Source organism: Anser brachyrhynchus, assembly GCF_964034855.1.
Source record: "Anser brachyrhynchus genome assembly, chromosome: 11".
In the NCBI taxonomy this organism is placed as follows: domain Eukaryota; kingdom Metazoa; phylum Chordata; class Aves; order Anseriformes; family Anatidae; genus Anser; species Anser brachyrhynchus.
In genome coordinates this window covers 19,528,500-20,673,621 of record NC_137706.1, presented here as the reverse complement: position 1 = coordinate 20,673,621, position 1,145,122 = coordinate 19,528,500, and the positions used below count along the sequence as shown (strand labels likewise).

General features: G+C 45.8%; 20 protein-coding genes and 6 long non-coding RNA genes across 83 annotated transcripts in view; 16 read left to right on the top strand and 10 right to left on the bottom strand.

The window, feature by feature from the left end:
- AAGAB (alpha and gamma adaptin binding protein) overlaps positions 1-9,108 on the top strand; it is a 26,567-nt gene extending 17,459 nt beyond the window's left edge. For 2 of the 6 annotated variants that reach the window (XM_080551526.1, XM_080551523.1), the window contains one exon: positions 1,059-2,051. The gene's annotated coding sequence lies outside the window, so the exon portion shown is untranslated. Of the gene's footprint in view, positions 2,052-2,095 lie in introns of those variants that run through there. The other 4 variants (XM_080551525.1, XM_080551522.1, XR_013938111.1 and 1 more) reach the window with 3 other exon arrangements.
- On the bottom strand, positions 4,563-80,094 carry SMAD3 (SMAD family member 3). 6 transcript variants are annotated; one of them, XM_080551516.1, is made up of 10 exons: positions 35,900-35,942; positions 35,392-35,822; positions 26,166-26,359; positions 25,150-25,284; positions 24,378-24,452; positions 22,548-22,598; positions 16,593-16,805; positions 15,137-15,274; positions 12,644-12,788; positions 4,563-9,374 (listed from the first exon to the last, which is right to left on the bottom strand). In XM_080551516.1, exons 3-10 carry the CDS (start codon positions 26,248-26,250, stop codon positions 9,251-9,253), a joined length of 966 nt encoding a protein of 321 aa, XP_080407642.1. In that variant the 5' UTR covers positions 26,251-26,359; positions 35,392-35,822; positions 35,900-35,942; the 3' UTR covers positions 4,563-9,250. The 6 variants fall into 6 exon arrangements, 5 of the variants coding, with proteins under 5 accessions (XP_080407642.1, XP_080407639.1, XP_080407640.1 ...); XR_013938110.1 differs by lacking the exons at positions 35,392-35,822; positions 35,900-35,942 and having other exon boundaries at positions 4,563-5,741; positions 6,146-9,374; XM_080551513.1 differs by lacking the exons at positions 35,392-35,822; positions 35,900-35,942 and adding an exon at positions 79,499-80,094.
- Positions 58,897-75,705, top strand: LOC308176164. Its single transcript, XR_013938118.1, has 2 exons — positions 58,897-69,445; positions 69,896-75,705. It is a non-coding gene; the product is annotated as an uncharacterized lncRNA (long non-coding RNA).
- A 109,042-nt stretch (positions 80,095-189,136) lies between the features above and the next one.
- SMAD6 (SMAD family member 6) lies at positions 189,137-224,190 on the bottom strand. Its single transcript, XM_080551512.1, has 4 exons — positions 223,045-224,190; positions 220,479-220,535; positions 219,203-219,280; positions 189,137-190,036 (listed from the first exon to the last, which is right to left on the bottom strand). The coding sequence occupies exons 1-4, from the start codon at positions 223,808-223,810 to the stop codon at positions 189,495-189,497; spliced, it is 1,443 nt and encodes a 480-aa protein (XP_080407638.1). The 5' UTR covers positions 223,811-224,190; the 3' UTR covers positions 189,137-189,494.
- A 2,098-nt stretch (positions 224,191-226,288) lies between these two features.
- On the bottom strand, positions 226,289-421,115 carry ZWILCH (zwilch kinetochore protein). Of its 4 annotated transcripts, XR_013938108.1 has the most exons (24): positions 420,743-420,838; positions 420,532-420,583; positions 419,510-419,605; positions 419,273-419,391; positions 418,386-418,582; positions 417,847-417,926; positions 417,411-417,566; positions 417,102-417,173; positions 416,677-416,770; positions 415,747-415,802; positions 414,800-414,902; positions 413,930-414,009; positions 413,559-413,715; positions 412,168-412,196; positions 411,692-411,828; positions 411,309-411,404; positions 411,080-411,198; positions 410,285-410,409; positions 394,502-394,845; positions 390,658-390,759; positions 346,517-346,672; positions 345,233-345,362; positions 227,320-227,498; positions 226,289-226,614 (listed from the first exon to the last, which is right to left on the bottom strand). XR_013938108.1 is itself a non-coding variant. In XM_080551501.1 (18 exons), exons 3-18 carry the CDS (start codon positions 419,531-419,533, stop codon positions 410,318-410,320), a joined length of 1,611 nt encoding a protein of 536 aa, XP_080407627.1. In that variant the 5' UTR covers positions 419,534-419,605; positions 420,532-420,583; positions 420,979-421,115; the 3' UTR covers positions 410,038-410,317. The 4 variants fall into 4 exon arrangements, 2 of the variants coding, with proteins under 2 accessions (XP_080407627.1, XP_080407626.1); XR_013938109.1 differs by lacking the exons at positions 226,289-226,614; positions 227,320-227,498; positions 345,233-345,362; positions 346,517-346,672 and adding exons at positions 371,601-374,355; positions 378,491-381,082; XM_080551501.1 differs by lacking the exons at positions 226,289-226,614; positions 227,320-227,498; positions 345,233-345,362; ... (2 more) ...; positions 394,502-394,845; positions 420,743-420,838 and adding an exon at positions 420,979-421,115 and having other exon boundaries at positions 410,038-410,409.
- Positions 396,943-409,113, top strand: LCTL (lactase like). Its single transcript, XM_080551502.1, has 13 exons — positions 396,943-401,634; positions 402,606-402,766; positions 402,960-403,047; positions 403,183-403,289; positions 403,539-403,667; positions 404,199-404,294; positions 404,983-405,037; positions 405,130-405,291; positions 405,976-406,250; positions 406,621-406,747; positions 407,195-407,394; positions 407,920-407,983; positions 408,327-409,113. The coding sequence occupies exons 1-13, from the start codon at positions 401,493-401,495 to the stop codon at positions 408,440-408,442; spliced, it is 1,722 nt and encodes a 573-aa protein (XP_080407628.1). The 5' UTR covers positions 396,943-401,492; the 3' UTR covers positions 408,443-409,113.
- Positions 421,116-421,151: 36 nt separating the features above from the next.
- On the top strand, positions 421,152-426,699 carry RPL4 (ribosomal protein L4). Its single transcript, XM_080551521.1, has 10 exons — positions 421,152-421,285; positions 422,754-422,925; positions 423,328-423,434; positions 423,866-424,004; positions 424,475-424,599; positions 424,956-425,085; positions 425,597-425,753; positions 425,953-426,036; positions 426,274-426,394; positions 426,480-426,699. The coding sequence occupies exons 1-10, from the start codon at positions 421,283-421,285 to the stop codon at positions 426,615-426,617; spliced, it is 1,176 nt and encodes a 391-aa protein (XP_080407647.1). The 5' UTR covers positions 421,152-421,282; the 3' UTR covers positions 426,618-426,699.
- On the top strand, positions 421,363-422,170 carry LOC308176166. Its single transcript, XR_013938120.1, has 2 exons — positions 421,363-421,633; positions 422,134-422,170. It is a non-coding gene; the product is annotated as an uncharacterized lncRNA (long non-coding RNA).
- Positions 426,700-427,451: 752 nt separating the features above from the next.
- On the top strand, positions 427,452-429,861 carry SNAPC5 (small nuclear RNA activating complex polypeptide 5). Its single transcript, XM_080551531.1, has 3 exons — positions 427,452-427,612; positions 427,969-428,055; positions 428,632-429,861. Exons 1-3 carry the CDS (start codon positions 427,523-427,525, stop codon positions 428,737-428,739), a joined length of 285 nt encoding a protein of 94 aa, XP_080407657.1. The 5' UTR covers positions 427,452-427,522; the 3' UTR covers positions 428,740-429,861.
- A 1,721-nt stretch (positions 429,862-431,582) lies between these two features.
- Positions 431,583-469,058, bottom strand: MAP2K1 (mitogen-activated protein kinase kinase 1). Of its 3 annotated transcripts, none has more exons than XM_080551518.1 (11): positions 468,825-469,058; positions 452,723-452,933; positions 450,384-450,530; positions 447,298-447,375; positions 446,713-446,764; positions 439,822-439,946; positions 436,802-437,009; positions 436,093-436,157; positions 434,395-434,456; positions 433,478-433,523; positions 431,583-432,499 (listed from the first exon to the last, which is right to left on the bottom strand). In XM_080551518.1, the coding sequence occupies exons 1-11, from the start codon at positions 468,902-468,904 to the stop codon at positions 432,386-432,388; spliced, it is 1,188 nt and encodes a 395-aa protein (XP_080407644.1). In that variant the 5' UTR covers positions 468,905-469,058; the 3' UTR covers positions 431,583-432,385. The 3 variants fall into 3 exon arrangements, with proteins under 3 accessions (XP_080407644.1, XP_080407646.1, XP_080407645.1); XM_080551520.1 differs by lacking the exon at positions 468,825-469,058 and adding an exon at positions 465,892-466,024; XM_080551519.1 differs by lacking the exon at positions 468,825-469,058 and adding an exon at positions 457,186-457,377.
- Positions 469,059-476,491: 7,433 nt separating this feature from the next.
- Positions 476,492-478,776, bottom strand: LOC308176162. 2 transcript variants are annotated; one of them, XR_013938115.1, is made up of 3 exons: positions 478,653-478,776; positions 477,918-478,088; positions 476,492-477,092 (listed from the first exon to the last, which is right to left on the bottom strand). It is a non-coding gene; the product is annotated as an uncharacterized lncRNA (long non-coding RNA). The 2 variants fall into 2 exon arrangements; XR_013938116.1 differs by having other exon boundaries at positions 478,585-478,689.
- Positions 478,777-478,909: 133 nt separating this feature from the next.
- On the top strand, positions 478,910-485,631 carry TIPIN (TIMELESS interacting protein). Its single transcript, XM_080551528.1, has 7 exons — positions 478,910-479,045; positions 480,046-480,139; positions 481,006-481,081; positions 482,099-482,221; positions 482,736-482,799; positions 484,630-484,827; positions 484,977-485,631. Exons 1-7 carry the CDS (start codon positions 478,913-478,915, stop codon positions 485,153-485,155), a joined length of 867 nt encoding a protein of 288 aa, XP_080407654.1. The 5' UTR covers positions 478,910-478,912; the 3' UTR covers positions 485,156-485,631.
- A 550-nt stretch (positions 485,632-486,181) lies between these two features.
- DIS3L (DIS3 like exosome 3'-5' exoribonuclease) lies at positions 486,182-501,512 on the bottom strand. The gene is made up of 17 exons (XM_080551455.1): positions 501,295-501,512; positions 498,996-499,149; positions 498,072-498,200; positions 497,296-497,431; positions 496,103-496,279; positions 495,388-495,466; positions 494,266-494,445; positions 493,567-493,736; positions 492,596-492,757; positions 491,635-491,882; positions 490,970-491,062; positions 488,917-489,450; positions 488,351-488,505; positions 488,068-488,243; positions 487,572-487,717; positions 486,853-487,027; positions 486,182-486,777 (listed from the first exon to the last, which is right to left on the bottom strand). Exons 1-17 carry the CDS (start codon positions 501,422-501,424, stop codon positions 486,466-486,468), a joined length of 3,156 nt encoding a protein of 1,051 aa, XP_080407581.1. The 5' UTR covers positions 501,425-501,512; the 3' UTR covers positions 486,182-486,465.
- Positions 501,513-501,641: 129 nt separating this feature from the next.
- Positions 501,642-789,321, top strand: MEGF11 (multiple EGF like domains 11). Of its 20 annotated transcripts, none has more exons than XM_080551456.1 (28): positions 501,642-502,560; positions 510,236-510,339; positions 583,342-583,535; positions 585,623-585,735; positions 589,564-589,687; positions 592,249-592,350; positions 592,881-592,981; positions 611,821-611,913; positions 691,303-691,549; positions 693,202-693,322; positions 698,039-698,175; positions 703,638-703,850; positions 710,844-711,018; positions 730,064-730,184; positions 731,782-731,945; positions 732,350-732,452; positions 745,736-745,882; positions 748,533-748,667; positions 751,896-752,024; positions 754,330-754,458; positions 755,168-755,296; positions 757,820-757,948; positions 758,101-758,334; positions 764,507-764,625; positions 771,491-771,557; positions 777,673-777,729; positions 782,657-782,863; positions 783,351-789,321. In XM_080551456.1, exons 5-28 carry the CDS (start codon positions 589,572-589,574, stop codon positions 783,509-783,511), a joined length of 3,336 nt encoding a protein of 1,111 aa, XP_080407582.1. In that variant the 5' UTR covers positions 501,642-502,560; positions 510,236-510,339; positions 583,342-583,535; positions 585,623-585,735; positions 589,564-589,571; the 3' UTR covers positions 783,512-789,321. The 20 variants fall into 20 exon arrangements, 17 of the variants coding, with proteins under 17 accessions (XP_080407582.1, XP_080407596.1, XP_080407592.1 ...); XM_080551470.1 differs by lacking the exon at positions 783,351-789,321 and adding an exon at positions 781,570-781,752 and having other exon boundaries at positions 782,657-782,793; XM_080551466.1 differs by lacking the exon at positions 583,342-583,535.
- RAB11A (RAB11A, member RAS oncogene family) lies at positions 788,124-804,274 on the bottom strand. The gene is made up of 5 exons (XM_080551529.1): positions 804,116-804,274; positions 797,370-797,565; positions 796,263-796,456; positions 795,727-795,807; positions 788,124-789,872 (listed from the first exon to the last, which is right to left on the bottom strand). Exons 1-5 carry the CDS (start codon positions 804,153-804,155, stop codon positions 789,733-789,735), a joined length of 651 nt encoding a protein of 216 aa, XP_080407655.1. The 5' UTR covers positions 804,156-804,274; the 3' UTR covers positions 788,124-789,732.
- Positions 804,275-804,420: 146 nt separating this feature from the next.
- LOC308176163 lies at positions 804,421-818,647 on the top strand. The gene is made up of 3 exons (XR_013938117.1): positions 804,421-811,024; positions 814,988-816,306; positions 817,020-818,647. It is a non-coding gene; the product is annotated as an uncharacterized lncRNA (long non-coding RNA).
- Positions 818,648-822,643: 3,996 nt separating this feature from the next.
- On the top strand, positions 822,644-875,229 carry DENND4A (DENN domain containing 4A). Of its 7 annotated transcripts, none has more exons than XM_080551449.1 (33): positions 822,644-822,898; positions 832,086-832,171; positions 837,394-837,723; positions 838,342-838,591; positions 840,043-840,112; positions 841,700-841,869; positions 842,521-842,762; positions 843,622-843,688; positions 847,118-847,176; positions 847,848-847,992; positions 848,594-848,769; positions 850,822-850,922; positions 852,853-853,071; positions 853,338-853,483; positions 858,452-858,585; positions 859,452-859,587; positions 860,289-860,495; positions 860,599-860,727; positions 860,999-861,143; positions 861,281-861,400; positions 862,268-862,408; positions 863,302-864,395; positions 865,321-865,531; positions 866,201-866,295; positions 866,787-866,962; positions 867,067-867,213; positions 867,668-867,878; positions 868,132-868,386; positions 868,884-869,001; positions 869,192-869,218; positions 869,719-869,881; positions 871,079-871,143; positions 871,395-875,229. In XM_080551449.1, exons 3-33 carry the CDS (start codon positions 837,416-837,418, stop codon positions 871,529-871,531), a joined length of 5,664 nt encoding a protein of 1,887 aa, XP_080407575.1. In that variant the 5' UTR covers positions 822,644-822,898; positions 832,086-832,171; positions 837,394-837,415; the 3' UTR covers positions 871,532-875,229. The 7 variants fall into 7 exon arrangements, with proteins under 7 accessions (XP_080407575.1, XP_080407574.1, XP_080407578.1 ...); XM_080551448.1 differs by lacking the exon at positions 822,644-822,898 and adding an exon at positions 822,961-823,602; XM_080551450.1 differs by lacking the exon at positions 822,644-822,898 and adding an exon at positions 823,768-824,540.
- SLC24A1 (solute carrier family 24 member 1) lies at positions 871,943-892,913 on the bottom strand. 6 transcript variants are annotated; one of them, XM_080551498.1, is made up of 11 exons: positions 892,011-892,913; positions 891,594-891,686; positions 888,917-891,125; positions 887,827-887,889; positions 887,185-887,293; positions 881,517-881,603; positions 879,946-880,055; positions 879,039-879,239; positions 878,564-878,653; positions 877,535-877,701; positions 871,943-876,760 (listed from the first exon to the last, which is right to left on the bottom strand). In XM_080551498.1, the coding sequence occupies exons 3-11, from the start codon at positions 889,838-889,840 to the stop codon at positions 876,511-876,513; spliced, it is 2,001 nt and encodes a 666-aa protein (XP_080407624.1). In that variant the 5' UTR covers positions 889,841-891,125; positions 891,594-891,686; positions 892,011-892,913; the 3' UTR covers positions 871,943-876,510. The 6 variants fall into 6 exon arrangements, with proteins under 6 accessions (XP_080407624.1, XP_080407620.1, XP_080407621.1 ...); XM_080551494.1 differs by having other exon boundaries at positions 891,594-892,913; XM_080551495.1 differs by having other exon boundaries at positions 888,917-889,985; positions 891,594-892,913.
- LOC308176165 lies at positions 879,913-887,648 on the top strand. The gene is made up of 3 exons (XR_013938119.1): positions 879,913-880,125; positions 885,514-885,609; positions 887,372-887,648. It is a non-coding gene; the product is annotated as an uncharacterized lncRNA (long non-coding RNA).
- An 18-nt stretch (positions 892,914-892,931) lies between the features above and the next one.
- Positions 892,932-904,249, top strand: INTS14 (integrator complex subunit 14). 2 transcript variants are annotated; one of them, XM_080551510.1, is made up of 12 exons: positions 892,932-893,152; positions 893,632-893,898; positions 895,412-895,519; positions 897,368-897,523; positions 897,990-898,108; positions 898,527-898,669; positions 899,620-899,712; positions 901,281-901,425; positions 901,648-901,781; positions 901,887-902,005; positions 902,360-902,425; positions 903,375-904,249. In XM_080551510.1, exons 2-12 carry the CDS (start codon positions 893,677-893,679, stop codon positions 903,624-903,626), a joined length of 1,557 nt encoding a protein of 518 aa, XP_080407636.1. In that variant the 5' UTR covers positions 892,932-893,152; positions 893,632-893,676; the 3' UTR covers positions 903,627-904,249. The 2 variants fall into 2 exon arrangements, with proteins under 2 accessions (XP_080407636.1, XP_080407637.1); XM_080551511.1 differs by lacking the exon at positions 892,932-893,152 and adding an exon at positions 893,200-893,545.
- A 177-nt stretch (positions 904,250-904,426) lies between these two features.
- On the bottom strand, positions 904,427-915,497 carry HACD3 (3-hydroxyacyl-CoA dehydratase 3). 3 transcript variants are annotated; one of them, XR_013938112.1, is made up of 12 exons: positions 915,312-915,497; positions 914,707-914,749; positions 913,779-913,852; positions 911,885-912,049; positions 911,018-911,069; positions 910,538-910,648; positions 909,807-909,934; positions 909,175-909,287; positions 908,590-908,696; positions 908,269-908,401; positions 907,389-907,520; positions 904,427-906,476 (listed from the first exon to the last, which is right to left on the bottom strand). XR_013938112.1 is itself a non-coding variant. In XM_080551527.1 (11 exons), exons 1-11 carry the CDS (start codon positions 915,396-915,398, stop codon positions 906,400-906,402), a joined length of 1,089 nt encoding a protein of 362 aa, XP_080407653.1. In that variant the 5' UTR covers positions 915,399-915,491; the 3' UTR covers positions 904,427-906,399. The 3 variants fall into 3 exon arrangements, 1 of the variants encoding a protein (XP_080407653.1); XR_013938113.1 differs by having other exon boundaries at positions 908,356-908,401; positions 915,312-915,495; XM_080551527.1 differs by lacking the exon at positions 908,269-908,401 and having other exon boundaries at positions 915,312-915,491.
- Positions 915,498-917,092: 1,595 nt separating this feature from the next.
- Positions 917,093-941,837, top strand: DPP8 (dipeptidyl peptidase 8). Of its 3 annotated transcripts, none has more exons than XR_013938107.1 (20): positions 917,093-917,222; positions 918,783-919,052; positions 920,019-920,131; positions 921,081-921,254; positions 922,151-922,319; positions 923,570-923,680; positions 924,057-924,185; positions 926,121-926,182; positions 927,199-927,299; positions 928,409-928,586; positions 929,882-930,041; positions 931,481-931,560; positions 932,393-932,545; positions 933,159-933,294; positions 934,102-934,247; positions 934,524-934,670; positions 935,407-935,543; positions 937,598-937,740; positions 938,454-938,565; positions 939,153-941,837. XR_013938107.1 is itself a non-coding variant. In XM_080551491.1 (20 exons), the coding sequence occupies exons 2-20, from the start codon at positions 918,794-918,796 to the stop codon at positions 939,273-939,275; spliced, it is 2,649 nt and encodes an 882-aa protein (XP_080407617.1). In that variant the 5' UTR covers positions 917,093-917,222; positions 918,783-918,793; the 3' UTR covers positions 939,276-941,837. The 3 variants fall into 3 exon arrangements, 2 of the variants coding, with proteins under 2 accessions (XP_080407617.1, XP_080407618.1); XM_080551491.1 differs by having other exon boundaries at positions 935,407-935,559; XM_080551492.1 differs by lacking the exon at positions 917,093-917,222 and adding an exon at positions 917,294-917,559 and having other exon boundaries at positions 935,407-935,559.
- A 9,730-nt stretch (positions 941,838-951,567) lies between these two features.
- On the top strand, positions 951,568-952,244 carry LOC308176137. The gene is made up of 2 exons (XR_013938101.1): positions 951,568-951,871; positions 951,953-952,244. It is a non-coding gene; the product is annotated as an uncharacterized lncRNA (long non-coding RNA).
- Positions 952,245-960,883: 8,639 nt separating this feature from the next.
- Positions 960,884-1,047,682, top strand: IGDCC4 (immunoglobulin superfamily DCC subclass member 4). Of its 5 annotated transcripts, XM_080551442.1 has the most exons (22): positions 961,163-961,285; positions 983,577-983,720; positions 983,825-984,018; positions 992,934-993,191; positions 1,000,731-1,000,849; positions 1,005,508-1,005,641; positions 1,020,507-1,020,641; positions 1,023,224-1,023,379; positions 1,023,916-1,024,326; positions 1,025,211-1,025,375; positions 1,026,257-1,026,394; positions 1,027,803-1,027,976; positions 1,028,555-1,028,788; positions 1,033,378-1,033,485; positions 1,034,202-1,034,385; positions 1,035,073-1,035,200; positions 1,035,559-1,035,729; positions 1,036,292-1,036,429; positions 1,036,934-1,037,039; positions 1,037,716-1,037,950; positions 1,043,925-1,044,089; positions 1,045,889-1,047,682. In XM_080551442.1, the coding sequence occupies exons 4-22, from the start codon at positions 993,120-993,122 to the stop codon at positions 1,046,417-1,046,419; spliced, it is 3,504 nt and encodes a 1,167-aa protein (XP_080407568.1). In that variant the 5' UTR covers positions 961,163-961,285; positions 983,577-983,720; positions 983,825-984,018; positions 992,934-993,119; the 3' UTR covers positions 1,046,420-1,047,682. The 5 variants fall into 5 exon arrangements, with proteins under 5 accessions (XP_080407566.1, XP_080407565.1, XP_080407567.1 ...); XM_080551443.1 differs by lacking the exons at positions 961,163-961,285; positions 983,825-984,018 and adding an exon at positions 982,847-982,864; XM_080551440.1 differs by lacking the exons at positions 983,577-983,720; positions 983,825-984,018 and having other exon boundaries at positions 960,884-961,285; positions 992,934-993,263; positions 1,000,708-1,000,849; positions 1,027,806-1,027,976.
- LOC308176136 (uncharacterized protein) lies at positions 1,037,973-1,042,592 on the bottom strand. The gene is made up of 2 exons (XM_080551447.1): positions 1,039,527-1,042,592; positions 1,037,973-1,039,350 (listed from the first exon to the last, which is right to left on the bottom strand). The coding sequence occupies exons 1-2, from the start codon at positions 1,039,781-1,039,783 to the stop codon at positions 1,038,618-1,038,620; spliced, it is 990 nt and encodes a 329-aa protein (XP_080407573.1). The 5' UTR covers positions 1,039,784-1,042,592; the 3' UTR covers positions 1,037,973-1,038,617.
- A 6,383-nt stretch (positions 1,047,683-1,054,065) lies between the features above and the next one.
- IGDCC3 (immunoglobulin superfamily DCC subclass member 3) lies at positions 1,054,066-1,142,570 on the top strand. Of its 3 annotated transcripts, XM_080551444.1 has the most exons (14): positions 1,054,066-1,054,351; positions 1,062,877-1,063,182; positions 1,105,216-1,105,360; positions 1,107,925-1,108,055; positions 1,112,013-1,112,150; positions 1,118,023-1,118,181; positions 1,124,696-1,124,861; positions 1,133,051-1,133,298; positions 1,133,656-1,133,820; positions 1,138,884-1,139,072; positions 1,139,359-1,139,463; positions 1,140,881-1,141,019; positions 1,141,470-1,141,677; positions 1,141,787-1,142,570. In XM_080551444.1, the coding sequence occupies exons 1-14, from the start codon at positions 1,054,285-1,054,287 to the stop codon at positions 1,141,949-1,141,951; spliced, it is 2,331 nt and encodes a 776-aa protein (XP_080407570.1). In that variant the 5' UTR covers positions 1,054,066-1,054,284; the 3' UTR covers positions 1,141,952-1,142,570. The 3 variants fall into 3 exon arrangements, with proteins under 3 accessions (XP_080407570.1, XP_080407571.1, XP_080407572.1); XM_080551445.1 differs by lacking the exons at positions 1,054,066-1,054,351; positions 1,062,877-1,063,182 and adding an exon at positions 1,076,491-1,077,819; XM_080551446.1 differs by lacking the exons at positions 1,054,066-1,054,351; positions 1,062,877-1,063,182 and adding an exon at positions 1,077,891-1,078,397.
- Positions 1,142,571-1,145,122: the final 2,552 nt, after the last annotated feature.

The following is a 1,145,122-nucleotide window of genomic DNA, read 5'->3' as shown; positions in this document are numbered from 1 at the left end:
TTAGAAATGGCCCATAGGCTTTGAATTCTATTTGCGTTTGTAAGTATGTGGTCCTTCCGTGAAAACTCAGGTGTCGTGCCACACTCCCTGGGTTTCCACTAGAAACTAAATTTGAGATTAAATGCAAGACAGATTTTTGCTGTTGTTCCAGGGGTGAAGTTCCCTGCCCAAACCTTCTGCAGTGCTTGGCCTCGAAGGCCTAGGAGAATGCGCAGACCTCCTGCTGGTGAATTCTAGCCTAAATATCTAAGGAGAGAAGCTGTGATTTCAAACACCCCACACTGGCACCTGGTGCATTTATTACAGACTTGCGCACCTGTATATTAATTAGAAGGTGCCAGAATGCAAGTCTCAAATTACTGCTTCATATTATCAAGGATTAAAAAATTCCTTCATTAGTAATATTGCCATCTTCTACGCGGTCACGTAGTCAGACTTACTGGAGAATGTAAACAAACGTGGCTCTAGGACAACAAGAAGGAAGGCAAAGGTCAGTGAGGAAGAGAGAAGAGAAAAGTCAGCTGCCACATCCCCCTTTTCTACTACCGTCAACTGTCAGACACAGTCAGCAGATCAATGGAAGGAGGCAGCCAGCAGATTCCCTGCTGAAGGAGCAGACCTTCTCTAGCGCTTGTCAGATGTACCACGTGAAATGGCATGTATTTTCCCCAAAGAACATTTCCTTATCAATCGGAAAATAGGCAGTGTTAAGCAATTTTATTTTGAAAATTTGAAATGAACTTTTCTAGAGTCTGTTTTTTCATTTTAGTAAATGTAGTGAGTCTTGAACCAGTGGCTTTCCATAAATTATTTGACAGCTTTAAATTCTGAAAGCACTTTCACAGTGGTTCTTGACATTCGTTGCCTGTTCTTTTAAGATTAAGCAAAGCTAAAATAATAGGCTTCTTAGAATGCCGTAAATCATGTCCTGGGTAAAATCTGAAGTGTTTTCAACTCTTAAGGAATAGAAACAATGCCTTCTTAGTAGCCTGAAAAGCTATATAAAGACTGAACCACAGTAAAACACATATTTTCAAGAAGAAATGTTCCTTTTACAGGGACACACATAGACATTCAAGGAACCACACCTACCAGCGCCACCTCTTCCCATCTGCCAGGCCTTGCCATGACTTTGCCATCTCCTCCCATTCGCTCCTGGTTTGTTTGTTTGTTTTTTCCCCAACACAGAGAGCTGTAATAAAGAACTGAAGGTGGTGCCTTCCAAGTAGGGAACAGTTTTCTGTTTGCTTCTTGGTAGCTGAAGATTTTTTTTTTCCTTTCTAAATAGTTGTTGTGCAATAGAGATAAGTGGCAAAAGTGCATAGTAAATTAATTGAACACAGTGAAGAACATAATACACTTGAATACTTTATAAAAGCAATTTTCATACATGTGATATACCTGTGATAGTTTATTTAAATTGAATAAAATGATAAAAACTAAATTTTAAGTTCTTTCCTGCCTGTTTACAAGGTGCAAGCAGATGAATTCCCATAAACGATGCCTTATTCCAGGGTCAGAGTTACCAGTCTGGGCACAGTCAGCCTGCTACAAATAGGAGCGATCGTAATGAGAACAAGTATTTGAAAGCACAGAGCATGTGCTGACAGCACAAGCAAGCTTGATTTAATCAGAAGTACTCTGGTGTAGTAGGAGGTAGGTCTGATAGCCACCATCCCCTAGGGAAGGCATCCCTGTTGCTTCTATCTAAGATTGGTGAAACATTTGTACAGATAATATTTTAATGCAGAGCTTACTAACATACTACGAACTCTTTGAATCAAAATGTTGTTGTAAATGTCTGTCTCATTAGTAGATGCTTTCTGTGCTTTAAGAAAGCACTATTTATTCATCAAGGTAGGAGGTGTGGCTGAGAGGTACCGGCAACTAGTTTTAATGATCCATGAAGATTATTGTATTGTATTTTTAAAGTTTACTTTGCTGGTGACTTGGGTTTTTCTTTCTGGAGAAGCTTTGCTTCTGGCTACAGAAGTTCTTTACAAAATAGGTGTTACAGAAATGAATAAAAGGGGCATTAGTTGAAATGCAAACCTGGAAGTTGTTGCGTCTTAGTTTCTCTTTTTCTCTTTCGCAGCACTGTGTAGCAATAGCAGAAGAATTCCTGTCTTGGTTTTACATCCCTGTAACAGTTTTGAAGCTAACTTTCCCAGGTGTTGGTATTCCACTGCTGAGCAAGGCTCTGCAACAGCTCTGTGGTCCTGCCATGTGCCACAGTTGAGGTAATGCACTGTGGCTAGATGTAGCAGCTTGTCTTCGGTAAAGATAGTCACAAGAGCATCTAGATATACAGTACGTTATTTTTAGGACATGATTCTGGAGGAGGACACAACGATGCTTCAGTGAAAATGGGAAGGATCACTTTCTGTCTGTGGCCTTTGTAAGAAAGCTCAAAGGAAAGCGATCACATTTGTTAGCAAAGAGCACTTTAAGAGGTTACAGCAAACACTCCAAAGGCTGTGGAAGATTAGTTTAAACTAAACGGGCCTGATTAAATTGCAATGCCATCGTTAGCCATGGCACCGATTATCAGATGAATCTCATGAAAACACAGCATAACGAGCTGAACTGTGAAGGCTCCATCAGCCTACACGGTGCCTGTTTGACCGCCTCTGGGTAGTTCTCCTTGGAGGTGCAGAGCTGTCACGCGAGGGGTGGCAAGGGCATAACGGCGTGGGGATGTGACGAACAGAAAGGCAGTGTGTGAAAGGCAGCGAGGAAATCAAACAGTAACGTAACGTTGTCTTCCTATTGCTCCACTCTCGAGGCGGCTGTGACCCTGCAAACACGTGCGCCGCCTTTGGCAAAGAGCCGTGCTCCAGGAAAGGTTTGCAGAACGCCTTTCTCTTCCTGCGCCATCGTCTGCAGACCGCTGCTGTTGGTTTAACCCGGTGGCCTTAGATTTGATTTAGTGCATTTCAGACGGATTTTATCGCGGTGCTCGGAAAGCATCCTCCCCCCTCCAAATTTAGCAGACACAGCGCTCTGTTGGAAAGCCAATTCTCCACGTGCACAAAAGTCCGACCCTTTGCAAGACAGCCAGCGGGGACCCAGCTGCCTAACAAGGGAGCTTCCTGCAGAACCTGGGGAGGAGACACCCTGCCCTTCAGCCAGGAGGAAGCATAGAGAAGGGAATGAAACCTGAACAGAATCACACGCCTCAAGTCTAACATCAGAGCCCCCCTGCTCCCCTTGTCTTCAGAACGGATCTGCTGGTAGGGCGCTCCGTTAGGGGCTGGCGGCGAGGCGTAGCCCTACAAACCAGGCTGCTGTCCTGACCAAGGTCTAGGCTTACACTTGGGAGAGGACTTTCCTGCCCCTTGGCAGGTAACTGTTGGTTACCCAACTTTCTTCTGAACTGAAACCTCCAGGGAATGTTGATTCACTTTTTTTTTTTTTTTGGGGGGGGGGGGGGGTGTTAAGTCTTTGAGGTTTTTTGTTTATTATCAAACCTGTATTTTGCTTCGGCTTCCTTTTATCAGTGCAAACGAGTTTTTGATACTGAAATCCGTGATATATTCAGGTGACAACTAGCAGAACTCACAGCTCTGAACTGGTTTACTACATCACACATGCATTTTGGCAACCCTACTATAAAACCTGGACAAGACCCTTTTATTACCACATTGTTGGAAAACAGAGTGGAAAAAGTATTCTCGTAAATCCTCTGTCAGGAAAAACAACAAAAAAAAAATCTGAATTTCGGTGAAACCCTAGGAGGAACGTTAGGAGTTCACAGACTTAGATCATAGTGTGCCTTGGCTTTGTCAGGAACAATATTTGCAGAATGCCCTCTCCGAGGCCGGCTGAACGCCAGCGGGTACGCACCTTGCTTCCCAGCCTGGCTTCTCGCTGCCTGCCTCCTGCTTCGCTCGGCATTTCACAGCCCGGGCCCACCTCTGGGTGCAGCCTGGTACTGACAGCAGCAGGCACACGTCCACGGCACCCAGCTCGCTCAGGCTGGGTGTAAAGGACTCTACCCAGGTAAAGTTTGGCTACTGTTTAATTGCTGGCTACAGTGATTGCTGAAGATGCTCTCCTTGAGTGGCTGGGAGCGTGAGCAGCACTGCTGCAAAGAGACCATGGGCCTGAGAAACCTGTTATAGCAAGGGGCAACAGCCAAAAATACATCTTAGGAGGTCAGAACTTTGTCTAGGAACGGAATGCAGCCATGCAGGAGCTTATGTGGCATAGGTGGACTAGGTGGGATAGCTACCTCTGACTTCTCCAGCAATTCGACAATAAATCCTTTGAGCTGCAGTGCTCCACTTCTACTCACCTTTGAAACCCATTAGTTAAAAGAACTGGTTGCATTTTTTTTTTTTTTTTAAGCAATGCTATTTCTGGCTTTAAATTCACGAACAAACTGCCCAAAGAAAGATGACCTTACCTGTAACCGAGAGCTTATGTGCGCTGCTGGAAACGTCCATTGTCATACCTAAGGACACCGCTGGCTCTGTATTCTGTGTGGTTTCAAAACTCCAAATGCTTTCAGTTTCTGTCCTTAAATATATTTTTACAGTATCCTTGTTTGCTCATGAGCCTCAGTTTTCAAATCAAAGTTTATTAAAATGTCAAAAATAGAACTTACAGTTTCACATATGAAATAAGAGGGCATACATAGTACAGGTCTTTAGTAACAAAATAGGTGAATAATGCTTAACAAGCTAAAGCATGTAGGTGACACCACCGGTCATTAACATACAATCTCAGGTTAAGAAGATCTAAACACTACTGCATACATGCTCATACATATCTATCAAAGGGGGAATAGTTCAATCGAGAGTGAAGGAAGTAGGCTGCCTCCTTTGGGAGAGTGAACTAGATGCATCTCAGCAGCAGAGACCGGTGCGGACTCCTCTAGTGTCCGCATACCGGAGGAAACGTAAGATGAACCGAAACATTTATGGAATAGTATGTTATTTTCTTTTTAAAGCCTCATTAATCTGAAAAGACCTGAAGACCACAATTCAAGGGCCCCTCTGGGAACCTGACTTATTGCTAAAAATACAACAGCAACTCGGGCAAAGACTCCTGCTGGAGGAGTCCTTATTTTGCTTTGTGTGCCAGGGCTTGTTGCTCAGCTCTGAGATGAGTCTCTTGTTCTCACGTCAGTAACTGCCTCATTTCTAGCAATCACCAGAAAGGGACGTATGAAGGATTTAATATCTGAATCCTTTATCGCCCTTCCTGTTATATATTTGATTCATCTGAATATTCAAGAAAGACAACATAAATACAAGCATGTACATAATAAAAAACATATACTGAATTTCTTAACCATACCGCTCAATCAGCTACTATATAGCGACTAATTATTTCTCATTCTAGCTTACCAGCTTATTCGTGATATTCCATTCCTCCTACCTATCCAGTACCTTAGAGAACTAGGAAAGCTCACGGGTGTTTTGCGATATGGCTGAAGTACTTCACTGAGCTGGGTTCTTCTCGCTCCTCGTGCTTTTTCTAGTTAGCAAATAGCACAAGGCGTGGATGCCAATACTTGCTGCTTGAGCTGGAGTCCTGAATATTCTTCAACCTGGAAGGGAGTCCTCTGCACACTTCAAAGCATGTTGATCCTTTAGGGGAGGGGAAACCGATTTGCTTACTGCTTTCTCAAAGGTTACCCCGCAACCTTCTCATGGTAACTGTGGATAACCAGAGCTTTGAGGAAATGTCATACAATCAGATTTCTCCATCTTTGTATAAACGCATGCTGATTCCTGACAATTAAATCAAATGGATAGCACTGGATTACTTCTAAGAAAAGCTTAACACAAAATACACACTGCAATTCAGTTCAATACATTAATAATAATAAAAAAAATCACCACAGACATATAAAACCACAAGGCCATCAATATCATCTGCCAGCAGCCAGGCCCTTGTGTACGGCTACACCAATTAAAAAGAGTCAAAGTTCCTGCTAGTGACTCTCTACTAGTAACAAAAATGTATGAAATCCTGGTAAAACTAGCCAAGACTACCACTAAATGAGAAGATACTCCAGTACAGTCGTGTAATCTAAGCTAGGGCGCGGCTGATTGCATACATTTGTGCTACATATCAAAGCTACTTTAATAAAGTTTTAGAAAGAAAAGTAAAATCAAGAGTAAGCCACGTGTACCTCTGGGGCACCGCTGCCTCCAACAAGCTGCAGCCGAGTGCTACCTCTTCCCTTCCTTAGTGTCCGCACGGATGGCGTCATTAAGCACACTTCAGACCTGGCAGGGGAATTAATTTGCTTTCTTCTGTACAGTTCACCTCAACTGCGCAACTGCAAGGAAACAACCGAAACGTCCCTTGGATCACACCCTCCCCAGCCTTTATCTTCTCATGTGTTGTGTGGGGCAGGACTTTCCATTTGCCTTTATAAGGCAACATCAGAAACCAGAAAGCAAATTTTATGAATTAGTGAGAAGGCAAAGGGGAGGAGAGGAAATTAATACTCGAGTGAAGATAACCTCCTCTCAATTTGATCTAACGGTACTGCTGGACTGCCTTGCATTTTTCATCTGAAGCCATTTTACTTAAGGGATGACGAGGTGAGATTAACCAAAGGTTTTATCCATCATCCCAATCCTGTTTCAAAAGGCATCTGTTAGCAGCGGCTGGCGATTCGCTATCCGTTATCAAACAAAAGCTGCAGGTCTGGGCAGAGAGGAAACCCAGCTCCAGCCCTCAGCTGGGCGGAGGCGGCGGCGATTCTGCGCGCAGACCTGAAGCCGAAGCCGGGTTACTGCAGCTTGTCGCCTCCGGGTCGGGCTGGGTTCCTGCACACGCCGCCGCATGTAACGAGCTTTCTGAGCCTCGAATTTAAGATGCCGTTTTTGGTGCTAATGCACAAGACACCAGAGAGCCCAACCTCCTCCATCATCATGCAGATAAAGAAAAGTTTGGTAAAATAAAGCAAAATGTGACTTAACGCCACTCGAGGAAGGAATCCTGGGGCCATTTTTAGAGCAGTTTTTTTTCCTCTCTCACTAGAACAGCAAGTCAAATATTTCCACAGAAGTCCGCATAAATTTGTTTGCAACTATGTTAGAAAACTGCATCCGAAAGTACGTGCCTGATCAACCCACAAGGACAGACAGACCTACTTCTCCAGCGGCTAGAGAATGCTATTTTATACAGATGCTCTTATTGCACAAGTCCATGCAATCAAGAGATTTAACTAAAAAAATCAGACACATTGCAAAAACTCAAAAAAAAAAGAAAAAAATCCTAGAAAACCTCCAGCGCTATGCCACAAGCCGTGCAGAGCACACAGTGAAAGCTCCAAAGTCCTGCAGGAGGCTGCTGAGACATGCCTGCGTTGTCCCTGCATCATTCGGGAGCGCGCCCACCACTGAAAGGCTTCCCCAGGCTTTACATTTCACATACAAAATGTCATTTCTCACTTCTGGAAGAAAACTCCCTGCTGAAGCCTCCCCCATTCGCCTGGTGAAGTGGCCAGGGGGCTCCCGGTGGTCTCTGTGCCCAGCGCACCCGGGGCCCCGGGTCCAGAAGCGCCGGGTGTCGCAGCCCCAGCGGTGGGGCTGATGCAGGGCGGTCTCAGAGGAACAGGCACATCCCAAAAGCCTCTCCCTACAGACAGGCGGGTGCATGGAAGCTGCTGGTGAGTGTCTGGGGTCGCACAAGTCCCTTCCCCACCGGGAAGCAGGGCTCTGGCACGCAGGGAAACTTCCACTGGGCTCTTGGCCGCATCTGGGAGCCTAAAACTGTGCAGGACGAAAGTTAACACAAACCACCGTAATGTCCGTCACAGTCTGTCCTTCCCAGAGCCAGATCTTGCGTCTCTGCCTTTTGGATATAGAAGGAAAAAAAAAATAAAAAAGATTTCCATAGGAAACTGATTATCGCTTTCTCCCCTCCCCCTTCCATTTTGGCACAAAGGCGTACGATGTTCAACAGAGATACAAAGGAACGGATAATTGGATAGCACTGACAAAGCTATGACACTAATTTGGCAAATCTGAACCATAAAAACAAGTTGTTGTGGTTTTTTTTTTTTCCAGTTGTGGAAGTTGTTTGCCATGACAGTTGCTACAGGGAAAAAGTATTAAACAGTCTGGAGCATGTATATTTAAAATGAACATTTTATAATACACGTAAATACACTCTCCCAATTTCTCCAGGCAAAACCACGTCTCAGAGCATTTCGATCAGATGAAATACGTTTTTTAACTGAGTTTTTGTGTGTCTGAGATGCCCTGGTTCATGCACAGTCATGGTGACAGCATGGGATGACCTACTGAACTGTGTTTTCTGCAAATGGCAGCAAGGGTCTGTTCACTCCCGTCTCTCGAGCAGACCTGGGCGCTGAATTCACTCCGCCCCTAAGACTTAAGAAGTGGCAGATACCGTTCGACATACTGAGAAAATAGAATACAAACTTTCTGTAGTTAATGTAAATAGACTGCACAATAACAAAGGCTTAACTTATCCAGCAAGAGCTCCCCACATCACAAATGTCTGTCTGTGAGCAGCTCCAGTCGAAAGTTGCTGCAGCAATATCAGAAGGTGCCTTAAGTCAGGCCTTTTGCTTCATGTAAATCCAGTCTGAGGCGCTCGGGGCGTCAGCTGCATCTCTCGGGCGCGAAGCAAGGCTCTGCCTCCTCGTTACTGGTCCAGCGTGGGAAACTCTTTCCTTTTTGGAGCATCGCTGAGGGAATTCGCTCTTGCATGTGCTTTAAATGTTTCTTCCCCCCCTCCTGCTGCAATCGCAGGGAGAACAGGTGTCCTCAGATGGAGGGAGATGGTAACGCATGAGCAAGAGTCATCCCAAAGTCCCGCCGTACCTGGCTTTTCCGAGATGCTGCATGACCCGAGGCTGGAGGTGTGAGAGGCAAAGGGAAAGTTCCCTCCTGGCCGGCTGGTGCCAGCGGCACCGCGACACAGCTGGAGGCAGAGCACTGGCTTCTCTCCGCTGAAACCAAAGTCTGTTTTTTCATCGTGATAAGCTTCAGCTTCATGCTAACTGCAATGGCCCATAGCATCGTAACCAAAGTGCTAACAGGTTCAGTGGAAGTGGCTTAAATGGGTCTTTAAGTTTCATTAAAAAAAAAAAGAAAAAAGAAAGAAACAAAACCAAGACAACCCACTTTGTAGCAGATCTTTTTCCTTATCACTTCAGTAACTGGGAGTTTGCTTTCTATGCCTTTTGCTAAGGGTTAAGCCAATTCCATTTTCCAGTCCTTGTTCCCCCCGCCCGCCCCCAGGAGATATTTCCTTAGGAGACGCTGGAGCAGCGGATGCTGGGGGAGCCCATCTGGGTGAGGACCTTGTCCAGCCACTGCAGAGGACCGTTGAGATGCAGTTCGATCCAGCAGGGAGTGCTGGTCACAGTCTGCCGCCTACGAGAAAGAAGGGGTGGGGGAGAGAGAGAGAGAGAGGGAAAAAAAGAACATAAATGTGACTTACAAAACTTCACAAATGTGAAAAGGTTTTACAGCTACTGAAGCATTCTTTCCTGCTTAGACAATAGTCTTGCATGCAGGGCCAAAGGAATGTCTCTCTCCTCTTCAACATGCTTCTGGCCTATGCTGCCGGCTTCTTTAACACCCGATCTTTTCCCTTTACATCTCTTATCTCAACGGAAAACCTCCCTCTATAGAGGGATAACCTGTTCACTCCTCAGATTTCTGCAAACGGGCAGCACCTGACTCCCTGAAGAGAAAGGAAGGCTTTTATCTGAGCTACACCCCGGTTTGATTTTGCAGGCCTCGCGCCTCCTAACTGGTTAGCAACTTCAGCTGTTCACCAAGCACGTTCGGTTCCTCTGTGCGTGAGACCAGGATGTTCTCTTTTCGCCACATCTTTCAGTCCTGGCAGGACGTGGAAGTGACGGGGCCACCGCTCAGCCACCTGAATTCCCTACCCCAGCCCCGCAGAGCCCCTCGGGCAGCCGGAGCCGCTGCTCAGCACCCTTTCAGCGCAGAGAGCAGCCCGGGGGACGTGCTGGGCCCCACGGCACGCAGGCAGGCGGGCAGCGAGGCACAGATCTGGTATTAACGCGTGTGGTTTAAAGCCCTTCAGGAGCTGGTGGCTGTGGCCAGAGAATAGAGGGGGGACACCCCGCTGGGTCCGAGGACTTTTCGGTGCCACCAAGCACCTTCCCCTCCCTCTCCTATCTGCCTGTTGTTTGCCCTCAGGACCCCATGGAGTGTCTCCAGATGGCGAAGCAGGAAGAGATGGGGAGGAAGGGGAGGGAAGCGAGGCCGGGGCTCAGGGTGCGGGGCTGTGCCGAGGGACGGCAGGACTGCCGGCCTAGGCTGAGAGGCACGGACAGCTGCTGTGGAGGAGGAGGATTACGAAGAGAGAGAAACAGCCTGGAGACAGCCTTGTTTTACACCCGCGTTTCCCACAGAAGCTGTCCTTGGAATCTGCCTGTGGGAGGGAGAAGCCAAAGTCTGCGGGGCCCTGGGAGAAACCGCTGCCGAAAGAGGGACCCTTCCCTGGGGGACAGTCCCTCTGCTCCCAGCACCATCCCTGCCCCTTCGTGGCAGGACAGAGGCGGAGGGCTCCGGGGTACAGCTCTGCAAGGCTTTGGCCGAGGGCTGCAAGGCGTCGTGTCGACGGATCTGCATCCCCCTTCTGCTTTGAACCGAAAATGGCAGCGGCTCCCTGAAGGCACCCCACCCATTCCCAGCCCAGGCGCGGCCGAGCGGAGCTGGCAGGCGACGATGCCCCGAGGGTGGGCGTATGGGCAGGGCCCGTCCCATGCAGCCACCTAACGGAGCGGGGTTTGCATTACGGGGTGCCTCGTGGGCTGCCTGCGCAGGAGGGCCGCAGGGCAGGGAGCGCAGAGCAGCCCTCTCGCTCCATCAGCCTCAGTGGAGCAAACGAACCTCCAAGGGTGCAGAAAAAATGAAGTCCCCCTGAACCCAGAGCGCTCCCCTTTGCTGCCCAAAGCCAGGTTAGCACCGAGCAGTCCAGCAACCGTGCTGGCAACACCGCACAGAAACCCAGATCCGAGGGGCTGCCGTGTTTCTGCCCTCTGCAAATCCATCACGGCAAGCTCCGCTCTGCCTTCTCCATGACTTCAGCCTGCTCCGCCGGCCTCTCGCAGGGCAGAGGAGAACCTCTGGATCACCGGCTGCTTATGCAATCGGCTTCTCCCCGCTTCCCTCCACCAAATCCCTGGCACACACGAGCACCGAACACCCCACCGACCAGACTGCTCACACGGCCGAGCAGCTGAAGCAGAAATCACCGGAACAGCGCTCTGGACGCAGCTCCCGCGGTAACGTTTTCGTATACGAATCAGTTCAACAAATAAACGTGCTCTGACAAAGGCGATCAGATGTAGTATTTTGTGGCAAGGAAATGAAGGAGCAGGAGAGCGGCTGCGGCGCGGTCAGCGCGAGCGTAGGGTTTCACGGAGTACAATACTCTAATGAGATAGTAGACTTTCCGTAAGTCATGCTCATCTGGATTTCATTACGAGCCGTGGCTGCGAGCCAGGGCTGAAAGGCTCTGGCCCGGCTGCAGGACAATTTCAAAACAAAATGGACTCCAAACATCTGGAGAAATGAAGAAAGCGGGAGAGTAACGTGCGGGACCCGGGCTCCAGCTGATGCTACGGCATCTCCCCCGTCTGCTGCGGGCAGCTGTGCGCGGGGCGCAGCGCAGACGGCCTCGCCGCGCCGCCAGGCAGGGGCTGCCCCCAGGCCTTAAAATAAGGCCACGGCTTTCAAGGGTACACTGCAAGTAAGTGTTTCAAAATCACATTTGGCCGAAATCCTCGCCAGCTTTTTCTCTCATAAAACAACATTCATTTTCCGATGAATTTTGTCTCCCCTACTTGTACTACCAAGCACTCATTTTACTCCCTTTGCTACTCAGGGACGTTTGCTTCTTAGTGCAGCAGCAGCACGAGCCCTGCAGTACTCTGCCCCTCACACTCTCCCTGTGTTGGCAGAATAACCACACCATCGATCCCAGACACCAGACCCCACTACATCTCCTTTTTTACCTTTAATATTCACTGGGAAAAACAGTGACCCTGCTTCTCCCATTGCCTCAAGTCACATTTAAGCAACCGCCCTATGACAAGCACTAAGAAAAGGATGAGGAGAATTAACAGTAATTTTGTGGCAACTCTAACAGTCCTTCCACATGTAGATTTTCAAGCTGATCTGCTTTTATTTTAATCCCATTGGTCCCTGATAAAAAAATCAACAACCAACATCAAACCCAACCCATATCAACCAGGAAGCACTCACACTGATGGTGGCCTGATAACAACGTAGACATACGACACTCAAACTATCAAATATGCATCTGGTTTCAAGAAAAAAAATTGTTCCCACACAGGCCATCTGGATTTATCTACTGTGCTTCAGGTGAAGCTCTTGGTCTGCACAGCACTGTGACCACATGCACGTGATTTTCCAAGTGTATCACATGATGCATGTTTTACACCAGTAGGATGGGAAGAATAAAATGCGACCAATGCATTCGCAACAAATACAAGCTATCTGCATTTCTAAGGAGACACCCTGGTAACTCCCCATCTTACAAGCTGAATAAAGAAGCTTTGCAGAACAGTTTCCTAGGCTGTGAAGTACGTGAGAGGCAAAGGCAAGCACAAGCACGGCGCAAGTTTCCTTCAGAGGCTGACCTGTACTCTGCTCCCCAGCCCTTGACGAAGCTCATCCGGATGGTGCACATTCTGGTCAGCTGGTACACGGCCTCGAAGCCCTGGTTCACTGACTGAGCCAGGAGAGCTGCGAATTCCTGGTTGTTGAAAATCTTCAAGTTGCATCCTGTGAAAGAAGAACACGACAAAAACCGAGGCATTAGCTTAACCAGATGAAGGAATCTATTACTGGCTGAGAATGGAAAGAAACTCGGTGCCGCTCCCCCATGTCCCCAGACCATGCGATAGCAGATACAGATTGCTTTAACACAGGACTGCAAAAAAGGAATCAACGTCACCGCACATCCACAACTCATGGGCTGAGAAGGAAGAAAACCACGCTATGGACAGAGAACAATGAGTGCAAGTGCTCGCAGCAGACTGCGATCTGCACGGTCAGACTTGGGGTCCTCGTGTGGAACCTCCTTCTACCTCCTTTACAACCATTTCCTTCATGTTTTAATTTAAGAGCATAACTATGACCATAATGCCAATTAAAAGCAGTTGCTACAGGGCCTGAAACAAAGGAATGCCCAGGCGAAAAAGAGGAACTCGCTGGCGCTGGATTTACGTGGTGGCTGTCAGCAGAAGTAACAGAGAAGTTCTGAAGTGAAACCGTTCTGGCAAGCTAGAAAACGGTTATCAGGGTTAAAAAGGCTCATAGCAGAGCTGTTTCTGCTATAATCCTCTCTTAAATTCAAGTGTGATATGCCAAAGAATTTTCCTTTAAAACTGAAGTTGTCCCTCCAGTGTTTACTCACGGCTGAAAGGGCTGAGAACAACCTACTCAACTGTTCTAGGTGATAAAGGTGAAATATAATCACATTCATCATGGTTAAAATAAATAAAAAAATACAAAACTCTAAAAAAATACGTTAACTAAAAAAAGCATCGCCATGCTTGCTTTCTCCCAGATAACCAGAAACAAGTTAAACTCTGAAACTTGGCGTGCAACTAGTGCTCATTTGGGATTACATATGGGCCAAGTCTGAAAAACAACCATTTGGACTATGATGAATTGTTTTTTTCTAAAATCACTTCTGAGCCTACTCTCTTGGGCTGGACTCATACTGTCATCTGTTTTGGGTCGAACCGCATATAGCAAAGCGTAACCGCATTCAGCGGCTCAGCAGCTGCAGAAAAAAACTACCATTTCTGTGACCATAAAAGAGCACAGCCCAAGAGCATCTTGCAGAGAGTTTGAAGGGAAGCCGTGTCAGGCATATTACAGTTTTCTAAGAGGAAAACAAGGGTGAGAGCATCAGGGCCAGGCTGAGCACAGAGAAAGAGCTGTGGCAAGGAAAGCAAAGGAGCCGATCAGCCTGCCAAGCTGTTCAGACCACAGGATGGGATGGGAACAGGTCACTCTGTGACTGTGCTGGGTAGGAGGAGGGCTACGACGTGGTCTGGTCAACATGGGAATGAAGAAACTGCTTCGAAACCAACAAAGATTTGAAGATGAATCTGAGAAGGCAGCCAAAGACTGTGGCAAAAGTGCAGAGAGCTGGCGTCCAATAAATGTGCCTTAGATGAATCTACAGCGGAAATGTGGGTTGTTTATGCTTTCAGATGTTGACTCCAGCCCGGGTGGACTCTTGTGATGTGGCTGGAGAATTAAGTCATGTTTGTAGCGCTAACAGCTGCTTCCTAAGCATCTGAGAAAGGAAACCCGTTAACATGGGCCAGAACTTGTAGTGTACAGATCTCTAAAAAAAAAAAAAGACAATCTTTATTCAAATATTTCTCCACAAAAAAGTTAGTTTTTTAAAATACATACACACTTTTAACTGTAAAAAATAAGGTTTTGTAAGCCTAGCTAAATACCCTTTGGAAAGGCATCTTCCCATCCTATCTCTTTCATGTATTTAACAAAAAAGTGTATTTTTCCTAGATAGCTGCAATCAGTTCTCCTGCAACCTTTCAGCATACCTCAGAAGTGTTTGCTGTAACCAGAGCAACGAAGTACCTGTAAAGGGGATTTCCCTAAAATAAAACTCATTCACAAAAAATGGGAAAAATGTTTTACTACAAACCAGAAAATAGTAGCAGTTTAAATTATTATGAGTTAATCTAAATTTAAAAAAAATCTTATATTATCGTATTTTAATGATACAAATAAAATTATAAGCATAACTATCAGATAATTACAGTATTGACTGATAAAACACTGCACAGAGCACGTGGCAGATTCTGCTCCTACTTCCACACAGAACATGAAGAAACAAATACTTGCTGGAGCACACACAGTAGCTTCCCTTATTAGTACCTTCATCCTTTAAGCTAGTGAAAATTCCCACGCTGAAGGTGTCAAGTCGCTTTATTTGCATGTGAGAAAGCGCAAGTTTCTCTTTACTGTCACGAGCAGGGGTCAGCAAATCCATGCCTACCTTGACAAAGCGCTTGCTTTCCACAGCAAGCCCCTGCCTGCAGAAGGCGAAGCCTGCGCAGGACGACAGGCGGGGCGCGCTTCCTTACCTGGGGGAATCTTGCAGACTGTTGCTGGGTGCCAGCCGTAGCGCTGGTTGCAGTTGGGAGACTGGACAAAAATGGCACTGTCACTAAGGCACTCAGCAAACACCTCGCCGCCAATGTAGTAGAGCCTTACTCCTCTTCCTAAGAGACACACAGCAGAGTTTCGGGTTAGTTTAGAACATTCATCTGCAAAAACTGGAGGAAGAGGTAGCTGAGACAGACAATCTCTGCATCCAAGAGATCTCAAAAAGCAGCTGAGCTATGAATGAGGAAAATGAAACCCACCTCAAAACCACTCTCTCCAGCCCTGCTGTCAGTGCCAGCCTGGGGCTGCACGATCTTACCACCTCACAGCCTGCTCATTCCAAATGTGCACAACTCTGATATTTTCCATATGAAGGTACTATTGGCTAACATACGGTCTTCAGCCTTATCCAAAAGGCATCACAGCTGGATACAGCTGTTTGTTTATTTATTACTTACTGATTTGGAATTAAATTATACAATGTTTTCAACTAGTTACATTTTCTTGAGATTACATTTGTAAACCAGGACAAATATCTATTTCCCATTTGAGTTTATACACATTCCTAAATTCCCAGTTAATAAAGAGACAAATTTCAGGAATACATCTTCATTACTCAAATAAATATTTGCTGTGGTCTTGCACTGCTATTTAAAAATCCTGCTTTCATTCTTCCATACTGCACAAGGAGCCTGCTGTATTTCTGAATTGATTTCTGAATCTTAGCTTGTTGCTTGTTTTGTGGGTTGCCTTTAGTTTATTTATTTATTTATTTACTGGTGCTACAAATCATTTTAAAAACAAGTAAGGAAGGATCCTCCTGTAGAACTTTACTGCCCAGAAAAGGAATAAAGGGGAACAAAGCCAGGACAAAGAGCATGTTCATTTCTGACAGAAACCAGCAGAAAACTGAGCAAACCATAAACAATTTTGCCTCTCATTAAAATTGCATAGATCTGGGATATTCTATTTAGCACCAGCTTAACCGAAAACAAAAATGAGTCTTATCTTACAGTATAAGCAAGGAAAGAGGAAATTGAGATGAAAATTAAGTTTCCATTTTTAAGAGAACAGTAAGTTCGAAAATAAAAGAGTGCAGGAGGGAAAAGGAAAACACAAGCTAAGCACTAACATCCATTCAGAAAAAGTTCTGAAGAATGTGTGTAGAAATTTAAATTCTGTCTATCTCTATTACATTCAGTGGTTTTAGCATTCCCCAGTGCTTTTTTTTTTTTTATTGTACTTTTATGAAAGAATACAATTAGTGTTCCTTTATGGAAGACTAGCCTGCTAAATCACCATAAATATTCAAGTATCACGGTGTTCTAAAACTGACCAAACTGCATGCCAGGTGGGTAACCAAAAAACCTCTGCATGCAGGTCTCCACCTTCCACCTTGAAAAGCACCAACGAAAATAAGGAAATAGAAATTACCAATGTGTCGTCTCGTGAGTTCCACTGCTGCATTTCTGTTCACGTTAGACAGCAAACCAAGGCAGAAGCGTTCAGAGTTGGATGGGTCGGTGAACCCATCCACGGTCATAGAGGGCTGGGAGGCGTGGAAAGTCTCCCCCACTCGCTGGTTGAGTTCATAGTAGGATATCGAGCACCAGAAAGCTGGCTCGCAGTAGGTAACAGGCTGCAGATCTGCACAAAAACAAAAAGCAAAGTGAGTCACAGGCCCTCAGGAGGGGAAGGGGGGAATGAAGAAAGCACTTGTTTTGAAATATCGTTCTGCTTCATTCCTTGGGCTCACTCTAACAATCAAACTTTAATTACTTGACAGATTTTAATGGAGCGCAGCTAGAAAGTTACATCATCCCTGAAGCTTCTGGCACATGGAACAATCACAAATACTCAAAGATATTAGTCACTTGGTAAGTGGGGTGTCACTAAGCTAGCCTCATGCTTGGAGAAAATCTTAAATAGAAAACTAGCTTTTCGATGAAATGTAGGACCACTTCGGGGATGCCAGCACCCTAAAAAAAAAAAAGAAAAAAAAGAGAGAGAGAGAAAAGGAAGAAACAGAAAACCCTAGAAAGAGCAGACCACAAATCTGCTTTCAATGACACAGAACCCCTAATCCTAATTCTGTGCACTTACACCAAAGTAGCCAGCAAATAAGGCAGTCCGACTTTTGTTCTTACTGACTCTGTTACGATCTCTCCAGCACTGCTGAAACCAATAGAGTTGTCTGCAGTACAGACCAAACTGTCTATAATAATGCCATCAAAGTAATTTAAAAATTAGATCCTTTCTTCCAGTCTGCTTGATGCCAAGTTTTCAAAAGAAAATCCATTTCCCCAATAGATGACGACCACTGTCTTGTACTGGGGCTAGTGTGACTCAGCCTGTGGACCAAGTGAAATTAGTTTTGTGAACAGACCGAGGCAGTCTCAGGAAGACGACAAACGCGTGAAAGGTGGGGCATTCAAATGGCTTTGGATGATTTGTTTAACTGCTCACTGAGAATTTTGCTAGTAACTTCAGCAGAGGAAGGCCCAAGCCAAATATTCTTGGAAATGCTGCACTCGATGGTGTCCAGTCGTACTGTAAGCCACGAATCTGCTGAGCAGAGAAAGTGGAAAGCAGACTAAGCTAATTGATAGGCGCTCTATTTCCCACATTCAATGCAAGAAATAAAAGCCAGAGAAAAATTCCCTTCATTCCCTCCTCCCCACCCCCGATTTATCACTTCATCCCCGTTCACCAGGTGCTTGACCGGAGAACAGAGCAGCTTCCCATCTGGCCAAGGGGTAACACCACCGAGCAAAACGCAGCCTTTTCCCTAGGCTTCCCCATCTGTTGCTCTGGAAAGGCTTAGGTGAATCTGGGCTTAAGAGATCAGCTCCTTCCCAGCCTCCTCTCACCCTAAGAGCGTCTCTGCAGGGGTCTGAGAGTCGTTTTTCATCTGGTACCTGCTTTGCTCTGTAAGCGTCGGTAACAGGCTGCAGCAGCCTGGCTTCAGCCAGAAGGCACGATGGTTTCCTCTCCATTGCTGTGACACCTGAGTTCCCAAAGCAGCTAAAACCCAGAGAAATGCTTTCATTTCTGCTTTGTTACAAGCTCTGCTGACAGTAAATAAGGAATTGAATAGAAGTGTATCTGGGGAACTCCATCAATCCTTAGCAGATCTGCAAATCTGTGAATTTTGGAGCCTTTACCCATCCCCAGCTTCTTTTACAGTCTCTATCTTTCCTTAGCTATATCACTTGAAAGAAAAACGTTCTGTCATAAGCAAAGCCCAATGTTTTTGTTCTTCTCCACAAATTACACCCACAAAAGAAAAAGTTTATCTTCCCCTAAAGGAAAAGGATGTACTGCCCCGAGCAAAAGCTAGCAGAAGGCAGCTCAGCAGAACAGGAGTAGTTACACCAGCGTAAGAAATCTGTGAAGCATACCTGCTGTTTCTTCACGTTGTAAACTATTTTGACAGCTTAAAGCAAGTCCCTCTCCTGACATGCACAGATGATGCCTTTTTCTCTCGTATTACATCTTGGTTGTCCCATTGGAAACTGCCACACCAGGTCTATTTTTCCACTGCCAGCCTCATTTAATCAGTCGGCAGTTGCAGCCTGCAGCATTGTAACTACAAGTTATAAAAATGAGGCCTATATTGCTCTCTGTGGTTTCAGAAGTGGGGATACCCCATCGAGGGATGTACAGAAATTTTATTTCAAGCTTATTTGCAATTTGAGGACAGACACAAACCAAAACCAATCCTATTTTAAAGAAAAATTCATCTCTCAAAAAATGCAACCACACTTTTAATGGTGCTGCATTCTCCTGTGATTTGTGGTCTGGGGCTTTAGCGTGAGCTGTCATTGAATGGGTGAGCTGCATTAAAATCACGTAGATCCTGCCTGAATCATCTCCATACATTTTTAACTTTGTCTTGCTACAGCTTTGCTTTCATAAATGTCCACTGCCTGTTGTCATGCTACCCACATTGCATCTTCTCTGTAAGGTCAAAGGACTGTTCAGATTCAGAGTTAAAAACTTGCTGGGTGCTTTGCATACTCTACAATGTGCTCTAACTATAAGAGTAGTGGTTATCTCAGTTTCAGTTAATGTTTTTGATACACAACGTATATCAGAAGTTACTGATTTATGTTATCCCAGTGCATTACTTGCAGCCACATTAGTTCTGACTCCCGCAGAGGTTAAGAGAGAAATACGCGTGCACACTTCCCCTCTGTGCTTTGAGGAGGAGGGCTGTCTTTTCCCTGCTTTGGGAATTAGTGTTTCAACACAGAGAGTCACAGAGGCTTACGTTCCTGATGGATTTGTCCATAGGGTATGTGCTTGTTTCACTTACAGCTTTTGCGTCAAGTCTTTTGCGGAGCAAACCCTGACAATGGATTTCCTGTACACCAAGGGACTGCCTCACTCCAAAATAATACGCATGCAACCTCAGGCCTGGCCCTCGGCCAGCGTAAACTCCCTGACTTCATTCCCAATGTCCACATAATGCTGGCAGCTCTGCTTTCAGTTTGGTTTGCTGTATTTTTTCCAATTCAAATTTCAGTAACACAGAGGAGATCATTGGATATGTACAACTTCCATTTAAATCTTTTGTTTGACTACTGAAAGTGTGGACCCAACGCTTCCAGAGCAAATGCACAAGCTGAAAGGAGAAAAAAAAAAATCCCCAAATGTTACTTGCAACACTTTTTGTGCCCGTGGATGAAAAGGGGAACTGAAAGTCCCTAAGTTCCTTCAGTCCCATATTACAGAGTTACAGCTTTATACTGAAATGCATTGCAGCTCAAACAAACCTCGCTTCTATTGTTCTAGTCAGTTTGCCTCATGCTAGTTTATTGTCTTCGTAATTCTCTGGAACACAGCCACGGGATGGAAGTCCAAAGTTCAGCTTAGGCAAAGTAAACTGTCTTAAAAGCTTCAGGCAGTTCTGTTCAAATAAGCGGCCAGTTGCAATACCGTGACATTATTTTCTTAACGGTGAAACTGCAAAAATACTTCACATTCTGCTGCTGGGAGCTTGCTGAGTTTCCCTCACTGCACGCCATTGTGTTTTTAAATTTCTATTTAAATTTCTTAACAAACATACAGAGAAATCCTGGTTAAACGTCTGCAGATTAAAGTAACGCCCTAGGCTCTGCTCATCCACAGAGCTGTGTGGCACAGCAAAAGCAGCAGCACTGCAGGCCGTGAGGCACCAGCTAACTTCTGTCTAACCGGGGAGAGACTCAGCAAGGCTGAGAAAAAGTTCGGCTCTTACAGAGCGTGCTTTGTGGCCTGCAGAGACTGGCAGGCTGACGGACCGTGGGCTGCTTGTGCTTTCACCTGCACCACTCTAAGCAACTCCTTCCTTTAGATTTGCCATCTACAAGACACGGATGATGACAAATTTTCACTGACAGCTGTTAAGAGTTGCTCAGGGATGTGCCATTCCATTTATTATTTTGTAGCTTCCTCGCGTGCAAAAATTTACCATACGATTTTAAAAAAGAGACAAGGGGTTCTTAATTTGTGGGAGATCTTGCCTAAGAGCAATAAATATTTGGTTTGCAAAACTTAAAGATATCTTTTAATATGTCAGTAAGTTGAAATGTTTTTCTGATGTCTGCTCCCTAGACTACAAAGAGATTCCTTGCGGTTAACCAGCTTCACCTCCTCCTATTTACTTTTTTGTCACCAGACTGCACATTAGACATCCTTCAGGCCCATCAGCCGAGCAGCATGTGTTAATAAGCAGTGTCCTGGTTAGAAAGGATATGCGTTGGGGCCTCTTTCCTAGAAACTCCTTTTTTCCTTATGTAAGGCAGATGCCACAGTCAGCTTGCCAGGTTGGTTTTGTTACACATAATTGGCTTTTTATTTTTAGGTTGACAAAAAAATGCTAGAAATTCTCATCAACTCCTAGGCAGCATACTTGAGCATAATGGATTCAGACAGGAGGAAAAAAAAAAGAAGGAAAAAGAGCCAGCTACGTATTCTTCTCTGAGCCTTTAACAGTTAAAATGAGTAACAAATTTAGTGGCACCGTAGCAACATATTCCTTGCTTTAAAAAAAGAATTTGGGGGAAAAAAAAAAAAGAGAAGAAGAAGAGAGAAAATAAATCCCCTTCAACAGCCCCAAGATATCCACAAGTCAGCCAATGACTGACAAATTTTGGAGCGGTGTCAAAGTACCCTCTGCCAGGATTAAAAGCATATGTAAACTTTATGGCTATGGTTATTCAAGAGTAATCTCAAGTGGCCTGTGTCTGCTGGCTTAATGAACATGTAGAGAACTGATCCTGCAGCTAGCCCGAGCTGTGAGTATTTTTAGGAGAGACTGTTGAGAGCAATTTTAAATAAGGTGAGAGCTCAAGCTAATGAAGATCAGACCTTCCATGCCTGTAGGTATGAAAATGAGGAGCAAAACCATTTGGGAAGATAAAGAGAGGTTCGGGGAGAACCACAAGACCTCTAGCAGTATCTCAAAGGCAAAGGCCCTGTTCAACAGCTATTTCTGCTTCTGAAGAGAACGCAAGATCGTGGTGTACCTTGAGCTCTCCTGAAGAAAACCAACTGTCCGGTCAACCACAAAAATCCCACAGGGCATCCAAGGTCTGCGTATCTCACCTACAACACTGTTCCAGGCTCTTGAAAGCTTAAGACCCCACTAACACCTCTGATGCTCATGCCTCTGACTTCTGTCTCTCTCCACATGCTAGCATTCTTGCTCTCTCGCTGTTTATTTGGGCTCTCCAACCATGCACCAACCAACCAGCCTCCTCCACTTAGCTCTGCTCTGTCCGTGCCCAATTTCATACTACAATAACTACAAGAACAATTGCCTGAGCTGACGAAGCAATGCAGGCAAATCTGGTGCTCTGAACTTCACCCCCCTGTCCACAGTACATGGATAGCAGCATATGCCCTGTAATGGATGTAACACCAAGTTACAAACATAAGAAGTTATAAGGCATGCTGGTACATGATAAAAGAGACCAATAAGCACCAAAAATTTTTAAAGTAACTTTCCAGGAGACAGAATTTAACCTCCAACTGTCCCCTTAAAAAAAAGAGCAAGAACATAAAGCCATCAGCAAAACAGTCAGGTATCATTCCTTGCAAACTCATATAATCAAACAAATGTATTTGTCCTGCAGTCCTTCACTCATTCTTTCTGGTATTTATCTGCTAATATTTCTTCTTTTTTTTTTCTTCCTCAATTCAACTTTGTGATGTAAGCTCAAATTTCTTATTTCACATAGTTACTATGAACCACAGTTATCACGGTAAAGAGGATTAGCAGAAAGGACTATCAACAGTGCTCGCAACCTCATCAAACATGCACAACATCAAGAAATAACGTCATTATTAAAATGTCACTATCTTGACTGTAATTACACACAGTGCTCAAGATCACATGCTTACCCAGATTATTGTGTGCAGGAGACATCGGATTTGGTGATAAGTTCGGAGAACCTGAAAATCAAGACATTATAATTATTGCTATGGCATCTGCACAAGGAAAAACACTTACACAAAATCTGTGCTGCCCAGGCTTGTTGAGAGGGAAATCCCACTTCTTAGCTAAGTCTCGTTTTGTGACACTAGCAACTTCTCTGATGTTGATTACTATTTACATGAGCTTCTGAATGCTATTACTTACGATATCAACTTGCGACATCTGCAGTACTGCTAAACACCCTCAGACAGTTTAATTCGCTTAAACTCTACCCATTAATTTTCAAAAATGCACATGCAGTTGTCTCTTTTATTTTCACATGCAGTTATCGAAACTCCAGGCACTATCATCACAGCTACACTCAAGCCCAGCTAGCTGTGCATTAAAGAACTTTATTGTACATCGCTAGGCAGAAAATATACTCACTCTTAACAGTGGAAAAAATATCACTCAATATATGAATGAATCTTACTGGTGTTGGGACAACGGAGTATTGGATCAAGCTATACAGATCTGACCAAACAATTATCAGAATTTTATCCCCAGTCATTACAATTTTGCCCACAAATTTAGTGCATGTACTTTGATATCTGCACTTTGATGTCCAGAGCCAGTTCCATAGCCTCTGGATGCCACATGGATGCAGGCAGGTGGTACATCCCACCCTTTCTTTCCTCTCACACTGACTTCAGCTGGTTTCTTTAACATTTGTTTTTCTGTAAAGAGGGAAATCCCTAACATCTGAAGGAAGGGATATAGCATTTGAACACAAACTAGGTATTTATAGCATCTTCCAGGCCAATCCTCTTTCAGTCCACTTTCCCAAAAAGCCATACATACATTCCAAATGTCAACCACATTACCAGTAATTGTATGTGCTGAAACGTATTGTGTCAATAGGCTTATGTTTGATGTAGACAAACAAACCCACACTCCCTTCCGCCATCTGTATAACTGGTGAGAGACTGCAAGTCATCCCTCTTTTAGAATCCCACGTATGCTCTACGGCTGAAGACATACAGAGAAACCAGGGTATTTGCGTGCAGTATTTGCATTAATTAGGTTCTGCATGTCTATCTTTATGCAAGTGCCACATATTTGCATATCCCTCTTGTAAAGCATCAGCCCTTCTAACCAAAGACGTGTTTTTGTTTTTCAAGCAAAAGTTTTCGGAATTAAGTGTCTAATTCAGTAGTTCTTACTCACAAGCACTAACACAACTCAAATCAACAGGATGCCTTAAACAGTTACCCACAGAAAGATAAGACCCACATATTTAATTTTAACGTGCTGATATAGGTTATCATGAAGTCTAAGGCTGCTCAGTCTAAATCTTGTTTAATGCCTCATGTTTTCTTGGCAATGCGAGAGAACCCACACTTCAACATTCTTTGGGATATACTCACAAAATGATAAACCCATTTAAAAACAAATCTGCTAGCGGTCATTTCACATATACTTAACTGGACATTTCAGCATGTAGAGTAAACAGCCAAGTAATGAGAAAAATGCCTTTTCAGAAGGTGCCAGCTACTTGCACAATTTTCATGTGCATACAGATGCATGAATGCAGCACAATGCAAACTATCATTGTTAGGTGTGTCTCCACTGTTTCAGACTCACCAGCAGCTCTAAAACATACTGTCCTGTGCTTTACATGAGATGTCAGGCTACATTTGCACTCCTACAGGGATAAAATAACTCTCACCGCCATCTGATTTTCAGTGCTTCAAAAGAAAAGCTTTAGAAGTCTCTGGTATGACCTAGAAAGCTACTAATGGCAAAAGACGACTTACCTGCATCCATGCTGGGGTTCATCTGGTGGTCACTAGTTTCTCCATCCTCACTCAAATAGCCTGGAGGGGGTGTCTCTAGAATCATAAAATGATCATACTGTCATTACAACTGGATGAAAAGTCTGGATTTTAGACACCAAATATGTTTACTTTGTCATTCACAGCAAAGTAATTTTTTTTTTAAATTATTTTTCTTCCTCAAGCTTCTGAGGGTAGGAGCTGGCACAATCAGGGTAATAGGCATGGTATGCTTGCGAATAACAAAGAATGGAAAAAACAAAATCAGGATTTTCAGTCCCATAAAACTTTAAGCCGTGTCGACAGTTTTCTGTCCAGATATTTTTCCTCTCCTGGTGTGCAGCTGCATAGTTTGCCCATGCAAATAAGGTGTAAATTGCTTTTAAAAAAAGATGCATAAATAGAAGAGCTCAATTCCATCAGAAATTTACTGAGTTTTACTCAAATTAGAATGGCTGAATTTCATTCAAATCTAAACTTGTTAAGGGAACATTCAGCTTTAGATTCCACAATAAACTGACTGCGTACTACCAAAGGAAAGAGGTGAGTTTAAAGAAAACAGAACTATAAACAGCACTCCCGTGTGTCTACATTTACAGCTTTCATCTGCTTTCATATAGGTTCCCGCTTCTTAGCTTCATAGCAATGATAGAAACAAAGACTTTCTACTCATCCAGCTTAGCATACATTAACACGATTCACTGTGCAATATGACCCTTTTCCCTCCGCTCGCTGGATGGAAGATATACGGTACCTGGAATGTAGTTGCTCTGTGGCTCGATACCTGCTGGGAAGTTAGTGTTCTCTGGAATAGAGTGACTGTAATCGTCTAACGGCGGGAACTCAGCTGGGATCTCCGTGTGCCGAGGCACCAGCACTGGAGGTAACACTGCACAAATGGAAAGGAAAAAAATAGAGAGAACATTAGCAGCTTTAAAATAAAATGACTGAAACCCTAGAAAATGAAGAGAAACCAGTTTGGAGTAACACCCTTAAACACATGCAACACTGAAGTCGCTAATTAAGGGACACAATTTGATACTTGCTTCTGAAATAACAGCAGCAGTTAAAGATGCTATTCTTAACATATCTCAGCTGGGGATGGGATATGTGCTTAGCTGAACACACCTAGTCTGTCTGCCCCTTGCAAGGCAAAGGAACAGGTCTTCTTGAAAAACCATTTGAAGGAAGTTATATCACATGATTCAAAATGAAGAAATTTCATGTAAAATGAAACAGCAAGGTAGGATTAGCATAAGCATCCAGACTGGTTCTGCAGATTTGTACTGACATGCAGCAAAACTATCTGCAGTTCCAGATGAAAGTCTCTTTCAGAGGCAGGAGGAGAGTTCAGAACAGGAAGTTCAGATGTGTTGGAAGCTATTCTTAGATCTACTTCAACTTAACAGTAAGGTTTTATCCTTAATTTAAAACCAACAATACCAACGGCTAGGGATGCAAAACACTGCCGTAGTTTGTACCTGTACCTCCTATGTGTGAGCTGGTTTTGGGCACACAATGACACATTAGGAAGCTGGCAACTACACAACCTGCTCGACTTGGTTTTTATTGATTTTAAATGATATTTTCCCCTCGAGTGCAGATTCATAAATTATTCTGCTGCATACAGTAAGAGATTATCATCAATAATAGATACACTTAGGTTTTAAAAACCTACGCCTGCTGCTTTATTCAATTTAGAAATGCACTTATAAATCCCTTATGCTGCTACCGAGAAGCTGAGGTTTCCACACACAGGGGCAGCAGTACCTGGGGTTTCCACTCTTTGGTAATGGTAAGGATTCACGCAGACTTCATCCTTCTTCATGTTAAAGGCGTACTCGCACATCTCCATGGCCCGCAGCTCATGGTGGCTATGAAGGTCTGGCCACCGCCACAGCCGGCAGTAGATCACATGCGGAAGGCCTTTCCGGTGAGATACCTGCAGCCGGCCATCTAACGATCTGCAAGCAGAACAGAAAGTTGATGGCGATGTAGGCCGGCATTAATAAACCTCACAGTGACCACATACGCCCCAGCAAACCCTATGCCAGGGAGATGAACGTGAAGACTGGGGGCTGCCCAGCCAACTCCGTGTCCCGACACCGTCCCCGAAGGCGCTAGGCCTCAAAACCGGCCAAGGCTGCACGGAGGCCTTCTGCTCCTGGCCTTAAAGCCAGGCAGCGTGTCTCTGAAAATGGCAAACACATCTATTGTGTAACAGCCTCGCTCCAGAGTTATTAACTTTCTGAAAAGTGGCACTGAAAAAAGCTACCCTAAGTCAGAATACACGAATTCAGTGGTACTCTCGAAGCCTTTGTGCGTGTCCTAGCAAAGAGGCCGTTTGCACAGATCTCAACATTTTGTGCTGTGCATTTAAAGGCTTCAAGACTTAAAATAGGTGCTCATGAAACCGGACTTTTAGAATACAGACAGACAGGAATTTCAATTGCGACACAATTATCCACAAATCATAAAAGTACCTTTTCTTTAAATGGTGTTCACAAACATTACAAACAAGCAAGGCTTCCACTTTCATTTTCCAAATTGCAGCTTGAAAGCAAATAAAGTTTTTTTCAGCATTGCTTGCTTTTGTTTTTACATTTAGCCCGTGTCTCCTCCAACTCATTTTTCACCTAATCCTGTCCTCATCCCAGAATTGCCTGTTCCTAACAGGCCTTCCTGGGAAGCAAGACAAGCGTCTTCAAATCCTCCCCAGGAGAGGAAAGAGTTGGAGCAGGGTCTCCTCCATCCTGAATGAGGGCTCCACTCCCTAAGCCACTGAATTGCCCCCAGGCAGCTTCTTTGAAGTCTAACCCTTCACTTCCCTTGCTTTCCTTAATGATTGAAACAAAACACTTCAGGGTTTTGGTGAAGTGATTTTTTTTTTGGTCAAGGAAAGAAAAAAAGAAAATTTAAATTTTTCTCGGAATTATTTCCCTTGGTTCTTTGTGTTGGCTGCCAATCTAGAAAAGCAAAACAAACCCAAACCAAAACACACAAACAATTATTCAAACAGTGGTTGTGCTAGTCTTGGCTGCCCTAGAAGATGTTTCCCAAAAGCTTCTCTGGCAGAGCCTGGTAACACGCACACCTTTTGTACACACTGCTACAGCAACGGGGAAGGCAAAGCACACCCGAGTCAAGCTACACCTGGTGTAGGGGGACAGGGAAGCACATCACACAGCTGGACATGTATCAGATACAAGGAGCCTACACCATCACCGAGGGACCTGGGGGTACAGGTTTCAAAACATCCAGGACCTCCAAGTATATCACAGCGCTGAAACACGCACAACGTCCACAGCTACTATTTATAACACACATGAATTTATTTATTTTGTGCCTCTGTTATGTGTGGTCCATGCATTCTTTACACGTGAAACCAGAGCTCTGGTGGATGCCACTCTCCAGACTGCTCTGTGGCAGGGCAACCAACCTGCTGAGGATCTGGTTTATTTTCCAAGCTCCTTCTGAGAAGGATAAAGCAGAAAACAAGCTTTCCAGGTGAGACTCAAAAGGATGGCAGCAATGTCTAGAACTGATCTTGTGTGGAAGTGGGGATCCTGGTATTGATTTCAGGGAGGGCAACACTTGACCTACGCAAGCCTTATTCCTGCTGAAGTGAAAAAAATTCAATATATATATTATAAAATATACACACACACACATTGAAAGAGTGAAAATCTTCTCTAAATTTAAAGAAAAAGAGATTAGGCCAGAGAGCTGAAGCAAGAACCAAACCAAGACTTTTTTCTGTACCTCTTTCAACCATCTTTGTCCACTTGGAAGGACACCTTGCCTCTTGGAGAGGGTAAAAGAGAAAAGAGAAGACTTGGAGAGATTATTCCAAGTGTCCCACAGGAGGCATGACCATGGCAAGGCTTCTTACTGTTGCCAGTCACCGTTGGCAGCACATTACAGATGGACATCCCAGAAGCACAGGGAGGGCCTAACAGAGAGTGCACGACTTACTGAGATTACTGGCAAGGACGTCTCGCTCCCTGCATTTCCCAGGAGAGAAGAATCTCTTCCCACCTACAGCAAACTTCCCAGTCAGCTGGGAGGCAACGCATACTTCTTCCCATTGCTCCAGGGTTCTCGGCAAAAGCTATCAGGTCTTACAGGAGACGAGCCAGTACATCTACACGCCTGACTCACTCTCTGGAAGCCATGCAAGAACACACGGACATCTCCACGCACTTTCCAAGCAGTTACCAAAACCCCATGAAGATGGCATCATGCCTCGATGCTTCTTCACGGGTCCTCTGAACTCACCATGCTGCTGGGATGCAAGTTGTACCTAAAACAAACACGCCAGGAGGGAGACATGCAGCAATATGGCAAACCTAGACATCACGGCTGCTACAGGGACTGAACTTGCAGCGTTTTGCCCCAGGATGCAGTACTGGGCCCTTGCTGCCCAGCTAGGTTAACGGAGCAGTTCTGATGACAAAGATCTTGCAGGAGACAGCAGCTGGAGACACCAAACCACTGTTGTCTGTGCAGCCCCCAAATCCTGATTAGCTCCACAGTGGCTATCTAACCAAAACCAGCCTAAAATAGCTCTCCATTGTTGGTATCACAGCTACTCACTGCCGTCAGCAGAGACTGCACGCTGCGGAGAACATGTTGGGCTTGCTGTCTGCCACTGCTCACAGTGTGAATGCTGTCCGTAAGGCAGAAGAGATGGACTTCTTCACGATCTTATCTAAAAGGACTTTTAAAATGACAGAGCCATATGTTTTATTTTCAAACACAACAACCTCCCCCTTCTCCCCTCTCCCCCCAATAGGAAGATAAGGTAAAAGAAATGACATTCCCCCAAAGCCCTGGAGGCTAATTACATTCTTATGATTGTGAAACCTCTCCTCAGGCTCTCTGTTAAGAGACTTGGGACAAAACAACATCTTCTTGGGAAGGACATGGCTGAGCGACAGGGCAGCTTTATCTCCTTCTGTTGTCCTGCCTCAACCCTGGAGGAGTATTTTTTCCAAACGATTTTGTGGCTGAGATGGGACACAAGATTAGATAGGCAAACACTGCTCTACTAAAGGCAGCCTTTTGCCCGAGGTAATTAGACAGCACTCTAATTACCACAATCAATTGTCACGTCTTTATTAGCTAGCTGAATGCTCATTCCTGGGTGCAAACCCTCCATGGGAGCACAAGAACTGGCTCGAGCACCTGAGTCATCCCACTTAGAAATGATTTAGGCTGCAGTCTCAGGGGCAGCTGAGCTAGGAATGGGCCTGGCACTGCCTGAGAGGCCTTCCTCCTGCCCAAGGCCTTCCCTGGCTGCAGCAGTTCCTGGAGGAACGTGATGAACGCCCAAAGCCCGTGTGAGATGAGCTCGTGTATGCTTTTGTTAACGCGCACCAAAGCTCAGGATGCATTTGACTGCTTCTCAAGCCCGCAGCCCTCAGGGACGACCCACACACGTGGCTGTCTCTCACATCCACGTGCAGAACAATCAGATAATAAAAAGCTCCATACAACACGCAGCCTTGAGCCTGTCACAGTCACGTTCTGAAGCACAGTCTGATCCTGAATCGGAGTACTCCCAAAACCACCTGACAGCTCGGCACATCCAGGCTTCATTAACATTTACAGAATCTAATTGCCAAAATTTCTGTCAGGTTACAGAACTGTTCCTTCCTCTTACCTTTCTTTTAACCAGCCTGTGTTGAACATGTACAATTGGCTTGATATATTTATTATTCCATACTACCTTGTGATGTATAAAGTTTATAACATACCTAACAGGATTTCTTCTAAAAATAACAAAGCTTCTCTGCCCAAAAATTCAGTGCTGGAGGGTTCTCTAAAGCAGCACCACTTATTTTGGTGGGACAGTATGTCTCTCTCTTCCCAGTCAAATGCACCTGAACACATTCGTGTCTCCATGCTGCACCGTGGGATTAAATAGCAGAGGCTGGGAAGAACTCTTCCCTTCACAGCCCCGATGTTCAGACCCCAGTGGGTGATGCAGACTCTCACTGCCACCTTCTTAACTAGCACATATCCTGAGCTTGCAGGGTAAGAGGGAGAAAATATTGTGATCTACAAGCCTGTAGTTATCACCGCCTGCGAGTGCAGGAGCGAGTTAGCCAAAGGCTTGAGGGCTACAATGCTGGAGAATCACAGAATGGCTTGGGTTGGCGGGGACCTTAAAGATCACCTCGTTCCCACCAGACCCGGCCGCTCACTCAACACAGTGTGTTCACACAGGACCAAGAAGCATCCAGGGGAGAGGTTACTCCACAGCCAGGCCAGTTACAGCCAGAGATGAAAAATAATGAGTAAGGAAAGAGACCAAGGCTCCAGGAATGCAGTCAGGTAATTTAGTTGCTTGCACAACAGCACAAGGCATGGTCGGGACAACGTTGCAGTAGCCATGAGAAGCAAACAAGAAGCCCCTCGGGCGGAACACCTTTAGGATTGATCCATCCGTACATGCTGGTACATTTGCCAGGGAAGTTTAACACGTGGAACTGCTACCCCAAACTGTCCAGACTACTGCTGCTGAAAGAACAAAGGGCAACAGCGACTCTTAATAGCAAAAACAGAGAAGGGAAGAAAAAAAGAATGACAAAAACACTGAAGTATTATTTTTTTTTTTACACAATCCTCTGTAACTGTTTGAAAAAGAGTGAGGAGTAAATAGGAGAACATTACATTGCATAACAGGAATTTGATTTCTAGGCCTGATTACAGTGTTTCTTTTTTCTTTTCTTTTTTCTTTTTTTAAACCCTGATTTAATTTGTAAGATCCTGAATCAGAAAAGAAAAAAAACCCAACACAATACTTGTTTTCCTCATTGGGCATTTTGCAGATATCTTCCCTCCAGAGAGGGAATAAAACTCTTCCTTGTACTCATTCTCCTTTAAAAGTAAAGCTAAAAGCAGTGGAATGCAGTAGCACAAATCATGCAAAGTGATGTAAGCAATAAGATACTGGAGGTTATTTCTGTCAAGGCTGAAATCTTCAGAAGTACTCTGCTAGATCAGAGATCCGTTCCACTGCTTTCCCTCCCCTTCCGCGCACACATATTCACTCCTGCTTGCAAAACCCATCAGTTTTCCATCACCGTCATTAATCTTCCAAGAGAGCAAAATGTCTCAGCGCTCAAGTATCCAGTAACACCAGTATGTGCAAAAAGGGGTTAAGGAGAAGAGAAAAACAACCGGGAAGACAAAGTCTCAGTTACACATTTCCATGGGGTTCTTATTAAAAACCACGAGCAGAAGCTGTTTTTTAAAACCATGACAAATAAGTTACCAGTATGCTCTAAAATGCACCAGGAATTATGGCCACAGGCTGTGATTTTCTCTTGAGCACAAAACATGATAAGTAGTTCCTTACTGGCCCCGCATCTGGTCTCCACCAGGCAAGCAAGCACTTATTCTTGTAGCAGAACCTGGCTGTTGTGCGCAGAGCACTGAAATATCCACAGGGCTTCACTGAAAAGTTGGATAAAATCACAACTTTCCCTGAATACTGGCCAAATGAAAAACACTGAATAAAAAAATGACCCATGCAGCACATTTGTAATTCAAAAGCTGAACCCTTGCCATCTCTTTCCCCTCGATTTGCTCAGCATCACTAAATTTTCCAATTTCTGGTGCAGTTTTAACAATACTGTCATTCAAGCTCAAGAAATAGAAGTAACTGTGCCCAGCTGAGGCTTGCAATGCACATTATCACACTGCCATAGAGGAAACTAGTAATGCTTCTACTTAGCACGTAAATTTATAGGAGATTAAAAGAATTAACAAACTTCTAATTAATTTGCAACACGTTTCTGTGGAAAGGATAAGTTTTTACTACCCCAAAGCAAAGAAGTTAAATGATTCTCCCAAAGAAAACAGAAGTTTGCATCAGAGCCCCACCAGGAATAAGGACTTGTTACCCCCTCGAGGCTACCAAAGACCACCGCTGTTTTGTGCTGGCCTCTCATTTGGGCTGCTCACGCTTCCCACTCCTCTGGATGTGGAAGCAAACCACATCTCCTCTACCCTTGTGGACGGTAGCTGCCTTCAGATGCTTGTGACCTTGGCACCGAGCTGCTCCCAGGAGCAGAGGCAGTGGAGCAGAAGGCACGCAGGGTGAAGCAACGGGCACCCCGGGGAACCCGTGCAAAGGTTGCGGCACCCTTCGGGCGCACCGCTGCGTGGGTACTTACAGGTAAGCACAGGATCACAGCCAGTGGGTGGCACAGCTCCATGCGTCCGCTGGCCATCGAGTCCCGAGCAGAGCCTGCTCCAGCCTACAGCCTGCAGCACCAGGTAAAGATTTTAAAGGTAGAGAGCAAATCCCGTTCCTTCTGAGGCTGCATAATTCTTCCACTCTAGGCTCATTTGTTCCGGGCTTGCAAAGTAGCTGACAATACAGAAATTACCAATACGTCCCGTGTGCGTCTTGCTGCCTATTTACATCTCTGTCTTTACCAAGGCTTCGCAGACTTCCCCAGCCCCCACTTGAAAGCTGAAGAAATACAGCACGGAGAGTTGATGTCAGGATCAGATTATGACAGCATGAGTCATTTATTAAGATTCCAGTAATGCTAAGCTCTTTAGCAGGTGCCTTGAGACCATATTTTTCAGAGTCTAATTTCAGATTCAGACATAAGTACGTTTTATTGGTTTACCATAAACTGTCCATTGCTGCTCCTTAAAGCCGCCTCCTGCTTGTCCTGTACTCCGCAGCTCTCTGCTCCGAGACGTGTCCACTTCTACTCCATGCTGGCATGCAAATAACAGCTTAGTTTCATTTAGATTTCTTTAAAGCTATGGGTAGATCTTGTTTTGTCACGTAATATCATGATCTATTTTTTCCTCCGTACTTTCTCCTAATCTCTCCGTTGCTTACACCACTTCTGCTTACGCCACAGCTACAGAATATTGGCTACTGGCTACCAAAGCCCTTTCTTCTACCTTTAACCAGTTTGTAATTACACGGCCCTACATCTTTTCACCTTTTCCTGATCACCAATACCACAGAAGACGGCAGATTTGGAGACCCTTCACCACCCTCTGCCCTAGGCTGGCCACAATCCATCCTACTGCTTAATTAAGGCTTATTTAATCATGAACCCAGTTCTGAAGTTCCCAATATACATCCCGATGTTTCTGCCGTTTACACCTGTCTGATGACACTTGGATCTGCCAGGCGGATGGCATTTCTCAGACGAGACACACGCTCCTATTCCTGATGCTTAAAGGGAAGGCGATGAACGGGAATTCAAGTGGCAGGAATCTCGCAGCCAAAATGCTGCGAGGAAGAATGTAGAAGTGCACTTCTACTAGTTCACCTTGCACAGAAACTGGTAGCAAATACGGGACTCAAGCAGCATCTGAGAGCCAAAGTGTTTCTGAAGGTATCGCATCCAAGCCCCTTGCCACAGTTATCTTCTGTGGAGCAAACTTGACCTTTTGCATGATTTCTATAACCCCTCTAAATTTAAATCCATTTTTTTTTCTAAGCAGTCCTGGTCCTTTTGTTTATTTCAGCAAACTTTATTTGCCCAAATCTGTCAGACTCATCTAAATTTATTCGAGCTCGAGCCTTGAGGGGACCGGGGGTGGAGGAGACAGACACAGTGAGGAGCTCAGCCTCTCCCAAGGAGCGTGCCTTTTTGGAAACCCATTTATCATACAAGCTCGTCACTGCTTCCCAGAACCCTGCGTCTAACTCCAAACGTGAAATCCAAAAAGCAACAACACGCTCTCATCCAACCGAACCAGCAGCTTCCCTTCTCCGAGGAGATTCCAGGCATACTGACGGCTCTGCGTGTTTCTGTGTTGGGAGGAGTTTCGTGAGGAGAAAATGGATGGATGGAAATGCCAAAGACATTCAGATAACCTTCCATAACGCAGAGTGTATTCAAAACAAATATGTTTCAAGAAAGACTGAATAACTGGAGCACATGGAGCTGATAGCAATCTAGTAACACCCCACCACCACCAAAAAGAGAACAGCCAAACAAATAAACAGCCAAACAAAAAAGCTGCTGCAAAACTCAGTTACTGTGTTAGCTTCCATGGCAATTACACCGCTTTACATTTAATATCTAGCTTCAGAATCTATCTTCTTGATGCTCTAAGGAAAAAAAAAATCTTCATAGCTTCACTGAAGCCAGGAGCACTTTGCAAATTAGCATCAGCTGTGGATATAGCCTAAGTAAAACCAGAGCAAAGGAACCATGGGATGAATGTGCTTCTTAATTGCCCAAAGAGAAAAGAAATTAAGGCACTGCACAGTGTTTAGACAGAAGTCTCACACCGAGAACTGCTGCCCCAAATATACCGGCTGCTAACAAAAGCAAGAATGATTATCATCAAGAGTGCTGAAAAATGACAGTTTTAAGGCCTTGGACACTCCCTCACAACATATACAATCGCCAGTGCCTTCAAGAGAGACTTCATATAAATACCAGGAGTCAGAACTGACTGCTCAGATAAATGTTTGTGCATTCTATCAGGTTGGGACAAAGCCAACATTTCTTATGGAAACATTTTTGGTGGTCCCGGGCAAAGAACGTGTTTACTTTATAGCAGATATAACTAAAAATACTGCGCGACAGCCTCCAATTATCTTGTTTGGAATAGTTTGAGGCTACTTGAGGCTCATTGCTGTTATTTTCTTTATTATATAGTGAAAACGTTGCTGCTTTTCCTGTAATTTGAAAAGCTGCTATTTCAAGGTCTGTGCTCGTACCTCCCCCGCGTGGATAACAAGACCCAGGGTGCAGTTTTCCGGAGTGCCCACCTCCCATTTTCAGAAGCAGCTCAGGTGCCCATCCCACAGATCTATAGGATCCTTGAGTTACGTGGGCCTGTCAAACTTTAAAGTCATTAATTCTGCCTCTACATTGCATTGCTTTGGAGCCACTCCAGCAGCAACTCCAGCAGGTTTTTTGCACAACAGGCGCTAAGTGACAGCCCCGCACAGACACGGGGACGGGGTCCCGCAGCCGCTCGCCCCCGTGCCCACCTCGGGGCCGTCCTTTGGGATCCATCCCATAGCAGGGCTGCGTGTGCTCCGGCGGCTCTGCCACGAGGGCCTGCTCGTCGCTTGAAATGAAACGCAGATTGTTTCAAACAAAACAAACCAGAAAGCAAAAAAAAAAAAAAAACCTTTAGTCTGGGTTATTTCGCCTTCGGTCTCTGCCGCTGTCCCCTGCGATTAACCACCTCTCTTTTCCAAGCTTTCCCAGCCTCCGACCCACTCTGGCGTCCCGCGAGCTGTTAATGAATCAGTTGCAGATGAATCACTTCCCATGTGCAGGCCTCTCGTTTCGTCACACAGAGCATTCTCACAGACTTTCCTCTCCGGTCGCACGGACCCGATGACAAAGAGCTACCTCCGCTACCAAAACAAGGCTGCGAGTTTCCACGAGGAGTTAACAGAAGGTGTGCGGCGCCCTGTGAGAGAGGTGAAAAGGGTAGTGGAAGAGGGCTGCGTTAATTTTACAGCTCCGACTTCCTTAATTGTGACTCACCAGCAATGCAGGAGAAATCCAGCTTACAAAGTAAACCTACGAGAGTGTGATGTCTTAGGGGAGCGCTGCGGATTTAAGATGGAACGCCTCATTAAAAGCCCGCAGAAGTTAATATTTTACAGCCTCTTATGTCTGTAATTACGAGTGAACGCAGAGTCAGGGCCCTGCAAGGGTTCGTGTGTATTTGGGGGGAGCAACTTTGTAAACTTCTCCCTCTCATAATCAGCTTTTACAGCACGTCTGAGGAGGGCAGGCAGGAGAGGAGGTGGTGTTACAGGCTCTTGGTTCGCTAGTTTGTTTTGTGGGACTGCTTCTATACAATAAGAGAAGAGCGTTATTTGTACCAGAGGGATGGAAAAGGCTTCAGCTGAAATTTTTTTTTCCCCACCAGAAGGACTTAACATCAAAAAAAGGAAGCTGTGTACGTGGCCCACCTGAAAGCTTCCTTTCTTCTAGTAAATCTACAGATCAGTTGAAAGGGTTTTTTTTCAGGCTGCCACTCGCAGCTGAAGGGCACAGCCGAGGTGCTGTGCAGCCGGAGGAGTTGCTCCCTCAGCCCTCCCCTCCGGCCACGATAACCATCTTATTCACGGAAGCCCAACGCTACGTTCCTAAATTACAGATTATGGTTAAAAAAAAAAAAAAAGCTGCGAAAAAGGAAAAAAAAAAAACCCAAACCTCAGTACTTTCCCCATGCTGCAAGGCACGAGGAATTCCCTTGCTCACCAAAGCCCATCAGGACACACCGTTTTCCTGGTGGGACACCAGCAGCTCCGGCACTCGCTGTCTGCCTGAAGGAAAGCAGCACGAGGCGCAGATGTTTTCCCTCTCCCCTTCACCCTCCCCTGCCCTGAGCTGCACCAGCCCTGCACCGGTGATAGGGCTGGGAGCGAGGACGTATAATTTCTGTGCTTAACTCTGACTAATGCAGGATGTGTGGGAGCGCAGCGCCCGGCATGAATAACAGCTCCATAAAGCACGTATCAGTATCACGCTAAGTCATTCTTATCATCCAAACAGGATCTGAAGCATGTGCGTGCACAGTACCTTTCCTGTAAAGGTTTTATCGTTACTGTTGCTTGCATGGAAATCCAGCTGGTACGACATAAAAAGGAGCAGGAAAAAGCAAGTGGCCAGAACAGCCAAATCAACATAAACAACTATCTTATTTTTATGTAAATGTCAGTAGTAATAAAAACTCGAGGCAAGAAGTGATTAAAGAACGCCCAGAAAAAAACAACACAAAAACAAGTCACCATTCAACCACCACGGGAGACGGAACGGTTCCTAAATGGGATGTTTTTCAGAAGTTTTCCATGAGGTGTCTGTAAAGAACAGCTGAAAATATCAGCTGCATGCAAGCTCACATTTAAGTAACAGACAGGTTTTCAAGTAGCTCTCCTGTTGTCCTCTCCCCCTCCTCTCTCTCCAAACTAAAAAGAAAACTTAACGTTCACATCCTGGGAACCCCACTGGATCAAGGCTGAAGCACTAAGCTTAAAACAGAAACAGATCTAGAGCCTGCCAAGGAGAGGGGAACAAGGAGGGAAGTAGACTCACAGGTAAATATTAGTTTGTACTTGAAAAAGCCCGAGTACGTTTTAGAGCTGCTTTTGATTTCCATGCCAACTTTGCTCCGTCCAATGCTGGTAGGGCACGGCCATGCAGGGGGGACGAGTGCCTGGCGTCTCTGCCGGCTGGTCCAGGGTGTCGGTGATACTGCTGGCCATTATCAGCCAAATTCTGGAAAACCATCAGCGGCATTCCAGAAACAAGACAGTTTTTTTTACCTCATTTTCCTTTTGGCCCCTCTTGGTCGGTGCCTTTAACGCCAGCCACACGGGAGTCGCGCGGGGCGGCCACGTGTGGTTTTGGCACCTGGAAAAGGGGTGAGGAAACTCTCCCTGCCTTCCCTCCATCCCATAACCACACAGAACTCTCTTCCTGCACCTCACCTCGCCGTCTGGCAACCTCTGTGAGCACTGGCCTGAGCTACAGCGCTGGACAAAGACCGGAGGCTCGCTAGGCCACTGGAGGGATGCCTCCAGGCCTCAGCCGTGACCTGAAAGGGGAATCCACAGAAGACGAACCAATTTTTGGTTCTTCAAATCCTGAAGTGTGTTCAAAACTACGCAAGTGCACAAATTGGTCCGTCCATCGCTGTGGTAGAGCCAAGAAGAGAGCAGCACTAAAAGGCTGCTTAGCAGCTCACACCACGCCGCGCAGCACTTTCTTGGTCAGGGCGAAGACCACCGCTCGCTCCAAATCAAAGCTTGAGGGCAACTTGAGAAGCAAACCACAATAACTACCCAAGATGAAATGCAGACAGGAGACCCAGGAACGCCACCCAGCTTCTCTAAAACAACACGATGAGACACGTAGAAGTAACAGGCAATTATGGCCTTCTTTTTATGTCTCCTCTCCAGCGGCATAATGCACTTGCGCTAGGTCCCCGGGTCAGCAGTGACTCAGAGAACAGAGGGCTTCCAGTGAATCATCCACACCTTTTTAAGCACCCTCCAGGTCTTGTTGATTGGGAGATGTCTCACTACCTACACCTTCCCTAAATACTTACTGGGCTGTCCGAGGCATGAGCGGGTGTGAGGGAGAGCACGTGAGCAAGGCTGCAGGGGAGCGGGCCGTCCTCTCCCGGCACCTGGGCGGTGCAAAGGGGGATACGAGACACACACAGACCCAACGGCACAGCCCGCTCCTACAGCAAGTGGCTACGGACAGAAGCGATAGGAAGACAGGGAAACAATGTGGGATAAGTCACAAATATTTGATTTCACAAGTCAAGACAGTTTTCTTTCCCCTCCCCTCGTGACTAAGCCTTTGGTCCACACACCCACTCCGTCCTCAAAAAACAACTCCGTGAAACAAATTTGATTGCTCTAAAATACACACACAGGCAGTGACCAAGCACACCTCCTCCTCCTCACAGCACTAAGTCTATTTACTAAGAGTCTGCACCAACTGTCTGCTTTGTATGGAACAGGATCCAACTCCCCCTCTCAACGGGACACTAAACACCGGCAAGCCCAGCTCCTCTCCACTTGCCTTATCCATTCCCCAACCTCCACCTCTGTGGACACCGTTGTTCACGCGGACGGATTGCCTGAAATCTCCCCTAGCTGCTCCCAGGGAAAGGAGCGGTGCACAGCGTGCTGGGGGACCACGATGGATCCCAACAGAGCGCTCAGAAGCTGTGTCCTGGCACTGACCTGCTGCGCGACGCTGAGGCGCACAGCCCCGCCACCTCTCGCCGCCCTCCCATTTCTGACGCAGCAAGAATCCCTTCTTCAACTCTGCAACAGGCTTTGGGATCGTAAGATTAAAAAAACATGCAAAAATTCCTACTGAGGAACACCTAAGATTGGTAGCCTGAGGAGAAGAAGCAAATCCTTTTATCCCTTGAGGGCTCTGCCACACCAAGATCCTGTCTTGGGGACAGATTTGTAAAACGTGATGGTGAAATAATTCCTCTCCTCATTATCAGGAATGCCACACAGGTGGCCTTTTAAGGTCTAAGTGTCATAAAACAAACCAAAACAAATTACTGTAAAGCCTAGCACAGAAGAGATCACGACGTTTGACCTGGTTACAGACTGTGCTGACATGTTAAACCTAACCCCAGGAACCTACCCACCTTCGGCAGCCACTGCTCCACCCTACCTCTACCTAGTTGCCTCCCAGGCTGCTGCCTGTTTAGCTCACTGTTTGTGCCCTGCTACGTTTTCCTGCATACACAAACACACAAAAAAAAGAAGCAGAAAAAAAGAACCCTACCCCTTCTTTTTCCTCTCTGCAACCAAAACGAGTTGCCTGTCCTTATGTCATCCCATCCAGTCTCTTCCTCCTCGCTGGCACAACACTTTAATACCTTGTTCCTTCAACCCCTCAAAAAACACAGCTGCTAAAATTATCATTCTGGCCCGTCAATCACACTCCTCTCCTAATCTGTCTGGTATCTTCTACAGAGTATTAAGTTCAAACAGCCCAGAGCCCTGTCCTCAAGGCACTCCAGCACTCTTTATAGCCCACATCTGAGAGCTCATCGCAGCGGCAGCTCCCTCCCCGCCCCAAACTCCTGGCACCCTCTGGACATCCACCCCGAGTTTCCCCTTTGCTGCTCCTTCCCTGCCCACCTCGCCCCCTTTTCTCTCTCCTTCCAGCATTTCTCTGGGGCATGGAAAAGGCTGCCAGCCCTGATGGGATGGAAGGATGATCCCTTCCTGACTCATGTTGTTGGAAAGGCCAGATAAATGGAGTGTGCCACACGCCACCACCATGATGCAAGCAGAGAAAAAGGTTTACAGGGAGTGGATGGTGCAAAAATATTAAAGTAATTAATACAGCCCATGGTTACAGTTTTCTCCAGATATTCCCCTGGGTGCTGTCTTCCATCGGTTAGGCTGCCAGCTATTCAGTGCAGGGACAGTCTGTGTTTTTTCCCCCTTCTAAAGCAACAAGCACATTCTTGGCAGCTAAATTATTAATAAGGAACAAATGGTAATTGATTTATAGATGAGACCGAAGGAGAGGATTTGTCTTCCTTCAGTCCAAGCCATCGTGCCCACACTGCTTTGTCCTGGTTCTGTCACCGCCAAAATCTCCATCTCCCACCCAGACCCCGCAGCGTATCCCGCTCCAAATTATCTGTGTTTACACGACCTCTTTACCTCTTGTATCTGACCACTGACCAGATATTGCAAAAGAGAAGCAAAGTGTTTATTGTTCTTTCTGTCTCTCTTTCTTCTCAGCCGGCAAGAAAAAGCTTAGCTGGATTAGTTCTTAAGATTTTATTTTTATCCATTGTGTGCTCTCGTGAAAAAAAAAAAAAACCTACTCAAGGAAAAGATGAGTTTCGCATTCAGGCTTTGAATCGCTGAGCTGGGGGAATTAGCTCTCTCTCTGCTGGTGGAAAGTTCCACAGTTCTGGCCCAGCTCTTCGCACCAGAAGCATCTGTCCTCCTCCTCCTCCTCCTCCTCCTCCTCCGAGCACGACTTTCTCGCATTTCAGCCCCGAGACCTGCACCAACCTCTGTTCTGCTCTGCTGAAGGATCACGGGGTAGATTTCCCCCTGCTACTTATAGGCTCACTTGCGAGACAGGCTTTTTTGGGGCAGCCCCTGCGAGCCGCTGCCCCACAGCCTGTTGTGCTTATTCTAATTAACAGCACCACACACACATCCTATTGGTTTCAGGGCGCTCGCCACAATTTGTTTGGCACCAAGAACCCATCAGCAGTCAGCTTGCCACAAACTCAACCTTTTTAAGGCGGGACCCGTGGCTTTGCTGAAAGCAACACAGAAGTTTGTTTCTAGAAACACGACGGAGATGGCCCGCAGGACGTAGCGGTGCTGCTGAACCCCGGACAACGGGAACTCTTACACGAGGCAAAACCAGACCTTCAAAGGCTTGTAGGCAAATGTACTGTCACCGAATATTTTGTCATGGAAGCAAGAGCCTAAAAATACAACACGAGCAGATAATGCACTGAGACAGGCCGGCGCACATCCTGTCTTTGCTCTGTAAACACCACGATGCGCATTGGCACTGCTGTACGAATCAGGCCACCCGTACCAGAAGTAGGGCAGCAGTTTGTACAAGCTGCAGCCTTCGCCCCACAGCGGCTCTGCTCCTTCTCCCAGATACCTCGTGCCGTCCGGGGAGAGCCACGAACCTGGGGGGGGGGAGCACGGCTGGGCCGCCCACACCTCCGGCACGGGCAGCGGGGGCCCGGGGAGGAGGTGTGGAAGGAAGAAACGGTGTTACCGTCCATTTTCTGACACGGCACCTGCAGGAGCGCCGCGGCCTGCGGCAGCAGGAAGCCCGGGCCTCGAGATGTGCTGACTCACTGCAGCGTGGGTCCCTGCCGGCGGCGCAGGCTCGCGGGTCCCCCGAAGGCAGCCCTGCTGCTCCCTGCAAGCACAGGGCCCTCGGCAGCTCCTTTCCCTCGCCGGCTCCTTTCTCTCTGGGGCAGTAACCGGCAAAAAGGGCCAGAAGGCATCCTCACCTCCTGCACTCCCTCTTCCCACCTGCGAAACTTGAGCTTTAAAGGGAAAACACTTGTTTAGCAGAAACAAGAGAACGAATGGTAAAGGATGAAAAAAATCGCAGCACTGTGGGCACCCGAGGAAAGAAGATTCACTTCTTCAAGACGCAGTTTGCCAAGATTTGGGTGAATTAGACGCAAATCCTCAAAACCTTCAGATACCTTTCAGGCTTTTTATCTTATCAAAATCACCCCTGTTGGTCCAGGCGCTTTTATATAAAGTACGTGTGTTAGGTCCCCTCTTGTGGGAACATGTAAGCACACTGGGAACACTTTGCAGAGCTTCCACACCACGAGAATGGATGTCAGACTTGATTTTATTCAGTGCAGTTACGTGTAACAGTCACTAAAACAAAAAGCCAGAAACACCCGCAAGCGTTCAGACAAGCCAGGCTTCTCTCAGGACCTACGGCCTGCCCAGAGCTACGTAAAGGAAAGTTCTAAGCCATAAAGGATATTCAGAAAGACAAACAAAAACAGGTTCCCAAAACCTGACAGGTCACTTACCTTTCAGGAAGGGAATGAGCAGAGCCGCTCATTTGCACATGGGGTGGTGTATTCAGTAAATTCCAGTCCAGCCCTCTACACCACTCACTTTTGAGGATACTAATTGCTTTATGGCACTGCCCACTAAACCCCAATCCAATATCGAGGCTAATACACAACCAGTATAAAAGAAAAAGTCCCGGATCCAAAGGGAACAGGATTTCCATTTACAACAGGATGCAACAGGTAAAGGGACCAACAGGACGGAGCGGCTATCGCAGGAGCAGTTGCTCTATGCCAGAAGTGTCAAAGGGCTTCACGGGGAAAAGAAATTAAAAGCATCACCCCCACATTCTTCTTCCCGCAGTTAATCAGATTTTACTTTCAGAACACGTGTGCTAAAATCCAGGTGGACAAATCTGGAAAGTGTTTTCTACTTAAACGCAGGGGAAGAAATGGGAGGGGGAAGAGATGCACACAAAACTAAAAATATACGTTATCAGGAAGAGGAGGCTGTGGGGAAATGTGCGTATCAGCAAAGCAAAGCGCACCAACCCTTTCTGTTTTCTTTTACAGATGACCCTTGATAAATTATCATGTCTCCTTTAGGGATTTTTCTAATCTGTTTTCCATTATTACTCCTATTTTTAAGGAAGATAAGGTTGTCTCTGGTTTTGAAACTTCGACAAGGGCCGCGTCCTCCCACATAGCAGAATTTCGCTGCTGTAAAAGCTCCGGCTGCTCAGCCAGCTACTGCTCAGTAGCTTTGGTGCAATAAAAAAAAAAAAGGCAGCGCAGACAGCTACGAGAGGCACTAAGACCCTGCTCCGTCCTGGGCTGCAGGGCGCAGAGAAGACAAAAACAAACCTCCAAATGGCTTGCCCCCAGAAGCCGCTGAGGGCTGCTCGGTATGCCTGCACACCGCACAGCCGCTCACACAAAACCTCTGCAGCTTCCCCACGCGTGGGAGGAGCGGGGGGGCTGCGGTGGGACCAGCGCCGGGACCCCGCGGCACCACACACGGCACCTTACCCGTGAGCGACACGCCAAGTTCTGGCTCACACAGAAAAAAAAAACAAAACAAAACAAAAAAAACCAGCGCCGCGGGGACTGCGCGTAAAGGATTTTCCTGGGCCGAATGCTTCCGATGGCAAAGACGGTCAGAAAGAAGACAAGGCGAGGGGCTGGAGGAGGGCCAGGCTCCGCACCAGCACCCGGGGAATCCTCGCACAACCACGGCTGAGGCTGGCGCGGTCCTGACTCGTCAGCTAAGGTGCATCCGGTGGCGGCGTCAGGTGCAGGACTGGCAAAAGCATTCCCTTCGTAATGGCTTCCTAATTGTTTTCTGACAGCCACTACCCGTTCTCCAGAGGGCTGTTAAGCCGGAGATTTGGAAGGCGACGGCGTGCCGTTTGTCACGAGCAGGCACGGAGCAGCGCAGCCACCTGCTTCCGTCGGCATCGCCGCCGTTCTCACCCGCTGATGGGCTCGGGGAGCTCCCAGCGTGGTCCCCAGCAAACAAGCCCTGTTACCCACGTTGGCGCTCCAGAAACACCCTGCCCGCGTCACGTTTATGCGTTTGCTAGAGGTCGTGCATCAGCTCCAGCAGTTTAACTCGGCGCTTAAATCGAAGCCTGCACTCAGAGGGCTCTGCAGGAAGGGGTTGGGTTGGGGAAGCACTTAAATGGTTTGCTCAGGTAGGGTGTAAGTGGCTTTGAAATCTTAAAATACTGCTGTTAGATAATGAAGCGTTAAAAAAAAGGCCCGAAATATTTTATTTTGCGAGCACCTATTATTTCAATTCCAGCAGGCAACACTAACACACCTCACGGCAACAGCTACGCATGCTTATTTACGGACAGTATTCAGCCCCACTCTGCTCTCCTATCTGAATAAAAGCCAACGTATTTAGCATTTTGCTTCCTGCTGTAAAGGCTTGACAATCGTAGGCCTTGTCTGCGAGATGAGGAAAACCAACATGGAATATCGTGTGTCACTTCCTCTCCACTGCCTGCAAACCTGGAGTAAGCGACGGGGCGGGTAAAGGCACTCTCCTTTCACCTAAGCCTTCTTGCACAATAAAAGGAGAAGGATAAGCCTTTACTCACAGTGACTTTTCTTTAAAGCTCTGTATTAATCACATTCCTTTAGGAAAAAAAATAATCATTTGAATGTATTTAATTTTACTTTGTGAGTGATAATAGCACAAGTGTATTGCATCATCTTCACCAGAACAGTAATGCCTTTTAAGTTACTTTTTAGTAGCTGCCTCAGACATGCCTTAGATAATTTTATTGGCCAACTGAGGACTAATGCAAGACATATTCTATGAATAAATGCATTTCCAGAGCCTCAGTCTCAGAAGGTGATTTTGCAAATGGCCAATGAGAAGTGCCTGCTTTGAAGTGTTCCTGGAATTGGTTACAGTTGCTTAAACCACCGATCAAATTCTACCAAAAAAGGCTTAGAGAAATGTTACTTCAGACTAGGTTTATCTTTCCTATAAATGCAAACTACCGCATTAAAAACACAACTTTCCCTCACGAAGTATGCACTTTCACAGCTTCTGAGTATTTAACAGAGGTGCTTAAAGTCAACATTTCATTTTCTTTTTTGGAACGGTTGAAAAAACTCAAAGCCAAACTCCACTGAATGGAAAAGGTTAACTTCAAATGCCTTTCCCTTAAAAATAAACAATTGCTGGAGTCACAGCAGCCGGTGGGAAGGACCGGCTGGGTTGCTGACAGTGATGCTGGGTTACCATCCCTGCAGCCTGCTGTGCTCTCCACGGGGCTCCTCAGCCAGTAGGTTAGTAGGGCTCCTGCCTGTCCTCCATCCAGAAGGCCCCTTCCCCCCGGGGCAAAGCCAACAGCCTCAATTCAGGGAGCTCGCTGGGCTTTGTGCTGCCCAGCACCACGTGCAGCCACCACGCACGAGATGCTCGGCCCCATCCCGGCCTTCCGCAGAGCTCAGCCGTCCCACCAGCAGGCCACGCATTCTCAGCCTTCAATGGACTTCATTTGATTGTACTCCCATTTAAGCAATCCTAGCCCAAGCTTCCCAGATCCATCTGGATTCAGCCTTCAGCCTGACTAGTGAAATCCCAAAGTGTACTTTGCCCAAAATTCAGCGTGGCAGACTGCAGGAGATGCACTAGGTCACTCCCATCACACGCTCTACAACCGGCCTGCCTGATATTTTGGGGAGGGAAGAGATGAACAGAGGCGAAGCGTTTATTACATTCCTTCTTTAAGATTACTTCGCTCCAGTCTGTATTTGTTGCAACATCAAACCCCTCTGACTTACATTTTACACAGAATGTTTACAACACGTGTGGGCAAATTTAGCAACGTATATTTTTTACACTTGCTCGCTTTCCCGCATCCACAGTCTGAGTTACCCTATACATAAGGCTCCCTTCACAGTAACAACGCCAGGACTTTCCATATGCGCTGCTGCTCAAGAGCAGCACTGCTGGCAGGGCTCACCCCATGCATGTGAAGCGATCACATTTAGCATGCTGGGAGCTCTATCTGAAGAGGGCACGCACCTGGGAAAGAAAAAAAAAAAAAAGCCAAGGATGCTATGAAAGAAACCACACCAAAGGAGCTCACAGATGAGGTGGATGACAAGGGCCTTACTTGAAGCCCGTGGACATTTCAAAGAAAGCACACAATGGTGCTGCCAACTCACTCTCGGTGGAACATTTTGTTTTACAAGGCTGTTTTACAACAAGGCTGTTTTCTCCTTGACAGGATCACAGGAATCCTCAAGACGCCCTTCCTGAAAAGTGGCAGCGCTGCACAAATGGGCTTTGGGAAGGAGGGGAGATTTTAAGACATCTCCTCAGGGCAATGCCTGGGCCCTTTCCAGGCAGTGGTGTAAGAATGGTGCAGGAGTGGTGCTGTTATTCCGCCTTTGATGGCATTATTCCTTGGGCACATGCCTTCGCTTCTCTCATTTTGCTGCGGTTTTCCTAACATTATGCTTTTATAGGAGAGTTTTGCAGCAAGTTCGAGGGAAATGACATCGGTTCAATCAGCTTAATACAGAAAGCTGCCTTCAAAGAAGCTTTTAAAAATACATTTTCAGTGGCTCTGTAGCATTTAGAAAAAAAAAGCTAGTGCATCCAAGCCTATAAAGTCATATAAAGAGCTTCCAATTCAAACATCTGAACACTGATACATATTCATCCTCTGTGCTGCTAATTAACCACAAGCTGATTTCCTTCAGCAGCATGTTTATTTTAGCAGTATGGCTGTCCAGAGCCTACCTTCCAGAACCCAGCAATAATTAGGCTGCATAAAACAAACAGCTACGTTCACTAGTGAACTGAAAAAACCATCCCATGGAATCGGGGTTTTGCCTTCTCTCGAGAGCACAAAAGGTAACAGCCCCCGAAATCTTCCTCGAGAAGCTGGTAACAACCATAGTTGCCTCTCGGGAGATTAATTAGGCCAAAAGTGCCATGATAGGGCAAAGTTATAACCCAAAACACGCTGTTGTCTAGCCACAGATTCCTATCTCTAGCATGCTCCAGTTTTTCAATCTAGTGCGGTAACAGAGGAGGCTGACACCGAGGGACAGAGCAAGGGGGAGCAGCGTGGGGCACCCCGAGCAGACCCGGCCTCTGCTATGCCACTGGTGGCAGCTAGAGAAAAAAAAGCAGCGTGTCACAATTTGTCCCCAGCAAAAGAAACTAAGCCCCGAGGGAGTCTGCAGTTCCCTGAAACGAACGGGATGAGCCCTCTAATAGAAGATCTAGAAACGGAAAAAAGGCACAAAGAGACAGGAAGGCGAGAGGCACAATGGGCTGTTTTTAAAGGCGCGATAAAGCAACTGTGGCCGCGCAGGAGTGAAGCCCATCTATCGGGAAAGCCGGTTCTAGCACAGACATGAGTTTTAGGGATGAACAAAAGCGAGCAGCCTGGCAAGAAGTGCTGGGTGACGGGAAGGAAGGCTCACCTGCAAGCTGCCATCCCGCCTGCACAGGCGATCAATTTTATCCGTGAACCGCCGCTTGGCGCCCTCCTCACACACCTCATTTATAGCTCGAACCTCAACTTTTCAGGAGTAATCAATCCCTAAAAAGAAGTAAGAGCTCTACACCGTGTTTAGCGAGGCACTTTGAAAGCCAGTGCGAAGCAGTGGGCACCGACTGCACAGGCCCGCGTTACACGTGCCGCCTGTCGGCCTGACGCGGGTGCCCCCAAAAACGCAGGGGGTGCGGGCTTCAGAAATAGAGGCTGCAGAACAGAGCCTGCTCGGCACCGGCTACTTACGAGAGGATCTGTCCACGTTTGCAGGGTACGGCTGGGTGCCAGTCAGCAACGTAGTCACTTCAGTCCATGCTTTCTGTCTGTAAGTTCGTTTTAATGTATTTTTTTTTCCAGGTAGCATATAACATTCTCTCATGGGAAGATCTTCCACAAGCTACATCGAAATGTAACATGCTTTTTAAACAACCTTTTCTGGGTTTTGTTTTTCATTTACGTTATGAAATGCTTTTTGATGGCATTTCACAACAGTTTACCAGACTGAAGGACATCTTAACGACTGAGCACGGGGAGGTGACAAACGAAGGTCAGTATCACCATCGGCTGACCCGGCCACCCTAACAGGCGGCACACCACCAAAAAGTCAACCTGTATTTTCCTCACTGAAGGAAAACGCACCAATGATGATCCCTAAAGATCACCCCGAAGGTGATGAAGTAGAAACAACCTACAATGCCAAAAAAAAAAAGCAAAAAAGAAAAAAAAAGCCTTGCTATAAACTATGCTCTGACCTTGTAAGCCTTGTGGGCTGCGTGTATTCACCACTCCTTGTGGAAACTGCATTCCCAGATATCAAGCCCTCCTTCATGTGGGGTGTTACTGGTTAAAAACAATTCAGGAAAACATTTTTTATCCTTGTTCTTTCTACCAGCAATTATTACCCATGTTTTGCTTCTGTTTATGCAATTAAGGCCTTTCACTCTTAACCATGATCTAACTCCAGTTATAACCAACATATGGGCTTTGTGTCACATGCCGGTAGGCAAGCAAGCACAAGACCATATTTCAAATTGGCAGCAATCCCATACAGAACTTTGTGACTTTCTTTTACCCCCAGGAAGGTATTTCTGCTGACAAGGCACACACACAGACACATTTCAGCTCCGCATGTGGTTCAGCATCTCATCACTGCGCAGTTCTGTTTTGCTCCGGCCTGGTTTTGCACAGCCCTAACTCCTGGGTGAATACTTCCATAATGTGAAACCTCAGCTCCTTTATCTTTTGTTTTTACCAAGCTAGGCCTGAAATCTTGATTGGCACAGCAATGTGAATTAAAAAGCGTGATTCTTGTAATCACGTTTTCACCAATAGCCCTCTCGTTGATGCAGTTGTATCAGTAAGAGATGTCTCTTCTTACCATTATAAAGTAATTAACATTTATAACTGACATGAAATCCTACTGGCAGACTGCTTAGCTATCTTGGAGAATATTGCTAAGGCACGCTACAGTAAAACTTTGCTTTTCTGTGAAATGCATGATTTTCAACCTTGCTTAACCTCTTACAGCCAGAAACAAGAGTTATACAGGACAAAAGTAACAGCTTTGTAGTGAACATCTTTGCTTGTACTAATTCCTTTGCAGCAGGGCCTGGAGCTAACAACAGTGCAGTCATGGTGTGGTCCTATCCATACGTGCAAGACAAAAAGCCATGTGAAATGCCAGATCTTCATTAGCAGACGTCAGAATGCTACACGTTGAAGTTCTGAGAAAATTCAATGGCAATTCAGGGTATATGCTAATACAAGATCCTCTGTGCTGTGACGGGACCCTCCCACGAGACGGAGTTGTACAAAATAATTGACCAAAATTAAATGAGTGAAATCACTGAGACACCAAATGTTTGACCCATAATTTTTTTTTTAAATATTCACGATTCCAAAATGTAACTCACTGATCATGCCTATTTGCTTTAAAAATGCATTGCCCAATAAACATGTTTACTTACTGCTCTTTTCCTTTACTAATCTGCTCGTGACTCTTGGGCAAGTCAAGTTTTGATTGCATTTTTCCTGAAAACTGGGATTAGTTTCTTTTAAAAAACACTAAGTAATTGCTCAAACTGAAAATCCTGCTTGATTATCCTCATAAAACCTGTAGGGTACCTAATGATATCTTAGCTGCTAGCATCCCTCCTGGCACACACAGACCCACGACAACTCCATATGGCATCAAGAGGTATTTTGCACCAAACCACCCTAACCCAGCACTTTAGGAACCCATTTACTTTTTATCCTGGCTTTCTCTATGGACTACGCAGTCTGCTCCCTCCTGTGCCTAATTGAGGCAGGGATCCATTTCGTTATTCCCCAAGAGGAGGCAGGAAAGGAGAGAGGGGATATGAGAGACAACTTGGAAGAGTTGCCATTCGCAGAAAACCAGTCCAAGCAGAACCACTGTCTAACAAGAAGCGAAGCTTGCCCATGACTACACCTCTTACTCTAAATAGCAAGGTATAAGAAAGGCAAGTGGAGAAGATGACTGTGCCCACAACCCTGCAGATCTCAGAGGTCTGCAGGAAAGGGTATGTGAGCGCAGTGACAATCACATTTCACACACACCAGCGTCAGTAGGCATCTTGCTTCCCCTTCCTGGCTGCGGTCACGTAGTGGGCACGGGTTAGAAGTCACACTTCGCTGCTTGCCTGCTGCCGTGGCATCTGTCTTTCCTTGCAGTGCTGGGGCAAAACTTGAAGGTTGCACAAATTAACTTTATTAATAAAAAGATGCTGCAATACAGCCTTTACACCGTGCTCTATCCCCAAGTATAAATATTGCTTGCAATGCTGAAATTCCGTGTGATGTTTGCAAGCACTCTAAGTTTTCCCTCCTTACATCATTATACTACAAAGTTTGTCACAACCAGAAAAAAAACCCCTGCATTTTGTATGTAATTATGCAATTATATGGCCCTCATTAACACAGCACTCGAATGCCTGATACAATTCCACAAAGTTGTCTCAAGAGCCCCCAAATAATTATTTGCTCCATTTCGAAGAAAGGAAACTGAGGCAAAGGGAGACAACCGATCTCAAGTAATGAAGGGAACAAGAGCGTTAAGTCCGCAAGTTCCCTGTTGTGTCCAACATTTAATACCATTTCTGCATCATGCCTATGCGCATGCTTAGTGGAAAGTAAGAGCAATGAGAAAAATAAAATTTATCTTACATCTGACAGCGACAAGGCAGGAAATTCTTCATACCAATTTACGACAGCGACGAGCAACATTTACTGTTTATATTTGCCTTTCTAAATTGACATTTTAATAGCCTCCCTCCTTGTTACAGTCCTTCTGCCTAAACATTTCTGAAGGCGCGCGTGCGTAGAGGCAGGGGAGCGCTCACGCTATGCTCCTCGCTATCAGGCATGCCTCCTTGCTATCTCCTTTTCGCGGAACCAGTCACCCCTGCTCTATCAGGGCAGAGCCCAGGAGAATCCCAATAAGCAACTCCCTTGTTCCTCTTCAGAGACTTAGGACTTAATCCAGAGCTCAGGGAGGGTTTGTGAAATGCAGACGGGCTTTGGACCAGGCCGGTCACGTCTGTGTACATATTTGCTTTGTATGACTTTAAAAAAAAAAAAATCTTCTCACAGTCCAGGGCTTACACGTCATTCCCATGCTGCTTCCGCAGCGAAGTCTGTGGATTGCCCTCTGCCAGTCGGCCTCGCCGGGTCTCTCACGGGTCACTGTGAAAATGAAATCCTGAACCCCCGCTGCAAATTGTGCCTTTCTCCCATCTACGCCGTGTGGTTTGGTCTAATCAAATGCATTTTGAATGAGTATGGGGTGAGTGTATGCAGCGGCAGCCTTTTATTAATTGGCTGTTATTAAAAAAAAAAAAAGTTTTGGAGCGTCTCTTGTGGGAATTCCATTTGCTCAGTCTGTGCAGGAGGCCTCTGGAGTTACTCAGAGGAGAAGAGCTTCACTGGAGCTGCTCCAAAAAAGTAAATACAAAACCAACCACACGTACCCGTGCTACAGGCTTCACGCTTCACCAAAAAAACCCCTCCCCCTCGCACTGAGAAACTGCAGAATGCACCCCTAAGGGATCAGTAACGCACACGTGAAGTACACGCACAGCGAAACCGCAGGGGTTTGACAACCCACCCCAAACAGCGCTCCCGAAACTGAGGGGGTCCTGACTCTGCGCAGCGTCAAGGCAGACGGGCCTAGGGAAAAAACACTCCTCTCCAAGCTCTTTGCCCCCCCGGCAGTCCCTGCAGGGCAACACACCACGCAGGACCTCGCTCTTCGAATGCACCCACGGCGGGCAGGCAGCGAGGCTCCACTCCGTGTCTCACCGTGTGCTCTCACCGCGGCTTCCCCGGCGAAAGCGGGGATCTTCTGGGGACTTCCCTCCTCGCAGACGGGTTGCTCCAAGCCACCCAAGCACGACGCCGCGGGTCCACGGGAGCAGCTACGAGCTGCTTCTGAGCGCCGCGTTACTCACTTGCAGATTTCATCCTAGGTCACCGTTTGGGCTGCTCTGGGTCCTGGGCTTTTTTGGTCAGCCGAGCGCACGAGGCTGTCTGCATGGCTTGCCGGCTCTTCTCTGAGCAAGCGTTGGGCTGCGGTACTGTAACTTCTAAGGGCATTAGTGAGAAACCCCCCAAAAAGCCAGAATTCCCACTGTAAATGACAGGAGATACAGAAGCAGAAGGCGTCTTGCCGATGACTTAAACCAGACCGATAACAACCCGCAGATCACATCGCAAGATGACGTTTTGTTAACACCTTGCAGTGAAACATCCACGCTTGCTGACTTCGCCTGTGGGTCCAGCACATCGTACCCTCAAAGTGAAGCGGCGAGGAAAAAGCGTGCAGTGGTGATGCAGAGGGAAATGGAAACACAGAGGCTGCCTCTGTACATGCTAGGGGGAACGTCCCGCTGGCAAAGTGCAGCGAGCTCCGGAGATCGGGGTGGACTCCTGGCCGGGGACAAACCCAGCCGGGAGAGAAAAATCAACGGACGAGGGCACACGGGGGAAATGGAAAAGTGGCAACAGGAGAAATTGCAGGGAGCTGCAGAGGTAGACGGATATATGGACCATGGGGAACGGTGCTGGTGGGGATGCACCTCCTGAGCTGAGGGCTCAAGGGCGAAGGAAACAAAGAACCAAGAGAGTTCAAACCCTCATTACTGCTCTAAAACCGAAAGTGTGGCATAAAGTTCACCTCTCCTCTGCAGTATCGGGTTATACCAGCACACTGCGAAGAAGCAGTTGGCACCCAGCTCTTCTGCAGGGTGCCAAGGCACAAGAGATACTCAAACCTCTGATTAAAAAGCTCTGGTGAAGCCAAAAGTGAAACAGTTGCAACACCTGTGAGAAAGGCAGCAGTAATTAACTCAAGAATTTCCCAGCTTGTTAAGTGTTACTTTTCTTGACAGCATTTCAAGTGCCGGGCCAAAAAATACCAACATCTGTAAGAAAACTCCAAACGAGCGAGAAACACTTAAAAAGCTCCCCCCACACACCAGAACCAAGGTTTCGGTAGCAGAACGAGAAAAAAGGTCAGGGAAACACAGTTAGCTACCATCAGAAGAGTTCAATGCTTTTTTATAAGAAGGATTTAAACTGAAAAGCCGAAAAGTTTAGAGGAACAACAGAGTATTGATGCCAAGGGAAAGACGTTCTGCTCATAGGCCAGCTCTGGGCATAAAAAAATAGCAAAACACTACTATGTTTAAAGAGATCTTTTCTTTTCTGATAAGTACCATATAAATCCACACATATATAATCATCTGATAGCTTGGATGTATTAAGTTGCAATTTTCAAGCCTTTCTTTTTAGAGTTGTAGGAACTGCAAGTTTACATAGGGTGCCACTGACCTTCCTCTTCCTGCTCCGCGGAAGACAAAAAATTGGATAATATTACAGACAAACTGTGTCGCAATTCCTAGGCACAGCAGGGTCAGATGAAGTTCAGTCTTCCCTTTGAACTTTCTTGCCTCTGTGGGCTATAGTCAAACCCTTAGTGTTATTTTAACATGGTTTTTAAAGTTTAATTTCCTTTTTGTGGCTTTGCGTGATTAACATTATTGACGTTAAAAGCGATACGCAGCCCCCTTTTCATCTTTTGGAAAGCAAGGAAATATTTGTGGGTTTCCCCCTCCCCCATTAATTAAAACCTTGCGGCAGCAATCCCTTCAGCTGCCGTGCTCGAGGCAATAGGAGGAATCCTGCTGCCCTCGGTGAAAGCGGGTCCTGGAGCCCACCCTGCCCAGGCTCCGGGGCTTTGCGTTCGGCCTCATCAGGAGCGGTCTGAATCGGTTCCTTTCGGGTCCGAGCTTCAGCGCTGGACGCAGGGTCATGGAAAACAAGCGGCGTGAAGAAGAGGATTTTAAACTTTGCACAAGGCTCGGCGTAAACCCCAGGAGCGGAGCGGTGACAAACCGGACTGCCAAAGTGTTGCAGCACCCTGCTTTAAATTACAGCATCTGCACCCACCGAAGCCACTTCGCAGCCCTCCAGGAGCTGCTACAGGGACGGATGCACTTTGTTTGGAGCCCGTGTTTACCCTAAAGGCGAGGCCCGTTGTGGCAGCCCACATCCCAGCATCTGCTGTCTGGTGCTGCTTTTGGGGACGCGACACCAAGTTAAGGCAGGAGAACCTGGGCACCTGGCTGTGAGCAGGGCCAAAGGAGAGGGATGGAAAAATGTGGGATGCACAAGGTCGCTTCCCAGGAAGCATCGCAGCGACCCAGACACAGAGATAACCTCAGCCAAGTGCTGAGCTTTGCTCCTCCAGATAAGCAATAACAGCAAGTAATCAATACGGGAATAAAGTGTTGACAAAGCAAACTAGCTCTAACATGCTCTTTTTTCACATGCAGTCCTGTTCTCGTCACGTATTCATGCACTGAAATAACCTGAAAAATTGTGTCAGCAAAGTGTGACTCCAAGAGGGGCTGGTTTCTCCAAGAGAAACCAAGGTGCTTAGTCAGAGAAACTTGCATAAATCTAGCAATACAGCTTAGTTGACCAGAATCTTTGATTCTGGAACGAAACAAGAAAAAGAACAACCATGCAAATCCAGTGAAGACCCTATAAGTTTGTAGCAGCCACCACTTGCCATAGGAAACCCGAAATGACTCATCCAACACTGAAGCACTGAAAAAAAAAAAGCACTTAACAGAAACAACTTAGCAAGGACAGTTTGATGACAGTTCTTCTGTGATGACAGGCTCCTAAAAGATATGCCAGTTGCAATGAATATTTCCAATTTAGATATCTGGCATTAAGTGGAGAGAGCCAAAGGCTTAAAGATGTCACATAACATAAGCGCAGCTCTGTTTAATTTTGCAGTTTCTGAAGCAGTGAAACCCCGGGCTTGCTCTTTTTTTCCCTCTCCCTTTTTTGATATGCCAAATCCATGACCAACACAAGAACTGTCTTTGCTCCGCTGTGACTAACATTTATCATTTGTACATAAAGTAGCCATTATTCAACCAAATGCGAATTCAGCAAGTGCTTTTCAAAATCACCCACCCCCTAGCAAGAACCGCAAACCAAACAGCCGCCCACACCCCGGCTGGAGCATGCCTCTGCATTCCTGAGCGCTGAATAACAGGAGTCGCTTGGAGCCCGCGCCGCTTTCTTACGGCTCCTCGCAGCCCGGAGAGAGACCAGCGCTGGGGTGGCAGCTTGGGGCACCCCTCCTGCCTTCAGCTTAACTCCCTTCCGAGCGTTGCTTCAAAATGTGGTGCCCCTGACACAGCCTTCTCTATTCTTTTTTGTAAACTAAAGACGGAAAATTCATGAGGGGGGGAAAAAAAAGGGAATGAAGTCTGAAAGCAAGTCTCTCAGCCACAGCCCAGAGCTGTCTCGGCATCGCTGGAAGTGCGAGGTCTGAGATGCAGCCCCTGGGTGATGCTGTTACCTGCACGCACTTCCCCGCTGATTCAGGCAGAAAAGCCCAACACGAGATGTGGACAAACAGCAAGAGATCTCCCCAGAAGCCAGGCCTGCACTCAGGAGGAGAAAGACACATTATTCTAGAGGGTATGCAAAGCCCAGGCAGGCTGCCACAGCCCGGGGAAAGCTCAACCTGCCGGGCCTGGCCTCGCTCCCCTGCCCTCCAGTCAGCAGCAGGGACGCAGTCCGGGTTTCCCCACAGCACCGACCCCATTTCTCGCTGCCTGTCCACCCCGCTGAGGCCTCCCTGCACTGCTGGATATAACGCGGCTCTAGGGAACGGGGGCAGCGCGCGCAGCTGCTCAGGGCTAAAACTGGAGAAGGATCCTGAGAAAGGAGCAGCAGCTCCGGCTGCAGAGCGTGGAAGGCTCGCAGCCTCCAGCAGCTGCGGAAGCAATTTGGGACGGTGGATCCGCGGAAAGCAAAGGCTCTCCCCCCACAGGGCCAGAAATATTTCCAAACGGAGATATCAGGCCACAAATAAATTCCCAACAACATACCGTTATGTTGCTTATGTTTAAAATCACTTCTTTAGTGAATGTGCAGTTCGGGCTCAGTTCTCAACTTCCACTGGCTCCATTTGGCCACAAAGAAGCCCAGCAATGGGCAAAGATTTTGCCGTGACACATGCTGGGGATGGTAGCAAAAGCATCCCCATCGTGTGGATGTTGTGCACAGTGCTTACCCTCCACGTTTCCCAGGGCTGAAGCGAAGGGCCTCTTGGAGAAGTTCTGAACCACACGACAGTAATTCCCAGGCTGGTCCCCAGTCCTCCAGCAGCCAGCTCAGATCATTAAAAAGAAGCCAGACAGCTTTGCTGAATCTAAGTCCTTGTTTGCCTTTTGACCAGTGTTAATGCAACACTCCATGCTAGGGAAGAGTCACGGAGCGAAGCATCGCCATCCAAACACTGCAGCACCACAGGCTGCACCGTCTATTTATTTATGACCCCGGGGAAAGTGTCCAATGCTTTGGGCGTGCTGCTCTCCTCACTGCCTTCACGTTATGCCTTACCTTGATCAGATTTCTGTAAGTCTTTGACACAGAAAAGCCAACACATCAAATACTAAAAACAGATTTAAAAATGGGATTGCCGAGTATTTTTTTTTTCCCCTGTAGAAGGCAAGTCAATCATCTCACGCTGAGTGCTGTATCGAGGCACAGAGACTTTATTTTCTTTTGCTAACAGCTTTGCCAAGATCTTTACGGGAAGGCCTGGAAACTCCTACCATGCATCACACAGCAGCTATGATCCAAGGCAGGTACCCAAGTTGCTCAGCCAATACGATAATCCTGTATTGCTAAATCCGCCGGTTCTTTGAAGAACCTTGAATCACTTTTAGCACTGCGTTGGCCGAGGGAGCCGGATGTTCCTCTCTGCAAAACCTGTCACCACCGCTCCCGAGGAGGAAGAAATTGCTCGAGAGAAACAAAGATTCCCCCGGGCTCTTCCGATGGGAGTGTCTGGCCCCCTTGCCTTCCTCCCCTCACCTTCGTGTGCCCAAATGTGGGCAGTCCAGGAAATAAGGGCACGATATTTAAAAATAAAAAATAACATTAAAAAAATTTTTTGCTCCTCTACAGCCTAGGAATTTACACCCACGAAGAATTTGACTCTAGGTGTCAAAGCAACAAGTTATTTTGGAAAAAAAGTCTTATAACTAGATACAAGTAAGAACTTTTGATGGGTTAATTTAATGAAACGATTCCAAGTAAGTTCTGCTCTCCCCTTACCAGCTATCTAGCACTTATCCCCATATAATGGTATCAACACAATCAGTAGCTCTCCAAGTAATGTCAGCTGCTAGCTAATTTACACTTCCATAGTTGCCATCTGCTATTCAACCCATTGTAACACAAGCCATCAGCCTAGGATCTTAAACTAACATGGCCAAAACAAAACTATTGAAAGACAGAAATTTTATCCATATTCCCAACGGGTAAAGGAATACATTTAATCCAATTACGGTTTCATCACTCTCCGTTTTTCAAGTTTGGTTCACACAGCAGCCAGGAAATTGTGTTACAGTATCTGTTTATTCAAATTCCGCCATCAGCCCTGCATTCAGAGAGAAATGAAAGGTACTCACTGATACTGTAGGTAAATTAATTAAAACCCGAGACTTCCAAATAGAAAAAGCTAAATGATCTTCACCTGCATGATCTCCTGAATGCTTCCTATTTTTCAAACTACCGTTTTGTCTAGCCTCTATCAAAGAAAAAATACCTAGCTTACATTAAAAGCAAGCGTCAGGGAGATTTATTGATTCATTTTTAACAGAGGGCATTCTGCCCATTATTTTTAAATCCATGCTATTGGGCTGCCATTAACAGTATTTCAAAAATAATCTGCATGTTATTTCCCTTTATAAACTGTTGCTGGTAAAGAGCAAGACCATGGAAAACTGAAAGAAACATGCGAAACTAACCAAACACACCCAACAGCTCAGGCATCTGGTCAATGCCCAACGACAGGGCTTGCTCCCTGAGAAGGGCTTCACAAAGCCACCAGTTACTGCAGCACAGGATGCAAATTCAGAGTTTGATCAAAAAAGAAGAAGAGATCAAAGATTCAACAAAATGCATGACAAATGTTCAACTCCATGAGTCACTGCAAACAGAATCAGCATGATAATGCTGAACTCCGTGGCCAGGATTGTGCCCAGGATGGAAACAATGGGACATATGGGCAAAAGTAATATTCCTCTTTCTTTAAAGCTCTCTATTGTCTAAGAACAAAGCAAACCACATCCAAATACATCTGGCATCAACATCTAAGACTCGGCAAGTTGATCCTGCTTTCAGACACCAAAAAACCTGTACATCTGAGCAACCCATAGGCTTTGCTAGAGCGGACGGTGAGCCCGGACAGCAGCTCCAGGAGGAAGGCAGCTCACGCCTTGTGCTGCCCACCGGCCGCATCCTGCCGCCCTCCTCCTCCATGTGGCAGAGAACAAACTTTCTCTAGGAAAGATGGTGGCTGGAATCAGCCCACTGCTGCCACAAAGGCAATTCACCCAGTTCGCATCCCATCCCCTGCTTAGATCTGAAGAGTGTCTGGGAAAGAGGGCAGGAGGGAGCTGGCTGAGCGCTGCCCCGGAACGCAGTGGCAGGCTGCTTCTAAACCACAGCTCTTCCCTGCGGGGAACGGGCTGCCGGCAGGAAACGGGCTCATGTGCTGTGCAGAGAATTAAGAGCAAGGAATACGTTCCCACAAAGCATCAGAGCTACCGCAAGCTACCGCATGAGTACGACCGGGAAATTCTGAGCTCCACAAAACGCCTGAGCTCTTCCTCGTGGTGCTTGTGTTATACCACGGGTGTGCCCTCCTCTCCGCCTGAGGGACCCTGCACAGAGCCATGACAACCCTACAATTTCCCCGGAGGGAGGGAAGATGACTAAACGCACGTCACGCTACAGGCTTACCTAGGAACGGGCCTTAACAGTCCCCCCAGCGCTGAGAGAAAGTGCAGTTTGCAGAAGCTGGGCACCAATTTCCATCTGTATGTGCTATTTTGAGCAGAAACAAGCCAAAAGGCATGCAAGCAATCTCCTTTCTTCTCAGCCTGCATTTGAATGCTTGGTTCCCAGGGTGCAACTCTTGTCCAAGTATTGACTCCAGCTGAAGAAATGAAGTGGAAATTAATCACATTGCCATTTGAAACAGCTTTCCTACAGCTAATGTGTTTCCAGGTTTCCCCAGGCATACCATCTCTTTTCCATCCGAAGAAAGGTGTTCAGGCAGAGGGGGAAGATTTTCAACATTTTCTTCATGCTTTCCAGACCTCCCGAAGCCAAGTCAAAGCCATGACAAGTCCAGAAAGTCCAGGAACATCCATCGCACATGCACAAACCAGCTGCAAACATGCATGCAGCAAATCTGACAGTGGCAAGAGGCATCTCAGCTGCTACACGTTTTGTAGAGCCAGTTCATACGCGGTACAAACATCTGGGCAGCCCACAGGTAACGGCTCTAACACCCTGCCCGAAGTGCAGGCTTACTGCATGGGTGTAATTCCATCAATGCACACACGTTTCTGCCCGAGAAATCCCGAACAAAAGTACAGCAACCTTCAGCATTCCCCGCAGAGCTTGCATCACACCAATTAATAATGCAGATCCACTTTGGACACTGTCCACGCAACAAAAAATAGGAGCTTCCAGCATTAATCACCTTGTGACAACTTCCACCACCACATTTAGTAATCCTATCTACTTGAATTCCCCCAGAGTGTCAAAGTTCATTCTACGCTGGATTAAAACCAAGACTGAAGCAAAGAAAAAACTCCTCAAAATGGCAAACCACCGTCCTTCACGCAGCTCTGCTGGTAAAAGCCCCTTCTCTGTCGCCAAGCCGATGGCACCGAAAAGGGACCCTCTAGCTTTTATAAAATCTAAAGAACTAAAGGCACAGGCTGCTGCTTCTGGACCTCAGAACCGCTCGAGTGACTGCTGAATTACTCACCTTTTTGCTCACGGGCGAGCAGCCCCGCTGCCCAGGGCTCTAAGCTTTGCAAGAGCCTCGGCCTACCTATCAGCCAGCAACCGGTCCCTGGCACTGCAGATTTTTGGCACGGGAAGCACCAGCACCGGCTGTCTCAGTGCAGCCCCACGCCGCTGACCTAACGCTCCATCAATCTTCAGCAACTTCGGCTCCGAGGCCCCCAGAAGTTTGGTCTGCCATCCCAACCCCGGTTCAGGCAAGTATTTAGGTACATCCTCGAGTCCTGCTGCAGCGAGCACTACAAGGGCACTGCGCAGCCCCTGCGAGGGAGCTGACTGCCAAGGGACCTGCAGATGTCTTCGGCTGGCTCAAGCCACATGGGGTGAACGAAAATTCCTCGCTTCTCCTTCGAGCGCGTGCTCCTGACTGAGACTACGGACTGGTGTGCTTTGCTAAGCACTTGTGAAGCATATTTCAAATAATTATAATCTTGAGGTCTTCTCGAACATTACCACAATGTATATTTATTAAGTCAAAAGCACGCGCGCTACTACCAAACAGTTATTCAACATTCATTAGAACTTGTCCAAGCAAGCCTTATGTGCTGCGTAATCATATTCTGCTCCTCGGGGCAGAAATGCTAAGCATAGCTTGAAACAACAAGATACTGTTTTGTCCTGAGTTTACCCATAAAAGAAATCCTTGGAGCGTTGTTAATCTGTGCCTTTCCCACACCCCTCCTGAAACTGTAGAATTGTACTAGTGTCTTCAGTAAAAACAAATACAAATTGAAAAGAATATAGGAGATCTTAAATGGCCATTTTTCACAGAATTACGGATATCACACTTAAATGCACACACACAAGTGTGCAGGTGAGCTTGTTCACCACCTGCCTGCTGTTCTACTCCACCACTGGCGATACATACAGGGGATTTTTTTCATATTTTTTGAATGAAACAATTTCAGACACCTTCCTGGACAATTTGCCCATTTTCTGACAGTACTCTCTACTGTACGAAACAACTTCTAAGCGGAATCAGAAGTAGTAAAAACGATCACAGGGCTTTGCCAGGTGGAAAGGAGCGAGCCCCCGGTGGTTGATGGCTGCCTCTCCTCCCACTGGCTGTACGGAGGAATCTGTGAAATTTTATTTCCACACAGTCAGAAGTGGCAGGCCACGGGGACACCCGTGTTCCAACACGCTCTCTCCCATCCCTCTCAAATCACGGGGCAAACCACAGACTTAACTTCAGCCTAAGTCAGCAATGCATTACGCCGCTCAAGCGCCTCTACCCTCTTGGTGCCAGCAGACCCAAAAGCCGTGCTTGCAGGGACCACTGCTCCTCTGAAAGCTCCTCTGAAGGACGGCCCAAGCTACAAGGGGAAACAAAACAAACAAAACAACAGCATGGGACAAAATCTAATATCATCTGAGGGCTAGGGGACTTCTAGAAGCTGGTACAGGGTAAATTTTATCTCCAATGGAAAAAAAAAATACATGACCACAGCAGAATTATAGGAGAACACCACAACTTCGGGCAATCGAGTTTAAAGGTCTTCTCAAATTCAGTTTCATTCCTTTACTAGAGGAGAAGTTTGTTTGATAAAAAGCAGTTTTCTGGACATAGTATGTTGAGACTTCTATAAGGCAATTGGCTGTGTATAGCTTGGTAAAAGTACACCCACAGAAACAGTTTAGGGCTAAAGAAAATGTCTTAAATGAAAGGTAAGAATTTCAATCCATTATTTTCACAAAGACAATGGCTGAGTGACGACTTAATCACAGCAATGTAAGAATATGTTAATTGGAGGGGAAAAAGGGAATACTGCAGGACTGCAGTCCAGCCAAGAGAGGTATATATAATGAAGCCATGAGGTATACATAATGAAGCCATGCTGTAAGCTGACAGCAGGCAGCTTCAGCTGATACCTGCCACACTTTTTTCAACAGCTAATAGTCTCCGCACTTAAAAACCAAGAGCGGCATCTCTTTAAACGAAGACAGGATGCGTTTCTAGAAGATACAGTTGTACAGGTTACCAAATTCAGCGCAGAGGTCCCATCTCTACCCACAAGTGCGATCGAGCAGTGTGCGATTACAGGATATCACACTAGGTGATCTTGTCGCTGTGAAGATACAAAGCAGCTCCGACAAGCACAGCAAACCCCACACCAGCAAGCAGCAGGCTCGGGCAGGGACAGACAGAAATGGGATTGTGCCTTTTAAAAGCAATCTCCTATTAGACTAGATCAGGGTAAGCATGGAGCTGCATCCTTACTCAGCCCCAGAACGCTCCCTTTTGCTTTTTATTTGCTTGCCAGTAGAGGCTGGGTTTCTAGAAACAAGTACCTAAACTAATTATGACTTATTCCATTTTCTTTAAAAACCCAGCTAACAACGTTAAATATATATTTAGTAAGCAGACTGCAGTCACTGCAAGCTAAAAATCACTTCCCAAGCAATCCTCACCCAAAGCTCAAAATGCTTCCCGAGCCCAAACAGCAGCAACCCGACCATAAAACAGATCTGCTCCGAAAAGTGAAGAGGAAAATTAAAGAAATATCACCGCAGGCTAAGCAGCCCCTCAGAAACACACGCATCTGACAACACCTCGGGCAATCCCGTGCCCAAGCAGCTGCAGATTTTGGGAAGGGAATCGCATGGCTAGACTCAGACATGTGAATAGTTCCAGTGACTTTTACGAGACTCAGCCTGGCAAGGACTCTCCAGAACACGTCTGTCCTCAAGCACATGTGAATTTGGTGGGTCTGCTATTACTCATCCCAGCATTCGCAGGGCAAAAGGGTTTCCTACAGCTCTGCAGGCACACCGGGCCGGCCATGGGAAGCTCGCTGGGGCACTGAGCTCATGGAAATCCTAATTTAAAGAAAGCTGTTCTTAAAGGAGGAGCTGGCAGGGGAAAAGCAACAACAAAAAAGCACCAAGCAGTGCACACAAACCCCAAGACGATTTCGCAGCGTTCGTGCTTAAAGATGTCTTCCCCACACCCCCTCCCCCCTATCAAAAATAAAGACAAAAATAAACCACGAAGGGAAGGAAGGAAAAACCTCACCAAAATTTATGTTTGTTTTAGGCCTATTGCAACAACTGCTTTACTTAGCTTTCATCTGCCTTTGCGGTGTTTCCTAGCCCTCGACTGTAAAAAGCAAAGCACTCTAATACACAAACAGCAAAGGGTTTATACAGCACCCAGCGTCCTTTGTTGCTACCAGAAATTAGAGACAGGTGTTGACGGCACACCGGACGGTAATTGCTATGCACAGGAGAGCTGGGAAGCTGAAATACCAGCATCCCCGAGACCGTATTACAAAGATAGCTGCAAGCTCCTTCCCCCAGGCAGTAACTGGACCAGCCCGTGAGAAAATAAGTTCTGGTGATGACTACGGTTCACACACATATTGTAATAAAGACTTCCAGATTTCATGCCTCGCAGCATACTATTACTGTTATTCATTATTCACCAAGAGATGACAGAAAGCAAAGTGTAATAAACAGAAGAATAGAAAACTCCGCAGCTCCCGCCCCAGAAACCTTCGACTGGTTTTGCATAGCGTCCCTCCAGGGTGCAAGTCAAGGCTGTTTTTCCCCCTCTGCCCTTCCAACAGAATAAATGAACTGGTTGAACAGCTTGTGATATTTGCATGACTGGGGGAGATCATCTGAACAGGCTGAGCAGCCAAAGTCTAAATAGTTTGCAAGCAGTAAAATCCAGCTCGTGACAAAGTCCTCTGAAGACCCTCACCGTGCCGATTACAGCGCTGGAAGTTACCACAAGTATTACGAAACAAATCAGTAATGACAAGCAAACCCTCTAATTTCCACAGTAGGCTCTTTCTACTTACTTTCAGCTTAGAGATAATCCCACTTTTATTAGGTGCTGATCTATCACTTCAAGTACTGCTAGCGCAAGGCAGAGAAGAGACCGAATGCCAGAGAACGAGAGGGTTTAGCTGAAATAACCTCATGAAGGGCTTCAACCGCGGCAAAAGACAAGGAAAGTACATTAGAGATGCATCTGAACACCACCACCTGATGGCAACAATACATTAAACTTACACGAGATTATTTTATTTAACTTAAACTACTCAAAGAAAAAAAGACTATAAGTACATCTTCATACGGTACACTCAAGGCACAGTTCCTCTCACGACAGTGATGCTGCCGTATTCTGGGACATGCTCATCTCTGACGAAATGCACAGTGGTGATCTAGCTGATTTTCAATGAAGAAGAGTCCCATAAAGCTGTAACACTTCACATCTGCATTATCCCAGATATCTCGGTAACCAACGATTGCACATGGAAAGATTAGGCAATCGCAGGGCAATGGTGCCTCTGGTATAATTAACTTATCTGTGTGCTAACAAATGCTCGAATTGCAGGGCCAGACTTGGTTAAGAAGACGTAGGAATATTTCAAAGGCTGCTCATTTACTAGTTGCACAAGGGTCAGCCGGCTGCTCACCTTCCACGCGAAGAACGCCAAATCCCTGCAGAGTCTGGCAACCCCCAGGCAGTCCTGTACCCACACTTCTCTTGGCTGTAACACCTTGTTCCAGCATGCAAAACACTTTCAACCCTCACGAAAAGTGCTGGGCTAAGGGTAGCGCAAGTTCTCCATTAGGGATGTGACCTCTAGCAGGCTCCTTACCTTGCACAAGGAGGCATCATTCAGCGTTCTCTTTGAAGTGGACATCAGAAGGGAGCCTCAATCCTCAGCGCTGGTCACTTCAGAGGCTCTTGTAAGGACAGTTGCCACATGGCCAACTGTGAAGGCTTTGCATGTGGTTAGATGCCTGTTCACCAAGGAATCACTACATACCTTTTTGCTAGCAAAGCCACAAAGTTGTATTGAACGGTCCCTGGAAGTGACAGCGACAAGAAACTACCAGTCACCGGCGTAGGATGTTGAGAAAACAAAATGCTTCTTCGTAGTCGCATCTTCAAAGCCAAGTGGTTCCCCCGGTGAGTAATATTCCTACGGTGGTTTGTAGGTAACGAGAACTATGCTTGGAGAAGTGGAAATTATAAACAAAATGATGCTACTGATGTATCATTATCATAACATGCAGAGATATGACAGTGTAAAAGCACATGGAAACAAGATAATTCGGAGTTGTCACTTCTGTTAAAATGAACTTGGCTTCCAAACAACGCTAACGAGACACAGAAGTGCAGCCTCAGATGTTTACTCTGCCCAAATCTGCTTTGCCACTTACTGGCACAATAACAAAGTATTCAGGGTTAAAGTATAAGAGAAAAAGTTGACAGAAATTGGGGGTTATTGCTACCCCAGCTTTCATCAGCCTTGCAACTACAAGCTGGCTTGGATGCACCTGCCAGCCAGCGGCACACGTTCGTAGTGGCTTTCTTCCACCTGGGGAAAACTTTGCTGAAGTCTCCCCCAAGAAAAGACCCCGTGATAAGTTTCATCCATGTAGACCGCTGCTGACACACACTAACAGTTTCCTTTGTCACCTCTTCCTCAGCCCCTAAAACCCACTGCAGTAGGTACAAACAAATGTAAAATTTAAACCCTTCACTCGCTCACTCCGCCAGTCTTTTGTGCCAGGAGGTAACACCAGAAACAAAACCGGAGAAAGGTTAGCTTGTGAGCAAGCCTCTACACTGCATTCCCACAGGGCTGCCAACGTCAGATTAAGAAGCAGACCTCAGTCCCCGTGATAGCCAGCAAAACAGGCTACACATATCAGCTTTTACAAAACAAGAGACGTTTGTGCTGTTCTGAGGAGGAGAAGTACCTTTGAGAAACTTTACTTACTGTAAAAATAATAATAATAATAAAATACATATATAAATAACTATATATATATATATCCTGCAAGCTCGCATTGGATTCAAGTCAATGGGAGGTGCAATCTCTGACTGACAGGACTAAATTACTGAATCACTGTTAGAAAACTTATGGCCTGCGTTTTGAAATAATCCTGCTCTTCTAAAAATAATTCTTCAGTGATTTAACATGTAGCAATACATTACATACGCAGCTACGCTGGACCAGCTTTTAGCAACGATCAACCCTCAAATGAATCTAGAAAAATATTCTTCATAGTTTCAAGTGCTGCAAACCACAATTAGGGATGAAATACAATGTGATTTGTAAAATCACAATGCGATTCTAAAGCAAAAGTGTGACAAAGTTCTTTATGCTTCCCCAACTATTCCCTCATATTGATGTAAACTCAGAGCTGCTCTACACATACAAAAGGGACAGCCCATAAGTCACAGAGATGAAAAAATGACTTACTGGACTAATAACAAGAATTAAATCCTGCTGAGACTTCAGAAACAAGAACACCTATGCCTGGATTGTTTTACGCATTGCCACGCTAACTAGCACTGTTTGCTTTTGTAACAAAGAACGTTTTTGTTCATCCTGCCCTCCAAGCAGCCATCCCTCCCTGTTGTTTAAAACTTCGACAGCACAGGAAGAAAAACAGTATTTAACCTAAAAACCCCGCAGCCCCTAAACACACGAAGAAAAGCAAACCAAGCCCGCAAGAAAACCTAAGTCCTAAAGGCACTCATCGCACCCATGGAGCGACTGGGACCCCTGACCAGCGTTAGAGCTGAGCGGAGAAGCACTATCCCATGAGTTTATTCATACAGGCACACGTATATACTAAACAGGGGTTATTCACCTTTTGTTCAAATGTTAATAGACTACTATGATTTTTTTCCATTAAGTCCCAACGCATTCTTCTTTTCTTCCTCCACAAGCAGGCCAAATAAAATCCCATTTTCTACCTGGAGCTAGTTCTGCTGGACACAAAGAACTGAAGCTCCGAACTTCCCACTTCTCCTCTCTTCCACCGCAGTGCAAAGGGACTGTCAGAACACGTGAATCGATGGCTTCGAGTGCAAGCAGAGCTTTCATCCACTATCAGATAAATTGGAAACATACAAACTTTCAACCTAAGTACTCAAAAACCAAATTAATAACAGATTATTAGTGCTCATTAGCTCTACCTCCCACCTTTCTTTCTTTTTCTTCTGGAATAGCTGGCCTGCCAGTAGCAGAAACTCTGAAATGCCATCCTAAAAATAGAAAGCAAGAAAAGAGAAAAAAAAAGGAGGGGGGAAAGAACGGGAACTGAGAGAATAAGCAGAGTGAGAAGCTCTGTAATATAAAACTGTCTCCAGCTTCAAAGTCATCAGCCAATCATAATCCAATAAATGCTTTTTTTCTAAAATCAGAACACTCAAATGTCTATTTTTATTCCTGTTTAGAAGCAGCTATCTCAACAGGGCTTTCAAACCAGTAGAGCCTGGCATGCAAAGCAGTGGCTTACAAAACTCAATTTCAAGCCATCATTTCCAAGGCCTCCGCTCGCTTGCGTGTGTTCAGCTGTACCTGGCACTCCGATTTTACAGCAAAGGCACCATCAGCAAATGGAGAACTAAAGGGGGAACCGAGGGGATGTTTACATGAAACAATTCTTCTAAGCCAGAGCACTATTTAAAGGTTCTCTTTTAGTGGCTGTACCCCATCCCGTGTACCTACACAGCTATACTGCTCTCCTGGTATCCCCAGGATATCTGGAGAACTGCAGTACTTACAGGCAGGTTTGAATTGAAGTTTACTCTTCTGGCCTTCAGACATATCAATAAGAATCGCAAGGGACCCTGAAGGTACCAATCACGACAGTAAAGAGAGATACTCATCCCAAGCCTGGAAAAGATTCAAGTAAATCGAATACTAAATGACGTGTCATCTTTCAAGTATCCACAGAGGTCCTCAGCACTTTCAGCCCTTCTTCATGTAGGTTATGGAGCCACACGGCTGTACACAAAAACACACGGCTCTACAGAGTCCTTTTTTTTTTAAAAAAAATCATCTCAGCAATGACGTTTGCAAAAGGTCATGGTCAGCAGAAACAAACATCTACGAGGCCACAAACGCCTTTGTGTTCATGGGACACACCTTTCCCGAATGCCACCGCAGCAGAAGGTCTTGCGAGGACCGTGCCTGCTTAGCCACAGAATGAAAACACATTGTCCAGACACAGGGGGATCCCGACACCATGGCCTCTCCTCCAGAAGCATCAGAAAACAGCCTGGATAAAGACAAAATGCTAGCGGCCTCTTCCTGTATTTAAATGAGCTTTACGAATATAATTATGGATGCCATGAATATGTTGGGAATTATCGGTATGACTCAGGAAGAGCAGCTTTCAAACTGACTCCTGCTTCCATCCAGAGCATGGGAAGGTGCCCTCTGGACAGTAACGTCACCCCAACCTTCTACATGGAGCACTGCAGCAGGCCCTAGGATGCCTGCACCCTAAATGTTGCTTTACCTCTGCCCCATGCACCTCAGTCAAGTTCTCGGGACTTCATTATCCCCATCTGCAGAAGGGGACCAAAACTGTTCTGCTGTAAAGGGCTTTGAGATCTGCGTTATGAAATAAGAGGTCACGAACGCCCTTCAGGAGCGCACGGTCTCTTCAACAGGCTGCTGAAAGACCGTAATGAAAAAGGTGCTTAAAAGGACTTGATGGATACTGCATAGTAAAGATTTTTTTACCTTTAAATGGGAGTAGCAGACAGCATTGGAGCTTGATTGTTGTCTTTCATATAAAGTAACTGTTTAAAACACACAAGGACTAATGCAGGGGTTGTTTTGCTCTTCAGAAATCTAAATAACCGTGATCTCACGCATTACTTCTTGATCCTTAACTTTGGTGAAGAGATACATTAAATACACTGCGCCCCACAGCAAGAATTCAAATTCATCTTGCTTCAATACCTTTGAAAAGAGTATTTATTTCAAACTTGTAAATGATTTAAAAGAAAAAGAGAAAGCTTAATTAATAATGTTGTTTCCAGCCAGATGGCCAGCTATTAGTTTTCAGTCATCTCTTTCAGAACAACTCACCAGAAGTCTTCAGATGCAAAGGAGTTTTACAGCAAATAGATGCTCACAATTGCCCAGCACTCAGCGGCTGCCAAAAAGCTGGGTAAAAGAGCCCAGCTATAGGTACGCAAGCGTTTAGCTTTTCCAACACGTGCTGCTGTGGGTCACGGCCGTAAAAGTCTGCTAGCGACAGCGCAATCACTCGACGAACACATTTATTTCATTTAACGTTTTGTATTTGGATGGCATTATATCCACATATGGTTATACAATACTACTTAAACGAAAACAGGAGGCTACATGTATAGCGTTTCCCCCGGCCTTGTGCTAACAGACTTGAAGCTTAAGCTCGGTAGCAGACCACTGTGGCATGATGTGTATCAACCAGTCAAAATATTCCGTGTGTACGGGAGGTACCACGCCGAGATGAATAGATAACCATTATGCAACGCCAGAGAAGGTTGACCACGAAACATCCATGGAATTCGAATATTCTCACTGACGTAGCACCTACATATTTTCAAGGAAAGTTTCCAACGAAAATTAAAACTGCTTTCTTAGTATGAAAGAGATGCTGAGCAGCAACAGAAAGCTTTTTAAAAGAGCGAGGCACTGAGCTCTGCAACTCCCTCTCAAGACTTGAAGAGCTTTTCACAACCGTTTTTAAATTCTCTGACATCCTTGTGAGGTAAGTGCTGTATTTTCTAGGTAGTGAAGAGGGAGGTACAAGTAGGTTAAATATTTTGCTCAATGGTACACGGTGGTAAGGAACAAAACCTGATGTGGTTGGGGAAGACTGAAAATAACGTACATCCATTAGGCAGCAATCCACAACTGAAAACCTATCTGAATTCATTTATGGCTGGAAAAAGCAAAGATGCAATTGCAGCCCGATACTCGAACCCTCAGCCTAGAGTTCTACCAAACAAACAAAACTACATTTGGGAAAAAGCTTCAGTGATCAGCTGCCTACCTACACACAAGTTATTTATGGCATGAAAATCAGAGCAAAGCTCAAAACAGTCTGCAGAATGCCAGCAGACTTCTACTGGCGACAGAAATCAGCCAAACAGTAACATTAGCTTTGATAATCAGATAGCGATTATCTTTTTTTTTTTTTTTTTTGATTCACATTTAGTTATTTTCTAAAGCTCGTCTCTAATGCAGCGGCTTCCAGTCAGCCTGATTCCACTTTCCATTGTGCTAACAGCAATCTTCTGCAAAGACTCCGCTGCTCATTAAAAAAAGACAAAAAGGAAAGGATTTTGAAAATAAAACAACATTAAGCAGGCAAAAAAGCGAGTTTAAGCAAACCTGAGGAAATCTAAAGACAGATTTGACTCATGTGAAGCACGTGGTCAGTGAGTCCAGTAAATGCAGGCCCAAGAAGCAGGTACGGGGCAAGATTACCCCAACGGGATGCAAGTGTCACCGTGCCCAGCCTCTGAAACTCGTACCAGATAATTATCCTCGGGTCTCCAGAGCTCACCCAAGCTCAGCTTTCAGGTTCCAGGCCAACATCAGGAACTGTTCTAGACCTCGCCTCCAACAAGCTGGCCACGGGGGAAGAAAGAAAGGATCGATGTTATTAGCTTCTGAGTTCGAGGCCGGGACTGCTGGGGGGCTTTGCTGAGCGCACAGCCCGGCTCTTTGCTCTGTTTGCAGGCTGTGAGCGGGGAGGTGGCGGGGTGCTCAAGGAGAAGCACGTTGTAACGCTTTCACCATCGGCATGCAAGCTGGCCAAACAGCAAAAAGGAGGAAAAAAAACAAAGCAAACAACAACAAAAACAACAAACCACGGTGAGAACAGCCAAATGCCTTGTGCACAGGCCCGGGAGCCGCTGCCAAGGGCAGCCCCGCTGCCAGGGGTATCGCAGCTACGAAACGCGGAGGCCCTCTGCCAAGCCACGCTAGCGCCCATCAGAAAACCCTCAATGAAACGAGAGCGAGCGCTCCTCCAGGAACGAAACGCTTCGCAGACCAGGCTCGTTTTCACCAAACTTGCAGCTCAGCCCCGCCTGGCGTCCTGCAGGCGCCCCAGCCCAGGGCCGGGACACGCCGCAGCCGCGCGGGGTCTGCTGGGCAGGCTCCGGTCCCGCGAAGGAGAGCCCCCAGAAGCCCCAAGAGCCCTGAATTTGAAAGAGCCCTGATAGTACTCAACCTGCAGACACCTCTCTCCTCCATTTTCAGTTCACCGCCTTCTCGGGCTGGCCTGACTCTCCTTTCAGTTGCATGTAAATCAAGGAAATTTACTGCAGTCCGTGTAATTACACAAATGCAAAAAGAGTGGGAAAAGACCCAGCTCCAGCTGCTTGTCAGCTTTTCTTTTAGGCAAAGTGTGTTTTTTAAACGCTGATATAATTTTTCAGATACTTTTACACGCGTGCTACAAATTGGCTATGCACCTGACTCAAGGGGAACAACAATTTGTTCAACAAATAACGCGAAGAAAAGGACGTTTCTGAACAGTTCCACATGTGTAGAAACCACAGACTTTGTATCTCTATGAAAAAAAAACACATCTGCTCTTTCTGCGTACAACAAAATTAAAGGTGCTTGTAGTTGGGTCTTTGTCTTCCCAAACAGCAACACTTACCATCCAGTTAGGGAAGGACATTTTGGAAGAAGTGTTCTCCAAATTGAGTAGATAAAGCCCTAACAACAGTTGCACAGTCGGCACAGAAACAAAGATGCAACCTCCTGCCACAGATGTCCTCCGCTGTGCCCAGTATTTTGGGGGAATGCTAACTGTTTTACGTCTGTGAAGGGAATCAGAGCCAATGAATTTCTTCTTTTATGTTAAAGCAACTGGAACAGGAAGGACGAAGTTTTTCCTCTTTTATTGTTTGAAAAGAGTCAGTATCAGCATCCATCACTCAACTATGGCTGGCTGCAACCTCACCACAAAGTAAGAAATTTCTGGTTTGAGTTCCTTTTCTGGAAGGATTGTGTTTTGGTAACGAACATCACCAATTCCAAGACAATCTCCAACCTCTTCTATAACACAATTTGCAAGCAAAGGTTTACTGAAGTTTCCAGATTTGATAACAACAAATTATGAAGTGAGCTAAGGATGGTCCACAAAATACCTTGACCCCGAGGTCCTTCCTTCCTGAGGACCCTGGAAGAGGTGAGGGCTCCGGGCAGACAGACTGCCTCTCCTGACACCTTGTTGCCTGCAGTTTTCTCTCCAGGATGCACAGACTCACCTTCTGTTAGCTGATGTACGTTCCTCTGGGGATCCACAAGCCGCTGCTGCTGGCCATGGGGTCAGGCACACACAGACCCCAGTCCCACCACACCACACTGAAACGGGCAACTTGTTTGTCTGCACAACCTCCGTGCTGAACAGCAAGTGGGCTGTGCAGGTAGTTTTAGTGACAAGTTATCGGTATCAGCTATTCGCCTTTCCTAGACTTCACAGGTAATGCTGCTAGCAGGTAAATTTTACTGCATTGTTATTTTTAAGTACGCCTTCTCATGAGGCTCACCAATTAGTTTTGTTATTTCTTCATCTCTCCCACATCAACAGCAGCTCCTAGTAATTAAAACATGCAATCAAACCGACTCCTCGTGGAACAGCGTGACTCTGAACACAAGCAGAAAACTTGGCAAAGGCAAACCCAGAAGGAACAGCCATCGTTTGCTCCCCACGCTTCCTGGTGTCCTTTCCGCAGTGCTGCTCCTACCCACTGACATCTGCCTCTGCAGAAGCGTGTTGGGGATGCAAGCGAGGCCAGCGTCAGCGGTTACTGCTCACGCTGAGCGCACGGGGAGACCTCCACCGTAGAGAAAGGAAGGTTGGTTCGATGCTCCGAGCAACTCCTAGGGCATGCTGATATCCTGACCTGCTCGCTTTGAATAGCCTAAGTCTGTCTGTGCTACGCAGAGCCATGCAGGGCACAGAAACCTGCCTCGTCTCTAACTGAGCAGGTGTGGACACCCAAGGCAGTGCACCTACAACATCCATGGTTTACCCATCTTTGTAGCTGACGATGAAGATTTTGTATTCTGAGCTCACGCAATTCCTGTCCGATCCTCTAGGAAGCAGGGTGTTGGGATTTCTTACCTGGCTGAGCTCTTCTGAAGACAAGGGTTACTTTGTTGTTGCTGTTAAAAGGCTCCTACTATCAGATGTAAGTAGTTTTTTCATGCTCACGGTCTGTGCTTCTCCAGACCAAGCCTTTAGGGCCAAAAGAGCGAGCTCTGCCCTTTCCTTCTGCTTCTAGGAGCCCCAGCCCAGCTGCCCCGCCTGCCTCAGGGCGGTCCTGCCGGGCTGGCAGCGATGGCAAAGAGACCCGCGAGCAGATGAGGATCAGGCCCACAGGGCTTCAGAACGCCTTTAAAAGCAGCATCAGATGCAACAAGCGACACGTTATCGTCCCTTCCGCTGTGCAGAAAGTTGTGCTACCAGTGCCAAGCACGAGAGCCCGGTTATTAACAACTTCCTCGGCTCTCCTTGGACTGGAGGCGCACGTAACCAAACGCAATTAGCAAACATTTGCTAAGCTCGGTGGAGTCAGCCCGCTAGGACTGGAGTGTCTGGACAAGAACCTCTGCCCTGGCTTTATTCCCCCCGCTCCCGTCTGCTCTCCTCGCTGCCAATCAGCGCAATCAGCTTTGGACTGGAAAAAGCTTTTTGCACAGCACATCAAGGCAGACAAGGACAAAAGTTAATTAGGACTATTCATAAGCCTTACTGGAAGAGAGTGCTGCATCCCATCCCTGAAAATTTAATTGCACTCAACAGAGGAAAGCTAGAAACAACAACAACAACAACAATAATAATAAAAAAAAACAAAAAGATAATTTGGGAATAAAATCTGATTTCAATTTAATTCAAGCACCGTTTGGCCCTATTTATTTCAGAAAGTAGTTCATGCAGGATAATAGCATTATTGTGCATCTAACAGTGTTAGAAGCTCCTAATAAATTAACAAGTGAAAATTAATGGCTGCTCAGTCCATTAAATCTTGTTAATTTTATTTTTGTTGCAATAATAAAGCGATCACAAGTTTACATTATTAAACCAATATTTATTAGAAGAGCTCATTTTAATTGGATCCCTGATGTGATAATCCTGTACAGTGTGCATTTCTTGATTTCATCAATTTTTTGCATTTATTTCTCATTATATTTAAATGACTGCAATGTTCAGGGTCTTTTCCTAATACTATAAAAGTTAAGCAACCATTTTAAACATTTTATTTCACAAAGATTCAACACTTACTACACAATATAATGAGAATCTTATGAGTCCTTTCAGAAGCTATTTTAAATATTTAGTCTCTCGAGAAAGGGGAGAAGAAAAAAAGCAGAGGTATGAATATTTGAAAACATCTCAAGAAATGGTAAAATACGATTTTTTCCCCATTAGCCCGTCAGTGTTCTATACAACCCTTGCCCTGTGGGCTTTCGAGTCGAGAGGAGTTTTAGCACTGGTTTTACTGCAAAATACTGGCTGGCCTATACTTCTCAGGGAAAAAAAAGCACACACACAAAACCCACGTATTGACAAGGTTTTGAACAGCATTGCCAGCTGACCAAGAGGTTACATCTTGAGAAGATGCCTTACCGAGGGCTGGGTCGGATGTGCTATTCCAGCAGCGGCTGCTCTGAGCTGGGGGGCTGCGATGCTTTCTCCCTGACCTCCTTTCCCCAGTTCCTTCGCCCCGGCCAACACGACTGAATGTGGAGGCACAAACTGGTTGTATCAACATCATTGCTTCAGCACTTTGTTTTTTAACATTAATGCAGCACTTTGTTTTTTAAAATGGCATAGTGTGAACCAGAAGTCAACTACACGTGCTATTCCTCAGGCTAACACCAGAGGCAGTGACTGATGCAAGGGCAGGGAGAAGCTGGAGGGGCCGTAGGGAGAAGCCCCCGGCCGTGGGGCTTGGCCCGCTGGCGAGATGACCAGGAGGCAGAGGAGAAGGGCACTGAAGGGCATGAGTGACCGCAGGCAATAAGTACACCGACTAAAGGCCGCGTGCGTCCATGCACTTCCCGGATTTTCACCTTTAGACCGACCTGCGAAGTCACACGGACGCCGCAGACGCCGGTCACAAACAACCTGCAAAGCCGCTACCGCCGCCCCAGCCAAACCCGCTCACGTGGGTGCTGCCAGCAGCACGCCCGTGGCAGCACAAAGTTTAGGACAGGGCCGTAAAAACCCGCCCAGAAAGCTAGGTCAGCGCACAGGTTAGCACGCTGCTTGGTAGCGGTAAAATTACCCGCAGCAGGGAGCTGAGCACGACGGGCCGTGTCTGCCTGCGGGGACTGGGCCGCTCCAGCACGCCGCTGTAACGCCAAGCTCATCTTGAGCACGCTCTGAAACAAATTGCTGTAACAGCAAAGCTCCCCACATACGGTGACAGGCCAAACTAAAAAACAGACGGCTTAAACTGGCATTAAAAATACGAATTTATGTGGGGACACACAGAACTGAGCAGCCTTTTGCATGGTACGGAAGCTAGATGGACACCAGGCTCAAAAGGAAAACGTACTTCAGGGTCTTGAAGGCTGCCTCTGCCACTTGCTGTATTTGTAGTTTTCCTATTTTCCTGGTATCAAGGCAGCCCTAAGACCACGGTCAACTCTCGTAAACGTTGTGCGGTCAGCTATCACCATAACAGAAGCTTTGCTCACACCCAAGACCTTCTTAAAATCACTTATTTATTATTCCTGGTTTTCCCCACCGACATGCAAATCACATAAGGAACACTTTGTTCAGCTTCTTTTAAAAAGCAAATGTGCCGTGTTTCCATTTCAGCTGGTACGTTCTATCCTTATCAGATGAGTTCCACAAGAAATAACACCCACCTCTCTTCAAAACTACTTTCTAAATTAAAAAAAAACACCACTTAAAAGAAGGTATTTCTTACGCACAAGACTCCTGGCTCCCCTAAACCCCCTGGTGATATTTAAAAAAAAAAAAAAGCAAAACAGTAATAGGTTTAAAAGAAAAATAGGCATATGAAAATATACTACAGAATGTCATAAGGTTTGTGTCTTAATGTGCAGCACCACTAGGGCTCTCCAGACAAAGCCTTTGCCACCTCCTGCCGTACCAGTCAGACTGTATGTGCTTTCAGAAATTACTAAGTGCTTGCCACATGTTCCTGACTTCTACAGTTCCGACCCCTATTTAGAAGATAAACTCAGCCTAATGCGCTGTTTCTAGGGCAAAATGCTAATGGTTTGCCAGGTGCACAGCGTGGCCTCTCTTCAGGTCAGGAAGAGCATCGTGAACTTACTGCTCTCCTCCCAGGGATGAAGCCCGCAGGGATGCTTCCAAGCTCTGCAGGCATGTGGTTGGCTTTGCTACCACCGGGTTCCGTGCCCACCACACTCTTTGGTCTCGGAAGCAAACAGCCCCACCAAAGATTCAAACAACCTGATAGCAGCTGGAGTAGATCCGAGCTCGTTTGCAGAGCAAAGCAGAGAGGCCGTAAACTCGCACACGTGGCGGTGCTGGGGCACACGCTAAGGGAACTCAATCCCCTGCTGGTCCAGAGGGTGATAAAAATGCCCACTCTGAGAGCTGGGCTTTCAAGATCAACGCAACTACCACAAAGGATTTATTTTAATTTGCAAAAGAACGCGTGTTTTCAACTTTATCGCCCGATACAGTATGACAAAATATCTTGCTGCCACGCAGCCACAGCTCACTAGGTCAGCTCCTAGCGCCAGAGCTCAGAGCACCCTGGTTTAGAGGCAGCTCGCTTGTGGAGCAGGACAGATTTCGGTGGCTGCAGGGGGAGGAAGGGAGGACGGGACTCCAAATGAGCCACTCCATCCAACACTGCGAACGGCAGCACGAGGAACAACCAGGTGGTCTGAGACTGGCAGGTTTTTCAGGTGGAAACGATTTCCCACTCCAGCAGAAAAACAAAAAACGAACACAAGAAGATTCCTGCCAGCATCGGTGCAGTGCTGAAATCCTTGAAGGTCTCTCCAGGCTTTTGCTGTCTGCCGCAGACCCTTCCAACAGAAACCTGGGCCCTGAGGTGTCTGCCATCTTACAAATGGAGTGCTTGGAAAAGTAACACATGCTAAACAAATACACAACCAAATAAACCATTCTTTGTTTTATAAACTGTTGGGAGATTGTGTACTGAGGAGCATGCGTATTTCCAGTTCCAAGCAGATCGAAATAAAAGCAGAAACAAATTCGGCCTTATATTTCCTTATAATTCCTTACCCCTACAACGAAAATAATGTATGTTTTTCTTGTTCTTTCTTAAACCTACACTCAATTCCACCTGGTCACTACAGGAACGCGAAGCTGCCAGCTCATCTGTAGCCCTTGGTCCCACAGGCAATGTTCCTGCAAAGCTCGAGCACTTTTACATCTGAAACTTGCTTCGTCTCATGGATACAATAGCTAATTTTGGACTTACCCTACTCCTGCTGGGCCAGAGTCATCACTGGCATAGCTCCACTGTAATCCAGCCTACTGATGCATTACAGACAATGCACAACATGATCTAATCCTTAATGATGCTTTTTTCCCCTTTTGTCCCCCCCACATACTTATTTGCCTAAATAGTAAAATAACATATGCAGTATTATATAAAAAGTAAATACTAAAACCGTCCCAGAACAGTCTTGCAAACGCTGATTTCAAGTGACACGACAGTCAGACTCGCAGATACATTATGACAAACAGGACAGGCCAGAGGAGAAGACCCAGCACAAAGTCACAAGGCCTTGCCACGGTTCCAGTCCAGCCACCAACTTCCAGACAAGCAGTTTCTCCTTTCCAATCCACCCCCCAGTATCTAGGTATCAGCCTCTTGGTAAGCCGCTGCAGGGGGCCCAGCACAAACTAACCCAACCACCGCCACTTGCATCTTTGTAATATGCACATTAAACAATAACAACCCTACACACGACATTGCCTTTAAAAACTAGCACCAAGACAAAAGGAGCTAATTACAAGTGTTACAGGTGGATGTGAAATGTTTTTAATTTCTGCATGGGTTTCCTTTAACAGAGTAAGGTCTACAAGAAACAGACGATCACTTCTGCACAGTAGGCTCTTCCAGGCCAATCTCCGGAGGTGATAATATTTATGACTCGTGACATCTGCTTGTCTTTTTACTTATTTTCAAGCTTTACAATTATATTTTTCTAAATTAAAGCACCCTATTCCACCTCTCTCTCTGCTTCCTTTGAATCATGAAATATCAAGACCTCCCCCCCTTTTGCTACACCACCTTGTTACCGGTAAGAGCATTACCAGGAGGCTTCACGCCGTGCTCCCTAACAGGTCAGCATCAGCAAGACACAATGCCCAGGGTCCCACCAGCAGGGCTGCTCAAGTCATTTTCTCCTTTTGAAAAGGTATTTAAGGGAAGTGGTTTAAACAGGGCACTATCGATGAGGAAAGCACGCTGCTTGCCAAGAATTTCAAAATACAGGTTTTAAGGCATTTGTATCAGGTGGTAGCTCTACGTGTTTTGATCCGTGCTTCAACTAGGAGAAGAGGCCAGAGCAACCCTAACAAAGGCAGGGGGGTCCATTTGTGTTAGTGGACAAAATCTTAGCCACAGTCATTCAGCACCAAAAAGACCAGGAAACTTTATTTTTTTTTTTTTCGGTTGAAAATAAATAAATAAAGAACCACAGTTGCTGGACGAAAAATTTCGGAGTTCCAAACAGCCACATTTCTAAGCTACTTGCTTACTTTTTCATGCAACAGATGCTGCTTTGTATTAGCTACTGCATATTAAATCATTCTGACAACCAAGAAAGCATACATTTGTTTGCGCGAGAGAGAAGCATGAATACACACACACACAGATATTTTCTCAGGCAGAACCGTACAATTAAGCAGCATTCAAATATTTGGAATGAACTTTGGCCTTTGTTGAAAACAACACAAAAAAAAAAAAGCACCCCCCAAAACAACAACCAACAACAGGCTCCGCAGTCATCTGGCCGGGCTCACAGAAATCGACAAATGTGCAGCAATAAAACACCGCTCGCGGCCAGCTATTCGCAAGTTACTTGGAAAATTCTCCGTAGATGGGCCACTTATATACACGTCCTTTATGATTTATAACGGCCTTACGGACCGATCTCGGAATCGAGGCTAAAAATAAAGTTTATGCCAGTACAAAAGCAGTATTAGTAGTAGTAAAAGACTCGGTTACGTTCACCCCCACACGGCTTTTTCACTCCAGACAATCCCCTTCAGCTCTCCCCATCCAAGAGGTGCTCTGGCAGCACCCCCCCTGCACCGCTTCGGAGCGGCGCCTGCCCAGCTAACGTGGGAGCCGGCAGGCAACCCAACCAAAACCATTTCCCTGATATATTTATCGAAAACCGACCTTACTGTAACGGTACTAGAGAACACGCTGAAACTTTCTGACAATGAGAGCACCCACACTAAGCAGAACTGTTATCCACCGCGCGTCCAACTTTTTTTTTTTTTTTTGGAATCTCGGCTGGAGACGTATTTCCCCCCCTTGCATTCCCCTCTCACTTTCTTCCCCTCTCGTTACTAGACAGCAATCCAATTCTGCAGCCTGGTTTTTGTTTTGTTTTTTTTTTTCCCCTTTTACGCTATATATAGAGCCAGGACCGAGCCCACGGGGAAGGACCGGCCCCAACGCGGCGCCGGGGGGGGGGCTGCAGGGCCCCGGGACCCCCTCTCAGGCCACCCCCGAGCCCGGGGGAGGACCCCGCAGGCCCCGGGTGCCTGTCTCCAGGCCCTGCCCCCCCCCTTTACCTGGGGATGGTGATGCACTTGGTGTTGATGTTCTGCGTGGTGATCGCCTTCTCCAGCTCGTCCAGCTGCCCCGTCTTCTTCAGCTTCTTCACCAGGCTCTTCACCGCCTTCTCGCACCATTTCTCCTCCTGCCCGTTCTGCTCCCCTTTCTTCCAGCCCAGGAGCCGCTTGACGATGGGAGGGGTGAACGGCAGGATGGAGGACATGCTGGCTCGCCCGGCAGCGCCCCGCCGCCCCCTGCTCCGCTCCGCTCCGCTCCACGCCGCGCAGGCCCCGCTGGGCCGCCGGCGGCACAAAGCCCGGCCCCGGTGGCCCGGCTCGGCCCGGCCCCGCTCCGCCCGGCCCGGAGCTGCTTTCAGCGCCTGGGGCCCGCGGCACCAAACTTTGCCCGGAGTTCGCCGCCTCTCCCCGGCGGCGGCGGCGGCGGCAGCTCCCTCCTCCCCCCCCTCCTGCCCCGCTCTGTGTGCGCGGAGAGGCGCCCACTCCAGCTCATTCCCAGTCTGTCTCTCATGCAAATTGCCTGCTGGCCGCCCCGGCCCGGCTTCCACCCCCTCCTTCCCTCCCAAACACGCTCACTCACGCCGCCGAGGGAGGGCGGGGAGGCGGCCGGCCCGCCGGGAACTCCGCTCCTCCTTTCCCCGCCACCGCCGCCGGGCTCGGTGCGGGTTCCCCCCCTCCCCGCCCCCGGCCCTCAGGGGCTCTCCTCGCCCTCAGCCCCGCTCCAGCGCCCGGGGGAAGGCGCCCCCCTCAGCGGCCTCGGCCTTCCCTCCGCGGAGCCCCCGCTGAGCCCTTCGGGAACTCCCTCACCCTACACCGGGAGACCCCCGGGGGTTCTGCCTGGCCGATCTCCCTGCCCTCGGCCTCTCTGTAATGTGGAGACCCCCCCGCGAGGCAGCCCCACGGTGTGAGATCGTCTTCAGGATTATGGGCTGACAGGGAGGGTCAGCACGGCCATAACCCCTTGGAGAAATCCCACCGAGGGGAAGGCAGTGAAAATAAACACAAACAACTGAGTCCCTCTCAGCGAGGGGCCCCTCAGGCAGGGCACGGTGGATGTGGCCCCTGAGGTGGCTGTTTTCTCTGTGAAGAAAAAAAGTGTTTCCACACAGATAGCTGAGCACAACTCGGTCAGTCAGGCTTGGACAATCAGCAGTTTCTGTTTCAACCCCTTTAATTTACTGTTCCATTCCCTCATCCTCCCACCCTGGACTCCAGGTACCCGAATAATTTTTGCCCTGTATCAGGCACAAATGACATCCTGGAGATGTTTACCACCAGACCTGGTCAGAAATTCTCAGACGGAACATTTTTGTCAGAGAATGGCAGTTTGTTCAGATCTAGGTGTTTTGTAGAGATGCTTCGGTTTTGACTAACTCCGGATGACATCCAGGTAAATTTCCAGTTCCTCACTTTCCATAACTGGGCAGACTGGGCTGTCACACTCCCCAGTCTCTGGCATCACGCCCTCATGCTGAAAGGGAGCCCGTGTGAATACAAACCATAGCTCTTCAGTGGTCCGGTGCTGTGATAAATCACCCCAAAATGGTGCTGAGCAGCGCACAGCAGCCTGGCAAGCAAGCAAGGAGGCTGGGGCCACCTGCAGAGTCACCAGGTGCCTCCGTCGAGGCTGGTTCATCTTTCTGTGCTCCAGCTGCCTCACAGCTCCCCACAACAGCTGCCCAGGAACAAAGGGGTGAAAGTTTCAGGGGGGCTGGCTCCCAGATTCTGAGGTTTTGAGCTGAGAGAGGCTTCCCAGCTTCCTCCATCCTACCAGACGGGATGACGGGGAGCCGAATTTGGGAAGCCTCCGGGGCTGCTCGGCAGCTCCCAGACGCACAGGTTCTTGCCAACCCACATTCTCATATTCCAGGTTCCAGTGCAACCCAGTGGGGAGACTCCTCGAAAGCCGGCATCCAAAAACTTCCCGTGCCTGCGGATTTGAAGCAGCCAACCGTATGGATTGCCTTGTGGCAAGTTAGAAACCTATGGGTTCAGACGGCGTCTGAAGCTCAAAGGCAACTGGCTCGGCTTTCACAGGGATTTAAAACAAACAGCGTGTTTTGTTCCAAACTGACTACCAAATTCTGAAATATCAGTATTGGGTACAAATTAAATACTCCCTCTATTTTTTTTTTCTTCCAGAATTCTCATATTATTCCCCAACACACATTCCCTGAGTGTCTTGAATTTTGGAGGCTCACCACTAAAATTTTGGATCATCGCCCTGACCCAGTTTTTGGCTGCTTTGAGATGACTGAAGTACAGAGATGTGGAGCCCCTGTAGACAATCCCAACATCATTTGAGGAAGTAGTTCCTCAGTACTTCTAAAACAATGCAGATTTTTTTTTTTAAACAGTAGTTGCTTTAAAAGCAGGATGCACAGATTACTGACTGTTGCTAGTTTCATTGACTTGCCGTGCATTTATGTTTTTCAGAAGAGGCCTAGTTCCTGGTAGCTGGAGATTAACTAATCTGAGCTTTCATTTAAAAAAGAAAAAAGTTCTCACAACTGTAGGGAATAACCTGAACGTGTGAACCAAGTATTTAATATCTGTTTTACTTTTTATTTTTTAAAGAGGTATAAAATTCACCACATCTAGAATCATAATAAGTAAAGTCATCATTTTCTGGTTTCCTAATTCTTAGACCAGCACATTTTGCAACTGAAAGAAGCCCAGAAGACAACTAAGCCTGAAGGCCTTGCCTCAGACTAGTCAATACTATGCCACGATAACCTCAGTGCACATTTCTGCTGGGGTCCATATCCATTACTTTCTAGCCACTCTGTCTAGAAAATCATGGCAACCGTTCCATACTTTTTTCAGCCAGAAGGTTTGTAGGAATACTCAGATCTCATCTCTACACTCAGAATTCATGCCGTGGCCTCAGTTCAGCAGGGCTTCCAGAATTTTCTGTACATATTCATGGGCTAATCTTCAGTCCATTACAGTCATATCACAAGTGATCAACAGGGTAAATTTGAATAAGGGGAAGGAGAGGAAGAGCCGAGTGGTTTGCTCACACTTGTACAATGATTTAGTGGCAAAAGGGTGAATAGAATTAACTAAACACTAAACCAAATTGGGTCTCACTTTGCTTACAGCATCACAAATGAGGCGTAGGCAGCTAAATCACTGATCTAAACTCCAGGCCACAGCAGCACTGTGAAGACTAGTAAAAACAAATAGATGTTTGGTTTCAAGGTGTAGGAGTAATTTTTGAGATTAGGGATGTTACATTTTAAGGAATGACTTGTATGCCTGCTGGGGTTATCTGTCAGAATGAACAGTTCTATGAAAATAAGACTTTCTGAACCCCTAGACAGTCATCCTTTATTTCAGAGAGTTTTGGACACTATCATATTGGAGAAGTTATCAGACAGGAAAAAGCAGGACTGTCCCAGTTTTGCATGGTCTGGATCTGTTCTCTGGTTTACAACATCTGACATCTTGGAAGCCACCTCTGAGCAGGATAATTCTATCCATTCATTTTTGATATATGTTTTACTTTCCTTTTTAAAGATTGTGTTTGTGATGTAGCACAGGTTCAGGGACTTGTTGCAGTTTGCTCTTACTGAAAAGTAAGGATACCATATTGTCTGCAATAATGTGAGAAAACCCAGCCCTCCATATTTCATCCACTTGACAAAAAGGAACATACCCTTAATGGCTATCTTACATTTCTTAGTCATTTACTAATGTACTAGCACCTTAACACTTACTAAAAATAATCCTCACATACCGTGTTCGTTCATAGGATCAATCAATAACTAAGAACAGGATTTTGCATTTACTTTCACAAAGGAAAATTGGGCTTTGATTCAGGAACAACATAAAATTAGCAGGAAAAACAAAGTGTCCTCTGAAGCTCACACACATGCATCTGTACCTTCATTAGAAATATTTCAACAGCTTCTGAGACTGGAGAATCACTTCTGTGCTTTGCTCTACATTCCCTTTATATCCTTCAAGCAATGAGAAGGGAACGAGGGATATTTGGGCAGACGTGAAGCCAGCTCCATCGGCGCCCTCCCCGACACCCTTGCGCAGGGGCCTGCTGGAACAGGCAGGCTGGAGGAAGCGTGGCCAGAGCATGCTGTTCTCTGGCTACATGCAGCCAACAGACGGCTCTTTGGGGAGCCTGGTGCCTGCTGAAACAGCTCCCAGGCTGTCTTAACATGTAATTGTGGCTAGTTTGAAAATCAGGGAGTGGTCGAGAACCAGCTTTTAATGTACTGCCCCCATCTCTCTCTCACTCACTCAAATATTAAGTATGATTTCCTACGTGGGCATTACCTATTTGTGGAAGGAAATTTTACAACGGCACTGACCAGGACAGCTGAGAAACAGGTGGCCAAACCTGTGAAGTTCACAGCAGATAAGGATTTCCTGGAGCTGCTCGGAGGGCCGTGACCTCCTCAGCTCCATTTGTTCCATGTTACGCAAGTAGCAGCGGCACTGAAGGGTGAGACAGGCAGCTGAGAAAACGAGGAGAGAGTTTTAAATTAGGTTATATTCATACATTGTAAATAAGTGCTATGACATTTAACTTTCAATCTATGTCACACATAATATGCATAAACAAGGGAAAGTGTGGGAGCTTTCCTTGGTTAAGGTAATACATATATATATATATGTAGAGCAGCATTTATATGCAAGCAAACCTATCTTAATCACTCAGAACAAACCTACAGGAAAATAACTTTTGGGGTGAGTCACAAAAAAAGCAAGGTCATTCAAAGTTAATGTCTTCAGAGTTAACTTCAACTCTGTGAGACCCAGCTCAGACAAATCCTTTCAGGGTGCAGCAATTATTCTCTTCTACATATGAGAAAACATACACACATACACAAATCTAATAAAAAGTTGCTTTGTTGAAAATTCATAGTAGTTAATGCATACAAGTTAATTCGCTGCATGTTCCAAGAGGCTCTGTAGTGTAAAAATCACACAACCACCTCTGACCAAAGGTCTAGTTAAGCCGGAATCCTGTCTGTGACCGTGATGGTACCTCTGGCCTAAGGAAAAAGGACAAGGTAGCAGCATGTCCAGGGCAATCTTTCTTTTAATATACTCTCCTAATTTTTGGCAATTATTTGTGTAGACACTTCTGACCTGGAGTTGATCTCCCCATTGAGCCACAGACAGGCCAGTCCTAGGCCCTAAGTCCTCTCTGCTTCTGCCTTACGTGATGACTGGCCTCTACTAGGTCCCCACCCCATCCAGGACACCGAGCAGAGCTACTCTGAAGATGAACCGAAGGCATCCAGTTATACTGCCTATATGATCCCCACTTTATTTGTTTTACAGACTGGAAGAGACCTTTGCCACCTGAACACAGTTCTCGGCACCCTCTCTAGGTATCTCTGCTTGAAAAGTGTTTTGGACCAGATGACCTCCAGAGGTCCCTTTCAACCTCAGCCATTTTGTGATGCTTGGTGACAGTGACAGGAGATTACAGAGAAGAGAAAGGGCAGGTGAACGTTCTCCTGGGAAACTCGAGTTTACCCCTCTCTGTCACAGCATTCCCAGGTGATACAGGACAAGTTGAAGCAAAACTGCTTGTGTTTATTGAGAGTGCCTCCCCCTGTGGAGGCCTGGTTGCTCCCCTGGGGTAGGTCTGCAGCCGGGCACACAGCTGCACGGGAAGCTGCTGAGAGCTCTGCTCCAGTAAAGCGGGACGTCCTGGTGCTTGGGGTCCCTACAAACCTCCTTAAAAAACCACACGTCTAGCACAGTTTCAAAAATGGCCAGGGTCCAAATCCTCCACGGTGTTTAGAGACCCAAGTCCCACTGAAATCAATCTGTAGGAACCTACAGGCTGTTAAAAACCTTTATATTTCAGCTTTCTGTCTCTGGAGGTCTAGCCCCATTTGTCACCACAGTCTAATAACGTTGCTGGCTGAATACCCCCTGATGTCTGTGAAGCACTCAGAGGCAACAGATTACTACCATATGCAAGCCAGCAGAGACATGGACAATTGTTTCATCAGAAGACTGGAAAGCGAACCATAAATAAGATAAAAGGCCCAGACACTGAACAGGGAGGACAGGACAAAATACTAGCTCAGTATACACTGAGGATACAAGGAACATACTGTACATGAGATGGGAGACCTTTGGAAAAAAAGATACATGCCCATGAGAGTAAAAACAGTGTGCTAAGGAACATACACAGGGAGTACAGAGGCTCCATGGGCAATTTTAATCCTGTTCTCCCTTGGTCATTGAAAGCTTGACTTTGAAATCTTAAAACACCTGGGATGGTAACTCTCAGGAGCCAGACTCAATGATCCTTGGAGGTCCCTTCAAAGTTGGGATATTCTACAATTCTTAGCCTGGTTTGCGTGTGCTTGGTAAGGGACAGGAGATGGCAGTCAATGTAGTACAGAGGAGAGGTGCAGGCAGGGACACAGAGGCCTCCTGAGGCTGAGCCCTCAGTCAAACCACAATCACTTGGATAAAGCCTGATCTAATCTTTAGAAACGTGTTAACAGCCTCAAATTAATATGCTTCCAATTAACCCGGCGATAAAACTGTCTACTAGAATAGACATCCACTCGGCCGCGCAGATATCCTGACAGCACGGAGTGGGGGATTTTCAACACCCAGCTCTGCGAGGAGCCAGCACCTGCAAACGCTCAGCGCTGCCGAGACTTTGCATACAAATAGCTGCTGCCAGGCTGGCCCTCCGACAGGCTGCACGCACGCAAACAGCGGCCTGCTCCATGTCTTGCAACCTGAAGTTTCTTACTTAAAAAAAAAAAGTCGCTTCAAATAAGATCCAAGTCCTCAGTTTTAGGGAAACTGATCCCTGTAAAACGTTTCCCTACTCTGGTTGCAGGAGCGATGGGCGTCTGTGTAAAATGATGCAAAAAGCACCAGTAAAATAGCTGCACACAAAAAAGAAAGGCATGGGCCAGGCCCCAAAGTCCCAAGCCCAGAGGCTCGCTACAGGTAACACGAAAACTCGAGCTCCCAGCCACAAGCATTTCGTTTGAGATTCTTTTCCTATGCCCATATACGACTGTCTGTCCCTTCTGAATTCCTTGCTGTGTCTACACCCTTTTCTTTGCCAGGGCACATCTGTTAAAGTCTTCATTTTGGCTTTTGAAGTGGGCATTTTGTATCCAGCTGAACTTTAAAAAAAGATCCTGAGCAAAGGCTTTTAACAAGTCAATATATTTATATTATTTTTATGAATAGGCCCCTGTTTTCACATGTTCCACTTGCAATAGCCTCTTGTCCACAACTGCCGGCATGTCAAACCCTCTAAGGGCAGAATACACTTTCTGGAGGAATACACTTCTACTTGTTGCACACAAGAGGGATTCTCAAGGAATATTTTAATTAAAAATAATTTTTTTTTATTTTTTTTTTCCAGGAAGTAAACACCACTACTGTGCTGGAGACTTGGGTAGCACAAGCCACCCAAACCAGCGTGCTGGAACCAAGCCCCCGCGCTACAGGAAGATCCCCAACCAGCTTCAAACTGCACAGCTCAGACACCACCTGCCTGCTGCAGCGTTTGTGCTGAACCTGGGCAGGGCTTGAGGCTGCTGGTGACATACACATGAATGCACACACACCAGAGGACAAACGCCTTGGATCTCAGCCCTGCCTCACCAAAGTCAAGTGGGAGTTCACTTATTTCAATTACCATAGAGTTTAGCCAGTGGTTTTTATGTGGTGGCTCCTCTACATTAAAACCAGCAGTTAAAGGCTGCTTACTTTTTCATTTTTGAGGTTTACTTAATTAAGAAGTGCCATTGCCTTTTTATTTTTTTTTAAATTCTTTTGACCTGAAATACAGTTGGGGCCCCACAGGAGACCATAATTCCCAACTGAATCAAGAATCCTTTTTCAGGCAGCAGCAGCAAGGAATGGCGTAGAATTATTTGTCTATGAATAATATGTTAATATTTATACATAGCTTACTTAGATAAGAAAAACAACTTGCAGATTTATGGGAGAAGCTTTGTATAGCCATGCTTTGTGGAACAACATCTCAAGCTCCGTGTAGAACCCCCAAGTGCTGATTTCACCTCCTGACAGCTTAATGTGTAACCAGAGAAAGTGCATTCTTCAGGATCAAATAAATAAAAATCAGACCACTATATCTGCCTGCTCGTCTCTTCTGCTGGGGATCTCACTAGGTTTTAGAGAGCACAGTCACATTGGTGTGGTGGTCCTCAGACACGGCCGAGCTGGAACAAGCCTGCAAGCTGTGCATATAAAAAAAACTTTGGGTTTAGTTTTCTTTGGTCTTCTGGTTGCTCACTATTGCAAAAAATGCAGCTTTGCCTTTTCATAACATTTTCATAAAGCTCAAGCCCTGCTTTGGGTATATGAATCACACAGAAGGAGAAGAGAATCACACTCCTGCTCTGTGTGTGTGTGTGTGAGGAGGGATGTTTACTCCTTGTTTATTTGTTCTGGGAGAAATAAAGTGCTTTGTGTGAGGGCCCTTTGCTGGCGAGGCTGAAATGCTCTCAGGGCTCTGCTAAAGCATTGCCAAGACTGTCAGGAACAGGGAAAGCAATCTGGGCAGACTGCCCTAAATTAAAGCTAAACCAAATCAGTTTAAGCATACAGCGTAATTCTTCATATGGATGCTAAAGGCAGAATTACCAACTCAAGCATTAAAAACTCCCAAGTCAAGACCCCACCATATCATGAAACAGGCCTAAAATTGCAGCAATTAAATTCAAATAATAATGCTGTCTCCTTTTTCCTGCTTTCCATTTTCATCCATCTCAAAGGGTTCATGTTTCTTACCTTTTCTCATCCCCCACAAGAGACAAAATGAAATGAGGGCTGATGTTCTGATGCAATTATATGTTTCCAGAAGCTAAGGGCAATAAGAAGCATCACCTGTGTGAGGCTTGCAGTAAACCCAGGAGAGGTGGGAACACTGCAGAGGAAGCCAGAGCCATAGAACAAATGCAATTAATTAGAAATTTACCTGAGATACTAAACAAATTAAGGAAACCTCAAATGTTACTTTATCATACACTTTGGGACCCTACACTATCTGTTCTTTCTTTTTGGATGAGCTTACCAGCAGAAGTTGGATCTGTATCAAGATTTCAAATCAAAGCTCAAAGCTGCCTATATAAGGCTGCTTGTTGGTTTTGATACGAGGTTTTGGGATGTATTTTTTTAAGTGAAGATGCCACATCACCGTGTATAAGGCTTTTTATAATGTATCTGAGAGCAATTTTTTCAATATTGACCGTCTTTTTCCCCCAGTGGAGTTGGGAGTAGAATTGAAAATCACATGCTTCAGCACTCAGAGAGTTCCTGTGAAGATAATGGAAGTTAATGAAAGTTAACACAGCCTTGACAGAGATTTTTAAAGGCACATGATTTTGATGAACTTGCTACTATTTTTTGCCTTTAGAAATCTCTTCCATAGCTTAACTCAAACACCTCATCATGAAACTTCTGTCCTCTCCTTACCTGTCAACACTTATGCCTCTTAAAGATATACTCGTGTCCCTTACAAATATATCTATTTTTAAAGTCAATTAAACAAGTGCTATGGGTATTAGAGGGAAGAATAAAAAGTAAGGAAGCTGGGGATAATTTCAGTTACCTAACATTTATTTCACTTAGTCACGCGGAGCTGGATCAGTGCAGCTGATACGGAACGATGATTAAACTAAACCCTGAATATATATTCTCATGTGATCAGCCTCATTATTTCTGCTATCAAGGTTGATCTGACAAGTAACTTTTATTTAGAATCAACCATACTTCTTTTCCCCGCCTACCCCAAAGGCACCAGAGTTGTTTGCAGCTCCCTGCTTAGAGAAAGTCAAATGAAATTTACGCCTACAGTGCAAAGAAGGAGCTGGATAAAAGAGAATTGGCTTCTTTAATTTTGGGGGGAGCTGATCCAAAACCCAATACAGGCAAGAAATCAGGGTTTGTAGAGAGTTTGAAGACCCCTGGGTTAAAAAAGACAGAGTGCATAGCTCAGTTGTAAAAAGCCCATTGATTCCTTGATTTCTCATATAGATTTCTCATTTTCACATAGAAAAGTGCATATATACCTCAGTACCATTTGTAATACTGCATAATTTGTATTTGTTGTGGCCTAAACCCAGAATGCTTAAACTGTTGTCAAGTAGACAAACTATAGAAAGCACGAGTATCGTGACAAAAAGAAAGCAATCACTTTGTGTGGAAATTTCTCTGTTCTATATATTTAAAGAACATTAAATGCACTGTTACATTAAGCATATGTTTAGAAAACGGGCCCATATCTGTGCTCTGGTCTATAGGGGCTGTCTTCTTGGCTGACCTTCCTGCTAGTGAAGCTGATTCAGTAAATGGGAAACAGTTCACTCGCCTCCTGTACCATCACTCTTTCTGACCAGATGGGATAATGACAAATCAGCAGGACAGAGGTTCGCAGAACCAGCCATTTCCAAAGAGATGCACTATTCCTGAAAGAAAGGACGTCATGCTAGAGAATAAATTTGAAATAAAAGAGTACAAAGAGGTATACTTTCAACCCAGATTTCTCTTTTTGTTTAGCTTTTTTTTCTTTGTTTTTATTTGTTTTTAAAACTTTACCAAACTTGGTGAGGTTGAGGGACGTTTGAAATTAGCCAGCTCATTTTTGATTTCTTCTGACAATTCTGAGAGTTATGAACCTGAGGATCTCTTGGAGCCTGACACTGTGTGGAACACAAGGTTTTATGCAGCCCAAGTGTCAACAATTCCCACTGACTATAAAATGGGAGCTGGGGAGCGAGGAGGAGGTGGCTGTATGGGTGCTGTGAGCAGGGAAGAAGGCCCAATATCAGTGTCATTTCTTCATCGTTTGTTTGTGCTTTCATGGGAGAGGAATCCTAAAAAGGGCCATTGCTGCTGGGGTTACGAGACCTCTGGAAGACAGGATGAACACAAAGATGCTGCAGTGCAAAGTGGGATTTGAATGGATTTAGGTGAGCTGAGAATTTGGCCTTTGCTTTGCATTTGGTTGGTACTTGGTAAGTTGAGTGACTGTGCTCCGTAGCAATTTGTTTTGATATTCTGGGCCCTTTATTTTATGGAGTATTGGCTTCATTTTCTGAATACCTCTGAGACAAGAATGGAAACCAAGCGAGTTGCAAAATAATTCTCTGATCAGCCACTCAAAGCCCCACGAGATCTATTATTCTGACAGCAAATCTCCCCGTGATGCATGCAAACTCAATTCCCACTTTTGCACTGTCATGTCAAAACTTGCATCCATCACGCTCCCACAGCCTGCTCCAGGCCTGTGCCGATGGTGCTACCTGAGGTATGTGAAACAATGCTCTTTCTTCTGCTGTGTGAACACAGAGAGGCCTCAAGTAAGGGGAGAAATTCAAAGGCAGCCACCCAGATGTTGCTGCTGCGATGTGGGAGACAGAGCCTTTTGTCTCTGCTGTCACTAAAGCTAGAGAACAATTTATCTGATTTGTGCACGGAACAACATTATGTGTCTTTCCATTGTGTGCGAACATTTCTCTTGCTTAAAATGTTACACTTAATGGAGCAGTTAGTCCTTAAAGCTGCAATGTTTTGTTTTTCTTCAATGTAATTAAATCTGGAAGACACCAAGTCAACAGTTTGCCAGTATAGAGGATTAGACTTCCTGTTGCTACTTGTATAACTCAATAGATTATGTGCAGTGCTTTGCACAAATACAGTAAGACCTAAATACCTTACCATCTATTCATCTATATCAGATATAACTCCCTTCTCAGCCCAAATAATTAATATACGTTGCCTGAGTCATTAAGGCACCAGAGCTGATGAGCACTGGGCAGTTTAGAGATAAAATTAAGGAACAGAAAGCTGACAGCGAGCTGTCTCATTGCCATCCACCCATTCTACCCACCTCAATAAATAGCTAAATAAAAGAAGACAATTGTTCAAATTACAATGGAGTGAGGACAAAAGCATAAAGCTGATTGAAGGAGAAGTGAAATGGCATCGTGAGGAGACTAGTAAACTTAAACTCTGAAAAGGAAGAAGGGCAGGGCTGGGATGCAGCTGAGCTACGTGACATGTCGGAGGTGAGCAGAATGGGGAGGACAAGGGAAGGAAGGGCCCGGCCATGAGGGGCTGGCAGGGAGGCATGGGGAGGGCTGAGCAATAATACTCCCCCCACCCAAGTATGACACAAGCCTCGGGAAGGAATGGAGGACAAGGTTGCTGTGGCAAAGGAGAAGACCAAAGTCAACAGGGTGACCTGGTGGAGCAAGGCAGGAGAAGCTTCTCAGGGAAAAAAATAACAAAACTGTGTAGATAGAGAAGGACGTGGAAGAGATGCTGAGTGAAGAGGTCCTGAGGTTTTTTTCCAGGACTAACATGTATAGGGGCTTTTCACTGGACTGGGGGAAAGAGGACGACAGTCTGAGTTGGACTGATGGGGAGCTGGAAAATAAGAGTTCAACAACACAGCCAGACCAGCCTTTATGTCCTTGTACGTAACTGAAAGGTGGATGGCAGGGCCGCAATGAAGAGGCCATGGAAAGGCAAAGGTGAAGCTGAGGAGGGGCTGGATGCCTTTGTCTTTAAGAGATTTTACAGCCAATGCTATGTTAATTTAGTGTAGTGCCAAAGACAATATAAATTGCAGAGCAAATCAGATCTTTAGTGGTCGAGGATGTAGAGAAACAGTCGATTGTATATTTAACAGGAAGTCAAGGAGATCAAAGAGTTTTCAAAATGGTTTTGTTTTTAAATGATACCCTGGCTTTATTTTGTTTATATTGAGCTGGGGGCCTCTCTGAAGAGGATAAAAGGAGAACAGAAATGTGTAACAAAGACATTTCCCCTCTCCTTAATAATCAAAGAACTTGACATCCCCGTCAAGCAATAGCACCATTATATGTACCCTTGCAAGAAAGGAAGCTATTTTATCCTTGGAAGGAAAGAGAGATGTTATCTTCTAGAAAAGAGGTAAAGTTCTGCAGAAATTCAGTGCTGTTAATAGACTGTTATGACAGTGTGCAATTTCATTTCCAGTGAACAATGCATGTCAAAGGCCTGACTGCTGCAGCAGCTGACACAGATAAAATAGAAAACAAGTGCTGCAGAACCTACACTCTCAGGTAACATATACTGCCAAACATTCTTTTCATGTTAAGAGTTAAATTCGATTTTTACCTTTAGCTATTTTCAGCTCAGTGTGAAGGGATGGTTTTGCATTAATTCAAGTGGAAAAGTCTAGCCTGTAATGAAATAAGATAGAATAATAACATTAGACTTTGGAGACATCTCTTTAAGATCTTCTGTAAAGGGAACATCTCCTAAGTCTTCTGCAGCAGGATAGGCCTAAAGTTTGCAAATAAATTAAGTGTATGCTTTAAGCTGCATTTGTTCATCAAAACACTGAAATATCTTCTTATTTCTTTCCTGAATTAGAATGGATTTGAGTGAATACTTCAGCATATATTTGTTTTGCTGGACTTTGAACTTAATGTGCAGTTAATGCTGTGCTTCAGTTTCATACTCTTAGTATATGGGCAGCCTTTTGAAGCTGAAATCTTAACTTCCAGTTAAAACAGGATATTAAAAATTACAAATTGGAGGATACAAGAGGAAGAAGGGGTTCTTCATGGGAGGTACGTATGCCCTTCCCGAATCAGAATGAGGAACAAACAAGAGGCTGTTTCCCATTTCTGCAGCCACGGCTGATAGCATCGGAGCTGTAGCAGCTCCTGCCAGAGTTACTACAGTTAAGGTGGTGCCAGCCTTTCCAAGAGAAACCCTACAGACACCATCTAACAACTTGGCCATAAACACTTGTTTCACACTGAGACTTGGCATCAGAAGTATCAGTCCTTCAGCAGTTCTGAAAACATTTCCCTCCAGCCCGGTCCTGAGAATTCCACAAGTGTTTTAATGCAGAATATTTACAATTTATAAAGTTTCCTTTTGGGCCTTCCTGTTGCTTCAAAACAACTTCGTATCTCTGAGTGAACTGAGACACCATCCTGCTCATCAGAGCAAGGGAAAGCTCCAGTTCTTAAAACTCGTCAGTGTACAGAGCATGACACATTAATTGTTTACTGTATGGATTATGGATGACAGGTATCTTTAAATATGTGCATATCTGTATTTCCTCTTCTGATGTGCCTTGCATGTGAGGCCCTCAGAGTGATCCATAAGCCCTGTGTGCTCTCGCAGCGTCATCTTCACCACCACAGGCCCAGCTTTTTACCTCCCTGCTCAGCCTACCAGCTAAGACCTGTATTTCCACCAACACACACGGTTTGCTCTTTTTTTTCTGCTTTACTGTTCATGGACGACTTTCCATTGAACGCAACTACTTCAGGGATGCGGGAGGCACCTACCCCTTGATGTCTCCTCCTGCTGGCAGGGCTCTTTGTCCCTAAGCCAAGTGACATTGCCATGTGGCCACGTTGCTGCTGAGGGCAGTGACTGTAGCAGGACAAGGAAATCACGCTGCAAGGCTCATCTCCTTGCCACGGAGAGGGCCTGGGTGGGGAGCAACTTGGCTTACCCCTCCTTCCTCTGGCATGCGGTCCTCATGAGAGAGGAGAGAGGCTGTGAAACCCCATCTTCCCTTCTCTAGCCACAGCCGTGGTTGAGTTGATGAGTTTTTGTTCCCTTTTTGGTATTTGCTCCTATTTCAGCTTCACTCTAGCTCGTAGAGAAAAAGCCCCGCTCCAGCTCCCTGTTCGCATCCCATGGTGGCGCGAAGAAGTGATCCGAGGCGGCGAGTCAGGCAGCCCCCTCTAGCCCGCAGGCAGCCGGCCTTGTGGTCTCCACTGGCAAAAGGCGAGGAACCTTCATGTCATTAACATTCACATGGGGCTCACAGTGTTCTCCATTTGACTGAGGTTGCCCTCTGCCCGTCCTTTTGTTTTCAAACACCGGGGGCCTCTTCGGTTTTGGGATTCCCCACAGCCTCTGACAGCCTCTGCTGTCACCTGGGGATCGCCCCCTTCCTTCAGGGCCCTGGAGGCCAGGCCCAGGATGGTTCAGGCCCGGCCTCAGACACCGATGGCGTGCCCGGACCAGGAGGGAGGGCAGAGCACGGGGCAGGGAGCCAGCAGGAGAATTTCCCTGCTGCAGGAAAGAGATGGCTCCGTCCCGTGAGTCAGCGCCGCGCACCTGCAGAGCTGGGGCTGTGCCGAAGAGCGCCCGTCCCTGCTGAAAAGGGCGTTTGTTCGAGGCAAGCGCTCAGCAAATGTCTTATCTGCCCCACAAATTGGGAAGTGGCAGCTCATTTAAACCATGCCGCACATGGGCCTGAGGGAGGGGATGTGAAATCAGGCAGCAGTGGAAATCCCGCAGAAGCAGAGACGGTGAAAAGACAAAGCCACCCCCTGAATGTTTAACATTTTTTTTTCTCTGAATAAAGGAAATTTATCTGCTCTCGACAGAGAGGGGAAGAAATTACATTGCCTGTAGTAATGCTGCCCTGAAGGAGGAACTAACCAGGTTTGCTGTGGTGTAACAGAGAGCAGAAAGCTGCTGAGGTGTGGAGGGATCGTGTGCTGCTCACGCTGGGTCTTGTGAAACAGCGTTCAGCACAGAAACATGCCTGGCACCCAGCCTCCAACCCACCCAAACGTGGCCTAACAAGGCTGTCTTCAGCAGTACCCACTAATTCAGTAGCTGTCGACTTTATTTTAAGGAACAAAATGGTAGATTGGGCCCCTGTAGCTTCCTATACAGGACACCTCGCAGAGGCTCTGAAGCACTGAGCCTTGCTGCCTGCCATTTTCTTCCCCCCTTCTACCCACTCCCCCCCAGCTGCCAGTGGCTGCCAAAGGGGGGAATTTCCCAGTTGCTTACACCCAGGGCTCCCTGTAAGCCAGGGAGATCCTGCATGTGTGCAGCCAGCCTGACGCTTTTGGAAATTGTTGGTCCTACCTGGATTTTCCCGGCCTCCTGCTGCTGCTGGAAGATCTTCAGCAGGGAGCCCCCACGGTTCCTTCCACCCCAATAACCAAGCCCTGGGGGATTCAGGCACATTTTGCAGGGACTTTGTGGTGTGTGCTGGCTGGGGACTGGGCAGGCTGAATGGGACAGGTTGTCACTGCAAGGGGACCCATGTGAAAGTGACAAAGGGCGAATGAAGCCTGTGGTCTGGCTCGGGGTTTACGCTGGGCAAAGGGAGATCGCAATCTGGTACGCTCCATAGTTTATCACTTCTGAAACAACACCTTACTCTACCAGTTCCTCCCTTTGTTATCAGAGCAAAACTCACACTTTCCTAGCTGAAAGTTCAGTCTAAACATAAATGTCACTGAAAACCCAGCGAGACCTTTGGTTTTCTAGTTTCATTCTCCTGAGCTGCGGGGAAGATTATGCAACAGGAACAGTGGGGTGAATCATCTTCTGGCATTGCAGTAAATTAGGAAATGTTTGCTGCGATGTAGTATGGGTTTCTACTGTCTATTTGTGGTCTTTTTCTTTTTCTTTCCAGTGGATCTTAGTGACTTCAAATTTCAAATGATTTCTGCCCTTGTCTGAGCTAGGAAAAGGCTTATCAGTAACTGCTGTAATGCAGCTTTGGAGATGAGCTGCTGTAAGGAAATGATGCTAAAGCAATGCTGAATGTCCTTGCTCAGCATTTTTTTTCTTTTTTTTTTTTTCTGTGAATATTTCTTACAATTGTTTGATTCACTTGTTTCCTGTAACCCTTAACAATAAACTAACCCATTAAGTATCACAGCACTAAGGGAAGTCAAGGAGATTGTCCTCAAATGTTTGTTCTTGAAGCACAGAGCTTGGCAAGACCACCGAGAGACCTTTAGAAGAATCTGAGTACATCAGAGGAAGGATGAACCGAATGTAACAAACTCGTGAGTCAGGCTCACCTCTCCTTCCTTTCAGATTGTTCTGTTTTGTGGGTTAAAAAAAATGTGTTCTTGTCTTGAGGCATAAGAATTCACACTTTCAGTCTTCCCTTTCCACTTTTAAGGATAGAAATCATTTTTGGTAGGAAACTGAAAGGTTAAGAGAAATATCGATACTGTGAGATTCAATGTAAAACTGTGAAAACTGGGAATGCTCCAAGGGACATTACCAGACACTCGGTTAAGATGTGTGATGCCACAGATACCCTCTGTGTAAAGATGTGAGCCTTAATTGCGACTTCATTTCTGGTTATTCCTTGTGCTACTCTATATTTTTTGATCAAAGGATTAGAAGATAGAAAATCCTACAAACATGTGAATATAGACCAGAAATAATACAAATGATCCCCCTTGTTGACAAAAAGTATGATCCTGAATTAGGGGACCAGTTCTGAACTACGCTATCTGTTATGCTTGATATAAACCTAAACTCCAGGCAAATAAAAAGGGGCATGAGCTTATTAGCTTGTTCTGCATAGTACTTCATGTTCATTTTGTCCAAATAAGAAAATATGAACTTATTTTGCTGTGGAAATCAAATAAGGCATCAAAGCCCAATTTCCTAAAGAATATCTATCAGTTTGTTTGAAGCAGACATTTTTATGACTAGCTATGTTAACAAATCCAAACTAAGTATCCAATCTGTCAAGGAGAAAAATAAGTTTAGAACGAAAGTAAGTATTGCTCGTTAAACTTTAATGGCAAGGCATTTAAAAGAAGAAAGCCATCCATTACAATGTTGGTGGAATAGTGCGTTGTCAGATTCTCCGGAGAGGATTTTTGTCACGATGTTTAAATATATTACATTAAGGGATGGTTGTTACTCTGTTTTCTAAACAGAAGAATTTCTAGAGGAAAAGTTTATGAGCAATAGATATCCTCTCGTGAAAATTTCCTTAACAGCACAGCAATTAAAAACAACTGCTGGGCATCAGTGCTCCCCATCCCAAAGCACGTGCATGGGGAAGAGTTGTGCTGATGCTCATTTCATGCCAGCGTTATGCCCAACTGTATGAGAGGCAACAGAACAGCCAGCGCAAAGGTGGGCTAAAAAGCACGTATTAATATCTAGAGGAGAGTACAGAATAGCCTTGAATGGATTATTCCACCTTTGGGAACCTGCGGGATCAAGAACATCTGTGATTATCTGGTAATGAATTTAGACTCGTGTTGATAAATCCAGACACTGCTCACCTGCTTATCACATCTGAATTTTGTGCCCTGCTTGATCTCTGGTTAATGTAAGCTCACACTGCCAAAGCGCATCGCCAGCAGTCTGTTAAACAGTAAGTAGGTCACTACGAGGCTTTTAAGGAAGACTCAGCCCTGTCTCCTCCTGGTGTCTGGGACTGCTTTCAGAAAGGGTCTCCTGGATAAGCCAGATAGAGGGTGCTTGAATGGAATTCTTCCCCCTTCACGTAGCTCCATTGACCAGATAGAAATTGTAGATAGATGTACTCTCATCCCTGACTTTATTTGCCTTTTTCAAGATAGAACTTGTTCTGCATTTCCTTTACTAACCCCTAGCTCAGTGATCACATCACATGGCTCCCTGACTCAAATCAGTCCTGCATGTGCAAAAGAAGTGCTTTCCCCTTTAAAGCCTATTTATTTTTAAATGATACACGTGAATGATTCCTTTTATTTTTTTTTATTTTTTTTTTATTTTTCATAAAGCGCTTCTATACCCAGAAGAAAGGAAAGGAAAGATCTAGAAAGTCTTGGTCGAGCTTCTCTCTGTTAATCTCAGCACAGCCACCGTACAGCCTGGTGGTGCCCCTGCTGATGGATGCAGCCCTCAGCCCTATCTCCAGCCATCTCTGCCTGGCAGCGCAAGAGCGTGCAGACTCTTTGAACCAAAGATTGCCACCTCTGCAATCTTTAATGATTTAATACCTTTAATATCACTGTCTCGTCTCACTTTCTTTAGTTGCAAAACAGTATGAGCTCACTGCACCCTTCTTGAGTAAAACACGGCTATTACAGCGGATGCTGCAGTTCTGCCTCTGTGCTAAGGCTTGCTGAAATCTTTGCCAAACTTTCCTCACTTGGGTTGAAAGTTTTCATGCCAAAGGCCTTGCCATGGTCTGGTTTGCCTTGAGGTTTTGTTTTCTCTTTAATTTAAGTTCAATCAACTGACACATTTCAGCCACTTCTGAAGGGAAGGCAGACTGACATCGGTTATTTTGCCTCTTTTACAATAACTCCTTGGCCTTTCCTCTGCAGCGATCCTGGAAGATAAAGTTAGGGCAATGAAACTTGGAACAGCCACGTTTGAGGATGGGACAGGAGATAAATGCAGAAGGAGAGTGGGGAGAGACACTAGAAATGGAAAGGAGTAGGAGTTGTGGAAGGAACCCGAGAAGACACAGACCTGTTGAGCTGTCTGTGACCCCACCAGCCCATTTATTACGAATTATAGACCCACGTCCTGGGTTTCTGCTCAGTTTCAATCAGCATGCAGGCAAGACCCTGCTTAGGGGTGAGTTAGGACTGAAAGCTGATGGGGGCTGTGGCCCGAGGGGCCCCTGCTCCTTTCCTTGCAGAAGGTGGGAAGCATACAGCGAGTTAAGGAGGAAATTAGAGAAAGAAGCGGTTAATGCAGCTGAAAACTGACCTGGAAAAGTGCCTGTACAATCCCTGCCTCTTCAACAGAACTGTTGGGCAGTTTTAGGGAAGACATTTTACAGTATTCCCAGATGGCCACTAAATGTGCATCCCTCATTCGCCCAGTTCCTGACTCCCAGCTGGATCTGAGGTCAGCCGGGCTTCGAGGGGCTGCAGCGCTACAGGGGCCTATGACCTCAGACACATCGTGTCCCAAACCAGAATTGGTGAGTGCTTTTGAACTTAATTTCTCTCTGCCTCACATGTCATCTATAAACCAAGAATAATACCACCCCCACATCTCACAGGGGAACGGTGAAAAATAAATTATTGCCATTAAAATAATGCTTGTCATCAGTGCCCTATGAGAGCTCGTAAGGAAATGAATAATTCTGTCTTCATAGCAGGATTTGAATAGTGTGCAGTAAATAAGGCATGGGGCCACACATTGCACAACCAGGAAGAACAAGAGGTTGAATAATGGTTCACTAAGCAAGTTTGTACATGGAAAGAGACAGGAGTCCTACCAGGAAAATTATGCAGTCATAGGATAGAAGATAACATCATAACACAAGGGTGCGTTATGTTCAAATACGCTCAGTGAGCATCCTTTCTTAGTGGCACTACCAACCTTGTGAGCACCTGATTTCATCACCATTTGAGTACTTGATTTTGACAAAATTAGTCCTCCTGTGCCAAAGAAGCACAGTTCAAGTCAGAGATAAGGTGGATACCTTGTGTGCAACAAAAAGGGTAGGGGTCACTTTGGGGTGGAAAAGATTTCTTGCTTTTCAGTCTCTGCCCACCAGTGGTTCCCTGCCCACACCTCTCCGAACAATTGTCTAGAGAGTTTCCTGTTCTCAGAGCTGCCACAAACCCGGGCAGAAGCTGCCGTGTTTGTCTGCACTCGTGTCCCCGTTCCTGGGACACCAGCAGGGAGCCCCATGGAGCTTCAGGGAAGGCAGACAGTACGGCTCTCCCAGCGACCTGCTAAATACCATTCACTGAACCCCTCCATCACAGCCCCCACGGCTGTGGCTCGAGCTTTGCAGCATGGTGCTGGGGTTTGCCTCTGGCCATGGTCGTGTATGCTGGGGATGGTGGGTTGGCTTTGTCTGGCACGAGACGAATAGGAGCCGTGCATCAATAGTGGGAATGTCAATGTGCACTCAGCATCACCCTAGGATGGCCTTTGGCCACGGCTTCCCGATCAGCAAAGCAGTGACACTGGCTGGAGGTCACTAGCAGCCCGTTTGTTTTCTTCTGCTAGAGATTGGAGCAGCTCTGTTCCACCTCCATCAACAACAGCCCTGGTTGTGCTCATGGAAAATGGCAGAACTCCCACCCGCTGCAGTGGGAGCGGTTCTGGAGCACTAGCTTTCTTTTCAGCTGGGTTATAGAGACTTTTGTTTGTTTGTTTGTTTTCTGCGAGGCTCTAAAAAAGAATCATAGAATCATTTAGATTGGAAAAGGCCTTCAGGATCATCAAGTCCAACCATCGATCTGACCTGCCAAGTCACATCACACTAAACTAGGTCCCTTAGTGCCACAACCATGTCCCTCTGCACCACATTGGCACTAAAAGAAAGCATCGGGGATATACAATGTTATGCATCCGTCCATAAGTAGACTGCTTATGGATGCGCAAGGGGTCTCCTGCTGTGTCCCACTGTAAGGTCCTGCTCCTTGCCTTTGAAGCACGGGCTGACGCTTATTTTTGAGCACCACTTGCTGCAATTCTAAGTTCCTCCGTCATTTCAAATGGATTTCAAAGTCACCTGCCACACCTGGACTTCTGGTACTGGTCAGTTAAATAAAATAAAAGGATGAAAACTGTTGTAAACCAGAACTGCTATGTGTCACATGTCTGGCATCGCAAGGGCTGTCTTTGGTTCCTGGGGAATGCGCTTTCCTGCCCCCCTGTCTCTGAACACGCATGCAACAACTCCCAGACACTTGGCTGCAAAGAGCTGAATGTAGAAATAATTTACAAAACAAGTGACCTTAATCTGGGAGACCCACCAGCCTTGGGTCTATCTCGAGTTTCCCTTCTCTGGCTGCTGCAGTAATCTCCAGCTTACGAAGCTGAAGGCTGCGGGAACCAGGGAGACGAGAGATCCTTGTGCGTGGCCTCTGCACAGCTGCACGCTTAGCTTTTCTCTCCCGGGTCAGTCTTCAAAAGGACTTTGTCAAGGCTGATAAACCTAAAATTAGCCTCAGCAGCTCCAAGAGCAGCGTGAGCATATCTCCCTGTCTCTCCTCTGTCTCGTGGCTGTGCCTTTATTCAGCTGGTGGTGGCTGGAAACCAGACTTCTTGCATATTTAGGTGTTGTGTGGACAGACATGCGGGAGGAGGGTGAAATAAACGTCTTGGTTTGTGCTGTGCTCAAGTCCATGTTTCCACTGACTCCACCAGGTGTTGGGTTAGGCCCTAGGTGGGAACCAGGGTAGTGGGAGACAGTCTTATTAGCACAGGAGCGCTGATTTATGTACAGTGCATGCCAGTAAATGAGAATTTCCTGTCCTCTGCAGCTCTCTGTGTGTCTCCTCTGCCGGCAAATCCCGCGGGGAAGGGAGTGTCTCCGATTCCGTGTTTGTTTAGTGCCTAGTACAATGAGGCTGTCTTCCAGTTGGGGCCACTTGATGCGACCACAATACAAATAATAATGATTCTAATAATAAAATGCAGACTTCAATGGGATGTGGGTCAAGCTGCTCAGAAGCGTTGGCCTTTCTTGCTGACTTGCTTCCTCCCACTTCCTCGCTTCCTCCTCCGGTAGAAGAGCACTTCTACATCATCAATTCCCAAAGGTGGTTGTCCTCACTGTTGTTTGGCTCTGCAGGAAGTACCGTTGCTTAAGACACTTGGCCTTCATCTTATTTTTTCCACTGACGTGTCGCAGAAATTCTCTTTCCACACCCTTGACTTCCCGGGAACATCTGCCTGCTCGGATCCTCCTCCCGAGCACACCGTGCGTGGACGTGGCATTTGTGGCTCACTCCAGCCCCGAAGGCAGGGGAGAAGAGGAGATGCTACTGAGCAGCACGAGCTGGTGGGGACTTAGCAGAGCTTGCACCACCTCCGGCTGCACGTTGGGCTTCTCGGCAGCCCCGGCATGGGAGCAGCGGGTGAACAAGCAGCTTCTTCCCACAGCACTTTGTGGATGTGGTGGCAAACCAGTTTAACTTTGCGACCAGGGCTGGTTTCAATTTTGCTTTTCACAGAGTGCTTCATTGACAAAAAGGGCCCTCGGCTAAAACAGTTCTTTGTTTTGGTTGGAATTTTCCAAGTTTTCCGACAAAACTGCACACGAGGGTTTTGATTTTCTGTCACTTAATCGGCTCCTCTATTGGAAAAACAGAATCTGAGAGAAAATATTGAGACCTAAATAAATGCGTCTTCCTGTGAAATCTCAGTAGGAAGATGCAATAATTAAGGAAAAAAAAAATTGCGAAAATTTTGAACTGAACAGCCATTTCTGCAGAGAATATATATAAAGTTTTCCAACCAGCTTTACCAGTGACCTGTAATTAAAGAGGAGTCCAAGCCACAAAGTTCAGAACCAGACTTTCCCAGAATTTATGGGTGTCCCTGTCTGGGTTTGGTTCAGCCCAGTGTGAGCCATGCCAAGTGCCGAGCCGAGATCCAGCTCCCACCTCATCCTGAGGAGATGGTTTGGAGGCACCTCTTCGCAACAGGCACCAACCCGGGGGCCGGTGGGCTGAGCATCCCACCCTGGCTCAGCGGAGCTGGCTCGCTTCCACCCTGCCCAAGCCCTGGGTACGGAAATCGGGACAGGCAGAGGTGTTTGTACAGCTCTCACGCTGGGAGAGCTCCTGCTAGAATACGATGGCTGAATCACAATGGCAAATCACAATGGCAAATCACAATGCTTTGGAAATTAAAGCCAACTGGGGGAAAAAAATAGTGAAAGAGAAGAAAAAATGTAAGGAGAGAAAGCAAAAGGAAGGGAATTGCACGGATTTTATTCAAGAAATGGCAGCAGTTGCTTGCAAGACACAGGCTGCCAGAAGCGCAAAGGGACTCCTCTGAATGGCAGTAGGAGAGGTAATCAGCACTGCCAGGCTGTGTCCAGGGGTCTGGAGAGGGGTCTCAGGTCTCCTTGTGCTTGGTGCAGTGAGGAAACAACTTGTGACACCCTCAAGCCATGTATTTCTCTGCTGGGTGCTATGGGGCAGGTTTTCAGGCAAGCTCCACATCTTGGATGCTGACCTCCTTAGAAAATCTGGCCCCACCAGTTGGTGCCAAGTTCCTGAAACACTGGCCCTGGGCGATTTTGAAAACATGGCCACACCTGTCCTCGTTTCGCATCGCTATCGACTTCAGAAAATCTTTAGATTGGCGCGATTTCAGCATTGTTTTTAATTCCCTCTGCCAGGTGTTGTTTGTGGAAACACGCTGTCCTTGCCACAGCGCGTTATGTCTTAGAACAACTTCATCTCATGTTTTGGACCCAAACCAACGTGCTATTCCTAAAGGCTAATAAAAATGCTTATTCTATTTCATCGTTGCGAATGTGCTGGGGTGGTTTGAAAGGGATCCCAGGGTCTGATGAAAGCAGGTTACCTGTCTTGCTCCTTGTTGAGACCGGCCAGGGCCGGCTGCCAGCAACAGCTGTTTCTTAATTGCACAGACACTTATCTTGTTCTGACACCGCATGCAAACATTAATGCGTTCCTGCAAATAGGAATTTGGAGGTTGACTCTGCGGGCTCTCAAAAGCCGGAGGTATCCTTCAGTGCATCAGAAGGGGCGGATGGAAGGGCGAAGTCTTGGGGACGCATCTGACAACATCACCCACATCCGAAAGACCTCAAAATATTGGGAAGCAGATTGTCCAATATGGTGTGGTGACCCCGGGCTCAGAATTGCCTGGGGACGCAGCAGTTGTTCGGTGCACGGTGCACACATGCTTGTCACAAGCGTGCAGCTAAAGTACGGGTGGAAAAACCACCGTGTGGCTGCGCTGGAGCTGCTCTGTCCGTAAGGCTGGCCGTGCTGCCTGTGCACAGTGAATGTTGGCGATTCGCTGCTTTTAGAGTAGTTTTGCAAGGTCTGGAGCTTTTCAGATCTGCGGGGCCTAGCGGTTCTGCCAAGAGGGTGCCAGCACCAGCAGATGGCTGGCTGCCTGCAGTCCTAGCTGAGAAGCCATTTGTCCATGGTTTAAACCTTATTCTATACCAATACACCTCTGTTTTACTCCTTGATCTCCCAACTCAATGCTCTAAAACTCCAGCTGCATTTTGTGTAAGAACAGGTCAATGATCTAGGACTGATAATTAAGATTAAAGAATTAATCCAGTGTATTCGGCAGTGTGGAATGAACCTGAATTCATTTTATGTGAAAGTATCCAGACAGGATGTTTTAAGTCATGTTCAGGAAGGGAATAAGCAGATAACTGCCCAGAACTGATTCCCCTCTTGCTTTTACCAAACCCTGGCTTCCCTCACCTGAATGTCCTCTGACTTACACCAAGTCACTCAAGCACAAGCGTGGTACTGTGGAAGGGCCGTCGTGTCACTGTGTTGTGACAGTGCCAAGACCACAGTGGTACTAACCAGGTGGGTGTGTGGCACCTGTACGTGACAGCAAGCTGGCGTTTTAAGTTGTGCCACAAAACTGCTGACGGCTGAGCTCGAGACTTCTCTTGGAAATGGAGAGCACAGCAAGCGGGGTCACCAAGCAGGCCTGCCCTACACCAGCTGATCACGGACTTCAGTAGACTCTTTCTTTTCTTAGACCAGCTCAAGAGGGAGCAGAATCGCTCCACATGTCTTGAAGATGGGAGATAACCTTGTTTGAAAATCAAATGCTGGTGGGAGCTTTAAACAGAGCAGCACTGACCCAGCGTCCTCCCTGACGTGGCCATCCCTGGTGAATTCGGGGCTTCTTCCTGGACCTCCTGGGCTTGCACAGCCCATCAGGATCTCCTCTCAGTCACACCAGCGTACGTCTCTGGTTATTTGAGCCCTGGGGATGTCCACGGCAAGGCAGCTTCGGTTTCTGCAAGTTCCGTAGAAGCGACCTGCCGCCCACATGCTCCAACACGGATCTCTAATTTTCCACCCGAGGAAGCCCAGCTGTGTGTTTGGGCGGGGGCATTTCTCAAGGTTCCCAGCGCCGCGTGGCTTTTGGCAGAGGGATTTATTTTTGGTGCTGATCCCTAAAGCCAAAACCCCGCTCCTCCCTTCGCTCCGACCGCCGGCGCGGGGAGGCTGCTGTAAACAGCGTCAGAGGAGGGAGCAGATAGGGAGGGCGAGCCGGGAGCGCAGGGATGGGCATGATACATCTCCCTTGGTGTTACTATGATTTGTAATTAAGGTTTCCCTGGTGAAGACATGAGATCACCGGGGAAAGGGGACCTTGAAATATCTCTGTCTCTTGTTCAAGGCGTGACATTTAAGATTGCCCCCGCTAAAGGAGAGGCCTTGAACAGAAAAGAGCAGCTGGAAGAGTCAGCGTTGGTCATCAGCTGTCTGTCTTCCTCTCTCATCCTCAGTCCCATGAGAAATCCTATGGAATTTAACAGGCTTAAATAATAGCTTCCTGAAAGATTAAATTGAGTCATTGTTCTAAAAAAAAAAACCACTACAATATATGACAGTGATCTTTCTAAAGCTTCCCTTCAAAAATCTGCAGTGGGTTAATCCTTCTGTATTACATTAAAGGGATGATTCAAGGGATTCATAAACAGGGGCCAGGTCTGCTCTGGAAGCTTTTTCTCACACCGCTTTGCTGCTCAGGACCACGGGTTTTCACCTCCTTTATGGGCCAGCCAAGGCCCTTCAGGTACCCCTGCCACCAGGCCGAGGAGGGCTTTTGCTGCCGTAACCTTGTGATGCTCTCATGCAGGGAAAGCGTTTCTTTCACCGGTACAAACCCTTCCCGTGCTGGGACACGTGTTGGTGTTAGAGACACACACGTGTTGATGCTACACACTGGAAACCACTGCTCAAGAGGCCCAGACCCTGGGGGTCTGAGGCTTAGCTGGAGACCAGCCGTACAACACCAGGGGCAGGAGAAGAAGCTACTGACCTGTGCAGCAGCTCCCTTGTGAACAGACGTCTCTGCAGCTCAGGCAGATAAAAAAAAAAGGGCAAAGAGCTGTTAAACCCACTCCTTCTCCATCCCCTGACACGTGGTACATAACACTGAGGGGCCTGAATCCCATCTTCTCTGGGGGTAGTTCCCTCCTTCTGTTTTCTGAGTTTCGCTGCCATCTTTTACTTTCTCTTTTACTGCCATCTTTTACTTTTACTCTCTTCCTTTCTTTTAAATGGATGAACCTCTCGCATCCCACGTGCACACTGCACTTACGGAAATTACAACTTCCTGATTTTTCTTAAAATCAAGAGCAAAATTCTGCAGTGGGAGCAGAAGAGGGATGATCAGGCAGTAGCAGCCCAAACGGTACAGAAAAGAAAGCAGTCTGGAAAGGGAACAAGCACACACAGCAAATCACCTGCTGCTGGTATGACACACCTCCACTGGCCTTATTTCTCCCCAAAAATGAAGTTGGTGGATGCCTGGGTGCTGTCCCTGTGCTGAGGGTGACGTGGGGACATGTGCTGGGAGCAGGGGGCAGAGGAACTGGCCTGGCCCCCGCCCGCTGGGGCTCTGGGCTTTGCAGTGGGAGCTTCTGAACAGCACCAGCGACCGACTGAAATCTATCAACATGCCCCCAAACATTTTTTTTTTCTCCTACACCCAGTTCTGGGCACTGGTGGAACTGGCGTGTAAAGCTCAGGTGGGTCCAGCCTGTGATGGAAATCCACCGGGGCACAGGCACAGGGCAGTGCCAGCGGGGTGCTGCCGTCGTGCTCGCCCCTTGCAGCATGCTGTGAGCCCTCAGGAGCATCCCCTCTGCCGAGGGCTCGTGTCAGAAAGCCCCTCACTGCACTTCGAAGCCCTCGCTCGAGGCCAGGAGCTGCCATCAGAGCATCCCGGGTGATGCCAGCAAAGCCTCCCTTTACCTGGCTGCCCGACGCGTTTAAAAGGAAGATTATTGTTTTGTCAGTCAAATACTGGGGCTCCGCTGAGGAATATTTTCCGTCTGCAGGGGAAAAAAAAGTCTCTGTGAGTTCCAGGCAGACAGAAGGGAGGGATCCAAGGGGCCGGGTTTCCACGCACGCAGCTGTCCAGTCCCTCCTCGGTGCCCTGGGAGGGACAGGAATAACCCCAGGTGCCGGAGCTGGTGGCATGGGCAGGGCACGGAGAGGATGCGAAACAGCCCCACTGTTGTGCCCACCCGTTCCCATACAGCACGCTTCTGTTGTCTCTGCCAGAGCAGTAAATCTGCCCATCTCCCTCCTGCATTCCCAGCATTGCACAGGCATGGGCTATATGGCTTACTGGAACGGGCTTGCCCAAAAGTTTTTCATTAATGTTTTACCATGAAAAAATATACACGCCAAGCCACACGAGCATGTGGTTTCAATCCATTTAAACACTGATTCATAAAGTGTTTAGCAAACATTCTCTCCTGCATCTGCAAACAATAGCTACTCCCAGACTTTCACTGGCCCGTGATCGCTGCTGCTAAAAGCATTAGCCCCTCCGAAATGAAAAAGGTGAAGCTGCTTTCTGAGTGACAGCCACCGCTCCGAACGTCTCTGTCACTTAACTTGCTGTCCTGATATCCCCGGGAAGAGGGACGGTCAGGATTTGCTCATTTGGCAGCACGGAGAGCAGCACATCCCGGGGCTGCAGCAGCTCCGAGGGCTGGGAGAACGGCTTCGGTCCTTCTGAGTGCCTTTAAAATGAAACAGAGGAAAACAGAGCTTGAGAAAACACACGCACAAGCCCCAGAATTGAAGTACCCAGTGCGAGGAAAACATAAGGCTCAAATACGAAGCCACCAGCTCTGGTGCAAGAAGATCCTGAGCTCCCCACTTTGGAGGGCTGGAGGCGACCTATTTGGAGGCGACCTATTTGGTGGTCACCTGTTTTGGAGGGCGAGGTCCCTGTTTGCTTTGCCATTCTACCGGCCGCCGCAGGAGAGGGCACAGCACCCCCGAGCAGCTCTGCCCTTCATCCTTGGCACCCCCGAGCAGCTCTCCCTTTTTGTCCTTGGCAGCAGAGGTGAGTCACCGGCGGTGGCTCAGCACCAGGTGAAATACCAGCTCCCAGCTGAACCTTTCCTGACGGCTGTTAAAATAACCTGAGATGAACAGAGCCCTGAAAACAGTGACGGAGCCTGGCCCGGGACTGGGTCCCTGAAATGAGGCTGCTCAGGTCCCACTGCTGCCAGCACGGGGACGGATGGCAGAGGAGCACCCAGCCACCGAGATGCTGCTGCAGTTTCCCACACCAAAGCAGGTTTTCCTCGCTGCCCCGAGGAGGCAGAATTAGTCACAGGTGGTTCTTTTCAAAAAATACATATGGGCTGAGTCTGAGAGCATATGGTCTGATGGCATATTAATAACAGAGGGCCGAGGTTCCCTGTTACTCACCCGGCGGTGAAGCAGATTGAGGGAAAGGCACCTTTCACAGGGAATGCCTAACGCGGCGGCGGGCATGAATCACCCCTAACCAGGTCACCCTGTTCCTGCAGCCTCGTCTAAGAAAATTAGCCATTTATGGGTATGCGGAAATAGGGTTTTTCCCCGTGTTTAGATGCTGGGTATGAAGCCACAGACTTTCTCCAGGATTCCCCGAGTATTAAAGCGCATTCCTGTGGGATACTGGTAATGAATCCCATTTTATGTCCAGAGAAGGAGTTCTGGGCATGGTTTTCTGTCCCTAACACTGATGCTTATGGTGGGCTCAGCCCCACAGACCCCGCTCAGCCGCATCTCCTATTGGGTTTGTAGCCTGGTGGGGGCTGCTGCCTCGGGTGGGAGAGCTCTGCCTCGCTCCCTGCTTTCAGACGGGGATTTGGGATTAAATCCTGCTCTGCTGCCCCTGCCAAGCTATGCACTGGTGAAAGTGCAGCCTGTGGTCCTGAAGAGCAGCCTGCAGCCCCGCACGCAGTACTCACCTCACCCTGGCTCCGGCGAGCAGGGTTTTCCGCCTCGGAGGTGATCTTCTTCTTATCTCCTCCAGCCCTGGGGAAAGCTCCAGTGATGCAGCCGGGAGCGGTGCTGCTTCACCCAGACAAAGCAGCTGCTGGATGGAGATGCCTCCACTAGCTCCAGCTTTGAGCACAGCAAATCCAGGGGGCCAAAACAGTTCTCCTGCAGAAGGACGGGGTCCCTCTGCGGGGACAGGTAAGGTGTTAGCCCAAGGATGGGACCCCACAGCTTTCAGCGCCGAGCTGCTTCTTGCAGCACATGCCCAGTGTTGCGCAGAAGCCAGTAGGATCACCTTGTTTTCGGTGTTAGTAGTGCCCTAACATTGCGTCTGCCAAATTCGTAAACTGGGTTTAGCCTCTTTGGAGATAGAGACACGGCACTGCAGAGGATGCAGGAATCAATACAGACCTTATTTTGCCCTGCGTTAATACCCACGACTTGTTTCAGGTTGCAGCACAAGGCAGGAAGAAAGCGCAAACAAGCTGTAAGCCAGCGTTTGCCCTGGAGAGCCCCAGGGACTCTCAGCTCCAACCGAAGCACAAAGGAAGGGGCCACAGCTCGGAAACAGCGACCGAAATGGGGGGGCATGACCCCAGCTCCTGCTCCTGTGTTCTTCCAAGGTTTGAACGTGGCACTGCCCGGCTATGCTGCAGTGTTAGACCGCTAGCACCCACTTCAGCATGACTTGCCTACATGGTTAATTGGATTTTCCTAAAATTAAAGCCAATTGAAAGTCAGAGCAGCTTGGAATTTGCCTAAAAAGGACCCCACCATCCCCCCAGCATCCTCCCCTGCCTCGTCAGGTAGCTTGAGAGCTCTCAGGAAGGCGAAGCACACGGTGATCCCGCTCCGTTTGATTCACACCGAGGAGAGCTCAGCCTGCTCGGGGTGAACATTCGGCCGGGTGAAATAAACGTCCAATCTCTTGCAGCACACCGTAAAACAAAGGTGCATGGAAGATTGACTTTTATCGCGAATTTGCCACAGTTGAATTTTCCGGCTAAGGATATTCTTTCTCTGCTGGGCCTTAAATTTGTCTGCATGAAGGCGCTGCGGAAAGCCGAGGCAAATGAGTGAAGGTGTGAAATCAATGCACGTAAATCCAAGGGCTGTAAGCCCTGGGGCTGAGGCTTCAGCTTGCTGTGCTCCATGCAAAGCGCAGCGAGAGCCCTCTGCGCGGCTGCGGGCGAGCCCCCGGGGAAACCTCTCACCTCCTGCCCTCCTTTGTTCGTCTCTGCTCTGCATTAGTGGGACAGCAAACCTGGCTTTATAGGACAGCAAACCCGGCTTTATGGGACAGCAAACCCAGCATTGGGGACAGCAAATCCGGATTTATGGGACGGCAAACCCAAAGCAGCGCAGGCAGGGGGCTGCTCGGTGCCCGGTCTCGCTGTAGGGCAGCCTTTCCCCAGGGTTTCCCCATCCCAAAGCCTCATCCCAAAGGCAGAGGGAGCCGAGGGCCGAGCAACGCGCGGAGCTGCCCGGTGGCTCGGTGCGGCCACGGCCCCAGAGAGTCCCCGAGCCCCGGGCCCAGCGGGGGGAGGCGAGAGCACGGCACCGAGCGCCGGGGCCGTCCTCGGTGTGCGGGCTCCCTCCGGTGGCGGCCTGCGGCGGAGCGCGGGGGGACTGGTGAATGTAGGGCATGGTGCTCAGGGCATGGTGCACAGCAAGGCATGGTGCACATCAGAGCACGGTGCTCAGGGCACGGTGCACACAGGGCATGGTGCACATCAGGGCACGGTGCTCAGAGCATGGTGCACAGCAAGGCATGGTGCACATCAGAGCACGGTGCTCAGGACACGGTACACACAGGGCATGGTGCACATCAGGGCATGGTGCTCAGAGCATGGTGCTCAGGGCACGGTGCACAGCAAGGCATGGTGCACACAGGGCATGGTGCTCAGGGCACGGTGCACACAGGGCATGGTGCACATCAGGGCACGGTGCTCAGGGCATGGTGCACAGCAAGGCATGGTGCACATCAGGGCATGGTGCTCAGGGCATGGTGCTCAGGGCATGGTGCACAGCAAGGCATGGTGCACATCAGGGCATGGTGCTCAGGGCATGGTGCTCAGGGCACGCTGCACAGCAAGGCATGGTGCACATCAGGGCATGGTGCTCAGAGCATGGTGCACACAGGGCATGGTGCACTAAGAGCGTAGTGCACACAGGACATGGTGCACAAGGCATGGTGCACAGGGCACGGTGCACAGCGCATGGTGCACAGGGCACGGTGCACAGGGCACGGTGCACAGCTCACGGTGCACAGCACATAGCACGCAGTGCACAGCACAAAGCGTACAGCACCCAGCACACGGTACTCACACACAGCCCTTCTGGGGACGCTCCTGACCCCAAGACCATGATGTCCGGTCTCCAGCCTGGCCTGTGCATGCATCGCTGCCTTGCAATTTGCTGTTTCCCCCATACAACAGCCTCGGCACAAGCCCCCTGCAAGACTCCTTCTCCCCAGATTTCCAGGGGCTCCCATCCCTCCTGCCTCTGGGCCGTGTTGCTGCTGCTCAAGCACCACAGTGGATGTCCCTCACCGACCATGGGGCAGGACAATGAGCAGCAGTGGCCGGTAGCCCAGTGCTGTTGCCCCACAGCAGGGCCTCACAGCTGGGTACCTGGGCACAGGTTTCTGGAGCACCCACAGCCTCACCTGCCCTGAAATCAAGAGAAACTGAGATGCAGCTGCAGCACCCGAGAGCTCTCTGCCACCCCTGCCCTCCTGTGTTTTGGGAAGAGGCTGGGGGTGGATGCAGGCTGTGCCTGGGGCCTGGAGAGGAGCCGGGGGCTGCTCCCTGCAGGTGCTCGGAGGACACGTTAATAATCCTGGGTGGCAGCACTCGCAGGAGCCGATACGCCAAGCTAATAGATGTGTTTAGACACGGGAAGGTGTCCGTATGCTTTGGTGATTGCTCTCCCTTATTGCACCACATATGCTGTGCTTTTTGCACCTAATAGATTTCTAAATTGGCTCTTTCTATCTGAGTGGTCCCCTTAAGTGTTTCCATATCACATCTTTTATGACTAATAAGGCTCCCATTCACTTAACCTGTGCTGCAATCAGCGTGGGACACATGCCCATGCCAGCTCCGGCCATGCCCTGCTCCATCCTCCTCCCCGTTGTTCCTCTTAGGGGGGAGTTAGTGCTTCAAGCCGAGGGGATGAAACAGGCTGTTGGAAAATGAATAGCACCAAAGCAGCGATGGCAGCACCTTTCAGGGCTGGGACCCGCTGACCCCTGAGCTGCAGACTGGGGCTGAGCTAATTAAATCGAAAATAAACAGCCCTGAAGTGCCACTTGCATGGGGAAAGGCGGGGTGGGTGCTGGTGCTGGGCTGGGCTGGTGGGGAGGAGAACCCCCAGCTGCAGCCTCGTGGCGTACAGGCCCTGGGTGCATGCCCACTTACCGAATTTGGGCCTAAATCACCACTTTGCGGAGTTCTGTAAAGAAAGTGTGAGCCGAGAAGCTAACACTGGCAGCTGGGTTGGTTTCATTCATTTTGGGCACGTGTGACCTGACTTTGCCAGGTCTCCCCAGCACCGCGTGCAGTCCCACCGACATTCCCCATCCTCCATGGAAAACATCCCTTTTTGCATGTCCTCGATTTGCATTTTCTCATCCCTCGACAGGCCCAGAGCCGTGCTGTACCTGATGCATACACGTATGGGCTTTCTGCCCCTCCACGGCTCCCGCAGACCCTTGCAGCCACTTTAACCCATCCCTGCATGCAGCAGCCCCAGCACCGGTCCTGCTCCATGGCAAGCAGCATCCCAGTGCCCCGCCAGGTGCCTGCTGCAACCAGGCGAGGGTTGAAGGCAGAGTTCATGCCCCAGCCGGGCACAAGGTGCCAGGAGCAAAGCCGAGGGATGCTCCGAGGTCGGCGCGTTTGATCGGCGCTATTAAACTGACAGATCGTTCGGGGAAGCTTTTCATCTCAGCCCGCACATCTGCTCCGCGTTTCGAGGCGGCGGGACGAGGCTGGTAGCGGAGAGCAGGTGCTGCCTGTGTCTGGTGAGCATTAGGGAACGTTCACTCGGAGGCTCGGGAGCTGCCAAAAAGTGCGCTGATTGGACAGATGTTACTTCATTACTGTCAACTCATCATCTTGGGTGTTTTAAGGGAACATTTGTTTGTAAAGGAAACACAGCTGTTACCGAGAAATTTGTTTTTCCTTGCCTTTTTTTTCTTTTGGCTGAAGGGCAGAGAAGAAGCCCAAGGTGCTCAGGCACCTGTAAGCCCCCTTTCTGGGACCGGCCCTGCAGCCGAGGCAGGGAACAGGTCTGGGAGATCTCACCCGGTCACCCGCCAGCCCTTGCCCCAAGGCCCGATTCAGTCTCAGCTTTCTGGGCGTATTTCTTGACCTGGTCTTCAAAATTTCCAGCAGTAAAAGCGGGCTGGCACCAATGCAGGGCTGCTGCTGGAGCCACGCAGCAGAAGTGGGCTTTCTGTGGACTTCTGCATGCTGTAACCTCCACCCCATTCAGGTTAAGGGCAGATCTTCCAGAAATTGTCCCCGAAGCATCATTTCTTTCCGTGAAGTGGATGGTGCCGTCCAACAGCTGTTACCCGGAGTGGGAATCAGAACAGGATCTGGCCCACGGCCCCGCCACGAAATTCCTCCCCAGAGGGTGCGTGCAGGTGGTTTGTATCTGGATTACCCTCCTGCACACTTTCCAAGAAAAACAGGTCTGTAGGCTTCTCTGTGGTGTTCAAGCAAAGTTTCCTCCAGAAATACTCACTGGGAATGCCAAATCTGTGCCTTCGAGCGGGAAGATTTCCGTCGCATCCTACAACAGCCCTGCCTCGTGTCCGGGACCACCCTGCAAAAAGAGGAGCAGCCTACAGGGAGCAGCTATGCTGTGCATTTCTGACCTCTTCTCATAGTGCAACCAGGTCTTCTCCGTCCTCCAGCATCACCAGTGTTTGAAGACATCCCAGTGACCCAGCTGGCTGAGCCTGAAGTTGGCTCGAATCAGTTACTGCTGCTCCAACGCCGCCTTCAGCCCCCTTCTGGCACTGACACAGATATCTGCGTGCGAGCAGAGCAGGCCTCGTTCTGCACTCTGGAGACCACAGGAAACCACCCCGTCAAGGTGCAAGAGCTTCTGCAGAGGTGGAGAGCCAAAGTGGTCATCTGGGTCCGAGCGGGGCGGGATGCTGGGGTGAGCTCTGCCACGGGCACCTTCCCTGCGCCTCGATTTCCCCGCTGGGACTTTCAGACAGAGCCAATTCCAGGCCAGTCGGGAGGACGAATTAATCCCCTAAAGCCTTGCGATGCTTTGGTGGAAAGCCATCAGCTGATAGTGCAGTTTTCAGAGGAGGAGCAGGCTGTGGGTAGCGCACTGGTGCAGTGACAGCCCCTGAATCCATACTGTGCAAGATGGAGTGGGCAATGGCTATCTGCTGGAGGAGCGGGGGCACTTATTAGCAAAGCCCTGCTTTATTAGGTATTTAACCCAGAGCAAGGCTCATTTTGCTTCTCCCCTGGGCTATAACACCTGCCAATACCTGGCGCTGAGCAGGCTGGGAAGCACGCAGCTAATCCGAGCATCCCTCTGTGAGAGCCTCTGGGCCGGGACTTTTGGAGCTGCGAAATCACCTCGGCTTAGGCAGCGTCCGATCAATTCTGAGTTATCATCTCCCCATCTATTAGCACACTAAATAATTGCCCTGCACCTCTGCATCTGTATCTCTCTGCCTTACAATGCCCTGCACGTACTAGTTTTCCCTTATTGATTTTTATCCTCGAGCTTTTCCGCTTTGATTGATTCCACGAGAAATGTGCAAATGAGGAGTCAAGCATCTTTATGACTTGAGAGCTTACTGAAGGCATTCGCTGTTCTTAATAACCTCCCTCACACCGCCGGGTAAGCGTTGAAACGCCGATACGCTGTGTTGGGAGGAGCAGATCGCTCGTCCAGAAGGATGAGATACTTTCCCCTTTTGTTTCATCCCCCTGGCTGTGGGCAGTGAAGGATGGCTCGGTTTTCTGCCTCTTTATAACCCGTTTCTGGTCGATTCCTCCCAGGCACCCAGCCCAGGTGCTGCTCTGGGGGGTTACATGGTGTTTGGTCCCGGGGCGTCCTGCCAAGCTGCCGGGAGCAGGTCTGCTCCTCCTGCTGCATGCAGGCGGCTCCCTGCTGCCGTGTGGGGTTGGGAGGTGACGGCACATGGCAGCATCGCTGCTTTAAGCACAGCTGGAGCCGGTCCCTGGGATAAGACGCTGAAGGAAGACAGAAAACATCTACGGAGGTTCTGCACGGCACGGACTAATCCTGCAGCGTCACACGGAGGGTGGTTACGGAGGGCTTTGGGAGGTTTCCAGCTATGCGAACCTCCCTTTGTCATAAAATCACATTTTAAAAGGCTTTGGAAATAACCTTTGTTAAAAATACACGCTTAAATAGACACTTAAATAGAGGTGGACGCATGAAACTACAGGAATTTTGAAGGAGGCAGAAGTCTGTCAGTTAAATCCTTGGACTAAATCTCCCCAAAACCAAGGCCCAACCACAGGAAGCAGCGTGGGAGCAGCCCCGGGCTTCGCACCGAGCCAAATCGCATTTCAGACACGCAGGTTGCGGCGTCAGAAACCCGCCTCCTGCAGCGCCGCCTCCGTTCTCGTGCCAACAGCGGGGAGAAAACCAGGAAAAATCCCACCAGACCCAAACCACCTCCAGCAACCCCAGCTGGAGAGCTCGCAAACCCCCCCCGGGACTGCTCAAGACTCACCCAGCTGCGATTGGCATTACGGCCAGTAAAGCCACGCTGGTATCAGGCCGCTGGGTGCTGCTGGTTTTTAGGAAGGAGTCCCCAGGAGTTCCCTGTTTAAAATAAAGGGGACGTTATGACCTGCGGTTTCCTCCCCAGCCCTACAAGCTGGGAATCAGCAGCCTGACACCGCCGCCCGCCCACATCCCTTCTGGAATCGCAGGAAGGTGCTGGTGGTACCTTAACCGCCAGGATTTTCCTTGGCTTATTAATGTTAAATAAAAGTTGGAGGCTCTTCGCAGTTACAGCTGGAGCTGGAGACTTTTCAGAAGGAAGCTGCTGAAAATGAGTTTTATATACTGACTGGCTGAATGGATAATTAAACAAATAACAAAAGTGAAACGCAATTTTGTTTTACCTCCTGGGAACATTATTGTTAGTTTATTCTTTTTATCAAAAGACTTAAGAAAGAAAAAAAAAACCTATGCAATTTAACAATATTGCTTTTGTAAACAATTTGAAAATCCAATAACTGTAAAACTTATGACATGTTATTAAAATGTCTTTTTTTTTTCTTTTTTTTTTTCCCTACAAGTGAAAAAGCAATTCCAATCTCAGATGCTATAATTTAATTATACACTTTAGGTTCTAAAGATACCATAATTCTTAGCACTGAATACATTCCATTTAATGTCCTTCTGGCACGTTTCAGAAGCTCAGCCGTCGCTGAGCACGGGGGTCCCGTTTCACAGGGACGCTGCTGGCTGGTGCCTCGCTGCTCTGGCCACCGCTCGCCCCACTTCCTGGGGCACGGCACAGCCCTGGCTAGCCACAGAGGGAAATTCTGATTTTGTTTCTAAATAAAATATCTACCAGGCATGGTGCTGGAAGTGGCAATGGGCGGCACCGGCAAAAATAATCAAGCGCTGGCTTGGCAAAGGGGAGCGAAGGTGGTGACCAGCCCCTGCCTGGCTCACAGGGAATTTGATAGGAATACGACAGCGAGGGGAAACAGGACGCCTGCTTTCCTCCCATTTCCTGGGCCAGAGCATCCCGGTGCCTGGCGAGTCTGCTCTGGGCCCTGAGCCACAGCTCTGCAAGGTGCAGCACCTGGGGCGGGCACGGGGAAGCGGCGCTCAGCGGCACGGACGCGCTCACCAGGTGCCCCTGGGTCCCTGCAGGTGCTGTCATCGTCCTCGACCTGCCCGTGCCCGGGTCTGACCCCCCCTCAGCTTCACATTCAGGGTGGTCTCCTGCTGAGCACGAGCAGGGCCAGCCCTGGCAGCAAGAGGGTTTCCACCGCAAGAACTAATTTGAACCAAATTGAAAATGCTAACAAATAAATAAAGGCAAGCTACAGTGAGCTAGTAATAAGATACCTTTGGATGTTCATCACGCTGGATTTCCAGGCAGTTAAATAGTTTAATGCATTTCCCTTTGGCTTGAATATCAATCTCTCAGGCTGTCTGGAAGGAGCGTCTGACGTCCTCCCCCGTTATACATTACTGGCGAAATGCCTCAGTGGCACCAGCGGCGCCTCTCCCACCAGGTAGGGGCCGTGATTCATCGCCAGCAGCCGCGTGCGGATAACTGATGGCAAGTGATTGTCAGCAGGCGATGATTATCTCTTCGGGTTGTCTGCAAAACAATTAATGGCAACGAGAAGAATCTATTTAATTAATCATTCCCTGTAAATAAATGAATCAGAATAACATAAATCTCTGCGTTGTTTCTAAAAATGGGTCTCTTAAAAAGGGCCGCCACGCGTCAGCGTGCTGGAGCTGATGGTGTGGAAGAGACGCCAGGCAGGCCGAAATATTAAGTGGGTGCCAGTCTCCCTTCCTCCAAATTTTGAAAACTGGGGAAGTTTCTAAAGGATTGGGCTTGCTTTAGCTGGGAGGTGCTTGGGAGTGAGCGGGGCACGGGGGATGGAGTGGCTGAGCCACGCAGCAAGAGCTCCTCTCCTCGAGAGCGAGCCGCCAGTGCCTCGCTCCTGGGCGAAGCCCCGGTGGCGGCTGTTTCTCTGCTCAGCCTTCACCGACGCAGCGCTATCTGCTGAAGCATCACCCACGTCACCCAAACAAACCCCGTGTCACCCCGACGCCGTCCGCTTGGGACGCCGCGTGTCCGTGCTGGGAAGCTGCCGGTGGTTTGAGCCCCTTCGGACCACGGCGGGGTCAGGGCTGTGCTTGCAGCCTGCAGGTGCCAATAACAGCGTGTGCCCCTCTGCTGTGCGTGTGCCCCCCAAAACCAAGGCTCTTTGCTCTTTTAGGGGCCAGGAATATGCCTCAAGCACTGGTAAAACCATGAGCAAATTTAAACTTTGTTCATCTGGGAACACACACGTTCTGTACCATTCCATCCAACGCCTTGGGCTGGGTACAGGGTTCAACAGAAACCCCAAACGGGGAAAACCCGACGAGCCCTGGTGTAACAGCGAGCTTCCTCGTGGACATTTTACTCTTTGCCCACTGGAGCTCCAGCAGCAGAACCGATGATGCTGGATGCAGCTGGGCCGGGGCTGAGCTCGTCCCGCACCCAGGGCGCTGGGGATGCTCCAGCCCCGCGGACATCCCGCACCTCGCGGGGCTGCGCCTGCCCTCGGCTGCTGCCAGCCTGCGGCGCGCGAGCCAGGCAGGATCTGGCCTTCGGGAAAGCGAAGGGCAACAGGAGGAGAAAACAGGTAGTTGTTACAAGTATTCATGAGGATAGATTCCCCTAGTGCCTATAAATAATCCCAACCAAGACGTGTCATAAACCGGGAGCGTTTTAAGAATGCTGAAAGTTTCCAAAATTAATTTTCTTCATTTTACTTTATTAAAATTGCTTTCATTTATCTCCCGTGTTAAATATTTTATTTTTCCATATTAATGGCTGCAATTTCTACTGCAGCTTGTTTCTGTCATTAACACTGTACAAACTTAATATCATTAGTAGTTTTTTCCCTTAATTATGTGAGTGGAGAAGAAAAACATCAAAGTTTCCGTGAAATTGGAATAGTATATCTAAATTGCCTCATGTTTATTTTAACATTAACAGTAAATGAAGCTAATGGGCTTTTATATTATTAAAAGCAGCCATTTGTGCCCTGCCTGCTGTAATATATAGCAAAGCTTTAAAAGATGTTAAATAATTAGTTATTTAATAGGGATGTGCAAAATAGATCAAACAAAAGGCAAACTTCCTGGTAGCAGAAGCTTTGGTTCGAACTGGGGCCCCTCTGTGATGCCTGGAAATTGGGTTTTTCCTCCACACATCTCACGTCCCACTGTTAATCTGATTGCTTTAATTTACGGCAGGCCCCGAGGGCTCCCGGCGGAGTCGCGCGCCCAGGAGTGAGACCAGCGCCGGCTGCGGGAGGGCGCGCGGTGCCGCGGGCAGCCCGACCCCACCAGCATCCCCCTGCGGAGGGACCTCTCCTGCACCGAGGTCCTTGGCAGCAGAAGGCCGCCTTTCCCAAGGGCTGCCCTGCTCCGGGCTGTCCCTGCCCAGCAGGAGCAGTGCCAAGGGGGGAAATCCCGTGGAGAAAGAGCGGGACCCGCTACGGTCCCCTGGTGCTCTGCAGGTGCTCACTGTGCCCGTGCAAGCTGTGGTTTGCCAAGCGTCTTGGCTTGGCAGAGGAGGCAGCGCCTTTGTGCTTCTCCTCCCCTGTTCCTAATTCCTCGCATCCTTTCGCGGATGGATCGGTTTCGGAGCTGAGACCCGTGGGGCTGGGGCTGCCCCATTTCGGGTCCAGCTCATGGGTTTAGTCCTAATGAGCTTCTGCGTGCAATTAACATAACCTGGGCTCATCCAGCATCATTGGTGGTGACACTTCGGTGGTGACAAAGGTGGCGGGGACCGGTGAGAGCAGGCAGGTGTCCTTGCCATGTGCAAAGCTGGGGAGCAAAGCAAGGCAAAGACTGCTGCTGCTTATCGATGTCAAAATTCATACTAACAGATACGTTCTCCCTTCCTAGGAAAATCCTCAACACTGCAACAGCAACAGGAGACCAGGGGCGAGGTGACAGATGTAACTGTGAGGGATGGGAACATGCTCCTCCAGCATGTATTCATGCCAGCACGAGGGCAAACTCAAGAGCAAGTTGCTGACTTTTGGCCAAATCTCACCACTTTCCCTTTGGTATCGCCGCAGAGATCAGCTGCAGCGAGCTTCAAGTGTGCGCGACTGAAAGCACTGCTCTCTTTGTGACCTGCCGGTGTTATTAAAAATGTGCACGGAGTTAATATTAATTACAAGCAGCTGCGGCTTAAAGAAAATCGATAACAAATGACAGATTTGCAGAAGGTCTTGGGAGGAGGCTGGCAGAGGGACAGGCGGACATGGGGAGGGATGCTCGTGGGAGCAGCGCTGGGATGGCAGCAAGCATCAGTGCTCCCTGCAGAGGGGACAACGGGGACAGGGCTGTGCAGGACACAGGCGGTGCACAGCCCCTGGGGGCCACTTGTTTTTCACTGCAGGTCCCACAGCAGATTTTTAGTTTTATTTTTTTTCCCCTGTGCGCAGCAGCGTGCTCCCCCGGCACCAGCCTCTAGCGTAAATTCACATCTTGGCCCGCAGAGTGATGCTATTTCCTGTGCCTCGGAGAAATGGAAACAAGTCAGGACACAGATCACTCTGCCTCGCTGCAACATGGGCTGCACATGTAGGGCTGGAAAAAATAAATAAACTGGCCCCGAACTGCAAGCCACAGGAATTTGTCATCTGAGGAGCGCTGGAGAGGGGAGAAGTCACGGCGTGGCTGTCACCGCCGTCTGGAAGGACGGGCTCCCCCCGGCAGCGCGAGCGCACACCCACCCAAAACGTCCCGGCTGCTCTGCCCCTCCACGTGCAGCTTGAATAAAAGGGTACGGCAGAGAAATGTGCCGGGGAAGAGGGGTGAGGAGCTCGGGAGAGCGGCTTTGCTTCAGCCTTGGTGTGGGCCAAGGAGAGTAGGAGGTGCTGGGGGAGAGGAGAGGAACTGCTCCGGGGGGGGTACGAAGTTCCTCGAAGACATCCAGGCTCTTGCACCCTGGGATGAAGCCAGGCTCAGAGCTTGCAAGCCAGAGAATTATCAAAGCACGAGCTTTACACCCTGGCTTGGACCACAGAGGCATGGAAATGCCACGAAATCCCCCAGTGCCAGCCCAGGTCACCTCGCCGAGCTCCACATTTCAACCCCAAAGACTCCAGCAGTGCGGAAGGCAGCCAGGAGAAAACGTGCCACCGATGACTGCAGGCACAAAGACCCTTCGGGTGTCCATTCCTGCCTCAGGACGCAATCTGGGGAAGTTTCAGTGCTTTAGGACACATTCATGCCCTTCAGCCTCGTGGATGCCACATCCCCACCACCACTGGAGGCCATCCAATGCCTCCTCTGCCGGGTGCTGTGAACGCGCAGCATCGCCGCGGCCCCGACGAGGGGAATAATTACAGGAAAGTGGCAGCTTTCCTTCTGCTTAACTTGCTTTGGAAGGAACAGTTGGGGGTACTACAGAAACTAATGTAAGGTAATGTAATCATTTACAGAAGATTTGTGGTAAATGAACGCTTGGCCGCTGTCCAAGCGCGCAGCCAGGGCTCATTACGGCGGAGGAGATGGCAGGGAGAGCTTTCAATGGCCACTGTTTGTCTTTCGTTTCATCTCATGTCTGACCCGCCTGACCTCGCCGAAGCCTGCGAAGACTTTTCTTTTCGCTGGCCGGCTTTCAGCAGTGGTAAATGTGATTTCTGAATGACACCGCTGTAAGCGCCGGGCGCGCGGGACCTCTCGCGCAGCAATGACCCGCAGCTCCTCCGAACGCCAGTCCTTTAGTGAAGAACAGATTTTTTTTTTTTGGATTTTTTTTTTTTCCACATGAAAACAGCAGCGCTGGGCCCTGGGATAGGGTAACTTAGCAACTCCACCGCAGGGATTAGGAAAATTGACTCCAGACCAAACTAAAACAGCAGAGTTTCCTGTTTTGAGCCACTCTGTACTATATTAAAATTATTTATGAAACGGGTAGTGAGGATGGGAGGGATGGGGATTCAGGGCTGCTGTGGGGGGAGAGGAGCATGCTGTGTTTTTTAATTTATTTATTTTTTTATTTTCTATCACGCTACTGAGCTTGCAGTGCAGAGGGGCCAGGGCGTGAGGCTGGAGCTCAGTATCCCTAGGCAGGACCCCTCTGCTTCAAGGAGAAGACCTGAAACAAAGACATGGGTGCAGACATGACCCTGGGTGAGCACTGTCCTGCACCACCCTCCTGTCACAGCCAAGCCCGAATTCCTGCCCTGCCCGGTGGAGTAAAGATGCTCGCACCCCTTTGGTACCACCTGGGCGGGTGAGGCTGGGGGGCCCCGTGCCCACCTCGCTGTCCCTGCGCCATTGGGATGGGGCAGCTCGGAGCATTATTTCGGAGCATTATTTTAAATAATGTCATCCCGTGTCCCATGCCTTGCTGTGAGCTATTTGTGTGCCTCTGGGGCACCTACAAGGTCAGTGCCCTCCTCCAGTGATGCCAGCCCTTTGTGGCCCTCCAGCCAGAGCCACTGCTGCTGGACCAGTGCTGGAGAGGACACCCAGAATCTGCTCACATTTCCACACAGGATTTGTTCTTTTTTTTTGTGGGATTTCTGCATGAGACATGCCCTAGATGTGCAGGAAGAAAACTCAAAAGGCACAGAAAAAGTACCTTGTCAGAGCCCGCTCCTGCTGCCATTTATCTTCTAGTCCTTAAGACATATTAAAATAGATTTAAAAGGATGCTCTAAGTTTTTGCTCTTTAAGGAACACATTAGTGCTACATAGGCTTTTGTTTTAATTAAAATAGGTATTGAAATCCTCCATGAAGCTTCAATGGAATTGTTACAGACTGCAGTTTGCTTGTGTGCAGTGCAGCCAAAATATACTATAGCAGTTATTTTGCAACAAGGCAGAAGTCTTATTAATTTAGTTCAATCAAATCAAAGCCGCTTTAATTTACAAAGCAATAAAATCTGCAAGCATCACTTTAGATCAAAGAACTAAAAACAGCCTAAACACAAGTGGAATGTTTATTTTGTACAATGGTCCATAACTGCATTTATGTGATTTAAAAGCTTTTTGAAGCATGTGATAATATTACATGCATATAGAATTGTGTCCTTGTTGTGGATCATTACTCCCCACAGAGACCAAAAAACATTTGCTATTCAACTCCTACCTAAAATATTTCCTTTTACATATTTTTTTTTTTCTTGCCTTAAATGGGATCTGTATGGTAATTTTTTTGCAGGGCTGTGATGCAAAATCATTTACTAAAAGGGATAGCGATGCTGTTATGGCACGGAGCAAAGGAAACTCGGCCAGTTTCTCAGCTCGGGATGAAAGGTGTATTTGCAAGTTCCCTGGCACTGCGAGGGATGCTCCAGTCCACGGGTGGCAGGGTCTGGGCACCCCCAGCACCCCGCAAGAGGAGCAGCACCCACAAGAAGCTGGTGCCCTGCTTTGGGGCCAGTGGGCATCCTGCTGACACCAGGAGGTTTCAAGTGAGATGCCCCAATCTTTCCAAATTTGAAGCATTTCTGATCTGGGGAGAAGCCCGCTAAGGTTACCAAGAGGACTAGAAAAGAGCCCTGCATTTTTCGGTTTCAGCTCTGCCTGTAAATAATTTGGTGCAACAATGCCTACTGTACTTTGGAAGGAATGGAAACTATTTGCACGTTAACAAAGGAATTTAATGGCTTGGAAAATGACTGTCGCTTTAAGCACCAGGCTTGCCACTCTGTTTGAGGACTTGCACAAAGTGCTGGGAAACTGGATGCTGCTTCACACCTAGCCAAAAAGTCCTTCCAGATGTGGGAAGAGTGAGATCTCATCAGCCCCCCCAGCGCAGGGTCAGCTACTCGCCAGCTCCGCTTGCAGTACAAACATATCGCTTTCCCTGTGTTGGGCATTTTTATAAATCTGGGAAGATTTCTGCTGCACTTTTTGGATGACGTTTTACACCAAAGTCACTGGTGTTTAAGACTTAGGGTTAAAATAAATAAATAAATAAAAACCTAAACATTTTCCCATCTTTCTTTTCATTGACTTCTTACTCAGGCCAGGAGACGGTGGAAAAAACGCAGACTTCTACAAAAGAAAGTGAAGTACAGAACCAACATTTTGACAGCAAATTAATAGCGAGAAAAATCAGTCATAGTCAAAAGGTGGAAAACTACTGAAACTAGCGTGGCTTTCTAAGAAAAGGAAACCTCAGCCCCAGCTCAGCCAGGCTCTTCTGTGCCACGGCTGCCGTAGCTGAAACACAGCCCGCGGCTGGCGCAGGGACTTTTACTAAAGGTGGATGTACAACACGAGCTGCTTTTTCGCACTTGGCCAACAAAATTAAATGTTCCTGGGCATTGCTGCTGTGTGCCCGAACCCCTCGTGGGTGCCCACCTCCCCCTGCTTTGCACCCCCTGGTGCCCGCAGCCGCACGCGCCCCACGCCCCCGTTCCTGCAGCAGGGGAGGCCCCGAAGCCAAAGGGATTTTTTAAATTTTAGAGTCCCTGTAAATAATATGGAGCATGAGTTATGCGACGAGGGCGGCGGTAATTGCCGGCTTCTTCACTTTTTATTACCGACAGCACGCCGGGAGCTGTTTTATCGGCGCATTTGACTGTGTAACAGCCCTGCTGGGGTACGTCCTGCCCTCCCTAAATCTGCCGTCCGGGCTCGGCTCTCCGGAGGCTCCCGCAGGCTCCGTTTACCTGGCTTGCAGCACGCTGCCGTCCCCCTGCCTGCCTCTGCAGCTCCCAGGAGGACTGAGAGCTTCTGGGGCCCCGAGCCCTCACCGTATTTTCCTCCGTATGACCTTCAAGTACCCTTGCGTGGCTTGAGATCTCTGGGTATTTCCGTCCCCATTTCCCTGACTCATCATCATCAGAGCAGTTTCTCCCCAGTATCCGAACCTGACTGCAACTGGTACTTCCTACAGGATTTTGTCCAGCAGGAACCCAAGTCCCATTCAAGGATCTGTCAAAAATCATCTGTGTTTCCGAGCCAGAGTCCATTCAGATTAAAATCTTTCATTCACTGCCCCCAACTTGACTCAGGAGTGAATGAAGCGACCAGCACAGTCCTTCCTCCCATTTACCCCGGTACAAATAGCGGAGCATCCGCACCGCGGTGCCTGGATCCCTACATGCAGCTGGTGCATCTATTTACCCACGTTTGCTCCAGAAAAAGCTCTTATTTACCACGATGGCCAGGACGCAAAAGACGCACTGCACAAACGCATGCACTCGTTTGTAGTGCTCAACCCTCTTCCTGGTCTGCTACCTATTAATAAAACGCGGGAGAATTTTTTTCCCCCTCCTTGTCCTTGAATCTGGCACTTTCCTTGTTGCTGTTTAAGATGGCTTTATAAAGAAGAGGAAACTTCAATGGCAGCAGATGGCAGATAAGTAGGAATGGTAAATAGTTTTAATTACTGCATAATGTAAGTGAGACAATAAAGGGGAGAGAGCGGGAACAAGCTGCTGCCATGGCAGCCCTGGAACTGTTGCGGGACCCAATTTGTCTGGAAGGCAGCATGTGTTGCTCTTAGTCTTAGGAGGGCTTTAAAAGAGAATGCCGAAAAATATTAATTGCATGGCTCATCTGCCCATCCATCTTCACAACCGAGTAACACGCTTCCTTAATTTCAGGGGAATCGTTTTCAAATGGGAATCATGCAAATGAGTATTTTAGCTATTCATTTGTTTTACTGCAAGCGCTTTGTGAGCAAATGGCCTACAGCTTGCAATGAATTAAAAGACACGGGCACTGGAGACCGATTTTTAATACAAAGTCTTGACACAGAGACGACCCCGACCGACAACACAGAAAATGTTGGCATAGCAACTTTGGGCATTTTCATGCAAATTGGCTCCTATATAGATGATACGAATGCAATGTTTTCCTTCAACTAATCATCATAAAATTAGTTTCACTATATTTAAATGCTTCTACTTAATGCATTATATCCATATGCATGAAATTGCCTCAGCTAATGCAGTACATAAAATGCCAAAGATACAATGAATAGCCAAATTGCAAACAGTTATGTTATCTCCCATAAAAACTCCTTTTTTTGTTATTGAATGCGTGGGCCCCAAAGGCATCTATCACAAATTGCTATTAATGCACATACACACATACGCGCGTGCACTCACACACAAAACACCTACATTTAAGTAACATTAAGGTTGTTATGCAATCTTATGCAAGCCAAACATCTACACTCAAGCCAGGCTCTTTGCTTATTGTTGTCTCCATTGAACTTATATACATACACTTCTGAATGTGCTACCTAGTGGCTTCACAGGTGAGCTGTACCTGGTGTCATAGTGCTATATACACAGTTTTCTAGATTGCAAGGAAGTGACATTTTGCATGAAATTGCCTGTGTGACCCTGGATCTCATCCCACTGCCTCGCATAGCACTCAGGTCTGCTAGGAGGAGAGGGAAGAATTGCTGCTGCCCTTTTGAATTTCCTTGTTTTTGATGGTTTTATCAAGTCCTGCTACTGAACTTGTATTAGTTTTCTGTTTGAATAGTTTAATTTTATTTTTTAAATCTGGGAAATAGTGGTCTGAAAGATACAAGTAGCTTTATCCTGCATCTACCCTTGCTTAACTCTTGCTCTTCCATAGGGGCAGGATCTCCTCAGGGGCTCTGCCTGCTCTCCTCCTGGGCCCAGGTTCCCCCGAGCACGCCCCAACTCAGTCTGCACGAAAAACCTGACCCTGCGATTGCCAAAATCAGTGAAATGGACTTTTGGACTCTGACTGAACTTGGTCCAAGGCTCAGATATGGAGGCTGATGCAATGCTCATGAGCTCTCCTGGGCTTGCATGTGAATAGTGTGCTATAGGAGCACGTGGAGCTTGGTGCTGGCCTGCACCAAGTGCGATGGACGCTTAGACCAGAGCCCAGAGGAATTCACATTTGCTTCCTGAGAGCCTCTTCGATGTCTTCAAGCAAGACGTTCTTCTCTTTCGGAGGGCTCAATATGCCGGCCCAGTTGTGTTTTTTTTTTTTTTTTTGCCAGTATGGACAGACAGCAAACATATTCTGTCTGTCCAAAACATGGAAGACAATAAATCATTACAAAAGCTTCACACCATGCTAAATACTGTCTGGGGAGTTCCATATTCAGAGGCGTACAGCCAGTCATCTCCTCCTCCATGAGAGAGTTCAAAGGGAGGTAAATGGTGAAGTCTGTGTCCCTCCTTGGACACGTGGTGGCTGTATCTCTGACTTCTGAGGGTGGATGTGTGGTCAGGGAAGGAAAAAGGGGACCACAGAAGGAAAAAGGGGACCATCGCACCCATACTTGGTGGGAATGGCTATTAGTCTCTCTTTTATTTATTTATTTATTTATTTATTTTTCCCTTCAAAGAGTGCCAGAAGGACAATCAGGCTGACTTCCAGCGTGCTCTGACCATGAGCGCTGCCCCTCATGCCCCGGCAGCAGCTTTGGGGGCTGCAGAACTCTGCTGTGGGGTGAAGAAGCGTTGCGCTCACCAAAATTGCTTCAGAGAGAAGAGGAACACCGGAGTCTCAAAAAAAAATGAATCAAAAAAGACCAAATCTGGTATCTATAGACAGGGCACATGGTGGTGTACATCCTCCTCACCCCAAAATATCTGATTGATAGCATATTTGAATTTGTCTATTTACTTTACTGCAGAAAACACAGTCCTTAGGGGCCAAACGCACTTCCAGAACATACCAGTTTGAATTGAACCAGTTGTAATGCTGTAAATCTGGATGGTCCCGAGCAACCATGAAATGTAACCCCCAAATAGCTGGATAACTGCTTTTAAGAAACCTCAACTTGTTAAATAACTCATCTGATCACAACGTCCAATTCTGGAACTCCCTCGCCGTGCATCTCCTGGGTGGTTTGGTACCGCTCGCATGCAGATAAAGCACCTTGCCTCATCACTCAAGGACTAATTGCAAGATGATTTAATTAAAGTATACCTCTCCTTCCCCCAAGTTAGTTGTATTTCATATTGCTCTAGTAGGAGTAATTTGCCGAAATTAAGCATTGCATGTCGCTGAGATGGTACAGGTGCAATGGAAGGAAAAAAAACTTCATGCAGCAGCAGGCAGTGCCACCAGAGCTCAGTGAAATAACTGTAATGAGTCATTAATTCAGCAAATGCTGCACTTTGCAGCAAACATTCAAATTATCCACAAAGAGGCAGTTTTTAAAACTTGTGTGTTATTCATAATTGCTCAATGAACACTTCATGCAAATGTATTTTAGCCTATTGAGCAAACTGTTTGCTTTGAATATTTGCTGCATAACGCACAATTAGCCCCAAGAATTTATTACATTATCATATCTTCAAGGCCAAAAGCATAGGGTAGGAAGACAGCATGGAACGAAAGCATCGAGAGCTCTTTTGGAGAGCAGAGACACACAGAACCAGGATAAATCTTCAGGTTTCCGTCAAATGGTCGGGGAGAGGTTGGGAAGAAAATGGCTTTCTAGGTTCTCTGGGTCAAACCATCGTGGCTGCCATCACTCACATGATGACCCACCTAATGTGGGTCGCGTCTGGGTCCAAAAACTCGAAAACCAGGAATCAGACTGATTTCAAGACCTGCTCGGGAGAAATCCTTTCTGAGGCCCTGCAGCTGCGGCTATAAACAGATCAATTGCTCTGCCCGCACACCGCAAGGTAAAAATTAACCCACAACTGTTCCTAGAAAAGAAATGGGGAAAAAAAAAACCTGCAGGCACCAAGAAAGCAGATTTACACACACTGTGAATAGCACGTCCACGCGTGACGTATATTACACATCAAGAAGATCCTCCAGCCAGAGACTTCTACTCCTTTCCAGGTGTCACCGCAGTATTTCACCTGTACTTGTTAAAAAGCTCCCAACTATCAGCCGCAGGGCACGGTGTCGGCACCAGTCACCCACTGCTGAGCCCAGATTTGTTGGGGGGGGAGTAGAAGGGGGCAGCAGCTTCTGCGTAGCCCTAACCATGTCGATAACATTGGTATTTTGAGGAGCTGTCCTATTTTTCTCCTCTCTTTACACCAGCACACCACAGCCCCTGCACATGAGGTCCTGGGGCTGCCGGTGCTGCAGGGGTTTGCACAGCCAAGGGCAAGGGGAGATTATTTCTCGTGAGGGCAGGAGAATGTCTCTGCTGACAGCAGTGTCACTGGGGAAATAATCCCAACGTTTACAGCGTTGCTTTCTACCAGGGCCAACAATTTTTCAAGCTGTTAATTCGCTTCATCTTACGACTCGCGAGTGCGTGCCTCCCAGATATCGGCAATCATAATTTTTATTACTACTTATCGTAACAGTGAAGTCAGATCTGTCTCCATCTCACCCCAGAGAGTCACGCAGCAGCAAATTAACGTGGTAAGCAAAGCGAGATAGGCAGGCGCTGGCGGGGCACTGTGGCCGTGGCTCTCCGGGGGCGTCGCTCCTTGCACACCAAGCATGGGCATCGCCGGTGCCAGCAGTGAGCCCTCCGAGGCCACCACATCACCGTCATGTGCGTGGCACTGAACAGAGCAGGGGACGTGGCTGGTAGCACAGTTCCCACCCGACATCCAGGGGAGGCGAGGGAACGGCTGCCCAGAGCTGCCACGGCACTGATTCCCTTCTCTCTTGCTCACGTGCGATTGTATATATTTAAAAATAAAAATAAATCAGAGCCAAATTTTGAAAAAGGGGTATTTCTTTGACTTGATAGAAAACACGTTTTTGTCTGCAGATGTGCACCGAGTGCAGGGAGGCCTGGCAGGCACCATTTCAAGTGCAATCTGTCCTCAATGCAGCACTCCAGGACAGGCTCCGGCCATTTGTAGTTGAATCCCATGCCAGTGAACCCCATGCCCTGGGCATTTCTGAGTATGGAGGGGAGAAGGTGCCCAAAGAGCTGATGTATGGGCTGAAGGAAGTTTTACAACATCCATTTCGTAGCATTTGGGAACGTGCTGTTTTCCAGACCCTACTGACGGTGCTGTACTGGATGGCACTTGGCTCTGTATCCCGGTAATTCACCTAACAAATGATGCACCTTCATTTTAAGTAGACACGGAATGACTCTTTTTTACCAAAATTGAGCTAACCAAAGTCACTTTATATATTATCCCATGGGCTGGAGCTTTCCCTCTTTCCCTGGCTTTTGCCGGATTTTGGCAGCATTGATATGGAGCAGAACGAGAGTCAGACCTCGTGCGTTGGCCAGGCCTGGGCAGGAAGGTGACACAGAAAAGGATGAATGGCATCCCCAAGAAAAATGAAAAATAAGAGCAACTGGGAAGAAAGAGCATCGACCTCAAATACAAAGTCTTCATAAGGAATATAAAGCCTTTATAAAGGAATATAAAGACAACCGGTCTCCTAATCCTCCGTGGCGCTCTCTGTGTGTGCCGAGGCAATGACCTGGAAGGATGGGGACAGGGCAGCATGGGGGGTACTTCTCACCTGCCCTCCTCATCATGGGGCACCCGACTGCTGTTGGGTGCTTTCCAGCTCCAAGCAAGGCGGGATGGCTTCATCCCTGCTGAGCCTCCTTTTTGGCAGGCAAAAATAGGTAAGGCTGAGCTGAGTGCCTCCCTCCCTCCCAGCCCTCTGTGCTCGAGCTGGTCCAGCCCAGGTGAGGGCACTGGGGCAGCTCCCAGAGAGGCATCTCTGTCTGTTATTTAAGGCATAATTCAATATCTAGTAGTTCATTAATTTTTGTATATATATTTTTTTCATTTCCTCTCTCCCCTCCCCCAGATGGGGAGCACTAATGCTTATCTTCAGCTAAATAGCTCAGGTCATAAAAGGTAATACCATGGGTAGCAGAATGTAAACAAACGCATTCTACCTCAATAAACATGCTAATTTCCAGCTATAATATTCACAAGTAAAATATCCATCACACAGACCCTATTTGGCGAAGGCAGCAGCCCTCATCAGTCAATGAAGTAGGCTCCTGCCAGTTCACTGCGGGAGGCAAATAGTACAACTTAACTCACTTGATGATGCCCTTGGGGGGAAAACATGAGCCTCATAAATGAGTCTGGAAATGTGATAAAAGGATAATCTTGCATAAATGAGTCTATATCATCATTACCTGCACAAACAGAGGAGCGCAGAGATTGTTTGAATGATGTGGCCAACTTTAATACAAATTAAGCCGGGGAGTAACCAGGCGCAGGCAGCGCTCGCGGTCGGACTGGGGCTGGTGGGCACTGGGGGTGGTGGAGCTGGGTGCTGCCCTCGGTCCCCTCTTGGTCCCCGGGGGCCTGGACCCACGGGGCCAGTGGCAAATCCGGGCACTTCACCTGCACGGGCTGCGTCCAGCTCTCGAGAAGTTCTGTGTTCGCGTTCTGTTCAAAGCAGGGGATAAACCAACGGCCCCCACATGGCAATAACCCCAAAGGACCTCACTAGGTGGCTGTCACCCCTTAGAACAAGAAACGAAGCAAACGGCTGGGGCAAATACCAGAATCCCAGGCAGACACACACCCCCCGTGCACTCCCAGGCCCGGCGAGGACACCCCAGGTGGGGATGGTTGTCTTTTCTGGGATGCCCACGGGAGAAGCAACGGCACTTCTGTTAACCAAGACCCCAGATTTGCACAGGAAACATTTTGCTCGTGCATGAACCAAGACTTCCACACGTATTGAGAACATGCATCGGTCCGGGCACTACACCAACGGGACTCTGCAAGCAGCTCCAAGCAGCTCTGCGCCGCCCGTGCCAGCCCTCGCACTGGGCTGCTTGCAGCGGGGGCCACAGCCCATCGCAGGCTTTGTTCCTCTGGGCTGCGTACTTGTACCACCCTGCCTCAGTTTACCCAAACACAACAACACTGAAAGCATAGCGTTTGGAAGGATAAAGCCCAAAGCCTGAAGAAGGATAAAATCATTACTGCTTTCCTTTCCCCACAAAATTACCCTTCTGGGTATCAAAACCCATTTACATGGTGATGACCCAGCCCCGGAGCTGCCAAAAATCCTTTCTCAAAAGCAAGGCAGCATTTGCTCGTCTCCCTTGGATCAGTCTTGTTGCAGTTTCAACGCGTCTCCGAAAAAGAAATATATTGCAGCCGCTCCCTGTATCAACAACCACACGGCTGATTTAAGCAGCATTTGAAATGCTTGTTGAAAAGGCACAATTAAAAACACGATTCTTAATTATTTGGACTATATATTGATCTTACGGTTCCATCTGTTGCTAACTGCTACATAGTGTAAACGAAAGCCCTGGCTCACATCAGACCTGTCATGGAGCATCAGCCTGGGAAGCTCGCAGCTGTCGGGGAGGGGAGGCTGGCGGTGCCTTTGGGTGCTCAGGGCAGCTGCAATGCTCCCTTCCAGGTGTGCTGGCAGAGCCCTTTGCTGGCTGCATCAGGCAGGTGCAGGGGCCAGCACCCTGCTCACATACATCCCTAGGCTGTGCCCTGCAAGCACCCAGAGGGGCAGAGCCAGGAGTTCCCACACTGTCCCCGTTCTGTCCCTGAAAGCTCCCACAGCTGGGATATTCTGGGTGGAGCACGCACAAAGTGCTCCAGGCCTCCCATCCCAGTTCACTTTGCCTGGTGGCATCTTCCCTTAACACATACAGCACAACAAACGTTTCATATTCTCTTTTTTTTTTTCTTTATTTTATTTTTTTTTTTCCCAGCTGCAAATGCAGCCCATCCTGCTTGCAGCCTTGTAATCATGCTGTGCACTAAAGGCTACAACATCTGAGAAATTCAGAGATCCTTTGAAATGAGATGCTAGGACACAAATTAGCCTCTATTTGCAGAGGATTCAATCCTTTTTAAAGAAACCTACATTTGCACCTGGCAAAAAACCAAAAACCTGTCTGCTGAAGGACATCTCAGGTGGAGCCTTCAGCTGGCCTCAGTGGAAGGAGAAGGAGCAGGGACAATTTGGAGAAGCTGAGGAGCTCAGTATGGTTAAGGAGCAGCCCCCTGGTGCTGGGAAAGGCTGCAGATGAGTGTGGACACAAAGCCACGAGCAGCAGAAGGAGCAGTTGCTGAGGGGTTAACGTTTTTTTTGTTAAGTGGCTATTTGTGCACTTGGAAATAAAAAAAAAGAAGTCAATAAAGGAGAGGAGCAGAAATCTTAGTTGCAAAGCTCGGCTGAGAAATGAGCTGCCTGTGCCAAAAAGTGACACACTTAAGCTGGTGTGCAATTTCGAGCTACATGTTTAAAATACTTCTCACCGTTTTGCAGATCAGGGGGCTGAATGGGACGGAGGGAGGGAAAGTACGGTGTCGTTACCGAAAACACGCATTTCCAATCACACGCGTTCAGCCCATAAAATATGTTGGCGCAACGCGTGGTGCTCAGTAACAGGGGGTGGAAAAGATGACTCACGAGCGCTGGGTACATGAAGAGCTGGAAGGAGGGAGCGAAACGCCAGCGCTGCTCTCCTGGGGGGACGCGGGGCTTTGAAAGCAAAGCCCAGCAGCCGGTACTGCAGCGGGGAGGCTGGCCGAGTTTCTGCCAGGGCAGGAGACCTTGCGTGCGTGTCATTAAGGTGATTTTAAGAGGACCTGCTGGCCCGCGGGGGAGCTCTGGTTGCTGCTGGGTGACCCTGCCTGCACCCATCCCCGTTATTTAACGTAAGGTGCACAGGCAGCCAACAGGACGATGCTCATTTGGGTCACTTCTTACAGGAGAAAACGAGGCTTTTCCCTTGAAATTCCTCGAGGTTCCCATCTCAGCAGCATCAGTGTTAACGGTAATGGGGATGCCCTGACTGTGTGCAGGGTCATGGCACCGTGTGTGCACCATCCCCCCTGCCCAGACCCCCAAAATCCACTGCCCACAACAGCGATGGGGCTGAGCCATGCACTGTACTTCAACGTACAAAACCCTAAAGCTCAAACGCTGACCATTTTTTAAAAATATAATAAATATTTGCAGCATGGAGTCTTGCTGAAACAGAACTAAAAATGCTATGCTCTCATCCTCCTGTAAATCACACCAGCCTTTGTCTTCCTCTGCGTTTCAAGGGGTTCTGCCACTCGTTACGGCACCAAGAACATTTGTCCAGCCCCTTCCCATTTTGCCCACTGCTGCGGGATTTCACCCTCCTCTTACAAAGCGGTGCAGGCAAACCCACGAGCCAGCCGTGCCATGCGGATGCCTGGACAATGCAGGAGAAAAACCTGAACGACATTTCTCTGCCCCCGGCTGAGCTGCTGGGAGTTTCCAAGCAGGAAGCACGCTCGGTTCGCTGGGACGTTGGTCCAGCACCGCCGGGCTGGGCTGCAGAGTGCTAGACACAGACCCCGCCGTCTGGATCGGGCTCCCAGGCTGAATTTTGCCACTTGGGCCCATCTCTAATTTTATTATTTCCGTTGAAGTAAATTATGGACTTAATTGGAATTTCTGATTTGATCTATCTGCTCCCCATGCTGTATAAATATCCCTCAGCATTTATTTTTCCCCTTGCCCGTAGCTCATTATATTTTCCTGTCTTGGGATTCCTTATTTTTTTATTATTTTTTTTAATAGCAATTTCACCCCATCTGCTGGGGAAAGTCCTGGAGGAAATGAAGCTATTCGGGGGCTCTGCTTCCTTCCCTGCTCTGGGGGGCATAGGCTCCCCATGAGGACACTGGGACGAGGCAGGTCCTTGGGGACACCCCTGCCCTTGCTCCTTAACATGCCAAAAAAAGCACAGACGCTATTAATTACCATTTAAATGACTCCGTGCAAAGCCTCAGCCCCTTCCTCACCAGCAGCCTAGGAAGCTGGTGTGAGGGATCTCCGCTCCTACATCTTTGAGGTTGCTCCATGCTTTATTTGCTCGCCTGAAGGGAAATTGTTATTTTGGGTACCCGAATCCCGATTTGCTCACCCACCGCAGCTTGGTTGTAGGGGCCTTGGGTCCCCTAGCAATCAGTGCTCAGCTAAGCAACACACTGAGGGCTCTCCACTTCAGCTTTAAAATCCTATTTAATGGGAAATTATTTAATTTAGAAATGATTTCCCTGTGTTTTAGGATGCAACGACACAAGACTGGGTGCGGCAGGGGTATGGAGGCAGTTGTACAACATGTCCTGAAAATACCCTAAAAATAAAATAAATAAAATGAAATACCCTTACCATTGGCCTTGTCTTTAACCTCCAGAACACCTCTCCTGCTCTTCCCCATGTCACCCCCATCAGCACAGACCACGACTGGTGCTCTGCACCCCAAGCAAGCTGCTGCCAGGGTACCCCTTGGGTCCCCTGCACCCAGCGCACATCCACCCAAATGACTTCTTTGGAGCTGGGGCAGAGACTCTTGGTGCTCACTTTCCCTGTGCTGCCTAACACACCAACCCCTTTGTTTTTGTTGGAACTTCTGCTTTCTGCCATAATAACGCCCCCCCTTCAACCAACAGCAGCACCCCGAGCCAGCCATCGGCAGGTTTTGGCCGAGCGCACGTGCAACAGCTCAGGCTAGCCAGCGGATTTGTCTTGTACAACCTATCCATTACAGCATATCGTGCATGTTTTACAGAGGCAGGCTTCCAGCTATCGTAGCAGGAACGGGTCGGGAGACTTTCTTCTTAGCAAACACATTAAAATAATGGAGACAAAGCAATTCCAGCAGACCCCCACTTCTCAGTCTTTAATCTTGGTGCACAGCTATTTCGGAGACCTTACTGGGTATCTGGTGTTTCTGTCATTTTTCTTAATGAAAAATTAGCGAGCATAAGGAATAACTTGTCAAACTATAGGGGAGCATTTCATGCATGACATATTTTTGCAGACGCTGTAACAGCAAGAGAAGCCAAAACAAATAGCAAGAAGTATTTTCATTGCCTAAAGTTGAATATGATTAGGATAAACTGCAGCCACATTTCTGGGGGAAATTTATGTGCTGGCAATAATCTGACAATTTCAGCTCTCAAATCACGGCCCCTTTTCCAAACGAAAACCAAATTAATTAGTACATTTTCCCCCTAAGAACAATCCTTTACGCGAAGCTGAGCCCCAGCCCCTCTTCGCCTGCAGATGAAGTGAGCTCTCTGACGCTGCTGACAGCGATGCTGGGCATCTCCCTCCTCTGTCCTGGCTGCCACTCACTCCCTTTGCCTTTTCAAACGGCTTTTCTTGGAGCCAGACCACGTCGTGGCTAACACCGACCTGGAAACCCCAGCATGGGGTGACACGGGGGGCTCCCAGGGCACTGGGGCTGGTGGTTCAGTGCAACCCCAACAGCTCCTGGGTGAGGGGGGGCAGCTCCAGACCCTGTCCAAGAGTCTCTCTCATCAACTTCCCACGCTTCCAGAAACCTTTGAACCAGCACAAAACGAGATTTCTGAGATTATTTCTATTATTTTTCCTCGGGTTCTTAGTTCATGCTGGCAGAGTGGGCTTTGTTTCAGACTGGAAATGCTGCGGTGAGACATGAGCATCACCCACTTGACTCTCCCACCCGCTCCTGAGAGATCCCAGCACTCATTTTGGCACCACTGCTGCAGGCCAAAGGCCGGCTTTGCAAGTGCTTTTAAAATCCCTTTTGCCTGTAAACATTATTTTTTCTTCCTCCGGAGCAGAAGCCCATTATGTGGACAAGCCCGGCGCAGCCCGGCTGCTTGAACAAGACGCCCGATGCCGCTCGTTGTAAGCGGCGGGCGCCTGCACAGCTCAGCCGGCTTAGTAAATAAGGATCCTCCATGCTCATAAAATCTCAGCACAGCCAAGCATGGTGGTGCCATCTGCTCGGCGAGCGGCGAGACGCGGCGTTATGGCAGTCGGCGGCAGGACGGTGCCATTCCCCGTTATTAACTCCCAGCTGCGCAAGGCAGAGCCACCGCCGGCTTCTCCGTCCACCTCTGAAGGCTGCCACTCGCTCTCGGTGGCCCCGGTGGCCACCAAGTTCCTTTCCGAGCTCAGGATTTCCTCCGGGGCCGAAGTCAGGAGCAAGGGCTCAAGATAACACATGCCGGCAGAAGGATTGATGGTAATTGTATAAACTAGCCCTTAGCTCACCCGTGATTATAATTACGTTAAATTGCTATTTAATGGTTTTCACATCATCTTTGACAGTAGGTTATTTTTGTAATCTTTATTTAAAATAAACTCTTTTTTTGTCTCGTTGCTGAAACCCTTCTCTGTTTCCTTCCACACTCGGTGTGTTTGGAAATCAGTTCGTCTTCATTACCCCGGGACTTCTGTATCATTTTGTTATTACTGCAAGATTAGAAAATAAGTAGCTCCCCCAAAAGGGCTTCCTGGTGAACAAACTTTATGGTCGGAGCAAAATGAAGTGTAGCTGCCCTTCCCGTGATGCTGCCCATACGCTACAGCCCGTCACTTCTCATCATTACCCCGTGGCAGCAGCAGGAAAATCCATGCTTGAAGCATCCTCCCTTCGGTTTTGGCAGAGCTGTGCTGGCAGGGGTTTGGAGAGGAGGGATGCTCTCTCTCTACGGGGAGCTCTTCCTCACAGGTCAGAAACGAAATCCAGACCAACAAGTAGGAAACCCACGCTAATATTTAATCTCCAGAATGCCATGTAAATGGCCGGTTGCTGCAATCCATCACTGTCTGTGTACAACAAGCCCAACGATACATGGACCCAAGCAGAGATGCCGTGGTCTGGCCGCCCCCAAATCTCAGCACTTAGATTTTGGCTCAAGTCCACCCCTAAATCCACCACTGGTCACAAAGTTGGCTCTGTCTGCTGAAACACCAGGGAGAAGAAGCTCCAGGTGGATCCAGGAGCTGCTGAGCTGGAGGGGTTGGGGCGTTCTTGTGGTGTGCTGCAACCCCAGCAGCATCCCCACATCTGCTCGGCCGTGCCGCATCTTTGCCTGCTTTGAGCTGGGCATTCTCCATGTAAGCTCTTTCTTCAGCACTGACCCAGCCTCCTGGCTGGGAGAGAAACGCTCTCCCATTCAGAGAAGTGAAAGATTCACTTGTCATAAGTTTAAAGGATCGCTTCTGTAAGCAATTTACTACAAATTATGTAATGACTTTATTACGCAGCTTTAGTTAAAAAAAAAAAAGAGCACTTCTGGGTCAAGGGGTTTAGCCCACAATTACTAATAAACAAGCTAGATTCAAGTAATAATTGGCTTAAAATAAAAATTGCTAAAATGTCATTTAGGTGTCTCCTTGGTGTGGCTCCACGGTAAATCGTCTCTGCAATTAGCGTGCAATGATTTGCAGGGTCGAACACCTCAAATGGCTTCTGAAAACAGGACCTGCGGTACCTGACTCCTGAAACCTGACAGAGAAATGCTCCCGGTGAATTTGGTGAGCCCTGACGGGGGTTACCCAAATCACACCCTGCCTCCTGCCACCCACAACCACCCCGTGTGCTCGGGCTGGGGGCAGCACCGACAGCCCCCTCCAGCGAGGCTGCAGCCCACCAGGAGGGATGTGGGAAGGGTTCGGGGTGGTTTTGGTGTGGTTTGGGCAGAAGCCAGACCCGCCGCTCTGGGGAGCTGAGGAAGTCACCTAACAAAGCGCCGTGACCCGGCCCCGTACCTCATTGCCCCCCGGGGACAGCCCCGCTGTCAAAGCCCAGCGGTGCTGGGACAGGAATGACCTTGCGGAGCCTCGTGGCTGGAAGAATCATCTTGGGCAGCTCGTGCAATTAACGGTCCCGTTCCCAGCCGGAGACAATGAGGAACCTCTGCGTGCCGGGAGCGGCGGGCAGGCCTCATTCAGCAAACCCGGTCACACTCGTCACCCTCGCTTCGAGCTGTATCAACAAGCCTGCCGGCCTAATGAGCCGAGCTTCGGCAGAAAATGACCTCATGGGGGGACAGGACCCGGCCGTGAATTTGCTCTTTGTTGGTGCAGCACCTCGCGGGGGCTCGCAGCGCGGCTGCGCCATCCCTCACGGCTGCGCACACGAGGTGCTTTGTGTCCCTGACCAGCGGGCTCCAGCGGAGGGTTTAAGCTGCTGGGCTCCTCCGGTAAAACAGTTTATCCAGCCAGACGGGGGGAAAAAAATATTTCCCACCTGCATGGAAATGTGTGGGACATGCGCAGCTCTTTGTTTTCAAGCTAATGGTTAATTTAGCACTTCTCGGTTTTTTCTAAGTGCGATGGGTAATTAGCAGGGCTCTTCCCTACCGAACCCCCGTGACATTTCTCTGCACATCCAAGAACAGCTGAGCAGGGAAGAAATACCTGAGTTACCAAGAGAAGGCACTGAAAAATTATTAACCAAGAAGGAAGAAGGTCCTTAAGTATTTCTAAAAGCCTGGTCTTCTTTTTTTCCACACTGCGTATCAAACCACGAGCATCTGCCCGAAGAACTACTGGCCTCCAAACGGAGAAGGGTAGCCCCAAGACATCACAGCTCTTGCCTGGATTGCAGATCAGGCTGGATTTAAGTCACAGCTGATTAAAAATAAGCCACTATTTCTTAAGATGGCTTAATACAAGCTGTCTCAACAGAGGAATAAAGGATCCTCTCAATTTGGTCTCGGTTACTGCACTGATGCTCCTCATCCTCGCCCTGCAGAGCCCCAGGGGAGGAGCAGCCTCCCCACAGGCTTCTGCTTGGAAGCCCCGAGGCATTTAGCTCTGTGGCATGACAGGAGCCGTGTCCCTTGGGAACTCGTGGTTCAACAAAAGTTCATCGCAACAGCTAAGTCTCCACGTAACGTGCGCTTTGAGCAATTAACATCTGAGACAATTGTGCTGGCTTGGAAGTGCCCGACTGGCAAACAAAGCCCGCGGTTTGTTTGTGCTTTGTGTCCATGGGGCACTGGCACGTTTGTCGCCTTGCTGTGCGTTGCTGCACGTGGCGCGATGCATCTGGCAGGAGAAAACCCCTCATTGCTCCTAGGTCGCCCTTCACGCGCCTCTTTTTGCCTCCTGCCTTCGTACCGTTAAAGCCATTGTAAGAGATTAGGTTTCAGTCAACATTATTTGTGCTCAGACCTAATGAAAACACCGTGGTGGTGCACTGATAGCTCCAGAAACCGCAGTCTCTAATCCTACAAGCTCCAGAGAGACCTCATCTGCAACCTGGGACGCAGAGATAAAAATATTATTGAGATGCTAGCTTCCCCTGGCTCGGGGGCTCTGCCCTGTGCATCTCCCAGGGACACTCCTCTGTGTTGGCACCAACGGAGACTCCAGCTGAGGTCCAAGCCTGGAGCCAAGCTGGCAGCAGTGGTGGTGCTCATGGGTCTCTCGGCCCTGCCTGAGCTCTCCTCCTCCTCAGGCATGTTTGTCCCCCCGATTTGCCCCTCGGGCACGCTTGTCCCCCAGGTTTGCGCCACCCTTGCCCGCTCTGCTCCTCGCAGCCATGCTCATAAAGCCAGCACCTGCTCTCTGAGCTGCTCCTTATTATTTAGGGTTATTTAAGGTGATATTCCTACGTATGTACAGATTTGCTTAATGCTGCTCCTACTGTTAAAATGCAGATATATTTATTTATCTTCCCGTAGAGCTCCAATAGACCTTCCAATATATTTCACAGACTGGGCCCATTTGTCAGAGCACCGAAAATGGCCATGCAGGATGAAAGGCACTGTCTGGCTGGTCCAGCATCCTGCCTCCTTGAGCAGCCAACACTGGGTGCTTGGGAGGAAGGTACAAAAACAGTGGTGCAGACAGACACGGCTAACCCACCCTCTTTCGTTCAGCCCTCTAAGAAAGACTAGTTTATATCCAGCAACCCCAGATTAAATGTGCTTTAATAGTTTGCCTGGTTTTCTTTACTGACAGATCTCTGTATTCCTGCCACGGCATTTTCCATTTCTATTTGGGAGTAATGAATCGGGGTCACAAATAACAATTCGCTGTTTGATTTGTTGGGAAGCCTGGCAGTTTTGGTGCAAAGGACGGAGGAAATGTTTGCCTGCAGGAGTCTGATGGGTGACGCTGTGGGCTTTAACCAAGATAAAAATAGGAACTGGTTACTTTCCAAAGGGAAAAATAAACTGCTAAGTTTCCACTGACTCGGAGTTGCAAAAATGCATCTTGGATTCTGGAGCACTTGGTAAAATATTGTGGTTTAGGCTTGGTAAATAGCGGAGAGCATTAGTTTAGAAATAGCAGCGTAAATACACAGCTTAATGGGATGGTTTGTTTCAGGTTCTGTTTTTGGTTACAGACTCATCAACCTGCCTTACTTTCCGTGCGACTTGCCCCTGCACCTTAGCTGCTCATCTGCCACCCGAAAAGGAGCTCGACTGCTCCGTATCTGGAAGATGTACCACTCCAAAGAGCTACCAAGAGGGGGTTAAGCTGTGAATTCTGGACATCATCCTCACTGCAGACTGCGTCCAGCCCCAGGGATGGAAGCCCGACACCTCCACGAGAGCAGGTTTGTCGTGGGCTGGGAAGTCCCATCGGAGGAACAGCCCCTCCGTGCTGAGCTGGAGCCCAGGAGACCCGGCTGGAGAAGTCCTCCTGCTGGGGCAGGGCAACCAGCAACCGGCTTTGAGACTGCCCACCAAAGAACTTCAGGATGCAGAGGAAGCTGCCTGGCACCTAAATCCTGAAGCAGGCGGTGGCCAGACGGAAGAGGCTTTTGGTGACCTTTTCCTGTCTCTCAGCCAGCAACCTGAGCAAGGACACGGTCTGTAGGAGGATGCAAGGGGCTTTAAGGGTCCACCTGAAGGAGCTGGGAAAATAGGAGGACTTTCAGGCATGTGAGACACAGGGGGTATCAAACCTAAGTACAACCTGCTTTAGGAAACTGGGATTAGAGAGAAGCAGACAGAAATATTTCATCACAGACTTGTTAGGGTTCAGGACAAGATCAGGAAACGGCACTGGCAGCAGAGGACAGAGAAACACCAAGGTTTGGAGCACTAAGGGCATGCAGAAATCCTCGGAAGAGCTGCCCTAACCTGAGGAGTATCTCAGAGCAAGACGCAAAGAGAAACGGGGGGCCCACAAAGCACGGGTAGCCCCTGCTTTTGTCCTCTGTGTTGTAACACAGCGTGATGCTCTCAAACCCTTTCCAGGCGATGCCTCCCCCACCTCAGCACACATCTGAAGCAAGACCTGAAGGGCACTGGGCTGCTGGCAAGGGGTGAGCACGGCTGAGACCAAGCCGAGACAGGGAATTAGATCCATAGAGTAAGGATGTAAAAAAAAAGCCTGAAGCCAAGCCCGGGTGCGAGGCTCTCCATGGAGGCCACCACCAGCAGCACCTGCGCTGCGGCCTCCACTCACCCAGCGCACGACGCGCCTGGCGCATGAACCCGCTGCTCCGCTGGCTCCAGCTCTGCTTTGCCACTAGATGGCACAGGCCATTGAGAAATGCTTTATTTTATCAATATTCAGCCTTATCCCCAGGCCCTGGAGCTAAGCCACAGCACAGGCCCGGGTACCTGCAGCGCTTTTCCCTGCGCGGTGCAGCGGGGACAGGGGAGCGGTGTCCTTGCTCAGCTGGGAAATGGGTGGCTGGGGAGGCTGCCTGGTGCTGGGCACCTCCGCTGTGGCCCCATCCTGCTCTCTGACCTCCAGCATGGTCTGCTTTATTTATTGCCAGCTACGGTAATGAAATGTTTCTGTACAGCTGCCAGACAATAAACCCTGTTTCATATACTGCCTAGGCCTTCTAAAATTGTTTTTTTTTTTCATGGTGTAAAAAAATGAATTAACAGGTGAGCGCTAAGCTGGTTCATTCTTTTTTTTTTTTTTCCTATTAATTCCACGAATTCCAGATTTTGCATGCATGAATTGAACCCAGAATTCAGCGTTGGAGCCCTGCATGTCCAGCTCACACCTGAGTCAATACCTGCCAAGAGCAAAGGAGGCAGAACTAAAGTGCTTTGGCTCAGAACAGAACTGGATGTATACCCGATACCTATATAAAATGGTCACAGGTGAGCCTATGCAATCGTATTTCTCTGCTATCACTCTGGATTTCTCTGCTCGTGGCCCCTGCCCCCAGCTCCCCGTCCTTGTGATCAAGTTTTACCAGCAGGAATAGTTTTGGAGAGAGAATTTCAAAGCCACATGGATTTGTGGAAAATTAATTTAAAAGCACATGCCTGAGCATTCACATGTGTCCAAAGTATCCATCCGAGCAGAGGTCGGGGCCACTTCCAAGCACTATTTACTCCCCAAAACACTGCTCACAGCATGGCCTAAAAATGCAACACACACCCAGATCACTCCAAACAGCCAGGGGACAGTGATCATCAAAGAGGGGAAAAAGGGTTAAACTAACTGTATAAATCAACAACCTGCTCGTTGCCAAGTGGTGTGTGCACTTAATGATTGTGGTCACCACAGCCAGCCTCCACCAAAGGCAGGATTTGTAGGGAGATGCAGGCGATGCAGGGCTGATGCTGCTTTCAGTACACAAAAGCTGTTGGACGCCACGTCTGAGCGTTGCCGATGCTGTAAGGCTGACCCTTGTAAAGAGAGCAATGGGAAAAGCAGCTTTCTGCTCGGTGTGGAAAATAAGGAAAAGAAAAGGAAGATTTGCTGTTACAGCACTGGGCTTGGCAAATGGAAAAAGGAGAAAATTAAACCTGGAAACGCTTCTGGGAAACTGAGCCTATCACTTTTTTAGGTATAAGTATGTGCAAAAAGGAAGCCTCAGCAGCTTCCCTCCAGCAGGAAGGATTACAAACCCCTGACAAGCAGAGATGCCAGGTGCAGGGAGCAGGCGAGCATCCCTGGCCACCTCCGAGGAGTCCACGACCACGGGGCTGCCGTTTTGGAGGAGGTGATGGGTCCAGGGCCAAGCCTGTGCACCAGGTTCCTCGGTCCCTTCCATTTCGTCTCCTCTCGCCCAGCTCCAATCCTGTTTTTGACCTTTGGACAGAAGTTGCTCTCTGGGCTTTGCAGAGATCCTTCTACTTGGTTGTCATCTCCTCTCCAGCAGCCCAGCAGTGCTCCAGCATCGGTCTTAGCAGAGCGTCTTCCCTGCTGTGCCCTGCCTCTTTCCTTTCCCTGTCTAAGAGCATCCTTTGAATCCTGACATGGATTCAAATGATCTTGTGTTTAATGCTGCTTTTATGCATATGTAACCATGAACTAGTTATGCATAACATTTATGCATAACATTTCAATGCGCACAAGAATTGGCTGATTTGAGATCGGTAAACAAACACCGAGTAATGTGAATTCTTAATATATCTGCAACTCAGACCCATTTAACTCAACAAAACAAGTCAGAACGACACAACCAACAAAATACGCTGTCCATCAGTGCTAGACTCAGAGCCAGTCATCAGAGACTGCATTTAGCAGAGGTGCTCTCTGAAGGCAATTCATACAATAACTCTGGTATGTGCTACAAATCCACGTACATTACAAATGATTTTGGTGCTTCGTAAAGACCTGTGCAAACAAGCCAGGCAGGGTCATTGTGATCCTCCAGTTTCTACTTTGAGGTGACAACATATCACCCCAACTTCTGCACTACACACCAAGGGACAGACAGACGGATGGACAGCCTAACCAAGAGCCACCTCTGCAGGGTGCCCACGCAGCCCAGCAGAGATCAGAGGGCTCTGCGAGTGTTGGCAAGCCACAAAAGGGTGGTTTCCAGGCACCTGAAAAATGAGGTTTTCAGATATTCTGGACCCATAAGCAAAAATTCTTCCATGTTCAAAGTGCAAATCCTCTTTAATATAAAATAGCTTGGATCAAATATGTTTCAGGTTACAGTCAGGTTTGGGGTTTGTTTTGCTTTTTAATAACCCTCCTGCCAATAACATCTAGTGCGACATGAGAAATGTTTGTGACATTAATTGCAATAAAAAAAATAAAAAAAAAATAAGTGAGCCAGCAGTCCAAACCAAAGTCTGCCTGGAAAGGCTTTAAAGGAGAAAATAAATAAAACGTTTCACAGGCTGCAGCAATTCCTATTTGTGCCTTTGTGTGGAAAACTTGAAGCACATCCCCATGCACGCGAGGGTCCCCGCAGCGCTGGGCACGAGGCACAGCACCCGGCGGCATCACCACCGTGCGTGATTGAATGGCACTTGGCAGAAACCAGAATAAATCCGCTCTTTTTGCCTGGATGTCAAGGACAAAACCCATCTTCCAAGCAAACTGACAAGCTGCATGTCAAACCCAAAGCCATCCTTGGGGATTTGCTTCTGGGCAAATGTTTCTGCCCCATGCAAAGGGAGGAGGTGGAGGGGGGATGCAGTGTGGGAAGTGCTGGAGGGGACCCCAGAATTTGGGGTCTCTTCTGCTAACCCAGTGGCTGGGACTGGGGGTATCAGCCCTCACTTTTCCCTTGTAACAGTATTTGCAAGGGTACGAGCTCAATAAATATGAAATAAGTAAAAATATTCGCGGTGTAGGAGGTGTGTGATAGCATAAAGAGACCTTCAGACAGTGGTGAATTCTTTTTCTGACGGTCACAAGCAGGTTTGAATTGCAAATATGTCTAGCAAATACAATCTCCGCTCGGTACAAGAAAACAAATTCATTCACTTGCCATAGCAGCCGTAAAACCTAAGACATACATTTTCATTTCAGGTAGCCAGGTTCGCTGGAGCCCAGTTAACAAACGGCTGGCACCGCAGAGGGACACAACAAGCTCCAGCTGCAGACCCCGGCCTCCGGCAAGCTGCAGCGCCAGCAAAGGCCATGGGCTGGGAAGGTTTCACAATTCAGCCCTGTGAAAATGCCCTAAGTAGGATACCCCACGTCCTGCACCACCATCAGAAGCCATGCCAACCCCTCCTGCCCCTGCAGCTCCGGGGAGATTTTCAAGGTGCTTCACTGCCGGTTTGGCTGCGCGAGGCTTCATCTGGATTTGGGTGAAGGTTTAGTTGTGCTGGCGCTTCCATTTAAAGCCGGGGGAGCACGTAATCCTGACCAGGAGGAACTCAAAGACAAAGCGGGATGGGTTGGTGTTCTCCTAACAGCCAGGGCCGAGGTGACCTGCAGAGCCCGCCGCCGCCGGGAGCAGCCCGTGCTGCAGACCTTGATTCAGATCCAAGCAAAACCGGGGCAGTTCCCGGAGCATTAGCAGCACTCCCCACGCGCCAGTTTTCCAACACCTGTACCAGTCCTTACAGCCCAATAAAGTGCGTTTCCTCAGCAGTCTTGGCGGGAGGCAAGGGGCTGTGGGCAGGCCTCGGGGTGCCTCTGCCCTGACCCTGGTCCCCGCTGGAGGCAGCGATGGTGAGCCGAGGGCTCGAGGTGCCCAGCTCAGGGCGACCCGGTCACCGAAATCCCAGCAGCACCGGGAGGAGCTGGGTAAAGAAATTTCATCCTTCAATGTGGAAGAGACATGAAAAAAAAAGTGGTTTTTCAGATCCTTCTGAATCAACAGAGGATACGCCAGGGGAAAGGGCCTCGCGTAGGGCTCGCTAGGAGCCAGGCACGAGCACCCTGACAGCACTTCCCACGATCAATATTGAGAAACCTTCTCCCAAACGGCCCTAAAGCCACTGCTTGCCTTTTCCGTGGGGATTAAAAATTCCATACCATCAGAAACTTGAAATCGCCGCTAGCAAGAAGGGCAAAGCCTTCATTAGAAATACACTTGAGTCACAAATTAATTTCTGTTGTCAGAAGTGAATTTATCAGTAAATTACAGAAGCAATCATCACACGGACAGCGTCGGGTTGCATCAGTTGGCAGCATCCTCAACCCTGCATTACAGCAGCACTTTACCTTTGCAGATTTAAAAGCCACAGCTGAATTATAGCACAGGACCAGAGGAGCAATTTATGAAGCTTTGCATTCAGAACCTATTTCAGCTCTTGATCAGGAATTTCCCCTGTCCCTGCCTCCGTGAAGAGCAGGGCAGCCCTGGTGGCACCGGGTGCCTGCAGGCGCACCGGTAAGGTCTCAGCTTTGTTCTGTGGTTTCTCTGCATCTGCAGGGGAGCGGGAAGACCATGCCTCCAGGGACCACTTGGAGAAACCCTAAACCATGATTATCACTGTCCACCCCCTAATTGAAGAAAGAGGATTAAGCATGGATTTCCATACAGATCTTTAACCTAGAGCCACTCCCAGGGACTGGAAGGAGCGTCGTGGCTGTTGGGCTCTTCCAAAGAGGAAGGTGACAGAGCTCAGCTGCCTCAAGGTGCTCCACAGGGCTGAGCAGAGGGGGTTTCCCTTGCCCTGGGGTCCTCAGCATTGCACTGGGAGCTCTGGCAGGACCAAGCACTGCTCCAGCACTCAGCATCCACCCTCTGCCCCATCCTGCCCACCCCCACCCACAGCTACCCCGGGTCCGTACAGTCCCAGAGCAGCCCTTCTTTGGCCACAGGCATGAGACATCGTCTAAAACAACAACTGAAGGACTGGGCAGGGAAGAAGACCAGCAAAAAAAAAAAGTTTTTCTTCCTACATACTTATGTTGCGCCCTGGGCAGGGTGATGCTGCAAAACGCGATGTCCTCAGGCCACGAGCCCTCTGTTTTATTTTTATTACCCTTAAGCAAAATCAAAAGCAAAATAAAAGGCACAATAAAGGGCAATCTGGACGTCTCCTGATTGGATTTGCAGGCAGCTGCTCTCAGATTTTCCCCTGCTAAGGCAGCAGAGGGGGAAGGGGCTCTGCAGAGCAGCTGTGGGGCCAGCTATTTCTGCAGGGATTGTGCATCGAGGCGGAGACACGGCGGCCTGGGGGAGCTCACACAAACACTGGCTGGATTATTATTATTTTTAATTCTTGCCATCAAACAGCATCCCATTTTTTAACTAAAATAAGGAGCAGAAAACAAATCAATGGGGAGGGAAAACTTGTTCCCGTGGGTTCTGCAGGTGGGGCCATGGGTTCAAAGCAAGCAGGCACAAAATGCCTGGGTCCTGGCACTGACCCCATCCAGCCCAAGGTTCTCGCAGACTTCTCCCCACCGCTCAGGACAGACAGCCACCTTTGCTAGGACAGACACAGGGACCCTCAAGGGGAATGACAGCTCGCACAAGGGACAAGCCTTGAGGACGTCAGGACATTGATTATCCATACCAAGAACGCAGCCCAAACCTGCTGTGAGCTCGGTGACCACAAACACCCACGACTCAACCATCAGAGGGGGAAACTGAGGCACAGGAAAGCCAAGTGGCTCCCTCTGGGACCCTCAGCCCAAAAACGAGGCAAACCCACAAGGACCAGCCCCAGCGCCTTACCCGCAAGCTGAGCTCTAATTGTTTAGAGGCTTAATAAGTTGTAACTTAAAACTAGTTTATGGCTGTACATAGAAAAAAAAAAGAGTCCTGTCGTAAAGTATTTATTACACTTCCTTTGGAAATGATGACAGTCCTCCAGTGAATGTTTTTATTGTTATTCATCATCTTTCGAGAGGGTTAGACAGCTCTGAAATACAGCTTTAATATGAGAGCCAAATGAGAAAGTGCAGATTTAAGGGAAACCTCGGCAGATCAGGTTTCACTCGGTGCCTGCAGCACTTACAACATGTGTTTCTGATCTGCAGCTTGACTTTGTTGTACCCAAACTTAAACTGCATTAAATTCACTTCACAGCAATTGCGAGGGAAGGAGAAACGCATCCAAAGGCAGCTCCCCTTCCCGCGTGACTGCGCGTAATCCCTCACCTTGGGAAGGGAAAGGGATTTATCCTGCCACAGGCTGAGGCAGTGTTTAAGAAATAAAACAAACAGAATTTGCTTCCCATGTTGCTGTGTCTGTGGTTTGAGCACAAACCTATGGATGCGATTGGAAATGGTAAAACCAGAGCTACAGAAGCCCTGCCGGTCTGTTGGTAGGTGCCGCAGGTGAAGGCTTTGGGCACCTTGTTTGGAAAAATCCACAGCCAAGCTGGGTGCACGGCCACACGTCTGAACTCAGCATCCCTGAGATGAGACTTGCTGGGGCAACCAGGAGTTATTTGAAGCTGAATTTGTCCCTGTGCTGCCAGCACCTCCGCTGCTGCCATCTGACCGAGCGATGCTGAGAGCCGCCCTGGAAGCCAGCTGTCAAATGCAGGGCATTCAATCTCGAAAAATAGGACTGGAGCAAAGGAAAATCCACAGCAACTCAAGGAACAACTTTGCATTGAAGGCACACTATGGCTATTTATTAATTCCATGCATTATATGCATTAATGCAAAAGTGCCAGCCTGAGAAAGCGGCCACTTTGCCGTAGCCTGCAGATGAGCTTGGCCCACCTGAGAACCCAGAGAAAGGCAGAGTGCAGCTCCAGCAAGAAATGACTACTGAACCCCATCGCCTTTCATTGCTCCTAGCCCTCAGGCAAGCCCATGGAAAAAGCAGGAGCACCGGAGCACCCAGACCCAGCCAGCTCCGGCACCACTGGGATAGCAGGAGAGAGCAAATTCCTCCACACATCGCTTCGGCCATAGCCATGATGGATTTGGGGGGCTTTATGGGCCCTGGAAATCCCCAGCGACACCACCCTGCTGCCCTCCCCTGCCTCACCAAAGAGCCAGGGGTGCTGCTGGCGAGGAGTCCCAGCGCAGCGCCGGGCTGCAGCTGCTGCGTGCCGGGGAGCCCCGCAGCCCCGCCGCTGTTTTCACTTTGTTTAACAGCTGCCCTCTGCGCTGCTTCACAGGCTGCGGACCACGAGGCCGGCGCAGGAAACGCAGACGAGCGTTTACCTACCCTGCTTTGATTTAAAACAGCCTGAGGAGGGCCGCACGGCAACGTTCGGATAATTCAACCTTTCCTCCTGCCAGAGGGAGCGAGCGGCGAAGAGTTAACGAAAATAACTCCTCTGCCCTAAAGAAATCATGCCTTGAGTCATGCAAGCTCACTTAACGGTTGTGAAGGATTATTTTAACGCTTGATTTTAATTTAAACAAACAGGCTCGGTGCTCTGTGGAAGCTCCCTGCTGTTGGGCCACCGAAAAAAAAGGCAGGAGGCATCAGCCCCCCAGAGAGGTCAGGTCGGCAGCATCCGTGTCAGGGAGCACCATCCTGAACAAGTCTCGTCTCCCATCTGGGCTGCCAGCTCAGAGAGGAGCCAGCCAGTCTGAGAAGCACTTGTTTTGTCCTGCTTATAAATGCCGAGGACATCAGATAACAGGGGAGGTCGGGGGCAGCTGCTGTGGCTGCTTTGTCCGAGCACCAGAGCAGGAGCTGTGGTTGGAAATGACAGTCGGACACCCCCAAACCACAGCGTTTCTCTGAGGCAAACGATGGAAAAGAGAATAACGGCTTTGGGAGAATGATGGTTGGTTCCTGGGCTCGCGAACACAGTGCAAAACAGTCCCTATGTGATTTGCAAACCTCCCAAAAGGGCAAGCGATGGGCGATGAGCTGGGGCCAGGCGCTGCGGCACGTCCCTTCCCAGTGCCCAGCCGGGGAACTCCTCTGCCCCCCCGACCTGGGGCTGTCCTGCTTGCTCAGCCATCGAGCATTGCCTTCCCCCCCCCAGCCCGGATAGCGACAGACGAAACCTGATTTTCAAATATTCATGGTATGGAAAAGCAAGAGGCGCATTTGCAAGAAGCAAAGCCTGCTCTGCTGGCCACGAGAGGGAGTTCCCCCCGCCCAGCTCTGTGCAGGCGAGAGCAGCTCCCAGATGCTCCTACCACCGCCAGCAGCCCCCAAGGGATCTCAGTGATAGTCTGCGGCCCCTGGGGCCCCATTGAACCAGAAACTTCCACGTGGCCCCGAATCCTGGGAGCAGCCCAATTCCATGAAACAGGGCTGTAAGAACGAGCCTCTCTCTGCTATGCAGTTCAGCGTATTCATCAGCTGCCCCACGGACACACTCACTGTTCATGCGATTAAATCTCTTTTTTTGCACCGTTTTCCCCAAGATAGGAAGCAGACAGAGGGGATGGAAGCGGGTATGAGGACGGAGAGTTTGCAAAGCCGATGTGTTTGCAAAGGCTGCAGTGAACAGCACTGCACGACCCCACCACATATTGACCCCGAGTTAAAACTGGTTCAAACATTAACTGGGGCAGTTGGAAAATGCCTGAACGTGATGGGCAGAGCACCATAAGGTGTACGCCTAGTGGGAAGCAGATTTGCCTTTGTTTCCAGGGTCTCACGCGTACCAGCTGCCTGCATGCATATTTAGTTCTTTAAAAGCATTTTCCCCACTGTCGCTTGGCACAAAATCTGATTGTCAGAGTATTTTTTCATCCTTTAAATAAACAGAGCATTAGGTGCAACAACTACCCTCTGCAACTGGAAACTTAACATGACCAATTGCAGACTTTGGGGTCAGTGTTTGTCAGCTCACCAATGGAACAGCTTAAACTCTCATGTGCACCAGTCACCGTGCTGCACCCTGAGAGAAGTGATTTTTTTTTTTTTAAAGGGATGATTTCTGCAGGAAGGGTAGCTGGGTTGCTTTGTGCAGCCCCCATCCCTCCCTCATCTCCTGGCTGTGGTCACCACAGCGGGGCACGAAGGGGAAGCGCAGCACTTGCTGGGCACCCAAGCCCCTGGTGCAGACCCTCACCCGTGCAGCAAGCTGCGCTTTGCGTCTGAGATGAGCAGAGGAATATTTTCAGAAACATAAACAGTTTGTATGGAGAGCTACTATCCTGCACATCGCTTCGGTAGCTGCGTGCAAACACGGGGCTCCCTGCCAGGAAACGCTGTGCAGCTGAGGCAGCCTCCGCTCGCAGCCTGGGGCTGAGGCCCTGAGGCTGCAGCACTGGCCATTGCCCCGAGCAGGTGGCACAGCTCTTGCATTTCCCTTCAAGTCAGGCATGAAGGAGAGCGCGCACACCTCCTAACAAGAGAGCCGCTACTGTTTATCTCACATGGGTGACTTCATCATAGAAATAGCACCAATGAGAGGTTTAAAACCTGTGCCTCAAAAAACCACTCTCTTAACAGCATTTGGGGAAAGAGCAGAGCTCAGAAATAAAAGGGAGAAAAAATACAGATGTGCATATTCTCAAACTACTGTAATTTTACAAATTTAGGACCTATCCTTTTCCTTGTGCATCAAAATAGAAACTGTTTCACGTCACTTTTTAAAAAAGCTATATCCCGTGTAAGATCCTCATGCAGCACTTTGGTTTCTTCTCCTTTGCTTATCGCCAGATGCTGAGAGATTTGCTCAAAGTAAGGACAACAAGGAGCATTTTAAGCAACCAGTCCCAGATCTGCAGATACCGAGCGTACACGGAGGTGCTCTCACCCCCGGGTCACCGCACCGCTCCTATTGTTATTTTTAACGCTTCCTTCGGAGCGCAACAGGATGGATCTGGTGGAGGATGCTGATGGATGAAGCCATGGGCAGGAGGGAAATACCTGCTGACGGCGCCTGGCCGCGTGCCAGCCTGCGGAGCAGGAATAGAGGGAGGACTAACAATGCGAGGAAGTTGTTGATAACTAACTCGACATTCACTAACGACATTCGCTTCCTTTATTTCCCACCTTTCGCTACCCAGGGCCTGATGCCTCCGCTGCACAAAGCCCGTTTCCGTGCAATATCAGGGCCACAGCATAACCCTTGCGGGGAAGGTTTCTGAGCTGCTTCTAGGGCTGCTCTTACTGCTGACCGAGAGATCTATAGTTACTCCACTAATTAATAGTGGACTTGAGAGCAAAGATACCCTGAATAGATTGATGCAGGACAGCAAGAAGTAAAAGGAAGGAGAAAGCTGAAAGCCAGCACTCCTGGTAGAAACCCCAAAGGCCATTCCCAAAAGGGCCTGGGGCCAGTCAGCCTCTGGATGGCTTTGCTGCCTGCGCGTGTGGTGTCTGCATGGCTGTGGCTGCTGGAAGACCAAAAGTCTGACAGCCTGCAGGAGGGGAAGGAAAGGTGCTGCAGCAATGCACGAGAAAGTTCCCATTTCAAAGAAAGAGATGTTTTAAGAAGGAATACATTCTAAAAGAAATAGGCAAAGGTGCTTAAGGATTTGGCTTCTGTTTTTGCAGTAGGATACCCCATGTAACCTTTCCAGCGTTTTCACACCCACTCCTCCAGTGACTAGGTGGGTAGATGAGGTCCCTCCCAAGTCAACCTGAGGGGCACCCAACACGCATGCAACACCCTGCCACAGCACAGCCGTGTAAAGCTTCCCTGCTGGTTTCCCATCCCTGTGCAACAGCTGCATCACCCTGAGCCTCCGAAAAAGCCTTGGAGAACACAGATGAAGCGATCGACACGGTGTACAACTTACTGGCTCACACAACGGTACAAGCATCTGTTATTTCAGCGGGATGGAGATTAAAGCCTCCCTCGAGGCTCTGTAACACCGCAGCGCACGTGGATGGCGGTGCTGCTACTCAGGGAATGCCACGGGGATGCCGAGATCATTGCCGCGGGGTTAGTGACCCGCAAAGACACTCGCAAAGGGTCGAAACCTTCACGGTTCAGACCATGGCACTCTGCAGGTCTGACCCAGTTCTACTGTTTCACGCACTCACATCCTCTTTGCCATCCCAGGGGACTCGGAGGAACACAGACAACTCCTCAAATGTTCACCGAGCCCATCCCAAGAGCAGAGGGGTGCCAAAGACAGCAATAGAAAGAATAGGAGAATCTGGAGAAATAGTATTTTAGGTATGATTCGCTTTTAGCTCGTAGATATGTGCTGCAGGATATATAATTATGATATCAGCGTAGTGCATGAAGCAATTCAAAACCTGCTTTTAACACTAAAAAGCAATGATTCAATTTCAACTTAAGTCCGTGCAAGTGATGAGCACTGATTCACCCCACCCAAGGCTGCTGATTCATCAGGTGCTAACAGTAGTTCAGAAGCAAGAACAGCAGCTTGTTAGCTGGCTTTCAAAGGAAAACTTCTGAGAGAGAAAAAAAGAGGAAAAAAATTCAAAAAGCAAGGATTTCACTAGATTTTTGGATTTTTGTAAAACCAAACTGTGGGGAGGGTGGAAATAGGAACAGGCAGACATGGGCAGATGAGAGCTTCCAGCAGCTGTCCGGTGCATTCCCCCCATCCTTTATTTTTAATGCAACCCATTCCTCCCCAGGTGTTTTCTGTGGCTGGAGCAAACTTGACAAACTTTCCTACCTCAAGGAAACCCTCCTACATCATCCCAATCACCCAGAAATAGCTGGCAGCTCTACTTTATGAGGTTGAAAACACCGCTAAGGTTTAAATGAAGACATCCTTGGCTGGGTTATTCTCTATTTTGATTGCAAAAATACAGTCACCATCTACAGGGAGGTATAAAATACCGTTTTTACAATAATGCAGGCTGCAGATGCCATCGGGTCTGATCAAGGAGATAAAACTGGAACTGCTGCTGCTTCCTCATCTGCTGCGTTACCCCCCTGGACTGCTGTGGAGGTGCCTGCTCCTGGAGCAGCCACAGCTTCAAAGCTCAGGTTGGAAGCAAAGCAGTTATTATGGGCTTCATTCATCCAAAGACTTCTGAGGTCTTTCTGCCTGCTGGAAGACTTGGAACTGGCTTTTGCATATTTTGGATGACCTATTTATCCCAGAATTGGCAGGGCTGGGGAACCGTTTTCCTCACCAGGCAGGTCTGGGTCACGGGGAGTTGGTAGGAAGGAAGGAAGGAGGTGGAAACTTTGCGTAAATAACAGCCCTCACCCCTTCCAGCTCACTGCCTCATTGATCGCACCCGTTCCTTGGCCGGGAGGAGGTGGGACATCGGGCTTCGGTTTGGTTTTGAAAAAAGTAAATCCTTTTTTGAACTGAATTACATAGCCAGAGCCTCAGATCTCTCGCCAGAGGCATGTTCTCACTGTCAGTAACAGACTTTAAAAATAAATATCCCCTGTGTCTGCCAGCAATGGGTCTTCTCTAATTAACCAGGCATTCTGACTGCCTTTGCTCAACGAAGCTGGGTCTCTGGTGCTGGGCTGTAGCTGCCTGTAGGGACTGCTCTGTGCTACACAGGGCTCAGCTGAGCTCTGCTCCGTCCCTCCCAAATTCAGCCCCTCCAAGAGCACTGCACCAATTTGCGCAGGAGAGGGGTGGCGGGGTGAGGAGCTGCCATTAATGCATTAATTGGGTGGAAATGAGGCAAGAAAGACACAGCCCCAAGGTCTGAATTCAGTCACGGTGAGAGCCTCGGGTCCCAAGAGACTCCAACATATATGGCACAGCATGCTGAGCATCTACAGCATCTCAGGGGCCTTTCCATGCACGTGTGTGCCATAGGGTATCCCATGCTGTGTTATTCTTGTAACGGACCCTGAAGATTAATTATTAGGAGCAATTAGGCTTCCCAGATTTCTCCACTCTAGGCATTTACTGGCCTGGGTGGATTTACTAAGGAGCACAAGCACAGTGAGGAGCTGTGGTCATGCTGGATCACACCCAACCCACACACCTCTCACCTCATCCCCCAGAGCAGCCCCAACAGGAGCACAGGGAAAACGCCAGGAATTACCAGCATTACCAGCAAAGAGCTCAGGAAAGCTCCCCAACCTCCTGGTGAGCCCACCAGGGACCACACGGCACCAAGTCACATCCCGGCCTTGCATCCCCCAAGCCTTTTGTCCTGCCTTGACGCTGCAGGAGAGTCCCCACACATTGCCACATCACAAATCTGCTCAGCCGAAAAAGCCTGCCCATCCCACTGCCCAGCTGCCTCAATTTTGACATGATCTGTGAAAATCTGGGAAACAGAGGTGAAGCTTCTCATAACAGGTTCTTACTTTGACTTTTTTTTCCTTTAGTTTTGCTCCAAGTCATTTTCCATTTGTGCCTCCAGAAGAGCATCCCTTGAAGGGATGGCAGTGCCCAAAGAGGGAAGCCTTACCTCTGCTTTATGCCTGGGTCAAGCACGACACCAGCAGCTGGAGGCAATTCAGTCTTTGCACCCTGTTCCCAGCCTCACCTTTGCTCCAACAGCCAGAGCCCCCAGAGAGGAGAGCTCTGCAGCAAGTGCATTTCTGATTTTGCTCCTTTAGTTTTACCTGCCTATTTTTTTCCTTAAGCTATCTCATTGACATTAAGAAAAGAAATTGGTTAGTGCTAGCTAGCGAGCTGTACCAGAGATAAGATGGGTCCTTGTACAAAAGATGGTGCTGGCTTGCTGCTGCTCTTCATCTTTACCTCAACATGGGATCCAAACGCTAAAACACACCCTCTTCTCTTGCACTACTGAATTCTCCATGCCTAAAGCACTTGGAAATAACCACAGAACAATTCTCTTTAAACATTATTGCATTTGTTTTGCCTCCAATTCTGGCCCTTTCCCAGATCTTTGCTGCCCAGAGCTGAAGCTCCAGCACAGCAGCGTTGTGTGCTCCTGCCACCAGAATGGGCACAAGGGGTGAGCAGAGCTGGTGGAGGACAGAGCTTGGAGCCCCAAAGCACTGCAGCCCCCTCCCCACTGCTCCTGCCCTCACTCATGCTATTTTTACATTCCTATTTAATGTGTCTTTTCCCCCACTAGTTACACTTGAGACCTTCAAGGCACCAGCTTTGGAAAGAACAGCGCATTTTCCTAGGTGATGAGAAGTTCAGCTTCCCCCCGCTGGTGAGCTTCCCCAAGTGCCAGAGGGGGGTGGATGCTGCTTGGTCTCCGAAACACACACGAGGAAGCCAGCAAGAAAGAGACAACGAAGCTGCTGCAGCCCTCAGAATAGAGCGAAATTATAATCCCAGAGATAAAGAGGCTTTATTCCAGCCGTCAGTCAATCTGCCTCCACTCCACGCCTGCCCCCCCGAGAATATTTTTAAAGGCCGCAGACTTGTAGGTGATGATATTTTATTACATCTCAAAATGAAAAAAAAAGAAAAAAAACAGAGGAATGCAGTTTCATTTGCAGTTTCCTGAAACCTGAGCAGTAAGTTTATGAAAACCTTGGGTCATGTTTGGAGTTAAGAAACAGAATGAGAAATCGCTCTCCTTTTCCTCTTTCTGTTTGCTGAGCAGCACCACCAATCCCACAGTGTTCCCACTGCCTTTTTTTTTTTCCAGAAGCATCGCGGTTCCAAAAGCCTTTCTCCATTGGCTTGGACATAAATCAGCAAGCGAGGGTTTGAACAAGATCCTTCTTGTAGTTCACACACCCTCGTATAAAAAACAAAGGATTAAGAAAGCAATTCGATCCCCACTTCCTACGTCTGAATTGTCTGGAAACTGTCGTTACTTAAGCTTAAAAGAAAAAAAAAACAAAGTATGAATGTCAAAAAAAAAAGATGTTTTCCCTAAAAAGTAGATGACATCGTAAGCGATCATGGGAGCCAGCCTGGGCTGTTCTGCTGTGCTTTCCTCTCCCAGGATGCTCACTCCACAGTTCTCTAATGGCACATGGCAAAGCTCTTTGGGCACAAGCACACCTGCTCGGGGCTTGGTGTGCACCACAGATGGGCTGCACCAGTAAGAAGAGCGAGGTGCAAAGGGCTGCTGCTGCTAAAATTTGGCAATTGCACTCTGATCACCACTGATGGTGGGCACAGAGGGTCTGGGAGCAAAGCTGGGCTCGGGAAGCTTCCCAGGAGCAGGGATTAGGGGAGGCAGCCCACCAAACACCCAAGGCGAAGCCAAGCCCCACGTGCCCTATCCCTTTGCCAACGTTTGAGCTTTTGGGCATCACCTCCCCAGCCATCCCTGTCCATTTTAGCTCCCAGATATAATAATGTGCCACGCAGCCTCGAGCCTCCAGCTATCTCGGGGCAGACGCACAGCAGCCACGAGGCACCATCTGCACCTCCAAGCATCTCCCCCAAGTCCCTACAATAACCCGTCAGCACACACCACGCTATTCCCACAGCCACATACACCACAAAGCAAAGATCCAGAGCCCAGCAGGACTCTGCCCCCACTGCATCTCCCAGCTGCTGGCAGCGCTATGCTGTCAAGCATGAAAAAAGGGCATAGAAAGGCCATATGGCCTCCTCCATCACTCCTTCCACTAGCAGCAGCACAAAGGAGAAAGCAAGTTGGAAATCAGGGCAGGTTATTGCACAAGAAAGCTGAAATAAGTTCGCAAAAGCAGCTTTATCCTAGTATTTCCCAATTTTAAGAGCTGAATTTTGCATCCTTGACATTCTTTTTAACATAGCTCTTTCTAGCACAGTTTTGAAGCAAAGACATTGGAGGTGGCACAGGATTGGGGCCAGAGGCTGTCTGAGCACTGGGGTGAGGGACCTGTGAGATTTTGTTCTGGGGAGGAATGTCACACTTCTCCTTTGGGCCAGGAGCACAGAGCGATCTGGCCAAGAAGACAGAACTGCTCAGGAAAACTCATTTACCATTTCATATTGCTGGTAAGCCTTAAAGGCCAGATCCCCAGCAGCTGTGGTTTGCAGTGAATTGATCCAGCCCAGCCCCAACACCATCGTGGGCAGAAAAGTTAGGGGGGAGAGGGATTTTATTTTCCCTAAGTCCCATGGCAGCCTTGCACCAGATCCCAGCCAGGCTATCCCAGCTCACAGCACAGGGCTGGGTGCCTTTGGATTTCTCTTCTCATTTTTCTCCACATATTCATGATAGCTTTGCACAGAGCTAACAGACATTGAGGACTCTCATGTTCACTCAGCCCACAGCTTATCCTTGTGGTTTCAAAAAAAAAAAAAGTCTGAAAAAAACTCGAAAACCATCCTAGGAAGACAGTGCTAGGAGAGCTCTGTGCCACGGCTGTCTAGTCCAAAAGGTTTAATGATCCTTTTTAAGAAAAAGGCATTTTCACCTCCTTTCCTCACAGGAAGGCGCACCAGCCTGGCTGCAGAGCCAGCCCCTCGGCACAGATCCCACCTGCCTGGGCTCACCATCGCCTTCCAGCTTCTCCAGGTGACATCCAAATTCACTCCGCCACCAGAACCCAACACCGTGCTCGGGTTTCTGAAGGAATCAGCTCTTCTAAGGAAGCCAGCCCAAGCTCAGCTGAAGAGACGGATGCCAGAGGAGCTGTGGAGGCAGAGCTAAGCCAAGCTGGGCAATCACACGGCCACCTCCTTCACAGGGAAGCCAGACCAGGTCTCTCCACACCTCCAGCAGCTCCCTGTGCCAAGCCTTGCCTGTCCAAACAGCCCCAGCAGCTGCACAGGTGCATCAGAAGAGTTGGGAAGCTCCATGAAGGCCATGTGCACCACCACCCGATAAGAGATTTCAGCAATATCCACTTTTTTTTTCCCCCAGTGTGGGACCCAAAAATGCTACGATGGGCACCTCTTCTTCCCTGAGGGTGAAAGTCTCCACTGGTTTCAAAGCAGGACCAGCCAAACACAGATATTCATGCAAAAAAATCAGCACCCATTCCCTCTTGAAGTCCACTTTTTCCCCCTATTATCCCCCCAAATCTCCTATCCACCAATGTAATGAACTTCAGAGGCAGAAACCCCAGAAACGCTTCCCTTCTCCTCTCCCTGAGGGAAGCATTACCCCTTGGCCATCTTAGCTCCTAGAGATTTTAGAGATTTTCCAAGCTTTTGGCCATGCAGGGTTGGAAGAGAGCTCAGCCAGGCATGCGGCGTGCCTTGGACTGCAGCTTGCAGATGGACCACAGCTGCCCCGAGGAAATTAAGTGAAAAGCGATGTCTCAAGTAAGAAGTTTCTGACATTACAATAGATTTTGCTTTTAATTTGTTTTTCATCCCAGATTATTAGTTGCTAGAAGTTTTGCCGTCTGAACAGGTCCAACCAGCTTTCACTGCATACCTCGACTGAAACCAGCTCTAAACGCGAATAGCAATTATGCATCGAGGGCAGAGGAGATCATTAAAATAAATTACTTGGATTCTGAAGCCTATAAACTGTCCTCCTCTGCAATTAAAGTAATTTCATATTTCAGTTCACTTTGTCACCTTGTCTACCTTTCCCCAAGTAGTAAATTAAACCCGGGAACATATATTAAACGCCTGTGAAGTTCTCTCTAATAAACGGGACTGGAGCGTTGGCAGGAGGAGCAGACAACACAAGTCAAGCTCTCCAGGCTGCAAACCTCCTTGGTTCATGCAGCTTGCCCAAGTGCAGCAGTGAGCTGGGGTGCTGATGAAGTCCTTCATCTTCGCACTCACTCCTGCAGCTTAGGGGCTAAGGAAATTATTCCTTATTATTTTACACTGAAATAAAACAATTTTTTGTTTTGGGGCCAGAGTACGATGAAATTCAATAGAAAGAAATCCCATCAACTTCACTATGCATTTGATTTTATATTTATAGCACATTCAAAATGTCTCTGCACCACACAGAGACCATGCTGGAGCATCACCTAGGCTGCTGCACTGCCTTGATCACCCACCTGAGCAGGTCGTACCCATGATCAATGTGGGAACCACTCCATGTGCACCCCGTGGATGCCTCTCACTGCCCAGCCCGTCATCCTGGCCAGGGCTTGGGGACCTTCACCACAGTGAGAGGCGTTTGGACGCACAGCAGAACCAGTGGCAGATGCTTGCTCTGGTTACATGAAGCCCAAGAGGGGGATTTGAATGGGGTAATGGGATCTGTGGAGCCCTGCAACACTGAGTACAATCGCATTCCTCGTTCCCACTAGTGACCTGCCTTCAGCCATGAAAGGGGCAGAAGCAGGATGACCCAGGCTGGCCACAGCTCACCCCGTTAGACGGGTGCTGGTGCTCCTACAGAGTCTTCATGGCTCGGAGGGGAAGCGGAGCCATCAGTCCTCGCCTGACCGCCCAGTGGAAGCCCAGAGTAAACATTTGACATCCACTAGATCAGCTCATTCATCCCACAACAACACATCCCTTATTGCCCGCTAGACAAGCCCCCTGTGTTTCCTTCTCCCGACCTCCGCACTGAGGCCACAGCCCCCTCTGGTGCCGCGGCTCCCCGGGGCCACATTCCTCCCGCGCTGTGCCGTGCTGGCACGCTGTATGGCGAGACACATCGGCCTTGGCCATCATCACGAGGCCAAAGCATCCGACCCCACATCCCCGCTGTCGCCAGACCCGGCCCCGCCGCCGCCAGCTCGCGTGGGCAGCGGCCACAGCGGTGCCGACCCCCCCGGCAGCCCTGGGAAAGCAGCACCCACGGGCCTGAATACGATTAGCGTCCCCGGGCTGGCAGCGCATCCATGGCATTTATTGTTCGAGGGCACAAGAGCCCTTTAGGGAGAAAAGTTTCATCGAGTGCCCTCGCGGAGAGATTAGACCGCTTCCCTTCGTCGCTATTATGCTCCGAGATAAAACTGGCGACAGCGGCTGAGGGAGCGTCTGACACTGCCTTTGTGCGCGCCGGGGCTGCCTCTGTTCCAGCTGTCCCCAGCAGGGAAAGCAACCCCGGGAGTTACAAAAAGGGACATTCTCCACATCCCGCCTGCCTCCCACAGCTGTCCCTGAGCAGACAGCCCGGGCTGTGGAAGGCAGCAGCGATGCTCCCGGGGCTCAGCCTTCAGCAAGCGCACCCCGTTTTGGAAAGCCACCCCCAGGAGCACGGGAGGATGCTGCAGGGACACCGCTGTGTCCTGTCCCTGTGGCAAAAGGGACACCTGCAGCATCCCCAGGCCTAGAGATGGGCTTCCCTTACCCAACCCCATCACTTCCAGCGCCCTCCTCTCAGGGCATTCACTACAACCACCCACCTCAGCATCCTTCGGGGATGCACCAAGGCAGAGCACCGCTGGGTGGGATGCGCACCTCGATTTAGTGATTTAAGGCAATGGAGCTGGGCAGCTCCAGCTCTGCACATCAAAACATTTTATTGAGCTTCGCCACTAGCATGGTGCTGACTTGGGAACAGTCGCTTCATCTGTTTCTGCTCTGTAAAATGAGCACATGCCGACCTCCTTCATCAAGATCTACTGTGAATTCCCACTTGAGACCTATTTTTTTTGGCTACACACCAAGTGACGCTGCACTTTGCACGTGCTTATAAGAAAAGCACACTTCTCGGGGCCACCTGCCCCACAATGTGAGTTCAACTCCAAGCCCCTGCAGTGACCACAGGGCCCAGGGGAAGCGAGATGGGACCAAGAGCAACTCCTGGAGAGCAGAGACCTGCCAGGAGGCACCGCACAGGCAGCTCCGGGCTGCCAGCGCCGTGCAAGATCTGTCTTGCTGCCACCCACCCCACGTGTAATTTTCTCTTTTCATGGTTTTGAGATGAAAAGCAATTACAGTCCGTCATATTCACGGATTCGCAGGGCACAATGAACAGATGCATCAGAGGCAGGGTGACGGTTACACAGAAAGCAACCCCAGCTCCCCCAGGCAGGAATCCCGCTCACACAGCGTGGCACTGGTGCGGAGTTTGGGACAAAAGCGCTACACAAAGTCCTCCTGCCCCACTTGACTCACAGCCCTGACTGCTGATACAGTCTCAAACGCAGTAATTATCGCCGGCTTTGAAGCCCGAGGTGTGCAGAGTGCACTTTCCACACCTCTTTCACCCCAATGCCGCTTACCTCATCCCCGCGTACCTGCTCCTGCGGAGCCCTTTGTAGTGCTGCCAGGGCAGCTCATTACCGCTCTCCAGGCAGCTTCTGCTGGAAGAAGAGACGGGAACTTGATGCACTCTCCTCTGCTAAATGAGAAAGGTTGTCCCGAATTACAGCTCGCATCGCCATGAGAAAGCCTGTTTTATTATTATTATTATCTTGACCCACTTGATGAGGGGAAATTAAGGGATTAAGTTCCCAAGTGGCTGGCTGTGGCGTGCACCTCCCCACGCCCAGCCGTGGCTGGTCCCTGACCTGGGACCACCTCACCTGATGGACCCCCCCACACCCTGTCCTCTCTCATCCCAACCATTTGCACACTTTAGTGCAACCCGAAGTCAAATCCAACAAAAAAGTCCCTTGCTGGAGATGAAGGCTTCTTGTTTTACAGGAGTGCTGTAAAATCAAGGTGGGCCTTCCTGATGCGAGCTACTAGATTTTGGATTCCCCTCTGCTTCCCCGGTGACATCCCTGAGGCAATAACAAAGGTAAACTCGGAAGAGATAACATCGGAAAGCCCAAATAGCTCCGACCTGGTGATGCAGAAGAGGAAAGCATGTTTGCCATGAAAACGCACAGAAGAGATCGTAAAGATGGCCCTGACCGAGCAGAGCTGAGCCGATAACAAATGCAAGCTCTGCAAAAGCTGATTTACATCAGCAGATGCCCACCTCGCTCTGCTCACACCCACCCCACACACACAGGGTGACCCTCGAAGGCAAGGGTCAGCAAAAGATAAGCAAATCTGTGAGAGCTGACATTTAAAGTGATCATCTGGACCCAGCATTAGCAGCCATGCTGTTGGGGTAATGAGCCAAATTACCTGAACCACTGCATGAAGCAGTGCTTGACCCTACGTTTTGTAGTCCTCACTGATGTTTAAGTGCCTTTTTTTTTTTTAAATAAGTCTCCTACTGCTCCAAACAGCAAGCACACATTCATTCGGAGCCACATCGAGAAGAAAAACGCTTTCAGGCTCAGTCTTGTGTAACATTTCAGAGATGGCACTCAGCTACCAGAAGTCATCTTTGCTTGCTGAGCCCAGCACCGTCTGAAGTCAGCTCCTGTCCCTGCAGCTCTAATCCACATCAACTGAAAAAGCCTTTGGGTGTCTATCGATACAATTTCCGCCTCAATTACAGGACACTATTAAGTAACACTATTGTTCCCTGAAAAAGCCTGTTGAGTTATTTATTAGGAAAGGATTTTGCAGATAGAGCCGAACTGCCAAACCTTTGATAAACCGAAACCTCACTTTCCCCCTGATCTCAAACAGATTTTTTTTTCCTTAATGCTTTGAAATCTGAAGTCAAAGCAGTTGTCACTAAGCGATGATGACACAGGGCTATTTTCCTGCCACTCAGGAAAACTGAAATTTTGCTAATTTTCACACTGAAAAATAATCTGGCCAAAGCAATAAGGCTAGCAACTTCTTTGTGGCCACAGCACTCAGATCTCTTTCCATCAGGGCACTGTAGAAAGCACAATGCATCATCCCTACTTTGAGCTGGGGAGCACAGAAGTGAACCACAGGCACTGCTTGAGTCTGTTTCCCAGCAGGACAACCTGTTTAAGGCTGCATGTCCTGATGAAATAAGTGACAACTCAACTTCCAGACCATCGCATTCTTAAACACTTAATTATCATGTTCTTCCCATCATTACAGAAATCTCTTCCACTCGGTGCTAGCTAGGATGGTTGCTACACCTCCGAATGACAGGGAGCTGACACTTGTGATTGATCTAGTCAGCATCCCGTGATGAATCCTCAAGTAGCTGTCAGGAAGACAAGCATTAATAGATGGATTTCCCTTCCTACTCCTCACTAGCAGGACAGTATCGACCCTGATGGGCTTCCTCTGTTTCCATACAAGGAGGTGCTTTTCACTGCCAACAGCTAATTCCTAAGCAAATTCTTTTCGAATGTTAATTACAGTAGAACATGGTTGAATTTTACTGACCCCATCAAATTTGACAGGCAACTTCTCATCTTACCCAGAGCCACTTAAAAGAAAAATAAAGTTGAATATAACTCCAGGCTAAAATATTTGTTAGTCTAAAAACCTGCAAGCTTCAACCATAACCTTGCAATTTCCCTTGTATGTATTTACACTGATAACAGGTTCAGGACAGTAATTACTGGGCTTGTAAATACAAGCAAACATCAAGTCCCAGGGCCAAAGGCCAAAACAAAAGCGTGTCTGGTGTTCAGGAAGGCTGGTAACTTATTGTTACTCGGTGACACACACAGACAAAAGGGATTTTACTCCTAGATCAAGGCAAAGTGCAAGACAAGAAATTGCTTGAGGATCAGGCTCTCCAGACGCCTGCCCATTTATTGTCACCATCCCACCAGGCTGTGAAGACTCAGCATGGCAAATCCTGCAGGTGACAAGGCTGAAGTGCTTGGGAAACGCATCCTGGGTGTGAACCAGGCTGGCCTGCAAGGATTCATAAGATCATACTGCGAAGGAGGATTACAGAAAAGGAGAAAAGGCGAAGAGCTCAGTGCCACTAACACTAGTGGGGCAGAGGATTTCCAGATGTGAATGAATTCATATAGGAATGAGACACCAAGACAATCATTTCCATTTGGAAGAGGTGACCTAAGGACACAGCAGATCCTCTCTTCTGCAGGGATTTGCAGTCTGCAGCCAGAAGGTACAGCCCCTACGTAACCAGGGACATCTGTAACCTACACCACAACACAACCAGAAATGCCAACCTTCACCCAGCATCTTTAAAAAAATTAAAAAACTACGAGGAATGACAAACCCTCCCTGAAATCAGGGTTCAGAGCAAGCTGCGGCTCTGGACACAGGGAGAGGACGCTGCTGGGCTTTGGTCCCAGACCTGTGGCACACAGATGGGTGCTTTTTCCATCCCTGCTGTCAAAAGGTAATGTCACGTTGCTTTTTGACACTGCAGCCTTTCCATATGAATACATCTGGGTTTAAACACTGCTGAAGTGTTATGTAAACAGCTTCCAAGAGAAACAGCATGTTTTCACTGTTGATTATATCTGAGCTGCTTGTACACATGAGCAAGTTCCTAAGAACTGCAGGGATTTGCATCCTGAAATAGCCCAAATTTTCCCTGTCAACCCCACTAGCCCCAGACAAGCTACTCCAGGGATGACTTTGCTCCAAGAACAAACATTTCAGAGGGAACATTTCACAGCGAGGCATCACACAAAGCCACTAGTAAGAGTTCTCCAAAAGCACCTGCGCAGAGCTTCTCAACCCAGACACAAAGCAAAGAGCATTTCTGCCAGCACTGTGCTGGACCCCAGCTGTGTGCGCACACTGGTATTTTAAATTCACCCCATATCAGAAAACAGCAGAACCATCATCATGTAGATACCCTTGGCTGTGGTTTTGCAGCTGGAGAGTGTCCTTCCAAATTACGCACGGTCACCAGCACAACACCTGCACGCCAACTTCCAAAACTCCTTTGAATGAGAAACCATCAGTGCTGAAGTTATGGTGACAGACACAGCACAAGCCCAGACCTGCCAGCAAGCTCACAGGAAAGCATAAACATGGGGAAAATGTGTGCAGTTCCCCAAAGCCTGTGGTCAGCAGGATGGTTTCAGCAGGGAAACTTCACCACACTGCCGAGGGGCTGGCTCCAGAGTGTTTATGCATCTGCTAAATAAAGTCCTGCCATACCAAAACCATCCGAAAGGGCAGCTTTGACTCAAACTTCTGATTAATTTTAACTTTGGCCACACATCTCCGAGTGCCTCTGCTTTCTCACAGCAAGACAAAAGGGGTGGAATTGAAACCCAGAGCATTGTATTTGCGTACCCCTCCATGAATACCTGTGGTGATGGGGAGACCTCGGCAGGCTGAGCTTCAGCAGCCAGAGCCAGGAGCTCCCACCTTATCACACATCAGGGGCCCCTCCAGAATGGGGAAACACAAGCAAAGCCACATCTTTCTCACCTCGATACTACCATTGCAGCGCATGCACCCCAGCTTTAATACATATATACTAAAACAGAGCCAAGTGGTTCTCCATCTGGGTCATCAGCAGATATTAATTCACATTTCCCATGGGAAACCCAGTCTCCTAAACCCCACACCGGGTTTCCACACCATCCGAGGGCTGGATTTTCACTTTACCATGCACCCTGACCACCTCTGCTTAGCTGCACAGCCCTGCAGTGGTTCCACAGCTACAAAGCAGAGTTATGCTTACCAGATGCTCTTAGATAACACCGGGGCCCATTACAACTAATACTTTTATCTTGCATGAGTTCACCAAAAAAAAAAATCATATGGGAGCACCTGTAAAACATATTGGCTGCCTAATTTATAAAGACACGCTGGACTTTAAAAATACCTGTGGGGGTAAGTGAAGTTGTGAACAATTGCTGTCAGCATACTGGGATTTCAACCTGGACCACAAAAGCCAAGACACTGCAGTTTCAGCCTGATTTGTGTCTGCTGAGCAGTCACTTCATTTCAGCTCAGATTGGGCCAGCTTGCATTGATTTTTGCAACAGCATTTTCTGATGAGGTTCCTTTTTATCACCCAGATCCCAGCATGAATCCTGAGCTGCAGAATCACCCTCGAAACAAGTGCAAATGTCCCTGTCTACGCCCTCGTGGGGAGGACAGGTCCTCGAATCCATGACAAATGCATTATTGAAGAGATTCAACTAAACTTCCACCACCAAAAAACACACAGTACAGCTTGTCCCACATATTTACAAGGTATGTGGCATCCTCCAAGCAAGGAGCTCTGGAGCAAAGGTGAAGCACAACATCCCCTAAGGACCAGGCAGGTTCCCTGCCCTGGGCCACGCAGCACCCTCACCACGCACAGGACACCGGCATATCCCTGCCCAGGGGGACAGCAGCTTTGCAGGGATCCTTTCCCAAACCATAACCAATGTCTGTTCCAAGCATAAATCATCCCTCCTGATCCCTTGAGGGGGCAGCTCTGGAGCAGGTCACGCACAGCAGCTTCTCGAGCATCCTTCCCTGCTTCTCACCACAGGCGAGCTCAGCCCCATCCTCTGCCTTTCCAGCTGAGCCTGCCAAAGCCTGCAGTAGAAATTAAAGCTGTTTTTTGCATAATGAGGCAAACTTCTCAGTAGAAGCAGCACGCCTCCCCCTTCGTGTGTCAGCCTCCGAGAGGAAATTGCAATAGGGAGCACAGAAGGTCAAAACCACAGCTAAGCACGGGCCAGATAAGCGATCTCTCAAGCTCAGCTTTGAAAGCCCTTGTGAAACTGGAATGCTTTCCAGGCTCTAATCTGTCCCTATTTACCTAGTGAGCTCAACTGCCGCATCCTGTTTGTAAAGAGAAGGAGCAGAGGGCTTCCAGACCAGCACTGCCACAGCTCAGGAGATGTTTTAGGGTGCTGCTCCCCAGGTTCCCATGCCTGGGTGCCCCAGAGCTGCTTCACATGGCAGGATTGCAACTGCTTTTCACCATGTTACACTAGACAATTAATATGGAGCCTGATATCCTGTTACCTTCTGTCTACCCCACTTTTCTTTAATGTACCTTAAGCCTCATTTTGCAATCCAGCATCATTTCAGGCCCCTGTGCTATCCAAGGGTTAAGATACTGGCTGCTCACACACCTGACAAAGGTAAGAGCAGCCCAGCTCTTTGTTCATTAGCACTGTTTTGCTCTGCATTTCCACAGAGGAATGCCTGAATGGAAGTCACTCCAAGGCTGGGCCTCTAAAAGCCTTGTATGATGCTTTAAAATAGTACAACATTGCAAGTGTAGAAGCAGCTGGTTTCAGATACAATTAAAATAGACTAGTTCCCACGTAGGGCCATATTAAATGAAGCAAGGTTTGAGTACGATGATGCACCTTGGAGAAAGCCACATACAAAAAGAAAAAACCGAAAGCAAAGAGCACACACTGCAGAAAACAAGTTGCAAAGCCTCCCCATCAAACTGAACAGAGAATGGGGAAGAAGGGCAGTGGGGCTGGCAGGGCAGCCGGGGTGCACCAAGGGGATGGGCGCACTTCACCCTTTGTCCTGACCCCACAGCCTGGGAGCCTGGCGCTGGCTGAAGGAGGCAGCTCCGCTCCCTCCGTGCTTTCACAGAGCGAATGCCTGCCGGGAGAACAAGCCCAACTCGTCCCGTGACATTTTTCTGTTGGGAGCGCCTCTGGAAAAGCCCCGAACAGGTCCCTGGCACCGCAAGCTCCAGCCCCATTGAGCAGGCCGCTCTCCATCCCCATCCCTTCTCCTTGCTGAGGAGCTTCTGCTGGTGACGGGCAGCCACCCACAGCTGATGTGCTTGCTGTGGTGACACCCAAAATGGGCCCAGGGTGGGCAGGGCAGCTCTGCCCCCTCCAGGCCTGCAGCCCCTGGTCTCCAGCCTCCAGCTCCATGCCCCCCGCACCTCAGCCACCTCACCAGTCAGCACAGCCCAGATGAGGGCATGGGAACAGGCCCAGATGCTCCAAGGTCAGGGTGCTTTGCTGTGCCCTGTACTCAGACTGACATCTGGCAGAATTACTGCCCCACAGGCCATTAAAGACACACAGGGACCAACAGACTGCCCCCCAAGAGCCGCACACAGCTGCCCGCTTCTCGAGGCAGAGACTGAGACCCACAGGACAACAAGGAATTATTGCTTCTGCAGCTAACCCAGCTGGCCAAAGCTCCTCATCCTCCCCATGCCCAGGACATCAGCTTGGGGATTATCCCACCCAGCCACATCCTAGGTCTCCCCCAGCTAGAGCTGGCTGCACCCATCAGTACAGCAGGACCAGCAAAGCTATGGTTATTTATATATATATAACATTTTAGGCAGTGGCAGAGCAAACTAGCATTGCTTGAATTTGCCCTGCACCAAAGCTTGTTGTGAAGCCAATAAATAAAAGTAAACTCCACCTAGAGACACAAAAGGACTGTCTCAGCAACAGCAATGCCCCTTGTATACACGTCCCTGCTGGGAATAACCCTGGAGTGAGGCCCGAGACCCCCAGTTCTTCAGACAAAACCCATTCAGACAGCTGTTTGCTTGACAGGGTGTTTTGCACTTGGTTCCTCATAGTGATTTCTGCAAGTTGTATCAGCGCAAAGCACCTTTGGTAGGTGTGCACCTCGGGAGCAGCACCCCCAGGGAGCTGGAACAGCCCCAGACTTCTCCTTGGAGCTCAGTGCAGACTCCCCTCCCCAGCCCAGCCTTATCTCAAAAAGCATCCCTAAAGGAGCAAAAGGCTCTCAAGGGATTCTCAAGATAAAATTAAGGGAGACATTTGTTGGGAAAAAAAAAGAAATATTAAGTGAATTGACTTCATTAGAGGCTGTGCCACAGCTTGAGCCATCCAGACCCCGTGCCTGGAGCACAGCTGCTGGTTCACACGAGCAGAAGCCAACCTTGGGCTGACAACAAGCCTGATAATCCCCCCCTGCACCAGCCCTGATAGCCTGATAACCAGCCCGATAACCCCCCCGATAGCCTGATAACCAGCCCCAGCATGGGGGCAGGTACAGGGAGGCACACGATCAATATTGCCAGTGCCTGACGCTCATCGTACTGCAGGTGCTCATTGTACTGCACATCTTGGGGCTATCCCTAGGCAGGCTCTCCTGTACTCCTATGCTGGGTATATATTTACACCCAGGAAACCAAGAGAGAAACCCAGCAAAGCCACACGTAACAATTATTTTTGGAGCTAAAGACAGCGTGGGCAGCGTCACAAGGAGACGCAGGGCGTTAGCGCTGTCTCCGCCACCAGCCTGACCATGGCAAGGCATCTGCTGCGCACCAGGGAAGAGCTGCAGTATTTCCCAGTCCCTACGGGCACAGGGAAAGCCAGCTAACTGATCTTATGAAATCTCCTAATTAATGTTTGTAAAGATCCGGAGATGAGAGCAGCTATGTAATTACTCTCCAGCACGCCCCATTCCTTATCGGGGACTTGTAACCTGGCAGCCCAGACAGACGCCTGGGTCTGATCCTGCCCTTTTCCGGCCCCATTTAGCAGCGGCCAGGCAGCCGTGCAGGACGTGGCTCACACAAGCCCTCGGAGGACGAGGTGGGCTTCCAGAGTCCAGCCTGGACTTGCACATTCTCCTTTTATTCCCAGCCATGACCAACATGTCATGGATCAAGAGCAATTCCACAGAGGTGACTGTGGTGGCACCCCTGGGCAGTGAGCAGGATGTGGCCAGGACCCCTCATGGCACACACCATGCAGTGGCAGCAAGGGTAATCTTGGGAGAAGGTGGTTTCTTAGTAGCTAATTTTTATTTTTATTTTTGCACATTGCCCTGAATACCTCTCCCATTGCTTTTGGAAAGGTGGCAGCATCAGATTTTCCAGCAGGAAAAGTCTCCTGCGTAACAAACGTTTTATTTCAGCAGCGTGCTAAATAAGTGCAAAGGGTCACGGGAGCTTTCGGATGACATCAGCCCCTTTACTATTAATCCCGTGTTGAATATTATCCAGGAGAGAGTAATTTTTAATGGGGCCCTGGCTCGTCTTGTTTAAACTTGCACATACCTGAGCTACTTTTAGGCCTAAACCCACAGAAAAGAAAATAATGCGACTTGGCTTTAGTGCAAGCAAGAGAAGTGCTAATTCCACCTTCTTTTATCTCTGCGTTTACTCAGTAGTACAGAGTAAATACAAGAAAATGGAGATTGTTACATTAAGGCACACCTAATAATACTACACCATTCTTAATGCCAATTAACTCTGGGGCCTTTCAACATTGCAATCACTCAGAGCACACTCCAGATAATACAGCTGATAGGGCAAGTGAAAAAAATAAGAAGCAGTGTGATCAGCACTTGTGGGTAAAGGCTGAGCCTCAGCAAGGGGAAGGGGAGCGATTATCACAGCAGCACACAGCACCTTTGTGCTGCGGGTCTCCGGGTGCTTTACCAGCAGTTAAACGAGCTCGAGCACCCCAGTGCCCTCATTAAATATTACACTTCGTATTTGCAATGCACAAGACCTGAGCAGGGAGAGGAAAAAAAATCAGCAGCCCCATTTTGGTGCTAAGCTCAGGGCTTATCCCAGCTTTACCAATAAATGCAGGCACAAGGAAAGGCAGCAGCTGGGTCAGGCTTGCTCAGAGAGCAGGGGTGAGGAGGGGCATCCTGCCCCTGCGAGGCTCAGAGCTGCCTTTCCTCATGCTCCACCTGAGCAGGCACTCCTGGAGGTGCTGTTTGTGGGAGCAAAGGGCCGAACTGGAACCATTAAATGGGATCTCTCTCACTGGGATGCAATTACACAGGTTTTCCTCCTATTTATTATTTGTAACATGCAGATAAAACTGATGGTGCCCCCCAAAAAACCTACAAAACCTTTAAGTTACATTAGTCAAGAGACTTACAAAGGGTGTTTTTAGACAGCCACCGCTCTCCTAGCAATAGCAAGGTCTCCAACAAGACTCGGTGCCCTGGTTCTCTCAATGCAGAGATGCTGCTGTGAAGTTTGGCAGCTGGACACCCACCCACCGCTGGTGGAGAGGAGACAGGTCTGTGTGGTCCAGCACACTCCTGCTCCCAAAGAGCTGTGAGATGCCCATAGCTGACCGAGGTACGGCCAAGCAGCAGGCTACAGGAGCCCGAGCAGCACCGCGTGGAAGGAAGCAGCAGAGAGCTTTGCATTTTTGTGCCCTAAACTAAGTCACCAGGTTGGGTTATTTCTGAGATGGAAGGTATGATCTTCCTTTCTAAAAATACGCATGGAAAGCTGCCAGGGGGAACGCAGGCCTCCAAAACCAACAGGCAACTCTGCTTTTAGAAGAAGAGAAGCCCTCAGAGTCCTCTGAGCTCTTTGAAAGTTTTTTTTTTTTAATGTCAGTGATGGGAGTCTTGGTGGGCTCTGCAGGTCACAGAGCCTGTGGTTCTGATGCAAACTAAAAAAAAGCTTTCAGAGCAGAGAGGACGTGTAAGCAGAGCAGCCCTGCAGATCAAACAAGCCACAGCACTCGATCCACCAGCTCCCCATGCATGCGAGCGGGACACTGCCCCAAGGGGAAAGCGAGCGCGGAGCTGGCGACGCTCCCCGCACGTTTGGATTGCTCTCACATCCGACTGGATTCACTCAGCTTGTTTTAAACCTGTTCAGGGCAAGACCACAACATTTTATATTGTCACCAGGTCCCCAAGGGCACAGGACCTGTCAGGCAGGCACTCCAGACAGCAAAGCCCACCAGGGTTTCGCTGGAGGAGGCTGGGGCAGGACACGTCGGGACGCAGGCACCCACAGCGCACTGCCCACGTCCCAGGTCCCAGCATACAAGGGATAAGGCAGCACCATGGACATCACAGGAAGCCCCTCAAAACCTTAACCATTTCTACACCAAAAATGAACACCAAGGGCAAAGGCAAAATTAAAACCCTCAACAGGAGCTGGTCGTTCAGGTACACATGCACCACGTGGCCAGCAGGACAGGAGCTCCCTCCATAGCACATGACAGCTCTGAAAAATAGTTTGCAAGCTTTAGAAGATTTCAGCTTCAAAGCATTGCTTCACAGTCTTCTACCCTAAAATCTAAGATTTCTAAATGCTGAATAGTTGAGTTTTCCCTTGGGGAACAAAAAGCATTTAGGAAAAAAAAGGGGAGAATTATTCAAAAAAATCCCTTGTTGATGGGGTAGAAGTCATCCACAACACACCATGCCAGGCAAAGAATTGACTCAAGGTTCAAAAACAAGCTTTTAGGAAACACTAACTTAAAAAAAGCTTATTGCAACTCAAAGGTAATTTATTAAATCATAAAATCTGACACTATTGAAAAACATTAGTGCTTCAAGAGAAGAAGAATATTTGAATTTGAAAAAAATCACTGGGCCAACTTGTGTCAAGTACTCTATTTTTCATCTGCACTGCTCGTTCTGTGGCACAGACCAAGGACACCTGGTTTCAGCTCAGAACTTGTGTTCGGAGGCAGAGCTGGAGCCGCAGCGTGGCACAAACAGGGCAGGCATCCATGCAGCCACAGGAGCAAAGCACCGTGCTTGCTTGGATAAGTGCTTTGGGCCATTTTTTTTTTTTTTGAGTATGATGACATCCTAGTAAGTGTACACAAGTTTTCAGTGGCATCATAACAAAGTTAAACTTACTTATAATGGCTTTCCCATTTGCAGAGACGGTTTTACCTTTCTTTTTATAAGAGGAAGGAGCCCAACGGGGAAGATGCAAGCTGAAAGAGCGATACATGTGAATTTTAAAAGTCATTTGTGCTGCCTTTTATCTACTTGCTGCTGAGAACACAAGCAGGATGACACAAGTCTGGCCACCCCACGCTGCAGAGCCATGCAGCAGCTCCCTGGCTCTCACTGCTCTGCTGGGAGAGGGCTTGGGCAGAGCAGCACTCGCAGACACCCACCAGCAGCGGATGAGAGCAAAACTCTTCCCAGCAGCCTTCCCCTGCTAATCAGAAGCAGCCCTATCTGGCCTCAAGACTCAAAACCAGTCCCAAGCATTGCCTAGCTGAGAGAGCGAAACCCTCCAGCAGGTTTAAAGTTAATTTTTTTGTCTTTTCTATCAGGCTGGATCTAATTAGGAAAGGAACAGCATCACCAGAAAGGCTAAAATTAAACTGTCCCTTCAATTAGTGGAGTGTAGCTGGCAGGAAAGCAGGACCTCATGGCTGGGGGTTGCTGTCTGTGGCTTTGGCTTGGCTCTCCAGGAGCACCAGGCGCCCCCCTGCCTTCAGACCCTGCTGGGCCTTTGGATGCTAATTGAATGAAATCAGATTTTCAGCAACAAAATGACTTTCTGAAAAATGCATGAGCAGGGACGGGCTGCCCTAAAACTAGAGTTGCTCCTAATCTAAGAGGTGCAGAGGGAAGGGAGATGGAGGTAGAACAAGGGTGCTGGTGCCCCATGAGCCTGGGCTTCCACCAGGTTTGAAGGAGGGAGAAGGGCCAGCCTGGACCCATATTAACTCCTTCTGCCTCACCCCACAAAGGAGCAAGCCATGCTAAAATTCAGCAAGATTTCACCTGAACACACCACAACCACTGCGAGAAGATTAACAGGTTTAATTACAGACCTGGGACAAGCTCCTGGGGTTGGGCTGTCACTGCCAGCTCCCCAGTACACCACCACATCCAGTCAGCTCGGCTGAGTCCACCTCTCCCATGCATATGCTCACAAAGATCAAAAGGCTTGGAGATGCTGCTCAGGATCAGGAAAGCAGCTATTCTGATGCAAATAGAGCCAGCCCCATCACCCAGAGCTCAAAAGCAAGGTTCAACCAGAAATGCAGCTTTACAGGCTGAGATCCCTTGCGACAGCCAGTCTTTCCTGCTTCTAACACAATTTGGAATTGCTCTGAAAGAGCTTTTCTGAAAATACTGCAGAAGACCTGGTTTTGGACTTCGCCTATCTGCACACCAACGCACCCACCTCCCCCAGAGGCCATAAGGCAAGAGGTGGGACAGTCACTGCCCCCATCCCCAGCACAAGTCACCTCCGGGTATCTCCTGCCTTGCGACAAGGATATCACAAGAGCCACACAGATCAAAAAAGTCAGTATCACCCTCATTTTACAGTCCCTTGCAAAGAGGCAACATGCCTGAAGCCAGAAGTAGGACTGGGGACCATGAACCCCTCGTTCCCAGGTACTCAACTGGGATGTGCCTGGCTCCAGGTTTCCCATTGCAAATAAACATCTGCAATAAAGCCTCCGCTCAGTGCTCCAAAGTGAGGAATATCTCCATTTTTCAGTGAAAAAATATTCTCCCAAAGGGCTGCAAGACTTATAAAAAAACGTACCCAAACAATGGTAAGAGAAGAGGTCATTCCTGCGCTCTGTTAATGGGGTGTTAAATTATCCCAATTACATGTGTTGCAATATCACATATTTAGCTCTGTAACAAGCACTAAAATCTTGGCATTGCCTTTGGCCAAAGGCAATTGCTTATCAAACACGGAACGCGGTGCCAGAGAAAAATGATAACTATTTCCTAACGCATTAGAGGAATTCTGCCCTGGATGCAGGGCTTCATTAGCCAGACACAAACGCGTCGTGATTGCGTGGTTTTAATCTCCACGGGTTTGAGCCAGCGCTGCAGAGCACGCCGTGGCAGGGAGCTCTGCACAAAGAGCTGGAGAGGGGCTCCCGTGGAAAATGAGATGAGCAGAGCGCGGCCAAAGACGCATGCATGGATGCATGGTAGTTCACTTGCATTGCTGTTTATTATTCAGAAAGCTTTCCTGTGACACCCAGTGAGCTGCGGAGCGACTTAGCAGCACAGAACGGGGTTGTGAGCATTCCTCACGCTACGGGAAGGGTTTAGCGAGAAGCAGCTGAACTGGCAGAGAGAGGATGGGCACCTCCAGCCCCCACAGCCAGACACTTGGAGAGCTCAGCAATCCTGCAGCACTGAGCACAGCCCCAGACCAAGCACCTTCCCCGCCTGTAGGAGATGGAGTAACCTTTACCAGCTCCCTGAGCAATACCCAGATCTTTGCTGGGTATGTGACACATCCCTGATGTCTTCTCCCTCTTTGGGGAGCCAGCACCACAGCAGGGGGATCGCTCCCAGTCACATATTGAGGTTACCGGCCCCTTTCAGCCCGGTTTGGAAATCCTGCAGCGACAGCTACAGCCTCCCCCAGCGCTCCAGCGGCTCCGCGGCCAAGCCCTGCTGGAACCTGGATGAGAAGAGCCTGCACAACAGGGAAAAATAACAGGGGGAGGCAGAAAGCTAGCTGAACTCTCTTTAACCCCAGAAAGAGTGCAAAGGGATTTCTTATTTTCTTCCCTCTGGTTTGTCCATCCCTAATTAGTATCTCAGAAAGCCATGTCGGTATTTCGTAACCCCGCTAGGACAGCCAGGCTCAGCCAGGACTGCTTGGTGTTGCAGAAATTTATGGTTTATGCTCCATCCTCCTCGCAGCACTTCCCCCAGGCCAGACCACAGGGTGCTCCGGGGGCCACGCTGCCAGACATGAAAGAGCAGCTTGGTCCAGAGAATCCTAAAAAGGTGACGGCGGGGGGGGATCTGCTGGGAGCTGGAGCATCCTGACCCACAGCCAGCACCCTGGGGGTGCAGGATCACACTGACACGGAGGTGTAAGGGCTTCGCCATCCACAGGTCACTCCACAAAGGACAAAGCACACGGCCAGCAGCTCCCAGAGCTGGGGGCAGGGAGCACGTGGGGACAGCCCTCCAAAATTTCATCTATTTAAGCCCAAAGGTGAAGAGCTGAGCCTGGGAGGTTGCAGCACCTGAGCTGTGGCCCCTGTAGGTGCAGAAGGCTGAGGTGGAGCAGGAAGGATGCAGCCCGCTCCCCGATGGCACCAAACAGTGACCAGAGGTGGGTCTGGGGGAACACAAGTACTTCTCTCAGTAACTGATGGAAAGCAGGATTTATACCCCGGGATATTCACAGGTAGGTCCCAGGAGCACTATGGCAGGGAACCATGGACACAGCCTGAAAAGTCCTGGAAAGATTGAGGCAAGTTCAGTTGCATTCAGGTTCTGAGAATTATTTTCTGGAAATGGGCATGTGTTAAGATTATTCATGACAGTCAATTTAAACCCCAAATGTAAGAAACTCTAGACTTACCATTAAATATTCACAAAGTCAGATCTAAGCTACGCTGACACAGGCCAGACAAAATCAGAGCTAAGTGATACATTACCCAAACAAGAGAGTTAAATAAAAACCCTGTGACTTACTAACAAGTTAAGTAGGAGATTGCTGTTCTCTTGGATTGAAGTGTTTGAAAGTAATGTTTCTGCATGAGCGATCTGCTCATGGAATACCTCAGGAAGAGGAGTCGATTCACAAATTCCTCCCACTCCTGCATTACCAAGACCTGACCAGGACATGCCTTTGTGGATGGCAGGAGATTTTTAGACCAGATGTTGTCAATCAGCATAGCTCCACTGGGTTCATCTTCAGAGCAGCTACACTGCTCTACAGCCTATAGCATCTGGCTCGTGGGGACTTCCTACTGACTGGAGGGCCATAAGAGGTGTTCTATATATATGTGTGTATATATATATATAAAAAATGCACCCACCATGACAGGGCTCTCAGATAACTCCTCCTAGAGAAGCGCAGTCATTAACAGCTAGAGGAGGGGTCTCCATGGGAGGGATTTACTCCAAAGACGACACATCCTTCCTGATAATGTGTTCCAGTTTCCTTTTTCCCCATTCAACATCTGGGGTATATTTATAGGTAGCCAATTTAGCTCAGAGATCCCACATATGGCACTGCAGCATCACTGCATGCACTCGATAAGGGCGGGGAGAAACTCTTCTGGAAACGGGTGGGAAGCAATCCCCAGCTCTTTATGAAAGTTGAGCAAGAAGTCACTAACACGTGCAGAAACAACAGGAAAAAAGGAATATAACTTTGAATAAAGTGGTGCAACAGCTCTGGAAAAAAAAACAAGTGAAAATTATCCAGTTTGTATAAGATATTCCGAAAGCCAGTGTCAGTCCATCATGTTTTGTATTAAACCCAGATGTATATCATCTTCTCATCAAAGAGAAGTGGCTGTAGTTGTTACAGTCGGCCAGCTGGTTTTAAGCTCCCCTTTTCCCCATAGTGTAATATATCCCAGGCTCATTGGAGCTCACGTCCCATGGAATATCTTTGCAATTTGTAACCAGTGCACAATACGGCTCAGCTGTAATTTCATAAATCACCCCGGAGCCTCCGTTTAATAATAAATCTTCTGATAGCTCTGGATTGCAAGGGACCGAGCAAAGGTCTGAAAGAGGATTTTTGCCTTTCGAAGAGGAAAAATAGATGCAAAGACATTTGCAAAATCCACAAGGGGTCAGTGTCTTGGCAGAAATCCTCCTCTAGCACTGACGAGCACAAGCATGGTCTCAGCTCCAGGATGTTTTTAATACTCCAGGACAAGGGTAGGCTTCGTGGGGGCAGGGGGTCGCACTGGATGTTTCTCTCCCTCCCACTCTTTTTAATGAGGGAAGAAGTCAAGCAGCAGTCCTGCTTTTCTGCACTTCCCTGCTCACTTCAGCACAAGTGGCCCCTTAGGAGCAGGGCAGCCAGCCGGAGGCTGTCACCACACCTGGGGACATCGGCCCGGTTATCGATCAGGATGGAGCAGCACCACTGCACAGCAGCAGCGGGTCGGGACCAACCCAGATCTATCCAAATTGCAGCCCCAGTTCGAGCAGACCATAGGGCCTGCAGGGCTTGCATAAATGTACCCCTTGCAGCATTGCACAGAGTTTTAAATAAATATCAGCCTCTTGAAGTCTTCCCCTCACTGTGAGTCACCTGAGGGATACATTGCCAACAGCAGACCTAGAGAGGGAAGGAAGTTTCCCAGCTCATCTCAACACCATAATCCCGGAGGTGCTTTGATATATAAAGTAAGAACAACCTCTTTAACATCCTCAGTCATTTTCATTTGCAACCATGTAAGTAGGGTGAGCTTTGAAAGTTTCTGCTACTTTCCCCTATGCTATTTTTCTGCCTGCATAGACTTCTGTGATTGTTTTGCAGATGTTTTCCATTGACTCGAGGACCACTGCTCTAGGGGGTGACAGCCAGAAGCTTTACCAGCCTTCACTCCGTTTCCCTCTCTGAGGCCCATTACTGAAACCAGCTCAGAGACACAGCGGGGTTCTTACAGGGCAGCACAGTTGTAGGAGGATTGCCCATGGTCTACTCGATCTGATCTCCCACCTCCCCCCATACTCATCCTGAAGGAAACATGTTTCACAACATCCCATTAAAAGACTGCTTCACAGCTCTCTTCTACATTGATAATCCACAGTTCATGAATGTTAAGCTAAGGCACTTGTAATCCTGAAAATTTCATCTTAGTTTGCCTGGTTTCAGAGTGAATTGCATCTTAGACAACTCCAAAATCAGCACATGGCTCCTTTTCATATTGCTTGATACCAGTTCACATATGCTTTTTCCTGAGATGTTTACTAGTGCAAGAATTCAAGGACATGGCTATCAAGTCTTGCTAGAAAGGAAAATAAATATTGAGGTCAGTTCCCATCAGGGCACCACACACTTGGAGTCACCTCAGAGGAGGTAGTCTCTCTGCCCAAATTACTCCACACATGCTGTGATTTAATAAGTTACTTACACCAACAGCAGCACAAATCCTGCATGTTTAAGGCCTGCCCACTAAACCCGGCGCAGGGAACAGGCTTGCTGTAGTTGGATTACATCAAATTTCAAAGATTGGTAAAACTGGGAAAAAATAAGCCTCCTGATGCGTTCCCACAGACAGAGGGCTGCACTCTTGCAGGGAATTCTCCCTCTGGAGTCTGTGGGAGGTTTATGTACGGGTCCCACTGGTGCATCCCTTGCACTTTGTGCTGCACAACTACTGGGGGTGAGTGCGGGGGGGGGCACCCACATGGACATGACACCTTGGTCCCCAAATTCCAGGAAAGAAAGATGCTCTCAGGCCCTGGAGGAATTAAACATGACTCCAGAAGTGGCTTGTGCCATGTGAGGAACCTGGACACAAACAACAGGCCACAGTGTGAAGGTGTAACAAGTTTCTTCCAAAGCAAGGTTAGCAGGCACTGCCTTCCCTTAAGAGAAACGAATATATTCATTTTATTAAATGCATGGCATCCACTAGAAATAAAAAAAAATGCATTCTGCCATCTCCGTTAACCTGCTTCTTGGGATTTGCAATAACTTGATCTGCAAAACAGGAGAAACTCTAAGGGGCCACTCACAATGCACAGGTCTTTCCCAGAGACACAAGGGGAAGAAACTGCAAAAAGCAGAACACTTAAAAATCCCCTTCTGTCTTTTAGGTCAACTGATCATTGTTTTGATTTCGACTCCACAGCCAAGCAAAAAAAATGTGAGAACACTTTTTGATGAGAAAGTGCTGATCTAATGGAACTGGAGCAATTTGCAAGGCTGCCTCTTTGTACTAAGCTGGAGGTGAAAAACCACAAAATGGGGCATTCTTCAAACTAATCAGGTTCTACATTTCTTCATGAGTTTTAAAGCAGGAAAGACAAGAAATGCAGTGTTACAGGACAAAGGATTTCTTTGCTCATAAGAGCATTCTGGATGGCTTTTCTCTGGAGAAGCTCTTTGGATGTGTCCGTCCTTCCTCCAGTTCCCCACAAAGCCCTCTAGATCCGGGTCTGGTGGTGCCAGCAGCTTGCTGATCCCACTCATCAACTCATCACCACACACACCTTGGAGCCTGGTGGCGATCACCCAACAACCTGCACCCCAGACCCCCAGCACCCCAATCCCAGACAACAGGTGGATTTTCCTCCTGCCCCAGCTGCTCCCTTCCCCTTGCATTATTTCAGTGTCCATCACCAACATGACAGGAGGGAAAGCCTCACCACCACACCATGGCAATAGCTCAAGCACCTGAAAACCTTTCTATATCCCACTGCCAAGCCCCGAACCATGAGAGCAGACTCAAAGCAAAGGTTTTTCCAAGGAGCCAGCTCCTTGGCTTGCCCAAAGGCTCCAGGAAGGCATCTGAGCAGTGCCACTGGGACTACAAGGACCCCCAAGAAAGCAGAGCTCTCAGAAGCACCCTAGGTCACCGATGTCAAAAGCTCCTTCCAGCCACCACCTGGGGCAGAGCATAGGTCCTAGCATTGCTCTGCAAACACTTACTGAGCAGACAAGGAGGAGAATTAGCCCTCATGAAATGCCAGAAGCAACGACAGCAGGGGAATCCTGCGCAGTTAACAGGGTGCAGCAGAAAGGCAGCTCAGTGGGGACTTTCCTCCTGGGACGCATTTTGAGCGACGCAGAAGAGCCTTGTTGACCATCTATGTGCAACTGTTCCTTGAAAAGCTGGAAGTGAAACAGCCAAAAATGAGATGAGCAGAAGAACAAGAGCATGGGGGATACTTCAGAAAGGGGCATTGAGCCCCCAGGGTCAGAGTACTGAAGGCATTCCCACATGATTCAGTTGATCTGTGAAGTGTCTGTAGGAAGAAAACCAGATTTTAAAAGTTTCCCCTGCCAAGGGTCCAGCCCCAGAAGCGGCGCTTTGCAGGGAGCCTCCTGTTACGCAGCATTGAGGAGGGGGAAGATCCACGAGCAGCTGGGGGTGGCCCTCAGCTCTAAGGGGCAGCTCAGTGAGTAGCAGCAGGACACAGGTCACCACATCTAAACCATTATATGCTCCAGTTTCCAGTTTTATTTATGAGACTTGGAAGAATTAATTGGTAAAAAAAGGAGTTGCGCTTCAGAAAGAGATCACAGTAGTCCAAAACAGGGACTGTTCAAGCTAAACTGTTCAAAAGCTCATCCCCCTTAGAGACCCATGCCAGAGACTACCCCCCAGTGATGTGTTCACCTCCACCTTTGCCAGACTGAGGGCTGAAATCCTGTTTGAAGGCAGCTGAGCCCCAAACATGGACCGTGGTGTCAGAGGGGTAGGCAGCTCTCGAGGCACCACAACTTCTGTTTCCTCGGGCAGACAAACAGGTTAAGATCCAACAGAGGTAGGACATGGACCACACATAGCCTGAAGGTGACCAAGTAAGATCGTGTAGATTTCAGATTTTCAACAGGAAAAATATCAAAGAAGTTCCAGCCAAAACCTCCAGTGTGCTTCAACTTTTGCTCTTGGTCTTTCAAGGTCAAAGAGCAACTCCATATAAAAGCAGATCTCTTCCCTGTGAAAACTGCCAGTACCTCTGAGCCTAAAGACTACACAGAGACCCCTGAAGAGGTGAGCAGAGAAAAGGGCCATTGCAAGGCCCCACCTGCACCTCCCTCCAGCCAAACAGCACAAAGTGAGCTTCTCCTTGAGATCCAGCACCAGGCAGATCCAGAAATTCACATGCTTGGGAGTTTTAAGAAGTGATTACTGTAGACTCGAAGCTATTTTTCTATTTTTAAAGAGCTGATGTGACAGAACTGAGGCCCTTACACCATCAGCTCCCTTGGACTGATGGGCCTACTCAATCCCCACCATGCAATCCGGACCATCGGCTGGCTCACAAAGTCCTCAGAAGAAAGAAAAACACACTGAATTCCCCAGCATTTGAATCACTCAAGCTTTTGCCAAGAATGGGCCTCCCTCATTACAGTTTCATAATTCTTCAGCCCTTTCAGACTCGCTCAGACACCGTTTGGGTAATAATTAACCGTTGCGAGCGCTCAGTGCCTGCTCAGTTAAGATCTGCGTGTTCAAGCTTGGCAGACAAGACCTTCAAAACTAAATGCACTGTGACGCTTATTCTTGTCAAGTATGTTGTTGTGGAATAAGAAGGAAAGCAATTTCCAGAGGGTAGCGGGGGTTTTCTTCTTACCTTGCCCTCAAGCATCCTTTGGGAGCAGGAACATCCCAGCCATCATGAACTTCCCCAGGAACTGGTTGGGGTTGCAGGTCTGCATCCCAAAGCCAAGCACAGCAGCATGTCAGATACCCCGGCTGCCTCGGCTCCTGCCCCATGCAGCCCTTCAGATGGGGGTGTTTAGGTCAGGGCTTCAGTAAGACACCACAACCCCTCTCAGGCCAGGACTAAGATGGAGCAGCACTGAGCTTAAAAAAATGCATTTCAAGCTGGGAGATACCAGAAGCCACAGATATTGGATGAACAAGCCAGGGACAAGGTGTAGTCAAAACCAGGCAGAAAGGTTTCCTTCCAAAGCCTGCAGCCAGACCGCAAGGGAAGCTTTGGGGACTTTTCCCTTTCTCCCTGTGTTTTCCCTTTCTGCATGCTCTTCCTGCAGTGCCAGCAGACTGCAGGGTGTGCTCTGAGGACGGAGCTGGGCTCTCACCCCAGCCAAATGACACAGCCACGCTGTCGTGACATCAGAAGGGGTTTGTGACTGTCACCGGGTTCCTGCCCCAGCACAAGTCACTGGTGCCTCTGCTCCAGGGGCCAAGAAAGTGCCAAAACCTTCCGGATCACAATCACACTACACAGCAGCAATGGGCTCTTTTGGGAAGCAGGCAACAGGTCAGAGATGTTTCATTTATTTTTGGAAAAAAAATCCGTAAAACAGGCAGTCCTAGGACTCTTCTAGAGAAAGGATAATCCCACTACCTGCCTGTGTCATGGGCCACTGCCCACCCTTCGCAGCACCTCTGGGGGATGCAGACAGACCCACCACACGTGTCACAGGGCTGTCACCCAACCTCACCTTGTGGCACCGACATGAGATGAGGAACCTCTGAGCAAGCGCTTGATGGCAGATACAGAGCAATGGTGAAACCCTTGGATCCAAGAATCCCTTACCAGGGCTGCAGGCTGAGAACAGGACAGGGAGGTGCTACCAGCCCATGGGCTCCTGCAGCTGGCACTGACATCCCTGAGCACCAGTTCCCACTGCCAGGGCTAACACCCTCCTCCCACAGATGCAATCATGCCAAACAATCCCTTAAACACATCCAGATGTGATTTGGGAGGCTAAATAATAGTTCTTGATCTTATGACAATAGTGCCCAGAAGGACTTGGAAAACTCTGACAAAAGGCTTTGAAGCTTTGTGCAATGTGCCTAGGACAGTTTATTCCAAGAATTCCACAGTGACAGCTAGAAGTGCTCCCTAAATCCCCATCTGACTGAGCTAACAGCCTGAGCATCCTTCCCATACCCAGAGGTGCTACTGGACCATCCATGCCTTAAACTGAACACAAAAAAACACAACCAGAACCGAGCAGATATCCCATACTTCTGTTTTACCAGGATTTAAAGTACAGAGACTGAGAACATACTGAAAAGACCTGCTAGCACATCCAGCTTTTGGTATCCTTTGTCTGTAAACCATAGAAAACACTACACAGGAGAGCTGCTGTATAAAGAAACGTGAACCTAAAGCTTACAGAGGTTTTGCACTGTGCATTCAGGATTACACATGGTTGGATGCTCCTCTGCTGTTTATCTCAGTCTCACTGGTCTTGAAGTCGCACTGATGTTACTCAAGGAAGACTGCACTTAGGACATTTCCTCTATTTCCTGGTCCAGGCTGAAAATACCGTGAGAAATATTTCCAAAAAATATTGGTAGCTCTAATTCCAGCCCAACAGTGAACGGAAAGCAGGAGGCAGGAAAATCAGCAAGCAGCATTTCTCAAAACTAAGGCATAGCTGATTGGGTTTACTTTTTAAACAAAGATTTTAAGGAAACATGGGAGTGAGCCACCCTGCCTGTCCATCCCCGCAGTTTTTGAACTTTTTACTCAATTTCAACAAAATCCGTGCAAGGATGAGCAACCACAGGCTTCTCATGGGGTCTGGCATGCTGCCTCACATGCACCAAGCTGTCCCTACGCAAGGAAAAGCTGTAGTAGAAACCAAACACTTAAATAAGAACCAACAAAATCCCAGCCTTAAAACCAGTGCCTGCATCTCCTCAGACAGGCAGGAAAACCTAATCCCCAGCCCCATGGCAGCTGGAGCACCTCAAGCCGCCTCCTCCTCAAGAAACACCTTTATTTCCCCCAAATCTTTGCCTCTGCAAAGGGGATCACATCCTCCACCACCCGAGAGCTCCCTCATGTGCACGCTGCTTTTCATCCCCCTTCCCAGAGCCCTGCTTCCAGCTCTGTGCCCCAAATCGGGGCTGGCTGTGAGAGTCACGTTTTCCCCAGAAATTCCGGGAAACAGGCTCCTGCTTTTAACGAGGAGAAGGTTTTTCTGCTGACTTCCATAGCCAAGCTAATAAAAATGGAAAGCAATAAGAAATTCCAGCAGAAGGGAGGCACGGGGGGAGGAAAGGGAAGATACCACTCCACTCATTTGAGCCTCTCCTAAATAGGAGAAGATAATTAGCCACATATATCCCAGAAAGAATAGCAACAGTATAAGCAGTTATTGGGAATGCACACTTTAAGAGCATTTGCCAAAAATGCCTGCTTTTATTAAAAAGGAATGGTTTCACAAAGGCCCAACTGTAAGAAAGGTTGTAATTTGCCCAAATAAAACTTAATTTGATCCATGAAATAGCTGTGGTTTATTGTGTAATATATGTGCTATGTGTTTTAATTTAATAGAATCCAATATAATTGTAAGCCAGTGAAGTTTCAGAGCAATTTTGGGTTGTTCCCACAGTGTATATAGCACAGATGCTACTTTGTCCATCGCACCAGCGTATTCATAAATCAGGAATATAGAGGGGATTATCCACAAAGCAGCAAGCAATGCTTCATCACACACCAAACGGAAAATAAGGCCTTTGAGGGAAGCACAAGGAGTTATTTACAGGAAATAACTCCGGATGCTCCGCAGTTAACCACAGCATCTCTGGCTCTCCTCGACCTGACGCTGGGGCCATACCTGTCGCACGGATGGTACTGGGACAGGGCTGCCCATGATGCTCCCCAGCACCACCGTGATGCTGTGGACCCCATTGGGATGCCCTGCCACCCTCAGCATGCCTCCCCTCTGCTAGATTCATCAATGCAGTCCGTGTCAAGTCAGGAGAAATGGAGACAAACCTGTATTTTTACCCCCTAGAATGGCTGCGGTTGAGGCCAGGCGCCTGGAGGCAGAGCAGCAGCTCCAACCACAAGTCTGCTTCAGCCTCTGACCCGGTGCCACCCGATGCTTTGGGCAGCGGGTAAAGCTCATCCCCTGCCCCAGTCCGACCCACTGCCAACAACAAGCACAGCTACAGCACAGGAGCAAACAAAGCCCAAGCCTACTGGGGCCACTGGAGTTTTGGGAAGCGTGGGTACACATCCAAGTCCTTCAGCAACTCTTAAAAATATTGATTTTCAACCCAAACCAAGAACCAGAGCTGTTTCATTCTTTACAGAGACCATGAAGTCAAACAGCATCACCTGGAGCTCATTCCTCTGCACCAACAATTATTTTTTTTCCCCTTGCCAACCCATACCATTGGGGAATATTCAGCTTTTAATCATGCATCGAACACGTCCTCCACATTTCTACTGCAGAGATAAAGCCCTGAGAAGGAAGATTATGGTCTAAATGCTGAAAAAGCCTGCAGAACAGTGGCAAAAAACTGCTACAATAGGATTTTAGCCTTTCTTTGCAGCAAGAGCTGAGCATGGTTCCTTTTAGCATTCATTTCTTTTCTGTTCTGGCTAGCAAAAGACATTTTGCAGTCATAATAGCGGTGAACGTCAAGGGCAGAGAAGATGAACGTCTTCAGGACCTACCAGCAGCAACTGGCTGCTTCTCATCAGCCCATTGCACAGACAGCTTTAAAACATGATGCTACTCAAATTAAGAGGATCTTGTCAAATAAACACACTCCACACACCAAAGCCCACAAGGACTCGGGCCCAATTCTGGGAGAACTGCAATTTCGGGTGCTCTTGGCACTGGGACATTACTGGGCAGCATTAACACTCCTGGCTGCGGCTGCACCCCACAAACAACCAGGGACCCCTCTGTTAATACTCTGATGAAGGTGCCCAGTGAGTTTTGCAGCCCCAGCACCCCGTTAAGGCACCTCCCTGTCCCACCACCCCTGGGGACAACCCATGCAGCAACCAGGGTGAGCCAGCCTGCTCCTTCCAGGCTCTCCCACAGGATCAGACTCTGCATAGACAAGGAAATCAGAGGGCTGAGGGAGCTCTGCCAGCCCTGGCACCAAACTCACGATGCCCCCATCCCACAAGGACCGACCAAGGCACGCTCCCACCCACCTGTTTCACGGGGGAACACCAAGTGGTGCGAGCACCTCTGAGCTCTGACACCAGGATGCTGCTCCTCAACGCTGCTTTTCGGCAAACCTCCAGCTCTGCAGCCCAAACTCCAAGATCAGGGTGTTGCAGAGGGGAAAAGTGGGTTTGGTCAGGGGTTTATCACCCCTCCTACAGAGGCTGGGGCTGACGAACAAACACCAGCAGCTGGGGGAGCACAGCTGGGACCCATTGGGTCCGTAGCAGCGCCCAACGATGCTCAGCTGCTCCTGCAAACCCTGGAAGGGAGAAAAGTTCTCTTTCAGATAAATGTCTGCTCCTGCCCACCTGGCTTTCTTGGGGATATTTAAAATTAGCAGTGGGGGTTGTTTGTCATAAATGGGAAGGCTTTCAGCAGACAGTGCTGCTCAGAAAGTCCTACAGCTTCTCTAAAGGAGCCAAAGTTCGAAGGACTACAGTGAAGTATTAAAGGGGAGAAAAGGGACAGCAAAGAATACTTGACGTCTTATTTCATTGCCTCTCCATAAAATCCTTTTCATTCCCTTTAAAGCCTCGCTGTCAACTGAAATAAAACTCTAGATTTATGCCCGGGGAAGCGCATGAGTAATAAAAAAAAAGAAAAATGAAGCACGGTCAGTGGGTTGCACAATGGAAACCCCGACCTTAACCCTCCAAGGTTCAGCACAGGGAAAAGCAAAAACTGAGGCAAACCAGGAGCGGCGCCAACCGGAGCTCGGTGCCACCATGGCAGTGCAAGGAGCAAAGCAGGCAGTATCAGGGCATCCTCTCTCGTCCTTCCTTGTCCTTCCTCGAGGATGTGTTAGAGGCGGGTGCAGCCAGATTTGGCACTGCCTGGGGCTACGCTGTCACCTCTGCGGAGGAGGTGTAGGAGATGGCACAAGGGACAGGGCCCCAAAAGATGGTTAAGGATGTCTGCAGAGTCCCACAACACGGCATCTCGACAGGGACGGGCGCTGGCATCACTGCGGGGTGTTTGAGGCCATCTGGGTGGCGAGGGGGGAGCCGGGAAAGAGGAGCCTGGAAAAGGAAACCGGCAGCGAACATGGAGAAGCAAATCAGCTCTTGGCTGGTTCTTCTGAGTTGAAACGAAGGCAGTATTTACGAAACCCTCTTTTTGTCAAAAAATATATCTTAAAATAAAAATGATCTTTTAACCAAGTGCATGGAAGTGATACAGCGAGTGATGTAGGTGGTATGGCACAACACACCAAATCTAAGCCAAACGGGATAAAAAAAAAAACCCTGCAAAGCACTTGAAAGCTGGCTTTAAACGATAGTGACATGTTTTGACACCATTCCCTGACAACAATGGCTGTAACACAAACAAAAATTAATGATGTCATATTAGTACCGATGCTGCGTGAACTCAACCAATGTGGTCCCAATTAAGCATCATTGCAAGTATGGTTATAATTTGAAAAATGAGCTGCAGAAATGTCATTGCGACATTCCCTGCTCACGTCTCTCCCCAACATCTACGCCAGGTCTGTGCCTTTCCCGGCACGATGAGGTCCCCACCTGCCCCATCCCTGCTCGTAGCTGCTGTAGAAACCCTCAGGTATTATCAGGAGGGATTTTTAATAGTAAGTCAGTCCTGTTTTAGTCTCTGTCTGGGTTTGGAGCCATTAAGGAGGTCTTGTTGCACGCTTTTCTCTGCAAAGACGAGGGCTACAAAACCATCCCCTAAGCACTGAAAGCTCAGGAGCTCCTTAAAGTCACCGGACTCCAGAGGCAGGGACTTCACGAAAAGCCAACTTGCACAGATTTGTAATAAAACTCCGAGACTTGGCCACACCAGTCACTGGCAATAAATAATGCAGCAAATAACTTTACTGGCGAAGTGAAGCCGAACACCGCCCAACCTGCCCATGCAGGCGCACGGTGCTACAGCGCTGAGAGCAACGAAGCTGATGCAGAAGTCAACAAAACGTCTGATTTTATCCACAATTTTCAGAATGTACCTCTGCTGGGACAAGCTCATCAATCCAGGACTTCTGGCTGCAACTGCTCCTCAGAGCAAGGATATTCTTAGAAACAATTCGGTATTGCTTTATTGCCTGACGGAGACTGGGAGAGCCACAGGACGAACCTGCACAAGCCTCGTCCAACTCACTTCCACCTTATTTCAGGTTGCTGGAGGGGTTCCCAAAATTCAGGCCATGTTACGGTGTCTCCAGCGGAGGATCCACCCAACTATGAGTTATCCAAAAGCACCGTTTGTTTCTCAACCATCAAACACATCCGGGAGGTACCAGAGTCAGTGCAAGGTCAATAATGTAAACTGGTCCTACTGGACAATGCAGACTGGTCCTACTGGGTCCTACTGGCCTTTAGGGCCATGCTCTGTTCTGCTCTTCCCATCAGCATTGCTACCCAACGATTTGCACAAACGGGAACAGGCACACACATCATCCCCACGTCCCCATTGTGCTGTGTGTTACTGGAGAGCAGTGAGCCCTGAGCAAGGGCAGCTACAGGAGATTTCCCTCTCACCTTCTGTTTGCTCCCCGCTCTCACACTGTCCCCATTTCCCCTCCTCTTGGACACAGCTGCAGCCTGCCAGCAACTGACCATTTTTCTAAGGGGCCTGGCTGGGATGGGGGACAGCAGTCACCCCTTTGGACATCCCTCCTGACTGCACAGCCTGAGCAGATGCTGCTCTGAACTTCAGTCAGGGAAAAAAAAAAAGACAAAAAAAAAAGACAATTAAAAAACCCCCCTATAATGCGAATACTTTATTATCAATGAGTGACTGGTATTAGCTTTTTGTCTGGGTATTAATAATATTTTCAAAAAAACCATACATCAAAATTAGGGCTTTCTCCTATTTTTGCTGTATAATTTTTTTTTAAAAAATCTGTATTGAAAGAATTATATAAGCCAAAGTGCATTTTCTGTTTTTTGTCCATATACACATTGCACCATACATAAATAATTACATTGTAAAAATGACTCCATAATTACAAGTATAATATATATTTTCATATAATATATAAAACTTTATATTAAATCTAGGTAGGTGATATTTGGGATAGTCTGCGTCTTTTTTTTTTTCTTTTCCTTGCGTCAGAGGCTGACCGTTATCGATTGTTACTGAGCAAAATCTCCAGCCAACACGGACACGACGTGATGAACTGTCTCGAGTAACAGGGCCCCCAGCCCTTGGCGAAGCTGATCCGCACGCTGTTGGGGTCGTAGGGCCCGTCCGCGTAATCCAGCTCAGCGGTGTGCTGCAAGAGGCAGGACTTCTCGTAGTCAAACACCTTGATGGAATAGCCCGGCATCACCTTGCGCACTATCAAAGTCCTACAGTTGGGGATGTCCAGTGTCGGGGAGTTGACAAAGATGGGATGCTCGCTGCGATTGTAAGCCCACACACCGTCCGGTTCTTTGCTAAGTAAAATCCCGTAACCGATTTTACTTCGAGTCCTTCTCACAGTCTCGCTCCTGTTTTCCAGGTTTAGCTGTCCGAGGCAGAAGCCGTTTCCTTGAGGTAGGTCATAAAATATACTGACAGACTGTTCGTACACTGTGTAGAGGCGGCCGACGCGCGTCCGGTGCTCCCAGTAGGCCACGTTGCACCAATGGCTCCTTTTCACGGCATCGGGCGACGTGCTGGCATCTGCGGGGGAAAGCAGAGCAAGAGTCAGGTTTTCTGTGGACACCTGGGAGAAGACAAGTATCGAGGGCAAACGAATGGTTTTTCCCACCCACCAGCTCTGTTCTTGTGGGAACAAAACTTGGCTTCAACCCAAAGATCGTCTTTAACCCAAAGCTCGTCGTCAATCCAAAGCTCATCTTTAACCCAAAGCTCGTCTTCAACCCAAAGCTCTTCTTCAACACCAAGCTCGTCTTTAACCCAATGCCTGTCTTCAACCAATTCTGTCAAATGGCCCCAGGAAAGAAGGCTCAAGGAAGGGCTGGTGCCCCAGTGGTCCACCCTCCAGCTCCCACGGAGCCCAACACCCCTTTCTCTCTCTAATTCAATGCTCAGCTCTGCAACCAGCAGCCAGGACCCCACGAACTCAAGATGCGCCCACTTGCAGCACCCAGAGCCCGCTGGGACAACGTACCCCGATACCACCTCCATGGTCTGGCCACCCCTGAGCTTGGCAGGTCCCCAAGCTCCTCCAGCACTGCTGTGGTGCTGCACCCCCATGTCCAAAGGCAAACTTGGGTTGAGCTGAAACGCCGAGGATGTCCACGAACTGCTCGGGTGAGCAACCCGGCAGCAGCTCTGCTACGTAATATTCTTCAACAGCAATGCTGATGTTCCCACGGGGGGAACACGAAATCTGAGCAGGCATTTCATACCAAGGGGGAGTAGTTTCCCTGAACTATACATGTCCTCCTATAAAGCCACTGGAATTCTCTCCAGAACAATAAGAAACGTCTTTTCTTTCTCGGAATTACATTTAGGGAAGATGGGAGGGATGCAGATTGCCAGAAATCTGCTCAAAGCTCAATGGAGTTTTTATGATGCCTCCAGAAGGAACATGGGAACCTCAGCCCCACAAGGGCCCCGGAGGGGGCGAATTAACCTCTTGCTAGACATCAGCCCTGCTCCTGCCTCCAGGTAAAAGAAAACCGCTCTGGGATTTCAAGCGAGCTCTGCCCTGCTCTACGTCCGGCATTAAGCTCCCTGACAATATATCACGCGCCCGCGGCCTGCTGACCCCTCCGCCTCCGTGCCATCAAGTCTGATTAACTCGCACGCGGGGTGATGCCATTATTTTGCTTCAGAGACCCCATTGACGCACCGGATTTCAAGCACAGCCCCGCAGCCCCGTTTCTTTTCAGGCTCAAATTCCCCCGGAGGGGAATGGGCTCCCCTCCCCATTAACGATCTTTGAATTAAGCGGCTTTGTTAGACTTTAACTTGAGTTGTAACTGTGCAAATTTAAGGGGAGGGAGATGGGGGTAATCGTGCAAGCAGGGAGGAGGCAGAGCCAGCAGGATGCCCTTGGCCGCAGGCAATGCTCATCATCTCACACCGACCGCTCCACGTGGTCCAAACCCCCACCAGAACGACAGATCAGACCCTTTCCCCCCCCATATCTGTTCAAATAATTTATAGGAACCCACAGAGACGCCAACGACCCCATTTTGGTGTGATGTGTGCTGTATCCAGAATAGGGAAGGAAACTCTCCCTGCATTTCTGGTGACCTACCATGGAGGAGCACAACAACAGCTTTGTGCCTCCTAATGCTGGAGCTGATGTCCTGGGCCTCCTAAAGCCATGGGAAAATGCGGGCCCTGCAGCGTGTGACCCTACAGATGTGGCAATGGCCAGGCTAAATGGGGACACGCTTCAGCTGGGGCTGCTTTTGTCTTCAAACCCACAGCAAGAGCAGGAGAAAGCCAGGAGAGATGTTGACCAAGCAGCTGCTCCGCAGCCACCGGCCCGTTCCTGGATGGAGCAATTACAAAGAGCCACAAGTCTCCAAAGTGCGTTTTGTGCTCCTCTTTGAGCTCCAAGTGCCTCTTCTTGCTCCCTGTTTGGGACAGCCCGTGACATGGGCTCTATTTAGACAAAAATCAGCAAACGCAAAGGTTTTTCCCCTTTTCCTTGCTCTTTGGACGACAACCTGCATTTGCTTTTCCATCTCAAATGACCTCCCAGCCCTGGATGCCCAGGAACCGAAGGAACAACGAAATGCACTCCAAAAGGGTGATGGGGACTTCACCAGTGACCACGAGATGAACGTGCCAAATCCACGCTCACCACCACACACCGCTGGCTGGACCCGACTCCTCCTGAGTGCCCGGTGCTGCCTGCAAAGCTCCAGCCACGGGCACACGGAGGGTGAGGGGAGGAGGACAAGAGTCACACAGCTCTGGGTCAGAAACCCCCAGGCCCCTGGTGCCCGCCTGACCCTCCACCTCCACCCAGAACAGAGATTTGGATGGAGCAGCAATCACCTGCATGTTTCATCTCTCGACTTCCACCAAGCATTTGGGTAGGTAGGGTTTGTTATCGCAATTATTAAAAATTACCACTCAGCCCCCAAATTTCCCTTCCTTTAAGAATGGGATAACTTCAAACCTCAGGAGGAAAGCAGCACAAGGCTGATTTGGGTGTCACCACCCCCAGTGCCACATCTGCTTTCCAGGAACGGGCAAACATTTTGGGGTGAAAATGTCAATCTACGCACGGGCTGAAAATCGGAAGGTTTTTTTCCACCTCGTGCTTTGCTGCATCTAGAATCCGAGACGCCTTGCGGAAGGCCCGTGGGCACACCGAGACACCTCGAGGAGACACCTCGAGGCTCAGCACCGAGGCTCTGACCCCGAGCCTTCCGCAGGACCCTTCCCGTGCCCCGGCCACGCGGGCTCCTGCGCCTTCTTTTATCTCCCAGTGCTTTCAAACAAACCCTGGAAAGATGAACTCATCTTGCGGGCCCTGACATAAAGCAAGCACTTCAGCAAGCCCCTAATACAAGGGGGCCTGTGCTGTGTCTTATCCGCTGCCAAGTATTAGTTTCGCCTCCAGCTATTAGCCGCTACCACTCAGCAGACAGCAGGGGCGGCCGGCAGAAAAGCAATTTAAATAAATATTCCATTTTTCCTCCTCTTTTTCCATGCTGCCCTTTATGCACAGACAACAACACCCACTTTTTTTTTTTTTTAATACTTTTTTTTTTCCCCTTCTCCCCCTGGAACAGAGGCGTGCTTGTTGCCTTTCTTTTTGAAGAAAGGAAAATATTTTAGTCCAGCCGTGCCTCCCTCGATGGTATACGCCGCATTTTTAACAACTATCATTGTAGGCGGCTACAACTTCTAACAGCTACATTTCGGGCTGGCGTCAGGGCTATCTCCTCCATCAGAGCCACCTCCATCGATCAGACGTACGCGCTGAAACTCCGGCTCTTGTTTACTCGTGGGCTCGTTCCTCCCAGTCACCATTTCCTCTGCCGCAGCAGCGCCTTGCAGCAGGCACATCCAAAAGGAAATTCAAACAATTTGAGATAAAAAAAACAAGATAGGAAGCGAGACGGAGAATCAAAACCAGAACTTAACGGGAAAAAGGTCTTGCACGGCTCGGGCGAGTGGGAGCCGGGTAGGAGAATAAATGCAAAGAGCACACGCTGTAAGCGCTCACTGTGTTCACTCCCCGCGGAGCGTGGAGGTAAAGAAAATAACGGGAGGTTTCACATGATTTGGGATTTGACAGTGCTTTACGCCAGCAGGGTTCAAAGCAGTTCATTAGAAGGGAAAAAAGAAAGATGCTTTTTCCAAAATAGTCCCTGCCTACAGCTTGGTGTCGCACTTAGAGGCAGGATGGGATGGGATGGAAGACCCTTGCTGCGGGTCCCCTTGCAAAACCGAACCTGGTGACGACGGGGCCCCAGAAATGGGGTGAAAAGGGAGTGGTGCCCCCATTTCTCCCCGAATACCATCCTGCGATGGCAGCTGCCAGCCCGCAGGGGTGCTCGGTGGGTATATGAAGCGGGATTCTCCATCGCCGCCGTGCTTTGAGGAATATTCCCATTTTTGCGCTGACTCTGCCTGAAACAGCCCCGAATCACGCTGGGTGGCTTTTCATAGAGCTCCCCACGAGCCATCAGCCTCCTTTACACCGCGTAACCCCAAATCTTGCTCATGGGCTTTCCAAAACTTGTCGGCGGGTCACCCACAGGGAAGACCACACATGTTAAAAAAAAAAAAAACAAAAAATCACAGCACGCTGCAAATATGACGAGGACTCAAATACACGTCCAGCACCTGGAGGGGTCCTGGGTGGGAGTCCTGAGGGGACGCAGGGGGATGTTCACAAGTGACTCAGCCCCTGCCCCGTTTTCATGCCCCACGCTACTCCCAAGTTGTTCCTAAGGCTCCCAAGGCCACTGAGCTCCATCACATCTGTTACTCCATGGCCAAGCTCTTCCCATTCAATTTTACTCCACCGTAGCCCCAGTCTGAGCCTTTGTTCTGCCCTGTGCCACAGCCCAGGAGTGTGTTTCCAGCACCCAGGGCACGGCAGCAGGATGGGGACAGCCATCCAAGGGGGCACCGGGAGCGGGCTCCAGATAAAGAGCCCGGCACAAAGAACACACACATTTCCCCCAAAGCTTTTAACAGTTCACCAGGGAGCCGTCGGCTCAAATCCCTGATTAATGCCCTCAGAAACAAGCTCCGGGGCAAGGAAGAGGTTAAAACTTTCCACGGCAGAAATGGAATTTTTATGGCCCTGCAAAAAAAAAAAAAATAAAAAATTAATTGTCAATCTGCCCCAGCAAAGCTCACAACCATTTTCGTTAAGCCAATATACTTAAAATACCTCAGCCTTACAAGTTTCAGCTGGAATGTGCCACTCAGCCCCCTCCGAGAGCCCGCACGCTGCGGCCAGCACCGGAGCAGGATGCGGGCACCGGGGAAAGGGGACGTGCCACCCAGCCCTGTGTGCCCTTGCAGGGAGCAAGGGGGGTCCTGAGGGACCTGAGGGACACCCCCAGACTTGGAGGGGCTGCAGCCACTCTACCAGCTCCAGCATTGGCCCGGGAGTGGTCCCGGGGCCGTCCCAAGGCCGCCAGCATGCAGGTGGGGAGAGGGAAGGAGCCAGGCTGTGGTGGCCCCAGGGCCACCAGTGGAGCGAGGCAGGTTCCCTTTGCTGCCCCTCAGCAGAAGCCACGGGGAGCCCACGTGAGGACCAGGACAGCCCGATCCCTTCTTCTGTTCAGTTCTTGGTCTCCCTGCTGAAGCAAGAAGCTCGTGCTGTGGCGGGACCAGGGGCTAGGCCGAGGAGAAGGGGGGAGCGGAGGTTGGACGGCCCCAGGCTTCTTCCTCGGCCTTCTCCTCACGGTTTGTGCCTTCCCCGTGCTGCAGAGCGTCCGGCTCCCTGCCAGGCTGAGGTGTACGGCTCCATTCGCCTCGGGTATGAAGCAGGATTTCACAGTGCGACTGGCCTGGTGGCACCGCCACATGGCCCAGGGGTCCCAGCTCCTCCATCCCCTGCACGTGCTCCTGGCACCTTCCTCCTCCTCCTCCTCCTCCTCCGGCCCTTACCTTGGACCAGGGCTCTGGCGCTCCCCAGCCTCCTCCATGAGCCGATTTAATTCGTTAACCCAGTAGATGATTAACTCAGAAGAACACTTGCGCTGGGTTAATTAATTAAATTAGTTCAAAAAATAGGGTCTGGCGGGCAACAGAGCCGGTGGAAGAGGCGCGTGGAGAGGCCTGGGGGGAAAGGGGGACATTTCCATGGCAGCCCGAGAAACAAAAGCAACACAGGGCAGCGGCCAACGCCAAGAACGAGGACGAAAACAATTTTCTGTGCATAGAAGGAACCACTCCGTAAAATCATCAGCTCGTGCTGATTTCTGATATCCTTCAAAGACAAACGCAGGCCGGGTTTAGTTCTGCCCTGAAATTCATAAGCCATCATCAGTTGGGTTATTTTCAAGCTAAACTCGAGGGGGTTGTTTCCGCTGTACCTCCTCTAGCCGTTAAATACGCAGTCCAGACGGTTGTTCAAGGGATTTTAGGAAATTTTTTTTTCCATCTCCCCTGTATGGTTTCCAAAGGTCTTTTCAGCCAAGGGTGAAAAAAGCCCCAAAAGTAAGAAAACTGGAAAAGCATCACTCAGGTATTTTCACTGACGTTTTTATGCGTTCCTTCCGAGGCCAGTGTTTTTGGAGATTTGGGTGATTTTTTTTTTTGAGTCGAGCAGTCTCGGTGTAACCTCGGCTTCTCTTGCAGGCGTTGTGCATGAACCGCGCTGTGCCTGGCACGTCGAAGCAAACACAACAATGTAAATACATCTTCAAAAGCAGCCCAGAAAGTAATCACCTGCAGTCGCTGCCAATTATGAAAGCACCAGACCTGTCATCAGCCGTAATTTGGCTGAGGTTTCTCCACTCCTGGAAGCCAGCCCTGGGCACGTCCGAGCCCTGCGAAATCCCGGGTTTGGGGACTGCGCGAACCGATGTGCCGTAATATCGGGAGGTTTGCTGAGAATCTCCCCAGCGGTGCCTAGCAGGGGTCGGCTTTGTTCGCTGGGCATGGCGCACAAAATGCACTAAAACCAGGGGAAAAGCCTCATTCCTTGAGTGCTCTCCGCAGGGAAGTAGTGAGAGACAAGGGGAGGCTGCCGCAAAGAAATGGGAGAAAAAAAAAATCCCTTTTTTTTTATTTTTAGGTCAAGCACTCCTAAGTTTTCAGCTCCTCCAAATGACCCTGTAAGCAAAATGTGGCAAATCCCATGGGAGCCGCTGAGCTCTGCTCTCGTTTGAAGCCATCTGTGCCGCTGGCTTTGGAGCTGGCCATGTCAGAGCAGCTCTGGGTGCTCCTTGAGATCCCTGGGGATCCTCTCGGGAAGGAAAATCATCTGCTCCATGGCCAGAAGCTGGAAACACTGCCACAACTCGGAGCATCCCATAGAAGAAACATACTGGAAAAGGGTGTTTGTAAATAACAACAGTTTTTGCTTGTGGAGCAGTTGCAGCCGAGAGCTTCCAAGTGTTTTAAAAACAAAAATTAATTACTAGGTTCCTCTGAAGAAAAATGGGAACAATTCTCCTCTGCGTCTGGATCCGAGGTGTGCGTGGTGCCCACCAGCACTAAGCCGAGGGTTTTCCGCCCAGGGGGGCTGCGATGCTGAGGTTACGGAGCAGTTTTGGGAAGCCAGACACTGGTGTGGTGAGAACGTCAAAAAGATGGTGGCAGAGATGCCTCTGAGGATGCTCAAACCTTCCTGCTCCCCACGCTCACTAAAATTACTGAAGCATCTGCGGCAGCAGCAGCAGAACCACTCAGGATGCCACACGCACATCCCTCGGCCCACCACAGAAAGAAAACGGTGTATTTTTTTAAAAGAAGACCTTCTTAAACTCTACTTGTTGCACAATTCAGAGCACTGAGTGCCTCCAAACAGAAGGCACGGATATGCGTGCATGCAGCGAAAGCCGCACCAGCTCCCCAAACCCCATCTCCTGCCACCCCCAGCACAGTCCCAGCCCCAAATTCCAGCTCGGCTCCATCCTGCCCACCACAATCGGCTGTGTCCAGGAGATGGAAGCTCTGTGCCTCCCAGCGGGGCCCTGCCCCAGGCACAAACCCTGCACCCCCAGCAGTGCTGGGGACTTGGGGCTGCAGCGCTCGCGCTGGACTACAAAGCCAGCTGAGAGTGCACCAGTTTCACCGTGCTTTTCTGCATTTCCTAACCAGAAAGCGAGCGGAGATGCTTCCCTGAGAGGACAATCCAAGCCACACCAACTCAAGCACCACCGCCAGCTGTATTTTAAGAGCCTGGGACCGCACCACAGCCTGAGCCACCTCCTCCAGTGTGAGCACAGGCGCAGCCTCCACCTGCTCTCCTCTCTATCACTGCGACGCCTGCAAACAAGTGGAGGGGATCTGGAGGGGGCAGGCGACGTGAGAACAGCAAAAAAAAACCAAGGCCACCCTGATCTGGCCGGCTTGAGGCCACCGTGCAGCCCTGAGCAGCATCTTTGCGATGCTGGGCGCTGCAGACAGATGTCTGTCGGCTGGATGCCAACCCAACGGTGAGTGTCAAGGACTGCAAGAGCTGCAGGAGCTATCACCAACCTGGAAAACAAGCTGCCACGGAGGAGTGCTGGGCTGGAGAGGCTCCCCGGGTGCAACAAGCAGGAGCCCGTCAAGTGTTTTTGTCCAAGGGGGCTGGGAACGAGATGCTTTGCTCCTCCCTGGCCGCCTGGATGCAGAGTCTGTCCCTGCACAGCCCCCAGATCCCAGCCTGGGAGTGCTGGGAGAACCAAAACCTCGGATTTTCCCCCAAAACCTTCCCTGATGCCCGCACTGGCTGCAGGTCCCACATCCCAACCCCTCCTCGCTCCCCAAAAGGGCTCTGGCTGTCACCTCCCCGCAGGCTTACCAATCCTCCCCAAGCTACCTTTATACAGTTTTTTTCGCAGTGCCCTTCCAGATACAGGAACCAGGCAGGGGCTGCGAGCAGCACAGAAATCCAGGCTCTGTTCTCATCGCCCAAAGCCCAGGACCCTTCTCCAGCCAGATCTCGCCCCCGGTCTCGCTGCCTGGCTGAGCCCCGGGGCTGCAGCATCGCGGCTGCGCTCGCCCGCGTTCGCTCTGAGTCCCCTTGCGGCGGCTTTGCAGAAATTTAGCAGAAATTTAAAGACCTTAGATTTCGCAAGGAAACAATCCCCGCTGTGTGCAAGACACGCCGAAGGGCTACGTCTCTAAGGGAAGGTCCCGGGGGTGTTACGTGGTGGAGAGCACTGCAACGCGATGGGATAGTGGCGGGGTGCTGGGGACGGCTCCTGCCCTCCCGCGCCCGCTCGCTCCCGCACGTCTGCACGGCCGCAGCCAGGCCGAACGTGCAGAGGGCTGCGTGCATGCGTGTGCACCCCCACACGCCAGATTTTCCGATAGCTGCTTCATGTATTTGTGTGTAAACATCTTCTGGGGCTATTCCAGCCCTTCCCTGCAGCGAGCGGCTTGCTCCACCACCGATTGCTCGTGGCCAACATCCATGGGCTCTTACTCCCGCTTCAAGCAAAGACTAAACAATGACTTCAGCCTCTCCGGATCCAAGCCCCATAGCCAGTCCCTCATCCTCACCAGCCAAGCAGCGAGGATGCCACGCTGGCCATTTCTGCCTCCTGGGAGGACTTGTGCCACCGCGATGGCCGTGACCACCAAGCCTCCCATTCTGCAAGGGATAAGCAGGGGCGGGACGAGGTGAAGCAGCATTTCTGTAACCCCCACGACGTTTGCAGGCCCCCGCGGGACAGCAGCGCGGGGTCTCCACGAGTCCCCAAAAGCATCTCATGATGATCTGCGAGCCAGCAGAGCTCCTCGCCGCGTGTGTGCGCGCGGCCAGTGGAGGTGACTCACGCTCCTCACCCTCCCTGGCCACGGAGCGTTTGTTTTCATTTCTGAAAACCACAGTTCCTTAAAAAAAAAAAAAAAAAAAAAAAGGAAAATACCAAAATACGCACAGCTCAGTGGGATGCATCGCGTCCCGCCGCACTGACACGAATCCCAGCCACCCCGACTCTCCTGCTTCCCTCTGGGTGTCCGAAGGGAAGGGGACGGATGTGTTACAGTGGGGACGGGGCTCCAGGGCTCCCATTTCCAGTAACGCTCACTCAACATAACCCAGCCAACGGCACCGGGTGTACGAGCGGGTGTCGGCAAAGAAGGGCTCTGTTTGGGTGAAAAACCCTCCCACCCTCCTTGAACGAGCCGTCCTTGTTTGTGGGGGCAGCTGAAATTTAAGGCTAAAAGTGATCTTTTCCAGGGCGGGTTTGTTCCAGGATCCTGGCTGCAGCTCCTCCGGGGGTGTCCCCGAGATGCTTCGTGCCTGCCTTTCCCGTCGAGGGGCTGGAGCAGGAGGGAGGCAGAGCAGGTCGGGCTCTTTGTAAATCAAAGGCAGGGAGATTACCGGAGCACATGAGCGCTTCGTTACGGCTAACGAGCTCAAGACTGCGCCCCCCAGCTCAGCCAAGCGCTAACGGAGAAATGCCGAATTCCTCTCCCCTCCAGGGAAACCGAGCTCAAAAAATAAAGTGAGGCGTATTTGGGGAAATACATTAAAAACACAGCCTGTCAACCACTGGGGAGAGCCCCGTTCCTCTTTCTGTTCTCCTACGGCTCATCTATATAGCAGATAAAGACGAGTATTTTTGAACCCCCTGCTCAAAACCACCTGAGGAGTAACTGCGTGCAAGCCCAGTCCGAGATTTTGCAGAAACGCATGCACGGAGCAGCAGAGAGCTTCCAACTCTCGACGCTTTCCTCCTTTGGATTCCTTTTGCTCGTTATTGCAACATTTTGACCGTTTCTGATGGGGAGGAGCGGCCGCGAGCGACACGGAAAGCCTCAGCCTTCAACCTCAGCCTTTGCACGGGACAAACAAACCACGCTATCGACGTTAGAAACTCTGTCGTGTTACTGCACCAGAATCCTGAAATTGTTAAAAATAGGAAAGAAACTGCACAGTTCACATATTTTATAAAGCTGGGTTAAATCAACATCTGCAAAAAATATCCCTGTTAAACGAAATAGCAGGATTTCATTAAGTAAATTGCAAGTTGGCAAAAATTCTGAAAGAAAGGGAAAAAGCCACAGCCAGCCCTGTAATTTAAACCTTATTTTAACTGTGACAGCATGACTGCAAGAGGCTGCATTTCCCAATGAAAAAAAAAATAAAATCAAGTCGAAAAACAAAGCCCCTGCTCCCCAGCACCGCCCTGGCGCACCGGTGCCTGCAGTCACCGCAGCGTCACCGAGCCTGTCCCCAGTGAGATGGGGACAGGCTCCAAAATCATGGTTCTGCCCCAAAATCACGGTTTTTGTACAGCCAGAGCACCCCAGCAGCCGGGGGCTAACGGGTGACAGCTTTTTGGGGGGCCAGCAGCCGGGGAAGGGCTGGTGGCACCCACCCCATCCTGGGTACCAGCGGGGTGCGGGTGCAGGCAGGGTGCAGGCAGGGCATCGCCTGCCCTCCCAGCCGCTTTTCCAAACCTGCCGAGCTTTTCCCTTCCTGCCCAGGCTGACTCACACGGGCTGGGCTGTGCGGAGGCTGCAGCGCTCTTCCCACAGCGCTGGCCAAAATCCCCCTGCAGGGATCCCAGCCCCGCGGGGACACCCCGGGGAGCACTGTCCCTCCCCACCACCACCACCCCCCGGGGCCACCTCGCCTCGGTCACCCCAGCACGGCACCAGGCACTTTGGGTCCCAGCACTGGGTCCCAAATTGACAACCCGTAATTCAGCTTCCCACCCCAAAGCTGCCCCGTCCAAGCAAGTCACCAGCGAGATCCGGCGCCTACTGTGTGCTAAATCCCTTCGCTTTGGAAGCAACAGCTCACGGGGTTCAAAACCTCAAAACAAAACCTAAAAGCAGCGGGTCCGACATGCAGACTTGGAGCAGAAGAGGAGGGCTCTCACAGAAGGAGCAATTCTTTGCTTGCAACGCTTTGGCTCCGCTGTTTTTCCTGGCACCGCGAGGCAGGAGTTATTTTGAAGGGCCGTTTGCTGCACGCGGAGCCGAGAAAACAGCGACCTGATTTCCTTTCTGATCTAAACATCCGTTTGCCGTGCAAGCAGGAGGAAAGAAAGAAAACGTGCATCTCGGGAAGCGCACAGGGACGTGCTGCTGGGGAGCCCCACGAGGGGCTGCTGGCGCCGGGACCCTGTGCGAGCCGGAGGCTGCTGCACGCTGAAGAGGAGCGGCAATGCTGGAGCCTTGCAAATTCCAATCTGATGGCAAAAGAAAGTTGTCCACCCCGGGGCAAGGGCAAAGCAAAGCAGGCAGAGCTGTGGCTGCCACCAGAGCCCACCCCGGGGCCTGGCACAGCATTTCTGGGGCTGGCAAGGAGTGGTGAGGGATGCAGGGCTGGACGCCCCGGGGATGCTCACGCCGTCCCCAAAACCACCGCACCACGACCGCGTCCTCGGTGTCAGAAAAAGCTCCGCGGTCCAACATCCCTCTGCAAACCAGGACGTCAAACCCAAAGCCCTAAACCCCGCGATGCTCAGCATCCCAGGGTCACAGCTCTCCCTGCCAGACGGGACCTGGCACGTGCGGGTCCCCACGCGCCCCCCCGGCTGTGCCCAGCACCCGTCGCTCCCTGGGGACGGCCACCCATGGGTGGCACCGCCGGGACGCGCGCTGCCCTCGCCCACCGTCCCCTCCCGGCCAGGGCCAGGGCCAGCTCGCCGTCGTGCCTCTAAATTTCCTGGCGTTTGAGGACACAAGCCAGGCCATTAACATTATTTATAGGTTCCTGTGTATGAATTTCCATTTGTTTGTCTGCTTCAAAACAGTTAGGTGAAAAAGAAAAAAGAAATTCCTGGAGGTCAGACAATTAAAAAAAAAAAGAAAAAAAAAGACCTTGTTCATGGTCTGCTGGGCCCAAAGGAGCAGCAGCTCCTTCAGAGACATAACACAGTTTCCTTAAATGCTTACTGTGTAAATATTTAAGCTACTTTAGAAAATTTCTACAATGTACTTAGGGAGCGTAAATCTCCACGTCGGAGCACGGCAGGCCACTGGTGCGGCACACGCAGGGACGTTTTTAGGAGCACAAACGGGGACATTTCCAAAGCCAATCCTGGACCCAGCGGGCCAGAAGTGGCAGTGGTGAGGCTGATGTGGCACAGAGCTCCCAGAGCTCGATGACGGGCTCCATCCTGCCTCATGCTCGTGTGCTGGTGCTTTCTTGCACTGGAACGGGCAGGAAATAATTACGAAGCTGATCCCCTTCGTTCACCCCAAAATGGAAGGTGTGTGTGTGCACCAAGCCATTGCAGCAAGTATAATTCCAGTGTCATTGTTTTAAAAAAATCGATTTAGAGTTGCCATACAGTGGACCCCTCATTCTGGACAGAAGCCCTGAGATTCTTCCCTTAGAAATTCAAGCCCTGGATTTTACGTCATACGGGCAACAACAATATCCATCCAAAATCAGCCTCTACTAAGCACCCGCTTCAAGAAATAAGTGATTTTCTTCAAGAAGTAAGTGATTAACTGAGTTTCTTCTGAGTGCTGTGTGCCAGGGCTGACCCGAACCTGGATTTCTTCCGGCTGCCTTCTGCACCCCTGCACCCAAACACGGCCGGGCCCTCACCACGGAGATGCGCTTCCCCTAGGTGGATTTTGGCTTGTGACGGGGAAAAAACGTCGTGCTGACAGCTGCATCTGTACCCAGGGCGGTTTCCATACGGAAAGCTGTGCAGTTTTATGAGGTTTGCTTGGACACGGGACCTTCTAGCTCCAATTCTTCAAATAAATGCGCATCTCCCTGACTAAAGCAGGGAACAACTTGTTCAGCAGTTTGCCCCGGAACTGCTCCCTCGCTGTAACTTAGGTGTGTTTGAGGCAACAACAACAAATGGGAAGGGGGAACTCGGAGTTTATTCATTCGCGAGGCACGGCTTTGTGTTGTGTATGATGAAGTGCAAGGAAAGCCCAGAAAAAAACTTGGATGGAAGTTCAAACACTGATGTTTCAAAGATGAAAGCGTGCTTTTCGATTAAATGTTTAAATAAAGTTTTCTCCTACTAAATCATTTAAACATTTTCACATTCCTTGCGTTTCTAGAAGCGCCGCTCGCTTCTATATATTGTCATAACCCGGTGCCCTCCGCAAGCGGCCACTGCTCTTCGAGGCGACCCGTTTTCCAAAGCACCGATTCTTTCAGGAAAGCACCACGCTCGGTGCAAGCGGAGCAGCCCAACACCCAGCCTGCAGTGAGCAGCCTGTCACCAGCCACCAACCTATTTTCCTTATTTTCCTCCTTGTTTTAAAATCAATTCTGCCCCAATGCACACGGGGGAAGGCAGGTTCTGCCCCAAATATTGACCAGACATTCAAAGCAACTCACCTGACTTCCCTGAGGTTGGATTTAGACAGCTGTAACTCGGAGCTGAGACTGGCCACGGCACTCAAATTGTCTTTTTCAGATGCTACCGGGCTGTTCAGGCTGCCACCAGCTATGAAGCAAGCCTGGATCATACAAACTCCGCCATCAGTGGCACAAAACAGCTCCAACACTTAAAATTCTGGGTTAATTCCTTCTTCTAACGATACAATTACGCCAAATGGAAGGATCGAGCCACCGAAGTTCTGCCCGTTCCCTGCTTCTCAGCGACCGTAGCTCACAAATGCCACCTCAACGCCCGCTGGCAAGAGCGATGGCAAAGCTGGGTCGGGGCCCAGCGCCTTCCCCAGCCTGTGCTGCGAAACCTGAAGGAAAGAGCAACTAGGAGAGACCTAGGATAAGTGGGGGAAAGCCTGCTGTGAGCAAACCTGGAGCAGAAACGCTCTGAAGGGTTTTCTCGGAGGACAACGCAGCAGCAGCGGATGAATGGGAACGTGAAGTTCCTTTAAGGCAGAGCTTGATCGACACAGCGCAGCCTCCAAGGACAGAAGGCTAAGCACCCCCACGTGCTGTTAGCAGCCCTCCTGTCCTTACTTCCTTTATAAATCCATCATTCAAGCCCCAGACCCCAAGCCCAAGGGGACATTTGTCTCCGTGAGCCCTGAGCCCCGCTCAACACCAGGTCCCCGGGTGGCTGCACGCCACTGCGCCCGGCTGAGCTGCTCCCCATGAGCTCTTCGGTTAGCAAAACTCCCCGTTTACTTGGCATCGTTCACCTCAAAGGCCCTAAAAGCCCAGCCAAGCCCGTTCCCCTTTCTGTGCATCTCCAGCTATTGACGCTGCTCGCCACCAGCTCACCGAGCCAAGCAGCCGCGCGTTGTGTAACGGGGCTGGAAAAGCAATCAGGAGGGGCCGGGGAGCCGCGCGCGGGTTCCCGCGGGGAAGGCTGGAAGGGGCGGCAGCCCGGGGAAAAGACTGCAAGAAACTCAACTTTTGCTCTGATAACAACAAACGCTATTTTCTGCCCCTGACGTCATGCTCCCAACTGCTATGAAACAATGGCCCCCGTCCAGCGCCGACTGAAGGCGCTGAGAACTGTGCCATTCATTTCGGGGAGAGCAGGGCCGAGCCAGCGCGGTACGTTTCCCTCTTTTAAAAATAGTTTGGGTTTCCTGTGCACGAGCACCTAAATCCCCTCCGCTGGCGTGGCGGGCACGAGGACACATCCCGGCACCCTGCAAGTGGCTCCTTCTCCCTGTAGCCTGCAGTGAGAGTCCAGAAGAGTGGCTCAGACACGGACTTATGCATTAATCTAATATCAGATCAGATTAACCTCAGTAAGAGGACTGCTACCCGGGCAGCACTGATGTGGCACAGAAATCACCACCTGCGACCTCTCGCTAAGGTACTTCGTCTCTCCATGGATATCGGGTCATGCTCCTAGGTTACTCTGGATGTAAAATCAAGCTGGAAAGGGACCGCGAGCGTAAATACACCAGCGGATCCTTCCACCTGCAGACACGGAAGCGGTTTCACTGGTGGCATTTGGCTGCACCTGCGCCACTGAGCACCGCTCGGGAAGCGCTCGAGTGCCCGATTTCCGAAAGGCCAGCCCAGATCGCTCCTCCTCGCCGTGGCCGTGCCGGGTGGCACCTCGGAAACAACCCCAGGTAGGGGGGACCTGACCCATGAAGTCTGGGTGGGCACCGCCAGCGCTCGCCGCTGCCTTTGCACCCCTGACCCCAGACAGTTCGAGTCTGATCCCGTACGAGCCCGTGCCACCCACGAGAAGCAGCACACCGAGGACTCGCCGTCAGGATAAAGGCACAGCGCTTTGGGGACCCACCCCTGCTCCTGCACGCTACACATCCTGAGCAGTATCTCAGCTTATTCACACGCCTCAAGCACCACAAGCTGTGGGAAGCCTCCTCCAAACCGGGCACTTGCCCCATGGATCAGCTCCAGGACGAGCCCGTGCTGTCTCCTGCAGATCAATGCGCTCACCCGGGTGCTGAAGAAAAGCTCGTTATCTCTGCTAAGCCATAAACCAGCCCAGGTAGGCTCGCTCACCCCTCCCTCATGCAGTTTCCTTGATGGCTTCCAAACCCCAAGCTCGGCTTTTCCTTCCTGCAGGTTTTAACCCAGTCGAGAGCCGAGGCTTTTCCAGGCGAGGCAGCCGAGCCGCACGGGCAGCGAGTATCAGCACACAGGACACCGAGCGCAAGCAGCCTTTGAAGCAGAGCCCTTCAAAGACACAGACGCATACCGAATCCACCGAGGCTTTTTACACAAACAAATTCAGGACGGCGAGAGCAAAACTGATTTGCAAAGATCTCTAATGCTAGAAGTCTCGAATGACCGACCCTTTCGAGCGCGGCTGGATTCAGTCCAGCTCCCAAGGCCCACAGCGATGACTCTCCGTGGAAAAGAGCAGGGATATTTCAAAATACGGGGCCGTAATCATCTGGGCATAAAACACAGCTTAATTTTTCTGTTTCAGCAGCGAAGAGGCTGCCCAGAGCGCTCTTACTCTAAACCCAGCCATGCGTGAGTGACATTTTTTTAAACATACTTTTGCTGACATTTCCCTTTCATTAAAATAGCTCAACAATGGGGGGAAAAGCAACTCGCCGCGCACATAGGATCTTTACCTTACTTTGTACTCGCAGAGGAATTTCCTTGATCTCCTCCGGAGTGGAAGTTTCCACGGATCCCCGGCTCGCGTCACAGCCGTTTGCCCGAGCAGGGAGCCCCGGGGCACCGGGCTGCTCTCTTTTTACGGAGGACGGCCGTAAAATCTTTTGAGGCCGGGTATAAATCGGCTCGGCTAAGAGAAGACGGGTGGGACGTGCACCCCAGGCCCCGGGGGTGCAAACGGCTGTGCCCCCCCCCAGTCCCGGAGCTGGGTGCGGAGCTGCCTGCGGGCAGGGAGGCAGCGGGGGCGGAGGCCGGGTGGAGGAGGCCGGGTGGAGGAGGCCGGGTGGAGGAGGCCGCCGTGCAAGCAGATGGTGCTGGGGAGGCCCAGCACCGCCTCGCCTGGACGCCCGAGTGACACCGTACCCCCCCCGCCCCGAGGGACAGTGTCACTGGTTCAGAATCACAGAATGGTTTGGGTCACAAGGGGTTTTAAAGGCCATCCGCCCCCCTGCGATGGGCAAGAACACGTCCCACCAGCCCAGGCTGCCCCCAGCCCCATCCTGCCCGGCCTTGAGCTGCTCGCTTGCCAAAGCCACCTTGTCCTGCAGACAGAGCCCTCCTGTGCTCAGGTCTGCCAGAAGATGAGGCAAATGCACCAGCTGGGCTTGGAAAGCCAGCACCCAGCGTGCTACAGCTCGTCGAGGGACACGAACCAGCCTGAGCCTCCTCTTGCCCACCCCTTGTCCCAGGATCACCCATCCCACAAGGACAGGAGCTCACACAGCAAACCGAAATGGCTTCGGCTGAACCAGGAGGATGGGGGCCAAGCGATGGAGTAAGAGCCAGGCTGGTGCCGTCCTGTGATGGGGTCTCCAAAAACCACAGCAACCCTGTGCCTGCGTCCCCCTAGAAGCCACCTGAAGCCTGCAACACGCTGGCCTTTAGGAAACGCCACCTCCCAAGGGCCGTTACTGATGCACAACAGCCATGCCACCACAGGGGTCCTCTGGTGGGCTTACTCCTAACACGTCAACCAACTACCACCGATGGCTATAGACTGCAGCAGGTCAACAAGTTAGCTATCGCTGCCATTCGGACCAACCAGCCCGTTCACTTCCCTGCATGCAGCATTTCAGCAGGTTCCCTGCAGGAAAAACGAACCAACGGGGCAGGAAACATGACACGAGAAGACACGTCTGGGGCACCAGCATCAAAACCCAGGCTGCTTGCCCCAGGTAAGGCTTTTGCTACGTGCCGCTGAGCTACCCAACACATGGCAGCCTCTTGCCTCGGCACGGCCACCTGCCCCAGCTCTCCTCTCCTTGCCCTGGATCTGGGGAGCCGACTGAACGTGCCGTGGATCCAACACCCACCCACCAGCGTCCTCGCTTGCACTGCGGAAACCCAGCAGAAACCCACTTGAGATGGAGGAGAAAGCCCCCAGCCAGCTTTTGCAAACTCTGGAGCTGGAGCTGTCACCCTTGCCCAACTCAGGCCCCAACCATAAAACAAGCTCCACAATAGCGTTATTTATTTTTTTTAAGTCACAAATTATTTCCAGCAGCAGGAGGGTGGAAGGATGCAGTGTGCTGGACCCTGCTCGCCGGCACTGAGCCAGTCTCATAAATGGTTGGCAGCCGGCAGAGCAGCAAACCCATTTCTATTGAAATGAGCTTGTTACTACTAATTTTTACTGGCTTCCCAATTGATTCATAAAGTTTTGTTGGTTTCTTTTTTTTTTTTTCTTGGTTGGTTGGTTTTTCTTTGCAGATCTCGGAAAGCACTTCCTGAGACACTTGGGGGAAAACAGGCCCAGGACTCCCCACGAAGGGCTGCCCCTTGTGTTCCAGGGCAGGCGCCCACGTGCCCATCCAAGCCACGGCATCTCGCTTCCAGGCTTTCATAAAACCTTACTAGAAGGGGTCCTCCAGCTTTGAAAGGGCTGCAATCAAAACCTCATGGATTCGGCTGCACCACTATCAGCCCTGAGACCTTTATCAGCTCGAGACCTCAGTGGAGGATGCAGACACACGCATCTTCTAGGGATGGTTTGGGTGCACGACATTTAACTCCCATTTTTTGCATCTGCTCGCTCCGTGCACAGCTGGGTGCACCAAGCTGTTGCACTAAATAAACCAAACGGATTGAAATCTAGATAAGGAGTTTTTTGTAATTACCAGCAACTTTAAGCTCCGAGACCTGGTTCAACTTTGTCCCTGGAGCTTTCCTCAGAGCCTGAAGAGAGCTCCTCCTCTTTTTGGACAAGCAGGGTCAGCCGAAGCCATACTCCCCTATGGCCAATACTAGCAGGGCCACACCACTTTTACTCCACCAGAAGTCCCAACGCAAGGCAACGCAACACAACACAACCCAACACAACACAATACAACTCAACGCAACACAATGCAACACAACGCAATGCAACGCAACACCTGGACATGAGCTGAGAGCACCATCAGCCACTTAAGCCCAAGAGGAGGACGCTACAGGAGCCAGCCCATTCAATTGTCTGTGGGATATTTCAAAATGTCTTTAACACTTTAGTACGTCGCTTCCCCTGCTTACTGCTTAGACTTAATTAGTGGAAAGACCCTTCCCCATCCATTTGATTCCCTTTTGCAAGCATCAGACTCTAAAGAAACGTGAGCACAAGGCAAAACACAGTGCAATTCTGCGGTTCCCTTTTTGCAAAAAAGATATGCTACGATTCCCATTCACCTTAAAAGGAAAATGGAGAAAAAGTATACAGCTGTCTCATTTTCACGTGCTGCTCACTTCAAGGCTCAAAGAGCAAACGGGCGCAAGCTGCAGCGCACGAGGAAGATGTGACCGTGCTCACCCAGCCACCGCGAGGAGCGGGGACACAACGGCATTTGTTCAGAAGGGGCTGAGAGCAGAGCCAGGAGCGTTTACAGCCACCACGGTCAATGTTTGCTTTCTCTGCCGCCCGGGCACGCCGGGGACAGCCGGTCAGGGATCGCAGCGCCTTGTGGCGGGGGAAGACGGATCAACCGCGCCATTCTTCCCAGCGCACAGCCCGGCGCGGCAGCTCACAAGTGGCCGTTGTCTGAGCCGGGCACTCGCCCCTCCACCAGAACTGGCCACGTTTTGTAACGGCCTGGGAAAAAACAAGGAAACGAAGGAAAAGCGACGTGCTCTGAGCAGCACGTCTGCCGCTCCCCAGCCTCCAGAGACAGGGTGAACACATAGGAGATGGCACAGCGCTGTCAGCACCCACCGAGCAGATGCCGCAAGTGTGACACCTCTTTTCAAGTGCCTGCCGGGCTGGTTTTCGAACCAGGAAATGCATTCTGTTCTTTATTATATCCATTTTTTTTCTTTCTTAAATAGTCAACAGCAGTTTGCATCACTATGTGTGAAAGAGTAAAGCAGCTGGCTTTTTTTCTCCTTTAAGAAAGTCTTTAACATTCTTTGGCTCTTTGAGTGGAAAAATCTTAGCAAACGAGACCTTAATAAATGGAAAGAGCTGAAAAATAGCCTTTCTGCTGGCACACTTCGCTCCTTCTAATGGAATATATAGATAAAACTGACACATCTGTGTCTTGAACCTTCCTCAGCGCTGCTGCGAGGAATCCTTCCCAGGTATCCCCGGCACGGCGCTTGCTGGATCCGGCACCGATTCATAAAGTTAAAGGCTTTTGTGCTTCCTGACTCCCCACGGGGTAAGAGCGCGCCCTTGCCAAAACCAGAGCCCCAGCTGGGAGCCGCGCTCCATGCACAGAGGGAGCGACGGGGGCACCCCCATGGGCACCGCGCGTGGGCACTGCAGCATCAGGAGATGCCCTGCAGCAGGACGAAGCCCCCAGCTCCTCCTCCAGCCTCTGAAGCCCAGCTGAGCCAGGGAAGGGCAGCCTGATCCTCCCGCCTAGGGCGAGGACCGTCCCCAAATCCATAAAGCCCAACGCAGGCGGAGGAAGAGGAGGACGGCCACCGGCACAGCTCTACAAAACCCAAGCGTGGAGACCATGAATCTGCCATCGGTCCAGCTGGGACAGCAAATGTGAGACAGGGTACACAGATAAATGGCACTTTGGGGAGAAAACGAGGGTTTTGGTCCAGGGTTTGCTCTGGGAACCATGCTCTGAGAGGGATGGGAAGGAAAAGGAGAAGGGAGCAGCTGCTGGTGGAGGTGGCACAGCCCCTGCAGGTGCCAGAGGCCACGTTTGGAGGCTCCCCTCTTTTAGACGGACACAAACAACGAAAAACCACTGGGAAGAACTCGGCATCCTCTGGATGCCTCCCGCTTTCCCAGGGCAGAGGGAAGAGCCTGGCCCCACCTGCCCCAACCCGTGTTGAGGCTGCTGCAGGACCGAGGTTAATGGAGGAGAGCAGCGGCGATGCTGCAGGGCTGGACCACATCGACCCTGCTGCACGGGGCCCTCAGACAGCCAGGAAAGGCCTCCTGCTCCCCCAGGAATGAAAAACTGCTGAAATGAATAATTGCATAAACAGATACGTAAATAATCTCTACTGACTCCTTTCTTCTATCGCTGGGAATTTGACCTTTTAGCAGGTTCTGTAAATGGGCTTTCACAACCCAGAACATAAAGCACCGCCTGCATGGAAAGCATCGCAGTCGGGCTGCTCCCAGAGCAAGTCTGCACCCAAGAGGAGAGGCAGGAACGGGTTTTGTAGCATGGGGGAGTTCAGGTCTGGTCATCTTGGGCGTGAAAGAAACGACACGTGGGATGGTTATCCAGCACCAGCTCGACAAGGAGCCCAGACCTCATCCCTCCCCTCTCCGCGCTCTCAGCCCTACAGCAAGGCTTTTCTCCAGGCTAACCACCCTCTTTTCGGGGAAGCCACCAAGGGAAAGGCACAAAATGGGAGGGTGAGCAAACACAGCACCCTGCAAGCCCGATGCCCCCAGCACGGCGCATCTTCACCCCATGCCATGATTCAAACAGGAACAGCCGTGTGCCTAATCCCCGCCGATCCCGAGCACTTTGGGAGGACAAAGAGCCGAGTCTCCTTCGCCAGCAGATTTAACCTGTGGTTCCAGGGACGCGAGGCACTTCAAAGCCGGCAGCAGCCCGGCCAGAGGCAGTAAAGGGATGTACTTTTCGGCTGCTGAGCGGCGAAGTGAAAGCCACACAAATAAGCAGTGTTCCAGAGAGGCAGGTTTAGCCATCAGCCGCTCTGAGGGACGGGAGATGTTTTTCCTGAAGTCTTTTTTTTTTTTTTTTCCAGTTTGTCTTGGGGTATTTTTTTTTTTCTCTTTCTTACTAAAACACGTCTCGAGCTCTCGCACCGCACACCCCGCTTGGATTTGAGCATCCTCCAGAGGTAAAATGCTGAGTTAGGGACTGGCGTCCAGGAAAGGAGGTGCCTTTGATGAATAGCAAATCGACGGACTTCAATCGTTTCGGTAAGCGCCACAGATTTAATAAGTTATTTCCGTGGAAAACCTTAGTAACTCGGTTATGAATCAAGCCTATAAACACCTCTCACTCATCAAAGTGCCACCAAAAAAATAAAAAAAAATCTATTACTGTAACTCTGAATGCTAGCCTCTCTCTACAGGTCGCTCCGAGAAGCCAAAATTCCCCTTCAAAACATTCACCGTTTTCAAAGGTCAGCAATACACTGTGTCCAGTATTCAGCAAATCCATTTAAGAAGTAAAACACGCACAGAGAGGGAGTTCAAACAAAGCCGTGCCATCAGATGTGCACTGCTTAAAAGACACAACCGGAGTTACATCAAAAGGACTTTTACTACCTAGAAAGCCGTATCCAACTCCTAATAGGGTGCAAGAATGTAGTGTTTTGGCTACAAAGATTAAACTAATTTACTTTTAAGTAACTTGCTTACTTCCTGATGTTTCTTTTTTTCTTTTTTTTTTTCCAAGTGTGATGCTTAGGTGCTTGGAGAAGCGAGGGATGTGATTACTCTGTGATTCAAGGCCAAACATCATAACTACTCAATGAACCACAGACAAAAACATATTTTATCTGGGTGTTGTACTCACTCCAAGAACTTCTATGCTGAAAACATCTCGGCTAGCTGCAGAAAGCCAGCCCGGTTCCAGGTAAGGGAGGAAGAGGAGAGGCGACTGAGTCTCTCCTCTGCAACACGCACAGCGAAACGCAGCGCCCCCAGCACAACGCTGCTCCCCAAACGCTGCTCGTGCTGTCCCCACGCTGCTCCCCAAACGCTGCTCGTGCCGTCCCCACGCTGCTCCCCAAACGCTGCTCGTGCTGTCCCCTTGCAGAACAGTCCCCGCTGCAGAGGGACAGCACCTCTGGGGCTTTGTCCTCCAGGCACCCACCGCGTGCCCCATCCCCAGCACTGCCATCGGTTCCCTCCGCGACGGGGCGCTGCTCCCAGAGCACCCCAGGCACCCCGGTACGTTGGCTTTACAGCATCCTAGCGGCTCCACCACGGCGATTTCTCACGTCCCGGGGAGCTCTGCGTGCGTGCCCCAATGCAGAGGCACCGTCTGCAAAGCTGCTTTAACCCCGCAGCAGGCACGGGGCCAAATATCGATGAGCCCAACCTCCTGCCACTGGCTGTGCAAGACGCGGGCTGTGTTGCCGTAGACAAACGATCCCAGGGCTCTGGCAGCCAGCTCCCATTCTTTCTGTCCTTCTGGAGCAGGGACAGCTCTGATCGTCCACATTTTTCTAAGTGCTGCCTGCTAAAGCAGGACCGATGGAAGAGGAAGGATGCTCTTACAGGTGGAGTAACACACACGGTGGGCTGCGATGGGGCCGATTCCAGCTCCGCTGCCCCACTGAGCCTGTGAGCATCGCCGACACTTCTCCATTTTCCATCCCAGACGACACCTTTCCTCCTGGAGGACAGCTCTTTTGGAGGCCGGTGATGTCCTCTCACAGCACAGGAGCTGCAGACCCTGAGATCCCTCCCTGGGATGCCCGCAGCGCCAACTGCCCTTTCCCTGCACACAAATCTCTCCTCGCATCTCCAGCTAATTCCCCAGCAGTCCCTCACCCTTTCTGAAATTCATTTCCCCTCCCCACACTACTAACCTGGCCCAGCTCAGAAATCAATTCCAAAACCCAAAAGGCTTGCGTTGCGAGCTCATAACCTGCAGGATATTTTTACGAACAGGTGGCGCTCGCCTTCGAAACCCTTCCACAGCTGCATGGCCACCGCCGAAATTTCCTCCTCCTCCTGCCGATGGGTTCAGCACCACCTCCCCACTGCTCCGCACGGGGCGTTGGGTGTGCAAGGCGAGACGAAGGTGCACGGGCAACAAAGTGTGGGCGAGCTCCTGCGGACCCCAAAACACACCACGGGGCCGGGGACCCGACCCGAGCCACCCGCTGCACCGGAGGGAGCTCCGCACGCGGGAACGTCCCCGCAGCCTGGATCTAAAGGGTTTTTTCCACGCATCAGGCTTGCCCCGGAGGCTGTGTTTGCTGAGTCCTGATGCTCCAGGTGGGTTCAGCTGCAGGCCGGCGAGGTCTCCGTGCTGCCCCACCTCCGGGCACCGCTCCTCGTTCCCCTTCCGCCCCGCAGGAACCAACAGCTCCGTGCCAGGAGCTGCCACCGGCGCCACCGCTGCGGCAAGCCCCAAGGCAATAAATCCAACAAGGACCCTCCTGTAGACCTGCAGGCTCCGGAGGACTCATCACCAGCCCAGAGAGCTTGAGGACACTCGTTGCACACCTCTGTCTCTGAAAGGGATGAGTGCTGCAAGCCGGGGGTGCCATCCCCGAGGACTTCCCCACCTTCCCTGCGGGGCTCGCTCGGCGATTCGGGGCTGCCTTTGGTGTCGGGGCCAGGCAGGGCTGGAGGCTTCGCACCCACAGCGAGGTTTGGTGTTGTGATGTCCTCCGGGAAGGGAAGGGAAGGGAAGGGAAGGGAAGGGAAGGGAAGGGAAGGGAAGGGAAGGGAAGGGAAGGGAAGGGAAGGGAAGGGAAGGGAAGGGAAGGGAAGGGAAGGGAAGGGAAGGGAAGGGAAGGGAAGGGAAGGGAAGGGAAGGGAAGGGAAGGGAAGGGAAGGGAAGGGAAGGGAAGGGAAGGGAAGGGAAGGGAAGGGAAGGGAAGGGAAGGGAAGGGAAGGGAAGGGAAGGGAAGGGAAGGGAAGGACGTTGCGGGGCCGCGCTCTCTGATCTGCGTTCCAGCATCCATGCAGCCCACGGGCCGTGGGGGGAAAACCTTCACGCGGAGCGCAGAATTCCTCTCTTGAAGCACATTGGAAAATAGATGCACTTTATTTCCCGTTGGCAAACTTAAAACTATGGAGGAAAAATGTTTAATATAAAAACATCTGACAAAGCACCTCCAGGATGTATTTTTTTGCATCAAAGAAGTAGCTCTTGGCAACGCGCGCGCTCCTCCGACGAGAAAACCTTTTAGCCAAACCCTGATTGTTATGGACTGCTCCGAGTCAGACACGCCAGCGAGCTTTAAGTTAAATATGAAAGAAAAAGGAAACCAAAACCATTACTGGCCCAAATAAACATCTGTCTGTGATTAAGCTGGATGCACAGATACGCTCCGCTCGTTTTTTAGGAGGGATGTCTGTTTGCTGTAGCAGGACGGAGGCAGACAGGAGGAAGAGGCTCGGCGATGCTGCCCGGTCCCAGCTTCAGCCCCCAGCCCCAAAATGTTCCCAAACCCACTGCAAACCCCCCCCGGCCTCATCACCTCCAGCAGAAACTGCCACCCGACTAACGAGAAAAATACCAGGTTTTCTATTAGCAGGTAATTTCCCAGTCTCTCCCCCAGTCTGGAAAGGGCAGTGTTTGCCCAGTTTCCACACACATCCGCCTTACATATTTATAGGCTTTTTTTTTTTTTTTTTCCTATCCCTAACACAGAGGATCTTCATAAATTTCCTTGTTAGCATAAATCCTCGCGGCCTGTTATTTCTGGGGGGAGAGGAAGGGAGACGCTCACTTTCTCCATTCAGTGCATTTGGAAATACGCTTCCCGAAGATCGCCCCAAGGCTGCTGGAAGCAGAGAAAGCCACCCTGCAGCTCTCCCTTTGTAGCCGGGCCATCACTGCAGCGGGGCTGAGCCACCCCGAGGCACACAGGGACGCCGTCCCCGCATCCCACCGCCACCACGAGCAGCTCCTCTGGCCTCCCAGGCCTCGAAAAAAAATGATTTAAATGAGCTCTGGCCCACTCGGTCTCGGTTTCTCCACTCTCTGTTAATTCACGCTTGTCCTCTGCCAACGTCGGAGTAATGCAGAGCGCATCCTTTGGCGGAGCCCAGCTCTGCACACAAGCCCTTCATTTTCCAGGTTTTGGATCCATTCGTGTGTTTCCGCACCAGCTCCATCCTTTCGGACGAGGCTCCCAAATGCCCCAAATTCATCCCGGACCTTCCTCAGGGACCCAGCCGCACCTTTCGGACGCTACGAGCGAGCCCACCAGGGCTGAAACTCTCAAAGAGCCTGAGCACAGGGGAAGCGAATTCATTTCTGAACCGAGCAGCACGCCGGTTTTGGAACACCTACGGCAGCATCTTCCCCGGCGCCTCCTGCAGAGCCCCTGGGTGCAGGCACAAGCCCTCGACAGGGCTTGTAGCCAGGGGACCGTGCGGGAGGGAGGCGTGGAGGCATGGCGAGGAGCCGTTCCCCGCTGCAAAGCCCTGCCACACGCGGGGCTCGAGCCTCGCAGGCAGCGCCGATTCCCAAAGGCCTTGCCCTCCGAACAATGCAACTTTTCCGCGCAAACATTTCTACGGCTCCCGGCTAGGCGAGGAACAAGGAGCGGGCGTGCGGCGGCACACGAGGCGAGGCGGCGTGACGAGCGGCTCGTTTCGGGGCAGAGGAGCGAGCACAAAGGCTTGGCACCGGCTGCCGCGGGAGCTGCACGTGGCATCGTCGGGCTGCTGCCTGCTCCTGCGGCTCAGACCTCCCCGTACCGAGAGCTGCTCGAGGAAAAGCAATGCCCCAACACGATCCCACAGCCTCCAGAGGATGGACGAACTGCTCCACAAACTGCTCCTGGCAAGCAGCACCGCCGCCCCTGCTCCTGCCCTGGCTCCAGCACAGCCCCTGGAGAGCTCGACGCCACCATGAACAAGACCACAGCATCTCGGGATCGCTGCTCATACAAATTTACGAGGTTTTGTCCACTGGGAAGGCGAGGAACGGGGTCTTTCGGGGTGAAGAAGAGCCCTGGGGGAGGCAGGGAACGGCAAAGCCCCCGGGGCCGGGCTGCTCGCTGCTGCAGCCCGGCCCCAGCACCCCGAACCAGTTTGCAGAGCCGCGCAGCCCTCTACAAGCCTGGCGAGTCTAACGGGTACAGCAGCTTCTTGGCACTGCTGGAGGAGCCAAGTCTGAGGGGAAGAGGGGAAAAAAAAAAAAAAAGAGAGAGAGAAATTACTACAAATGTTCCACCAGTTATGAGTCACGGGGCTGAGCTTTGTTTCTGCCTCGCTGGATTTTGCCCTTTCCCTGGTATTTCCCCAGCCCCGTCCCGGTGAGCTGGGCTGCGGATGTGCCCCCCCGGGTGACCGCGGCACGGAGCCACCGCCGGCAGCCCCAGGCCGGGGCAGTGACCTGGGTGTCCCCACGTGGCTGCCTGTCCCTGCGAGCCTGCCCACAGAAACCTGCCTGGGCTCCACGGGACCACGAAACACCAGGTTTTCCTCTTCAGATCCCCCCGGGGACCAGCCCCGATGGATCCCCAGGATCCGGCTGCACCGGTAAATCTCACGCAGCCAAGAGGCAGACGCCCCGCAAACTCCTGTGTGCCTAAACGTGGTGATGCTTCAGCTCCTGGAAACTTGGGATCAAAGACCTCCAAGTGCCTCCTCCACCACCCCAGGCCCTTCCCGACCATTGCACTTGACCGAGGAACACGAAGCGCTCCCAACCCGGTCACGTACGCTCCCAAAACCCGCTCTCCACGGAGTTACCCATGGGCAGACAACCCTGTGTTGTGGCCCAAACCTCAGGCTTCAGCCTTTCAGACTGTAAAGATCCCTGTTATAACCATGAAAAGGCCTGCTTCAAACAGCATTTTCAGTTTTTGTACGTATGAAGAGATGATCTTTCTACTTCACGCTAAAGCTTCCCGTTTAGAAGTCCGTCAAGCAAACGAGCAACAGCACAAGAATGGCGCTCTTTGTTACCCCAAACTGAATCTTGTGGTTTTCGGAGGAAAAGCCTTTTTGATGATCAAAGCCGGAGCAATAAATAGTAGCGGCTTGATGCTAGATCCAAAACGTCCTTATTTTTGGAAGGGGAGCTAAATGCACAGTTCCTTCCTTCGGTACACACAACGCGGGCAGGGCAGGCCGCGTGCTTTGTGTGCCGTTTGCACCGGCCCATTAAACAAGTCGGGATGGAGAATAAACAAACCGAAACATGGCAGAGAGACCACGGCCTAAGTGCTTTTTTTTTTCCCTTTTACTCTGCGGCGATGACAAGTACGGGTTAATTTCAGTGAAGCTCTTATCCTCTTTCAGCCATCAGGAGCACTGGGGAAAAATAAATCACGCAGCCCCAGACTCTTATTAAAAGTTACACCATTTGAAACCACGCAGAGGGAGAGCAGGGATCCGATTTCAGCCCGATCCTGGTCACATGTTATCGTTATATTGTTCGAGTAAAAGTTAAAGTCTCCCTTCCAGTCCAGAAAACCCACCAGATGTCCCATAAAGAACTCAGCTGTGATAGAAGCTAAACCATTACATCCTCAGGAACCCTGCTTTTAAAACTCCGCCGCTATAATTAATGGCTATTATCAAGTTACAATAAAAGCCACGGGCACGGGGAGCTTTACGGGGACGGATCCAGCCCGAGAGATGTTTGCTGGGCGCTGGGAGCACACGTTTATCGCGGCACAGCGCTGGCTGACCTTGCTCCTATCAATTGTTCCCCTGCCGTGGCCACTTGGCAGTGCCACGCGGCACGCACACGGCAAGACCCCGGCACGCACACGGCAGGACCTGCGGCCACCGGGGAGCCTCCCATACAGACCCATCCCGAAAAAATGCCCACGGGGCCACGTGCCGTGCGATCACAACAACGCCACGCCACGCCGCTTGAAGGCTTGAGCATCCTCGGGGAGTGGGTTTTGCCGAACCAGCCACGTCACCGCCACCCCATCTGCTTGCACCGGCCCCAGCGAGCACCAAACCTGGCCGGGTGCTCAGCCCCAGGCAGCTCAGTGGGTTTGTGCACCCCGACCCTAGCTGCCAGGCCCTGCCTCGCACCAAGTCCTTTCTGGCATGGAAACGAGCAGGTCCCACGGACGGGTGGGTCCCTTCTGGCCTCCTCCCTGCCGCACGGCGCTCAGCCCCGGCCGGAGAAGGTCGACCAACAAGCACAGCCCTAGCGCCACACGGATCCGAGTCCTGATCCTCTGCTCCAAGGCAAAACCGCCTCCGGCGGTGCCTGCGCACCACGAAACGCAAGAAAGGGTGCAGGGGTGGGGCAGGGCGAAGCCGGGGCCTCATTGAGCAAAGCTCTGCTTGGGAGCCTCGACGGCTCTGCAGCTTGCAGCGCAGGGCCCGGCCGCGGCAGGGAGGGCAGGCTGTGTGCTGCACGGACCCCGAGAGCACAGCGCGGCAGCACCGCGGTGGATACAGCCTCACCGTCACCCCAGTGGGGACAGCAGGTCCACGCCTACCCCAGGGCCACGCGTGGCCACACACAGCCACCACCCGAGTGTCCCCGCGTGCCACCACCGGCGGCACCCCATCGCAGCCCGCACGTCTCCAAGCAGCCGCCCTGAGCCCTCGCTCTCCCCGTTCATGCCGAGCACGGGGAGGGCGCAGCACAACCCCCCCCCCCCCCATTCTCCTCCTGCTGCTTCTCCTCCTCCTCCTCCTGCAGTCCCCGAGCTCCCCGGGAGCACAAGCGCCTGCCAACCTGAGAACTCTCCGGGCGTGACGTTGGGCGAGTTTGTAGCCTCTGTTTCAGTGTAAGACAACGTGGAATCCGATAGATCTGCAAAGAGACAGAAAAAAAAAAAAAGCACAGCTTTTAATCCTCCCGCATTTGCGAGCTCTACGTGTATGCCCGGGGCCCCTCTGCTTCCCGTCCCCTGCCCACACCTCCCGAAAAACTCTCTGCCGGGCCAGAAGGCAGCGTTTAACCTCGTACCTCCACCGTGCAAAGTCTGAGTCGCTTCGACCACAGAAATAACTGCAGCGAAGTCGATCAAACAAGTAGGAACTTGGTGCTTACTGGATAAGGTTACATTAAGCCTCTAAACAATTCATAGTTACTATACTTAATTATCGCCATTAAAATTCTTGAAGCTGTTTATTCTTGCTTCCTTCCTTCCTTCCTCTTTGCTGAAGCGAAGGAAACTTTGTTTTAACAAGTTAAGAGTCTTTGTTATTCTCTCTTGCTTACACCCCTCTAATTAAGTGCTCAACTGTTTGCTCACAGATTAACTATTATTTTTCCAATCAAACAAGCCAATGAAGCAGATTTCAGGCCCTGGCTGTTGTTTTAACCAAGTCACGTGTCGCTCCCTACCATCCCTCCCTGCAGCACCAGCAGTTTCTGAAGGGAATTACCCTGCAGTGGGGAGAGAAGGGAGGGACGAGTTTGGTTTTTTTTTCCCCCTCTGTTTTTTCCCACACCTAACAAAGAAAAAAAAGAAGGAAAACAAAACCAGCCCATGACCAGCAAATCTGCTTCGCAGGATGCTCTGGACGCGAAGGCTAGGGTGGGCTTTTCCCTTTCCAAAGCTTTTCTAATTCATCAGGAGCAGCAAAATGCCCTTCCAAAATTACAGAGCAGTGACTCCTGGAGAGGCTCCGTCTCGGGTTAATAAGCACAGGAAGGGCAGGAGCCGGCCGGGGCGCAGCCGGGAGCTCCCACGCCCCCCGCGCTCCGGCACCCGCGCGCAGACAAAACACGGCGCCCGGGAACCCTTCATTACGCCCCCACGGAGAACAGGGCTTCGTGTCATTTGGGAAAAAATCTGCATGCGCCTGCACGGCAATTTGGGATGATAAACCGGCGTTCATTTACTGCATGAAACCCGTCAGCCGATGCTTGGCTCAGAAGTAATGAGCAGGCAGAAAATCCCTGATGCCGCCTGCTGCCCGACGCGCCGCCGAGAGGTGCCGGTAACCAGCACCGGGGCTGCACCACGAGTGCTGGTGGAGATCAAAAGAGGGAAAGCACGTACCCAGTGGCTTTTGCTCATCATTAGGAGACAGCCGAGAGTAAGGAGGTGGTGGAGACTCTGGAAAAAAGGGAAGTTTGCATTAGTGTTGTGTTCAGTCTATAAATGAAACCTCTTCCGAGTTAGGAGCACTTAGAAGGCCGCAAACACACGATGGATAAAGCCCGCTCGCAATGGGAACCCACTAGGAGCTCTACACAAAGCCATGTCCACATCTCCATAGAACAGGGGTTCAGCCCTGACCTCTTGAGGCAGACATTATGGGTGGAAATGTCACCATCCTGCCTCCCAGCCCGCGCACCCCAACCGAAGCACGTGCCGTGCTCCGGGCTGCGGCGCTGCCAGGTGCCGGAGACCACGGCGGCTCCAAGCCACGTGCGGGGGCCCAGCGAGAGCTCCCCAAACACCGCATTACGAAGACTGAAAAACAGGCGCTGGGTGATGACGAGAGGCTCCTTTCTTGGCACAGACAGCCCGATGCTGTGGGCTGGCTGGCTTCGGCCAAAAAGCCACCGAAGTCACTTTGGTGTGTCCAGCAGCACCTGGCTGCTCGGGGGGCTCCCGTGGTCCTCAGTTTGGCCCAGGCCCCGCAAAGGTGCCCGGTGCTCAGCAGCAGCACATCCACGTGCCCGCAGCGAGTCCCCAGAAGCTCCTGGATGAATCGGGTCACCGATCCGGCTCCTGCTGCGCTTGGAAGCGGAAAGACCACGCGACGGGCTGGGGAAGGTCATCCATCACTTCCCGGGGTAGAGGTGGGGTTTTCTTCTCCATCGTGGCTTGCTTCTAGAACTCGGCCTCGCTGCAGCTGAGCCGCGTGCAGGCAGCTGGGCTGCGGGACGGCCCCGGCGCTGGGCTGACGTTGGGGAGGCGCTGCACTGGAAATTCGGAGGCAGGACGCTGACCCCGGGCCTCTCCAACAAGCACGTGCTCCTCAGCTCCCACACTGAGCAGAAGACCAGTCCCTCAGTGTAACGACCGCAGCTCACGTTGAGTTATTGCATTAAAAACGCTGTTAGCATCCCCTCCGAGGTGCTCTGGCGTGGCTTATTGCCCCTCAAAAAGAAAAGGGTCCTCATCCTCATCCTGAAACAGGCACCGAGAGGCCTAACCAAGCAGGCTGCCAGCAGCAAGATGCTCTCCTCACGGGCTCTTAGCAGCCTCCAAAAAAAAAAGAAAACAAACAGGAAACGGAGCCAACGTCCAGCCCTGGAGCAGCAGGTCCCCTGCCAGAGCCGGACCCGGTGCCACGGCGTGGTTCTTCGAAGCACGGCTGAGTTCTTGTGCTGCTCCATCACATCGCCCCGCGGGGAACTGGGGACGAAGGTGCACCCGTGGCCAGCGCAGGGGCACCATTCGTGGTGGCACCAGGGCCGTGCTGGGGCTCCCGCTGTCCTTCCCCAGTAGAGGCAGAGCTGGAACTGGGGGGGCCCCTGGCCCAGGGACCCTCTTGCAGAGCAGGAACGCTCCAGAAGCGCCCGGGGCTCGGAGCCGCAGAGCGCTGGGAAAAAGCCATCGCTGCGGGAAAGCGGCTTGGAAACTTTGGCCGCTTCTAAAATAAACGCACATCTCCTCCAATCGAAGCTAAAAGCTACTTCCAGCCTCTAGCGATCTTCGGGGGAAGCAGCGCGCCGGCGCTGCGTGCCGAGCACAGAAGTTTCTTTCAACCAAGTGATGCAAAGCGAGGCAGGATTCCGGATTGCAAAATAAATAAAATCAAAGCTCTTGCCAAGAAGGGGACCGTGAGCAGGATTCCGATATCCTCCGGGGTTTCTCCATCCGCATCAAAAAAAAAAAAAAAAAAAAGGGGGGGGGGGGGTGCAAAGCCAAGCCAAGCCCAGGGCTCGGTGGGGTTGCGGCTGCCCCCCGGTTCCCCCCCGGTCCCGCAGCCCCCGGCGGGGCTGCGCGGGGCCCTGCGGCTGCGAGGCGCGGCGGTAATTGCCCGGCTCCGCGGCCGCCCCGAGAAGCGGCGAGCCAGGCTGGCGCCAGCAGGATGCAAACTGCACATTATCGCCCCTTCGGCACCTAAATAGCAGGGGGACCTCCGCGGGGGGGGGGGGAGGAAAAAAAAATAGGGGAAAGGGGGTTGATGCGCGGGTTTCACAAGCGCCGGTCACTGTCCCATGCTGGCCGGGCACGGGGTAATTGGGGGGGGGGGGATCCCCAAACTTCGGGACCCCATCCCTAAACCTCAGGATCCTCCTCCCCAAACTCCAGGACCCCCTCTCCAAAGCTCGGGACCCCCTCTCCAAAGCTCAGGACCCCCTCTCCAAAGCTCAGGACCCCACTCCAAAGCTAAAGGACCCCCTCCCAAAGCTCAGGACCCCCTCCCCAAAACTAAAGGACCCCTCTCCAAAGCTCTGGACCCCCTCTCCAAAGCTAAAGGACCCCTCCCCAAAGCTAAAGGACCCCTCCCCAAAGCTAAAGGACCCCTCCCCAAACCTCAGGACCCCCTCCCCAAAGCTCAGGACCCCCTCCCCAAAACTAAAGGACCCCTCTCCAAAGCTCAGGACCCCCTATCCAAAACCCTAAGGACCCCTCCCCAAACCCCATCACCCCCCCCGCCGCTCACCTGGCCCACAGAGGCGGCTGAAGTGGTAGGGGTTGCAGCAGACGGTGGGGCCGTCGGCGACGCCGAAGCTCTGGCACTCGCAGAGGGGCTTCAGCTCGGCGGGGTGCTGCAGGTCGGGCCAGCGGAAGAGCTTCCCCAGCAGGAGGTGGGGGGGCGCCGCCTGGCCCCCCAGGCGCACCTCGGTGCGGGCCACCAGCACGCAGCCGCTCGGCATGCCCCCGCGGGACTCCACCGCCTCCAGCAGGCTGTCCAGCGAGCGCTCCTTCAGCCGCTTCAGCAGCGAGTAGGTGACGGCCTTCAGCTCCTGCTCCAGCACCAGCAGCCGCGACCGCGCCTCGCGGCCCCGCCGCTCCGGGGACCCGCCGGGGGCTCCGCCGTCGGGGCCGGGGGGGGCGGCCCGGGGGGCTCCCGGCTGCCGCTCGCCGAAGAGGCAGCAGGTCACGGAGCTCTCCCGGCCGCGCCTCGGGCTCGGTCCCTCGGTGCCGTCCCGGCGCTGCGGGGCGCGGAGCCGAGCCCCCCGGCGCTCCGCCATCGGGGGGACCCCGCGGCGCCCCCCGGCCGCCGGCCCGGCTCGCGGCTCCTCGGCCCCGCCGCCGCTCCCTAGGGCCGGGCGGCCCCGCTCCGGGCTCCCGTCGCCGCCGCCGCCGTCTCCGGGCTCGCGGCCGCCGCTCGTGGCGCTGCCATCGCCGCCGCCGCCGCCGCCGTCGGGCACGACGCGGCTCCTCCAGAGGCGCCGCACCAGCCCCGAGCGTTTGGACCTGAACATACGCCGAGGCGCGGGCGGCCGGGGGCCGGCGGCGCCGCTCGCCGCCCCCTGTGCCGCGGGGGGGGCTCGTGGCCGGCCGCCGCCGCCTCTATCTCATCTCAGCCCCGCCGCCGCCGCGGGCTCCCTCCCGGCCGGGCCCCGCTCCCCGGCGCGGCGGCTCCTCCGTGCGGCGCCCCGCCACAGCCCTGCGCAGCGACTCGCCCCCGGCCCGCGGCGGGGCTGCACCATGGGGCGGGCGGCGGGGCGGGGGCGCCGGGCGGGCATAGACGGCGCCGCGGGGCGCTCCCGGAGCCGGGCTCACGGCCGCCGCGCCGGGCCCTCCGCCATCGGCCGCCGCGCCGGGGCCGCGAAGGGAGCGGCGGGGGGGGGGCGGCGAGGCCGGGGGCACGGGACGGGGCCGAGGGGAGCCCGAGCATAAACTGGAGGGGGGGGGGGGGGGGGGGGGAGGCCCGGCGAGGGGGAGGGGGTGGGGGCCGCCCGGCGGGGCGAGCGGCGCCCCCGGGGGTGTTAGGTGCCGGGAGCCGAAAGGGAAAATACGCGGGGTAAGGGGGAAAAAAAAGGGGGGGGGGAATAGGGGGAAAAAAAGGGGAAAGGGGAAAAAAAAGGGGGAGGGAAAGGGGAAAAAAGGGAAAATTTAGGGGGAAAAGGGGGAAAAATTAGGGAAAATTTAGGGGAAAAAAGGGGAAAGTTAGGGAAAAAGGGGGGAAAATTAGGGGATATTTAGGGAAAAAAGGGGAAAAATAGGGAAAAATCAGGGAAAATTCAGGGGGGGAAAGGAAAACGGGAAAAAAAGTAGGGGAAAAGGAGAAAAAATGGAAAACGTGAAAAAATAGGGAAAAAAATAGGAAAAAAAAAGGAAAAAAATTAAAAAGCGAAAAAAAAAAAAGAAAAGGCTCGGAACTAGAGACGCCGGCTTCAGGACATGGATGGCAGCTGTGAGGATCCGGGGGGCGGGCGGGCGGGGCGCTGGGTGCTGCTGGTGCTGGGTCCGGTCCGGCTCGGCTCGGCTCGGCTCGGCTCGGCTCGGCTCGGCTCGGCTCGGCTCGGCCCGCCGGGTGCCGGCTGCCGGGGCCGCCGCCGCTGCCGCCGCCGCGCTCCGCCCGCCCTCGCTGAGCTTTTGTGTGGCTCGGGCGCGCACGCGGGGCCCCTGGCGAGCGGCGGCGCGATTGGCTGCCGCCCATCATGTGCCAGTCTAGACACTCCGGCGGCCCCGCGCCGCGCCGCCCGTTGCGCAAACAGCGGCTCGGGTTGCCGCGCTCTTAAAGGGACACGCGCCCCCTTTTTTTTACCACCACCACCACCACCCCCCTCCCCGGTAACGCGAGCCCCGCCGCGCGCCCACTCCTCCGCCGAGCCCGTGCCGCCGCTGCTCGCCCCCTTCCCCTCCCAGCCCCCCGCGGGCACGGAACGGGGGAGGGGGGGGATCCCCGCGGCGGCTGCCGGGGGAAAGTAGGTCAGGGCGGCGCTCCGGCAGCGAAAGGGTTAACGCCGCCTTTCTTCCCCCCCCTCCCGCCGGAGCCGCGGCGCCGGGCCACGCCCCCGCGCTGTAGCGACTCGTCCGCCGTGGCAAAAGTTCAGGCCCGGCGCGCGCCCATTGGCCCGCCGCCGCGTGACGCGCTGCCCCGCCGCCTCCCATTGGCCAGGCCGCCGCGGGCTCCGCCCTCCTCCCCCCCCCCCGCGCGCCGCGGCGTGGCCGTGAATGAAAGGCGCGCCGCGGGGCCCGCGCTGGGTCCTTGTGCCCGCCGGCGGCTGAGCGGGGCGCGGGGCGATGGGGGGGCGGCAGCCGGCGGGGGGCGGCGTGCCCCGGGCAGGGTCCGGGGGGGGCACCGGGAGAGGTGTGGGGGGGCTGCCCCGCACGAATTTGGCGTTTCAGCAAAAAAAAATTAAATTAATAATTAATTAGAGTAATATAAAATAAAGTAAAAAAAATGAAATAATTAATAAAAGAAAATAATTAAAGAAAATAAGTTAAAATAATAAAAGGAAATAATAAAAGAAAATAATAAAAGAAAATAAAATACTAAGAGAAAAACATAATAAAAGAAAATAAATGAAAATAATAAAATAAATAAAAATAAAAATCCCCCCCACACCTTTACCCCCAAGCACCTTTATGCCTCCATAAACCCGTGGATATCCCGTGATTTATCGGGGATATCGGGCAGTCGGGACGCACTGGAGGCAGCGGCTCCTGGCCCCACAGGTGCCCCGGGAAGGTGCCCCCAAAGGGGAGCGGGCAGTGGGGCACCTTCACCTGGCGGCCCGGCCTCACAGCACCTGGAAAACTTCCCCAGGAAGGAGAAAAAAAAAAAAAGAAAGAAACGAATAAAATTTGTCAACCAAGATATTGTAAATCCCGGTTTGGGCAGGTTTCTGATCAGCATTTTCGGGCAGCTCCTGCTGCAGCTGGAGGCTGGCGCCTGCGGTGCTCCCGAGGCCCGGCTGCACCCGCACACCTGAGAGCGAGCTTTGGGTCAGTGGAGTCCCATTTTTTTATGGCAAACCTTAAAACCCCCCTCAGAAACGTCCTGACGGGCTTTGCGTGGAGGTAACGTCGCGTGGCGGCCCCGCTGGAAGCCCGCGGGTGCCCCAGCAGCAGCCCCACGGCACCGCCGCCCGCAGCCCCGCGCAGGAAGCAGGCAGCATCCAGCCGGGGCGGCCACGTGCTGGTGGGACGAAGACGCACGGGAAGGCACGGGGAGGCTGCGGAAAGGGCTCGGCTTCAGGTGTGGAGGCAGAAATCGGGATTTCCTGGCTCTCGGATCCCTGCCCGTCCCCGGGCTGCTCCGGAGAGGCTCCAGCACCTAAAATCCACACGGACCGACCGGTCCTGCACGGCCCTAAGGTTTGTCCCCCGACAGCAGCTGACGCTTTTCCCTCCGATACCTTATTTACAAACAGCCCTCTGAATTAAAATGGCACAGATGTGCAATTACCAGCATTTAAATCTATATAAATCTTAAATACAGCACCATTTGGGTCGAGGACAGGCTCTTATTCCAGCCAGCAACGTGTCGCTGCGTGGCCAGTGCCACCCAGCCACGGTGCAGGATGGCACGACGAACAACGGGGCCTTCACGGTGGGCACAGGTACGTGATGGAGAAGCCCCAATTTCGCCAGGAGTGCCACCACCTCGGGCTGGGCAACAAGGGGACGTTGTTCCACGCCCCAACGCGGGGCAAGAAAAACAGAGCCCTCAATTGTACTCCCCATAACGCACACATCATTTATAGTAATGTCGGTTATTAAAGGATTTTTGGTAATTAACAGCGATGTGCTCCTGCACTGCCTTTTTTTCCCCCCCTTTTTTTTTTTTTGGCCTGCCATAATAACAAACATTCCTGCGAGATGCTCTGGAACACGTCCTATAGGTCTTGGCACAAAAGCTGCAGAGAAGGTTTTGAAAGCCTGCCAGCGTTATCTGACATGCATCTCCCAGGTGCTATATAAAGCCAAATCCTCGTGGGCCCGGAGGACCGTGGGTGGCCGCGAGGGCCCCGGCACTCACCTCCTCCGAGAGCCAAAACGCGGCCGGGATGGGGCGACAGCAGGGAGAGGGCACGGGGAGGAGCAGTCGAAGGCGACAGCAGAGCCCAGGGCTGCAGGCGAGGACGGGAAGCTTCTGGGTTTTCAGTACGCAAAAGCAATCTCCGATTTTCTAGCTTCTTGGTCTCCGGTTCTTTTTTTCTGGTCGAAGAGAAAGGCGCAGGGATTAAAACACAAAATGAAAAATTGTCATATATTAAAAAAAAAAAAAGAAAAGAAAAAACACTTAGCTTGGTTCTTGGGTCATTCTAATGCCTTAAAATTGGGGTCGAGGTGGGGACCCCACGTGCTGGGTGCTGAGGGTCGGGTGCCCTGAGCAGGGGGCAGCAGAGGCTGGGGACACCCCGCGGCCCCGTCTCACCCCGTGCCCGCAGGCACCGAGCGCCTGAACCCGGCCGGAGCAACCACGGCTCAAGTGCTGCGCCTGAGCAGGGGGCTCTGCCAAGAGCTGAAAGGCCTCGTAAAATCAGGCTGGTTTTGCTGGAAGCCGATTTTGAAAGGAACCAGAAGGGAGAAAAAAAAAAAAAAAAAAAAAAAGCTCTGACAGCACCAGAACGTCCCGTTTCGTTTGTTTTAATGACATCGCCGCGACTTTCCAGCTCAGGCTGACTTTTCGTGTTACTCTTGCAGACGTTATATTCTGCGCCGCAACGTACCGTGGTAGGACCTTGGACGGTCTTCAGGATGGAAAAAGCTAAAACCAGAGCGAGGCCTTTGGATAAACCCAACCCAAAAACCGTTTGAAGGCTTCTCCTTCGCGGCGAATTTCACAACCGCTGGGCTCGGCTCTCCCAGGCCTCGGCTTCTGGAGCTCCTCCGGGCTCAGGATGTGGTCCCAGCCCAGAGGATGGACATCGAGGGAACGCAGGGGCTGTTGCCCACCAGCACGCATGGGGCTCGGAGCCTGTGTTTGCTATTTTCACCCTTTCCACCCCATTTTGGCCACAGCATCCCGTGCAGCTCGCCACCCGCGGTGGTGGGGAGCCGGCGGGGACGGCGCGCACCGATCCGTGCTTGCGTCCCCATGCAGGGGCTGGGCAGAGTAAAGGGGTAAATAAAGGTGGGAGAGCACTGCCCCAGCCTCCTCCTGGCATGAGGAATTGTGGAAATCCCTGCACGTGGGTACAGCCGGGAGCGAATTTGCTCAGGCGCCTTTCATCCAGGTGGCCCCGTCCCGTGCCGTGGTGGCACCCGGAGGGTGACCTGGGGACGCAGCAGCGAGGCTGCTCGGGGCAGGCTGAGATGGAAGCTGCAAAATCTCTTGAGGAACCAGAAAGGGAAGAAAAAAAAAGAACAAAATTCGACCGAATCAGCCCAACGCTGCCTTCCGCCCGACCTGCAATTAATGAGAACGGGTTAATGGCAGCTCCGCGAGGCGAGCGCTGCGGCTGCCGCCTCTCCGGGCTCCGCAAGGCCCTTCCCACGAGTATCTCCTGTGGGTGGGACGAGCTGACTCACAGTTTCCAGGGCTGTAGTAACATTTCAACACCCCAGCGCTCCAGCCTTGGGGACTGATGGCAAAGAGCACATTCCCAGCAGAGCGGTTGGGAAGCTTTTGACAACATGTTTTCTTGTGTCAGAAAATGTCAGTGTGGCAAAACCAAATTTTTCTTTTTTTTTTTTTTCTTTTTTTTTTTTGTAGCAACCTATCAGTTTCCACGAAGGGCTGTTTGGGGAGGTTGCCTGTGCCTGAGCCTGGATTTCTAGTCAAAACCACAGGGTAAAATCTTCTCCCAACAGGCCCTCACCTGCAGGTGATGGCACCCAGCCACACCGCTCCCAGCCCCTGGAGAGGTCCCTGGCTGCCAGCAGGGACACGGGGACACAGGGACATAGGGACACAGGGACACTGGGATACAAAGTCTCCCAGCCCAGGAGAAGCCCAGTCTTTAAATCCCTTCTGTGCAGAGCTGGCCCGGTTTGTGTAAGCAATTAAGCAGTTATCCAGGGAGAAAGAGTCTGAGTTCCAGCCCAGAGATGTGAGCGCCCATCTGGGATGTGGGGTCTTGGGTTTGGGTCCCCAGTTTGAGTCGAAGCTCGAGCATTTAACCCACCTGTCAGGCAAGGGCCATGAGTATGGGGTTATCCCCTGTGCTGCTGCTTTCACTTTTTTAGGAAAACGAACTCAAAATGAGCCCGATGCAACCCAAAGCAAGCACCGGTGTCTCAGGTTTTGTAGGACAGAAAGACCATGTTCATCCGGACCCAATGCCAGCCTTCACAGGTGTTTTATTCCCCATCAAAAAAAGCTGTATTTCCATCTCTCCTACTTGCTCTCGCTTCGCTATGCTTACTTCCCCGTGGCTTCTCTCCCTCCCTTTTTTTCTTCTGCCGATCCCCCCGGTGCTGAGATCGCCCCTCTCCGAGCAGGCTCGAGCAGACCGCTCCACAAAACCCAGCGCGGCCTCGGCAAGCAGAGCTCCCCGGCACCGCACAGGACGACCTGCTCCAGAGGAAGGCAGAAGACGGATGGCCGAGGGCGTGCGGCCGCCGGAGTGCGGTGCCGAGTGCGGCAGGTCCGAGCGGGCAGGCTCCAGGCAGCCAGGGAAGGAGGAGAAGCCGCCTGATCTACCTGAACCCCAGCCAAACTCCAAGGTGCAGCAGATTTCACATCAATAACTTTTATTCATCCTCCAGAAGCCAGCGGGCTTCCTGAGCGCGGTTGGCACCGGCACGGCGCGATGCCGTCCCCCAGGGGAGCCCATCCTGGGAACGGGGTGAGTCCCAGCCCAGCAGCCAGCTCCGGCCACCTCTTCACAGCCAGCTCCCAACCCTCCGGAGCTGCTCAGCACCACCGCCTGATGCTCCCCCTCTTGCTCACGCGCAAGCACCGTTCATTTACCTTCACCGTATTTATTCTCATAACCCTCTAGGGAGGCAAGGGACTACTGGTAACATCCTCCGGTATTCATGCGGAGGGCTTGCACTGCAAACAGCCCTCGGATGGCCGCCGAGGGCTGTGCCGGGACGCAGGAGCTGCCCCGCTTCTCCGCTGCTCGCTCAGCACCTGCGTGCGCCCAGCGGCCGGGGAGCTGGTGGGGCGCAGGAGATGACGGGCGTCGTTTCTCCCGGGGCTCTGGAACCAGACCGCAGGTCACGGGGAGGATCTGCCCGCCACCGAAGCTCTCAGTGTGTTTCCTGATTGATGCCACTGACAGTGATTTTCAGCGCCCTTTTGAACTCAGGAGGTACATGGATGGAGAGGGGGAAGACCTTGGCTCCTGAGCCTTTAGACCAGGTGAGCATCCCACCTCGCGGCCAGCCACCAGCAGCCACCCTCCTGGGGATGCCGCAGCCCGGCAGCAGCGTGAGCACAGCTTGAAACCAGCCGTCCGTCTGCACGAGAGTGGTTTGGGGATTTCTGAGCTCGCAGGAACTCCCTCAGCCTCACTTCTCACTCCTCCGGTGGCAGGCAGGCCAGCAGGGCTAGCCGTTGAACTTCTCCTGTCCTGTCCTGGCTGTAGGAGCCCAGCAGTATCACACAAAACAGACGCTCTGCTCAGTAGGAAGGGAATTGCAGCCTCCCTCACCCACCAGAGGCTACGTCTGAAAACCACACCACCCATAACAAACACAGGAGTTTGTCCTCTTTATCAGCATTTATTCAGCAGCCTGTGGAGACAGTCTGCCTTGCTGGACTCTTTTCCAGGCAGATAACACCCGGTTCTGAAGCTGCCCTTTACTTTTTTTTTTGGGGCTTGGCTTTGGTGAGTTGCCATTTTCGAGGAGGACAAAGAGCCCAGCACCTTTGCAGAATATCTCTACCCCTATCCATATCTACCCGCACAATTTGCAAACACAAAACTGGAAGCTCCCCGGGAGGGCAGCATTAAAACAAGATTATTCCCTTTGGAGCTGGTCCAAAAAAAAAAATAAAAAAAAATAAATAAAAGAGGCAGCAGAGGTGGAAGTCCAAAAGGGATAGTAATGGCCCAGCCTTGGCTGTGAGGGGTTTGGTGCGCCCAGCGGTGCTCTCCTAGCAGCGGGAGCTCAAATCGCGGGGCGGCAGGGCGAGGAGGAAGCATAGGTTGACGAAGACATCAAAGCAGAGCTGAGAAAGGTCAGATATAAATGGCAACCTGTCCGTTTGTGCAATAGTTTGCTCTTCTATTTACGATGGCATTTTCTGGGAAGGGCTGGTCAGAGCCAACTAGGGCAGGCTTGTAAAAAGATAATTTTTCTCCCTTAGAAAACACAACGACAGACAGGCTGGGCTGCTGGCTTTTCTCCCTTCCCGAGATCTGCTGCCCTGGGCAATTTGTCCTGTTGCAGCAGCTCTTTGCAGAAGTGCCTGGCGTCTGGGCAGCTCCAGAGCAGACGCCAGTCACTCGAGCAGAGAGCTGCTTACCACGGCGCGGGGAAATATTTTCTGCAGCGGTGCAGGAGCGACTTAAAGAGCAGCACTGTTATTTCGTAGTCATCTCCAATAATAACTCGGAGACAGCAGCCGCAAGACGCATTAGCAAAAGCTGCTGCCACTGACCAAAACTTGAGAGGAGGAGGAACAGAAGTGGGAAGAGAATAGGAACAGAAATAGGGACTGAGTCACGGGCCGGAGAGGCAGCGAGGGCAGCAGGAGGCAGGCTTCCCGAGGGGTCCTGGGATGGGTCTGTGGGACCAGTGTGCTCTGCTCAGGCGCTTCCCCAGATTTCTTGCAACCTCGAAATGGGGATGCGAAAATCATTAAGGCAGAAGAGAAGAGTGTCTTCCCTGTTTTGAATCTGGACCGCAGGCAGCCAGAGGCAGTCGTTACTGAAATACCACGCCGACATCTCTTTTTGTGTTGAAGCTGTGTTTTGAGTGTCTCTGCTGGCGGCTGGCTGCAGGATCTCCAGGGCTTGCTCACGCGGAAGAATGCGAAAATGGAAAGCGGGATTAGGGAGGGAAGGAGCTCGCCCTGAAGTCATTGGCACCGCCGGCTGTAACAGAGCCAACCATCCTAAAACCCACACCAGGACCCAGGAGCAGCAGCTCCTTCACTCCTATGCTGGTGCCCTAACTACAGCTAATGACAAGAACCATTTGGGAGGAGAGAGAATGAATTGCGTCGCATAAAGAGAGAAGTTCCCAGAGCCAGGTTAGAGCTGTCCCCTAGCAGCTCCTGCACCACCTCGCCTGCCCGCACCGAGAGCAGGGTGCTGAGCAGCCCCAGCACCCTCGTCCCAAAGATGCGTGCTGAGGAATGACACCGACCATCCCAACACGAGTTATTAATATTGTCGTTAGCCAAACAACAAACATTTCTCTGAAAGCCGTAAAGCAAGGGTGGCATTTTTATTAGCTGAGGTTTCCTCCTTTTTTTTTTTCCCTTTTTTTTTCTTTTCTTTTTTTTTTTATGGCCTTATCCACAAATGCTGAGAGCCAGAGGGAATTATTTGTTACTTACATTAAAGCAAGAAGCCTTCAGACCACAGCGCTGCAACCACTCCCCGTATCATTATTTTCTTCTTCTGGATTTATACAGAGCTCATTATTAAACCTTAGCTAACGCAGACATCCTAACAATGCACTGAGTGCTAATAACTGCTAAGCAGCATTATTAATTATTGTAATTACAGTGTTTAAAATACATTTTGATTATATTAAAGAGAATACTTTCCTACTTTTCCGACCAAAAAAATCCACAAATGTAGCTTATTAACACTAATTCTATTCTTATTGGTGAGACTATTGTTAGATTTCAAAGGCAGCCAGTCTGGGCCCGAAACCCAGCCCGGGCTGCGATGGCTGCCCTGGGGGCCAGAAGGATCTTGGTGAAATTCATCAGTGGGGACCCCAGTTTGGGGTGCAGTCGGGGTCAGAGGACCCCGACTTTAGGAGAGGCATCAGCACATACGGACCCCATAGTGGGCTGACGTGTGGCTGGTTGCAGAGCTCCTTGTAGGTACAGGATAGAGGTATGTAGGTACAATATGAGTAGGTACAATATGTGTAGGTACAATATGAGTAGGTACAATATGAGTAGGTACAATATGAGTAGGTACAATTGCAGAGCTCCTTGTAGGTACAATATAGGGTCGCAGCCCCGCGGCCGCACTCATGCTGTTAACCCTTGCTGCCAACGCTCGCTGGAATTATTCACGCCCAAGCCAGACAGGCAAATAGGCAGGCAGACACCCAGCTGCGCTTTTAATTAGAGCGGTGCGGAGATAAAAAGCTTCGGAAAACAATTTTCAACAATTAAAAATAATATTCCAGGCGCTTGGCTGCCCCAGCCGCGTGTGTCCTGGGCGGCTGGGAGAGGCCAGCCAGCCCCCCCCCCCCCCCCCCCGCGTGCCAAGTTGTGACTACAAGACGAGGGCTTGCTGCCCTTCCCCTCTGACCACCAAATGAGGGCTTGCTGCCCTTCCCCTCCGCCTGGCCGAGGGCTTGCTGCCCTTCCCCTCTGCTTCCCAGAAGTTTCTTTGCTACAAAGAGTTAAGATTTCACTGGTCGGGCTGTTTGTGTTTCTATTCACATGTCAGTGCCTGTCATTTATTTAGTCAATGGGACATGTCCAAGGGATGGAGACAGGCCGGGTTAGTCATTCTGACCGTGGGTCGCCAGCCACTGCAAACCGCCTGAGGTCATTTCCAACAGCACCACTAACAATGAGAGGGAAGCTGGGCCCAGGAGACCTGCAGGAAACGGCGCGGAGATTAAAGACGGAGATAGTCCTCGGCAAAAGTACACTGCAAGAATGTTCCCTATGTTCTGTCAACAGAGTTTCTTCCTCGCCGAAGACCGTCTATTTTAAGGCCGAGCTCGCACCAAAAATGGAAATCCTTGCTCGATGGCTATCAGCGGATCTTCAGTTCCCGGGGCTGCGGCAGAGCTGCGGCCGAGGAAACGAAGCCTCCAGCTCGCCCCGCGCCGCCGGCTCCGCTTTCGGCTCCGTCTGCGCTTCCCTGGCGCTCTCCTGCTTCCAGGAAGGGAACGGAGGAGAAACCTTGAAACGCCCCGGTGCGGGCTTGTGGCAGCATCAGGCTCTGAAATGAAGCCCCCGATGGCACATCTCGGGAACGGGCAATTCCTCAATGCAGGGCAGGAGCAAAAGGGCGGTTTTGGGTGCAGAGACGCACATTTAGCTTCTCGAGCGAAATGCCGCTGCCTGCTCGTACTTAACACATCAAGTACCTCTGGGTGTTTTGGAAAACATTAATAGCAACCACATGACTGGTGTAAAACACTGATTTTCCATCCAGACACACTATTGTTTTCAGATAAATACATTCCATCGGGCTTTTTTGTATCTGAACTTTCTACATGTGGCTTCTGGGGCTCGGGCAGATGGGGCTCGGGGCTTGACAACAATAGGGGTGGCCCAGGAGAGGCCACGCTGGTTGGGAACTGGTGAGACGGGCTAAATCCTGCCCTCTGGTGCTGGTGCGATGGCTGGTGACATGGGGCAGGGACTGGAGGTATCCAGGGGACGGGCAAAGGAGCTGCACGGTAGGTTATAGCTGCTCCAGCGAGATAGGGAAAGGCAGAAAATGCATTTCTCAGGACGCAAACATCCATCACCGACACACACGAGAGTCTCCAAATTCCTCAGTGTTATATTTATGAAGCCATTCGGAGACATGATACAGGCCAGTTCCTGTAGATTTTTCCATGTGCTGTTAAAGATTCAAATTACAGAGCAATTTTCCGCCTTTGAAGACGTCGGGCTTCGCGGTGCAGAGCCCGGGGCTGCTGCAGGCAGGGTCTGTCTCGCTGCAGCCCGGAGATAACGCAGAGCCACCGCCAGCGCTCGGCCGCGCCGGAGTCAGGAGCGGGCCAGGAATGACAGCACTGGGGGGAATTTACTCCGCTGGCAGATAAGGAAAGCATCCTGCTCGAAGCACGGGGTAAACAACTCGTAATGCGCAGGCGAGTTATCTGCAGAGTCCCGCGCGGCCCCGGCGGCACATCTGCCCCGCGCGGCTCAGGGACGGAGCCAGCCCCTGCACCGGGGTGGTTTGGGGACCCCCACAGGGCCGGGTGCTCGCTGGGGCCACGGCTCCTCCAGTTTGCTCCGCTCAGTGCAAAAGGAGGTAGAGATGGGTGGGTTTGTCACCTGGAGGAGAACCGGGGCTCCTGGGCCACCGGTGGCCACTGGTGGCATCGGTTGTGCACGTAGGGCTTGGGCCACCCAGCTTAGAAATCACAAAAGAGTTGGGCAAAATCAGAAAGACGTTAAAAATAGATGAAAAATCTCTTTTTTCAGCACACAACTCCTGACACCAATCATTCTTCCTAGTAATCGCACAGAATACCCTACTAAACTAAACTCAGGTGTGTTCTCATTGATAAGGGCATGGAAACACAAGCTGGAAGCAGAAGACGAGGCACGTCAGCTCAGCGGGACGACATCTGTGCCCCTCCACTCGCGGCGGGGCTGGAGGACGCGGCTCAGAGCGCCCCTTCGAATCAAGCACTGGGGCTGAAACTCGCAGACGCAGACCCCGGCACGCATGGGATGCCGAGGATGGCAACACGAAGACATCTGTGAAAGCCTGCCCAAGGGAAATGGTGGTGGGCTCAGCACCGTCTGGATGCCATCGAGCCGCAGCGTGTCTGCTGTCCCCGGGCGCGCGCAGGGGAAGGCGCACGAGGCGCAGCCCTTTGCCTTGTCGCGGGGGCACGGCGGAGCCAGGAGAGGAGCAGAGCAAGCAGCTCTCGAGTTCAGAGACTGATTTACGGCCGAGGCCCCAGGCAGATCACTGGCTGGGTTTGTGGTTTCATTTCCTCGTCTCCAGAATCTGTTTCGCTGCCGATGTGTGAGAGGGAATTAACATTCAAACTTTGCTTTCAATAAATGCTTGAGGATTCATTTTGTGTTTTATGAAGCTTTCGGAAGGGTCCTTCTGCCCTCGCATGAGGGTCGCTCAGTGCCAGCCCTTTCTTCGGAGCTCCTCTCCCTGCGGTGCCGATACCCCTGCTGCGTGGGTGGCTTCTCCTTTCACTGAGTAAAAATCGAGCTGCCTCAGTTAAATGTAAAGGTGTCTGAAGGAAGTTTCTGCCAGATCCCTGCAGCCCTGGACACCAGCAGGACACACGGAGCGCGACAGTTCCTCCATAAACCAAACCAAAGCAGGTCCGGGCCAAGCGGACAGGCTGTGGGTCAGCAGGCTCTGAGTGACCCCAAAAACTCCGCAGCTCTTCATCTGCGAGCGCAGCTTCAGTACAAACCCTGTTTTCTACCGTCCCTGCAGGATCTGGAAGTGAAAGCGTGGGCTTCGAGCTCCTCTGTGCTGAGCCCAGTGGAAATTTGGTGCGGGTTTCACCCGAGGACTGCGCACACTTCGGGCTCGGCCTGTTTATTGTTAACCTCATAAAAAACATCAGGGTTTTTGCAACTTGAAAGTCTTTCTAACTTCATAAAATATGTGAATGCTTAAGAAAGAATCTGGGCCCAACTGCAGAAATGATGACTAACAAGGAGGAATCTCGTGGTGTTCAAAGGGAGCAAAATGAGCTGACGAGCCGTGGCATAATGAGTTAATTTGCCTTGCAGCCTACCTGGTGCCCAGCGCCAGCTCTCGCTCCCGCAGACGTCGCTGGTGATGGGTCATAGGCTCCTCTACCCAGATGAGCGATTTTAAGCTAAAGATCCAAAATTAGCTGTCTCAGACATGCACCAGCCCGAGGTTGGTCACTTCCTTGTAATATGGATGCTGAATTTCTATTAGAAGAAAATTTGAGTGTTTCAAAATGAAACGTGTTGGTACTTTGAGGTGAAATAATCTCCATTTCTAAATGACTTTTTTTTTTTCTATTTTTAAAACGCTGCGAAGTTTTGAGAGCAAATCCAACCATGCGTTCAATCAAAACAACATTTTTGTTCAAACCCTCAGTTCCCAGAAAAGTTGTAAACCACTTTTTTTTTTTTTTTTTAATTCAGAACTAGAACAAACCTTTTCCCAAAGACTTTGGAGCTGCCAATAATCCATTCTTATCCCAGATTTGATGTTTTCATAAAACTTCCTTACTGGAACTGCTGGATCTTGAAGATGCCTTTAGGTGGATACCTTGCTAAAGTCCGTGCCATTTTGTAATACCGTAATTCCCCAAACTCGTCTCAGACTTCAGCACCCCTGTCCGAGGGATGTTTGCAGCTTTTTCTTTTTTTTCCTCCATAGGCAAAATTAAGCAAAAAGCTAAAACTGATGAAAGGCACATTGCTGTCTGTCATAAGGGGCATATGTTGAAATATGGCAGTGAAAAAAGCCAGCTCTGCTCAAACCACTGCAGAATCCCAGCGGAACGAGGCACGTGAAGAATATTTTATATTTAGTCAGAGGGGAGAGGCAGGAGCCGGATGATGGTGGTTTTTTTGTGATGAAGAACATTTCTAGGGAAATCTCCCTGCCATGGGAAAAGCTGCACGCTTTGTTTTTACAGTGAACAACCCTCTCTGGTGTTTCACAGCTCCAGGTTACTTCGGAGAGCTGCAGCAATCCCACTTTCTCTGTTTATCATATCTTTATCAGCTGGGATGGGAAGAAGACATGTAAGTCATAATCACCACTCACGAAAACACAACACCGGTGGCAAAAAGAAACAACATCCCACTTCCCGGGCTCTCCTGGCTGAGAGGCGCCGTTAATTCCCACGCTCCCTGGAAGGAACAGCCGCCTGCCTGCCTGGTGCTCGGCTGGTGTCCTCACCTGGCTCGTCTCTATCTCCTCTGCTGTCCTGCTGCCCTTCTCCTCTGTCCTGCTGCCCTCCTCCTCTGCTGTCCTGCTGAAGTGTCTCCCGGTGTCTGCAAGTGCCCGGCCACCAGCTGTGAGTACGGCAAGGAAATGGAGCTGTGCTGATTAAGGATGGAAACCAAGGGCAGAGGGCAAAGAAGGAGTGAACAGGTTCCTGAACAGAGGAGCCACACAAAAGCTCGGGTTTAAGTGGTGCTTAAAAGCCGCAGGGCACTTTTGTGGAGGGAACGAGCTTCCCTGCCTGGAAAGGTACCCACCTGCCCTGCCTGGCACCCACCTCGCGAACAAGGTGCTGCCCGTGGAGTTCCCCCTCCGATTCTCTTGCTGAATGCAGAAGCCAGTGCCTTGGCCCCGCTTTGTGAAGAAGGAGCCGTGTTTCACTCCTGAACCCTCTCCTCTCTGTCTCTCCCACCGCAGAGCATACCCGAGGAGGGCCACGTCGCTCTCCTCCTGCAGCGGTGGCTCTGTCTTAGGTCTCCTCTGCTTTGCATGGGGAGGTGAAACAATGCCACCTCTGAGCGCCCCTCCGGACGGTTGCACGTTGTTTTCCTTTCCTGTTTTGTTTTGCACAGACTAAGTGCCCTCTGTGGAGTCACTACGGCTCCAGAAGCAGCCCATTAATAAACCCAACTGCTCTGGATGCTCCAAGCCAAATGCTGGCCTTAGCGGGGAAGAAAGATGCAGCATCCAACCTACAGACAGCACCACAGCGCCCGAGGAAGCAGAAAAGGATGAAGACTGCCTGCCAGATCCTGCTCCAAGTTACACCTGAAGCCACTGAGTTCTCTGCAGCTGTGCTAGAGAGGCTGAAACCAGAGTCTAGAAACAATTCTGGAATGGGACGCACGCAAAAATGACGCACAGCTGTAAGACCAACAGAAAAGGCTGAACACCGAGTACAGGTGCCATTCTGGAACGGATTTCTAAAAGATCAGAGGGGTTTAGTCCTTTTCCTCCTTACAGTTTATAAAATTAACAGATGTCTTGGTGAAACAAGAAACAGAACAAGCCAAATGTTCAACTCCAAGCACTCACAAACCATAAAGTAGCACCTGCCCTTCTCCCCTCTTCTCAAAATAGAACCGAGACTGAAAATCAGTGATTTTTAAAACAACATATTTCTTCCACTCAAAATCCCCCAGTAGCTACACGTTTCATTTTCTGCTAGCATCCCCTTCAACACGAAGGCACAGCAGTGTCATTTCCACATAGCAGCTGCCTTTCGATGGCGTTAGGAAACCCCACGGCTGACCCTGTGGTGGGTCACCTCTACTTGCTGCTCTTTTCTTAAGTGGTTGCTTGGCCGGTGTCTTCACTATCATCATTTCTACTTGCCCTTGGCCTTCAAAGCGTGTTGTTTGTGTATTTCAGCTGATAGACTGGGAAAGTGCTCGCCGTCCCTCCCCACGGAGCCGGGCTTTGCCTCTTCCCCCAGCTTCATGTGACTGATTTGTAGGAACTTGCTTTGGCACCATCAGATTAGTTGCTGTTAACATCACTGATCCCGCTGAAGGTTCTTCCCAGTGAGCAATGAAACATACCTAATCCAGGCAGATTAAAGAGGAACACGTTTCATCATCCCTCCCTCGGCTCCAACCACGGCGTTAGGAGGCTGGCACCGTGGCGAGAGGCTTTGCCTTTGTGAGCTGCTCGTAGCTCCATCAGATTGAAGCAAGAGCCGGCGTCCGTGATAGAGACAGACATATTTCAGATACATGGGGATGGTGAGGGTGAAAACAATTTCCACGGTGGCTTTTCTTGAAGCTGCTGCAGAGGCTTTATACCCCGTGGCAGCACCCAGCACAAAGTGGCTTTCGGGGCACGCTTCCCACGTCCTGCCCCGCTGCCAGCTCTGGCCTCACTTTGGGAGATCGCTCTTCACATGGCCTTCTCCAGCATCCATCTGCCGTGTTTTAACCTGGTCTTCTAAGCACACCTCTTGCCTCCAAAGCAGGAGCTGAGAAAAGCCGAGCTCAGCAGCCTTCTCTCTAGCAGCAGGGTGGCAGGCGCAGGGCAGCACGTGTGGCAGGCTCCGTGACAGCCACCGAGCACCGAGGGAAAGGCCAAAGTGCAAGCTCAAAAGAGACGACACCACAGGATCAGTGGGCAGGATGGAAATACCATGTCAGAAAAAGCTTGAACCGGAGGCTGTGCTTTTTTTGTTACCGGGAATCTGATTGTGAGGCACAAATCTGGAGGAACCCAGAGCTTCACTTCTTCTGCTCGTGGAGCAAATTATTTGTATTGCCACAACAAATGGCACAGGCTCTGCCCCCTGAGCTGTGGGGGAGTACCAGGGGCTCTCCCTCTGGAAAAGGCAGTGACCACGGACTGAATGAAATACGACCAACTCCCTCGAGCCTCTGTCTCTCCCCAGCGCCTCATATCCCTTATTCCATCTAACCCGAGGGCTGCGTGCTCTTGGAGCAGGGGCTCTCCTGTGCCTGCCCGTGGCACCACCAGCTTCTGATCTCCAGGCAGACCCTGCCAGGACCAGAATGTAACCCACAAAAGGCTCCCAGCGAGGTCCCTGCTGTTCTGAGACGTGGCTGGCCCCATGGAAGCCGGAGCAGAGTCAGCACAGACCGACTGCAGCCTCCAGCACAGGGCAGAGCCCTGCTCTGCGATGGGACAGCGTGAACCAGTTTAGATTCAAACCAAGCTTCTCACTTGCCACCAAAACAAGCATACTACGGACTTGCTAACCTCCCCAAACCACAGTGTTGTTTTAATGACCTCCCATTTAGGCATTAAGGAGTGAAATGCCTAATCCTGTTGAGCGTGTAAGCAGGTGACTCACTGCCGTAGCGCTGGGAACTACCTCCCTCCTGGCAGCTGCTCCGTGCGTTGCCTTCAAAATGGCAGGGCTTGAATCTGCTAAGTGAAAATGATAAATAAATGCTAACTGCAGGTAATATCACCTGTGTGTGTGTGCAATAATATTATTCGAGTTGCCAAGCAACTAACGGGAGGTGCGGTGAAAGCAAGAGATAAAACCTCCTGAGCACAGGTATGCGCTGCGTCCGCTCCACGGGGACTCCGCTGGTGCTGGCTCTATCAGAGCTTGCCCAGTGGTTTCCACCACGATTTGCTCTGGGGGAACAAAAAGGAAAAGGTGCCGAATGACTTACAGCAACCTAGGGCTTACAAGTCCCTGAGAGTCCTGTCCCTGGCAGCTCTGAGCTTTCAGCCAGGCTGGAAATGAGCGGTGTGGTGGGACAAAAGTAACGCCGGCTCTCCTCGTCTCCCACAGGGATGGGGTCCTCTGCTGCAAGCCGTGGTGGTCTTGAAGGCAGCTCCTCAAACCCTTCCTGTGATATAAGCAGCAAGCAAACAAGCAGAAACAACCCGTGGCTGTGCACCTAGGTGTGTGTTTAACTGCAGCTGTTGTTCATGTAAGCACTTGTTTGTGCACATCTGTGCACGTTGCAAGGTGCTACTTGGGCAATTAATGGGGTGAGCTAGCCCCTAATGGGTTTTCATAAGCAGAGCCCAAACCACGCAGCCCTCTCTTGCAATTCCCTAAACAACAAGCTGCCGCCTTCCAGTTGAAAAAGGATAATTGCATTATCAGGAAGGACTTGAGAGCTCTCAAGATCTCCCAGGAGATGTTCTGGAGCTAGCAGGATCAGGTCCTAGGCATGCGTGATTCACTGAAATAAACAGTGGTCTGCGTGTTTAAACTTGGCTTTCGGATTTGCTCCCAGGAGCGAATGGCCCACGCTCCACTGCAGCAGCGTCGGACGGGATGCCCACGACATACAGGTGGCTGTGACGCCCCTCGAGACTGCTTCCTGCGGCAAGCACGTGTCACCCTGCCTCTTTCGGGTGTGAAGCTGGACATTTCTACATTCTAGAGCTGCTTCTGAAACCTGGCCCACTCCATGCAGAAGTAAGGCTCCTTGTGATGAGCAGGGCACGGAACCTGCAGCAGAGCTCGTGCAGGCCTGCAGCCAGAGGCTGCCACCCAGCAGGCATGCCAGAAGTGGATTTTTTCTTTTCCTTCCTCTCTGGACACCCTTTTGGCTGCTCTCCTCTGGCTGGAGGAGGTGATGTGCCAGTCCCAGACAGCCGTGAGCTGGGAGACAGCAGGATGTAAGAGCTAGTGCTGCCCATCAGTCCCCCCAGATGCTGCTCGTTTCTAGTTTGCATTAAGCAATGCGTTGCACCCGAGTTGTGCGTTTGAAGAAACCACTCCGACTTACCTCTGGCCTCACATGGCTCGTTAAATTGGCAAGCTGAAAGAAATCGGACACAAACTCAATGTGACACCTCCGTCATCTCCCTGCAAAACTACTGGCATACAGTTCCTCCACGGAAAGCACAATGAAAACGAGTACAGGAAAGTTTTTTTTTTTTAAAAAAGAGCAGAAGAAAAGCACCCAGCAAGAGAAGAGCAAAACAAGCCCCGAATAAACGCAATGCAATGAGCCCGGGCATGTTATATACCCAGTGCAACGTTTGCTGCAAATGCCACCCTAGTTTTACTTTTATTTTTCTGCTTGCAGATCTGTGGGGTTGCACGGCAAGGCAGACGTGCTGCTGGTGACACCCAGCTGTGCCACCTGCCCGGCCACCTCCTCGTGGCTGCGGCACGGAGCAGGAGCCGCTCGCAGCCCTGCCGGCCACCAGCAGCAAGCGGCTGCCAGCCGGGGCCTGGCTCCTGGGTTTGGGGGCTGAAGGTTAAGGATTCTCAGTAGGAGGCTCTTTTGTGCCGACAGTTATGAGTCTCGGAGGCTCTGCAGACGTCTCTATCAGCCCTGGCCATCGCTCAAATACTTGCAAACAATGACTAACGTGAGCCCACACGGAGCTCTGATGGAGCGCACCACCGCCGGCTGCCCTGCCAGCTGGGCCACGCCGCCTTGGCCATGGGGGGCTTCCCGGTGGGCAGGGGACTATTTGTGCCAAAGGGCGGCACACACGTGCTCGCTTTAAACCCAAGGAACCCGTATTCCAGCCCCAGGAATGGCCAGGTAGCAGTGTGGAAGCCCACTCTGCCGGGAAATCATTGGTCGGGGCACCCACAAGACAACCAGAGAAATCTGGGGTCAGCGTCCACAGCGTCACACCTCTGGTGGCAGCTCCGGCAGAGCGCCTGAGTCACCAGGAAAAGATTAGAGGAAAGTTCCCCTCTGTTTTAATGAATGAATAAGCTCGAAGGTTTTTCTAGGGTGTGGAAAAAGATAAGGCTTAAGAAGGAAATGCGACGCCTGAGGAGCAGTCAGGTCTACCCAGCGCTTCCAGCACTCCTAGAAAGAGCTGGCATTTGGTGGTACGACGTGTAGGTGCCTTCACATCCCCTGCTGGCCTGCTTGAGTGGAACTAGCACACCTGAGATCCTAACTGCCACACATTTCACTTGGGTGGGTCTGCAGACTCCACATTCATGCCCCATCCAGGCCCTAGTGGCCGCACGGATCGGCCTTTAGAAGGATTATTCACCGGAGCTGCCTGCGTGCCGACGGGACGCAGTAAAGCCAGTGGCGGAAGAAACTTTTTGCTGTGCCTGCCCAGATCCCCAGAGGCACGTAGAGGCAGCTCTGGCACCAGGAGCATCTCCCTCCCGGGGCTCGATGCCCCAGCGAAGGGCAGAGGCAGGCTGCGAGCCTTCCTCCAGCTCCCAGGCAGCAGCAGGAACCAGAAGTGGCCGCACAGGCTGGAGCTGCTGATTTCCCTGGTTCACAGCTCCAGGGAGGGGGGTTTTCATGCGAGGCATGCCGTGGCAGGGTGGGCTCGGAGCCCGGCGTGCCAGCTCCATCCGAGGGGCATTTCTGCTGCTGGCACCCTGTCGCCTTGTTCAAGGGAAGGCTGCAGCCTGGGCAGACAGCAGTGAGCCACGTGTGGCCGGGACGGGATCTCTTACACTGAACTTTTGGACTCCGTACAGTACGAAACCATAGATTATCCCCCCATCGGCTCCGCGAGATGTCTGTGAAAGATGCAGCCAGAAATGCTCAAGTTCACCCACTGGGGAAACATTGTGTTACGTGAAGCTTGCGGCCCTCTCCCCTTATCTGCAAGGCAGCTGATGAAGGGCCTGGCGTCAGTCTGGCAACTCCGATGGCTCCCATTTAGCACCAGCGAGGGCCGCCTATCAGCAGCACGCCGGGGCAGATAGCGGCCGGGACTATCTAATCACATACCTTTTGCATTAGTGCTGCCATATATCCCTTCCATTTACAATCAGGAGACTGGACCGCACTGAATTTTCACAGGAATGAACTGTCAACAACCCCATCCTTCCCAAGGCCTAAAAATGGGTGCTTTATCACAGCGGCCAGTAGACTTCTTTTCTTAGACTTCCAGGCAATGGCCGGAGCAGACTTGGAGCCCCCACGAGCGAGACACGAAGGAGACCTTTTTGAGATAACAGCAGTTCACTTGGCTCTCTCAAGAATGCCTTATGGCTGTTCCTTTTCAAAGCCGAAGTAAGGAAACCAGCTCAATTAGAGCATATCAAGAAACTTTGTGTCTCCTGGTTTGTTTACCTTTTATCAGCGCTCTTAATACGCTTTCCTGCTTCTCCGAGAGGAGTAGGAGGGCTCTGCTTTGTAAGATCGCACTAGAAAAATCAAACGGGTAAGAGGCAGCTTTTTAAAGCAACACATCAGAGTTAATAACAGGACAGCAAACAACTGCTACCAGCCTCTCGCTGGCTTGGTGTTTCACCGCTTTTCAGTGCATTGATTTGGCTGCACACTTACATTTCCTTGCAATTTTGCAGAAGTATATAGTTTTATTTAACACCCGTTGCCCACCTATAACCTCTCAGGTCACGTTTAAATAGTCTGTGTAGCTGTCAGATCTTTCTTGAGCCAAACGCCCATTAGGATATGTCCCAAATAAAGAGCCCACGGAAACATCTCCTGTAAGAACGGCATCTCGAAACATCCTTCGAAGCCAAGCTCTGACCCTGCAGCAGACTCAAGTTCCTCAGCTCTTGGAGCCTACATTAGGACATTAATCGCAGGCGTAATTAACAGTGGCCAAATCTCAAAAAAGTGCCAAATTAGATTTCGCTTGAGACAAGCAGATGTATTTTGGATGACTGGATGAGGCCCAGTCCTGCCTGCCACTAACGCCCAGAAGCCTGCTCACAGAAGGAGCATCCAGTCTCACCCTGTCCCTCCGGAAAACTAATTTTACTCATTTCCCACCGGGAGATAAAACGCAGGTCCGTTCCCATTGCAGGGCCCTTTGGCTGGGACACAAATAGCTTTGGAAACGCTCTTATCTAGGCACAAATGTCCTTCCAGAAAACGGAGCGGGCCGCAGGAGGCTGCCTTGGTACCACCGAGCCTCTTCGCGAGGAACACGCGAGCTCGGCCCATGGGCAGGGCTTTCTGAGGAGATCTGGTTTCCTCGTGACACCCACATCCCACGAGAGGGACGTCCCTCCTGCTTTCGGAGAAGCCTCTCACGACCTGTGCCCACCACAAAAGGGCATTTTGGGGGAATCCCAAGTGGTTGCCTCCGAGGGCCGGGCCCTGTCCCTGCTCATGGTGAGGTGCCCGAAGCGCAGCCCTCGCGGCTCTCTGTAGGCCCCATTTATCTCCTGCCGGGGTGCCTGGAGCGCTCCTCTTATCTGAGCCCGCTCCTCCGGGATCCCGTTTTACACATGCTTTACATTTTTGTACAGTTCCTCTTAAAACCGAGGCGTAGCCTCAGCTAAGGAACAGGTTTGTGTCGACCGCTGAGAGCAGGAACGGTTCGGAAACGTAGGCAAGTTGAAACCCAGTCTTGAGCGGCTCGGGGCTGGCCCACACGTCCTCGGCTTCCAGCCCCGGTGCTCCGCAGGTTTCCTGAACCTGACCTCATCCTCCCGCCGGTGACACTCGCTTCACGTGGGTTTGGATTTCACAACGAAAGCGCTGGCACCGCTCCCGTTACGGTGCCAGCAAGTAACAAGCGATCGCTAACTACCGACACATCTGCTGCCTGAGGACATTCAAACCCTGCCTGCGTAAACCATTAGATATATTTCTGAGAAAAAAAAAAAAAAGCTCTTGGTCTTGCATATCGGTAAGAGCAGAACCCCTGTGCACCTCCCCTGCCCTCCGTGCCGGCCCGGCCTGCTCCTTACACCGCTGCAGCGGGGCTCCGGGGACTGGCGGCGGTGGGGTCGGCTGCTGGGGGCAGCGTGTCAGGCCGGGTCTGGTGGCGTGTCAGGAGCTGCTGCCCTGCCTTTGGAGCCCGTTTAGGTCTCCTGTCTCAGCAAACGTCAGGATTCCCTCTCCTGGTACCGGCGGAGATGGAGCGACGGGAGCAGAGGGGGTGGGCAGAGGCACTGCGCCTGAGGTACTTGGAGAAGTTTGGTTTATTTTGACAGAGACCTCTTGCAAACCCTCACTGTACATCCCCATCCTATAAACGGTGTCTCCTCACATGATTATGCCCCAGAAAAGTCTGAATTGAATCTCTGCCTGCCTGCCACGGAAGACCCTCGTTTCATTGACTTAATGGAACACATTTTTACAGAGCCTTCGCCCCATCGTTGAAACGGCAGGCTGCTTTTTCTTGGCCATCTTCCCCATGCACGTTGTTACCTTATCACGCCATGTAATTTGCAGACAAATGAAAATCTGGGCTTTCACTCGCACAAACACTTGGACATAAAAACCTTGCTGTTGCCAACTTGTACGGTTGTATCCTCATATTTGATGGGTTTTGTAAAGCCTCAGTCCTGGGAGAGCTGTGAATACACCAGAATCTCGACTTTCAGTGTTTTCTGAAGTTTTTTCTTCATGGTTACAGAGAACAGCAGAAAACCCAGGAACCCCAACAATGCAACAGGGAGAAGGCAGAGGAGAAGAATTCCCTCGCTGTGATGTAAAAGGACAAGGATTTGCTGGTGCTGGGGCTGGCACGGCAGCAGGAGCCCAGCCCAGGACCCCGCTGCAGCGCCCGCTCCCCGCTGCGGGCTCCCACCTGGCCGCCTCCACCAGGGTCTCCCATCCCCGATCCAGGCTGGTTTTCAACTTGTTACAAAAACTAAAGTTGCATTGTATGTATTGCACCGCCTTTGCCAAGGTAAATAAACTCATAGACGACTTTTTTCCAGGCATTCACAGTCAAACGAAGGCGAATATTAACAACCACTGCATTAGACCCAAACTTGTGTGAGATGATAAAAGGTGATGCTGTAACCCCGCGTCTTCAATCACGCCTGTAACGTGCTCCTGTCCATCTGCTGCTTTTCATCCAAAGGCATGGGTAATTAATAGATAAGTGATACCGCAGAAAGTACTAATTCCAGGAAGCAGAACAATTCATTTTTATGAACGACTGCGGCACTGTTTGCTCTCCCCAGAGGGATCTGGTAGCGGAGAGCTCCTCGCAGATGCTGGTGGGGCTTGGAGACAGGGGTGTCTCAGATGCAGACCCATCCCAGCAAGGGAAATGGGAGCCTGAATGCCTGTCCCCCATCCTGTTCATGCAAGGCACACCAGCACCACGGTGCGGGGGGCTCATTAAAACGATGGGCTTATCCCTGGGACCGCCAAATTAACCAGCACAGCACAGGGAAGGCAGAGTGGGGGTCTCCCAGGGGTGTGCTGGAAGCTGCCATCGAGGATGTGCAGCCAGCTCTACACCAACCTAACCCAACTTTACTTCAAGGCAAAGCCAGGAAGATTGGAGCATGGGGTCTCGGCACAGACATAGTTCAGCCTCGTATTTTCACGCACCAGCCCCCTGGTCCCTTCCTGCTTGCTCAGCTCCTGGGGTGTAACTGGGGCTAATGACATGTGCTGGCACGTGTGCTGGGACGCTACGTATGATGGAGGTGCCTCTGGGAACGTGTCACTTAGAAAACACCCCCTCAGCCCACAGAAGGGCTGTTCAACAACAGGAATTCCTTCAGATCTATGTTCATTCAAACTCTAAAGCCACTTTTTGTTGCTATGCCAGGCAATAAAACAGTGATAAATGGAGGAATTTACACATCAGACATCTCAGATTCCTTTCCCTCCTTTCCCAAGAGCAGCACGAGGGGACAGTTAACGATGCTAGTTCATGGTATAAATATTTGGACAGAATATATTTTGATACCATAAATTTTAACAGTTCTGGCTGGTTTTAAACTCTGTTTTTCCCCAACCAGGAATCTGTGTAAAGTAATAATGTCTGAAGTGTTTCTTAAGGAGCAGAACCTGTCCCTAGGAAAACATTTTCCTTCCCTTAAAATAATACCGCACCGCCTGACAAAGAAATGCCTGCACTTGCAGATCCCTCAGTAGTTAAAGTTCTTCTCCCCATCTCGAGGTGATCATGTGTAGGACCATTGCCTGCTGTTACCGTGCCGCCGAAGCCCCGCTGCATCCATTGCCCCAGCATCCTTCCAAAGTGCTGCTGGTCCTGCTCGTGCTTGGGAACACAAAGCAAAAGTCATCGACTTGCCCAAGGTGATGGAGAAGGGAAAACTTTAAGGAAACAGGGCAAGAAGCGGAGCACCAGTGCCCCAGGAGCAGGGCTGACCTAGGGATGGGTTTATCCTACCCATGAATCCAGCAAGAGAGGTTACGTTGCTAATGCTGCTCCATTTCTGCTTCTTTAAGCCTGGCGCCTGACCGTACGGCTCGGCCACTTCAAATGACAGCACAACCTGGCACAGTAAGCCCAGGGACCGGGGTTTGGTTGCTGTGAAGGCAATGACAAAGTGCTCTTGGCTTCCACGGGAACCTCACGGAGCCCCTGGCTGCCTGGGGGAGCAGGAGGAGGATGGCTTCGTGATGGGGCTGCCCGTGGGAAATAACCCAGCGCAGACGGGATGGCTGTAGGGAAGAGCAAAATGGACAGAGAGTACAAATCGCGGCAAAACCGAGCTTCGTTAGTGCCACTTCTTAATGAACAGCTTGTTTAATTACACATCTGGAAAGGAACAGGTTTAGGACAGCTTTCTGATACGCTTCTTGGAAGGCGCTGCACCTCAACAGGTCTGCTGCTGGGGTATTTCCACCCCCCTGCAAGTGAAGTGCAGCTGGAGTTTGGGTCCCACAGTGTGCCGGGACACGCTTCCCACAGCGGAGCTTAAATTCTCTGCAAACATGCAATTAAAATTCTCAGATTGCACTAAAAATTGCTACAGCTTAACCTTTTGCAACAATTGTTAATGGCCACATTTTTCTCTTTCCGAGAAAAAAAAATAAATAAATCTACAAACAGCGGGGCCTGTGTCAATCTCCAGACATGCCAGCTCAGGGCTGAGAACTAGATAGGCAGAAAAATGTTGCTCGGGGAAGGATCTGGCCGTATCTGCTTCAGAACTTTCCCATGCAAAGAAATGAAATGTGGACCCCGGCACCTCGGTGTCTGGCTCCAGCCCTAAAGTGGTTTCCACTAGTTATAGAACATGCTGACAGGCTCTCCAGATAAGTAGGGCACGGCGAGGGCACTCAGGCGCTTGGCAGCCGGAGACTTGGGCGTCCTGCTTGCATGGCTTCAGGAGCGGTTTTTGAACCCCGGTTCCAGTGCCTGCGAACAATTCCTGTTCCTAAGGCATCTGACCCAGAAACCCCTCCGGTAATTTAAAGCTCGTGCAGACCTCCGATCGATAGCACAGGACACTTGGAGGCCCTCGAGTCCATTACTGTAAATGTAAAAGGAACAATTCACTGTTGAATCTGAACTGACTTCCACGGCTGCTCCCAGTTGCAAAAGGATCTCAAGCTGCCTGCCCATCTTGTATTTCCACACCACCACCCGGCACCGTGGTGCCCAAATCCCTGCCCCACCAAACCGTGCGCAGTGGTCAGACCTTCAGTGGGATTCGTGGAGCTGCCGTTCTTCTTCCCTCTTAGGGACACGGTTTCAGGGGATCCGGAGCTCTCACGTGGTGAGCCTTCCGTTCCACGACTGACTCGTGAGTTTCGAAAGTGCAGGAATTGCTTTGTGGCACCACAAAACTCTGCTTGAGATGATCGGTCACCTTCATCAAGTCAACGCTCTTCCCATCGTTAAGAAACTTGGGGGAAGTGGGCAGGAATTCAGGGTCACTGCAACACTTCTGCCCTGAGCTCCCCTGGTACCTGTGACGGTGTGGTGTCAGACACGGCACCGGTGGAGTGGCCAAGTGGCACCGGGACACTTTTGGGCAGAGAAAAAAGCAGGAAGGGCTGGGGTGTCCGTCAGCATCCCAAGGCTCTGGCAGGGCAGTGACCACCAAAGGGGCTTCGTGTGCCACTCCAGGGCAGGAGCTGCTCTTTGGGACAGTTCCCCGTCCGCTCAGGACACGCTCCTGCTGCGGTGCTGAGCTGGGACTTTTGTGCACAAATGCTCCAGCGAGATCCAAACCCTCCGCAGAGTGGGCAGAGGCTGTCAGAGGGTATTACTTCCATCCTCGTAATGCTGCTGAAATAGAAGCAGAGGCTCTTTCACACACACAAATTACGCTGTAGCGTAAACATAGCCTAGAGGAATCCACTCGAATTTCAAAGCTCCGTCCCTCAGCCTCACACACACACACACACACACACATTTTCAATGACAACGAAATAAAGCCTCTGCCTGACATTAAGGCAGGGTCCACAGGCGCTGTTCTGCTCTTCTCCAGGTACCTCTGCACCCAGCTGGGCAGCCCGAACCAGGGGCAGAGAACAGAGCATGGGGCAACGTCTTCCCCCCCAAAAAATGTCCCTGACCCAGTGTCCGTGTCAGCACATGAGGACGTCTGCTGAGTGTCAGCATCATCCCTGGTGGGTTTGGAGGCTCTGGACGGCATGGGATCTCTGCGGTGACACCGATGGCACGCGGGCACGAGGTTAGAAGGTGTCCTCTGACCCAGCCTGGGCTCTTGTGGCCAAGCCATCACCCTGCAGAGCTGCTCCACGGAGGCTGTCGGAGGCTGCAGCGTTAATCTGCTGTAGGTTAAGCAGTTATCCAGTGTTCAGATGCCTCTGACACAGCTGTGGAGATACGATTCCTAAGACGGGTATCTTCAGAAAGCTCAAATTAGTGTGAGACGGACGGCTCCGGCACACCGGGGGACACGCTGTTTAAACGTTTCTTACATTTCACGGCTGCCCCAGCTGCCAGCAGGGCCCTCGGGTTTGGAAGCTTTTCTGTTTTCTTTCACATTGGTGTGTGTGGGCTTTGCACGTTGTTCGGGAGGGTCTCCCCGCAGCTCACTGTGGCCCCTGCTCGAGTGCCCAAATGTCCCGGGGGGAGAGGAAGAGGCGGCACGGGGAGGAAGGCAGGGGGTGAATCCCAGGCAGCCCCGGTCTGCTCCTTGGCTGTGTGGGGAACGTAATGCTCAGGGGGAAGTGGTTGAACTGGTTTCTTTCGCTGAAAAAGGTCCTGAGAAGAGCTGGAAGTGTTTTTGTAGAGCAAATGTCAACAGTGCAGGACTCTCCCCCTGCCGCTTTCAGCAGAGACCCAAAGCGAAGCCACGGAGAGGCACGGGAGGCACAATTCAAGGCAGGCCATTTAAACCCCAATTCAGAATTACACTCATATCAAGGAAACTTAATTATCTGCATTTTAACATCTTATCTCCGATACGATTTCTCCAAACAAGCAGCAGTCTGGAAGCAGCCAGCAGATAACCCACCCGGCCCTGGTGTCTCGGGCAGGACAGCAGCGCCTGGGGAGGGGGAAAGGGACCGGAGGAGCCGGGAGCGCCTGGGTCCCCAGGGATGGGCTGGACACTTGTCATGGGGCATCATCTCCTGCCAGGTCCCAGGGTCATGGGGAGAGCATCATCCTCCACCGGGACCCTCCATGAGCTCAGCGGGAGCTGCTGACCCCGGGGAGCTCTGCAAAGCTCTGCAAAGATTTCATGTTTCCCAATGAAGAGCTGGGCAACAAGCTCCCACCCTAATGTCTCAGCAAAAATAGAGCCTGGATCCTGGGTCTAGCACCTCTAGTCCTTCAGGAGAGATGGCCTCCTGGATGCTCCAGTAAGATCAACCAATTCTCTGAAAGTAGACTAAAAGAAGCCTGGAGACCGACACATTTCTTCACAATTTTTCACATGCTAAGTCCGAATCACAAACACGTTCCTACAGCCGCATGAGAAAACCTGACCTACCTCTGGCCCCAAGTCCAGTCCTACCGCAGCAGTGGCAAAGCTCCTTGTGATGACGACAGTACTAATGACTAATTCTGATAATAATTAAATGTCAAGAAGAGCTTTTCATCCTAAATGATAGTACAAGTACCAGCTAACATTCTGCAGATAGACGGAACAAAGTGAGTCAAGTTCACCTGTGCACCGCTCCCCAGTTTACCACTTGCCAGAGGGATGCAGAATGCCATTGTCCTGCAGAGCCTGGGTAAGAGAAGAGACACAGTCCCTGGCATGCGTTTGAAGCCAGCTCTTGTCCCAGTCCTGTCCCCAGATCCTTGTAACTGAGAGTAAATCAGTTCCATCTCTGTTCTGTGCTCATTCAGCAAGATCCTCCTCCAAATCCTGATCCTGATGTACTCATGGGCTGATCTTGCCAAAATCTGCAGAAGGAGTTTGCATGAACACAGGTCATCTCATACATATTTGTATTTATTTATTTGTTTTCTAGCCGGAAAATTCAAATCAAGAAATGGGAAATTACTTATTTTGACCTCATCCATGATGCTTCACTTGTACAGAACTGGAATTTGGACCCGCTTTTTTTTTTTTTTTTTTTGTAATGGGGCAAAGAGCAAGGGAATTCCTCTGAGACTTCCCTAAACCAACACACTTCCTGAAAATAGCTGCAGTTTGTTTCTGTGGCCTGAGGTGCATTGCATTTTAATGGCATTGTAGGGAAGGCTGCATTTTTGTGCGGCAGCCTCTTAATCTCATGAAAGATCATTTCTCAAGAGCCACCACTCCCTGTCCCACTTTAAAGGTTCCTTTTCTTGCTTGTTTGCTTTTTGCAATCTCTGTCTTTGTGTTCACCAGGCACGATAAAGAATGCTGTACCAGGCAGGTGTGATGGCTTTCTGTGCGAATCATCCTGATGCAGATGCGGCAGGTTCTCCTGAAAAGTGCTGGAATCGTTGAATTTTGGAGAGTCACAAGGCAAGAAGCAAACTGCTGACCGGCGGGGGAGCTCTGCAGGCTGCTTTACCCAGCAAAAAGTGGAATACTGAAACTCTGGCAATTTCTTTTTTAGCATATTGCAACAGCTGTGCAAAGCCTGCTGCACGTTTGCACTGCATCAAAAATTCATGAGTGATAGGCTTGCTCCAAATCACATCTTGCTGACTTGTACAGCCCCAAGTCCCCAGGCAAACACCGAATGGACAAGGTGCATGCGGGCGTTACAGTCCCAGCCTTCTGCAGAACCCCTGAGAGAGCACTGCAGGGCCCTGCTCTCTGCTGCAGCGATTTGTTTGGCTATCTGTTTGCTGCAATCCACCTGAATTGTTCAGTATCTTCCAAAAGGGGTGAAATACACACGCCACAAACTTGCATTTGCTTTTTCATGGTGATGCACAACTCAGAAAGGGCATGGGAGTGGTCCTGAGCCATGGCTCAGCCCACCTTACACAAACATTTAAGTCTCACGAGGCTGCTCACCTTGCATTCCCTCCACAGCGAGTGGAGAGCTGTGTGCATCTCCAGTGGGCACTGCCTAAGACCTTAATTATGACCTAAGATCTTAATTAATCCCTGGAGGTGTTCACCTGCGTTCCTCCACTACAGAGGGAGCCAGGAGCAATGACACTTCTGCTCCGTGCAAGGAGATGACTGAATGAGCGTGGGACGGATCCCCAGAAGAGCAGAACTGCGGAAGGAATTTTGCTTATTGCCCAGGTTTGGGCTCTTCCCCTGCAGTGAACGATCTTCGCGCTGTCGAACTTCCTATGGGAAGTCTCTCGGCGGAGGAGCAGCACCGGGGCAGACAACGCTGCGTGGCAGAATGGCTGAAGCGGGGCTCTTTGGCAGCAGCTCCCGAAGTCTCACAAAACAATTCTGTTGTGCCACGACAGCAGTCTGAATCCTTCCCCAGAGACAATGTCAGGTGTACTGGGGTGATACAGAGAGGGAAATTCAAACAGGTTTCTGAGCTGCCGCAGTATCAATTAGAAATAGGGTGAAGTAAACATTTTAAAGTAAGTTTCCTGCAAATTCTGCATTCCCAGTTTGCCAAGCAGAGAGGGACAGAAGAGCATCCTTACAAACTACTGAGCGTATTTGTGTGTGTGTGAGAGAGTGGCACCGAACTGCTTCTTGGCATTCCTGCTGGGATTCAGAGCACGGAGATCCAAACCCCGGTAACACGTCTTTTTGATGAACCTACATTACTTCAGTGCTCAATAAAACAATATTTAGAGTCTATCACACAACTGCCATACTACTCCCATCAAGATATCCCAAATCAGACACCATCAGACCTGATGCGAGGTGCACCGCTACCGCCTCTGGAAGCCAGGCATTGCCAAAAACCTTGGAGCTGTACCCAGGGCGGATTCTGAGTGACCCTCTAAATCCACGCTGCCTATACTCAAAAAACACAGAATATTTCCTTTCTGAACCTTTGTACTATACAAAACCCAAACGCTGGATGAAACGAGTCACGACCCAACCACTAGAACGAGCAGGATTCACCATCCCAACTCCCTGCCCGGTGCGTGCAGGCACCGCATGCGGTGACACCCTGCCCTGGCCGGGCTGCAGGGAGCAGTGGCTTTTCCGAAGCCCTGCTCTGTGCCGCAGGGCACGGCAGAGCTGCAGCCCGGCTCTTTTCTGGCCCTCGAGCACCGGCGGAGGGAGGAGCCCGCTGGTAGGAGCCCGGCGGAGCTGCTCTGCAGATCCGGGTGGCACCAGCCCAGAGCAGCTCTGCCCTTCCCGTGCCTCTCACGTGCCTTCGGTGCGATGCTCTCCTGGCCCTGGGCTTCTCCAAAGCCTTCAGCGTGGGACAAGCACCTCGAAAACCATTCGGTGCGCCCTACAGGTACAGCTCGCTAGCAGCAAGGTCTCCAGTAGTGAATGCGTCATCTCAGCCCCATCACCAAGGGCCCCCTTTCAGCCCTGCCCTCTCAGGTTCTGCCGAAGGTCGCAGCACACGGTGTCGGCATGCAGCAATGGCCCAGAAACGAATTTTTTCTCTTAACTTAGAGCAAGTCTGCATCAGGAGAGCCTCCTGACTGAAGCACATTTGTCCATCCCAGAGTACGTGTGTGAAATGTGTGCTCTGACACCTCCCCAAGCCAAAGCTCCATGCCATGCTGGGCACCACAGAAGGGAATTGTGCTTCTCCCCCTTGTTTTTTGTGAGGCAGCTTTTGTGATGCCGATTTGCTCTCTGTACTTTTGCTGTATGAGCTCCCTTTGCAACGAGGGACTAAGAAATAAAACAGAGTTAATGGGACGGGGAAATGTTCCCCGGTCTGGCAGGTGAGAGCCGTGAAAGACGACGGTGCAGTGGGTACAGACGAGAGGCACCAGAGGCTGACGTCCTCAGATCCTTTTGTTAGCTATCGTCTGGTGCTAGGAACAGAAAACTGCAACAATCAGGGAAGCAAAAAAAAAAAAAAAAAAAAAAAAACCAAAGGGAAAATCAGAAGTAGGAATTTTAAACAGGAAAAGCATGGCGTCAGGACGGGCGGAAGATAACAGAGTGCTCTGCTGAACACACAAACAAACAAAAAATAACAGAGGCAAACTGGCAAAACATTCCTCTGGCTGACTTAACCGCTGCTCTGCTACAATCACAGGTCTCCAACCACCGCTGTACTCTTGTCACCGCTCCAGCATCCTTCCCTGCAGATAAATGCGAGTGGAAGGGATCTCTGCTGTTAAAGGGGCTCGGTAACAAAAGAGCACCGAGAGACAAATGTCAAGAGCAACGTGAGTAATGGTTCCCCTCTCGTTACATGAGGCTAATACCTCTGACCTCCCCGTGAAGTACTTTAAAACTCATTAGCACGGAGTCCCAGATAAGAGGCAGGGCACACCGCTGGTCCTGCTGACCGGGGCTGCCCACACTGAGCATGGTTTTCCCTTTAAAATTGCGTCCAACCAAACGAGGACAGATCCCTGCCAGCGCCCGTGGATGGGCCGAGTGACGGGGGCAGAAACCTCGTGCATAAAAGCCCTGAGGAGCAGCGGGGTCCGAGGGCCAAAAGGGGTCGGAAAGCCAAATCCCACGAAGGAGAAGCCGCCTGAGCCAGGCCCCTGGCTTTTCCAGTTCTGGGTTACTTCGGAAGAGTAAAATCGTCTGGAGACCTCAGCAAATGGCTCTGAAGAGACCTGAAAGCAACGTTCAGATCCGCAGCCCTACTGGCAGCCTTTGGGCTGGGTGAGGACGGAGCCCGTGCTCTCCTGGGGGACTTGGGGTTTGTCCCAGTGACTCCAATTGTCCGGGGCAGCGTTTCCCAAACAGCGCCGCGCTCTCGGGAGATGAAGAGAGGAGTGCTGTTTATACCGCGTGCGATAACTAAACAGTGCCAGAGGATTATCTTATCTTCCCATCAGGAGTCGAATGCAGAGGGTTCCTTTGCAAAGCCCAAACGAGCCCCCTGGAAGTTTTCCCAAACATTGTTTTACACATTACTTTATCCGCGGAAGTGAAAGGTCTCTCTTCAAAGAATGGGAAACCTCTCTCTTTGCTCTCCGTATCTCCGTGAGAAATCATCCCAAGGGGAGAAACCAGCAGAAAGCTGAGCTCCCTCTCCTGTGTAAAGGGGCTCCGAGAGCCCCCATCAGCCACCCATGCTGGTGGCAATGATGGGAAGCAAAGCCTGGCGTGGCAGCTGTAAAACACAAGAGCCCGATGCACGTCCAGGGGAAGGCTCATCGAGTCCTTTAACATCCCACAATTTCCTCATCTCCGTACCGTAGGCAGGGAGGGGAGGCCAGGAGACACCCCATCCCCTGCCTGATCATACAAAGAGCTGCTGGGGAGCAGGGAAGTGATGTTTTGGGGTGAACCCAACCACCCTTCCCACTGACCCACCTCCAGTAACAGCGTGGCCAACACTGGTGACTGGGGCCCAAACGCGGTGGCTCCTGGTGGCATGCCTTCTTTTTAGGGAAAGGTCACTAGTAACAGAAAAATTGCTGCTGCCGCCAACTTCTCGGGGGTTTTGGGGGGACAAATTTTCCAGAGCGGCAATAATCTACCTGCACGCACGCCCCTGATTTTCCACAGACCCCTGTTCTTATGGCCACCCAGTACCTTAGCAAATTCAGTCTTTGGTGTCTCAGAAGGACTGAGAAACGTGGGAAAAAAATAAAAGAAATAGAATAGAGACCTAAGCATAATGACCAAGAGACAGGAAAAGCCATTATATACAGCAATAAAAAGACTGCTTCCCCCCATGTTCAAAACACGACCCGATTATCTTAGCAACCAGCACAGCGGAGCAGATTTTACCACAGGAACTGTATAGCCATTCCTAAAGAAACGGGAAGGGGAAAGCATTTATTCCCTTCTATATTTTATGACGTGAGAGCTGATATGAGTTGCTGAGGTGGAGGCTGCACATATACCAGCAGGGTGGGTTTCGCGCTCATTGTTCTGGCGTTCTGCTGCCTATAGGCTGCGGGGCGAGGTGCTTTCCTACTGCTGCCGTTTGTAGGGCCTGGAGCACAGGGCCATAATAGTCTCTCTGTAACATTCCCAAACGTTGACATGTTTGGTGCCTGTTTTGTCAAGCAAACCTTTGCAATCTGCTCCGGAGTTGTCTAGGGTGCGCTAAATTCGTTAGTTGTTCTTGCACTTGTACGCGGTGCTTTCTGCCTGGCTTCATGAAAAGCCCTTCAGGAGAAATATATATACATTAAAAAAAAGCCCACAGAAAAGCCTTTCTTGCCATATAAAGAGCACACTCAAACCCAATGCCTCTGCGGTGGTTAAAGGTGGTTAAAAGGGTTAAACGAGATTTACGGCCCTTCGCAGCGATTACGGCAATTTAACGCTAATTCCAGAAAGAGCATCTCCCAACAAGACAGGCACGTCGGGAGAGCCGCTCACAGGAAGCTCTTGAGGCAAAACATTACATGTGCTGGTAATTAGGGTCATTGCCTCCTCGGCGCACCGATCCTTATCGAGGACGGCGCGGCGGCAGCACCCGGCCACCCCGCTCGCGGGAGGGCTCGAGGGAAACGCTGCTGGGTGAGGGTCCCCGGAGAACCACGTTCAAGTCCATACAACTTCTTTGGCCAGCTTTTTATTGCTGAAGGTCCACGGCAGAAGACCTCCGACAAAGCCAGGCTTTGCTCGGGCAGCGGAGGCTGGTTGTTTGCTTTCTGCTCTAGCCGGGCAGCGCAAACAGCTTCGCCTTCTGCCTGCCATGCTCTGAAATGCTTGAGTGACAAATATGGCAGGAGGAGGCTTCAGCCTAAACAAGAACCCGTTTTCATTGCGTTTTCGCCCTTTTATTTCCCTGCAAGGTTTCTGCTCATGTAGGGTTTCATAAAATGTCACCGCACGGCTCAAATTTGGGGCCCCCGCTACCTGCCAGCTCTCCGAGCAAGAAAGTCTAAACCCTACCGGCGAGGACGGGCCCGCCGAACGGCCAGCAGCTGAATAATGAATTACTTATCTTTGCTGTTGAGGCAGAACCATATTAGCCATTACTAGCTCCGGCCTCAGATTCTTTGACTGGGTTCCAGCTGTAAACATTCAACAGGAAGAGGTTAATTTTTTGATTCGGTTAATATAAATACTGAAAGGTTCCTTACTTCACTGTCCCACATCACTGCAACATACATTCTGTAATTAGAAGCATATTTTTGTGATTTCAAGGTATATTTTGCCAAACCAACAAAAAGCATCAAACTCCGACGTTTATGCCAAAAATACCCACTGTATAATTTATGCCAAATCAACAAAAGTCTTCTTTTGTCCTTCCCAAACCACACTAAAGAGCAGCCTGGTAAGAAGTCCAAATGTTAAAGTTCAAAACAAGTCCTCTGTTGTACCGTGTACAAGATAGGGAGAAATTACAAACCCGACTGATGCAGCTCCGACATTCCTGCTAGAGGTAAGTTAGCATCCTAGGGACCGGCGTCTCTCTTTAACCCTGTTTATTCCCCCCGCACCCACACACTTCTCCCTCGCTCTTTTTTCATTCTCCCGAAGCTTACTGAGCAGCTGGAGCACTGAGGCAGCAAGCCATGTGTTTGCAGTAAACTTCGAGAGCACGGCCAACGAGGAGCACATGGGCAGGTACCCTGCAAGGCCAACCGGGCTTGCAGGGACGGCGTGGGCAGCGGCGCAAGACGCACAAAAATTGGGCAGAGCTAAACTATGAAAAACATAAAAAAGGAAAAAAAGAAAGAAAGAAAAGGAGAGCATTTTGGTGGTAATTAAGCCTTTCCTTTCCCCGACTTGAAGAAAAATTTTAATTAGAAGTTGAAGCATTTGGTTTTAATTCAGCCCGACGCACAAATGGTTTATTTCCACACAGCATATTTTCATAGGCTATGAAACAGCCTGCAACTAGGAAGCCATTACAGGCAGTGATTACAGCTTCTACATGCAGTTATTATACTTTTGGAAATAGGGGCAGAATGGATTCACTTACATTTCTCCCTGCACATTAGGGTGGATCCACGTGCAATTAATTAGACGGGCTTGGTACAGACAATTAACAAACATTTTTTAATTTTTTTTTGTAAACGGAGAAATTCGGTAGTCTTTACATATTCGGCAGAGATATTAGAAAATGGCACGTTGCCAGGGCGCGCAGCTCTGACGAGAATTTACTTTAGAACATCTGCTAAGTCTTTAACTAACTGCACCACGACTGGATGTTGTTTGGATGAGCGTTAGACAATAATGTGCAATCTGGCACCGGCGGGGACCGAGTGATTCATTGCCATAGGAACCACTAATGCAAAGGTTCCCTTAAATAATAATTCCTTATTTATAGACGCACCGAGGGCGCTCCAAAGCTACTTGAAGAGGGCCAAAAATTGAATGGCGTTTTCCCTTTCGAATGCAAAGCTCGTATTTGCACGCCCTGTTTGCTGTTTGCTTTGGCTGGCTTTTGGCAGAGCCCCCAGACCCCCAGCCCGCGCCCCGGGGAGGCTCGAGCAGGGTGCGCGCCTTGCAGCGGGCGGTGACGGTGCTGAAATGAGGGGCTCTGAAAGCCAAGAATGGAGAAATCAAATTATTTGAAGAATTTCTTGAGCAGAGGTGCTTGGGCCAAAGGATGCACGTGAGGGAGAGCTCCGTCTGTAATTGCACCTGACAGGTCTGTTTGAATGGAGGCACGAGATGCTGCAGCAGCAGCACCAAACCCACCATCATCAGCCAACATTTTGGGGCCAGGTAGAATATCACAGGGATTTTGGAACCAGTGGTTTCCAAACCCACTTCCCATTACAAGGGGGTTTTGATCACCTCTGCGGAAGCTTTACCTCCGCCGAGGGCGTTGTGCTTGGGAGCTCTCAGGAGGGAGCTCGACGGGTGACAAGCACCACGGGAGCCAGTGGTTCCAAGGCACAGGTCGGGGCCCTGCGCACCCCAAAGCCCCGCAGATCCGGCTGATTTGGCACGGCGGAGGGGCTGCCTAGCTCCAGAAGCCAAGGCAAGGCTCCTTGAGCAGGTTCAAAGCTCGGCGGGGGCCAGGAGCCGTACCCGGTGGTGGGAGCAGCGAAACCGTCCAGGAGACGGCAGCTGGGGAGCGAGGCTGGACGATCTTATCATCTTCCAGCCATTTTTGCAAAAAGTTCTGATTCATTTCCTGCCGGCTACTGTCAGAGAGAGGGTACGGGGCTAGCTGGGCCACATCCCAGATCCCGGCTGTGTTCCTAAATACTTAGCTTATCTCTCTGTGTCATGGAGCTGTGATTACATAGCTTGAGAGCCTAAAAATATTGCCAAAAGCTTTAGGAAGAGAGGCGCAGGGTGGGTTTTTTGTTGTTGTTTGTAGCTACACCGATAGATGGGAACGACCAGACAGATGAGCGTCGGGGTAGGACCCTGCTGGCTGTGGAAAATCATGACAAAACCTCATTGCTGCCTGGCAGGGGCCCTTCTCACCATTCCCTTTGGGTGCTGAGCCGCTTGCTGCCAGCCCCGAGCGCTGGGCACCCGCGCAAGGGGCACCCCAGGGCCCTCCTGCCCTTGGGGTCGGCACCGAGCTGAGGGAGATGGGCATGGGGTGGCACAAAGTGGGGAACCCAAACCATTCACCGAGCAAAGGCACGGCCAGGGCCGCTGCCATCCCCGTGACGAAAGCCGCGATGAAGCCAGGAGCCCGCTCGGAGCTGAAACGTGAATTTGAGCGCTAGCAGCAGGGAAGTGCTGAACTGCTGCAGGAGTGACCTTTCGTGTTACCTCCAGCGCTATTTAGACTGGCTGAGCTTCCCTGGCCCAGCAGCAATCACACAGTCTCCATCTGCCCACTCCAAATTAGAGTTATAGCGTGTGCTGCCGATGCAGTCTCTTGGGTTTGTTTTTTTTCCTTGCAATCTTGACTTCATCCCAGCAAGGGCTCCTGTCTCTAACTAGCCGCTGTCAAAACAACTCCAGCAGGGAGATAAGGGAGAGAAGACTTTGAAGAGGCTCCTTCCTGCAAGCTGCTCGCTATCTCTCCAAGACATTTGTCATCATCCCCTAGGAAGGGCAGCAGACGCGGGAAGCCAGGAACCGTTCCCCCCAAAGCCCCCAGTCACATCACAACCAGCATTTAGAAAGGCTCGCGAATCCCAGATAAAACGCGAGCGATTAGCGTCTCGAAGAAACCTCTGCTTTCCATCACCAGCCGTGGCCGTTTCCCATCAGGACAGATATTCATTCATGGAAGGACAAATATTTCTGTCCATTTTTCCCAGCTTTCTTGCCTCTCCGCTCTTCACAGCCACCTTTCTCCTGATTTAAATTAGGCTGTGGCTTTGGAGCATGCCCAAATCCACCCCCAAGAGAAAATAAGATTAGAAAAGGGATGTGATTCATTTGGTAGCTTCCCCTTTCTTACGTGTCGTTTCGGAGCGAAGCATCGTCAGACAAAAGCCGCCAGTCGACGACGGCCCCGTTGGTCACACGAGGACCCCATGCAGGACCCGTCCCCGTCCCCTGTGCCGGCACCGCCACTCCTCTGGCTCCGTGGCACAGCATCGCCAGGGCTCCCCCCCACTCCCAGCCGGGCCTGGGCTCTGCATTGCCCCTTTCTGATAAGCGGATCGTGCCCAAACCGAGACAGTTCCAGTCGTTTCCATGCCTCTTGGCAGTCAGCACGAGGCTTGTTTGGGCGTTAATCGATCGCTGCCAGCCCGCGGTACGGCTCGCGTGCGGCGGCGCTGCCCACGGAGCTCACGCGGCGCTGCTGTGCTTCTCCCAGTGGCTAAGGGGCTTTTTTTTTTTTTTTTCATACAGCAAACCACATGTTTTGAGTACCAATTTTCAAGTCTCGACCTGCGAAACAAGGGGATTTGGAAACATTTCCACCCCGGGTTTCTCGGTACTGATGAACATCAGGAGCCCGCAAACCAGGCGGAACGCGGAGCTTTTGTTCACACCTCGCTCCTTGGGTATTTGATGGCCTTGAGCTGAAAAGCCTCCTTTGCTGCTTGCTCCAAGGCACGGGCAACAGCAGTGCTGCCAGCTCTTGTTCCCTTTGGAAACCCGGCATCTTCTCCACGGGCTCCCTGCTGAGATGCCGTCCCCAGGGCCAGCAGCGACCACTGCTCCCAAGCCCATCCTGCACCCTGCAGGGAACCAAAAACCCAGCACCGTCCCCGAGCCGCCAGCACGCAGCGAGCCCCGAACACGCACCAGCCCCCGGGGGCTCGCGGAGCAGAGCAGTGCCGCTGCCTTTGCAGACACCAGGAGCTGAGCAGCAGGGACAGGACGGAGGGGTCGCAGCTCCTGAGCCCCGCGGCCCCGGCATTTCCTGCGACGGGAACAGCTCCGCCAGAAGCCAGCAGAGCCATTACTCGCTTAAAAACCGGGCAAACAAAACACTGGAGTAAGAGCTATTAAACAAAATACCCAAGTCTGCAAAGAACAAAAAAGCCCACAGCACTGAGCGACTTTCTTTCGCCGCAGCCCATTGTTCGGCGGAGGCTTCTGTCCCTTTCCCATGCCAGCGAGATTTGCCTGGTGCCGGCCAGTTCTTTATCCCACTGCGCAATTAATACAGCTTCCCTCAGATAAACACGGGCTTGTTTAACTATGTCTCTTGATAGGTCCCAGCAAGGCCTGATAACATGGATGGTCGGATGTTGTCAGGACGAAGGAGTCAGACATGCTGGCAACAACCTTTTCCCTTTCAAAGCACACATGTTTAGAAAAGCGAGGGCTGCGGCTGCTCGCTGCGAGGCACGGCTGAACCCTCGCAGCTGAACCCTGGGCGCTGCAGAGCCTGGAGCCTGCCTGTCCCCGCAGGGCAGCGCTGCCCGCGCCCGACGCTTGGAGATGACAAAGTCCCGAGCCGCGGGATGTGTTAAAAAGCACGAGCTAAAACGCTCCTGCTCTGACTTGTACTATTGCTAACAGCAGCAGCGTGAAAGCTAAAAATAATCGAGTTATTTTGTATTTCCCTTTCTGGTTTTCAACCCCCAGCGTGCGTTTATGTCAGCTTTCCAAAGGTCTCCACCGATCACTAGGATCACAAGCCCTCGTTTCTTAATTTAGTAACTTTTTATCTTAAAACCCTTTTGATTTGATTGCGGAAGAATCTCGGCACTCATTAAAAACAAACTAATTATCTGCGGCGAGACTTGGGACCAGGACAGTGACAGTGCCACAGCAGTGGCAAAAATCGTGTGGAAATGGTCCCTTTGTGTGCGGGGCTGCACCCACGGTCCTGGATGCTGGGTGCTGGATTTCAGGATGTGTCCTGCCTCCCCCGTGAGCTGGATTTGGGGACAGCTGGCTTTGGGGTCACCCCCTCGCACCGCACACCACACGATGCTTATCCCACTGCCAAAGGACGGCGTGGAGGGGACCGGCCAGCTCTGCCCCACACAGAGCAGGCTGCGGGACCCCTATATTGACCTTCAGTGGATAAAGAAGGATTTGAGGGCACCTCGCTGACGCTGTTTTGGGGCCTCTCCACCCACCCCCTTCAGGGGTCCTGTACTCCTCCCACATCCCTTCGTGCCCGAGGCTGGGTTATCTCCCCTGCCCTACGGCCACTCCGCTCCAAGCACTCCTATCTCCCGGCTCCTCCTCTCCCCTGCCGCAGACATCCCTTCCTTTCCCATCTCTCTCTTGGACTCTCGCCATTCTTTCCATATTCCCTCTTTTCTTCCTTCCTGCTCGGCTGCAGATACCGCTCCCCTGCCCCGAAGGATCAGTCCCTTATCTGTGGGGCAGGATACGGGGGGAGCCCGTAGCGATACCGCCGTCCCCACGCCAGCACACCCGGCCAGCCTCCCTCCTTCGCCTGCGGGACGGCGCCCGTGGGTTGCCGTGGGGTCCCCCGGGGCCGTGACACGCCAGCTGGTCCCTTCCTGGCCCGGAGGGAGGCTCACCCGACCCTGCACGGCAGCAGCAAAACCTCAGCCCCGGTTCAGCCGAGGTCTTCGGCACCGTGCGCATGAGCTGCAGGCGATGGTCGGGCAGCAGCACGGCACGAGGAGCTCCCCGAGCACCGCAGAGCCCAATTACAGGGGTAGGGCTTGCGTCGGAGCTAACCTTAGGCAAAAGTGGGCAGGTTTATTAAAATAACCCCCGGCGTCTCAGGCAGCGACGTACAGGGCAGTGTGATCAGACAGGAGGTGAGCAGATCTGGCCGAGGTGCGCGCACCAAGCCCACCGAAGCCTTGCAAGCCTTCCTGGGAAGAGATCAGCCCACGGCACCAGGGATCGGTCCTGCGATACGTTCCTTTCTGCTGCGGCCACAAACACACTGCTGGCACCTCTCCTTTCAGCAGCAGAGTTTTGTTCCCTTATATTTCCAAACGCCTGTTTAGCAGCCGGATTAAACAGGGCCACACCTGCAGTATGCAGGTAACACGGCCAGCTGCAAAAAGTTCCCAAATTCCAGACTTTCTGGGTGAAAGCACCACGCTGCCTTCGTGGGGTCATATCTGATGATGGAGAACACAACGATGGCTTTGCAGGCAGCAAGAGATGACGGCCTGGATTCTGGCTCAAGACGCTCGCTTTCCATTTGTTTAAAAGGGCATTGGCCCCGCAGGAGTCAGGGCAGGTCCAGAGAGAGGAAGAGGCACTGGGAGGAGCGAGGAGGAAGACACGATGACCATTACCAGCTTGTCTTCAGCTTTGTTCCCTAGCTTTTCTCCGCGATTGACCACTAAGGTGCTGTCGAGGCAGATCCGGGCTGCACAGACGGCAGCGTGGCCGCGTCCCGCTGCCACCCCGCGGGGTCTCTGGGTGTTACGGGGCGGCTGCTGTTGGGTGGGCAGCACAGGTCCGTCCCCTGGATGTGAATTCCCAGCGAACACAAAACTCGCTGCTATGACCAGTCCCGCTGCCTGCACCTCGCCCTGTCCTGCTCACAGCAGATCGGACCATAAACGCATCACTCCGAGACTACCTCAGCGCACCCAAAAGGTAAGAGACAAGATCTGTGACCCAGACCTCCAGGGGCATCGTCAGTCTTTGAAGCGGCAATTTGTTTTTGGGAAGAGCAGGTCTGCGGGCCTGGCAAGGGCCGAGGAGCTAGGCGGTCTGATGCAGGTCCTCATGGACCTCGAGGGCTCCAGTCCCCTGCTCCTACCCCGCAAATCACAGCCTGTGACTGCAGCATCCGAATAAGCCTTTTGCGACGTTACGTGAATCGAGGGGAGCGTTACTTAAGCAAAGAACAAATCGCAGACTGACCACTGCCGGCCTTCCCAAACCACTAGCACGCACGCGGCGATACTCGGCACAGCGCGGCGTCAGCCGAGGACCCTGCCTTCGGCTGCCAGATGGCCTCGCACGAGCCTGATCCTCCCTTGACAGCCAGGGCGCGGGCGGAGGAGCGGAGTACAAAGCGCAGAGCCTGCCTTAGAAGCAGAGCTGCCTGCCGCGCGGCTCGACGCGCCTTCGCCCAGATTGCGCCGACATCCCAACGCGGAGAGGATCCTTTGATTCCGCTGAGCAGTGAAGGATGGCTGGGGGCTCCTTTCTGCGCTACCCCGAACGAAAAGCAGAGCCGAGCCGGGGCATGTAATGGTCTGGTCTCACTTGAAAGCACCTGCCGAGCCCCCCGCCTGGCTTCACCAGCTGCACGGTGCTCACCATCTGCAGGCATCGATATCGTAAATACCCCACAGAAAGGATAAATCTTCCCAAGCACCAGGGCCACGTTCGCCTCTCCCTGCAACGACCGTGCTGCGGTTGTACCTCTCCTTTCAGCTCGCCCCGTAGCACCCCAAAGCACCAAGTATCTTCTATAAGGCCCCACATTGCCCCTACGGTTCCTTCGCTTGAGGACTGAAGGTGGTCAGTGGGGGCCTGCTAGGAGGCATCGCGCTCCTGTAGCCGAGCGCATTTACGAGGAAGTCGTTACGAAGGAGGCGGGGAAGAGGGGCTGGGGACGCTGAGAGAGTCCTTTCATTGATCAGGCTATTTTTAGCAAACAAATTTCCCTTAATGGGTTTACGGTTTCAGCGAGAGGTGCAGCTGGTGCCAACGTTTACAACGCGGAGTCACGTCACCGAGGATCTCGGGGCGGTGGGAAGCCTTGTGGGCCCGGGACGGTTGTCCCACCGAGCAGCGTTTGCCGTGTCCTCCGGGTGTGATGGGTTGTGAGGCGTAGCACCGAGGAACCAAAGCCTCCAGTAAACAGCAGCAGTCCCTCAGCCCCCGGTGGAGGCCTGTGTGTGCCCGCTGGATGAGCTGGAGCTGCACGCCTCCTTAAAACACTCCCGACCACGGGCAAAGAGGAGATGGAGAAGGGTAAAAGCAGTAGTTCAATAGCTGCTGTGCTACCAGAAGGAAACTCATGGTTTTGCGACACTGAGGAACCCCTTTTTGCATCACTTAGGGAGTTAATTCTTCATCTTGGTCATCTCTGGCTGTTTTCCACAGACAAAATCAGTTCCTGGGGAAGGTTCAGCAGCCCTGGGGGGGCTCCAGCCTGCCTGCTGCCCCCTGGCCTTGCCTTGCCCAGGGCTGGGGACCAGCACAACCCTGCCCTGCACTGGAGGGACAAGCCACATGGCTGTACAGAGGCTACTTCTCTGCCCACACCTCAGCCGAGCCCACAGCACTCGGACCTGCCCCAAACCCCATCTTCACCAGGGATCAGGCCCCAAAAACACGGGCGAGCCCGGTCTGGAAGAAACGGAGCACACTTTTGGCCCGCTCCCGCCGAGTTTGTCTTTCCAACTCTCCATCCACAAAGCAGCCCGTAATCAACGGTCAAGCAGAAAAAAAATTAGAAAAGCAATTCTAAAAAGAAATAACAAAATCAGTTTTGCAAAACTTTTGTTGGTTTTGTTTTTTTTTTCAGCACGTGGATGTGGCCCAACCTACACGCAGCGCGCGGGGCGCTTGGCTCTGCTGGCCTCTGGTGTAGAAGCTGGGGTCAGATTTCTGCACGTCTCCTCCGTCTTCTGAGGGCACAATTCCACTGGCTAACGTGGGATGGTCACACCCCGGCAGCTTGCAGGATTAGGTCAACAGATACTCATTTTCTAATTGTTAAGAAAGCCAGCCCTCAGGGAGAAGTATTCCTGAAAGACCATTCGAGAAGTATGTAGGATTAACAGAAATAGAGAGGGACAACGCGGGAGACGTCAACCATTCCAGGAAAAAAAACTAAGAAAAAAAGAGAAGAAAAAGACAAAAATGATGTTGGCCATTGCTGACTATCTCCCTGCAATGGCATGGGGTGAGGCACTTTCAGTGGGGTTGTGCATTTTTGGGCAAGTTGAGGATCTGAGTCACCGCTTTCCAAATCCTTCTGCTCACCCCAGCCTATCAGGGCATGCAAAATCTCTGAATGGACCCAAATGGCTTCATAATCAACATCTGGCTCCAATAAGCAGCCCGATGGTCATGCTTTAACAATGTTTGTTCCAAACTAAATCTTTAACTAAACATTTTCTGAAAAGGGGTTTTGATAGCGGAGCTGCAATAGCGGAGAGGCTGTTCGTGTTTGTTTTTACTAGAGATCCCAATTCTCTGGGGTTTAACTCATCCTCACACATCCTTTGGGGACTGAACTTTGGTGAAGCAGAAGAGATTTCTGCCATTCCAAGTACTTTTCAGGAAGGCATCACTGGGGATTTTAACCTGCCAACCAAAACGGGCATAGCAATAGATGCTTGCAGGCATCGTACTTGGGTGCTCATTTCTCCGTGCCCAGGACAGACAGGGCGAGGAAAGCTACCGCAAGGCTGATCCAGGATCGACAGCAGGACAACGTCTTTAAATGATGACGAAGGCCAGGCAGAATCTGCACAGCGGGATGTTTGCAGGGACGTACCAGACACAGATCTGCCCCGGCTGGGGCACTGCCAAGTGATGTCCCCGGGCAGGCACCCCTGAGCCCACCTCGCCTCCCCGCAGTGCTGCCCTGAGGACGGCAGCGGAGCCACGTCACCGGCACGCCACCGATTCCCCGTCCCAAGCCAACGCTATCATCTGCAGAGGGCAATTACCAGCCCGCCGAAGATTACAGACCTCTGCGGAAGAGACACCCAGTCTCCGGCGCTCGTAGGGCTACAAGCCACAGTCAAGACCGGACTCGCCCAGCACCCAGGCTGCAAACCCTCTGCACGAGGCCAAGTTCTCACCCCGTCTAGACAGAGCAGGCAGAGCGGCGCGGGGCCTGCTCCGGCCTGGGGAAAGGTGGGTGGCCTCAGCATGAGCCTGTCCCAGCGGGGAGAGCACCCGGTTCGCTAGGCACGAGCCCGCTCCCGAGCCGTCCCTGGAGCTCGGAGGGTTTGTGGCTGTCGCACAGGGCACGATTTGCTCAATTCCCAGCCCGCGGGACTGGGATGCGAGCAGGCACGGGCACAGCACCCACCTGGCAGCCAGGAGCAGTGGGCTCTGCCTCCGAACTGGCGTGGCTCACTTCCACCGTCCCCGATCACGGAGGGGACAGCAGCGCTTCCCTCGCTTCCTACGGCACTGCCAAACACGCTGGGAACACACGAGAAGGGCGAAACCTAAGGCAGCTCCCAGAAGCCCCATCTTCGCCTGCATCTGCTGCCGACAGAGCACATGGGGATGAGTCCCTGGAGCGGGGCAGTGCCCAGCTGGACAATTATCCACTGCTGGGGATCACTGTCCTGCCCCGGCACAGCCCCGGGACCGAGCACCAGCAGCATCGAGCGCTGAGGACCACGAGGCCAGCGCTGCCTGGGCTGAAGCACCTGTGGCTCACCTACTCAAACGGGCGCACCTTTTTGCGCCTTGACTTGCTATTTTTCTTAAAATTATCCCTTTCCTACCCAGAAGACGTTTCCTGGCTTTGCTTGCAGAAAAGCCACTTCGGAAAACGAGGCAGATGTGGGGTCTGATTCCCATTTAGGACAGAGGGCCCCTTTTCCCCGCTCCGGCACGGCATAAAGGCTTAAATGCAAATGGGAACCAGGCCCTTGAAGGTCTCACTTTGAACAGGTTATATTCTTACCACTTTAAACAAACTTCCAGGAGAGGGGGGCAACTGACTTTTAACCAGTACAATATGGCTGGGGCTGATTTCTCAGGCCTGATCTTTCGCTCGTCCCGGAGGCTCAGCCGTTCCGTGGCGGCCACGGGACCCAGCTCCCGACACCCTGGGCACTGCTGGGGAAGAGCAGAAGGGAAGGGTCAGGCAACACAGAAAGCTTTTTTTATGGAATAAATATAAAGATACTGTACATGAACAAAAATGAAGCGTGTTCCACAGAGGATTTTAAAGCTTCCAAAAATATTCCCTCAGCCCTTGCCAAAGGTAATAGAGCCAGACTTTCCATGGAAAGCATCATTGTGTGCGGTGGGGTTCAAGGAGGTCGCTCTGCTTGAAGTGCACAAACAGCCAGCACCCTGTCCTGTCCCTCCTCTCCACACACGAGGAACAAGTGGCCTTTTTTTAAAAAAAAAAAAAGAAAACAACCTTCTTCCCTCAAAGGTGGTATAGAATTCACGCTGGTTGTGCAGCAGTAGCAAGCCGGAGCCTGTGTTCACAAGAAGCCCCCTTACGAGGACTTTGACACTGTTTATGGAAAGCCTGGACATCAACAGCTCTGCTCGGGGGGGGGTCTGCATTTTTGGAGGCTTTTCTGAGCCCTGCTTTCTGCCCCCATCCGCAGCGCAGTGGCTGTGACGGATGCTGGAGGAGGTAGGTGGGAGCGGCGCTGATGAGACGTTACTGCTAACACGGGCGTTACTGCACGCTTCTCGGAGGGCTGGAAAATAACCCTCCTTTCTACCGTCGCTGCCTTCCACCTAATTATCCCCAAAGCCTCGACTTGTAAACACCTGACCTAATTCTTTCCATGGGCAGTTTTTAATAACAGAAATTCTTCAAATGTGTCTTTATGATGCATCACGCCGTGTTACCTTGTAAATACCCCGCGCGCCCAGCCAGCATTTTACAGCGCAACGAGAGAAAGACACTTAGTCACCAAATATTCGGCGCTGGGGAGAGGCGATAGAGCGGGGCTGGAAGAGCAGAGTGCTGCTGCTGCTGCTCGGGCAGACCCCACCGCAGCCCACGGCACAGCCACGGCGGAGGAAGGAAGGTCCCTGGGTCCTGTCCCAAGAACAATGCCGCGTGCTTGTGTATTTCCTCTCCCTTCTGGATTGCAAAGCCTTCTGCAAATACACAAATACATTTCTACAAATGAAGCCGTAAAACATGTTCGACACTTCGGTAGGCGTGGGGTATGGGAATAGAAATGAGGGATGCCCGGGCTTCCTTTGCGCGGCACCTCCGTGCCCCGTGCTGGACACGAGCTCGTCGCAGCGCCACATCAGGGTGGGCTCCGGGGTGAAACCTGGCAGCACACGAGCACGTTTCCCCGCAGCAGCACCGCAGGCCACCAGAAGAGGTAGGAGAGGAGCCGGGATCGCCCCACTTCCCCGCCTCGTGCTCCATCCCGCGCCTTATCTCGGCGCTGCTTTTGCAAATCCGCCCTATTTGCATGGTGCATTTGTTTATATTTGTATGCGGCCGTGCCCAGACCTGAAGCTGTTTGGGCAGCGCTCTTATACCTAAACGAGCGAATTCGCTGTCCGACCAGAGTGGCTGGGCTGGGCCCTGGCCCCGTGGAAGCCGCCGCCGTGACCCGGAGCCCCGCGGGACCGAGGGGCAGGGCAGGGCGAGGGCAGCGCCGCGGCCAGCCGGCAGCGAGGGAGATGCGCCGGGCTGGCTGGAGGGAGGCAGCTCAGAAGCAGGCCTGGAGAAAGAGTTGCCGAAAGCGTTGCAACATGATAGAAGCTCCGCAGGCCTTTGATCTCCGAGCTGTTCTTGAACTGTCACTTTAATGATGTGTCAAAGACTAAAAAGAGTTGAGATTAAGAATACTGGAGCCTGGGGAGAAGGAGAGGGCCATTTTAAGCCCTCGGGGGCTTCGCCGGGTTTCTGGAAGCTTTTAGATCCTCGCTGCATACTGTGCACCGACGTCTATCTGAAAAGCAGGTCACATTGTCGAAGTCCTGCACCACGGCTTGCCTTATAAAAAGCCTGCGTGCTCCCCGTGTGGGCAAATCCGTACCTGCCCCGAACATGCACGTGCACGCTCCGCTCCAGCAAGTTTTTTCGCACAAAAGGCTAAAGCGGGCTGTTCTGCCGAGTCTCTCTGCGGGATGCTCTCCCCCTTTTAACACGTCCCAAAAGCAGTCCCGTGGCTGAGTTACGGAGCTACGGCGCGAGCTGGGAAATAGGTAGGTCTCCCTTAAAAGAGCCCCTGCTGCAGAAATCGCAGGCGGTTTTATCAGCACGCCACTGGCAGGAGGACACTGGGCTCCCTGCAACTGCATATATTTCATTAATATCCCAGCCAGCTTTAATGGCATTACCATCAGGTTAATCTACTTTAGATTAATGAACCTCAGTTTCAGCCAGGCAAGCTAATTAAGACGATTTTCTTTGAACTTGTTCTAATGAATGTATTAATATCATTCAGGGCTTCTTTTGGAGCTACAAGCATGGCCATGTTATTCCTGAGAAGAGGCCAAACGTTTTTATTAGAGAATCATGTGCTGTGCAGAGCCTGAGACTGCCCTGCCTTTGTTTTCTCCCTGTTGCACCTTCACGCTGTCTGCAGAGGACGCGGCCCTTTGGTTTGCAGATTTCGCCTCAGCTCCAGGAGTCAGGAAGAGTTCAGGAGCGCTTCAAACGCGCTCAGGATTAGACCCACTTTAAACAGTCGAGAACATTTAGCATTGAGCAGCTCTTGTTCTTAAAAACATTTACATTTCTTTAACTGCCCCTCTACCTCCCTTGCAATGAGGGGTATTTAAGGAGCAGAATGGCGCAGCCCATGGTGGCGGTGCCATCAGATCACCGGGATCCCCTCTTCTTGAGCGCCACTCGCACGCTGGGAGGCACCAGGGTGCAGAAGCACCTGCAGTAACAGCACGGCACCTTCCTTGGGAACCGCGACGCCGTGAGAACAGCGCACAAAGACGTGTCCATGTGAAGCACTGACCACGAGATGGTTTTTACCCCAGCCAAAGCCACCTGCCATGGTCCTGTCCTGGCTGTATCCAACCTCGCTGCTCTTCAACGCAGCGAGAAATAGCTTGCTATTGTAACCTGAAAAGTTCAACGCAGTGAGAAATAACTCGCAGCTTGGCCACCCCACACGCTGCCCTGCACGGGGGCTCTCTTGGACACGGCTGTGGGAACGTTCCTGGGCTGTTGTTTGGAACAAACCTCAAAAATGCCCAGAAAGCAACATTTGGGGTTTGCTCAGCCTCTGACCCTCTGCCTTCCTGACAGCCACTGTCGGCCCCCGAGCCCCTGGGGAAGACACACGGCTCCCCCAGGGAGGCAGTTCTCCAAACGGCACCTTTCTGCAGCCCCCAGAGCCCCCAGGATTTGGGCTCAGTCTCCGTCCTTTCAGCCAAAGGCTTGGGAGCTGCTTCCAAACCCCAGTCCCCGGCCTCGCACAGCACGGGCAGCGTAAAGCCGGGCTGGCTTAAATAAGCTCTTTAATGAATCGTTACCCAGATGAAATGAGAAAACCACAGGTCCCATCTCTCAGAGTCACTATCCCTCAACATAAATAAAATAAACAGCTTGGAAACAGTTCTATAAAAACATATTGCCACACAGGTATCATTCAAAAATGGGGAGTAAAAACTTTTTCTTTTTTTTTTTTTTTTTAAGTACCCAGCCTGCAATCAATGTGCCAGGCCAAGGTGGAGTTTATTTATAAATGCGCATTTATGATGAATCATTGGAGGAAATGCATGCAGACTGGAGACAAAAGTCTGCAGTTGCTAAACCAAATAGGAAATGCTCTTTACATCTGCCTCTTCAGTTGGCATCCACTTCCCCTCAGCGTCTCTTTTCTGCTGGGTAGGCCTGTTTATTTTTGGGTTACTTTTGTTTGCAAAGCCAAACAGAGCTTCTGATTTTTATATTTATCTATTTTTTCTTTCTTTGTAAACAGCACTTCTCACTTATTCAAGGCCCAGATTATTAGCAGTGGAAATCGGCTCACCTTCCTGCAGAGTTGTTTACTCCCTTCAGGGAAAGCAAACCAGCAGAGTGGACGCTGGGTGGAAAAACAGCCTCATTAAAATGATATAAAAATAAGGACAATGCTAAAGCTGCCCTGCCAATTATGGAAGAATTGCCTTCTATTTTCGCCTAGATTTATTTTAAATATTTAATTCATTCTCGAAATCGGTACGGATCACTAACCGGCAGCTCCTTACACTTAAGTGGAAGGTCTTTACGTGGTGGGATGCTCGTCAGTGGCACTCCCGTTTTCACTTGTTTGTCCCCAGAACCACCCTACCAAGGCACATAACACTAAAAGGAACATGTTACGTCTCCCCAGCAGATTCCCGTGGATGTCCAAGGGACACCAGCAGGCCCTAGGGATTCACCCACGTCCGTGCCATGAACAAGTTGCAGAGCTGGGGGTGGAACCCCTGTCTGTGCCCCTCCGTACCCCGGACTGAACACATGGGCCTCGCTCCTGTGACCCTACAAGTTTTAGCCCTCTGCGACTGCAGAGAAATATTCGGTCTGTTTGCACATGAGCTGATGTGAGATAAGAAACAAGTTCTTGTTCACAAGCCTTGCTTTGCTCCGACGGCTGGTACTCCCTCTGTGTGTGTGCGTGCACATAAAACGTGCACACGAGCTATTTGATCGCCACTACTTACTGCAGAGCTCGTATGCAGAAAGCTGGCATCGTCTTTCCTTCGTGAGACTTTAAAATCCTTCCAGCCCCACTGGAGAGAGAATTCACACTGCCAATTTTTTTCCGAGGGTTTTACAGAATGTGCTATGCGTGCAAAACGCAGCCTTTAACTGTTAGAAAAATACAGTAATTTGAAATGTAAGCAACAAAAATAGGCGCGCACAAAAACAGAAACAAAGATGGGTGATTTCATCCACTTCAGGCTCGCTGGAGGAAGAAGCGCCCCGGTAACTATTATCAGTGGTAAACACGTCTTATTTACGGAGGGCTGAGTGGTGCCTCTCCTCTCTGCTCCCTTTTTATAGCAGGTTAAAAAATAACAATATCGCGGCGGAAGGATGACCCAGGCAGTAACTTCATGCCGTGAGAACAATCGCAGCAGTCAAGGCAAAGCGGAGGAACACGCCGGTGACTACAACTCTTCCCATTCTCCTAGGTTGGAGGGCAGAGGACTGCTGGAGTCTGTGGTTTGTAGGCATTGGAGGGGCAGCGCTCAGACTCCTGCAGCCTGGGTTTTGTGGAATGCTCTGCCTCCCCGTGACCTCCGGAGCACGGACCCACGGGCCTGAAGCAGCATTTAAGTGGCTCCTCAGCTCCCAGGAGCTACTGGTCGTCTGTCCCCTAAAAAAATCTGAGAGTCTCCCTGTTTATTTTACCAACCCCAGGAGCACGGCTGTCTTTGGGGAGGCAACCTCGCACACGTTTAGGGACTTGCCACTCTCAAAGCACAAAAGTGACCCCCAAGATTTTTCCCTGTCTGTGTTTTTATTTAAAAAAAAAAAAGATGGTTACTGTCAGCAGTGAGGCCTGAGAGCCCCACGCAGCGGCTGTGCTCTCCTGCCCGGGGGCGCACCTTGGAGCGGGGTCACGGCGCCTGCCTGACAGCACCGCTCCCCGCGCCAGGGTTTCCAGAGGCACTCGGAGGTTTCAGAACTGCGGAGGAATAAGTTTCAGCAGCGGCCCGCTCCCAGAATTAAGAAGAGCTGTATTATCACCCCTGCCAGAAATAACGTCAGCTGGTGTGACTCTAGGAACGGGGTTTGGGTGACCAGCTTCGGTGCCATTTTCAGGACATCGAGAGGAACTTGATGTTCTTTAAAAATATACATCTACAGAGTTCAAGTAATGAAAAAAACCTGATAAGAAAATCACTGAGATGCCAAAAATTCTTTCTCACACTAAACAAACACTAGCTCTTGCTATACTATATATATTGACTGGTTAAAAGCACATACCAGCCTGTCCAAGCCTGTGATCGGTGCCCAGTTTCTAACACCTTTGTGGCTTTTCGCTTCTCACCCAGACACATCAAAGCGTGGGACAGTTAGCCAAGGAAAACTTCATTGTTAGTGTTAACACACTCCAAGAAAAAGATTTTTGGAAGTTTGAGAATTTTTCACTTCACGGCAATTGTTGATTAATGAACCCCAATGGGCTGCAGCCTAAAAGAGGACTTTGTTAATAAAAAATGCTAAACGGCTCAGGCGGAGTAAGGAGATACTTGCTTTGAACCTGGTTGATATCAAGGCATACACAAGAAAAGAACCGTGAAGATGGATTTATTCAGTGCGATCCCGTTTGCTTTCCAGTTCCGCCCCGGGCTATTTGTACTCGTGAAAAACAATTACCGAGGACAGGAGGAGAAATCAAAGCATCACAACGTAGCTGGAAAGACGAAAGCGCTTGGGAAACACTTAGCAGCCGTGGTGTTTAGGAAAGGAGCGGCATCACCCCTTCACCTCCCCTTGGCCACCAGCACCGGGAGCAGAGGCCGAGGCACCAACACCTCCCGGCGGGGCCGGGAGCACCGGCACCCCGGGGGCTCTTCCTGGAGCTCGCGTGGTTTGGTTTGGTTTGGTTTGGTTTGGTTTGGTTTGGTTTGGTTTGGTTTGGTTTGGTTTGGTTTGGTTTGGTTTGGTTTGGTTTGGTTTGGTTTGGTTTGCAGCCGCCGTCTCCCATCTCCGAGTTTGAATGCGGGATTAATAAATTGACTCACTGCTCAGAGATGATCCAAGCCCAGCTCCTGGTTGTGCAGCACTGGAGGCTTCCCAGCAGAGGTACCACGCGGACGTGCATTTCTTCCTTCTCTTAGAAGACGGCGCTGATGGCTGCTCAACCTGTGCTTGAGCTCGTCACCAGTGCCAGTGGAGACGTGGCGAGGGACCCACACAATGAGACCAAGCGCCTGCTCGGAGACAGCATCACCGCCCCGACAGGGAGACTTCTGGTCTTCTCTGACATTTCTCGGGGTAGAGAGGCAGGTTTTAAGTGAGGGTTCGGTCAGCAGCGAGGAGGCTGCATGGCCCAGCAGGCAGAACATGAGGTCGGGGTGACCCCAGCTAAGTCCTTCTTCTTCTCTGGAGCTCGCTTTCCTCACCCGTTTATGAGTTTGGTGAGGCACTTGCTGGCCTCAGCACCCCTGGTTAGACCTCAGCTCCTCGGCGAGGAGCCCACACGAGGACGACCCATCCTGGCCTGCTCCATCCAGCAGAGATCTGGAGCACCCACTGCCAGAAAAACACCCCCATCCTTTCCTCTGGGACCCCTGGGAGCTAAATCTTTGTGTGTTATTTTGAGGCGCGTGTCGCAGACAGGGGGAGCGGGAGGGTAGCATTATGGTAACCGGCTGTGTATTTAGGGAGTCTGCGTTGCAGGCAGAGCAAAGGGCTGTATTACGGAAATTATATGGGAAGAGAGATGCCCAGGCAGCGCTGGCCGTGCTCTTTGGTCTCAAATCTTTGTGTGAGGGGGTGGTTAGACGCTGGGAAGAGACTGCTGTTTACTGTGGAATGTCCTTTCTGTCTATAAGTTTCTGAGAAAGAAACAAGAATTGTGTGCTTTTATTAAAGTCTGTGTTTGCATCCTCCCTCTGTGATAAGGAACAGTCTATAAATCATCGAATAAACCAGCAGTAAGTCATCATCCCAGCCATAAAAGCTTCTTGGGTCTTTAACCGATTTTCTTCCCCCACGAGCTCATAAGCACAATCCAAAATGTCACCCAGCTCCATCTCCCCGAGCCCTTATTTTTTCATTTTGGGCTGGAGGCCTGAATTCACAGCAGATCCAAGGCAGCCTTTATCCCAGATGGGTTTTCAAGCACCGCTGTGCCTCTGAAGCTCCTTCACCACGCGGCTTTCATCGACCTGAACACCACGACACACGGATGGGGCTGCTCCTCTCTGGCGTGGCTCTCAGCATTTCCACAGAGCACAGCTGCAGTGGCACAACAAGGCAACCCAAAAGGTTGAGATTGAAGGCTCTGGCAGTGCAGTTCTCACGGAGAAGCAGCCCTCCTGCCCCTGGAAGCAGGGGGGGCACTGCCACGGGGCTCCAGCGGCACAGGGTGAGACCCCCATGGGGCCGGCAGCCAGCCCAGCGGCAGGGCTGTCGGCTGCCCCGTGCCTTGCGACTGGCAGGACGGGAGGCTGCAAAATGTTTGAGGACAACGCCGCTTGGGTTCCCTGTTCTCAGGGGCCTGGTGATAAATTGTGGCTGGAAGGGGGAGTTCGGCTGCCGAGTGCAGCAACCAGAACACCGCGGGCAAACGTGGCTGCGTATCCCACCTGCTAGCTCCCCAGCTCTGGGGGCTGGAGCCCATCGTAGTTCCTGATTTCTGTCGCTGGCAAACCAGAGAGTTTGATGAGTTTTTCATATTTTTGAGTACTTTTATACCACCAGAAAAAGACTTGCGTATATTACAAGCTGAGTGTGAATGGGCTTTGCCTTCTTAGCTTGCGGAAAAGTCAGCTGTGTCTCCAAAGCTGCTATACGAAGGTAAGGACCGCTTGGCATTTGGCTGATTGCTGATACAAAGCGTTCCCTAAAAAATGAGGACAAGATACAGGACCCCAAAGCCTGTGTTTGAGATACATTTCCACTGCCTTATCCACATAATCCAAGGATTCCCAGCCTGCTAATATTACAACCGAACCGCTTCGGCATGGCTAACAAAGGTAACATTAGAAAACAGAGCTTTAATAAAACCTGATACTTCTGGTCAAGAACGGAGGAAAGCTTAAGCACGGGCTGCTTCAGACTTTTGTGGATCAGTCTGAGCCCATGGGAATCCTTGTCATGAACCAAGAGAAGGAACAAAAGGGCAGGAAGCAAGGTGCAGGCAGCTCCTACGGGATGGAGCCAATGGAGCCACCGCTGCTGGGGTACGCTCGTGGCAGATCCCACCTTGCAGCAAGAAATGCAGAACGCTGCCCGTGGTACAGACGTGTCTGGGTATTAAATCCAGCAGCGCAGAAGCCGGCTGCCAGTGTGAGTTTGTAGGAGCACACCTGGGCCTCAGTCTTGAATGCAGCTTCCGTGTTGCATCAGGTAATGTAAACAGAAACAACAATGCTGTCCTCCCACTATTTTGTCTGTGAAATGGAAGGTTTTCCTTCAATACCACCTTTGCGCAACGATCGTGCAGCCAACTGGCAGCACCACACGTTGTTTTTTCTTTCCTGGCCACGTACCAGCCGTGTTGCAGAACTCAACTTCAAAGGCTTCAGTGGGATAAAGGGCTCCCGCGGCCACGCCAAAAATGCTTTTCTTAGACAGGTTGAGAGGAGATGATAAGTTGGAAGAAAAAGAAGTATCTTTGGCAAAGCTGGTTCCAATGGAACTGTCAAGATGTTAAATAAATAAAACAAAATAAACAGCAGGAGGACTGCAGAACATCCCCGGCTCTCTCTCTCCGTGGGATGCAGATACACTTTATCCTCCTGTGGACGTCCAGCAACGACTGCGAAGAAACCTATCCAAATCCATCCATGGCTTCACTTCATGGGAAGAAAGCTTTGAGGCTGAAACTGAATCCTCTTTTGTTTCAGCAGGGAACGGGAAGATTTGAGAGACAGAAGCAGAGCAGCGGGTGGCAATGGGATGCGGTTCATCCCGGTGACCATTTGCTCCCCTCTGTACGGCTCCAGCCGAAGGGAACCCAGGGGCAGGCTGCCCGATGAGCCGCTCTGGGAGGTGGGAAGGGGCACCCAGGAGTGTCCGATGCCTTCTTTTTCCAGCCTGCTGCCAATTCCAGGTGTTCGACAACAATGCAGCCGTTCCTCCCAAGGAACACCTATAATTTGAGCCGCTGGGACATTTCCTCTGGCATTTGAAAGTATATGGAAAGGAATGTGAAAACCTCTCATTAGCCACAGGCAGGCAGCCGCTGTCAGGATCACTCAGATGTGCCATTAAAAGTTTTCCAAAAAACCGTATCAATGCCTCCCAAGCAATGCTGGGACCATAGATGCAAACAAAGCACCGATTTCTCCATACGAAATACACAAGAACTACAACAGTCCTTGCCCTCCAAAGAGGTTTAAAGACTAGAACATCACGTTCAAAGCGCTGATCTTCACAAAATACCACTCAGGCTGCCTTACACAGGCAGGAGGGATTCCCCAGCCGTCGGGGAACGGCAGCTCCTTTCCCAGGCCGGGCACACGGGACAGGAGTTGCAGGAATTGCATTTGCTGTTTTGTCCCCGTCAGTTTTGGAAAGACCCGCAGCCTCTCCTGCTCACACAGTACTGCTGCTCCACCGAGACTTGTGGAAATCTGTCCATGTTCCATGGGATGGAGACGATTTGCCAGATTTTGTGTTTACTATGGAATTTCTACACGGCTTCAGGAATCTCTGTATTTTATGAGAAAACAAAGTGGCATATCAAAACATTCTCAGCCGAGTTTTATTTATACAATTAATGGTCAACAGAATATAATGTACTTTTATGCACTGCACCTCCCTTGCCCCAAAAAACAGTTTTGTGTGACAGACAGTTTTGTTCCACGATCTCCAGGGGTACATTAACCTCTGCAAAGTCCATGCTTGAGTTCAGAATTGGCATCATCGCTCCTTCTCCTGCAAAGAAAAATCAAACGAGCTCAACACTGAGCCTCTCTTTCCCACTAGAAGGGATTCTTTCAGTCGCATCCCTCGGTGCAGCCCCGCAACACAGTGGCAATCTGAAGGCTGCCCTGCCTTATGCCAAGGGGGAGGGCGGCCTCCCTGAAGGCCACCAGCGACTGCTGGGCTGGGAACACTGCGCTTCGCTCCAGCACTGGCTCCCCAGGTGGACAGGGAAGATATCGCAGCCCTTTGCAGAGCAGCACAGAAGACAACTGCTCCTGTGTGCCCGTTTTAGCCGTCCCCCGCAGCTCCGTGCGCGTCGTGGCTCTGCTCTGAGCCCCAGACTGGAAACTCCACCAGAGCCGCATGCAAGAACCCAGGGCACTGAATATCCAGCCTTGAGTCCTGCGTTTAGAAACGGAGATCAAAACTCACAGAGGTTTTGCAGCATGCCGCTTGTGCTCTGGGTGTGCTGATTATTGTACCTTACACCACCCAGCCGGCCACACTGCTCTTCTTCCATGGCACCGTGCGCTCTGATTCGGGGCCCAAATGGTGCCCAAAGCCAACAGGAGTTCAGAGTTAAAGAAGAACAAACCGGAGACTGGCAAGAAGCTAAAGAAGCAAGACACACGAGAACAAATCTGAAAGGGCAACCCAGCTCAGATCTGCAAGTGGCAACGCTCTCCAACAGTTTCCTGGCCATTTTTTCCTAATGCGTTTGAGCTAAACCGGGTTAAGAAAGGCTAAAACCTATATGAAGATGTCTACACCGAGGCTGTCTGGGGGTTTAATTAGATCAATTTGAAACTGATTTAGTTAAACCGGCGAATGTTTCGTAATGTGGACCAGACTTTGAATTTCAGGCACATCAAACCTCATTACATGTAGGCTTTATTATAGCAGTGCTTCCCTCCATGCTCTCATGGCAGATTCCTGCCTCCTGAGGTTTGGGCTGGAATGCCAACAATTCATTTTAATGCAGTTCAGACATTTTAAAGCTTTGCTGAGCTATCCCCAAAATAACCACTGATAGTAGGTGGCAAGCACCCTGAAATGATTAGAGCCTTTCTTGTCCAGGAAAAAAAGAAAAAAGATATTTGGTGGAAAATAAAGCAAACCCGATAAGAAGAGGATAAGCGTTACGGGAGCCGAGGTGTGTGTTGCAGTGAAAAACGGTTGAACTCGATGCCTTAATAACGCTACTTACATTTCAAAATGTGTCCCTGCAGAGTGACGGTCAGTGGACATGTTCTGTCCGGGTTTTATTTATTTTAGAATCGCACGCTTTTTGCTCAAGTGCCGGAGTCACGTTCTCCCTTCTTCGTTTCAGTGCCCCTGCTGCGCTTCATCCCCCTCCGCTCTGACTGCCTACCATGCCGTCGGGCTCACGACGCCAGAACGCTGAGCACCAGCCGGCACACGCCCTGACATCTGTGTGGCAGCCCGCTTTTGATCCTCTCTGCTCCCGATTCGGCTCTTGCTACGTTCCTGCAGACTGCGGGGGGCTGCCAGCACGAAGTGCAGCACACGCTGAAACCTGAGGCGTGGGTGAAGCCCTGGGGGCTGATGTCCGTGTGCCGGCCGTTGCTGGCTCATGGCCTCGGCCACGTGGAGAAGCGATGCATCTCGCAGCGATTAATCCGTTCTGTGAACTTTTAATAAAACAAATTACCGCTCTCTCCGTGCAACGGTCACCTCAAAAATGCAACGTGCACTGCCGCAGACACAGAACGCAATCCCAACAGGACCTCTCTTTCCCCGTGGCATCTCTTGAACTTTTAAGGAGAGACATAGCTGTACTTAGCAAAGGGAGAAACAAAGGAAAGGATCTCATTCGGGAGCTCCAATCCCTACCCACAGCACAATTTAAAGCACAGCATCCCCATACTTGTCACAACCAGTACTGAAGCCAAGGAACAACCCTACAGATATTACTGCAATCAAAGCCTAAAAGCTTTTCTGCACGCTACCTCGCAAAAACGTCCCGTGCATTTAAAATATTTCAGAAGAGGCCATCGAGCAGGCGGCACTGGGGAAGCACGAGCAGAGCTGTGCCTTCTTCAACACCCACGCTTTTGCCTTTCAAAACCCAGAGATTTCAGGGACAGTTACGGCTGCACAAGTTCACCTGCTCCCAGTTAACGTTTCAGAGGCCTTAAGTGCCACGTTCCTGGGAGGTTTCTCAGACTACAGGATAATCACTCAGGATGTTCTTTCATTTCTAATATCTTAGCAGGCATTTTCCCTGTTCTCTTAAGGCACAACAGCAAAAGAGAGAGATGTGGAGGGGAGCCTTTGCCAGCTCTTCCCAGCACAGAATGAATAAATCAAAGCAGGGAAGCTGTATGGCGAGCACTTCGTATTTTTCTTAGATGGGCTTGAAACAAGACTTTAACTTTTCTCCAGATCAACAAACACTGAAATGTTCAACCATTCAAGTAACCTTTCTCTGCTCTAGCTATCTGGGTTTCCCGTATCACCCTGTAAGGCCTCAACTACATAGGAACAAATACGTTGCCTGGGATCCTACAGGTCTTACCAACCTCACAAAGTTTCTGTAAAGTCCAATGCATTGCCAGAATCCTGTTCGTATTTTTAAATAAACCCCTCTACGGCTTCCAACGATACTGCATCTGGTACTAACACAGAAGGATTCACGTGTTGGGAGGGCGGCTTCTCGATCAGGTGCAGAAGATGCTGCTGCAGCCTGGGAGGATGCAGACACTGCACATGGCAGAGGAGGAGCAGGGGGTGGCGGAGGAGAAGCAGGGGGTGCCGGAGGGCGCGGGCTGCAGCTGGGAGCCAGCGGCTCCGGGGGCGAGCGAGGAGGAAGCTGTTTGCTTTGGATTTTGCGCCTGTGTTTTTGCTGCAACGCCCCGGGAAGACACAGCGGGGAGTGAACTGACCAGTCTGGTGAACTTTTTATATTCCTTTTGGCCTTTTATTACCCTGAGAAGTGGAGGACTTTTTATTTTTAAACATAGCTGAAGGGCTAAATTAGCATTTTGGCAAGGGACGCTAGCCTGTAAGGCAGCAGAAAGGGAAGCAACTGGTACCTGGAGCCAAAACCGAATGGAAACTCAGGCAGAAATCCCACCGGTTGCGGAGTCCCATCCCTTGGGAAGGCGAAGGGCCCAAGAGGAAAGCCTGCACAAGCCTCTGCCAGTGTCCCCGGGGATGAAGCACATGCTGTGGGACTGCCCTCACCCACCTGGGTGTCTCCTTTGCAGGGCTGTGGCTCCTGCCTCGTGCAGCCACCACGCAGCAAGCCGGTGTCCCCTGCCTGCATGAGGCCACAGCAGGCTGCGGGCCGGACCCCCAGCCCTGGAGGTCCCAGGAGCAGCCGGGCAGCACCGCCTGACCTTGGTGCATCCCGGCTGGAGCTCCCCGTCCAACGCAAACACGACCGAGTGGCACTGCAGAGAGCATTCAGCTGTAAGTGGTCCCAGCCCCTCTTACTGCATCCGTTCCTGCCAGGAGGGAGCACCAAGGCCACCGCAACATCACGCGGCACCTATGGGAACAGGACGCTCCCTGCAGAGGCCGTGCCTCGGCGTCATGTCTCCAAATCCCACCTGCAGTTGCAGATCTCCTGTCCGCAAACACCGCTCAGTCCTTCTCCTGGGAGGTAAAGGCGCCCCAGCCCGCAGCGTGCCCAGCCTCCCCGGGGCGCCAAGCTCTCCGGCAAGCACCCGGTGCTGCCGCTCGCCCCTCCTGGGGTCTCGTGGCCACGGGGCTGCGAGGAGCTGCGCTGCGGGGCAGGGTTTGGTGGGGCTGCTGCAAGCTGAAGGCACTTCGCCCTCTGATCGCCTCGCTCCTCGCACAGCCATAGACCAGGTCCGGCTCCAGTCCTGGGCAGCGCCTCTTTGACAGCCAAGTTGTTCAGCTCCATAAAAATAATCTTTTTTGTGTATTGATGTGAGACAATACTGATACCCAGTGGCTGATTAAGTTAATTACAGTTGTGTAAATATCCCCCTTGGTCATCTTCACAGCTGTACCCCCAGGCCTGGTTCCTGCTAACTTTGCACCCAATGGGATATTCCTTTCCCACTCCTTTTTGATACTCTTCTAGCGAGAATTGCTGCTAGAAACTGTTTTGACTGAGACTCAAGTGCCTGTTATACCTACTTCACAGAGTCAAAACATCAGCTAAGGCAAGGAGCTTTAATCATTCCAGCATGTTATTTGCATTTGCTTTGGCTAACAAATGTCAAGGAGACATCACCAAAAACGAAGCCGAATCCTTCTGAGGTCGTGTCGTGCTCCTTTCACAGCAACGTGCTGCACCCACACGTCAGCTTTAAAATGCAAGTAGGTAAGTTTTATCAGCTTGTACCAGCAAAATCCATGATTTCAAAAGACTAGAAAAACTTGGCTCGGAGTGACTCGGGATTCGAGGCAGAACGCACTGCAGCCCTCTGTGAGAAAGTTGCTCTTTATTTTTCCATCAATATTTTTCCTTCCCAAGTGCATTTAATTTGAAAGAATTAATGAACAACAGAAACAAATCCCCGTGCACCACAAACATCAGGCAGCACACGGACCCAGCCTTCCCAGGGTAAGCCAGCGGGTGAAGGTTGGAATTTATCAAAACACGATAGAATAAACTACTTAATTATGGCAGGGTGATTGCCAGCATGCAACAATCCTGGGAGCAGATAGGTTCTCAAACTGGCCCGAGGGCAGTGGCAGTTTAACATTTGCAGTTTTAACCATTCGTTTCAGTCTCTGAGCCTCATTAAGTAGCCGGTACTCCAACAGGCTGCCTGTTTTCCTGCCTACGTTGATGAGCTTTGATGAAACGGGCCCAGAGCTGCTGTTTCAGCCTTGACAGTTTTAAAGGGCTTTTGCCTCCCGACTGTCAGAGCTTAGTGCTGAGTCTCTCCTTCATCCCCACCTGCCTTTTGATAGAGCAACGATCCCCAGAGTGCCACAGAACACGAGCCCAAGCCTTAGGGACCTCATTAATTTTGTCTCTGTGCCACCAGGTTGTCCTACAACGAGACGCGGAGCCCAGCGCGAGGTCAGGGCTCTGTGAGGAGCAAGGCGCCTGGAAAGGGAGCGCTCGAGGAGCCCCTGGTCCTGCAGGACCACCAGGAGAGGTGCTGTGCCCACCAGACATCACCTTTCCACACCATTCACCTCCTCTGCGAACGCAGCGTGTCCCAAGCACCCCCAGAAAGGATGTGAATGATGTGTTCTTGGTTCTGCTGCCTGTTTCGGTTGCAAGCCCCTTTCATTAGGCGGTTAGAGCAATCCCACGTTCCATCCCTGAACCTGCCCGTGAAACTTAACACCACAGACTAAGGGTCTTACTTCATTACAGGAGGTTTTTTTTTTTTCCACCGGCATAAACTGGAGAAAGGTAATTTCCACAGCTGTATTATTTACTTCAGATTTTACTAAGGCTGCTTTTATAGCAGTGCTAGAGGTTAAATCCACTGTTATTTCCTACACGGCCTGGCTCTACTGTATGGTGCAGCGCAGAGTATTTATTTAATCCAAGCAATAAAAAGATAGATCAGCAGCACTGCTTTCCAGAAAAGAAAAAAAGAGAAGGAAAGGAAAGGGAAGGGAGGGAAAGGGAAAGGGAAAGGAGATGACAAGGAGATAAGAAGAGAAGGAGAGGAGAAAGAAGGTGAGAACAGAGAATAGAGAAAGAAAAAAAAAAGTGTTAAATATACACAGTTTGTCCCTGGCAGGAAAATCACAACATTTCCTCATTTTTCAAAAGGCAATTGATAGAAAACTTTTAGAAAGTGTTAAAAATACCACTCTTCTCATCGGGTGCACTGCTCTAAAACTACAAGCCATCCTGTGTAACTGAGATAACCGCTCACCAAGTGCTTAAAAAGAGCTCAGGTGCCAGCACCCCGGCAGGGTGCGGGGCCGGGCTGGGTGCTGCGGGGCAGCAGCTGCAGCAGGCGCTGGATGCTACGGGCAGGGAGGTCCCAGGGGACGCAGCAGCTGACCTGGCACAGTCCCCGCTTCCTCGCGAGCCATCCCAGCCCGTCACCGGACGGCCGAGCTACGCGGTGCCTGCAGTTTCCCCAGCAGCAAACGGGTTGCAGACGTCCAAGCGGTTTGATAACCAAAAGGATTTATTCGCAGCGCAGCCAGGAGGCCCGAGGGACTCTGAGCCCCCCCCCAGAGCTGCTGCTGGCAGAGCCAAAGCCGAGTCAAGCTCTTTCCCCATCGCAGGGGGAGCAATATTATGCACGGAGGCCCGCAATCCCTGCTGTGGTCACCACCTCCTGCAGCCCCCTGGGGTTCCTGCCCACCTCCCGCAGCTCCACGAGGACACGGCCGCCCTTCCTCCCCTCCACCTGACCCCGGGGGCAGCTCCTCTGGAGCCACCCTGTCCTAGCAGGGTGCCAGGGGGAGGAAGAGCCCCCAAAGGAGCGACTGCTCCCCGCTGCCAGCGCGACTCGGGCACGGGCATCTCCCGTCGGATGCAGGGAGGTGTTCCCAGGCTTGGCAGCATCCCCACGTCGGGAATTTATCAGGCGTTTCACTGGTAGAAAAGAAAGCAGATCCCTTTCGAAACTTGCACGCAGGAATGAGCTGCGTGTCCCTCGTGCCTCTGGGTGAACTATAGATAGTGGTTCGCAGCGGGTAGGGGCAGTATAAATAGATACAGAATATCTGTGTAAAAAAGCACACATCGCTCTGGCCTGGCAAGCTTTCCAATAAGATCTCCCACAAACTGCGTCATAACGTCGAGAGGATTTTATTCCCTGTAATTGAACTGTGTTCTTGCCTGTGTTCTCCGTCCCGCCCTTCAGTGCTCTCCTCTCTGAAAATCCCTTTGTTCAGCCTAAAGAGACGTTTCATTAAATAAGAAATAATTTCGGGGAGTGGTAATTACAGCCTTTTTCAGATGGACGATACGTAGCTGTTCTGTTTTCCTTTCTGTTAGCAAAAACAAAGAGATTCCCAGTGTCTTTCATTAGGTGTCAGCCCCAGCCATCCTTGCCCCTGGAAAACTCCAACGTGTCACTTTTAAGCAGGTCGCCTACGTCCTACCAAATGGAGTTGGGCTGGACGTGAAGATTTATGTGGTCATGCTCCGTGCTTGTGCGATGATCGATCTTGTCTCCATGAGCTCTGCAAGCCTTGGAAAGGGCCACTTTTTCACACTGGTTCAAGCTGATCCTATTTCTATTTTCTTCCCTGTGAGCTCAGTGCATGGGAAGAAAAAGGCACAATGTTCAGAGAAGCAGGGGAGAAGAGCCAGAGCCCCGATCCCGTGCTGTGCTGTCCCAGCTTGATGTCAGTGGAATCACGCCCCTATAAACCACGAGTAGCACAAACCTGAATCTGCTCCAAGGTGTGTTCTGATCGTCTGTTTATTGCGTATTTGCCAAGCCGTTATAACCAGCCTTATAGATGTGTGTGGGGTGGGTTAATGCCAGAAATCACTGCCTTTTTAGTTAATGAGACACTTCATCAAGGTCTGGTTTTCATCTACGTTTCTTCTCCTGCTAAGTGCTTTACTGAGACCCTCACTTTAAAATCAAAGCAATTAGCAGGGCTGCTAACAAAGCTTGCAACCGTACAAAGCTCACAGACACCATCGTGTCCATGGATGCTCTCTGATACTGGATGCAAAACCCCACACCACGGGGAGCTTTCTGGCAGATCTTTCCTAGATGTATCTGCTTCCCTGTTCCGGGGCCAAGAAATGTGCTAGATGCCTTTGGTAAGCCTGCAGACTGAAATGCAGCAGCGGTATGACTTGGATCAGCAGCGTCAAAGTCAGAAGGGCTTGACTTTATGCCTCTAAAGATTTTCTCTCCAGCCAAACTGCAGATATTCCTACACAGGCTGAGCCAGTGTGCAATGCGGGGCACATCACAGCTCCGTAGCCAGGGGCTCTCTTCTCAGGCAGCCTCAGGACGTTACGAAGGTCCCACCGGTGTCTCTGCTGTCTGCAGGGGGTGGCTTCCCCCAGGAACAGACAGGCTGGTCTCAGCCGTGTCCTGCAGACAGAGTCATCTCCACTCTTCAGGACCGGTTTCTTCCCACTTCCCCAAGTACAGCAGCCACTGGGAATCGCCCTCGTCACTGACCTGCCTGCGACTTCGCTTGGTGGACGTAGCAGAGACGGCTCTGTCACCGTGCCCACCTCTTCAGGGCTTCTTGTTTAACCTGGTTGCGTTCCCAGGATCACACTCTGCCACGGCCGACCTCAGCGATACCAGCAGCAGCCCCAGAGATGTTAAATTCTTCAAGTTCCACGACCACAGACTGCCAGATAAAGGTGACAGGGTTTCTTTGTTCCCCCGCTGGAAGAAAGGGGGGCTGAGCCAGGGCTCACACTCCTTTCACCACCGCAGCCTCCTGCGGATGCCCTCCCCAAGGACCCCAGCACTCCTGGGGGCTCTGGGAATTTCTGGTTACGGGTTTTGGCCATTCCCACCCTGCACGTCCCCTAAGCTGGCCAGAAGCTCTCCTGGAAGCTGGGAGAGCTGAGGTGCAAGTCCTTTTCCCCAGCAGATTTCCTGCGTGACCTGGGCAAGTCGCTTGCAATCATGTGAGATCTGAGAAGTGCGAAATATCTTCAACTCCCTTGAGCACAGGAGAAACCTTAAGGTTTCAGAATAGGACTCCTTCCTTTGGAATGTAGCCAAGCCCAAGGGTTTAATACCCTTACATTTGCAAAAAGCTGTTGGAGATCCTTAATACCTATGAGAGCTCACAAACCGAGCTTCGTGTTTCAGCTGGAAGCTCATCGACAGCTAAAAAAAAGTGAAACAGACACTCTTGTGTGAATCTGAAGAATGCTATTTCCAACAGGCAACGCGTACGTGTCCTTAGGGCCACCTGCAATCTACCAGCAACATGACATAAGATGACCTGAACGTGTTAGCAGCGAGGATGTGCAGACAAACCTAGTGTGGCTCCTTACAGATTCACCTTCCCCAAACCATGCCCGAAAATACAAATCGGGCCAACTGCTCCGCTCTCACCGCACCGAGGCAAATACGTCGGAGTAAGCAGATATGCCCAGCTTGTTTATACTCAGCTAGCAACTTCCAGCCCACAGCCTCCAAGCCGTGTCTCTGAATTTATCGGCATTTCAAGATGTTTTACAGAACCTTGGTCTACTGGCAACGGAGCGCCTTGTTGCACCAGCGTGGGGAGTTGGCGGGAGGCGCGGCAGTGCAGCAAAAGCTCTTTATACAGGTGCCAGCTCATCAATAACCTTTTTGGTGAGGACACTCAGGTTAGCACAATCCTAAACTTTGCAAAAAAAACCTGTGCTTGCTGCCCAAACGCATCAGAGCCAACAAGAGCCCGAAAAGGAACCCGAAGCCAAGCGACCCACTTGGATCCGAGCTCCTCAACGCGCAGCTCAACCCTGCCTGCTGGGCTCGTGCCTTCAGGGCCCCCAGCTTTCTTGGGTTTCCTTTGAATCTTGTTCTCCCACTTCAGAACAGGCAGTATCACAAGGGCCACATCCTCACGTGGTGTAAATCATGGCATCATCTCGCAAAGGAGCTCTGACAGCGTATACCTAAAGGTCTGGCCCCAGTAACTGAGCCCACCAGTACCTGGCCCGAACTGGTGGCACGGCACCGACTGACGTGTCGCTGGAGCGACAGGGCTGTTGAAGTCAGACACCAATGTATCATGCACATCATCAAAAGCTTGGAGCCTGGCTGATGCATTAATGTAATAATATCTGCGAACACAGGAGCTTTAATGATGGCAGACGTCTGAAATGAGACAATACTCGTGGTGCTAACTCGGGGGAAGCTCGGGAAGATCTGGAGGAGCGCCTTTCGCATTTCCCAACCATGCACCAGTTCGTGAGGAGACTGGAAAAAAACTGGGAAGAGAATTCACCTGCAGTGCTGGGCAGGAGGCAGCCGGGAGGGGAGGAAGAAGTGGCCAACGTGCCTCGAGGCACTGTCCCCTCGCGCCCGCGCCGCGCTGGGGGCACCTCTGGTGGTCAGGCTGTGCTGAGAGGAGAGGCAGCGCCGGCTCTCCTTGCGGTTCTCCTCGCCGAGCCGAAGCCAGCCAGCCGGGTTTCCCCTTCTTCAGCCCAAAGAGCTGCGGGCTGTGGGGTCGGGCAGTGGGATTCTCCGCTTCGCACCCTTTCATCCCTGTCCCCAGGTTTGGCTCCCACAGCTGGCTTCCTGGCGCTGCACCTCCACGCGGCGTGGCACGGAGAGGAGACGGCACAGCCTTGTGCCTGGGGATTACCTCCCGTTACCTCCCAGCTCTGCTCTTTTGGAAACCGAAAATTCGGTGTCACTTTGCATGCATCCCGGCGAAGCCCAGGTGTAACTCGGGAGAAGGAAACGCGCCACTTAGCTGCTGAAAAGACTGACAGGGAGTCAAACGGGAACACCCCGGCATGGCACCGCGCCATCCATCACACCCCCTCCTCTCCCACCTTCCCGCGTCAGCCTCCTCCAGCCGTCAGGAAGCCTTGCACCAGGAACAAGCACCACTTCAAGTGGCTCAGCAAGCAAAGCCCAACTACTCAAGGTTTCAGTATATTTATGCAATCCCGGCTGGCTCCGGGCCCACGCTCGCTTTATTTATCTAATGTCTGTGCTGTAGGCGATGAATTCATAGAGGAGGTATTATTAGAAGACAACATGCACAAAGGGGAGGAAGAAGTCAGTGAGAAGTCCGGTGGAGCAAAGCTTTGCCGTGCTCCCAGCCTCCTCCAGAACCAGCGAGGGAGCGGCAGAGCCGCGTGCAGCCCCGGCTCCGTGCCCCGCAGGGACCCTGCCCCGCACGGCGAGGGGCACGCGGAGGGCGAAGAGGAATAGCAGCAGGGGTAGGAACCCACTTCACACTCTCAGAAGAGGGGTCCAAGGCACTATGGACTTGCACAGCTCCTCGCCTCGCTGCCAGGAGCGCCGGGGGGATGGCTGCCTACTGGGCGAATGGCGGGGGGCTGCCCCATGCAGCCCAAGGTCAGCCAAGGAGCTCGGGGTGCGAAAGCTGGACCTGCTCACCCCTCTGCGACATCAGGAGGGCTGCCGAGAGCTAGGCTTTAATCAGTTGGCAGTGGCTCCCAGCACACGTTTCTCACCTTCTCATCTGTCTATTTGCAGCGAAAGCTCCTGAGGACGGGGAATCCCTCTAGCATGGCATGCTGGCTGTGCTCGGTGTACAACACCACTTCTTGGTGCTGCCCTACGTGAAGCACGCACAGCAACGTCCCATAAAACACCGCCGTACGCCGAAACTTACCCTGCAACTACTTAGAAAAGACACCAGTATATTCCACTAATTGCCTCAACTCAATTAGTTATGTAAGAAAATATGTAAAATGAAAATTAACTCCATAAAATGCGTCCACGGAAATTTTCCTGGGACCTTAAATCAGCGTTTCCGTGACAATTAGAAGTTCCTCTAGGACCCCTTTAATGTGGGCAGGAATTTTGAGTCACTGTTTCATGTCACGTTGTCAGAAAAAAGCTGTTTCCTAGAAAGAAAACCACCTGCAGAGACTTGATAGTTGATTAAAAGTATTCAAATTTCCAACCAGCAAGCACCTAGGAGGGAAATCCTCAGCAGCCACCACAACACCGGCAGTAGGAAAACTGCCGGCACACGGGGCTATGCAGACTCTTTGAAATAAAGGAGGTAATAGATCAGAAAGACGGCGTGATCACCATAGTTAAGGATGAAAAAGTCAAGTTGTAATAAACCTTTGTATTCTGCTTTCCCTTGGTTATTTGCTGCGGACCGGCACCCCTTGCGTTCAGGTAGCCTCGCGGCTCACAACTGCATTAAATCTCGTGCTTTAAGCACCAGATTCTGCCATGACTTAAGAGGCAGCATTTTCCTATCCCTAATTTTGATATCTGACTTGGTTTTGTTTAGGGCCAAGTTCAATTCCTGAACTCTTTACCTGGCTCGTCAGCATGGCTCGAGCACGGGGTAAAATCCTGCCCATAAACATTCCTCACTAGACATTATCTGATCAAAGCTATTTGCCACCGAGCACAAACTCCGAAGAAAACTCCTTTTGTTATGCACTAATGTTACCTCCGGACTGCAAAACGTGCAGTTCTCCCATAAACCTTGGTGGTTCATTTAAAAAAAAAAAAAAGTCACCTCTAAACTTGCCCTGGTTCAGGAGCAAAATGTTAGCTCCTACGTGTAGTGCAGAAACAGAACTTGAGTCATACCTTTATACCTTCCTAAGCTCACTTTTTCCCCCCTCTTTTCTTTCTGTAAGCTCTAGACGGGGGGAAAAGTGCAACGTAAGGAACTTGCATTGCTGGGGCCTTAGTAATATCCGTCAGTAACCCTGTAATTAGATAGGGAGTAGTATTAATCTTGTGCATTGCCCGAGGGACATTGCCAACATCCAGCAAAACCTCTATTGATGAGGAAGGATTCCAAGCATGCCTGTATGAAAAATGAAAGAGATGAAATATTTACTTTCTTTACCCTTCCCTCAACCACTCAGTTCTCAACCAAGAAACACCCGAGACCCCAACAGACTATCTTCTCCTGATATCAACCCCCTACCGCAAAAAGGCAACACGTAAGTATTTCGGTTCTACCTCACATGCCTGTTTTAACAGGTATTTCAAAGAGACTTCAGAGGGTGATATTTTCAGATGTACAACTTTTTAAATTTAAAACGTGTTAATGGAATGGTAATAGGCAATGAAAACAAAGATACGGGGCAGCCGTGATAATAGAAGTCAGAGCCTTCTCGCCCTAATACATGATTCATAACTCACATCTCATTAATCTGGCATCAAAGACGTGATTTATAGATGTTCTTTTTCTTTATACTCCACCCCTGCTTCCTGGATGAGAGGGAATAAACTACTTTTTACTAGGGTAGGAATTCTCTTCAAACACGTCTGTATGGTGAGAGGTTGCTCTGGCCTATTGCAAGTAGCTCCAAGGCTCCCAAAATAAGAGTCTTCTTTTTGAAAAGTCATTTAATAGAAATAAGGGTACATTGTTTCTGTAGTGTTTAACTGCCGACTTCACCACTTCCTATGACTACTTTTTTTTCCTCAATAGCCTCATTACAATTATTCAGTTGCTGAAAGCAGAAAGAAGAGGTGGGAACTGTTCACTAGTTTCAGCAGAAAACACACGTGAAAACTTTTTCTGAGCGTGGAATGTAGAATCAAGACAACTTTGCATTTTTTTTCCTTCGAGCCTTGCTATTTTATTTCTCGGCTAACTTCAAGTATCCGTGAGAAACGCGTACCCTGTCAGCTCCTATTTCCCCGCGTATCTTTTTTTAGAGCGAAGTAAAATCGTGGATCTTGACTGGAGCAGGAACTCCCCCCCACCTGTGTGAACCGTCCCTGCTCAGGCTCAGGAATTACAAAATGTGACAAGTCCGACAGCTCGAGCTGCTACAGGCACAAAGTCACCAGTGCCAGGGTCCTGCACATCACCGAGCCATCCGCCTTAACCCAGGGAAGTATTTAACTGTACACGAGCAAGTAGCTCCATTGATATAAATGGGACTATACGAGATAATTAGCATTAATTATGGACCTAAGTGCTTTGCATATCAAGGCCAAACTGCTCTGCAGCTGGAAGGTTGGAGACCGCAGGCTCCGAGCCACCCGTGCTTCTCAAAAATCCTTCCTTGCATGTGGCCAACACCACTGACAGCGGATTGTTCAGCCACATTAACATTATTCATTACTAATTTTCAAACACTAACAAGCGTGAATGCCATATCTGTTAGGACTCCAAGGAGAAATCCAACCTGCCTGCTACACTTACCCTGAGGGAATCCCACCCACTCTGTCACAATCTTCATTTTCAGTAGTTAACTTCTCTTTTTGAAAAAAAAAAAAAGGAGAAAAAAAAAAAAGCAGCCGCCACAGAACTGAAAGGAGCCCAATGTGCCCCGTGTGCATGCCCAGCACCACGAGGAAGGGAGCTCCACAGCTGAAGCATGATTTCAGCGCAGTGCAGGAGAGGACTTATGAAAAGTCAAATCAAAAGGGGCCAATCTAATATTCGTGACAAACACTTCTTCTCTAAGGAAACGGCAGGTTCTCCAACCTACCCGTTGCAGCACTGTCACAGAAGCTCATTACGCAGTTCTGAGGAGGGCACATGGATTAGTCAAGCCAGAAAATACAAACTGTGTTTGCCAGTCACTTTCCAGCACTCTGGTTTTATTAACCTAGCGCCCTACAGCGCGGTGCCCAAAGCCCTTCAGACAGCACCGCAGTGCTGCGCTAGTGCCTGAAACTGCTCTTCCCAACGTGACCAAGCAGACTGGGAACGAGCATATAAATTATAATTGCATGATTTTAATTCATGCCGAGCCTGCTTGGAAGATCTCAGCTCTAATAGAGCCAACCAGGAAATATCTGAGTACTTCCAGGTATGGCTGAAAGCAGGATTTTCTATCCACTCCTCACCATTTCAAATACATTCTTCCAGCCAGCCCAGGAGGTGGGCTGGGTGCTCGGCTGGGTGTTATCGTGGCTAAGCTGGCTTGAGCGTGCTCTCTGCTCGCCATAGCTCCTCCTGGCACTCCTCCTCTCCCCTTCTGCCATGGCAAGCACAGGCTGCCTCAGCTGGTGATGCCGGGGAGTTTAAAGCACAGCACTCCCAGCTCGAGACTGCTGAACCACAGCAGCCAGTGAAAAAGAGGGAATTGTCCCCAGGAACGGGCTCACGCAGTCCTCCCGCAGGCTCGTGATGAAATAAAATACTTGCTGTGGCCACAAGTGCTGCTGTAGTCTTCCTTCCTTACATCAACAGCAAGGGAAGCGCCTGGATCTGGTGGCAGATCTACAAAATAAGCTGCTCTCTAGGCCTAGCAGAGGAAGCTGGACAGCAGGCAGTTACCCAGACAGTAATAAAGAGTTTCCACAACCTCCTTCTGTCGGATGGTAAATCCCAGCAGTAAGGACTAGCAGGATTTACAGAAGCTGGGAGTCCAAGCAAACTTGCAAGGGTCCATAAACGTTCCACTGGATTTTCCCTGCAGGAAGAGTGTTAGCTGAGGTGTCCCTGCTAAATTCTGCATGTAAAGCTTTATTAGCAGTACAGCCAGACAGATCATTAGAATCAAACATTTGTGCTCAAAGAGTTCAGTCTCTATAAATATCAGTCAAAAAGCCTTTAGGCCCTTTAAAACTCCATATGCTCTCCTACCATTAAAGGGCTGCATCTCCCCGGCGGCAGCATAGCAACAACTAAAAATTGATCTTGCTGCTTAAAGCCTTTGACGACCAACTTTACTGTCCCAGAGGATTATTTGGGGAATCTGAAACGAAATTCATTCTTGCACAGGTTGGGGATGAAGGAGACTGCTTTGAGCAATAACAATAATTGTACGGGCTGACAGAGTAGTGGGTTTTCGACGTTACTTAACCCTTGCTGTGCTCGTATTCCCCGCAGAGTGCCCCTGGAAGCAGCCGACTTCTCCCCACGGAGGTGCTGGCCAAAAGGGAAGTCTGGAGGCCCAGCTCTGTGCAACTCCCGTCACCTGAAAAGCGCGTGGTGCGAAACATGTAGGTAACCCAGCAATTCTGGCACTACAGCAAGAGCGTCCACCACAAGCCAAACTAACAAAGCCTCCCTCACTTTCCACTTGTCTGACTCAATCTTCCTCCACCCCCTTTTCTCCACGTGGATCTCGGATGTTTAAGGGGAGGGGAGCTGCTTGGCCTCCTCCCGCAGCACGGTGCTACCAGGGGCTCTCCCGTCCGCTCCCCTGCCACCTGCCTTCCCCAGACTTGTAGGAACGTATCCCTCTTTGAGCTCTTCACCCTTTTGCTAAGTTTGCTTGGAATCGGCCAGTGAATTCAAAAGCTGTTAGACACACACACACACACCCCCAGAGGCAGCGTGATCACACCAGCCTCATTTCCTTAGGATATTAGGCAAAAACGCCTAGTTAAAAGCTTTTTGATGTTCAGCGCGCCTGCCTCCATTTCCTGGTTCTGCGTGAAATGCCAGGGAGAACCAAAGCCGTCGCAAGTAAAAGCCCATCCCCGGCAGACTGTTATTAGCCCCGTTTCTAGAGCAACTCCTGGCTGCGTATCAACACAGATCCTCCTCCCCCTCCGGGGCTTGCTCACCCCGTGCAGATCTGTGGGTGGCAGCTCCCGACGATGGGCTCTCCGCAGGTCCTGCCGGGAAGGCTGCCGACGTCGCTCGGCGTATTTTTAGCTGGCTGCTCGAGTCAGAATACTCCTGCCATCGCTCGTATCGCTCTCATTGACTCTCACGTGAGGCTGGTCATTAGCAGGAACGTTCCTCTGCTTTAGCAATAAGGGCACATTAAGGTTTTGCTCCAGATAGGCAAATCAATTCAGGAACAGCCACTCTCAGCCTTTGGTATACCACGGGCTTGAACTAATTCAGGCAGCCCAAGTTACGAAGAGGAAATGATGGAAGCTAAAGCCCTCTTTCTGAAGATTTAGCAACCAGAACGTCATTTGTGCTAATACCGGCGGGACCCGAGCTCGGCTCGTCCTGCTGCTGGCTGCGGGTGAATTACAGCCGCGTGGCACTGCCGCACCAGGCAAGAAGGAAAGGAAAACGAAAAACAACGGGGCTGATCAGCCACGTGGGGCCTCCTCTGGAAATAAGCGCGATGTGACTAAGTGCTGCTGCTGGTCCAGCACGGCTCGTTCTGGGGTTATTGTCCGCGCCAGGAGGGACTGCGCTCGCACCGCTACTGAGGTTATTTCAGACAGCTTCCACCTGTGGCCAAGCCCTGAAACAGACAGACTTTGAGGAAGGCTCCGATTCCTGCTGCCGGGCATGTTTTCAGCTATTTAGCTCTAAGGTAGCTCTAAACTCGACGCCTGTTCACAGCAGAATTATTTTAAGCCCTTAATCCCGGAGTCACGCACCAAATGCCGATCCCAAAGCCGTATCCCAACTCGTCTCACATTCAAATCCCTGCTCCTGGGAGATGCTGAGCTATCCTTTCAATGGGAGCCGAGGCTGCTTAGCAGACTGCAGGATCAGACCTGTACTCCCTGTAAGTGCTACAGTACCTGAAGAACCAGCTTTAAAACGAGAAGCAGGGAGCCCGGCTCTGAGCTGGGAGCTGAATCCATTGCGGGAGGCAGCAGATCCACGCTCCAGTTAATTACGTTAAATAACACCTTCGAGTAGATACACAGATCGCTTTCTCTACCGCTGCTGCCACCTCTGTGCCAATTATGCTAACTATAGGTTTATTTTCAAAGGCGGAAGCAAAAAAAAATAACATTCAGTTGAAACTGCAGGAAGAAACTTAAGTGGGCAGAGGGCAATTATCTGAGCTGGAATCCACCCAAGGGAAGGAGCGAGGAGCCCCCGCTCTGGCTGCGAAGGCTCTCGGGAGCGTTACGCCCACAGCAGAGCAGGTCCCAAGCTCTCCGTGTTGCCCCAGAAGGCAGCATCTCTTTCAGCACAGTATTTTCAGAGCAGTCTTTTTCTTTCCCCATCCTCTGTCTTCCTGAAGAGACAGAAACGCGTTCTTCAGATAAGCACGCCGCAAAGGGAGAGCTGTTAAACCACAGAGATCTATTTTAAATTAACATTAGCGATCTAGCTGAAACCCACAAACCCGAGGAAACGCTCCAGAGCTGCTCTCCCCACCGTAAGCGAGCGCGCGCTGCCTGCGAGATAAGAAGGCTGCACTTCTTGTTTAGTAAATTTTAAAAGCACCTCTTGGGCGACCTCTCGTATCTCGTGCAGCTGCAGAACAGACGAGCGAGGTGGGTGGAGGCAACCACAAACCTGAAATTTCCCAGCTTTCATTTTTAATTCAGTTCCTTAAAGTTCTTGGGGGGAAGGGATGGGCTTTGGGGTTGGTTGGTTTTTTTTTGTTTTATTTTGTTTTCTCTGCCAATTTAAACTTTTTTTTATTACCCTCTGTGCTATGTTTAGACCTCTCTCCAAAGACCGTCTTCCCAAAAGTTACGAGAGGATTTTATTACTGCACAGAAGAACTTCAAAAGGGGATCTGATAGTGGGGGACTTTTCAGCCTCGCTTAATAAGATCTAATGACTGGAACTTGCAACTAGACGTATTCGACCTTAAATGAAGATGTAATCTCCTAGCTGTGAGGGAAATGACATACCGGAACAATTTCTCACGAGAGGCAGCTTCGCTGGTGCTCAGGGATGCTATTCTGAAATCAGATATCTTTTTAAAATACAGAACCCGATTCAGGGTCTGGGTGAAGGTGTAGGGGCTGGAGGCAGACTGAAGGGAAAGGCGATGAGATCAGGCTGGGTGTTTGCCTGGGGTTTGGGGCTGGGAACGTCTCTGCCACCCTGTGCATCGCTGTCCTTCCCTGGCCCTAAGGAGAAGACTGCCTGTGCCCTGCGTTAGGTCTGTGGCTACAGCACAGCCCCGGCTCCGGCACCCTCAGCAAGAGCTGGGGTCACGGGGGGCACAGGGAGAGCAGAGTCCTGCTGCGAGGGAACCTCTGCTCCCCAGTGCCTCTTACCGGGGCCCAAATCTCCCCAGACTCCCGAAGGCAGAAGTCCTTCCCCTTCTCTCATCAGCCGTCTTGGCAATGCATCTGCTCTGCATTCGCAGGGAAACCCTGAAGTCATCTCCCCTGCTACACCAATTAAGTATTTATGGCTTCTTTTTAAAACATTTTCCTTTGGAAGGGCACAAACAACATGGTTTTCTCCAGGTATTTCTGTCCTTCCTGCTTTTACTCTGCTCCCTGGCTCGTTTGGCCCAGAAGCAGCAGCTTGGTTGAGGGCAAAACTGCCCTGAAAGGGCGCTGGGGAGAGCTGGAGGCCCCGCCAGACTTCTCCACTTATCTGAGCGTGATTTCCTGTGGAAGGGAAAGACCGAAAGGCTTCTCAAGGTCACAGAGATCACAAGAAGGATGGCACGCAGTCCTCACACACGTCTGGTCCTCAAGCGAAGCAGTTATCAGCCCTTCTGGCCAAGGAGGCCACTCAGTGACTGGCACACGCCCCCCGTACATACCCCACGCCCAGATGTGCAATCCCATTTTTCAGATGTGTGCAAGCCTGGCGAGCCCGACACCTTCCTGAAGGCCCAGATTTGCTGCACACAGGTAGAAGACAAACGTTCGCTTTTTGCACACGCAAGGGCCAGCAGCAGCGCTCGAAGACAGACGCCCACAGAATCACAGAACCATGGAATATCCCGAGCTGGAAGGGACCCACAAGGATCATCGAGTCCAACTCCTCGCACCACAAGGGTCTACCCAAAAATTCAGACCTAAAAATTCAGACTAAGAGCACAGCTCGGACCGGGTCTTGCAGCCCACATGCAAGTGGGGGAAGCCATACTCGCGTGTCGCCTTGTTTTTCCAATTTGCAGCACCTAAATGTACCCACAACATATAAAACACTTGAACTTCTCCGTGAGCGAAATTACCCTTATGTGGATTTATGAAGTGTTTTAAATATGAAAGAATGCAAAACAGCAGCATAAAACCAACCAAGCCCAAAAACAAGGAAAAAGAGGAAAAAAGTCAAGGGGGACTGATGAGAAAAGGGAGCAAAGCCGCCCTGGCACAGCAGACTCGGGCCTGTCCGTGAGCTGACAGCACAGCAGCACCACCGAGACCCAGCGGTTAACCAGAGCACCAAATCTGTCCCTGGGATTGCTTTTGCAGCCAGACGAAGACAATCTCCAAAACGTTCATATTCCTGACCCATGTTAACAAAACAACGGGGTCTACCTGGTCTGAACTGCCTGCGTTTGGTCTGTAGAAGTTCTTGAAGAGTCACGCTAACTAACTGCTAGGTCTGCTCAGGACGTGTCACAGAAGCTGAGCAGGAAGGCTCAAACATTTAACACAGATCACTCCTGCAAAATATTTCAGCCCCGGTGCTGCTCAAAGCAGCTCTGTGAGGTGGCGCGGAGGGGCTCAGGAGCGAGGTTTCTGTCTGCAGGTGGAGCAGCATTGGGGCATTCGGCTGAGCCAGCCCCGCTGCTCCCATCGGGGGCAGTAGGGGAGAAGCTCTGAGCTGCCACCACCGCTCACTTCCCTGGCCATTTTCACTGCTTTGCTGCAAGGAGAAAGACCGCCATAAATTTTAAGGAAGAAAAAAAAAGAAGCAGGAAAATGAGGAATGGGCACGGAGGCTTCACAAATCACACCAAGCCGCCAGCATGTAAGGGCACATCATCGTTATACGAGCTGCCTGCAACCTTGTTTAGAGCTCCTGGTGCTCAGGATCCTTCCTTCCAGGCAGCAAAGAGAAGAGCTGGAAGCAGGCAGGAATGTCTTCCAGTAACACATGCCTTTAGAAGGATCCGATAAATCTTGGCCTGGATTTATTTGAAAAGGAAAATTCACATAAAGACACTCCCTTGATCAACATAGCCTGAGTGGCTTATCTTTAAATCAAACCCAAAAGCTCCAAGGCACACATCTTTGAAATCTGAGCTTTAATGGCATTAAGAGACTCCGAGACCACCAGTTTCAGACTCAGATCCTGAAAAGCAGGACTTGAACCAAACTGGCTGATTGTATCCAGAGCAGCATTTTTGTTTTCAGCTTGGGGGAGGCTGAAGAGCGAGGGGTCAAGCGGGCCTGAGATTTATTTACTGGCACTGAAAAGTAAACATCAGGCATTATGCTGATAACAACCTGGCCCTGACAAAGGCCATTGGCAAGGCATACTCTTGAGGAGGAAAAGTTTGGGTTGCTACATTTCTGCTTTGCTGAGGGGACAGCCTGCGAAGCAATTACATTCTTGAGAAGCGCAGACGAGGCTGGGAGAGGGCGGACAACGGCTGCTCAGCAGGGGCAGGATCCGGGTTCAGCTCGGCAGCCCTCAGGATGGGCGCAGTGCTCCGTCGTCTCCCTCGGCCGTGCCTGATGTGGATAACCCAGAGCTGCCCCGTTCACACCTGGACACAGCCCTCGGCATCCTGAGAAGCCACCCTCGCAGCAAAGATCCATGACCTAGGCTAAAACGTAAGACAAGCTCCGGGTTCAACATGTTTCTAAATCAGCTCCGTACGCAGCAGAGACCACTCTGGGGACAGGGGGTAGCTTCACCTCTTTTACACCACCATAAAGCAGGAGGGGAAGGAGAGCCCTGGTGTTAAAGGGTCTGCACGGGGCACAAAGCAACTCGAAGACGTAAAAGAAGAAGGTGTAAAAGGCCAGGGACGGGGGCCTGCAGCCTTAGTCCATGTGAGTCAAGGCATAGCCACACGCAGAAGACCAAAAATTACAGTTTTCCTAAGTGTGCAGCTGGAGGGAGATTTCTTACGTTCCTCTCCCTGCCCGCTTCCCTTTACCCGTGGATTTAACTGTTTACATTGAACGACTGCTGAAGGAAAACACTCAGAGGTTGGAAACGCTTAATTCTCCCAAAACAGGGTGATGGCCCCAACCCTTTTATCAGCTTCATAGTTCTGCTTCTCCTCCGCTTAAAGAACCTTAACGTATAGCAAGGTTTGATAAATTTACGTCTCAAATTACTCGGCGAATAAGCACAATTTAATACTTTGTATATTATTTGCAGATTTGATTAACATTTGATGACAATGTGCCTTGGCTGGGAGCCCAGAATGCACAATGCACCTGTCAAAAATGAAGAGGCCTTTTTACCCACTGCTTGCCGTGTGATGGCTGCGTTAATCATCACTTTTTTTTTTTTCCCCCTCTTTTCCCCACAAAGAAACCTAAATGCTGGGTTTGAACTCAGTGCTGCTGACGTTATTTATGGACGGCCCCATAGAGCAAAGCACTGGCTGGCTGAGCGGACCCTCCCGAGACGTGCAAAACGGATTAGCCCACCTCACCAGTAATTTAGGGCAGTTTGCTGCCCTCTTCGGAGGAAAACAGATGAGAATTTACCTTGACAGCGCAAGATGCTTGGGAAAAGCAATAGGGCGTTTGTGACAGTCGCTTCTGCGTGGAGAAGCAGCTCTCGGCTACATCTCTCACTGGCTGCGTTCACCCCAATTCCACTTTTATACGCATGTGGCGGGGGGTTCTGAAGGCTCAAAAGAATCAGGTATTTGGTAAAGTTCCTGCCCACAAACCAAAAGCGTGTTCCAGGCCTCGGCCCCTGCCCGCGAAGAACGGGCAGTAGGTGCTGCTGTCGGAAAGACAGGTCACTGTACACGAAATACGGAAAGTAGCGGTAAGAAAAAAACACGGATATTTCAACATTTTTTGGCTGCAGAGACCACACTGCAACAGTCACCGATATGGAAACACCCCAAGGCACTTTTTTTTTTTCCCTTGGGCTTCTCCAAAATAATAAAGGCAGCGTTGACAGGTGACAGGCCGCAGTCTTCCCCACTGAAAGACGAAGGAAGAAAATAACGCTGTCAATCCATGCTGCATCTCCCGCGGAGAAACGAGGCAAAAGGAGCAGGAGCACCGGCACCAAACAGCGAGCCTCTCTGTTTAAACACACAATTGCCCTTTATGATTGTGTGTTCGGACATCTCTTTTTGGACATTTACAGCCATTTTTTATTATTAAAAAACGCAAAGTTCACAGTTGGTCTTGTAAGCTGTCAACATAAGAAAAGCCGTGCTCTTTGCTTTAGCCAGCAGGTCAACGGAGGAATTTAATGTATTATCAGTTAATGTTTCATATTTTGATCCTAAGAAAAGCAAGAAGCTCTGAGGTTATGAAAGCTCAACCTCTGCTTCTCGCCTTCAGTTGACATCAGGTACCATCTGAGCTCACATCCGTTTGCCGCGATGCTGCTGGGGTGCCAGGGAGGAGTGCTCCCTCCTTCCCCCTCCGGCCCAGTTCCTACCTCACCTTAACAGCCAAACCATCACTCCGTTAACGTTTTACTGCATTCACACAAACTTCTCCATGACTTCTTAAAACTTTCTGGACACTGCTTAACTATCTTTTGCAAAAACGCTTAAAGGAACCTCGGTGCTGTTTATATAGACACATATACCAGCACGCAGTAGGTAGCGCAACATAAACTTTCCCATAACCCGTACAAATCTGTCTCGTTTCAGAAAATTGTGCTGCGTGGGAGAACGGTGAGGTCACGCTCAAGTCCTAATTGCCCAACTCCTTTGGCAACCTTTCCCACCTTCTCCTTGTCCTCACCTCTCTGCTCCCCTTCCCCACTCCTTTCTGTCATCGTTCCCCTCATTCCTCTCCTCGTTTTAATACTGATTTCAGCGCACCTGGAAGGAAGCACGCGTGGTGGTAACGTGCGAGAGCAGTAATGACGACCTTACAGCAATGCACGTGGCAAGTCTGAGCAATGACGAGGCCCTGTTCGTAGCCTGGTGTGCGTTTTGTCCCGAACAGAAGACCTTTTCTCAGCCATTAGCACAACGGATCATCGTTTCCAGGAGCGGGAGCACGACAGAAAATCAGAACATAGAGCAGCTCCCTCTGAGCAGGTTCCCTTTCTTGAGCTAGAAGAGCAAAGCCCAAGGCCCGCGCTCAGTAAATCCCACTGCATAAATAACGTTGCTGAGAGCCAACCAAGGCTCTGTTGTGCTATCATGCTGCAGGGCCAACAAACTGAAACAACGCTCGTGAAATCACTTAACCACGAGGAGCTTTCCCAGCCTCGTTTCGTTAGAAGAACGGCATCCAGCTCCGATCCCAGAAAGCAGCGATCGTGCCGCGGCGTTAACAAAACGAGCTTCAGCAGATGCTGTTCCGCAGAAAAACACGCGCCGAGGTTCTCTTAAAAAAAAAAATTCCCCAGCTAGCAATGTAAGGAAAAATATGTGTAATGCCCTGATATAACTGACAAGAAAAACAGAGAAAAAGATTTATAGAGTAAATTCATTAAGCTTTCAACTCGCATTCCATCGTTCTGGAGTCCAACTCAAATTACTGTATGAAAGCTCTTTCTCATGGAACTAGATGAAATTTAAGATTACTTTTAATTACAAAGGGTGTGGGAGAATGTTTTCATGGGAGACAAATACCTCTACACCTCTTACCAGTGTGGATTTAAGAGGTTCACAACAAACAGAAACTGATTTATGAGCATCGGGGCATCGTTGTGTCAGGCTGCAGCACGGTCTGAGACTTAATTTCTTTCCTTTTACTGCCACGTATATATCTTATGCAAGTTCTAATTGGAAATTAAAATGGCAGAACTTTTATGGGAGGAAAGTTTATTACTACTAATGGTTTTCAAAACTGGGCTGCAGAAGAATATTAGACATGGTGATGATGTGTTCTTTTTAATTTAAATTTGGTTGTACTTTCAGTAACTTTTTACATAAATCACAGCACTGCCAAATTGCTTCACGGTTAATCAAATGTATCCTAGTTATTGAATAAATAGTGGTCTCAAACTTGCTTTTATATGTGTATGTACAATTGTGTAGGAGCTATTAGCTCACGCCCAGGTTGTAGCCCTTCTCTTTATTGAGATTGTCTGTGTTCACCAATAAGGAGCCCTTTGTACCACTGCCTGTCAAATTTTAACCATTTCTGCAGAAGCCTTCCATGCTATGTGCTGATTGTTTCCCCAACCAAATGGCTCAGCAACTTCAGAGGAAATGGGTTTGAAAAAAAAAAAAAGAGTAAGAAAGCCTAGCAGGCTGTCACTGAAGACAGCTAACACAATACACGTGCCAAGGGTCAGCCGTAGGTTAACTGGGACTTTTGGGAACATCCAAGTACTTGACTTTGAGGGAAGAACAATAAAAGCCTCCTGTTAAGGTAGCTCATGTTTGTGTGTGACAAAAAATCAGCACGTGCCTATGTGCTGGGCATTCACTTGCATTCACAGCCAGCTGTAAGTGAAGCAAGAATAAATGAAATCCACCAAAATCCAAGCACACAACTCCTGCGCACACAAGCCTGGAGCTCCTTCTTTGAGGTGTGGGCTCTCCGCGTACTGCAGCGAGACAAAGGGAAGAAGCTACCTGAGGTTGATGAATTACCAACTGATGTGCAATTTAGTCTGTAAACTGTTTTCCTTTGTTGATGGTTTCTGCACAAAAGCCTAAAATATCACTGCACCGTACCCCAGGAGTCCTCGGGTGGCAGGGGTGGCACTGGGAGCCCCCGGCAGCAGGGGCAGGCAGCGCCGGCTCTGGTTACAGACCCGAGGCAAGCACTTTGCCACCTCCGAAAGGCTGGTTGCCGCTGGGGTATGGAGTGTTACAAAAACATTTGGAGATGAAAATTTCACTCCGGTTATTGCTTTTTCAATTTCACCAGGCAGGAACAAAAGCACAAAAAAGAGCAAAAATCTTCCGGCACAACCTGGCCTGCGCCAACCCCAGTCTGGCCATAGTACGATAATGCTTATCTCTATGCATCAAACATCATTTATCACTGGGTGCTGTAAATATCGGACCCAGACTAAATCCTGCAGACCTTTTTAGTCTCTAACTTGTGCCTTGCATCCTATTTTCAACTTTTACAAAGGGGTGGAGGAAAGCTGTAGAAAACACCGCGATGCAATGACAGGGTCATTAAACCCAGCATAAATCACGGCTGGCTCCGTGTCCTCCTCCACGACTGCTTGCTCTTGCTATCTGCCCTGTGCCAGCGCTGCAGTCCTGTGGCTGAATCGCGATCCAGATCAGGGAACTGATCCAGCTGAAAAGGAACTGAACCGATAAAACGGTAACGTCAGCACAAGAGAGAGGAACGGGAATGAATAGCAACAGCAGGCAGCGGCGGGGAGGACAGAACCACCCTTTTCAGCAATACAGCAGACACATGCCAGATTGAAGTAACCATATAAATACAATTTAAGAGTTGTTAAATCACTCAAGGCTGCTGTAATGAATTCCTTTATAAACGTACACTCGGATTTGCTTTGCAGGTCCATCACGAGCTCCTTAGATCGCTGCTGCACCTCTAAAGGCATTCAGACAGGATGAAAGACTCAGCTTGCTTAAAACAGTTTGCAAAAGCTAAATACAACTTCTCTGCTGTCTTTCAGAAAAGAACCAACGAGATCACGTGCAGAGGCACAGGTTCTTCAGGTTAAGAGTCAGCTTATAGCCCTACACTATCAGGAGACTGGATCTTGCTTTCAAGAAGATGCACTTCATGCTGCTACACTTCTAAGGGAGTATCCACTTGTTTGTGGCAGCAATTTAAGGCAGGAACACCGGCTCTGCCATTCACAGATATGGGATGCAAAAGCCACGTCCTTAAATAAAACAAAGTTGGAGGAAAGAACGTTAAGAAAAGATTTTTGCAAACCAAACTATCAAATTGAACTGATGTCCAGGTGAATGCATGCAAGCACAGAGCACTGCCTGTTACTGCTCTTCCCAGCTTATTTTTTTTTCCTTGAAATGAGATGACGAAGTTATTTTGATTTTAATTTATTTTCCAGACAAGAGCTAGATCTGCTTCAGTATTAACTGTAGTTTAGCTCCTACTTTTTGTGAAGCTGTGCTGTCTGTCATAATGGAATTTTATAATGGCTAATAGCATCTTTCAACTGTCAGCAACTTCATTAAAACCCCGATTACACGTGCAAGGAGACCACTCTTCTCACTAGCTGCAATTCCCTTATTCTCTGATACGCCTGGGGGCCGGAGAGGGGTGAGGAGGACTGCCCGTTACAAGTTTAGCACCTAGCTTGAAATACGTCTGCTTAAAAATCGCTCGTCCGTGTCACTCTTCGCTTGGGAGAGCCACTGCAAAGTAATCCTTCCCCCTACGAGCACCTCAGTAGCAGTCAGCACGGAGCCACCAGGCTGGGAAGCAGCAGCTGCTCGGCGACGAGTGAAGGACGGCACTGGAAGACGAGCGCTGCCGACCGCCCGAAGGGACTCGCTGAGCGGCGCAGGGCGCACGAGCAGGCAGCTCACCCCTGACTGCAGGCTACGACCCACACAGCCCCGTCGGGGATTGGCAAGCGGCTTTTGGGTGGGGAGAGGATGAGAAAAGCAAGCGGTAACACACCTCCCCTCTCCTGACGGCCGCTTCAGTCCCAAAGGGACGGGAGGGTGGCATGGGGAGACGCGGGGCTGGCGCCTGAAGGTCGGCAGGACCAGGAGAAGCCCTGCTGGCGGTAGGTAGCCTCACTCTGGGACAGCTTTTCCAGAACAACAGAATTCTACAACTAATTTCTGGGCTCACATCAACTTATCATTTCTTTTGCAATCACTAATCAAAACCCAAACCAATATTTCAGCACGGGTCTCTACGACATCACTGATGAAAACACACTCTCCACATACCTGCCGGTGCTCACACAGTTGTATTAACTCCCCCAAATAACCACGCAGACAGCAATTCTGGACAAAGTGTGTTAGTCACTTGGATCTGTTACCTAAACAAAGGCCCACTACACACAACCTACGGTATTTAACTCACCTGAGATTAAGAAGTTATCATTGTATGATATCATTTTCTGCTCAATTTTCATTATTTTGTAACTAACCACTACCTTTTTGTGGCACTACCAGATGTTTACAACAGTGATTTTATTTATTTTCCATATAACAAAATCAAAATACTGAATGGGTACAGATAGGGAACAGCAGCAGTTAAAAACGTGCTTTCTAAGAGGTCCTCCCAGAAAGCCTTACTCCTGGATAAAGATTCTCCATTTTCAGGGACTTTTTGAGAAGTATCAGTTAACCAGATTTCATCATAGTTAGTAAGCACTACTTTGATTTTATATGATTTAGATCTAATAAACAAAATGCAGGTTTATGCGGACTCTTACACCTTGCAGAAATCACCTTTTGGAAAAAATTACTTTCAACAAACTCATGAAAATTGGTATCAGATTTGTTTGACAGAACGTACGTTCTCAAAAAGCCTGATGAGCAGTGCTACGTCTGCTCCTATCATACAATGTTTTCTGAAAATGCCACTTACCAGTTCGCTCATGATTTTCTGCTGAATTAATTCCCAGCTAAACAGGTCACCGCTGCTGATCTCGCCCTTCTAACCCTTGTAAGTGCTGACCCAACGCGTTACCTCCCACGGGCCTGGGACCCACCTGATGCTGGGAGGTTGTTAATTGTCAGGGCTGGCTCCAGCACCTCACCGGCTAACCTGCAGCAGCTGCCGCTCAACAGCCCGGCTGCAGGAATATCAATCAGCTCAGTACCTCTGCAACTTCTAAAACATCGTGCAAGCTTTTCTGAAAACAGGGACAACTAATTGGGGATTTCTCCGGTCTTTTCTGTGTTGTTGTGGCACTTCTACCATCCCCAGCATCAACTTTTACCAAATTCCCTTCACCAGCAAGCCTTATTGCATAAATACCAATCATTCCTACTTCCACCATCCGTTCTATATTTTACTTTTAGTTTCATTTGTGTATGTGCAAGTGGCTGTTTTCACATGTGTATTTTTATTGTAGCGTTCATTTCCCTTTCACACCGGGCCGAAGGAGGGGAAGGGCTGTTTGGGTTACACGACCAAGTCCCCTGCCACAACTGCACAACTGTGACTTCTACGGCCTCTGCTGAAGTTTTCTTAAACCGTCCCAGTTATCATCCACACTGTTTGCTTTAGGGTTGTTTCTTTTTTTTTTTTTCTTATTTTTTTTCCTTTTCAAACCACTTTGCTCATAATTGCTTTAATCTTTGGGAAACCAGCCCTTTTAAAGAACCAAGTATATCCATTATACGATTAATGACTCCCAGTGGCCTTCCCTAGCGTGAGACGCCTTGACAGAGGGGAAGTCGAGCAGATTTATTTGCAATGGCACTTTACAAGATCTTGTTTCAATTTCTTGGCCACACTGCTTTCTGGGACGACTAGATCACTGCGTATAAACAGACAGCATCGCCATCAAGCTTTTGTTATCTTCTTCAACTTAAAATAGAAATACGAAGAATTAAGTGAAACGAAATTATTCTTCGTGTTTTTATAACGTTTTAACACTCTGGTTACTGGCCGGCTTTCTACATCACATGGACGCAGTGAACAGGCAACAGCGAAAACAAACACTGTAAAAGCAAAGGGTGGAAGCAGGGAAATGGGATTATTCCCACTTTACCAGAAGAGAATTGAGGCACTGAAAGATTAAATGACTTGCTCAGAGTCACACAGGGAAATTGAAGAAGAATCTGGGCCTGAGCTCAGAGCTCCCACAGCACAGCCCAGTGCTTTAACCACAAAACCATTCTTCATCCATAATGAATAGCTCCTGGCACGCACGTACCGTTACCCAGCCAGGGAAAGGGACACTTTCAGTCAAGACAATTTTAACACTTAGCTGCAAAATGGTCACTCTGCTGTCCTCCGGCCTTCGGAACTCAACAAAACTGTTCCGTGAGATGATTAAGTAATCCAACTGTTAACTCCCGATCGAGTCCTCTTGTAAAAATGGCAATGATGTCAACTCAGTACCGGGGCTGACACTCTGATTTGCTGGAATAAACACATCCAATTCATATGCTGATTTATTTTAAAAAATGGAGCTCATTTAAAATGGGGTGAAGTTTTTGGCATCCTCAAGTCAATAGTTCATGCAACGTACCATACCAGAAGATCTTCGTGTTCCTGCCAAACTTGCAGCCAGCACAGTCTTTTACTGGTGATAGTTTAACATTACAGCCCTGTGAGAAAGCAGGCATTTCCCATGATATATGGGTAATAATTTTCTTATTGGCAAGGTCATTGGAAAATTGCAAAATATTTTGCCCAAAACAGAGGGAGTTTCATCCTACTTTTTGCAGGAATGTGCAGGGAAAAAAAAAAAAAAAAGAAAAAAAAAAAGAAGGCTGCTCTGCAGTTTCCAGGGGATTTCTGTTGAAGGATAGGAAAAAAATGCTTTGTTTGAAAGTGCTAATGTGTTGCTACCAAGCCTGCAGTGCAGCACAGTTACTGGTAGGCACCATAAACGTAACAGTCTGAGCCACCCTTGCTTCAGCTTCCTGAGCAGATTGCTGAGGCACAACACCCCTCCAAAACTCTCAGAGCCGAGCTTGAAACTTAGCAGGGGAAACGGGGACACGTCCCCTCTCGCTTCACCTTCATCTCCCAAAGCACCTCCTGAGGACTGCCCCAGGGAGGCTGCACGACCAGGAGCAGTTACAGGTGTACAGAGGTGGCTTCGCGACAGGCTCTGTCCCGTGCCTGCTGCATCTCCGCTCCACATGTGCTGTGTTAAGCCACGCGACTGCCACTCCTCTCATCTGAGCCAGATGCCAAGCGATCCCCACGAAAAGAGAAGCAGAGAAGAAGCAGCAGAGAGGTCTGACACAGAGGTACTCCAGCAAACGCCTCTCCTTCCTGGAAAGGCGGCTCAAGGATCCACCACTTGTGTTCTCTGTCCCAGGAGGGTTATCTTGGAACGAAACCGCTGAAATTTTTCAGCCGCATCTGAGACAAATTTGCTGCCATCGAAGTGCAGCACTAGCAGTACCTCACCTTGGTATCTGGCCTCTGGCCAAGCAGAAATTTGGACTCCGGAGGGAAAATTTACCGTCAGGCTCTTGCTTGGAGGTGCTCGTTGCTCAGAAGGAGGGGTAAGCCTGGAGGAGCCCCGCACCTCAGTGACAAGCCCGCAGCGCCGCACAGGTACCAAACCCGTCCTCTTCTCTCAGCTGAGGTTCACTGTTGAAGGAAGGGCTGCGAAGGGAAGCAGTAAGAGCAGCCGTGTGCACGTGGATGTGTTTGACCCTGTCGTGGGTGCTCATGGCCAGGTCCCACGGGCCCGCTGCCAGTCAGCGTGGTGTGGGTGCGCGGGTGAGCTGCGGCTGGTGCTTGGTAACTGCTCACACTAAATGAGGCTTGGGTTGTTACGGCTGTAAGACAACCACCGCAGCTGAATTACGGCCATTATCGATGGCCGTTCTGTCCCCTTCGTGACAACGCAAGGGGCCTGTAAGCGGGCTGCCGGCGCGATGAATCCCAGCCGCGGCTGCTACCGCTGCATCCCAGCAAAACCGTTCATCCCCTGGCCGCTCAGACGGGGCTGCCAGAAGCAGGTGGGGACAGCCGCGACACGTACGGGGGTGACACTGCCCCAGCTATCAGCCAGCCTCTGTAACGACCCCAGCTCAGTAGCAGGCCTTAACGCTGTCTGGCAGCGGTCTGACATTGCATCTGGAGTGGGGATGCTCTTGGAGGGATCTTCCAGGAAAAACACATTAGACAACGCTTTTTTTTTAAAAAATGCATGCAGGATTCATAGCTCAGTGCAAAGTTTGCAGCTATAACCCAAAATGCACAGGCAGTAAATCCTGCTGGTGCAGAACCAAGTCCTTGTCCCAGCTCAGCAGAATGTATTAGATTAGGTGATGGCATGCGCGGCAGGTTTGGGGTGAGTTTGTATAAATTTATCACTGGCTCCCAACTTGGTCAAATATTTCCCCCCTTTCCTCCCAGCTCTGCCTCCCCACAGAAAGCCAGGTAATAAACGTCATCTGCTACAAATTACACAGCACGACTCCCACCCCGGAGCCTCAGAGCTGGCAGCACTGCAGCGCTCCGTCTCTATGGCTCGAGGCAGAAGTGTAGCTTATGTATCTCCAAATATTTGCCTGAAAACGCTCTCTTTGGATCAGTTTTTCTGACATTTGCTTGAACAGTTTTCAAGAAACACCCACCCAGTGTTAGTTATTGTGCTAGTCAGGGAAAGTCATGCAGGCTAGCATTCCAGATACGAACTCTCCGGCTCGCCGGGCCGGCCACCAACTCCCAGCTAGGCTGCTATCGGTTGTCAGCACAGCTCCACGTCCTTGCAGCTTCGCAACAGCATCAATGGACTCAGAATCCAGATGCTTGCCCTCATGCAATTCCCATTAACAGCAGTGGGAACGGTAAGCACATGCAAGCACACGTGTGTGCTTTTCCCCTTTCATTACACAGAAAGAAAAGCAAGCACCTCCAATTTTCTGGGCTTTTAAGGCTGTCCATTCCATTCTGAGGGCACTCAGCTCTCCTCCAGACACCTGCAAGGAAGGCAGTGGGAAACTACCCCATGGAAATCACTCCTTAATTACAATTACCAGGCAGAAAAGAAAGGTGCCCACCTTTCCTTTTCCTCTCTTCCTTTGCTGCAAGATCCATTTTCGGTTCGCCTTTCTCTTCCCTCCGCTTGAGTTTCTCTACATTATACCTTAAACGCAAAGATGAGGAACTGGCACAACTGCCTGAATCTGGTATGCACAACCTCTGCTTACCCAGGAATGTATTTTGGGGGAAGCAAGAGGGATTACCTCGTTCTTATCTCGAAGCTGTTCCTTTCTTCTGACCATAACGTATCATCTCACTGTCATCTCATACGCATGCAACACAATTCAGCTGGACAGCCGCCAGCCCGATATTAATTCAGACTCCTTGTTAGCTTCAGGATTTCACAAACCATGGTGTGAGAGCTAATGAGAAATCAGAATCTGGCGCCATGGCTGGAATGAAATCAAACCATGAAGCTCCTTCCCGACCTATTATAAAAATTACAGTGTGGAAAGTGAATTTAATGGTGCAGAGTGCTTAATTGTAATATCAGTAAAAGCTTTGATCTGGGTGACTCTTGACATCACAGAATGAGGAAACTCCCTTAATGATTTGAAAAACCACACAAATGGTTGGGGAAGGAAATTTGTTTCATGCGTATATATTAAAAAATGTTATTAAGTTTCAGAGAGAATTTTATTTTGGCAGGGGGGAGGACTGTTTGAAAAGGGATTGGTATCACAAAGGGAAACAGAGGTTAGCTTAAAAAAAACAAACAAGACGTTGAGGACATTTTTAGTACAATGGAATTACAATGGCCTGCTACAACTTCGCTGAGGATTAAAATATCTGCATGTCCTTAGCCAGGCCTGTGTTAGGCACAGGGTATTGTTCCTCTAGCCCAGATGAAGCTGTGCATTAGATGCACCCTTGGTCTCAGAGCTCCTTCTTCCTCCTGGACAGAGCACGAATATATGCCTCCTTAGCCCACCGCCCAGCACAAGGCAGATCCTTTTCCAAACCGGCAGACTTCAGTTGTCACGCATGGAAAAAAAGGACGTGGTCCCACTTACTCTTCTGAATGAAAGCATGGGGCTTCCCCCTGCCAGAAGCTGGCCACAAGACCCAGGTAGAGGCAGCGTGGAAGAAACTTTCTGCCTAGGAATCAAACACCAGTCACCTTCCTGCTCTCCCTCCTCAGCCAGAGGTCTGAACACTTCGACTGCGCGCTTAGCGAGAGGTCATACCCCCAGCTGGCAACGCAGAGTAAGCACAGTCTGACAAGTTCTACCCCTTAGACTGGATCTTCTGCATATCTACCTTAACGTCAGAGATGACATTTCATCGAGCCAGCTCTCCTGAAAGGAAGAATTTCCTACACCTTAGGCTGGTGACAGCTGCCAGAGTTGATCTGGCGAGATTTTTTTCATACGATGATGTGAAAAACAGAACCTTCGCCGATGCCAAGAGGCAGGAGTGTGATATGTGGCAGAGAAGGAGAAAGGGAAAAAATATATATATTGCTGTAATATAAAAACACAAGTCAGAGCGAGTCACGTTGACTGCAATCATTCACGGAGCCAGCAAGGGAGTTGGAATTCGAAGCTACCTGGTTTGCAGAGCAGTGCTTAGCCTGCCTCAAGCAAGCTTCGAAACCCACCAGCCTGGATGGAAAAATTACGCAGCCTGGTTCTGAAGAACTAAAACTTCAAGGCAGGGTCCCGTTGGTGGCAGCATGCAGAGGTGTCTTGGCTGGATTTCAGAGGGGCAGAAGGCCAGGCTAGGGGTCACAAAGCCTCCAGTGGTTCCCCAGACCTACAGCCTCTGAAAAATTCACAATGCCATGCCCAGTGCGTGGGGACACGTCCCTCTGACAGACCCAACTACTGCCCTACGATGTAATTTCTAGAGGATTATCTGAACCTAACAACAACTGATAAAAACCACAAAAATGGGAAACAACGCCAAAAATTTTCACCCAAAGCTCACAAGAAATGTAAACGTTGAAGATTTTTGGCTGGGAAAAGATTTTTTCCTTGGGTGCTGAATTTACCCAGAGTGAGGATGTGGTACAAGACAATTTCAAGTGAAAACTGAACTAGGTGAGATTTCCTGACACTTCCTGGACCTAAATGCCTTGGTTCTTTCAAAAAACCTATAGGTGGATGGCTAGAAATCTGGATAATTTGGGCTGAGCAGTGGGCACCTGGTCAAGCACAAAAAAATGGAGAATTTAATGGTGTACCTGCAGTGTCACCTTCCAGGCACTGAAAAAACTCCCGTTGTATTCAGTCTCTTTGGCGTATAAACTTGGACCCATGCAGCTGTAAGCCACACTACATACTTGCTCCTTGGACTGATGGCAACGTTAGCACAAACCAGGCAGAGGTTTCGCCCCATCTGTGCGTGCTTTCCAGCAGACATTTAGCCACGCTGTGCATCGTGCTGCTCCCACGGCCCGGCCATCAGTTCCTTTGCCTTCCTTACAAAAGCAGCGTGCCGAGCGCCGTGCTCACGGTGCTGCAGGAAGGGCCACGGCACCTCCGGGTCCCACTGTCTCACGGGCAGGTCCAGGCAAGTGTCCACATTTTTCCAGGCTTTATTCCCTCCACCAGTCCTTTTTCTTTGTCTCAGACTGGAATTTCTTTGGGGGCAGGCACCCACCGAGGTTGGGACCCCTTAGGTACAGCCATACGCAAACACCACAAGATAAATGCCTCTCTTGCAAAGTACATTAAGTGCAGGGAATTTACTTTTCCCCAGCGGCTGCCCACTGATACAGGAAATCTAATCCTAAATCTCATTAGGCTCTACAAACAATTCGGCCTCTTTCCCCAACAAAGTCACCATCCTGGACTGCTGAATGTTTATGTTTTATTTCTCAATTCCCTTTTTTTTCGCTCCATTCCCCCGCCCTTGAGATTTTCCTTTTGGTAAATATTTCTACATTGGAGAAGTCTGGCCAAAAGAGATTTTAAAAAAGAAAGTGAGTAGGAGAGACAGAGTATCAATCACTTACCTTCAATTCCCCAGAGAAGAGGTGGGGAGAAAGAACAGCAAGGTAAAAAGTTAAAAACGGCAGAACCACAGCAGTGCTCTTTGAAGACCATCCAAATCTATTTCTTCCAATGTTGAGGCCCTTGCAACTAGTGCCAGGACTTGGGAGAAAAAAAAAAAAAACTATTTCACTTCCAAAAGCGAATTTTTCAACGTCAAGCCAAACTACTCAATGTTAATTTGGTTATTTGGCAAAAAATAACAATAATACTAGTACCTGAACTACTGCCATCTGCATCTAAGAGATTCTGGCCAGCCCGTTTCCCAGTCCAAGAATTACAGCAGATACCCCTGACTATTAAAAAAATAGTTTGTTATTTTAAACGTCTGTCATACAACAAAGTGCTGCATCGTGTTGGGAATGCACTGACACGGTATCTCATACACAAACACGAGATGAGGTAAGAAAAAGCTATCTATCAATTGTATAAACATTTCAGAGGTCAAATATTGGCTCTCATTTCCTGTCAAAAACGCAGAGCTTTAATTAAGCATTGGGAAAAGTGCTGGTGAGATGACTTGTTTTCGTTTGTTACCTACAAGATGGAAACGTTACAGAAGGAAAGGGAACTCGGGTGAGGTGTGGGAACGCCTCGAAGGCGGTGGAGCACAGCAGCGGGGCACGGCTGCCCCCAGACAAAAGCTACTGGCAAGGGGGAGCAATGGGACGCCCCACCGAGAGCACCCCAGCCTTCCCTCCAGGGAAAAGCAGCAATGCGAGGAGCTCGCAGAGCCCGGTTTGGCCAGAGCCATGGCTGGGGAGAGGGACGGGCAGCAGCCAGGGCAGGAGGGAGCACAGTGCAGCGAGGAGCAGCCAGGGAGGAGCCCTGGGGAGCTGCTGGTCTGGAGGAAGAGTGCTGGGAGGGGAAGGAGAGGAGAACAAGGCCACCCGACGGCCAGGCTGGCCCAGCTGCCCGGCGAGATGCTCCCAGCACCTCGGTACGCCCGCGCTGCTCGGACACCCACCAGTGTGTCACACAGGGCTGCCTCTCTAAGATAAAGCAGCACGACTCTCCCCTTCCACTCCCAGAGCGTGAGCTGCGTTGCCATGAGTTGTATGTTGGATGACTCCCGAAAATCCTGCCTTCAATAATTGGACAGTGCTTTAATTCAAAGCCTGATAAAAAACATATTGAAAGCAGAAGGAAGGGTGCTGCTGGAATGTTTATTTGTGCGGGCTCTTAAGAGTCCGTCCTCTATTTAATGCTTTTGCTAGCGGGGCAGGCAGGTTGGAAATTTTCCTTCATATTTAAACACCCTGGGCCCCACCGCGAGCTTTGCCCTGGGCACGAAGCAGACCCTTGTCACCCCTTCGAGACCACCGGGAGGACCGGTGTCTCACCAGGCTGCTTCCCTCTAGAGCAGACCGTCCCGTGCAGAGAAGTCGGAGACGATGATGCAGCCAGCCTGTAGCAAGGGCTAGAAAACACGGATAAGGATTGTGAAATAGATCACGAATTCTCCTAAAATTTCCTCTTTTCTCTTCCGAAAGCCTTTCACACTCAGGAAATACTGGGAGATTAACCTCTTCTGCAAGGAAGGGAAAAGCCTGCAATTAAGAGGAGCTCCCTGAGTACTTGCCCCTTATCTCAGCCCCTCCCATAGGAAGAGCAGTCAATCTCCATACAGGATAACTAACGGAGCAGAAATTTGGCATACACAGGTCTTGTGGACCTACAGCGACACAGCTCTGAACCGGCAGCACCAACAAGTGCCTGGGGCCCAGGCTGAAAAGCTTTGTCCGAGCTACGCCGAGGGTCAGGATTGATATAAACACAATGGAATTTTTACTGATTAAGGCCTTCCTCCCCGCACTGGATATAGGATTTCCTGTACTGAAGTATGTTTGAGTATATTATTTCTATGCCAGGGAGGGGAAAACAGTCATTCGCTGAGAAGAGAAAAACATTGCTCACAGAGGAAAATATACAAAACAAAGAACCCTATCTAACAGCACAAACAGCTCAACAGCATAAACAACACGCTTTGCCTTACCACTGGTCACCCTCTTCCCCAAAGCTTCGTCAGAAGGAAAGGAAACCCCAGCCCCAAAACCCAAAAAAGGGGAAGAGGGGGAAAGGAGTCAAGCCCCATGGGATTCTTCGGACACAAAATCAAACACAGACGCTGTGACCAGGGAGAAGTGGTCACGGTGAGCTTTTGACAGCTGAAGACTTGTCTGCACCAGTCCACGGAGTTTAAACGGAAAATGCAACAGCAAGGCAGAACTCCCAAATGGCCAGGCACACGCGGAGAATCAGCAAAAACGGTCTTCAGAGGCACAACCCAAGCTAATGATTAAGTGCAATAAATGGGTGATGAGCCCAATCCACCAGAGAATCGGGAGCACGACAGTATCACTTGCTCAGTAACACGGGAAGTACCATAAATCTCCGAGCAAAGTTCCGCCCAATAAAAGTTCCCCTATGCGGGACACATCCTGCCACTTGTGATGTTCTGCAAGCGGACTGAAGGAATGAAAGCAGTTTATGGTGCTGGGATGATAAAACAGATCTCCAGGACATCTTTCAGCAGTGCAAGCAAAATAGTGCTGCACCTGTTGGTGATCCTGGTGAAAACAAACCAATGGACCTCGCAGTCCTCAGGTTGTACCACCAGGCTCCGTGGGTGGTTCGCATAGCATTAAGGGTAACAAGGTTTCTTTTTCAAAGGCAGCTTTGCCATTTAAAAAGAAGTGAAAGAAATACGCATTAGAACAAGTGGTCATTCTAGGAGGTGCATGAATTCAGTACTGACTTCATGGAAAAAGGCATCAATACTTCAGCTGCTCATCAATCACAAAGATCAAACCCTCTTGCTTTGTGCTATTACAGTCAAGGAAAATACAACTGCCTTCCAAGAGGGCTCCTCTACTCCAAGCTTTTCACTCCGCAGGACATTCTTCACTGGGCAAGCACCGAGCGCTGATACGGCGTGGGGCGAGGCAGCCTCGCGCCAACGCGCGCTTCCCAAGCAGTGCTGCAGGAGTTGTTTGAACACGGCGTTCACGGGGAGGCCTCTTCTCAGGGAAGGCTGCAATAGGCAGGGAGACCTCCACGAACAAAGCACTCCAAAAAAGAAAAAAAGCAAGAGGAAAAACAAACAAAGGGCCTGGACAGTTTTCAAAGGAAGCCAAGAGTAACCCTTAAAAGGACTGCACGGCTGCTGGCAAACGTGTAGTTGGGATGGGACTGGTAAACCAAGACTGTCTCAAGCCGAAGGGAATACGGAAACAAACTAATCAGTGTAGTAGGGCTGTGCTAGCAGTCCGTATGCCACACAAAACCTTACTCCTTTACTGAAACCAGTGAGCTCTTGCTAAGGATCCTGGAGGAACCCAGCTTCACAGGCACAGAAACCGAATTCAGGAGGGAAAGTCACAGGAGCTGAGGGCCACTTACTAACATCTTGGGCCTGGCCCAATGCAAATCAGCTCCAGCAGACAGCTCAGCTGGTGGATGTGGAATAGAGTGACTCTGGGCATCTGTTTGCTTCCATTGCCTTCCGAGGTGGGACTTCATGTTGTAGTCCTTCTTCCATCAAAACTCCGGCTCTGCCTCTCACCACGCAGAATAAGGGTTCCAGTTCCTCATCCTCTTCCCCCGAAATGGCATCTGGATGCTGTCGCTAGAGAGAATGATGCCTATTGCCACCAAAGTTTGAGTTTACATTCATCAGTCTGATCTTTCAAATCCTTTCTTAATGGACGCCAGGTTCAGTGTCACTCTGGTAATTCGAACAAGTAGTTGGTGCCCAGAAGGAGATGTTTAAATGATCAAAACAGCAAATTTAAAAGAGTTTATAAAATCCCATCTGAATACAAAAAGTTAAGCAAAACATTGTCATGAAAACATTTCTGATTCCCATCCAAAAAAGCCTACCATTTATTATGAAGCCTTTAAAATTGACAATGAGGGAATTCTTCACTGTGGTCTCGCCCTCACTTTCACCCTACAAAGTAATGCTGTATGGAGGCAGAGTAAACACTACATGCTGTATTTTCCTAAATAAAGCAAAGGAAAAAAACAGATCAATGTCTACTCTGCTGCCAGCAGATATGGAGTCAATTAAAAAACTAAAATATACAATAACTTAACTCTTTGCACAGAGCTCCTAACATATCAATACCGTGAACATAAAAGTATTTTCCACAGGAACACTGACACACCTCAGGTTGAAACACACTCTCTCAATTTCACGTTTTGGAGGTGAATTTGTTGTTCCAAACCATGAAGGAGCAGCAGGCAGCCCCCGGCAGCTCTCAGCCAGGCACTGACACGTTCCTCCCCGGCCACTTCTGCAGAGGATGTTCCCCAGGTTCCTCCTTTCCCAGATCGTCTGCCAGGTACGGACATCCTGGAAGGCAGGAGATGCAAACAAAGGCTGCAGCCGCTCTCCTGGCTCCTCACCCCTCACCATGGCGCCAGCATCACGCTTGTCTCCACCTTTGGCAGCAAGCACAGGAGGGAGAGCTCACGTTCCTGCCAGGCAGATGCAAGTGACCACTGAGCTTCTGGAAGGGGAAAGAGACTTCGGCTGTCTAGCTGCCATGGAAGCTGCCACGGAGAAGAAGCCCGGCCCACGGCCCACGCAGGGAACAAGGCTTCATCACACAGCCTGCTGTGGCCCGCAGAGGGTCCCACTGCTGAACCCCATGGTGCATGAGAAGGGGGCAGACTTACAGCTCCCCACCAAGGCTGCTTGCGCAGAGCCTCGTCCACGAAATCCCTCCTGGTGACTTGGTACAGCACACAGCCAGGGGAGCTCCCGCACTGCCACAGCCTTCAGCCACCGGCAATCTTCAGTCCTGGACACAAGACTGAAAACAGACGCACATGAGAAGCTTACACAGCCATCAACCTTTACCTTTGAAGTGAAATTTTGGTCCTTGTCTTGTTTTCTAGTTCCAGAGCAGCCTCAAAAACATTTACCTCATCTTTTCATCCGGTACCAAACCAAAATCCTATGATCAACTCGTGAGCACGGAAACATTTCTATGGTGAATCCACTTCCAAAACTCAAAGCTGGAACCGCGCGGCCGCTCTCACATGCTCCATGCTGCGTGATGCCATTCCCCTATCAAAGGGATTCTGCAGGCCTGGCCGGGACAGCCGGCGTTATGTGTTCTTCTCTCAGGACACGGCTCCAGGTGCCACATCCCCTCGTGTTGCCATTACATGCTGCTGTGGCCAAGCAAAATTTCTGCTTGCAAATGTTGGCTCTTCTCCTCTTAGTCCTCACTTAGACAAACTCTCCCGACTTCAGTTTTTTAATTCCCACTAGTATCAGTGTTTTCCTCAGTAATTTTATTTTTTTTTTAATGGGCAAAGTCCAGGAAACTTTGTTAAAACAGCTGCACAGCTAATGCCTTACAGATCTATTTTCAAAATTCTTCGTAAGTGTGGCACAAACTGAGATGCTCACGTGTATGAAAAATAACCCTGATGTATTTTGCAGCATGAAGAAGGCAGTGAGAGTGGATAGCTGGCTGGTTGGCACTGTGAGAGCAAGGAAGGCGTACCACGGGGAGGTGGGCCATGCCCACAGCTGCTTTCCTGTCATGTTGTCAGGCACATGCTTCAATAGTTTGGAGGCAGAGGGGATGCTATAGTGTCCTAATTCCTCCCAGTAAACTCACCCTGGAACCTGAGAGCGATGCTGCTACCAGAGGTGGCACTGTTCACATCGCAGGCGCTCTTCATCCTCTGTCACCAGGTGTATTTGTTGGCCTGAAGCAAAAACTCCTGCTAGCAGTAGTGGAGGTAGCCGTGGTGTTTCTCCAGCCCCATAAAATGGTTCCTCCAACACTGCAGAACTTCCTTTTTATGGTAACTTTTGTTCGCCCAGCATCTGGTAAACATTGTCATTGAATACCTGTGCTCTGTGGAAGCGCAGAGCAGCTCCGCCGTACGAGGCCTAGAGCAGCGCCGGCACAAACGCACAAGGCGAGGACTAAAGCAGTAAATATCTCCAAACAGATGTGCCAGCCTCCCCCGAGCCATGACATTTCTGAGCATACCGCATGAATCAGGGCCAGCTAAAAGCTATTTACTGCCTCCATTTGTTACTACGCACATTCAGCCAGAAGCTTCTTGAGTGGCTGGACGAAGTTGCGGCATTTAGACTCTTGAGTGAGGAGCAGCTGGAGGGATGCATCCATGCTCACCGACCCATGGTCCGAGCTCTTCCCCGAGCTCCTACCTGAGCTACAAGCAGCGCTTCTTCCAGCACTCTGGATCACAGGTAGGCTCAGCCCACGTGCAGCACTCTTTCCTCATTCGGTTTGTCAGAAAATCTCACCCACTGAAGAGAGTTCGAAATGAAAGCAGCAAAAACGACTCAGCGCTTGGGCAGTGAGACTGGCCGCTTCCCCGACACGCAATGAGCACATTCCTCCCGCGGGGCCTACCTCCGTGAGGGAAGGCTGCCAGGCAAAACCAGTCGTGAAGAAAACCAGACTTTAATGTAATTTAACGGAGTAGCAGTTTTGCATTCTTTGAGAGTTAAATAACCAGGAGAAATAATTATAAGTTGATCAAGCTGTAGCTTTCTTTTTCCTTTTGATATCCATCTACATATTTCCATCTCTATCCATCTCTGTGTACCTATATATACGTGTAAATGTATGTGAGGTTTTACGCTGCCCCTGCGGAGTTGCTTCCACCACAACCCGCAGCAGAAAGCAGGACACCCGGAGCGGACGCAGTGCCGCTGGTCAGACCAGGCACATCGGGCGGCCGTGGGGACAGGGTCAGGGAGGATCCTGCCTTTCTGCGAAGCAGAGGCTGGATTCCTTTTTAGAGAAATTTTAGCATTCACTTCCAAATATCACCGTTCCTTGTTGCTGTTTACTGTCCTTACCTGTTCTTTTGGCAAATACTACGCTGTCACGAAACTCTCACTCAGCAGAGGATGGGAGCTCATTTCAATTCCCTTCAGCATTTTCATACACCTACCAGACCAAGTGCTTCTAAGTACATCCACGCACTAAGAACACTTGTAATGGTTTCAGTGAATTTTTCAGTCACTCAGGAAACAGACACAGCTATCCCTACAGCCTGCCCCGGTGTTGCTTGACTTGTGAAATGGTATTTCCATCCAATTATTACTTGGTTACTTTCAGCACTTGGGTTGCAATCTTCCAAGCAAGTATCTGCTTCTAGTCAAATTGTTCACAATAATTAAACCCAAATTGTCTATGAAAAGGAGTATAGGGGAAAAAATTATTTGGCCTTGTGTCAAAATGGTCACAACAACTTTTGAGAAGGGTTAGGATCCCCGTGCTTCAGAATAGGAAATCGAAATCCACCTGGGGATGAGACAGACAGGCTTTTGTGGCAGGGGCATTTTTCTATGGTCTTAAATGAGTCTGCCCAAATGTAGTCTACAAAGCAAATGCATCTATGTTGCAGAGACAGAGGCATTTTAATAGACAAAAGAGGAACCTGACTGATGCAGATGCGTATAGAAACTGTGAAAAGAATACTTTTTAAGGCTGCAAAGTCAAAAGCAAGGAAATGACAGAAATAAGGTTGCCTGCTCAACCTCTGTTTGACCTCTCGGAGTGTGTACACTATGACACAGTCTAATTACAGGATTACGTGCTATTTTTCCACAGGATCTGCTCATAGGATGATGTGGCTCCAGGAGGCAGTGAGGCAAACTGTTGTCCACAGAAGCTTTTTTGTTGAAGAAGTGGTAAAAGGCATGGTGAACAACGCAACAAATTTCACGAAGATAGAGGCTGGTCTTAGCTTCAAACAGATGGCTGATCCAGCCTATCAAGCACGTGCCATAGAGATGAACTATGTATTAAAGTTTTTAATGACACAAATTCAAAAAATGCCAAGTCCAGCTGTTTCAGGCAAGGTATCCCTATTCATTTATTTCATTTTTTAATATATTTATTCTAAAAAACAAACCTGAGCTACCAACTTCCACCTTTAAATGAGGGTAACAACACCCCCTTTTCATTGGAGACACCGGAAAAAAAACACATCGTAGTGAAGCATTCAGATAAAAAAGCTGATGAAAATCACAGAAGTCCATTGCAAATGAACTACTCCATCTCCAGGTTAGAGTTTTCACAGCATGCTGCAAGTACAACCACGGCCACATGGAAAGACGGAGGAAGCCAGTAACTAGTACTGCCACTAGCTTTTGGGATGCGCAGTTTTGCTGTAGGGAGTGTCTGCACCTCGCACCTCTGTAGGTGTTCATACAGCAAAAAATGGCCCCGTAGTTCTCACAGAATGATACCTCCACCAGAATAACGTGAAAAATTTCCGCAAAAAATGTTAAAAATATAAAATGAAATCTGAAGGCTAAGGCTTTCAAAGCTTCTAATTTGGACCCAGGCACCCAAATGCCCTCTGTAAATTTGAGCACCCTGATCTTGCAGAAAATACACGTTTTTATGAGCAGTTCTCTTATTTTCCTTGTGTGGCTTACCGTACCCGGGATGCACGTCTGAAGAGGCAGGCAGGAGGAGGCTGCAGGGCTCTTTCTGTCCCCTACCACCCTGACACAAGCAGACAAGCTACAGACAAGCTACTTGGCTTTGTACAATTATAATCACTTAAAAAAACAGTCCAAAGAGCGCCAACCCAAAGCACTCCCATGTGATTCACAGACCCTACTACATTAAACTGAGACATCTCCTGTCCCACCGTACCGCGCGGCCCTGCTGCCAGGGACCTCTTGTGCTGCTCTGCCTCGGCTGACTGCGCTCACCCAGCGTGAGGGCTTCCCCCTGCACATACGTCCCGAAGGGCTTAAGGAGGTGCAAGTCTCCGTTTGGGGGGTTGTTTGTTTACTTGTTTTTAAATGGGAAACTGCCAAAATTCAGGAACTGTTTTCTAATTCTAACATTTTTATTTTCAACAGGGGAAAAGCAAATCCCCGCCATACAAGTAATTGCTACTCAATCTGTCCACGGGGTTAGATTTCCCAGTCGGTTTCTCATCTTCCAGGGCTGAAAGGAAAGATCTCCTCTGGGACCCGCAAGCGATCCCTCCATTATGTGAGTGCAGTGCATGCACGTTCATAGTATTACAAGTCGGAGTTTACTTGAACGGCTTTGGCATGGCTATCACGAATCTATATTAAGCTATTCCCCAATATTTATTGTCAACAGCACTGAGATTAGAAGATGCCTGCCTCCTGTTTCAAAACTTAATGGCCCATTGACCGCACTTCCTCTGAAGCACAAACTCCATGGCCCACGACACTAAATCTGTGCCACGCTAATGAAAAGCCCTCTTTATTTCAAGCCAGTATCCAGAATGGAAATGATTTAGGTCACAGTTGCTGTGTATTTTAACTCGCTAACTCACTATTTCTCTAGTAATTAGAGATGAGGTCCACGGCACTGCCAAACTGTATGCTGACCTGAACACGCCTATCTATTCCGAATACTCTCCTGGAGATTTTTATTTAACACGTTTCAAATTAGAGCTGAGGTAGGAATGAAAAAGTCTTTGGCACAAGTCATGGACACAGACGAGTGCATTTTTCACTTTATTTGATCCTTAACTCAGTAATACTTTATTTCACGTTAAAGACACCCAGATGAGACATGACAACAGTGACAAGCATGAATTTTAGCAGGGTCCTGCCTGAGCAGAACCCTTTGGGCTTGTTCCGAAGTGTGACTCGGAGACTGTTACTCACAGAGGCTAGCAATAGCTTTCCTCCTGTTTTTATTTTTGTTATTTTGCTAACCTCTTCAATCTCACTTTGCTGAAGCAGAGGAAATGAGGTAAATTGGTCCTAACACAGGCCAGAAACTGCTGTCCTGCTACTGATGTGGGGTTTAAGGGTACTGTGGGAGTGGAACAGTAAATCTCTGGAGCACAAATTTCTTGTGATAACACTAAATCTACCCAATATTTATTGCTAAGATACGAAGTGTTATGGCAACACGAAGAAAAACAAGTTACAAGGTTTTCCTTTAAGGCATAAAGAACCACAAAACTCTGCATGCTGCTGCCTACATTTAAGCACAGACTTGGTGATATTTAAATAACGTAACTACACACTCACGTGCTCTTTTTCACTCCTTTGACAATGCTCATATGACATCAGACTTCAGTTTTCATTGTTCATCAAGGAGAGTTATAAGCCTGTTGTATAGACTAGGATATTCTGCAGCTGTGCTTCATACAGTTATTTGGTTTTGCATTCAATCTTTTTCTTAAAAGACAACCCCAGGAGCACTAGACTGTATGGGTGCTATGATGGCAGGTGTAGCACAACAGAGTAAGGAAGTGTAACTAGAAGATTTTTCCACAAGTTAACAAGAAACAAGTGCAATGAACATGGCAACCACCTTGAGAGGATGAGACTAGCAATGCAAAGGCTAGCATTTCCCAAACCATAGCCTATTAGAAACAATTAGTAATGACATATACACAAATACATATAAACACACAAATAATCCCATGCTTCTTAGACAAAATTTTCCAAACTACACGATTTGAAAGTATCATCTTGTTTCCACTATGGATGCACAAACCCAACCTTCCACTCTTTGCCTATAACCTATTTTTGACAAATATTTCTGCCGTGTATCCTAAGTTTAAGTATCAAATTACACGAGAAACAGATGTTTCCCCTTTGCAAGGAAAAGCATCTTTTTGAAGGTCAGTGGTAGGAGAGAAGGACTTTCACAGGTAACAAAAGGCAGTGGCAGGTGCCGCTGTCCCTTCTGCTTTTAAGATATTTTTCACATGACCTTAACATTACTAACAGCTTTACAGAAGTTGTTTGATTGCATTATCTGTAGAAGGTAATTTCCATCCTTCCACTGGATTCAGATTCATTCATTGAGCCATTCCTAAAATTGTGAAGATTATTTTGTTGAACAAATCCAATCCCTGTGTCCATTCCTAAGCATAACCCAAAATATTTCAACAGTGCCTCCCCTCCTTTAGATGTTTTTAATATTGAATAGGGAGATTTGCAGGATATAAGCTTTATTGCCTGTGAAGTTTTCACATCTCCACGTGGAACTGCTTAACGGTTACAGAGAAAGAAAACTTAAAAGAGAGAGAGAGAAGGGAAGAATTGTGGAGAACCTGTTGCTCCACAGAAGAGAAATCAATCAAACACAAAGAACCGTGAACCAAGTAAAGTTTTTCTCACTGGTTAAACTTAATGGAATTAATGATTTGAGTTTCAGTGATACCTAAAGGCTGTATTACATTATTGTGTATACAGAATAAATAATAGATAATCCCTGTCCCCTTGCAGTATTTCACTATCTCCGGGATGATAATGAAGAACGTTCATAAAAAGCAGCACACAACTATGCATTTGTGTAAAGATAAGCAGCATGTACAGACAGACAGGCAGAGCAGAGAATAGCTCAGACCAGAATTAGACATCAGCACCCACAGAATTAAGGAAATTTCATGTGGAATCCTTGATCTCAGCATATAAATAAATCAGATTTGAGGAAAAGGTAGACCTAAACCAAGATTCTCAAGCGGGATCTATTAGCTCCAGTGTGTGATTACAGTCAGACCATAGCATTTGAATTCTTTATGGTGCCAACTATGGAAATATTAAATCTTTGAGAGACAAGAGGGCCTGTGAATGGAGAACTCTCTCCTTTACAAAAGCTCATTCCACGACAACCCGATCTGATCTCACAGGAGGCCCCAGACCTGTTCCTGGAAGTCTTCATCCACGCAAGGTGGCACACTCCCAGGATCACAAGGACTGAGATCAGCCCCTGCTCGACTTAAGACTGTTCCCAAAGCACAACACCTTCCCCAAATTCAGTGCCTCTTGCGCACGCCAGCTCCCTTTGGCCGTGGCCCTGTGTGGAGGAGCGGGACGAGCATCGCGGCCTGGCGACGCAGCCCAGGCCTCAGCCAGGCCTGCCCTGCCCGCGCCATTTGCCATTTACCTCCCAGGGCGGAGGCAGGAGCACACCAGGGAAGGGCAGAGCGATGCCAAACCACAGGGTGGGGCGAGGAGAGTGTCTGCACAAACGCTGCAGCACCACGATAGCATCAGTGACTAATAATTTCAGTATCGCACATGTTTGGAATTATCAGCAAGTCACCCGTTGGGAGGGCACAAACACTGCACTGCGCTGGGCCGCCCTGGGCTGGTACTGAGTCTTTTTTTATGCTTTAAATAAACAGAATCAAAGTCCAAGAGTTAGAACTCGGTCTCAGCTCTTATAAACTGCCAGTTTCTGAAATTACACAAGCAAACAATACTAAAATAAATGAATCCTAAAAGCACACACTTTCTAAGAGCCCATACCATTGTTAATGTCAGTACCAGAGAGCGTTTGCCTTTTGCAAAGTTATATGAAGTTTTGGTTTGGCTGAACTCACATTGTCTGGTCATTTCTAGCTTCCCTAGTGAGAATATGAATGGTTTCTATTTAGAGGAGATTACAGGTAGCCATAAATTATCACCTAAGTGTGGGCTGCCTTGCTAGCCCGAGCACCTTGCCAGCTCTTCACATCACTAGATGGCTGATGCTCTGGTTGTGGGACCTGCCAAGTCTCAGTCCACGTCAACTCTGTTTCTGACATGTGTTATGTTGATCATAGGGAACCATTGGAGAGACCTAGTTATGGAAGAATGAAGCATTTTTTTCCCCATCTATCATAGGTGCTTTTCAGATGACTGCATTCCTGCATGACTACATCATCTTTTTCAAAACTGAGCTTCCTCGCTGCCCTTCCCTAAATATCAGCTATGACCAGGCAGCTCGGATTGTCTGTATTATCAGCTTCTAGAACCAGGATATATAAAACAAGCACGTTATTGTTAATTGTGGAGCCTTGGCTTTCAGGCTCAGGGAGACATTAATTGCTACATTTAAATTTCTGACTCAAAGAAGTGAGTTGACTTAAAACACTATCATGAGCAGAGACGCACACTAAGGTTTTTTTTCAAAGTATCCATTCACATAATGTTCTTGGTAAAAAGCTACTTAAATGTAACGCATGTGATATACATTAATACACTAATCTGCTGGAGAGTATTAAGGAAAGTACTTTAAAGGCATACCTTAATTAAGCGTCATAACAATTCTGGGTGAGGATGAAAATAATCATCCCTGTTTTGCAGGCAAGTGCTAAAAAGTTAATTAAATTACCAGAGTCAGACAGTGACTTAAAGGCATAGTCAAGAAAAGGGGTCAAAAGATTTGGTTCCAGTCCTTGTTGATAGGAAACTCTCCCCAAAAGATGTTCAAGCTCAAGTCAAATTTTATTTGACTTCAGACGATGCTGCAAAGCTTGTATTTTAATGAAGAGATGAATGAACTGTGGGAGATGTTGCTTTTCTATAGAAAGCATAAAATAGTTTGGGTATTAAAAATTGTACCAACAATACTACCAACAGAAGAATGCTTTGCATTCCAAACCTCAGAAACTCGGAGGAAAAAAAATAAAACAATAAACATTAAACAAAGCTGCAAGAACCTGCTCAGAGGTAACGCAACCATTGATTTATTCGGATGTGAATGCTTCTGAAGGGTTCTGCCCTTTTTGCTTCCCTTACCAAGAACCAAAACAATGAGAAAGAAGTGAATGAATAGTTATTACTAGACATGAAGATGATGTCTGAAAGAAAAAGTGAGCTGGAGGGCAATCATTAAAATGATCCAGTCGGAAGATCCACTGATATACTTAGAAATGATTTGTTATTATTGCATTAATGATGTCATTTCTTTTTCAAGTCACGATAAAAACCAAGCCAACTGTTTGGCAGGTGACTAAAGAAAAGCTGTTAACCCAGTTAACGCGTACAGTACCATCCTTCTGGAAGAAATTTGTATATCCAGGTTATTTCACAATCCCTAGTTCGATTGAGCTAATTAAGTCAATTATGTAAAAAAATCTTGCTTGCCAGGGTAGGTGAGACTTGAGGCTGAGGAACGGTGGTACGTACACACGCAGTTTGCACCTCTGGTGCTTAACTTGCTCAGTCTCAGCCTGTCTCGTTTGTCTTCCAGCAGCTTGTCAGCAAGGAAACAGGCGTGCTGAGAGGGATCGTCGGGGAGCTCCTGGGCCAGGGCTTCCAGTGCTGCTCGTCGTCCAAACGCTGGCTCGAGTTAACCTGCTGGCACGTCCCGTTCGGGGCAAATATGCCACATGAATGGGAGGAGTTCGCTTCGAGTGAGATTTTCAAGCTACATTGACTCAAAAATATTTTCAGGAACGTTAAAAGCTGAGGCAAAGTCCCTATGTTCTGTATTTTCCAGGGGCAAGTACACGCTGGAGCACAGCAATGTATCTCAGCATAAAGCCCTGCACACAGAAAGGAGACGGCAGCCAAATTCCACCCTCTACCACACTATTAATAATAGTTATTATTACTTGAGCTCCCCTAGCTATCCTGGGTGGTTCTCAGCAAACAATGGCACAGTCTTTGCCTTGAAATGGTAATCTTCCGCGGAGACATGATACAACAGGCCGCAGGAGCAAAAATGAAAGAGGTGGGTGGGGACCGGAGAAGGCAGGACAACGGTCACAGTAATAGGATCGCTCGTTATATCCTGTAACTATCTTGATGCTCCCATTAAGTGATTTAATTAATGACTTAGATACATTTCCAGGAAGGACTGAAAAGAGTAGAGAGAAGGAGGGCGTGGCAAAAATGTTCGGGAGCAATAACCGGGAAGGCAGACGGGTGAAAGTAAAACCAGCAGATCGTGAACGCTGGAATTAAGCAAACTTGGATGGATTTTGCTTTATGACACAGCCTGTGGTTCAGACATTACACTGCCTCACTCATGTGGGTCCTCGGGTGTCTAGCTAGGTGTGAGGCCAGGTCAGAGCCAAAGCATTTAAGGTGCCTCCCTCAGTGGTGAGCCTCTTTGTGTCACAGACCTTGCAGAGAGACCTTCGGTGAGCGGGTTCTGCATCACAAGGGAGGGAGACAGATACACAGACAAGCAAATGAGACCATGAAAAACAACTTTTCCTTGGGAAAGCAGATTCTGAAAATGCAGACATCAGAGAACCGGTGTCACGAGCGTGAAGGGACCGTGCATCCTGCGGTCACCAGCAGAGAGAGGCCGAGCAAGGTGCAAGGCTCTGGAGACATGGGGCACCTCATTTAGGGCCCTACGGGTACGCACAGGGTATTTTGTTGCTTTCAGAGATACCCCAGCAGCACTTCCCCTAAAGACAGCAAGTTTTGTAGCCTGACTTAATTTCCTGCTGCTTCTAACATTGCTTAGCTCAAAATGCGTTGCAAAAATGGAGCAGATAAAAATGAAAAGGCAGTGCTCTTCATTACAGATCATCTTTCTGTTCCATATAAAGAGAAGTCACTCCTGCCTGTGAGCTCTCCGGACAGCTGAGGGAGACAGTAAGTTTTATGTAATGGGAGGTAAAAGGGGTCTTGCTTTCTCAAAAACATATTTTGATTTAAAAAAAGAAAATGTATCAAGCTTTCATTTGCAAAAACATATTGTAACACAAACAAAAATTATCTATGAAAACCCCTGTTTGGGCTGAAAAGACACTTTTAACTGAGAGTTTCCGTGACTTGGTCATTATTCTCTACCTGCACCTGCCACTCTTCAGTGAAGATATCCTCTCGTCTGATCTCCCCCTGCGAACGGGACTCCCCGTGTGCACATGGAGATGTAAGCAGGAAACAGAGCTGGTGCACCACCAGAGCAAAGTATAACAGCCATGTTAGCAAAACAGGAGTTTTCTGCTGCGTGAGTTTGTCCTGGGGAAGCTGGGAGCCGTGCAGTCACTCTCACCATTTCACGCAGAACCACGCTGCGCATCGCACCTTGGTCCCTTTCAGCAGGCAGACCTCATCGGGGCAAGGCCCTGAGCGCCCAGAGCCAGGGGCTGAACTGCACAATAAACAGGGCCAGGCCTCCAAATCACCGCGCGTGCCCCCACCCTGACCTCGCGCACCATTCAGCATTTCACTGAATAAGCAGAGCGATTTCAGGAACCAGGAAGCTTTTTTCTGGCTCGGCCTGTCTGTTTGTTGGCCTTGTATACTCCCCAGGTGCAGAGGTGAGCATGAGGTAATCATACCTAGTGAATATGAGGTTTAGTCTATAGGAAACCAGCGGAATTTATGTAATTCTGGCACGCAGCAGCTTTCTTCTCTGTAAATTTAGCAGCGAGTAGCACGCTAGGCTCCAGAACAGAGTGTGCACTATGTTACGTGTGGATCCTCCTAACCAGCTTACTGCATCAGAGGCAGAGGCCAAGCAGGGGAAGGAGCCTACGACCTCAGGCACCGGTCACCAAATACCCCTCACGTGCTCCTCATCACGCAGGTACTCCCATCTGAGTCCGAATACCTGCTTCACGGTCAAAAAATGGATATGAACTGAAACTATGCTTATTTACTGCCACAATCTAGGTGCTGTGTTAGGGATACATTTCCCAAACAATGCTAAAACTTCAGAATTTATTCTGGCTTTGAGGAAGAAGGATGGTTAAGGGTAGGAGGAATCATTTATGCTATCAGCCACAGGCTCAAGGGAGATGAGGAGGAAGGGAAAGACCAATCCCTTTTTTTATGTATTTTTTAATTCTCTTCAGTGCTTCAAGGATTTTGAGGCAGCAGCTGAATTAATGCCAGATCCTAAGGCTAGGCACAGCTCATACACAAGTGACGGCAGCCCAAGGTCTAGAAAGGCCCTGAAACAGAGGCGATTTCCTTCTGAAAGGCATTTTCAGAAGCACTGCAATGTGCAGGTGAAAAGCACCCTCGAACATCAATCCCTGAAGAAGAGAGGATGAGCTGGCATCGCACGTGCCCTCCTCACCTGCCTGAACGCCTGACAGAGGTGATGGAACCAGGCTGTTCTCAGAGGTGCTCAGCGAAAGGACAGAGGTGACAGGCACGACATGGGAAATCCTGCCAGGACACAAGGAAAAGGTTCCTTACGGTGACAGGGATTCCGCACTGAAACATGGACCGAGGAGGTTATAAAACCTCCAGATCTGCAGTTTCGAAACCCACCTGGTAACACCGTGCACGATTTCCACCCAGCTCAGAAGATAACTCAGAACAGATGGTTCGATTCAAGGCCTAGAGATCTTTCCAAACTCAGAGTTTCTGTAAGTCTGTGAGCACTGAGCCCCTCTGAGGTGTTGCGAAGCACATGGCTGCAGCTTGAAGCTGCTTTAATTTGTGCTTTAATTTACTTCAGTGGAAAAATGTGCCTGTCTCCTGATTAAATGCTTCCTTTTTTGACTTAAGCTCACATGGAGAAGACAGAATTTCCTCGAGGCTGGCCCCAAATCACAGACTTGCCAGAGAAGAAAATGACCTTGGATCTGATTTTTTTGTGAAACTCGTCACTCAGATACATTTCTCCATGATCGTTTCTTTACACAGTCATGCAGAAACAAGCCGAAGTCTTGTCCTTCTGAGGCTGAAAACAAAAGGAGTAAAGCAGCATTACCCACGCTAGCACTTTGCACACTGACACCAGAGGTGCATTAGCACAGATTTTTGTTTTTAATGTTTATCTTTTTCCTACAGAACATGTCCATATTCTTGCTTCCCAAACAACAGTAACAGGGGGCCACAGTCCCATTTGGGGATGTCATGATAAAAAACACAGGCTGACATCTCATCTGTGCAGAGGGCTGGGGATTTGGGGGAAGGGCTTTGTGGGTTTGCTTTAGCTTTTTGATTGCAACCAGCTTTTGTAGATACAGGTCCTTTACCAAGGTCAACGCTTTAACTCCAGTTTCACTGCTAACTCTCCTCCTTAGAAGTCAGCAGAGCCCTTTCAATGAATCAAGGGCTTGAACTTTAAAGGACCAGAGCACATTGTTCTAGAGGAAATACATTTCAAAGCTTATTATTCACCCTCGCACTATCAGGCAAGGAGTTTTAAAAGTTTTTCTAAGTCATCGAGCCATCGGTCCTGTCATTGGATTTTTAAAATATATTAGGTTCCTCACTATGTGGTTATATGGCCCCTGTGCTACGGCACATGTACCATGTAAGAAACTGTGAAATTCTGCATGCCAGTGCTTCTGGGCTCCTTATTTTGTTTTACCAATGAGAAGCATTTCATACAAATACAAGACTTTATTTAAAGAAAAATAAAAAAAAATAAAAAAGTATATTTCCCCAGTGTCTTTTTGTGTCAACAAAGGACTTTACTGGTAAGTAACGAGTTTGCACTAAGCAGGCAAACACAAGTAAATGAATTCTACATCAATAACCAACCATGGTGTATGTACATATTGTATCTCCAAGGATTAAAAAAAAAAAAAAGAATCAAACAAAACAAACAAACAAACCAACCACAAAGTAGCAAAAGAAGCTTGGTCCTTTTAGAAAACAATAGCCATTTATGATAAATTTTGCCACTTATATTTTCAGAGGAATATTAAACCCCATCCCATATGCCCTAGTTTTTTTTTCAGTCATTTTATAGCCAGTCATGTAAATGATGGCCTATTGAAAGCATATAAACTAAATACTTATTCATGCTGATATTTAACATTATTTTTTGTTAATATGATACATAGCTTTTGCCTCCCGTAGCACCTCCTAAATGTCTCCCTAACCTGCTCAGATGGACACAAAGTTGTGGTGAAATCCATAGTGGCAGTCAGAAGAACAGTTTACAAAGTCTGCAAGAAACAAAAGCTTTTGAGTAACAAGCGCTGTGTCACATGCCTAACCTCTTCCTAGCTGTATTTAGGATAAAGGATATTTGGCTTGCGGAGGCGCAGTCTGGCTGATATAATTAGACTTCTCAAGAATCTCTGAACAGTTTGGGGAAATATGCCTTCAATTAGTTTTGACTCATTTAAATCAGAAGTTACGTATTTGCCACATCCAGAATTTGCTAACTATGTAGAACGTTTGCCATAGCACTGGAAATCCCTGAAAACTGAGAAATTATGTGCATTGCAAAAGCAGCAAGTCTGCGCGTGCCTTTAGCTCCTTTCAGCCAGCCAAACCCCTGCCTGGTGGGGCACAGACAGCCCTTCGCATTTCTTTTGCTCGCTTTATCTTCAAATACCACAGCACTGAAATTCCTCTGCGGCACTCCACTAGTTCACCGGTGTGCCGTGCTGCTCCAGTCACGTCCGACGGGGAGCCAAACGAAGAGCTGGAACAGCTACTGCGGTGTAACGGCCAGCCCGGAGTTGAAGGGCACGGCCCGTTCTGGAAGGCAAAGCTCCCGACTGCGAGGATCCCCAGGAATTGAGGCAGGCTCAGGTCACTTTCCGTAGCACAGGAGATCACCGGGCTGCCAGGCTTGTTCTGCTGCCAGCACCCGAAGGAAGCCGGGGCCTGGTGCGTGTACACCCACCTCCAGGCACGCCCGAGCCTGGGTTTTAGCTTCTTGTGGCGCTGGAATTCGCAAAGCGGTTACAGAGATTTAGGGGCATACGTGCCACTACCTCCAGTGGAGAGCAAGGGTTAAACTTCCCCTTAAAAAAGTTCAGAAATCCCAGCACCGATGCAGGACTGGCTTCGCCACCACTGTGCTGGAACTTGGCGATCGTGTGAGAGGACACATCAACGCTAAACAACGGCTTGGAACAGGAAGAGAAGATGAATATCTAATCCGACTGCAGCTCCAGAGGAAATATCACGCAGGCTGCCTGGAAGGGGCCCAGGAGCCGCACGCTAACGCCTCCACTTACCAACACTCTCCTCGGCTCGGGGTCCTCACCACCAGGCACCGGGGCCGCATTCGGCACCTGGAAGCGGCGCGGCATTTTTGGGAGCCAGCACCTCGGCCTCACGGCACAGCTGAAAAGCTCAGCCGTAAATCTTTTAAGAGCAGAAGCAGCCCGATAATGCGCTCAGGCAGGGATATCTGGGAGGAGGTGGGGGTTCAGGCTCATTCTTTTGTTTCTCTTATGCAGATTGTCAGAAACAAAAGCCTTCCAAAACACAAACGCTTCCTACTTCAGATGCAAGGAGTGGGAGCACTGCCTCGTTTCTTCAAAAGAAAACAAAAATCTGAAGTCTTTCTACCCCAAAGTCCCGGAAGACTCCACATTTGCCACTTATCTGGGAAAAACGATTGACACGAGTGCTGTTTCCCAACACACGAGCTATAAATCGCCTCCAACTCCTGTGCAAGGACATCCCAAGAACTCAAACACCGGCAGACCGGGAAGCCGGCCAAAACCTTGCAGAGCAGTTGATCACGGTTCCCACACCAAAGCTGTTACATATGAAGTCTGTGGTGTCTCAGCGTTCTTCCTGAAGGCTGTTCTCAGGCAGATATGGGAGAATGTGAAGAAACCTGTCTCTCCTAGCCTGTGCCCATGGAAAAAAATGCTAATGCACCGCAGCAGAGAGCAGCTCCCACAAAGAGGAAACTGCGCCGGCGAGCGGCTGCACCCAGACGTTCGGCCTGGCAAAGTCACCGGCTCGGGGAGCAGATTCTTTCGGGGAAAGCAGTCGGCTTTTGAAGTTCCCATGATTCATTCCTTAGCGTGGCTCCTTCCTAGATCTTTATGGGCAAATTTTAATAGCCCTGTTCTGACTTTTACTCCTACAAGCTGCAAGCTGCAGAGGCACTTCAGCTTGGCCTAAGTCCAAGCTTGTGATTCTTTTTTTTAACTTGTCTAGTTTTTAGCTAGATGCCTTTTGTGATCCAGGTCATTGCCACAAAGAATAACGCTAGAGCAAGGGAGGTGGCAGCAACAAAGAGCTGGGGCAAGAAGCGAGCAGGACGGGATTTCCTGTTTGCTGATGACAGACACCTACTCCAGGATGAAGTGTCCATATAAGAACTTTCTCCCAGACTTTTGTGAATCCCTCAACCACACAATGCCACAACCTTTGTCTACTCTTCTTCGCTGCTTGTGAAATTACCCCGCTGTCACACCAGCTGAGAGATACCTCCTAAAGCTGTAGCTGCAGACGGTGTTTGAAGGCGTCCCCGCAGGCAGAGCACGGTCCCCTGCCACGCGCTGGCCACCCGCCGGTCCGCGGTCTGCAGACACCGGGTGTGCTCCTTCCAGGCACTGCTGCTCCGCTCGCTGCAATATGGGATCGCTGAGTTTTCACCGAGGTTCCAGTGGGAGAGAGGGAGCAGAGTACTTTATACTCTGGGCATTGTACACCTTTTTCAAAGCAATATGTATTTTTAAGAAATAGAAGACTGCCAAAGAGAAATGGCCAAAGACAAAGAAGTCAGGGATTCAAAAGAAAATAATTGTCAGTGTTCAGGAGAGCGTGGTTCTACAGCTTTTGGTCATTCACTGAAGAAATAGCATATGTCTATAATGCTCTTTCCCAAATTCCTGTTGGTCCTGTCTGCTACATCAGCTCGTGCCACACTTTTGAAAATCCCATTCAAACCTCATCACGTGTTTTTCAGAACGACGTAAGGACTAAATCCTTGGCAGTGTTCACACACAGGCACGGTTTGGCGACGCTGCCACTCGCTGCCGGACGGCTCCCCCTCGTGCCCTTCCCACACAGACAATCCCTGCCCAGGAGGTGAGACCTGCCCTACACAGCTACACACACGCTGTGCGTGCCCGGAGATCCCGTTCGAAGTCTCTGATGTCCACAGATGACATTTAACAAAGGACACTTAGTTCTCAGCTCATTATTGAAATGTATTTCGTAACTGAAATCTTATGAAGTGTGGTTTCATCAAGGTGAGCAGGTCAGGCTGAGGTCCAGCATGGCGGTGGTTTTGTTTTACTGGGCACACTGGATGCTTTCTCACGTGAAAGAACCAAAACAAGTGTCAAAATACTAACGGCCACTACCTAAGGAAGCAGCAGCCTTTGTGCTAGGCAATTTGATGAAGCAGTACCTCTGTCAGTCCAGCTGGGCAGATGTCTTCCAAGAGAAAACTGCAAACCAACACCCGCTTCTTATTCCTGCATCTCGCTCTCTGTCTAAGCACCTAAACAATGGGAAAGTTTGCCCTCAAGATTCCAGGAGCCCATAAATACAAAAATAAATCAAATAAATCCAAGAGAATAGGTGTATGTTTAATCTGGACATGCCCCCAGTGGAGATATCTGCGCATAATGCTGCAACAATTGCATACTGACATTAGACATCAATAGACTTCCTTCCACAGAAAATTCCTCAAAAAGAGGTCTGTTTTAAACCAGGGTCCTGTACGGCTTTCCAAACAGAAGAAGTTGGCTTAAGTCATGTTTGGTTTATTCCAAAATGACCTATCCCAGCGGGGCTTCACTAAGCTTAGGTGGGCCCGTTCTGTTTCAATCCCACTGTCCAGGTCCAAAATAAGACCTGCACTTAATAAACCTTCTTTATACCAAGGATTCAAACCCTGGGACTTTGCTTTCCTTCTCTGAGCGCATAGATCATTTTGACCCAAAGGACACTTTTAATGCAGCTTGAATGTCTTCAACCGCAATAAAGCACACGCTTTTCAATACTTTCACAAAGCCAAAGCCATTTTTTGCATAGCCCACTTTCTTTTCAAGTCACAAAACTCCCTTGGCAACACCGTGAATTGCACCCGTAGTAATTAACAACCAGACAGGGATTTGAATAAAAAACCCACCTGAAGTTCTGCAGAACTGAAGCATCCAAAATGAAAGGCAAGAAGTCCAGTCCTGGAACGACCCCCAATCCCTAGATCCAGTTTTATTACCAAGATTTGCCACAGGCTTTGGAAAACGGTTGTCACAAATGAAGTAAGGATACTGCAGCCTAATTCACTTCTGAAGCATTTTCATTGATACTATTTCATGAAGTCATGTAGAGGATTTAACTTCTTCCCAGGCCTCTATCAGCACTTATTCAAGTAATGACAAATCTGATTTGTTACAGGAAAAAGATACGTGTGTCTTAACCTCATAAGTGTGTCTTAGGACTGAAAAACACCTACTACTGAGCTTCCAGATCCCTTTATAAAAACTGAATACATTGCAGATGACTTATTTGTTCCCACCGTACATGGCCTATCTAGCCTGAAATAGGCTCGGTGGGATTTGTGATGAAATCCTGACTGCTCTGAAGTGAGAGAGACTTCTGTCAGGGACTTCAGGGGAGCTGTATTTCAGTTCTGGAATTTACCTTTCCTTTAGCTACACATGCACAGCACTTACGATATGCTCACATACAACCTACCTAGCTAGCTGGCGACAGCAATGTTTTTAAAAGATTTTGCTGCCTCTATTTGACGTTTCATTATACATTTTTCACCACTTATCCAGCATTTTTTCATCTTTTCATCTTTCATCACTGGAAAGTGAATCTAATGGGAACGGCAAGACACCTTCGTCCACTGCGTTTTCCACGGGGACCTAACTTCTCCGGTTTAAACCCCACTTCAGTTGCTCGGCTGCTGCAGAGGGGGATTAGCTCCTTTGCTCTGCTCTGGACACCTGCAGGAAGGTGGGAATGTGACTTCGTGGATTGGAACAGATCGCAGTCCCACCAGCCACGCTCAGTCCCGGGCTACCTGGTGTGCTGGTCAGCAAGGACGGTGAGCAGGATCTATTTCCCCTCCCTGTGTTGTCCACCGATTCTTGTGCTTCCCCAGCAAGGTGGGGAATTTCCTCAGCCAAAAAGAGATTTCCTCACAGGGAAAACGCACAGAGATTAAGCTCAGAGCAGGGGGTTAAGCTGCCCAGTGGCATGAGCCCACAAACCACTACCTGAAGCAGCACTCCTGCTCCCGGCCCCATCCTCCTGTCTCCAGGCCGTGCCGTTTTCCTCTCCAAGGCATTAACGCTCCAGCTGGCAGAGATGCAGCCCCTACAGAGGGCAACCAGATGGACACCTGTGCGAGCATCAGCGATTCTTCAAGACAAAACGTGAATCTCACTAAATCTACGGCACACAGAGTAGCCCTGAACTAAGCAGGGATTTCAGGCGATGCCTTAGGGTAAGTGAAAACACATGACAATAATGGCCATTAGGGTTTTTCCATGTGCAGAGCCTACATTTCTCTCTCCTTGAAGTCGATGATGTTTTACGGACGTAACTACAACTTCTGCCATAACTATTCTATATTTCTTCACTCTCGGTCAGATGGTGGGAGAATTGTTTTTTTGGGTGCCCCTAGTGTAAAATTGCCAAGAATAACTGCTGCCTCTCCTCCTAAAATGGCAGCTGTAGCCCTGTGAAAACAGCCCCGGCGGGTTCCCTTCTGAAGTGACAGCAGGTCTTACTGACATCAAAGGGGACGTGAGGTTTTCAGTGAGGGCTGTTTGTTGATTTTTTCTCCAGTGAAGTGATATTACATGGCATTTCCAACCCTCAATCCTATTAAGTGACAGAACTACCTAATAGCACTCATTAAATAACATAACTTGGTGTCAGAAATTCACTGACAGGCTCATGCAATTGAAGTGGTAGATTTATGCCCTAAACCAACGTGGGCTTGGTGTTATTGTTATTGTTTTTTTAATAAATGTCATTTATTTTAACAGGTGAAAGCAAAAGACCCCGGACAGTTCATGAAAAGGTTATCACCAACCAGAACATAAATGAGCAGAGAAGTGGGTGCCGGAATTTTACATTTAGAGAGGACAAAGCATTAAAAGGCAGTTCATGGCTGTGCTTCTGACCCCTGTCTTCTCTTACAAATAATGTCTTTGGTGACACCAACGTACACTGCAGTGCTGTCGTAAGGCAGTCATCTGCTGCAATAGTATTCAGAACCTTTCCACCTTTCTGTCCAAGGAGATATCCAGAATTATCCATAAACGAAAACATTCGGCTTAGTTAGCCATTGCTTCTGGGCCCACAGCAAACACAGGCAATAAAAACGTTAAAGTCCCAAACACCACCATCTTCCCTTGCTCTCAGTCAGCTATTAACTGCACATCTTAAACCTTTAACCCAAGGTATTTATCTTGTGGAGTGAATGACAAAGTTTGTTAGTGGTCACAGAAATAAGTTTATCAATGATTTCTTGCTTTTTTTTTTTTTCTACAGCCCTCGTCCTGCTTGGAGCCCAAAGTACTTTTAACCTACTGATATCCAAGTGACAACTGCAGCTTTTTTAAGGTGGGGATTTGGCAGTGGTTTACATCCGAATGCAGAGAGCTTGAGGTGTAAGAACAGGAACAGCCAACTGTCTGCCTTAGATCTAACTTAACTACCAACATGCAAAGCCAGAATTAAAAAAACAAAAAAAAAACTATGAGCAACAATATTACAGTCCTCAAGTGATGCTAGGGATCTCTTGATTCACATTTCATTTCGAATTAACAAGAATTAACGAGAGCACTCATGTGAGCAAGCACTCAACAAAATGGAAAGCAATTCACAGCCCGGGCTAAAGGTCTGTAACTTGCATCCAGAAACCCTCCCAAGGTCTGCCGCTCCACACTGAAATTCATGGTTTTCGTTATTCCTCCACTCGCCCTTCGCCCCCACCCACGGGTCCCCCTCGGTTCCTGCGCCACCTCGGGTTATACGAGTCAGCCCATCTCAGACAGACAGGACATTACAGGGCTGTTTTCAGCCAGGACTAGCATTGATCAGATTTTCATCTTGTTGATGCCATGGGTGGTTTTTCATTTTTAGCCCCTGGAGGATGGCTAAGCATATAGGTAGTGCTTTAGAAAAGTCCTCTCTCATATTCTTACAGTCTCAAAAGAAGCAGTATTGCCACCAGCAAATGCAGAGGCAGAACAGATCACCGCAGATCCGGCAGAGCCCCGGAACACACCGCTTTCAGCAATCCCCAGCCCTCTGCTCCCTTTTCACCATGAGTTGGCAGCCACGCAAGGACCTAAAGGAGCGGACTGCAAACAAGGTCCATGGAACAATCCCGGCTGCAAACAACTACCTAAAAGAGACGGGGGATAACTTTCAGCAGAGCTAATCCAGCGATCTGCTTGGCATGCCAAGTGGTGGCTCTGAACCGCCTGCTGGGTGCCACCTCTGCCATGGGCTCAGCCCTCGCCCCAGCGCTGCTGGCTCCGGCGCTGGCCTGACCCTGCAGTGAACTGAGTCAGCTCACGAAATCGGTTGAACACTAACCGGGGGGGAGGACGTTAATCAGCTCCCAGGGAAATCTGAGCACCCGTGCTGATGAGAGGGAGGGGAGAAGCTGCAGCCGGAGGAAGCAGCAAATTGCAGCGTTCCCCGGGATGGAAATGAGCAGCCACAAACTCCTGAAACCAGCTCTGCCACTGAAAAACCGCACGGCGCACCCTGCACGGCTGCTCACTTCCTTGGCCCAGGTGAAGCAAAGCTCGTGAAGTTCACGTCTTCTGTTGGTGTGCTAACAATCTCAGGTGTCACATCAGGGTAAAACCGATAAATGAAATCAAGGAGACCACAACCTGAAAAAGGCCTGCTGCATCCCTGCCTGCACTGGAACAAAGAGAGATGTGAGTTGTCCCTGGGACAGCCCGTGGGGAGGCACGCAGAGCAGTAACACAGCCGAGCTGGTCCAGCAGCTCAACGCTGCCAAAAGCTCTGTCCCACATCCTCCTCCCCCTTCTCTGCCCCATCACCACTCCCCATCACCCAGTCCTGCCCCCTCCCTTACGCAGGTTTAACACTCGCCAGCCCATCGCTAGGAACCCTCCACCTCCCTCCTTCCCCAGAAATCCTCACCTTGTGTCCCCCCCCAATGCTCTGCCGCAGGTGCAGCGCATCGCGTCTGCCTGGCCTGGGTACCTGCGCCAGAAGAGCCCGCGGGAAGCAGCAGGGGCTGCGCTCGGGCAGCCAGGGGAGCCTTCCAGTTCCGTGGGGTAGGGGAGTAACGGAGGTGTACAGGGCGCTCTGGAGCTCACCAGGTCCGGTGGCAGCGATGCGCTGCCTGGGCTCGGCTGTGTCACTGCAGCAGGCGGGCAGAGCCAGCCAGCAGCCTTCTGGCTCGCCCGTCAAACCCTCGCTTCTCACAGTTTGCCAGTGACGGTTTTCATTTTTTAATGGAATACAAATGCTGTTGCAAAAAACGACTCCTTTTTGTGCCCTAAAGGAAGAAAATAAAATGCTCTTCCTGGAAAACCCAATTAGCGGTTAGATCCCTGACTGCAACGCTCAAAGCAAAGGCCGAATACTCGGAGGAACACCAAAACAATACAGCAAATATTTTTGCAGCAGGAAGAGTTTGGAGATGTTTGTTTACCATACAGTTTGTTCCAACCTGACAGATCCTACAGAACCCATATAAAGACCTCTGATTATTAATAGAGTCGGGCGGCATGAAATGGTATTTCTAACCTGTTTATAAACGGTTTAAAGGAAATTACAAATACCTAAAAAAACAAATCCAAGTTTACACTGAAAGGGCAGGGAGCTATATTTGTTCTTCCAGTAAGCAGCATGTTATACGAAACTGAGCTGAGTACATCTGACATCATTTTACCTGGAAAAAATCAAAGTGGGGAGTGGAGGAAAGATTTTTAGTTTGCCCGTTTTTTGGAAAAGCAAAACAAAGGGAAAAAGCCCACACAGTCTACTAGTCTACTGTACATATGGATAAGTAGTTTCGGTAACACATACAATGATTTTCACAACATGCCTTGAAAAGATTCGTTAATGTCTTTGGAAACGTGGGAAAGTAATTTATAACACCACATAAAAATGTAATGGAGGGCCCGATCCTGTCACCACTAACTTAAACTGGGCAGAGTCGAGCTTTCAGGCCCTTCCGACAGATTTAAAACGTTTTTCAGCAGCCTAGTTCAGATATTAGCAAACCCAGCCTGGCTGGCTCCCTCCACATCCCCACTTGCTAAATTACTCCCCTTTCCTCTCCCTCCCCCCCTTTATTAGAATTTAAAACAAAAATATTTTTTTATGTGTTGAGCATTTGTATATTCGGAAACGGTGCCTGCCTTTTCTCCGTCCTGACAGCTCGGAGCACTGCTCGCCGTTAGCAGCCTGCAAATCAAGAGAGGCAGGCCAGCCACATCCACCACCGCCAGAGCAGCCCGCTCTCGGCAGCATCACTGAAACCACCGCCGTTTTGTGAATGTTTCATTTTTTATATAATGCTGCCACAAAAACTGTTGTCTCCTATAGAAGCAGGGGGCGATCCTCAAAGTGGAAAGGGAATTAATTTTCCAGAGCCCTTTGTGATCAGGAAGAAATAGTTTCGCTTTGCCTACACAGTAAGAGAAACGACGAGGATGGACCGAGAGGTTGTGTTAGGAGGCCAGCAGCAGCCTCTGAACATGGCACATTTAGAAATGTGAGCCTGTACCAAAGCAAGAGCCCGTCTCTTTCTCACCCCCCCCCCCAACACTGCAGTTCAAAGTGGCTGCTGGAAACACCTCACCTCTGCATGTGGCACGTGAGATTTCCACTGTTACCCTGCAGACCTGGTGCACTTTCACAAGACACTGCTGAGGGGACCAAAATTCTGATGCATTTAATTTAAAAAGGAAAAAACAAAACAAAACAAAACAAAACAAAAAAACAAGTCAACAGATAATAAACTCTTCTATACCAATGCAGTTGGCATTATAGGGCATACGTGTTACTATCCTCTCTGGATTCCATCTAGAAGGACAGACCCAGCCCACTCAGATCTAAAAGCACCTCACCTGCATTAGGTAGCTAAATACATGGGCAACGACATAAGGTCTTGCAGCATTCACTTGTCCAGGAGTACTTCTTCATCAAATGTCTAGAACTTGTCTGTTTGCATCAACTGATGCCATTGGTGAAGCGAAGCTGGAAACCTGAGGCTGTACACACACAGCACGACTCTGCCCATCACACACACTGGAACTCAGGAGTCCTCCAGGCTTCCCCTTAAAGCCTACCTTCCCTCCGCCACTGATGTGTGTCAAACTCTCACGTCAGCCCAGATGAACCACGGCCTCAGAAAGACTCAGTGGCTCCTTCCCATAACCTGGACGAGGAGGACCAGTAAGGCAGGACCCTAGCAAAGCTTCCATTGAGGCAATCCGGCAACGTGCACCACCCAGTTGCAGGATATGGATCAGAGCCTCTCCCAGAGGGCTGTGAACCAGTTTCTGTAGAGCCATAAAGCACGCAGCCTCCCTCGCAGACCTACACAGACAGCCAGTTTCTTTTAGCTACCAGTTGAGAGACCTCTGTCTTTGAAAGCTGCTGAAGCCCCCCAGCTTGTTAACTTTTGTTCTTCTACTGCGTGGTTTGGCTCTGATTTAAATGCAGCGCTAACTTCTACGTTCACCTCTATTGCAAATGCCTCTACCAGTGCCTGGCAGTTCTTCACGACATTTTCAAGACAGCTCATCAAGCTAATACAGCCTGCTATGTCTGTTTCTTCCAGCTTGACGTTACCCACAAACAGTCAGACTTTTTCTGTTCAATTGCTGCAACAACATGGTACAAAAGTTTTGCCATTGCACAGCCAGACTTCAGTAGGAAAGTTTATTTCTTGTGCTTTTTATTACCGTGCTGCCATTTCCTACCCATAAGCTGGAAATGTTAAATTATAAAAAATACAATATTAACCAACCAATTGAGTTGCCAGTTCTAATTTTGGACAGAAAAATGGACAAAGAAATAATCAAAAACTTACCAAAAAAGCAGATGGCTGGAGAGCACTTCTGGCAGTCATGCTACTCGCACATGGGACCACTTGAGTTTAACAAATCGGACAACAGAGAGAGCACTGAAATGGAAATTGGGGCTCTACTCCATTCAAAATTCTTCAAAATGTTTGTTTTGGATTTGTACCTCTGCTGCAATTTACAACTCTAGATTAGATATAGCAAGAGTAATATTCTTGACTAGAAGAAAAACAGAACGATTAAACCATTTGCCAAGTCACACAGATTGTCTCCCTGTGTACAAGTAATACTGACGTTCCTAAATAAAAACTAGCACTAAAGGTGTCTTTTACTAACGCAGCTATAAAGTCTGACCAGCAGTTAGAGCACAAGACACTTCCCTGATTCAAACTGCAAAACTTCTTCAAACAAGTCCCATATCCGCATGTGAACATGTGTAAGTTACATCAGCATGGAAAGGAAAACCACAGAAACTTGAGATTTCACGGTCATCTCCATGCAGCACGGACAAGACACCGATAGCTCCCATTGCAAGCAAGATTACATCCCAAATCTGCTGTTCTAAACGCATGCCCTTTACTGCTAATAAACTAAAGTGCGGTTGTTCCTAACGTTTGCCAGCTTTGAGACTCTAAGGTATATGCAATCAGGGAGGGCAAATTACTAAAACAATGTTAGTAATATCAATACAAAGACACACAGATAGTAGATTACCAAAAAAAAGGAAGAAACAAGACTCATTTCGTCAGTCTTGCTGTAAGAAATTCGTTGCCTAAGTGTTTAATAGAAAAACATGAAGGTCTTTGTCACTGAGATGCCAGTTGCAGCTTAATGTAAATGTATGTCCAACTATGACATCACCTACCACAACCAAAAATTAAGACGAAAGTTCTCTGGTCTCAAGGACTAGTCACTCACCAGGGAACCGGTGGTTTTATATGCACGCCTTCCTGAAGAATCCAAAAATAACATTTTTCCATAGAGCAGAAATTCCTGTAGTGTTCACGCTTTTCGTTTCAGTAATGTTGCAATCCGAAGTGCCAGCCCTCTGTAATGAGGTAATCCGACAATGTAATTTGTAGTATTTTATTCTGTCAAAATTGATCTTAGTATTTCTATAGCAACTAGATCAAAACAAAAGATGAGGCAGACAGAATAAGTCTCTCCCTGCCACCACCCAGATTTTTATATAAATATATATGTATATACATAAAGCATTACATATATGTAAAGTTAACTTTCATGATTCATCATTGAACAATGCTAGAAAAACAGCAGTGGAGAAATAGCAGCACTGTAGGATGACATTTAAAAAGAAATGCTAGCAAATGTGTAAACTGACATCATTAAAATACAAAAAAGCAATTGTTCAATTACCAAACACCCATGAACAGAGTACGTCTTTCCCGCTAGACCCGTCAGGGAAAGGTATTATCCATTTCCAGTTGGGATAGATGGAAATAGATACTGGCTTTTATTGCTGTCATGAGGTAAAGAATATAATACCTTCCCCCAGAGAAAATCACATTTTAACAATTACTGTTAACGCGTTAATGTTTAAGAAAATGTGGCTGCCATTTTGCTACCTAAGCTTAGTTTTGGAAATACTGTATGCACTATTCTTGCAAATGTCTGTCAGTTTGTTTTAATGTCTTTCTAGGAGCTGAGCTGAGTCCAGACACTGTGATTACAAAACACCTAGGGAACTCCGGATTTGAAGCCCAATCCTATTTCCAACCAACTGATATGATTAATATTAACCCCACCCAGCCCCTTGCTTTTGAAACAAAAATTGACCTTTTATAGTGGTGGCCTGAAAAGTTTGGTCTGCCTACAGACCACTTCTTCTTCATATCCAAGTAGCTTCTGACTACTTGGTAGATTTCTGTTAGGTGCTGAACACAGATTGCCAACCACACACTGTATGAAGCTACACATAAACACCTGCAGGCTCCAGATGGAGACATGCGAAACCCAGAACAGCCACACTGATCCTTTAAGGAGATGATGAACCTCTCCTTTCATGTGACATCTGCCTGCTGCTAGAAACCTCCACAGTGCCCAAGAACAATGTTCTGAATCCTGCACAGCATCACTTACAGCCCTTGAATAAAAACACACAGCGGTGTTAGACAGATTCCTAAAATGGCTGGGAAGGAATTTTTGAGAAATTATCAGCTGGGAAGAGGATGCTGTACTCACCTTCATTGTGCTGTATCTCTGCAGGTCCAACCAGGTTTTTGCTGCTGGCTGCCATCTACAGAGGTCATTGTGTTCCAAGGCTCGCCGTGTCAGCCATGGTAAGCTGCTGTGGCTGACAGGCAGTTTGGTTTCTTTTCTTGGACAACTGCTACTGCTCTGTAAGAAAAAGAGAGAATGTTTAGAGAAATACTGGCCATATACAAAACCAAACCAAACCAAACCAGAAAACCAACAAACCAACCACTCTTAAAAGCAGGATATATCTCTGATCCCAAGCTGTTGTTCCAGAAAACAGAATTTCCCCATCACTTAACGAAGGGGGATATGATGGGCAAAAACTCTTGGTGAATCCATGAAAAAAAATTGAGTGCACGCATAATTTGAAGCATAGGAATATTTCTGCAGGTTAGTCACGCTCCCCAGATTAAACACCTCTCACCTGAGTAAAGGCCTAAGGCCTTACCCCGTGAAGCACCCTTCCACTTGATAGCGATTCTCTTGAGTGCTGACAGAAATAAATTCAATACTGGCAGGAGCTGCGCTATATATTCATATTTAATTCCCAGAGCCTTCTGTAATAGTTTCTGTCCATACATGGTCTTGTAATTGCAGCATTTCAAAGCTTATCTTACAACCGACTGAGTCCTTGGCATGCCTTCAGATGAATACAGTTACAAAACTGTATTCAACAAACGTACCTTTTTAACCTCAAATCACCGATCTGCTGCTACAGCAGGAGATGCGAAATGTTGATTTAAGCAACGGTGTTTAAGCATAAAAATAACTGAAACTGCGCGCTCCTTCCTAATTATCACCGTTTGTGACTGCCAGGGAAGAGGTACCTTTTCCCTGTGAAACCCCTCATTACCCCTGCCTCCAGTACAGGCGCTCAGCGTCGGCCTTAAAGGCTGCCGTCTGCATCCAGTTTACAGGCCTCGCCATCCTGCCCTTTGAAATGGAACCTCATACAAGGCACATCAGAAAAACCGGAGGAAATTGGAGATAAAAAAAAAAAAAAGATTTAAAAATAAAAACAGTATTTATGTCTCCCAAATGGGAAGTCGGGAGCAGGAAACGGACAGGTATTTAAGCTGATTACCCAAGCAAAGTCCTCTGCCTTTTCAGCAGTGCCACGGTCCCTCGGTAAACCCACTGAAATTAATTAAGAGTTCCGCGGAGGGGACGGGGGGGGATGGAAAAGATGTCAAATTTTATCTGGAGTGTTAGTGACGGCTGGCTGGAGAGGGGCTCTCAGGCCCGTTAATTGGGCCTGTTGCTCCAACGCCACGAACGCTTTGACGTGAAATGTTCTAATAACCCCGCAGCGCAGGTGGCCGCCGGCGGCGGCGGCTCCTGAGGGCCCGGCCACGCTTGTCTCTTCCACTCAGGGCCCGCCACACTGAGCAGGCGGCCTCGGGCCCGCCGGTCATTAACCCAAATCTTCTCGGGGCGCAGCCGAGCGAGCAATTAAGTAGCCAGGATCCTTCGCATTCGTCCCAGAAATTCACCCAAATAAAAGTCTTCTGGGCCACACCGGCCTTCCAGACATGGATCTTATTATGCTTTTTACCTAATTATCAGCTCGGCTTTTTCTTCATGCACGGGGAAAAGGGAAGACTGCGGGGAAGTGCAGGCTCCGCCGAGCACAACCGGAGCTCGGCTTCCTTCAGCGACACCGCCGCGTGTGTCTGCATCCCTACATAAATGACATCTCCTCATCCACACTTGCACATAACTGACTAGACGAATAATAGTATCATAGTCGGAAGAGCCAGAATGAGAAGGGAAATACTGCAGCATTTAGGTTTAATCTGGCGAGCATTAGAGCATGATTCACTTTGACATAAAGGCTCAGGAGCACATTTAGCCCGGGCGAAACGCATTACGATGGTTTAAACAAGAAGGAAATAAGTCTAATGTTTCATGGGCTGCAATATTTGCTGTTGAAATCCTAATAATTGCCAGCGCTCTACACTTGCATTGTACCTAATGAATTGGTTTTAAATTTCAAAAGGCTGCAGGAACACGGCAGAAGATCTTACTCGCTTCTGCCTCTCAACAAAGAGAATTCTTAGTAGAACAGGACAGAAAGTTGATGACAACAAAAACAGCCAAAAACGGCTTCAAACACCACTCTGCATTTATCTTCACTGTATTTCACAACAGTATTTGTAAAATAAAGATCTTTGTTTTCTGACAAATGTTTTTTTAAACTGGAAAAATACTCGAACACCACCGGCAGTCCCGGTCCCGTTGGTTTTCATTACACACAGTTATGACAGTTGTTTTCCAGCTCTGTTATCATGGAGCACCAGGCTTGGAGAGGGCAGGGGGATCTTCTGGAAGTGAGCGAAATATTTCACAGGTTTGCTGGCTGCACGTTATCTCAGAAGGATGAAACAAAGAAACACATTTAACCCAGTTTGCAGTAGCAGACACAGAGCAACGCTTCCTAAAGCCTTGTGCCTGCTGAAGTCTCAGGAAGTTTTGCTTTATCAAATAAAACATTGAATTAATGATACATTAAACAGTGGCTGACTCAACAAACTTTTACAGATGGCTTAACCCAAACTTCTGCTTTCTTCTCGCCCATGTGCACAGGATCCCACTGCTTCTCTCCTATATCTCCTGCTTTTTAGTGGCCACAAGAAAAAATAGCCACCCTGCAGCCTCCTCCCCATTCATTCTCCATCAGATCGGCTGAAAAAGCACTGGATCCGTTCTGATGGCACCACAGCCCTGCACAGGTTTAATACAAAGCTGAAGCTCCAGGCTCCGGATACACGTTTTTCATGGTCCATAACCACTCCCAGCTGCTTTTTCCAACCAAGCCTCTCCAGCAGCGGTCCCCAGTGGTCTCTCATCAGGACAGAATATACTCCATCGCACTTCTGTGCCACTCGTCAGAGGAAGTTAGAAACACCTTTATAGTTTAGATCTGAGCCGCAACGCCTGAAACCAAGCCTGTCAAACTGGGCTGACTTTGTACTAAGATGTTTATGTCTTCCCCAGTCCGAAGCACACCAACGAAACTCCTGTGTCTGGGTTTCCAGCACAGCCTGGGTTCCCACTTCGGACTTGTGTTCGTCTAAACACATTTCCTTCACACAGGAACTGGAATGAACATAGCTAGAAAGAAACCAGATCACATAAAACAAGCTGCTAACTCTTTCTCACATGTGCAAATGTGATGCCAATTCTCAGAAGCCGCTGTGATTGTAGGAGCATGGTTCTGTTACCAGCCCAAGTGAGTGTTGCAGGGCTCTCAAAGCATCTGCAATTTCAAGGCAGATAAATGTTATGTAAACTTAAATTTTGCAACTTTATTATTGTGTATTATTTCATGCCAAGTTGCTCTGTACATAGAAAGCAAACACCATCACTGAATTTATTTCAAAAAAACAAAATAAAGTTTACAATTCTACTTGGCCTGAAGTTTGTTTATAAACACAGGAGCAGACTGGCCTTATTACAATGGGAATGGCAGAAAAAAAGAGGAAAAAAACACAACTGTCTGCAAGCTGTATATGAGCAAAGAGTGTGCTCTCAAAAAAGAAGGGAAAGGGCATACTGGGCTTCGTACGGAGAGAGGTGGCCCTGGGCTTGTTTGCTCTGACGAAGAGATGATGATCCAGTAGTAGGCTGTCTAATAGCAGTCTACGCTGAATTCCCCTACTTGGGTTCAGCGTTTTTGGTGAGAAATTATCCTTTCAAGAAATTCTTGACCGGGTACTGAAGGAATCGTACATGTTTGGCACTTACCAACCCAGCAACATTCTCAAAAGCACCCACCTATCTTTCTTAAATACTCACGTGCCTTTAAAAGCCTTATCACATGCTGCCTAATCACTGCAGCTCCGTGCTCTGTATTCCCAAGCTACCGGGGCATTTGGGGGTTTCATTCACAGGCAGACGCTTGCGCTCGATTCTGGCGAGCTGCTCCCTATGAATAGAGCCTTATGAATACAGCCATATAACTTGCATCATAAGAGCAAACTCCGCATATTTGGAAAGATTATCAGTCAACTACAGTTCTTTCCACTGCAGAAACAGTTACTCAGTTAAGATAAACAAAGAAATTCCCATGCACTGAAAAGGAAAACCTATTAACTGATTAAACATGTGAATCAGTTGATAAACGGGTTATCAAAGTTCTGAAAACATTTTTAACAATGACCCTTCCTGCCATTTTTAACAATGACCCATAAAAGCTAGAATAATTCAGCACTTTACAGGAAACCAACTGGACAGAAAACAGAAAGTGTTTCAGATCTAAGAAGCTGCAGCTCTGCAATGTGAACTGACAAATTCAGGCACTAATTATCAGTAAAGTAGAGATGAACACTGTAGTTACCAATTAAAAACTTTGGACATTTTTTTCCAAGGTTTCTAACTCTTTTCAGCACACAGGAAAAATTACCAGTTTTATCCCATCTGATGTACATTTGTAATTTGTTCCCATTCATTCCTTGTTTCAGGTTTTTCAAATAACTATCAAAATACTTATTAAAAAAACTCCTTAATTTTCAGGACATATTGAAGGTCTGGAAGCAGATACAAATGCAAAAACTCGTATTCTTCTCAAAATAATCATGCAAATCCCGATTCAGAAAGAACTCCACTTAAAACAGGTAAGCAAAAGTAAAATGCTAATAACTAGACTTTATCAAAAATCTGAATTTCCTCCTTCGTACAGCTCAAGAAAGGTAAGTTGAAAAAAGCCTGCTAGACCCAGCCCTGTGAGCGATGTTATAGAAAACTCCAGAAGAGCTCAGAGCAATTTTCTGGGGCAAGAGAAAAGCGGAATTCAGGTGCCAAATTAGGACCCCTTCAGTTTAACTAAAACCATCACAGTTCCTCAAATGGGAAGCACGAACAGAACCAGCTGTATTTGAAGAAAATGCCAGCCATGGATTTTCCCAAGAGGTTAGAGAAATATTCAAATCCAAGGCATTTTTCAGAGCATTTCATACAAATGCTTGTCATCTATTCCTCTTTCCCACGTCCTTTGTATTAGCCAGATGAAACAGGCATTAAACAAAATGTACTCAAATCCTGAATTCTATTTCTGCACAGCTTTGTGGCAAATAAATTGTCTATAACTTTCTTTTGCCTTTCATCATCAGAAAGGCCAGTCTAGCTAAAAAGCACCATCATAAATGAACAAAATCCCCAAATGCAAGGTATTTTCACCAGGGTCTTGTACAGCTTTCTAACAGCTAGCCAAGATTTTGACACAAAACTTTTCCATCAGCTAAGGACTTTTTAAGGAGTCATAGAAAAAGACTGAAACTGTCTACCAAGTACTGCAGAGTACTGGAAGTAAGTTAAAATGGTCAGTATTTAAACACTTGGTTTTACAATGGTCTTTAAACAATCTAGCCTTTGTATAAAAAAAAATAAGAAATCCTCTCAGCTTTCTCCTAAGCTCCAATAATAAGGCGCACTGAATTAGAAGCCAGAGTGAAAAGCCAATATTCTATTTTCATTCCAGAAACACAACATTTAAAGGTAATCAAACAAGGCATTTGTTAACATGGGAGCATAAATAAAAAGAAAATAACCAGAGGGTTTTAATTGTGTGAAGTCTGCTACCATTCCTGGGAACATCGTATCTCAGAAGTGTGGCGTGCTCGTGGCATAGAAAGACCGGATTTATTTGGCTCCAAGCCTGAGCTCGGTAAGAACCAATGGTGTGCTTTTGAAAGAGGAAGGAAACAAGAAGTTGAGGCCTATTTCTGAAAGATTTAGATGTATTCCAAGGCTATGATGAACTTGGAATATGGCTGAGACTCATGCAGACCCCGGACTTGGAAGGAGGCAACGCGCTCAGCACCCCTCCGTACAGAGCTCTTCAGTTCGTCAAATCCCAGAAGAGCTGAATGCACAAAGGGCTCCATACTTCGGCTCTGTAATTTGCAAAAGATGTAGAAGCTGCCCAGTTCATGTACTTAAGGTCATGCAGCACTTTGTTGGTCGGCAGAAACAAAGAGCAGCAGAACAGTCTGTTCCCCCCACCATCTTCCTCCCGCTGCCCCCTCTCCGCAGCGTGAAGCTCCCAGCGGGAGCCACCGCCCGACAGAGGTTTTTTAACCGTGTGTGAACAGAAACTCTGAAAAAGTTTCTACGTAATTCCTGGCTCAAATAATTCCTTCCTCCTCTGCCTACGAGCAGGACTCCATCTGTACTTTGTGTGAAGCAGAAATGCATTCTTCCCCCCTGACAATAAAATAACCTACAACATTTCTTGCAGCTAGGTTAGGCGTACAAATCTGCAGTCATTTTCGCAACCCCTCGTTCCTCCTGCTCATCCCACCCCTCTTAGGAGCAGCTCTCACCTGGGGCAGTGCAGCCGTTTTGTAAAACCATACCCAACACAGCAACTGCTCGACTCCAAATGCTGCCGTTACCGGGCGCTCTGCTGGGTGCCTTAAACGGTTTTAAAGCTTTCAGAAGGTGAGAACACAGAACTCTCGAGCCACCTTCTTCCAGATGACCCAGAACCAAATTGCCCACAGTGATCTCTAAAAATTTCTAGTGTCTGCTAATAGAAACTCGGCTACCCAGAAATACATTTACAGCTGTAGCTTCTTTATACATCCCAGTTGTATCAGTACTCAGTTAAATGGGTTTCCTGTTCTACTTGGATATTTCTGCGGTTACACATAACATTCGCTCTTTGTTCTTCTAGGGATGAAATCTGAGTAGAGCAGTAAAAGCATAAAAAAGTGGTGCTGAGGTTCACGATACAGCTCAAGAGCAGAATAGTGCTGCAGATAATTGATAACATGTACAAAATATTTATATTTTGATATGGATGTAGCCGCGGGAGTAAAACAGGGACAAGTTGCCCTACTATTGCAGCCAGGGCAGATACACCTTACCTGTCAAAAAACTTGTGTGCATCCAACAAGTTCTCATATCTAATGTGGATTGTTTGCCCGGTCTTGTGAGTGAAAAAGCCCCTGGGATGGAGCAGCCCAGCCTGCTGGTCTGACTGTGAGCCCCACCAGGACCTCTGGGCAGCACCGGCAGGACACGTGGGGACACAAGGCACGGGGCTGCAGCGCGAACTGCTGGGCATCACTGCGTGCTAACAGCAACCGCTGGAGGTCAAAGGGAAAAACCAAAGCGGACAAGAAGAGGAATGGGAAAAAAGAGAAATTCCTGTGAAGAGCCAAGCACTTTATTTTTTTAAAGAAAATTTAAAAAAAAAAAAAAAAGGGTGACGGGGGAGGCTTTCCAAAAAATTCTGAGATCAGAAATCCTGAGATCAGAAATCTGCTTTGCAACGCACGATCTCTTTCTGGAAAGACGGCGTCATTTTCAAAAATGAGCATCAACCTTTGCAGGTGAAGGCAAAAGTTCTTCCGCAAACTGCAGCTTCCTTTGGGAAATGTCACAATGAAATAGTTCAATTCTTGGTACTCTTGAGGCAATTTTTCAAATTGAATAATTCACTGAAATTGCCAAAGATTGACAAAACAGAGCAACGGTGCAAATCTGCACCAAAAGAGCTTAGGGGGAAAAAGGAGTTAACAATGACCCCGTTCTACTTCAGAACGCCTTTTTTTAAAAATAAACCATGTGTAAAAAAATCCCTGTCTGTAACATTATAGTTTTCAAAGATTGTGCAGCCAGGAATTACAGATAAGCCCTCTTAAGACCATAAAGAAAAATCTTTTGATAGTGCTCAGCATATTGAACTCGCTTCTCCTCGTATGTGCAGTAATAAAGCTGTCAAGCAACGCAGAAAGGAGCGCTAAGCATTTCAAGACTCAGACACATGAACTTCTATTAACCTATATTAACATGTAATTGGTGCTGTGAGCACACTGTTCTCAGTGTCAAGTGCTTGTAAAGAACACAAAGAAAACCTTTCCCTGTGAGACAGTGCAGGGGAACTGCTGTACTGTCCTACAAACGTCTGCAACACTCTTACTGGCAAACACTACACTGATATGTACGAGTTACCCCTGGAAACTTCCCATATGGTTAGTAAATTTTTGAATGGAAAGATGTTATTTCACTTTAATAACTTCCATGTTTTACATCACACCAAGTAGTTGCTAGTTTGCTGAAGCCTACGAGCTGAATGAACAATTTCAGTGTGATCATATACGACTGCTTCAGGTCTTTGAACAACCTGCAGTCGCAGAAAGGCACCGGGGGACACGCGATTACTTGCTTCAAAGCTCTGAGATACCCTGGCCGAATCGGAGGTAGGAGATTTAGGATACAACCTCAGCTCCCATTCACTCCTGCTGGCTGTGTCTGACGGTAACACACCTGAAATCCCTCTGGATGCAGGGGACGGAGCCATGCAAGGAGCACCACAGCACGGACAGCTTCTTGGGCCTGGCTGCAGAGCCCCCGCAAAGCTGCTCCACGTCACCTGCAATCAGCAGCTCGGGGGCCTCCGCACCGCTCCGCAGGCTCTGCGGGGATGCATGCACCTTTTAAGACGCAAGAAAAGTGAGGGTGAGAGGGGACACACAGGGCTCTCTGTAAAGAAATCAGAAGGGAGAACTGCAGGAAGAAGAGACATTTAATCTAAAGGAAAACATTTCCACAACAAGCAGTGGATATAAGCCAACCATTAATAAATTTCTCATAGAAATTAGAAAAGGGTGCAGAAAGATTCTGGCACGGCCTTCCAGCAGGAAGGGAGAAACACAAACCACACAAAAATGTTACTGTGTTTTCAAATGGATGTTTACGAATTCACAGAGGAGATGAGAGGACGTAGTGACCTGTGATAGCAGGGACTGGGCTTTCTCAGTTCTTCCCCTGGACTTGTGCTTCACGACCCATCAGGCACCCTCCCCTTCCAAACAGAGCGACGTTCCGGCACTTGTTTAATGCTCACAAGCTGCAAGGGGTTCACCAAAAAGATGTTGTAGGATGATTCTCAAAGAGCGAGATACGATTGCATAGAGTTCGGTATGTATACAGAGGGCCGATCATTTATTCTGTTGTGGACACTGCTGATGCAGGTGAACGCGCTGCCACACCTAACATGCTGCTCAAGTCCTTCGCCCATCTTCCAGACGCTACCAGCCTGACTCACGAGCAGAGCTGTTCCTGTAATGCTGTCCTAACTGCAAGTCACAGTGACAGAGGGCAACAAGTGCCCCAAGCTGAGCGGTTTCCCCTGAGCTGAGCTGGGCTGGGGTAACAGATGCCCCAATACCAGAGGACCAAAGGGATGTGGCTGTCCAGCCAAGCTGGAAAGAAGAAAGAGAGAGGAAAGGTGCGATAACCCTCACGCAGTAAAGGGTCAGCCAAAACGGGGGCAGCTTAATGAGAGAACAGACCCACAACACCTAACATCACCGCGCTGCCCTACCGAAATAGGCTGTCTTTCCTGGACTTGCTTCTGTGAACCCTGCTGTGATTCCTTAACGAGACTGCTCCCGGACAGGTAGCTCTGGTTAAACTTCCACTTACTGGAAGCAAGGGCAGCACATCAGCACGCCTTGCTGAGCAGGTAATTACCGAGCCGACTCTAACTTTTGTAAAAACACGGTGGAAGCTTAAGGTGCATTTACTCCCTTGGGTTTCATTCCACGCATTGTGATCTGCCTCCCTCGCCTTTCACCATCTTGCTTTAACAAATATAACCTGGGGGGGGAGGATTTCAGAGCCTGCATCCTCACCCCAGGTTAAAGTGGTTGCTGATGACAGACAGAGCTAAGCACACACGGTCAGAACCTGAGCTCTCAGGCAAGAAGCACGTAGCTAAACTTTGCCAAATTACTTTCAGAAAAGCCCCGATTGAAAGGGATCTTCATTGTAAAATGCTGAAAGACACATTCATGGAAACCCCCAAAACCCGCTGAGGCAAAGGCAAAAGGCAGGAAGCAGCCTGGGTTTTCTGCCTCTCACTGAACCGCTCATTTTCAGCTGATGACCACATTGGTTTAATGGGTTCCTGGGCAATGCACTTCACAGAGGACCTGCACACGACCGACCCAAGGAGCAGGGTGAGTTCCACTGCAGCTGGATGGACTGCAGAGTCCCGTAGAGCTGGAGCAAGCTTAGGTCTGCTGACATTTACGCAGGCAGTGAAAAGGGCTCTTTCCAAGGAATTGCATCCAATCACTTTTTCTCCTCTCTTCCCCCCGACTCTGTTTTAAACACACCACCACTGCTTAAAGATTCGGTTGCAACTGGGGCTGTCTGATGATCTTCCGCCCCTGCACAGCTTCAGTGCCGTCCCCATCATGCCATCATGGGAGACTTCTGCTAGACATGCTTTGGGGATGAGACCAACAATAAATAAATAAATAAATATAATTAAAAGAAAATACGGACACACTCCCAATTCAGCTGTGTTTCTATAGCATCTCCAACAATGGAGATGACCAGAAGTTGTGTTAACAGTGCTTGTGTACAACCTTCTTAAATTCACATGGCGAAAATTCACCAGAAGACATGTGAAGTCAAAGGGATTTAGGAGCCACCGAACGCTTAGTACAGAGGAGCTCCCTTGATCATCACAAGCTCTACTTCTCAGAATACAAGAACAGAAAAAAGGAAGGATTAAGCACTGTTAATGCATGCCATTCTCCTTCACTTTCCTGGCACTGGCGTCCTTTCATGTGGTAGTTTGTTTTCCTACAACATAGTTTCAGAAATACATCTCTCCAAACATCTGGAAAACATCCACTTGCTCTGCCCACCAGAGCAGGAACCTGAGTAAATTACACTGCCTGTGTACTCCACCAGGGCCACGTTTGTGGATTACCTCTACCCTCATCTAAAGACTGGCTTCAGAGCTCATTCTGTGGTTACCTGAAAGCCTGCCATTGCCTCGTGAGAGCTTTGCACAACACATCTCCTGACGTGTTGAAGGCTTTGGTGCCTCTGTCCCTGACAGCCCTGCCTCCTTTTAACCCTCCCCAGTTGCCATAGATCATCCTGGGATGAAAGAACTCGTGATACGCAGTACCATATGTTTAACTCTGCAAACAAAGAACAAGCAGCAGCTCACCTCTGAAGACTGAACACGAATTGCTATGCGGAGCAAGCTCTTTCTTAGCCTTGAGACAAAGGCCATTTGCATCCTGGACAGAAAGGGGAGCAGGGAAGGCACAGGCAAGCAACATACAGGACCATCTTCCCCTGCCTCTGCTGTTCCAGTACCCACAGCACCACCAACCATTCCCTAAGAGATCACTCCTACCTCCGTTACTTGCGGATCTAAGCGCCTTTCCGTTCCGATTCCAGCACCCCTACTGACTGAGCGCAGAAGTTCACTGCCTGTGCACGCAAGATGCGAGCCATTTCAAGCAATGTACACCCAAATGGTTTCATCTTTTCTCCCAAGACATATTTCAACCCGAGCGACCTACTTCTTCAAATCTTCTTGAGAGAAAGGACAGGACATTATTCCACACAGTGACCGCTGGAATTCGCCATCCAATAGTTCCCTTTTGTAATGCAAAAGCTGTAACAACCAACAGTAACCAAGATTTAGGATACGATGGCATTTGCTAACCATTTCATTGAATCGAATGTATACGAGCAGCAAAAGGAAACATCAACAAATTCCAGATGCAGAATGTAATTTTGTTTGGATGGCAGAATGTTTCATATTGTTTTCTATAGGAAAAAAAAAAAAAGTCATCATTAAAGCAGTGGAATTTCAGTAAACTATGTTTTGGGTTACAGCCCAGAATAGTTACACTTGGCAGTTCAGAGGCACGGGTAAAATATTCCAAGGTTCATAAATCCTTGACTTTAATTTGTAGATATAGGTTACAGCTTTAGTATCACTGCAAGGGGGTAAATCATGCTCCCACCTAAACAGCTGCCAAAGGGCCCTGTACCAAGCCTTTCAGCTCTACTGGGCAGCTTTAAGAAAAGCATACATCAATGTCTTTCGGGTTCCCATGCCAGTCAGATACTATATACTCACAGTAGAAGGCTTCCTTGGCTGGAACAGGCTCTGCAGCACCTATTTTTAACTCACATGCTTAGACGGTAGTGACCCATAAAGGTAAAGATAGCTGGAGGTGGACTGGAAATGAACAGGCTGATTCCTCTCTCACATCAGGCTACATCGACTATCTCAATCCTGCAGGCTCAGGATGAGGAAACGGTTTGGAACTGTTAGAAATTAATTTGTAAAACCAAGAATCCAGCAGCATTCAGTGGCCTATAACGAATTTCATTTAATTTGCATTCTCTGGAACAAGTTAAAGGCTTCCAGCAGCACATGCCTATGAAAAAAGCAGCTAATAATGTCTGGGAAAAGTTATTTGACTAAGATTTCATTTGATACTAGACACATCATCTGCGTGCTTCTTTCAGAGCCTGGGTTCTTCGCTGTGTTAAATTAAGCATTTCAGAAACTGCAAACAAGACATGGGTAGGATGCTGGTTTGTACAACAAAGACCTTACAATTAAGAGCTGTCACACGAGCAACGTATCAAGCCATGAGAAGGTGATAAACTTGTAGGTGAAGCACAAGACAGTCCCAGCAGACTGAACTCTGCAGCTAGCACCCAAGTAGTCCCATCAGACCACTGCCCACAAAGTTATTCTTTAATTCCTCTAACACACATTCTTATGAGAACTTCAAAAATATTTGTCTCTGGACTAACGGTGACATTTATCCATTCTGTTCAAACCTTTCAATACAACCAAAACAAAACAAAATTTCATTCTAAAATAAAATTAATTAGTGGTTATAACTTGAACTAGTGAACAATCAAAGGCTGAAAACTCTGGCGTATGCTGAAGAAACACCTGAAGAAATTCCACGGCAGTCAGTGGGCAGGGGGACTTCTCAAGAGTTTGAAAGTAAATCCTCAACTCAACAAATTACAGAGTCGGTATTGGGAGAGTCAGGAAGTCGTCTGTAACAGTGCAAAGTGTTAGTTTAGGAAAATATTGCCTTCCTTCCAGGCCTCTGTCACTGCCTGGTTGATTTCAGTTCACTTTTGTAGTAGTTGCATAATTATTCCCCTTATATTCCCTCTCAGGAGTCTTTCCTGGAACCCTGTCTTTGGAAATTATGTGTTTTTCTTTGCATCAGACATATTCTGAACTTCTGTGCCCTGCCTACAAAGCACATTTCCCCCAGAGGTACCTCCGAATTTGGTACCTACAAGTCTTCCCATTTTTGCATGGTAACAAACCAATCTTTCTTCCTAAGACACAACCTTTGTTTTTTAATTAGTTACAACAAGGTCACGGGAAGGGCTTTCTTTAAAGAGAAAAACAACAACTGAAGAGCAGTGTTGTTAACTTGTGTGTCCTACCACTCCTGTAGGGTAGCCTAGGCAGTACTGGCTTCTTCAAAACACTCAGATCAACACCTCTGTTAACCTAGCAGCCTCAAACAGTTCCCAATTTCTGGAGAAATGGAGTCCCTTATAATTTAGACAGGCTTTCTTTGTTCTCTGAATTCCTGCTCACCCACACCAGCTCTGCAAATGCAGTACGAGGCTGAGCCAGACTCCTCAGAGCCACTGGCCCTCCCGTAGCCCCGCAAGAGCACCAGGCCTTTGGGTGGTTCGCCCTGAGACGTTGGTTCCTCGCTGCCTGTTTTTAATGACAGCCTCCTATTAAACCAAAGCAACACGTCCACCCAGTAAACATCCAGTAACCTGGTCACCATCTAGCAGTCATAAATTACAGAGCAGCTCCCCTGCCAGCGCTGAGCCAAACCCCCAAAAAGTGCTGACCCAGATTAAAAATGCTCCCGGAGAGGGAGAAAATTGTGGCCTTGTGTGTTACGGTCTCACGGCGCCTCCACCTCGGAGCGTTTGCAGCCTTGTACCAAACGGTGCCAAGCAGGCAGTAAATCTTTGCTGGAAACAACTGGGCTTCTCTAGAGCAATCTGCTCTCCTGAAAACAGTGCTAGATAAAACACAGTTGTACTCCATCACAGTCCGCCATGCCAAACGCATCTTCTCCAATAAATGCTCTGAAAAGCTGAAAAATAAGTAAAGACTTTTCCAATAAACCCAGGTTTATATATAATGTATATTAGACCGCAGATGTCAGAGGAATGTAGAGTGCTTTTCTAATGGAAGAATTTAAAGAAAACCCCAAAGTTTTAACATGTAAAGAATGCAAACATCCCGCAAAGTCTGCAGATGCATGACCCATGCATAAGCATTCAAATCAAACGACTGGGTGTGCAGAAGGCTGTGTAGGAACCCAAATGCCATTTGCACTTTTTTGTTACTAACTGATACACACGATGACTGTAATGTCTCGTTATTTGGGTTCTCACGGACCCAGACCCTCAGACACATCCAAATCTGGGAGGCTTGGGGCTGATGATTACGGTACGTAGTACATCCAGTCACAACCAGACACCGTAAATGCCCTTTACAAAATGACGGTCTGGCCCCAAAGCCTGCATTTAGAGCAGGGCAGGAGATGGCTACAAGCAGGCAGAACACAAGGCGATGCATCCAGCTCAGGAGGACAGGCAGTACCGGCAGCCCAAGCAGGTCGAGCCGAGCCAACCCAACCCACAGCTCAGCAGAAGGCCGAGCCATGCTCCTCAGAGCGCTGCTTCTCACCTTACCCCGCAACAACCAGCAGCTGTGGTTCACCTCCAGACATCGCGAAGGGGCTCGGCCACTGGGAAGAGCCAGGCAAAAACCGCAGGCAACGTGGCGAGGGATTTGTGTGCCTGTGCCTGCAAACCCCGGCAGCACAGCTAAGGTCAAAAGCGGGCCGGGAGGCATTGTATTGGGAAGGGGCTCCGCATCTCGGCTCACATCCGGCCCGCAACAATTTCTCTTTTATATCTTATTTACATCGCTGTCTGAATAGAAACACAGCAAATGAGGTTCAGTTACAATGGTAAACAAGAATTTCAGGTTTAAGCTTTGATTTAGACGATCTGTTTTCTGATAGTGCTTGTGTGAATTGTGCCGCTCGGTTATTTCTGGAATACCAGCGGGCAGAGTTTATAAACAGGTAACCTACAACAATGTTTCCTCGTTCCCCTGCCTGCTTAATACGCTGAAGGATCACCTAAATTTAAAACAATATATTTAAAACATTAGGAATCATTTCCTGGAGTGTTGCCTAGTTTGTTTTAAACTTTTTTTAACCAAAAAAAAAAAAAAAGCCTAAACTGTGAATGTTTGTTTATTGCTTTTCTTTTTCAATTGTATTTATTTCTGTGCTTGTACGAGTGGAAACACATAACTTCTTTATTTTTCCAACAGCCCTTTCAAAAAAGGAAGTCAATTGTGCTCCTAATTGTGTGCGTTTTTCAACAGAGGTCCATAAGATATGAGAAAGTTGACCTTAAAATGATAACTAAAATTAATTTAAAAGCTCTTATATATATATATACTAATGAGTAATTTGCAATCATGTTCAGATATGCCTACTTAAAAGAAATAGATGATGCCCATTTCAATTTTTTTCTTTAAATTTCAGACTTCCCTAAATTCTAAATTCCATAATCTAACAGGCTGGAGGCCTTAAAGACCCCCTCCCACAGCTTCCCCAGGGATATTTCCTAAAGCACTGAGCACCAACAGATAAGCGGCCTGTGATGGTGCTCACACTGCTTGCTGCATTGTTTCTTTTCCCCCAGTTTTCAGAGAAACGTGGCAATGAAACTGCCACTCCCCTGGTGAGAAGACTTGTTCCCATCAACAGATGGCAAAGCAAGTAAAAAAAAACCACGATGCAGTGCTCTAAAACTTTGTTCAGGTTGCATTCATCATTATCATGATTTTCAAAGTATTTATAGTTTACAACCTAAAAGTGACCAAAAAAATAAAATAAAATTACTTTTGTGCCCTACCTTCAGCTAATACTGAATTTAATTTTTTTAAGACTCGAGTGCAGCAGCCGCAGAGGTACGAGCATGGAGTAACGGTAAGGGTACATCGCTCAGTGATGACAGGAGGAGAGCACCCGGACCGTGTATTCCTCATGATTCCTTCAGCACGTGTTCCTTCGCGGGCATGGAGGACTTTGCGCTAAGCCCCATGAAGATACTCCTTCCTTTTGAAAGCGTGCTTTCTCTGTGCAGCTGTGCTTGGGCCACCTCTCTCATGAGACTGACCCTTGGCCTTGCACCGCCTGCTCCACTCCACGCTTCCTTTCCCTAGGGACAGGCCAGGGAGGGTTGTATTTCGCGGCTGCCATTCCAAATCAAAAGCTAGAAATCCAAGAGTCTTGACTTAATAAATAAAATTCCAGCCCCATTCACGGCGGTGACGTCTCAGTTTACACGGAGAGTTGACAGAGTTTTCTGCTAGCTAAGGGGCTCGAGTGAGTTACGGCGATGAAGGAAGAGCCAAGAATGTTGATTAAGAGATATTGCAATCTACAAAACGAAGGGCCCAAATTCACATCCATCCCAGCCGTCGGGGAAAGCCAGAGGGCAGGGCTGAAGTGGCAACCAGAGACTCAGCCATGGGCAGTATGAGCAGCACCCTCCCCACATCAAGTAACGCTTTGTTCTCCGCAAATCCTGGCACAACTCATGTTTGAAAAACTCTAAATATCAGCATGGAGCCTACGCCGCCAGGACACTGCACCCCACTCGGATCTGAGGTGCACAAACCTTCCTACTGACCTGAAGCACAGGTGGAAATGCCTCAGTGCTCGGTAGTTCTTCCCCTTTGTGCAGGCAGAAGTTAGGCTGCTCATCTTTTGGGTTTAGCTTCAGGGCTAAACTACCAACAGATATGGCAAACTGCAAGTCCACCGAGCACATTTTACGCCCAAACCTGCACATCTCTGCTCCTGCAGAAGGGAACGTCTTGTCTGCAGTCAGCAGATCTCAGCTCTGATGGCTGCCACGGAGCTGCTGGAACCGTTCAGACCCTTGGAAAAAGCCTGGACTGGTTCAGGTGGGAGGCTGTGAGCGGCCATCGCTGCAGGTTTGAGAAGGGGTTGGACAAACAGCCACGAGTGCTGTTGGTGTATGCAGTTAAGGGCCCGGGCTGGGTGAGAAACCTTCCAACCGTCTTCCAATTCATGAGCATTTTCGCATCAAGAGCTTCTATTACTTTGATCCTTACTCCTGCCTATCTAGGTAATTTTACAGCTCCAAAGGCATATCCAACATCCTCATTTTCACTGATTACCAGCTGTCTTACTACTACATCATCTACAAAAGAGGTATTTTTCCATTTACACCCCAGTGACGAAAGAAAACTGAGCCACCTCTAACCCTAACAGAAATCACCTGTCAAGCTCAGCCATCCCAGCAGAGCATCCAGCTCACGGTTACTGCAGATCACTCCCCAGAAACTCAGATGCTTATGAGGAATACTTTTTCCAATTTCAGATGAACGGCTACTTCTGGCATGATGACAATGCAATAAACACACATTTCAAAGCTACTTTCGTCACGTTCCTCTGTTGTTCGCTGGACAGTCGCCAGAAAGAATAAAAACGTTACCCAGGGGTGAGCTCTCCGAAGGCATTAGGTGCTGGAGCTCAAGTTCTCTGCTGATGGATCTAACAGAACTCACAGAACCTTAATTATGAGGATAGAAATAATTCTGAATTCAGTGTTAGATTTACGCAAAGCAAGGTAATACAACTTTTTTCTTTTAATTAGGCAAAGCAAAACACAATTAGCCCTCCAATATTGTGATTGGAGATTTCTCAGAAGAAAGAAAAGAAACCAGAACAAAAACCAAAACCCACACTCACGGGGAGGCTAGGAACCATCAGTCATCTGTTAAATGAAACCTGTTCTTTCTTTCAGATTAGCTACTGTCTAGTGGTGCATAATTAATATTGATTTGAAAGGCAGCCTGCCCAAGGGATCCAGAATAAGTGATTGTAGTACATGCTGACAAATGAAATATCATAATGGCCAGTTTACAGCATGACTTGTATGAATTTCTAACAGTAGGAGAGTTTTTTTCCCCCCTCAGACTTCCAGAAGTCTAAATTCTAGTTTGACCAGATTTTAAATACTGGAAAATGGAAATTATATTTGAAGAATCTGGAAAGTCCTATTCTGTTTTTTCAAACACTTTAATCAGTTTTTCATGTCAAGCCTAGACTGCGTGTCTCAGTAAAGGAATTCCTCAGTGAAAGTCAGTGGACTAAACAATGGCATTAAAAACTGCATTCCTGTGTGGTTTTTGTGTGCATGTTCAGTTAGCCAGAGATCTCCCAACACAATTAGGGAAAGGAGGGCTAGAGGTCAGTGCTGGAACCCAGGATTTCAGCAACCTGATTTTCATTTCTTGCCCTGCTACGAGACTGTGCAAGTCTCCATCTTTTTGTGTCTTATTTTCATACCTGTGAAAAGAGGGTACCACGATCACCTCCCAGAGATGTGGAAAGGATAAAAGCTGAAGACCTTGAGAAAATTAGGCCTCTGATAGAAGAGTGACTGACCAAAGGGTAGAAGACCCCCACCTTCTGCAGACAGCCGTGTCTAACACATTTGCTTTCACAAATGCAGTGGAGGGACCAAACTCCAAAATGTTGAGCACTTTTAACTAGAATGTTGCCTAATAAATACATCCAGTAGCTTCCTTGGAGGAAAAAAGGAAAAAAAGAGGGGGGGGGAAACAGGGTTATTTACTTCCCCTCCATCAAGCCTCTTCCCTCACAGCCACACGTACAGCCGGTTCAGCATTTGGCTCATCGGAGAGAGCGAGGAGGAATGGAGTTTGGGGAGAGGAAGGAGGAAGCTCTCCATGCTCCCTTCTATCCTGCCTTTCCTCTCCTGACCAGAGGACTCAGGGAATCGGTAGGAGCATACTTGCGGTGAGAACATCGTAAAGCGATAAGTCAAAGGATAAGCCAAAAAGTGTTTGCACAAATAAACCAGCTGCTGCGTAAGGAACCTACTTACGCTCTGCATTCACAATAAAGGGCTTTCCTTCAGCTCTGCAACGACCTGTGCACGAAGCAGCATCAGAGCTACGCAGGCTTCTTACCCTGGCAGGTTCTCCGCACATATTAACTCCTGCAATGCAGTTATTCTGAGAATGAAACTGAGATTACTGGAGGAGACAGTAACGTTACATAATTTAGTAGAAGCTGTGTTCATGACCAGGACAGGACCTGAACAGATTTCCTATGTTTCCATAAAACATCCCATTTCCCTCTATACAATCCTATCTCAGGAAACAAACAAAACAAAACAAAACAAAATCTATTAATTGTAGGTTCTGAGACTGAAGAAGGAAATGGCAAGTTATATTAAGAAAAACAGGGGGACACTTTAAAAAAGAAAAAAAAAAGGTGTCACCAACTGCTAGAAACAGATACGTGTGTACCTTTGGTGTACCCTTTGGTGCTGAAGCAAAGCTAAATTTTAGAATCCTTTTTCTTCAGCTTACTTTTGAACAAGAACATTGAATTGTAGATTTGCCTGAATAAAAAAATCGGGATTAATCCCAGAAATTATTAACACATCTCAATACGATTATTTAATCTCCTTAAAGTCTTTGTTTTCAAGTCCAAAACATTTTAAAGCTTACAGTGTAAATACTGGGCTTCCGAGCATCCTGCTGAATTCAACAGAACAGAAAGTCTGAGGCATCATTAAAAATAACACATTGTTTGCATTTTTCATAAAGACATCAAGAGTATTTCATCTCTCTGAAACACGATCTCCCACAGGGAATTACGGATGAGCAAAAACAGAACAAGTGGAAGTTAAATAATTTTTTTTTTTAAATGCCAAGAAGCCAACGGGTTAAGCTCTCAATTTATCTTTGTTTCTGCAAAGATACAACACTATTCCAGAGACATTAAGAGTAAGACCACACCTGTGTTTCTTTAGCGGTGGCCTGCTGAAAATATTTGTCAGGCATTGTGTCAGAATCCAGAGCACATTCTTTCACTTTATGATTAACCTTTAAGGAGATTATGTTGGGAAAACGCTCAAAGTGACATTCATACTAAATTAACCGCGTTCGTACTGGAAAGGTTTTACCCTTGAAGTCGGCGGTGTTTTTCAAACAAAGCTTAAGCCAGCCACAGAGTACATGTCCGTAGGAAACAGAATACGGAACCAAATGCTGAAAACAAGCCAGGGACGTCTTGAAATTTAGGCAGTAGTAAATTCAATACTCCATAGAAAAAAAAAAATGACAGATGAGAGAAACTGACCCTTCTTTTAATAAGGTCTGGTCCTAGAGATGAGCAATTCACCTTCGGTAAGCAAAACCTGACCAGAACCCGGACTCATGTTGCAAACAGAGCCCTTCTTCCCCTCGTCCCATAAATACCCCAAACATCTACAAAAAGTTCGGCCACCTCTGACGGGCCTGGCACTGCTCCAGCCTGTTCCTCCTGACAGGGCTCGCTCCCTGGATCCATGTCAGCTGGGGCGACTCCAGCCTCGTTTCATTGAGCGGTTATCTCAGAGACTACAGCAAAAGTCAGAGGCTGCCTGAATCTGGGCACTTGGCCAAATCCGCAGAGACAAAGAACTTTGTCCAGCACAATGCTAATAAATGATTACACCCTCCCTTCGCAAAACATTAATTCACTTCACTTGGGGCATAGGGCTCCTTTTTCAACTCTACAGTAGGGGTTTAAAGAAAAAAAAAACCATGCCCATTTGCGAAGCAACTGATTCAAGACCTGATCCAACCTATTTTCCCACAGTCACCTTGAGCAGACTCCCTCATCCCACACCAGTGACCTGTAGCACAAAGAGGGAAGGCCAACACAGAAGTGAAGGCAATCTGCGTGTTTCGGAAGAGGCACGGCAGCACAGCACAAAGGCTCGGCTGCGTTCCCTGTGTATGGCCACTTCTGGTGCCGACCACGAGAAGCACGACCCCTGAACGCCCAGGTTCTCATATTCTTCTGGATAAGTACTGGCTGGGGACAGCTGTCCATCTGCCTCGGCACTCTGCGTCGGAACTTTGCCTGATCCACATGGCTGTTCCTAAATCCTCTGTGCAAAATAATGGAGAATGGGGCCAAGTCCTGCACCTCCGCTCCTCTGCTGGGGAGGATGGCAAAGCCGCAGCTCGCCAGCAGCCATTTGGAGTGCAGAGCCTCAGAAGCTCAGCAGCCCTCCAAGCCATGGGAGAACATTTCGTGTTCTTGAGCACCATCTGCTGGTACCTGGGCCACTGACACTCGCACAGCCACCTCGGGCTGCTCTTAAGAGGAGCCCACCGCCTGGGACTCCTCTTTGAGAGGGAAGGACGAGGGCTTCCTCCTGCCCAGCTGCCGGGCTGCTTCCTCCCGCATCTCAGCAGTTCCCGGGCAGTGCCTTATGCATGCCAGCAGCAGGCCGATGAAGCCTCATCCTTTCCTCAGGGGGAACATCCATAAGCGAGACAACTCCGGGGACCTGTAACAGCATTTCAATTTGGATTAAAAATGTGATTTTGGAAAATGAATGTACCAGTTCTTTCGTTTGCAACGTCCTGCAGTCCCACGTCGCCTGTCCCTCCGTCCCTCTGCCCCTTCACCAGATGACACCCCCTGCTCACCGCTCACACCTGGGGCAGCACCCGGGATGCCCATGCAGGACCTGCCCTACCCCACGAGCAGGAGGAAGAGGCAGAGCACCTCGGGCCTGACCCCTTTGCCCTTCCCAAGCAGTACAGGCACGTCCTGGCCCCGCAGCCCTGCGAGGCCTGGCGACGCCTCGCCTCCCCCCGCGGCCCCAGCAGCCCGCGGTTCGCGCTCACACATGCCCCCGCAGCAGCCCAATAACCCAAGTGCCTGTAACACTGCACAGTTTTGCCTCTGCAATCACAACCCATTTCCTTTCTTCCCCTCCGTCTCCTTCAGGCACCCAGGCAAAGGCAGGGAGAGAAAGCAGGAGTTAACCCCTTCTTCAGCTCTGGCCAGAGAGTGCCTTTGTCCCGCGCTTCAAAGGTGCCCGTTCAGAGTCCGAGGCTGGGGAGGAATCGCCCTGCCGCACGTCCAGCACTGCGAGGAGCTTTAACAGGCAGTTTTAACACTCCTGAACTGTTGCCTGCCCTCACATTCACGCCACAAGTCTGGATGTATTTGATATTGTCTTCAGTTTCATGTGAGTCTCAGCATTTACCTGGTCAAAAGGAAAAAAAAACCTGCTTCTCAAAGTTATGAAGAAAAATTTAAAAACACGGCTAGGATGGAAGAGTCCAGTGCAAGAAATCAAAACTAAGAAACCCAAGGTTATTTTTCCTTTAAATTTTTTCAGACTTGGATTTCGGAGGGTTGGTCTTGTCGATAACAGTGCTCCTGCATTGTTCAGGGCTGGTCTGAAGCCAGCATCATTTTTCCTTGAAATATTTCACAAGTCCACGATTTGAGGATGGCCACGCAGCAGCCCAGTCCTCACCGAAACCCTCCCAGGAACAAGGTCTTCCCCAGAGTCTGGAGCTTCCAGGCTGCATGATGGCATCTCCGTCCCTCTGTACGCTTCTTGATGACAGTCACGAAGAGGACAAGGAAAATGACAAATAATAAATGTTAAATGTGATTTTGATACAAGCTTTTTTTTAAAGGCCATATGTTTTTCTTGTGTGATTCGGAATGATTCCCTGTCCAAAGTCATTAAGATAAAAGACCTGTGATCACAAATTAACAGCTGTTGACCAGTCACCATGCAGAAGGTTTCACATTTCCGTGATAAAGATGATGATCAGTTTTAAGATTTAAACCCTGTGAACTCACAGAATGGGGATTTTCGTGAACATCCTTGCCTTTGCAGAGTCCCAGTTCCTCTTCCTGTGCTTCTGGTTTTCTATACTGCTCTACAGCAGTTTACTTCTGCCCTTGGAACGCAGCTCGCTGGCAGCTACTGTTAATGCATTCGTCAGGAGTCTGTAAACTCCAGATGGGAGCATGGGATTAATCCGTGTATGTGGCTCCTAAAGCATCTGATACTCACAAACATCTGGGATTTCTGCAGTGTCCTTCAGTGCAGAACTTTTCTACCACCAAACGACAAAACTCAGCTCTCTCAGGTAAAGGAGAAACAGCAGGGCCAGTAGGTCGTGGTCTCCCTCTTGAGTTTTTGGGTTTTGTTTTTCGGGTTAATCAGAAAGACTTTATACCGAGTAAATATTTGGAGTTTAGAGGCTTTCTTTCTTTGTTGAGTGAGTTCTCAATACGTGGACTTTCTGTGATTGTTTCTGTCAACATCGGGGATTTGTGCTTTTTCTTTTTTTAATCAATTCCCCAAATCCTTGGAAAACACTAAGACAAAGGCATGACTCACATTCAGAATTTCCTGTTGAATTTTCTTGTGTGTGTTTTTTTGTTGTTTCGTTTTGTTTTTTAATGACCAGGATGTCATTGGACAGCTTGTCCTAAAATAGACTGATTACGATAATTGTAAAAAAGACCAGGGATGTAGAAGCTTTAAAGCAGCAATTTTGCTTTATGAGCCCCTTTTTGCCCGCACTGCTGTGACTGGAGGCCCCAGGGCAATCACCGGGACTTTTGCAGGTAGAGGATTCCCAGAAATTGGCTTTACAGAGCCAGTTCTCACTGAGGACTGACAAAGCAGTTCGTGTAAGCCGTGAACCGATAGAAAGACAAAGACAGAGCCACGAGAGAAGCAGTGCCAGGGCTCTGTCACCCACCGTCACCTGGTGGTCTCTGTGGTCTCACCTCTCTTCAGGGTGCAGCAGGATCCAACCGAGGCAGGGTAGGGTACGTTTGCCCGCAGCTTGCGCTGCGTTCGAGGAGGGTGCTGAGCAGGCTCTCTCTTCCTTCCCCCTTGCTGTGGCTCCATACCTCCCAGCGCAACAGAAATAAAGTGGGGACAATAAACCGGTAAATTGCAAGCGCAATTTAATGCTAAAAAGTTCTTCTGAACTGCTAGTGGCAGGGAAGATGAAGATAAATGGGAAGGAGGCGCACTAGGAAAATATGAAACAACGAGGAAGTGGTTTGGGATGGCACTTGGAAGTGTCCCAAGAGCATATGCCTGACGGCAGGTTTCTCCAGAGCCCTTCAGAGAAAGGAAGTTACGGCAATTACGCTCCTTACAGGCGCATTAGTTGGGAGAAGTGAATTTTCAGTTTTTCCTCGAGCTCTCGCATTCATCCAGAGCATTCCTCTCTTTGAAAAACGCTCTGTTTTTTCATCAGACAAGGGGGCTTTCTGCTAACCAGGACTGAGTTTGAATGCCATGTGCTCCATAAATCCACTTTGATAATGTTGATGATCTGTTAGTTATTTCATTAGCATCGTGCAACTACAAAGGGTGAGAGGCCACAGGAAACTCCATAAAATTGTCAGAGTCCTGTGGAGGAGGGGTGCTGGGGAGATGAGGGAAGGAATCGGCCTTAGGAAAGTAGTGGGGAAAATGATACAAATGATGTACTCTGAAATTCGGTTTTGGTCAGATTAACAGGGTTAGCAGGTGGAGAATGCTTTCGCGTGCCTTTCAGATACACGTGGACATTTTGCAACTGCAGAGGAAAGCACTGGTACAGAATTAGCAAAGACTGAAGGACAAGCCTGTTCCCTGCTCCCCTTTGAACTGCTGCTGGTCCCAGCACATCAATCACAGAGCCGGCTGAACACGGGATGCTTGCTAGCATAAAGACAGGAGCAGGCCCTCAGTTTGCAGCACTACTGACCTGAAAGCAACAACAAAACGGGGCAGGAGGTGGTAAAACTGCCTTGGGAGCAGAGTCTGCAGGACGCATTCCCCCCAACAAGACCCTGAAATGTCTCACAGCTGAGGAACAGGCAGCCAGGAGACTTACTAGTCAGAAATAGAGTGTACAAGGAAAAAAAATCACTCACTGTGTAGCTACATATGGCACTACATCTGCAAATATTTTACATTTTCAAATGTTTAGAGAATTATAGAAATACTAACTCTTGCAGTCTCCCCGTAAATGTTCGGAACACATTTTATAGAATAAGCAGAGGCAGAGAAGTAGCTTGCTCCAACGCCAGACAGTCGGTAGCAGATTTGAAGAGATCCAGAGCTAAAAAAACACTGCAGAAGATTAAGAATGCTTATTTCATGGCACATGCAGATTTACTTTAACAGCATTCACCATCCTTTTTGACCTGTGTCAGCAGGTTTCCTTTCGAGTCGTTACTTTGTTCAGGGAGAAGCAGAAGTCTCAAACGCTCACGTTTCTGCATCTCTGCTGGCTTTCACCATGTAATGCACGTTTCACAAAATGTGCACGTTTTTAAAGCCTCAGCTCGGGGAATCAAACCTCCTCTTTCATTCTTACGGTTTGGGGATTTATTTCTTTATTGTACTTAAACTTCTTAAATATATTTGTGGAAAAGAGCCCATGACAAAGCAAATAGAAGAAAACCCTCTGGTTATTTTTAGATACTCATTATTTCTGTGTACATCTCATGATACTAACAAATTGATTTAAGCTGACAGAAGCAGGGCCTACGTGGAGGATTGATACTGAAATATCCAGAGAGTCCTTTTGAAGCAAACCCTGGTTTAACTCTTCCCACTTCCAAAGCCATTCACAAAATACGAGCATCATCGTGCAGCTCAGTTGCCCAATCAAGTATTGCAAGTGCCAAATGATGAAAGAAACAGAAAACAAAAAGTTAAGAATATCTTATGGGCTCTAATCACTTCCCAGGAAGTGAATCTTGCATGGTATATGAGTGAAGCAACAAAAATGAAATTCTGTTAAAAATAATCTATAATAAAGAGAAAAACTCAGTAAATTACTAACTGCAGGCTCCGCTCAGGAGTTCCTGGCTCCCATTCCCCAGCTCTGTCCTCTACACCACATCGGTTTCTGCTACACAAACTGCAGATGAAAAAGGCTCAGCTTTGGGTCTCCTGGTTAAACAAAAGAGCGGGCAGGGCGGCAGCCTAGAGCCTGTAAACATTCTGCTCTGGGTTTTTGGCATCTGCAGTACACAGCTTTCTATACGTGTGCTTAGGCATGTGCACAGCCACCCACTAATAAATACGGACTGTTACCTTGAGGGAACAGCCAGAAAATTCTGAAGCAGGGACCTGCTATTACTGTAACCATATCGTGCTGAAGTTGAAACGAACCTTTCCTTCACCCCTCCTTCCCTTTCACATTCCTCATGCACTTTGAGCGCAGATGGTCAAACCCAGGCTTGCTTTTAGGAACTTCCACTCTCCTGAGCTGCATCGCGATGTAAATGAGCTTCCGCTTTGGTCCGCCGTATTGTGTGTGTTTGCAAAGAACACAGGAACCGATACAACACATCTGCTCCCACTGCTTCCACAACACTATTTCTTTCATCTGTTCGAGTTTTGGCTTCTCTGAGAGGAAGTAATTGGCTGTTAATTATGGGGGCTGAGAACTGGTCACATCACAGAACTGTGTTTGCAAGCATGATTCATGACAGCATCATTTCTCAGCAGCTGTCAGCAGTAAAGGCTCAGCACTTACAAGAAACTATTATAATATTATACCAGCAAAGGATGAAGACAAACGCTGTGCACAGCTGAGAAAGCAGCAAACAAAATATTTTTTTAAAACCTTTATTCGATAGAGAATCAACTTGAAACATGCTGTTTCTCAGGAGAGATAAACAATAATCCTGCCAGCATGGCTTCCCGGACCATGAAACTGAAATCCAAACTCTTCAGAAGTCCTCCCCAGAGCTGGATGAAAAATGAAAAACTTTTCTCATTAATAGCTGGAAATTTTAAACTTCTTCTTAATACCCCCCAGTCTGTCTCTGTTCCCCTTTCTTTCTTGTCTTGTGCTTAAATTGCTTGGTCCTTGGGGAAGACATTTTGATTTGTTATCTTCATATAGGCCCTAGGAGATCTGGCCAAAATCCAGTGTTACAGTACTTAATACCAGAAATAGTCAGCCTGCAGCAGATCAGGAGTCTATATAGAACAGCATCCTGTCTCCAGTGACTCCCAGTAGCAAACGCTTTGGGGGAGAAAATGCAAACATCAGAACATGTGCGGGCTGAACTTCTTCCTGACTGCATTCTCCCTGCTTCCTGCTTACTAAGCCTCCTATCAGCAGCTCAGTAAGAAACAGAGAATAAGAGAAATTGGTAACACTGGCAGGGGTGCGTCAAGGAGAGACCTAAGTGTCCTTTAGTGGGTGAGCAGCTCGGTCCCTGAAGTCTGCGCTGTCACAATTTGTCATGTTTGCTTCTTTCTGAGGGAGCTTTGGCGAGAAGGGACAGCTCGTCCCTCGGAGCGCTAACTCAGGGTTGCAGATGTCGTCACCTGGGCGAGCTCGAGCTCTGCTGCTGGAGACCGGCAGGGTTAGCTGGCGGCTTGAACCCATCCCATCTTACAGCCTGGTGTCAGAACAAACTGAAGGCAGCGGCAGCTCGTGCGGGCTGTAAGCTGGGAGGCTGAAGGAGGAGCTGTGCCTTCCACAGCTGTCCCTGCTGTTGGGAGCAGAAGCTGGTGCCCCCTTCTGCCACGCCAGCTAAATCTGCCCAGAAACGTAAGGCAAACTTTCATCACTGTTCTTGGAGAATTTTTCTCTCTAGAAACCAAGCGTTAGCACACCACTCACTGGAAGACAGGGCTGTGCACTTAATTTGCCTTAACTCCAGTTCTAGGTTGGGTTTCCATGTCAGGAGCAGAAATGAGCAGCTCTACGCAAGACAGCTCCTCTCTCCTCAGTGGCAACCGCTGTTTTTGCCGCAGTGACTACCAAAAGGAAGAAAATGATATAAAGGACAGCCCCTCTGCCCCACTTCGTCATCAGCGACTGAAAAACAAGGTGACCCAAAGCCACCACGCAGAGAAGAATGCAGCCTTTTGTGAGAAACGAAAACGCATTTATACGGGCTTCAGACTTTTTGGTGTGGTTTTACATACGCAGTTCCCCTCAGGATAATTGATGCTGGGGAGAAGTCTGGTTTGCAGTAGGCAGGAAAAATTAAGGCATTCAAAGCAGCTTCATGTTGTTTGTGGGCTAAACCAAAATACCAGGACTTGTATGTAGAACATAAATGAGAAGAAAGGAAAAACAACGTTATAAAAATCCCAGCAACAAAGCTTGGAGAGAGTTGATAAATAACATCTCTATCCTACCCCTCCAAAACAGGGCCCGAGTTTTCTTCCCCACTGACTTCCTTTTACTTTGGAGGAAAAACTGAGCAGAATGTTTGTTTGTCAGTACCCAGGAAACTTTAAATTCAGGACTACTCATTCCAGGAAAATGGGAGCTTTAGGAACTTAAAGATACTAAGCACCCAGTTGTCTGATTTTTACATCAGAGAGAAGAGCAAAAGATTTCCTCATGTTCATGAAAACCGTCTCTCCTTGGCATTAGAAACAAGATACATACAGGCTCACGGATGGGGAAATAACTGCCAGAAAGAAGAAATCCTTTGTCCACGAACCAGAAAGTGAATCTTGATCCCTCAAGGTACAGTTCAGTGCCTTAACCCCAAGACCATCCTTCCACTCACAGTCACGTATCAAAGTCCATTCTCCACGGACTCCACCAAAAAGCCTCCCGGTCCCTCTGCACTTTGAGCACCTGAACTGAGGATAATCCTCTAAGCTTTACCAGAGCCCAGGCTGTACTTGTTGAATGCTAAGAAGTTCCTAGTGCTTCTCTTGTTGCGTGGTGGGTACACAGGAACAGTGTGCTGTTCTCACAAGTAGCAATACTGTCAGCACTGACTGGAGGTCCATTGCCACACTGCAGTGTACGCTGCTGCTTTACCAAGTACAAATGATAATATTTTTAAGACTGCACAGGGGCAGACCTGTGACACTGCGATACCAGGCCATGGATGTATGGCCAACACATATGGACACGTTCAGGTCTGTAGTTTAGATTTTGGCTGTCTTTCCTCCCTTGGTGAGCTGGAAAAACTGGAGGTGTGGTGCTCTCAGCCCCAAAGGATCACGGCCTATGATCTAACGCCATCTGAGTAAGCAGAAGCGTATGATGACCGGTTCCTGAATCATAACTCTTTGTGCTGTTTTTCAGGTCAGGTAATTATCATCTCCAAACCCAGTTCCAGTTCCTCAGCACGGAGAGCCACGTCCTTGTGTCTGCCCAAGATGCTCTGCACAGACCCAGAGAGCAAAAGAAAAGCCACCTAGAATACCCCACATCTCCTCACCTGCTCAGTGCTCCCAATCCCAACAAAAATTAGCGTTGGTCCTGTCGGCAGCAGTACCAGAAGTTGTTCAAAACCACAGGCACTTGCAGAGGTATGAGAGGATGCTCCAAGCACACATATTTTCCTTGACTATTTCTGTAGTCACCCACATAAAGGTTTCCCAAGATTCATTTGTTCCACAGAAGTCCCTGATTAAAGCTCGTCAGCTCTTTTAACACTTCCAGGTCGTACCTGTGTGATACTAATCACCTGCTGGGAACTGTCAGCCAGCCCACTGGCTTTGGGGTGAAACTGTGCTTAAAAACATGCTCGGGATAAGAGCTGAGTGAAGCTGCCCAGGCAAGAAAATCCAGCTGCATATTGCTGCTGTCTTATTCACGCGCTGCTGAACAACTTCTTACGAGGTCCCTCCAAAACACCAAAACGGTCGGTGGGGCTTTGGTGCCACGATCCTAATGAGGGACGTTCAGTCTCACGTGACAAGAACCACACAGCCACAACCTGCTGAAGGATGGCCCCATCTTACACAGTACTCGGTGCCGCCCCAAATCCGATGCCAGTATGTTTCTTCTTAGGCACTGAGAAGTGTGCAATGCCCCCACCAGCCCACACCACTCTCCCAGCACGGCAGGAGCGTCCTGCACCAGGGGATGTGGCTCAACAGGTGAAGGAGCTTTGCTCCAAAGTCGCTCCTCGGATTTTCTCATTGTAAAGCAGCCCCGGTTGGAAAAACCTTACCGCAGCCTTCAGTGGCTTTTGCCACCTCCAGGCAGCAGAGTTAATCTCATTTATCCTGATAACCGGGAGTTCGGTGAGAACAGTGCACTCGGTGTCCTGGGGAAGCCGGAGGCGCTGCCTGTCCACCACACCTCCATCTTTAGCAAACTTTTGGGGCAGGGAGCAGTAACGTCGGAGATCTAGCTAAAAGCAAACATCTCAGCTGCATCATCTTTAACCGATTCATCACAAAGAAAATCCTATCTTTTCCAGAACTGAGAGGAAATGTGGACAGTTCCTCCCTGCACAGATTTATTGGAAAGGCTTTAATAAACACAGATGTTGGGAACGGATGGCTACTGTGTAATCATGGGTAGAAAAAGCCAAAGGACAAAATATCCCTTAATGAAGACCTGCATACCGTGCAGTATTCCAAAACAAGTGAGGAAGAAATATGGTCAGCGTTACAAGCAGACCAATTACAAGATTCCAGGTGCCAAAGGGTTTTCTGTTGTGTTTAGCTGACAGAGGAGGGGTGGGAGAGCAAACGATGCTAAAAAAGCAGAACCCCGATCAGAAGTTGCTCTGAGCATCATACCAGACAGCTCAGCAGTTCAAGAGATCTACAAGGTATCTGCATCAATTTTGCAGACATCTATATCCAGTTTAAAACAATGACATCTAAAGATGAGAAGTCTTTCACTATTGCCTATGGTCTTATTTTATAGTTACTGGTCTTGCAAGAAGTGCACACGCATTTTAATTTCAACAGGAACAAATATGTTTATATGAGGAACTTCTACTAGATTTTAGCCTCTGTTCTGCTTTGGTTTTTAGAGGTATAAGAAATAAAATTAAATAAAAAAGCATGAAAATATTTCTATGGCAATGAGCCCATTATCGGCCCATGCGATTACCAGTAACAACACTGGGGTTCTGCTGTGACCAGAAATAATCCGCGATTAGTACGAATGTGTTCACTTTTTCCAAAGAAGAGAGAAGAAAAATTGGACTCTGAAGCAAATAAAATGTCCATATTCCTGGCTTCTAACAGTTTTCAGCACAAAACTACAAATTTCAATTTTTTCCTGACCCGGCTGTATATGTTGGCAGAATATCAGAGCAACATTTTCATGGCATCTTCCCCCGCTTCTCCTTCCCCTCCCCCATTTGGGACTTTCATTCACTCGTCACAACTAAATAATCCCCAAGGAAAACCAGTTATTTTTGCCAGCCCAATATCCCTGTGATGCCAGGGAGCTTAGCTGGAGAATCCAAAAGTCAGGCAACTTACGAATATATTTGTAATATTCAACAAAATAATAAATTCTGCACATGACACAGGAAATAATAATCAGATGATCTCAGCCCCAGAAGTATTTCGCTGCTGTGGAAATGCCAGGTTGGAGAGTTCATGTGGAAAAGGAAAAGCCTTGTAACTTCTCCAAACATCAGTCATCACTTCCAGATACCTCTAAATACAGCCATTCATTTCACACTGCAGGATATTGTATTGAAAAGCAAGGCAGGGCCAACGCAGCACCTTCTACCACTAAATATGCACTGCACAAACCTTAGCTAAGTGTGTTTTTCCTATTTGGAATAGGGCTCTTTCATTTCCAAAAAAGAGCTCCATGCTTCTCGCAGAGCAAAATATTTATAGCCGCATGCAAAAAAATATAAAAGAGCTTGAAAAGACAAACCCAGAGGTATTCCAAGATAGCTCCGTGTCAAATAGAGGATGACTCATCCACCTCTTTCAATGAAAATGTTCATCCTAGATAGATCAAAGGCACTAAGTACACCGAGCCCTTTTTGCTAAACCTGGCAAGAAAGTAAAAAGGTTTTCAATCAGCAGTCACTTAGTGGGAGGTCTGCGAACAAATGAAAGCCATAAGATGCTGGCACATGAAAGAAACCATCCCCTACAATGCACAATAGGGACAATGTATAGCATCTAAGCATAATTTGTGAGGAACAGAAAGTTTGGATGAATATTTTTGTGCGGCGAGACCAGATGCCATATGGATCTGATATTAGCAGCTCGGCGTTGCTTTGTGCTGTCGGTTTTCAAAGACCTTCACGCTGCCTCCCATCCGTGCGCTCTCAGCCGCAGCTTTGAAGGCAGCCTGCCGCCTCATCGCCCCGCTATTTTGTTATTTTTGTGACCACTGCAACCCACGCGTGGACCCCAGCGGGCTCTCAGCAGCCCCAGCACCTCCGCGGCGGGGGATCCTCTGCCAGCTGCGGTGCTCCTGCGGGGGGCACTTACCGCCGGCCTTCCACCTCTCCCCAGCACCCCAAAAGGCTGAGCCGCAGGGAAAGGGAGCCAGAGCCTTCCCCGTGACCCCCAGCCAAGCGCAGTGCCGAGGTGCAGGACCCGGGGCTGCAGCCCCACGGCGCTCCCCCGGCCCCGCAGCCCGGCGGTGCCACGCTGCCACCCAGCGGCCGGCCCCGGGCAGCCCAGGGAGCCCTCGGAGAGCTCCGGCGCCTGTGGGCTAACTCGTGCAGCTCGCACGAGCCCCCTTCTGCAGGGCGGTGACTTGGTTAGCTGTTCCCGATGCCCCTTTGGGCAGCTCGGGGGTCCGTCAGGGGGGCTGTGCTGCCCCGCAGCCCATCAGAGCAGGACCAGGCTGCTGGTTCAGCCACCTGCGCTGGGGGTTGGAGCTCCCTAAGAGGAGCGGGGACAGCTTCAGCTACCTTCACAGGGAAGACCTGGCTCCTGGACCATCAGACAGCACAATGCAAAGGTCTCCACTGCTGCCAGGGCAGCTGGCATCACTCCTCTGGCGCTGCAGAACAACCGATTCAGTAGTTAACCCTAATAGTTGGGTGCAAAAGCGATAAAGCCACTGGGGAAGATGAACACAAGTGCCTGGACCACGTGCGTGAGCAGCGCTGTCTGACCCCGTGAAGAAGCAGTGCCCGTGCTCGCACAAAGCCTCCCTGCCCAGGACTGATCTCACGGCCAGCGAGCTCCCTGGGACGGGCAGGACAGAGGTGAGAACACCTCTGGGCAGGGAGAATTCCACCCCCAAAGGTTTAGCACTTCTGAGCTAAAAGAAAAACGAAAAGCTCTCGTGTTTCTCCCGCTGAATGCTTTACCTCGCTGTTTGTGGGAAATGGAGAGAGCAGCATCTTTCCCCAAAGCTTTCTTAACTCGCCCCGCTGCCGTTGCCCTCCCACCTCCCTAGCTGGTGTTCACCCTCAGCAGTGCGGAGCAGAGGCCAGGAGGCCCGTTCGCATCCTGCAGCGTGGCTCATCCGCAGCCAGCAAACAGCCAGAGGGCCCAGGAGCACGCGGGCCGGCCAAACCCTTCCTGGTGGAAGGAAGCGGTGCCAGACCACAGCGCCCGGCATCCAGCTCGCTGCGCTGCGATGAAAACAAGGAGCGGGGATGACACAGGCGTGCATTAACACCAGCCTGACCAAGGCGCGGTTTCCATCCAACCGTCTCGGCAGTGTCGTCGGTGCACACACATCCTCTGGGCCAGGACGTTCAAACCCCACCAGCGCACACTGCTAGCTCCTGCCCTCGAACAGAAAGCTTTTAGGAACTTGACACTTCATCACGGGAACATTACCCTGAGAAAAGCTGAGTTGCAAGTTTCTTGTGCTCAGGGTTGGTTTTTTTTTTTGCTAAATTCTTGCGACTGTTTTTAAATATTAGCTGTGCAGAATTGTTTACTACGGAAGGGAAAATCCCGACACTAACATCCTCCCTAGTCAAAAAGAATTCATGCATTTTACCCTATTTTGAAACTTTTTAACCAGGCTTCTGGACCAGATTTTTTCCATGACCCTTAAACTTCACCAGTAACAGTTTGAAACTTTTCCTGGGTAACAGTTGCCTGCAAAGCACTTAAAATTTATAAACTTCTCGTACAGTTTCTGACATTTATCATTGCTAAAGTAAATGGAAGCAATGGAATCGACTATGCATCATGAGTAATATAATGCAATATTAAAGGACACCCAGTGGAGTACTTCGGAGGCTCAAGAATCTAAATCATACACTCAGTGCTGGGAAGCTGCGTAGGAAAATGTGCGGCACCATTTCTTGGTTGACTGTAGCTGTCACTGCTCAGTGTTACGAGAGCTAAGCTGCGCTGCTGATGCGCAGGGTTACATAATTGACAGCAGTGATTTACTATTTATGTGAATTAGAAGAGAAAGAAGCTGTGGAAAGAATTCCTAATGAGTGCTCACAAGTGTTTCCACACGGCCTGCCACAGCCGAGGCTAAACAAAAACTTACAGCAAGCCAGGGAGAGGGGCTCGGGCAAACCAAGAGGGGAACTCACGCTGTCCCTGCTGGGGCTCCAGGCCGGTGGCTGGAGCTTCCCGGCCCTCTCGGTGTTGTCCACCTAAACTACTGCATAGGGGAAGACAGGTACCAGGCATAATGAGTAGCACTGATGAGATATGAAGGAGATGCCCACCTTCCTGTCTTCTAACTTCTTTTTGTTATCCTCCGTTGCCCTGGTGCTGGTCTCGCATGCAGAGGCATGGAGCAGATGCACCGAGCAGAAACAAGAAGTTCTTTGAACGCACATTTATGAACACTGCCGCAGCCACTGCAGTCTCTGCGTGTCACTAGGAAGCAATCCTGGCTTGTCTTTGGCAGCTCTGTGGCTTACGCAGGTCTTGAAAAATACGGACACCTCCTCCTTTGTGATCACGGGTTTTGTGCAGGCAGAATCCGAAGGCTCTAGCCCATCGCCAGCGACCTCCAAACACCCAGCAGCCGGGTCACAGCAAACTGCAGGTCAGTGCTGCAGGGTACGAGCAGTGTGTCTGATGCAAATCGGTTTTATCTGATCACCCGGGGGTGATGGGCTGATGGCATGCAAGGCACATTTCCATCTGGGAAGACCCAGACAAAGGAGAAACAAATACAGTAGATAGGAGAGCTTTGTACATTCATTCTTCCCAACTCACTCACTGCCTCTTACACATGTCCCAAGAAAATATACATAGATTTTTGAGTAATAATATCCAGTACTGAGATGACACATTGGAATTCTATTTCCCCCCCTTCCTTTTTTTCTCCTTTGCTTTGTTTTGTAATCTCCCCTGCATTCTCTTTCTTTCCCTCTTTTTGCTTCTTCCTTCAGTCCCACTGAAGCTATACACATGATCATGACATAAGAAATAAGTCACCCTTCCCATTCCTCTATTCCTCCTCCAATAATCTGCAAATTCTATTAGCTGAAATGATGTGGGACACGGGGATGGATGGGGGCAGACGGAGAGGCGCAGACAGACTGCCTGGTAGCGTCTGGTAGCCTGGCACCCACTGGCTACTTGGTACGGAGCTGCGCTGCGGGAGAGTTTTATCAGAAGCATCAGTACAAACCCTAATCGTATTACACAAATTGCAAGATGAAAATGAAAGTTTAAATTACTTCAGTGTTTATCTTCATTTGTATACATCTGGCCGCTAACAAGATGCGCACATATGCAACGCCACCCCCAGCAAAACGCTGAGAGATGGATGCTAGAGGAAGCAGTACGACCTGAAACCCTCTGCGTCCTGCCAGCGGTGACAGGAGGCGTTCTGGGGGTGGTGGAAGCACCGCTCACTCCACTGCTGAAGCTCTGCACCCCTTCAGTGCAGCAACCTGTGGGACCACGCTGTGATCTGACCTCTGGAAAGAGGCGGGAGGGTGTTTGAAGAAAAAACGGGTTTGGAGGACTCTGCACACTGCACCATGAGATCTTGGGATCTAGACCTGCTGCAGGAAAGGCATGCGGATGACACATGAAGTATCACTTGAATACAGCTCTCAAAATACTGTTTAATTCATGTTTGTGTCTTTGATAGCAAAATACTTGTTATTTTTCTGGTATGATAGTCAAACAGCTATATTGCTCTTCTGGGATTATTATGTGTTTCATTAGCAAATCAGCGGCTTCTGAAGTCACGGAATTGATTTTCAGAGAGTGAGTGCTCTGTTTTCAGGTTTTCAGTTTCCTTAATAAAAAGTTTCTCAGCGCCACAACTACAGTAGAAGAGTTCAGAAGAAATTAGGTAAGAGCAGTCTGATGGCTCAAAACACAAGGCAAACAACACATTCTGAAAGTATACTTATCTATTCTAAGCTTATGGCCTTCGAGACAATCTCATGACTTTGGGGAGCATTTTTTACTTCGGAAAGCTAGTGGTTGGACAAGTCATACTGCTCATCACAGCTATTTCCTTAAAATCTTTGCAGAAAACATCTGCGACTGAAAGGGAGAGCAAACAAGCAAGCAAGGTTCACATACAGCATTCACATACAAACCTCATGTTTCCCTGTTTCGTTGTTTTTATGGCATAAGCACATTGATATGGAAAGCCAGAAATGCTTTATTAGCTAACCAGCAACACGCATCACACGGTGCAGCCAGTAAACATATCTATCCCAAGAAAACATAGAATGGGAGGGAGATTTAACTTGGCTGGCATCATTATTTACACACAACGCTGCACAAAATCTTTGCTTCTAATTACAGCTGCGCCTGGCTGGGGCGGGCGGATCAGATGTGAAGTTCCCAGGCAGGATGGGAGTGCCAGCAGGACAGCAGGACATCACCCCCTTTCAGACCATTTTCAGGCCAGGCCCCCAGCTATGCTGTCTGATGCTGCCAAGAGCAAACTTGAGATGGGTGCGTGTGCTCTGCACCCGACCCAGCATCCCCAATTCGGTCTGGCAGGAAGGAAGGACCGGAGGAGTATCAGCTTCTACCCGACAAGCTAACCAGCCACTTCATCCCCAGCTGCACGTGCGGCGAAGCACCACTGCACACCCGTCGTGAACGGGACAGCTAAAAGTGCCGAGCAATGAGCTTCCCAGTGGGAGCTGTCTGAGCACAGGTCTCATGTCAGCCAGAACTCGGGGGGGTCACGGAGATGTGGGGAGGCACTGAGCTATGGTCCTAGGGGCAGTGCAGTGAGGGGCAGGAATTAGGAGTGCCTCCTCATCGGCGTAAGGTTTGTTTTCATACATACATGTGTATGCACTTGCACACATAACCACACACACTGTGTCCTGTAGGGCGAGTTCGTGGAATGGTAAGTTAGACTCCGAGCCGCTTGAAGATGCATCAGGAAAGCATTAAAAAGAGGCCATATTCTAGAAGCGTAATGTGAAAATCTAGTTTCTATTGTCTCTAATTTCCAAAATATCAAGCCCCTGAAAGACACACACATTAAAAAAAACAAAATACCATAGAAAGATCAAAGATCCCTCTGGAAATACATTCTCTGCACACTTCAAAGCCAAATGTCCCCTCACTTGCCCCCTTGTAAAGAGATTAACTTCCACAGGCTGAAGCTGCTCACAAAATCAGCAAATTCATGCAGTGAAAATAAGGATTCGTACACGTTAACTCAGGGACGTCGAGCAAAACCAAGAGATCCCTCTGTATTTTCCTCTGCTTGACTGAAATACTAGCATTTATACCCACTCTCACTTCCAAGCTGCGATTGGTATTTAATCTGTTAGCAGGCAGTTTGTCCTTGAGTCATTTCGCACGTGGATCAGCTGCAACCCCCTTTCCCTGAATTAAAGAGGAAACGAGCGCACCATCTGGCCAGCCCCTCGCCTGATTCAGCCCCAGCGCCCGCGGTGGTATTCCAAAATGTGAGGAATGCTCACCCAGTAGGCTCGGTTCACATCCTCCCTCCTATTGACTAAAGCTGCTCTGTCCCCTTCTGGGGCGCTTTATGTAAGAATTTGGTGGGAAGACGAGGTCTCGGAAATCTGAACCATCTTCAAATGTGCGCGTGGGTGGTCTGAGCAGGCAGCTTATGCAATGAGAAATGGGAAGCCACTAAACTGATTCTGCTTCTAAATATTTTGACCTTTATTGACATTTATAAGTAGCAGGCAGCTTAATTACCAATTAAAGGAAGTTATTAGCTACAAAAGGAGCCTGTTCTTTTTTTTCCCTTTATGGCTCCTTTCCCAAACCAGCGCTGTTCAGAAGTGATTTCTGTGGCAGGACAAGGCAAAGGAGCCCAGGAGACCTCGACTACTTTCCAGCTAACCTATACAGCGATCCTTACAGAAGTCAGAGAACTTGCATGAAGTGGCTACTCCAGAAACAACACGTTCAGAACAACAACAGACCCTCCATTTCTGTAGGTGTTAGCACCTTGTATTACAGTACTGCCCCGTTTTTCTAAATAGAATTGCTTGGTGGGCATTTGTGCTGGCTTGTTTTCTTTCAAGCACACTCATAAACAAAGCCTCACCCTATTCTTTTTTTCCCCTCTTTGGTTGGTCGGTTGAGGATTTTTTGTATGATACATATCCAGAGGATGGCATGAGGAGCTGAGAACATGCAAGACTGCCTAAGCCACTAATCCCAATACAAAGTGCTGAAACAACTGCAGGTTCCACCCCAGGGATGGCTGAGTCCCTACAGCAAACCAAGCAGTTTCTTTAAACCACCCAGGCCCCAAATCTGCCAACAGGATGCACTGGCTACCAGCTTTACACATATTTATGGCCCCGCTAGTGTGATAGCATTGTTTGCTGGGTAATAGCATTTACAAAAACATATTGATTAGAAAATATTTATTAAATTTAAGATACTCATTAGAATGATCAGTGCTCTCCCATAATTTTAGAATATCCTTCTTTTAATAAATACAAACTAGGACAACAGTATACCAAAACCACAGTACTAACAGAGCTCTAATACATGAAATATACGATCAGTGTGATGTTTTCTTTTTTTTTTTAACCAGATTAGTGCTAATCTGGATTAAAAATAACCTTATGAAATAGCTAACTCTGTACACCGATATTATTTTCCGCTGTATAACACAGACGAATGTTGTTTTAAGAGGCTCTGTGTATGAAGGGAAGAGCAATGCAGAACACACATGAAAACCCAAAGATACTTAAAGCGTTTTTCTCAATGGATGAATAATCCCAAGGAATAACTTCCCTGGCAACTACGAAAGTAGCTGCATGGTCCAGACCACATTTTAGAGTACATCAAACCAAAGAAGGAATGGAAGTTCCAGCATTCTCCCAGGCAGGCACAATATTTTAGCTTTTCATCAGTGCTACTCCTGCATATATCAAAAGAAGTCCCACGTTACCTTCTACCAACCTCAGTGTCTGACTTTCCGGCATACTTCTGGGCTCTCTCAAGCAAGACATTTAACACTTTTTTTTTTTTTAACCTCTCTGCAATTTTTCCCCCAGATTCTCCTGCTTTTTTTCGTCCACATTCTTTACACTCCCTTTACTAAGTTGGTAATGCATCCGCAGTCTCACAGAAAAAAAAAATATTTAATTGCAACCTATTTGAAACCGGGAGCTTGATCCTGAAGTCACTAAAGTCAAAGGCAACAAGGGCATTCTGTTCAATGGGAACAGAACAAACTCAGAGTTCCTGGACAGTGTGTTTTTAATCAGGGAGCCTTCACATTTAAAAGGAAATCATTTGCATCATATTAGTATTCATTGTCCACCTACACAGGATGGGAAATTTACTGAACAAAAAGGTTAAGTGTGTTGATGCCAAGAAGGCTTGCCCATTGCAGAGCCGGTCACAGCAATGAAAGCCTCTCAGCTGTACCTGTTCCAGGAAATTACATCGAAAAGCCTCTGCATTCATGGCTCAGGGGAGCCAGACCTGTTTCTTATGGTACATAAAAGGTCAGCTGAGATCACTGTGTGTATTATTCATCCCAGGAAGAGTCCAAGCGTACCAAAAACAAAAATAGAGCTCAGTGAAAGAAGGTAGCAGAAGGGAAGCTGCTGCAGGCCGCCTGACACAGTTTACTCAAATATGTCACTTCAGATCAACAGAGAAATGTCCTCCTGCAAATTGTTTATCAGGGGACCCTTCACTGGAAAAATGATACAAGAGTTCTTTGTGGCTGTTACAGAAAAGCACGTGGGCTTTTACAGTTCTGCCCAGCCTGCGGTTCACAGGATAAGCAGGACTCGGGGGCTACTTCCGAAGGACCTGTGTAAGAAAACTGAGACAGAAGAGCCCAATGTCACAAGTCACTGGAAAATGTTAGGCACCTGCATTTTAAAAAAGACTGCAAGTCACTTATTTAGGTGTTTTATACAAGATGATGTTTATACAAGGTTTCTTCCTGTAACATTTGATGTAATACTAGGTATTACATCTGGTGATTGAAGACTGAAAACCCTAGTTTTCTTTCCAAGAGGCCTCCCAGAGCTCCTCTGAGTCCTTTCGTGCTGTCTTTCTCTAGTTTCATTTATATCCACCACATAATTTTTCTCATCTTTTAATTTAGAGCAGAATCCAGAAGTGCAAAGCTTCTCTGTTTCCAGGTCCCTTTGTTCCTGGGATGGGTTTCTGATGATGAACAGCATCTTCTTACCCTTGCACAGAACCCTGTCAAGCATGCCCAGTAAAACTGGGAGATCACAGATGTTTAAAGGTTAGAAGGGACCTCTCAGGGTTGTCTAGTTCCTGCCCTCTGTCCTGGAGAGTCTACTAACGGCAGTGTGCTCTCCAATATACGTATGGTGCCTGCAACCTCTGAAAAATGAGCTGTAAAAATTAATCATAAAACATAAAGCATAAAACAAGCAATGGGGGGGGGATGCATTTTGGGTTTATTTAGTCTAAGAGTGCTCAAAATTAATTGTCAGGGCGCTGGTGGAACACAACAGAATGGGGATACCTTTCCTGCTTCTTGGCAGAAGCAGCTTCTATCGACTTGGTTACACACAGCTCATTGCAGGTCAGGTAGGTAAAAAAAATATTGGAAGCACTAGAAGGTTGCTTGCTCTTGGAACTGAAATTAATACACATCGAGCTGAGCAGAGCAGAGAAAATATATGATGCTTGACAGCAAAATGCCCACGAGGCTTGTTGGTGTAGGCAGACTCGCCGTCTGCTCAGCTTTGAAGTAGCCCTTTGCTGTGTTCTGTACTGGGTAAGAGCAGGGAGCTCCTCCCATCCCCTTCAGTCCCACATACAGAAATACCACAGATCCATCCAGCTCCTCAGGAAAAAAAAAATCAAGAAATTAGTTTTCAAGGTGGAAAGCACTTTATGGTGCATCGCTTCACTGACATGTTGAGACTGTTCAGGACCACTGCACACCATAGACTCAAAAGGCTGTCTGTCAGGAAGATGTCTCGACCCTGATCCTTCTCCTTCGGCAGCTCTTCTGGCAGCTCCTCCTTCAGCAGCTCTTACAGGAGGGATAGAATGGGATCTCACACCCTGGGTTAACTTGTGGTTATCAAATGTCTGAGAAGAAATCATACTCAAAGCTGTTCTCCTAAATATTAACGAGCAAGGCTTTGCAAATATCGGCCAAAGTAGCAGCTCATGTGTAGGCTCCAAAAGCTCGGGAAAGCAAATCAAATTCAAGCTTGCAAGAGTGAACAGGTATCAGCAGGCATGAAATATTTGCCCAAATTTCGATCGCCTTGAACAATTCAATAAATCACATTGCTCCATGTACGCCGTTTGGTAGGAGTCAGACGGCTGCACTGCCCCTGAGAACTGGGCAGTAGGTTTGGGGAGGAAGGAAATAGCTGCTACATGCAGTAAATAAAAAAAAAAAAAGAAACAGTTCTGCTGCAGAATCATTCCATTCAGCCTGGCTAGAAACACAGGCAGCTACAAGCCGATCATTCATCTCCAACATAAACAGAGATTTGGTTAGACCAGCAGTAACATAGGTTGAGATTTTTAGTAGATGACATAAATAAATGTATTTTTATATTTCCTGACCACATTAAGCTTGAAATCAGAGTTCTAAAATGCGAGCCCCATACTATAAGACTTCTAATAGCCAATAAATTCAGATAGTCACAGTGAAGCAATGTTTCCTCCTTAAAGGTACATTTTGCTGCAGTGTATATAAATACAAGGGGACTTGTTTTTTTATGGATTTGGAATTTTATGTAGCTGAACATGATCATTCAAAAAAGGTTAAAGTTCTCGTAGGAGGACAGCAAGATGGAAACCACTTCAGAAGGCACATAGTCAGAGTCCAAATATTATTCCTACATGGAAAGACATTAGTAAGGAGATGGGGGAAGGTTGGGGAAAATTATTTTCTCCCCAAAAGGCACCATCCAGGAGAGCAGAGGCATAGCTAAAACATCCCAGCTCAACAACATCACTGTATTTCTCCATTCCTGTCCCACTCTCTTACACTAAGCAAGCATTAAACAAGCTCTTATCCTTTCCCAGTGCATCCACTTCCCATTTGTAAAGCAGGCATTACAGGGCCAGAATTCCCTTAGGTGGTGCCAGAGGAATGACTGAGTTCAGAGAGTTACCGGTAACACTTAGTGCTAAAATACTTAGATGCTAAAGGTCGTTTTTCATCCCTAAATCTTCCAGCATTTTAAAGTGGAGATGATGATATCCCACGCTGGGAAATTGAACACAACAGATGGAATGACTTTTGTGGCTTCTCAGAATGCCAGTAGCAAAGTCAGGAGTGATTCTCAGGTTGGCCACACGACCCTTAAAAGGTATCTTATGCTTCCAGACCCATCAAGGCTGATGTCCAGGCTGATGCCCAGCAGTCAATGGTTTTAATGATGAAAGAGAGCTTGCCGGATCGCCAGGCTGCCTTTCAGCACGGCATTGCTCACTAAGCAAGCTCTGGCTGAAGGACAACACTGTGCTGCATGGACTTTGAAGGCAAGTCCTTCGCCAAGGAACAAAGTTGTTTAGTTTTTGGACCTACCACTTTCAGCGGGTCCCTTACAAAAAGACATGATCCCAGTGGGGGAGCAATAAAGAGAATCGGTGCGGACTGGCTCTGCTGCCTGTTATTGACTTAAAATCCTTGGAATAGCCAAGATGAAAATGTCTGAGCATTGATGTCACTTCGATACAATTGCTCTGGAGGCTATTCAGTTTTCCTCGGGGCGCCTATTCATTTTAGGAGACTTGCTGATCTTTGTCTGACGGCTGAAGTTTTATGACCAGAAAGAAATGAAGATGGCAGCTAAGAGCTTCACTTCACAATGAGAAAAATAATGCTTTTAAGGGAGGATTTGTCATTCCTAGCTCACTTTGAGAACTAGCAGTTGAGACTAAGGAGATGGAATGTACCAGCAGAAGAAATGTTAAAACTCCGAGTACTTCCAAGTGCAATTTAGCTGCAGGATGACAACGAAAAGAAAAGTAATAATAACCTCCCCACACCCACCTATGTTAAGGTTGAAAAGCCAAGTATTCGAGGGCTGGAACTCCAGAATTAAGATTGCCTTGTGCCGTCCTAATTCACTTCTCCTGTGTGATACAATTAAAATATATTTTCCGCCATGGCCTCACCCCTTTAGTAGGCAGGATGAACAGAGCTATTCAGTTAGGTTTGGGGGTTTTTTTTGAACCTTTTGGAGTCAATGTGTGGCCTTGGTTTTATTTATAGCATGCAGTTTAAACTCTTTACTGAATACAGGATTATTCATATCCTTATGGGTTTTTATATAACACTTATCACAGAAATATTTTCTTCAAAAACATAACAAATGTCTCATGACAAAACCCCTGCCAATGAGGTAGAATGGTAGCAAGGGTCCCTTCAGCCCAAGTGCTTAATCAGAATCAGAGGTCCCACAAGATTGTTTTGATTAGTATGAGATCATCTGAATGCAATTTAGTGTATAATATATTCTTGTTTCTAGCAAACCGATGGTAACAAAACCCCATTTTTCTGGAGAGAGCTCCAAAACATCCACTGCCGTGAGTTTTCTGTTTGAGAAACCATCTGCTTCCTTTCAGGGTCATCCATAGTATTTGCAAACTTTGTTTTCTGTGGTTTATAGCACTTCCTTCTAAGACCTCTAGGCAAACGACAAGCAAGGCCTAGTCTGGAGCGAAGCAATGTAGCACTGTAAGGCTAGAATAAAATCATTCCTAGTTCACGTGAATTTGGAAGACTCCCACTTACATTTGTAATTGACAAAATAAAAATAAAAATTACTACCTACCTTTGTTTACACGCCCTCTTATTTAGAGGTGTAACTGTATGTGCATGTGATTATGTATACATGCATGTGATTATGTGTATACACCTGAAACCAAAAAGTAGTCATATCTGCTAACAAAAATACTGAAAAAACATCATGTTTGTAGGATTTTGTTTGAACACAGCAGTGCTAGTCAGCAAAGTTTTAAACAAACTTAAATAATTCAGAGACTACATTATCATTCTTCTCACAGACAAGACAATTTACATCCACCCTTTTGATTTGGACCTAAGCTACAAGTCAAGTCACTCTCCGCAGAGATAAATGTTACCTCAAGTTCACCAGTATGAACCCATTTGAGAAACACAGTTTTCAAGTTTGTGCAAGCCTGCAATCCCACCTGCACAATCAGAGAGATCGATTTATGATCCCCTATGTCATACTGCTTGTTTTACATTGTAGTCTTAAAGAAAGGAGCAGATGTTATTTAAGAAATAAATGACTTACTGATCTGACAGCCATCGGGATCTCTCTCTGTTCTTTTGGTTCGTACTGCTTATCTCAAGCTGTTCTTCAATGATGCTCTCTTCAGAGGAGAGGATCTGACGGCTGAAAGAAAAATGCACAATGCTTACAGTTTATATCCACAAGACTGGAAATTTGGCATGCCTGGAGGCTTTAGCATTATTATTATTACAAATATATTCTGGAATTTGTATTTTTGGCATAACTGAAAGATTTGTTATAAAGAATGTAGCTTTATTTTTTTAACGTGTTAAGTTAGCTTGGATTATTTTGAATTCAAGTATTTCAGCAATGACTGTAAATAACATTCTTTTTTGATTTGATGTAGTAAAAAGAAAGTTAACAAACATGATCTCAAGCATCACTTAGCAACGTCTTTAAAAACACCACCATCATTATCCTAGGATGCAGCTACCTGAAAATCTGGCCCTCCTACAACCTGGGTTCAATCGATACAGATTTGTTAATTAGAATGGCCTTTCTTCTTTAATGGAAACCTATTTTAAAGTCTAAAAAGTTTAAGAAAACCAAATTATCCCTATCCAGAACTACTGCTACCCATCCTACCTTTTGCTCTGTTTTCACAATGATGTGCTTAATTCATAATACAAGTTGTCCCACTGCAACACCCCCTAGTTTAAGGCAAGGCCTCTAATTTATAAAGACAGAAGTTGGTGCTGCTGTCTAGATTGTAAATCCATCCTCCCATCCACCACTGTTCTTCAGCAGTATTAGTACTACAACACAAAGCAGTTGTAAGAGCACCAGGGAGCTTCCATGGCAGACACAGACATCACTACGCTGAGTAGTGTATAAACACAGCAGGGAAATAAAAATTACCACATCCTCAAAGAGATCGACGCAATTATTTTGTTGTTCCTGTATGAGGATCCCAAGGCACTTTGCAGTTAAATCTCTCAGGAAGACTGCATTTCCAGCCTTGTTTTACAGAAGGGAAACGTGAGGAGGACTGAGTACAGTAGCACGACACTATGAATCTTTCACTCTGAAAGGGGACGTACCCGGAGTGCTGGACTGAAAGCTCACTGAAGTTCCCTTTTTGCAGAAGTTATCAAAGGAAGGTAAGAATCCACAGAAACTCGTAGGTCTGGTACGAGCATTTAACTCTGTAGGCACCCATTTCCTCAGCCTGACTGAGATTCTGGTAATTATTTCTACCCACTGGCCATCTGATGCTCTCGGCTGAGCTCACTGATTTGCTCTCAGCGCAAAAATGCCTCACTCAAAGAATGCCTACACGTTTGTTAGTACACTGGGAATCAGAAGTCAATGTGGCTTCACCTATATGCCTTAGGAAGCTACAGTGATATAACATTTGCCATGGCTGCTATACAACGTACAAATTACAGAATATAATCATCTTCCTGCCAACATCTGGTCAAGTTTAAAACAGGAATCTTGTAAAGCTTCTAATTACATCTCCTCATACTTTTCTGAGCTTTATTAATCTCAGCTCAGGGTTGTTTTGTTGTTGTTGTTGTTGTTTTTAACTTCAATAAGTACATTCTCTGATTCATAGCAATGTTCCAGTGAATTATTTCCATTATTCCCCTTTTCACTGCCTAAAATACAAAACAGGCTCCTGAAGTTTTAACCCTTCACATCACAAAGTGACAAAGGCTCTCAGAACCTCATCCAAGCCATGCTGCCTTTAGCTAGAGACTTTCCACTGACTTAACTTTGGATCAGTCCCCAAAACAACAAGGGAGGCTGCGATACAGCAAGGCATTGGGACAGATATTCCACTTGAAGAATATATTACATCGCCATTGGCATCACTTAGTCATCTGTTTAAGACAGAGGAATTCAGCATGTTCTCACATATTTTGCAGAACATATTTTACACCCCAAAATTGCTAAGGAGTACTAGTAAGGTCTAATCTCTGAAATTCATCTCTGAAAAAGCAAAAGCAAAAGTCAGTGCTTTTCTTTTGTTTAATAGACAAGCTACAAGAAGTACTATGTCGTGCCAGCACACAGCCGTCACTAAAGAGCTTACTTCAGGTGCACAAGAAGGAAATTATCCTAGTTCAACTTCACACTTTCCCCATGAAGTTTAAGAGTTTACCCAGGAAGTAAGGAGCCTAGCAGTTTAGAAAGCAGTCCTCTCAGGCTTTGCTCATGTGCAAGAGGTCTTACTTTCCCTTGTAGACCTGAAAACACATCACTCGCACTGACAACTCTCCCGAAGCTGCAGAGAATCTTTTCTGTTCCTTTGCTGCTCTTCTCCGCGTGCGCTGGCCAGGCAAAAAAGACAGGTCCCTACTGCTGAACTAGTAGCAGTCCATCAATAAATAACAGATTTCCAAGTCACTGGTACCCCGCAGAGCACTTTTCACTAGCATGTTTCAAAGTGGTCCTCGCTGTGCACGAGGACTATCAGCGCTGCAGCCGTTCCCCAGGTGAAGGCACTGGGGAAGCAAGCCCAGGGTCAGCCTCCTGACCTCCAGCATCAGGCACTCCCCCGACTCTGCCCAAGCTCCGTCCGTGCTGTGCAATGCTGCCTCTTGGTGGAGCACAGCTAAACACCCGGCAAGGCTTTCCACTCTCCTCTCCAGCCTTAACCTCCAGACCTGCACAGAAGCAAAACCAGTCTGTGTCTTCACCTATTAAGGTGTCCACGTCCTTACAATTCCTGTCTGCCTGCTGCATGTGAAAAGGACAAATGCCATACTAAACAGGACATTATTAAAGGTAAGATGTTCCAGGGGTGTGTTTTAAAACTGATAATTAAATTGGACAGCCAGAAGCACTGAATCTGAATGTTTTATAAGCCGAGTTGAATATCCATAGAGAAAAAATGTATGATTTTGCTAATGAGCTAACTCAACTAATTCAATAATGACCTAATTCAACTTCTTCCAAAATAATTCATGAGCTCTTACTCATTATCAGTTATACAGTACACTAGGAACTTCACTAATTATCATTATTGACAGTTGTTATATGTATTTATGTTATAGATGCAACATAAGGGTGGACTTGGAAAAAAAAATTCAGCTGTGCCTTTTCGTTCCTACTCACAAACAGTGACGGGAAAACCTCCAAAAGCATTCTCAGTGTTTTGTAGTTGTTAAGACACTTCATTTTCTCTCATTCCCAAGCTTCAGAAGCTTCCTCTTTGTGATTGCAAACAGATGATGGTAGAGTTTGCAATTAAGCTAACACAAGTAAATTCCAATCAGCGGTGGCCTACAGCAGCTTCTCAGTGTTCACTTGAAATGGGGGCCAACTCTTAGTACGAAGCTATCAGCGGGAAAAGCTAAATTAAAATTGATGTTTAGACGCGGTTTCAGTGACCCTCTTTGCACCCAGGAATATCTATAACATCTGTCATGTATTAAATACCAAGTTTGGGATTTTCAAACATCCAGTGAGCTTGGGCACTGAAAATCCAATAAGGCCCTTTGAATACATCAGTGCAAAATCTAAAGAGTTTTTACCATTTGGGAGAACAGCACTCCACAAAAGGGAGAATTTTGTGCATCCCTCTACATTCATCAAGAAACATTATTAAGAATACACAGTTTAGGGGCTTGTTTGAAAACTAGGCCTTAAAAACTGAGTTTTTAGTGTAACTGGAATAGATTTTGCAGATTTACCCTATCCTGTCCATCCTTACAATACTGTGGCAGAACAGAGATGGTAGATTCTTGCATATTTTAGGTTTTCCAGAAATTACCCCAGTAGAACCAGTGCTTAGTGGTTACAGCTATTCAGTGTCACCGACAGGCATAAAATATGATGGCGTGGGCTTTCATAAGGGTAGGGACTGCTAAGTAAATACGGCGTAAGTTTCAGTTACCTATTCTTGATCTCATTTCAGGGAGCACAGTTCAAACACGAGATCTTCCAAACTTCTGGAGCTGTGGTTGTTGTTGTTGTTTTAAGACGGAGCCTCTCTTCAGCAGCAGCACGCAGATTCTCCCCGCTACAGAAAGATTTGCATCCCCTGCAGTGGCAGGCCAGCAGAAGTATCTCTGTCGTGCTGGGTACCAGCCAGTTGGATGGTACAATTCTGCTGATGGTGCCAGCCAACGTCACCAGCAGATTGCATCCCAGATGCCCTGGAAAGGGTGGCGAGCCTCCTGGTAGTGCCAAGGGAACACAGGCTCACTGGAAGCCCAGGTCAGTTGGCAGCATGAAGAGCTGGAGAAAAGGCATAAAACAAGGTCAGGTCTACCAGGCTTTACTGGTAAAGGGCAGAACTGTGCACACATGAGCGTATCGGTCTGGATAAAAGCATTTGTGTAGAAAAAAAATACTCTAAGCATGGGAAAAAAAATAAATAAAAAAAAATCTTTAAAGTTAATGGGCAAGCCTGGTACATATATATGTATACAAGTTCAAAAACAGGCTCTTAGGGCAAAATGACTCATCAGTGCTCTTGATCTCTTTTTATAGACAATAAAATGCATCCCCTATATTTCCAAACACTCCTTTCTGCCTTTTGAATGCACTCAGTTGTAAGAAACAGTTCTGAACAACCCTGTTAACAGCTCTGTTCCTCCAACTGCTTCGAGTCAAAGCAACATGATTGGTGGTAAAAGAAGACATCCTCATTTAAATTACTTCCAATTTTCTATTTTTCTCTGAAAAGCAAGTCCAGGCCATTAGTACAGTTGAATGTTGGAAAAAAAGTTTCCAAAACCAGCTAATATAATGCAACGAAAGTCATTTTGTAACACAGAAAAATACAAGTACAGTTATACAAGTGTTCTTGGTCCAAGAACAATTGTAAGTGGGTTTTGTTTTGATTTTGAAAAATCTCCAATATCTCAGGGTAGTTGCAGTAGACCACACACTGGAAAAATTACATGTTTTTCTGGTCGCTGTGTAATAAAAGGATTTTTCTCTCGGAGACAGAAAAGGCCTATTCAAGGTTGGAGAGGGAGTAAAACCCACTAGCAAGAATGAAAGATCAGGAAAGACTGGGTTCCAGTTACAGTTGTATGAGGATAATTTGGTCTAGCTGTCTGAGAAGCTGTCAGGGAATTAGGAACAACAGCTTCTACTTTATCATCAGCCTGCAAAAGACCCTAGGGCTAAAAGCAAAATCAATCAGATAGCAGTTTTATGGTCTCCGGTATTATGGGTGACTCCATTTCAGGGTGTTGAGAGGTTTTGCAACATGAAGTAGAGCACCAATAGAAAATCAGCTGGGAGAATAAGTATCAACTGGGTTAAGATGGAGGGGTTTTTGCAAAAGTTTGTGTGACACAGCCACATAGTAAGCCTGCAGCCAGACAGTACGTAAATACCTACATCATTTACGGATGAAGACCCACTGCAGGGTGCAGACAATAAACTGCAGATAAGCCTAAACTGAGAGTCAGTTGTGACTTACCCTTGACTTCACAACACGCTGCAGTAAGCCAATTGCATAACCTACTTTCCAGGTTATTTTACTGCAGTCATAGGGCAATTTTGGACCAACTCCACTAAGTACATTTTTTTAACATTCTTTTTACTCACCAATAAAACAAAATAAAAGATTTTATAGCCTTGATGTGTTTCTGGCACATTTTAAAACTGCTGCTAATAAAACTTTTCCAAGATGAAACAAGAGGAAAAAATGACCCAGCTGTAGCAATGTGATTATCTCATGACTTGATTTTTTAGTTTTTTTGTAAAGTTGAGCTTTTACGCAGGAAACTGGGAAAAAAAACATCCCAGAATAAGATTGCGTTAAGAGAAGAAAACCCATGTAAGCACAACTCACCAAGCAGAACGGCGCTATGATTCTAGCAGGCAACGTTAAACGTAGCTTGAATCATCGTTTCATGCACACCGGGGGCTTGCCCCTTCTGACCACTGAAGTCAGTGACAATTCACCAACTGACTGCGGTGACGCGTGAGCCGGTCCCTGAAGAAGCAGGCTGGCTTCTACGTGCGGCACTGGGCAGAGAGCCAAGAGCTCTGAGCTCCGTTCCTAGCTTCGATGCAAACTCCCTGCGTGATTTTGGTCAAATCTCCCGGGGCCTCGGCTTCTCATCTGTTAAGAGGGTGATCTGCCTCTGTCTGCTTCCACTGCTCTCAGAATTGTCATAGCCTCTCTCCTGGCATGCCAAAGCCTTGATTTTTGGTGTGTTGGTAGGTGTAGATGTGCTGTAACAAGGAATGACTAGTGCACGGCCTTAACCAACCTAACAGCTCCAGCATCACAGAACCCTGCAGTGACTCAGGACACTGCCGTGCCCACCTCTGCAGGACAGAAAACTTGCCGAATCTGTGGCGAGTACTTAAAAACGTGCCTTAAGCACCAAGCGCAGCTGCAGCAAGCTGACCTACGTATGCTATACTGGCCTCTCTGTGCATCCTAAAACCCAAAGTGCATCAGCTGGTTGATTTTCAGGGATCACCTCCTCCAGGCTTGAGAAGGGCCCATCCTGATGAGCAGGGAGTCAAGCAGGAGACCTGCATGGATGCACAAGGAGCTCCTGACAAGACTCCCTCTATAGCTTTGAATGCTCTTTTCCACCTCTCAGAACAGAGTTATTATATTAACTACAATGTTGTTGTTCATTTTAGGCTACCAGGAAACCTTTTTAATGTCAACTATCTTTCATGAAACTGACCATGAGAGGGCACCAACACTTCTTTACAAATACAAAAACAGGCAAATAAATAATTGGGAATTTTCTTACAGACTGTATAGCTTCAAAGGCCTTGAATAGTGGGTTCCCCAGAAAGCCCCCGTGTCAGGCAGCGACGTGGGTGCACTGCAACAGGAAAAAAAGCACCCAGCTCCCTAAAGCTGCTTCCCCTACAGACTCCCTTTATATACAGAGCCCCTTTCCTTAGGGCTGATGAGTAAAAGGTTCACACACCTTTTTCTATCGATGCTGTCCAGAGCCTGCAGTATCTGTCCTATCCCAGACCTCCCTTAGAGGAGCAGTTGTTACCTTCACTGCTGCTCCTGGGAGACCCATCCCCTTCTCTCTCAGGACTACACCGCTTGCCCTTTGGTTTGGAAGGCCAGGCTGCTAGCGTTCAAGGGAGAGAACTCGTTCCTGAAAGCTGGATGAGCAGCAACATCTGAAACCACAGGTTTTCAGCCCAGCTAGCCCTAGCAATAAGTTTGTTCATTTCATAGTCTTTCCAATTCATACATATGCTATTTTGTATTACAAGCCCAGCTCTCACAAGCTACTTACTGACAGCATGCAACTTTACAGCACAGAAGACATCCCTCTGTTTCCCAATTACAAATACATAAAGTACTCTGAATGTAAATTACTTCCATCAGCTGAACTTCTAATTCTGAAGGGCAGCTGCAGCGATCTAAGGAGCTCCCCCTGGTACTGCGACGCCCAGCCACGCAGCCCCCGCAGCTGCAGTGTGAGACCTATACCAGCAGACTGCCCTGTTCTGAACTGCTGATTTACATTGCAGAAAGCTGGAAAAACAGGGCAAAGATCAGCATTAAAACAGGTATCTAAAGCTTCCGTTGGGAATGATACTCTACTTGTACCCTAGAAAGCTGCCAGTGAATATTCATTTCATACTACTTTCATATTTTAGCAAAGACATCACCCTAAAGTATTCCTCTAGAAATAAAGAGAATGAAAAAGCATATTATTTGTCAAGACTGCCTTATAAATACCCGATGCAGAATTACTCCATGTAAAAATAAAACTCTTGGCCTCCCAAAATCCCTCAGCCAAATCTCCCTGCCAAATACCATCTGGGATGCAGACACCTACGCCAAGAGAAAAACGTGTCTACAAATGCCCTCTTCAAGAGCAAGCCCGATTATGTATGAACATATAGATCACTCAAAAAGCTAATTCTGCTTACAAAGGAAAATATCTCATTGCTAAAAGATCTGTACGGTTAAGCTAAACCTTTTCCTGCAGCATTGACTGTGGATACAAAAGGATTGTTCTGTTTTGTTTTGTCTGTAAGTCAACAAAATGCTGTTTTCAACTGGTTGTTTCCCCTGAGGTTTCATGACAGTTCGATTAACTCTGTGCAATTATTCCATGAAAGTAATTTTACTCTAAATGCCCTGGTAAACATCTGGCAGTTCAGAGGAATCTCCCAGTTGGGACACATCAATTGAGAAGAACATCAGGTAAGCCAGAAACGGGGGGAGATGAAAATAAGTCAGCCAGGGTGTGCGATAATGTAGCATCTGCAGAACAAGGGGGTCAACAGGGAGTTCTTTATAACAGCCTTACCGTCTGAACTTGATAAACCTTATTTTCTCCTACTGTATTTTGAAAGGTATGTGCCAGAAAAACAGAACAGAGGAGTTCCAAAAAGCACGTATTCATTCAAAAAGAAAATTAATTTATAGAACAGTCCACAGTGAACTGTGCATGAAATAAGGCTGTTTTTGTCAGTACGGGGTGTTGTAAAATTTTCAGTTTGTTTAAAAATGTGCTTCTTTTATAGCATGCATCATGCAAGTAGTTGAGTACTTAGAGTACTGAAATAATTTTTAATGCAGTTCTCAGGTGAAAGAGCAAAAAGATCTACTGATGTTGATTAATTGTTGTTCCTAGCTCCAATGGAGTTATTATACAAAATACAAATCAGATTGTTGTAATTGTATGAAGCCATAACGAACACCCTAACATTTTATGAAAGCTATGTTCTAGCTTTGGAACTGAAATACCAGCCCTCCTGCAAAAGCATACCCTCCTCTTGCCTTTGGGTTGGTCACGCTACAGAAGCCAACAATCTACATTGCAGCACATTTTCTGCTCGCTTTGCTTCTTTCCACCTGACGATCAGTCATTGCTAACAAAAATAGGAAGGGTAATGCTAAACTTAAACGTATTGACTAGGCTGAAGAGAGAGATTTAACTGTCAATGTCTAAATTAAAATCACACGCATCTGCAACCTTTTATATTAAAAATACAAATACTTCAAAGAGTATTTAGACACTGTGACCCATAGCATGGAATAATTAAAAGCCTTTCCTTAAGGGCAATATTAAAAGAACCCTTGCGGACTTGCTGGTAGAACCAGGCCTTTTTGTAGCTTCCTTCTCATTAGAGGATATTAAGTTCATTATGTTTTTCACTTTCGCCATCCCCAGAGCAAGATTATCCACTGAGATTTGAATATTTGGCTTCATCCTCCACATTGCTTTTACAATTGGAAAAAATGTAAATGGCTGTAGTCTGTTCTCTATTTTTTTTTCTCTTGCAATTGAAATGTTCGCATTAGAAATGCAGAGGTGAAGATTCTTTTAATTCTAAGTTAAAAGCACTTGATGTAGAAGTGCCCACATTTTCCCAAAGCAGCTTTGCAGTTCCTGAGTTAATTAGGAGACACGGTATGCTGTCTAATGAGCACAGAAGAGAGGGGAGAGAGGGAGATCTCTGAGGTCATACATTGATTACATGTTCTGAAAAGTGGTTTCTTTTTCGCCTTCCAGTTTTAACCAAACTTGTTATTTTTTTCATTTTTATCAGGAACCAATCTGCAAGCAACACAGATACTACATGGGCCCTTTGGACCTGGTCTAAGAGATCACTTGAGCTCTGACCTACAGGCCAGGGAAGTCAGTGCAAGGTTTCCCACCAGGCTTTGGCTTTGTTCCTACATTTTACGTGCAAGAGTTAGATACTACAAAATTGCAGTAAAAAAGCAAGTCAGAAATAAACTGTTGCTTAGCTGAATAATGCTGCTTAGCCATGCTGTCCCATTACTGACAGCTAACAAAGAAAGGTGAAAGAGCACACTGGGCTCATCACAGGCAATCTGATTCTGACCGTGGTTCTTCCACCCTGATTCTGTCACTTGCCCCAGGTCTGTGCAAGAAGAGCTGATGAGAAGAGATCTAAAACCCAGTTCCCCTTCCTGCATGTCACAGGACAACTGCAAGGCTGGTTTTGTACCGGCAGGCAAGGATGTAGCGTTTTCAGACCTTCATTTACCTGCTCTTGGGATCCCCAAGGCTGTTAAATGCTCTGACTCACAAAAGCAGTCCAATTGATTAGCTTAGCAGACAGGTCCCATCCTGTAACCCCAGTTTTCTTTTCAAAGCTCCAGATGTATTTACTCTTTGTACAATGCTCCAATGCAAAATATGATTATTTTTAATTAGATGTTTGTTCTACTTTTCCTCACTTCCTTCCCCCATCTTCAAATTCACCAGCAGAGGCTCATGTAAAGCAGGTCCTTTGAGAACTGTATTAATTTTGTACAAACAGTACTGTTCTACAAAGCTGCTCTACAACTTCAAATAAAATAGTTATAGCAGGTCATTACTATAGTTTAACGTGCAACAGCAGTTAAAAATATAGTGCATACATATTAGTATTTCAAATGACTGCTAGAACAGGATAAAAGGGACATCAAGATAAAAGCTGCAGGTATTTAAAATTATCAAACAAGCCACAAGGTTTGTTTCCATTACATGGTGTGTTTAGGTGGCACGATGCTAGCAGCATAATCACCTTGATTTCTTGCTCCCACTCCCACTCACTGTTTGCAGGGCTTCAGCTACTTACATTGGTGGGAGAGTTTGAAATCCAGAATGAAACAGTTGTCAAAGACACTTTTAGAATATAGAAAATCTAAGTAACATTATGGAAAATATGCAGGCAGCACTTTGAATAGTGATAACTGCATTTCATTCTTAGCACTCTGCCAGATGCTTAACTGCATTTTCCACTTATGCCAAACACTACTTTTAGCCTTCACTGAAAATCAGACCCAATCAGCAGCAAAAATAAGCTTTCCCCTCTCGATCAGCCTAAGCCTGCTTTGCAGAGGGACAATACTTGACAATGCTGTTCTCTTTCATCAGGTGGGAACTTGAAGAGAACACTTTGCAATGACAAAATTAACAGGGACGAAAATTTACATTTTGAGAACATGGTATACACTCGTGCTGGCACTACGTCTGAACACTGCTGAAGATTTCCAGTGGACAAAGAATAATCCCAGCTCCTTCTATTACGGCACTTTTCCAACAGGTACTTTTCAACTGCAGTTGATTGTTGTTTTTATAATGCTCTAGACTGACCAGTGTTTGCAGAAAAAAGCTACCAAAGTCTCATCCTTCCAGGGAAATAGCTGAAACAAAAATTTCAGCTCTTACAGAAATGCATTTTCTGCACCTAGCCCCGGAAATGTAAGGATTGGGTTAACCTGGCACTTCATACAGTCATTTAAAACAGTAAACTCAGAGTAATTGCTATCAGATTAATATTTGATATCCAGATCTCCCTTTCATGTCTGTGATGAAATAAGATTCACAGCGTAACAAATCAAACCTGAGAACTCTTCTCCTTTTTGACAAATTATCTACAACTGATGAAAAACTACAAACTAAAAATATCCTTTGCTATGTGAAAATATTTATACACACACGTTTCATTCAACCAAAACCAAAACTTAAAAAGATATAGGCACTGATTTGGTTTTCTGCTTAAGTTTTTTTAAGTGGCTTATGAAATGGATTAATCATGTCCTTTCGCACAATACTAGGAAAAAAAAATCAGAATCTTTTTAGATATTTTTGGTAACAACAGCTAAACTTCTTGTCAACAAGAACATAAAAAGTAGCAGGCATAAATAACATAAAAACATATTTTTTTTCTTACTGTAAGCCACTTCTACCATGCTATCAATGCACTACTTCAGCACTGTAAAATAATAGTAATACAGCTTAGTAAATGAAAAATAGATCATTTTTTCAGTGTATCATAAAAGGATACACCTGTACTCTGTACCTCATTTTCAGAGTCCCTATTTTATGCACCAATAACATTTCACAAAGAAAACACTGGCCTCGTGTTCAATAAGCATGCAGTCACGCACATCTCACGGCAAGCTACGCAGCTGCGGAGGTGCATCAATTGCTTTCTCATATGCAAATTTAATACGAAAGAGCAGTTGGGCCAGCACAGTGTTTGGATTGTAACTCACTTCTTCTTACCCTTAGGCTTTTCATGGGGCGTTGGAAGTTCTGCCTATCAGACTGAAGGGGCCTGGGATGTGGACGGGAAAGGACCAAGTATCTGGGATGCTTTTACTCACGCAAAAGGGAAAGTGTTTAGAAATGAAACAGGAGATTCAGCCTGTGATGGCTACTACAAAGTTCAGGTATCATTAAGGAGGAACTATCCCTCTAGAAACATTCTGGAGCCATTTCATGACACTGATTTCCCATTTAGAGCTAACAACTAAGATGTAATATTTTGGTTGCCCTACAGCCACGCTGTATTAAGACAGATGAATAACTGAAGAGATATTCTGCTTGGATATGACATATGCTAACTGGATTTTCTTTTCATAGGATGACATTCAGTTACTGAAGGAGCTTAAAGTTAATCACTATCTACTCTCTATCTCATGGCCTCGGATTATGCCCACTGGCATCAAAAGTAAGCACAACAATTTCACAATACACTTACCAGCAGTAATAGACAACCAATTTTACTTCCAAGTAAACCAGAGTTGTATTTTTTTTCCAGATTGGAAAGCAGTCCAGGTAATTTCTTGTCTGTGTGTTTAATCAGCAGAACTGAACGAGAAAGGAATACAGTTCTACAATGACACGATCAATAGTCTTCTGGAAAGCAGCATTATCCCCATCGTGAGCCTCTACCACTGGGATCTTCCACAGGTTAGACAAATTGGTGAAATGTCTAATGAAATGTTTCCGATAGGAAATTTATTTCTACATTTATGGACTACAAATGCATTAGAAAAATGCTTAAAGATGCTTGCATGGTTTTAAGGGTGCTTATAGTTACTTTTACTCACTTGCACTGATGTATTATTTATATTTCAGCAGCTCTGAAGAAAAGTCTTTGTTAGCTTGAAACTGACCTTTAGATAACATTACTGATTCTTGATATTCTTACTTTTGAAGGTTCTCCAAGAAAAGTATGGTGGCTGGCAAAACATAAGCATGATAAATTATTTTAATGATTATGCCAACCTATGCTTTGAGAAGTTTGGTGACCGTGTGAAACACTGGATTACTTTTAGTAATCCATGGGTAAGTTATCAATGCTTTCCTTCCAATCACTTCAGTTGCTCAGTTCTGTTCCCAAAATTCTGTGGAAGGGATACTACAGAAAAGTAGGTTAAAAATTGTAGCTTAAAATGATAGATTGATGGATAGATAGTCTTCTGTAAGCAATCTTTGTGCCCCAAAATTGGTTTCAACCAGGACTAAGTTTCAAGACATGAAATTCCAGTGAAGTTTTGAAAAGTCATCAGCTAGAGAAGAGGCAGGCACAGAAATCAGACAGGCAGTTGAAATGGGTGCAGGGCAAGCTACATCAGACAACGGCAAGCCGGCAAGTCAGTCCCTACGGCTGGTCAGCAACACGTTGTTTCCAACAAGCTACAGCGTACCATCAGCCAAGCAGTAGGACAGTAGATGAAAGCCAAGGACAAGAGAGGGAAAAAGGGGCCTTGAAAGGATGTAGATATTAAGGAGATCCTGCACATTTTAAATCCATAGGATGTTAGCAAATTCATTAACTCCACTGTTTAAAGAATAATTATTTCTATGTGTTTGTAGGCAGTTGCTGAAAAAGGTTATGAAACAGGAGAGCATGCACCAGGACTGAAGCTCGGCGGATGTGGAGCGTACAAAGCAGCGCACCATATAATTAAAGTAAAATTAGAGTTGCACTTTAAATTATGTGTAAATCGAAAATTATTAGCAGACTGATTAAGCTTTTCCTCCTGCTCTTTAAACAGAAATATAGTTTAGTAATGATGTCATTTCCAACTGCCGTATCAGATTTATTCAGTAGCTGAGGTAGCCTGGTTTTAGACCACCAATGCATATTCTGGTGTAGCACGCAGTCAGAGGTGCTCGATGCGACACTGTTGCAACAGCTCAGACTTCCCTTGTAATTTAAACGTCCCTTTGAAACATGCTGTAAAACTGGTTGAATAAGAAAATATCTAGGTTACTCTAGTAACAAGGAGTAAAATCCTGGCCTAGTGAAATGAACTTGAATTTTGCAAGTGACTTCAGTGAAGCCAGCTCTCACAGAAAAACCTTCACGTGCCTCAATAAATTAGGCAAAGACATCCAAAGACCAGAGACGCTGGAACGCTGTACTGAACGCTATTACCTTTATGAGGACCTTGAGGAATTTAGGGAAGAAATATTGCAGCAATGTTTTTTTGATATCTTCTATAAAATGAAAGCTTCCACAATGCACATGAAAGAAATGATGCGATACTTCCAGATGTACCCTAATGCAAAAGCTTCTCTCCACCTTCAGTGTCTCTCTACACTTACTGTGTGACTGTGTATTTGCCCCTTTTTTCCCCCCCTCTAATTCTTACAGACTCATGCAAAGGTATGGCACTCTTACAATAGCACGTGGCGTAGCGAGCAGCAAGGTAATAAATGTTCATTCTGTGATTATGCTTCTATTTACATTAAGGGCTTAATGATTATGCATAAGCTGCAGAATTGTCATTTTGTTTTTAAGGTATGGTTGGAATTTCCCTAACTAGTGGCTGGGGTGAACCCATTGATCCTCACAGCCAAGCAGACATAGATGCAGCTGAAAGATACATGCAGTTTCATTTGGGATGGTTTGCAAACCCAATTTACAGAGGAGACTATCCAGAAGTGATGAAGAATTATGTAGGTAAGCCTCAGGAGCCCGCTATGACATGCACAAATCACGCAATTACAACATGTAACAGTGGAATACCCCTAACCAATATGAACCTTAGTCAACTATGAGGACACAGGTAAGACGAAGCTAAGCAATGTGGGCTAGACGCATCCCGAGTATTCCGGGGGGACATAACAGAACTAAAACGTGTAACTGCTGTTGAGCTCAACAGTTACCCATCTGAGTGCCCCAGTGAATGACTGGAAGGGAAGCAACCATCTTTTCAGCGATAGCCTGTTTGTAGTGGTCTAACCAAGACTGGGACTTACTAGATATTTTTCAGTATTTTCTACCTAAGCACAAAGAACCTGTGGAATTTTTCATCGCTAAAAGCTTGCATTTCTCCAGGACCCCATTATTTCACAGACAGAAGAAGAAAAGTGATGCACCTAGCAGCAACATGCTTCCTTTCTCATCACATTTCCATGCTCTTTGAAAAAAGCAGCACATGAATTCACTGTCCTCTCCCTGTACTGTACCTGGCTTATTTCTGCAAACCAAAAGGAAGAACATTTATTTCATCTAAAGGAAAAAGCAAGCAAACTAAGCTGTCCTCTACACTAAGTTCAGGAAAACCATATTTATTGTTTGTCATTTAAAGAAAACAAGATTCTGTGCTGCTCAGAAATATGTTTCCTGTATTTATTTTGATAGGTAGGAGGAGTGCCCAGCAGGGCCTGGGGACATCAAGGTTACCGACTTTCTCAGTGCAAGAGAAAAGCTATATTAAAGGCACATCGGATTTCCTGGGAATAGGCCATTTCACTACACGGTATGTTACACAGAAGAGCTTTCCATTTCTACAAGTGTCCAGTTACTGCACTGACCAGGATCTGGCAGAATTGGTGGACCCAAAATGGCCAGCGGCAGGCTCGAAGTGGCTATACTCTGTGCCTTGGGGATTCAGAAGATTGCTCAACTTCATTAAGGTGATTACAGAGTATATCTTTAAAAAGAACAAAGAGTCCAGTTTCAAGCAGGAGTTCCACTTTTACTGTAAGGACAGATTTTCAACAGCTTCACCTGTATATTCATCTACTTAAACTGGCAACTGGCAAGTTTCTTTTTCTTTTTTTTTTTTTTTACCGAGAAACTTCGTTTTAGTTTAGAGCTATAGAATTCAGTAATTTTAAATTGTAAAAGAAAAAGTTACATTCCTAGTTACGCTCTCTTCTTATTAAAGATAACTAAGTAAACCTAGAAAAACAGCTTTAAAGCATTTTAGTAAGAATTTCATGTTCTGTCAAAATAAAGTGATTTTATTCCTACAATCCAATTTAAAGACAGCTCTGTTTGCAGACACAGTATGGGAACCCTCTGGTTTATGTGACAGAGAATGGAGTTTCAGAAAAGGTACAGTGCACTCAACTGTGTGATGAATGGCGGATAGAGTATCTGAAAGGATATATTAATGAAATACTAAAAGGTAACTTTAAAAGCATGTTTTTCACTTTTTAAAAAACTCTTATAATTTACACCATAGAGAAATAAATATTCACAGATCAGAGTGGACAGCAATCTAGACTACTGAATTCTTTCACAAAAGTGACACAACCTGACCAAATGTACTCGTGCTAACAAATACAATAACCTACACGAGGTCAAATACTGTAATAGAGCATCAGTTTGGGTAGAAAGGAGAAATTGCACCTAATTATCATACTTAGGGAGCTCTTCGTACCTTTAAGCTAAAGATAACGTTTTCAAAGGATCTAAATTATTTTCTACTTTGTCATTTTTCTGTCCTCCACCCCTTCCTCCTGCCCTGTCCCCCACACCCCTACTTCTGCTATAAAACAAAACACCTACCATATTTTAAGGAAGACAAACACAGGCAATAAATTTAACAGAATAATTTGTGTTCTGTTCACAGCTCTAAATGATGGTGTTAATGTAAGAGGTTATACTGCCTGGTCTCTGTTGGATAAGTTTGAATGGAACAAAGGTTTCTCTGAAAGATTTGGATTTTATCACGTTGATTTCAAAAACAAGAACAAACCACGATACCCAAAAGCATCTGTTAACTACTATAAAAATATTATTAGTGCAAATGGATTCCCAAATCCAAGAGAGGTAATGTCCATCACACTTTTGTGTGTGTGTGTGCGCGCGTGCTGTGTATGGAAACTATCACACAGCTTCATGAAACAACTTGCATGAACACAGTACATGAAATTTGACGCTTTGCTACTGTAACTTAGGGATGTGTTACATACTTATGCCTCCAAGAGTGGAAATGGCCTCAATTACTGCTTCTAAGGCATGCTACAAACACTAATTGGACTTAATTATGTGATAAAACTTTTGAATCGCAAGTTAACTGTACTTGGTCAGGTTTCTATGCAAAAAATTACACATATGTGATACTTAGCTGGAAAACAACATGGAATGGTGTGTGCTTTTTTATTTTTTTTATTAAATAACTAAAATGCATTCAAAAAAAACAAAGATGTAAAGAAACTTTCAGAAAATCATGTATTCACAGAGTAAAATACTTTAAAGCGAATTGTAGTGGACAAATGTTCAGGGACCAAGAAGAAGCTGCTGTAAGACAGAATATTGCAGTCTAACGGAACTGCTGCGTGTCAATCTTCTCAGGTGGAAAACTGGCATCAAAAGGCCATGGACACTTGTTCTATCACACACCAGCTCCTTGATGCAGGTAATTATGTTTATTATTTCCCTTGAAAAATCAAAGGAACAGTAGAATACTGCTCATGTACTGAAGTTCATTCAGGGTAAGCAGAACTTTGGCAGCCCATTGAGCACTGACATCTTCAAAAATTTACCTTAGAAACAGAAGATGAAAATATGTTATGGATTTGCTCCAGCTTTTACAGAGCACCAAAAATGTTTGCTTTATTTTACTTGTTATTTATGTTTATGTCAACATCTGACAAAATAATTTTAGGTTAAGGATTTTTTGAGTATTTATGGCTATCTCTAGCCTAACAATGAGTGTATTGCTGAAGTTTCTTACATATTATTCATTTCTCAAATTTTAGATTCCTTGGTTACTCATATGGAAATGGTGACAGAGATCGTTCTTCCTACAATTTTCACACTCTGCATACTCATCAGTATTGTCCTACTACTCTTCTTCCTTCAAAATCATAGCTAAAATTGCACACTTGGACGCATCTTCATTTTGCATAATACAATGCAACTGTTTTATTATATCGTTTAAATCTTACCACAAATGCCTCTTTTTGTACCATTGTAAAGGTGAAGGAATATTACTTTACCTGTCCACATAGCACTGCTTCTAATTTTTTCTACTTAATTCTCAAAACAATTTAGAAATTTTACAAAAACCCGAGGTACATCTTTTTTTCTGCATTACTTTCTACACATTTTAAGTAGCAGATTTTGTTTCTTGTTATTTTGGAAACTATTATATATTTTGTTCACCAGAACAATAGTTAGTTAAGTGTAAAGCAGCTCTAAACTTGTCAGTACAAATTTCAAGTGATTAAAAATTATTTTATTTTTAATATTTTATTTATTAAAAACTATTCTGTTTTCAATCTGTTCATCATTACACTTTTAATTATTGTGTAGCTGCTGTTTGAAAAGAGATAAACACAACTGGAAAATGGAAGGGGACTTAACTATTCCAATAGCACTGCTTAAATATTAAACTCTTATTTCATGTCTAAACGTTAGGATAATATATGCCTTACTATTTAGGTGTGGAATAGAATTAGTTGAAGTGATTTATCAAAGATAACTGCTGTGTCAGATTTAAATTACAGAATCTTTTTTTTTTTAAATAGGGAACTAGGTTTACCCCATACAACAATATATTTTATTGCACACAGAAGTATGTAACATAAGTAATCCAAGCCACTTGCAGAATATAATTTTCCACTACAAATTCACTCAAGTAGGTACAAGTTAAATACATGATTACAAAAAAAAAATAGCTCCAGATTATGGCCAGCTGGCTACATTTGTCTTTGGCGTTGTGCTTGAAATCACTCCTCTAAAGCAAACCAATAAACCAGTTTCCAACTTAGCTCTCAATACAGCTTCAACACTGCTGTACGTATACTGAACACGGAAGCAGCACATATATACAAAAATTCTTAGCTTCTATTCAAAGGCATTAACTATTAAATTGATAGTTATTCTTTTAAGATGCAATAAACTAAAGAAAGGAGTAAGAAATAAAAATAAAAAATAAAATTTACTGAGGAGAAACGAGAAATGGTAGATGCTTCAGTTTTTAAATGCATGAATAAGAAGGTTTTTCTTATTCTTACTTATACTTAATAGTTAAGAGTTTTTTAAGCAAATACTTCCCTCTCAAATTAATCAGCATAGACTTATATAGTTGGTTATACTACCAAAAGGTTACATACAGTATCTTATTAATGTACGACCGTATGTAACTGTCAGTAATTAATCCCAACGCATTTAAGTGATTATGCTTACCCAGCTATACTGAATATTTCTGAAGAAAGTAATGTAAAAGTATATATGACACCATCTAAAGTAATTCACTCTGCGTTAAGGAAAAAACTGAATATGAGCAGCAGAAAGAAGTATATCCAAGAATACTGCAAAGTATAAAATACAGGGATGAGGAAAACCAAGCTGTCACAAGTTCATGCACTTGATGAACAGCTTTCCAAATATATCGGAAGGATGAAATATCGCTTGGTACTAGAAAAACGTGGCAATATTGCTTGTTTTGTAAAAACCAAAATAAAATTTTAAATCCCAAAGTGTAGAACTTTATTGAATGTTTGTAAATTTGTGAACCAAAATATCTACTATATTTTCAAAGTAACTATACTGTACATTCATAACTGCACAATATTTACAAACTAGACGGGTACAGATGAATTATGGCTGCTTATGTCACACGAGCATACTAAAGCAAATAACTCAGTAAGATGTATTGTTCTTCAAATCAGAGAATGTTGCTAAATATACTGAACTTTCCCCTTTACTGTACCTTTCCAGTGCCTGCCTGGAGAGTAACATCTACTTATGTGAAATGCACCTGACTGCAATTAGTCATTGTAATAAAATACATTCTTTCTTCAGTGCTTCCATTAACTGTAGAATCGCACAAGAGACCTGCAGAGATGAAAGATACGGTTAGCCAGTGTATTTAGTTCACGCAGTAATTTTGAAAACAGTTCCTGAAGCTAAGCTTTAGCGAAAGCACTTCATGACAAAAATTGAGAAAGATAGGAAAGCTTTACCAAAGGATTACTCTGTAACAAATCTCCTCCACCCAAGACAAAGGGGCAAACCATTTCTATACCAGTCTATATTCTGAATTCGTCCCTGTCTTTATGCATTTTCACTTATTCTACACTTGATTTTATGAAGCAAGGCATGCCTTCTCTCCTTAGTGCCTGTTTGCTTCTCAGACTAGAGGCCAGCATTCAGTAACAGGTAAGTTTCTCTTCAAATCCATCCTCAGATACACTGGCAAAGATATTAACAGTTATAACATACTGTGGAGAATACTAAACAATCATGCCATATTTAGAACTCTTCTGTCATTTTAACTTCAAAAACATAACTCAGCAGAAGTAAGAAGGCAGGTCACAACTTTCTGAAAATCTTTCAGATGCTACAGATACCATCTCACATTTTTATTAAAAAAAAAAAACGCTGTTTCAGTTTTGCTGAAGATATAAATAAGAAAAAGTATAGACCCACTGAACACAGTATAAAAACTGAATTTCTTTTAAAATGTTTACTTTCATTACTTCATTTCACCATACATGTTCCTTACCTATATTGTTTGATGTCATATGTTCAACAGGAGGACTAGTACTAACTTGCCATGTTGTTTTAACCTCCTTTTGGCCATGCCCACTACTTATGTCCACCTTCCATATTTCTGGGTGATCACTGACAAAATAATCAAAAAATGTTAAAATTTAATTAGGTATTCAGATCTGAACTCACAATCTGAATTTTAATGCTACTGTTTAATTTTAAAACACAGAAGATTATCTTACTTTTGATAGAACTTCTTGACGAGAGCTGGCCTGATTGGCAGTTGAAACACATGCTTCTCATTTAGAGGGTTTTCCTTATAATATTTCAGACAAGTTCTAGAATAATATAAATCAACTAGTTACAAACATTCTTTGGAGAAATACTTGTGTGACATGGCATAAGCCTTGTCCAAAATTAACTAGATCCTCAGTTTTTATAATTTCATTTGTTTTATCAATTTTAATCACAAACCAAAATTTAGTAAGAAGATCCAGCTTCTGCAGTCTCAATCATCAGCATTCAGGAGGGTTGCTTTTTTTTTTTTTTTTGAAAGTTTCTTTACAACTATCAAAGAATTTATTTGCTCGTACTATTGAAAAGGAAAGTAAAATGAAATAATTACTGTGTCAAAGGGAAGAGGTTCTCATGTTTAAACTGAAGTAAGACTGTACAGCTGACCATTATTTCCAGCATATGGTGAAGCTTCTGAACACGATGAACTTGTTCTTGTAGATCTACTGATGTGGAAATGAAGTAATCCTGGAACAGCAAACAGTTTCCACTCGTAACTGGACACTCAATTTCTACAGACACACAACATACTCTCAGTTTACTAAAAACATTTTCTTGCTTCTTTTGACAAGCAAAAATATAAAGAATGGCCCAACAATCAGAACAAAGTCAGAACTATACTGCCTGACAACGACTCATACCAGATACCTAGGAAATAATATATAAACAACATAATGACAATTTTGCAGGATAACGTCCCATCCTCTTGATTTGCAATTCAGTTACTCAGCTTATGGGAAAGATGACTTGCATCCCACCATCAGCTAAGTGTGCTCTACTTTAAAAGTTAAAAGTAAAGAAACTCACCAAATAGGTTAATGTTGCAAGTTCCTGGCCTGTAAAGTGAACAGGAAAAAAGATTACCTCGCATTGTCAGATTACATACAAGCAACACTCAGGTGATCTAACAGGGAATTTCAAAACAAAAAGGCAGCCATTAAGATACTAAGATTGAGGATGTTATTTATTGACGATTACTCTTTCAAAATAAGAAAAAAAAGCTGCCAAGTGGCATTGTCTTACATACCACCAAGGCTGCACAAACATGGAAACACAATGTAGAAACCTACTGTATACTCTGAGACAATCAACCTCCTAGAGACATACAGATTTACATATAGCAAAAACAAGCAAGCAAATTAAAGAAAGAAAACAGTGTGACAAAGCAAAGAAGAAATCAAGAAATGAAGAGATGAAGGAAAAGGAAGTGGATAACACCACTGGTAAACATGACACCCCTCCCAGATTCAGAAAAAAAATAAACCTGTAATACTGAAAATAAAGCCACAATGTTTTCAAGAAAAAAAAAAAAAGTACTTTATGAAAATCATTCCAGCCTAGTTTTTGTTTCGAGAATAAAATATGTACAAAAAAGTATCTAATTACTACAGACCATACAAATACAGCTATTACAAACAAACACCCTTGCCTGATTTCCTTTTAACCCTTGTAGACCATAGAAGAAAAGACAAAAAGAGCATGAAGGTCTTATTTTATCACCTACAGCAAACAGGTAAGAAAACAAAACAGTCCTGTTACACAGGTCTGGTATCATTTTACACTAAGTAAAACCTTGAGATTTTTTTTAATTAGAAAAAAGAAATACACAGCTTTGCTAAGTGTAGTTATTTTGAAACATATTCATTTTTTAAGTTTGGAAAAATATATACAACTAGGAAGTACAAATACCAAGGATACTAGAGATGGAAATCCAGCAGATGGCAGGCAGAAGTGAGATCAAGGTTACCACAGACTTCATTATTTCATAGAATGGCTCGGGTCAGAAAGGATCTTAAAGGTCATCTCGTTCCAACCCCCTGCTGTAGGCAGGGATGCCACCCACTAGATCAGGTTGCCCAGGGCCTCATCCAGCCTGGCCTTGAACACCTCCAGGATGGGGCATCCACAGCTTCCCTGGACAACCTGTTCCAGTGCCTCACCACCCCCTGAGTGAAGAATTTCCTCCTAACCCCTAATCTAAATCTCCCCTTTTTTTAGTTTTGAAAGTTGTGAAAGTTTTTTAAGTATTGAAAAGCTGCAACAAGGAGACCCAGGAGCCTTCTCTTCCTCAGGGTGAGCATCCCCAGCTCTCTCAGCCCTTCTTCATACATGCTCCAGCCCCCTGATAATCTCCATTTCCTGCACGAAGTAACCTTTTCCCTTTAACTTCTAATCATGTTAGTAGATATTAGGCTTACCTATGAAAAAGCTGACGTAATCCTTCTTCATCTTATCCAGACCAATCTCTAGGAGCATTTGAACTGGAGTGATGCCACTGAGGGAAACGGCCTCTATCGTGCCATGGTAAGACTGCTGAATCAATTTACTTAGCAAACTGCTACTCCCTTGGTGAATCTGAAAATTAAAACAGTTTTATTATGTTGTAGCTGTGTACAAAACCTCATAATACTAGAAGTACAACACCACGGAAACAGAGACAAACGATAACATGCAAAAGTAACTTAAAAGCAACGTAACATGGAAATAAGGGGCAGCTAAATGAGAAAAATCATGTTCTCCCTCAAGCAACTCAAAAGGACAAAATTCATTGTGAAATACAAATACATACCCACGGCTGTACTTCACCATGTTTCAGGGATTTTATGATCAATGTGAAACACTCTACCAACTCCTGATAGGAACTGACACCTTAAGAAAAATGATGCAATATTTTATTTATCAATCCAGGCTTTCCCTTCAGCTGTTAGATCAGTAACAGGCCAACGCATACTTGCAAAAACTAAACTGCTCATTTAAAAAAATGATGGCTGAAATGACAGATTGCATTGCTTTTTGTTAAGTTTGTCATATTGTGACTTTGAATAGGGTTACTCTAAGGAAACAATGATCAGAAGAGACCACTGAACAGCATGACTGTTTGAGAACAGAATATGACATAAGCTGCTTGTCCTGTAACACTTTTGTCCACATCCACTCTCTACACATTGCGACTCGGCACACTTTATAAAACTAGCTGAATAGCATCAGTTTAGAACACGAAGAATTAGTATCTCCTCATATAATAGCACTGCAAGTGCTATTACAAGAATAATAAAATTTGTATGCAGCTTCATCAACTTTAAAAACTAGTCCTTCAGATCTAGAAAGACGATTTTATAAGTGTTTTATATAAGTATAAACTTCTAGAGCTGATGCATGCTTCTGATTATTTAGTACCTTTTACAATCAAATAAAATTAAATATAGTATCTCCTGCTAGATGTTGGTTTATATGTTGTAAGAATCATCTTACATACCTAAAATTAGCTCTTTTAGAAAAAGCCTGTTATTAAAAATTTTCTGAAGAGCTGATCAGCCCTTAAAACTCAAGAGACATTTACATTCATTTCATCAAGAAAGCAATACAGTATGGTAGATACACAGAAGAGAAGAATTAAAGGGCAACGGATGGGGTTAAAAAACAAAAAAAATCTACTTACTTCTCATTTTGCACCATAATTGTTCAGCAAAATCCAGGTCTCCTCGTTCACTGAAGATTGATTTTATTGAACTATCCACTGCAGCAGTGTCAGATTTGATATTCTGAAAGAGGTTAAGTAAAAAAATATGCCTAAGATTCAAATACCTTATAAATTCAAATTCCTTCCAGAGATTAAAACTGGGTGCGTTACTGATTTTTCCCCTCTTCCATCCAGGGAACGTACTCCATAGAAGCTAGCACTACACAGTAATTTGGAAGCATATTTTTATTGAAAAGTAAAATTAATTCTTTTCGTGTTTACCACCCTGGATAATTACTAAGTTTAGTCCAGGAAGTGAAGCCTACTGTTGGAAAGATTTTTTGATGATAGCCAAATAAAGACTGTCTCATAAAAAACACCTGCTTAGCTCAAGATGATCTTTTTCAATTTACAGTGGCATGATGCACACAGCATCAGTAAGCAGCCAGAACACAGACCAGCAAAGTAAGCATAGACCATATTTTGTGACAGGATACCAAGCTCACAGATGATTAAATAACAGCATATATAACCACTATATACATAGTGGTTAAAAGGGAAGGGAAAGAAGCAAGAAGGTATAGTTCCAGTACCTCAGAGACTGCCACTGAATGCTAAATTATATCAAAAATATGTTTAATGGACACTGGTAGAGCATTTAGTATTAAAAAAAAAAGGGAGTTTTGTTGAAGGTAAAAATTATAGTGAACTTATTAGAGAGCAGCTATGGAACTTGTAACTTTATCTTTAAGTTTTCATCCATTATTTTTAAAAAGAAAAAAAAACAGAAAGCAAGAGATCTTTCTTTACTTCTTTATGTCTATATATCTACAAATATGCCTAAATATACAAGACATAATGAAAATTTAGAATAACTACTTATCAGCAGAACAAGGTGACAAAAACCAGTAGGAAATTGCATATACCTCTGTTTCATTCTCATTTCCTGATATACAATAGCCATCCAGTTTCTTCTTTAAATCTAGTAGAGGAGAAAATGAAAATCACCACTACGAAAAAAATATAGTCGAACCAACTGCATAAATCCCCTGGTACACCATAATTAACAAACACTTTGCTGGGTGGCTAATAGACAAAATGTATAAATTTTTAAATTTTTTCTATTGAGCAAGCATATAGTTTGAAAAATAATTTCTTAATATGTTTTATTATAAGATACATGTTTTCTCTGTATATCTTTACTACAGTCTTGTAGCTAAGCATTAACTCCTTAAATTCCAGTGATAGAGGAATAAAGATTAAACAGTGGTCTAATAATCATCTCTGGTTTTCTTCCAAATTTATTTGTCAGAGATCGTTTTTGTCTGTTTCTCCAAGTACTTTCTACACGAAACATTTTGAAAAATATACTGTCACATTTGAAAACCTTTTGGTGCATTCCTACATCTGATTTTCTTTTTAGATTCATTTTCTAGTATCTTAAACTTCTGATAAGCAGAATTTCACAGCAGTTTTCAGAAGCAATCAGTAATTTTGGGTGCTTTATTTCCAGATATCAAACTACTGTTGCCCACCACCACTGACTGAGAACCTTCGCACTTTTAACGCTTATATGCATGTCAAGTAACTTGAAAGATGCACCCAGAACTTGTCCAATTGTTTTTTAATGTTCTCTCATTTTATAAAGAAAAAGATTTATTTCTTTTTTACAAGGTATTGGGACAAAGAAAACTTCAGAGATGTACCGATTAACCTATTTAACTGCTCTGTGCAGATTATTTCAGAATATAAATTAAAATCTCTAATTCTAATACTTTAAAAATTAAATATTGGAATTTCCTTTGCTTCTATGAAATAGGACATTCCGCTCTTCCCACACAACAAACAGAAATTACCAGTCAGAAATCCTTGGACCAGTTCAAAAGCTGATTTGGACTCTAAGGACTCAGGCCATTCAGTCACACCTGTCTTCAAACCTTCAGCCAAAGTCTAAAAGTAGCATCAAAAACAAGACACAAAACAGTTCTTGTTTAAGGTTCTGCATAGGTCTTTCTTCAAAACGTAGTTAACTTCTCCCAGAATCATACATCTCTTTACAGCTAACTATGAATTTTGAAACTTCTCACATTTCCTGGCTTTGCAATTCGCAATTTGTCCTCTGTGTATTCCAGATTCCTGAAACTGAATTCGAAGTTCATTCTGAACTAAATACTTAAAGGTATCTTTGAAACACCTGACGGAGTTTTAAAAAGAGTAAATTATTAACACAAATTCACCATTCCACATACATCTGAAATTGGAATTTCTCATTTATACTTACAAGGAGAAACTGCAGTTCTCTATACAGCGGATATACAGGACTCCTGGGGTCCCCAGACTCCAATGAAATATTCTGAAAGTTCCAGAAACTTATGTCAGGCTCAAGCTTTAGAAATCAAGTATCCGAAGATTTTCATTAGGGAAATGCAGATTAGCATAATAGTTTAGCCTATGAACACATTGTATTGCTTATATAAAGAGTATCTCTTATATAAATAATAAACAAAAACGGCAAGAGTCAAACATATTTTCTATTCTTTACACTATTCATGATATAAGGAGTGGAAAGAGTTTGAGCTCCTCGACTTACCAGTGTGGCAGCTGCAGTAAGTGGGGGTGGCTGCAGAATCTTATCTACAGTATTCCACGTAATGTCAATACATATATTGCTTTCAGATTCTACAATTGTGTCCTCTATTGCAGCAGCTCTAATAAGTTCATACTGAGCAAATCCTTTTGTCGTCACCTAGAATAAATAGATTTTAAAAATTCTTAAGAAGCTCAACATAATTTTGTACCCACACAAAATATTTTGGAAGTATTTCACACACAAAAAAAATGGCTAACGTGAGACATACTATGTAATATAAGGAGCCCAAACATCACTTCAAAATAGATTATGATATCTTAGGGTTATGCTGAGTTTCTAAATAACATCTACAAAGCTTCCCAAAACCAGTATGATAAATGCGAATACAGAGGTTTTAGAACTTAAACTGGAGGCATGACGGACCATAGAAACCTACAATAGATGAATGGTGTTTGACTTTATGTGCCATTTTGAGTTCCTCTAGGTTTGCAAAAACAGTTTTATCAGCTGTAGGACCTGGGAAAAGAAAAAAGTAAGAATCAAAAAAAAAAGAACCAGTTGCAACATGATGTAAGTCATATTTGCCATGCAAAATTAATGCTCAAATATTCTGTTTGGACTCATGTTGTCCTTCAGAAAGCTGTCATTTCTCTTGCATCTACTCTACTGACAATAAAAGCTGATGTTAATATTTAAATGTTTAGTAAGAGTCAGTGCTAGATGATTGCACCTGACTGAAGGTAGGCCTGCACAGATACTGCTGCTGTAAGTATATTTAAATGTTATTTCCCACACTGCACAACAGACGTCTTTCTCTTTTCTTTCACAAAAAATAAAAATAAAAACCACACATATCCACAAACAACAAGGGAGCAGTACCAAGCCAACATCACACAAAGGCAGAATCCCTGTATTTGTATTCCCACATTCTTAAGCCTTCCTCACGCAATTTTACGCGTAACATCATAATCTTACCGTTACATGTAACCATATAGATATTGATCCCTGTGATTTTGTTTCCAGCTTTGAGAGGCTCAGCTCCAAGCCAACAAGTACACTCCGGATCAGAGCCATCACACCTTATCCAGAGGGGAGGAAGCACAGCCAGTTCACTTGTCTTCAAATGGGTCATGTTTGGATTTTGTGCCATTGTATATAAGGAAATCAACTGCCTAGAGGTATGAACAGGAAAGAATCAGATGCCAGCAAGTATAACTAAATCTTTCTCTTACATAAAACTTTGAATTATCAGTAACACTTAACTCTTATCGGCCCTGCCCTCCTTCATCAGCAGACATTAAATCATTTTACAAAAAGAACGCAGTATTATAATCTTCTTTTTACAGGTAGAGCAATGAAGTCATGAAAAAAAAGTAAGGTATCACAACTGATAATATATTTAATACAATGCTTTCATTTACACTAACAATTCTAAAACTGTAATTGAATTTTACATTTCAAGTGTTTTAAAAGGGTAAGTTAATTAATCAAACTAGTCACCATGCTTTGGTACCATTAAATCCCAATGAGATTTTTCAAACAGAACTCCTACAAAACCAAGCATTTAAGTCTTCCTAAACTTTCTTTGTGCATCTATGCTCAGGCAGTCCCATTAACCAAACGGGACAGGTGCTTTTCCAGTACTTGGACTTTAGTTACACTTCATTAGGGATACTTCTACCAGGGGAGGTCGTTTTGCAGGATGAAAAATGCTCAGCTCATCATTAATCCGATGAGTAATTTAATTTTGAGGGATCAAAAATAACACAGGTGCTGAGTATTAGCAAGATACAATAGTCAGGAGAAAAAAAAAGAAAAAGTTATTGAAATAAGTGGATGGAGGCAGACTTTTGTGCACTTACTTTGCCCTTCTAACAGAAAGAGCGATTGGTCCAGCACTCTCCTTTGGTAAAAGCTCAGAGGCATAAAGAGCATCATCTGATTTTGATTCTTCCATTGGGTCACCTCCCTCATTGTGGTCCTTTAAGAGAAATGCACAGATGAGTCTAAAAATACAAGGTACGTAGAAATATTTGATAGGAATAAATTAAAAACTTTATATTACATTTAAAAGTTTAACAAATGTCATACACACTTACTGCTTTTTGCAAAATATACACCATACTACTTCCATTCCAAAATCTTTCAATGGGACTTTTGCAACCACGACCAAACAAACAGATCTCTACATCGTTCTGGAGGAAAAAGAAAAAAAAAATACACTATATGTAATTGATGTATTTCAGCAACTTTGTAATACTTCAAATTGTAAAACCAATGAATTACTTAAGCCTTTTTCCAACTCCATTGCTACCACTCGTGAATCTAAGGCTTTCTTACTTCAGGAGAACAGTAACTGCGTGGGCAGTTCTTGGCGTTCAGTTCCAAAGACGGAACTGAATATTAAAGCAACTGTGAAAACGCAACAACTTTCAAATAACCCACATAGAAACCTTCGTCTTTAACAGTTTGGTTCTTTGAGAAAATGAAGTTTACCCAAATGAACAAAAGTTCAATTATGAAGATATTAATCCTCAGATAACGAGGGATCATTGTTGTCAAGTAGCAACTGCAGTCAGTAAATATCTTTAAGATATACTCATTTAAAGTAACATTTAAAGTCAATTGATCTCTGAATTTCTCTTGAGAGCACTAAACATTGTAGACATCAAATAACCCAAGCCTGTTCTTGAGAATGAATACCTTTATTTGAGCATTGTTTCTCTAAGAATACAGGGAAGCATCGCTTGACCCATCATATCTACTCATTTTTTCATATTACTCTATCTTCAAATGATCATTTGCCTTTATTTTCAAACTGCTACCAAACTTGTATAAACCTTGAGATTAATTTCTTGAGCCAGCCCTGCCCCGCAGAGCCCTCATACTCACTTGTTCCTACCAATTCTTTTAAACAAGTTAACCGTTAATAAGTGCAAAGAACTGGGGCCAGGCCGGGGGATGCTGTGAGGTAAATTCAGTATAACGCCATCCCTGAGGTGAATTTTATGGTTCTAATTTCCACTTCTGCACGGTGCCCGCACACCTGCTTCAACCGGGACCAGCAGCTGCTTTGCCAACACACAGACGTGGTTTCGAGGCTTTATTTCTACATATTTACCTCAAAGAGATAGGGGTGTTCAGGGATGCTTTTCTTTCCTTCTTCATATACCCTGAAACAAAACGAGACATTAACTACTTGGGATCTCCCTCACACGAAACCCCACTCCGTACACAAAAACACCGGAGACCCCCCAGGAGCCCCCTCCCCAGGCCCGGGCCCGTCGGGGTTTCTCCCCGTCTCCCTCGGCCGGTCCCGTCCCGTCCCGCACCGGAGGAGCTCTCGGTACAGCTCCGTCCCCGCCGCCCGCCGCGCGCGTCCCGCCGCCATCGTCGCCGCCTCAGCCGCGCCTCTCCCGCCCACCCCGCGCCACGGCCCGCCCACCGCGGCCAAAAAATTATTTTTTTCCCATCTAGGCAAGGATTTTATTCGGTTTTATTCTCTGCCTGCGCCCTTCTGTGGAAAAATAATAATAATAATAATTAAAAAATCTTTTAAAAATCTGACTTTTGTGAGACTGAAAGGGCCGTCACGGGAATCCCTCCGCCACAAAAGAGTCCCCCGGTTTGGGAGGTGACGGGCGGCGACGGAGGTCCCGGGAGGGCTCAGAGGGCTCCGTGCGGCCGGTGGCGGGGTGCGGGGAGGGGGCCGGGGCCGAGGTCGCAGCCGGGGGCCGGGCGGTGCTGCCGGGGGCGGCGGGCGGGCGAGGAAGGACACGGCTGGTAGCGAGGCAGCGGTGCCACGTCCTTCCTTTTCCGGTTGTGCCGCGGCGGCGACAGGCGGCAGCACGAGGGGCTCCGCCGCTGCCCTCATGGTGAGGGGGGACGGGGCGGGACCGGGCTGGCGGCGGGGATGGAGGGGGCCTGGGGCGGGCGGCGGCGGGACCAGGCTGAGGCTGGCGGGCAGAGGGCCGAGGGCAGAGCCGGGCCGCGGGCAGCGCGAGGGCTGCAGGCGTGGAGGGAAGGGGGGGCGGCCGCCATTTTGGAGGCGTCAGCGCTCTGCGGGCGGCCGGGACCGGGAGCGGGGAGGGGGGGGGGTCCCCGGCCGGGCACCTCCGCTGGAAGCAGGCCTGGGCCTGGGGTCCTGGCCCCGGTCCCGGCCCTGGCCCCGGTCCCGGCCCTCGGGCGGCGTGGGAGATGATGCGGCCTGCTGCCGGGGCTTGGTCGGCTTTGTCACGTAGCTCCCTAAAGCAACTCAAAAAGAAGCCACGCGGGAGCTTTGGAGCTAATGTTGAATAGTAGATAAGAACGTTCCTTACAGCTGTGTTTGTTTGTTTTTTAGTTGTATTTCTTCTAAAATATTTTATATATGTGCAAATATAAACAGGCCTCGTTGCGGAACCGGGCTGCCAATATATATAAATATATATGTATGTATTTATTGCTGATACAATTCAGATCGTGAACCATTTCCTTCACCCTGATGAAGTTTGTTGTGTGTGTGAGGCCCTCCAATAGTGAGGGCCTTGCCAGTAAGCACCATTAGGTACGCAGCACGGTGCCCTCAGTGCAGCTGGCTGGTTACTTTTTGGAGTTCTGTGGTGTTTTTAACATCTGTGAAATGAATTATGCACGAGAAAGGGAGGGAAGGTACCTTGCCTGTACTGTTGCCATGAGCTGTTAATGACAAATGAGTTATAACACTCAGATTTTTTTTGTGAAGATTGCTGTTCAGACCAGCAAGGTATCATTGCTCATCTTCAAGACGTTTCGAAGGAAGGAAGCTGGTGCTGCTGGCCAGTCGGTTTTTCATCTCTCAAATTTTGAGGCACTGGGGACTGTTCGGGGATCCATACATTAAAAAAGAAATCACTCTGATTTTAAGTTAACTTGCTTGTAGTCCTTGTGAGCCTCTATATTGTATTAGAGAAGTTGGGTACAGCATTTCAGCTGCTGTACATGATCTGAATCTCAGACCTTTGAGAAACTGATAAACACAGGTGGGTTTCATACATTTTTTTTTTAATAGCAGATAGAAAGTTGTTTAGAAGGCCTAGAGATTGGGTTCTAGATTAACATTACCCAAGTGACATCTCCTGAATTCAAATCTCAGGTGTGGTGTTCACAACGTGGGAAGTGCTGGGGAGCAGTATTTTAAGTGAAAACTATTGCTGTGATGATGTAATTTGCGTCTTATCCAGTGTTCAGTGACAGTTGCCTGCTGTCAGCATGCTGGCACTGTCGAACTGAAGACACCTTTAATTCTGAGCAATATTTGATTGTTTCAAATGCTGGTGATGGACTTGACTTGTGCTCAAGAGTTTTTCCTTTTTTCTTTTTCAGGCTTGCGCTCGACCGTTAATATCTGTCTACTCCGAGAAGGGAGAAGCATCAGGGAAAAATGTCACCCTGCCTGCCGTGTTCAGGGCTCCCATTCGCCCTGATGTCGTGAACTTCGTTCACACCAATTTGCGCAAGAACAACAGGCAGCCCTATGCTGTCAGTGAACTTGCAGGTATGGTTTGTGTGTAGAACGGGTGGGATAACTTGTGGTAGCTGTTGATTTTTAATGTAGGTAGGTTAAAATTGAAACGAATCTAGAATTGAAATAAGAGAAGCACCAATCAGTAGGATTTCGAAGAGAAAACAAGGAAACTATTCTGATTCTTAATGATCTGACTTTAAATTACATGAAATGTTAACTATTAGGAAAAGCAGATCCTTAATATGGTAAGAGTTATTTTACCTAATCATGGCTTGTTTTGCTGAAATGATGAGATTCCACTTCATCGGTCCGTGTTTCTGAACCATATGATAACAGTGGAAGTTCTGATTATTGGTCTCGAACTCAGCGTATCGGTGACGTAGGGGAAATTGCAGTGTTGTCGCTCTCTGAATTAAAATCTTTCTGCTGCAGGTCATCAGACCAGTGCCGAGTCTTGGGGCACTGGGAGAGCCGTGGCTCGTATTCCTCGAGTACGAGGTGGTGGAACTCACCGCTCTGGCCAAGGTGCCTTTGGGAACGTATCCTTTCATAGCTGCTGCTTGCATCGAGTGTAAATCTAAACTCATCCAGGAGAAGTAATTGTAACTAAATGCGAAATGGAATTCCTCCATGTCTTGGGGTAATGGCTGCCCGCAGTGATCTGAACTTCGGAGTCTGAGAAAACTTTGATGTGACTAGAAGCACCTGTGTGCAAATTCAGACTTATTTGAATGAACAGAGGCGTTCATTCTTTTTTTTTCCCCCCTGCAAAAGTGGTGGACGAATCTTGTGATGCATACTGTCTTGCCATGATGTCGTAATTTGCGTCTTACTCTGTGCTCAGTGACAGTTGCCTGCTGTCAGTGTACTGGTACAGACGGTTGACGAACAGTTGATGCTGAGCAAGTATTAAAGAGGCACACTGGAAAAAGAAGCTTCAAAAAGGTTGTTCTTAACTGTAGATGCATAGATGTGTCGTGGAGGTCGCATGTTTGCCCCAACCAAGACTTGGCGACGCTGGCACCGCAGAGTGAACACAACTCAAAAGCGTTACGCCATCTGTTCCGCGTTGGCAGCGTCGGCCCTTCCAGCACTGGTCATGTCTAAAGGTGGGAGCTCTGCTTTGGGAAACGTTTGCCTGCGGTTTGGCATTGCCTGAGCGGTATCAGTAACTGTGTGATTACTTGAAATGTTTCTTGTGGGTAAATAAGTGCTCCTTTAAAGAGTTGAGGAGGCAGTCCCATTCTTCAGCAGGATGACTTTTTGTTACGTACAACTGGGGGAGGTAATGCACAGTTTTGCAGTATTGGAAGTCAGGTGATACGGACGTACTCCTGCGTGCGTTACTGGCACGAATCATGTCCTCACAGTTACAGAAAATGAGATTGAATTTTGAATCACGTGGCAGTTCAGTTTGATTTCTGTTCATAGAAGTCATAGATTATGCTTAAAATTTACTTGGGTATTGTTCGAGGCAGGCCTGTAATACTTCATTGAAACTTGTCTACTGTTCTTACTCTGCCTGCATATTAGAGAGTGAATTTCATTTCCACTGCTTTTGATGTTGTATCCTTGTTAGGCCACCGCATTGAGGAGATTCCAGAACTTCCTCTGGTTGTTGAGGACAAAGTTGAGAGTTACAAGAAAACGAAGGAAGCTGTTCTTCTTCTTAAGAAGCTTAAAGCTTGGAATGACATCAAAAAGGTGAGTTGCTACAGGTATGTTCTTAGGAATGCATTCCTATAATCTGCCATTGTTAAATTAGGAATTCCAAATAGTTCTATTTGGGTTTGATGAAACAAAACTGTTCGGCTGCTTAAACTTTTTTTTTAATGTCAGTTTCTTCCTATGCTGCATTACTCTGAGCTCATTTCTCTTCATTTCAGTGTTGCTTAACATTGATAGCTCAGTCTTTTTTGATTCTTGGGAATGATGAACTTCTCACTGGTCCGTGTTTCAGATAATCAGTGATGATTGTGAAGTTCTGACTAACATGGATTTGTCTTACTGTTGTAATTTGGATGTTTTTGAATTTTCACAAGTTGAATTTTTTTGTGTAGGTTTATGCCTCTCAGCGTATGCGGGCTGGAAAGGGTAAAATGAGGAATCGCCGTCGCATCCAGCGTAGGGGACCCTGCATCATTTACAACGAGGACAATGGTATCATTAAAGCTTTCCGGAATATCCCAGGTAATTTTAACTTGGAACATGCTTACTCTTGTGGGAGACTGCCTTGAATGATGAGATTCCACTTCATTGGTCCGTGTTTCTGAAACACATGATTTTGTGGAAGTTCTGACTTAAAGCAGTTGACAACTTTATTTCCAGGAATCTGATTTGGTGATGCTGACAGAGATTTACAACAAATTTTATGGCTGTCGCCATTCATAAACTGCGTTTGGAACAGTATAAATTAAGTTTTTGGGTAGACCTGTGGGTATCAAGAGTTGGATTTGATGATCCTTAAGGGTCCCTTCCAACTCAGGATATTCTATGATTCTTTGATAAGTTCTTAAGTATGTTCCTGGAAAAGGCTTCTTTTTTTTTTTTAATTTATTTAATACGTTTTCATGCATATGCATATATAACTTAGTGATGTAGAAGTTACTAAGTCCATATCAGTTTCTGTGTCTATTTCTTTTCTTAGTTCTGTGTTCTTTGATTTTCATGATAAATCGAAGAGGTGTCTGTTTTTCTATAGGAATTACTCTTCTGGATGTGAACAAGCTGAATCTGCTGAGACTTGCTCCTGGTGGCCACGTTGGGCGTTTCTGCATTTGGACTGAAAGTGCCTTCCGCAAGCTGGACGATTTATACGGCACCTGGCGCAAACCTGCTACTCTGAAGAGCGACTATAAGTAAGTGCAGCTGATCTCTGACACAACTACATGCAGGTTAGAAAAAAAAATGTGGCAGAATAACCTGTCAGTGTCACAGATTCTTCAGGTTAGATATGGAAAACGAACACCAGTCAGTACGTTTTACTAAATACTTCCTTTTATTGAATTAGTCATGTTTTTTTCCTACCAACCTAAACTCTGAACGTTTGTTTCACAGCCTGCCAATGCATAAGATGACCAATACGGACCTTGGAAGAATCCTGAGAAGCCAGGAAATCCAGAAGGCACTGCGTCCTCCGAAGTAATAATTTTTAACTAATGACTTCCAAGTGTAGTCTCTTTTTAGTAATTGCCAAGTGTAAGACTTTGTATTGAGATCAGAAATCTCTGTCCCTTGAGATGTGAGAGAATGCTGAGGTTTCTTTAGTTACTGGGCGTAAATACTAGGAATTACAGTTCTCCCAAATCAGACTTCAGGGAAAGTTTTATGGAACTTGAACTGGGAAATGTGGTCATGATGTATGTCTGTTCCTTTCAGGAAAAAGATTCACCGTAGAGTCCTGAAGAAGAATCCACTGAAGAATCTGAGAATCATGATCAAGTTGAACCCGTACGCCAAAACCATGCGACGCAACACCATCCTGCGCCATGCTCAAAATGTGAGTACGAATGGAAGCCAGTAATACAATCTGAAGCATTAAAACCCATTTTGTATTTGCTAATGATCCTTTTTCTTCTTTGTAGCACAAACTCAAGGAGGAGAAGAAAGCCAAGGCCAAGGTCTCAGCTAAGGCCAAGGTCTCAGCTAAGGCCCAGACCAAAGGCAAGACTGCAGCAAAAGCTCCGGCGAAGGAGGCAGCAAAGGCCCAGGCTGAAGCGTAAACACCCTGCAGTCCTCATCTGCCTAACTTCAGAGAGCTGTGTTGTGGATTTACAGCTAATAAATTCTATTGGAACAGTGAAAGGCTTCCTTGTTTTTCTGACACTGTTTATGTTGTGGGGGCAGAATGGAGTTCACCAGGAACATAAAAGTGTAAGTCTAGCGTGGCTTTAGAAGCACGTTAGGAGAGGATGTATGGAAGAATTGTGTGTCTTACTGTCCAAGTGGAATGCAGAAACTGGCAGTAGCCTGGGACAAGGGTTTCTGCAACAAAATCAACAGCCTGAGACTTCACATTAAACCTTTATGTCTTCAAACTTGTGCTTTTTGGGTTTGAGGGGAGCGTTACTTAAAAAGAATGCAAATCCTTGCTTTTAAGTATCTTAACTCAGGGTTAGGAAACATTTACCTGACTTAGCCCACTTTGAGCAGCTTTTAGAAGGGAAAGGAGCAGAAAGCAGGGACAGTTGGGGCAGAGAGGAGGAGAATTTCTGTCAGCAGCAGGGGGCTGGAGCTGGGGGGCTCCCCTCATGCCTCAGTGAAACTACTTTAACGAGCCCCTTTCTGCCGGTACAACTGCGCCGAGTTACGTGATTTTTTCCCCTTACCGCGCACGACGAGTTAAAACGAACGTTTAATTGACAACGGAGGCGGCAGCGGCTCTGCCTGCGCTTGGGGCCGCGGCCGGGCGGGGGCAGCCTCGGCCCGGCCCCGCCGCCGCCTGGGGCTGCAAATGGCGGCGGGCCGTGACGTCACGCGAGGCCCCGGCCGCCGGCTGCGGCGGCTCCGCCCGCGCTCACGGGGGCGCTGCCGGGGCCGGGCCGGGAGGGGCCGGGAGGGGCCGGGGCCCCGCGCAGCCGCCGCCAGGGGGCCGGGGCCGGGGCGGCGGGGCGGGCGGGCGGGCAGGATGCTGAGCCGCCTGCAGGAGCTGCGCAAGGAGGAGGAGACGCTGCTGCGGGTGAAGGCGGCGCTGCACGACCAGCTCACCCGCCTCAAGGTCGGCGGGCACCGGGCGGCGCGGGGCGGGGCGGGGCGGCCGGAACGCGGCGCTGGGCGGGCGGCAGCGGGCCCGGTCCGCCCGGTGCCGGGCCTTCTCCTCATAACGCGAGGGGGCGGCGGCGTCCTGGCGGCTGGCTGCGGCCCCGAGGGGTTTTTGCTCGTTCCCCGGGGCTCGGGTGGGGTTTGGGGGCTGCTGCAGGCAGTAACCGCCGGGCTGGTGGCCCCTCACGCACCGAGGGCTGAAGCGCGGCTTCGCGGCTTTGGCTGCGGTCAGTCATTCAGCAATACCTCATGTCTGTGTGGTAGAGTCCGAGAAGTAACGGTGTAAAGGCTTTTCTGTCCCCGTGTTGGCAGGTGGAAGAGCTGGCGCTGCAGTCGATGATAAGATCCAGGGAGGAGGACGCGGCCGTCCCGGCGGCAGCCGCTGCGGAGAGCCAGGAGGTGAGGGCAGCGCTCGGCCCTGGGGTGGGTGGAAGGGGCCCGAGCGGAAAGCTGGGCCCCCTGAACGTGTGCCCTTTTCGGTTGTGTAGTGGTCGTTTTTTTTCCCCGGCCTGTTGAGCTTCTTTATGCTTGCTGTTGGTTGAAAGGCCCAGCTGTAAAATCTGTCCTGTTTGTTATGGTTTAAGGTAAGTCCAAAGGGGTTTTCCCAACCCTGAAAGCAGCGTCTTGTTTCCAGAAGGGTTGGGCATACCTTCACTTTACAGTATGTAAGTATACGAGGCTTATTAAGCATTGTGTCTACTACTCTTAACTGTGACAGTGTTTTAGCCATCTGATTGTAAGGGATGGAGGTACAGGTATCATCTGAACCTTTACCTAAAGTATAGGTTGAATGGGTTGAAACTCTTCTGTGGAGAACTGATGCTCTTTGCTTCGATGGGCTCTTGCAGCCAACAGTTCTAGTACCAAGATCTCTAGCAGACACTGTCACCATTCACTTTCAATCGTGGTGTGAGAAGCATTTGGTATTGCTGCTGGTTTTGATAACTGGTGAGTTAAACTCTTTTATTGTAACAGACTCTTGGGCAGATGGACAACGAGGCTGCTATCAATCAAACTGAATTACAGCTAAGTCTTCAAGATCATGAAGAGGAAGAAGAGGAGGAGGAGGAATCAGATTCTTGAGAGAAAAAAAAATCAAGGCTGCCTACAGACTCAGGAATTTCTTCTTCATTCATATGAAATTTGCCAACAGATTTTCATGTTCTATGTATGGATATGATCCGTATGATACGCAAGACTCGGGAAGTCTGGGGAAGTTACCCTTGAAGACATGAATATCAGAAGCTTGGCAGATTTTGAATTAGATGTTAAAGAATGAAAACTTGCTGCACAGATATGTAGCATAATCCATTTTGTGTTTAAAACCTAATGTGTAGCTTATTACATCTTCATACGTGGATGGGAAAAGTCATTAATCAAGTCAGACTAATTTAACACAGTAAAAGCAATAATTTGTCTGTTCTCATTTCCAGTTGCTGAAATACAAAACCAGGCCACGAAGGCTGGTTGCTAAACCAATGATTATATTATAACCTCATCTGCTTTAACTGGGAATTTTAAGATATGCAGTGAGCACAGATGTGTCCAGGATTGTCTCCAGGCATTCAGCTGCTATGTTCTCAGTTACACAGACCACCAGACGTACACTTCCTAGAAATGTGACTGATAGATGTAGGTGTTCTTACACTGGGAGAAGCAGATATTGCACTGTAGACCTCATTTTAAGTGCAGTAGCAAGGGAGCCTCTCTTTGTCCCTACTGGTGCTGTTCTTAAGTACTGTCAGTCTGACTGAAACAGTGAAGTATTTTCTACTCACTCTTTCAGCGTAGCAGCTAATTGTCCTTCTACTATTCCACAAACTGTATGGTAATAATTAGTCCACGTTACTTGTAATAAAAAACTAATATTTTTAAATTAGTTTTATTTTCTTTTTCCCTCACAGTAACTTCATAGATCAGCGTAAGTCCACTTTCCGCTTTCAAGTTATCTTCGAAGAGTAGGAGTTTAATAACTTACTTACTCATAAAATGGAAAGGGATACGAAGTCTCCTCCACAATTTCTTTAATGGTACAGTAACAAGGTAGTGCTGCTCCTACCAGTAACAGTATGTTCTTTCTCCTTGTGGAATGCAGACACCATGTGGTACAGTTATTTTATCAATTCCTGAAGACTTATTTTGACGCACACAAATTCAAACTCTGTTAAACTGATTAAAAACAAATAAAAGTAATATTCTAATTCAGATACTTTGTCAAACTGCCTTACTAAGAAACTGGTCAGTTACAAGAATCCAGGCTTATTCACTGCACGGCTAGTAGCTAAAGGTGCTACTGCGGTCTTGTATTTGGTATTAGTAGCTCGGAAAAATAATCTTCTGAAGTTTGCTTTTAAGAGTGGGAAAAGTACTTGGGAAAGTGTCCAGTATCCTGGGTGTGGTCAGAACACTTGATTCAGCCACCAATAACCTCCTGCCACTGTTTGAAGAGAGATTATTTGGCTCTTATTTGGCTTGTAGCTATAGGAACTAGACCATTAGAATGTAAATGTAGCTTCATCCTGTACTAAAGACTAATTGTTTATTTGAGAAGCCTGGATGTCCTAAGGAAAGAGCTTAGAACACCAGTGCAAAACACTTGGCTAAGCCTTCCCAAGGCTTGCAGGGTGAAAAGAGTCTGAGCAGATGTGGCTTGGAGAGACAATCTTTGGAAGTATCATGCAAAGAGTTGGTTTGTAAGGGGCTCAGTAGACATCCTCTCCTTCCTTTGCATTAGTGCTTGATCTGCTTTGGGCACTGCACTTGGTTCCTTGTCTCCATCTTAAAACAGGTGCACCTGCCTCATGCTTTGCTTCTGCAAAGCCAGTTCTGGAAGGGTTGTTCTAGGGTTTCATTACCAGAGGCTCATGTTGACCTTCGAAAAAATTGTATTTGTCTTCAGCATGTTACAGAGTAGTTTTCAGGGCTATACTTTATCTCCTTTCTTCCCTCTGCCTTTTGTTAGCCAGTGCCTTTTGGATTGGATACTGGATTAAAATAGACAAACTAGCTTGCGTGTTGTAATAAAGTACTCCTGCTGTTATCCTACTACATATAACTGTGCTTGCAGCACTCACATTATTGCTGTATGTGGAGCAAACAAGTAAAATCAGCTTTCTTCTCTAAATACTTGCTATTCACAGGCTGCATATTTCTTTTAACAAATGATACAAAGTACTATTTTTTTTTAGTTTAAGAATATAAGTGAAATACATACAAAACTACACAGCCCTGTCAACACTACCACAAGTCACAGTGAAGTTGAAGGAAGCCATGGACATGTCACTGAGTGATTTCCAACTGTTGATAGCTTGAGAACTATTCATGGAAGTTCATGTCTAGAATGATTTGGATTCCATGTGGAAAGGAACTTCCGAATTCTCCTTGTCTGGTATGTCCTTTCACGGAGCTAAGTTTTGTATAGCATTGCTTAGAGTGGCTGTAAAGAGAACAAGACTTGGTGCTGAGGACATTTTACAGCAACAGTGAATATAGCTTGCCGAGTTTAGAAGCTGAACTTCAGAAGAAAAAACTCACGTGTTGCTGAGCTTCTGCGCCACAGTGCTGGTTTGTCCTAGGAAAATGCCTGCCAATCCCCATCCAGGGGGCTGCAGCAATGAACCAAGCATTAAATGCTGTACAAAGCTCGTGAGCACTACACAGTCAAGACTTCTGTAGTCAGATTTCCCCCAGACATGCCACACAAATCCAGTAAGCAGGATAGTAACAGGCTCAAGTGACACCTGGCTCTAGCCCTCTAATTTCACAGCTATGTTAGAAATTCTCATTTTACATACACAACTTTATACTTCTCAGAACCAAGGATACTACACAGTTGTGAAAAAAAAGAGGCACAACATATAACACGGTCACGATTTAGGATTATGGTCTTGGTTAAATTTTTGAGTTCAAACAAAAAATTCAAGAAGTTACTTGATAATATATTTATTAAGAGAATTCATTGCTAAACATCTGAAAGAATAAAACAATAGAGGATCTTCATACACTTTAGACACCAAACACAGCTGTCATGAATCTTTAGGTTAAAAGAAAGCAAACTGCCTGGATCTTTGTCATGATTCTGTAGGACACTTCCAAGAGCTAACTTTTAAAAATCAATTAGAAAGACATACATCACTAAATCCAAGTATGATGATACATTTTAAAAATAAATATAGAAATATGAACAAGTCTACAATTAGAATATTGCCCTGTACATTCCAAGAAATACAGAGCTCTTGCCTTCTTTACCTGGAAAGAGAGATCTCTAAACAACAGCAAAATTGGAACCATTAGGCCTAACTTTCAAGATACAGTTTGGCAGCAGCAAAAGCATGCTTGACAGATACAGTTTTGGAGCATCCCTAACCCTTTTTGCGTGGGAGATTAGGTAAGCATGATTGAAGTACCAATGATTTACAAAGAATCTTGATAAAGTTCAAACAAGCTAGGGGTAAATACCCCCAGTGATATTTCATTAAGAAAGAATATCCATAATCACTTAAAATCAGCAAGCACTGTAACTTAAACATCTTACATTTTGGTCAGCAAACAAATGTAATCCAATACAATACCAATTAGTTTATGACAAAATTTAAAACCATTTGGCACATGCTATAAAGACATTCTTCCTTAAGAGGTGAAATACATGTTTGAACAGGTACAAGCTCAGGAAATAGGACCAAAGTAGCGCTGTTAACAGACGTACAGTACAGTATTTGCTCTTCCATATTCAGACTCCAGCAGCATGCGTGGGTGTACTTGGTTGGTTAAGGCCTATGGTTGAACAAAGCCATCCTGCAAAATCCACCTCCTCTGCTTCAGATCTCTTAATGAAAGCATGAATCTTAGCAGAGGAAAATAAAATTACTGAAACGCTCAAGATAACGTGATCAGGTAAAGAATAATTTTGAATAACATGAATTATAAAAAGCCTAGTTTACTTCCTGTGTTCATGCGGTTTGCCAGATTTTATAGCTAGCTTGAAGTGACCAGTAAAACTTTTCTACAGGATTAATGAGATAACCAGCATATGAAACATTCACATTGCAAAGTATTCCAGAGAAATCCTGCCTACAGAGTGCCTATTGCAGAATAATTACACCACAGTATATGATAAGGATGTGACTCAGCCACTTGATAATACTCTGGAAAATGTCTGCCTGTGCTTTCATACACAAGGGCTTTTTGTAACAGGATTTGATTGCTTTTTGCACTCTTACTACACAGCAGTATCAAGGCACAGAAAACTTGATTTTTATGCAGTAGAACTTCAGCCCTACCATTAAACTTAAGGCCATTACATAAAGTCATTTCATATAGAAAAAAATGCAAGATTTGTTTGTGGCCAGTAGTTCTACAGATTTTGTAATACAAAGCTGATGAGAGACAGGCAAATTTTGTTTCTCAGATGTTGATAAAATTTCATTTAACTAGTCCATAAGATAAGTGGAATTTGGTTCTTTCATCATCTTACATACTTTATGATTGGTTAATAAACCAAAGTATAAACCGAAGTAAAAGAGAATTCTTCTGCTAATCAATTTAACAGTATGAAGTCATATACTTCTAATTATCAAATGTCAGATTGAAAACCCCACCAGTATGGGGCTCCTGGACAGTTCCTGTTCTAGGGGTGTGTGAAAGCTTGAAGCCCCTTGATCTCTGGATGAGAAAAGTGGCCCCTTCCAACAGTTTGAGCCGTTTGTATCAAGAGGCACAAACAACATTCTAGGCCATATGCTCATCCTGGTCTCAGGTCAGCTGAGGAACCCAACCTGCATGGAAGTAGTGCTCCTAGTTCAAGTGAAGAACTTTCACTTACCATCAGCTGCTTCAAATCAGCTCTCTCAGCAGGATTTTTAATTAAACTAGGAAAACAAAGTGTTACACAAGTTATACTCTTAAAATAAAGATCAAGCTAGATTGTTAGTATACTGCTTTCATCCTGAGAAGATACCACTCTAGATAAAAGCATGAGGTAATGTAGTGCCACTCAAACAGAACTGGGTCTGCAAGCAATTCTCTTCAGTAGGTTTCACAGGCATAATTTTAGGTATGAAATCCTGAGTTGCCCGATATTGTTCAGTGGGGGCAGGAGTGAGCATCTGGAACCAAGCTGGAGAGATCAAATTCCCATTTAAACTCAGCAGTCTCAGCCACTTTATCCCTCAAGTCTCTTTTACCCAAGTCTTTTTCAAGCTCAGTATCAAGCAGATGTTACTTTGTATTACGTCTCTTTCTTTGAGAAAGAAGTAATTCATACATTGTAGCTTTAGAAAAAAAGACAACTCATTTTTCCCACATTAATGAACTACCTCCCTAAGCACTGAATTTACTGTCTCAGTGCACGTTACACTGAAACAGAATTGGAAAAGTAAACAAATGGGAGAATGACTGGTAAGATAAAGACGTTAGTTCAACAAACCGTTAGGGAAGAGAAAAAGCATCTGGAGCCTAGAAGACTTCTGTATCATATGGAATGCTCACTACAGAATGCTGTGAAGGTTACCCATGAAAGTCCACATCCTCCTACAGAAGCGTGTTGTATGATCAGTCCACAAAAGTACTGTGGTGTCTTCAATGCTGAGAAAGTACTAAATTAGAGTTGCACACAGAACCAGAGATCGTATTTTACAGAGGGGAACATCTCTTAGCTCTGGGGTTCTCTTTGGATGCATATGCTGTCAAGCTGGTCCCTGTAAAATGAGCTTTAGGCACATTAACAGAGAAAATACTTACCATTTGTTAACAAAATCTTGAAATTCAGAACCAAAAACACCATTGGGCAATTTTGGAGGTGGCTGAAAACAAAAGAGAAGAGTTGTTTAAAGCAGAAGAAATACATGAGGCTGCACAACCTACCCAGAGATCTACCAGTTATATGTTTAATATCTGAGTAAAATCTGAGCAAAGCCAAATAATGCAGCCATAGTGCTACTCAAGCCTTCTTTCAAAGCTGAGCTCTGAGACAAGTGTCAGGCCGACCTCCGTTTCCATGCATACAAACAGAGCATGTGCTGTCATATGATTTATAAAAGTAAAGATGCTCAGTTTATTACTGGCTAATTTTGGTCAATGCTTACTGATAGCTACTGGATTTTACATGTTTCTGTAATAAATCAGACCGGTTTGTGGTTTGTTTTTATTATTATTATTGTTTTTAAACACACATACCTCAATGGGGTTAACACAGCCCTGAGATGTGATTAAAGAAGGCTCAGAGCAGTCTACAGTAATTAGCGTTGTGTTATTCTCCTTACTACTAATCCCCAGTTTGGGGAATGGAAGACGCCCTGCATGGCATTACTTCCATAATCCTTTTGATCTGAATATTCTGTCCCAGGGAATGAATTTGTTCAGATTTAGAAGTCAAAATGAGTTCTCAGGTACTATATGAACCTGCACATTATTGTCTTGTTTTCCATGGCATTTGCTATAGAATCAGTGTAAAGTTTTCATTCTTACACCAGGGGTCCTACAAGCACTTGCGCTTACTTCTAAGTGCAGACTTGAGATGTGGCCTGCAGCCGATTACTCGTGTGCAGGCCTCGATACAGCAGCTGATGCTGAAGATCCCTTGCACTACACCAGAGGTAGCAGAACGTAATCTTGTCAAATTCTCAGCTTTAGTGACCTCAGCTTAGAGTGACCTCCTCAGGGAAGCAACAAGATCACGACCATAGTATCTTAAGTAACCCAAAGCTAACACTATTCCAAGACTTAATGCCTTCATATTAAGCGTTATGTAACGTACAAAATAAATTTGCAACCTGAGAGAACAGTGAATGCAGCCAAGGAACAGAAGCAGTTATAAGTATCCTTCAGTAGCAGAAACAACGAGTAAAAGCTAGTCTTTGCAGAGACCTAGACACCAACTGTGCTTTTTAGGTAAGTGTCAGATACATCATTTTATAATTTATTCACCTTGAACAATTGTTATCCAGCTGTTACAAGTGATAGCTAACATGAGCTTTTTTTTTTTTTTGACAGACACAAGTAATGAACTCGTGTGAACTTCCGTGGCATTTGTAAAAATACAGAAAATAGACTATCAATTCTGATGTACTACTCTCTTAACTAGCCTTGTAGCTTAGATATCTGAAATACAGTCTTATGAATCTGCTTATTTATAATACTTTAAAAGAAAATAACAGTTTTGTATATGCTTGATAGTACTGTTTGCTATTAAATCTAACAGGTTGTGTGATCCAGGCTGGAAAACCCAAAAAGCTACTTAACAAGGGTATAAAAGAACAAGCTAAACCATCCCCAGGAATAATTTAAATTCAAGCTGACACAGAAAACAAGGATGTCTCTCATATTGCAGTAATAAAAGATCACAAGAACTGACATAGCGTAACACTAACCCCACACCCACTCAAATTCTGGAATGCTTTAAAAGTTTACAATTAAATTGGTACAAGTGCAATTGCTTACCTCATTGACGATGTAATCAAGGAGTTCAAAGATTGCCATTGGCGGCCGGCTGTCTGGTCCATAGGCTAAGAAGAAATTTTGGAAGTAGAAAAACACAGAGTGTTACTCTCCACCAGAGGCAGGGGTGCTTTAAAAAGCTAACAGTCATAGATTTGATTCTTGTATGGTGGACTTGCTGGGCACCCAGTAAACTTTAGAGACGTGGAACAGCAAAGTAATGCTTTCATGCAAGGAGAAACTATTATTTTTGAGTTGATGCAAATCATTAACTTCACTTCCTAATAGGAAGTCTTCCTATTGCACTTGGATCATACCGCATCTTAAAGAGATGAACCATATCAACAGAACACGTCTTAACGGTGTTCAGGAACAGCCTGGTTATTAGCAAAAGCACATTTCGTCCTTGATTTTCTAGCTCAAATACCTCCTGATAGCAAGACTGAACCAGGTGCCCAATGCAATCCTGTTCTTTTGAAAGTTTAAAGCCACGCTATGCAAATCAATACTAGGTAAGGAAATAGAAAACAATCTAACAGATTTTATACCTTACCATTGGAAACGTCAGCTTAGTTCCAAAAGACTTTAAGATGCTGCAAAGGTGCCTCAGTGGTACAGATGAAAAGCTTCTTAGTAGGCGTTACATTGGCACCTTTTTTATTTTATTGTTTTACAGCAAATATAAAAATATTTGCCTCACGTTGGAACTTACAGCTCACTGGTCGACCAGGTGTTCTTTGCCTGGGTGAGGTCTCAGCTACTGGAGAATCTCCCTCCACTGGGCAGCCAAACATTAACTCGAGCTCCTTAGAGTCAGGAGGAGGAATCGGGTATCTGCCAATGGCCATTTCTACCAGTGACAACCCCATACTCCATATGTCTGATTGCACAGAATAATGGGTTCCCTGTAGTCTTTCCGGCTACGAAATAAAAGAAAGAAAGAAAGAAAGAAAGAAAGAAAGGGACACAGTAAAACACCATAACAAAAAAGAAAAATTAGAAATTGCAGTCTGCTATAGTATGGATAAAGTGAGAGATGAAGCCCCAACTTACTAGTGTGGCATACGCCAGCAAGCGAGGTACCTTTATTTAAATCTTAGCTAAAGTTCCAGAATCTTCAGAAACTTTGTATACAACCATTACAAATAAATCTGGGACTTAAAACCCATGCCATTATGTTGCTGCTTTATTTCTTTAACATAATATCTCAATGTTGCAATTATTAATAGTGATGGAATAATTAAAGAACAAGGAAACAAAACTAGTACTGGTAACTAAACATTCACCTTGCTTCCCCGAGAAGCCCTTCTTGGTTTTATGCTTTGAGAAAAAGAGGGAAGGGTATTTAATGGATTCTGCATGGGTCTCTGGTGCTCTAGCAATAATCTTGTGGTTTGTGACACTTCTCAGCTGATACCATTCTCATAGGTCCCTAACAGCAGAAATGCATTTATGCAAGGCATGCATACTTCAGTTTCAGATCCATATTCAAATAATTTATATACAAACTACTGACCTCTATCATCCACTGAAACAATAAAACATAACACTGAAGTTGAATGACAAAGTCTTATGCAGCGCACAGACTTTTCCCAGAGGTATAATGACTGGGATAAATATATGTAAGACAGGAAGATAGACGCCTGTTCCATTATTTAAACCACCTACAACTTATGAGCTGACAACCAACAACATAACAGGCTTAAGTTTTTCTAAGGAAAAAAACAAAACAAAACTAGAGTGGGATGAACAAAAGCAAATTCAGGAGAGGTTATATATGCGTGCTAATGTAACTATTATGAAAGTGCATGCAGGTAAGACAACAGATTCAGCTAGAAATAGATCGTGCATTGTTTTTACGTGACTTGGACATTGGAAACAGACTTAGCAATGTCTTTTTTGGGCATCAGTTGAATCGTGATGGAAACCATACGTGGATACCCCAATCATATTGCTCCAAAGAGCCTCAGTTCTCCTCATTGTAATCATCTCCTTTTTCCTGCCTAGAGAACTAAAACAAGATTAATCCTAAACTAACTCCTCTTGCCTAGTTTCTGTACTTATTCTATCAGTACTCTAAGATGCTAAAAGTATTTTCTTCAACGTTTAGTATATTGTTCTACATCATCCTTTGATCTGTTTTTACTGAGACTCCTCAAAGAAAATAATCACTTTTCTGTTCTTTTTAAAAAAATCAAGATAATTTTACAAAAATCATGCAGACTCCAGTTCATATGCATATTTTGGAAAACTTGAAGCATTCCCATAGAACATAAGAATGCAGTATTACTGTAAAGTCCTTCTCTTTGCAATAATGGGCAACAGTTTTGTTAAATCAATTTTGTACCATTTGTTAAGGTTACACTTGAATTCTCTCCAGTGTCCCACCTCAGCACGTTCTCAACTATTTGGGTAAACTACATGATTGCTAGGCAATAAAGATAAAGATGCCCAGAAAGGAGGATACACACCAGTTCTTAAGATTTCTAGTGCTGCACAAAACATTTAAAATCTAGAAAATATATTTGAGTTACGCAATTTTGATTATACACATCTTCATACAGTAGAATATGATGTTCTTTGGCATGTAACAATTCTCTAGCTATCATTTGAAAAAGTACGCTAAGGGAGAAAGATATTGCAGGAAAAGGTACTTCAGAGACTATTAAAAGAATATCACCAACACAGCTTGGTCTGTGACATACGGTGACAGAGCACAAAGCTGAGTCTCAGTTTTAGAAAAAACAAATTGATGAAAACTGAAGGCAGGCAGCACTCTGCTCTTGTTCCTTCTACTAGAAGAAAAAGGGAAAGCCAGTAGCATGCTGAAGGTTTACAAGAGATGGACTTTTTTTGCGCACTATTAGCAACAGTCCCTAAGTGTATGTGGGAACATAAGCCACAGTTATTTCAAGTATGTTACCCATATTAAATGACAAAAAAAGAAAAGACTGTCTTTGATGTTGAAAAGCAGGTCCCACGCTGAGCAGAAGCGGCATTATTATGCTTTTTTCCTTTGAGTTTAAGCCCACACAGTTTCGATCCTACAGCAGGATCTCTGCACACTCTGGTTTTATGAAGTAATTGGCTGTATGCTGAACAGGTGAGTACATTAGAATAAGAGATCTGTTATTTCCATTAGCACTGAATTCACATAATGCAAAGATCTCCACTGAAAAGCAAGTTTCAAGGTGCTGCTCGTGAACAGGAACACAGATCTGTGTAAGTAGTCCCAGATTAGCTGCCACGGCCTTGTCCACACCAGCCACTCCCATGCTTTTCCTTGCTGCTAGAGCCAGACTGGGTTCCCAGGAGCAGTCACAACAGAACCCCTAATGAGGCAGCAGTTTGCCTCTGTAAGTGACTGTAGCAAAATGCTGGAGTGGAAAGAACTGGATTTAATAAGAACAAGATATAAATACTGTTTTTCCAGAGATGCATATACACGAAACCTAAACACATTAACCAACTGGATTCTGCAACGTGGATGTGATTGCATCTCTTCTGTAGTGTTATGAAAATATTCCTGTTGCAAGAAAAGCCAAGCAACACGTTCTCCCTCCCCCCACCCCCAATCTGATATATGGCATATGCCTGGAATGCAGGAAGTGAAATAAGAACTATGAACGTAGTAGAGGTAACAGCAACAGTTGGTTTCTTGTTTGATTACTGGAATCGTGATAACTCTACCATAATGTATAGTAAACTCAAAGCTATAAAATCTGTACTTACAGACATGTAGGAGCGCGTGCCAACAAACGAGTTTGCCATAGAATCTATCAGTTGTCCACTGACACCAAAATCACAAAGCTTGATTTCACCTCTAGAGTTTACCAAAATGTTAGATGGTTTAACATCTGGAAAAAAATGAATGGATGATTTATAACTATAATAGATAAAATGGGAAATTTGACAATGAAAGTAACATGAGAGGTGAGAATTATCATGTGTCTCCCTTTGTTCCCCTTCTATCCCATAACTCCTATCCCTTCTCTGGGAATACTCAGAGCAGAGATCTGGTTCCCTACCCAGACCCAATTCATGGGCTCTCTTTAAATATACATAAGTGAAAATAAGCTTTTTAAAATACAAGTGCAAAAAGGCTGTTGGTTTTAAGTTTGGATTTTACCCACCTTCTTGGCTTTCAAGTACTATGTTTGTGCAACTACAGCTTCCTTGCAACAACTAATACTTGGCATATGCTGACATACCAACGTAACTACTCTTTAGTGATGTTCTTTTGCCTAGAAATAATCAAGAAACCCTATAAATTTTTTTAAACAAAATTCATTGAACTTCAGCAGCTACTCAATCATCCCTGACTTAAACTTTGGGTGCATATAAACAAAAAAAATATGGTTTTGCTATAGGATGTTTTAAAACACTTCTGAAACAATAATCTAGCCTATTATTGAAGTGCTACACTTAAAATACTTGGAGATTGTTTACCTGTGACAGAACCCCCTTGTGCTTTGAAATTAATCACTACCTAAATGGAAGCTTAATGAGGGCCACTGGTAACTATGCAACTAATAACAGCTATTTGTGAATGCAAAGGTGCTGAGAACAGTTTAGTATTTCTTTGATAAGTGTAAGAAGTGTGTGTTTTTTCTTTCCCCTAAATGTATCTTGCTGCTTATCTGGTCTTTACCAGTGGTGCATTATCAAGAGAAGTAATCAGCAGCTCACAACTGCAAAGCTACAGGTCAACAATAAAAGAGGGTACTGTACGTTGTTTTTGAAGGAAGCAATCGGCTCATGGTATCACAATTTCACTTTAGTCTCTGCTATTCAAGAGCAGATCCACAAGTCTGGAGCCTATAGACTATTTTCATTTGCTTTTCCACTTTCAGACACTTTCAACATGACTCCTCCTTACATTTGCTTACTTACATTTGCTTTTCCACTTTTCAGACACTTTCAACATGACTCCTCCTCACTAGGAAAAGATCCCCATGCAGGAGGTTATGCCTCGCTGAGCAAGATCCACCAAGATTGGAAATGCAGACAAAATATTTTATCTGTTTAATCCCCCCAGCCCACTTTCAAAGGACAAACCAAAGCTTCAATACATAAATTATTTACTTCTGTAAACTGTGTGTACATTTTCTGGTTCCTGAAATCACCTTTCTAATACAGGAAACAAACTGTCCAGGCACACTGGAAACAAGGGTTTGTGCTGATCTGTGCACACAAGCTCCTCTCGGCTCCGCTGCAGCACAGGGAGCCTACAGCTGGTCCGCTTCACTTGGAGCAAGCACTGGCCCACAGGAAGCCCAGGCAGTGATCTAAAACTACCCCATGGCCTCAACACAAAGGAAATCGTGTCTGCGTACACCTTCCTTCTCCTGAAAAAAAACCAAAAAACACCTACCTGGCAAGAGGAGTTGGGATTTTCTCCATACACAAAAGATGGGCACGTATTCTGTGTGTACTATTTTCAATTCCACATCCCTGGGAAAGTAACTAGCTTATCAACACTGCTCAATACATTTTCCTCCTGTACAAGTAACAAAGGCACTGGGCAGTTTGTGGGGCCGTTTACCAGGCAGGAACCACAATGTTGGACACTGGTTAACGGGGCAGGGAGCTCTCACACAGGCACAGGACTTCAGCAGAGGGACTTTAGAAGCCTTTTGGACCTACAGCTCTACCTTCTGCAAGTTCTACCTTCTTTATGCAAGTTTTGACTATTTGTAGAGATCTCACCACAAGCACACTTCACAATGAAAAGGAAGAATTCACTCTAGGAGCTTGTTCTGTTTAAAATTTCATTAGGGAAAAAAACAAAACCAGTTTTGTTGGTGCAGAGAAGCAGGCAGCACAAATATGAGACTCACAGCTCACAGGAATCTTCACCTAAAGTTCTGTGTAAAAGCAAAATAGAAAAGAGTGTTTGCAAAATACACAGGAAGCACTGCAGAGCCTGGACAAATTCTACAGGCCATGTTTATGTTTGGACTGCACACCTATGTACCTCTACTAGTTCGATTCAGAACACTGATAAGTCTCCACCTACCTCTACAGCTCATGAATATTTCACGTTCATAATTAATGGCAAAATCCCATCAGCATTCCACTGTCAATGAACCAAATGACACCGCAAATTTCACGTTCTAGAAACCACCTGGTCTTTTGAAGACTTAACTTTTACCTTCATTGTTTGTCTAGCTTATAATCACATGCTGCAACTTTCTCACAATAGCACAGCAAATCATGACTGCTCACTGACATTTATGTAAAGTCTGCCTCTCCCCGAGCATTTCAATTCTTCTCTCAAGGCCCCCAGTGTGATCAGAAAGCAGTTAGGAACACTGCTGTCATTCCACTCTAAATGTGCCTTGCTATGCTATTTTAACTCCAGAGTGCCTAAGCTCTTAAGCAGTTTCTCTGGAAACCAAAAAGAAGCCAAAGGAAACAGGAACGCCAAGGCATCCTTCACAATGTACGCTTAACTTGCAAGAAAAGGACAAGTCTCGAAAGGAAGATCAAATGTGCTACAGAAGCAAGGTGTCTAAGTTCTAAAGAAGATGAAAGGACATTGCAAGCATCACTCCAGACTATCCAGAAGCAGAGCTGTGCAACTCTAGGGACACCCTTAGCCAGTCCAGATGCACAGATACATGACACTGAAGGGGGAGCTAGTAAATAAAAAAAGGCTTCTAAGTTTATAGGATGCCAACTACCCTCTGTAAGAAGTATGCCTCCCCTGCCTGAGCCTTGCTCTCTCTCACAGGGAGAAAGCCAGTTCATTCCGAAAAAATGAAGGCTCAGAACATTATCACAGCAACATCAGGCAAGAGTATTTTTCTTTTGTATGTGGAAGTTGGGTAGCTGCACTTGAGAGCGTATTTATCTTGCAGTGCATTATTGGCATCATCCAACCACCCAAATATTTAATAGAAAGCTCATCCCTGTTTGCCACAAGTTCAGCCGTACGAGTGTCCTCTGGATATTCAGACAGACGCAGCCCAGATCTCCAAGACGGAGGAGTGACATCATGGACATTAAAGTCAAAAAAAGATGACTTAGCAAACTACAACTAAGGTCAACATATATCAAACAAACATAACCAGGATTTTCTTAGCATCTTCCCCCCATTACGATTTCTGATTTTAAGTAAATTCTCAGGACTGGATCTTGGGGGAATGACCTAGGAACCAACGCACTGGAAGAGCCCCTTGGCAGCACCCTGCTGTGCTGTACCTCCTGCCCTGAAGCTGCTGGCTGCAACTGGAGCTCAGAAATCTCAGAGCACTTCTGATGCAGGAGGAGATTTTTCCAGAGAAAATTACACCCCTGACTGTGCTCAGGGAGAACTAAACTTACCTTCTGATTAATTTATAGTATTTTTATTCACCCAGAGGAAAAGAAAGCAAAAAAAGGCTGTGTGCATTAAAAACCTACCATAATATACCTTGCAATTAGGGAGAGGACATTTCTTTCCTTGTCATCTGGTGCCTTCTGGTATTAACCAAAGGTAAACAGCAGCACAGAAGCAGCATTTTCTGTATCACTGTTACAAATATATTTAGCTGAACAGGAACTAGCATGAGGATACCTACCAGAGTCATGCTCCTAGCCCCCTTCCTTTTCTGTGCCTGTTTTGTATCCCCCAGCTTATTTCTCAGAAGTTTTGCAATTTCTGTCATGTCTATTCAGAGAACCAAAACAAAGCATGATAGTCCAGATGAGCTAACGGTCTATAAAAAGACTTTTCCATTCCTTCCTTAACAACCCCTAATGACTTCTTCCTTGAGCTGTCTGCAATGACATGTGAATACTTTTCCTCAGAGGTCACAGCTAGTTCAGGACCCATCTGTGCATGTGAGCACTAAGCTGAACCTCACGATGAGCAGCAACCACATCCCGTTGGGTTTTTGCCGTCCTTTCTGATTGTCACTTCTTCTTAATCCAAGCAAATGCATCACTTACCAGTTTTGCCAATTTGTTTTTTATTCCTTTCTTTCAGCTCAACATTATTTGTCAGTCTTGCAGTCCATTAACTCTTTACCCTGAAATACCCTCTGGTGGGTTTTCCCCCTGTGGTGACAATTACAGCCCTTTGTCTTACTGCCTCCCGGTAATGGCAAAATCCCTGTTGCACTAGCCACCCCTTACTGCTGTCAACCACACCAACACACAGAAATCTGACATCATAGACAGAGAAGTCTATACAACACAACAAAAGCAGAGAACATTCGATTTATAAAATATACATTCATGGGCGAGACTAATCAGGAAACCAAAGAACAAGCAGGATGCCTACAAGTTTCGAAGGAGGGATTCTACACACAAACGATTCCCTCCACTCCCCAAAATCTTATTTCATAGTCTTACATACTACCAGAAATAAGTAGCTGTATGCTTATTTGCTGGCTAGCTAACAGCTGTTACCTATGTAGAATAGTTTGTTTTGAAGATAGAAGTTCACATTTTGCATCTTACTGTTAAAGACATTTTGTACTATCACCTACCTCTGCTCTTCCTGGCATGCTCAAGGGCCAGGTCATTACAAACTGCTGCTGATATTGCAGTGCCACACAAAGAAAATAAATTAATGGAATTAATTCCTCCCTGAAAATGAGTTATCCCAAATCTCGCTCTCTTTTCATTTAAGAACAAGATTTTTTTGGCCTTTTTTCGCTACATGTGTTTAGCGAGGATGTCTATTTTCAGGTCTCCCACTCTCACAACAAATACAACAAACCTTACTAAACCAAGCCCACCAGCTGCACGTATTTTTCCCTGGGAACAGGATGAGTTCTAACAAACAGTACATGCCAGATGCTGGTCACACCATGTCAGTGCAGTACTAGATAATCACTGAGGGCCAAATATAGAAGCTAGAGAAAATAAAACAAATCTCCAGCAATTACAACCATGTCACCAAAATAATGCTGACCCAGTTATACCAGAACTGGGCCTTCACTAGTACTATTTATTTCAGCTGGGATTCTAGGAGGCACTCTGGAAAAAAAAACCTATTTTGCCAGAAAAAGCTTCACCTGCACTAGAAGGGTTTTCCCAGGCGAACATACTGATATCCTTAAAGGATAGACTGGGCTTCAGCTTAGCTTCACTAGGTAGCCCCCTTGAACCAGGGCCATATGATACCAAGAATTCTTAAATAAGAAATTAATAAAAAAGCCTAGGTAAAATGGTAATCTAAGATTTTTTTTTAAAAAAGGTCAAGCTTCTAAGATATCAAATAGCAGAGAAGTCACTACATTTACTATGGTATTGGGCTTTGAAGCCAAGTTTAGCATTTAAAGAAGCATTATCTAAGCACATTCTGACAACACTAACCCCTACTGACACTATTTCGGTCTATATATTTCCAATGCCTGCCATTTTTTCACATGCCAGCACCCGTTAATCAGGGGGTACCACACAGCAGCCCAGCCCACACTCAGCTGAGCAGCCAGCCAGCCTCCAGGACTCCGCAGCGCAGGGCAGACCTTGCTCGTAAGCCTGACGTGCAGAAAGCTGAACCAGGGCCCTCCTCAACCACAAAAAGCTGCGACAGCTCAAGCCCATGTGCCAGCCTACACGAGGCTCATCTTACATGTGGAGCCTACAAATAACGCACACAGGGCAGCCTGTCCAGCAGACTGCTAGACAGGATCGACGGTAGGAACCAGAGAGCTTGTACGCAGCAGCTTACGCTGCCAGGCATGGTCAATCCAGGAACGCTGGAAGCAGCACAAAAGAGGAACTTGTTTGTCCACATACTCAAAGAGTAACCTCTAATGCAGCCACTGCTGTGAGGTTTCACTGCACTTAAAATCAGATTGGCTGCGTTCTGGATGTCAGATTTACAGATTGCAGAACTGTTAAGAACTGCTGTCTCAACAGCCAGCTGAACAAGAGCAACCTAAAAAAAACCTCAGGCAACCAACAAACAAACCACTGCTGTATCTGAATTGAAAACTACAAGATGCGACGTTCACTCAGCTAGCGTGCCCTAAAATAAGATGATCTTTCCCAGGAGTCTCCCTTATGCACTGAGCTGAGACAAATAGCTGTGCGATTACCATCAGAAATATCTACAGAGTCCACCTCATCTAGCCCGTTTTTCCAGTAGAGAGCTATATATTTGATTGTTTTTTAAAGAAAAAAGCACTAATGTATAACAAACACAGTCTATACTTCACATGCAAGGTGATCCAGAATAGATCGCATGAACTGGGATTGCTAATTACTCTTTTTGGTCTTGCCAAACTCAGACAGTGTCTGACGAAGACACTTTTATAATCTGAAGACTGGTCTCATATGGTACCAGACCCACTGAACGCATGGCATGGTTTATACACGTAGCACAATTGCTGTTAATGAACGGTGCCATTCAAAGAAAAATATGAAGTGCTCCATCTCCAGTCTTCAATTTAAACTTATGCCAACAATAATGGTTTATAATCCATGCTTAAGATAGCAAAAATTGAAGACCAGTGACAGCCATAGTAAGAGATAAAAGTCTGCCTTGCACTACTCAAGAAAAATCCTCTGAACCAAAATCACACTGAACCACAAAGTACACATCAAGGAAAAAAGTACATATTTTAACTTGAATAAAGAAAAAAAAAAATCAAGAAAACTTGCAATGCAAAATTTTAATCTCACCTCTGTGCATTATTTTATGCTTTTCTCTCAGATACGTGAGTCCTTTGATTACCTAAAGACAAATAAAATAATTTTTCAGTTTATGAAAAGATAATTGCATGTTTTTCCTTGTACAAGAATTCCAACTGAATACAACATAACAGAAGTCCCAAAATGTAAACACTGCAAATGAATATTTTGTTTAAATTTATACCTCCAGCTCACACTAAAAACCAGAATCAACTGGACCCTTACTGGAAGTTTTGCATACGCAGCTTGTTGCACAATAGATATGAGAAGGATAACATCCACTTTTTTTTAAATGAAATGTTGCTTCTGTTCTTATCCACAAGCATCATCTGATACAAAGGCAGAAAATCAAAGCTAATGCAATAGAATGTGTTACTTGTTCCAGCGCCCTGAGCGACCAAATAACGACACGTACAAAGACTGCCTTCTTAAAAGGAAGCAACACACTTTGAAACCCAGTAAAATTTCTCTCCCACATCCTCCAATGCTGGAGCGGTTGCTTCCTGGATCTGGCATTACCGTGCTGAGACACACATCTACCCACCTACAGCCTTTGAGAGCTACGAAGGCACTTACCGCAATGCTAACTTTGCCCAGTATCTGCTCTGGAATTCTTCCAGCCTTTTTCAGTACTTGATCCAAGGAGCCGCCGTCCTAATAATAAATGTTTGAATACTCAAGCTTCAGTCAAATTTCTCTAAAACATGTCAAACAGGATTTCAGTCTAAAGCCTAAATTTGGTGAGAAACGTTGCTTTTCACATGTGATTTGATATTGTTATGGTGCATATCTGAAAAAACAAATCATTCCTCAGCAGGAATTAGTCAGTTTTATGCTTTTTTTTTTTTTAAACAAACATTTGGCCAGTAATAACATCCACTCAAACATTTCTCACAGTGATCTCCCAAACTAGTATTTCCATGGTTTGACTCTTGGTAAGGAAGTGCTGAACACGACGAGCTGTTGACCAAGCATTAGGAGTTTTACTCCTGAAAGTCTGTAACTTTCACTCCAATACATTAACATGCACTTCTTTCTTTTCACACCCATCACATGCTATTCTTTTCCCTCCAAAGATAGAATTAGGAGGGCTGAAGAAACATACATTTTATGGTACTGATCCCAAGGATAAAAATAATTTATGATGCTGGAAAACGCAGAGCTACTTCGCGAATATAATATGTGCTCGCAGCACCCCATGATCATAATTAATCTTGCATTCCTGTCCACCTCATTCCTGGACTCGATCCTACACATAGAAAACTGGCCTCTTAGTTCTGCGTATCTGGAGTGACTGTCAACTTCCAAGGGTAGGGGTTGATTTGACACAGCTCTCAAAGCATCAAAATGCTGTGAAGCCCTCAATTTTTTTTAATTTTTTATTTTTTGTAAGTAATGGTCTTACTAATTTTACTAAGTAAAATAAATTGAATGCATGCCCAGACACCCCCAGCCAAATACACTCCACTGTTGCTAAGGGCTTCTGAGAAGGAAAACCATAAAAAAATTACATACATATTTTAAGTAACTGATGCAATAGTAGGTATGTGCTTAAGTTCTAGATTCTGTAAAATAGACACTATACAAAGAAGCTAGGAAGTTATTTCTCAAATTAAAAAACAGTACCCTGTTGTCCAGATAATCATTTGGTAGCTCCCAGTAACTATGACAAAAATCCAACTTGGAAAAAAGTAATTTCCTTCTGCCTTAATTTATCCTTCGGAAGTTTTCATCATTTTCACTACTTATATATGCAGTGCAAAAACTAGACTACAGAAAGTTTTATTACTTGAGGACTAACATCTAAAATTCTTATGAGAAGTAAAGTATATTAAAGAAAACTTATTTGATCATGCCTTTCGGGAAAAAAATAGATTTGATTAAAAACACACCACCAAAAACATTTTATATATATATACATAAAAATAAATGTCTTTTCTATAAACAGGCTGCATTTCAGGACAGCTATTGCTTCTGAGACACTCGTATATTAGCAAAGATCTCATACAGAAAAAAAGAAACTTTTTTTCCCCTGAGGACTAGCTTCAATCGCGGAAGATGCTGAATACAGTTCACTTGCCTAGATGTGCGGGCTGCAACCTTCGGCACCTTTCAGGAGCAGACTCCAGACTTTTTGCATGTTAAATACTTGCTGCTAAGCAAAGTTATGCATTGATTTTGAATTTATTACCTAAAACTATCACTCAAATCTTTAACTTCCATGCCTTTTTCACCAACAGCTCTTCGTTTGTATTTGTATGTATGTTTTGCTAGAAGTCTATATTTTGTCTGATACTAATTGAAAGAAAGGTACATACAGAAAAGACAATGGAGACTCATCTAATCTCCTATCCAAAAGGAGAACAATAGATTACACCTAAAGATCTACATTACACCAACAACTTAATCACTTAATTAAGATGGTAAATTAAATAATCCACCTTCTATTTCTTATCTCCTTAATCAAGTGTTCTTTTTGTAAAATCCTGTATCCAGTCTGTCTAGATTCAGCACTGAAATAATAGATTCCATATCACCTTCTCTTAAATCGAAGAGCTGCCTACTGTCAGATATATAATTCCCTGTTTAGGAACTTGCAAACCCCAATTGCTTCTGTTTTTTTTTTTCTTCTTCCTTTTATAGATAAATTGAGATTCTTTAGACATCATATTTACACATGTAATTATATATCACTGCCATCTGTCTTTTAGAAATTACAGATGTGCACTTTTGTGGCATTTAACAATGTGTTCCTAAACAATGCCCAGACAGTCATTTTTAACATCTATTTTCGTCTCATTTTTCATGACTGTTTTCAATTTTGACGAACTAACTTCTGTATAATTCCCAATAGTCATTTGTATTTTAGGAGTATGCACACTTTCTATTCAGCTTGCACATGTTTAAAAAATGGATCATGATCACTTGTTTCTAGGCAACCATCAATTTGTTCTAAAAATTTCCATAAGAGAAGACCAGAAGCATTAAAACTTCCCCAAGAAAATAAGGTTTCTCTCCAAAGAAAGTTTTGTCAAGGGAAAAAAATAGTCTTAGATTTATTGTATTGTGTGTTGTTAAAAACTTCCTCTACTAAGCAAGTGACGAAAAAGATTCACTGACCTTTAATTACAGAAAATTTACTTTTAGTGTTTGGCTCCATATGGTAATAGAAAGGCAAACAGATGTCGAGAAGAATGTGTACTTTTCTATTAAAATGAAACACAGTTAAAAATATTTTTGGTATTAAGAAAGTTGTTGAAGTTCCTTCTGGGTTTGTTCGTTGCCTGTGCAGTAATCTTTATGCCTGCAATTCTGTAAAGTTTGAAAGGAGACAAAATATAGATCTGTCTAAATCACAATAAATTACATTCTCATTATCATAGCTACTAAGGGCCACACAGCTGTCATACCAATCAGTCAGTGTGGTCTGATCTCGGTACTGCATAAAAACAAGAACAAACCAGAACAAGTGAATAGCAGGATCAGGTAAATATTTTAAAATAAAGTATCATGGATACAGAAGAAATTGGGAATCTGAAATAGTTTCAGATTTCTTATTCACACAGAGAAATCCACATTGCTAACTTAAGTCCTGCTGACACCCAGGTTTTGCATTAATGATCCGTTAGTAACTTCAAGCTAGGAGATTTGAATGCACTTACCATGTGTTCCATGCAAATGCTGATTTCTCCATCACTGTAAAAAGCTCCGTAAAAGCCCACAATGTATGGCGAGTTGCACTCATGCAGAACTTGCAGCTCACGAATAATCTGGTTTCGAATAGCTGGCTTGATCTCTAGATGAATTAACTGCAAAATAAACCATTCTTATTGTTTTCCTTGGGGCACAGGGCATTGCAGAAGGAACAGGTTGTTCAGAAGTTGGGCAGTCTCCACCTTCAGAGGGTTTCAAACCCCTCTGGATAAGGCCCTGAGCAGCTCTGCTCTTGCAGCTGACTCTGCTTTGAGCAGGTGACTACACAACCTCCTGGAGCCCCTTCCAATCACAACTATTCTATGACTCGACTGTAAAATAATTCCTTTTTATTGTCCTAGTAGCAAAGGGAAGGGCAAAACACTATAATACAGCATGAGGAGGGCAAAACATCAGTACTTTGGAAAGAGGCTAGATTTAGGGGAAAAAGTAAAGTAGAATCTATCCCTAAAATAGACTTGTTTATTATATAAACCAACAGATGTTCTCCATATTACTCAAGTATTCCATCTCCACACCGTTTCTGAGCAAGACAGTCGACAAACCCCTTTAAAAATTTCTCATTAAAAATGGCCAAACTCCTATTTTAGTTAAAGGGTTAATGAGTAACAGCTGTTAATCTATTAAAGCTACTGTCAATGTAAATAACAGACACGAACCTTTTCAGTTTAATGATAGATCAGTAACAAAATCTCATAGCATCACAAAATGTTACAAGGAATGCCAGACAGCGATGCAGCAAGTTCATCAATGGGGTGCTATTTTCATACATAAACTTTTAAGGGGATAGATTTTCTACTAGCTACAGGAGTAATACCAGCATTCCAAGTCTTAAGATATTTTTTCCTTCAAAGGAAAATTCTACCAGAAGAAACCAGAAGCAAAATCTATTACAAAACAGAAAAGAACGTACAATTCCCCAAAGTGAAAGGGAAAAAAATTAATCTTATCAAAATTTCAAGTTCTGATTATGACAGGAAGTCAATACGTGAAAGAAAACCGCAGTTCAACAAACATCTCAGTTGCATCAAATATTAATGAGTTGGGGTAAAAATTCCTGTTAAACTCGCAGTACGTGAAAAATCAAGTACACTGATTTAGTTCAAATAAGCCTCAGCAACTTGTATGTTTCATAATTCTCACTCCCTTGAAAGTTGGCACTTTTCAACACCTTTCCCCAAACTGTTGCTATACTGAGCATGGCTATTAAAGTCAGCGTGTGCATGTTCTCCTCTATTTTGTTGAGGATGACAGTGCACACTTCATCAAAGGCTTTCAGTGATTTCTTCAACTCCTCAGTTTAAAAAAATGGAAATTTTCAGTGCAGTGTAATAATGGCACCTGCAATTTGAATACGCCCTATGTTTTATCCTCTCAAAGAAATTATGTTTCTCATGAACTCAGGTAGCCTGCCAGCTTTCTGATCCACTGCAGCACATTGATCTATGCCTGGACTCTGCCTCATGCAAGGAACTTCACTCCTGGAAGGAACAGGCATGAGGTGCCCAAACGCAAATCGTACTGTAGTATCAGACACATTTCCATAACTGTATTTAATTCCCAGGGATTTTGAGAGATTCTTGTACACAAGATGAGAATTAAAAATTGAAGACAGTTAAGTTAAAAAAACACAGTTCTTATAAGCTAGGTCACAACTGCTATAGGTTGTAAAGCATAAAAGCTGCATCACTGAAATACACTCTCCCCTAAAGGAGGGGCACGTTTTCACACAGGAACCACCTGCATCCCGTGAAGAAACTGGCAACAGGAAATGTCACCATACTCCAACACATTCCCTCGTTCTTAGAGTTCTCATTTTTTCTAGTATCCAGGATCACCTAGAGGCCCTTTTCTGGTTTGCAGCTGAGAAGGAAGATCTTAAAACGGCATATTTTTTCCGATTTCTCTAGACTTACAGCCCAGAACACAAGATACTGTCACTTACCCTAACATACATCTTTCAGTAACTTTTAAGGCCTTCTACTTTATGAGTCTAATACATTTTCTCTGAAAGATACATACACAGCTGAAAAGACTATACTTGTCAAATTGGGGGGAGGGGGGAAAGATGAGAATGGGCAATAATATTTATCCTTTCATTGTTAACACGTGGAACACTTTCTAAAAAAAATGGAAGCGTAGGATAATCAAGCACAGCCTTTCCTACTTTTTGGAAAGTTGGCATTAAGCTGTCTTTTGTGTCAACATCATTTATTTCTCCAAATAATAGTTCAGAGAGCCTCCTCAATAAAGGTTGTCCTCAAGTTCTTGTTTTTGAGGCACTCACCTTTCTTGCCATTATAAGACCAGAAGGCTTGTGAGATACTTTGAATACCACACCGCCATTTCCTGCTCCCAGCTCACTGATCTTCTCAAAGTCATCATCCTTCAGCTCTCCAACTTTTTGTTTCTGGGTAAGGAAAGCTTCGAGGCGCTTTCGTTGCTGTTCATCCAACTCTAGCTCTTCCAGCTTCTTCTGAAGTGCTTCCAAATTTGTCCTGTACAACAGAGAAAGAATAACTCAATTCAGCTGGTTGAGCTTGCTCAGCAGTGTTGCAAGAGGAAGAGCAATAGATGACTGAGGTCAGAGACTAAATGCACGACATTTTGGCACCTATGGAAATTGTCTAGATGAAACAGACCTGTACAGTCATACCCATGAGAGACGTATTATTGGATCTCTGTTTTAAGTAAACAGTATTTTTTTCCAGATAAAACAATGACAAACACAAGCAGATTGATACCGTTTCCCCACCTCTGAGGTTCTGTCCAAGTTCATGCATGTTAAGGTTTGGTATCTACAGGAGTGGGTTTAATGACTCAGCATTCATGTTCAGAGACCTCGTGAATCACAGCACAACTCTCCCAGCTATTTTTAGTTCCACGTTTTCGAGGATCGTGTTGTAATTTCCTACATAGTTTGTATTTCAACCACTGACTTTAACACAATTATATTACTAATAATCCACTTAGATATTAATAAAAAGTTACCAAGGATAAACATGCATAGAATGCTACCAGAAACACGACTCTTTGTTTAAGTGGGATAGGAAACTGACCAAAGTTATAAAAAAAAGTACATCAGAAATCTAGGCTTAATGTCATTGATTACTACCAAAACAAAAGTACAAGGCTCTAAAGAGGAGTTAAAGAACACAGACAGAGGTTTGGTTTTCTGGGATTTTTTTTTGATAGTTTAACTTCAGATCCTGTGAAAACACTTCATCTCAGTAATGTGAAAGCTTAAATGCTCATTTAAAATTTCCTGCTTCCAGCTGCAACAGTAAGTTTCTGCAGGAGCAAATATCTGTTTTGCTTAGCCAAATTTAATGCAACGTTCCCATGGATTACAGTGCTGCTGCGATGAAAAACTTGAGGAGCAGAATCTGCTTCTACAGAGCCTACACCACTTCCAATTAAAAAAATGGATTAAAATTCACCACTAACCAAGAAAATTGTTTCTATTCGTCACTTCATAAACATCCACTTACAACTCACGCTGCACAGAGACGCATCCCCTGGATGCCCAGGCAGGTGCTGGTCGGCTCAGAGGACTCAGGGCTGACTCCAAGGAGCAGTGACTGACAATCCTCAGACCCAACGGGAGGCCAGAAACACAGGATGCAGCCCTCACCTTGTTAACGAGAGAGCCCGCGCTTCCAGCCAGGACAACAATCTTGGTTTGAGTGTATCTAAGGTTTAATTAAGGCAAACAAAGAAATCCCAAATATTCACAACTCTTCTCTGCTACACGATCTCTAAGTTCAAGCAATCCCAAGCTCCTACTACATTTAGCAGTTTAAACGTGTTCGATGGGACGCTTACTGAGGATAGCTTAGGAAGCGATAACACCTAGAAGAGCTTAGAAAGGGAAACAGAACGAGACCTTTGATGGAAAGGTGAGCTGCGTTCAGTTATTTTGACATTTAAACACTCCAGGCCTAAGATTACCGAACAATGATGAGAAAATAATGTCTATTTGCATGTCAAAAAGAACAAAAAAGAACAAGAACAAAGCAAGTTCCACAAAAATATTTGCCCTGGGCAAATGCCATCTGGGAATGCGGCTCAGAAGCAGAAGAGTTTTACACAGTAAAATCCGATGTACACTGTCTAATGTAGTTACACCAAGTCTCTCTAACTTATATAATGTTTTTATAATAAAAATAACTTCATTCTGTACAAATGGAGCAGGATACTGCATTTTCAGGCTATCCTACAAGAAGCAGCACACTCTTATTTCTGTCCTCCTCCAATGTTTTATACCAGCACAGTCGTATCAGTGTATAACCATACAATGAATATCCTGGAGCATCCACAAAGTTTTCCTTTGTAGATAAGCACGACTTATAAGAACATTCAAGTTAATCTGACTTACAGACTGTTGTGAAGATGAACCATAAAGAGACATTTTTGAAATCTACTTTCTAAAACAGAAAACCTAGCACTGGATACAGTTTTCCAGATGTGCCCCATAAAACCAACAAGCCCCAGCCTAAAGCCAAAGCAACGTACGCTTTTACACGGAACTGAAGTTGCTCTTCTTACATTATGACCTCAAGATAAAAATGGGAGTGAAGTTCAGTACCCCTTACTGTCCTCCAATAAACCCCAGCACAATGAACGATGGACTCAAGCTCTGTATTTTGCCCTAGAAGATTACTGTTGTGAGAACACAAAACTGGTGTTTTTCAGGGGACACGCACCGACAAACCCTGCCAGTACTCCCCACATCGCCTCCCCACGAGCCCTGCTCGGCATCTTGCAGGGCAGGGAACGCGCCGGCTGCTTGCTCTTGTAGGCTTTTGACATGCACTTGCAAGATACACATCATTATTTTTCACTGAGCAGTATGTTGTACTTTTTTTTGGAACTACAGGTCATTTTTTTACTCTGTAGAAACCTCTGCAACCAGTAGAAATGGAGAACAGACCTCTGATATTTTTTGGGCCACTTAAAGATACTTTTCCTCCAAATATTTCTTCATATTAGAAGCACAGCAACTTTATAGTGCATGCCTGCTACATAAAATCTTTTACATCGTACCTTTTAGCTGCTTTTACCCTGCACTTACATCATGAGTGACCAGAAAATACAGCCTATGAAAAAAATCAAATTAATAAAGCAGTTTTATTGGATGCGACTTTTGCACAGACATTTTCTTCTCTATCGCTGCTTTAAAGAAGTCAGGACCAAACTGGCAAGAGCTCAGCATCTAACTGACCTTACCAGGGAATTTCAGTTTCCTTTGAACAATCCAGTGTGCCACAGCAGCAAGCGGTCCCCGGCTTCACTTAGAAATTCAGAGAAGGAACACTGAACTTGCTGTCCTTTTAGAGATTACTGAAGAAGATAGGGCTGCTCATTTGGAAAGATAAAGGAACCAGAGGCACAGAGACAGAACACAGCATAGCTTTTCTTGCTCCGTTTTGAAGAAAACAACTATTGAGTTTTTTCTCTGAAGCAGAAGAGGCTTTCTGGGCTTGGAGACAACACAGAAACGCTTGCGCGCATGACCTGGAGCAGACAAACAAGCTAGTGTGATGAAACAAAAACTCAGTCATGCTGAAGCTTTAGTACCAAAGACGACAACTTGCTAAGATAGCATCAGGCTAACACAGATGTGATTAACGCATATCTGTATAAAACTACTTTTTACATCGTTTGTTCCGATCTCAAGCTTTGCACTTCCAGCACAAGTGTTTCCTTGCTTGAAAGCATAAATTATTGTTGGTGTCCTTGTTCAAACAAGCACTAGCCAGAAGACTCCAAAGGCTTTCACAGAAAGGAAAGTATTGGCGTCATGAATTTCAGCACATCAGGTTTCTCCATTTATCTACAATGTGGCTGCGGTAGCAAAATAAAAACAATTAAGGTAAAAGATCTTTGGTCCCACCTGAGGCCAGACCTAATCCTCTAGAGGGGAAAATCCTCAAACTCCCTGCCATCAACACAGAACCAACGAGGACTTCAGACCAAAGTCACCAGAATGTTCTAAGCTCTAACGGCAGAACCTCCACTACTTGCAGGGACGGGCAGGACAGTAACAGCAAATAAGTTCAGATCTCACTTGAATTTCTCAGGACCAATTCTTTAACTATAACATAAATCAATCTGAAAACTTCCTGCAAAAGTAGTTAACCCAAAGACACTGTCAGGTTTGCTGTCCAGAATGTAACTAAATAACATCTGCAGTTAGTTTTAGGATAATTCAATGACAAATAGTAAGATAGAATTTAATTTTTTCATTCTGGTCCTTTGCTTGAAGCACTAGATATTAATCAATTTCAAATGTAAATAGATAAATAAAAAAATATTTGTAGCATTAAAAGAGATGGAATTAATGTAGTTCCAGTACTTCAAGGAAGCAGGATTTATGTAGCTTTAGTTTTGAACTCAAGCTTCTGCAGGAGTCCTACTCCCAGCCAGGAACTATGATCATTGCCTGGACCTTCCCTGTATAAAAGCATCACAACAATGCTGCAGAGCAAAGAACACATAGAAACACGTGTAAGTAATGAACAAGTCACGACGTAAAGTTTTACAAACTAAAACACAAATACAGAAGAGGGAATACACACCAGTTCTACAGTAGGACACCATGAAAATGTTAAGGAAGTTTGGTAGCTAAAAGCAGCAGCGTGCTGGCGTGCCAGTATCTGCCTCCAGAAGCAGCATTAGTAGTTACTTAATCTTACATAAAACTTATTCAAAAAGACCAAGATTCCTATTAAAATTCATCACCATTACCTTCTGCAGTCTTGGAGTTGTTTTTTCACTGTCAAAAAGCTAAGCCTCTGCCAGAGCTCCATCACAGCAGGAAACCATCAAACCACCTCAGCCCTTCGCTGTTCCAAGCACTACCCCAAAGCAACAGGTTATCCTTCAATTTATTACTAGCAGTTTTAAAGCCAAGCACACACTGAACATCCTGCGCTAGGGAAAGAATCCAGCTTTTGTAATGTGATCATCTGAATGAAGCAGCAGGGAGGTCAGTGCTGTTGTCCACACTCGTTAAAGACACAGCGTAATTTTGCAGACCACATTCAATAAGTATCTCCTCGATCGGCTGGCAGAAATGGACAAATCTGCTGTGTAGCCAGCAGGCAATGCCACTCTACAAAGTGGACCACTGGACTTCAAGTGTGATCATTACAAGATCTCTCTCTTCCAGATCAAAAGCAACAAAGCCATACATCACATTCAGAAGGGGTTTTCTGAGGAGGCTGTTTGTTTTCTCCTCCAAGGGCAGCACCAGGCTGCAGGTGTTGTGGAGGCGGGACTGCCTCTGCCCACACTTGATCGGGTAGGAGCCCTCCTGTAAGTCAGCATCGCTTCTTCTGTTCTGCACTCGAGGAAGTTCACTGACAGCTGTGCAGCACTGCTGTGGCCTCGGAAGTATAAAGACACAGAACTTAAAGCAGTCTCCTACCAAACACAGCCACCTTCTTGACTCAACGACCATCCTCTGATGCGTGGGGAAAAATTCTGCTCCTGCCCATTCACACCTCACCAAAGCCCCACTTTTGAGGCCAGCTGCAATCGGACATCCTGCATCTGAACCCACATCTGCACAGCCAGCTCCCGTAAAGCCAGAGGGCAGAAAGCTCTTCCGAGCAGGATCGCTGCACGGGATACTTGGAGCTTTAAGGCTCAGGACCACCTCAGGTCCATAGAAGGAAGCTGATCTCAGAGTTTACGCATTGTCTCACCTGTCCCAGGATCTCCCATCCTGACAGGGGCCGCAGGGATGCTTAGAAATAGTACAGGGGGGTGCCAACAACGGGCGTGCAGGCACAGCAGTGCCCCTAGTTACTACTGGACTGGATGTTGTGTTCACTAGCCACACATTTAACCCTAAAATCTATATTAAAGCTACACTTAACCCTGAAGCCTACTTCAGAAAAATAAAAACTTGGCAGAGGAAATTAAAAAAAATGCGATGCCATCTTTACCAGTACCTTGTCACAAAGCTGCTCAGAGTTATTACTATCAGTTTTGCAAGCTGAACAATTAGCATGAGTGAAAGCATAAAGACATACATTCACTTTCAGATCTCCTGTCATACGAGGATACAAGCTTGGGGGCTGTTTTCTAGCACAGTGACAGTAACACTTTCCCCAAGCCTACACAGCTGTCAGTTTAAAGCAGAAGTAGGCAGCTCACTACATTATTTCCGCGAACAGCCTCAATCAGGGAGCTGAAACAAAGTACGAAGAAGATGAAGACATTTTGCAGCTTTGAGAAGACACTACTATTTTGCATGACTGTGCTAAACCTGGGCAATAAGGCAGTTTTATTATTTAACAAAGAACAGCTCAGAATAACATGGAAAAAGCAACATGAGTAGTCTCGCAGCTAACAGGACAGGTGTCTCTGTCTCTGGGCTGACTCCAGCGCAGCCTCATAAAACCTGCAGTTAGAACAATTCAGAAAGATCTGAACTCGCTCGAGGTGCAAAGGATTCTCATTTGGAAAAAAATAAATACACTGTTTTTCAACTCCCACTTAGTTTTCGATTCTTGCAGCATGTCAGAGGTCCTTCATACACGTCCCACTAAAGGAAATGCTTATGACTGCCCAGCACACTTGCTCCTTTCTAGCATCCGTTTTCACACACTGTTACCGTTCCACTTTCAGGACGGAACAGACCCGGTAGGGCATATTTTGAGGTTTAATGCTACCAGAAAAGAACTACCCAGTAAGAGCCAGAGGCAGATGATTCTGGCTAACGTCTGTTTCTTAGGAAAATATAAATAAAACACCAGAAGTGTAGTTTTTCCTGTCTGAAAGCGTCCTGCCAGACCAATGACACTCAAAATTTCTATTCCCATTTTTCCTGAAGCAGAATGAGGTATGCTTTAAAGACGAAAATGTGATAAGACTTCAAACATCCAACAAGCGACACAACATAAATAACTCCTTGTAGGCTGATCTGTTAGGTAGGAATATTTGCTTTAAAATTCTTTCCTCCTTTGCTTTAGCGCAACCACTACGCCATTACACTTTTCAGAGTTTTTTATTCCCAAATAATGTTTGAATTGAAGACTGAGTTCAGCAAAGGGAGAAAAGCCACAGGTGTGGATGGTGGCACCACGGGACAGCCATCAGCTTCCTGCCCTGGGTGCCTTTTCCTCCCAGCTCCTTCTGCAGCTGCTCCCAGCCTCCGCTTTGGGTTGCGGCCCTTTGTCCCGCGTGGCGGCAGCTGCCAGCAAGGCCCAGGCGCCCCTTTCACATATTTAATGCTGTGGCTAAGCTACACAAACAGTGCTTTGCTCAGTTTGTAGGCTTCCTCAACACTTGCTGCAGTAGTGCACCCACAGTTTGTTACACACAAACCCTGCAATCTCAAATTGACGAATCCTAAGAACTGAGTCTCCAGAAGTGGAAATCCAAGTCCTGAGTCCTCCTCTCCCAAATACTGGTGCTCCTACTGCTCGTTTCCCCAGCCATCACTAGGTCTGCAACACCACAGAGCAACCTGCACTTCCTCACGGAGCCCAGCTTACTTGTCGGGCATTCAGAACACAACACAGAGCATAAAGAGATCTTATGAAAGTCTAGTCAGCCGATACATGTGGATTTACACAAGTTCTGGCTTTCAACTGTTTTAACTCTCTGAACTCCAAGTTGAATTTAATAATAAGAAGGGATAAATAAGGGCAACAGCAACGATAACTGCATCTTCACAACTCCCTTCTGTGATAAGGGCACGGCTTCAGGGAAACACTATAATAAAGAGATGAAGTTACGTTATCTGTTTACAAGGCCCATAAAGGCCAAGGTTAAAACCGAGAAGCTTCAGGTGCAAGAGCTGAGCAAGGAGCCCAGAACAGAAACTCTGTCAAAAGCTGCAGCTGAGACGTCAGGGACAGGCAAAGAACACTGCCTGGGTACACAGATAAATGCATACAGAGAGCCACAGCTGGGATCCAGAGAAAAGCCCAAACAGAAGGCTTACATCTTTTCCAGGGCAGGTTGGATGGGCTTTGAGCAACCTGGTCTAGAGGGAGGTGTCCCTGTCCACAAACAGAGAGGAACTGGGAGGGCTTTAAGGTCCTTCCAACCCAAACCACCCTGTGATTCTGTGATCTTTGCCCAAATTTGCAATAGAGGGATTGCACAACACAGGACATTTACCAATAGAGCCAGTTAGTGAAAGAAATCAATCATTTTGACTTTTTATGTACAGACTTTAACAATACATATTTATACATACACACACCAAACATCTCAGCAGAATCTCTCTGTATATAAGAACGGAATAATTCCCCCCCCTCCCCAAAAAATGCATTCTCTGATTGCTAGATTTCTGCGTTGAAGTTGTTGACTCATCTTCCTGCCACACTGAAAAAAAGTTTAGAAAAGCACAGAACAATGCTGAGTTGTGAACACAAAAAAACGAAGAACACTGAAGGAAAGATGAGTTACCAGGAAGTTTTAACAGTTTGTTTTAGAAACCTTCAAGCTGGTTTTTAGGAAGATACTTGTTCATACAAGGAAGCACGCAAAGGTGGCAACGCTGGAACATCTCTGTGCTAGCTCTCAGAATGAAGTAAAACAATCTTGCTTCCATTCTCGTTTCTTTTGTATGTGTCACGCAGGGACAGACACCACTGTTCACTTCCTCCTGCTGGATGCCTGCGAGGCAACGAACCCGGGAGAGAGAGGACGGCCTCAGCTGTCAGGAGGCAGAAGTTTGCTGGAATTCACTCTCCTCTTGTTCAGACAAGACTCGGGTCAACGGCTGAACAGCAGATGTTTGCAAAGGGATGCTGAGCAGGGAGTTAGCCTTGCCCGGTTGCTCAGTTGCTGGGGGCACTGACTGGCGGAAAGGCTCGCACGCTCATTCCAAAGAATAAAAGATTGCCTGAGTAAGTAATATTGAATGCACATCAAACCAGAAGTCATCTGCTTGCCAATTCCTAACAGTATCAGCAAGCCTTCAGAAGCAAGATTCCATTGCTTCCTTACAAAGGAGGAACGTGGGAAGACAGAACGCCCTCCCCAAAAATTCAGCAGCCCAGAAGCTGATGTTGCCAACTACCATTGCTTCCTTGGAGAGACGATTTTGTGCTTTGGCAGTGGAATCCATAAACTTCTAAATCCCAGGCAGTCCCCAGGGCAATGACGGGAGAACAAATGCAGCTTCCAGCAGCTGTGAAAAGGGTAACACAGGGAGGAGGATGGGGGAGCTTTTGTACTGGAAAATTTAATAATTTAAAGGGGCCATCTAGGTTTACTGCCCGTAACAGACGATTCCTTCCCCAGTTCATTTCAGAATGCTTCTCCTGTGTACATTGAAATATTTAGTGAGTATCCACTCAAATAGTTCACTGATGTATTTCCTGCCTTGTAGACTTCCCACAATTTAAGGCCTTTTTTTTTTTCCCCCCAGCCGGCACTTAAGCAAAGACCCTTTGCCCAGATTAACAACAGCAGCACTGCTGTTATGCCAAACTAAGAGTTCTGCTGCATACGGGGCTTGCCTAGTCCCCTTCTTTTTAATTTTTTTTAAATGAAAAAGCCTTCTTTGACTATTAAGTAATATTGGAAGATCTCGGAGGTAATCTGGTCCTCTCGAGACAAAGATCTAAGACTATTCAATTAAAAGATGTGCTACTCTGAAACTTGTAATTACTGAATCTCTGCATTTCTCTGTAGTATCTCCCAGGCTCTGGGTATGCAGTCACATAATCCTGCAAAAATTTGGGCTCTTGGCACAGGCTCTGCACCATTCTGCCCCCAGCCATTCATTCATTCCTGAGTAACCCCACTCAGAACAGATACACTTCAAAGATCACTAAAAAAAACTGTGTATTTTCAGCTGGAATATCTCCCTGATTAAGTTCACCATGGGGCTACACCAGCGCTAATGTGAGCCCAAGAGGTCAGCCCCACAAAAATTTATCTGGGATTTTTTGGTGGGTAAGTTCTCGGCTGGATCAGCACAGATGCCTGACTCACTGAAAGAGCTGATGCAAGAAAAGGAGCCTCAGGAACACGTGGGCAGAGCAAGAGGAGGACAGAAGTTCTGAAGCAGCAGGATCTCGCATGTGTGCAATCGTGAAATCACACCTTTCTAATTCCATCTGCAGAACTGCTGTTGTAAAGGGCAGAAAAGGAAAAAAAACTGCTGGCTCCATATTAACCACCAGCACTCTCCTTACCTGTGATATCACTGGAATGCAACATCTTTATTCCCAGTTTATTTAACTCTAATAAACTGATTTATGCTTTCTGAACAATGACCACATCATCAGAATTAAAGTACATTTCCATTACAGTTATTATGCCTAAACGTGTGTGTAAATGTGTAACAAGACTCGGTACTCTTACTTCAGTATTAACTGTCTTACTACCTTCCCTACATCCAGACTTGATAAAACAGCGTTTAGTTTACAACTGAGAACAGCAGAGGTCAATTTGCCACTTGTGTCAGCTTTGTATTAGCTGCACATGCTTACTCATATTTTTTCAGCACATGCTTCTAGAAATAATACAAAAAGTTCGTGCTGCAGGCTTTTACTTTCACCTGTTTTATTATGACAGATCATATGCTCTATTAGCTTAATTATTAAAATGCTATTTCTAATTCAATGAAGGCCCGTGCCAGGCTCAATAGCATTCATTTTAAATCTGCTTAAGTGAGTATGTTTTAAGCTAAATTTGGAGGACTTAGTGAATAACAAAAGACTCAGTTTACTTGAAGTTATCTAGCATTTATGACTGCATGCCCAAAACGCGTTCTCTCATAGCACATGTATTTCTGAGCTTGGCTAATCCTTCATTAGCAGAGAGTAGGGGAGCTTTTTTCTGAAAAAAGCTTTCTGAATTTTTCTTGTAAATATTTACAGGTCTGCAGTAATTCCCTGTACACATTCAGTGCGATAGCAATCTTGCCAGCTCAGTCATAAAATTTCAGGACCTAATCTTCCAGAACACGATACGCACACAGAAATCCTCTGAAGTCAAAGGAATCCCATACAGGGGCTGCCTCTCATCAGAGACTATTTGGTTTTTAAAGCAAAGGAAAACAAAACAACAAAAGCAGCGGTGATCCAGCAAGCATTAAAACAAACAACTTGGTGAAAACCTTCCTGTCATTTCATCTAAACTCACATCCAAGAAAAGCGAGCCAAAAAAGATTTACTCTGTGCAGGACAGATTCTGCTGCAACGAGGTCTGTTTGAGAGCAGCTCACCGATCCTGCTGCTCACCTCCCACCACTCCCGTTCTCAATGCAAGCCTCAAAAAGCAAATAAATAAAAACAAAATCAACCTCCCATCCCCACCTACTCCTACGAAGCCCAAACTGAAGCTCCCTTGAGAAGATGCTGAAAAACATGAAAATTGCAAGACACATCGCAAGCAAGCAACTCCTGGAAATGTCAATACAAATGGAAGTTCAAGCCACTTTTGCGTAATTCCCGAATTACTCTTTGACTATCAAATGCAGGCAGCTGCACTCAGAGGTCATGCCAGCTATTTGGTGGCTTCCTCAATGCAATTTGAACAGGATAAACAGAAAGCAACAAGAAAAAGCTCACATTAAGAATTGAAGTATAGTTTATGACTGGATTTTGCCAGTCAATTTCTAAGAAATTACGCGTTGCTTTGAGCAGTTCTAAGATGAGGATATGCTGCAGTTAAGACAGAACACATGTAAGCACCACTGGCAACAATTAGGTTCAGAAAAGTTCAGAAAGCCTTCAGACTTTCTTTCAAGACACGTCCTGGGAAGAAATACAGTCCCTAAGGTGGTAAAAACCTGTAGCCAGCACCTTCTTATATTCTCGAAAACCTACTTCCTTACAGCACACTAAAAGATGGCAAATTCCACATTCCACTTTTCCTTTCATGTGTTTTTTCCACATAAAAGCAAAACAGAAACATTCTTTTGCACTGTCCTTAGTGCCAGTCACCAAGAATACAGTCCTGCTCCGCTCGTTCCACATCACATCATACCTTGCTCTGTCACAGCTGAGACTTGCTTGGCACCATCCTCCTGGAGCAGAGGCTGAGGCTTAGGCTCGATTTGGGAGCTAGCAGCTGTTACCAAAATAAGTAAGTAGCTGGGGATTTCAAAATTCTTTAAACAGATGGAAAAAAACCAGACTTCAAATGCGACCACCTTTTCCATATGAATGCTTATACAACACAAAAGCGACACCCTGTTAAGAAGTTTTTAGTCCCAGGCACTTCTGGAAGGTTCAAATGATAGTACCAGAGAGAGTAGCAGTCTTTATTTACTCAGTAAGTAACAAAGCGAGGCTTTAGAGCACTTCTGCTGGTACGTGCAACCGATGGACAGGCAAAACAATCAGAAAACATCTCTTCTGAAAGGAAAAGGTTTAAGCTGCAACAAACTTTAATACACGCTCTTAACTGTAGCAGGAATCTCTTCCACGACAGACAAACGAACTAAAAAACTAATTATAAGGCTCCATCTCATTTTGCGGCTGATTGGATTGTTGCATTCAATGACAAGATGTTGTATCGACTATTTACTTCACTTTTTCTAATAGCATTTTTTAAATAGCCTACATTACATGCCAAGACATTCTCTAGTCACAGCCTCTCATTAAACATTAAATCCATGCCCTGAGATCTTAAATTACCTTTTTTTTTTTTTTTTTTCCTATGTGTATCCTTCTGGACATCGGAATTTTAACCAGCAGATTTTCATCCAATATCCTGAGGTCAGTGGGACACTTCAAAACTCACTGCACAGCGTAACGCATAAATGATAGGTTTTGATGAATAAAAAAGTACCGATTTTTAAATAAGTTTATACTACAGGGCTGTAGCTATAGAACTCTTGCATTTTGTGCCTTCTCAGTCAAAAGCACTTCAGGTAAGGTGACCACACTTAAATACTTGCGTTTTTGATACTTGCTAAGACAAGACAGTGAAAGTCCTATTTTGGCATGGTTTGTAAATATCATACACATAGCCCTTACCTGACCTGGCGTTTACTGGAGTACCTAGAGCACGGTGAAAACTAGCTGTGCGTGTTTTCACTGGCATTTTACATCAAAATAACTCCCTCGTTATAAATGCAACCCTTCCTTCTGATTAACTGTTTTTGTAAAGATGTAATTAAAAGTGACATGGAGGTAACTTTGTTCTCATGTGAACAAAATGCTTATTGTAATACAAAATCTTCAAACGTCCCCTCCTACCTCTTTGCAAAGCGTCTACTTCATATTGTGTGTCTAGTTTGGATTTAAATAAACCTAGAAATTGAGCAACAACTATCAGATATTCAAAAGGATGGAAACCTAAGTTTGAGAGGAAGAGAAAGTGGAGATCTTGTTCTTGTTCCTTTTGGCTATTAAGACAGGGAACTATCCTATCACTTTCAGTCAAAAGGGAAGGAGCATCCCTTTTACTGCATTCAGGTTTCTTTCGTTTTTCTCCCATTTTCTCTGCAAAACCCTTGTACGTGCATACCTGTGCAGTTCCAGAAGTACCAGAATGAAATTAAGCCTGCAGCTGGCCAGCGTCATCGCAGCCTCATTCCGATGATGTAAAGCACCAAGGAGCTCAAGAGCAGCAGCATGGGTTCAGCTCTGGGTAACTACTTCTCAGCAGGAAATGTCAAAAACAGAAGTGAAGTTCACAGCACAGAAAAATCTTGTAATACGTGTTCTCTATTGTCCACTGAGTAGCTAGGGATTTGAAAGGCGCCAGAGAGCACCAAAATACACTGCACGGATTAATAAAGTAATAACTGCATACAACAAGCTACAAATAACAAAAGCTGTTATCAGAGTAAAACAGTGTGAAATTGAATTGAATATGCCATATGCACATATTTAAATTGCAAGTACTCTACTTCTCCTTTATAACACTCTGACGGGATTTTTTAAAAATAATTAATGTGAGTGTGGATCGAGCCTCCGATGCACACTTCTCAGCGCGCTACCCCTCACCCTACAAGCATTTGCTCGCTCCCGTCAATGAGATCCCAACGCCAAATAAGGATGAAGACAGAGGACACGACAGGCATGGGAAGCAAGACATCCTCAACCACCCAGTCCCTTCTTCTTTTAGTTTTGCCTTTTCCCCTTCCTTTCTGCCAGGAAGTCCAAGTATCACATGCACCCATTCCCAAAAGTATTAAGCTTCAGTATTTTAAAAACTAGCACGGTTATGTGGCTGTTCAGAACGTTACAGAATCTTCTGACCCACAGCTAGAAAGTTCCCGATTTCTGACATAAGATCACTGATGGCCAAGCAGTACCTTTTTGATTTTGTGCAAGCCCTGCCTTTGAGCCTAAGAAACTTCCTTCGCGCATTTACAGAGAGCAATCGTATCACCTCTCGCTCAGTCTTCATGTTACTTAACTAAATAATTCGAGCTCTTTTCATTCTCTCTTGAGAGGTTCACTTCTCTGAAAAAGAACAGGGAAGCAGCCAAGATCATTTGCATCAAAGTGACAGGTTTGTGTATGGTGGAAGCAAATAAGTAGCTGGAGACTCACTCAGCCAAAATTCCATTAAGTCAGGAACAAAGCTTCAGAAAGTGTTAATATGGTAGTCTGCAGCTGCATAACATACTTGAAACACTTGACCATGTATACAGACTGACAAACACCTCTACAGTTGATTTCAAGCACTGACCAGAGGGAAAAACTGCACGGCAGGAAAGAAAAAAAAGAAAGGTTGCAGATGAAACAAACAAAAAAAAGGACTGTTTGCAGCTTCATGCCAAAACCATTTCCAAATTCTGATATTCTGATGCAACTATGCTTTGCAACCTAAAGTCTTTCACAATGAGGATTTATATACCCTCATCCCACAAATAAATTAATTCTGGCTGTTTAGGGGACAACAGGTTACCGGACTTACTTCTTCTCTAGGCTGCTGTTTTTAAAAATACTTTACACGCCTCTTCGCTTGGCAAAAGCCAGGTATAGGACTAATGTATAATGAAGAGCAAAAGTCTAGGAGATGCATATACCAAATAACATACAAAACAGAAAATGCAGCAAGACTCTTCATTGGCGTAAGCAAGACTCTACACTCCCATGAGTCTCTCTGTACGTTTCCAAAAAGTAAATGAGTATCAGACATCTAAGCAATTTCAGATGAACGCTGTTTCTTAAATGAAGAAATATTTAAGATATGCAGTATTTAATACAGTACTTGATTGGTGCTTAACTTTAGGCAGCACAATAAGCGATAGGTATATCAGATTTATTCCATAAAACAAGACCAGTATGCAGGAGGGATCCCTGAAAACTGTATCAGCCTATCTACAACTGCCTTGAAGAAAATCAACTGTAAGGTGCTATACAGACAAATATAAAAATAACACCTTTCCCCTTTTGATCCAGAGCAAAAACTGTATCTAAGGATTATGATCTAAATATTATGCAATCAGGAATCCCTGCCACAAGATAGTTTTTAAGAGAGCTCACCGTTCAGTTCGTCATCAAAAGACTTTGCTAGAAACATCACAGCGGGAGCTGTGAGATACCGAGTATATTCTGAGGTTAAACGAGGTCTGAGCCTGCGTGAAAATGTGGCAACACCACCACACACGGAACAATTCAGAGCCTGACACCTGTACATCTCAGTGCAGCTCTGTACTGCATATCCTGACAGCGCAGTACATAGCTACGTCGGAGCTCTGCTTATGTATCCAAGAAGAGTGAAGTAACCATACAGGGAAAGGAATGCACTCTTCCAACACGCATCTGTATTTCACGCCTCCGTTAGGAGCTAGTCCATCACCTTAGCCTAAAGATGAAGAGGTGAACACAGACCTGTTAACCTCGAGGAAGCTCCTTTTGTAACACTTCACGGTGCTGCCATCGCAATACGAAGCCTAACTACCATGAGTGTGCTCAAGTGCTACTTCGTAAGCAATGCTTTAAAAAAGCATGCCCATGATTAGCCTAGGCTTACCTTCCTTTATTTTATAAGGTGTAACGCTCATACTAGAGCCAGGAAAACTCAAGAACATCTTCTCCCAGCGCACTCACAGACGTCCCTAGCATTACATGCTAGTTACTGAGAAACAGCTTCGCTGACATTAGCTTAAAGTGAAGGAGGGGATAGATAACAAACAAAACCCATCACTTTTCCTACAAATTCGCGACTCCCAGTATAACTTCTTTGCACCCACGTTTATTAGGAAGGCAGAACTTGGCCCTTACCCCATAATTACATAACCCAGCCGTCTGACAGACGCCCCCCACATTACACACGCTTTCCTCGTCCCCCCCCCCGCTCACCCTACACCCTCCAGCAGCCGCTGACCACCGGTGGGGGGGGAGGGGGGGGGCGTGAGGCGCCCCCCAGGGGGTAGAACCCCATAACGGCCCCGTTCTGGGACCCGGCCCCGCAGCGAACCCCCTCCCCCGGGCCTGACTCACTCGGCGGCGCTGGTCCCGTTGACAGCGGAGCCATCGGGCGCGGGGTTCAGCTGGATCGGCCCCGGCTTCTTCTTCGGCATGGCGGCCCCCGGGCGGCCCCCCCCCCGGTGCCCGGTGCCGGTGCCTCAGGCGCTGCCCGGCCGCCCCCGCTCCCCCCCCCCCAGCGGAGCGGCCCCGAGCTGGTGCCGGCGGCGCGCGCTGCCCGTGCTGAGGCCGCGCCCTTCCTCCGCACCGCGCCTGCGCGAGCCGCCCCCCGCCCCCCCCGGGAGGGGAGGCCAGGCAGGGGCATGCGCGCTTGCGGAGGGTGAAGCCGCAGAGGAGTTGTGCCCTCACAGCGCTTTGCCCTCACTTGGTGGGAGGGGCGGGGGGGAGCGCAGGAGGCCCGGGGGCGGGGGTCCGAGGGTCCCGGGAAGGGTTCGGGGGTCCCGCTCCCCCCCGCTGCCGGTTTCCCTGCCCTGCCTCGCTCCCCGTGGGGAACACCACATCGCTGCCGCCTGCGAGACCTTGTTCACTTTAAAATGATTTAACTTTTTTTTTTACAAACCCAAACCAGTTTAAAAGAACTTCATTTCTAAACCCCCAAACTCCCCATTTCTTTCGTTCCTTTCAAACCCCAGCTGCAGGTGGCCGGGGGCGGCGGGCCGAGGCCGAGGGCTTGGCAAAAGCCTCACGTCTGCTTCGAGGCTTGGCTGAAGTTTTGCGGGTTCTGTGCTGCTGGTGCTGCTCTTCTCCTTTAGAGAGCTCTCACCACGACCACGTGAAGCAGCTCCGTGCAACGAGCCCCAGCATCTTCCCCGCAGAGCAAACCACGGTGCTAAGGCGTGTTTTGTGAAGCTGTTTGTTTATCTCCCTCCTTAATGCACCCAGACACGGGAACTGCCGTATTTATAATTACAACAAAAACCTCATGTTGGGGTACTCGCGGCTGCTGATTTTTTTTTTTATTTTTTATTTTTTAACCAAAGTGCCTGCAGTAAAAATGGAAAAGGAAACTTACACTCAGAGAACAGTGAGTTATAAAGAGCAGAATGAGTACGAAAACACAAGGCCAAAGGTGTTATTCTCGCTTCTCTGGACTGTTTTATTTTCTGTAGCTGCTAGGAATGATCAGGTTTGGTCACAGGCCTTTCATGCTTAATGGGATCGTGGTTTTGTGCGTGTACGTTTCTGTGAAGTTCTGACTCACATCACTGTTTGGGGGTTTTTGTAATTGCATTAGTTTTGGCAGCCTAAAGGTAAAACAAAAATGTTACTTTCCAGGAGCTCTCTATCATATATTGGCATACAGAAGTGAGATATGGCTGAGACAGTATGCTTTATAAAATAATAGTAATAAAAAAGACAAGGTTGTATATTGGCATTGTATGTTCTGAACACACTAATTTTTTAGCAGTTTTAAACACAAGTCCTGAACTAACAAAGAACAAGGCTACAATCCTATTCCACGGAGGGAACAGTGTGTCTTGTATATGGGTTGTTTCAGGGAGAAATACACCAAAAGAAATATGAGGTTAAAATTCCAGAGAACTAAAGCCACCTCGTTGCTGAAAAAAAGCTTCCACCTTGGGATATAAGCTGAGTGCTACCTCGCTTTAAAATCAGCTTGCTTCCAAACATCTACAAAGCACTGCCACACAGCAATGGAGGAATGCGAACCAGAGCGCTAAGAGCAGTGGGAGCAGAGGGACGCTGCTGGGGAAGCGGAGGCAGTCGGGTGGGGTGGGGACATGGGGGTGTCCTGCAGCAGCGGGGCCAGGTGCGGCAGGTACACCTCGTATGGCTGAAAGAGCGTGGCTCTGCCTGACGCACCACATTTACAGCCCGGGACATGCTGACAGGACAGCAGCTAGCCTTACCTTCAGCAAGAGCTGAGCAACCTCGCTCCTGTCCATTGGTGATCTCATCTGGCGTAAGCAAAATTGCTTTACAGTAATGAAAGTCCCTTTTCTTCAGCCACAATCAGCCATCCCTCCATGCCAGTTCTCTTCCTGAGAAGGAGAATTTAAAGATTCTGGTCATTTACTTGTAGATCTCAAGAGGAAGCAATAGAATATTGGCGTGCTACCTACGGACCTATCTGGATCGACAGAGTTGGCTGGGTATTCCATATGTGCGGAATACCCAGCCAACAGCTGAATGATTGACATACCTACTGAAAACAGAGGTTTCAGTATGGAGAAATTCTGAAACATAGCAGGAAAGAAGCATGCATCACAGATCACCCTAGCTGACTGTAGTCAGAGTGAATTCCGTAACAAAACTTACACTGGAAATACTTTGTATGAAGAAATGTCAATTCCACGTTTTACTGTTCTATCATTTTCAAAAGTAAAATAATCAAAGCAGTCATTAATGCTTTTATAGAAACTGAAATTATGAACAAGGTACGTTATATATTATGCAAAAATGCGATATTGTTCCTAACTTCTTGCGCATTTTTAAAATAGAAAAGATTGAATTATTATTTTCACAGGTGTGCTATTCACAGACATGGTCCCTCCATCACATTGCAAACACTAAGAGACAGCTCCCTCCTCTGGAGCACGTTACACTTGCATTGCAAGCATGGTCCCGTGGAATCTTGGAAAAATGATTGAATTCACACATCTGTTTTAAAGGCCCTTTGACCTACAGACAAAACAAGGGGATTTTTGAATTGACTGAATACAGAAATAAAGACGCGGGTCTCTGTACTGATACCATACAGAACTGTTTCTGTGTAATGGTTCTCCATGAACCGCTTCTGTGATGGCTCTCGCCATCGTTGTCTTCCACGGGCACTCCTGGAACCTTGCAGAGACCTAAGAGATGAGTGACCCCTGGGCTTTGTTGAAAATGCCACAGAACACCTGCTTTGTCTTTTGTTGTTGTTTATAGTCAATAATGGCCCTCATGCTGATCTATACAGGCAAAGTATTATTTCCTGAACGCCCAATTTTCCTGTGTATGATTATATAGTACATTTGAAATGTTTCAAAATTCTTATAGATTGCTTTGAACTTCTGTAAAACAAACAGCTTTAACTTCAGTAGATTTGCAACCGAAACACAAGCGTATTTTCCAGCCCAAACCAAAACATGTTTTGGGAATTCAAACATTCTCGGTGGGAGGAACTGCATTTTGCTTTCTGAACAGGTGTTTCTGAAGGTGGATCCCACAGGAAAAGATAAAGAAAAAATATAAGGTGGTGTAATCTCTGTGAATGACTTCTGAACAGGCAGGCATTCTGATCGATTGATTCTAGCACCACTGGAAATAAATAGAACTGAAATATGTCCCTGTGAACAGAAATGCATCAAAGGAGCTTCTCTTCATTACTACTTTTTTCCGTCATGGAACTACCCTGCCAAATTTTGTCTAGTTTCTTGCAGGAAAAAGAAAATGTGATTATTGGATACATTAATTGCACCACTGAATTACCCCTATTTTTAAAACTTGATCGCCACAAAGAGATGCATATTTTACTGCCAGAACAGATGCGTGCAAACTTTTATTTGAAAGATTTAATACTTTGTAATCTATTTAGTGGCTAACAGAGCAATTTAAGGAAATAACTAGTCCCAAAAGCAACAGAATTTAAGAAGCCTGATTCAAATTTGAATGAAATTAGTCTACAGGATCAAAAATTATTAGAAGGCAGCTGACAGACATACTTTCTTTCAACCAGCCAGAGATCACGGTCTTTCTTGCACATCTTATTTTCCTCCAGAAGCAGAGATTGAAAAAACCACTTTGGATTGGAACACTATCTGAAATGTTGAGTAGTGTACCAACAGCTTAAAAATTAACGTTTAAGATGACTGCATAATATAAAATTTAGATTATAAACAAGTTATAACCCACAAATATCTGAACATTTCTCCTTCTGTGAGGTCTGATCTCCCACTAACACAGCTACCCTGGTACCAATACAGCCAAGGGCTCATTGGATCAGGAGCACTTTTATTGCATGAACAGCTTTGCCGATATAAAACCCTCCAAATGTAGAAGTAGCCAATCATCCATTTTACGGATTTTCTCTGCCATATATCATGTGTAACATAAAACAGGAAATGAGGCGTTTAAAATAAATAAAAAAACCAAAGTGCTAATTTTCAGCACTTTCTGTAATTAAATAACACTATTTGATACAAAAACAAACAATGCTTCTGTTTCACCCCAACTAGAAACCAGAAGTATTTTCTAGAATTGAGGCAAGGTTTTCTTTTTTTTTTTTAATAAGCCCTCTGGCTTATTATTTTATCAGCATGTGTCTGCTTATTCATTTTCTGGGGGGAAAAAACCAATAATCAATGCCTGCTGGCATATGCTTTTCATTTAATTAGGAACCTAGGAGTGGAAAGAACCACCTAGGACATCAAATCCAACCTCCAATTAAACATTCTTCAAAAATATTGATTAATCAGTTGCATAAATATGACAGGTTTTATAACACTGTACTCCTCTACAGAGATTGTAAATGATCTTCCACTTTAACTCTTGGATAGTATTTTTTATACTTCTCAAAGCACTTGTTAATATTCAGTACCTACCTGTTCTGGGTAAGACAAAACACCCGTCACAGGACAAAGCTCTGCTCATATAGACCAGCTGACGTGGTGAAACTGTTAGCTCTAGCAAGTTCAGTTGCCACTACCTAAGAATTTAAAACCCAATTATTTCACATACAAAAAAAAAAGCATTAAATATTAAGGAGAACATTGAAGTGAAAAGATGCGTCACACTAATAGTTGTAAGTTTGATATTCAGGCTACACTCGAAACCTAATTCCTTTGTGGATAAACATTTTTAATGTAGAGGGACTATTAATTCCAATATAAAGAGCTCTCTATATAGAAATTGGATTTTCAGTAATTTTATGACATCTTTACAGTGCTTGGGTTGGAAATCAGCAGCACTTGATCTATAATAACTAGAGTATCTCTGTGTGTATTTTTCATACTTTGTATTGAGGAAAGCGGTCGTATCTAAAAAGTTCAGAAAAATGGATTGAATGCCAATAAATCCATCAACATGTTTACTATATTATGTGTACTCCTGACTATAAAAGATGCTCCTGCATTTGGGAATACATGTTTTAAACACGGTTAAAATCATATTGACTAAAGGGTAATACATTTATGCTTTAAATTGAAAGTCCTTGTAATTGATTTTACTGTGTTAGATGGAATACATTAAATTAACAGGTACATTACCTACATCAAATTTGGAGAGATACCAGAGAAACCCAGTTCCCTTAAGGCACTGTCATTGACTTCGCTCCTTCTGCTCCATGAAGCTGTCAGGACCTCAGCCCCTCAGGCCACAGAATCACAGAATCGTTAAGGTTGGAAAAGACCTCCAAAACCATCTGGTCCAACCGTCATCCTACCACCAACGTCACCCACTACCCCATGTCCCTCAGCACCATGGCCAAGTGTTCCTTGAACACCCCCAGGGATGGGGACTCCACCGCCGCCCTGGGCAACCCATCCCAATGCCTGACCGCTCTTTCTGAGAAGAAATTTCCAACCTGAACCTCCCCGGCACAACTTGAGGCCATTCCCTCTAGTGATTCGCGGAAGAACTCTACAACTCAAAAGCAAAATGGGTTATAAAGTAGATACGTGGTTTATTTCGGCGCCGGGCGTATGCAGGATAGCTCCCAAAGGCATACACAACAATTCGCTCACTCGCGTTCTCTTTTATCCCCTAAAATATTACATATGCATTGTTTCGCAACACATCTATGCATATGCATTTCCTAGCTCCGCCTAGCCCCGCTTCGTATGCTAGTTATCAGTCCTTCTGCGTTTGCGTAGCACGTATTAAGCAATGAGTGTTGTCTACATATCCACTCTTAATCAATTGCCCTCTAATTTCTAACCCCATGTCTCAGTCCCCCCTTTTCTAGAAAATCTAGTAAATTCTTTTACTTAATACAAAAATTCTTCTTCCCAATCTCTACGATACGTATCCCTCAATGCCTTGCCTTGTACTTTTGACAAGGAAGTTAATATCGCCGTTCGTTGTAACATTTTCCAATTCCAAACAAGTATTACAAAAGACAATACTAAACTTATACCAACTAATATCAATAAAACAATAATTGGGTGACACAATGTGTTCAAAATCCCAGTTGCAGTTGGCGACCATCCAAAGAGTGCATCCCACCAGTTGTGATTTGTGTCTTGTTTTACTCTTTGCAGAACTCTGCTTATTTCCTTTGTATCATGATGGACAGTGATTAGAGTCTTCTCTCCATTTTCCTGAATGCCTTTCAAAATTTTGATCAGGTCTTGGTGTTTAACTAATTGCTTCACTAACGTGAGGCTCATCCCAATAGGTGTAGGTAATAACTTGTGATACATTGTGTTGTTAGACTTGATTAACTGGTGGGATACCACTGGTGCCATATATAGAAAATCACACCCGAAAATTCTAACAAAGTTACAAATACAAAAGTTAGAATGATTTTTGCTAGGGAGAGTTATATTTTCCTTATCTACTTCTACAAAAGCACAAGCAGTTCTTAAACACACACAGCCTTGACCAATATATACAAGCATAGTCTTTTGACTGGTATTTGGATGAATTTCAAAGTGGCAAACACCTTGCTCAGTGTCAAGACATACATCCCGAGCGTCAATTGTGCTGCTCTCACAGATAAATCCTTGTTGTTCCCAGGTAGCGCATGATTCCAGATTTACAGTCTGCCATTTCCCATTCACCATCCGTGCCCATGTTCTATGCTTTGAAGGATAAAGCACTGTCTCCTCATGGTTTAATCCTAGCGCAACGATGGGGTGGATAACATAAACTGTGGCATTATGTATAGTAATCACAAAGGCAGTAGCCATGTTAACAGTGGGATCATAGGTAAAATTTACCAGAGTCCACCAAGATTGGAACTTCCTCTCAAAATCATTGGCATTGTCCTTCCAAACGCCTTCACTTCCTTCCCTAATGATCAAGGCAGCTGTTGCCTGCATCCATAGCTGTGCTTGCATACAACTAAAAGCTAAAGATACGTTATCTTGAACCATACTAAGTGCATCTATTATTAGTTTGTGGTCTTGGTCTTCAGCCTTTTCCCATCTCAATAATACCTTTGAAACCTGCCTTTGCCTAGTTCCCAATGCCAATAAGGATGATTGTAGGGGCTGTTTTAGTTTTGTCAAATCACTTGTTGCAGTGGCCAGCTTATTCATTAATATTTCCCAATCAATTCCATTTAAAACTCCTAATCCTGTTCCTAGCATTCCAGTTAAGTCTCTACGCGTCCTGCCCCTGAGGTGTTCTTGCTTTTGTAAATATGTTGTCCAGCCTTCAAATGATGTCTTTAGGAAAGGAGAGCAGGCTGGTTGAACTTCCGAGATGTTAATTTGCATTAGCAATTCAACACGCTTGAGAGACCATTCTGGATTAAATAACAATTGTTGTTGGCCTGTGTTCCTTACTAAATATGGGCCTGTTTCATAAATTTTGGGTTTAAGTTTGGTTTGGGGTTGGGCCACTTGAGTGCTCGCATAGGTTGTAGGGGGCTCCACTGTTGTAGGAAGTACAGCATATATTGTAAAATTTAATATGAGGCCCTCGCCCTCCTCGATTTTCAGCTCTTGGCCATTATCAGTCCAAAAACAGCTAACTACTACGGTCTGTGTTAATATAAAATTATACCAACAATCTAATTTACCTGGGCGGATACAACCTTCTTGCTGGCCACTTTTGGAAATCGGTTTTATTAAAATCCCTGTTACTTTCCTGTGGGTCGTTCCATTAATCATTTGGCACCCTATTTTAATTTCGTCCCCTGCGGTTCTTTGGTGTATCCACTCTTCTCCTAATTTTTGCCATTGTGATAATGTATGTAAATGGTCACCATTTGTTTGCCACATAACCACAACTGCTAATTTTCCATTAATGCTCTTATCCTCCGTTGTTACGGCTTCGGACCAAGGCCACTCACCATTCTCTGTTATCATAGAGGCACTTTCCAATTCTTGAATCACAACAACAACAACTATAAGCCACGCAAATAAAACAATTCTGTTAACTAAATTTCTGCAAACTATATTACTAAATATTCCTGACCGTAACGTCTTCATTTTGCTCGAGTGAGCTTTAGTTTCAATTCACTGTCACCCAGTGTTACTTTCCAGGGGGCTTCTGGGGCTTTCTCCACTCAAGAATGGCGAATCCAGGCACTCTGTTCCTTGATCTTAATTGCAGGGAAGGTAGTAAGGAGCACCTGGTATGGTCCTTCCCACTGTGGTTTCAACGTTTTCTCTGCAAGACATTTAACATATATATAATATCCAGGCTGTATGTCATGCACCGGTCCATCCAGCTCTCTACTCTGAGTTCCAGCCACATGTTTTTCTATTTCTCTAAGTTGTTTACTCAAAGCCACCATATAGATAGTCAGCGTCTCTTCCCCAACCTGGGGAGACATTCCCTTCTGGACCCCGTATAGTCTCCCATAAAGCATTTCAAAAGGACTTAATTTTTCTTTAGATCGGGGCTTAGTCCAAATCCGCAGCAATGCTAGTGGGAGAGCTTGGGGCCAGGGCAAGTTCTTGCCCTAACCTTACAAATTGTTGTTTGATCAAATGGTTCATTTTCTCCACTTGACCACTCGATTGAGGGCGGTATGGAGTGTGGAGTTCCCAATCTATGCCCAAATGCTGACTAGTTTGCTGTACTATTTTTGAGATAAAGTGTGGCCCCCTGTCTGAGGACGTGGTGGCTGGAACTCCGAAGTGTGGTGTTACTTCTTGTAACAATACCTTGGTTACCTCTCGGGCTTTGGCAGTCCTGATGGGGAAAGCCTCTGGCCATCCTGAAAAGGTATCTGTTAACACCAGTAAATATCGATACCCCCCTTTTCTTGGAAGTTCAGAGAAGTCAATTTGCCACTGTTGCCCGGGCCCACGGCCTTTTCCAGTTCAACCCAGTTTTAGTTTGGCGTTATTTTGGGGGTTAGTCTGGAGACAAAGATCACATTGTTGAGTTACTTGAGTACTTCTGGTGTGCCTTAATGTGCGATGTCTCTGCGCGATTTACCAGCTGTCCTAACTATGGGGGTCCCCCCTTTTTATACAAAGTACATACCGTTTCTCCATGGTGCAGCAGGTCATTGTCTGCCCCTGCAGCGAGCAGCCGAGGAGCGGAGTTCCTCCAGGGAAATTCTCCCGGTGTGCGCCACGAAGCCTGCGGCGCAGCCGATCCTGCGGCCGGGCAGAGAACGTCCCACCTGGGCTGCCAAAATGATTCGCGGAAGAACTATAACTCAAAAGCATATAATGAGTTACAACGTTATAACTCATTTGCATAACTCAAATGAGTTATAAAGTAGGTATGTGGTTTATTTCAGTGCTGGGCACGTGCCTTTGGGAGCTATCCCGCCTGTATAACTTTATATATGCGGGATATATATATGTTTATATATAACTTTATAACCCATATATATTTATATATAACTTTATAACTCATTTTGCAGTTGTATTTAGAGTTCTTCAGGGAATCGCTAGTCCTATCACTAGTTATCTGTGAGAAGAGGCCGCCCCGGCTCCCCCTGAGGGATCTGCTCCCGCTGTTTCTGGCCCCCAGCCCGAGGCCGGCCGCCATCTCACGGCCCCCCCGTGTCCCTCACAGCCCGGACACCAACCGGCCGAGCTTTGGGCTCCCAGAAGGCTCAACGGGCGTTCGCACGGGGAATGGCCGGAGACCTGTCCCGAAGCCCTCCCCCAGAACCAGAACATCGCGTAAGGCTCGATACCTGCTACGTTAAAATCTTAAAACGCTAAACCCCTTCCCGGGGCGCAACAGCCCCCAGCCGCCCCTCACCTGAGGGGCAGCGCCTCAACGCCCAGCCCTTCCCCTCCCTTATCCTCTCAGCCTTTTGGCGCCAAAAGCGGCGCAGCAGCCTCCGCGCATGCGCCCTATCCCGCGGCCGCTCTCCTCAGGCCGGGGTCTCGCGACATCGGCGGCTCTCGCGGTGCCTCCCCTCAGCGGGTACCGCGCTGAGGTACTCGGGCGCCGGGCTCTTCTGCTTAAACGCTGTGGTATTTCCTGCAGGAGGAGAACGGAAACGTTCGTTTTTGGCCATGATAGACCCTTTGGAGAACAACTTGTTCGATCTCCCCGACTACGAGAACACAGAAGACGAAAAGTTTCCGCCCCTCCCGCCCCCCGCCTCTCCGGGGGCGGCCGGGGCTGACTGGGCTGAGGCTCGCGGAGGTAGGAGGGCGCCGGGAGCCTCCTGGGCTGGGGTGCTCGGAGACCGGTGTTAGGGGGTTGTACTGGAGTTCGCTGCATAAAAATAGTCCTGTATAGCTATAAAAAAAAGTAGTCAATTCAGGTTGAAGCTGCGCTTGATTCTGTGCATTCATACTTGTGGGAAAAATTAATTTTTGCAGGTTCCATGAAAGTATACGCACGCACAGGAATGTCGAACGTAGCATTCCAGCTAGAATTTGGTAGCTTTTCTAGAATGTATGACCTAGAAAACATCCATGGCACTTCAGGACAGTAAAACAAATTATTTGTATTTGAGGAGATCTTAGTGTAATCTAGTGTACTGAACAAGCTAATAGAAAGTATAATGACGTTATTTTTGCTATTATTTATAGCCAATTATGAGTAAAAGTAATGTTAAATACATGTTTTCCTTGGTCCCTATTATGCCTATTCACTAGAAAGGATCAGTTTTGGATGGCTACAATTCTTTGATATATGAAAACGAGAGTTCTAACTGAACTTCCGATGAATTCCTGATGTTCAGAGTATCAAAATGTTAAACAAGAAATCAGTGTAATAAATAACTATTCATTCTGAAATGTGATGGACAGTGGTACCTTGTCCGCTGTAGTCAAGCGTACACACTAGCCCTAATCAAAAAAACATGAACTTTGGTTTTTAAAAGGCACCCAATTGTGTTCATACATAACCTCTTTATTTTTGAAGGCTGTACTAGAGTTCTAAAACTAGGTTGGCTGAAAGAGAAAAATTTTCCTGTGCTAGGAAGGTTGATCCTTCAGAATAGTAAGATACCTGTTTTCGTACCAGACTTGCGTGAGAAGGTAGACGAAATATGCAAGCATTTATTTGGAGTACTATTGCATTGGAATGCTTATGGCTGTTGCCCTTTAGATAGGGTAGAAACTTAAATTTTATGTAGTATAATTCCAGTTGATGCCATTTGTGCTATGTACTTACAGTATGTTATTTTCTTTATTAGAACCAGATGGAAACCAACAGTCACAGACGAAGGATTCTTCTGCAGTTACACGGAAAGCAGTTAAAAGATCAGTACCTAAATTAGATGCTCACAGGTATTGTTGCATAACGTTTCTTTGATGAATTTGGTGTATGGCTGTGGCGTAATAATTAAGGTTACAGTAATATCTGCTTGGTCATAGCCGAGTCAAATATCAAGGATTTTGGAGATGAAAGTGCTGGTGTGCTCTTTCTCAAGCTTTTATTCCATGCTTACCTATATAATGCTACTGTTACTCTTAACTTTCTTGAAGTCTCCTTGGGACTTAAAACGTAACTAATAATTTTGTTAATAGATAGTCATTATTCATGCATAGGACTCTTCCAGCTGTATTCTCTTTATTTTGCTTTAGACCTAGTATTGTGGCTTTCTTTATTTCCAATGTGTTTCAGAATAAATTCTCAGTATAACAGTGGCTGTAAGGTTAAAGTATGGCTAACACCCGTCTTACTTACAAACTAGGTAAACTCCGTGTAAAGGATTTTAGTATTTTCCTTGCTTTTATCACTAAAACTGTTTTAAGTTCCTTATGAGTGACGGAAAGCATCTGAGCTTCCAATTTCTTTCATTTTAAAGATAGTGATGAAGTTATTCACTGATAACACAGGTGGATGCTTTGATCGTGTTTCTAACAAGTTTTGCTTCGGCGATATAGATACTAGAACTGACCGTTCCATTTTCTTGCCGTGTACCCAAAATCAAAAAGCAGCTTGGACTAGGAATATACGTAGTGTGACTTTTGAAGAAAGTCTCATGTCTTACAGCAGTCTTTATTGTATTTCCTGTGTTTTCTTAATGGCTCCTGATTCTGCATCTCTCTCAAATAGAGCTCTGTAGCTTTAGTCAATATAAGCAATGTGGATTTTTGTTTGTTTTTATTAAAAAAGAAAGTTGGTTTTCAAATAACTTCACCTGTTACAGGTTAGTTTCAGAAAGAGGACTTCCTGCCTTAAGACATATGTTTGACAATGTAAAGTTCAAGGGTAAGGGGCATGAGGTAAGACATAATGAACTTTTGAGTTATTTCCTGGAAGATCAGTTTAAATTGATAGACTGTTGCCTTTCTGATGTGGGAAGGATTGATATTAATCTCTGGTTAGCCAGTTATGTGCAAGGGGGCTTTCTAACAGTATTTGGGTGTACCCTGCTGAGGTTTGTAGTTATAAGCTTAAACAAAACCGTACAAGACTACTTAACAAAATAAATGTTTTGACATTAAAGCTTTTTGTCTCTTCTTCAAAACTGGAATACCATGTCTATGACTTTCTGTATTGTCCGTAGAAAGAGGCGTTGGGAATTGGAACGGGCTTATAAGACTTGTTAATATATCTGGAATGTCTTACCTTTTTGTTTCGTGATCGATTTCCTCTGTAAGTGACAGTCTTCTGGCTGTTGTGACGCCTGCATTCCAAAATTTTTGATATTAAAAGTATATGACATAGCAGTATATTCTCTACAAACTGCTTTATTGTCTTGGATATGCTTAGCATACAAGGAGACTGCTGGCATGCTTGCAAGAATGCCAGTGTGTCTCTGGTTTACAGAAAACACTTAGGGTATAAAATTTTTTTACGACTGGAGGCACAGAGAAGCTGGACAATACTTCTAATCTGAGCAAAAATTTTTATCAGATAAGGTTATTTAGGTGTATGTTTTTCTGTGTGTTCTAAATATCAAAATAAATACCAGCTGCTCCCCATTAATATTATTTTTTTAGATTGAGATCACCCCTAGGTTGCTTAAGGGCAACTTTTCAGAAGCTATCAAGTGTTTCACGGTATATGCAAATGCTTTCCCTGAGCTCTTATCACTGTTTTTCTCATAGCTTGAAATTGCACTCACAGACTTCATTATGGGAGGAATGATTACCCAAGCGTTCATATTACTTACATTTTCAAGAGACTTTCAAGCTGCAGGTGCTTAATCTTTTTAGAAACATAACTATCATGTTTACTTCTGCACTCTGCTGACTTAATCAACTTCTAACAGCTGGGTATCTTGTTTTATGTTTAAGGCAGAGGACTTGAAGACACTTATACGACACATGGAACACTGGGCTCATAGATTATTTCCAAAATTGCAATTTGATGATTTTATTGACAAAGTAGAGTCTCTGGGAAGCAAAAAGGAAGTTCAGGTATGTATTGTTCCTGTCAGTTTGTCTTTGTGCAATAGTGTAAGGAACAGGTTTAGAACAATTATACGGCAAAAGAAAATATAAGTTATACATACTGCTTAGGTGTATAATGTTATTTAAATACATTTCTCTCATTCTCTCATTTTAGAGTTGTTTCCAGTATTTGAAGTATTTAAGGCATCTGATATTTAGATATAATCTTTATTTAATGTTTCAGAGAATCTGCTTCAACTTTTACAGGGCATCTTTACCAAAGCAATTTGCTGAAGAGTTCTGGAACTCTTCTAATGTTTGAACCTGCAAAGGAAGACTTAGGAAGAATGCTGCTTCGTTTGGCTAGGTGACAGATTAAAGGCTAGGAAAGCAATCCACAGCATTCTAACAGACATAATGAAGGGAATATTATTTTAGAGTAACAAAATGTAAAGAGAAATTGCGAGTACTATTGAAAACATACCAACATAACACGAAAGATTTTGTCACAGGTGAAACATTAATTTCTCTTCATTTTCAGACCTGCCTAAAACGGATTAGACTTGATCTTCCTATTTTATCTGAAGACTTCACAAGTAATGAAGGTATGCTTGTTACACTGTTAGTTCAGTGGTTTAAAAACTTTTCTTCCCCTCTTACCAACCAGAAATTAATGATACATTTTTTTTTTATTTTAGAAGAAATTCTTGAGTGGTCCTCTATTTTAAAACCAGGCTTCTGGTGAGGGGGGAAAAAAAAAACAAGCTTCTGTGAGACTCAGAACTACAAAACTGAACTCAGACTGAAGTGCTTTCTGTAGATATTTAAAAGTGCATGGCATAGAGGAAGGAAATGAAAAGTGGGTGTTACTACTGGTGGTGTTAGCCACATTCTTGGAAAAAAAAGAAACCCAGAACTGCAATTATCAAATAAAGATACTCATGATTTTTATTTTAGTCTTACGAGTGTGCAGTCTGAAGAACTCTTGGATCTTATTAGTGTCAAAATCAAGAATTCATTATTGTCTTTATACTACCAGCTCTTACAGCGGAGTCGGGATGTTTAGTCTTCTATAGGGAAAGTACTTACTAATGCGTGTGGGCACTGATGCGTGTGTCGGTCTTGCTGTATGCCTATTCAGTGTTCTTTCTTCTGATATCAAAATCTATCCACTTAACAAATAGATAATTCAGGAGTCTCTTCTACTCAGGTGATGACTTTTAGATAAGTCAGAAACAAACAGACTTTTAAAAAGAGGGAGCGAAGTTCACATAGTCATTTAAAAGAAAGTTCATTAGCAGAAATGAGAGTTTTATAGCCCTTCCTATGGTCTGTTGCAGATGTTTTTTTTTTGCTTTTACTCTGTGAAGTAAAAAGCTGATTGCTCTTGAAACAATTATCTACCTGTTGTCTGGTTTGTGTTCACACCTGGGGAATGAGTTACCCAATGCTACAGCCTTGCCCTACTTGTGGGTAAAACCGTGGGGGTGGTTAATGCTGTGTGGCTGTCTTTGCTGTTGGCTGCATTTGCTAGAAATGGAATGCAGCCGTAAGCAGCCACAAATAGTGAAGTAAATGGTTCCTGCCGACAGCGTCTGTAGAGTTATCAGATTTTTCTGTGCGATGGTTCCATACATTTGTATTTCAGTGCAGTGCTGGTGAGTTCTTGAACTGTGTTAGCCAGTGTACTGCTACAGCTGGTCAGTCCTCAGCTGAAGAACTCGAGTTGGTGTCTTGTGTTTTGAAATAAAAACTCAATCTAGGGTATTGTATTTAAAAAAAAAAAAAAATCTTGTCAGCTAACTTCTCTGTTCATGGGCTTAAAGTACTGCGGAGGCACAAGCATACTTGGCCTCAGGCACTCTTTCAAAAGAGTGCCCTGCCTTCTCTGTTTGTGGGTGAAGTTTTGTGACAGAATTGGTCTGCCTCCATTTTGTATGTGTTCATCTTAGCAAACGATGAGTAAATGTTCTGTAATAGCAGCACAGTGAACTCAGCTATTTAATGTCTGTGGTGAATCTGATTCCTGTAACTACTCCTTCCACTTTCCAGAGGGATGGGAAGAAAAGTATATGGCCTTTTGGTAAGAACAGCTTGAATTTACTGTCCCTTCAACCGTCAAGCACGGCTTACAATTGCTAACTTAGTACCCTGAGTTGTACTTCCCTTAAACTTCAGTATTTATTACTGAAGTGTGTTTGGGTTCTTCTGATTTTGTTTTATATCTTGAATATCAGAAATATGGACCTAGACAGAACATTGCAAGTTAAAACTAAATCACAGAATGATCTTCATCTGTTGTAACTGTTTTAAAATGTAGAATATAATCAGAAATTATTTAAAACGCTTTGACAGATATTTAGCAGTAGAACTCTGTGTTCAAAGTGCTGCTTTCTGCCCCTCCTCACCCTTTCACGCCTTCAATTTTTATCCAGATGGTGGAGGTGAAAGCAATGGACTGGATACAGCCAACGAAGAAGTATATCCGTGCTCTGGGAACGTAGGAGACCTTGATTCTCTGCCTAGTACAACTCTCACAGAAGAGCAACAACAGCGGATCAAGAGGAACAGGCAGCTGGCCTTGGAACGTAGGCAAGCGAAGATGCAGTGCAACAGCCAGTCGCAACACAACGGTAAGAATTCTGACTGAAGTGTTAATGTAATAAGCTTAGACAACTGAGCTCCCGAGTCAGGAGCCGTGATTCGGGTGACAAACTGCAGTCATTAAACACACAGCAGCAGCGCTTTCTCACTGTGGGCCATTTTGTTTTTCTTTTAACAGAGCTCTCTCCTAGTTACCCAGAAGAGGAGGAGTTTGATACCCCCATTGCTCAGGACCTGGCTGGTGTCACAGAAGACCCTCAAGTTACTGTGCCCACGGTTGCTGTTACAGAAGCTGAGGACAGAGATACAGAATTGGAATGTGTCAGTGAAAAGCAGAGACCTTTTCCCAGCCCTTGAGTGACTTTCTTAACCTGGTGGGGTGCTTCTGTTAAGTACTACCACTTTTATTGAAAAGCTGCTGGCTCTTCACACTCCGTCTCCAGAAGTGCAGGGAAGCCCTAACCGTGACGCCTGCATGGTTGGGCAGAACTGTTTTCTTCACACTGCCGATGAATTGCTCCCTATGCTGGCAGGCAGGACACCATTCTTCATCCTAGCAGCATGTGGGACTTCTTTTGTTGTTGTTCACTGACATTGTTTAGGAAATGTTAGTGAGTTTTCTAGCCTACTCTGACCTTTTCTTACGGTTGATGTCAAACTGAACAAACTGAGATGTTGAGAGGTCAAGTTTGTATTCAGGTTTTTAATGGAAGATACATAACAGGAGAGTTAAGTCTGAACAAGCATCCTGTTTTTTTTAACTCACTTATCAAGTACCTGTATCTTGTTCTTACAAAACAGAAGCTATTAAATTTCAGAAGTCAAACTTGAAATTCTTGTATGAGGCTGTTACACTACAGGCACTCAAAACTTCCCCCTCCCTGGTGCAAGTTAAACATCCTCTAGACAAGTACATCTTACGGGACCATAGCTTGACAAATTAGCTATCTTTCTTCATCTAATCCTGTTCTCTAACTTGAAGCTCTGTTTCATCTTCCTTTTACAATGCTGTTTTTGCCTCTTACGCAATAGCAACAGCCATAAAATAACCTTTCTGTAGAATGAACAAGAAACTAGTCCAAAGTTACCAGCGTTATGGTAAAGCTCTGGGACTGCCCTCTCTAGTAGCATGGGGTAGGCCTGTTCAGAACAAGCTGGATTTATGAAAGTTGAATTAGGACACAAACAGCCTTTACAGCTGGTGAAACAAGTTCATGTCAACAGCTGTTATTTTATGCCAGCTGGAGAACTGCAATTAACAAAGGCTCTAGATTACCATGACTGAGTTCCCTGTTTATATGCTTGTAGTTATGAGTTAAACTTGCTAAACTGTGTTGGAAGAGAATTAACAGCTGCAGTGAGTAGGAAGACATCAGGAAATAATTAGGTTTTAAGAACTTAGTTTATGGAGAACAAGGACAAGTAACTTTTTTTGAATGGCAGTTGAAAGAATTTACCCCACAGTCTTAAATCTAGAAGATGAGATTTAGCATGTATAAAGTCTTTTTAAAAGTCACATGTATTCCTAATCATAAAAATAATTGCTATTTAAAATAGACATTTAGTTTATCTTAAAATCACTCAAATATTTAAATATTGTTTTTTAAAAAACTTAATTGTACAAATTGAATATGAGTAGAACCTCAACAAGCCTGTTAAGTTATAGTTCAAGTTCTGATATCAGCTGAAACATCCAATAGAGCCAAGTCCCTGATCTCCTCCAGCAGCTGGTATAAGCTTGGTCCCTTTGTCTGGCAGTACTCCCGATACTCTTCCTCAATTACTTCAACTTTTGCTTTTTCTTGGGCATGCTGGGCTTTTTCTGCAGACTGGCTGACTTCTTTCACCAAATCAGATTTCACCATGTTGAAATTCTTCTGGGAAACCTCCGTGGCTGAAGTCTGGTATGGTGCATTCCTGATTATTTCAAGCTTGATTGTGTCAGCATGGCAGCGGGAAGTCTGCACAAGTATTTTCACCTTAAAAGCAATTCAACAATTATTTTATTTCTCATCATGCTACTTCCTTTTACATTCTTCAGATTAAATACTCACTGTTATGTGATCAAAAAGGCTTAATGTAACTGATTCCCCAGTGGTTGTAGTGGAAGTAATTTTGTTCTGAAAGCGCTGAAGCGATCCAGGCTTCCACTCGCAGCTTCTATCACCTCGACAAGAGATGACTAAGCCTTCTTTGTTTTTCATATAAGCAGCACCTTTGATTCCATATCTTCAAAAAAAAAAAAACATGAACAGAATCTTGTAAGAATTTCAACCCTTATCGGTTCTCTTACTAATTTTGAAACCAAAGGAGGGCTAGCTAGGATTATAGGAAAGCAACAGAAAGGCATAAGCAGGGTAGCTTGATAATCCTGCTTCAGGAGCACTTAATGTGTATTGTCAAAAAAAAGTAACCCCGCAGTATATGAAAACAGCATGAGACGGTCAGTGAGGCTTTTCAAAAGCAGTGAAGCAGAAGTAAAAAACAGTCAGTAATCCATTATCTTTGAGCCTGGAATGCCCAGATAATGGAAGAATAGCAGTGTTACGGGTTATTGGAACTGGTTCTCTGTTAAAAATGAGTTACTTAAGGTTCAGCAGCATGAGGGGAGAGGAAAGGGAGAAGAAAACAGAAAAGCAGTCTATAATTTATAAAAAATAGAATAGTGTAATCAGTCAATATTTCCTTTCTTAAGGACCAGAGGTGTCCTTACAGCATTCCAATAATACTTGTGTCTTATTTTTAAACTGAGCCCAAACTCTAACGAACTTACCTTGGTACAAAAACAAGCACGCCATTTGTTCGAATTGAGTAGATAACACCATCTGCTACGCAGCGCTCATCTGTTTCTGGGGTTTTGTCTTTGAAGTACATGCACTGGAAGAGTTCAGTAGACTGTTTCTGAGCGTGCTGGGCTGCCTGCGAGCACCCCCCACAAGAAGAGAAGAGAAAACAGCCTACGTAAATACTCTAATAAACTTGTTTGGCTTAGGTCTTTATATTCATTTTTCCATGACTTGCTCCCCTACACTCACCCAAAAAAAATACATCTGAAAGGAAATCCTGTCTGTGGTAAAGGTGAGTTATGAAGTCATTTTTAGTACTACTCTCAGAAGAAATGTGATATTTAAGTTAAAAAAAATAATAATAAAAAAATAACAATGAAGTGATAGTAGGGCAGTGTAGTATCCGAAAGCTGCAGTCAAGACTGGTAGTCCATTCCACCGGGCAGCATACAAACACAGAGACACACACCGTGACCATCTTACCCTGTTCCTGTTATTAATGTGCCTGCACAGTTCCTCAAGATCCTTATTGCTGAGTACTTTATCCTTAACATCTTTAGTTTCCTTCAGAGCGGCTGCCATCAAGAGTCTGTGGACAACTATGTCCGCGTATCTTCTAATTGGAGAAGTAAAATGAGTGTACTTATCTAAAGCGAGTCCTACAAATAAAAAAGGAAGCAGTGAAAAGCAATCAAAGCAATCAACTGCCTCTCCCCGGCAGTTCAGAAATAACATAAATAGTGTAAAAAATAAGGTGACAGGATACCGTAATGATGAAACTCCTCTTCAGAACAAGAGCCGGTTGAGAAGTACAGTGCATTGGACATCGCGTGAGTGGCCATAGATCGCAACAGTTTGTTTACTATTGGATCTAAGGGATCATCTGCTTTATCCAGGGACTCGGCCAATGTTTTGTTAGACCTGTCAAAAAATTGTTAATTCTGAATAAAGTTACACTGCCCTGATCGTAACAGCCTACACTTAAACTCCTACAACTTGGAGAACCAAGGACTAAAGCAAAACCCACTTTTGTCCGGAATGCAACTTGCTGAGCTGCTCATAAACCCGTTTGGACAGCAGAGCACAACTGGCGGATGGAAGGGGGCTCCCGAACAAAAGGCACTCCTGATGGCCTTCGTGCTCTGGGACCTACCGAAATGATACCTCGATGTGATGAGGCTTACAGCCCTCTCATCGGATCCTGACGTACACATTCATTCTAAATTATTTCAAGTCTTTTAAAATTATTATACTGTACTGTAACGATTACATAGCCAAATAGTTAATTGCTTATCTTTAATTAAAGGGGTTAAGATAAGTAGCAAAAGATACCTTGTGTCTATTGGGAAACCTTTGGCACTGGCACATTCTCGAAGTTCAGTAAAAAACTCCTGTCGTGGTGGAGGATGTTGACGCAACAAAGCTTGATGAGGAAAGTGTTCTGAAATCTTTTTTGCCACCCAGTGGTTGGCAAGAATCATACATTCTGCTACAGTCTCATGCACCTCCAGAGGCTGCTTGGGGATCAGATCGTGAATGTTTTTTTTGTCATCCAGTTGCACTCGGATTTCTACCCCTTCTAGTTCTAGAGCACCACAGCTGTCCCGCTTAGCTCTAACGTGCCGTGCTATGTCAGTGAGTTTCGATATTGCCCAAACCAGTTCATCCAATTTCTTCTTTCTAGTTCTTTCATCCAAGTCTTTCAGTTCCAGGATATCATCAACAACACTCGTGTCTCCATCTAATAATCCCTGTGCTACTTCGTAGACCAGCTTGTACGCAGACCGGATGATGGTTTTATTGTAGCAGACTCTCAGTATCTCATATGACTCTCTTTCTAGTTCCCACAAGACGCTTACAGCATACCTTAAAGAAAAAAAATCACAACGCTATAAACAGCTCTGGTTAGCTTCACATTTCAAGCATATCCAACTGTTGCAAATTTACACATTCCATTCTGTGTTGATTTTTTTTTTTACTGGAAACTTTTTTCTTCATGAAACAAACCTGTGTTCAACAATGCCGCTGAATAATGCGCTTAGCTTTCAGTTTTGTGCATCACTTAATAAATGAGGACCAACTACATCAGCAGTATTTTCAATCTAACTGTTGAGCCAGGGTGCACCTTAGACAGAAGGCCAAATCTGTTTTAAAGCACTGATACATTGCAAAAGTTGCCTTTATTCATATTTATTTTATTAGCCAGATGTATCCACTACAATCATATCTGCACCCTGCATATCCTCATTTTCGGCCAGCCAAACAACCCTGTAAATTATATAAAAAAAAAAAAGAAAAGAAAAGTGGGGTACCAGGGTAACAACACATTTGAGAAACAGGACAATAGTAGAAAATGTGACCTTTCACATGGGTACGTGCACCTTTAAGTTGCTGTTAAAATAAAAAGCAAATTGCTAAGGCCATGGGTACACACTATCAGAGGAGATGGTCATTACCTAAGACCGTATTTCAGCTTTTTGTGACTCTCCTACCTTGCTTACAAAAAGTACCAAATACCTCAAAGAGCACAAGCATAAGCAGGTGCTTTGTTAACGTGTCATGTAAGGTAACATTTTTGTGCATTCACAAAGTGTGCACAATCTAACCGAGCAAAAAAAAATTAATGAAAATTTTTCTTTCAGACAACTCAGTGCATCACATGGTGACGCAACTGCTAGCAAAAAGCTGCACAGGCAGTCAATGACTGGGGAAGGCATTGGGGAAGAATAAAACATCCTCCCCTTTCTTAGCTGCAGTACTGAGTTAAGCCCTATAAAACACATCATGGAATTACAGAGTTGGACACTTAACTTTTAGTGTTAACTCGCACTGAAAAAAAGTACTACATGAATAAATTCATGGTAACTGCTGCTGTCTGAAAACCTAAACAGGGCTAACAGAGGTAGGAAACCTGGCTTTTGCCATCAGAATTAGTCTGTCAGTAGTTAATTTCATCCAAGAAAAGATTCAGCAATGATGAAAGAAACATTACAAGAGCTTTTCTAATTGGGCAACAATTGTTTTTGAACAACAATTCATTATTTCAGGAATGCATTTTTCCTGTTTGAAGAAAAAGTCTAACCTCAGTCTTCTCAGTGATTTCATGTTATGGATTGAACCTTGCAGGGATTGCATGTATGTTCAGCTGGATTGTCCTGCTCAAACAAAATGGATATATACATTTTGGCAAGGTAAAGGATTACAAAGCAGTCACCTTACCAAAATACCATAGAATTAGAAGTTATTTTTAAACATACATTATTCTTTCAGTTGAAGATTTAGTAACAGTGCAAAACATGCACACAATTAATAAACAGAGAGACTGGCAGCAACAACTAAATTACTTGTAAAAATCTCTTTTGTCAGAAATATCACCAAATCTTACCTATCAACTCCACTAAGAAGAGAACATATGTCAGCACTCAAGACGGCGGGCAGCATATCGTAACGACGATCCGCCAAATAGTAAGTTGTTGCCCTGAAGAATAAAACACAGTCACTGTTCTTCTCACAATGACTCTTTGGTGTTTATCTCCCAAAAAGTTTGCAAAATAACTACGGCGTCAGCAAAACGTAACACACAGTATGATTTTAGAAGGCTGTTCTTAAGGTTATTCTTACCCAACACACACATGTGGTACTGAAATTATTCAAACGACTATTTGTATAAGCACAAGCCTAAGTTTGCCTTCCTCTGTATCTCCAACTTGCAATAAAGGCAGAGCTAGGACTGTACAAAATAAGCTCAGCTCAGAAGAGGTCATTTAATGGCTATACAAACATCTCTGCTGGCCATTAAGTTTACATTTCTTTGTATCTACAGAGATACAATATTTCTTTGTATCTACAGAGAACAATACATTTCATAAAGTGATCCAGTGGTCTGAGTTCAAAACAGTGGTAATAACAGAAAAAAGTATGGAATATAAGGTTAAATGTTAAAAACAAGAACTCTTCCAAAAGAATTAACAGAACTTCTCAATGTTTCCTTAGGAGAGCATTACAAACTTCCAGGCTCCATACATTTTTTAATTTTAGAAAATACATTACCTTGCTCTTGCCTCAACATCAGTGTAAGAATCCGCTGCCACAAAGTAGGTTACATCTGCAATGTGGACACCTAGCTCTAGATTCCCATTAGGCAGAGTTCTAACGGATAGCGCGTCATCAACATCCTCACAGCCTTTCGGGTCAATGCTGAATATCAAATGTGTATCCCTCAAGTTGAGACGTTTTTTTTCCTCTTCTGGATTCACCTTCCATGGATTCTTTGAAGAACTCATGGGCATTTCACTCATCTGCACAAAAACAGTGATGAACATACAGTTATATCTTTCCTACAAAAAGAAGCCAACAAATTAATTAGCTCTTCCTTTTGTAATCCATTGATAGTTCTGTGTTGGTGTACTTTTCCATCCCTGACAAATTCTTTCCTTGCATTTTCCACGTCAGTCTACTACATTTACTTTCCAGAAAGTATGAAAGAGAATCTGAAAGAATGCTACACATATTATTATCAACTGCTATTACTGTAGTGATATTGCAGCGCTGGCCAGCATCAACACTGTATATTGTTTCTTACATTCTTTTTATTTTCTTCAATAACTTTTAGGTAAAATCAAAATACTTCCCTGTGAGAGCTGTTTCCCACCCTGGTTGAGGACAAAAAGGATTTAAAGCAATGATTTCAACCGGTCTTGGCCTTTAGGATCAGCACTATAAACACATATAAAGACAATAATATCTTAACAGTCTACATCAAATTAGATGTAAGAGTTCGTAGTTTCCTCCTCATAGTGAACAGATTATCTTCAAATCATTCTTGACTTGAAAATTCTTAGCATCTCTAGAACCACTGGTATCCACAAGTAATTCCAGAAAAATACTCTAAAAATAGTTTTCAGTTTTCAAGACTGTTGGCAATATGCTCAGCTGAAAGAGGGCCCCCCTCTTTGAGGAACAGGAGCCTAGAAATGAACAGAAAAGAATGTACCTAATCACAAAGACTAACCTGGATTTCTGAGAAAGGGGCTATAGAAATGCTGTTCTCCACCAGAATAGCTGCAATTTCCCCTTCGAGATCTCCAATTCTTCCTAAAACCCTCACAAAGTGTCCATTTGGATACACAGAATTTGATTCCCAAGAATCAATGCGCACAACAACTCTGTACTCCTGCAGCAAGACAATTCTTCTGTTAAAACAGCAATCTGCTCCTGACAAGCAATCAACATAAACATTCTTCAGAGGCAAACATAGCAATCCAAAGAGACTAGCAACTCTAAGAACTTTTCAGAAAGGAAAAATAAACCCACGATCAGAAGCTTACTGAGAATTACATTTATTTCCCAGTAAATGACTCATTTGGGGTCATTATATAAAGAATCTCTAACTTGAAGTAAATAAATACTTTTTTTTTTTTTTAAAAAAAAAGACAAAACCACGATGTAAACAAGTATTCCTATGCCACAGAAAACAATTGGAATTTACAGCCCATTTACAGCAGCTAGGAATGAACAAAGCCACGTTTCTTGTTGCTGCAGGAATGGCTGGCCAATCATAATAATTCATTAGCAATTTGTTGAAAAGCTCCCCTTCGTACTTTCACCAGTTATATACAGTCATAGAGCCAATAAGGCTGCAAGGGCTATTGCATTTCAGACCCCTAATATGACCCTGAATTTATCAGGAAACAAAACAAAACAAACAAAGCCACAAAAATACACAAAGCGAGCAACGTACACATGCTCAGGGTGCCTGGACTGTGGTACATCCAGAACTACGATACGCTTTATTACCTGAAGGTTACAGTTCTGACAGGAATTGAACACATTTCTTCATATTGAACTGTGTCCTGCTTCCACAAACTTAACTTGATTAATAGTTCTCTACCTGTCTTTTTGCCTTGAAAACATCATGAGAGCATATAACACCCAGGCAATTTTGTAGGAATACAGAACAGAGAAATGCTTCTGCCAAATTACCTGTAGTGCTTCAGCTTGCTGGGTACTGATCCGGATTTTGGGAATTCTGTAGTCCCAAGGTGTAACAAGGATTTTCTGAGCATTTCTGCCCTGGGACTGGCTTTCTTCTTTAGAAGGGAAAGTGACCACGTAATCCCTCCAGTTCTTTTGAATGATTCCAACAACTTTACCTTTTAATAAGGGACATTGTTGGCAGTACATTAAAGAGTTAAACAGGGACATGAAAGGAAACACGAGAGAGGTATAGAAGACCCATTGCTTTGTAATATGAACTAGTATTTCCACAAATCTGTATTATAATTGTTAACAACTTATATTATGCAGGAAACAATACAAGTTTGTAATAAATTATCATTGGCACATCCAGCTTTTGTTGAGCTTTTACTTCTGTGGATACTAACGGAGACTAACTCATTGTATAGATTTAAATTGATACAGCACTTAAATGATTCAGTGAGATTCTCACTACTACTAAAACGTGTCTAAGTCTAGTAAAAAATACAGAAAAGATTTACTAGCAAAGACCAAAATTATATAGTATTTTCTGGCAGGAAGAGAACTAATCTCGAACTTTTAACTCTGACCTCAGCACACTCATAAGATGCAGGAAAGGGACTATAAAATGAAGACTACAATACAGATCAGACCAGAAAAGTGAGGTAATCTTAATAAAATATTGTATCATTCCATCTACTTTACCTGTGGGCATAGGATCACCAGTGGTGTCAGCAGGTGCTTTATCCTCCGTCTCATTTTCACAAAGGGCAACAATCCTTCCTTTCCATTCTTGCAAAGGCAGTAACTCTACAGCTACCACATCACCGTGGATTGCACGATTTCGAGCTCTGGCCCCATAAATAAGGATGTCACTTTGAAGGTCTAAATTTAAAATAAAAAGAAATACAACTAGGAACTACTAAAAACTTCAAGTCCCTTCACTGCCCTTGGCAGCATTCCACTGAATTAAGTTTATAGAAAAGGATATTTGCAGTACTTCCAAAAGGACTATTGGCAAGTAATTAATGTTGCACAAAAATTAAAATCTTTCCCTCATTTTTTTAAAAGGAGACATATTAAGCAATTCTTTAAGAGAACTCTTACGTAAAAAGCACCATAGGCTAGGATGTTATCATTGTTCTTAGGAAGCAGTTTTAAAAACACACAGCACAGTTAAATTGTGGAAACCACTGCCACAGAGTTTTTAAAAAATGGTTTGTATATTGAACACTGGTTTAGCTGTTAGGTCTGTCAGAGGAACATTTGAAAGTACTTACTAGTGAAACCTGATACAAAATACCTGTGCAAGCAAAATGTGCTGTTCCCTCAAAGGTGTTAATTACTAAATCTTACCAGAAAGACAATACCGGTGTTCTTACCTGATCCTAAAACCATTTTTCCTATTACATTCACAATGACCAGCTCCCTAATCCTGCCAACATCTCTGCAAACACTTATTTCAACCAAATGAGTGGTCATACGAAGTTTGAGCAAGCACAAATAAAACAATTTGCATCAATATTTAACTTCAGAATAAGTCTAGAGAAACTGATTAGTAGGACAGGAGTCCAAAGCACAGCCAAAGGTACTAAGAATGCGGAAGGAGGATATACAGGGTATGGTCTTCTCAGGAGGTCCAGTCTCTGGGGTTATCCCCAGCCTCCTTTCTGGCCCATAAAAGGAAAAAAAATAAGCATCGCAGTATCTTAGCTTTCATCTTGATTAAGAACTGAACAGCTATATATATATGGTGACGTGGATTCACGTAAAAAGCACAGAGAGCATCAAGAAGTCATTGAACACATCCTCTCATCATCTTTTCACCTGTTTCTTTGCTGCCAAATCCCTGAAGTCGAACAAAAGCTTCCAATTGTGCTCGATGCTTATTGACGTTCAGAGTACCCTAAAAGTAATAACCCAATAAACAGAATGAAATAGTCACGTCCCTAAATAGCAAACTTTAAAGTATACATTTTTGTTCTTACAACAATTTTTAGATAAATTGGCTGTTTTCATTGATATTTAGGTTATGTTGAACAGGACTGTACTCTCTACAGGGAAAGAATGTACAATGCAGACGTTTAAGCACTCACTTCTGTAAAGGAATGGTAAGTTCTTTTAAATGCTCAATTTAACTGTAAGGCAGTAAAGGTCATTTTATTCAAAGCATAGGCAGTGTAAGATTACTTTTGTTGCCTGCCCTAATATTGAATTTCCAAATCTCAAGTAAAAAAGAAAACTCAAGTCTATCTGTTCACATTCTGTTTTCACCTCACTAGTTAAATAGTCAAGCAAGGAACAAATTACTACCTCTAATTCTTTAAATTATTTTTTAAGTGAAGCCCACCAACAATTAAGGCCCTGAACAGCCATAAAATTGTAAATTAACTTCACTGAGATATAGACTGTGTGCAAATGAAGTAAGAAATGCTGCCCTTGTACAGCATTATCTGTATTTGAGAATTAGATACAGTTGTTCCATATCACACATGGCACAAGTCTGCATCTTTCTGTGTATAATCTCTAAATAGCAACTGACCTGTATATATCTTCCGGATTTTATCCCAGCCTCCAATATTTCCATGGGTAAGTGCTCAGGATATTCTTTTCCGTTGTTTTCTTGGCTTTCAGTCTCCCGTTCATGCCGAGCTTGAAGTATAGAGTCAAAGAGTTCATGGGCAGCCTTTAAGTCAGGCCAAAAGTTATCCAAGTAATTCTGTATGCACATACATTAACAAACAAGAAAGGATTTAGAGGTCGCTGTTATTTTAATAATGCTTCATTTGAAAAGCCTATTATACAAAAGAGCTTCCTCGTGCACTCATGAGCTGTCTAGTGCTCGGTAACACATGCTCAGATTGCATTTCCAAATGGCAGTGATGTGTCTGCTCTAAATACCACAGATCTGTTCCAGATTCACCCTAAGTCATTTGGTAAATATAACAAAAGAGATATGACTGTTAGGAAAACATCCTAAACTAGAGATTCTCAAACTTCTACTAGCAATATACCCCATCCAAGCTACATAATTCTTGTAAAGTGCCACAGCAAAATCATCAAACTGGCAACCCACTATTATTTGTATGCATTTTGTATGATTCTCTGTACTACATTTGAACCATAGTCATAGGAACAATTTGAGCATAGTCATTTTTATACAAATTTGAAGTAAATCTGGTTGGTTTTACTTAATATCCTATCATGACCAAACGTAAACATCCTATCCATGTATCCAGCTGAATACAAGCAGTATCAGAGATCAACAACTAAATGACAAATCAATTATCTTCTCATGCATCAGTGTATCCTATATAGTCAAGGCTAACACACACTGTCAGAATAATGCTGATGGATATTTTGGCTACTTCTGTTTACAGAATGCTTGCACTACAGATTTAGATATCTGGCTGAGGTAACCTATTATTGGTCACAGTGCCAAATTCTTTAAAAACAAGGAAAACAATGAAAAGGGCTCCTAAGAAGGATGATCTGTATCTTTAAAGCTGCTGTTTTTCTTTTCAGTTCTCTGCTTTGCTCAGTCACCATTTTTAATGACATTCCCATGACAGTCATCTTTGCTTTCTTTGAGAAATGAAGTCATGAGTTAGCATTGTAGTATTTTTACATGTAAACTCTGAAATGATTTGCACTATACTTTGGGCTTTAAAGTACTTGCTTTGTCATTTTGATGAAGCACCAAGGCAACCTTCTTCTATTTTCCTGGCATGTTACCTTGAAGGAAATCACAAACACTCCTTCTGTTTCATTTCCGTACTGCCTGATAGCATCTTCATCTTCTGTTACCATAACAACTGGCATCTGACCCAAGCAGTGATTATAATACCAGACTGCTGCATTGTAAATACTCCTAGAAAAGCAAAGTTTGAAATAAGACTCCTGGCATATCTCATTTGCTACTTGCAAGACATTTGCAGACTTTGTATAAATGGGATTTTGGTTTTACACTTTATTTCTGAGATACATACAACAAGCTACATAAACTTTATACCCTCAAAAACTTATGTGCCACACAGGAGCACTGAGAGGACAGAAAAAGAAAGTGCTTCCTCCCCAGTACATTTCTATGTGCCCCAGCTGCAACATCATGTATTATTCCTCTGAATGAAAGCTTGTAAAAATCTAGTTGGAACTGTCAGGAGTCCAGCTCTGTGGAGTTTGTAGGCTATGAGACACTACATCTAACGGGATCTACAGTGATCTATTTATTATGCTAAAGCATCCTTTAAAACGGTTGTCCAACTTTAAAATGATCAATGCTTTTTGTTTTAGCATTATTGCATTTAATTAACGTGTCTGTTTTCCTCTGAAAACAACGTTGAAACTTTCTTAATCACAAAAGGCCATTCTAGACTTTTAGAATTGTTGTGAACTGTTCCAGAGCTAAGCAGAGGAAGAGTATGAACTCTTACATATCCAGTGTCTACTAATATTTCTAAATACAACGTCATGATGTTATTCAGTGTAGAACTATGCAAGTTAAAGCAAACCTGGTCTGCCATTTCTCCATCGATTCTCCCTTCTCTCTTGGCCGGTAAGAATGCTGGTGGAATTCATTAGCAAACACTGTACAGTCATGACGGGCATCCTTCACCAGATTTCGCAACTTGTTGTACTGTCTGGAATACAAAAAAAGATCAATATAACATTATCAAAAGAAAGCACAGGAGTATTTTAATTCTAGCTCAAAATACAGCTGAAAAACTCAAGGAAAATTACTATAATGCACAAAGAAATGCATTTATTAAATTCTGCCATTGACAATAAAACTTAAAAAATCATCTGTAAGCAAGCTTTTCTAATTTTCATTATGAATGCTTCTGATTTTTAAACATAGTTGTTTTCCAATGAGCCCCGCAAAACATCGTAAATGTTCAGGAACTTATTTTATTATTTCTGGGACGAGACATATTTTTTCAAAGATGTTTATGCTTTATTAATCCCAGAAGACCTTGATAGCAAACTGCACTCTCATATGCTACGGCAATATGGTTCGTGTCTGATAAGGTAAGTACCATGTACTAATATTACTTGCTCCTCAAAGACAAGTGCTCAATCTGTAATACAGCAGGAACAAAACCACATGCATAATTTAGTTGTTGCATACAATACATCATTACTGCAAATTCTCCTTAGTTCCTGTAACAAGCCATCTGATCAGTTCCTAATGTTACAGGTTTAATATTAATATTCACTATTAAGTGAAAAATATGCCAGGCATTGATGCCTACGGATCACAAAGGATCACAGTTCTTTCTCTTCTGTAAAATCATATTAAGACACTTGAAAGACCTAATAACAATTTAAGCACAGCATTTTGCTGACTTTGGGTGGCTATGCTTAAATATATATTTTACAAACTTAACATGTTACTTCAATCTATATTAAAAAATGAGTTATTATAGGATAAGTACCTGCGACCTTTTTGATGTTGCACAGCTTGGCATGCTGTTTGCATGAAAATAATACCTTTCAGCTCCGGAAACTCAAGAATCTCAAGGTAATCTTGAACAACCTTCCAGTCTGGGACAACGTAATGAGTCACATCATCCGATAACAATTTGCCATCTAAAATACAATTCAGAGGTTAAAGGTTTAAACTTTCAGTTGCAATATTGCTCTCTTAAAAACACCTTCAAATGCCAGGACATTAGAGTTGTGTATCTTCAAAGGTATACATATGTATTTTTCTGATGAACAAAGTTATAATGACTACTATGGTGCAATTCTGTGGTACAATCTCTACAATTTGTGATGGAGCCCTTTTGCTATCCACAGATGCCAAAATTTAGGATAAATTCTATCCAAATGTGTGAAAAAGATCCAATTCCATTGGGAAAAGCAAGTTACTTGAAGAGTGCAGGTAACATTCCTTCTTTTCCTCTGCTTCCACATGAAGAGAGAGATGATATTTCTACCAGAGAATGGAATTATTCAAAGGGTGTACCACTTTGACAGATCTCTCTATTCAACGCTATCCATTTACAGCAGGCTCTTTTTCTGTACCTTCGCATAAAAGAATACAGATAAGAGAAGACATTCTCGAATCTAAACGATTACCATCATTGCCAATTCTCTCTATTAGAGACTCCATCCCTTAGGCATACGCCATCAAAATATCATAACAAATCCCTCATAGATTAAATCTTAAAATGTCCCCCCAAATTAATTAGTTTAACTACTTTAGATATTTCAATGATTATCCACTAAACTTTTAGCTGGCAGGCATTAACTCCTCTGTATTTTTTCTCGGTATCTATTTATCCCTTACAATATTATAGAAACTGAACTGCTGAATTTAGTGCAGGCAAATCATAAAGAATAAAACTATACAGACCTTGACAAGTCTGGTTATTGTCATGAATTCCTTAGAAGCTGTCACAGGACAAACCGTCATCTATTACCTGTTATCACTAGAAGTGTGATTCCAGTAAGCACAATTCTGCATACAGTAACAAGGCTACATCTCACTCCGGAGGTATATAATGGATGATGGCAGAATGCATATAAGAAAGCTAATATTTATTAATAATTCAGAAGAGTGTTAAAAGTGAAATGTCACTCAAAGAGTTATGTGATCTGCTCATGTTAAGCTATCCTTTTCTAACCCATACATCTAGATCAGAATAACTTTTGAGTAGGAACCGCATGCCACTAAAAGTATCTGTAGATGTGATTTATGTAGGCGGTCTCTCACAGCACATAAGGAAAGTCTGATCAGCACAGTGTGTAGAGTCAGGAATAAAAATAAATGTTCTCCTTACCTCTGAGTTACCTGGAATAATTTTAAAGGGACATATTCTGACACTTGTGTACAGCACAATTTACATTCAAGCCCATAAGAGGGAAAGTTAGGCATAGGGAGAGAGACTTTTGTCTGGTACGTGTCTGTAATTTATCCTTCAGGAATTCAGAACCAAATTCAATACACTCCTCTACAGCACTGAGATCCGTAACAGATCAGTAATTATAACTAGTCCTGACATCCTAGATTACCATAACAAACAATTATGCTTAATTATTTAACAGAAATAACTGCTGATGAAGAATAACAAATGCTTCATGATAACCACTTGGCTGCATTAACAGGTAAGGTACACAACTAACTCACACTATAAATAATATAATATAACACTATAATTTCTGCACCCTGCAGAAATTAACGTACATATAAGAACTTTTTAAAGGTGAAGTGTGAAACATGGGTGTTTCCTGGTACACCTCCACACCCCTTCAGCCTCTACCCCAGCCACCAAGCTGTTGCCAGTCAAATCCTGTATCAGTCCACGTCTCTTTTCAGTTCCTTTCTTCTCCCCTAACACTCCGTTTATTCCTGACGGGTTTTGCCTTGAAGCAGCACTCTCCCCATGCCCCCGAGCTGCTCATTTCCCCACTGCTCCGTGTGCTGCCGCCCCTCACACCAACCCTAAAGCTCAGGAGGGCAGTGGGGGGGCTTTCCAGTTTTTAGAAAACTTTTCCCCTTCCCCATCTCCCCCCTTCCCGCCGCCCTTTTCTCTCCTCAGCCCGCCACTGCCCCGCCGGTTCCTGTCAGGCCTCGCCGGCGGCGAGCTGAGGCGCCCCGGGACGAGCCGCCCCCAGAGCCGCCTGCCTCAGCACCCCCAGCCCGGCTCCCTCAGCACCCCCAGCCCGGCTCCCTCAGCCCTCGACCCCCCTGCCCCTTCCTCCCGGAGCCCTCCCCGCCAGCCAGCTCACCGCCGGGGCAGCCTGCCCGGCACAGGGCGCTGCGGCACGGCACGTCGGGCCTCAGGTAGTGCTCCCGCACGACGCGCACCGAGCGGCCCTGCTGGCTCCGCAGCTGCAGCACTTTCTCCGTGCGGAGCATTCCGGCGGAGCCACGGCTCGGCCAGGCCCGACCCGGTGCTCGGCGGCCGCCTGCGCACGGTGAGAGGGGCGGTGCTGCACAGCGAGGGAGGGACGGAGCGGGGCGGAGGGGAGGGACGGGAAAGCGGCGGGACGGCGGCGGGGGGCGCTGCGGGGACCGGCCCGGGGGGAGCGGTGTGGTGGCGGAGGGTCTGGGATGAGAGAAATGTCTGAGAGGCAGGCGGGAGAGGGCTGAGGGGACCGGGCTGCAGCTGAGGGGAGTTTCTGAGGGACAGGCAGTAAGGAGTTGAGGGGAGATTCTGAGGGGTAGGCGGGAGTGAGCTGAGGGGAAGTTCTGAGGGAGAGGTGTGAAAAAACTGAGGGGAATTTCTGAGGAATAGGTAGGAGTGAGTTGAAGGAGCTGGGGCTTAAGCCCAGGGAAGTTTTGAGGGGCAGGCAGGAGCGAGCTGAGGGAGTTTGTGAGGGGCAGGTAGTGAGGAGCTGGGGGAGTTTCTGAGGGACAGGCAGTAAGGAGTTGAGGGGAGATTCTGAGGGGTAGGCGGGAGCGAGCTGAGGGAAAATTCTGAGGGAAAGATGTGAAAAAGCTGAGGGGAATTTCACAGGAATAGGCGGGAGTGAGTTGAAGGAACTGGGGCTTAAGCCTGGGGAAGTTCTGAGGGACAGGCAGGAGCAAGCTGAGGGAGTTTGTGAGGGACAGGTAGTGAGGAGCTGGGGGAGTTTGTGAGGGACAGGCAGTAAGGAGTTGAGGGGAGATTCTGAGGGGTAGGCGGGAGTGAGCTGAGGGGAAGTTCTGAGGGAGAGATGTGAAAAAGCTGAGGGGAATTTCTGAGGAATAGGTAGGAGTGAGTTGAAGGAACTGGGGCTTAAGCCCGGGGAATTTTTGAGGGACAGGCAGGAGCGAGCTGAGGGAGTTTGTGAGGGACAGGTAGTGAGGAGCTAAGGGAGTCTGTGAGGGGCAGGCTGGAGCAAGCTGAGGGGAAATTCTGAGGGAGAGGGGTCTGGAGGCACTGGGAGACTGGAAAGGCTCCAGAGAAGAACAAGAAGAGGTTATCTTGCTATGCTAAACTGTAGTCCTGCATAAATGCACGTGTGTGAACCTCCATGGCCGTTCATGGCATCTCCCAGGAGCAGCCCCAGGTCTGTGAGCTGGGGAAGGTGGCTGGGGTGAGCGAGGGGTGCAGGCAAGCCCTAATGTCAAATGATTTACAGTAGGCACCGATGTTGTTCCTCACGTTTACAGAGGGAAGATGATGGCAATGAAAGATTAATTCTTGCTCAAGATGAAACAAAAGCAGGGGAGGGTCATGAGTGTAACACAGTGTTTCAGGGTCCCAGTCAGTGCTCCTTAAATAAGGCTGTGATGCAGATAGTATGGCATTTTGGGGATGATTTTGACAATAAAGAAGCATTAATACGTTTTCAGAAATGCCTACATCGTAACCTTATTTGAACGGAATACATGGTGCAAACTGTTTGTCCTTACGAGGAAAAAAGACTGGGAAAGAGCCAAGGCAGTATGTCACTGTATGTTCCTGTTTATTCTACTTGCTTATTTTTCACATATTTTATAAAATGTGTATCTCCAATGACTAATACTTCTGAGTAACCAATTGGTGCCAGTAAATGGAAGTACCATCTGTAAGAAACTGATTTGTAGAAGCCAAGTTCTCAAACATATGAGGAGGAGGAGGAGGTGTTATAACTTAGTGAGAGACGACTGAAGTGCGGACTTGGTTTTGGTAGTCTAGATGATTTTAGATGCGTTATGTAAGCAGGACGTGAGAGGAAAGGGGAAATGGAGACCAAAATGATGGAGCTCTTCTTCAGTAGGAACAAAGATGGGGTAGCCAGTGGTGACAGAAAGGGGAAGAAAAAGACAACATTTTGGGGAAAGATAGTGAATTCAATTTGAAATGCAGTGGGTGCTGCCTGCTGTGACAGTGAAGAACGCACATCCATGTGCCTACTCTGTGTCATTCAGTGACTGCAATAGAAGTAAGGTTAATTAAATGAAAGTGACTGAGATCACTTCTCTAATTTGTTCACCATTTCACAGAGAAAAATATAAGACCTCTGGGCTAAGTTCATGCACTGCTGATACTGCTGAGGAGCTGCATGCTTATTTCTAATATACCAGTTAGACAATTTTTTAAAGTTTGTTTCCCTCCCCCCTTCCTTCTTCTTTTGGAGAGTAACCTCTTAGAAGTAAAAGTCAGTCTAAGGTTGAGTCACTAAAGGTAAGAGAGATGTTTACACTTCATCTGAGTTTGTCCTAATGAGGTCAGAGTCAAACTTCTGTGCTGATCTGGTAATTGATTTTATACATGGCAAGAAGTTTGCGCAGGGAGAACCAGAACTAACAGGATAACAGGAGCATCCTTAATTGTTTTGAAATAAAAGCTGCTAAAGAGTTCAAAATAATAGAATCAGAAGATCTCAATAAATGTCAAAGAGTGAAGGTGGAATGCAGCACAGCTGCAGACCAGCGAGACATACATTTTTTTCATAGTTTTCCTTTAAGTGCTTGAGAAACAAAACATGGCAGAGCAGATCCAAAGAGAGCAGTATAAATATTTCTTTCTTCTCATAGAGTATGCCTTACTTCATACAGTGCTCCCCTGGATAACAGTAGTAAATACTAGAAAAGCTTTTATTTTGTGAGTGAGAGAAGTCCTTTAAAGTTCAATTACATGTTTGTTCTTGCCTATGTTGGGAACTGTGAGCCTCTCAGGAGGTCTCTCCCTGCTTGGAAAAACATGTCAGGAGAAGCAGTGCAGAATTTCAATGTGGTACCTTTTGAAAGAAGTTGCTCGGTGTTTTGGCAAAGAAATGTGTCGGGTCATTGGAGAATACCAGCTTTTGGCTCAGGTTTCCTAAGCTCGAAGCATGACTCATCTTACAGATGGCTGACAACAATATGACCTAGGAAGCTAATTTTGAGCACAGAAGTAAAACAGTTTATTGTGTAGGTTATTAGGTGTCTATATGGGGAAATGGAACATCTACAAGGCAAGAGCAAGTATTCACACACAGGTGTGATATATTGTTGGCTGTTAAATGTAATGCCATTCCACTTGCTTACCAGTATTTGTCAGTTGGCACCACACAGGTGAACATTTTTGATGTACCTCACTCCTCCTGTCCTGGCAAAGCAACTGCTGGGTTTTCTTCTTGCAAAGGGACTTGTTCCTCAGCTTTGTAAAACCTGTGACTATACGATACTAACTCCCTCCCTCCCTTCCCCATTTTATGAGCTAGGCTACATAGCTAAATGGGGATACATCAGCCAAATTTGTGTTTATATTTAAGATGGCGACAGAGAAATATATAAAAATGCATATAGCAAATTATGGTCAGCTACTGTGCCTATAAACACAGCTCTGTCGTAGACAGCCTAATGGTGGGGTTACGTAAGCTATGAGGTCTGATACAGGCTGACAAAAAATGGTGAAGTGACAAGAAGGAGAGTCAGGGTATTAAAGTCCAGGATTCACACATTTCTGGAATCAATAGCAATCTTATATTTTCTTTTGAAAAAGACTTTTTTTCTCTACAAGAACTCCCATCACCTGGGTAGTGGATGCAAGATTTGATTGTCTTATAGTATACCTTTGAAGTTGGTTCTTCCATTTTTAAAGCAATTTTGAAGCAACTGGCAGTTCAGTATCTGCTTCTAACTCCTATACAAAACTGAATAAATACTTTCTTTTCTCTTGGAGATTCTTTCTCCTGGATCGTTGGTTCAGTAAAAGCCAGATATTGTAAAAAATAGTACCCATATCTGGCCTGAGGATTAGTATGCCACTCCTTGCACTTGCAAAAATGTGTAATACAGTTCTCACCTAGCTGTGCTCTAGATGCCAGTACTTACTGTCTTTTAAGGATTCAGTCTCCTTCACAGAAGTGCTAATAAGAGAAGTTGACTGTTTTCTGAACAAAGACCATATAAAATCAAGATCACTGCCCGTAGCTCTTACATTTGGCTGCACTTCGAAAGTAGAATTCTTTGCCTTCATTTGTGGGAAAGCATATAAAAACTCCCTCCATTTGTTAGCAAAAGTGATAAAATATGCATAAATGTCATAGCTGAAGGTCTGGGAATTTTATTACTTTAGATCAGAGTGGCTGTGGCTGATGGAGCACTGGAACGGGCTGCCCAGGGAGGTTGTTGAGTCTCCTTTTCTGGAGATACTCAAGGCCCATCTGGACGCCTACCTGGGCAACCTGCTCTAGGGAACCTGCTTTGGCAGGGGAGTTGGACCCGATGATCTCCTGAGGTCCCTTCCAACCCCTACGATTCTGTGATTCTGTGATTATAGTGACAATATTGCTTTTACCAACAAATCCATAGTCTTATTTAAGAGAGATATCAAGTTAGTTTAACAAGGTCTATATTCTGTAATCCCATGTCAACTGGCATTAGTTTTATCTCCTTTAATTATTTTTGTTGAATCCCTTATTAATTAGACTTTCTGTTATTTTGCCTGGGATTGCTCTTTGACTGACAAGACTATAATTACCTGCATTATCCCATTTATCCTTTAAAATTATTTTACTTAACATTACAAGGAACATGCTAATTTTCTTTTTTATTCTGTGGAAAGAAAATTATGATGTATTCGTGCATTGTTAGGATTCAGATTTTCTCCCTGGATTTCTGTTACGAACCACCTTGCTACCTTTAAGTTTTCAATACCGGTTACCACCACTGGGAGACACTATTAAACTGATTTGCGGTTGAAATGACACTTTAGCTTCCATTACCACGTCCAATAGGCTAAAATTCAACGTTTCAGCTTCTGCGAACAAGCTGCTTTGAGTTGCTTATAACATAACTAGACAAATTTCTTCTACAAAATACAGTGGAAACTGATGCTGTTCTGTAGTACAATAAAAAAAGCTACACACACAAAAAAACACCCACCTGTCTTGCAGATCACTTTAAGCATGGCAGGAGTATGAAACTACATGATGTTTACAATTACTGGAAGCATAAAAGCAATTTATTTATCAGAATCTCTCATAGCTACTATAGTATGCATTTGATTCTCTTCCCACGACCCTTTTTTTATTTGGATACAGTTCAAAAGTTTATTCTATCACTGGATTGCAAAGATGTGTACTATTTTGTTTCACCTACTTTCTGTACCTTTGTTCATTCCAGATACTCACTGATGAGAGATCTCAAATATTTAAAGGAAAACAGCCTTTGTACTAGCATCATTAGGATGTTAAACTTTAGCTGATTAAGGAGCTTTCATTTATTTGTAGATGATAAAAATTTGGTGGATTCCAGTCTTTCTGTTTTCATAATGTCTGGATTTGTTGTGTTAGAAATTACCAAAATAATTTAGATGGATCAAAGGAAGAGTCCACCAGACCAATCTTTTTGCCAACAATATGCATTTGAGTTGGTTGGAGCCTTTACAATGAAATGATGCTCTCTTGTGCCTCAGCCTCTGCAGTAATTCCTGTATGGTTCAAAGGATAATCACAGTTAGGGATGGAAAGACCTAACAGGTCACCTTTTCCACCCACTACCAAATTGGGATTGTTCCCTACAGTATATCAGGCTCAAGTTTGGGGTTAGTGCTGCAGAATATAATGCTCTAAGATATATTTATTTATATACCATAGTAAATAGAAAACAGAGTTGTGTAAGGGTGACTTTTTTTTTTTCTTGTCCCCTGCTTTCAAAAGCACAAGGAGAAATTTCTGGGTGATTAATTTCCTCTTAGGTTCCTATCATGAGAAATCCAGTGGGCTTGTGGCTGACCTGTGGGGAACTCCGCTGTACAAATGAGATACAAAAGGCTTTCCTTGAGAGCTCGGAGATGTATATTGAAACTAAAGGAAAATAGATCATACTGTATTTTTGGTTTACAGCTGTGCTTCTTAGCTGTTTTGTATTTTACTCACTAAAAGGGTATAAATAAAGGTTTTATATAGCCATAACTACTCTGTCTGCTGGAAAAACATATTGCCTAGCAGGGCTGGGCAAGTAACAGTTTACGCTTGTTTTTTTAAAATTGTTTTCAAATAAAAAAATGTAAAATTTCAAAATGCATTCTTTTGCCAGAATTATTGTCAAGAACTAATTCTTAGCCAGAAAATAATACAGATATTCCTCATAGTACATAGCAATACTTTAACCTTCACTGCTTAGTTCTGTAAGTAATGATATTATTTGTGTTTCCTAACTGCAAGGGTGTGAAAACTGACCAGCAGTGGATTTCTTGAATTTAATGTAAAATTCATAAAATGACATATATACTGCTAACCATTTGAGGTTTTCATTTGGCAAATGTTCAAGCTTAAAATGTGTTTTTCACGATTATTCCCCTTATTAAAGCTCATTTGCTATTCATGGGAAGTGAGCACAAAAGGGATGTGAACAGTCAAAAGAAATCCATTTAAAAATTCAAATGAATATCCAAGGGAAATGGACTGCAGTGTTTGCCCAACTCTACTGGGCATACTCTGCTTATGAATGTCTTATTAGTAGGTGCCTTTGTCATTGTCCTTAAGGCTTTCATCACAAATGTTAGATGGTTCTGTTATGACTTCATATTGCAGTTATTATGCAAAATTCATTCCCGAAATTGCTAAAATAGTTCCGTTAGAGTGCTGCTGTGTGAGAGTGTGTTCACCATGTGGATGCTTCTTTTTCAAATCCGTCCAAAAGCTGTATTTGTTGTGATGCTGGCTACTGAGTTTCAGTGTGATGGAAAGGAGTCAAAGAAGCTTAGATCGTCATCCTTTGCTGAAAGCTGAGAGATTACTTCCAGTGGCCTTGCTCATAGCCTCAGACACTCCAGTTATCCCTCTTGTAACTGCCTTTGTAGAAATAATACTTGCCTAGTGATGGGAAGACTCTGGATCATCAATTGTGAGAGCAAAAAGGAGTAATTGCTGTTTATTTTCTACATACACCAAGCTCCTGCTTGCTAAGTGGCTGAGCACCACTGAGAAGAGTCTGCTCTGTCTTCTTTACCTCCCTCCTGTCAAATGTTTATGCACACTGATAAAATCCACCTTGAACTTTCTCTTTCCAAGACTAGGTAGTCCTAGCTATTCTATGTTAAGGTACCTCATAGAGTTTTATGCAGGGATAGACTTCAAATGAAACCAAGAAAAGAATTTTCAGGGGTTTTGGTTTTTGCGTTCCTGGATGGCAATTAGGAATTATTTTCATTACAGGTCTATATAAATATAAGAAAATTGACCTGAAGCCCAATGGTAAAGACTAATATAAGTAGTTGCTCTTTAACATAAAAGCAAGTTGCAATAGCCCTAGCATGAGAGCCTACTGTGTTACTCTTTGCTTACTCTAATGGGCCATAAGTTTTGTGTTATAGTTAAATAGTGTTATGTTTGTGTATTATCACTCCATATCATGCCATGTTGGAGGGTTGTGTGAGCAACTGCATGGTTTCTAGAGGTAGATTACAGAAAAATAATACGCTGCGTCATTCAGCTTGAGGTTTTTGAGATGCATTAACTTGTGCAATGTGAGGTCAAAGGCTAGTGCTTTTCAGAAAGGTCTTGCTTCTTAGCCAAATTTATAGCTGCTCGAATGGAGGCAAAGAAGGTCAAATAGTTTTCTAGGGATCATGTGCCAACTGAGCAAGTCAGCCAGGACTTGAGCCAAAGATCCATTCTCTTGGTTCATCGCCCTTGGCTGTAAATAGTGGACTTCATTCTGGTTTATGAAGATCTTAGGCAGGTAGCATAATGTTTTATAAGTTTCTGAGAGAGACTGAACTGCTGCTACAATGAGAAATAGTCTAATGCCCTAAGAAAAAGTTGAGAAAAAATAAGATACAAAAAATATTGTCAGAGGAAAAAATTAAAAACTATGTGTGACTTTTGTCTCTATCATAGCTCTTTCTGCTTTAGGGCTTTTCAGGATCTGGGACCAGTTGTATGGGATATAAATCACTAAGCCTGGGCTTAGGAGATCTGTTGGTGCTTGGTGGACATTTTGGAAGTAAGCAAGTGCCTCTACTCATCTCCACCTATCACTATAAGCTGGAGGTGTAATTTTCAGAAAAAAATCCAAAACAAAATAACATAAAAGTTTCCTAACAATCGAGCCTTGGACTGATAGTTTACTCTGCTGTTGAATAGTCTGGACCAGGACACACAGGAGTTCTCTGGGCGAACCAGTAACGGGTTATACAGACAGGCAGTCTGTCACCTCTGTCTCCTCAACTGCCAAGGAGAAAATCCACTGTGGATATTATATTATATTATATACATCACTTAACTTCAACACTCAAAGTAGGCATCTAAAGTTAAGGAGGTAGGCTGGCCTAGCTTCTTCCTAGTGGAGAAGAAAGAGAATTCAGTGCTTAGATACAGGTGACATGAATGCTCTTTTGAGTGTAACACTGCCCACTCAGTGCTGACAGTGTAAAGAGATTGCTAAATACATTTTATGTCCTCCCTTTACAGGTCAGAAAGGAAAGTGGCTGCTGCTGCACATGGTCCAAACAAAATCATCAGAGCGTGTGCTTTCCTAGTGTAAAGAGGCTGACATAGGTTTCCTAAGACATTGTAGATAAATCAGTAATAAGAGAGTATTTCAACACTTCCTATTCAGAAAAAAAAAATAAAATTGTTTAGCTCTAGAAATGGAGCTATGTTATGTGGCAGTGGATATGATCTGGAAGTTTCTGGGGACATGAGGGACACAAGAACACCCATCAAATACCAAGATGCTCATTTAATCTAGTGAGAGACTGCCAAATGTTTATATTTTTTCATATCTCTTGATGCTTATTTTAGGTATTTTTCCCTCTTTCTCTAGTCCTGATTCCTCATTCCAGTACGTAGTGTGTGCTGCTGAGGAAGTGCAAGGCACCGCTGTGAGGAGTGTCCCCACCTGTTGGACCAGCAAGTGCAGCTCTGCAGGTAACAGAAAGTTTCTCTGCTGATGTAAATTGAATGCAAAAGAGCAAACCTAGTTCTGTGGCAGAAATGTTCCAGTTCTGTGTTTAGGGTGAGGTGACATGAATAATCTTTCAGGTATGACAGCCTGTACCTTTAGAAGCATATAAGAAGATGGAGGGACAATGCTGGATTATTTTGATCTAATATTTTTTTTTGCTTAAAATTGAGTTCAGCAAGTTATTTTCCAGCTTATCTCACCACCTTTCCTTTTTTTTCTGTCCTTCTGTCTCTTCAGTTTCCTTTTTGGAATTTAATATCTCCCATTGGTGATTTCTGTTCCTTATCTTCCCTTGATCTATTTCTGCTTCTCTGTTAGATTCTGTCCCCTTGAATCTCCAACTAATGTCTCCGCATACGTCAGATTTAAAAAAAAAAAAAAGAAAAAAAAGATGCAAGGCTGTGAAAAGAACTAGAAAATGTTTATGTGGTTGCAGTAGGCTGACCATTAAAATGACTTTATTTCTGCAGCATTTCAGATGCTGGGCTTGACAGTTTCATTTCCAAAACTATTTATACTCACAAAAGACCATAACAGCATTTCCATTATTTTCGTTTATGATTTTTTTTTTTGCCTATATTTTATCAAGTTAGCTTCTTCTCTTCAGGCCTGATTTCAGACAATAGTAATACAAAGTGGAAAAATCTTTTCTGAAAGAGACTGTAGCTTTTTAGCTATTAAAGCATCTTTCTGTGTCCCATCATATTTTTATCTCAGTCTACTTTTCAGCTTCTTCTGTTCATTTGATCTGATGTTATGACATGCAGGGGAGACTCAGATGAAAGTTTCACCTGAGGAGTGTGTATGCTCATAGCTGAGGAACCTTACTAAAACTGCCTTCCTTGTTATTCACCAAAGTCCTCTTGGTGCTCCAGGCACTACTTCCAGAGCATGCCGTATGAAAGCAAAGGATAACCATAACTATTATTTCACATTGAAAACAGAGGGAGTAGTTATTTTGCTAAACTAGTACCAGTGAGCATCACAATAGGCTAGGACGAAGAAGAATGATCCATTTTTATTTTCTTGCTTTTCTAAATATAAGCGAGCATGCGTATGTATAAGCATTTCTGTACGTGATGTTTCATTTTTCTTTCTGCTTCTGTTTTTGTTTCATTGAAAAGAAAAAAAGGCACAATTGGGTGTTTTGGAAAGGAAGCTACAACTAATATTAAATATTTTTGAACAACAATGTTGTATTGAATTCTGCATACAGAGATTGTGAAATCTCATTCACTGGAAATTTGTGAGAACAAGTTATAAGTTTGCTAGGAGCAGTCTAGGTGTCAGCTCTCAGGACTTCTCTACAGACCACCAGGCCCCTGTGGTATCAGTGGCTGTTAGAAGCCTAATGAAGACAACGCTTGCTATGATTTCATAGATTACAGCATTGTGATGTCTTTGTTTCCCTCCAGCCTTTTACTTCTGTACTCTTGCCATAATTCCAGGGCAATGGTAAAATAAGTTTGTGATGATGTATGATAATAACAACTGTCTGAACTGTGGCCCTTACTACAATCTCATTTGCTTGCCTCAGAGCGACTGCTTGCCCGGGAAGGTCAGCAGGTTGTTTGCTTCCTGTTGAGCTAATTGGCAGGGTAACAACCACCGCCTGCCAAGCAAATGCATTTGTTTAATCTCTGCTGGTTGTGGATAAAAACTGCCAATAGACAAAAGAGACCCTTTTTTAAAGAGCTAATTTAGAGCTGGATGAAGAAGAGTTCTTCCCTTAAACTCCGAAGTATCAGTATTAGCTGCTGTAGATATGTACCAATAATATACATCCCACCTCAGTTCTGATCCCTCTCTTTACCTGACAGTGCTTTAGTAGATTAGGGGCACTATCGATCTCAACCTAGCATTAAAAGTTTACCAGAGCCAGGTGAGTTTGGCATCCATAGTTATATACTTATAGGCTGATACCGATTGTAACTACAAGATTAAATAGAACATAGGAGAGATGAGGAGCTTCTTGAATTGATTTAAGACATGCGTAGCAGAATTGCCAGTGGACGGTAGCTTTCTACTTCCATATAAAGGGCATATGCAAGGCCCAAGGCAGGCAGTGCAAAGATTCTTGTTAATGTTCACGGATTTTTGATTAAGTCCTAAAGACAGAGTCGAGATTTAAAATGTATTGACTTTGAAACAAAGCTTCTGGTGCAATTACATAATTTCTATTATTCTCATTCAAACTGATGTGTGTTATTCATCATGCTGATCAGAACATGCTTTGCATCACTGTACTATTTCTGATTTGATGGTTGTGATAAACTTAGTAACCTCTTTCAGCCTGTGAAGTTATATGCTTCCTTCAGATCCTTCATTTAGCTCTAAGGGCTTTTTAAGTTTCAAAGGACAAAAATTACGTTTGTTTTGGCCAATTAGAGACTACTGGAGGGATAGTGATTTGTTGTTGGTGGTGGTTTTTTTTTTAAGAATTCTTTTAGTACGGCTTCATCTTTGTCTCTTTCAGAGATTTCCATATTCTCCGTTTGCATGTTTTGTGACTGTTGTTGTTATCTCCATATAAAAGAGGGCTATCTGTTTGGTATCCTTAGGATTTGCAGCTTTTAATTAGAATGGATTTATGTTGATTAGAGTTGATGGGATTGAAATGCCATGTAGTTATTAATTTCCTAGTTTTAATTTTGCTACTTAGTCATATGTTACCAAAAATATCTTAGAAATATATTTTTCCCTTGTAAAGTGACAAAACAGAGAAATAAATGCGTTGCGGCATGCTGTCGTTTTGTGAATAAACTTCTGGCAGATCCTGACTTTTAAATTCTATCAATGTATGTTGAGCTGGGTGAAAATGTAAAGAAATATTTTCAGCCAAGTTTTCTTCAATTTTCATTGAAAACTGAAATAGAACTTGTGAGAATTTGGGGATTTGGTCATTTTCTTTCTAGAGCTAAGATGTTAGTGAACATAATTCCCTGAAATTCCAAAATTTGAAAATGTCCACTGCAATTCTCATATCTGTAGCATATGCAGTACAGACCCAGGTTCTGTACAGAGATTAATGTTAATCAGCATACAGAATGGTATTTCCATTTTTACAGGTAGGAAAATGAGACATAAAATAACCCGTGGTCCACTCTGATACTCATTACAATCAGTCTGAAGATGATTTTCACTCTAACAGGATAAGGTTCTGTGCAGAATGGACTAGCTCTGTAGGCTGCTCATCTCTGCAATAATGAATAAAAGCATGAACAAAAAGTGCCAGAGCAGATAAAAATTCGGATACCTCCTTTCCAAAAGGCCCATGCTGAGCTCTTTGAAGATGGAGATAGTAGACCACAGCACTGAGATACACAATTCCAGTTGGCAGAGTTTTGGGCTAGGAATCAGGACTCCCGGGTTTCTTTATTCCCTGATTTGTCATTGCAGCTATCAGCAGTTACTTTTCTTTAATTTTGCCTTTAATCTTGCTTGCATTATTATTATTTTGAGATTGTACGTTACTGAATACACAGGAATCATATGAAGTTCTGGTTTTGATTAAAAACTCTGGATATTACCTTTCTGCAAATAAATTATAATGATTAAAAATAAATATGCTCATATAAAATGGGGTACAGTTAAGAGAGAGTTTATATTCAGTGTTCACATTCAACCACTTCCTAAAACTTCAGGGTAGAAGTCTATCGTGAAGATAAATTCACAGCTTCTTTCATCTTGTCTAATTTTTCTATAATAAAACCTACTCCTGACTGAATATGAGACAAGTGAACTTAAACTTTCTTTCAGAAGAATCATAGCAATTTGATTTCCTTAGCGTGTCCAAAAAGTGCTGATTACGTAACAGTGCATTTAATACAGATTTAAGATCTCTCCTTAATATTATGGCTATCTGGAGACGGCCGTTTGAAGAAAACTGGCTAACATTTATGATAAATTTGCCCCAGCATATTTAGAGGTAAATAAGGTACAGATGAATATAACACATGGACTCATTTCAGAATGCCAGTCACCTGAATTTCTATCTGCTTTGGTCCTTATTTTACCTTTATTTTCTGTTTTACTTTTGCTTGCGTTTGGAATTCCAGTCAGCTCTCTTCAGAGGGGAATTTGCTAAAGGAGAGCAGTCTCTTGATTTTCCCTGTGAAGGAGCAGAATTTTAGGGAACTCTGTTGGTGTAAGCAGACAAATTGAATCAGCCTTCTTTTAGCTGCTGATTCTATTCCCCTTTTTTGCTCTGGGTTTGCTCATGGCTGTTCCAGCCTTTGGGTTTCAGTGAAGGAGAAATTCTGGTACTTAATATCACTTGCTCTTCACTGAAGATCTCTTGCACTGCTACTGCTTTACATCAGTGCCAGCAGATATCCAATTTGGGTCTGCCACTGTGGTTTCTAGTTTAAGGAAAGGCAAGTGCATCATCTTTAAGGCGTGGCTCTCTGGATGATCGGACAAACTGAAGAGTTTGGTAATAGTCTGTACAGCTTTTTATTCAATTATAAATACTGCTGATACTGTTTGCTAAATGTTTGATGACTGCTTGGTGGTGTGAAGTTGGGATTCCTCCCATACCCTTGATTCTACCTCATCCAGTACTAAGGGCAATGTCCTGCAGACATTCAGGACCCTTACAGGTAAATTGTCCTTTAATTTTTAAAAACAGCATGTGAGGATGTGGTTGGAAGCAATGGGATTTTTGCTGGAGTTGCAGTCTGTGTTTTCTTGATAGAAAAAACATCTAGTCTTTGAAGCTATCTGCATAGGATTTTTCACTAGAAAGACAGTAGTTGCGGCTGATTTATGTGGGTTTGCTACTAACTCTGCATTATATATGCTGCTTCTCATAATCTGCTTCTCATATTTATTTTTTTGTTGTGAACAATCTCCACTTCTCAGTACATATGCACAAGTCTCATAAGTATTAATAAAAATGTAGATGTTCTAGAGTGATTGTCAACCTATTTGGATATCCTTCTCTAATACTTACCAATATCACGTGCTTCAAATGAAAGCAGAATGTCATCCTTGTTGCCAGCCTGTGCTTGGGGATCCTGATACATTTCATATAGAATTACATATCAAAACTTTCTGTGTTCCTGATAGCTTGCCATTTATGCTATGAAGTTTGGGGACCGTAACATACCATAGCGATTTTAACTGCTTAAGCTATCCTAATTCATCAGAACAGTTGATCTTTGCATATGACAAAAATGTTTGTCACAGCAATCCTGCAGCAGGGAATTCCACTTGAATATTTTGTGAAAGATGGGCCTTTTATCCATTTTCATTTATAATAAAAAGAGTAATAGCTGTGACTTTCTTTGCTATTTTTGTTAGTAGATCAAATTTCTCCCTGAAGTAATCAGCTATAGTTCAGTTGAATGAATGCTATTTCTTCCATTTGCATAATTGCATGATTATTTTCTTCAGCTTTACCAAATCCTTTTTTTTATTTTTAAACTTATACCATACTAAACAAAGAATAATTTCATGTCCTGGTCTAGTGCAGATGCCTTGATTAAGAAAAATAGCAGTGATTAAGAATGATGGTCATACACATGATTAAGAGCAGAATTTGACCTCATATAGAATAAGATTTACTCAGAATCTCTAATCATTAGCCAGTTTTTAACTCATTTTCAGTGCCTTTTATGTTGTATATGGGGGAAAAGACTCCAAAGTTGTCTTTGTTCATGGAAAAAACAATTGACATGATTGAATCAGGTCCTTTGTGCTTAGAATCTATTCGAAGTAGACGAGTAGCCGCTGGAACTGTTCTGTATACTTCTGGTAGTGTTACCCAGGATTAATGTTTTCTGATTTTTTTTTTCATTACCTGTTTTTTAAGAATACTGGAGCAATTTGAATGCACCTTCATATCTGTGAGAATGGGTCCACATTATTAACAAAGGTAAATTAATTTTGTCTCTGTAACTGTGAGGTATATCTAGGCTTTTCACCCTTTGGACTGAGGTATTGTATTTCTCCAAATTTGGTAGCTTAGTCAACAATTCTGTCACTGAAGAAAGTGAAATGTGAGTCCTAAGAATGCAGGCGTTACCTTTCCAAATGAGAATAAATTCTTGCAATTATTATTGGATAGATCAAGGAAGTCAAACAAAACATACGCAGAATTGTTTCTAGTTAGGAATGTATTTTCTATACTGCCTACAACTAATATGTTTGTATTTGATTTGGACACTTTGTATTTGTAGAAGGGAGTCATGCATAAATAAGGCCAACACTATTATTCAGTATTATTAATGATGTTGTCTACACTTAGATTCTCAAAAACCAGAAAACTAATAAATTTTACATATTGGAAAAAAAATCACAGATAAATCAAACAAATATATAAATTCTTTAAAGTATTTAATATGTGTTAAGAGGACAGAATGATGAATTCAGTATTGAAAACCAATATCAAGTTTACAATTATGTACCATTTATCATCACTGATTGCACAGACAGCATATTATTGCAGGGAACAGAATGATTCATAAACTAAAACCCTGAATGGCTTTATAAAAAACTTAAAAGTCATGTTATGTCTGAAAAGCTTTGTTTTTCTCTTTCAAGCATTATTTTCAATAGTAAATTATACTTCCAGACACAAATTATGCATATTTAATTTCCTGAGCTTTAAAATTAAATGTGCAATAACTTTAGAGTATTGAAAACTGATGAATTTACAGTCACCTGATTCTGTGTAGTGTAATTTTCTGAGGCCAAATTCCCCATTTAAGAAAAAAGAACATATGGAAAATGTAAAAGTGGATAGGAACTAGTTTTGAATTGGACATGCAGAAGCAAGCAAATAGAAGCAGTAAAAAGTGCTCTTGAAGGTGATTTGGCTTTGAAGAGAAAGCGTGTACATGTGGCAATTTCTTACTCAGCAGATCTCCCAGGGTAAATTTCTGCTTCCCCCAAAAGTCAATGGCAAAGCTCCCAGTGACTTCATTGTTTTCAAACTTCCATTGTCTGTCTGTACTGAAGGACATACCTGCTTACCTTTGTGAAAGTGCTGCACTTCTTTGAAGTCCTGTCACCCCAGCTGTGCTCTGGGAGAGAAAAATGAATTCTTTTCTGGCTCACACTTTATCAGCAGAATTATTAAGCAGTTTTCTGTTGCAGAGTCACTCCTGTAATACACTCCTGCTTTTTCTTTTTTCCCCTCCAAAATCTTTTCTCAGCTTAATGTGGCTGCTCGTGTTGCATGGGAATAACCAAAGATACGATTTCACCAAACTGAGGTTGTGTACCAATAACTGAGGGTTATTTTGTCCTTCAGAATTTCAAAACTCATTCTAAATTATGGAAGAATCTTGCTAAGCTTGAAGACTCAGCTTGATATTATAACTATAACTCTGAGCTAGACTCACTGAGTCGTCAGTAAGAAGAAAAAGGCCAAAATACGTTCTTATTTGTAAATGGTGCATTTTTAAAATAGAAAGACTGAATTAGAATCAATGTAATGCAATCTCATGCTGTTTTTTTTTTATTTTTTTCACTCACCCTCTGTTTAGAGGGCAGTTGCATTTAAATAGAGACTGAAAATAAATTAGTATTGTAGTAGTCAACCTCAGATGTAAAACACATACATTGCCGGTTGCATTGAAATTTACTGTGGTCTACTACCCTTCAAATAGACAACCCTATTTCAGAGAATACAAGGACTATACTTTTGTTTCCAAATGAAACTGCTGAACTGTGTGGGATTTTACATGAGAAGGAAGAGCAGGAATGAGTGCTTTGTCTCAAACATCTGTAAACACTCATGCAACAGTGTAATATCTTTTTTGACATTCAGGGCACTTGTAGTTTGACAGGACACTTCTCTTGAAAGTTTTAAAGAGAACTTTGAAAGACAAAAAAAAACCCACATTCAGAAACAAAATTATAGCAACAAGCTGGCCTGAATTATTTTATGTAGACTGGTTCTGTCTCCATGCATTTCAGACAGCATCTTACTTTTTAAAAAGATCAGGGAAGCTAAATAGTTTCCCCAGCTGGAAACTGGTGACAGTGCTGAGTCACAAACAATGCCATCAGTATGGAGCAACTGGTGCTTTTAATATTCATATACAAACAACAAAATTAATTACCTTTATTCAATAAATCCAGTTCAAATCTGATCTATTTATTTTTTTTAATTTTTGAAAATAATATAATAAACACGATTGCTAATTCATTATTGAAATTCATTATTAGGATGTTTGTAAAAAAAAAAAAATATAGTAATTAAGAACAAGTAGGGAAAGATGGGAATGAATTGACCTCAGGCACCAGTAGTGCCGCAGCTCCTGGTCAGGTTGCCTTAACCATAGCTAATAAAGAAAAATAGCCTTGTGGAGCTAGTGAAAAAGCAGGGAGCTGGGTTTGCAGAAAAGAAGTGGGTAAGCCAGCAGTCATTTCCAGCACACGTGTTCTTCACTGTCTTTTTCTCCCAGTTTAGGTGGCTGGTGCAAGATTTAGGAGCACTGCAAACCAGGACAGGGCAGCAAGGGGAAGGTTAGGGACCTGGAGGCACAGAGGCAGTGGGAGGAGTGGAGAAATTTTTCAGCAGGCTGGGAGGTTGCAGTGAGTCCCTTGTGGAAACAGTGCATCGTTTCTGGCCCAAACTATCCCATTTGAAACTCTGCCATCACCTGCGGTCATGTACTGGCGTGTTACCAAGAAATGCACAGCGCAGGACAAAGGATTTTGGCAGCCTCACATGTACATAAAATATAGTATGATGTGGAGATCCATCGTGTGGCTACAATGACATAATGTTCCATTAGCCATTTTGCTGTATTATCAAATTGGTCTTGGTCTTACGTTTCTTCCAAGCTGAGATGATTTAAAAAAGCCTGATAGTGGCCAATGTTATTGTTCTAATTAGAATATTATCAGTAATAGTAGATAACACCAATAGAGCATTTCATCCTGAAGAGTCTGTACAAGATTAGCATAAGATTGCTGGCTAGGAGCTAAGTTAATGCAGCTGTTAAAATCACCTGGCACAAGTATTTTGATCTAAAGATTTTTAGTGTACGTTTATAACTTCTGGTACATCTTTCAGGAAGGAAATTGCAGCCATAGGATGCGATTTGTTCCCTGCCTGATATCTCTTCGGGCATCCAGTGTCACTGAGCAACCCCAAAAAGCAGCAGTGGTGCAGTCGATCTGACAGTACAAGGGCAGATCCTCTGGACGGTAGAGGATGCTAGAGAAGAGGTAGATTTTCCATCGTGCTTTTCTCTGTTAGCATCTCTCGGTCTTGCCTGGCATCAGCGCTAGCCAGCGTCTCTGTGTTTGCTTACAGCTGCATGCCCCTGCAAATGGATGCATGCGTGGAGTTGCAAACCGAGGCACCTTGAAACGGGTCCAGAAGTTTGCATGATCTCCCACTGAGCACATCCGAGGAGTTTGATAGGTTTCTGCTCTTGACATCCCGTTCTTTCAGCTGCAGGAGGCAGGGACCCTTGGTTTTTTCTCACCTACCCTCTGCTGAGCTGCCAAGTGTTCCAGCCTCAGCTAGAGAGTTTGCTTCCTCATTTCCACATGCACAGCTCGGGTGCAACCTTGGGATGCCAGAGCGTCAGTCTGATTCTTTGTCCTTTGAGTCTATTTACAGTGTTTTCATTGAACAGGACAAGGAAAAATAAATAAATAAAATCACAGAACAGAAGGCTCCGGCACTAGATCACGCTGCCTTCCCCCCCCACCCCCCCCCCCCACCCCCCCCCAACAATAAATGGTTAAATAAACAACCAGCTGCCGACCCAACCACGAACGAGCGAATAAGCCCCAAACCAGCGGCAGCGCCACGGGAAACGGGAAAGTTTCGGCGCTCGGAGCCGGCCCCAGCATCCCGGAGCTGCCGCCGCACCTCGGTGCTGCGCTGGGGCCGGACCGGCTCCGAGCCCCCACCCCCGTCTCCTCCCCGCTCCTCCTTCCCTCCCCCGGGTCCTGCGGGGAGGCGGGTTTAAGGTGGGTCGTGCGGCCGCGGTAACTTTCCGAACAGAGCCAAAGAGGCGCCCGGAGCCCCCCGCAGCAGCGCCGCGCTCCCCGTGCCAGCAGCCCCGGCTCGGCCCCGCCGCCGCTCGCCGCCTCCCCAGCGCCGCGCAGCCGCCGCCGCAGCCCCGGGAGCCGGCCCCGGTCCCGCCGAGGTACCGAGGTAGGTGCGAGTCGGGACGGGCGCTGCGGGGAAAGCCGGCCCGGAGCCCCGCTGCCTGCGGCCCCCGAGCCCCGCTCGTTCCCGGTGCGGCCGCCGCGGGGCAAGGAGCTTGCTCGGCACCCCCTGGCTGCACGGTTGGAGCCCCCTCCCCGGCTCCTCCTGCTGCTGCCCGGGCACCCGGCACGAGTTGGGGCCGGGGGAGCGACCTCTCGCCAGCCGCCCCCGTTTCTGTCCCTTTCCCCGAGCCTTCGCTGGGCTCTCCTTGATGATTTTGGAAGTGATGATCTACGAGAGATGTGCGTAGGGGAAACCTTACGGCTGTATTAGGACTCTCCCCTGTCAGCGCTTCTCTCAGAAGCTCCCCCCCCACACACACACATCGCATGGTTTACTGGGGTGTCGTGTCGGCACGAACTTTCTTCTGGTTGCGGGAGACACATTTGTCCCCGTTTGTCCCTGCCCTCGGACTGCTGCTCTGCGCGGGCGAGAGGACTCGGGCTGCTGCTGCCTCGCTGCTTGGGGTCGCCTTGCTTCCCTTGCATGTACTCGACAGTGCTCGCGATGGAGTGAGTCTTGGGAGTAGGGAGAGGCACAAGGGAGAAGTTGTAGGATGCTGCCTGTGAGTGACACCTCCGTTCCTGAGGCTGGGAGCTGGTGTAACCATACTCTTGCTGGTGCTGCTCACTGCTGCCAAACATTCCCTTCGTTTGCCTAGGAAGAGCTCTGGCCACTCTGCCAGATGGTTGCTAACAAGGAGGGAGAAGTTTGGGAATGTCGGGGCACCAGCATCCTTCAGTGCTCTGCTGAGATTCTCAGGTGACAGCCCCGAGTTCTGATGCTTGCGGTTATTAACATCCGTCTGCAAGCACTGGACATCTGCGTGGCCCTGCGAGGTGGGCAGAGAATCAATGTTTCGTGAAAGCAGGGCAGCCAATCTCTTGAAGTGTCACAGGGGCTGGAGATTTAAATAAACCCTGTGACCGCTAAATACTGCAAAGTCTCGAGCTAACCCCCTAGCAGGAAGAAGTCCGGAGTTAACTAAAAGGAAGCCTCCAGTTCATATCTTGGTGACTGCCTGGTTTAGAACATAAATATGTAACGTATGAATTATGAATTACCTGGAATGTAGCAGCCTGTCTACCTTCCATATCCAAGCAAGCAGGAGAGAACCCCCTGTAATGCCCAGTCCTGTATTTCAGTAACGGAGATCTCAGTTACGTGAATAGAAAATTTCACATTATGGGGCTAATTGGTTCTGGAGAGGTTTCTGCTGGGATACCCAAGTCTAAGAATAAATCCTTCCTATACTGTCAGAGTTCCCTTAGAGTGCATCCAAAGCTTGTCTGTCCCTCTCTGTTTGGACTTTCTTACATGTCCACTTTGTTATTAAATTCCACAAGTTTTCCTTCTCGGAGTAAAGTCTGATGGATGGGTTCTTGCTGTGCTGATAGTAGTGCTAAATAAAGACAAATAAATCAGCTAATCAGTTTCATCATAGGATTTGATTTGATGTGATCATTTAGAGACTGAGCATCTGGTCTTGCAAAAGCCTAAGAGTAAGTTTGTGTTCATTGGACCTGGTGAGGAGTCTGTTAAAGTTTGCATGAGGCACCTGAACTGGTTTTGCATTAGGATAGTAAATATTAGTAAGCACGTGTGTTTAAGGGTAGTGATGTATGTTAGCAAAATTAGTTTCAGTGCAAGTGCATGAGTTCTTATTTATTGGTAACAACCTCTGGAGACCTCTTCAATGTTCAAACTGTTGAATTTATTTTTTTTCTGCTTCTTGTTAATAGCCAAATAAATCTAATGTGGAATTGTAAAAGTTGTATGGCAAAAGTGTTTCAACATATGAAGCAGTGAAAGTAGCCATGTGGGGATTTCAGTGTTGTCTTTCTAATCAGCCAGTCATCTACTTTGTAAAATTACATAATTTTAGTCAAACTATCAGAAAAGATGTCTGAGGTAAAATATAAAATATGATGATGAATTCTGTTGTCCCTATACTTTAGCTATTGAAAAAGGACTAATCTGATATCTTGCTTTTTCAATTAAATATACGTTAATAGTCAAAATATCAAATAGAAGTCAGTGCTGTCTTCCACTAACTTGAGTGTCTGTGAGTGTATTTACTATGAATGGGGCATTCAGCCATTTTTACTTGGAATAATTCATCATGCTTTAAATGTTAGACAGACTTAGTATTTAAGCAAATGCATACAGCAAAACTATAAATCTCTGAATACAGTTAATTATCTTGGAACTGGGAATGTACCTTGAAGTACAACTATTTCTCCATAGTGTGGCCACAATTCTTGCAAACCTTTTATCCTTGTCTGTGAAATCATTTCCAATTCTGTGTTCCTACGAAGCATGTGTTTCGTTATTGTTTTCAAAACCATGTGGTTTGGGCTACTATTTAAATATAATATTTATGGTACTACTATGGCTGTTCAGCTTAAAAAGAGAAGTGCTGCATACTGCTGCATACTAAAAAGCTTCGATGTAATTACTACTTCTGGTGGCACTGCTGTGCAAATCTCTGGGGCAGAAATTTAAATGGAGACTTTATACAGTTCACAGGTACTTTATGTAAAAGCTATAAGCTCTTTTATTTATTTATTTATTTATTTAGAAACATGGGGGCTGGAGGCATGGGGGAATGGGGAATTGTGGTGCCCGCACTGTTTTTACGCTTTAAGAGTTCCAACCTGTATGCTTGCTGTTGGCTTTCAGGTACTTTCAGGTGCATAGCGTCTGTGGTGGATTCCCACAAACTATCCATCTGTACCACCGTGGGTTTGAATTACCTATTTACACACCTCCCTATAATTGGCATTCCATGCAAATATGTCAACTCTGGTTGCATCTTGCAGAGGAGTGCTGAGAGGCATGGGTTTATTTACACAGCCCCTTTCTCCCTTGCATATCCGTGCAAAGGAAGCTGTAACACTGCAAGAATCAGAGTCTGGCTGCAGTTCAACGCTAAAGTCACTGGGAATTTCTCCATTGATGGTGATGGACTTTGGACCTCAGTGTAGTTCCAGGTAGGATTCAGGTCTCGGTCATCTTTGGTTCTCTGTGGTAACCTGTCTGGTCTCTGGTTGTTGCTTCATCAGCATTCAGTTGTCCTGTGAGTTTTATGTCACATCTGATGCCCTGTGCAGGTATCTTGGTTTTGCTAGGGCATCTCAAAGAGCACTTGGTATCCATGTTCTGGCAGCTAAATCCTTCCCTGGCTACTAAAAATGACTTGTATGTAAAACCTGGGACTAAGGAAATAGTTAAAATTACTGTTGTGAATAAATGGGTTACCCCTAAGAAAGGGTTGTTCAGATGTTAATGGGAAAGATGAAAAACATTCACCCTCATTGTTCTGTACTGTGCAGGCTGACCATACCGCAGTAGCAATTGGTACTTTTCTTTGCACAAACCTGATTGGAACCTCAGTGAGGAAGTCCTGTGTGTTAAGGAGAGATATATGAAAAAGCTTGTAGAAAATTAAGAGCTACTCTCAAAGGAGTCAAATCCCAAACAGAATCAGTTTTAAAGACTGCCAGATGAATCCTGCCATATGATACTTCTGTGTGATTCCTGTGAGTGATGTACAATTGGTGTATGCTTATAGAGGGAGGGAATTTTGTCTGAGTTTACAAAATGGGATCCTTATTTTAGGAATTAATGATCATATACCAGATTCATGAAGAGCCAGTGTTCCATGCCCTTGTGAAGATCAGAATGGGTAGCTGCAAAACAGTGGGCTACAGCCCAGAGAGTCTAAGGTGTGTAGTCAGGATATCCAAAGACTAATCCAGAATTCTCTAAGATACGTGTGTTTACAAACACTTGTGGATGCGCGGTAGTTCTAAGCCCTCCAGGCAGTTTCTCCTGTCTGTTGCTGCTCTAAAGGGAAAGTACTGAAATTTGTATGAAAGCTTCTTTCTAAGAGAGGAAGAGAGGTACAAGATGAAGGTCACCACTTAGCCTGCTTGCAGAAATGCAGCAGGAAAGAAGAGCACATCTAACTTGAACCCAATTGCAAACAAGACCAGAACTGGTAGGCCTAACTTTTTCCTTTGCAGTAAGAACTGGCACGGAGAATTTCCCTTAGTAACAGCCTGACTAGAGAGGCTAATGAATGAATGGGCATAAGGCTGAAATCATGTTCACTGCTAGAGAGATGCTTTGTCTGGAAGAAGAGTAAGACACAGTAGCTACGTGAAAATAGTTCTGTGCTGTGACTTTGTGCACTTCGTTTTCTAGGGTTTTCAACCCAACACATTCTATGAGCACTGATAGCCACTGAGAAATATTTTGGAGAGTTAAAAAGGTACTTGAGAACTGCCAGAATATGATAGCCTAAAGGTTAATCAAGTGTGAAATTTGTGAACAACCTTTTTTTTTTTTTTCTTTTTAAATTTAACTGGTAGATATGAGTAGAAATGGATACAGGTTCCCTTAAGTTCAAGTATGGAGCTAAACTTTTCCTTAAACGCTTTTCCTGGATTCCTTGTTAAGACTTAGATTCTTGCTAATTACCTGTTGTTATCAAAAGTCTTTTGGTACATGATTTTTTTGCAAGGTTTATGAAGCGTTGTGAACACGTGAAAATCTGCTTTCTCTGGAACAAAGTAAGAAAAAAGCTACAGAGAAACTTTAAGATGGAATTCTCAGTTGCCTTGTTAAGGTACCAGAACAAGAAAGCAAATCGAAAGCTCCAAAGCTTAACAGACGCAACCTACTTCTGGAGGTTCTGTACTAGGTTAAGATGATTGTGGAGCATGTTCTACTTTTCCATAGGGCTTGGATCTTTAATACTCATGTCTGGTTTTGACAAAGGCAGTCATTTGACAGAGACATGTTAAGAGTTTTTAAAAAGCAGAGGCTTTGGTACATTTTTTTTTTTTTAACTGGTGTAAAATGTGGAAGTATACTGATATAAAGTCAGTGTAAGCATGAGGAGAATCAAGTTTTTTATCATGCTTTTAAAATCTACCAAGTGAGGGAAGCATGGATGATTTGTAAGTAGTCGACTGGCATATGGTACCATTATGATAACATCATGTTCACAGCACTTTCCAGATTGATATACAACCTTTCTAAAATAAGCTTGGTAGAAAAAGAAAAAAGAATGTAAAGTCATTTAGCAGCCAACATGCTTTTGGTAGCAGCATAGGACACTGGTAGGTGACTTCACTGACACTCAGTTTGTCAAACGAGTCGTGCATCATAGTCTACTACCTACTTGACAGGCAGCCACGCCAGAAAACTGCCATTGCACTTTGTACATTGGAGGCTGATTCGTGCTTTCTTAATTCACAATGAAATGCTGCATTCATTTTCATTCCATGCAGTCTTGGAGAAGTCATGGGGGTTAGCACAAGGTAAAGAATTTGTTCCTCGGGAGAAAGTCTAGTATTACACCCTTTGTTAGCAGCATAGGGAGAAAGGCTGGGGTTATCTGGGGATGGAGACTGAATTATACTCTAGTTCTGGATGGCATTATCCAGACTGAGATTGAAACTCTCTCATTGACATGCTATGTCATTTATGGTTCTCAAGGAACAGTAAAATCATAAATATTCTTAGAAGCAGAAGCCTTGACAAGACAAACTATGGCAATGTTTCACTATTCAAAGGGTTTTTATCTACTTGCCACAGCTAGCTTAATTCTATTAAAGAATTAAAACAATGATACTGTATATGGCATTATTATAGCATAAATTATAGTTTTTTGCCTTCATTTAAATGTAAAAGCTGTAAATATCACTTTAAAAGAGTGCTGCCTGATTAATTTGAAATTGTATTAACTTGTGTGTGTTGAAATGGATAAGGCAAATCAAAACCATTAAAGTTACAACACCTACCATTTCTCAAACTTAGTAAAAATGTCCAATGTAGCAATGTTCTTCATCCCTTTTCCTCTTCTAATTTTCTCTTTTCTGCATATTTCAGGGAGGCATTTTATCACCCAAACAGGGCCAATCAGTTATTTTATAGATACAATTCAAGTATCAGAGAATTTACTTCTCACTGTTATTACGCATTGCCTTCTACAGAAGGCCATGTGACTAGTCACGTACTATAGCTCTAGAGAAAGATGAGTTTTATAACTCTTTGCAAAGAAACACTGCTTAGTAGGCATTTGGAGGCTTGTTTTTGCAGATGGTAGGTATCATCTTTAGGATGAATTGCCTTCTGGATAGGATGTCTGCGCCCTTTCCTCCTCCAAAGGGGCCTGGCAGACCAGAGCAGGCCAGATACCTAACATTCGGGTTAGTCAAATCAAGTGAGATTAATCTCGTACTTTCATAATAATGCCTTGTTTTCATCTTTTTTGCTTTTAAAAAGTTTGTTGTGAATGAATGAACAATTTTGAAGTTTATCATTTGTAGCTCTGAGCTTTAGTCCAGGTATCACAGGTTTGACAAAGTTACAGTGTTAAAGCTAGACAGAGTTTTGCATGTATGTATGTATCTTGTGCGAAGTATAGAGTGATGTTGTTGTTAATGGCTTAAAGTTTCTGTAAACTTTCTGAGACTGGGGATTTTTGGATGTAACCATAAGTACTTCCAGGTAATCTTAGGACAGGAAAGATTGTTAGGCTTAGTTATGTAGGTTCTGTTCTGAGGAGCAAAGTCCAGTAACTGCAGTCACTGACTAGAATTAATAATAATCACTTTTCCAGAAGACTGCAAAAATCTTGAATAAGTACTCCAACAAATCAGTCTTCTTTAGTGGTGGTAAGTATAAATTATAGAGAGAAGTTCTTTTCGTTTAGAGTCTTTGGTGCCGTTATAGCTGTCATTAATTATGTATTAAGTGTTTGAAAGGAAAGACATCGGTAGCCTATAGGATATATTTGCATAGTAATTGAGGATTGATTAGATACAGCCTCTGCAGTGAGGGCTACTGGGAATAAGTCACAGAAATTAAAACAGTGGTAAATTATATTTACAAAACATTCATTTGTAATAATAGTACTCAGATATACAGAAAGATTTGTAAACTGCAGGTGGAAGGAGACTCATTTTCACAGTATTGTCTGTTGCAGGAGAGGATCCAGCCACTTGTTACCTAGCACTGGGTTACAAACTCTAGGGCAGGCATTGTGACCGATGTAAACTGAGGTCTGTCAGATGACAAAATACCATCTGCTGTTTGTGGCCAGAAGATAGTGAAGTATCTGTTAATAAACTGAATGAATGCAGTGGGTGCTTTTAACAGTTGAGGCACGTGGTATGTCCCTTCCAATCCATAGGCATTTTGAACAGTTTCATTTTTCTTCATCTTTCTTTCCCACTTAGATTTTATCACCTTGGATGATAAAAATGGAAGTGAAATTTGTTTCTCAAATATGGTCCATGTGATTGTTTGTGGATGAACAGAGTGTAGTCTGAAAACAGAGCTGTTCCTTTTGCTCTGATCTGTGAAACGAAAAATATGTGGGAACTCTGAATAGGGGGCAAACAATGTTAAACAAGAAAGGCAATGGAAAATAGCTTGGCAAGCAGAGGTATGTGGGTAGAAATAATACAGAAAGTCACTTTTATATACAGAAAAGAGTAAGAAAAAGAACCACAACTAGATAAACAAGAGGGGAGAACAAGACAACTAGATAAAATTCAAAAACAGATAAAAGGCTCACCTCAGAAATACACGAGTTAAGTGAGAATGGGAAAGTGAAGAATCAGCTCTGTGCATGGTGTTCAAAATCGTTTTGCCTGGCATAAGGAGAAAGATGGGAAAGGAGAAGCAGTTAGCAGGATGCTAACGGCACTGGTTAACATCCCTTGTTTAAAGTTGGTGGTTCCTAGATAATTCAGACATGCTCCTCATTTTTATTTTTTTTTTTTAGCAGCTGATTTTTTTTCTTTTGTGCTCTCTTATTTTCCTGCAGGTCTTTCTTTTGCCTTATCCCTAGTGTTCTTTAGGCTTTGTTTAAGGATAAAGTTCTCCACTTGAAGGGAGCTTGCCAGAATATTTGGCAGAGGACAGTTTTACAGTATGTATTCTCTGTGTAGTAGAGAACTAAATTTAAGTTGTGCTGTATGCAGGCATTCAAAAAACAAAATACCTACAATCCAATCCTTTTGCTCCATTCTAAGCTCCCAGAATTCCAGAAAACTGATGCTGAAGGACTTCTGCAGCTAGAACTCTGCAGACTATGGGATATAGCAGGGAAAGAAGGAAGGAAAGGATGTCAGTCTTTTTGCTCTAGGCCGTTGCTTTCTGAACATATTCTGCATCTTGCTTGGTTCCATCTTCGCTCTAGTTAAAATAACGTGGAAGCAGAATATAGACTTAAAGTTCTGTTGACTTCTGTAAAAGATGTGTTTGCACAGGTACTCTAAAATGAAATAGGCTCTGACTTTCATGCACAGCCTACGGATGTGCAGAACACGCTGAAGGGGAAGGCAAATACACTGAGCTCGAAAAAGTGCTGTTGCGGTGAAAATCACGGTAATCTAGCACCCCGTATTTACTTGAAGGGATAGGTAGATGTTGTTAGGACCCAGTTGTTCTGTCCTGCCGAATTGTGCTTGAAGCAGCACCCAGAAAGGTAGAAGAACTTGTGTCTCAGTGCTACGTCCTTACTTCATCAAGGAACACTGCCTCAGTGTGACTGTTGTTGTAGGCTTAACAAACTCTGCTACCTGTGTGCTCCCACTCTACTCCGAACGGTTACCACCAGCCCTGTACTCCCCAAATTTACTCTGCTTGGCTTCAGCAGTGCCTTTCAGGGGCAGCTTTCCAGGTGTTTTTCGTGAGGATCTGGTAGTCAACAGACACCTCGTTGGTGTTTGGAATAACGGGTGTTTGGGAGTGGACTGGTGACAGCAGCAAAGAGAAAAGCTAGGGAGAGTTAAGAAGACAGCGAAAGGAATTCGACTTAATCCTGAAAAGGAAGTAGTACAAAAGGAGGACATTGATCTTCTGAAAGGACAGTATTTGGGTATGTAGATTTATCTTTAGACACACATTTCAGAAAGTTAGGGGTGTAATCTTACAAAATAAACTGCAGTGAGTTAAATACTTAGCAGCTGTAACTAAAGAATGAACAAACTTAGCCAATGTTCTTTCACGGACACTGAATTCACTAGAAGACACAACTAAAGTTCTTGTTACTGCTTCTGTTTTGTTTTTGCCATAGCTGAGAGACAGCATTATAGATTTGTTAGCACTGGATTTACTTCAGTGAACCCATTTAGGAACATTGACTCTTTCTACCAAAAGGTTACTTTTTACATTTAAAAAGGTCTCCTTTGCATATTTTGGGTTACTTGAACACCACTTGTTTATTACATTGTGTGGGAAAAATAACAAGTAATATTAACTTTTTATTTCTTGCATGTTCTGTAGAAGAAACTGTGTAAGTTAGTATGCCTAAAAACATCAGTTAAGAGGGTACATTGTACATTATGAGCTCGACTTTTTGTGAGGGTTAGTGCGTCTGCTTTCATGCATTGTTCTGGTTACCAGTGTGAAGAATGCAGTCTTAAAAAGGTATGTTGCTTCAGGTAAATCCTTAAGTCACAGTGAGAAAGATCTTATGATCAGATCAGACCATCTGATCAACTCTCAGAGCAAGGAGTGCTTGCATGTGTGCATTTCCTACTAACTAACCCCTGCTGCTAGTCAGATACTTTCTTTCCACCTAACTTCTTAGACATCTTTGTATGAATTAAAAGATTTCTGTTGCATGTTGCCTGTCGTGAATATATATATATGTATACTTTTAATGCAAGTATTTTCTTATATTAAAAAAATAGATTATAATTTATTATGAAGGAGTTCGTCATGGACAAAGAATTCGTTTCATATAGCTAAAAATAATTCAACAGCATCAGATAATAGGCTGTTTGGAAACAGAATAAGGTGATCTTCGTACAAGTCTCCTTTATACTGTAATATTATTATTATTTTTTAATTGTGCACAAGACTTTAATCTGTACAGTGTATGCCAAAAATATAATACAGCCTCTGTGTTGCTCACAAGTGTAACAAAAATCCAAAGCTTTGCTGCATGAAGGACATCACCTTTTATTGTTTGCTACCTCTGTCAGAATTGAGTTTCAAAATCTGAACTCAAGCTAGGTCCACAATGATGGAAAGTGCTAGCAGTTGGGATATTCAGCTGCACTGAAGTCTTGCTGTTCTTTTGAAGATGAGACTTTCATCAGATATATGTAGGACAGTAAGTTTTTTAGGACAAACAGTTTCTTTGGATGTCTTTACATAATATATAGGCCTTCATTCTGCTTGGGACCTTTGAGCACTTTTGTGAATTTGATATTAAGTAATAAATGTACTGCTTACTGTTGTTTATTGGATAAGTCTAGCGCCAGAAAAAGAGATGTGTTACAGAATCGTGAAAGATGAAGCCTGTTCTTGGCTTTGTCAAAGATTCATTCTAATATCAATGCATTATATTTCCTGGGAATACTAATGCTCCTGATATTTTTTTAATCTTAGCATATTTGTAGAGTGCTCCAAGATCCTGTGCAAAGTCCTTGTTAATACTCTACGCATCCCTCGGCGAATGTAGTCTTGTATTAGCTATGGACCAGTCTACCCTGCTCATTTCCCTTTTAATTTTGTGGAAGTGGCTGCTGTCAATTGCTAGCAAGTCCAAAGCCAATTAGTTCTCTTCCCATTTATTACTATATTTTGTGCAACTGGATGATGATAGTTTTCTTCAAGAAGATCTAGTTATGTATCAGTTTTCTCATCTACCTGAAGCCTGCTTGCAAATAGAACTGGATATGTAAGCAAATTTTTTATTGTTTGATAAAATCATTTTGGACTTTCCTTCTTCTAATTTGTAATCAAGCAAAAGTCTTTGTAGAAAGGACAAAAAATCTGGGGGAAGAGCAGAAACACCATTTCAAAAAATATTTAGTGTTAGGTCATCTCTATCAGCATTGATTCTGCGTAAGTTAAAAGCATTGCAAACGATGACCACAAACACAAAATAGGTTTCATTATTTAAAATATTGCTTGCTGTGACAGAGTTCTAAGCTATATGCACCTTCAAACAGGTGGGACAGGATCTAGTTTTGAGAACCAGCATTGGAAGTTAGCTATCCAGATGTCTGCTGCCTCAACTCTTGTAGTACTCACGTGAGCAACTAATAGCCAAATAACCCAAAGTTGACTGAAGTCAATGGGTCTAAATTAGGGTCTGTGTTTCTGAATAGGCACTACATTTGTAAACCGTACCTATAGTGTTATTCAAAGATATTTAAATTAAGTAAGATTTTGTGGTTTCATTTAAAAAGGAAAAAAAAAAAAAACACACTTAAGAGGAAGCATATATGGAAAATCCTGAATGCATTTCTAAATACGTGAATTCTGTTAGTCATATTTTTTAGATCTAGGATCCCGTAGCCAAACCACTTCCTCAAGATATATGCCCTGCTAATCAATATTCAAATAGAAAAAAATTGAACTTGCGAATGAAGAGGCACTCTTTGAGCTTCTCTACTCACTCCCTAAAGCTTCATGTCAGATAGAGTAGACAAATCTTCAGGTCTAAATAATTCATCTGCAAATGGTGGGAATGGTGGGAACAAGGGCGGGGGAAAGTTGTTCCATGCTAAAATACAATAATGCATTAAAATTAATCAATTTCCTCCTGCTGGGGAACAATCATTTAGAAAACATTTTAATTACCAAAACTGAATAATGGGATCAGTATTTTTTGAGAAGGTTGGATTCACCCTACTGAGCAGTGGAGAATCCTCTTCACAGGAGCCCATAAAAACATTGCTGTTTTCAAGTTGCTACTTTCAATCATAATACTTCTGGGGAGAAGTTTGATTTTTTTCACAGCAGCTTTTAAGGAAAATGTCGAGTGGACAGCAGGCGTATCTTAACTGTTTTGTGCAGAGAGCAGAGGTTTGCATGCAATTTAGCATTTCTTTCTCTTTTTTTTCTTTTGGATGAGAATTTATTGTACATTACTTAACACATATCTGAAGTCAATTTTTCAAGCCAAAATGTTTGGCTGCAACAACAAGACAATGTTGTGATGTAATGTTGTAAAAATAGCATTTTTTGGTCTATATTCAGCCTAGCAATGAATAGAAACTTGCAGGAATAAGTCAGCCTGGTTCGTTGTTTTGGCTAGAAGTGGTGTTCAAGGAGAATGGTCATAGTGACTGCATTAGGTGTAATTAGGTGTCAGAATTTGCCAGAGAAGAGCCTCTTTTTACTGCTTGATGCATAGGGGTTTTGGTCTCCTGGTTTCATGGACGTTTGTCAGAGATCTGAATGTTAATCAGAGACATGACTCACTAATCGTAGCGCATATGGTGACCCCCAAGGAACAGCCACTACCTGGCCATCTGGGAAAGTTGTAGGAGACTCGGTAATGAAAAAAATGTGTTTGTAGCAGCAGTTTTTTCTCATATAATGGGTTATATTCCAGTCTATAATAGTTTGTCACTTCTTTTTTTCCTGTTGAACTGTGTAAGCTTTGGTTTTTCATAAATATGGCACAGCAGAACCATAGTCACATTTACTAATTCTTCAAAAAGTTTCTGTGGGTGATAGATAAGACTCGTACAAAGGTATGGCTGATGTTGTTTAATATCTTTACCCTAACTGCAAAGCCCTATCCTAGGTCCTGCAAACAATGGAGTGTGAAGGCTCTACTTAAAAATATATTTCTAAGTAAGGTGACAGAAAGTTTTGTATAGCCTATGTTTATGCTGAGGTCAAGTGAGAACTGGTCTTAGGGTATATATTAGTCATGAGAGGGAACCCGTTGTTTTGCAAGGGTATATTGTAACACATCCTTCACAACACAGAACGTTGTTCAGCAAAATATTTGGGTAAATTGCTAACTCGGTGCCCACTGAAGGTTTAGTGACATTAAACCATAAAGATAAGCGTGCACTTAGCAACTTAGCAGGAGCTGCCCTGCATGAATTCAGGAAAATTTACATTGACTGAGGTCTTCAGTGTGTGCTTAGAATTAAGCTTGTATCTCAATAGTTTGCTGACTCAGGATATTAAGTTTGCAAAGAAAATTAAAATAGATTCACTGAGAATGATGTAAATCTTTATGTTCACAGTAGGGCATGCAAGCAAAGCTGAATATCCTAGTAATAAAAGTACCCTGTAACTTGTGGAATGAACAAAGTTCCCCAAATGGTTATTACATGCTGTATTTTCTGGTTTGGATTATTGAAATAGAATTACTAAGAATTAAGTTATATAAAAGGCATTTTCTTCTTTATTTTCATAATTATTCTGTCATCCACATAAAACTTTTTTTCTATCTTGAAATGGGCTTGGTTGGTACTGAAAATTGCCGTAGGATAAGTAAAACCAGTCTAATTGAGATTCATAAATCCACTTTTTAACAAGTACAATTAGGAATAGTTATTAGAGACCAGCTGGAAAACGTTAGGGATAAAAATTTACCATAGGAGGTTTTTTATGAGTTTGAAGCATTTGTTTTATACCAAAACCTAAATTAGATCACCAGAGGAATGAACCTGCTATTTAAAATCTAATTTGTACACAGAAAGTTAATTCTGAATATTCCTATTGATAAAAATTTTATTATTAGGTCTTGTTAAACTGCCTGTTTTTAATGGAATTCTGACTTTTACAATGCTTCTCCTATAATTAAAATATGAGAAGTAGCAACTTGATTATATTGAATGCATTTGTGTCCAGTGGCTGTGTAATAAACTTTGGTACTAGTCAATTCTGTCCTCTATTATGATTTTGAAAGTAGAGCAGTTTATTGGGCCTAATTCCAAACCAATTCAGTTCAAAGGAATTGTTCAGTTAGTGCATTTTGGATTAATGTTTAGGACCTAAGCACAGATTTTCAAACATTTTAGCATATCTTAACACCTGGGGAGACAGGGAAGAAGTAATTCACAGAGACTATCTCCCACTGAGGAACGTCTTACAAAAGTAACAACACAACAATGGCTGTGTTGGGTCAGATCAATTTTTTTTTTTTTCTAGTCCTGTATTTGGTCTTCAGCCAGCACAGAGCAGTACTTCTCTGGGTATTCTCCTAACTTAGTTTTCCTGGGCTCTTCTACAGTTGGTGCAGAGAAGGAAAGGCTGCTCTAGTGGCTGAGTCAGAACAGAAAGCTTTGTGTGTAATCCTGCAGACCAGCCTTAAACTGCAATTGCCATCGTGAATCCTCTTTTTAAGGGAATACTTACTGTCATGACTTTAGCAATCACTTCAGTATCTAAGACCCAAATTTTTCATTTCTGTCTTTTAAAAACATACTTTTGAAGGAATGTATTTAGTAATTAAGAGTTTGTTAGTATTTCTCATTATTGTACCAAAGAAACCATTTTATGGAATAATTTCTGCTGGCTGTGTCTAACAGTGATGGCTGCACACTAGAGGAAGATATGATATGTGGGAAATCCTTCCTCAGACTTTTGGTTGAGTTTTTCACATTACTTCTGTTGCAACTCAGGCTTTATTTTGGACGTGCTGTTGTAACAAAGAGAGAATGCTTTTAGTGTAATTGAACTGAGTATTTTAAAACAGCATCTCATCAGTCAACTTTGAATTTTTTCCTCTTATTTGTGGTTAATTGTATTTCCCTCCTGGAAAAATTGGGCAAATCAATGTAAATGAAAGAAGATTATTTTTTTTTAAGGATAAATAAGTAAACACTGTTAGCCATTAAAAGCCATCTGTGAACAACACAAATCAAGGATGTAAATTCACTGCAGTCAGAGGTTTTATACCATTGATAAGTTTGACACAGGTATTCCTCATCTAATTAAAATGTGCATACAGAGCAGGAAGGAACTTAACAATGTGTGCGATGTATATCATATGGGTGTTTAGTACATTTCTGATATAAACTACATTTCTGATATAAACTAGCTGCTCTTAATCATGTGTTGATTTGTTATGATCAGATACAACAATACATGCAGTAGAAAAGAAAATGGTTCAGCCAAATTCTGTGCTACGTAAGTTTGAGTAAACTTGTTGGTTTTACTGGGTCCATATGGGTGAAAATAGGTTGGGAGCTGTCAGGCATTCTCTTCTGCAGCACTCATTTGGCTATCAGATGCTCATGTTGAAACTAATGTAGTGTCTGTAAAGAGCTGATAGATGGCAAAGTGAGGTTGTACCTGTGGGAAGCCCTATAGCAATACCCCAGGGAATCATTAGATTGGGTAGAGCAGTTGCTTGACAGAATTCAGTGGCATGTGGTATTCAGGTGGTCAGGTTGGAATGTCACAGCGCTTTGGAGACTAGAGATCAGTGAGGCCCCAGGGAAGCTGGTGAGGAAGGCCAAACTGTACGTGAATTATGTGATACCCTATGTTTAAATAATCTTTATAACAACATGCCTGTAGAGGTAGACAGTAGAACTTTCTCAGTTTCCATCTTATTTGCACAAAACCCAATCCCCATTGCCTCTTTTGTTCATCTGCTTTTCAAATACCTGCAACAATAGTCAGTTGCCTAGAGGGTAGGAATTAGGCTTTCTCCTTTTTGTCAGCTCACTCCTACAGCCTTTCTCACTGTGAAGTATAAGCAAAGGGAAAGAACATTTCTGTTTCCTCTTTGAAAGGTTCAAGGCAATTGGTTCCCATGTTGCTCCCTTCTGACTTGCAGCAAAGGGAGGGAAAGTTGGATATTCTTCAGCTGACTTTCGTCTCTCTGCATGTATAAGTCAGCTAAAGCCTTCATGACATACAATTCACAGGGAAGAAGAGGGCAGGACAGCAAAGAATTCGACAATTTTTTCTGCTCAACTTTATGAATTGGGTTATCCATAAGCTAGGAAGGTGGTTTTTTTCCTTGTATAATCAAACTGGTTTGTTACTCAGGCCAAAGCTATTTATTTGAGGCAATTAATTACCATTTGTTATTCCTTCCAAATGTACTTTTCAAGGAATTGCTTTGCCGGGGGCATTCTATTTTTGGCAAGACTAGCATTGTGTCAAGATTGGGGTACGCACATCCATATGTGTCAAATCCCTGCAGTAGCCTACTTGATTCCTTGTGGAATTGTGTAAAGGCCGTTAGCATCAGGATGAAGTATCAGGAAGAACTTGCGCTTGCAAGTAATGCAAAGCACAGATGTAAAGACTTTGCTCATCAGCCTTATAGCTGGCTGGAACTCGGGTATACTTCCAGAAAGTAAAATTCCCACAGATTTTCTGATTCCTAACCCTTAATTCATTGTAGCTTATGGCACTGCCTGAGTCAGAAGTGATGGTTTCGGAGGCGTGCTGTTTGGACACTTGAGGGCTTGTAATGCAAAAGCTGGCACTTGGAACTCCATCCAAAACCAACTGGCAGTCAGTGGCCCACCAAGACATCTGCTGCTCTCAATCCACTCCACGTATAAACGGGCAGGTACAAGGAGCTTTAGATTGGGTCTTTTAGCACAGCATTGATTGAGCAATAGTCAGGCCACAAAATGGATGGTCTATGATTTAGATTACTGTGATCAGTGTTTAAGAACGATCGCTGATTTCAGAATACTTGGAGATGAAGGTGATTGTTTCTGGTGACTGTTTTATTTCTACATCCAGGAGCATCAAGGAATCTCGTGGGATTTCAGGTCTTTTGATTTCTTTGAGCTATCAGTTCTTGAGAGCGCATCAGTCCGCATGGTTTACTGGACTGTCAAAAAAAATAGTCTTCTGGCCTTGCAGCCACTGAAAAGCAGATTACTGATAATAAGCTGATAACATTTTAGTTCATACTAGTATGTTCTTTTAGAGCTATAAAGCTGATGAAATTCAACAGAGATACCATTAACTTTGGCAAATTTAAACTACTACCATAAGAGAGCATGAAACTCATCCCATGATTTGATTTTGCTGCTGTTTTCTCAATCTGGTTAGGAGATAACTCGATAACATTTTCCAATCAGCTTCAAATTAAATGCAAAATCTTTGTTCAGCTGAATAACTTCTAACTTATAAATAGCCAGAAATATCCCCCCCCTTACTGCTCTGCACCTGGACAAAATTTTCTGCCTCACACAAGGGCCATGGCTTGGGCCACTGGTAAAATAATGTTCTGTGACGTTGTCTCAGAAAATGCACTAATTTCCACCTGAAAGTCAGAGAGTGCCTCTCTCAGTTCACTTTCACACAGAAGCTTGAAAAGTGTTTTTTGTGTTTCTGTTTTTTAGCTTGTGTTTCGGTCTGCTTTTTGTATGAATTCCCAGCCTATGACTGTAAGTTTATCAAAAAAAAAAAAAAGGTATGTATTCCCGTACTGCTTATATTTCCAGGTATTTCTCCTTCCAGGGCGATGGCACCTGTGTCCTACACCCCACGCCTTCCATCCCTGCACCCCCCAGGCCTTACGGAGTTCTTTACAAGTGGGATATTGTCCTGGTCTTTTACTGCTTCACTGCCTTATTCAGTGACACACAGGAAGTGAGCAGTTAGGACAAAATGGAAGGCTTCAGTGAAATTAAGACATGATAAATGCGTTTTACCATTTTGAGAAGCCAGAAGCTTACCTCCCAGTCATTTTCTAATAATATGTCTCCAGCTTTAGCAAGTCCTGCTCTGCACATCTGACAGCAGGTCTTGTAACTAAGTAGTAGTACATGTAATTGTGTGTAAATTGTTCCCATACTTTTCTTCTGTCAGTCTTTTTGTGCTATTCCTTCTCTGTTCCTTTCTCAACTTGGATATCTTTCTTCCCAAATTTCTCCTTGCTGTTTGAACCCACTCTCAGCAGCATTTCAATAGAGTTGCGGGGCCAATATTTTAATTCATACATACAAATGTCTGGCTCCTTTTACTGTGCAGCAGCTTAAATGATCAGATGAAATAGAGTCCCCACAATGCTAGTACCCTTGTTCTTTCATTTGAATAAGTGAAATGCCTGTAAGTCAGTACTAGGGTGAAGGAAACAAAGGCAGGCATTAATATGTCTGCTCTATTTATGAACTAGTTGGAGCTGCAGTTTATTGACCATTCAAATTGCTTTTGGTGTAAGATTTCAGATGGAAACATTTCATTACCGAAAATCTTACTCTTTGGAGTTAAATATTCTTTTTTTTTTTTTTTTTCCTCCTGACACTGCTTTCATTTTATTACAAAGTTTATCTGAATAATCAAATTCAGCCAGTATAAGACATAAGATCTCTTTTTGCTGTGGCCAAGTTTATATGCATAATTGCTTTTAATGCATCAGTACATCACGAAGAAAATATACCACTTGGAGCTCTCAAAGCTTAAGCTTGACTATTAAAACAAAACCAAACAAAAACACCAAAACAGTCTTGTAACAGGTGTGCCTGTATTCATCTGCTGTCAGAACACAGAAAACCATATTTTCAAGTCCTTTAAAATACGTTAGCCAAACTATACATGGATGTGCTTGCATGCTTCATTGACCTTCCTGATTTTAGGAAACAACTGGTTATTTGGAAATAAATGTAGAACTGTGACTGACAAGATGAGCACATGAGGTTTATAAATTTTATATCTTCTTTTGGAAAGAAGGGCATACTTTACAGGGATAATCAGGGTGAAACCTTGAACCATTGTTGGAAACCTTGGAATACTTTCAGTGATGCTGTCGTGATCATCATTAAGAACTCCTTCAAACTGAAATCCTCCATTGTGTAAGAGAAGTATTTAGGAAAATTAGTCTTATGTAGTTCTTCATGTACTTAGAAAGACCATTCTCAGGTCTGTGAGTATGGGAGTTTAGGAGAAAATACTAAGAGATAGCTTGTGTGTGTGTGTATATATATATATATATATATAATAAATTTGAAGAGATTCAGTACATTTTGTTGTTGTTCAGTGGGTATTTTTTGCCATATAGGTGACAGAGTTGTTCACATTAGGTTCATTCAGAAATGTTCACAGTAGGTATGTATTTAGATAGGTATATCAGAAGGAACAGCACTGGAAATACATGACAGCAAGTGGAATATGGGTAGCTTCTAGAACTTTGGATCAGTATTCAGTCTATAAACATGGAAGGGGCGCTGTAGGATTAATTCGTGTGTCTTCTTCTAAGCACATAACAAAATCAAAGAAAAACAATACCTAGAAGTAGCGAAGTTATAATTGCCACATGATTGCAAGCATTATAATTTCCATTACATTTTGTAGGCTGATGCCATAACGTATCATATCCATCTGTATGTTAGGCTTCAATTTGTTTATTATTTTTTTAAACTCTTCTTAATTTCATGAATGGAAGTTAGAATAATATGTTTCAATGTGTTTATGCTATAGAGCCAGCTATTAAATGTAAACAGTAGTAATATTGCTGGTATAAAATTTGTTCAGAAATCTGCATGCTCACTTTTGTAATGAATCATTCTTTCACCGACAAGACATGCAACTAAAACAGATAGCAGTCTTAACGTGTCTTGGAATTTCTCTGTTATTTTTGACTCTGGTCAGGTTCCCTCTGGTGCAAGCATGTCACTCCTCACTGTAGTTAATGCTCTGTTAGCAAAACATGGGATTGACAGTGAGTATTCATTACATAACACTTTTTTTTGTTAAGTGTTGAAATTAGTACATAATATTAAACATCTATCACAAGTCACAAACCCAACTCATAGTAGATATGATCAGCTATTATTGACTACTTGGTGGGCACAAGTTAGAGTGAGATATCAAATTGCTTGTTGGTGCTGGAAGATGTAGGTGAAGTTACTTTCTCTGAGAGGTGGGTAAAAAAACTCTTCGCCTTTAAGCAGGTTGAAGGAGACAAAGTTTGAGCAAGGGTTTTTTAATGTATTTTTGTTTGTTTTTTAAAATTCTGTTTCTAGCTTTTTTGCATATGGAAATAATAATTTTGTTAGTTCACGTTGCATATACACGGTATAGTACTAACAGAAGATACACCTCAAATACAGACTTAGATCATGAACCCTATGAAATCAGGTGCAAACCCATAGATTAAAATGAAACGGTTACTGCTGGGGTGCAGCAGGAGTATGCTAGGTTTGGGACACATTTTTAACGTGTGTTCATTTTGTATTTAGGGACTGATGACCTTTAACGCATGCTTTTCTATGCACCAGAATATTGTTACAAGTGTAAATTTGCCCATGATGACCTTATTAAACAGATCAAAGTGAGAGTATTTCTGAAATGTTAATCACAGAGCTGTGCTGTAATCTTGAAAATGTTGATTTTGCTCTATGTTTTTACCAAAAGCTGCTACTTTGAAGTTTCTAATTGCATTAGGTTAATATCTATAGCATTCTCTGTCAGCGTGTCTGTCTCTGTCACTGTATGAACACCACACACAGCAACTGGTTTTGCAGAGGGGGCCCTCAAACACTGCCCAACATTTACAGGTAAAGGTGTATGAAGAAAACTTGTATTCAGTTGATGGACTTAGATTATTCAGAATTAGAGAGAGTTTCCTCCTCTGACTGTCAGATGTCCGGTACTTACTGAGAAGACCAAGTAGGCACTGCCTGGTTGAGTCAGTCCTTCGCTTCTCCTGCTCTTGATGGAATGTCATTCAATATCAGATCTTTATTCGGTTCACTGCACAACAAAGATTGCACTATGCTGTTTCTAAGCATCTTTTTTTCCTTGGGCAAATGTTCCACATTCTGCAGAGCTGGCAAAAGCTCCTGTTTTGTCCACCTCTCTTGCTAGCGGGCATTGTCATCCTACCCTCTGCTGGTTTCCAGTCTGTCAAAGATGTATCATTGTACTATTTCTTTTTACACCAGAATCCACCTAGAAATGCCTTTGATAAGAACAACAGAATAGCCAAAGCGATATGGATGTGGTATAGCAGTCTGCGTTTCCTCCTGATGGGAATCTCAGATTGGGATAAGAGTTTGAATGGGATGTCCAGTGAGGTGTTTTTTGGTCTTGAACCAAGGACAGAGGAAATGGGTTTAGAGGATCCTCATTTACTTTGGGGGAAAACTGAGGTAGCAGCTCAGGAAAAGAAGAGTAACTGAGAAGAACGAGAGAGGAATGTGAGGTGGTGGGTTTTGTTTTATGTTCTTCAGCAGATGTTCTCAGTCTTAAGAATGTAATATTCCCACCTGGAGAACACTGAGTCACTTCATGAGAAGCCCGTACAGGTTGAGTCAGTAAAATAGGAGTGTGGACGCTGAACAAGGGAACTGTCCTGGGGTGGATTTCTGGTAATGCTTTGCAATTTGTGGATCTCTAGCAAAGTGCTTAAATATGTGTTTATTTCTAATTAGACCAATAAGTCCAGTTGACTTCAATGGGAAGAGACTCTTGTAATTGAAGTGGACTCCTGAACTAAACTCTGATACATTCAGTATCTAATTTTAGATAGAACTCTGCAAGCTGAGCCATCTGAAATGCATAGAGGAATCCCAAGACCACGGAGAAGAAAGATTTGTAAAAGATGTATCTTCAAAATCACAACATCTGATTTTTTCACTGACTGATGGCAACTGCATCACGACACTCCTAGCCAGGGCTTGCTTATCCTTTGTTTCACACAAGATATTCAGAAACTAGGTACTTAGGATCTGACTTAGCCTTGGTTTGCTTGAACACAATGTGATTAAAAAACAGCTTTCTGCAAAATCTCTCTATCTCTATTCCTCTTACTTTAACATGTGCCTTGCTTTGTGCTTTGTACACTGAGAGGAACCTGGAGAGCTCCACTACGTTTCTCCACATACACAGCCTCAAGGTATAAACTCGCCAGAGCTCTCCAGCAGCGAGCACTGGAGCCTCAGCTGAGAAAGGAGGCAGGTTATGGCTGAGAGAGCCCAGTGTTTGGTGTTAATTGCAGTGTTAATTTCTGTAGTGTCCAAGAGCTAAGTGATAACAGACCAAAACTTTTCTATTCCATGTCTGATAACAGTTTAAATGATCAGAATATAATGGAAACTCTGTGACGTTTATTAATATCTTTCCCGTAATTAATTCTCTTCAAAATACTACTTCTTCCCTTTTCCGGGACTGCTGTTTGTAGATGACCTTGTCTGTCTTTTTAACTTTGCCTATACGCGTCAGTTCTAACTTCCTGCTGTATAGCTATAAATCCTCAGCACCACTTGCAGACAAGAACAGATGATTCAGTACTATCTAGTGCATTAATGTACGATCAAGCAGAACTTAAAATACAAAGGAAGCCTTGTTGATTGTGTCATCCAAAGGCACAAGGCAGGAAGTTGAGACAGTACTGGGCATTTATTTCACAAACTAACAACTTTTAATCTTGAAAATCTTTATTTGTTTGCTTTCATGTAATTCTTACTGGACTTCTCTGGCTGCCACACCATCACTGAGTTGCTCTGTATGCATTATATCCTCTTTAAGTGCTCCCTATTTAGAAAGCTATGCAGAGCCTTCATGGAAGATTTGGAAGAGCCTCAGTGACTCCGGTGTGCACCAAGTTTGCTGCTTTTTCAGCTGGTGTTGTAAGCTGAAGTTCGGGAGAAACTATGTCCTCGTTTTATGTGCTTTATGGTGTCACCTTCAAATTATCCGTAACCAGTCTGTGCAGAAAGATCAAAAAGATTGCCAGATACAGAACTTTTTTCTCACCTAATTTATTTTTGCGTTTATTGATGATTTATTATGCTGTAAAATGTCCTCACTTGTACCCTGGAATACGGTGCTCCCTTCTCCATCTCTTCATAATAATCTCTAAAAGCATGTTTCAAAAATATAAGTGGAGGAAAACCCGAGTCTTGAGCGGGGAATCTGATTTGCTCTAGTTCCTACAGCATCAAGTAGTGAGTGGGACTCCTTGGATCTCCTAGAATCAGTTCAGATCATTAGTTTATGCAAATACTGTTTTAAAAAGGAAGATATCTAAATTTAATTGTTTTCTTTCTTTTTCTTTAGTTGTTTTCTTTTTTTTCCCCCCACTATGATATTTTATATTTTATCAAGAACATTGGGCTGCAATGAAAGTATGTGCTTTTATCATAGATTCCTGACATAGCAATATGTTGTCAGTGCTATATTGATCTAACTACACAAGTTAGTGTAACAGTATAGTGTAACTTTAATTCCTTTTGATTGTGCTTTTTGACAGGCTATATTGTCTTCAAAAAAATCAATCTTCATGCCCGATTAGTACTGTAATTCTTATATTATACTCTCACAAGCATTTTATGATTTAAATTTCAGATACCTGTTAGAGAAACAGCACAAAATCTTTACACTTCCCCACCACCACCTTGAAGAATAACAGCTCCAGAACCTTAACGTTTTTTAGATCCATACTCAAAAACCTTACTCACCTTTGCCGTGGCCGTTCCAGCTGACTGTAGCAGGGCACTGCTGAGGCTGGTTGCCACCTGTGTGTAAGTGAGCAGATTCCTGGTATGAGCGGGATTCAAACACTCATCTTTATTGCTGTCCAGCTAGGACTATGGCAATCAGGGCAATGACCATTTAGTTGTCATTGCTTGTTGCTATTGTGTCTCGCACAGTGATGCACTGAGCTCTACTCAGTATGATTTGCAATATTAATAGTTGGCAATAATAATAAGGGCAGGAAACGTGGTGATTTCAGGCTGGTTATTTAAAGTGATTGAAATTACAAAGGAGCTGTGTATTTGAAAAAACAATTTTGCAGCCCATTCCTTTTTGTTTTTCTCATACTTAAGCCCATGTTACAAATAGCTGCTGTTTCTTTTTAAAGAGTACCCTTATTTATTTAAAAAAAAAAAAAAGGCTAGGAGCAATGCATTGTTTTAATGTCACATAAGATCCTGGCCTAAATGGTGTTTTTGTCTCCTGACACGAAGCTTCTTTTGTTCTGTTTCCTTTGAATGCTATATCATAAAAAACATGATGCTTGTGGGATACTTTAGTATGGAAATCCCAGTGTTAAGGATCAATGAAGTTAATTAGTAGTGATTAATGAATGTGAATTGCTAGACTGTAGCTATCAGAGTTGCAAGCGGTCACGTAGCTGTCAAAGAGGTATAACTGTTCAGCCTGCAAAGTCAATAGAGATTGTTTGTTGCGCTGCATACAGTTTGCGTAATTTTATCATAATGCTGATTAAATACCTTGATTAGAAATTATTAACGTTGTATTTAAGTTGTGTATCACCATATCTGCAAAAATATCTTCATGTGTCTTTTCAGTTTGCTTAATTACCGCCCGGTTCTCCCACCCTTCTCGATGGAGGGTCAGTCTGGAGCAGCACAGCTAACTTCATTAGACTTATTTGAATCTTCCTCACTACGACCGAAATCAAAAACCTGCCTGTTGTGTTTTGTGTGCTGACTTGCTATGCCGCTCTGCCTCACCTTCTTCTTACTATTCATTGAGTAGCTCTGTGTAGTAAACAACCGGTGAGTGAAGGTGACTTTTTTCTGGTACCAGAAAATAATGAGGCAGATCGATGCATTTGTTCTATTACATCCATGTGTATAATGCTGGATTATATGAACAATTAATGCTTATTTTGTCATTATTATTTTATGTGCATAGCTTTGGTTCTATAGTGGGCCTCTTTCAAATAGTGTGACTGTAGTGAAGTTTGATAATGTTGCAGAGCAATAAAATGCAACCCTTCCCTTTCATCATGTCATGAAAGAAGAATAATGCACAATTCCGAAGAAAACCCTTTTCTTTTTGTATGACATAACCCCTTTCTTATTTGAAAGTGTAGTGCCAGAAGTTGAATTGCTTGCTATTTAATCTTTACTAGAAGCAGCACTATTTAGCCCTTGGCTCTCTTTAGTAGGGTAGGAACTGGAGAACAGAAACAAACAAAAATACATGAATGTCTTTCTAGTACAGATAGCTATTAATGGACTCCAACTCAGGCCAAGCTTTTACTCAATAGCACAGCAGTTTTTTATATACCAACAGAGGGCTTTTGGTCTTTGTAGCATTATGCTTTTCTGCTTTTAAACAAAAAGAGGAATAAAGCCTTTCTTCATTTGATGAAATGTAAACTGACTTTCTTTAAAAAGAAAACTCATACCCGCGCAGTGGGTTGTACAGCTAAGCTTTCCAAGCTGAGGAGGGATTACCAAACATTATTTTAAGAATCTGAAAAATTATCAAATACTCTTGTGATTTGGATTAATACTTTTTTTTTTCCTTACTTCTATAGTTGAAACACTTGCCTGATATTTTTCAGCCAAGATATTTGAGTAGAAGGGCATATTTATACCCTGTTAATGAAACCTTAGTGTGTCAGCCATTGCGATGGCTGGCCTGATGACTCAGATCTAGAATTAAGTATTTGTTTATGAAGAGCCTAGCTCAATTTGATCAAGTCACAGCTGGAGTATGTAAATTCTAATGCAAAAATTATAACTTATTCTTCTGGCCTAAATTATTTGGCAAAGTAATCTGAAAATTAAGAAATCAACATGCTTCAATTATTCGCTATCTTTCTATTTCTCCAACTGATGTGTGTGTCTCAACTCCCACCCCTTAGGAGAAGAGCTTTCCTTCCCATAGTCTGGATAAGTGGTAAAATCCCCAACCAGGTTTTCCCATCAGGCAGAATAAAAAAGAATAGAAGGTTGTAAACTGAGATTTTGGACACCTTCCAGTCTTTCCCCTTAACTTATTTAAAAAAAAAAAAAAGTAATAAAGGAGAAAATTAAAGGTAAAATATATCCACATAATATTAACATCAAAGAAAACCAATTTAACTTTAAAAACAAATTTAAATTTAATTAAAATCAGTTTAACCAATTTGTGGTTTTGCATATTGACTTTTCATGCCACCAGACCAATTGGTTTTAATGTATGGGTCCTTGAAACAGAAAATCTGCAAATATTTCTCTTACAAGAGGATATATTGAAAGCCTTGTTAAAAATACATATATATTTTTTTCTGCTTCACGTCTTACCTTCATGGTGTGTTGCAAAAGTCAGCACTTTCTATTTTTCAGGCTTCTGGATTTTTAAGTATAAGGCTTTGAAAATGTCAGTATTAGGCTTCCCTCAGTACCTGGGATACTTCTACTGCCATGATGCTTTTAAACATTTGTTTTTTCTTTTAAATTTCATATAATCTCAAAATAGGTTATTTTCTGATTTTTCAGTTACTGTTGTTTGATATAATAGTCTTGAAATGCTTGTGACATCTCTCCGGCCAGTGAAGGAGGACAGCTTTGCTTTTGGGAGCCTCCTGTTTCTATCTGGCCTAAGTAGCAAGAATTCTAAGGATTTCCTCAGCTGGGATCTTTTGTTTGGCAACTCACTCTTCAACATGGACTGCACTGAAAAATTGCCGTAATTTTAAAGTGTTTAGCACGTTCTAAATGTTAAACATCTAACTGTAAGTTATTTCTCACTTCGAGTATCCTCAGCCAGCAAGTTGTGCTTAAAATTCCATTCAGGAGTGATTTGAAAAATACAAACATCAGCAGTCTTTAAGCGAAGGCCATGATCCACTATAATAGCTACTAGTTCTGATTCCTGCTCGGAGAATTGGAGAGAACTTTGCACAGACCTGGAAATAAAGCAACTGACATAAGCCTGGAAAATGTTCTAGCCGTGTTGGTCCACAAATCAGCCTTGCTAACAAAGGGTAATGAAAAGACACCACTGAAGGACATCTCTGAAGGGATCAGAAACTGATTAATTTTAGTACAATCTGAACAGTATGTCCAGTGTAGTAGCCTTAGTAGCTGGAATTGCTTCCCTTAACTGTTTAACAACTGGAACATACCGTAGGTTCTGTCTAGGCAAAAAAGAGAAAATGGGAAAAAGAAAATCATAATATGCCTTGTGGATGCTGCTTTGTATACAGATACTGTGGCAGCCGGTAGGGATGGAAAGGACATCAGAAGGTCATCTCATCCATTCTTCTGCCCACAGCACGCTTGACTGGATGTAAATAAACCATTCCTGATGGATGTGATAGTATCGTATAGCGGTTGAAGTTGGAGGGGCCCTCATGAGATCATCTAGTCCAGGCCCCCTGCACAAAACAGGGTCAGCTAGAGCAGGTTGCTCAAGACCTTATCTAGTGAGCTTTTGAACTTATCCGGAGTCAGAGACTCTACAGTCTCTCTGGACAATATGCTGCAGTTTTCAATCACCCTTACAATAGAATTGTTTTTTCTTAGTTTTAAATGAAATTTCTCATGTTTCAGTTTACGCCTATTGCGTCTTGTCCTTTCACTAGCTAGTCCTCTTCTTTACATCGCCCCCACTCCCCCAATCAGGTATTTATACACACCGATAAAATCCCGAGTCCTTTCTTCCCCAGGCTAAATAACTCAGGTAAATTAAACCTGATTTACCAATCACCTTCTCGTCTTTCATATGTTTGAAAAGGGTTTCCAGAATTACTTGTTTCATCGCCTTCCAGCGAAATGCTGTGCATTTTGTCTGTGGCTGCCTGTGACTCCCCCATGTGCTGATGCACTGTATATCCATGAAGAACGGGAGAACACCTCCCTTCTGCCCCAAACAGACCCGTCAGCGTAACTGAGGTGATGAGAAGTTGGAAGGGGCTTTTCAGGTTGTTACTATGGATTTTAGTAAATTATTGCCTTGTTACTATAAGGTGAGAAAGAAAGAAGTAGTGCTCTGTGATGCATCATCTGGTCTCTGCATTACTCCTGTTGAAGTGTACTTATATTTTCCTTTTAAACTTGGCTTGGGACAAAGAATTTTAACTATTTGCTGGTTCTTTCAAGGTTTTCCAACCTGATGCATCCAAAGCACTGTAAAAAACATTGGTCTGGAGAAAGTTTTTTAATATGCAAGTATTTTAATAAGAGAATTTAGCGTCAATTTGTAATGCTGAGCACACGTGGCATACGAAACTACTTCAGTGCCTGAAGGGAAGAAGCCTTCACAAACTGATTCCACACTAACAGAGGCAGTGTTCTTGGCAAATGGGTGTGTCCATCCTCCAGGCTTTGTAAGTGATGACATTTAATCCTTGGTGCATTAGACCTTGTCTGAAACTGTTCCGTAAGTATTATAATAAATTAATTAAAGTAGACTTTTTAAACCAATCAATTTTGATGTAATTATCATGTTGGTGTTCATTTACTCAGCAGATAGAACAATGAATCCCAAACAGCTTTTGTTTTATTTAAATCAAATGCCAGTATCTTAAAATAGATTCTCCAGGCAGCACGAAGATCATCTTTGTGGCTTTAATCTGCATGGGGTGTTCTCTTGGGGGAAGCTTTCTTCAGACCTCTTCAGGTTCTAAGTGCGCCATTCTCAGTAATGGCTATGACAGCAGAGAGTGCTGGCCAGCTATAAGGGACGTGAACTTCTTTCTCTTCCATTTTAAGAAAAAGTCTACCTTCTTTGCTTCTTGAGACCCTTCTAATACTACCGTAAGCTTGCTTTGAGTAGCATGATCTGGTATCTTATTAGGCACACGTGCAGTATTAAAGGACTAAGAAAAAAGTTTTGGAGATAACAAAAGCACCTCAGCACCTGTGTCTGAGAACAATACGAGAAACAAAAGTGCCAAGCTGAGAGTCTGGAGCAAATCTTTGTTCTGGATGTGATTTGGTTTTAGGCTTGTAGTAAAATTAGGATGTGAGCTGCTGCACAAATCTCATGGAACAGAGACTGCAAATTCATGACCTAACTTTGCACTCTGACTGCGTAAAGGATTAGCTGGAGCGCATCTCTGCAGTGGCTGAAATGCAGACTTACTGCAGCTGCTGTCTGCATCTTGTCCTGCAAAATGAATCAGTCAGTGGGCCTTATTTCCTCTATAATTCCTTGACCTTTTTCTGTACATGGAGGGAATGTGAAATCTCTGTTTTAGCATTGACCAACGGAGAGAACAGCTTCCTTATTTTTGTCTGGAATGTCTTAGGCAGAATGACTCCTCGTCTTAAGAGGATAAGCCCTCATGTACAGGTAGGCATACAGTTCACTTTCATAATAATAAATCACCATCACAGGGTTTCTCAAGCCACCTGAACAATATGTGCAGTCCAAGTAGGATGTCATAGGTTCACAATGACTGGGAACTTTGATCGTGTCCATGATGTGGGAAAGAGTTTTCTGATCAGTCAGAACAACAGGTCTTGGAAAACAAGACAAAATTCCAAGCAAATGCGTATCTTTGGTAATCCTAGCAGAAAGCTCACTAGTAAGTTTATTATCAACATTGCACTATTTTCTGTTTTATTAGAAACCCATATCCATCTCCATTAAAGAGGGTTGTGTGTTGTCTTTTACATATAGCTTTCCGTTATGTGTAAAAACTATTTTAAAGGCTTGATCTCTAGCCAGTTGAAATCAATGGACAAATTTTCAGTGATTTCAATGGGTTTTGGATAAAATCCCTAATATCTACTATTTTTCACCTCTAAGCATTGGAAACATGGGATTTTGCTGTGGAGGTGGCTTTTCAGTCCAACACCACTTTAAAAAGCTTGGATTAAACTTTGAAATAAGCATTATTAGGCTAAAGTCTTTTCAATCATTAATCCTGAACTGTTTTCTCTGCAATTACATGTGACCGTTTTGTCTCATGGCAGTTAGCCTAACTTGAGAAGAAAGTTTACAGTTTGTAAGTTATTCGGTAATGAATTCTGCTGGCACATGTGGAGAGTTTGAAAACATGAAACACGAGGCTGTTTTGTTTTCTTTGTTTTGTTTTGTTTTTTAACCTGAGCTAAACCAGGTACTGTGGATCCTATGGTGACTGAATTGCTGGCTACGGTTTTCACATTTGTCCCCTTGGAAGTCTACCTAAAAGAAATGAAAGAAGCTATGTAGGAAACTGAGGAAAAAATGAACCAAACAGCAATAAAAAGAAAATAGTGAAATCTGACATTACGATAAGAATTTCTTTTCAAATCCCAGTCTACTCAATGTCTCAAAGTCTACTAAATGAACCTTCGTTAGGTATCTATTAAATGTTTTCATTTAAAAGATAAGCAAGTTCTGGTACAGCTAGATTTTGAATCATTTATGTTTAAAATATGTTATCCCACTTTGCTATTTGGTAAAGGTGATGAAAAGAAAGCAGATGGCACCAGCAAAATAATAAATTTCCTGAAAAAAGGCACATGCTTCCCACTCTCAGGATTATTGAGTAGTGTACAAGCAGAGACCTAATTCAACTAATAAACTGTCAATGGGACTCATGCTGTGCAGGCCATTCAAGCATGCTGATGCCTGGATAGAGACCTCAGATGAGAGAACGGGGTAAAGTAGGAGAGAACTCATTTCAGATTGTGACATTTTAGTGGGAAATAAATTTTATCCTTTTTTGGAAAAAAAAATTCATTCTTTTTGGTTTGTGTTTGTCCCAGGGCTTTAAATCATTTATTTTATCCTGCTAGAGGAAGTTCGAATACATACTTAATGCCAAGCTCGTTTCAGCCCTAGATTTATGTAGCTGGTGTTGTCATTTCCCCTCTTTTACAAGCTGGATGAATGCTTAGAATCACTGAAGGGATAGCAAGAATTTATCAACAGAGAAAAATGCCATCTCCCCTTTTGCTGAATAACACTTAGCAAAGAGTTAATGATGACTACAGCTTTATTCTCTTTCCCTGGATTACAGCTGAGAACATGTATTACATGATATCTCAGGAGATGAAGCTTTTTTACGTGGTGCACTTGTTATCCCTTCTTCATGGCAAACAGCTCTAAACGAGTCTCGCTCTTCACAGTGCAGAGGCCGTGTCCTTATGAACCTTCCATCGTAATAGTGGAATCTGGCATTTGTTGAGGCTCAGTTTGGATAAACTGTTTAAGAACGAGGTTGGCAACGCAGCTTTCATCAGCAGACTGTTTTCCACTTATTTCAGGCCTTGGAGAGACTTTCTAGATCTAGTTAAAGTAGTTGACTGTATTGATTCCTTTGTAGATGACTGTTTTCACTGAGCAGAACTGGATGGTTTAACACTCTTTAGGGTTAGTTTAGTATTAACTCTACAGAAAGTTGCGTAGCTTAGGTGGTGGCTTTAGGTAGGTTTGTTTTTGTAGTCAAGCAGGTAAAGACACTTATTCATTCCATTTGTCTACTTGTATTCCAGCAATTTGACAATGATAGGCAGTTGAAGAAGCAGCAAAAGCAACCTGTGCTGAGTGAAATTCTGCCTCTTCAGATTTTCAGTGTGAAAACGTTCTGCCAAAATGTGTCATTCCTGCTGTGGAAACACCAAGGAGTCTTTCCCTACCATGCTAATTGTAGGACATGCTAGTTGTCCAATTAGTTTGGTTATTATGTGGCTCTATTAGGTATTTGAAATATTATTGTACAGTTAGCTTCAAACATATGCTAGTCCTTTTTCATCAATGAATAATAAAAATGGCTAAATGAGCCTTATTTTTCTTTAAGACGGCTCCTACTCAGTAAGATTCTGTTTTGGCAACCGATTTAATGTTCAAATAATGTTAATGCAAAAATCACATCACTTTGTGAAGTAAGTGCCTGTTGCTTGTCACATTGAGTACCTTGTGGCCATTCATTTTGATACTTTTCTTAGTAAAATGCACGTCCTTCACGGTTTGCTGCTTAGTCTTCTGTTTTTCCCTGTGCAGTATTTCTCTGAATTACATGGCAAATTCCTTCAGGTAGAAAAGGCATCTGTCCATATAGACTTGAAAAGAGACGAGGTTGTACCTTATAGAAGCTAAACAATATTATTTTTAAATTATATATACAGCGTGTCTATGCTGTGGAGGTACAGATTAATGATAACACAGCATTAAGCCTTCTGTAAAGTAATCCATTTAATCCATTTAAATAGCTCACTCATCTTGAAGAGTACTTATTGAAAGATTGGAACCTTTGTTCGTACATAATCTTTAACATATTCTTACCTAAACTCTGTCATAATCGGGCAGATTGGGACATGGAAAACTTGTATTCAAGATGCTTCCTAAACAAGATCTGTAGGTATACCTGGTAAGCATCATCTACCTCTGTAACTGATGACAGGTGTGTTGTCTGAAGAGTATTGCAACAATAGCAGAAGAGCAGAACTGGTATGCACATGCATTTGTGCAAGAGAAGAAAGATAAGGTCTGTGCTCAGGTACTTAAGAGCATGTGAATGCTATTTTGGATAGTTGGCATAATCCTGTGTAGAACAGGAGTAGGCAGATGCTGCTGTACCTTATATGGCTCTCCCTGTAGTGGCCAGAAAAGTAACCAAGAAGATCACAAAAAACAGAAAAAATATTTTTAATGTTCAGGAGTCTGAAGGATCAAAGAAATACTTTGAGCAGATTTCAGAAGAGGAAAGGTCTCAAAAACAATCAAAAAAAACCCCAAACAAACAAAGAAACACTATTGAGAATGTAAGATTGAAAATTAGAATGTCAGATAATATTTACAGCAGGGTAGGCACAAAACATTACAAAGAAAGTTAATTAGACAGTGCTTACTGACAGCCCACTCCACATAGGGTTTCGCAAGGCGGGTTTTGTAGGACTGAGGGACCTGTGTTGTTATCCTTGATGCAGTCCCGATGCTTGGAAGGTACGTAATGGAGATGTGCGTGTAGAAGAAAGGCTGATTCAGGTTCCTGGTTCATCCTTTGAAGGTCAGGATGGCTTTCTCTAGGACTATTTTAAAACAGTGCAAACAGTGATGATCAGAGTGACAAAATCCCACCACCAGAAAATCATTTATGGATCAGATAATGATTTTCTCCTGTGCCATAATGACATTTCTCCACTCGAGATCCCAGCCGCTTTTGTCAAATATTGCTGATGCACTCAGTATGTCTGCCAATGTTGCCTTATTTGTAAGCAAGTGAAGGAACTAGATAAGAATTGTCTTCATTCAAAGTAACTTGCATGAAAGTTCCTTGGCACCTTTGTTTACAGCAAGAATTACTTAAGTGGCAATGTACACTATGAAAAGAAGCAATTCTATATCAGAATTCTACTAGTGTCGGTAGTTTTAAAACAGTATTAAAAATCTTGTTCCACTTAATGATTTTATCTTTTTAAATAGCCATTTTGCTATTTGTTTCTTTGGGGAAATTTTTTAAATTGTTACATAGCATTTGAAGCTGCTGCATGACTCGTGCTCAAGTTCTATGTCTTTTACAATTAGGGGAATTCTAACTTAGATAAAATTTAATCTTTTAATGCTATACTTTTGTTAATAATTTGTAATAAATTTGTAAACTTGTAAACCACTGAAAAAGAATGTGGAAAGCTTTTATCCCAGGAAGTTTTGTACCTATGTGCTTCATTTCTAAAGTATGGCAATTTGTATGCTTATTTAGCATTGAATGTGTATTTCCTTGCTGCATTTCAAAGTGCAATAATAAATGTAATTATAATTTAGTCACTCAGTAAAACAAGCTTAACTAGAGCATTGTCATGCAACATGCTCTAGAATTTTGTTTTCCAAATAAACTCAGTGTGTCATTGATGCCCAGATAAGATCAATAGAATGGAAATTGCTTGCAGTTTCCCCTAAAGTGCTGCAATGTTTTATTGCTCTCACATTTTCAGTCTATAGCCTTTTCCCTGCCAGAGAGGGCACATGTCCATGCCAAGCACACATAGTACAAGGAAACAGAAAGATGATTTATACAAATGATGGACAGTTCATGATCCTTTTTCTTTCTTTCTCTGTATTTTGCATCCCACTCTGGTGAAGTATGGAGATTCTTTATCTCCCCAACATGTAAGAATTTCTCAAAGAGTGCTCAGTGTCTTGGAGGTTTGTATTTTAACTTCACAAATACTGTTTAACCAATATTATTGAACTAGACAAGTGGGTTAGAGCGTGTATATTCACATGTGCACACCTTACTCAAGAGGTTATAAAAGCATCCAGCTCCCTGAATACAGGACTGTAGTCTCATTGCTGCATACTTGCAGCCATGGAGAATGAAGCAGAATCCAGACATCTCCCTGTGTTGGGTGCTGGAGGAGGGCAGGTATAGAACTGAAGCATGGGAGAAATGACCTTCTATTGCTGGGCTGGGAACATGATTTATTGACTTGTCTGCTGGATTCAAAGCTTCTCAAAGCTGGAAAATAGGGCCAAGAAGCCTAAGAACTAAGCTTGCAATGCGTCTGAATAGCTGTGTGTATTTCTCACCTAGTAATGCTGCCAAGCGCACCCTGAAGCCAATCTTTGGCACAAACGTAACTAGTTAAATTCAGCAGAAGCAGCTAGCAGAAGGTTGTGCTACTGCAGAACATACAGCAGACACTGCAGAGGAGTGGGATGTAGTGGGCAGCAGCTAGCCACTTTTGGAGTGTAGTCTCTTTTTGGTGTGATATTACTTGATTTTACGTTAATGCAAGTTACTTGTATGCATCAAACACAGATAGACGTTACAAATTAAGTTGCTGTCTCTGCAGCTTTCCCTCCCCCAGGTTATATTCCATATGCTGTACAGTATTTTGTTTGATTTGTACCCACACATACTCAGTGAAGCAGTCTCTGTAATGCTTAGGCCAACAGTAGCTTGTTCATTTGTGGCTTGGTTTATACTCTAAAACAAGTAGTTCTAACTTTTGGTGTTGAGTCTCTCAGTATGAACACATGATTTAACGTGGGGCAAGCTAAATGCAGTCTGAGATGAGACTGGCCTCTGTTATTTGATAGCTGCTGTCCACTGAAACCTGCATACAGATGCGTACTTACTACTGTAGCAATTACTGTTACTTTAGCAGGGAAGCCTTCTACTACCTTTATCTAGTATATTTAATATAAATTAATTTGAAGTTAGTCTAAGTCATTGCCAAGATTTGAATTTACTGGAGTTTTTCCTAAACAGAATGAAAATTAAGAAAAACATACAAAAGCTCTTTTTTCCAGAGGCCTGTATTTATCACTCCTTTTGCCCTGTTCCCCAAAGCTTTCGCTGTAATTGAGATCCAAGCTCTTCCACCTACCAGCCGCAGTGACTTATTCAATGAAGAGATTTCTGGGCTTTTATCTGCTCTTTATTTCCAATCTGACACTTATATTTTTCTCATATTGACTTTGACTTCTCCTTCCAGGTAATGAAACTAAGTCAGGGGGTGGTATGCATGTATACGCTTTTCTGTTTGTTCCACATTGGGACCGCCTGTCTCGTAGCCCTGAGAGTAGACTCACCTCAGTGCGTGGTATGAATGAGAGTCAGACTGGAGCCCCTCCCAAGCCTGGGTCTTCACAGTGGAGATTTCCAACCATCATCTTGTTTCATTGTGGAATAGCAGTATAGAGGAAACTGCAAACTCCTATTGAATATTTTGGGTCAAATATATTTAGTACTTCCCAGGGTACAGGCTACGTTTTTATGTTCTCTGTTTCTCCTACTCGCTGTGAGATTTCTTCCTCACCTTCCGAAAACTGCTTCAGGATTTTGTGAAGGAAAGTTGGTATGCCCAGAGTACTGATCATAGCAAGTTACATGGTCAGCTGCTAGACCTGAATGTGAGAACAACCTGACACGACATCCCTCTTATGATACGGCTTTTAGACTTAACCAAAATCACATTCTAGTTTTCAGAAGGGAAATAGAGAGTAAAAGGCTGCAAGCCAGCACTGCTTTCTTTGTGCTGACCAGCTTAAGAAAGCAGTATTTACATTTTTTTGTTCAAGAAGAAGGGAAATGAAACTGTGTGTGTGCACTCTCTCATGCTTTTTCTCTCTTTGAAAGAGTATGAAAAATGCAGTTGGACAATGATGTTTGACAGATTAACTCCTGTATCTCTTTGCAATGAAATGATTTTGCAGTAGGGCTTCCTGACATGCTATTTAGCACAGTAGACAGACTTTGAGGCCTTTGGTTTCACCCTTTGCAGGCTCTGAGTACTATCAAAGTACATGCTGTAGCAATGTCATTCTTATATACATGGAAAAAAGCATTATCAGATAATTAGACTGTGTCATGGAGATGTAATAAAAATCCTTAGGAAATTAATTAATGCACATGTACAATAGCTACTTTAAACCACAACACTTTAGCCATTTAAAATTAGGTTCTTTTTAAATAGCAAAAGCAATTAGTCTGCTCTGACTGATTGCTTGCCAATTTTTTTAGTGTAAGACTTTTTTGATTTATGGGAGTAAAAAAATTAAGAAGGGGGAGGACAAAATTCTATCGTGGCTGTTCTTAGCAAGGAATGTATCAAGCTCAATAGCTGCTTTTTCTGTTCTGCAGTTATCTCTTGCTTCCTACAGTCCTGAGGTAAAGCTTTGAAACTTCTTATGCATTATCTTCACAAGTATTAGCTCACTGGTGCAATAATGTTTACTAATATCTGCTACGTTCAGATAGAAGAGTTGGATGGTATTTTTTTACATCAAATCTCTCCCTCCTGAATGAGAGATTATTTAAATTGAAAAATTCGCATTATTTTTGGTGGCATCTTGGCTTTTGAAGTAAAATTCCCCTTTAAGTCTGTAGCACCATAACTTTTATTTTAACAGAAATACGCCAGAATATCAGCTGTGAAAGCAAAGCAGTAAATGCAGCATGTCGCTGAAATGGCCACAACCTTCAGAGCTGAATTAGAATTTCTGCTCTTGGGCTGGATTCAGTGTAGCTGTCATGCTGCATGCCTAACGAAATGGATTCATTGGTTCTAGTGAAGAACTTGTACTTTGGCATGCATTTTACTGTCTAATTGAATCGCATCTCGTGTTTGCAGTCAGACAGTATTTACAATGTTTTTTGTAGCACAAATAAATAAGAAAATCTCCTGATTAGTTCCTGTCTCTCCAAAGGTAGTATCGCATTGAGATGTTGAGGAGCTAAAGAAAACTGTGATCATGTATTTGCAGAATTTTAGGCAAGTAAAGAATGCATTGGAACTCTGCTGATGGTGACTACCAGCTTCAGATGTGGTTCCTTTCCTTGCAGATGCACTCCTGCTGGCAGCTAGCGTGCACTGTTACAGCCTTTCAATGTACCTCTCTCTCCGGGTTCTCTGCTTGCCTAGGCTTCTTCAGCAGAGGACACATTTACTCGGCTTCCCACCTTCTTTCCTGCACTTCCCAAAGCAAGATTAGGACTTCACAATCAAGTCTCTTTGGCAGAAAGGGACAAGTTATTGAGCAAGTGACACAGAAGAATTGCTATGCATATAAAACAGAGAACGATTGCTGACAGCATGCAGTATTTCAAAGGGGAGTCTGCACAAAATAACATACAAACTTTGCTGAAACTTACAGGTTATGATCTGTAACCTGTATTGTAGGATGTACAGGTATTACATTGTTTTCAAGGGACTAACCAGCTTAAATTTTCTTAAAATTCTCATAGCATCCTAGTGGTCTAACTGTCTTTTTCAGCTACGTGTTGAACTTTTTCATGTCATAACATTCTTCTCTCCTATCGCTTGTGTGCGTTGAGTGTCACTGTAGAAAAAGTAGTTCCCTTTTTCAAGAAAAACATGGTCAGCCTTGGGAAATCTGTGGCTTTATTTCAGTCTCAAGGTTTTTTCAGTGTCTCTAAACCTCCTGCACTTCTGTCACGGCATATGACTAGCTGAACTGCTGAGACAAAGAGCTGAGCTGCTGAGATACTTGTGTTCCACTCAGTGCTACCGGACTTACAATGTAAACATATTTAACAAAAAAGAAATCTATATTTTAGAGTTTGTTAGTGGAACTTCTTTCACTTTAAGGTCTGTATTCAGGAGGCACACAGGCGTGCACTTCTCGCTGTAGATAGTACAGCTGGTACATTGTTTGCTATGGGTAGATTTTGGCCACAAATTCAGAAAACAGAAAATGATTTTATAAAGCTAAGGAAATATCTAATTGTTAATTCAGTTCTCTGGAATTTATACAGTCTTTGGGAAATATGTTTTATTAGTTATTTATTAGTACTTTCTGCATCAGCATTGTGCTCAGTAGTGAACAACTGAGAAGTGCAAGGCCTGTCTCGCTCTGCTGCATTTCCCACTGCTCTGCCAGAAAGGGAGCTTTTCTGTGGAGGTGAATGTGAAGCCTTTGTGGATTGCAGATTGGTGTACAGGAGCCTTAGCGTGTGGGTAGAAGATACAGATGACAAAGCACTGAGAAAACAGTATGTGGCAGGAAAACAAAAAGTGTCTAGTTTTCTGTAGAGTTAATGAGTTAAACAGGCTGACTGAGCTAGGCAGAGAACAGGGGATCCAGAGCTGGGAAAAGGGAAATGGGCAATAACAGAAAATGAGGAGAGAGAGAGGCAGGAGAAGCTGGAATAGGCAGGAAGAAACAGGTTATCTGAGAAGTCTGTTATTTATTATGTCAGAGAAAACTGGAGATTTGCATCACAGTGTAGCATTATTGCAGTGACCTTATAGATCCTAGTGTTACCCATCTGTTATTGGTGAAGTCTCCTATGTGTAATAGAGGGGCTTATTCAGCAAGAGAACTTGACCTGAAATCAATGGCTCAGACTTAAGATGGTAAATTAAACAGCTTTTGACTAGCAACTAAGATTTCGTACTGCATAAATGAGCTAACGGTCATTTTTTTAGTAATATAAAGGTCAGACTCCAACAAACAAGCTGGGATGGAGACAAATGCAATGGGCATTTTTCTCATCATTCAGTGGTATTCAAAATGTGTTTATATCACATTATGGTGTCAGCCAGGTGGTAGCTTTCTTGAAGACTTTTAGTTGGATGTTAGCATTGTATATCAGAAATACTAATGGTGGTGGTTCAGCATGCCAGAAAAAAAAAGTGATCGAGTGATTGTGCATTTGGTATGTGGGGTAGAGGTAAAGGTGAAGGAAACGTCTGACATATTTGCTGCAGTGGATTTTGACAGAAAATTTGCAGGTTCAGACTTGAGAAGTGGTAAGTACTCAGATTGTCTCAGTTCTGTGAATTCTCCCAGGAACTCAGTACCTTGCAAGACCACTGTAAATAACTTCTAGCAACCTTCAAGCCATCAGTTGGGGGATGTTTGGAACCTTCCTGTATTGTTTTTAAATACTATTTAGTGATACCAGTGATTAAAGAATGTACACTAATCAGTAATTAAAAAAAAATATTCACCCGATATATTTCTGATAGCAGTATCCTGAAACTGGATAACCTATCATGATACCAGCTATCACTTCTCAAAGCATATAAACCAGCATTTATTTGATGGTCCCTTTTGTTCATGGTGTCTGAGACAAAGAACTATGATGGAAGTAGCTTGGAACAAATCCATTTGCCCAAAGATACATTACAGCTGGAGGAGGTGAAGGGAAGAAAGGAGAGAAGGTTTAACATGTTGGTAAGTCTTCAGCTTGTTACAGCTACTTGGGAAATTAAGTGCTGAAACAGGAAAATGCTGATTCCTTGAACACACGATAATAACACAAGGAAAAAATATTGAAGACTAACCCAGCTTGAATGGGATGGATCAATAGTCAAAGCCCTGATTCAGATGGGTAGCTTGGACTTGACTTTTTCCCATCCTAAATGGGAGCCTGGATCTTTGGGCTTTAAAGCAGTCTTCCTCTTGATCTCACGTGGTGGATAATTATGTATAGAGGTGGAGATGCTACACTTCACGTATCTTTTTTCCCCTCTCTCTGATTTCGTGTAATAAATTTCACTTTCTAGATATTATTTAAACAAAAATCAGAAACAAAAAAAATGCCTGTTTTCCCCTTATATAACAGATACAGATAAATAGGAGGCATCTGATTTAGGTGGAAAAGGTCCCTTGTATTAGGAATTATTGGTCAGGTTCTGAGCTTTGAAGGCATACTGCCAAACGTACCTTTTCTGCAGGCATCTGGTAGGTCAATGAGCTGGGTTATAAGGAGTTATCATATAGTGATTACTCAGATGGCTTGTGGTAATGTTATAATGACAGTTCAATTAATATGATAAGATCTTAATTGGTTGTGTAGAATATTGTCTTTTAATCTATGCAAAGTGCCAAGGGTATAGGAGAGGTGCATATAAATCTGACTAAAACCAGGGTGCCTGTGCCTCTAACTTGCTTAGCCCCAGCCTTTAGACCGCTGGAGATAGAAGGAGTCCTGCAGGACCCTCCCTTTTCACACAGACCGATGATATCGTTGGTGAAAATTCTGTCCATAGAAGAGAGAGAGAAATGTCCTGTCTCCATTAACAGAGACCGTAGCTCCTATACAGAGAATTGAGGTGCTCAAACAGGAAAGGAGCCATAGCAGCCGTAGTAAATACCAAGAAAGAGACCTGTGGAATGCAAAAACACACAACATTTTATGAATTTCAGCTGAAAAGTTGGGTTTTGTAGGCAGAAGCTTTTACAAAGCTGCATCACAGAGCTCAGTTTGTGACTTAGGAACATTTTCAAGTTTAGTTATGGACCTCTGTATAGTGAATATAAGTCAAATGATGGGAGGCTTAGTTTTTCTTAGTTACCTTTCACATGCCTGTCACTTCTAGTGTTTTCAGCCCCTCAAGAATTCCTAGATCAGTTCCACACCTGAGAACTCAACACAGAGAAGGCCTCTGCAAACTGATAAGGGAGCTTCCCGCTCAGCTGTGTACAAATTCATTTTGGTGCTGTGCACAAGTGAGGGGTAAGTGCTTGCAGATTAATTAGGTTTTAACTAGCCATGTACAATATGCACATACCCAATTTGCATGGCCAATTACAGCATTGCTGCAGGCTATCAGTGCTCCCCTTTGGCAAACAGTCCCTAAATTCTACATTTGAAAATGGGCCTTTTGGGTTAGTTTAGGGGACAGGGAGCCTTTTGGGGAGAAGTTGTGGTGTTTTGGGGGTTCTGCTTAAATGGAGGTCTGACTTTCCCAGGATGTAATTAAATATACTAAGGTGCAGGATATAGGCCTAAAGGGAAATATGGTACATATTAATCCATTAAGACTCATCTTCTTCAACCTATTTTGTGAAAAACAATATGTTTAATTGTTGGGCTAACAAAAAGTCACATAACCTCATGTTTGTCAAAGTGGCGTTATTATAGGAATATTGCATTAAATAATATTTAGTCACCTAGTTTAGAATATAATTATTTCTCTTTAAGTTTGCATCATCTGAATGCAATGGGAGGTGGCGATGTATTATCCAGAGGACTGTCAAACTGATTTGTGGCTTTTCAGTCCATACGTATTAATAAATCTGTTGTTTTTGGTGTGTTGAATGCTCACTATTGTAACACTATAAAAGAAAGCCAGGTGTTAGAAAACAGAACAGTAAAACAGATATAAAATAACTATACTGGTCAGGTGGTGATTAGCCACATCTGGAATATTATAGTCACCTAAAGTTTTAAGGCACATTTCTATGAACAGTCTGTTCCCAAGCATTACCTTAATTCACACAAATGTTTAGGCTTTGGACACGTGAACAGACCAATCAGTGGCAAATCAAGCTGATGCTGTTTTAAAAATCCACAAATACCTGACACAACCTGTTAGTAATGCTTTAGCTCTGCCCTACATTGACAAATAAACCTATGGCTGACTGAAATACTTGTGTTTCCATACACACACTGCTTGTTTCTCACATTTTAAATATCCGTTGGCTCATTTGTTTGTAATTGCTATGGTGCTTCTTGTTCCAGGTTTATGCCTGGAGCTTTTCCTTGCTATTATATGTTCCCTTAGTCTTAAAATTGTAAAGCAACTGGGGTAGAATACTTTCTGAATGATCTGAAAGGTACCAGCTTTGTGATCAGTTCTAGCAGTTTTTGTACAGGGGAAAGTTATAGAGAAAACATGAAGAGGTAGGTGAACAACTGGAACATAGATGATATGGAGAAGATAGTAACCAGTAGGGGAAAAAAAAAAAAAGGGCAATAACGGGTTGACTCATGCCCTGAAGGCAAGAACAAGCTCATTGTGATGAGAAGAAGGGTACCATTGCAAAGGTTTGAAGGTTTTGACGTGGTTTAATATTTTAGAGTTTCTTGACTGTGAAAGTAAAACAGTTACTCTCTGAGAGCCAGAATTCAGCCTGTCATTACAGAAATCCATTCCACAGTTCCACTTCAGTCTGGAGAGGACATGATATATCCAGTAGTCAGCAGGGCTATCACAGTAGGTGTTACTTGCTCTTCTGAGTAACTCTCTTTTGCAAAAAACTACTGTTAATGCAGATGCTTTGCTATTCTTCATCTGCAACATTCAGGTTGTTCATTTCCAACATTGTAAGTGGCCTAAGAATAAACAGAAGACTGCAGTTTTCAGAGAGGAAGTGAACATTTACTTAATCGTCTTGAGCACATGTTCCCTCAGCTAGAGAAACATTGTCTTTATTCTGTTTTTCCACCTCTGCCTTTTTATTAGGAAAGAGGACTGCTGCATCTTTAATGCACTACTTTACAACCTTTTATGTAGAAAGATTAACAAAAAGGAACCACACTTAATTTAAGATGACAACTTAGGTTTGCCTCTGGATTCTTTTTTGGCAGACGTTCTCTTAGTAAATTACATTTGACAACCTGAAATAAATTCAAACCAAGATTTATGCCTGCATTTGCTCACAGAGCTGTGGTTCATCACACTGTGTGGTTAAAAAGCTATGAAAAGTAACAACTAATTTTAAAATGTATTTTTAGACAACCTACATGGGCTACCAGTGCTAAAACTTTAAGAAAAATCAGGTCTGTGAACTTGTGGAGGTAAGTTTTCAGTTGATAATAGAGTTAGGTATAGATGTTTGTGTAAAAAAAAAAAAAAAAAAAAAAAAAGAAAGCAACCTTACAAAACAAGAAATGAGTCATAACAATAGGTTTTCACTTGCAGCTTAACACACAAAAAAGGTTTTAAAAACATAACCAAGGACATGGCATCTTTGAAAGTTTTCCCAAAGGAGAAGTCAATGTTAGCCGAGATTGCCAGAATTTACTTTAGCTATTACTATGGATGAATAATTATGCTCAATTCAGCCAGTGATATGGGTTCACAGCAGGTTAATTGGTAATAATGGGTTTCATTCCAAACAGTGAGGAATGATATTTCAACAAAAAAAAGTGCTCTCACAGAAAGCTGAAGATGTCCTTGCTTTCAGCGCTTCATATTCACAATAACACATACAGGAGATCAGTGTTCTGTGGCATTGAGTTGCCCTCGGTTGCTCATGGCTATTGAAAGCGAATGCAACAAGCTGAGGAAGCATCTAAGTTGTGCAACATGGTCCTGCTTTCTTTTTTAAATTCTTTTTACCCGCGATTGAAAACTACATTCCTGGGGACTAGACAAAGGAGAACAGCATGATCTTGTTAAAATCATCAATGCAACTAGACTTTTATCTCTGTTACACAGGTGTAAATACAGAGTTGGTCATTTGAAGTGAGGCATGCTGATCTTAATTGGACATGGAGGAATTTTCCGTGTTTAGGAGTGCACTTGTGCCTATTGCATAGCACAAGAGTTCTCCATCCCTCCTTTGGTCTTGTGCACTACATTGTATAAATAATAATGAAGAAGCAGGAGTAAGTCTGTTGGTTGTGATCCGGCTGAAAATGGAATCTGAGTCTCACCCTTCAGAATCATCTCTCACTGCAGCATCTTCTCCTAAATCCTGGGTATCTGTTGTCATATACAGCATCCCAGAAATGAGGAATATTAGTGTGTAAGACAAGAGAAGATATGAACGTAAATCATCCTGGATAAGCCTACATTACCTGAATTACACCCTAAATCAAATCAGCTCTTTTTTTTTTTTTTAAGTTTTGGATCAAATTCTCCTGTCCTTCAGCTTCTGTGAACCTGTATGGTTTCCTATCTCATCATTCAAATTCTTGCTTTCCTGTTGCTAAATTGATTGTAGTTTCTGCATTTGGTATCACAGTGAGCCCCTGTCAGAAGACCTCCAGACTGCAGTGAGTAAATCTCAATTAAAAACAAAAGAAAGAAAAAGTTGAATTGTTTCATTACTTTTGTTTAAAAAGAAGGGAGAAAAAAAATCTCTGTATGTCCAGAAGCAGTAAAATCCAGTTCTGTTAGATTTGTATGCAAGTCATCCAATACAAAAAGTTGGAAAAACATTAATACAACACTTTCAAGGTTGAAGTATTTGAGCCTTTATTTTCTCCTCTGCCCTAAATGATTTTTTGTAAAATTCCCTAGACTGGAAAAGGCTGTTATAGCATTTGGTTCTTCCTCTGTACTTTTGATGAGACAAAAGCACTGTGCCATCCCTTGGGATCTGTTACAGCGATAGCACATGGTAACTATATGTACATGAGTACTGAATTGTGCTTGTAAATGTTTTTCCTCTTAGCCTGCTAAAGTTTGAAATCAACAGGAGTATTTGAATGCGCTCTGGCAGCGGTGCCGTAAATCCCATGCTCCTGACTGGGTAGCCCAATTGTTGTGAGTCAGGCTTGCCTACCCACCCAGCTCCCTTCCTCAGACTTTTCTTCTAAAACATTCAGCATATTTCCTACATGCAACGTCACCTCCCATGTATAGAAACAGATGCAAATGTCAAAATTCATTATGTTTAGGCATCATAAGAAATCTATATTTCTAAGCATCTATATTTCAACTGATTTATTAACAGGAAAATTAGTAGGTATTGGCCTCTGTTTGTGCATACCTATACAGTACCTGGTGCCACAGATAGTCAGCTCAGCTGGGATTCTGAGTGTACTTCTAAATATAAATTTTAGATAATAAGAAAGCATAATCTTATTGGACAGTGGACAGTGTGGGCCTGTTCAGTCTTGATGACTGTACTGCTTTTTTATAGACATTTTCCATCCACTTTTTAGATCTCGTTGTTGAGAAGCATCCACTAATACTCCATTCCAGTATTCTCTTCCTTAACCTTTTATTATTTGTTCTCAGTTTACTTCTGTGTGATCTTTCTCCTTCCTTTCTGTTTGTGATCATCAAAGCAGAAAGAGGCTTCGGGCAGCTGTCTTGAGGAAGGTTGGAGCCTGTACTAAAAGATCATTCAACCACCTCTTATGGTAACACAGATAACCCTAAAATACTGACCAGCACTTGTCTGTTCCATTCCCCAAAGGGCTAGGCTACTAACTGCTTTGCGTACTATTAACTTCTACAACCTGGAATCTCACCTTGGGCTTCTTAAAACATTATACAGTGTTTTGTTTGAAAGATTGTCTCAGATACAAATGGCAGGTAATTATCTACATCCATCATTCTTCACCGTGCTTCACTAAATGTGAAACAGTTCTGCATTGGCATCTTGACTTCTCTGTTTCACTTCCCTTTCTGCCTGTTGGTGTCATTAAGGAAGTTCTGCATCCAAGGTCTGCAAAGGGCAGGTAGGACGAAGTCTCGGTACTGGAATACCAGCGTATTAGAACAACACTGCTGCGTTCCCCCCAAGAATAATAAAACATACAACGTATGTCTTGGGTAAAATAACCTTTTGGTCAGGCTTTATGACTCCTGGGAGCTATATGTTACCCTGAGGAAATATTTTACTGCTTTTGTTCCCTAAGTCTGCCACTAGAGTGATATATATAATATACTCTCCATGCGAAAAATGAGGTGACCTATACATCATACATGCAGATTCAGGAGGCTGATTCTGATTTCACTAACCAAAAGGGAACTCTCTTCCAGTCAGCGAGGTTATTCCAGTCTGAAGTTGGTGAAATAATGTATTAAACCACGGGACTGCAACTATAGCAGCGGAGGATTTCTCACAATGTAGTGTCTTGGATTCAGATGCTTAGCTTAACTGAGTTAGTGCCATTCTACCAAAGCTTTGAAATGATCCATGCTATCTCCTAACATCCTCAGGCAAGTAAGAAGGATATCATGTGATGCTCTAATTTAAAAGTGCTCTAGTAAATCTAGCACTTTTAAAGTCCAATTAAAAGCACAGAATCTTTTGCGTTTGAATGGGTTTTGAATGCTTATTTAAAAAATAATTTAAATTCATTTTTCAAAGGAAGTTATGAAATTTTGCTGCTATAGCAGCTAAATAAGTTTTATAGATGTGACAGAAATGCCGTGAAATGTAACAAAACTTTTAGAATACATTGAAGAGCTAGAAATTATTTACCTTAAAAGTAGAAATGAATTATAAATTTACACAGCACATTTATATAATAAATATGAGCAGTCTAGACAATGGATCAAACGTTCAGATCAGTTTGTCTCATAACGTATAACGCAAGAACAAAGGCATATCCAATAAAATTTAAAGTTACACAATGATAAAAATGAAAGATGTGAAACTTGACACTGCACAGTATCTCGGAGATTAGGCATTTGGCATACTTCAAATGAAAAATCAGGCATTTATATAAATGATAAAATATCTACTGTTTGATAGTCAAAGGTATCTTACATGTCTCTAGCATGTAAATAGTAAAGAATGTGGACTACTTGGATTGATGTTTTGGCTAAATGTAACGTTTTTTATCTCCTTGCATTCCTATAATGTTTTCAATTTCACAGGTACTCCAAAACAGCAAAGATAGTGCCAATATGGGGGTTTTTATCAGCTTAAGAAAATTTGTAATTCTATTTCAGAATGTGGATTATTTCAAAAATAAGCAGAATCTTCATTATTTCTATATTATTATATGTATTAATTATATAAAATGTAATATTTATTTCTTACCCACACTTAAGAAAAAAAATGTATTAGTGTAAAATCAGCTTGTTGATTTTTATTATGTTTTATGTAGTGGGAATGGCTTTAGTTGATATCCCACAATGATACTAATAATATTGTTTGTATTTTTTCACCAGTGTAACTCAGCTAAATGAGGACATAGATCTGAAATGGCAACACTTAGTAGTAATACAAATATCTTTTGTTTGTTTGTTTGTGAATGCAACTTCTATTTTGCCTTTAATTTCTTGGGCTGATCGTTGTACTAGTGCACAGGAGTGGATGGAAGCAGCTACAGAGTTATCATCAGTCACAATTTATAAAAACTTTTTAGTAATCTGTGGGTTGTCTCATGCCTGCTGTAAGGACATAATTCACTCTTGCTGTTTTCACTCCTGAGGAAACTGAGTCTTTCTCTGAGATCAGCAGGAATTTTACTTTAGTTTGCATGTGCTGTTACCTCCTGATCCTCATATCCCCTCAGTGTAAGAACACAGCACAGCCTTATCTCGAAAGAGAAGCATGAACAAGTTGTTTCCTTAGCATTAATGAATATGTCTTTGAAACATTTCTTAACCAAATAGGCCAGGATAGAAAAGATGCTATTACAGTCAGCACCTTTCCATTCTGTTGTTTGTGGAAACAGTCCCATGTCAGTGAGTTTGTCATCTTCCCTGTAAGCAAATGACCCAATAGAACAATACCTCTTATGTCAGCCAGAAGGAACTGATTGTATCATGCTCCTATTTATGTATGTACATATTCGTGTTTATAATGTTCATACAACGCTACATGAGCAATGAGTGTAAATTGGAAGGCCCAGACCTATAAGCAAATTTAAGTGTCTGTCGCTGATACCAAGTAGAGGAAGTTGAATAGCAGGTATTTAAAAGACAAACTAGAATATGAAACTAGTTTACTTGTGCAAGTGTTTCTGCTGGGCATTCAGGTGGATCCTGTAGTCTTCTGGCAAAAATCAATACCGAAGTTCCTTCAGTGTTATTTGAAAAGTTGTACCATGACTTATACAGCAACTAGTTCAGCAAACACCTTTGGAAGTGTGTGAGTATGTATGTGGCGGTGATTTAAGGCTATGGACTCGTTTTTTTTAACAGTTAGTGGACAGAAAGTGATTGGTAAATTAGGTTAGAAAAAGCATAAGGTTTGCAGTTTGTTGACTGCAAAAGTTGCCTTGGCCTTGATTTAAAAGTCACCAACCTTCCTAAATTCTTGCAAGATCTGTATCAGCTATTCAGATGGAGTAGGCACTTGAACTGGCCGTATGAGCAGAATATTTCCGTGATATGATACTGTACAGCAGAAAACAGCTTTGGCTTTTTAGAAAAGCAGTCCCCTGTGGTGTCAGCTTGGGTAGTGGCTGCAGGGTGTATAAACCATAAGGTGAAGCATATGAAAAATTGCTTCTGAATCTCTCTATCCTTAGACGTGATTCCAAGGAGCTTAATTTTAAGCGGGTAGATGTTCACTAGTTTCTAAAACCCATGCTAGAGGTTTTATATATACAGCAAAATAATAAATTAGAGCTTATTTTGAAATATCTGACCATATCATTAGTCATTCCTTGCATTTTTTTATTACTAGTTAAAAAAAATGAACTTGAAAAACCATAGTATTCCAATATAAAACAAGTAGAAGTTGAATATCTGTTGCAATCAAGTAAGTAAATAAATGTAGTATTAAGAACCACTGACCTGTAAAAAAAAAAATAATTATTCTATTGCATTTTTCATATTCGGGACATGAAAATCACGTCTAGCATGTTTAGAGGATCTGGCAGTGATTTGTGACTTTAGACCTTATAGGCATTTTCATCTATGTAACTTTACACCATATCCTTTTATTTGAAAAATGAGTTTTAGATAAACCTATAATTACTTTGTTAAATGTTGGGTACAGTCCTCTTGCTCAGGAATCTCGCTTTTATCCAAAGGTCTTTGAACCTGATACCTCTTCCTATTAAAAAAGTAAACAAAACTTTAACCTTCCCTTCAGAAATTCATCAGAAAGGTCAGTGCTCTGTTGCCTCCAATTTCCCAGGCTCAGCTGGGAGCTGATTAAAGCTGCCAGCTATGACTTGTCAGTTTTGTCAGAGACAACTATATAAACTCTTTGTTATTCACTTTGCTGTGTATTATAAATGTATTTATCTTCTTCTGTCAGGCATTGGCTGGACAGGTGCTAGAGGAGCAGTGAAGCAGTAGCATTAAACGCTCTAACAATGTCATTTACTTAGTAACTTACACCGAAAGCATGGGCAGAATATTCAGGAACCTTCTCTAGTTCTTCTTTGTGTAAGTGACTGGAGTGGTCGAGGGAAACATGTTTGTTATTCCAGGAGATTCCAGCGGGTGTATGTCTGTAGGAAATCAGAATATATGGCCGTGGCTGTTTGTCATTCTGTATCCTTGGGGCAGTGTTTTGGGGCTGTTTGTGATACCCAGTGTATCTGATAAGAAAATAGAATAACCTTGGGTAATAAAGAAGGTCTTAGGACTATGTAGATTACATTTTAATGTGAAGAAAAGGTAAAATGTCGTGGTGAGAAGCTCAGAATAGCTTTGGAAGGAGCCGCTGTTGCTGGGCTTTACAGGACCAAGCAGAAGAGTAAATTCTATGCAGCAGATTCATGCTCAGGGGAGCAAATGTAGCAGCAAACTGGACAGGTTGGTTTCAGAAGCATTTCTGGCACAAGGGACAAGATATGAAGACTTCTTAGATTTATGAACTGTGAGGTAAAATTAGTGTCTAGGCAGACCACTGATGTAGGTGCGTTATTTTATCAGATACCCAGTGACCTGAAATTCAATCTAAATAGTGATTCAGAAATGTGCAGAAGTAGTTGGAAAGTTTCTAGTCCAGCTTTCACGACAGTAAGCCCAAACTAGGATATGCTTCCAGGCAGTGTTCACAAGGGTTTGTATTTCTGGCATTAGCAGAAACTTTCTTACTGCCTTTTTGTTGCTAAGGGTTGGCAGACATCTCCTAGTGAATATGGAGATCGCAGTTCACAGCTCCAGGTTTAGGCATAGTGCTGTTAATCCCTGCTTTTTCCCATTCAAATAGATTAGGGAGAACCTGTGTGTAAAAATGGACTGTGTGAAGTTAGACTCACTCTAACTAGAACTGTTAAGCTGTTGAATATCTTCAGTGAAGCACAGAGATACCATGTCTGCATTCTGTTCAGCTCAACACAGTTCTGGAAACACGGTTGTTTTTCCCTTGGATTTGGTACCAGAGTCTTTTGTGACTTGCAGATATATAGGGATACAGATAAAGCAAAAAAATTCATATGATATGATCTGCAAAATGCAGCAGCATCACGAAAATGAAAATGTCTCTATATTTGAAAATGATGGTTGTAAAAAGAATGGTTTTACAAGACAGAGCCCATAATTGTATGAGGTTTATACCCTGGAAGGACACTTATCATTGAGAAGCAGATAGGAAGAAACCAAAAGACTATGAATTAACTATTTTGTCAGAGATACGCCAGGCAACTTGTACAGAATTAATTCACTTACGTGGATTTCTGTGGGAATATACATATCTGGGTGTATCGCACTGAAAGCAGCGGAAGTCTGAGTAGGGATGCAATCAGGGATGAAAGGTGGCTGATAGTAATGAGGAACGAGTACAGGTATTTGAAAATGTTTTCTTAATCAGAAGATGTCAATAAACGAATCTGTATGCCAGAGCATGCATACTGGTTTTGAAAAGGGTGAATTCCTGGTCAAAAAGAGGAAGCGACTGTTCACCTCAAATTGATAGTATTTGGAAGGCAGCTGACTCGGTTTCAAATACCTTTTCTTGATTCAGGTCAGGGTTTTGAACTTCTCCCCCCCTAAATGAGGTTAGAGGCTATTATGTATTGTATAATATTGTAACACAGGTATGTGGCAAAAACATTCACTATTATTTCTCCTCTGAAAAGTTATAATTTATTTCAATAGAGAAGGGGAAACTTTGAAATCTTGAGAACTGTCTCAGAGAGTTGAAACTACTCCTTGCCTTTCTGTAATATTGATGAGTTCAAAATGTGATACCGATGCGATCTGGAAAAGACTAAAGGGCAGAGCATGGTTTTGGGTGAGCAGGAATGGAGAAAGTGCCAGAAGGCCTTTTTAAAAAACTTTCCATCCATTAATTTAATTTTCTTACTTTGCAATCTGATATATTGTAGATGTGTCACTTGTTTTTTTCCTCGTATTTCTCAAGGGCCGTGGGCAAATGGCACTGTTTCAGGATTTTTGCAAGTGCTTTTGCCAAATTCTACTTTTAGTCTTGACTGGAGTATTATTTCCAACTGCAATAAATTGAAATCAGTGTTGTTATACAGCACTTCCTCAGAGGCATTTGTTGTATTCTGCTTTCCTAGTTGGAAGACATGGCTTTTAGTTATGCTTAGCGTCACAAGCAACATCAATTTAATGGTTTTAACGAATTCCCTCATGGACTTTTTCATCACCAAATCTGACGTTTACAAGTTTGAACATGCTGTTCTGTGTAAGGACAGTCTGCTGGAAGAGGTGGCAATCGGAATGAAGAAAGGCGAATAGAGGTTTTCTTCGAGGTCATGTCTGAGTGATAGTGTTAATGTGTACATGCTTGTAGAAGACTTCAGTTTCTAGTTATAATCAATACTTGACATATTTTTCCCATGATTAAATTAAAGCTGGGAAAGTCAAATTTCCCTTAGGAGAAAACAAGTGGCAAAACAGTTCATTGGTGATCTGCATCTAATCCGAGTAAGTGCTACAATTACCTCTACTCTCATTCATTTATTTGTCCCTGTTTCCTCCTGCTGGCCTGCTGCCTAATATTTTTTTGGCTTCCCACCCACATCCGAAAGAGTAGTAGTTCATACATGTAGATTTGCTATCTTCACTACTCTACAGGATTCCTTACTAGTAAAGGAAAAGAAAACAGAGTAATATAACCAGTGTTAGAGCTATCTTTCTTCTCTATAATATTTTGCAAACAAACCTATGGATGTGCAGCATCCTTAGGGTTCTTTGCCAGCACTCTCCTGCCGCAAGGTCACACAGTAAACATGTTTCCCTGCCAGTACTGAGAATCGCTGGATACTGGGTTCCACCCCGCGTGACTGCGGGAACCTTTAGGCCTCTAAGAATATTTTTTTCTTAGACATTGGATGGGCAGTTAGTGAATTCTTTGCCTTAATAAAGGTGGCTTTGTGGCTGCAAGTATTTTTGCAGGGGCTGGGATCTCATCCTCAGGTGCGCTCCTTACGGGATGTGGGGAGCTGTCTCCTCTACGTGCCAGGGCATCGTGGTGAGGCCTCAGCTGCTCACAGCTGCTTTTCTTCCTGCTCCACCTCCCTTAATCGGGCACCACAGCGCTGGTGGTGTGAAGGGCATATCGCTTGGTTCGTTAAGGACAGCTTCATGAAAATGAGAACAGTCATGAACCAAAATAGCTTGAAGAAAGACTTCAGGTAGAAAAGTGTGACTGGGAATTGGTAAGTACTTAAAGAGTATTTCCAGAAAATCATAGTCCAAGTTCATCTCCCACATAGCACTACTTTGCTCGGGTTCTGAAAGAGCCGTCTTAGAGCTGCAGGTTGTGCAGCTCCTCAGTGTGGGCCAGCCAGCGCTTGCCTGCCTCTGTGAGCCAGCCGTAGCCCTGTTTCTTTGTTTCTGGGAATGGAGGTCTGCAGTCACCCTTCCACTAATCACTTCTACATCCTGAGTCTTTTCCCGTGTGGCTTTATGAAATATTAACCATTGGAAATAACTGATTCTTTTACTCCTCACAATTTGTTTTTTATTTTTCTTAAACCATGGAAATAATTAAATGGCTTTGAATCTGGGAAATTAGTACATTAAGTAAGTTGTCTGTTTTTTTGTTTTGAAATCAAACCTTATGCACTGCTACTGAACTCTGAGAAACCTTTAAAAATGCCCAAGTAAAGATGCTTATTAGGCAGTAATTCTTTTCCACAGAAAGTAGAAGCCATAAGAACGTTGTCATCTCTGCTACCTTCCTGAGATGGCTGCTTACAGACTTTAAAGATTACATTCACATGCAAAGCAGAAAATTATGGTAGCATTAAATTAAAATTAATAACTCAATCTTTATGACATTAAGTCAGAGGCAGTCTAATGTTATACTGTCTATGAAGCCTATGGTTATTTACAACCCAGATGTTTACAGAAAGCAAACCAGATTTTTTTTTTTTTGAAGGAGCTGCTGTTTCCTCATTAAGTCTCCTCCTCGGTGGTACGTTTGGCTCTTTTAGGCAAACATTGTTTATGACACATCTCAGAGCTGATGTTGATTCAGAGTAGAACAGATAGAAATCGGGAATAGTTTAGTCGCAAAAATAAGCAATAGTTCAGGTGTTAAACCACTGATGTGGAAAATTGCTCTGACAGTTGTGATGCTGTTCTATCTTTTATTAAGAGTTAAGCTATCATTTACTTCAAAGGAGTCAACTGATGTCTTGTTTTCTGTCACACGCTAGCCTATACTGTACTGCTTGTGTTAGTGCAAAGACACAAAAATGTCCGTACCATTTTACAACGTAGTGGCAAGTCTTCGTTTAGGACATTATATATTGCTGCTGTCACCTTTATTCAAAATAAAATTAATTTAAACTTGAATAAATGCAGAGAAGGCCACTGAAGTAATTAAGGCAAGGAGAAACTTATCACATGCAAAGAGAGATAAAAGAAGCTGCCCTTTATCCTTTATTCCTTGGTTTCTGTTGTCACTCTGTTTTTTTTTTCTTAATGTACAGCATCCTAAAGTGAATTTGAAACTGGGCAGTGGGGGTCATTTTAAAACATTTAATTGCTTTACAACAGTCTCTTTGGAAAAACTTGTTATTGCTAGTACCAAAAATAGTGACAAAATAATAGCCTGCTCATGAAACAGTGGTGCGGCTGAAATTAAGAAAAGGGTACTTACGTGGCCCACAATACATGAGATAAATGCGTTGTTTTCCACTGCAGCAATAGAACCTCCTTTTCCCTGCTCCTGTTTTCCTTTTTCCCCTTTCCCCAAATGTATGATTTTTCTGTAGTCTATCATAATTATTAATTGAAATAAAGAACCAGCCGTAAATACATCGCTTTTCCCGTGCACCGCTCGTGAAGTTGAATTTGACGTGCCAAAGGGTGGTGATGGGAGGGGGCGTGAGTGAACAGAAAAATAAAATTTGGCAGAAAGAAATAGATACCACTCTCGTGAAAACTTGGGTATTCATGAACATCATAAACCCCATCATCTTTATGAGCCCACTCACAGTGCCAAAAATGGCAGGACGAGGAGAAATGTATCCAAGAACAAGCATCAGATGTGAGGCTATGTGATGTCATAGCATCATTATGTCACTCAATGCCAATTGATTTCTAGGGCTGATTGCAAGCAATCATTAATCACTTTGTATTGAGCAGCATGCCAGCTCCATTGCATCTGGGGCAAGTACAAGTGGCACCTATTTAGCCAACATCCTGCTCTCAGCACTTTCATACTTCATCTTTCAAACTAAACCAAACTGCTAGAGATGCGGCAAGAGGTGTGTTCCCTGCTTGTGCTGACAGTAGTATACCACTGAACAAGGCATGTCCGAGGTAGAATTAATGGAGCTGCTGTAAGAATATTGAAAATTTCAGAAAGATATTGTGCTGCTCTGTGTTTGTTAGAGAGAAAAGTGAAATAATATGAGGAGTGTTTATTTTTTACACATCTGTAAAACTAACTAAATAAATTGTTTCAATTGAGACGTATACTCCGATTTTGGAAACATTTATTCTCTCTCTCTCTAACTTTCGGCATTAGAATGGTCTAACAGGGCTCAGGGAGTCATTTACTATACATGGCTAATATTGAGCAAGGGCATTACTATCAGATCCAAAATGTATGGGGAAATGAGAACTAACAGACATCACATTAACTACAGAAGCTGGCCTATGCTGTTAAAGCAGTGTTTACACTCTATCCTTCTTTTCTAGTTTAGAAATAGACATATTAAACATGATAAAATGTTTTTCATAAATCCCACAATACCTTACAATTATGAAAAATTTGCTTTCACCCTTCCCTATACGCCTGACAGTCATGAAAAGTTACTCAGACGTGTTGCATCAAATTGGAATATTTTTAAATATGAAAGTTCCTCAATACCTGAGGTCCAGACAGTCAAAGTAATTGGTAGCAAAACGGTGCATTCCTATGAGATTATGAAATATTTTTGTTTTCTGTAATCATTCTTCTCTAAGGATTGTAGTAATTCATTTGAAATCCCTTCGTAATCTCTGCAGGTTCCATTATTTATTTTGTCAGTAACTTCAGCCATGATGGTGTGCTGTCAATCATTCATTGTCAAAAGATAAGTGAGTTTCATAAAATATTCTGTTGGTGCTGCCCCACAGCTGAGGAAGAATTTGTCTGCACTTTGGTGTTACAAATGGAACATCACTCACTAATAAACTGGCTCAACTCTTGCATACATACCAGCTTAAGAAAGTGTTTCTGTAACGCAGGAGAATGTATAGCTAAAGCTGCCTTGTCATCCTGATGGCTTCTTACAGTGTCCTAAACAATAATAATTGATTTAAACATAAATTACAGATATTACTTCCTTCATTTTTTATGGTGCATAATTAGATAATTATCAAAAAAACTTTTTACACGTGTTTTCCTTAATTAACTTTAAATGTCATTAGCAGCGAGCTTTGCTTGATCAAAGACAGATAAGTTGTAGCAAGATTCTCAGAAATAGCATGCCATTTACTAATTATATTATTGATTTTTATGGTCTGAAAAATCCTAATTATATGTGATACAAACTGGACCTAGCTGAGCCTGCTGGGGGTACTTTGAACATGAACAGTTCCTGGCAGTTCTGAGCATCTCGCTTGCATAAATCACTTCTGGGCCTGATTGTGCATCTGTTTTCAAAGGTGATGTTGTAATGGACTTTGAAATCCAAAAAAGTGCATTCTGTGTGGCTCCACATGAAAGAGGAAAGAGATTTGGGATTTTTTATTCCTGATTTTAATCATTCTGAAAAGATTTTAGATCTGCAGGCGGATACATTTGAACAGTCGAAGTAATATGGCATAGTTGATTTTAATTAGTAGGCCAGCCTAGTACAGAATTTCCCATAGCTCCCGATAACTTTTTTCTTTTTTAAAATGAGTTTTTATGACTTTCTTCAAAGTTAATCATAGATTCAGACCTTCAAAATTTTAATTTCTGATGAAGGCAAAAGAAAAAAAATGTCACCAGGTGAATATTTGATAAGAACAAATACCGGTCTGAGAAACAGGAACAACCTCAGATGTAAGCACAGCGTTTCACAGAAAAGTGAAATGGATTTTAGATCAGTGACAGAATTATGAAATGTTACTGCTACCCTTAATTGCTTATACTTAAGAATGTGAAAACGCTAGTTTTTAAAGTATGTGTCTGTGTATGTAATTAGCCCATTCAGTTGCATGAAATTTCAATTTACTCTTAACTCATGATAATAAGGTGATATGTTACTAGTAAATATTTTCTTTAAATTGTGAAGTGTGAACATCTATTAGAACTGAAGTGATCTCCATATTTCTGGCTGGCCTTTTTGTGCCTGTTTTCATTGGGATGCAATGAAGAGGATTTTGTGACCAAATCCTTCTGAGGAGAAGCCTGCAGACAAATAGAATATTCTGTCAATTTTTTTTTTGAGTGACTGGAAAAAAAAAGGTTGCTATTGTTGTTGTATTTTTTTTTTTAACTCAACTTCCAATTTTCCAACCAGCTTTAATATTATTCTGCGAGCTCCGACTGCTCTGGTTCCCACCTACTCATTCGTACTCCCACCTCATGTTTGACTTGGTTTGCAAATGAAAATACTGAAACAGTCTGAAAAATGAATGATTGGCCTGGTGGGTGGCCTTCAAGTTCAGACAAACAAACAAACAAGCAAAACCCATCACATCCCCATCTCTCATTTCTTTCTGTTGTCTGCTTTGGCATACAGTGAGGGGTTTTTATTCCTCTGTAGGTCACACTGGAGAGCTCCAGTTATTTTTAATAACTAAAATCAAGTTAACCCTTATGTTGCGCATGTATATAATCTTTTCTTTTATGAATGACAGTCAGTAATGGGAGGCAGGGAGGAAGAACTTACTCCAGTTTACCAGGGGAAAGACTGAGGCAAGGACAAGTCGGAGAGTGTACGTGGCCCTTGGTTAACAGTGTGCTTGCTTCTTCTGGGGTAAATGATGGATCACTGCTTTGTAAGATCGTGCCCTTTACCCATCAACACCTGCTATACCTGGAGTCCCAGCAGATACTAGAACTTGGAGCTAACAGCCTAGAGACTGAACACGTTCCTTTGGAGACAGACTTGTTGCAGTTTAAACAGAGATGCGATTGCATAAAGTGGGTTTTTTGAAGGCAAGTGGAAATTGGCTGCTGGTCTTGGGAAGAAATCTGCATAAAATTTTAAAAGAGGTTATTTGTAGGGGGTGTTGGATAAAAGTGTGTAAGATAACAAGACCTAGAAGATGATGAGAAGCTCAGAACAATGGCTGAGGATTGAAATGGGGATCATAGCATGTACATGAAGAAATGGTGCTGCTGGAAGAACGTGGATGGTGAAAAATCTGTGGTGAGCTTGGAAGACCTTCGTTCGTGCAGTGCTCTGGAAAGGAGACCAAGATTAGCTTATGCTTACAAATTTAAGATTTCCACAAGTCTGATGCTAAACAAAACGAGAGAATCAAAGCTTATGCTTTCTTTAGCATGCTGAAGCTTGTTTCAGAAAGATACTGGAGAGCAAGACGGGGAACACAACTCAGTCTCTTGCCAGCCAATAGTTTGTGTGCCTATTTTGAAGAGAACTTCTGTTTGGTTTTGTTTAGCAGGATACATGTGAGTGATACTTGCTCAGATAATCTCAGCACTGGGAGCAAGCTGCATTAAGTTTACATTACAAAAAGTTCAAAAATGTCTAAGCACTTTTTAAGATCCAATCTTTGTTCCTCTGCACAGGGGTTAATAAAGCACTCACAGGGAAGTGTTCTCCTCAACCGAATGAGTGCTGTGCATCTGAGAGCAAGCCTCAGAGAGGGCTCAGTAAGAGGACATAGCAGATGGTACATGTATGATGTTGATGAGGCAAGAATACAGAGAGAAAACTGTACTTGTCTTAACTTGTGGAAAAAAAGCTTAATTAGCATGGTGATAAAATGATAGAGGTTAAGCCCTAAAATAAGCCCATAAATTCTCTTTTATAATTTTCTTCTTATTTAAATAAGTTTTCAGTGCCAAATTTAGGAGGAGGGGGAGGAGGAAGCAGAGCTAGTTCCATGCACCAGTTATTCAGATCTGTTTTTGTCCACAGTGATTTTTCTGGCTGCTGTTCTGCTGCCAGAAAGAAAATACTATCTCTAACCTGAGTAACTCCAGTACCATCTGTATCTGATGACTGAGTGGTAGATCCAAATTCTCTCCAGGTACAAATTGGCTCAGTGAACTCTGTGGATTTCAGCCATTTACACCAGTAGAGACTTTGGTCCTGACATCTTCTTTGCCTAAAATATTCCTCTGCAGCCCCTCAGTTCTTTGTGGGTTTGCTCTGCCTGATGTATTAATGAATGTTTCTCTCTCAGTTTTATGACAGATATTTTGCACAGTGCCCTGTTACTGTAAGCCAGGTGCTCTTCTCCTTAATGAACAATTTCCTGGAAAAAAAAAAAAAGAAAAAGAAATAAACAATAGATAAAGTAGGTCATGGAGACAGCAGAGTCAAGAGCTTTGCATAGTGATGTAAAATTAAATAAGACTGGGGTCATGTTCTCATTTATCTCTCCAGTTATTGCTCTAACAGTCAGTGTCTTGGAACATCTCTTAAAAATTGTATGATGGTTCCTGGAAAGGTAGGGATATTCTGGGGGACTGTCTGGATCTCCTGGGGATTATGACCACTCCCTTTTCTTCTCTCTGCTCTGCACAGAGCTAAAAACAGGCCAAGAAGTTTCAGACTTGGATATTGTGAAAGAGAGCATTTGCAGATGCTGCTGTTGCCTATCTCAGCCCGTGGAGAACCATCGTAGTGAAGGTGCTGTTGGGAACTGTTGTGTAACTGAATGAAGACTGTTCACAGTGCCCATCTGGTTATAGAGCTTAAGGTCTACAGTCAGTGGTGGGTGGTCAAGAGTTGCAAGTCTAAGTCTAGATTGCAGAGGCCTTTTGCTTCCTGAAGTGTCCCACGATCTGAGCACCCCGCCAGCCCTTTGAGCACAAGACAGCTCCTTCCTGGTTCACAGCACAACCAAGGCATGGGAAGGACTTGGTGTATGTCTCACGTGGAGTCAGGACTTTGCTAGGGCATAAACCCGACTTCTCATTTTAATATGCATCTTGAGCTTATTTTAGGGGCGTTTTGGGAGACTGGCTTTAGGCACTCTGAGTAGGTGCCTTGTTAACACCTGACCAGCTGCAGGGTGGTTATACAGCAATAACTGCAGCATGCCCCCTCGAAGCAATGACCAACGGTAACTGCAAAGACCTCGTTCACGCACCATGACCTTCTCCACAGCATCAGCATCCTGCCCTAGAGAAGGGCAGACCTGCTCAGCCTATTTTCCATGTTGGATGCCTAAACCTAAAAGCTTATAGCCATTTCTAGGCGCCTAAGTAACCAGCCTGTTCTCAGATAGACAGAGATGTGCATGCTCTGAAAAGGAGATAAATTACATGGGCTCCTAACTTCAGGTTTTTACCTTCAACATGATTGAACCAAATACCATTCCTCCGGTATTGATAGTGTTCCAGATATGCCCTGTAAGAAGCGCAGAAAAGCACAAAGGATTATTGCAGCTTCTGAGGAAACCTCTCATATTTCAAGTAAAATTGGCAGTTTTTAAGTGGCCACTCTAATTCTTAAGCCATTAGAAATCTAAAAATTGATTTAACATTTATCCCATGTTTAGCAGACTTTGATAGAAAAAGTTATATTCTCTGTGGGCCAGTCAATGTTTTTAATAGCTATGAAGTTAAAAAACTTTAGATTAAGATTTCAAGAGGCTCAGAGGAAAATTGAATGCAGGAAGAGAACATCTGAGTGCTGTTGTAACAGAGAATGCCACGGAGGATAAAGCACTGGGAAAACTCCGAACAGATGAAGATATATGCTATTGGACCAGCAGGGTTAGTAAACGTACAGATGAAGAAGAGACAAGCATTACTTCCTTACTGTCTTATGAAGAAACTGAAGATAAAAAGCTTTGCCCTGCCTGCAGCATTTCTTGAAAATACATGTTTAGATTCAATGTTCATTTTCTGCCTGTGTTTGGTTTCATTTTATTTGGGCTGCTACCTTCAAAGTTCAAGGCTTTCACCAACTTTAAAGCCAGATTGGAAAAACTGAATCTGGATTCTCAGTGCAGCTCCAAGGCTTGCAAATCAGCCTTCTCCCATAAATATCGCACTGTTTCTGGAAAAGAAGAGATGAGCCTTTAAATGAAATATGAGATGTAGCATTGGGATGTGATAGTACTGCTGTAGATCAACAGCCATCAATCTGCGTTACTTAATTTGTCCCTGGCTCAGCTGTTCACTGTACTTGGGACTTTTTTGCTGTTTGTTTCATTTTATTTTCCTCTGAGATAAATGAAGACACAAAGAAGAGGCCAATTGCTCTTGACAAATGGAAGTAATTTTTAAAAATATAACCGCAAAGGATATTCTACATTTCCAAGCCACTTTTTTTCTTACTTTCACAACACTTTCACAAAATCATACTTAATTTATTCCGCTGCATATATGTTACACATCCTTATACTTCATTTCGTGTTACTCCTATTTTCAGACCAACTTCCCATGTGTTCTTTAAACGCTCTAAGAAAATTCTGTTGGAAGAAGTTCTTTTTTAGAGAAATACTTAAAATCATATTATTCCTCATCTGGGCATGCATGTAATGCTTAGATGGCTTCATTTATCCTGAGTATTTTGGGGGTACGAGGCACGAGGCCTTTGTTGCTGTGACGGTGTAAGGAAGCTTGTGTTGTAATTGTCTGGCATCTTGAACAGGGATGGAGCGGGTGGCTAAACGTAAGCAAGCTAACTGGAGTTCTCAGGGGAGAGCTGTTCGCTGTGTGGTGGCTCGCTTTCCTCTTGCTCTTCTGAGGTAATATATGTGAAGGAATACCTGAAATATGCATGGGATAGTGAATATAAATACAGTGTTAAATCAGTAGAGAATGCAACTCCCCATACAATTTGAGCAGCTTTAAATTCTGCTATGCAAAAAGATGAGGCTGTGTATGGGGAGGCTTCACCAGACACAGGCTGTGCATGGGCTGGCTTCCCCAGCGGTCAGACCGAGATGGGGGTAGGAGGGCTGGGAAGACAGGTATGGAAAGGGGCCTTTTCTGACTTTTGCTTACCATGTTTTAACTGAGGAGGCCCAGAGATGACCACCCCAGGATGTCTTACCTTGCAGAAGGTCTTCTCCTGTTGAAATAGCGCAGGATACCTGGAATTTGCCTTCAAAGCCTGCCAGTTTGCTTTTGGCACAAAATGCTAGTACAACGTCAGCCATCTCCCTGTGCTGTCTGACAGGCAGGGCTTGGACAGGGCTTGGGGTCTAAAGGGATCCTAACGTTTCAGTGGTCTGGGGTTTGCAGTAATAACTTAAAGGGCCAAATGTTCAAAAGGCTGGCTTCCAATTAGACACTGGTAGTTGAGTACAAGTACACAATTGTGGGCAGAAAATCACGGATAATTTTTTTCCTTGCTGATCTTTCTGAAAAGAAGCCAGCAATTATCTGGATTTGGGCACTATTTCAGCAATGTTTTTAGGTGTTGTTAATATAATATTTTCCTTGTATTTCTGCTGGACTATTGATTCACTATCCAATGATTTAAGAAAAAGAAGTTTAGTATTTTCATGAATAAAAGCTTTTTGGATTGGTGCTTGTGCCTTGCATAAGTGCGCACATATATCGAATTTGTGTAAGTACTGATGAATTTCTGTTTATCTTTGCCTGTTGATGTTGATCTCATACAGCAGATGGATAATGCCAACTGTGTACATACCTTACCACTTCGGTATCTGTGCTTTTCCGTTTGTAATATGCTCATTCTTCAAGCACCTGGAAGGTTGGTCAGTTCTCTTCCTTTGATTTTTCTGTGGATAATCGGACTTTGAGAGCACATAAGTCCTACATTTCACCCCAAGTTTCTAAGCCTGGTGTTTGATATTGGTTAGGTGCCTCTGAAGGCACAGAGCCTGCAGGAAACACTGGGCACAGAACCTGGGAGAAATTTGAGCTACCCCAGTCCAGCCTGCTTTGCTAACCCAGTGTCATGCCTGAAGTCTTTACCAGGATGATTTACACTCAGGTCCTCTGAGTCCTAGATGCATACACCAGCCTTTGCCTTTACAAACATATTTCATCAGCCATAACTAAACTAATTGCCTAAATTGCTTGCCTAGTGGCATGTCTCTGTTGTACTTTGACCCGTTTTTTCCTCAGAGAGCACTGAAGGAACACTCCTGAGCTTCCAAAAATAACATTTGATAGATCGAGAAGAGCTTACTTCATTATTCATTCCTGCTTTACTCTCTAGCCAAGCTCCCAATGACTCTGGTGGAAGCCAGCTTAGGAGTGCTTAGCACTGAAGCAGACCTTCAGACTTTGTAAGAAGTTCACATAACTAATAATCATAGAATCATAGAATATCCAAGCTGGATAGGAAGGGACCCTCAAGGATCATCAAGTTCAACTCCTCGGTCCCCAAAGGATGACACCCCCCCAAAAAAAAAACAAAAAAAAATTTCATGTGTCTGAGAGCGTTGTCCAAATGCTTCTTGAACTCCCACAGGCTTGGTGCCCTGACCACTGCCCTGGGGAGCCTGTGCCAGTACCCGACCACTTCTTGGTGAAGAACCTTTTCCTGATATCTAGCTTGAAATGCCCCTGTTGCAGCTTCAAGCCATTCCCCTATTGTTGGTCACCAGAGAGAAGAGAGCAGCACCTGCCTCTCTGCTCCGCTGTATTATATTTTAAAGCTCGGAAATTCAAAGCAACTTAAGAGATCTGTATACTCAGTTGCTATTAAAATCAGCCCCCCCAGCCAGATTTGGAAAACTGAGAAACTGGGATTCAGAGAATATAAGGGAGAGTCCTCAGGGCACTCTAGCAGGTAGGAGCCTGGGGTGTTTATCCAGCCTTTAACAGAAAGACTCAAAGGTAAGTCTTGGGAAATGGAACCAGTTCCTTTTGTGGTACTGAGCAGCACCTTCCTCACTGTGTGATTGATGCAGCAGAGGGAGGTGTCACTAAGATTAAGCAAACAGGACTCAGGTTGCAGCTTTTCAAACTTTCCCTTAATAACTTCCTCATAAACTTCTAAAACCTCTGCATTTTGCTTTTATTCACGTTAATTATAGGAAATGTCATATCTTTGTTTAATTTGTTTCAGTCCGAGCATTCACTGAAACTTCTGCTGGAACTTTGGCTGAGCAGCACAGGAGTGTGGTTAACTTTCACAGAGAGGAAAGAATAGTTTCATGCTGAAAAGCTATGGTTCCTGCTTACATTTATCATCATTACCCATATGGCTAAAAGGACAAAGTTGTGACAAGCTAGTCTCCATTGCAGGAATTTAAGTGCAAGGTAAGAAAGATGCCAGTTTTGTGCATCCTGCCAGTCTGTTCCTAGCCTGTGCCACTGCAGGGACTGGTCTCCTCATGGAAGAAGTGTGTGAACGGGTCCTGAGCAGCAAGCCTTCACAGGAGGCTGTGAAAGAAACTGCTGAGAGGCAGAAGTGGTTGTGCTGTCCCCGCTAGCTCTGTTTCTCCCCTTGTCAGTGTCACCTCCAGGTGACAGGAAACTTGTGTCGGAAAATGGGATCGGGGGTATCTGCAAATAGCACTGACTTCTGTATCTACTGGAGGGATTCCCTGCTGTTGGACTGCCTTCTTGAAACCTTAAAGAACGCAGTGCTGAAGCAGAACGTGGAAGAGCTGAGTATACTGCTGACAGCGTGGCTTTTGTAGCACAAATTATAGACTGGTTGTTTTGCCCTGCACGTTAAGGGATAACCACTTGCTCTTGATGTAATGACTCCTAGAGGCTTAGTAGACCCTGTTAACGGAAATATCATCATTTGTTAACCAAGGCGGATTCTTGTCTCATGTCTTCCTGCATTAATCATATAAGGTGTCAGTAGAGGGAACCCAGCAACCCAGCGTATAGTCCGGTGTTTCTGCCAGTTCAGCCACTTGAATTTCTCTGTGCTTGGATGAGGACAAGACTCACATTCAGTGCTTTCATATTCAGTACCTGATCCTTCCTGCAAGTGTTTATCTACTTAAAGCAGCTTTAAATTGTCACTGTAAACAAAACAAGAACACAGTCTGTCTTCAGCAATATTTCCGTTGGTGATGGCAATGATTTTTAGAGGTGACTAGTGATTCTGAGTGGCTTAATTCTTGACCTCTGGGATTAAAACAACCAGTTTCCTAGCGTGCATTCTGAGCACTGCGTATTATTCGGCCCTTACATGGTATCTCAAGTTATTAATCACAAGTGGAGGCATCCAAAAATTTCTGAACAGTTTTGAAACTCATGGCCTCATTTAGCTTTCGTAACAGCTTGTTTCTAACAAAATCTGATGTAGAGCCAAACGAAGAGTGTGTTTAAATGATCCCTTGCCTAAACTATCATGAAAATTTCAGATGGGATGAGAAGGAGGAATGCCACAGAGGGCAGCTTGTTGGAAGCTTGCTACTACTTAGAGACTAAAATAGTGTAATCAGCAAACACTCAGTCACTTTAATGCTTCTTCAGTGAAATCCAACTTTTTGTTCTCTGCCTTAACTATTCTCTTGCATTTTCCTTAATTGTTCACATAAAAATACTAGAATACATTTTAATTTTGATACACCTAGATTTTCTTGTATGGTGGAAACTATAATTAAGAACAAAATTAACAAAACTCTTCCTAAATGTAATACACTTATGAAGAATCATCATGGCTTTGTAGAGGCTTCATAAAGTTATTTGAAGTAAACGTGGATCAGGAATATTGAGGTAGATTTCCTGAAGGATTTTGCAAGGTCCCTTATCAAACTTTTTGAAAGAAATGGAACTGCTGTGTTGGGATATGGCAAAAGAAAAAGTCTATGTGTAAATAAAATGTTGTTTATATGATTGGAAATGATAGGAAGCAAAGTCTGGGAGTCAGGGATTGCTAACAGAGGAGCAAGGAGCTGTCAAATGAAACTGAGGTGGCAGGCAGAAAAACAAGGATGTATTTCATACAGTGCATGGCTAAGATCTGAGATTAGTCAGAAGATGTTGTTGACACTAACATTTAAATTTAGTGGATTGAAATTTACATTTTACCAGATCAAAATGATTAGACAAATTATTGGAAGAGAATCCATGAAAGGTTATTAAACACAAAGATACCACTTGTGGCTGAACAAGTCACAAAGCTGCAAATTGCAGGAGACTAGAAGAGTATAAAAGGGAAGTATTTCTGTCTGGTTTCTGCCTTCTTTACCCTTTGCTAAACACTTACTATTGGCTGAAAGCAGGACAGCGGTCCTTGGCCTGATAAAGCACAGTTATTTTATGATATGCAAGTATTTACAATTGTTTATCTCATTCTGTCTTCATTTGTTTCCAATCCCCCAAACACTTTCTTTGACTCCTTTTGTTGTTGTTGTTGTTTTTCTTTTATTGATTGCTCACAGTGCCAAGCAACTTCTGAAGAGCTTTATTCTGCTATCCTGTTAATGTGATGTGTGTCTTCCTGTGTTGGTAGTCTGCAAAAATAGGATCTATCTGGAATTTTTAGCACTTTGAGGTAAGACTTTTTAAAATGACTCCATTAAATGCATTGCATGGAAGCTTGTGGGAAAAAATCAGGCTAGTTTATCTGACTGCATAGACATTTAGACATCTAAAGAATGATCCTCAAAAGTGTATAAGGATTTAAGAATACTGAATACTACTGAAAAACACTTCTGTAAATCTTTTCCTTGATTACAGCTGGACACCAAATGCTTCTTTTGCCTCATTCAGAACTTCTTTTGTCTCAAATTGAGACAAAAACATTCAATTTAAAACTTCCTCATGGAATGGAAATTCTGTTTGAATTTAAAGTCCAAGTCATGTTATGAAATATTTTATGACAGAAATGTCAAAATGAAATGTTTCAGTATTATTGCTCCTGAACAGGAAATTCTCTATTGGTCATATTTAGTTAAATTTTCTAGTCTGACAGCCAAGGAAGCAAAGGAGAAACTTAATCTGTGTTTCCCATTTCATTTTTCTTCCACCTACTTAAAATACAGTAGTCCTCTTTTACAAGACTGTTACCAAAGCCAGGTCCTCATCACATAGAAAAAGCTTCAAAGGATGTTTGTTTTACCTAGCAAGGATTCTTTGGAGTTTTATTTTCTTTGCATCTTGATCGCAATCCTGTGAGGTACTGTCATCTTCTGCTTGTTTTACAAATGAGTGTAACAACCTGTTTTGTCCACATTCTCATGCACTTCATGCAATTTAAATGATCATCTGCATCTTCCAGTCTCTGCAAACCCAGCACAATTTGCTCAGCAAAGGTTTTGTAAAATGAATCCACGGACAAATAAATCACAGACTTGCAACCTACTATTTTTTCTGTAGCTAAGATTAGTGGGTTAACAGTGAGAATGTGTTTCCTTTCTTTTGTGATGGAACCAGTGAGCTGTATCAATATTAGAGCTGTGGTACTGACATTTATTCCAACAGAAGCAAGGCAAGTGAAAATGGCTTAATGAGTATCAGATACCTAACTTAATCTATTACAATTAACAGATGCTGAGACACTTGTGAAGAATCACCAGATTATATTTTGGATGTAAAGACCCCCCTTTCTTGCCAAATTGTACCTAAATTGACTTCTTTCCCTCCTGAAAATAATAAGCAGGCCTGGAGAGACAAAAAGTTAGAGTCCATTTAGGGACTGCGCAGAAGACCTTCATGTCATTTATTTTCTTGTTAAACTCAAATGGCTGCCTGTCCTCAAGAGAGTGGCAGTGGCCGAGCCTGGAAATGTTTGGCTATATCTTTAATGAAGTTACAGACATTGTCCCCCTGCAGTGCTGATGCTGCCTCCTTGGGGAATACATTCCAAACTTTAAGTGCAGTGCAGGAATGCAGTATCTATTACCCTGAACAATAAAAGCTGAAACAAAATCATATTACGTGTCATTACTGGATTCTTTTTTGATGTTGGTTTTTAATATATGTGTTCCTATTTTTAGAGTTTTATTCTGAATCTTGTAATAGTAACCATTCCATTTTGGTATAAGGTCTTTTCTATTAACAGTGATCAAAGTGAAATATTTCATTTGAGTTAGAAAAAGAGACACTTGAGATAAATGAGGTTCTGCTGTATTTGGAGAGCTGGATGTTTCTGATATATGATCTGACTTACAAGGTTAGAAAATTCATTGCACAAAGCAGTTCATTTATAAACAGATAATAAAATAACATTAACATTAAAAGTTTGGAATACAATTTTGATCCTCTTTCAAAGACATTCTAAACAAATACCATGAGTGCTAATGAGGCTTATAAATAATAACTCTTTAGGTGTTTGTTTGATTTAAAAACTAAACTGTTACATTGTTTTCTTAAGAGCAAATTAAGATATTTGGGAATTACAGAATTCAAATACAGAGCTGCTTTATTTAAATGAGAAAAAGCTCACTTTCAAAGAAAGGCAGGCCTTTTGTAGAAGGCAGGCTGTTTTTCTTCCTGTAATTAATTTAGGGATAAGCTGAGGCTCTTGATGTTCTCAAGAAGTTACCAAACTGAGTACAGGACTTTTTTGATTCAAAAGGACTTAAGGACTGCATTTCCTTAAGCAGTTTTACCTTAGACCTTTTCTGTTGACTGGAAGCACTTTCCTCTAGTCCTATTTGTTCAGTGTTGCGATGTATCAAAAGTGTAGAGAATGAACAAAGGAGGTAAATTGCAACCTATAAATACAGTGCTCAGTAGAACTTGTCCTCTGTAATTTGGTGTTATTCAAATCGTAGCTAATGTAATATGGTAAAGGCAACTTTTGAAGATAATTTTGTTAACAGAACTATCATTTTGTTGAGCCTAATACTTGATAGTTCACATCTGTTAGTACATCTCACATTAAAAGAAAGTTCAGTTGTACTTTCAAACAAGTTCTAAGATCTTCGGTTCCAAGCATTAGGTTTGTTAGGCTTTTGTCCCATGAGCACCTGCAGGTCGGGTGTACAAGACACTTCTCCATGGAGAAGTAGCATCTAGGACACATGTAGTGAACATCTCTTCAATGAACAGAAGTACTGCTCTTGTCCTTTCCTTGTCAGCCCTCTTAATTTCTGGAGTAAATTTTGGCACTGGTGTTGTGAGGCTTTGAAACAGCCTGCAGGTAGAGAACAGTCACTCATAGACTTAATTCATTTAATGAGGAACATTAACATTAAATCATGTTAATTAACATTAATATGACTTACATGGCTTAAGACCTGTCTTTGGGTTTAGCAGAACTCTAAGAATAATTTCAAAGCTGAGCTATTACTCCCATTGGGAACTTGACTTCGAATCTACTAATGGCAATACGTGTCCTTGAACTAGCTTAGAAGGCTTTGAATCAGGAGGTAATTTCAGATCAGCTTTCCTGGCTATCCCTCTGCTGTTCTTTCTGCTTTGTGATGACTTCTTTATACAGGGCTGTATATCAGTGCCATGCAGAGCAAACCCCTTAACATTCCTTTTGCTGTTCTGGACTACGAGGCAATGAGCCATGTGTTTTTTAGATGATCATATGAAGATTCAACCTATTTTAGGGCAATCTTGTTGCCAGGAATAAGACTAATTTATAGGACTTTTGATTTGAACATTGGATTATATGACGATGTAAATGTCTGAAATGGATATTTAAAAATATTTTTACTGACTTAACTTTTAATAGATTAACATCAGTTAATCTGCTAAATACGATTATATTTAAAAGCAGGTTCTTATTTCTTATCTATTTTGTTTTTGACTGATGTCATAGGGCACCTCTAGGCAAACCCTATACTTCGGTTTCAAAACCCCAAATGAGTAATAGGAAGGTATAACTCAGTACATTTAACAGGTGAACTGTAAGATGATGAAGAGACCACACCTGATGAGTTTTATAGAATCTATTTCTAGCTTCAACACAAATATTTTTATTTCACATTTACTGTTCTGCATAATGTGACCCAATACACTGACCTCTGTCATTCTAAATGATTCCTCCATCTAAGAGTTGAAAAGTGAATTGATTTTCCATCAGTCATATAATAAGCACATGTCTGAGATCAAGCCTCCTATATTGACACATGTAAACCCCATTTAAATAAATCAAAGGGGTATTTGGGTATTGTTCCATTTGCCTATAGGTTGATGAGAGAACAGACTGTTTTAATACCTGTGGTATTTATTTTGTCAGTACAGGTAGGCAGCCATAAAAATGATCAGTATCAGAAATGTTCTGTGGGAGAGTCATTGGTGCTACCAACACCTTGCACCAAACCACACGGTATTTGGATATGCACAAGAACAAGGATGAAAAGGCCTAGAAGGATGTTTTTTTCAATATTCTCTGTAATGACTATGCTTTCTTTTCTTTATTTAGGTACAACAATGGTGGCTCATGTGCTTTTCTGGTGGATTCTGAAAGGGCTTTTTTTGTCTTTTCTGCTCAAAACTACTCTGTCCCTAAACCCAGATGATCCAAATGTTTGTAGTCATTGGGAAAGGTAATGTATAACATGCCAATTTTTTTTTGACTAGCCATTTCAGATATGTACATTTAAAAGGCAAAATAAGAGCCATCATAAAAGGCAAAATAAGGGCTAAATACCGTCCTGATTCACAAAAGAACATGGATCTGCATGAAAGACATGGCATGCCCAAGTTCCTTTGTGTATTTGCACCATCCTAAAAGAACTGGTTCAAAATCTAGGGTTGTAGATCACACAACGCTCAATTACCTGTCTGCTTCTTTGTACTTCGGAAAGCTCCTCCATAGTTTCAGCTACAGGACTGCACAGACATTTTTCATTTACCTTGGAGAGACATAGAGAAACAGTGCCCTTGTTCTGTCTTGCTTTTTTTCTGGTTGTTGTTGAGCAAGACTGTTAGAGCTTTGGACTAAGTTTTAAGCCCTTCCTGGTGCAACATGCAGGCTTATACAGTATGTCCTGAACTTTGTGGCTTTATCTGCCAAATTCATGCCAGCATCAAAGAGTAGCTTCATGAAAGCACTGAGAATTAAAGGGCCTGGTAATTCTGTTCTCTCTATTGTTAGTGTCCTAGTCCTAAAAGTGGATCTGTGCGAGACAGTTCTTACAAGTACTTAGAAAGCCACTGGCTTTGATAGGGTTGACATTCATGCAGGGTCTGTTTGCAGAGGCTGAAGTTGCTGTACTCTTAAGTTCAACTTGCTAAATTTGCTATTCTATTCTGTGGTTTGGTTCCACATAGATACGAATTACTGGACATTTTAATAAATAACCCCCTTAATGAGTAAATATGGAAACATACTTTAATGGCACTATGTTTTGATTTCAGAAGCCTTAACAAGAGTATTAACTGTTTGTAAGTAGTGTGGCTGCAAAGAAAAGACTATAGATGTTCAGGAATAGGATTTTGCAGTCTGTGTTGTGAGGTGAAGTGCATTCAGAGCACAGGAATAAAATATTGATTTTGTCTGAAGAAAGTCAGCAACCTAGAGACCCAATCAAGGAGAAACAAAAATTAAATACCAAAATTGATTGGTTGTACTGACCAAGATGACTTTGTTACTTAGATGTTAATAAATCAAAGGGAAACGACTGTTAGAGCAATAGTGGGATAACAAACGGGATCATAAAATAATAATCAAGATTTGTGAGTGTTGCTGTTTTACATTAATAATGAACAATGTAAGTATTTTACATCTTGGCATTAGTACTAGTAAAAAAGCACTATTGTCAAAAACAACAAATTGTGACAGAGGACAAAAGCAACATCTAGTAGGATCTTGGCTCGTCTAGAAGGGACATGACAAGCAGGGAAGTAACAGCCCAGTATTCGATTTCAAGCCAATCAGACCCTCCAAGCAAATGTTTTGGTGTTCCCTTACGGGTACAATCTCACAGGGCTTAATCACATCAACAGTCCCATTGATGAGAAGGAAATCACTTGGATGATTAAGAGAATCAATATAATGAATGACTTGGAGGATCTAATTCCTGGGTCTCAACCCTGTCTTGAATGATTTCAGTGTGATTCACTAAAGGTATTGTATATCAGATAAAGTAGAGCTTGTTTCCAGATAGGAACCTGAGATTATGAGTCTCTTAAGCAGTACGCACACAGTTACTGTAGAGCAATACAATATTCTGAAATGACTGAGATGAGCAAGTCAATTAGATTTGTGTTCCCAAATCATGTGCCAGTCCCGGACACTTTAAATACAGTCATAGTAATTAATAGTACCTGGTGCCTAAATCAGCAGTTTTTGGGGAAAGAGATTGCTGAATTGTTAGTATTGTTGGAGGTCTGTGATTCCTAATCACTTTGCCCAGTTTTTGCTTATATCTATGAATTTGTACAAACATGGATAATAACATTTTAACCACATCTCAAAGAGCTCCAAATCTAGATACCTGTTGACTCATGATGTTACAGTTTTCAGTTAGTTCTGAGCTTGTTTCTGTTACAAATTAAACAGATTAAATTTGTGCAGTTCAAAAATAAACACTCTTGAGCCTTTTACAAATTATACAATTTGATTGGTGCACCCAACATTTGAAGTAATGATGCTCCTTCATCAAAAAAATGAAGTGTGAAGATCCCATCATGCTGACAAAACGCAGCAGTGCTTAGTTAATATGAGCTCTTATTAGCATTGTGGAATACAAGCAAAAATTAACAGTCTTAGACTGGAAGGCAACTGAGTCATTTTAAAGACATGATGCTTAATAGTCTTCTAAAATTTGCACTGTCTACTTAACCAAATGCCCTTTTCATCTTCTAAAACAGCCGTGAATTTTAGTAACATGTTTCTTTTCCAGAACTGAGTCGTTTGTTACTCAGCCTATAGTTCATGAGTATACTCAGCCAATAGTTCAGTTATGGAGCCCACGTTAGAAGCATTTCCAAAACTTTCAGGAAAAGCTGTGGTTGAAGGAAGCCCTTTTCTTGTTTTGGACAAGGCCCAAAGTTTCTAAGATCATTGATTTAATTATTTCTCATACTGGAATTAGATGAGTAGCATATACAGGGAACTGAAGCTTTTCATGTTGCATCTTTCACTTTCTTTCTTTGCTCCTAGCTATGCGGTGACAGTACAGGAATCTTATGCTCATCCTTTTGATCAGATCTATTATACAAGATGTACCGACATACTGAACTGGTTCAAGTGTACTAGACACAGGTAAGAGCTGATCCCTGGATCTTTTTTTGATTTTATTTTGTTTTTTTTTTTTTTCATCTCTTCACATAACTTTTTAGTTATCCAAGCTTTTGTGGTAGTCTAACACAGATATATACAGAAAGATGCGTTTTGGTACAATAACCAGGGTCTTTAGCATTCCACAACATTGAGGTTGAGAGATTTTTGCATTAAATTTGAGCTGACCTTGTTGATATGCAGAAATTAGTTGTTTATTCCTGAGGAAACTCCTTGCTCTTGCTTTAGGGCTGGGGCTGTTTTTTAACATAGCAGTCCTAGGAAGGGGTACAGTGATTGACTGTCATGAGTACTGTGTTTATAATACAACTTATATTTCAAGTTTCAAAACAAGTATTGATTCTTTTTTTATTGTGTCTTTTAATATCAAAAGCTTTCATGCATTTTAAAATAATTATTGAATGCTATCCTTAGTATAATTTAACACAAATATAATTCCAACAGTGGGCATTGATTTTCAATATTGTCAAATGGCTTTCTGTCTTGCAATTTAGAATAAGTTATAAAACAGCATATCGAAGAGGACTAAGAACTATGTATCGGCGAAGATCTCAGTGCTGCCCTGGATATTACGAAAGCGGAGACTACTGTATACGTATGTACATAGCTTTGATTCAGATATGTCAATTAAAAGCGAAGTTTTGGAGGAGATGTAGATAAATTAAAGATGTATTGCAATAGTTATAATAAGGGTGGATTTACAGATCTGCTCAGAACCTTCAGGTTCAACTGATTTCAGTCAGAACTGCAGACAGAGGACATTTCGACTGTATGCATCTCAAGCACCTTAGTAAAATTTTTGCCGAAATTACCAGGGATGGAGTTAATAAAGTTAATGAGTGCTTTCTTGAATCAGACCTTACTTTGGGGAGTATTTTTTCTGAGTATACACTAATGTTAAAGGATTGGAGGAACTGAGAAGATTTTCAGGAATGAACTATTGTATAATTTAAGAAGAGGCATAAAGTTACTGCCTCTTAACTTTCAAAGTTTTCACTCCAGGTAAGAACAGTTAAGACTCATGGTGCTTCATACACTTCCTGTGAATAATTTTGTTCTTTTTAAAGCTTCACAAATGTCAGAAAAGCAATGTTCTGACTGCAGTGAATAAACAAACAAAAAGCTTGGAGTGTGCTATATCAGTATGAGGGTGACAAAAAACGAAAATGGATCTTTCAGCAATACCTAAGAGCTTTGTTAATTAAAAATGTCCTGTACATTAATATCACATTTCCAATACTGCATCTTTCTAAGTGTTCTGAAACAAGATGCATTTGCTGGGAATCTCTTGTCTAAATCTTGTATGAGATTATATGAGATTATGATGCAAGAAAAACACAAGGAGATTTTGATCAGCACCAGAATGCAAATTTTATAGACAGATTTAGAAAGCCATATAATAATTTAAATTTGAAAATGATACTATTATCCAGCTAACTTTAAACATCTTGACACACTGCTTTAAAGCTATTTTGACATAGTTTGTTGGTGTTTTCATCTGAGTACCTATCTTGTACTCATATTGTAATATTGAGCACATCAAAAACATGAATGGGCCGTAATCTCATTTTAAGTGACCTTTGTGGCAATCAGTTACAAAGAGGCTTTGGACTGTGTAAAATTACCAGTCCTTTGAGATGAGGCATTGGAATTAGCCTTATTTTACAGACAGGAGTAATTTAATCTTTCGAAGTGCAGAGTGCTGTGACTCAAGTCCTGAAAAATATTTTAAAGGGACCCATGGTCTTAGCATAGGGAGGATTTTAGCAATGTTCTTGCCTTTAAATTTTGGAAGTGCCAATATTGTTTCAGCAGCTATTGCAGGTACTGTTATTACCAACTTTAACCTTGTAGCTCAAAATCCTGCCTGTCACAGAATATATTAATTTTCACTTTCCTCTGCAATCTATTAATTATAATTATTATTATTTTTTAATTGTCGTAATTTTCTACTGTAAGAACAGTAGAAATCTGTAGAATTTCTGATTCTTTGAGAAGGTTCATAGGTTATTAGCATTTATTTTTAAGTGCTTTTTTTTCTGTATTAATACTCGATATCTCTTCCTGTTGCTGCCTGACCTACACCATGCAGGAAAGGTTTACTAATACAGAACAGACAGTAGGTTTCTGTTAAGACCAAGAATTTCATGTATGATGGAGTGCAGGTGACACTTACATTATCTGTTGTTTACATCTGCAAGAATCAGGTTCTTAAATTTCATTATCTTCATGCTCATACATGCAAAGTTTATGCCTCAGGGACATTTTCTGTTTATTCCCCTTCCTGGGAGATCTGAGCAGCAAGTGCAGCTGAGAAGGAAACGATGTAAAGAAGGAAGTTCTGTGTCATGACTGTTATAGTAGATACACAGTCTTGTTGTTTTAATACCACAGGAAGACATTACAAAAAAAAAAAAAACCCTCTGGCCCTGCAACCAAGAACTTGAAGGCACAATAGTATTTAGCTAAACTGATCCTTCCTTTTCCCTTTTGTTTCTTACACATCAAGCCCTAGTCCCATTAGTTGTTTGTTTGTTTTTCCTTTCACCATATGTTCCTGCTCCAACATGCAAATTCTCCTATTCATCATTCTTTGGAGTCAGCAGTGAATTCCATTTTCGTTCCTCATGGCACCTCTCTGCTTTTGCCTCTTTCCGTAGCTTTCCTTTCCCATTTCTTTCTTTTCTTTAAACCAATATTTTCTGTTCTTTCCTGGCAATCTAGTACCCTTGTCCTATGTTCCTCTAGCCTGCTCCATAGAAATCGTCCTAACACCATAGAAATCATCCTAGTTGCCTGTGCTGTTGTAGGGCAGCGTGGTTTGGCGATGAGTGTTCTTCCACTAAGCCTCATTGATGTGAAGGAAAGGAAGTTCCAGCCCTGCAGAGAAGGTTCTCCTCACTCAGCCAGCCCTTTAAAATCTATTCCATTAGCAATCATGGAAGCCACTACAACATGGGGAGGAGAGAATACATCCCGCAGTGAGTCTGATGATCAAAAGAAAGTTTGATTAAAAAACAGTGTGCAGATTAAAGGCTAATTGGTTCTTCTTTCATTAATAGCAGCCCTTATTTCTTGCAGAAGTTAAACAGCTTTGTAATTAACAGTGACATGTTTAGACTATTGAAGGCTGGGTTTAAATCTCTATTAATGACTCTTTCTTGGATTTTAAATCAGGAATGAAGGCTTTCAGCTACTGTTTAGATCTTTTCCCTTCTCATTTACAATTTTTTAAAGGAATGCCAGATATGTTTTTTTCTTTGTCGTCCTGTTGGGACTTCCTTAATGGATTAGGTCTAACATAATTTAGATGAGATATAAGGAAGAAATTATTTACCGAGGGTGGTGAGGCACTGGAACAGGTTGCCCAGAGAAGCTATGGATGCCCCATGCCTGGAAGTGTTCAAGGCCTTGTGGAATTTGGGCACAAGATCAAATCATTTCAATTTTTGACTGATAAGCTGTACATCTAGCCAGTTCACTACTGCTTAGGCTAGAAAGTTTTGCAGTATGAAATTGTCTTCTTTGTGCCTATAAAGGGTTTGGAATATATTTGGGTTGTAATGGTATTCAAAAATACCACCTGAAAAGTGCTTTAAATGCATATCTGCATTTTTTTTTCCATTGATGTTTTTAGAAATGGTTTCTACCATTCTGGTAATCTTGCAAAACGATTCCCCATCTCTGAATGTGCTTATACATGGCACAGCTTTTCACTGAGCTGTCCATGAAAACAAACAGCATACAGTGGACAGTAAATCAGAGTAACTGTGATTTACTATACATTGTTTGCTAAGGTAAGCTTTTGGCAGAGCAAATGCATAAACTGCGGAAGGTCTTTTTTTTAAACAGCCACAGCGTTCAACTACCCTTCAAGGTTTTTGTAAGGATATTTTAAAATTATGTTGCTTAGATTAGTATCTGTAATACTGTATCTGAATACTTTCCTGCTCAAAAACAAACCCCAAAACCACCAAAAAGAACACCCCAGGATTATCACATGGCTCTTCCATGAATTTGCGCTTTGAGTAGATCATAATTGAATACTTCCCTTTAAGAACATGTCAGGTGGAAAGATCCCCTCTGTACTAAATGGATACCTTTTTGTCTGAGAGGGCAATGTTTTTTTCAGTCTGTTCAGTTTAATCTTATTCTTGCACTACAGATTATACAAAAGAGAAGTTTTTTCTTAAATAACAAAGGGTCAGAGGCCCAAGAATCAGAACAAAAGATGGGAGACCAAGCAGCATCTACTTATATCTGTTTTTTTTTGGCAGAAAAACAGCAACCATAAAACACAAATTTGGGAATTCACCTTTTCTTCATCGAGTGAGATACTTTAGGTTTTAATGGTTTTATTTTTCACTCTCAGATGTTACACTCTCTTTCTAATGTATAAATCTATGCAATGTGACAGGATTTAATAAAGACAAGATTAGTGATTTAACAATCTTATTTGCTGTCATTTACCTGCCATTCAAAGCTGACAAAATTCAGTCGAGTTATAAATTGTCCATTTCATGGTTCTTTCCTTTCGTGGCCAAGGTGTTATTGATCTCAGATTGTTTCTCAACATTCAGCTTTCCACATTGCAATTGCCACAACCATCATTAGGTCTCCTTGACGTTGACAAATCTTTGTATAGAGAAATTCCTGGTCTCACTGGTAGAATCTCAATTTGTCACCTACAGTGGTAGCTCACTCAGACCAGAGATCAGAGATATTATTTATATTTGCATGTGGTTATTTTTCCACCTTTTTAGCTAACCTGTGTCTGGCACTTTTCATTAATTTCAAAAATAAATGAAGACTGCTGTTTTAATTGCTGACTTAGTGAAATTATCCAAATTTGGGACCTGATTCCTTTCAGAACTTTAAATATTTTAATTTTATTTTTTATTTATTTTTTACATACAGAATTTTAATATTTCATAGATTCTGTATGTAATGTACAATGTATGCTTCTCTATCATAGCAATGGGAACATTCCAATCAAATTTACAAGGTTGCATGTCTAGTGTAGTTTTTGTAATCTCTGAAAAGGCTGCCTTAGTGGAGCCATATGGCTGGATTGTTAAACATCTGTACCATAGAAGTAACAATTCCAAAGCTTCCTGCCATCTGGATGAATTACAATACTTGCAATTCAATGCATATGTTGCAACAACACACCAATACTGCAGTGAAGTGTACTTACAATGAAAAGAAAAATAATGGCTTATGTGATCAGTGCAAAAGTTGTACACTCCAAAAATGTTGAATCAGCATCTTAAATTTCCTGAATGTTCATAATATTTGTTCATATGTCAGATTTGTTGGTTATTTTCACTTTATAAGGCAGTATCTCATTAACATTTCGAAAGAAATGTTGTGTTGTAGTCCTCCCCCCCCCACCCCTTTCTCACCTCAACTTTAAATTCCTTTGGCCAGCATTCCTGTAACTTGAAAATTTATTGTTTGAAATCTGCTGGACTTAGGAAATATATTTTTCTTATCTTTATAGACACACATTAAAGCTAGTGCTAGTGCTTTCTTTAAGAGCCTTACTGTTACATTATTCAAGTACGGCATTCTGTACATCAATAATGCAACATAAATTAAGGGAAAATGATATAGCAGTACATAGATACTTTGTATCAGGGGACAGTCTCTTTTTCTCTTTCTGATTTCAGATGTATGAGTGCAGGAAAATGGTGTGGAAGGCCGTTCCGCATAGTGTTATTAATTATAGAATTGAAATGACAGTAGGCGACACTTTGAAATTCCTCCTGTTATATGCATTTGAGACAATTCCATATATCTTTTTCCAGAGAAGAATATGGGGAAAATAATTTGGATCCTGTGTTCCCATCTGAGGGGAAGTTTGCCCAGGCATTAAGAAATTCAGCTTCAGGTTGTAGTAGTAGTAGCAGCTAGATCAGCAGTCTTATCACTGTGTGACGACCGGGAGAAGTCCCTATTTCCTATTGAACAAGAGGTGGGTTGGTTAAAAAACAAGAGTAGGAGCAAGCAACAGAACTGACTGCACTCAACGCCTGCCACCATACTGCAGGGGCCATACAGCACTGCCTAATTTACCATCGTACAGAACACGGTGGAGCAGGTCACGGCTTTGTGTATTCATTCTGAGCTTCTTGGGAGGCAGGTAGTGAGCAGGAAGAGAGAGACTGGCCATATTGTGGGTCAGTCCATCTGGTGGCATAGACATACTGGGTTACTATTCAGCCTAAAGATAATGGGGAGACTACTTTGATGGAAAGGTGAAAAAATCAATTCTCATCTCCCATCCATCATTTTATATTTGCAGTCAGCTTCTGGATGCTGATGGATTTGCAAAGGTGCTGGTGGGGAGTACTAATGAAATAAGGGCAGGACTTCTGAAAAAAATGCAGTAGAGGCAGGAGAAGCAAAATACTCATGCAGGGGAATGAGAACAGCATAAAGGCAGAAAGAAAGGTACGCTGAAGCTATATAATGTCTCAAGGGGTTAATAAATATCAGAAGAAAAATTATGCAGGCATTATAGTTAGAAAAAGATCTAGGCTGTTGCTTGAGTAGCAGTAGAAAAGCTTTTCTGGCTGCTCTGGGCAATCTCAGTTTGATCAGTATAAAGGGATGTGGGGAACGTAGACACAGAAGGAGGCACTGGATCCAGGGGTACTCACTAGTAGTCATGCTAATGGTCTAGATGCCTGGAAGCTTTGACTGGAGCAGAAAAAATAGTATAAGAAGCACAGACACGAATTCATTGTTGAATTCAAAGAACTAGCTATTAAATATCCTTCAATCTGCCCATTCTTAACAAAGGCAGGTTGGTCCCCAGCTACTGTAAATCAGCACAGATCGCCATGTGGAAGTGGACATCCTTGGTTTCTTCATCCTCAATTTCACATATTCTTTAACATCTCTGTTTCCTTTCAAAATTCCTTCCACCTCCTCCTGCTTTTATGCACTTCAGTGTTGTTAAGGTCACTTTGCACTGATCTAGGTTGGAGCGGAAGGCATTGGTGCTAACCCACACTTGCTCAGTCCTTCCCATGTTGGTAGCATCCGTTCTCTTGCATAGACTTACAAAACCAAGATTCTTTCCATCCCATACATGAACGGGTTGTTATTCAGCACATACACACACACAGCACGTTTTCTGCTTGGTGCATTATGAAGGCGCAGAACTCCACAAGATTTTTCCCTCCAAAAGAGTTAGAAGCTGATTAGTAGTCCAGACTTGTGGTGAGCTGGGTTAACTTATTGAAATCAATAGGGTCAGAAAGAAGACAGATGCATGAAATGAAACACATGTTTAAAATAGAAGTTGTTTTCTTGACCACTCCTTTACATCCTTCTCCCATTTACCAGATTTATTTCCCTTATGCTCTGAAGAAGTTTTAAAGCCTAGCAGAAAAGGAGGGGGAGAAAGAGGGAGAGGAAAAAATGTTACTTAAATCAAGATGGCCTTTAGAAAGAGATTCTGGGTACTTATAAGATCTAAGATAGGGCCTTTTTTTCCCCTTTTTTTCTACTGTAATTTCCTCTGGCTGTAACCCTGCCCTGACGGGTCCTGGAGTCTTTGTCACACAGTTCTAGACAGCTGGGAAGCTGTCGGTCAGAGGTAGGAACCTGCCCTAGCACTGTCTCCGTGCCTAATGAAAAAAAGGGCTACCAGAATTTTAATAGTTTTAATAGGGGACTACTTTGAAAGTTGGCATGAACAACTCTTTTCAAAAATTACTCACTAACTCCAGAACCTCGGAGAGGCTGAGCCAGTGTTGGCAGTTGTCCGGGCTGGCTGAGGGTTTGTGGGCCTTGCTCCTGCCACCCTCTGTTCTCTCAGCCATTTATAGCAGCAGCTATAGATGCCCTAAATATGTCAACCTGTGCAGGCAGGAGGAGGTGTTTGGCTACCTGGGTGCATTTCTTATAGTTCAGCTATTCCCCATCTCTGCTGTCACAGAAATGAGACTGGCTGCAAGCACTTGGCTGATTGAATTTGGCCCAGGAGCTGCATGTTAGGCCTAGGTATACTGCTTTCAGCACCTTCCTGTACATAAGGTGTGCATTTCTCTCATCGAAAATTTTGGAATGTGTCTGTAGTTACTATTTCCTTTTAGCAGCCCCTCTTAAAAATACCAGTGACATTCACACAAGGAATACTACATGAGCCTGCCATATGGAACACCGTACCAAACTGGGTGTATTTATTGATGCTGGTTTCTTAAATGCTGGGAATGGTTTTATGGGGTGGGTGATTAAGGATGTTGTAGCTCTCCACATTCCTAATCAGTTTTGTCTTTTGTGGCGTGTATTCCACGTCTTGTGGTAGGTTAAACATATTATTCCATGGATTTCCCACCAGTTTTGCAGCCGCATCCATTTCTTATGGATATTTGATAGCGTATAAGAATAGGGCAGCTACTTCTAGCTTAATGCAAACAGATAGTATGCTGTTATGAAGCAAGTCTTCATAATTTGTAGAAAGTAATCACATATGGTAAATAAAAAGCTTACAACTGCAGCGTAAATCATTTAGAGATGAAGTGTAAAAAATATTAAGATGTGAAATCGTGCAGAAGATGTGGGATGTTAGGAAAGAGGTAAGTAACTTCTTCATATTAAAATCATACTTTTGCGTCAGGAGCATGCTTTTCAAAGGTGTTGAATACTACGGTTTCCATCAACTTGGCTGAGAAGTGTGGATATACACCATTTCCAAGTAGTGTTAACACCTCAACAATAATAAATGTCAGCTGCTGCTGCTGAAGTAACAACTGATCTGCAGACTGAGTTGTGCTTTAGTATGGATGGACTAATTTTTTCTTTGGCTTTGTGTAGCAAAGCTCCTTCCTAAGACATTTGTACGAGTTATTTTAGTGAAGTGGGTGATAGTGAAGCAAAACGGCATGAATTCCGCATGGGAAAAAAAAAAAAAAAAGTGTGATAAGGCAAAAAGGCTTGTGGGGAGCTCAAGATGCGTAAAGTGCCCATAGATGGTGGTTTTTCATTTCCAGTAGAGTCAGTTGGCAAATCAGTGTTCATTTTTGGTTCCCTAGTTGTTCTCAGTGAAAGAAGAATATTATGTTGTCTGATAGCTTGGAAAGCATCTGTTAACACTTCATAATCTAGTACAGTATAAAAGTATTAATCAGGCTTCAGAAAGGCTAATCAGAGACAGAGCTCTTCTAACCAAGATCCAGCCACGGCTACTTCCTCTAGAACCAGATATTCTTTCAACGTTCATGTACACATTCTCTTTTTCTTTCTGTTACAGGATTTAGCACCCCACTTTATGTATTGTTCCACATGCTTTTCATTTCAATAAATCTTTTTTTAAGGCTCCCTAGGGATTTTTTTTTTGTGAAACTCCAGTCCACTGCACATATGATCACAAAACATTTTCAAATAATTTATCTTAAGCTCAGTATTTCTAACATATGTATTCACTTTTGCAAAACTCACTCTCTGATGCAGTAAGTCGAGACATTTTCAATCTATTTAATCCCAAAGCAGCCTTCTTTTTATCAAGATTTGTCCTTTCTGAATACTATGATTTGCTTGTATTACTGTAATGCCCAGAAATATATGTGCAAAAACACTAAAAGATAGTCTTACTTTAAAAAGCTGAAAACTTGAGTATGTAAATGGAATGAAAGAGATTTTTGCAGCTTAAGAAATAAGAAAATATGTATGAAACACATTGTAAGCATACTTTTGAAGAAATTAAACCTGATATTCATTGTAGCAAGCAACAAAAGTATGTTTTCAGTTACAGCAAAGTAGTACAATATACACAAGCTCTGCTGAAACAAAAGTCATTGATTCGTACCTCAGGATCTGATATCCCTCCAGTTACATTCACAGGTGTCATGTTTTGGGAAATCTACAGTTTAAATAGAATTAAATAGAATTCCATTTAAAAGGATTATTAAGATTGCCCATAATTATTATTTTTCCCCAAATATTGTGCAATGACATTGTTTATGCAAATACGGTGTAGCTTTATTGTGTATAGTTAAGGGTTGGCAGCTTGAAAGAGGTTCAATAGTTTCTGATAGTGAACACAAAAGTTTTTATTTTTGACACCCACCTTCTATTTTCAGGCAGTAGTGTGAATCACAAAAATTGGGGAGTATATTTTATCATGTCTCATTAGTAGAAAGTTTCTCTAGACAATTAGACACTACTAAGAAGTTGGACTTGAGTCTCAATCAGCTGACTTGCTGTAATCTGGAGTTGGTTACAGAAAGTTTGAACTAGTGGCTTGAGATGAGAATCACCCCCCATAATTATACAACAATTTGTTTCCTGGGGTCTTTTGGCAGTTCTTTCAATAAGTTGCTATGAAACACATTACTATGGTTCCCTTTGAAATGTGAGAAAAATGAAAAGTGTGTGCATTTAAATATTCTATCCCCAGTAATGTTAGTGTTGCTCATACATTAACATGATCTTCAAACAGATTATACTTCTATTCTTGATTTCATCAGGATGACCTTCATTTGCAGAGCGTGGCTTGATCTGAAATGAATTCTGGAATGTGTTGGCCCTCCAGGGCCCATGCCATATAATAGCCTGGCAGCAATGACAGGTTTGCCTTTGGAAATTTGTCCATATTCATCCTATTTTGGTGAGAAAAAAAAATGAAAGGATTTTTGTTGTATTGGCTTAATGAAATTTGGAAAAGAGGGAAGAAAGATTTTGTTTGAAAAATCAATGATTTGTTCAATGTGCTGCAGACTAAAAGTTATCTAGAGAAATCGTTGTGATTTAGTTTGATTAGGTGTTGCATTGCTCAGCAAAGATAGCCAGAAGTATCATGCAGTCCAGACATCTTGATCTGCCTATTTTTGATTTATTAGGAAAAACATTTTTGATGCACCCATCCTCAGTCTTACACAGAGCACATATTCTCAGCCTATGAAAATCAATCAGCGGAGGGAGCTTTGTCATTTACTCACAGAAAATAGAATTTTCTTGGCATAAGACCCACAATTCAGGGCAAGTCAGTAATCAGTGAACTACGGACAGGTGGAATGCTACCAGATCCAAAGATAAACTGGAACTGGAATGTGATGGAGTTTATACACAAATTCGCTTAACGCCCTGAGTGATTAATCTGTATCACAATATGCAAGTGCCATAATTTTAAGGTGAGCTCCAGAGAACAAGGCAAGATGGCTTGGTTGTTGTACTGGGATCTACAAGCCTAAGTTTGGTAGGTCAGGTTATGCTTTCTCTTTTTCTACGACCAGGGATCTTAGTTAGGTACAAGCTTCTCCCTTATTCCCCAGCCTGTCAAAAATTACATTTTCTCAGGCTACGTAAATACATTAATAAAGTAAATAAATCTCCTAAGGTCAAGGAGCAGAATGATTTGTGAATTCTTCCACTGGTTTTAACACAGGAGAATTGCTTCTTCCCTCTTCTGTCCTCAAAAAAATTGGGACCTTCTGTTGCCAAATTCTTTTTGATGGCATTGCGTTTTGGTGGATTGAGGTCTGCTAGATCACATATACAGAAAATGAAAGATAATGCATAAAAGTAGATGTTAACATTTCTACATCACTTGGAGAAAGTAGCATTCTTACTAAAGGTGCAATATAAAGCACAATTTGCACAATATAAAGCACAAATTCTCATTAAGTTTGCTGGTTGGATGAATCAAGTTAAAATTAACTACTGAAAATGTATTTTGTACAAATTGCTGGAAAGAGTTGGTCAATTTACCAAAATTGAAGAAGTAGACAGAGGGCACAGGAGGGGAAAAGCTTTCCTGGGTTGTAGTTTCTGCTGTGCTGATTCAGGATGTCTCTTAACCTCGTTAACAGTTTGAACTAGTTATAACGGTTGTTTTGAGCCCTGCAGTGAGGCAATGGGAAATCATTTACCAGAAAAAGTAAAATGCTGAAAATTATACTACAGAATAATGTTGTATTAGAAGAATTGATCTCAGCATAAGTCTTTCCCATCAACATGGTAGAAAGCAATGACTGTTTCTACTTGAAACAGTGGCAGAAAATGCATAAAATCAGTCTCAGGCCTGCAATGATCAACAATTATCAATATTTAACTGATGTCCAAGGAGTCAGGAGTCCTCTATGGGCTCAAATTCAATTCCTGTGATAGCAGTGAGAAAGGCAGCCCTAGACATGGTAGGTAGTTTGGGAGTATGACTTACCTTAGAGTGGTCAAGATTTAAACTGGAGGCAGAATTTCCCTCTTCACCCCACAGACCAAGCCCAGATGCTTATACATCCTGATGATCCCCATGTCCCCACAGACATCCCTGTGTGGACTGTCATCTCTGACCTTGGTTTGAGATCTTGCCTTTGTATTTGACATTAGCCATGTACCAGTTTAAATCAGGCATTAGACAGCTGTTTTGTCTTCATTGTGGATTTTGTCTAGGTTCTTAAACTTAACTCCTTTGTGCCTTTCACATATTCCTCTTGCCAGAGCTTGGCTGTGATTTTGGCTACAGACCTACAGACTAGCGTAGCTTTTCCCCAACCTTCTAACATGTCTATTTTGCAGGGCAGGAGCACTTCAAAGCTCAGAGGCCTGCAGTGCCTTCCCACAACTCCCTTTTTGTCCTTGGAAGTACTGCAAAGCTCTTCTGTTATTCACACAGCCAAAGATACAAGGTAGTTCATCTAACTGACCCCAGTTCTGCTCTTCTGACATTTGCTGCTATTAGGAGGCAGCTTTTCAGCTCTCATTCAGTCATTATTAAATGGTAAGTGCCGTCTCCCATTCCCTCTCTCTACCAGAGCAGATGAAGCCAACGGGGCATCAAAATGACACAAAGAGTCTGTTAAATGTGTGACTGTCACCGACCTCTCCCTTTGTGGGATTCTAACCTTCTCTATTACTGGCACTGGCACTATTTTATGGTCACTGATGCTATGCTATGCCTTTCTCGGGGATGTTCTGCTCCAGCTCCACTGTTTTTTGGACCCAACCAGACTGCAATTCCTTGAAGTGATCCACCAGGCTAGCTTTTCTCAGGGCACTTGGAAATAGTGGCAGTCTTTTCTCCACCTTGGCCTTCTCCAGGCACAGTTTATTTCCCTAATGACTCCCTAGGGTAAGGCCTACAGCAGGCAATAGTTTGCAACATGGACTAAACTAGGTTCTCATCAGGGCCAGATCCTCCAGTGAACTGTGAGTAATCCTCCTGAGAGTCTGAACCACTGTGGTCTGGCTAAAATTATGTCAGGACCCATGTCATCTGCCTGAAACAATCAGCCATGACAAGAATGTCGGAGTCCCTGTGTTCACCTTCTTGGTAGTCATCAGAGTTCCAGCTTGCCGTTTGTCCAGTAACAGAAAATCTGGTCTGACACTAACATAGGTTTTATGCTTATTAACAGATCTTCACCTCCTAGCAGATTCATATAGGTATTTACTGATATTTTGTCAACAATGACAGGGACATACGTCAGATTCTGCTCCCTGGGAGAAGACAGAATCCTCAAAATGTATGTCCTCAATTCTTTTATTTTAGCCATTCACAAGTCATCTCTGGCACAGTGTACTCCCTAAGCTTTGGCAGAGTGTCAGGACTGAGGATAACACATCCTAGCTGCTATCTTGAACAGATCAATATATCACTGAGGCAGTGGTCAGAGACTCCCCATGTCCCAGATAAGAAAGACCATTGATTCTGTTCAGATTGCATAGATGCATAGTTTGTAATTCCAAATTTGCCAAAAAATGCAATAGCATTGCACTTACTGGAAAAGGAGTTGATCTTGTGACCCTTTGCTGTTGTATGATCTACATCAGTCCCATCTTTATTTTGCTTGCATTGATCTCCTTGTTTTTGTATTTTGTTATTAGTGCTTTCATTGGGTAACAAGAGGGAGATGAAAAATAAGAGTTGCTATACACTGAAACAATAAATTCTTCAAAGCCTAAGCAGGCTTGAGATCTTTTCGTATCTCCATCTATTAAGGTTGCTAACCCCTGCGTTAAAGTGCTATCCAAGGTGATAAATTAACGGATGAATCCTGAGTGATGACCACAGAAATAGACATTAAGCAATACAAAGAACTATTATCCCACTTCATTGAAAAAATTATCCAGGAAGCCATCTAATCAGCATGATTCGTGATAGAAAGTCAGTGATTTAGAGAGGGAATCTTCCATTCCACAAATAAGCAATAATCTAAGAATAAGGGGAACCTACCCAGATGCATTAGCTGTAGTCATCTTTCTTCTGCTATCAAACCTCACTTTTCTGAGCACATTCAAAGAGAATCTAGCCAAAAGCTGACTACAGGCTTATCTAATGAAGCTAATATCCTAGACTCAGCACAACCTGGATGCAGGCCAGTACATTAAAATGAAAACACCAGAGTGGCCCAGAGTGAATAGATTCATAATGGATAAGGGGCAAGCATCCTTTTTCATCTTCTTTGACCTCTCTGCATTATCTGAAACCACTGGCCATGAGATAACTGCTATTTCACCTGACAAAATTATTCTTTCCCCTAAAAGTGGCACCAGGGACTGGAAGAATGTGCTAAAATGGCCCAAATTGTTCCAGGGACACATCTTAAATAGCAAAGGAAAACATCACTTCTTCCATTAAATTTCTGCTTTCTGGAGTCTAGTGACTATCCAGCATGAGGCAAACTGGCTGGATGACCTGAAGTTAAATACAAGCAGCATATAGAAAAAATGCAGCTCTACCTTTGATTCACAGCAAACAAAGGAAAACGGTCAGAGTTTGGGTGAGATCTGTTTGTAGGGAAGGAAACCAGGCAGAAACTGTATGAGGTAGGGCAGAGAAAAGAAAGATATTTTGAAGAACTTGCAGTCATGGAGCAATGTCCATCTGCCACGTGTGCAAACCCAGTAAAACAGCTCATTCTGTGTAGTTCTAGGAAAGCGCCCGAATTTCTCTCTGTGTCTGCGCTCTCACGTAGCAGCATCTGTATCTTCATTTAGCAATGTTTTCCATTATTAAAATGTAGCAACAGTTATTTATGCTTTCCGTCACCTCCTGGCTGGACTACACTCACTGGGCAGAAAGCCTGCAGAGCTCAGTAAACTCGAGCTTGTACAGAGTTCTCTAGCATGTCTCTTTGGCAACACCAGCTGCTACAAGTGCACTTCATGAAGCCTGTTTTCTGCTTTCTACCATGGGTTCCCTTAGCCTTTGGTGTTACACTGATCTTTGTTTTGAAGATATTTTGCTTGTCTGCCATAACAAAGTCCTACAAGTGGAAGGGAGATGGGACTTTGTTGGGTCAGTGGTTGTGAATTCCTCCAGGTTGTAAGGATGACTGCAGGTGTTACCACATTCCATCACAAGCACGAGCCTTTTTTTTCTCTTTTTAACTCTGCCTTTTGTGCAATACATACACAAGTTACATTTTTGGACAAGCTGACAAAACTGTCCCAAGCTAAAACACTCCATACACCTTCCACTAGAACAAAAGTCTTCTCTAAATGCACCTTCACACCTGAGAAGAGGCTACAAGGTAATTGTGGCAGGTGTTAGTAATGGTACTTAAGGGAGTACAGGAAGTCAATGTGTTGGTAAAGAGTGATCAGCAGTGTATAATGGACTGCATAAAACAGGATGATATAGCAGGGTTAAACCCTCCAGTTTGTGTTCACACAGAGGAACACAGCACCAGGGAAGACAGAAGAGCTCTGGACCGGGGCTGCTGCTTGTCTGGGAGAAACTCACCGTGGTGCCACTCACTTGGAGTAACTGGGATGAAAGCATTCTCTAGGCAAAAGAGATGGATCCACTCAGCAGTGTACTACTTTTGTAGATGGGGGACACAGACAACACATTTAATATACTTGAGTCCAAATTCAAGACAACGATTAAAAAATAAGTGTTAGAGGAATCTGTGTAGACCTTTCAGATTTGAAAGAGCATAAACTTTATGTCTATTTCCCTGCGTATTGACCTTATATGTTAAAAAAAAAACCAAAACACTGTTTATAATTATAAAGTAAATGATAAGCATCAAATGAATTGTTGTAGAAGCCTTTTGTTGACTTCATTCCATGATAAGGAGCAGTTGCTGTGTGACCTTGAATATGGTCAAATAACTCATGCTAAACACATTGCTACAAAGATGGCATTTTGGCAGGGCTTTGATGTAGGTCATTTTATTACCAGGCTGAATCAAACTACAAACTGATCTTAAACTCATGCCAAGAATGCTAATAATAAACTGATCAATGAGGTACTGGATTGTTTAAGAGAATCGGTCAAGGGAAAATGCAGACATAAAAAGTCTGAAATTCCAAAAGTTGAACTGCTTGGTCTTTTATATGGGGAGGAATTATATTCCTTGCATTAGTACAAGTTTTCTTTACTCCAGGGGCCTTTAGCTGTGTGTTGAACAGGGCAGTGCCAGAAAGTATATACTTATCTTTATTTTTCTTGACCTTTATGTGCAAGTAATTTTTATAGTTCCATTAACTAGTAAGATCATTTGCAAACCACTGTACAAAGTATATTATGAAGAATGCCTTGGGGACCATTGTATCCTATTATGTTGAATGTTAATAGAATGAAAAATTAATTTAAACTCTAAAGATTAGAGCAAGACAAGACTTCCCTTTTATATAGGAAATTTGAAATTTTATTTGCCATGGTAAAACTTCTGAGTAGCACCCAAATGTGGTCTTTATATAGACTTTATAGGCCTGATTTGAATCAGGCAGTGCAAGAGTCTGATTATTTGTCTCCTCAAATAAACTGGCTTATATCAAAGCTTCACTTTTTTAAAAAGGGGGATTTCTGAGACCCCCACGTATGGGATTAGTCCTCTGTAATTTCACAGTTTTAAATGACCATATTCTAGTGAGCTCATAGCTGCTTGAATCAATCAGAGGTGAGAACACCCACTGCTTCATGGGTTGTCTTTACATTTCTTGACTTTTTTATCGCTCTTTAAACATTGTAATCATCAGCTACAAAGGAATTCAAAGTGCCTAAAAAGCAAAAATGCAAAAAAAGTGTATTTCATGTACCACTGACTGCCTTACAATGAGGAATAGTATCTTGAGCCCTGGTTCCAAGTCTTACAAAACACTCTTCGCAAGGGACTGGAGCACTATTAAAGTCAGCATTTCTGTCTATAGACAAGTAATTAAGTAAAGTTTATTATCTTAATTAGTCATTATTATTTCATATTTATTTTAACCTAGTTGAGGCTTGATATGTTTGTGTGGCTAAATCCATTAAATTTAGACCAGTAATGGGTAGGAGTTTTGTTATTTGGAAGAGAACAGTAATATTCCTTGTCAGGCTTCTTGCTCTCAAATTACCCCTTGGCCCGAGAGCCTGGCCAAATGAAAAGGATAAAAATGTTGCAGATTTTACATGTAAGAATGACTTATTATTTTAAATGCCCATACAGGAAACAGAAAAATCTCAGTTTCAATTTTCTTAACTCTAGTAAAACTAGTGTGTTAAGAGCAACATCAGTATGAATCATATTCTTAGAAGAAGCTGCATGGAGCACAGTTTTCAAAGGAGCCGTATCCCAACATATTATTTACCTTTTAGCACACTGTACTTTTAATAGCAATGTAGTAGTCTGTGGCTGTTATCTGTGTGAACTGCTCCTTATCATAGATAACTAGCCATTTTTAAATGACTACGTGAAGGCATGTCTTTTTTAATGGAAAAATCTTGTTTTTCTAATGTGTTGTCTTGAATTTCATCTTACATCTGTGGACTAGGATGCCTCACTGTCTTTAGAAACCCTAACTCAAGCAAACTCAAGTAAAATAAATGCACAAAAGATTAGGACAGTTAGTGACTAGAGAATTAGCTATCAATATTTCATGCCCCCTGCAATACTATCTAAACATGAGATATGAAATAAGAATAAATTTCAGTTTTGACATGCAGTGAACCTCGAAAAGAAATGACTAATCTAGAAAGATATTGCAGCTGTTATAACGAGGCAACATTCTAATTGCTGGTCACATGTGATTTGATGGATAAAGATCATCTGTGATTTAAAGCTGGATTTAGATATATTGTGAATAGGTTATAGGGTTTGGTCTCCAAGGACCGAATAGGCATAGACAGCAAAATGTTTCTGTTGGCTTTGATGCCAGGCTGAGTGTAGATTCAGGATGTGATCCAATCTGGTAGTCCGAACAGGATGTCAAATACAGCAGGAATTGTTTAAATTATCGAGACATCAGTGGAAAACATGTGGCCCATGGGGTACCTGGGAACTAAATGAGTGTTTCATATACAGGCCCAGTGGAACTTTAAGAAGGTTCACTGAATGATAAAATAAATCGGGTAGTTCAGCCTGGTTTTCAGGTTAGCAACACAAAGATACATCCCAGATCAGCTCAGCTGGCCTTGTTTTGGACAGGAATGAATTAATCTTTATTTTGGGTTGAAGTCTTTTGTAGTTCAATTCCAGCCAGTTCTTGGTTAGGTAAGCACAATACCCACATCTCCCATGTAATATAAAAACACAGGATATAAAAACATCAGAGCCCTTTCAATATAGTGATCTCATTGCTGCTACATAATATTCATTAAGAACTCATACATGTTAGTCTAGCTGAAAATTATACGTTTCAAATTAATGATCTAGTGTGAATCACTTCCACGCTGAGTTTTTGGCAATGTCTTAAGTGGTAAAATGGAAATAAGGTAGTAAGCAGTAAGGTTCAGTCCTTAAGTAGCTATTCAGTATCGTCCAGGTTTGTTTGTGTGAGATGGGCATATACTGGAAAGCAAGTCAGACACCACAGCAGCACAGGAGAAAAAATGTCTTAAAACCATGAGCCATTCCTACACAGGAAAAAGAAAAGGAAATTCTCCCATGTGTATTTCTAGATAACTGGAAAGCGAGTTGGTAAAACCAGCCAGTTTTTCATAGTTTGAGGACATTAAACTTTCAATAATCCAACAGTAGACAAATAAGATATAGAACACTTCAGTTATGGAAAACTTGATGACCCTGAAAAAACAAGCCTGCACTTATAGCAACTGCATCATGTAGTAAAATTATTTCTTTTCCTTGAGCTAATTTTTCCAAATTTGTTTTGGATCTTTGGAGCTCCATTTTCTTCTATGAATAGCAGCAACTTGAATGCAATAGAAGAAGCTAGTATTCTGTAATTATAATAATCACAAGTGTCAGTTTGTTAAAAATTTTATTATGAAGCAAAACTGCTAACCAAAGTAATTTCTGGTGTTAAAGTTTTTCATTACAAAGAGCTGAACTGACAAATAAGTTTATCGCTGTAAAGAGACCTATATTTTATTTTGGTCACTTAGTATTAATTAAATCTTGCAAGTAATTATTTTTTGTTTGTTTTCTGTGTTTAATATTTTAAACAAAATATTGCTCTGTAAAGCATAGTTTAGCGTATGTTTACCAACTGCTTAATATATTTACAATGCTGTGTATTGTTTCTTCTTAACAGCACTCTGCACAGAGGAGTGTGTGCATGGAAGATGCGTTTCTCCTGACACTTGTCATTGTGAACCAGGATGGGGAGGTACTGATTGCTCCAGTGGTGAGTAAAGATTACAAAAATGAAGTAAAGTTATATGCTGCTATTAAAAAAAGTTCTGAAACAAAGCAGTGTCCTTAGAACTTGGATGCTTGAAATGGAAAATCAGACTTGTCCGTTCGTTATTTTGCAGTTATTCAATTGTGATATTACCCTATGCTACAATAATGACTTTCCCTCTTTTGCTTGTTCTTATAAAGAAATGTTAAATGCAGTGAAGGATGCTCTTAATTCTTTCTGTCCTGTTACTGGAATACCAATGTAGATATTATAGCTCCATTATTAAATTTTTCTCTTTTCTTTACTATGTCATCTTTTCTTGATCTTTACTATATCACATTCTTCATTAAGTGTTGTATGGAGTACTTGGAGTACTTGGAAAGTACACTTTCTAGACAGAATACTTGTCCTCTTGAAGCCAGTGAGAGTTTTACCATTGACTCTTCATAGAGCTCAGTTCTTCCTTGTGACTTGAAACCTGCATCCTGAATTACCGATACTGCAGAAGCTGGGAAAATAGTAGAGGTGGGAGTTCTGCACCTTTTACTAGGAAATAAATTCACACTTGAAGCTTTCAGTTCCTTCAGCTAGAGAAGCTGTATATGTCAAAGTCTCTTAATTGGTAAAGATAAGTTGATGTGATTAGTTCATGCTAGAGTGAAACAGCAAGTGTTCTTTGCGGTATAAATATCAAAAAGGTTATGGAATAGAGGCCCAGTCCATTATTGACATAAGATAAATAAGCTTGTTAAATGAAGTCTATTTGGGCATCAGGTGAGTAAATAAAGCCGCATATAGAAAGATCCTGTGAATAATTTACTGAGCGACTGTTTTGTTTTGCTTTTAGTTCCTCCCTTTCTCCCACATTGATTGGGATCTTAAAAACAAGGCATTATTATCAGGCAGAAAGATAACAGAAAAAGGATCTATAAAGGGCAACATCAGAAGAGAGTAGGAGTTAAATTTGACTAGGGTGAACACAGAGGCTAAAATCAATGGGACAGACTTTGCTGTGCTTACTCATGTTCTGTCTGCAGCTTTGCTGGTATCTCCCAACTTAGAGCAGAAAAGGCAATTGGGGTAGGAAGGAGGACAGAAAGAAAGGCCATTCTTTGGAGTTGGAGGCAAACTTTTGGGATTACCTCATGTGTAGACAAGGGAAAACACTGAGCAGCACAACATGCTGAACAGCAATCTAGAACATTTTTTTTCAGGAAAAATAGTACTTTCAGTTGTAAAACAGTCTAGAATCTCAGATAATCATTTTATCCTTTGGTTATTTTTGGCAATAGATATGTTCAACCTAACAGCCAGTGAGTATTTATACAGTGCATGTGTACTTGGAGAAGTTCAAAAATAAGAAAATAATAAAAACCTTGTGATAACATGGGCATACACACATACGCATTTGTACATGCATCCACACAGAGAGTAACAAGTATTCCATTCTTTGTAATCATGAAGAGGAAAGGATAAGATGTCAAAGCACAGATGGGCCTCGTGAACTAAAAGTACCCAGTGACTCTTACTAAACTGCACTAATCTTGCAAGTGAAGATAAAAAGAAAAAGCAGGGTTTTCCTATATTGAATATTTAGTTTTTTAAAGTAATTAGGAATATTAAAGCACTGACAATGATTGAGATAGAAACATTATTCATAACTTTTATTTCCGCACTGGGCAGCAATCCAGTATATTTCATTTATGAGGTTTCAGCGGTGGAAAGAGAAGCGTTAGCCAATTCCTAAATTAAATATGCCCTGTTAACTTTTATAAATGATAGCCCAGGATTAGCCTCAAAATTTAAGCTTTCATTTTATTAATATAATTAGTGTGTGCACTGGACTATAGTGCCCATTGTCTTGCATTCCATTTGTTATATGCTGGGCAACATGCATTCTTGTCCTAAGGTCTGATCTGACAAGCACTTACCACTGTCAAGCGTAATGCTTATAAGTGTGAATGGCCTCTGAGTTAGTTTTTACTGCAGCTGAGAGAGTAACTCACCTTTATGCTTGATACTAAAAGTTTGGATGACTGGCCTCTTTATTGTTAGGAAACTTTGTTTGAATTAAAAGGTATAGAACAGTTATCAGCTGAATACAGTACAACTGTTATTCCAAGGGTTTCCAAGAGAGAAGCTGAGGATCTTTGCCTAACTGAGGTTCACCAGGATTTTCAGATACAATGATGATTCATGCCTTGAGTCACACCTTACCGTTATCCATTAATAATGTGGAAAACAGTATTCGCTTTTACTGGACTATTGTATTACCTGTGCCTACTTTCTTTTTACTTCATGAATATTGGGTAGCTATTATGAAGGACACGTTTGCAGTGACAAATAAGTATGATTCGTTAGATGTTTCTGAATGGCTGTTCCTGTGAGGCTGTGCTCCAGATAAGCCGAAGCTGTTGGCTATATGCAACATACCAACTCCCTGTGGGGCTGATGAACTTTGCTATATGGACTCCAGTCTAAGTGATTTTATAAAGTCATAGGCGTATTACTTTTATTGTTGGCTATTTGGAACTGTTCTATTGGGAAAGGGATTGCTTGCCAAAACGCTCCCTTTAAATTTCAAAAACCTCAAGGGAGAGGTAATTGTTTTCTGAAAGATCTCTCCTGAAAACAACATTAAGAAGTGGAGCCTACTTGACACTGGGGGTCATCTGCTGTTTGCTTGGGAAAGATCTGGGCACTCTCACTCTTCTTGAGGAGGTATTTCAATACTCTGCAGACCAGCTATTATAACTTTCTAAAAGTTATATATAATTTTCATTTGGTTTGATGGATGAAATTCAAATATAACCAGAGATCCAATACAAGGTTCAAATGTCACTGCAAAAGCAGAAGTGAGATCCAAATGTTTTTTGTTGTTTTTTGTTTGTTTTGGTGTGTTTCAAAGACTGCTTATGCCAGGAGAGGGTATGAACTCTGACACTGAACATACATTTCTTACAGAGAGGAAAGTTTTTGGTGTTAAATCCAGTTTCTTAGTGTTGCCATTCTCCCTTGGCCAGAATATATTCAGTTAAACGTTTTGAATAGCTATAGCTACAACCTGTAGCGATACAAACAATTTAAACATTTTTCTCAAACTTTGTTTCGTGCTTTCATAAAACTCAGCCTTTAAGACAGCGATCACAAAACTTGCCATTTTGTGCAGCTTCCCAGTGAGTGATCATGCTACATGTTAGAGTTCATCTGTTGTCAAGGTTAAAATCAGTTCAGATGAATTGCTAAACAATTATAAAAAAAACCCTGTGCCATATTCAGCTCTGCATGCCTCTATACCTGTGTTTTACTGCATGCTGTTGTGCATCTGTCGATGCCCACAGGCCTAGCCTTGATTTCATGCTATAAAGCTGCAATATATTAAGGCTTGATTACCATAACAATAAAAAGAGAAGTAATGAGGTATTAACTAAAGAAGCTCTTGAATGAAATGTTTTTCAAGGTTTTAATGATACTAAAAAATTAAAGGAAAAGTCTTTAAAGAAAAACATACCTTTTCCCTTCCCTTTCAACTTTTTTTTTAATCATGCCCATTATGTCCATGCAATCTGCAGTGTTTTGTTGTTCTTTTTTTAACACAAAGGAAAATGGCAAATGCTCCGCATGAACTTACCTGCTCACCTGTCCAATTATTTCAAAGCAATTAACTTCAAACAGTATGATATACTGGCTTGAAGTTCTGGTAGGAATATAATTGACTGTTGGTGGTTACCTGGCCTTTTCTGGGTCTTGATAATAACCATCTGTATTTGCAAGCCATTAGGCCCCAATCCAGCAAAGCACTTAAACATATCCTTAAGTTGCCACATGAGCAGGACTTTTCATCTACTTTAAATTAAGCAGGTGTTTAAGGATGTTGCTGAGTCAGTTTTGAAGAAACAGCTACAAAGACCTTAGTGAAATCTAAGGGAAGAGTCTCATTGAATCTATCAGGCTCACAGAGAATAAGGTTGTCTCTCTATCAGAATGCTAAAACTCATCAGGCAACATTACTGAAGACCAGTTTTGCTCTAAAGAGCATTCTTCACTGTGGGGAAGATCACAAGTATCTTTCCGGTTAGAAGGGGATTCACAGAACTGTAATTCTACACCTTATTCTGCAACAGGTAGAAAAAGAAAAGTTCAGAGCAAGAGCCCTGAATTGAAAGCAAGAACCTTCCAAAATTGTATTTGAGAAATTTTGAAGTAAACAAACACAGAGGCTGTAAGGAAAAACTGAAGTGGTTTTCAAAACGTTTGCTTTGCTATTAGTTTTAGCAGAAAATGCAGTATTTGTCCAAAGTGTAATTAAATGGATGTTGGCATAGTAATGCCGAACCATCCTTCTTCATGCTATGTCACCTGGGGGAGAGAGGTTATCATATTGCTGTGTGGCACAGGGTGATCAGTATCGTACACATATGGATAACAGCTTTCTTTGGAAAGGGTGTTTGGTACAAATGGTCATTAAGAGCATGAACCTATTTCATCTTTATCTCTTTGTCAAAAATAGCCAAGGTCATAACAACAGAAGAGTATAACATAGCAGCAAGATCGCATTTAAGGGTATAGCCCTGGAGCAGCTGGAGTGCTTCAGTTCTGAGACTTGTGATGAATGAGAAGTGCAGATACTGTGCTAAATCTGAAGGGGGGTTGCTTGACAAGCTATGAAAGCAACAGTAGGCATCTCAGGAGAAAAATGGAGTATTTTAAAGCGGGTCTGTGGCATTTTTCAAGTTTGATTTTGGCTTCCATGTTCTCAAAATGCTTTGAACTGTTTCTGAAGAAGAAATGAAGTTCAAAGGAATGACCGTGATGTGTGTCTTTTGAATACAGGTTCAAACAAAATTCAGCCTAATATGAAGGACTTATCTGCTGGAATCATTAGTTCATTTTTTGTCCTCAGCTTTTCAGGATAGGGGGGCTGACTGGGAAGCCAGCCTGGAAAGAGGTGTAGGGGTACAGGACCTCAGATATTCTGAACTCTTAGTGAACCACTGCTTAAATTCAGGGCCTGTCCCTGAAGGACAGCTGTCCACGTTTCTTGGTTGAGAATTTGTCTATGCTGTGGGATTGTTTCACAAGGACTGTTGTATCGACATGCCAAATGAGGTGACAGAACCAGGTGCATTGGTGCTGTTTCCACTAAAGCCCTTGAATTTCATTTGTCACTCCAAACACCAAGTTTAGATACAGTTTAGGTACACGTCTGTTTATAGTTATGAGACTCTAAATTTGGATTCAGGCTTAGCTGATGCTTCAGCTGAAACAGAATTCCATATCCATAGCACATGGTCTTTAACGTTTTAATACATTTTTCATTTAAGCTAAGCTCAAACTGCAGCATAATTTTGATGTGATTTGCAGACTCAGTGACAACTGTGTCACGCAAAGAGATGCACATGTAAAAAAAACTCTGGTGAGTGCTCATACAAAGATCTTTATGGAGCATTTATAGAGTAGAATTGATTTCTGTCTTTTTTTCAGTCCTAAGCATGTATTCTTCCTTAAAAATCCCAGTCCCTTCAACCACTGCTGAACTGGTGTTATCAAGTAAACAGCTGGTTCTTAATTTTTGCCTCTGCTGGATGTTGGGCCCACGCACTTGGGCTCGTGGTGCATGTGTGCAGCAGTCTCCGGAGCAGCCTATCTTCCTGGGCGCAGCCTACGCAGGACAGCCTGTAAGCAGGGAATGGAAATGTAAACACAAGCTGCTGTTCAGCGCAGGCAGCAGCACAGCAGCATGTCCTGTATATATTTTTACACAGATAATTTGGCTGCATTAAACTGGACTGATCTATCCTTTTTCGTTTGGTGGTAACGTTTTTTCTCTTGTTGAAGCTGTTTATATTACTACTCAAGTGTTTGTGGTGGTTTTTCCTCCCTCTGTTAGAGATATAATGGTATAGCCTAAACTTCTACGAGTTAGCTGCTTTGGAAGTACTATACGCTTGTGGAAAGGTATGAGAGTCATATTTGCCTTGGCTTTTCCTTGGACTGAGCTAAAACCAACAGTTGATTCTAGAAAAGAAAAGGTAGATTCAAGATCTACTTTGGAAAGAAATTGCTTTGTACACCTCTGCTATGTGATTCATTGATGATGAAGAGATCAGTTGCCTGTTGTCCTAAGTCTTGTATAAACTGAGTGAAGAACAGAAATTCAGCACCCTGTGTCCTTTCACTTTTCACCTTCATCTTCATCTTCACTGTCACAGGGTGGGAAAGGACTTCCTTCCCTAAATCAGCTGGTTGTGTCTGAGGCCCACGCAGCGACAGATCATTTTTCCCCAACAGTTCCAGCCTTCCTTTGAGATTGCCTGTTTTGAATGATTTTGAACATTTGATTGAGCTGACCTGACTCCGTTTCAGTCCCTGGAGTTCTCTCTTCCAGTGCACAGTGTTGCTCTGAAGACTTGATCTAGCCATGTACTTCATGCATATGAATAGTCCTTTTAAAGTCAGTAATGAACATCTAATGTTATTGAAGTTAGATAAGTGCTTAAGTCATTATCTGAATGGGAACTTAAGAGATGAGGGGGAAAATCAGGTTGATGAGGGCCTCGTTTAGGGACCGAGAGTTACTGAGTGTCATCCAGGCTTATCAATGGTGGGTTTTTCTGTCAATGAACTAAAACCAAAGTCAGCTTCGCAATATAGAGAGAAGCCCAAATTTAATTCCATTCCAAAGTTAATTCCTGCAGAGCAGAGCACAATCCACAGGTCAGTGATCTGAACATACTCCTTCGTTCTAGACAGAGCTGATGTTTTGACCTACCATGTAGGTGAGTACCAGAGGGTAGAGATGTGATAAGAAAATAATTTAGGTATGTAGCGTAACAGGGTTCCAGCTGCATAATAATGTTTTTAAATGTAAAATGTTATTAGAATAATTCTACATAGTTATATGTAATTATTACAATATTACCACAATCATCTCCTGTGTTAAAGCATCTGTTTTTTTCTGTGTTTGGCTGCTTTGGTTAAAGAGATGAGCCATAATGAGTTACATGGTGGAGTGAATATTCACAGAGAGTTCAGATGCTCTGTTAAAGCCATGCTTCCCGTTTGTACCTACAGTGGTAGCTGCTGAGGCTGCTGCATGCTAACGGTTTGTCTTCTATGTTGGCCTGAGGTAGCAACACCACTTCGTAATCTTTCTCTGTCTCTTGATGTAGTTTTTCTATATGCACAGGCTTGCTATCTAAATTGCTGTAAAGGAATGGGCTGTGTGGAGCCAGGCTGGGGCTGGTGGGATTTGGGTGGTTGGCTGCAGTGGTCAGCAGACGTGTTTGCATTGATCTGCCCCTTGAGTGCTTACCTGGGAACAGAAGACTTACAGAAATGGGCTATTCCTCATCTAGGTAAACAATATGCTGAAAATGACATACGGTATATGATTAATAACCACACTTCTGTAATTGCAATTTTGATATACATTGATTCAGAGTATATAGTGGGCAAACAGGAGGCAGGAGGCCAGGTTTAAGATGTAATGGCTCTCTGGGTATGTCAGCTTGCATTTACCCGCTCTGCAGCCTCTGACGAGCTGTATGCGATCAGGATGGAAATTCTGCATTCCGTGTGACGGCATTAGTAGGCAGTGGTATACGCCTTGCACCCCTGGAGCATCAGGCTGCTGGCTCTGCACTCAGCACTGAGTTCGTGCTGAAAACCAAAGCTGAGGGAGGCTATGGGCAAACCTTCTGGTATAAAAACTTACTTATTGCCTCTCACTAGGGCAGCATGTCAGGGACTGATGGCCTCAAAAGGGAGCATGTAAGACATTTAGATTTCCGAGAACAGAGGTGTGTCTGTGACTCTTGGGAGCAGGCAGGGTTCTGGGTTGAAGTTACGCACCAGAGCAAGGCAATCATGTTGGTGAGGTGTTTGTAACTGAGGGTACAGAGCAGAGCTGAGCCCCGAGGGACTTCGAGCACATCTACTGTGTCTGGAAGTGAACTTCATAACGGAGCTATTCTCTTTTCTGAGACAAGACCTGATGGTTGACTAAAACTTTACACTTCAAGGATAATTTTCACTAAATGAAACTATGGTTGCCAGTACTGACTGGGCTGAATGCATTCCTGCACACATTTTGTGGTTATGCAAGGCGGAATTTGGCTCACATACATACATCTTTTCTCATCTGTTTAACTGGTGAGAGCTAAGGAGACTTCATAGAAAGGCAGCATATGTGTGATGAGTTGTTAGTTTTATTAATTGACTGAGGTTTTTCCTACTTTAGACAGGGTAATAGCTATAAAAGAAAGAACACACTAAAATATCCTTTTTAATGAACTGAATTGCTAATGTTAAATTTCATTGCTGGGGTGTCTTGCGATAATGTGGCTTTAAATATGCACTACACAAATGAACAGACTTTAGATCAATTTAAAAGTACCATTGGTATAATTTTATGGCCTGGTCACTAAAGAGCTATCACCTGGAGAAAAGAGGACAATTCCCTCTGCCAAAGTGGAGGCAAAAATCTCAGACTTGGACACCCATTTAAAAGTATTCCCGGGGTTTTTACTTGCTAACAAACAGAAAAACAAGTTGGGAAAGCTTCTAAACCAATTCTCTCTGTGCTTGGCACTGCGAGGTGTTTCAAAGAATGCTTGGAGAGGGCAGAGCTCAGCGCACTGCTCGCTGTCCAGCTCTAAGGTACCAGAAAATCCCCTGGGAGCTGCTTCAGGCAGCTGAACAGGAGGAGCCTCAGGCCTGCTCTGACTTGTGCTGGGTTTTGAATAGCTGACTGCAAAGATGTGTGATTTGACTGGGAAAGGTCCTACTGCCCCCGTCCCTGTTCTGTGTTCTTAGGGTATTTTCAAAAGATACTGTTCTTCCTGGATACAATACTACCTTTTGGTTAAGGGTTGAAGTCAAACAGGAAAATGAAAGGTTTCATTCAGAAAGAAGACTTGAAGTTTACCTTGAGCTCCCAGCAGGTAAAATTTGCTAGGAAATAGTGGTCGTTCATCACCTAGTGTTAGATCCAAGGTTTCTTGCGTACGGGGGCAGGAGAGCTGAGGCAGTCACTAACTTCATTCAAACAGCATCAGTTATTTTGGTGTCAATGAAATGTTTGTATATGAATGAGAGACACTTTGAAGAGCCAAAGCTGGAAAAAATATGCCATTTTACAGGTAAAACCTAAGTCAAAATTTTCTTTAGAGTTTCTTTTTACCAAAGCCTTACAATTGCATGCATTTCTCAGAGCTTTTCAGTGCCAAAAGTAGGCCACATTGACCCTACACCACCGTCTGTAAAACGGGAAAGATTCAGGGAGTTTCCTTCTTTCTTTTGTCTATTATTTGTGTTAGTGTATCATATGATGGCTTACTTCTGAAGTGAAATGTTTTCAGAACAAGCTTCTCTGAGAAATCCTGTTCTGCTAAATTTCACGTGTGAAAAACCCTTCTAGACCCCTCAAACAGATACCCTGATACTTATCTGTAGTCCTTATAAAACATTGAAAAAGAGTTTGCCACAGGAGAAGATATCTTGTGTCCCCAGTGAAATGGATGTTTTTTTGAACCAGCTTGTCTCTCTCAGTGATGTGGAGAGAAATAATGAAATGGCAGACGACTTAACAAGTGCATATCTGACTGTAAATCCAGGCTTTGGCAGAACAGAGCCTTCACACCACTGCTCGCAGGTGAGTGTTTTGCTCTCACTGCTAATCTAGCTTTGGCAAGGAATGTAGAGGGCCCTTGGTTATCTGTAAGGAAAAGCATACAAAATGAGGAAATGTGTTGTGACCAAAGGAAATAAATGAGCAGATGGTGTGCTAGCACCATACCTGCCACTCCAGAGGAGGTTGTTGTAGCACAACCACCACTTACAAACAGAGAGTTCTGAACAGATGCCAGACCCGAGATGAGCAGGGGAGAGGCGATACGCATGGAAGCGTGGAAATAAAAACAGTGCAGAATAAAGACTGAGGCATGACAGAGAAGGAATGTTGGGGGAATAACAGAAAAACTAGCAACGGGTAAGACAACAGCCAAAAGCAGCTGGAGGTAGGAAAGGCTCTCAATGGGCAGATAACTGGACTGGAGAAAATAAACAGCTGAATGCAGAAGTTTTGTAAAATGAACACTGTGCTGCATGTGAGGCACCAAGAATTTCAGAGTTGTGAGCAGACGGTTCACCGGCTCATTCTACCAAGTAGAAATTACAGATTTTGTTGAAGTTAGAAAGTGAGTAGAGGAAGAGGAGAATAGAATGGTAGTGGAAAGGAAGGTACCACAGCCAGGCCAATGATGCTGAAACTTACCACAAATTTGAGAGACCAAAAAGAATGCAAAGATAAAGGGAAGGCAAACTTCTGGGTACCAAGTATTGCCTTGAACAGGAAGAAGTGAGATGTTGAAGGAATGTCTTTTTATCATGGAAAAAAAATTAGTAAAGTGAGAAAGAATCTAACGCTTGCAAACAAGTGGTACTAATCTGACAGAAGAAAGATTTAGAGATGAAGCTCTCTGGTTAAAGTGGCATTTGTCTTTCTGGTACCAGCAAGGAAACCCGTTAAAAGTGTTTATGAAGGGATGTAAACATCTATTCTATAGTAGTCATTGGCACAATAGCTTCGATAAACATTGTTTAATGTTTAAACAAGATATATTGAAGTGGGATGCTGGAACTTATAGTGCATTCAACTGCCAAAACTGCCTTTTCTTGGCCTAGAAGAGTAGTGCAAGCAAAAAAAAGTGCAGTTTGCAACTGTCAGTTTTTATTTTTTTACTGACAAAATTGTTAGGGGAAATACCAGAAAATTTGCAAATTAAGGAAAACTTCTACAGTCATAAATTCCCTTGTATTGCTGCACTCATGAAAATATTTCACACCTGCAGTCTTAACCCTTCCCTATACCATTTGAACATCCTGAATGCGCAGTCTATAGCAAGCACATCCTCCAGTTGTTTCTTTACAGCTCAGAAAGACTCGCTTCAGTACAGAAAAACTGCAGGATTTTATTTATTAAACATACCTGTATTAAGGCAGCAGAATATCTGAAAGTCATGGATTGAATATGAGGGTTCGAAAGGCCAGAATCTTGTTCAGGAAAGCATGGTGAATGCCATTTGTCAGGAGAGATGGGAAGAGACCCAAATGTCACAGTCTTGGGTGTCACTCTCTTTGTAATGGTAAGAGCTCTAGAAATATGAACAATGACCTACAAGATGTGTAGAATCGTATCGTAACAATGCTGGTTGAGTTTCTGGGTCATGAAGTGAGATAAAATGAGAGCAACTGCAACAGAGACATCCCTAAAGAACTATAGGGACTGAAGAAAGGCCCAAAATGGAAAGTGTGTGGGACAGGTTCCCATCCACAATTACTTTGTAAAATTAAGTTTCAGCCACTTTGCTAGCTTTGGTGTGCATTGTGCAAGATGGATTTCGGCCCCTTTAGAAACACCAGTAAATGTCAGATAGAAATGTGTGTATTATTACTGAGAATGTTTTGTATCAGGAAGACCTTTGTGGACATCATCCAGAAAGAAGAGAGATAAAACACTCATTCTTTGATCCTAGAGGTGGTCAGTCAACAAAAAAGTCTCTGCAGTTCATCATTTTCAGCTAGGGTATATAACCCTGTCCAGAATACATAAAAATACATATGTCAAATGCAGTGAAAATTCAAATTGAATGAAATTAGCTGCCAAAATTCAAGTTTTAACAGAAACAGCTAAAACATGAAACAATGAACATCTATGGTAGTAACAGAGGTAAGGGTTTCTTAGCTTTTCCAATATCTGCTTAAACTTCACCTTTATGAACTCTTTGTACTGAGCTGCAGTGTTCTAATTATGTAACTGTATCAGTAAATTATGAAAATTGATTGTGGTGGAGTTTTTAGCCAAGGAGCAAAGTCTGATAGCCTACTTTACTTACTTAGATTGCAGTGATAATTTCCTAAATAAAAATCAAGGCCTAGAAACCCAGACTGCAGAAGGAGGCAGGTTTGCAGAAAAACAAGAGGCTTTACACAGAAGGTGTTTTTCCTTAAAAAAGCCTGTTTCCTTAAAAGCCTGTTTTTCCTTAGGGATCGCAAAGTTTGCTGCTGGGGGGGTGGGAGTTAGGAAGTCATGACTTTGTTTCATCATTTACCTTAGCCTACTAGTGCTTCACAATTACATAGGTAACTAGTTTATTGGGGAATACAAGTAAGAAAATGCATGAATTTCTGGAAATCTTAGATGCATCTTCGAGGACAAATTCCAGCCACTGAAAGATGGTTCCGATTCCAGTTTGGGGATACTGGTAGAGGGTGGTAACTCTTCCTTCTAGATTTGGTGGGGTTATGTTACATTTCATTTATGAGTCCCAGCACAGAGCCTACAGAGTTTGTTTTCAGCCTCAGGCGAAGAATTCCTTTAGTCACAGCTTACTGTGACTACACAGTGTTTGGGAAAAAGGTCTTGCTATTTAGGCTATACATAGCAGCTGATGGCAGCAGCCCAGTTCCCGGTTTCTTTGGGATCACCGTTCTGTCAGATCGGTAAGACGGTCTTATTATCCTTTGTCCTCAGCGGCTTGGTCCCAGTCCTCTTCAGAGTGCTTAGATTCACAGCTTACTGAGATCACTGAAATACATGGAGTTCCATTTAAGCATTAAAAAACCCACAACCTTTTACTGTAAGAGTGATCAAATACTGGAACAGGTTGCTCAGAGAGATTGCAGAGTGTGTCCTTGGAGATATTCAAAATTCAGCTGGACACAGGCATTGGCAAGCTGCTCCCGCTTATCCTGCTTTGGGTAGGGGGTTTGGACTAGGTGATCTCCAGGGGTCCTTTCCTCCTCAACTATTCTACAATTCTGTGATTCTATGAATTATTTTATTCCCGTAACTTTAGTGATCTCTGAATTAGAGCAGAGGGCTTATTGAATTGCTAGTTATGATAGAAAACATAGAATATGTAAGCAGCAGGTATTCCGCAGCAGAGTGTTCTAAAAGCCAATGGGAATCCTCTGCATATAAGAGTTGAACTTCATTACAGTGAGCCTATCCAAAGAATTATGTGGTTATTCTCAGTCTGAAATCCAGAAATGCCATGGAAATTCTCTTGACAGGTATAAATGGTGAGCCTCGCCTCCTTTGTGTGGCATAGTAGATTTTCTACATGAAAACTGCTAAAGAAGAAATAGGTGTTCTCGTTAAATTAATAAAACCAAATGTTGTGTGTGGTCTTAGTGACTGTATGTTTTCTAACTGGCAGAAAGAAATGACGTTAATTAATTACTTTGACATACAGTCATGTGTTGCAGTCTGTATTATACATGTCCAGATGTTGGGTTGTTCTTCCAGGATGCAATGTGTTTGAATGCGTTAGGAGGTGCACTTTTTCTTTGTGTATGACTATGACAAATTGAGGCACAGCCAAGCTGCTAACTTGCTTGAAGGCATCTTTCACGCTTCATCCATTATATGAGTGATAGATGGTATTAAACCACTTCTTCTTTGTTGTGAGGAAAAACACGTTGCGGATAATGGAAAGGAAATCATCAACACTAATATTTGTCCCGACTTTGTTTTGTATCTGCAAGATCAATAGGGCTTTTTTTTTTTGTTCCCTTTTTGTTCTCTTTCGCTTCATTTGCTCCATTGTTGTAAAGGACATGTTGCTTCTTGGGAGAGCATTGGATCACATTTTGATCACAATTTGATTAGTATAGAACTATGCAAGTGGAATTATTCTGGACTCATATGCTATAAATGACAACTGAAACTCAGCCTTTGTCAGAAGTTTAAACCCAATATTTAACATTTCTGGGTTGTTTATTGATGGTAGCTACCACTGTTCTCATCAGAAACATCTTCTAGTGCAATTACAGAAGGAGACTCAGGTAACCTTCATTTGTGCCTGTCATTTCTCCTGCACTGAAGAATTCAACCAATTCTGACAGGATGGTAAAGAGTTCAGTGTTACCAAGTTCCCGTAAGTTTTATGAAAAGTATTGCCCAGATAGAGCAGGGAGACACAAGTATGTTCCACAATAAAGATAAAGTTTGTAGATTGATCTCAAAATTATTTCTTCTGCTTGATTTGTCATACTACCATTCAAGATACTTATCCAGGCCAGCCAAGCACACAGGGTACACAGGTATTCTGAACCAGGAAAAGCTCTTCTGTTGTCTTTTGCCTTTTGGGGGTTAGAGGGCATAGGAAGGATCTGGTAAAACTGAGCCAGTGTGGCAAGGGAGACATGGAGAAGAGGAACTAGAGAATTAGAGATACTGGAAAGATATGAAATTATAGGTAGTACTGTATGGATTGAGATGGTATTGTGATAAGGGGAGAGGAGGGAAACAGAACACAGACCATTTAAACTGAATTTTAAACCTGAGTTCTGTTTCTCAGGACCCTTGTAAGTTGTATTTCTTCTGTGGTTTTGAAATCCCAATAACATGATTATGTGGTTTTGCTTTTCTTCCAGTCAGAGGAAATAATCACGCAGAGTCAAGATGGGAACCATCGGCTCATATTACAGAGATTTACAGTTTTCAAAATGTCACTGTTTCCTTCCTATGGCAAATTTGTTTTGTTATGTCACTGACCAATGATACCAAAATCATTGATTCTCTCTTGGTGCATAAGCCAGCCTAATATTCAGATAGTACTATCAGAAATATGTCACCCTGTATGCTTATATTTATACCAAATTTACGCCATTTAGTTCAGGACTAAACAGAGCTCTGAATGGAAGTAGGAATTTTGAACTAACCCAAATGTTTCTCAATTTCAAATGTTTTTTCAAGTTGAAGAGCAGAGAAGAAAAAAATCTGATTTTTAATGTCCATTACTTTTTATTTGAGAAGTCACAAAAATAAATTATTTCTAACCCAATAACAAGACTGCATTTTGAGAAGACACTCCTTCTAGTTGTTGTTTAACCAGACAGTTCTTCAAATTAGAATGAAGGATGGCTTCACTCCTAGTTTGAAGTTAAAACTTGCCACTCGATGCTTTGATGAAGGTAGAAGTCCAAATTCTACCTTTTCTGCAAGTCTTTAACACATTCAATAAGACTAGCAGTGTAAAATGTTAAATAGAAATTACAAAGCTTTATGTCAGAGCTGAGTGCCAGTCTTGATCAAGAGATGTTCTGACTCTGTCAGTATCATTTTCCATGATGCTTCCTGTGTTGCACAACACTGAATTTCCACATTTCTTTCCTGAAACTGAATACTATCTTTAATCAAATAAGCACAGTCATCAGCACAGGTACATTAGTCATGCATCTTGTATATAAGATTGAGACTTTCATAACATTCAAGAAAAATAAAATTACAGTAAGGTTAAAAATCCCATTTTCTTCATCATTGAGGATTTCTTCCTGTACTTCCATTAAAAGGGGATTCAGGAGGGACACACGTTTGAAGTACTCCATGTGGAAGATGGCACCTTTGTGAAGGAATTGCTTTGTTTATGGAAGTTCATACACTGAACGCTATCAGTGATGCCCAGTCCTCTGTGAGGAGAGTTATAAAGGCCCTGTAGCACTTACTTCTCACTGAAGAGCTCAAAATGGAACTCAGGTGCAGCTCCTAAGTGAGATTTCAGTAGTTAATTGATGTGGTGTGGGCTCTCTGCACAGACTGAACTTTACTTTCCTCGTATACTGCACATAGAAAGCATTTTCATTACCAGCCAGCGACTCTGTGACTGATTAGCTTCTGTTTACCTCCCTTTCAGTGTCTTCCTCTAGAGCCATGCATTTTCCTGGTTTCAATACAGTAATGGAAATTAAATGTCAAACTAGTCTCTGTTTTTTTCAGAAGAGACAGACTTGAAAAACAGAAACATGACCAGAAGAAATCTTTAAAATTTTATCATGGCCCAGTCCTCATATCTGGCAGCTGGTCCTGTCTGTTCAGTGGCTGTGTGTAATTGCTTTTTAAGTAAGTGAACAGACTGGCCTCTGTTGCAGGATTGTTTGGTTTACTGTAATTAGGTAAATTAATCAGTACATTAACTTCCTAATGCAGAGCACATTCTGAAATGAATTGCAGATATTCACTATTTTGATAAGATTTGAAGAACAAAAACCTGGACGCCAGGTCAGCATCACAAGGCCACTAGAGTTCTGTAAACACGCAAAAGCTTTTATACTCCAAAAACAAACGTATACTATAGAGAAAGTTATGCTGGGGCTATTTTTTTCTTTTTAAGAGAAAGAAACCGATTTGTTTGACTTAGTTGTTCCACTTTCATCTAGCAATGTAAACATCAGTGCAATAACTGGATGTTAAAATAGTCTAGCCTTGGCCTAACCTGTTAATGAAATTTCATTTCAAAACCATGAAGCAAAGGGCTTCCCCCTGTCCTTCGTCTGTTGTTTGTCTGTTCCCGCTGACATCACCCACACAATCCCAGAAATTGATCTTCCATATATTTGGGATTGTTTCATGTGATGCACAGGGGCAACTTGTGTGGCAGCTGGGAGATGGTGCTGCCAGACTTCTCAAGGTCCAAAGTCTCTTACCAGAACACTTTATATGCAGCCCCCTGTTGTTAACAAAGGGACATCTGACAGTTATCAGTAAATATAGAATGGCACGTTAAATGAGGCTTTCTGGTTTCTCCTGTCTAATCCACTCTTTTGTCAGGCTTTCAACACAAGGTTCCTCTGGACACATTAAACACGAACCAGTCCCTTTGTTTTAGTAGCTGAGTGCAGCCCTGTATGTCATTAAAGAAACTAAGTCACAATGAGAACAATGTCACATTTCTACAATTTTTTAGTTTCTCAAATAAACACAGGCCAGAGAGCAGGCTAAGTTTTTTCCTGAGTAACTCATTGGAAAGGGAAGTGGGTTTTAGGGTCAGACATGGTTAGTATCACCGGTTTCCAAAACGCCCTGGTCAGGACACACTGCTACCACAGCAGGCTGAGGCCAAGAGGTGATCCTCGGTGCAAGACCCAGGCTCCAACTGCCTTTTATCCTCTTGGTACTGTCTTTCTATCTCTTATCTTTTCCCTTACATCCCATTTTTCTCTCCCTTTCTGTTTTTATCAATCCTTTTTCTTTACTTCCCTCCTTTATTGCCCTTTATACCACCTAACTCTTGGGTGAGAAAAGAGAGAGACCCTTGCTTGTGCCCCCGGTCTGCCTCCCGGGAAGGCAGAGGCCACAGGCTTCTCTGCTCAGAGGCCTCCTGAGCTCCCAGGTCCGCATGGCGAGCTGCCTTCCTGATTACACTGTCCACTGAGCAGGGGGTAAAGTGGGTTTCAAGGAGCTGCCTACTGTTTTACCAACAGTAAGATGTTGCAGCAGAGCCACTAAATGGTTCTCAAGCACAGCAGTGCAGGATTTTAGTGCCTCAAGTTCTCTAGAGTGCTCTGGTGCTTCTTAGATAGCCCAGAGTTTGCAACGGTGTTTTATATCATAGAAGGATTCATTTAATGTATTTCAAAATGACATCCTGATTTTTCAGGATATGTACACAAATACCAACTATTCAGCGTGGTTACTTTCCTAGCTGAGTCACTATTTAAGGAGAAACTGCCAAGTGTGCCACCACTGTCACAGTGCAGTCTCCCTTTCAGATAATTGTGGATCTGCATATCATGTGAGGGAAAACAGTGATGGGCAATCAGAAGCACTTATTTAATGTAATTTGTCTTACATGAATTCAATGTTTGCAAAGGATGCCAGGCTGACACTCCAGGGGACTTGAGTAATGTATTTCTATATTTGAACTTCAGTGGTGGGGGAGGAGAAGAGGGAAGAAGGAGAGATGCGTAGTGATTCATGAGACGTTTTTCAAAATTTAGTGAAACACAAGAGAAGTTGTATTCACTTTAGTTCCAGTAATGGGCATAGGACTGTTTCTGCAAAATCTGTGACTGTTGTTGAAAGGCATCCGAGTCACCACCTGAGCCTGCTTTCCAATAGCTTTTCAGTACAGGTGTCCCTGCTCCAAAAGCCTAATTAGAATGAACAGAGTCTCCATTTCTTTAGCAATTGAACCCAAACCAATCCCATATGCTGGCAGGTTTTGAGAACAGGTGGGGATGATTAGGTTTCTGACTCTGACCGTATACTGCGCTGAGTCTCCTGGCACATGGCACCTACCTAGTGCCTTTTGTTTGCTTATGATCATTAAAAAGTAATTAGTGACATTAGTTCTCCTGATTGTAGTGTACTGACTATTCAAAAACAAGATGGATGTTGGTGAAAAGTTTCGATTTAGCTCCCGGTAAAGCTGTTTACATTGCGTGTCAGAGATCAAAATATGCATGGACAGGTCTCTTTGTCTGCTGTGCGTACGGTAAGTTCATGCCTTGGGGAAAAAGAGCCTGTAGCTTCTGCAACTGATTTGGGATAACTCTCAGGGGTGTGGAGGGCTCGTTCCCCACTGCCATTTCAGGCCACAACTACTTCATAAATCACAACAGTTCTCAAGCAGTTCTGACCATTTCTTTAGCTGAGTGAAGGCTTGCATCAATCCAAGAGAGCAGCACACGTTGGTACGTGGATGGGGAGCTCCAGGAAGCAGCCTGCATCAGAACAGCACCATGCAATGGTTCACCTGATCCATTACCTTTAGTGCCGTCCCAAAAATCCTAAACAGACAGTGGTCTCAGGTTGAAATTTCTAGAATTGCTAAGGGGCACTACTTAAATTGTCATTGTGAAGCTGTCTGTGATGGTTAGGCTGTGCCCACTAACCTCACTTCATTATGTAAGTCAAATGCTAGCTGCCATGGCACCTTCACTCTGGTAGAATTGAGTACCCAGACACCCAAACCTAGCCAAAATGAGCTCGTTAGCCATGGCTGGAGAGAAAGTTAGTATGCAAATATTCTTTCTAGTTGCAGGGAGTTGAATTATTTGTATGCAACGTAATTTTTTATGCACCCTTTTGTTCAGCAATTAATATTTAACAGCCTCAAATAAAACTGTCAAACAATATGTTCTTTGCAGTACAAGATTAAAATATCTACCAATCCTTCATATCCTATTATAATAAAACATTAGAAGGGCTAACATGAATGGTGGATTAATTTGGTTATATTAATATAAAGATGAGATTGAATAATTTCCTTTCTTTTATTTCAGGTAAGGGTTTCATGGTGTTTTTTCTTTTTTTTTTCCTTTTTTTTTTTCCTGTTGTTTAGTTTTGTTTGGTTTTGTGAGTATGTGCAAGAGAAATGAAAGAAAATGTGAGTGTGTGGGGACATGAATGATTTTAAGGTATCCATGCAGTGGCAGTTCACTTATACCCATTTGTAGGCTGCCTGGAAATTTGTCTCAACTTAATTCTCTAGTTATAAGCAATTTGCAACTTGAGCAATAATCTTCATAACCTTTGCTACAGTTGTGTCCTTGATGTAATAGGGAAGGTAACGCATTAGTAGTCACATGCTGAGCTCTGGCTGTACCTGAGATTTAATGATATTTAACTCTGGACCTAATTTCAGCTTACAAGTGATTACATGCTGTCCTCTGGGACATTGCTGCAAAGAATTTCCAAATAAGTTGCAAAATAGTGACGAATTAACTTGTAGTCTTGTCAAAATCAATTATCTTACATGACAGCTCAACTACACTTTTCTATTTGCTGCACTGCAGCATGCTAAACATCAGCCAAAGCATAAACACAAAGTCCTTGTGTGTCAAAACTCGGCAGCAGATTGATCTTGTATTTTGCGTGCATGCAGCTCTCCCATAGGCTTACTGGAAATGCTCTGCTTACATTCACAAAAAGCAAATCCTCTTTCCTGCCATGTTTATAAACTGGTGTGCTTTGCAGTCATATAAATTTGATATAATGTGATCAAAACATAATTCTGGATCTTGTCCTCAGTCGATCAAAGTTAAACCTCCTTTCAGATTGGCTCTGCTAAGGCAGTGCCAGGGAAGACCCTCAGCCAGGTGGGAGCTTAGAGGGTGAGAGCTGCCCTTTGGCAAGCACTGGGCATGCGCCTGTCAGGGCGGTAAAATCCCTCATTTTAATCCCACGTCCACCAGGTATGGTAGAGCTGTACTGGGAAATTTAGAGTCACGTTTCCCAGCCTGGAAAGCCCAGCATAGTTGAGCTGCACCCAAGGATTTGATCAGTCTGTTCTGGCTATGGGTATGTGATGCGGCACGGAGCTGTTGTTGGAGGTCCCAGTCACGCTTAGGAAGGCAAGACTTCTTCAGTTCTTACTTGGTTCATATTTTTAAAGGTTTCATCACATGCTGTGTGCAAAGAGACATTGTCTGTGACAGCATAAGCTGTTGTACAACATTCTGTAATTATGTGATTATAAAATACACAGAGCTAGTCTATTGTAGTTTATATATAAAACCAGTTAAGCTGACAGGGTAGCATTATGCTGCAGGGTTATGATCGACTTAAGAGAAATAAAAGATAATAAAGATACATCAACATCTGTTTAGGTCAAAATCACTGTGGGAAAGACTGCTAAAAGTTTCTGGTGGTGTAGTGCTAGGAATCTGCTTTGCGGGTTTAGCGCTTGACTTGGCTATATGTTAGAGCCATGTCAAATGTTACTACGGAGAGAAATACTTCTAGGACTTGTATCATTTCCAAGTTTTAATTTCACTGATATATTTTGGAGAACATGTGTTACTGAAATAGTAGATACTCCTGCCAACAGATTACTGAACCAGGGAAATACTATTTCAGATGTAGCATTTGTAGATAATGAAGATAGAATAAATGACCCAGTCATAGCAAATAACTTCAGACTGAATAATAACCATTTGGTTCATTTAAATCCAAGGCAAGTAAAAAGAAAAAAAAAATGCATATCTATAAAACAAACTTTCAAAACTGAGAGAATTCATTTGAAAATTACTTAGGCCTGGAACACTCAGGAAATTTAGTATGATAGATGCCCCAAAGTCCAGGTTGTACAAAAACTCTCAGGAATCAGCAACTTAAGCTTACGAGGCAGAAAACTGTAGCCAGAGATGCTAGAACCAAGTTCATATCAGTTATCAAAGGAAAAGATGGTAGAGATCTGTAAGGAATACAAAAAGGAACTGAATAGCTGACAAAACCGTCTTAGAAGTCAGGATATGTTAGGGATAAAGTGAGATTTGCCAAAAGTCAAGCTGAGTTATGCCTAGCGGAGTGCTATTAAAATAAATAGGAAAAGATTCTTCAGCTGTGCAGGTAAAGGGAGAAAAGAGAAAGATGGGAGAGTCATGCTTTGGTGCAAATGGAGTAAGACACTGGTGTCACCAAACTAGACAGATCATTTTTCCAGTTTTCTATAAGAATGATGAATGTGGGGTCAATGCGAGGATGAGTAATGGGTTTAGAAATAACCACAACTGAGGCTTGAAAAAAATTTGAAGACATTAGTATGCTCACGTAAGGGAAACCAGATAATCTGCCAGCAGTGTTCTAAAACAAAGGCATATGAAATCCAGCCTGATAGTGAGGATTTGTTAATAAATCTTGCCAAGGTGAAAGGGGTACTTGTCAGAGTCCAATGTATACTAACCAGGTACTTGCAAATATTCCACACATGCAGGGCCTATTGCCTTATATAAAATTTACTTATTTTAAGTTATATGAAGTTACATAGCATTTTGATTTGAGAGTGACAAATTTTAGTGTACAAATTACACTTATCAGAGTGTAGCAATAGCACTGTACACTTGAATCACAATACCAGCATGAATTTTATTCCTGGTCTCTGTAACATTTTCACCATCTCGATGCTGGGAAGGAATATGCAGGTTGAGATGAGATCAAGCCCGGTTCTCTCTTCAAAGTCCTTTTTCTGTTGTTCAGTTTTATACTCCATATTGGGTTAAGCCATGTATTCACTCCCCATTTTGGTCTAGCTAACTTAGATAAATGTGTATTTACATTCTTTTGATTAACTCAGGGACAAGCAGTTAAACAGCTGGTTGGTCTGCAAGCTGATGTAGCAGGTCGATCTAGCACAAAGGCTACTCTCCGATTCCCTTTCTGTTCAGAGAAGTTCAGTCTCCCTTTTAATAGCTGTGGTCAGCCACAAAGTTCCCTCAGCCTCAGGGACACATAGCATTTGCCTGTCTTTTCAGAGTCTTCTTCCACTGTAGGAGTTCATTCACTGGTAAAAGCGTTATGTGCTCGAAGAAAAGCAAACATAGTAGCTACAGTTAAAAGGGTGGAAAAATAATGCATGTAGCTAGAGGCCTGTTTTCCCTATCTCAATAATACAAACATCATAGAATACATTTTGAAGAAAATAAGAGAATTAAAAGCCTCTCTAAAACTCCCTGTAAATGTTGCCTTGCCATGAATACTGTAGCTTGTGGTAAGTTAAGAAAATAACTAATGCTCTGTTTATTTAGCGGAAAATCTCAGTGTGAACCACGTAAGATGTACTAGGACCTGGCCACATCGTGTGTACAGTATTTGAGCTACCTCCTACTTGCTGGATACATTTTGAAGTATACGGTCAGAGAAGGTGTTTACGTCTTTTTAGATCATGCACTGTACACCAGAAGAGGAGCTGTGTTTCTCGGTGTTTGGCTCTGTCCCTCCGGTGAACTGCGGCACCCACTTCTGGTGTGGGTGAATGCTCGGCAGCTGATGAACTGCGAGTGTCTTCTAGGAAAACACAGGGGAAGGGCAGAGGTGGTGATGCTGGTGAATATGTGTATACAACTGCAGAACGCACAACAGAGCCTTTACTCTTCCTAAGAGGATGTTGCAGAAATGTTAAACGTGCCATTGGCAAAAAGTTTCTGAGAGGAGCTTTGTTCTGGTGAAAGCTCCTATTTGGAACTTCACAGCTAGCCGCAGTTGACCTCTGTGGGCAGTTTGGGAGGCTGCAGTTCACAGTGCAGGATGTCCCATTATGAAACCTCTTCCCATGAATGTAAAGATTGTTTTCGCACTGGGTGCATCCAATTCCTCATCTTTTTGACAGTTCCCCAATTCTCTCGATATGCATTGCTGTCAGTCAGCATTTCAGCTTAAAATACTCTCCTGTTGGTCCCTGTTAGATAAGGCAGTTAGTTTCCAGCTGTACGTAAAGACCACTTCTACTGAAATTAGAAATAAAACTCCTTGTAAAGTTGAATTCTGCTATAAGCATTATAAAAAAACCTCACTGTTATTCAAATGTGGTAGCAGTGAGAGGGATGTCCCAGCGAGATCAGGACTAACGTGTGATGACAACTATTTAGATATCTGGGCTGGAGTGAGCCAACAGAAGTTTCTGGGAATGTGTATGTTCAGAACCTGAAAGATAACATGATACACCTATAGTCACCAAACGGGACCTGCCTTCAGAGCTCGTCTCTTGCATCACCATTCTTGTGGTTTTCAGGCACATTGCATCATTAACAGCTGCTGTTTTGTGCCTTGGAGAAAGTCTGAAAATTTCATCCATAGAACTCCATTATGATAACTCCATTTTTAACTCTTACTTAATAAGAAGGGCAAGAGGGATTAGTTAATAAACTGAAGGGTGAAATCCTAGTCTTGGAAGGCAATGGGAATTTTGGAATTGACTTCAGTGGGGTTAGGAACTTATGCAGAATATTCATTTCCTTTTTCAGGAATACTCATGTCTGCTCTAATGTAAATAAATATTACCATGGAAAGTTATCCAACTGCAATTACTTTGTGCATTACATCCTAAATATCTACTTGTACATGACATTTACTAAAGAAAAACACTTGCAAATTACATGTTTGATTAACATTACATCTTTCACAGTTTAAAAAGGGTATGGTAATTGAAAGCTGCATTACTTAGAAACCATGAACTTTATTTGAGCTCTCTCTATAACTGCAAATCTTCCATTTTTTATTGAATATTTCACTCTGGATTTATGAACATTTATAATAGGTGGAAGGAAAGTCGTCTTAAAGCAAACACCCCAGAACATGAAGGTAATGAATATTTTCTGCTTCGTCACTCAACAAACAAAGGTGGCACATGAAAGGAGAAGCAGGTGGAATGATGGTTCAGGTTTGTGCCCTATCTGTACCTCGCACAGCTGACCATGGTGCTGTAGACCTCCATGCTGGGAGGGCCTGTGTTCACCACTGATAAATTTTACCTGCAGTACTCACAAACTTGTGGGTACATATTTTTGTATCTACCAAGTGTAAGAACAGACCTTGCCTTTGAAAAGAAACACCCTCCAAAAGAGGTAACAATTATATTCTACCCTTACAATGCTCTTCCACAAGTAGGAAAACAATCTCCTGTGATGTTGCTTTCTTGTGAAACAACGCTTGAAATATTGCTATTTCAACTCTGGTGCCTAGATCCAACCCAGGTGCGCTCCCAGTGACTTCAGCTTCATTGCTCCCCTCTCAGAATCAGTGTTGGTTCCTCTAGGTGCTGTTAGCTGAACTGCCTCTTTGTGAAGCTGAAAGGAGACTCTTGTCACATGCAGTACATTTTGAATCAGAGGCTAGCTTCTCAGTTTCAGGAGTGAACATGCAGGGAGTACAACAGTGTTCCTGTTGGAATTTGTGCTCTCTTCCAGTTTCTCTATGAAGTCCAAGTCCAGAGTTTTATGGGCAGTTACAGGGCAGTTCCTGTTAGGCTTGGTGGGAACTGCAGGCCCCAGCTTGTTTGGAAGGCAGGTGACTGACTGTTCTGTTTGGGGAGACAGGGTTAGCATGAAAATGAACATGATGAATGCTGCCTCTAAACGTGAATAAATCTTACCCGTGCTCTTTTGTTGCCTTCTCATGATGCATGTATGATATAAATTCTCAAAATCTATTTTTGTGCTATTGCCAGCAACCTAGAAGGTGAGTAAATAAGAATTATGGCAGCCATAATGGCATCACTTATGAGGAAATAAAAGAAAAGACAAACACATCCTTACAGTACTTATAAATCTATTATAAACTGTGGTCTGTGGTCTAAGCTTTGCTACAACATTCCTATGTTAATCTCCATTGCAGTGTGTGGTTGATACAGTAAACAAAATTTACTGTACATAAAAATTGTGAACTGATTATCCTTTTAAAGGATTGGAATCAATTCTTGTATGTGTGTGTATATATATAAACCTCCAAGAGCTTTTGAATATGTGATGGTCTTGTAGAGATGAGATTTGTAAAGTCAGTTGGCTGTTAATTTGAAATTGTTATTCATCTATAATTGCAGCCGGTTGTTTAGAAATGTTCTCTCTCAGCAGGCGATGCAAGGGCCACGTTCCAACATCAGTTACATATTGCACCTTGGGACTGATGTTGAAGAAACAATTACTGCACTGATGTGCACCTGATGGCAATAGCAATTGCACGTCTTGCTCAAGGCATGATGTGGTTCGAAAATTAGAGTCGCACATTGGATGGTCATAGACCAAGTTATTTGCTTATGAGTTAAATGTCCTGTCACTGGGTGATTTTGTTTGGGGCCCCTCACTACAGGAAGGACATGGAGGCCCTGGAACATGTCCAGAGAAGGGCTGCGAAGCTGGTGAAGGGCCTGGGACACAAGTCCTGTGAGGAGTGGCTGAGGGAACCGGGGGTGTTTGGTCTGGGGAAGAGGAGGCTCAGGGGAGACCTCATTGCTCTCTGCAACTGCCTGAAAGGAAGGTGTGGGGAGCTGGGGTCGGCCTCTTCTCACAGGTGACCAGTGATAGGACTGAGGGAATGGCCTCGAGCTGTGCCAGGGGAGGTTCAGGTTGGAAATGAGGAGACATTTCTCAGAAGGAGCGGTCAGGCATTGGGACGGGTTGCCCAGGGCGGTGGTGGAGTCACCGTCCCTGGGGGTGTTCAAGGAACGGTTGGACGTGGTGCTGAGGGACATGGGGTAGTGGGTGACATTGGTGGTAGGGGGATGGTTGGACCAGATGACCTTGGAGGGCTTTTCCAACCCTAAGGATTCTGTGATCTGTAACATGAAGTGCAGCTGCTGCTGAGGGATTTGACCCATCTAATCCGGTCCGTTGCTTTGGGAAGTGTAATTCTTTGCCAGCCCTCTCAGTGAGAGAAGTGGACAGTGATTTGATGGCCCTTGTAGGTCCCTTTTTACCCATTCACTTTGAGCTGCCCTATGCCTCCTCCCTGCAGCTCAGGCTTTGGGGATTTGCCTTCTACCCCTGCCCCCGGCAGACAGCACGGTCCTGGGATGTCACTCCCGGAAAGATCTGAGAAGAAGACAAAACTGAATGGGAACAACGGAGTTTTGTGAGAACTCCTTTCAGACATGACTGCACAGCCAAGTGCTCTGGAAGTTTTCCACTCAGACAGGACATCGCATTTTTTTAACCCCTCAGGCCACCCCAGCCACATTCATTTTACCTTCTCATCTCATTATTCGGAGGCTTGCCACACAGCTCCCAGTGGCATTCCTGGAAATGTCATGACTTTTTTCCTTTCCTTGGGGCTTAGCCCTGTGCAGCATGCTCATTTTCAGTAAGCTGTGCTGATTAATAACTGTATTTCTGTCCATTTTATTTCTCAAATGGCCTTTGCACTCGCTGGGGCAGCCGGGTCACCAAGCAGTAGAATGAAAACTAGAACAACTCACAGTCAAAGCGCTCAGCTGAAAAATAAATAAATAAATATCACACCCCCTTTTTATGGAAAGCACTAAATAAACTGAATCTAAGGAAGATACTGCACTTGCACTATTCAGGCCTTTGAAGTACAGTTGTATAATGTATTATTTATTGTGCATCTGCCACTACAGCTATATCAGCTAATAGGGGAAAGATGTTTTAGAAGTTACTTAAGAATGTAAAAGAACACAAAATAGCTTTAGTGAGTCATAGGCGGTAGGAAGGGCTTTTTCTGCTTCTACGTCTGTGCTTGCTGCAGGTAACAGAACTCCTCACTTTTCCTGCTGAATAATGATTGAGTACCTTGCAGTCCTTTCCCCTGAAGAGATAATATGCAGCTTAGCAGTTGATTTATTTTCCCCTGGGTGAGTTAACAGCTGTAAGGAAGAGTATCCAGGACAGCCCTCACTTACTCTTTAGCGTGGCCCCACAGGCCAGTGCATCGCTGGGAAAAGGCCAGCTGTGTTACCGCTTCCAAACTGCCTCGAGGAATTGGATGGGTGGCAGTCCAGAGCCTGATTCACAGTGCACAAGAGTTTAACTCCCCCTAATATCACCTGGAGGTGTACCTTTGCTGCTGTCCCTTCCCTCTTCATAGCCTGCTCTTTGCAGGGACTGGAGGCATTAAAAGGTTTGCATCTGCTGGTAGCTTCACCAAACAACATATGTGGCAAGGATCTTTGAAAAGTTTTTCGTTCAGTTGTGCCAGCAGAGCTATAATTTGAGAGAGGGTCAAAGAGAAAAATCCACCTTTTACCTCTGCTTCTAATACAGAATACCAACAAGGAAGCAAAAATGACTTTTCTTTGGCAACAGATGAACTGAGTGGCCGATCTTTTCTCTGCTGCGTGCTTGGTGGACGAGATGTGAATCCTAAGGCGTTCAATACAGTGCCTTGCTTTGCAAGGGAACGTGTCTGGTAGTTGGAGCAAATGGCTGAGTCTCGTGGCTTGGAGAAGCCTCCCTTCCCTCCATCAGCCAGTTGTGACCACAGACCTGGTGAGGGACCAGTGGCAGTTTGCTCCCTCCATATCCTCCCCTAAGTGGTGGAGTTAAAAAAACTTCATGTAAGATTTAACATTAAGGCACCCCAGGTTCCCTGAAAAGGAAGTGTCTGCATGAAGGGAAAGGGTTACTACACTGTATCAATACTCTGCTTGGCTGAAACTGTTTTAAATAGCTTTAAAAAATGTTTACTTAAAAGTTGCATAAGCTCTCACTTACTACTGTACATGAATTAGGGAGGATTCTGTTTCAATGTTACTGTAATTCTCATATTTGCCACTGACAGCCTATCTACATTATATAAATCATCTCTAGAGCACCTAATTTAGTACTATTACAGTCCAGATGAAATATTTATGTAATTTCCCTTCTTTTGATATAAACTTCAGTTACAGAGAGAAAATTGACTGTAAAAACGACATTGTAGGACTCTATATTTATCTTCTCTCAGTGATTTCCATAGCAAATTTACTCCGTTTACCAGCTGAAGGCTTTTTTTTTTCTTGTAGCCTGATTGTAAGCATGGCAAACTGAGCATGAAATTGTAACATCATGGTGTGTTTCTCCAAATCACACTTGTCACACTTATAATCTCTGTAGAGGCAAAAGACAGATTTGGTGTCTGGGCTGCACTTGTAGCAGCGATCCCTCCATAATTATAGAAAGGCTGTTTTATTAAATGATACCACACCTCTGCTGTTCCTAGTCTCTAGACAGAGAAGGGCACGTTGACGTTAATATTTACAGTAGCATTTTGCAGCCCCAGTCGGGAACTGGCATTTGGTTATACTAGGCATTGTATAATCACGAGACAAATTTAAAAACTTTCCCTCCAACTGATCAGCCCCTTATGAATCCTTTGATGCTTAAAAAGAAGGTCCTTTTCCTCAGGACAGTAGTAAAATCATCCTTTTCTCTGTCAGTGTCTATCTTAAAGCCTGAAAACTGCAGGGTTACTGGGTATGCCACCAGTCTGCCAAAGGCTGTCGAAATTGGTCAGAGAGTTAATCCAAGTTTGTAGTGAGGATGGGAGGCGGACAGGCAGGTAGGCACACACAGGCACACAGCGACGTCAGAGATCTTATTTCAAAAAGAAAACAGAGATCTTTTACACCAGAGATCTTGCATTAATAACATTTTCAATTCAGCATCTTTTCAGCTCAGATTCTTGTCTGAATGCCCAATGACTTTCGTAACACCAGGTAGGACTTGTTGGAATTGCTTTGCCGAACGTTGCAGAAGATAAATCAGAACTCTGATCTTAGCCAGAGTTAGGAAAACCTCAGCAACTCCAACCACTAGGCAAACTGTCCTAAGTACCTATCCGCCAGGATGTAATATTGCAGAACACCGGGCAAGGTGAACAGATATATAGAGCAGTAACATGGAGCAAGACATCTGATGGCTCTTGAATCGCATAGTTTAGATGCATTTAAATATTACGTAGATTTCATGAGGTTCACAATGTGCTAGAAATGACATTAGGCTGCACATGGTGTTGGTATCCGTGACTGTCAACCCATCCTTTCTCCCTTCGTTCATAGAAAACTGTCATCAACAGGTAACCTGCTGGTGGAAAAATCCACTAATTCATTAGCACTCTTCTAAGAAAGCCAAACTCCAGAAAGCTGGACCGGCATATTAAAAATGTTGAAGACCCAAGATTAATTCCATTTAAATAGCCCTCAGAAACTGTCTTGATAAACAGCAATTTTTTAAGGGAATGACATATACATTTTGGATAAAAACTAGTGTATTTCTGTGCCTTTGTTTTGTCCACAGAGACACAGCTGATGTTCAATGAAAATCTAACACATAACCTTTAAAATGTTCCATCCACTACGTTGTCTTAGTGCCAAAGAAATTTCAATACTCAGTTTTTCCTAGCATTGGAGATGGAGGAGGGAGTTTCTGACTAACAGAAATCCATTTCTGATGTGCAACAGAAATGCCATATGGAGTCAAATTGGTGATCACTGCTGCTTCAAATAGAGTGTTATTTTTTATTTGCGACATCTTTAAAAATTTCACTTAAAGCTTATCTTTTAGTGCTGGGGACTCATTTATTATTGGTCAAGTCCTTGATGAAAACAAGGAGTGATCTGTAAGTTTTACACAGAGATTTGTCTCCATTTCCTTTCAAAAGGTCTGTTATTAATAAATTGTTAAGAATATTCTTTTAATCTGCTGATGTACCTTCTCATTAACAGGAATTCATTTCCTGTAATGATCATGGTAATACAAAGCATGCCTCTGTAAATTCCAGGTTGTGCAGCTAGACCTAACATTGCAGTGTTCCTGTGCCTCGCTGCTGCAAAAGGAATGTGTGTTCATAACTCCAATTTACGGATGGCAATTAGCTTTCTAAAACTACCAACCTTTCAACCTCCTTTCTCGTCTCGCTGGGGATAGTATTGACATTTAGAATCCGCAGACAAATGCTGCAGTAAGAAAGTGAATGTGTTTTTTTTTTTTAATGGAGACTTCAGCCATGTCTGTGAGAATGTATATGTATGTACACAATTTGCATGCATTTCAATGTATATATGTCCTGAAAATTTCAGTAGGCCATTTTACACAGGGGAAAAAAATAGCTGATGCAGCCACCATGATTAAATGAATATTATTTTAAATATTCTAATGTGGGAGAAAATCATTCTCTGTGGAAGGCCAAAATGAACCTGTGTACCTGTAAAGTCGCATTTCAGTCCTCAAAACAGACCACAAGTTATACACAGACCTTTTATTCGCTTGTGGTGCAGAGATAAGGCCTCCAAAGAACTTGATGACAGCTCTATACCTAGTGTACTGGCAAGTCTGTTACTGACTGGGATCATCTCCTTGTCCTTTTTTGTTCTCATTGTTTTTAGCCATCTGTTGCCTCTTAGACAAGAAGTGTGTCTGCATTACAGCCTGTTGGTGTGAATGTAGTGCACATGTACATGTATACTCATCTTAAATTCCTTACTTGATGTCAGGGGTTTCAGTAAAAACTGCAGGAACCCACTCAGGACTCTGGCTAAACATTAGTCCAACAGTGCCATTGGCATGTACAGCTTGGGAACTAACTCATGTACATCAGGGCAGGTTGCCATCACACCTCTGCATCGCAGCCTCAGCTCTGCAGGCACCTCTCTGTGGCAAAGCCTGCATTTTAGTTCCTTGTGTATCATGTTTAGCCCAGTGACACAGGAGAACACAAATGATGATAAGATTAATTTTCTCTGACAAGCTGCCCCACATCTTAATTTTTCTTTCCTTTAATAGTGACTGCGGGAACAAACATGACACCCAGCATTTCACAATCTGAGCAAAGGCTTGCCTAACCTCCTTACGGAGTTGCTTCCCTGCCATATTCTGTTAAAAACCCAGCATTACTTTTAACTGGGTGCTTTCCTTCAGGAGCTCTCTCATTAGTGTAAAGAATACAGAAGAGTTTTTGAAAATTGTGTAGAATCGTGTTCCATCCCAGTGAATCATGTTAGACACACCTTCTTGTCTATATTTGTGTTTAGCTAATCGTTATGGTCTTAGGTTGAAAACAATGCAAAAACTATTCTGCCTCTTCCAAAATTGGCAAATTATTTATTTGCTTGTCAACATCAGGTGGCTGTTGAACCAAACGCCGGACTACTGAAGATACCATCAGAGGGCGTTCCTCGTTCTCCAGCTCACTGTTTTAATAGGGAAACAACTTTTCGAACATAGAAACGCTGCATTCAACATCGGCATTGGACTGTAGACCTTGTCAGGCTAAGGATTCTTGACAAATATGTGCATATTGGGTCAATCTAAATATCCTACTGCTACTGAAAGTTATACTACTGAAGGAGACCAGAACAGTTATTTCCTTCTTTATTTCCTTCTTTTTAAGCTTTTAACAACTATTCTTTCTATTTACCAGTTAGCCATATCAGTTTTTCTAAGTGCAACAGGACATCATTCAAAACTGTGTTTTGAATACTTTGAAACTGTCTGGTTTTCAAATTGATGATCTTTTAACTATACCAAAATTAAAACAGAAAATGCACAGATTGAAGAATGTCATGAGACAGGGATCTACAGTTGGATTTACTCTATGAAGGTTTGTTAACACTGTCTTGTTTAAGATTGTCAAATGACTGAAAGCACCAGAATTACTTATGGTAATATATCCATAATACAATATTTTTAAATATCTGTATTTTTTTTTCACTCCTTCTCTTCTTTTTTTATATGTGGATATAAGGCAGGATATTTATTATTCAGTGAATTTTGATTTTTAGAGAACTCAAGACATTTAAGAACATGGCAGAACTGGTAGGAAGCGGAGCAGAAGCAGCAAGGCACCAGGTATTCCTAGAAGAATGCAGTAGGAACATCTCAGGAATAGCAGTTTTGGTTCTGAGACTCCCAATTTTGTACTGCACCACAAATGACTCCATGGGGTGAATAAGGGCACGATGGAAGTAGGAGCCAAACTAAATGTACATTATTAATAAACTGTTTACCAAAGGCCAATCTTTACAAAAGCAACAAATTCATTATTTTTTTTCCATGAAACCATCGCGTTGCCTAGAATGTGAGTAAACAATGTGATCCACCTGGACTCTTTACATGTTTTAAGACTGAAAGGAAATCTCTAGTCCACAAATGATCAAGATTGGTATTTGCATTGCTTTCATGAAAGGTTACCTGTAGAGTGCCTCACATTCATTGTGAAATTTATTTCCTGATGAATCCAATTTACATTAATGTGGGCTCATTAAAAGATAATTATTGTGCTGAGAAGAGGACCACAGCATACATCAATAGAACATCTGTAATTGTTTTAGTCGTGTGATAAAGAGATAATTCTGAGTTCAGCTTTTCATAATGCCACTCTTATAAATGTCAAAACTGGATTCTTATTTTAACAGCTATGGCAAAACTTAATTACTGTGATAATTATTATCAAGAAGCAGATGCCAGCTCACATTCTCTCTGTTAGCATAGTATAGAAATCTTCAATGTTTTAACAGTTAGGATTTTAAAAGAGACTACTAGGGTCATAAAAGTTGAAATACCTGAATCAGCTTAGTTTTGCTCAGAGAAAAATGGCATTTTTTAAGTCAGCATTTAAAAGACAGTATTAAAGAGTGATCCAGTTGCAAAACTGTCCTATACAGTTTCCCAGCATAGACAAATTTTGACTAGATATAGTGAAGATACTAAGTAGAAAATCTGTTGAATTGTGCTGTCTTTGGAAGCATGTACTAGAATTTTGGTTCTAGTACCTGGCCCTCTGCTTGACACTGTAATAATAATTAGTGGATACTTGCATTTGTATAGCTATATTCCCTTATTTTCCAAGTACTTCATAGCATTAACTAATCATCACAGAAGCTGCGTGAACTAAGAAGATACACTGTACGACAGAGTTCATGTTCTTTGGCCTGGCATTCCAGAGTAACAGTTCAATAATTTCTTTTTGGTGCATGCAAACAAATGCTTGATTGCACGGAGGAAATAATGAAGAAAATGAAATGGTCAGGAAGAAGCAAAAAAATCAGTGGAAATCAGTGGAAACTGATGTGTTGTGGGGTCTGTGTGTGCTACTGGTAGCACAGTTAATTCTGTCATGAAACATCTAATAGTTGGCCAACAGAAAATATGCTAACAGGTAGTGCCATATGTGCCACAGTTTTGGAATAGTAAAGCTCATTCCTTATTGTGGGCTTTCTGTGTATCTCTTTTTATATCTGCTTATTGCAGGGTTTCTGTTGACTTCCAAGGGCACTGGATTGCATCAGAACTAGAGTGGGTGAACATCAGTTTACGTATGTTGCTGCTTATGTTGCTACACCTGTCACAAAGCTGAGCTGTAGTCTTAAACATATGCTTATGCCTGTAGATATTTAGCATGCTAAGAGTTTGTACTTCCACAAACAAGGCTTCCCATGAGGTTTTAAGGCCTGAATTCATAAGCCAATGCATAGTCTGTAGTGATGTAAAATTGTACGGAATCGCTGAGAGTGAACAAGCCCTCCAACCTACTACTATTTTCACAGTTGGAAGCAAAATGGAAGGAACAAGTAGACCTTATATAGCATAAATGCATCAGAGGCGGCAGCAACTTGGCAATACCATGTGTATCTCTCTAGTGATCGTTGAGTAAGATGCTTTTCTATGCCTCATTAGAAAACAGATACAGAAAAAACACTTAATGACCTCTTTGTGAGTCAGGAAACCGAAAGAGGAAAGAGTAAACACACTTACAAGAAGCATTCTAAATGTCCAGAACAAACAGAGGACTAAAAAATAAAAGAAAAAAGTCATCAGCATTTGCTGGGAAGAATATACTTTAAATTTGCATTCCAAAGAAGGTTTCCTTTCTATAGTTAGTACTACTAGAAGGCGCATAGAATTGTAAGGATATTTTTTCAGACTAAAACTTTGCTCAGCTGTTGAAAGAACATCCTCACTAGGAACTGAGTCACACGTTTAGATAGCAGCTACAATCCAACACTTTGATTAAAAAGTCTAATTTAAAATTAAAAACCTATTTTTTATATCCTCCTTTCAGCTAGATGAATGTTGAGGTTCTTTGTAAAGGGTCTCTGATACAGTTCTCAGTGTGTCTCGGATACCATCAGGCTCTTAGACATTCCAACTACGCAATGAATTTCAGTTAATAACGATGTTTGGCACATTAGCACCTTTCATCCGAAGATACTGAAGAAATATAAAAACAATACTTAAATCGCAGAGAAGACCTTCTGATAGGCAGACCAAGGCATAAAATGTGGGACATTATTCACTTTTCACAGTAGGTCACCCACTTCTCTTTAAATGCTCAGCTCTCAGATCATTTCCCGTACAATAGGAATGAAGCCAGTTTTAACATTGTATTTTTATGATACTGCAAAGCAAAAACCACCTCCCACTGCTTCTTACATTTCACAAAGGTGGGAATATGACTGTGATAAGGCTCCAACTCTGAAGTTCATCCATATTTAGAAAAGCCTTTATCACATCCTAGGCCAAGTTTACATATGCATATGCATGTGGTTAAAGCAAAGCAAATGCTGTTAAGACTGCACTGAATTAGCGTGAAGGAACATTCAGTCCTAAGGCATGGTCTAAAAAACGACAACAGGGTGAGTCTGGAATGAAACCCAGCCCTCTGAGTGCTATCACACTTCTGTTCTGCCCCCCAGCCTTGTGTGCCACATGCTTTTCAGAAAAGTGTCTCCCAAAGATGTCCCAAAGAGGCACAGTATCATCTTTCTAGAATTAGTACAGATATCGGAGTTGTCATGAATCCACTAGTTTAGGTCTCTGAGAAGGTAATGAATGCCTGTCTGAAATAGTTTGCAAATGCTTTCCAAAGTTTTCTATGTAAAATTTGGTATCTTAAGCCTTTGCATGATTAGGAGGAAGTCCTGTGTATAAGAGAAAAGTTGGGGGTCTTGAGTTCCAGTCTATATCTGTCAAGGATATCACCACTCCACATACGATAGAGTATATATAAATGTCCATTAAAAATTAGGTGGAAGTAGCTATAGACTATACCTTCAGCTGAAATAATGAATTAAGTTGTTTTCAGGTGAAGAACGCGCATCTGAAATGCCCCATCACATAACATTTTTTTCCGAAGTTAAGCCTAGACAGAATCTCTCCTAGGAAAAGGGGAAATTGATTTGCTTAGAGAAAAGGAAAAACTGATGTTGAAAGTTAAAGTAATTGCAAAGAATGGAGAACAATTGGGCCCAACTCTCAAGTTTTTTTAAATCACTGCTCCATTCGGTGCCTTTGACTTCTGCAGTAATGTGGGTGTCTATTCCCCTGTCACTGTGAGGATACGGTATGCATAAAGACATGATCACTGTGTTGAGTATACACTGTAATGTCTGAAAAACAGATCTATAAATTCATTCTTCTCTTTCTTGCTTAGTTTACCAAGCTGTCTCTGGGGTGCCCATTGTTAAACATATTCATAAAATTGCTTCAACTTTAACAGAAGCAAAAGATAGAGAAATCCTGCTGAGCAACACCAGTAAAATTAGTGGCTAAGATCCTCACTTGGTGTAAATTAGCACTTTCAACCCCAGATGGAGTTTTGTCAATCTACACCAGCTTGTTTTGTTAGCAGCATTGCAAGTGACAGCTGAGTTTGGCTTGTCCTGCTACAGCAAATACAAAAAGGAGTGAACAGCGTATACTTTGCCAGGACATTACAGATGATCTTTCATGATAGAAGGTTTTGTATTTTAAAAAGTGCCTTTTCCACACCGTCCAACTACTTTTCTTGAGCCTACAGAGAAGTGATACAAGCAGATCCTCAGTGGGTGCCCATTGACGTAGCCTCAGCAGTGTCAATGGACAACTTTATAAAGCATCAACTTCCATATAGCTTTCCACCTATAGCTCTTCACCTGTACAAAATAGCTTTCTTTACTGTGAGGTGAGACTGGTACAACAGCCATGAAAAGCACCTGAATTATGTGGTGATCTGATCTAGATTGAAATTTTCCCACTGAGGAAGTCCTCATGCTTTCTTTAGAGATTATTTTACGGTGCCCCTTCAGGTTTGTTGCTCTCTCCTCTACTTATGTTAGAAAATAATTTGTGTACTCTGCAAATCTGTGACTTCCTTATAAAATCTCAGCCTTATGTTTTTAAATCTATACCATACAAAATATCAATCTGTCCACTTACTTCTCTCTGAATGTAACAAACACCAAGCTAATAACAACAACTGATAGAAAATCAGATCCACTTGAATTGAAATGGGCTGGCCGGAAAACTCTGTTGATTGAAAACGAGTTTAAAGCCATGTCATCTTGTCACCTTTAACTGTGACAGCGCTCCCCTTCCTCCTTCATTTTCCTTGTATCTTAACGCCAGGTGCTCCTCTGACAGAAGCTGGCCTGAAGCTGAAGGCTGGAGCTGGGCGCTTTGGGCAGACAGTTAATCCATCTTTCCTCGGGGTCAGCAAGCACCCAGCTTTGCTGATTTGGAAGACGCTGCTTAGGAGTCTCTGCCTGAGAGAGACTTGGCAGACCTTGAACGAGCAAGCAGCCACATCAGTGCTATTCTTAGCAAGGGGCTAACCTTGTGTTGTCCTCATCATTGATTTGTGATTGGGGAAAAAAATGAAGAGTACAATTTGATAGGTGACCTCTGACATGAAACAGTACAGTAAGTTGCACAGGCAGAAAGAAAGAAAGAGGGGAAAAGAAAAGAAATGAGAATGCTTTAGATACCTGTGATATGTCATATATACATCTATGGCTGATAAAGAACAAGAAACTGTTTCTTATTCCAGTTGTCCTCTGCACCCCTTCTCTCAGAAGAGAGGATAGTAAAGAAGTTTTATTACACATAAAATTAGCTTCAGTAAGTGGTACCATTAACTAGGTAATAAAAAGAGTTGCCCGAATGTTGCAAAAGAATTGTTTTTTAAAATGTCAGTTAATTGCTAAATGACTCCGGCTCCTATCCAGCTACTTTATCTTTGCAACAATGAAGACTCCAGCAACTGAGTGAAAGATTTTATGCCCCTCTTCTTTGTTCCCTGTGAGGAAATGCAGAAAGCAGAGCCCCTGCTATTAGTGTGTCCAGGGGCTTGGCCCCGTCAGTGTCCCTGGGACAGGCTGGCTGCCCAGCGAGCCAAGCTGCTCAGGATGCTCACCAGGACTCTGCCGGGCCCTGGCTCTGCCCTGGTGCCACCTGGACTTACAGGAGGAACATCTCCAAAAAATTACCACAAACTTGCTTTGAAGCATAACGGTACCTCAAAAGAGGTCTTCCTTGGATTCATGAGGAAAGCACTTTAAGCCCTGAATTAGTGTTTAAACCCATTTCAGCTAACACACGTTTCTGAAATCAGAGATGTACTGCTAACGAACAAGCAGATACAGCTGTGAAAAGGGGGCAGGCAGAGGTGAGCAGAAGATTCACACCAACAGGAGCAAAGCTTACTTTCTGACTCCTCTTCAAACCACGTTTATTGGTCCTTTGGACCTGACCCTGTGACACTGTTTACAATACGGAACTGCTGCCTGAAAAGCAGCTGGTCATATTAAGTCAGAACATTAAACTAACAGATTGTAACATTTCATTACCATTGTGCCATTTGTGTAAAAAACACGGCTGTGTTGTTACTGGGGACAGCCTGCATTAGGCCGGCATCCCATTCCTCAGGCCCTGAAGACCTGACACTGTTGGCTTTGGCTGGCTGCATCTCCAGGGTTGCTTTTATGGCCATTCTCCTTGCTCACGATGTCTGGTTATTTAAACCTAACTCAACAAAGCCTTTAAGCATGTGCTTAAAGTTATTCATGTGCTCTGCTGAATAGAAATAGTTTTAAGCACGTTTAAATTTAAGCATATGGGTAAGTGTCTGGCTGGAATAAGTGCTGTCATTATGAGCAACTTCTGAAAAGCTTGTCAGTTGTGTGTGCAATTCCTGAGTGTCTCCATGCAGGGCACGCTTTTATTTGGGCACAGCGGATCCTAGGGACTTAGTAAGTTTTCTGGCTTTATTCACAGCCTAAACTGTCATCAGTAGTAGAGAGCTGTATCACTGTATCTTACATGCCCATTTATCCTTCAAGAGTTCTGTTTACTTTATTGTATGGATTAGTATGAAGCGAGTTTTGCTTTGCTTTTATACAACGACACTGGCTGGGCATGCAAGCTCTCTGTGTACTGTATAGAAAAAACAGAACTTTCCATCAGCTCCTGTCACCTTTATCCTGTTCCTGGATGAAATGCCTGTTGACTGAGATGTCAAGATTAGTTCCTGTTTTATTAAAAAGTGATAAGAACACATACGAAATAGGTTGATTTTTTTTCCGGCAAAAATGCCACCTCTAGACCATGGCCAGACTCTGCATGAAGTTTTAATAGGGAGCCCAGGGAATTATTAGGTATGTAAAAATTGTCAACAGTAATGAGAACTCATGTCCATCATCAAAAATGTAACCTGTGGGTGAAGAAAAGTTACTGCTTCAGGACACATCCAACATTCGTTTTTAATGTGAGATCCTATTGACTTTAGTAGGATTCATTTATGGCATGATAGTGGAATATGGCACCCTGGTCATTGTTCCTTAAGAGGCTTTGGCTGCCCTACAAGATAAGAGAGATGGTCTGGAGGTTTTATGTGATGTGGTTCTGGGATGAATGCATGAGTGATGTAGAAAAGCCAGGTATGAATTAGGTGGGTCATCAAAAGTGCATGCACATAAATCCTTCATCTTATACTGCCAAATTGCCTAATTCAGATAGATTTACAGAAAAAAATACTTTACTTAAGTTTTTCAGAGTTCATGTTCTTGAGAAAATTTTCCATATCCTGGCAGATATAAATGTAAATGTAAATTTCATTTGGGTATGCTGAGGGTCCTTCTGGATAAGATCAGAAGAATCTTATATATCTCAAAGCAAATCAAGCTCTCCAGATATTGTTGTACTTTGAATATGCAAAATATCATGACTGTAAGGTCTTTTAGCCAGGAGTTTACTGAGTCTCTGAGCTAGTGTGTTGTCTAGGCCTCTGAGAATCAAGAATTTCTCTTCTCACAGTGCAGAAAGTTCACATTTCTAATTCAGTGCACATGGAAACACTGTTGCTTGCCAAAGGGCAATTTTTCCCAGTTCAGATGTAGGTGTAGTTTTGAAGACACGAAGTCAAGGACTTCTGTAGGCTGACTGGTGGGATAAAAGTAGCATTGTGGGATGACCTTGGAAATGGCAGCAGTCTGAACTCAGCAGTTTGGTGCAGTACTGGGGAGCTGGGTCACTGGGCAGGCCACTGGTAGGGAGTTGCATTCCTTCCTTTCTCAGAGTATGTGTGTGTCCTAGTTACATAATTAGAGTTGACATCCTTAAAGATAATTCATTGCAAACAATTATTTGTTACGTACAAATAAAAACATAGACACTATACTCCTCCCCAGGAACACATTTGATACTGTGATGAAATACTATTTATGACTAAAGCAAGATGCTATTAAGGTGCTCTAGTAATGAAGGGAGAATTCTGTGCTTTCATTGCTTCTTTGTTAAGTACCAAACCCAATAAGGGGATTTGGAAGATGCCTGGGTGGGATAACTAGAGGAGAGAGTGGGGAGAAAAAAAAGGAAAGAATGGTAGAATATTATAGATGAGAACAACGCACACAGGCAATTCCCTCTGGTTTATATTCTGATCACATCAGTATTACTCTGGAGTAATGCCTCAAAGTTAATGGTTTATAGACAAAATAAAATTGGTCTGGAGAGAAAAGAAAGTATTACAAATTTGTAAAAGTAGAAGAGGAATCTGACCTCATCTAGAGACATTAACGAATGATAACTGGGGGTGAAATTCTCAGAAGTCTTATATTTCAATATGAAAATTGATGCAGAATGTATCTCTACCTGTGATCACCATATAAGTACACATAAACAAAGCAGATTTAACCTACTTAGTTAAGATCTGGTTAGTAATATGGGTGAAACAGTAAGAAGCTTTTTGCAGGTTGCTCCTTGAGCAGCCTGGCAGACAGCGTTGGCGCTGCGTGCACGGCCAGCAGTGCCAGAACAACGCACTTACACCAGCCTAGATATGTACCATGAGCTGCCCCACAGACATATTAGACATCGAAAGCCAGAGGTGCTTCAGATTTTAATCTTTGTGTCACTTCCAAAAAATAGATTTAGGTTCCTGACGTGATTTTAAGAAGTTAGATTTTTTTTTTCCTGCAACTTATTTTGATTATAGAACTGAAGCAATTAACAGTTATCTGTGTACCAAACCTTAGGTTTCTCTGGGTTAGATGTATCTTCTGTTCAACTGGTATGACCCATTTACAAGGCAATAGTGACTTCTTAGGCAGTACATTTGAAGTTGCTATTCACTGGTCTATCTTTGTAGAACAAGAACAATTGTCTCTAGAACAAGTGGTGATTTCATGATGTTGTTTTCTAAAGAAATGGAAACACTTAGAAATGAACCTCTAAAATACTAGCAGAACCATTTTAAACATCTTTGAAAAGTGTTTGGAAGAATCAAATACTTGATGCATATCAGAATGATGCCTTTTCAAAGCTCTGAAGCTGTTGCTAAAATTTTACAATAAATAAGTCATTCCATCCAGAACACATTGGCAGTTAATGCAAATGGGATTTTAAAAAAGCTATTACATTCTTTGTTGCTCAGAACAAGGAAACAATAAAGTGAGTACAATCTCATCAGCTCACACTTGTGACCTCGTGTGGAGTGCCTGTTCTTCCCAGGACTCGCTGTAGAGCTATCAGTAAGCTACTGTATGACTCAGTGTTTTCTGTTCAGACACAAGTCCCTGTGGAAAACAGTGTCAGCCTGGGACTTCAGGGGGATTATGGCTCTCATTAGGGGACAATGGGCAGGAGCTGCTCCAGAAGCTTTAAACAGGGTCAAGAAAACCTTTTGATCAACTAATAGAAGCATCTTAACGTGGAAGTCATGAATGTTAAAATCCCAATTCAAAGCAACATTGGAATAGAATAAGCAACCCTTCAAGCACCTGAGATCAAATAAGCGATTGTTTCGCAGAAATTCTTGATCAAAGTGACAGTAGTTACCTGACTGGTGTATCAACAGGCTGCAAGAGGGTGAAATCAGGATCTGAAATTCAGAGAGATGTCTCAGCTTAAGACATGATGCTATATAGACATGGGTAGCCGCACTGTGCAAAAGCTGAGGGTACATCCCTACCCTCAGCACTATAGGAAACAACAGAAGTATTTTCCTATTTGAGTTCCAGATGCAGAGAAAAAAAAGGATGTTACCAAGGGGAAAATGCAATATGCTGACCATCTGGTGAGGCACTTGCAGGCAGGGTGTGATCTCAGCTACAGGAATGGATCACCCACATCTTTCTTAACCAGACTGCCGAGCAGTAGTTGTGATGCAGAAAAGATTTGTCTGTTAAGAGCTGCAATGAGATGCTATACTGGAGAGAATTAACATAACTAAGTGCAGGCTTCAGCTCCTCGACTTTTTGTATGTCTTGCACTTTGGTTATGTTACACAATGCAGCAATAAATAATGTAGGATTACAGTTGACCATATGTTTAACAATAGCCTGAGTGATGTCACAGGCTAATTATCATGACCTAAGGAGCCATGATTTAAAAAACGTTATTTCAGAAAGGTGCAATTTTAGCCCTGTTTTAAGGGAAAAGTATTATCAACAGATTAAAGTATGGAATTATTATCCTGGATGATTATTAAGATACGTGAAATGTGTCTCTGTATAATAACAGGGTTCTGAAGAACTACTTGGATGCTATCTTTCTGATTTTCTTTTCTGATTTGCTGCTTACAGTGCACCTAGACTTTTAGGAGTTTACATTGAATGTCTTTTCTACCTGTCAGGCAAATATACAGGTGAATCCGCAAGCAATTGTATGTCTTCATTCCAACCCGGTGAGTGGTGTTGCCCCTACTGATGGAAGGGTTCTCTGTGATAAATTGGTTAGCATGAAACATTGGGACATTTATCCGTGCCACACTTTATTAGGCCTGATTTTGTCACATTTTTGATCTCTACTGTGTAAAAATTTTTTCTGTGATGAGCAATACTTACAGCTCATACTTCCATTTCTGAATTTACAGAAGGTGCTTGATCAGAAGCTTTTGAACCTCATACAAATGTGTATAAATGGCATGTCATCTTCTTGTATGTTTCTTTATTTGCTCCTCACGAGAGCCCCTTTGCAAGGCTGTTGGAGGAGACCTGCTCAGGATGCTCAGGCCCCGCACAGCAGCCGCTCACAGGTGCGTGGTGTCAAGGCAGGTCCGAGGTCAGGCTGGGACATCAGTCATGGGCTGGGGGCCAGCAGGGCTCACGTCCAGGCAGGGGCCTGGCTGGGACAGAGCCAGAGACAAGCACGTCTCCAGCCCAGCTCAGGCAGGGGCTGAAGGCCCAGGGCTGAGCTGGAAAGGAGCCCCGGGGCCCGTGGGCAGGGAGTGTGGGTGCAGGCCCCAGGGGACGGGAGCATCGAGACCCATCCGTGCCACCAGGACGCTGACAGTGCCCACAGCAGCACTCGCATGGCCACACATGCCTCCATTGGCAGCCTTGCTTGGAGAGACGGGTCAAATCTGCACCACACCGTGAGTGCTGAATTTCCTACTTTGATTGCACAATGCAGAGGGTACATTGCTGCTCAACCCTTTATATTTTGACAGTTGTGAAACAAACTAATGTTTAGAGAGTATCACTCTGTGTTTCTCTTCTTAGAATCAGGCACAGCATATACGTTTTGATACATTATTAAATATATCCACCAGGTAGTCAGGTTGAACAGTGCTCATCCTAGAGGCTCAAAAAATAGTTCATTGCAAATGCAGTTTCTACTTATTATGCAAGTCGTCTTTTGCAAGCAGAAGTGAAGAGTGGGAGAGGTGGAGATACAATCCCATGTGTTGATGGATTGATTACTTCAGGAATTCATTAATGTTTTCTAAAAAAAATGTATGCAGAGTTGTCCAGGTCCTTTGGATCTGTGCCTCTCAACTATACACATGCTGAGGATTATGACACCCCACTGATTTCTCTTCTTCTGGATTCTTTTTATCTTGTTTTCACTTTGGACTGCATCATACTGAAATTTAGTGGGAATGTGTTATATCTCCAACTGCAAAGTTATCATAATGAACTTAACACAGCCTGCGTATCAGTTGCATTCCTATAATCAAGAATACCTGGGCTAAGGAGTCTGGAACAGCACACACAAAGAAATCAAGAATTTAGTTAGATTTTATAACCATGGGCAGATAGTCAGTGAGAAGTAAAAATGCAGGTTTTTCTTCTCTTTCCTTCCTTGGGCAGCTGCCCAAATGTTGCATCTCTGAGTTACCAGAGGGAGTTCGATTTGGCTCCTGTACAGATTCCACATTCACTGAACTGCTTTCTTCATTTAGTTAACGGTCCTTCTGAGCAACACTGGGTTGCATTCATCTTTATTATGCGGTAATGGGAATCACTGCACGGGAAGCCTTGATCTTGAGTTCTGCATAAAACTGCAGCTTGCAGATGCTCTAATCCTACAAGCTATTAGTCCAGTAAACTTGTAATTGATATATAGGTGTAAGTCTTCCACATCACCCACCTGAAAGCCAGGAGTGATGAAATTTAATAAACTGCCTTTGTCCTTGGAGCTGCAGAGTTGTGATGTTACCCCTTCATTTAGAAGAACAAAGTATCTATCACTGCTCCTGACAATTGTTTGAATAATTGTTAGTGTACTGTGAGGAGTAATTCAGCATCAGGGCAATTTCTGAGACAAAGGAGGCAAATTTAAAACATTCTATTGTGGTAATATTACAGTTATAAGTGATATTTTAAAGCAATTTACCACGATAATGTCGATGCAAAGCTAAGAGAATGCTATTTGCAGAAAAGCTGGTATCCAGTGATAATAGGCTGAATCTTTGTCCTTAAGAACCACACAGATGTAGAAAAGCTTTGGGAAGACTGGTTTAATAAAAGGTAAAACAAAATCAGTGTGACACAACATACTTGTAAAGAAAAAATTCTGGTTTAATTTCTAGATGTAAATGCCTGGTGTGAGACAACATTGAGTAATATATTGTAATCAATACGTGCCATTGACTACATAACTGTGTGCAGTGTAATTCACGTCTTTTTTCTTTCTAAGAAAAATAGGAGCTCTGTAAACATGCAAAATATTTAACAATTACCTCCAAGGCATTATTTCACTAAATTTCTAGAATATTAGGACTAACTAATCTTGTAAACAGTAAAGAAATGTTTTTCCTTTGTAGTGTGAAAGAGAAGTGCAATCTGTCTAGAGATGCATATTTGATGAACTACAGTAATAATTCTTTGATTGATTTAACTATCAGATGGGTTATAGTAATCATAAAACAATTCAAAACAGCATCAACTAGCAGAGCATTTGAAATCATACAAATAAGACATGATTCATGGTTGTGTTTAGATTTACCTTTGTTTGTGTACTGTTATGGTCCTTCGATACTCGGGCTAGTTTACAGACATTAACCATTCTGTAGTACTGTTTTCTAACAGAGGTTCTTGATCGTAACTAGTCTGTAACCAAGCAGAAAATGAAAAGAGCATCCCATGTCCCCAAAACAAAGAAAGAAAGAAACAAAATCACCAGAAGGAGTTAGAACAAAGACACAGAAGTTTAAAGATGGGATCAGCATGGGGGAAGAATGGAAAGTACCTCACAGCCATTATTATCAAACAGCTGTTGTACTGGTGCATATTAGACAGTTAGTCCAAATTTGGTTTGGAAGGCTTTGGAAAACAAATGGTTGAGCGACATTTTTCTTTGTTATGTTTTTTTTATGGTTCTTCACCTGTGGATGTCTTTAATTATGCATATGCGTGCCTCAATGCAATTGTCTTTCGTTGCAGACAAATATTAGTGATATTTGTGAATGTTGTGTATGTGTAGGATAAACGCTGACTTTTGACATATTTCTATATGAAACTACCACATGACTCAAAAAAATGTGATTTATAAGTGCATTCATCTGAGTTTTCATTGCTATATTTCATAAAGGCTGTACATCTTTGCATAGGAACAGTGACACTCTTGAGGATCAATAGCATAAATAGAGACTTTGTAATTATGGCTTCCCCATGCCCTCCTTCCTTCTGATATTATGCACATCCTTTACATCCAGTACAGAAAACTGATCCCTTGCAGAGAATTTAGAAGCAACAGATGAGGGCTGGGAGGCTCCTCTTCCCCTTCTCAACATCATCAGAGACCAGGTGGCCATAATGTGGTTATTGGATATTTCATTTTCTACAGTTCCTCTTTTTTGCTGCAACAAAGGATTTTTTTTTTTAACTAGGACACGCATTAATGATCAGGTACTTTTATCCTTTCTTGCCAGAGCCCAAAGTCTTTTCTCCTATCCATAATATCCTTTTCTCATTTCTGTTTGATAATCAGTGTAGGCAGTTTTATTAGTTACGGTACCTAATTTAACATCAAAAGAATCAGACCACCTCTCTAGTGTGTGAATGAGTGGAAGACCTGAATCAGGGAAGACATAAGGCATGTTAAGTGTTTCATAGGAATCAGGTTTTCTGTCTGCCAGCATTGCTGCCTTAAATGCAGGGAGAGCTAAGGGAGGCCATGGTGGGTACAAAAGCAGCAGTAAAGACTTTTTTTGTGCTAGATCCCAAAAACGTGCCTGTAAAAATATTTCCTAAGGCAGAGGAGCGCTTTCCAAAGCTCTCCATTACTGCTTGTATTAAACGTTTTAAGCCAATGTGTAATTTGGTAAATCTTATTCATTCAGATAGATGCATTTGGATGAGAACTGGCCCTGCTAGTACGGACTAGCCAGTAGAAAGATAACAGTTCTTATTTGTCATTCTCTATTATTGTAACCATATTACAGGGGATAATGAAGTGCAAGTTACAGCAATTAGTTGGTGGCAGCACAAATGATAAGCACAGCACTATTACTTTCATATACTGTGCTGTGCAATGCAGCTTATTGATTTAACGGCAGCTTTTCTTTTTTTCCCTTTCACTCTCTAGTAAAAAACAACACCGAGATTTATGTGAGCAGTACTGGTTTGGAATACAGATCAGGCTGGAGAAACACTGGTGTGAATCTTTGCAAGCTCACTATTTAAAAAAGACCAGCCTAGGTTAATTCATAAAGTGCTTTACAAAACAGGATAAATGCCGTGTGTTCCACAGTAGGGCTCCTTGGCTTTTTTCCTCACACCTGACTGCCTATTAATCTGCCTTTTAACTGTGCCTGCATGTAGCCACACATGGTTGGAGCCACCAGCAATGTATCTCTCTCCAGGCCTCTCCGAACTGGGTCACGCTCCTGCTATTGGTTAGCGTTAAATTATTCCCTTTGAGATAACCAAGACGCTCCATGGTGCTGTCTATTGTCATGTTCTGGCACTGAGATTTGATAACAGATTATGGGCAATCTGTCATTTCAGGCTGTTCAAGGATATACCAGAAATTAGACACATGTTGCTCTCTCACACTGAGAAATTTGAACAATGACAACAAAAAACATTTCTCCCCATTTATTTTTCCATTATTATTGCCTATTAAAATGTGATAAATAAAGCGTGAAGTGCACCTTGAACAAAGACCTCCAACAATGTAAGCATTTGTCATTACCAAGATGTCCAGATGGATTTCAGTGGAGAATAATTTTAGCTACCTTGATCCAGCTTTGTTACTCAGCAGCTTCCACAGACCACTGGAAGGCTGAAGCCCCATCCTGGAAGTGGCCCTTGGCTGGGCCTAGGGACATACGTCAGCGGTCGTTATTTCAGGACTGAAGCCAAGTGTCTAGGGGATGATACTGCGTTTAGTTAGTCTGCAATGAAGGGCTCCTGATATAATGTTAAACATTCGCTCCCTCTTATCACTGGGAGATGAGAACCCAGAAGAATCCTGTTGTTGATTTCATGGAGATTTTAAGTTCAGTCTAAATCATGGCCTTCGGTCTCCTTCCCCTCTCCACCTACAAATAAACTTATTTGTGCATGTGTACACATACATAAATCTCAAGAAACAAATTCAGATTGTCTGTCTATCTGGACAGCTTACAGTAGCTGTGTTCAAACCAGAAGTATTTACACCCTCCTCTCGTCGCCTCTCTCACTGTGCCCTGTCTACTCCCTCCACCGGGTGTTGTGCGGGACACCACCACCATGCTGTCTGCCACCCAAGCACACAATATGGTTTGCTTTGCTTTAGTTTCCTATCTGTTCACATCCAGGCTGTGAGAAAGTTTTTTAGATTCTTTTGGCACAGAGTCTCCCAGATGTATATTCCTTCCCTTCTGATGCTGAATTACGGAATTCAGTGAGTTACAGGCAGAGAACTTAGCAGGATGTGGCTTTTGTTGTGGTTGTCTCTGATAAATAGACATCATCTACTAGTGAGCATGTTTAATATTTTCACCTAATACTGTATGTTAAAAAGAGAATTGTGTTGGGTATTTAATTCTGACAAGCAAGCGCTGAGATGATAAATGCTGTGAAAAACAACTCCAGTCACTGCAATGCTTGATGTTTTCTAGTTTGTCTTTATCTTGTATCAGTGTTTCCAATTACCATTACAAAGGTAGAACATCCATGTTGATATAATTAAAAGGCATATAAGCAAATTAAGAATTGAATACATATTTCAGAGTTTAGAATTTAAAAAAAAAAAAAAATCCCGATAACCTCTTTACAGCATTAAGGAAAACTATTTTTATGTTATTAAGAAGGACATAATGGCAATGGCTGAGCAAGGACTAGCAAGTTGGTGTTTCACGTGGGGGCATATGTGGTGGAGAGACTAATTTATTCTGGCACAAGGAATCCCTACCAGCCCTGCATCTAGTTTAGATTATTTCTCTTGCTATATGTTGGCCAGTATAGTCTTTGGATGAAGCCTCAACTCTTGGTTAAAAAAGAAAGCAACCCCATAAATGCTGCACTCCCATGCCCTCTGGCAAGTTGTAGAAGTAATGAGCCAAAAGGGTTTAGGAGTTTTATTGCAGCAGGGAGGCAGCAGGGGTCAAATCTGCACCAGAAGACCTATTACTGAGTCTGTAATTCTTCTGTGGGCAAAGCTGCAGGGATTTCTGCTTGATTAAGGATTGCATGATTGAGGCCAGTGACTTTAACAGGCACAACATTCACTCTGCATCTCAAAATGGTGATCTGACATGTGAGAAAAAGCCACGTAATAGCAAAATCCCACTTTCTTGCTGATAGTGGCTATATGCTTCCCATACACATGCCAGGTCTGTAAATAGAATATATATTTTTCCTACTACCTAAAACAGTCTTAGGAACCTTCCTGTTGTATTTAATGCATGTCTTTTGCCTGTATAAGCTCTGTACTTCACCAGTATTGTTTTGAAGTTACATGATCAATAAATGTCAGCTTCTGAAGAGTTTTGCCAGCTTAGGTATCAGAAATGAAACATAAGCTTCAGCTCTCTTTTACTGTTCATGACAAATTGGTTCTTTTCGGTCTACCTTGCATTTCTGTCGCTTCATCCAACTGAAGAGAAGTGGATTTCTCACTGTTACCTGCTGTTAGGCCAACCTGAATTCCAAAATCCTTTCAAAGGTTTGTAGTTACGTTTGTCTTGCACACAATACAATGGGATCCAGTGGGATTCTGAATGCACACGGCCTGGCTGAGCAAGGTTGGGATCTGGATTAGCTTGCTTTAACTGCTCACAGCACCAAGCTAATTGCACTTTTCCCTGGACTAATATCTTTATTAGTGCTCAGATCTTGAGCAGACAGTTTGTGAAATAGAATCCAACAGTTCATTTGTATTTTCAAACCTTTTGTGTTTTGACAGTTAAGAATAGTAAAAATAGAGACTGCATATTGTATTGTATGTGCACAATGAATGTGCACTTGTAATTACAATTTGCACATTAATTATCATGATTAAGCAATTAAGTGAGAAATTATGTGCTTAAATGGCCACCTGGGTACTTTATGGCCAGATAAAAAAATAGCCATCCAAGTGTACAGGTGCACAGATGTTCACTTAAAAAGAAACAACAAAGAATAGTTGTTGGGTTTTGTTTTTTTGTTTTTGTTTTTTGTTTTAAATATGATCTACTTTTCATAGCTGCAGTGAAATGGATCCACTCAGTTTGACCTTGGATTTAGACGTTTGTGTTGTATTGCATTACTAACTGCTGCAGAAAGGGACCTAGAAATCCGGGAGCCATAGCAAGTACAGCTTTAACCCTGAAGCTTAATCATTGTTAGGCTGGGAAGAACAAAGAACCAGCCTTACTTGACCTGTAGACAAGATCCATAATAAAGGGCACAGGAAGGGCATTGAGGCAACTGAACTGAGTTGAGGAAAGCACTTGCACTTTAAAAAAAGCAATTTTAAGATCTGCAGAGTCACTAAGAAGTCTGCCCTCAGCATTCTTTACACAACTCAGAACTGGGCCTCCACATGCACACAGAAAACAACACACAACTGCGCAGAGCACATGTTGCTGCCTGAGTACCAAACCAGAGCTTTTCTATATATACATACAATCAAATAAAGATTTACATAGCACCTGTCATAGAAGTATTACAGCACTGTTTTCAGTGACAGAAAGATGCTTCAAGAACAGACGTTATGCGATGCTGAGAAGCGTGTGCATCAAGAACAGAATGCAGATTCCTAGCAACTTCTGCACTCCTCATATAGCTGTTGAGAGCCATAGCAGTGTTCCGAAGCCAGGTTGCGAGTTCCCTCCTTCAGTAACAGCTGAGAATCCGAATAAAAAACAATGGGGAGAATGGTAGTAACCTGCTGCTGCAGCCAGGTAAAGCTGCTTATCACAACATGGTAATGATCAACTCGTTGTGCTATGAAAGTTGGATCCCCAGTGCAGTGATATACTTATTTCCCCAGGAAACAGCAGGGCTAACTGGTGATGAAGCAAAGATTTTTACCCCTGCTGCAAGAAACCTTAGCAGAACTGTTTTCCCATTACTGTTTTGAGCATCAGTACATGTCCAGGAACAGATTGATCTTAAAGTATACTTGCAGTTCCCTCAACTGTCCCCACTATTTACATTATTTTACAGCCAGCTTTTGCTGAGACACAGAAGTACGGCATGCACTGCAACTCAGTTTAGCTTTTTTTCCCCAAAAGTCTGTTAACAAATTCTTTCTTTGTTCTTAAGGGTTTGTGACACGTATGAAATGTAGCACTTGCAGTTTTTTCAGAGTAAGTTAATGAATTGAGTATGCATTGCTTCTACTGAAATCTGTCTCTTAAATTTCCAATTCACTTTTGCTGAATTTCTGTGTTCTGGAAGTTTTAAAACTGTCAGCAAAGATGTTTTACCGGTCTTCACATTATGACAGTAATCTGAACCCTATTTTCATTAAAGGCTAGAAGGGATACCAGTTACATTCAGTAGCAGTTTTCTCTGCAGAGCAAGAGTGGAATGAGGACTTTTCCTCCGTTCTCATAGGAGTAAGTATGGATGAGCAAAAACTGCTACTGAAAGAAAAAAGAGCATGTAAAATATATAACCACAGGCAAATAATAAAATGAGTGTTAGTCATCTATGTAGAACATATACAACACTTAATTAAATCAGGTTTCATTGCGATTAAAATAAAAGGCATGATTTAATGAATACATTTTATGATGAACACTCAGCTAGGATGAAATTTCCCATTGTGGAAGCAGCTTGTACCAGAGAGATTTCAGATAAGATATTTTGTGGGGCAGAAGCTGTCAGTAGCTGTGTTTTTGTACTGCATGTAAGGGCAATGGACAGAAGATAGATCTCTGCTCTGGCATCTGGATGCATCCCAGCTCTTCTGCTTCCCTGCTGGGTGACCTTGGGCAAGTCACATCTCCTTTCGTTGTCTCGGTCTCCCTGTTTGCAGAATGGGGATTATTTAGCTAATCTCTTAAGGAATTTTGTAGTCCACTCAATGGTAGCAATATTTAAGAAAAAGGATTATTATAACAATAATGCGTGATTTGGATGCCACTTCATTCCCCAGTATGGGGTTTAAAAAAATTGATGTGATATACTGGCTTGTGCTGGATCTCTGCACAGGAGTGAATCTTATCTAAGATCAATACAGTCATTCCCCAGTCCTGTGGTTTTTATGAGTTCTACAACATAAAGAAATCAGGTCTTTCCACAACAAAAGCACTGTGCCTCTGCCATAGTTGTTAAGCTTGGGAATTGCAAAAATTATTTTTTTTCCTATATTTTCTGTGGCTTCTGTAACCATTAATGAAATTTCAGTCTTGCTAATAACAATATGACAACCTGGCCATATAAAAGGTACGTGTGCTCTCTAAGCAAACACAAGTCTGAGTGAAAAACATGCAGGCCTTCACCCGTTTTATCCTGCTAACTTCAACACACTTATATGGAGTTTTTAAAAATGCACAGGAAGTGGCATTTTTCAAGTTATAATTTTTGTTTCCAAAAAAGTGTATCAATATCACTCGTTTACAAATTCTGTCATGATGTTCTTTTTTATGTGGAAATTGAATTTTCAGGAAAAAAAAAATCACTTTTGGCTGAAAAATACTGACATTGTTAGAAAACCTGAAATCAAATTTTTCAGTCAAAAGCTGCATTTTTTTTCAATAAAAAGTGGCATTTACAATTGAAAAGGAAAGAGGAAAATAATTTTTGTAGCTCAGGTTTGTCAATATTTCCAGCTGTCTATAAGTACAGTCTAAGGACGGCATGAGAGGCTGCCTGGGTGCCTCCTCCGGAGCCTAAGGCCCGCTCACTTCTGTGTGAAATGGCTGCTCGGGGCCTGCCTCGGGCCTGTCACCACCAAGGCAAAGCTGCCATGGACAGGCCCCAGTGTGCTCCTGCGTGTGTGTAACGGGGCTGTGGGAAGGGTTTGGTTACACATTTCCCATCTTTCACCATTTTTGCTCTCCCATGGCCACTCCTCTCCCCTCTTCCCTTTCCCCGTTTTCTCCTCCTCACTTCTTGTCCCCGTTCCCTGTCAGGAAGGGCCACTTCGGCAGGGCCGGGGCAGCGCAGCAGCACACCCGCAGTCTAGTGGAACAGCAGCTACAGCTGCCCGTGACCTCAAACCCTCCCGTGGCTAACGGAGGGTGGCTACACTAATTAGTAATGTAGGGAGGCTACAGGGGTTGGGACCCGAGGGGGCTTCTCCCAGGCTTTCCTTGTGCCTTGCTTCTCTGTTGAATCATCATCCTCTGGACCCCAAACTGGAGGGACGCTGAGCCCTGCGCTCTGCTGGAAACCCAAAGAAATCGGGTAGTTTCACGTAAGTGCTTCAGGCTTCCCAGGATTTTGTCAGCAAATTTCAACCTGGGTAATCACTCAGGGCCTAGACTCAGAAGTTATCACTCATTTTCTTCTCTACTCTTTGTTTAATAACACCATTTACATTTTCTTGGGTATATTTCTCAGCTCCAGTTGTAAAAGGCACTTGCGTTTTCCTAAGGCTTGTTTTCCCATGTTGATCTGCACGTGGCTGTTGGTGCAGCCCTGTACCGATGGGCTGGCGATGTGCATCAGGAACACTCTGAGGATGGCATCAGCTGGCATCAGCTACGTGGTAGAACTGTACCCACTTATACCCAGAATGAATCGGATCTTGCTTCCTTATGCAAACAAGCTAATGAGAGCACTAGAATTTCCTCTCACCTCGGTCTGCGAAAATAGTACCTCTAATGTATCGGTATTTGCGTCTTTAATATATTTTGTCATATGTGTGGGTATATTTACAAAGCACGTGTAGCTAAATGTCATTGAAAATATAATTAAAAATCAATTAAGAGACCATTTTAAAAATGAGAGGTTGTAAAAATGGAATTTACAATAATAACCAGACTAAGGATTTGGCATTTACATGTCTGTACCAAATAGCAATTCCCTTGTTAGCTGTGCTCGAGTCACGAGGTGCTCTCTTATCTCCTGGGTATAAATTCCAATATTCCTCTTATTGCTGGGACAAATAAATACCTGCATAAAGACTTCTGGCACTGCCAGCTATTACCAACTGATGAAATTCAGACAATTGTTTTTTGCTCGTAACTGGGCCCAATGCCAAAAATATCCCATTGTATGAAGGGCCATATTTTGCACAGTTTATGTTCAGTTAATGCATAGCAAATTCTGCCTACTGATACCAATACAAGTCTAAGCTCAGAGAGGCATTTTAGAATGTTATCGTTTCCTGTATTAAGCCTGAATATGTTTAGAAGCAAATGTGGAAGAGGTATATGGCCTATAACATGATGATGAGTCCTGTTGCTGTGACTGGACCTCTCTGAGGTCTAAGGACACGGATGCATGAGTTGTGTTCAGACCCTGTGAAATACAAAAATCTCTGTGACACATTTTGGCACCCACAGAAATGCAGCCAGAAAGATAACTGTTTGGCAATGTCCCCATGAAATCCATTAGGATGTGTGTGTGTACATGTGTAACTTGTGCCTATGTGGTCTGGATCTCTAGCCGTGTTTACACAAACAAGCTTTTAAATGGCATGAGCTCAAGATCTGTCTTGCTTTGGCATCAAGCATCCCAGATTTATATCCAAACTCTGAGTCTTTTTCTTGTTAATATCTGTAGTTTGGTTCCCCTTCCTCTTCCATTTTCATCACAGAGTTGACAAGCCTTTCTGGGGGTCTTCTCAAGGTTCTTGTAAAAGAAGGGGAGACTAAATGTATAAAAATCATTTTTAAATGATTTATAAATCCATAGAAAATACTAGGATCAGTGATTACAGGCTGTCCACCTGTGATGATTCCATGGTTAAATAGAATGGGGAAGAAATACTCTTTGAGAGCACCTTTGCTTTCAGCCTGAGCCTGTGTGCGTGCTGGTTCGTTTCCTGGGCAGTAATGAGGGGTGGCGGTTTGCTCTTCCCAAGCAAATTAACTCACTGCCTGGTTTGGAATCAGTTTGCGAGGACAGGGAGATTCTGCTGGCCAGTGGTGTGCCTCTTCCTGGGGGAGACGGAAGGCTGGTGGTATTCGCTGCACTGGATCATTTCTCCCTGGTCATGCATTAAAGTGAGTGTTTGAAACATCACACGTCCTCCGGTTTCTTTCCTTGCCGCTTGGGTTTTTCCCTTGGGTCTGGCTTTGGTTTCCACAGTTCAGCTCTTTCTCATTACTCAATATGTATGCAGACCAAAAAAAAAATAAAAATCAAAACCCTCTTGAAAATCTGACATTTCAGCCTTTTAATATTTGGGTAGCATGAGGAGTCTGTTTCCCCTATTTATAAGTAATCAGAGGCTTTGCATGTGCTACTCCATGGCCTCATCAGTTGAAGATCCAGAAATCAGCCCTTCTTTTAACATTTCTTGCTTCTTTGTCTCTTAAGACTGTCATTAAAATCTTAGCTATAATAATCAATCGACATTTTTCTTAGTTTTTAAATCTTGCTTGCAATAGCATACTTATATGTGTTTTATGAGTATGGGTTGCTTCAAGTATTTTGTTCTTTTTTAAGGATTTCTACTCTCGTTTTGTCCTGTAGTACAGGCAATTTACATAGGTCACTGTGACATTCTTGTGACACTACAAGCAGGAAGCATGCTGCTGGAGTCTGCACTCAACATCTTCTCTCAGAATTATGGGAAATATGCTCAGACTTGGACTAAGGATAGCTTTTTTTCTGTTTGCATATGAACATCTGCTTCAAAATCCCAAGCCAAGAAAGACAAGAAGCAAATTAAACTATTTGTTCTTCTTTATCTCTATTTAACATCAAAGTCATTTCTTACGTGCTATTTAAGCTTCCGCTTTTAATCAGGAAATATTAAAAATTAATCTAAACAACTTACATCTTAATGTTATTCCTTTGTGAAAAGAGGATAGAGTGAAAGTAAGCTGGAGAAAAAAGCAATAGCAATTTTGCTGCTAATGCACGCATCAGTAACCTATGCTATTAATTCTCTGACGTGCCCTCAGAGCAGAGAGGTCTGCCTATCCCTCTCGACTAGCCATGCTGCACAGCGTAACACCGTGCAGTTTGAAATCAATCTCTGCCTGCGTGGAAGCACCATGTGAACAATTCCCTATTGCTCTTTGATTTGTGCTTGAGACCTAGAAAAGGGAAGGTTTGGAGGATGACTCAGATATTCCTTCTTTCCCCTGGGTTGTCTTGATACGCCGGCCCAGTGACTAAGTCACTACTCTGGATGCCTCTATTGCAAGTTCTCTCTGTTTCCTTCTAGAGTATCCTCTAATTTTAGAAATAGTCTTTAAAAAAAAAAAAAAAACACATTTTTTCACAGTCTTCAGCAGATTTTGGACAACTCCAAAGTTTTTATTAACTCTCTGGAGGAAAAACAATAAATTATCGTACTAATTTGCTTCAATCAACAAAAAATTAAAAGCTAGGAATTAAGAAGAGGTTTAGGTTTTCACAAGAAATTGGTCATTCTACATAAACCTGATTTCATTGTTTGATGTTATCACAGACTTGGTTCCTGTTTTAATTAGGGCAGCAGTGCAAGTATAATACATTTTTGTAAGGTGTTTGATTCAGTTCTGAAGATATTCTGATTTAAAAATAGCACTATACTTGTATCAATAACATGCATCAAAAAAAAAAACTGAACATGAGGTAAATGACAAATCTCAAAAAGCAGCTGTCAGTGTGGAATAATCATCAAATGTATTTTTAGTGGGCTTCTGGTATTAGACTGACTCCTGTCAATATTTACATTAATGATCTAGAAGGAAATATAAAATCACTGCAGATAAAATTTGTGAATGACAGAAAAAATGACAGGGTGGGAAGTATTGATAAGGACACATCATTCATAAAGAGTGATCTAAACCATTTGACAAATTACTTTAACATTTCTGGAGTGATGATGAAGTGTACCACCGTGACTTCTGCAAGGGGCTGGCTTCTGTGGAGGCGCTTTGCTCACCTTGGCTCTGAGAGGTGCAAGTGCTGGGTGTAAGGCAGGAGACAACAGCCAGGGTTTGGCAAATGGAGGGATCCAAGGAAACAATAGGCACATCATCAGGCCAAGGCATTTTCTGACCCTGAGGTTAACTGGCACAGCATTGGATAAATCCACACAGCTAAAATCTAGCATTCTGCCAGATATACTGCCTGCATCCGGACTTCCACTAGGCTTAGTCCCTGGATGCCCCCTGCATGGCACCTAGGCATTGCTCAAAAAAAAAAAAAAAAAAAAAAAAGAAACAAAAAAAACCAACACACTATTTCATGGGGAGCAAACAATTGTGATATAAATTGAGTATTCTGGGCAGTCACGTGCTAATATTGGGCACATAGGCTGATTGGTATACCGATATCGTTACAACTAATGAGGCACAGGAGTGAGTGTGAGGGATGATGAGAGCAGCATTCAGCACACCTGCTGCCTCCCTGCTGCCAACTTTCTCATCTGCTGCAGCAAGGGAGAATTATCTGTGGGAAGGAGTGATGAAGAACAAATCTGATCCCTTTTCTGCTGATTGGGTGTCTTTATAAGATGAGAAGGCAGCATGAAGGGTGGCACAAAGGCTTTAAGACCCCCAGAAAGTCAGGAAAAAAAAAATGGGAACCTCATTCCCATCAGTGTCATGCATCTGAACTCTCTGAATTATTTTTTGGTTAGTGAGGTGCATATATTTCAGCCCTGCACATCTGCATGCCACAAGCCATTCCCTTTCCTCGCAGTTTAAGGACACAGAAGAATGGACACCATAAGGGAGACACACGACTGTGAGGACTCGTATGCTTCTACTCCCTGTGCTTGCACCGGCTTTGTGGATAAGTTAAGAGCTGCTCTTCCTCCTGCTCTCAGGTTGGCCATCTATCACCAACACTGTACACTCTTGGAACAGAAATATTACAATGGTTTGGGGAAGATTTCACCTCGTCTTTAAAGGAGTTTGAGGTTTAGTGGGCAGCTGTATAAGTGGCTTTGGTTTATGGATTTTACATGCTATAAAAAGCCAACTCACTATCCACAGTCTTAGTTAGAGTGCACTGTACTATTAAGGAGGACGTGGGAGCTGTGTGCATGCCAGACAGAAATCACCCCAGTGTAAATCTTATCTAGGACACAGTTTGGGGGGAAAGATCTCTCTGTTTGAATGTTTCATTCCAATAAACGTCTGTGTTTGCAGTAAAGTGACAAAAAGAGAGCTTTCAACTCTCACAGCTCAAGCCTTTTCAGAACAGTGCAGATCTGTGTGTCTTTGAGCTCCCATGGGAGTTAAATGATGATTTTTATAATCATCTATATGGCTGTTCCCTTGGTTTTGTAATAGTTAGGAATGAACCTAACACGTCTTACAGCGCAAACTTCCCTTCTAAGTGAGGAATGAGGGAAATTCACATATCTTCTTATGAATTATATGCTGAGGTTTGATTCGAGAGTCACAATGCTGTAGCTTGCAAACCAGAGGATCACAACAGCAGTCCAGGTCTCCTCTCTCTTAGGCCGTTGTGGGCACCTGTTGAATTCACTATGAATTTTCCACTCTGCTTAGGGTTTGGCTCTATGTGCCAATAGGGATCAATAGTTTCTTTGTCTCTCCTTCTACTAAGGGAGCATAAACCAAAATGCCCCTGCATACTGAGCGCTTAAATAGCTACTCACAGTAAAGAAACCTTTATCAGTAAGTTGTCTGACATCCATCTCCTCTTTATATGTACTCTGCAGGTCAATAGGTATTGTAGCTTCCACGAACCCGGAAAACAGCTGGCCAAGCAGCTTTATCCTTACATTTGTTACATCCCACCATTACCTTCCTGCTTTGGATTGCAGCAGTCCCCATCAGAGTTTCTCAGTCCTCCAACTGGCAGGCAAGAAGCTGTTGTCTAGAAAAACGGTAGTTACAGAGGTGATCAGCATCCCTGGGTCGCAAGACCTCACCCAACTCTTTCTGGGCTTATTAAGCCCTTTCCACTTCAAGTTTTCATGAGCTGCTATACAGCACCTACCTAACACTCCGCAAACAGCTCCCAGGAACCTGGGCAGAAGAACCTCCTTCAGACCAGAAAGCCCCGAGGCTATGCAGACTGGGGGCCTGCTTAGCTCAGGAGCTACAGTGAGGCTGCAGAGGCTGCAGTTCCACCTTAGCTTGTAATATTGTAAGATTTATTTTGAGACCTTATCTGGAATTCACTGTGGGCTGCACTCTGCTGAGCAAAACTCATCCATCAATCTACTTCTGTGGCCACATTCCAGCCCACACCGAGGTGACAGTTCAGTAGTACTAATGATCAGCCTCACATACGCATTCCCCCCTTGGTCTGATTCTTCTTCTCTTATGATGATTTAATTGATTGAGCACACTGGCTCCTAGTCAAGAAGCTCTTCTCAGCTTAACTCTCACTTTTAAAAAATCACTACTCAACATCTCTATAATGAGAGTTAGTCACTAAACCCTGTATCCAGGTGATTACTGGTATATGAGAGACATATCTTGAACTGATCAAATCAGGGATTTAAGGAAAATGCCCTTGATCCATGTTGCACTATTTGTTAATGTCTTCTCCTTTTGGTATTTTTCCTCTTTTCAGGTGGCTAAATGAATCTAGGTTAAGGTTTGTGCAGAATAAGGACAGTCAGGGTTTTTTTTTTTATTATTCCTATCCCTGTTGTTGTTTGGGGAAGCTCAATATGGCTCATTAATATTGCATTCACAATGGAGCAGGACTCAAAAGCCTAACACTTCAATTATATCCTGAAGCCTGCAATGCAATGTACAAGTGTGCAGTGCAGTGAGTTCCTGTTGTGGCTTCAGACCAACCACTACTGTTCCCTACTCAACAGCACTGCTCTCTCCTTTACTCCACAGTGCAGTTGTTTCATAATACAAACTGAAAGCAAATTACATGATTTGAGGGTTTCATTCAGTTTCTCACATTTGATTCAGGTTCACCAAGAGGCTCAATATACAAAACAAATCTTTGGGACGGACATCCCTGATATACACAGAGCCTGACCTGTGCTGCGTGCTAGGCTGACCCTACTTCCATGAAGATACTGCCTGCTCTCATTTGAGTAAAGCACAGACAATAGTAGAGAATATTAAACATATATGTTGAAAAACTCGAGGTTGAACTTAAGCTGGTAAAATGGGGGAGAATAAGCTGTTTCCTTTTCTGTTTTTGCATTTCATTGAACCATAGACTATCCCAAGTTGGAAAGGACCCACAAGAATCATGGAGTCCAGCTCCTGGCTTTACACAGGACCACCCAAAACTCAAACCATGTGTCTGACAGTGCTGTCCAAATGCTTCTTGAACTCCAGCACGCTCAGTGCAGTGATCACTGCTCTGGGCAGCCTGTGCCAGTGCCCGACTGCCCTCTCAGTGCAGAACCTTTTCCCAATGTCCAACGTGACCCTCGCTGTCACAGCTCCATGCAGTTCCCTCGGGTCCTAATCGTTTGCTCAATTCAATGATAATCTTCAGGATGTGCTAATCTGCATCCAGAACTGCAGAGAATTCTGAACTAACCCCTGCAAAACCTGACTGTTCCCCTTCATTTTCCCCTGCTTCCCTTAGAGAGAGTGAGAGCTTGCAATTGATTTGAATAAAAGCAAGATCATGTTTTCTATGCAGAATAGGCCACTGATTTTCCCGTGCAATGGAATCTGATTGCTAGAAATGATGATACATATGAATTGATTTTTTTTATTATTTTTCTTTATAGGAGAGACCAAAGTAAAATTTGATTTTCCTGGATTTATTTATGGCTTGATCAATCACCCTATTAAGAATAATGATTCCACTCTCTGACCTTGTAGGGCATCAGCTACGAAATTGGATACGATGTTCCAAACATTTTTACAGTACAACTCTTAGCTAGTGTATGACAGTGTATTGACTGAAATACTGTCAATGCACAAATGAGATTATAACCACAGAAGGTCTTGATTGGTTTGGTCTTTTATTCAATACACTCCTCTGTTACAAGCAACTTCTTGGCATTTTTTTCAAGATAGCCTAGACGTTTCTTTTCTGACAAATGATGCATTGGTTGATCGTATAGACAGACTTTTCTGCAATTTTTTTCTATCTTTAGAAGACTTATCTATAATAGGACTCTTGCATTTGCTGTCTCTGCGCTGTTCGAGTCTTGTACTCTGTAATAGGCTCTTTGAGCATTATTGGCTGTTTGGTTTTCCGGAAAGCCTGATATAGCTGTGATGGAGAGAGACGGGGCATTTTTACATTCTGGTGGGGCATTGTTCTGTAGCTGGAGAAGAAGTGAAGGATGACTTTAGTGCCCAGCTTTCATTTCATTTAAATGAGCAGAATTGCTTCACTTCCCCCATAGGTATAACAATTATTAAGAATTTATATTGCTATTCATTCTGTATGATAATGAACAGAAACTGTTTTTGCACTCTTAACCTTTGCTGTTAGATAGAAATGAAGAGGCAGCAACAGTGACTACTGCGAGACCGTCTGTATCTATGCCGTCATACTTTCTACCACTCTTTCTACCTGGGGAGACAATGAGTTTGTGCTGTATCACGCTTGTGCTTTCCTACTGTGAAAAATAACTCGTTAATGCATTTTTTACTTTCTTTTGTACATTTCCAAAATAGATTGATTTACCATTTAAATAAATCCACCCAACATTCCACATATATTCTGGTTTTTCAGTTAAATATTATTTGTATTTAAATATAAATATTGCCCAAAACGTAGCATTAATATTTTGCCTGCTGAAGAGCAGTTCTGTATCTTATTAAAATTTAAATAGTCATTATGTACATGAAAGATTTTTTTGTTGTAGTATGCAAGGTGGTATAACAATAATTACCAGAGTGCATCAATCATTTTTCATTGCCTCATTTATATCACGGGGATAAGTAGCTCCAATTAAAATCCCATTTTACATAAATAGATATGGTTTGTATCAAACCACAGTCTGTTTCCACTTCTGAAATGCTGGCCATAGGAATTCTTTCTCATTATTCAACGTGTATGATGTGTATTGCTTATCTTCTTGTGCTTTAAAAGGCATAACTCTGCAGGCAGGCAGGCCTTACTGCAGGTTTGGCAGGGAACGAATAACTGTTGCTGTAATTATCTATCAAATTTACTGTTCCAAATATTTTACCAAAAAGCTAACTAGTGTAGTCACGTTTGTTACTGACATATTATAGTTTGACTAAGCAGAAACAGAAAATGTTTAAGATGAATTTACAGCTAGAGGAATAATTGCATTTTTTATATTGCTAGCACTGTAGCTTTTTTGCTAAATCTGCTTGCAATGTCAACTATCAAGGAAAAATAAAACAAGTAAGAGGAAACTTGGTAAGTTATCTTTTGCTAGACAGTGGTTAGCTCTGCAATGAGCCAAGCAGGTTAAAAATCCTACTTTCCTTTTCACACCTCAGAGCAAAAACTGGTCCCAGCCCAAAGCTCTTCCTCCTTATTATATTATATGCAATAATATATATATTATCTATATTATCTATACGCAAAAAGGTGTCAATGGCCAGTCCGCCCTGCTGCCCCTATGAGTACCTTCCTCGATGAGCTATTTGCAAAAAATAGGAAAAAAATGCTAGACTAGTTCAAAAATGTACTGAAACGCCCACCACAGATATTTCAGCATGCACTAGAAGTTAAGAAGATATTTTGGAGCTGTCCAAAATGAGGACAAATTAGGAACTTAAAGGAAAAGAGTTAGAGAGCTAAGCTTTACAAAGTCTTGCCTAACAGCTGCCTTACCATTTGCTTTTTTCTTCAAATCAGTCTCTGCTAGCTTTATTTTCCTGCTGCTATCGCTGTGGCTAAACCCCCCTTATTTGTATCATAACTTAATCACCAGATTTCTTCTCTGAAGTGCTGAAGCAGTAGATAATGCCTGTGTTTTTATTTGTAAGGTCAGGAGCACCAATTCATAGCTTAGGGGTCATCAGCACAGTTAGCTGACAACAGAGTCAGTCCAGCCTGTGTTTTCTTATTCTCGCTCAACAGAAAATCAATGGTGTCAGGAGCATTGGGATAATTCTACTGTTACAATCAATACATGCTGATTAAAGTAGTTGTGTCTGTTGGGTAAATTTGCTGCATCATAATTAGAATTATTAATTAAAAATAGGAAATCAATTGACACAAATTAAGCAAAAAAGAAATTTGCTTTATTTCTTTGACACTCTCTCCAGAGGCCTCAATAACTGTGACAACATGGACGTGACCGAGTGGCATTTGTCAGTTTTTTAATGCTGTCCTGAGTTTTAAAAATTGACTGATAAAACTCTGCTAATACAGCTCCCAGGAAATCAGACATTAGCTGTTGTGTGTGTAAGAAGCGGTTATTTGTTTGATTGCAGGCAGTCATCGTTCCCTGCCCATCAAAGGGTAAAAGGCAAGAATCCTGCACCCATCCCTGGGGAGCAAAACGGGCTGGGGCAGGAAGGCCCTGGGGAGCGAGAGGTAGCCCATCCCCTTATCACATTGTTTTCTGCTTTCAGTTAACAAGGATAAACAAATTGATCATTTTTGTGGTAGTTGTAGCGGGCTACCCATTGCTACCTCCTCTAATATGCGGGTGACCTTCATTATTTCCGTGGGCATATTGTGTGGGGCACTACTGCAGGCAGTCCTTGGTAATGCTCAGTGCAAGGACAGCAGGAGCGTACGCCTGCCTCCCTTTCAGCTGTTTGTTTTTCTCTCTGTTATTTCTGGATTTTATGCATTTTTTATTTCCGTCCTGTAACCTATTTCCCTCTTTGTTCTTTCCTGCCGTGCATTTTCTCCTTCTTTCCTCCCGTTCTGTGTTTTTCTTTTCCCCATCTAATGCTCCCCACCCTATGCTTTCTTCCTCCTGTTCTGCTTGCACACGTTCAGTGGAGGAGAATCAAAGTGCAGGAATACTTTGGGTCCACACACTCCCGTGGTTTGCTCAACTAACAGCCAATTAGTCTCTGTGAGCTTCTGTACCTGTGAAAGATCTGAGAGCGAGAAGGATGCCTGGTAGGGGAAGGGTGCTGGTTAGAGCGGGGCTGTGTGGTGAGATGTGCAGCTCCTGACCATCCCTGGGAAACCGACTTCCTGAATATAGCAACCTCATATGAAGAGTTGATTGCTAAAAGGCGTTGGTTGCTTGCAAGTAAAATCTTGTATACGGAAAGTCTTACACCTGGAGAAATGCAGGATGCAAAATAAAGTAACCTAAGGCAGTTCTCCTGTAAACAGTCCTCAGCCAGTCTGTGCATACAGAAGTGAACCTTGGCTTGCTCTATTTATGGGATAGCTAAGGCATTTATTTTTGCTTTTTATTGATGCTGACTTAAGAATGGCAGACTTTTAGGACCCGCTATACAAGATGAATGTCTCTGAACTTTTCTCAAAACTTTGTGCTCACCAGTAAGAGGTGGGAATGGAGCGTGCAAGTATCCCCTGAGAAAGGCTCTGCTGTTGTTGTCGGTCATTAGGCTCTCCGGTAGTTCCTAACGTCACGACGTACTTTTCATGTGTTACACAAAGGCTTTTCATTAGGCCACTGTGAACCATAATGGGACCTTGTTTGTGCATGTCGTGGCACCTTTATTATTACATTTTTAATCTCCTTATTTTTCTCAGGAATACTATTCCCTGTTTCAGAGTGCAGTAAGTATTTGATCACCTGAGAAATTCATCTGAGTGAAACTCCTCCAGTCATCACAAAATACAAGATCAAAACCGAGTAAAAATCTTAACTGCTCCTCTGTGTTTAACTTAAAATATTGAGGGGGGAAGAAAGCCCTCAGCTATTTGAGTATGATTGCCATCAGGTAGATTTGGCTGAGCTCCTTAGTAAAACAGGAGAGAAGTGTTTTCTTCTTTAATGGGGTGGTGAAATCCTGTTGGGAAAACAGTACCAACCATTCCCGAGCTGTGAAGTTAAAATTAACCTGCCTAACAATAAAATATTTTTTAGCAGCAATAATATTTACGTTATTGCTACTTACCAAAGTATTGTTGCCGAATGTGCTGGTGCACGAAGATTAATATGACTGAATTTGTATAGCGTTCCTAGACCTGGAGCTGTTTCTAAGGTGTTGTACAATAGCAGTATTTCACTGAAGTATATTTCCAAGAACAGTCAAAAGCAACAGCAAATAAAAGTGTCTTTAGTTTAAATGCCAAGACAGATTGAGTGGTTTGCACAAGAATCGGGAAAGCGGAGTTGTTAAAAGCCCTAATGCCAAAGACTTACGGTTACATCTCCGGCAGGCTGAGCAAGCTGCCAGTTTTGACCTCGCTGACAATTGAGAACATATGGAGACCAGGGAGGATCTTTCAGATATATTTGAGCACAACTGTTGAGCGCCTTAAAACGAAGCTGTAAAACCTTGGCATCGATAAAGCTTTGGACAGAGCTAGTGTAAATAGCGCAGGCTGAGGTGGGTGGACTCAGGTGGGCAGAACCTACACACAGGAGCGCTGGCGGCCACGCTCGGGGCGAGCTGTGCCTGGGTGGGACAGAATAAAGAGCTCCCACGAGGAAAATGCTGCAGTAATTGAGACTTGAGAAAACAAGGACTCGGATCGACAGTTTCAAATCTTTCTCAATAAGATTCAGCCTGGCGGTGTTCTGCGGGTGGCAGCTAGACGTTCTCTTGCCAGAACACATCTGAAGACAAATTGGGTTACGAGGCTGCGTTTGGAAAGCAAGTGGTGTCTTGCTTTCATTTCAGTGGGCTGTGGATCAGGATTTTAATTAGCATCTCTGCTTTATATGTCTTTGTTGTAGCATTTGCTACGTATATAGGAGGGCTGTCAGCATGGCTGTCCTGCTCCACAACTGGGGCCCGTTTCCCTAAGTGCCATGTAAACAGTCAGCGCGGCGCTTCGCCTGTAATTGCAGGGCAGACAGAAATCAATTGCAAGGTTATCTTTCGAGGTGTAGCTATGATGAGCTACAATTACTATTTTTTTCAGAGGCTTGGAAAACGGAATTAGTTAGCTTATTCATAAAATGTGCTCATTGTTGCTTGGCAGTCAAGTGGTGTTTGGATTTTCAATGAAATTCACACTATTTGCATTATGAGTTTATAATTGTTTTAAGTCTGCAGGTCTACCAGTTAAGCTGAAGTCACCTCACTGGAGCAGGCAAAAAAAACCTCTTTGAAATCTGTATTCATCTGATGCATTTTAGAAACTTCTAAACAGCAGTGTTTTCTCCTGTTATTAGGTTCATTTAGAGTATGTACAGAAACTGATACAAGGCATTTTAAAATGAAGTCCTTTTTCAAACTTCTACTAAAAATTTGGCGTTAGCTCTTTTATGCAGCTCCTCTTGCAAATCCTGGGAGGAAGAGCAGAGGACCGGGCACTGCTTTCAGCAACAGCCATAAACACTCTTGGCCAGAGCCATCACGAAAATGAATTAAGAGATTTGGTTATGCAGTTTCTAACAAAGTGTTTCTGTGTTGTTTTCAACTCCATTTAGCTACTGTGTTGCTCACTGCCGAAGTCTTTCCAGAATTGACTGACCTCTTTCATTAAAGAATTGGAAAGTTGTGAAATGTAGTCTGGAAGAAGCTGATTGAATTGCCATGTTTACTGCAGTTCCTCAAGAACTTCCTTGCTTTGCTAGCAAATTTAAAAGGTTAAAAATGCATATTTTTAAAATTATGTGCACCTGTGTTCTCAAGTCTCAGTGGGAAGTCACCTTCTTAATCTTTTAAGTGCACAAACCCAATAATTTCCACCACCTTAACACAGATCCCCCAATTTAATTTTCCGTCTGCCTTTCAAGAGGCGGGGATAATTCTTGGGCTCATGATGTTGCTTTCAAGTCTTCCTTATTTCTGATCTGCTAGGAATGAGAGAAATGAGTCAACAGTGGAGTTTTTTTAAGCTTTTTTCAAGATTTACACCAGCTCCCTGACAGAAAATGTTAGAATTCTTTTAGTTTGACAGAAATTAAGGATGTGCCAAATAGAGGAATCTGCATATATGCGAGTTACAGAACAATAAAGCATTTAAACTTTTCTTGCTACAAGGTCTCTGTAAGGACAAGTCCTGCTGGTACGATATGAACTTAATTAATTTTACATTTAACAATTTTAATTAGCAAATGTTTGCAGAAGCTCCAACAGTATCTATATGTGTAGTTTTACTGCCTACTGAATCTCTCGCCTTGCAAAAAAAATTCCCATTCTATGACCCCGGCAATCAGCAGGGAAACAAAACATACCGGGTCCCAGTGCAGCCTGTGGCAAATCTTGCAGCAAATATCATGTAGCTTATCTTGGGTTTTGTTTTGCTAGAGCCCAAGTGAGCAAGGAATCAACATGGGCCTATAAAAAACAATGTATGTGGTAATGGTGATGGAAGAAAACGCAGAGAAACAAAATGCAATCTGAGGATCCTGCATGCCCTTAAAGAGCGTGGTAGGGCTGGGAACAGTAACACCGGGAGTGAGAATCATGTAAACTGGAGCCTTTTTATTGAATTGCTATATATCAGCTGCACAAGTGAAAGACTTTGAGATTGTCTTCAGTTCCTATTCTCTGGTTTTCCGGTGAACGCCAGTGCGGTGCTGCAGACGGGAGCGTGCCCCTCTGCTCCGTGCAGCCAGCCTCTGTCTTGTCGCCACATTGAAGGCTTGAGGAAGGCGGTTCGAGCAAACGAAGGAGTAATTAGAGTTTTAGCCACCTTTAATTAGAGTCTAATTATGCTGAATAAGCATCTATTAAGGTTGTATCCACTTTGCAATCAGAGGGGTGATTGAAGCAGACGGGCTGAGTTTGTGCCGAGCCGTTTCGGTCGGCGATGCAGCAAAGCCAAGGCTACGGGGGCTGTCCCGGGGCAGCGGCAGCGCAGGTACAGCCCGTTACGTGCAGCACTGCTGCGCCTCGCTGCCCTCCTGGCCGGCCTCAGCTGGGCTACAGCCAGCTGGAGAGGCTCCTGCGTGCCGCAGTCACGGTGCCAAGTGCTGTGTAGGTGTCTCCTGAATGTCACTTGCTGTCACTCACCGCGCTAGAACTGGCTGAAACGATGCTGGTCAGGAGGCTGTAGGTGTTCTTGGCCAGGTGCCTTCACCAGGAGGTCCGAGTCCTGCACCGAGCCTCGCACCACATCACTTTGCATACCAGTGATATCTGCACCGAGTTTTCACTTTGTTAAACACCATTATTGATGAGAGACAGAAAAATACTTTAGAAATTAATTTCCGCATACATAAAAGAATATTTTTCATATGTTTAATTCAGCATAGAATTATAAATGTAGTGAAGAAATATATTATAAAGTATTTATAACATAAATTTAGACCTCAGAAATTGGAGCTCTTCTATCTCCATGCTACCTCTTGCTTGCTGGGTAGCTTTGTAGTTTAAAGTAATTTGACTGACTCTATAAAAGACCGTTCTATAAAAAGGTGATAAAATATATTTTCTAGCTCATAAATGTGCCATGAGGATTAGTCAGTGTTTGTATGGGACTTTGACGATAGAGGCAATTTTATTAAATGTGCAAAAATACTGCACATTTTGATCTTATTGCATGATTTAGAAACCAAATTGTTGTAAATTCTCCTTTTTTTATTACACCAGCATACTTTGAATTTATTTAGTAACATACTCAGAATAATTAATTATTCAACTAATAATTATCCATTCTGAATAAAACAACTTGATTACTAAGCCTGATGATGAAAATCCAGTCAGGAAAGAACCCTTTCAAACACAACAACATTCTGCAGATATCCTTAAATATTAAAAGGGTGAGCTATATTTAGTAAATTCTTCCGAAGGGGGAGAAGAACGGATGCTAATTTCCTGTGTCATCAGATTCGTGTGTGTGTCAGCAGCATTCCTAAAGCACCATCCACGACACAATCACCATCCACATGAGCATCAGGCAGCGTTCAGCATTTCCCTGGGTGGTTCCTGTTTATCAGCAAGGAAAACGGTCTACTTTGGGGTCGTGTCGTTCTCATCGATTATTTAATATTTGGTGTGTGTGTGCACTGTTTGTTCTGCTCAGTTATTCATCAGTGAGCTGAGAACCTTGCTTAGCAAAAGAAACAGAAAAGTTACGGCCACGATGTCATTTTGCAGGTGGCACTGACTTAACCTGCTGTGGCCAGCCTCTGTCAGAGACCGTGACAGTCAGTAGAAAGAAATTCCTTGACTTTGGGGTGCTGGATGGCGTCCAAGATGCTTGTGATGGACACCATACAGCATGGTCAGTGGGTAATTGTGCTGATGGCCTCATCTGGAAATTCGTCTGGAAACCTTTCTTCTTCCCTGTGGCTTTTTAAAATGTAGCTCTGCTACCACTAGGAAAACGGAGAGAGATGAACATTATAGGAAATCTGGCAATTAAAACCCTCAATGCACAGATGCTGTCTTCTCCTCCAGCAAAATCCCATTCGCTTCCCTGCTGCCATCCAGCCAGGAAGTCACGTATGTCTGTTTTGCTTTTTACTTGTCAGTGACAGTTGTCGCTAAAAAAGAGAAAAATTAAATTAATCCAGAGAGAAAGCTGTTTCTCCTCGGCAGCTTCTCGGACTGCTAAAAGTGAGACTGAACCTCCAAGTACTGACACAGCAGAGACAGGAATCCACTGCACAGGTTTCCCTGGTTGCTTTGGAGCTGACCCATTGCTAATGCTTGAGGCACTAACACATTGTTTGTAAACTACGAGGAAAAAACATGTGGAGTGATGATTTACTGTTTTCTGTCTGCCTGACATTTGATTGCTTAATGCAGCAATCCACAATGGGTGAAACTGTTCCTGAAGCACTGGCTTCCATATGGTTGTGATTTTGTCAAAACATTTCAGTTCAGCAAATCCAGAACTAATTGTGAGGATGAACAGTTTTGATCATCCTGTTTTTCAAAATGTAAAACAGTTTAAGAATTGTCTGTGTTTAACATCATAACAAAAAAGTTTCATTTCCCAGTTTAGAACAAGTTCTGGTTTAGAAACTGGCATTAATTTATGCTTCTGTGAACAGCATTTGAACATGTTCAAAAGTCAAAATAAAATATCAAGCTTTAGACATCTAATCTCAATAATGTATGAAACAAGACTCTATCTTCCTGCATAGCTCTCCAGAAAGAAACCAAAGCCCTGCCGAGGGGCAGTACGTAGGGGAAGCCGTAGTGAGACAGTCAGAGGCGAGTCTTTATGTTCTGCTCTGCACTCGGGGCTGGTGCGTTTTGCTTCTGGCTCTGCTGTGAGTAGAAACTGCTGGATCATGCTACGAGCCCTGTGCCTGCCTCGCTCTCAGCATCCTGAGCAAGTGGTGCAGAAGTGCTGCAGCAGCGTTGCAGTCTAAAGTGCTGCTTTAGGGACACTGGGACGTTGCTGCACCAACCTCTGGTGGTGCTGGGGTGAGTGTCCTTTGCCATCCGCTGCCCGCTTAGAGCCACCCATGCTGTGACACCTGGTATTTAAGCTGTGCAGTGTTTGTCTGCCTTTCTGAGAGCCTCTTTGTGAGCAGAACATCCCACAACTCAGTGCCTGAGTACGGTGAAGAAGAGGCTGTAATAATCCAGTATTTCAGTCTCCTGTCCTTTAAATATTTTCCAGTAGTTTCAGGCTTGCTATCTTCTGTTGATAAATATATAAAAAGGCTTTTGCAGGGACTGTGCTGAGTCTCACAATGTGGTTTTGATGAGTGAACATTCTAGTTTTTACTGGGTTACATAGGGCAAGACTTTTTTATAAAACTGCTTCTTTTTATGTGCCTGAAAGGGACATTACTATTAATGGTTTGTTGTAGGAGAAAGACAGCAGTGTATTTAAGATATCTTGAAGACATTAGGTAACATTAAAGAGCCATGTGAAGATCCAAGTATGCCTAGAAGAAAAGAGAACAGCAAGTAGCTTATGTGGATACCTGCGCATAGCTTTTTGTAAGCCTTTGAACTGTTTTAGATATAAAAGACACCCACATTTCAAAGGCCACCAGGCCTTCTGCTGCTCTAATTCTCTCCTGAAGTCCTTAGGTAACAGAATTCTCAGCAGTGTGATAAGATTTTTCCTAGATTCAGTTACTGGGGCAGAACACCCTTTAAGCTGATGTTATTTGTCTGGAAAGCAGCGCCTGAGCAGTAGCCGATAGGATGGGACTGTGACAGAGGGGAAGAAGAGGTTCTTTTTACCTTGCAGCCACACTGTTGGACATAAAAGCAAGTACCACAATCCACAGAGTTTACTTTAGGTTTCAGTATCAATGCAATAAAATAAATTGCTTATTGACCACCTTGAAGATGACTGATGGCTCGGTGCTGTCTGTTATGGTATGCATGAGGGATGTGCTTATACATCCCCTTGAAGGTGAATCTTTATGGTATAATTTGAAGCTGGCTAGGTAGCTGTAGCATTTCTTCAATATACTTGTCGTGTATAGCACCGTTTTACCCACTGATCAGCCAAGCTTTTTGCTCCCGTCGATCTGCATGTTGACCTTTGCAGTCAAAGGTGAAGGGCCACATCCATCCCTGCATAGGAAAAGGAATGAGAAGGAACATACCCTCTATCTCTTGCTATTTTAGTGGCAAGATTTTCTTCTTTATGCACTACTTTAACTACAAATAAAGGTATATTGCATATCTGGCAAAACTTCAGCAGGGTGACCTTCCGATGCTCAGTTTATGTGCCGTGAAAAATAAAGAGCTGAGCACGTCTCCCTGCGAGTGTTGCCGAATGGGGTTGATCCCGCTCGATCCCGTGTGGTCAATACCACGCTGCAGTCACAGAAGGAGGAAAGGTGACCCAGTGCTCAGATCGGGCTGCTGTTAGCGTGGCGGACTCCTCGGGTGAGGGACTCTGGCCCCCTGCCCACTTGCAGGGAGCTTGATGAGGATGCGACCGGAGGGTATCCAGCACGGCTGTCCTACTGCAGCCACTGCAACGGCTCCGCTCTGAGCTGCAGCAGAGCCAGCTGGCGGTAGTAAATGGTGGAGGGGGAGAGGTATTGGTTCTGCTCCCACAACACGGCCTTGCTAAGCCCTCAGCTAAAGACCATACACATAAGGCAAGTAGCCTTAGGTAGGTAGGTACTGGCACATAGCGTTTTATAAGCCTTTGAACCGTTTCATACAAGCAATAACAGTCACAGATCCTAATTTCCAGTGACAAAGGCCTCCCTCTATTTCTACACCGTTTTCTTTGAATCCCTTTAGAACAATGCTGCTGCAGCCCCTCCCATCGCCTCTGCAACCCTTGGCTGTTGAAGGACGCTCGATCTCTTTCGCTACACCTGTTTGCGGTGTTTTAGGCTTATCCAAATGTGTCTCTGCCCCTTCGTGCAGGCTAAGCTGATAGTACTGCTGTGCAGAGGCATTACAGGAAAATCTCATGGTATGGTCAATGAAAACATCAAAGCCCATTGTATGTGTTAAAAGAGAGAGAGAATATCTTAGCTGGTTGGAAGGCAGACTTTGGAAATAAGTTACTTGCAGGCTCTATTATTACAATCCTGGCCTAGACAAGAATAATGAAGTACTGATGGAAGTTTTTCCAGAGCAAAGGCTGCTGGGTTTCATACAGAGGAAAGATAGTATCTTCATTTAGTTTTATTAGACTCTTGATGCTCTGCCCATGTATTTTTTAATTCACCACAGTAAAATTCTAATTAAAGAACAGACTTTGCCTCCCATTAATATGACTCTAAAAAAAACCAAAAACAACCACATTTTAAACAATGCAGCATCTTCTATAAAAAAATTAAACTGAAAAGAAAAGCAGCCAGTGTTGTATAGAATGTTGTCGCTCCCTTATGAAGCGTTTCATGATTTTAAACTCCTTGTAACATCTAGAGTGTCGGTAGAGTTAAAGGCTCATTAAACTGAGCAGTAACTTCTGCAAAAAGAAATAGGAAGTCTTCTTCAAATTTTTTTTGTGTGTTCTAATTTTCACTTCTTTTGAAGCCTCTGTCAAAATAGCTCGTGTTGGAAATTCTGAAAACAACACTTTGATATCTGTCAGGAGTAGATGATGTTCTTCCATTTTGCTGCTTCCAAAATACATTGACTTCATTATGGGATTTGACCAGGCAGACATTCAGATAATGCAACTCTTCCTTTACTTGGAGTGATTTTGTTTTCATTTGTCCAGGAAGAAATGTACTACTAGGTAACTGTCCTAATCATTATACAGAACACTATGGGAGTGTTCTTTAAAGAAGGATTACTTTGGAAAGAAAATGTTTCCTCAGAGGATGTTAAACAAACTGCAGGGTCTCAAAAGTAGTGTGATTGAATTAGGTACCACATGTTGGGGAGTCATTGACTAATGCGATCATCATCTGAGATTAAATCATGACCTAAATCAGCCACATGTTTCTTATCTGATTCAGACAACAAACTTCAGAGAGCATCAGTACAATCTTCCCTGAAGGATGAGAAACCGTCCTCCTGTTCCTGAGGAGAAAAAAAAAAAGGAAAAAAAAATGTAGATTAATTTCCTCCTGTAAGTAATAATCTATCCATTTGGGGGAAAATCAGCTGATGTTCCCTTCCCATCTTTTCATTTCTGTCTGATGAAGACTGATCTATAAACTTGGAAAATGAGGCTGACTGTGACTGCAAGTTTTGTCAGCCCCACGTTAACCTCTGGTTCTCGCCACTTGGGCAGATAGTTTTACAAGTGCATATTTACACATGCAAAATATATTCTCTGGGCAGCCTTAGAGATGTAAACACCGAGACAGGCTTTTTCTTTGTTGTAGTTTTGTATGCTGAGACTGAAAGTCTGGCATCGGAGATAAAACCGCCGGTGAGTTCAGAGCATACACCGCTGCACAGAAACCCATGTTTAGGAACCTTAAGGCTGCAAAGATACGGGCTCAGAAAACAGAAAATGCCAGGGCTTGTAAACAGTAGCCTGTGCTCACGTCATGAAAGGCAATATCGTGATTCATAGGCACAAACACTGAATTACCGCTGCCCTTCCAACCTTTAATCTGACATTTTCTGATTTTTGTGGCACCAACTTCATAAGTCAAATGTTTTATTTATATATCACGTTCCCTGGTCTGCTTGTTTTTCCCTAAAAAGCAAATGGAGAATATGAAAAACTCCATCAAGAGTGTCATCAGGCTGCTATACACATGGCTCATCAGCATGGACCAGAACAAACCTCTGACATGTGGGTAATGGACTAGGAGCAGAAGACTGTCATCCTCCCGCGGACCACTTACTGCGTGGGGATTAACGAGCCAGTGCCCATGGCTGTTACAGGAACAATTGCAAGAGAAGTCCAGCCACGCCTCTGAAGCCTTTAATTACAGATTGCTTTTAATATAGATGAAATCTTAGCGGAGTGTAGCTAATGAATTATCCAGAGGTGGCACTGAGTGTCTGCAAATTGCATTTTTTATAACTTAATCAGGTACAGGTAGATTTGCACTGAGGCACATGGGCAGGTCCCTGAGGGTGGGACAGTGCTCTGCCAAATTTCAGGCATTTGTGAGAACATTTCTGAATGGATTTTCTGGAAATCTGGGTTATTTTGAGGACAGTCATGGTCCATGAACATGTTTTGGAAATTCTGAGGATAAACAGTCTTTAAAAGATAAACAGTTTCTTGGTTTAGAATCAATGTTTGGAATCAAGCAGATCAGAAGTGATCTCAATATATGGCAGACTCCCTTAGCAGCGTGTGCGTTACTCGCGCTGCCAGCCCGTGAGGGACACACAGCACGGCTCAGAGCCAAATGCAGCGTAGCATGATCTGTCGTAGTGAGAGGGTTCCCGCTTCACAAACCTTGTTTCAAACCTATTGCAGCTTTGGCTTCTGTTTTCAAAGGTGTTGAACTGTGCCAGAATGAATCATGGCTGCACAGTGAATAGATACCAGTTCAATACAGGGCCTATAATTTTCCTATTGCGCTAAGTACAGGGAATAAAAAGCTAATTGATTATTTTAATTTTTTATTCACTACATCCAGGCGTATGTTTTAGCTTTTGCTGCTTCTTTTCCCGGTTCGCATTATCTAGGCCAACCATTTAAACCTAGTCAGATTGCAAAATTGAATTAGTGGGAGAAAAAACAGAGGTGGGGCTGCATCTCACCTTAGTTTGTGCTCTCATAATTATTGTACAGTATTACAGTTATATGAGGAGGAAAATCTATCCCTAAATTCCAAATAAACTCTAACATAATCCATCTTAAACTATGTCCTCCTAGATTTAGCAAGTTTATTTTGTTTACTGTTTGCCTTTTTTAAGGGCTGGTATTTAAACCTTTCAAACTCAGTTTGGAAATACGCCAGAATATTGATTGTTGACTATGAGCTACAATCTGCGCTTTAATTCACTACAAATTTGCAGAAAGTTCCTTTAAAGTATGGATTCGCTGAAGATTGCCAGCAGGCAAACGTGGTCCTGAGTCCTCAGACTGAAAAAAGCAACCACTTGACTTTTTCAGCTGTGTCTTCTGCAGAACACTGATGAATGTCCCACTGACTGTGCACACCTCGAGTACAGGACTGGTCACTAGCTATAAACATAGACACATGCAGGCTTGTGCTAATGAGGACAAAATAAGCAGAGACCTCAAGATCACAGCTGCTGGTGCTGCTGTGATACAAGATGCTGGTTTCGTATTAGTAGTGTACCTGTGCTGTGATAGAAGAGCACTGGAAGAGCACTTCTGACTCTCTTGTTGGGTTAAGTCCCTTGATAAATGGCAGCTCTTCCTTGGAAGGTATTTTATTCATCTGCTAACTTTTCAAACTTGTGTTTGCTTCGTCTACGTCCAGCTTGCACCACTGCCGTAAATACTGGGTAGCTCTCTTAACCTACAACAGAACGATTTGGTAATCATTCCTAGTGGGGAATATAGCCACTTGGAGGGGAAGCAGCCCTTCAATGTGTCCTCGTTGTGCATTTAACTGGACAGAACTGGTAGCAGGATGTCATGCACAGCTATAGAGGCGGATATGCAGAGCCTGCTGCAATTAGCCCTCAATTCAACATGCCACTGAGCCTCCGGGGTGGGGGGAGAGATGCGGAGAGGAAGAAAACACTTTGTGCTGTGTTGAGCAACCTTTCCACGCAGGGATGAATCTTTCACCTGTCACGCGCTACCATATGCAGACAACTGTAATTATGCTTAGGCACCCAGCATCATCCTTTACAGAGTTATATTCATTTTTATTGGTGGCAATTAATCTCTAGTCATATTTTCGAAGGAGAAAAAGTGAGTAAGTTGGCAGGTTTGCCAGGGAATGGTAGCACGTGACCTGAAATATGGCAGCTCCCTTTAATGAAGCATCTCCCAGGAGAGCGCTAGCTATTTCAGGCTCATCTCTCATGGTATTGACAAACACACGTGGAGTCTAAAGGGAGCATTTGTACCTTCCTGACATCACAACTCTCAGGTTGCTTCTCTTATTGATGGTATAGTTAAAGTCTCTGTATCATTTTGACATTTTTAATGGCATATGCATTTACAGTGTAGCTCTTGTGTAAGCTTTAATCAGCTTTCTGTTCACATATTGTTGCTATTATTATTTATCTCTATTATGGTAACACATAGAGGCTATCAACAAGAGTAGGATTAGACTGTGCTAGGGCTTGGACTGTATTTTAAAATGGTCTCTGTGCTCACAGGAGAGGTGGTGCTGATGATCCTCAAGTGCTGCAGGCTGCCATGGCGCTGAGGCTACTTTGCTGAGTGTCTCAAAAACTGGAACTGCCATCACACACCAGCTAGGACTTACCATACCGACATAGATAGAAAAAATGTGTCCCAGCTACTGAAGTCTTTTGTTTCTTCTGTTTTTTAATTTTCTAGCTGGAACTACTAGACCTGAACTCCATGGCTAGTTATGCACTTGAGTAGCCTCACACAAGTGGTCCTATTAAGCTCAGTGGAACTACTTATATGAATAAGTACTGGGATTTAGCTTATCAACCCTCTCTCTCTGTCTTTGTAAAGGTACAGAGGTTACCACAGTGCAGATCTATGTGTAATCACAGTACAAGTATCACATCATGTCCCAGTGAAATCACATAGGTAAAGAATTTATTTGCAACTCCAGTCTGTCACTGCAAAATGGGACTTGAAATAAATAAATAAATAAATAAATAAAAAGTTGATAAACTTTGAGCAACAAGGATCTCATTTTCATGTTAGATTACAGCAGTGTAAAATCAAGTGAACATGATATTCCATGATCACAAATTTTACACTAGCAAAAGGCCCCTGAATCTCACTCATTTCACTTTGCAATTAATCAGCAGTGGATGTATTGCTACTGCATGAGATGGCCCTGCTCTTTGTGGCCTGTACAGGGCATGAACTGAGAGCTAAAGCAGAAAATCTTTGGCATCTGAGCTAAGACTTAAATCTAGAGGGGGCCACCTCATCGTTTTGTGTACACATGATCCCATCAATAGAGAGAAAATGGGCTGTTTGCCTCGGTTATACACACATGCTATGGCTCTGGTTTTGAACTGTTTAGAGAACTATAGTGAAAACCTTCTTGTAGTTTTAAGGACATAAAAAGGAGTCCAACAACTGCAAGGGCTGTATCAGGCATTGCAAACGAGACATGGTAGAAGCCCCATCTTGGTTCTAGTTCTGTTTTTTTCCGTGTCTTCTGTGAGCACTCAGATGTACTTTAATTCTCATTTTATGTCCTCTCACTAATAAATCCCCATGAAATTCACATTCTTAGTAGCTATCTGGTATGCCAAGCTGTTTTATTTCACAGATAATTAAAACATGTTGGCTAGCTACTTTGGGCTAAACGTACTGAATGTTGCAATGTGTGCTCGCTGATGCCTTGTGCTTAGAAGCCTTTGGAAAATCTGTCTGTCAGCTGGTTTTCTGGTCACTGCAGGCTTCTTTTATTACCCAAATTATATATTTTTTTAATGATTTTACAATCAATTAGAGGAATTTCTGCTCTTTCCTGGAGCATTTTGTTCTTCCTTTTGTCTAGATCGTGGAGTGAAATTTGGTATAGGGAGAAAAGCAAATGTGACAAAGTATAAATAGTAAGTATGTGTTTGAATAAGATAAGACTTACATAAACGGAGCTGTGTTTGGGGCAGACACTGTAAAAATGAACCAAGTAGCTTGAGCTGATGATGGGAAAGGAGTTGTCTGCATCCTATAAAAGGTTTGCTTTCTCCTTCACTTTCTTCCAAAGTGAAAAACACAAAACAAGCAGATAAATCTGAAGGTTGGAGCACTCAGTGGAAGACGAAGGTATAAGTCATATCTTTTATCATTTCTATTAGGCAATTAATTGCAGCTGGAGTTGCATCGGCGCAGAGCACCCCGCAGTCTGGCAGTCAGGGCGCTAATACCAGGTGGGGTAAGGTAGGAAGCAAGTCCCTGGCTCGGGTAGGGTCAGGTTTGATTCTTGCATTCTACTTCCCCATGCCAAAGGCTACTGGCTCTGCTTGTGTGCTTCAGGTTTTTGCCCTGTGTGGAGGTGCAGAACTGCATCCCTTATTTTTCAGGTTCTGCAGAAAACAAATCAGTATTTGTGGAATGGAAATTGCTGGGAAACCCCAGCAGCTCCAGCAGATTTGCTCCCTGCCCCAGAGGGCTTACAGAGTCTTACCAAGTGTCTATGTGAAATAAAGATAGATCGTCTCTTTCCACAGATTCTCAGTAATAATTTAAGACTTATAAAGAGTAAGATTTCGTTTGCTTGGCTCCCAGTGGTGTTAGTGAGGAACTATCATCCCTGCTTACAGCAGTGGGAGAAATGAGGCAAAGCAATAAACTGTCTTGTGTGAGGCACAAGCAGGATTATGCGCAGCAGCATGTTGCACGCTCTGCAGGACCTGAAGCCGTGTCTGTACGCGCATTGCTGCCAGCCCCTGCAGATCCTCTTGGAGACCCTGGAGTTGTCTTTTCCTGGTTTTATTTCGGCCTTTGACACTGGTGCTCAAGAAACACAAGTTTGTAAATTGATGATCAGCAGTGCTAATGGAGGAAAGCCTCATGCACCTCTTTTCCTGCTGAATATCCTCAGACTGACCAATGGGTATCTAACTTCTCCAGAAGGTGAGCGACATAAAGCTTGCCAAACTTAACTGAGATATGTAGGTGTCCATTGCAGGTTTATATCCAAATACAGTAGCAGTAAAGGGCTATGAAATGTGTAGGACAAGAGCTTCTGGCTTACGTGGTGTTTACGTTTGCCTTGCACAGTCTGGAAACAGAGATCCAGCCCTGAGAAGCAGCAAGTGTCACCTGGGGATTAGTTTACGTGTTTGCAAATAAAAGAGTTTGTGAAGACAGCTATGTCACTGGGATTACACCCTCATTTCCTGCATGCCAGTGGATTTTACACTGGCAGAAGAGTTTTTGCTGATATAATTGAAATCAGCTCTCTGAGCACAACCAGCTGTACTTGGAACGTGATCTGTAACTGTGTCTTTAGCAGAGATTTTGCCAGCAGCTCTATTCTGAGTAGAGGGCACAGCTACGTTAACAGGTTGGGAAGAGGAGGGTAGGACTCCTAAAGAAAGCCTTGGTTTTCTGCTGACCACTTACTGAGGAAATCTTAACCCCTGGATGTTTTCTTTGCACTGTCTGGTTTGTATGTATACGTATTAAACGGGTGTTTTGCAGGTGCTGATTACTGTTTCTATAGCAAATCATGTTCAAGCTGCTTCTGTACTGCTGACTTCCCTCTCTCATCCTGCATATGGTCCATAAACAAGGAGAGATCAGGCAGGATTGTCATGTGAAGGGTTCTCACTGTACATAAATACATTTTGTAGAGAATCTGAATTCCATGTCAATGGCCATAGGCTGTGGTGCCCTTCTATAATGCTAATACACACTGTTAGTGGCACAGAAATTACCTGATGTTCACACTCCATACCTTCATTCCTAAGCCTGGGCTAAGCAACCTCAAGAAATCCCAACTTCTTTTCTGCCTCGTCATCTTTTTAGTCCAGAAAAATAAATAAATAAATAATAAAAACCCCACCAAAGGAGAAAGTCTTCTTTAGATTATCATATTTATTATCTTAAGGGAACAGTGCAAAGAAACAATGTTTGATAACATTATTAAATCTACAGGATTTGCTTGGCAATTCTACCTGCCATTAACCACACTGCGGCCAGGATGTGATCCTCTGTGTCTAATTCCACTATAAATTCATTCCTTCCAGCTATCTAAGAGCACTAAGAAACAGGATATTAAAAGATTTAGGTCCTGATCCAATAAGGGTGTTAAACAAGTCCTCGTATTTAGGAGTATAACTGATGCTCTTGTCTCCTTGCATGCTGAAGTACACTGCTGGCTCAGGGGGAGTTTTAAAAAGTCTGAGGGCCCTTTAGAAAGTTCCTGCTATTAGCAAAGTCTCTTTGTCTGCTTGCCAACCCAAGCAGAAGAGGCTGGTATGAGAGGCTTGCAACGCACGTACCTGATCATCTCGGTAACTGCCCACGTGTTTTACAGGTTGCGACAGCGATCACTGGGGACCCCACTGCAGCAACCGCTGCCAGTGCCAGAATGAGGCCCTCTGCAACCCCATCACGGGCGCCTGTGTCTGCGCAGACGGGTACCAGGGCTGGCGCTGCGAAGAGCTCTGCGACCCCGGGAGCTATGGCAAGGGCTGTCAGTTCCAGTGCCAGTGTCACAACGGAGCTACCTGCGACCACGAGACGGGAGAATGTCACTGCGCTCCTGGATACACGGGGGTGTTGTAAGTTGGATGAGAGTGTCTTTTACTCTGCATCATTTAACAGCCTTGCTTTGACTGCTTTTAATGCAATGAGTAATTGGCAGAACTTAAACAATCTATATATTATGCACTTTCCTTGTAGAAATCAGGTAACAGAATTTCAGAGAGACTAAATAAAGGAAATCTCTTTTTTTGCTGCTAATTATACCTGTCTGCGTACCAAAATAAAATTTACTGCTAAAGTGAACTTAAAAATCCATGACATTTTCCAGCTTGTACAACAACTGTAGCTGTTCCTAATTTCAGTATGTGAGCACAATCCAAATTACAGTTCCGTTTTTATAAGCAAATGGACATTTTACTCATTAGCAATCCAGTTCAGTATCAAATGGGACTTACCATCTCCAATTTATTTGACTTTCAATCTAACTGAGGAAGCATTACTGTTAACTATATCAGCTTACTATCTAGGGGGTAAATTTTTAGCATAGTGAGGAGGGATTTAGTGGTGTGACTCCTATTAACTTTAACGAGAATCATGTAGCTAAATCCCCATATACCACATTGAAAGTTTACCAGTAGGATTCACAAATCCTGCATATTAATTTTAGGACAGCAAGCAATAGTTCCTTGTTTAAAATTGCCCACAGTGTAACATCAGTACTCATTAGAGATCTTTCAGTAGCTTCAGAAGTAATTATGTTTTTCAAAATTATTTAAGGGGAAAAGAGAATTTAGTCACTGAATTTGGTTGGAGATCTATTACAGGTGACTTAATACTTCTGCAATCTAGTATTGTTTGTTGGCCTGAATGAAGGAGAAGATAAAAATAAAGACAATATTAACCCTCATAAATAAGTGATATACCTTTTGAATATTTTATTTAGTACCTGATTTCCTCCTAGCCTTATCACCTCAGTCCTGGAAGCACTCTCTGCTAAAGCTTCTGCCTACTATCAGGAGTGGTCCTATTGACATTACTATGCCTGCTCTCAGCAGTGTGTACATGCAGCAATACATTGTATGAACATCCTCATCAAAGGACGATCAGTTATGGAAAAAACTACTGTAATTTCAGAACCTGGGGTGAGAGAAAGAAGCAAAGCTGAAAAGCGCCAATGTGTAAAAGCCTAGGAGATGCTGTGTTTTGCAGGGACAAGCCTTACATCGGCCTCCCATGAACGCTCGGAGAGACCCAGTGAGCTTAAATAGCATTTAAATGATCATGAGATCTTGCCAGCCTGTTATACATTGCAAATGATAACATTTTGTAGTGGCTGAAGAAATTTCAAGCAATTTAATTCCATCCCTTTATTATATTTGCAGCTTCTGTTGTTGCTCTGTCACATAATTTACATTGAGGGCTTCATCTAGCAGCACTTACTTACCTAGACAATTTTCAGGGATGTGAGTTGTCCTTTGAGATCGGTGGCATTCGGTGCCTACATACAGATTGCACTCATGCATCAGCCTTAGAGTGCTGGATCTATGGCACATAAATAACTCCAGCAGAAATAAAAGAAATCTTGGCTAATTGGTAATGCCAGCCAAGGTTTACTCAGGTTTCACAATTTGCATAAGGACTCCATTGATGGCCTGTGTTGTGGATTTTCCTCATTTACTATTTTCTGTAAGTTCTTTTAAATGATCTCTTTGCTTTTTGTTTCTTGAAGTTGCGAAGAGCGCTGTCCCCCAGGCAGTCACGGAGCTCAGTGTGAATTGCGCTGCCCTTGCCAGAATGGGGGAGTCTGCCACCACATCACTGGAGAGTGCTCCTGTCCTCCTGGATGGATGGTACGTAGGTTATTCATGCTCATTCATCATTTAGAGCTTGGCATGGGAAGTTAACTCCTCACTGTCTCAGCAGACACCTTCCCTGTGTGCTTGCGGTGTGTATCTTCTATTTCTTGTCATGACCTCTAACAGTTCTGAAACTGGAACTGCCTTTGTTACGTGTGCACAGCACTTACACCACTAGTCTCTGACTGGTAGCTACCGTCGTAGAGTTAAACAAACAACAGTAAAAATGCAGCAACTACTCATTGCACTTCTGTGTGGGAGGAGAAGAGGAAAAAATTCTCTCCGAATTACAGTTCTTTGGAATATTCCCTGCACCACCAGACGCTGCCCTCACACGAGATAGAAAGCTCAAAGCCCAGCTCAGCGTTGTCAGAAACACTGCACTGTTTCCCTCTCAGGAAACAGGGAGAGGGAGAAGTCAAGGGGAATTCAATGGCTCAGGCAGTCGTTAAAGCAGAAGGAATATACGCAGGGAGACAGAGACCAGTTCAGTGCCCCGTCCTTACTCAGGCATAATTCCCATTGATTGCAATAGATTTGCTTGCATCAGGGGTCACCCTAGAGAGAGCAAATTACCCTAACCTTTAATCCTCTGTGTCAAGAAAGCAAGGCCAAACATTTTAAAAGTCCTTAACTTTATCAATAATGTGATAATTAACTCTCTCGGGGCTTGCCAAGTCTCACAGGCCTACATACCATTTAGCTGAGCTAAGTTTCCTGGCAGTTTTCCCATATCTGACAATTAGTCTCTTGGCAAACTTGCTGGATATTAATGCATGCAAGTACTGTGATTTTCTATTTTAATACAAGGAAGACCCTGATGTCATCATATAACTATGACTTCTGATATGGCCCTTATACCCATTAAAACATTTTCGGACTGAGCGAGATGTTTATGTTCCTTTGGGATTGGTGCAGCAAATGCTGCCTTCATTTAGGTTCTCAAGAATCTTTGATCACGCACCTGCTTTTAGGTAAAACATGCCAACCATGAGACTCTGGTGGATATCAGGCAGCAACACAGGAGAGAACATTGCTGTGCAAACTTTTTGGTGGCAGCCATGTACTGAGAATCTCTCTCTGCCTAACAATCACGGCCAAGGCGATGATGATAATACTGCATTCCAAATGACAAAGTAGCTGAAACTTCTCAGAAACTAAATAAGACAATGACACCTTACCCTGAACTGGCATGAAGTGGAGAGGAAGAAAAGGTTCTTTCCTAGAGAATACTTTCTAATGCATAAAGGAAGCATTCCAATATTTTGCGGGGCCTGTCAGTCTATTCTGGCAGTTAACCTAAGGACTGAGTAGTAAAGTGATTTAAATCAGCTCCCCTAATCTTCTGCATGCCAACATTTCTGAGGATATCAGCTATTTTGCTGTACTCTTCTTTACTTGTATTTTATCATCTGGAGTTCCCTCTTTTCTTTTTTTTTTCCAAAGCTACAAAGTCACTAAAGAGATTTAAGAATAGAGCAGGAAATTTTTAGAGGTCTTTTAGGATGCAGCGTAGACCCTAAAGAAGAGCCACAGTACTGGGGCTGCACAGCAGCTGTATTCTGGCCCACTTCTACCCTGTTCCTTACAGCTTGGAGTCTTTCCTTTGCATTTTTAGTGGCCCAGAGAGAATTTCTTGAAAACTGTGTTGTTGGCTGCTCTGTCCCCAGAGAAACCCTAGAGTTAACAATTGATGTTTGAAACAAGCTTAACTGAAAATTGAAGAGAGAAATCAAGTATTCTGGGGGAAGAAACTGAAATTATAAGTAAAAGCACTCAGCTTGTAAATGTTGAGATTTTAAGTATAAAGGGTCTCTCCAGGGTTTTAATGAAAAGCTGGTAATTCAGTACACAGGGAGAGAAAAAATATTTTTTCATGCTATAGTTTTAACTCTTGGTGGATGGAATGGTTTGTGAAGTGAGACACAAGTGGGCTGTAAATGAGCGAGAGAGAGATGATTGCTAGACAGCATTCATTTTATTTCACACCCTAGATAGTCTTTCTTTGACACCAGGAATTTTACTTGCTGATTTTGAGGCTTGAGACTGCATGTACGCGTTGAATATACCATCATGTTGGAAGTAGAGAATTCTCCCTGGATTTATACAAGTGCAAATCCACTTGGATTTTATTGCTGGTGGGTGAGCTGTGACTTTTATCCCTTCCTAGGGTAGACTTATTAACAGCAGCTCAGTTCCCTCAGGAGCTTGGTTGTCTCTGGGATACGGAAGAGGACGCAAGAGGTTGAATAGGAGGAAGTCCTAGGGTTCTTGGGTTCTTCCTTGGATCTGCCACCTTCAGAGCCTGGTTCTTTTATTACCTGCAATATTCCTTTCCTCCTGCTTCCTCCCAACCCATGCAGACTCTCCAGAAGTATAAAAAGTTGTACAAGCTGTGTCCTGTGGGAATTTACTGTCTCAAGTTTTTTTTACCAAGAGGATGGTGGCTAACAACGCATTCTGTTGAAAGAGTCAACAAAATGGGGCTTCCAGCATTCTGCAGTGATGGGCTTTTTCCACTTCTGTGTCTGTGGGTGTGGGAGTTAGTGGGTGGCTGCTTTAGGGCCTCATCAACAATTTACAGCTTTAATTCTATTATCTCTCACATTTGCAGCATTAAATCCTCCAAGCACTTTCAGGAAGTGGGGAGGGAAGTTAAATTCAGCTCTTACAGCGCTTCTCAGAAACACTTTTGAAGGACTAGATTTCCATGCTCAGGAAAGCAGCAATCTTTCCTTGCATGACAGAACATTTGTTGCTAGCAACACACCCCGTTTGATGCCAGATTCCATTCTCGAGGCTCTGCATCATGGTGCCATGTTAATACAACACATCCTAATGTGCTAATCACTTCTTTCTCATTCCCCGAAACCTCCGCGCTTGATGAAGTTTGTAGCTGGGTCTATTTTTCTTTCTGTCTTGGGTTTTAAAAATGGGGCGGGAGGGCGAGGAGAAAACAGCAGAGCAGAAAAGAAATCTTTTCTGTGCTGCAAAATTGTAATAATATAGCAAACAATGTTAAAAGCAGAAGCTGGTGGTATCAGAGCCTTAAAAAAGCTGCTGATGGGGTGAACTTTGCGGATTAGATGTATAAGCAGCAGGAAACGGTGGTCTGACATTTGATCCTCCAGAGAAGGATGTTTTGGATTCCCTTAGTACATATTAATGCAAAAAGTTTGCCTGAAGATTCTCTGGGCTCCGAGGGGATGCATCACAGAGTATTGCTTTCTCATCATTTGTTGATAGAAATCCTGTTCTTTTTGAGACGTGAAGAGAGAAAGTATTTATTATCAAGATAAATGGACGCTTACATTTTCAGATATATAGCAGTGTGTATTACTTAAGCCCAGAGACACCCGTTTTTTAACACTGTAATGTGAATGTTCTTGAACCAAGGCCAAGCTGTCTATTTTACAGCCAAGGAGCCACCTATCACTGGCTGCGAAAAGCTTGAAGCATCTATTTTATGGTTACATTGAAGAGCAGCCTCTCCACTTTGGGGTTGTGGATACTGCTGAACTTCCCAAACTCTGGAGAAGGGAACCCCAATGAGTGAAAGCAGCCATTAATGCTCCTGTGTTATGTTTTGTATAGGTTCGTTCTAATATATGCTTTTTTTCAAAACACCTTGCCCCTGGGTCTTAGTTAGGGAAATAAGACTTCCGGGAGATTAAAACAGAATAACAGGGACAACAAAAAAAAATAAAAAAAAATAAAGAAAAACACATTTCTGTCCAACACTTTGCTCTGTGCATGGCGCTGGCAGCAGCTCCACTTGCTACCGTTGCCAAACGTTTTCCAGTGTAGGACCCCATCTTCAGATCACGCACTGCCAGAATGGTTTTGGCTGAAATTATTCAGCTGGATGCCAGCCTCGGATTTTATGTTTGCTCACATAAAAAACCATTTATACAACTTCTAAGAAAGTCTAGGGAAATCCTTGCGAGGCCTTGACACTTGGCAGGGAACAGTATATGACACCTGGAGGAAAACCACCTGAATTTGGCATTTGATTCTCCAAAGAAACTGCCCATGGGAAGCATTCTCTACTTTGGGGATGAACAGCTAAAGCAAGGCTTGCCCAGCAATTGCTTTTCCTGCTGAGCAGTGCCAGGGTGCACAACCAAGAATGACCAACCATCTGTTCTTCACTCTCAGAGATGGTTACGTGGGATGGGGAGGGAGGAAACAGCTCAGAGATGGGGATTTGGTGGGTCAGGATGAGAGAAGGCTGAAAGGGAGACTGCAACCCAGATTTTGTGTGGACAGGAATAAAGAGGGAGGAGAGCAGAGGGCTGAGAGCGTGAAATGGAGGAAGATGGTAGCCACTGAGATGTGGAACTGAGGCAGGTCAGGGAGTGAAACGTGGCACCAAGGTTGAGGATAAAGAGCTGAGAGGATGTTGGATGATGCATCCAGCCAGCATCGAGGGATTAGAGAGATTTTCTACTGCAAAACTACTTCTTATGGCCAAAAGGCTGCCGCACTGGTAGTGTGGAGTGTCCAGTTGTTTCTCTGTCATCACTGGAGTCTTTCTGCAACAGTCCCAGTCTCTTCTTCCCACCCTGCCTCTTTCACAGCTTGCCAAAAGCACTGGCATGTACTGCTTTGTACTGACTGAAGAGATGAGGGTAGAGGGAAAGGAGGGGGTAGGAATTCATTGCATTATGACCATTGACTGAACTATTGCTCTCTCTGCAACCTTACCAGGGGCTGGTGTGTGCACAGCCATGTCCTTCTGGAACATTTGGAATTAACTGCAGCCAGGACTGTCCATGCCACAATGGAGGACACTGTGATCCTGTGACAGGAAAATGCATCTGCACACCTGGCTATATGGGAGACAGGTAAAAATCAAAACTGCAAAGCCTTTACTTTTAACCATCAGTTGGCAGTATTTATATCCCTTCTAGGACAATCTTGCTCTCAGAAAAGCGGTGTTAAGCTTCTCTTGCTGCAATTAGGTTCATCTTTCTAAAGCAGTTCAAACATTATAAATGTGGCAATGTTATTACTTTTTATTGGCAATGCTCTCCATTTACAGTTTTTTTAATATAACTTTTAAAATTTAATGGATTAAATTTAATTTAGATATTTACAGTGATAAATTTAATAGAGAGCATTACATGTTTACAAGATATGTAAATGAACTGTATTTATACAAATTAATATCCTCAAGAGTAAGCAATGCAGCAGTTTAATGTTTCCCTCATCCCCTCTGTGCTGCTGCAGCACTGATCCATCTCAGACACCAACAAAGGGTGATAAATCCTCAAAATTCATAAACGAAAGGCTTCACCCATAAATCAATCTAAGCAGATGATAATGTTGCTTTACAAAGGCGTCATGGACTTAGCAAAATGACTACAGAGCAAAGTCAAGGTGGGATTGTAACACATGCTGGCTTAGCCCTCCAGCTAATCCTGCCAGCAAGGCTAACGATGGTGAGGAAGCTGCAGATGAAGAAGCTTTCATTTGCAGTTTTCAATAGAGATTGGACTATGTCACCAGACTTTACAGAGACCATGGGCACAACTGACTAGCATATCCTGTGCTAAGGCCCTTTCTCCTATATCTTCTCTTCTTTTATTAGCTAGAATAAGCTAGTGCTGGTATGTCAACATACACTAAAATTATATTTTTATGCAGCAAAGCTCACTGGAATTTCTCATTTCTTCCATCATTGTATAATCAGCAGGTCTTTATAGCACACAAACAGACCAGCCTTCAACACTGCTCTGGTGTTCCAAAGGCCGTGTTCTGTCCCGTTGAATGTGGGTGCTCCTTTTTTACATTTCATTGACAGGGGTAATTGGCAAGGGGCTCTGGAGATTATGTCAGGATTTGCACGTGGTTAAATATGGTGGAAATACTTTCTATTTCAAATTGAGTTAGGTGAAGAAATATCAGTGTGTGTCTCTTCCCCCATCCTCCATCTGAAGGCAGTGATTTCAGGATCCCTGGGATACACTGTGAGGGCACCGTATAATTGCTATCGCTAACCAAAGTTTTCTTTTTGTCACCTTTTGGAGACGATTCCTCTAAAAGAAGCAGCTGCGCAGCCTCACACCTACAGTAGTGACCGCACTTCAATCACAAGCTGCCCTCAGTCCCGGCCCTCTGGCTGTAGGTCTCCTCATCTGGTTGTTGCAGACCCAGATCGATTTCTGGCCATAGGTGAATCAGCAGCGTTAGAGTTGTCAGGAGCTTCCAGCCAGCAGCCTGCAGCTGAGCCAGCTTCTTTGCTCAGCTGCCAAGATAGCCTCCGGCCGCGAGGGAGGACATGCAGCAGAAGAGCTGGCTCTGCTACAGGAGCATGGCACAGGGAAAGAACAGTTACGGGCTGTTGTACTGCTTGCAACACTTAGGTGCACTGCAGCAATAAGAGCAGAAGAACTGGGGACCAGGACCATTGATGGACCCAGAAAGGAGATGGCAAGTAGATAGCAGAAGACCCAAATCTGAGTCCTATCAAAAGCAAAGGTTTTTGCCACTTTATCCCCCTTAGAAAGGGTCTGGAGAAAAACGCTCAGGGAGAGACAACAGAGGAGGCACTACAGGGGAGACTTCACAAGAACTGTCCTTGAGCAGAGGGAGTGTGGGCTCTTCAGATCTGTCCTTGCAGAAAGGTGAGAGAGATTTGGACTCCAAAGAGAGATGTGGCTTGGGATGACAAAGAAAAGCAGGGAGGGACAAAACAAGGCACAATTGGTTGGAAAATGTCAAAAAGAAGCTGAGGGAAAGTCCCACAGTGAACCTGTACCCAAGCAAAACCCTTAGGAATGGATCACCTGCCCTCTCCTGGAGCAGGGAGGTAAAAGATAGACATTGAAGGGCGAGGCTGAGGAGCAGAAATGCGGGCACGTGAGAAGATTAATGAGTACAGGAGAAAGTTAGGAGAGAGGACAGTTCTGAAAGCAGCAAGCAAAACTAATATTAGTCTAGACATTACCACCTTCCAAATGGGTTCTCAGAACGTTAAAAAATGTTTATCAGCCTTTAATCAGCCTTTAGCAAGGGAAGTGAAGCCTTGGGCCCATTGCATTCAGTTGGAGCCTTTTGCTTGGGCTGGGACGACACAAACTGCTTTGCTCTGAAGAGCCGCGCATACCCTCACCTTGCTGTCAGCTACAGCTAGCTGGAGGGAGATTGCCCATTGATTTCACCGATGGCAGGAGCAGGCACAAGGTCTTAAAAAAGTCTAAATTGCTTTCCTTAGTTGTGTGTTTGTAGAGCACGGACAATGGAATGGATTAGTCAGCTCCGTGTTAGTTTAGGGTCTATTTTACTTTCTGGATCTCGTAGCTGTTGCTGTGCTGCAATATAATTGCAAGTGTAGCAGGAGAAAGCTGCTGCACAACAAAATAATGATTTCTTTGAAATTGTACAAGGCGATGAAAAAATATTCTTCGTAATAACAGATTTTGTGAATAACAGCAATAAAAAGTAAACGTGCTTTATCTACTATTATCCTTTTTAATTGCCAGTAAGTACTGTATAAATCCACCGCCATTGTCTCGTGCAGAAGATAATAACATGTAGTTAGATAAATATTTGTGGAGATGAAATGGTCATAAAGGTCTGTGTAAGTGTAATTGCCACACTTTGTTCCCTACCTGTTTTCCAGGAAGAGGCAACACACTAAATATCTAGTAAATTGGCAAGCACTATTAATAACTGCAGGCAGCTCTGTGCTGTGCTGCAATGACTGGATATGTCATGCAAATGTGTATTTTGCAAACTGGAGAGGAATAATAGCAGAAGCACAGTTAGAAGCTGGGAATGGGGAATTCAATGGCTGACTGGAAAAGCGAACATACTGCTTTAGCTTTGTTTTACATATTGCCATTACACTTAAAGACTAAGTCTGAGCAGAATAAATACCACATTTGTTGTAACAGTGTGAGTAGACTTATTCTTTTGTTGTTGTGTTTGTAACTTCTATCAACAGAAAGGCGATTCGCAGACTAGTGTTTTTTGGATGGCTTTCAATATTTGTCTGTGCAACATAAATGTGATCACTGTTGTGAAAATAAACAAACAAAGGAAAAAGCCCCAAATATTTTACAGCGTTATTCCATTAAAAATAAAGTCCACAAAAATTGTAGGTGTATGTACCAAGTTCATCAGTTAAGCAGGCTGTCTTATGTTTAATATTTTGTGAAATTGCTTCCATTAATTCTACAGGTGACAGCCATATTATCCTGTCCCAACCCAAATAATTATAGTACATATTAAAGTACAGTGGATATTGTAATACGAATCTCCCCAGATAGGCAGAAAGCAATGTAAATTAAACAAGAAACATAACTAGGGTTTAGCAGCTCATTTTGTAATTTAATTGAACAATGTATCTGGTTGTTAATGGTGCTATGGACACATTAGATTGATATGTTGCAAAGGAAGGATGTTTAAGTAGAAAGCTAATTCCTGCTGTGATTATTCTTATGTTCCAGAGGAGTCATTATTAGTATTCTTTGTATAAAATTCATTAGCAGTAGCTGCTTGATCTCCAAATAAATAAGTTGGTTAAATTGTTAGTAGAAAAAGGCTAATTATGTAAATGGATTAGGTCGTCAATATTTCATTTCCAGATGCTTTTCTCCCTGCTAGGTAATGCTTCATCTTCGATAAATATAGAATGATATAGTGCACTATTGACTAAGTATTCATCTCGTTGAGTACAGTGCTCTCCTGCTAACTAGTCGAGCTATGTACGGCAGTGGCGACATAAGGCATCTTAATATGTTCTTCATTGCATTTCATTTGCTTCAAGTGGTTCAGCCCTAATGTTCCTCGTTCTTTGCTGGTTGTTTCCTTTGCAGCTGAACTACCCCAAGAGCTGCAGGGCTAGCAGCCAGTGCCGCTGGTGGTTCTCTCCCTTCCTGTTTGTCACAGGCTCCTCTCTTTGGGTCTCGTATGAACTCCTGAACTTGGATTGTGTAGCTAGCAACTGCGTTGGTGCTTGCTGCAATTAAATCACCAGCTCGGCCTTTTGCTTTGTTCATTTATTTTTAGTAAAATGTGATAATCTGAAGCTGCAATAGCAATTCTCTTCTTATATACTGACAGTGTTCATTGCAGTTTTGCCTGGCTTGCATCACGCATTAATCTTTTATTACTGATCGTTATATTAACTCTCACCTGCCAGCTGTGAAATGACCTGTAGAAAGACATTTAACAATTGCCTCTGAGTTTACAGTATACACTTTAATCAATGCTTAGGATTAAATTAATGCTGATAGGCAATTTCCAATATCTGGCATCCATGTGATAAGGGAATTGGGCTTTTCTGGACTTCTTTTTCTCTCTTTATTAACTGAAAAGGCATATCTGTATTTCACGGTGGATCATGTAAACTGTAGTACTGACTCATTGCAAAATTTTGAACCCACTGAATTATGTCAAGCACAGAATCAGTTGCTACTTTTAGAACTTTTGTTGAGCTTTTTAAAATGGGAAATATTATAATCACTTAAACTGTAGGACAATGAAACAGGCTTTTTGGCAGGCTTCATAATGTATTCAGTAGGGAAACAGTAGAAAACAGTGCATGGAAGGTGTAATTTAAAACAATCTGTATAGTGTTTGCAGGTTCAATTTTTATGTGTATCAAATATTAAAAATGTTGGCAGTTTTGGAGAAGATACTACACTAAGGAGTGTGAAAGTGATTTGTCTGGAGATTTTATACTACTTAGCATCCCTGGAGTAAGAGATGAAATGCAAATTTGAGTTGCAGTTACTCAGAACACACGCAAAATACAAAGGAGTATATTTTCTCCTAGTTGGTATAAAGCAGGTGCGATGGCAGCGTAGAGGGAACGTAAAACTATACGTTGCTGGAGTACATTTAACTTAATGCTTAATAGACCACATTTCCTTTCAGACCTCATCACTCTATGACAACTGAATGCTTTTAAAGAAGGTGCACAGTCCTTCTGTAATGAAAAGAGAACAAAAAGATGAAGTTTATATATATATATATATGTAAAGTATCTTATTCTATATCAATTTCTTATGGCTGGTGAATGGAAATGCTGAGGTCCAGGAAACAAGAATGCACTTTGTTAACTAATGCAAATTTTGCGGGATATAATTGGACAGAGATTAATGCACTTTCAGTTAACAGCTATTTACATGCCCAAGATATCACATCACCCCAATGATATCAGTTCACGGCATATTACTTAAATAAATGAGCAATGATTTTATATCTAATTCATTACCAAAAACATGCCCATGTAAGAGTCATAAGTAAACTAGACTACAGTATTTAATTGGATCCCGTCTCACATATTTCACTACAGGTGTCAAGAAGAGTGTCCTATTGGGACATACGGTTTTCAGTGCACACAAAGATGTGACTGCCAAAACGGTGCAAAGTGTTATCACGTCAATGGAGCATGTATGTGTGACCCTGGATTTAAAGGGATTCATTGCCAAGAAAGAATGTGTCCAGAAGGGTTATATGGCCTCAAATGCAACAAGAGATGTCCTTGCAATATTACCAACACTCTCAGGTAAGTACATCATGTTATATACTAGTGCAGGGACTGCTCAAATAAAAGCATTAGGGAAAAAATTCATTTAACTACAACCACGTCCTTTTCTCTGTAGGTTTAATTAAGAACATACAGTTCCTCTGTATTACAACCTTTGATTTAAAAGACCTCAGGTTTGGAATCATAAGCCTCAGTCTAGCCATCTACTAAGCATGTATCTGTTAACTATTTAAACAGTTTTGATAAGATCTAAAACAGTCTGACATACGGTCTTATCCTGTAGCTGCAGTCTTCTGGGCATAAAAAAAATATATTAAACCCATATATATGTATAATGACCCAGTGAAGTTTAAAATATATAGATATGTTTAGTCAAATCCATCATTTTGGCTCTTTTTATGACACAGGTTTTCTTGTTAAATCTATAGACAGCAAGGAGACTTTCAAAATGAAACCTAATTTGCTTCAGTTTATGTCTCGTGGCAAATTACCTTGTTGAGAACACTTGAGGACAACGTATAAATAGACCAAAATCAATATCCCCAAGTCAGTCTGTGGAACTGTAACGAAGCCGACATTGTCAAAATAGACATCTCCTCTCTTCTCATATGTGCCTATTTTTGCTCTTCATTGAGTATGTGTATGTGTGAAATATTCAGGTAGAAAAATATCAGGGAAGTGTACCTAAAATGGAATAAGCCTCACTTAAAAGGTCAGGTCTCAATGTTTTATTCCCTTTTGCTTTTTTTAGGATCTTATTCTTGAGGTTCTTATTACTAAGAGCTAAAGCCACAAAGAGACTTGAGACTAACACGAGACAGGTTGATTTTTCATTCCCTTTGCAGGCTTAAATAAGTTTTCTGAACCTGCAAAAAGGAAGAATTTAAGACTCTTCTCTGTTATCCTATTTGCTATTTTTTGTATCTCCTGACTGTTAGAATTGCTATTTGGAGGTTCCTGTACAGTAAAGTCAGCCTGGACAGCAAAAACGCCCTGGCATGAGCTTTTCTGAAGGTCTGGAGTGCCCACATTTCTCTTCCATGTCTGCAGGGCCCCTCAGCTCCCACCTGATTTCCTCTCTTTTTTGTCCATTACTGTTAAGCATTCACAGCCAATCCAGGATTGTGTAGGCTTCAGAGGGAGATGAGGATAATTGATGCCCAAGCAAACATGCCCTTGATACGAACATTCTTCAATTTTAAACCAGACAGGTGGAGACCTGACTGTCTTGCTGATGATGACAAACCTACCTGGCAATGTTGCAGCTTGATAAAATATAAACACTCTCCTCAATTATGTATGCAAGCAATACCACCTAATTTGTGCATGCACACACACACACACACACAAACACTTCAGGCAAATCTGTTTGTGTGCTTGAGATAGACTATTTGTCTCAGTCTTGGAAATAAACAGGTGATCTTTCTTGTAAATTCAAGTTCAACTGTGAGTGGAGAGGCTTTGCTTCACCGAAAGTCGGAGCTCACAGTGGATCACTTAAAAAGCCTTGTAATCCTGATCATACGAGTCCTCTACAGAAAGACAGCTGCTAGCTCTGGAGGGTTTGACAGCGAGGATCCAAAGTGCTCGGCACCTCAAGGGGAGCTCCAAACAACAGGCTTCTGTCCCTTATGAGTGTTTTGTATATCATGATACCACTGCAAAAAATAACATCCCTGAGGCATGAGCTGAGCAATACACACAAAAGGTTAATGTTGTGTTGTATTGAGGACAGGTGATGACTCAAGAATTACCGCAGACAGAGCTAAGTTTTAAACTCCTGCGTAACACAGTTTTTTGCCGGTATGCATGACTTAAACCTGCGGTAAACACACAGCAAATTGCTCCTCACTGAAAGCTCTTTTTCATGTGTATGGTAGGGTGAGACTAAGCTCTCAGCCAGTAGCTGACACTGTGTCTTCACCCTCTCGTATCCGAGCCCGCAGAAATCTGTGTGCCCTTTTTCCCAGAAAGTTGTAAACACAGTGGAAGGTCTGCAGGCCATGGGCAAGAATGAGTTTGGCATCGGTTTCTCAGATAACTGCTCGATTCATCAAGAGTCTCTTACATGTGGGAAGATTGGGGGTTTGAGGGTGCAAGACTTCATCTGGGTCAATCAAAGGACTGGCCAGGAGATGCTCAAGGGGGTTACCAGAAGATCTTCCCTGAAGAAACAGCCTAGAGCCATCTACCTGTGAAGGAAGGTGAGGTCTCAAGGGTGAGAGGGCTCAGACAGATGGAGGATTGAATCCTCTCCCAGCTTTTTTCTAGACGTGTGGTTATTCTTACACACCATGTACCTGCCCTGTGCATGGCTGCTCTCTGACAGATACTTGTTATGCCTTCCCTCCCATCACTGCTTCATCAGCTTCACTTGCAGCATCCTCTGCTAAGATGCTATCTCTGTTCCCTTAATAAATGAGTCTAGTCTCTCCATTGATAAAATCTCCCTTTTTCCTGCATCTTATCACTGCTGTTATGGAACAAAGAGATATCAGCAAGCTGTAGATCTGTAAATGTTCTTTCATTCATCCATGGTATTTCAGCTTTCCACTTTTCAATGAGCTCCTCAGAGCACTGTCAATTTCTGAGCCGAGGAGTGTCAGAGCTGATGGAAAATGACCTTCTCTAAAGGCACTCCGTATTCTGAGCAAATCTTTTTACTGATTGTTTAGCCTGTCCCATGCAACACGCTTCTCTTCCCACCCACCGCCTCCCCTGAATTCCTGTCATTACTGCAACCATAGTCTTCCAAAGCGATTAATTTATCGACAGCCGTATATTCCATTTTTCCCAGAAGCCATTTAATCTGTTGGCTACATCTAGTGATACCTAAGTGTGTAGGAGAATTTTATAAACACTTGAAAGGTGGTAAGGGAAGCTTGCTTATTTCTGTCAGTTATTTTGACTCATTTGGTCTGGTCATTGGAAAGCTGGCTGGAACAGTAAGTTCTGGGGGCTTTGAGGAGCAAGTTAGAGAGGAACATTAGGAAATACACATTCAGCTCTCCTATTTTCATAGATCTATCTATTTTAATGTCTGAAGAGACCAGTCTGATCATCTACTCTGACCTCCTGCATAGCAACGGCTGAAGAACATCATCCAATAATTTCTGCATCAAAGCCCTCTGAAAGGCACATTGTATGTGTGACTTTTGAACAACTCCAGAATTAGGTAATTTATACTGCACTGGTGACTTGGACTGTCCTTCCACAGGGAAGGATACAACTGGGAAAAACTCCCCTGTGCAAGAAACACATGTTGAAACAGTCCGCAGTAGTCAGAAGGGCATGCTTTCCTGAAAGTAGAGGAGAAGATCAATAGGTGGAACAGTCTGAGCCACCCAGCTTTCTTGACCACTGGTGTGGAGTCACCATGTGGACCCATAGCCTTTAGTAGTGTCTTTCCCAGGTCAGAGACGTGAGAAGGGAAGCAAGACACAATGACCTTTTAAGCCCTGACACTTTTCTACCTGCAGCTCAGCTACCATGACAAAGTCTAATGGAATGGATAGACCTCCAGAGGCTCTAATTATTGCCGCTATGTTGAAAAGTTTAGAAGGACCAAATCCCACAGACCTTACATGAAGTTTTGCCTTGAACTAAATCAAGAATGTACTTGAATGAGGCTGGCTTTGAAGGTGTACTGGACTGAAGTAGTGGCCCTGCGGTCTCATTGTGGCTACTTCTTCAAAAGGAAGAGAGCATTTAGTAAGGGAGTCTGGATGTAGAATGGACATCAAGAGAGAGCAAATACCGTTAAGTAAGAATTAGAGCTATTTATTAAGATGAGATGACGGGTGCTAGTATATAAACAGAAAGTCAGAAAATTCACTGGGAAGAATTTGTTTTGACTGAAAGGTGTGTGGAGAACAAATTCAGGAACTGGAACAGACTGTGCTGTCTAAAGCATTTATTTTCCCAATTTGCCTTTAGAAAGTTAAATTACCTGGAGCGAAAGAAAACAGGTTTCCTCAAAATTAGATGCTTAAAAAATGCAAACATCAAAAAATACTTTCTTTTTTTTTTCAGTTCAGCTAGTATCAAAACAGTATCAAAAATCTTTCAATACTGTTAATGTGGCTCAAAAGCCAAGGAGCCTATGGTAGCTTCCAAACTGCAGCAAGAGCCATGGAACAATTTCTTTCTCCTGCCATGTTGTGTGCTGTGGACAGATTCCAGTTTCCACCTCTGCTTGGCCCAGTGCCAGAGGAACACTTGGCTGCTTGCACTCATTCTAGGTTTTTTACACTATTCCTTACTGTTATCCAAGAGATCTGGAGAAATAAAGGTTGTTAAGATTCAATGCAAATACTAATGCTTAACACTGCCAAATTCTTTCAAGACAAAGGTTTCCTTCCTGCTCTCATCAAGTGGTTTGAAAGCAGATGTTAGTGGGTTTGCATTCTGGGATCCTTTCTAAAACCCCAGGCTCTCCTGCCCATCCATTAAGAGATCCTTTTCCAGAGGAACTGTTTGTATTTCTTAATTTCAGTTTATTGGTGGCATGGAGAAGTGCCTTACATATGCTACTTTCCTATTGCCTTGAAAAGTTATATGGTCCTTGAAAGGGACATTCAGAACAGAAAGGGAAGAATTATACAAATAATTCACACTTCTAACTATATTTCCTATTCCTTGTTTTAACAACTTTACCATTAATTGCCTCAAATTTTTCAACTTCAGTGCAGCTAGCATTTAGTTCACTGGATACACTGGATGCATAGGATGCATAATAAGAGAAATGTTCCTAACTCACACATACACACATACATGTACTGCTTCTACATTGTGAGCTGCAATATATTTAGTGAGTAATTCTGATGAATTTAATGGAATAGTTCACACTTAACAGAATATAAAAATATTAACAATAATAATAAAAATCTAGGACTATTTAGTGACATCAGCTGCAGATCTTAAAAATCTGCAGAGGAGGAAAAGTATCATTTTACAGATGGAAAAGATGAAATACAGAAGGGATCATTTATATGGCCAAGATTCACTGGCAGAATCAGGAAGAGAACAGCTGTCTTATGAATTTTGGGTAAGCATTTAAATTGCAGACATCTTCAAGTTAACACTGTATCAGGGCACCTTAATTGTCAGAGGGGTGTTTGTGATTCAGGGCTCTGTATTGCTCCTATCTGAGACAACTCTCCCATGTCCCCAGGGTGGACACAGCCTGCAACCTCATTACATGCGGAGTAGCTACATAGCTTCGGGGTCTTTTTGCATGCTACGCTACCGTAAGACTACGGTGTGTGTTAATGTTTGGTTTGCCAAAAGCTTGGGAAACGTTTATTCTGCTACCATCAAAGAAAAGATTTCTTTACCCTGCTATATAGTTTGTTCTCCAGCTGTTGCTTCTTACCTGGAACTGTTGTTGTGGGTACCATAACTCTGCAATTTAAAGTGTTTAAAGAGTTCAAAGCACTCTGTAAGACAGCAAAAGATGTGTATTTCAAAGCCCTGAAGAAATACAAGTGCTTGGCCTAGGAGAAGAAGAAAAGTCTGATATGCTAAGGCTAACGATAAACCCAGTCTTGCTTCATGGGGCAGATTACATGGATGCAGGGACCCACATCTGCATTGGGCTTTTCCTAGCTCAAAGCCTCACGAAGGAGCAGAAGGCAGCTTGGCAGGGGGGCGGTGCACAGAACATTGTCTCAACCCTTTACTGGGCCTTGTTGTGGATTTTATGCCCCTTTCTCCCCCAGACTTCTGCAAAACCTACTTGGTTCTAGCTGGTTTTATTTCTTAATAAATAGCCTGCATCCCATGAAAAAAAAGCTGTCTGTTTTGATGAAGGAGCCAACCTGGGAGTAGAAATTCTTACTGAGTGTAGTATTTTCAATTGAATTGTCATAGACTGATTCAAACTGCCATGAGCATACATTACGTTTGAAAGATTTAATTTAGCCAACAGATGCAGTTCTCATGGAAGCGCATGATACGTCTGGTAGTAGTGAAAACAAAGAAACAAAAAATCCACTCTAAAATGTGTCTTTAATGTTTAGCTTTTTGCTCCTATTAGGTAATGATTAATAGACACAGAGGGGAAAAAAACGAGCTTTTATTATTTTCATCTAAATGTTAAGAGGTGCTGTGTGAACAACCATAATTTCAGGGACTGCTTTGTCAGAAGAATTTCATGGATAGTAGTTTGTTAAGCTGATGAATTGTTTTAATTACTCAGTCAAACGCTATTTATGATGAAACACATGACACTCACAAAATTTGATCATTCTTAGTCACAACAGTATGTGACTAACCTCTCCTACCAGTAATTGCCAGAAACATACTTGGAAATTACATTTTATGAGGCTACCTTGAAAATTAACATATAGGATATTAATTTTATAGGTGTAAAGAAATCTATTCAGTCATGTCCGCAATATTAAACCGTAGCAATAAATAACCATAAAGGAAAATGAATAGATTCTATGAAGCAAAGAGAAGAGGAGGCTGAGGGGAGGCCTCATGGCGGCCTGCAGCTCCCTCACGAGGGGAGCAAAGGGGCAGGCGCTGAGCTCTGCTCTCTGGGGACAGTGACCGGACCCGAGGGAATCACTCCTAGCCTTGAATATCTTTAACTGGCTGTATTACACCTAAATGGTATGGCACATACAGGGCTTAATCCTCGGGTGGTTAATGTCAACAACCCAGGTCACGCTGATCTGAGAACAGAAAGATATTTTCTGATCTGAGAACAGAAAAGAAATTATATTTTTAAATATAATGGGTTTAAAATTACCAGTTCTGTGAGAGTTCCCAGACGTTTGCAAGTGACACCGCAGTATGGTATTTGGTTCCATATTCCCTACATATTTCCTGACTTATTTGGTGGCTTATGTTCACCATCCCAGACAGTTCTCAGCTTTGTTCTGTTCTTAGTCTGACTCTTGCTGGCATTGCATTTGAAATGTTTAACTGAGGTATTCCTGCAGTTAATGGACAGTATTTTTCTTTCGTGTCCACATCTCATTGACATCTGTCTGTCTTCATTAGCTGCCATCCATTGTCTGGAGAATGTAGCTGCAAAGCTGGCTGGGCTGGACTCTACTGCAATGAAACCTGTCCCCCTGGGTACCATGGCGAAGGCTGCCAGCTGACCTGCTCGTGCCAGAACGGTGCAGATTGCGACAGCATCACAGGGAAGTGTACGTGTGCACCAGGATACATGGTAAGTGAGTGCTGGGAACAATGGAGCATTTCATAAGGTGCCTGCTCAAAAGTAAAGAGGACTTTAATCTCATTTCAAATAATATTTGCATAAAAGTGGCCAGGTGCAGGTAATTTTTCCCCATTTTACTGTAAGTCCACATAATTCTCCTTTGAACAGTGTCAACCTATTACTTCTGCTTACTTACTTAACATCAGTATTGTAAGTTTATGACTGTTGTAAGTATAAAGACTTGGTTCCCTGTCTTACATTCTAAGTCAAGACATAACAAAAAAGATGTCAGATTATTGTCTGCCTGGAAGAGCAGAAAAAGAATTCTCTTGGCCTTTCAGCATGTTCATTGTCAGTCACGCTGTGTTTTTAATAGATGAAGACTTTTTTTTAATGTTACAAATGATAGAGCAATTTATGTCTTTTCTGAGTGTATTGGCAGGTGTCTTTTACCTGAGCATCAGAAAGAGCCTCAGACATTCTGAGGTAAACAAGCTTTATATTTTATAGATGAAATATAAAATGGCTGAAGAAATCAGCCACGGTGAAACAGAAAGAAGGCAGATCATGAGCTGATAGAACAAACAAGAGTTTCCACTGATATTTAGCAGCCAACTAAAATGTGCATCTCCTAGATGTGTTTTACCTCTTGTTTTAAGTTAGCTTCAAAATGAAATGAATACATATCTTAAAATGCTAGAGGTCTGATCTTTGACTATGTTGTAGCTCTTCTGCTTTGCTTTTATGACACACAGTGAACATCATATCAGGTAGCTTTAGAACCAACAGAAGGGGTATGGCATGCCCAATCTAGATACCATCAGTGCCTACTGCAGTGCTTTCGGTTTTCTTGGAAAAAGGTTGCTGTATTTTGCAGGGGTACATGCTGCTGTCATCTATATGGGAAGGATGTGCAACTGTGTGACAAGATCACATGTGTGGAGCCCTATATGAAATTAGTGGGATGCTAAATCCTGTTTAGCCTCCCTCCCTTCTAAATCTACACCTCAGCTTGTGATCACCAACTGCCACCTCCAGAACAGCAGAAGTGGGGTTATGGTTTAGAGTCACTTTTGTTCTCTGCTTCATGTCAAAAGCTGAACCTGTAAACTGGAGCTTCCACCTAATTTCCAGAGTTCTCTCAATGCTGGGTATAAACAGATTTATTTAGACATGAGGTGTAGGACTGGCAAAAGCATGCAGGGCAGCAGTACTTAGAGATGTTTTTTTTAAATAAAAAAAAAAAGAAAAACAAAGAAGAAAAGAGCTTTGAGGTTTGATTCCCCACTCATTTACACTAATAGAAAACAAGAATTTATCTTGTCTGTACACCAGTGATACGTAAGTATTAATATAAAGTAGAGAAAAAGATGAAGACAGCAGCATAAAAGTAACAAATGCAAAACAAAAAGATACCAAGACCCTCTTTCTTATAAAGAATGCAGCTCAAGTTTGCAGCACAAGAATATTTTGGGACCCTTTACAGTACACATGTAAAAAAACTCATCATTTGTCCAATATATATAGCTCCAAGACAGTGTTATTGCAGCTGTGAAGCCTGGGAAGATCCTATTGCATTGCTTCAAAATAATATTTAATCTCATAATAAAGAGCTTTCTTGCATTGACATTTAAACAGCTTGGTTATTGAGGATAGCTCTATAATCAGTGAAGCATATTTAGGCATTAGTATCATTGCTCTCTCATAATATACTATAATCTCTGGCAATTAGTCCATGAGGGGAAGTAAAGCCTTTAAATTGCTAATTTATTGCCTCTGAAGCGTATTTGTCATTTGTATGCATGCCAGATGACTTGAGTTGCAATAGTTCTTTCAAATGCTGGAGAACACAGGCAGTAAAGAAAACTTGACAGGAACCTTTGCTTCGCACCCCAGAACAGCAGTGTCCTGACGAGCCACTCTAGCCGTATGCCATACACCCTATGCTCCATCACCTGGGCAGGGAAAAGGTGTCAGCACTGCTTCCCGACACAGGCTGCAGGTCGTGGGAAAGATGCCATGGGGCCAGAACCCTCTCAAGGCTTGAAGTGGTTTATCTCAGTGACACACTCAAGATCAGGCTTTGCCTTCAGGTGTGCATGCCTGCATCCTGGTGAGGCGATGGGGAGCGCAGCCTGCGGTAGAGTTTTGCCCTTGAATTCAGCCAGCCTCCAAGCAATGCAGTGTCTGTTCCTGAATGCAGGATGTCTCTTTTGGCAGCACTGACAATAGAGAGATGCTAATATAGAACTGGGCAGAGGTAGTTATTCAGAAAAGCCATAAATGAATCCCTCTTGCTTCTTCTAGCATGAGGCTTGGCTGATGCAGCTCTGAGGTCAGAAATTTTGACATGTGGTTGGAAAGAATGAAAGTGGGATCAACATTTTACACTTCACAGAAACATAGGAACTTATATAGCAGAGCAGGGTAAAGGGTTTCTAAGTAAGGGGAAAGTAAGAGGGCATAATGGCATGTGGGACACAGCTGCAAAGGCAGAGATTCGACCCATAGGACGTTTGGGGTACTGGCTGGCTAAAAAACACAGTGACCAAGAAATCACAGCCTCTTCCTGACAAAGCACTCCTCCAGACCACTTGTCTTGCACAGATGGCTTGTCTTTTAACTGTGCCCTGCCTCGGCTGTGTCAGGGCAGCTGGGCTGGGTTTCAGAATGAATCATCTGCTATCACAGCCAAAACAGGGACATTTTGTTGGGATGCAGAACAAACCATTAAAAACACAAAGCATCTGGTCACCTTTATTAAACGTATTAAGTGGAAAGGCAGCCATCCCATAGGTTGAAATGTACGTGTGCAGAGCTCTTAATTTTTTGGAAGCTAAGCAGATTCAAGTGTTAAAATAAAAAGGTACATTGTAGCTCAAAAAATAATACATTATTTATTAGCTTTGACATTTCCAAAAATTCAAATGCCAATGCTAAATATTGGTGAGCTTGCAGTTTTGGATAGAATTTCAAAGCCTTTTATATCTTCTTTATTTTAGATGAATATATTGGGTCAGACTCAACAACCAGATTTACACATACCTGGCTCTAAAAACAAATTACACTGGTGTAAAGATGTTATTGGGTATCAGTACAGATTGTATGTATGAGGTTTTGATACAACTGTGTTCACACTGGGATATTGCATTGTTTTAACTGTGGGACGAGGGCATTGTACTATTTTAACTGCAGATGCTGTTTGTAGATTTGTCTGAAGAGGTAGCTGAGAAATCGGAGTGACCCTCTATTATACCCACAACAGCCCAGTTCTTGGAGGCAGCCTACAGGACGATAAAAGTAGGATAACAGGAGCATAGGAGACACAACAAGGTCTTATTCCCCAAAATCACAGAGCAGGTCTAGGGCTCCTCCTCATATGCTCCAGCAGTAGAGTCCCCACTGCAGGCCTGTTGTAACCCCTGTGCTTACTGCACCTCACTTGTGAAGGGGGGTTAAGGGCTTGTATCCATTAATTAAAATGATTGCAGGGAACCATCGTTATAAACATGCTAATAGGGCACTTCCCTGAAGCTGGTAGTTTTTAAATATTTGAGGATTACCCCTTAGTACTCATGTGACGAATTGCCAGTGATGTTTTTCTGAAGAATGACTTTGAAAAGCCAGTCTGCTGCCATTTCATTTGTGGCAAGAAGGAATCTGATAAAAACACACAGGGACTACACAAAGATTACCCTTAAAAAGGAGACAGGGAGATTCTCAACTGGTAGAATTTGGATCCTTACTCCCACACACAAGTATTCACTCCTTGCAAAAAATTATTTGGATTCAATTATGGGGGTGGTGAGAAGGGTTATACAAACTTGCACCTCCCCCTCCTTCCAAATTCTGCTTTCAGATGCTCTCTTACAAGCCCACTGAAGTCTTTTTTGCTATAGGGATGTAAAAGAAACCAGGATTTGCCCTGTCCTCTCTTCTTTGTTTTTGGTTCATTGAATTTTATTCCTGTAATTCAATAAATGTGTTGAAGAAGGCCAGAGAATATGAATTAAATATGACAGGAGACCACAGGAATCCTGACCTTCTGTCTCACAAGGAAATCTTGAAACCAACCCCCTGCACATACCTATCAGCTTTCTAGCCACTGAAATCATTACAGATACTATTGAAATACAACTCGGTTCACCTTCTCCATTGCACAGCTAATTGCAACTTTCTTGAAAACAGTAGCTACCTAGACACCTCATCCTGTGATATGCCTTTGTTTCTTTATGGATGCTTTGTTTTCTTCCTTTGAAAAATGTGTTTAACTTCAAATGCTTTCATTCTGTCTATTGTGGCAAGGAGATACGTAGTTAAAACATTTCTCTGCCCAAGACACTGAGAAAACTTTAACACTTATCTGTGGAAAGTGCGGTCAGCCTTTACTTCAATGGACACTTAGGTCTATATTTCACATCTAGATGACAGAACTTATATTACTTTAAAGAGTTCATCTATTTATGCTGCTATTTTTTGAAGACCTGTCTACTTTTATTGAACCCTGCATGCTGGCAAGCAAAGCTAGCACTTCATCACCAAAATGAAAGAATTCATTTTGACATTTTTCTATTCCTTGACTATATTAGTAGATCCCATACAAGCTGATCCCTGAATTACACAGTACAGGAAAAGACGGAAACAACAGGAGAGATGAACTCTTACTACAAGATTTTTCAGCTTTTGGGATATCGCTTGGATTCCCTAAAACTTTCCAAGATGGATTTCAATTCTGTACATCTGTAATCATTTGCATCTTTTGTTGACATTGCATCAAAATTGCCTTTCAAATATATCCTTGTGTAAGTGCTCATGTATATAAATCCTCACTGAGCTCAGTGCGAATATGTGCACTTAAGGGTAGTGCACAGACCCCTTACTCTGGGTCTGTACATCCATAATTTTGTCTAATATGCCAGAATTTCTTAATATAATGCTTTCTGTACTGCAGGAATACAAATTGCTTCCAACATACATGCCAGCATATTGGACTAAAAGTCAGCACCTGTAACACACATAAACAATTGCTCAAACACTTAGTAAAAATAAGTATATATTATATTGCTATAAACCTACGCAAATGCATGGCAAATGTATAACAAATTTTGTAACAGATAATCTCTCAGTACAACCGCACACAGTCTCAGGCCAGTCATAGTCTGCCCCATGCCTACCCAGTGAGTAAAATGACCAATTTACCCTGCTATGAAATGAGGAAAACCATAATTTTGTTTTACCTATAGAGGTCATAGAGAACTTACAGATCCAGTCTGTTGAGTATTGAAGCCATGACTGGCTTCCTTCTGGCACATGCAATAGCTCTCGGTCCCTGAAGAAAACATACAGGAGAGAAAAAACAATCTTTCCATCTATATTAAAAAAAAAAAAAAAAGCCTGCTCTCCTGTCCTATACCTTTAAAATTCTCTGTGTTGTCTAAAAGAAAAAAAAAAGGAGTAGCTAGAAAGGAGCACCTTATCTTATCTTCAGTTGAATTTTCCCTGAAGGTCCACAGTCCCAGGTAGGTCTGGTGGAATTTAAAGAATCAATGGCTGTAGGTGTTTTCTAAACACTCAAGGTGATAAATACAACTTTATCAGAATATTCCCTCTCTTCTACATATTTGCTTTCATCTTTATTCTAAATGTATCATCCTTCACCTGTTCAGAAGGAAGCAGGAAAAAAAGAATGAGACTTCTTTCTCTTATAAGCCCCTGTTTCAGTAGTGAAGTTATTTTATAAATTTCATAAAATTCTTAATGTAAAAAATGAACCGAAGGTTGGAGATAGTGGATCTGTTTTGGGGGCTTTAACTCATTTAAATGATCTGTTTCTCTTTGAGATAATTCCAAAAGTACTTCAGTGGAAGCTCATCTCTGAGCAACAGGGCACCTCATCAAAAGATTTAAAAAGAAAAGACGAGGGGAAAAATCTTCAATAGAGCCTGTGTCCTTTTATCCTTGATTTACTGAGCATATCAGTTACCCCCCTTTGTTAAGAACCCTTTTCATTTATAGGTATAGAATAAATTCAGCCATTTTATCAAGATGTTCTTGTTACCAATCACCAGTATAAATTTTACTTGCTGTAGGAGGGGAAAGGTTTTCTGGCACAGCAGTTGTCCAATTAACTGGAGTATTACAGGCAACAAAAATAGTTTCCCCAGTCTCATTTCATGAATTACCTAGATGCACAAATAAGATGCATTTTCTTCTCACAGCTTTCCTATTTTATTCATAATGCAATGTCTCAAAGCCAATGTGAATGGCTAGCAGTAGTGGAAGTGGGTGTGGAAAAAGGCATCCATACTGTGCAGGTGGGTTTGAGCATAGGTTGCAGCTTGGAGATAATTTATTATTAATTAATAGTAAAAACAAAACAAGTTTTCCTATAGGTAGTAGAACTAAAAAAGCCTTGTTTTCCACAGATCTATATCCTGAGCTCCCTGGCCTTTCCTACCCCACTGCAGTACCCTGGTCTCTCTGTCAGGTCCCCTGTGACATTTTAGCTAGCAAAGAGCGCTCAGATGGGCTCACACACATCAAATTTTCATAATCCCCTCCCTACATAATGAGGTTAAAGGTACCAAGCATCACGCTCCCTAAGAAGGATTAGGAGTTGCCTGAACAAAGACTGAATATTAAGGCATGACGTGGAAGGAATTGATGCCTGTGTTCTCACCCTTTGAACTCTTTCCTATTTATTGGCTTTACCTTTGTTTCTCCTCAGTTATTCAGGAGTTCACAGTAGGCTTCATTTTAAGAAGCTTCAGGATATCCTTCTGTAGCCATGACTAGTTCCTCAGCCGCCCCTGAAGTACAGAAACATGGCAGGAAAGGAAAACCAACTCGGGAGGACCATCCCTGGTGACACAAGCAGCAATGCCAGAGGGAAAGTCACTGCTGGGGCACAAAGAGGGAGGTTTGATGCAGCTGCAGAAACAGCAAAAAGAGCTGGTAGTTTTGAAGTGTTCCGAACAGTTTTGAGAAGATCATTTTGTCAAAGTCAGCAAGAAGGAAATGCAGTCTCTTTGATAACGTGTCAGTGTGAGTTTTAAGTCTGAGCATAGCGTGAAATTATTTTTAAAAATGGGAGATGTAATTGTGCTCTGAAAAACCATGATAGGTCAAATTAAAAATGATATTTACATGGCGCTTGAAAAGTGGCTAAAGACAAAAGTGCTATTAACTGTGAAACAGTGACAATAACACAGCCAAGTCCTGGGTACTACCTACGGCTCTGTTCAAGAACCTCTCTCCTGGTTCTCATCTTTTAGGAATACATTGTCCTTAGAATGTGCATCTTGGTGGCTTCTAGATGGAGTCTGAAAGCTCACCTGCTAATTTTTTAAGCTTAGAAACAACTTTACAGTGGATTCGGAACAAATAGCAGATCTAAAGCATACAATAAAAAACAATTCTGCTCCATACAACATAATTAGGGGTGAGATGGAAATTTTTTCTAGAAATGAAAGAACTCTCACTATCTAGTTGTACAGAAGTTTTATCTGTCAGCTGGGTTGCATGCTGAAAGGTCTTAGCGTAAAACAAAACATCGTGTGCCCTGTGTGTTGGTTGACTCCATATGTAAATAGTGCTGGTCAGGAATCACTTGTTCCTATCAGGAGTTTTGCATATTCATAGACCAGAAGAAAACTGCATCCTGATCTACCTTGTCATTGATGACCTCTGAATTTTCCTACTATCTCTCTATACGTACAAAAGTATATATTTATGTGTATAAAATAGCCATACTTTTATTTTTTGTAGGCTATTGGGACTAACAACAGACTGTAGAGCTTTGCATCTCTAGGCTAGTAGTTCTGATCCAGGCGAGGTCAGTACAGACTGAAAACTATCTTCTCTTGGCTGTGCAGTGGCCTGCATGAAATGACTTTGGTCTCAATCCAGCTCCCCGTGGATGAGTATGCACATCACAAACCCCATTTCCATCAGCAGTGACTGGCAAATCTGCTGGCAGACTGAGCCATTTACCATTTTACCTTCACAAACCATTGCTTCAGGTCAAGCTTGGTGGCATGGCTGTGTGATCCATTTCAAAGGCCCCATAGGACTCTTCCTGGGGACAAACAGTGCAGGTACTTTGGGCTTTCAGAATGGCACCCTTCGTAAGCACTACATTCCAGCCAGATTGAGCATCTTTATTAAATGGCAGGTGCCTTTCCGGGAAGTCGATCCACTGAGATGGTCTTGCTGCATGTAGGCTGGGAAACAATGAACAGCACCACAGTGCAATGGAACGGGATGCAGGCTAAAACCAGTATTATACTAATGACTCACAAATGGATTCTTCTGGCTCTGCTGTGTTACAGGAAAATATATCCTACATGCAGATCCCAATAGGGAAGATCATTATGGGGAGACCACCCGTGTATTCCCAGGCTTTCAGGCTAAGCTGCTCCCCTATTGATTTTTATATCAATGAACCAGGTGCTTGCTGCCTATTAGGCTTGTTGGCATTCTCCCCCCAGAGCTCCTATTGACCAATTAGACATTTCTGCTGGAGTACTGGCGGCCACAGCATTTAGGAGCCTGACAGTGGTCATGTCAGCACCTGGCTGTATGAGCCGTAATGAAGGGGCTTCTCTCACTTCAGGGCATTTGTTGTTTGCTGAACTATTGTACCGGAGTATTTAACAAGGTCACTGGATGCACAAGACACAGTGGTTCTCCCTCAGTTGTGGAAACTGCATCCTTTTCTTTGAAATCAATGGATTTTTTCAAGATCATTTTATCAAGTAGCTCAGTTTTATTTTGCTTGCTCTCTCTCTTAGCAATGTACAAGCTCCAGAAATTGTCTGTGACAGCTCAAATTCTACTTTGTCAGCCCAAGTTTACCTGAACACAATTGCTAGCTTCAGTAGGATTGTCCCAGGTATACAAGAGTGGAATTTGTCTCAGTGACTGCCTCTACTAATGAGAACTGATTCAGTTACACACAGTGTCTATAATTTGATAAGAACTGTGAGCAGTCCCAGATCTCTTCCTCTTTCTTCTTATATTTACTTTTACTTCTGGGCTCTGCTGCAGTTTTATGTACCTGAATAACTCCAAAGTTTTCCTAAGTGGGTCCAAAGGAACCAGCTTCATATAGAAACCCTGAATGCCTCTGTCTTTGTTACTAGTTGACATATTTCCTGTATTTTATCCTTAATTGGCAATGTGGCTGTGTCAAATTGCATTTCCGTTTCTGTAGCCTCATTCAGTATCACTGGAGCTCAATATCCTGTTCAGACTGAGTCATTTGAGCTGAATCTTGCAGAGGAATAAACTGCTTGCCAATAGCAGTGTCTCTTTTCATCTATTAAGCTTCTAAATGTACATATCCTTATCCACACTATCTGTGGATCAATGCATAGAAGTGTTGGTAGCTGATTCTCTTGGTAGTTCAAATTGCAAACAGACTTTATTACAGCCACCCAAGTCACTGGTTAATTCTTTATTTTATTTTCTGTCTAACTATACTGCCAAAGGAAGAGGGAGGTTTTATCCTTTATGATCAGACCCGTGTAAGTGGAAAATCCTGCTGTGTTTCTTATGCCAAAGAGCAACTGAACTTTTACCAGGTATTGGACTCTCTTGCTTTTGGTTTTTGGTTTTAGGAAATGTGTGAAAATTTGAAGAGGACATCTGTTATCTGCCTGTGAATGATTGCCAGGTTATTTACCAGCTTTTCAGAAGCTGCATCACAAACTCCATTAGCTTAAAGTTGACATGAAATGTTATTCATTTCATGCCATAAAGAGTATTTTCCACCTATGTACATAGATGGTTTCTTTTCTTTTTTTTGGCTTTGATCCTTTCAAGCGTGCATCACGCACCCCAGAACTGATGTCAACGGCAGGTGTAAGCATCGTGAGCCCCCTGTCTGCATGTTTTCCATCCTCAGAGCTTCTTCTGTGATTCAGTGCCCCTAGCAAGAGACTGGCTGAGGATACCTGCTGTGCACAGCACATTTAACTCCTCCTGGACTCAGTCCATCCACTCTGTGTGGACAAGAGGTCAGGCATGCACTGATGTACTGAACTTGTTGTCATCTTCTGCTACAGAAAGATGCAGGTCTCAGCTAGTGACCGCAGTGTGCATGCTAGGGAAGTTTGGATTTGTCACCACGCTTGGACATTATCCTTAACTGTAGAGCACAGCTGTAGAAGAATGCTAAAAGAAAGTTTGCAAACAGTGTAAAATTATTGGGATAGTCAAATATAAAGCTAATGGCAAATATGCAGAAAGGTTTTGTGTTACTGAACGACTGGGTAAGGTGAAAGTTGGTGCTCAGAAATGCAAAGTAATATACAAGGAGACAATAATGTTAAGTAAATACACAAAAGGTGAATTCTAATTTAATTCTTACCACTCAGGGACAGAGATCAGGCAATCGCAGTGGATAGTTTTCTGAAATACGCAAATGAGTGCTCATCACCAGTCAAAAACAAACAAACCAACCCAGAGCACCAGCTAGAGCAGTTGGAATGACCAGGAGAAGAACAAAACAGGGTAGAAAAACAATTTTTTGTGCTATTATATAAATCCATAATATATCTAAATCTTAAATTACTGCATGCAGTTTGGCTGATTGCTGCTTACAAAGGATATAATGGAAGTAGTGAATGGTGACAAAGATCATCTTTTATTTGGAATAGCTTCTATACAAAGAGTGACTCGATAAACTAGGACTCAGTTCAGAAAACAGATGGCTGAGGAGGGATGTGATAGAGATCTATGGAACTGAGGCTGGTGCATAGGACACGAACAAGGAATGATTATTTACTATTTCTAATAACACGGGAACAGGGGGCAACCAATTAAATGATTGCACAGCAGGTTTAAAGACAAAGATAGTGCTTTTCACAGAATGTGTAATTAAATTGTGAAATGGCTCCCATAAAATGAGAATAAGAGAGTGGGATGATTTTGCTTAGAAAAGGGGTCACCGAGGGTAGATATGTGAGAGGTCCCTTACATCATTGGAGAAGGGGAGAAGGAATGTATGTTTGCTATTTATCACAGTATAAGAAGTTTCCCAATTAAAAAACAGGCAGTGGATTGAAGCAAACAAATAAACATAATTTTTCTCCTTTGTATTTATAATTAAACTGTGGATCTTCTTGCCAGAGGACGTCATAGAAGCTGAAAGTATAAATGATACCTTTTATTCCCTGTTTTTGCTAATGTCCTTCTTGCAGAGCTGTTCAGACTTGTCAGCCAGAGCGAAACTTATTAGTGCAAAAAAGTCAGGAGGCCACAGTTGTTCTACAAGGCAGATCTTGCACTGTGCCACTCGGCTCATGTGGACTGAGCAGGAACCATCTCCGGTTTCCAGACAAGGACACTCCCATAAACTAGCTGGGGCAGAATTAGCCAGGTGGGTTGCCTTCTTGTAGATACCTCGCCGAAGAGGACCAGATGAGCTTTTACTCTGCGCTAACAGGGCCTCTCCTAAACAGACAGGAAGACAGAAAATGGAGCATCCAGGTCTGTTTCCTCTCTCTTGATCTCACATAGCTTGTAACCATGCAGCTGCAGCTAGTGCAGAAGGGTGGTGTCTCAGAGCTCTCTGCATGCCTCCCAGGTTGGTTCTGGCACTGGTAGAGGCAGCATCAGGTTGGTGTTGTTCCTTTTCCTTTACCGTAGTGATGGCTACAATTCAGATTTTTCCATCTGAAAAAGCAGAAGAAAGCAGGGCTTTTTTTTTGTCTTTAACAGTAGTATTCAAGGGCTGGCTTCTGTCCCACAGTTTGGGCACAAGTAGCTTGTTGAGTACATCATGAAGAGCACATCTTGTGTATACTTCTCAGGCATTTAAATGCTTTCCACTGACTTGAAATAATCCACATTATGTCTGGGTCATTTTACCTTTTGGGACATTTAATTGTGATATGGCCATGGTTTTTGGAGCATTGTAGAATAGCTGCTGATGAAAGTTGATGATAGGAGCAGCAATGAGCCCTGCAGACGTTTGACTCTCTATATTCTCTGCTGTAAGGATGGTGAGGCACTGGAACAGGCTGCCCAGAGAAGTTTTGGATGCCCCATCCCTGGAAGTGTTTAAGGCCAGGCTGGATGCAGCTTTGAGCAACCTGGGATAGTGGGTGGCGTCCCTGCCCATGGCACGGGATTGGAGCTAGATGGTCTTTAAGGCCCCTTCCAACCCAAACCATTCTGTGATTCTGTATAACTTCCCCAGAGTTAAGTTTAAAATACTCTGAGAGTTTGCTCCCTGCCACACCTGAATGAATCTGAAGTGGACCTATTCCAGATTTAAATTGCTTTAACAAAAAAGGAACTTGGTTACCCATCTGGCCCCATAATGTATATTAGTAACCCTCCTGATACAGATGTGATTGACCTGCCTCGATAATACATCTTCCCATTAACTAAATCTAAACCCAAGTATTAAAGATGTTTTCATTTCCACCTGAAATATCTGTTCCATAAACAATCTCCCCAGCTCAGCTGTGAACAGAATTAGGAGCTTGTTTTAGTATTGTGCCCTTACGTAGCCAGCTGCTGGGGCTGGCCAAGCTCTGCACACCCATCTGATTTAGCTGAACACTGGCCTCCACCGTGTTTTTTGAACCGTGCGTGGCTATGTTGCTTGTACTCCATTACAGGCTGCCCGGGGGAGGCTGTCCTCTCAGGTACGATGCACTGTCTCACCAGGAGAAATGTCCCGAGGAAATGATGTAGGAGTTGTTTTACCCAGTCTAAATCCAATCTCCTATTTTTGGAGAGGTCCCTCATGGATAAATGTGTTTTGTGATATTTTATTAGGTGAAAAGTGCTGACTGTATAAAAAAAATCTTGTTCAGAGGTTGATGATCATCTTTTTTACTCTCCATACTACTTTTCTTGTGAACACATTTAATTATATGAGGCTGTATTCATTGCCTCGCTGCCATTAAAGTGCTCTGCAGTTAAGGTCTAAATACTAAACCAGGCAGATATTCAAGTGTTGTAAAGTTAGTCTAGATTTTTTTGCCAGCAACAGTGCTACACTGATTTACAGTGTGGGGGGGTCTTGCGTGCTCTCTTTATTGAAGTCTCTTTCTTTTTTTTAATGCCCGTATTTAGGTGGCTTGAACAGTAAGGATGGATTATTTTAATTGCAGATAACTGACTGATATTGGGAATATTTTTAGTGCAAACTAGAAAACTATTCCCTTGTGGTGAGGGGGTTTGTAGTGCTCACTGACAGAAATCCAACTCAAGCTTGCTGTTTAGTATGAAAAATCAAATTTTTTTAACGAAAATTTTATTTGTATTTGTTTTCACTTCATTTCATGGAGACAAAAAAAAACACCACCTCACGAAACTAGAATTTGCTGCCTTTATTCGTACAGAGTACTGCTCCATTACAGCAGCTTTGTGCCACGACTACCTGTGTGGGAACGTGCTCCCCTCTCAGCCTGTGCAGCCCAAAAAAGGCTTTGGCTACAGCCGGTAAAATGAAACCAGCGCTTTCTATTCAGAGCTGGTGGATTTGTGCATGTGCACATATAAGCTCTCTGTGTATTTTATAACAAGATCAAAAATACATTATATTTCATTTATTTATTTATTAAATAATATTGGATAAAGCCTTTATAATACTTTGAAAGGTTATGCGATACAACATTCAGGACTGTGAAGGGTTGTGTCTTTGGATGAGTCATGGGCTTGTGACTTAAGAAGTGACATAAAATGTCACTTTTTAAACATAAGAAAGCTCTTTCCTGTCCTTTCTACCTCACTCCATCTTCTTCCATATAAAGGGCGAAGGGAAAAGGAGACTGAATAAGGTCATCAGTGGTTTCATTGTGCCATTTTAGATGTGTTTCAGACTCTAGCACAGCTACATCATACCATGTTACGAAATGGGTAAAGGAACAGTTGTCAGTTCTTAGTAACACTGATTACCTGCAGACTGAAAGCCTGGCTTGTACAGGGCACAAGATCCTTTCCCAAACTTTTTTCTGCATTATATCATTAGCACCAATAATAGCATCTGCAGGGAGTAATTAGTAACACCCAGAGGGGAAAGGAATTCAGCCAGAGGACATCATTATGTCTGGGAAACTAAAGATGCTGTATTGTAAGGTCATGAATAAATTGCTTGAGTTGAGGGTAAAGGAGATGACCAGAAAAAGTACAAAGTTTCCTACTGCTGCTAATATGCTTATGAAGAGCACGTTAATTTCCACTGGAACACCATTAGGGAAATTAGTTTGTTCTGCCAGTTTGTGCTGCTGGATACCATATGTTTACCTTGAGGGAATGTTTGTGGAGAACCACTTTGGGTTAATTGTAAATTTTACAATTAAATAAGTAAATATACAGAACTGTGTCTGTGATCTGCATCAGTGCCCAGACACCGTGTACCGGCACACTGGTGTGCCACATTCAGTATGTACACATAAATATGTACTTTTATGTACTAAGTCCATACCAATCACCTTATCTGGACACGCAGACATTAGGTACAAACAGCACTTGCACTTTTTCTTTCTCATCTGCTTATCGCTACATACATATGGCCCTGCACCATGCCCTTCTTTCCATTTCAAGCCTGCGCTGAGCACTCAGCTTGCCCTGCTGCTGGTGACAGGTGCTGCACCTCCAATTCACGGGGCACAAAGAAAGGCAACGAGAGGGAGAGAGGGGAGATCAGATACCACGTTAAATATCTAAGGTCAGTTGGAGTCCCATTACAGATTACCAGCGGTTCAAATACGTTACCTTTCACTGCTGTCAGCCCCCCCTAACAATCTGTGCGGGAACAGGGGACGTGCAGCACCTCAACAGGTTCAACCTCAAGAACACTCGAACCAACCCGTCACCGAGGTCTTTATCATGCAAACTTGATGCCAACTTCAATAACAGCCCTGTTAGTCTTCTGCATTGCAGAGGCCTTGAAAAATTGATTTTCTGTTTTGCCACTGACTTCAGTGGAACCAGCCTTTAGCACTCCAAGGAAAATATATTCCTGTAGGTTGTAGTTACTTCTGAAATTCTTAATTTAATGTCCTTGAATAGTCAAACTTTCAGAGAGACCAGGCATGGCTGCAGACTTTGCTGGGTGTTGGTGACCGCTGCTGGGTTATTAACTCCTCTTACAGTCTGGGATTGCACTTTTTTTTCCTTATAAACTGTATTTCAGTGATTTAAACGTCTGATCCAAAACATATAGGAGTAAATAAAAGTCTTTTTATTGAATGCAGAAAGAGGATTTTAAAGGAAGTTGGCCCTTGTTTACAGCAGGAATGTATTTTTAACAGAAACAAGCAATCTAATACTTACTGTTAGGGCAACATTAATCCAGGGAAAACACTTTGTGAAGCGGCCAGAGCTTGTTAACACGGTTAACACCTAAGGCAGTGGTGTGTCTTTAAGCTCTACTAATATTGTACAATAATAATTTTTGAGGAAGAAAATCTTCACCTCTGCCTGAACAGAAACAAGACGTATTATTGACTGCCATCCGGCAAGACGTATGCTCTGGCCCTCATGAGTCTATTAATATTTGATGCTGATGGATGTGAGCTGGCAGCCGGAGTTATTAATGGCATTTGGTTCCTTGGGCCTAACCCTCAATACATAGGGGAGAATTAACAATAACAAGAATTGTGTGCCGAAACCTCTTCTGATACTAGAAGGGTCTGTCATTTAGTTTCAGCACCAATTTGTTAATATTTCTGAAGTAATTAACGCTATGAAAGGTCATATAGGTGGTAGTAGTTACATTATTGGCACCATTCATTTTGATTTAAAGCTGAATTTTAGGGTCCCTGGGACCACAGATACCCACCTGGATCTTTGCTATACGGGGATAATCCTATCAGATACAAATTTCAAACAAGAAAGGGCTCACTTCTTTTAGCTTCTGAGCAGCTGTGCTGAGATGTGGGACACCCTGTCTTTGGTTGTACTGAGATGCCATCTCATGGATTTGGGCCCAGGAATGCAAAAAAGAGGGCAGGAGCATGCTGCTTTACGCGAGGAGCGGGACATTTACTGCAACTGGCCCTGATCCAACACCTAGTAAAGAGAGTTTTTCGAAAAATTAGGTTTAGAGTCAGACTTGACCCGTGAAATCAGAAGGTAATACATGGGGTAGACATCAGGGATATGTTTTGATGAACTGGACATTCTAAGGGAAAATGTTGAAAGAAATGAAGCGCTTCTGAAAGTCTGTGGTGTCCATATGGATCACTCTGACATGGAAAACAGAGATGTAAAATACCAAGTTATTTATAGCTAGATTTCTTAATATAGCTTTAACATTTTCAGGGTTATATGTTTGATTGAATTAGCTGCTCCTTCCTATCATATATACCACATCCAGACATTTCACTATTCTCATTAACCTCCTGATCTTAATAGAAAAAAAAGAATAATCAACATAAGAAGCACAGCTGTTGATTAATTTTACTAAATAGGATAGAAATATAGAGTACCATATTGCAAGATTGAAGATTCAATGCACAACATTTAAAATCAGTTTAATAGAATATATAACTCATTAACAACTGGATAGACATATACTGCAGCATTATTCACTTGGGCAGGTGGTGAGAGGGAGGTGGAATTTACATATTTTTAACAGTACCTGAATGCATTTAATTTCATAGGTCATTCTCCCCAGTCAAGTTCAAAATGTTAATAATGGGGTGTGCATTTATAATTAATAAAATCTTAGAGCCAGTGCTATAGTTCAAGTGCATTTTCCTCTTATGTAATTAAGAAGTTAAGGATATTTGGCAGTTGTCACTCTGAGAGTTCTGAAGGTCTCGCTTGTCAAGCCCAGAGACAGAAATCTCATTAAGCCAGTTAGTTTCTCTGGTAAGGTTTGTTGCAAGGTAAGGGCATATAAGGTGTACATCCAAAATGACTAACCTGCGAGTCCACAAAATAGAGTCTATTGCAGTAAATGTCAAAACTCAAAGGCATTTTGAATGAGGAAGAAACATCCTGATGCTTAGCTTGTATATGGCACCTTTTCTTTGACGTACCCAAATTATTCTGTCTGTCTGACTGCCCTCTGTGCAGAGTAGGTGTACAGAAAAGGAGTGAATCTGCACCAGCTTGTCGTGCACGTGGCCAGGGCAAACCTTGCATCACACGAGCCAACTCACAGTCACGGAGCCAGCTGAAGAGCTGGAAATCCCGGTTCTCCTTCCGCCCGTGGCCCAGATGCTGTCATAGTTCATCAGGTTCCCAAGGGAATATGTTAGCTCCACATCACTCTGTTCTTCTTTCCTTTTCAAAGGAATTTTCCTTTACTTCTAGATCACCAGTTCAAATCCAGGTAAGGTCAGTTGTCATAGAAATTACAGCAGTACCAGCACTCCTGCGCTGTACTTGAAATGAGTTGGGAGTTTTGTTCACACAAGATACAGCTTTCTAGGTGGCACTAATTGGCTGTCTAATTGTCACACACAGGAGAAAGGCAGACGATTGATTAGGCGTGGAGACTGAATGCCCCTCTGCCATCCCGCTCAGCTGTGGGTTCCTGTAGCTCATTCTGTAGGCATGCTGGCAGGGTAATGAGGGGCAGCGTGCTTGGATTTTCTGGCTGTCAAGACAGCACCTTTTACAGCCAGGCCTTTTCAGAGGAACTTGTTTTACTCCACCAAGGTCAAAGATAGCATCTTTTGCAAACACTGCTTTCACTCAAAAGTCAGGGGCTTGTAGGATTTACTTCTGAATGGTACCTATCTTAACCATTTCTCCCCCCTAAACCAAAGTTTTTACTATAAAATAGGAAGAGTCCTACTGGTGCTAGGCAGAACAACAGGCATATGAGGGTTTATGGTGCTCAAAATCTGGTCATATTTCCTTTTACTGTCTCAGTGTCTGGTACTGTGATATACAGGCTCCTGGAGGTACTTGCCATGGCATAGGGAAGCTGACATTTTGTGCATTTATCTCCTGATAAATGGATGCTCCTATCACACAGTGAAGCCTCTCACCTGCAAAAATACATTTTGACCAATATCTTTTCCCTTGAGCTATGATATAGGTCACACTGTGCAATGTAGTTACTATTTAACTTTGGAGTAGGATAGCTTTCCCTGACATAGGATTAAATTATTACAGTTTGACTCACTGAAGAAGTAAATTTAGGAGCTAATTTGTGATGTGAAAGTCAAGACTACACATAGAAGAAAACGGAGTAAAAATACCGTATATATGCTAACATATGTTGACCAGACTGTGGAACTTACTGTATAGGTTTAAAGGGATTGTGCTCGCATTTTATTTCCCTTCTTGCATCCCATGAACAACAGTAGTAAAGAAAAGTGCCTTTCAGCCACGCAAGCCAATCAGTGCATACAGTGTGCCATAATTTACTGTTGAAGTATTGTATAGTTCTGTAATATACAAGTATTTTCCCTCCTCTTCCTAGCTTTCCCAACACCTAAAGGACAGCATCAGGAAATAGGACAGAGACTGTCTGTTTCTGTGTTTTGCTCTCTGTGCCTCCTCTCTCTGTTGTACACATCACTCCTTGTTCAGCATTCTTCCCAAAGTCACCATCTCATGCAAATTAACTGAAAACAAATGCAGGTACCAGCTATGCATCAAGAAGGTCTAATGCACCTGCCATGCAGTTTTCCTCTCTGCCAGTCTGTGGAAGATGAGCACGCAGGATATCCTTTAGCTTTTTAACAACCGTGTTCTTAGAATATATTTTCCAAGAAATGCAGAGCAATCTTTGCACAGTTTCAGACTGTATATTTTGTGATTAGTGTTTCGTAAGTGATGTTTTGCTTAATGATCTAACATCTGTTCTAGGAGGTTTGTTTTTGTAACTTACACACCTCCTGCTGAATGAACGCCAGAAACTTGTCCCTTTCCTCCAAGTCAATCAAAGCACTAATTGCATCATAATCACGGGAAGCAGCAGTGACTGCTCGAGAGCTGAAGACTCAGCAATCAACTCATAACACTCTGCTCACTGTTTCGAAGGAGAAAGCCTCCCTGTGCAGAGATGGGAATTTCCTGCAATTCAGATTTCTTTAGCTGACTCTGTCTTTTTTTTTTTGGTTTGCAGGGAGATGACTGCACCATTACCTGCATGGCAGGAACCTATGGTACCAATTGCTCATCAGTTTGTAATTGCAAAAATGATGGCGCATGTTCCCCCGTGGATGGTCTATGCATTTGCAAAGAAGGTAAACAAAATTCAGATTTAACAGTCGTCTACAATTTGGCATCAAGGCTTCTCCCCTTTTAACATGGCACAGCTGTGCAGTCAGTAACTCCACTATCTATTTGTGCCTGTTGGTAATTCAACGGTCTGCCCAAGTATCAAAACTCAACAGGGGCTTGACTGTATGTTTTGTCTCTGCCCTGAACAGGGGCCAGATTTAACCACTGTGCTGCAAGAATAGACCCCGGAACGAAGTGTGCTTGCAGAGCCACAGCTCCATTCTAAAAGAAATATGAAACAAACCCCAAACTGGGCTTTTTGGGTGTTTTGGTTTTTTTGTTTGTTTGTTTTTCCTTTTTCTATCCCTTTAATACCCCATTTCTCCAGGACTCAACAGCCCCAGTTCTCCCTTCCATGCCTGGAGTAACACAACTGGGCAAAGGAGCAGAGGCAGCCTCCTGCTCGTCCTTCCTTTAGCCCGTTGCGCTGTCAGTGGGGTGAGCCTGTCTTGTTGTCATCCTCTGGTGACAACTTCCACCGTGACAACTCAGCCATGTGCAGCTGTCCTCTGTCTCCTGAGTCAGCATGGGGCTGGAGGATGTAGCTGTCCCTTGTCTGGAAAACAAGAAGTCTTTTGCCTGCCCTGGAGACTGTGTACACGACTCACCTATTTTTGTCCTTCATATATGTCCAGAATTCCCATATGTGCTTGGTTGTAAGCATAACTCATGTACCCAGTAATCACTTGAGAAATCTTGTGCACTCCATAACGTGATGTTTCTTATGTTCCCTGTGTAGTGGTGCTTTCCCCCAGAATACCAACATGAGTTATCCCTATATGGCATGCATAAGCCCTAAAACAGAAGTGAGGCAAATAACAATAAAATCTGGCATTTCAAACATGAATTAATGAATCACTGTAGAACCCCATTTAATGAGGGTGTATAAACCGTGAGTTACTGCTCAACTCCATTACATACAGCTGCAGCGTAATGAAAGCCATTGTGCAGCTGGTAGTTAAGATTTGAGCCTTAATGGTTAGAAATGATGGCCTTTTTTTGTGTGTGTGTGTGTGTGTGTGTAATAGCTTCTTTATATTAAAGATCCTTCTCAAAAAATATGAGGTAAGAAACAGGCGGCATCAAATAGCAAGTGTCTTACATTCAGCAGATCTTCAGCAGACGTTGCTGCACTCTCTTGCTGTCTGAGCAGTTCCCAGAGAGGCATCCGACACCTTAATGTGGCAAACAGCCAACACAGTGACACCTATACCACCCTTCTCCACCTATAGATGCTGACAGAGGAAGATGGTAGTTCATAATTAAAGGGCCAATCTTTGACCCCAAGATTGGTGTCTTTATTTACACCAAGATCAGGACGAAAATGGTTCTAGAATCGAAGAGCTGCAGTTTGCATGCTGCCTTTCTTGCTGTCTCCACCTTGCTGTGCTGTGCAAGAAAAGGGCAGACCATTAGATCTGTCTAGAAAACATGCACGACACACCTTTGCAGGATGTTTTAACTCTCCTGAGGTAAATATTACAACAGATAGCTGTAGTCCTGCATTATTTTTTTCTGTGAAAACATCCCAAATATGGTTTCTTTCGTATTTTTCTTCAGGGTGGCAAGGAATGGATTGCTCAATTCCATGTTCAAGTGGAAGCTGGGGTCTTAACTGTAACCAGACATGCTATTGCACAAATGGAGCTGCCTGCAGGCCAGCTGATGGCTTTTGTCTCTGCTCACCTGGATGGCAAGGGGAGTACTGTGACCAGCCCTGTCCCGTAAGTATGACTGGGATGGTCTTGCATCCCCTTTTAAAGCATAGCCAGCATAGCTCCTCTAAACATACAGTAGGACGGTATCTCATTTTGTCCATGGATACCTGAAGGAAATCATGTATAAAAAACAGATTGGGGTTCTAGCAATCAAGTATATGTTTTCTGTTTTGCACTATATTTTATCAGAGCTATTGCAATGCTATCTGCATTTTCTTGAGCATCATTTTTTAAAGTGATTCCTCATTTGGTTCTATATAGAAATGTTAGGCACTGAGTTATTTCTATCTTCTCTGTATGTTAATTTTAAAAATGCGACTCAGCATTAAGAGGGACATGATAGATGATTTTGCACATTTTCGGACAAAAAACTGATTACTGAGAGACTTTTTTATTTATATTTTTGGAAGGATGGAACATATGGTCTTAATTGCAGTGAACGTTGTGATTGTAGTCATGCAGATGGGTGCGATCCTGTCACCGGTTACTGCTGCTGTCTTGCTGGCTGGACAGGTAAAATTAGGAATTAACTATGTAAAACTTGGGATTTGTTTGTTTGTTTGTTTGTCTTTTGCTATTGCATCAGTTATAGCACCGGACTTTTGACTGCAAACTTTCAGATAATAGATTGAGACAAGATCAGCTGAACTTGCCCACATTTAAATCACTCATGCTGGGGACAAAAATTGGCATTCATTAAATTTGTATTCAAATTGGTTGAAGATAGCTCCAAACCTGCAGCCAGATGTTAGCCTTCTGTGAAAAGAATCCTCAGGAGGGATGCAGATCATCTGGTAATCCTGCAGCATTTTTCTCCTTGAATGGCCCTTTCCATGGGGGTGCAGCTGTGCTACAGTGAATCCTCTGGCCATCATACACGGGGATGCAGGTACGTGTCTTCTGGATGCTGGGAGTCATTACAGCTGCTCCATCATACAAAACCAGGTTTGTCACAAACTGTTGTCTTTATGCTCTTCCATTTTCCCATGCTTCTTATCACACAGAAGGATGGTTATGGAGAGCAGATTAGTGCTGGTTTGACAAAGAGCTGTCATGGTTACACAGATGCAGAGAGAAATATTCAGTGAAGTCTGAAAGTCCAGGCTGGAGATCTCAGTACAATCAGACCTGTACTTGACTCCATACTGATATGTCTTTTTGCCAGCTTTTGACAGCTAACATAGCAGCACTGGAGGACGAGTTATTGACCCAACCAGTATTTCACACTTAGCTGCCTAAAATACTGGTTAATCTCCCTCAGCTCTCTGTAGAGGCCCTGGAGGGAAATTAGCTTATATTCTCACCTATATCTGCAGAGCCACCAGCAGCACTGACAATCAAAATGCATTGGTATTAACAGCAATTCATTTGGAAAATGTAATTGTTTTTCAAACTAGTACAAGTTGAAAGATGTGCGTAGCAAGGCACGCTGATCAGGCAGCCGACATTGGGGATACTATTACCTTAACCCTTTATTTATGCCTTAAAATAATGCATGCCTTGTATTTCTAATGGAGAGAACATACCACTGCAGCCCAGCTCTTAAAAGCATCAAGCAAAAGCAATGAAATTATATCTTATACTTTATGGAAAACATCTTTTTAGAATTAAATAAAATGCAAAAATAAGAATTTATACACACATTACTTACATCGGAGTTACTTTACAAAGGTATTGGGCATGCATCCCTGAGAAGTGTTTTTTTCCCACATGAGAATCCATTTCATAAGCTCACTACTACTCACTCCGGCTTGTGTTCTTCACTCACTGGACTGCATTCATCACTCTTCGAGTCTCTTTACCATCAATATATCCATCCATCAAGCTTTAAAACTCTACTGTGCATTATTGATGCCCATCAGAAGAACAGTTGATAGGTTTTCCTGTAGTCATTGTGAGTTTTTTTCAAGGGACAAAATGGTTTTTAAAAGTACAGTAAATTAATATATATATATATATATTTACTCTAAAGGTTTGTTACACATCTTTCTGTATATACCATTTCAGAGGAAAGTGCAGAAAATGCACTTTACAGACTGAAGGTGTAGCTTTTTCTCAAAGGCATTTGAAGCAACTACTTCATACTTTCACAAGCACGTGCACGTCTGTAAATGTACATCACGTGCAGATACAAATTACTCCAACTAAAAGTAAGAACAATTTCTGTGGTATCTCCCTCTTTTTAGTTTCTGTATTGGGTGAGGTAAATGTATAGTAACTTGCAGGACACTTAGTACAAATTAAGCTCTTTGTTCTTCAATATGTCTCTGCAGTTCTGGAGCTCCCTTCTTCAGGATCACATTTCTGGGAGAAAAATATTATATTAGTATTTGAGACCAGGCTTCAGTTGAGATGTTGACAGGACCATGTAAGGTGTGCACTGGAAATACTGATAGGCAGACAGAGCCAACATGTGTTTTGTCAATTCTGCTCTCAATGTTTTTTCCACTTGGCTTAGCACCAGACACAAGGATAAATTCTGCTCATACTAGTTTGAAAGTATGTAATTTAAGAAACTCTTCAGCTAGATAATTATATTTTCATATTAAGGAGTATGGCATCGGTAAAAGATTAATCTTATCTCTAGTTGTTGTGAATTGGGCCATGATGTGTATTGCAGTGCATTTTATAAATATGATGTGATAAATAATTCAAGCTTAAATTTGTGCTTTCTGAGTTTGGTACTAATTAGGCATGGCCTGAAAAAGATCAGAAAAGTTCAGGATTGTGGAACATCTGAAGGTTTTCCTACCCACTCACACTAGACAGAGAATACACGAGGTTTTCTGATCCTAACAGGCACAAAACTTCATCTGAAACAGCATATTCTGTATGTTCATCCCACATGTGGGACTCCCCGCCTTGATGTCAGTGTTCTGTGTAGAGATCAAGGGGAAGATTGAGCCCATTTTCTTTAAAGTAGTTTTCAAGATGTTACTGATATAAACCTTCAGAAACTGATAGACGGCAGGAGCATGGAGGAAGACTGGGAAAAGACGAAAAAAGGTAAGGAAAGAGTAGCATACAATATAAGTTAATAGCAGTCTACCATCCTTTTATTATGTTGTGACTGCCACCCATCAAGAGTCTATTATTCAGGGCTATGCTCTCCCACCTTTCCATGTGTACCAGCTGAGAAAAGGTAATTTTCAGGAGCAGAGCATACTTGGCAGAGAGGAAGATGATGAAGAGAATCCCACGTATCAGTCAGGAGATTACAAAGCTGTACAGACCAGCTGTATGCATGAATATGCACACTGGCAACAAGCTGCTTAGACATGCATATACGGTTTCCGTTAAGTTCAGTGGGGAATTGCACATGTGCAGCCAAAGGCAGAAGTTAGACCCTGAGACAGATCAGATCTGAAGATGATTGCACCCTGTTGTTATAGCTGAAAATTACCCAACCAGGTACACAGGCACATTGTGTCGCCAGCAGCTTTGTAGATAGCAGGAAAACGGTAAACTTTTTACTTAAAAGACCAAAGCCACATTGGCAAAAGGCTCTCATGTGGTACAAGTACAGTGAGACTTGTTCAAGTGTGGGCCGAAATCAGATCTGACCTGCTGACACGATGTGGAGCTGGCTTTGAATCCATATGAAGAAAATGTCAGTTGCAAATAAAAATAAGGGCCTAGCCTTGCACTGAATGGAGTTCTTGAGCTTGCACATGCTTAACATATAAATAGTATCCTTGAAATTAGAAGAAGATGTCTTCATATCTATTGCCAGGTTAAAAAGGAAAAGCGTAGCCGCCAGCAGGATCGAGTCTTGTCTGATTAGACTGATTGCTTTCTAAAGATTAACAAGGGTCTCTCCACCCCGGATCTGCTATGCATTTTAGATACATATCGCTTTTGTGCTTGCAGCTGTGTATGTCTGTGTGTACGTGTGCACATAGATACATTACAGCTACCAGTCATTTGCGTGAGAGGTGCTATTTTGTGTACATTCAGGTTAAAATGAAAATGCTTGAAAATGGAGTGCTTCGGTGCTAATTGCATTTGCTTAATTAGGGATCTCGCACACACTGTATCCTCGGAGAGAATGCAAGTGCAGAAAAGCTGCATGGTAGAGCGTTTCCTGGAAGTCCTTTGGAAGCAAGCAGGTCCTAGGGAAGCAGCCATGAGCCTCACCTCACCCAGGTGAAACTCCTCCCCTGGATGCTCAGTGACAGTGCTAGGCTCACAAATTTTAGCCAGGCTCCTCTCACTTAATAAATGACCTGAAACTGGACAGAAGAGGGCCATCTACCTGGGTAGCCTTGCTCTGGAAGCACTGCTGCAGCTAAGCCAGCTGGGTTTTGCAAGCTGCACTGCAAACCCCAACAGCCCGTCCCTTATTCCTCGAGGTGGCTGCTGACTGCATGTTTCTTACCAGAACTGGCATCCTTAAAGATACTGGAACCAATACTGCTACACGGCCTTTAGTTGGTTCGCTCAGTACAGCCCCCCCATAACTGAATCATTCGTAGCTGCTGCTCTGTCCTCTACTTTCTGGAGGTGCTCGCTTTGTGCTTGGCCTGGGCCAAGTTTGCAGGACTCTGGGAAACCAGAGGCAGCTGCTGCTCATCCTGACTCTAAGACCCATGTCCATTCGTTTTCACAGTCAGACATCCCGCCTGCAAACAGATTACAGAAAGAGAAGCCACAGGCCTGGCTGATACTCACAGCAAGCTCATTTCTTCCCTGTAACAAGTCAATGTGCTTCAAGTTAATTGTGGCAGCGTGTATTTTGTTAACCTTTTAGATATTACAGTGGGATTAAACAGAAAGTGATCTACAGGGGGATGTATTCCATTCCTGTAAATGTTAAGGTCAGTTAAAATCCTGTTTATCTGAATTCCTTTAATCTGAAATGCTGTCTTATCTGAATCTTGGTTGTGTCTTTCGTTTTTTGTATCGCTGTCTGCTTTCTATAGAGCGCTGTCGTTATGATGCTATCTCAATTATCGCACTGAACTGCTAAACTCTGTGGCTTTTCTGAACATCCAAAGCCAAAGTTTATTCAGTAGGTTTCAATATCCCCAAACGCATGAGGAAAATAAGACATTATTGTAGAGGTAAGATGGAAAGTAAAGGTATGTGCATCCCACAGCTGATTATAAAAGAACCCTTCATAGGTTAAACCCTTCTTGATTAATCAGAACGGCAAATAAAAGTCTGAAAATTGTATGTGGTGGTAGAGGAAGAGCCATTTTGTTACCATGTTGGTTATTTTCACCTTCAGACTTCATTCATGTCTCCTAAGAGCAGTCTCTCTCTTTGCCGCAACATACACAAAGTCAAAATATCTATTTCGCTGTCCTTTACAACCTCTGTACCTTCCATACGTTGCCAGCGACATAAACCCTAATTGTCTCTTATCATGTCCAGAAATACTGTACAGTAGTTGTGGTAGTCTTAGGTTGTAGGGATTTCTACATGCGATTGTATAGGCGAGTTAATAGGGTCAGGAAACGTAGGCTGGTCACAGATAAGGTGAGCTTTGAGGAATGAGACTTCACATTTGAGAGAATTTGCAGGCTGCGAGTGACATCTGCACTGTCACTCAAACACAGAAGCATGTTTCTTCCCTCCCGTGGACACATTAATTCAGGAAAACTGATAAGCCTTTTACTCAAGGGAAGGCCTTTTTGAATTTTAAAGAAACACTGTCCACTTTGACGGTGAGCTCTAAGGTATTTTTAACCTCATTCTTCCTGAGTTCTTTGCAAGAAGGTGATCCTTCAAGAAAAAAAATAACTTTCCATTTAGCTTTCCATAAAATATATTTTGTTTTTATTAATATGACTTTTCCTCAGTTGCAGCAGTATTTAGTTTATGATTTTAGAGCCAGATCCTCTCCACAGCTGTACTAGTCTGAAGCCAAAATAATTCTATTGTCATTAATAGATCTACTTCAGCGTATACTCATATAATTGGCAGCTGAATTTTCTGCACATCTTTAAAACTAGGGAAAATCTAGGACTTATTTTTATGTACCTGCAGGTTTGTGGTTGACCAGGTCCATGGTATGTCGGAGTTCCTAATGCTGTGGGTTGGCTTTGTTTTTTAAACGGACTGTTTCATGCTCTCTCAGGTTGTAATACTAAGCCTAAGATACCAAAATGGAGCTATAGTAAGCTCCTATTAAACAAGCATTTTCTAGATGTCTAATCCCATTATCTAAACCATATTTTGCACTTATCACTTTTGGCAGTCTTATCCCAGATTTTTAAATTAATAATTTATTTCTGTGATTATCCTGTATCCTTACATTAGCTTTAAGCAGACAGAAAAACTAGAAATGTTAAGAGTCAGTCTAAAATGATGCATTTTAGTCTCTCTTCTGGCCTCTGCCTTTCAAAAGTGAAAATCTTTTCCATATGAAAAGGTATACTTACTCTATGGGTTTGACAAGTGTCCTTTAGCCTATGAATGTAACATAAGCTTATTAGAAATTAGCTTTAATTTTTCATTGACTTAATTTCAAGTGAGTTGATAAGATTTTTATGTCAGGCTGTGCTTAAAAATTCTCTCTTTGACAGGAACCTTTAAGTATGGTTCCTGCTGATATAGGGCTAATTTTCAAAAATATGAATTATGAAGTTATATCAAAGACATCATTGATGTCCTGACATTAATTATGTCTGTGCTTTCCTTGGCAGATATCTAGTAGGCTCCAGATTCTCATCTAAGGGGGGGTTTAGCTGTGTTTGTCCTGTGCCAGTTTTAGTATATATTTCACCTTTCATGAAATCCATTGGATTTTTGCCACTCATTCAGTGGGAGTTGGATCAGACCCTTAGACTATAATTAGAATCTGCAGTAAGCCTACTGCTAAACATAAGCATGCATGCAAATGATTGCAGTATTTGTCTTATAAATACAGAAGAGATACGAGTTCACTTATCTTCGTATTTATTTTTGGTTTTATTTTCACTTATTAAAGGACAGCTTTTAAAATTGTATGAAAAGATATAGCTTGGATGGCATCCTGGATTATGCTAATTTAATGGGTTCTGAAAAATGAAATTTGATGCTAGAGATATTCAACTACTTTCCATGTTAATATGGAGGCATTCTATATATAAGCTTGGCTGCGTGTACAATACGTTCACCTATAAATAAATGTGGGCGAGAAGCAGTGAAAAAATTATTTGTGAACATTTCAGCAGACTAAATACTGAATGCTAGCATGCAGTGTGTGAAGGAAGAAAAGGAAAGATAATTCATTAAACAGCCAGTGAGCTGAAATGTTGTATATATATGTTACTGGTGAAAAGTGTTCTCAGTGACAAATGTTGTAAATATCTTCCTTCCCCTTCTGCATAAAGCAGAAAAGGTTGAATTTCACTCAGTGTTATTAAACACAAAAGTCTTCACATGTTCTGTTGTACAACAGCTCTTGCTAAGCTGCATCCTTACCTCATGGCTCAGGGGCTCGAACATTTAAAAGTCAGGAAAACAATACATTTTTTCCCACTTAAAGATTCCTCTCTCCTTTTTCACTTGCTGATGGTCTGCTTGGATCTTGCCCAGGTTCCTGTTCCTTCCTGGCCTGAAATCTTGTCCAGAGTTTGAGAATCAATAGGAAGAAAGCATCCTAAAGATGAAGGAAGAGTGGGTAGGGCTTGACTCCTGTTGGTACTGTTTCCTCCAGGATCTACCCTTTGTTAGCAGCAACTTTTCTTCCTGCAGCAGTGCACCCTGGGGAATATCCTGTAGCAAAGGGAACCAGATGATCCTTAATTTTAGCAAACATTTTGACTTACTCAATTTCTTGCGAGGTAGGTCTCTTGCCTCAAAAGCTTTTATTGCATAAATTCCCTGAGTTGGATGATTCATATCTGGAGTTTTCTCTAGATAATTAAAAATAGGGGTAGGATTAGTGCTCCACAGAGGTGCATTAGGCTGTAAGTATATTACTTTCAGAAAAACACTTACATTAATGGGTGCATAAATCGCCTATGCAATGATGAGAAAAGAGACAATTTAGAATATTTCACTGACTGCAGGGAAAGGCTTATTCTTCATTATTTAGGACCAGATTGTCGAGCTTTCATTTAGACTGATGGGCTGTTGCACACAGGAGTTGCCCCACAGAAACTCACCAGTGAACAATGCTTAGCAAGGTAAATAAGGGCTCCATAGCTTCAATCCGAAAAAATAAAAATAAAAAATTTACAGTTAGAAAAGCCTTTTAAGAACACCACAAAAGTTCACAGATGATGTTGCCGCTGTTATCTCTGTTGAATAGTTTCACTATATAAAAACAAAAATAGCTTGTTTGCAGACTGGATGAGCAGCCATCAATTCTTAATGTTTCCATTTAATTTTATGGGAGATCCCTTTATGTTTTCTTCTATCTGCTACCGTCCCCAAACAGATTTTCTAGTTCTTCAGCATCCTTAAAGCTGAGTTGTCATGAATTGTGCTGTGGGGTTTGCCTCAGGTAGGAATAAATATCACAATGAAAAAAAAATGATAGAAGAGCATCAAGGATTCTTTACGAACTCTCGTACATATGCTATCATAACACCTTCTGAACAGCTGATCCAGAGCTAATCAGACATTTATTTCTTATGCCCTTATTGAATTTTCTTTTACTTTTTATAGACTGAAGCAGCAAAGGATTCACTTATGAAAGCATGCTGATCTAATCTCAAATACAAAGCTGATTCAAATAGAATTTATAGATGAAACATAAACGTAACAGCAATAAGAGTACTGGGGAAAAAGGTTAAACAAAAGGTGAACACATGAATATAGAAATCAGCATCAGAAGTAAATGCACAAATTAGGAGGCCAAGGTGAGACTTGCAGGGGACCTCAGTGGATTCTGGCTCTGGAATGACAGCTGTGTGCCTAGGACCCTGCAGGGCTCGTGCGAGAGGTGGTACAGCCACCAAAGGGGTCTCTGCAGGTGGCACTGACCTGCACGACAGAGAGAGGAGGGACTGCGTTGGGTGAAGGAGCAGTCAACTCTTGAGATCCCATTCAGGGATGCATTCCCAGACCTCTTTCAGCACGATCAAGTGCTTACTGCCCTGCTTCCAGCGACTGCCTCTCTAAAATGGCCTTGCCATTACAATGGCAGCTATAATCGTGAGGCTGCTTTCTGCTATTGAAGCTGTGTTGCTACTGTTTTGGTTGTGCCGCTGTGTGCTGTGTCAACAGGCAGTCAAACCTCCGTTAAGAGTTAGTGGTGCCAGAGACAAAAGCTACCAGGCATTCCAGATCCACGCCAAGCGTGACTCACCAAACTTGAGGCTTCCACAGCGTTGCCTGCCTAAATCCCATGCCTGTTTGTGCATAAAAAGCAGTTCTTTCCAGAGCTATTCAAATGCCAGAGATAAGAGATTATTATGACTTCATGTCATGTTGAAAGACAGGTGGAGGAGAGCACAATGTTTGTGTTGGATTCAAATGTCTGCTGAAATCATTCCTGTCATTGCTAATTGATGTTGCATCTGTCTTTAGATTGTGATTATTGAAGAAAAAAAAAAAGAGCTGAAGTTCTTATTCAGAGAAATAATTACAGTTGTACACTAGTAGATACAAAATTAAAGTACATGGGGGGGATGGGACCAACATCCTATAATTTATCAAATTCCTACATCCCTGGAAAATAATTAGATGCTGGGCAGCATGAAGGCCCTGCTGCAGAGGCTACTGTCAAGGGATAGCACTGGTCAAAAATAGGCCACAAGTTCTCATTTGTTCCTTCCATTTTTGCTCTTCTATTGTGTTTAGAGTATTAGTTTCCAACTATCTAGAGACAAGGCAGACAAACAATGGCAGACTTTATTAAGAGCTGGAGACATAATCCCCAAGCCTGAGTGCAATTGAACAAATAAACTGGAGAGAGAAGAAAGGGAATTCTGCTTGTATCTGGCTTTCCGGAATTTCACCCTCCAAAGTCCTTCAGTGTGATATAGTTACAGACAGCACTAAATCTGCATTACTTTGACAAACTTTCATTGAAGCTATTTAAGATTATTAATGGAAGCAGTATGTGAAGCAGCTCGTCTACAGATGCCTTATATCCTCGCTGTATAGCTGTCAGCTTTTTTTTCCTTTTTCTTTTTCTTGCTTCTCTTCATGCTGGCTGTGTGGATGCTAGCTGAAGCTTTCACAGTCCTGGTTGTGTATTTTAATATAAAGAGACGAACTTCTGGTGGAAATTTGTACTGTTTCATGTAAGCCAGACACAAATTTTTATCATGTCAAGTCACTGGACACACACACCTCCAGCCACTTTGCCTTGGAAGATCACTGCACAACCCACCTGCTTCTCCCCTGGGAGGTCTGCACCAAAGATCTGCAAAATAATCCCGATGTCCCAGAGAGCAGTTGCTTACTTCTTGGTAGTAAACTATCCTGAATGAGCCCATAAGGGGAAGCAGCTTGGAACAGCTCTCCTGTGTGGTTGTTCCTTACAAGAGTGCAGTCGTGATTGCTCTGGTGGGTAAAGGTCATGTTTTTCACAGCATACACAATGGCAATTCAGGCACTTTGTAGTTTTCCCTGACCGTTGTGCATGCAAAGGAAGAAGGTATGGCAGGTGGGAGTTAATTCTGTGTACAGAACAGTCAAAAGGATGGCAGAGGATATCCTACTTGGGAGCAGCCAGTGTTTGCAATACCCCAAATCTACCCCAGGACATGGAGGTTTTGGGGCTCCTGTTTCACAGGCTGGATTAAAAGCCATAGCAGATTCTGCTCTTACCTCGGCTCTGGCTTGCTGCATGACGTCCTTTGCCCATGTACAGTGGATAACTATAATTTTTGTAAGTTATGTGAATTTCACTTACATTTCACTCCCAGAATATTGTTTAAGGAGGTCTTGGAAGTGTAATTTCATGCTAGTATCTGCAATTGTGAACTACAGCCTCAGGCAGTAAGATGATTTCTTGGTATCTAGGCAATGGAGTTTATGTATAGAACTGCTTCCTGCAGCTTCAAGGACTTATTCTTCTGGTAGTTGTCTTTCTAATTTCTACATCATGTTTGTCAAACAAAGAATTTGTTCATGAGTTAAGAATCCATAGTTATAACATGAGATGATACTGAGATGTGTCAGCTTCAGCTTTTTTTTATATTTCTGGAAATTGAAAACTCATTGCTTATCAGAAATGTTCATCAGCAAGTTCCTAAGCAAAGGTTAAAGTTTTACATTAAGGAGGCTTTCTGCTTCACTATCTCCGATTGTAAAGTAGCTGGGAGGGATGGACTCCCCCTTCATATGCTGTCAAGTCAGGGAATTGTAAAATTAAGGTGCTTTTTTTTAGCACAGTTCCTTAAGATGTGCACGTCCAGATGCAATTTTAACTTCTCATTTACATTAGCAATTCAATGTGAGAAGGAGCCTCCAAAAAATGAAGTCTTCCATGAGAATTGGAGTAATATAAAGTAATAAAAATTGACTGCGGCACCTACTCAGTTGTCTTCTGAAAATTAATAAATAAATAAGTGCTGTAACGGGTATCAGTGTCTTCTAGAAGGTTTCCGTTTTCCTCCTTTACATTTCGTTACAACAATCGGCTTCACAATGACTCATTGCCTTCGTTAGGAGCGGGAAGACATCCCTCATTATTCATTACGAAAGGAAGGACTTTGCTGCTGCAAAGAACAGCCGTGGCATTCTAATTCAGCTACCTTTCAAGAGAAGGAAGTCAATGTCATTCTTCCCCAAACTTTGCTGAAAGAGACAAGAAATAATGCTGTTTAATTGTCTCCATTTATAAATAGCCCATTCACAATAAGAACTGTATTTTCAGTTCTGCAGTCAGGAGGAAAAGATACACATTTTTCTGCATTTGTGTCGGAATTTAATTTCTGGGAGCTTCTGGTGAGACTTTTAAAACTATAAATGATCACATATATATGCATATATGAAGTGCATTTATTTATTTACCATTTATTGTATTACTTTTTAATTACAGAGTACAGTAGATTTATTACATAGGTGTGCAGGCAAAGCGTTTACTGTTAAAGCAACCCAAGGATAGATTTGATTTCAAAGGGGAGTAGGGAGGGCTGTAGTGAAATTATTGTTTTTCTTGATTTTGCTTCTACAGATATTCTTTGTCTCTTTTTGCTCCCCTTTGGTTCAGATGTATTTAAGTATTAAGTGATTGAGCTTGTATTATGTTTTTACTGTATTTTAATGTGTTTTTTATTAAGCTTTACAGCACGGACCAGGCCTCTTTATAAATAAAGCTATGAACGTGTATTACTAAAAACCCCATCTCAAACTGTACTTTTGCCAGGCTTGGTTAAGATTTTCTAGGAAGGGACATTATAATTGTGTGATTAATCTTCAGAAAAGGGAAATTTTAGCTCTGCAGTATTTCTTACTGTATTAGCTTCAGAGATTTATAAAACCAACTTGAAACTGCACTGTAAGTGTGTTTATAATGACTTCTAGCTGATTTAATAATCCTCAAAGTTTGGTGACTGTACAGATCACAGCTTCAGAAATACAGTCCATTACCTGTAGCGTCCAGATGAAGTTATCAGAGGTGTAGGAAATTACTTGGGATTGTATTTCTCCTTGGCGATGCGCTAATCCAGCCTCTGGCTGGGGCTCTTCAAGCCCTTGTCTGCATTTATCCCATTATGCAGTGGGGACATGTGCATGGATGATAAAGAACATCTTCATGTTGCAAGTCTAGCTAGGGCAAGCGTATGCCATCAAATCTTGGTGGAGCAGTTGTAAAGCGCCCGGTGTGGTAATGTTGTTAGGAAAATTTTCGAGCCAGCCTGTGATTTTTTTTTTCTGTTGTTATCAGCATCTCAGTGTGCTCCCGCTAACGCCACTCCCTGCAGCTGGCAGTGCTTAATGTCTCTCTTAGCTCATGATCCTGCAAACCTTTTTCAATCCAAGGAGCCCTTGATCATGCAAATAGCTCTGCTAATTGCAGATATTGGTGCTGCCTTATCCCAGTGGAGTAAGAATCTCTTGAAGTAGTGGTGCGCAGGATCAAATCCTTAGCTTGCCTTTATACGTGACAAGCCATGGCTCAGAGTTGTTTTTGTAAGTCACCAGTTAAAACAAAACCAGTTGAAACAATGCCAGAAGCCTCATGTTAAGCTTTCTGGCTGTGTGTTTCTTCCCGTGTTTCCAAGCTTTGCTTTTCATAATAATAAATATCAAACAACAACCCTGGGAATCCCTGGGAGCTGGATTGGCAGGTCTCAGTCTCCATTTAACATGCAGATGATCAGCCTATAGCCACATATGGCCGCTTGCTAGATCAGAACTCGGTTCATTAACACAGAACTCAGAGAGCTCAGGGTGGATGTGGAGCATGTGCATAATAACCCAGAGCCCTGTGCCGTAAGCCAGGAAGTGAGCAAGGCACAACGTAGAGCTGAATTTGTACATGTTCAAGAATCCAAATACTAGACTTTTTTTTTCAGAGCCCTGATTTTTATTTTTTTTCCCAGTCTTCCAGTTCACAACAGCTAAGTAATCAGATTTCAATCAACTGCATATTTCCAGGCCAGTTATTTGAGATTCTTTGCGACTTTAAAGCAATTCCTGACCTTCATCTCTCAGGTGACACGCAGAGCTTCCTGAAATGGTGCTAAGGATTGCACAGGAGCCCACTGACACCTACAGAATTCACTTCTTTAGCATTTTCTTAATTTTCACTTTATTAAGCAGATAAAAGAATAGCTATTTCTTCTCAGATTCCCTTGTTTGCTCTGTGATGTACTGTGAGGTGTCAATCCACCCATACATTTCTTTGATCAACGAGCAGAGTAAGCTGTGTGAAACCTAACGTGCACCTTTCTGTTCTCCAGGCATCCACTGTGACAATATCTGCAGCCAGGGCCGCTGGGGACCAAACTGCTCCATCTCCTGTAACTGTGAGAACGGGGGATCATGCTCCCCAGAGGATGGCACCTGTGACTGTGCACCCGGATACAGAGGACCCTTGTGCCAGAGAAGTAAGATTTTCCATAGATGTGGTGGCGGCTGCAAAGCAGATGGAAATGCTGTTTTTGTGGCACTGGAGATACAGAGCCACAGGTTTCTGAGCTGCTTTAGCTCATGACTTGCTTAGGATAAAAGCCACTTCTTGACCAAGAAGTCAAGACTGTGCTGTGTAGAGTGTGGCCTTCTGTTTCTTCTGGCCTTCCACAGTTCTTAGAGGTCACAGGTGACCTGAAAGAAAGAGCAACGATTTAGCATACCAAACTTGGCAAGATTTGTGCAAGATCTGGTTTACAGTTATGTCACAGTAAACTGTAGGATACCTGCTAAGTAGAGTCAGCTCTGGCCCATCACATAATGACAAGTAGATGAGTGTTGGCTATCAAAATAACAAGGCAATGTTTTCTTATATGCCAGAAAAAGAAACACAGCAGCCTGAAATAGCTCCCGTCTGATGCTCTGCTGCTACATATTAAAATGTGTCAAGGAGATAAAAATCCTCTCATTTGCTTTATCTGGGAAGCTGCATTTGCCCCCGAGGGACCCTTATTCACTGATCCAAACCAATGCAACCTTCTTCCTATGCAAACAAGAAATGGATTTGTCTTTCTTTTTTGCAGCAGCCCTTGTTCTTCCTGTAAGACATTCTCCATGCCCAGTTCATATATCCCTACTGATTTCACCAGTTACACTTGACACTAGCACACACTCATCTCTAAAAATAATTTGTAGCTGACAGTTTTTATTTAAAGCCATTATTACGCTGACCTCTAGCACTGCTGTAGTTAATGGCCTATAAGCATTTCCATTATAAACCCCAATTTCCAGGTGCTTCAGCATATCTATATAGCTGTAAAACCTCTCTCCAAGGCTGAAATGTGGTGCTCAGAGCTTCTGGGAATTGGGGAAGAAATTGTTTTACAAATTTGAAACCCTAAGAGTACAAAACCTCCAGAAGTTAATAGTTTCTGGCCTTTCTGAGATGTAAAAAACAGCTTAGTTTTATCAGCTCATGGCATGTAGTCTACAAGAGGCAAACCATGTCCTCAGCTTGCAACTCCAGTAATCAGGCTGTTCCCGGAGGACATTTGCTAAGAACTTAATGAAGAGAAATTCTCCTTCCCTCTGGGGTGACAGCAGTGGAGTTCTCTGGATGCTTCTGCTCTCTGCATTGCTGAAATGCCCCTCTGTGAAGATACAGCCAGGGAATTCAGCTTGTTCCCACCTTGTCTGCTGGATTTAGACTCAAGACTACCTCATAAGAGGACATCTCTGTAGGCGAAGGTAGCTTTAGATTGCTAATTTTACTCTCAGAATCATTCCCGTTTCCCTCTTGGAAACCGATTTAGAAGCAGAATTCAGCCCATAAAGGGCAGTACTGAAAATGACACCCCTCCAGCTTGTTCTGTCTGTGTAATCAGGATTACATGAGTAAACCAGGATGGTTTACTGCTCTTAGACCTGAAAAAATGTCTCCAGGAATGATCCAGGTTGTTTTATAGCAAGTGCATCATCAGCTAACCTGTCAGCCAAGTTCCAGCTGGAAATCTGCGGTAGTGTAAGAACCTGACACCCACTGTGAACATACCGACCAAGAGAAAAATTCTCATTCAGTGAAAAAATAGAGCAGACATGATATAGTAACCACTGAGGCAGAACTGGGTAATAGAGGATCACAGGAGTAAAACCAAAAACATATAAAGGCATTTTTACTGTTACTTACTGCAATTTCATGTTTTTTTGTGCTTATCTGTAGCAGTGAATGTTTGGACAGAGGATGGGTTTTCTTCATGCTACATGTGCTTAGAAGCTACAATGCGTGTTTATAAGAGATACTGGGCCCTAATCTTGGCCCTCATGGACATACCTTATGGACAACTTCTATAATAATTTCAGTCCAAGTTTTAAACAAATTAAGCACACAGTTCATGGCAAGTTTGCTCAGCTATCCAGTGTGATTACTGATGCAAATTAGGTGATCTTGTATGCTGTTGCCATAATTACCGTTTTTAGATTCTGTTCATCACTGACGGTTGCTGCTCCTGTAATGGCATGTATAAACTGAAGGTCCTAATTGAACACAGGTATTGCACCTAATGTGTTTAGAAATCAGCTTTTGACATAGTTGCTTAGAAGAAAAACATAGTTTCCTAATGTTCCTTCTTTGATTTCTTAGCTTAATTTGCTAAGGAAACGGTATTCTGAATTTCCGTTGTCTATGCGTGTGAATGCTTCTCTTCCTACCTATCTTAAAAGCTTTGGAAGATGTTATCGGGTATTAACCATATCTGCCAGCAGGATATGAGGCATCAAATGTCTTAAACTCACATGTTTTGTGAAAGTTTAGCTGGAGAGGCCTAGAGAGACTCAAATTAGTGTCTTGAGAGAGAGAGGGTGCTGTGAGAGCTCATCTGTGTTATAGAATAGCCAAGCACTTACACGATGTAGGCTGCTGTAAATGTTTGAGCAGTTTTACTCAGAGATGACATTTTATTAGACATGGGATACTCTAACTGGCTTCATAATTTCTGCTGTTCGTGAAACTATGTGACTTTAGAAAACAGAAAATTTATTGGTTTGGGATTAAGACAAAGAGAGAATTCTAAAGCTCTTAGCAGTGAGAAATCTGCAAACCTGTGACGGTTTATTTTGTTCTGTCTTCAGTTTGTCCCCCTGGCTTCCATGGACACCACTGCAGCCAGCCATGCCCTCAGTGTGTGCACAGCAGCGGTCCCTGTCACCACGTGTCAGGACACTGTGACTGTTTGCCAGGATTCTTTGGCGCACTCTGCAACCAAGGTACTGAGCCCAGGATCCCCAAATGCCACCATCTTTCCCAAGTTTCTGTGGCTGTGACTCTGCAGTAAGACTGATCACAGTGTTTCTGCATTTTTTCCCCTTGTTTCAGCAGTTTAGATCACAAGAATTCTTTACTTCAGAGGCAAAATGCAAATAGGTACTTAGTCACCCTTTTGTAAATGTGATGTGCTCCTGCTTTCATAAATAATACAGGTCTGCCGCTCTGTGTTGAAATGAATACGGAATGAGACACCTGCTGTAAATATATCAGCCATCCAATGGTTTCATTTTCCTTTTCGCTAAGCCTATCATATCCTAAATGTCGATGACACCTTCACACACTGTTTTTCAGCAGGAGCAGTAGGTATTAGTTAAGGTGCAGGACAGCTCAGTTACAGAAGACCAAACACCAAGTTAATGCATGCAGCCTAATGTACACCACCTAGGACCTGACTCTGGGAACAGCAGAAATCACACACATCCAAACACAAGTGTAAGAAACAGAAAAATTGGCAATGAGGCAGTGAAAGAGTTCATTCTCACAGGTTAAGAATAGTTCCAACTCTCCCCAGCGTGCCTCACTGTACCTTTTTCTGTACTTTTGAATGTTAGTCCACTTTTAACCACAGGTTCCATTTTCAGTCTTATCCTAAAACTGCTTGCAAAATCATTACAGTATTAGGCAGAGTCTGAGTTATTGCATACCACTGGGGATATTTTTCACACACAAGTTTAAAAGAGATTATTCTTAATGGCTACTGCCCTTGTGAAGTCACCATCCTTGTAAAAATTGAACTGACATTTTTTAATGACCTGCTTTTCAGTAAGTTAGAAATTGCAGACAGTACTTATGCAAAATCATTAAACAGATTAAATGTAACCATGTTTCCTTTTCCCTATGCTGTATAGTCAACTAAACATTATACCAATTAATTTATTAAAATGAACATATTTCAGTGAATTTGTCCATTTTATGTGAAAAGTTAGCCAGATTTCAAAGCGTAAGCAGGACTAATTATCCTCTTAAGAAAATTCTATTTTGTTTTTGCTCAGATGTTCAGCACTTCTGGTTTTACTTTGAAATGTTGATCTATCCAGCAAATTAATTTTAAAATATTCATGTCCTAATTAAAATCAATTTGTGTTGCAGTTTGTCATAATGAGTTAGCATGTAACTTTATTTTGGAGAAAGAAAAATGCTAATTAATGTTTTCCATTAGAAAAACGTGAAACAAAGATTTCACTTTTGAATTTTCATCTCCTTGTGCTGTCTCTTTTTCTGGCAGCAGGAATGTTCTCCCATCAGCAGCAGCACATGCATGCAAGGAGCTGTGTAACCTCCAAAATTGTACAAGTTGACATGGTTGTACTAAGGATTCTAAGCAGCACAAAACTAAGCAGCTGTTTTATGAATATCTTTCCCAATCATGTAGCAAGATGGATTGATAATAACATGTTATTGCTGCTGCAACACACCTGACATCCCACAGAGACTTTCAGAGTCCCACTTCAGAGCTTTTATAGCTAATTAACATCACTGCCTGCATTGTACAATCAGGTTGTTCCTGAAGAAGGCAGTATTAGTCCTTACCTTACAGCTTTGTTTAAAACGTTTGAAGCATTTTGAGAAATGCTTGTATGTGGATCTCACAGCTTTACAAGAGAAGAACCATTTTGGCAGGATAGGTTTTGTAATCCTTCTGTGCTGACATCCTGGAGGGCATCATACTATTTCACTAAGACAAGAGGTGCTCACATGGTAGGAACCCCTCTGCTAGCTCTCACTGTGCCAAACGGAAGCATTTCTTTTATAAAATATGACCTGTTGCCTTTGTCAGAATCAGTGTTTGGACCACAAATTTGTTAGTATTCCACGTTGCAGTGTAAATCAGTCCCTGTTTTAAGTAAGTCTTTTGAGAACTATTTTTTGTACACACAAAAAATCCAGGCTTCATTTAAGTGATGTTATCTATCTCCATCTTAAAGATGCAATAAAAATATTGCACTGAACTGCTCTGTATAGAGTACTGGAAGTGAATAATGATGCTAGCATATATGAAAACCTGGGCTGACATATCATTTTAGTTTTTGCTCTTTCTGTGATATGAAGCCGTTTCTTTCCTTCTTTCTTTCTCTTTGTGTCCGTATATTGTTCTTTTCATTGTGTCATATAATGTGTTTAGTTTTATCTCTTTTCAGGTAGAGAACTATTCTGTTTAGCACATAATTTGAAAGCCAACTTTATCCACTCCTACAGATAAGTCTGCAGCTAGACTATACACTATTGTTTTCTGCATCATTCTCAGGTTTCTGCCATAGTTAGAGTAGAAGATGGCATATTGTATAAAAGCAAATGAATCACAGCTCAGGATTTCAATCTGTGGCTGCTTCACAGTCAGGATAGATCGAGGTCACCTGCAGAGACTGCATATGAGAAAGTGAGAGGGACTGAAGTGGTAAACCAGTTGCATAATTCAGGGAAGTGCCTTAATCACTTTTTTGACATCACTATTATTTACCAGGATACAAGCCCAGTTCCATTTGTTACATTCTTTCCAAAGATGGACTGTGGATTTTATCTTGTTTTGAAAATATATTTGTTTTTGTCAGGGAACACAGCCAATAGGAGCACAGAAATTACACATTTCATTCATTACCGAGCAGAGCTTTCCATCAACTTTAAAGTTAAAGATTTCCAATCGTTTGGTGTGAGGCTGAAGATATACCTATTAGTTTTATGTCACTGTGCTTAGGCTGCTACAAGATGATTCTGGAAAAAAAAAATCTAAGTTTCTTTTCTTCCAACTTCAGGAACAAGCTAGGTGGCCAGCAAGAATAGACCCTACTTTTATAAAGATACAGCACAAGTTTAACAACTCTCAGTCAAAGATATATAATCCGTTAAACCTTCATTTGCAACGTAATTGAACATGTACTACAGCAAGGTGAATGGGTGGATAGATGCCTCTAACTATATTAGATTCATTTTCCAGCAGAAAAATATGTTTCAGGATGTTTCATGTTTTTATGCTTGGGAAGTAAGCAAACACAATGGACTTGAATGCTTTCTTCTGCCTCTTCCTTATTTCCAGAAAAATTTTGCCCATTAGTCTTCAGCAAAGAAAAATGTCATAATTATTTTTCTCTCTAATTGCTAAATGTTAAGTCCTGTGACTTCGTAATATTCATTATGAAGAGCTTTCAGTGAACTGCCTTGTATTTCCACAGTCTGTCCCAGTGGAAAATATGGGAAGAACTGTGATGAGGTCTGCCAGTGCACCGAGAATGGGACGTGCAATCCTATTGATGGATCATGTCAGTGTTTTCCAGGCTGGATAGGGAAGGACTGCTCTCAGAGTAAGCAAAGAGTTAATTTTCCACCTTCACTTTAAAATAACATGTTTTCCTGTTTAGTGTTTTCTGAAAGTTAAAGGCAGATTCTAGGAAAATCCCTGAAGTATTACAGCAGCCAGTGCCTTACTCTCTTTATAGCTTATTTCTTTTAATTAATCTAAGTTAGCTTTGGCTTAGTTTATGCAGTTGGAATTTGCAGAAGCCGTTACTAGCTCCTATTACAGGGAAGGGAGGTCACAAGCTCTTATCAGAAAAGAAAGCTCCATGCTCCCTTTTAATTTCTAGCTGAATTCCCTTTTATTTATTTTTTTGAAATCATTTTCTTTCAGCTATTACATTAGAAATTATTAACCTGTAAATGTTTTCATGTACTGAGCCCATAGAATTGAGAAATTAGGCAGCTGAAATATTTCTATTAAATGTAATTTAATTGTAAAAGTCAATGTGGGCTTGGAGGGATGGAGGATTTCTTCTCAAAAATTGCCCAGGTAGAAGATTGGCATTTGCTGATCCCAAAGTGTCATTTCCTGAGAGCATCCCTTAATTGAAGATAGATCACAGAGGGAAGCAATATCCTATCATTCAGAACTGTTACTTCATATTCAGGATACAACTAGCATATTAGACAGCATTCCAGAGTAAAATATATTAAACTTCAAGTGATAAAGTAGGAATCGGATAAAAACAGACGGCTGTAATTTTGCTTTTATTGTGTGTCTTCCACAGGCAGAATATTGCTGTCACTCAAAAAAAGAAAAAAAAAAAAGACAGAAAGCTGCACAGATTCCTCATTATATTTAGCCATGTAATTGGGAAATGACTGTTAGTTTCTGTTAACCTTGAAAATAGATGAGATTTTCTTACCAAGTGAGGCAGGCCAGTTGAGTTGCAACAACTGCCAGTTTAGAAGGCAGGAGGCAATGGTGATAGCTGCTTGGTATTTTGGACGAACAAAGCAGGAACATGCCTGTTTCCACAGTTACCTTCTTGTAAAGAAAGTATAAATCTCCCAACGTGAAGCTGGCCTCACACCAGGCTCCTGCGGACACTTGGCCTGTTGTACTGCAGTACGGCACGGAGCTATTTCAGTCCCACCTCCCTCCGCACCAGTTAACCTGGGATGACCGAGAGATGGAGCCACAAAGGAGATAATTTTAGCTCCAGCTCCAGAGCCAGTTCTGGAGGCATTAAAAGACCCTGCAGCTCTGACTTACAAAGGCTTTTGAAAAATATTTCTGTTTGCTTATAACATGAATACTTTAGGCCAAATCCCGTTCAGCTTTACATTGTGTGAGTTCAGTGACCTTTTGTTTGATTTACGTCATGGCAGGTTTTTTGCTATTCATTCTGGCTTTAGATATGTCTGTCATATGCCAGAAACTTGCATTTATCGTCAGAATCGGAGCCAATGGCATACATGGAAATAGGCATGGTTTCTGTACTTTCAGGTTTCCTGGGAACCATGCCTTATTAATTCATGTCTTTAATAGGAAGCAATGGAAAGTGCTTTTTAAAGCAAAAATATAGTTGTTATATTGAAGGGTTATCATCATTTTGGATCTTTTAGTCTGGCACTAATAACTGTAACTTACTGCATTCATTTTTGGAGGGAGGCTTAAAATAACTTCTGAAAATGTATTAATATTGTACTTGTAGAAATATATAATAGACCTGGAGATTTTAATTTAATATTATCCCCATCAACAAAAGCAATTTGATTTTGTGGATGGGAATTCATACTGAAAGAAGTTTTCTTTACATTTTTACATAATTTGAGTAGTGCTCTACGCTTCAAATGAATGTGGTAATTTTAGCAGTTGATTGCATAGCAAAAGTAAACCACGAATAGCTGTGCTTTATTATGCAAGAATTCCTGAGTATCAAAAAGAAAATTAAATTACCTCCACATCTTAAAACCCTGTCTAAATTGTCTTCACAGATAGCACCAGTAAGGCAGGGAGAGTCGCCAGAGCACTTAGCATAATGTAGTCTTGAGCATCACTGTTTCAGTGGTTCTCAGTGCCCACACGTAGCACAGACCTGATGCTGCCACCTGACCTACATGGAGAAGAAATCACTTGTGCCGGGGTTGGCCAGTGCAGGTTTCCACCTGGCTTTGCAAAGCAGTTGTTGGCTTGGGAGAACCAGTCATGGTCAGGGAATCGCTGCTGCAGCGATGCCAAGGTCCTCAGTGTGATGTCCTGCCTTTGCTGGTGTCTCACAGGTTCTCTCTTTATTGTGGTTCCTCCACAGAACTCGTGGTATCATTGGTTTTTTGTCAGCTGACAAACGTTTCTTATTTTCATAGCTTGTCCCACAGGTTTTTGGGGCCCTGATTGCTTTCATTCATGCAACTGCCACAACGGAGCAATGTGCAGCCCTTACGATGGAGAATGTAGATGTACTCATGGTTGGACGGGGCTCTACTGCACTCAGCGTAAGCCGTTCAGAGACGCTATTTTGTCAGGGAATCTGTCAAAGTATGTGCTGCTACCTCGTGTCTCTTCCAAGTATTGCAGTCTTGGCTGTTAAACCACCTGCTTCATACTTGTGAATAACTTTGTGCCACCCTGAAGGAAAATGTCCTGAAGCTTTTCGAGGTTTTTTATACCTTTGGCACTCTGTAAAAGAGGAACCAATCATTTAGATTATTGACTCAGTGTCAGAATTTGTACAGTCCTTGCCCCTGCTTGTTAAAGCCCCGATATACGTTGTCTGCTCTAGGAAAGTGTCTGAGATTTCTCATCCTACCAAAGCGAAATTATAAGCACTGTACGACAGAGGAGATCAGATTCTGGAGAGCCTTCTGAGAAGGCCCTTTCACTTGCAAGTAATTAATTGATCTCTGGCCTTTTAGAGAATTTTTGTCTAGCCATCTTCTTTCACTCCTTGAAAATGTAGTTTGTGTACATGGATCAGGTTTTCGTTCTTCTGAAAGGCTTAAGAGGCAGTTCTGTAAGATACAAGAAACACTACTGCGAGAAAATTGGCTGCCGTGGTAGCTCTGCATTTAGATCATCAAATAAATGTCTTTAGATATACAGAGGCTGAAAATCCTTAGATTTATAGGCCTACCTATTTTGTGCTGTTAACACATCTGGGTTTGTGTTTCAGCTTATTACTTTCCTTATTCTGATTCCAACCAGGTTGCCCAACTGCTTTTTATGGAAAAAACTGTGCCAATGTCTGTCAGTGTCAGAACGGAGCAGACTGTGACCACATCACCGGCCAGTGCACGTGCAGGACTGGATTTACAGGCAAACAATGTGAGCAAAGTAAGTTGCTGCATGACTTCCTTTTCCATTCCTCTGTGGGGAGGGTTGGGGGGGGGGGGGGTCAGAATTCTTTGCAGAAATGAACTGAGGCCATGAACTGAGGTGTGGATGTCAGTAACATCGTAACCCCAGGCACCTTACATAATACACAGGGAGAAGAAGGCACCTCTGGAAAGCCAGCCAGTTTGTTTAAGTGTAATGAAATATGGTGAATCCACTACAAATTAGGCCTTTCCATTCCCACCCTAAAGTTAGGTGAGATAAAAACAAGTCACTGCACTCAGTGGATGTAGCCTTCCCAAACCTCTGGTCCCTTATTAATGGAAAACCACAAACGGTATCATGCCTTGTTAATGCTGTTGAGAGCAGCAGCATTAGTTTTCCCTTGGCATGGAGGAAGACAGAAGGAAGACAGTTCAAAAAACGTCCTTCTGTTCTGACTTCTGAGTAATATTGGAGTTTTCTTGCCAAAGCTGTTATGCTATAGATGTGGACCAAATAAAGATTCGTCTTTACAATGAAAACAGGTCAAGGAAACAAAAGTTGTTTGTCATTTTTGGAAGGATTACATTTAACTTGAGTAGCGAGCAAGCGTTTAACAATGAACTTCAATTACCTTGCAAGGGTGCTTGCATATCTTACTGCAATTGTTGTCAATGTCTTGCTGGCATGTTTAGCACACTGTGCCAAATAGCTTCTTTTAAGAACAAAGATTTAAGGTAGTGGAAACTGTATGTGCTGTAGTTGAATAATTACTTGTTTGTCCAGTATAGTAAATCAAAAGAAAATTCTCACACACTTACTTGGATTCTAAATACAGGGTAAAATCCATCTCACCTCACCATTGCATTAATTCCACCGATTTATTTACTTATTTATTTATTTTTGTCAGTGGCTTAATACAGTAACATCCCTGCTAGCTTTGCAAGTGAAAAGCCTGACTTAAAGCTTCTTCACTGAAGCTTACTTTACACATCTGTGTGCATGCATTAGTACGTATAACTAAATTTGTGAACATGTTTTCCATTTACACATACTTACATTCATCCAAGTATGTGTCTCAGGACCAAATTTGCATGCTCTTGTAGGGATTACATATGGCACCAGTGTAATTCTGTAAGTGGCCAATTGACTGTGAATTTGTGTGCTCCTCTACTGCAACCGTGAATAAAATAGGAAAGTAAAAAGTTTCATATAGAGCTCTATCATAGTAGATGGTTTTATACAAGAAACAGCACTTATAATCTATAACCTTTGTACAAAGCCTGAGGTTTTATTTTCTATCCAAACTACTAATGTATTCATTTATTTGCTTTTGTGCTACTTAATCTAAAAGTATCTTCGCATTAAGACTCCTTCCTCCTCAGAATCCTGCTGGATGGGCAGTCACATCCAGCATGATGAAATGCCTAAACGCAGAGGCCTGCAGCCTTAAGTAGGACCTGTAACCTTAAGTAAGTTACAGGTTAATATCAGAATGTGCATTAATTGAAATAATTTTGTTTTTCATTATTTGGGGACCTGCATATGGAAGAAAGAGATGCACCTCTAATATGTACTGCAAATCATTATAAAGATGCAGGCTAATGCTCATTATTTAATATCAACATCTGCCTACTGGAAGTTACTTAGAGACTCGCACTGGGGAGGCGTTGTCACGCTGTGCAAAACATTTGTGGTGACACAAAAGAAGTCACATCTTAAAACAAACACCGTATTTTTAAGAATCATAGCAAGTGTGCATGCGTTCAATAATTTCTTCTCTATAAAAATAAGTAGGATTTGACAGAAGTTGTTTCTTTCAATTTGATATTGAATATTGCCTCAAGAAATTTAGTAAGCTGCCTACAGATTTATTGTAGTAGCCCATCATAGTAATTGTATGAATAAATTTCTCAGTTGGACATTCAATCATTTTGTCTTTGATAGAAATATAAAGGCACAATAGAAATTCCTTCAATGGTAGGAATTCTAATACAAAAGTGGAGCAAATCAAACCATTCAGATGCTCAGTTCTGTAATTCCATCTCCAATGCTATATTAATCCTCTAGCACTAGTGGTAATAAATATGAAAGTATGTAGGATTTGTTTGGTAAAAGTCTATTTTGTTCATATAAAGGTAAGTTAAACTTCTGTTTGCAGTCCCCTTGTGAAAACAACGTACAGAGGTGGTGGAGAATGCTTTGCTCTTTCAAGATGTTGTCTACAGCTTCTGAGATCATGCCCTGTTAAATTCTCTACGCCTTTAATATATATCAAGGCTTTTAAAGTGTGTACATATTATAAATTTAATCATTGTGAAGTCTTGTATGACTTTTCCAGAAAGAATGTTCCAGCTCAATAAGTAGTGCCTCAAATTGTACACTAAATACAGTTATCTCCGGCTTAAAAACAGAAATCTAACAGTAGTGTAATGCAAGCTAAACAAGAGAGACTTTTCTGCTGGCTTCTCCATGTCAAGGATTTCACCCTCTCCTCAAAACAATCAGGATTCTTTCCAATCTTTTTCTTTGGCTTCCCAGAGTGCTCACCAGGAACATTTGGTTATGGTTGCAAACAACTGTGTGAGTGCATGAATAATGCTACATGTGACCATGTCACAGGTACTTGCTACTGCAGTCCAGGCTTCAAAGGAATCAGATGTGATCAAGGTACAGTGAAATTCTGTTTGTTAAATCTCTCTCTCTCTCCTCCCCTCCCTCTTTTTTTTTTTTAACAATGATCTACTTGCTTTAAAAGAGTAGTATCTCAAAAATGAAATGTGCAATTCAATTTACAATATATTATGAATTACTTTTAACAGCGGCTCTCATGATGGAAGAATTAAACCCCTATACTAAAATTAGCCCTGCTCTTGGATCAGAGAGGCACTCAGTGGGAGCAATAATTGGAATTATTATTCTCCTTCTAATTATTATGGTCTTGCTGGCACTGTTTGTGTGGTATCGACGGAAACAGAAGGAGAAGGGCCATGACATGCCAAGTGTATCTTATACTCCAGCCATGAGGATGACTAATACAGATTACTCACTTTCTGGTAAGGGTCTTTTTATGTTAATCAAATACAGACTTGTATTCCTGTATGTTGGAGAAACAGAAGCTTCTGTGATGTATAACGTGCTATCGAGCATCAGAAATAATGACATTTCCGTTCTCGCCCTGAATACCATGATCTCTTAACAGGGACAGGAAAGCAAATATAACTTACAACTGATTTAAGGTGCTTTATGCGTGAAATATTACTTACAAGATACTGGCTATACCTAGATATGAAATATGCTGCATAGAATACACAGACTCCCTTTTTAATATATATGTCAGCTGCATTTCTAATGTAGTGCAAAATTTTCCTTTGCGAAACCTTCAGAAAACCTTTTGGTGAGGAATGGGGTTGACTGGGTTGATCATAAGGTTTTATTTTTGTCTGTTGCAGTTTTTGATTCAAGCCCTCCTCTATTAGTTGTCACTTTCTTCCGTGTGCAGACCAATCCCCATCATCAAGACAGCTGATGGGAATTTTCTTCACAGGAGCTGATGAAAGCAGGAGTGAGGAAGAGGGAGGTTCTTTAGTCAGAAAAAAAGTAATACTGAGATCATATTTCATGCTTCTTTCTAACTTCTGCTACTGGCATGGAGGCCAGCTTGTCTTGACAGATTGGCTGAACTTTGGGGGATGTGATCTCCTCTTTAATGCTGTTAATCTTCTTCATTCCTCTCTGGCCAATATCATACAGAGTGCCAGATAGGAGATGGCTTTACTTCCTTCTCGTTTCCTCCAACCTGTCCCCAGTGGGGATCTCCTCAGGGTTTGCTGCCTTCTGACTGCACTTTGCTCCACGTCCCTTTGGATGGCTGCAAGGCTGAAGCTGCAAGTCTGAGTAAAATCCAGCTTCTGCAACAGGCAGAGATTGACCTAGCATCTGTGGATGCACCTGGAAGGAGCCTCTCAAAGCAGATATTACTGCAGCTGGCACTTAATCAAGGAGCTTCTGTCATGGCACCATGACTTTGGTCCTTGTACAAGGGGCACGATGTCCTGCGAAGGCATATCAAACACATCAGGGGCTGCTGGGTGAAAACTCTGCTGCCTGAGCTCATGTTTAGATCACTCAGGCTTATACTAGAGCATTCTTTCTTCTGATAGCTACAAGATGGGGAAAAAAAAACAGCCTTGGACCTCCTCCGATTGCCTCTTATTTTTCAATTTTAGCTTTGCAGGCTCCTGCTTAAGCTGCCCATTTGGGTAAGAAATTTATGAAAGTGTTGCCAGAGAGGGCTCATCTGATCCTTGGCTAGTTGCCAGCGCAATTTGGCCTGAAATTTGTCATTTCAACATCATTTGAAGAGCCAGACCATGAACATGCAAAAGACAACTGTGGCACATCTCAGCAGCAGTGGGGCTCCAAGTTCCAGGAGAGCAGATCACAGCTGCTGGCACAGAAAATTGGTCTGAACTTTTCGGCCATCCATTTTGTTCACAGTGACACTTTATCCATATATTTACAGAGCCTGTTCCACCTAATTTATTTGTGTGCTTTTCTAGTTAATGTATGTGTAACCCAGCATGTTTAAGAGCACAACTTAAAAATGTGAAAATAAGGTGTATTGCTGAGGTTGGGAGCTCCTGACTGGAGTAATCGAACCGCTCCTTTCAGACAGAGTTGTTTTTTTCTCCATATTTTACCATTAATGGAGATTTCCCAATCAACCTGATGGCATCCCAGTCTCACACTCTGCAAGAAGCCTGAAGAAAGGTTAATGCTGAGAACGGTTCTTCTCATCCTTCGCAGGTAAGATAGACAGATGACTTTCCTCCTCCAAACAGCGCTGGCTCAGTGGTGCTGCCTGAGCTCCTCTAGAAAGAAATTCAATAATGTCTCCTTCCCCTTCATCTCATTCAGTGATGGGAGTGCTGAGGCTAGGCCTTTTCTTTCTTCTTGCTTTGTGCAATCCTTGTAGCCATATAAATTTACCACTCAGGTAGCTGTGGCTGAGTGGGGTCAGCCAGCTTTTTCTGGAGGTCACAAGAACAGTCTTCTTCCTGTCTCCCCCTTGACAAACTGTGCTCTCTGAGCTTGCAGAGGAAGACTAAGAAGTCAGAAATCATGCTGCTTCATCTTAATCTCATTATAAAACGTCCACAGGTATCAGCATTGTTTCAAGTTTTGGTCTTTGTTTTAGGAGGACATGTACAAAATCTGCACAAGGGCTTCTGAAAACTCCTGCCAAATTCTCACTGTCCTCCAGTAGCTTGTCCTCCAGAAACTTTCTACCCATCACTCACCTTCCAGCTTTGGCCTTACCAATGCTGTTTTCAGGCTTTTGCTTCCATCGAGCAGAAAATCAGATGGAGACAAGGTCACAGATAAGAAAGAGAGACTTGTAGCATGGCTGGAAGGCAAGAGCAACACGTGCGTGTATGAGAACGTGTGTATATTTGTGCATTGCACAGGATGCTGAAGGAGAGTAGCAATATTACATAAATGTAGCAGGGATTTCAGTCTTCACCTGGAGTCATGCATGTGGATTAAGGGCAGAATGCTATGCAGATGTACTCATGCAATGAATATAATCCTGTGCAAACCCAAGGACCTTGGCTGAGATTTCACCTGAGCAGTGACTGCAAGGTCTAGCCCGATACAGGCTATAACATTGTGGCTAAACCTCCCTCGCTGTTATTTTGCTTGTTTGCTCGTGTTAGGGTAGTGTCGTCATTGTTTCTGAACAGTCACATGAGCAGATCACCAGCTCCTGGAGGCTGTAATTTCTTCCAGCACATTAATTGATTTCTGTAGGATGTTTTTGGTCTTTGTGTCTTCAGCTCTTCTGATGCTGATAATGCGTGCATATGTGTGAGAGAGATTATAAGAAAGGGAACCCCCCCTAGGCAGCCCTTAGACTCTTCTGTGTTTGTGGATGAAGGATGTGGCAGCATAACACACGTTCTGCCCAGCAGCCAGTGGGAAAGAAAACCACCCATGCTGGCAGAGCTTAACCACAGCACGTGGATCTGAGAGCAGGCTTTCCCCAATGAGCCTGAAAGCAAAATGGTGCTCCCCAGCATGGGAACAATATATTGCATCCATATTGCATTCCAACAGAGAATTTTAAAGCACGGGTCGTTTAACTCAAGGACATGGGGACAGAAGAGAAAGCTATGCAGTAGTGCTAGAAAGCAGCAGAAATTTCATTTCAGGACTTGCGCAAAGACTTGGCAATGGGCTGAAGCAATGCTTGAGGTCTTATCAGAGTCGTAATAGACTTTCTGATACGGGTGAATCCTATGCTGAGAGCCAAAATCTAAGCAAAGCTCAATAAAAGAGAGTGTTGTGAGTCCTACAGAGTACTGCAGCCTAGATAAGACCTTTACAGAAATGATCCTACAGATGATGCACAGTAAAAGGTGTCAGAGTGAACGCTCCTGCTCAGTCTTCAGCCACCCCACTGACACCCTGTAAGGGTGGAGAAGATCCACACAAGAAACACAGCTCAGAGGAAGACGAAAGCAATTCCATTTTGTAGCTTGAGGTGTCTGGTTTTGTATTTATTGCAGAGTGCTTACTTACTGCCTTTTTTCATGGTTGGTCTGGTGCCCAGTTTCCGTGCTACGCTGTCCTCCTCCCACTGCACGATGTGGATCGTTGCTCTTTGTGTCACTTCACAACCCTGGCGCGGAGCAGAAGCTCGGTCTTTCAGGGGATGGAGCGCCCTGGCCTTCCTCCAGGCCTCCAGGGCCTTCCACTGGAGCACAGCCCGAAGCTCGAGCGCTCACGGCAGGGCTCTGTCATCACGGGTCCCTTCACAGGACACATCACTCCATGTTTACATTGACATAACCTTCATGGGTTTTTGTTTTAATTGGTGGTGGTTGTTTTTGTTTTAATTTAAATCGTTCTTTTTATTTCTTTTTTAGCCTTTTAAGTCTTTACATTCTGTTCCTAGTAGAATAAAATTCTCATCTTTAGGGTTTTTTTAAAATTTTTTCTTTTTTTTTCCTTTTTACTGGAATAGCTTTAGATTTGAATTTGATGTATTTCCAGCCAGCAGTTATAAGAGCTTCATGAATAAATGTGTGGAAAATGGACTGTGTTATCAAGGTAAATCAACCTGTGTGGGTACTTAAGTATCAACCAAATGGAACTGTGTAGAGGGAGTAATTCTGAGTCTATGGTGCCGCATGCAATGAGGGAAGAAAAGCTTTCTGGTGACGCAGGCTTGTGTACGAGCTCAGATTCATTAATTCAGCACCGTGCTAAGTAGCGAGGCAGTCTGGTAGACTTTTCACTCAGCTCATTTCAGGTGCACAGCACACGCTACACCCAGATAAGCCGGGTGTGAACTAGTGAAGTGTCAGCTGCCTCTCCCTAACGTCGGTATGGCCCTCTTATCTCGCAGCAGAGGCAGCGGACCGTACCTCTTTTACTTCAGGCTGGTCCTTCTTGCCTACAGCTGAGAGGGGACACACAGATAAGGGAAGGGGGAAGGCAGAGCTGAGAGCCAGCGTGACTCAGGCGTGAACGCTCACCTACAAAGCAGAAGGCCACGGGTTGAAGCGTCTGCGTTTAGCTGGGACCGCAGGCTGTGAGAAAGGTGGATGAGCCCTGCTCCTCTGCTGAGCAGTCAGGCCCTCACGAGCGGGTCCAAGGCTGTATGTGAGCAGCTGTGTTTGTGATGGGCATACACTGACTGCCATAATTGGGTTCCAGTCCCAGCTCTCATTTGCAGACCCCCAGGGGTAGCTGTTTCTTTTTAATTCTATTGCAAATATCAGCAAGTTATAGTTAGGAGAGATGGCAGAGTCCTGGCAGGCCATGTGGTCTCTGGCTGCAGTGGTGAGCTGAAAGAAGTTAAACTCAAATACTTTAGTGCTGGAATCACACATTGGTCTGAGATAATTTGCAAGCAATAACCTCGGAAAATAACTAGAACTGAAAGGTTCTGCAGTGACCTCAGAAATTGCTCTGCATGTTTCAGCAGAAAAAAAAATGCTCGGTCAGATATACATGTGCACGTGCACTTCCCTCCCTCAGCTTTGTGCCTCTGCACTTACATAATAGACACCCTGCAGATAAAACCACTTATTTGAAACGGGATATTTTGCAGTAAATTAAGCTAAATCTAGATCTCCACAAGATGTCAGCAAAGCAAAGTACATGTTCACAAGAATGCAAATGCAGGAGCAGAGAAGCAGAGGGCAAGGCAGGGTGGCTGATGGCGGCTGGTGCCCCCTCCCGCAGGCAGTGCCAGCAGGGCCCTGCTCCTTCCTCACCATCAGCTTCTAACCTTCATCAAGGATCTCTGGGACTGGGGACAAGCAGCCGTCCCAGCACGTTGCATCTGAAGGTGTTTCCTGTAACTAACCTCCCTTCTTGCAATTTAAGCCCGTGGTTTATTAAAACTAACTCATTTATTTACTTCTTACAGGGCTTGGCTGTTTAAATGGTTTTGATTTGTTTGAACTTGTCATCCTTTCTTCTGATGCAGCTTTGAAATAGATATCAATTTGCTATTAAGCTGAAACCAGATTGGGATTGATGTTTTCATTAGAACTGCCAGTATAAATATGATGTCTTTCTTGGTAAATTGTTTCATTTGGTAAATGTATTGGTAAGTTTAAGAGAGGAAATAAAAATGTCTCTGAGTGTAAAGCTGTAACTGCCAAAGTTTCCCTTTCAGCGCTGCAACTTGCTTTTTTTAAGCCTTTCCATAAAAAGTTCTATAAAATGTTTTAGACTCCTTGGTACCACGATAGCACCTTGGTTTTATAACATCAACTACCTTTCTTGCAACAAAAAGTTTTAATTAAATGTTTCATAACTAAAAGGGTTATCATTAGTGGCTCCTACATGTGTTTAAACTGGAGAAGAAACTTTGTTGTAGACTGTCTATATCCCGAGTGTTGCATTTCTTCCCTGACCCTCAACACAGATGGATTGTCAGGAATTATTTTCTTAAGATCTTCCAAACGATAACTCAGTATTATATAAATATTTTGCTTTTTAAAATCTTCTATTTAATGTTAATAGTAGTCAAGAGCTTCATACCATTATAATTCAGGATAGATCTCATCTAGAGATGTCTTATAGCACCCAGTACTCTAACAAAATGCTTATCAGTTTTCTAAACTTGATTCTCTCTAGCGTCTTTTCAGTTTCTTAAGAATCGTTATGGCTTCCAAAGTATTTTGTGATTACTTGTTTTCTTCCCAGATATATCTCAAGGTAGCGGCAGCGTACATTGTTTTTCCAATCCAAGCTACCACACACTATCATGTGGTGTGACTTCACGCTTCTTTACCAGTAATGTGGATGGAAACAGCTCCAGTAAGGTAGATATTATCCCATCCCACTGTAGCAATGTTCTTATCAGTTCAAGGAAATAAACCAGAGCAATGCCTTTTGGATCCTGTTGCCTGCCAGTGCTATCTAAAAATCCTGTGTAGCAGTTTCCTGACATCGTAGCTGTGACAGACACAAAAAGGTCTGCTTTCCCCTCCGTGTATCTTCATAATCTCTGTGCCTTGTAATGGGAGTTTCAGCATGTGCCAGCGTCGGTCAATAAGCCTTGCTGTCTTAGCAACTCTAAGGTATGTTTGCTTCTCAAAAGATAAATAACTAGATAATTGCAATTATTCATTACTATAATGAAAGTAAATCAATGAAGCATTAAGTCAGTAGTCTAACTTTGCTATATCATGGTTTCCCAAATCAGTAGACACAGATTTCCTACCGACACAGACAAAAATAGATGCAAGAAGATATCAAGGATGCTTCTGAGCACTGCTCTCATCCAGGACATTCTGAGAGCTGTGCAGTTACTTCAGGCTCTCCAGCAGAGCTCTTCAGACTGGAATACTCAAACATCCAGGACATTACTTATCACATGTTGCTATTGATTTCCTAGGACTGTTCGTGGACTGCGCTGAATTCACCACTTTAGCGATAGACTTAGCTATGGTAAATGTAAGACAGTTCTTCCTTCAGAGCCTTAATAAGCCAAAGTGGCACGAAGGGTAGGGAGCAGAAGAAAAAGGAAATGCAATTGATTCCATTAAGGCTGTCAGCTTTAAAAATGATGGTACTTGCAGGCTGTGTCACCTTAATCCAAATGTAGCTCTGCTAACTGGAAAGCTGTGAGAACAAAATTAATGTAAAAAAGATGCTATCCTATGAAACAGAGCATGCGAAACTATTTCTACAGGTGTTCCTGTTAGACATTTTTTTGTTTTAAATTGTATTAAGAGTGCTGGCTCTGGAGATTTCTCAGAGAAAAGTTTAGACAGATGTGTAAATATGGTTTCTGATGTAGATGGTCCCTTTGCATCATGCATTTTTACTCCCCAGATTGAAAGTGCAAATGCTCATAATGTCAAATTTAGGATGAACACCACGAGTGTGGGTCTGGACCAGTAATCTATTGCAGTAATTTAAATAAAGTCAGGAAAGGTCAAAGCAAGCACCTATCTTGATTTCCCAGCCTGCAGTGCAATCTCATCACATAGCTACTTCAAATATTTAGCTGCTGAAAAGGTATAAAACCCAAGTGGCACATTTGGACAAGCCCGAAAGCTATTTGCCTCGCTGTAGTACTGGCTATCAGTAGTTGGTGAGCAGGTTGTCCTGATATTGGGAAAAAAAAAGGAAAAAAAAAAAAAGGATCTGATATTTTTAGGTCACTTATCAAAATGTATGGCCTGACTTTTCTTTTACATCTTCCACCATCTTACTTATTCATGAGAATGCTCTGCAGTGCTAAATAGCTGAGGATGGCCAAAAATACGCTGCTTCTGTCTATGCAGTTTTCTAGCCAAGTAAGACAAAAGAGCATATAAAGCCCCTAATGGCTGCCTTAACGAGTTTCATTTCCTAATCAGTTTGTCTGGTGCCATTTCCACTTTCTGCAGGGAAATGTGCACAAGTTGTACTTGGAGGATTCATTTCTTTCTAGTGCCAGCTGGGGTCACAAAGGAACCAGCACAGATGCAAAATGAAAAAAAATGGCAGAGGAATTCTCTGAACTGCTGAGCCAGAGCCTTGGATGTGTTATCCTCCTGTGCTTAAAGGAGATCACGCCTCGAGGCGATGGGCCGGAGCCATTCCTCTATCACTTCTTTCAGAAAGGCAGCTTGGGCAAAGGTACAAAGAGAGGGCAGTGGGGAGATGCAGCCCCACTCCAGTTTGAGAAGCCTTTCTCTCTCATGCACTCCCCCTGCCCCTCTCATCCTCTTCTCTCTTTCTGTGTCTCTCCTCTTCCCTCGTATTCTCTCTGCTTCAGTATCTGTTCTGTTTCCTTTTACATCCATTTTCCTGCTTTCCTTTCACACCCTCCTATTCACATAATTTTTGTTTTCCTTCCTGCTGTCCCTGCTCTCGTCTCCCAGTCCTGCCCTGGCCCAGCAAGGCAGAGGCTGGCAGCAGGGCACCGGCACGGCCGTGGCACTGCCCCTGCTGCTGCCACCAGTGCGCCCAGGGGACACTTCCCTCAGGAAGGCAGGTGGGCAGGGGGGGGCTGACTGAAAAATCTGGGAGGTTCAGGACTTCAGTTCGTGAGGCAGGTCTGTCTGCATAGGAAGGGAGCAGTGCCAAGTCTTCCTGACTCTCTTCTAGGACCAGGGGGGAAGGTATCTCACCTCCATTTCCCCTCCGCCAGACAGATATTTGGCTGCTGCTTAGGAAGCTGCTCATGCCCTGAAGGTAAAACCTGAGGACACTGAGACACAGGCGAGCAGAGGAGTGAAAGGCCTCCTGGTGTGTACGGGGCCAGCTGGTTGTGCGAGGGGAGTGCTGGGGCTGCAACACACACAGGCAACAGCAAGTGGGAGGATAAGGGGGAGCATATGAGAAGAGACTAAAAAAAAAAGGCTTGGCTTCTTTTATCTAGCAAAATGAATGCTGAGAGGGAGTATGATTGCCATCTATAAATACATCAGGGTAAACACTAGTTGGGAGAAGGGCTATTTAAGTTAGATAACAGAGCTGGCACAAGAACAAATGAGGATGAACTGGCCATGAATGCATTGAGGGTGGAAATTAGATTTCTAACATCAGATCAGCGAGATTTTGGAACAGCTTCCCAGTAAGACTAATGGGACAAAGAAATCTGATTACTGTTAAAATGGAGCTTGATCAGTTATCTAAGTGATTGTGTGCCAGGGTGTTTGCAGTAAAAGGCGGCTGGACTCAGGTGCTCGGTGATCGGAGCTCTTCCCCAAAACCTGCTCCGGCTGCCAGCAGGAGTCGGAGCGGCTGAGCTCTGTCTGTGCAGGGTCCAGGAGGTGGCTCTGCAGCTCTGGGCCTGAGGAGGAGGCAGAGGCTCCTGCAGCTCAGTGCAGGTTGTTAATTAGCAGCACCGTGCTACAAGTAAATATGCGTGAACTTGCTAAGTCAGCTCGAGTGAAACGCTGGCCCCATCAAAGTCAGTAGGAATTTTACTGTTAGTTTAAGGGAAGCCAAAATTTAACTGCCTATTAGCTCCTACAAGTAGGTGTTCCCTTTACTGTTGTGACTCATACAGCCGCAAGCTCTAGTGATCCTGCAGATTACCAAGGAGTAAGGTGCATGAACCCAAGTAAATTTGTCATGTGAATTACTGCACCAAAATTTTTCAGAATGGATACACAGAAATGTGCACTTACCTTCACACCTGTGTCTTCACATCAGAGCTTTCAAGGCTTGAGTTAGAAGCCAGATTTTTTAATATTTTTTTAAGATGCTGAGGACCTATTTCTCTCAGGAGATTTGTGGGACAATTCACAAAACCACTCGGTGCTGCAAGGCCAGCTCTGAATTTGAGGTTTTGAATTGTTCATGACTGTAGGAATATTAATGTCACTTTTACAAAAGGCTGCAAAAGTGTGTAAAAAAACCCTCCATGTAAAACATGAGGCTGCTGCACTGGCGTGTCACGAGCACATGGAGTATCGTCACCTTGCTCTTTTGCAGAGCTCTTAGTTCCACCCTCACTCCCTCCCAAAGGAGAACAGCATTGCAGCTAGAGCCCAGGTGTTGTTGGTTTCCACAGACATCATAAAAATCAATTGCTATTAGATGTCCTGTCCTGAATTTTTAAAGCCAGCAGATTCGCATCTATTAAAGGAAGTTCTAAATTCTACCAAAGACTTCACATAAAATTAGAAATCGCAAAACAGAGGTCACTGGAAATGGTCTGACTGGATATCACCCAACTAATAAAACCTAATTCAACCACCAAAATCATCATAAAGTAGCTTTGACTAAATCTTGCCCAAGAAAAAGAAGACTGCAACTATAGAATCAGTACAGCCTGTTCAGGAGGGCCCTCTGAAACTGAGAAACACGGGCTAGGACTGCGGGCACCTGAAGACAACAGTCAGGAGAAGCACTTAGCAACTGCTATCCTTGAGGAGAAAGGTATGATGGAATTTGTGCCAGCACTTATTTGCTTAATTACCTTGGAGTCCTTGGAAAATCTGAGCATTGACAGATAGCGTGCTGGTGCTAGCGTGCCGCTGTGATCTAGCCAGCTATTTCAGAGGGACAGATAACAACTTTGCTTTGCTCATGCAAGTATCTCATTGATCTTAAAAGAAAAGTTGCCAGGTATGAGGTAGATTTATCCAAGTTGCTAAAATTACAAGCTGGGATTTTTAGTGGGCAAATTTACTATGAAGTATTTTTTTCCTCTGGAAAAGCAATTTTGCTTTGCAAATTGAAGTATCTTCTATCGTAAGGAAAAATGTTAACAAATTATAGTGTGTTAAGAAATGATAGTAGCACAAAGAGACAGCTATAATCACATTTCTTCATAATTACTGCATTCTGAAAAACTTAGAAATGTCCCCAAATCATTTCATTAAAAAAAAAAATAAAAAATCAGTTCTAGCCCATAGCTCTTCACGCCAAATTTTGGGTTTGTGAGCTGATTTATAAATCCCTCAGAAACAAGGCTTTTAATAGAAACTCGGAGACTTTAAGAAGTGTGATCTAAATGGTGCAGCTGGGTTGAAAACCAGCATTTGTGGCACTGCTGCAAGGTTTAAAGTAAAGAAAAAGCCACAGGCTCCGCTGGTGGAAGCTGCCGGTGCTGGTAGCGGGGCTGCTCGGGTTTGCACTGAAAATGTGAAGGGACAGAACAGGGCACAGCAACTGGGCAGCAGAGCCTGGCTCTTGGGGGGGGTGGGGGGGCTCCTTTCAAACCCCATGTGCTGGCGCAAATCTTCCTTCGTGTGTGTATATAAATGTATGTGTGCACACATACACACGTCTGTGTTCGGGGGGAGGTTTGCAGTTGGTGTATTCACACTTTTGGGTGTCCTGAATCTTCCTCCCAGGCTGCGGGGCAGCCCGTTTGGAGCACAGCTACGTGCTTTCCAAATGGTGGAACTTATCCTTGCGGAAGATTCAGCTGAACAGCTCTGAAAATACTGTGCACTTGCTTGTAGCAAGACCCAACACATGTGCTTGCACTCCCCTTCTGACTGTGCCTGTGCAGTGCCTGCACTGTGCTTTCTCTGTGCCTGGGTAAGCCAGTGCCTGGCCCATTTGGGATAAAAACACATCAGACCGCCTTCTGCATCCTGACTCGATGGAATTCAATCAGCAGGATTCAGTCAATGAGGGCGAGCTTTTGCCTCTGGTTGTTACAAATCTTCCCCCAAATGAAACCCAGTTTCTGAGATAGGATAAAAGCCTCTAAATGTCAATATGCAGGTTGTAACGTGTAGTGGAGGTGTCCTAAATGTGGTGCTCCTTCTAGAGAGGAGCGCTTGCAGCTGCTTTGCCTGGAGATAAAGGAGAGGCCGCAGAGCTTTGCAGGCTCATCCTCAGCAACCCAGCTTTGGGAAAGCTCGCCCACAAACGTCTGCCTGGCCAAGAGGGTCAGGCTGGTGCCCTGTGCCCAGCTGCAGGACGGACACCTGCCATGCCCGCAGTGTTATGGAGGAATTTGTGCCCCCAGGAGGCCTCCTGAGCCCTCCCCAGCTTGGTCACTACCTAACCCACAGGGCAGAGGACTGCATGGCCGAGGCTGTGTCCCTGTTACGTGGCACAGAACAGTGTCCCCAGCCGCTACGTGGGACAGCAATTTGTCCCTCCCCATCTGGCCGTGCTGCCTATAAGGAAAGCTCAGCAGCGCAGCGTTTGGTCCACTGTGTCTCTGCACAGCGCCCAGGGAAGGCAGGTGAGAATAGCTTCGGGGGCTGGGATTTCATCTCCCAACAGACTTCAGCACAGCAGAAATATTCTTTTTGTTCCAGGTCTTAAAGCCCAGTGCAAAAGCTAAGCAAAAATTAATGAGAGATCAGGAAAAATGAAATGTTGTAGAGAGCAACAAGGGCTTCACGACTTTAATTCTTCTGAAGCAGGGCTGGGGTTTGCCCTTGAACTGACACTTCCTTCGCTGTGCTTTCAGCAAGGCTGGCTTTCAAGGGAAAAGTTTCAAGGTGGATAAGCAAAACATGCATCCCCGAACTGGTCCGATAGGAGCTTTCCCCACCTTCACGGCTGTGCAAAATCCCCGTCCCTCAGGCAGACACATTGCTTGCCCCTTGGCGTTGTGTTTCAGCATTACCTAGCTCAAGTGAGACTCCTGCAGACAAATCCAGACCTTTTTGACACATCCTTCAGGCAGCAGCAGCCTCCTCCGGCTGGCACCGCCGCGGCTGTGCCCGTCCCAGGCAAGCGGTGCTCTTCCAGCACTGCACCTGGGTGGCAGCCCCACGGCAGATCTGCACGGGGCATTACGCCTCAGTATTGCCTAAGTTATTTTCCTTGAATTGAGAGAAATCTTCAAGCTATTGTTTCCCTTTTAACTGAGTATGCAGATGTATTAGCAACCCCCTCCTCGTTCCAAACAGTGCCTGTCTGCATGCTGTGTAGGTGGCTTTGATGCATCCATCGCCATCAGATATTTTGGTACTGCCAGCATGTCACTCCCTGTACACGGGCATCTGAGTCGTGACCACCCCGTTATTCCTGGAAGGAAATCCTGTATTTTCCAGCATGCTTGTGTTCGTTGCTTGGTGAAGTGACTTTCCTTTGTGATTTTCCCTAATGCTAGTGAACAACTGTCAAACTTCACGCAGATAAAGATCAGAAATGGTGAGGCCAAGGTAATATACATCTCCCATTTTGATTCATGACATCAGTGGGCTGAAGTCTTGGGTGGGAACTGTCTGTTTCTTTCAGCATTAACCCGTTATCATACTTTTTGAACAGCTCAATAACAAAATCCTTGACAGAGAAACTGCAGACTGGAGACCCTACAGCTATCTGAATGAACTAGGTCAGTAATTTTTAAACAATTTAATCATTTTGGTAGGCTTTAGAGCGATTTCAAATCCCAAAGCCTTTCACAAAGGCATTAACAATAACGAAAAATATTGGTGTTGTCTTTATTTCACTGTCAGAATTGCCAGTAGTGAAAGATCAAGATTTTAAAACTGTTTCCTTTACCACAAACCACGGATTGGGGAAGCAGAGTCAGTATTCGCTCTAGTCTCCCATCCCAGGTTGGCCAGTTGAATCACTATCTATCCACTTTATAAATGTTTTTTGTTTTTTTTTTTAATTTCAATTTGGGATATTTTTTTTCATGCTTAATAAAGTTTAGCAGTAAATACTGGCATCTTGATAAAACTCCGGAGCCTCTGGCAGGAGCTGGAATATGTGATAGACACTGTTGTCTCCCAGTCCATCATACAGTGGCCATTTTTCATGCAATTTTGAACCACCAGGCAGTGCAAACAAGCCAAGAATGAATCCTAATCACCCTTTCTGAGTTCATTCTCCCTGGTTTCAGTTTTAAGAGGGATTTTAGCAGCTCTTGTCTCAAAACCTATCCAAATCTAGTGCTTTGGATGCTATTTGTTTTCCTGTCCAAGCACTTGGAATTTACTTTGACCATGGCAGAAAACATTTGCCCTTTCCTTTACTGAGATTACTAATATCCTACTGGAAGTATACAGTGTGAGGAAAAGTGAAATACTAAATGGAATTATGGGATTTTTAAGGTGAGCTCTCTCACCACCAGCCGTCATGTCTTGCCTGTGCTCTTTGGTAACACCCCATACCTAGCTCCAAAGAGCGAATCTCCTCTGCATCAGGAAAATCACAAAAGTGTCAAGCTTCAACGCAAGGCCTTTTCCATCATTATCAACCATTTAATGTTTTCTTCTTTATAATAATCTGCAGAACTGCTCTTGTGCTTATCTGTATGTAACATGGAGAGTTGGGGGGAAATCAGGATTTCCAAATGCTCCACAAATCAAGTTAATTTTCCTTTTACCATTTTACAGCTTTACTCACTAGCTTTATTTATTTTTATCTTGTTGCATCCTGTACTCCTTGAGTGCCACATTTGTCCTACATTCCTCTATTTTATTTTACTAGCAGAAGTGATGCTCCTGTGGTAAGAATGACGTAGACGTGATAAATACTTTAGTTAAGTGATCTCCAGCAAAAACAGTCACATTTTTTCCACGGCATTTTTCAGCCCAAATATGTTGTTTTGATATACACTTTTCCATTTTTTTTTCTTCCCAAACATGCCTGTTTTGCACTAATTGATAAAAATAAGATTTTTTTTCTCCCTTTCCAACATTAAAATTTGTTCACTTATGCTACCTGTTATAATGTCGAGTTCTAGTTTAGAGCAAAACCATTTTTGCGTTAAACCGTAAAATGTATTTTCATTTTGTGGTGTTGCTTTCGTGCAATGAAAGTGGCAGATCCCATTTATATGTGCAACTTTCAGAAGAAAATGAAAAACTTTAATTTTGAATTGTAAACATAAAATGTAAGTGAAGCCTACTAAGGTCAAATGAGAGCTCTTGACCTTTAAGCCACAGTACGTATGGAAGTACGGAAGGGTTAAAGAGGTGTGTCACCTTCTCATCCCACCATCAGCCTCAGCGTTCAGGGCACAGATGCCTCAGATCAGGCGTTGCAATAGCAGCCAAGCGTTGCACACAGCTGAACTTGGTTTAAGTAGTTAAAAGAGCAGTGGACAACTCCTGTTATGACCCCATGAGATGTTACAAAGAGCAGATGTGTAAGTGCGCTAGAGGCAGGGAAGAGGAGTTAAAGGTAACTTGAAGAGGAATTCGGAACTGACAGAAACCCCTGAACTCTCCTGGTCACCCCCCTGGTTCCTCAGCCAGCAACTCCACCGGCTGAGGCAGTGGCCCCAAAGGGCAGGCTCTTTGTGAGCATCAGGCTCACAAAAATGCCTGTAAGCTCGTTTGAAATCACAGCTGTCATAAATACAAATTACAGCTGGGGGAAAGAAAATTGTAAGTGTATCCATGTGAAATTAACTCAGACACTCGTCTTTTAAAACCTGTAATCAACTGGAGTTTTCTCCAAGCAAAGCGTCTCTCTATCTGCGTGTAATAGAGGACCAAAGAAATGCTTTCTGGAGATGCCACGTACTTTCCATTTGCCTGTGTATCTCATAAAGGCAATCACACAGATAAAGGGCACACGAGTGCTTTAATTAACCCCTCTTTGCTCTCCTCCCTCTTGCAGGCTGCAGTTTTACAGCTCTGGAAAACACCTTCCGACTGCTCAGTTTGCTTCATTGGCCTTCGCTGAGTCAGGGGGCATTCCCCAGGCAGTGTAATTGGAAAGGGAAAGAACAGGAGATGTCCTCTGAGGAAGCAGAGTAAGGGCTGTCCATACATAATGGATGTTTGTTTGGACCAAGGAGCAGCCCGTTTCAAAGTCCACCGTGGTCCTTATTTCAGATGCATGTCACGAGCAGTGCCACAGCAGCACAGGTCAAGGAGATGGAGCAAACATGGCAAGAAAGGGGGCGAGTGAATCAGCCTGGTGCAGCACTGCCTTCCTGGGGAGAGCGCAGGTCAGGGGGCCAGAGGCGGCTGTGTGTGATGCTAAGAAAAGCTGTTTAATCACAGCTGAGGACCTAATGCAGCTCCTGCCTCAGCCAACGTGCATATTCCCTCTGATATCAGTGGGGCTTTCTTTGAGTGCAACAGGCAGAAATGGTGTAGAGAAACAGGTCTTATGTATGTGTATGCATGTCTATACATATATAGTATATATACACATATATACCTAGGTGTATGCACTGTCCATATATATCCAGTGGACCTTCCCAGCCAGCAGGCATTCTGCCTCGGTTCTGCAGAGCTCAGTCACCAGGTTTGTATTCTCTCCATCTGGAGGCGCAAGGAGCAGAACAAAGCCTGTATTTTCACTGCTGGCACATTTGCTCACGAGATTCAAATATCAGTTTGTCAGGCTTTTTCGAAGAGATAATCACATCTGCTAAATGGACTCGGAGCCTAGTGACGAGGACATTTCAGACCCTAACACCCTGTGCACGAGCAATTCTCGTGGACGTCGGTTTGACAGATCGGAGTTTAGAGGCCGTGGTGCCAAGGAGAGGCAGCATCGACACCTCTGCTGCGTGTCCCTGCTGTTGAATGCAGCCTAGCCCTGCTAGCATCAAGGAGTGGCTTGTCTCTGCATTTTCTATTCTGTCTTTTGTTGCAGAACTGGAATTATTTGCCCCGTGACTAATCTCTCTTGCCATAGTCCAGCCTACATTAAGCGACTGCAGACTCCAGCTCCAATTCCAAGCAAGTCAGAAGTCTTAAAACACCTACTGAGTTTAGGAAAGGTTGTTATGTTCATTAGCTCGAGTGGTGGGCTGCAGACAAGAATGTTTTTATCTGTGATATGATTTCTCTTAACAGCAATGCAGAGACCGAACTTGTGATTTGCAGCGCATCTTGAGTGGCTTAAGCCGCGTTTATTCCAGGGGACCAAAGCCACAAAGTTGGATTCAGAGCTGACTTTGTGTTTTCTCAAAGTCAAGAGGTGCAGAAAAATATTTCCAGCTGAGACTCTGATTTCACCCCAGAACAAAATTTAGCTTCAAACTTAATCCTAAACTTCCCTGACGTGCCAGATTCCTGGCCTGATTAGGCCACATGCTCCTTTTCCACATTAACTACTTCTGCAGTTTACAAAATACTGTATCCATCATTCATTTCACCTCTTGAGAATTGCAATGAATACATAAAGCAAGTTATAAAAACACAAAAGTAGAGCAGGCATAAAATATACCTGAAGGCAGAAGTAAAGGGAATAGGCTGGGAAGGGTTTGTGGGGTCAGGCAGCCCTCCCAAGGCAGCACCAGCCCTACCCAGCAGGTATGTGTTTATTTTTCTACAGCTACACTGAAGTGAGAACTGAGCAGAAGTGTGCCAAAGTGCAGTTTTACAGCTTGTTGTGGGCAAGTACTGCCTGTTCCTAACTCTAAACAAAAATCAGACTCACACAACAGGCCCGGAGGGTCTCAGCAATCTGGGCTTGCTCAGAGCAGGCGCAACGATCCCTGCTGCTGCAGAAGCCCATCCAGTGCCTGACATTTCCAGGAGGACTGGTAGGAACTCGCATGGAGCTGAGCTGATGAAATATGCTCAGAAAGTGGAGTCCTTCCCCTCTGAGACACCGACGGTGCTGGTTGATATTGCTGCATCCTCCCGGCAGCCCCAGGGCTCCAGCCTTGACAGTCACAACGGGAACGTTTCTGTAAAGATCTGACAAGGATGCTCAGATCAGGTGATTCTCGTACACGACTTGCCTGTGCACACAGATTGACAGCTAACCATTCCCACGGCAACCTCTGCTTAGATAAGTCACAGTCTGCATGGTCCTTACTCTAACCACCGGTGTCTTCTCACTAATGCCCAGTGGTTACGAAGGTGCTGTCCTACAGGCTCACTCCTATGCTTTGTGCTGCTTGCTTTGTCTCTGTGGTTGATATTTTGAAGTTACTGGGGAGGACTAGGTCATGGTCCTGAGCAAAATTATTCATTCCTGTCTTCTGAATCCTTGCCGGAGGCACCCTGCATGTCCCTGAGTGCTGCTGGGTATTCCTGCTCTGGGGGTTTGCTCAGCCCAGACAGGAGGATGTGTGACCGCCAGGGACGGCCGTCAGGAGCTCTGCAGCTGGGAAAGGGAGCACCAGCCTTGTGGATGGGAGCCAAGGGACAAATTAGCTTCACCCTCTGCACTCAGGATGCTGCCCTTGCAAAATCCAGGAGAGGAAAAAAGCACACAGGCAACACTCTTCTGTGTGAGAGCCTCCCCGCTGTGCCGGGCCTGCCCAGCCAGTCCCACCCTCTGCATCTTCATCAGGGGATGAGGCTGGGAAGGGGCTCACGCTGAGTGGTGGCAAACAAAGCAGAAGGTGCTCAGACGTCTTTTTGGGTTGGTCACTCTTGGCCCACAATGAAAGAACCCCATCAAAGGGAGCCAGCTGTGTCCCACCAGCACCTTTCCTGTGCTCTGGGGTGGAGACTGAGAATCAGAGCAAAGGTTTTGTCTGATGTGCTTTTGGTTGTTTCATTTAGTGCCTTTCTTCATTTAGCAAAAAACAAAGCTGTCATGAAAAAAGGTTTGGTGCAGCATCACCAGTGGTGGTGACAGCTCTTTGTGCAGATACCAGAGGAAAAGCAAGGACAAATAGCTGGGAGACCTCTGGGACGTACTGTTTGCAGGGCTTTTTCACCAGCATAACTTCACTACTTTGCTGGGAATGTCATAAGCCACAAAGACATTTCTGTCTCGGTAACCAAATTTGTGTTGATTTTGCTAGTCAATAAGGAATATCAGACTCTATAGTTAAAAAGATTTAAAGGCTTCCATTAGATTTCCCTTTGAACTGATTGATATCTAGGATAAATGTCAGTAGTGGAAACAGAAAAGGTACCTGGCCCCTTCTGCCCCTGCCCCTGTAAGCAGTACCAAGCTCGTATGGCATTGCAGAGGTCTGCTTTCTGCTCTCTGACTTACTGCTTTTTCAGTCTGCTGTAGTCACTCAGGGACTGTTGTCACATCCGATATTGAACTGTGCAAATTTATAACCAAAGCCATACAAAGCAATTTAGGAGGATGGTACGCAGCTTACAGTCTCGGGCTGCGAATTAAATAACATGCTACCCACAAATGAAACAAAGCCTAAAATTAGTCACAGAGTAACGTAACATGACTTGCAGACTCAGGTTTGGAAGGCTTTGTTTAGGCTTCTTTTCTCCACCTACCCTAGCGTTTCAGTAATGAACATACCAGCAGACTTTTTTCCCTGTTCTTCTGATGGATAGCTGTCCTTGGTAATGAGCACTACGCTGCTCTAGGAAAGCCCTCCCTCCCAGGGAAGCTCTTAAGTGTATGCATAATTTTAGGCAGGCACAGAATCCCCACTGAAGCTGAGTGCATGCTTACAGCTGAGGATGTGCTTAAGAGCCTCCCTAAATGAGGGCCTTGATGTACAATTTAGAGGAAAGACTATATGCTGCTCAGTAGTCAAAGCAATCCAATTTACATAAATATTTATTTCTTTTCCATTATATATCATTTTTATGCAGGTGCTTGTGGGATGGATAGACGTCAGAACACATACATAATGGAAAAAAGCTTCAAAGGTATGGTATCCAGTGCCTGCAGTCACCCTGCAAAGAGTGTGAGGAGGGTGTCGTAGAAGAGGTGAGCTAGGAGACCTGAGCACCCCGAAGAGTGGCCGTGCAGAGGCAGAGAGGGGCAGAGCAATTACAAAGGACGCTCAGCTGGCAGCACCCGACTCCCAGCCAGATGCCTGGGCCCCATGAATTATGGAGGCGTTATGAATTATGGCTTTACACGGCCGTAGGCTCCTGCCTTGGCAAAGCAGCTTAAAAAAAGGAGGGCTTCGCTGCAGGGACAGCGCAGGTGGAGCTTTGTGGCCAGCTCTTGTAAGACCTAGCAGCCATCCTACAAGGGCTTTCTGGTGGCAGTTGCTGCCGGTGCGTTTCCCTGCCAGGTTGCAGCTCCGTAAGGCTCCCAGCCATCTAGAAAAACAAGCTGACCCTGCTGCGTGGCCTCCACAGAAGAGATTTATAGCAGAGCTTGGGAAACGACCTCCCTCGGTACATTGACCAGCCACGCCAGCACGAAGCAATTAATGGGCTCTGACTGGGGCTGGTCTAAAAAGGGAGCACGGATGAGCCATGTGAACAAGGCCAGGGATTTTAGCCTTCAGGTGTCCTCCAGGTTCACATTCAAAACACCCCAGCTGTGCACGGACTACAGGAGCGCTTGGCACAGCGCAAGCACTGGAGAGCTCGGCTCTGGCCACAGTGCCGTAGCTTTGGGTCTCAGCCCCGACCGGGCTGGGGTTTGGCACACGGCTTGTGGCCCAGGAGGTGGAGCAGGGAGTCAGCCTCATTCAGGACAGTCAGGTCTCAGGGTGAGTGCTTTGAGCTTAATTCGAGGGTGCTGTGTCTGCACACACTGGCTGGGGGTGTCCCTCTGTCAGCTGAGTGGCAGATGCTGCCCAGCCTCTCTGGGCACCATGCTTGGGCTGGTGTCAGCTGAGTAAGGGTGAAAGCGGTACCTCATGTTCAGCTGGGTATGAGGCAGCCACTGGTCTGCCGTGGCCAAGGTGTTACAGAGCAAGACCTTTATCTGCCCCAAAAAGGATGCCAGTGAATATGAAGCAGGACCACATTAAAGTGATGATCTGTTGATAGCCAGGCCTAGAGCACACAAAACACGTTGTAGTCTGCTAAATAAGGTGATATACTATTAGGTAGAGCATGCCCTTACAACACAGCATCACTAAAAGAAATGAATAATCCATGACCAAGTCTCTCTCCATAAAGCTAAATTTAAAATATTACGAGAGTTATGCATGTATATTTGACTCAATCCACTGGTTTCAGCTCTTCAATGATTCAGAAAACAAACAAACAAACAAATCTTATTATACAGAAGTTAGTTGTTCTTTTTACAAGGAACTATTAATTTCAAGGTTAGTTTAAACTAAATTACTGTATGTGCAAAGTTAGAAAACTGCTTTGAACACGTGCAGCCAGACCTCCTCCCGAGGAGACAGCCACACAGAGGGGCTGGGTACCGGTGGGACAGGGAGAAAACAGCACCGTGGAAGGGAACTGTGAAATGTGTTTTCTGCTGTTATGTGGTGTGTTCATTGACTAGGATCTGAGCCACTTGCTTTACATGCTTAGCTCCTTAACGATTCAAATGCCGGGCCGAGAGGCCATGGCAGGAAAGCTGATGGGGCCGATGGGGCAGCCACAGGCAGCAGTGAGGGCAAGGAGCCAGGGACACGGGCACACCCCTGCCTTCCTCAGGGTTTCAGCAGCTCAGTGGGGTCTTCGTGTTGTTGGCTACCTTAGGAAGATGTTTGGGGAACAGTCTCAATGGGGTTGAAAACCTTGGAAATGTCATAACTAACACAGCTTTTAGCCTGCTGCGTCAATGTAATAAAGAAAATAGGAGAAGGGAACGTGCGGACGAGCAAGACCACGCTGCTCCCACCGCTGGGCGCAGCTCTCCTTGCCCTGCCAGCCCTGCATTGGCCCTGACTCACCCAAGAGATGGACAGAAAACATCTGCTATGCCAGGTCATTCAAAAAAACACCCAGTCTCAAACGCGCCGGGTGCCTGAGCCAGCTCCCAGCACCGGCAAAGCAGCAGCAACCCACTGGGGCAGCATAGGCATGGATGCCCCCATGCCCGCCCCAAGCCCCGGGCCACATCATGACAGCGGCTGAGCTGTCACAAAGCTGTAAGAGCAGTTTTCCCTGTGCATGCTACCCACTGATACCATTGCCAAGCTTTTCTTTGCAGATGAGTCCTTTTTTTTTTTTCTCTTTTTTTTTTTTTTTTTTACAATGAATGCTGATGCACTGGTGGAATAATGTGACCTCAGGCAATAGCATTTTAAGGAAATAAAATAAGTGCCCTTTGCATGATTCCCAGTAAAATCCCAGCAGCTAGAAGCACTAATGCACGCAGCGGCTCGAGGCGTTGCTTGCTGTGAGTCACTTGCTTGTTGCACAGGAACGTGTCCCGCAGCCGTGTCACGCTAACCCCCCCCCCCCCAAAAGCAGAAGGAAGCTGTCGCCGTGCTGCTGTCCTAGCAGCAGCGAGGGTTGGCCAGCCTAATGAGAACAGCCAGAAAGGCAGGCTGCGCTGAACGTCAGCCATAAATGCGATTAAAAAGTAGGAGAGCTTGTTTTACCTGTGTGCACCGTATTTCCTTAGCACTTCAGACATGAAAGTAGGGACTGAGGCTTGTCATTATTATGCCAGAGGATATTCAGGGCAAAAGAGAGCAAACCGGTCTATGGGAGGGACGCGTACATCTGAGTCCCTGGCAACAAAACCCAAAATCTTCTTCAAAGGTCTGGTGATCGGTATCCAGGCAACCCAGGAGACAGGGACTTCAGAATTAGAGCAGGTTCCTCGCCTCCCCCAGAGCAGGTGCCTGCAGCAGGTTGGGTGCTGGTGGTGGTGGTCCCGCTGGTGGTGGTCCCGCTGGTGGTGGTCCTGCTGGTGGTGGTCCTGTTGGTGGTGGTCCTGTTGGTGGTGGTCCCACTGGTGATGGTCCCGCTGGTGGTGGTCCCACTGGTGGCAGTTCCTGGGCTGAGTCCGGCAGCTCTGCAGGGCCTGGGCACAGCAGCCGGCAGAGACCCCACAGCCCGAGGTGGATGGGCTGAGGGTTACTAAGTACATTTGAAACCAGCTTAAATTTTTAATTCATGACATGAAATTTGACATCTGGTGCCAGACTTTTTAATTATCCTACAGAGGGCTGCGGGGTGGCTCCCCGAGTGCCAGCAGCTTCCCCAGGGAGCTGGCGCTGCCCTTCAGGCCGTGCGCTGTCTGTACACGTCTGTCACCTCCAGCCCTTCGTCCCCCTCACACGTCTGCTCAGCAGCGTGACTTGAGGCAGAGCAGCAAGTCTGCAACAGCCTCCCTGCGCCCCTTCCCAAATCCTGAGCCGACATACAAAAGGCTGTGCAGGGTCCCCTCACAGGCACGGTGCGCACGCTCTCCGTGGCACCAGCAGCGGGCAGGTGGAGCCGAGGCTTTGGCCACCGGCACCCCGAAGGCCGCGGGGCTGAGTCCTCCTCACCGGCCCCATCCCTGCAGCAGCGAGTCCCGAGTCCCGTGCCAGTGCCAGCTCGGGGAGCTCGCGGCTCCTCGCCTGCGTGCGATGCTCAGTCCTTCCATGCAGCGGTTTCCCAGCAGGGGCTGAAGACTGGGGACCAGTACATATAGCACAGGTACTTTGACCCTAAGGGTTTCCATTTTATTGTAGGATTTGTTAGTCTTTGTCTGTTATCCCCTCACTTTTAAACACTGATGGATCCAGGACGGGGAGGAGAGGCACAGAGATGAGGTTTTTCTAGGAGAAGCGATATCTTGTTGTCTGTCTATTTCTTAACCTGAATTTCTCTTTTTGTCTCCCATACTAGATAGCGGGGGCAGCTGGGATTGCAGCTATTTTGCAAGTCCCGCTATTTCACCGGGAGTATTTCATATATACCAGGATCTGCCTTTGTACTGTAACCCAGCACAAGAAAATGCCTCATCTTTCATTGCATCGCTCTAATTCTAAATTAATGGCACTGCCCAGCAGGATGCACACAGCAGCAATGGCACGTTCTTGAATGTCAATGTTAAGACCTATTTATTCTCTATTGTTTTTATTATTATTGTTTAAAGCAAGCCTGGCCCCGTACCCGGCAGCAGGCTGGCATTCTCCAGCCAGGGTCACCGCCGGGGGACACCGGTGGCTGCCACTCTCTGCCCACTTGTTCTCCCCACGTAGCGCCTCCTCCGTCTCCTTCTCCTGTTTCCCCAGCCTAGGGGAGAGGAGCAGTAGATGCCCACAGCACTGGGAAAAAGAAAAGCAAAAGCAAGGCTCAGCCGGAGGCTTGTCCCCGCTGCGGAAACCCAAGCGTTCCCCGCTGGCAGGAGCAGCCTCCTCCCATTCCTAATGGCAGAAGGGAACACGAAGAAATCGGTTTCTCCTGTGCTGGCAAGCCCTGGGAACGGGAGCTCTCAGGGGACAGAGCACACACGCTGCACTGATGCAGTTCTACGCCTGCTGGAAACGTTTTGCTCTCAAACATAGGCCGTTTGGTGCTGCCCAAAGCCCCCTGTCCCCCCCAGGCTGGCCCAGCCAGGCCCAGCAGATGCTGCCACCTGCGTCGGGCTGCGGGTCGGCGCGGCAGCGGGGCAGGATTGCAGCGCAGCTCCTCAGGAACTGGGGGAGGGAGGGAAACGATGGCCACCGAAAGTTAAGTACTGCAGTAAATGGCAACTAGAACCTTTCACGGCAAAACCTTTGGTTTCGAGCAGGTTTTTATTGCTTTCCTGCTGAGAGACTTGTGGATGCAATGGTTTGGACACCCCAGAGCACAAGCGTCGGGTGTCTGTGCTGGATGCTTCAAGGATCTTCCTCACCCCTGCCCCTTCTCCCCACCCTGCCCCTCCTGCAGAGGTTGAGCTGTAACCCTCCGAGGAAAGCTAACAGTCCCACCCCGTCTTGTTTTGCAGACTACATGAAGGAGTCTGTGTGCAGCTCCAGCACTTGTTCTCTGAACAGCAGTGAAAACCCATACGCCACCATTAAAGACCCCCCCATTTTAACATGCAAACACTCCGAGAGCAGCTACGTGGAAATGAAATCGCCTGGTCACAGGGAATCCCCATATTCAGAAATGCCCACTTCATCCACAGCCAACAAAAACATCTACGAAGTTGGTAGGTGGGAGGCGCTGCGTGGCGGCAGCAGCAAGGTGCTCGGCACTGAGCTGTTCATTCTGTTGGTGGTTTTACTGCAGATGATTTTTTTCCTTTCTTGAGACAAGTGGTGTGGACTTGGGATGGAACAGGGAGGCGCTGGCTTGGGGGATAAAGCCAGTGCATAAGTGGGTTGATTTTGGGAGCTCTGTCCCAGCAGGGACCTGTGCTGTGAAACTGCTGCAAAGTCCAGTTGCAAGATTTGGCAAGAAGTGTTGGGCTTTGGAAGACATCGTCTGTGGGACTTTGGGGACTCCCTGCCTTGGAGCTGTCTGGTCTTTTTCTCCCTGCTCTGTCCCATGTACTGGGCCATGCAATGCCCGTAAAGCTGCGAGGGGAACAGAGGGGTTTGGGAAGCTGATGTTCTGTGCTTGTGTCAAAATGTAGAGTAATTACAGCCCCAGGAGTGCTGCTGGGTGCTATAACCCGTTTTTCCTTGCTTTCCCAGAGCCCACCGTCAGCGTGGTCCAAGACGCCCGTGGCCGGAGTGCCAGTTACCTCCAAAACCCATACGACCTGCCTAGGAACAGTCACATTCCTAGTCACTACGACCTCCTCCCCGTGAGGCACAGCCCGACGCACGGGCCATCTTGGGACAAGCAGTCTTAAAGGGATGGACTTCACTGTGCTGTAACACAAACTTTGAGGAAGCAAAAGAGAAGACAATCCTTTTCTGTGCTGCAGGATGCTGACGTGACTGCAGACTTACGCAAGGACCTAACGTAACAAAACATCAGCTTGGGCCAGCTGCTGCTGCATGACATTATTTAAAAAGACATTTTTTTATATGGGTCACAGGAACTAACGAGAACCTTCTCCAGGTGTCACTGGAGTACGTCACACCAGGAAAGTGCTCACATGCTCCAGGCAAAGGCTCTCCATGGTGTGCATTCTAACCCTGGCTTTGCTGTAAAATACAACACAAAAACACGCTAAGTAGAAGGACTTAGAGACGTACATTTCTACCAGCTGTATCAAAAAAACCCTTGTACTGTTAGAAACAAGGTGACTAGGAATACACTGGGATATGTTTTACATCTTTGTCATGGAAATGGACATTGTTCTGAACGAAAGCAGGGAAGCTTGTCATTTCACTGTCTGGAAACCTCATTTACTGCCATCACCACACGCATCCTGCGCAGCTCATGCTTGGACATTAGCGCTGAAATGTTCATCTTTACATTCAGTACCAGGGTATTTGAGTAGAGGAATATTAACACAGACACATTCTGTGCAGGTTTTAAAATTTAACATCTTGGCAAATGTCCAGTTGATGTCCAGTTTAAACAACGAGTCTCATACCCAGCTTACCACACGTTTAACAAGCTATACATACTTTGATTGGTACAGCGATGCTTTAATTCTCCTTATACAGCTTCAGTTTTATTAGATAAATGCACTAGCTTTGTCAGGCAGCCTAAACTGCTGCACCTTCATTTACTTCCCTGGGACACTGCAGGTTTGCACAGGCTAACCCTGGTTTGGTTTCCTTTCCTAATGCTAGGACACGTCGGCTTCTCTAGGCCATCTTACAAACCACCCCATTGTGATTCACCTGACAGCATGCCATTTATGACACCCTTTAATTTGATGTGCATTACCATGTAGTGCAACTTTATTTGTTAATGATTCTACCTGAAATGTCATTAAATTGAGCTGAAACTGGGTTTTCTTTTTCAGCAGCTGTTTGTGAAATAATTATCAAGGGGTTGACTTATGGTAAAGCTTTGGACTAAGCCACAATTTTTTTTTTTATTTTTTGTGTGTGATCCTTATTGACCTAGAAAGTAGAATACTTGCCGTTAAGCAGTTCCTTGTAGATTTTGAGCATGAAGTAGTATTGATTTTAAGTATGTAATTTTATTAGGCAAACGTGGAAGTAGCAAGATGATTGCCTCTGAAGTATAAAAAAAAATTCTGTTGCACATTCACCAGTCTGATGGAAGCAGAAGAGAACGAAACCAACACCAAGCAGTTTGCTCAAAGCATGATCGCTTGCATAGCTGCTGCTCCAGGGGACTCTCCGAGGAGCCTCCCAGCTCGGAGGCAGTGGCTGCAACTCAGCTCCGAGTCCGACACGGCCGCAGATCACCGGGAGCACCCCGGGCCGGGTGGCGCTGAGCCCACACAGTGCCCCTGGGTGCTCATCTCAGGGTGTGGAAGCCCTGGCGATGCTCTGCTGCAGGAGCCGGGACGCCGTGGGGTGGTCGGGTTGGCTCTGAACCCCTCTGTGCAAAGCTTGGCAGCGAGACAGCTGAGCCCAGAGATCCCCCCAGGCTTGCAGAGCAGCGGATTTTCAGTATTTACATGAATGCTGCATGTGTGCATGGGGGCGATGACTGATCAGCAATAGCAATTTTATTTTCCAGGAAAGCCTTATTTGAGATGTAACTAGACAATTATTTTGTAGAGCCAGTAGGGATATATTTTGCATACGTGTATGGAAAGACTTACCTCAAAAATAGCAAGGGAAAGGCAGTTTGATAAGGAATCCTCTGGTTAGAGACCTACCGTGACATCGAGCACAAACAGTCTCAGCTGCCGGCCTGACCAATGTCTGTGTGTGTGTTGCTGTAAAGTTTGAGATGAAAGAGCAGAGATGGGCTCAGATGTGGTTTTTTTTGAAAGCTGGAGTTTCAAACCAAATGCAACAATGTGCATAGAGCTTAACAGGAGAAAGAAAACAACAACAACAACAAAGCAAGTACCTTCTTGTATATTAGCATTAGCTTAGAAAATAGGCACCAAAATGGCAATACTTTTTTAAGGCAAGACAGATTTGTAATATATTTGTTCACTGTGCGAAGGTATTCTACCTTGTACAAAATAAATTGAACTTCTCTCAACGTGCATTTCTCAAACGTGCTCATTTGCAGACCAGGACTTCCAACCCATGCTCAGGTCCGAGTTCTCCACGCACCAGTGCTGGCTGCAAGGGGCTGTCCACTCCGGCGGGGAAAGCCCCAGAGGCATCAGCCTTCCATGCCAGAGGCTGGTTTCTCTGTTGCAGGACTTCTCAGAAAGCACAACGGCGTAATACAGACTGCAGCTTTGAGGTCATTTTGAGTAAGGCTCAGCTTTACAACGAAACGTAGCTGGAAAAGCAGGCATCTTTCTCACAATTCTGGTAGGGCTGCTTCCAGGGGTTAACCTTAGCAGGTCTGAGCGACAGCAGGGTGATGCACAGCTCACACACCTCTGGCGAGGCAAGTGCCAGCTGCAGGTCTCCCCCCGATGCTCAGGCGATGTCTCAGCGCCCAGTGACAGCAGTGGGATGCAGTCGCGTGGGCACAGGACACCGGCCAGCAGCGACCCTGCTGCAGCCAGCAGCGATGAGAGCGGGCACGCTACAGCCACGTCAGCACCCGGCTGCTCTGCTGAGCCTGATCAATAAACCATGAGCATGGATTTGCAGCTGAAACACCTTCAGAGCTGATGACTCCGAGGCAATACAGCAGACGGCTACACGTTGAAGCTGTTTCAATATTTGCGCTTCATATTTCTAAAAATCTTGTTAACTAAAGCCCAGCATGTAATCCTCTTACCTGACAAGCCACACTCAATAAGCTATTAAAGTCTGGAAACTCATCAGGTTTGAACTGATAGAAAAAGTAATTCTAGTTTAATAAAAACGTCTTTAAATCAGAACAATTCCACGTCCGTTCTGCTTAAGAGTCAGAGCCTCAACTCCCATCACGCAGGAGCCACCGACACCCACCAAACAGCTTCAAAATTAAGGCTGGGGCTTTCAAATGTGTAAATGAGAGCAAAAGCTCTTGGCAAGCAAAGCCAATTTTGCACGATTATGCACAGCTCCCAGAAACTCAGAAAGCTAATTTCAGGACCCAAAAGCAATATATTAAAATCAGTCGTCTCCTATTAGCAGAGAAGAGACACTTCGGTACGTAAGTAATGCCAATTACAGCGGAGATGATTAATCAGCAGCTTAGCAGGAGCAATGCCTGGCGGGTCAGTGTCCAGGCGGAGCAGCGCCTTGCCCTGTCTGCCCAAACACAAAGGCTTTACTAGGTAAGAAGCTGCATCTGAGTACGTGCTCAATTTGATTATACTTTAGAAGTCAATAGTTTATGACGGCTTTACAAACTATTACATGAAAACTTTGAATTCCGTGTTGCAGCAGTTTTCAATTACAGAATCAGTTTTTGCAAGGCATTTCTAAGGATTATTAATTGTAAAGTTCTGAGGAGAATAAAGAAGAGTTCTTACTTGGCCTATCCGCACCCCCAGCCATCTCACAGCCGCAGGACTTGAACACAGCACGGGCTGTCCCGAGGCGAGGAAGCACGAGCACGCACAGCGACACCGCGTGGGGCAGGGGCCCGCAGCTGGGGTTCGTGCTCCTCCAGGCTCCGCCGCGATCGCGTTTACCCCAGGAGGAAGCGCCTCGCGTAAAGCCATGTGAAATCCACACCTGACGTGGCGGCTGAGTCAGGCTGTCTGACGAAGTGAATCAGAAAGGGGAGCGAAGTGAAACTCACCCCGCATTTCCAGTTGACAAATTTAGAAGTTGGCTGCCCTGGTAATTTGGTAAATTCCAAAACACCCTCCCGTCTGGCCAAAGAAAGCTCTCTGAGAACAGTTCCCACAGCGAGCAGGGGCCCCATCTTACACCTCCTGCTCAGAGTCCTGCGATAAATACCAAGAAGGCCCAAAAATTTCAGGCTGTTTCAGGCATCCCGCCCCAGCCACCAGTGCTGCCCCACGCTCTGCAGGCGACTTCCCCCCAAGGCTATGGGGGCACCGTGCACAGGGCCCAGCAGCAGCTGCCTCCCACGGCACCACTCCTTCAGCAGAGGGCAACGGGGTGGTGAATCAAAAAGGTTCGGTAATTTGCTGTGGAAGGCAGTGCTTTGTCATTCCCCGAGGTTTTCTTACTGGTGGCAATGGGGAAAAATAAGGAGGTTTGTAAAAGCCATTCAAGGATTTGACTAGAGAAGAGCCCACAGACTTTTCCCAATACAAAAGCTTCCTGAAGCTGCCAAAAAGTCACAGCGATGATCTATATCAGCCCCCAAAAACCACAGGCTTGGTTTGAACAAAGGCAAGTGTGTTACATGTCGTACATGGCCCTTCCAGGTCCTTTTCTGGGAGCGCTTCGGTGTCTTCTCATATGCTGTTCCAAGAAGTTTATAAGTTTCCAGTAAGTAAAACCCTTCAGGTCAAATCCCAGTTCTCCCAAAAAGTGCACCCAACACCGTACTGAGTCGTCCCCTGTAATTCTTTATTAGAATCATGGATGAATATATTTTAAATCAATCTAAAAAAATAATGAATCAAGTTACAGTACATGCATAAAATACAAAGTAATTTACAAACAGATCAAAAGAGCATCTTCAGAACTAATACTAGGAGGAGAAATGGATTAAATAAAACAAGTGACCGACTACAGCAATGCCTTCCGTGTGCCTTACACATCATGAGCACCGCAAGACAGAAAGGTTGGGTAAGAAATGCAGCTGGTAGTGCCTACCCAAATTTGGATGTTCCAAGTGGGTCATGTCAGAGTTTGAGAAAGGGCCCCTACAATTAGCTTCCTGTCATTGTATAAACAACCGCAGGCATTTATACAACAAACAGCTCTTTAAATCCCGTAGAAATCCAGTGCCAAAAGCCCCCAAATCTTAATATTAACGGCACGTTTGGGAATAGCACATCCTGTGTAATACGCAGTGGTTTCAGAGTGCAGCGACAGAAGGCACAGTTCATGTATCCCTGAACAAGCTAATTGAACAGATGATTTGTACTGAGCGACAGACTACAGAATGAATGCATCCAATGGGAAATACTCCAGATGTTTTTTTGTTAAAGATCATGTACCAAGCCATTGGAATCATTGAGAAATACTAGATGAAACAGAACTGAAAACTAAGACCAGGTTGTAGAAGTTACTGATTCATCAACTCTAGCATTTGAATATATTAACGTGTGGCATGTACTAATATATGTGATATGCAGTGTGACAACACCCTTCAAGTCTGTGTGCCATGAAAGGAAACAGGCATCCTCAAATCCTGATACCACCGGCACTGTGGAGGCCAAGTCTCAGGCAACACAAAATCACGCTGCAAGTTCCAGTGTTAGAGCGACCCTCAGCCAGCGACACAGCTCGTGCTTTAGCTCGTCCTTTCCTTACTTCACCGGCGGCACCTCGCACGGAGTCCCACCAGCCTCTCCCCGGCCAGCCTCCAGCAGCTCTGCCTCACACCACAGCCTCCTTTGCAGCGGGTGCCAAACCACAAAAGCTCATTCACAGGTAGCAAGAACCCTGCTGCTTGTTTGCAAGAAATTCTCTTCCCCCCCCCATAATATTCTATAGAAAATCCTCAACTTGACAATCTGAAGATGTAGCCAAAAACATTTAGCTTTACATTAAAATTGCACTTCAGAGCAACAGGCATTTCATCAAGCTTTAGATGCAGTATACAACACCTTAAGACAAGGAAAGATCTCCTGCCCAGAGATATTTTCCCAGGTATCCTGACGATAATTGTTTTGCGAGGAGCAGAATAACATCTTCAAGTGCTCACTAAATGTGTCTGTGCTCTGTCTAGCAGGCATCACATTGGAAAGAGATCAGTTCGGTTCCAAACAACGTACTGAACCAAAACCGACAAGTCGGAGTTGGGAAAATACTGCAGCCACGTAGAAGCAAGAGATTTATAAACAATGAAATCAAAGTGGTTAAGACATGGAGAAATTCAGGAGTAAGCAGTAACTGAACACGAGAAAGTAACCACAAGAATTACAAATATATTTAAATCTTGGACCTGGGGAATATACACAGCCTTTTAGGAAAGAATGAACATTTCTTATATATTCTGACAGCACTGCATCTTTGGTTTGTTTTCAGTGGTTGGAGGGACATGAATGGGAACCACGTTGTTGCTTGGAGACATATCATTTTCACGTCTGTCGGACATTTGCTTCTGGGAAACAATACGATAGATCTCTGGAAGATGAGAAAGAGCTCGTCATTACGCGTATGCAAAACAGCATCAGAAAGTTAACGTCTGGGGAAACCAAGCATCAAACAGAGCACAGATTCCCCATACTTTTGGGACTATACAGGTAATGCACAGCAGCTTCCACAAGACGTTTAATTGTGATATCTTCTGTATTCATAAGTTAAAATATCTTTGCAAAACAAATTACTTCTTTCACAACTGCTTTATTCCCCTTGACATAAAAGCAAAAAAAAAATTGCTGGATTCTGTATATTTGCTAAGAATCAGAAGCTATGCCATCAATTCCTTGTCATCATTCTTAAGGCTCTGAGGAGACTGTGTTAGAGCAGACCAGCTTTGGAACTGCAGAGGAAAAATATGGAGTCCAGACAAAGAAATCCCAGCACAAACTGGAGAGCACAGGAAAGGCACAGGAGTTTAACCTAACACGCTGCCAAGTCCACACCTGCACTGAAAGCCTTGCCCAGTTTCCTGGGATTAGTTAGTGGCTGATGGTGTGTGTTGAACATAAACTCAGAGTAGATACAAAACCACTCGCTTCAGCTGTGTATGAAAGTACGAGGTGCAGCGCTTCACCTCAGAAAGGAAATAAAGCATACCAGAAATAGAGCACGGGGAACTCACTTGCAAATTCAAGTTCTAAACCATTTAAAAAAAAAAAAAAAAAAGCTTGTTAAACCTCAGTTTAACAAAAAAGTTGTTTCAGATTCAGAAAAAAAAAAGAAGCCTACCCTGAAGTGACAACATCAGAGGAGCCCAAGAGAACGGCGCGCTGGCAGGAGACAGAACAGCAGCGCCAAGCGGCTGAGCCCAGAGAGCAGGGCTGATGCCCACACCCCGTCTGCACGCTGCAGCTCCCTGCCCTGCTGGGACGCTCCAGATAAGCTCAGGTCGCTCAAGAAGAGGGTGCATGCGCTCCATTCCTGCTGCACAGCACTGCTCACAAATAACCGGTGAAACACGGCAAAGGTTCGAGTTCATTCGGAGGTCTGAGGTCCCTCGTCAGCCGGGTAACGATGTCCCCAGCACCTTGTCTGGCCTCGGACCAAGAAGCTTCTTTCCCACCAGAAATTCATCATTAGTGAGTCGCCTTTGTTCAGACTTTTAATGAGCTGCTGCTTAGTGCACATCCTGACATCATTTCGGTACTGGAAATTGAGCAATCTCATGCAGAGAAGTCCTCCGTGCTGCCAAGGGCTGGTCACAAGCTACATGCCTGCTTGGACGGAGACGAGACCTGATGGCACCAAGCAGTTAAAAAGGGTTCCTTCCTAACGAACAAGGCTTGCAAGCCTTGCTCTTGCTGCACCAAACCCTGTGTAAGCTGCCGTTACGAACAGGCTGAGTGCTCCCCAGAAGACTACGAGCAGGGCTGCACACATCCACACAGCTGCTCACCAAGAAGTAACTTCTCACACGGACACTGCGCTGTATCTATGGGCTGTGTGAGGAACCGTAATCTTTGCAAGTAGTGCTGTGAGAGAAGAATCTGCTGCCTGGGCCTCCAAAGAGGCAGCTCGGACTCAGATCATGAAAGATTCTTCAGAAAGCTGAATGTGTGTATGCGTTCAGATACGGTCAGGTCACAGATCAACCAAACGAGCGCTGCAAACGTACAAGAGGATTTTCTGGTGTCACCCTTTCTGATGTCCACTGTTCTTTCCAACCATCTTCCACATGAGCACCTTCACAGGTTGACCCTGGGGCATGCACATAGGGGTGGAGGGAGCACAGCTGGAAGAGATCTGCTCTACTTTCTGCAAGTTTTCTGCTCCACTTCACTGCCCCAGCTCTGGGTGAGCAGCCAGCTTACCCCCAGCAAAGCACTGCCTGTTCCTATTCAACAGCAGAAGGGTTTTGCTGCCTTTGTTACTGGAAGCTCTCTAGTAGCACGCTCAGCAGCGGCAATTCTGTTTTCCACAGAACTTCCTAAACAAGTTCATACTGGTCCCTAACACGAGCTGTCACACGCTTCCTCCACCCCTGTGAGCCACCAGGGTGTCCTGTGCACAACACCCTCATCTCAAAGCAAAGATCTACAGGGCTGTTCGCTGAAGTCTTAAAAATAATCTCAACAGCGCTGATTTCTCTGCTGATAGAGCGCCTATTCCTTCTGACTGTGGGAATGTATTTCCAGCTGATCCCCGCTCCCTGACAGCCCTGCAAGGACGTTTAGCAGCAGCGCTGCTCAAATCAGCTCGAAGCAGCCCCATTTATTTTTGTTGCTCACTGCCACCTCTCCCCTCCTCTGTGGTTACAAACCTCTGTGCAGACACAGCGTGCTGCCCTAGATGAAAGCCTAAACGGCTAAGGGCCTTGCCCTGGATCAGCTGCACACTCTTTCACCACACATAGTTGTGTTGGTGTGATGGAGGAGGTGGGAACAGCTTAAACATGCTCTTCCCGGGGCAAAATGCCCCGAGGCAAAGCCTACGCTCAGACTGGTCTGCACCAAGGAACGCCGGGCTAATGAAGACGTGCACTTTTTAATGAAGACACTACACTTTATGCTCTGCTCAGTAACTGACTGAGACCTTATTAAGAGCACATTCGGCAGAATGCATCACTGCATAATTGGTAACCATGTGAGACAGGCCTTGCAGTGTAAGAGAGCTGGGGAAAAAAGGCACCGCTGTCTAGGAGGAGCTTGTCCAGTCCTTGTCTCCTCAAGCAGCGCTAGTGCTTCATTCAGTTTCAGGTGTACAGAGCTAACAAGAGGAAATCCCTACATTTCTTAATGTTAACGCTCTGTGATGTTGTTTCCTTGGAGATGGGATTCCTTAGAGATGAAACCACGGCAGAACGCGCTATGGGAACAGAGGCGGCACTGAGCGAGGCAGGGAGTGGAGGCTGCCTCGGGTTTACTTTAAGGATGCTTTATCCTGCTGTGAATGCTCAGAGGGGATGGGATTATAACACCAGTCTCTCTCATTTGCCAGATAATACAAAGCAGCTTTGTGCACACAAGAATCGGTCCCTGAAGTCTAGACATCTCACAACAGAGGAACTTGGACAGGGACCATTACCCTAAGCCACAGAGGAAAAGGTCCCCAAACCTCACATGGTATGCACAAACCTAGCAGGCTTCCTGTCTGTTAAGATGCACGGCCCGCCAAGAATCCTCTATAACACAGCGAGAGGAAAGAAAAGCTTTCTTCCCCTGCTTCCACCCGCAACAGGAGACCACATGCTCACTTAGGCTGTGCTAACCATGACGGATTCATGTTTTCTGTGCCCAAAGCCAGGTGGCTTCATGTGAGAGTCTAGGCATGAATACGCTTAACACGGACCTGCTACGCCTCCAGGGGAAAGGACTCTAACAACTTTCCCTCGCTGTCCCAACCAGACCAGCTTCACTAGGGCTGGAGAGGAAAGGAGTTTCGCTACAGACCCCAGTCACACCACCCTGTCCGGGAAAGACGTAAGAGCTGTGTGAAAGGCATCACGAGCAGCCTAGGATGTCTCTGCGGTGCCGTTCCCAGCAGGGCAAGTACTAGCAGAGCTGGTACAGCAGCATGCCCTGCCCCTTCTTCTTCAACCTCCTCCACTTGCAGCCTGTGGCAAAGCCTGCTGGCTTTATCAACCTCCTTCTTCAAAGGAGAGCGAGTATTCCACCCTCCAGCACTACGCTTAGAGGCAAACTTGCCAAACACAGACAGACTATCCATGATTCTGCAGGGTCACTCTGAAAACCACATTCCTCGGATGACTGCTCCCCTCTTTCCTTCAAAGCAAATCATTAACAGAAAAAGCCAGCTGTGAAGTGTTATCGAGAAGTTTACTGGCAGAACATTCGTCCTTTGCATGCCAGTCACAGCAGAGATGGAGGCAACCTGCTGCTAATGCATTATTTACTTCATCTTTATCTCCCTGAAACAGGAGCTGGTGTCTGGAGTGAGCCACATGCCCACTAATCAGCAGAAGCATTTCTTCCAGCGCAGTTGAACCAGCCCCTCCTGAACAAGGATTCTGTCCGCATGCCCAAGAGCTCTTTCCCCAAAACACTGGCACAGCAACACGCAGGGAGCACTGACGTTTGTGGAAAAACAACAGCTCCAACAATCTGTCAGAGTCCGCTGAGGTCTAGTTTTAATCCCTTGCTCTCCCATTACTGCCTGCTCTCCCTTACAGAAAAATTAAACCAGAAAAAAATCAAACCTTTGCTAATTAGAATCCAAAATAACTTCTGGAATAAAAGGTGCCGTTGGAAGCATGTGAGGAGAGATAAAGAAACAGCCTAGCCTGTGCCCAAGAGGTAAACTGCTTCCCCATGGCAACAGCAGTATGTCATATCTGAGTGTCACACAGCTCTGCAGAAATAAGGCAGCAGCCCAGGGCACGCAGCAAACTTCCCACTTCTTCAGCCATCGCTGTTAGGGAACAGAGCAGTCCACGAGGAGACTGGGGGCAGTTGGATGATCAGTTTATATTGCATATGACAGCCTGACAGCCACCTTGGGAGGGGGTAAACAACGTCTGATGTATTTCCAGATATGTTTTTATTAGTGCTGGTGCTGAACAGGCATGAAAGTTAAATACCTAACCTTTATCCAAGAGCCCTGATCCCCCCTGAAAACTCTAAGAGCAGGCAGCAAGGCTGTTCTATACTACACACAGCACATTTAGCCAGAACCTGACCTCACAGTTCAGTATAGGTGCCCCTGAGAGGAGAGGGAATAGCAAGGATACACATAAAGAAAGAAGTTTAGGGTTTTAGCAGTTACAAGCAAGCAATAAAAAATGCGTTTCTCCTGAAATATCCATGCCCAAATTCACAAGCAATTTTGACACAACTGACTATTAGGTAGGGGAAGAAAACAGGAAAGCCATCAGGCACCACAGATACCATCGCATTCAGCCACTCCTTTGTCGCCCACCCTCTTATGGCATCATTACTTAGTCATGAGGAAGTAAACGTATAAACATAACTGCTCTCCTTTTTTCAGCATTTGTGCAAAGTTGAATTACAGCCAAATGATTAGACTGAAGTTAAAAGGGAACCACAAGGGTTGGCTAAAGAGGAAACTAAGTCAAGCTCTAGTCGCACCATGGCATGAAAGCAGTGAGATGACACATCCCTATGCACTGTGTATTTGTCTGACGTGGACACGTTTACATTTTTTGTTAGTATATAGCCAGGAACACTACTGTTTAGGAACCCACTGTAAAAACAGAAAAGAACCAGAACCCTATTACAATTAAAGGTAGGAAAAAAACCACAGATGGATACAGGAAGAAGGCATGTAGCAGGACGTACTCCAACAGCCTATGAATTCTCTCTCATCATTGCTAAAGAATTTCAGACAACTCAAAAAAAATGCTTTATATATTTATTACAGCACTAACTTCCTAGCTGCCTCCTCCCCTGCATGTTCCAGTATGGCTAGCTAGTTCGTTATGGTATGTTTTCAAAAGTCTCAATTACCTGCCAAAATGAAAAAAAAATAAATCTAACTACGTGAACAAAAATACAATTTAACCAGGTGCCAACGTCACAGAAGTGAGATGTTTTGCCTATCAAATAAAGGGTTTGAAGAAAAAGGAAGTACTTGATCCACAGAGCATAAAGACTGTAGCACTCACTGCCATTGCACACTACAAAGGTCGAAAGTCCGGCCGGGACTATTAAACGCAGTGACAGTGACTATCCTGTGCTCAGGAGTCACAGACGCGCGGTGCTGCTCAAAGGAAGGACCAAATGGATTCCAAATGTAATGGTTGTGAAGGGTGATTAAATAAAATTTTAAACATTTTACAGGCAAAGAACTGCCTACTTGCCTCACGTCTGAGCAGCGTTCTGCCCTCCCTCCTCAAAGCAGAGAGCACTGGATGACTCACCTGTCAGAATAGTCTGGAAAGCTGCTTCCACATTTGTAGAGTCTAAAGCAGATGTCTCAATAAATGACAAACCATTCTTCTCTGTGTGGACAGAAACATTATAATTAGAGGAGTACAGAACATTTATCTCCCATCTGGAAGAAGTTATGTACCAGCCAGTGTATGTGGTGTTACTGATCAGATGCGCGGGTACCAAAAAAAGTAAAAGTTGTGGTGTTTTCCCCTTACGTGGTATGAGAGCAGCACCACCCAACAGCAACAATAATTCACACTCATCCTCAGGCACAGGGATTGCCGTTAGTGCTGTGTTGCCTTTAGGCATGTCACGATGCATCACTGAAAGTGAGAATTTGGTGCACTTTCAAGAAATGTGCAGAGAAACTTCCTGGATCTTGTTTTAACCTCGTCAAGTTTCTCCACCTCCCAGTATGTTGTGGCAGCTTATTTAGCAGGGCTAGCGGTATCGGGGGAACGGCAGGCCATACCTGCAGGCAGACATCCTCACTCACCCAGAAATTTATTTTGATTTCACCAACCTGCAAAAGCTCTGGCTTCATCTGTAGGGACTGCTCTCAGGTGGCGCAAGTCACTCTTGTTTCCCACAAGCATGATCACGATATTGCTGTCAGCATGGTCTCTCAGCTCCTTCAGCCATCGCTCCACGTTCTCGTAGGTGAGGTGCTTAGCGATGTCATACACCAGTAATGCCCCTACAGCACCTCGATAGTACCTGCGGGTGGGGAGATGTGTTAGAGAACCTGCAAGGAACATCATGATTAGAAGTGACAAGTTACTAACAGCTACTGCCTGTTACTGCAAAGACAGCTATATAAAAAATATCTAAAGCACGATATGTGGGACTTGAAGCAGTAGAAGTAAAGCACCCAGGTTAGGGTTATGACACAGGACCACCAGAGCAGCCAGGACAGTTCAGAGTCTGATGGAGAACCCTGCACCCCAAAATGAAGCACTGGAATCTGCGAGGAGCTACTGTCACCTTCCACCTCCGACCCACTCCTGGAAAGTCTTCCCCACCCACCATTGTGGGTGCAGTACGGGCACAGCCCGGAGCGACAGGAAGAGTTAAGAGTGACTCACGGGATCATAAAAATATCAGCCTGATCTAGTCCCTTTATGAACGGCCCCAGCTGGTCTGCCTTCAGACCAGAGAGAGGCACAGTTACACAGTCAGAAGAGAAGCAGGTTGCGTTCTCCCACCCCACAATTATACCTCCAGCTTTACTTAAATCCAGCTTTTACTACGCTGTTTTTTCAATTAAATAAGCACGTAAAGCGAGCAGTATGTCTGGTCATAGGTTACCACTGATAAAACCTCCACGATTACAGCTGTAACTTTATCAATGGCTTGTGTTTAAATGAATCTCTGAAAGCTCTGAAAGTATTCTAGGTTAGAGATGCTCCCAGTTACATATCATGACAGCACTGAGAGGCAGATCAGCTTTGTGCAGAGCCCTACTAGGCCAAGCTTCTGGACAGAAAAATATTCAAGCTTCCTTCCCCCACACATTGTGGATATTACATGACAAAATAAAATAATTTGTATGCGTTTGAGGAATTAGAAGGGCCCAAAGACGACCCTTCTCAGCAACAGCATCTCTTCAGCTGCACAGGCTACCACTTACGCTGATGTTATAGCGCGGTATCGCTCCTGCCCTGCTGTGTCCCATATCTGAGCCTTGATTGTCTTCCCGTCAACTTGAATGCTTCTTGTTGCAAACTCTACTCCAATGGTGCTTTTGCTCTCCAAGTTAAACTCATTGCGAGTGAATCGAGACAGGAGGTTACTCTTGCCTACTCCAGAGTCTCCAATAAGCACAACTACAAGAGAAAAACGACATCAGAATCAGATTCCAGGTGTACACCATCTATTGACAATCACCCACAATGAACACATTCATTTTCCAGAACAAACCAAGACGGAAAAAGAATAGCAAAGCCACCCCTCTTGTCACGGGTCTGTTGTCCAAGCCCTGAGATTTCCAGAGAACCAGAGCTGCCACGTTCTCCAGCCTGCTGAACAGACTTTAGACGTGACTTTTAGTAGTTACATTTCAATCTCCTTTGCATTGAATCATATTCCTCCTCCAGGAGAACTACACATGGCAGTCAAAAAGTTAAAAAAGTCCCTTCCCAGCTGGCCTTGACTCATCACAGTGCTGAGCGAACTAATGGGAAGGATGCAGCCATGCTTGACGAGAGACTGACAGAAGGCGTAAAGTCCAGTTGGGACAGGAAGAAAAGCGTCACGAGGATCCCTCGCACCATCCCACGGTGCTGAGCTGAAAGGGACGAGCTTGAGCCCAACCTGAAACTCACTACCCAGACGCAGGAATTTCAGCCAGGCCAAGTCATGTCCCTCCCCGAGTCGCACCGGCAGCAGCTCCTCTAGGTGACCTTCAGATAAGGCACTGAGCAGATAACAGAAGGAAGCGGAGGACAGAGGATGAGTAAGACCCTCGAGAAGCAAGGCTGATAACCTTTGTGCTCTGCAGAGCATCAGGCCAGCACAGGCAAAACAATCGACACTTGGGTGACAAAAAAACAGCGTGGAGATGCTTGTTTTGAGAAAACAAACACTTGCTCAGTAACACACATCATTTAAACTTCAAGATGTTGCAACACAGTGTTAGATATGCTGTGTGGTACAACAGAGGAATGAGTCCACTGATGTGAGGAGTGAGTCTCAGTCTAGCAGCACAAACCCTCGCAGCTTTTGCTGCGTCACACAGCAGACACCACTTTCTGTTTAAATAATGCACAACAGCTCTGACAAATGGGATTTTCCCTGACTGTAAGAGCCGAGAAGCACCTTTTAAAAAACCCCCCTCCATAAAATGAAAACTGCAGCAAACGCTAGCTTCAAATAGTCTTTTAGAGAATACCTCATCAAAACAAACATCTTCCCAGCTTCCCCTGCCAGCTGACTCAGCAAGCAGCCAGCCAAGCTACAGAAGCTGCACAAAGCACAGCGGCCCTGTTAACCACTTCTGTTTACGAGTATCACAGGCGCAGGTAGGTGGCACGCACCTGGACCGAATGCAAATCAGATTCCACTTTCCTAAAGGACAGGTCAGCACAGTTCGGTGGCAGAAAACAGCTTTGCTGGCACAGAGGATGCCGGGCGGTAATAAACTTAGTGCAGGGGACGAGACACCCAATTATATCATCACTGCCTGGCAAGCTGCCATAGTTTTCCCTCTTTCACCGGCAAACGAGATCTTCAGAACTCTTGCGGCAGGTTCAGGTTTTAGATGACATCATGTTCGCACTCGCGTTATGAACAGCGAGTTCCTGGGAGGCACGAGTCGCTCAGTCCCACGGTCACCCACTGTTAGCTGCTCCAGGGGCTGAAAGCTTCTCTACGCGAGGAAAGCAATCCACACACATCATCCCGTTTCTCCCAGCAGGCTGCATCGTACGCCTGCTAAGTATTACCCTCAAGTATTTTCGTTGCTCAGTGCATATTTCAAAGCAGAGTTTTCAGACATTCAAAAATAGACCGGTCCTTTTAATTCCTCTACCAAGTTTTTTTTCCTCACCTTGTCTGAATCCCACGCTGCTTATGTTCTGAACGGCTTCCAGCACCAGATTAATATGTCCCAATTAAAAGGGGGAAACATTTTACTTTCCTCCTTGAAGCCAGCTATTTCCTCTACTTAATTGGGCCACTGCAGCTCGTCTCGAGCACGGACACAGGAACAGCTTGCAGTGTCAGCGGGCTGCTAGGACTCCTCACACTTTCTGTATTTCTGCCAGTCCAGAGAACACCGCTCTTCGAATATAATTATGAGCTGACACAGCTTTAACAGTCACCAAATTGTATTAATTTTCATTTTGCTTTCTTTACCAAACCACCTCAGTCTGATATTTCATACTCCACTGTATTCCCATGCATCATATTCTTAGCACAGCAACGCAGTAGGAGTGGCTGAGTCCCTCTCTAACCATCCCAGAGACGTGACGGTATCTAGTTCCACCTTAAAGCTAATTGTTCCTGCACACGCACTTTTACTGGGCTTCTTTTCCAGAAACTCACTCCTAATGGTTAGAAATTGCCTTCTAATTTTCAGAAGAAATTAGCGGTCAGCTGATAGCGGTGTTTGTGTGCCAGCACTGTCCATTAGCTTATTAGTTTCTTCTCCCAGTGGTGTTTACACTGGTCTGGGTATTTACAGAAAGCAACCACATCTCCTCAGTCTTGTTCTACCACCTAAGTGAGCCAACCTCTCAAGTGTTTCCTTACAGGCTGCCCGTTCTCCGCAGACATCCCCCATAAAAGTCTTTCAATTTCTCTCCCAAGCAGCGAGAAGAACTGCATCCAGCATTCTAGGTGAGATCTCACTGGTGACGTATATGAGGATTTTAATATTTCCATCTACCAGAAACACCTTACGCTGGAATTAACTCTTCCCATGAGTCCCCGGGCACAAAACCTTACGCTGTGAATCCTGCCTCACTGGGGGAACTGCTGTCCTCATCACCACGCAGATCTTCTAGTACCGTACTCCAGCTTTTTCTCCATACCCCTCAGCTTTGCACCACCAGCAAATTCCTTTTCCTTCACTACACCAGCACTGGAAGGACTAAAGCTTAGGGGAAACACTTAAGCAAGTTCAGCCTTAAGACCCAGACCTGAGAACCTCCATCAACAGCTTTCTTTGGACCAGCACTTCCCTTGCACGAGTAGCACCTTAGAAAGCTTTGCAGTCGGGTGAAATTTGCACTGGCACACCCTGAGAATACCCAGAGAAGCAGTGCAAGTGACCCCCCCGTCATTCTCATTGGTTTAGCGGTGCGCCACTTCAACACCTGCAACAACGCGCCTTAACACAATGCATCTAACGAGCTAACTCAGCGCTGGAGAGGTTTAAGATGAGTTTTCGGTGGACAAAAGGAATCTCATGAAGTCCGTGCAACTGAATGAATGCCATTCTGTAATTCCAGTTTTATTTCTGCCGAAGGCCAAAATAAGAATTCAACTCCATAAGCTGCTTGAGAAGCAATTTATAGACGTATTAATTTTTCACAAACATTCCAGCACTCTCAATTTTTTATTTCTGATAAAACTCTGATTTAATTAAAGTATTTTCTGAGAATTTCAACTAGCTCATAAAGTATGTAATTGACAACCTCATCAGGTTGAAAATAGAAAGCCCAGCACTACCAGCTCGCATTGTGAAACAACCTTTACCGCAGACAAGCGGCGTATTACACAATTTAAGCCATGCAGACTAGCACTACGGGATTACTATGTCTGAAAACTCTTTTATCTGCCCTGAACTCTGCTATAAAGCAGCATACAAATTAAGAGCCTGCACGCATTTCCATGACACCCACAAGAACCTGCTGAACACCTCTTCCAGCCCACGTAAATTGGGGTTTGAAGGAAACGCGCACAAGATGACCTGATTGCACATCTTCTAGGCAGCTGCCAACAAACCTAACGTGACCGTACCTAAAATCCATCGCCCTCCTCAGCTGCACCTTCTGCTTCATCCACCCATTTCATGTCCCAGAGAACTCTGAGGTAGGGCTCATTCACCACCCGGACCTACTGCACACAATGCTCCAAGCACGACTGCAGTAACGGGGATAAGCAGGCGGGTTTGTTAGAGCACAAAAGGGCTTCCACATCTGGCAGAGTGACAGGCATAAGGCGTGCTACCACGTATAAGCCCGTACCTGCCATGCAACGGTTTTCCTTACTGATTTCTATAAACAAAGCACAAAGAAAAAAGGCAAATCCAGACCAACAGGTCTGCCTGGTTTCAGTTTCCTTCAGCAAAGGAAAAAGGTGGAGGAATGAACCTGACACAGAGCAGGAAGCTGAAAGAGGAGTTTCTCTAGCAGTCAGCTGAATGTCACTGCAAGGCAGGTCTGCGTTCGGAAATGAGGAGGCTGACCCCAAATCCGAAGTTCCAGATGGTCAGGGCACAAACCTAATCCTCTCGAGCTTTGTCCACAAAAAACACAGAAGACATATTCTACAAGTACGGGTTACTTTGTTAACTACTTATCAACTGTAGGTCCGCCACTTTAATCAAACAGAGCTAAAAGTTTCTGCACGTAAGCCAGGTTAAATTATTAAGTAACATCCTTATGTCACCGTATTTTTTCCTCCCATTAAAATTAGAGAAAGAGTCCCACAAAGGGGACTTCCCAGACCTGGTGTTTCCTGAAGCACAGTGCTGGGAACAGTAGGCACTGCTCTTTCAGATGAACCCCAAAAGTACAGGAGAATACAAAGATATGCATAGCTAGACAAGAAGAACTTACCAGAAACTAGCCTTTTTTTTTTTTTTTTTTTTTTTTAAGCTAGGCCTACCGGGCAATAACATACACTAAAGCATTGCGTGGAGTCAGGCGAGGGGCAGCTTGTGACAGGCACTGAGACCCAATTCTGCAGGGCACAGGGGGCTCCGATTCCAGCCGCCAGCAGTCAGCAGATTTTGACACACAGCTGTTGGCAGTGGCTGACAGGACAAGAACAGAGGTCCCGCACAAACAGCCCAGCGGCAGTTTAGCTCAAGGGCAGTAAGAGGCAGCTGAACCAGAGAATATCGCCCTGTTATTTCAGAGCACGTCGAAGCCTGAGCTCAGTCCCACCAACTGACCATGTCCCTTTAGGTCACGAACCCAGAAGAACTGGGACTGCATTAGGTGTCCAGACAGACCAACGCCCAGCTCAAGGGGCAGGACTGGTGCTGAGAAGCCCTGTGTGGAACAGAAAAGATCAGGGTGGCACTAAGCTTTGTCCCAGCAAGCCCTCACCTCCAAATTACCAAAATTAAAGCAATGAGCAATATGGGTAAATAGGGAAAAAACATCTATTGTTTGTTGTAGTTCCGCATCAGCTCAATATAAGGGATGTGAGCCCATGAGATCTCTTCTGATTATTCGGATGCCCTTCTGCATCCTTTTAATTCCACAACATCCCTTCAGAACGGGTACGCCTGTGCTGCCTGCATTTCCCCTCAGGCCCCAGGAGGCTCAAACATTGGCTTAGCGTTCCCCTTGAGTTCTCATTTCTTCTTTCAAGAGCCTTTTTTTTTTTTTTAAACCTACCACTTGCCTTTTTGGACAGTGCCTAGTGACGAGACAGCTCATTGCCACAATAATTCCAAGACCATTCCAGAGTGGGGACGCTTTGTTTCAAACAACCTCCGCTTTTGGACAGTTACAACTGTTTCCACAATTTGTGCAACTCTGCATTTGCTGATGTTATTTCAGCCGCCAAATTAATCCCAGTTCGGAGACGAACTTCCTGCGGTCTGCTTTAACTTCGGAAAACGTGAATCACTCCTATCTTCATGGCACCATTTCCCTAGCATCCCCAGCACTCCCAACAGCTTCCATAAACTATTCTAAACGGTAAAAACCTTTCGGAGTGGCAACCATTTTACCTAGCTTGGAATTTTTCCATACACATGGATCCCAACTTTATTATTTTGCAATTATATACATAAGCAATCCAATAAAATGTAGCACCTCTCCCAAAAAGTTCTACATCACTGGTATTTCCTCACAGCTAGAACAATAATTTACACAATCCTGTCAGGATATGCAATGTTCTTGATAATTTGCACACAGGTCCATAAACGAAGTTGTTTGATGTGACTAAATTTGTGATCAGCAGGGCCTTTGCCAACGCTGCAAGATAAGAAACGAGGCACTTCTTGGTACTTCTTGACCTGATATCAATACCAGTATAGAGGACTGACCTCTAGTTAGTAATAACGTCAGTTTCCACGTGGAAATTGGACAAGACAGAGGACAAAAAATATAATTCTTCAAAGTCATTACAAGAGCTTCATGGTACTGAGAAGAACGCTGCTGTTCTGTAAGATCCTGGGGCCTGACGACGAGCAGCAGGCTTGCTTTTTTGTTTAAGAAACATTTAGACTGTGCTCTCTGTCATGTGGCCTGAATTTTTGGGTAGGCCTGTGTGGAGCCAGGCGTTGGACTCGATGATCCTTGTGCGTCCCTACAAACTCGGGATATTCTACAATTCTAGGATATATAACGCAATATTTTTGATAATTTGCCCACAGGTCCACAAAACAAGTTGTCTGACGTGACTAAATTCGTGACCAGCAGGGCCTTCACCGATGCTGCAAGACGAGAAGGGAGGCATTTCTTGGTACCTCCCGACCTGATCTCAACACCGGTACAAACGCCTGACTTATAGCTAGCGACAACGCCCCTTTTCCACATGGAAATTCGAGGGATCGCGTTTTTTTTTGTTGCCCGTTTTGCCCAGGCCACAGCCCCGCACCCCCACCCCACCCCCCGCACCCTCACAGCCCGCCCCCGTCTGTACCACAGCGGGGGACCCCCGGGCGGGGAAGGGGGCCGCGTCGGGCGGTACCTTTGAAGAGGTAGTCGTACTCGTCGTCGCGGGTGCCCATGGTGCGGACGCCGAAGGCCGGGGACGGGCAGCGGGAGCCGGGCCCCTCCCTGCAGCCGCTTCCGCGCCTCTGCGCCCTCCCACAGCCGCCGCCTTCCGGGGCAGCAACGAGCACTTCCAGGCCGCTTCCCCGCCCCGCCCGGCCTTAAAGGGGCGGCGGTGGGAGCGGTGAGGGGCCCCGGCTCGGCCCGGAGGCGGCAGGGCGGTGAGGGGGAGCCCCGGGCCCGCTCCGCACCCGCGGGTCCCAGGGGCGGCGGGAGGGAGCAGGCAGCGGGCGTTGTGGAAGAACTAGGGGCGGCCCGCGCGGGGTGTCACCACAGCGGTTCCATGGTGTAATGGTTAGCACTCTGGACTCTGAATCCAGCGATCCGAGTTCAAATCTCGGTGGAACCTAGGGTATTCCTTTTCTCCCCCCCCCAACATTCTTTTGAATGCCGTAACAATGGGCACGACGCTCCTTTCTCCACTCTGTTGTGGGCTTCTAAATGAATACACGCAGCACAAGGCACGCCTCATGACTTCTTTTAGTTCCATCTTTTACCCATCCAAGGCATGGGCGCCTTCCTCCTGCCGTCATGGGCCAGTGGCAGCACCCCAGGGGCTTGCTTCCACAGGGAGAAGGCCTCAGAGTGGTCTGCAGCCCCACTAAAATTCGGGTGGGTTAGCAAAATCCTCCAGGTCTCACAGCTCTGTCCACACCCAGGGCAAGAGCAGCGTTCAAAGCCAACAACACTCAATACGAGGCGTCACTTCTATAGGAGGTATCAGCAAGCTCGTTGGGTTCATGAGGCACAAAACATGGCCTCAGGGACCATTGAGAGGTGGCAGCAGGTGAAGCACTGGTCTGAGACATCTGAAGAGGTAAGACTTGATGATTTGTCTGTGGCATGGTCAAAGGAGAACGTGGAAAAATACAGCAAAGCTAACCTCTGAAGGAGGTGTAAGCAGAAAGAGTAAAAGACATATATATACACATATCTGCCTTTAGGTGAGGTCATCTGAAGAGAAATCAGCCTTGCTCCAGGGCAACTTGAAGAGGGAGGGTTTGCTCCCTCACGGTTTGCACCAGGATAGCCGGGTTTCTACCCATTCCAGTGCCCAGAGGAACAACAGGCCCCCGGCCCGCCATGGCCCTGCTGCCCGCCGGCTTGTCCGTCCTCAGAGCCAGTACCCCTCGTCTGCCCTGCACCAGGAGAGATGTCAGCTTTGTTGTCGGCTTCCACTGCCACAGGCTGGAGGCCTAAATAGAAAGGATAAAAATAGCAGTGGTGCCCAGATGATTAAACCAAGGTCCTTAGACCTCACTCTGTTTTCACTGGCTTGCCGCGAGCAGTGGCAGTACGTTAGCCATCTCAGCAGCCAGTGGCCATGTTATCACTTCTGTGTGAGGAAAGAAACCCCCAGGCACCCGCGGCAGCGCTGTGCATCAGTTACCGTCTGCTGGGATGATAATGAGCCATAACCTGATCCTTTCCACTTAAAAATGCTTCACGCTGCCTCAGAGCTTCCGAGTGAAGAAAACAAGACACTCATAACAAAGATAGACAGGGTGCAACCGAATCCCCACTCAAACATCAGAGAACTTAGGAAGGAGCATCACGGACTAGGCTACCACAGGCTACCACAGGCCTCCAGTGAGCCCCCAGCAGATCCTGCATGGCTTGGATTGATCCTTTTTATCTCCAGGTGAACTCAGAACACCCAAAATCTAGAGTCTGAAAGTGCTGCTCCTGCTTCTGCCACTTTCAGAGGTTACTCTACTGCATTGAGTTGCGCAGTGAAATGTGTAAAGGCTGGGGTATATTTATAGCTGTGTAGTTAAAGTTTCCATCTCACATCCTATTTGCGGTCCTCTATTGAACTTTTTCATTAACAAACATGACTTTTTCAGGCCTAGTTTCACCCTCCAGAAATGCTACTAGTTTCAAAAAATTTAAAATAACACAGATTAAGGATTTTTAGTTATCCTTCTGTAAAAGTTGCTCTCGTTTTTGTATTTGGGGTTTTGTTTGTCATATGGGAGCTGGGAAACACCCGTTATTTACGTTTTTCATATGTGTAAGTATTACTTCCTCTTGCACCAAATTGCAGATGTTCCTTAGCTGGAACTGTCTCATCCTACATGAGACTTTAGGGCACAAAATGAGGACAATGTGTCTTCTGGCTGAACTGAAAATCACGATCCCTACATTGCTGTACTGTTATCACTTGTTGAACTTAAGACATTAAGAAGCAGAGACGTTTTTGCGCACCATGTAACACAGAAATTACCATGGAGTGCCATGTATATGAGCAGCAGCAGGGGCTATTTCCAGCTAAGACGGCTTAATGCATTTGATTGTTTTGATTAAATGTGTTCTTCACAGAGCTGAGAGGCAGAACTGAAACAGCAGAAGGAAATACAGATCCAAACAGCAGCCAGTTGACAGCAGTGCATGAGGTTAAAGTCTTATATTCTGTTGAGCCCTGGGTTAATTTTGTTCCTGCTCAGGCAAGCCCCAGATGAGAATATACAAACCCTCAGGAAATGTCATTGTCAGCGAAGACGGTTTTTGGCTGCTCTGCTCTTTCTTTGTGCCCCCCTCCTGAATCACGCTGCTGCAGTTATGGGATGGTCTGGGACACCTCCTGCGCAGCTGAAACATGGCCAAAAAGCAGAGGTCAGGCCTGAAATAACAGAGGACTGTGTGCTCTGGGACTGACAGCTTTTAATGTGAGAAAAGTCATTCAGCACTGGCATTTCTGCTGCATTAATTGCCATTAGTGTCATCCTTGTGGGAACACTAAATTCATTGCAAACCGTGAATTAGCGCTCTCTCATAATTCTTCAGTTTGTGCTTGGACACAACCATTTGTAGAGGCAGCACATTCCAAGCAACTGGAGCAGAGACAAGGAATGATACTCAGCTGGCCCTTGGATGCTCAATTTAACAAAAAGAAGCAGAGGTCATACTCATAACTGTGTATTTCCAGTTCTGTTCTGGAAATTCATAGAGCAGCTGCCAAAAAGTCCCAAGCTTTTGCCTCGGCAGCACCATTAACATGCAGATGTGTGCTGGGCTATCAACTCAGAGCTGCTCAGCCCCAGGCGCTGTGCATCAGGCTCCTTCTGCACACCCTCACTTCATCCTCCCACTTCTCTCCTGTCACCAACTCCTGAGAGAAATCCTGGGTGAATAAGGGTAAGGGAAATCTAACCACCATCTTCAATACTTGTAGCGTTCCCATGAGGTCACAGTTTCTCCGCAGAAAACACCAGCTGGATTTGCCATGGAAATAGAAGAACAAGAAACAAGGATGGACAGCATTTGCTGCTGGTCCCATCTCTTCTGGCTCTGTCTTCCCCACATGCAGTTTGCAAAGCCCATCACTTTGCAAAGCACAACGAAAGATTTGGAGTTGGAAGTTGCAATGTCTCCGACTTGTCCTTGAATGGCTGTTGACCCACATTCCCATTTCTCAGATGAAAGGAGCCACTGGCTTCCCAGGGCAGGAGGCAGGAAGGACAAAAGCAAAGCCCCACAACCTACTGTGTTGTATCAGAGGAGAAATATTTCCCGAGGGGAAAATCCAATCAATACTTTGCAATTTTCTAACAAGCCATGAATCATTGCAATTATGCAGAGATAATTCAAGCTTTCCAATCCAGCTGCTAAATTAGAGAAAAGCAGACTCTTTGCACTCACTACCCTTAGTTTAACATGTCAGTCCGAAAAACAAACTTCAAATGTAAAATAGATCAACAGAAGTAATAAGAAGAAAACTCTTTTAAAAACCTCTGGACCAAATTAAAGGGTTTGTGATGTACAAGGAGTTCTATTTTTCTGGTAATTCTATGCCAGAGGTAGTAGCAATAAAAATGCATGGGGTTGATTTTTCTGATGATAATTACTTGAATTCCAGTACATGCTCTATTCTTTTTCTAGTTCTACAGCTCATATAAGTAGAAATGGACCAAATCAAAATTTCCTATAAGTCAGCCTTTTCCTTCCTAACCCTGGAGTTGGAATAACAAAGGATCTGGAGCTGAATGTCAGCCTATTCAAAGTCAAACCTCATCCTGGTCTAGCTGTTCTCCAGGGATCTGTATGGCACTGAAGAAAGAGTGGGAAGGGAGCAGCTCTAGAAAAATTAACATTCTGGAAACATTTTTTTGTTAGGCCAATATTACAGTAAGCAGAAGAGAAGGAATATCTTCTGCACCCTTGGGGAACGGGAATGGAACACAGGAGACTCAATGACTTGGTGTTTCTTGTGATGACTGTCAGAATGAAGTCATCAGCCTCCTGCATCCATTTTGGACTCGACACACATCTTCTAGTCTGTGTCTGTTGCCTCCAGAGACAAATTAGCGAGATAATACTGGCAGCTCCAAGATAACTGCTGGCCAAGATATAATTCCTGAGACATGGCTCAAAATCTTAGTCTTACTGACCTGCGACAGGATTTTATTTCCTACCCAAGGCCAAAATCTACTTGCTGTTTGTATATTTAATAGGATTGCCACTACCAGACAAACACCATGTAGAGGACAGTAGTGCAAGCATTATCACGCTGCCCATCACCTTCTAATTTGGATTCAAAGGGTCAGCCCTCGGGAAGGAAGGAGGCAGTCTGACTTCTGTGGCCAGTTCGTTCACTGCTGAAATAACCAGCAGAGCTGGCTGGCTGTGCTCAGCATAGCGATGCTCGTTGTGAAGCTCTACAAATTATCCAGGGAGCCAGGCAGAGGCTATAAAACTTTGCTCATTAAAATCATTAGAGAGCTGTCAGATGGAACAACTGGGATGCCTTTGATCTGGCAGAATACCCTTCCTCCTGCTCGCAGACTTTGGGAACCATCCAGTTCCCCATAATTATTTTTTTCAAGTCATTCAAACAATACTCATTGTTTTTTCATAGAGTGCAATAACTTCTTGAGGCAAACCGGAGGCTGTAACAGCTATAACAAGACTAATTCATTAAATGGAAACCCTGATATTTCAATGATTCCTCCATAAATATGTTCATAATTGGTTTTGCCAAGAAAGTGACAAAATGTTGCTCATAATCCCAAAGATATTCCTTATAAATCCACTAGGTGTCCTACTGTTTTCAAGTAATTAGGCTCAATTCTATTTATTTATTTATTTATCTATTCCCTAATTTTGCCAGTGAGAAATTAGTTTGAGTTTTTGTGGAATTAGGTCTGGGTTTCCAGGCTGAAGAAACATGTACGTATGGTTTATGCAACAGCAGGACATCTGGCTCACGGCGGCAGCTCTTTTGGCAAATGCGACTAACGTTTCCCACAGAGACCAACTCAAGGTTAGAGGCTGGAAAAGAAAAGGGAAAAGAATCTGCCTTCCTCTCTTGGGAATGCTAAACAATGTCCATCAGAGCCAAATCCTCTCCTAGGTCAACCTTGGGCTGCTATTTATAGGACTGCTAAAGTGAGCCCAATGCTGACCTTAAAGGTGGTAGCAAAATGTGTCCTTAATCACAGCCGCTCCGCTCAGGCTGCAATTTTGACATTCCTGGTCACCGTTCCAGTCCTTGATGGGCTCCTGCTGCCTGCCAGCACTCGCGCCTGTCTGCAAAGGCCAGCACAGCACCCGCTCACGAGGTGCCCTGTCACTGCAAACGCGGAGGGCATGTCAAATATATGCCAAGAAAAGCAAGCTGTAAGGCAGCCAAAGGATAATTTTCTCATCCCAGAAAATAGTTGGGGTGGAGTGCAGCCATCGTCAAGCTGCTTGGCTGCTCCTTCATTGTGCAACCCAGAGCACATGCAGTGGGTGAAGTCATGCTGCTTGGGACATCCCTCAGCCACCCTGGGATCTGTTGCTTCCACTGAGTCTCACCACGGCAATCTAAACTTCCCTGAAACAGTCATCTCTGCAGACATACAGAAAGCATTTTTCATTTCACGTCTTTCAGTGCTCAGAAAGGGGTATTTGTAATTTTTCAGTGAGGGATGACGACAAGGTTATTTTCCAGGTCTTGTCACAGAAGCACAAATCTCATACTTTATAAACCCTCTATAGGCTTACCCTGTGCCAAGTGGTGATTGTTGCTTTTGCAGATTCCCATCTCATTCACTCTAGATGCACAGGGGTGCCACATCTTGAACTTAACCCAAATCTACATGATGCAAGCGATGACAAAATCAGGTTTATTTTCCATTTAAAAAATGCCGGAGAAAAAGATGCTCTCAAACAATGATTTTGTCTCCTAGGTGCTTCATGGGCAGAAATACTGCCCACAGCTATTGGCTTTGCGAATAGGCACCAGAGAAGTGTCAGCTCCAGCTTAGTCACAGGCTGCAAGGAGAAATCAGAGGGAGATCAACAGCCTCGTGTCCTTGGCCCATCAGGATTCCTTGCCATCAGGCATTGCGCATCACGGGAAGTGCCGAGCATCTGTCCTCTGCCATGTGGTATATTACTGCCTCTATTTCTTGCTATTTGTTTTGAAGGTATGACAGTCATTTTCCTGACAACCTGCAAGAAGAAAAGATACTCCAATCTTCCGCTTGTATGTATATATAGATACCTGCTGCAGCACCATCCATATGCAGCCTGCACCATATGCTAACTGTGACAGAGTGTAACCTGGTCCAGCGCGTGTGTTTGCTGTTATACATAACAAATACCTCGAGCCTTGCCATGATTCAGTGCATTATGCATGGGAGCCATCTGGTCCCGTAGCTTAAGAAGGAAACTGAAAATTTGATAAAAGCACAAATGGTCACAATGAGAGAGACTGAAAAGATGTGTTGATATTCCAAGCAGGAGTCTCCTTCTGTGGGGGCTAATCTCATCACCTATTGCCTCTTTCCCGCTCCTTTCTCTGGAAAGCTGCTGTCAGACAGGTTGCACTCTCAGCACTGTGAGTATGCGCACCTTTGGGATTCTAAAAATGTGTTTCATGTGCTTGGGCAAACCTCCTGGGACAAGATTTTTCTCACTAGCCAGCTGTGCAGTAAGCAAACTGTGCAAGATGTTTGGAGCACTGCACATTTTATGGAGCTTGGATTGATCAAGAATTCTGGCTGGTTTAAAATGCACTATCAATTAGGATTATTCATTAATATCATGCCATCACTGTGCAGAATTATGCTTTATGGTTTTGACAGATTGAAAGGAGATCCTTCTCAGCTTGCCTAGATGTTCTCAACCCTGGAGAGGAGATATACTCCAGGGATATCAGGAGCAACAAGGAACCCAGTGCAATGGAGGGGGTAGAGTTGTGGATTGGCTTGGATTTGGTCAAGAGTTTGTGAACAACTTGGCCAGAAGACTGGGTTACTAAAACTGCCTTAACTAGATTTTGTAGCCAGACCAGGTTTCCCCCATTGTGACTCTGCTTTCTGGTGTTTGGAGGGCACAGCGAAGGCAGGCAGACAGAAGCTGCCTATTTTAGCAAATCTCTGCAGGGAATGCACAAGCTTCAGAGAGGTCCACATTTGTTTCCTCTGACACCGAATTAATGGGAATTGATGTATTGATTCTGCAATTCTCCTGAAGATTGCTTCACATTTTGGCATGTTTCCAAGCTGGTTAGATGCAATGTGCACACAGTTCGAGACAGATATTTAATTTTTCTAATATGAATACAGTTGAAAAAGTCTGTTCTCTGTGAAATCCAGAAAATAATAACATTATGATAATGAAAATAGTGCAGCCATTCCTGCTTTATACTGACTATTTTCATGTCCCGACGCTCCTTTTGTTTTAATACAACCAACCCCTCCAATATCACAGAATTATGAAGACGTTTGCTACTAGTAGAAATTAATTCAGTATTTTTCATTTTGTTTTCCTTTACCAGTTAGGGTATACTCTTCAGGGGAAATGTGATCTGCTGTTCTGTGTGTGTAGAATACACAGCGTTATGGTAGAGCTCTACCAAATTGAGCTACTACTACTATTGGTGTTAAGCAATAATAACCTGAGACAGTCATTTACCAGTCTCATGAGTTTAAATCAGCAGTCTTTGTGGATTTTTCCACATTTAACTATTTAAATATACCACCTCATATGCTCTACTTGTAGGCTGTCTGAACATCTCTGTGCCAAGTAAGCTCCTGGTCCTAGATATGAGACAGCATCTTGCATTAGGGGTGGAGTAACAGGCTTGTGTTTTCATGCTTTGATCACTGTGTTGCTGCTTTTACGATCTCACTAGGAAAGTTACTTGATGTTTCTTTATTTTGAGTGTCAGCACGGTTTCTGCAAATGTTTGAAGTCATCTTTGTATTTCATTTATTTTCTGGCAAAACAGCATCCCTCTGCAGTTTGGGAATAGAACATGTAACAAACTGCATACAACTCCAAAGCACAGAACATGAAATTTCTGGGCAAAATTCTCCTCCATTTACATAACTCTTCAGTAGTGTCTTCACCTTTCCCATTGTGGCTCTGAAACCCATTTTCATTTTGTTGTGTCAGACCCAAAGGATCTACCATATATGGATAAATATGATTTCATCACAACTGTTGTAATTTCCTAGGGAAATTTACAATCTCAGAGGAAGTACGTAAAGATGCATTTACAGTACATGGGCCTCAACACTCTAAGAAATACACCACTGTCACTTGTTCTCTGTTAGTAGTTTTCAGCAGAAATAAAAAGACGATGTAGGTGGAGAAGTGCCTGAATTATCTGGAGCAGAGACTTCCTCCCTATACACAAGCAGAGAATCTGCACTGTGTGGCTGAACTCATTTTTAAAAAATAATGTTCAACAGCTCTTTCTTTAAACAAAGAAAAAGCTTGCTGTGAGCTATTTGATATTTACTTTGTATAACTCTGTTCCTTGGCTGTCCAGGCTCTAGAAGTGCTGTTCTGCCACCCGAAGACAGATTGCCTGGGTTGGAAGCCCCAGCCCTGATTCAGGGAAGCACATGGTTTCCTTACAATGATTATGATGGTTATAATTACTATTCAGTATATGGTGCAATTGTTGTGGTGTTTAAAAGAGAACAAAACAAAACAAAACAAAGCAGTTTTGGAAAGGAAAACACAGCATTAGAAAAAAAAAAGAAAGTAAAATAGGAAGTGGTTGACCTTTAGGAGATAATTCTATCTGCAAGTGTCTGCTGTCCAGTGTTTCTAGTGATCAGAAAATGGAAAGAAAAAAATCCATTAAATATCCCAGTGCTCCTTTAGAAACTAATGCACCTCCTTTTCTGTAGGTATAATATTTTACATCTTCTGTTCAACAGCTGTTGGTGTCAAAGGCCAAGCACAATGTACGTAGAATACAGGGACCGAAGTTTTTCATCAGCTGCTGAAGGCAAAATCAACTAAAGCTGTAGCAGATGTTCGCTTACTTCCTGTCTGCTTATCAGCCCTGCAAAGACACTTCTTTTTTGTACTTGTTATGCCAAGTGTAACTATGGAGATCTAATACAAGCTGCGCAAGAGCGATACAGTGAATGGTTCTTTACGTATTTGGTTATGAATGATCAAGCAAAATATTATGGTTTCTAAGAACTCCCTCAAATTTTTCAGCACATACATTAGTCATACCCCTCTTACAACAAGAAAACAGCAGTGTACAAAATAATTTAAGAAACAGTACATTACCATGGCTCTATAAGATTAAAATAAATAACATTACTGAACTGTTACTCATTAAACCTCCCATAAGATCCTCTTACGTTAGACCTGCCCTTCCGATTGGGGCAGTTGTCAGAGAAGAGCCCATGCGATGCATTTAGGTTACACCAACTGAACAGTAGCTGCCATGCTTGATGATAATTGCATTCTTTAGGTTAAAAAATAAAATAAAATAGAATTAGCATCTGCTGCGATTCATTGACTTCAGCTCACGTCACTTGTATAACGGCAGAGTGAAGATGTTAGTTTGGCTTCCGTGTGTTCATATTTTGCATGTTGTTTCTAATATACCAAGAAATGAGGAGCAGTGTGTCCCAACCAACTGTACTCCTCCAAGGCCTTGAATATGCTATAGAACAGAGTTCTTAACAATCAGTTTAAAAAATAAGTAACATTAAACATTTTTTTCAGTAATACAGGTGCACATCAACTGCTTTAATTCCTGTTTATATTAGTTATTAGCTACTGTAAACTATAATTTTAATATGAATTACTATATGCAAATGTTAAAACAGTATTCTATCTGAACTTGGGCTTTGAGCTAGTTTAATAGACCGATTTTCACACTGATGCATTTAAATTGATATGCATTCTCAGTACAGGCAAGACCTAGGGCAATTAGGTTTATTGCTTAATAGACTATAGTTCTTCTTCCCTTATGAAATACAAATAAAGAAATTTACTTTACATAAATCCAAGCACAGGTGGCTTTGCTTTAAGGTTTAAACATTAACAGTAACAGAAAAGGACAGTTTTGGAACGGTTCCTCTGGCCGTAGGAACTGGTGCAGCAGGAAATCAAAATGACAGCTGTGGTCTACCACTGGTAGACCTGGTTGTACATGGCCCTGTGGGAGACAAAAGGTTTCAGAGCCACAGTGGCTCCGCTGGCATTTGCCACGTTTCACGTAATGCTCTCAAGGAAAAAGAGCACTAGGTGACCCTTACTGCCACTTTTAAAATGTTGACAGCACTGCAAATCGGTGGAGTTCACAAACGCAGAGCTGACCCGGAAAATGCAAACAGTGGGCGCTGGGATTCCTCGAGCAGTCCTTCTGGTGCTGATAGTTTGTATTACAACAAAGTACAGGGGGCCCACGTCCTCCAGGGAGATGAAGCACTTTGGTATGATTGGTTCCAGGGGAGGCAGGCACGGTAATTCTTCTGAAAAAAATGAGCTTCCATCTGAAAGCTGTAGACCTAAAATTCAGTCATTTGCCTTTCCCCAGAGCCGAGCAATGACAAGACAACATAAGAAGCAGAAGAGAGCTGTTGTTGAAGATGAAGATATTGAGGGACTTTATGCAACACACAGATTTGCAGGCAAAAGATGCATTTGATGAATCTTTCCTCTGAAGCATCTGGGAAAACACCACAAGAGGTACAAGGCTGAAAGGGGAAAAGGAGAAAAAATGGGACCCAGGGATTAAACTCATATGAATTGGGGGCTGAGGTTGGGAGTGGGGAGAAGGTGAGCACAATTCTTTGGGTGAGTTCCTGGAAGGAATGCAGTAAAGATATTCAAAAAGCAAGATACTGCTACTGTGACTGGGTAAGTGGATTTTCAGCTGAAGCATTTGAAAATAGAGATCAGTATTTGGAATTAGACTCTAAGGGATAACACAGTAGGAAGGGGGATGGACGAGATGGCTTAACAGGGTTTCATTGTAGTCAAATTAATTCAGTTTAAATAATTAATTCTCTTTTAAATTGACTCTAGTCTGCATGCTTGACATTTTGGAAGAGCTGCCATTCCCCAGCCTTCTGGTAAACGCTTTTGCATCTGTTTTCCATTGTTTCCTTCTTGAAAAAAATCCTTGTCACTAACAGGAACCATCAGCAGCATGGAACAAATTGACTTGCCAAGGACATTTCCTCCAACCTCATTATTTATACTGGAAGTATTCTTTTTTGTATTACGAGTTAGGCCGTGATTTAAAGAATTTGCCATATATTAAGTTAGTTTTATGCTGTCACTGCGAGTCAAATTCAAACTCAGTTAAGTGAATTACTCACATTACATCAACATTTGGCCATACTTTTTCAAGGAGGTGATCAAGCGGTCGCTAATGAATCCACAGTTATTTCTGCTGGCGTTCACATATAGAACTCATCACCGCTGCAGCAGAGAGCCTCCCCATGGTATGAAGGGTATGGATCAGATGTGTCACTTTCTGCAGTTAGCGGATTGTATTTGAGTTGTAAGTGGCTGAGATGGAGCAGACCCGATGTAAGACTTGGGGTAGCTTGGGTTAAACAAATAGGTTTTGTATTTTTTTCTCAAGGTGCATTGGTTTGCATTCACCCTCCTGTCCTTTGTCAGCTGCAGACCAGGTGCTAAGAAAGTGTTCATCTCCTCTAAATGTTCGTGTTGAAGGTGGCAGAACTGTTTTGGAAAGTGGATACAAACATAAAAACTCAAGAGAGTTCTGCCTGCATGAGGAGTCTGCTGAGGTTAGGAGCTCCTTTAGGCAAGCTGGACAAAACCCTCCGCGAGCTCGGAAAAGGGCAGAAACTTGCTGTGACCTACATCCATGGTGACTCACTGGTGAGATTTGATGTTGTTACTCTGTTTACCTCTGTTTCTGAGCAGTTGTTCACATTTTAAACAACTACATGCTTACCTAGCCCAATGGATAGATGAGTATAATTAAGGCCCAATATAACATGGCAAGTAGTTGTAATAACGTATGGGAACATTCCAAAGCAGTTACAGAAGAAAAGAATTTCAGATAATTAGGAGAGGAGTTGGAGAGTGATGCAGATTTTAAAAGTACCCAAGATAAAATAACAGATACTAAAAATATCTATATTGAGATGAAATCCTCATGGCTCAGTACTTGAGCCAACCTCCATTCTTTAGGAATTTGTAAGACAATTGTCCAAATAGGGTAGGCTATGGTGTATTTCCTTATTCTGGTGGGCTTGCACTTACACTTCAAAGCATCTTATGCTGAAAAAAAACACAGGTCTGTCTTAACAGTGCAATTACAATATTTTTTAATATGTTCTGAAGTAGCTGTAGCTTTTTAAAAATTAGTTTTATTTCTATGTAGCAAAAATACTAATAGTGAAATTTCTGTATCTTGAAGGACAAGATCAGTGACAGCAGGGCTTGAGATGCATTTTTTCAGTCAAGACACATTTTTTAAATACCTGTGAATCTCTAGTTAATAGCCAAGGAATTATGAATCGAGCTTGCAAATGAAATACTGAAGTGCCGTTTTTTCTTCTTTTCTGCATGATGTGTTTTCTGACTAGGTACAAGATTTTGAACGTATTGAAAGTACTGAAAGGATTGAAAACATTTTGAAAGAAAGAATCATTCTGAAATGCTTTAGAGTTTCAGAAAAGCAGTAGAGCTGCGTTATGAGAACATCAGCTACAATTTGGGTCAGATTTTCAGTGCAGATGTGTCAGATGCATTTTCTTGGAAACCCTCCATGACAGTTAGTGAGAAGAGTGACCCAATGTTTTCGCACCGCACAAAACAACTGTTCTATTTGCTGATGTCATTTGCTCATATTTCTAAAGCAGTGTCCTGTTGAAGCTTGTTCAGGAGCAGAGTTTTTCTCATGGAATGGTTTCAGACAGGGAGTGTAAAAAATCTCCTTGGTGCATCTTGACAGATCTCAATCAGACTTGTCGGTTTTCTGAATTTTAATGATCTAGTTTTATTTCCAGATAATGATTATTTATGCAAATGAGATGCCTTATAAATAAATATGGAAATGATTCCACAACATTAATTACAGGCCTTATGGTTTAAATACTTAAAAAATTAAAGGCAAATGGTGACGTGGATTGTTTCTGAGTTTATAACTGAGTTATTTTGGTGGTTTGCTTTATTTCAACATGACTTCCATATGTAGGACAGTGTTTCCTCAACTAAAGAAAACTATATTATGCGCCTGGGTATGTCAAAGGATATCAAAGGATAATAAAAATCAAAATGCATCATACAGTGGAAGTAGTAATTGGAAACTGAGATTTCAGAATGTGTTTGTCTAAGAATCAACTAAATTAGTTTTTCTTGGAGAATCTCAGCTTAAGTGTTGTTATCCCATTACTCAAAAATTAAAGTTTTAAATTAATTATAATACTTTGCACTTCTATAGCTGTTTCTCTTGAGAATCTCAATAATGTTCTACAAACATTAATTAAGCCTAATAGTACCCCTGAGAAGTAGTTAACGGATAGATATACTTCACTTAACCCATCATGATATGAGTGATCTTTGGAACAAAATACAAAAAATGGAAACAGCAGGACTACACAAGAGCCTGAACTAAGTAGTGGGGCATGTTTAGACACATGGAATGGAATTACTTGGACTAGCCATGATTTGAAGATAAATATAAGTACAAAAAAAACAAGGAATTGAGATCTGTAAGTGACCAAAAGCAGTTGTATGCCTGGTGTGAGAGAAGGTACCCACAGCACCACAGCATCACACCGAGTGACTCTGGGTGATAAATTGGACTGATTCAGAGAAAAGACCGCTATTTCTGGAAATCACCTCCAGCTGGGCCAAAGAGCATGAGTCCAAATCAAACCTCTAAGGCTGATGCATGAACAGCAGCGATAACAGTTAAGTCCTTACTCCCACCCTTGAGGGTACAGGGGCTGCTGAAAATAGCAACAAAACAGCAGTAGCAGCATGTACGTTTACAGCCTGAGACTGTTATTTTTGCTGGCAAATCTGCATGCATAATTTCCTTCCTGATATTACTCCACAAAGAGAAGCTTTTTTTTACCTTGTTTTAATGATGAGAGCAATACTTAAAGTGGGTTAGTGCTGGACCAGGCAACAGGTTGTTTTCCCACACGCGTTAGGACTTGGACCATCCTCAAGCAACCTTTCTACTGTCCCATTCTCAAAAAATCTGCTGCAAATATTTGTTTCAGAGCTTCCAGTCTCTACAGGAAGAGCCACTCCAGAAATATGCCCCAGCTGTACATACCTATTTGCCTTCTAACAGGAGACGAGGTATGGCATCACTTGCTTGATACCCCTACACACAGCAACACATCCAAGCTCAGTGTTAACTGTTTTCTCACCAATTAATACCAATGGCCATCCGATGGGCTTCCTTCATTTGATATCTGATAGTAGCCGCATTGCTGCAATGCCTTGTGAATAGATTTAGCATTTGCTGAGGAAAACTTTATCCTGAACAGCTTTAAATCTTGAAAGGCACACTTGGATACTCTGAGGAAGCAAAGCAGCAATGAAAAATGAAATGATAATAACTCTGCATATATTTTTTGTTTATAGAAATGAGTCAGAAACATTTGGGTCTCCTCTCTTTGGGTAAGTTTTCTTTCCTTTTTGTTTCCCAGCATTTCTCTGCTTTTGGGACTACAAACTCCCACATAAATATTGGCAGTAAATCCTTGCTGAGAAAGTCTACCTGCTGGAGAAAAATCTGCTCGTTTTATCTAAGTGGAATGCCTAGACACTACAATTAGACTTTATCCTTGCTCATATACAACAAAATTGTTTATTTACATTTTGTGGATTGCAAATCATGACATACATGACTCTGATGCCTAATGAACCTCCCTGCAGTGCTTCTGCTGAGCTCAGTGGCCTTTGGATCAGGCTCCATGTTTGCTTCCTTTCCCCATATTTTTAGCTGCTTCAGTAAGTATTTTATCTAGAGAAGGGTCTGAGACTTCTTTTTTTTGCATATATGCATGATATTCTATTGCCTCTTTTATAATTTATAACCAGTAGTTTCCCTGGAGTGCAAAAGCTTTTCAGAAAGACTACAGCTGAAGCAGGAAAAGGAAAGGTAACTGCACCATTGTATTGCTGCATCACAATATTAAATCATTTGTTATTTCGTAATCTACCCTAGAATTTAATTATTCAAAGTAGGGACAGTCTCTTTATGTCAAAAGGGTTAAGTTCCAGATTTTCAAATATGCATGTTTTAAAGAAAAAGGAAAAAAAAAAAAAAAAGAAAGAAAGAAAATGTTGCTTCATTTCCAGTGTGATTCCAGCTTGCCAAAGGCTCCATTTCATTGCATAAGCCTCCGGATATAGATCCATTACTGTATCATAAAGTGGGTTACTGGACAGGGTAAGGCCATCCATCCTCTGAAATGCGGAGTGTTGTTTTGCCAGTTACATGGGTTTATAATTATCCATTATCATTATCTTTACAGTTATTTTTTACCAAGGTTACAGATATGTCATGTCTTTTCTGCTGAGTTCTTTTGGAGCCTCATTCTTCCCCCAGAGACGTGGATGAGCAGTGCACAGAGCACTTAGCACATAGCACACATAGCACATAGCACAGCCAAATAAGTTCAAAAGGAATAAAATTGGTAAGAAAATGGCCAGATTAAGCCCCAGACTTATTACTTAAGAAACTAAAATAGTTTTGTCTATGGAAGCCAGGAAATACTGGGAATAATAATAGCTTTTTTTCTTTTTTTTTCTTTTTTCTTTTCTTTTTTTTTTTTTTTGAGCACTGCTGAAGCCTCGTGAATTATAAGTAGTCGAATCTCACGATCCTGGGACAAAGTCTGTTTAAACCATGTCCTAGGACAGAGAAGTTCTCGACTCCATTCCTGGCACTGTCCCTGACCATCTGCCACTTGTTCTCTGCCTTGCTTCAGTTTACCCATGTGTAAAATGCACTTAAAATAAGTGAAACCATGCGCTGAAATTTACTTTAGTACCACAAACTAGAAATCCAGGGGCTGCAACATGGAAAAAAATGGTTCCGTGGTTGCCAGTCCTAGAAACCCTGGGAGTCTCCCTAGCCGCACTCCTGGGGAAGCTAAATCGGACTGACAGCGCTCCACCCTGTACTTGAGAGGCAGCAGAACACCACATTCAGCGTGCACGTCGCCTGCCCACCTGCAGCACACGCGTTTGTTGACTCGTTTAATAGACTCACAATGGATAAGAATCTGATCCAACACTAACTGGAATTAATAGGAACACTTCTGTTGACTTAATGATCTTTGGGTCAGTCTTCACGTGCATGCAGAGACCACTGCTTTGAGATCCCCAGTGTTCCCACCAAGGGATAGGCTTTGTTGGACTGACACATAGGCACATTTCTGTGCAACAAGCCTGCAGGAGCTGTGCACACAGTGAATCTGTCTCTGCCTGTACAGTAACACTATTCACTGATGCTGCTCTTTATTCAGAAACAAATACAGCACTATAGTCATTATTGCTCATAGACCCTTTCGCACATGGCTTTAGATGAGTCTTAATGTGGAAAATTGATGACAAGCTATGCAGGAAAGCTTTGCAGCTAGATATAAGTCAGGAAAGGTGGCTTGATAGAGGTGTTGACAAGCTAATAATGAAATAGAGCATTACAATTAAATGTGCTAGTGGGGACCTGGGGATGAAAGCGTGCCACAGCCAACAGAGAGAGTAAACAGCAGGTAGGTCACAGGGAGAAAGCAGAAGAGGCTTGATGGAATAGGGTAAGAAGGAGGGGGAGATGGGAGAACAAGAAAGACGGGACAGAGATATGCATGTGGGTAGCTGTGATGGCAGCACTGGGCAGAAACTATTTTGTTTGATGTTTGTATCAGGACTTACACAGTGAGGTCTGCATCCCTGGCTGTGATTTGTTGACATTTGCACAATATGTAATTAAATACAGATAAGTCCTAAGAGGACAGAATTGGTGGAGGGAAATAAACAGGTTGGGTTATAAATTAACAGCAAATCAAAGATATCTACATAAAGACTTACATATTATGTGAGCTGAAAACTATGAAAACTGCCATGGAATGTTTAAGAATGGTATTTCTGTAAAATTAAAGTTTTCATTAGAAACAGGCAATATTCCAATGGAATCCAAACACTGACACATGAACTATTCATGCATCAGTGCAATGACTTTGCATCAGTTTACAGGCAGCCAAAACAATATTCAAGAGCTGAAACAATACACTTATGGGCCTGTTCCTACCTAAGGATAGAACATAAAATCCACAAACCTTGAATGCAAACACCGAACATGTAAAAAACAACTATGGGAAAAGAGCACAGAGTAGTCTGCATATCAAAATTATTTACACAAGCCAAAATATGGACTTTATTATTGCTAATTATTTGAAAACACTTCCAGGATTAAAATCCATCCAAAATTATCATAGGATTTAGAAAATATTCTACCAGAGCACTACACAATTTAAGGTATCCCTGCAGAACATAGACCAGCCTGCTTTAAAATACTGAGGTACTGAGTTCTCGATTTCTTTATTGACTCTGCTGTATATTGCTGAGAGATAAAATATCGATATGGGTGTGGCAATAAATGCATTTTATGTAGAAATACAAGAAATGGGCAATGTTGTTCTTGTAGTCCCTGCTTGGGATAGAGGTCGACACATTCCTTAGTCAGTATGCTGTCTGTTGATCAAAAAAGAGTCAGACTCAGCTCACAAAAATCAAAGCTGGCAGCACAAAGCTGTGTCTGCGTGTGCAGGCTTGCACATGGGTGCCTCTGCCTGGGTCGAGGCTGGCTTGTGTCAGATGCTCCGTTTCCTACACGGGGGTAGGAGGAGCAATGCTTCTGCTGTAAGGAGTCTTGTTATTTTTAAAAGTGTGGGGAAAAAAGTAATATTGTGCACTTTTTGCTTTCATAGTCTCCTATTCAGTCATATTTTCAAGAGGGATGAGGTAAACCAATATAGAAGATTTGAACGTTAAGCATTTACAGTCGAAATTCAGAACTATATCTGACTTTGCTGTCTTTATAGCAAGCCACATCAAAACCCTCGAGCCAAATATCCATAACTGAGGGGAGCTTGAATTCAAAGCCAAAATTGTATGGTTGGAGCCTGTCCCTAAACATCATTTCAAAAATAGCAAATCGGTCTAAGATTTTGAAACACAGGATTGCGGTACATGGGATGCCAGAAAAGTAGTGTTTCTGTGCATTAGTACAGGCAGCAGGGCTCTTTTTGTTGTGCTCAGCAACATCTTGACATGCTGCACTAATCTTAGCTGCACGCTCTTAAAAGATTATTTCTGTCTCGGGTTCTTTTATAGTCTTTGATGCAACAACCTGGTGTGTGTTGCATCAAGCCTGCAGAAAATCCCCAGCTTTCTCTTGTTTTCCAGACATCCTGGGCCCAGCCGACAGGCACCGCAGGTGAGCGAGACTGGCCTATTTGGGCTGGAGATTAATTTCTGGCTAAATTAAAGGTGCTGGAGAGGGAGAAGCTGGAGGACAGAGGGGGGAGGAGAGTCGAGCAAACGGTCCGTCGTGTTTTAGGCTTGGACTGGAAGGGTTTCGCTGACCCGAGGGGTTCACACTGAAGGGAAGGAGCCACCGGCCCCTCGCCGTTCTCTGAGGGGCGATGGAAGGAGGGCGGCGGGAACGCAGGGCCGGGGCCCCTCAGCCACGGGCCCGCTCCTGGCCGCGGGCCTCCCCCCTCTGGAGCCCTCGGAGGGGAGCTGGGCGCCGGGGCCTCCACATCGGCGAGCCGGCCTGAGGAGCAGAAGGAAGGGAGAGGGGCAAGGAAGGAAAATAAAAATAATAACAAAAATAAAAATCCCGACGCCGCCGCGATCACGAGTCGTCGCCCGCCGCCCCCCCTGACAGCCAAGATGGCGGCGGCAGGAGGCGGCGCGCAGGGGAGGGGGGATCCCGGCCGAGCCGCCCACACGGCGGGGCGGCGGTGAGCGCGGCGAGGGCGCCGAGGGCGAGCGGGGGATCCGCTGCCATGCGATAAGGGCGCGGGGACCCAGCGCCCTCCCTGCGCCCCTTCGCCCTCCCGCTCCTCGGCGCCGGGGGGCAGGAGGCGCCGCCGGCTGCCGTTCCCCCTGCCCCGGGGAGCGCGGCCCCCGCCTGAGGTGAGGGCTGCGGGGCGAGGCGTGTGGTGGCGGTGGGGGGCTTGGCGGGCTGTCACCGGGCCGGGGCTGGGGGCTTCCCCGAGCGGAGAGCGGTATGGAGGGCCTGGGGCGGCGGGGAAGGGCGAGGGGCCGCCGGCGTGGGCCGCGGCGGGGCTGCCCGGTGGTGGGAGCGGGCTCCGGGGCCGCCCCTCACGCCGGGCTGCGGCGGGAAGGGGGGAGCTGAGGACGGCGGGCGGCCCTCGCCTCGCCGTCGCCTCCCCGCGCCGGTAACTTTCCGTTGAGCTGCGGTGGGAGCGGGGGGGAAACTTCGGGCTCTTCCCCAAGCCCTGAGGCGGTCGCCGGGCCGGGCTGGGGGCCTGGGGCGGCGCGGGGAGGCTCCCCTCACGGCGCGGTCCCCTCAGCGCAGCCCCCTGCCATGTTCCTCCTCCTCCTCCCCGAGGCGGCCCCGGGGGGCTGCTCGGGAGAAACTTGTGCCCGTGCCCCAAACGCCAGGTTTTCCAGGCGAGGCACGCCGCCGGTGTTGAGTTCCCTGCGTGTTTTTTCTCACAACTTTCCCCTGGCAGCTCGGGTTGCCGTGTGCCCGGGGCAGCGTGCTGGGCACGGCGGCAGGACCGAGCCCTGACATTGTCAGGCTGTTCCGTCATGGTGTCTGCGTGTGGCGTGAGCCGTGGGCCGGGGGATGATGGTATTTAATAACTCCTTAGCGATGGTCGTTATTCGGGAGTAATTTCAAGCGGGCTGGTTTTTAAAGTGGGCTGCCCCTGAGAGCGTTGATTTGCTAGAAATGAGGTCTCGGCGCTCAGTTCTGAAGTTTATATATTTTTTTTTAATTAACTGAATAGAAACGTGGTGTTCTGGACAGCTTTTTACTTCATTTCACAATTTTTTTCTGGAACTGTTGCTCAACTAGAGGTTTCTGTAAAGACTGTTACGTTACGGTACGTAATCTTTCACTTTCTGAATGATTAAACACCAATATTTAACCTTGGCGAGTATCTGTGGTGGTTTAGGAAAAGCAATTGGGTTAGTCTAGCCAAGGAAGGTCAGGGGGGAGTAAATGGATTTTTTCTGGTTTCTGTGTTGAGTGTACAAGTTTTACTTCGAGTAAGAAGCGACTCTTCCGTTTCTCTTTTTGTTTAAAAAAAAAATCATATATTTAGAGTATTGGTGAAACTCGATCCTGCTTTTATAGTACTGGGGAAGTCCGTACGTGTGTTTAAAGTGAAGGTTAAAGTGGAACTGCATCTCTGGTAAATGAAGCAACATTTTCTGGGGGGTAATTGTGACTTGGCATTGAAACTGTTTAATTATCAAGAATAGGGCATTAGTTTTTGTGGTTAACTTTAGGGGAAGGAGAAAATTGCATGGAGCCTTAAAGATGGAACCAAAAAGAAAAAAGTCTGAGCTTCTCTACAACTTTAAGAGCTTGCATAATGTGCATATTTTACTTATTCTAGAAGCATTAGGGTCCAGCTGGATGAGGAACTTTCCTCAAGTTTATGAGCAGCTTCTGCTCCTTTGGAACACGCTTTCCCAAAGGTCTCGTCTAAATAGTGCATTTACCAAAAGCTAGCACAAAAGATAAGATCTGGTTCTGTGAACAGTAAGCCAAAAGGCGCTATGACCGTTTTTTAAAATACAGGCTTACTTAGAAATGTTTTTCCAGTATGAAGTATTTGTTTTTCCATATATATGCTTGAGTTTTGGTACTTTTTGTAACAGTGTGGTTGCAGGTCCTTGTTTCTTGCGAACAGCTTGTTCTATATGCTTTTCCTGGATATTACACCCCTATGGAGCTTAATGGAATTTCTATATGTGTTAATGGCAATGTTAACTATTCCGTATTTACATAGCCAGAGTTAATTATTAGTTAGTAAAAGCATAAATATTGACAGAGCCTGGCTTGTTCTATAGGGCATACATGAGTGTAGCTGATCTCTGTGCAGTGTTAGGAACAGTGTAAATAAATAGGTCATATTTGAGATACATTTAAAAGAGAAAGTACCCAGAAGGAAAGTAGAGCCAAGCTGACGCCCAGTGAACTACAGTGAGGAGAATGAGGTTGCATCAGGAAGGTAGCTGATACCACGGTTCTGCATGGCCCTGACAAAGGGATTGTGGGCACCGCTGTTCAGAACTAAGCCTGGAAGTGTTTAATCTACAGCATTTTGCATTTGAGGGTTTATTAATCTCTAGGTGAAGCGTGTGATAGCTGGCGAGAACTGTCTTGTGACTCTTCAACGGAGGAAGATGATATCTGGACTGAGCTGAATAATGAGAATCAGCTTTGTTAATCTTGAGGTTCTGAAATAGGAAAAAAGAAATTTGCAATGTCACTTAAATAGTCAGCATCCCTTTTCAATTTCCTTTGTATTTCCTAGCAACTGAATCAGAGTTAGTTTTGCAAGTCGTAGTAGACTGAAATGCTTTTTACGAGAGCGTGTGTAGAAACACTTGTACTCATGGTCAGTAAAACGCCAGCAAATTGTGAAAAGTGAAGAGTAAAATAGTCAGTCAGAACCTTTCTGAATCTTAAATAGCTGCTGAAACAAACTTTTCATTCATTGTCCTTCCTTCAATTTTGACCCTAGTTCTTAAATATTTTGTCGGCATGACCAAAGAGTTGGAGACTGAAACGTTGCACAACTTGTGTTGGATGTAAAACAAAAACCTTGATGTAACCTTGTTCAAACATAGTGTTCTAGGTGTTGGTGATTTCAGAGTATCTTGCTGTCTGACAGGGTTCCAGTAGCCCAGGTTTTGATACATCTCTAGCTGTGTGTTTGTTCTGAAGTTTTCTGGAAAGAATGCTCACACATTAAATGGAGGGGAAGGTAAATAAAAATTGTTTGGGTGTCCCTTTTTGTTTGTTTTGTTTCTGGTTAAGTGCCTTACATTGTGTTGTGCTTTGGTAGGTGGATCGATGCATTTCCGAGACCATTCTCACCTTTGTTAAGGAGAAAGTCCTTCAGTCAGGCTGCTGTCGTGTAGTGAAATTTCACTACATATTAAATGCTGACTCAAAACACACACATGCCCCTATTAAGGTCTTTGAAGAGAGTTTGTGCTTGCACAGAAAGTAAGGGTGGAGGTGTGGTTTAGAGGTTGTACTCGTCCCTCATCCTTCTGCTGTAGCCTCGCTTGGTGGTCTGGGGCAAGAACACAGAAAGGGCCCTGCATCTGTTCCCCAATATATCAATTCTGTATGCAAGCAATCTTTGCTACTGCGGGCACAAATCATGATAGAAGTTTTATGGCATACTAAACGCAGCAAATGCTCTGCAAGCAAATGTGAGTTATGCCTTGCTTCAGTTGAAGATAGCTACCAGGTAGGAGGTGAATATGTATAAATGGTGACTACATCTCCACTGTTCAGCTGCTTAAAATTTTAAACAGTGGTATTGACCAAATAATTCCTTAAATTGAATGGGGTTCTTTGCTGTATTTCATAATAACCCTTAGATGTTTTCTGTTATGTTTCAGTTCAGCCTTAGTCTATGCCTGGTCTGGAAACCTGGTCTGTGACTGATCTGGAAGTGCTCTGCTGATGTGTGTGTGCTTATAAAGTGCCCCCACAGAATATACGGTCAAAATTAAGATATACAGAGAAGACTACGTGAGGCGGTGATGTGGAGAGGTTTTGATCTATAGCAGTCATTTCAGTGGCAGTCTGTGGTGCAGAAATAGTCATCGGTGGTTCCCTAAAGACCTTAAAAACAGCACTGGGAGGAGATTGTGGGGGAAGAAGTAGAAAGGAAAGGTTTCAGAAAGTGTTGGTCCTACTTTAAATGGCATATTTTTCTCTTTGTGCTTTCAAGTATTAGATATAGAGTTACTGTAGAGGCTGAAATGGAGTGAAATTGAAGAAGGTAGTGACATGGGGGGATGAAAAAAGAAGAATGATCTAAAAATAGGATGTGAGGAGTGAGGTGGAGAGTTAGAAGTTAGTTATCCAATGATAGCCTCAGTATTTAATCTGTACTTGAAACTTTACCTTTTTCTTTGGGTCAGAAAAAACATTAATGTGAATCAAAGTGTTTTATGTAACCATCTGAAATAAAAGCAGGCAAACAGCAGGTGCCTCGTATAAACTATATGTATATATACACAAATGAAGTCCCAAGAGAGCTGCCTGTTTTGTATCTGTGTACGCAGGCATTATGCAAACAAACAGAAGGGGATTATAGACAGGACTCTGAGTTTGGTTTTCTCTTGATCTCCAGAAGAAACTTGCGAACCTAAAGATTTATTCTCAGTTGTACTACTGAGTTCAGGAGCTGGTCCGGCTCTGGTGGCTTCTGTATATCAGCAAGTTTTCCTGTGTAATAGTTTGACTATAAAATTATAGCGAAAGAGCCAATGCTGCTCAGATCCTGCAAGTACAACAGTAATCAGACTCTGCGCAGTGCTGTTACTTAAATCCCGGTACAGGAGCACTCATCCAACAACTCGAACAACTTCAGAGTTACCTTGTGTGCCGAGCTCCTGTCCGGGACAGCGAAGAATTCCTTATGTAGAGCACTGGGACAAACCTTTCTGTGAGTACTGTGCTCATACCGTTTAGCACGTGGCAGCTCTCCCTGGCTCAGTACACCTCAGCCTTTCCTAAAAGGGTGTGATTATATAACGGCTTTGGCCCAGAAGGTGAGGAAGGGGTGTTAGGATAAGCCTGTTGTGTGTTACAGAGAGAGCTGGCGTTGGATCCCGAAGCAGTCGTTAGGTTAGCGTATCGCCGCCCTTCAGCTAACGCAGGGCGATGGCTGGGGGAATGCTACCCCGAGGTTGCTCCGTACGGCTCTGCTAGCTGACCTGCCTGCACCCTGCCACAGCAGTGCCCGGTGCTCAGCAGGCATATTGGAGCTGAGCTGGTAGCAGCGCGTTCACGTTTATTTTTCTGTGGGGTAGAAGATGACCGTTTTGCTAACTGGATGCAGAGATTTACTAGATGCGGAGGGCGTTAGTCAGTGTTATCTCGCCGTTAAACCTTGCCAGTGTGGTGTAGATCATCTGCAAATGGCAGCTGCAGTCTATGCTTGCCCTCCACTCCGTGACTATAATTTGTAGCATGGCTGGGTCCAATTTTTGTACCTTACGAGACTTTTTTTGCTGACCAGAGGTGGCGGAAATAAAGGTCAAATGATCTAAGTCACAATTAAAATGTATTTTAAAATGCAGCAAAAATATTAGGAACAATTCCCACATCTTCGCCCTGTTCCCCCATGAATTCAAAATTTCAATTTGGGTAGAGAAAGGTTCCACAACCGAACTGAAGTTGGCATGTGTGTCCGAACGCGGCTGGCTGAAAGCAGAACTCTTCTGCCAGTCTTGGTTGATGCACTTTGACATTTTCAGTTACAGCTTTTGGTTTTGAAGCTTGATATTGGAAGATTTGCTGCTTTCATTTGCCTTTATCTCCTGTGCCAAGGAAAAGAGAACATTCTGTTTGGGGAACTTCTCCTTTTAAAAACTCGTTGTATAATAAGTAGTTGTACAAAAAACATGGACTGGCTGCCCTCCTGAACTGTGTTTGGGATGAAGTAATATTTGCATTTTATAGTGCTTACCTTGGCTTCTCTTCCATCTTATTTACTATATATATTGTCGTCTGCATCCCTCCTTTCAAACACAATAGTACTGCAGAAATTGTTTCCATTCTTTGGTTTATTTATTTTTTGGCTGTAAATACTGTAATTTAGAAAGAGAAATGGAAGTGTTTAAACCCAGCTCTGTTAAGATCTGTCATGAATCCTGTGGGATGCTTGAACATCACTTTTTTTTTTTGTAGCCAAGGTTGGATGCCATGGGACTTTGCTGTGGCACAGCTGTAATGAACTCCTAAGCAGCCTCTGCATTGTCAGACCCTCTCAATTACCCCTTTGATTTTTTTGAGAATAAAAATAGCAGTGAAGAACAAGGAAATGAAAGACTTGGTTGGTGAATGATAGTGGAGAGTATGGAAGATGTAGAAAATGCCTCAGCGTGAAGTCTGTTCCTTCCTGCCTTCTCTCTGCCAGTTATTCTGCTTCCTCCTCTAAGCTTCGGTACTCTAGATGGCTGGTTCTTGTTGGCTGACTGCAGCAATCCCACTGAATCTAGATTAGCCTCTGAATTTAACCCCAATTTCTCTTTCTTCCTGAGCACTGCTGAACAAATCTCTGTCCTTCAGTTTTTGGCCAGAATTCCAATTTTGTTCTCCCAAACGCATTGTCTTGTGTTCTGTCCCTGCGCTCTTACCCAGCACTTTTCTGTTTCCCAGACACCTCTTAGAGATGCTTTGTTGCCAAGCTTTCTGCAGCTCCCTCGATCGCCGCTGTTTGGATCAGAGCATGTTAACTGTGAGTTGGTGCGGATGGTTGTGAACGGACCTGCAAAGAGCTTCCTGGCAGTTCTCATCGAGTGATGTAGGGGCAGAACAATGTTATGGTTTTTCATTATTTTTGTGTTTTTCCATATGCCGGTATGTTTCTTAACTCCATACTGCTGTTGATGCAGCACTGAAAGGAGTTGAGTGGCAGCAAGGGACTGCTTGCTAATTCCTGTGGCGCTTAATGCTGCTGAGTGCAGATGTACACGGTAGTGTCTTAAAGCAGTGCAAGTGCTCACTTTAACCCTACTTGTTAGCAGTTTTCTCTGGTGCTATCATTTGTTCAGGAGGTGGGAGGAAATGTGGAAAAAAAAAGTACAGGTAACATCCTACTGCAATAAAATGGTAGGAGGAGTCCTTGTTGTGTGGGGATAATTACATCCTTTGCACCTTGCTTCTCAAAATGAACAAGTAGATCCCTTACTTGATAGATGGAGGACGCCAAACTACTTGTAAATGCGTGCTGCAGGTGCTCTGAGGCAGGGCTGCATGTGTGCCGGCAGCAATTTTCACTGTGTTCCTTGTGATGCTAAAGTCTAGATTTTTCTTACTTCCTTTAATTCTCCCTCTTGGTTATTCAGGCTAGTTGACTAGGAAATGTGATCTTCGAATTGTCCACAAGGCAATTATTCGTGTGTTAAAGCTGCTTATTTCTGAGACTTTTTGCAGCTCTGCCTGAGACCTGCGGGTGATCCTTAATTTTAAGTTTTATTTTGTGATGCTCCTGGGACTTCGTTACGGATCAAAAGATCACTGGACAAAGTAAGAAGTGCTGCTGTTCCAAGTTCTCCTATTTTGTAGTCTTTTGTAGAAGCGTTCAAAGGTGGTTGCTGGAATGTGGGTGCTCTATGGGTTAGAAGGACTTGCACCAGGGGCTGGATTCGCTCTCTGGGCTGCCATCCCTGCTCCTTGCTGTAGGATTAATGACCTAAAATGTTGGACATTTTAATGTCAAAATGTTGATTGCTTCTGCGTGATCTGAAGTTAATTGTGTTGTGCTTCGAGGTCATGAATAGAATCTTGAACTTCGTGTGTGCTCCCAAAAATACAACTTTGATAATTTAGCATAGTAAGTTTTTTCCCACCATTTTTATTTTTTTTTTAGCTTCAGTAATGGAAGCAAATCCCCTTCCATTTCATGGTTTGCATAAACCCTCCTGAGATATGCGCTTCTTCCCCGCCTTGTTTATGTTGCACTTTGTTTTCTGAAGGCTTCTCGCAGTAGTCTGCTAAGAGTGTACTTCCAGTCTTGGCAAACAGAAGCCTGGCTCTAGACAAAGCTTATTTTTGACCGCAGCCTTGCTGATGCTAATGAGTAGTTCTGGGAGGCTGAGGTCTGAGAGTGTCTCCGGTGAGGTGCTCTCTTCGGTCCCAGGGTGGAAACCTCTCGCTTCAAAATGCTTCGCTGGAGTGCAGGCTGCCTGGCTTGCACGTGCCTCGATGTAAAACACAAGCTCAAGTTATTTATGGTCATACTGATATTTAAAAGCGCTTATACTAGAGTTTAGAAGCTGTGTAACATGTCTGAAGAAGAACAGACGGTGAATTATGACGGTAAATGACAAGAAAGTTCAAACTGAAGCTGAGAAAATGGGGACTTGGAATGAGGTGGCTGGATGGAAGAGTACAGAAGGATTGCTGGCTGTGGAGAGAGAAGGCTCTGCTGGAGCATCAGCGTCCTGCCAAGAGGAACAATGCTTTAAAGCAGAGTTTGTAAGGTCATTGAGCTAGAGGAGCACTTGTGCAGTTGGCTAACAGTTTTTCCCATTAGACATGCATGGAAACTTGTGGGAGGGTAGTAATCATTGGAAGTGATTACTTCAACCATTTTTCAGTGGTTTTTTTAATTGTTTCCTTAAAACATTAAATGTATTATGGTGGTTACATTTTTTTTTAAATCAACTCAGCATAACACTTGATATCTTGTTTCCGAAGTTTAAAACAGTGTCATACATGTTTTTTTTTTAGTAGCTAAGGGACAGGTAACCTTGCCTTAGCAAGCAAGTTGTACAACATTTACAGTGTTCATTTACTGTGGCTAGTGCACTGGAGTGTGCAGTTAGCTTAAGCTTTAACAAATGTGCACATTGTTTAATTTCTGTTTTTACTGTTTCTGTAGGGAATGAAACTTTAACAAGAAGTCTATGGTAAAGCCTGGCTAACAGCAAGAGAGGCAAGGTGTAGAAGAAATGCCTTGATGACAAGGTAGGGAAGACATTTGAAAGATATTTTTAACAGGTTCTGATTTGGCAGAATTCCTGTGATACTTAAGGTGCTTCTGTTTTGTTCCCTGGATTGTGTGCTTGCTAGAAGAATATATCTGTGAAAAAGGGCTTGCCTCGCTTTTGCTAGGTGACTTTGGGAGTTTGGGGAAGGGGTGAAGGGTTTTTTTCCTGGATAATTGCAGTTATTCACATGTTCTCTAGACTGCTGAACTCCGATGTGATTTGTGCAGTGTCATGGCAGAGGAATGGTTCTGAGTAGCTGTAGTGGGACTGACTGATCCAGTTAACTTCATTTTGCTCTTACTTGATTGCTCTCCACATTTGTGTGTTGGCAGCCTACTTAGACAAGATAATGCAGCAGTGTACTCAGAAGTCTGAAATGCTAGGAGCTATTAGAACTTTACTGGCAATTTTTAAAAATTGGTCACTGATTTGTCTGTCCATTTGTCTACTCTGTGTGCCTCCGAAGGTAGGTCGGTCTTGTAATATGAGTATATGATGAATGATCTCAAAAATTGATTTCATCATTGTGTAATGAAATTTTGAGCTGCTTTAAAGAAAGGTGCATTGCAGTGGCCTTCATTGGTTCCCAACCTATACTAGGAGATGGTCGTTCCTTGGTTACAGCCAGAATAATTCTTTGGAGTCAGGCTAACAAGGTAAAATGTCACCTGTTTCAGACAGTTAATGGATTTAAATAGTTTATTAATTTTAGTTTCTTAGTATTCTCGAAGGAAAATACAGGAAGGAATGGGAAGACAGGAAGATTAAAAGGTTGCAAGGCAGTTGTTGCATCTGTCTGACAGAGGAAAGGTAGTGAAGCCTCTAATGGCGTGGCATGGTCCTTACTGCTGTCTTTTACGGGTTGTGTTCCTCTTGTGCATGCAGCAAGCATACAAGTAAACCCTTTTTGCTCTCTGGGAAGGCTGGCTCCTGGAAAGAAGCTGGCAGTGCCAGAGCTGTTCCTGTGGCCTGCAGCCCGCTTGCAAGTTATGTCCACAAAAGTCTGTGGCTAGGACCAGGCTGGATGAATTGTCAGTTGTTTTTTTTCCTTGGAAATAGTGTAGAGCATATATAGTAAACTTTGTCCTTCGTGAAGTATCACGCCTGTGGCTGCAGCACAGATGGAATATGCAGCAGATCCGTGTTTAGTTCTCGTCACGTGGTGGGGGGAAAAAAAGTTGAAATGTACTTCCCTCTCGTACTGTTTGAATGAGAAATGTGATCCGCTCAGAAATCCTGGTCGCTGATTTAGTTACACAGAAATGTGAGCTGGTATAAAATAATGCCTCTGAACTCACGTTTGCTTTCTAAATGACAACTGTGGATAGCTTATAGCAAGTAGAAAAACTTTCTTGGAAGTCAAACAAGTTTGAATGATCTTCCTTCAGAATTCAGTGGTGTGATCAAGGTCCCAGGGATACTCATTTTAGCACAAAAGGGTCAGCCTTCTCTACCTCAACCTGATCAACTTTCATGTAGTAGTAGGCTGTTTTGCACTTTACAGCAGATTCATTTTCTTTTTAATAGCAGCATTAGACCTGCGGAGTTGGATCACAAAGCTATAATTTTTCACATTAATCTCTTCTCTGCAGTTCCTGAAATGCTGGAAGCTAAGAATTAAAACAGCTGTGATATTTAAGCAGCAAAAATTAATAATTAGTGTTTTGTGAATGTTTATGGAGAAATAGGATGATATTGAAATTAAATTGGATACGCAGTGAAACTGAGTTCACCCTTTGTCTTTCAGCAAAGTAATTGAGCTAGTTTTGTGGATCTGTGGTGAGATTATCTGTTTGCTTCTCCTGTTCCCAATCTTTAGAAATCTTTAGTGAAAAATGCTCTGTTCTCCCATACTTACTTGGTCACAGTCTGCAAAGTCTCTGTTTTGTGATGTCCTTACAAGTCAGTTTGCCCCTTGCAAAGATACTTTTCTTACTGTTACTGTTGATGTTTAAATTACAGTGGTATATATCTTGTGAGCAGGGACTTCGGTAAGAGGCTGTTCATGATTCATCCCTGGCATTCTCTTCAGAGCTTGTATGCACTTCTGCAAAGGCAGGCATCACCGCTGCCGTCCTCCTCCCCTGTTGTTTACACTCACTCCAGACATGCAGCCTTCAGTCCCCGGATAACTGAAGCGCAGAGAAGCGATTGTAGCTGCTTCTCAGGGTGTCACCACTAATGTCGTTGCATTTCACCTGGAAATTACATCAAGAAACACGTTTGTGCAGTGTGACTTTATTTCTGTGGGTGTCTTTGTTTTGTATTTTCTTTTTTTTCCCTGGAAGTTGACTTGCAATATTATGTGATGTATATAATGTGGTTTGGAATACTTCTAGGGTAAGAGGTTTTATTCGGATTCATCAGTTCCTGTGAAATTGCTTTTCACATCATGATTATTCAGCACTCTGAAGTAGTTCAGACTATATACCCTCTTTCTGTGGCTTGTTAACATAAAGTTTGCATAAATCTCCTCTCACAGTAAACAGATTTTGAAAATCAGAGTATCACAGCAGCTCCAGTGAAGTCTGAGTTAGCTTGAATGAAGCACCACTGAACTGTTTTGATCTCGCCTGCGTTTCATCCCATTTTTAGCTGTGAGGCTTTGTATCACAAATCAAAGATCTGAAGGGGTGATGCATCGTCAGCTAGGCCTTTTTTCTTCCCTTTTCTTAAAGTTGCATTAAATCCTGAAAGTCTTGCTGACTTGGGTATTACTTGCTATATAACCTTAGGAAGCAAACGTGTGTGCTAGCAGGTGTTTGTATGTAGGGAATTCTAATTTTAACTGGTTATAAATGAGGAGAGCTTGCCCCAGTTTTTCTTGTGTGCTTTTGGGAATGAATGTTTGAATCTGAGGCTTTTGCTATGCATTTAATCTGAAATAATTAAGCATGAGGCTTACATTTTGAGATAGGTGTTATTCTTCAGCATTAAAGTATATACCTCTTTCTGTTCGTTTACTTGTGGTGCTGTTTTGGCTTTTGAATCCAGAATGTTGTGCTGCAAATACCCTGAAGTTGTAGGGCTCGCTCGCAATTTTAACAATCGTGGTTCACATGATTATTTTTAAACTAATAAAATATTTTCTTTTTAAAGACGTTGTGAAGCATTCTACAAATTGGTGCACTTTTGTGCAGTAGTGCTAATAGGGAAAGGAACAAAACCAATTTCTCTCTGAATTTCCAAGGTGAAGTTCAGTTTTGTAGTGTTTGTGTTGCTTTGTACTGAGCCTGTGGTTACAGGAGTATTTCTTTATACATAGCAATGTAAGACATAATCAGCTTTCAGTCTACCTGCTGTCTTCTCAAGTCTTTTAATTCAATGGAAAACTTCTTTTTCCCTAGAGCTTATGATGGAGTAAGCATTGAGTTTAAATTGCCTGGTTGGTAGCTTTTAGCTAGCCGGCCCTTTCTTCCTGAGCAGTTCTTGAGGAATACTTTGTTATATGCATCTTCTGAACTGTCTTTGATGGTAGTTTGCTTCTGATCTGTGTTATAAAGTATTCCTTTTTGTTTTTAATGCATTTCTTGATACATTCTCAAATGATACTGCTTTTTAAAAGTAACTCTTTAAGCTCTAGATCTGTTTGTTCTCTCTCTCTCTCTCCATTATTAAGAACAAATGATTGCACAGTGCATTGTAGTTTTATCATACTATTTTAGCTTATCTTTTGGTTTAGAGTGACTACTGCTTGATAAAAACAAAAAGCTGTCATGACTGTTAAAATGTGGTATACTGTAGGTAAATTTCACAGGGAATCATGTTACAAAATATTGAGAATTTCAATTGCATTAGCTAAAAAGTGTTAGTGTTTGGTCTTGTGTTAGAGTTAAATGATGCTTGTGAAATTTCTGCCTCTTTTTCATGCATTTGTTGCTTTCCTGTTCTGGATTTGTTGAAGCCAGATGTCCAGTGAAATAAAAGGCACGTGCATTGGTTCAATTTGTATGTCTTTGGATATATTATTCAGGGAAAAATTTGAATTTGTAATCATTACTCAATTAGCCATATACGAGAGTAATGTATTCCAGATATTTTCAAAGCAACTGAATTCAGGTGAAATTAAGCATAGTGGGAGCTACATTCTTCTCTCAGAAAACGACCTGAACAATTGTTTGCAAGCTTTTGCAGTGCTGTATGTTGATAATTTGATCAAGAATCATGGTGGTATGAAGTTTTGATATAGCCTAGTACTTTTTATGTAGACCAAAGAATAAGGAGAGGTAAAGCAAGCAGAATGAAGGTGACGTGACAACTGAAGTCTTGTACCAACTACTCATGTTGTTTTGAATTCTGTTTGTGGAGTTACTGAATGTTAGTAAGCTCTTCAAAGTGCTGTGTTGCAACAGTTTCTATTGCACTGACATTTTTCACCCAGATAAAATTAATTCAACAGAAGTATATCTTAAAAGCTTATCTGGTTTACAAAGTTTAGAAGTTAATGACCATAAGTTCCTGAAGCTCCTTTAGGAAGGTTCTAGCACATCTAGGATTAGATTTAGATAGCTTTTTAACCCATTTCTCAATGTTCTGCAACAGGGTGGAAAGTATTTTCTTTATTTGCAAAATCATTCTATTAAATAAGATGTTGGGTTTACAAGACAAAGATATTCAAGAGTCTCTGGCAAAGAGGTAACTAAATCTGCTGTTGGGTTGTATGCTGTATTGTTTTTAAGGCTGTCTTTTCATCATAAAAATATTACTTTGCGTTGACATTTATTTACAACAGTGGTAGCAAACACTGAAAATAAATATATATATGTGTGTGTATATATATATATACGCAATTTGGCTGGAACAGCAGGACTGTGTTCCTTCTCATTATGGAAAGCTTCATGTGGTCTTCAGTATTATTCTTTCTCAGTGGTCTGCTCTGGTCAGCTCTCCATTGTAGCTGACTTAGTCTAAATGATTTATTTAAAATATTTGGTATGTTGCTGGTGTATTGCTGCCTATGAATGGTTGCATATTGAGGATCTGAGTCCCAGAATTTTATGAAATAACCTGATATCAACTCCTAACATGCAAAATGGAAAATACTACATGATCTGATGATGGGTCTCTAATTCTTTTGTATTATTCTACTGTGTTTTATTAATTTTTAAAGGAAATTATAACAGATCTGAAATAATCAAATTATTCTTAGTTTACAATAGCAAATTTGCAATAATATAATCTTTATTTCTTTCCTACCAGTTCTATCGTCTTGTAATGGAAGATGGAAGACAAAGGAGCTCGTGTTGCTGACTACTTTGTTGTCGCAGGATTAACAGATATTTCAAAACCACTAGAGGAAGAAATCCACTTCAATGATGCTTGCCATAAAATTGCTAAACCAAAAGAACCTATTACAGACGTAACAGTAATTATTAAATCCCTAGGGGAGGAAGTTCCTCAAGGATATAAATGCATAGATGTTACTCCCTCAGGACTGTCTGCAGACCTCAATAATGGCAGTCTTGTAGGACCACAGATATACCTTTGTTATCGCCGGGGAAGGGATAAACCCCCACTTACTGACTTGGGGTGAGTATTTCTTCTGTTTACAGCAGGTGATTTTTGGCAATTTTATGCAACTAGTCAGCAAATAAAGCAGGTTTATTGAAATGTCAGAACTTTTGATAGAAGGCAAAGTTCTCAACAGAAAGATTGTTGACTTGAGCATCCTGTAACACATTGCTCTAGGAACGATGCACGATGGGTGAATTTTAGTGACAGCTGTAATCCTTTGCATTTTGGAGTTTTCAAAGCAATTTATAATTTTCAGCGTATATATTTTGGGTGGGAGAAGTATTCATGTATGTATCACATACTGAAATGAAGTGAATTGTATGACATTCAATTCTTTGGAAAGATTCATTGCCTGGTCCTATGAAAATAACATTATTTTGCAGTAAACAAAATATTAAAAAGCAATTATACGTGAGGAAAACTACTTTCATCACAAAATTTTTCTGTTAAGAGTACAGTTTGCTGTAATGTTGACTGAACTTGTCACTAAAATGTTTTGATCAGATGAGACAAGCTGCTGCTAGACTAGTACTGTTCAGTTATAATTCTAAGATATAGTATTAGCATTTGCAATATTAAAAAACCAAACAAACCTGTGTGCATTCTGATCTTTGTTCATCCCGTTTTAATTAGGGTCTTATATGATGGGAAAGAAAGACTAAAGCAAGGTTGTGAAATAATTCAAGCTACTCCATATGGTCGGCCCGCCAATATTAGTGGCAATGCCTCGTCACAAAGAGTGTATGTCACTTACCGAAGAGCATCCGAAAACATGGCACAAAACACGTTGGCTGTTACGGATATATGTATAATCATACCAAGTAAAGGAGAAACCCCGCCACATACGTTCTGCAAAGTTGACAAGAATCTTAATAATAGTATGGTAAGATTCAAAATCTGAATTTTGAACACTTGCTGTTCAGTGACATAATGTTTGTGCAGTATTTACGATGGTTTGCATCCGTACTCTCTAAAGATAAATCAAATCTTGGAAGAGTTCAAGGTTTATATTACTTTTTTCCTGCTTGGAACTAAGTCTTTTTGGAAGTCTTGGGTCAAACAGACCTTCTAGTGCTGATATACAAATGCTGACTCTGGATTAATCCTTACACATGGTGATGCAACATGTTCTCTAACTGGAGAGTTTACAGGCTGATTTACTGTTGTGATGGGAATTCTGTATCTAACAGCTGTATTTTTTGTTTTTAAACTCTCCCGTTACCTGCAGCACTATTTTGTGTTGTTCTCTTCTGTCATTTCATAAGCTTTTTCTCAGAAGAAAGATGCTTGTAAGCGGTGTTGTATCCTGCTGACTGTAAAGCCTGTTTAAAACCATATTAATGGTTCCAAAGGTAGGCTTCCTAAAATACACAGGCATTACAGCACTTTAATTTGCAGAACTTAATGTTTAGGTATTTCCTCGTTGAACCTTCAACCCTGTATGCTGGCTCTATAATGTGTACTTGTTTTTAAATAAATGTCTGTGGACATCAACAAATGGATTTTTCAGTTCTGCCAACTCCTGTATTGACTGGGTTATGGGAGTGCTGTCTTATGTAAATTATTTTCTTTCTGCCATCCCTAAAAGCTTTGTGTGCTCTTAAAGGGTGCACCTATTTTTCCAGTCTGTGGCTTTCCCGCTTTCTTTATTCTGGTGTCCAGAAATGGAGAATGTCAAAAATTTTAAAATGGGATCAGTGCCAAAAAGGAAATCATTGTTTAGAAGCTGAAAAAACTATGATGTTAGTGTTACATCACAGATGGGGTAAGAAATAAGGCTTAAACATTAGCATGATTAAAATGCAGGCGCAAAAGAAAACTAAGTATTAACTTAGAGTAATTCACTGATATAGTTTGTATCAGAAACACTGGTGCGGGTGTGTAAATAAAAATGTCTGCATGTATGAATGTGTGTCTATCTATATACGTGTTCAAGCCAGAAGTTTAACAAAATGGAGGAAGGTTTAAATATTTATATAGATGATGATTGTACTTGCAGTTCTGTAGTTGAGTTAACAAATGTTTTGCAGAAGAATTTATAGCTTTCATGCTTCATTCAGACTGTAAACTAGTTTTGTTTTAGAGCTCAGACCAAGGCCTGCGCTGGGCTGGTTATCTGAAAGCTGACGTGGTACTTCCAAGTCATCTGTTTGTGGCCCTTGTCACAGAGGATACTGCAACAGGCCACTAATTTCTGTATCTTAATGTGCTATGTTTGTGTGTAGATTGTGACTCTTTGAAAATGAGGAAGAGGTGGTCTTCCCCCGCTGTTTTGTTATGTTCTCTTATTATATTCTACTGTGTAATCCAATAATTTCTTTTTTTTTTTTACAGTGGGGCTCAGCTGTGTATCTGTGTTATAAAAAGTCTGTGGCAAAAACCAACACCATATCATATAAAGCTGGTACGTAGCTACTATTTAGCATTTTTATCTTGAGGATGTACAGGGTTATGTGTAACGTAATATATTTCTTCTCTTTAGAAATTACTTGACATAGACGCTGTCCTGATATCATCAAAAAGTGAATCTTTCCCTGAAGAATTCTCTTAAAATAATTTTCTGAAACAAGCCTTAGAATTATGTCTCATGACTCTCTTGTCTTAAAATGCGCTTTTAATTGGAAGCTCGGTTGTGTTTTGATAGGTTTCTAGAAGCCTGTGTGTCTCCCATCTGTATTTTTGTTGCTGATGACCCTCTTTAGAGGATAAGTGTGTGTGTGTATATATCTGTGCATAGGAAAGTATCTCAAAAAATATTTAATGTATTTTCATGATTGCTTTCTTTAAGAATCATTTTGAAGAATAACGCAGAGCTCCAAACTGCATTAGGCATCAGTGGCATTGAACTCTTTAAGTATTTTTGGATTGTGTATCATCTTTACTTTCCTATTTATAAGACAGAATTAGATTTGCTGTGTCTCTGATGAAATTTATTGTTGTTTTTTTAAAACCCTTGATTTCATTTAAGTGTAGGCCGCAAGCATGGTTCATGTTTAAGCTTTAGTGCACTTCTATCCCCTCGAGATGCTGCTGTCTGTAAACAATAGTAGTTTAGGTCTGACTAAAAAGTGCATGATAAATTAGTAAATAAAAATTTTAAAAAGACCCAATATCTGGTAGTAGCTTGCACAAAACTTTGCTTTGTGGAGGGGGAACATGGGACACAAACAAACCAAACAGACCCCTTTTTTGATTATCAGTTTTTACTGTTGACTAGTATTTCTCTGTATAATAGAAAAGAATGCGCAGGGATTATATTTTCTGATATAGAAAAATCCCTTCCCATAATATTCTCAGTTTGCTGTCCCCCGGGCTGTCAATAAGAAGAGAGAGCTACAGCTATATGATGTAACTGAAAACCTGTGTGTCAAGAGCCTCTCCTTCAGAACTGTGTTTTACAGCGGTATTTAAAGTTGTCTAAATGCATTAGTGTGATAGTGCATTAGCCAAAACCTCAGATGAGGTGGATCAGCATAGTTTGTTAGCTCAGTTCTGGTGATAGCATTGTCTTCTGTTTCTGTTTTTACTATTTGCTGTCTAGTGCTTCCGTTACCAGGTTTTCCTGGAGACCTTTGTTAGCAAGAAATTGTTTTCCCTGGAAAAATAGAAAGCATTAGTGTTATTTCTCAGTTGTTCGGGTTACCCTTTTTTAATAAATTTAAAATTTTTACCCATGATGGTTTTGAACTATTGTAATAATAGCTAAGGTGTCCATAACCTGTAAACAGAAAACGAGAAATTAGAATAGTTGCTAGAGCAGTAACGAAATAGGACCTCAGTACTGCAGGTGATTTCTCCTTAGGCCTTGGGAGTATGCTGTCTCTTTCCAGCTGCATGCTATACCTCATTATTTCCAGCTTTCCCTTACTGCCTCCCTGAAGTTATTATATGCTCATATGCAATTTTTGTGGGCATGTTTTTATGGCGTGAGCTACTGTAAATTTTTCCACTACTACTTATGTAACTGCCTCTTTACAAATTGCCTTTAAAGGTTTAATATGCAGATATCCTGAAGAGGATTATGAATCATTCCCATTACCAGAATCTGTGCCTCTTTTTTGCCTACCTATGGGTGCAACGATCGAATGTTGGCCATCTAACAGTAAATACCCTCTCCCAGTTTTTTCTACATTTGTACTAACCGGAGCTTCTGCGGAAAAGGTAATTTGAGTTAAAGATTTGGTTGTATATCTGTTCACATGGATGATAACTCCTACTTTTGTAGACAAACTTGAATCTATTCATTTGGACCGAATTCAAAGCCTACCTTAAAAAGTGTTTTTTATTTCATAATTTTTCATTTATCTCACTGATGGACTGTTGATAATATAAACCTGTCGTTTGCTTTTCCATCTTGTTAACTTTTGAAACTACAGAGCTATAAAAATCCTGAGTGAATATGCATGCAAATACGCTATACTTTTTTGTTGCCAGCATCTAAACTTTGCATATGTGTACTTGCCCTATAAAGTAAATAGGGTGTCAGAGGAATACTGTTCTGAGCTGTTTATTAAAGGATTCTTAGAATAGCTTAAAAGGTAATTGTATGAACAGTTGACTGTAGCTTTATAATCTTTTTTCCCCTCACACTTAAATTGTTTCCTAGATTAATCTTTCTCATATGACACTAAGAGTTTAAATAATAGACAGTCTGGATTTTCACAGCCATAAGAATATTCCAGAATAAATTACTTCAAAAGGAGATGCGTTAATGTAACTTCTCAAACAGTAACGCAAATTTGATTTCCTTACGCGTTTGCTTTGAAGGCTTAGGCAGATGTATTGACTTCAAATCAACTGCATTGTTTACAGGTATATGGTGCTGCTGTTCAGTTCTATGAATCGTATCCAGAAGAGAATCTTACAGAGAAACAAAAATCTCAGCTGGGATTAACAGCTGCTGTTGAGGGAAAGTCAGATGCGTGCAGAACAGTTCAAACAAACAAGTGCATTTGTCTACTCTCCCACTGGCCTTTCTTTGACGCTTTCAAGAAGTTTCTTACCTTCCTGTATCGTTACTCCATTTCTGGTCCTCATGTCCTGCCCATTGAGAAGTAAGTAACTCCAAAAACCCATAATAGTCATTTCCGCTGATGCAAGCACTTCTGTTGCTTGTAACTTTCCTATAATATCCTTTTGATTTTAGTCATCAAACATTATTTGTAATGATTACACTAGATCAAGCAACTCTGCTCTGTCAATTAAACGTATCTGATTTTACATCATGAAAAAGTAGAGATTTTTATTTTTAAGCGCCTATAAAGGTGTGTGTATCTGTAACTTTCTTATCCTTTAAGGGCTTTGAGTCCTAAGTATATTGATTAGAAGTAAGGATATAATTATTTTCTTAGTATTACATATATCACTCTCCTAACTTTATGTATGCAGTTTTGTATTTTTTCAGATACCAATTTATGGTGTAATAAGATAATAGATTAAGTTCGAATTGTTGTGCCTTAATAATCTTCCGCTATTTGTTATTAATAAACACACTTCCTTCTTACATGAAGGATCTTGCATTTTTAAATGCAGAGTAAATCCTTCCATCCAAGGAGGGATTGATACCTGTAATTAGTGTGTAATACCATTTAACACTTCCAGGCTAAAGAAACTTTATACATCAGATTTTAAATGCAGTATCTGTTTTTTATGTTATACTTCAATGTTTTTTCTCATTGAACTTCGATCTTTTATGACATTTTGATTAAGTATTTTTTGTGATTGTTTATCCATTTCATTATTCCACTTTGTAACCACTGTACTTCTTTTAAAATTCTGATGATCTCTCGAGGTCCCTTCCAACCCCTACAGTTCTGTGATTCTGTGATTTTTATATTACTAGTAATAATTTTGTCTTGAGGAAAAGTGGTTTAAGCTTATTATTTCTACTAAATCTTTTTTTTTTCCTTCTAGACATATTTCTCATTTCATGCATAAAGTTCCTTTTCCATCCCCTCAGAGGCCAAGAATTCTAGTGCAGGTAAGTGTAAAACTTTTCCTAATAGCTGTGTCTTAAGTGAAGGCAAAATAGCTGTCGAACAGCTTAGTTAATGGAAACTGTGGTAGGCATATTCAAACTTTTTTCTTTAATGTTCAGGACTTCTTTACCTAATTTCATACACTTAAAGGCTTTACAGATGTCTTATGTGGTCTGTTTCCAGCTTAGTTTAGGACTCCAGTGTAGTATTACAATATACCAAGAAGTTTACAAGATTACAAGAAGATTTAGTGACCTTAGAACTTTTTTTTTTCTTTGAGTATATACAGAAATTCATGAAAAGCTACCCAAAGTTGGCATCTGGTTTGACCTTTTTTTTTTTTTTGCAATAGCTTTTGAAATATTTTCTTGCAGTTTTCATAGAGGGGCATGTAAAATAAAGAGGTCTAATAAAATTAAAACCCCATGTGAAGAGTATATTCACAGCTACCCTGTTAGCCAAAGGGCTTCATGCTGTCCTCTACATAATGAGTAATTATTAGTGAAAACTGTGAGGGCCATGCACATTCAACAAAGGTACAGTTTATCAAATGTGACTCTTATTCTGTTCTGCCTCCAAGATCTAAACATATTTTACCATGTGTGAGGTTACCTGTTACTTTAAATTATATCCATGGACACTTTGTAGGAGAGAGGGGAAGTCTCTGTCTTAGACTTCTCAAGTGTAATTTAAATCTTTCCTTTTCTTCCTAAGAGGCAAAGCGGGTAGAGACAGTAAAACTTTATTGCTGAGGAAAAGACATCTCTTTTTCGACTGTAGTTATTCAGCCAGTCATGTGTTTTTCAACGAGTTGTTACAAAAACAATGTTACTCCGTGTTACTTCCTGTAGACTTCCTGTAGAAAAATAAAATATGTGAGAGCCTTGTGCAGTTTTCAGACTTAATGTGACAACCTGTATGCTAGAGAAGCCTTTCAGAGAGAATGAAATCTTGGGTTGTGTCTTTATGTATTAAATATTAAAGATACTCCATAATGCACTTGTATTTTGTAGAGAACTCACATTTATTGCTCTTCTGGAAAAAGGGGTATGAGAACAGCTACATTGAAACTGTATCTGATATTTCTGTCGCTTCTGTTATGATTTGGAAGTTCCATTCAAAACCCAGTGTGTTGACATTGCTTTTCTGTGTATACCCCTTCAATAAAATATTTACAGTAGGGAACACTAAACACATACTTCCAGGAAACTGTGAGTGAGTTTAGAGGAAAACATTTGATTATTTTTTTTCAGCCTAAATTTTTAGGGACCTGTATCAAAGTATAGATGAGTATGTATCCTGGAACAAAAGTTGAGGACATGGGTGAGTGATGTGAGATTGTCTGTGACACCTTGCTGTTTTCAAAACACTGTGTGTATCAAGTTAATACAACTTTAGTAGCTGATACCACAGATGTAGAATGTGTAGCTTTTAAAAGTCAGCAGTAGTTGTTGTCTGCGAGTATCTACTTCCTTCAAGCTGTTTCCAAGGACTTCTGAGTTGTTTGATACTGCACTGAATAAAATCACAGGTGATTGTATCAAAGATGTTTCCCCCAAAATTGTGTGATCAGTGGCTTTATTTTTGAGGATAACAGGTTTTAAGGTTTCTATTTTTTGAAGAAATAATTTCTCTCTGTCATTTGTTGACTTACAAGACTAAACTTTTTGCTAAGTAACTAGTGTAGCAAATCATTCTGAATATATGCTACTGTTAACTGTCTTGCCTATGTGCTTTCTGAAAGGGAGACTTGATATATTTTAGTAACTGCATGTATGCCAGTCTGGATGTGTGACCCATTCTTACATCCTTCTTAACATCTGTTACAAGTCAGAGAGAACATGGCACGTGTCTGATTTTTATTGATGGTTATAATTACTTTGGAAATTAAGCATTCAGGAATGTTGCTGACTGCCTGTTTCCAGCTGCTATTGTTGATGGGTTGTTTCTGATCTGCTAGACCCCATTCTCCATGTCCTACACCCCCTTATTACCCAGATGTTGCTCTTCTAATGATGTATTCACAGCCTGCAAACTTCAAGTGCATCGAGTAATATATTTCTCCCCCTGAAGAATAGGGGCAGAAAGTGCCTCTTCTGCCTGAGGGAGGCGTGCACTTTGAATAGACACTTGGTTGTGTTTATGTGCTTGTGATGAAACACACAAGTCATAGGACATCAGGCTGATGCTTCCTTTCAGGGAATAGTTTATGCAGGTTACCTCAGGCTGAAAAAATGAGTTCTTTGAATTCTTTCACCGAGCAAGTTAATGGTGGTAGTTGTCACAAGATGACTTACTGGAGAACAAAGCTAGCATGTGAAGTGGTGTGGTCATCCTGATTTGTCTTTGAAGCTAAATGGAGCATTGGCCTTCCAAAGTTCCGTTGTATGAAATATGAAAGGATGCAGTACTGCAGAGACTCTTTTTGCCGTATGTTTTGTGTGGCTGACTGTCCAGGCACAGCATTAGGTAACTTGATGCTTCAGCATTTGAACTACTACTTCATCTCATGTTTCTGATTTCTATTGTCCAGTCACTTGCAGTGCAGTCTAAGGTGAAATGTACTCAAAAATGAAATGCTACTAAAACACATCTAATCTTGCAGCTTAATTGTACAAGTTACTGTGACCTGCTGAATTGCTACTGCTGTTTGTATCTGTGTTCTTATGCAGTAGATAGACAATGCATGACTTAGCAACGAGGATTAAGCTGACCGGTATCTTGGTACCTTTGATTCACTATGACTGAAAACACGTCAGATGAGCTGTGATAAACTGATTGCGTATCTGTATTCTTGTACTCATTTAATTTTTCTATTGATGTTGAATATATGAATGGTTTCTCCTATCACCGTAAGAATATTTTCATTTTGTCCTATTACCATAAGTAAGATCTTCATCTTGGATCCTTGACCAGTGTGAACTTCAGGCTATACCAGATTTGAGCTGAGCACTTTCTGCCAGCTAAGAGCCTAATTCTTGTGTCTTCTGAAGGAAATATTACTTTATAATACAGTCTGCCACCTGTCCCCTTAATGTGTTTTGTCCGTCTCCTTCCCGCTCAATCTACAAAGAATCCTCCCTGAAAGCTGCGCATGAACTATGGGTCATCGCTTCTCTGAAGATTTAGAAGGGTTTACTTTCAGCAGTTAATATATTCACTTTTTAGTGTATTAGCTAGTTTAAATTCCTTTTTTTATGGATATACAATGTGCTTAATTCTGACTGAGAAAGGAAGGGAATGCTTTGCCTGCTTTTCATTAAAAGGTACTGATGCACAGCACTGCACTCTGCTTTCCATAGTACTGCACAACTGGATTATGGAAGGTTTGGCATAGTTTAAATTTTATCTCTGTGTTCTGTGCTATTGTTATATAGCTTCTAATAAATAAGTTCAGAATAAAACCAACGTATTTTAAAATCTTTTTCCAGCTATCTCCACATGATAACCTGATTCTTAGCCAACCTGTATCATCACCCCTTCCACTGAGGCAAGTAGCAGAATCTTCTGTTTAAATGTGAAATATGTTCTGACTTATACTGAAAAGTTTCAGTGCTTTGAGCTGTAATGGTGCAAATTTAAGTCTTCCTGTCTGGTGCCTTTTGTAATTAGTGTATCTGAAATTTATTTATGGGATTAGACCTATGCCCTGTCAAGGAGACATAATTAATAATATCTGTGCTTGGTTTTTGTTGTTGTTTTGGTTTTAGATAATTTTAGTGGTTCTCGAGGCAGAAGATTGTTAGATGCCTCTTGTAGGAATTGGTACCTGGGCTCCCAAGATAGTACAACTTTGGTATTGTGGGTTAATTAAAGGAGTTCTGTGACTGTCTTAACTTTCATGTCTGTGCAGGAGAGTGAGTAAAGAAATACATGTAGTTTCCCTGTAAATTGATACTCAAAAAAAAAAAAAATTATCGTGCATGTGTCCTAAAAAGAAATCTAGACTAAGAGTCTCAAGGCGGCATGGTTACTGTTGGAAAATAACTGTTCTTCACTGGACAATGAAATACACCAAGTAGTCTATTTTGCTGTCTTCTTTAAAAGAAATGTTTGTAGATTTAAGTTTATAAAATCTTTTTCTAATACCTTGTTTTCTTTTCTTTTTTTTTTTTTTTCTGGTCACTTATAACTCACCGGTGTGTTTATATTTTTGGACAGTGGGGGCAAATTTTCTACACTACTTCAGAACCTAGGACCTGAAAATGCAGTAACTCTACTTGTGTTTGCTGTGACGGAACATAAAATTCTCATCCACTCATTACGACCTTCTGTCCTTACCAGTGTGACAGAGGCATTAGTCTCTGTAAGTAATGTTCTTTTAATCATGCACTTGTACATGGAAAGAATAATATTTTTAAGATAAAATCTAAAATTAGTAGTAATGTTGTTAGGCTCAGAGAGAACTTAAAAATTAGAATAAAATTTAAGATCTTTAGCAACATAATCTCTAATGATGTTCCATGAAGACCCCAGAGAAAGGATAGCTACTGTTGGCTTTTTGTGTGTAAATATCATAGGTGATTATGTTTGGTCATCACAATGCACTGACCCCAAATTCAGCGATTTCCTGTTTTTTTTTTTTTTTTCCCAAGTAGTACTGAATTCTATCTTTTAGAAGAAAGGAAAATAATATGCATTTAACATTCTCAATCAGCATTGTTTCACTACCTGTACCATATGCAGTCTACTACACTGAAGAGCTCTGTTTCTATGGATTAAACAAACTGAAATTTAGAGAAATGAACCCACTTTATTAAATAAAATGCCTCTAGAATTACAGTAAAGTACTCTATTACCTGTCATGTCAAATGTTTTTGAAGTGGGGATTAGTCAAGTATGTTTTATAATTGAGTAGACTATTATACATGTTTAACCTATGTGTTTATCTCTGCTTGTTTTCAAAGATGATATTCCCCTTCCACTGGCCTTGCCCATATATTCCTCTCTGTCCCTTGGCACTGGCAGATGTATTAAGTGCGCCATGCCCGTTCATAGTGGGAATTGATTCAAGATACTTTGATCTCTATGACCCTCCACCAGATGTTAGCTGTGTTGACCTAGATACCAATACCATTTCTCAGTAAGTATTTATTAACAATTTGTCTTTCATGTTAACTTTATTTTACTCCCTCTTTTCAAAGGGAAACTTGCCTTTTTTTTTTGGTGGTGAAACTTGAGTGGCTTTGTTTGTTTGTTTGTTTTTAACCTCTGAAATTTCTAATATATAATCTTTTTTAAAATGAGGATGCTAGAAATAGCTAGTTCTTGTTCAGCATGGCAGAGCGGAGGCACGGTCTTCATGGAGCATTACTGCCTCTTACTCTATTACATTGAAATCTTACTGCACGCATTAGCACATTTCCTGGATTAACCATATTATGTTTCGTTTCATTGGTTCCCTAGAGGAGAATAATCATCTTAGTTTTTCCTGATTGGCTTTCTTAGTGTTAAAGAAATTCTAATGTCTTCAGATGGACATCTGCTTGAAAACTATATCAATGAAATTATAGTCCATATCAATATGAAGTATAGGAACTTGATACTGAGAATTAGAGATGTAAACTTTAATGAATTAGTCTTAATTAAGACTTAAAATAGTTCCATCATTAACAAATCAAAATAAATGTATTAGTATTTCTCCTTCAGATCTGTGTAGAGCCCAACATTTTTCTGTCATGCTAATTATCTATCATCTGAAATATTGGTAAGGGGTAGTAGTGCTCTATTAAAACCATTGGGAAATGGTATCAATAGCCAACATACAGAAACTATAAAAGCACAAGGAAGACAAAAGTAGCTTCTGTCCAGAATTTTTGCCCAAAGGCAAGACTGGAATGAAACCACAAACACAGATCATCTGTTTTGGCTTCTGAGGAGGTATTTCCATGTCAATATTGTTATGATACTCAAAACAAAGTATTATTTATTTTTGTGTGATGATGTGATACAGAAATAGTCTTTTCTACAGAAAAGAGGGGTAAGACTTCTAATTCAGAATTTAAAAAAATAATAATAATAATTTAGCCTGTATTTCAGAATTTACGCTTGCATTTCAGTAGAATGCTTAATATATTAAGTATACACCAAATGCAACTTCATTCTCAAAGTCTTTGGTTATGTTCTTTATTATCCTTTTGTTGGCAGCAGTCTTTCAGCATTATTATGCTGAACTAAAAACTTAAAACCTTTTTCTTTTAAACTTTCTTATTTATAGGCTCAACTTTGTTTCAGTAGTTCCATGTAGATTTAAAGAAGACTGTATACGTTAAGCATTTGTAAACAGGATTTACAGATTTTATGCTGATATCAAGCTTGTACAGTAGTTCTGCTCTGAAGCTTTTAGGAAGTCATTCAAACTAGGCTGCAGTAACTTTGTTTTGTTTAGTTTTTGGTTAAGAGGAAAACTTTTGTACATTTCCTCTGTTATTTGTCTAATTAGATATGTATTCATTAATGCAAATAGTTTCTTATTTCCAACTATTTCTGTTTCCATTTTACTTTTACCTGATTTTCTGTATGTTTTTTTAGGACACAATAGAATTAACTTGTTTTTACAGGAAAAAAGTGTCAAACGTGCTGACAGTTCTTCCAACTTTGACTGATAGGGTCTCGAGGCTTGCTGGTGCCCTCTGTTGACAAAAAAAAAATTGTAATTTTTTTCATTGTGATAACAATGTAGTTAAGTCTGTGTCTCTATGCGCTAAATGCAAAGCAGTTATATCAAGTTTATTTCAGGATATTATCAACGTTCTAGTCATTATCCTAGTATAAATAACTTCAATTTAGAACGTAGCATGTGTAGTGGTAGACTGTGTGATGGCAAGTGCTTAATTCTGTTAATCCATCCATCTTTCTTGAGTTCTATGTGGATCGATTTCAGTGCTAAACTGTGTCTCCATAATGATTATCCTGAAATAATAGGTGTTGGCTGAATGTCTGTAATCAAATCTCCATACAGTAAATCAAGTTTGGCTTTGTTTGTTGGTTTTCAGTCCTTCTCAGCACAGTTTCAATGGAGCAAATTGTGTATGCTCTCCTGTTACTATGGTGGGATAGAAAAATCTGGATACGAGCCTATATACGAACATATTTCCGGTGTATACTCATACTTCTTTTCCCTTTGTTTTTCCAGGACTGGAGATAAGAAAGCTATTGCCTGGAAGATCTTACCAAAGAAACCTTGCAAAAATCTGATGAACACTTTAAATAATTTATATCAGCAACTGGCAGAATGTGAGTGGGGAAGTAGAGAATGATTGACATCGGATATAGTGTGCCACAGTAACGGATAAATATAGCTAGTTAAATGTGTTCTTAAGTCACCCATTATACTAAACATAATTACAGAATAATGTTTTCATACAGAACAGCACAATTTGTGCTTTAAGTCCAAAGATTAGAACCCACGTGGGGGCTTTTGAGGTGGAGATTTGCATATACACAATGTGGAGCTCAATAGATACCACTTTGTATTGCTCTTATCCTTGTACCAAAAAAAAAGTCCTTATAAAAAAGGAATAATAAAGCAAAGAGTCGGTCAGGAGCTAATAATCTTCAGTTTTGTCATCAAAGCTGGCTCAAGTCTGCTGATATTTTGACAATTGAGGTAGCTTTGACAGTCAAGCTGATAGTACTTTTGTTCTGACTGTGTTGCTTTATTCATGTAAATAATTTTACACCATATATGTTTTCAAGCCTTTCCATTCAGGAAACAACCAAAAAGTTATTCTAGGCCTTTTGTTAGCTGCAAGTTTATTTCAAAAATACCTAAATATGATTGACTGAGGAGAAAAAGTACCTGAAACTTTAAGATGGGGGAAAAGATTGAAGTTTTAAGATGGAAGGTTTCTAGAAACACTGAGGTTTTAACTGTACAGCAGTATTCTGTTTCTATGTGGATGTTTCTAAGGAAAAGTTGGTTGTTGATAGAATCCTCAAATATTGCAGAACAATGTGTGTTGAACCTTCATCTAAATATCCAGAAAACTGGATAGGGATAACGTTAGTGAAATTATTTAAAACAAAACATTTGGAAAAATTAGCTGACCTCGAGTATATTTATGTGCTTGGGCATCATGGCTAAAAAGCTTTGTGAAGTGGGAAGGAACATGGCCAGCACTCTGACATACCCGTCTGCTTACAAGGTTCTTTCCATAGACGATAGTGAGAGTCTGTCGAGGAGCAATCATGCAAGGCAGTTGTAACATCATGTAGCTGTGGTGATTGCTGTCACCAGAATTTAGTTGTCCTGCATGAAATGTATAGAAACAGAAGTTTACTTACGTATGCTGCACAAAAAAGTGTATTACTGTTACGTGATGCAAACTTTCAATTGCTTCAAAACTTTGATGTATTTTATGAAGTCTTTCTAGAAAAAGATTAAAACCATATGTTTTCTGTAGTCTGTATTTTAAAAGTACTGATCATAAGTTCTTATTACAGGTTAAGCTACTTAAATGTGTTATCAAATTAAGGCTGCCTATATTTATATGATGTAGAAAGACAGTACTGAAACAATCTGTTTCTGGTTTTGAGATGTTATTAGAATGTTACCATAGTTTGTGTTTGTAGTGTTGAAGTCTTAGCTAGAGTTCTGATGGCTTTAGAAGATGTTGATAAAAGTATCTCCTTTAAGAGCAGAGGTTTTACTAGATAATTTACAAAAATGTCTGTTTTCTCTCTGCATCTTTCTATTGCATTACGTTATGTTTTGATGGCTCCAGTTTGCATTTGATTGGTGTTTTTTCTGTTTATATAAGTATTTAACATGCATAGTCTGCTTTTTGAGAACACTCCGAGATGAAAGACTCTGTAAAAGAATATATACATCCTATCTATGTCTTTGTCCTTAAAATATGCTTATTTAAGCAGCTCTTGTATAAATTTTCACATGTTTATATAAGCAGGTTTGAGTTTTTTTAAACTCTATCCATATTGGTTTCTTCTGTTGCTGTAGTAACTAACGTACTGAAAAGGTAAATTTATCTTGCTTTTAGTATTATCCAGACATTCATAATTTGTATAAGGTCAAGCTGAATCCATTGTTGCATATGAGTGACTTTAATAGCTTAGTAGTAAGTAAATCTAGTAGGATAAAGAAAATTTTTTCATCAATACTGAAGAAAATCAATGCAAAGCATTATAATGTTTTTGTTGTTCACAGTGCAGCAAAGACCAAGAGAAGATGCATTAATGGAACTAGCAATGAATGACTATGATTTTAATTCTGGGAAGAAATTACATCTGTTAGATTTGGAGATCCAGGAAGCATTTCTGTGTTTCATGGCCTCAATACTAAAAGGTTATAGGTCCTACCTGAGACCAATAACAGAGGCACCCTCTGAAACAGCTACAGATGCAAGTTCTCTCTTTGAACTACAAGGTAAAGAGCCATAAGTTTGTGTTTTATATATATATATATATATATATATATAACATTTGTTATTTCAGATTCTCTCGTACTCAAAGAATAAAAACGTTTGCAGTGTTAGTACTGTGAATGATGGTAGAAATTCAAGCGCAGAAGAAATTTCATAGTAGTGGCAGAGATTACAGAAAGTTTATTGCTCCTTAGTGTAAAATGTGGTGACTTCCGATGAGGACTTTTTTTTCTAGGCGTTCTTACACGCTTCTGATCTCGTTTTACAGGTTTCCTCAAAAGTAGAGATCGCTCACATCAGAAGTTCTATACATTGATGACCAAAACTCAGATGTTTATTCGCTTCATTGAAGAGTGTTCTTTTGTCAGTGATAAGGATGCAAGCCTTGCATTTTTTGATGACTGCGTAGATAAAGTAAGCAAGTCTTCATATGCATTGTGTTGTTTTTTTAACATCTCCAGTTGCTTATGTTATCTGATATACTACATGGCAGAATATATTTGAAGTATAAACTTATTTCAGCCTCTTCTTACTTCTTTTCTGTTTCCTACTATAGCCTTCCATTTTCCTTTTTTTTTAATTGGGCTTCATTTCAAACTCTTGAAAGTCTGAATACATTATGAGAACAAATCAGCACTGCTAACTTTCACATGTATGTTAGCTTTGAAATACTGGCCTGTAGCAAGAAGGGAAGTATTCTGACTGCAAAGTAGCAACTTGAAGATTCTTCATCAGAGAACTATATTCCTGAAATATAACAGAAAGCATTTATTTTTATAAATGTGTAATATTTTATGCAGCAGTTTAGGACTGAGGTTGATGAGCAGCACTGTAACTGATGTGAGATAGTCTCATATTTTAATTATTATGAATAGAGTGTTACTTTACTTTTTTTTCCTTTTCACAACATGTCGGCCAGTTCTTTCTAATAATAATTCTCCGGTTACTGTTAGAGAAGTCTTAGGATTGTACTGAAACAGAATAATTAAAACAAATCTTTCTCAATCATCCTTTCATTCATACTGCAGCTACTTGCTACCCTCAATTTCAAACCAGTTTGCTGATGTAAATACCTTAAATACAGTGCTTGTATTAATAGTCATCTTCTCTTAGATAAGTGTTTTCTAATGATATTACTGTCAAATATTGATGGATATGAAAGGTACGGATTTCTTAAATAGGCAAGATGCAGTATTGTGTCTCATACAAGCTTTGCATAAGCTGTTTGTTTTTTTTTTGAATGCTGTTAATCTACCATCATATTTTGTTGCACTAATGTAATACTTTGCTCGCTGTTGCTCTATCATTTGTAATGAGAAGGAGGGGTGATTGTTAAGGATTTGGTGGCAAGGAGTGTGAAAATGCAACATGATCACAATCAATGTTTTTCATGACATAAGTTTAGACCTTTTGCTTGATTGGTGCTCACAGTAGTAGATGGTAGAATGATTTCCCAAATCAGAGTGGATTGATTTTTTTTTTTCTTTTTTTAGTCTTCCATGGAAGTATCGCTCCAATTTTTAGAAATCCTATGTTATTTACAAGGAAAGTCCACATTAGTGTTGAGTACTGTGAGGAACTCATTCTCTACAAAGTATATTAACTTCTGAAAAATCATCATATTTCTGAAGAGGATCCACATAACTGTTTTGATCCTACTTGAAAATTCCTAAAAACATTACTTTTGTGTTCAGAAAAACAACCGAAACCTGCAGTCTTATTTCTCTGTTTGCTTCTACTATAACACAAAAGAAGTTGTAATGAATATTATAAGAAATTCTATACCTACTTGTCTTCTTACTGGCTACCTGTAACATTCTATTCTGGGACACTAATGTTTAAGTAATGCACATATTGTCTATGATTTCCTGTGAAGTAGGTCACCAGCTGTTTATTCCATAATACTGAAGACTATGTAAATTGCTATTTTGCAGAAAAGAAAGTGCAAAAGAGCTAAAATGAATTGACATTTGAAAAAAAATCTGAATTCAGTTAAGCTTAAGTTTGAGATGAATATAAAAGTATGCTATCATGATATTTAATGTTCTTTATAGCTTTTGCTAGTCTGAATATTTTATTAGTAGTGGTTCTCAAAAGTGTGCTTCAGTTTTACAGCATGAGTTTACAGGTATTTGTAGGTTGTAAACTGATTTAAATACAAATATTTATGTAATGTTCACTCTGATTATGCTAAAGTTCAGTTAAAAAGTCTACAGCATGTAGTGCGTGCTTTACTGTATGCCAGTTAGCGTTTAAAAAGGGAGATATCACAAATGGGAATATACACCAGTGACCAAATAGTCCTGGACAATATTTAGTCTTCGTTGTGTTGCAGGTTCTCTCTGACTAATGTTAAATAGGATTTTATTCAAAATGCAGTTACTACGTGAGTGTCAGATTCTATCTATCTGTTCTGTTTCCTTTTGTGGAATGGTTTATGAAGGCACTGAAATTGGTGTCCTAGCTAATGTTATTTTGCCTCGGAATTCAAACAGCTCTCCTCAAAGAGTAGTGTTTAGGCTGATGATGCCACTGGGAAGATTGCAACTAATCTGTCAGAGCTTTCACCTTTTCTTAAAGGTTAAGTAGGTGCTTGCACAGCTGAAGCTGAGGCTCATCTGTTCTAATGCCAGTCATTCTGCTAACTGATGCTGTTGACAGCTTCTTTCCAGTATGAAAATGCTCATGACAGCGCCATGAGAATAAACCTTACATAACACACTTGTAGTTCTCCAACTTGTATTTCTGGCAGTGATGATTTCTTTGTTTTGAGGGGACAACTACCTCTGTTCTCAGAGCTAATTGTGGGGAAATTGACACATTGGAAATACTGTGTGTAGGATTTGCCATGGTTTTAGAATTTGCTTGCAAAACTAGATTTTCATCGACATGAGGAATGCAGTTCCCATGTAAGATCTCATTGAACAATGGTATGTTCCCTTCATCTTCTCCTTCCTGTTTCTTTTTTTTTTTAATTTCTGGTACAGTGCTTACAGTAAAGAAAGTCAAGATATTAAAGTGTAACAAGGAGTGCTGTAGGAACTAGAGTTTTAGGCAGGATGTTTCATCTTGATGACCAGATATCAAACTTGAATGATTACATTTGAGTGAATATTTTGTTTTATATTAATGTCTTTCACTAGGTGAACCAGTATGTGAAGGGGTATACATGGAAGAGTGATGTCATGGATTGAATGATGATAGAACACTTTCTCATGGATAGTTACAAACCACCGGGTTGAGACAAATCTTATGTACCATGAAATTAGTTGTCCATAAAATATTACTTAAGGCCTGCCTCAAATCATTTACAAGAATATTTTAAGCTGAAGAATAATCTGTTCTACATGTTATTTTATCTTAGCAGACAAAATGGGTAATTAAGAATCCTTTCTGCTGGTGAGAGGCATTGGCTAATTGTCTCAAGTTTTCATTTTCCCATGAACTCAAAAATTACTTCAATTTGGAACATATTTAAGCTACTGACTTTATTGTATTTCACTGCTGAAACTTGTAGCTCTGGGGTTTTTTACATCCTTAGATTTCATTTATTTCTATGTTTCAAGAGCCATATGTTCTTGCTACTTGGCTGATTAGATTTGCTAATACTTTCCATTTATCTCATGCAGTAAAATGTGTAATTAAGAGCACCTCTTTTTATGTTTATCAAATTTTAAATGTTTAAGAATTCTACTGAAACTACTTGATATATTTCCACCTCTCTGGAGGGAGAGAACTGTAGATGATGTCATTTTTCACATGAATCTTCTGTTGCTAAACTTCTAAGGCATGAAGAACATACATCTTTGGGTTCCACTGCCTGCTTATTAGTTTCATTGAAGTAACGTACCATTTGGCTGTAATCTGATTTCCATTTAAACCATTTAAATAATGGCTATAAATGTAAACTGTGACGGTATTTGAACTGAACACAGGGACTGTCAGTATCTGAATTAAAAAAAAAAAAAGCATGTTCTGTGTGCTGGGAAGTAAATAGTTTTTGATAGTGCCAACTCTTTGAGATGGAGACGTCTCATCCCGCAAGCAGAAGCAGCACTTATGAGGTATTGGAGCAGACAGAATTGGTGACAGACGATCAGAGACAAAGCAATACAAATACCAGCACAAATATTAACTGAAGGCTTGCATATGGGATGTAATACACATTATATTAGCTCTGTTCTTAGTGGCTTCTGTAACATGAACAGTAGCAACAGGAAGCTTGTAGTACTTTAAGGACTCTAAATCTTTTTCTCAAAGGGAAGCAGTTCATAATTTCCCAGAGTCTTGTTTGGAGTGGCTGAATTTTGCTTTGGTTCTTTGGTTTTTTTCCTCACAAACGGAATAAAATGCCTTCGGTTAATTGTTGGACAGTTTTTTCTCCCTTGATCCTGCAGTTTGCTGCTTTGAAATTTGCCTGGAGCATGCTGCTGTTGATAAAGTAGGGGAATTAATTTGCAGAGAAAGCTACCTTTGAAAGGCTCCCCAGCCCTGTGGTTTACTAAGAACTCTTGACTGAAGGTAGCATTGCTGTGATCAACCTCTTGCCCTCAGCAACAGCCAGGCTAGCAGAGCAAAGACACACGGTCAAATTACCAATTACAAAGATGAAAACAAAACAAATGTGGACAAAACCTGTGCTTTCTGATAACATTGCAAGTTGCCTTTCTTAGCCATGAAGTGAATTGCTGTCCTAGCTATGAGAGAACAGGGCCACCTGATGTCTGCTCTATTTTCCTACATACAACTGAGTTGTCTGAAAGAGGAAAAAAGTCTTGAAGCTGTCCTTCACCTTTCAGATGAATTTTTCTTTTTAGAAAGGCCAAGCTACTTCTACCCCCTTTAGGTTAGGTGACTTTTTATTCCATTATTTCTTTGAAAGTGTGTGTATTTCTATAACCTCTGCAAGTTAGCATGATGTTAATGACTCTGCAAGTGGCTGAAATTTCTTGATAGTGTTGCCTATAGATTCTCCTTAGATTAGAAGATTGAATAGTTTGTTACTATTTGCATTGCTTAAAATGGGGGTGAAAGAAGGTCTCACTTTTCACATTTAAAAATAAGGTAAAAATTACTGCTGCAGTTGCAAACGTTTACAGAAATGTTCTTATGCAGAATGATCAGCCTCTTTGTACAACTGCTTACAATAATCACCTGAAAATCAGAGTGATTTCATTGAGTGTTGACTATTGGTTTGGTAAAGTTTACAAAAAAGATACAACACTTACTATTCTCATCATAATTTCACAAGGCATCCTTACGCTTAAAATACAGTCCTTTGATGCTGATACAGACTCAGCATTGCTTGACCATACGGCTGTAATGGCAGAAAATACCCTAACACTAGGAAACACTAGTAAATACTTCTTTTAATTTCTCTAGGTAGATATGGACAAAACTGGGGAAACGCGGCTTATAGAGCTGGATGAGTCGTACAAGAGTGAGCATACAGTTTTCATAACACCACCTGAGATCCCTCATCTGCCAAATGGTGAAGAGCACCCTCTACAATACAGGTGACTTAAAAACACAGTAGGATACTAGCCAAAATTGTAACAGCGGCACTTCTGTTGTTAGTTTCTATATTCTTGTAATAGCCATGAAGTACAGATTTTTTCCTGTTGCTTTTTATTCTGCTGAAGTAAAAAATGTGTAAATGAAATGCCTAGTATGCCAGCTCTTTGGAAGTTTTAATGATTTTGTGCATGTACACGTGCATGTCTGTGTGTACACAGAAGCAGTAATACCTAATGAAGATGACTGTATGTTCACATTACATTGTGCTAGCTGTTGACATTTTTTAAAGTTAAAAGTAAAATTAATAGACTCAGCCTGTTGGCCTGCTGCAACTACTGATAATCATACAATCTGAAGATACTATTTTGAAAGAGTACATTGCAGAGAATCACTGAAAAATTGGTGTTACTAATTTAGTAATTGTGTCAAATGAGTTTGTTGGTTTCTTCATTAATTCACAGAAGCATTTTTAAATCTAATCTTTTAGATAGTTATTGTTTATATTGATTTTTATAAGCCTCTGTGATATGATGCTTGCTGGGGACCAAGACAGATTTTCGCATTAACTGGAATCAATACATACTAATACACTTGACACATTAATTAAAGGAAATGTTATTAAAGCAAATGTTGCTTACACTGAAATAACATGTTGAGAGACTGTTTTTGTGCAGACCTATGCTCATGAAATCATGCAGATGGTTTATTAAACCTCTTTGTCAATGGTGTCTTTTGAGGTTTTACTCCTGTATTTTCTGTTTCCTGTGTAGCTTCTAGAGCAACTGTGTAACTTTGTTTGCTGTTCTATAGTGTGTTTACTTTGGAACCGCATTGCGGGAGTTAAGTGACACATTTCTTTTTACAGCTATAATGGGTTTCCAGTATTAAAACTAGATCTGTTTGAACGACCTGAAGGATTTCTTACAACACCTAGTAACAAACTGTCCTCAAAAACCAGTAGTCCCAACAGCCCATCACCGATGTTCAGAAGAACTAAGCAGGTACTTGCAGGTATCCTTATAGTGTGAGCTACTTTGGAAAATAGCAGCTTGCTGCATTCATTTTCTGTTCAGCTGTAAAGACTGACATTGGAGAGGCTGCAGCCTAATGATTCTTTGCTGATGTGGAGAATGTAGGATAGCAATGCTAATTTTTCTTTGAATGTTTACTTGTACTTATTGGTTTTGCTTATAATGTATTGTACAGGGTTCCTAAGCACAGATGATCACTTGCTGTGCTGTCTCCACTCCTTCAGTGTTCTTCATCCTGTTCTCCATGAGCATAAAGGCCAAGTTGGATGGGGCTTTGAGTGATGGAAGGTGTCACTGCCAATGGCAGGGGGTTTGGAACTAGACGTTCATTGAAGTCCCTTCCAACCCAAACTATTCTGTGATAAACTGCTGGGCTTCCACATCCACTTCTTGTGTTTTTTCTCTACCTGAGGTTTCAAGACAGGCTCTAACCTGCTCGTATGTTACAAAAAATAGGTACACAGAATAATAAGATCATGTTTCTTGAAACTTAGGGTGGGAGTACTGCACAGCAACTGTATTGCTATCCCACAGTTTGCTTTCATTTTCTTATGAACAACATATTCAATAATGTAGTTCCTGTAGATAAAATGATGCATGTTTGGTTTTAACATGTAGATTTGTGTAATGTCTGTGTAAATACACAAATAATGTTTTTTGATTCTTTACAGGAAATTAAATCTGCACATAAAATTGCTAAGAAGTACTCATCTATACCACAGATGTGGTCCAAATGTTTGTTACGTCACTGCTATGGTCTTTGGTTTATCTGCCTTCCTGCATATGTGAAAGTGTGCCATTCAAAAGTTCGGGCTCTGAGAACTGCATATGATGTCCTACAAAAAATGCATACGAAAAAAATAGATCCGCCTGATGAGGTAAAATAAGCCAGCCCCAGAACTTCAGGAATAGCCCACAGTTTTAATGAATGGAGTATGTATTTGACTGTAGAAGGACGATACTAAATGTGTGTATTTTCAGGTGTGCTACCGAGTACTTATGCAGCTGTGTGGACAGTATGGTCAGCCTGTGCTAGCAGTGAGAGTACTTTTTGAAATGCAGAAGGCTGGCGTTGACCCTAATGCCATTACTTATGGCTATTACAATAAGGTAAGTATTTTCAAAGGGTGCGTGTGTGTGTGTGAGCATTTTTATGTAGGCAAATAGAAGCAATCAAAATAAGCTTCAGCTGAGATGTAATTCTATAATTTCAAGTAATCAGAAGAAATTCAAGACAGAATAATTATGTTGTCTTCACCTTTGTAGGTTTAGAAGTCTACTTTTATAACTGCCAATGTAGCCCAGTTTGAAATGAAGTTAATGATTCACACCTGACTGTTCCTTTGGATGACTTTATTTGACTTTGATATTTCCAAAATAGGCCGTTTTAGAAAGTACATGGCCTTCAAGCAATCGAGGTGGTTATTTCCTATGGATGAAGATAAGAAACGTTGTTTTAGGAATAGCACAGTTCAAAAGAGCATTGAAAAAACTGCCAGCAAGCACATCACATACGGCCCTTCCTGGTAGAGTGTTCAAGTACTTTTCTTTATCTCAACGCTGATAAGAAATTATTTCAAATAGCTTTCTGTTGTATATTTCAAATAGCTTTCTATTAAATAACATAATCATCTTTATTCTATTTTTCCCCTTTTTATGATAGGGGGACTTTCAGACTTTAGCAACAACACATCATTCAAAGAAGAAATCAGGCAAGGGAAAACTTGTCTTCAAGATATACAAGAACAAAAAGAAGACAAGAGAGAGAGTGACTCCAGTTCTTGTATGTATCTTGTGAATATAGATATCTAGTTCACTGTGGATATATGGGGATTTCAGCAGAGCTACGTGGGGTAGTTGACTGTTTTACAATGAATGTATGTGATAATACCAGTTTATGCTCATGCCCAAAGTTCTTTTTTCTAAGTGTAACTAACTTAGATTTTAAAATTGCAGTTTTTTCCCTCCTCAGTTTCAATAAGTTGTGATAATAGAAAAGACTAATGATAATTACAGCATAATGGTTTTGTCTTTAAAAAAAAAAAAATTTAAAATTGCTTTAAAGGCCTAATCAACCGGAAGGCCTCTTCTACCAGGCTGTTTTCTTCCTAAATCCCATACGAGGAGAATGACTGAGTATTTGCAAGTCTGTGAGATCAGGTCTAAATTACTCATCTCCCTGGAATTGCTCTAAAGCAAGGAGATCAAAATGAGAAGGGCTTTGAATTTGCTGTGGACTTTCTTCAGGTTTCTGCTCATGATTTCCTTAACTGCAGTTGGGAAGCATAAACTTTGTGAAAATGTGTAGCAATCGGATTTAAAGTAGTCATACATTTGTACTATACAGTTCCCCATACACACTCATTGAAAATACTCTTCGTAATAAAAGTTGTCCTTGTAATACAATTATTTTATTTCTTTCAGTATATTTTCCCTACAACTGTTGCAAACGTCATGTTGGCAATGAAATATCCATAGATCAGTTCTAGCTTGAAAATCTTTGCACAACTAAATATTGACCTATGTATTGTGGGATATATGCAACAAGCTGTCATTTAGTCCTGCTTGAAATGTCTAATAGGTAATGAAAACTCGTTTTAAATTAAGTTGCTTTGATTCTAAATAACTGTCTGTCCTTTTCTGCACACAGTGTCTGAAGTGGAGAGTGCAAAAGGGAGTGGTGACTGTCTACCTAAACTAAATTATCATAACTCAAGTAGTGCCAAAGCTGCTTCTAGCATAGTGCGGCTCAATGGTACTGTTGACAATACAACAGCAGAAGCTAGCACTGGTACGTGGAAAAGAAAATAAATTTGGATTCTTCTGTAGGTTTGTCTATATGTATTTCATTTTCAGTAAGACCTCTATGTAGCATGTCTTGAGGTCTTCTGTCCACATAACTTGCAATATTTTATGGGTGTAACAGCAATGGCCAATAATATTTGTGTGGGTGAGTTTAGGTTAGAGGCTGCATATGCTATTTCAAGATATCTAAATAGTCTGCATTTCCAGATTTATTTCTCTCGTTTTTTGCAATATTTTACGTCTGCTTACAAAATCCTGAGTCTTCTGTTTTGTTCTTATAAACTCCAGCAGCTCGTAATTCTTTCAGGGTGGAGAAGAGGCTTCTGTGCAGTAGTTAAAAGAAACTTTTAATTACTTTCACGAGTAACAAGTGATGTCAAATCTTGCTATTAGAATACTGATATCTGGGCTTGAAATACTGTAATGTTGTCCTTTAAATTCTGTGTCCTTATGCCCTGACAAAACAATAGAAATTTCTATGACAAGAGCTCCTGTTGTAGGCTCTTTGTAATACATCGGGTTAGCAAGTGTTGCTTTTTTGCTATTTCCGAGATATCTTTGCTATCCCTAGCTTTCAAACCTCTTAATAATGGAGTACTTCTCCAAAAGAGCTGTATTGACTCCCTTTTAAATGCGTTTTATCATTTGACCATTTGATGGGTAAGTAATGCAGAGGTTAGTTTTTTAAGCTTAGTTTTTTTTAAAAAGCTATGACCATGGTCATCTCAACTTTTTGATCACTAGTACAATACATAGCGAATTTCACCTCTTAGTATTGTAATCTGTTTGAAAGATGAAGCAAACTTGCATTCTTTTATAATTTTGTTTACTTCTTGCTATGCAAGAAAACTAAAGTACCTTATTACATCTGTTTTCCAGAGAGTTCTGCAGGATTGCTGTTTACATCATCTTTTGAGGATGCCAATGAAGCAGAAGTTATAAAAAGTAAATCCTTAAGAAAGAGACATAAAAGCGCGGTAGAACCTGACTTGAGGGAGATACGATGGGAAAGCAGGAACCGCAATCTGAGTGGAGATGGCTTAGTGGGACTCATGATCAATAGAATAAATCAGGAAGCAAACCCTGGAGAAATAGTTGAAAAACTAGGAGCTGATGCCAAAATCCTATCTAGTGCATTACAGAAAAGCATAAGGCCAAAAACTCTTAATATCAGAACTTCCTCTTTAGGATCTAAGAGAGAAAGTCTGGAGAAAGAATCTAGTGATGAAGATGCAGCTTTTGATTGCAGTTTCACAGATAAAACAGAGTCTCCAGTTATCTTTGATTTGGAAGACTTGGATGCTGAACCTGAAACATCTACAACAGTGAAGTCCTCCAGTGAAAAACCTAAAAGGCTGCAACGAAAGAGCAGCTTTCCAGTAAAGCCAGTTGAAAAGACAGATGTTGAGACTGGATTTGATCCACTGTCCCTGCTAGTTGCTGAGACAGAACAGCAGAAAGAGGATGAGGAAGAGGATGATGATAGAAGTGTTTCAACCCCATCTGCAAGGCGAGATTTAGCTGAAGAAATAGTCATGTATATGAACAACATGAGCAGTCCTTTGTCAAGTCGCGCCCCAAGCATTGAATTGCAAAAACCCTTTGATGATAGAAGTGCTAATAAAAAGAGCCCAACAGTCATCCACCCTTGTAGGAGGTCCAGCCTTCCCCCAAACTCCCCAAGGCCTTCCAGTCTTACCAAATCCAAGAGTTATCACATGAAAACTGAAGAAAAGCCGAGAGATAGGCTTTGGTCCTCACCAGCATATTCCCCAAACAGTCCAGCAAAGGAACATCCACAGGAAGCAACTAGTGCATTAACACTCGTGTCTTCACCATCATTCAACCTGGATACACTGTTAACACCTAAATTTGATGTTCTAAAAAGCAGCATGTTTTCTGCTGGAAAAGGGGTTGCAGAGAAGGCTAGCAAGTGGTACTCGAAATTTACAATGTATGCTGCATCCTCAAAGGTAATTTTTTGTCATTATTCCTTGTTTTAGGTACTGTGGAAAACAAAATTTTTTACAAAGTTTTTTCCTTTATTTATATTTAATCACTGTCTCCTATGTGGTGAATCCCCAGTTTGAATGACATGCATGCTGGTAAACAATTTAAATTGTTGTAATCATGTTTGAATTGCTAGGGCCTTAATTTTATTGTCCTGAATGAAACAGTGATTCTATAGAAAGCATCAATGGATTCTCTTTAAAGTAGTTGCATATTGTAGAAGTTTTGGCCTTGCATGGGTTTAGAGTATATTTAACGGAAGAACGTAAGTATGCTGTAGTGTGTTGTCAGGATGGAGAAGGCTGTGTTCTGTCTTCTTTTTGTCAGGATCCTTACTTAACTAAATAAAAAGTATTAAAATGAACAATAAAGTTTAAGCCTTTACAGCTTTTGTGAGAGAAGGGAAAAGCGCTGAGGTCATTTGGTTAGAATGTTTTTTCCTGTGATCAGCTCAAACCAAAACTCATTTATTCCTAAACCTTGAGAATGAAAACAGATGCAGTTTGCTGTTGGTGTTACCACCATATGGTCTTGATGTGGTTAAAACCAACTGAAGAATAATTAAAGAGTCAATGATGTCTTGTCTATTCTATATGCATTCCTACAACTGCTCTGATAGCAATCAGGAAAAAGTTGTAGGGTTAAAATCTTTGTCTTCTAACCGAAAGATATAAATGAAAAATCTTTACAAAAAGAACCCTTATGTAGCTATTTAGGTGAATGAAACTCACGTTGTTTCATGTTGGTTCTGCATACAGGTCTGAGCTGGGTGACTTTCCAAGGAGGTAAATTCATGCCTTGAATTTACTGACACAAAGAAAGTTGCCTCTTATTTTCAGAAATATTTTTGTTTTCCTTTTCTCAGTGGAATTTGCTTTCTTGTCTCAGGATCAAAATTCAGACCGAGCAAGTGTTTCATCTCTTGGAGCTCTAGATTCAGAATCTACTTCGTTAACTGATGAAGATGTCTGCAATGACTTTGAAAGTGCTTCTCCTCAGGAGAATACCACGTCAGAAATTAAGGGAATTGGCCTAAGCAGGACAAGCCTAGAAAGCTCAGCTTCCCACGATGGCTCATCAAAGCAATTTGACCAGTGTGGTAAGAGACAGCTTTCGTGTTGCATTCATTGATCTGAACAAAATGTTTATATTTTTAGAAGTTCTTTCGTAATTCTTGGGTTGGGATCATCTTCGACAATAATCCTTTATGTGGGGGGAAAAACGCTTTTTTTTTTTTCCTTTTCCTACTTGCAAACTCTTATTCATGCAGATAGATCCGTACCTATGGACATTTTTATTGTAGAAACCTGTTTTGGGTGTTATTTCTTGTGGAATAGCTTGCAGAGTAATCCTTGAGTAATCCTGTGCCTAAATAAGTTTCTGGGTGAGGCGCTTTGGGCCCTTCAGTATTCACCTAATGTTTTCTGGAAGTTGCCATTCCTTACTTTTTGTCCGGACAGAAAGTGTGGATACGAATTACTTGATCTGTAAAAGTTGTTTCCAAGCTGCCAACCGTTGGAAAAGAAGAAAACTGGACATATGGAAATTCTGTGTTGGTAGATTGCATTTTCACTGGTGTTGGTGCTGGGCAGATGGCAGCCTCACACTCCAGCTTTGCAATTCTTTCTCTCTGAAGTGTATCTGATTTGCTGCATCTTCCATCACACATTTTTTAACTGCAGAACTGTTTGACCAGAAACACAGTTTACTGTAATTACATATCCTGGATAATTAATACTTTGGTTTCCTTTTTTTTTTTTGTTAATAGGTTCTCTTTCCAAGTTTCCTTTACCTGACAAATCTGAACTGATATCTTCTTGCAGTACCAGTAGTACCAGTGTGTTTCAGAACTACGCTATGGAGGTACAGGATGATTTACTGATATTTAATTGATACACTAAAAGCTTATGTCTCGAAATGTGAAATCTACATCTCAATTTAAAGTTCAAGGTCAAAACTAACCCACTGGAAGATAAGTATTTCTGTAACACAGTAGTTTTTGGTGTATTTCATGAGCATAGGTACTGATGCCAGTCTATTTGTTACAAATAAGCCAAGACCTTCCAAATTTATTTTTGCATTTAATACGTTTTTCACACAGTGTTCATTCCAGTCATTTTCCATATATGCCTGCTATTACAACTTGAATTTAAGATTTAATTAATTATTTTGGATTTAACTGTTCCAACCTAAGCAATAAAATGAACATGTGGCCAAACTTGTATATAGGTGGTGAGCAATATTCATCTAAGGGCAAAGATTTTTTTTGCCTGTAGTTGTGTTTAAGTGCTTTGTAAAAGAAAAGTAATTTTGAGAATGTGTAATGGTGGAATTCTGTTATCTGTTGTTTGCAGGTCCTTATCTCAAGCTGTTCGCGATGCCGAACTTGTGATTGTTTGGTTCACGATGAAGAAATTATGGCAGGTTGGACAGCAGATGATTCAAATCTCAATACTACATGTCCTTTCTGTGGCAATTTATTTCTGCCTTTTTTAAGCATAGAAATCAGAGATCTTCGGCGACCTGGAAGGTAATAACGCATTATTTGAATTTTCCTCAGTTTTGAATATTCATTTTTATGATGTTTTTTGTAGTTTTTATAAAGATAATGTTAAGCTTTTGTTTTCCACGCAGGTATTTTCTGAAGTCCAGCCCATCTACAGAAAACATTCAGTTGCCATCGCTTTCTTTAAATCAAAGTGGGAAGTTCTGTAACACGGCAGCTACTGTTGGCCTTGCTACATCTCTAATGTCTGTTCAAGAGGATTTAAATTCAGATAGGTAAACATGCATATTCTGGTTTTATTTACATAGAAATTACTTTATTCTTTGTGGATGTGCACTTATTCCTTATTAAATTTCATAAGATGCTTAGATTCTCTGAAGAGAAATTGATTTAAGAGAGGATCTCCTTACTGCCTCTTCCTTACCTCTAAATTGGCCGCATCGTGCTCTTTCAACGTGGTGTTCAGCTTCATCCATGGTACAAAAATTCATATAGACACCTGTAATTCTGCAAGGTTTGTGAACTCTTTTAGGATGTTTGTGTCCATTACCAGTGCAAGGGGGGATAAAACTTTCTCTGTAGCATGAGTGTGGCGGCTGACAAGGTAGAATTTGTGGTGTCAGGTCCGTTCCATGGGACTTCTAGTTTGTTTCTGCCTGTACGTGTACAAGTTTGAGCACTCAGAGAAAAACGAACTGCTGACATTCTTAACTTTTTATTTTCCCCTAGCAAATCTAAGCAACATGACAGTATTTGTGCCAGAAGTATCCAGATCCCCTCAGGAAGAAGACAAAATGTCTCTGGGTCAGAATGTACAAGTCACCCTGTAGCAAGGAGCATCAGTACTTTCGGTCCATTGGAAGAGGACGAGAAGGAAAACCAGAAGATCAGCCATATCATTCCTACTGGTAGCCTGCCTGCTACTTTGCAAGGACCAACAGTGTGTAGTTTTTCTACCTTAAATGTCACTGTTTCAAGCGTGCAGTAGATTCAAAAAAATGTGAAAACATTAATTAGGAAAACAGAATTAACTACCCAGAGTTACCAGAAATAGTAGATTGTATTACTTATACTAAGATTTGTTGCTTTTAGATGTTGGTATCTCCCATAGGAAGCAAAAGCATTCGTAAGATATTATAAAGATAGTCAAATTCCAATTAAGAGCACTTTTTTCTGTTTTTTTTTTATCATAGGATTCCTTGGGCCTAGAATGGCGCTTACCTAGTCCTGATCCTATAACGGTACCTTACCTCAGTCCTCTAGTGGTATGGAAAGAGCTTGAGAGCTTACTCGAAAATGAAGGAGATCATGCAATAACAGTGGCGGACTTTGTAGATCACCATCCTATTGTGTTCTGGAATTTGGTGTGGTATTTCAGACGCTTGGACTTGCCTAGCAACTTACCAGGATTAATTCTTTCTTCTGAGCACTGTAATAAAAACTCAAAGGTATGGAATCAGATAAGAAATCATTAGTTATTTTAATAACTCTCAGGAATGTGTCATACAATATATTGGGCCCGGTCCTGAACTGATAAAGAATGTGTCAACTGCAGGGAAATAGCATAAATCCAGAATTTGGGCTCAGCAGTACTTGTGTGGGGTAAGTGTTTAGCTCTTACTAGTCACACTGTGGTTTGTATCTTCAGTTACAAAGACACCACGTTTCTGATTGGTTTTATTGTGGCTTGATGGCAAGTTGAGCAGTAGGAGGAGGAGAAGGAGGTTATGATTTTAGAAGTGTAGGAGGATGCACAAAATACTTGCTACATGTCACTGACATTCTGTTCAGTTTTGGCTTTCTCTGTAAACAACCTGGTTTTACAGCAGTTGAACATTAAAAGCTTTTTGCCATGAGACCTGTAGATTTGAAGATATATTTTAAATATGAAAGTTTTCGTTACTTTGTAATAAAATACCTTTTATGTATGCATTCTCCTGTTCAGATTCCACGAAACTGTATGTCAGAGGACAGTAAATATGTTCTTATTCAGATGCTATGGGACAATATGAAATTGCATCAGGATCCAAGGCAGCCTCTGTATATTTTGTGGAATGCTCAGAGTAAGCTTTGTTTCTTGTGGTTTCTTTTTTTTTGGTGCAGTTTTTATTGTTGTTTTAGGTTGTTTTTTGTGTTAGAATAACTTTCGTTTTGAGCAACTGAAGAATGTGTTTTGAAAAAAAGATTCTTTTTGTTGATAGATCACACAAGATACATGACTGACTTTTGATCGTACTGCTTTTTGTCTTGCAGGTCAAAATCGCACTCTTTTGTTTGAGAGTGAGTGTTAAGTTTGGTGTTGCTATTGTGACATGTTTTGGGAGGGAGGGTGGCTGTATGCTTAGCAGTAAAGTGCTTGAACAAATTTTGTTTTCCAGCATATCTGTTTCAAATCATTGACCAGTATTTCCAATGGCTTTTTCATCATTGTGAAGGGGCAAATAACAGGGAATATGTTTGTGATACACCGAACTTACATTGACAGTTTATCCACTTAGCTTGTTTTCTTATTTTTGGAGTTTGCTTACTGAGGGTTTTGTTGCCACTGTTAGATCATATGCCTGGAAATACGCCTCATGACCCATTACAGCTGTTGAGTGTTCTCCTATATGCTTTTTGTTTCTTTCCATTGATATTATTTTGGTTGGACGCTTGTTGTTCTTTGTTCACTACATACATGCCATTTTTCACAGGTCTGTAGCATCCCACTTTTTTTAACAACTTTTTACTTGTTACACAAAGAATATATTTATTCTTACAGCTTTTCTAATGTTTTTCAGCCCAGAAGTACCCAATGGTCCATTTATTGCAAAAAGATGATGATTCTTTCAATCAGGAAATCCTGAAAAGTATGGTGAAAAGTATTAAGATGAATGATGTGTACGGACCAATGAGCCAAATATTGGAGAGACTGAACAAATGGCCACATGTTAAAAGACAGAGGTAAGAATACAAACATGCCAATCTAGAGCAAGCTTGAACAGCAATAAGGCTGTTGTAATATGAACAATATTTTTATAGTGTTTTTTAACAGAAAGATTGCGTTTTCCAGCAGCATTCTTAAGCTTACCACTCAGTCTGGTAAGTATTTTTATTATTTTTTTCCTCTTCATGCTACAGCCACCTCTGAATGATGGCAAATCAAGTACAGAGTGTGTATATGTGTATTTTGTTACTAAATATAACATACTTACAGATTATAATATAAACTTAAAAAACAAAAGCAAGAAAAAACCCACATCCCTTATTCCTAGTGTGTATTTGGGGAGTAAGAGGTGTTAAGTTTGCAGTAACAAAAAAGAAGGGGAGCTAAGAAGAGAGGCTAAGTCTTGTATTATTTAGCAAATTATTTTCATTAGCAGTGGAATTAGTGAGAATTATTTTTATATGAATGTCTTTCCTGCCTGGATTTAATTTTTACTTATTGTAGGATACATAGCAGCCTTTTCAACAGCTGGAGCTTTGCGAAGGTGCTTATTTGGTTATATGCCCTCTTCATGATAATGCAGAAATGCAGGAAAGCAGACTCCTTACCTGTTTGTCACATTTGGTGGAATTTCTACACAGATAAGCTACTTGTTGGCCTAGGGGAGAGAATGCAGTCACATAGCTTCGTTCTTTTATGAAACCAGGATAAGAATTGTCAAATATGTATATATAAAAAAAAATACATGTATATATGTGTGTGTATATATATATATTAATATATATAATATTAAAAAAAAAAAGGCTTATGATAGCGTTCCAATTCTGTCCTCTTTTCTTGAGAGGAAAGACTAATGAGTAGAGTGAATGGCAGGAGGAGTTGAACACTTCCTTCTTAAGCTGGTGTTCTTTCAGTTGCGAGTTGAATCACAGGCATGTTGAGTGCTTTAAGTGCATGCTTCGCTCAGGGGCCTGTTATAATATCCACTGGTGTGGTGGAAGTTGTCTCAAGGACCTACCACAAGTGATCTCCGTATCTCAGGAGTCCAGAGCATTCTCCAGAGGTCAAAGCTGACAACATTTTAGAGGTGATGATAGGGAACTATGTTCAAGGTGCCATTTCTTATTTTTAAATGATTCAATCTCTTCTTAGTGTAGACTTTTTTTTGGTGGTATTTAACATATAAAGTGATGCTTTTTTTTTTTTAATTTCAGGAGCCTTTATAGAGAAATATTATTTCTTTCACTTGTTGCCCTAGGAAGAGATAACATAGATATAGGTAAGTTTTATTACCTGTGTTTATATGAATAATTTATGAATGTATGCAAACTATTTCCAGATCCCCCCCACACACACACAAAAAAATCTATAGTATAGTTGTGTGTGTAATTCTATAGTAAGTGCTGAATAAAATGACTTTACACTGTGCTGTGTTTTTTTTTTTTACTGCAGGTAAGTGTACTAGCTGTCGTTATATTTGGGTCATTGTTTCAAGCATGGTACATAAGGGTGGTTTTTCTATTTCTGCAGATGCTTTTGACAGAGAATACAAAATGGCCTATGATCGTCTCACAGCTAATCAAGTGAAGAATACTCATAATTGTGATAGACCACCAAGTACTGGAGTGATGGAATGCAGAAAGATTTTTGGAGAACCATATCTTTAAATATACTTAGATAAAGAGGAGATATCTATGGTGTATACCTGTGTAAAATAACCACTTCAGTCACAAGGAACATCTCAGTCTTCAGTGTTCAAGAACGTATGTACGAGTGTACCGTGGTAGACGGCCTTGGAAAAATTAGGCCTATCTACAATTGTGGAAATGGACAGAGTGAAACACGGGCCAAATATTATTTCCCTGTTCTTTGCCCTTAGTGCGAATCAATGTATAGAAAGGAAGATTCTAAACAAAATAAGTTTTCTAACTTGGGACAACATATTACAGTTCCCTTATTTAAAAATAAAAAAATAAAAATAAAAATGATAAAACAGGTGGACAGAAACAATGCACTGAAACTAACATGAGCAAAGCAAATTCTTCGAAATCTATTGTTTACATAGAATATTCATGATGTTATGAAGAGCATACAAAGTTGTATTATACATATTTTAAATTGTTTATAGTAAGTTGATATTTTTTTATTTTTTTTAAATTACTGGAGTGAATTTTAAATGGACTTGCTGAATAAGCAATACAGTGCTTATTTGTTTTGCAGGACACTGCTATTTATAGTAACTTGTCCAGTTACTTTTGAAGAGTGATTTTTTTTTAAAGCAGAATAGAAGTTGTAAACCTTCACCTAGACAGTACTCTAGATACAGGATTTCTCTCATGCACACATGGAAAACGTGTTACCACAGCAATCAGAAGGAAGGTATGGTGAATTTCTGTAGAACTCTACTAACAACACAGTGATATCTCTGTAAAACAATTCTGTAGGAATATCTTTCTCTCCTGTTTCCCTCGCTCCCCACTCCCCAGTAAAGAGAGAGTCTGTAGCATATTGAAGAGTCCTACAGATGATTTTATGGCATCAATGCATCTCAGCAGTTGATATTTGCTAACGTGACCTCATTACAGACATGATACAAAGCAAATAACAGCATGCAAGAAGTTCTTCATAAAAACGCAGTGTTCAGAGTCTTGGTGGATGTGTTTGAAACACACTAAATATGGCGCATATATAATGCTAATCCAAAGCTTTTAACTACAGTAGATAAAGCAACCTTGCTACAGGGAATATATAGGGAATGTAACTTATTGTGGCATATTGTGAATAGTTAAATGTACTTGGAATGTCTAGTCTTTCTTTCACAGGCAAAACAACTTTTTTTTTTCTGTGAAGAATAATAATGCTATGTCAGTCCTTGTGGTGGAGTCATGGCTTTTTGAATTATGTTTTCTTGTTTTAGAGATTTAAAAAAAAAATTGCGTTCTCCATCACATAGCAACTTCACACCAGAAGGCAGGCTTACAGAGTCTTATCAGAAGTCTTGTATGGAGGTGGGAAAAGAGCCATTGAATTGTATAAAATGCCCTAAACAAATTAAGCTAGGCTTTAACAAATACTTTTATTTTTTTCTTTAATGGTTCCCCAGTTGTAATTTCTTTTAGTAGTTGTTGTTGTTGTAATAATTCTAGATATTTATCTGTTCCCGTAGATTTTGTATCTTGGTCTGCTTACCAGCAGGTATTTTTTTTAATAAAATATCTTCAGTTTGCAAGTGTGATAATACAGCAATATGTAGGTAGCCTGAAAGGACATAAACTTTAAAGCTCACATTTACTTTATTAAATGAAATAGTGAGCCTCTTAGCAGCACTACTTCTCATCTAAGCCTCTATGATGGTCTACGTAACTTCTTCCCAGTCCACTCTAAAGTCGTAAGAAGCTGCTGCCCTAGGGAGAACAGACTTAAAATTTGTAGAGCTGCAGGTATACACTGATGCTAATTGCATCTTGAAGTAAATGCAGTCTTGCTGGATACAGCTTTTGTTGGGTAATGAATGCCTCTTCTCTAGCCTGCTGCTAATTATGTAGCTGAGTTTTGGGGTTTGTTTTTTTAAAGTTCCCCCCACTCTGAGGTGGAGCTGGCAATGTTACACTTACCAACGTTTTTCACATTTAATTTATTTTAACAATTTGTGATGCTCTCATTTGTACTGCCACACTTGTAAAGTATTCCTCATACATGAGCTATAGTTACTTTTTCACCCGGGTACATTATTAACTATCAGTGTAGAGTGAACACGTACCCACTTCATTCTTCCAAGGTATTGTGAAAAATACCAGATTATGTTTTAACATTCATTGTAAATATCTTAGTGTGCATGTATGCTCTGCTCTGTACAGTAGCTACACTGTATTTACCAAGTAAAAGCTGCGTACAGTAGTTGCTGTGTATATAAACTCAGACACATTTGTGCTGTGTACAGTGTAGTGCTCCCAGCTCTCTGCAGTTTTGTTTCCCACATCATTTACCACTTGGGGCAGCCGCTGTTTTATAGCACCTTCAAGCCATGAAGGAAGGCAAATGCTTTTTCCAGAGCTGCTGTGGTGTGTTAGAGGTACTGAGCTATGAAGCAAGCTTCACACACTCTATTTTAGTCTGGCAGAAGCAACTGAGCCTTGCCTCTAACCGCCTCTCATTTACTAGGACATTACACTGTAACCGTGTGCTAGCACAAGAATAGATGCAACACTTGTAATTTGGGCCACTTCCACCATTCTAGTCCCGACTTAGCTGTAAGTACTTCCAACTGTCTTCGTATTTATAATGCCAAGTTTGCCAGTTCATTCAGATATCAACAGTCCTGTCAGTATTATCAGAAGAGTATATGCTGTATCATGAAAAGGATTTGTGTACACATCATTAAGATAAACAATCTCACGTCCTCAGAGTTGCACTCCTGAAGCATTGCTGATGTTTATTTGGGTGTGCTTTTAAATTAGTATCATGTAGTAGTCCATCAAGTGAAATCATTATACTTAATGAATTGTTTTATAAAGTCTGTTGCAAGTCAGTCCACTGTACAAGTATTATAAAAGATGTAGGTGGAATAGTTGTTATACTTTAAGTGGGAAATTTTCCTCATTCATATCACAATAATGTTCAAAACGTAGGTCCTGGGTGGATAATTTTTAAGCATCATACAGTTCAATGTTGAAACAGTTTTCAAATCTCACTGTCCTTTATTAGAAAAGCGATTTGAGTATATTTTCCAGTACCGCAAAGATGGATAAATATTTGAGACATATTTTCAATTTAAGATTTTGTATGAACTGAATTTTCTCCTTTTGTGTACTAAATAACGCTTCTGTCAAAAACCTTAAAGGTTTTACATTTGCAGTGCAATATATATTTTGATTTACTTATGGTTCCACTGGAATAACTATTGGAGATGAAATAGTGAAATGTGAATAGAAATCGTGCTGTTTCTCTGACACTGCTATTTCCCATTTTGAGGTTTGCTGTTGGTACAGTTACAGCCTGATGGATTAGATTTCCACTGACTAGTTAAGCGATTTGTACCCCAAGAAAAAGGCGATTCCTGCATGTAAAATCTTTGTATAACAAATGGGAGATGCAAATAGTAATAATAGAGAAGGGTATTTCTGGAAGTTATCTCATTGCAATTTGAAAATGGTACTTTGTTAGTCTGCAAGCAGCACTTTTTAAATGAATGGTTGTAGATTTGTAAATATGTAATGTTTAAATTTTATTTACCAAAAATACAGTATGTTGGATGTTTGCTTTGGTTTGTAGTTCCTTTAAAATATGCAAGTCAGTGTTCACAATGTTAATTTTTTTGTCTCATCCAAAAAAGTTTTACAGTGAGTCAATAAAAAGCTTAAAATCCTTCTGGTTATTTTCATTAACACTTTATTAGCTGGATTAGAATGACAGGAATGTCTGCAGCTCAACTACATTGTTAACAACGTCTCTTGTGAGCATACAATAAACCTTTCAGGTTTGTTGATAGTTGATGCTAGTGACATTTTTCATAGTGGTTTATAGAAGACAGTACTAACAACAAGAGTTAGTGCTGGGAACAATGATCTGTAAATTTCAGAGATCAGTGTCAGGATGAAAACAGAACTCAACTTTTTCAGCTTCCTCTTGTTGTAGTATGTCTGATGCCTGGTTTTAGCTTTCACTAGCAGTAATGTGGTATTCTAACCCAGATCTGCTTGGTTTCTTTAACGTAAGATGTAAATTCATATAATATCACACTGTTGGTAGCACTTACCGTGAATTTTAGGGGTTGTATTGCATCTGATCACAATTTAAAAGAAGCCATACGGATAGCTTCCGTGATTGCTGTGCAACTCTCAAATCCTGTGTTCTTCTGCATGCAGAAGTAACTCTTACTGTTTTGCTTTTTCCTTGAAAACCTTAGTATTACATTTCCAATAGTCTTAGGGGGCCAGCAAGAAGGATCTCTTCAGATGTGCTTCTCGTGTTCTGTGTACAGTTTCTTGGACATCTGTGAAGAATATTGATGATAGATGCTTTACAGCGGCTTTCACTGGAAAGGATGAAAACTGCCTCCGTGTAGGGAAGTCATGGCAAACTAGCTACAACACAAACCTCAGGAACTGGTGTGCTCATTGCTTTTATGCAATGTGAGGGAGTTCATTTCTGAGATGCAGAACGTGTGTCTACACAGGGCTTCTGAGCAGTGTAGTTCTGTGAGGGCAAGCTATAAAGGTCTGACTCTCTTCCCATTACGTAAAGATCATTGATTTTGAGTTTAAGCAGTTTATTAGATAAAACAGAGTGCGATTCTGAAAATACCATTTTAATGAGTAAACATTCTATGCTGAAAATCAGCTCCATTAGCTTAAGGGGATCAGCCACACTGAAAACTTGATGCATCGAAATCATACCAGCCTTTACAGGAGTGCCTAAACACGTATGTTGTTTGGTACTGGTCACTTTATTATCTGGTCTTTTTCTTATCCTAAAGAAAAACGGTAGAGGCAGACAAACCACTCGAGATTTTTTTAGTATGTTAAAGATATTTTAATCTCAGTAAACTCATTATAATTCAGGTTGCTTTGATTCAGTAGAACAATAGCTACCTTGAACCCCTTTTGATTTTTAGATGTATGCTTACACACATTGGAGTGTCCAGATGTCATACAGATACTGGGCAGGATATTATCCTGTCTTCTAACATCACGCTGATGATTAAAAACACGAAGTAAAGAGCAAACATAGTGAGCCCGAGTATTTTGTTCATTTTCCACCTACACGCAGCAATTGAGATGATCACAAATAGGAGCATCAGAAAAAGGAGAACAATTGCACAAAACAAACCATTGCTACTAACTGCAACTGGACTGAATCCGTTGAAGACTGAATAAAGAAACCAAGGAACTGGCAAACTGCAAGTAAAGGAAAAGTAATTGAAATAAATGTTTGAAGATAGACTGTTTTCTGCATTATAAATAAGCAATTTTTCTAAAGTTTTACAGGGGAAAAACAATGCATGATTGCATTCGGTATAACTCAGCATGAATCTGATGATGTTGGCGTGGAAAAATTGCATTTGGATAATACATGCGCTATCATAATGCAATCCAAGAATCTAAAAGGCTTTTTAAAATAATAACTGTGAAATAAGTGTCTCTGCATGCTCTCATGAAAGAGTAAGTCCTGATGCGTTATTGATGAAAGATACAGGCACAGATCCAGTCTTGATGCTTTATTGATGAAAGAGGCACAGATACTGAGCCTTGATTGCATAGAATCTGAATGCCTCTGAGTGACTGGATGAATATCCTGCCTGTAAATCTTTGACATTAGCCAAAGATTAGTTGTATTTTGTCCTGAAAAATCAGTAATTTGCTGATTCAGAGTTTGGCGAGGATGGTAGTGCCATTTCAAGCTACGTAACATTATTTTAAGCTGTAGAGCAATGACCTAAACTATCTGCAAATTTAATATTCACTCTGCAGTAAGTTACAAAAACCTGTCTTTCCTGGCTTGGTTAGGTTTTCAAAAAGTAAAAATAAATACATGTAACTGGTCATCCAGCTGCACTTCATTTAGTGCAGATAAAACAAAATAAACTAAGACCTTGCTTGGAACAAAACCAGCATATTTTGTATTTTAGAAAAAAAAAAAAAAACGTATTTTAGCGCTGAACTAATACTCACCCAACAGTGATATCAAAGATATTGCTGCCTACAGAGCTGGAGACAGCCATGTCTCCTAAGCCTTTCCGTGCGACAATGACACTGGTGATAAGGTCAGGGATTGATGTTCCTGCTGCCAGTATGGTTAACCCCATAATTTCCTCCGATATTCCAATTGTTTCACCAACCTAATAAGACAGTAACAGAGTATGGCTGTTAGTTTTGGAAGGCAGAATTTAATTGTTCTGTTCACCCTTCTAGGTTTTGTGCCATATTTGAGTTGAAATACTTCTCATCCCCTTAACTATGGTAGCATTTTTCTGGTTTATAGGATGAAAAGTTACGTTTTATAAGGTGTGTTGATCTCAGTCTTGCTCTATGCTATAGATCACAGTGATCATTTGATCACACTGTTGCCAAGACTAAGGGAGGTAAAGCTAGATACAGCGCAACACGATCCCCTGTCCTAGGTTTGCCTCTTCTGGATGTATTCTGCCTTTCCTACTCCAAATTTAACATTGGTTATGTACGATCCAAGAGCTTTGGGAAATGATGGTCTTTGGATTTATGGGTTGATCAACTATGCTTTGAATGTGCAATAGATCACTTAATACAAATTGAATCTGCAAGATATAAAAATCTGTTTTCCAGAACAACAGGTGAGTATTAAGGGAATGGGAGTTGAGATAACTTAACAGCCTTCAGAATCAGAACCTGTATTACCCTAGAATTTTAATTAAGTAAGGGATAATTTTGTTCTGCACAAACGCATTCATCAATGAAAAGGAAGTATTAAGATAAATCTTGGTGGCACTTTTCCTTTCACTGATGCACAAATTCCCTTGGAAGCTCTTGAAAAAGAACTCTGTCAAATCAAAAAGAATGAAATTGAAAATTCCCTTTTGGGTTTTGACAAATTTTCTACTGTTTTAATGGATGATTGCAGCCCTAATTCATCAGATAAAATGCCACAGACACACACTGTTCCTTATCTTTCCATCTACTTGTTTTGAAATGGTCTTGTTTGCAGACAGAAAATAAACCCCTCACCTGATGAGCCCACCACACCATAAGGTAAGAGAATACTGCAATCCAGATGATGGATCCGAAAAACGTGATGACAAAGAATTTCTTTGAATCCTGTTAAAACCAAGTTTGAAAAGAAAAACACGGAGAAGTTTTAGAAAAGTTAACAATCCTCAATTAAAACTAATCACCTGAAGTACTTCACTGCAATCAATTGTTTTAATGTGGGCCCTGGTCTCTGTATTTGTTGGTTGTTTTTGATTTTTTCTGCCAACTTGATTAAATGACTGATAGTTGCTAGTCACTTGTGGGTTATTAAATTAAGTATCTGGAACTACGCTGCGCTGCATCCAGGGCTCCTGCCCCACTCTCTGCAGCATTAACAGCAATTCAAGCATACAAAGACTCTTGACAGAAAAATAGAACTGAGGGTTCTTGCTGAGAGGAAATCTATAGTTTGGTTAATGAATCCAGCAGCAGCAGCAGGATAGATTCTTACCGGGTTTCTAACATCAGGCATAGTGCTCCAGAGAGGGAAGACAATGGGAAAGAGGAAAAGGTAAATTGCTTGTTTTTTCCGAGTTTCTGGCCATTCGAGAGATAATGGCTCATCGTTTTCTTCATCGTCTGTGCTGTCATCATCGCTGTCATCCTCACTCTCAGAGCTGCTGTCTTCTGAGTTATCGCTGTCTGAAGAGGGCTGTAGGTTGGGGGGAAAAAAAAAAAAAGCCAATATGCTTTCACACTAACACTACCAAGGAGCTGCGCAGCATTTATTCACCATAGTCTTGCCATGGCAGAGGTCATGTTTGTAACGTGGCTGATGGCAACCACAGCCCACATCTTGTTATTGTGGGACTATATCCAGGTATAGCCTATCTTGGTGGAGATGCCTCTAGGCGAGGAGAGGACTTGTGATCATGTTAACTACTTTGTGTAAGTCAACTAGAATGAACTTTCAGGCAGGATTTTGGCACAAGTGGGACATTTACTGTCTGTCTTTGAAAACCTTTCCTCATCAGAACAGCCAAATTTCCGCAATTGAAAGGAAGGATTAGGGAAACAAAACACGAAGGCATGCTGATGTACACAGTACAGGCAGTTATTGATCTTGCCTTATCTTGGAGTAGCCCTCTGACCTCAGAGGAGTCACCTGAGGAGAAAATGCTATATAGGAGCAGTTGGTGTCATGTTTTAGACCTGATTTGTCTTTGGTCCTAAGCCTTAATGTTTAAACCAACTCCTCGCTATACCTCATCACTGCACATAGTCTGTCTACAGTTGCTAATTATGGGAAATGCATTGGTTTGTATCCCAAAAGCTCTAGAGTGAGAGAGAAAGGAAAGTGTCTATGTGAAGCTTGGTGTGGACTGAGCTCTTATTGCCTATGATCCTTCTTCAAATACCTGCCCATCCTGCGGTGCGTCCGCCTTCTGTTTGTCTTTGCTGGGTTCAGAGTCACTGGCAGGAGTTACCTGAACGGTCTTCGGTAATTGTGCCTGCTTGTCCTCTTCTGCTGAAGGCGATAAGAAGGAATAACATTTTCAGTCATGGCAGCATCCGGTGGTCACCTCCTGTGTCAGCAGGTGGGTTCGTGTTTACCACAAAAACGTGTGGTATTTCATGTTAAACCTGGTCTGGTGGCTTATGCTTTCTGTTTTCTCTGTCTACTGTGAATTGTCATTTGTAAAAGCAGGGCAGAATCTGGCCAACCTTGTATAGAAAATCATAGGAGCATCAACGTAGTGCTCTGAAACTGCTGCACGAGGCACATGTATAACAACAAGGAAACGCTAATTATCTGATCTCCATCTGAACAGTGTTTCTTGGTTTCAGTCTGGATCCTGAAGACTTTATCAGAGCTATCCTTACAAGCCAGAAAGATGTAAAGCTTTGTTTCTCTTTTCTCTATTAGAGCATGGTGTTCTCTGGGGAACTGATGCTCTCTGGTGTTTCTGAGAAATGACTGTTACGTGCTGCCAGACTTCAGTCCCTGATCATTTGGTACATATTCAAGTACCAATAGAAAAGTGCTGACACATACAAGGAAATAAATGCAACGTCCTCTGTGCTGTTCTTTTCTTAACCCGCAAAGCCAAGAGGAAAGCAGAAACCACAGAGAGCAGTGTAGAAATATGGATCATACGCAGCAGAGGTGAGAGGGAGGGCCTGACTCTGACTCGTGATCCAATGGAGTTGATGTGGTGCTGATAACTCGCACAAAGAATTTGTTTTGTTTCTTTTCTTGTTTGTTCTCATTCACATGGGTGATGCCCAGTGTTGTTAGGTACACAGGTGACTCTTGTATTGCAGCAGTGAGCTTCTGGAGGTGGACCTTCCACACAAAATTTTGCTTATTTTTCTAAATATCCAGCCTCGCTAACAGTGCGGATCTACATTGTAGCATAGGCCAGCTCTTGCCTAATCAGCTCAGAAAGCATCTGTATCAGTCGTGAAATAGAAAAGCAAGAACTATCTGAACTCAGGATGCACAGACCCTTAGAACTGCTTCAGGCAAAGTCAGCGTGGATTCTTCTCTGTGGAAGAGTCTTCTGTGCCCTTCTGCACTTTTCTGCAAGTGTGCCTAATTTCCAGGCTAGAATGAAAGTACTTTGTTTTAAAGAACACCTCCGTTGCAGGGTCTACCAAAAATGAGCAGCACAGCAACACCCAAATGCTGTCTGCAATGGTCTGATTTCCCCTCTTCCACCCTTCTGGTTGCAGTTTAAACTACATCCTCACAGCGTCTTCTGTTTGGATCCTACCTCCCTGGCCACTCCTGTGGGGATGGCTTTTATTGTCCACTGTTAGTGTACATCAACTGATTTCTGCTGCATTATTACAGCAGCCACCTGTGATCAGGAATAAAATCTGTCATACTGTAGTGTTTCTTTGCCAGCCCTTGGGTGTTGAGAGCTGGGAATGCGTGGGATTACAGTGCAACAAGGCAAGCAGCACTGACCTTTCTTGCACTCACCTTCTGATTTTGATCCTTGCCCAGCCAGAGAGTCCACCTTGGCTTTCGCTATGTTGCTCAGGATGTCAACCCTATCTTTAAATTTTGCTGTGAATGAGAAAGATGCATTTGTCAGTAGCTGACAACTACGCAAGCCCCTCTTCACCTGCCTCCTCACCGGCAACGTACACAGATTCTTGCCTTGTTCCTCATACACGGTTTGCAGTCAACACTGAATTTGAGTTATCTTTCTAGCTGTGCCCCGAAGGTTTTGGCTGCTGCTAGTTGACGGCAACTGTTTTATTTAAATGCTTAGTACTACGGTAATTATGCCAGTGATTTGATATGTAACTCATACACTCAAAAGAGGATCTAGAGGGAAGATAAAATTCTTTTCAGTTCAGTAATACAAGGGGATATCTGCACTTTTCAGGAAGCAAATGCAGAGGGAGGAGGAGTTTCAATGCAATATAATTTTGTTCCCAAAGGGCTGATGACTTTGTTCAGGCTAGATTATGTACAAGCTAAAAATGACACCTTTCTTCTGCCATGTGGCTGTTGAAGAGGCTTTTCTGTGCTTCTTGCAGCCTGGCAACCTGATGGTAAGGGAAAAGAAAATTCTTTTATGTTCCAGTTTTTGGAAAATGCTATTTCAAAATATATGCGAATGTCTTCCCTGTCAGAGAGACTTGGAGCTTAACCTGAGTTCCTGGTATCCAGTTTCAACACAGCCCAGGCTATCCTGCAGAGAGAGATCATTTTCCAAGAGATCATTTTCACCAGAGCAGTGTCCAGTCCTGTGTTTCTGGAACTGCTGAGGACTTTTTTTTTATTAAAAAGAATGCTCTGCTCAGCTGAGCTGCTTTATTATTGTTTTACAGAAAACTTTGAAGCTGTTGTTCTCCACAGTTAGATGTTGCATTCAAATGTCTTAACTCCTACTCTCATTGAAAGTGAGCAAGTCACCAGCTCAGAGAAGAGCCTCACTTTGCTCTAAGCTTTATCCTCTGCTGAGCTGCCTACCCTGTGAATAAGCTGAGGGTCACAGAGTTTGTACGTGGATAGGCACAAGAAGTTACGCCTGGCTTGTGGGGGGGGCTGCAAATTAATTTCCTCTGAAAGTTCATCACGCTGAGTTAATCTACTGTACGACCAGACTGTGGTGGTGTCATTTACCTTAAGGGCATAGCCCTGTCATTTTATTCATTGCCATGATACTGAGTTAATAGAAGTAGCAGGTCCGAGCCATGCAGGAAGATCTACGGTTCTGAGTTGAACCTTGTGAAAATCAGTGGATTTTGGATACGTGTCCTGTAACTGTCACTGACATTAAGGCCTCTGGGGATGAGTCTTATTCTGGTGTGATTCCCTGACAGAAACACTTGTCACCAGCTTGGATTTCCAACAAAAATTGGAATGGCTGGAGAGAGGTAAAAGGATGAGCTCGTTTAAAAGGTTATCTGGGACCAAGGAGCCCAACTCTCTGCTTCCATTCGCTATTGAAGCGTAACAGAGGGAATATGAAACATTTTGCTTCATTCTCACTCTCAGCTGCTGCTAAGCACAAGCTATGAGAGGCAACGAAGAGGTGACCTTCTGCTCCCAGTCCCCTCTAACCAGTGGAAAACACTCTTTCTCTGTTCAGCTTCTCCCAGAAGCTGTCACAAAAGCTTCTGTCAGCAGGGTCAGGGCGGTCAGGCCCAGCCTGAAAGAGGTTACATAAATTCAAGCTCCTGGCTCCCTGCCCTCACCTGGGCCGCAGGCTGTGAGCACTGCCCTGAGCGGAGCCTGTGAGCAGCATCCCCCTGTCAGGATAAACAGCTTAGGTCCAGGGCACTATCCAGTTCGCGTGAGATCAGCCTCATTTAAAAAGGTGTTAATTCCTCTGACACACTTTCTGTGCAGGATGTACTGAGATTGGAGGAAGAGTTGGCTATAAGCTGGCCAGATCTGCAGGTCAGCATGGGGAGGAAGGATATCTGTCGGCTCAGCCCCTGCTAGTGCTGGGGATTAGCCCAGCTCTGCCGAGCAGGCAGCGTGCTTGCTGTTTCAGCAGCCAGGGACCTCAGCCCGCTGGTGCAGCCACAGGTCCTGTCATGGCCAAGCACTTTGAGGGCACTGCCAGCATTCGTGGTCCTGTGGTGCGTGTGCCAGACTGCCCTCCCAGTGACCAGGGCAGTCCCTGGGCATGATTTCCTCACCGGGGAGGCACTGTCTGGGTGCTATCAGCTTCCAGGAGCAGGTTTATAGGGGGGATCTCTCTTCAAGCTCCATCAGGTTCATGCTGTGTGCTTCAAAGTCCGCCCAGCTGTTGCACTGGTGGGCCTCCAGCTGCCTTTTGGTGCTGCTTTTTAAGTATTTGCTCTGCTGATAACTGTGCCACCTGGTCTGAGAGCCCGTCACACAGGGCATGCCTATGTCCAGGAGCCCTGAGATGGCCTCCAGGCAGGTTTCTGCCCTATGGATTGGCAGCACCCAGCCTGTACTTGGGGTTGCAGCTGCGCTTCTGCCTTGAATTTGGCTGTAGTATTTAATTCTTTGGCTCTAATATTTAATCCAACAGAACTAACTTACACCATGGATGATGGAGAGGATTTTTTCTTTAAAATTTGGCATGAAGCTGGGGGATTCTGCTGCCCTAAAAGTGCAAGTAAAAAAAATATTTTTAATCTCATGATTCTTTTTGGCCCTTTGTATCATGTTTCTCCCTCTTAAAACAAGTGACTGAATGCTAAATAAGCAAGGAGAAACTGTAGCTGCCTTCAGTTTCTGAGCTCAACTCTGGCCTGCAACACTGCCTGCTGCTTTATTCTAGTCTACTTTCCAAAACTATTAGCTCTTTAAGTGCGACATACTGAGAGTTAGGCAGTTCTAACAGCGTTGCTGCTGAACCCTTTGCTTTCATTCAAAAGTAAAAGCAGGTTTCTGTCGTCATCTCTGTTTGACTGTAGGGTGTAAAGAATAATCTGATAGTAAGGCTGGGGGTTCAGGAATGAGAGGGTCCCTCAGTGTTTCCAAAATCCTTGTTCCCTTTTGTTCCTCAACAGTTCCCTCTGGTGTCTAGCCAGGAGATCTTGAAAAGAACTCAAGCTCTGCTTCTACACACTTTCAGAGAAAGTAAGGAAAAGACCAAAGTTGCTGGAAATTACTAATTTTAAAAGTGGTACCTTTAAAATATAACCTTCTGTCAAAAATGTAGTTCAGAATGCAATGTAAGTGTTAAAACTGCTAATGCAAAACACCTGATCTTCTGTAGGCAAAGGACTTAAATAATGATCCTTTTCTAATACAAAAAGAAATGACAAACATTCTGAACTTAATCCATTGATCAAATGAGAAATTCTGTTTCACAAGGGGTGTTGCATTAGGAACAGTGAAAAAAAAATTATATTTCTACTTAATTCTAAGTCCTCTGCCTCTGGAAGTCGGTTTTGGAGGCCCAGTGCTGTCAGTTTAACACACATTTTTTTTATTCTTGCTGCTCTGAAACAGTTTCTGTGCTGCCCAAGTAAAATGCAACTGCAGCATAAGAAAGGAAGCCCTAGAGAGATCCTACTGGCAGTAGGTTAAGTTAGGAACTGCTGAGAAATAGTTGGCAACCTTTTTGTTTTGTAGAGTGTTCTTTACCACAGCCTCTAAGTGCTGATGCTACAGGTTTTGGCAAGAAGGAACAAGGACCCTTGAGGACAGATAGATTGCTTTGGGATCATCTTTTATACTGGAACCTAATTACAGAAATGTGTCTGGTACAGACTGTTCCGTATGTGCTGCAAAGAAAAGAACTTTATGGGTGATCAATGGGAACCAGGCACCCAGCTGTCCTGAGGGCACCGAAGGGCTGCAGTAATATTAACACAAAGGCTGTGCTTGCAGTCGTGAAACACCTTGGCAGGGTCAAATCCTTTTCAGAATCACCCTGGGGGAGTCACTTCGTCTTTTTGGCAAAGATCCTGAAGGCACTTAGGTGGCTCAGTTTATTCAGGAATGATTCTTTTTCTCTGGATTACCTTTTCTTCAGGTATGAATTTAACAGATCAAGGAGTGTCTCCTCCAAGATACACAGTACCTGGGACCCTGGGAGCTTGATTGTGAGAGCTGTGCTGCTGTAATATCGGTAACTTTCTTTATCATTACCTTTTCTAAGGAGCTGTGTCTGTTTCAGCAGTGTTGAGTGGAACAGGCGTACACCTGGGGCAGAGGTTAACTTGGTGGCATTATTATAGCAGAGTCTAAGGAAAAACGGCCTTTTGGAGAGACTGTAGCCCATCCTCGCTGTTACGAGAGTTGCTTAGGTACGTAAGGTCACGCTACCATCTAGTGGCTGCAGCACATAGAGATAGGAACTCAAAGCCTGCCTGGCTGAAATGAGCGGGGAAGTTTTCTTTCAGAGGGAAGATCCAAACCACCCCCTAGCCCCAGTTATTCAGTCTTCACAAGTCATGGCACTGCAGCCGTTGAAAAGCCTGGCTTTTCAGAGAAAAGCTGGCTGGGGCAGTGCTGTAGCACTCCCCTTGGTCTGGGCTAGCACTTTTGGGTACCTGCAACTCCTGCTGAAGTCCGAGGGTTTCACTGAGCTGAGGACACCAGCCCCAACCAGAAAGCCAAGTGTGCGCAGGCCTGGGGCTGCAAAAAGGCATGTAGAGGTGCAGGAAAGTTAAGGTGGTGGCGGGTTCTCTGAGTGGCAGCAGTCCCTCAGGTCTGGCACTTTCGGATGCTAAATCAAATGGCATGTCCTCTCACAGGTTTTTGGTTTTATCCCCGTGCTCTTGGTTCCACCATTTTGCGGGGAGCAGGATGGGAGGCAGTACAGCAAACCCTGATGAGTCTGGCTCTTGTTAGGCTATGATTAGTAATTTGATAGGTGCCTTCACTAAAATCTGTCAAAGCGGACACTTTTCTTTCTTGTTGGCCTTATAAAGCCTCCTTTGTTCCCTCTGTCAGTTCATGCTGCTGCGATTTTGATCTGGAGAGTCCTTTTTGTAACCTCACCGATAGACACGAGAGACATTTATCTGCTTAGCTTCAATCTCTCTTTGAATGGACAGCAGATAATCTCTTTAGAACAAGTAGGGCAGAGGAGGGGCAAGGCATGTGCTGAGCTAGGAAAGATAACCTAAAAAATGCCTTTTTTAACATTCTTTAGCATTTCTTGTTAAATGAACCTCCACCCTCTGTTTGGATTAAAGTTGATACAGGTCAGCATGTTTAAGATTTGTGCACAAAGACTCCGAGTATGTCTGGAGATGTGGCTCCTCTGCACCCTGGGCAGTTTAAAAGGTGTCTCTCAGTCCTGAGCTGATCAGCCCTTGGGCCATTGGCAGTTGGCCCATTGCCTGCGAAGCGCTCTGGGTAGAATCATAGAATGGTTTGGGTTAAAAGGGACCTTAAAAATCATCTAGCTCCATCTTTCCAAGGGCAGGGAAACCTTTCTCTTCACCTTTGGTCAAACAGTTGGAACAGGCTTCCTAAAGAGGTGGTTGATACCCCGTGCCTGTTCAAGAGACATGGCTGCTTGGGGCGTACTGGGAAAGAGGATGAGACAAAAAGTAGAGGCCTAGCCTCCAGTTAATTTCACTGTTTTATGTTCAGTGGTGCTGCCTTCCACCAGCAAAAGACATGGCCCCAGGTTAAACTGCTCTGTGATCAGGGCTGCAAAATGAAGTCCCTTAGATGGGGATCACTCACTCACCTCCTGCCAGGGGGTCCAGGGTGTGGATCATGAGTTGGAAGATGGTGCTGCGCATTTGAGAGTTGTGCAGGGAGGCTGAGCTGCTGCCTCGCTGTAAGGCCGATGTAGGCTATGGAAAGGCACAACGCAGCAGTCAGTAGCGGTTTTCTCCTCAGAACATCTTAACTCTTGGCTTTGCTCTGTGCAGGGGATGCATTTATGCAGAGGCTGATCTCCCAACCCTGGGAACAGTAGGAACCCTTCAGTACTTGCTGTGGGGAAGGACAGATGCTACCAGCCTCTGCTCTGGGAGCCCAGAAGGAAAATCAGCTACAAAACCAGGTCAGAAAAGTTATGATCTGAATTCCTCTATGCCTGTTTTACCCTGTTTAAAGTGTAGAACTAATAGCGCTCTGCTAGTCAAACCCACTTGGGCAATCTGAGATGTCTCGTAGTTTTTTGAAAATTCCTTTGAGGACACAACTCAGCCAGCTGTTCTCTTAATTAAGCTGAGGATGCTGCGCCAAATGTGGCTGGTTCTTTGCATGAAGTAGGATCTGGTCCAGGTTTTTTGATACAGAAAATGACACTTTTATTCACAACCTGACATGGGGAGGGACTCAAAATATGACTTCCTTTCCCAGCTAAGTTGCCTAGACCTACCTGCAGCTTTTTCCCGTCTGCTGGCTTCTTTGTTCCATCGTCTGCAACTGCCCCACTGCTTTTCTGCATGCAAACAAGAAGAGAAAGGATTGAATGCTGTTACTGCTTCACCTGCTCTTACAGGATCTAATGATAGCTCATCAGGCCAGTGCCTGTGAGAAAGTAGGAAGGCTAATACAAATGGCTATGGATGCTACTGAAAGAGACAAAAGCCACGTGGCCACTGAGAGAGACAGGATTCTGCCTACAGCTCCTCGGTGAGGATGCGGGTATCCCACTGATGATCCCAAATGGCCTCTACCTTCTGATTCCCAGAGAAGTACGCAGCCCCAGACTTCAACCCCAAACACCTATATCCTGACTCATTTTCCAGCTGAGGCAGACTGAAGGTGCACAGGGGTGTCTTTTTCCTGTGATCAGCATTACCTTCTGTATAAGCAACTGATTTTTCCCAAGGGTTACCCCCAGCAGCTCTGTGTCATGCTACTCTACGCTAGTGTGAATTCTCTGTAAACTTAAAGTACGAGAGTTTGTTTCCTTGGGTCTGAAGGGCTGGGCTCAATTTGTGGTAATCTGTGATACGCATGTGTATGGCTGCAGTATTTTGCATGTGCATCCCGCTGGAATGTAACACACAAGCTCTCAGGACTCCCAGCCACAAACCCTGGCCAAAAGCCAGACCAGGAGGAGGAAAGAAAGGCACTTTCCCTGTTCTGCACACCTTCAGCTATCCTCACCCCTCTTCCTTCCATTCCTTTAATTATGTGAAGGGAGTGTCAAGACCAGAAGCGACAAAACATGCTTGAGCACCAGTGGTGTGCATGTGACTGGTAAACCATGCCAATGCCAGAGGACAGTTTGAAATCTAGCAGTCCCTGCTCCACAGCTGGCAGTAGCACCGGTCAAGAGGACAAAGATATGCAGTAGGAATAGGAACAGGGGGAATGAACAGAGGAGAAGTGTACAGGCAGACTCAAGGGAGTCTGTTCTGTCTGAGTATGCGCTTTGTCAAGGCGATGCAGATTTTCATTGTGTTTTATGATAGAATGAATTATTTCCAACTTGCCCTTTGAACAATAAGGACACCAACCTTCCGCATATGCTCTGCTGATGCTGCCTGCACAGCATTTAGCTTCTTGTTCAGCTCCTGCTTCACCCATTGCTCTAGGTACACGTTGTGTTTCATAGTGAACACATATGTGGCATAGGCAGTCAGTAAAAGGAGGCTTTCCCACCAATCAATGACACTGTCTAGGAAAAACAGGATGAGCATCAGTAAGTCTACAATGTAGAATGAGATGTCTCTAAATAAAGGCCACCATGTCAGGTGTAGTATCTCCCTTGAGAAGAGGGCACAGGTGCCAATGACAAAGAGGATATTAAACACTGCTGAGCCCACAATGGTACCGATGCCCACATTGCTGTGTGAGATGAAGACACCTATGAGGGAGGTGAAGAGTTCTGGTGCTGATCCACCTGCTGCCATGAAGGTGGCTCCAGCCACATCTTCAGAGATCTGCAACTTCTCTGTGATCACTCCCAAAGCAGGGACAAAATACTCATCACACACTATGGCCAAGGCCACAAATACATACATCATGCCAAAGATGTGAAGTACAACCCACCCTTGCCTGCGTTCTTCCACACTGAATAGGTCCTGGGGATACTCTCCTTTGGACTCGTATGCTGGCTTTTCATCTGGGTAGCTTTCACTGACATTTTCTCGCTGTGGTGTTGTACCCACTGATGTAGTGATGGGCACAGTTGGCTCAGGATCCACGTATACACAGTGCCTTATTTTGGGTGCTGCTGTGACGTTGCCTGTTACGGCAGTCTTGTTGCTGGAGAGGTCCCTGGAGGTCACTTTCACAGGGTCCTTAGGTTGGGGTGCTGTGTGCAGTGCTGGAAGGGCAGAGGGGCTGAACTGGAGCTGGTAGACAGAGAGGAGCAACACTATGGTGAGCAAGAAAAAGATTCGGTTCTGTTGTAGCCGCCTTCTCCGTGGTAAATGCATTTCCTAAAGGTTCAAAAATCAGGTCTGTGTCCAGAAGCCACTGAAGACTTCTCTTGATCAGCAATGTGCACTTATATCCACCATTGGAGCTGCTAACTGATCTTAAGCATCAGGAGTGAAACTGCACGACACAAAGCGTAGAATCCTGCAAAAGAAGGTCTAGTGTGAAAAAGAAAGTACTGCAACCTCCTACCATATAGGTAACGTTATCCCAGCACGTGCTTTTCTATTTTTCAATAAAGAGAAATGGACCTAAACAAGTAAAGTCAGACCTAAATTCAAGTTTCTACCTTTTTATTTTTTTACTGCTGGAGGCTATGCTGCTTAATAATCATAGGTCTAGCTTAATAAAGGCAGGAATTGTCTGAGATAGTCCAATCTGAGCTGACTTCTGATCCACCCAATGCTCACATCCAGGAGCTATTAAGGTTTGTGTTTTCATTGGAGTCCATTAGTTATTCTGCAATATTAATAATCGGGACAGCGTTCTGCAGGAGGGAGGATATGGCTTCTGTCAAGGAGCCTACTTGTACTCTAAACTGCTAGAAAAGAAGCTCTGAAGAAAAACCCATGCTGTTAAAACCTCCCTCAAAACAGACCAGTTATTCACCTAAATAACCTCAACAGGTGGATGAAAACTGCTTGATAGTTCCCAACCATGCTGCTCTGTGGCTCTCCAGCCTTGACTCCCACAGAATACAAACCAAGCAAATGGTGAGCTTTTACTTCTAGTTTGAGAAAAGCAAGAGGAAGGCTCAGTTCTAGTAATACTTGGGGTGCTGAGCATCCATTTGTTTCTATGACTACATCTTTTCAAGCCTTTCTGTAGAAGACAGAACTGGCAAAGTAGAACTGTAATCATACCTTTTATTAGGGGATAATTAGCATATCTTGCATAATTATTTGAGCAGCATTTTGAAAGAGAGACAAATGATAAATGCCAGAGTGAGAGAGCCTACATCTGTGACAGTACGGAGACAGTGACTGGGGGCTGGACAGAATTTACCCTTCAGCACTGCTTAGATGTTTTACCTTAGAATATTGCTCTTCATGGATTCTCTTTCCCCTGATGGGAATGTTATGTTATTCTTGCGCTGGATGTGAATCACAGTTTTGTAAGCCATTCTCAGATAAGCTCTTCATGCAAGTTAGCACACACTTACCCTCTTACATAACACCCAGTGAAGTAATCAGCCTAAATTTCTTGCAAGACAGGCATTATTATCTTCTTTTAAATAGTTGGGAGGATCACTAAGGCAACAGTAATAGAGGGTCATGGGAGTACCTAGATAAATAGATGGTATAAGCTTTGCTTTTGATATGCAAAAAGTACATGAACATGCATATGGCAGAACTGAATAATGCAATACTTACCACAAATTGCACATTAACAGAGAATAACCCTTGCTAATAAAAATAAAAGAGTGAAAAGAAAGACACACAGGGAACAGAAGACATGTGAACACATCCCCCTATTTAAATGCTCAGTTTTACTCCTCTCCGGAATAGGCTGCTTAAAAGACCTTTTGCAAGAACTATAACCAAAGCTAGGATGAACTGTTACGAGCTCTCCAGCCTTTCAGCAATACCTGACCATCAGCCCCTTTTTTTCCTCTAGTTTTGTAACTTCAGCACTTCTTTTCCAGAGAATATCATGTCTTACAAGTCAGCTCCTGATCAGCTCCTTTCTCACTGGTTGGACTGTCTCAGTCAAAAGAGATCTCAAGCAATCATGCAAACCTCCACAGCTTACCTTACAAAGATGCTGTCCAAAAGGATGAGAAATACCAGTGGTTGAACGTAGTGCTGGAAACTTCTTTGATACTTAACAGCCGTTTGGGAGATGCTGGTGCAGAGAGAGGCAGATGAAAATGATCCCATTTTCACTATGCCTCTGCAACGGAGTTCTAATACAAGAGAGGGTCAGTTGTGAAGGACATATTACTGAAGGAATAGCCAATCCAGTTTAATACCTGCAACCCTAAGAAGATTATACAGTATTGTATAGATTTGGGTCTATCTCTGAAGCCAACACCTTTGTCTGCTACTACAGATTATTCTCAGTATGAGGGCAGGAGATTTCCATTAAAAACTACAATATAAAAGCACCAACTCTGAGACACCTACTATCAGCTATGGAAGAGAGCAGTCCACTTCTGGGGTAAATCACCTTGCTTCTCCGTGTGGTGCAGTGGTCACTTCAACTCACTTCAACAGAGGAACTAGAAGATTCTGAATTGATAACTTTAAAATAAACTGTTGTCTGAATGGAAGTGGTAAACTCAAGCTTCGCAGCCGAGCTCACCGACACCCCTCATCCTTACTCCCGTGTTTACTGAGGTGAGAGAAGGAGGTCCCTCAGCCAACTGGGATGCTTTTTCGTAACCTGTTCTCGATGAACAGCTGTCTTTGTTGATCATTGCAGTACTTTTCCAGAGTACTGGCATTAAATTAGATTGCTTCAGCTTTACTGATAATACTGTTTTTCCAGTTGCGTAAGATGCAGGTGAGAATGATGCAGGTCGGCCATTTTATGTGTATCAGAAATCAGGTGCCTTACTGGGCTCCTGGTGACCACTTTCCTATGGCTATTAGTTTTCCTGTGCTTATTTTCTCCTCTGACGCACTTCTGTAAGGAGGAATTAACGTTTATTGGAAAATTCTTCTTGAGTTCAGGCTTTTCCCTTTCTCAAATAGCCTCTCTGTCCTGTTGGGTTTTGCATATGCTCATGGGCCTTCCCCAGACAACAGCAAGAAAAACCTCTCGGTCAGCACACTTTTTTTTTTTTTTTTTTTGGATACGAGTGTGCTTCCACACAGAAGAGGAACCTGAGTTCTTCCTCAGACCAAGCTGCAAAAAGCTCAACCAGGCACCAAGGCCTTATTATTCGGTACCTCAAATACCTCACACTTTGTTCTATGCGCTGAATTAATTCGCCTGTTTTCTGAGCGGGGCTGGTAACATTTTAAACAATGCTGTACGCTCTGCACCGCAGAAATACCACACAGCTGAAGGCTGTTGGCTGAAATAAACAGTTTGAGGGTTTTTGAGGTCCCGGGCTCGGCATGTGGAGAGGTGGGGTGGGGGCTGAGACCCCAACCGGGCGCTGCCGGGCCCAGCCCGGCCGCTTCTGAGGGGGCTGTGGGGCCGGTATCTGTGGGGAGCGGGCTCGGAGGGCTGTGGGGAGCGGGCCCGTCCCCGTCCCCGTCCTCTCCGGCAGCCCCGGCCCAGCCCGGCCCCTTCCAGCCGCGGCCTCGTCGTTCCGGGGACCGCTTTGTGCGGCGGACCCATGGCGGCCGGGCGGGCTGGGGGTGAGCGCGGGGGAGCCTGCGTTCCCCCTTCCCCGGGCACCTCCACCACCACCTCCTCTACCTCCAGCACCACCGGGGCCGCAGGGATGGGAATCCACGAACCCCCCCCGAGTCGTCCCTGGGGGGAGCGGGGAAGGCTCCGTGGGGAGGGAGCGCTGAGGAGGGGGCTGCCCTCTCTGGGGTCCCCGGGCTTCTCGGGGGGTCCCTGCCGCTCCTCTGCCCGCCGAGGTTCGGCCTAGGCCAGGCACGCTGCTTTCAGGCACTCCCAGCCACCCAGGGGCAGATCCTGCACTTTTGGTTCATTTTCTGCCATAATCTGTGCTAAAACCCCTGTTTTGGGCATAAAACTTCATCGTGGCTTCCCCTTCTGCAGAGGGCAAGGGTTGGTGTGGGGTGAGCCTCGCAGGGTCAGGGCAAGACGTGTTGCCCCATAGCTGGTGTTTAATAATTGTTTGTGGCCTTTTTTTGCTGTCATGTAGTGGATCTCCGTTCTCTGCCGTGGTAGCTGAGAGGAGCAGCTCATCATGCCGACGGTGGTGGTGATGGACGTGTCGCTCTCCATGACACGGCCGGTGTCGGTGGAGGGCTCCGAGGAGTACCAGCGGAAACACCTGGCGGTCCACGGCCTGACCATGCTCTTCGAGCACATGGCGACCAACTACAAGCTGGAGTTCACGGCCTTGGTGGTGTTTTCGTCGCTCTGGGAGCTGATGGTGCCATTTACAAGAGATTACAACACGCTGCAGGTAGGGTGCGTGAAACCCCAATGCAGTCAAGTTGTCAATATTTAAAAAAAAAAAAGTTATGAGATTTCATATTGTTCTGTACACAGGATCTTAAATAAAGCATTTTATCCTTATTTTAAAGATAGGTGAAATCAATGCGTGTGAGGTGTTTCGCTACTTAACAAATCATACCTTTGCAGGTGACCTCTGAAGCATTGTTAATTAAGTTAAAAGTAGGGATGGAGAAAACCAAGAAGAAAGGGCTGAAGGTTTTGTGACATACTTTTTTCTGTAGTTGTTGATTTACTCTTGATAAATGATGCAGCAGACACGAGCATTTAGAAAGGTTTTGAGTCCAGTGATTTGGTAGAGAGAAGATGTTTCTAACAGTGCATAACAGTTGAAACAGGGTGAGAATGAGAACAAAGGGATTTTAGGCCTTGCAGATGTGTTGGGAAATGGAGAGACCATGGAAAAGATAGAGTCTGAGAGAGAAATTTGATGTGAATGCTGTAAGGCACTGAAAGTTTCAGTCCAATAAAAATTGTAAATGTGTAGCTGGTTGTCATATATACTATTAAGAAGGAATGATACGTCACTGTCATAGGTCACCGTGTATTTATTAGGTTTTCAGTTGTGCAACAGATTTTACAAGATACTCTCTGTTAGGTTTTTATTTTACCATTTGAATGCCGGTACATTCTCTTTGGGTAATTTTTCCCTCCTCTGGGAACTTCTGAAAGCCAAGAATTCAAGCAAGCTCCCCTAGCACGTTAGTTTTACAGCTGCACCCTTCTTACTATGCGGTGTTAAGTGTGAAGTTTTCATTTTAAGAAGAAAAGCTGGTTTACAGTTATAGAAACAGGATATGAGTTTTGGATTCTGTTACTCTCTGCTGAAGTGTTTTCATGAGACGAGCTCCTTGTAGCCTACTTTCTGAATCTGTGAGAAGTTGGAGTTATTCTGACTCCTGGGAGGATTTTCTAAGCTAAATTCCGTTGAGCTGCATTGTGAGGCCACTAAACCTGGGGCTCTGAAGTGTCACGTCTTCATGGTGTTTTCAGTGGGCCTATGTGCAGGAAAGAAATATGACTCACTTTGAGCAATGAGGTGGTGGTTTGCAGTATGTTTGGAGCTCTTTGGCTGGAATGTTCAGGAATGCAAAAGGTTGTTATTGCTCATATATTACAGAGTAGAATTGGAAATTAATACTTCAAGTGAGACATTGATTCAGATTTTTATTTTCCTGTTTTTCTTTGAGATGTGATTTTTTTTTTTTCTCCCAAAGTTGCTAGATAGTAGAGTTCCTTCAAAGCCAGCTGTTGTAGTTGTCTCATGATACTGTTCACAATTTCTTCTCTCTCTTTTTAATCTGTGCAGGTCGTATGTTAGCATATAGCCTGTTGTATTGTGTTGCAATGCAGTTGTGTTACAAAGCAAACATACTGGCTTGCCACAGAACTGTGAATATTTTTTCTATGTTTGCTAGTAGTGATATTTCACCCAGCAATAACCGTGGTGTTTGTTTTTACAGGAAGCTCTAAGTAACATGGATGATTACGACAAAACCTGTTTAGAGTCAGCACTGCTTGGGGTTTGCAATATTGTTCAACAAGAATGGGGTGCAGCAATTCCTTGCCAGGTATGTTTGATTTTTCACTGTTCACAGGATGTAGCATATCCTTAATACTCCCTGTAAGTTGCAGAAGGAAATGTAAATATAATGTGAAAACTTTGAATACTCAGAGGCATTCTGGTACTAGAGGAAGATGAAGAATTAGTATTTTAGATATATCTGGAATATGAACAGAAAGTAGTATTTATTAAAACATCAAGAAGTGAAAAACTAGACAGTTCTTTCCACTACAACACCACATCGGACAGAAAAGTGTTCTGCGTATCAGTGATGTTCCCTTTACACACCTGTAAGCTGTAAAATCTGACTCAGAAGTACTCTTTTGAAGGCTTGGCATTTGATCTGGATGTGGTGTTCTTTCCCAGGACCCTTGGTCAGTTTGGAAGGAGTATAGTCACACCTACAGTAACCTTTCTGCTCTGGTACCTGATGGTTTCCAGGGCTTCTAACAGTTCCAGGTCTCAGACGACAGCACAGAGTACAGCTGAGTGTGTTTTGATCTGTCTTCTCTCCCTAGTGAGTCATTCAGCGTGCATCTGCTCGCACACTCCATCCAGCCTTTGCAGCTCTCAGCCTTCTGAATTTGCTGTCTCTTACGGCAGAGTCTGCTTTTAGCCCTCAATTTTCTGAGATACTAAGAGCCTGTTGCTCTTTGGGTTAGGATATAAATTCAGTAATTTTGCACCTCAGTGAGCTAGGAACATCTCACAAGCAATATTCCTTTAGGAGAAAGAGGATAGAAGTTGATTGTCTAGACAATGCTTCGTAATCTAACCAGGATAAAAGGCACCATGGAAAAGTAGTTATTCAACACAAAGAACTAGAAAGATGTAAAAGCCAAGCATAGATTAGATCTCAACAATTTTTTCTCTCATTTGTGTCATGATTTGCTGTACTGGAACTTCAGGTTATTGGGTGATGAAAGGCAGCGGGGAATGTACTGTGCAGAATTTTGTAATAGTAAAAAGCATTGCTGCTGAGCAACGGTTCAGATGGGTAGTGGGGAGACTGAGGATTAAGAGAGAGTAAAAATCTGGCTGTAACAGATGCCCGCTGAGCTCCAGTTGGATTTGATTTTCCTTACCTCTCAGCCAAAAAATAATGCCTGGTGTAGCTGTGCAGCATTGAAAGAGCAGTTATTTTACTCCTCTGGAAATGACTGGGTCTCAGCTGTGTGTGTAGAATTCCATTATTCAAGGTAACCTATTAGGGCAGATTGCTACAAGAAGTGACAATGGACTTGCAATTAAATGGAAAAATGTCTATTTTAACCTTCATAGTTCTGCTGCAAAGTGTGAGCATACTGCAGCTGTATTTGTTAGCAAAGAATTACAGTCATTAATACTACCTTTTTATGGCTTCTGTGGTCTGTAGTGGAACTTGGGTTGCCTTCCAGCATCTGCAAAGAAGTGATCATAGTTGGCCTTTATCTTCCATCCAAAGGTAAACCTGAAGTTCCCAAATCCACTAGCAGCAGACTGCTTTTTTGGCTGTGTAATCACGACAGTTCTAGTGTACATTTAAAACTGGCTATGTTCTTGCACAGCACGGTGTGTTTCTAGCCATAGAATTCAATTTTCAGTGCAACTGCCTAATTGCAATGAAACGTATATTTATCATGCACGTAATTTAATTGCAATGGTTAAACCTATCATTTCTCATTTATGTGCCTGCTTCTGGAAACTTTACTCATGATTCTTTAGTCAGCTCAGCGGAGGAAATGCCCAAGTGAACAGGGCTTTTCAGAATAGAAGCTCATGCTGCTAGGAAGACTCCTGAAATGTATGTAGTTGTCCTCCACAGGTAGAAACACGTCTCTATTTGGAAATGCTAATCTATCCTCTCTCGTTCAAGGTTGTTCTCGTCACTGATGGCTGCTTGGGGATCGGCAGAGGCTCCCTACGACACTCACTAGCTACTCACAACCAGAGGAGTGAAAGCAACCGATTTCCACTGCCTTTCCCATTCCCGTCCAAGTTGTATGTCATGTGCATGGCAAATCTTGAAGAGGTGATGCCTTTAACATATGCTTTTTTTCATCGTTACACTGGATAATTATTATTCTTATCTGATCTAATGATCATGTCAGCCCAAAACGCACTTTTGCATTCTTTTCTTCTTAAAAATTAAATCGTCTTGAAGGAGCTAGAAACTTAGAATTACGAATAAAACACTAATATTTAAGGTATTCCGGTGGTCTTAAAGACTGAGAACTTCTGTGATTATTGGTTGCTTTTTGAAGCAGAACCTAATATGAAAAAGCAACGTATTTTATGTTTCTGGGTCAAATACTGCATTTGCTATAATATAAATGCAACATAAGGAGTACGTTTTCTGGGAGAAAAAGAATATTGGTTTATGCAGAAAGAAGTAAGATAAAATTTTACTGTGTTGCGTATATTTTCTGAAAACACACTGGTTAAGAAAAACATAGTAAAAAAGCTTAACAAAAACATTTCACTTTATGCTTGTACAGCTTCAGAGCACAGATTCCTTGGACTGCCTGGAACGGCTCATAGATTTAAACAATGGGGAAGGGCAAATTTTTACCATTGATGGACCACTTTGCCTGAAGAATGTCCAGTCTATGTTTGGGTTAGTAGACTTTTAGATAATACGCTTTTGGGAAGGTTTCCAGTTAGTATCTGTAAAGGAAAACAAACGTAACAAAGATCTGATGATATGGGGTATTGTTTTTTTTCTTTTAGCGTATGATCTTGTTAACTAAATTTTAATCTTGACCTTTGTTGTTCAGGGTCAGTATTTATTTTAATCTTCTGTAACCAAACCATAAAATCTGTTATGATTGGCAGGTACAAGTTACTATTTTCCAGATGACTTGTTAATTTGCCATCAATATGATAATGTGCTGCTTTGTTTCATAATTTGGCAATGCCAGAACTGACTGTAGTCACACACACAAGTTTTGGGAGCTTAGTTAGCATGCTTTAGACAAACTATTTTCATTTGATATGTATTATTTTTTCCTTAATGCTAACTGATCTTGTTCTAGAAAGCTAATAGACCTGGCTTACACACCATTCCATGCTGTTCTCAAGTGTGGCCACTTAACATCTGATGTGCAAGTGTTTCCCAGACCAGAACCTTTCATTATAGATGAGGAAATAGACCCCATTCCTAAAGCAATTAATACAGGTAACGTTTTTTTTTTTTATTGCTTTTTACTTAAGTCTGTTTGATTTCTACCTTTTCACTACCATCTCTTTTCCTGTACAGTTACTGTTGCACCCACTTTCTCTTTGTGAAGATCAATCACTGATTATGTAATTTCTTGGTATATATGGCTCCAGGGGACGAAAACCTCATCCTGTTTCAGACATGTGTACCTGGTGAAAGGGCTGGAGTAGAGCAGAGGCACTTTTAAAACTTAGCAAGCCAATTTCTAGGGATAGAGACTGTGGAAGAGAGCCACAGGCTGCTTTCCACAAATACCTTCATAAGATTAACAGAGGATTAAAGTAGTGTGTTGGAGAAGGGGCTGTATTTTTATATTAAAGTTGCCATTATCAGAAAGACCCCTTGTTCTCAGATGAGACAAACTAACATCTTTCTGGAGGCCTCTTCAGGGAGTCCACTAGGAGTAAAGTTGGGAAGAGTTGGTGAGACAGACGCTTTATAAATCTCACCATGTACTTGCACTGTCCTTATTGTTTGTCATCCTAGCATTTCTCACCAATACTGGCTTATTTTTAAAAACAATTTTGCAAAGAAAACCTTTCTCAGGTTTCCCGTTACTGGACGCTGCACCCATGAACGGCAGGTAGTCTGTAGCTAGTCCATGCCTGTGACTTGTGAATGGGTAGGTACACACCCCTTGGAGAGAACACACTGAGCTTCACTGCTGTGTTTCAAGAGTGAAGTTTCAATTGTAGCATCAAAATTGCTCACATATTCATGTACGTATGAATGTTTGTCATATTAACACCTAGAGACCTCAGTCAAGGTTAGGATTCGGTTGTGCTACCTTAGTCACCACTTCAGAAACAGCAGTGTAAGAAGTGGTGATGTTAAACTGACTGAATACATTCTATTTCTAATTTTTCTAATTTTTTCTAATTAGACTTAAACCTGTTTTCTCCCCACAGATCTAGAAATTGTTGGGTTTGTAGATATAGCTGACATTTCTAGCCCTCCTGTCTTATCCAGACACTTGGTGCTGCCTATTGCACTTAACAGAGGTAAGCAAATTGTCTTGCAGCAAAAACTGCTTTAAGCTTCCCCTGTAATGGCCATTGTGGTTTCAATTAGAAGCAAAAGTTTCACGCGTTATCAAAGTGCCAAATGTTTCTAAGGACACGTTTTCATGGTCACATTAAAATTAAAACCTTGGACACAAGCTCTGCCTTTTTTTTTGAATAGTGTGCTCTTCAGACAATTCACATGCACACAAAGAGGTGAATTAGTAGAGGGATCAGTGTCCTTATACCGTCATTATTAACAGAGCATACTGAACTAAAAACTACGAATAGTTATGGGTCATGAAGTAAGTGGTGCAAGATGAAGACTTAATGCCTGTTTCTAATTGCTTCTTGGAATGATTTGTTGTGAAAAATCTGATCTTAGTAACAAAAAGGTTGCTTAGTAGTGCTCGAGCATTAATTACTACTCACTGGGTCCAAGTATATATGTATCTTGTGTAGGCTGCAATGGTTAAGCATATCACTGACTTGCAGCTACTTGCCTGTATCAGTGTGTGCTAAGAAAGGTTTCCCATGTCCTTTTGTCATGGCCTTGGAGTGGAGTAAAAAGAAAGTGAGATTTCTCCTGGTAAAGAAGAATGAGAGCACCAGATGTGCTTTCATCTCTTTTAGTGCTCTTAGCCTGCTAGGCCTTTCACCTTAGAAGATGTTAAATCACAGCTGTATTCCAGCTGCTAAAACATTTCAAATTTCTCATAATTACCACAAATTGCATAGGAGAGGTGGACTTGAAATTCAGGATACTATAGTTTCAGAAGCAGCTGTGTTATCCATTGCCAGACTCTTGGTACTTTTGGATTTCCGTTCTCATTTCTTCGAAGCTGAGGTTTTGTTTGCAGGGTTATTTATGAACGTTGTGAAGTTTCGGGAATAGAATGCAATAGAATAATTATGTAACTTTATAGATTTTTATAACATTTGTCCCAACAGTTAACAGCTGTTTATTCTATAAAAGTATTAATTAAAGGCTGGCTTGTCCAACATGCCTGTTTTGATTCAGTCTCATCCAGCTGCAGCAGAGGAATTTGCCAGTCCCTGCCATTTCTATCTGCCTTTTATTGCTCTTTTACCTGGAATTACATGCCCTCCCCTCGGTTTGCTTGCATGCTGGGAATGAGTTGGGTAACTTGAACAAATAAAAAAGTGAGTCTTTGTTAACCCAACTCGTTTTGACTGACACAAGCTAGGGAGCGATTATACAGAGAGGCCTGTGAGTGGATCAGAGGAGACCTCTGACCAGGTAGCTGTAAGGTTAGAAAGCGGTAGTCTTTTCAGTCTTTGCTGCTGTGAGAAGTGCTGGTGGTTGTGTTCAGAAAGTCTAATAGTAAAATACCATCAGTTCTCACAATAGCATGGGTGTGGGGAGAACAAGAGCCTTTCTTAAGAAAGGAAAACACGCAAGCATTTAAAAAGTAGATTCATAGAATTGTGCTCTGTGTTGAAGATGCTTTATGGCAGAGGATACAGGGTGGTAAGCATCATGAAAATAGAACTTGTGAGACTGAATTTATTTTTATGTCATCTCTTTGTTTGCTTTCCTTCCTCAGAAGGTGATGAGGTGGGACCTGGGATCACAGACGACACCGAAGATGAGAATTCAGCTAATCAGATTGCTGGGAAAATCCCCAACTTCTGTGTTTTGTTACATGGGAGCCTGAAAGTGGAAGGCATGGTGGCTGTCGTCCAGTTGGGGTATGGAGCTGGATGTCTGCCTGAAGAATCTCTCTTACTCTGCTCATTTATGCTTTACTCTGTAAAGAATTCTCCATTACTCGGTAAAGCCATGGATTTTTAACAGTAGATATCTTTCTGCCAGTATAAATTACAAATACACATGTGGAAGGGAGACAAATTCTGGGTTAAGAGGGATATAAAGCTTTTTTTTCAGCCTTTGGGAATTGTTCTCTTCAATAGGCCAGAGTGGTATGGAATGCTCTATTCACAAGCTGATAGCAAGAAGAAATCGAACCTCATGATGTCACTCTTTGAACCTGGTCCCGAACCCCTTCCGTGGCTAGGGAAGATGGCACAGCTTGGACCTATTTCAGGTACTGGTTACACTCGTTTGAATAACTCTTGCGCATTCAGTATTTTCTTGTGTGAACGACCTGGGCAGATATTAATCACTAAGTCTTTTTCCTTTTTTCTTCCAGATGCAAAAGAAAATCCATACGGAGATGATGACAATAAGAGCCCTTTTCCCTTGCAACCCAAGAACAAGCGCAGTTATGCACAGAATGTTACTGTATGGATTAAACCAAGTGGCCTCCAGGTAACGATACGGGTTTTGGATTTGGTGCTTTACTATGAACAGCAGTAGCTATCTAAGCAGCAAATTGCAGTCTGTGTGTTGTCCATTTAATGTAATTGCTTTGTGTTTTTTTTATAAACTCTTTAAAATGTCATGATTAAAATGCAATCAGAAAGCTTATGCTGTTTAATGAAAGCCGCATCTCCAGTGTAGCATCTGGCTTAGTTTATTGGATTTAGTATAATTACCGTTTATGTTTCAGCCTTTGTGAGCTGCAGTCTTGTCAATGGTCAGGATTATTTATCAATATAGTTGGGGATTTTTTTCTGCAGCTTCCCCAACAGCTGCCAAGAATATTTTATTTGTTTTCTGCAGACTGATGTACAGAAGATCTTGAGAAATGCAAGGAAACTCCCTGAAAAAACTCAAACCTTCTATAAGGTGAGTAATGTTACAGGTCTGCCCGAATTTGATCTGTAGCGATAGTGGTGCATCTGACAGAGGAGCACATGCTGTCTGTGTCTGTGGGATCTTCTATGCTGGGATAGTAGGGCTCTGCAGACACACACAGTGTTCTGTAAAGAGTCATCGTGGGTCCATTTTACAGATTAGTGAAGGTTAGACAAGGGAGTCTGGTTTTCTGACATCGTATTATTCTCTGTCGGGGTGATGCAGACATACCATGTTTACAGGTGCTCCTCAGGATCCCTGCTGCTTTGATGGTGAACTTGTATGCAGATCTTACGCTATTGTCCAGGCAGAAATAGACCGAGGGAGCAGAGAGGAATAAGAGCACATATGTCATTCTGAATCTCAAAGTATCTCCTATGTTTTTTCTGCACGTGAAGCAGAAAAACACAAAATTCCAGGCACTCCTGGCCACATCGTAACAGTCTGTAATCTAGACTGTAGCTGGAAGTAATTGTTGGTCCTCTTGTAAGGGAAGTACTGAAGCAGTTTATTATTGTAGCCCCAGAGACTTGAAGAATGAATACGCTGACTAAATGCACACAAGCACTCATCACAGTTTACGGTGAAGAAAAATCAATACGCTTTGCTGGACGCTGTGGTTAGAGGCAGCAGTCAGTGAAGCCCAGCCTGGAAGCCACTCCCAGCTGGGACACAGGGGGAACAGGCAGGCACAATAGCTGAATGCACAGAAGGGTGAAGGAAGAAGTAAAGTGTTTCTAAGAAGGGATGAAGGGAAAACCAGCTGTTTAGCTGTGCCACTATAACCCTCAGCCCTGAAACATTTTCATGTCATGAGCAGCTGGGCAGTTGCCAGCAGCTCTACTGATTACTCAGGTTATTTTCCTTACAGTGAATAAGCTTGCCTTTAAAAAAAAAAAAATAAAGGGTCACAGTAGCTTTGAATTTTTGTTTTTTGCAGGAACTTAACCGTTTACGAAAGGCAGCTCTGGCCTTTGGCTTTTTGGACCTCTTGAAAGGTGTGGCAGACATGCTGGAGCGGGAGTGCACCCTGCTTCCTGACACAGCTCATCCTGATGCAGCGTTTCAGCTCACGCATGCTGCTCAGCAGCTTAAAGTGGCAAGTACTGGGGCTTCTGAATACGCTGCCTATGATCATAACATTGCTCCACTGCAGACAGACTTTCCCAGTACCGGCACTGAAAGAATGTGAAGTCTCCGATTTGGGAACTTCTACAGATTAAGACTCAAAGTGTTCAAATTTTCTTGTCCTGTTTACTTTTTTAGGGCCTCTTTAATTACAGGTTGGAGAACTTCTGTTCAAACAGGGGCCCTTTATTTGCATCAATGCTTTCTTAAGTGTAGTTAGTCTGTGGTGGCTTCAGTCAGGCCTGGAAACTAGAACGTGTCCCAGGGTTGGTCACTGTATTGGATGATGGGTGGAAATTACTTAGTACATGCGAGGAGAGAAAGAAAATGCCATCACAGGCCTCACTCCTTGTGGCTTTTGGCCTCCTAAGACTCCCAAGAATGTGGTTACTAGATAACTGAAATCACTGGCAAAAGTGTCCTAAAAGGCAGCTACTATTATTTTATACATGGATTTGATCAGTCCAAAGAAAACGTGTGAGAATCACTCTGCAAATTCAGATACAGAGCTAATTTCAGGGTGTTCTCACTGATCAGGTGCCCACCGTGAAAGCTAGCCTGTACTGCAGTAACAAACATTATCACTGGCACTGCAGTGCTGATACTTGTGAAAGTAACTTAATCTTTTGAGACAAATTTTTTTATTTGTGTAATATTAATAAAGAGTAATTCTTCAGGAAAACTTAAGTTGGTTTTGTTCCATTTTCATAGCAACCTCACTGGGTGCATGCTTAGGCATGCACAGGCTTAAAACATCGACCTGGTGATGGTTGGATGTCAGCTCTTTATCATGAGCATTGAGTAATAAATTATACAACTTAATGCATTCAGGGAAAAGAGCAAATAACTGAACTTAAAGCAAAATTTGGTTGTAAATCTTTATTAATAGAAACACATTCTTTCTGAAGGACTAAAACTCAGTAGTGTAAGATCCATTACAGCTCGCACTAGGTACCACAATTTCACTGAGAAGTATCATGTATGAGTACATATGGATTTTATAACAGAAGTTTAAATGCCCAGTAATTAAAGTATGAAAGTGATCTTTGCTGTTCCAAGTCAGCTAATTCAGTCCTTTGACATACTTCAAACATACGTACAGTGTGTGCTGTAGTGAAAGTGTGTAAATTATGCTCAGCTCTTTTGAGAAAGTTACCTGCACTCTTCTTTGCAACTGAGCCTCAAGTACCTCTAAAGAGAAATTGCATCATGCCTCTTGTTGACAAAACACAATTGTGAAATGCAGTGTGGAGCTTGTACCAGCTCTTTGTTATAATCTCTTTTTAACGTGTTTCCTTTCTTTACAGTAACAATCACTGGGGCCATGTCACAAATAGTAAGCTGTTTGTTACCTTTAAGTATAGAAAATAACTTTCTGGAGGATTCATGTCATTTTACAGTAGAAAAAGGTAATGCAAGTAGTAAGATGGCACTATGCTAATCTCAGCTTCAGTGCCTGATCTGGATTGCTGGCTTTGCTTTGCATTTCCCTGGGGGAAGCAGCAGTTGTGAAGCAACCTGTTTATAACCCCAATGTGGTTTTAGAGGATGCTTGCAGAATACTTTCTAAACTTCGTTAAAGGGGCCAGAGGGGTCTGGAATCAATTGGAGGAGGCTAGGTGTCAGAAGGGCATGCTGAAATGAAGTCAACTGAAACAAAGGTTTCCAGGTGAGAGACAGCATGACCTGGACTGGGAGGGGAACAGATCTTGTTGTTATTTAAAGCAAGCACAGAGGAAATAGGGTCCCTTCAAGCCCTATGCAGGAGCTCCCTTACTGAGGTTTGATCTATGATATCACAATAATAGATGATTTATTTGACCCACCACCTCCATCCCAACAGGGAACAGCCAACAAAGCACATACACCTGTTTATTAGCCGTACCCCTAAGTTTTAATTAGAAAAGCAGTCGTTGTTGCCTTTCCAAAGGCTATAAATACAGGAGCTACAGCCCTGGCAGGAACGATCAGAGGTGTTCAGTCTCCCAGGGCAGTTCCAGATTTTCCCTTTGCATGAGTGGGAGGGAGTTGTTCTGGGATTCACATGCTAGGAGAAAGCTGGTACCTATGTTTCCTTGTTTCCTTATTTTTCAGTGCTTGCGTTATCAATCAGGAAAGCATTTCTGACTGTGGGACGGAGCAGCAGCTTCCTTTTCCTACTGACTGCTACAGGTATATGGGTGTTGCTATGCTCCACACAGTGTCCCTATTCCATTCGGGCTAAACTAGAAACAGATTAAACTGGTATGTAGCATTTAAATTGACATCAGCCAGCTACTTCTGGTTTTAATTCTGCAACATCAGAAGGCTGCCTAAGAAAAGACGGCGTGAGGGCTGAGCAAGTTTACCCCTACCGTTAATATACACCCAGACACTGTTGACAGTGGTCTCAGACTGTGCTCCTCGTGCCATCACAAAGCCCCCCAGGAAGAGCATGGGCCAGCCAGTAGTATATCCCAACATCAGAAGCCTTATCTGCATGCAATATTGAAAGAGCAAATATCCAATTAAAAGATAAACGCTATTTCTATTCAGTGCTGCTCCACTGTTTATAAGCATATTATATGCAGATAATTGGATTTCTTCCTAATATGGCAGTTCATAGGATACAAGTTTAAATGTAACCGTTCAATGGTAAATGTCATGCATACATATGATTGAAAGGGAACAAAATACAGTATATGGGAATGTTACCTGAATTCACTATGAAATCATGGAACAGAGTATGATCATTTAATTTTACAAAATTCTTTAAATTACAGTGGGTAAAACCATAAGAATTAGAGGCTTATCTTTTCATTGAGATAAGTTAAATAAGAAAGCAGTGCAGTCCTCCTTTACTTCATCTTTCTCTTCTTTGGTCCAAGGTGCTGTTTCCTTTGCTTGTAGAGATAACGGAAGTTTACAAATATCCCTGAAAAAAAATGAAGTGTTTAGGTTGGACACTATTGCATCACTTTAAAGCTAGATGGCTGTACCAAATTAAAAAAAATAGTAATAATAAACACACAAGGGTTTAGGAGCATACATAGCGTTGAAAGCTAATGCTAGTATTTTCTTGTTGGGTTAGGTGGGAGTTCCTGCACAGGTTGCTTGGTACTGAGGCTGCTCATTCAGAGGGTTGGTTTGTCACTTTTAAAAAGCTGCCAGCACCAGCTGTGCAGGGCTGAGAAAGGATCAAACAAGTGTTTCAGACTGAATCTCTCCTGAAGGTATTCTTTAGGCAGTGTTTGCAATAGGGAGAAGTCTAGTGAAAGTTCAGTTCAAAATTCTAGGTGAGATTCACCCTTCCTGACTGAAGAGACGTCTGGCTATGCAGACATACTGCGTGTGCATACTACAGTGGTATCTTGTGTTTAGAAATGTAACATAAGAAACCACATGAGGGTGATGCACTGTTCTTCTTTAAATATACCACTACTTAAAAAGCCTTCTATAAACAGTTTTAGTTTGGTACTATGTTTAGATTTCCTCTAAATCATTCTGAAGCTCAAATAACATGTGAAAGGGTGAAACTAAGCAATAGTGAGGTTATAAGTAATATGTAAAAAGTACTCTTTTAACCTGAGTCAGCCGTAGATAATGCTGCTAACCTGTTACCAAGGTCTCCTCCTCCTTAGGGGCTAACCAGTGCTAATTGTAGGTGCGTTCCCCTCATCTCTGACAACTTATATAAACAAGCAACAGGAAAGTGCTTAGCCTCAAGCAATTTTGTGCTGCACGATCCCAGAAATACAGAAATTTAACTTTTCTAAGAGAAATATACTTAATTAGAGGAAATTGGCCTTTTAATTTCAATAGTGAGAAATACAATTAAGTATCTTACCTAAAAACAAGGCTATAAGGTATAACTGAAGCAAGAATGAAAACTGGATTGTGACATTCAGTGGATTTGGCAATCCCAGACTAAATTTCCCTGTTTCACTGAAGATTGGAATGGACTGAATGAGACAGACAGCTGAAAACAGAAAGATGTAGTTATCAAACAAGTAGGATATACGGTTGCCTGGCCCCCACCAACTTTCTAAAGATGTTCCCTTATTTACTAGCTCTCATTACTTTGTGTGTTACTTTTGAACCGATTTTAAAGCTAACTTTAAACATGCAGTATGATGGTAAGCAGGTAGCTCAGGCAGTAGGCTATAAAAGTCTCAGCATGATAAACTTGTTTGGTGATACACTTTTTGTATGCGACTACTTGGCTGGCCAGGCCTGCACCAGCGGTATTTAACGTGCAGAAATGCCCACAGCCATGAAACAGGCATAGGCTTTCCTGTACCTGGAGTTGGGCAATGTGCTGCCTACTCCTGGCTCATAGAAGCAGGCTCTGACAGGTACGATTACAACACGTCTCTTACATCTGGAAGCTGAGCAGTGATATGCATGTTAAAAAATAAAAAAAATCCAGACCCGTTAAGACAGCAGAGTTCGCTGTGAAGCCGCCTCCCCTCTAGAGGAGGGGCAGCAAGAGGACTGGGGGCCCACCTCTCCAGGGAGCGCTTGCTCTCAGAGCAGCAAGGGAGCAGAGCCCCATCAGGCAGGCACCATGCCTGCCTCAGAACAGGCTGTGCTGCTTTCAGAGGAACAATCAGCCCCTGCCTGTCCTGTGGCAATGATCTACAAGGTAACATCAAAATCCGTAAGCTGGTGTGAACCCAAGCTAGACTGACCAAGTCAGGTCTAGCAGACAAAAGCAAATACAGTGCCTCGGATCAGCAGAGGGAAGCGAGCGTTGTCTTCCTGTAACGCTTGCAAGGTCTGCAGTGCACGCTTGGTCACTTTGTTCCGCTAACCTTTTGTTGCCTTTACTTTCCTCTCCAGTGCCCAAAACGATGACTTCTGTTCACATTAAATTGAGAAAATGTTTGGTTCAGTAAGAAAGATAAAAACGCTTACATTTGGTTCAGCTCAAAGCAAATGGCTATTTAGCTGTTACTCTATTCTATTACTTTTTAGTCCAGCAGCCAAACCAAAAATGGAGTTATTTGCCCAGCCTTAATTTTATTACAAATTTTTTTTTTAAATACCTTCAGCCAAGCCTCCTAAAGGGTAGAGAGGGATCCAGGTGGTGTAACGGAGCCAGGTAAGTGGTTTCCATTCAATACCAATGCATGAAAGCATGTAATATGGATACCTAAAGCCAATTCAGGGTGAGAAGAAACAGATACCATTTAAAATGCAAGCTGCTAACAGTACAGAATAGTCAACATAATTCCCAAGCAGCACAAGAATATTTTAAAAGTGCACACCATTATTTGGTAGTTTACAGAACTAATGCTGCTATTCTAATCATATGGATGAATTTCACTGCCTCACTTGCCTAATACACCTTTCAACATACTTTTCTTTTTAAAGAGAAACAGAGCACAGTGCACCTCACTTAATCATTCAAGTAAGCGAATGGTTAAGAAAGTAATCATTCAATCTAAGAATACTTCAACTAGAGGGCTGAATTTCCCAAAGGAAAGCAACAGGTTATCCTTGGTTCAGGGTAGTATTATGTTTTAGGCTCCCAGCTTTTGGCAGATGGAGCAACCTAGGGAAGGCTACAGCATTCTTGGGACGAACCAGATAGTTCTGCACACACCTGCTAAAGGAAAAATCCCACAAACCTGAACAGCTCAATGATACTCCAGAAATAAAACACGAAGAACACCACGGCTTTGCTCTGCATTTCCTCTAAGCTTCCCAGGACAACAAACAAAATAAAGTTTCTTCCAAATACCTGTTTAAGAAAAACAAATTAAGGAATACTCCCACCTTCCATCAAAAGAGGGAGCAAGGCCTTGCTGTCAGCAGTGTGCAGAATATGTTCTCTTCCAGCGTGAAACAGGTCTGTGCTCAGCACATAACCATGCAGCTGAGCTGTCACTTGCGTTTTTCAGCACACCTTTTTACTCTCTATCTAGGTCCATAGTACCTATTCTTAAGTCATCTAGCTTCATTTTTATTCACAACAACCACAATCAGGATAAAAAGGGCATCGGAACCAAATCAGAATCATGTACTTTTTGTCAACTAATTCTTGCTTTTGTTGTCCCAAAGTACCATACGCAGGTGTTGGAAGAAGAGAGCCTGCCACAACTAAGGCTGGGAACCTTGGATTTCTACCTCTAGAGTAACATTCTCTAGTTCAGTGCCGGTGAGGTTGTACCACTTATCTTAGGAGAGTCAAGACACTGAAGTAAAATACAGCTTTACTTTAAACATGGGAGGAACAAGGAGAAGAATCTCAAAATATTACCTGTATTATAGCAGGTATCAGCGGTGATCTGACTAGCCCTATTAGTGAGTTCACGACTTCCATTAATGCCAGGGTCTGACAGAAATACATCATGTCAGAAATAGTGTGAAATGTATCATAGAAGGAATCTGTAAGACAGAAAACCATTTTAAAGACAAATGAACGTTAACGTTCAGAAAGCTGGGGCAGCAGCATAGCTTTTGGTAACAGGATTCTATTTATATTTGAAGCAGCATTATGCGTAATTACACTTCATAGGCCTTACCTCGAAGTCCCAGCAGTTAGGCCAGAAGCACTGCTCAAGTGCTCTGTTTCACACACACAGGGATCAAGAGCTATTACAGTAATTACTACACAAAAAGTGATAGCGCTGCACTGCAACAGAATGAAGAATTCTCGCTTCAAAATATTTTGCCCAGGTCATTTTCAAAAATACTGATGTCGCAGTTAAGCGAGACATTCTCTTTCAACTGATTTCTTTAGTTGTAATCTTGGCAGAGTACAAGCATCTTTCATCAGAATACACAACTGTCATTTCAAGACAGCGTCTTCCTATCACTAACACTGTGATGGCTTTTGAGAGGCTTCTGTTGTGCACTTCAGTGGTGCATTTACTGTTTCGTTTCCTAAATGAGTCTTCCTTTAGACTTAACTATTTAGGAAGTATTAAAGACAACAATAGAAACAGAACAATCCCCTGCAATGTGAATAAAGTAGTGCTTATTACTTGCCTTTTCCTAAGATGAACAGTCGTACTGTCATGTTCACAAAAATCCAAGAGAATCCCAAAAACTGCACGAGATTATACATGATTAAGTATCCTTTCTTCAGGTGTTTGAAAGCTAAAATCAATAAACACATCAGATGAGCGGAGTACAATGGTAACACTCCTGCAAAGATTACAGCTGCAAACCAGGCTTTCAGTGAGAACCCAGAATACAAGAAGTGGAATTACTGATTGTGATAAAAGGGTAGCTGTGTGCATTGTGGGTTCTGCCTGCTTTTACCATCAACCGCTAGAGATGAAGTCTCGCTAGTCAGATTTTTAAATTTTACTGCATTTTTACTGAATTTCTAAATAGTGTAATACAAAGATCCCCCTCCAAGATGCACCAAGCCAGTCAGAATTGCTCCGTGAGAGTTGAGGTTCACATGTCTGAGCAACAGAAGCTTTCTAAACCCCACCTTACTAGAAAGGTACGGTTACTTACGGTCTTTTGGGACTCTGGATTCTATTTTCATTTTGCTAATCTTTTCTTCTTCCTTAAGATGAAGGATAAGGTTTTAGCAAGCGTTACTGTAATTAGCAACTGATTTGATAACTATCCTACTGCAAAGCTAGCAGCGGGTTTAAACCTCAGCTAAGCAGCCACTTGCTAGAAGGTTTAAATGTTCACCTGCATAAAACAGAGCACATTTCTCACCCAGAAAGAAGGCAGAGGGTGTTAACTGGTTACCCTACCTTCACTAGGTATTACGGTAGGTGCTTCTGCTGAAAAAAGCCAGTTGTTTTCTGTGTTAATTCTCAATTACTGCTGCTTCTCAGAACTGTTCCTTGAAACATTTCAAGACCCACCAGAGACCTGATGGGAACTGAGAGCATCGAGCCCTGGCTCTCTGCGTGCCCTTCACTGCTGCTTTCTGGCTTTTGGCATTGCAGCGGCCCTTTCTCCTCAGTGGCTGTAGAGGGGAACAGGGCAGCGTTTGTTTTTAAAAGTTAGCAGAAATGTGGTCTGCTCAAGTGTTTTCCAATGAATGGATCAGGACACAGGACTGCTAGGGCGCAGGGCAGGAGGTAAAAGTCTCCAGCTGCAGGCTCAGCCAGCACTGACCTAGTGTGCAGCCAACAGTTCGGATTAGAACTGCTGCTCCTTTTAGCCAGAAGTGCACCTTTTTCTGAATTCCTGCTAAAATCTGAGCTGCTTAACTAATTCTACCTGACATCCGTATGAAAAAGCATCAGCAGCGAGCACGCTAGGCAACTTCAGCTAAAGGAAGAACACAAGTTCACGTGCAGGGGAACGGCTATCCTTGCTCTGAAGCTGGCTGCACAAGCCCCACGTGCCCGCAGCACTGACCTTCTCCCTCAGTTCCATTTCAGCATCCGATTCATCTAACCAGCGGTCGAAGTCGGGAGCTAGGAAGAGCGGGCGCTTCTCCTGCTTGGTGAGTCTCTCCCACCAGTTACTCTCCTTCTTCTGCACGGTGATGTTCAGCTGCCTTTGAGTCACCCTGCACACGGGCTGAGGGCAGACACAAGAGCAGACATCAGCAAAAGCCCTAAGAAACAAGCTCCGGGACTGAACCGGTAACGGTAAGGGACTTGTGATTCGATCGTAACCAGCTGGAAAGCCTGCACAGCACCACTGCTCAGCACCGCTGCATCCCACCACACAGAGCAGGCACACACTGGCACTAGCCACCTGTACTGCCACCGTCAGATCCCTCTGCACCTCCAGCCCACGCCAGGGTGCTCTGCAGGAAACCGCTTCTTAAACGCAGCTGAAACTGATGCAGGAGAGCCATGACCTGCATTCGGAACTGAGCATGTTCTTCAGCACTCCTGTCAAGGCTGTCTGGATGCTCCCAGGACATCGGAAGGCTGCAGCTGTAACTCACAGCTGCTAACGCCTGCTCCGTGCCTGGCAGAGGCTCCATCTCTCGCTGGCGGCCAGCTCAGCGCCAGCGAGCGGCGCTCAAGGTGCGCACCAAAGCCAGAAGAGAAAACCCTGGAGAAAACCCTATTCCGTGGTCCCCACCAACTGTAGTCACCCAGATTTCAGAGTCGATCCTCCTCCAGGCACCCAGCCCCTTCCAAGGTAACTCCAAGTGACAACCAGACTTTTGGAAGGATGCTGCAGGGGCAGAGGCTTGCTGTCCGGGCCTGGCTCACAGCACCACAGGGACAAGCACGGGTGGCGGTGGTGCCTCTCCCCACGCCATGCACCTGCTGCTTTACAGAACAGGTGACAAACAGGCAGCCAGATCCTGGAAGCAAGGCACGTTAACTGTAGCTCCTACCAGGTATCCAATGGCAGACACGAGAAACCCGCCTGCTGACAGCAGAGCCGAGACCCAGGGCTTTTGGTGCTCCACCACACACCTCTTCGAGCCAGGCCTTCTTTCAGCGAGTGCCCGCTGATGCCTGGCACGCCTTTTCCCAGGAAGGTTCCAGTTCACCACTCGTTTCAGGAGTTCAGACCCCAGAACTTCACCCTCCAGCCCTCGGCTGCGTTGCACAGAGGGAACAATCTCTTCCCTGCCGAAGCAGCAAAGCCGAATCACAGCTCCTGGCACGACTGCTGGCAGCCAGAAATAAGCAGCACAAATCCTCCGCTGGGAGCAGAGTCCGGAGTTTCCCTGTGCCCCTGATGGCTTTGAGAGGTGAAGACAGACTTCACAGCCACCTGCAAGGGCTTGCCCTCCCAGCCAAGCTCTCTCTATCAGACTACAACAGCAATTATAACAACGTTTTGCAAGAGGACCTGCAATATCTGTACTGGCAACCTAAGGAATTTGCACAAGCCAAAAGCAACAGTTCCCATGACTTTCTCTTGTCTGGAAAAGCAGCCAGGAAACATCACACTGACACTGTACCACAGTGTTCCCCTCCTCTCCAAGGCAAGGTTGCATCAGGAAAATTATTGCCAGATTCTCCCATTATTTTGCAGCTTTAAATCCCTACTAAAAAACATAACTACCGTGTAACAGGTATGATAAACGTAAGGCCCTGTTTCTATTAAAATTTACCCATGCGAGCGCTAGCTCCAGTGAGATTTGCATTAAGGCAGAACAGTGGCTGAGCACAGGGACCGAGGACTGCCACAGACAGCATTTAGGTTGTCAGCAGTTACAGTCTCCAAGAAAATCTAACAGCATATTGTGGACTTCATGCACAGCCATCTTCCTTCCATATTTCTCAATATATTACCTTCCATTTCCAATAGTTACAAAAGAAAAAAAAATACCTACTTTAGGCTCGACTGGTTCTAGGAACTCGATCTGAAATTCGTAGATGTTGTCCCCTTTGGCACCATGACCCTGTGCTAAAAAACAAGAATTAACCATCAGCACGAAGGGCCTAGCGAGATCCACGCGCCTTGTCTGCAGAGGGTACTTTACACGCAGAAACATTCAACTTTTATTTTTAACAGCGCCTTCCCCTGCCTTGCTGGGAGGGAGGATGGAGCCCCAAAGCGAGGGGCCGCTCAGAGGCGCAGCGGCTGGGCTCAGCACCTCTGCACGGTGCTGGGAAAGCACCTGCAGTGCAAAGCCCGCAGAAGAGGAGCCCAAAAGGCTGCTCGTGCCCAGTGTGAGCCCAGCTGAAAAGCTGCCGTGCTGCGTGACCAGGGCGAGCGGTGACCGGTGGGAGTGAAACTTGCACGCCAGGTTTCCTTTCCACCCCTCCGTGCTGTAAACTGATCCTGAAGTGAGCGGATGCGCGGCCATACCCTATCGAATGGCCTGGCGGTGGCTCACCAGGGAGGCAGCATTTACCGGATTGTGGAGAAAACGACCAAATAAACGACCAAACCCCACTAAATGCAGCTACAGCACATCCCCAGCGCGCTGCAACCACCCGGCTGAAACAAAACGGCCTTTGGGGAAGGGATCTGCTTTACCTGCCAAATTGCGCGCTAGTTCCTGGTGCACACCTTTGATAACGCTCACAAACGAGGTCTTTATGACAGGAAAAGGGCTGTGCTGCTGGGGTTGGGGTGAGGCAGAGAGCAGAGGTGCGGGGAAGTGTCCCTGACATTTAAATGCACGGTGGGATGTTTTCCCTAATAGATAAGATATGGCTGAGGGTGGAACGCCGGGGTCCGTGCGTGGGCGCGCTTCGAGGCCTATGGTCTGTGCCCGGCATGCAGGGAATTGCGGGCGAGGGCCGGCCACCTACCTCTGAAGTGGAGCACGTTGTCGGTGATGGTGATGTCCGGGTTCTGGGGAGAGAGGAGAGCTTTGGAGGAGGGCCCGGGCGGGCAGCGTGCCCTGTTACCGTTCCCCCTTCCCACCCCTCTGCACCCAGCCGGTACCGAGAGGAGAGCACGGTGCCTCGGGGGGACACCGGGACCTGCTGCTACTGCTCCTGCCCTGTTCACCCGCACCCCGATCCCAACCTCACAGTGATCCCACCACCGCCACCCTCACCCCGATCCCGTCGTCACCTCGATCCCACCACCAGCGATCCCACCACCACCCTCACCCTAATCCCACCTCAATCCCACCACCCTCACCCCAATCCCACCACTACAGATCCCAGCACCACAGATCCCACCACCCCCCTCACCCTCATCCCACCCCAATCCCACCACCACTGATCCCAACCCTCGCCCCAATCCCACCCTTCCCTCGATCCCACCACCGATCCCGCCACCACCACCACCTCAATCCCCCCCTCACACCGCTCCCCCCCTCACCCCAACCCCAATCCCAATCCCCACCCCCCCGCCCTCCCCCGAGCGGCGGCCGCCCCCGGTGCCGGTGGCGGTGCGGTGCGGGTACCCGCACGTCGCTGAGCTCCACCCGCAGGTACAGCTCGCCGTGCCGCTGCGCCCAGTGCACGTGCGGCCGCAGGCTGGGCTCCGCCATGGCGCCCCCCAGCCCGCCCGCCGCGGGCCCGGCACCAGGCACCAGGCGGCGGCTCCCGGTGCGCCTGCGCCGTGCTCGCACGGGGCGGGAGGGCGGCAGTGCGCCTGCGCGCTGCGGGGCTGAGGGAGGCAGGGAGGGAGGAGGGGCTGTGGTGGTGAGGTGTGCTGTGTGGTGGCTCCGCGCCGCTTTATGGCTGGTTCATCCCCCTGAGGTGGTCTTGGGGATGGGGAGCCGCTCCCAGCCGCGTTCTGAAGGGGGCCGGGGCTCGGCTCGCTCTCCCGGGGCTGTAAGCCCTGAGCTGCCCGTAGTTGGGCTGGGAGAAGGGCCGGCTGTGGGAATTGGGGTGTAATCCCTGTGGGGCGGGGGGTGTCCCGCTGCCCCGTGCCCCGTTTGGGGGCGCTGATCCCCCAGGGCCCGCCGAGAAAACCCCAAAACTGGCGGCACCGCGGCACTGCCTGCCCGGGGAGGCACCCGCAGCGAGAGGGCCTCGGTGGCGGTCAGAGGGACACGCACCTACAGAGCAGCGGCTCTGCTTTACGGGGGGAAAGCAAATATATGTTATATATCTGGGATAGAATAGGTACATTTATATTATATACCTGTGCTGCAACCTGCGGGTGCCTTGGGCTCAATGTGTGTCAGCCCCAGCGTTGCACACCGGGTTGTTGCACACCTCAGTGTTGTGCACTGGGTTGTCGCACGCCCCAGTATCACTCACAGGGTTGTTGCATGCCCTGGTGTTGTGCATGGGGTTGTTGCACGCCCCAACATCACACACAGCGTTGTTGCATGCCCCAGCATTGCACACCCAGTAGTTGCATGCCCCGGGGTTGTCCGCAGGGTTGTTGCACACCCCTAGCATCATGCACGGGGTTGTTGCATGCCCTGATGTCACTCACAGGGCTGTTGCACGCCCCAGTGTTGTGCACAGGGCTGTTGCACACGGGGTTTTTGAGCTCCCGAGCATCGTGCATGGGGTTGTTGCACGCCCTGGCATTATGCACGGGGTTGTTGCACACCCTGATGTCACTCACAGGGCTGTTGCACACCCCAATATCACTCACAGGGTTGTTGCATGCCCTGGTGTTGTGCATGGGGTTGTTGCACGCCCCAGCATCACACACAGTGTTGTTGCACGTCCCAGCATTGCATGCACAGTAGTTGCATTCCACAGGGTTGTTGCACGCCCCTAGCATCGTGCACAGGGTTGTTGCATACCCTGATGTCACTCACAGGGCTGTTGCACGCCCCAGTGTTGTGCACAGGGCTGTTGCACACGGGGTTTTTGAACTCCCGAGCATCGTGCATGGGGTTGTTGCACGCCCTGGCATTATGCACGGGGTTGTTGCACGCCCTGATGTCACTCACAGGGCTGTTGCACGCCCCAGCATTGCACGCAGGGCTGTTGCACACCGCAGTGTCGCGCACGGGGTCGTTCAACTCCCCAGCATCGTGCACGGGGTTGTCGCACGCCCTGCCGTTACGCACGGGGTTGTTGCACAGCCCGGTGTCACGCACTGGGTTGTTACACACCTAGTGTTGTGCATGGGCTTGTTGCACACGGGGCTGTTGCACACCCGGCCTCACGCACGGGGCTGTTGCACACCTAGCGTTGCACACCGGGGCTGTTGCACGCCCCAGCCGCGGCCCGGCAGGCGGCGCCCCCACCTCCCCACCGCGGGGCTCGGCGGCGCCGCTTCCTCCAGGCCGGCGGAGGGCGCCCGGCCCGCTCCAGCCCCGTCCAGCCCGGCACGGCTCGGCCCGGCCCGGCCCCGTGCTGGCGGAAGCGGAAGCGGCGGGGCTGCATCGCCGCCGGGCAGCGCCGTGAGTGGGGCCGGGGAGGAGGAGGAGGAGGAGGAGGAGGAAGGCTCGCCCCGGCAGGCCGAGCTCGGGACCCCCGGCTCGCGTCCCCCTGCGGGCTGCGGGGCTCGGCCCTGCTCGGAGCCCCCCCCCCCCATGCGCCTTCCTCCTCCTTTTTTTGGGGGGGGGCTGCGGGAAGGAGGTCGGGCTGGGGGGGGGGTCTCGTTGTTGGGGCCGTGCTGGGGGGCTCCTGGCCCCCCCCTGAAATCCCCCCGGTGCCTCCTGCGCAGGGCTCGGGGCGCTGGGCCTGCCGGCGGTGTTAGCGGCTGCCCGAAACTGCTTTGTTGCACGTAGGACAAAGGTGCCCGAAATCCCGCTTTATTCTTGTTTTGCAGACAGGATGAAGGAAATGCCCGGGCTGGTTGCTTTTATATTTGTAAAGGTGGGGCCAAGCCTTTGGTTGAGACCTGCCCCGCTTCGCTTTTAGCGCTTTGCGTTGAGAGGGGCTTGATCCGAGCTCACGCAGCCTCCTCTCCCCCCATCCCTGAAGGGATTTTTCTGCTGCTGTGCAGAGCCCCGGGAGAAGCAGCTCCATCGGGGAGCTTTGCCCCCGGTAGCTGTGCCGACCTAGCCCGTGCCTCGAGATCCCGTGGCCCTTCAGCGCCTGTGCGCGGGATGGAAGCGCTCCATCTATTTCCCATTAGTGTTTTTGGCAGGCTCAGGCCACCCGGCTCTGCCTGTTCCCTAGCAGCGTGCCAAGCAGTTGTGCAGCCTTTCTATTTTATATTTAGAAAAAGAAATTGAGGGTTGACAATCCCCACACCTTGGTGTCCCTGGTAATGAATTACGCGGTGGGAGTTTATAGCTGGGATCCTTTGAGATTTGCACTCGGATCTGGGATTTGTGGTAGAAAGACTTCAGTTCCTATTGCAGGACTTGTGGGCTGTTTTGTCTAGCTCAGATACGCTTTGTAAAGCCCAGCTAACTGCAGGAAGAAGTATCTGTTAACTTAACCCGTTCAGGAGGGTAGGACTTACGCTGCAGATAAATCAGTTTCCAAAATGTTCTTTTCTCTGTATCACCTTCTGGTGTTGCCTGACGCTTCTGGAAGAGTCTCATCCATACAGCGTTTGTAATCCCGTGCCTGGGATGATATAACAGTGATGGGCGTTGTTTGACCCTTCAGAGCTTTGTTTGAAAGGAGACGCAAACCCAAGAAGTTATAGGGCAGTAATGGTTGCCCAGGCCCGCTGGGTATGGCCAGGTGGTTCCAAATCAGCTGCTGATGCTGTTTCCTCTGAGCAGCTGCTTGTCCCCAATCTTCCTGAATTGAGTAATTGATATATGGTGGAGAAAAAAGGCAAACAGCAATAAATCTGTGTGGGTCTGTTCTGAAAGACTAAGTGTTGGGCAGCCTCTTTTGTACAGCTCCACTGTCCTCTTCCTTCAGCAGGATTTTTTCTTTACCACATGAAATTGTGGTTTTGTTAACACGCTTTTGCTGTGTTGTGATTTGGGAATCTGAAGTGATTGTTAGCTGAAAGGCAATGCTGAACCTCCAGTGTTGTTTTTTTTTTCTTCCAGAACCATGCAACATGGCAGCAGCCATGGAAACTGAACAGCCGGGCCTTGAAATCTTTGAAACGGCGGGCCGTGAGGAGCGGGAGCAGAGAGAGGAACAGCCCAAACTGGAACCTTACTACGTAGAGAGACATTCCTGGAGCCAGCTCAGGAAACTGCTCACGGATACGCGGAAGTATCATGGGTATATGATGGCGAAAGCCCCACACGACTTCACGTTTGTTAAGAAAAATGATCCTGAAGGACCTCATTCTGATAGGATCTACTATCTGGGTAAGCTTGCTGGGACAGCCTGTGTCTTGACTAAACTGTCACTGCAGAGGCCGTTGGGGTTTGACTTCAGCTGTGCTTGAAGTGATTTGGCACTGTAAATGGCACCGTGAGCAAACTTCTTGGAGCAGGTCTTGTGGTAGAGGAGTGCTTGTGTTAAAAGCTGCACTAGCTGAATATAAATCCATGAAAATCTGGATCTGGGTGAGAAGCAATGGCTAGAACAAAGGACCAGAAGCCAGAACCTTGTTCTAGCCCCATTGCTTGCTGCTTAGGCTAGTTATTTTAGCTCTGATTTGTGGTTTCAAGTCTAGATGTGCTGTCGCGAAGCTGCTGATTCATCTCTGTTCCATTTTTCAGAGAACGGGGGGTCATAGTCCTTAAATAAAGTTGAGTTCAAGCACATTGAGGGTGATGGGTTAAATCTGGCAGGGCTAATCCTCCTGGGATGAGCTCTGGCTTCCTGTGTGCCGCTTCCTGAGCTGAAGGTTAGGCTTGGCCTTCCTCAGTGCATGTCTGGCTCCCTCTGGGCTGATCCCCACGTGCCCTGGCAGGAGCTATCAGAAATCTGAACAGCACTGAGGGAGACGAGCAGGAAAGAGACATTCAAACCTTCCTAAAAATGCATTATCTTTGAAACACAAGCTGCATTGTGCAGCATTTCAGCCAAGGGAAAGAGCAGAACGGACCTTCTTGAATTTAAAAGCTTATAAAATAAGCCCCCCAAAAAGAAGGAGATATGCTTCAGGCAGCGTGTGGTAAGCGTAGGTGTAGTTCCTTGTTCTCTTCCTTTGTGATTTACCTTTCTGTGAAACAGGGAATTCCCGGTGCAAGGCTGCAGTGCAGAGACTGTCAGTACTTCCTCTGGTAGGCAGGGCCTGAGAAACTGTTCCTGAGCAACTTTTGAGAGTGTTTGGATTATTATCAGAAAGCTAATACTTTTTTTTTTCCTTCTCACTTCGACAATAGCCATGTCTGGGGAGAACAGGGAGAACACGCTCTTCTACTCTGAAATTCCCAAAACCATAAACAAAGCTGCCGTCCTGTTGCTTTCCTGGAAGCCTCTTTTGGATCTTTTTCCGGTGGGTCCTGATTTCTTTCTTGCTCTTTAGCCGCACAGCAAGTAGGCAGGCTTTGAGGTTGCACCCGTAAGCCGTCATTATGGTCTTAAATGTTTTTAAGGTTCTCCTTGTACTTGGCTAACTCTGCAGCCATCTCGAAAACAAGCACGGCTTTCTCATCAGGGTTTGGAGTTGCAGCCTTTGTGCGTCATAAAAAAATGTGTGTGCTGGCTGATTTCTCCTTTGCCAGGAGAGATTGCAAGTGCTAATTTGCACCAGATTCTCTGCTGTGAGATCCTGGGGATTGCTGAAGGAGCCTGTAGTCTCCCATAATCGCTGTTTTGCAGGGGGAAGTGATGAGTCCCCCTGAGGATCTGTCAGTGGCTCCGTGACTCATGCTGAAGCAGAGGATCTCTTTCCCACTCGCTGGGACGCGTGTCCCCTTCTCACCTGTGTGCAGAGCAAGCCTGCACAAGTCCCCCATGCACCGTGGCAGGTTGGAGGAGGCGGGACAAACCCCGCGTGGAATTAGGTGTGTTGTTTCCCCATGCTGCTTCCTGAGGCTGCCAGCCAGCCATAAAATTCATGCTGTGCTCTCCTCCCACCAGACCAGTCACTGTGTATCTTTGCAGAAGTTAGCAGAGACCGTCCTACTTGTTCTAGAAATAACAGGCCTTCAGTCTGATCTTTCTCATACCAGTGCGTGTTGGAAATAGTGCCAGTCGTGCTAAGGGAGAAGTGGCTCTCAGGTTCACAGATGTGTGGGATCGAGTTATGGCCTGCACCTACAAGTGCTGATGGCAGAGGCACAAGCAGGAGTGGGCTCCTGGCTGCCAGCAGGATGCTGGAGGAGGAGGAGGGTGTCTGCACAGCCATCTGGTCCTGGAAGCTTGGCATGCCAAGATGCTCTGAAAGTATAGTAAGAAATGCAGAGCAGGGGTGTTGATTGTGCTTCTCTGCCCGTATTCAGGCCATCCTGGACTATGGGATGTACTCTCGTGAAGAGGAGTTGCTTCGGGAGAGGAAGCGAATCGGCACCGTTGGGATTGCCTCCTATGATTACCACCGAGAAAGCGGCACCTTTCTGTTTCAGGCTGGGAGTGGAATTTATCATGTGAAGGATGGAGGTCCTCATGGATTCACTGTGAGTTTACTCAGCGTTCTTGTTCTACCACAGCACTTCTTTCCTCTAAGCTAGAAGCAAAGAGCACGAGCGTAAGTTCTTGCTGCGCTGATGAGGCAAGTAGCCTTGACAACGGTTGAGACATGGAGAAATCCCCCTTGGGGGTGCATTTCCTTGGTTGTAGAAACATGGATGGAAAAGAAGTGTTATAAACTGTGGTGGCAAGGCATGACACCAGATTTCGTTGATTTTTTAGTTAGTAGCAGTGCCAATAAAAGGCAACACAATGGTTGGGATACTCCATGCTCTTTCATGTAGCGAGAAGTCACGTCAGAGGCAACTTTTCTTCACAAGCTGTGGTTTCGAGGTCACTGCTCAGCGGTCAGTGCTGTATGTGTTACAAGATTTGGCTGTCTAACTTTAAGAACAAGCAGCCTTTACTCTTTGCATGTGCTGAACCTGGATTTCAAAGCTGAAACCATTTCATATTACAACAAATGCTTGTTGTCTGTCCTTGTCAGGCGGAACTTACCGTATCCGGAGTTGTTTTAGGAAGACCAGATTATTATATGTTCTACCTGTCTGTTTTTAGGATGCTGTTCTTGAGTGTGGCAGGATTCTGATTTCTGATTCAGATTTCTGATCTGTCTGACTTGTCTGATTTATTTTTTTTGAATCCTCAGCACTGGTGAAAGAGATCCTGGTGGGATCTGTGCAACCATGATAGAAGCACATTTATCCCTATAAAATATCTGCATAGCATTTTCGTATGTTGAAAATGGCTTGCTTTCGTGTAAACCTGTGTATCTGAAGTCAGCATCCACACTGCTGTGATCTTAGAGACCTGATAATCCAGTTCAGTTCCTGTATGTGTTTTTTTTCGTTGCTTACTATTCTCTTTTTCTTCTTTCAAACAGCAACAGCCTTTAAGACCCATTCTGGTAGAGACCAGTTGTCCGAATATCCGGATGGATCCCAAGCTTTGTCCAGCTGATCCAAATTGGATTGCCTTTATCCACAGCAATGACATCTGGATATCTAATATAGAAACCAGAGAAGAGAGGAGGCTAACGTTTGTGCACAATGGTAGTGAATCCTGAATTAAAATCTCTGTACCTCCCCTGCACTTGTTCTTGCTGTGCTGAATTAAGCAATGGCACCTGGGGTTCTTCTGAAATCTGAGGGAATGGCCACCATCCACTTTACGTGGGATTTGATTATTTGTCATGTTCTGCATGTTTCTTCCATGGCAAATACTGTAGGATGGTTCTTTTCCCTGTGGAACTAGGAAAACCAGAATCTGTCAGAATGAGTTATTTGTTGAATACATATGGAAGGGCTGTTCTCCTGAAACACGCTGCTTTTTTTTTTTTTTTTTAAACACTGGAACAGTCTTTTTTTTGTGTGAAGGAGCTGTGGGTGGATTAGAACTGGAGGAAAGTTTCTGTCAGTGAAGTCAGGCTGCGGGGCTTTTTAGAAACAATACAGACAGTTTCTGAATAGCACCGTGCCTTCTGCTGGTACCCTCAGACTCAGTAACTTAGGTCTGTGCTTTGTAACCCTCTCCAACTCCCTTTTAGACACGTATCCTGGAGGAAGGAAAATGGAAAATTGTGTATAAACCAATGTCTGAAAATCCGTTGTGTTTTGCAGTTTAATCACACTTCATGTATTTAAACTATATCACTTAATTTTTAGCTAAATTAAAATTTCTAACACTTCATAATAATGCTTTAGCTTATTTAAATGTTAGATATTAAAATATTATGTAAGTACATTAAAAATAAACTGTAGCAATGACTCCTTCTCAGATGATAATTATTTATGGAGCGCTGCTAAGTTACCTCCAGGGTAACAGGAAAAATATTGAAGCCCTATGGATATGTCATCATGTTGAGATGTTATGTAAGCGTGTTACTTTTGGTCTGTACAGTGAATGAAGTGCTGATAATTTTGTTTTTCTGAATGTTGGTGTTCTCAGTGTCAGTCGTTCAGGAAGATTTTTTTTTCTTTGATTTTCTTAAAAGTTGTGAGCTCAGGTAGAATGTTTTCTCTCTTGGATGAGTACATGGAAAATCCAGAGACTAATTGAGTAGGAGTAAGGAGGGGAGATGGCTTTCCTTTCCTAAAAGAAGCTGCAGTGTCAGAGAGGATTAGATCTTTCCCAAATAAATCAACAGAGCAGGGTGGAAGCAGAAAGCAAGTCTGCTGAGAAGCCAGATTTATTATCATGTAATTGTTCCCCGGGGGTTGAACTTGGGCCATGTTTGGGATAACGCAGAACTGGTTTGATTCTGCAGTACATCATGAACTAATTCTTCTGTGTCTTTTTTTAGAACTGGCCAATGTTGAGGAGGATCCAAAATCTGCTGGCGTGGCTACTTTTGTGCTGCAGGAGGAGTTTGACAGATACACTGGCTACTGGTGGAGCCCAAAGGCACAGCCAAGTAAGTGTGTTGGATCCAGTGTGTCTGACAGGCAGAGGTAGCGGCCCCCAAGCTGTGCTGTCCAGGGCAGAGTTCATTTTTTCTGTTACTTGTCTTTATCCAGGATAGGAACCTTATAGTTCAAAAGGAGTTACGAGCATCTGCAGTGGTGGGTGTGGTACAGGAGCCTCGCTAGCACAAGTTACTGGAGGAGGAGACTTCCCTTCTCACAATAGTGATAGGAGTTGTAAGAGTCTTGGGGTGTTTTGCTTAGTGAAACATGAATCACAGACTTCTCTTCATCCTTCCAACCTGCTTTGTCTGTTGGGAGAATGCTGGTTTCTGCAATACCAATCACGAGATCTCCTCTGACCAGGAAATCTTAATTCATTTGCAGCACTGAATGGGGGTAAAGTTCTTCGAATTCTTTATGAAGAAAACGATGAGTCGGAGGTGGAAATTATTCATGTCACATCGCCAATGTTGGAGACGAGAAGAACAGATTCCTTCCGGTACCCCAAAACTGGTGAGAGCCTGATGACCTTGCGTCTCTGTTTCTAGGAGATGCACATTTTATTCCAGGTGCCTTAGACCGGGGACTCTCCTAGCTTAGAGCAGGGGGTCGGAGACATGTTGTGTAGTCCTTGAATTAGCGTCCAAGTGGTGGAAATTTGGAAAAACTGCTGCTGTGGAGGTTAGCTTAGTCACTGGTGGCTGTACTGACTTTCCAGCCGTGTGGTTACTAAGAGCTCTGAGTCCAGGTCTCGCAGGAGCTGGCAGAAACCCTACCTGATCGTCGCTATTTTGGAGCTGCTCTCTCAGATCCTGGCACAGAGAAGTTGTTTCTCATTACAGCCTTGTGTCTCTGAGGGAATAGCTGCAAAATGATACTGCTTTGTTTTTTTGGGGGGAGGGTTTCTGTTTAGCTGCTGGTAACCTGGTGCCCTGGTAGCTCAGGTTCTGAAGTACTCTGGCCTCCGTGATTGCTGTTGGGCTTTGAAAATTCTGCGTGCTTGCAGCCTGCCAGGAAAAAACCTGCTGCTGTCGTATTTTCAAACAGTAAATGATGTGAAAGCCTCAACAGTAAAGGAGTGAAGGCAGGAGTGAAGCGTATCAAGTGGAGTGCTGCTGTTAAGTGGACAAGTGAAACCCGTGCGGCCCTGCTGAGGGCCACCTCACTGCCATGTGTCAGGTGTATAGGGCCAGTTTGAACAGCCTGACCCTTGCTCTTCTGAGATTTCACTGCTGTGTCAGCAGGGCGTATTGATCACTGACCGGCCCCAGCTGCAGAATTAGCTTCAGGTCTTGTCGATTCCCTGATCCACCGGTAAACGTTTTCTGCTTATGATCCTGATTTACCGCTTGTTTCGAGGAACGAGGAAGGCTGTGTCAGCCTGGGAAGCAAGAGATGACTGCTCATGTTTTCTCAGCGCTAACGTACGCCTCGATTTCTGAGGGTGTTTCGTCAGAGTTTTATTCAGTGTTGAGTCTCAGCAGTTTAGGAAAATTAGACAACCAAAGCCTAAATGCTTTTAAAACAACCAAAGTTTTAATCTCTGGCTTCAGTTTCCAACCTGAGCCACAGGGGCCATAGCACTCTTCTGCAGGTTGTTATGAGGGCAAAGCCTGAGTCAGTGTCTTACCAGGGGGAAGATAAGTACTTAAATAGGACAGTGCTGTGGCCCAAAGCAAGTCATTTCACCTCAGTGCATCAGTTTCTGTGTAAAACTGGGTCGATGAAGTGGGAGTACCTCACAGCAGCACTGAGAATGCTCAGAGTACGTGGAATTTACCACATACGGCTTCTTGTGGATTGACTGGCAGCAGCTTTTTTCTTTATTCTTCGCATTTGCTGCAGGCCCCAGCATTTAGCACTTCAGGTGCTGTACAGCTGCTTTGGGCAGGCTTTCTGCAGAGAGTTAGTTGGGTTTTCCGTGTTTAACACAGATAAGTAGTTTATCTTAACTTTGCTAGTCATGGCAATAGATTTATAAGAATGCAGAAAGAAATAGTCTTTGGTTCCAGAATGAGTTGCTTTATTTTTTTTAAGATGCTTTGTAGCATTGGATCACTTTTTGTACACCACTTTCTGTTCAACAGTAACAGCCAAACAGTAAACCAAAGCTTGCTTTGATATCCTGGTTACTCCTGTGCATTTACTTCCAGCTTGTACGTGCATCCTTTGACTGTGAGAGAGAAGACTGTGACAGTAGCATGGCTCTTGATCAGATCTGTTTGCAGGACTACATCACTGAGTCTGCTTCATGTCTGCAGTCTCTTTTTTTTCCCTGCCTGGTTCTTTGCTCTCTCTCATGTATGCAAGTAGGCTGTTTGATCAAAGAGCATTGTGCTCTTTGCCTGTTCCAGTTCAGTATGAGTAACACCACAATAATCCATCGGTTCAAGTCTGTCCTCTTGGAAACACAAATTGGTGCCTGACTGCTAACATCTGTTTTCATAGGTACAGCAAATCCAAAGGTCACTTTCAAGATATCTGAAGTGACAGTCAATGCAGAAGGAAGAGTAAGTTCCACGTTCTGCTTGTTTTCTAAATAAATCCTATTTCTGTGAATCTTTTTGGTAAAATTCATTTGAGTATAAGTAAACTTCCTTATGTTGTGTTAGCTTAATGGCTTCTCTGGAGGCAGTGCACATCGCTCATTCCTCTGCAGATACTTGGTGTCTGTGTACAGCAGTATTTCTCAAGGCTGTCCTTTTCTTCCCCACCATTGGTTTATGAACTTGGCTGCAGAGCAGAATATTTTAGGTGAGGACGGTTAGACTTTCTTATGTGACAGATCTCCTTATTGGCTGCAGGTATGGGGAAAATGTGATTGCAGAGAGAATATATCGCCTTATAAAAGCACGAACACGTGAGAGCGACGAACTTTGCTTTTACTCCAGGATTTTTTAACAAATACAGAAATTTCCGTAGCCCAGTCCAAGATCTTCAGACAGTTGGGAAATTAATCTTATCAAACAGACACAGTAACATCCATGCATTATTGGGATCCTCTACGCAGCTGCTTCAGCCATCAACACTGACCTGCTGGGGTAGCAATGCCGACATCAGCCAGCAACGTCAGGGAAAGCTGTCAGGTCCCTCGGGGTACCACTGTGCCTCGTCCCAGTGGGGACAGACTGCAAAACTGCCTGTCATGATGTAGACCCACATTGATAACTGGATGCTATGCAGGATGTTGAACATCTACCAGTGAAAACACCTTACAAAACAGCTTGGTACAAATCCCCCTCTCCCCCTCTTTGTATTTTACATGGGGAAACTGATTGTTCAAGTGGCTTGTCCGAGACAAGCGATGGATTTGTGAGCAGAACCCAGATTTCTCAAGTCCTAGCCCTGGCTGCTCTGGTGTCTGGCTACAGATGGGGTGAAGCCCCTGTGTTGGAAAGGCTGAACTGAACAATCTAAATTGCGTGAGCTGCACAGAAGAAGTCTTCTGTGTCCAGACTCTCATTGTGCATGAAAACTGGTTGTGCGGGTTCATCTCAGTGTCACTGAATTGCTGCTTTGTCAACAGATTGCAGATGTTGTGGATAAAGAGCTAGTTCAGCCCTTCGAGATCCTCTTTGAAGGAGTAGAGTACATTGCTAGAGCTGGGTGGACGCCAGAAGGAAAATAGTGCGTATGTTAATCCTGTCTCTGCTTAGAGGGTTTGGGGCAACACAGTTAGAAGCAGAATGTAGTGGTCCCTGTCTTCAAGCTTAAGCCTGCTTTCATTTTTGCATTGCTACAAACATGTTTGTGTAAAGGGGGCGATTTTTCCCAAGCTAAAGCAGCCCTCCTTGTCTCTTTCCCTGGGACCTGGCCCTACTGCTTTGGTACTGGGCACTCACAGCCTTTGATGTGTGTGTCCTCTCAGCATCCCTGTGAGAGAGAGTGCAGTGCTATTATCCCCATTTTACAGATGGGGAACTGAGGTCCACAGAGGCTAAGTGATTTGCCATAGTCGCTCAGGAAGTCTGTGGCTGAGGAGAGAAATGAGCCCAGGTCCCCCAGGCCCTAGGCTAGCGCCCTAACCACTGGACCATCCTTGCTGACCAGGCTTACTGATCAGAAAACCTGCTGTAAGTGCTACTCACATTTGCATGTCATTTTTAACCCTGTAGATGATGTAGTACAGTGTTTCTAACTCACCAGAAACTTCTCTGGAAGTGCATTTCTCCAGCTCTTGAATCTAAAGCTGACTTTCACCTTTTCATTTTTTTTTTTTCAAATGTGGAAGAAATGCAGGGACACATTTGCTCCATTGTCTTGCTTTTTGCAGGATTATTTTTAGAGCTACGTGTAAAGTCAGAAGCATGGCAGGGTCTCCTGCCAGTTCATTTGAGTGGCAGTGTTATTCTCTGCCAGGTATAGATTTAAAACAGTATTTTCACAAGTATCCTGGAACATCAGTTAATTTTTTTCTGCTTCATTAGTCCCTCTGATTTTTTTTTCTCTTTTCTCCCTTAAAGCACAATCCAATTCTGGGGGAATAGAATTAATTAAACTTTTCAACCTGCAGTGCTTATGCAATATTGAAGTGAAGTGAAATAGGTTCCTAAGTTATTGAAGAGGTTTGTTTTTGTGGGTGAGATTTTACATGTGGCTTTTTTGCTTAATCTGGGATTGAACATTCTTGACTCCCCTGAGATTCCTAGTGGTAATAGGTGTGTTTTGAGGTTTTTCAGATCTGTCTAACACTCACGGTTGCATGTTATTTTCTCTAATATCTGTCTCCTCAACAGTGTCTGGTCCATCTTACTGGATCGCTCCCAAACTCGACTTCAGATAGTCTTGATCCCTCCTGCATTATTCATCCCAGTAGAAGATGATGCAATGGAGAGACAGAAACTCATCGACACTGTACCAGATTCTGTTACACCTTTCATAATTTATGAAGAAACAACAGACATCTGGATAAATGTAAGAATTTCAACTTTAACACTGTCTGACAGTTTGTTGTTCAAGACCCTATCTGTAGCACTTGAGCGATGGTGGTGGTGTTGTGCTGCCTAGGAGACTGTTCCTGTTGTGCAAGTTCTGTGCCTCTTCTTGCTGTGTAAAGAACTCGCAACGTGTAGAGAACAAAAAGATCTGGGATGTGAAAGGAGAGCTGCTTTGCTTGAGGCTGCTTGGTGATCAGAGAGCTAGGAACAGAGAGCCCAGGACTCTGGTGTTCCAGGCAGCCCCTCTACCCACTGACACCGTCCAGCTCATTTGTGCAGTTGTTCACCAGCAGCAGTCCCAGCAGACGAAGCATTCGTCAGCCAGTGAAGATGTTTCCAGATGATATTGGGGGATCAAATCTCAAAAGTCTGTTAATAATCACTGAAACCCCTCCTTAACCACGTATGTTCTGGTGAAACAGATTCCTGTGTAATATTCTTGGAGGTGTGTTGTAGGGCGAGTGCTGTGTGATAATGGACGTTGGTGTGCTAGGCTAACACTTTAAAGGAGTGCTGCTCACAGTTCTGCAGATTAAAATCAGTGTCTCTAAAGCGACATCCCGTTGGAGGTGTACCAGGGTGCAGGAGAGCCTGAGAGCTACAGTCACTGGAGGGTAGTTGCACCTTTCAGCAGAAAGTGTGGTTACAAAGCCTTCCATTGAATGGTCTCTATGCTATAAGTGCTGTCTATAATACTATTTTCTTTTTAGTAGTAGTGTACGTGGTTTCAGGATAGTGCAGTGAGTTGTCCTGTCTCCCTTATCTTTACTGGCTGGAGTCGTTTTTTACTGGCACCTCGTACTGTGCAGATAAATGCTTCTGAATGCCTCAAACGATTGTCCCTTGATGGAAGAGCTGGCATCTTCATGAGTGGGAAGATGATGACAGCTCATCTTTCTCTAAATAGCCCTTCCCTTCTGGGTTTCTAGATAGCACTGGACGGAGGAGGCCACTGAGCTCTGTCATCTTTGGGTGGCTCTCATATGCTGTCCGCAGAGCTGGACCCATCTCCATATCTGAGCCAGACAGGCAGGTGCATAAAAACTTTCTCAATTCCTTCTGTGGCCAGGATTTAGAGTTAGATGAGCCAGGATCTGCGCAGCATGTGGCTGCTGTGTGCAGACACCCCTGGCTCATAAGCATTATTAGGTTTCCCATTAAGGGACAGAGTGTGCCACAACCTGCTAGTATGAACTGTGTCAGAGGAACTTAGATGCGACTTCCGTGCCAGCCTCCTGCTGATAACAGTAATCCACTGTTCTGTCTCCCCAGATCCATGATATCTTCTATGTTTTCCCTCAAACCCATGAAGATGAGATAGAGTTCATTTTTGCTTCCGAATGTAAAACGGGATTCCGACACCTATACAAAGTCACCTCGGTTTTGAAGGAGAGCAAGTATAAGCGGTCATCTGGAGGTCTCCCTGCTCCAAGTAAGTGAAATTATTCTCTTTCACTGGGCGTTTGCTGCTGACTAGTGGGGAAATGAATGTCTTTCCAGGTGGCAGGAATCATTGTCTCATTGGAAACTCCTCTTGTTGCCCTGGAAAGCACTTTGCTGTGCTCTTGAAATTGTACAGGGGTTATTCTGTATTCAGCATGCCTTAGCTTCAACCTTGATTCTTCCTTGTTGACTACAGGGAAGAGTTTCACAAAATCAGATACGAAATGAGCTGTGATGGTGTAAAATGCCCTTAGCTTACTTAGTTGACAATGGTGGGGTTGTTTGTTTGCTCACTGCTGTAGGTTAATCATTACAGCAATAACGTGGCTTTCTCTGTGCAGGGTCCAATGTATCCAGTAGATACACGTTGGTTCAAGACCCGTGTTTGGAATTAAAACCAGCATAGTCCCTGTCAGCCTTTACAAGCAGATTGTAGCAGAGAGGCTGACAAAGAACAGTTTGAACATATTGCAAAAAGGTCCATAGAGGGCCTCCCTGTCTGAGGGGGCCCACTTGTTAGTCCCTTTAAAATGAACATATGTGCTTGGCAGCAAAACCTATGATATGACAACTATTCAGAGAATTCCTATCTGCTCTTAAAAACAATCATGGTATTGCTGTATAGACAGAGATGTTAGTAGGAGAAAATTACTGGCAGCTGTTGCAAGTGGAAATTCAGGAAGAGTAATTTCAAGCAAAAAAATTCAAGGACCATGTGCTTCCAAGCTGCAGTCAAAGTTTGGCCTTGCTCAAATACATGGTATAACTGTGTGCAAAGCTCCTGGAATGTTTTTTCCACAGTATGTGTTCTTTCATTTACAGTTTCATGCTGTGATACTTAATTTACTTGTTGTGTGTTGAAGGCACTTGCTGAGCTCTGCATGCAGAAAAAAATACACCTTATTTTACGAGAGGTCCTAGTTTTATGCAATTGTGTTGTTGTTTCTTTCCAGAAAGCATTATATTGGGTTCATTAGATTTCTGTGAATGTATCCAACTTCTTTTTCTTGCTAAATCTCCCTCATTCCAAGGGAAATGAAGCCATCTTATAAAAGCAGATCTGCTTCCCACCCCAAAGCAAAAGTCTCCATTTTTGACACCTGAGAGTCCCTTTCCACCTTTTTCAGTATAAAACCTCATTTCTGTGCAAATGACAAAATGCTTTAAAACAAAAAAAAAGCAAGAAGCAACCTAGCCAAGCCCTCAGGTTGAGAGCACCTGTGAATCCTTTGATACATGGTTCAGGGTGCTAAATATACCAGCCCTGACACTTGTCGCAGGAGCTGGCAGAGGTGTGGGTCTTCTGCAAAGCCACGTTGCTCTTGGGTTCAGCCTAGCAAAAAAGCTTGGAAGGAAAAAAGTATCATTGTGACTGTGTGTGCTGTAAAACGTGGAAGTGTAAAATCTCTGTATGTGGGTTTTTTGCAGGTGACTTCAAGTGCCCCATCAAAGAGGAGATAGCCATTACCAGTGGGGAATGGGAAGTGCTTGGGCGACATGGGTCAAATGTAAGTATCTGCTCTTGCTGTATGATATCTTGCAAGCAACACACACGTGCTGGAGGACAGCACTTCAGGGAAATGGTCTTTGGGGTCTCTCAGATAAGTACATGTTGCATTAGTGAGGCTCTGCTCCTTTTTGGCGGTGAAGGAGAGCATCACAGGCAACATTAGGTGTTTAACTTCCTAACAAGTTCTTCCCACTAAGTTTAAGCCTTAAAGAGAAGGAAGCAAAAGTTCTTTAAAGCATCAGTGAGGAAATTCCACGTGTTCCATGAGAACCAAAATGTCGTGGTGATGTTCAGCTGCTGTCCTGGAGCCAGGAGATACCTATTGGAGGGATCAGAATAAATCTATTGGCCCTGTCTCTCTTTAGCCAGAATACACAATGTTTGTTTTCCATGTAGCCTCTGAACTTGGACAAGGAGTTAGGGAATGCTCCCAAACTGCTGCTCTTCCAGCTCTAAGTTGGCTAAATTTTATGACCATTTGAATGAAACAGCAGCTCAAGGAGGACTGTTGGATTGATACGGAGTTTGTAAAGGTCTGTGATAAAATCCTTTCTAAATGGTAGTTGGAAGTGGGGCTAGAGGACAAAGTGTGCAAGTAGACCTGCGTTTGAATCTGTTGTGCTGTCTGCTCAGAAAGAAGGGGCAACTGATGTTCATAACTGGCAGAGTTGTGGACAGCAAGAATAGTCATTTGGCTTGTTCCTTACAGATTGCTGGACTATAACTCCAAATTATGGAAGCAGTTTGGAGAAGGCTAGGTGGGGAGAAAGGACCTGGTCTTTTCTTTCAAAAACTCAGTATTAAGGGATGTGTTGTTTTGTTTTTGACAGATCTATGTAGACGAAGCCAAAAAACTGGTGTATTTTCAAGGCACAAAAGACTCGCCTTTGGAGCATCACTTGTACGTCGTTAACTACGAGAATCCTGGAGAAGTGAAGCGACTGACAGAGCGTGGTTACTCTCATGCCTGCTGTGTCAGCCAGGTACTGTTCGCCTGTGAGGCCCTGGGTAGGAAGGGCTGGCTGGCTGTGTTGTGCTTTATCACCCAACTTGGTCCTTCATCAATCAACAGACAAGCTTGTATTTAAATATAACAAAAGGAGATTTTACACGATGTGTTCTTTATATTGTACGGTAAGTGCGCAGCCACCTCTGGAAAACGGATCTGACCTCCTAATTCAAGTTTCGACAAGAGTAGCCAGGCTGAATTCTCTGAAACTGTTTGAGCCTGGCTCCTTTTGCCAGAAATGGGCTATGGAACAGTCACCTGAGGAGATGAGCCTGTGGCAGTGTTGAGTGGGGTTCCAGGTGTTTGGGGCAGTAATCTGTTCAGCTGGGACTGCTCTGCCCAGAAAAGTGTGTGCAACAAGGTCCTCATGCCACTGTTGATTTTGCAGGTGTATTTTGAGTTTGGGGACATTAATATCTGAATCTGGCTGAGTATTGTAGCTTCTCAGAGCCTATCTGCTCTTATCACAAAAGAGCCCAGACTTCCTGGGATTTGGTTTCTAAACATCTGAAAGATGAAAATGCAGAAAGAACTTATCCCTTTTGCTTGTACTGAGGAGTTCACAATAACATTCTTTTTCTCTCTAGGATTGTGACATGTTCATCAGCAAGTACAGCAACCAGAAGAGCCCACACTGTGTGTCACTTTACCGGCTGACAGGACCTGAAGATGATGCAGCTCACAGGACAAAGGAGTTCTGGGCTACCATTTTAGATTCAGCAGGTAACAGCTTTGTTAAGGAGCAGCAAAAGGACAACCAGGATCACAGAGTGAAACATTTCCCAGAATATGCTCATTTTGGGTTTGCTATTGTGGGTAACTCTTGGCTTCTCTGTGAAGCTCACGCTCGTGTGAGAAGTTCTTAGATGAAGTTCTTTAAGGAGTGACACTTTCAGCTTGGAGACAAATGGGTATAAATTGGCTGTGAAGGAATTTAGAGTGGAAATTATTAAGTTTCTACTGCCGGAGCCAGTAGAAAGATTAGAAAGCAAGTTTTATCATTAGTGGGGGTGGGTTTAAGTGAGCTTATTTACTCTTGTGCTAAGTATGTGTTAGTGAGCATGCTACTGGGCCTCTGGGGAGGGCCACTCACTCCTTAAATAGTTCTGTGCTGCTGTCTGCTCATGTCTTTGTGAGCTGGCTCTTAGGCTTTTATTTTTCCACTATGATTCTGTTACCTTTCATCTCTCCTTCCCTGAGGCATGGACCAAATCCTATGCTTTCCATGTATTAATGCTGCGAATCCTAAATGGAGTTAGGAAGGGATGGCATATCTGTAATGTGTCTGTCAGTGGAGAACAGTTACCATTGTTCAGAGGAGAACAGGAATGGGAACATGACAGGGCTGAGAAAGCTCCTCTAGGGCCGGGGCATTTCCAGTCTGTGCCTTGTCCCAGCCACATCCATTGGAAGCATGGGAGAGCTGCGTTATCTGGGATGCAGCAGGAGCGGTGTTGGGGCAGGGCTGGAGCAGAGCTGCATTATTTGTCCATTCCCTGTTAATCCAGGCTTTGTTCCTTCCCGTGGCAGGCCCTCTACCCGATTACATTCCCCCAGAAGTGTTCTCCTTTGAGAGCTCCACGGGGTTTACACTCTATGGGATGATGTACAAACCTCACAATCTGCAACCTGGGAAGAAGTACCCCACTGTGCTTTTCATCTACGGAGGGCCTCAGGTGAGTGCAGTCTGTGAGCGGTGGGGTGGGCTGGCCTGGATCACTTCGTTCCCAGCTCTCCTGTGTGCACAGCTCCTGCTCTGTGCTGGGGATAGCCTACTAAGCCAATTTCAGATTTTATTTACTGTAAACATTTTGCACATTTTTACAATGTAAATCTTTCAAGATCCCTCCTGTAGGATTCCCTCTCTTTGCTTGTGGTCTGCTACGAAATTGGCTTAGTAGGTATCCTCTGAATTTCTTTATATAAATGCTTATATTCTTCTTCTATTCTAGGTACAGCTAGTGAACAACCGGTTTAAAGGAATCAAATATTTCCGTTTGAACACCTTGGCCTCTTTAGGCTACGTTGTTGTTGTCATTGATAACCGGGGATCCTGCCACCGAGGGCTGAAGTTTGAAGGAGCCTTTAAATACAAAATGGTAAGTGCAGCTCTGAATCAGGTTCTTCGTTTTCAGCCAGAGACAGGTTTGAGTCCCAGTTTTATCTGAGCTGAAGCACCACTTTGGCACAGACGCCCAGCATCGCTTGTGTGACACTGCCTAGGTTTGGGAGGGAAACCACATGTAGTTGAGTGGAGTGGATGTGAGGGAGGAAAGATGCTCGGTGTGGAAAGTATACGGGGTCAGGTTTTGAGCTGTCAAGCTTGTCAGCTGCAAGGGAGTGTGATTCGTAAGGGGATCTCTGACTCTGTGAGCAGAAATGCTTTGCTGCTCTCACAATGCAGGATAGTTTCTTCCATAGCTTGGGTTACTACTTGGGGCAGTTCCTGTGGCAGGCTGGAGAGGGGGAACGTGTTTGGCCATGTGTACTGGCAGGGACAGCCTGTGCCAGGCTCTGCTGGCATTGCAGTGTAGCGCTCACTGTTGGGAAGAGATTTTCATGTGTGGAGCTGGAATTCTGCCTTGCCTTTGTAGAGCAAAAAGTAAAAATACTGAGAAATCTTCCCTGTCCCCAGGTAAGGAGGTAAATGAAGAAAAAGATAGTTATTAGGTGCCTTAGCGTGTATTTATTGTCTTAGGAAAGGGGTCGTCTTTCTCTAACGTGCCCAGTGCAATGGAGTGCTGGTGTCTGGGTGGGTGCTGTGCAGCCTTTGGGAATTCTGAGAATGTAACTTTTGCCTGGAACTTACAACTTGCCTTTTCTCTCCATTCCCAGGGACAAATTGAAATCGATGACCAAGTGGAAGGGCTGCAGTACTTAGCATCCCAGTATGACTTTATTGATTTGGACCGTGTTGGCATTCACGGCTGGTCCTACGGAGGCTACCTCTCTCTTATGGCTTTAATGCAGAGGTCAGATATCTTCAGGGTATGTTCGTACATTGCGTACTTATTCTGGTGATGCAGACAGAATTTTCCCCTTAATCGTGTGACCTCCCTCAGGTGTTCACAGCACAAAGACTTTTGAGCTAGCTCTAGGCAAGTGAGGACACAGTGCTCTGCCTGTTTTCTTCAAGAATCTTCTAGTTGGGTGAGTTCAGATGAAAGCTGCTTTTCTGGCATACATTCCTTCCACAGTGTTTCTAATTAGGCTTCCAGGCTTTGGTTATCCTTTTGATATTGCACAGACAGCATCTGAAAATCTATACACTCTTTAAAGCTAGTGCTTGCTAGCAAGCCACAGTGCCTTTTTAAACCAGCATTCAGTGGGTACTGCAAGAGCTGTTGTAAGTTGTTCTGTGATCTTAGGTTGTCTCTTCAGTTTTCTGCACTTGTGTTTCTGTCTGGAGCGTGGGGATGAGATGCTCTTCCTCTGTAAACATGCTGTCACTGCTGGGCTCTGAGAGGTGTTCGGGACTGGCAGGCAGTCTGTACTGGAAGTACTGAGTCTGTACTGGAAGAGCTGCGTGATTCAGCTTTTCAAACACAGACAGTGATACCTGTGCAGCCCCTCTAATTAATACTGATAGAGGTGTCTCAAATCAGAAAATTATATTTGTGCTGCTCTTTCCCACCTCTCCACACAAGTTTGCAGCCCTCATCCTCAGGGGAGTGTGGTGTGACTGCACCATCACTGTGCTCACTTGCTTCCCCCAGCTCCAGATGAGCCAGGCATAATCCTGACCTGACGGGAAGGTGCTGTGTTGTCCGTGAGTCTACCCGCATTGATGCAGGCAGGGTCTTTTGAGCAGAGCACACTTGTGTCCAGGAAACCAGGCATGTAAGAGGAGTGTGGGGTAGTCCAAGTAGGCCAGTTTTACTCCGAGAGTCTGTTCTTGTGGGCTGGGGTGAGGAGGAACAACAGTTTGCTCCATTCAGCTGAACACAGAAGGATATTTCCTCTCTAGAACTGCATGCAAGAGCTTTCATTGTACTGATTGACTGTCGAGCTTGCAATAACTGTGCTGGTGTAGCTCCACCAATCTGAGATCACGTGCTGAAGGTACCTCATATAGTCTCAGCTGTTGCCTGCTTTGTGCCAGCTGAGCTCTTTGTGCTGTGAACCAACCAAGGGAAACGATCCTGCTGAAAAACAACACCACCGTCTCTTCCTCCTCCGGTCTGACCTATTCCCAGATCAAATTTGTAGCAGTGTGCTCCACAGGGCAACCTGGCAGCGAGGAGAGGTACCAAAAAGAGGTGCTTGTTATTATGTGACTTGAGGCCCCTATAGCAAATGGTCAGACCATTGGTGGGCAAGTGTCAGAGGCAGAGATGTGGTAAGAGCTGAATATTGCCTCAGGACGTGTTTTGTTCTTTGGGGGTCTTCTTGCTTTGCGTAAGTCTAACCTCAATATTCCTGGGAGGTTTACTCATTATTTTTCTCAAGTCTTTGAAAATTTTTGTATTTTTACTTTTAAAAATACCTGGCCAAGGAAGAGGCTTTGGTTTGTTTTTAGCTGGTCTTTTTTCACAAGCCTCTCTGCAAGTTTGTGGTGGGTATCCAAAGGGGATTGCTGAGTCCTGGGGAGCTTTCAAGGCCAATTCTGTTAGACATTTATTTAAATGAAGGTTCTGACCCAAAAGCAGAGCGCTCTGCATTTTGAACAAAATCCACTTGCCTCCAGCAGGACTTGCAGGTGGTATATTTAGTGTTGCTTCTGATTTGTCTATAGGATCTTCCTGGTTTTCAGCAGCTGCCTGATTTTCAGTACACATAGTCTATAGTTGAACTCTGCTTATATATATATATATATATATGTTGACATATGTGTATATATATATAAATAAAAGCTGTGGGAGGGAAGAAAGGGAGGATTTCTGCTGCAGGCTCTGGATTGTAAGGAGCGCTTGCTGGTGTGTTTTGGGCAATTGCAGTCGTGGTGGGGTAGAGATGAGAGAGGGAGATCCCCAGGTCAGGCGGCGGTGTTCCCCTTCCCATGCTGAGAGCCCTGTTGAATTTGCAGGTTGCTGTTGCCGGAGCACCCGTCACGCTGTGGATTTTCTATGACACTGGTTACACGGAGCGTTACATGGGCCACCCGGATCACAACGAGCAGGGATATTACCTAGGTTCGGTGGCCATGCAAGCTGAGAAGTTTCCTTCTGAGTAAGTTTGGTTCTGGCTCTTCCTTTCTATTCTTGTCAGGGAAGTTCAAGCCCCACAGACATATATTTATCTCCCTGTTCTTGGCAATTAAATCCTGGAATCATAAATGCTAGTATTAAAACAAAAACAGCACTAATAAACTTAATAGACTTGAATGAACATTTGCATAATTACAGACCATTCCAAGTAATCCCTTTTATTCTAGCTGTAATTAAAGACCATCTTTTATGTCTAAAGAAATGACAAACACATCCCCAATTATATGATTAGCACTTCAGAGTTGAGTTAAGCTAGACAAAAATCAGTCAATCAGGATGCTTTCTTCGTGCTCTCAGTGTGTATCAGCAGGGAGTTGTCTGCAGAGCAGGCTGAGATCACGGGCTCTCTGGCCAAAGAGCTGAAAGCCAGCAGTGATTCTGAGCAAATGTTAAGCCATTGTGTTGCCCAAGCTAAGGAATACTTCTGAAAATGATGATGATGTACAGATGAAAGGTCTGACCGTAATGTGCATGTGCAGGAAGAACTTGTAGAGGAGGAAAAGATCGGTTTGGCACCAGCTGCTGGTCCATTCAGAGCGATTTACAATAGCGAAGTCACTCTTCAATGCTAACGTTTTTCCTGTTGAGTGTTTTTGGAGGGGTGTTTGTGGACTGTGAAATGACTGGCAGATTGTGGGATGCTATTTAGAAATGTTTGTTTCTTGCTTTTCTCAGACCAAACCGTTTGCTGCTGCTACATGGGTTCTTGGATGAGAATGTTCACTTTGCACACACTAGTATTTTGCTCAGCTTTTTAGTGAGAGCTGGGAAACCGTATGACTTACAGGTAAGGCTGGAACCAGGACGTGGAAATATTATATCTGTCTTTGAGGAGTACAAAATTCCAGCTTGTAACATGGCAGCTTGGAATTCTAGGATAAAACGCTAGTATTTGAGTGTAGCATTTTTTTTAAAGGGGAGACTTTAGGAGTAAACAAAAACATTATTAGGCAAATGAGCAGTTAAGGCAGCTCCCAAGGAGCTCTGCAGTTTGGAAGCAGTACAGCAGTGTTTGTGCAGTGTACAGCAGGGTTATGTATTTAATTAAACCCTGCTGGTTCTGTGCAGATGCAGCCCAGGTATCCTACGCCGTGCTGCAGAACTGGAAGCATGCTGATTTACGTGATGGCTCTGAACAGGATCTGCCTCTGTTCAGCCATGCTGATCGCCTCCAGCTAAGCACTAGCTGCATTACAGAGTGCAATGGGTTGTCTCCAGGTTCAGGCAATGGAGGAGGGAAATGTATTAGCTCGAGTGCACACAGAGCTAGTGCAGGGAGATCACGTGCACATTTTGAACCTGGCTCCGGGGACCAGTTTAAACATTGGGGCCCAAAACCTTTGTGGATACTCATGACTTTATTTTATATTTTAGATCTACCCTCAGGAGAGACACAGTATAAGGGTACCCGAGTCGGGAGAGCACTATGAACTCCACCTACTGTATTACCTTCAGGAGAACCTGGGCTCCCGCATTGCTGCCCTGAAGGCGATGTAACTGACCTCTGCAGAACTCTGCTCAACTGGCTGCTTTACTGAATGAGGAGATGCAGGAAACTAGAGAAAATAGGATGGAACACTGCATTTTGGTGCCTGCCATGTGTACACACACACACACACACACACACACACACGGAGACACTTTTTTTTAAAGTAAATTCGGTGCCATACAGGAAATTAAAGGACGGTGGCCTAATAACTTTAAAGCTTAAGATGTAAATAAAATCAAATGTCTGTGGTGTAATGCAGTACCATGGGTGTTCTCTTGGGGGAGGAGCTGAAACTGGAAATAACATACTTCCACAGCACCAGAACTTCACATTTTAAAAGCATTCTGATCTAATTGATGTATTTTTACAGTGTGTTCTTAGGTATCTTATTACATAATACTAGAAGGTGTACTACACAGCAAAAATTCACCTGGATGGTTACAACTTAGATTACATTTTAAATGTTATCGTATAGTTTTTATGCTTCATGAGGGGGATGTGTCTCACTTCTGAGAAGTCAGTCACAAGTTAGACACATCTCCTGTCTAGATGTCAGTTGTTTTTTTAAAAAGAAACACTTTTAAACTGCTTCCTAAATATTTTAAATTTTGGATTCAGTTCAGTTGATGCCAGGTTCTTTTCAATTATTTCTTCTGTCCCCAGGATAAATCCTACCTTTATTTTTTTTTTCCTTTCAGCAGCTTGATACTGTCCTGATTGTACTTGATTTCACCTGGGGAAGTGAAGTGATGTTTTACTGTAATGTCGGCATAACAATCTTTTATTCTGAGATGCAAGCTAATTTAAGACAAAGAACTGAAACTTTGTGAATTTTAAAACGAGCTTAAAAGTATAGCCCATTTCTCGTTGACATTTTTCCCTGCTGTTCATTCTGGAGCTGTTTTTGCAGTACTGTTTTCTGACTGTCACATCAGCATGATATAGGTATATAAATCCTGTTACAATTTTAATATACATTACTCTAATTCAAAGGTCTACAGAGAATTTGGTGAGGAGAGACCTTACGAACACTACATGTGAGGCAATGTGAACTGTTGCAGTGAATTTCCTACTTTATTCAAGGGATTATTTCCCAGACTCGCACTCCTTTCAGTCCTCCATTCCTGGGTCATTTCTAGCACTGCTGCATAGCATGATTATGATGCTGTATTTGAGAACCCCCCCCTTCTGTATAGCTTAAGGTAAACTAAGCCTAAAGGATATGCAATCCCAGTTGTGTTTTTGTTAGTGAGGTTTTAACTAAGCAGCAGGCTTGGCTAAAAAGCATCATGTGTGAAGTCTCTTTTAACTTGCAACAAGTCGTTTAAGATAGAAATCCATAGCAAAATGATTCTCTTTAATCCAGGAAATTCTCCCCTTGGGGCCTGCCTCTGAGACTCCTATAAGTTTTAATGGTTTTCTTAGAAACCTAAGAACTTCCTTTTCTTTCCGTTTTGGTGCTGGAGAGAAGCAGAGCATGATTTTTCTTTTCATCTTTTAAAAATCTGGAATCACTCTCAGTGTTTACGCTCTTAGTACTCCACATGTCGTAACCTTGTATTTTACTCGCTTTTGTACTGTTCAGCTTGACCCTGAAGCTCCGGGATTTAACACAATCTGGTTGTATTGTATCAAATCGCATCATTTTTCAGTGAGGCTGCTGGACATATGCACCAAAGCGATCGGGGCTGGTGCAGTTACACGGTTGTAAAACCGCTGTGTGAGAACAGGATCTGTTTTTTGGGTTATGCAAAAGATAGCCAAAGCAAACAGGCATCCAGTAAGTGTAAATTTCCTCTGACGTGGGGGTGTTTGGTTTGGGATGTTTTCTGTTTTTCAGATCACAGGGGTTTTTAAGTGGGATCAGATAAAATACTACTAGCAGGTCAATTACAACCTTACCATTTTGATTTTGGGAAGGGCATAGCGTGGGAAGAGCCCAGCTCCTTATAATGTCTTCTCTTTGAGTAATTAAGTTTTGTGACTGAAGCTGGGCTATCTGGAGTGTGCTGTAGTCAGTACTGAGAGAGGAATAAGTGTGCTGATGCACTTGAACTGGAGCATGGCAGTGAGTAGAGAAAAGTATAAGCTGTTACTATTGAATTCCTTTTTGTTCCTTAAGTGTTTAAGCTGTATTATATATACATATATCTATATCTGTTCATATATACATATATGTATAGAATTACACGTGGATAGTATCACCTTTTCCAAAGTTGTTTATATTTTGTTCAATATTTAATTAACTTGTTTTTTGGGGGATGTTTTTGCTCTTTTTCTAGAGGTGATTACCCTTGAATGTAAATGTATATGATTTTTAAGACAAAATGGATCCTTTTGTTTAAAAAATGAAAAAACAAAAATGGCCTTCATCAAACAGTGCTTTTTTGGCAACTGGAGAACTAAATGTTATGCAAGCAAACTGGGCTAGGTTTTGATTTAGCACAGGATGTGATTTTAAGAGCTGACATATAACTTCTAAATAATGCATCCTTTCTTTGTTTTAAATATATATATATATTGAAAAGCTATTAAAGTACAAAGTACTGTACTCTATTTTGCAACATAAATTATGTATTTCTTTCTTTCCTACAAAAGTTCTTTTCTTTTTACAGCAGTCAAGCACTTTAAGACCCCATACTCTCTTATCCTGCAGTAATGCTGTGAGGATTTGTCATCAGAGTTTTGCAGTTCTCGCAAAAGACGCCTGCTTGTAGTTGAAGGTGTCAGAGCTGCCTTGTATGAGGTTTGAGACTGATGAGGTAGGGGAGATGCTGAGAACTCCCAAAACGGAGATTAGTGCATCCCTGTGGGGGATCTGCCGTCAGCAGTCTGCTCTGTGCCCAGCAGGACACCCGCGCTGAGCAGTAGCAGGATTGAGCCTTCATTGCATAGCGGATATTGGTTTCTTCCCAGCAGTTGCACTGGTATCTTTGAGATGAATGTTTTAATTTCATATCTTGAAATCAAATGCATGAAACCTGGGGACCTGAGTGATGAGATGCTGAAGCTGAGTGGTGATGCCAGCAGTTTTCTTGTTCACGGTGCTTGGGATTTGTTGAGGTTGTTTCTGTGGGGGCAAGTTCTTTGGCCCCTTTTTAAGGCGGCTTCCAGTAATCCCTTGAAGTAAAGTTTCACCCTTCACATAAGATTTGTATTCCCTACCCCACCCTGTTGTTTTCAATGATCTCCTTTTATTCAGAACAAACTATAATTGGTAATTACCCAGAGCCGCTTAATTTTCATAAACTCTATTTAACTTCAAAGTGTTTGTTAATGAAATAATGAATTCAAAGCACCACGTAAAGCTTTGAAAATCAACTAACTTCATTACACTACAATGGAAAATGCATTCCCTAGTTGTTAGTGCCGTTTGCGAATAAGTTACGGAAACCCTTTTTGAGCAGAGAGGTGGAATAATGCTTTGACCCCAGAGCAGCGTACATGGAGCAAATGGTGGAGAATTCACAAACTGAGCACGGGGTCCCTGCACCTCTCCCTGTGAGGAAATGTGGGCTGTGTTTCTGCCGCGTGTGCCCGTGTGGAAGGCAGGCTGTTTTGCTGCTGGCATGACGCTCAACTTCTGGCGAGGCAATAATAAGAGAATAAATAAATAATCAGCCAGATGAGGACACTGCCTTGAGTTGCCTATTTACTTGAGTACCAGAGCCCCGTAAAGATTTTTGTGTACCCCTCGCAGGTCTTCAGGCCAGTCCTTTTGAAGGGGAAGAGAGAAGTTCATGTGTTTTTTACTTGGCTGTTCTGCACAGTAGAAGATCAGGTGTTTAATTTTAGAACATGAAGTGCCTGCTGTTTGCGTTAACAAACTTGCATGTCTCACCCTGGTGGGTTTGCTGGTCTCCCTCCCTCCCTCCCCACCTCTCTAGCTACCCAGCTTTTAATCATGTAAAGTGGAGACATTAGTTTTGCTGCGTTTTATTACAAAACCTTTGTTGCAATAAAGATGCTGCTAAATAAATTGAATTAAATGTCCCCTTCCCCCCCCTCCCTGCCCCATTTACAACCGTCTCTCTCCTTGATTTAGTACAGTTTGTGCATAATTAGATCTGTTCCCTCATTGTGCTGCGGAGAGCAGCAGTGATGGAGAGCGCGCGTGTGCATTTTATACGCTTGTTGGGTGTTTAGCGAAAGCATCTGTGATTTTTCCTGTCCCTTGTGATTAGGTAATTGGTCTAAACAGGAAGATTGGGCCTTCGCTTGGCCTAACGATGCTCCCGCTCCTTCGTGTTTCCATGTGCTGTGAGGGGAGCCACCAGCTGGAGCTGTGGCACCGCCTGCGGCCTACCCGCAGCCTGAGGCCTGTGGGGGCCGGGGGCCAAGCACCATGGTGCCTGCAGGGCCCCGGGGGGCAAGATGGAAGGGAACACCACAGGTGTCACCTCTCCTGTCCTGGTAAGCAACACGGCCCTGCAGGTGCCCCGGTTCTGCTGCCCTACAGTGGCTGGTGGAGGGCACGGGGCGGTCATGTTGAGGTGCAAGTCCCTCAGGGACGGGGCAGCATGTTCCTGTGCCTCACCGCCCTCAGAGGAAAGAATTTCTCCCTCCTATCTAAACTAGAAGCACCCCCTGTTCTGGTGGCTCAGAGACGAGCCGGTAACCAGTAGTGTGATGATATATTGCATTGTGTTTCCCTCTGGGGTTTGTGTAGACCCTACCATAACGTGGCAAAGCTTCCCCTGGAGCGTTCAAGAGCCCTTGTGCAACACAAGCAGGGCCATAAGCATTTGAATGGCACTGGCCGTGGGCTTTTGGCTGTGGTGGTGGTGGGTGCCTCCCACCAGAGCTGGTGCCTCCGAGCCAGACATGCAGGTGTCTTCAGCACCAGAAAGCAGCGGGGAGGTTTCTATGTGTGCTGCTGCGTGCCTGGAGGGTTTTATCACAGAGTTTCTGGCCTCTTCCAGGTGCCCCAAGGCCTTGTGATGTCCCATAAGAGCTGCAGCCATCCCTTCCCCACTCACCGGGGATGGAGGAATGGGGGCAGGTTCTCAGCCCAGCCTTCCAGCAGCCTAACATTATAAACTCTGGCAGGTTTTTGCAGCTCAGGCCCATCAGCAGGCTGTGCTGCCCATCAGCAGCTCATGAGGAGCGGGACCCGGGCTGCTGCAAACCACCACGCGTAGCTGTTTGCTCAGCACCGACTGCTGAGCGCTTCCTTCACTCCGGTCGGGCGTTTTGGTCTCCAGGCGCGTGAGCTGCTGCAAACGTTCTGGGTGGTGGTGATTTTATTCTGTCTTGATGAATAAATTATGAAGTTGCTTCCGTGACTAATTGCTACCACTTGGACTGACTGTCCCTCTGGGTATGCAACGGGAGCAAGTATTTCTCTTTAAAATACACTTGCTGCAGATACTTGAGTTGGGCAAAGCAAAACACGCTCCTGGAGATGAGGAGGTTGCAGCGGAGGTTGAACCTCAAGCGGTGTCCCAGCTGGGCTGAGGGTTTGCAGAAATCTTTCAGGCTTTTGCTGCCACAGCCGCAGTGTGAGCTCTGCGTGCTGGAGGCTGCTGTAACACGCTGCTCGTGTCTTGGTTTGGTGCACGGGGCTTTGTGACCACGTGGGGATACTTTTATCTGTTTGTGTGTTGGGTTTGCTTCTGAATGGGTGTAGGCTGGAAACCAATGTGCTGCAGGATCCGTGCTTCAGGTAGGGCTGATGGAAAGCAGCTGGGGCCGATGCCTCCTGTGCAGACCTGTGGAAGAAGGGGGTGGTGTCAGGGAAAACGGTGAAGCCCGAAGCGTTGTGCACTGCCAGCTGCATTACTGGCTCTGCTGGGGCATGGTTCTGTGACCTGGTTCCCTCCCCTGTCCTTGCCTTGGGCTCCCCTTTTACCAAACAACACTGCTGGGTAGGCCTGAGCCTGGCCTCTTGATTTTGGTGCAATCATAAATCTAAGAGCAAGCTGCCGCAGCGTTCGCACCTCCATAACGGGAACCAATTGCCGAGGCAAGGCCAGGGGCCGCCAACACGGGCTGGCGGCCGCGGCGCTGGGCTCCTGCGGCGGGCAGAGGCGCTGGGTCGGGAATGATGAATTGGCAGCTCCCACGTTCCTGCGTCACGCTGGCAAACAAGTGCTTTGTGCCGTCCCTCTGCTTCTAAATGACTTGGGAAAACAAGCAGTGGTCTTTTAAGCAACCATTTATCAAACTGTGTTCGCATAAGAGGAGGAAACCAATTCCATGAGCCATTAGGCAGTCCCGCTCACCGCCCTAACGCAGCAGCCCGTGTCTTCAGCTCCGGAGACCGGAGCAGGCTTTACAGCAGATGAGGCACCCAAAGCGTGCTGCTGTGGCTGAGCATCCCAATTAGGGGGGCAATTATTTCCTAGCGATGATTCTGCCATGTTCAGGAGGCCGAACCCTGCATCAGATGCTCTGCATGGCCACCGCAAAGCTTTGGTTTGGAAGCACGGGAGCAGCCCTTGTCAGAGCGAGGGCAGCACAGCTTTCTGCCCCAAACACCCTCCATGTGGTGCTGGGGCACTTCTGGCTGCATTTCCAGGCCTCAGAGAATGAGCTGGTGTCCCTGGGAGCTCCTTGGTGTTTGCAGAAGGCATTTAGAAGGAAAAGAGCAAAAATCCTTTTGACTGTACCAGTCCAGGAAGTTTTAAGTTAATTTTGTGACTTTTCTGGACACGAGTTCTGTGTGTCTTGTGTTTGCTGCCTCAAATACAGACACAAATAGTGACCTATCCTAGGTTTCACCAGCATTGCTTTCAGGGTGCTCGGCTTGCCCATGGCCTCCCCAAATGCTGCATGGCACCAAGAGGGGCACGTGCGTGGAGTGCAGCGGGGAAGGGCTCATCCTGCTGCAAGGGCTCTGGGATGCCAGCAGAGCCCTTCCCTCCCTTCAGTTCTTTTCCTCTGAAATTCTGGGAATCTTTTTTGAGTTTTTCCTGCTTTTTAGAAGAGGGAAACCCATGGCTGGGTCACTGGGCGTAGGGCCCTGCCTTTCCCTGCGCACCCCCATCTGCCGGCACCGCCGGAGGCTGCGGGCAGCAGCAGGGCACCCGCCTGCTCCCGGTCCCACCGTGACCGATGGGGGAGAAACCCTGGGAGCGGACGGCCGTGGTGCCGCACGCTGCCCTTCAGCTGGTGATGCTCTGCAAACCCTTTGGGCTTTTCAGCCCCAGTTTCTCCCCGTCCCCTGCACGCCATCAGACGTGGTGCGTTACAAGTCCGCTGGAGATGAATAACCCCGCAGTTCCCATGGAGACTTGTCCCTCCCGCGGCATCGCCGCAGCACTTCACAGCCTTTTCAGGCTGCGACAAAACATGTTTTCCAGCACGATTTTAAAGGGGGGGGGGGGGGGGGGGGGGCAGTTATTTGCAATGGGGCGAGCTGGCGGGCATGTGCGTCCTTCCTGCTACTTGCTGCCGGAGGGAGCCGGACATCGTCCTGTGGGCCGGGGGATGCTCTGCTTCATTCGCCAGGTTTAGACGGATGAGGGCTCTGCCACCAGGCTTCACATGGCCGCTGTACCCCTAGATCCCCTTCCCGGGGGGCACAGGCTTGCTGCTGGGATGTCCCATAGGTGAAGTGATGCTCAGAATCTGTCCTCGATGCGTAAGAGGATCACGGCTCACTCTGCAGGGCGTCCTGGCTGGCACAAGGTGAATCCTGCTGCGTGAAAGCACCGAGGATCCTGGTTTGGGGTTCGCGACGCTGAGTTGTTGCTCCATAAAAGCTGCTCCCCCTCCAGCCTCTCTCTTTCAGCATCGCCCCCTGCGCTGGTCCTGCCCCAGCCCTGTCCGGCACGAGGGGCACAGCTTCGCTGCTGGAAGCGCCTTCCCAACGTCCGTGCTCTGAGAGAAGGGAGCGAGCATTCGGAGGAGGAATTTGTCCTTTGGGGCTGAAGTCATGGTTTATTTTTAACGTTCGGGTTTCGTAGCGGTGGCCTGGGGCAGCGCGAGGGAAAGATCTTGCCTGGAAGGACTTGCAGAAGGCAAAACGAACCCTCTGCGCACCTGGCGGGACTGAGGACGGAACTGCAAATGGCAGCGGAGAGTAAATAGCTGCGTCTTCCTCCCCAGAGTCTTTTTTTTTTTCTTTTTTTTTTTTCCAGGCTGAGCCAACAGACGGAGGGACACCGGGAGCTGCCGCTGAGGCTGCCTGGGAGGCGTGCTGCCTTGCGCGCTGGCCTCGCGCTCCCTCCCCGCTCGCTTCCCACGCGGCGTAGCCGGGGCTGGCCGGGAGCCAGGCTGTGCATTTCGCAGGGAACTCGCAATTTCAATATTTCCTCGCGTCTGAAGCGGATCGAAAACAAACAGCAAAGGATAGCTCTGGCAAGCGAAATTTGGGAGAGGAAAAAAAAAAAAAAAACACGAGCCCTTTCACTTTGAATTAAGCCTTTTACACTTGTGTTAGTTAAAACCTCAAAACCTGTTTGAAATGGAAAGGCAAACTTGTGGGAACAGAGTGTTTTTGACCTGGAAACTTTCTTCAGGTCGTCTTGCAGGCAAAGCCTTGTCAAAATAGACGTGGCAGCGTACAGCTTGACCCAAATTTTGCCATCTCTGAGTTCGCTGGTGGGGGAAACGTTCCTAGACGCGAAGCAAAGCTCACCTCGTGGACGGTTTGCCCCAAAGCATTTCCGTGCTGTGCCCATTAGAAGCTCTCCCAGCGGCTGCAAGGATCTGTTTGTGAACGTCAAGGTGATTTTTGCTGGAAATCAGCTTCAAAGCCAAAGAAAGGCCTGGCAAAGTGCGCCGACAGGACATGGTGCAAAATGCTGGCTGGCCAGGGAGGGTCCAAGTCTCAAGCAAAGAGCAGCAGCATCTGGGGGCCTAAAAAAGCATGTGCTTTGACATGGCAGGACATCGTCCTCACCAGGCGCCCCGTCTCCACGCAGAGAGGGAATTTGGGGTGGTTTTGGGGCACTTTGGCAGCGGCTGGGTGGGTTTTTTTGTACAGCAGAGCGCTCCTGCTCCAGCTGGCGAGGAGTCTGTCTGCCTGTCTGTCTGCCTGGGCGCCCCGTCCTGGCCCTCCTCCCGTGGCAGCCACAACTCCCGGCTCCTCCAGACCTGCGAGCCCCCTCTCCTTTCCTATTCTGCTTCAAATTTCACGAGAAATAGATGAGTAAACACCGCGTACGTTTGCGTGGGAGCAGCGGCGGCTTGCAGCTTTACGATCCCCCCCCCAGCTGTGATTCATTGCTTTTTACATTTTTTAATCTATTCCCCCGCTCCCCCCTCCCGCTCTCCCTCGCAGCCCAGCAGCTGTCGTTATCAGTGAAGGGGCTCGGTGGTATTTTTGCCATACTCTGCTTCTATTCATCGATTTGTTGAATGAAAACTATTTATCCGGGGCTGACGCGCGACCGGAGCCTTCGGAGAAGCAGCAGCTCGGGGGGGGGGGGGCGTTTTGCTCTGCAAACGAAACAGCCCGGCCAAAACCCCGTGCCATGACGGCCCTCATTCCTTGTCCTAAATCCCAATTTCTGCAGCTTCTCCTTTTCTGCCACCCCTCTGGGGTCTGGGGTCCTGCTGGAGGCAAACCTGGGGCTCCTCCGGGACGTGTGGGCAGGGGGGGGACCGGGAGGCAGCAGCCTCCGATTGCAGAGCCCGTTCCCCCTTTGCATGCTGCGATGCTGGAGCAGCATCTGGGTGTGCTCCTTCACCTTGAAGTCTTTTTTTTTTTAAATTTTATTTCTTTATTATTATTATTTCAAATAAAATCACAGCAGTCCCTGGCTAAATACCTGAAATGACAGGCGCTGGTTTCCTGCCAGCGCTGCTAAAAAAAAAAATAAAAAAAATATCCCGGTCTTGGGCTCCATCAATAGCGGGGTGCAGCTTGAAGGACAGGTTTTGCCTGGGGAATGGGCTGTTGTCCCAGGGATCCAGGAGCCCTTTTTCCCCCCCGGCAATGGGTCCTTTCTTGCGGGCACAATGAGCCCTCTCGCTGCCTTTCTTGCCTTTTCTTCCCCGGCTTTCCCACATTCTGTTCACACCTTCATGAATATTCAGAGGCCATGGGCCATATGAAGCTATTGAGAGCTCTTGTTAACACTCCTGCTAATGACGTGCACCTTCAATGGAAAACAAAAACACAGATAAGAGCTTGTTAGCGGAGACCCTTGTTCCCCACCTAACAAGGTTGCCATTGACTCGGACACTTGTGGTGACACATTGCTTGCTCTCACTGTCGCCTCTTTTGATTTGCGACTGGCTTTTACAGAGGGGTTTTTCTCCCCCCTCCTCCCATTTTTTATTTATTTATTTATTTATTTATTTATTTATTTTATTGTGAGGTTTTAAGCTAATTAAGCAGAAGGTCAGGGCTCCCCTACCAATGCCTGGCGGTGCGGGCAGGAGATGCTCGGCCGCGGCGCGTGGGAACGCGGGGCCAGGAGCAGCGTCGCTCAGCCCCAACCCCAAATCCACAATCCCCAAGGGCTCCCTGCCCGGCCAGATGTCCCCGTAGGCCAAAACGCTGTCCCCAAGGTGATGAGGTGGCTCCAAAATGCTACCAGGCTCCTGTGCCGTGCTCTCAAGATGCTCCTGGGAAACGCTGTTCCCAATTTCTGGCTCTGCAAAGACAGCGGAGCCTCCTCGATGCTGTGGCTCTGCTCCATCCTCTGGCTGTGCTTCGCGCTCCCCTGGCCACCGCTGTTATCCGCGAGGCTTTCATTAGGCCGGACCCACCCATTCGATCCTGCAAGATGCCTGCTTGTTTTTTTTTGTTTTTTTTGGGTTTTTTTTGGCCACACCTCGTTATTTCTGCTATTATGAGGCCCTCGCAGCGTTGTTTGTCATCTTGTCGAGGCCCCTCGGTTTCTATGGATACTGCCTCCTCAGTGGCCAGGCTATCAATTAAAGACAGCTTCGGCTCCCAACTCTTCCCGAGGACTTCGCCGGGAGCCAGAGATAATTTCCCTGAAAAGCCCCGCTCGGCACGGCGTCGCCTTTCCGGCACCGGCCGCTCGGTTGCAGCTCAGCCTGTTCGGGTTTTCGAGGTGCCGCCAGCTCGAGCGCGGGCTCACCTGCCGGGGAAATGAGATCGGGCAGCTGGTGGGAGGGGTTAACACGAAAACACCAGCTAATGTAGGTGACATATAAACAATAACGAGATAACCGTCACAGCAACGTAAGTTAGAGGCATCAGTGAAAAAATCCCTGCCATGGAATCAAAGGTTTTGCTTTCTTGCTGTGAATGCACAAGGAGGGAAAGCCCGAGGCTTTTTTTTCTGCTTAATGCCCAGCTTCAGGACAGGAAAACACGCGATGCTGAGAGGAGGACGAGTGTCTTCTGGCAATGAGACCGCTTGAAACTGTCTTTGCCTCCTACGGAGTGGGACTGGGCTTGTCTGTGGAGACCTCACCTGTGCTCGTGCGGGCATTGCAAGGCTTCTCGGGATGGTTTTGGGATGAGAAGCCCTGGCCGGAGCTAGAGAGGTGGCGCTGGTCCCATTCACCAGCTCTCAGATAGCTGCTTAATTTTTCTTTGCCTTTCTGTAACCATAAATTGTAGATATTTAATGATTTCTCGGAGATCTCAGGAGGCTTCAACCGGCCCAAGAGCCCAAGCGCTGTTTGCGTTCACTCTCTGGGGAGAATTAGTGTCCCGGGGGCAGGAGGCAGCAGGAAAAAGGCTTTGATTTTGATTCGAGTTTTGGCTGGTGATTACAATTCTTTATATACTCTAAACCAGTTTATCTATCCCCAGGTAGATGCGTGCTGCCAGCAGTGCTGCAATATCCATCGAGGGCCGCCCAGAGGTATGAGGAATAAACTCGCGCGTTATTAGCTAATAGAGGGAAGTGATTCGATATGGGTCTCAGAAGCTGGAGTAGATAAATAGGATGATAAATGTTGGCATTAGCAGACGTGACCGACTCCTCTGTCTCTGTGATTTGGTAGTGCCCAGTAATTAAATAGTTGGAGCCTAATGTATTTTAAACTAGAGCCACAGCCCGTAAATCACGCAGATTATGCTCTTCCCCGCTGCGCGCTCTGGCTCGGGAGGAATTCCCATTCCCGTGGTGCAGCTGCTGCCAGCCCCACTTAAACTACGCATCCGTCGGGGCCAGGGATGGCAGCACTGGTCCCGTTGATGCTCCTGGCCAGCAAATCCATCCCGGAGCCCTGCAGTTCTATCAGGCAGCAGACACGGCTCACTTCTAGCTCAGTAGCGCTGCCCCCCATGCTCGGGGTGCCCCCCTTTCCAGCTCGGGGTGTCTCATTTTGGCTGGGGCAGCTTCACGCCTGCCTACAGGTGAAAACACACCTGAGATAAGTAACGACCTTAAAAAAAAACAGCTGAAAAACAGCCTGGGGGGATGAGGTGATTCTGAAACCCATGGTGCGTTGCTGCCAGAGCATCCCCGTTGGGACCCCTCTGCATGCACAGAAAGGGCACCGGCACCTCCTGGAGATGAACGCACAAAGGATTCTGTGAATTTTGTCCCAATTGTGGCAGAGCGATCGGTGATCCCAATCTCATCCGTGTATTTACACTGAGGTTTAGTTTTCTTTGCAGCCAGACGACTACCTTGCACTAGTATGACGTCTCTGTCATACTTCTACATGGGTTGTCCAAGAAGAAAACCCAACAATTTCCAATGCAGCATGAAGCTGCATCAAGGTAAGAGTTATTTTTTCGTCTTTATACAAAATTAGTCTCCATCTCTAATCCTTCTATTGGCCAGACATTATTCTTCTGCAGGAGGTAGGATGTATTACGTGGAGTTTCTCCATTAACATTTAGCAAAGGACAGATTTAAACATTTCCGTGCCATCCAGCCATTTTACACCTTTTAACAACGTTCCTGGATTAGCTCTGGCTTTCATTCGAAAATGTCTCTGCGATACCTGGCATTCACAGACGCCGGTTTGCAAGAGCGCTGTCACGATGCCCCTGCCCACACGCAACGCTGCCTGGACCCACAGAGTGATAAAACCTCTCCTCGCTCTTCCTGGATGTAATTATTTCTAATAAAATCTATTTGTGCCTCAAATTCTTTCCTCTTCCAGTTCATGCACTTTTAAATAAAGCAGGTAATTCTGCCGTATCGTTGCAAGTTACAGCCACTGAGGTCTTCCTGCTGTTCTGCACATGATGACCACAAGAAACTTTTCTCTGATGGAAAGTTTGAAGTCTTCCTGCCAGCGACATGCTTTGCCACGGGTTTTAATTCTTAAAAAAAAGCTTTAAAATTTTTTAATCCTCCTCCTCTTCCTCTGTCAGCCCCATTGCCCAGCCAGGGGCTGCATCAGGCTGCGTCACGGCAAGCCTTTTACGTAGGTTGCCCAAGAAGGGAACCCAACAATTTCCAGCACGTCTTGAAGCTGCATCAAAGTAAGAGTTATTTTTTATCTTTATACAGAGCTAGGTCCTGCCTGCAAGAAGGCAAGCCAGCCGTCATCCTCTGGGTGCTCACGGGTGTGAAAACCCACATCTTTTGTGTACAGCAAGGCTTTGGGGACCTCTTGGCTCGGATAGTGTTTGAGAACTGACCTTATTTTGTATCCCCCTCCCCCTGTACAATGTACTTCTTAAACACAGCAGGAGGGAAGGGGAAAAAAGGAGAGCTTTTCCCAGCAAGGAGATAAAACTTCCATCAAGTTGGCCATGTCACTAGAGACCCAAAACTAATAAGTCAATCCTACATCTGTATAATAAACTCATTTATTAGGTTTTTATTTTAAGAGTTGGTGGTATTAATTAGATTGATATGGCCCATAAATCACTTGATTTGGCTGAGCCCTCAGATACTTGTAATTTAAATTAATACAAGTGCAGCTTAATTAATCTGATTAAATCCTGGGCCCAGCAAAGCACTCTTTGAAGCATCCAGGAGCACAGTGGTGGGGAAAATGAGTGTTTTAAGGTAACTCAGTGTCCTCAGCAGAGGGTCAGGTGGCTTGGCTGGTGAACTGAGGGGCAGAGCTTCAGAAAAGGCAATCCATGAAAACCGTGCGATGAGCGAGGTCAGAGGCTAGGTGTGCAAACCCAAGCTTGAGCCTGAGCTGGGAGTGAGCATAAGCCACAGCTTGACCTCGTCTGTGGGCATCATGTACATTTTTCTCTCCCTCCAGAGCAGGCTGGTGTGGAGGGAGGATGCCCTGACCCACTCCTCAACCCCCTTCCCAGCAAGAGAACTGGACTCGATCCTCGTGGGTCCCTTCCAACTCGGGATATTCTAAGAGCATCCTCTGGCAACATTTCTGGACACTGATCCATCATCTGGCGGCGTTTCTGGGTACAGGATCACATTAGTAGTGATTCCATTCTCTCTTGCTGAAGGCACCCAGAGCCCATCTGCTTCCCGGCCTGGAGGGTGCCAGCCCCTGGCCGGGTGAATAGCACCAGCTAACCGCCCGGTGTTTCCTTCTCTTTTCTTCCAGAATGCTCTGGGTTGACAGCTCTCAAGATTGATGTTCCCTGTCTGTACAGCCCAGACAGCTGCTGTGCAGCCTTCTCCGTGCTATTTTGCCTTAATCCTGAGTTTCAGCGAGCTCCTCCACGGATAAGAGCAGAGTTCAGTTCCCGTTGTCTGTCCTCGGTTTCTCTGCCGAGTGGGATGGTGGCACAAGTCTGGTATTTCCACCATTTTTACCTTCCCTTTCCAAAAATCCCTTCCAAGGAGACCTCTGAGGGACCACGGCATGTCCAGCAGCACAGCACCAGCCTGGGGCTTGTGCAGCCACAGGTTGTGTCCGTGAGGATACGTATGCCATAAAATACGCTTTCTTTTAAAAGCAGGAGATAATGCTATCGTAGCAGTTGCATTAATCTAATATTCTCCTTCATCATCAAAAGGGAATTGCCTAAACAGCCAGAGAGAGACACGTTTTATGAGTCCTTCTTACGGGCAATCAATCAAACGTCCCAAGAAAGGCACTGATGCCCTTTTTGCTCGCCGGAGGGAAATCAGCTTCCCCGCAGCTTTGCTTTCAGCCCGTGTAGCCCCGCAGGACAATAGCTGTGTTTCGGATGGCCTGGCCAAGCTTTCCTCCAACCGGTCTGGAGGAAAAAACCCACACGGAAGAAACCTGTCAGAAGGGAGGGAAAAGAGCCCAATTAGAGGCAGCGATGTCTCTGCCCTCTCTCCCCCGTGGACGAAGCAGATGTAAAACAATAGCTTTATTTGTGGAAAATTTAATTGGGCACTTCAAAGGAAGCGGCGGCAGCTCTTTTGATCTTTCAGTGTGTCTGAATGTCGTGTTGCAACGGTGCCTGCTGGTCACGGCGGTGACCTCTTGTGTTAATTAGTGTTTATCTGAAATCGAATTAGCTCACAACTGGGAGAAAGCAGAGTGAAAATCAGAGGATAATCATAGATTTGTGTGATTCTCAATTAGAGGTAAAAGGGGGTCTTTGGCTGCAGAAGTTGACATTAAAATAACTCCGGGAACAGTACATTTTGGCTTTGTTTTTCTAATGCTCTTCGTCCGACGGTACTATTTCTCTTACTAATGCCCCGCTCTGCTTTCATCTCTGCTGAGTCTGCTGCTCCGCGGCGCTCATTGGAACTTAAACCATAAACCAACACTGAACAATGATGCATTATTTATAGCAGAGCGAATGCTGTAAGGTTGACAATGGTGCAAAGCTTCTCTTTCTTGTGGTCAGTAATCCATAAATAAATACATCATCTACGGAGGGTTGCGGGACTGGGTGATGGATGGGAATAGCCTGTGTTGTACAGTGAGGGCACCGAGGATGCTGTGGAAGCCAGCGCCTGATTTTGGTGCAAATTGGCCATTTCTGAGCACTGGTGTTAAAAATCTTCACCTGTACGGAGATGTGAGAGCTGCCCAGCCACCTTCCCAATGCCCTTCTGTGGGATTGTGTGGAAGGTGGAGGGCAATGGGGGTTCCTGGTGTGGGAAGATAAATGCGTTAAAATGTCAGGTTCTCTGTCTCAGTGTGAAATATCAGAGAAAGACAGGATTTTGGAGCTCAAACTATCTCAAGAGGCCAGTATATGGTTTCTGTTCCTGAGCAGAGAATAGCCGGAGAGATAGAAGTCAAACATCTGTGCACCACGAACATCTGCAGAGCTTCAGCGTGGCGGACTGGAATGAAATCCCATCCTCAGGTCAGATCCAGGTCCCAAAGTCTCTGAGGTGCAGGAGCGCTTTTAGTCAAACCTTCCCTTTTGCTCGGAAGCCAGATTCGAGCACCTCCAGCTAAGAGGTGGCCGTGGCCGTGTGCTCATGTGTCCTGCTCCGTGTCACGCAGAAAGGTGCTCCAAAAAGCACCCCGCTGGCACGGCCCCGCATCCGTGGGTGCTCACTGCTCCATTTTCTGGGGTCAGCCACAAGAGGGTGGCATGATGATGTTCACCACGCAGCCTCCCTGCTTGCCGCCGCTTTGCTTCTAGCGTGGCATTTTACAGCCAGCTCTGGAGCTCTAATAAAACTTTGGAGCAGCTCTTTCCTTTTGGCACATGAACGCGCTTCCCACTACAAAGGAGCCTGACGGGTGTTTCTGACGGCAGCGCTGACTGTGCAGCAGTCCTTGATGTTACATGTGTTCCTTATGCCCAAACCCAGCCTCGGTTAGTAGGTAGCACAGCAGCGTATAAAATTCAGACTATTTAGGGATCCAAACTTTTATTGGCCCTGCTAACTGCTGTTAGGAGAAGCCCACAGGTGTTCTTTATGAGCAAATATTATTTTTCATAGTCTTGTCTGTTTACAAGACCGTGATGTTCCATGCAACTGCTTTATAACATGTCGGGATGTTTCTCGCAGACCTTTATTTGATTATAGCTTGTGGTGAACAAGCTGGTTAACAAATACACATGCACAAAAAAAGACTCATGTGACAGCAAGGGAGACGAACTTGAATGAAACATTCATCTCATCTAAATCTGCCCAATCTGGGCTGTCTCAGTATGTTTTTCTAAAGCAGACTTTCAGTAACCCAACCCAAGCCACTCATCTTGAATAATGGATCAGTGGATGGGGCTCTGTGCAAGGCAAGTTAGCATTTCATTTTGCAAATCCTTGCTCGGGTGACAAGTCCCAGTGATCAAGAAACAGGGCACAGAGGATGTCCAGGCAGCAATATGAGTCAAAGAGACAAAAACAAAAAAAACAAGTTTTATTTGAACAGCTTTGTGAGTGCTAGAATATTTTTAGGTTGCTTTAACATGATAGCTTTCCATGTGCAGGCAGGTGATGTTGATATTCAGAACACACTTTGGCCTCACTGCGAGTTGTTTCGGAGCCTGGCATTCATCTGAAAGCAAGCTCCCCCACCCTGGATCTGCGCAGGATCCTGCAGGGTGTGCCTCTCTGCGCACTCGTGGTCCTGCCTGTAGGACCAGGGCCCGTGTTTGCAGAAGCCCCTTTTACCACAAACCCATTTTAAATACGAGCTTCCGAATCTCATTACCCGCTGGCTTTCCCTCTTCCATTTGTTTTTCTCCTAACAATGCACCTGCCAATATCTGCCCCAGAGCCCCATTTTAAGTGGCATTTTCCATCGTTAATGTCACGCTCCTGCTCCCTATCTGTCTTTGGCAAGTGCCGACTGCCTGCAGCAGGACCAGGGAAGAGGGAAAGCCCTCGCTGGGCACAGCAATAACACAACACCCATTCCTGGAAGAATGATGAGATAGCCCGTGTAATAAATATTTATAAGAGCAAGCGTAATGAAATGAATGTGTAGTAGACTGAGGCTCCCTTAGGGTTTGGTCATCACATGTTTTTTTCCCTCTTTTCTTTCTTCTCTGTTATACAGAATTGTCCTGATGTCCCCGGGTTGTCGAGCAAATTGCTTATTGTGTTGCTCACTTACACAATGCATGTTATTATGTGCAACCAGCTGCTCCTGTTTGGCATTGCTCGCACATACGGAGCAGGAGGCTACCGTCACTTCTCTCGTCTGGAAGTCAACGCTCCCTCTCGCACTGAAGTTGCTGCCAGGCAAGGAGAAGTCTGGCCTCGGAGCGAGTCCTGGTGGTAAAGGGCCCTGAGGGACTCCTTTTGTGGGAGGACCGAGGTTGCGGCTCTGCAATGAGTTTGAGCTGATCCAGCTTTGTGCTGCACTGAAAGCTTCCTCGTGCCTCCGCCTGTACATTCCCATTGCCTCCCTGGTGCTGGCACTGACCCTCGGGTGACTGTGTGGGCAGCTGGAGCAGAGGGTTGCTCTCGTTGTTATTGCTGTTGCCAGTAACATTTCCAGCTCCGTCCCTTCCCCTGCCCTGCTCCGGCCTCCTAAAAGCAGGAATGATGGCACAAAGGAAAGAGCTGCCACCTCTTCTGGCAGTGAGAGCAGCTTACATCCCTCACACTATGTCAGCCTCAGTGTTGGAGGCCTGGCCATGGTCAAAGACGGTCAGCAACCACCTTTGGGTGGGGAAGCAAGCGCCTATCCCAAATGGAAACCGTCCTCTTTTGTGTGAAGTGGGGCAAGCTAAGAGATTATAAAGCAACCTTAGCCTTTATAAAATAGCTATTCTCTTTAAAATCTGTATCTCCCTTAATTTTGAATTAACTTCCATTTCTTTCATTTGCTTTACCTTCTCTGACGCTGGCCCACACGTTCTCCAGGCTCTGAACCCCCCCAGGAGGCAGGCAGAGAGCATTTTAGGTGTAGGACTCAGACTGAACCTGGGTTAATACTGCACTGCCCAATTAACAAACCCATGCAATGCGCTGTGAACCTTCTTGTTCCTCAGTGCTTCCTCTGTGAAATGGCTCTTCTCTGTTCTTTTTTTGATGTGTCTGTTTTGAGAGCAGGGTTTGTTCTTTACCTTGTTTGTGTCACCGTGTCTTGCACAACTGGATCCTGCTAGCCTGAAGCCAGCCGCGGCCATCTGGGAGCGGACACGGGCTGCTCAGTGTGGGCTTGGGTTCGGAGCCTGGAGAAGCTCTGGTTCAGGTACCTCTGCAACACGTGCTGCAAATTCGGGGCCTCTTCCATCTATACCAGAGGCAGGAGAGAGCACCTTCCAAAATCACTGTCCCCCCGGACTACAGGCTGACTGCATGGGTAAAGCTCCTGGTGAGCCGGATCAATCTGAAGCAGCTTTAGGTGGATTTCCCTAACGACCTCTTCATTGCTGGGATCTTATATTAACCAAGAGATGTGTACGATGTACCCTCCACACACCTGACTCACCGAAGGTTAGTGTCTCCCAAGCAGGGAGCAGAAGGCTCAAACACCTGCCTCTTGCTGCTGCTGCTCTTTGCCATTCACACTTTCTCAGCTCAAAATATCAGAGGTCTGCAGCTATTGAAAGGCAGGATGAAACTCCTTGCTGACAGGGGCTGGAACACCAGGGAGCCTGCAGCACATGAATGGGGTTTTTTACTTGCCATAAGCATGGGGGCAGAACTGTCCTTATCTGGGGAAGGAACATCCCTTCTGTTGGCACAGTCTGCTGTCACTTTGTCCTTTAGGGTTTTACAGCCAGGGTTATCTGATCCATCCCAAATGTACAAAGTGGCTCTCTCCCAGGCTCTACTTCCTCTGCAGACACTGCGAGGAGCTATTTCACACCACGCAGGGCATCCCTGCAAGTTGTTGAAGAGGCTCATGCCTACCCAGGCGGTGTAACACCAGGAATGCCTGCCTGGGTACGTGGGGCTGGGTCCTGCGAAGGTAAAGGAGTCGCCCTACGGGGACATCACTCATCGTGAGCTCGCTTTGTCCCTGCTGGTGCAGGTGACAGGGGGGACAGAGGGGACTCGGTGTTGCTCTCGCAGGGTATGTGTGTTGTACATGTGACAGGAGCTGGTGCTCCAGGTCATGTTACGGCCATTTGCACAGTTCAAGGCTGTTTGCTAAACTCCCTTCCCCCCTTTTCTTTCTTTTTTTTTTTTTTTTTTAATTTTTCTCTCATTGAGAGAAGAAACATATCTGCTGCAAGCTTGGTTTTGTTAAAATGCTGCTTTAATTCCTGCTCCCACTGACATGCAGAAGACAGAGGTGACGTAGAGGTCTTAAATAATGCTGTAAAGTCAGGCAAGAAGCAAAGACAAGAATTGCACTTGGGTCTTTCAGTGCCCAGGTCAGTCCCTGCTTCTAGCCCATCCTGCTCACAAGGAGCTGGGTCAATGGCTTAATGCAGGCAGGTGCTGTTAGCCAGAGAGCACAGTGTTCTGCAGACTGATAGCAATTTTCATTATTTATGTTATGCTGGACTTGCCAGGTATTTAAGTAAAGGTTTCCTTGCTTAAAGGCAGGGAGAAATGTCCAGTATCTGAGGAAAAAAGCAGGGGTGTGTCTGCAAGCAAACCATGAGCAAGCGTAATGAGGAGGCATTCCTCTAGCCTCGTTAAAGCAATTTGACAGCACCTTTAAAGCCACCTCACCCAGAAAGGAGCAGATAGGAAAGATTTAGAGAGAAAGGAGAGCTTGCAGGGGTTGATAATCTTCAGCTCTGCATGGGAGTAATGCAGGAGGGAGCTGGGTTGATTAAAGTCTCCTTTCTGTCAAAAGCAGAGCCCCATGTTGGGTCCATGCACATTAAAACCAAGCTGCTGTGTGCTTTGTTGCTCTGAAACGAAACGGCACCCAAAGTGGGCAACGTGGCGTCAAGCTGATGTTATTGTTGATGGTGCAGGAGCAGGGCTGGTGGGTTTGTTGTGGCTGGGTTGCAGCTGCCTGCACATCGAGGTGCTCAGCGAGGCACTGGTGCTGCGCACAGCCCCTGCGTGCCCCTGCTCAGGGCAGGAGCTGCTGGCTCCAGGACTCATCTGTGCCGACAGTGCCAAGCGCTGACTTGGGAGTTGCACAACTTGTACACATGGGAAACCCGCTTCCCACCACGCAGCCTTTCTGGTTTCATTTAAATGTTTTATAGTTCATTAAACAAGCTAATAAATAGGAGGGTCTGCATTAAAAAGGTTTCCTTTTTCATATTCTGCATAGCTGGAGCCCTCTCTGCATTCCACCCCGCAGCGATAAAGCATCCCAGTGAGCCAGGCAGCTTCTTCTTTCGGAGGCCAGAGCAGACCGTCCCCTGCCTGCTCCAGATTGTGGCCACCTTTTGCTTTGTGCCAGCCGTGCTGTGGCAAGAAGGACTGGGTGTCATTTACCCTCAGGACTAAACCTGCACCTGTAGGCGCACACGTGCAGCGCGGAGCTGTGTTTGGGATTCAGCCAAGCCGGGGGAGGCAGCGGGCTCGGTCTCCACCTCTCAGCGCTCTCAGCTGGGCATTTTCACTGCTCAGCTTGGCTGGTGGATGGCACCCCACTCCTGCGGGGTGCAGGCAGGCTGCAGGCTGCGTTTTGGTGGCTTTATTCTGTTAAAGATGACTGAAAGCCCAGGTTACCCTTTCACCCCCCTGAAGCCCACCGTGGACCCCAGCCTGTGCGTGGCTGCTCCCTGTGGGCCATTGGAGCCGTCAAGTGGCTCCAGCCTGCTCATCGAGGTGCCGACACCACGAAGGCACGACAGACGGATGGACAGACGGATGGATGGATGGATGGATGGACACACAGACGGACAGACAGCGCCGTGACGAGGAGGACAGCTTGCTTCCTCCTCATGCGGCGGGGCGGTGCCCTCCACGCTCACCTGCGCCAGCAATTATAAATAAACACAGGGAAGGGAAATTTTTTTTTTTTTTAAATAAATAAAACCACACCAAACGCTCACAACGCCCCCACTTCCCCACCTGCCGGCACCGCGCTCCCCCTCAGGCAGCGGGGCCGCCCGCGGGCTGGCAGCAACCTGTTGGACCCGAGGGCGGGAGGAGGAGGAGGAGGAGGAAGAAGAGAAGGAGGAGGAGGAGGAGGAGGAGGCGACCCCCGGGCTCGGTTGGGCGGCCAGCCCCGCTGCCAAAGGCGGAGCAGCGGCAGGCCCCGGCCGCCTCCCTGCCTCCCCCCCCCCCCCCTCCGCCCCGTGGCCGGCAGCGGGGCCCGGCGGGCAGCGCGGGGCTGGGGCGCTCGCACAAGATGGCGGTGGGGCGGCGGGACGGCGCGCTCCCCTCGTAGATGCGGCCGCGGCGGCCCCTGCTCCCGGCGCCCGGCGGGGCTTACATGGCGCTGGAGGACCTGCTTTGTCTCTGCTTCGCCGTCCTGGCCGTGCAAGGTGGGTGAGGAGGAGGGAGGGAGGGAGAGCGGGCTCCGTGCCCCCGCGCCCACGGGAGGCGGCGGACACGCGTGGGGTCGCGGCGCCACCTGCCCTCGCCCCCGCGGGCAGCGCAGGGATGCGCGCTCCGGTTATGGGGTTTTTAATCCCCTTCGGCGTCCCTCTCCCCCTGCTTCAGTGGCCATTTTCAGACCCTCTCCCCCCTCTCTGTCCCCGGTTTTCACACCCCGGTCCCCCCCGTCCCCTTTTTTCCCCTTTTTTCCAGCCCCTTCCCATGCCCTGGAGCAGCCGCCGCGCTCAGCGCATGGCCGTGTGGTGCCTCCTTTGGGGTCGCTTTTTGGGGTGAGCCCCGTGGGCAGACCCCCCTCGGAGCCACGGCGGCAGCTCCCGGCCCCCTGAGCCACCAGCCCTCAGCATCCATCCGGAGGGGTGCTGAGCCAGGACGAAGCGCTGGCCGAGCTCACAGTGGGCCCAGGTACCCCAAACGGGGAGCATCGCCCCGGTCCTGGTGCATGAACCCTTTTGATCCATCCACGAAGGAATCCGGTGCTCGCCCCGTTTCGTAACGGTTGCATAAAGGGCTCTGTGCGTGGGCACGCATAGGGGTGCCGTGCATCGTGCCGTCTGGCTTCCCGTGCTCGCCGTCGAAGTTCGAGGTTTGTCTGAATCCTGGACCTTCGGGTACGTGGTGTTTGCCCTGCGTGTACGCGGGCACCCGTCGGCTGTTGTCCGCATCCCCGCGAGGGGCAGGGAATGTGTGGGTTGGCAGAGCCACACCGAAAAATGCAAGCCCTGCACGGCCCCTGGTTTAAAACAAGCTCCGAAAGCGGAGGTTGCGGTGGAGGGGTCATCCCTGCTGCGTGGGGTGTTTTTATCCCTTTTCAAAATGCATTCAGGTTCTGCAGAATGTAACTATAGCGTAAAGGATGTTTAGTCTTTACGGCTTCCAAAATAGCCTTTTGGGGAGGAATACAGTGCGGTGGAAGGTTGCTGTTTTTTTTGTTTTGTTTTGTTTGTTTTTTTGAGCATTGTGTAAGCCCTTGGTAAGCTCCTGCAAGGTTTGGGTCGGCGTTTGCTGAAGGTGCAGCGTGCTGGTGGCTGTGCCTAGGAGAGAACAACGGTCCATGGCAATGGCCCATTGTCACCGGGGCGGGTGGGTTTTGCTAGACGGATGGCAGGCTGTGACCCTAGCCGCGGATTAGCGGGTGGGAGCCGTGTCTCCTGCCCTTTCCAGCAAACCGCAGCGTGGATCCCGAGGCTGCTGATGGAGTACAGTGATTTAAAAAAAAAAAAAAAAAAAAAAAGAGGGGAGGGAGGGAGAATGTTGTTTTTCAAACCCACTTCAACGAGAAAACTTCAGGAGCTTTGTGAGAATCCGCAGCCATGGCTTCCCTGCTTTTTTACAAGCGATCAGGCAACCCGTGGAAATTGTTTCTGTTTGTTTTCTACCCGTGGGCCGCGTACCGTGCAGGGAGGTGGCGTGTGCCTGTCCACGCAGCCCGTGGACGCGCGGCGCGGTGCACGCGGGTGTGCTTCCCGACAGGTGGGTTCGATTGTGAAAAGAAAAACAGGGGCTTGTTTCAGTCTGCGATTAATTTGGCAGCGGGTTGAAATGGTTTTTGGGAAAGCGTGCATGTGTGCGTCTGATCCCGAAGCCCACGCGTTTTGATCCAAAGTTCAAGCTTTGCTGGGTATGAAATGCTTTGGAGAGAAGCAGGCTGGAAACCTTCCCCCCTCGGTGGACGTGACGGCAGCTGTGCCAGCTGGGGGTGCGAGCCAGCGCTTTGAAAGCCTTCTGCCTGTCCTGCTCTGAGACCGCTTTCCCTGCAGTAGTGGGAAAGGGTTTAAGGAGAAAAAAAAAGCAACACACCACCGACCTCTTCAGTTAACTGCGGCAAGGGGGTCGTGCTGGTTGCTTTCCTCGGGGCTCTCTACGGGGGGATGTGTCAGTGGGAAGTGGGCTGAGCTTTCCATCCGAGTGATCAGCCGAAATCCATCTGGGGCCGTGGCATTTGCATTTGTGGTCGAGCCCCGTTGCTGCTGCGGAGCAGATTTTTGACATCGCCTAACTCCTAGCTCTGGTTCGCTCTGCCCTTCCCGTCGCCTCCTTCCTGGCCCCATCTCTCCACCCGGAGAAGTCAGCGTTGCTGTTATTTGGGATCGCTCTTCGCAGAACCTCACCTGCATGCAGACACCTCTCTGGTTGCAAGGAGGCAGAATGAGCCGTGCAAGGAAGGGGTGGTGTTTAGTCCCCAGTTTTTCCATTTTTTTGAGACCCTTCCTGCCCCCACGGAGCACCGACGGTGCCGAACAGCGGTGCACAGCACATCGGTGAGGCTTTGCCCGTGTCGCCTGCCCAGGGGCAGGCTTCTCCTGCAGGAGGTTGCTGCTGTTTTGCCGTGGCCATCGGGACAGCCGGTGCTCACACCCTGACTGCAGAGGCTGCTCCGAAGCAGGCAGCCTTTCTGCTGGCACTGAGGCTGAAAGAGAAACCACTCAGGCTTGGTTCCGTTCTTGTTTTCCCTACAGCTTTTTCTTTTCTTTCTTAATGCCCTCTCCTTTCGCTGCCTCGAAGTCTAAAGTGTAGCAGAACCAGCTAATTTTCTGACGTTTCTCCCACTTTCTGCAGCAGGCTTGCCACTGACAGCTGTAGAAAGTTTGATCCTGCCGCGGGGGGCCCCGTGCGGGGTGGGTGTATCGCTGATGGTACGCGAACCACTTCAAAGGGGAGCAAGTAATAATGTAAAAAACAAAAGTTTGGCAATCTGCCTTTCCCCGGGGAAGGAGGGAGGCGGCTCTCCCTGCATGTGCTCGCAGCCTGGTTTGGCTCAGTGCTCAGGGGGCACCAGAGCCACCTGCGCCTGGGAGCTGTGCCGGGGGCTTGGGTGTTGCAGTGGCGCAGGGAACATCTCGCTTGAGCTCCTGCTCCTTGCTTCGTCTGCTCCGGTGTCCTCGGAGCCCATCTTTAGACAAAAATAGCGATGCTTCTCTCAGTCAAAGGTGTTGAGGGGATAAAATCCATCCGTGAGTGTTCAGCACCTATGGGATCTTCTGCGTCGCGGCGCCTGAGTGTCCCGGGGCAGGATGCTGCGGTGTCCCAGGCTGGCTCAGATATTCCAGCTGACTCCTGGTGCTGCATCACTTGCTGGGCTGTTCGAACTCTTCCTCTCCGGAGCTGCTTTCCCAAAGGCTGGCTGATCTCCCGGGGAAAAATCCGGGGAGGTCGGGCATTTGCAGGATAGGAGATGCTGCTTGCACGCTTTACACGCTCCTCTCCTGTTTAAATGGCTGCCTGACCATTAAGCCTAGTCATGGTTATATAATTAAGATGGGAATTAATATTTAATCTGATCGTAATTTGTTGTTGGAATCCATCCCAAGCTGATCTCTGACTGTGTCTCTGCATGAGGTATGTGGGTACCTGGGGAAAAACTGAGGCCGGGGTTGCGTTCAGAGGGCCTTTTGCTCGGCCCCTGAGAACTACAGGCTTGCCTTGGGTGGAGAAACCCTAACCTTTATAAACCCGGAGCAATCATAGTCGTTTTGTTATCTGTAGGAAGCAAATGTTTGCTTCATAGTCAGCCGTAATATTAGAGGGGATATGGTAAATCCTTGTTATCAGTATTTGCCAAGCACACGTTGGGCCAAAATCAACTCTGGTGCAATTTCGTTGCTTTCTGGAGCAGAACTGGGCGCACTGTCTGCGGTAGTTTCAGCCTGGTTACCTGTGGGAGAAGAGGCTGATGTGGTCATGCCGTCTGTCCTAAGAATTTTTGGACCTGCTGGTCGGTCATAACCAGTGTGGGTGTGGAGAATTCAGAGCTTCTACATTTCTACAGTGTTTTTGAAAATAAGTGACCGAGTGGAGAAGGGGAACACGTGGGATGAAGGAGAGGAGCTGGAAAACCCGGCTGGGGGAGGAACTCGAAGTGCCTCAGCTGCGGGATGAGCTCTGATCTGATCAGGGCTTGCACCTTGCTGGGACAGGACGGGGCATTTCAGTCACGAGAAGCAAAGCTGCAGGAAGTCACATCTCAAGTCCTTGCATCCACTTGTTTATTTTATTTTTTAAAGTCTTTTGTGCTTTAAAACATGCTATTGTTTTATTGTTATGCCGGCAGTCACGTCACAGAGCTTGGTAGCTGCTTTGCTTTCCTCTGTTACTGGAGAACATCTCCCAGACACGGGACGTGGGCTCCTCCTGTTGGCTTTGTGCTGGTCACTTGCCATCTCTGCCTCAGTTTCCCCATTTGCTCCAGTTTTCCCATTTGCTTCCAGGGTAGAAGATGCCGTGGCACACTGACCGAATGCAGAAAGCTGTCGCTCTAAGTAGCAGACTTGTATTTGTTAAAATCCCCAGAGTTTTATTAAAATCCCTGGAGTAAGCGACCTCCACGCACTGCTTTTCTGACTTAACAGCTTCTTGGTGCTGGGATTCACAGTTGTGAAAACCGAATCCGCCGTCTTCGTGGAAAGCAGAATTCAGCTGCGTTCTCAGGAGCACTTCTGGAGGTGCTAAACCCCACACCAGGCACGGGGGAAGGACCAGAGAGCTCCTTAAAACTGTGTTACCTTACCTGTCACACCAGAATAATCTGTGAAACACCACTGCATTTTCCAGCTTCTGAAAGAAACAGAGCCTTTGGAGGGAGGGGATGAGCCAGCCGGGGTTTGCTTTCAGCCAGGCAGGTATCCGCGAGAGTGGCGGCTGCTGAGAGGATAAATGCTCCAGGAGAACCCAAATGCTTGCCACCAGCCTGGTTTCAGTGTTCCTGACGCTTCCTTGTTTGCAGGTGTCACGATGCTCCGCTCGCGGGTGGGTCGGTCGTGGTGCTCCTCCTTGCTGCCGCGTTCCCCTGGGCTCTGCTCGCGCCACCCAGGCCTTTTGGGGTCCGTTTGAGTCAGATCCTGTCCAGCTCTTAGTCCGTGGGATGCTGCCGTTGCGATGCAGGTCTGCTTTATCTGAGAAGTCCAGCAGAGAGTAATGTGATGCAGTTTATGATGTTAGTGGGTAATAAACATGCTCTGTGGCTGTTATGATAAGCAATTACAATACCCCTCTGGAACGTTAATATCAAATGTTCTGAAATTATTTAAAAACCTGTGTCTGCATTTTAAACTAAATTGCCTGGTCCTGCCGTATTAAATTTAACTAAGCTATTAACTAACTATTTAATTTAACATAGAATAACCTGTGCAGGTTATTCTATGCTTTCTTTTTTTTCTTTTGTGTTAAATTTTTTTAGAAGATCTTTGTGTGGAATTCTTGAGGACAGGTTGTTAATGTTAAAGGTGCGTTAATGAAATGTGAGCGTCTCCAGAGGTTGCTCTCAGCAAATTGATGGGAGAATTAAAAATCGAGCACGTGAAGGTGTCGCACGTACGTGCAGCCTGCTGCATCACTTTCCCTTATTCTGACTTATCTCCCTGCTCTCGTTTCCTGCCCGGATCTGTGAACCGCTTTCCCTTTGGAGTTGGGGTGACTTTTATCACCTTGTTCAGGGTGAGAATTTGGGAAGTTAATCCTGGGGAGGGTGCTGGGGTGGCAGAACTTGGAGCAGAGGTGGAGCAGACCTGGGGTGCCACTGCGGTGCCAGGCTGGGGGATAGGACATGGTCCTGCTTTGTTTCCCCGTCTGCGCTGGGAAATGTGCAGCCTTGAGAGTTTCCAAATCGACCGTCGATAGATGATCAAGTTAATCGGTGTGACCAAAAAGGTCATTACTTGATGGAATGGATTTCCAGGGCTGTGCTCAGTGAATACACAGAGGGTTTTGGCCAAACTTGGCTGTTTATGCATGCGCAGCTTTGATAATTTTATTTTTTTATTTTTTGGCATCAGCAATGCTTGCAGGCTTTCAGGCTTTAAAATTACCTGAAGTTTTGCTCTTAATGCGAGGCTGTTCTCTCCCTGCCTCGCAGCTGGCTGCTTGGATCTGAGTGCCAGCATAGGTGCATGCGTTCTGCAGACAAAAGTGGAATCGTGTCTGGTATTAAAAGAAAACTCGCTGGGTATTTACTCATTTGTTAGTGTTGCAGCTGAGCAGGCTTTTCTGTCCCACTGGAAATCTTTGTCCCTTTTTTTATTTTTCTGCCTTTGGAGATGGCTTAGTGAAAAACCGCAGCGTGCCCCTTGTAGTGCTGTTACCTCTCTGGAAAGATCCCGTGACGCGATGTGCTCTTACCTTTCTGGAAATACCAGTGCTGCTTTAAAACGACAGCACGCAGAGCCCTTCCCTTTATCGGGGTGACCCAAAGGGACCGGGCTGCTTGCAGCCCCTTTCCGTGCCCGACCAGTCCCACTCGCTTGCTTTTGACTCCGGGCAAAGCCTTGAGGAAAGGAGAGACGTGCAGCCCTTTGTGAGCGGGCAGGAGGGGGTCGGGGAGGGCAGGGGACTAGCAGATGTTGGTGCTGATGTGCCGGGGCTCAGCCTGGGGCGCTGGGATGGACCCGTCCCTGGGCAGGAGATAAGGCTTGGGTGGAGATGCTGGGGCTGGCCGGGGGTTATCTGATCTGCAGCAGTGGGGTAAGAGCCGTGGGGTGGGGGTGGAGGATCTGGGGCTGCCTTATTTCCTGCTGGCTTGGGGCTTCTCCCCTCTGCTGTTAGAACTGAGCCCGTCCCAGGAGGAGATGGGATGCTCCATGGTCTGTGCGCGCTCGCAAGGGCGCTGCGTTGACGCCTGGCGAAATACGTAGAGAAGATAAGAAGGGAGAAAAGAAACCCGGCATCTGATCAAACACCATCTTCTTTGCTGGGCTGGCAAAAACTGTTTAGTGCCTTCTTCCCAAGAATGATTTTGTAAACATAATGCTGCCTATTAGCCATGTAAATTACTGTCATTGGTGGCAATTGTTGTGACGGAAAGATAAGTGTCTCGAAACTCTGGCTTGATTTACCCCTCGTGCCCCCCCAGCTTGCTAACCAGTTGTTTGTGTCAGTGCTGATTGCGGCTTTTGTCAGGGAAATCAAAATATTGATCAGAACTCTTTAGCTCTGTTTTTCCTAGGTCACAGTAAATTCAACTTTTCTTTCTTTCCCTCGTACTCCTTCTCTCCGCGCTGAAAACGAAGCGAACCTTTCCCGGAGGAGACGAGCCGTAAGCTCCCGCAATCGGATGCCGTCCGCCTGAAGAGGGTCTTTAGAAGCAGCCCTCGTGTCTGGAGGCTTTCCTCAAGAGCCCGCCGCTGGAAATCTGGCTGGCAGCATTACCTCAAGTACTATCGTAGGGTTTTCTTTACGTGCAAAGCGGGGAGAGAAGGAAGTTTCTCCCGGCTGCTGGCAGCGAATAGCTTCCCATTTACTTAGCGCCTGCGGCTGCTGCCAGGGCTCTCTGCTCGGCGGCCGAGGGAGTTAAGTGCGGGGTGAAAGGCTTCGGTAACACTTCGGCACGCGGGCAGGAGGCTCAGCTCTCACATCGCTCTGCCCCCTTTGTGTTTTACGCCGGCCGAGGCGCTGGGTAGGTTTGTAGGTTTACGGCCAGCGAGGTTTGGCCGCTTTCCCGCGTCGTGGGCAGCGGGAACCAAGTATGTTTGTTGCGCTTGAACGAGAGCATCTCCGTAAGAGGAACAGCTACTTCTGACTTGAACTGCTTTTCTAGAGGTGGGTGCTTGCCTGTCGTGGCCCCTGGGTGAGCTGGTAACACGCACTTGCATGCGGGCTGACTGCTTCTGGCTGTGGTTCATCGGTGGGTACGAAGGCACGTAGCGGTACGGAAAGCCTCCCCGCGTGCCTCCCTGATCAGGTTTCCCGCTAACCTGCTAAGCCAAGTACGTGCAGGGCCTTGAGTCTCTCACCTGTTTTCCATTCCTTAATCTCAGCCTTCTGTAGCTGACACCAATGTAAGCAAAAGCCTCGCTTTTCCCGGCAGCTCGCTGCTTGCTCAGCAGAGCAGCTTTCGCTGCTTTGCTTCAGAGCCTGGCTTTTTGGCTCTGGACCTGCGGGACCTGAGGGGCACCTGTTCCCCGCAGCTCAGCTCGGAGCTGCCGTTCGGCGGGGGCTGGACGCGGCTTCCAGATGTGGCTGGAGCAGGGCCAAGGAGGGGGAAAGGTAAAGAAACCTCCTGCTCCCGGAGAGCCTCCGTGGCGAGCAGCCGGGCTGTTGCTGGGGCAGATTTTGGGTTTTGCAAGAGCTGGAGGAGGAGATGGGGCACGCACGTGCAGCTTCCTTACAGCTTTTGCGGAGAAATGCTGCCGTCTACACTGGAATTGTACCCCATGGTCTGTCAGTATGGTTATGCTGGCCTAGAAAAATACTTGGTCCTACGGCAGCTTTCACCAAATAACCTCTCAGCCTTGTCCTCCATCGGCACTTCAAGTACGGGTGGAGCTTGTGGAGCTTTGCCCTCTCCTGGTGATAAAGATGCCTCTGTCCTTTGCCATGTCGCCTGCACAACACGGTTGGTATTTCACAGTGTAAACATCTGCTGCTTCTGCACGGCTGTCTGCCTGAAGCATCTGAAGCAGGAAACCCCTAGTAAGACCCTCCTGGCTTTAGGAAGCGGACATTTGGTTGCCTGCTGCATGCCACGCTTACGTGGGGCTTTGACGAGCCTCCGTGCGTCGCAGTTTTCCGTTCGTAAAACGGGGCGTTGCAATTCCCCTCTGAGGGATGGAGCGGGAGCACGTTAGGAGGGGTGCAGGGGCTGCGGGGCAGTGCTGCAGGTGTGAGCCTCGAACGGAGAGACCCGTAGGGACGGGGCGGTGGGGGCTGCACGAAATGCAGCTGTGCGGGCATGGTTGTGCCTGGCTGCTGATCAGCCCTGGGGGGTGCATCGTGCGCCCCCAGACGTGTACGCGGTATGTGCAGGCCTGGAAATGAAAGTTCCTCAGGACTGATGACTTGTTCGCGTATTTTAAAGTTTGTGGTTTTTAAAATATGTTGCCCTCGTAGGGCATATATATATATTTTTTTTTCCTCACCAGAAACTTGTGAGACTGGAAATTTCACAGTATTAATTTTTATGGCGTTTCCTAAGCTGAACTAATTGGGTATTTTGGAAAGGGGAAGACAAGGGTGTGGATGTGCGTTTTTATGTAGATTTCATTAGAAATGTGACTTGGATTATCCTGCTAGCTATCTGAGCGATGTGCATGAGGTCTCTGCTGGAAAACGCAAGTGATTATAGGCTGGTGACTAACAAATAATCCTTGGCTAATATGGGGTGGGTGCAATTAATGTTAATCCCTGCTCAGCAGTAGTAAAAGTTGGATAAAGTCAAAGAGATTTTGCAGTGCTGTTACTGACCTGAACACACATCACACAGCATTTCCTGAAATGAAAGTGGCTCTTTGGAAGAGGCTCCATTCTCATCATTATCTCCTTATAATAGAGAAGGAGCTATTCAAAATGCCCCGAAGTTGCCTGGTTATAAAGAAGAGGATTTATCCTCTGTTGGTGTTATGTGCTGAGGCACACAGGACCTCATTAAAAGAGGAACAGCAGTAATTAGTCGAGATTAATGGAAATTAATCTGTTTTTACTAACAAATGAGGTTGTGTTCTGTGGTCCAGAGCAGCCTTCATCTATAGTGCTTATCCAACAGCCTGGTGTGCAGAGGCAAACATTTTCTCACTGTGGAAGAAATTGGGCAATTTGGGCCTTTTGGTAAAATCTCTGTGGAAGCCCAGGTCTCGGTTCTGGATGCGTCCTGGTGCAAGGAGCAGAGGTGCAGGGCCAGGAGGGAGAAGCATCGCCTCGGAGGCTGGGCGCCGCGGAGGCAGCAGTACCCCGGAGCGGTGTGACCGTCCCCAGGGGCTTTCTCCTGCGCTGGTGCTGTAGAGCTGAGAGCATGTCCTCTGCTGTTTGGAAACAGACCCAGTCCTTTTACTGCTTTGTCCTCAAACTTTCAGGTTTCTCCTGGCCGCGGCTTTGGAAAAAGGGAAGATTTATGTGCTCTGAAGAGAAACTTGTGCTGACAGTGGGTAAATGCACCGTAGATTTTGGAGAGTTAAACAGCAAAGTGGATGTGAGGGGTTTTGGAACCGGAGCTGTGAAATTTATTTTCCTCCTGTTATGATAGAAGCTGAAATTGGGAATGGGAAGGAAAATTGCCCCCCCCTTCTGAGCCTGGGTCCTAAAAAGCTTCAGGAGGCGGCGCTGCTCCTTGCACTCCCCCATCTCCACGTGCATCCCAGCAGCCGTGGATACGGGCAGTATCTTTTTATTTCTTCTCGCATGGTCCCTCTCTGTTTGCAATGATAACCGAGTTTCCATGTCACAGTAGAATATTGTCTTTTAAAACCGAACTAGGTGAGAAGTTATGCCAGGAGGATGTAAGGTCCTGAGGTGATCAAGGCCTTGGTAAGATCGTGGGATTGTCCGGCTGCGGGCATTCCTGTGGCTGAACGCTTTGGCATCTCGTGTTTTACCCTTTTTAATGTCTCCTCCTCAAGCCTCCCCTCTTGCCTGCTGTTATCCACATACAGCTGGTCAGCTAGCCGTACTGATAATGTACTTTTGTGGGTGAAGTGATAACGTGTGCTCCGAGCTCCCTGCGTCTTCCTGGGGAGCTGAAAGCCTCTCGTGGGGTGATACAGGCTGGAAGTCATCTGCAGCGAGCTATTAAAACATACTTTCCCATTAGTTTGCTTTGTTGCTGTTCGGAATTGTCTTCTCTTCCCCTGTGTGCTGGCTCATTATTTCTCATTAATTCCTGGTTTGTGCAATTACCTGGGAAATGCAAGAGAGTTGGCAGGAGTTTGATGAGCCTGACTCCGCTTCTTGGGGGCAGGCGGCTTTGTAATTATGCAGCACGTGAGAGCTGGGTCTCGTGGTCTTGGGATGGCAGCCGGGACACAGGCGTCACTGCTGGGACTCTGGGACAGGGGGGCAGAGACACCCCGGTGCTGAACCCCAGCCCATCAAGACAATGGGAGCAAACAAGGGAGACTGTTCGCTTCACTTAAAAACACACAAAAAAACCCACGTCAAAAAACATACACAAAATAATCCCAAATACATCCCAGGGGATTTTGTTTGTTGTGAAAGCTTTCAGCTCAGCCTGCGGAGTGAGCGTGTCTTGGGATGTGTGTCAGAGCAGTGTCACCCTGCAGAAGGCTTCTTTGCCCTTTCTTTTGGCAGGCAGCTTTCAAGTAAGAGAGGAGATGCGATCTGCTCCCTTTCTGCGGAGGAGAACGCGACAAGATAAAAGGTCTGTCACTGATTAAAACATCACAGTTCATCTGCTTGTAGCTTGTGTTTTACTGGCAGATATGTCGTGCCATCAGTTTCCCCGTACGAATGCTCCTCTTTTTAAGGGTTGTGGGCTTCCCAGCTGCTAGGAAGGGCCTCTTGGCTGAAGCTGGACTGGGCAGCTGGGTGGGCTTCAGGCCGAATGGGCTTTACCTGCCCTCCTCCTGCCTCTTTTACTGTCAGGAGAACCACAGCATCTCATTACCAACAGCAGTGGCAGGGCTTTGAAGATTTCTGGCCTCATTATCTTATTTGTGCTGTGAGTAGCAGTGAAATCTACGTGCTGTCAGGGAGACCTAGCCACCGGGCCAGCTGTGTGGGAGAAGAAAACCCCGTGAAGGGGATTGTGCAGGGGTGTTTCTGGCCGCTGGCTTGGCTGTGTGCTTGTTCCCCGGCTGTACGTGTGCTGCGGGATTCCCTGCAGGAGCTGTATGGGGTGAGGACGTACGGGGGAGAAGTCGCTGCGGTTTGGGCCCCGTCTGTGGCCCCACAAATGCCTCTTCTGGGCAGTGCCTGTGGAAAAGTCCAGCTTGCGAGGTTGAGTTCTTTCATCATCGGGCTGGTGAAAGCAGATTAAGGTTATGTGAGAGCTGCCGTTTGGCTGAACATCGATCGTCCCCCGGGGGGAAGATCCAGGCCTGCTGGCGGTGTGTGTGTGACTTCCCTCAGGCAGCGTTAGGTGCCCGCACGTAATTCCAGCAGGCCAGATACGGAGGGGTTCGGCAAGCTGCATTTTTTCCCCCTTTTCTCTTCAACTCCCTTCTAACAGCAGAGGGGTGAGGAGCGAGCCTGTAGCCCCGGGAAAGCAGAGGCAGGAGGAGCTGTGTGTGGGGGCAGCATGGAGCACGTCCAGGGCTCACAAACTCCGGTGGCGGGGCCAGGGGCCATCTGTGGAAGTAACAACTGGGCCGGGCACGGCTGCTGGAGGGCCGTGGCAGCAGATGGCCAGAGACGCCCAGGGAGGGGACAGGAGGCGTTCGCTGAGGCTGCACGAAGCAATTTCACAAACGAGCTTTAGGAACGAGACCAAGGTGGGTGTTCCCAAAAGAAGGCGGCTGTAGGCCAATTTTGGGGAGCCGAGGCAGGGTCCTGGAGCCACAGAGGTGGGCAGCACCACCTTCACTTTGGATGTAGACGTGCCTCATTGCTTGCAAGGTGGACCAAAGGGAGGGGACTTGGCTGGGCCATGGCCTGGGGCCTTTCCCTCTGCCTGGGGCAGAGGGTGCTGGTGGCGTCTCTCAGAGGTCTTCTGTCAACGCAGGTGTCTGGCTGCTGCTGCACGGTGCTCCCCGTTGTCCCTCTCTGTGGGACGACTGCTTGGTTGTTGCGTAGTTTTGTGCTCTGTGCTGTGGGTTGGTCATGGAAGAAGTTTCAGAGATGTGTGCACAAGGGCTGTGACAGAGCCGTGTATGTGCACGTCATCTCTGAGAGTGGTGGAGGCGTATCTCCCTTTACAGTCAGATATAAGCAATCTTCTACTATATGAATGGAACAGGCATCAAAATACTACTACCTGGCTATTCCTATCCTAAAGCCTTAGTGATGTTGCCATGTCCCTTTAGAGTTTCTAAAACAGATCCAGTCTGAATAACCCGGCGTAGCAAAAAGGGAGAGAGGAGTTGATGCCTTGATCATCAGCTGAAGGCAGAGGGATGAGAAAGATCTTTGATGATTAAGATCTTTGATCTTTAAAACAATGAAAAATTCAGAAACATGAGATGTACTCCATCCTAGCACGATTTCTTGGATTTTCTGTGGGTGACTGTCTTCATGGTGCCCTTACGTTACGGGAACAGGCAAGATCCTGAGCTAAAAGCGTTGAGGGTAGGAGCTTGTTGCTCAGATGCTGCAAGTGACTGATCTGGACGAGTTGTTTTCTCTGGTCTTCTACCATAGCTGTTGTTGTATAGATTCAAAGCCATCTTCCAAGCTGTTGTGTGTTGTGGCTGGGTGTAAAGCGACAGGTCTGGTCCTGTGGCAAGTGAGCTGGCACAGAAGCTTGCCAAAATGTTGGCTCCCCCCCTGCATGGCTTGGGGGCTCTGACTGAACCCTCCCTGTAGTGCTCTGTAGCCAGTCTCTGCAAGGCTGTGGCTTCCTCCTAATAATGCTCCACGTGGCTGCATATCCACGACGCTGGTTGCTGAGTGAAGAGAGTGTGGAAGTCAAGCAATCCTTGCACATTTTGGGTATGGCTTTCCCTTTCCGTGGCTCCAGGCAGCAGCTGGGAGAAAGTTGCTTTGGAAAACAAAGCTGTTGGGAGCTGTTTGTTTGGACACAAGGCAAAATGAAAGTGGAAAACATAATCTGTCCATAATCTCAGCCTCCCACCTTCTTTTTGTTTAAAACGTCCACATTACGATTTACTTTCAGTAAACAAAAGATTTTTCCTATGAGCTGGTGTTCGCTGGTAGGGGAATGGGACTTACTAGAGACCGGGAATCCCTGCTCATGCCTATGTTTTCAAACTGGAGCAAGAGTTCATAATTTTATAGACCTTTCAAGGAATAGATTTCCTAAAGCAAACAGTGAGGAACTGTTAACTTACTGCCATGTAAAACAACAGTGTAATAGTCTGATTGCGCAGTACTAATGGCTTTATTATTCTGTATCACACTGGAGTGGTTTGGGCTGCCAGAAGATAACGTACCTTTCCTGAGACAGTTTTGCAGGCGATTCTGAGGAGAAGCCAATTTTAGATTCTTGGGCATCGTCTTTCCCTCCTAATGAGGGAGATAAGGACCGTGTGGGTGCTTTCTTGCTCCAGTTCTCCTCCAGGATCGCACAGGAAGGAGCAGCTTTCAGAAAAGCACGGTAAAATTTCTCTCTGCAGGCTGAGAGCCACCAAAGTCTCATGCTGCCCCTCTGTGTCAGACAAACGTTGCAGGGTCTCAGCTTTTCCAGCATCTGCCAAGGGCATCCCTGTGACCTGTTTGCCCTTCGGAGGGAAGAGGACAGCGATGCAGATTCTCCCACCCCCAGAATTATGCGTGGTGCGGGCTGGGGCTGTGTCTATCCCCAGCCCTGTCTTCACGTTGCTCCAGGGGGCATCAGTTGGACAGGGTAGGAGCAGCTAGCCTGCACTTTGTGAGCCTCGGAGGAGTCCCCAGCAGTGTCCAAGCCAAGGTCAGGGCTCGGGCTGAGCTGCTGTAGGAGCTGCTGAATTGTTCAGATCTCTCGGTGTGAGCAGAAATGACCTTGGGGTACCTGGAACTGAGAGCTCTGGATCCCTTTAGAGATCTAGGTTTGCCCACCACCCACACTAAAACCCCTGTAAAACATGGACTGCCAGCATCACCCCCTGCTTATTTTGTGCTGTCAGCTCCGCGGGCTTCTCCTCAAGGACAGGCTTTTGATCTGCAGTCCTTTGGAACGGGAAGATGTTTGGCTGCTCCCAACCCAGCCTGCAGACCCTGCCAGAGCAGCTCAGAGTCGTGCTAAATCAAAAAGGCTGTTGCCATTCCCCGTGGGGGGGGCAGGAGGAAAGGCCTCCTGGAAGAGCACAGGCTGGTGCAGAGCTCCTTGGCACCCTGTGCTCACTCCAGTGCAGCGTTAACTCCTCGGCTGTGCTGGGCAGCTCCTTGCTGCAGGTACCAGGAGGCCCAAGAGGATGTGTGGTCGCAGCCTGAGCTCCTGCTTGCCCTGCTCCTGCAGTCAGCACGTGTCTGAGGATGCCTGCCTGGCGCCTGGGTGGGATCTCCAACAGATGCCTGCACGGTGCCCTGGCCCTCCTCCAGCTCAGAGTCATTGCAGTGACCTCTGCTGAGTCCTGTTTGTTGAGAGGGGCCGATCTCCTGCGTTCCTCGGTTTCTTTCTCCTGGTTCTCAACTTCTTCCTGGTAAACTGGGCTCATTCCTGGCTGCCCTACACGGGCGCACGCTGGAAAACTCAGCACCAGCTCCTTTGGGCTCATGGAAGAAATTCTCTACGAGGAGGGCTGTGGCTGGTAATGAAATAGCTTTGCAGTGACATAGTTTCAGTGCTGCAGTATGTCTGTGCTGGCTTTCAGGTTGTTCCCGGGCTAAAAATATGGCCCATTAAGGCTTCTGGAACAGGATGTAACCATGTTCTGAAGATACGTTATTCCTTACGTGTTACTGCAAAGTGATTTAACCGAGGCTACGTTTGGAGACCTACCTTATAGGCTCACCCTGTCTGAAGAGTAAAGCAGCATTTCCCGTGGGTTGGGCAGAGCCCAGTGCTGGTGTTGGACGTGGTGGGTGCAGCTTTTGTGCCTGGTTGGGGCCGCTGGACCAGATCTATCAATTTCTGATTTCTTCTGCCCTCCCAGATGACAAGAGATTCAGAACCGCACCAAAAAGATTAGCGTTAGGGGTTTTACCACCTAGCTCGTTTGAAACTGGATGCGCTTGAGATGTGTTGAACAAATGGACAGTGGCCTGCCTTCTCCCCGGGGACGGCTTTTACATGGATGGGAAGCTACAGATGGGGCCCAAGGCAGAAATGCAAATAGGCAGGGCTGTGATATGAAGCATTTGGCAGCGTCGCCGGCTTAAAAGCTCCCTCCCCACGGCTGCTTGATCCTGCTCTCTCGGTTGTGCTGACACAGCTGGTTGGGGGCCGCGCCGTGAACTGTGCGAGCGGAGCTTTGGCCTCCAAAACCACGGGATTAGGGCCTGAGCTGCTGGCTCCGTGACGGTGCCGAGCCCCGTCCATCCCAGCCCTGCTCGGAAGCAGCCCTCGGAGGTGTGCTCGCAAAGCTGCGATCACACCCGGCAGTTGGAAGCTAATTAGTTTTTATAACCCTCTTTTGTTTGCTTTTGAAGACACGAGCTCCTCGCTTGCCTGCCTGGCTCCCGGTCGGCGTCGGGACGGCGTCAGCACAAGGGTGCGAAGCTCACGTTACGCGGGGAGAGTTCAGACAGGTTTGGTTTCAGCACAGGTCTCGTCCCCGAGCTGTTCCAGCGCTTTCCTGACAGGAGGCAATCAGTGTCAACGCAGGCCTGGCCCCGAGACTGCTAACAAAACAGTTCTGAGGGGCAGAGCTCCCGCGTTAATGAGTTCAGCGGTGGGTTGACTGCTTTCCGCGGATGAAAAGGTCAGATCTGTTGCCTGGGTTATGCGGAAAGGTTTTGTTCTGGAACAGCCTGCTCCCGATCAGCTCCTGTCTGCCGAGCTGCCAGGCGCTGCTCTAAATAATGTTTTTCCTGCATTTTCCTCATCAGTGCGTGCCGGAGAGGTATTTGCTGCCTGCTGCTTTTTCTCGCCCTTGCCACAGTTTCTGTTGCGTCCAGGTAACTGCGAGCATCTACCTGCACATAGGCACAGGAGGGACCTCACGGGCCCCTACAGGAGCCGTTCCCCACCTCTCTTGGGTTCACAGACCCTCCCCAGATGGATCCAGCGCTTTCCAGTAGGTCGGTTTCCTCTGCTGCAGTCCTCCTGTGGCAGAGGGATCACAGCTATGGACATGGCTTGAGGTGGGTGGTGCACAAATGGACCCAGAGACCAACTTGGTTTTTTTTTTTAGGGTGAATACACTCATTTAAGGCCGAGAAGTCCTGAGTTCAGGTCAGCAGCTTGGGCAAACTTTGAATGCCCCAGTTTTGAGCCAGCTGTACTCGGAGTTTGGTTTTAATCACAAGTTTTAACAAATGGAGTCTACTGGAAACATTCTCAGTGAAACACCCTTGTGATTTTTTTTTTTCTCAGAAGCCATTAGCTGTCTTCAAGAAACAGTATTTTAATTAGAGCCATGATAAAAGCAGAGCGGCAGTGGTTGTGTTAAAGCTTAATTTATTAAACAGCTTTGTTTTTAATGCAAAAAATAATCCGTGAACAATAAAAGAAGCTATGCAGTTTAAAACTGTCAAAATAAAACCTACAACTTTGAAGTCTTAAAATACTTTGGGAAATGCTGAATGTTTTTGACTGGTTGTGTGGAACAGCTGAACTGACTTAACTGGAACAAAATTAGAGGAACAAAGAGGTTTTGTTTCCAGAGTGTATTCTTTGCCCTTTGACAGCGCTGTCTGGCTCGCAGGCTGAGTGAGGTACAGGAGCAGGTCCCCGTCAGCTTCCCCCCTTGGCTTTCCTAGGACAACTGTAGTGTGCTTCTAAATGCAGGCAGAAAGGCTCCAAAATTGTTTTCCAGGAGGCAACATCAGGTCCCCGTGAATGTAATTTTTTACACCGTTGTGTGCTGTGGGTCTCATGGGGGAGTCACAGATGCTGCTTTTGTTCTGAACTTCTCTGGGACTGTATCTTCCACCCTCAGTCTGTGGGAATTATGTTGCTGATTTCACCACACCAGAATTAGGGCTTTTAGGGTCTGCTGCTGAAATAGTTATCTCATCTTACCAAGTAGCCAGCTTGTAGGAGTGGTAAGTTGCAAAATAATACAAAAGTTGCCTTGGCTGCCCCTGTGGCTGGCCTGAGGGCCCTGGGGTGTATTTCCGTCTTTAAGGCTGCCCCGATCTATTCTCAGGGCATTTGGACAGAGCTTATTTCTCTTTCTTTCCCACCTGAGAGAGATGGGAAGGTGTCAGAGGACGAGAAGCCCTGTGTCCCAGCTAAAACCACGAGCAGAACATCATCTGGTTAGCAGCAGCCTCGCTGGAGTCTCCTTCTCCAGCCCACAGCACCGCCAAGCCTGAAGGTCTTTGCGAAGAGGTGGGACCGGAGGGAGGGCCAGCCCTGCGATGTGCGTTAATTAACGTGGCGATGGCAGAGAGCTCTCGGGGGCTGATCGGCATTCACTGCAGCAGGCAGCTGGTGTGGTGTGAGATGTGGTTGCTCAAAACTCTCTGCCAGCCCCCATGGAAGAGGGTGCTAGCTTGCTAGCACGGGTACCCAAAGCAAATGCATGTCTACCTTTTCCATCGCTGCCCCGAGCAAGGCACAAACTCTGTTCATCAGCGTTCGTGTCCCTTTGACCTACAGGTATTGAGTTGCAGCCCCGGTGCTCTGCTGGAGCAGATGCCTGCTGAATTCAGGAGCTTGCTTAGAAATAAGCATCAGCGAGATGTCAGAGAGGTTAGTCTCATTACTAGGTCTCATTAATTCTGTGGAATACCCTGTAGAGAATATGTTAATATCCTTATTCTGTTGACATATATTAACATATATAATAGTTGTATAATTGTTGCTAATAATTACAATAATAATAAGCTTCTTCTCATAGACAATCAAAGTGGATATTCAGAAGCCCCCATAGGCACTGTTAAATTCCCGCTGATGTACAGGAAGGTGCTGTGTGTGCACAGCTTTCTGCCTACTTCTGCTTGTGAATAGCACGAGCTTGGGAGGCCGGATTTCACAGGTATGGGCAAATGTGTTCGTCTATGCTGGTTGGATGTGTCAGGCAGCTTGGGTCAGGAAGTTCCTACGCTTTTAGCTGGAAATTACTGTTCCCTACCCTGGCATTTGCTGCCATTCAGCAGAAGCATGGTAATTTGATGTGTGCATGCTCCTGTTCCACTGCAGTGGTGGAACAGTTAAAAAAAAAAAAAAAACATCGCTTAAGCCAGTTCTGCTTTGCCTTACAGAAAAATCACTGGCAGTGATAGTTGCATCTGGGGGTGTCCTCTCTTAAAACACTCTAACTCAAAGCTTTGCAAGTAGCTACCCCAGATAAGATAAAACCTCTTACTTCCACCTGCTGTATTTGCCTGTACAGTTGCTATCCCATTAGGCCAAATCCTGGCACGTGAGTTACAACAGGAAACCAAGGGGTCCCCTGGTTTTCAGACCCCTGAAAGAATTGGAAGGTAGGTGGAGCTGGACAGGTTCTGTATGAGGATGTGTGGTTCTGGTTTCTTACATCCAAAACTGCTAACAAGCACACGGAGACCACAGGTTACACTGCAAGGCTTGGCTCGAAGGGAATAGCTCTGTATATAGTGAAAAATCCCACCCTGCGACACATCGGAGAGCCAGATAAGGGGTGACAAATTGGGAATATGGCAAAGAAGGAATATCCCGGATTGTCCAAAGAAAGATTAATTTTTCAAGCCAGCTTTCACTGATGCAAATTGTCAACCACTGTGTTGCAATAAAGAGGGGAAATAACTAACTATGAAGTGCTGACTCGTAGAGGGGGAATCATCTAAAGTGCTTTGTGTTGCAAGAGTTCGTGAAAATGGTTTTGAAATGTTCTGCTGCATTTACCTTACCGAGGCCAGTTCTGCCAGCTGGCAGGTGCTCTCGGCACCGCATCATCCTGGGGATGTTTGGGGTGTGCTAGAACATCCCGTCTGTGTCTCAGCACCCAGAGCAGGATTGTAGTGCCGCCTTCCCTTTTTTTTAATTAAAAAAAATCAACCACGCTTTGTCCCACGCAGATATAAAAGTCTCCAGATTGGTTTTCAATCTTTACGTTCCTGGCAGAAGGATGGCTCTCCAGAATATACCTTAGAACTCCTGGGTTTGTAGGATCATTGTAAGCTGTATTCAGTGAATGTCTCATTCATTAAGCTTGTAATATACAATACAAAAGCCATTTTTCTTCCTTCCTAGGGTGACCCCACTTCTCTTGTCACCTTCTTCAGTTCCCTTGTATCTGGGAACTGTATTCCCTTGCCCAACGTTACAGCTCCTGGTTCCTTTATGGATTGTTCTTTCTTGATCATGCTGCTATGGTTATCCTTACCTATTTATTTATTTTGTTTTTTAATAGTCTTCATTAAGTTTGTGAGCTCTTTGCATCTTGGGCTTGATATTTATTTTCTGTGAAGCATCTAATGCAGTTTTGCCTTGATCCTACAGCAGGACCACCCCCAAACAAAACCATCCAGCCTGCAGTCCCTATCGTACCAAAGCTCAGAGGTTCTGATTTCCCTAGTTATTGCCAAGACTCTGCTGGGCCAGGTCCAAGGGGTGAATTCGGGCACCACCCAGCTTCTCCAGAAATTTGGTTCCAGCTCCAATCTTTGCATCCTCTTCCCTTAGTCTAATTAAAACCTGCTGTAACAAATGCTGTGAAGCCAGCTGCAGTGCTTTGGCAGGTAACAAACGCGGGGCAGTGAAACCTCCAGCTAATCCATCCATGCTATGAAGTCATAAGAATCTTGTTAATTTTTAAAAAGCCCTTGATGCCCACTAATCCAAATCAATTTTCATTTCTTTCATAAAGTCGTGCTTCCATTTAGGCTTCAGCTAAGAATTACAGCTAATTTGTTCGATTTTATAACAGTATAATTGAAAAAGTGATTTTAATGTCCTGGCAACCATATTCCCTTTCTTTGGTTGTTAATGAAAGAATCCATTAAAGTTAAATGATTTGGGCACGGATTCAAGTTGAATCGCCTGAATATTCTAGGGGAGTGTTTCTGACCATCTGCTGCTCTGTCATTGGCGCTTGTTGTAAATGGGACCGCGAGAAGGACTTCACAGGTCTTGTTTGAACCATTAAGCGTAAAATATCATTTTAATTTTCTGATCTCAGTGTAAATAGTGGAAATACTCGGGAGAGTTGGTGCTGTTCTGGTCTGCGGTATCCTGCACTCGTAAATATCTCCGCTGAGCTGTGCTTCCACGTGCTTTTCAGGGCTCTCACGGCTCTTTGTATTGATCGCACCGCATCCTTCGGCAGCACGGTGTAAGTTCCTTTTAATGACAGGCGAGGCAACGGGAAGCGGAGCCCGCGAAGGGGAAAGCGCGCGTGGTGGAGAAGCGTTTCCCCGCTGCCTCCAGTCGTGCCCCTTGTTTCCGTCTGGCTGCAGATGGAGCTGTGTGTCCTGGTGCAGGGTTGGTGAGTGTGGACGGAGGCAGCCAAGAAATTACACCAGCTGTTGTCATCATCGTCCTTCTTCACAGGCCTCGTGTACCCGAGCAAGGGCAGAGCCAAAGCGCCTGCGTCCTCCTTTCCCTGTAGGACTTTCCTCGTGCCTTTGCCTCTGAGCTATCTCGCACTCCGTGGTGGTGCTCACCGTGACCGCCTTGCTGGGAAGCAAAGCAGGTGCTGAACTGCACCGCGTGGTCCCCTGGGGACCGTACTGGCGCTCGCCGGGCTTGTGCCCATGCCTCGGAGCTGGGAGAGTCTTTGGGACCAGACGGTGTCCTGCATTGGAAATTACAAAGCGTGGCCCAAGTTCCTGGAGGTCTTCAAAAGGAGGGAAGGCCAGGATGTTCCTTCACTCTGCAGCAGGGCTGCATGGGGTGGTGGTTGGACCAGATGATCTTGAAAGCCTTTTCCAACCTTAATGATTCTAGGATTCTGCCTGAAACAGCTTGAGGTGCAGAGATGGAGTGCTGTTGGTAGAGAGGATACGGGTTTATTTGGTGCTAGTTTCAGCCCTGCAGCGGGGATGTTGTTTCATTCCTCTGTGCATGGATTTTTTTTTTTCCCAAGGTTTGAAATTGGATATGATGCTTATTTTTTTCTCTGTAGGGTAATGAAGAATTGACAGATGAGATATTCACTGTTGGAGCTGAGTATTATTCCATTTATTGTGTTCTTATTTATTTATTTTTTGAGTCATAAAGTCACTCACTGAGAGGAAACCAGCCACAAAATGTACTTGGAGTTTTAATTATAGCCCATAGGTGAAGGATCTTTGTGTATTTTAGCTGATAATATTAGTTTCTAGTTAAGTGACTATTCTCAAGAGGCATAATACTGAAGATTGTATCATATTGCATGTTTTTAGCTTTCTCAGGCGTTGAAAGATGAAAGTATATCCTAAAAATATGCTAAACTTAAATAGTTCAAGTACAAAAATAGATAACATTGTACCAGGAGATCAGTTCAGAGTCTCCTGTGATGTTTGCAGATCAAACGTGTAGATGATGCATGAAATAAAAACAGGAACTTCTGCATCTAACGAAACCAAAATGACTGGATTTCCTCTCTAACACCAGTGAGAAAATGCCAAAAGTAGTTATGTGTTTAAATGTTGCCCACGAAATCATGCAAATCTGAGCCAGTCATTTTAGCTTGATGGAGTCCTTTAAAATGGCAAATATCAGGCTTATTCAGCTCGGCCTGCTGCTCAGCAGCAAAATTACAGTTACCTCGGCAAATGGGCCTTATAATGTTAACACCAGCGGATAGCAAAAATAGCATTTAATAACTTTCATTACAGTTAGTGTTTCTAGGGCTTTGGGGCTTTGCTCTTTCAAATAATTTACATAATTTGCAGGTACAAGCTGCTGTGCCAGACTGTCCATCTGATTCTCTCTCTGATCAGAGCATATTAATGCACTTGTTTGATGGTCTGTTACCAATAATTACCTTGGATTGCATTAGGAGCATTTCCAACGTTGCAGCTGGTCTGTATTTTTCGGTAAGTATATTTCAGGGCCCAATTACGGGACTCTGATGCGTTATTGTTCCAGTGTGTTTGTTCAAGCTTGTAATTTTAATATGCCTCCACACTGTAAATTTAAGAACGCGAAGCCGAGGCCCTGTCCTGAGTTCACCGTGCGTCCCACGCTTGCAGCAGCTTCGGCAGAGATCGTCTCAGCTGCTCCTCTGTGGCTTTTCAAGAAGAGAAGGATGACAGCTAGGAGGAGGAGGGTTCTGCAGAGATGTTTGTAGGGTGAAGCCTGAGGTCCACGTGCTGGGTGCTTGGCATGGAGCAGGTGGGAAAGGGGCAGAAGCAGCTCAACCCTCCCTGGTTTGGGCAACGTGGGATTGCAAAGTGGTTTTCAAGGGTTTTAGCTTTTAACTTTGGCACTTAGTAACTCCTTCAGTGCAAGGAAGGCTGCTGCTAATGCTACTGTGAGCAGGGGCGGCCTGGGGCTGCTCCCCCTGCGCTGCTCCCAGTAGTGGGGACAGGGCCTGAAGAAGGCTTGGCTTAACAAGTGTAGGTTTTGGCCTCCTCTTGCCTTCAGCTGCTGTTTCAAAAGCCTTTCTGGGGTCAGAGAGAAGGAAATAACAAAGGCTTAACCTTCACGAAAGAGTCAAGCACTTTAGCATTATGATTGCCATTGACAATTCGACGCGATGAATAAATTATTACTGCTATTGATTTGTTTCATCTTTCTGGACCATTTATTTGCAGGAGATACATTAGAATAACACAAACCTTGTTGAAACTGAGCTCTGCTGAGAGCTGGTTTTGCATTTATCCCTATCTGGTAGTCGTCATCTGTAGATAAGGTGCTTTGGCAAACCCGATGCTTGCACAGAAGCACGAGAGCATTTCTTCCTTCGTAGAAGGCAGCTCTACCCTTTAATGGGCCACCTTCGAGTCAACGGGGTGACATCCACCATGGGTTGGTGGCTCTGGTCCTGGGCAGCTGAAGGGAGCAGCTGCAGCTGGCTTCAGCATTCGGGGCATCGGAAGCATCCTTAAAAACGCTTGGATGGGAACCTTTGCTGCTGCTTTATTTCCTTGATGCCTGGCGTGTGATATTTATACTCAAAGATACTCGTTTACCCGGGGCTTTGGCAGCTTTTGCTTTTATCTAAGTGAATCTAGTCATTAACCTATTTACCTTAATTACAGCTTTAGATGATAATATCAAGCTTTTCGGATATGGTCTGTGAACAGTGATGTGGCATTGCGTTTGTTTTAGATAATGTCTTTTTTCATGCCATCCCTTCTGTTCTCGTTTCTAACTGGGAGTTAGAAACAAAGATGAGGGTCTCTTGCCCAGCGTGGTTCTTTAGGGAAAGTTGCATTTAGAGCCTGCTACAACAAATCGATAAATTGTGATTAATTTAACTTTTAAATGGAAGGGCTTTGTATACATGTGAAAATATAATAATGGACCGCTAAGAAGTGGATGGGTTCGGATCGATGTCCCAAAGCCACAAAGCCTCGTAAAGACTTGTTAGATGCAGAGATCCTTATAATTAAGTGAAGCAGAGCTGTAGGAAGAGGGTATTTTTGTTGGCAGCGTGCTCCCTCCGCCGGGCTTGTTGCAGTATCCGGGCTGCTTTCACCTCTCCAGGGACCCCACGGCTTGCCTGCTTGGACAGATGCGGTTAGTAGGGCTCGGGCGTGTTTGCTCCCAGGCAGCACTTCACTCAGAAGAGTGTCTGGACCCCGACCCTCCTAAAACTTCAGAGCAAGGCGCTGAGACCATCCTACAAATGTCTAAAATGCAGTTCCAGAGCTGTCGTCCTGCTGCAGCCATTGGGACCAGCCAGCTGCTGGGCATTTCCACGAGACCGTGCTCACCCTACAGCACTCACCCCGCGTCCCTACGTGTTCAGGGACACGAGGGGCCCTGCAGCAGCTCCGTGCAGGGCGTGCAGGGCACGGCACCGTACCGAACCCCTTGCACAGGGGCAGCCGGCGTGGTGCGAGAGTGCTGCAGGCGCCCGGCTGCTCCTCGCAAGGCTGGGCTCTGCTGGGTGACAGGGATGATCTGAGAGTCCCTTGCTGCCGGCTGGATAAATATCCCCGCAGCAGTGGGAGGTGGTGCATTATTAAATAAACCACCAGGCCTGCGTACGTGCAGGAACAGGGTAAGGCCTGTCTCCCGCTGGCAAGGACTGCTCAGCCTTGGGATCGCTCAGCTGCGCGTGGTTACCAAGTGCTAATAAAATGATCTTTCCAGCAGCCCTGAAGGTACTTTTAGGAGCCTCCTGTTCCGGAGAGGCTGAGTACAGGCTGAAGGTGTCGCTTTCTTATTTTCAGCTCGCTCGTGTTGCGTTACAAGCTGGAAAGTTCCAGTAATACCTGGTGGCAGCGTTGGGAAGGGAACGTGAAGATCTTGACCCCTCTGTCTCGCAGGTCTCATTACAGCTGGGTGGAAGAATGTTTCCGGGGGGGGGAAGGAAAGAAAACGTTGTTGTTTAGGTGCACAACTGCTCTTTCAAATGCTGGTGGAGATCATGGAAGCTGTATTTTGGCAAACTGGAGCCTCTGACCCCACAGCTCCCTTGGCCCTGCTGTTGGTGCTGACGGTGCTGAGTGCTCAGGGCGCAGGCTTAGCCTGAGATCTCCGTCCAGATTTCTTTCTGGGTTGCTACTTGGCAAGTGCAGTTGCCCTAAAATGGGCCGAGACCAAGCTATTGACTTTTAATTGCCAGTGCATAAGGTTCCCAAGAAGAAAGAGGGCTTTGTGTTGCTTCCATGGGGGCACGCTGAAGTGTAGCTGCTCTCTGAATTAGACAATGGGAACTTAAAGATTTTCTATGGCTGTAAGAGCATCTGAAGAGCATCAGCAGAAGGTGACATTGCGGCAGAATAATAGCACAGTAGTTGGCTTGTTGATAGGAAAACCCTTTGGAAGTAATAACTCCAGTTTTTCTTTGGTGCTGTTCACTCCCACTTAAATGAGATTAATTGTGCTGTTGAGTTCCCCGAGTTCGGCATCCAAAATAAATACATAAATTAAGACAGGCGACAGCGCGGAGGCTTTAACCGCGCCTTGACTCCCTGCCACCACCCGCGGGATGCGGAGGGGAGGGAGCAGCCCTCCTCCCTCCCTCGCCGCCCCGCGTCCCGCAGAACACACACGACGACCAGCGCTCTGCCCGCGCCGTCTGAGCCGCTTTCCTTGCCCCTCCTGGGAAGGTTTTCTTTGGCCGGAGCTCTGCAAGGTGCACGGGCCGCTTCCAAAGCGCCAGATGTGTGCGGAATAGGAAACGGGCTGGCCGGGCTCCAGGCTGTGGGACCTGCAGCACAGCCGCGGCTCCCCAGGAAAACCTCCGGCTGCCAAGAGCTCCGAGTGATGTCAGCCCTGGAAGTGTGTCAGGTTCGAAACCCTTGTACTTTGCTCCCTGTGAAGTATTAATCTCCCAAGGCCTGCACCCTAACGGGTCCTGTCTGGCTCGGTGCAACTTTATTTGTTTTGGGTTAGAAGCGTTGGAGGGTTTTTTTGGGGAGGTGCCGGAGGCTGTCCGTGGGCTGGGCTGGATCCTGGCCTCGAGCTGCTCCTGGGGCCCCATCCAGCCCTGCTTTGAAGCAAACGTCTAAACCTTGCCATTGCTGCCCCGTGTGTCTGTCGGAAGGGTCTGGGGTGGGTGGCGGAGGGCCCAAGGTGCCTTGGGACCTCGGGTCTCGCAGGGTCCCCACCGGTCCCGTATGTCCTGTGGCTGTGGGGCTCTCAGGGCAGGCAGGGCGGCAGATTTGGGGTCTCTGCTGCAGGATGGTGGGTGCCTGCAAGCCGTAACATCGAGCGGCCTGTCACTTGTAGTAGTGTTTTGGTCACGGTGTTTTTACTGAGTGAGCTGATGGAACAAACGGGCAGGTGTTTGGGTGCACGAGGCTGTCGTTGGCTTTGACACAGCCCCGATGCATCAAAGAGGACGTGTTGGGGTGCAGCCTGGTCATACCCAGAGCTGCCTGCGCTTTTCTTGATGGCTTCTGTACCCAGGTCAGGCCTGAGGAAGACCTCACATGTGCCTAAATCTTGTTGGCTTCCTCCTGCTCCACCAGCTCGTGCACCAAGGCAGTACAGCTCCCCAGGGATTCGGGAGCCCAGTTGTGGAGCCAGGCATGTGAGGTGCTCTACGAGGAGGCATGGATACCCCAGCGGCTCACACAGAAGTGCCTCCCCTTGGTTTTGTTTTTCAAATAATGACCAAAACACAACTCCTCCTCCTCCGAACAAAGCCTCATGTTGCACGGTAATCTTTTATTTGCTTGTGCTGCCTAACAGGGCTCAAGGACGTGTTTGCTGCTGATAGCCTTAATTTCACCACAAGCATCTCACTCGTCTGGGTCCTTCCTCCTCAGTTTAGGTGCTGAAATCCCGGGGAAGGGAAATAACTGTACGTACAAGGAGACAAGTGGTTTCCTGTGCCGGTCTCAGCCACCGAGTGCGAGCTCCCACCTGATTTATGGGCTTGGAGTATTGCGTATCTTGATGTGAAAACATTGCTCTGAGGGTCTTGCCTCTGACCAAGTAATTACACGTCAGGAATCTGTCAAACCTCGCTGTGCTGCGAGCTCGCGCTTCACCTGGTTATTTATAGGCCTGTAATCGTGCAGGCAGAGAATTGATTCTTTTTCCCCTTTGCTCGATGCTAAGTTGGGCTCCTCCTGCCTCCGTCTGATGTAAAGGGAAGGAGATCACAGCAGTGGGTGCTGGCTCTGCGTTGAGATGCTTTGGGAGGGGAGGCGTGGGCTGGAGGTGTCTGCTTTGGGGCTGCTGCGGGGGGCAGGGGACACTTCTGTGCCATGAAGATTTTACAACCTACGTTCATCCAAAAGGCCCCGTTTCCTTTTTTGCCGCTCAACAGGAGACTTTTCCATTTATTTGACTGAGCCTGGACAGCAGAAGTGGATGGATTGGTGGTAGGAGCGAGGAAGTGATGGAAATAGATGTGGAAAAAGAATATTTTTCTCTTGGGCTATTTTATTTATCTATCTATTTATTATTGCATAAAGTATCCTAGGTATTAGCAACATGGGAGAGAATAAAATAACCCTGCAGAGCTGGGGCCAGAGAACATCAAATCAAAGGCCCTCCATTTCAGGGCACGTTAACGTTTCAGTACGCCTGTGTTCCTCCAGAACTGTGTGCATGCATATATATGCTCCCTGTACCCATATGTGCACATATATTTATTTGCACATATATTTATGGTCTTGAAGCCACTACAGTCTGCCTTGTTATAGCTCAGCAATTTGCTGGGATTCATGGGGTTCGGTACGAGCTCTGCTGGTACCTGGAAGGACACAGAGTGCCCTGGTCCTCTCTCCCTGCAAATCCCCGCTCTTCTTTTGGCTCCTTTCTCCCCACTCCCCATTTTGCCTTCCAGAGAGTTATTGCGAGATGTTCTCAGTTGTGTTAGGTAATTTCTGGGTATTGGTGGGCTGGCACATCCGTGATATGAAAGCCTGCTTTGAATGTACGTGCAGTGTCACCCCCCCCCCCCCCCCCCCCCCCGGGGAACGCTCTACAGGGTTTTGTGGCCCTCCGTTTAGAAATCCATGAGCTGAAAGCTTCCAGTTCTGCCGGGCTTCGATGCTTGAAGTTGCATCCAGGAGGAGCCAAAGGCAGCAAGCTCTGCAGCTCCATCACACAGGTCTGTAGCTGAACCACCTGAACTAGGAAGAGGGAAATGTTTCTGGCTCAGAAACCCAGCTCCGTGCTGGTGCCGACATCCCTTGGAGGAGCTGATTCTGCTGGACGAGGCAGGTGGCTCTTCTGGGTGGTTTTCACTGCATTTGTTACTACTCCAGTACATACGGGGCTGAAGGGGAGCAGGAGGCTGCGTGTGGCTGGGTGTTTAACCGGGGTCGTATCCAGTTCTGTCACCGTGTGATGAAGAATGGAAGTTGGAAATAGTCGGCAGCTTCTGTAAGCACTTAACATTCCTGATTTCATTTGTCTTTGATCTCACTTGGAGTAATTTTACTCCCTTCTGATCCTTTCCCTTGAAAGGGCTTTTATCTCATTGTCAGGCTCGCTAATTTAGTGCGGTGTTTTGAACCAGACCTCCTCCTATATTTTCAGAGCCTGGAAGGTATTTTTTGCTTCATCAAGGAGAGTTTATACCATTCTTTGAACGTCGAAGGGCTGCAGCCGTAGCGGGGCTTTTTGCAATGCTGAGTCTGGATCCTGGGCAATGCTGCTCCAACCTCTGCGTGTGCAAAGGGCCCATCCACCAAAATTGCAGCATTTTGTGGGGGATCCTTTGCAGTATTTTGTGGGGGATCCTTTGCTCGTGGTGTGGGCACGTTCCTTGGTGTGTTCTGTGGCAGAACAGTTGCCTGAGAAGTCCAGTTTCAAGTGCATTTCCCTCCAGTGGTCCTTTCTCCTCTCTTGATCTAGCAGAGAGAGGCCTGAACCAGCCCATCAGGCTTGGCATGGGTGAGCTCTGCAATCTGGCACTGAGTTTTGTAAGTGCCCCTTTTTTCTTTAACATACCAACCAGAAGCTTGGATCCGTCCAGGTTTCGTCTTAGAGGAAAAGAGCTGGGCGATATTTAGGGATATAGAGCCATCATCATGTATTTTTAAAAACCCAAGTATTTCTTCTGCCGTGGTGCTGTTTTTACTTCGCCGCAAGCAGGTTGATATTTAAAAGACTGAAGTTTGAGAGGCTGATAATTGCTTCCTACTGACCTGTGCTGGCGTAGGAAGCTGCAGTGCAGAGCTCTGCTCTATTCCTGGCTGCCTGAGCCAGCCAGCTGCCCCATCTCGCTGCACCTTTTGAAGAGGAGGAGTGTTTTCAGCAAAATACCATTTTAATTGCAGTGTGAGGAAAACAGAAAATAGGACAGAGACTCAGGCTGTTTTGCTGCGTGATGAGGAGGAGTGCCTGGCATGGAGCACGAGCCCCTGGAGGGTCTGGAGGGGCCAGGACAGCTGCTGGGTGCACGATGGCACACGGGATGCCCGGTGCCCTGCTAGCCGTGCCGTGTTTTGGGAAGCTCTGCGAGGGAGGAAGGTAAGAGGAGGCACCGCCAGCATCGGTGCTCATGGTGCTGGGGCTGCCCATGGGTGTCCAAAATACGATGGTGGCAGTGGGGTTTAAAGGAGGAGGCAAGGGGAAGAACACAAAGAGAGCCGGAGCCGTGCACTTGTTGGGAACTTGCTTCCTGCTTCGTTTTTCCCGATTCATGCGGTTTTTTGCAGTGGCTGTTTGGATGGAAGGCTCCCAGTGGCAGCGTCTTCCCAGAGCAGCCTTTCAGCTTTGTTCCCACCACTTCTGGTCTCCTGTGGAGTCAGTGAGTGAGTTTCGTAGCTTGCTGCGATCCTGAAAGGACTAATCTTCCTGAGGAGACGTGATGAATTGGGCATTTGGTGACAGCCCCTGCGGTCCCCAGCTTGCTCCCCAGCCGTGCCCGTGCTGCCTGAGGGGCCTGGGCAGAGAAAGTTGGCAGGGCTGCGGTGGCTGACGGGTCCGGAAATCACTTCGTGGTCATCTCTGGCTTCGTGTGGTGAGTTCAGAGAATTGGTCAAAGGCACGGAGGGGAGCAGGGGCCCACGCGCATCCCGTTGGGTGTAAGGAGACGAACCGAGAGACCCGATCACAAGCATGGTGTGGCTGGGGGCTGCATTTCGGTGGGCTGCTACAACCAGCAATCGGGGCAGGCCTGATGCGTACCTGTCCCTGTGAGCTTGGGTGGGCACCGAATGAGCCCCGAGCATGGGCAGGGCGAGCTCCTTCCTTCGGGGGCACCTGTAGTTCCCGGCACACGCCTCGAAATTATTCCATCTCTCCGCACGTGTAATTCTGCGTGTCATTGCCCCTAATTGCGTGCTTAACACACGCGCCTTTAAAACGCGGCCCTTTTATCAGCAGTAGGTAGTAGCAGGTTTAATAGGGTGTTTGAATTCCTATAAAATTAATCTGTAGCCCTCCGCGATAGGAGACGGGCAGGGAGCCATGTGGTTCATATCCAGTGTTGATAAACTTGTTATAGAGGCAGGAAACATTTCTGATTGGAGCGGTGACAAAATAATTTGGAGCGGAGCCATAAAAAGAGTGGATGGTGATGGTTTGAGCACAGCAGAGATTGAAATTGCTGGTGTGTGGAAGCAGCGCTGCCAGCTAACATTGACTTAGTGTCTCTGGAGAACTCTAACGGCAAATGCATTTTATTAATGGCAATATTCTTTTAGGAAACACCAAGCCTTGTTTCGGGAGGTGGAGCTCTCCTGCGAGTACAGGGGTTTGGAAATGGGCCAGCCCCGGGCCCTGCTGAGCTCCGCCGGCTGCTGGTCACCGCGCCGGGCTCCGGCCGCAGCAGGCGGGGTGCCCGAGGGCACGGTCCGGGCGAGACACGGTGCGGCAGCCTCTCGGACTGCCGGTTCGCAGCCAGGATAGCCTTTGGTGCAGCGGGGAAAACGCGTCCGTGCATTCGTTCTGGGTACGGCTGTATGGGACAAAGCAGCCAAAGGTAGCAGGGCACGTTTTTAACCGTTCTTTTGTCGTCTTTCCTTTGAAATGAATATCCCGCTACGCGAACTGGGAGACGCTGCTGTTCTGGGTTCCCAGCCACAGCTTTTTCTGCCGGTTCCCCCTGAGGACGTTTTAACCCATCCCGCATCTCCTCCGAACAGGTTTGCTGCGCTGTCCTTCGATCTCGGGGGCCTTGGCCTGGCCTCGTGGCTTCTGTTACCCCCGTAGTGCTCTGACCACGTCTGTGCTCAGCTCTTGCCACAGCAGCCTCAGGCTGCAGTGGGACTTGCAGAGAGCACTGCTCCAGCCAGGCTGCCCTTGTTGGCACTGGCTTCCCAAGCTGGGCTCGAACAACCTGGCTTGTGTTTAGCTGTCTCCTTGGGGGCTGATCTGCCTTTGAGGAGGCTGAGGTCTGCGGCACGTGGAAGGGAGCCCTCGCTTCTCACAGGCAGCTCTGCCACGTGAAGGAGAGGTTGGGGCTCTTGCTGCATCTTGGGTGTCTGCTGCTGTTGCTGCCATGCCACCTTCTTCCAGTTGATCCTCTCCGCTTGAACCCGGCGTGGAAAAAGCAAGCGCGGAGAGAAGAGGCGCCTGCCGGGCACGAGGGGGAGCAGCGGAGGTGGTGCAGGCTGTGCTTGCAGCCCGAGAGATGTGTGGTGGAGAAACTGTGCTGTTATAAAAGTGGGCTGTGATTAACCCCGCAAAGCAACCCCCAAGGAACCGCTGTCTTTTCGTTGCAGGGAGGCTGCTGGAAGGGGATTCTCTGGAGCTGAGCTGTAGTGCTGGTCCTGCAAAGGTGATACTGGAGCCGAACCAAGCCGTGGTTTTGGACTGTAACCTGGCCCCCGTTGAGCAGGTGATCAATATCACGTGGAAGAAGAATGGCTTTCCGTTAGTGGAGCAGGAACATCTGCACGTGCTTCCGAATGGATCACTCTTCATCTCGTCCCAGGCTGTGGCAAAGGACAGCAAATATCCCGAGAGGGCTGGCGCTGAGGGTAATTACTCCTGCGTGTCTCACAGCTCCCTAGGGGCTGTCACCAGTCAAACAGCTGCTGTCAGATTTTCAAGTAAGTGTGTTTCGTGTTTTTCTGTTTTTCCTCTGGTCTTTGTGCAGACCGTTACCACCCAGAGAGTTTAAGATAATGTCTAGGAAGTGAAATTCTATTAATGACGTGTAGGTGGGATTTGGGATAGCACCCAAATAAGCTGTGATGTCTCGCTCTTGACCCGCTGTTAACATCCTGTTCGACTCTCCCAGGTAAGTGCCATCAGCCACCGATTAAAAACAGGATTCTCCTCGCTCTCCAAAAGCCAGTGCTTGTTTTTGCAGGGAAATCAACGCTTCAAAGTCAGCACTGTCTGCATGGGAAGGTGGCTCTGAGAGCTCTGCCAGCCCCTGCCAAGGCCGTGGTGGGCTTATTTCCCGGTGGTGTAGATGAGGAGCACTGCCCTGAGCCTGAGCACCGGCTCTTTTATCGAAGAGTTGATCACTGAGAGATGGGCAAGTGGAAGTGGGTGGCTGTGTGAGGGCAGAAAGCGCTGGAAGCAGGCCGGGCTGTACGCAGGGGGTCCGAGTTCCCCTTTCTCCCTGCTCCTGGTCGCTGGCTTAGATCATAGCAGCCTGCTAGGGGCATCTGCTGCCCTCCCTGTTGGTGACGCCGTGACTTTGATGGCTTCAGCGTGTCTGTGTGTCAGTCAGTCTGTCTGTGTGCCAGAGAATCTGTGGCTCTGCTTGGTTTTAGGACTTTGTTTTGAGGTGAATCTCCCTCTGTAATGGAAGAGATGAAAGAGAGAGCTCTTCAGGCTGGTCTTCAGTTCAGTCTCGGAACAACACTTTAAGATCTAAACTACCGAATCTTTGTGCAGCGTTCAAGAATAAAATTCCTTTCTGTGCAGAAATGGCTGCCGGAGCTATTTTAAGTATGTGAGTGTCAATAAATGATTCCTTGACCTCCCAAACAAGAGAGGTGAGAGAATAACGCAAGCACAGAAACACTTCTCTCTAGTACAGCCGCCTATGTAAATGTTGCTGGATGCGGCTGCACAGTGCACCCTGAGATTCAGGCCTGAAATGTGTTTCTAGTCTAGGGAAGTTGGGGCTGAGGTGCTCCTGCACTTGTTCAGGGCTGTTGTAGGTGAACGCCCAGAGAGGATGTCCTAACACCCACGTTACACCGTGATGTGTTTAACGTTTGGTGGCGCAGGTCTGGCCAAGCACGTGTGGCATCCGTGAGCACGGCTATAGAAAGCAAGAGTCCTGACAGCAGCTGAAGGCTTTGCCGGGTCAGGGGATCTCTCAAAAACAGGAGGCAGACTGAAATTGCCTTTCCCTTCCCCTGGATTTTTCCAGAGGAGTGTAGGTAAGATGTCTCTCCCAGGAACGAGGGAATTCAGGTGAACTCTTTCCAGCTTGTCTCTCCTTGTGTGTGCTCATGTCTCCTTTATTGCCATCTGCATGGGAAGGTGCTGCTTCTGTGGCAAACGAATGCACCTGACATACAATGTTCATTCCCAGAGGGAGAGCAGCCAGGGAATTGATTAATGAAATGCATCTCTGTCTGTTTTTTATGGGTTGGGCAGAAGCGCTTGCCACATTAGCATTCAGCTGGTGCAAATGAGGATCCTAAAGGCTTTTTTTTCCCTGCTGGCTGAATGCAGCAGTCTGCCCAAAGTTGTTTACGTGTGGATGGAGTTATTCTTCGTGCTGACAGCCCTGGGCACTGCTGACCAGTACGAGGCAGAAGAAGCTAACCCGATCAGCAGGTAGGCTTTGGTAGCCTCAGCCCCTGCTGCTGACCCAGCGCGTTCCCTTCCCCGGGCAGGAGCTCCTGAGCTGGGCTCTGCGCTGCTCAGTGCTGCAAAGACAAGTAAGAACATTTGGTATTCACAATATCGAGTCATCTCCTGTGGCTCTTCACGCTTTGAGCCGTTTCTTTGTTCGTTCACGACTGACTTGCCCCATGTAGGCAAAGTACCATGAGGAAGCGGTGGCGCTGAAGCTTCGGGCTGGCCCAGCACCTGCTGCAGTGGGTGCACAGGCAGTCCGGGGGGACTGGGACCCATCCTGCCGGGCTTCCCTGCAGGCAGGTGCCAAGTGGAGGTGGGGATGAACTCCCCTCCTCCTGCCTGCCCGTGCCGTGCCTAGTCCTTACCGGCTTTGTTCACCGGTGCGTGCAGGAACTGAGTGAAACGAGTGGCCTTTGTGAGCGCTTCTTCTACTCCATTACACACGGCCGCTGTGTTTCAGGTGCGCAGGAGTCAGCTTTGCCCTCCTGATAGCCCCAAAAGCGAGGGCAGCTCTGGCATTTCCCTGGGTGAGGGCTGCTGGCTCTCTACCTGGGAAGGGAAAGCGTCAGGCCGAGGTGAGTGGGGAGGCTCGGAGAGGCAGATCGGAGCAGACAGACGGCGTCCCCGGCGAGGGCTGGATTGACAGAGGCTGCCCAGGTGACAGCGGAGCGCTAAGAGGGATCGCCGAGTTGTGGGTTGCTGGAGGTGATTACGGAAACGGAGTGAAACAGGGGCAAAAACCCACGTCTCTTTTGTCTGACAGCAGCTGCCAGAATGCATAAGCCTCCCGTTACGCGCACAGACAGGAAAAACGCTCCTTGCCCATGCTTGAGCAATCAAGGTGGCCTCAAAGGCAGCCCTGCTGTCGGAGTTGCCAAGAAGACGTTCACGTGTGTGACAGGGGTGTGCAGCCTGTCGCCTTGAGCGCCCAGGACAGCGTCGGGCCAGGGCTTGGATTGCTGGGGACAGCCACAGCCGGTGGAGGAGGCCTGGGGAGCGCAGCCCTTGTGGGACAGATGACGGCGGTGATCGGCGGCTTTGCCACGTGCGGTGGTGACCCGACGTCTTGGCCACATCAGTGTCTTCCAGGGAAACCTAGAAACACTGCGATGACCTCCATCCTTTCCCTTCCAGCGTGACCCGCGTGTCAGCTCATGTTCTGCTGGATAAACGTGCGACGCAACAGCACCCTGCGGCTTGCTGCTCATCGTCCCCACGTGCCACCGGCTGAGACCCGTGCCACCACCCGCAGCTCGTGGTGGTGGCAGGAGGAGTGACTGAGGGTCCTTGGTGGGATCATACCTGCTCTGTGCACAGCTGTTGCGGCTGAGGAGTGAGGTTTGGAGGTTTCCCCCACGTGGAAGTACCAGGGGCGTTATTGTAGTTGTGGGAAGGTGTAGCTTTCTACCTGCTAATAACTACATTTGCGAAGATTTGTTAAAGCTGCTAATTTAGCTTAAACATTTTGTGCGAGGGAGGTTCTAGAAAATTACAGTAATTGTAGCTGTCAGATGAAGACGTCTGCTGTGCCTGCAGGGAACGGGCCCGTACCGCGCGGCGCTGGAAGCAGCTGACGGCGAGGTTTGGTGTTGCTGCAGCTGGCGGAGCAGCCCGAGCAGGAAGGAGTGCACGTGTACGCTTGTGCTCCTCTCCCCGAGGAGAGCTGCTCTCTGTGATGCACTGTGTGTCTGAGAGAACGGCATTTGGTCGTATCAGAAGGATTTATTTTATGGATTTTATGCTGTTTTGTGGATTAGGTGCGTAGCTGGGGGAAGAAGACCTGTGTGCGGGGCCAGGTGTTGGTGGGGGTCTCTGCCTGCTTGCCACCACTCTGGCCAGAAAACTTCCAGCAGATAACTGCACGAGCTCCAGAACATCCATCGGTGTGACTTTCGGGTGCTCTTTGCAGTAGGTGAGGAGCTGGCATCTGTACGGAGGCAGGATTGAGCCCCACAAAGGTTTGCTGGGCAGCACCGGTCCTGTGCCCCTCTGGCCCTGCAGCCTGAGCTCTGGCTCTGCTGTCTCCACCCTGCGGGGCTGTGGCAAATCACCCCCAGGGCTTCCTGTACGTTTCCCTGCTGCCTCCCCGTCCCATTTAGCCATGTATGTGGTCTCAGTGGGGGCTGTAGTTGCCCCCATCTTGGAAACACCGAGCGATAATAACGAAAGGCACGCGGGGAGCGAGCACACGGAGAATCAGGGGGCAAAGCGCTGTGGGAGAGAGCAGCAAGCTCGTTTCAGAAGGCCGAATTCCTCGCATAGGCAGCATTTTCTGCCCGGGGTGTAGTGTTGCTGGCTGGCAGCCTTTCCAAGCTCGGGGCCTCCTGTGCGGATCAGGCCGGGGGGAGAGGGGGAGGGCGCTGGGCTTCCCGTGCTGCCGGCACCCCGGGCTGGGAGCCTTGGCACCGCGGCTTGGCTCCAGCTGGGGTTAATGTGGCAGTGCGGAGGGAGCGGTGCAGAGCATGGTGCTGTGGCACATTGCTGAGGGCGAGCTGCCGTGGTGCTCTTTACACCTGCAGTCAGAGATTTTTACCGAGCACAGACCCTCCCGAATACCCCTGTGGCCCTAGAGCGGGCTCGGGGCGCAGCCCTGAGCCTAGGCCCGGCCACACCGTAGGTGCCAGGCGTGTCCTGCCACCTCTCTTCCACCCGGGCACCCCTTGGGACGAGAGAGGAGGAGGACAAAGGGTGACAGCGCGTGGTCACGGCCCCAGGCTGGTGCAGGGGTGCTTGTGGAGCAGCGATGAACCTGGCCGGGAAGGCTGGCTCTGCCTGGGCCTCGTCAGCGCTGAGATCTGCGGTTCCTGTTCAGTCCTGCATCGAACACACGTTCTCACTCCTCCTGCCTTGCTTCGGTGCTGCTTGCTGTGCACGGAAGACCCCAGGAGCAGGAACTCCTGTTGCCTGTCCCCTCCTTCACCAGTCGGTGTGTGGCCTTCACAGCCGGGCAGGCCGCTCCTTCCAGAGCTCCCAGAGCTGGCTTTCTTTCCCAGCCTGGCCTCAGCAATCCCCACGGGCCCTACCCTGAAAGCCGTAAGGGGACAGCAGCAGAGCTGCCCAGTCCCCGAATCCCACCCTCAGAGCCACCAGGAGAAGGCACCAGGCAGGGTTTCCTCGGCCTTGCCGGGGCTGAAGGAGCCGCGCCGCTCCTGGCCGCCGCGCGGAGCGGGAGGGACGCCGCGCTCCCTAATCAGGGTCACCCTTTAGTCACGCTCCTCCACACCCTAACGAGAAATCCGTCACGGGTGCATTTCTTGGCTCCGGGCTTTTGAAGAGCCGGGCTGGAGCCCAGCACAGCAGGCGTGGGGCTGGCGGGAGGCGTAGGGCAGGGTCTGGTTCTCAGCAGTGAGTTTCAGGCTCGCGGGCGCAGCTCTGGCAGGTGATGGGGAGGAATAGGTGGCAGCCCCTCGCTTTGGGACAGCTTCCTGCCCTGGGTAACCCCAGGGACCCAGGAAACACTGCCGCCTTTCGTAGCCCTTCGCACTTCGTGGCAGAATGGCTGGAGGTAAGCCTGGCTTGGTAGCCATCCTGCATCTCCTAGCACGCTGCATACAACGTGCTTGCTCGCTGCCGCGCAGGAGATGGAAAAAAGAGTGAGGAGCTGCGTGCCGTAAGTTACGGAGCCTTTTCACTGCTGTTGGTGACGGTGGCATCGCTGCTCATGCACACCACAGGCTGCATAAGTTTACCTGTCCCTGGAGGCTGGTCTAAAGCTGCTGGAAACTTTGGGACTCTGTTTTATCAGCTTAGATCGTGCCACTTAATGAATGGCAGAGAAACAAGTGACCTGACTTGGAGCAGAGGGAACAGAGATACCGATAGGTTTAATCTTTTTAGGGGGGGTTCCTGCCTCCCCTTGTGACATATCCAGGCATTTTGACCCTTCAGAGGCTGCCAAAGTTCTCTCGTTTACACTCGTAGGATGAAAAGAGTGTAATGGGACAGAGCATTAAGGATACCAGGAGGAGGTTGTTTGGGTGGTGCCAACCTGAAAGTGCTCTTGCATTTGATGGATTTTCTTTTAAACTTTTGGGTTCAGCAAAATATACTAGCGTGAGCTTAAAAGCTCGTGCAGTTCTTGGAAATTGTGCTGTGTTAAAGTGCTCTGCAGAGTGTATTTGAAAACACTGAAGCAGTTTGCCTGAATTGGGGCCTTACGCTGATTTATTTTTCAGACTTTTCCAGGAAAAGGTTTTTCGTTGCCATTTGTATTGAATTGTAAAACTACACTTGGCAGACAGCTGGTGGGAGAATTCAGTCTGCAACTGTTGCAGAGAGCAATGAGTCACTTTAAACATGCGATAACCGTTTAAGTTAAAGAAAAATACTAATGACAGTTGAGAATACGCTGGGGTTAAAATAGGGCATGTAAAAGCATTTTATTTTCAACGTGGTCCGTTCTTCCTCAGGCTAACGCCGCAATGAAGTGCGTGTGTGCATGTGTATCTGTGATGCAAAGAAAACAGAAATTTATGGTTTCTGTAAGATGTAATGTGAAGTAATGATGCTGTTGGGAAGGGGCGGGGGGACGAGCACATACTTGTGGGGGACCAGAAGGTCGCCCAGGGTCCTTGTAAGCCCAGCGCTGTGCTTGACCCAGCGATGGAGCCTGTTTTCTGGCTGAGACTTGCTGTGTTTGTTGTGCCACGGTCAGGCTTTCTGGCACTCGTGTTACAGCATCGCTGGAGGATTTGTGCTTCAGGGTGGCTTTAACAGCAAAGGCGGCTCAACGGAGACTTATTCAAAGCAAGAGCCAGGTCTGCTGGAGAGAATTTGGGTTTTTGTTCCAGTTGAGGGGCCCACGTGCGCATCCAAAACTGTGTGTGACTGAGATGCCTTGGGGTTGTGCTATTGATGGGTCAGATGCTGATGGCCACAGGGGGACAATCTCTGTCCTGCTGATATCAGCAGGGTTTTGCTGTGCGTGTGGAAGGGGAGGAAGATCAGCCAGCCACGTGTGAACCATGGCTAGGGTGCGGTCCCAGAGCAATCGCAAATGTTAGCGCACATTCAGCCTCTGCTATAGGAGGGAGCATATAGACAGGGATGAGCCTTGGAGAGTGATCGAGGGTCTGGCCTGCGTGAAATCCGTCCTCCTCCTCTTAGGAAGGTGGCTGTTTGCATCCCCACGTGCTCCAGCCATGAGATGCTGCTACATCTCGTCTGTTTGAGTGGGGTGAGGTTCGTTCCTGTGCAGCAAAGCTGTTCCTGCCCTTACGGTCTCTCACCCTTGTCTGCAGCGCTGTCAACCTGGGGGCAGTTGTTTTGTGTAAGCTGACATCTGGCTTTGGTCTTCCTCTTGCCTAGTTTTAATTTGGGCTGCGGGGGTGTCACAAGGCAAGCGGAAACTCTTCCCTCTCAGGGCCGTGGCATTTCCCCCTCTTCTTTTTTTCTCATTCTGGGTGTTGTTCCCTGGTGGAGTAACTGAACAGATCAGGAAGTGATTTAGAAAAGCCACTGGCCAAACCAGCTGATTGCCTGTCTTTTCTCTCACGCTGTTGCCTTCAAGGAGAAAATGAGGCAAGAAGGAAATTTGCACATTGAAACATTTCAGTTGCTGTCCTAAAGACTCCTGGGGGCTTGCAGGACATGGGAAAGGGAGAGATTACATTTCAGGCTCTTTCATCGAGAAAAGCCTTCCTCTTAAATCATGCGTCATAACAGGTTTGCATTTCTCAGCAGAAACTCGAGTTACTAACCTTCCCTCCTTTCTTCTTTCCCCAGCCTTATCCCGCTTTTTCCAACAGCCGGAGTCGCAGACAGTGGAAGAAAATGGCATGGCTCGGTTCGAGTGTCGGATCGAAGGGCTGCCCTCCCCTGTCATCACGTGGGAGAAGGATCACGTAGCCGTTCCACAGGAACCTAGGTGATGCTCTGATTGTTTTCCTGGGTTAGCTTGAAAAAAAAAAACCTGAAACATGACCACTTAGGATGTGAAAATCCTTCCTGAAATGTAGAATGAAGAGAAAAATGATAGACCATGTTTGAACCTGAAAAATGAAGTGCTGTAGGAGCAGGTGATTGAGGGACACGTGCATATAGGTTGGTAAAACACCAAAATAAAATAAGCCTTTCCCCAGATATCATCCAACGAACCAAAAAAGACCACCACCAACAAAACCATTCCCTTTTTTTACTCATCTCTTGTTCTGGAACCTTTGCCATGTGATGGACCAAGCACTCAGTCTATAGAAGAGAGTTCAGTGGAACTGAAATTGGGTAGAAATTGGCTAATAAGCAAAGTAATTAAACGAGACCTGAGCTTCAGTTTTCCATATCAGCCTCTTGCTCTTAATCTGGAGTGTTGAAGGGAGACAGAGAAGAGTGTGCCAAAGGGCAGACAGCAGCATAAATGTGAGTGGAGAAACTTGAAATGGGGCCAGTTGGTACAGCACAGCTCCTGCACCCTGGGAAGGCCCCTGCGTGTACGGAGTGCGGCACACGGTGCAGTGGGGGCTGCCTTTGGCACCTCCTCTCGTGCAGTTAAGTGGGGTAGAAGTGTTTTGGGGGTCCTGGCTTGAGGAATATTTCCCCATCTGACTGTGGGGTCTGGTGCTGGGGTGTACCTGGCAGAACGGTGATGCAGTTTTTCTTTAGATTTAGCTGCGGTTTTAGAGCCAGTTGTTTTCTTCACTGTTGTCCCACACAGATCTGTCTTGGGGTTAATGACTGTTCTAGAGCTCCGTGTGTGCTCAGTAACCCGGGTGGTCTTGCCATTTGTTTTATTCCTATGTATGGAGGTGATCTAGTAAAAGTCCCTGAATTTTTATTTATTTTTTTTTCTGGGGGAGGAAAAGATAGGAGTCCCTGCAGCATGATACCTTCTATCAAGGAAAGTCAGCTACAGGCAAAGAGAATAAACCAGTAGCTGGGCTTTAGCTGGTCTGTAGACATCATCCCTGCAAGGGATCAGTGACTGCATTGCCCTTTAGTTCCTAAAAACTCTTTTGCTGTTCTGGAGAAGGAGCTGTTTCCCTCCCAGGAAAGCCAATCCAAGAGGCAGGAGGGGAGGATGGAAAGGGGTGGGGGTAAGGTTTAGGAATAATTTTTCTACAAAGATAGTTTCTGTAAGAATAACGGCTTATATCCTTGAGTATGAAGTGTGGTATGTAAAGGTTCGTAGGAAGCTGTTGCCTTGTAATGAGACAAAAATTAATTAATTAAAAAAAGGTAATAAAAAAAAGAAAGGGTTGGCAGAAGGAAGTGTGCAGTAGATTGGGCAATGGCTTTTTAATGAGACAGCTGGATGGATGTTGTGAAGTTACTTGCTCGGAGATTGCTTTCAACACGGGCAGCCTGAAAATTGTTTTCCTTGTAAAAAAACAGACCGTAATCTCTGGCTGCAGATCTTGCTTTTTAAATCGTGTTTTAGCTAATGTCCTTTTTCAGAAGGATTTGCTTTTTTTTTTTCTTTTTTTGCTGTTGTCTGGTTGTTGTTGTTGTTGTTGGATTTCACGTAACCGGCTTTCGAAGGAATTAATTCCAGGAACCGCTGGCTGCCACCCAGACCTCTGTGTTAGCCCTGCCCCATCGCGCCTGAGGACCAGCTCCCAGGCCAGCCTCTGGTTGCTGTGCGCTCCCTCCTGTGCACACGGCTGATGAGCCTGTGAAAAAGCAATCATTTGGGTAGGTAGGCATCAGGACGATGGCTTCGCATCCCGAAATAGCACCGTCAGATGTATGCCCAAATCAGGCTCTGGGCCTACAGATACAGCCTTCCACATAATGCTGTGATATTGGTGCATGTAAAGAGGGATAGAGCAATCACAGTAAACTGAAAAAAGCCTAATAAATATTTTTGTTCTCTTTTTTTTTTTCCCCCTATATTTTTTCCCATATTTCCTATCGCCTTTGGGCGCTGTCTTTGGCCTTTGCCGTTGGGCGCAGGTTCTAGCACGGTGCCATCTCAAAGGTGTTGAAGGCTGAGTTTAAAAAGCACTTAAACAACCCAAAGGGTACGGAAGCGTTTATGGAGGTTTTCAAAATACCTTTCCCACCCTGCCAAAGTTCAGGACAGAATCCAACTCCCATATGGGAATAAGACACAGAATTCTTTTTACAATTCTGTCTCTGAAGCACTTTAAAAAAAAAAAAGTCTTAAATCTGCAGCAGCTGCTGAGAGGTGGCTTGCAGGATCTCTCTAGACTGCAGTTGCTTTGGGGTGTGTGCTACGTCTTTTGGCATAGGCTCTTCTCCATTTTACATACAGGCTGTGTTTCACACGAGGCTCCAAATTGCTGATTATTTCCTCTAGAGCCCAGATGAGTGCTTGCTAAGAGCTGGAGGTCTTCGGAGGTCTGCACATAACCACATACCTTAGACCGCATGGTCTGCAGTCACAGCATCTTTTATCGACGTTTCGGCTAAGGGAGGGTTTTATCTTCATGGAGGGTTTACTTCTGCCATGTGTCAGCGGTGCCTTAATGTGCTTGGGTGCACCCACACGGCTCTGCAGCAGTGAGCAAAAGCAGACTTGGAGCCTGCAACAAAGCAGCAGATCCCTCACTTGGCCTGGGGTACCTTAGCCTGTATCGGGTTAGCCTGCGAGAAAGGATGTGGCAGCAGTTTCTTGGGGAGAAGGTAAGAAAGGGAACGGTGCTGTTAATGCTGGAATATTCTCTGCTATACACGTGGTATGGACATGGTCCTGAGCAGCCTGGTCCAGCTGACCCTGCTCCGAGAGGGAGAAGACTGCAGGTTTTCAGAGGTCCCTCCCAGCCCCGGTGATTCTGTGATGGAGAATTGGAGTCTCTTCCTTGTGGCTGGAAGATGCTTTGCCTACTGCTTGAAATATCTTGATATTAATTACGGACTCAAACAGCAGATGCACGACAAAAATAAATACTATCACAGTGGGAAGCTTTTCCTCCGCAGTGCTGAGAAGATGCAAATATTTGTCCTCGTTCTCCTGTGTCCTGATGAGGCATCCTGGTAAGGGTTTTCAGGATACTGTCTCCTTTGAAGTCTCTGGAGTGTGATCCTGAGCAAAGTGTGTCTCTGTAGGCAGTGAGAGCATGGCTTTGGGGATGTGGAGCAGTGGCCCTTGCTTACGTGGGAAGCTTCACCAAGACTGCGTCCTTGAATCTGTAGGATCGTGCATACAGTGACAGCATGGTCACAGGAGGAGCTCTGCTAGCTCTTCTGCTTCTGCATCTGCTGCCCAGAGAGCAAGAAGTGCTGAGCTCAGATCGCAGCAGCTGAGGTCTGGGCTAGGCTCTAGGCTTGCAGCAGGGATATTTGTCTGGAGCAAGCTGCTTGGGGTGGGGATGGGATTCCCATTGCTGGAGGTTTGGGACCACGAGGTAAGTGTTTGCAGGAATGGGCGTGCTGTTGGTGACCACGGCTTGGACATGGGGTGGCTCGTCTCTTACGGTCCCCCTGGTTCCATGACCCTTGCTGATGGCTTCCAGCTGGCTCAGCGCCTGCAGAACCACAGTTATTAATGTCAGGGTTACTTTCAGGGATCTTCATGGATGGAAGGGCTGGCATTCATGGTTATAACTTGTCTTTGTGCTGTTCCTGTGGAAGCTGCTATCCCTCCCCTTAGCAATTGCCTTTGAATGTGTCCTTTTCATAATGAAGACTGATAACCTAGAGCTGCCTGTCAAAGCTCGGCAGCTCTGTTTATAGAGGCTTGCAATTAAAAATGGATCTCATATATAATTAAAAAGGATCACGTAGGCTTTGCGCCTTGCATTCAAGAATAAAGAGGCTGCCATCTAGGAATCCAGGCAGAAAATGGAGATGCTGACAGCCAGCTCCTACTTTTATGCTAATTGCTAATCATCTGCTTTGTTCGCTATAATGCAGCAAGGATTGTGTTCATGTTGTGAGCCGTGTAGCCATTTCACTCCGTGGAAGTGTTCCCCAGTAGTGCCCCATGGGCGAATGGGGGGGATGCTGAATGCCTGGGTGTGAGTTTGCCAGCTTGTGAAAGCCAGAAATTCTTGGAAGAACAAAAGCAATCAGCACAGCCCAGGGATGGCGCAGTTTCAGGCAGCTGCTCACTACAGGAGCGGGGTCCTGGCTGCTTTGAGCCGTGAAGGGGCATCTGTGGGACGCTCGGTCCGCTCGTGTACATGAAAGGGATGATGTTCAGAATTCCTTGTGATGTTTTTTGCTCTGGCTACCAAACCTTTGTGAAGAGCAAGTGCTGAGGCTGATCGTAGCAGACTGTGCGTGTGAAGGCACTTGTACAATTGGGGATGTCTGGAAAGCTGTGTGTGTAGCTAATTGTTTGCTGCTATACACTTGGTTTGTATCTGCAAAGCCCTGTTGGCCTGGTGTCCTAGAAGCTGAACCTCTGTTGTAAAGGCTCCAGTGCTGCGGATGGGTCTGTACCTGCTGCTTTTTGAGAACCACCAGTTGGATGGCTCAAAGGTTTCTTGGTCCCACTCTGCTGTGCTTACCAGCTCCTGCACGCGACTTTTCTGTAGGAGAAAAAGCAGGGATAAAAGGGCTTTGGTTGACGGATAGCTCAGGCAAGGCATATCCTATCTCACACTTTTCCTTTTGTTCTCTCAGGTTCATAACTCTTCCAAACGGTGTCCTCCAAATCGTGGACGTGCAGGAGAGCGATGCTGGGGCTTACCACTGTGTGGCGAGCAACGCTGCCCGGAAGCGCTACAGCAACGACGCGGTCCTCAGAGTCCTGAAAGGTAAGGGGCAGAGCGTGCTGGCCTGGGCCACGCAGCTGCTGTGTGATGGAGAGCTGAGCTGACACGTCGGTGAGACCCTCTCCTGCCCCGGTGGGTCTGCATGGGGGCAGCGTTTGGCCAAAACTTGCAGAGAAGGCGTTTTAATAAGGATTTTCTCTTTGCTGTGATGGGGCGAGCAGGGTTGGGAGGTGTTGCCACCTGGGGGTTGCAGCTGGCTGCTCTGGCCAGCCCCAGGACCAGGCAGCCGACAGTAATAAAGGGTCTGTTTCTCTCTGCGCCCAGGGATTTTCTTCTGCAGGTGGATTGTAACAGCAGTTATGTGCTAGGGCTGTTAGCAAGGGTCAGGCACCCTGCCTGCACCTCGGGGAGGCGCAGGGGTGCTGTGATCTAATCTCCAGGGGCCTCGGATGGCAAGGCAAGCAATGGCACGGACAGAGGAAGATGCTTGCCAAGCTAATGAGAAGCAGAGGATGGAGTAATTAGCAGGGCTGTGTCTACCCCAGGTCACATAGCAGGGTCCGGAGGAGCTTCAGCGCACAGACACCCGCCTAGCACGCTTTGTCTGCCTCGCTGGCTTTCTGCCGAGCTGGGGGGCAGGCTCCAGAGATCTTCCTGCTATTTGAGAGCACTCTCAGCTGGGCTTTCTGCTGGTGACGCAGACGGAGCAGGGCTTTGCGTGCGAGCTGTCCTTCGCCTCCCGATCCGGGCCTCAGCCTCGGAGTGCATTTTTCTCTGTAAACCAAGAGCGCGGTGGGCAAGTTGGGGCACGAGAAGGTAGCTGAGAGCGAGTGTGAGTGCAGCGGGGGTCTCCAGACGCTGGCATCCTTCCCAGCACGCCTGGCTGCCTCCCCGGTGGTGTAATCCCCTTCTGCAAGTGGCGAAACCCCCGGGTCTGGCTGAGCCGTCCCTTCCCTTGGGACGCTGCCCCCCTGCCCAATCCGCCTCCTGGTCCTGCTGACCCCGGTGTATTTTGTAGGCACATTTAACCTCGAATGCTCTGAAACGCTTCGCAGCCCCTTTTGTCTTTGTTCGGGGTTGTATTGCTTGGCATGCTGCTGCCGGCGTGTTTTCCCAGAGACGCCTTTGCTCTTCATCCATCAGCGGGGAATGTAATTAACGGGGGCCTGAGAACACACCTCCGATCGATGGATTGTGTCGTGGAGGTAATCCGTGTGGAATCTGCGGAGAATTTGTGAGCAGTTGAACGCTCAGTATCCAACTGGCAGCCTCTGCCAGATCCTCTGTGTGCTTAACGAAGCTCCGAGGCAAGGGGAGGGCTTGCTCCAGAGACAGCTCCCGCGTTGGGTCTGGTTTGCTATTGATAAGTAATATTGATCAGGCTACAAAGGTGAATATGCCGTCCTTGGCATAATAACTTGTTCTGCATAATTGTATCTTGTACTCTGCAGTGTTTAATCTGCTTTGCAAATGGAGGCGATGGAAGAGGTTAAATGGGAAGCGTTCCTTCTGGAGCACCAGCCGGCCGAGCAGATTTCTGCCTGGAGTTCTCGCCCAAATCTCGCTTCTGCAGCACCACACCACCCGCTGGCTGCAAAAACAAATATGCGAGGTTGAGTTTTTCACCAGATTGAGCTGATCGTGATGAAAAACATGCCTGTTAAATCTCTGGGGATTTTTATAATTGGGGAAAAGTATCTCTGAGACAGATGGGAAACTGCAGTGACCTGTGTGGGCCACACACTCCTCAACGAGTGACTGGCATGGTATTGATCCTTTTTTTTGTTTCAGCACTTCGCTATCAGAGGCACGTTTTTGGATGCCTGGACTGGCTCGAGGAGTCTTTTACTCCCTGGTCAGAAGCAGCTGGCAGTACTTGGAGTGAACTGGTCAGGCAGAAATCCTTTGCTGGTTAGAGGACAGAGAAGAAAAGGAAAGAGAGGAAAAAAATAACAAAAACCTGTGATACAGCTGTTTGGTATTGCTTGAGTTGCTCGTTTGGATGTTTCAGAGGCCAAACTCCTTTGTGTCTGCAGGAAGGAGCAGCTAAGCATGCTGCTGGCTAGTGAGCCGTTGATTTTGGGGTGAGAGGGGTCCAGTCTTTGAAGGAAGGGGTTTGTGCCATGGGAGCTAGAGGCTCCTTACCACCTGCACCTGCAGCTTTGGTGTCAGCACTGGGCAGTCCCGATGGACTTTGGGTCGTGCTGGTGTAATGCAAACACTGCCGCTGGCACCGGGCTGCCAGCTCGCAGGCCTGGGAACACCTCATGCTCATGCCTCTGCCAGCCAGTGCTGGATTTGAACTGGCTGTGCACAGCAAAAGAATTCTTTTCCCTAAAACTCTTCTTCAGCTGCCCTTTCTCTCCCTCCCCTTCCCCCTCGCTCCAGATATGGTGGCTGGGGGTTGTTCCATCCCCCTTACTAAAGGCCTTTACCCAGGAGAGACAGCAATTAGCACGACCCCTTTCTGCCATACTTGCATGGCCTAAAAAAAACGGCCCCAAAACCCCAAAATGTCCCTTCCCGTGCTGCCGTGACTTGCCCTGTCGCGGGGAGCGGCCCGGATTGTGCGTCAGCGGCCAGACGCGCGCTGGCCGCACGCAGGCAGGGCAGAGCGAGGGCCGCGAGCCCTGCAGATGTTTCGGCTGCGCAGACTTCATGGTGCAAATTTCCAGACGTTCCCCGGGGAAGCGGCGTTTTGAGCGGGAGGGGAGGAGAGCAGGCGGAGAAGCGGGATTCAGGCGCGCAGCCCTGAAACGGAGCCCGCCGGAGAAATAGGAGCGGAGGGAGGGCTTGGATTTTTCCCCCCACGGATCTCCGCTGCTCCCTGGCAGGCGGAGCACCGAGCACATCTGGCAGCGCCGCCCCTCACCTGCATGGATGATGGATGAACGCCGCAGCCCTGCTGCGAGCGCTGCCAAGAAGGGCATTAGGAGCTGGCTGCAGGGCGCCTTTCCCAGGCGCTGTCTGTGCGTGCTGCCTCCGCTTGGGGTCAGCTCCTGCGGGGCTGCGTCTTGTTTCTTGCAGCTCCTTTCTCAGGAAGCAGGCTCTGGTGGAGCCCTGCTCTGGGCTCACAGATAAAAAGTTAATTTCCCCTGTGTCCCAGGTCCTTCGCGCACACAGGGAAATGCTAAGTCTTGCCTTCTCAAGGAAGGACAGCAGAAGGGCTTGGGCACCACAGTGTTGTGTGTGAGATTATCAATTTCAGATCGTAATGGAGTTTGACTGGGCTGGGGGAAGTACAGAGATTAAAACAAGACCATCCGTTTTGAGATCTTGACCCCACAGCCCCATCCTGTAGAGTTCGGTGGTTGTCTCCCTTCGCATTTAAGGGTGGTCGTTGCAGAAGAGTTACAGCGAGGTCCTGGGAGCCAGGGCGCTCAGGTTCTCCTTTCCTTCCTGACAGTGTGCCACAGGGAGAATCAGTTCCTTAACTTTTCAATTTCCACCTCTATAAACACAGATAAACAGGCTTGGAGCAGCGACGTGTCAGTCTGGAGGCAGTACAGGCGTTTGGTGCAGGAGGTCAGTGTGCTCATATGAGAGGAGGATGTGGATATGGACCTGATTTTTTTTTTTTTTCTTTCTTGTGTTCTCTGCACTCTGTTCTTGATTTGTGCATGCAGAGTAACCCTAGCTGCGATGTCGGTGGCATGTCATGCTGGTACGTGGGCAAAACCTTTTGGCCCAGGCCAGGCTGGCAAGAATCGGACACAGCAGCCCACCTCCAGCACTGACACAAGGTCTCTGCGGGGATGTTACTGTGGTGGTCCCGCAGACACGCTCCGCACAGTCCTGTGCCTGTCCTGGCGTAGCTGCAGGATCGGGGAGCGCGGAGCAGCGCCCTGCACGCGCACACAGCCGGGCTGGGGTCTGGGCTGAGCACGCCACCAAAGAGTCCTCCAGCGGATGAGCACGTCCCCCGTGAGCTGGGATTTAGTGCCGTGCTATTAGAGGTGACGCCGCGAGATCGCCGTTGGCAGAACATCATTTACGCTGACAGCCGTAGCAGCTTGCTGCAGCAGTGTCCCCAGCAAATGTATTTCTCAGTCAAATATTTGTATGAAATACGGTAACAGGGACGGAGCTGGGAGGCAGCTGAAACACCTCTGTGTTTTCTGTTCTTTTGGTGTTTGTGCGGCCGTGGCTGAGGCCCCAAGGGAGAGCCAGGCTCCGGGTGCTTCCTGCTCCCGGGGGCTGCAGGAGAACACAGCCCGTGGACGGGACCAGCCCTGGGGAGGGCCGTGGAGGTGCTGATGAAGTGAGCAGCACTCGCAGTTGGCCACCACCTCGCAGGAACAGACGTGCTGTTACAAGTGGATTTTCAGTCCCCGCATGTGCGAACGACGTGCTGGATGCTGGCTTGGCTCTCAGCCTGAGCCCTGCCGACACGCGCCGCGCTCCCTTCGCCGCTCTGCATGCGGGCGCCGGGATGGGGCAGCTTGGATTCGGGTCGGTGCCGCTCTGCTCTGACCCCCGGACCACAGCCGGGCATCGATCCTGTGGTGCTGCTGATGCTGGAGAAGGGCAGCGTTGACCAGAGCAGGGTGGTCTTCCTCCAGCAGGGAGAGCATCTGCAGCGGTCCGGGCACAAGAGGCTGCTCTGGGAGACAAGGGGGTCACGGAAACGCGTAGGGAGAAAGCACCTTTACTGTGAGTTGCTGGTTTAACCGGCACCCTGGTTTTCTTCTCCCTCTGCTCTTGACATCCCAAATGCTCACGCACGAGGACTCTCTTTGCACGTGTTTCCTGGGCAGCAGGTAGCTGAAGCTGCTCACATAAAGCAGCTGCTGGGTTGGGGAAAGCACTCCCCATTCTTTGTGGTAGCTGATGCTCAGCCAACCGTAGTGAGTGTGATTTCGAAGGATGGCAAAGTGACGGAGGAATTACACAGCGTTTCTAGCTTAATAAGTAAATCTTTAAAGCCAGAAGTGACCTTCTGCCTAGAACGGACTGTAAAGGTTCATTCTGTCTCCCTTTTACTGAGCCTAGCAAAGTCAGGGACTTCAAGCGGGCGTGGAACAGGACTGAGCCCCCAGCTTTTTGATGAAACCGGTGAAGGGCTGGCGCAGACACCCATCAGACACCCCTCCAAACACACAGCTCCTTCCTTGCTGGAGTCAGTCCGGGGCCAGCGTGCATCACACCGTGCGCATCGCCGAGGGAGAACAACTCGGAGCTCGAGTGTCAGCAGCCTGTTCCCGGGAGCCGGAGGGGGAATTTCAGCTCGGCTGTCTGTGAAGTTCTGCAGGGCTATGATACGCCGCGCTCCTGACAGCTCTAGCAGCCCGCGGTGACAGAGGGTTTGATTTTAAATAAAAATAAATAAATAAAAAAACCCAGAGCCCTCACTTCCCATTAAACAGAACAGCTGAACCAAAGTGAGTGGCGACAGAGGTGTCAAGGACAATCGAGCAGAGCAGGGGATGTAAGGCAGGGAAGAGGTGAGCTCTTCCTAGGTCCCCAGGGGCAGCTGGTCTCTCCCTCGCACGCCGACGGGTGCTTGCAGGGTTTGGGGTTTGCCAGCAGGGTTTGGGGTTTGCCAGGCTCCTGTGTTACAGGCACTGCCTCCGGAGGGCCGGCTGGATTTGGGGATGGCTCGCAGTCCTCCACCTGCATCTCCTAACAACCCAGATCGACGGCGCTTCTGAGGCTTTTCGAAACAAGAGCTGGTGTTTGGTAAGGCTCGGACTGAAGCAGGATTTTCGCCGCAGGCTTCACTCAGCTCTCCTCCGGGAGCCTTTTGGTGCTGGCCTTCCCCTGTGGCGTGTCGACGCTGCAGGGATCCCGGCCGGCCTCTCCCGGGGCGTGTTAAACAGGCTGTGCCTGCCTGCCGAGCCGGGGCCGCAGCTCACAGCAGCGATAATAATCAGGTCGGCAGCTTGCAAGGGGCTGCGGGACAGCGAGGCTGCTGCGGTTGGCTTCCCGATGGCACTTGTTAATTATTAATCGCCTGCGTTGCAGCAGAGCCTCGGTAGCTCTCTGAGGTCGAGGGCTAGTGGTGCCCCGCAGCGCTTGCAGCATCCCAGGAGCCGGAGTGAAGACATCCAGGCTCCGGAGCCGCAGCAAAGCTCACGGTCCTGTTCCTTTAGATGCAGGGGGTGCATAAGGGGGAAGTTTGTCTCCGTCCCGCTGGTATCAGCAGGCCCGGTGGTGCTGAGGCACGGGATTGGGGTGAGTCAGCCTCGATCGCAGGGGCTGCGAGCCTCGTTCAGATACCAGGGATCACTGGGGACGCAGCTGGGAGTTTCCCTTCATTGGGATCTGCTCTGTGCCCAGTGCAGCAGAGGGGCAACGCCGCGTGAATTGTGCATAAAAGCGAGAAGCGGGAGAAGAAAAGGATGGGGCGAGGGGACGGGAGGTTACTGAATGCTGTCCTCAGGCACAGCCTGGTTGGGAATCTCTGCAGCGCTTTAAGGAAGTGGCCAACCGAAGTGGTCTGACACAGTGTGTGGCTATCGCTAACGAACTTTCCCCATGGAAAGCCAGCTTTCCTAAGCCAGCTTTCCTCCCAGACTTCTCCTAGAAGAACAGATTTGCATTGTCCCGAGTTAATGCAGATGCATCCATCTGCTTTTAGTTCTTCCCTCCAAGTTGGCAGTCTCCCTTTGCCGCCAGACTGTGTTACTGCAGGCTCCCAGTGTTGTGTGTTCGAAGCATCGCTCGTAGGGAGCGTTCTGCATCCCTGGCAGCGGGGAGACCCCACCGCGAGGTGGCTTCCTCTGCCATTTCTCTTTTCGGCCCAGGGCCCCCAGCCGGTTCCCCCTCCGCTGTCGCTGGAGGTACGGGTTACATGAATTACAAACAGATCTGATGTTGCAAGTGGATCTGAATTGCAAATAGAGCTGATGAAATAGGTGTCAGCCCCTGTGAAATGTTCAGCCTCCGAGCGCAAGCAGGAAATTACTGGAGTGAAATGGCTCCGGGCGCCGAGATGAGCTGAGGTGGCTGAGTAAGGAGGGGTTTCAGGGCTTGGGGTGTGTGAGCGAGCCAGAAAGGGCTTCTGTTGACCATGTCTCCATCTCAATTCTGTAGAAAAGGTAGCAGTATATTTGCCTGCCTTACAGCTTGCTTTTTTTTCTTTCTTATTTTTTTTTCCTGAGAGATTTCTCCGGCAGCATCCTGGAAGTTGGATGTACTGGCCTGGAGAAATCCCCCGGGGAAGTGGCTGGCTGGTGTCGGGATGCGTAAGCGAGTGCAGCCCATGCTCTGCCTCAGCTCTTCTGCCCCGTGCTCGGTGCAGGGGCGACCTCTCAAACCCAGGAGTGGCAGTGCCTGCAGTATTATCCAGGCAGGTGCACACAACCAAGTCTTTTTTTTGCCCGTGCACTATCCTGAGGGCAGGTCTGAGAGCCAAAATGCGGAGACGGGCTGCCTTGCTAGCACGGAGCAGTGGTCAGCTAACTAACCCTCCTTGTGAGCACCTCGTATGTGGGGAAAGGAGCCACGGGACAGCCTTTGTGTCCTGCGCTCCTCTCCAAAGAGCCCCTTTCCCAATTTAATTACAAATAGAGTTATGATTAAAGAAATGTGGGAGCCCTCAATCCCAGAGGCTGGTGAGCTTATGCCCCCCTGGCCCTTTGGGGCTATATGTTTGGGTTTCAGGGCAGGTTAGGATGGTGCTGCTCTGCCTTTCTCCAAGGTGCTTCGGGTACACCAGGTACCTGCTCCTTGCTTCTCACCCTCTGTAGGTTAAATCCTGCTCTGAGTGCCTTTCTCAGTCAGAAACTGAGAAATTTCTCACTCTCACCGATCTATGAAAAAGCACAAAGAGCTGTTCAAAGCTTATGCATAATAGTTTTTATCTGCAGTAGTGACATTATCAATGGCATTTGAATGTGGTCCTGGTAGGTTGCTGTGCCTTGGGCTTGCATTTCCCGTTGCCTCTGCCATGTCCCAGCTTTGGTTCTGTCTTCTGCCTCCCAGAAGCTCTCCGTGACGCATCCTCAGGCTGCTGGAGATTCAGACGCACGGTCCTGAGGTCTCCAACCCTGTGGACCCCAGCAGAAAAGCAGAAAGAGCCCCGGTTCCCGTAGGGCAGCTGGGGCTGCGTGGCCGCGGCTGTCGGCGCGGCGCCTCCTGTTTATTGAGCCTGGCTCCCGCTCGGGGCGCTGCAAAAGCTCGCTGGGGAAGCGAGCAGGAATCCGTCGTGCAGTCTGGCTGGCTCCGGGCCCTCCTGGCGTAACGAAGAGCAGTTCCAACTGCGTGTACGCAAACACAGAGCCAATGTTGACAGCTTTACGGGAGCTGGAGCGGTGGGCAAAACACGCTCAGGCTGCTTTGCAGCAGGGCTCAGCGTTCCCTGGATGTGTAAAACTCCGTACCCCGAAGGATCGAGGGCAAAACCTGGGGTGGGGGAAGAGCCCCCTAAAAATCCTAGGCCGTTCCTGGAAAGCTGCCACTGCTCAGCCTCTTCGTGGGCTTCTGGTTACACCCAGTCCGGGGTGTCAGCTTGTGGCTGAGCTAGTGCATTAAGGGATTTAATTTCTGGGCTGAAAGCTGTCAGCTGTATAAAGAAGTGGAGGGGAATGAAAGAGGACTGCCTGATGGCCCCTCTGCCTGTCTGGACTGGGATCCATGTGCTCCCTTGGCTTCTAGACAAGGGGCGAGGAGCTGGGGGAAGCATTGAACAGACTGTTTGTCCCAGCCAAGCAAAAAGCAGTTCCTAGAGCAGCTCCTCCTGCCGCACTCAGCTAGCGACGTGCTCCAAGGAGAGACCCCAGAGGCCGTGGCAGGTGCGAGGAGGGTGTCCGGTGGTGAATGAACGCTCCCTTGTCCAAACTCGTTAATCTCTTATGTTTTTTAAATCAAAGAGGTGTATTTTTGTCTATTAAATTCTCCATTTTGCATATTGTAGGCTGTAGGTTTCGTGCCTGCTGTTAGAAGGAATGCTGCCCTGTGTGTTTGGGGATCTGTTTGCTGCCTTTTTGTTGGGGATTTTGTGATAGTAGCTTGAGAATACAATGGCTGTGTGTTGACGTCTCTTAATAGCTCTAAGAGTGTGATTAGACTTCTGTGTTTTAATCATTTATGCGTGTTTCTTTGTGTGATGTTTAAGAAGATAAATTCTGCGTAGCTGCTCTGCTACAGCACTGACTTGTTGAGGAAGACAGGCTCCATCCCTCTTCCAAAATGCGGACGCTCAGGTTTTCAATTAAACTTTTGCATTGACAAATGCATAACTGTTTACAAGATGTTTTGAGGAGGTGAGGTAAAAAGACAATACGAAACTGAGTTACTGAGCTCATTTACGTTATTGGGCAGGAAAAAAACAGCTATGCCAATACAGTGTCACTTGTGCAATAAAAACCAAATTCCTTTTCAGCCGCTCTTCCAGGTTGGACTCGTGTCTCTCTCTGCAGCTCCTGAAAAGGGAAAGGAAGGAACATTGCTGATGGTGGAGGCTATGGGCACTGGTGCTGCCGGCTTGCAGTGGGGAAACTTTGCAGTCTCAGTACCCAAGGGTGGTTAGTGCTGGAGTTTCTGTTGTCTCTACGAGCCTCTGAGACACACATCTAAAAGCTCCTGCAAGGCTTGTTTGTGAACCAGAGGCTGATTTTCTGCAGAGGAGGCGTTTTCAGTGCAGAGAACGTCAAAGCAGTAACGAATATTTGGTGAATTGAGCCTGTAAGCTTGTAAGCAAAGGTTACCCCTCCCTGGCTTCAGCGATGAAGGAAAACAACTTAGATTCAGATAGCCACAGGGATTGGCGTAGCAAAAGGGCAGGAGGGAGTTAAGAGAGAAGCTAACAGCAATTTTTGGAAAGGGTGCATGGTTGTGAGAGCTGCTTTTGGGGAAAAGAGGTAACATTTGACTTGTGACACTTTGGGGAGGCCAGAATTTTTGGGTGTCTAACATCTCAAGTCACTTCTGGAAACCACTGGGGCTGATCCTTTGGCTGCTTCACTTTCTTGTTTTCAAGCTGTGCATCACTGTGCTCAGATGAGGACAGCCACAAAAGAAGAAATGCTTGCTGCTAAGTGTGCTCGGTTTTGAGACCTGACATTGTTTATATTGCCCCAAAGCAGATGTGCCAGCATCTTAGGATCCAGTTAGGCGAGCATCCTGCCTTGACATTTTGCCTGCTAGAATATCCTGTTCTGAGTAGAAGTAGAAATGAATCATCGATAAATTTCCAGGACGGTGTAAACAGAGGACAAAGGCAGGTGCGGAGGATGTTTTTTCTCTTCTGTGGTTGCTGTCAGCTGTCTCCCTGCGCGATCCAGGAGGTCTGTGAGTTGTGTGAGAGAAGGGAAGGGAGCTAGGGAGTGGGAGTAGGACGAGCTCAGCAAACACAGCGCCTGCATTTTTGAAGGTGTGTGCTTTGCAATGGGTAATTTGCTCCTTTATTGTCTGCAGAATAACAGCAGTGACAGCATTGACTTTCTCTAATGAACAGCTGCTCGGTGCTAGAATCTATTCCCGGAGGAGACTCGCAGGGATGAATAAGGTTTCATGCTCCTCCTCTGGAGAGGGTGAGAAAGTTCTCAGAACAGAAGATTGTTGCTTGATTGTTGGTTATCTCCAAATCTTGAGCTGCCGACAGCTGAGAGCTGAGCGTGTCGCCATGCAAGTCATGTTTAACCTCCAGCAGTTCTGCCGAGGCAGGGTGTTTATGGAATCAAGAGAGAGGTGTTAGTTCCCGTCCAAGAAGTCATCCTCTTGTCACTGCAAATGACTGTCACAAATGGGCTGAACAAAACCCCTTTTCCTCCTGTTGCACTGCCTGAATTCTTAGCTGATACTCCGAGCTAGCAGGAGCTGCGGGGGGAGAGGGTAGCTGATGAATTATGGATGTGTTAGAGGCAGGCCCAAGTTGTAAACTCGCGGAGTTTGAAGTCACTCACGTATGTTATAACTCAAGCTAAAACTTCAAATAAACATTTTGCGCTTCGTCCCGAGCAGCTCCCCATGGTGCCTCCCTTCACATCCCTGTGCGGTTTCCCTCCTCTCTGAACCTGTACAGGATTTTCTTACAGGTTAGGCAGCTCGTGGGCAGAGATGTGCTGGGCATGCTCACGATTGCTGTCTGTTCCCTGTGCTCCCCTTGCTACCTCTCTCTGATTTTTATACTACCTCTGCTGATGAGTGAGTGATTTGTGGCGTTTCCTCGGGGCCTGTCTCCGCCTGGCCCTGGACCCCATTTGGCCTGACTTTCCTGACTCGTGGTAGGAGGGGAGTAAAATGCATAAACATTGAGAAATCGACTGGAGTGAGCCATTCATAAACAGTAAAAACTGGGAGAATGTTTTTGAAATATTTCTTGATATCATCAGTATCATCATCTTGTCTCTTGTGCTGGGCCTGCAGCCTTGCAGTCTATCTGTGCAGACGAGCAGAGCCTTCATTTGAAATTGTTCCAGTGACCAGGAGATTTCCCTCAGTCTCAGTACCCCCTTCAGAGCCATCCCAGAGCAGCGTTTTGCACCCTACAGACAGTTTTTGGTAAAAGAGAGTAAAATTGGTCCAACTGATTCAGAAGGGCAAAAACTCCGCAAAGGCAGCGGTGACGGTGACGGAGTTTTTATCTGAATTCATGGGTCATGCCTTGGGCTGGGCAAAGCTTTTGCCTGGGGCAGCTTTGCTCCTTGGAGAGGCAAAACAAAGAGGGGGCTGTGGGGGAGAGGAATCTCAAAACCCAAGTTTAAAATAGCAGCACTGTGGAAAGCTTTTAGTGCTCCAGACTGGACGGCATGGTGCAGATGTGTTCGGTGACCTATTTTGTTCAGGCAGTGAAAGATGTCTTGGAAACTGCAGCTCTTTTTTCCTTTGGTTCTAACAACATTCCCTCTTGACCTGAAATTATTTCAGTGGCAGCGGAGGCAAAAACTAGAGTTGGTTTTGCTCTGATGTTTGTCAGACTGCACTGAGCGGAGGTTTTCCTGGTTAGCCGAGTCTGTTCTTGGGAACTCTTCAAACCAAACCAAAGCCAGTTTGTAGCGGTTAACCTGAGCTCCGTCCTATCTGACTGGCCTGTTGAGAAAGCAAGGGAAAAACGTGCTCCTCCAAAGAGGAGCTTGACTTGTAGGCTTGCTCTGCAGCCCCACAGTGAAATATGGAGCTGGAGAGAACTGCTCGTGGGTGCAAGAGGTACGCAGGGCATTCAGCCATGCACACACCAAGGAATGTACTGGGAAAAAAAGCAGAACTGTTTAATTTTTTAATACAATTTCAGTAACAATCAGTGACAAACAGACCTGGCATCTGAGCTAATACGTTTTTCCCTATAGTTTTTCAAGGCTGAGACCGGAGTTTTGGCCGAGGGGAGCAGAAAGGGATGCTTGAGCTGCAGATCCCTGTGGCTGTCGCCCCTCTTAGTTGTCAGAGCCACTGAGACTTGCTGTGCGCCTTGGGTTTGGCTGCCAGGAAGCCCCAGTATCAGCCCTCTTTTTACCTTCCAGAGCATGGAGCTGAGGAGCAGCCAGTCGTGAGCCCTGGGGCTCCTACTGGCGGCTTGCCCGCGGCTAGCGGCACTTGGGACCTTCTCAGGGTGAGGCTTTGGGCAGCTCGTCAGCTCCCTCTCCCAGTGACCGACAGCCCTACGTGGCTGTTGGGGGACTGAGTGATGTGATGCCAGGTGTAGGAAAGGTGTGTTCGCATGAAATTCCTGCAGCCTCTTCCATGCTTGTGCCAGGCACACCTGGGGGCTGCCCGCCTGGCTGACACAGAGGGGTGCAAAGGGTCTGGGAGCTCGCTCTCATCCTCTAAAAACGGTAGAGAAAGCTGCTTGGAAGTCTGGCGAGGGATGTGTTGCCATCTGGCTGGTGCTATTTTGTCATTCTAGGCATTTTTTCCCTAGCACCATGCAGAAAAAGATAGCATTGTGCACACAGAAGTGTTGCAGCCAGGTCCTGCCCAAGGGGTAGGTGGACAGACAGCCATGCCCTGCCCAAAATCCTGGCTCAAAAGCTCCTTCCCCTTGTTCTCATTCGTCTGCTGTATGGGGAAGAGCAAGGGCAGAGGCGCGCTGCTAATTTAAGAGACCGCACCGAGCCGCGCTCGCCCAGCCGTGTCTCACTTGTTCTGCAGGACTAACGATTACTTGTGGATTTTAGTGCTTTGCTGAACTGGAGTTAAATGAAAGCTGCTGTTCTGGAAAGCCTTGCATTTCTGAGAGCCTTCAGCTTACGTGCCTCTCGTGGAAGCTCTCGTGCCTGTTTCTGCATTCAGCCTCTTTTCTCTCAGTCGCTCTCCGGCTCAGCTCGGTGCTGCAGTCAGGAGTGGCCAGGACGTCGATCTGTTTGGCGAGGGGGCCTCTGGATCCTTGGTCTGTGGTTTCGTCTTGTCCCCCTTCTGTAACTGAATGTGGCAAAGCCCTGGCCAGCTCACACCGTGCTGGAAGCACAAAAAGAGATGTTTACGTGCCCGTGTGCACCAGGCCGCGCAAGCGGCCAACTCCTTCCGCTGGACAGAGGGTGCTTGGCCCGGCTTCCCTTTGTGCCCTGCGGCAGCTATTTTTGCTATTTTTCCTGGTGTTTGCACAGGGCTGGGGTCGCTTTTTGTGTCCAGCCATTGCCCCAGGTGGGGGACCGTGGGCGCTCCTCGGTCTCTGCTTCCATCTGCTGGACAAGCACAGGCTCCCGCTCTCTCCGTTTTCCGATGGTGTTCACCGGCCAGTCAGTACAAACAAATGCTGCCTGGCTGCCGCAGAGGGCCTCATCTCCAAAAGTGACCACAGCACACTCAAGGGAAAGGTACATTAGAAGCTGGGTCTGGAGGACGTGGCGCTTTCCTTGGACATCTCCCTCAGCGTCTGATGGTCAGAGATGTAGGGACATCCTGGGCCGGGGCCTCCAGCGAGGCCTTCAATTTAACAGTCCTGGTAAATGTGTCCTTCATGAGCTTCTCTGAACCTCTTTGGTGGGAACCCTGCAGCATCTTGAGTCTGGGAGTTTCACTGTGGGCTGTACAGGAAGGTCCTGCTTTTATTTGTGTGAGGCTTGCAGCTAGGCCCTGGGAGCACCTGGAGCAGGCCTAAGGAGTTACTTACGCTACGTGACTCCTCTGTAGTTACTTCTCCCTTCCTGAGGACAACAACAGAAGTGTCCCTCATAGTTAGACGTTTCAGGGAAAGCTGGAAAAACAGCACTGCTGCTGTCGAAGGTCATGAACAGTCTGGTCTTCTCAAGCGTGCCCCGGTTGTTTTAATCTGACAACAGAAATCTGGCCGCTGCAAAGGCATTTCCTTCACCTTCCCTTAACCTCTGCTCAGCAGTGGGTAGACGCAGAAGGTTCATTTCAAGCAAAAAATCCCCATCCCGTTCTCAAGAAATTGTGCAATGCAGCCTGTAGGTCTTCGTGTAGACGTTACTTGATTTACGTGCTGGCCATTCATCTATGCACATGTAAGCTAAATAGCACACCCCCCTCCAGATGCGCGGTGACTGATTTAGTTAGCCTTTGTGCTCAGGGGTGAAGGGCTGGACACAGAGGCTCGACCTCTCTTTGTTGCAATTTACAATACACGTCTGGATATCAGAATTTCTTTAACCGAGTTGTTAGATTCTTTCTGCGCCGTTACTTTGCCTTGGCGAAGGCTGGGTTGTGTCCTGAGCAGTTGCTCCACATGAGGATAGAGGTGTCTTGTTCCATCTAATTAACAGGCATCCATTTAGCAACCGTTGACGAAGATGCTGAGCTGAAACTCTGCTTATATTCTATGTGAAAATCCTGACACTAATTTTTGTTAGTGCTGGTGTGATCAGAATAAATCTTCAGTGCACTTCTTTGTTATTTTTTCATCAAAACACAAACTCAAGATCTGCTTTTCTCCTCCAGCTAGGCAGGAGCTGTTAACGCATGTGAGACAACCTGGGGAAGCATGGCTGGGATGGTTTGGTGTTCTCTGCTTTCCTGGGAGCTTCTCAGTTTGGAGGAACAGACTTCTCTTTTTATCTTCGGCCTTAGGTTCCCAGCCAGCAGGAGGAGATGTCACCATCATTGCTGCTCCAGAGAACACCACGGTGGTGGCAGGGGAAAGCGTGGTGATGGAGTGCATGGCAGCCGCCGATCCCACCCCCTTCGTCTCCTGGATACGACAGGGTGAGTGTGTGGGACAGAATTAAGCTTTTGTCATCAAGAGGAACCTGGGGACTCTTTATTTTCAAAATCTGTTAAAAGGCAGAAAAATATGGGGGACAAGAAAGGTGCTTTTTACATCAGTGCCTAATGACGCAGGTGGTGTCACAGGATAGGGTGCCCTTGCTAAACTGGAAATGCTGATTAAATCTAGCAGGCTACAAAGCACACAATTCACTTTATATCTGTTTGACCTGTGAAATATGCGGAGTTCCGGTGCCTGGATGCCTTTTGATCTAAATTAGTCATACTCATTATAGGAGCTTGAGCGGTAAAGGTCACCAGATGGGGTCAGGTCTCTGCCACTCCTCCAGTGACTCTGAGGTTAGCAGGGATTCTGTGGAATCTGCCATTGCTCTGGGGGAAAAAAATGTATTATCTCGAAGGATTATGAAACAGGATAAGATCTGTTAATTATTGAAATGGCTGTGAGCTGGGAGTGTTGCTGGGTGGTTTTTGTTCAAAAATTTTCCTGTGTTCAAACCGTTGGCTTTTTTTCCCCCCCCCTCTCCCCAGAATAATGGAAAGATCAGGAAGATGCTTAGATCTTGCTTGAGGTGTACAAATAAACCAGACTGGCATACGTTACCCAGCACTGATAGCCTCAGTCACGAGTAGGATGCTAGTGTCACTTCAGCGAGTGTCACATCCATCAGATGTTTCAGAGGCTCTGACTGAACCTGTTCTCAGCTCAGGAATCGATTCCCTCCCAGAAAAGGCTCTCAGTCATTTTCATAAATCTGGATCACAATTTAAGACTCCTTCCCTCTGTAACCATTTATTGTAGTTGGTCTTCAGCCCAGACTTGTCCACAGGCAGTGATTTTAGTGTATACAAATATTTCCTCTTCCCTTCAAAAAAGGAGCAAAAAAAAAAATCTCAAGGGACACAACTTTGGAAATCAGATCAGCAAGGATTAAATATTGTGGCAGCAATGTTTCTGTTTTATCCTCTGCACTTCACAATTAGAAATACACAGCTTTCCCATGCTAGATTACTTACTCATTGCTATACTGAAAGCCCAGAGTATAATAGATGTTATCAGAGTTAAATTATCACTATGAAATTGTGTCAGATGGCGGGAGAGGAAGGGGAAGGAGTTCCCTGGTGAAAGGATGGTGAATTGGTTCCCTGGTGAATTGGCTGGTGAAAGAGTTCCTTGCACGCTTTATTTTAAAGTCGTTGCTCGGTCCCCTCTGCTTTCCAGCGTGGACTCTTCAAGCAGGAAAGGATGTGTTGACTGTAATAGTAATTCTGTGTTATTATACAAGCATGTTCTTCTGCAGGACAACGTTAAGGAGCAGGCTGGGTTACTGGCGCGTAGGTAACTCGGAGGATTGTACCTCCAGGTTGCCAGCTTGGCTCTTGCCAGCCCTGGTGGTGTCAGCTAATTGCTACCATCTGGAGGCAGGTTTTCAAGCCGCTCCTGTGCAAGTGGGGTGCGCAGCCTTTCCGCTCCTTTGAGCGCACAGCCACTGAACTGTGAGGCCAGCAGAAAGCCCCTGAAATAAATGGAGGGGGCAGAGAATCTGATGGCAGCCGTGCTTCCCGCTGATGGTGCTGAGGAGGTGCAGCTGCTCCGAGTGGAGGCGGAGAGCTCGCTCCTGTCTTGAGGTGCAGAGTCAGATGAATTTGTTGGAGGTGAAGGCAGGGAAGTGCTGCAGGTTTTGTTGCGTTCATCAGCAGCTGGAGAGGGACGAGGCCTGGTGTTGTGCGGGTACTGCCCAAGCTGGCTGGCTCTATTAGTCTGATAAGTGCTGCCAGGGGGTTCCTGACTGCCCAGCTGTGCCTTTCCTTGGCCACATTGGCTTTGTCCATACCCTGTCCCCAGCTCTTGCCTTTGTCCCCTCACTCATTCAGGTACCCACACAATGGTCCCCACGTTTCTCCCATCAGAGCAATGCTGGGAGGAAACAGTGCCCAGCAGCCAGCCGACTGTCTTCGTCTGTAACACGTTGAAGAGCCTAGGGCTGTTTGAAGATGCAGAAGACCATCTCCTCCCTTACTCAGCAGTGCTGGTAAATGTGGAAGCTTCCCAATGAAGCCATGGAGGTTCCAATTTGGGTTCACTTCCAGGACCCAGAAGAGGGAAGAACCCCCAAGCCATTAGCCATGCAGTGCTCTCACTGACATTTGCATTAACACACGAAGGGAGGAGACGTGCATTGTGCATGGGGTCAGCAGGCAGATCCAGATCCTTATTTTGCCAAATAAGATGTTAGCATAGCTTTCCCTTAAATGTGCTATTCCTAGAGGGTCTCATTCCAGGCACGCCCTAGGCATTAGAGACCGTTTTGATCCAAAACAGGTCTTTTTTGATTATTGCTAAACAAAACCTTGGGTCAGTGTTCTCTCGGGCTGGCCTACGCCTGTCGAGCACCGAGGAATGTCCGGGCTGAAATCCTCTGCTGGGCCGTGGTTTGGGATTTGAGGGTCTCTCTGCTCCCCAGCTGCGATCCTGGATCTAGGCAGACACGTCGTGTGCGAGCCCTCCTAACGGGCAGCTTGAGGCTCCCTCCCACATTTGTGCACGTTTCTTCCTGCAGATGGAAAGCCCGTTTCCACAGATGTGATCGTGCTGGGTCGGACAAACCTCCTCATTCCTTCCAGCCAGCCCCATCACTCTGGAGTGTACGTCTGCCGTGCTAACAAACCCCAGACCAGGCAATTCGTTACAGCCGCAGCTGAGCTCCGCGTCCTTGGTGAGTAGAGAGCAGGATAAATGCTCCAGGTAAAGTGAGGAAATGCTGGCCGTGTAGCTGTGGATTACCTGGTCTGATATGCAGGAGCTCCCCAAGAGGTCGTGTTTGTGAACCGTGCTGGGGAAGAAAGGAGTCGGGCTAGAGCCAGGAGGCCCTGGGCTGGGAAAGCTCTTGGTGGGAGTGTCACCTCTTTAATTTGGGGTTTAGTTCCTTGTGTTTGCTGAAGCGTTTTATGCCTTGCTTTTGTTCTCCTGGGTCCCCCCGTGGAAATCTGTATCAGCAATTAACTTTCAGCATTGTGGAAGCCAGTAGGGAGAACAGCCTAGGATCAGGGAACGCAGCACATGATTGATACGGAATTTATTTTTCCTTTTGGACAGAGTCTAAATTAAGCCTCTAGAGTCTGCCTGGCAAATCCTATCTTGTAAGCAAAGCTGCTACTGAATAAAACATAGCAGTGAGGGGGGAGGAGAAGGGATTTGCTCTGCTCTCTTTCCCTCCTTCTTCCTGCGTTAATTTGTCCTCTCTCCTCCCAGCTACGCCCAGCATCTCCCAGGCTCCTGAAACCATCTCACGCACCCGAGCCAGCACGGCTCGGTTTGTCTGCAAGGCGGAGGGTGAGCCAGCCCCCACCATTCACTGGCTGAAGAATGGCGAGGCCATCCTCTCCAACGGGCGGGTGAAGGTCCAGAGCAGCGGCAGCCTCGTCATCAACCAGATCGGGCTGGAGGATGCCGGCTACTACCAGTGCGTGGCTGAGAACAGCCTGGGCATGGCCTGTGCCACTGCCAAGCTCTCCGTGATTGTGCGGGAGGGCTTGCCCAGCGCTCCCAAGAAGGTCTCAGCCGTGTCTCTCTCCAGCACCACAGTCTTAGTGTCCTGGGAGCGGCCAGAGTACAACAGCGAGCAGATCATTGGCTTCTCGTTGCATTACCAGCGGGCTGTGGGTAGGTGTTACCTGCCTGCACAGCACGGCAGCGGCCGTGGGGATGTGATGATAAGGGGGGAAAGTCTGTGTCCCTGGTGCTGGGCAGAGAAGACCCTTCCAAAAACACCAGGAGGCCTACCCTGCACTTAGTACTGGGCTTTTTATAGTTGCAGGAGTTCCCCTGGGTTGTTCTTAGCATGCTCTCAGCAGAACTGTGCTCAAGGCAAAGAACTGGGTGTGTTAGTTTGGATAGTTCAAGCTGCTGTAGTCTGGTGTTTGCAACACCTCTTTAGAGATCCACTCTCGTACTCTTGTTTCTGTTCCAACAGGGTCGGGATAGCTTTAGTGCATCCAGATGGTTTGGAAACAATGCGAGTTATCTCCTAAGTTGTGTTTTCTTCCTTTTCTAGTAGACACTTCTGGAAACTTATTTCCATTCTTTATTCTTCTTCCAACACGATTTTATATGCAAAGCGTGTGATTATTAATGGAGATACTGAACAGCTATACCGTGTACAGAGGTGGTTACTAAATACCGACAGCCGGAATCTGGAGTGAGGCACTTGGGTTGCTTGGGGCCTGTCTGCCTGAACAGCCAACAGGCCAGTACTCCTGCTGAACTGCTTCCTTAGCTCCTCTGAAATTTGGGATGGTAATTTCAGCTGCTTTAGCATGGATCAAGGAGCTTGAGTCAAAGTGGAGATGTTAACACTTAAGCATTGGATGTTTTTGCCCAGTGAGTTCACATAAGAGATGGGTTTTGTACAGACACTTGAAAAATTGGACAGGGCTTAGTGAGTTTGAAGGTGGTTTTACTCTACGGGTCTTGTGATTTAAGTCATTTTTTTCAGGGAATGTCTTGGCAGTTCACTGACCTGCTGATCAGTGTTTCCTTGGCTCTAGGAACAGATAATGTGGAGTACCAGTTTGCTGTCAATAACGATACCACTGAACTGCAAGTCAAGGACCTAGAACCCAACACCAACTATGTCTTCTACGTGGTCGCGTATTCCCAGCTCGGAGCCAGCCGGACGTCCTCTTCCATAATTGTTCAGACCCTGGAGGACGGTGCGTTGAATTAGATGGGTATAACAAATATTCTTGTCCAGTTTCATGGTGGGCGTTGAATATTCTGGAGAATAGTATGAACTCCTAGGAACCTCAATCTACTGCTCCTACAGTTTGTTGCTATAAGCCCTTTTAAAAACAACAAAACAACAAATCCAACAACAACAAAAAACAACAAACCCATCCTGGTCTGATCATCAGTTTGGGTGATGGAGAGCATGAAAATTCCCTCACTGATACTGGGGCCCTTGAGAATCCTGCACAAATTGCAGTCAATTCCTCTGGACTTTCATCTGCCTAATGTGGTGTTGCTCCAAACTTTGTCTCTGGGCCAGACATGATTTCAGCTCAGAGGAAAAACATCTATTGCAATCTGTAGGGGGTGGGAGCAGTCTTGAGGCTGGATCCCTTAAGAGTCAGTAGTTTTTGTTAATATTAGCACCACGTAGCATTTTTTGAGCAGTAAAGGCAGAGTGCCAGAGGGACAGCTGCCCAACAGGGGACTGCATGCACAGCTCACAACAGACTGCATGACAGAGGCAAGAAACGATGGTTTTGGCAGACCTCAGGCACACCCCTGCTATGCTGCAGGGTGCATTATGTGCTTTTAATGCTCCTGACGTAGTGAACTGCGTGGTCCCATGTGTGTGTGTCAAAAGCCTGAAGAGCTCAGCTGAAAGCGTGAAAGCTGCGTGCAGCACAGAGCTCTGATTCTCAAGGGGATGGGGATTCCTGAGCTGAAGCCTGAATCAGTGAGGCGTTTCTTTTAGTGTCTTCTTCGTGCTCCGCACTACAGCGCGGGCCGATTAACCATTCTGCTGACCTGCCCAGTTTGCAGAGGACACAGTCTTTACTGACTTTGCGTTGTGTCTTCTGGCCAGTTCCTAGTGCTGCCCCTCAGCTGTCCCTGTCAAGCATGACCCCTGGTGACATCCGTGTGACGTGGCTGCCTCCTCCTCCAGAGCTGAGTAACGGCAAGATAACCAAGTACAAGATTGACTACTGCACCCTCAAGGAAGGTGAGAGAGAGGACATTTGGAAGGGGGTTATGTCTTCTGCTCCTGCAGCACTAACAATGCGTCACGCTGAGGGGAAGAGGTGCAAGGTCCCCCAGCGGAGGGACCCTTTTTTGCTGAGAGCCTCCCTCCCCTAGCTGGACTCTGCAGTTGGTGGTCGCAGCAGTGCTGCTGCTGTGCTACCTCCCGCTACTCCCAGGTGCCTTTTCCCGTGATTGTGGAGGAGCCTGTGTCCCCAGGGGAATGGCTCATGCGATCATGCTGCCCCAGGAAGGCTTGCATCACCAACCCTGTGGTGCCCTCTGCACTGTGTGTTTTGGGAGGAGGGCTTTATGCTGCTTCAGGACAAGGGTAAATGCATTGGATGCCTTTAAAATGGAGTCTAATCAGTGATCCTTATGTAAGTTTTCTGGCTAGGCTGCGTTGCCCTCTTACTGAGTTTTATCTGGTTTTGTTTATATTGTCAGACACTATACGAAGCCTTCAGCAGGGATGGTAACATTTCCACATGCTGAATGCAGTTGTTCTGATTCCATGTGTGCTTGCTTTGCAAATCCTTCTGGGTATTTGCTCTTAAAACCATCAAAGCTCTGCAGCTTCTCACTTCCCGGGGTCATGCTTCTTACTAAGAGAAGGATGGGGAATGTGATGAAGTGTTGGACATGTTCCCATGTGTTTGATCTGGATTAGTAGTCTGCAGTGTGACTCCTGGCTCTTGTTGTGTTTTTTTTTCCTTTTTTTTTTTTTTTTTTTGCCTTGAGCCTGCACGTGGCTCTGTGGTGTCGTAAAACCTTGGAAACATTTACAGTCCAGGGTTCACACTCAACCAGACACTGTTACATGGCAGGGCAGTACTCTCAGTTGAGTTTACACCAGGTGAAGCTGAAAAGCAAGACCTCTGCGTTCACCAAACAGGCCATATGAATCTCCTGCAAGACCAATTAGTTGTTACAGTGAAAATCCCAGATCGTTCTCGGTTTAAATTTCCTGTTATCTCCCCTGTGAACTTGGGTGGGCTGACGAGGGAGTGATAAAAACTCAATCTGGCGTTGGTGAAGGTGTGAGTATTGCAGAAAGCAGGGCTGCTGGACAGTTCTGGTTCAAATTAAGGTGCGGATTTAAATACAGCAATGGGAACCACTGGAACTTACCATCGGCTGTGCTCCTGTTCTGCCGTCGTGTCAGCAGCAGCAAAGGGTTCTGACGGCTCCCTCCAGGCAGGCTCAGCGGTGCTGAAGGCATCCTGTGGTTCTGAATGTGATGAAGGGGGTTGTCAGTCAGGATATCAGCTCTGCCCAGTCTCTAGTTCTGTTTTTTCCTGGTGGCAAGAGGCCATGTGGGTGTTGCTGGGCTTTGTGGCTGCACTTTGGGTGGGAAAACCCCTTTTTCATTGGTGTCCCCTTGGTTCCAGCAGATCAGGTTACCTCCATCGAGGTGGGTGGAAACGAAACACAGATCACTCTCTACTCGCTGCATCCCAACAAAGTGTACAAAGTACGCATCGCGGCCAGCACCAGCATGGGCTATGGGGCCCCGTCTGAGTGGACCCAGCACCGCACTCCTGACAGGGACAACCAAACGCACGGTAGGAGCTGGATGGTGCCTGGGATTGGGAACGGGGGCTGCAGCATGTTATTTCTCAGATGGGGAGCTTGCGGCATAACCAGAGATGTTTGCATTCATTAGGGAATTCTAACTATTGGCTTTGGTTGGACCAGGGTACCAACCTTTAGCTTCCTGTTCAGCAGCCTCTGTCTCTTGCTGCTTGCCTGCGTAGTGGTTCTTTCCTCCCTCCATATGCAGATGTGAAAATTCTTTAAAAAGCAAGAAACAAACAAAAAAACAACAGATTTGGGAGTGGGTAGACAATTCTGCCAAACAGAGCTGAGCCAAACCAGCCTCCAGCAGTTGTTAAAGACAGTGGTAACTCTGAATAAACTGAGAAACTCCCATACAGCATTGTGACAGTGCTTTTTCCTGCATTGTGCAGTTAGTAAACTCATGGGAGAGTTCAACCACACCGTTCTGTTAGACAGTGGAGATGCCGTTCTGGCAGGATGGCCTCTCCTCACACCCCTTGCTCACTGCCAACGTCAGGAAGGATTCAGTAGAGCGGGGAAATAAGAGAGATAAGTGACTGAACACTTTTCTCTTCTCTTCTAGTTCCATTTGCCCCAACGGAATTAAAAGTCCGAGCGAAGATGGAGTCTCTCCTGATAACGTGGCAACCCCCAGCCAACCATGCCCAGATATCAGGCTACAAGCTGTACTACCGCGAGGTGAGCCAAGAGGAGGCCAGCGACGAAAGTCCCCTGGATGGTGCTGAAGATGAGAGCTGGGACGTAGGGCCCATAAAGCTGAAGAAGAAAGTGAAGCAGTATGAACTGACTCGACTAGGTGAGCTGGTCGTCTTAGCAGTGGGTGCAGAAACCAGGTCTGACTCTCACACTTTACAGCAGTCCCAGGATACTTCCAGGTAGCTCAGTGTTATCTGCTCGCCTGCAGGTGTAGAAGTCCACAACTGCAGGAGCTGAGCACTCTGCCTGATTGGTTTTTTATTGTTTTAAGAGCACCCAAAATAATTTCTGGCCTGGGGCTTTTGTGACTTGTTCTAAGCAGAGTTTGAAAGACAGAAATTGATGAAGGCAGTGTAGCAGGGATTGGATTTTTAACCAAGGGCTACTAATATACTTAATATATACTAATGAGGGGATATGCATCAATTATTGTTCTTTATTATGTCAATAGGAGAGTGCTTAGATTAAAATCACCAGTCAGGGCAATGATCTCTCCTTGTCTGTATGTTTCTAAGAAGCTCCACGATTGCATGCTATTTGAAATATCTTTATGTTAAAATGCAGATATAGGTTAATTCACAGCATACTAATTTGGGGTCAGCGTTCTCCTCCACCTCCCCTGAGGGAAAAGAGATAGAAGAGTGAGTGTCCGTGGCTGGAGAACAAGTCTGCATTGCAGTCAGAGTTACCTGCCTGGCTTACTACGTTTATTTTTTCCCATAAGGGGTTAGGTTTTTAACATCTCATCATACTAATGAATTGATTTGCCAATCAATACAGGATGGAGAGAGAGAAAAGAGCCATGGCAGATGCATCCTGATAACAGGGTTCTGCTTCTTAGAGTTCTTCCATCCCCCACTTCATGCTTCATCCGTGCCCACTGCGGAGACTGAGGGGCGACTGTTTCTCCTGCTGGTTCATCTTACACGTCTGACATGTATATTGTGCACGGTGTAAGGTCAGCCTGCGGCACCTGGACGGACAGCTCGTGTCATCACTGAGCAGGTTTCCAGTACTCCAGGCATGCTGCAGCCATCCCGCCACTGAAAGGGTGTTAACAGTTAGGAGTTTCTCTGAAGAGTTTAGGTCTGTAATTATTGCATTGAGGAAACCACATGTGAACATCATCACGCGCTGCTCTAACCGCTGGCAAATCAGTTAGCGGAGGGGCTCGGGAGCAGGCTGAATTGGTTCCAAATGCTCTGGCATGGCGGTGCTGAGAAGGCTGCTTGTTCTTCTGTAATTACTTCCTTAAATTTGGGCATCCGTCAAGACCTAATAGCTTCCTTATGATTTGGCTGTTGTGTATCAGCTATCGTATCAGGAAGAGGCTCTGGTTTCTTCCAGCCATGGCCGTTCTCTTTTCTTCCCCTTGCGTTGCCGAATGACGTGCTCCTGCACGTGTACAGTAACGGGGTCGGGAATCTGGCTGTGCTGTGAAAGGCAGGAGTTTGGACATAAAACGAGGAGGAGGAGCGGCTGGGGTTTAAAAGAGTTTAGGTTTATGGCAGGGAGCTGCCCAGTGCAAGTACTTCCATCTGCTTTAGGGGTCGTGCAGGTAGCAAGGGCGCTGCACGTGGTGATGGTGCTATCCGGTGGCAGGGGGAGGTTTGCCCAGGCTGGCCCAGAGGAGATGGGCCATTGAAGTGTCATGGCTGAAACCAGAAACTGAGTCAAGCTTGAAGAGATGAGGTGTCAGGAAATCCCAGAATTAGGCACTGGGAATGCAAGGCTGTAGCTCAGACACAGTTGCATGCTGCGTTACTGCAAACAAACACAGCACAGACACTAGGTACTGCTGTGGTGCAGTCACTCAGCGCTCCTTGGCTCCACTTCTCTGGACACACCGCCCCTTCTCCTGTCTTGATTTAGGGTTAGCCTGAGGGGTAAAACTCCTATGTAGCTTGATTTAGATTTCCTGATTTCCCTTTTTTTTTTTTTCCGGGAGCACAGCAGGACAAGAGGGGAAATGCTTTCTGACGAGACAGCTCCTTTTGAGACATGTCTCAGGCAGAGGTGGATGGATGGGCAGAAAGCAGCCGTGGACAGTGCTTCTTGAGCACAGTAGTTCTTCATTCACAGCAACAGTGCAACTCTTGCACCAGCAAAGAGCCCTGCCCACGTTTCCTGCCTTAGTTTCCCATGTTGTAGCTGGTCTTGCTACTAAAATAGTGCCAGCTTTGTCCACCACCTCTTCTCTGTCCTGCAGGCTTCCTCCTCCTCATCCTTTGCCTTACTCTCGATATTTGGTTTCTTGATTTTGCCTTTGGTTATGTCCCAGCTCTCTCTATTTGAGCTGTCTGAAGCGAGAGAAGATATTTTCTCCTGTACTCTTGCTAACCTCTGGAACAAACCGTGTCTCCTTGGAGTGATATCACTAAGGTCACTCTTTGCATCTGCTCTTACGTGCAGGCTTATGCGCTGAGTTATGTGCTGAAATCCTGCCAGAGAGGTGGGCAGCTCTTCAAAGGTACAGAAGAAACACAGAAGTTTAACGATCCCATGAAATCCAAAGGAAGCTGTCCTGAATCACCAGGATGGCTTATCCCTGAGAAATTCTCATAGATTCCTATCTCCGTTCTAGCAGTCAGTCTCTGTAATGGTGTGTAACTACCAGGGCCGTAATCGACAGGAAAAACAAACAGTAAGGATCTGATCCTGTCTTCAACGTTCCCATGGAGGAAGAGCGCATTCCTCTGGAAGTGACTCCCCGGAGATCAGGGTGATTTCCCACTTAGGGGAACATACGGCATCTGGCCTACATGAACACCTTGAAAAACTGAACGAAACAACGTATTTAGCATATTGGATATATTACGCAGTCATCCAGATTAGTGATTTGAAATGATCTGGACTAGATTATTCTGCTTATATTTAATGTATGATGGAATGTAGTGAAATACATCTGTTTTCATGCTGCCTACTAGCTTCTTGACAGCTTGATAGAGCTTTATGTCTGCTTGTTCTAAGAGTTTGAACATCTGGGCCTGTGTATAAAAATTGAAGCCAAACCTCTGAGAAACCCAAAATACCCCTGTTTTCAGAATACGACTTGCTTGGTCGTGTAGCAGAGCTGCTCTGGCTTCAGGTCTGAGTGGCTGCCGTGCTGTTCCTACCCAAGGATGGAGATGGAGGCCTTGTCCTTCCCATCACTTCATGCCCCAACAGGAGCTGCCCGCAGCTGTATCACATCTGTGAGCTCTTCCCCATCGTTTTGGATCCCATCATTCACGATGAGCCCAGCCAAAAGCTCAAGCAGGAGGCTGGGGCGTGCGTGCTGCTGAGAGATGGGCTGGGGGTTCTTTGTTTCACTAAGCCTGTGGCCCCAACTGCTTGGAAGTTGAGTGCCTTTTGGCCTCTTCCCCCTCGTGTGGGTTCGAAACATTTTCCTGTGGCTGGAGAGCGTGGAGATGCAGATCAGACTGCTTTGGAGGCAGATAAAACTCTGCTTGCTTTCGAGATTCTTTCAGGGACAAAAATGTGGCTGAACTGTTTTTATATTCTGAGCGTGAACGTGTTGTGGAGCAGCGAGAGCCTTTGGTAATTGGTACCATTAGCCTCTGGGAGCGTAATCAGCGCAGTAATAATAAAATTGGCATCCATAAGAAGGGTTTTGTTCTGCTTACGTTGCCTGGCAAAGGGAGCGGTGATCTGTCGGGGCAGGGAATGAACAGGCACGGCCCAAATCGACAAACTTCATTAACATGCTGCAGTCAAGGCAGCTAAAGACAGTCTGGACTGCTCTTGCTGAGCTTCCAAGTGGGCTGGCTGCTGAAGGGAGAAGCTGGCGAGTGGCTTATTTGAGAACTTTGGATGTCCCGAGCTGTTTTGTCAATTAAACATCTTCGTGAAAAACCCCTCGGATGTTTCTTAGCATGGCAAAGGAACGTTTCAGCTAACGAAAGGCAGGAGGAAAGGCAGAAGTGGGTTCTGGACCAGGCCAGTGCTGTTTGGTGACACGGCGCCCTGTCCTGCAGCTTATTTTGGGATCAGAGCATGATGTTCCCCATGGAGTGTGTGCCTGTCCGATGGGAAGGCTGTGTAAAGATGATCCTTAGGTTTCTGGCATGGGTTTTGTTTGCACTGTTGCTTTCCTAACTGCAGATGTAGGAACTCTGCTGTGGAGGCAAAATAGTCCCCATACAACAAAGCTCCCAGTGACTTAAACAACAGGGAGGTCAGGGACGTGCTGGAAGGAAGAGCCTTACGGCAGTGAATAAATCAGGAAAGGCTTTAGAAATGGGGTGCATTTTGAGGAGAGGGAAGGATCTCCACACTCCAAGAATAAACAACACAGTTCATTCACTTCCATGGGGGTTTCGTTAGTAGTTTGAAGGGGAGAAGGATCAGGAGATCCTGAGACGATGTGCTACAGGTCGGGACATTGCTTAACCCCCCTCAGGGGCTGTGGAAAGTCCATTTGTTAGTAACAATTTCTGTAGAAAGGGAGAGGAGAGCTAGGGAGTAGCTGTGACAATAAATGCTCCAGTTGTGAGACAATATTTGAATGTGAAGACCCTGTAAGAGGAAGGGTGTGTGTGTGTCCTGATGTATTTTAGCAAATACAAGTCTGTTAGAGCTGCTTTCTTGGGTGGTGGGAAAAGCTAGTCAGCTATAAGAAAACATGTCTGAGTGGAGGGGGACTGGTAAGAAGAATAAGCCCAGTCAAACCCTGCTTGATTTTTCCAGCTCCTGGGAAGCTCTACGAGGTGAAGCTGGTGGCATTCAATAAGCACGAAGACGGTTATGCGGCCGTTTGGAAGGGCAAAACCGAAAAGGCACCTGCAGCAGCAGTAGGTGAGGAATGCCCTGTTCGTTGTCTGTCTTGTCTGTTTGGCACGTGGCTTCAAAGGAAGGGTGCAGGTACAGAAGAAGGACTTCAGGAGGGACATGACCAAAATGGGGAAGGTCCCAAGATAAAGGAACTCCCTTTGACAGTCATTGCAGTTGTTTTGGAGGAGTTATCTTGGGAAGGAGAGAAAGGAGGAAATTATCCCCTTTCTCAGTGCTCTCTGGCCCCATGAGTGGCTCGGGGATGGTTTTGGAAATGCCAGGTAACCTGGGTTTCGTCTCTTATGTTACACACACTCAGGAATGTGGGTGATCAGCATGCCAGGTTTCTCAGTGTTAGAAATCGAAAGCTCTGAGGACTGGGGCTCTGATCCCAGCCCTGTCAGTCTGTTGTAGGGTGGTGAAGAGCCTGTGCTCCTCCTCACGCTGATGTGGACTTGTTGAGTGGGTAACTTTGAAGCTGGCCTCCTGTGTGCCCCAGCAGTACGCCACCAGCGTGGTGTGGAGGTCCTCATTAGGATTTTTCCCCACAAATGAGCAAAAGCATGGACAGCTTCGTGCACAGATGGGCTAAGCAGGACATCCGTGGTTACACTGGAGGACAGCATCTTCGTGCAAGCTTCACAGCCTGTTTTATTCCCCGATTTCTGTCTGTGGTGGCTGTCCCTTGCCTCACTGTCATTGCATCTCCACATCTTTCGCTTTGTCTTGCACCACCGTAGATCCCCCGGTGCAGAAGGGTCCTCCGCTGCCTCCAGTCCAAGTCTATGCAGAGTCCAACAGCTCAACGTCCATATGGCTCAGGTGGAAGAAACCTGACTTCACCACGGTCAAGATTGTCAACTACACCGTGCGCTTCAGCCCTTGGGGCCTGAAAAACGCCTCTCTTGTTACGTACTACACAAGGTAAAGAGGGATGCTGAGGGTTCTTCTGCCGTATATTGCTCGTGTCAGGAATAAACACAAGGGAGGAGGAATCTGCAGGGATGTCCCAGTTCTTGGCAAAATCGTAGGTGTTTCAAATGCTGGGATTGTCTGCCTTGGTCACAGATGAATTCAGAGATGGTGAAATGTGGCACTGGGATTTCCACAGTGGGAGTTTGTCCATGACTTAAATACCAGGAGGCAATTTACAGACTAGTCTCTGCATCTTTTCTGCATTTTATGGACCTTACGTGCTTATTTTATTTCCCTGTTGATGACAAAGCCAGGCGTAAATCTGGCCAGACTCAAAGCATCCGTGATTTGTGAGATGGTCCTCTCAAGTTTGGTTTAAAAATGGATAGAGTTTAAGGAGTTTTGATTTGGGGATATATTTTAAATCTAGATTTCAATGCAGGTTTTCAGCCTGTAACTAGTTTTTGCTCTGCAAGTACATAAAAAGGGGTCCCAAAGGCTGGGAACCTGCTTTCCTCTGTATCTGGGAGCTGAATGCTCTTGCATTCACATGACCACAGAAGATGAAGCTTTAGGTGAAAAATCAAATACTGTAAGAGTTAGGATAACTTCTTATGGTGCTCCTGGGAAGGTACCAGGGTAACCATGGGTTCCATCGCATGTTAATGACCTTGTGAATGCCTCCTCTTTTGGCAGCTCGGATGAAGACATCCTCATCAGTGGGCTGAAGCCCTACACCAGGTATGAGTTTGCTGTGCAGTCCAATGGTGTTGGTATCGATGGGCCCTTTGGCAGCGTGGTGGAGCGGTTCACCCTTCCCGACCGTGAGTATTTATGGGAATTGAACCTTGATCTTTCCTGGACTTCTGTGAATCTCCATCAAATCCCCAAGAGATTTCAAGCTCTGATGTCACTGTGTAGATAAGAAGCTGAGAGATGCTCAGGGTCCCGATCCCACTGAAGGAGTGCAACATGTCCTGTCCTGTTGGGGGCTAAGTAGCCTCCTTCCCTCTGCACTCCTGACAGCTTGTTTAGACAAGATGTCCAGTCACCTGGGTCACACGTCATTTTATGTGTGCCAGTGATTCATGGAAGGCACGGAGCGGTCGTCGTGCCCTGCAGGTTGGGTGCTCTCCTCCTTGTTTCTGCTGCTCACAGTGGTTCTTTACTCGCATCTGCCAGGTCCCTCGACTCCTCCATCTGACCTGCGGCTGCACCCACTCAACCCCTACGCCGTGCAGGTGCACTGGTGCCCTCCTGCCGAGCCCAATGGCATCATCGTGGAGTACCTCATCCTGTACAACGCCAACAACACGCAGCCTGACGACATGTGGACCTTGCTGACACGAGAAGGTGAGCCTTCCTGAGGTCCAGGCAAACACCTCTCTTCAGTCTCCTCTAAGCTTAACTAAATACCCCACCAGCTATTTGGTTGCTCCTGCCTTCTCCCCGGGGTTTGTGTGTCAGCCTACAGAGCCCGGGCTGGTTACTCCTGCTGATTTTTGACTACAAACAAATTGAAGCTGCCAGCTTCTTGAGGCATATGCTGATCCTTGCTTCTGGTCATATAAAAAGAGTCCAGGGATATGACTGCCGAGAGACATGAAATCACATACACATCTAGGGCTGAACCAGCCATTGCCATCCAGCAGACATCCAGCAGGTACAGGCCACTGCCTGGTCACTCCTAGGAGGATGTATGCCAGCATCACTGTATGCAGTCTGTGTCATCAGCTCTGTAAGCAGCACATTCATTAATACCTAGGAGGTGTCTGCATTACCTCTTAGAGCTCATGGCACAAAATGCCTCACTTCTGGCGGTCCAGCAGACTTCCGCTGCTGCTGCTTTGCTGCAGCCCTGTGAATGCACTTGAAATTGCACATTTTTAACCTCTCTTGGCTTGCTTTTGATCAGGAAATATCTTCAGCACTGAAGTGCACGGACTGGAAAGTGATACCAGATACTTCTTCAAGATGGGAGCAAAGACAGTGGTGGGGTCTGGTCCCTATTCAAACGTTAAGGATGTGCACACGCTGCGGGAGAAATTGTCTGGTACGAATTTCCCCTTTGTCCCGGGGCAGGAAACGAGTTGCATTGCTGAAAACCACAGTTCATCAGCAGTGGCATTTCTGTTTGCTAACGAATTGTGTAGAATGTGAGATGTGCAGAATGTGAGATGTGACTGCGGGTAGGAGAGTGCAGAGGATCACAGCAGGGTCCTCAGATGTGCAGCTCCATAGGCCCCAAGCAGCCCCAGAACCCATCCCACAGCAGAACTCAGTCTCTCATCTGCCATCTTGGCCCCTCTGGAAAGGCACGTGCCACCTGCATCTCGCTGCCTTTGTTAGGCCTGTGTAGCATGAAATTAATGAATATACATGGATGCCAGCTTGCTTTAAGGTGCTCTAAATTGTCACTGCCAAGCCATATTTGTTTCCTTTTTGTATATAGAGGCACCACCCATTGGTTTTAATGAAATGTTTCTCTGAACTCAGGACGCTTTGTGCCTTCTTCCTGTTAACAGCTGAAATAACGCACCTGTCCTTCCCCTACTAGATGTTCTGGACATCCACTCTGTCACGGGAATCATTGTGGGAGTCTGCCTGGGGCTGCTCTGCATACTCTTCTGCATGTGCGCCAGCTTTCGCAACAGCAAGCAGAGGTAGGTGCCACCTCGCCTTGCAGGGGGGAGAGGAGGCTGCTGTGGAAGGAGGCAAAATGTGCTGTGACCTTCTTCCCTGTGTTCAGCTGGGCGGTTTGGGATGCATTGTGCATGACGTCAGGTAATGTAGAGATTGAGTCACGGGAGTGCTAGCCAGCTAGAGAGAACATACTTTTTTTTTTTTTTTCTTTTCCAGTGGGGAGGTTGGAAAGGCAAGAAAAAGGGAAAAAAAAAACCCACTATTTGCCGTTTGCAAATGTGTGTTTGGGCAGTATTTTCCTTCTGTTGCTGGACAGCTCTAAGGATGTTTGGTTAAAACTTTCACTTGGGAAGGTGATGAAAGACAGCGACCTCCCTGTGAGTAACAGCTTGGTGTAAGTAGGATTGGACTCAGCCCAAAGCCCCCTGCTATTCCAGGGGTCTGGATCCAGCCACAAGCATTTGGAGAGACTGCGATAGGAAACCAGCGTAGTGCCTGAGGAGAGCTTTGAGCTGGCGAGAGATCCCAGGCCTCGGAACAAGCAGCTTCCTCTCCAGTGTCAGGCTTGGGTCTAGTTGCTTCTACAGGGACAGGCTGAGTGGCCTGGGCTAGATAACCTTGGCAGTCTCGTGGCAGTTTGGGACAGAGGAATGTGAAGATGATCAGAAATGTCAACTCTTGCTTGTTTTCCCTCAGGGAGGCCCTGCCAGGCCTGGATTCCCAGGCAGCCGGCAACCACGCTTACTACCACCGGGGCAGGCAAGGGGTGGCAGCTCCTAGTGCCACCTCAGACGCGCACGAACTGGAGTCCCTCATGTCCCCGCTGCCGGAGGATGCACCCGTGCCCCTGGGAGACATCACAGAACTGACAGAAGTGCACAGCCTCATCCACACGAGCCTCCCTGAGGACATCGTTCATGGGAAGAGGAAGGTAATGACCTGTGCACGTGGTGACTGGACTCCTACCCCAGGCAGGAGCCTTCTTTTGGGGTGATCCTGCTGGGAAGTCGGGGTCTGATTCTGTCTGGCTCTGCAGAGTGCTGGTAGTCTTGGCTGCAGGCTGTCAGATCCAAGTTTGGGATCACCGTGCCATCTGCCGCCCTGTTTCACCTGCCAGGGGTAGTGGACCCTTAGCCCCAGAAGAAAAGAAATCTTTCCCGGCTTGCCTGACGTTGCGTTGTCTTTCACTCCTCCCTGCCCATTTCCTCTCTCAAGCTTGTCTGAAACATTTCATTCCATTAGGGAACCTTTAATTGGCCTAATTTAGTTAATCTGTTTATGTCTCTCTTTGTAACCCGGGGAGAGCATGTAAAGTAATTAGGAGGTTCAGTAAGACAAATGCCTTGTGAACGCAGGGGATTTGCACCAACAACACGCTTGTGTGTCGCGGGAGGGCAGGTGAGCTCAGGATGTGTGGCTAACCTGCGCTTGCTGCTAGCAGCGAGGCAGCTGTGGCCTTTTGGAAATAAAACGCCTTCAGCTGCCCTTAACAGATAGCCCTGTGCGCTGCAGCCATGCTCTTGGCTGTCCCCGAGTGCCGTGTCGGATCAGCGCTCAGCTGAAGGAGATGGTTCGCAGCCAAGCCGCATCCGTGGATTTCAGCGGAGTGGAGCTGCCTTTCTGGACCCGAGCCGAAGAAAGAGTGTGAGGAATTTCCTACAGCTCTTTCTGTCAAACAAGGAACAAATGTTTTCAGCGATGGCGACTAACCCCGAGAACAGGTCAAGCGGAGGAAAGTCCCTTCCTTTGGAGGCCTTTCTAGGGGCAGCGTATCCAGATTTCTCTTCCGAAGCAGGAATGCTGTCTGCAGAGGTCTGCAGGGTGACTTCTGTGCCTGCAGAGCAGGGGCTGGAGAGGGCAGTGCCCTCCAGTGGGAGGGGGCGATTCTGGCAGTGCTTTCTCTGCCTCCTGAACTGGATGGGGAAAGGCAAGTGAGAGTTAAGTGTGCCAAGTGGTTTTGCTAGCAGAACAAACGGCTTGGTTTTTGATGGATGTGGACAGGGAAGCAGGGATCGCTGTGGAGCAGCCACCCGGAGAGCAGCATTGTCAGCCGAGGAGCCCGGTGAGGTGAGGATGACCTTGCAGGTGACAGAGCTGGAGTGGTGGCCGGGAGCAACAGGCTGCTGTTGCTGGGAGCGGGCACTGGAGGGAGATGTGCGCCCGCACAGGAGACCCCACTGCCCCCTTCCCGCTGGGAAGTGCCACCTGAGCCAGCCCGAGCTCCATCTCACCCGCCTCATACCCTGGTGGGTATATCTGGGTGTGAAAAGACCCAGGCCAACTGCCTTTGTCGTCTTCTCATTTCTTCTCTCCTGCTCTCTGTGGTTGGTTCTGTGAAAAGCGATGGTAAGAGGAAAGAAAATCCTTTTGGAAAGAAATCCTTGGTCCATCCTGGCAAGGGGAAGCTCCCCAGGGTGCTCTGGTTCAGGTACCAGCACTTGCACTCCTAGTCAACAAAGAAAAGGAGTGAGAAAAGTCTCAGGGATCCCTTTTATTTAGCAACATACCGTGTCAGCACAGGGCTCAGGATGTTGGCTGAGAGACTTGCGGTCCGATGCTGCTGCTGGGCAGGTTCCTGTGGCTGTGGTGCCAAGGAGCTGGCAGCTACAAGCCTGTGTGACTTCTCCAAATACCTGCTGGGCTCTCCGCCCCGCGATGCTCTCCTGAGACCTGTTCTGTGCTGGCTGGTAGCACTGCTGTTAGCAGCAGCGATGGCTGCTCCGGCGCTTGCAGGCTTTTCGTGTGCCGGCTCGTTACGTAGCATTTCGGGGATTATTCTTCATCGGTTTTGTCCTTGTGGCAGCCTGAGGCTCCGTGTTGTTAGGAGATGTGCGGCACAAAGAAGGGCCAGTAGCAGTAGCCCCTCTCTCCTGATCTCCCATCACAGTGTGGGACCGGGCGGGTTCCCAGCAGCGTGGCTTCAGGAGGAAGGGACAAAATCGTGTCTGGGTGGCACCACGCGGAGGTGGGGTGGCCCTTGTGCTGCTGAACACCCCCAGGGGCCCTCACGGGACCCCTCTGCTTGGCTGCTGAGCAGCCCCTTTGCCTTCCTCTCTGTGCGTTCCCCGGTGGTCACACACCAGGGTCTGTACGAGAACTGACAAATGATTTTTTTTCCTTTTTTTCATGTCTTCCCTTTCCCAGTGACCCCCAGACTGCCACCCTCGGCAGCCCGCGCTACGAGTGATGCTGTAATGCACGGGCTGTGGTGCCGCAGCTCCGTTTCCCCTGACAGATGGACCGAGGATGCTGAAATGGCTCTGCTCCAGACGTCTCCGTCACTGCTGCTTTGCGGCCAAGCAATTTGGGGGGTGGGGGAGAGCGTTAAAAAGCATCTGCTTTCCACGGAAGACTTGAGCTTTTCATTGAGGGAAGCCAAACCCAAGCATTTTGGCCTAGAAACGTTTGCTGTTGTGCTGGAACCTTGCTTGCTTGCATCCCAGCTCTGTCCCAGGGAGCCTCCTTCCCACGGGGACCGCGTTTCCCGTGAAGCATCCCCGTAACTCAGAGGGCAAAAGCTGTAACACATCGGGGAACTTGGATCTCCCCAGGTTGTTTTTCATTTGCGTGTAGAAATTCTTCTGCGTGGAAGGAAAGTCCCGATGTTTTCTGGAGAGACCTCGATGAGAGCAGTGCTCCCATTGACAGCCAGCAGAGATTCTCCTTTTTCTGACCAGGGAGAGCTTTGTGTTACATCACTGTGGGCAGGGATTTGGCCTGTTGGTCTGTATGGCACGGGGCTTTCCCTCTCCTGCAGACTGGTACCATTCAGCGACGAGTCCCTTCTCTCCACTGTGCCACCCTTAAAAGCTGGGCACGTCTGAAATGTCCCCAGCTTTCTTCTGTGCAGGACTTCAAGCTAGCTTAAATAACTGTCCCCATAAAATAGGGAAGGTTTCAGGATCAGCATTTCCTACGTGGTCATCCTCAGCTCATATATGTGCATGAAATCTCTACTTGTCACTGAGAAGGTAGTATGGTCTGGGCACGTTTTTATCAGTTGGAGTTTCTATGAAAAGGCTAAAATGAAGAGGCTTGTTTGCTTTGATAAGGATTTAGCTGTAGCGGAAACACCTCTGATTGGAAGATGTTTTTATTAGTTTCCATTCTTGTGTTTGCAGTGGACTGAAAAAGGGATTTTTCCCTCTAAATTGGTGTTAGAGTGACACGCCTCACCCTTATTCTTCTATTGTAAGAAAAAGAAAGAAAAAATAAGAGAAAATTTCCTTGCCGTCTTCAGCCATTCGCTGTTGCCCTTGTGTAGAAACAAACGGTATCATTTATTACACCAGAAGATATTGCCTGAAAGAAACAGAAGCTTTCAGGCACACAAGACCTTTGGGTCTACGGTGAAAGCAGACCTGGAGTTAACTGCAGCTACCCAACCTCGGAGACTCAGCCCCGAGAGGGATTCCCCCGCACCGTAAACGTGCTCCAACAACATGTGGGAGATAGGCCATGTTGTGTGGCTGAGGGGTTTTTTCTGTTTGTTGAAAGTTGCAAAGTGGTGCAAAACAAGTTTGTTCTTCATTGCAGCCAATTTCAGCCAGAGCCGAGCAGGCTGTTCCCGGAGTCATCAAAACCTATGTAAACATGGCAGATTGACGTTTCCGCTAACAGATGGCCCGTTGGGGATTGCAGTAGAGCTGCCTGTTTCTCTCCACGTTTTTTTTTTTGGTATTCACAAGATGCCTGCAAGAAGGTTTTCGAGTTTGCTCTGTGTATGCGTGTGATGCTCAGATCTCTCTGATGGCAAATATGCATGCAGGCATCTATAATAGGACCCACACATTTGCGCGCGTGTGCGCATATTTGTGTAGGTTCGGCGCTGAAATTTCCAGGCAGTATTTGCTCAGTAACGTATGTTCCTTGGAAGAGGCACAGAAGCCATCAGGCAGCGATGGAGCTGCAGAAAGCCTTTCAGATGGCAGGAGAAGCAAACCGAGCGCGTCGCTTGAGCGCTCGCGTTTAGTGATATTCCTTGTTGTGAGCCGTGTGTGAGTGTTTGCTTAATTTCTCGCTATTGGAGTGTAGTTTAGTGCTTGCCCGCTTAGAAGGGAAGCAGTTAGGGAACGCTCTTGGCTCAGAGCATATTGCTGAGGATTGTGGAGAGAAAAACAGCAAAGATGCTGCCTCCAGCATCTACTTCTGAATTAGTGACTGCTTGACGTCCGCAGCTCCAGGTCAAGAAGCCCCCATTCTGCGGGGTGCTGCCGCTTAAACGAGGCCCTTTACTCCTTGTTTTCCTGGGGCTTGATCCCGGGGCAGTGGCCGAGCTCCTGGGACTTGGGGTTGGCACTGGGATGTAACGTGCTCTGCCTCCCACCAGGGCAGGGTGGTCAGAGGGCTCGGGGAAGGCTCAGGGAGCCCCTCGGCGTGTACGTGAACGCTTAAACGTGCCTCCTGCCAGCACGAGGTAGCGTTTGCTGCTTGCTAAATAGCTGACTTAGGAATGCCTGGCTCACGTACAACATCTGGTCGTGTATTTCTACCTAATTTCCAGCCAGATGGACCAAAGCACAAAGAGGTCAAATGACTCACGCAAGGTCAGGCTGATGTCAGGAATCTCCTTGCTGCCTCGGCTGGGCTCGCACTGCCTTCTCTCTTGCTGCAGTAGAGCGGGGCTGTGCAAGCAGTGGCCACATCGCAGAGCAGAAACCTTTTTTCCCTGCCTGACAGTGAGCAGTAGGTGGTTAGGGGGTGTGAATAGATGTGCGCTGTGTATCTTCACCCTCAGTCTTCACCCTTAACAGCCATCACACTCATACCACCAGTGTTCTGTGTGCATACACTTGTCAGGTCAGGGCGTCCTCTTCACTTTCTCTTTGCTTTAACCTTGCATCGTCCTCTCACGTCTGTCTGGACAAATTTTAACATCAGTGGAAGGAGCCTACAGACAACTGGCTCGTGTATTCCCTAAATCCGCGCGGTTGCGTCAGTAGCGAGGCCGAGCTCGGGTAGATGCAGGGCAGCCCAGTAAAATCAGACCCTGGAAAGAAAATACTTTTCTGCCTGTGAACTAACAGTCTGAACTGTTAAATAACTTCAGCTCTTAAAGGCACACATTTCCCATGCACAGAGGTGTGCATTCAACAGTTTATTGCAAGGGGAAGCTGAGAGAACCCAGAACAAATTGCGTTCAGCCCATATAATTTAATTAGATCTACAAACAAGGTAACACTGGTTGCCCAGGGGATTTAAGCTGAACTAAGAATTGCTTGGTGGTCTGTTGCAATAAATAAATAAATAAATGAAATAAGGCCCCGAATTTTGTGCCTCTTTATTGATGGGCAATAGCCGAGTGTTTACCCAGGCCCTAGCTGAGAGCAGGAAATGTGTCCGCACCGCAGAGCGAGCAATTTAGCATTGTCTTCAGCTCTTGCACACAGGTGAGGGTCCTTCTCCACGCTGCGCAGTGTTGCTTTGCCAAAGCAAATACTGGAGTCGTTCAGCTCCAGGCTTGCCACCATCCCCGTTCGCTTCCAGCTTTGCGGTGTTTTCAGTAGGCTCGCTCTGCTCGGGGCTGTTGGCAGCTTTGCAGGGAATCGATTGCGGTGGACCTTGAGGTGGGTCTTGTGCCTTGATACACACTCAAAATTAGAGAACCAGTGGAAGGTCCCTTCTGAGTCCCGTTGTGAGCCATCTGGCAACTCGTAGCCACTCGCTCGGCATCAGACCGTGGCACAGAGCAATAACCTGTTGTGGTGGGGTGACCGTGCCAGGCCGCTTCTATTTCGATGCCTCCAGAAGCGTTCCCTGCGTTTAACTTTGATCTTCTAACACCGTGTGATTTTCTCCAACTTGCACTTTCCTTTTTCAAGCTATTTCTCATTTCAGGCTTAAGAGGATAAGGATCTGTATCTGTGGTAATTGGATCTCTTCTCTCCCCCACTTTTTTTCTGCAGTCTTCATGGAATAAATCGGCTAACCAGCCCTGGACAAACAGCATAGCCAGATACGGGGACGCTATCACAAAAGAGCCTCTCTCTGCTGTGAACGGATCACTGAAGCTCCCTTCCAGCGCAGGACAAAAGCTTTTGTTACAAGCTCTGGTTTACGATGCCGTGTTGGTGGGTGTCTTTTGGTTTATTGGCTTGTGCATTCTGATGTGGTTTTCTCCTTTTTCCCCATCTCCCTTTCTCCTTTTTGCAGCACGGGAGAAAATATTTTCTTCTGAGCTGGCTTTAGTTGGCTGATCACGGGCTTTATCTCTTTCCTGGGTATAGGAGTGTATGCCAGTGAGACGGATGGGATTTGAGTAAAAGCTGCTTGTTTTTTTTCCAAGCATCTCTGAAAGCCTCAGCTCTCCCCTCGTCTCCTCTCTTGACTTAAGCCACCCCCCAAGGGCCTGTGCTGAAGAGGGCTGGAGAAAAACAAAAGCCGAAAAGGGCTCAGGCCTTTGGGTGGGGGCCAGAGGGGTCAGGCAGCTCAGCTGGGAGCAAGGCTGTGGTAGTCCTGGCTCTTGAGGATCCGGAGCCAGGCACCAGCAGTCTGGTTGTGAGTTAGGAGCTGGAGCGCTCAGCACAGAGGAATTAAGACCTGCAGCGTGCTTGCCTGATGGAGGAATTGCATTTTTGCCTGTGGCAGGAGTCAAAGATCGAGGGTTGATTTAAACTCCTTCTCCAGACAGAGCAGAGCAATTTCCCCTGCACTTGTCGTCTTTATGTGGGTGTACGGACTGGGAAGAAGTGCTGTTTCTGGTATTGCTCCATGGGAATAAATGTGCACAACTGTGTTTGAGAGTCTGTGCGAGGATCGGGACATCTGGGCCACCTCAGCAAAGCAAGCTGGTACCTGCTCAGGTTGTCTCTACCAGAATTGTCTGGTTGCTGCTTTCAGCAGCTCACCCCCAACAAATCCTTCTAAGCAACCCACCTATGTTTTCTTCCCAGATAGTGGTGTGAAAATCAATTATACACAGGATGTAATTAACGTTGTGGATAGAGTTAAGACAATGTTTTACAACCCAATTACAGGGCACTGTTTACAGCACAGCTTACCCATCAGGGTTTGTCAACAAAGAGGGAAAAGTGTTAAAATATGTAAATGATGCACAAAGTTGGCTTCAGCAGCGAGCACAAATTACACATGGGATGTCTCACTTCCGTACTTCGAATTGTCTTCTTACTGCTAAATCACACGGCGCAGAATCTGAGCGCCGATTGCCTGAGGAGCTCTTCAGGAACTTCCAAAATAGTTTGACTGGTAAATTATTGAATAATGATCAGATGAATTATTGAACGATAAGCAGACTGACCTGCTTGTGAGCCAGATTTCTGCAGACCCTATAGCCTGAACTATTGAAACTGCAGAAGAGAACTGATTATTTTCTTTCTGACTTGAGTTTACACCATCTTTAGCGAGCTGTGACAAGGGTTATAATGAACCAAGCATACGGTGATATGTAGCTGAGGTTAAACCAAAAAAGTGAAGGGAGCCCTGGAATCTGCTCGTGGGTCCTTGTCATGAGCTGTCTCAGCAGCCAATTTTCTCAAGGGCTGACCGCTCGCCCTCCAGAAATCTGGCTGTTAATACAGAAATGGACTGGTGAGTTTTGAAAATTGTTGTCTTTGACAGAGGCTTGGAGAAATGGTTGCTTCAGCCTGCCAAGAAACCTTGGGCGTATCGCTCCCTTGGGACTTGCCTTCCCAAATGTAAAGTAGCAATAATGATCCCGAGATGATTTGAGATGCTTCTTAAGGCTTCAGCTCTGAAAAACATATCAAGATAATGCTTAATAGCAGCATGTGTACATCCCATTGCACTCTGTGGGATTAAAAAAACACCGCATGTTGCAGTGCATGGTTGAGTCACAGCCTCAATTAATTTACTTTGCCTTTTCATTTTTTTTTTCCCTTTTTGATAACAGAATGAAGCAAAGAAAAGCCACCCGCCAGCCAGCCTCCACCAAGTGGAAGCAGAGGTCATCGTCCATTCTGATTTTTCAGCCTCTGACAGAGACTACGACTCCCAGCTGCACGCCCTGGACACCGAAGAGACAGAAAGTGAGGAGCAGGAGCCTGAAGAGTTGCCCTCTGGCGAGCTGGCTCTTCCCGGCTCTCCCGGCGCCCAGCAGGATGCTGGCCAAGCGTTGGATGGCTGCAGGGGCAGTTCTGAGGTTCAGACCCAGGAGGAGCCGTTACACACCACCAGAGGGACTCCCAAAACCGAGGCCGTTTGCATCCCTGGGCTCACCAATGGCTTCCACAGGCACGGGGAAAGTCTGGATTCAGTGGAAAGCGGAGATTCGGACTCCATCCAGGAATGCAGGGGGGACGTGCAGCCAGTCAAGTGCCAATCGCTTTCCGTGGCCCTGGAGGAGGCCCCCCTGTGTAGTAACTCTGGTTTAACCAGTTCATCCTCAGCATCTGAGAACGTGGCATGTGTCCACAATCACTGAAGAGTAAACTAATCTGATTTTGATCATGGGAGAGCTAGAAGCACTACGAAGGGCCTGTCCCTGTGAGGTACTGCGTGCCCAAGACTCGCTGGATCCAGCAGGAGCTAAGAAGTTGCAGCATCTCGCCGGGACAGGGTTAGGACCTGTCAGCTGTACATATCGCCTTCAAGAAATCGGTAGGTAGACGGATAAGGGCCCAGCTTTCTTCCTGCTGAAGCTAGTGAGTAACTCGGTGTTCGTGGGAGCAGGACTGAGCCGTCTCCAAAGTCTGACCCAGCACCACGGCTAGGACAGAGCCTGCTGCGCTGGGCCGGTGCGGTCACCTCGCGGCGGTCCTCGAGGCGCCCAGCAAGGCTCCTTCCGATGCTGGCAAGAGGCAGGGTGCACCGGGCGATTCTCCTCCGCCGTCTGTTCGCCAGGGAGGGCCTTGGCACTACCTTTCTGCCTCGTGGTGTTGGGATGAATTCCGTTCAGAGTCCCACGAGGGGGTGGAACCAACACAAACAAATGCAGCGAGCTGTAACCACCAGCCTTTTCTGCCCTCCCGTGGTTAAAAGGATTATAAGGCTCTCTTTGTACGCTACCACAGTAACTATTGCTAGCAGGCTGATGTAGTGGCCTTTTATTACACACTCTACGAGTGCCTCTAACAACTTGTACTATATAGAACCTTCTTCAGCGTCTGGGTCATTTCACCAGCCCGGACTTTGTTTTACGTAGGTTCTTGTACCTAATATTTTAGGTACACATCTGTCCTTTTAATGTACAACATGTATTTTTATTTCCTTGGAGCATCTTTATATTATTTAATTTTATAAAGTGGAGTAGTGTGTGGTATAGAGTAGCATTTTTACTACTTCTCTCTTTCTTTTTTTTCCTCCCTAACAACACAACTACCTCATGTCTGTTGGAGAAAAAAAAAGCAGTAAATCTACTCTTTCGTTATAGTCCATTATAGGTTTTAACTTATTCTTATACTGCCTTTTTCTAAAGAATATGTTTGCACTGGTTGTTGACTATTTTTTATTGAATAGCGCTGCAGAGCTGATGTCTATCTTGGTTTGCTTCTAAGTGTTGCTGGAGGACACGTTCCCTGCAGCTGGAGAGTTGGGTTGTGCGCTCTGTAGGGCTGTGTTTTGCAGGAGCTGGCCAGAGGAGGCTGCTTCAGCTGGTGGGATGGTGGTCAGCCTTTCTTTAGAAGTTTGTACTAGCAAAGATGAAAAAACAACAATTAGAAAATCAATCTGTGATCTAGGGGAAAAAGAATCAACAGTTGCAAAAGTGAATTGTGATCTTGGGGACGTCTCTTTTTGTGCCCAAGTGGGGACACCTTAGCTGCTTCCGATTTTCAGAGAGCAGCTCTCAGCCTCCTGTAAGCTGTAGACCTGCTGAAGGCTTTGGATGAACAGGTGATAATTTCTAGTCACTTCTGAGTGTCCTGGCCAAAGTACTTTTTAAGACCAGAACAAAATTAAAGTCAAGTCCTCAAGTCCTTGTGCCGACACTGGTAGGTCTAGGTTTATTAGAGATAACATTTGAAAATCATCCTTTGACCCTTCCTTGCTGACACCGTCGGCTTGCTGCTGACATGTCTCTTAGCCTGGCCTCCTGGTGGTGGGTGAACTTCTGTCTGTCCTTTAGCCTGTCTCTGCCCTGTTCCAGGTTCGTGGATTTTGACTGTGGACACTACAGATGGACTCCTCGGGGGTGATAAGGATTGTTAATTCTGCTCATGGGGTGTTTGGTAAATGTTCTGCCTTCCCGAGGATTCAGAGATCTGGCTGTTTGTTAAAAGACAAAATGAGGGTAAAGATTCCCAGCTGGTGTTGCTCCAGCTGGTGTTTGGTGTCTTGAGGAGTCTGAGAAACGCTGTTCCAGGATCAGAGGCACCATGACTGAAAGGCGGTGTGTGGCACGGAGACCGGAGAGCGGTGCCAGCGAGCAGGCTAGGCAGGAGGTAGTGCATGGAGCTGGAAAGCCAAGAAATGATAACTGGGCAGAGGAAGCGCATAATTAACCTCCAGAACTCACTGCCACAAGACTTTGAGACTAACGACGTAGCAGGGCTAGAGATAAGGCAGTGAAGTGTTATTGCAGGCAATAAGGGCAATTCACAGTTATTTGGGAGCGGATGCAATTGCAGAGGTATAAACCCTCAGCTGGGCAGTATCAGGCACCAGCTGCGGAGGGTGGGGGGAGATACTGGACCTGAGTTGCTGTTAGTTTTATGGAAGAGCCCTTGTCCTTCCCTGGTGACAAAGCAGACCCTGTACAAGCCACGTTCCTAGCTGTGACGTGCAGAAAGGGAGAAGGACCCAAAAAGCTCACTCCAGAAGGACCCCTGGTGACTTCTTTTCACCTCCAAAACCAAGTTGCTACCTCCGAGTGTGACAGCCTACCAGCAGACCCCTGCCACTGAGATCAGTGCCAGGGGTTGGGCCAGATACAGACAGGACTGGTGCTGGAGTTCTGCTGGCTCCCTGTCGTGTCGCTGTGCCTGGGCCCTGAGCCACCATGCAGGGCCTTTGGGGATGCAGCCTTAGCCCAGTGGTGATGAAGGACTGTGCCGCAGTCACTGGGGCACCCTGACGTACGTGCACCCTCTGCCTTGTCTGTGCTGACTTCAGGAATCGTACAGCCATGGGGTAAGCACTGCCGATCAGCCCGGAATCCGTTCCTGCCAGTCACTGAAGCAGGCGTGGCGTGGCAGCGTTCCCCCGGATCATCTGGGGCCGATCGTGAAACCTCCACGTTAGTTGCGTGCTCTGAGAGCAGACACTTCTCCTTAGGCACCACAGAAATAGTTTTGTGTCCCCACGTTGAAGCTGCTCCTGATCTCGTTCCACCCCAGTGAATTTTACCAGGGCACGAAGCTGGCACCATTTGGATGTCCGGGCGCCGTGGGGGCAGTGGGCTGGAGTGCCAGACCTCAGCTGCAGAAATCAGGGCCGTTCCCTCAGACCAAGAGACCGCTGCTGATGGCAACAGCAAGGCTGCTCTCCGTACGAGCGCTGTGTCCGTGCGGTGTCTGGGGGCCTTGGTGCCCCCGTTTGCTGCAGCTCTGCCCCAGGGCCCCCCTTATCCTGAGCACGTGTGGGACTGGGTTAGAGATGAGTGGAAGAGGACAGATAGTACACACGTTACGTGTAAAGCTGAAACAACCAGTGCATCTATTTTTTTATCATGAAATAAGTAGCTTTCTTGCAAATTTCTCACAGACACTCAAGCTGTTGATACCTTTAATTACCCATCACACTTGATATATGTTCCTACGCATCAGGCTCCCTTCCCCCTTTTCTTTCCTTTCAGTAACACTAAAGATTATTGCTATTCAGCTTTTTGCCGGTGTATATTGTTTTACATTGTTAAAATGTCAGATTTGTCTCACTGGCATAATTTTGTAGTATTAACGTCGCCATTTGGCTACACAACTGTATATTTCCCATGCTGCTGTGAGAGTCACGATTCTTATTCCTTTACTTCTTTTAAATCCTTGCTACGTGAAATACATGACTCAGCTGAATATCTCAACTCTTTGATTTCTTACTTAACAGACAATAAAGTTCTGGTTTAAATAGTTAAAATCAGATAACGTATAACCTAGGTTCTGAGAGTTTTTTATGTTACTAGCCTAATAATCCTGAGGTCAGCCCATGAAACATGCTGTATAAGGAAACAACCATTTTAGTACACTGCTATATATGTTTCTGGTCTCATTAGAAATAGATGTCTTGAAGGGTTCATTTTGTCTTTTCTAATCAATACCCTTGTTGGAAAAGAGGTCTTTAGTCCAGCAGAAATCCGCCATCTAGTTCTGTTATTGTATTCCCTTGATAATATTTTAAAATTAAATTTCATTTAACTTTCCACACTGCATAAGGATGTGTAACCAGAACTTGATCTTGTTTGAAGATTGTGTCTGTATTTGGTTCCATGCTGTACTTAATTATAACTTTCTTTCTTCAGAGACTGTTCTTACTCCACGAATACTCTTTAGTGTTAAAGTGTAAGAAGACATTGTCCTTATATTCCTTAACTAATGGATTATTAATAAAATATTTTAAAAAACAGTGGAATTTGTCTCAGGAGTCAGTCTGTTACAGCTCTCAGAGAGAAAGTTGTTGTGGAAGGCTCATCTTGTAACTTCGGAGTGGCTGGACCCTGGGTAATGTGTTTTTAATGCTTACTCATTTTTCAACTGTTGAAATGATTCCTAGAAGGGAAAAAAAAAAAGTCCAGTTTTGTACATTATCTTGTTGGGGATTTTTATGGGGAAAATAAGCAGAAGCATCTAGCAAACAAATGGTGAGGCTTCTCATAGATGGTGCAGTAGGTTAAATACTCAGTGGCTTGTGTCCAGCAAGATTGGCAAGAAGATGTCTGGCAGTGCCTGAGGACACACTATTAACCTCCCATGCATCTCCCTTTCTTCCTAGGATGCATTTCCTACTTGAGTAGATAGTTTCCATTATTGCTTTATGCTGCCAGGACTACGGGGCCATAAAATCTCATTTTATCTGCATTATAGAGGTAATAAATCTGCACTTAGCATAGCGTTCGCTGATAGTGGTTACAGGGAACTCTGTCAAACTGCGTAACTCTGATGAGTTTTTCTCTTAATGACAGGTAATGAGCAAGGAAGGACCTTTTGTGGGGGCTGTGACTGCACACCCCACGTCCACCTCAGTTCACAGCACATGATGCTTGCAGGAGGCTGCCAAGGGGACACGGTGGGGCGGCTGGGAACAGGGCAGCACCTGGATTAACAGAGCAGAGGGACGGATGGACAGGCTGGTTACAGGGGAGCTGGAACTACGGAGGATTGGAGCTAAGAGATTTGTTTGCGTTTCATTCCCTTGGCAGTATTTATTGCCGCGGCATGCTGTGCTGTGATGCAGCTGGCAATATCGCCGCGCTGGGCTCGAGGCTCCTGTGGTCTCAGGTAGCTCAGCAAGGGGCCGGTGCAGCACGTTGCCCAGCGCAGCCCTGCGGTAAGCGGCACAGCGGGAGGCAATGCGCCCTGCTGCAGCGAGGTGGCCAGGGATGCTCCACAGCCGTTCCCATCCCACTCTGGATACCGACTGCGCTGGGAGCAATGTGTACCTTAGTGGTTATAAAGCCTCTCCCAGGCTCTCCAAACAGCAGCGTGGCCCCCCCGCTGTGTTTTACAGCCATGCCCAAGGGAGAGAGGTCTCACCAAGGACGGACAGTGACGCCATCTCCTCGCCTCTTTGCAGCGATGACACTTGTGTCGCATAGCCAGGGCTGGTCCCAGCTCTGAGCGTGGATGGCAAAAGGTTTCCACTGGGAGAAGTGGCTTCCAGGAGCACGTTCTGGGGCTGTCCCAGTGTTGCAGGGATGGCTGAGCTCAGTGCCTCGAGGTGGGTGCCCCGATTTTGGGTCCCCTTCCCAATACTGACCACAAAGCAGATGCTAAAACCCCACGTGTGTGTACATAAGTTGAAAAGCTCCCAGGCTGTTAGCAGACAGGGAAGCCACAATTACACACAATAATAAATGGAGTGAATTCAGACAGGTTAATCTCCTGCTTCATCCTCTGAAACTACTAATGGTGTCTTGGGGACCTCAGTCTGCAATTAATTGGTGTAAATCAGGAGCAGTATTGGAGCTAATGGAAATTCACTGAGCAAGGGGTGAGCGAAGCCCCACGAGGCTGGCTCTCATGGAGGATAACCTTGTGGGGAGGGCCGACAGATGGATGGACCCCACGCTGCCTCAGCACCGGCTGGGCACCTTCACACTGCAGCTCTGCTGTTTTTCAAAAGGCTGCGCTTTCTGCTCACCGTGTGATAAACAAATTCCTGCACCCAATACAAAGCAACTTTTTAGCCTTCGTAGTTTACAGAGGAGCACAGAAAAACACGAGTGCTCCAGATTCCTGTCCTCAAGTAAGTCTAAGAAGAGCCCCAAACCGGCATTTTTCTTTAAAAAAATCTCATGGCTTTTCAGGTGAGTCCCATTTTTCGGCAGAACCACACCTGCGACTTTTGAAATTGCCACCAGTGATGTCACTGATGTCATCTGCAAAACGTGGCTGAATTTAGAGATGCTCTGAAGAGGTAGCTACTACCCCTGCTCCTGAGTCCTGCCACTGCCACCCAGGACACTGCCCGTACGCAGGAGCAAAAGCATCCAAAATCTGTGGTTCCTGGGGGAAACAAGCCCTGTAAAGCACACTGTCTTTTGTTTCCCTTGGAGTTACTGATCCTGACAAGCTGTCCTTGGGGCCAGTCAGGCTCTGGAGCCTGTTCACCGTGCTGGTGGAGTCCCTGGAGCTTCTACAAGCTCACGATGGCTGCGTATGATAAATGCTCTCATGGTGGCAGCCAGGAAGACAGCTGGGGAACAGGAGCAGGGTTTGTGCAAAAGGTCAGGGACAGCGCAGAAATTCAGATGTTACCGAGAGGCCAACAGAGCCAGTTCAGCCCAGAGCAAATTCTTCCCTCCACTAAGTGAGCAAACCTTTAATGTGGAGCAGATGCAGTGACGTCTTCTTTCCTCGCTGGCTGACTCCACCACGCTCAGAGTGCACCATCAGGAGAGCCACACATTGCATGTTTTGCAAAGTGTTTTCATCAGGCTTCTGGACAAGTTTGCAGGGTTAGCAACCTGGCGCATCAAGCTCTGGTTTTGTTCTGAAAAGAGAAAATAGTTACCATCCAATTCTAGTATTTTTTTTTCCCCTCAAACAAACAACACAAAAGGCTTTGAGATGTCATCGAAGGGATGACTTTGCTGCTGCTGATGATGACAGGGAGTTGTGTTTGTGGAGAACACGGGCCAGTGGGTTATCTGCAATAGGGAACCGCTATGGCTGCAGGGCTGGACCCTGCCCTCTCCCTCTGCCTCGGTCCTGGACACCATTTCCAAAAACGGGTCGCTCTGAGTGGTGACAAGCAGGAGCGAGACCCTGAGGCAGTCATGGGGAAAACATCCCCTACCATTAGCACAGGCTGTGCTGGCCAGCTGGGACCTGTGAGGGGAGAACTGTGAGGGGAGATATGTGAGGAAGACCCCTCAGAAGAGACTTGTGAGGGGGTGCCCATGAGGGAAGACCCCTCAGAGAAGGTCCCTGATGCAGCCCTGGTGAGGGGAGACTGGTGGTGGGGGACCCATGAGGGGAGACCCCTCAGAAGAGACCTCTGAGGGGAGAACCATGAGGGAAGATCCCTCAGAGGAGGTCCGTGAGGCAGCTCTGGTGAGGGAACAGTGGTGAGGGGACACCCATGAGGGCAGATCCCTCAGAGGAGGTCCGTGAGGCAGCTCTGGTGAGGGAACAGTGGTGAGGGGACACCCATGAGGGCAGACCCCTCAGAGGAGATCCATGCAGCAGCTAACAAGGGGAGACCCGCGAGGGGTCCCCCCGACCCCACACAACATGGGCGCTGAGATACCCCTCACCGACACCGACTCCCACCCGCGCCGCTGCCTCCCCCCGGCCGGGAGGGAAGCCCCCACAGCCCTGCCAGCCCCGGAGCCGTGTCAGCCCGGTCCCGGCCGGCCCCATCGCGGCGCTGCGGGCGGATGCACAAGATGGCGCAAGGCGCTGCCCGCCCCCGCCCGCCGGCGGCCCCGCTCCCTCAGCGCCGCCCCCCCGGCCCCCTGCCCGCCCGCCCGCCCGGCGCGGCGGCGTGCTCGCACGGAGGGGAGCTGCGCTGAAATCCGCTTTTTGGCTTTTTCACCCCCGTTTTTTTTTTTTTTTTTTCCCCCCTTTCCTCTCCTCCCCCCCCCCCCTCCCTTCTCAAGCGGAGGGAGGATCTCTCTGCCTCGCCTCCTCCCTTCCCCTCCCGCCCCGGCTGCTCCCTCCCCGTGGGGCGCAGGGAGGCGAGCCCGCCCGGGATGCCATGGCTCCGCCGGGCTCCGCGCTGCCCGCCTGCCTGCTGGGGCTGCTGCTGCTCGCCTGCCGCGGAGGTAAGGGCGGGGGGCGACGGGTGGGGGACCGGGAGCCATCGCCGCTGTCCGTCCGTCCGTCCGTCCGTCCCCCGGCACCCCCTTTTGGGGAGCGGGGGCACCCCACGCACAGCCCCGACCCCAAGCCCTGCAGCGGGGTCGCGGACCTTCTGCTGGTCCCAGCCCCTTGGCCGTCCCCGGCCGCCACCGTCCCTGCTCGCAGCCCGTCCCCGTGGCCTCGGACCACCCGGTGGGGCCAAGGGGGCTCCGAAAGCTCCGGGTGTCGAAGCGTGGAGGTGTGCCACGGCCCCCCTCCATCGCCGGCGGCGGTAGCATCCCTCCGTGGGATGGGGTCCCACCGTCACCCACGGTGGAAGCGTCCCTCGCTGGGTGAGGCGTTGGAGGGGGACGGTGGCGTCCGTGGGGACCGCGCTGCCTTCAGCGCTGGGGAAGGGACGTGGAGGTTGTGGTGGCGGTGGCCTGGCTTCGGGTCCACGCCTGGAGAGCCCACACGAAGCCGTCACCGGCTTGGACGAGGCGCGTTGGCCAGCGGTAGGTGGTGGCTGCCCACAGGGACGTGGGGCTGCGAGCTGCTGAACCTCCGAGCACCCAGCGTTCACGTAACGCCCGGCTCGGTTCCTTCAGCCACAACGGGTAACACCACCCACCGGACCGGGGCCCAACTACAAAAACAGGGTTTCTTTCCCCTGGACCTACGAGCCCTGCTGATAAATCGCGGTGTTTTCGCTCCGCCGGGGATGCTGCTTAAGTACGGGGCTAATCTGAGAGGGACGCTGAGAAAGATGCTGTGCTGTAGCAAAATATTCCTGTGCCTCCTGCCCTCTCTTCGCTTAGCAGCCTTATAAAGAAAAGCAGGAATTGTTTTTAAAACCGTACGAGCAGCCCAGCAGGGTCAGAGGGAGAAAAGCGTGTGTTCGATTAATTAATTAATCAGAGGTTTGCTGCCTGATATGAGGGGTGTTTAAGAAACCGGGCTGGGGGCCCTTCCCGTGATAAATCTCGCCACGTGGTCCGTGGCAGCCCCAGCGAGGAGAAGCCGGCGTGACTCGGAAAATAGAAGTTGTCCGTGGAGCGGGTGTAACGAGGCGGGTCTCGTTGCCCTGTTGGGATACCGCAGTGCAACGGGGATGGACTTTTTTTTGAGGGGGGGAAAGGTTGGGAGAAGGAGGCTTTGAAAGCAAACCTTTGATGAGCCGAGTGTGCGTCTAGCTTATCGCCTGCTGCTGTCGGAATTGCCCCGCGTGCTCGTTTTACGCTGCGACTTGGCAAGGCTTAGGGGGGTGTTTCTCCAGCCCCGCTGCCGACCGCTTGGCTGCGCATTAAAAGTTTTTCTGGTCTGAGGTTTCCCCCCTGCCCTTGGCGGGTTTCTGCACCGTAGGTGCGGTTAGCAGCGGCGTGACGCCGTCTCTGGGCTCTGCTGCATTTAACGAAGCCCCCGCGCCGATGGTCGGTCGGTGTTGGAGCAGAAAGGCTGGGCAGGGGGTGTACGGGGACGGGTCCTGTGCTCTGGGGACGGGTCCTGTTCTCTGGGGACCGATGCTGTCCCTTTCCATGCGGGATGCTCGCTGCCCTGCTCCTCGGGACGCGGCGCTCGGCTCCCACCCGTGCGGCTCTCCTGAAGCGCAGGCGTGGGAGCTGGTCAGGGTGCCGGAGGGGGCTCGGCAGCGAGACACTATTTTCTTTTCTTTTCTTTTTTTTTCCTTTTAATTTCCTGGAGCTCTTTGTTCTGGGTGGTGGACAGCTTTTTGTCTGTTACTGCTGAGCCCGGCATTCAAAGGCAGGCATAGGAATACCAGAGGCTCCCGGCTCTGCTCAGTAACAGCCTTGGAATTAAGCGTCGTCATTTATATTTAAGTAGGCTTAACTTCTAAATTATTGAAGCTCTAAGCTTTCACTAATTCCTGCTCTGCGTGGCTCTGTGTTCTTGTTTCTAGATTCAAAAAAAAAAAAAAAAAAAAAAAGATTGCCATCTCCTAAACCGGTGTAATACCCCCTATGTTTTCTTCATATACCTAGAGGTTATCTGGTGTCACTTCCCCAGGAAAGCTCAAAGCCGCTGCATGAAATTCAGTGTTTGGGCTTTGCCTCTCTCGGGGGGTTCGACGGGAGGAGCTCGGGGAGCGGTGCCGGGCGCGAGGCTCGGCGGGTGCGAGCGTGCCGCTGCCACGCACGCGTCCGCTGGGGCCACCGCCGCCAAGCTTCCCGCTGGGAGCACTGAAAAGCCGCCCGAAAGAAAGGGAGAGGGGGCAGCCTGGTCCCCTCCCCGTCCTCCCTGCCACCCCCCGGCACGGGGAATGGAAAATCCTGAGCTAATCACATTGCTCCTCTTCTCATGACCTGTCAGGCTCCGGGCTGGCACGGCACGAGCCCTGTGCTTGTTTAGGAGCTGGCGGTGGCAGAGGGTCCCCGGTCCCAGCGGCAGCCCAGGTCCCCCTCCCCTCTTTCCTGCTCCAGCCTGGTTTTATCCGAGCACCCCAGTGCGACCAGCCCGCCTCGGGCCAGCGTGGAGCAGCTCAGCAGCAGAACTTTCGGGCAGAGAGCTGCAAAACCGCTCTCACGGCATGCGTGCAAACAAGGGAGCCTCTTGCCTTCCCTTCTGCCTGCGTGAACTTTCCTTTCCTTGGCTTCCCTCCTCCTGCGGGGTTGTGTCACGGTGCTGGAGCTGAGCACACCCTTCATTCCGTAGCCTGCGACGGGGCTGGGGCAGAAGATGCTTTCCTCCGTGCCCCCTTCCCCCAGCCTTTATTTCTTCGTGCTTTGCACCCCTGGGCTTCTGCCCCCGGATATTGTCCTTTTATTTGATCTAACCAAACAACGCAGGAGCCCCCCTCTGCATATCAAGAATTCCCATCTACATCAATAACGTCGGGCAGGAACAGTCCGTTCAAAATTACTTTGAAATCACAAACTTATTTGAACTTTACTGGAGCTTTTAGTTTTACAGAGTTTAGAAACTAATAAATTACGTAGCAGGGCTCATGAAAAGCTACCCGAGTCCGCTTATCCAAAAGAATATGCAACATTTTGCTTTTGCAAGAAAATAAAAATAATTGTTTACACATGTTCAGGAGTCGTTGGCAAGCATATAAAACGGACGGTTAAGGAGGCGAACATGTCAATAATTGCACTTTAAGAGGAAAGAGAGGCAAGCAGGCGAGCGCACCAAGGAAGGCGCGCAGCGTACCGGTCTGGCCTCGCTCTTATATCAGATGTCGCTGCTGCGTCGCGCCCTCCGCTCGAGGGGAGCCCGGTCCCTTAACAACCCGGCCCCGCTCCCGCGGTGGTAATTTAAAACCAGAGTTTCAGGGCAGAGTCGAGGATTTGCTGCCTTTTTATTATTTTTTTTTTTTATTTGCGCACGCGATGAAGCTCGCCGCGAGTCGGGAGGGCGCGGGCTGCGGCGGGTGGCGGCTGCGTGCGAAGATGCTGTCGCACGAGGATCTTTGCTGCTGAAACCCGAGCGTGTGCGAAACAGGAGAGAAGTGCAAAGGGGATGGCTCTGGTTTTGGAGCTAGCAGGTTTTTCCTTCTGGTTTTGGAGCTAGCTTCCTGGGGAAGGCTCTGGTTTTGGAGCTGGCAGGGACCCGCACTTCCAGGTCGCAGGACGGGAGGTGGCGGGGCAGAGGGAAAGGCAAGCGAAGGGAGGGAGCTGGGAGCCTTGGAATCCCCTGGATGAGAGTTTCAAAGGTTTTAACGCGCACAGAAACTTCTCTTCCTCCAGAAGGGCCTTGCCTTTCCTTCCCTTGCTCGCCGGCCAGTCCTGCCCCCGGCACTCAAGCCGAATTCCCGGGGCGATGCGATGGGGCTGCTGATTTTTGGCTGCGGGGAGCCAGCTCTGCGCACAGCACTTCCCTTCTCGGCCGCTGCCTTTGCCCTGTCCTGGCGCACGCGGTGCTTTCCTGCTCCGGATTTGTGGCGCTGATGCCCTCCGCGGTGAGGCCGTGATCCGGTCAGGGCTGCGAAACACGTGGGGAGCGCAAATAACAACGCGTCCTACGCTCGGGCTGCCGCCCTGCTCTCCGGCTGCCTCGCCGTGCGCGGAGCTACGGCGGGCAATTCGCTCGGAAACGGGTCTGTGCCCTCTGCAGCCTCACCGACGGGTTTCACCCTGCTTGCTTCAGAGACGGGGGAGCCCACGAGGACTCGGAGCTCGTCCTGGAAAGGGGTCTTTGTGCTGGGAACGCTTCCTGCTTCCGCGCCGTATTTTAACGAGCGACCTCCTGGGATTTGCCCGGTCTGGTCTCAAACATCTGAAAATTATTTGGGGCCGTTTCTCTGCCTCTTCGGGCTGCGTTTGCTAAAACCTCGGCATCAGGCGGCCGAGAGGTCGGTTATCCTCCCAAAGCCTCCTGCAGTCCCCTCACGAGTGGATGTGGTTTGTGCGCCCTGATGGACAAAGCACTTCGTGTAACCTCTGTCCGAAAGGAAAGGGACTGAAATAATCTGAGCTCGTAAACGTTACTGCCAGCAGGGCGGTGGGCATGTTACAGCCTATTTCTCTTCTCTAAACGTACATTTTTCTGGATGCCCTAAAGAGCCAATTTGCACTTTCCCTCAGTGCAGCGCCCTTCTCCTTAGGGTCTGGGTCAGCCTCGAGGAGATTTAAGGGAGCACCAGCCGGATTTTTAGGTTGCCAATTTCTTCCTCCTGAAACCTGTTTGGAGAGCATCTTGCAGGCCTAGATAGCTGTTCCTTCCATCTCCTTGCATTTGCAGAAGTGTTTATAAAGAAAACACCAACAAAAAAAAACAAAAACCAGGGGTAATTTCCCGCTGGGCTGTCCCAACACACACCCGCGTTTTCTGTCCTAACACCGACCCGCTGCCCACTGCCCAAACCCCGCTTCTGGGCTCGTGGGAGCCCCAGGGACGCTTTCTTGTGATTTTTATTGCAGCAGGACCTCGGTGAAGGCCAGGCTCGCCGGCGGCTCGCCGCTGATTTATGCGGCATTACGCTGGGAACAAACGCGGTAAATCAGGAGAGGGCAAGCAAGACCCTTCTGGCCGCGAGAGGCTGCTTGTGGGTGGGTGTCGGAGCGACGCGGGAGGAGCTGGGGCTGCTGGCGTCTCCTCGCCGAGCTGGGACGGGCAGCGAGGGCCTGGCTGCTCCCACAGCGTCTCGTTTTAATGGCCTGGGCATCACCCGTGGGGACCACGTGCCGCTGGGGCTGAGGGGTGCAGGGGGACGAGGCCAGGTCTGGCTCGGGCTATTTGCGATGGGAGCAGCGAGGTCAGCTGCTCTGTCTTGCAGGAGAACAGGACGGGGAGCCAAAACCGAATGGAAAAGGACAATGCTAGGGTATGAGCGAGTTCTTTTGAAGCTTTGAACATGAATCACAGTGTCAAGTCAAAAATAATTAAACTTTTTTTTTTTTTTTTAAATGTACTTCAAAGTGTCTTTTAAGCTTCCCATTAATTCCAAGTTCTTTCTCTCAGCGCTAAATAAATCTCTCGGTTCAAAAGCACAAGTGCTAATTGGTTTCTCTGAGTCTGCCTGTCTGCTTGATCAATAGGGGGAAGGAGTTTTTGTTAAATATTTGCACGTATAGCCTCATATTGTATTGCTCAGGGAGATGGTAAATGTTTCTCCAAAGGAGACTTGGAGGATGAGGATTCCAATAATTTTCTCGTGGCCTTTATGTCACAGCTAATAACGCTTCCTCCCTCCGTCCTGCTGCAGAAGTAAAGCAGTTTTCCCTCGTGTGCTGCCTGCTGCAGCCTGAGAGGAGCTGATCCTGTCCCTGCCTGGCACCCCTGTGCTGAGCGGGCGGCGCTGGGAGCCTTGGAGCCCTCCTGGAGGTGCCCGGGACGCCGGGTGGGATGAGGCAGGTTTGGGTACGCAGCCACACAGCCTCAGTGGCTTCCTCTCCCTCGCAATTAATTGCACTTTTACTGTTGCCATGTGCCTTCCGAGTGTCATTTACTTCCAATTTCATCGTTCGTGCGCCTCGCTGCTAAGTGCAATCAGATATTTGTGCTAACGGAGCTGGCTCCCCGTCTCCGCTGTTACCTCCTGGCTCTGCGTGATCTCCCTTGGCCCTTCTGGAGCACACGCTCCTCGTGGTGCCAGCAGCCTTCACCTCCTGCCTCGGCCATCCTCAGCCAGCGTCCCCATCCCTTCGACCCTCATCATCCCACGGAGGCAGGGATCTGCATTTGGGGTCCGCCCTGGGGACCCGGAGCCCCACGGTGCCGGTCTTGGGAGGCCAAACCCCAGCGTCTCTGTTCGAGGTCCAGTCCCTGAAAACCATTTTCGATGTGGGTAATCCCAGGCAGTGGCGCTTCCCAGTGCGGCCAAAGGGCTGCAGGGGGATGTTTAGGAAGGGACAAGGGACCTGTAAGGTGCCCAATTCCTACCGTGCCTTGCACCCAGCTTTTTCCAGAGCAGCTGTGCACAGACCATAGGTTTGTGGGCCAGTTTCTTATTCCTCCCCTTCCTGGTGCGTAGCGCTGGGTGATGCAGCATCCTAGAGCCTCACTTTTTCTCTTTTTTTGAGAAAAACTTCCAGGAACGGGACGCTGCACCCTGTAAACTTTGCAGAGTAGGACACCGAGGCCCTCGAGGACCAAAGCGGAGTTTTTCAAGGCGGTTTAGGATCTATCTGCTTAATGATACAACTTAGGCAGCTTTAGGGTGTGCAGTGCGCCAGGGAAAGGCTTTGGGACTTTTGAAGGGCTCCTCCCCTTGTCTTTCAGCGTCCAGCTGTCTGGGAAGAAGAGAGACTTGGCCCAGAGTTGGTGTGGAAAGCCTGTGCCGGGCACGTCTGAGGGCCCCGCTCCTAATTCCGAGCGGCGTCGCTTCTGCTGCTCGAGCAGCCCGGAGTTAGGATGCAGACCGACTGTTTATGGAGGTAAACATGATTATCTCCAATCACAGGCCCTAATGACGGTTATTATAATGACAGCGATTGTGGGAAGGGCATGTAATTATGTTGATTCTTCCTTTTATTGTACATCTAATAATAAGCTATTTTATCTAAGAGTCCAGGGGAGCGGGGGAAAGACGGGGCATTTAATTCATTAGGGATTTTTCCTGATTGCCTGTTAGGTTAAATCCTGAAATCCCGGTCAATTTTATCAAGTCAGAAGCCCCCCTGGGCTCCGCGGGGAGGCAGGAGGTGAGGGTCCTTACCCTGCCAACAGGGGATGGGGCCCTAGCACGTTAGGTGCTGTCGAGATTCCGGCCACTTTGCAGAAAAATGCGGAGCATTCGTCTAATTCCTTAATTTTTACCCCCCAAAAAAGTAATTGGCGGGTTTGTGCTGGCCGCAGCGTACCTTGCGGAGAGGACCCCAGGGCTATCCTGTAAAAAAAACAACCTGAAGTCACGCTGAGCAATGGATCACCGAGATGGCTGGAGCTTGCCTGACATTTTAAGGCTTAATGGGTTAATAAAGCGTGTGCTGGAGGTGTCCGTCGCTAAGTAGGGTTTGCCCCTTCCCTGCACACGCTCATACCTTGACAGCAGTACCTTTGACCCGCCGAGCACTACCCCTGCCTTCTTTGTCTGCTCCGTCCATCTGCCTCGGCTCAGGTTGCACTCAGTGTTTATCCCCCGTAATCCAATTTAAGTTGCCGTAGAAAGCGATGGGGGTTTACGGAAAGAAAGGGAAAAAATCTCACCGGGTTTGCAGAGCCAAAAAGACTGGCTTTTTTTTTTTTTCCTTTTAGGCTAACTGTCTCCTCTCATCTCTTTTATTTCTACCGTGCATTAACGCTCTCCCCCGTTACCCCAGCGCATCGGGATGCTGTCAGTGGCAGGGTCGGTCGGAGACCCGCGTTACAAAGGCCGTGCCATGGCTGATGCTTGCCCAAAGACCTTGCCCACGCGTGCCCCAGTTCCTCCAGCAGCCGTGGAGTTGATCCCCTGGATCCTGTGGAAGAGGGAGAAGCTGCCCCGCAGGCCACAACTGCTGGAAGCCTCCTCCTCTTGGTGGCTGTAGCACAGGAGAGCAGCTAGAGGCTTTCCAGGGATTCACATGAAATCCTACTTTTCGTACTCTCCTGGAATTTCCTCTCGGTTGCTCTTGTTGATTAAAAAAAATCACCTCCATCCCTGCATTTACACCCTTCGGATGTTTGTATGACTCCTGTTCCTCGGTCGCTTTTTTGTCTTCTGTGTCAGCGTGTGTTTTGGGCTAATCTTTAAATAATAGCTCCATTTCTGTCGTCCTCTGTAGTGCTTAATCATGCCTGTATGGCAAATTATACCCTAAAAAGGTGTGCTGGACCAAGTGAAGCATAAGAGGCCGCAGTGTTTAAGCATTTTGTTGGCAAAAGAAGAAAATTAGTACGTTTCTGTGTGATGGGAAGCGAGGCTTTGCCCGTTGTTGGTACAGACTCCGCAATAACTCCCATGCCCTGAGATTTCGAGGGCAAAGCCTTGGGAGGCAAAACATTCCCAAGGGTTCCTTGTTTTTCTGAAATGTTTTCCCCATCACCCATTAGCTGCTTGAGCAGTTGGCTCTCGCTTGGTCTTGCGGACGCGTTGCTGACTCCGTCCTTCTCTCTCCTCCCTGCCTTTTAGATTTCGGCCGTTCCTCCGAGCTGGCATTCGTGGTGGAGCCCAGCGATGACATCGCGGTGCAGGAGCAGCCCTTGATCCTCTACTGCCAGGTGGAGGGCATCCAGCCCATCACCATCACGTGGCGGAAGAACGGCGCGATGATCGTGGACAGCGAGAACGCCTTCATGTTGGCCAACGGCTCGCTCTACGTCTCCCGCTTCCAGAGGGTCCGCGGGGACGGGTCCTCGGACGAAGGCGAGTACGACTGCATGGCGCAGAACCACTACGGGCTGGTGGTGAGCCGGAAAGCCAAGATCCAGGCAGCCAGTAAGTACGGGTTTTGTCCCGGCTGCACCTCCTGGGGCAGCTCTTCTACGGCGCTACGTGCTCGGGGAGGGAGGCTTAAAGAAGGGAAGAGAAAGAAGAGCAGGGAGCCGGTGTGGGGATCTGGCATCTAATCTCTGCGGTTGTCCAGCTGTGAAAGAAGAGCTAATCAGCCTTCTCGGGGGGAGAAAACCAAAAGCCAGCTTCTAGCAGTAAATCTGTCTCGGAGGGGTGAGTTACGGTAAAGTCATGGAGTGAAATAGTCCATGGTCCGCGTCTCTCCTGCGGTAGTTTTGGGAGCCCATCGGCTCTGCGGCACGGTCGGGCTCTGCTTGGCAGGCAGCACATCCTAAACCTTCAGCAGAGACCTTCTGAAGGTCATGGTTTCTTTCCTTTTGTTATTTAAGACAGGCAGTGTGGAGGCAGCAAGGTCTTATTTACTACCCAGTGTGGCAGTGCCTTTGGGGGCAAGGCTAACAACACCAGACAGATTGTCTGCTGGGGGAGCCTGGAGGAGGAGAGAGATGAAAATGTCAGCGAGGGAATGAAATTTAAAGGTGGGGGAGGAAGAATTACAGGGCTCGCTGCGACTCCAGCCCTGCGCAGAGCCCGGCTTAGCCCCTTGCACCTGGAAATGCTGCCGCAGCCGGAGCACTTGGCCCATTTGGGTCGTCTGATGATGGTTTCCCTGTGCCAGCTCTGGTTTCTGGGTTAAGTTTGTCCTGGGGTTGATGGCAGAGCTGAGGAGCTGTGACGTGGTGGCTTCTGTCCCTGCTGTGGTGGTGGCTGGCTTTGCCCACAGCCTGTCTGCAGGCTGCGGAGGGGCTGCCACCAGCCCTTTTTGCATCGCACCAGAAGTTGCTGCTGGGCTTGATTTATATTCAGCGGGGATGTGGGTGTTCAATATGGCCCCGAGACCTGGCCAAACGCTGGTTTGTTAAATTAAGTTTTACTGAAGTGTTCCCCGACTTGTCTGAGAGGCGGCTGCCACCCTTCTCTGTGTGCAAGCCACTTACACCACTTCCATTGTGTCTGCTAACCACGCCGTGCTTTTTCGGTGCAAAGCCTACAGCAGGGTTTGGGGCCAGACCCAGGGTCCCCCGGCTGCAGTCCCCAGCCTGGGGGGGCCTTTGGAGCGCAGCATCCCGCTCCCCGCAGCGCTGGGCCCGCTGGCAGCCCACCAAGGGAACACTTCAGCCCTTGTGTACAACAATTCCCGAGCGCGTGAAGTGGCCATCTGCAAACCTAGCTTTTCAGTAGGGTAAGAAATGACATTGTCCAGGAGCCAAGGGCTTTGGGGCCGTGCCAGATTAGCAGCTGGATCTGAAACGTGTCCGTCTTGCGGTGCTAAACCTCGGAGCGCTTCTGGTGAACGGCTCTGGCGTTGGTGAGCCGGGAGCTGGCTGACGCACGAGCACAATGCCAGGCTTCTGGGACCTGTGAACAGGAGACAGGAGAGCCGGAGGAGTTACCTTTGGGATAGCGGACTGTCGATAAACACTGCTACCTCGGCTCCTGCATCAATATGTATGGGATGTGCTGTGTGGCCCTGGATAGCCTTTCCTTTTGTAGCTTCCTGTGAATCGAATTGAGAAAGGGATTGCGTTGAAAACGCTCTGGAGCCCGTGCTGGCTTCAGGCTTGGTTTGTTGCCAGCCCTAAGGAAAGGGCTGGGGGAGGCCAGCACCAAACACAGGCACCTGGCCCCAACGCCACGTGCACCTGCTGGCAGCGGGACTGGAACAGGGGATGTTGTGGGCAGGGGTAACGCACGGCTCTGGCGTGTGCAAGCAAAGGTGAGATCTCCCAAAACCAAACCACAGTTGTACCCTTGAGCCCCCGTGTCTTGGGCTCGTTGTACGCAAGTCATAGCGATTTTCCTTACCCCAGCTCCAGATCAGGGAGTCGAACAAGGTGGGGAAGGTAATTATCCCTGTTTTAGAGACGAGGGGACCATCGCGTTGAAGCCGTGGGTGCTGGCTACCTGGAAGCAAAAACCCGAGTGCTGAGCAGACCTTTGCGGAGCAGAGTAAATACTGCTGGTGGGTAAAAGCTCATCCCGGTGCCGAGCTCTTCTTCTCCCCGAGCCTGACATCTGAACACAAAAGCAGAGGAGAAATAAAAACCTGTCGCAAACAGAAATCCTGAAAGTTGATCAAGGCCGTGCTACCGCGGAATAAAAGGGATCTGACGGAGTGGAGCCCCTCGAGAGCCCCGCTGCACTTTTCGCTGTCTTCAAAGGCGTGCCGTTGGTCTCGTATCACCGTTACAGCCGCTGGCTTCGGGTTTTTGCCTGGAATATAATCTGCTTGGCTCGGAGGAATGTACATATTTGCATTCAGGAAATGTAGGTTGGATATCATATTTTTTTTTACATTTCAAATTTACTTGGACGCTGGGCGCGGAGCAGAATTTAACTGGAAGAAGATGCCGCGCTCAGCCGCCGCGCGTGCGGCCCCGCTGGGCTCGCCGTGGGTGCGCGGGGCGGGCAGATTAGCCCGGCTTTGCAAGGAAGCCACAGGTTTGGCACAATCCGGAGACTGTGGAGCTGCAAAAATGTGCAGTTTTGCCATAGCAGTAGGTGAGATGTATGTAAAGGTGGGGAACGGGACAGCCTGTGTTGTCCACCCCAGCTTCCTCTGCTGCCTTAGGTGAGTCTTGTTGCTTTCCTGCCTCAGTTTCCCCATGGAGCGGGCACTTCTTAAAATCCTCCTGCTAGAAATTGGCTTGTGGAATTTTCTTAACCGCAATTCTTTGGAAATATCTGTATTTTGTCATTGGTAATCAAAGATTCTCAGCAGAGGAAAGTACATCTTGGCTGTTTTGTGGATTGGCAGGCCATGTGCTAAACACCTTGATGATATTTTTGTACTGTAACCTCCTTTAGAACAAGTACATGTGTGCAAGCAGCGTGTGCACGACCGAGTCGAGCAGAGGCCCTTGGCGCTTCCATCCTCTGCCTGACGTGCTGCCTGGAACTTTTTCGGTCGCTGTTCCTGCGCCTTTTCAGGCCCTGGTGTGCTGTCAGCAGGCGGTGGAACGCAGCGTGTTTTTGTGATCCGACCAGGTTACTGAACACAGACCTTTCCCTGATGGCAGTTTCATGATTCCTCACGACTCCGGGCTGTCTTAATTTAAATCGGTTTGGTAGACAGCGTGTTCTCAGGCGGCAGGGAGTGCTGGCTGTGTCTGTGCCAGCAGCCAGTGCCTGCCTTTGCTGTCTGGGGGTGAAGACACCCCCGAGCAGTAAGCACTGGAGTCCACCCCTTTGGAAGAGGGGCTCCCCAAAACGCAGCCACGTTTCTTCTCATCGCCACCTTTTGCTTAACTCAGCCTTCCTCCACTCCGATCCCGCTGTCTCCTGGCATTTCCAGCCCTTTCTGCCAATGCTGTAATTTGACGGAGCCGGCTCCCCGTCATCATAAATCACAGCCCGGCCGGTGGAGTAGGACCCATTGATTCTATCACTCAATAACGAGCAGTTACCACTAATTGGAAATCACCATCAAACCGGGTATTGGATCAGGCTCCGCACGCATCCGGCCTGAGAGCAGCGATTGTCACCGTTTGATCTGGAGCTATTAAAAAAAAAAAACAAAAAACAAAAAGGAAGGTAAGTCAATCGTGCAGCTTAGATCCAGGGATATTTCACGAAGCTTGGCGACACGGGCCTGCCGGTACCTGAAATACTGTGGGATGCGAGAGTGAAGCTGGAGAGGTCGGGGCTGGCAAAAAAGGCACTTTCCTTCTCGTGTCTTGCCGCAGGGCACTGCTCTGTAGCCGTGCTCGACACCACACGTTCCCCGTGCCTGTCACTGCTCCCTTACTCCCTTCCCCTTCTGCATCCTGCCCCAAATCCCGTTCCCCCCCAGCACATCGCCTGGCCATCCCCGGCCTCCCCCAGGACAGGGGCTCAGCTCTGCCATCGTCCCGCGGCCCCCGTCCCGGGGCTCTCCCTGCAAACACACCAACCACCGTGACCCCCGGGCCAAGGGTCTCGAGGCCATTTGCAAAATATAAAAAGGGGGCAGGTCTGCTGAATATGCATGCCTGCAAGTTGTTTTCCCTCGCTAAGCTGCCCGGCGAGGGGAGGAGGTTGGGAATCGCGGGGATTTTAAAGCAGCCGAGATCTTCCCATCGGTTCAGCTCCTCGGCGCGGAATACATTCAGGGTTTAACCTGCAGCCCCCTTTCCAGGCTCCGGGGTGGTGGGAAGAGCTGCTGAGCCCAAATAATGGCAGCATTTATAAGAGTGTAGAGACAAGAAGGAAGTCTAAAAGGATTAGGGAGAGACAAAGGGGGCTGATTATTTTATGGGTCACAATACAAGGCATTAGAGCGAGATCACAAAGGGATGTAATTACAAAAGAAGGCCATACCGGGGGGATCAAACCAGGATTAGAGTGGGAAATGTTTTTACACAGTTTTGTTCCACTCATTATGAAGTTAGCATTTGAAATTAAGGTTTAAATAAGGTGGCACCAAAGTTGTCCCCAAGGTATTTCCTGGGCAGTGCCACTGTTTGGATGCAGGGGCCCAGCTCCCAACGCGAAGTCACGCCGCGAGCGCGCGGCTTTGCTGCTGGTTGCTCCTGCACGCACGGCGCCCGTACCGACGGCACGGCCCTGCCTTGTGCTTGTGCTTCCCACCGCGGGAACCCGTTTCTGCGTCTGGGATCGGGATGCTTTTGTGAGGACAGGTTCCAGCGGCGCGAGGCACGTGCTGGAGGTAAAGGGATGCTTTAGAGGTGCTGCTTTGCTGCTCTGGAGCCGTGCTGGTGTCACTCCCAGGATCTCGGGGCTGATGCTCACTTCCAGTTTGTCGCAGTTTAGCCCCTGGTGTTGCACGCCAAGTTTCTTGCGTCCACAAACAAAATTTGTGTTTATTTTTCCCCCATTTTCTTAGCATTTCCTGCTCTTTCTTCTCAAATACTGAGGGGTGAGCCTGAGCAGCGGGGCTTAGTCTGGTACCAGCGGTGTGTCTCTGCCTAATGCCTCTGCTTTGAATGCTCCCAGCTCTCAGGAAACCCAGAGCACATCGTGGGCTTGCAGCCGAGGTTCCCAGGGGGAAAAATACCCATGAGGAATTACTAAAAAAAAATATAATAAAAATGGAGTGAAGCAAAAAGACCGAGAGAGGCTTGCAGGGGTGGGAAATGAGTGGGTTATTTCTCTCCATCAGCTCTTTGGGCTGCCTCCAGGACACGCTGGCTGACGTGCCGCTGCCTCTCGCATCCCTCCTGTTGCAGCGTTCGGCCCTGCGTGTGCTGCAAAACAAATGTACAAATCTAGGAGCCGCCGGGGGGGGAACAGAGAGATGTGGCTGGAAATTTTAGTCGGTTTGGGGGATTAAAAGAGTTTGTCACTTACCACCCGCTGCCTTTCAGTGTCGGCGTGTAACAGCCAGAAGCCATCCTGAGACTCGAGCACATTATAAGGCCATATTTCTCTCGGCTGCTCGTTCCTTAGCAGTGTGAGAGTTATTTAAATATCATCGTGCACTTCTCCGCGAGGCTCCTAGCGGGGACGCGCCAACCTCAGCTCTGGCAGCGTTATCTCTCATACGGGGGGGGGTTTGCACTGCAGGCAGCAATGTCACTTAGTCATTTACGGAAAGCTCAGGGGAAATATATCAGAAGAATTTCATTAATGGCAGCACTGTTGAGTTATTTGTCTCAATTAACTCCGGGAGCACAGCTGAGGAAGTTCTGACGGCTCCGCCGCGCGCGGCTGCTCCCCGGCTCGCCGCCCGCGCTCCCCGCACCCTCCGGGGGTCCCAGGGGAGCCGCAGGCCACGGGGCGGGCACGGACACCCCCACGCCAGCTGTTTGCACCCCCACTGTGTGCAAACTGCACCTGGGGGGCAGGCTGCTGCCGTTTCCCCTTTACTGGGGACCCCTGTTTGATGGGAACGTGCTTCATCGGCGCCTTCGCTTCCCCGCACGCCCGCCAAGAGGCGAACGCGGGGCCGGGGTGGTGCCGGTGCTCAGGTGCTGGGGGCTGTGTTTGTGCTGCCCTTCGCTGGCCGGGCTGGGAGTAGGAATCGACTTGCGGGGACGTTTGGCCCGAGCAATCGATGCTCTCGATGTCGTGGGTCGCAGCGAGTGCCTGCGAGGTAAAGGGACGCGGCGCTGCGGCTGCCCCGGAGCTCTGGGCCTGCCCACAGCTGAGTTACTGAGAACAGAAGTATCAAAAAATAAAGGGACATAGAAACCGTAGAGAAAGACAGGTGATTATGTCAAGGGTGTGTGTTTTGTGCTGATCCCAGCTCGCAGCTGCCCGCTATGAGATCGGGATTTTGGGGACCCGATTTTTGAATGTTTGGGGTCTTTGGGTGCAGCAGCGAGATGAGCAAAGGCAGCTCCCCCAAATGTCCTGTCTCAGATGAGCTCCTGCCCGGGGACCAGAGCAGCTTCCCCAGGACAGCAGGTTGGGAACTGGTCCACGAGCTCCCCAGCACCGAGGGTTGCCAGATCCTGGCTCTTCTGCGCCAGTTTTGGGTTTACGCGCGGCCGCAGCCCTGTTGCTGGGAAGGGAAGCGGCTCCCGCTCCTCCTAGGCACGGCATATGGTTTTCAGAGAGGTTCTTGCTTTAAACCCAATTTTACAGTTGGGTTGACTGAGGCAAAAGGAGGTCAAACGATTCGCCTGAGGTCACTCAATAAGTGGCTCAGATTAAATCTCAACCCACGACGCTGCCCGTTCCCAGCGCTGGCTGTGCCGGCCGGACCAGATGGCCTTCTGAATGCGGCGTCAAGATCCTCGGCTTTTTCTCTACCTCATTGTTCTCCATTGTGGGCTTCTGAATGCAGGACCTTGAAAGTGAGAGTCATTTGGATTCGCCGAGTCCAAGTTATTCTGTTTAATGACATGGATTTGCAGGAGAGGGCTTAAACGCACCGCTTTGCTCCAGGGGTTGGAATTTTGCGGAGATTTACCTCTTTGCTTCGTTTTTTCTGACGTTAAAAGTCTCTCTGCTAAAATTGGTGCCCTCAATGTTCAGCTGCCCCACTGCTACCTGTGCAGACTTGTCCACAGGGAGCTCTGGCCCTGGTCCCTGGGGTGATTCCCTGGGGGTTTTATCCCAGCTGCTGCCCTGCTCTGGGTTGTCTGTGCCTTCCCCCTGAGCTTGGTCCTGGGACGACACGAGGGGGTCCGTGCTGGCTGACGGGGGATGCACGATGCTGTGTTCAGCTCCAGGAGGCTGCAGGTACTTGTGCCAGCTCTGGAAACACACATGGAGGTGCTGAAATCTGCCTCACAACCCTGCGGGGTGGCCCACGCATGGCTCCCGACAGCAGTAGGGCCACGGGTGCAGCCAAAGCAGTGCGAAAGGTGTCGCCGGACAAGCTCAATCCCAACCCTTTAAACCAAGGAGCTGCCCAGGAAAGCATCCGCATGGCTCCAAAACCTCCGTGGGAAAGCGGGAGGATTCGTCCCCAGGACTTGTCCAGGAGGGGCGATGCTCGGCTGCGGGATCCTCCCGTGCCCCCGCGTCCCTCTGCGGGACCGGCGCCGCTCCCATGCCTCAGTAAGTTGGCACCTCTCGAGCACGCCGTGATTAATGGTGTTTTTTTGTCGGTCCTGAGAGGCCCCCATTATGTCCCTTTGATGCTGCGTTTCGCACTTAGCACTGTCACTGAGCTCAATGACTAATTTTCACAGGTCACGGGAGAAGGACAATGGATCAGGCCACATTTGGAAGAAACAAATGAAATTTTCCTGCAACCGAGAGCACTAATTAAGAGCGAGGATCAATTTGGATATACAAAAGAGATAGTTTTAGGCTGCTGGTGTGTAAATGAGTGGCGGTGCTGCGGGAGCAGAAGGAGCTGCGTGCGTGCATGCTTCAGCTGCAGCGTTGTGCTGCACTTGGTCGGTACTTCTGTGCTCCTTCTCCCAGGGAAAACCGAGTATTTTCCTTCCTGCTGTGCCCAGGAGGGGCAGGGACAGCAAAACGTGCCAGGTTAGGTCGCTGTTGGTCCCAGAGAGATGTTTTTGGCCAGCAGCTGAGCACAATGCATTCCCTCCCATCTCTGCGGGCAGGATGGTGCCCACCTCAGGCTGGAGCTCTCCCTCCCAGGGATGTGCTTTGCTGAGACTGTGGGGGAGCAGAAATTTGGAGGAGCAAGGCCAGAGCAAGGAGATCTGGGCAGTGAGATGGACCCGAGGGGGTGAGTGGAGGCTGGGGGCAAATAGGGTGTCAACGGGAGAGAGGGACAGTGAAATCCCACCGAGGAGGAGGCTGTGAACGAGGCAGGGAAAAGCTGAGGGTGTGCTCACTTGTTGGGTTCGTGGCTTCGCTGAGCATTGCAGACAGGATTCGTGTTTGCTGGCTCTTCACGTTCAAGGAGAAGCGAGAGCCGACGTGTGTTTGGGGTAAGCTGGTTGTGGATGTCTAAGTCCCCAGGCATTGCCAGTTACAATCAGATCATTTTGGTGGTAGACATGCATCGCGTTTGGTTTTGTTTGGATTTGCCTTGGGCGTAAAGGTAAGAGCATTAAGGGAGCATCCTTTAGCCAGGAGGATCCCCAGGGCGGCTGGCTTCCCACGAAGCAAAGGCTTCAGGAGGGGCTCGAAGCCAAGCAGGTTTATGGCGTTGAGCAAACCTACAAGGTGATCGGGCAGAAGCAGCACTCCCCTCGTTCCTCAGTGTGGGTGCCCACTGCCATTCCTTCTCCCCGCAGCTCAGCATCTCCTCGGGCTCGCCCTGCAGCCGTCCCGTCCCACAGGAGCTCGTGGCTTGGCTCCTGCACGGCCTCGGAGGCTCCTTGGGGGTTTCGGAGGTGAGGGTGCTCACGGGGAATTTTGTTGGTTCGCCCCAGCTCACCGTGGTTTCCCAGCGTGGTTTCCCGATGTGGTTTCTCAGCCCCAAATCCCCTCTCGGTGGTGGGAGCAGGAAGACCAGCAAAACTTCCTGCCCAGGCAAAAGAGGCTCCTGGCCACCCTGGACGGGCAGATGAAGGATGACAACAAAAAACAGCTTTTAATTTTGTTTGGTAGCCAAAGAGCAAACGGCTTCCTTGTCCTTTGGGACAACCGTGAGTGTGCTGGACCTTTGCGAGGGCTCGAGCTCAGCAGGTGCCCAGCACCTATGTAAGCGATGGGGACTTGTCTGCATCCTAAGTACTGCATCTGGGAGCAAGTTTTAAGGACTCAAGACATTTTTGGCCAACGCAGCCTGGTGGTTGATGCCTTGGGAAGCCTGGCTCCGCTGCTGGCATCCTGCTGACAGCTCTCCCGACGGCTGCGTCCCCAGGAATTGGGGACGGAGGCCCCGGTGCTGCCCCTCTCCCCGTCCCTGCCCAGCCCATTTGGGTTTGGGGTCTGTCGCCTCATCCTGCCTGCGCCGAGCTGGTGTCCGTGGGGTTCCCAGGTCCGGCTTTTCTGAGAGCTTTGTGTTTGTGTCCAACTGCCCCTAGGAACCAGCCGGGGGTTTGGAAGTTCTTTCAGAGGGAGGCAGCTATCTCTGCTCCATGTATTCATACCCCAAAGCCTCTTAGCTAGTTATAAAAGCTAGCCTGGGTGTGTGTACGCAGAGGTGTCCGTGCACCCAGGGGCGAGTTTCTGGGGAATATGTGCAAACCTTTCTGTTGTCACGTGTAGCTTGCTTCTGTCTGCAGCACCTCTGCAACTCACGCTGCGGCGTCCTGCGGGGGAAGCAGGATTCGGTCTTGCCCGGCACCCTGCCCAAGGGAAGACCGCTTAATTTTCCTTTTGCTGACCGTGTTCCCTCCAGAATGAGAGGTTACCTGGTCCTCCAAAGAGCGCTTCCAGCGTGCGGAGAAGTCTGCATGACTCACAACTTTTAATTAGCTCTCCTGACTGCGGCACGGATCCCTCCCTCCCTTCCAGAGGCGGTGATTAGAATTACAATGAAGATAATCCAAACTGTGTGTGTAGGGCTTTCTGTAAGCGGAGAACAAAGCAGGACATCCATCTGGTGAGTGTGAGCCCATAATACCTTTCTGCTCATTTCTCCAGTGCAACGGGAGCTGTTTGGGACGGAAGCAGGCTCATTATTTTGGTAAGGCTTGCTGACACGCAGAGCAGGAATCTCAGAGGCACCGAAACCGCTGCTCGGGAAGGAGCAGTGCTTTCATTTTTAAGCCCACCTTTGCATTTCTCCTTGTTAAAACCCGTAGCGACGAGGAATACCAACCTCGGCGACTGATTAATGTGTGAGTGAGAGGCACCCTTAGTTTTAGCGAGGCTAATCAAAGCTGCAAGGGAGTTTTAGAAGATACTGCAGGCGAGCTGAGCCTGTCCTGTAACAAACATCCCAGCAGCAGCAGCGCGTTAGCTGTGCCCGGGTAACCTCGGAGGAGACAACCTCCTCTCTGAGTGCTGCTGCTTAAAATCTCCAGCTCTGCAGAGGACGGAGCTCCTGCCTCTAACACTTTGCCGTCCCCTGGTGTGCTGCCTGTGGTGGGAGGCTCTCCCTGTGCCTCTGGGTCCGCTCCCCGTGCTGGCAGAGAAACGCAGCGGCGAGCCCTCGGCCGCGGCGCTGCCCTGGCTTCACGGTCAGCTGGGTTTTGCCAGGCTGCTCCAGCGCGGCGAGAGGACGGGCACGTCGTGGCGGGGCCGCCACGGTGGGAAAGGAACAACAAAAAGCCGTTGTGGAGCCCGACGCATGCTTCCCCCTGCCATGGCAACAAGTTCATCCTCCGGCCAGCGCAGGGCTCGGCTGCGACGTGGCGATGCGGCCGGGAGCCCGTCCAGCCTGCGGCATCCCCAGAAGAAGAGGCAGGAGGGATGGGGACGGCTTTCGTGCCCGCAAGGTGCGGGCTGCAAAATTCAGGCTGCTGCTTTCCTAGCCCGGAGGGATGGGAGCTGCTTTCCAGCCTCTGGGCAATCCTCTTGGGGTGCTGAGCACCGATGGCCCTCCAACGGAGGAGCCCAGGTCTAAGGAAGTGGTGACTGAACACGAGGAAGCCCTTCCCTTGTCAGAGCTCCAAGCAGTAGCTCTAAAAATCCCCCCCCTGCGTATCAGAGCGAGGTGCAGCGTGTGCTTTGAAGGCGACGTCTTTTCAAGCCTGGATCCCAGCTGCTGAAAGTGCTGCGAGCCGGGCGTGCTGGGAGGGTGCAGCTGGTGCAGCTCAAAGGGCAAATATTATCAGCTGTTGAATCGCAGAGATTTGAGACGTCACGCCAAGGGCTTTGCCTTCCGATGTTTGGATGCATGCTGTGAGATTCATAGGTGGAATGTTTCTGGAGAGCTGCTTTGCTTCTGTAGGAAAAGGCGGAAAAAAAAAAAAGCGGAAAATAAATACAGTATGGTATTGACAGCTTCTAGCACTCGAGACCTGTGAGGCAAGCTGTCTCTCCCCTCCCAAAATCACGACGCTGGTTCTGAATTCTTGATATTAAAAACCAACTAATTAATAGTTCCTTTAGATCCATCTATTTTAGCTGCTCTGATACCCTGAAGTCCTGTCCCTGGCATATGTGATTCATTGAGAAAAAAGCTTGAAAGCATCACTTTCAACATAACGAGAGCGAAGGTTGATAGAGCTGCAAAACACTGAAAGTTGGGACTTCACAGCGCTGCCAGACATCACAAGATCCTTGATGAAATGATGAGAGCTGGGAAAGCGGAATAAACTGCCGAGCGCCTTCCATTTTGGCCCCTTGTCATGTAAATAGGCTCCAATCTGCATGTCAGATCCCTTGGGTGAGCGAGCGCAATATAACATTAAAAATAAGGCAGCAAAGCCCCTAATGTGTGTGTTTTAGCTGTCTTTAAACAGGCAAAAAATATATGCTTGGAGGAGCTGGGGTGGGCCGAGAGGGCTCCTCGTTACCGCTCCGCTCCTAATGCAAAGAGGTGGCTGTCGGGGCTTCAAGGAAAGTACTTTAATGCTACATAAATATAATTGCTTCGATGAAATGTCTTTAGCCTCCTGAGGGAAGTTGTAGGCTGCCGAGCCTTTAGATATGAATGGACGACTCCGTAATTGCTATTGTTTCGGAGACACATTAGGAGGGCCTAATGCTGATCACTTCTGGCACGATGGCAGTCCCACGCACCGCATCACTGCGGTCTGCGGGGCGGAAAACTGGCAATTGCTTCGGGACTGGAAGTTTCTTTCCTAATTAGATCGTGGGCTGGTGAATTTTACTTTTTTTTTTTTTTTTTTCCTTTTCCTGCTGGGATGCAGAGCGAAGGCGTCGAGCTCTTTGCAATTTAGGCTTTGGATAACGAGCCTGAAGGCAGCGCCTCGGAGGAGTGCAGAAGTGATGGGTTTGCGGCTCTGGTTGGGGCGCTCTCCTGACTCTGACGGGGGCCAAAATACCTGGTTCAGATAAAAGGCCGAGGCGTGGGCACTCGGAATATTTTAGCTTTTTAATACTGATAAGGAAAACGTTCTTGTACATGGGGTATGCTCCCATCTCTGCATGCAGCTGTGTTTAAAAATTGGGTTCCGGGCTTCACAATAATTCCTAGAAGAGATTTGGGGTTGCCTCTTGGAGGCTGTAGGCATCACATTTTTCAGCTTTTTTGCATGGCACTGGGGCCAGAAAAGCTAGTAGACCGTTCTGGCCTGGTAAGCAGCCAGGTGGGAGCTGCAAGCCCTTACCCCATCCTAGCGATTGTGGCTTCGGATGCGTTTTTCCTGGGAGCCAGAGGAAGCCAGCTCCCGAGAGGCAGCAGCATGGCCAGGGGGACCGGCACAGCCTTCGGCGTGGGGATGCAATTCTCGTGCCCTCGGTCGGCCACGGGACTGCTCCTCATCTTCCTACCGATGTTTCCCCTGCAGTGTGTAGCCTCAAGTGGTAAATCTTGGTCCTACTCGGGATTCATTCTCATTCTGGAGATTTTTACGGCTTTCAGAAACCTCAACTGTCGGGTTTTAAAGACTGTTTTTTTCCCATGGGCTTGTTGTTTTAAGGAAAGTGAGAGGAGTCGTGTAATCCCTGACATACAATAGACAGCCCCAGACTAGTAACACACGGTTTTTCACAGCAAACCCAGTCCTGCCCGTGTAATCCAGCCTCCGTCCTGGCTTGCTGTTAACCCAGACGAACCATTACGTGACCGCTCCACATACAATGGCAGCTTTTTGCCCCAGAAAGGTGAGGAACGAGGGGCAGCGAGTCAAGGAAAATCCCAACTTAAATCGCCTTCTTGTGTCCTGGCAGCGCTTGGCTGAAATCCAACGACAATAAGGGCCCGACGTGCCAGAATTCGCAGGCAAATAACGCTTTTCCACCACAGCATCCCTGGGAGACCCCCCCCGGCAGCCGTCCTTGCTGCCACTCATCCCCCGGGCCCAAGGAAGCTGTTGGGGGGCGGGGGGGGACACGACACGTCTCCGTGTTGTGACGGGGTGCGATGCAAACATGAGTGACAGGGTGACATTTTGACAGCTTGGCTTCAGGTTCCTCCCGCAAATGTAAATACGTTCATTTGAATCCAATTTACACAACCTCGAGTTTTTAATGGGGAGTAAATGGAGGATTGCTCAAAGGTGAATTGTGGGGATTTTTTTTTTTTTTAATCTGGAGATAGTTGGGGATTTTTTTTATGGGTTTGGAGTCAAAATATCCTTAGCATTGTGGAGGTCGAAGTGGTTCCCATCCTCATTTGCTTCAATTACGTGTTTTTCCATCAAATTGCTTTGTTTTCTCCCAGCTTAATGCTAATCCCCATCTGAGTTGAGAGACGGGCAGCAATGAAGTTCATTAAATGTACCTATTGAGCAGCTGATAAAATTGAACTGCAGGCCCATCCTCCTCAAATGAAGGACTCTTAACCAGCCAATAGTCCATTTCATCTTTTTCCTGAGGGCTCTAATCTGTTGCTCTTTCTCACTCGGAGACCCGCTGTATTTTTGCCGGGGCGAAGCCACTGATTGTCTCGTCAGGTGGGAGCGAGGGCGGCCGGATCACACCTCGAAGCGTGATTTATTCAGACAGGCTCAGCACCTTGGGGATTTCTTATTCCTCATTAACGTTCCTGGGGCTAACTCCTCCCTGAGATTCGGGTGAGTAAAGCTGGAAGGTGCAAACTCCAGCCCCAGCTGGGCTCCTGGGTCTCTGGAAGGAACGCAGCCGGCTCTCCGGGGGTGCTCGTTTCTCCCCTATCTCTATTTGCTCAAGTGCTTGAGGCTTCCTTTGCAGTGAATTACCTGCTTTTGTCAAGCAAAGATGATCTCCATTTCGAGGTGGGTTTGTTAGGCCTGCAGGACAGGGCAGACGTTCACTGGGGTCAGTGGGGGCTGCTTTGGCCCCGTGCTTGAAGGCCAGCTGGAGCCTTCAGCTGGTGTCCATCAGCATCATTGAGATGACAGCAACACCTCAGGGGCCTGATGCTGAAGAAGTAAATCTCCTTAGGTGTGGCACGGCATTTTTGTTTGGGTCCTGTAGCCTGTGTCAGTTGCCTTCTGGCTGCTGGTCCTCAGCGAGTTTCTGAAACCCTGTCTATTTAAAGAAATAAGAATAGCAAATCTGTTCCACTGCCTTTTTTTTTTTTTCCTTCTAAAATCTTTCTGTGCTCCTTGCAGTCCATGGCAGGAAAGTCTCCAGCAGTAACAAAGCGAGCCCTCTGTAAAGCAGCCAGGGAAGCTCCCCAGCATGCCTGATAGCGTATGGGATTTTTGACCGCGCAGCGCTCCACTGCAGGGTCTGTAACTGGAGCAGGTGAGTTTTCTGAGCTAGGAGCTAGAAACTCTTAAAGCTTAACCACGGCGAGGAGGTACAGAGATCATGCAGACCTTGCAGCTGCGGGTGTTTGGCCTCTGGCTGCCTCGAGCTCAGAGGTGAGCCATGGCCTCCTGGCAGGGCGCTGGTTTCACCCCACGTTTTGTCCCTCTGTCCCCTGCAGCACGGGGCAGGTGTCCCCCCAGGGACGGAGGATGTCACCCAGGATTTCTAAGAAGAAATAGCAGATTGCTTACTCCTCACTCTGAGACCTGTGAATGCCCGTGATGGATGCTAATTAAGAATCTGCTTCCTTCTTCTCAGTTTTAAGTGAAAGGGTGGCAAGGTAAAGTGGCAGGCAGACCTCGTTTGTCTTAATGAGAAGGGTCAGGAGATTAATTGAGTTTTGCTTGGTGAGGGTGTTGGAGCCTACCCCGTGTTTGTTGGCAGGCATTTCTGCAGTGTGGGTGCACGGGGCTTTTCAGCAGGGTGCTGTGCCTACGTGGGATTTAGTGCCGATGGCCTCTGAAGTCTTCCTGAGGGAGAGACGCTTCAGGAGAAACCCAAGAGACTTTCTAGTAAGTGTGTCGTGACTTTGTAAATGATTTGGATAACCATATCGTGAATTTTGCAGCCTTTTCCCCGGGTGGCTGTGCTGCATACATGTCTGTGATACGTGCTGCGCCACGCGATGGTCACTTCGAAGCTTTGCTGTAGCAGTTCAGACATTTAGCCAATGTACTTAGGAAATACCAGCAAAAAACGTGACTGTTTTTACATTCCAGACTCTCACCTTGTACTTACCACTTCTGAGGTTTGTTTGACACGATGCTGACATATTTACAGTGTAGTCTTACTGTATATAGATGGAGTAATCAGCCAGTCACTCAGGGCTGCATCAACCAGGCAGAAGTAAAGCTCCTTTTACTAGTTCACGTGCAGCTCCGTGCTGTGTGTGTAACCTCATTTCTCAAGCCTGTTTCCTAGGTATTGAACGTAGACCCGAGCAACACCTACCCTTAATGGGACAGACTTCCAGCTGGCGTACATCAGCACAGCTCCAGCTGAGAACAGCCCCGTATCCACAAAGGAGGATGCCAAGATTAGCAAGGGAACGCTTGCGGGGCCAGCGAGGCAGGTGAATGCTATCACTGTCATTTTTCAGGGGGGACATGAAGGGATAGGAGGGGCAGGACAATGCCGAGACAGTCCAGAGCTCTGTTGCAGAGCTGATGTGGAGCGTGAAAGCCTTCAGCCCCTTGTTTGTGCCCTGCCTGGGGAGGAGTTCAGACCTGCTCTGCTGGAGTCATTCATGCTTGTTCAAAGCCAGCATCAAAAGTTCCCATTCTATCTCGAAGCTTTTTAACGCACAAATGGTGAAAAGTTCATTAACTATTGCACTTAACCGACCTCAGTGCTTAAATGCTCTGTGTCTGTGAGCACCGAGAGCTGGGGGTACCTTTCAGGCTCTGTGAGGAGCGGGGATGTCACTGCCAGCTCTCCAAAGAGCCACGTCTGTGCTGGGACATAAATTCCGGTTGGCCCAGAATATTTTCATGTCGTGCTCGATGGCCTGCGAGTGCTCTCTGCTCGTGCCTTGCTCCCCAGGTAGGTGGGCAGGATCAGGCCTTTTGGACGAGGGAAGCAGCGATGTATTTTGTGCAGTGTGAGTGTGCAGCACCTTGTGTCACGGAGACGAACGTCTCTAAGGTCACCTGCAGATAAACCTTTGCTGTTTTCTTGCTCGTATGCACACCGTGTGTTCTGAGGCATTCAGCAGCTCTAACGATGCTACTTAGCAAAGATTTTACTTCTCCACCACGCGCAGTGTAGTGGGGCTGGGGTAAGGACTGTACCCTGGAGTGAACCTCCTCCACTTGGGGACGTTACTTGGGTACGGGGCACCTTGCCCTGAGCTGGACTTGCAGGCAGCTCATAGCTCTTTTCCCAGTACACGGCCAGTGTGCAGCTGGAGATCCAGGCAGTTATTTTCCATCCAGCCAGCCTTCTTTCCAACCTACTGCTACCCATGGGGAGAGAATTTTCTCCTTCCTCCGGAGCGCGAGACCGCATTGTTCCCAGCACCTGAGGCATGCAAAATCCCCCTTGCCATCCTGGAGGAAGGGTCCAGGGGAAGCCACGGCTGATTAGAGAGGCCAGAGCAAAACCCTGGCCCAGAAGCTCACTTGTGTTACTGTGCAGGGAGGGAAATTGTCCCCTCTGAAGAGCAGGGGACAGGCGGCTGCGTGGCTGCTAGCAACACGCTTGTACTTTGGGTTTGGCCTGATGCAGGAGCGGCTTGGAGGGGAGCACAGCATTTCTCGGGCACCCAGCAGCGCTGAGCACCAGCACAGCTTCCCTGCTACTCCTAGCAGTAGTTTAACAGGCGATGGCACCCTGTGCCATATACCAGACCCCAGTGACCACAAGAACCCCGTTCGTCCCTGGGAGACTGCACCGGACCCGGGACGATTGCTCTCTCCAGCTCGGTCTGCGTTCAGCCCAGCGGGGGGGACACGTCCCTGGCTGGCCTAATGAGACCAGGCATGTGTGACATTTTTATGACTCCTTCCCGAGCTATTTCCTCCAAGTTTTTTAGTGCTTAAATTGGATTCCTCCCCCCACACCCCCCGGTGTTGTTGGCAAAGCCATCTGCAGACAGAGGAGCGATGCAGAGATAATGCTCGCAGGCGTGGGTCTGGCTGACTTCACGGCTCTTGCATCTTTCCTTCAGGGTTTCTCTGACTTTTTGCCAGGCACGGACGCATCTCTCCGGGCATTTCCCGTGGCCCTGCACTAAGGGCTGCCCCCCAAGCTCTTCCAAAGCTTTGTCGCAAGAGGTGTTTTCGCAGCAGATGTCCCAAATGAGCGTTTCCCAAGTTTTCTCACCCCACTAGAGATATTCTCAAGAGAAGCATGCTTCGGTTTTATAATGTAGATGAGCCTTCCCCCAGTGCCCCCCTCCAGTTTCCAGCCCTAAAAGCAGGAGGTGAATTCTGAGGCCTGAGGGAGGCACAAAAGCCTGGTGGAGTCCCGTGGCATTGTGCAAGGTGGGGATTTGCAATTTTAAGCAGAGGGCGAGGGAATCGTCCTGATAATTGTGTACAACACCTACAGCACCTATAAATACAGATGTGTATTTATATAAAGCCTCTCCCCCCGTTCTGGCCGGGGTTGCCAGACCACCCTGTCCTGCACAAACAAATGAGGTAGAAAGTCCGAAATTCCATCCCTGCCTTTCGGGGCTTGTCTGGGGAATTCCTGAGTAATGGAGGTTGAATTGGGTCACAAGGGCAGCGGGGAATAAATCTTCAAAGGTTAGCTCTGGCATGAAGTCTCCTTTTTAGGCATGTCAGGGATTCTTTTGTTTTGCTTTGTTTTCGAAGGGCCCCCCCGGCCGGGGAACAATACCTCGCTGGGGCCAGGGCTGGCCGGGCACAGCCCCGGCAGCATTGTCTGGGGGGCCGGGGGAGGTGGGGGGGCGAGAAATGACATCTTAAAGAATGGCGCTTCTTCTTCTGGACACTTAGTAGATCAGTGTGCATTCAATTAACCCTATAAACCGTGCGGGGTCCAGGGAAAGAGCTTTTCAGGCATCAGGGATTGAAAGTACTAAGGGGGGGCAGGCTGCTGGGAGCCCTGTTTAAATAAAGCCCGTTAGGCAGGGGCAGGCTGGAGGGGGTGGAACAGGGGGATGGTTTTCTTCTGAAAATTAAATTCGAGCGTAGACTTCATGCCCTGGTCCCAGTTTTCTTTGCTTAAAGCCCTCGCGGCCCAGCTCAGGCTGGCTGTGTTGGTTAGATGCTCGGTCAGAAGCTGGCTCCGAAGCAAAGGGATCCTGCAGACTGTCTTGGGTGGAAAAAAACAATCGTTGTATTTTTTTTCCCCCCCTCATATTTGTGCTTGACATTGAGTTATGTCCCAAGGCCCGGGCTGTAACAGCCTGTGGGACGTGCCTGACCTTCCTGAGTGCGTCTGATGGTCACCTGGGTATGAAAACATCAAAAGGCTTCTGTGGAGGACTAAAATACCTTAATTTTTCCAGTCCTGTCCATCTAACCCTACAAAATGCTGCCACGTTTTGAAAACACAGTATTTATTCCTAATAATGTTTGAACGACTGTCAAATTTCGGAACTTTTGCTGGGATCTCCCCCCCCACCATCCACCCCAAAGCCCCGGAGGCGTCAGGGCGAAGCAGCGCCCCTAGGATGAGAGCGAGATGGTGAGCAGGGAGCTGGGAGCAGCCAAACTTCACCCGCTGCATATGGATAACATTCACCTGGAGAAATCCAACCCATTTGTAGATATTAAACTAGACACAGTAATAAGTTCAGTATGTATTTCAATTTACTTTGCTGCAAATAGATTTAATTTACCAACTGCAGAGCTTTAGATGGAGCTGCCTGTATTCTTGCCATTTTATGCTGCGCCCCGAATAGCTTATATGTAAAGCTGTAAATTAATAGGCCTGTTTCTGATTTGTTGCACATATGACATGGACGTGCAAGTAAATTAACAATGAAGTCTGAGTGTTGCAGAGTTTAATTATATTTGCAGATGAACTGGCATCTAATTCCTCTATCTCTTCCTTGTTGTGAAGTGCGTTGGAAATGCTTTTTCCCCAAAGGCAGTGGCATTTTTTACTGGTTTGAGAGATCCGTTGAATTTCCAGCTTGTCCAGGAGCTGCTGTTTGACTTCACGGTGCAGCCAGGCTGTGTGCAACCGTGGCTGGTGATTATTAAGCGATAAGCAGCATTTCTGGCGATGCTATCACTTTTTGGACCTGGTATCGCTGAGGACTAGAAAAGCAACGTGTGTCCTTGGGGCCTGCAGCCTCAGGTTGGTTCCTGGGGGGCTGCTGCATCGCGGGCCTTGCTGGGCTGCCGGTGCTGGCTTAGGGCAACGTGGTGGAGGTGGCTAATGTGGAGAGATGGCCTCGGCCTTGGAGAAGAGGTAGCAGCTGGGAGCCGTGCGAGTGCTCTGAGCTGTTGTTCCTTCAGGTGGGAGCGTCAAGATGGTGCAAGGTGACATTTTTCCCACGTTGATGGTTCAGGAAAGCACCCCAAGTCAGCCCAGCACCCATGTTTGCAGGGAACCTCTGTAGTGTCAAGACATCATTAACACTTATCTCTATTCCTTAAAAAATAGAACCAGCAGCTCTCCCCTCTGCCGTCCTTCACAGGCTCCAGTCCAGCCTTCTCGAAAGAACACACACAACTGGGCTTTCCCGAGGGCTGTGGTACCCATCTCCTCGGGGTTTCCAGAAGCGTGAGATTTTTGAGGACCTGGGCTACAAGGTCGGTGCTTGGTGGTGTTGCTCCCAGCTTTGGATTGTGTAGGTGCTTTACTGCTCCACCGGACTGACACCTTGAAATCTGCCTCCATCCTTGGCGTAGGAGCAGCTTCTCTTGACCTCTGTTGAGCAGCAGGGATGAGATAATGGCACCTTGCTTTATTAGCTCCTTCAAAAATCATTCTGACAAAAGGAAGGGTTTGCTTTCTCACCGTCTTGCACTGATTATCTTTTACACAGCACTGCGCCCTTCCCTTAATTTAACTTAGAAGTAGCTTCTGAGGCAATCGCAGTGCAGGTTGCATCCTAGGAAGAAATACTTTTCCTGAGCAAACAGGGGAAAAGTCAGCAAATACTTGGCATCTCTTTTCCTGTTGTCACAAAACCGTGGCGTTCCCCGAGGTCGATTTGCGCTTGCTCCGGGCTGTGCTTTAACAGGAACACGTTTGGGATATGAAGTGGGGAAGCTTCTCAACAGCTTTTAATTGGAGTCGTTGCTTTTGCCGGGGCTGCGCACATTTCCAGGGGATTCGGCAGGGAATAAGATACTGGATTCTGTTAATGCTGGCGGGGAGCGAGGCAGGTTTGCCGGTGCCTCCGAGGGGCTTTTTGTGACTCTGCTGTATGCTGGGAAAATGAGGATTTGATCCAGATGACACCGAGCCACGCACCGGGGCTGTGTGTATGAACGGGAGTTTAACTTTGTGGCTGTCACTGCCGAAAAAAGAAACCTGGGCCGTGATGAGGGTTTGTAAGGGGAAACCGAGCTATTCCCCCCAGAGCTGCTTTCCTCCTCCATGCCTGGTTGCCAGTGGCTTCCTGCCTGTTGTTAGTTTTTCTTTTCGAATACAATTTAGTTTCTGCAGGCCAGTGGCTTTTAATGATTTCCTTTGAGTCCATGCATCCTCCGGAGCGGCCCTCTTCTCCCTTGACACTTGATGTGGGAATGTGTACATCGGTATTGTTACCTAAACAATACCCTTCAGGCACCGGAGCTGGGCCCGCAGATAAATCACGGATTAAAATGAAGCAGAGTTGCTTGATAAAAAGTCCCCAGCGTTCAGGCATGCAGGGAGCAAAGCGCACAGAGCCCAGGTAACAGCAAATTGTGCGTGTTGTCTGAAGAGCCGTGTAATTAATGAACAAGAAACCTGTTTATTCTGAAAATAAATGGCAGAGTTACTGTAATGCTTTGAATGCCGAATGAGGATCTCCGGAGGCACGAGAGCCCTGGCAGCTCCAAGTCACATCTCGACCAGAAAGCTGGCTCAGGAGACGGAGGATCGGAGCATGCATTGCTTTTATAAAGAGTATGGGACCGGCCTTCCTTCTAATAAACACCTCATTTATTTTCTCCGCCTCCTCAGCCATCCAGTTTGCAAACGGCGATGCGGACGGCACAATTAGTGGCTTCGATTCGGTGCACATGCCATTGCCGAGCAGGAAACAAGCACGCTGGGCACGAACACCATCAATCTTCGTTTCAGGCATGTGCGAGTGTCTGGCACTTCAGAGACCTCTGCAAACAGCCTGCACTTCTGCCCCCCTCGCTTTCCATCCCAATCTTGCCCCTGCTGTATTTCGGTGTATTACACCGGGATGCTTCCCTGTTAGAGCTGGGGGGAGGTTTGGTGGCTCGGGTTTTCGCCCCGGCCGTTTTCCCTGCGTGGAGAAACGCGCCCACGCAGGAGGCACCGCCGCAGCGGGCGCCGGCGAGGCTGAGAGCTGTCCCTTTAACCGTGCAGAGCATGTGGCTGGTTTTAGTTAGAGCTCTTTTAGCAAGTTGTCTCAGCACATCAGGGCCCCGCTTTCATCATGCCTGGCTCTTTTTTTTTTTTCCCTTTTGAGTCCTAGAAGTCAGAGGCCACGGCGGGGGGGTGACAGAAAGCAGTGACCTCTGCAGAAGCGGGGGACCAGATGGCCACTCCTCTTCCTCTGAGCCTTTTTCTCCTGGCCCCAGGGCACAGATCTGTGACCTTCGCTTTAGCTGAATGCCCAGACTGTGTGACTGGGGCTTTGACATGCTCTTTAATAGGCATACATTATCCCTCTGTTGCTAAAAGCCCAGAAAACTGGGTTCATTTAGACGGAATTTAAGTAAAACTGTTTGGATTGGTCTTGCTATCCCCTAGCTGCCTCCTGTTAAATTGTTGATCTTAGTGCTAATGAAGGGAAATGCACACACGGACGGGCTGGGGAGCGTTTTATTTTCATTTCAGTCTGCTCCTGCTTTGCAAAACCCGGTGCTGGTGACGGACGAGGTGCACGCTCGGCGCGAGCCCCCCGATGTGCCCACCCAGCTCCGGTGCTGGGACCCCCCCGAGCTGGTGGGGGCTGCTCTGTGCTCCCAGGTCTGGCTCTCCCATCGGTTAGTTAAACTTCTGATCAAGCAGAACTTGGGCTTGTAGCCTCTCACAGAGGCTGTAGGCACAAGGGGGAGATGTAAGCAGGAATATTTAAATCCTTCTCGTTCCCAGCAATTGGTCTGGTTTCGAAGTGGGAGCCAGGCTAGAGCATTGCAACGTGGTAGCACCGCGTGGTACCAAGCAGAGGGGCAGTGGGAATGGGCAAAAATCCCCCCTGGGGAGAAGGGTTAGCACTAGATTATCTGGAAACAGAGAAAAGAGAGAAAATATTTCCTTCTGCTTGAGTTAGAAGTCACCGTGCTTCTCCCCAGTACCCACGTAACCAAGAAGTTCACCCGATATTTCTGCCTCATCCTGTAGCTGTTACTAGAGGAGGCCAGGCTCCTGTTAGAGCAATTTGCTTAATGGTAGCTGTGCTCTTCAGGATTGTCCTCAGGAGGGACGCGAAACGTGCTGGCTTTCAGCCGAAAGGAACCTCAGAGGTGCGTGTTTCTGCTAATGACCAGCAACCATCGCCGCCGCTCGGCCACGGCTGGCCTCCAACCTCTGCCAGGCAAGCGGATGCTGAGGAGGGGCTTTATTAATGCCTACCATTTCCGAAGGGTTAAGCACATGAAAGTTATTCAAGGAATTTCCTTTTTCGGGGCAGACCTAGGGAGGTAGATATAAGCAAAGGCCAATTCAGCCCCGCTGAAAGTGATGGATGCAGTTCCCTTTGAAGTCCCCGGGAGCTGCACTTCCTTGCTGCACGGCTGAATTGAATCCAGAGGTCTTCAGCTGTGAATCCGTAGCCACGAAACACAGTTTGGCGACATCTGCCATGGTTCATGAGCTACCGAAGGTGGGAAGGGGAGAGCAGAAAGCCGCTCGGAAGGCTGGTGCTGATGATACCGGAGGTTTCGCTTGCAGCTCGTGTTCCTGTTTTCAATTAAATTAGAAAGTATTTGTGGATGAAGTGACCCATTAGTTGGGTAATAACACTACCTTATCATGCCTGCTTATCAGTATTAGTTATGCACTATAAAACCCGTAGCAAAGCCCTTGGGGGAATCAATTAAATTGAACCGGGCAGCTTGGGGCGTGTGCGCGGCGGAGCTGTTGTGAGATGCGGGGCGCGTTTGTACACCAAACTGTTGCAGGTTTCGGGGAGCCGGCGTTGCTGAGCTGCACGCCAGCCCTGCCTGGGAGCTGTCAGCATCACACGTCTTTGTTGCCTCTGCCAATTCTTCGCCGAGCGGGAGAAGCAGGCCATAAATTTGCTGATTATGTGCATTTAGGCAGACTAGCTCCCTTAATGGCCTTTATGACGGCTGCAGCCGCCAGTGATGGAGTTTTGCATCCCCGGCTTCTAATAGCGGATGGTTGCTTGCTCATGCCGTACATCCCATTAAATAAATCTGAGCCTATGGTAAATGATTGCCGATATTAAACTGCAGAGGGAGAGATTAAAAATGTTTTCCCTGTCTGCTTGGAAGCCTTGGGAGGGCTTTGTTCAAGCATTTTAATTATTGTTCTTTAAAGAGGAGATAGGAAATACTTGAAGAAATAAAGTCTCGTCTGTTTCTACTGGTGTCTGAGCTGAGAAGCTCAGGTAAGAGGAACCTGGTTTAATGACATATCAAATAGAGAGCTAGGTCTCATCCGATCCCTCTTTGAAACACTGCTTGGCAGCAATCAGTGCCCTGTCTGCTTGAATCAGTTAATTAGACCTTATAAAGTATTTAGTCTGCGGTGGCACGGGGAGCTCTGGTGACCGCTCACCTGGAAGGAGCTTCATTTCCAGGTAAAAACTCCCAGTGTAGCGATTGAATCTGCTCACACTTCAGCTAGAAAAAATGAAAAAAAGAGGGGGGAACGGCGTTTTCCTGAGCGTTTCGGGGCCGCAGTGAAAGCAAAACCGTGGTGGTTTGCACCGTCCATTAGCGCTGTCGCCCCTGGGGCTGCGAAATGGCCGCAGCCGGCTGGGGCTCAGCTCCGAGCATCCTCCCGGTGCTTTGAACCCGAGGAGCCGTCACACCTCGAGGTCAGGCGAGGGGCCCCGGCAGCGGGCAGGGGCAGGATGTCATTTTGTCATTAGCCGGGCTTCAAAGGCAGGCAGGCGGCGGGGAAGGGGGGGTGAGGAGCTGCGGGGTCGCGGGGGCTGCGAGCCCCCTGGGCCGGGCTCACCGCTCACCTGGCACCCAGCTGCTGCGGGGCGAGAGAGCCCGGGGGAATGGGGGGCCCGAGGGGGAGGCCTGGGGAGCACCACGGGGCTGGTTTTGGGGTGCAGGGTGTGCTCTGCTTAGTGCCACCAGGATGGTGGTGCTGGGAGCTGGAGTTCGAGCCGTGTAGTCCCCTGGGAGCGGTGCTGCCTGATGGGTTAATGGGGTGCTGCACGCGTCTTGGAGGTGGTTTTGGCACGATTTTGGCTTGCTGGGGGTGCTCCCGTTGGAGGCTGGTGGCAGGGTTCAGTGCCCTCATGCTTGTGCATCGAGGCTTTAAGCTTTCCTGAATCAGCTCCGACCCCGAAAAATCAGAAGAATGGGTTAAAAACAACAAGATTGCCAACGGGAAAAAATCCCCCTCGTTCTGGGGACCCGTGACTTCGCACCACACGCCCATCCAAGCCGAGGTCCTCCTGCAGATCCCTGCACGCGAGGTGAGATCAAAGCACACACGTTGGCTGTGCCACTGGCTTCTGGGCTCAGACGCTCTCCGACCTGTCCCTACCAAAGCTGAGGGGCTCAGCGCTGGGCGTCAGCCGCCCGCTGGAGCCAGCAGAGGCACGGCACCGCTCTGCCTCGCGAGCTCCTTCCATCCTGCAGCCCGATGGGGCTGGCGTGCTGGCAATTAGGATGTTTGCTGCCACTTCTCTGGGCACGGCAATGCATATTCATCAAATACGTAAATTAACGCATTAAGCTCTTTGCATAAATCTGGATACGAGAGGATGATGGGGACGGATTGCTGCAAGAGCAGCGCTGGAAACGATTCCCCGCTTAGCCAAGTGGCACCAGGATCCCGCCCGCGCTCCGTGGGTGCTCCGGAGGTGGAGAGCGGGACCTCGTTTGGCTTAATTAGCGCCAGAAGTGCAGGCAGGAGCAGGTTTACAGCTGGGTTTGCACAGCCAGCTCTCGGGTGGCCACCCCATGGGCTGGGGAGGACGATGGGTGAGGACTTGTCCTTGGAGGGAGCGGAGCTGCCCGTGTCCCCGGTGAGTGGAAACACACAGAAGGTTTTTCTTGGGGCTTGCTCTGGGTGTTGAGCTTCCAAACGAGCCCCCGGCACATCTGGTGCTACCACAAGGAAAAAGCATAAGACCCGTAACCTTTGCCTGCAGTAGCTTAACAATACCTCCGAGTATTGCTTCAAATACATATAATAAGTCTGAACTAATAAAGTAACGAGTTTATGGGCTTTTTAAAGATTTTACTGGATAAACGGAGGGCCTAATAACACGATTCGATTTCTTAATGTAAACACTGTATTTGCCGGGGCCTCTTAAAATATTCCGAACTTTAACTGCAGGAGCTGTGGCGTATGATTTATACTTCTGGCTGCTGGAAGCTCTGGCTTTCATTATCTGTATGCGCCGCAAATCCAATTATGTAATATCGCCGAGATAAGGCATGTAATGTTTCACGTCTAATTGTTCTAACATGCAAATTCGTCCCGTGCCGGCGTATGGTAGGACAAAAGGCGAGCGGGGGCTGAATTTCAGGAGCGTGCGTTACGGCGTCGGGCTCTGTGCAGGGTTTGGGGGGGAGATGGGCAGCGCACAGCTGCCGGACGCTTTGTTGGGCTGAGCGTCCCGAATCCTCTCTGTCCCTACAGGGGCTGTGACTGTCCCTGTGCTCCGAAGCGAATGGGACAGCCAGAGTCCCAGGTGTCCTTCCTCTGCCCGTGCAGATGGCTGGGGTACTGGCGTGCGTGCTGCCCGTCCTTGCCTGCCCCTTCTTTCCAGCCTTAGATATTATTATCTCCATCTCTGAAGATCTTTGTTAGGACGCCGTGTGCATTCCTGGTGCTCGTCCAAGGCTTGCCCTTTGAGTTGTCTGCGTCCTTGTCCCTTCCTACGCTGGGGTCCCTCTGTGCCGGGTGCCACGGGCAGGGCAGGCGAGAAGGCAGGGCTGGAGGCGCTCCCCTTTCCTTGGCACAGCCTCAGGATGCCACCAAGGAGCGAGTCCTGCCATCGGGAGGGTCTTGTCCCCCGGGAGACCCCACCTTCCCCGTGCACGAGGGTCCCTGGGACCAGTACGGGTGCGTGTATCGATGCTCACCCCCGTGATGTGAAGGGCTGGCAGCAGCCCGCTGTAATTTAGGGGTCTTCTGACCTTTGGCATGGGCTTGAAGGCTGCTTGGGACCTCCGCGAGGCAGCGGAGAGGGGACACGTGTGGCTTTGTGGCTGCTGGTGGCAGCTGGAGATGGTCAAAAAGCTGACTATGGGGGGGTAAGATTACTACTGCCCATAGTGGAGCTGGCTGGGGGGACTAAAACCATCCATTTAAGCAACTCCTGAGGTTGTTTTGGCCCAATCCTCTTGCATGCACGCCCTTGTCCTGCAGGTCTCACGGGGAGAGCTGCCCCGTCCCCGGCAGCCTCCCGGCCCTGGCTCTTCCTTCTGCCCCTGCCAGGTTTCGGTGCTGCCGTGGTGCCGGTGACACCGTGGGGCCGCGGTTCTGGCCCCGCCGCTCGGCTCTTTAGAGGAAATTTCCCGCTAGCCATCTTACGGCCACCGGCCATTGTGCTCGGGATGTGAATAGGTCCCTTTCAACCTTGTTTTATTCATCATCAGCAAAGCATGAAATTACAGTGGAAATGCTAATAGATTTCCTAACAACTTGGTATATCTACGTGGGTGAAAGTTATTTGTTGACTAATTAGTAAGGTAATTGTTTTATGTTTTATGGAGGTCAGGTTGCTGTTTTAATGTAGGTGGTGCGCGCTCTTCGAAACAAGGCTGCTTTAACGAGGCAGCAGCGGTTTTTGCCATCCTAAAGGGCTGCGGGGCAATGTTATCTCCCCAGGAGCTTGTTCCCAGCTGTCTGCCGTGTGCCAAGCTGGGATCTGAGTCGTGATCCAGGCCAAGAGCAAGGGGCTTGGAGCTTCTCTTGGACCTGCGGTCGGGCGTTTGCTTGTGGAGCCCGTAGCAGAATTCGGGGAGTATTGAAGCTGGAGCAGCGCTGGGCGTGATGCCAGCCGGCTGTCTCGGCGCTGAGCTCTGCAAACTGGTCAGAAGTGGGGAGGAGAGGGGCTGGTGTCGCCCAGAGCCATGCCTGGTGAGCGTGAAGCTGCCGAGGATGGGTGAGAGATTTTGGAAACCCGACCGTCTCGATGACACGGACAGCCACCCCGTGCTCTGCTTCCCCGCCTGCTTTTGGGTTTGGAGCCAGGGGGACGGAGCTGCTCCTGGGAGCAGGGACGAATCCTGCAGGGATGCTCAGCTTCCTCTGCCACCGTGGAAGGGGCAGGCTTCTGGGCTCCCAGAACTGCTCTTGAGCTTTGAGCCCGCTAATTAAAACCGTTCGTGGCATTAAAAAAAGCATTTTGCAGAGAGAAAGGAAACATCTCTCCTTCCTGGGGTTTGTGATTGACTGTAGGAGTAACTCGGCCTTGGGTTTCTGTGGCATGAAGTCTTTTCCCTGGCTTGATTTATGCGATTTTAAAAAAGTTTGCTGCTCTCCTGCTCCTCAGCAGCTTTCTGCCCCCTGGTTTATGAATTTGCTGTTGTTTCCCACCCTGGTTTTAGTTGTCCTAAAAGATACCGGCGGGTGGACGGAGGCAGTAGCGGGCTGGGGGGGAGGCTCCTCCTGGGTGATTAAGCCGTCTTGCATCGGATATTTTTTCCCTTCCGTGTTCCCCCTGTTCATCCTCCTAATTAGGGCTTCCTGGTAATTATCTGCCTTGGCCAATGCTGCCCTTTCTCAGTCGACTCAGCCCCGGAGCTGTGATACGAGGCAGTGGTTTCGTGCCTCTCCTCGCTCATCCTGCATGGGGAGGGGGCCGGGGTTAGGGTTAGGGATAGGGTTAGGATTAGGATTAGGGTTAGGGGTCGCTTCCTGGTGCTGCTCTGGGTTGGCAGCATCACAGGGACGACTGCGAGAAAGATTTTTGCTTGCAGACAGCCTTTTCTGTGCTGATTCTTCCTTCCAGCTGGAAGTGCAGTGTGGAAATTACCCGTACCTGGTGGGTTTATTTGTTGTGCTGAGAACCTCATGGTTTTAGAGAAATTGCTGTCGTCTTTTGTCTCAGGGTGTCTACAGCCAGCTGCAGGATGTGCTGGGACCTGCGGTCGTGCAGAGGGTTTTGTAGGATTTGTAGGGTTTTGTAGGGTTTATAGGGTTTTGTGCAGAGGGTTTGGGTTTTTTGACTCCACGCTTTAAAATCAAGCTGGAAACAGGTCGGCTGCCAGCAAATCCAACCTGGTACCGAGACCAGTGCTAAAAAGCACCACAAAATAGGACTCGGACCAGCCGCCAAACCCCACCTCGGCTGCCTTTACCCTTTCCCTGGAAGTGCTGTTGTTCGGGGGCTGTCAGGGAAGGGGGCCGTAAAAGTTTTATTGGCGAGACAGACAGACATTGCCAGCCTTGGCGTTCCTTGGGAAATAAGAGAAGAGACGGCAGATAACGCTTTGCTCCTTTATTAGATCGGGAAATCATCTATAAAACAGAAGTGGAGTTGAAAGCGAGCCCCCGTGTCTGTCATTACGGCCGAGCCAGCAGCAGCCAGCCCGGGCTGGAGCCCTCCACGAAGGGAGATCCCAAAAGGGCCAGAAGTGGGGTGAGAGCAGAGCCACCGGCCACGTCCCCATGACCCAGGAGGGTCGGGAGGAGCCAGGGACCCTGCTTGGGCAGCGAGGCCAATTCCAGCTCTTCTGTGCTGCCGGAGCAGGCAGTGCCGGCTGGAAGGTTGTTGTCCCGTTGTCCTTCAAGCTTGGCCCCAGCCCTTGCGGATCCTTGCATCAGTACATCCGAGTGCTGGGACATCCAATATTCAGCCCTGACGGTCAAAAACTGGAGGAACTCAGCCCCGGGGGAAGCTACATGCCCGGCGGGTGGCGGAGAGCTCGGGCGTGCTCGGGGGGCTGGTGGTGAGGCACCGAGGGACAGCAGCGAGTCGTAAAATGGCCCTAAAAGCAGCAAGTCTGAGCAAAGCGAGGCTGCTTAAACTCGTGTGGTGTGCCAGGGCTATCAGGCCCCTTCCGTGCTTCCACCAGGCGGCGTGGCAACCAGCAGGGAAGTTTTATCAGATATTAAAACCAGCTTTTGGATTTTCTCCTAAAGCAGAGTGCTAAATCAACCTCTTCACAGTAGGTTTTTTTTTTTTTTCCTTTTTTACTTTTGTGTGCTGTTTCCTGCTCGGCCCTTCTACCTTTACTTCTATCTCTCTCTCTCATTTTCCATCAATTGTATCTGTAACCGTTTTGTGTTTTATTGAGCATGAATGAACGGTGATGCCTTTTAGATGAGTGGTATTTTCATCTGAAGATGCTCGTTTAATAGACGCCCCTGCTCAGCTCTTATCCCAGCAGTGCTCAGCGTTTACCAACACATTACTTACGCCAGCTTCGCTTTGGAGGGGAATTAATTGCGTGGAGAGGTTTTCTCCCCTTCTCCCACCCTAACACAAATTCTGCTCGTCTGCTGGTGGGGCGTTAGGGGCCTGCAGCGCGATTTGGGGGCGGCGTGAGCTGCATAGGAGCTGCAGCATCGCTCCTGATGCCATCCACCCTCCTGATTGATCCGAAGTCATTAGGAAGGGTCCGGGTCTAGCCTGGGTGCTGGAATCAGGAGCTCAGCTCTTGGAGACAGTGGTGGATCCCCAAATACCTTGTTGAAAGGCATCGCTGCCACCCTGGAGGTTCCCTGGGCTGTGCAACAGCGGCTGGACCTAGGGATGCTGAAACGTGCCTCAATTGCTAACGATTTGCTTGTTTGGCCCAAGGATTGTCACGAGGATTCCCTGGAGGTCTCCGATGGTCGAGTTAGCCCAAGGGAAGCGCTCGGCTGTCTCCTGGCACTGGTGAGAAGCAGGCTGCTGGTCACCGCGATGACAAAGGCATGCGAAAAGCCAGCAAGGGAATCGTTTGCCTCCGTCGTGCCAGGGTGCAAGGCAGCGTGCGGGGGCCAGCTGCGGGTGGCAGCGCTGCCGTGGGGCTGCTTCGATCCTTCTGGGCTCTTCTTCGCCCACGTCTGAAGAAACCCTGCTGCCTCTGATCCCCCTGAAGCCCTCCGAAGCTGGCCATGGAGGGGAGAAATGGCCAAGTGTCGATTTTGCACGCTGCAGCCAGAGCTGACTCCCTCCAGAGACCTCTCACGTGCACCTTGTGGCACAGAAGCAGCATCGGGCACCGACCAACGCACCCAAATTTCCCCTGGATGGCACCCGGGGAGCTCGCAGAGGCACGGAGGAGGCTCTGCAAGGAGGCTCTGCCTTCTGTGGTGGCCTTGAAGCTCGCTGCGGTGTTCAGAGCAGGGGAGGAGGCGGGATCGTGCGTGCCCCCCGGGCTAGAGATGAGCTCTCCAATTCACGTTTCCGTGCCTGGGAAGGGTTGTGCAGCCTTCGTCCCCCGAGGCTTGTTCTCTTCTCGCTCCTTGTGCAGCAGCTGGCAAGGGAAGGGGCTGGACCTTGTGTCCTCGACGAGGCACTCTGCCAGCTCTTCGCTACACCAAGACAGATTTTTCCTCGTGATCCAGCTCCTCGTTCAGTACCACAACGCTTAAGAAAATCAGATATTCGGTAAGTGTTCCTCTGGGGTGATGACCCTGCCGAAATCAGCGGGGTGGCTCCTGGGGAGAGCTATTGCCCTGCGTGACTGCGGGCTGCGAGCCTGGCCCCGACCCCTGATATCAGCATCTTCATCCCCTGCTCGGTGTGTCCCCCATCCGTGGTAATTTCCTAGCGGATCGGCTCCAGTAAGGCATTAGAGGAACGTCAGTTAATTTTGAGAATGATGCATCAAAGAGGCGGTGTTCATCCAGGCTGTCCCTGCTGCTGCAGGCTGTGCATCCGTCCACCTCCGGGCAGCTCGTGCATCTCTCCATCGAGCCGGGAGCAGTGAAAAGGGCCGTGCCTGCAGCTCCCCTCATGCCCACCTCGTTTTGCAAACCATCAGGGGCATCTTGTGCCCTCCCCGGCCCCGCTGGATCCACGGCCGCAGCTCCGCGGCGCGCCGCAGCCCTTCCCACACCGGCCGAGCGGCTCACCAGCCAAATTTCTCGCGCGTCTGCCTTAATTTAGCTGCCTTAATGTGGGCATCTCGTCAGCTTGATTTCCCCCGTGGCTCTGCGAGTCAGCTGGGGCGCCGGGGCCTCCCATTAGCGGTCCTGCCCGGTGGCAGATGGCGGGTGATGGCTTGCGGAGGCTCCGGAGCTGACGTGCCCCATTGTGCGGTGACACAAAAGCGAGCCTGCCTGGATTTATTTCATTTTTTTCCCCCCTTCTGCTTTCATTTTCGTTCGGGGCCGTCACCGCCCCAGCTAATTCCTGCAGCTCTCTGTTTGTTTGTTTCGTGTCGCTGTGAGGCTGCTGCTGGGGTTTTCCACGCGGGTTCCTCCACGAGCATCTTGCTGCTTCCCAGCTTTCATCCCACACCCACCCGAAATCCCTTCTTGGACAATTTGGTCTGAAAACGGAGTTATTCGGGTGTCACAGTCACTCCCAGGAAGCCGTTCTGCGCTGCAAGGTTTTGTTAAGAAGGACTTCGTCGCCGTCCCGGTGATTTCGGGTGTCCCGGCAGGTTTGCAGGTCTCTAGCAGCCTGTGCTGCAGTTACACATCTGCTCCTGCGTTTCCATCTCTCTTGTTAACAGCAGAGGCGCCTGCTTTGGGGTGCAAGTGTTTTTTCTGATGAAGATGCAGATTTGAGGAGGCAGAGGACCGATTGCCCAGGCATGGCGCAGGGAGGGCTCGGCTTCCCTGCGGGGGCTCCCGGAGGGTCGGGCTTAGAGGGGTTTGCCTCTGATTTCCCCAGCGTGCTGCAAACACCGGGGCAAAGCTCAAGTTCAGAGCCCAAAGCCAGTAAAAATGCCCCCCTGCAGCCCCACTGGTCAGGCGGTTTGACCTCTGCCTGCTCCCTAAAACCCACATCGTTTTTGCGATGCTGCCAGGCCTTGACTTCAACATTGCCCCAGCCCATGGGGGGCTTCCACGCACACGTGTGCACCCCAAACCCTTAACAGACCTTAATTAAAACGAAATCTCTTGATGACAGGGAGCTGAGGTGGCTAAATGTGGTCCAGTCTGGCATGCGGATGGGAACTGCTTGGCTACTTGCATGTCCAGCCCTTCCTCCCGCTGCCCCGTTGCCTTTCCTTTGGCAGGGGCTGTGGGTGCTGAGCCCTCCCCCAGGCTGGGTGCTGGGTGCTGGATTTCTCTTCAGGATCTCCTCCTGCCTGTTGTTCGTGGCACTGAATTTTGCTGCCCAGGGGGTGTTTTGCGGCCCACCCCCACTTGCCTTGCACATGCTTCTTTGGGTGTTTGTGCTTCCCAAAATGCATCCGTGGGTTTGGTGACGGTCTGCTGACAGCGAGGAAGACTAAACGGTGAGATTTGCCGTTTCCAACTCCTCCTTGAGAGCTGCCATCGCTTTCTTCCTCTGCGTTACCATCCTCCACCCCCTTCTTGTCTTTAATTCCTGTCCCGTGTCCCCACTCGTGTCTGTCTTCGCGCTTCGGATGGAGTGAGTGGCTGCTTCGGGCGGACCCGGCGTTTCCACAAGGAGAAATATAATCCCTCGGCTTGCTGTCACCCTGGATGTCCGGAGGGACCCCAGCACGTTGTCCCCAGTGCTGTGCCTGCGCGTGCACGCCCCAGGCCCGGCCATATGCGTTCGTGCCGACAGCCCCACGCGGGTACGGGACCGGCGCTGGCACTTGTGCGAAACCCAATGCCCTTCTCCCGAGAAAGAAATGAGCTGATGTGCCTCAGCTAGGAACTCTCCCTTTGAGGTGGTAACGGCCTGGCCAGCAGCCAGCAGCGGCAGCCGCCCGGACGGAAGAGGGGGGCTCCCCGAGATAAGCTATTTCCAGCCGGCGAGGCTCCTCGCGGCGAGTAAACAGAAGGGAAAAAAGGGACGAGCTCCGCCGACGCCGTCATGTGTCCCGCTTCCGTGGATTTGGCCTGTTTTCTGCAGGGCGGCCGTAATGCAGATCGGGTCCCCCTGGGCAGCTGCCAGGAGGATGGGAGGCTGCCGCTCTCGCCGGGGAGCGGGCAGGAATCGATAGACGTAACGCAGCCACGGGGATGAGATGACCGCCGTCGGCTTCGGCGCTGCTGGGAGGAAAAGCAAACCTTTGGGGGAAGCTGGATGTTCTCAGTTATCACGGCGGTTGAACCCTTTCTAAATCTTCCATCTTAGCACCTTCAATCCGGATCAGGCAGCACCGTAACACAACGGCACTGCTCGCCGCCGGGGACGGGAGCAGAACGTTTCGGATGATCACGTGCACGAGAGAAATTCGGCGGTGAAATGAGCAGAAAGGAGCCGAAAGCTGTGTTTTGTAAGCTTAACTCTGTGCCCGACTTCCTCTGCAGCTGCGCTTGGGTCCTTGGCCTCTCGTCTCCTCCCCACGCGGTGGATGCCGAATATTCCCCTGCGGCGGCGTGCGCAGCTCCTCTGCAGCAAGCGATGGAAATCCAGCCTGCGTGGCTCTTTTTCTCCCCTGAATTGCTTCTTCAGTCGACGTGCGCACCATTCCCACCTCCATTCCAGTCCTTAGGAAAGAAGGGGAACTTTGTCACGCCCGGCACCGCGCATGGATGTGCTGAAAGAAATAGTGTTCTGAGGGACTTAACGTGAATTTCCCTCGGACAGAGGAGCCGTTGTTCAGGTTACTCCCTTGCGAAGGAAGGGATCCTTCTTTTTGCTGCTCTCAGACTCGGCCTGGCCTGCAGGGGGGCTTTACCCCGTGCCCATGCAGCTCCTCTCCGTGCCCTGGCCCTGCGCTGCTCTCCGGGGTGCTGGGTGTCCTGGAGGTGCTGTGCCCGGGTGCAGCGGTGCCGTGCAGAAGGGCTGAGGGTCTCCATGCTGTGCAGGGTTTTTTTTGCCACGTGCCACCGCAACGCCTCAGATTGCACAGAAAGACGCAGGGAAATGATTTTGGAGGCGCTCCCGGGACACCCAGCACCTCCTGCAGGCACTCATCCAGCCGCCGCTTGCTCCTGCGGTCTTCCCTGGTCAAAAAAACTCCCCCTGTGGCGGGGCCGACCCCGTGCTCGGCTGCCGCGGCAGCAGGAGGGGAAACGAAGAGCGAATTAACGGCGCTGGGGCCGCTCGCTGCCGGCCCGCTAAAAATGGCACCTTGCCCAAGCCTCCTATAAATCACCAGTTCCATTCGGAAAGGAGTTTTCTGCGGTAATTAATGAGCCAGTATAAAGACATTAAACGGAGACTGTGCGGTGATAGAAAGGCTTGTCATTCACTGAGCCATCTTCCCCCATGTGAATAACCACGAGGGAACAAAGGCCAAACTCCTTATAGACTGAAGTGCACTATCTCTGATAGCTGGGAATGAAGTAATTCTCTGAAAATAACAAAGGCGCGGTGAAATACATTAGTAAACTAATTACAAGAGAGCTGGTAAAAACAGATGCTGAAAATTTAAGGCTATTATTGGAGTGATTGCCAGCAGAAAAATGGGGGCCGACAACAAAAAAAAATTAAAAAAAAAATGCATCTCATTTAAAATTCATTAGCCTGTAAATCAGGACGGCTCCCTGTCTGCAAGCAGGGCTGATGGCATTTCCGTGGGCAGCGATGATGAAAAGCTTCCTGCCCTTCGCCTCTCCGAATTCCGCCGTCGCCTCCGGAGGTGCTGAAGCGCAGCGTGTGCGCCTTCCCAAACACCAAAATCTGGGGTCTGCGGCGCCCCCCGCGCGCTCCGAGGTCTGAGCGGGGCTGTTCGAGGTGAGGTGCTGCAGCGGGGCAGGATGGTGCCTTGTGCTGTCCTGCCCTCGCTGTGCCGTGCTCGGGGGGCTCGCTGCCTCTCCGGGCTGAGGCAAAGCAGGATTGCTCGTCCCCGCTTGGTACCAGAAGCAGCTGGCTGCGAACAAAGCGGTCCGCGGCCAAAACCGGCTGCGCTGGAGCCTCCTCTCGTACCATCTCCCGTCAACATTTGGGAGTGGGATGGGAAACATCATTATCGTGCGACAAATCAAAACGGTAACCATGTAATTTGTCTTAATTGTCTGTGTCGGAGTAGGAAAAACACGAGGCACTCCGGATGGAAACCTGGCAGGAGCGAGCTGCCTGCTGGCAGCGCGCTGCGCCTCGCCTCGCCTCGCCGAGCCGAGCCAGCCTCCTGCGGGCTTGTGGCACGGCTTGCCCTTCGTCTTCTCGGGATTTCAGGGGTCTGCGGGGGCTCTCGAGTGGGATAACTTGTAGGTATTTTGCAAACGTGCTGTGGAGGAGAGCCTGGGAGGCGGCGAGGTCCTGAAGGAGCGGGGTGAGTGCAACAGGAGGGAGCGGAGGCACCTTGTTGTGGTGCTGGAGGGGAGGCCAGCTCCCCATGGGGGAACCTCCTGCGATGCTGGGGTTTGCCCCGCTCCGAAATTCACCCTGCGGAAACCCAGCAGTCCTCCGTGGTTCGTGGCCACCGTCGCCCCTGGTGCCTGCCCGCGGTGCCGGTGACAGATAACCTCTGCCTGAACTGCGGGTTCGCGAGCCCCATATGCAGTCCGCCCGAGCAAATTAAGAGTTGTTTATGACATTTAATACTCCCCCTTCCCTCCAGCAGCAGGGCAGCAGGACCACGGGTTTGGCTTCACAAATGGTCGCCTCAGGACACACTAAATGCTGTCACGAGCCAGAGAGCAATTTCGTCTTGAAAAATTACTGCAATAGCGCTCCCTGATAAAGGTCTCTCCCAGCGCTGCAACCCTCCCTGCCAGAAACTTCTTCTCTCCCTGAAACCAATTTAAGAGCGCTAAAGGGGCTGTTTATTAGGCGATTCCCCTGCAAAACAAGAGGGTGCTGGAAGACAAATCGCCACCCTGGGCTGCCTGCTGTGCTGCTCGGTGTCGCAGGTAACGCGGTGGGATGCTGACGGGGAGCGCTGCGTGTTCGAGGGAGCCTCACACGGAGCATGGAGCTGCAGCTCAGGCATCCGAAGGATTTCCAGGTGCCACAGCGAAGTCCCTGCAGGGACGCCCCATCGTCATCCTCCCCGCCTTGGCACTTTGCTCGGGCAGAGCAGCCAACTCCTCCCTTGTGGGCTGCTGCAAAAAGGCCAGCGCCTGGGCTGGGGATGGCTCGAGGTCATTTTGTGCGTTGTGCAAAAAATTCAGGAGCCACACTCGCAGATGTTTGCCTCCTGGTGGACTTGAGTCATGAAGCAGTAGGTTTTTTTCCCCCCCCCCCCCCTGCAAAATATCTGTTGCACGTTGCCCCCCGTGGGCAGCTGCTGTGCCGCGCCGCGAGGCATTGGCTCGCTTGTCTCCCTTTCATCCCCGTCCCGGGGGCTTAGGGCAGGGGGAGAAAAGCAGGCCAGGTGGAAACTTGGTTCTTCAGCCAGAGGAGTCCGACTGATGCGGCATCAACCTCGTTTAAATGATTTCACTCAGCTTTGATGGAGGACGAGTGAGTGTGACAACAGCAGAGACCTGAGGATGCGAGATGCAGAAGTGCCGACAGCCTGGACCGTCCGTGCTCCAGGGGGAGAAAGGGACAGCAGAAGAGGAATAAGCGTTTATTTGCAAACGTTGCAAACAAGAAGCCTGCACGTCTGACCCTCTTTCCATCTTCATCTGCCGGGCACGGGGCGAGATGGGGCTTCCCCCCTCTGTCTTCTCTCCACGTGGTGTAGGTGCTCCTGAATGAGCTGCGTTCCTCCGAAATCTCTGCCTCGCTTCAAACTCTCCCGAGCCTTGCAGCCTGGTTTCCTTTGAGATCTGAGGCCCAGCGAGGACAATAGAGATTTGGGATTTTCAGCCCTGTGATTAGTGGGCAGGGGCAGAGGGGATTTTCCCCTGTGCTGGGAGCTGTGCAGGCTGTTCTTTAACATTTCCCTCCCTTTCCAAAGCCGAGAGAGAAAGGCGATTTTTCTTCCCTTTAGATGTGAGCGAAGGCCCCCGCTCCTGCTACTCCCGGCGAATTAAATAGATAAATGGGCGGCGCTCTTGTTCACGCTTCACTATGCACAAAGCAACTTGCATGCAAAATCGGGCCGCTGGCAGTTCAGCAACAGCCCCGCACAATGGCACCATTCGACACGCGGGGCCGGCTCGCAGGCTCTGCAGCTGGAGCGGCCACCGGGCTGTTGTGACGCGGGCGTTTTTATTATTGTTATAAAAACGCATCTTAAAAAAACAAAATTAGAAAGAGAAGATAAAGTGTTTTTTCTTAAAAACTCGGAGAAACATTCCTGTTTGAGAGCAGGGCACAGAGAGGGCAGGATGGGGTTTGTGATGTCTGTATTCCCCCCGTCTTTTCTGCCAGCTCTTTTTTTTTCCAGGCAAATCCTCGATTTCCAGAGCGTGGAGAGGAGCACATAAAGTGACCTCTGCCTGCTAAGCCTTCCCCTGCCAGCTTTCCTGAAAATGCTCCCCGGCAGGTCGCTGGCTCAGTAGGTGCCCTGAGCTGGGAGGGGATTGAGACGTGATCCCCCTGCTCGCTTTGGGGCTGCCGTCTCGCCGGGAGCGCGCTGGGGAAGGAGCTGCAGTGCCAAGCAGGATGGGCATTTAATAAATCTCGTGGATCCAACCAAGGGCTGGTTCTGCTGGAGCTGGAGAGCCTGATGTGAGAACAGTTCAGGTCTGGGTTTAACTGGAAGAGTGGCTCCTTGCATTTTAAAAATAACCCTGACTTCTGCCAGCCCATGCAGAAATTCAATTGTTATTTGTAAGTTGGAGATTTTAGCATGGAAATCAGCAGCTTCGGGATAGAGCCACTCCTGGAAGGGGAAGGCTCTGCCCATGGCTTGTTCTCTCTCCCTGGGCAAACCACGTGCCTCCCAGGATTCATCTCCATCAGCTGTAACGGAGCTAACGAAGCCTGCCCTCCTCGGCAGGAGCATCTGGGAGCCCAGGTACTGCGGCCGTGTCCCCATTAAACTCTCTCGTTCCCCGCACTGTGTTAACCCAGAGGCATTTTAACCACGTGCTCCATTAGAAGAGGCCTGAATTTAACAGGCTGGAGGCAAAAATGCGGAGAAGGCGTCTTTGCTTGTGGGCTGTCTGGTGGTGAGGATGCTCAGCACCTCCCCGGCATCCTCCTGTATCGCAGCCAGCCTGGGCATCTGTTTCCCCACAGATAATTTAAAAGCAGAAAGCAAAGTGCCTGCAGAACTCGCTGGGCTTCCCCAGTACTCTCCTAACACCACCGTGCTTGGCACCGAACCTTTTAAGTCTCCTTCCTACCCTTGTGCCTGCACTTGATAATAATGTTTGCGTTTTAATGATTCCAGCAGGCCTGGGATTTGCTTTGACATACCAAGTTAATGTTTTCTTTTTCTATATCAAATCTAGGTCAATCTCTGGCTTAGCACTAATGCTGTGCCGAGCGAGAAAGGATTGGCCACTAATGGTTTCAATTTAGTTTTTTTCGTGGAGTAAAGGAAATCTCATTCAATACCTGTTTTCATTTTTATTCTATTGGCCTTTCCACACGGGATCCGTTGGGCTGGGGAGAGTGTTTGCTCTTTGATTAGAGGAGACCCAGCAAAGCTATTTGCCACAGCGAATCTTCTCTGAATATGGATGAGGATGGATGAGAGCCGCTGCTCACCTGCGTGGTGCCGTGTCTGCAGGACGTGCCGTGAGGACTGCGCGCTGGTGAGGGTGAGGCAGTGGGACGCCCCCAGCATGGGCTTCTCTCTGGGGAAGAGAACCAACCGCCCAGCCCCATCCTAACCGAGGTCCTCCATGGTTCGAGACGGGAGAAGAGGTGAAGAGCAGCTCACCTGCCTCGCGCTGCAGACCTGCCCAGCTGGCATCTCTTCTGCGTCAACATCTTCAGGAGAAGGTGCACCCATGCGAGCGATGTGGGAGGGCTCTTATAACCATCCCCATCTGCTGCAAGCCTTCTCCTGTAGCGTTTGGTTTTTTTTCTCTCCCTGCTCTGTGCCAGTCTGGGTGTACCACAGCCAAAACCCAGCTGTGATGGCAGCAGAAGCACTGAGACACCGAGGCTCGGAGCTCCATCAGTACGGAGCAACGCGAGTGCGCGATTCAGGTCTGATCTCAGGGCTGGCTGACGCCTGGAGCTGGAAGAGGGCAGTTTAATGGAACAGGGTGACAGACACCCCGTGTGAGGATGGTAAAGAGGAACCTGGGGCAGCACCAGTTCCTCCGTTGGCATGTGGATGCTGTGATGCTGGATGACCAGAGCGATAGGTAACGCAGCCAGGTGGATCAGAGGCTGCCTCCCCGCTTAGGAGCTCACGGGGGTGAGGGGCTATTGCGATTGCATGTATTTATTTTTTAAATGATTCTGGCCATTAGCATAGAGATTAGATGCAGCTCCCTGGCTGCTGGCCAGCCCCACCGGGCCGGCGTGCAGCTCTGGGTGTCGGCTGAAACAAGAGCACCCGGGTGATAACAGGAGCCGCGGCGTTTTCCGCTGGAAGACGAGTGCCAAACGGGAGCGAGCACTCCTGGACGGGTTTGTTGCAGTCAGCTGCGGCGTGTTTAAAAATCTTATGGGGTTCAGAGGAGATCTAGACCCTCCGAGCAATGCCCTGCACAGTGGCTGTGCTCACGCCGTGATTTATGTCCTGGCTGAGAGCAGCGTCCAGGTAATCGCTCGCCTTCAACTTTTGGTGCTGCTTTACAGCAGGTGCCACGAAAGCCTTTGTCTGTGCAACTGTAAATAAACTCGTAAAGCCGTGTTAAAAATAGCGTTTTGTAGCTCGGCGCATGAATATTTAATGCATCTTCTGCAAACCAGCTGGTCTTGGCAAGGGTCACAGTGTTTCCTAGGCGTTTAACATAAAACTGTGCTTCAAAGCCACATTATAGGGTCGTTGAAGAGTAATATTTTACTTAACATCCTCATAACTGAATTATTTATAACTGCCCATGTTTTATTCATGATAAATATTAATACTAGTGTCTTTAAGAGTAGAGGTTATCGCTGCAGTTTTACCTAGGAGAGGTGATATTATTGAAATAAAGGGACGCCAATGAATTCTGCAGCCGGCAGAGCAGCGTCTGTGCTGGGGCTGGGCTCATTCACACCTCCCTCTTCTTATCAACCCTGTCAGCCACCGAAAAACCTCAGCGCTGAGCATCTGTACCTTTGAAAGGAATTTTCCTGCAGGCGTCTGAATCCCAGCTTTTTTTTTTTTCCTTTGCCTTTCTTTATTAACGAGCTTTGTGCCGTTCTCGTTAATTCTCGGATTCGTTTCTTGGTGAGAGCCCATCAGCTTTGGGTGCAGGATGCTCGCCCTGACCTGGGCCTCCGAGGGGCAGCCTTGACGTATGCTGCAGCTCCCTCGAGCCCCCCTTGCCGCAGGGACCCCCGGTGACCCCATTGCTTTCAGCAGCCCCCATCGTTTCGGCGAGGGGATTGCCTGGTTTGGGGGCTGCCGGGGGAGACACCCCAGCTGCCTTTGGGCTCGAGCCCACGTGGCTGGGTGCTCTGGGCCACGAACAGTCCCATTTCCAGGCTGAATGTGCATAAACGGGGTAAATTGCCATTGCTCTGCCCCTTACCGGAGGGAACACCGCGTTACCTTTCATCCTGGGAAAGTCAGATAGGTTTGGGCTTGGTCTTTTCACCTTGTGCTGCTGCGTGCGCCCCTGGCAGCCCGGCTGGAGCGTGGCACAGGGGGCTGCCAACCCGAGAACCCCGACGTGGGGCTGGGGGCACGTTCTTAGACCTGTAAACCCTTCCCAACCCCACGGCCGTGCCGTGGCTTCGCTGCGCGTTGTGCCGTCAGCTTAACAAACCCGCGGCGAGCGGGCTGAGAGCGACGGGTCGGGGAGCAGCGCGGGTTAATGCAACACATATTTAATGTATGATTGCTAATGGCCACCTCCCATCTGCCCGAGCCCGACTGGAGTTTGCAGCTGAATGGTTCAGCTGCCCTGACACACACGCAGCTTGTTCCGTAGCCGAGGTACATTCATTACGCCTGACGCGTGTAAAAGGGGACGAGGCTTTCTCGCTGGGGAGAGGCATTATCGGGCTGGGCTGGCGGAGCAGGGGGCTCTCTTGGAGTTTATTTTATATGATAATGTGAGAGATCTTCCTGTGGATGCGGCGCCATAAATGAATCACGAGCTAAATAACCACTGGGATGTTTATTAGCCTCGAATATGTTTATTGCCGAGTCAACAGGCAGCACCTTCCAATTAATTAATAGTAATAATTACTGTATTATTTATGGAGCTCTAACAGCGTGCCAGAGCCTTTCCGCGCGATGCTTACAGCTGTGGCTGTGCTGAAACGGGCTGCTCCGTGTTCACCCTGCGTGGGCACGCCGGGGTTTGTCCTTCACCGGCGGGTGGCCCCAGCCCCAACAGCCGCGGTGGGCTGAGCTGCTGAGCTCTGAAGCCCGCTCTTGGTGCTGGTGGAAGCCTGGTGCTCTGCGACACGGAGATGTGACCATTACTTCCATTTCGCTGGAAGGCAGGACGTGCAGTGAGCCCAGCAGAGACTGGGATCAAGTGCAAACAGCCTGGTCTTCTGCCAGGGTGGGTGCCTGACAACCCCATTTGCCAGCTCTGCCAAAGTTTCTAGGTCCCGTGAAGTTGCTGGCGATGGATCTCCTTTCACAAGTGACCATTTTTGTCTCTCTTTGTGTCTTTCAGCGATGTCCGACTTCCACATCCACCCGCAGAACGCGGTGGTGGAGGAAGGGGGCGTTGCGAGGTTCCAGTGCCAGATCCACGGCCTGCCCGAGCCCGTCATCCTCTGGCACAAGAACCGCATGCCGGTCAACACGGACAACGAAAGGTAGGACATGTCTGAACCACGTGCTGCTGTCCTTTCCCCAGGGAGAGGCAGGAGAGCAGGCCTGCTTTTACCCTCACGGGTCTCCTATGACATGACTGACCTGGGCTAAGACTCTTGGCCAGCATTTCTGCCATGGAAGACTCTTCAGATTAATGTTATGGGTTGTGAGGGCTCCTTCTGGCCAAGGGCCGTGCAGAAAGACGGCATTTCCCAGGAGAGCTAGATAAACCCTATTAGATGATTTTGGAAGGGGCAGAGGCTTTCATTGACCTTCCCCAAGAGGAGGCAGCCCTCTTCCAGTTTGATTTTCCAGCCTGGAGAGCCCACACAGCAGTCCTAGGAGAGCCTGGAGCAACTCTGGCATCCTTCATCCCTCTGTGACTCCATTTTGAGCACGTCTATCCGCACCAGAACCATGACATGGTCTTGCAAGCGGCTCCCAAAACTGAACTATACCACGACCACCAGACCTTCCTTCCCGGGTGGGTTCCCTTAGCGGGTGGCAGCAGGGAGGCTCCGCGGAGTGCGTCCCGCAGCGCCTCGGGGCTGCTGTTTCCCTCCTGCAGAGAAGCCCCAGCCGCCCCCCCTTCCGCAGCCGAGGCCTTGGGGCGGCACGTCCTCGCTTCCTGCGTTTGACAGCCTGCTCCCTCCGCGTCGGAAACCTCCCTGGCCACGGTTTGATCATCCGAGCAGGGTACAGGTGGCAGGAAGCCCGTGCTCCACGCCGGCAGCCTCCGGCGGTCCCAGCTGCAGCTCGGGGGCTGCACAAAAGCAATGGCAGGAGACCAGGTCGCAGCGCACCTCCATCGCCCGTTGGCGTCCGTGCGTTGGGAATAGGCGAGACCAGGAAGCCGTAAATATTTTCCTGAAAGCCCCTATTCTTGAAACAGAACTTGGTGGGGTTCTTCGGAGGCAGGAGAAAACGTGAGGCTTGGAACAATGCCTGACCTTTTCAGCATTACGGTGAACTTACAGTAAAAAGGCCCAAGAGGCCCAACCTCGCGGTGCAAAACTGCAACTGTCAGGTTTCGTTTTTCATTGTGTTTTTCGTCTGAGCTTTTTTTAGCCCAGCACAAGGTTGCTTCGTCAAACTCAATCTCCTCCGAAGGCTCCTCAGTCACACGAGTGCTAAACCGGGGACGTGGCAGAGCAGGGCGGCTGGTGCGAGGTGGTATCGGCAGGAGTTAAGGGTGCAGAATCGGGCCTGGCACCTTGCGTGCATCCTGATGGATGTTGCAGGATGGGCGAAGTCCTCCTGAAGTCCCCCATGCATTATTGCCACTTGCTGCTTGAGCCCAAGGTCACTGGTGTGGGGATGGACAGATGTGGCACGGATCAGTGTGACCACGACTTATTTTCTCCAAGACCAAGGAGGAAGAGCCAGATAACCCCGAGCTGTGCCCATCCCACTGCTTCGCCTCTGGGGCCAGGAGCTCGCCCAAGCCCTGGAGGACACGGTCTAGGAGCAGCTTTCCAGGTTTTCAGTGTCCTGATTTTGAACAGGCTTTTTGTGGGAGTAAAGTTGCAGGGGAAGGATTTCATTGTTAGCTCAGTGGATTAATCTCTGACACCAGCGGGCCTGGGTGATGAGGGTTGCATCTCCAACTGAATTGGATTTCTGCATTAATCACGCCCGGTGCATTTCTGTGTATGAAGTGTGTATAAATTTGTATGCCGAGCCTTGCACTTGGAGGCTCTGAAGGCAGCATAATAGCTTTGGAATTGAATCTTCTAATGCTGTGGGCAGATTGTTAACAAAAATGAAGGCTTCTTGTGGTATAATTCATCCAAAACAACGGGCGTTTTAAAGTCCCGGAGAGATTGCAATCAACTTGGGGACGTGTAAGACTGATTGCTTTCACGCTGCCACCGACACCGAGCCGCGCGTTTGGCACCCGGCGCAGGGAGCAGGTTATAGGCACTTAACCATATGCTGATCTGGAGCAAGGTATTCTTCATCTTCCAGACGGAAATGGATTATTAACTCATCACGGTGTAATGACACAGCACCGAGCAATTTAAACACGCAGTTGCCAAGCAACCCGTAATGTATGTACACGTATAGATGTCTGTGCGTGTGCATGCGTGCTCTAAGTGCGTCTGGTTTGTATATACAAAATATTTATATTTATGTATGCCCACACAATGTTTATTTTAAAGACGCTTTTCCGTGCATTCGAGGTTTTGATGTTGCACGGATTTGAGTCCTGTGTCAGACCTGGAGCACACACTTCCCCCGTGCTTGTCCATAGACTGACGCGTCAGCTGCCTTCACATGAAAATGCACTTCCAAAGCTTTTCCACGAGTTAAAGAAGCTTCTACTTTGTAGCCTTCTATCGAAAGCCATCCTTTCCCAAGGATGCATCAGAAGATGAAAAAAGGAACGCAACCTCTGCAAAAGAAGAGCAGAGGCTCAAATATCGAAAAAGCAAATGACTGAAAAGCAAATGTGCTCAGCCTGCTGGGGTCTGCGTCATGCAGGTGGTAGCTGCTTTTTCATCACCCTGCTTTCCCATCATGTCCCGCCTTGCAAGTCTTCATTTCTGCTTTTCTCTTCCCGCAGGTACACGCTGCTTCCCAAGGGGGTTCTCCAGATCACGGGGCTGAGGGCAGAGGACAGCGGGATTTTTCACTGCGTCGCTACCAATATTGCTAATGTGAAGTTCAGCCGGGAGGCCAGGCTCACTGTGTCAGGTCAGTACCAGTCCTGACTGTCTTTCCCTCTTCCTGCTGCTGTTCCGGACCAGGACAGTTTAGCTTTGGGCTAATAACACCGAGAAAAGTTCCTCTGTCCAGCACTAGCACGTTCCTTGTTCTGTATTGTTATTAGTTCCTGCCAGACCGGGCCATTTGATAGCAGAGAAATCTGTCTCTTTGCCTCTAAATTAGTGCCAGTTTCTGGGGAGAGGGAGGGCGGTGTGAACATGAGTTACAGCAGCTTTGCATTAAATAAATTCTTTAGGAAATGCGGAAGATGCATCATCTCCTTATGAGACCTGCCCACTCTGGAAGTAGTTGCAGCACACAGGGTGATCAATTATTTATCTAACAGGGGAGTTATGTTCTGTAGGCTGTGAGCATTACACTGCAACCAAGGTGGGCTCGCCTTTCTTTGGAAGATGAGAAGGAGAAACCCTGAGCACCCCAGGCTGGATTTGGGCTCGGTTCCCCATCCATATTTGAAGTTATTGGCAGAAAACTGGCTTTCACCTCTGAAAGCTCCAGCTGAAGAAATGGCAGTACTTTTCGGTCCCTCTCCGGAAACAGGTCCAAAGCCACATACCTGCTGGTCTTTTGTGTGCTGTGCAAGCAAACCAAAGCATTTCACAGCCACACTTTGTTCGTGCACAAGTTAGATGTGTTGGTGACAGCATGCACGGACCCTTTACATGCAGCAAAGGGTCTTCCCCCCGAGCTGTGATCCTTCTGGCCCTTGGTGGCATGTAATTGCTGGTGACTGGAAGCTTTCTAGTGTACACCTGTGTGTCGGAGGCTCACACCTGTACTGAGTGCCAGGCTGGCCTCTGCCGACTGGAAAAAAGCAGCACTTGTGAAACGGGGGAAGCCGAGGAAAGAGCGATGCTGTGTACGTCGCCTGGTGGGGAAAGCGAGCAGGTTAGCTGGTTCTGAAAGAGCTGGGAGCTTCTGGTGCCTGCTAGCTAGCTGTTTTCTTGATCTACGTGAACAGTAGCCGCATGGGGGGGGATGTACAGTGAGTTACCGACGTGTTGAAGTTCTTTGTGTCAGTTTTCTGGTCTGAGTTATTGTTTCTCACAGGGCAGAAAGTGCTAGTTGTTGTCAGCTGACCGTCCCTCATCCCAAAGGGATATTTTCCAGGTTTCCTGTCTGTGCAGTGCTTGTGGTTTTTCTCTTCCTTAAGGCAGTCGGATGTTGAATACGGGCACAGTGTGTAAGCGTGTAAGTGTCTGTGAAGGGCTCAGACCGTGCTTCAGTTACTGCATGTGAGCAGAGCTGCAGGAACCGCACGTCTGCACACTCGCAGCCTGTTGAAAGCACGTTACCCTCTTCAGAGGAGGGTCCCCTGGCTGGGACAGCAACTTCAGCTGTTGTTTGACCTGCAGAAACCCTCCCTGGGGTGGGAGAAGAGGAGGAGGCTGGCTGCTGCAGGGGAGGAAGGAGCCTGCTCGCAGCACTTCCCTTCCTCTCTCAGCACAGATCTGTCTTCCAGCCCTACTGATTGATTATTTTCAAGTGCCTGCTTAGCGGAGCTGCTCCCAGGGGGCCGCCTGCCTCTCTGCACTGACACCTTTTCAGCACGAGCCGCGTCTCTCTCTGCTGCCGTCCTTTTGATCAAGATCTAACAGCCCGTGCCAGCGACGCTCCCATCCCTGCTAGAGTGCCTGTCGCTCCTGACGGTGCCGGGGACCTCCCCACCCTCGCCAGGATTGCTGCTGGCAGAGCCCCTGGGGACTGCCTGCATCATTAGAGACTTTTTCCCTTTCAAAATAAATCCCCCCCCAGCTTGCCCTAACCCCCGTCATGCTCCTCCAGCAGCACTTGCCTACTGAGAGCCCCTCGTTGTGTCACTCCTCCCTTCCTGATGCTGCACCAAAGAGTGTCCTGGTAGGAGAAGGAAACCTCCCCGATGGTCAGGGGGCAGCCGCATCCCTCCTGGGTCACCGTCCCTTCTGGGGACCTGCGGGAGCTGCCACTGCCACCAGCATCAGGCTCGGCAGCGGTGGAAGTGCCGGTCCCAGAGACGGGCAAGGTTTGCTCAAAGTCAGGGAGCTGATCCCACACCCAGGAACCCGCCTGCATATTGAGGACATGGAGCGTAAATCAAAGAGTGTGATTTTTGTTGTTGTCGTTGGCAAAATAGAGAGTTTTATAATTTTTGCTCTGGTCTCAGCTCCCGTCTGCTGATATTCTTGGGTGACCTTGGACATTTCATTTCATTTTTCAGTGTTTTGAAATATTGAAATCAGTATATAATACGATGATAATATCGTATTATTCTAAGCGTGGACATTTACCATTGTGATTTAGAACAATAAATTTACATGGCTTTTAGAGGCACTCCGAGGTACCGAGCGGGGAGGTATTGTTTTCAGATCCCTTGGGGTTAAGCAGCCGGTCATATGAATTTATTGTGCATTCTGGTTCTCATCAAAAAATCTGCATTTTATGGCTTGCGGTGAAATGCGTTCAGCGAGAAAGTCAGCTCTTAAGTCACACCGACACGGTGATTTTTCTTGGATTTTGCCCATTTAGACGCAGCCTCGGAGTGGCTTTGTCGCTCCCCGAGCAGCCCCCGGAGGGATGGTTAACCAGCGAGCCGCTCCGATCCGTGCTGTGCAATCCCCCTGCTGCCACCCTCGTTTCAGCCCCTGAGGTGCTGCGAGAGGGTGATGTTAAAAAGCATGGGAAGAGCCCTCGCAGGTCGTTTTTGGGGCATCGATTCGCTTTAACAAGCTTTTGGGAACGTCCGTGTCCTGGAGACGGTGCGGGGTGGACCTTACAGCAAAGCCCCGCCGGTGGCAGGGCTCTGCTCCAGCCTCCCCCGTGCCCCAATCTTGCTCGGGGGAGAAGAGCAGCCCAAGTATTCCTCTCTGCAGGTGCACGGAGCATTTTTTGCCAGCAGCAGCTGTCAGATTGTTTAAATTCCTTAAACACTGCTTGACCTCGGCATTTCTGGCGTGCAACCCAGATCTCATCAGCAAGGGAGAGCATAAAGGGAGAAGGCTAATGCAGAGGTTGTTGTTGTTCCTGTTTGCTGATGGAGAACTGAGAATATCTCCTTTTCCTCCTCTTCTGCTCCCCAAAAATGGGAGCGGAGGCCAAAGGGAGCTTTGGCCCAGGGGTAAGGCGCTTTCTGGTGGCCCAGGAGATGCAGGTTCAGCTGTGCTGTACCTGACACGGGATGATAGTTTGGCCCTTGCAGTCTCCTTTTGTCCGGTGAAATGTGGTTGTCTAGTTTCCAGTGTCCTTTTGCCAGAGCTTTATTTTAATATTGGTCCGTGCATCATCTTGTGTGATGGGTTTCAATCTCGGCTGCTGCCTGTTTATGCTACCGTAGTGCAAATAAACAATTTCCGGAGTTTTCTCTCAAAAAGATCCCAAGTGGGAGTCAGAGACTGCCACCTCCACTTCCTTCTGTGCCCCTGGACAGGGGTTTTAGAGCAAATGACACCAGCAGCAACAAAGGATGCTTGCACGGAGGTAGATTTATGCGTTGTGGACCACACAGATTAATTAACAAACCGAGATGCTGAAAGGTGAAGCAGCTCTTTCATTTATTTGCGTAATGTCTGAATAAGTCTGTATAAGCTGTCCTGTAGCTTGTGTCCTCCCTGTAGATCACATCCAACCTGCAAATCTGCTCACTGCAGCTCGCAGCAAGGTTCCTTCTCTGTGCTGCCCATACGTGGGTGGTAAGAGCTGTGCCTATGGCTGGGTGTGCCGAATTTCCCCAGAAATAGCAGTGCACACTTAAAACACATGCAGACAATGCAGCTGCCTCCCGAATGCTGTGCTCCCTTCGTTTCACGTGCATCTCAGATTTATTGGGGATTACACCAAACACATCATCGTTACCTAGAGGATGAACAAAGCCCTCTGTGGTTCCACTAAACAGGAGGAGGAGATGAGAGGCCCCAGGGATGCCTTTTAACAGTGATGCTGTCCTTGCAGGCTCCCACTCCACTGTTTACAAGGACCCCATGATTCTTGTCGGACCGGAGAACCTCACGCTGACGGTGCACCAGACCGCGGTGCTGGAGTGCATCGCGACCGGCAATCCCCGGCCCATCGTCTCCTGGAGCCGCCTAGGTAAGCCCCGGGGCCGACCGGGATTTCTTCCCCTCCTCTGTGTAGGAAACAGGTGATGCCAGGGACTATATCACAAGTGATTCACCCTTTCCATTCCTACGGGGATTATTTGCAGGCTTGAAGTGCTCTTTTTTATCTTCTTGTCTGCGCTCTGTTTTTTTCTCCCTGCCAAGATCCTGTGTTTAGCGGTTAGAGAAGTGGGCTGGTTAAACCCGTAGATGTTTCCTGAAAGGTGATAATTTTAGCGTTCCCTGAGTGACAGCGTCTTCTTCAGCTGCATCAAAAACATCACCACTGTTGGCCCAGAGAAGCAGAAGCGTACACAAACATGTCTTCCGTGTGAAACAGACTTGAAAGAAACTTGCTGTCTGTTCAGAGAGCTGTAAAAAATCGTAGGGGGCAGAGAGAGCTTAAGGTGGCGTGTCTGAAGCTCTGAAAACACAGATGCTCACCACTGGGGTCAGTGATGGTTTTTAATCAGCATGAAAACCAGAGCCAGCGTCTGATGGCATCACGCAAGCAAAGTGCAGTGTTTCTCCCAGTCCGAAAGCGAGGGCTCTTTTAGGCTTTTACTGTGATAGTAGCTCAGAAAATACTTTGTGCGGAGCAACACTTCCACCGCTCAACAGAAATCTGCGCCGAGCAAAGAGCTGATGGCTTTTCATTTATCTTCTGGAGCTCGTAACCGTGCGAGCATGCTGTGGGGTTGGGGTCGGTTAGCATTTCCCAAGCCCTCGTGCTCTGTGGGGTCACGTTGTTTTCTGAAGCTAATCTCCCCGAGTCACCCGAGGTGTCTGTGAAGCACGAGCGGAGATAATCCTGCCCATAAAGCAGTGCTGGGTGCAGGGCTTTGCCCCCGTGGCTCTCCGAGGGCCGTGCTGGTGGGGTCTGGCCTGGCTCATGGGACAGTGACTTCCCACTCAGAGCCGTCTGCGAGGGGACAAGGACACGTATCCAGCAGCAGTCGCACCGTTTCTCTGTGCTTCCCCTCCAGCTTGCTTCCTCTGGTGGCTTATAAAATCAGCTTGTGTCTGCTAACTTCTTATTTTTCCTCCAGAGCCATAACCATCAGATTGATGCTGTTTTAAAAATTCCCCAGATAAGCTTTATCACTGTTTTGGTTCTCTTGGACACAAGGCAGCTCTACGTTAGAGCTCAACTATAATAAACTACGTTATAATTGCCTTAATTATAAGTGCTTATTACCTTCTTCAAAACACTTGTCTCTAAAGAGCAGTGCAGTAATGAAGATGTAATAGCTTCGTGCTATGTTTGCCTGGATGGTGTGAGCTCAGCATTGCCTTCCACCAAAAATAAATACCCTCCCCACATGGCCTTGCAGCAAAGCAGCAGATTTAGAGCTCCTAAGTGGCAAAGGGACCCCATTATTTTCCCTCCCCTTCAGTGTGAATGTTTCCTGTCCAAAGAATCAAAGATCTTGTTTCTTATTGCACCAATCTTGACAGCAATGGGGTTTACAGGCTCTCTGGTGACTTCGTGGGCCTGTCATCTCTTTGTAGAGGTTTCAGAAGCACTTTGATGTCTTCGTGTCTCTGTCATCTGGAGGTGGGAGAGGGGTTACGCTGGACAGGGAGGTTCTCCGAGCATCTGTCCTCTACAGGTGGCTTCCTCCCCTATGAGGGTCTCCTTCCTCAGGTTCTTCTGGCAGACCTGGTTCGGCTTAAACAACCGATTAACATCCCTTGGAAGAAAAACCTTCATCCACTCCAAGAAATAATAAAATCCATGGCCATGATGTCTTAAAGAGATGCAGCTGGTTTAGCAATAATTTAAATGTAAAGCTCACTTCTATGTGAACATCTCTCTTGCCTAGTTGAGGGAAAGAGCCACGGTGTTGCCATTACACCAGGTCTGTGCACAGGGCTTGTTGCTGTTCTGGAGTTTCTCTTTGAACCCCTTTGCTCACAGTTTTGACGTTGTGGCATTTTTCTGTCAGAAAGGAGCAAAGAACAATTTTGCTTTTACAGCTTTCAGTTGCAAGGGAAGCAACATTTGCACTTTTTGCTTTGGCTTTGTGAAAACCTGGCCGGTTTTCAGGGGGAGAGGCAGCTATATTTTGCTTAAAGGAAATCATTCCAATTCTGGGCCAGTTTTTGAGTGTCACACAATCAATTTTGAATTTAATTTCCTTGGGAATATGTTGTAGCCCCTGACCACAAACAGAATTCCTGTGTCTCGCAGCGCATGAAATGTCAACATTCATTAGAGAGCAGGCTCTGAGAGAAACGTAAAATCATTAAGGGTTTGTTCAGGGAAGATAGGGCTTTTCCTTTCAGAGCTACGCACTTCAGGCTGGGACCTGTATGTGTGCACAAATGAATATCCCGGGCACTTACTGCAAAGCCTTTTGAATGAATGACGATTTTAATGTATCCTTACCCTTTAAGTGACAGGCCACTGAGCTGGCCTCCATAAAAGGTACCAGGGCAGAATAATACACTATTTAGAGAGATACAGAAAAGTGAGGCGAAAAAGAAAAGACAGTGATTATCTGATAGCGTTATACAGAAGTTGTCAGAAAGGGTCGCACAATGGGAAGGAAATTGCTAAAGAGGGAGCCATTCAAAAAGTAAACCATACAACAATTGTAGGAGCCAATTAATTGGTAACTTATTGGACACAGAAGCTTGCAATAGATGGCTGACTGGTTGACAGGAGCGCCGTTCCTGTAAGTGTTTAGAAATAATAGAGTAAATTTCACCACTTCACATCCTGAATAGTCAACTGTTGCAATGTACTCTAAATATGCTAATCCGCGGTGCCCGGTGTCGGACAGAGCAGGAGACCCATGCGTCTAAAAAGTGGAAGGCTACTATGGCACAATACAAAGAATTCACAAAAGACCTAAATGATCAACATTAGAAAGTTGTTACTTTCTTTCAACTCGCTACTTATAAAAGAAAGGCGTTCGTGTTGTTGCATATTCATATCGCCCGGCATGTTTTAACGGGTCCCCGTAATTGGTGCCGGTGTGCCAATCACTGGTTGAGCAGGCGGAGAACGGGCTCCGGAAAGCATCACATACCCCTAGTAAAAGAAATAACGGGGCTCCCAAGCCCTGGACTTCACCCCAACAGGAAACCTGGAGACCTCTACTTGTCCAGAGCCGGGGCGTTATTTGGGAGCATCTCCCACTTGGAGAATGGACTGCTTTATTAATCAGTCACTGGCTGCTCTTCACAACCGGCTGAACCTTCATCCCTCTTCAGCTGGGGAGTGAGATGATCTGGCAGACATTTCCCCCTAAACTGGCTTGTTCTCAGGCCTCCAATTTTCTGCTTTTGACTTCATAAAAAGAGGCAGAAGGTCATAGTAAATGAGCAAGTTTCAAGCCTGTGTGGGTCCGGAGAGCTCTGGGGACAGAGCAAAAGGGTTAGTTTTTGCAGTCCTTTGGATCTCCACCATGGAGAGATGACTTGGTGATGGAAAGCAATGCCAGAAACGTGGGTTTGCAGGGTCTGAGTCCCTTGATCCAAGCCACTCAGTTCTCCCTGTAAGAAAAACAGGGTTAAAAAGTGCAGATGTTGCTCTAGAAACCCTTTCCAGGACTTTTTGGAAAGCAGCAATTGAGCGAGAAGCCTATGGGCTGATCTGGCACGGTGATCCTGGCCGGCTGCTGGAGGTGGCCACGCTCCCCGAATCAGATGGCAGTCCCCTCGGGATTTCTGAGCTTGGAGGGCTTTGTTCTTCAGGGAAATGAAAGATGCTTGGCTGACAGGAGACGTTTCTTCGGAGCATCACCCCTGTAATTAATAGTTGAAGCTGGGGAGACAACTGAGGATGTATAGATGCAGGTATTTGGACTTTGCAGGGTACCTGCTGCAGGCTGGGTCTTTTGTGCTTAAATTATGTAGCACATTGTAAATAATACACTAAATCTGCTGACATTCAAGTCACATTTCTGTGGTATTTCTTAAGGCAACGATGTGATGAAGCATCCAGGTGGGGACACTTCGCATCTTTCACTGATCCCGTCCCTCCCTCGAGAGGGAGATTTGATTTTCACACCTATTGTAAATACAGACTTGCTAAAGGTCTAACTTAAAAGATGAAATCAAGTTCAATTTGAATTTAATTCAGACCTCTTTACACTTCAGTTCAAATGATGTTTGAAGGAAATGGTTCCTTCTTATTGCTCATTAAATGCGGGACAGGTCATGTTTTACTGTCCTTTTTATGACCGAGCCATTTACTGCTGCAGTGGCTTGGCCAGCTATGTGATCATTTAATCATTTAACGACATTGTTTTTCTCTGTCTAGAAGACCCAAGCATTTTTCTTTGCAATGCAAATAATGAAGTGATCTGGCATTGCCTGCCTAATGAAGCAAGGAATCCTTCAAGTCTAAAAATTTCCTGAAAAACAATGCAAAGAGCGTGGCAGGAGAAACGGTGATGAAGTGCCGGGTAGCTTTCAGTCCCCGTTTTGCCAGTGTTTCCTAGCACGATGCTGCAGCAACACCTTCTATTGCAAAAACACGAGTCTGTTTCTCACAGTAGGGAGAGCCAGGTCTCCATCAGGGGCCATTTTTGGGTACAGCAGGGGCTCTGAAGGGAATCCTTGAGGATAATGGGGTGGGATTTTTCCTTTTACCAAGCACAACTTTGAAGTGGAAGACGCAGTCTCTTCTGCTGTTGTGGAGCACACACGTGCGGTAGGCTCATGGGATGTTCAGATGGGGCAGTCACTAAGGCTGGTTCTTGCTTCTCCATTTCTGTAAGCTCCTTAAACTCCTCCCTGAGCAAACATGAGAGAAGAACTGGATTCCTGCTTCCCATCTGATGAACGTGTGCTCTCCTTAACTGCTCCTCCAGCAGAAGTACTCCCCGCCTTGCCCCTCTGCTCAGACACCCTGACACATGCTAGGATTGATTTAGAGCTGCCTTTGTCAGGCAGTGTCTTAAAACACAAACCAATGAAACAATAAAAAGCAATAGTCTGATACTAATGAAACACATTGTAATTAGAGCTGGCTGGGAATTCTCCAGTGAAAACAGGCTTTGAAGGAAAAAGGCGAATTCTCCGATACTGCTATTCCATGCTAAGCACTTCCAAGTGCTTCAAAACCTTGTGCTGGAGTCCAGGCGTGATTTTCTAGAAGCATTGCTGCTCTCCTGCCAGCCTGCTTCATACCCAGCCCTCAGGATGAAGGCAACCCTTTCGTGATGCCCTTCCAAGCCAAAGCAGCTGGCCAGACCTAACCATCCAGCTCGGAGCTGGGCTCCTTGGCTCTGGGCTATTCTGTGTGTTCAGGAGCGAAGGAACTGAAACTCCAGTGTTCACATAGTTTCCAAAAGCAACGAGACAGATCCTTCAAGGGTTAGCAGATAAAAAAAGCACCACTTCTAGCTCAGGAAATGCCCAAGCCATAAATTGTTCGTGGCTGGGAGGGTGCAGCAGGGAAGCACTGCTGGGGGGTGGCTGCTCTCCTTCCCAGAGCATCTACCTCTGTTGGCAACAGGCTGTTGAGCTGCCTGGATCCAATGTATCAATGGCTCACGGAAAGTGATATGATTTCTTTTGGTTTTATGGCTTTATTGGAAAGCATTCTGGGAGCTTCATCTTAACCTGAACACGTTAAAAGCTTCCAAATTTCCTGTGACGGTGCCTTAGTTTTCCAAGCACAAAGTGTGCTTTTGGGCAAACACTTAACTGAGGATCCTGGTTTTCTCCAGAAGGCAGCTCTGCTAAGAGCATCAGCTAAAACCCGTTGACTTTACTTGGCAAATCCCAGTAACAGAGCACGGTGCCACTCCATAGGTACTTAAATCGGACCTCACTGAGGACTGTGCGCTGGGACACTTCACACGAAGGCTCAGGATGTGACCCTTACCCTCTTCTCCCTCTTTCAGACGGCCGCCCGATAGGCGTGGAGGGGATCCAGGTGCTGGGCACAGGAAATCTCATGATCTCGGACCTCACCGTGCAGCATTCTGGCATCTACGTGTGCGCCGCGAACAAACCCGGCACGCGGGTGCGACGGACCGCGCAGGGCAGGCTCGTGGTGCAAGGTGAGCAAACTGGGTCTGGCAGAGCGACGATGCCCGCTTTGCTGTGCCCTTTGCACGGTCTCTGCCTGTCTCCTGGGCACTGTGATGGGTTGGTTTGGACTTCTTGGATAGTATCAGACAAAGCACTTCTTTTCTACACATGGTTTTGCAGGTGGGTGTAAGTCTCTGTGTCCCAAACAGGTGAGTAGTGGCCAAGCATCATTAAACTGGGGCCTCAGCTGCTGGGTTGCAGTGGCTGCCCACCTCCTCAAGGTATTTGGCTTGACAGCACGGGCTGAGTTAGTCAGCCAAATCACCTCTTACCCTCTGCATGGTTCTTAGTGATGTGGGGACGTGGGCACTGTTCTCATATGGGATGCCTCTGCTTGATGGAAATCACGGCTACAGTGATATCCAGTAGTGGATATCACTCTCAGAGTATTGCTCCCTGACCTGAAATGGCCCGAGTAAACGTAAAGCCATTTCCAGGAAGTCAGCAAGACCCTTTGCTGTAGCAGTTGACGCTGTGTCTGAGCTCTTTGCCGCAATGTGGGTAAAGCACCCTTTGGGGTTCGTGCCCAGGGAGTGCAGGCTGCTCCCCGTCCCCACAGCAACTGTCCCGAAATGTCACTTATAGAGGGTGATTCAGCCCGGAGCAGCGATCAGCGCTCAAGAAACCAAGCAAATCCCCTCCACATGCTCCGTGCAACCAGTCTCCATGGTGAGGGGAGCCAGGCAAGTGTTTCAGAAGGCAAACCCAGCTGGCAGCGTGCTCTGAATGGCAGTAATCCGCCCCTGATTACAGGCACTCACCTCCTCTTCAAGCTAGTCCACTTAAAGCATCTCGCACTCTCATCAGTTCACTCATTAACTATTGACTGATGATATCCTGAATCTAAAATTACACACCTCCTGCTGGAGCAGGCTAATTGAACCTTTCATGCTGGTGATGGGGAAAGTGCCCTGCTCCAGCCCTGATGCTCACCTGACAGGTCCTGGGAGCGGCTGCCGGTGATCCGGCACCACAGGGCTTGTGCAAGGCTGCAGTCCCTGGATGCTGGCATCCCTCTTCCCTTTTGCCTTGGCAGCATCAGGGAGCGATGCAGAAAGAGAATGTGTACAGGGCTGCTTGCTCCTCCTGAGTCCCAGGTGATAACAGGGGGGGGAAACTTGCCATCTCTTTTGCTGCTGCATTTTTGGGTGAGCAGTGCAACGAGTTGGCCTGGAAGTCCCCTTGTTAAGAGAAACAGAGCCCAGGCATCGCGAACAACCTGGCTGTACTGTTACAAACCATTCAGAGCTGCTGCAGGATGGCTCTGCACGTGGTGCGTGCAGCTGAGGCCATGAACCCAAACGCAAAGCCGATGTCCAGGTATCAGGCAGGCAGAGCCGAAAGAAATTCCTTGAAAAATCTATGAAGTTGTAAAACTACAGCTATTGAATGCTGTTGGCTGCTTCAGTTAGCAATTGGATGAGAGGGGAAAGGCAGCACAACTTCTCATCGCTACGGATCAGCAGTTCTCAGTCTCTTTGGAGAGTTGAACAGCACCCCCGAGCAGTTGCTCTGTAGCGTTGAAGTACATCCAGGGTAGGATCACTGTGGATTTTCACCTGGAAAACCAAGATAAGAATTTGTCCTCAAAACTGGAAAAGGAAAATGGAAAAATTGGAAAAGGAAAGGGTCGTCGGAGCCCTTCGCCGTGGAAGGGAGTTGCTTCTGTGATCAGGATTAGCGAGAAGTGGGAGTGGTATGGAGAAGCGTGGCCAGGAGCTGAACCCGTGCTGCCATGCACAAAGTGTTCGTGTTTTGGGGGCCTGGCCACCCCCAGGGGAGCAGCTGGACTCATCCCAGGTTTGCTCCCCCCTCCCTCTGAAGCAGCTTCTCCCTCTGAATCTCATTTTGCCGGAATTTTCCAGCTGAGAGGTACAAATGATTGCTGTTAGGTTTGTCTGGGAAGAAAACCCCGATAATGACTGACATGGGAGACTGGGGGTTTGATCTTTGTCGAGACGTCAGCGATGCAAATTACATCCGCAAAGAGAAGAAAAGCAAAGAACAGGCCATCAAAAGCCTGGCTGGAGAGGAAGTTAGCACAGGGCTGGGACAATGGGAGCGTCCTCAAAGCATGCCAGGCCAGGTACTTGCTGCCTTTATGCGGGGCCCTTGAAGTGCCTGGAGGCACAAATTAACTTGCCCCGCGCCTTTTGAAGGAGGCACGGTTTTATATGTGGGAAAGCCGGGCAGAAAGGGCCACGTTTCCTGCTATAAGGCGAGGAGTTAGCTGGGGCTTGGGAGCACATCCTCCCTCCTGCTGCCACCTCCGCCCCGCTGCGGGCTGCCAGCGGCGGTCCTCATCCTATAACAGCATCCCCAGAGGTGTCCCGTCGCAGGGCTCTGCTCTCGCTCCAGCCTTTCACGTCGCAGGCTCTCCTTCAGATCATCTTATTATCTTCCTGGGAATTCCTCCTCCCTTCCGAGGATAAGGCCTCAATCCCCCGCTCCCTCCCTCCCTGCCCTCCCCTGGCCGTTCGGGCTCCTTTGATCTCTTTTGTGAGGTTCTCCCACAAGAAAGTTTCCATTTTCTCTTTAAGATCCCGGCGCAGCCATTTGAATATTGCTTTGTGCCGGGCTGCGATTGAAAGCCTCGCGGGGGGAGCCGAGGAAGGGCCGAACGCTGAACGGAGCCGGGCCGTGCGTGTGGTGCAAGGGACGAGCAGGCTTCGGTGGCAAGGAAGGGGGAAAAAAAAAAAAAAAAGAAATCAAAGCGCTTTCCCTCTACCTCCTGCGCAATCTTTTGTGCTTTATTATGTGTTTGGTGTCATAACAAACTGACGGGCTGTGAATGGCCAGATGGTCACCAGTGTTCTCCGCTCCACGCTTCATTTCCTCCTGAAAGCTATGCAGAAAAATGAGATCCCATCTCATAAATGAGTGCCCATCTCAAGGCCGGGGTTTTGAAGGCACCGCTGACAATGGCTGCCTTGTTCGCCCTGCTTGCTGCTGGCAGAGCCGGGCATCGCTCCGTGGTCCAGCAGATCCGGCCACCGCTGCGTTTCCTGATGTTTCTCCCATCGCCCCGGCTCGCTGGCGTTGGCGAGCCTTGGCTGCGGGCTGGAATTTGTCAGCAGAGGTATCGCGGTTACTGGTTTAGGCTCGGCGCTGTGGTTGGCCTCGAGTTTAGCCCCGGCTTAAATTCGTGCTGCAAAAACAGCTCCAGTCCCTGCCGCGTACGCCCGCGTGCCCCGGGGAGCAGAGCCCATCCTGTGCTCCTTTTCCTCACCAAGAAAAGGAGCCGTGCAGGGATAAAGGCAGGAGCTCAGATCTCATCCGTCGGGGTGCAGGAGCGAGCTGGGGTGCCTGTGCCCTCCGGAGCATCCTCCCTGGAGCACGCAGGTAGGTGACACGGGGACGTTCACTGCGGAGGAGCTGCAGCCTGCGCCGTGCCGGGACGAGCAGGGCACACGATACTCGCTGACAGCAGAGGGACAAACGTGTGACAGCCTCCCTGGTGTGGGCTCTGCCCGGCTCCCAGGGGACGCACTCACAGTGCCCATCTTTGGCCGTAGGAATCCCTCCTACAGCTTGAAGAGTTAGTTACTCACCTAAGCATCCGCACACCTGTGGGCAGCGGAGGAGAAGCAAAGTGAGGGGCAGTTCTTTGTCCACCTCCTGCCATCTGATGCTGTGCTTGACCGACCGCCCTGCTGCCCGGTCTTTATAACCTTATTGTGTATTCTGCTGGCCTGATTTATGAGATTTTGTGCTTTCCAGGTTGTGCTTCCTTCTCCTCACCCCAGTCTCCCTCCCTTAACCTGCTACTCTGGCTAATTGAGAATTAACGAGTGCTTAGCGCTTCGGTGCGAGGTGCAGGCTGTCACCTGGCCCTGGTACCTCGAATTTCCCTGGAACAAACGGCACACCCCAAGCTCATGCCAGGGGCTGTGGCCGTGCAGGGAAGCTCCCCGTTCCCTGGGGTGGGGCTGGTGGCCGGTCCCTGCTCAGAGGAGATGTCCCCAGGGGCATGGGGCCAGCCCGGCTCTCCCGTTGCAGCCCGCTGTTACGGTGCGTCTTGGCGCTGTCACAGTTTGGTGAGCACAGCGAAACCGACTCGTTAACGATTCTGAGGGTGGTATTAAAAAAAAAAGCGTTATTGCTTTTTGATACCAGTGTCACGCCTTTAAATATTCATTAAAGCTGCGTGATCCCCTCCCTCCCATTAAGCCCCGAATAATCAACGCTCCGGGTTCCTTGTGCTTCTGTTCCTATTGATGCGGCAGCAGGAGGGCATCTCCCCGCAGCAGTGCCTGTCCCCACGTTCAAATCCCGGTGGCACCCAGCCCGTGTCCCTTCTCTGATGCTGTCAGGTGCTGGTAATGGGGACAGGAGCCTTCTAAGTCCATACAGTCATTTTTCAAGGCTTCCCGCTGGGGTCTGGTGCACCAAACACCCAGTTTCTGCTGCAGCCTGGGCCTTTTTGCTCCTTTTGCCCTGAAAAGGAGGAGGGCAAGAGCTGAGCGGGACAGAGCAGTGCCCACAGAAAGCCAGGAGGAGCGGAGCAGCAGGAGGACAGAGCTCAGCACCATCCAGCGAGGGGCCACCCACTCCTCAAAGAGTTTGAGTGAGTTGAACGGGGGGCCGGGGCTTTGCTGGTTGGGTTTAGCAGGACAGCGAAGAGGAGGGAGCACAGGATCCTTAACGAAGCTGCCGCCGGGAGCTGGGAGCTGGCTGTGCCCTTCCTTGGCATCGTGTTTTGCGCCTGCGAGTGTCACGGGCACAACCTGTGGGATGGAAGCAGGGAGGTGCACGGCCACTTGCAAAATAATCGCGCCTGCAAAAGCGCGCCAGCACAAAGCGGGGGGGCGGGAGGTTAAGGGAGTCTTGAAAATCAGGTCTGTACCACGACCCTAAAGGGACCATTCACTGCGGGGCAGAGAGGTTTCTCGCCCGTTTGGCCATGCTTCCAACTTGTATGGAACCGATCCTGAATTTTATTTTAATTTCTAAGTCTAGGGGGAAAAGACGTGGAAAGGAAAAGAAGGGCAGCGCATCGATTGGCACCCAGGGAAGTTTAGCAGGAGGCTCTGGAAATGTGTGTCCGTTAGGCTGCTGGGATCAGGTTCAGCAGACCCGAGCGGCAGCAGAAGTGGCCTGACCATAAACTCTGCCGGGGGACACCCCCGACTGCTGACATGAGTCAGGGCTGCCATGCTCCGCTTCCCTTTGATTATTAAAAATGGAAGAGGGGGCTCCTGCAAGGCAGAGCGGCTCTGCAGTGAGTTTCTGTGCCTTCCTGCTCGCGGGACTTACAGTCTGCATGGCTTTGCTCTCAGACGCCAGCACCTTTTGCTGCGTTTTGGCCCTGCTGCAGTGGTAACGGTGCTGGTCCCTTGCACACGTGCAGCAGGGGAAGGGTTTTATTGTCCTTTTATTGTCCACAGCAAACCCCAAGGGTTCTTTTGGCCACGAACCACAAGGCTCTGCCCTGACATAGCAGCTCCTGCTTGGAAATCCCGTGCTTGGAAAATGCCTGTGAGCGGTGCTGAGCGCGTCTCCCTGGCTGATCTTGCCTTTGTGGAAAAATTTAACGCTGGCCGTCCATTGTGTGATGCTGGTTGGTAAATTCATTATGGGCCCGTGCCTCTCATCTGTTTGTCTTCATTGTGGCTGCTGCTGGTTCTGCGTGATTTTCGGTCCCAGCAGCAACGTGGAGTGTATTTATCACTTTGCCCTTTGAAGCGTAACTGCTCGGATAAACTCACCTATTTGGCAGTGTTTTGCAGGCCGTGCTTTCTGTAGGCTGATACACTGCTTTATTCTGATAAATGATTTTAAATCTATTCTGAGCTGCTGGAAGCGGGAGAAATCGCTTTCTGTTTACAAACCCTGATGTTGAAGGTAAAAAACATTTGGTTGTGAGGTGAGCAGCAATTACAGGCTCCGCGGAGTCTTCTCCAAGGCCCGGCAGGACCAAAAGGGTCCCGGGCTGCAGATCTGGGGTAAAAAGGGCTCCCCAGTCCATTGCCGTCAGGAGAATCTGCAGCAAATCCAATATTTCCTGGGGACAGAAGAAGCTGCCAGACTGCTGTATGTACATCCACACCTTACAATCTGTTTGCTAATGCCGTACGGGTCCTTTGGGTGAGGCCATGGGGTGTTGCTCTGCCGTTGAGCAGGACTTCCCACCCACCATCATTTCAGCACGTAGTTGCTGTCTCCATTCCTCAGCATTCTTTGTGCTGTCCGTGCATGCTGGTTTTTGCAAGCTTCTCTAGTAGAGGGCTGACTTCTGCCGGGGCGATGGATGTGCTTGGTGCCACGCTCAGCAAAACACCATGCACACTTTCTCTTTTATACGTTACCTGCTGCTTGTGCTGTGGGTTAGCCAAGTATACCTGGATCTGACAGCACCAAGACTTCCCTTCCCCATGTTCCCAGGCAGATGAGGCTTATAGGAGACCAAGCTATGAGGCTTGTGCCAGGGCGAAGTGAGATCATCATGATTTTTCTCATCCTTCTCCTTGTTCTTCCCTGCAGCCCCTGCGGAGTTCGTGCAGCACCCCCAGTCCATCTCGAGGCCCGTGGGGACCACCGCCATCTTCACCTGCGTGGCCCAAGGGGAGCCCCCGCCGCAGATCACTTGGCTGAGGAACGGGCAGATCCTGGAGACCAGCGACCACATAAAGCTGAAGAATAACAACAGGTAAGTCCCCGTGCGCTGGCCAAAGCAGCTCCAGGTGTCGGGCAGCAGCAGCCTGGAGTCACCCTGCACGGAGGACTCATGTCGCTACCTGGTGGCCCAGAAGTAGCTGTCGCTGCGGGAGTATTTCATGTGATTTAGCTACAAACAGGATCAAAATGGACAAAGACAGCTCGCACTGGCTTCAGCTTTTGCACAGCCGGCTGATTTGAGGCAGATGTGAGCGTTTTGGAGCGGTCGGTGAAGGCTGGCAGTGAGCAGTGGGCTCTGCGAGATGTCCTGGTGAGCTGTGCAGCCTTGCTTGCTGTAGCCCCGTTGTGCTGGGCGATGGTTTGTGTCCTGGGGGGCGAGATGGGCACGAGAGATCCAGAGGCACTGCCACCCTGTGGCTGGGGCACCTTTCTCGGGGAGGGCACTGGAGGAGGCTCAGCTTCAGCAGGCGAGGTGGGCAGCTGCCACGCATCCCTCGGACCGGGGCGCTGCTCCCTTGGGAGCGAGGCTGGATTAAAAGTCAGCATTTTGAACAATCTTGACTCCAGTGGGGGGCCTGGGAGGGAGGTTGGCTTTCTTTCTGTGTTAGCAAAGGGCTAGCTTGAAGATGGTGGTGTTCAGAAGCAGGATTTGTGGATTTGACTTGGGCTCTGATACAGTAAAACACTGGAGCATCCTCTCTGGTCCTACCAGCTGCACTTTGTAGGCTTACATTTCAGTGCTCTGTGCTTCATTATACCAGGACGTCAGTGATAGACCTTGACTGATGATGCAGGAGCCTGGAAAAAGTTTTTATTTTGTCTTGATCCTCTTCTGGGTATTTCTGGAAGGATCAGAGGCTGTCCCTGAGGCTGGCAGGTTGGGTGCTGTACCGCAGTGGGAGAACCGTCCTTTAACCCCTGTACAGCGACCTGTTTGGGTGTGCAAATGCCTTTACCCCTCTTTGAGAGAATATTCGCGTGGAAGCTGACTGTCACTGAACTTCAGCCCTTTATCTCACCGGGTAAGGGTGTTTTCTCTGAGTACTAAATAAATAACCACGTTTCCATGCGAGGGGACGGGGATGTTTGTACTGCAGAAATGATACGGTGCGATGCTCTTAGCGTGAAAATTACAAGTTGACAACAGTTTCTATGGAAATAGCATTGAACAATATACTGAAAAATAATAGGAGCTGTGTTGTAAACCTAAATTATTGGTAGAGATTTGTACTCTATAGTGTCATATAGCTGCTGTCTGTGTTAACAAACGTATCTCATGAATACAACCCCACCTCGATGGAGGGTCTGGACTTTCAGTGTAGCCTGTGCGGGCACTATGGCATGTATGGAGAACTGTGCTTTTATTTTTCTAAGGCTCTCTGTAATACAGCTGTTTGCTTTCAGGATTGAGGCTTTCGTAAGCTTTATTATATGAAGGACAGAAGGATGTGAGTTGCAAGAAGGATAAACTGTGGATTGTAATAAGATCTTCTTGATCGGCGGAGGTTTTTCTGTGCTGGAAGTTTTTAGAAAGCTTTGGCGAACTTTGTGCATGCACACAAGGACACCACTCGTTCCAGGCTCGTGGTGTTATAGTTCGTGTTTTCTGAGGCATGTGTGCCCTTGTCATACGAACAGACCAGAAATGGGAGAAGGGAAATCAGTGCATCCCCTTTATTGACCAGGTAAGACTTAGATGGACGTGATGATCTGAGAGGTCTTTTCCAACATACATGACTCTGTGATTCTGTGGCCAAAGACTTTTTACAAGTGGTCATTGAATCCATGACAAAACTCACACTGAGTCCAGATCTTTGTCTTTACTGGGTGCCTTGCCTGTGAAATCTTTCCTTTCCACTGCTCAAGGAAGGTAGACGTAGGGTCTTCGATTGTGGTCACGACTCCTGACCAGGTCCCAGTGCACTACACGTGCATATTAACTGAGACTTGGTGAACATTGTAATAGTATTTTATGGCAATCATTTAATGCAATTTAGCTCCAGTCTTCTCCATTGGAAGCTAAACGATCAAATTACATTGCATCTGTCCCAGGCTGGGGGAGCTCTGCCCGTTACTGGGGCTCAGCTGACGTGTGGCATCTTCTTAAGCTATAGTAACGCGATTGTAAAGCTGAGCCCTAAGGCCATCATGCTTCATAACGTTCAACTTTTGGCTTCTTTTGCCCTAGTTTTGGTCTACTCCAACCCTCAGCTTCAGGAAAGTGGCTGTGCCTGGTGGTTTCCAAAGCTGTCAGTCTGAAAAATGCCCTTGCTCGTACAGCGTGGCTGGGTGCTCCATGAATCGGAGCCACGAATTCCTCCAGGAATCGGAGGAAACAAATCAACGACTGTTTTTTTTTCGGAGCTTTTTCAAGTTGTCCTTTGTTTCATTCCCATGGGCATGAGTAAGTGCTGTAACCCTCTTAGTTCCAGGCAGAATCGGTTTGTGATTATGCCTTGGATTTATCAGCCTATTGCACTTGGAAAATATTTGTCCATGTAAAGATGGATCGCAAATCTACTAGTAATGAAGCTGCTAAACTGCACCGTGAGCTCTTTAATTAGATTACATGGTTTCCTAGAAAATTCATTTGGATTAAAACTCTGCTTAATATGGCAATAAAGGTCTGAATGCCCCCAAAGGGATTTTTTTTTAAAAAAAGACTAAATCATCCCAAATCGTATCATGTGCTAATTGATTGCAAAATGTATCATTGTGAAGAACCTCACTCTTGCAGACGAACGCAGCTGGAAGCGAGGTCCAGACCTGCAGGACATGGGGCATGTAGCTGCAAACCCAAGGAGAACAAACCCTCAAGGTCAGGGGGCTTCAGAAGACCGTCCTTGTTGAGGTGGGATGGCAGCTTCGGGGCTGGGCTCCCTGCAGGTTGGCCGTGGCTGCTTGTACAACATCATGCGGGTCTCCAGAGCCACTCGCCATGCGATTTCCAGCCTTGCAGTGCAGTAAAATAAGCCTTGCAGGCTGCGACCGACAAACACCTCTTCCCTCGCGGTCCCTCTGACCGCCTGATGTGTTGACGGTTTCTTGACACATTAGCGTTAAAGATCGGCCTTCTGCTGTGCCCTCTCCAGAGGTGGTGGTTGTGTTTGGAAAATGCCAGCTGTGTGGGAACAAAATATCCAATCGATGATTAGCAAAAATCAAAAGCGGTTCTGGGCTAGCGGATAATTGTTGATGAAAAATGCATGAAGGCTCAGGTGGAGGGAATTGTGGGGTTTTCCATTAAAAGCTGTGAATAAAAATCACCGAAGGGGCTGACGCTGGGGGTGTCTTGCCATGCGGTGCCGGGGCTGTCGGCGTGATGCTGCACTCAGCTCTGCTCTCGGGTGGAGAACTTGGTGGAGCCTTTTGGACTTGGGTGGAGCTGCCCCTGATAATCAGAGATGCCGTGTCCCCATCTTTCATGGGGTGATCTGGATTGATCACGATCCAAATGCCCCAGCCCGAGAGGTGCAGTGGGCTTTTCCAGCTGAATTCCCACCTGGCATCAGCAGCCCGGCCTGAAAGCAGAGGTGTCGCTGCAGGGCGAAGGGGTGGTGACTGGCCACATTAACTGTGAGCTTGTGGAAAATCCTGCTTTTTAGGTTATTACTCCAAAATTTACAAGGAAGCATGAAATAGCACCCGAATTACTGCTCTGAAAGGTTTACTGCTTTCCTTCCTTTAACCCAATCAGGTTCAGGGGGATAATTTTCAGCCCCGAAGTATATCACACCGTGGGGTTTATATTGCCGTAATAGCAAGGAACAAAGGCCAACATCTTCAGAGGAGGCAGGCTCTAAATATTGATTTTCCAAGGAGATTTTATTTACAAAATGGTAATTAAGGGACTTCATTTGTTCCACAGGAAAAAGGCGACATCAGAACCCGGGCTCAGGTGGCATTTGCTCTCCTCGGTGACCTTTGCTTATGAAGTGTCTCCTTTTTAAATTCTTCCTCGCTGGTTTGCCCTTGTTTTAGGGCTCTGCGAATGACTCGCTGTAAGGGCCTTGGATGCTCAAGGCTCATCAGAGAAAATATTCCTCTGCAGTTGAACTTCGGGACGACTTTGCTTTTCTTGCACTGGTTGTGTTACTTAATCCTATTGCAGACAGGGAGAGCGGGCTTCCCGCAGAAATACCCATGCAGCCGGGGCAGGACAGCTGTTTTGGTACCAAACCCAGGGAAACTCCAACCTGTCATTTGCAAGGTGGCGTTTTGCCATGAAACCCATGTTAAATGGGTTAACCCTGGTCCCTTCGGGGTTCACACCCCCACAAACTCTGGATTTTGTAGGGATTTGACACCTAAAGGAAGGTGCAGATTATTTATGCAATGAGCTCGAAGACCTTTGGTGGCTCTGGCAGGGCACCGCATAGAAAATCCCAGCTCAGTTCCCAGAAGCATGACAAATAAGTGCGCGGAGGACCGGGATGTGAACCAGCTGCTCCTGATTTAAGCATAATTTATGGGTTTGACTTTGTGGGGAAGACGCGTGGGGAGGCTGCGCGGGCTCCTGATTGCCTTCGCAGGGAGGGTCTCGGCGCGAGCAGCGGGGCAGCCGCCTGGCCCTGCCTCCCGCAGCGAGCGCGGGTCCTTACAGAGGAGCTTCGAGGCAGGACGGAGCCTCTCATGGGGCAGCCCAAGCTCAGCCTCCCCAGGGTTAGGTTGGGTCCTTTTTCTCTCCAACGCCGGTGGCCATTGATGGAAGAAAGCCCTGAGGGCTTTCCACTTTGCAGCAGAGCTCTGCCAGCTGTCCGTGCTGTCACAACCAAAGCAGGGATCTCCCCTCCTTTCCAGGAGCTCTTCCCGAGGTGTTCTGTGCTCCCCTGCGGTCCTGTGGGTGTAAAAGCTTTCCTGCTTTCTGCCGGGACAGGATTCAGCTACGTCTGTGATTGCAGTCTTGATTCATGAAAACAGATCGAGTGGCAGCCAGCTCATCCCGTTTTGCAGAGAAGATGCTGTAAGACAAATCCCCATCCTGCCAGATGCTGTCCCCTCCCAGAGGTGCAAGAAGGAGCAGCATCTCTGACCAGCTTTGCAGGGCTTTGCAGCCAGCACGGGGCAGGCGGATGGCTGGGATGGTTCCTGCAGCGCCGTGCACCCCGCTGGGGCCGGCAGCATCCCTCCAGGGACCCCACCGGGGTGAGTCTGTAACCGCAGAGCCGGGCTGCGCCCCTGGCTGGCGTGCTGCAGGACCTGCTAAACATAAACCTGTCGACGTGGGAAGGGATTGTTCTCCTGTGTAACGCAGCCCAGGGAATTTCAGTTTGGGCTAGGAAGCTCTGTATGGTATTTAATTTTTGGAGACGTAAGGACACGCTTAGGGAGGGCTGGGGACGATCTGCAGTGTCCCTCTGGGCCGGTGAGTGTCCCCCTTCATGCCTTGCACCCTATTCTCAGCCTGGACCAAGGCAACCTCCAAAGGCAGGGCACTTCTGCAAAGCTGCCGGGGCACAGCACCAAGGGGAAAAGCCCCTTTGTAGCGTGCCAGCGGCTGGCAGCCCGTAAGGAATTGAGGCAGAGCAGGGAACGGTGCTGGGATGCTGGTGCTGGGCGTCTGCGTGCGGCCCCAGCGCATTTCCGTAGCCACCGCCACTGCAGAGGGGCTGAGCGCTAGCGGCAGCCTGCTCCGCATTAATTTCATCACACTCCCTCCTTTGTGCGCCTGTGCGCGCGCACGCTGCTGTCCTTCCAGATGGGCCCCTCTTCTCCTTTGTGCTGCCGAATCGATGAAGAGGCCGCCTTCAGTTCTCAGACTTTTTTTTTTTTTTTTTTTTTTTCAGAGGAGCCTTTGGAAAGCCGATCTCCGGTCAGCGGCCCGGACCCCTGACCCGAGCCAGATCAGTCATCTTGATTGCCTCCGAGCTGCGAGACAGCTTGGGAATAGGTGGCTTTCGAGCTGCCTCCCGTTTCCCTCCGTGCCGCGGCTCGGCCGGGTGTGAACGTGCAGCAGCTCCTCTCCCCACTTCCATCACTGCCTGTCAGGGCATTGTGCGGAGCCGTGACGGAGCCCTCGGCTCGCCGAGCGCCTTTGGTGACCAGCAGAAAGCCTTCTGGCATCTCGCCGCGCCCGACGTGCTCGCGGCGCTGCCAGTCTGGCACTCGCGGGAAAGTTTCCCAACAGCAGATGTCCCAAAGTGACAGATTTTTTTTCCCCTTGACGGGAAGGAAGAAAAGGACGCCGCATATTTCAGATGGTTGACGCGCGGAGACGCTCTGCGCCTCCTCGCGCGGCAACTACATATTTCCCTTTTGTTTGAGCTTCCTTAAAAAAAAAAAAAAAAAGGGCAAAAAGCAAAAAGCGGCCAAACCTGGGAGAGCTGGGGACCACGCCGTGCCGCGTCCTCTGCATCCCAGGGGTGCTGCACAGGGGGGAATTTTGTCGATAATTCGGGTGGAGAGGCACCAGCTGGGGTGCTACTGGGGTGCCTGTAACTCACCGGCAGCCCCTGCCCTCCTCCTGGCTGCTGCCAGCAGGTTTCAGAGCTCACGCCGGGGCTTGCAGCTTGTAGAGCTCTGCCTGTGTGTGTTAGAGGGCCCTGCAGGGAGAGAAAGGCCTTGTTTTCATGGACCTGGTGTGTAAGTGCCACCACCCCGCTGGGACCTCTGCAGAGAGGCAGCTGGGATGCCCGGCTCCGGGTGCCAGTGGCCACCGCTTCCCAAACAGGCTCCCCTCTCCCCTCCTCTCACTGTTTTAAACTCAAAGCAAACAAATACGCTCTTGGAGGCAGCGGGGTTTAAGTGCTCCTCATTGTTCCTGGGCAGCTTTGTGCCTGGGAAACTTGAGGCTGCTCTCGACGTGCGTGCCAGCCCAGCCTGGCTGCTCCCGGTGCCCAGATGCGCAGCGGCTGCGCGAAAATAATCGCGGCTTTGACGGCGCGGGAGGAAACGCCACCGCTCCCTGCTCACATCTGCTTCGTGCAGGGCTGCGAGTGCAGCTTTTGGACTTTATAATCCTTCTGCCTCCTGCCGTCTGCCCTCGCAGGAGTCGGGCTTTGCTGGCACACTTGAGCATCGGGTCTCTCCTCCCGCCGCCCCCTCCTGGCTCCGGCTTTCTCCTCCCATTTATTCAGATCCGTGGAGCCTGTGGCTATCGGGGCTTAGGGCTGATTCTCTAAAATCACCATATCAGCTGAAAACATCACATTTGATATTCCATTTACAATGTTACCAAGGAAACAAAGGGCCAGGACATAAATAGATGGCTGTTAAACATTTGTTCGCTCACCATGGCCCTGATAATTTGCGAGGCAGGAATACAAATGTTAAATCAACAGCAATAATAAATTTTAATGCAGGGAGCCCAATATTTTGCCGCAATTAGAAGAAGCATTCATTCTGCCGTACAGGCAGGCAGTGGCAAGTTAGTTATCATCTCCACCTCCCATGTTTCATCTGCATAAAGGGCAGCTTTGGTGATGACTCCCCAAAAGCCGTGAAGCACCCCTCACATCAGCAGAGGTGTAAGAGCATCCGAACGGGACTAAGAGCATCATAAGCCTCTTTTATCGTTACCTTCCTGAGCTCCTGCCTTAAGGCTGGTACAACATCTCCAGCACTAAAGGCTGGAAGCAGTGCGGGGAGACTTCCCCCAGCCCTATGTCTTGGACAGGAGATGCGCTGGGTTTTTATTTATGGGGTCTTGTGCCTGCTGAATACTCAAATTGAATCGTTTTGTTCCAGGCTTGATTTCAGGAAGAGAGCAAGCCCTGGAGAGAGCAGAGCTTTTGCTGATGGGTCTCTGTTTGTAAATAAATGTTCTTAAGACAAGCTGTTTTGCACGCTGAATGGCAAGATAGCGCCAACGTGCTGCACATTTATTTATTGAGTCAATGCTTGCTGCTGTTGTTTTAAAGATCCGGGGCTGGCCCTGAAGTTGCCCAGCAATCACCAGAGGGCCATGCAGCTCAGCAAGGTGTGAGGTGCCCACATGTGCATGGGGTCTGCTTGTCCCTCTGTACTCGCATCCCAAGTGCAATCCTGGGGTTCAGGACGGAGATAATCTGCCCCTCCTGAGGTCCGGGAAATGCCACATCCACCTCCTGAGCTTTTATTTCCCCAAAAAACACCACCATGCAGCTTCCTGGGGTCACAGCGTGCTTGGCCCTGGAAATGGAGGCTTGTTGGATGCCCTGCCCTCGCAGCCTCGGCTGGAGCGGGGGACTTGTGCTGGAGAGCGCTCAGTGTGATGCTTGTCCCTCTCGTGTCCCCACGCAGCACCCTCTCCATCTACGGGATCAACCAGGCGGACGAGGCCATCTACCAGTGCATCGCCGAGAACAGCGCCGGCTCCACGCAGGCCAGCGCCCGCCTGACGGTGCTGTGGGCGGACGGGCTGCCCGGGCCTCCGCAGGCCGTGAAGGCCGAGACGGTGTCTGCAACCACCATCCAGGTGTCGTGGAAGGAGCCCCTCCAGAACACCAAGGAGATCATCGGCTACGTGCTGCACATTCGGAAAGCTGCAGGTACGTCTCCACCTTCCTCGGCCTTGGCAGAATTGAGCCATGAGGCCCAGTAGGTAAGGCAGGCCTGCACTGCCATAGACGGTGCTGCTATGTCCTCCATCACCCCCACGTTTCTGAAAGACAGAGATGAGGCAGTAACGGTGATATAAACACCAAAAAAATGGGGAGAGTGAAGCTGCACGGTCAAATCTTGCTGCTCACGTAGGTCTCTGGCAAAGCACACAGAAATGTAAGCAGAAAAGGGTTTGGGCAGGTACAGATCCACGTTAGGGACCAAAGTTGCTGCTTGCAGCATCCGTTTAGTCCCTTTAGCTCTTGCAAAGCCTAACACAGCTCTGTTCTTTCTTCCCACTTCAGATCCCGTGGAGATGGAGTACCAGGAGGCTGTCAGCAAGAGCACCTTCCAGCAGCTGGTGACTGATTTAGAGCCCTCGACCAGCTATAGCTTCTACATAAAGGCTTACACCTCCCGCGGTGCCAGCAAGGCCTCAGAAGTCACAGTGGTGAGCACGCTGGGAGAAGGTAAGGAACGCTTTGCACGTGGGCCATCAGATGCTAAATCCTGCTGTGCGTAGCAGCGGCGCCAGTCACCCCGATACCTTCTCTGAGTGCCTTGGCCCACAGCCTGTGTTGTCGCTGCTCCTTGTTCCCACTCCTCCTCACACCCTGGGTTCTTGTGTAAAGCTCACTTGTACCGTTACACGGGGATCGCCTGATGGCCTTAAACGCGGCGTTACCTCTCACAGCTTGTGTTGTTGTGAGTGCAAGTCGATCCTTTCCACCGTCTGGTCGTGTATTGCAGCTGCTGTGGGCTTTTCCTAAACTGCTTGCTAAGTGCAGATTTCCTGTTCAAGAAATGTCTCAGCATTCTCCAGCAGCTCTGGTACTTACAGTTCTTACTGGATAGGTGCCACATCTTTCTGATTTTGTATTTTGTTCTGCTCTACCCTGGAGAAAAAACACCGAGCTGAGCCGTCCAGACCCCCAAGTCCCTGCCTTGGAGCAGCCCTGTTTCAGTGGGAAGTTACAGTGTTCTCCAAGGCTTTTCCCTGCCTTGGCCTCCCAGACGTGGCTACCAGTTTGCGTCCCCAGTAAAAAATGGGTGCTCTGATGCAGGGCACTTGCCTACAAACCACAGTCCCAGCATTATTTGTCAAACATCATCCATCTGGCAGCGGCATCGTAGGAACATTTTCCTCATCTCGTGTGCCTCTCCAGCACCTCTGAATCCTGTCTCGTCTCACTTACTGAGAGTAATTTCCTAGGAGGGTTGCATTATTCTCATAAACACTCAGTAATTAGGAATTTGCAGCAGAGAGGGCATGAGGATGTGATTTAGGATTAAGAGTGCACTGGCTTCCAGGTGGGGGATCCAGCCCTCCTTCCATCTTCAGCTGCTGCAGATGTTACTACAGCATTGATGCAACAACGCCAATAAATCCTTGCCCTGAGAGTTTATTTCCTTGGTACTCTACAGGGAATCAGTCACCCTTTGAGTTTGTTTTTCCTTCCAATATAGAGGCAGAGGGATTCACTAAGCTAAAACTTGAAACTCCTTGACCCGACACTCTGAGTTCAGCTACTGGAGCTAAAAGCCAGCCATGCTTCATAGGGTCTGGTGTTTCTGCAGGAATTTGGGTCAAGCAAGATAGGACTTTTGGTCATTATTACCTTCAATCACGACAGGAATAGTTAAGTATCTGGTAATGGGATCATAAATTTCCTGTCTCGCTGAAATTTTAAGGCCTCGTTGTCCTGCTCTACTAGCCTTTAAGGTTTTGTTCTGTGTAACGAAGCTTCAGCAATTAGCTACATGTGCAGGATGGACAGATTGTCCTGGTTGAGATCGCTCAACCCAGCTTGGGTTTGCATCCTAGGGAAATAACAAGAGATTCCAAAGCCCAGTTCTGGCTTGATTCTTAGGCAGGCAGAGTGCAGGGGGCTTTCCTTGTTTGCTTTGCTTTCCTGGTTGCACATAGAGCTGAAAGCAGGTCAGGGAGCCAGGGACCAGCAGCTTTTGCCACCAAATTAAGGTTTCTTTGCAGATACGGCTCTTTTCACGCACAGCCAAGCCGTTTTGCCCCGTGCCTTCCTGAGGCACACGAGGGGGATGCAAGCCTTTGTCTTAGGGGAGCTTGTGAATCCATGCGGTCAAACAGAGCCCCACATGCTGCAGCGCTGCTGTGTGCTGCTTTGCCTGGAAGGGACGTGGGGGCTGATTCGGGCTGCCGAGGATGGCTCGGCTCTGCAGAGCCTGGGCAGCATTTGTTGGAGTTCCTGCAAAGGTGCTGGCAGCAGGGGATGGGTCTGAATTACCTCGTAATTGCCATGTTATGCAGGTGTGGGCCTCGGGAGCAGGGCTGCTCCTGCCTTTGGCGGTCAGCTTTTCTTTTCAGGACTAGTAATATCCTGAGAGTGCACTTGGCTGAAAGTGTGGTGCTCGTTCTTTTGTGGCCAGTGATAATTTTGGATGAAAAGAAGGCAAGATGCCAGAGGGAAACCAAGCAAGTTAACCTCGTCTTCCTTAAACGTCTCTCGCTAGAAAGGTCTTCTCATCTCCTCCCTGTCGTTCTCCTTTCCCCAGGACTGGCTAGGAGCAGGGTCCCAGGGGCCCTGCAGGGATTGCTCCGGGTAGGCGGGGAGCACTCTCCGTGTAAAACCCTTTGACTGCCTCGCTTTGAAAACCGAATGCTTCTCTGTGAGCTTGTGTGCCCGGCTCGGGGCTCCTTTCCGCCGTTTCACGAATGCTGTGGTATTTTTAATCTCAAAGTATATCCGCTTCACTAAGCAGCACACGCTCCTGTTCTTGTCTTTTAATGCTTTTTAGGGTTTTCTCCAGGACTTTTTGACATTTCTCTAGGATGAAGACTGTTCCTTTAGTCTCCTTCGGCTAAAGACGCCTTCAAGAAGAAAGTTGAAATGACCTGGGGAAAATTCCAAACAGCACGGAAGAGGAAAACAAGTGTCCCAGCCCTTAGCATGAGGGAGGTGCCTTATATTAGATGCATACTATGTTTTATATATACTTCTGTGAAGCACATATACACTCGTGTGTGTACATATATTTATGCACACACAGATATACTCCACCTGTATACACTTATTTGTGTAATAACATTATAAACAGCACATGCATTCTACAAGTGCCTACATATAATCAATATTATACATATATATATATACTCAGAGTTTGAATAAATACTATATATTTCATACTTTGAAGGAGAGATATTCTTGTGGTTTTTATTAAATGTAAGGCTCTGCAACCGTAAAATAAAGCCGACTCTTCACAAATCAGGATGGCCCACGTTAGTGTTTCTTTGTCCATGGGATGATGCGATCTCCCTTTCCGTGGCGTTTGCACTGATGATTCAGAAAACGACGCTCTAAGCAAGGGGCCCACTTCTCAGAGGGGTGATCCAGACAATTCCTAATTTTGCCCTAATGGGAACTGGGGAATTGGGAGAAAAAAAATAAATGTATTATTCTATTGGATTAAAAAAGTATGCAGACTTGGGAAGAATGGTACGCTCTGGTATAAATAGAAATTGCTCTGTGTTTTGCCAGCTAGAAATGGCTAAGCGCAGCCTTCCCATCAATGAAAAGCACGTCGGAATAAATCCTAGCTAGAGGAAATACTCCTGCCCCTTTTTTCCTGTTGGCAGCACTCAGGCAGGGTGGGATCTCGCTAACCTAAACAAGGACAGACGCTCACCGCTCTTTTCCTTCTGCGTTCACATGCAGAAGCTCACCAGCCAGCAGGGACTTGTTCCTCTCCTGATGCTTATTCGGAGAGCATCAGGAAAAGCCCCTGCAGCCTGCCAAGGCTTGGAGAAGGAGGGCATCTCTTTGGGAAGAGCTTGCCCGGACCCTCCTGCTCACCAGGAGAGATGTCTTTCCTTCCCCTAAATCCTGTGGGGGCTCCCAGTGCCTGGGAGGAGGCCAACCATCGTGCTGTGCCGCTTTGACTTTGCTGTTAAATCGAGGAAGTGCCCTTTTTAGCTCTTGTCAGTTTTAGATTGACACAACCACATTTCAGCAGCTTTTCAACATCGCTCACTAAATGGCTGTGCTGAACTCTGTGCCAAAGGACAGCGTCGAGGCCAGGTTTTCGCTGCTCATCATTTAGAGACCCAGTGGGGAAAACAAGACAAAAAGCAGCATCGGCGCAGTGCAAGCCGAGCAGTCCTTGTACTTGGGCTATTCTGAGCGTATAATCATTTGGGACTGGAAAATAGCTCTGCCTCAAAGCCTTCTCTCGGCCAGAGGCTGTTGGAGAAGCGGAGCTGTTGTTCTGCTCTGTGCTTTTCCTGCCGGGTTTAGTCAAGCTCACTGCCTAGGGCAGCAGTGCCCAAAAACCCGAGCAGGAGCAGAGCCCCTAAAGGCAGACCCCGCAGCGCCTGGTGCCATCCGCCTTCCGAATGGTGCAAAAGGCTCAGGAACGGATGGGAACATCTGGCCCGGGGGTGTTTGGTGGAAATGAAGTGAAAAAATCATCAGTGAGAGGTCCTGCTGAGACACAGCTCTGCGCTGATGTGCTCAGTGTGCGAGAAAGGGAGGGCGAGGGGAAGGAAGATGCTCGGGGGGGAACGTGGTCCTGCCTGCCACTGCTCTGCATGGCGCTCTGTGGCAGCGTTTTGTGCAGAACCAGCTTTGGGAAAGACATGTATTTGAATCAGAAGAAAAGTGGCTCTGGTTTGCAAAGCTTTGCCTCTCGGCCCAGGCTGAGGGGGCAGGACGGGGTCGGGCAGCTCTTCGGGGAGCTATGGACAAAGTGGCACTGCCGCCTTGCTGCTGTACACCCCGAGAACGAGGGCAGGATATTGGGGTGTTGACTGGGCTGGCACTGACCGTAGCTGAGGTCGTCCTTTGAATCAGGCCTCGGTGACACCGGGCGGCAGCAGGGACACCTTCCCAGCTAAATCCCCGGGCGCCCCTAAGGCCAGGTAAGTGCCTGCCTGCCGAAACGGGCAGCGCCGCAGTGACCTCAGGCTGCTCAGGTAGTTAGGGCTGTTGCTGAAGATGTCGCAGTTCTCTCCTCGGTCCCCAGCACAGAATCACAAACCTCCCTCCGAAAGCTGATGGGAGAGCAAGCTCCCAAACACCCTGCAAGCCCCCGCAGGAACCTCGCGTGCTCAGCCGGGCAGTGGCATATTTCACCGACTGCTTTTCAAGACGGATGTCTCCGGCTCCATCCCTTCTGGTTCCTTCCTCCCGCAGGGATTAATCACTCTGAAAGGTCCTCGCTGCCCTCGAGGCGAGGGCAGAGAAGTGGAATTTGGGAATGCAATTCCAAAGTGGCTGCATTCCTGCCCTGACCCGAGGGGGCCGAGCATCAAATTGCAACCCGAGTGTAAAAGTAGCCTCTTTGCTTGCTGAGTGGAGCCTAGGAAACCCTTGGAAACTCACCCAGCTCCCTGAAGAAATTCAAAGCTGTTAAAGCAGGATCTGGTCTAATCTGATTTTCTCAAACTCACCTAGCACATTTTTTGGTGCAGCGACTGCAGGGAAGTGCCGGTGGGGAATTTCTCCTCCTGCAGGCTGAACAGCACGTGCAACCTGCCGTCTTTCTCTCTCTGTTTCAGTCCCAGCCATGCCGTCCCTCTTCATTAAGGTCATTAACAGCACTGCTGTCCAGGCCACGTGGGAGCCCTCCATCAAACTGGGCCAGCACGAAGGCTTCAAGCTCTACTACCGCAAAGTCCACCTCTCCCAGTACACGGGTCCAGTGCTACTGGCCAGCAACATAACGGCGTACAACATTACCCACCTGGGTGAGTCCCGTGACAGCTTCATCCCTGTCGCCTCCCGACCCCGCGGAGCTCGGATGTGTTGCTCAGCCCCTAACCAGGGGATGCTGCAGCTCTCCCCCAGGTTTTTGGGTGCTTTCCCACCCAAAAGAGAGGTTTTTACACATCACAGAGGTGGTGCGAGCTTGCCTTTGTGACTTGTTAGCAGCGTCTTGTGTGTTTGGTTAGGCGTGGTTCCTAAACACCTGCCACCCTGGGGAGATAACGCTAATGATCAAGGCTGAAATACCCTTCTTATGTCTCAAAACAGATGCGTCGGTGGTGTACGAAGTCAAACTCCTCGCCTATAACCAGCACGGGGATGGAAATTCAACTGTCCGCTTCGTGTCCTTGAGGGAAACCGTGGAGAGGACGGGTAAGACGGGCCATCGTTCTCGGTGGTGGGTCATGAGAACTGATTTGGAGGAGAGCGGCAAGGTGTGACTCCGACAGAGCACCAGACATCAGACACCATCGCTTTCAGTCCCTTTATTTTCAGCATCACAAATAATGACGAGGTGAAGCTGCGTGGGGTTGGAAGGGTGGCTTCCTTGCCACGGGGCCGCACAGCTCCCTTGTCGAGGCGAGGCGTGCACTGCTGCCAATGATGGCGCGCTCCATCCCAGTTGCCCCTCGTTAGTCTTAGCAAGCCAACACCTCTTTGCAGCACAGTTCAGCCCTGTGCCTTTTTCACCGTGGGGGAGAGGACGAGCCCAATGCTTCCACAATTGCCAGTTTTGTCACCCAAGCTTGAGCCAGAAGCGAGGCAGTGAAAATCAACAAAACTGCAAACGTTAGCTAAGAGCTGCTGTCCTCAGGTGAGGTGTGGTGCACCGAGATCTTTGCTCTTCTGGAGCTCTCTTGGAAGCTCTCAGAAGCTCCTCTTCTGGGTTTCACTGGTGATGAGGAGAGAGGCCGTGTGGCTTTGGGAAGGAGAGGGGCTGCAGCGCACAAACGCTACATTACGAGGCAGGAGAGAGTAAATCTCTAAAGGGAATCTCTAACCGATCACACCTTGCATATTCATCTATGTGTAAAAAACATCCTGCTGCTCTCGGAGTCCTTTAAAGCCTTCCAGAGGGAATATCTCCAAGACAGTTATTGCTGCTCTATCTGTGTTGCAGTAAATACTCCTCTGGTTGGCAGCTGCCGCGCTCACCGGCACCTCCTGCCTCGCAGGAGAGGGAGGCTCAGCCTTCGAAGCAAACTGCTTGTCTCAGGGATGGGCTTCAACCTGTGCTGGTGCTGGGAGAGAGCTGAGCAGAGCTGAGCTGTTTGGGAGAGCAGCACTGGGGCTGTTTTGAGCCCTCTTGCAGGGCATGAGCACAGCACTGCTCAGGTCAGCTCAGGGCATGATGGCATGGTGCTGCTCCGCACCCAGCCTGCTCAAGCTGCTGCTTTGGGCTTTGCAAAAACTGACCTTCGAGTCCTTTTTGTTCATTGATTGTGTCTGATACCAGCAGCCTGGGTGGTGGGGCTGCCTCTCCGCCGACCTTACAGTCTCATGCTTGCTCTGGCTGCCTCCATGGGGTACCGGGAGCAGGGGGGCCCTTTGGCAGGCAGTGGCCCCGCAGTGCAGTGAGCCCTCCTGGCCCACCGCCCTGCTCTCCTCAGCCTTATAGACAGCTCCAAGCCCTGCCTGGGGTCCAGCTTTTCCTCAGGGGCTGTAGCAGTGAGCCAGCACTGAGCCATTGCCCCGTGGCAAGGTGCAGTCTGTTCCCACCAAGCCCCAAAGGTGGACAAGCAGCAGGAAACCAGCACCGCTGACCCCCCCTCTCTCCTTCTTCTGGCAGTGCTGAACCCCCCTTGTGACTGCATGAAGGACGAGCAGAACAATAAAACCTCCACGACTGGTATCATCATTGGCATCCACATTGGCGTCACGTGCATCATATTCTGCGTCCTTTTCCTCATGTTTGGGTACAGAGGAAGGTAGGAGCTGCTCACCATGGCAGGGTTGGGGGCTCCCCCCTGAGTACTATGACAGGCTGTTTTCCACGCACATCCCATAACGTGCAATTCCCAGCTCCTGGGAATGCCACCACGCAGGTGCTGTTCGCACCACAGTCCCTGCCTTCCTCCCAGGCATGCAGACCCCACAGACTTCTCCGAACACACACATAAGAGACCCCATCAGCTCCGGTCCCCACCAAGGGAGCTGGTACTTCCCGGGAACATCAATATTCCTGCTCTGGCCAGCCCTGATCCTCCCTGTAAACCAAAAGCCCTTCTGCAGCGAGTGGAAGAAACATAACTTCTTCGGAAGGATTTAAGGAATGAAGGAGGGCAGCAGAGAAATAAGGCAGATTCAGGCTTGGGGGAAGGAAAGGAGGAGAGGCACCAGCTTTGCTCACCCTCAGGCTACGCCTCGTTATTTTTCAGGCTGCTGATGTGTAAAAACGTGCAGGAGCAGCTGTCGACCCCGCAGATCCCGAGGAGCCAGAGGAGCGCCACGGGGCTCGTTCTGAACGGGGCCGCTCGCAGGGACAGGGACGAGCGGGACTTGAACGGGAAGCAGCTGGATATGAACGAGCTGGAGAGGTTATTCCCAGCGGCACCCTGCCAGGAGCAGCAGGACAAGGGAACAACGGTAAGTCCAGTGGCGAGGGGTTGGAGGCACACCACAAAACACAAACATGTCTAAGAGCATCGGTGACCTGCCATCATCCCTGCATTATTTTCCCTTTCTCTCCTTCCAGCCGTCTCGCAGCCCGCCTGCCGCCCACGACGACACGCAGATATCCACGCTGCCCTTGGACGAGTTCAGCATCATCGAGGAGCAGCCAGAGCCTCCCCAAAAAAGCCCCTGCGGCGGCAGCCCCGCTGCTCCGGCCCCCCACCCCATTCCCACCCATGAAGGATAACCTGCCAAGGCTCGAACCCTCGTGTAGGAGCTACCAGAAACCAAAACCGCGGCTGGCGACGTCTTTACGATGATTTCCTCAATCTCAGGTCAATTGAAGATTTCTACGGTCTGATTGTTATTTTTTTGTTTTGCTTTATTTTTATATATATATATATATAAATATATATATATGTGTGTGTATACAGCCTTTTGGAAACTCTGTGAAGTTTGTCATTCCGACCTGTCTCAGGCCTCTTGGTGCGTTTCTTTCGACGATGGCTTTATCAAGGCTGGTCACGACTGATTTTTCCCGCTGCTGCTAAGTAAAAGACTCCTTGGCAGAGTCTGGCAAACTCTCCCGTCCCTGACATTTTTGGGGATACAGTGGAGCCTCGTCTGCTTGGCATCACAGACTTCTTCCCACTCAGCAGCTTTAGGACTACTTTTTGGATCTATTTTTTATTTTGAGAAGACTGGATTCGGAGAAACCCTTCGAACTTGACTCCAAAAATCGAGGCCTGGGAAGGCCGTCTTTCCATGGATTTGATGATTATTTTGTACACTTTTGCTATTTCTCAGGATACTTTTTTGCTGAATGACTCTATATAATATGGAAAAAAAAAGATTTAAAAAAAAAAAAAAAGAGTGTGTCAAAGGAGGCCTGCCTGAGGGCTACTGAAAGACTTGGACAAACAACTCGAGTGAAATCAGAACCTACCTCAACCGGAATGAATGTCTTCTGGGGAGCAGAAATGCCTGCGTCTTCCTTCGTGTTCAGAAACAAGTAGCGGAGCACTTGGTCAGTACAAGCTTGGTCCTACCTCAGCAGTCACGCTCTGTACCTGCCGCGTTGTTGTTTTTGTTGTCGTCGTTCCCGTGTAAAGCACTTCCAAACCTTGAAAGCAATGTTCTACCTCAAGCGTGATAGAAATTCGTGTGTGTGCGCCCCCCCCCACCCCAAATCCTGCCTCCTCCACCCGGCCCCGCGCCAGGGCAACGGGCTGGCGTCCGGCAGCACTTGCGCTAACGCCTCGCTGGTCGTATGAGCTTTACTTGTAGGCACGGTGGGATTTCGCCGGGTGGAGATTCGTATCCTGGTTTTTACTTTAAAGACTGTTGGGGCCGTGATGGATGCGTGGCTGCTGGTGCCCCGCAGCTCGCTGGCACCGTTGCTCTCGCAGGATGGACCCAGGCTCCCAGCCCCAAATGGCTGCCTTGGCCCGTCCTGGGTGCGTTTGGGCTGGGTGCTCGGGTCTCTTCTGTGCCGGGCCCAGGGCACCCCTTGCCCCGTTAGCTTGCCGCTCGCAAGGCCGATTGCCCCAGGACGGTTTATGGCGTGTGCTGGCACGAGCACCACGAGGCACCCCTGCGAGCTGGGAACCCCAACGTCGCCATCTTGTCCCTTCAAAGCCCACCCTGCCGCCAGGAGCTCTTCGTGGAAACCGTGACCCAGCACTTCCAAACCCCGCTGAGATGCTGCTGAGCTCCTCTGGCATATTCCAAGCCGGCAGGGCTCATCCCCAGGTGGGCATGGCCAAAGGATGGGCTCAGCTTCACCGGCCTTGCGTCTCCACGGAGGACGAGGCGAGGGGGAGCTCCTGTGCGGCGATGCAGGACAGGATCCAACGCTGGAGGATGCTGGGGGCTGCCGGCAGCCACCCACACCCGGGGTGGGCAGAGGGGCTCCCGACACCAAAGAGAGGTTTTGTGCGTGGCCCCCACCAACCTGCTGCCGCTTTGGGGTTGTCCTGGCACGGAGCAGCCCGGCGAAGCCTCGTGAGTCGGTCTGTGAGCGATGACATCCGTGGGGTGAGATGGGGACACGCACAGGGGACGGGGATGTCCGCCAGGCAGAGGGCAGACAATTCCCCCCCCGGTGTGGATTCGTTAAAACCGGACAAATGTGAAGGTCCGAACTCTTTGTGGAGGTGGTGGTACATCAGACGTCGCCGTATTTACAAAGAAAGGAATCAGGAAAGGAAATTAGTTTAAGTTTAAAAGAAATGATAATTGTATTTTTTTAAATGGTACCAGTGGGAGGGTCCCGTGTGTCAGAAACATCCCCCATCACCGTCATGTTTGGCAACGGGATGCTAATTATGTAAATAATGCGATATACAGGATGATAAGGAAAATGTCACGTCCCATGTGCTGCGTCCTGGGGCTGGGCTGGGGACGGCTGGGGGCTGGATGTGAGCAGGACTCTGTGCTTCCAGGTCAGATTTGTGCATTAATCCCCCCCGTAGCCCCTCCGCCGGGCCGGTTCCTGCTCACATCAGCCCTGGGGGACGTTGCCTCCCGTGTGATGTTGGGCTTGGGGACAGCGTACGAAGGGCACCGGCGGGGCACAGGACGGGCAGAAGGGAGGAGGAGATACCCACGGCTCCAGCCTGTGGTGCTCACGGCCAGGAGGGTTTCATTTTTGCAGATCCGTCAGCTTTTTTTCACCCAACCCGAAGTTCTTGCTGTGATTCACATCCCCTCCGTTGACCAACCCAACTGGCCAAAGGCACGGAGTCCGGGTTTCACCAAGTCTGGCCAAGGACCAAAGGCTCAGCTCGCTCCTGGCCCCCAGGCATCAAGACGGGGACAGAGCTGAGCCCCATGTCCCCATTCTGGGTTCTGACCCCACACCGCAGCACCCCAAATCTCCTCCCACCCTGCTCCCGGCCCCGCCACGCATTTCGTGCCGTTGTCTTTGTGCGGAACGCCGGAGCTCGCGTCGGATAAGTACTGTTGCCAAAGTGAACACATGATGTAGAGTAGCTTTCAGCTCAGAATCCCTGGAGCTGTGAACATGCTATTAATTTAATATCATATTATTGTGATATTGTAATAGTAACAAGTATTTGTCACTACTTCCTTTTATTAAAGGGAAATGCTGTGCCATTTGACTAGCTGAAATACGATAGTATGTCGAGAGTAGACCTTTTTTTTGTTTTTTAATAATTATGCAGAAATGTAATGGCTTAAACCAATGCAGATTATGGGTTGGTTTGAGACGCTTGAAGATGGATGTGAATCTTTAAAGACTATTTTTAGACGTTTAGCTTTTCCTCTTTTTGGGGTTTCTTTTACGCTCTTGTCAATCCGTAGCGCTGGGACCGATCCGCAGGCGTTGGTGGTAGGGCAGCCCCGAAGGGCTGAGGCTGGAGGGGGATACGACCTTCCTTGAATTATTAAAACCTCT

Excerpts from the sequence above, each read along its gene's own strand:
- SNAPC5 (XM_080551531.1), top strand. The coding sequence starts at position 427,523 with ATGCTGAGCCGCCTGCAGGAGCTGCGCAAGGAGGAGGAGACGCTGCTG. Across the intron at positions 427,613-427,968 it reads ACCAGCTCACCCGCCTCAAG|GTGGAAGAGCTGGCGCTGCA; the intron begins GTCGGCGGGCAC and ends CCGTGTTGGCAG. Across the intron at positions 428,056-428,631 it reads CCGCTGCGGAGAGCCAGGAG|ACTCTTGGGCAGATGGACAA; the intron begins GTGAGGGCAGCG and ends TTATTGTAACAG.
- HACD3 (XM_080551527.1), bottom strand. The coding sequence starts at position 915,398 with ATGGCGGAGCCCAGCCTGCGGCCGCACGTGCACTGGGCGCAGCGGCAC. Across the intron at positions 910,649-911,017 it reads ATCCAGAGTCCCAAAAGACC|CTTTCAAACACCTGAAGAAA; the intron begins GTAAGTAACCGT and ends TATTGATTTTAG. Across the intron at positions 909,935-910,537 it reads ACTGTTCATCTTAGGAAAAG|ATTCCTTCTATGATACATTT; the intron begins GCAAGTAATAAG and ends TCTGTCTTACAG.
- IGDCC3 (XM_080551444.1), top strand. The coding sequence starts at position 1,054,285 with ATGGCTCCGCCGGGCTCCGCGCTGCCCGCCTGCCTGCTGGGGCTGCTG. Across the intron at positions 1,118,182-1,124,695 it reads GGGCAGGCTCGTGGTGCAAG|CCCCTGCGGAGTTCGTGCAG; the intron begins GTGAGCAAACTG and ends TCTTCCCTGCAG. Across the intron at positions 1,139,073-1,139,358 it reads GTACAACATTACCCACCTGG|ATGCGTCGGTGGTGTACGAA; the intron begins GTGAGTCCCGTG and ends GTCTCAAAACAG.
- LOC308176136 (XM_080551447.1), bottom strand. The coding sequence starts at position 1,039,783 with ATGCTACGTAACGAGCCGGCACACGAAAAGCCTGCAAGCGCCGGAGCA. Across the intron at positions 1,039,351-1,039,526 it reads CTGAGCCCTGTGCTGACACG|AACCAACCACAGAGAGCAGG; the intron begins GTATGTTGCTAA and ends CGCTTTTCACAG.
- SMAD3 (XM_080551513.1), bottom strand. The coding sequence starts at position 79,704 with ATGTCCTCCATCCTGCCGTTCACCCCTCCCATCGTCAAGCGGCTCCTG. Across the intron at positions 26,360-79,498 it reads AAGTGCATCACCATCCCCAG|ATCGTTAGATGGCCGGCTGC; the intron begins GTAAAGGGGGGG and ends TTCTGCTTGCAG. Across the intron at positions 24,453-25,149 it reads ACAGAGCAACTACATTCCAG|AGACACCCCCTCCAGGCTAT; the intron begins GTACCGTATATC and ends TTATGATTCTAG.
- RAB11A (XM_080551529.1), bottom strand. The coding sequence starts at position 804,155 with ATGGGCACCCGCGACGACGAGTACGACTACCTCTTCAAAG. Across the intron at positions 796,457-797,369 it reads TACCGCGCTATAACATCAGC|GTACTATCGAGGTGCTGTAG; the intron begins GTAAGTGGTAGC and ends CCCCACCCGCAG. Across the intron at positions 789,873-795,726 it reads TTTCCAGACTATTCTGACAG|AGATCTATCGTATTGTTTCC; the intron begins GTGAGTCATCCA and ends CTCATCTTCCAG.
- RPL4 (XM_080551521.1), top strand. Across the intron at positions 424,600-424,955 it reads CTTGGAATGACATCAAAAAG|GTTTATGCCTCTCAGCGTAT; the intron begins GTGAGTTGCTAC and ends TTTTTTGTGTAG. Across the intron at positions 425,754-425,952 it reads ACTCTGAAGAGCGACTATAA|CCTGCCAATGCATAAGATGA; the intron begins GTAAGTGCAGCT and ends TTTGTTTCACAG.
- DENND4A (XM_080551449.1), top strand. The coding sequence starts at position 837,416 with ATGGAAGACAAAGGAGCTCGTGTTGCTGACTACTTTGTTGTCGCAGGA. Across the intron at positions 850,923-852,852 it reads ATATCAGCAACTGGCAGAAT|TGCAGCAAAGACCAAGAGAA; the intron begins GTGAGTGGGGAA and ends TGTTGTTCACAG. Across the intron at positions 861,144-861,280 it reads ATCACATACGGCCCTTCCTG|GGGGACTTTCAGACTTTAGC; the intron begins GTAGAGTGTTCA and ends TTTTTATGATAG.
- TIPIN (XM_080551528.1), top strand. The coding sequence starts at position 478,913 with ATGATAGACCCTTTGGAGAACAACTTGTTCGATCTCCCCGACTACGAG. Across the intron at positions 480,140-481,005 it reads CCTAAATTAGATGCTCACAG|GTTAGTTTCAGAAAGAGGAC; the intron begins GTATTGTTGCAT and ends CACCTGTTACAG. Across the intron at positions 481,082-482,098 it reads TCAAGGGTAAGGGGCATGAG|GCAGAGGACTTGAAGACACT; the intron begins GTAAGACATAAT and ends TTTATGTTTAAG.
- ZWILCH (XM_080551500.1), bottom strand. The coding sequence starts at position 420,801 with ATGGCGGCGGGACGCGCGCGGCGGGCGGCGGGGACGGAGCTGTACCGA. Across the intron at positions 419,392-419,509 it reads TGTATATTTTGCAAAAAGCA|GACCACAATGAGGGAGGTGA; the intron begins GTAAGTGTGTAT and ends TTTCTCTTAAAG. Across the intron at positions 414,010-414,799 it reads ATTATGGTGCAAAATGAGAA|GTGTCAGTTCCTATCAGGAG; the intron begins GTAAGTAGATTT and ends ATTTTTCTTAAG.
- INTS14 (XM_080551510.1), top strand. The coding sequence starts at position 893,677 with ATGCCGACGGTGGTGGTGATGGACGTGTCGCTCTCCATGACACGGCCG. Across the intron at positions 899,713-901,280 it reads GCCTATTGCACTTAACAGAG|AAGGTGATGAGGTGGGACCT; the intron begins GTAAGCAAATTG and ends TTCCTTCCTCAG. Across the intron at positions 901,782-901,886 it reads ACAGCTTGGACCTATTTCAG|ATGCAAAAGAAAATCCATAC; the intron begins GTACTGGTTACA and ends TTTTTCTTCCAG.
- MEGF11 (XM_080551466.1), top strand. The coding sequence starts at position 589,572 with ATGGTGGCTCATGTGCTTTTCTGGTGGATTCTGAAAGGGCTTTTTTTG. Across the intron at positions 592,982-611,820 it reads AAGCGGAGACTACTGTATAC|CACTCTGCACAGAGGAGTGT; the intron begins GTATGTACATAG and ends TCTTCTTAACAG. Across the intron at positions 745,883-748,532 it reads AGGACCCTTGTGCCAGAGAA|TTTGTCCCCCTGGCTTCCAT; the intron begins GTAAGATTTTCC and ends TTCTGTCTTCAG.
- SMAD6 (XM_080551512.1), bottom strand. The coding sequence starts at position 223,810 with ATGTTCAGGTCCAAACGCTCGGGGCTGGTGCGGCGCCTCTGGAGGAGC. Across the intron at positions 220,536-223,044 it reads CAGCCGCCTCTGTGGGCCAG|AGTCTCCACCACCTCCTTAC; the intron begins GTGAGCGGCGGG and ends CCTTTTTTCCAG. Across the intron at positions 219,281-220,478 it reads TGATGAGCAAAAGCCACTGG|ATCTATCGGATTCCACGTTG; the intron begins GTACGTGCTTTC and ends GTCTCTTTGCAG.
- MAP2K1 (XM_080551518.1), bottom strand. The coding sequence starts at position 468,904 with ATGCCGAAGAAGAAGCCGGGGCCGATCCAGCTGAACCCCGCGCCCGAT. Across the intron at positions 452,934-468,824 it reads AACGGGACCAGCGCCGCCGA|GACAAATTTGGAAGCACTTC; the intron begins GTGAGTCAGGCC and ends TCTGTTGTACAG. Across the intron at positions 433,524-434,394 it reads CAAGATTTTGTTAACAAATG|TTTAATTAAAAATCCTGCTG; the intron begins GTAAGTATTTTC and ends TTGTTTTCCTAG.
- IGDCC4 (XM_080551439.1), top strand. The coding sequence starts at position 961,189 with ATGCGGCCGCGGCGGCCCCTGCTCCCGGCGCCCGGCGGGGCTTACATG. Across the intron at positions 1,005,642-1,020,506 it reads GGTCCTCAGAGTCCTGAAAG|GTTCCCAGCCAGCAGGAGGA; the intron begins GTAAGGGGCAGA and ends CTTCGGCCTTAG. Across the intron at positions 1,034,386-1,035,072 it reads CTTGTTACGTACTACACAAG|CTCGGATGAAGACATCCTCA; the intron begins GTAAAGAGGGAT and ends CTCTTTTGGCAG.
- SLC24A1 (XM_080551494.1), bottom strand. The coding sequence starts at position 889,840 with ATGCATTTACCACGGAGAAGGCGGCTACAACAGAACCGAATCTTTTTC. Across the intron at positions 887,294-887,826 it reads CAGACGGGAAAAAGCTGCAG|CCTACATCGGCCTTACAGCG; the intron begins GTAGGTCTAGGC and ends GCCTTTCCATAG. Across the intron at positions 881,604-887,184 it reads CCTGGACCCCCTGGCAGGAG|CAAAATTTAAAGATAGGGTT; the intron begins GTGAGTGAGTGA and ends TCTCATTCACAG.
- LCTL (XM_080551502.1), top strand. The coding sequence starts at position 401,493 with ATGACAAAATTAACAGGGACGAAAATTTACATTTTGAGAACATGGTAT. Across the intron at positions 403,668-404,198 it reads TTACTTTTAGTAATCCATGG|GCAGTTGCTGAAAAAGGTTA; the intron begins GTAAGTTATCAA and ends ATGTGTTTGTAG. Across the intron at positions 405,038-405,129 it reads GTGGCGTAGCGAGCAGCAAG|GTATGGTTGGAATTTCCCTA; the intron begins GTAATAAATGTT and ends TTTGTTTTTAAG.
- DIS3L (XM_080551455.1), bottom strand. The coding sequence starts at position 501,424 with ATGCTCCGCACGGAGAAAGTGCTGCAGCTGCGGAGCCAGCAGGGCCGC. Across the intron at positions 499,150-501,294 it reads CCGGGCAGGCTGCCCCGGCG|ATGGCAAATTGTTATCGGAT; the intron begins GTGAGCTGGCTG and ends ATTGTATTTTAG. Across the intron at positions 495,467-496,102 it reads AATCCGGAAGATATATACAG|GGTACTCTGAACGTCAATAA; the intron begins GTCAGTTGCTAT and ends TATTACTTTTAG.
- DPP8 (XM_080551491.1), top strand. The coding sequence starts at position 918,794 with ATGGCAGCAGCCATGGAAACTGAACAGCCGGGCCTTGAAATCTTTGAA. Across the intron at positions 933,295-934,101 it reads TACCATTTTAGATTCAGCAG|GCCCTCTACCCGATTACATT; the intron begins GTAACAGCTTTG and ends TTCCCGTGGCAG. Across the intron at positions 938,566-939,152 it reads GGAAACCGTATGACTTACAG|ATCTACCCTCAGGAGAGACA; the intron begins GTAAGGCTGGAA and ends TTTATATTTTAG.